The 811,301-nt window shown below is 36.3% G+C and overlaps 4 protein-coding genes across 6 annotated transcripts; 3 read left to right on the top strand and 1 right to left on the bottom strand.

The window, feature by feature from the left end:
- The first annotated feature begins 56,091 nt into the window (after positions 1-56,091).
- LOC150103207 (uncharacterized) lies at positions 56,092-86,821 on the top strand. Its single transcript, XM_090398128.1, has 2 exons — positions 56,092-56,593; positions 86,688-86,821. The coding sequence occupies exons 1-2, from the start codon at positions 56,317-56,319 to the stop codon at positions 86,819-86,821; spliced, it is 411 nt and encodes a 136-aa protein (XP_090254254.1). The 5' UTR covers positions 56,092-56,316.
- A 12,799-nt stretch (positions 86,822-99,620) lies between these two features.
- Positions 99,621-276,008, top strand: LOC150103206 (sodium-coupled neutral amino acid transporter 7-like). 2 transcript variants are annotated; one of them, XM_090398256.1, is made up of 9 exons: positions 99,621-99,714; positions 122,149-122,270; positions 166,070-166,268; positions 200,587-200,722; positions 217,487-217,579; positions 227,108-227,165; positions 235,980-236,242; positions 259,478-259,677; positions 275,611-276,008. In XM_090398256.1, exons 2-9 carry the CDS (start codon positions 122,250-122,252, stop codon positions 275,787-275,789), a joined length of 1,149 nt encoding a protein of 382 aa, XP_090254382.1. In that variant the 5' UTR covers positions 99,621-99,714; positions 122,149-122,249; the 3' UTR covers positions 275,790-276,008. The 2 variants fall into 2 exon arrangements, with proteins under 2 accessions (XP_090254382.1, XP_090254383.1); XM_090398257.1 differs by lacking the exon at positions 166,070-166,268 and having other exon boundaries at positions 99,627-99,714.
- A 2,919-nt stretch (positions 276,009-278,927) lies between these two features.
- Fam92 (CBY1 interacting BAR domain containing protein Fam92) lies at positions 278,928-449,251 on the bottom strand. The gene is made up of 7 exons (XM_090397465.1): positions 449,078-449,251; positions 410,844-411,084; positions 387,696-387,764; positions 371,844-371,945; positions 338,219-338,323; positions 301,769-301,882; positions 278,928-279,470 (listed from the first exon to the last, which is right to left on the bottom strand). Exons 1-7 carry the CDS (start codon positions 449,092-449,094, stop codon positions 279,150-279,152), a joined length of 969 nt encoding a protein of 322 aa, XP_090253591.1. The 5' UTR covers positions 449,095-449,251; the 3' UTR covers positions 278,928-279,149.
- Positions 449,252-449,458: 207 nt separating this feature from the next.
- Positions 449,459-779,227, top strand: LOC150103204 (protein BANP-like). 2 transcript variants are annotated; one of them, XM_090398157.1, is made up of 11 exons: positions 449,459-449,541; positions 512,413-512,486; positions 557,453-557,754; positions 629,783-629,958; positions 655,029-655,072; positions 674,444-674,518; positions 693,045-693,120; positions 709,616-709,779; positions 757,091-757,226; positions 765,062-765,302; positions 778,876-779,227. In XM_090398157.1, the coding sequence occupies exons 2-11, from the start codon at positions 512,420-512,422 to the stop codon at positions 779,038-779,040; spliced, it is 1,446 nt and encodes a 481-aa protein (XP_090254283.1). In that variant the 5' UTR covers positions 449,459-449,541; positions 512,413-512,419; the 3' UTR covers positions 779,041-779,227. The 2 variants fall into 2 exon arrangements, with proteins under 2 accessions (XP_090254283.1, XP_090254284.1); XM_090398158.1 differs by lacking the exon at positions 449,459-449,541 and having other exon boundaries at positions 512,411-512,532.
- The last annotated feature ends 32,074 nt before the right edge of the window (positions 779,228-811,301 follow it).

Below are 811,301 nucleotides of genomic sequence, written 5' to 3'. Positions count from 1 at the left end.
TGTCCACGCTCTTTGCACCCATAAGGACAACGCTGCATGTTGGTTCGGGTAATGTGCGATTTGAATATTGCGGTCCTACCATGGAAACTCACGTGAGCTTTGGTTCTGAATGTGTTTATGCAGATTCGTGTTTTAGTTGGGTGCAAAACTCTGCATTCAACGTATCGGCCGACGAATGGCAGTTTTTGCATATTATCCTACATAGCACCCAACTGCACGAACAGCTCAATATATTTCTGGAAAGATGACGAAAAAACGATTACCATTCTAAGCATTTTGAATATTAGAGGCAATAAACTATTGACAGGTCCAATATTAACTTTCAGGCGTCTGAAAGTTTAAAAAAAAAGTAATCTACCACCTTAAGTCGCTTAAATTAAATTAAGCGACTTAATTGGTAGATTACTTTATATCTTTATATATATATATATATATATACTGTATATATATATATACTGTATATATATAGGGCTAAATGGCCTAGCCTACTCCCGTATACGGGAATAAAAAGGCGTTAGCTGATTTTTATATATATATATATATATATATATTTCTCGGGTTCTAGTCGGTTAAATTTATTTTTATAAATGTATACATCCCGAGTAAATCCTAATTTCAACAATATATATATATATATATATATATATATATATATATATATATATATATATATATATATATATAAGGTAACGGACTGAACTTAAGTAATGGAGGAATATAATGCTCCTAAGTCAGTGCATTGCGTTCGATTGAAATTGTTGCGAGGAAGGAGCTGACGAAGTTTTAAAGAGGCATAGTAATATGATACCATGTTTTCAGTCCTATCTGTTCGGACGCATAACATATTGAATATTTGCTCAAAGATGTCGCAATAAAAAATAAAAAATACTGCTTTTAATTGATGTTCTTCTACATCTGGATTACTGCTACTACTTAACCAGTATGTAAATAATATCACATATAACATGTGGCTTCTCTTCGAGATGATTTAAATAGACTGGAGTGGCTATGTAGGGAGAAGGAGATAATTCGGCATATATATATATATATATATATAAGGTTTTGTACCTTAGAACTCAGAAATCTACTGAATTTCAGAATACGCTAAAGGAATTGAAGGAAGCAAGGGATTTGGGAGTAGTAAAGAGAACAAAAACATGTAGATATGATAAAACTGTTGCTGTACCCTATAAAACTGGTTAGGCAGAGCACATCTGGATTATTGTCAATGCATTTGCTCGTATTTTGAGATGAAGTCATGGTAATGGTTCATAGGTGAGTAAACATGTGACGTAAATAGAAGGAGAAAGAGTTAGATTATTGAAACGTAAATTGTTTAAAGGACTTTATCAGATAGACAATCGTCATATTATTTTAAAGAGCTGAATGAGAAAACAGTATAAAAATTAGTGTTTTATGTAATTTGATTAAAAAAAAACAAGAAAAAACAACTTTGCATCAAAATAGAGCTGTCGGAGCGAGAGTTAAATCCAAATTCCTACAGTAAGATGTCAAAATGTCCCCAAATAACAAAACTAATACTCTGAAATTTTTAGCATCGATTTAACATTTGCACAATAGCATAGTTATGTTAAGGCTGGGTATGATAAAATGAATATGAATCCAAACATTCACATCAGGGAGGATATCTGGACATTCCATTCGGGAATGAAATAGTACTCGTACTTTCAGTGACTTGGATGTCAAGTTAGATTTCAGAACTGAGTTTGTGAACGGACTCCTTTTTAATTGGCATGAAAGTTCTGTTCTAATACACTGCGGATCATTGGCACAATTTTACATGATAGCTGATAGCTTTAAACGATCACCTTTATCAGTTGGCCAAAATTTTGCCAATGGAAGATTGCTAGAGAAAAAAAAAGAGGAATGTGGTCTAACTTGCGTATCGTTCTTTTTTTTAAAACATTTATTGTTATATCTTATATATATCTATGAACACACACACGTGGGTGTAGGTGTTGTGGTATATTCCATATTGGAAAGGAATATAATAGGTATACCAAAGTGTGATCTATGAGAGATTACCTAAATTTTGTTAGATAAGTGGATACAAAACCAGGTTAAAGGCTGGGTCTCAGATGTCATCCAATTCCAATTTTCTGCAGAAGTATGTTGTGTAGAAGAGGTTTCCTCGATTATACAGATTAATGAGAAAAGTGGACTTGGTTTTTTTGAAGTGAGCATAAAATTCAGAGGCGAAGTTCATTAGCGTCTCGAATTTTTCATTCTTTTCAGAATTAAAGGCGTCTAGAAGGATATTATGGCAGGTCAGAAATTTCTCAAAATGTAGAAAGAAATAATAATTTTAAGTATAGATTAAAAAGCATTAAGAATTCGATGTGTGTTCACATTTAATTAGAAAATGTCTAATTTTTCGTATAATTATTTCTTTTTCTTATTGTTTTTTGACTGATGAATTTAACATGCTAAGAGAGAGAACGTTTACTAAATGGCATAGTTTTTTTTTGTTACAATTTCATTAATCATAGATAAGTGTGACGTTTAGAGAGATTTTTTTTAATTTTCGAATCACAAAGTCATTCATTGATTAATATAATCATGTTACACGATATTCTCTCATATGTTCTGAGAAATTTTAGTATGTCGACATTCTTTAATTTATTCTTCAATACCAGAATTATTTTCCCGTTGTACTAGTGCTAAATTTCAGAAAACGTACGAGGTGTATGATATATATTTACAGATAATAGTTTTTTTTTTAATCTATTAACAGAGAGAGGGGGGTAGTGGAATCAGTCAAAGCAACCAAGGCTATGAGGCCGGTATATTATGTCTGTTAACTGTCATTCCCCTACAAAAAAATCGACTATTCCACCTTCACTTGAAAAGCCGGGATGAAGTTTTCTCCGTTCTAGTTTTTCCAAACGAAAGGAAATGTAGTGTCTTCTGAAACTGCTAGCGATATATATATATATATATATATCTATATATAAAACACGTATACGCCGGTTTCCTGCTTACTGGAGGTCTCAAGTAGCCTGAAAAAGTTCCATGCTTGGTCTCTAAAAGGGGTTTAGGAACGACAAAAAAAAATAAATAAAATATAAAAATTAAAAAAAAAAAAAGCCTTATCCTGCTACGATACTAATGTACTATAGGTTTGCAACCTTTCGTAGGTTAAGGATCATAATAAATAAATAAATAAATAATGGAATATCAAAACTTGTCAAGCTATCTCACGTTTCGTTTTAATCGAACTATCTGAAATCCAAAATTCGGCAACATTTCAAAATACGACATTCATCCTGTCTAGCTCCAAAGTTTGTTCAGTTTTGGTTAAAATAGAATAAATTTTATTTTCCTTATTTGACAAAACCATTCAAAAGGATATACTAATTCTACTATCACGGATGGATTTTAATGAAATTTTGTAAGTCATCTGCATTTTGGTTTCAAATTATATTTAACAAATTTATGTATCTACAGTATATTCTATTTTATATCAGTCCCACACACAAGAGGTTGCAAACACCTAACACAACTGTGCCGTGTGTTAACAGGTAATTGTGAAAAAAGAAGAACTCTGTTTGATGTGTTCCTTGACCAGCAAGAGTTTGGAATCCTAGGAGAAAAAGGTATGAGGATGGTTGTTCAGAGACAGATGGAATGAAAGAAGAAGATAGAAACTACATGAGATTCACGAGATTATTCAAACTTATCCTGGTTCGATAAGTTTGAATCTGAACTGTATACGAATATTGCTAGTAGCTGCTCGCAGTTTTACATTTGTAGAGGACAGCGGAGAAGTGGTATTGTGGTTACCCACTTGGGGGAGCACCATCCGCAGTACCTGTAGAAAAGATATAAAGCAGAACCAGAACTTCTTTGTTAAAATGTTAAAATAAGAGACGTAAATTATTATTCTGGCTGCCCTCTTTTGGATAACATTAAACATTCCTAGAAAGATTTTTGATGCAGAACCCAAATGTGAGAACAGTATATAGGGTTCAATGAATATGGGATTTGCATAGTGTTCACGCTAGGAAAAACTAGGTGGGTAAATCAGTTCAAACAAATCTGATCTTAATTGGAGATTTCAATATTATCAACATTTAGGAGGGAGCGAAGTAAGAACTTTCTTACGAAAAATAACTCGAATGTAATTTGGTGACGTTGAAATTCACGAGATTATCCTCATCCCCACTGGTTAATAATAAGTAGATTGCTGTTTAAAACACTTAAGGAAGATATTGAAGCTTTAACCATCTTTTGTACCTTCAGAAACAGAACGGAGTGTACCATCATCCGTAAAATATGAATAGAATTTTGAGGTTAGCGAGGGAAAATCAATCAAGAAGAACAGCTTGTGTTAAATCATAGGGCCCTAGGCTAACCAATCGTAAAGTACAAAAGGCAGACCATATAATGGTAGCTTAGTAAAGAGGGTCCCATGCCAGATCTGATTAAATGCCGTGAAAATGTCAAGAACAATAGCCGAACCTTTCTCCAAACCTTTCCATGACTTGTGTCCACTGGTTACTAGACGATCTGGTATGTAACGAGACCGCCAGAATCCATATTGGGGATCTCCAGGTAATTAAGAATGTGGCTGTTAATAGCCTTCTCGACTGTTTTCGAAATGATTGAAATGAGGATAGACGATAGTTTGAAAACTGACTTTTAATCTCCTTTTTATGGATAAGCTGCATATATGCTTGCTTTCATACTACAAGAAGATGATAGCTTGAATAAGCAATATAAGATGAATGTTATATCATCATCATCGTGGTATGTACCATCAAGGGGGGGGGGGGGTACAGGATACTCTGATAATGTATGAAATAAAATATTTACATTATTACCAATTTCCTATCGGCAATTTTGCTCCAAATGAGTATTATTTTTCCGGACTCCTGTGTTGTTAGATTTTATCTTTCGGTCCTCTAAGGTGCGTCTAACTGCATTAATCCATACAAATCTTGGTTCTCTCTTTCCTGCCTTTCTGGCATTAAACACTGATTTTGCTCAAGTCTTCATTACTATTCTATTTAAGTAATACTACCCGAGATTAGCTCCTCACATATTTCTGAATGCTAACAATGTTAAATTCTTCAGAAATCTTCATTTTTTTCTTTTTAAATATGATTTCGCCATTGATCCCATTCGTTCATTTTCCTTTTTTTTTTTTTTTTTTTTCTCAGCGCTTTCATATCTCTAGTTTTTCAGGAAATATTTTACTGCTAACCAGGTCTAAAATCCATAAATGGAAACTTATTAAAAGACTGCCTTGTAGCCGTGTATAGAGTTCAGTGTTTTGGCTAATTTCTCCAATATCCATATACATTTCTTCAGCTGATCTCCCATGCGATGCCAGCTTTGCTTATTCTATTTCCATATTTAAATGCCATCTTCAATAAAAATTTTGACTGAAGAGCTAAAACACACTGGTGTCCAAAAGCTAACAACGAACTATATTTTTTTTTTTTGCCTGTATATGAAATAATTTCCATGACTACAGCCAAATGTGGACATAAATTTATTGCCAGCATGCTAATTAATTATAGTACACAAAAATGTGTTATAAATTTCGTGCAAATTAAATTGCAATGCGTTTTTGGCAAAAATTAGTATAGGGGTTAGTATCCCTCCGTGTCACGCGGAAAACCAGGGTTCGATTCCCTGCCGGGGAGAAATGTTTTGCCGGCCTGATTGGCCGAGTGGTTCGCGTATCCGCTCTCCAGCCAAAAGGCTGCGGGTTCGAATCCCGACGTTGGCATGGATGTTTGTGACTGTCTGTGGAAATACTAGTGTTGGTGATAGATGGTAGATGGCGGTATAGTTGCAGTTAGTTGTAATTGGTGAAGAGTTTTAGAGTAGATGTCCTCCCTCGATCAGTCTTTGGTCTCCCTGGAGGTGTTACATAATAATAATAGTAATAATAATAATTACAAATTTCCTAAGGCCCTTGTTAAGGAATTAATGTACAGTGCATTAAAATACAGTGTGGAAATACCGCATACAGAAAACATTTCAGTATGGAATATGTCCACCCCGAATTCCAAAGCACCTCTCAGAACGTCGTACTATGCTTAGCACTAAGTGATTCAAGCCCACTCCTTCAGAACAAGTCCTTATTTGTTTCCTGAAGGGGAATTTCGAGCAACAATACGTCTCCCAATTGCGTACTAAACGTGTTCTACGGGGTTGAGATATAAAGAGCATGCTAGCCTCTCGATTCGATTAATATCCTCGGTCTCCAGAAGTATCGCTACTGCTCGTGTACGATGTGGTCCATTGTCGTCCATAAAAATGAATTATTCGCCTACAGCAATACGGAACAATCGAACATAAAGTTGAAGAACTTCGCTTGAATATTGTTCATCATCATAGTCCCTTTTTCCAGCACTTGTAGCGGTACGTCCATTAAGCATAATGTCTCCTCACACCATGACCCCAGTACTGCCATATTTATCCTTTTCAAGAACATTCTCGCAATGGTGAGCAGTTCCGCTTTCACGCCAGATCAGGTATTGCCTAGAATCGGAAGAAAGACTAAAACGATTCTCATCTGTAAAGAGTGCATTAGCCCATTTTGTCTTGTCCAATTTTTATGGATACAAAACGTGATGTATGATGAGTTGTGGATAAAGAATGCAGACTACAGGCCTCGGGCGTATAGGCCTACTTGTGACAGACATCTTGACACAGTTTGTTGAGATATCTGCTTACCTGTGCTTGAATGGAGCCACTTTGCAAACTGAGCTGTCGTGGTGAGTCGATTACGTTTTGCTTTTATAACGAAAAGAATGACTTCATGCTCCTTGGTAGAGCGAAGCGACCTCTTAGCAAACGTCTGGAACACATTCCATTGTTTTAAACCAGGGGTCGCAAACTGGCGGCCCGCGAAGGCTTCGTATCCGGCCCGCGACCTTAATGATTTCTTTTCTTAAAATCAATGTTTCTAACATCCTGCGGGGATTAAAACAGAAAAAAAAAATTCAAACTTCTAAATGTTTTATGACAGCTTTAAACAAAAGTAAAACTTATTACTACAATTCCTTGCACCATCTATCATCAAATGTTGGCAACACTGAATGGAAGTTACTTTTCACGCCATTTTAAGCCACGTGATACAATGTCAATAAGTTACAGGTTACCATTGTAATATGATAGTGTTAATAAAAAGTTACCTCAATAAATATTTTTTTTTGCCCATAACAATGTCTGAATTTAAAGTTAAAAAAGAAAATAACTTATATTTGTGTATTGAAAAAAAGTCTTGAAAGGACTCAAAATTAGTAAGTGTTACTACAGATGGGGCTTCTGCTATGGTTGGTGTTAACGTCAGACTTGTTACAAAACTTCAAATGAAAAGGGAAATGTTGTGCAAGGACAAACTTAAATCATTTCATTGCATAATACACTAGGAGTCACTTTGTGCTTAAAAAACTAAAGATGGAACACGTCATGAGCGTAGTAATTAAAACAATAAACTGGATACCCTCTCACGCCTTGAATCATCGACAATTCAATGCTTTGTTGGATGAATTGGATTCAGAATACAGCAGTTTGCTCTATTATATTATAAAAAGATTTTTTGAACTTTTAAAAGAGATTGACATGTTTACTTCATCCAAAGGAAAATTGATTCCTCAGCTCACCGATGAAGATTGGTGCAAAGACTTGGCCTTTTTAGTTGACATAACAAGTCACTTAAACACTTTGAATACTGCTCTGCAAGGACGTGAACAGTCATATCAAGTAAGTCGTTTCTGGCAAAACTCTATCTTTGGCAAATCCAGTTGGCAAAGAATAATTTAGCCCACTTTCCCACACTTAAATCGATTTCTCGAATTAATAGTAATGCTGAAAAGTACATTCCTCAAATTGAAAATTGAATTAGAAAAAAAGATTTTCTGATTTCAACCAGTTTGAAAATAAATTATTATTATTCAGTTCACCTTTTTTAATTGATATTGTAAATGTTGACGAAGAATTACAAATGGAAGTAATTGAACTCCAGTGCAATACTGAACTAAAAAAAAAATAAATATAACGAAGTTGGCATACCAAATTTTTATAAATACCTCGGCAGTAAATATCCCAAATATAAAATTTATTGTGCAAAAATGTTGTCAATCTTTGGTCTTTGGAACACCTGTGTATGTGAGCAATTATTTTCAATTATGAAACTTAATAAGTCAAAGTTCCGCTCACGGATAAAAGATTCTCGATTAAATGCAATACTTCATATTGCAACACGAAACGAAAAAGCAGATATTGACATGTTAGCACAGAGGTAAAGATGTCAGGATCAAAATCAAACTAAAAATAGGAGTTGTAGATAAAAATTTTTATTTTTGTAAGTCAAAATTATGTATTTAAATTTTCTTAAAGTATGAATAAAATGTAATTGAACTTATATTTTCTAAACTTGTTATATTTTTAAAATTTAAAAATAAAAATGGTTATAAATTTAAAATTTAAATGGTGGTGTAACTGTTTACGTAAAGTCGTAAAGGCCCGGCAACAAAAGGGCCTTTGTTAGAGCCTTTCTTATTTTAGTTTATGTTTTGCTTCGCAGAATAATACTGAATACGGCCCGCGTCTGATACACATCTAACTGACTGGCCCTTTGCTGTGTTTGAGTTTGAGACCACTGGTTTCAACGATACCCAGATAGCAACGTATCCAGTAATCCTGCGGCCTTCTTCAAGCTTTCCAATAATTCTTCCACGCGTGAAATTATCTGGATGATATCTTTCAGACATTGCAGGACATCCAGGTTTGCAACTTTATTCCTTCACGCAAAGAGCTTCCTGCAAACACGATTGGCATAGCCTAGCTATTGCCTTTTATCCTGTTACGTGCTACCACGTGACTCCTTTGAGCGCTATTCGAAAATTTGAATGCATACCCCATTTTTACTCGAAATCGTCAGTTATACAAATTACCACAAGCTGATTCGTCTGAATTTTCGGTTGTAAGCTTTAGAAATAGTGTTCGTCCATAGGTTTTCGATACCAATGTATATATAACGCGGTTTATAGTAAGTTCTCCATTCAAAATGGTCTGCCTATTTTCGTAGTTTTTTTTTTTTTTTAACCTTTATCTGTTGATTTTCATGCTAAATTTGTTACAGCAAGTATTCAATTTAATTGATACATTATACGGTTTAACTGATTTATTTAAGAGTGTAACATCATCTACATAAAGTAATGCAATAAGTTTAATATTTCCACTTTCGATATGAGGTTTAATGCCACTTTCCTTCATAAAATGATGGAGATAGCGTGTTCTTGTCTTGCATCTGATTTTATTTACATCAAACCATCTTCCTGTACCTCTTTCAGTTCTAACAGTTGACTTATAACTCATATTTGTAAATATGAGTTATAAGTCAACTAATATTATAAGTCAACTATAAGTTAACTAATATATACTATATACTGTAGTATATAGACTATGTATTGCTCGATATAATATACGATTAACACTACATTAACACTACATACGATTAACTGTATGGTTTTTGAACTGATCTACAAAACTTAAATCTAGATTCTTGTTATATTCTCATAATTTCTCAACTATTTGACTTAAAGTGAAAATCTGATCCTGATAATATCTCTTTGATCTGAATCCAGTTTGTTCTTCTTCAAGTTTCTCATCCAACTTTTCTTAGCGCCCTCTGAAGTGTGTTCGTATAAATTTTACTTGGAACGCTCTCGTTAGGAAATTCCTCTAATTAGCACATTCAGGATTGCACTATATAATGAATTATGTAGTGCAGTCCACTATATAACTTTTTATACTTCCATAATTGAACATTTCTGAGTATTTCTGTCTCCAATCTACTCCAGCTACTTTCAACATACATTTCAGGTTTCTAATTGTTTTTTCTGCCTGAGCTATAGATATGTACTCCTGGCATTCTTTGAATCTTTTTTTGCAACCGTTCTGTCACCTTTTGTTTTATTTAACAGCCTTTCAAAAATACTTACTCCAACCGATTTAGAATATCTTTATCTTCAGTTTTCATGTCGCTTTTTTTCATCTGTGATTCTCTTTACAATATAATTTCCCCTATTTCAAAGATTTATAGTAGATCAAGAATATTTTGCCATTTTTCTGATATTTATATTCTATATTCTTACCAAAATATTCCCATCTTAAGTTTATATGTTATGTTGTACAGACCGAATTTTAGGGTGGGGGGAAGGTATACCATCCGCACCAAGAGACTATGTATGAACTGTTCTTGGTATAGTGGAAGGTGATTTTACTTGGTTGTCTATATAAGAGTTGTAGAAGAATACTGATATATAGATGTTCACCCTTATCTTTGAATCAAGTTAACGTCTTACCACCAGGATATGAAATCGCGGAAGCACAGAAGTGAGCATCAGACCAGAAGGTTCAACTGCCATTTGAACAGGCAGCAAGTTTTTTGCATTTGGTTCTTTCGGAGTCTTATTTGAAGTTATTGATGTTTTATTTATGTTTTATAAATATTGCGAGCTATTGTGCAATTCAATAGTGACTCTTGCTTCAGTGTTGATAATGAATGACTGAATGAGTTCGTATAACAGTACAAAAAGCACCATTTTATGATCGTGTATTATATATTTTTGAATGAATTAGTTTTAACTAAGTTTTCCACTAAAATTCTTCAATTTAAACCAAAATTGATGCGACTGGACAAATTTTACAGAGATTTTATGCCTCAAGTTCATTAAATCAGAGCAAAATTATTACTGTCATTTTGGATCGTTTTCCAAATTTTTATCAATAAAAACAGACTGAGCGAACATTCGAAATACCAAATTTCATTAAATTTTAATCAGAACGAATTTGTTGCTTTATATTATTTCGAAACTTGCTGCTCTTGAGGATTATTCAGTTAAACAAAAAACTGAAGTGACCGAATAAGTTTTTGTAAGAGTCCCAAATACTGAATTTCAATAAAAATCCCTCCAGACAAGACGAAAAATAACGTTGTGGAATGTTCAAATAATGAATGCATGTCGTTTTCAGGTATCATCATTTTCTTCTTCTTCTTCTTCTTCTTCTTCTTCTTCTTGGGGCTACTGATTGCACTCACTTTCTTTTATACTAAACATACTCGGTGTATCATAAATGCACTGTACTTAAAAATATCGAACATACTACAGTAAAATATCTCTGTAATCTAAAGAAAATTGCAAGATCGTACAGCGAAAACAGAAGACATTTGTTTTCACGTTGGATTTCAGATTATTTCGAAATCCGAGATCAGTCTAACTTCAAAACTTCAAATTCCAGACTGTTGTTATTATTCTTCTCGTAATTAGGTCGTCCCGTGCTATTAATCATTTTCGGTCTTTCCAAACATGATCATTGCTTCTTTTCTGTCTGAAGGCTAGGGACTTTTGACCGTATTAATCACACAAATGCACACACACTTGACTTTTGCCCTTTCAGCAAGGGACCGCACAACGAACGATTGCGATCTGTGCAATTGGAGTGAATAAAATGTCTTATTATGTATTGAGGATATTGTGTTACCTTCAACCAAGGAGAAAAAGGAACCCTATGTAGAAATACCGAAGTTTTTGAAGGTGTGAGAAATGTACCATTCTGATTAAAGAAATAGGTTAGATTGTTTTAATACAGAAGTAGTTATGTGTATGAAAAACTGTACTTGCGACAAAATTCTACATTATACATGCTTTGCATTCCCCTCCATAAAGATGTTAGTGGCACTATTCTCCTAGAATTAAATTCAACAATAAAACAAAGGTGACATTGACCCTACGTTTTGTTATTACCAGTGTCCAAGGTCTCAACAAGTACACTAAGTTTTTATTTTTTATTGTTATTTATTTATTTCTTTATTATTTTGAGAAAAGATTAATCGACCGGTTTTCACAGTGACATCGAAAGAAGGATAATCATCTCATAATCGTTTAGTGTAACAATCTTGCGTTGGTTAACATTCAAATGATCATGAAGTTTCCTTCTTCACATTGATTGTTTCTTCATAGCATTCTCCTGTTAACAGAAAAGAGAGAGAGAGAGAGAGAGAGAGAGAAAAGATGGTCCAGCATTTAAAAATAGCAATCATTAAGATGGTGTTTAGTTCTTAAGGAGCTGAAAGCAATAAGTGAGAGAAAGATTAGACAAGCTTGCAGACATTACCTGTAAAGGATTGACACTCTAAAAGAAGCCATATCCTCGCGTGGAAATACCGTTTATTAGACGTTTTTGCTTGAGTGATATTTGATTCAGGAGACAAAATGTCTAAATACTGTACTGTTTAGGAATAATGTGTGTGTGTGTGTGTGTGTGTGTGTGTGTGTGTGTGTGTGTGTGTGTGTGTGTGTGTGTGTGTGTGTGTGTGTGTGTGTGTGTGTGTGTGTGTGTGTGTGTGTGTGTGTGTGTGTGTGTGTGAGTGAGTGACACACTGCTTGGAAAGAAGTCAATGGTATGAGTAACAAACATCCATATACCCACCTTAAGATGTAGGACCTCCTTTCGCTGCGATGATTATAGCAATCTACGGAACATACTTTCCACAAGCATACGACAGCGATGGGAAGTTTGGACCATTCTTTCTGTAGGAATGTAATCAGGTCCTGGGCCGTTTTGTGGCCGATGTCCCTTGACCTCACCAAACCCTACAGTTCATCCCACAGATGTTCAATAGGGTTGAGATCAGGGCTCTGTGGAGGCCAGTCAAGAACTATCTACTTGGTGACGTTCATGTCCCCAAAACACGCAGTTACAGCAGCAGCCTTATGACACGGTGCATTGTTTTGCTGCAGACAAAGGTCATTTCAGTAAATTGCCACAAAGTAGGAAGCAATGCATTGTTCAGAATGTTCAGATATCTCTCGGAGCTTAATGTTCGTGGTACCACAAACAGAGGTCCGAGGCCAAACCAGAAAAAAAACAGAAACCATCACACTACCACTTCTGAATATCATAGTTGGATTACACACTCTGGTAAAAAAAAGTTCACTGTGCATCCGCCCCATCCATCCACCTGCTCGGTATAGGGTGTAGCGTGATTTGTCGCTCCATAACACAGCTTTCCAAGTTTCCACGTTCCACTGTATACGCTCTTGGCACCATTGAAGATGATGCTGCATCAACATGCCTTCAAGTAATGTGGGGCTTGCATATTGCGGTACAACCACGGAAACCCATATTGTGAGCCTCGGTTCTGAATGTTTTTGTACAGATTCGTGTTCCAGTCGATGCCCCGGAACCTTGCATTTAAGTGTCGGCCGACGAATGGCGTTTTTTACATATTGTTTTTCGTAGCACCCCGTGATCATGTTCGGTGAGTGTGGTACGTCGTCCACTGCGGGTAGTACTTGCAGTTGATTCCTTGTACTTCCATGTCAGTATGCTATCACTAAATGTTCACCTGGGATGGCCCAATTTGTCAACAGTTTGCCGAAGATAGGCGTGCAACATCACAACATATCACAACGCCTCTTTCAAACTCTGTCAGTTCCCCTTCTCGCGGCCATTTCACCCGGACACATTTATTCTGATTTGGGAGCATCATATTCTTCCAATTTATTTCAGCTACAAACATGTGACTCGTTACATGGCACGATGCACTTTGCCCATGGGGGTGTCCGTTGACTTCTTTCCAAGTAGTTTATATATGTAACATATATATATATATATATATATATATATATATATATATATATATATATATATATATATATATATATATATATATATATATATATATATATATATATATATATATATATATATATTGCAAGTCTAGCTGACATTATTGCAAGTCTAGCTGACCCTCAAAGTAGTGCAAGTCAAGGCAACTCGTGGTAAAGGTAGAATAAGCTCTGATCACTATTCTTAATATTTACCCTTAATGCACAGCCCATCTCCTTGAGGAGATGTATGATGCTATGTATTAAAGGCAAGGGGGTCACTACCCAGACCGGTTTCGACCTCTATTGAGGTCACATCAGTGGGAGCCAGGCTAGAAATACCAAGATTTTAACCATTTTTACCATTAACATTACTGACAGGATGGGTGAAGCACTAGTGCTTTCCATATTCCCCTTTATCTACAATGAGAGTTGATTGGGAATGGGAGGTTTGTGAGCAGTTAAACTCCCTCTCTGAGAGCAGTTGTGTTAGCTATGATCAGTTGAGAGAAGAATAGCCTTCGGTCTTTTGTGTTTGCAGTAATCAGTCTCATTGTAATTGACAGCTTGTACGATTAGTGGGTTTAAATGTGAACTTGACTTCACGAAGAATTTTTCTGCAAGATTAAGAAGAAAGGAGGAAATGTATGGAATGCCGGTTTCTCAGTGAATCTGTGAATTTCTGATGAACCACGGTGCATCCATGATCATCCTAAGGCATTTGTTTTGGATTCTCTGCAATTTCAAAATGTTTGATCTTGAAGTGTGACTCCATGCTGGTGAGGCGTAGGTAATGACTGGACGTATTACCATCCGGTAAAGGAGCAATTTATTATGTAGGTTCAATTTGCTCTTGCGATTGATCAATGGGTAGAGCTGTGCTATTACTTTAGAAGATTTGGAGACAATGAGATTGATGTGCTTGTTAAAAAGGAGTTTCTTATCCATTAATAACCCAAGATATTTGGTCTCTGATTGCCATGGAATCTTATGACCAGAGAGCTAGGATGTCTTCTTTAATTATTATTATTATTATTATTATTATTCCTGATACCTCCAAGGAGTCCAAAGACTCATCGCGGGAGGACATCTTCAACTGTCTCTACACCTTACCTCTACTACGAATCAACGCCATCTACCGCCCACCTCCAACACCACCACAACTAGTAATTTTTGTCTGTAAATTGCGTGTGTTCTGAAGGGCCGATTTGTATGTATGCGGGATGAAAAACCCGAGTTTCCGGGAGAAAAAACCCTGCTACCTCCGTATGAGATCGGCTAACTCACCATCGATTGAAATCGACCAGATAAAGATTCCTCCCGTCGCGACGAGAATCGAACTTAGGCCTATTCCAATCGAAGGGCGCAATGTACCGTTGTTCTTCCAATTGCGCTACGGAGGCGCTGACCTTTAATGCAGACCTTTCTTCTTGAAAACAACATGGCTGAGCTTTTGAGGGGATTCGCTTCAATCCTCCAGTTGGTGAATCAGTTTGCTAGCTCATTGATACTTCCTTGGAGTCTAGTGATTGCTAGGCGAGGGCTGAGCGATTTAGCTAGAATAGCTGTGTCGTCGGCATAAAGGGCCGTAGTAGTTGTTCTTGAATTGAGAGGAATATCTGCCATGTAAGTTGTGAAAAGTATTGGAGCCAGAAGAGAACCCTGAGGTGCTCCCGCCAGAATTTTGCGCCTTGATGACACAATTCCGTTGAGTTTTACTTGCACGTATCTTTCATTAATATATGAATATATGAGTTTCACTAGTTTAATTGAGATATTGTTTTCAATTAGTTTGAAGATAAGGACTTGATGCCAGACCTTATCAAAGCCCTTGGCAACATCTAAAAATACAGCAGCAGTGTGAAGGTGCCAGTTAAAACCATGAGTGATATGTTCTGTTAGTCGGTGAATTTGTTGCACCATGTTGTGATCTTTGCGAAACCCAAATTGCTCATTTGGGATTATTTTCTGTTTGTCCACTGCTGATTGTAGTCTTGATAAGATGACCTTTTCTATTACTTTGCCAAGACAGGAAAGAAGACTGATGGGCCTGTAGCTTTGGGGAAGTTGTGGGTTATTACCAGGCTTTTTCAGAGGTATGATGTCCGCGATTTTCCAATCTGCGTGAAAGTACTGGAATCTTAAAATGGAATTGGTAATATTAACTAGGTGAATTATGGCTTTCCGTGGGAGTAGCTTTATTATTCTATTGGTAATGCCGTCAAGGCCGGGGGCCTTTTTATTCTTCAGATGGGAAATAATATTTATTATTTCTGTTGGAGATGTGGGGGGGTGATGGTTTCTGAATCATCCCTAGATTGTCAATTAGGGTACCAAGATTTTAGTACCCTAATTGATCTTATAAGTATTTTACCAGAACAAGTTACCATAAGGTGTTTTAACCTTATTAATTAAAATTCTCAGGATGAGGTATAAATGTAGAAAATATTTTACCTTGGGTATAATAAATGTTAAAGATGCCAAACTATTTTAAACTTGGTTTTACTCCATTTCCCAAGTAAGCAAACAGACAAATAAGTCAAGTTTGCGCCTGCACGCATTGCAAGTCTAGCTGACCCTCAAAGTAGTGCAAGTCAATGCAACTAATGGTAAAGGTAGGTAAGCTCTGATCACTATTCTTAATATTTACCCTTAATGCACAGCCCATCTCCTTGAGGAAATGTGTGATGCTATGTATTAAAGGCAAGGGGCCACTACCCAGACCGGTTTCGACCTTTATTGAGGTCTCATCAGTGGGAGCCAGGCTATAAATACCAAGATTTTAGTAATACAGAGCTTATAAGTATTTTACCAGAACAAGTTACCATTGACGGTCAGCTAGACTTGCAATATGTGTAGATGCGAACTTGACTTATTTGTCTGTTTGCAAACTTGGGAAATGGAGTAAAACCAAGTTTAAAATAGCTTGACATCTTTAACATTTATTATACCCAAGGTAAAATACTTTCTACATTTATATCTCATCCTGAGATTTTTATTTAATAAGATTAAAACACCTTATGGTAACTTGTTCTGGTAAAATACTTATAAGCTCTGTATTACTAAAATCTTGGTATTTCTAGCCTGGCTCCCACTGATGAGACCTCAATAAAGGTCGAAACCGGTGGGGCTATTATGAGTTCGCTCTCTTAAGGTTTTTGCCTTAAGGGAGCAATTTGAGTCTCCGGGGAAAGTGTTTTCCGGCACAGCCCGGTGAGGGACTTTGTCGGTGCATGCTTTTCTTCCGAATATGAGCGGTTCTTCTCGGTGGTGGGTGGAAGACCATCACTGAGTGGAGCCAACGCTGAGATGGACGGTCTTTCGCCCACTATTGAGTGGTCTAGGAATCGTCCGAATTTTTAGAGACGGCTTTACTTATTCATAAGGTCGAAATCGGTCTGGGTAGTGGCCCCTTGCCTTTAATACACAGCATTATACATCTCCTCAAGGAGATGGGCTGTGCATTAAGGGTAAATATTAAGAATAGTGATCAGAGCTTATTCTACCTTTACCACGAGTTGCCTTGACTTGCACTACTTTGAGGGTCAGCTAGACTTGCAATACGTACAGGCGCAAACTTGACTTATTTGTCTGTTTGTTTACTTGGGAAATGGAGTAAAACCTAGTTTAAAATAGCTTTGCATCTTTAACATATATATATATATATATATATATATATATATATCGGTTGTTAAACATATTTTTAAAAAGAATTGAATGACAAAAACCGAGAAAAAAGGAAAAAGATTAAATAGTATCACACGACTAGTTTCCGCTTTTTACAGCCTTCTTCAGGTGTTTTTATAAAAGAAAAAACCTTAAACACTGAAGATAAAAAACTGTGAATAGCACAGGAAAATCACTAAACATATTTAATGTGAAAACGTTGTAGTTAACGTATTCAAAGTAGTTCCTTCGTTGGTTACGATGTTGGGTGAGTGCGTGCGTATGGCATCTCGTGAGCGCTAGTATTTGATCACAGCAGAATGAGTCTGGGAGGTTATAGCTTAAATTATTATTTAAATGTACAGGGTTGAGGATGATTTCTCTATATTCTGTACAGAAGCAGAAAACCTATTTTGTACAGAAAACCTACACACACCAATAGATATCTCCATAGTCAGTTCCATCATTTCCGTCCTCAGAAACTTGGAATTATTTCTACTTTGGCACATAGAGCTCGCTCTCTTCTTGACGACTCTGATGAACTTCGTAAAGAAATCAATTTTCTTACATCTACCTTCAGACTGAATGGTTATTCTCAAAAAATTACCAAAAAATTCCTTTTTAATCCTCCTAGTCGCCATACTCAAGAAATGAATAATGTTAAAGGCAATATATCTATTCCATACTTAAGCACAGTTTCTCAAAATTTTGCCAAGGTTCTCAAAAAATATAACATTAGAACTTTATTTACTCTGCTTCCTAAGATCCGCTCTCTAGTGAGCCATCCAAAGCCTAGCCGTCATAATCTAAAATATCCCGGTGTGTATGAGATATGGTGTGACTGCGACATCCCTTAGTTTGGTCAGACGGATAAGTCTATTGAATTGCGTGTGGAGGAGCACAGGAGGGACATCGCTTTCAAGAGAACGCGTGCCATTGCTTTATCCAGTCATGTCCTTTTATTGGCCGATTCTGATGATGAAAACCATGGTCATACAATCCTTTGGGATAGACTAACAACATTTTCCGTTGCCATGACGAATTGGAGAGAAAAATTGTAGAATCTAGAGAAATCATCCTCAACCCTGTACTTTTAAATACTAATTTAAGCTATAACCTCCAAGACTGTCATTCTGCTGTGATCGAATACTGACGCTCATGAGATGCCATACGCACGCACTCACCCAACAATGTGATCAGCGAAGGAACTATTTTGAATACGTTAACTATAACGTTTTCACGTTAAATATGTTTAGTGACTTTCCTGTGCTATTCACAGTTTTTTATCTTCAATGTTTAAGATTTTTTCTTTTATAAAAACACCTGAAGAAGGCTATAAAAAGCCGAAACTAGTTGTGTTTCTCGGTTTTTGTCATTCAATTCTTTTTAAATATATATATATATATATATTATTAAGATTGCCAAGTAATTTTATATATATATATTATGTATATACAGTATATATATTATATTAGAGTTGGCAAGTAATTTTATAAACTTGGTTATTTTTTTACTCCTAATCCCAAGTAAGCAAACAATTAAGTTTGCACCTGAAACGTAGTTCAAGTCTAAAGGTGGTGCAACACCAGGGAAACTCATTGTAAAGGTGGGTAAAGCTCTGATCACTATTCTTAGTATTTTTTATAATGTAAAGCACATCTCACTAAGAGATGTATACTGCAATACATTATGGGTGGGGTCACTACACAGACTGGTTTCAACCTTTTTTTTTTTTGAGGTCTCCTCAATCAGTAGTTAGACGCTAAATAGACCCTAAGTACCAAGGTTTTAGTAATACAGAGCCTTATCAACTTTACCTATGCAAGTTGCTAAAAGGTGTTTTTATTTTGAATAATCTCTGGAGGAGATATAGATGTAAATAAGTTTTTTTTACCTTGGGAATAATGTATATTAGGGTTGCCAAGTAATTTTATAAACTTGGTTATTATACATACATTATTCCCAAGGTAAAAAAACTTATTTACATCTACATTTATATATATATGTTACATATATATTTCCATTGTTTGGTCTCTAGAGAGCAATGTTTCCGGACTATGTAAAACAAAGTAAACAATGCAAGTAAACAACACACACACATACACACACACATATATATATATATGTGTGTGTGTGTGTGTGTGGAAATGACCTGAGTAGTTTACAGATTTTAAAGATTTAGTCTTGCTTAACATTTTCATAGAATGAGTTGTTCTATATCCAAGGTTTATACCTACTTAGAAATTATTATAAATGATTAACAAATTATTTATTATGGAATCTGCATTACGTTCCTATTCAGAAAACTGAGTACTAATGGTGATATGCCAGTGAATGTCAAAGGTAATCTTCTTCTTCTTCTGCAGCTTGTCCCACTTAAGTGAGATCGCTGATCATGATTAGTCTCCTCCACATCTTCCTGTCTTGGGCTATAACCACATCCAAGTTCTTCATCCTCAAGTCCTCTTCCACCAGCTCCCTCTATCTCTTCTTTGGCTGCCCACGCTTTCTCCTCCCTTGTACATCCATCTGCATGACCTTTCTTCCCACATATTCTTCTTCTCTCCTCATCACATGACCAAACCATCTCAACCCTGCCTCCTGTATCATCGCTCCTAAGTTCGTAACTTTCACTGTTCCCCTCACATAGTCATTTCTCAGACGATCCTTCCTGGTCACACCGCACAGCCACCTAAGCATTCTGATCTCCGCTACCTCCATCCTGATGTTATTTTTTTCCTCAGGGCCACAGTTTCCATAGCATACGTCATAGCTGGTCTCACTAGTGTTCTGTAGATTTTGCCTTTCAGATTGATCGTCATACTCTTATCGCATAGCACTCCAGCCATCTCTCTCTCTCTCTCTCTCCAGTTCTTCCATCCTGCATGTATCCTGCATCCCACTTCCTTCTCAGACTCACCATCCTCTTTCATTGTTGAACCTAAGTATCTAAAGTCACTGATCTTCCTGATGACATCTCCTTCCAGCTCTAGATCTGTCTCCTGGTTGCCATCAACATTGCAACACATATACTCTGTCTTACTTCTGTTCAGTCTCATACCTCTCTCTTCCAGTACTTTCCTCCAACTTTCCAGTTTAGCTGCCACTTCTTCTCTTGATTCTGCACACAGCACGATGTCATCTGCATACAACATAGTCCAAGGTGCGTCTTCTCTCACCTCCTCCGTCACCACTTCCATCACAATGTTAAACAGGAATGGACTTAATGCTGACCCTTGATGCAAACCAACTGTCACTGAAAAACTTTCTGTCTCTCCCAGGCAGGTTCGAACTCTTGTCTTCACATTTCTGTACATCTCCTGCACTAACCTGACATATTTCTCCGGTACCTTCTTCTCCCTCAGACACCTCCAGACTTCTTGCCTTGGCACTCTATCATATGCTTTCTCAAAATCAATAAACACCAGATGTAGCTCCCGTTGTGATAATTGTGATATGCCAGTAAATGTCAAAGGTAATACAAAAAAAAAAAAAAAAAAAAAACGTCGTTAAATCATTCAGCACTTAATACTTTTGAAGAAATCCGTTCGTCGTTTCATTAGCTGAACTTGCAGTTTGTAATCTGATATATGATACATCGTTTTTTTCTACAAAAGAAAGCAATATTTTTCCACATCACCGTCTTCTTATGCAAATATATGCGGGGATTTTGATGGCTTCTCTATCTTTTTTAGTATGTATGTCACAGGTTGATAACTTGAGCCTGTAAGAAGTTCAGATCAGTATTTCAAATTTAAAGCAGGTACTGTGTTTCGAACTGGGGTAATGTTTATTAATAATAAACTTGAACTAAAGTACTTAACTTCATATGCAACTCTTTTTAGTCAGTGAACAAGCCATAACTGATGAGCTTCATTAATCGCTCCACAAAGAGAGAAGCGAGCTTGACAAGTGTAAGGTACTGATTTTCAGCAGGCGGTTCCAACATGAAAGGACAGGCAACTGAACCTTTGTAATCTGTAGTTTAGCCATATATCATATGAATTAAGCAGTATCATTCACAGTACAGGTGGAATAAACAACCAAGCTTAAATAGCAACCAAAAATATTTGCCTGACCAAACAACAGATGAAGTTTTAATGCCAAGGTACGGTTTGCTTTTTCAAAAACAAACTGAGCGGTTATGTAACATTGAGTATAAGGAACATATAGTATAATATTTAGTACAAATAAGGTATTCATTACACCTCATTATTGGACTTTTTAATACAATTACCAAAAATAAATATGTTAATACATTTATTCATATTTGCAGAAGTAATAGTGATATTGTTATCATAGTATAAAGTTTGTTATAACCAGTGCAATTCTAATTTATCGATAAGCTCTATGTCTTTAGGATATATTGTATGCGAATTAATTATTATTATTGTTATTAACTTAAATGAATATGAATTTTGATGTTTTTGTCAGAGATATCACGGAATGCCAGTGATAGAGTTGTTTGCAACATATCAAATATGTGAAATAAAAATTAAAATGACAGAGACTGTCTTACAGTATAAATTTTGAATTTTGTTTACCTTACTAAAATCAGACGATAGCACACTTGGTAATGTATACTGCATAACGATGTACTCGATCTAGAATTTACTTACTAATTCCGCTCTTTAGTGCTTTTCTCCTATTGCCTATTGTATTATGTTAGTAAACTACCGACAAAAAAAAAAAAAAGGGAAAAAAAGAAAGAAAAAAAAGTAAATGTAAAGGAGTGCTGATGGCCGCAGTCCATGTTCGTATTTCATCGAGCATACTGCTTTCCCTGCCTCCGATTTTTTTTTTTTTTTTTTTTTTTTTTTTTTGTTCCTTCATATGATTCATAGTGAGAATATTGTCCAATGAAGATTCATTATAATTGCTACAACCAATAGTATAAGTTATATTTATTTGTGCATTTTTATCGCGCACTCTATCGCCTTTTTTTGGAATTGTTGCTTTTCTCTCGATGTTATTGTCCTAGTGTGAATGTAAACTTTTATTTTGCTGAATTGGAAACAATGATGATTCTGATCGACTCTATCTTTCTGGTAACGTTTTTTTCTTTAATTACTGTTACTCTTCTTAAACTCATAACTGTTATTCTAAATAATAGTGTAGATATGAGAAAACTGTATGATAAAAATAATAATGTCTACAATACTTAATAAGTTGTTTAATCCAGCACCCAAATGCTAAAATCGCATGAAATATGGTTTTAGTTTTCATTTTGTTAAAAATGAAAATGTAATAATAATAATAATAATAATAATAATAAACATTATTATTATTATTGTTATTATTATTATTATTATTATTAATATAGTGAAATGATGAAGTCTATGGTCTGACGACATTATTGATTACCATCGTTACGAGGACCTCTCAATTTTTCTCTGACTTTAAAATATATTTGTCTAGCCAAGATGAACAAATAAAATCTGTATTTCAATCTTCGGACTGTTGCTGAGCCTGCATGCTAATTACCGGTGTGGCAACATTTTTAAAAGCCACTGGATTACACACACACACACACACACACACACACACATTGAGCGTGCTTTAGGTCTCACATGCAGGGACGGATGGTTTTTACTTCCAGAGGTCTAACACTGGTATTAACAAATATGCAGTTAACTGACAAAATATTTTAATTAGTTGGTGGAATTAAGTGGTTGACATCCGTGGAGTGGCCTTCCGTAATAGTGTTTATAATAATAATAATAATACAAATTCATAGCTCTCCCAGCTGAGGAACAGAATATGAGAAGCCCACACGCTAAACATGTTTTTTTTTTTTTTGGGGGGGGGATCCAAAATCAAATAATTATGTTTTATTAAAATAATTAGTTAATTAAATCATTTACAAACTTGACATTTTATTATAATTATTGTAATAATTTAAATAAATATTTTAATTTTCAGATTTAATGATTATTATTGTTGGTGTTTTGCTTTTAATTAAATACTAGAAATACGACCTCGTTATAAGTAGATCGACTTTTAACATTCCGATGTGTATATACGATAAATATGTCAGTTTTTGTTTATAAAATATGAGATTTTTTTATAAACATGTTCATGTTTTATGATGGAAAAAAAACATATTTGTTTGTTTATAAAACAAATATTATATACTATTTTTTTTAATAATTAGTAGAAGTTGAAAGTAGATAATGATTTTAAATTGCAAAATTCATCAAATTCCGTGAAGCCAAGGTTATCATCATCATCATTTTGATTTTTTTTCGACACAAATTATCGAATTATGGCGGAAGGGGGAGATATTTCAAATTATTTTGCCAATAGAAACGGAATTATAAAGGGGAAAATCTTGCAAACTTATAATTGTTTACTTCTGATACATCTCTTTGAAACTGCTAATTTAAATTTAAGTAATGCTAATTTAAATTTCTTAGGGTTTTGCGAAAACTTTCATGACATATGTGAGACATTTTCTTTATTCAGAGAACTCTCTCTCTCGAATGGTGGTACTTTTGTAATATATAATATATGAGACGATAAGGCTATTCGCCTGAAAAAATTGGATTAACAGCTTCCCAAAACAGAAACTGACGGAGTTAAAGGACATAATATACTCCGCTCAATTCCGGAATTTGGGTTTAGTGCTAAATAATGAAAATTTTGTTAACATCTCGAGGACTGTGTAGTCCCCGAATAAATATTACAAAAAAAAACTTAATACGAAGTTTAAAATTTAACTTTCGGAGGATTATGCAACGAGATTGGAAATCTTTCTTCAATAGTATTTTTAGATTTAATTGAGCTAATTATTCATTGTAACCGTACTCCTGTCTAACCCTTAAAATAATCAACCTACTTTCTATCAAAATTGAAAATGAGTTCATAAGGTTACTAGGTTGCATAAGTGACGAGCGGAATGCTTTTTTAATGCAAACGAAATACTTTTCGTCAATGTTCACATCTCTCGAGTTATTAAAATATATAATAATCCAACAAATTAGGGCTATAAAGTTGATGGTCTACGTATGTTCTGGGTTGTTCAGATACTGGATTTATTCTTAAGAGGATTCAAAAGAGAAACGAGCTTTCACAAAAATTAATTAAAAAGCATCGAATTAACTTAAATACACTCACACCCACACACATTCTTACTAGACGATACGTTTAACCTTTTATGGATAGAATTATATTATCCATGTGTCCACACGCGCGCCTATTAAACATAGATTACAATAAGCTGCGCAACTTTATTTTATCCTTTGATTAATAGTTATTTCTTCGAAATCATCAGCCGAAAATTATAATGATTAGTGTTCCTTAGTATAAACTTGGAATAGTCTATATACGGTGTTTAGGATGTCCTCTTAGCTTCATAATTTGATGGAGTCTTCTCTTCCATTTTCAAATACTTTGCATAAGCAATAAATGTACAATGAGATTTCAGTCGTGCGTTTTTGTCTTATTCAAAAGGCCTATTTCACTATATTTTGGAATATAAAAATAACTCTTAGCTTTTAACTAATCATTTGGAATTATGCTTGTATCAATTAGTGTTATCTATTCAGCACGTTTTAAAACTTCCCTTCTAATAAGTTGCTTCCATATTTAATGAGCACAGGGAGTACTCTATTTACGTAATGTATGCAATCCAACCCTAGCGTAAACAGACCATTGATTCCTTTCACACCCATTCAAAACATGTCAGGTCCTGGAAATGCGTTCTGCCACGGTCCCTTAACACACGAAATTTTTGGTCTTTTGAATTATATTACGTACAACAATTCATCATCATCATCATCATACGTATCAAGGATTTAGGCCTAGCATGGCTTGTTCCCTTAGAAGTCATCGTTGAATCGTTTAAGAGGACGTCCTGGTTTTCTTTTTCCTAATGGCTTGTACTTTAAGGCTTGTTTTGGTAATCTTTCTGTTTTCATTCTTTGAACGTGTTCCATCCATTTATGTTTATATTTTTTAATTTTTTCTATTACTGGTTCTTGGTTTAATTCTCTCATAATATCTTCGTTTATTTTGTGATCAAATATACTTTGCAGTTTTTCTCATAAACTTCATTTTTGCTGTTGTTAATCTTTGTTTGTCTTTTTGTTTTATTGTCCAGATTTCGCTTCCATACATTAAGACCGGTAAGGTTAATGTATTGTATACTTTTAGCCTGGTTTGTTTTTGAACTAGGTTTGGTTTAAATATATAGTTAATTATGCCTGTTATTTTAAAATATTTTGCAATTTTTACGTTTATATCTTTTTCATTTTCATATGTGATCATACATCCTAGGTAGTTAAATGAATTCACCTGTTCTAAGATCTTGTTATCTATTACTGTTTTAGTTCTTGCTGGATCTTGTCCTTTAAAGGCCATAGTTTTTGATTTTTCCGTTGATATTATCATACCATAATCTTTGGATATCTCATTTAGATTTAAAATAGCTTTCTGTAAGTTATCTTCAGAATTTGTAATTATTATTTGGTCGTCTGCAAAGAGGAGAGTGTTTAAGTTAACTGGAAATCAGTTAACTTAAACACTCTGTATTTAATTCCTTGATGTAAATTTTTACTCCATTTTATTATTATTTCATTTAGGTAGATATTAAAAAGAGTTTGCTGAGAGGGGACATCCCTGTCGGACCCCTTGGTTTATCTCTCTGGTATATGATAGCTCATGATTTAATGTTATTTGTATTTGATTATTTTCATATATACTTGTGATAGCTTTTAGGATGTTATTTGGTATTTGTCTTTCTTTTAATATGTTAAATAATATGTTTCTTTTAACTTTGTCAAATGCTTTTTCAAAGTCAATAAATGCAATATGTGTTTCTAAATTATATTCTCTTCTTTTCTCTATTATTAATTTTAGGCAAAAGGCTGGGTCTATACATGATCGTCCTTTTCTAAATCCATTCTGTACCTCTAGAATAAAGTTTTTGGAATATTTCATTAGTTTGTTATTTAAGATTCTGCTATATATTTTGTAACAGGAATTTAGTATACAGATACCTCTATAGTTTTTAGGGTCATCTCTGTTACCTTTCTTAAAGATAGGAATCACAATTGCTTTTTTCCATTCTATTGGGGGATACCAGTTGAGTAAATTTTATTTAAACATAATAAGAGTCTTTCTTTGAATCTTGTTCCTGCGTATTTAAATAGTTCTGAACCTAGCTTATCTTCTCCAGGTGATTTTCCGTTTCTTGTTTCTTTCAAGCTGATTTCTAATTCTTCTTCAGTTATTTCCTTTTCATTTTCGTTGATTGTTTGCCAGTTGTCTTTTTTAAAATATTTGCCTGTCCACATACACAATTAAATAGCAATAATAAGCTTTTTAATTAATATCGTTAAGTATAGAGTGGATAAGTTTTCAAGTGGAAACATTTATGCAAACGAAACTCAAACGAATTTTTGAACATCTTGGCATTGGGGATCCTCTGCAGATGAAGGATCATTATTTAAAAGAAAGCGGACGGCAGGCCTTATCACTTCAAGTTTTTGTTCGAACGTTATCTGTCTGACAAGTTTTTCTGTACTGCTAGTAGCACTATCATTTGTAGTCTTAGAGGTGGTGTATTAACTCATTAAATTATTCCATATTAATAAAAAAAAAAAAAACATTTCTTACAATATTATCAAGTTAATTTAACGCTGATGACCAAAACTCTTACAAGCAATGTTACGATTGGTACAACACAACGATATTAATTTACGCTAATAATTTTAATATTAAAATTCACCAGCAATAGTAATTCTCAATTAAATATGCACAATTGTAGACTTCTATTAATTAAAATTCAAATAAAATGCCGTACTAATAAATTGAAATCATAGTAACCGAAACACTAAGTTCGGCGTCTGTTCATCAAGAGAGACCAAGAACAAACATAAGGCAGATTATGCTGCCCTCGCGTGAAGGACGTCATCACCTTGACTTGCTATTGCTCTAGTCTTTCACCAGATTTTTCTTGGATGATTCTGAGCACATAACTTGAAGCTGGGCACCCAGTTAATATGAAAATGTCTAAATATCGGGTAAATCAAACACGCATAAATAGAGGACTTACTTTATGTAATAAGTTTATTCCGAGACTTAACTTTTTTTTTTTTAAGTTTTCAGTACCAATAAACCTTCAGATTTTTTAATTTCGGCTTTTTACAGCCTTCATCAGGTATCTTTTTAGGAAGAGGAAACAATAATAAAAACTGAAGATTCTAAAAAACTGAGAAGCACAGATAAATTGCAGTAGATAATTGAAATAAAAAATGTTGTATTGACATTCAAGTTGTTCTATTTTACCTGCCATTGTTTGTTGTATGCGTGGTAGCAGACTCTCGAGAACGCCAGTACTGAATAACAGAAGTATGGCTATCAGGGATGTTATAGCTTAAATTGTTGTTTAAATGTTCAGGGTTAAGGACGATCTCCCTGGATTCCACTATCTTTCTTTTAAATTCATCATGGCAGCGTAAAATGTTTTCAGATCATTCCCAGGAAATTGAGTGACCTTGAAAATCATCATGAGGATTGTAAAAAAAGACAAGAGAATATGGCTGGATAAAGCACTGGCATGTAATCTTTTATAGGAGATGTCTCTTTTATGCTCCTCCATACGAAGTTCAATAGACTTATTAGTTTGACCATAATAAGGAACATTACAGTCACACCATAGTTTATATACGCCAGGATATTTCAGATTGTGATGCTTCGGCTTAGGATGGCTTATAAGAGATCGGATTTTTGGAAGTGTAGTGAATAACGTCCTGATGTTGTACTTCTTAAGGACTTGAGCCAATTTTTGGGAGACCGAACTGATGTATGGGATTGGGATGCTACCTTTAAAATTGGTAGTTTCTGTATTGCGGTGCCTAGGAGGATCTATAAGAAATTTCTTAATGGTTTTTTTATAATATCCATTTTGTTCAAAGACACGTGAGAGGTGATTAATTTCTTTTTGAAATCATCTGGATCGTTCAAAAGAGAGCGTGCTCTGTGTCCCAAGGTGGAAATAGTTCCGAGTTTTTGTGGTGGAAAATGATGAGAAAGATTGTGAAGATATCTATTAGTATAGTAAAAAAAAATGCGCTTAATTACATTTCTGGTATCGAGTGGGGCAGTAGCGCACCCAGAGGGGGGGGGAAGGCCCTCTGATTAATAAAATTAATTTTTTACTTTATGTTGTGTCGTGTCTTCTATTTCTATACTACTTATGAATTAGCGATCATTGCAGATGCTCAGTCATAGGTCGTATGCGATGCGTAGTGTGTATTCTCAAATCGTCTACTCAACTTGGGCTCCTCAAGATTAGACCCTGAGTGCGCTACTGGAGTGGGGCCACCTTTGGTCTGAATGCAGTGGCGTAACTAGAGCTTTTGCCGCCCGGGGCGGCCCCTGAGTTTGCTGCCCCCTCTCAATACACGCCAAAAATACTACAAAAAGTCAAAATGACATATAGGGAAATAAATTAAAACACTGTTTATTTTTGAAGTAAAACTTTAATTCCAACATTCTAAAATGTTATTTTTTTTTGCTTTTCCGTTAGCAAAATCGTCGATGACATTGTCGAAGTCTATTTCATCACTCAGCTGCTGTTCTATAGACAGTATGGCAAGATTTCTTACGCAAAGTGCCACCCGGGGCGGACCCCCCCCCCCCCCAACTACGCCGCTGCCTGAATGACAGCAACTATCTTCGGGGCATGCTTTTAACCAATTTCTGATACGTTGTAACAGGAATATTCTTCCATTCCTCGCGCAAAGCTACCCCATTGCTGATGCTGATGACCGTCACTGTGGTCTGGAGGGAATTCGGCGTTCTAATTCGTCCTAAAGATGTTCGATGGGATTGAGGTCTGGACTCTGAGTCGCCAGTCCAACACTTCAACGTTGTTTTGTGGTCAGTGAGTGTCGATGGCCTCCCACGCCGTTCTCCTGCTTTGGTAGCACTCAACTTTCCATCTACGAATGACATAAGCAACGGTCGATTTCGATACACTGAGAACGAGTAGCAGTGTTACGGACAGAAAGACTACTGATGTGGCATCCAACTACTACCCACGTTGGAAGTCTGTCATTTCAGCTGAACGTTATCTTGACATTGAGTTCAGTTCAAAACATGCAGCACATCCCACATTTTATTACTAGACTTATGCAGACACTCCCTGAAAAATTGTAAATACTAGTATCCGAAATTTGCATGGTACGTAAGGTGTCCAAATACTTTTTTAATAGTGTATATAATTTCCATTCATCTTCAATATTGTCTTTAGTATCTCTCATTATTTGTAAGTAAAGGTTTCTAATATTTTCTAAGGTTTCTTCTTGGTGTTAATTTCTTCTATCGTACTTGTCTATATTTTTATTTTGAGCGACTACTAACAGATGATCAAAATTGTCATATTTTCTGTGTGTCTGTCACTTGTGGTGCCATTAGTCTTTATTATTATTATTATTATTATTATTACAGCTACGTAATCGATAACCGACCTCAGTCCTCTAGTGTTCCAAGTAGAGTTATCATTTACATTCTAAAAAGTATTTATTAAAAGGTGCAAAATTTCTGATCCTTTCCATCTTTCTGATTCTATGCGAAAATGCCTACACTATTGCATTAAAATAATCTACAATGATTATGTAATTATTGTCACAAGCTACGCTATCATTCACTTACTTATTTACTGTCCTCTTCCGTCAGGGAGGGTTGAGTCTTCCGTGTTTCCACAACAACCTCCAGGAGTCTTGGTTTCTTGCGTGGCTGGTGAGCTGTCTATATGTTTTTAATCCAGAGTTGACCTATATCGATGTTTAGTTCTTGGTCAACCTTTTTTTCATTTTTCTTTGAATCTTGCATACAGATCATCAGAGTGAAATCTGGGTATTCTTTTTTTTGATGGCATTCTCTCGACATGTCCGTACCATTGAAGTTGTCTTCTTTTGATCTTTTCTATTAATGAGTCTGTATATTTTAGGTCTTGTCTTACAGTTCATTTGTTTTATTTTCTATCCATTTTGTTTTATATATTTTTCTGAGACATATCATCTCGAAAGCCTCCAGTTTTCGTATCTCTGTCTTCTTGAGTGCCCAAGTTTTTGAAGCATATAGCACAGTATGTATTATAATTGCATTATATAATTTTATTTATGAAGTTTGGAGATTTTTACCTAGCTTATTAAATGATGATCATGCCGTCGATATTCTATGTTTAATAGTATCATGGTATCTAAGTGTTCTGTTATTACTGTTCCTAAATAGTTGAATTGTTTTACCTGTTCAATTGTTGATCCATTCAAGGAGAAGTTTAGTTTTTCTTCGTTTTTTCCAATTATCAAGATTTTTGTTTCGTTTGTATTTCTGGTCATGCTGTATTCTTTAGCCGTATTGTTTAGTTTGGTTATTAGGTTCACCATTTTTTCTTTTGTGTCTGCTATCATTACAATGTCATCTGCGTATTTTAAGTTTTTCAAGGTTATAACCATTTAGGTTAACCCCTTTTTCTCCTTCGAAGGCTTGGTTAATCATATCCTCTAGGTAGATTTTAAAAAGGTATGGGGGAAATAGGACATCCTTGGGCTACTCCTTTATTGATGTTTATTTTATGTGTTGTTATACTATTGAATTTAATTATTGCTTCTGTGTGGCTATAATATTTTTCTAAGAAGTTTATGGTATCTTCATCGATTTGTTTCTGTTTTAATATTCTTAATAAGGTTACTCTGTTTATTGAGTCGAATGCCTGTTGAAAATCTATAAAACAGTAATAGATATTTTTACTAATTATATGAAGAGCCAAAGGCTTCAATTCGGCGACGTGAACTTATTTAAGTTAAGGGATATTACATCCCATATTGTTTCATAGCCGAATATAGAAACTATATAAAGTTCGGCGAGTCCAAGCGTAAGCAAATACCTGGATAGTGCAAAACATAGTCCATTTGGTAGTGCAACACTGGGGCAACTCACCAGTCCTTAACTTAAATAGATATACCTTAACTTAAATAGATATTTTTGTTACATTCCCAATATAATTCTGCTAGTCTTTGTATTATGAAGATCTGATCCAATGTGGAGCGATTCTTTCTGAAGCCTGCCTGTTCTTCATTAAGAATGATCTCATATGTGCTCTTTATTCTGTTCTGTAAGACTCTTGTAAATATTTTGTAAGCATAGCTGAGTAATGTGATTGGTCTGTAATTTTTATAGTTTTTCTTATCACCTTTCTTGTAAATTGGTATGATAATTCCTGTTCTCCAATCTTCTGGTATTTCTCGTGATTTAATGATTTTGTTGAAAATTGTGGTAAGGAATTTTAAAGTTGTTTGCTTTCCTTCTGTCCAGAGTGCTGATGGAATTTGATCTATCCCTGGTGCTTTGTCAGGTTTCATTTGCTTTAGAGCACTCTCCACTTCCGATGAAAGGATCGTTAAGGCGTCATGTCTTGAGTTAGTGTGGAGATTTTTTATTACGTAGTTATTGCTTTTATTCTTAAAAATTTCTTGGTAGAGTGTTCCATCCATATTGCTTTTATTGCATTTGGATTTCCTGTTTCCTCTCCCTGATGGTTGATCATTGTTAGAGGTAGTGGTGAAAAGTTTTTTTGTAATCTCTTTAATTGTGTTATGTAATGTTTTTGAGTTATGGTGCTTATATGCCTCATTGCATTTTTCTACTTTCTTGTTTAGTCAGTTTTCTTTAGCCTGTCTACAGAGTTTATCAATTTCGTTTTTGAGTTCTTTGTATTTCTTCTTGTTTTCTTCTGTGGTATGTCTGTTTATTTTTATTTTTTATTTTTATTTTTTTCTAAAATTTCAGATGTTATCCATTTATTATTATTATTATATATATATATATACTGTATATTTCCAAATCAAGTTTTGAGTACATATAGAAACAATGACTTTTCACTGCTAAAAAATATTAAATTCTATATTTGATTTATAATCCACATATGAAAATATATTTTATTTGTTGCTATTTTGACAGAACTTAAGCTGCAGACTCTCTCCCCGAAATATAAATTCTGAATATATCACTGGTTTCTCATATTTTTTTGTTCCAAACTGATAATTTGTGAATATAATTTTGTTGAATTGCATTCAACCGAAATCATTTGAATGTAATGCAACAAACCGAAAAAAAAAGTCTATTTATAGTAAAGATTGGGCTCGATTGAGTTAGGCTAGAAATGTTTCATTCAGATATCTACTAGGGTGCGTGGCTGTGTGTGTGTGTGGATGCGTGGGTAGTAGTGTATTTGGGGGACTCGGCAGGGTCAAACCAAGTACTCTATCAAGTCACTGACTACTCTTATTACAAGAATCGACATTAACGCCAAAAATCCAACGTTGTAATTCCGGCGGAATACTATCTTTAATCAACATAACTCAGCCTGTCAATTTGAAATGTTAATTGCAATAAATTAATATAATGCAACTCAAGATCAGGTCATAAAAGCTCACAGGTAGTTAGGTAGTTGTCAAAGTTTTTGATAATAATAATAATAATAATAATAATAATAATAATAATAATAATAATAATAATAATAATAATAATAATAATAATAATAAACGTTAGCATAACAAGGAGATAAAACGACAGAATCAACGTCTTTATAAGATTGTAAAACGCAGATAGAGTTGTGTAAAATCTCGATGTAGCTTAAAAATACCAAAGCGCTTTACATCGAATTTTTACATAGATCAAGTCCCATGAGAACTGTAAATAACCTTGTTTGTTTTTATGTATATTTTGCAAAATATTGATGTAGTTAATCCTGTGGGAAGTGAATGTATTTACTGTTTTAAAGGCAAAAACAAAGGCAATGCTTTCCCACCGGGGAATTTGTATATAGTTATGTGTAAGAGCGCAGGAAAGTTGTTTACTAGTTTTGTATATAAGAGTTGCCTACAAGCTCTGCACTAACACCTTTAAAGTTAGTATCCAAGAGTGCTGCTAGGTTTAGAGAAGTTTCCGAGGCCCGAAAGGAGAAGCAAAGTATCAAAGAGGTCCGCTAGTTTTAGAGACAAATTTCCGCGCCCGGCAAAAATATGATCAAAAGATTACACGGAGGAGAACAAAGAGCTTGTTAAACTAAAAAGGAGATGAAAGAGTAATGCCGAATTCTTCTGGGTTTACTACCCTTAGTACAAGGCACCAAGATCGCAAAATAAAAGGGGACTGAGCCGAGCATAAGGAACTTCCAGACGTGAGAGAGAGAGAGAGAGAGAGAGAAAGTCATCAGAAATCGGAACTAGAGGCAGTTGGAACCAGAGCGGAAGCGAGCTGAGACTATATGCGGAGTCCGAATCAGAGCAGTGGCGACAAAGAACCATGCAAGGTCCCAGTTACAAAGAGGAGAGCCGAGATCCAAGTGCCTAAAGAGCAAAGGTGAATCGCTGTTACCGAGAAGAGCTAGAGCCAGTCAGCGGCAGTTGCAGTCATCGGCAATTAGAAGCAGAAGTTCCCGAAGTAGGATCCAGAGGAGAATTGTCCGTATGCTGAAACCTTTTATATGTGCTATTCAAGTTCTGCAGATTGTAGTCCATAAGCCTGCGACGTGATACCGCTGAAGCAAGATACTCCTGAAGGAAGCCTATGACTCGAGAGGTAAAAAAAAGCCATAAAAACTTTAGTAAAAGACTCTTAACTGAATGTATGATACAGAGCCCCTGTAAGTCACATCCTTTTGTATATGTTCTCTTATAATCTAGGAGATATATTGTATATGAACTGTTAAGAGTTGGTTTATTAGTGATTAGAAGTGTCCATAAGAGAGTAAATTGGCATGTTAGAAGTTGATACAAAATCTGTAAAAATAACTTAACAGGGAGTTAGCTAACCTCTTTGCGAGTAAACTAGAAGGTTAATAAGTTGAATTTGTAAGCAGAGAGTAAATAAGTTTTTGAGTTAAAGAGATTATTTAGTGTTGAAGTGAAAGGGTTTTAATCTTATGCTAAAGATTTTATAGATGGGTAGAGAAAGCAATCTCCCTCTCTTGATTCATGTATATTTCAATTTAATGTAAATAAACGTGTTTAATTATTTGTTAAAAGAGTGTTGCCTGATCCTATTTTACAACCGCACTGTTCCTAAATAAAACAGACTTGTGAGCGGGAAACAATTAAAGCAATAAAAGCGCAGTTTAGTTACTTACGAACCACGACTGTTTATGTAAACTTTGTTGAGGGAAATTTCACTCGAGAGAGAGAGAGAGAGAGAGAGAGAGAGAGTCTTATGCCGAAATTTTGATATACTGATGGGGCAGTCTTACAAATAAATTTTTAATGTTCATTAGCATACGGTAATAAATACGGAAGGTGGACAAACATAAAACGCAGTAGGGTAAGTGAAAAAGGTTATGAGAGAAAAAGCGCATTAGAGTAAAGCTGTAAAGAATTAGGAATAGAATAAAGATAGAAGAGCAAAGATAAAGATATTACATATAGGCAGAAAATAAACCTATGTTTACAGTTGGCCAACTTCTGTTTGTTTGTACTCAGTGGCAGCTCGTACATAAGCACCGCGACACTGCAGTACCCCCAAGGAAAAAATGAAAAAATTAAATTTTGTTTGTGTTTATAAATAATAACAACGCTTACAACATTATATAAATGCAATACATGTTAAAGGTTACAGCTTATGTTTTGACATTTGTTGAATAGTTAATAATTGGAATTTTTCGATTAACGCTTTAGATTACGAAACAAATGCACTGCCATCTAACGTAGTGTCAGAATTATTACGTTAGGCCAATTGCAGCTAGCCTCGCCGATGTTCGTTCGCGCTTCTCATTGCACGCTACAAGTGATTCCGACACTGCTCGTTTGGACAGTGTATTGTATCCATACGCTCGTTATTTCTGTGAGATACGAAACTTTTATTATTGGTGCGGGTTCGTGATGAACTATTTTTTGTAAATATTATTTTATTTTGTTAAAATAACATAATTATTTATTTATTATAGATACAAGGCTGAATTATAATGAGTGTCACTGTTGAAAATATGAAAATAATTATTTTTTTTCAATTATCGTTGCACGAAACAAATAGACTACGATCTAACGCAGCGTGAGAATTATCGCGCCACAAGTGATTCCGACACTGCTCATTTGGGCAGTGTATCATATGCTTGCACGCGTTATTTCTGTGAGATACGAAACTTTTATTATTGGTATTTGTTCGTGGTGAGGGTGAAATATTTTCAATAAAGCAATTTTTTAATATGTAAATTTATTTATTAATAAATTGGTTACTGATTAGGAAAAAAAGGAATTTTAATTTTTTATTTATTTTTTATTTTATTTTGTATATGCAGCGCCCCACTTAAAATTTTCACCGGTAGCCACTATTTGTACCCCAATAATCCATTAGGTCAATTGGTGTTTTCTTAAATACGGTATATTAGGACCACATAAAATTCTGCAAAATTCCAGTTATTATTAATTTGTTGTAAAGCTTTTGGAGCACTTTTCAGTTTGCAGCATACATTCAGATATTAGTGAACAGGATATCGACTTTGTCTAAAAAACAGATCCATTGTATTGACTTGAGATGTTATTGTTCCGTTAAGAAATATGGTCTTATTCCTACCGCTACAGCCACTGCGGGGCGGAAGACACGAGGTCCATACAAACCTGTGCTATGTCTTGTAATTATGAAAACAAGTTCGAAGTCTAGATTCTCCAGTCTATATTTTGGACGAGTCCTCCCTCACTTTTATTTCTATGTTATGTAGGATAAGGAAAACTATTAAGAAGTACTTTATTCTTAATCTAAATAACTGTTCACTTTTTCCGGACGTGTCTTTAAAATCAGACAGAAGCCTCCTCAGTTTTGTGCTTGACGAATGCATGGTAGCAAAGTACTTGTACAGCATAATACATTTTAGTCTTTAGAAAACGTTTCCAGTACGTTATAAGCATGTTTTATGTCAAAACCATTTGGCATTCTCGGTATATGTTTACAACAGAACTGAAAATTTCAAATAAATAAATAAAAATAAAGAACGGGCTTATTGTCGTAATAAAGAAAAACTAATAAAAATATAACCAAGTTTCGCTACTCAAATATCTGTTAGCTTGTTGATGGTACACAAAAAATTAACATATCTAACGAAGATTGTTGTACAATGAGATACATTAAATGAATTGTTCAGTTACCAATTCTTTTAACACTTAGAATGAAACTAAACTGTTAATGACCTTCTTGCTGTTCAGATGGCATACAGTAGCTCATACGCTTGGCATCTTATACGCAATACACTAATACTAAAACCTATTAATACGTACTTGGCGCAGCTGAAAGAACAGTAAATCCCCTACTTGAAAGGTTCGAATGTCGTTAATAGCGCAAGGTTTTTATTTATTCATTTTAGTTTGAAACCGAATCTGTAGTTCTCATATGGAAGTGGAAGAGGATCTGTGTTTTTTGCCCTCCCAGAAAGTTTTTTTTCTTCTCCTGAAAAAAACAAAATGACAGGTGAATACGCACAGTCAACATTCGCTGCATAGTTCTACATTAATTCTGACACCCCAATTCAAGAAATACTTCGACATAGAGATAGAAATTAAATTACAACATAGTAAAGTGCTTGTATTAAGCTTTAAAAAATTATTACATCATTCAGGAAGGAAAAAGCATGTTCGAAGCTTTTTTTTTTTTTTTTGGAAAAAGTCTGAAGCATTGGAGGGAAACCAACTTCAAAAACAACTCGAGGTTGAATAAGTCAAGTGCTAGAGATGTTGGGAACGGGGAGGGTAGGGATAGCAGTTGAGACATATATCATATTACGACTAATACCGCTATGGTATGATGCAACCGACACGTTACACAAGGTTCTCCCTCCTATACTTCTTATAGGTTTGAATAGTCTGAGTTTATTCACACTCAGACTATTCCAATTTGATCTTTCTCTTTGTCGATATTGTGCAAAAATCTATTGTGTATATTTATATCTCAATGTGAACTGAGTTAGAATAATCTCGGACTGCTTACTAGAGACCAAACATGATCTCTAGACCTTTATTTTATTCTATTTTATTTTATTTTATTTGTTTCTTTATCAGATTTTCTCTAATTTTGAAAGGCCATCTGTTTTCTATGTCCTCGAGACCATTAAACAAAAATCAACGAAGACGGTTTTGAAGATCTTGAAAGCTAATTTCGTATCTGCAATAACATAACTACGATCCTCTTAAAAGCATCTCTCATATTTCAGAAAGTGAAATCAGAAATAATTTGGTTGCAGTTTAGAAACTGCTACTTGGCTGACATGAGATATTACTTATTTTATAGAGGAAATAAGCAAACTAGTTGACAACTAATTGGATGAAATCTGTAAAATAATACAAGTTGTAGCGGTTGCGGAGTTTCTGGTCCACCCTTTACAATCTCACCTCTATTTTGACCCGATTGTGCCAAAATAGAGGTGATTGTGCTTGAATTAGCATAAGAAAGGACTGTCTTAAATTTGTTACGGTAAGGTAAGATAAGGTTGAACGGTGTGCCTGTAGAGGTGAAGGAGGAAGAATGTAAAAAAAAAATGCTGGATTTTTTTTATTTTTTGCTTGTTTGTTGTTGTTGTTGTTTGCTACTTTCAAATGGTCTGGTTCTTTGGACTGACGCTTCAGATTTTGCAAGCTTTGTCCTGTTGAATCAACACTTGTGTCGATTAAAAGTGGAGAATCAAAAATATTCATCCTGGAACTAGAGTTACAGTAAGTCGAATTTGTGCTGACTTGATTCTTATAATAAGAGTAGTGATGACTCGCTACAGTAATTGGCTTAAGATTTTAAGAAACATAAAAATATATTTTTATATTTCTTAACAGAGTAACCTGTTTATTTCTGTGTATTAATGACATCAACATAGAAAATTTTGTAGAAAAAAATAAAATGACATTGAATAGAAAAATAAAACGGATAACTGAGCTTTAATTTTCTAAACAGTCGTTCCCTCTCTTGTTATATGGATTAGAAATATGGGCAGTTAAAAAGAAAAGCTCATATTAAAATACAGGCAGCCGAAATGAGCCATTTAAACGCAATTAAAGGATGTACAAAATTATGTCATATAAAAATATTGAGATTTCAAAAGTGAATTAGATATCAAGGAATCCATACATAAATGGAAAGAGCATTTATATACAATGGATGGATATCGAGTATTGAAAAAAACGTATAAATATAGACCAGAGAGAGAGAGAGACCAACTATAAGGTGGAAAGACTGAAGCCAGAAGAGTCAAATCTCTATGCTTGATAAAATGTAGAAGAAATAGGAACATTTATCTGGTGAATAGTAGATCAATACTACGTGAAAGCCAGTATACATATGCAACTGCCCACTACAAATTATGAAAGGCGCAACATTTCTTTATTTTTATGTGAATCCGAATAGTTGTAAATTTCATTTTATTTTTTATTTTTATTTTTCTACCTTGGTGCTGAAATCAGTACTACATATTATGGGTCCCATATGTAGGACTAGAACAGTTCTAAGTCCCAACAATATCCTGTACTATCCAACTTATCTAGAGAACCGAGAAGTCATTCTCTAGTGAGTTCACTCCGCCAATCTTTACTGCAAAGCATGCAAAGAACACAATGAAATCAGCTCAAGAGGGAGGACAAAGGTTAGTAAGTTGCTATAAATTCCGTGGGTAAATTTTGGTACAATGTGGTGTTCTTCTTGAAATAGATGCACCAAGTCTTGGTTTTCAGCACAGTAGTCAACTTTCTCATGACGGAGAATCGTGAATGGTCTCTCAACACCAACAACGTGTTATATGTCGATAATAACTAATTTATCTCCTCTCTTTGCACAATGTTAGTCCTCCTCTGATCTTACTCCGATAGCGAGGTGCTACGAGTGTTAGCCAACCTTTATTTGTGAACTTATAATCATAAGTTCACAAATAAAGTTCACAAATATTGAGGGTTATTTTCAATAACCCTCAATATTTCATTGTATTATTAGACACGTACTCCATGTGTGCGACAACACTGCTCAACACGAACTAGTTTCTATGCTGTGACAAGCTCGAGTCGGCAAAGCATTGATTCTCGCCTTGATTCAGATCAAGGCGAGAAAATTCTGAAATGAAGAATTGTGGAAAGTTTCTTAATCTGGATAAACGCAGCAAAGGAATCCCAAGACCGTCATGGTTTACCCTGGTATGAAAAAATGCTAATAGCGCGCGCGCGTCGCTATTAGCATTCCCTGCTACAAAGATAGACCAGAAAAATAATTACAGTGGCATTGTATTTTCCCCTTCACTGGTTGCTTATTCTATGATACTCTTCTCATGAATGCTTCACATGTTGGTGCAAATATTAAAATCTTCAATATGCACTGAGGAACATCACAAGTTGAGCAGAAGCTTTCTATCGCTTGCCCCAAATTGCGTCGTTTTCCTTCTAGAATTTGTGTATATGTATATGTATCTGCGCTCACTCAGGGAATGAGTGGTATCGAATTACATCTGATGTAATACGTAAACATTCCAAAGTTGCTAATAAAACGATTTTAGTGCAAACTAGTGGGGGGGGGGATTATATGAGAAAGAAATGATATTAAAGAAAGGAAAAAAAGTGAACATCTTTGCAAACTACGTAGTTTATTTATTGTTTCTCCTTTTTGATAATTAAAATTCTTGGAGTTAGTATGTTACCGTTTGATCAAAAGTCTGTTATCCACTTTGTACATTATGTATTAATAACAAGCATTCACTGTAGCATAAATTCATTCACGAACGATATCTCTTCTCTCTCTCTCTCTCTCTCTCTCTCTCTCGTAGAAAATATAATAGTCTTCTGGTTATAACAGTCTAATATGTAATCATTTGGAATAGAGTATTTTCTAGCAGTGCATACTGAGGCAGTTGGTGCTGAACGTAAGCACAAGTTCTAGGGCACACAATACTGGTCAAAATCTTAATAACGGTATTTTTAATTTATGAAACCGAGATGCGAGTATTAATACCGTTATTCCAAATTTTTTTTTTTCTCAATAAATTTTGATGATCATCAGGTGCAAGAATGTAAAGAAAAAACAAGTAATTACTTGATTTCATTTTAAATCAAGCTTTTATTACAATAATAAATATTCTCAAAAATTATTTAAAATGAAATTATTCTAAAAAATTATTTAAAATGAAATTATTCTAAAAATAAAAAATTTATATTGATATTACAAATTTGAGTTGTGTTTAAGCGTTCAAACTACCTGTCCGAATAAAGTGAGTGCTTAAGAATCAAAGCAGTCACTTAGTGTTATCGTTAAAACGGTCTAATGTTTGTTACATTTTTGATTAGCGTCAGAAAACGCTCTTTAAGGATTCTGTGTTGAATGGTGCTGTTGTACTGGAATAATTGTACACGAGGCGCAGGTTTACCCCCCCCCTCCCTTTATTCTGCCATCTTCAAAAAAATCCTATTTACTTTCTAACCATATTTTCTAGACTTTTGAAATTTTTTGGGAAATCAAAGACCGCTAAAAATTTTTCATTAATTGCCAACTGAAGTTTATCTTTTAATGATTGTATCTCATTAAAGTTAAGAAATTTCGTATTTTGGAATGAATTTGCAGATCACTGATGTTCTATTCCGTCTTGGTCTTCTAAGGTTGAATTTTGTTCATCACTTGCTGAAGAGAAGGCGTTTTATTAAACGAAATATAATTTTCACTGTAGGATCTTTACTGATAATTTCTTTCCTGAGTTTGAAAATAATTCTTTATCGTCTTGTGTCCCGCTTTGCAAAAAACCGTGCCGAAGATACAGTGATAAATTTGTACGCCCCAGTGAAATATGAAGTTTGAATGCTGTGCAGTTCTCTAGCTATTTCAGAATTTTGATTGCCAAGAGTTTCCATAATAAATTTCATGGCAACATCCAAAGTTAAAGATTTGCTTCTTTGTGGCATAGCGCATCTACCTCTAACTTTATAGGTATTGGTGTAGATATTTTTTATATCTACACCAGATAATAAATGGTTTATCCTCACAGAAGTTAATACTTGAATCTAAATCAGTTAAAGCTTTCTGCGCACAATATCTCAAATAAAAAAAAAATCTTTCGACTATGGACAGTAAACTGTTCCAATGAGTCTTAGAATCTAATTGCAAGACTCATTGGAATCTCTGCTACAATATTCTTTTGTAGATATCTATCATTTTTGGTTGATTAGTTTCTAAAAATTCCAACTACTTTTCTTATTTTTATTACAAGAGGAGATAAACGATTGTGATTCAGATCAAGAGGAACAGTACCTGTACAACTGTTCTCTATAATTACATCACCCTCATTATCATCATTATCGTCATTTCTCGTTCAGATTCTACAAACTTATTAAATTCAGATTTTTCTTCATTTATTATTAACTTATAAAGTACGTCTGTTACTGCTTAAGTAACAGGCGTATTTTTTGGTACTATGGTTTATCATATTTGGTCATAACTGATAAGCTATCAATTGCTACGCAATAAAAGTTAGAGACCTTATTCTACTATTTTTCTCTCTACATGCTCTAAGCAATTCTCTGCTGACTTACTGTCGTACACAAGCACTAGTCCAATATTTCACAAAATTCCCCCAGCCGAGTTAACATTTATAATTAAATATAGTCAGTTGCTTACTGATGTCCACTCATCAAAGTCAGACTAAATCTTTTACCTTCTGATTTATGTTGGCCTATTTCATTTACCGTTTTTCGAAGACTGTTGTAATCCAGTGCCATTTTTTTTTTAAATTGTTAATGGCGATTTGGGTAATCTCTGAAACCTCTCGAGATCAGTCCTTTTCTGATATCAACAAAAAATATTTTAGATGTTTGTAATAAACGATCTCTGAAAGTATTCATTACAATTAAATATTTACTTTTTCTTTTGTCTGCAACAAAGTGTATACTAAACCAGATCTGAGTTTTATGATGTTTTCAAGTTTTCATTACCTTTTGTATTATGTATAACAATCCCTCAGTTGCAAATTCAGTAATATTAGTGATTTATTTTTGTCGATTTTATAAACTTTATGTGAATAAATCATGAAGTTTTTTGATACTGTTTCTGTATCAATGTCGGTATTTGAATACCGGGAAAAATTATCAGGAATAACTAGCCCCAGTCTAGTTATTCCATTTCTAGAATTTTAGCTTTCGAAAGATTAATACAATCAGATTGCTTTAGTTTTTCCCCCGATTGTCTTAACTTGATATAAAGTTTTTTTTTTTTTTTGCACGGATGTTGTACACAATTCCAGTTAGGCATATAATGCTTTGTCACATTTTTAATTAGAGTAGTATAGTGCACCCGCTTATTATGTATAAAATAATCGATGGGCAACCTGGTGTACCGACCTAATCGGTAATTCCACTTTAATCCAACCGCCAGTGGATACCAATATTTCATAGCTTACTTGATAACAACGATCCTCTTTGGTTGGAAAGACCTAGGTTCAAATCACGTCTAGGACGCGAAGAACCAAGCCTTTACTGAAGGCGAAATTATAGGTCTCATACGGAGGCTGAAGGACTTTCCTCCCTGATATTTGGGTTTTACATCCTGCAAAGCAAGTAAATCGAGCAGAAGAACATAAATGCAGTTCATATACATAATACGCTCTCTCTCTCTCTCCCCCACCTCTTTAATTCAAAACAGCCCAACCAATATTACGAAATATTAGTATCCGAGAAAATTTTAATTTGTCTACGTTCACGATCTAGAGCACACTATTTTAAAGACATTCGTTTTGGTTTATTTCTTCTAGAATTATGGATGTAAAATCAAGGAAACGTTCATAAATACAAAAAGGTAGAGCGGATTGGGGTTCTCTTTAGCTTGATGCGAAGTAATCAAATTACGCTTGATTCGAAAAAAAAATCTCTTTCGGTTTTATTTGTAATTATTCACATTTAACTCAGTTTGATGTGAATTGCTTGCAGACCCATTTCATTATGCCTAGCGTCAAGTATTTATGCATCGAATCGACCCAATGATTGGGTCGGTTAACGGTTAAATTTTAGGCTCATTTTTTAAAAAATTAAAAATAACTTTATATGCATTTGATAATATATGCAGCCTATTTAAATACGTACTGTATATACAGGGTGGCCCATAAGTCACGGAGTTTAATACGTGAATAATTTATTATTTTTATTATTATTATTTTATTTTATTTTATTTTTTTTTTTTTCAGGTATTCTAAGGAACATTTGGGAAATTAATCGTGGAAAGTTCACAACTCAACAACGAACAAAAATGGTGCAATTTTTTTTTGAAATTCGGCATTCGATTTCAGCGTTCTCCAGATCTGACGATTCTCGGCTTCTTCCTATGGGGTTACCTGACGGATCAGGTGTATGTTAACAATCCCTAGACAATCCAACAGCTGAAGGAGAACATCGTGCAGAAATTAGGGCGCTGCAACCAGAAATATTCACATATGTAAAATAGTATGTGTGTATATATATATATATATATATATATATATATATATATATATATATATAACAGATGTGAACGTACTACTACGGAGGTATAGGGCTAAACACCTTATCCTCAAGTTACGGTTGCGTAGTCCAAGAATACGTGGAAAGGGCGTGGGCGCTTAAGTGCCTCTAGGACCACTAATAGGATAGGAACGTACTATAGGAACTGCAGCACATCTCCTCTTGACCATTATGCTTCCTCCACAAAACTTCACAGTTATGCATAAAACGTTCCCCAAGGTCCATCCGTCACACACACACACACAAAAAAATTCTCCCATTTGATCGGAAAAGGGTGTATTGTCCTCGCTATATACTACGAACTTCCAACTGTCTTGTCTGCCCTGTTGATTGCCATGGTTGATGATTGGTTTATGTACAATTCCCCTTCCAAAGAAACCAAGGATATGCAGCTGCCATTCCATAGAATTCAACTACTCTAACCCAAATCACTGCAAGCTCTTTGAATTCCCAGTTGATCGTTTCTACATGGAACTGCTTAGATTTTCGTATCACCTTTCTGGCATCCTCGCATTTCCGCCGGTTGCAATTGTTGCCCGTCACGAACGAATAGGGTCATGATTATAGAATCTTATAACGGCTCTTTCCAAGTTCTCAAGTTTTTTTTTCACGTGCCACTGATAGTAAACAGGGGTACAGTCGATTCTAGAAGTATATTTGTTTGCCTGTCTTATGTAAAATATAGACCAGGCGTTACAACATGAATATACATATAAATATATTTCATCCTAAAACAGGAGTACCAATACTTATTTTAACATAATGTATAACAAGGTTACATCACTTAAACGTATAGGGAAAGAAAAAAAAATATCCCTGAGCATCTGTACACTCGCGTAGTACTAATTTTGCTGTAGGTTCTGAAACTTCTCGCATGCATTGTGTTTTGTGTGAGTGGCACTGATATAAAAATATTTTATTAAACAGATATATTTTCTTTGTTTTTTTATTATTATTATCTTTATAGTTATCTTTATCGTCAATATTTGTTTGATGCAGCGTCTGCTTTATACTTAAAAGTAAATTGGTCAAAGTTCAGTGAACATGCTGTGATTTTCATTTTCAGACAGGACCTATGAAGTTTCTCTCATACATTAATCCTTAAACTCATTCTTTGGTCTCTGACCTACCTACCTATCCCTTTCAGACTTTATTGAAATGAAAATGAAAATTGAAAAGTCTGCTTCTGAATTCTTTGCTAACCGAATCCTTTAAGCAATTTCTATGGAGAAATTCTTGTCCTCCTCTTTCTCCCCCTTTCACTCTACGTACAGTCTCTATGAATCCGAATGATGGGAGCACCAGAATTTCATATCGCCCTGCAAAATAAGTAGCTAAATCTGAACACAACAATAGTCCAAATGTAGTTTAGAAGGCTTTAGTGAAATAATAACTTCATCATTATCATATTATCCCTCAATTTCGGTTCCTTATTCACTATTGTTCCCGTATCTTCAGAACTGCAGCACAACTCCACAAATGAAGTCTTCATAGTCTATTCAAATCTTTATAAGAGAGGGTCACGAGAACTTTGTATTATGCACAAGCAATCGAATATCTTTTTTCACACCATTCCCAATATCATTAATATATGCCAGTCAGTAATAGTTCAGGAACAGAACCTTACAACATACTAATCATTACCCCCCTTTGATTGCTATTTATGAAAACTTACTAATATCTATCAGATAGCTAATCTCTCCTATCAGACCCCCCCCCCTAATATGTTATCCATTCAGTTTATTTGCAGCGGCATTTAACAAAACCTTGCAAAGCTATTAAGTTTTTTTTTTTTTGTGGAAGGGGGGGGGACATCAGAATTGAGAAAGAAAAAAGGTATGTATACAGGTAGATTCGGTTAACATTACAGTAAACGTTTAGTGATATATGAATTTTGGTACGTCTCAAACTCCGTTTGGAAATTTTTATCAACTGAGGGTCATTTACAGAAACATGAAGTTCGACTTTGAACGGACATCTGCTATCGATACAGAATATTCTTAGACAGAAAACAAGCAACTCAAATTATTGTATATTTTGCTTAAAATCATAAATGAGGCAGTTTCCTACATTGCCAAAAAAACTGTGTACCAATAAATAAATTAAAAAATATCGAAGTCAGTATAGGTCATCGACCAACTACAGATAACAGACAAATAGCATGTAAGGACAAAACTGTCTACCACAAAAAAAATAGAAGTGTACATTAAACATTTTTAAAATGATTTCTTAACCTCCATGATAATTTATTCAGAATTTTTTTTTTTGGGGGGGGGAATCAAATATCGTTCGATGATCTAACAGAATATTCAAATATTCTGTTGGGTTCGAATAAATTCAAATGAATATATCAGTAGCTTAGTTCAATTAATAGGTATTTGGAGGGAATAAATAATTATAAATTCTGAATTAAATTAGCTAAACAGTGGGTGAACTGTGATATGCAATACCTCTGAGTAACGCAGACCTTTCTAGATTGTGGCAGTTTTCTGGAACAGATCCATGTCTCTTCTCACACGATAGTCCACTATTTCATACTACAGATACTATTGAGATATAATCTGATGAAACTGATGTGGAAAAATGTGATGGATTGCACAGAAATTGGGAATATACCATCCTTGGATGGAGTTCCGATCTCTACCTACTGAAGCACTTTGAGGTAAATGTCGAGTGTAGACTAGAGCCTCCAACAACAGTACATGAACTGGTGTCATGGTCAAGGAAGAAAGATCCAAATCAAGGCATATACTGTTGAGGTATTTAGGAAATACAGTGCTGTCCTAATACTTATTTCACGTAGTGCGTCTAAATGCATATAATATGTGATCGAGTTCTCAATCGTTTGCTACACTTCATAATCTTTTCTTAAAAGGATTATGAAACTACCTATCATTGTATTACGCATGAGTCACCGTTGTATGATCGCTCATTCCTGTCAGCCTCCAACAAATTGTCGTGCGTTTTGGCATTGTGGAAGACATGACAGATTTAATAGTGGGCATGATTTTCAGCGTGGTAGGTTTAGAAGAACAATGTTTTCTCATTACATTTCGCATGAAAAAAAAACGTGTGACGATGACTAATTTTTCTGAATATTTGTTCTGAATAATTGTGTTCATGGATTTCAAGGTCTCAGCGTGGTATAGAAGATTAAAGAAGATCCACGATGTGGCAATTAAAGCTCGTATAGGAAAAAATCTCAATGAATTGGGAATATAGTGCATCAGCAAATTTTTTAACTGATTTTTGGAGGATTGCTAGGTATCAGCAAAATTCATTTCGAGAATTCTTACAGAAAATCAGTTGCAACAATCTCGGGAATCTTTTCAGCGTGGGACAAGATCATCCACACTTTTCTTTTTTATTCCTAGAGTTGAAGATTATCATTAACACATAGCAAGAATTGGAGCCATCACCATCACGTTAAACATACCAAGTAATTTTATAAACTTGGTTTTAATCCTTTTTCCCAAGTAAGCAAACAGACAAGTAAGTGAAGTTTGCGCCTGAACATAGTTCAGGTCTGAGGCAACTCGTGGTAAAGGTGGAGTAAGCTCTGATCACTTTCCCTTAGTATCTCCCTTAATGCAAAGCAATAAAGGTCGAAACCTGTCTGGGTAGTGGCCCTTTCCTTCAATGCATAGCATCATACATCTCCGCAAGGGGATGTGCTTTGTATTAAGGTATTAAGGGAGATGCTAAAGGAAAGTGATCAGAGCTTACTCCACCTTTACCACGAGTTGCCTCAGACCTGAACTATGTTCAGGCGCAAACTTCACTTACTTGTCTGTTTGCTTACCTGGGAAAAAAGGATTAAAACCAAGTTTATAAAATTACTTGGTATCTTTAATGTTTAGCGTACCCAAGGTAAAAAACTTTCTACAGGAGTTAGTCTATTTTTAGCGTAGGCAAGTACATTTTTTTTTCTTTTTTATTCTGGAATTCTGGCTTAAAAATCAGAAACCTATAATTCAGAAAATCGACTCAGAACTAGTAAAATAATGCTAGTTAGGATTAGAAACGTGTGACGGCAGTCATACGTTTCTAATCACGATTTCTAATTCACGACTAATTCTTTCTTTTATCATATTCTCCATAATTTGGATTTAACATGTTAATAGTTGTTTTACTCAGGCGTGTAACAAGTCCACCTCGGCCTTTACTTTGAGCCTTTCCTTGTTGTTCTAATCGTTTGATTCTTTGTGTAGACTTGTTTTGTACTGCAGAAACGTGAGCTGCCACAATGGAGTCATATTTTGCCATCAACTGCACTCTAGCTAAAAAACTGCCATGATTCAAAACCTCATTATCCAGAGTGTAGGCCGATTCATTTCTGTGACCTTGAAAAGGAATGACTTGTTTGCCTAACATCTTTATGATGTCTATAATTCCTGAAAGAGAGGTTCAGCAAAAAACTGTTTCAGGTTTGCTCCTGATGGATATTGGAAGATTCCAGCAGTTGATCTTTCATTTTCTTGTGTAGGTTCATTTATAGGATGTGCTTCAGAAACCAAGTCATATATGCCTGAAGGTATATCTGATTCCATGTAACTAGTTGAAGTTATGCGTTCAGATGGTGCAACTACAGGTAGTAAAGATACCGGAACAATGAAGCCAAAAGAAGTACTGGGCCTGGGTTGGTGAGTAAAGGATGCTATTGTATTTGTCTCTACATTCAAAGTAGCTCTTTCCTGTTCTTGTAACTCACAGGTCATTGCATCATCACCAGGAGTATTGTTTCTTGCTTCTTGATCTTTTGTTGCTGAAGTGTACATTGATGTGGATGGTGGTTGTGGTATTATAAAATCTATAATAGACCTGCATCGGTTGGCTGATTCCTGCCTTTCTGCTTCTTGTCGCTCTTTGCGTTTCAGTGATCCAGATTTATGCTTTTTCTTTTCCATGCTGGTAGGGGTAATATTCCTGAAATTAAAACTTAATTAAAAATAATCCACGTTGGGAAAAATGAACATCTACAATTACAATTATGCCACAAGAGCACATCAATGGAAATATGCTTTATCGATGCATCTATTATTAACAACAATTTTAGCAATTACAGTCATTTTAACTGTAGAATAAATAAAAGGTATCATTATTTATTGAATAATGATATTATTCAATAAATAATGTAATTCAATATTTATTTATTCAATAAATAAATAAATAATGAAATAAATTCAAAAACATTATGCGTATATACAGTATTATTATTTGAGACTGCAGCTCAAATATATTTACTATCTAGTATTTTTATACTAATTTTATACAATGAAAGAAAATACATTATATTTAAATTAAAGGGCATAGGGCCACAGTATATAAAAAATATTAATTAAATACATATCTTTTATAAAACATAAAACACTGCAAGCACGTGGTGAAGAACTGACGAAGCATACTCGAATTGAGGCCGACGCAATGAAAAATATTTGCTGTCTCTGCAATGTATGCAATAACTCGCTACAAAGTTGACGCTGGCTGCACGTCACCATCCCAGGCTGGGATTCCCAGCTAAGCTTTATTGCGCAGTCGCAATATTAAAGATCCGAGCCTATATAACGTATGCACCGTCGTCACATAACCCGAATCAGAATTATTTTTTCAGAGTTATTTATTATATTCTTGAATACAAAGTATCCTCGAAAAATGATTTTATTAATTTTTTTTTTATTAAAATAGTAATACAACGTAAATTTTAGTTGCATGCAGTAATAATATTGGAACTTCTATTATATTTTCAAGCTACTAAAAGGTCATTAACATATTTAACATATTGTCTAATGTTTATGGGGGTCCACTTCATCAGGGCCCACTTGCCATCGGGCTATCTAACACCCTGGCCAGTCCGCCACTGTTTACTGTCACGTTCGGTGAGTGTGTTGGGTCGTCGACTGTGGGTAGCACTTGCAGTTGACTCTCTGCGCTTCCATCTCAGTATGATATCACTGATTGTTGACCTGAGATCCCAATTTGTGAATAATCTGCCGAACAGATTGGACTGAAACATGGCATCGTATCACAACGTCTTTTTCAAACTTTTTCACACACATATAAATATGGAAAGCTGAGTTATGGAGCGACGAATTCCACTACACCCTCTGCTGAGCATATAGCTGGTGTGTGTGTGGGGGGGGGGGATGCCCGGTAAATGTCTCTTACAAGAGTGCATAATCCCGAGTATGAAATTCGGAGGTGGCGGTGTGATGATATGGTCCTGTTTTTCTTGGTTTGGCCTCAGACCTCTGTTTGTGGTGCCACGAACATTCAACTCCGAGAGGTATCTAAACATTCTGGACAATGCAATGCTTCCTACTTTGTGGCGTTTATACATAACTGACCATTGTCTCTTTCAACAAGATAATTACAGTGTCATTAGGCTGTTGTAACTGCGTGGTGTTATGGACACGAACGTCACCACACTTGATTGACCCTCTACAGAGCCTTGATCTTAATCCTATTGGATATCTGTGAGATGAACTGGAGCATCGGTTAGGGTCAAGGGGCGTCTTCCCCACAACATTCCGGGAACTCATTAAATGTCTACAGGAAGAATGGTCCAAATTTCCCATTGATTTCTATTGTACGCGTGTGGAAAGTATGCCCTTAGGATTGCTGCAGTCATCGCAACGAAAAGAGGTCGTACAGATAAGGTGGGTGCCATGGCTGTTTCACACACACACATATATATATATATATATATGCAGTTGGCTTGCCACTTATTTACTGCATCCCCTGAGGACGAGTTTTTTTTTAGATCTGTGAGTTCACGGGGTTGGTTTGTCATTTTGAAGGACGAAAAACTCGAGGAAAGAAAAGCCTCCGTCTCCGTATAAGACCAGCTAACTCATCTTTAATTGAAAAGCCTGATAAAGGTTCTTAGCATCATAGACCGGATTCGAACCCACATTTTTTTTTCAGCCAAACGGCTCGGCCGAAACCAGCTGAGCTACTGAAACTCTCCATCTGTATTAGTCAGCTTCTTTTTTTTTTTTTTTTTTTTGATGAGGCAACTCCTCCATTAAAAAGATCCACCCTGTCTATAAAAACTTCAGTGGAGTTTAAAAAGGCCAGTTCTCATTGTCTCATCAAGATGGTCTAGTCAATAATACTGTAACTGCTTATGTCGTCGGTCTGAGTGAAAATTTATTTGTACATATCAGTAACTTTTTTCGTTCAGTTCTAGTTTTCGTTTGTGTGCATCGTCATCGACTGCTCTTCACTATGTAATTAATACAGATAAAGCGGCCTCCTTAGAGCTCTTTTTTAGCGGAGGAATTTAATAATAATAATAATAATAAGCAATTAAAAGAACGACATGACAAGCGCCCTAACGAAAATAATCTACATTCAGTTTTCGTCATGAGGTGAGGAATCTTCATATGGGTTTTTTTTTTTCAACGGAAGGTGAGATAGCCAATTTCATTCAGCTGGAGTAGGATATTTTCTGCCAATTTTTTTTTTTTTTTTTTCCCCTCCTGAAAAAAGCAGCCAGTCTAGCTGCAACTAACACACAAAAATTCATCTCTGGTTGGGCGGACTGGCAGTGTGATGTACATTGCACATAACGCTCCCAGTGTATATTACACTCCCATTTTTTCTATACATCAAATTCCTAAATCCATTATATATATATATATATATATATATTTGTATGCATTTCATATGATTTTGTATGCTGGAGGTGCTTGCGAGTTTTCGTATCATAATGCCAGATCCTCAGATGGAAGACTTACAGTTGCGACTGTAGTCATGTGTGTGTGTGGGGGGGGGGGGGGGAGCTAACCAGAGAAATTAGTTCAGAAAAATCAATCGTGCATGAGGATTAAGAACACGAGAGCGGAACACCTGAGTTATCTGATGTTTTCTCTTTCACCTTCATTCTTCCCACATCGGTTTTTTCTAAAAGCGCACTTCATATCATGGTTATGGTTAAAACAAAGGACTATATTTTTATAGCCGTTCCTATGGGCAATTTCTTTCTGATGATGGCGGCTCATTGTCACAAGAGTGGTGTTAAAATAATATACAAAGTTTCGAATAATATGCACTGCAGCAATCTGTGACTATACCCCCCCCCCCTTCCTTGCACAAGCGAGATTTAATATAGCATCATTTCTGCAGATTTCTAGGCATAAGTTAGAATTTACAATTAAACCAATGACTGCCAATGTGAACGTAAAATATACAGTATATAGCTAATTTATACTAAAGCACTTAAGTAGGAATATTGCAAAACAGATAAATTCCTACTTAATAATTTTTATCATTAAAAAATAGAAATAACCAGCCTGTGCACATTTTTCCCACTCGTATTTTCTTAACCAAACTTCTCCAATTTGAAAAACAGTTGACTTCACACTTACGTGACTGTGTATGATGTAAAGTGCTATCAGAGGGATATTTTGTATAACTTAAAATTCACAGGTATTTATGCTATTCCCATTTAAAAAGTAAATCTAAATAACCAAATATGCAAGAATTATTGGTCAAAATGTGCCCCTGTGAGGTCAACATACTCTGATGATTGCCTTATTTATATATATATACGAAGGACGTCGTGTACCTATAGCACACGACGGGCCTTCGTCTACATAAATGAAGAAATATCTTTCGAGAGTATATGCTGTTCTGAATTTAGGTGATATCGATGAGAAATAGTCACGTGAACTTCATTCTCTCTCTCTCTCTCTTTCATTTAAACAACAAGAACTTCCATTAATTACATCTGGAAAATTTCCAGTCAAACACATGATATCTCATTCAAAACAATCTTCAGTTTCGAATCCTCGTGAACTGTGTGTGTGGAGCTTGCATAAGAAGCATCGAGACCAAAGTCTTGATGGCACTTAACTCTATCTTTCCTTTGCATAATTATGATCAATTAGGGCTCTCTCATGTGACTACTGAGTTTACAGAATAACGTCCAAAAATTCTGTCAGTGGCGAACTTGATATACCTTTGGAGGTGAAAAAAAAATCACTGATAAATGTATTTTAAGATATGGGTATTTAACGAAAGACGAAGTACTAAAATAAGGCAATTACAAAATAGTTCATCCATTCTATAATCTCAATACTAAAATAACACTAGAATACCCGTGTTTTTTTTCTCTTTTCATATTTTAAATTTGAATATTACAAATCAACGTAATAATAATTTTATGTTTAATGCAGTGCCGATGTATAAATTTTCTGTAAATATTAATTATATATTAAATAAATGCTATTTGAAGGCGTTATAGTTTTTTAATTAATTTAGGTTTGCTGCATTCGCTTCCCCTTCCCCCCTTTCTTAAATATATTCCCATTTTCCTTCCAAAAAGCAGTGATAAAACAGTGTAGCCAGGGGCGCGCCATTAGTGTCTTGCGCTTGTGTGCAAAACTTTAGTTCTCGCCCCTATATAGTTCGCCCACCATTTCTAGATCCCTTCTTGGATTTGTGCCAAGAATAGTCGATTCATGCTGAAGGGGAGAAAGAAATGAAGGATGTACGAATTGGTCGCCAACATGCGAAACCACGTGCTTTCTTGTCTGTTGCTGCACTAGTACTAGCTTGATTTTTGTTCTCTTTTTGCATTATTTTTTTATTATTAATTTGTATGATGGATCCAGTACAGTCAACAAGTTCTATTGTTACACGTTTCAGTAGCTCTTGCAAAAGAATATTGAATAATGTGCTGACATTCTGCGAAAAAGAATCGTCAGAAGGCCGTCTTCTTGTTCCCCTTTTTCAAGCCATAAAAAGTGCAATTGCGGGCGTATCGGGGTCGACTGTTAAAAGAATTCGTAGGGAATCAAAAGTTGAAGGTAAGCCAAAATTTAAATCTCCTAAAAAAAAAAAAACCACAGAGTAAAGAAAACCATCGAAACCGTAACTTTGAATGATTTTGATGTAGACGTTATAAGAAGAACTATTCACGAATTTTACGTATTCGAGAAAAGAGTGCCAACTGTTCCGAAATTGATTCCTGTGCTTAAAGAAAAAATTAATTTTCCTTGGAAAAGAGAAACTAAGGAAAATACTTCATGAAATCGGATTTTGTTTTAAAAAGTCCCAGAATAAAAGGAAACTTATCATGGAGCGAAGTGACATTGTTTTATGTAGAACGCAGTATTTGCACGTATTAACACTCTACGTACATTTTTCCAATTGTTATACAAGCAAAATAGTTACACTTTAAAAACAGCAATGTTCGTAAAAGAAAAGCTAAATTTTCCGACCTGTAATAATAAACAAACTCAGTTTGTTTATTATTACATCCCAGAAGACAGACCCTATTATCGGAATGGATTCGCCTTTTTCTGACATGCGCAGTAGTTTCGAGGGACCTCAAATCGGTGGGCGAACTATACCCCTCCCCACAATAAAAAATCACTTTATAAAAACGTATCAGTGAGTTAAAATGAAATACGAAATATATTAATTATAAGTTTATTGAACAAAAAGCAGAAATTACAAAAAAAATGTATAAAAAACAATAAACATACAAGAAGGGTACAAAAACAACAAAAATAATTTGAAAAAAAAAGTAAATAAATAATAGTAACTTACAAGTATATAAAATAGGAACATATTAAACATTATTGGGTAAAGAAATAGTTAAATAAATATTTAAACAGAAAGAAAAATCACTTAGGGAATTGAACTTTTCTAGTTTTTATTAACGAAAATTCTCGAATAATATCATGTATATCAAGTTGATCCAAAATATCTGACTCTATTGATATAATGGCAAGATTTGGAAGTCTGTCTTGTAGCATTGTGGAGCACAAGTATTTTTTTAATAATTTTAAGTTTAGAAAAGGACCGTTCTGCAGATGCTACAGATACCATTAATGACAAAAGAATCCGAACAGCAATTGTAAAGTTTGGATAAACTGTGATTAAGTCGTTTGAATAAATATTCTGAATTATCTGATATATTTTCTGATATTTTTTGATATATTATCTGATATCGTTTTTAAAATTAGAAATAAATGGTTGACAGTGTAAAATTTCTTCGCATAAATCGTCTGTGTCAATGTCTGAATGATTCTCATGTGTTAATTTTTGTCGTAACTTTTAATAATAATAATTTTAATTCGTGAAGTACTTAATAAATACAAAAACTGAAATGAATTCATATGTTCTTTTAATAAAGGAAATCTTTCCTTCAAAGATTGTAATATTTGATCTATTATGCAGAGGAAAAAAAATACTTTAAATGAAATTTCAAGATCTACTATATTTTCATTTTCATGTTCGTAATCAAATTGTGTTGTCTTTTTACGCCTTAGTGGTCTACTACTACAAAATACAGATTCTGCGTCAAATTTTGCTGCAATTAATTTTAGCTTTCTACAATTTTTTTGAAAGTTTCATCAGACCTATAATCATTTAAAAATTGATTTAGATCATTCAAAGCATCTAAAGTAAGTTGCAGATTCATAGATGAAGGCTGCAGTATTTTGCTGACAAAATTCACCTTATTTAAAATATCATATCAAATCTTTGGTATGATATTTTAAATATCATACCAAATTGACACATTGCACATATGGCGGCGCACCCCTGAGTGTAGCAGGATGCCATTCCACTTCATGACCAAAAAAGGCGTCATTTTCCAAATGAAAAAAAAAAAAAAAAAAAAAAGTTGAGAAATTGAAGTTGCAATATATTGTGGAACATCTGAATGCTTTATTAGATCGTTTTTTTTTTCTTTCTTTTAAAAAAAAAATATATATATATATAGGCACTTCAGATTCCAAAATATAATGATTATTTAACATGTAATTAGGTTAGTTTCCACTATGCAAATTAATAGTTCATTCGGTGCAGGTATGAAAATTCAAACAATACACATGAAGTGATCATCTCAAATAGTTTGTTTAGGACTGATGAATTCCTGATGTGTCTGTTGAAATTTGCAAAGATAATTCCCCCCCCCCCCCTTCTTTTTAAACAGTTCGTTTATAGCCGATTAATTCCGGATGTGTCTATTTAAATTTACAATCATAGTTTTTCTTCTCATTAAAAATATTCTGTGTTACTTTTTTGTTATGCAATATCTGGGTTACTTTTAAGTTTATAAAAAATGGGGGGAAGGAAAAGAAACAGGTCAATAAGTAGTGATTCAAAGAGTTCACCTCACAAATAATGAGGACGCTCGCCAGCTAGGTCAGACTTCATCACGTGACCAAGGTCACTGGGTTAGTGCGAGGAGCGCACACTGTGTCCCCCAAAACAATGATCCGGTCCCGTCTGGTTTTCAGACATTTATTAGGGCTCGCCGTAAGTAAGAAGAAAGCATATCGCGTCTGTTGCAAAAGCAGTGACAAGGGCAATCCCGGGGGCCATAGACTAGGGGTGTAAAAGTGCGGACATCACTCGCCGAAGTATCAATTTGATGTATACACGAAGTGATTAAACATACTGGGTTGCAACTGTTAAACGTCACTCAGTGCTGCCGGCAGGAGCGTGTTTGTGTCCATGTGTATCTGTGTTTAAGTGTTTTCATGTGTTGGAGGACCAAAGACATGGCGAGTTCATTTGCTCACGATAGTGTTCAAAGTAGTTTGAATTTTCTTAGCCATATTCCCTGGCATTCACTTTCATCAGACTTATCCGGTAAATTAAAACAGGGATCTTTACGAGTTACGAGAGGCAATGAAGTGGAATATGCAGCAATTCTTGAAGAAGGAGAGAAAGGAGAACGATGGCCTTTGGTGAATGGGAACACTCATGAGCCGAGCGAGGAGAAATCTACCAGGAGAAATAATGTTCAGCCCACAGGCAAGTAAAAGTATTTAAATAGACATATCCTGCTAATTATAAATTAAGTTGATTTTGCATAGTTGCGTTTGAATATTATAAATTGTTTCCAACTTTTGTACTGTTTTTAAGTGCTTTTGAGAGAGAGAGAGAGAGATGCTGTAGTCATCGATGCGTCCCTAATGTTTACGAAGTGTAAATCTCAGAATTTTTGGAATATTCGTGTTTATTTGAATTTCCTGCTTTTAGAATATAATAACATTGCACTTTGCGAAGTTTTGTTGGCTTAATTAGCGTACCATAAATACTACTAGCATCACTGCATCTCGCCCACTCAGAGTATGTTTTGTAGTTAAAATTTATTATTTTTGAAATAATAAATTTTATATGCCATTATTACTTTATTATTATTATTATGTGATACCTCCAGGGAGTCCAAAGACTCATCGAGGGAGAGTGTGCTAACAGCATCGAACGATTGAATCCCTTCCAACTACTAACCGCGCCCAAACTTGCTTAACTTTTTGCGTGCGCCATTAGTATCAGAGGCTCTACCAATCGACCAACCTTTTTATATGTAAACAAATGTAAAAAGTATTTATCCTGAAAAGAAACACGCACGTACATTTTGCTGGAATTTGGAGTTTCTTTCGCTTTAAGGAATAAATGAGATGTTTTCAATAATTATGTCTGTTATTTTTCTTTCGTACTACTGAACTAAAATATCGCTGTTACTTTCTCTCTCTCTCTCTCTCTCTCTCTCTCCTTTTACATAGCACTAGTGAACTTGAAATATGTTTTTGGCTTATCAGAGTTGTGAAACTGTCGATTCCCGTGTGCCTTTTTTCAGGGCTACGCCGAAGTTTATACGTCACAAAAGTATACTGAATTAAGGAAGGTAAGAGGGATACACTTTGGTTTACTCTTCGTCTTCGGGAACAAATCAAAGCATTTATTGTACAGTCGACAGCCTCTCAAGAGGAGAGATTTGTTTTGCTTTTTACACATATTACCAGACTTTCGGTGAGAGTTCCTGTTTTTGTCTCTTCTTTAGTACTCTGAACCTTCAAGGTTCTTTTTCTACAGGAATTACGCTCGTCTAGTCAGTCTTGTCCTTCATTTATCTCCCCTTGAGAAGATTCCTAGCTCCTCCTAGTCATACTAATGTTATCTTTTTCGAGGACAGTGGCTTGCGTATTTTTTAATCATTCTGTCCTCGTCCATTCTGCTAAGGTCTAAGGCAAAAGTCCAAAATGGTGGACCGTAGTCCTCATTCTAGCCGACAGATCGTTTCTCGGATAATTTCATCCTAATTTGATAAATCTGCATGTGCGAATATATATCTATTATATATATTGAAACAGGTTTTCCCGCTGTCAAACATTTGGAGGAGAAAAAAAAAGTATGATTTGCTGTTTTTGGGCGAGAAGGAAATGGTTAAGAAGAAGAAGAAGGAACCTATGTGTTTCTTGTACACATAAAGGTTGCCTTTTGGGAAAACACTGTAATGAAACCTGCTCAGAGGACAGAGGAGGATGGAATGAAAGAGGGGAAAGAACAAGGCGATAGTTTTCTAAGTTTGAAGCTGGGCTGTGAATAGATTTGGACCAGCAATAAAACGTGTTTTTTTTATGGCTCAGAGGAAAGTGGAGGAATGATGGAATTCCGTTCAGCAGAACAGCGTCCATGAAAATACCTATAGTTGGTCTGAAAAAGTAGGGTGAGCCTGTGAGAGAGGGGTCATCAGTTTAGGTAGTAGATTCATTTCATCGCACAGTAGGATCATCTTACTGAAGATCTGAATTGGTTTAAAAATGTGCAATGTTTGGTCTGGAAGGCAGACGTTTTTCCGGTTTTATAATTATTACTCCCTCCACTGTATATTAATGTACAGTAGGTTTGCAGCCTTTTGCAGTCGGAATTATATAATAAACAAAATTAACTCGATTGTCGACTTCTTATTAGTATTAAGGAATTTAAGGAAGATTTTTGGTGCATTATTTCAAATCTGAGAACAGTATTTTAATTAGGTTTTTTTCCGCAGATTTGGGATTGGTATAAAATTTAGCAGCTGTGAAAGTGAGGTTTTAATCTCGGTTGATGGACTAAGAAAAGAACTTGGCTATAACGCCTTTGAAGAAAAGATCACAATTATTGAGTTTTTCAGAGAGATGACAGACATGGCCACAGATAGAACCAGATGGCAAAGATTTGTATATAGGGGACTCACTCCCTCATCTGACGGATGAGAAAGAAGAAGAATGGACTAATATTATTAAAATTTATTACAAATATAAAGTACAAATTTCATTTCATATTTTAAAATAAATTGCTACAGAAAAAGTTTAATTCTTATTAATTAATACTTAAAATTAGCAATAAGGATTGTATTCCTGTATTAATTATTAATCTTTCACTAATAATTAATATAGGAAATAAAAATGCGTACTAAAATATACTACACATTAGATGTTTTATTAATTTAGGCTATTAAGTGATATGCATAAGTTACTTCAGTTTCTAATACGAACCTTGTGGAAAATTAATTGGTAATTCTTGATCTAAGATTAAGTTTGAAACGTGATGGTTACAACATCATTTGTAAGGCATAGTACATTACTGGTTCTTCTCATATATCCAGTTGTTCCATCTCTTGGCTGGGAATGCAACAAGGAGACAATCTTTATCATTACTTCGTTCGCCGAACTCGGAAATTGCAACTCCTTTTCATCTGTTGTCATGGTGAGGAGATATTCAAATTGTGATGCATGTTTGAATGCATATCATTTATTGACCAACTATCCGTATTATTAGTGTAATTTCTTCTTGCGATTGTTAGAAATTCAGTTTCGCTCTGCTTAATATATGGACTAATTTGCTGTGATAGTATGAGCAGCTTCATCCTCTTTCGGTCTCTCCCTCCTCCAATCACCAACGATGCTCTTTGTTTGGAAAGATCGGAATTCTAAATCCGTGTAACACAGGAATAATCTTTAAGGATGTAAAAAAAAATTTACTCCACCTTTACTGCGAGTTGCCTCAGACCTGAACTATGTTTATGCGCAAACTTGACTTACTTGTCTGTTTGCTTACTTGGGGAAAAGGATTAAAACCTAGCTTATAAAATTGCTTGGTATCTTTATCATAATCTTTAAGGATTTTTCAACTGGAAGTGAGTTAGATCGTCTCATACAGAGGCTAGAAGTTTTTTACCTCCGAAAACGCAGGTTTTCGGAGGTAAAAACAGAAGAATACATGCAACTAACAGACATAATACATTGGTTTCGTAGCCTCACTTGTTTCGGTAGTAATCCAAACAACCCAACTCTTTACTGATATCAATTCCATAACACAAGTCATTGCTTATTCATCATTTTTCTTTCTAGTGTATTTCTCTCTTTCTACCTCTTGCCTATGACCTTTACCAGTGCTACATAAAATACTAGTGATGAGGAAATATGATCTTGTTTCAGTTAAGCTTATTTTTGAAAGATCTGAGAGTTTTCCATCCTTCTCTCTGTGGCATTCTTATAATAATTTGGTATTGTTATTATTACTGTATTTGTATTTTATTCTATTATTATTTTGAGAGCGTAATTTCCAATCCATCTAATATATTTCACAAAGTATTTTGGTGGAGGGTATCACGCTAATAATTTTTTAAATCGCATACTTGTCCTGTGATGGTAATTTGATCTATAGCTTCTGAAACCTTAATAATTCCATGATTTTTTTTATTTGTAAAAATATTGATTATTCCAATATTTTTTTACAACTCCAATCCACCAACACTCCTAAATAAAAATTATTTTCATAATTTTTATTCCACAATAAATAATTTAAATATTATTTATAGGTATTATTTTTACCAGTGTTTATTATATATAATATTTATTTTTATAGCCTATAAGAGAGGGACGTAAACAAATTTGCGGTTGCGTCCTTCATGTACAGTATATTAACTCGCTACGTGTTTACCTTTCTGTTGCACGTCTATTAAAAACTCAAAATAGCTTTCGTTTCGTAAGCGTAATTTCATTTCTCTCATGTTTTTTCATTATAATGGAATGACGTTTTTTTAGTATACAGTTTGCTGAATTTTATTTTCTTCGTAGTTTTCGTTTATATATATTAATACGCGATAGGAGTCATAATTTTATATGACGTGGTATTTATTATACATAAAAGTTGGAGTATTTATACAAGCAATTCTAGATATTAAAAATGCGATGGTATGAAGCCGTTGTACTTCAGTGGATTTTATGCGTTCATGGATCGTTTTGCAATTTGGAATGGCGTTCTGCATTTCGTGAAATATCAAGATAAGACTTTGTTTAGATGCAATTCAATTGCTATTGCTTTCTTTAACCTACGCTTGATATTGCTGGCAGTCCTTTGCTGCTGCGGGATATTCTAAAAAAAAAAATCTGCTGGGATTTTTATTAACACTCATACGCAGTTAAAACGATATGAGCGTACCTGATCTAGCGTATTCACCGATTTGCTCGATAAAGAGCCGGCTCTTGTACTTATTGATAAACTCCAAAAGAAGTTCAAGCTGACGACATGGCCTACTAGCATGATTGACCCCGACATCATTATCGAGTCACTCGATAAAAGGCTAGCACTCACTTTTATTAAAAAGCTTCTCAAAAAGTTTGAACGGGATTGGCCCGGCTACTTAAATTTATATTCCTCACCTGAAGTCGACGTTGAAGAAAATGAAGACTCTCCTCAAATGGAGGAAAAACTCAATCTAGTTGTCTCTACCTCTAATCCTTCTGATCAAGGAGAAATCCACGCTCGCAAGAAGAGAAAAACACTCGCTGCTGAGCCAACAAATGATGTTGGTATGGACGAGGATATTCCCATTTCAGATCCTTCTGCTTCCCCCAATGAAAAGGTGCCACCGATTATCCTAAGGGAAAGCAGAGACTACTGAGAAACATCAACAATAAAAACAGATCCCTCCCCCTATAATCTCAAACCAGGGCCTAGTTCACACAGATGCAGATAAGGCAGAAGCCATACTAAAAAAAAAAAAAAAAACTCACGTACAAAGATTATTTAATAGTATAATTTTCGCCTTTTGCCTTATAATTTAAACAATAACTGACAATTCCAAAAAGCACCACCTAAGTAGCTGGTGTAAGATAACTAAAAAGGTCAATACCTTTCCTAAAAAAAAAAAAATAATAAATTTTAAAAATAAAAATTTAAAAAAAAATAATAAATAAATAAAATAAAAAATGAATACAATAAAAAGTTAGGAAAGATTAGCTGATTTGTAAAGTATTAGTACTATTATTATATTTATTATTATTAATTTTTTTAAATTTATTTTTATTTTTTATTTTTAGGAAAGTTATTGACCTTTTTAGTTATCTTACACCAGCTACTTAGGTGGCGCTTTTTGGAATTGTCAGTTATTGTTTAATTTGAGCTTAACGTACTGAAGATGCCTGTGACACACAGGCGAAAATTATACTAAAATTATACTATTAAATAATCTTTGTACGTGAGTTTTTTCCGTTATTAATTTTGTATCGATATGTCTACTCACGGTATACCTCTTTTAAAACTTAGCCATACTAAAAATCGTGAGGATCAGTGCAAACCTTCTTATAACAACTTAAATTTCAATCATCTGTACAAAATCCACAGACAGGTCAGGCATGCGCTAAACCTCCCAGATACCAGTGCTGACCATATTGCACACACACATCACCTGTTGAAATATATGATATTATTAAAAAACTTAAGAACAAAAAAGCTCCTGGGCTAGACGGCATTACTAATCGGGTGATCAAACTTCTGCCCCGAAAAGCAGTAGTGCACCTGACCAGTATAATAAATGCAATTTTAAGATTTCACTATTTTCCTTCCACCTGGAAACTGGCTGATGTGATTCCTATACATAATCCAGGCAAATACCCACACTTACCGCAGAATTATCGTCCAATTAGTCTCATCTCCAATCTGGGTAAGGTTGCAGAGAAGGTCATCCTCTCACGACTCCAAACCTCAGTAAATGACCTAAACATCCTCCCTAAAGAACAGTTTGGTTTTCGACAACACCATAGTACTACCCAGCAAATCCACAGAATTGTCGAATACATCACCACCAGTTACAACTGGCGCCAGTGCACAGGAGCTGTTTTCCTAGACTTATCCAAAGCATTTGACAAAATCTGGCATTTTGGACTCCTGCACAAACTTATCTCAGCCGGTACCTCACAAAAAATGGTTCATCTAATCCATTCATATCTTCAGAATAGATCAATGCAAGTTAAAATCAACGGTTCTACATCGTCCCAGCGCCATATCTTTGCTGGAGTGCCGCAAGGATCTCTACTGGCTCCGTTGCTGTTTTCTGTATACTCAGACATCCCACACAATCCGATGACTTCCATTTTGGCCCTGTATGCGCACGATACGACAATGCTAACCAGATTCTCTCAGACCCCACTTCGTTACCAGAAAGCTTCAAGAAAACCTTCTAAAGCGGGAGGGTTGGTTCTCCAAGTGGAGATTGGAAGTCAATCCCCTGAAAAGCTCAGCAGTTCTTTTCTCAAAAAGGCCAATGTCTCCTGCAGGAGATGTGTTACTATTCAATACTAAAATTCCCTGGCAGACAGAAACAAATTACCTGGGTGTGATTGTCGACAAAAAGATATATTTCAACCAACACATCAAGTCTGCATGCCCAAAAGCATCTAAAGCCATAGCTCAGATCTATCCGCTAATTAAAAGAAATAGCAAGCTCAGCAACAGAATCAAATTGCAACTATACCAGATGATGATTCGTCCTATAATCACCTATGCCTCTCCGGCCTGGAGCCACACCTCTAATACTAACATTATCAGAATACAGCGAGTGCAGAACAAGTGCTTGAGAATGATTCTGAACGCCCCGTGGTATGTTAGAAACAACCAACTCCACAGAGACACAAATATTCCCTATATTCTCCCTTTTCTGCAATCCTTAGCATTCAAGTTTTTCCTAAAGACGTCCACACATCCCAATGATTTGGTTCAACAAGCTGTAGCATACGAACCAACGGACATATTCAAATATAGAAGATCAAAAGCTATATTAGCCTCCTATAATGATGCATAATCTCCATGCCCATTCAGGGCGAGCTTACCCTCACTGTAATAACCACAACAGATAGCGGGGAATATGAAAAGCATTTTGCTTCACCCTTAAAGACATAAATGTCAATTAAAAATGCTCCCAGGAACTTCAAATAATTCTTGTTTTAGATGAATAGTTGAAAATTCTTCTTAACCGCCTATAAAACAAGAAATAGTAATCAGTATTTTGTATCTCTGCGTGCGAACTTGTGAGCATGTGTTGTTTTCAAAAATAATAACTGGGATTATTTGAATACTTTAACTAAACCGGTTAAACAAATTGGTACCCCTTGTTTAACCGGTTGTCTTAAGTCTTAAGGAAGCTGAATCGCATTCTAAAATTCTTAAATTCTAAAAGTTGAGAAATATATTCATATAAATAAATATGGGCTTTTAAAATTTACAGTCGAATTTCGTTCAAAAACATGTGTCTGATTTCGAAAATGTGACTAGTTTCGTACAATCGTTTATAGAATTTGAACACTTTTTTGAATTCACATCATAACAAAATTACTGATAATCACGAGCACGCTGTAAATAACGACAAAATTCACCTGTAGAATAACCAAAACAATTACTTATTTAAAGACCTGAAGAAAAAAAAAAAAGATTCATAGCAATCCATGCCGATTTTGCTGTAACTCCTTCCTTCCACCAGCAAAAATCATTTTAGCATAAAAATAAAAATAAAACTGTAGGGGTTTCATAATGTCAAATTATTTTTATACGACCTACATCATGATACTAGGTTTATATCTGAAGATTTTTGGTAAGGTCTTTTACTTTGTAGGATTTTTTTTTTTTTTTTCACGAACACATGAAAAAAACAATCCATCTATTTTCTGTTTTTATCATTCAAGCTTTCCAAAATGTATTTGCCTAAACTAGACTGGTCTTCTGAAGTATATTATTATTATTTTTATTATTCCTGATACCTCCAAGGAGTCCGAAGACTCATTGCGGGAGGACACCTACAACTGTCTCTACACCTAACCTCTACTACGAATCATCTCCATCAACGCCATCTACCGCCCACCTCCAACACCACCACAACTAGTAATTTTTGTCTGTAAATTGCGTGTGTTCTGAAGGGCCGATTTGTATGTATGCGGGATGAAAAACCCGAAAAACTCCTGCTATATTTATCCTATTTTATTTAACTAACCTAAATTGTGACATTTTGTTGATATCAACACAGTTATTATCATTAAAGACGTTAGCAGATTTTACTATTATTACATTAACTCTCCTGTATTCAGAGAGAGAGAGAGAGAGAGAGAGAGAGAGAGAGAGAAAGAGGTTTACAATTAACGGTTACAGGCAAACCTCGCATAACATGGTTTTTCTACAATACAGTTTAATCTCGTATGAACTGTTAGAGAACTATGGAAAACTCCGCATAACATGGTATTTTTGTGTAGAAACGTCTATGTTGGATGTCATTTTTTTAAACAATTCCATTTTTTTTTTTTTTTTTGTAAATTCTCGTTGGTCATTATGTAAAATAAATAAACAAACAAAAATAAATGAATAAATAGAATAAAATAATATTAAAAAGTAAAAAGACCCGCTAACTCCTTTCATTCTCTCTAAAAATAAAATATAAATAAAATTGGGAAATCCCCGTGTACTATTGAACTGTGCTTGTTTCAGACCACTAACTTCGAAGCGCGCAGTTCCTGACTCTTAAGAATTTTTCAAGGTTACTGTTTTATTATGATTATTACATACAAGCACTTTCATGGAGTCCGTAGACTCATCGCGGCAGATCCATTTTAAAAGCATTAATCAACAATTATTAATACCTGTACAATATTTGTCATATCTGCCTTGAAATCGTTCAACGACAATCACACACACAACTAACTCTGGCAATATATTCCACTCTCCCAGCAAAAAATCTAGCTCACTCCCTTGCTAACACACGCTTACTCAATTTCCATGGATGATCTCTAGTTTTCCTCACATTATTCATGTATTGAAATATTTCATTCACATCAAGCCTATAAACCCCTTTAAGCAACTTATATGCAGGGGTGTAGTCCTAAAAGAAATAGTGCCAGGGAAACAAAAATCCAGAGCATGAAGTGCGGCATTATTATTATTATTATTATTATTATTATTATTGCAACGGCTATATGGCAGAGAGATTGTCTTGTTTTCTGAAACGAAAATGACAAGAGCGGCAAGCTGCTATTTTTTGACCGAAAGCTGGAAATGCATAATACGTCTCATTATTATAATTCTTATAATTTAAAAAAAAAAAAAATCAGCTAACGCCTTTTTATTCCCGTATATACGGGAGTAGGCGAGGCCATTTAGCCCTATCTAACTTTTGGAGACTGAGTGGGCAGTTCAATCTCCACTGGTACCCAATCAGAGACAGATGGCCCAAGGCTATCACTAATTAAGCGGTACGCAGTGAAGAGAGACGGCTCAAATGTGCCGCCATCTCGTGGTCTCTAACCCTAACACAATATATTTTTTAATGTCTGAAATAATGTGGGTTCTACGGTCGATTTTCTTGAGTTTACAGGACGAAAAACCCGAGTTTCCGGGAGGAAAAACCTGCTTGCCCGTGCCAGAGATCGACTAACTCGGGAACCGGTCGAAAAAAGGCTTAGAAAAATTTCCTCTAGTCGCCGACTAGACTCGAAACCAAGACTTCCTTCGTGCGGCCTAGCGCGATGGTGTGCAAACGCCACATCCACTGAGCTACACAGGCTATTCTTATAATTTATTATAATGAATTTAAAAATTTTGATAGTTTTAAAAAAGTACCAGGGCGTCGCCCAGGCCCGACTACACCCTTGCTTATATGTCTATTATATCCCGTCCCCCTTAATCCCGCCGGTCATCCAGCTTCTGTAGCCCACAAATCTTCAGTCTCTCCTCATATGGAGCGCCACACAGTTCTGTCACCATCTTAGTTACTCGCCTCTGACCCCCCCCCCCCCACCTCATCCACAGGCGACTACATCTGTGCGCAATAATCCAGATGAGGCCTTATCAAAGCCTTATGAAGAGGAATGACCTTCTTTTCATGTCAGGGTGTTCTTAGTTGATCTCTACAAAACAAGAGCACTAAACGTAGGTGAGGGTGGTATCTAAGTTGGTGTGCTGCCCTGTCCCAACCACCTCAGTTGATTTTTCTGAATTGTTTCTGTTATAGATCTTTGTTAGGGTTTTCTTCAAGAATGACAGAATTGTGATTCCGACATGTATATCCAATAATGGATATACATGATCAAAGGCGTGTTATCCCCCCCCTCCAAAAAAAATAAGCTATTCATGATATTAACTGTGTATTGAGTAGTGATTTTCTATATTTAGGAACCATAGGTAAATATAACTTGATTGGTGGGTTTGCACAGATGAATTTGGTGTTTTGTGGTGATAATTTTGGATTTCTAGATATTAGTTTGATTTTATAGAATTGAAGAACTTTGTGCTTTCTTATTATATATGTCGGTTATAGTATCGATGTAGGAACCAAGGTAAATTACTGAAAATCTTTTACTTCTTGAAGAGTATTCGTTTAGCGTAATTTACTTCTATTCTATTTTTAGTTTTACTGCTGTTGACTGTCAACTCAATCAGTGCTGATTTTTAGCATAGATTATCTAGACTGTTTTGCATGTTAGTTAATTAGCACATCATCCGCAAAGCAGATACTGCGTATGCGGATTGTTTTTTACCTATTGATTCTTCAAGAGTTATTCCCCAACTATATCCTTTGAGTCTGAAAACGTAGTCAAGGGTAATAATAAAAATATATGGTGCCAAAACGTCCCTGAAGAACTCCAGTGGAAATACTAAAGCTCTGTCATTTCTTCACTACCACTAACCATTTATTAACAGTTTTTTTTATAATTTTTTTATTAACAGTTTTTATTATTCACATCACGTATACATATTATACTATTCAACTTGTATAATTATGACAATATTTCACAATGCACAGTACAATGTTACAAATTAAAATTCAAGTATTACTATTCTGTTGGTACTAACACTTATTTTGGCTATTATTTTATTATGGTTAATAAAACGTTTTCTCATATATGCAAGTAGAATATAATATATTTCGAATGATTTCATAGTTATGATAAGTAACTGGTTTAGAGTAATGCAAGTTAGTTAATGCAAATATGTGTAACCAAGGGCCGTAGCCATACTGGTTGCTAGAAAAGTAATTGGCTCAAAACAGACACTGAGAGTCTGGGGACCGCATCTAAGAGGGCTCCCTTACCAGTTATAATTTAGCTCCATGATATTCTGGCATGGTTCTGCTGTTGCTTTAATTATTTTCGTAATATCTGAGAATTTGAATATCTTTTTAAGTGATTGAAGCGAAGGCTTTGGAGAGATCTATGAAGTTTAAAGGAAGATTTTTAGACCATCTCGACGAGGATCTCCAAGGATAACGATTCACTATAAGTCAATAGGATAATCTTCCCATTCATTTTCTGTTCCTTCCACTTTGGTCATTTAGGTCTCTAATGACTTCCCATTGCTAGGCTGAAGAGGGTCAATAAGAAGTCTCTCGTTAGTGAATTAGAGGATCAGCGTATCGTATTTATATACTTTTGTATATAAATACAAGAAAATTCACCCATTGTGCGTTTCGATGTAGAGTGGTATAAGCCTCTTTATAGTGCACAAAATACCAGACACACAATTCTTTATCAAATTCATGTTTTTCTAACAGTTGGAGTGTTAAAATATGATCATTTGTCCACGTTCTCTTGCAGATACCGCACTAATAGTCTACAATGAAATTAGCAGCATATGCATTAAATCTTTTCCAGATCTTTGCATTTGTATCTACTTATAATAATAAAACCCTGACATTTAGAGCTATAGCTAGAGTTGTTTTTAAATGTAGCTTAGCAACAAAATAGCTATTGCCAAACTTCTCTCACTGCACTTGACGGCAAGTCAAATATTCTACTACTGTCGACTTGTGTTTTATATTGCTTGCGGCCGTAAATTTGCATTTGGCTGGGGCGACAACTAGTCTATACTTGGCCTTGAGTAGGGGCGCCAGCATTACTTATGTATTCACCTTATTTTCAGAAGGTCCTTTTTCAGGGCCATTGTTACTCTTACATGTTTATAGAAGTAGTAGCGAAGTTCTATTTGGTCAGAATAGGCTTTAAGCAATCCCCAGTCATACATACCATACGAATATTTGATCATATTCGTATGGTATGTATGATTTTTTCAAGTGGCGCACTCAGAGGGGGCGCCAAGGGGTTCTGGCAACCCCCCAAAGAAAAAGGGAAAAAAACACTAGAAAAATTTCCAAAAATCTTTTCCTAATTAAAATTCTTTTTATTTTATTTTATTTATGTCGTGTCTAGTTTTCTATTTCTATACTACTTATGAATTAGCGATCATTGCAGATGCTCAGTCATAGGTTGTATGCGATGTGTGTAGTGTGTATTCTCAAATCATCGTCTACTCAAGTCGCCCCCCCCCCCCCCAAGATTAAATCTTGAGTGCGCTATCTCTATATGTGCTTTACAGAAAATATGACTACTCACTGTGTACAAGGGGCTGAATATTGTGAGACAAAGGATTTCTGATGTGTAAATTAGGATAAAGGCAGAAATGTAAAAATTTCCGTTTTACACTACTGCTCTGAGATTTATCTACTTCTATATATATAAAAAGATAAGCCGAAATTTGAAACGTTTTTATGTCACGTTTTTTTGTTTTACCGGCTTACCAGCCGGAACTCGGGAGGTTGGGCGCCGTAGGCGCCAGTATTTATATAAAGAAACAAGTATATTTGTTCTTCCCAATTTTGCTGCTGTTTACAAAACTTATCTTTTATCATAAAAGAAATCGACTAATTTCGTCTCATTTTCCCTTGCCTGTTATGCAGTAATTTGGCTTCTTTGGAACCTAATTCATGCTTTTATAGGGCAGTGTATTATGGCTATGAATTGCTTGTGTTCTTCTGGGAAGTTTGCCTGTTTTGAGGGACGAAAACTCGGAATTTCTAGGAGGAAAGAATTTTGCCATCCCCATATGAGATCGACTAACTCACCCTTTATATAAAAAGTTCTTCTGGTAAAGGTACTGTATTTCGCTTCTTAGACGAGATTCGAGCCTCCAGGTTTTTCCACTTAAAGGCCCTCAGCGAAACCGGAGGTACGCAGGCTCTGACTAATTTCCTAATTAAAAATTGAGATATCCCGGGTGTTTAATCCGAGGAAAAATAACCCATATTGCTTGTCTAAAAGGCGTAACTGTGGTTCTAAGATAGTCTGTCAGGAACGAGATCGCTGTGGTCCGAGAAAGTTTGCATGGACAGACAGAACTTCCTGTGTGCGGCAGTTGACCGAAGCATTTAATGAAGGCTGTTTTCGATCCATATCTCACCGAACTATGCGCAGGGAATTGAAGAGGCTCGGTATTGGCAGTCTTATGCCTATATCGATTCTGCGAAGTTTCTAAATCAGTGGCCGGTATCTGTAATAAACATGGAATAGTGGATGATTTTTATTAGTGCTCATGCAAGCCGTCCCTCTGCACTGATGCTAATTGAAAACAGATTATTAGAAGGCTAAGTCACTATGAGCATTCAGTTGTCATCATTTTGAAAATTTTCAGATAGTGCGAATTAGTGATAGTCGCATAATAGCAGAAAATATCAGTTCCTTGGAGAATTGCATACGAATATTCCTCCAAAATAAGTAAAATAAACTATAAATACTGTGTGTGTTACAGTATATAGAAACTCAAAACTGCCTTTCTTTCACGATGTATAGCCCCTTAACCCACTTTTAGAAGTAGGCTCAGTTCAACTCTAGTTATCTTAAATAATGAAGACAGGAATTTAAGAAAGCGTAAATTGTTTTCATGTCCTAATCCTCAGTGTCATGTGATATAACGGCAATTAAAAAGCAATTAGTAAGGAACAGTAAAAACTCAATTTCTCACAAACTGCTTAGATGACGTCCTAAAAGGGGACGCAGTTTTGGAAGAAATACATGATCCGTACTTCGTTACGAAAGTTATCTCAGAGTGGTTACTTTATTTTATTAATTTGTTATTATTATATTTTTTTCAAATCCCGAAACTGGAACATGCATACTTGACATCATAAATGATTTAACCTGACGTCATCAGACAAAATAAAATTTGCTCTGTTGTCTCGAATTTATGTTCCCTATTTCGCTCCACTCGTTATTGTAACTTTGACCAATTATCACTTCTAACAAATCCGGTCAGCTATCTGACCATAGAATACTGTTCTTACATAGGGAGCTCCCTAAAAATTCTTGACGCGCTACAAAACGGAGCACTTCTCTCTGCGTTTTCTTTCTGTATTTTCCGTGATCGCTGGACGTTTGTTAGAATTAAAATTATTACTATTAATCAAGACCTCCACGGAGTCATAAGACTCATCGTGTTGTCTCATTTTTTTTAATTATAATTAATAATTCAAACATTAATTTAAAACAGTCAGTGTTATAAGCCGTATAGAAATATATAAAAACAAGGTTGTACCGTGGGGGGGAGGAGGAAATTGCCAGTCCATAATCAAAATTTGACATATATATATATATATACATATACAGGACCGGGAAGCGGGCCTGCATTGCAGGCAGGCGTCACTACAAGGGGGGCGCCGTTTCGAAGTGTTAAATTTTTGTAAACGAATTAAGTAATAATAATTAGGTAAGTCAATATAATTGCTGAAAATTTCCATATTCTGCATAAAAATAGATCAGATTTTCTCCCACTAAGATTGTCATGAAAGCGCCTTAGGCAGCAAGCGCACTGCTTCGCTCGGCTCAGAGCAGCGTGTGCAACGACCCTATCCCGTGATGTATTTTCTACGGGACCTTAGCGTCTCATTCCGCTCAAGTAGCGTTTGGCCCGGTTCAACCGGTGCAGTACTCTGAAATCGTCATGTCGCCAATGTAAGTAATTCTAACGATTCTAACCAGGTGTAATGTGGGATTTTAAGATTGACAACTATAACGGTCCGTTTCACGGGTATGTTTTCTATTCTGAAATTAAAACAACAAAATTCAGTTACATTTGCTCTGGTTACTGTTGATAGATATCATTTACTACCGCGCTGATTTCGCTGCTGAAGGGCGCTGGAAGTCCTGCAAGCGGTGAACGTTCGTTTTCGAATCTTAAATTAATTAACAACTATTTAAGAACAAGTATGTTACAAACAAGGCTTGAAAGTCTAGCGTTAATAGCTATTGAAAATGATATATGTGAAAACTTAGACATTAAGAATATTATAGATAATTTTGTTAATATCAAAACTAGGAAATTTAAATTTTAATTAATAAAATGTTTTCAAGAACAAATGTGTAATTTAATTTCTTTCTTGTAAATTCTTTCCACATGATTATGACAAAAATAAAAAAAAATTGCCATTTGTTTGGGAGTGCCCATCTCAGCTTTGCAGGTGGTGTCATCCAGCCTATCTCCGACCCTGTGTGTGTGTGTGTGTGTGTGTGTGTGTGTGTGTGTGTGTGTGTGTGTGTGTGTGTGTGTGTGTTACTCATTATCTGTAAAACAAATGTTATTTGATTCCATAGCGCTCTACTGGCTGAAGCAAAAACTTTATAGGTTCGATTCTAGTTGTAGGCTAGAGGAACTTTTTCTGTGCCTTTCTTCAGCCTGTTCCCCAGTTAGTCTAAAACTAGGTTTTTAATAACACACACACACACACACACACACACACACACACACACACACACACACACACACACACACACACACACACAAATCAACCGCAGAATTCGCATTCCCTCTATTTTAGATAATGAAGGGTGATATTCCTTTGGGAATAATAGGCAAAAGAGGATTTATTTCTATATTGTTTTCCATAACCTGGAAAGCAGTTTAGTGGATGTCAGTCAAGCTTTTTGCTACAAATCTGAATGGAAGTTCTTTAGCTCAGCCGGTAACGACATTGCCTTTTTTTTTTTTTTTTGGTTGGAAGGATTTACATTCAAATTCTATCTAGGAAAGCTAGGAATATATAATTATTATTTTTATTTATTTATTTATTTATTTATTTTTACTATTGCAAATCTGAGGACAGTATTCTAGATAGGGAAAATATTGGAAGATATTAGTATAGTATTAAGAGATGTACGGGTGCAAAACAGTCTCTTGAACGGAAGATGACATCAAATTTTTTTGGAGACTAAAGAGATTATGGATGTGATATGTTTGTGCAAAGGCTAGAGGTGTAATTAGTCTGCCCAAGAAAAGAAGAAAAATCTGATCTTGATCTTAATAGAAGGGGAATGCAGTGAGATCCTGCTTACGAGATATACTTGTAAGAGAGGATTGTGTTTTTGTCAAGTTGAAGGTTAACTAGATCTTCGCCCACTGGAGGATAGTAAAGAGATTAGCATTAATATCATCATTGGATATAGAGAATCTTGAAGCATGAATCAGTTAAAATTTTATCCATTGAGAGTACTGTCACTGCAAAGTTACAAATAGGATTTGAGGTTTTAAGAGCATTAATATATGGGATGGGCATGGGCGAAAGCACAGATAGAGAAATCTGAACATAGGAAACCATCCACTATAATACGCAGTAAAGAACCAAAGAGACAGCTAGCGAGAGGAACAGAAAGCTCACTATCATAAGAAAATAAAGTGGCAAGAAGAAGGACGAATCTATGGGGATGGGAGGAAACTGAGGTAACTTACTCGGGCAGCACTAAATGGGACGCAAAAACAAAGATACGAGAAATGAAATTATATATCGAACGAGAATAAATCCAGAAATAAAAGTATATAAAGTAATAAGGATAACCGCTTTGCATTGTAAGAAGCGAACTACAACAACAAGAAGAAAATAATAAGTAAAATAAAACTGTTGGTCGCTTGAAGTCAGACTTAAGTTCAAGTCTAGTCACCAACTGAAGAAACTTTTCCAAGCCTTTCTTCGACCGATTCCCGAGTTAGTCGATCTCTGGCATGGGCTAGCGGGTTTTTCCTTCCGGATACTCAGGTCAAGAAAATCGACCATAGTACCCACATTATTTCAGACAGTAACATATCTTGAAAGTGCCTCCGTAGCGCAATCGGAAGAACGACGGTACATTGTGCCCTTCGATTGGAATAGGCCTAAGTTCGATTCTCACTGCGACGGGAGGAATCTTTATCTGGACGATTTCAATCAAAGGTGAGTTAGCTGATCTCATACGGAGGTAGCAGGGTTTTTTCCTCCCAGAAACTCGGGTTTTTCATCCCGCATACAAACAAATCGTCCCCTCAGAACACACGCAATTTACAGACAAAAAAATACTAGTTGTAGTGGTGGTAGAGGTGGGTGATAGATGGCGTTGATGGAGATGATTCGTAGTAGAGACTCAGTGTCATGGGTAAGACAGTTGTAGGTATCCTCCCGTGATGAGTCTTCAGACTCCTTGGAGGTATCAGGAATAATAATAATATCTTGTTAGGATTTGGTACCAAGAGATGGCGGCACTTCTTTGCCTGTCTCTTCATCGGTGGCTGCTATAGTTAGTGATAGACATGAGCCAGCTAATTTTCATCATCTTTCTCCAGCACCAAATTTCAAATGCCTCCAACTTTTTCACGTCTTGTTTTGTTAGGGTCCAGGGACAGAAAAGTAATGAAGAAGTTCTGAATATAGTTCATGAAGAGTGGTCATTAATGAAACACATCAATAAGAGAAGAAAAAGCCTAATTGGCCACCATTTGAGGCATGGGGGACTGATTACAGAAATAACGGAGGGGACTGTAGAAGGAAAGAGGTCACAAGGCAGACCAAGAATTTCATATATAAATAACATAATGATGCTAACTGGTGCTAAGAGTTATGAAGAGATAAAAAGGAAGTCACAAGACAGGATGTTGTGATGTGCTGCTATATTTACCAATTTTCAGATTGATGCACCAAAGAAGAAGAAGATGGGCCAGCTATCTCTGATTGACTACCGGTGGAGATTGAACTGCCCACTCAGTCTCCAAAAGCTAGATAGGGTATAAAGGCCTCGCCTACTCCCTATATGGGAATAAAAGGCATTAGCTGATTTTTTTTTTTTGATAAAACTCTTTTTTTAAATTATACATATTTGGTCATAAAATACTTAAAAAAAAAAAACCGAAGCTTCTCAACACATGCACGCATTGTCATGCATATGTTCAAACTTAACTGCCTAACAGTTAGCAACGTTTCTGTATTCTCTCATATTTTCTTGTGTGTACTGTTCGAGCCTTGACAAAGCTAGACAGTCGCTGGTGAAACTAGTAGGCAAGATTATACTAATATATGTATTAAAATAAAACTCATCAAAGTTATTTAAGGTCTAAAGATGAGTCAGAAACGCATGACCTCGATCATGCTCGAGCAGGCATTCAGGAACACTCGGATTACAGCTTGAGTATTCCTTCCAGGTATAGTCAGGTGGAATAAGTGACAGCGAGATTACTTGCTAGCTAGTCAGGCATCCTCATGATGCATTACCATCAGAATCGATCTCGTGCTATTGAGCGATCGGCCAGAACCACTTTATTATTGTATCCTAAGATGGCGAAGGCGCTCACTCCATCTAAGTGCTGCCTCCAAAAATAATTATGATGTTTCGGCATACCAACGAAAGGTATTGCCCAGGTTATGTGTATGTGTGTGAAGGAAGCGGAGGCAGAATGTAGAGATCCTACTCTAGAGACCACACGTGATAACTTCAGGCTTCTAGTATGATAGCGAGGCAATAGGGTTTTATTGGGTAATAAACCTCTTGGGAATATGGCATTATGGAGATTTCCTCCAGCTTAGGGTAGTAGTAGTAATAAACCGAGTAGTTATTCTTATAAGGTGGCAATACTCGCTAGAGCCTAGGTGAAGGTGATGTCTCATATAATATTTTATTTTTAATCAATTTGAACATGAAATTTTATTGTTTTTACTGCCATAGACTACTACTAGATTTTTTGTTGCCTTTCGAAAAATACTCACACCTATTGGTTATTGTCTTCCGCACAAACTATTTGTTGGCTGGATTAGTGATTATTTGGATGAAGCTATTTCTCAATGGTTTTTATTGAAATTCGATATTTGAAAATTTAGGGATTTTGCAGTTGCAAATTGTCTCACTCACAACTGCAATGTTCTAAAAAATGTTTTGAAATTATGTATAACAATTAATCTGCTATGGCTGGATAGCATTCAATGAAATTCGTTATTTAGAATTTAGTTTAAAATTTTCCCGCACGTGTTTTGGTGCTATGTTTCAGTGCCATTTTTGTGACTTTATGTCCGCAAAAGATAAACACTGCTGATCGATAATCATCAATTACAGGAACTTTTTTTAAAATATTTATTTATTTTTCAGTCTATTGCAGTTAGTCGATTTTTGGAGGAGGTAAGCAGAGTTTTTCCTCTCTTGAATGAACAGTAGTTTTTAACCGACTTCAACTCAAACACACACCGCACAAGTTCTTACAAAATAAATACTGTCCATGAGTAGGACATTACCTTTGATCTAATACAATACACTAGTTAACTGAACAACAAAGAGTAGCAATGATGAAAAGTAGTCCACGGATGCCTACCATTTCCAAAAAAAAAAAAAAAAAGGCTAGAACAGTACTGCTTGCTAGAATGAAAGCCGTTAGAATATTATTTTATAAAAATTATCTGTTTGCAGAAGATAAGCCAACAAATAAGGAAATAATCTAAAACAATTTTAAGAAAAATCATTATACAGGAATATCTCGGTTAGTGCGACACGTTAGGTTCCAGATTACTGTCGTATAGTGAATTTGTTATTATTATTATGGGCAACTCCAAGGAGTCCTTAGACTCGTCGAGGTGTTTGTATAATAATAATAATATTATTATTATTATAATTATACAAGCACCTCCTGGAGTCAAGACTCATCAAGGGAGGCTATAGTATGATGCATCCTAACAGAGATGATGTTTATCATACCTCATCTTAAATTGGTTCAATGTTTCTGCACTCACCATCTCATTTGGCAATAAATTCCCCTCTCCATGCAAAAAACTCATGCTGCACTCTCTTATGCACCACACCTTACACAACTTCCAAGAATGACCTCTTGTCTCTATCCCCTTCCCTCTTTCAACCTTTTGAGAAATATCCTTGGTACCTATTTGGTAAGCACCCTTTAACAATTTATATGTCTCAATCATATCGACCCTCTTCCACCTATTGACTAGCGTCTCTAATCCACATTCTCTGTCTCTCGGCCTGTCATCATAGTCAGTATTCCACAATCCCGATATTACTTTTGTTATTCGCCTCTGAACTTTTTCCAGAGCTCGCTTCTCACCTAGGAACGAAGGTGACCAAATCGATGTGCAGTAGTCCAGATGTGTTCAAATCAAAGCCGTGTACAGCGGAATGACTACATCCTTATCTCTACTTGTCATTCTTCTTAGTATACTGGCATTTCTTTGTGCTGTTTTTATTATTTTTGCAATATATCCCTTGAACTTCAATTCTTTATCGACCAATATTCCAGGATCACATGCTTCCTCCACCTCCTGTAATACAACATCTCCAATATGATATGCAGCTCTACTTTTTTGAGATCCAAAGTGCAAAACCTTGTATTTACTTATGTTAAATCGATATCCCCACTTGTCTGCCCCCATATCCACTTTATTCAATTCGCTCTGAAGCACCAGTACATCTTCATCATTCCTTTTCATCCTACATTCCATCATACATCTTCACTTTCCTAGCTTATCATCATCTGCAAATGAGCCGAATAACAACTTGCAGACCATGCACAATATCATTAACAAACAAATTGAACAGCAGTGACCCTAGAATAGAACCCTGTGGGACTCCAATGGTAACTCTCCTCCTGAGAGACATGGCACCTCTAGAAAAGTCTTTAGAAAGTCAGTCTGCTATCCAATTAACCAGGGCCGGTGGAAGTGGGCATTCAGAGCATGCAGGCGCTGCTACGAATTGGACACTGCCGCCGGAGCGGTGTCCAACACACACACACACACGGCTACCTACAGTCATAAATACTTATGGCAAGGAAGGCAATGGGAAACCAACTTGCTTCATAACCATCTCCCTAGTAATTAGCTGCAAGAATGTGCTAAGGAACTGACAGTGCCCTTGACATGGCTTTTTAATGAAAGTTTGGCTGCAGGAAAGGTGCCCATGATATGGAAGGAAAGTAAGATAGTGCCATTGCATAAGGGTGGTAACAGACTGGAAGTGTCTAATTATAGGCCAGTTTGTGTGTCATCAGTTGTTAGTAAGATCTTGGAGAAAGTAGTGAGGGACCATTTACAGCATTGGGCAGATGAGGATAATATTATCAGTGAGAGTCAACATGGATTTGTGAAGGGGTGCTCTTGTTTTAGCAATATGCTAGCCTTTTATGATAAAGTTACAAGAACATTAGATGAGGGAAAGGCATATACTGCCATTTTCCTAGACTTAGCAAAGGCATTTGACAGGGTGCCACATGATAAGCTGATATTCGAGTTGCAGCACATGGGTCTGGATGTCCGATTGGTCAACTGGATTCAGGATTGGCTGTCTGACAGGTATCAGAGAGTTGTGTATGGTGGAGCAATATCAAAGAGGCAGAAGGTTACAAGTGGGGTCCCGCAGGGATCAGTACTAGGACCTATATTGTTTAACCTTTATATCAATGATATTGCCAGTGGATTGAGGGGATATTCAGTTGTTTGCGGATGATGCGAAGCTGGGAAGGATTATTAGTAAAAGTGCAGATGTGGTAGCCCTGCAAGAGGATTTGAATAAGCTAGATAGATGGGCAAATGAATGTGGGGGTGTCGGTTTAATGCAGCAAAATGTAAGGTCTTGAGGTTTGGGACACATCGATGGGATGCTGCATACTCTATTGGAGGAGTTATACTGGAGGAAGTAGGGGGAGATAAGAGATCTGGGTTTGATGAATGATAGAAACCTGAAATTTAAGGGACATATTGCAAAGGTAGTGAAGGTAACACAGAGGATTGCTGCAATAATGAGAAGGACACTGACTTGCAGAGATAAAATGGTTATCATTCCGTTGTATAAGATTCTGATCAGACCACACTTAGACTATTGTTCTCAGATCTGGTCCCCAGGATTTGAAGGGGATAAATTAACTGTGGAAAGGTTTCAAAGGCAGATAACAAAGATGGTGTCAGGACTGTACAGTGTTAGTTATGAGGATCGGCTGAGGGAGTGTGGACTGCAGAGTTTGGTGGATAGAAGAAGGAGGGGGGGGGGGTGATATGATTGAGACTTTTAAACCGTTGAGAGGTGTTTACAGGGTTGACACTGGGGAGTTCTTTCGCTCGGTTGAACAGTGGGAAGGAGTCATGATAACGGGGGCCATCCCTGGAAGTTACGAAAGGAAACTGTGAGAAAAAGGGTGAGGAGTGGTTTCTTTGCATGGAGTGTGGTTGAACCAGAATGCATTGCCTGATGGAGTGGTGAGAGCGAGAACGGTCAATGCATTTAAGGAGTGATATGATGGACTTTGTGTTTCCGAGGAGGGACCTCCCTCGATGAGTTTTGATAGACTTGTGTTTCTTAGAAAGGACCTCCCACGATGAGTCTTTTGACTCCATGGAGGCCTGAATAATAATAATAATAATAATAAAACGCTCTCAAAGAGAGGAGGACACAGGATTAGGATTAGGAATGCCCCAACTGCAAATTACCCACAGGCTGTATGTTGATGCATTAAGAGGTCCTGCTACCTCTTAATGCATCTTACTTTGACCTTGCCCTCAGGTATTTAAGAGGAGTAATTAGCAAAACTCAATATAAAGTAACAAAAATTCCAACAACAGTACTACTGAATGACCCTTGTATTTAGACTGAAAAGAATGCAACCTACATAGCCTATCAGAATGCAGCACATGTGATTTTAAAAAAAATATATATATATAGTCAGAGTTATATGGTATTATTGTGTGTGTGTGGAAAGTTTTTTTACTTTGGGTATAATATACGTTAAAGATACCAAGCCATTTTAATTATAAACCTGGTTTTAATCCATTTCCCAAGTAAGCAAACAGACAAGTAAGTGAAGTTTGCGCCTGCAAGTAGTGCAAGTCTTTGGCAACTCGTGGTAAAGGTGGAATAAGCTCTGATCACTATTCTTAGTATTTACCCTTAATGCAAAGCACATCTCCTTTAGGAGATGTATGATGCTATGCATTAAAGGCAAGGGGCCACTACCCAGACCAGTTTCGACCTTTATTGGCTCCCACTGATGAGACCTCAATAAAGGTCGAAACCAGTCTGGATGGTGGTCCCTTGCCTTTAATGCATAGCATCATACATATCCTCAAGGAGATGTGCTTTACATTATGGGTAAATACTAAGAATAGTGATCAGAGCTTATTCCATCTTTACCACGAGCTGCCAAAGACTTGCATTACGTGTGGATCACCCAGACTTGCACTACTTGCTGGCACAAACTTGACTTACTTGTCTGTTTGCTTACTTGGGAAATGGATTAAAACCAGGTTTATAATTAAAATAGCTTGGTATCTTTTAATATATATATATATATATATATATATATATATATATATATATATATATATATATATATATATATATATATATATATATATATATATATATATATAGTATTAAGTTTCATATAATTATGAAGCTTGAAAATAATATTTTGTATTGAAAGTTGCTAAATAAAAAAAAAATTATCATATGACATCAAGAAGCAAGTATATATTAATGGTGTGAACTGTGTGAATGCACAGGGCCCCACAAATCTCAAAAAATTGAAAAAAGAAAATCAATTAATTTTTTTAAAATTATTATAGAAATTAATATTGTAATTATTATATAAAAATATTATTATATAGAAAAATATATATATATAATATTACAACCAACTATTGTTGTTATGGTATGCGAAATAAGATAGTAGCACTAGAGGGTAGTATTTGAAACTACTCTAAGATATATAACAATATCGTACATCATAGTGTTAAATAGGGAAAAGTGCATTTTAAAACAGGTGTTTTTAATAATTGTAAGGAGTTTTTTGATTTTAGTTTATGATTTTATGAACAAGTAAGTGTATCAATGTACTGTCATGGCAATTTTTTTACGTGACATTACTTGCAAAAGATCTTAAAAAATAAATTTTGTAAACTGTTTTTAGGTTATCCAACATCAGAATTTTTCTTCAATAGCAGTTTTCAATCTATATCAGATTTATTTATTTTCTAATATTATCTATTTTATTTATCAGGTAAGTAATTTTGTTTTAATTTATTAACTTATTTTATAATTAAATCTATCGTATTTAATTCTAGAGTATGACTAGTCATGAGAGAGAGATTATTATGGAAGAAAATACCCAAGTGGGCATGAAAAACGAAAGCGAAAACAAGTGGCCAAGGAACGTCAAAGAAATTCACTGTTTAAATTTATGAAGTTGAACTCATATATTTGTTCAGATATATCAGTTGATAACGGGAGTTCTGAAATAACTACAAACAGTTCTTCGGCTTCAACATTAATTAATAATGAGAGTTCAGAAATACTCAAAGGAAGCGGAGAACATGACGCGTTTGGTCAAACAATGAGTATTGAAGATGCTAAAACTGAGACACCAGAGGAAGGTGAACTATTTACTATTGATGATCCAGCAACATGGTCCAAAATTTTGAACAACGCAACTAACATAAATTGTACAACGTGGTCCACCGTCTCCTCTGACTGAAAATGATTTTCCAAAAGATGACAACGAGGTGTTTTTCCACAGCTCACTATGTTAGGACAATTGCAAATGGAGAGAAGCAAAACAGAAGATGACTTGTATATTCAAACTCTTCCAAATCTATTTTTGTTTTTGTTGCAAATTATTTTTTTCTGATGATAATTTTTTATCTAATAATGGCTTTTCTGACCTGGTGACATGTCAGCGAAAGATTAAAATTGCACAAATGAAATCCAGAGCACATGAAATGTATGTATTCATGGACACAAATGGAATGTAATTTAAAAAATCACAATACAATTGATCAGGCAAATCAAAATGTCATAAAATTTGAAGCAGAACGGTTAAGAAATGTTTTAAGACGAATAGTAGCAGCAATTCTTTATTCGAACATAATTTAGCTTTTAGATGTAATTTTGATACTTTGTACACAGCCCATAATGGTAATTTTTTTGGAATCATAGAATTAATTGCAGAATTTGATCCAATCCACTTTTAAAAGATCATTTAATGCGATGTTCGGGAAAAAAATTATAGGTAAGGAGCAAAATTCCTATCTATCACCCATTGTGCTAAATGAATTAATTGTTAATATGGTAACCAAAATTCAACGAAATATTGTAAATATGATACGACAGGCAAAGTACTATTCAATAATTCTCAATTGTACTTCTGATGTTAGTCAACAGGAGCAAATTTCAGTAATTTTTAGATTCTTACATATATTTGAAGCAGATATTGAAATTTGTGAACACCTTTTGACGTTTTTAATAACTAATGACTACTGGCAAAGGTACATATGAAAATATTAAAGCACTTTTGAATAAATTAAATCTTAAATTGTCAGATTGTAGAGGGCAAGGATATGATAACGGAGCGAATATGAAAGGAGTATATAAGGGAGTCCATGCTTACATTTTAAATGAAAATGAAAAGGCATTTTATACTCCTTGAACCTGTCATGATTTAAATTCGATTTTAGGGGATGTCGCAAAATCATCAATTATAGCAATAAAGTTTTTTAATATTATACAAAAAATATATACATTATTTGTTGCCTCAACTTCACTTTGGGACATATTAAAGAAATTTGTTAAACAATTAAATCCAAAACCATTATGTGATGCAAGATGGGAATGTAGAATAGATTCAGTTAGAGCTGTACGTTTTCAAATTCCAGACTTTTTAAATGCACTAAAAGAATTATTTAAAACTGCATCAGATAATACTAAAACCACTTCTACTATCAAAGTAGAAGTGGTTTCAATATATGAACAAATAGATTCATTTGAGTTTATACTAAGCTCTGTAATTTGGTATGAGCTTTTGTCAAAAGTTAATTTAGTAAGTAAAGTATTACAAAATGCAAAAATTCCCATAGACATAGCAACTAAGTATATTAATGAATTAATGCAGTACTTGGAAGAGCAGAGAATATCAGGATTTGATAGCTGTTTTGAGATTGCTAAAGAACTGTCAAATCTATTAGAAATAGAAATTAAATTCAAAGATAGTCGAGTACATCGAAGAAAAGTATTTTTTGATGATGAAACGCCTGATGAATCACACATAGGTGATAACAAAGATAATTTTAGGATAAATTCTTTTTCGTAATTTTAGATACTGCTCTACAATCTGTCAAAAAAGATTTGAATTGTAGGAAATTCACGAAAAATCATTTGGATTTCTTTATGATATGAAATTAATAAGAAAAATGACAGAAAATCAGTTAAAATTTTGCTGCAAACAGCTGTATCAAAAATTAAATACAGATATTGATGAATCTGAATTTTACAATGAATTAATTATTTTTAGAAATATTGTTCCAGAAGATGCACCCATTAATATTTTAAAATTCATAATTGCAAATAATTTGTTGGATATTTATCGAAATATTACTATGACATTTAAAATATTATTGACCAGTCCAGTTACAGTCACATCAGCAGAAAGGTCATTTTCCAAATTAAAATTAATAAAAACCTATTTGCGATCTTCTATGTCTCAAAAACGTTTGTCGTCCCTGGCAAAAATATCTATAGAGCATGAAATTGCAAAAAAATTGAATTTTGATAGCATTATAAATGATTTTATTGATAAGCGCATTAGGTTAAATAAAATTTAATATATTAAGATTTCTTATAAATCTTATAAGTTGTTATACATATAATTCATTCTTTATAGTAAAAATGATTATTTTTTTCGTATTTTTATATTATTATTTATATTATTAAATAAATCATTGTTCTGGTGTATTTATATGATAATGTGTACTTACATAAAATAATATATCATGTACGTACAAACACATTTATTATTATTATTAGTATTCAGGCCTCCATGGAGTCAAAAGACTCATCGTGGGAGGTCCCTCCTAAGAACATAAGTCTTTCAAGACTCATCGAGGGGAGTTCCCCCCCTCTAAGAAACACAAAGTCTATAATACCACTCCTTAAAATCAGTGACCGTTCGCACTCTCACCACTCCATCAGGCAATGGATTCCACAGTTCAACCACCCTCCATGCAAAGAAACCACTCCTCACTCTCTTGCTCAAAGTTTCCTTTCGTAACTTCCCAGGGATGGCCTCTTGTCATCATTCCTTACCGCTGTTCAACCAAGCGAAAGAACTCCCCAGTGTCAACCCTGTAACCACCTCTCAACAGTTTAAAAGTCTCAATCATATCACCCCCTCCTTCTATCCACCAAACTCTGCAGTCCACACTCCCTCAGCCGATCCTCATAACTAACATTGTACAGTCCGGACACCATCTTTGTTATCTGCCTTTGTACCCTTTCCACAGTTAATTTATCCCCTTCAAATCCTGGGGACCAAATCTGAGAACAATAGTCTAAGTGTGGTCTGATCAGAGACTTATACAACAGAATGATAACTCTTTTATCTCTGCAGGTCAGCATCCTTCTCATTATTGCAGCAATCCTCTGTGTTACCTTCACTACCTTTGCCTTTGTCCCTTGAATTTGAGGTTTGTATCATTCATCAAACCCAGATCTCTTGTCTCTCCTACTTCCTCCAGTTTAACTCCTCCCATAGAGTATGCAGCATCCCATCGATGTGTCCCAATCCTCAAGACATTACATTTTGCTGCATTAAATCGATACCCCCAGTCATTTGCCCATCTATCTAGCTTATTCAAATCCTCTTGCAGGGCTACCACATCTGCACTTTTACTAATAATCCTTCACAGCTTCGCATCATCCGCAAACAACTGAATATCCCCTTGCAATCCACTGGCAATATCATTGATATTAAGGTTAAACAATATAGGTCCTAGTACTGATCCCCGCGGGACCCCACTTGTAACCTTCTGCCTCTTTGATATTGCTCCACCATACACAACTCTCTGATACCTATCAGACAGCCAATCCTGAATCCAGTTGACCAATATGACATCCAGACCTATGTGCTGCAACTTAAATATCAGCTTATCATGTGGCACCCTGTCAAATGCCTTCGCTAAGTCTAAGAAAATTTCAGTATATGCCTTTCCCTCATCTAATGTTCTTGTAACTTTATTATAAAAGGCTAGCATATTGCTAAAACAAGAGCGCCCTTTCACGAATCCATGTTGACTCTCACAGATAACATTACCCTCATCTTCCCAATGCTGTATACGGTCCCTCACTACTTTCTCCAAGATCTTAACAACTACTGATGACAGACAAACTAACCTATAATTACACACTTCCAGTCTGTTACCACCCTTATGCAATGGCACTATCTTACCTTCCTTCCATTCCCTGGGTACCTTTCCCACAGCCAGACTTTCATTGAAAAGTCAGGTTAAAGGCACTGTCAGTTCGCTAGCACGTTCTCTCAAAACTCGTGGTGAAATACCATCCAGTCCCACAGCTTTACTGACATCCAGAATACTCAGTATCTGAAACACTCTCCTCCTGTACCTCTAAACCTCAAACCTGCCCTATCCCTCTAGCATTAAAACTGACTCCTCTAGGATGAAATACTCCAATAAAGTGTTCATTGAACAATTCCACTATGTCCTCTGCATCAGTCATTCTATTCCCATTTTTATCCTACAATATCATTCTTCCACATAGTTCCTCCTACTGGCCACATTTCTCCAGTAGGAGGAGAAATTCCTCATTTCTCCTCCTACTGGCTACATAGCTAAAAAATTCCCTAGGATTTTCTTTGGATCTTAGGGCCAATCTCCTCTCATATTCCAGTTTCGCTTTCCTTACCACACTAGTCACTCTTCTGGCCTGTGTCTTATATTCTTAATGCATCTTCTCTTCACCTGTCTCCTTATATCTCTTCCATAGCCTCTTTTTTGCATGCAATTTCTGTTTAATATTGTTTGTCATCCACTTTACTCCAAATTGTGTCCTCTTCTTCACTCGTGGTATACAACTTACCATTGCTGCTAACAAATATTCTTTCACAATTTCCCATGCACTAATGATATCCCGGCCTTCCAATTCCTCCCTCCATGAAACTTCCCGAAGTTGATGTCTAAGACTATTATACTCACCTGCTTTATAATTCCACATAAGTTCCCGTCTCTTTGATACACCTGCATGTCTATTCATTTTCCAAGTCAAAACCATATGGTCACTCTCTCTCTCTCCAACTGGTGGGAGAGATGACATCAGTTATTATCAACTCTTCTGATGCTATAACCAAATCCAAAACTCTTGAACCTCTTGTTCCCTCTTTTACATGTTGCCTAAGACATTTGTCTCTCGAGAATTCTAGAAATTCCATTCCCCTATTGCTACATGCATCTTCCTCTCTCTCCAATTTATACTATTGTAGTTAAAATCTCCCATAACAATCATTCTTCTTGCACTTGCCAAACTTAACTGTCTAAACATCTCCTGGTCCCCATCCTCTGTGCTCCTGGGTCTGTAGCAACACCTCCACCAAATATCCTGTCTTGCCCACCTCTACCTCACACCATATGCTCTCAAAATCATGTTTTAACTAATTTTTTCCCTTTACTTTAATTGATGCTAAAGAGCGTACTTGTTTATTTATGTGCATAAATATTTTTCATATTTGATTTAATTAATTAATTAATTAACAAGGTATTCTTCCATTTAAAATTTCCATAAAAGTTACTAACTTTCAGGGGCCCTACTTTTCCATTTCGCACAGGGCCCCACAAAATGTAGAAATGGGCCTGTCAAGAAGTTTACAGGTTTAAAAGAATAAATTATAAATAGTATGCATTCATTCACTTTTTTTTTCTCAGGTGTCAGATGGCCAGTGGCAGCATTTCTTCTTCTCAATACAGCACTTGGTACTGGTATACTCAACTATCCAAATGCATACAACAAAGCAGGAGGAGTATACATGGCAACCATACTACAGGCAGTAAGATTATGAAATTAAATTTAATCCATAAGTATTAATCATAATTATGTTGTTTTTGATTTATTATTGTTATTATTATTCATGTATCTCCATGGAATTAGAAGAGTCATTGTGGGCAATCCATTATTCATACACTAGCTATCATTCGCATAATACCTATCATACTTCTTAAACTCATTCACTGACGAGCACCCACTAGTATATCTGGCAACCCATTCGTCATTCTCCAAGGAAAAATCTATTCCTAACACCTGTCAGTCCTATAAAACCCCTTTAATAACTTAAATGCTTCTGTCATGTCTTCTCTTTTCTGTGGTATATGCTAATTTTTGAAGCCTGCAGATGGTCCTAGGGAGCGTTTTGCAGACTTGCCTCAATCTCTGTCAGTTGCCTCTGGATCCTCTCCACAACCTCTTCATCACCACAGAATCCAGGAGTCCAGATCTGCACATACTATTTCAGATGTGGCCTTATTATAGCCTTATAGAGGAGAATAATAACTTATTTATTCCTGCTTGTTAGTGTGTTCTTTAACAGCCATGTAATCTGATGTTCTATTTTTGCTACCTTCACAATATGCCCTTTTAAACTTCAACCCCCTATCCAAGCCCCTGGCTAAGTTCAATTCCATCGATATAGTACACAGCTTACACAACGTACACAGCTTGCTGAACTGGTTGGCTGAGTGGTTAGCACATCTGCTCTCCAGCCAAAAGGCTGCAGGTTCGAATCCTGCCGTGAGCATGGATGTTTGTGATTTCTGTGGAAGCACTAGTGGTGGTAAATGGTGTTGGTGTTAGATGATGAAGGTTGGTGGAGTAGTGAGACAAGAGTTGTAGAGTAGATGCCCTCCCTTGATGATTCTTTGGACTCCCTGTAGGTGTGATGTAATAATAATAATAATATAATAATATGATCTCTTCCCAAAGTGCATCACCTTACACTTAGTGACATTAAACTGGCAGCCATTTACCTTTGCCCTTACTGCTAGCCTGTTGAAGTATTCCTGCAGATCTCTGCATCATCTTCATTTACCATTGTTCTTCCCAGTTTAATATCACCAGCAAACAACTGAATATTTTCTGTCAAATCATTTCCTATTTCGTTGATATACAAATTAAACAACAGAGGACCAAGTACTGAGCCTTATGGTAAACCACTTGCCTTCTCCTGGACTCAACTCCTCCATAAACCACTCTTTGATATGTGTCCATCAGCCACCCTCTAATCTAAATCACCAGATTCATATCCTTCCCAGTTTGTTCCAATCTATTATTACTATTATTACGGGCAACTTCAGGGAGTCATTAGACTCATCGAGGGAGGCCCCAGTGATCTATGCAATAGAGTTCTACGCGGAATCTTGTGAAATGCTTTTGCAAAGTCTAGCAATATCATGGAGTAGCCATTTTCCTTATCCAACTCCAGTGTCACTTGATTATAGAAAGTAAGCAAGACCTACTCTTCATATAATAAATTTAGTTTAATCCTTTATCCAAGTGTGAGCAAACAAAGTTTGTGCCTGAAAATATCTTCAGGACTGAGGTAAAGTAGTACAACACCAGGCAACTCATAGCAAAGGTGGACCAAGCCAACATCACTCATATCTCAGTATCTCCCATAATGCAAAACACATCTCCTTGCAGATGTGTATAGTGGCCCTTCCCTTAATGCATAACATTATACATATCTGCAAGGAGATGTGTTTTGCATTATGGGAGATACTGAGATAGGAGTGATGTTAGCTTGGTCCACCTTTGCTATGAGTTGCCTGGTGTTGTACTACTTTACCTCAGTCCTGAAGATATTTTCAGGCGCAAACTTTGTTTGCTCACACTTGGATAAAGGATTAAACTAAATTTATTATAGTCTGACCAAGTGCAAAATAAACTTTCAACATCTTTCTCTAAATCCAGAGTAATTTAATAATAAGGTGGCACACCTTTTGGCAACTCCTATAGGTAAAGATGATCCATTGCTTCTGCCTTGGTATCCCCACCTCTGGGCCTGGCTCCCACTGAAGAGGGGTACATGAGAGGCTCTGCTTGGGGTAGATTTTTGCCTGTCTTTGAGTAAGGCCACCGCTGAGATTATGGCTCTGTCTGATAGTGGGGTGAGCCTACCACAGGGTAGAGCCAATGCTGAGAAGTTCTTCTTGGTGACGGGGGGTGGGCCTGTCACTGAGTGGAACAACACTGAGTTGGGCGATCTTTCGGGATCGTCTAATTTTTAGAGAGGTCTTTACTTAAATACACCTCAATAAAGGTGGAAACTGGTCTGTATAGTGGCCCTTCCCTTAATGCATAACATTATACATATCTGCAAGGAAATGTGTTTTGCATTATGGGAGATACTGAGATAGGAGTGATGTTAGCTTGCTCCACTTTTGCTACGAGTTGTCTGGTGTTGTACTACTTTACCTCAGTCCTGAAGATATTTTCAGGTGCAAACTTTGTTTACTCACACTTGGATAAAGGATTAAACTAAATTTATTATAGTCTGACCAAGTGCAAAATAAACTTTCTACTCTTCATAGAACCATGTTGTCCCTTATAGAGTATCATATTCCTCTCCATCCACTGCCATTCACCAATTTCTCCAGTACCTTACCACTCCTGAGATGCTGACTAGCCTATAATTTGCTACTTCTGTCTTGGAGATTCCTTTGTGCTATTTTGCCCGCTTTCCACTCCATTGACACTTTCACACTACTGAGGCTTAAATTAAACAGCTTGGTCAGAGGAGCTGTTAATTTCCTTGCACTTTCTCATTCATTTAGTAAGTGTAAAGTTATGCACTTTGGCGTGATTAGAGATCCAGCGGCATATTATTTTAGCAGATTTATGCTACAAGAAACTGAAGAGGCAAGGGATCTTGGTGTATTGGTGGATAAGAATTTAAAGATTCAAAGGTCACATAGCAAAAATTGCAAATACAACTCAGAGGATAATTTCTATGCTGAAGCGAACCTTGATATGTAAGGATAAGGAAGTAATTTTGCCTCTTTATAAGGCTTTGATAAGACCACTTGGATTACTGTGCACATATTTGGTTTCCTGGGTTTCAAGGGGATAAAGAAGCTGTGGAAAGGGTGCAAAGAAGAGTTTATTATTATTATTAATATTATTATTATTATTAAACAAGACTTCATGGAGTCAAAGACTCATCTAGGAGGTCCTTTTATCTCACACACATCTCATCATACCGGGTCTTAAACACATTCAAACTCCTTGCAGACACCACACTCTCAGGCAAGGCATTCCAATCATTCACAACTCTGCACGAAAAAAACCTGCCTCTCACTCCCATACTCACACCCTCTTTATACAGTTTCCAGGGATGACCTCTGGTTCTCCCCTGATCTCCCACTATTCTCTGTAGAAATTCTCCACCATTGATCCTATAACAACCCCTTACCAACTTGTAGGTCTCTATCATATCTCCCCTCTTCCTTCTCTCACTAGACTCTGCAAATTACATCTTTTCAATCTTTCCTCATACTCGACATTCCAGAGGTCAGAAACTACCTTAGTCAGTCGCCTTTGGACCCTTTCCAACATCTCTTCATCCTTCTGAAAACCAGGTGACCAAATCTGGGCACAATAGTCCATGTGTGGCCTAATCAAAGCCTTATACAATGGAACAAGAATCTCCCTACTTCTACACGTCAGTGTCCTCTGCATCATTCCCAGAAGCCTTTGTGTTGTCTTCACAATTTTGGCGATGTGTCCCCTAAATTTTCGATCCTTATCCACTAATACCCGCAGATCTCTTATTACCTCTACCTCCAAGAATATATTCTAACCAAGCATAAATTCTGCATCCCATCTTTGTTTTCCAAATTTTAAAACTTTACATTTTGCAACATTGAACTCACATCCCCATTTGCTTGCCCAATCACTCAATTTATTCAAGTCTTCCTGTAAGGCCACAACATCTTCACTACACTTCACGATTCGTCCCAAATTTGCATCATCTGCAAACAACTGAATATGTGGGGGGGGGGGGGGGTGGGGGGGGGGGGGGGTGGGGGGGGGGGGGGGTGGGGGGGGGGGGGGGTGGGGGGGGGGGGGGGTGGGGGGGGGGGGGGGTGGGGGGGGGGGGGGGTGGGGGGGGGGGGGGGTGGGGGGGGGGGGGGGTGGGGGGGGGGGGGGGTGGGGGGGGGGGGGGGTGGGGGGGGGGGGGGGTGGGGGGGGGGGGGGGTGGGGGGGGGGGGGGGTGGGGGGGGGGGGGGGTGGGGGGGGGGGGGGGTGGGGGGGGGGGGGGGTGGGGGGGGGGGGGGGTGGGGGGGGGGGGGGGTGGGGGGGGGGGGGGGTGGGGGGGGGGGGGGGTGGGGGGGGGGGGGGGTGGGGGGGGGGGGGGGTGGGGGGGGGGGGGGGTGGGGGGGGGGGGGGGTGGGGGGGGGGGGGGGTGGGGGGGGGGGGGGGTGGGGGGGGGGGGGGGTGGGGGGGGGGGGGGGTGGGGGGGGGGGGGGGTGGGGGGGGGGGGGGGTGGTATAGTGCACAAAATACCAGACACACAATTCTTTATCAAATTCATGTTTTTCTAACAGTTGGAGTGTTAAAATATGATCATTTGTCCACGTTCTCTTGCAGATACCGCACTCTACAATGAAATTAGCAGCATATGCATTAAATCTTTTCCAGATCTTTGCATTTGTATCTACTTATAATAATAAAACCCTGACATTTAGAGCTATAGCTAGAGTTGTTTTTAAATGTAGCTTAGCAACAAAATAGCTATTGCCAAACTCTTCTCACTGTACTTGACGGCAAGTCAAATATTCTACTACTGTCGACTTGTGTTTTATATTGCTTGCGGCCATAAATTTGCATTTGGCTGGGGCGACAACTAGTCTATACTTGGCCTTGAGTAGGGGCGCCAGCATTACTTATGTATTCACCTTATTTTCAGAAGGTCCTTTTTCAGGGCCATTGTTACTCTTACATGTTTATAGAAGTAGTAGCGAAGTTCTATTTGGTCAGAATAGGCTTTAAGCAATCCCCAGTCATACATACCATACGAATATTTGATCATATTCGTATGGTATGTATGATTTTTTCAAGTGGCGCACTCAGAGGGGGCGCCAAGGGGTTCTGGCAACCCCCCAAAGAAAAAGGGAAAAAAACACTAGAAAAATTTCCAAAAATCTTTTCCTAATTAAAATTCTTTTTATTTTATTTTATTTATGTCGTGTCCAGTTTTCTATTTCTATACTACTTATGAATTAGCGATCATTGCAGATGCTCAGTCATAGGTTGTATGCGATGTGTGTAGTGTGTATTCTCAAATCATCGTCTACTCAACTCGCCCCCCCCCCCCCCAAGATTAAATCTTGAGTGCGCTATCTCTATATGTGCTTTACAGAAAATATGACTACTCACTGTGTACAAGGGGCTGAATATTGTGAGACAAAGGATTTCTGATGTGTAAATTAGGATAAAGGCAGAAATGTAAAAATTTCCGTTTTACACTACTGCTCTGAGATTTATCTACTTCTATATATATAAAAAGATAAGCCGAAATTTGAAACGTTTTTATGTCACGTTTTTTTGTTTTACCGGCTTACCAGCCGGAACTCGGGAGGTTGGGCGCCGTAGGCGCCAGTATTTATATAAAGAAACAAGTATATTTGTTCTTCCCAATTTTTCTGCTGTTTACAAAACTCATCTTTTATCATAAAAGAAATCGACTAATTTCGTCCCATTTTCCCTTGCCTGTTATGCAGTAATTTGGCTTCTTTGGAACCTAATTCATGCTTTTATAGGGTGGTGTATTATGGCTATGAATTGCTTGTGTTCTTCTGGGAAGTTTGCCTGTTTTGCGGGACGAAAACTCGGAATTTCTAGGAGGAAAGAATTTTGCCATCCCCATATGAGATCGACTAACTCACCCTTTATATAAAAAGTTCTTCTGGTAAAGGTACTGTATTTCGCTTCTTAGACGAGATTCGAGCCTCCAGGTTTTTCCACTTAAAGGCCCTCAGCGAAACCGGAGGTACGCAGGCTCTGACTAATTTCGTAATTAAAAATTGTGATACTTAAATTAGAGCCTTACGGAAGGAAAACGGCTAGTTTTTTTACGCATTCTTAAAATTTCATTAAATATAAACCTATAGCTTTTTTTTTATTTAATAAAATTTATTTTTACCCAAACATATTTTTGTGTCCCACTTCTCTTTCGTATTGTTATTTTATTCTCATAATTAGAGTCTGTTTCTAGGATCGGAAGAGTTGTTTCCTTGTTACACCAAGTCTACTTCGATTGTGCTGAGTCAACGGAGAAATCAGATATGGTATTTCGGCGCCCAGTAAAGTTAAAAGAACTGGATTTCCATTAGCTCTTTCTAAATCTCACACTATTAACTCTCGGTCATTCTTTCTTTCTTTCATTTTTTATTTTCTCCCCCCCCCTCAGATCATGTGTTTTATTTATTCTTGCCTGTAGGGTGCCTCATTCGTGGCATCTTCTGGTTTTAGTTGAACTCAGCCGTAAGAACAACTTATAAAGATTACTTTTGCTATTGGAATATTTTCAAGAAATGTGTTTCTTGAAACCATAAGCTATTTTATGGTTTCCTTATGAATGAATGTACACACAAAGATCTTATTAATATTATATACAATATATACTTTCTACGTAATAAAAAAAGATCCGGACGCTTGCTCTTCCAACTCTCACTCTGATATGAAAAGAATGAATATGGAGTTGGTCCAACCTTTTTCTGCTATAACAGACTTTAATCTTCTGGGAAAGCTTTCCACTAGATTTTGGTACTTTGTTGAGGTAATTCCCTTCCATACTTCCAGAAGCACATTAGTGAGGTTGGTCACTTATGTCAGGCGATTCGGCCTAACTCGCAATCAGCGTTCCAATTCATCCTACAGGTGTGTTAAGGCTTAAGTGCTGAGAGAAACTTGTCTTAGAAGTTTAATAAAGTGAAACAGTACTGGGAAAGGATTGAAAATAGTATTTCGTCTCAGTTATAGAGACATCGTCAGGGAGCACAATATGAGACTTATAAGACATAGGCAGCACAAACTAAGTGAAACACGTGGGTGCTCCACCTTGTGGAGTCCCCACAAGGTGGAGCACCCTCTGTGAATACCTGTCAGCAACCTAGGATGTAAACTGGGATCTTGAAGTATTAGTGATTCCCATATTCTGGGAAGTTTTATGCAACATTTAGTAAATTTAGAAGAGAAAGACTGTTTTTAGAATCCGCTTCTGCTCGATCAGCCTAATTTGAATTAATGCGATTGCATAAAATTTCTCTTAGCATTCAATATTAGCCTTATCAGCGACTTATACGAGTGATATATTATGAGAAACCCAACGAATGGTGGTAAGCATTACTGCCGACTGCCGTAAGTGGACTAGTGTTAGATATCAATAAATCCCCTGCTCTCGGGGATCAAGCATAACACTTTTTTCCTAAGCCACATCAGGCCTTTAATAAATAGCGTGGCGTGGTCTCACATGATGAAATGATCTACCACATAAAAAACAGAAAATCACCACCGCCATTTGATAGAAAAACATTGCAAAGACTTTGAGGATATCCAGGGGAATGAGTTGGGGTCATTATCCACCAATATCTGAATATGCAGAAGCTCTCAGCAAAGTGAGTCCTCAAATGTTTGAATACTAACCAAAAAAGAAAATGTGTGCTGTCATCTCAAGAGATTTTGGGTCATTTGATGTTGATAGTGCATGGGAGGTGGTTAAGAAGTGTTTGCAGGAGGCAATGGTTGACTGTATACCAAGAGTACGAATAATAAATCAAGTAGGGGTTAAATGGATGAATAACACTATTAAGCTTGAGCTGCAAAAAAAGAAACAATTGTGGAGGGAATTTAAGGAGAAAGGTGATCAACAGGCACAGGAACAGTATAAAGCTCAGGCCAGGATGGTAACAAGGGTGGTAAGAAAAACAAAAGCGGATTACGAAAGAAAATTGGCCATGCAGGCTAAAGAGAATCCCAAACAGTTTTTTCAATATGTTGCAAGTAAAAGGAAAAATGTTCATGGTAGAATGATCTTAAAAAATGCTGAGGGTAGGGAGGTAACCGAATCAGTCGATATAGTGGAATTACTGAGCGAGCACTTTGCAAGAGTATATCATCCAGGTGGTGGCATTGCAGGAATGGAAGAACCAACAGCTTATACTGGAATTGTGATGAATGAAGTAGAGGTAACTAGTCTATTACAGAACTCAATGTCAATACATCTGTGGGATTGGATGGTATACCAGCTCGTGTCGCACGTGAAGCGGCTAAAGAATTGTCAGTGCCCTTGACCATTTTGTTTAATTTTAGCCTCGGGTCTGGGTCAGTCCGAAGGAGGTGGAAAGAGTGGAAAATAGTTCTGCTGCATAAAGGTGGTTCCAAGGCTGCTGCTGAAAATTACTGGCCAATCAGCATAACAGGAATCATTATCAAAGTCTTGGAGAAAATAGTCAAGAGGAAAATACAAGATTGGATAGAAGAAAATGGGATACTTTATCGGGGACAGCATGGTTTTGTGAAGGGTAGGTCATGCCTCAGTAACTTGCTCACGTATTATAACAGTGACGGCTGAACTGGATAAGGGTAATGGGTTTACAGTGATTCTACTGGACCTTGCTAAGGCCTTTGACAGGATACCACATGGAATTCTAATCAGTAAATTGCAGCATATGGGGGATGGATATAGGGTTGGTGAGATGGATAGGAGGGTGGTTGATGGAGAGATATCAGAGAGTGGTTTATTCAGGAGCAGAGTCCAGAAGACAGCCTGTGACTAGTGGTGTCCCACAAGGATCTGTTCTTGGACCACTGCTGTTTAATTTGTTCATTAATGATATAGGAAAGGATCTGAGAGGAACAGTTCATTTGTTTGCGGATGATGCTAAGTTGGGTAGGGCAATAGTGAATGCAGATGGCATTCTCCTTAGCCCAGACCTCCAATCTAATTGGAGGTCTGGGCTAAGGAGAATGGATGTCAATTTAATGTGGCAAAATGTAAGGTTATACATTTTGTGGTGAAAAGATTAGCAGCAGTTTACTACATTGGTGGAACTGTACTCCAGGAAATTGATGAGGCACGAGATTTAGGAGTGTTGGTGGATAAGGAGTTGAAGTTTAGGGGGCACATTGCAAAAGTGGCCAAATCAGCTCATCAAATCACTTGGTTGCTGAAGAATACGTTGACAAGCAGGTTATTGTTCCTCTGTATCGAGCCTTAATAAGACCCCATCTCAACTACTATACCCAGATTTGGTCACCTAGGTTTCTTCTTGATGGAGAGGAGGTGGAGAGGATCCAGAGGTGAGTGACCAAGATGATAGCAGGTCTGTGGAATGAACCTTATGAGAACAGGTTGAGGATTTGTGGGTTGCAAAAATTGGTTGATAGGCGGAGGAGAGGAGATATGATTGAGACATTCAAATTACTGAAGGCTTTCTATTCTATAAAATTAATTCAGAAGATATTTTTGAGAACATCCATGGAAACTGGGCAAAAGTGTGGTTAGTAAAGATGTTAGAGCTGGGTTCTTTACTTTTAGAGTGGTGAATGAGTGGAATGTGCTCCCAGAGTCTGTGGTGGATCCTGTGACAGTGAATGAGTTTAAGGCGAGGTATGATAGATACTGTATGAATGTCAAATAGTTGTGATGAATATGATTTGGGGCCTCCCTCGATGAGTCTAATGACTCCCTGGAGTTGCCCGTAATAATAATAATAATAATAATAATAATAGATACTCTATACTCCTTTTCCGGGGGAGGAAAAAATATATGTATGTGTGTGTGTATATATTCTTTCCTTATACATTAATAGTATTGGGAAAGGATTTGACTGGAGAAAAACAGCTTTTTGCTGATGATGATGCAAAGATAGGAAGAGTAATCAGGAATGCAGCTGAATATGCAGTACTTGCAGGATAAATTGAATAGGCTGGAATTGTGGGCATGGGAAAATGGCTGTCAGTTCAATGTTAATAAATGTTAAGTTATGCACTTTTGGTGTGATGAGATATCCAATGTCATATTATATTGGTGGGATTATGCTAGAAGAAACTTACCAGGCTAGGGTTCTTGGAGTTTTAGTAGATAGGAAATTTAAGTTCAAGGGCCATGTATCAATGACTGCAAATACATGTCTGAGAATAACTGCAATGTTGAAACGAACATTGATGTGTATAACGATAAGGAAGTCATTTTGCTTCTTTACAAGGGCTTGATAAGACCTCACCTTGACTGTTGTGCGCAGATCTGGTTTCCATGGCAATTCTGATACAGTGGAGAGTGTGCAAAGAAATGTTTAAAATAAAATCAGGACTGTGGAAAACAGATTATGAAGAAAGATTGAGAATTTGTGGACTGCAGACACTAGTAAACAGAAGAAAGAGGGGGTGATGTAATTGAGATTTACAAATTTCTGAAAGAGTAATACAGGATATGACTAGATGGAATTTTTCATTTTACATAGGATGGAAAAGGAGAGAGCATCCTTTGAAGTTGAGAATGAATTCTGTCAAGAAAGGAGTGAGAACTAGATTTTTCTCTCACAGAGTGGTACATAATTGGAATGGATTGCCAATGGAGGTGGTGAGTGCATGTATGTGAATGAATTCAAAAACGGGTATGACAGCAGTTGCGGGTAATATGTGGCCTGACTCCCTGGAGGCATCTCTTAATAAAAAATAATAATATATTCCTTTTTCTATGGGAAGTAATAAATGTATATACTCATGAGCCCAAAGATTATGACCGCCTGTCTATATACCCGATTGGAATGTTGGACCACTTCGGAAACAGCAACATGAATTCGGGAGGGCTCTCTTCACACACACATCCCGACCACTTAGAAATCTTTTATATAGATATACGTAAACGTCACTTACGCAGCGTACATACAAAATACTTTGGTCAGTAATCATCGACAGTATTGATTACAATGGGAAAAACAAAGGATCTTTGGGTGTTCGATAAAAGGCTTATTGTGGACCGTCTGGCTAGAGCCACGATTTTGAAAATAGCAGAGCTGACTGGTTTCTCAAAAAGTGAGATATCCCGGTTGTTTAATCCGAGGAAAAATAACCCATATTGCTTGTCTAAAAGGCGTAACTGTGGTTCTAAGATAGTCTGTCAGGAACGAGATCGCTATCGTCTGAGAAGGCTTGCATGGACAGACAGAACTTCCTGTGTGCGGCAGTTGACCGAAGCATTTAACGAAGGCTGTTTTCGATCCATATCTCACCGAACTATGCGCAGGGAATTAAACAGGCTCGGTATTGGTAGTCTCATGCCTATATCGATTCTGCGAAGTTCCTATTACAGATTTAACACGGAATTAACATGGAGCAGTGGATGATTTTTATTAGTGTTCATGTAAGCCGTCCCTCTGCACTGATGCTAATTGAAAACAGATTATTAGAAGGCTAAGTCACTATGAGCATTCAGTTGTCATCATTTTGAAAATTTTCAGATAGTGCGAATTAGTGATAGTCGCATAATAGCAGAAAATATCAGTTCCTTGGAGAATTGCATACGAATATTCCTCCAAAATAAGTAAAATAAACTATAAATACTGTGTGTGTGTGTGTGTGTGTGTGTGTGTGTGTGTGTGTGTGTGTGTGTGTGTGTGTGTGTGTGTGTGTGTGTGTGTGTGTGTGTGTGTGTGTGTGTGACAGTATATAGAAACCCAAAACTGCCTTTCTTTCACGATGTATAGCTCCTTAACCCACTTTTAGAAGTAGGCTCAGTTCCACTCTAGTTATCTTAAATAATGAAGACAGGAATTTAAGAAAGTGTAAATTGTTTTCATGTCCTAATCCTCAGTGTCATGTGATATAACGGCAATTAAAAAGCAATTAGTAGGAAACAGTAAAAACTCAATTTCTCACAAACTGCTTAGATGATGTCTTAAAAGGGGACGCAGTTTTGGAAGAAATACATGATCCGTACTTCGTTACGAAAGTTATCTCAGAGTGGTTACTTTATTTTATTAATTTGTTATTATTATATTTTTTTCGAATCCCGAAACTGGAACATGCATACTTGACATCATAAATGATTTAACCTGACGTCATCAGACAAAATAAAATTTGCTCTGTCGTCTCGAATTTATGCTCCCTATTTCCCTCCACTCGTTATTGTAACTTTGACCAATTATCACTTCTAACAAATCCAGTCAGCTATCTGACCATAGAATACTGATCTTACATAGGGAGCTCTTACACGTAAGAGCTCCCTAAAAATTCTTGACGCGCTACAAAACGGAGCACTTCTCTCTGCGTTTTCTTTCTGTATTTTCCGTGATCGCTGGACGTTTGTTAGAATTAAAATTATTATTAATCAAGACCTCCACGGAGTCATAAGACTCATCGTGAGGTCTCATTTTTTTTTGAATTATAATTAATAATTCAAACATTAATTTAAAACAGTCAGTGTTATAAGCCGTATAGAAATATATAAAAACAAGGTTGTACCGTGGGGGGGGGGGAATTGCCAGTCCATAATCAAAATTTGACTTATATATACAGGACCGGGAAGCGGGCCTGCATTGCAGGCAGGCGTCACTACAAGGGGGGCGCCGTTTCGAAGTGTTAGTATGAAGTTTCATTCTTTCTTTAAATTTTTGTAAACGAATTAAGTAATAATAATTAGGTAAGTCAATATAATTGCTGAAAATTTCCATATTCTGCATAAAAATAGATCAGATTTTCTCCCACTAAGATTGTCATGAAAGCGCCTTCTTAGGCAGCAAGCGCACTGCTTCGCTCGGCTCAGAGCAGCGTGTGCAACGACGACCCTATCCCGTAATGTATTTTCTACGGGACCTTAGCGTCTCATTCCGCTCACGTGCTAGCGTTTGGCCCGGTTCAACCGGTGCATTACTCTGAAATCGTCATGTCGCCAATGTAAGTAATTCTAACGATTCTAACCAGGTGTAATGTGATATAGGATTTTAAGATTGACAACTATAACGGTCCGTTTCACGGGTATGGTTTCTATTCTGAAATTAAAACAACAAAATTCAGTTACATTTGATCTGGTTACTGTTGATAAATAGTAGATATCATTTACTACCGTGCTGATTTCGCTGCTGGAGAGCGCTGGAAGTCCTGCAAGCGGTGAACGTTCGTTTTCGAATCTTAAATTAATTAACAACTATTTAAGAACAAGTATGTTACAAACAAGGCTTGAAAGTCTAGCGTTAATAGCTATTGAAAATGATATATGTGAAAACTTAGACATTAAGAATATTACACATAATTTTGTTAATATCAAAACTAGGAAATTTAAATTTTAATTAATAAAATGTTTTCAAGAACAAATGTGTAATTTAATTTCTTTCTTGTAAATTCTTTCCACATGATTATGTTCTATGACAAAAATAAAAAAAAATTGCCATTTGTTTGGGAGCGCCCATCTCAGCTTTGCAGGTGGTGACATCCAGCCTATCTCCGACCTTGTGTATGTATATATATATATATATATATTACTCATTATCCGTAAAACAAAACAACGAAAACTTTACATGTTGTAAAATACTACGGAATTTTCCATGAAATAACTATACTTAATTTTGTAAGCCATTTTCCAATTAGGGAAATTATGATCCTCCCACCCATGATAATGGGAAAAAAATTTCGCATGATGTGCATAAAATGAAATTGTAATTGTTACGAATGTGCCTAAGGTACTCGATCACATTCTCACACGTTACTGAGTGACTCAATTGTGGACTTTCCGCTTGTTTATACTAGCTAAATAGAGATACAGTATAATACATCTGTAAGAGCTAAGTTGGTTGATGGGAATAGTATATTGGGTTATTTAAATGATTTTGGTGATATTTTCGAGAACGTTTACAGATACAAAGATAAAACAAAGAAGTAAACTAAATAAATTCGCTAAGATTTGTCTATAAACGCTCGATTTAGCATATATAAGTGGCTTGCTATTGCTGAAGCCAAGATTGGCTCTCAGTTACCAGTGGCACAATGTTGGTCATAGTTTCATGAGACGTCTGTGATAACAGTTCAGAGGTACGTATTGGAAGGTACTACCTGAATCCCCTCAACTGGGAGTTGATACAAATTTTTGAGAGAATGACGCAACACTAAGGATGAGAGCACTGGTTGTGTTAGGGGAAAATGTTGATTACATTCGTAAATCTTTTGTTTAGAGGGAGACACAGGCTAGTCGAGAATTTGTATTTCACAAGCTACAGTGTGAAGTGGTCTCTACCTCAACACATGAAGTAGTAGACTGCTGTAGTAAATATCAACTGCTAAACAAGGTGAAACGGACTTCATTCTGCGAGGACATGATTGATCCATTTATACTCAATGAGACACTTTTAGATAGTAGGATTAAATTGAGTTGCTTTGAATTAAGGCAATGAAAACAGCGTAGTATATCTTACCGCGTTTGTTCTATAACAAAAGTAGTTAACAGATATAATATTACTGATTAGTTGGTTGATTGCTTCCAGGAGCAAAATCCTCCATCTCCATATAAGACCAGTTAACTCATCTTTGAAATTCCTATAGTGATATCTGAAAGACCAACTATACCAACCATGAATGTTACATTGCCTGAATGACATTTGAAAACTAATTATAATAGCTAACGTTGAGAGAGATACATGGGAAGAATTTGATTGTCATAGGGCCATTTGCAGAGTAATGAGTGGATCTCATATTGAGCATTTGTAGATAAAACGATGAATTTTGTTTCGTTTTATTTTTCTAATTCACTATAAAATAAATCTCTTTATTATCGAGATGTAGACTGTGGAAATGTTATTTGATTCCATAGCGCTCTACTGGCTGAAGCAAAAACTTTATAGGTTCAATTCTAGTTGTAGGCTAGAGGAACTTTTTCTGTGCCTTTCTTCAGCCTGTTCCCCAATTAGTCTACTTTTGACATGGGCAGATAGGTTTATCTTTAGGAAACTAGGTTTTTAATAACACACACACACACACACACACACACACACACACACACACACAAAATCAACCGCAGAATTCGCATTCCCTCTATTTTAGATAATGAAGGGTGATTACTCCTTTGGGAATAATAGGCAAAAGAGGATTTATTTCTATATTGTTTTCCATAATGAGGACCCTGGAAATCAGCTTAGTGGATGTCAGTCAAGCTTTTTGCTACAAATCTGGATGGAAGTTCTTTAGCTTAGCCGGTAACGACATTGCCTTTTTTTTTTTTTTTTTTTTTTTTTTTTGGTTGGAAGGACTTACATTCAAATCCTATCTAGGAAAGCTAGGAATATATAATTATTATTTTTATTTATTTATTTTTACTATTGCAAATCTGAGGACAGTATTCTAGATAGGGAAGATATTGGAAGATATTGGTATAGTATTAAGAGATGTACGGGTGCAAAACAGTCTCTTGAACGGAAGATGACATCAAATTTTTTTGGAGACTAAAGAGATTATGGATGTGATATGTTTGTGCAAAGGTTAGAGGTGTGATTAGTCTGCCCAAGAAAAGAAGAAAAATCTGATCTTGATCTTAATAGAAGGGGAATGCAGTGAGATCCTGCTTACGAGATATACTTGTAAGAGAGGATTGTGTTTTTGTCAAGTTGAAGGTTAACTAGATCTTCGCCCACTGGAGGATAGTAAAGAGATTAGCATTAATATTATCATTGGATATAGAGAATCTTGAAGCATGAATCAGTTAAAATTTTATCCATTGAGAGTACTGTCACTGCAAAGTTACAAATAGGATTTCAGGTTTTAAGAGCATTAATATATGGGATGGGCATGGGCGAAAGCACAGATAGAGAAATCTGAACATAGGAAACCATCCACTATAACACGCAATAAAGAACCAAAGAGACAGCTAGCGAGAGGAACAGAAAGCTCACTATCATAAGAAAGTAAAGTGGCAAGAAGAAGGACGAATCTATGGGGATGGGAGGAAACTGAGGTAACTTACTCGGGCAGCACTAAATGGGATGCAAAAACGAAGATACGAGAAATGAAATTATATATCGAACGAGAATAAATCCAGAAATAAAAGTATATAAAGTAATAAGGATAACCGCTTTGCATTGTAAGAAGCGAACTACAACAACAAGAAGAAAATAATAAATAAAATAAAACTCTTGGTCGCTTGAAGTCATACTTAAGTTCAAGTCTAGTCACCGACTGAAGAAACTTTTCCAAGCCTTTCTTCGACCGATTCCCGAGTTAATCGATCTCTGGCATGGGCAAGCGGGTTTTTCCTCCCGGATACTCAGGTCAAGAAAATCGACCATAGTACCCACATTATTTCAGACAGTAGTGAAAGAATCTTGAAAGTGCCTCCGTAGCGCAATCGGAAGAACGACGGTTCATTGCGCCCTTCGATTGGAATAGGCCTAAATTCGATTCTCGCTGCGACGGGAGGAATCTTTATCTGGACGATTTCAATCAAAGGTGAGTTAGCTGATCTCATACGGAGGTAGCAGGGTTTTTTCCTCCCAGAAACTCGGGTTTTTCATCCCGCATACAAACAAATCGTCCCTTCAGAACACACGCAATTTACAGACAAAAAAATACTAGTTGTAGTGGTGGTAGAGGTGGGTGATAGATGGCGTTGATGGAGATGATTCGTAGTAGAGGCTCAGTGTCATGGGTAAGACAGTTGTAGGTATCCTCCCGTGATGAGTCTTCGGACTCCTTGGAGGTATCAGGAATAATAATAATATCTTGTTAGGATTTGGTACCAAGAGATGGCGGCACTTCTTTGCCAGTCTCTTCATCGGTGGCTGCTATAGTTAGTGATAGATATGGGCCAGCTAATTTTCATCATCTTTCTCCAGCACCAAATTTCAAATGCCTCCAACTTTTTCATGTCTTGTTTTGTTAGAGTCCAGGGACAGAAGAGAAAAGTAATGAAGAAGTTCTGAATATAGTTCACGAAGAGCGGTCATTAATGAAACACATCAATAAGAGAAGAAAAAGCCTAATTGGACACCATTTGAGGCATGGGGGACTGATTACAGAAATAACAGAGGGGGCTGTAGAAGGAAAGAGGCCACAAGGCAGACCAAGAATTTCATATATAAATAACATAATGATGCTAACTGGTGCTAAGAGTTATGAAGAGATAAAAAGGAAGTCACAAGACAGGATGTTGTGATGTGCTGCTATATTTACCAATTTTCAGATTGATGCACCAAAGAAGAAGAAGATGGGACAGCTATCTCTGATTGACTACCGGTGGAGATTGAACTGCCCACTCAGTCTCCAAAAGCTAGATAGGGTATAAAGGCCTCGCCTACTCCCTATATGGGAATAAAAGGCATTAGCTGATTTTTTTTTTTGATAAAACTCTTTTTAAATTATACATATTTGGTCATAAAACACTTAAAAATAAAACTTAAGCTTCTCAACACATGCATGCATTGTCACGCATATGTTCAAACTTAACTGCCTAACAGTTAGCAACGTTTCTGTATTCTCTCATATTTTCTTGTGTGTACTGTTCGAGCCTTGACAAAGCTAGACAGTCGTTGGTGAAACTAGTAGGCAGGATTATACTAATATATGTATTAAAATAAAACTCATCAAAGTTATTTAAGGTCTAAAGATGAGTCAGAAACGCATGACCTCGATCATGCTCGAGCAGGCATCCAGGAACACTCGGATTACAGCTTGAGTATTCCTTCCAGGTATAGTCAGGTGGAATAAGTGACAGCGAGATTACTTGCCAGCTAGTCAGGCATCCTCATGATGCATTACCATCAGAATCAATCTCGTGCTATTGAGCGATCGGCCAGAACCACTTTATTTTTGTATCCTAAGATGGCGAAGGCGCTCACTCTATCTAAGTGCTGCCTCCAAAAATAATTATGACGTTTCGGCATACCAACGAAAGGTATTGCCCACGTTATGTGTGTGAAGGAAGTGGAGGCAGAATGTAGAGATCCTACTCTAGAGACCACACGTGATAACTTCAGGCTTCTAGTACGATAGCGAGGCAATAGGGTTTTATCGGGTAATAAACCTCTTGGAAATATGGCATTATGGAGATTTCCTCCAGCTCAGGGTAGTAGTAGTAATAAACCGAGTAGTTATTCTTATAAGGTGGCAATACTCGCTAGGTGAAGGTGATGTCTCATATAATATTTTATTTTTAATCGATTTGAACATGAAATTTTATTGTTTTTACTGCCATAGACTACTACTAGATTTTTTGTTGCCTTTCGAAAAATACTCACACCTATTGGTTATTGTCTTCCGCACAAACTATTCGTTGGCTGGATTAGCGATTTCTGGATGAAGCTATTTCTCAATGATTTTTATTGAAATTCGATATTTGAAAATTTAGGGATTTTGCAGTTGCAAATTGTCTCACTCGCAGCTGCAATGTTCTAATTTTGAAATTATGTATAACAATTAATCTGCTATGGCTGTATAGCATTCAATGAAATTCGTTATTTAGAATTTAGTTTAAAATTTTCCCGCACGTGTTTTGGTGCTATGTGTCAATGCCATTTTTGTAACTTTATGTCTGCAAAAGATAAACACTGCTGATCGATAATCATCAATTACAGGAACTTTTTTTAAAATCTTTATTTATTTATTTTTCAGTCTATTACAGTTAGTCGATTTTTGGAAGAGATAAGCAGAGTTTTTCCTCTCTTGAATGAACAGTAGTTTTTAACCGACTTCAACTCAAACACACTGCACAAGTTCTTACAAAATAAATACTGTCCACGAGTAGGACATTACCTTTGATCTAATATAATACACTAGTTAACTGAACAACAAAGAGTAGCAATGATGAAAAGTAGTCCACGGATGCCTACCATTTCCAAAAAAAAAAAAAAAAAAGGCTAGAACAGTATTGCTTGCTAGAATGAAAGCCGTTAGAATATTATTTTATAAAAATTATCTGTTTGCAGAAGATAAGCCAACAAATAAGGAAATAATCGAAAACAATTTTAAGAAAAATCATTATACAGGAATATCTCGGTTAGTGCGACACGTTAGGTTCCAGATTACTGTTGTATAGTGAATTTGTTATTATTATTATGGGCAACTCCAAGGAGTCCTTAGACTCGTCGAGGGTGTTTGTATAATAATAATAATATTATTATTATTATTATTATACAAACATCTCCTGGAGTCAAGACTCATCAAGGGAGGCTATAGTATGATGCATCCTAACAGAGATGATGTTTATCATACCTCATCTTAAATTGGTTCAATGTTTCTGCACTCACCAGCTCATTTGGCAGTAAATTCCCCTCTCCATGCAAAAAACTCATACTGCACTCTCTTATGCACCACAGCTTATACAACTTCCAAGAATGACCTCTTGTCTCTATCCCCTTCCCTCTTTCAACCCTTTGAGAAATATCCTTGGTATCTATTTGGTAAGCACCCTTTAGCAATTTATGTCTCAATCATATCGACCCTCTTCCACCTATTGACTAGCGTTTCTAATCCACATTCTCTGTCTCTCGGCCTGTCTTCATAGTCAGTATTCCACAATCCCGATATTGCTTTTGTTATTCGCCTCTGAACTTTTTCCAGAGCTCGCTTCTCACCTAGGAACGAAGGTGACCAAATCGATGTGCAGTAGTCCAGATGTGTTCAAATCAAAGCCGTGTACAGTGGAATGACTACATCCTTATCTCTACTTGTCGTTCTTCTTAGTATACTGGCATTTCTTTGTGCTGTTTTTATTATTTTTGCAATATATCCCTTGAACTTCAATTCTTTATCCACCAATATTCCAAGATCACATGCTTCCTCCACCTCCTGTAATACAACATCTCCAATATGATATGCAGCTCTACTTTTTTGAGATCCAAAGTGCAAAACCTTGTCTTTATGTTAAATTGGCATCCCCACTTGTCTGCCCCCATATCCACTTTATTCAATTCGCTCTGAAGCACCAGTACATCTTCATCATTCCTTTTCATCCTACATTCCATCATACATCTTCACTTTCCTAGCTTAGCATCATCTGCAAACAGCCGAATATCAACTTGCAGACCATGCACAATATCATTAACAAACAAATTGAACAGCAGTAACCCTAGAATAGAACCCTGTGGGACTCCAATGGTAACTCTCCTCCTGAGAGACATGGCACCTCTAGAAAAGTCTTTAGAAAGTCAGTCTGCTATCCAATTAACCAAGTCCGGTGGAAGTGGGCATTCAGAGCATGCAGGCGCTGCTACGAATTGGACACCGCCGCCGGAGCGCGCCCCCCAGATCGTTACAGAGGTGCGTAGATAGAAATTGCATGCGGGCGGCAAAGACCCTAGCACCGCCACTGCAATTAACAAACTGATTTTCCAATCCCATTTGCCTTAACTTATATACCAGTTTATTATGTGTTAGCCTGTCAAATGCCTTCCTAAAGCGAATTACTCCCCTCCTCCGGAATTTATAGATGCATGTAATGTTTTAATAGCGTTTTTAAGCAGCCATATGTATGCGTAAATAGTGTAAATAAAGCATTTTGTTGCATCATATGCAGACGAAAAATTTCGAATTTTTGCAAACGAAAAAACTATCCTAAATGGCTTGGCTTAAAGAAAAATGCCAACCAGTTTGGTCATCGATCTACATCATACATTCTCCCCCCCCCCATTTTGTTAATAAGATTATCACGTTAATGGATAACTGTAGTATTAACCAGTGTTGTACTTTTCACTTTGTGTATTTCTAAACAACTGCAACAGTAGTGCCAAATAAGTTTAGCCTGTGGCCTTTCTCATCTTTGTTTAGTATGCCATGTACACTAAATTTAGTCTTTTAAACCTTGGTATCTAATGTAATAGATTTACGCATCTTCTTGTTTACATTTTCACTAGACGCAACATCACCCTTACATTGAAATTTTATTTGCCATTATTAACAACAGTGAAATAAAACAATGGTTTTACATAATTTATAATTCGCAGCGAAACACCAAAACATATAGAGAAGCAGCAAGCAACAAGGTCATCAACAGCTCACAAAAACCATGCATCGGTTGATTCACAGGAGCATCATGAAGCTAAAACCATCGTATCGAATACTGCGCTGTATAACTGAGCATTGTTCATAATTGTAAAGCATTGTATGAGGTGATATCGTCATAAGGTGGGATGTTACTGTGCATGTGTGCATGCAAGGTGATCAAAATTAAAGTATCCCTGTTTAAGGCCTTATGGAGTGCCACCAAGTGATCAAATATGAAACTTTGCTAATACATTGTGCAGCATGCAGAAGCGATATCTGAGAGAAAAAAAAGTCCAAAATTTACCACAAAGGGAGTTGTAAACACCAAATGCATGGAATTTGGATATCATGCAACTCAGCAGGTGCCAGAAGGGTTTAAAAATATGAACATGGGATTTTTCCCTTCATTCTGGTTGTTAATACCATCCACAGTAATGGCACTGACCTTTCTCCAACTGCTTTCTTGTGAACGTGTACTATCAAACAATTGCAATGCTGTTGTTGCACTCTATAAATTTCGTTGCCTAAACAAATGTCGATGAAGTCCACTGTCTTCATGTGCTCTGCGATGAATGATTAGTGGTTTTGAAGAAACGGGATTGTTGGGAGTTACACCTAGCAGTGACTGCAAACCAATCGATTTACAACAAGTGTATAATATACTACTGCCTTTATGGAATAGTATTTGTTCTGGCAGTGCACATGCTGTATCAAGACACATGGCTGTGCTTTACACAACTTTCTGGAAAATTATACAGAAGATTCTGTATTTCTACCCATTCAAGGTAACCCTGACATAGTAGTTGCACCTGCAGGACTTTGAAAGCCGACTGGCATTTTCTTCAACATTTCTTGCTTGAGTGGAGTTGGATGCTGCATGGCTGTGAATGATTTTTATGGGAAGATGAGGCTCACTTTCAAATTTTGCAGCAGTTGGATTACTAGGTGCACTCCACAAGTCCTTAAACAGGAATTTTGATCACCCTGTATATCCCTGTGTGCACGTGTGCAACTCCACTCAAGCAAGGAATGTTGAAGAAAATGCCAGTCGGCTTTCAAAGTCCTGCAGGTGCAACTCCTATGTCAGGGTTACCTTGAATGGGTAGAAATACAGAATCTTCTGTATAATTTTCCAGAAAGTTGTGTAAATCACAGCCATGTGTCTTGATACAGCATGTGCACTGCCAGAACGAATACTATTCCATAAAGGCAGTAGTAAATCATACACTTGTTGTAAATCGATTGGTTTGCAGTCACTGCTAGGTGTAACTCCCAACAATCCCGTTTCTTCAAAACCACTAATCATTCATCGCAGAGCATATGAAGACAGTGGACCTCATCGACATTTGTTTAGGCAACGAAATTTATAGAGTGCAGCAACAGCATTGCAATTGTTTGATAGTACACTTTCACAAGAAAAGCAGTTGGAGAAAGGTCAGTGCCATTACTGTGGATGGTATTAACAACCAGAATGAAGGGAAAATCCCATGTTCATATTTTTAAACCCTTCTGGCACCAGCCGAGTTGCATGATATCCAAATTCCATGCATTTGGTGTTTACAACTCCCTTTGTGGTGAATTTTGGACTTTTTTCCCCCTCAGATATTGCTTCTGCATGCTGCACAATGTATTAACAAAGTTTCATATTTGATCATTTAGTGGCGCTCCATAAGGCCTTAAACAGGGATACTTTAATTTTGATTACCTTGTATGCACACATGCACAGTAACATCCCACCTTATGACGATATCACCTCATACAATGCTTTACAATTATGAACAATGCTCAGTTATACGGCGCAGTATTCGATACGATGGTTTTAGTGTCATGATGCTCCTGTGAATCAACCAATGCATGGTTTTTGTGAGCTGTTGATGACGTTGTTGCTCGCCGCTTCTCTATATGTTTTGGTGTTTCGCTGCGAATTATAAATTATGTAAAACCATTGTTTTATTTCACTGTTGTTAATAATGGCAAATAAAATTTCAATGTAAGGGTGATGTTGCGTCTAGTGAAAATGAAAACAAGAAGATGCGTAAATCTATTACATTAGATACCAAGGTTTAAAAGACTAAATTTAGTGAACATGGCATACCGAACAGAGATGAGAAAGGCCACAGGCTAAACTTATTTGGCACTACTGTTGCAGTTGTTTAGAAACACACAAAGTGAAAAGTACAACACTGGTTAATACTACAGTTATCCATTAACGTGATAATCTTATTAACGAAATGGGGGGGGGGGAGAATGTATGATGTAGATCGATGACCAAACTGGTTGGCATTTTTCTTTAAGCTAAACCATTTAGGATAATTTTTTCGTTTGCAAAAATTCGAAATTTTTCGTCTGCATATGATGCAACAAAATGCTTTATTTACGCACATATATGGCTGCTTAAAAACGCTATTAAAACATTACATGCATCTATAAATTCGGGAGGAGGGGAGTAATTCGCTTTAGGAAGGCATTTGACAGGCTAACACATAATAAACTGGTATATAAGTTAAGACAAATGGGATTGGAAAATCAGTTTGTTAATTGCAGTGGCGGTGCTAGGGTCTTTGCCGCCTGCATGCAATTTCTATCTAAGCACCCCTGTAACGATTTGGGCATGTGTGTGCGTACGCACGTGCGTGCATGCATACACAACCTAAAGACAAACTCTATTTTTGAAGACTACAACTGCAAATTCAGATGAATCAGCTTGTGACAAGTCGTATAACTGATTATTTTGAGTAGAAAGAGAACACATATTTAAATTTGTGATTTGCTTTTAAATGCATCATGTGGTAACACAAGAGGATAAAAGGCAAAAGCTGCACTAAGTGAATTGTGTTTGAAGGAAGCTCTTTTCTTGAAGAAATAAAGTTGCAAACTTAGATGTCTGGTATGTCTCAAAGACATTATCTAGATTATTTCATGCAGGATAGAATTATTAGAAAGCTTGAAGAAGACTGCATAATTACTAATATTGCCAGAGAGTTTGGAATCTCACATAATGTTGTATTCAGGCTCTAGGCAGCATTTCAAACAAATGGAATGTGTTAGAGATGTTTGCTAAGAGGTCACCCTTGCTCTACCATGAAGCATGAAGACATTTTTGGTTATAACAGCAAATGGAATCGATGCACCATGGCAGGTCAGCTTGCAAGTTAGTTCCATTCAAGCACAGATATGCAGTTATCTCGACAAATTGTGGCAAGATGTCTGCATGGCCTATATGCCTGAAGGTGTGTAGTCTGCATCTCTTTATCCACAGCTCATTGTAGTTCACCTTTTCAGTGATGTTGTATCCATAAAAACTGGACAAGACACCAATGGGTTGATGCATTCTTTACAGATCAGAGTTGTTTTAGTCTTTCCTTCGACTCTAGATGACACTTGATCTGGCATGAAAGGTGTGGGGAAGCATTATGCTTAATGAATGCACCAAGCTACAAGTGCTGGAAAAGGAACTATATCTGGTGAATGATATTACAACAAAGTTGTTCAACATCGTGTTCAATTGTTCCATGGTGCTGTAGGTGAAGAATTCATTTTTGTGGATAACAATGCCGCACCGGATCATACACAAGCAGTGGAGATAGTTCTTGTGACTGAGGATATTAATCGAATCGAGTGGCCATCATGCTCTCAACATCTCACTCCCATAGAACATGTTTGAGATACAACAAGTAGATGCATTGCTGCTTGAAATTCTCCTCCAGAAAACAAATAAGGCCTTATCCTTGCTCTGAAGGAGGAGAGTCAGTTTGCCTCAAGAACTCCTGAATCACTTGATGCTAAGCATGGTACAATGTTTTGTGAGAGCTGCATCACAGTTTGGGGTGTATGTAAGTGTATCCTGGTGTGAATTATTAAAATATTCATATGTTTACGCAGTTATGCCAGTTATGCGTTTCAAAATGATATATATGTTTTGATAACATTTAAGGACATCTCTGGTATTGAAAATCTGTATTTGTTGCTTAATTAATTAAAACCTGTATTAAGATCTTAATTAAGATCTGTTGCTTAATTAGATTTGTAGCTTAAGTGTCTTCATGGTGCAATTGGAAGAACAATATGACATTGCCCCTTATGATTGGAAAAGACCTGAGTCCTATTCTCGTTGTGATGAGAGGAATCTTGAAATGGGCCTTTTTGGGAACAGAAAGATATTTTCTCTTGGAAACTTGGGTTTTGTCATACTACATACAGGTATGTCATACTACACACGCAATTTACAGACAAAAAATACTATTGGTGGTAGTAGATATTATGCTAATGCACAATAATATCTACTACCACCAATATATCATTGTGTATTAGCAGTGCTGTAATGTAGCTGGAGAATTATTAAGTAATGAAGTCAGTGAGTCATATGTAGTTTATTATTATTATTATTATTATTATGTGACTTATCCTAGGAGGGGATTCTACACCACTTCACTCATCTCACTGTTTATTCTACTACTACTAATATTCCTCCAGTTGCACAACTCATTGTCTCCACTACTTAATTCTCCAACCACACACTGGTATCTACCACCCATCACATCACACCACCAATGATAATATTTTTCTTGTCTTTAAATTGTGTTCTCATCACCAATTTGCCTATTCAGGGAAAATACTTAAACTCGAATCTTGAAAAAATATTTTCAAGATTCACATCTGAATTACGTATTTTTTGACCTAGTTGGCCAATCAATTAGAATAGCCACTCTCCATCCAACATGCCATGGATTTGACTTCCTCCATGGGAATGAGTATTTTGCAAATGTCCTTAGGTAGTAGATGAATGTTATTACCCCAGGAAGCCTGAAGCTGCTTGCATTTTTTTTTTTTTTTCTAAAGAAGAATCTTGATTTTCTAACCCTTAACCTGCATCAGTATTTTTATGGTTGGGATTCAGATAAAAGATCAAAATTGCTCATTGAATGCCTTTTGAATCTGAATTTCATAAAGTAAGTAGTATAATGTTCATGAATAAACTGATTCTTAAAACAAGTATTATGTTTTTCTTTTATTTATTTACTATTATGTCTGAAATACTGCACTTTAATGTACTTGTCCTGGATTAATGAAATAGTGTTGATTTTTTTTCCTATAATAATTTAGTTTACTAAATTGCTGTCAAAAAAATTGCTCATAAAGTACATTTTTTTAGTCTTGAAGTAAGAAAAAAATTAACTGTCCTTTAATTTTTTCTCTTGTTGGTATAAAAAAAATCCACTTCTTCTTTCAGCACATCTCTCCCCTCTCTCTCTCTCTCTGCAAGATACCTACTATTCATCATCCCAATTAAAATCATCTTTGAAAACTTTACAATGTTTCAAACTTACCATGCTCCCAACTTTTATTCTTTCATTCTCATTCTGCTCGTTATCCTCATGCTACCCATCTCTCTCTCTCTCTCTCTCTCTCTCTCTCTCTCTCTCTCGGTTGGTATTCCGCCATTTCTGACATAATGCTACCAAGGTCCATTCTACTAATGTCTAAATCACAAATTTCTTCCCATTTTCTATATTTGCTGCATATATGCACTCCCTAATCTCTCATGCCACATATTTAACTGTTGGGGTGCATACATGCCACAAGCACCACATACTAACCACTCAAATGCTGTGCAAAATGTAGTCCTTAAATAGGAGAGGGGGGGGGGAGACTTGGTGATAAGCCATTGGCAAACTGAGCTGCAGCTGCTGCCATTGATCAAACTCTGCACAAAAAAAACTAAGAACTACTATAAAACTATGCTAAAATTTAAGGATTAATGCCCCAACTAACCTCTCTAGCTCAGTTGATATAGATGAAATCCTTTGGTCGGAAAGAAATGGGTTTGATTCCTGTCCATGACATGAGGAACCTTTATCTGGTCTCTTTCAACTAAACGTGAGTTAACTGGTCTCATACAGAGGTGGAGGGTTTTTTTTCCTGGTAACTCGGGTTTTTCATCCCTCAAAACAGGTAAACTGGTCCTGTGAACACACACACACGGCTACCTACAGTCATAAATACTTATGGCAAGGAAGGCAATGGGAAACCAACTTGCTTCATAACCATCTCCCTAGTAATTAGCTGCAAGAATGTGCTAAGGAACTGACAGTGCCCTTGACCTGGCTTTTTAATGAAAGTTTGGCTGCGGGAAAGGTGCCCATGATATGGAAGGAAGGTAAGATAGTGCCATTGCATAAGGGCGGTAGCAGACTGGAAGTGTCTAATTATAGGCCAGTTTGTGTGTCATCAGTAGTTAGTAAGATCTTGGAGAAAGTAGTGAGGGAGCATATACAGCATTGGGCAGATGAGGATAATATTATCAGTGAGAGTCAACATGGATTTGTGAAGGGGCGCTCTTGTTTTAGCAATATGCTAGCCTTTTATGATAAAGTTACAAGAACATTAGATGAGGGAAAGGCATGTACTGCCATTTTCCTAGACTTAGCAAAGGCATTTGACAGGGTGCCACATGATAAGCTGATATTTCAGTTGCAGCACATGGGTCTGGATGTCGGATTGGTCAACTGGATTCAGGATTGGCTGTCTGATAGGTATCAGAGAGTTGTGTATGGCGGAGCAATATCAAAGAGGCAGAAGGTTACAAGTGGGGTCACGCAGGGATCAGTACTAGGACCTATATTGTTTAACCTTTATATCAATGATATTGCCAGTGGATTGCAAAGGGATATTCAGTTGTTTGCGGATGATGCGAAGCTGGGAAGGATTATTAGTAAAAGTGCAGATGTGGTAGCCCTGCAAGAGGATTTGAATAAGCTAGATAGATGGGCAAATGAATGGGGGTATTGATTTAATGCAGCAAAATGTAAGGTCTTGAGGTTTGGGAAACATCGATGGGACGCTGCATACTCTATGGGTGGATTTAAACTGGAGGAAGTAGGAGAGACAAGAGATCTGGGTTTGATGAATGATAGAAACCTGAAATTTAAGGGACATATTGCAAAGGTAGTGAAGGTAACACAGAAGATTGCTGCAATAATGAGAAGGACACTGACTTGCAGAGATAAAATGGTTATCATTCCGTTGTATAAGACTCTGATCAGACCACACTTAGACTATTGTTCTCAGATCTGGTCCCCAGGATTTGAAGGGGATAAATTAACTGTGGAAAGGTTACAAAGGCAGATAACAAAGATGGTGTCGGGACTGTACAGTATTAGTTATGAGGATCGGCTGAGGGAGTGTGGACTGCAGAGTTTGGTGGATAGAAGAAGGATGGGGTGATATGATTGAGACTTTTAAACTGTTGAGAGGTGCTTACAGGGTTGACACTGGGGAGTTCTTTCGCTTGGTTGAACAGTGGGAAGGAGTCATGACAGCGGGGGCCATTCCTGGAAGTCACGAAAGGAAACTGTGAGAAAAAGGGTGAGGAGTGGTTTCTTTGCATGGAGTGTGGTTGAACCAGAATGCATTGCCTGATGGAGTGGTGAGAACGAGAATGGTCAATGCATTTAAGGAGCGATATGATGGACTTTGTGTTTCCGAGGAGGGACCTCCCTCGATGAGTCTTGATAGACTTGTGTTTCTTAGAAAGGACCTCCCACGATGAGTCTTTTGACTCAATGGAGACCTGAATAATAATAATAATAATAAAACGCTCTCAAAGAGAGGAGGACACAGGATTAGGATTAGGAATGTCCCAACTGCAAATTACCCACAGGCTGTATGTTGATGCATTAAGAGGTCCTGCTACCTCTTAATGCATCTTACTTTGACCTTGCCCTCAGGTATATAAGAGGAGTAATTAGCAAAACTCAATATAAAGTAACAAAAATTCCAACAGCAGTACTACTGAATGACCCTTGTATCCAGACTGAAAAGAATGCAACCTACATAGCCTATAAGAATGCGGCATATGTGGTTTTAAAAAAAAATATATATATAGTCAGAGTTATATTATAGTATTATTGTGTGTGTGTGTGTGTGTGAAAAGTTTTTTACTTTGTGTATAATATACGTTAAAGATACCAAGCTATTTTAATTATAAACCTGGTTTTAATCCATTTCCCAAGTAAGCAGACAGACAAGTAAGTGAAGTTTGCGCCTGCAAGTAGTGCAAGTCTTTGGCAACTCGTGGTAAAGGTGGAATAAGCTCTGATCACTATTCTTAGTATTTACCCTTAATGCAAAGCACATCTCCTTGAGGAGATGTATGATGCTATGCATTAAAGGCAAGGGGCCACTACCCAGACCAGTTTCGACCTTTATTGGCTCCCACTGATGAGACCTCAATAAAGGTCGAAACCGGTCTGGATGGTGGCTCCTTGCCTTTAATGCATAGCATCATACATCTCCTCAAGGAGATGTGCTTTACATTATGGGTAAATACTAAGAATAGTGATCAGAGCTTATTCCACCTTTACCACGAGTTGCCAAAGACTTGCACTACGTGCGGATCACCCAGACTTGCACTACTTGCAGGCACAAACTTGACTTACTTGTCTGTTTGCTTACTTGGGAAATGGATTAAAACCAGGTTTATAATTAAAATAGCTTGGTATCTTTAACATATATATATATATATATATATATATATATATATATATATATAGTATTAAGTTTCATATAATTATGAAGCTTGAAAATAATATCTTGTATTGGAAGTTGCTAAATAAAAAAAAAAATTATCATATGACATCAAGAAGCAAGGCTATATTAATGGGTGTGTGAACTGTGTGAAGGCGCAGGGCCCCCGCAAAGCTCAAAAAATTGAAAAAAGAAAATCAATTAATTTTTTAAAAATTATTATATAAATTAATATTGTAATTATTATATAAAAATATTATTATATAGAAAAATATATGTATATAATTTTACAACCAACTATTGTTGTTATAGTATGCTAAATAAGATAGTAGCACTAGAGGGTAGTATTTGAAACTACTCTAAGATATATAACAATATTGTACATCATAGTGTTAAATAGGGAAAAGTGCATTTTAAAACAGGTGTTTTTAATAATTTTAAGGAGTTTTTTATTTTAGTTTATGATTTTATGAACAAGTAAGTGTATCAACGTACTGTCATGGCAATTTTTTTACGTGACATTACTTGCAAAATATCTTAAAAAATAAATTTTGTAAACTGGTTTTAGGTTATCCAACATCAGAATTTTTCTTCAATAGCAGTTTTCAATCTATATCAGATTTATTTATTTTCTAATATTATCTATTTTATTTATCAGGTAAGTAATTTTGTTTTAATTTATTAACTTATTTTATAATTAAATCCATCGTATTTAATTCTAGAGTATGACTAGTCATGAGAGATATTATTATGGAAGAAAATACCCAAGTGGGCATGAAAAACGAAAGCGAAAACAAGAAAAAGAAGTGGCCAAGGAACGTCAAAGAAATTCACTGTTTAAATTTATGAAGTTGAACTCATATATTTGTTCAGATATATCAGTTGATAACGGGAGTTCTGAAATAACTACAAACAGTTCTTCGGCTTCAACATTAATTAATAATGAGAGTTCTGAAATACTCAAAGGAAGCGGAGGACATGACGCGTTTGGTCAAACAATGAGTATTGAAGATGATAAAACTGAGACACCAGAGGAAGGTGAACTATTTACTATTGATGATCCAGCAACATGGTCCAAAATTTTGAACAACGCAACTAACACAAATTGTACAACGTGGTCCACCGTCTCCTCCGACTGAAAATGATTTTCCAAAAGATGACAACGAGGTGTTTTTTCACAGCTCACTATGTTAGGACAATTGCAAATGAAGAGAAGCAAAACAGAAGATGACTTGTATATTCAAACTCTTCCAAATCTATTTTTGTTTTTGTTGCAAATTATTTTCTTCTGATGATAATTTTTTATCTAATAATGGCTTTTCTGACCTGGTGACATGTAAGTGAAAGATTAAAATCGCACAAATGAAATCCAGAGCACATGAAATGTATGTATTCATGGACACAAATGGAATGTAATTTAAAAAATCACAATACAATTGATCAGGCAAATCAAAATGTCATAAAATTTGAAGCAGAACGGTTAAGAAATGTTTTAAGACGAATAGTAGCAGCAATTCTTTATTCGAACATAATTTAGCTTTTAGAGGTAATTTTGATACTTTGTACACAGCCCAATGGTAATTTTTTTGGAATCATAGAATTAATTGCAGAATTTGATCCAATCCACTTTTAAAAGATCATTTAATGCGATGTTCGGGAAAAAAATTATAGGTAAGAAGCAAAATTCGTATCTATCACCCATTGTGCTAAATGAATTAATTGTTAATATGGGAACCAAAATTCAACAAAATATTGTAAATATGATACGACAGGCAAAGTACTATTCAATAATTCTCAATTGTACTTCTGATGTTAGTCAACAGGAGCAAATTTCAGTAATTTTTAGATTCTTACATATATTTGAAGCAGATATTGAAATTTGTGAGCACCTTTTGACATTTTTAATAACTAATGACTACTGGCAAAGGTACATATGAAAATATAAAAGCACTTTTGAATAAATTAAATCTTAAATTGCCAGATTGTAGAGGGCAAGGATATGATAATGGAGCGAATATGAAAGGAGTATATAAGGGAGTCCGTGCTTACATTTTAAATGAAAATGAAAAGGCATTTTATACTCTTTGCACCTGTCATGATTTAAATTTGATTTTAGGGGATGTTGCAAAATCATCAATTATAGCAATAAAGTTTTTTAATATTATACAAAAAATATATACATTATTTGTTGCCTCAACTTCACGTTGGGACATATTAAAGAAATTTGTTAAACAATTAACTCCAAAACCATTATGTGATACAAGATGGGAATGTAGAATAGATTCAGTTAGAGCTGTACGTTTTCAAATTCCAGACTTTTTAAATGCACTAAAAGAATTATTTAAAACTGCATCAGATAATACTAAAACCACTTCTACAATCAAAGTAGAAGTGGTTTCAATATATGAACAAATAGATTCATTTGAGTTTATACTAAGCTCTGTAATTTGGTATGAGCTTTTGTCAAAAGTTAATTTAGTAAGTAAAGTATTACAAAATGCAAAAATTTCCATAGACATAGCAACTAAGTATATTAATGAATTAGTGCAGTACTTGGAAGAGCAGAGAATATCAGGATTTGATAGCTGTTTTGAGATAGCTAAAGAACTGTCAAATCTATTAGAAATAAAAATTAAATTCAAAGATAGTCGAGTATGTCGAAGAAAAGTATTTTTTGATGATGAAACGCCTGATGAATCACACATAGGTGATAACAAAGATAATTTTAGGATAAATTCTTTTTCGTAATTTTAGATACTGCTCTACAATCTGTCAAAAAAAGATTTGAATTGTAGGAAATTCACGAAAAATCATTTGGATTTCTTTATGATATGAAATTAATAAGAAAAATGACAGAAAATCAATTAAAATTTTGCTGCAAACAGCTGTATCAAAAATTAAATACAGATATTGATGAATCTGAATTTTACAATGAATTAATTATTTTTAGAAATATTGTTCCAGAAGATGCACCCATTATTTTAAAATTCATAATTGCAAATAATTTGTTGGATATTTATCGAAATATTACTACGACATTTAAAATATTATTGACCAGTCCAGTTACAGTCACATCAGCAGAAAGGTCATTTTCCAAATTAAAATTAATAAAAACCTATTTGCGATCTTCTATGTCTCAAAAACGTTTGTCGTCCCTGGCAATAATATCTATAGAGCATGAAATTGTAAAAAAATTGAATTTTGATAGCGTTATAAATGATTTTATTGATAAGCGCATTAGGTTAAATAAAATTTTATATATTAAGATTTCTTATAAATCTTATAAGTTGTTATACATATAATTCATTCTTTATAGTAAAAATGATTTTTTTCATATTTTTATATTATTATTTATATTATTAAATAAATCATTGTTCTGGTGTATTTATATGATAATGTGTACTTACATAATAAAATAATATATCATGTACATACAAACACATTTATTATTATTATTAGTATTCGGGCCTCCATGGAGTCAAAAGACTCATCGTGGGAGGTCCCTCCTAAGAACATAAGTCTTTCAAGACTCATCGAGGGGAGGTCCCCCCCCCCTAAGAAACACAAAGTCTATAATACCACTCCTTAAAATCAGTGACCGTTCTCACTCTCACCACTCCATCAGGCAATGCACTCCACGGTTCAACCACCCTCCATGCAAAGAAACCACTCCTCACTCTCTTGCTCAAAGTTTCCTTTCGTAACTTCCCAGGGATGGCCTCTTGTCATCACTCCTTACCACTGTTCAACCAAGCGAAAGAACTCCCCAGTGTCAACCCTGTAACCACCTCTCAACAGTTTAAATGTCTCAATCATATCACCCCCTCGCATCATCCGTAAACAACTGAATATCCCCTTGTAATCCACTGGCAATATCATTGATATAAAGGTTAAACAATATAGGTCCTAGTACTGATCCCTGTGGGACCCCACTTGTAACCTTCTGCCTCCTTGAAACTGCTCCACCATACACAACTCTCTGATACTTATCAGACAGCCAATCCTGAATCCCATTGACCAACCTGACATCCAAACCCATTTGCTGCAACTTAAATATCAGTTTATCATGTGGCACCCTGTCAAATGCCTTCGCTAAGTCTAAGAAAATTTCAGTATATGCCTTTCCCTCATCTAATGCTCTTGTAACTTTATTATAAAAGGCTAGCATATTGCTAAAACAAGAGCGCCCTTTCACGAATCCATGTTGACTCTCACAGATAACATTACCCTCATCTTCCCAATGCTGTATACGGTCCCTCACTACTTTCTCTAAGATCTTAACAACTACTGATGACACACAAGCTAACCTATAATTAGACACTTCCAGTCTGTTACCACCCTTATGCAATGGCACTATCTTACCTTCCTTCCATTCCCTGGGCACCTTTCCCGCAGCCAGACTTTCATTGAAAAGTCAGGTTAAAGGCACTGTCAGTTCCCTAGCACATTCTCTCAAAACTCGTGGTGAAATACCATCCAGTCCCACAGCTTTACTGACATCCAGAGTGCTCAGTATCTGAAACACACTTTCCTCCTGTACCTCTAAACCTCAAACCTGCCCTATCCGTCTAGCATTAAAACTGACTCCTCTAGGATGAAATACTCCAATAAAGTGTTCATTGAACAATTCCACTATGTCCTCTGCATCAGTCATTCTATTCCCATTTTTATCCTACAATATCATTCTTCCACATAGTTCCTCCTACTGGCCACATTTCTCCAGTAGGAGGAGAAATTCCTCATTTCTCCTCCTACTGGCTACATAGCTAAAAAAATTCCCTAGGATTTTCTTTGGATCTTAGGGCCAATCTCCTCTCATATTCCAGTTTCGCTTTCCTTACCACACTAGTCACTCTTCTGGCCTGTGTCTTATATTCTTAATGCATCTTCTCTTCACCTTCTCCTTATATCTCTTCCATAGCCTCTTTTTTGCATGCAATTCCTGTTTAATATTGTTTGTCATCCACTTTACTCCAAATTGTGTCCTCTTCTTCACTCGTGGTATACAACTTACCTTACCATTGCTGCTAACAAATATTCTTTAACAATTTCCCATGCACTAATGATATTCCAGCCTTCCAATTCCTCCCTCCATGAAACTTCCCGAAGTTGACGTCTAAGACTATTATACTCACCTGCTTTATAATTCCACATAAGTTCCCGTCTCTTTGATACACCTGCATGTCTATTCATTTTCCATGTCAAAACCATATGGTCACTCTCTCTCCAACTGGTGGGAGAGATGACATCAGTTATTATCAACTCTTCTGATGCTGTAACCAAATCCAAAACTCTTGAACCTCTTGTTCCCTCTTTTACATGTTGCCTAAGACATTTGTCTCTCGAGAATTCTAGAAATTCCATTCCCCTATTGCTACATGCATCTTCCTCTCTCTCCAATTTATACTATTGTAGTTAAAATCTCCCATAACAATCATTCTTCTTGCACTTGCCAAACTTAACTGTATAAACATCTCCTGGTCCCCATCCTCTGTGCTCCTGGGTCTGTAGCAACACCTCCACCAAATATCCTGTCTTGCCCACCTCACACCATATGCTCTCAAAATCATGTTTTAACTAATTTTTTCCCTTTACTTTAATTGATGCTAAAGAGCATACTTGTTTATTTATGTGCATAAATATTTTTCATATTTGATTTAATTAATTAATTAACAAGATATTCTTCCATTTAAAATTTCCATAAAAGTTACTAACTTTCAGGGGCCCTACTTTTCCATTTCGCACAGGGCCCCGCAAAATGTAGAAATGGGCCTGTCAAGAAGTTTACAGGTTTAAAAGAATAAATTATAAATATCATGCATTCATTCACTTTTTTTTCCTCAGGTGTCAGATGGCCAGTGGCAGCATTTCTTCTTCTCAATACAGCACTTGGTACTGGTATACTCAACTATCCAAATGCATACAACAAAGCAGGAGGAGTATACATGGCAACCATACTACAGGCAGTAAGATTATGAAATTAAATTCAATCCATAAGTATTAATCATAATTATGTTGTTTTTGGTTTATTATTGTTATTATTATTCATGTATCTCCATGGAATTAGAAGACTCATTGTGGGCAATCCATTATTCATACACTAGCTGTCATTCGCATAATACCTATCATACTTCTTAAACTCATTCACTGACGAGCACTCACTAGTATATCTGGCAACCCATTTGTCATTCTCCAAGGAAAAAACTAGTCCTAACACCCTTGCTAACTACACTCTTACAACTTCCACTGGTGATCCCTTCTCCTTTCCCTTCTTGCCATGTACTGAAAGAAGTGTTCAGTGTCAATCCTATAAAACCCCTTTAATAACTTAAATGCTTCTGTCATGTCTTCTCTTTTCTGTGGTATATGCTAATTTTTGAAGCCTGCAGATGGTCATAGGGAGCGTTTTGCAGACTTGCCTCAATCTCTGTCACTTGCCTCTGGATCCTCTCCACAACTTCTTCATCACCACAGAATCCAGGAGTCCAGATCTGCACATACTATTTCAGATGTGGCCTTATTAGAGCCTTATAGAGGAGAATAATAACTTATTTATTCCTGCTTGTTAGTGTGTTCTTTAACAGCCATGTAATCTGATGTTCTATTTTTGCTACCTTCACAATATGCCCTTTTAAACTTCAACCCCCTATCCAAGCCCCTGGCTAAGTTCAATTCCATCGATATAGTACACAGCTTACACAACGTACACAGCTTGCCGACCTGGTTGGCCGAGTGGTTAGCGCATCTGCTCTCCAGCCAAAAGGCTGCAGGTTCAAATCCTGCCGTGGGCATGGATGTTTGTGATTTCTGTGGAAGCACTAGTGGTGGTAGATGGTGTTAGATGATGAAGGTTGGTGGAGTAGTGAGACAAGAGTTGTAGAGTAGATGCCCTCCCTTGATGAGTCTTTGGACTCCCTGTAGGTGTGATGTAATAATAATAATAATATTATAATAATATGATCTCTTCCCAAAGTACATCACCTTACACTTAGTGACATTAAACTGGCAGCCATTTACCTTTGTCCTTACTGCTAGCCTGTTGAAGTATTCCTGCAGATCTCTGCATCATCTTCATTTACCATTGTTCTTCCCAGTTTAATATCACCAGCAAACAACTGAATATTTTCTGTCAAATTATTTCCTATTTCGTTGATATACAAATTAAACAACAGAGGACCAAGTACTGAGCCTTATGGTAAACCACTTGCCTTCTCCTGGACTCAACTCCTCCATAAACCACTCTTTGATATGTGTCCATCAGCCACCCTCTAATCTAAATCACCAGATTCATATCCTTCCCAGTTTGTTCCAATCTATTATTACTATTATTACGGGCAACTTCAGGGAGTCATTAGACTCATCGAGGGAGGCCCCAGTGATCTATGCAATAGAGTTCTACGCGGAATCTTGTGAAATGCTTTTGCAAAGTCTAGCAATATCATGGAGTAGCCATTTTCCTTATCCAACTCCAATGTCACTTGATTATAGAAAGTAAGCAAGACCTATTCTTCATATAATAAATTTAGTTTAATCCTTTATCCAAGTGTGAGCAAACAAAGTTTGTGCCTGAAAATATCTTCAGGACTGAGGTAAAGTAGTACAACACCAGGCAACTCATAGCAAAGGTGGACCAAGCCAACATCACTCATATCTCAGTATCTCCCATAATGCAAAACACATCTCCTTGCAGATGTGTATAGTGGCCCTTCCCTTAATGCATAATATTATACATATCTGCAAGGAGATGTGTTTTGCATTATGGGAGATACTGAGATAGGAGCGATGTTAGCTTGGTTCACCTTTGCTACAAGTTGCCTGGTGTTGTACTACATTACCTCAGTCCTGAAGATATTTTCAGGTGCAAACTTTGTTTGCTCACACTTGGATAAAGGATTAAACTAAATTTATTATAGTCCAAGTGCAAAATAAACTTTCAACATCTTTCTCTAAATCCAGAGTAATTTAATAATAAGGTGGCACACCTTTTGGCAACTCCTATAGGTAAAGATGACCTCTCCATTGCTTCTGCCTTGGTATCCCCACCTCTGGGCCTGGCTCCCACTGACGAGGGGTATATGAGAGGCTCTGCTTGGGGTAGGTTTTTGTCTGTCTCTGAGTAAGGCCACCGCTGAGATTATGGCTCTGTCTGGTAGTGGGGTGAGCCTACCACAGGGTAGAGCCAATGCTGAGAAGTTCTTCTTGGTGACGGCGTGGGCCTGTCACTGAGTGGAACAACACTGAGTTGGGCGATCTTTCGGGATCGTCTAATTTTTAGAGAGGTCTTTACTTAAATACACCTCAATAAAGGTGGAAACTGGTCTGGGTAGTGGCCCTTCCCTTAATGCATAACATTATACATATCTGCAAGGAGATGTGTTTTGCATTATGGGAGATACTGAGATAGGAGTGATGTTAGCTTGCTCCACCTTTGCAACGAGTTGTCTGGTGTTGTACTACCTTACCTCAGTCCTGAAGATATTTTCAGGTGCAAACTTTGTTTGCTCACACTTGGATAAAGGATTAAACTAAATTTATTATAGTCTGACCAAGTGCAAAATAAACTTTCTACTCTTCATAGAACCATGTTGTCCCTTATAGAGTATCATATTCCTCTCCATCCACTGCCATTCACCAATTTCTCCAGTACCTTACCACTCCTGAGATGCTGACTAGCCTATAATTTGCTACTTCTGTCTTGGAGATTCCTTTGTGCTATTTTTCCTGCTTTCCACTCCATTGACACTTTCACACTACTGAGGCTTAAATTAAACAGCTTGGTCAGAGGAGCTGTTAATTCCCTTGCACTTTCTCATTCATTTAGTAAGTGTAAAGTTATGCACTTTGGCGTGATTAGAGATCCAGCGGCATATTATTTTAGCGGGTTTATGCTACAAGAAACTGAAGAGGCAAAGGATCTTGGTGTATTGGTGGATAAGAATTTAAAGTTCAAAGGTCACATAGCAAAAATTGCAAATACAACTCAGAGGATAATTTCTATGCTGAAGCGAACCTTGACATGTAAGGATAAGGAAGTAATTTTGCCTCTTTATAAGGCTTTGATAAGAGCACTTGGATTACTGTGCACATATTTGGTTTCCTGGGTTTCAAGGGGATAAAGAAGCTGTGGAAAGGGTGCAAAGAAGAGTTACAAAGATTATATCCAGATTATGAGGACAGATTGCGAGTATGTGGATTACAGACCCTGGTTAACAGGAGAAAGAGGGGTGATATGATAGAGGTCTATAAACTTTTGAATGGGTGCTATAGCATTTCAAATGATGAAATTTTTCTTTATATAGTAGGCGGGGAGAGAGAACACGGGGGCATCCATAGCAGTTAAGGTTGTTCTCACTCAAGAAAGGGGTAAGAGCTAAGTTTTTCTCTCAGAGAGCAGTGAGTGAGTGGAATAATTTGCCCTTTGGGGTAGTGAGTGCATCTAGTGTAAATGAATTTAAGGGAAGGTATGATAACTGGGTTGGGTAATTTACAGCCTCCTGTGACGAGTCCTTGACTCCCTGGAGGTCTCAGATAATAATAATAATAATAATTTCTTCAGCCTCTATTCTTCCATATGTCAATGTCACATCTGGCATTGCAACATCACCAGCTGGATGGTACATCCCTGCAGAAGGTCCCTCAGTAATTCAATTGTTTGATTTGCTTCTGTTATCTCCTCACCATCAACACTTTTAAAGTCATCCTTCCATAGTCATTCCTTCTTTAACTTGCCAGATAGGAAAAGAACTCCTTAAGATTTCTTTGGGCCTTCAGCTAGCTTTCTTTTGTAATTAGGCTTGGCCTTCCTTACCATATTGGTGATTCTTCTTGCCTGCACCTTATGCTGTTTATGGGCATGCTGATTATCTTTTTTTTTTTATTTTTTTTATAATTCTTCCACATCCTTTTCTTTGTGTTCAAGTCCTGCTTAATGAAGCTATTCATCCATCTAAATCTTACCCAATTTATCCTTCTGAATCCAGGTGTATATTATTATTATTATTATTAAACAAGACCTCATGGAGTCAAAGACTCATCTGGGAGGTCCTTTTATCACACACATCTCATCATACCGTGTCTTAAACACATTCAAACTCCTTGCAGACACCACACTCTCAGGCAAGGCATTCCAATCATTCACAACTCTGCACGAAAAAAACCTGCCTCTCACTCCCCTACTCACACCCTCTTTGCACAGTTCCCAGGGATGACCTCTGGTTCTCCCCTGATCTCCCACTATTCTCTGTAGAACTTCTCCACCATTGATCTTATAACTACCCCTTACCAACTTGTAGGTCTCTATCATATCTCCCCTCTCTCCACCAGACTCTGCAAATTACATCTTCTCAATCTTTCCTCATACTCAACATTCCAGAGGTCAGAAACTACCTTAGTCAGTCGCCTTTGGACCCTTTGAAACATCTCTTCATCCTTCTGAAAACCCAGTGACCATATCTGGGCACAATAGTCCATGTGTGGCCTAATCAAAGCCTTATACAACGGAACAAGAATCTCCCCACTTCTACACGTCAGTGTCCTCCGCATCATTCCCAGAAGCCTTTGTGTTGTCTTCGCAATTTTGGCGATGTGTCCCCTAAATTTTAGATCCTTATCCACTATCACCTGCAGATTTCTTATTACCTCTACCTCCAAGAATATATTCTCACCAAGCATAAATTCTGCATCCCATCTTTGTTTTCCAAATTTTAAAACTTTACATTTTGCACATTGAACTCACATCCCCATTTGCTTGCCCAATCACTCAATCTATTCAAGTCTTCCTGTAAGGCCACAACATCTTCACTACACTTCATGATTTGTCCCAACTTTGCATCATCTGCAAACAACTGAATATCTCCATCCAAATCTTCACCTATATCATTAATATACAAGTTAAACAGTAATGGAGCTAAAACAGACCCTGAGGCACTCCACTAATGACTTTCCTTTTCCTGGATATCGCACCCCCATACACAACTTGTTGATACCTATCAGATAGCCAGTCTTCAATCCAATGCACTAATCTAATATCCAACCCCATCTGCTCTAGTTTGACTGTCAACTTATCATGAGGTACTCTATCAAAAGGTTTTGCAAAATCCAAGTATATTACTGTGTATCCTTCCCCTCTGTCCAAGGAAGCAGTCACTTTATTGTAATAAGTAAGTAGATTACTAAAACATGACCTCCCTTTAGCAAATCCATGCTGTCCATCAAAGATTATACCATTGTTGTCAACTGAACTCTGGATCCTAGTTCTCACAAGCTTCTCCAACAACTTAACCACAACACCTGACACAGAGATAGGCATATAGTTTGATGCTTGAGTTTGATCACCTCCTTTATGAAGTGGCACAATCTTGCCCTCCTTCCACTGTTTAGGAACTTGACCAAGTGCAAGCCTTGTATTAAAAAAATATGTCAAGGCAGGTGTCAATTCTCTGGCACATTCCTTCAGAATACGTGGTGATATATTATCAAGTCCCACAGCCTTATTTATATCTAGTTTACTCAACTCCCCAAACACCTCTTGCTCACTTACAGTCAGTCTCTCCTCCCCATCATCAACTGCTCTCAATCTCTCCATGAAGTCACATTCACAAGATTGAAAGATCTCTATGAACTGCTAATTAAGTATCTCCATCACACATTCTGCAACAGCTGTCTTCATACCATTTCCTCCAATCAATGTCATCCTTCCCTAATCATTCTTTCTTTTGCTGGCTACATATCGAAAGAACTCCCTAGGATTCTTTTTGGCTTCATTAGCTAACTGCTGTTCATACCTCTCTTTAGCTACTCTCACCAACCAAGTCACCCTCCTTGCTTGGTCTTTGTAGACCTCATGAAATTGGTTACTTCCACTTCTCTTATGCTGCCTCCACAATGCCCTTTTTCTCTGTATTGCATGCTTAATCTCTTTATTCATCTATCTCACACCTACCTTATTTAACCTTCTCACCCGTGGAATACATTTAGACATTGCATCTACTAAATAGTTTTTGAAAATCCCCCAAGCTGCATTGATCTCTTTTCCAGTTAACTCCTCATTCCAAGCTACACCTGCAAGCTGTCTCCTGAGCTCTTCATAATCACCCCCTTCCCTTGTAGTTCCACATTTACCCTTTTTTCACAGGGGTCCTTGCGCTGCTGGCAACCACCCAGGTAATTACCTCATGGTCACTTTCACCAATTGGTGGATGATTTGACACCTCATTTATAATTACATCCTCTGATGAGATGACTAAATCCAAGACCCTTAATCCTCGTGTGCCCTCTGTTACATACTGTCTGAGGTAGTTATCCCTCAAAAACTCAAACTCATTTTCTTTACTTCCAGTTGCTATCTCATCATTCCAGTCTATACTGCTATAATTAAAATCACCCATAATGATCACCCTTTTCTTATTTGCTTGGCTATTTCACTATCACCATCCACATTACCAGGTCTATAACAACATCCCACCAAGTATTTGATTCTATTCACCTCTATCTCACACTATACTGCCTCAAAACCACTGGCCCTATTTCCCTCTTGCATCTCTACCTTGTATGGACATAACTCTTTCTCTATCATCAATAGCACTCCCCCTCCATTTTTACCCCTTCTATCCTCACCAAACACATCATAACCTTCCATCTCTATTCCTGTCAGGATGTCGTCCTCTGCCAACCATGTTTCACTTATTCTGACAATCTTTGGGTGAACAGATGCAATTAATGCAATCATTTCATCTGCCTTGTTTCTTATACTTCTAGCATTTGTATACAAACACAACAGCTCATTTCTGGATCTACAGCTAGTTCCACTGATACCACTCACTCGATGTGATCTCTCCATGCTCGACTGGGTCCATTTTCCTTTCTGCTTATTCATTTTAAAACCCTTTTCAATTCCAGTTGTTTTCTCTTGATCCCAGGTCATCCCATTCCTTTCCTGTCTACACATGCTCTCACCTCCTCTTGGAGCATCCACCTTTCTCATGCTGTGTACCCCTGTCCATCCTGAGCCTCCCTGTTTCCCTGCTCCTCTTTCACACCCATTCTCTCATTTTCTATACTCATACCACTCATTTCCCTATTCATATCCACTTCTTCAATCTCTCCTGTCTTACTCTCCTGCTCTTCCACATCACTCCCCTCTCGATCTGATTCATTCTCTCTATTCACTTCTCTACCTTCCAGCAGCAGTCTCTCCAAGCGACTCACACCATAACCACTCAAATGCAGTCCATTGCTCCCATACAGCTCACTTCGTCCCTCAAACTCATTCCACACATTAACAAACTGTACTCCCATCTCCTCACACATTTCAGCCAGAATATCATTCATAATCCTTTCTCTCCGCCTCATTTCACCACAATCATACCTTGGCAACACACTGACTACCCTTCCTCTCACACTATTCTCTTTTATCTTTCCAAGCAGCCTCCTGATATTCATTTTGATATGCTCTTTGTTCTCTCTCAAATCATTGGTACCAATTAATACTATTAACTCTTTTGCTCGCTCCCGTCTCATATCCAGTGCCTCAATCACTCTACTCATTTTACTGCTTGGAAAACATACCTTGTGCATTTTATCCTATAGCACACCTTTAATAATGGAGTCGCCATACAACGCCACTCCCTTATCTTTCGTTAACTCTTTTGTGCCATCATGATTTATTTTAATAGTTTTGACCTGAATTCTCTTAATTTCATTCTGCATCCATTTCATTTCTTGTCTCATCCAATCGAACTCACTTTCCGACTCTCGCGACACATTCTCTCTATCATTAAATCTTTCTGACTTTCTAACTCTCGACCCCCTCTTCTCATTCATCCTTCTTTGTTTCCGTACTTTCGGTCCAACATACGTCCAACTTTCACTATCATTCTTCTCACTTTCACTCTCATTTATCTTTCTTTGTTTCCGATTTTTTTCACTTGCGATTTCTGCATCACGCCATTTCTACTTTCATTCGTTCTCTCAATTTTTTTTCTTTGCGCCTCACTTTCATCCCTTTTAGCATCCGTTATGGTTTTCAAATCGCTCTTTTTCTTTTTTCCTGAATTTTTAATATTTTTTTGCTCTCTCTTTCTTACCATCCTTCTCTTTCAAACGTGCACTCGCGACACAATCGGTACTAACGCTTTCTGTCATCAATTTCATATTTGCATTCATCAGTTCCTCGTTCAGGCCACACTTCACACACACCCTTCTTCCATCCACACTAAACATCCACAAATCATTTATGTAATCGAAGGAATACAGATAACAGACCTCACACTTAACGAAACGACTGAAATCTAAATTAAAATCATGGAATGACAATGCCGCCGCCATTTTTTTTTTCTCTCTCTCTGCAGGTTACTAGGTCTAATAATAACGATTTCTTAATTTAGTTTAGGCAAGAAAAATCCCCCAAAATAATAATACCGGTAGCACACAACGTTTACAGCTGCTCTTACTCAAACAATTACACATATATACTTAATTATTCCTAGTAAAACTTGTCTGAATCAGGAGCTCTTCAAATCGCGTCCACATCTCTTGGCTCACTCATGTTATATTCAGATACTACTTTCTTCAAATTTTCTTCTTTAAATATTTCATGCAATGTGTGGGGAAAGTTGAATTATACAGATTCACTAAATTCTGATAGCCCTGTTGACTGGAAAGAATACTAATTAACCACGCTACCGGCAGGACGTATATATACGTCCACATTTCCATGGATACGAAGTGCATATTAAAATTGTAATACCATTGATATTACATTGAAATTTATGATAGATACGAAGCATTTGAGGGTACGTATTTGATCTTTAATGGCCGGTAAGGTGGTTAAGTCCATTGAAACTCCTTGAACTTTTTATTAATGCATTTCATCAATATAAGCTTCTAAATTTTAAGCTCAATGAGTTTATTCATATTCTCGGTTTTCAAAACAGTATGTACTGTTTTTGACCAAAAGCAAACTGTTAAATTTAATTTTTCCTCTTTTCAACTGTCTGTTGAATAATTATTTCACGTTCAAAGGTAGTACTTGTGCTTATGAAGTATGACCAAAGCATTTCAGAATTGACTGCCAGATAGATATACTACTTGTAGTTAATACAAACCCCCTCTGCTAGATGCAGGTCAAGTATTATCTGCTGAGTCATTTGACGTTTATTTCCAAATTTGTTTGCATTATTGAGAAGTAATATCATTTTAATAACGCAAACAAGTGTACTCAATGTCTTCTCAGTGTTATCTGGATCATGTCAGTATTTTGACACAAGATTTCAGTATGCCTCATCTCTACAAGAATTTTTGGTCAAAAATGGAATGGCTTGACTTTAACTGTCTTACCTCCAGATCTTGCACTGTGTGATTTTTTATTTTTAAAGAACTCAAACTCTAGTTGGCAATGAAGGGAATAAAGCAGAATAATATATGATGGCATCATCATGATAAAAAAAAAAAATAAAAATAAAAATGGTATACTTGCTTAAAGCAGGACTTCTGCAAATGCTTTCAACAATAATGCAAGCATTACTTCCTGTAAGTATGTTTTAATAAGGAAATACCGTGAGCAGACATATGAATTCAAAAATATAATAACGGAATAACTCATGTGAAATGTTATTTAATAGTATAATTTTCGCCTGTGTATCGCAGGCATCTTCAGTACATCATCATCACCAAATTCCTGACATTTACCCTCAAGGAGTGTACAGGATATGATAGTACTACATGAAAAATTTACATCATTACTAACTTCCTACCTACAATTTTCTGCCAAATCAATCTGTTACCTGATTGCTACAACATTGTCAGATCATATATTTATATATCTATCTTCTAAGGCACTTTTTTACCATATCAATCCACCTATATCTTGGTTTTCCTAGGAGTCTTTTTCCTGCCAACCTGGCAGAGAACATTTGTTTGGCTAATCTTTCCTCTCCCATTCTGTTTAAGTAACCATTCCACCTGAGATTAGCTCTGCTAATGCATTCCTGGATGCTGACAATGTCAAGTTCTTTCCTAATATCCTCATTTTTAATATGATATTGCCATTGATGCCATCTGTTCATGCCCCTAATCTTTCTCAGGACTCTCATATCTGCAGCCTCTAGTATTTGGTCAAGTGTTTTACTTCTGACCCAGCTCTCAGATCCATAAGTTAAAATTGGTTTGAACGCTGTCTTGTATACAACTAATTTAGTGTTTTGGCTAATTTCTCTCTTATTCCATATAAATTTATTCAGTTGACTTCCTACTATACCAGCTTTGTTGATTCTGTTATCTATTTCAATATTTAATTTACTATCTTCACTAAAAATCGTGCCTAAGTAGCTGAAATGTTTTACTTGTTCCACAGGTTCTCCATTCACAACACAGTTGACAATTTCAATGATTCTGCCTATTTTCATTGTTTTTGTCTTTTTATTGCTGACCTTCATACCATATCTTACCATTTCAATGTTCTTACCAAAGTCTTACCATGACTTTTGTTTAGCTAGTTTTACACACTGTTTAGCTTTCTTATGTTTGTCTCTGTATTCTCTAAGAGCACAAGCTGACTTATTTGCCAGGAACTTTTGATATGCTTTCTTCTTTTCCTTCACTGCCTCTTTAACTTCTTGTGTCCACCAAGGAGTTCTGATTTTTCTATCCTAGCAGACAACCTCACCACTTGCCTCTCTGGAAGAATCAATCAATGTTTTCTTCAGAGCTTGCCACTGAATCTCCAAAGTTTAATTCCTGTTCGCAAACTCTTTCATTTTTTCTTGAATAATGTTTGTATATTTTAGTCTACAGTTCACACCTGAGAGCTGCTCAATTTTTATTCGTTTTAAAACTTTCTTACATGTTCTTCATTTCAATATGAAATTCAGTTTTATCCTGCTCAAGACTAAATGGTGATCACTTCCAATTTCAAATCCTCTGTACACTCTAGTTTCCTGCACCAGAGAGAAAAAATTACTATCAACAATAATATAGTCAACGAGACTTTTCTTATTCCTTGCCTCTTCCCTCTCCATGTGAATTTTTGCACATTTTTATGTTGGAACATGGTGTTAGTAATAACCAGTCCATGTCCTGAGCAGAAATCCAACAAGTATTTGCCATTATTATTAGCTTTGTTCGTTTCTCTAAATTTTTCCAAAATATTTTTGTATGTCTGACAATGATTTCCTACTCTGCTATTTACATCCCCAACAAGGACCAACTTTTCCTTTTTCATTGTGTCAGTTGCTTTTTCTAAATCCTCAAAAAATTCCTCCACTTCTTCCTTAGGAGAACCTCCTGTGGGACCATAGTCACAAATAAGTCTCATTGTCCAGTTCCCCATTCTGATATTTGCCCAAATCACTCTACTTGAAATTGCCTGCCATTCAAGAAGATTAGCCTTGTATTTAGTGTTGAATACTATGGCTACTCCTTCGTTTCCTTGATTGTTATTGCCTGAATATAACATTTTGTGTTTATTGCTCAGAAAGAGCTCACCAGTTTTTGTCTTTTTTGTTTCAGTCACCCCTATTATGTCGATCTGGTACTTATCTAATTCCATAGCTAGCTCCATTTCTTTGCCATTCAGACTTCTTATGTTGATAGTACCGATCTTCAGTTTTGGTGGTATTGATGCAGGGTGTGTTTTAGGATTTGTTCCAGTAGCTGACTTTTCACTGTTCACCCTGGCGAAAACAACGGGGGCCTTGTTTAACCGGGCAATGCCCCAGCCGGTGTGAAATTCTATCATGTTGTACCATCAATTAATATTGAGTTTAAGGCAATAAGAATACAATTTGGGTGGCTAAATCCCAAATTGCCAGCCCATCCTCGTTCATTCAGTATCCAGGTAGATACCTTAACAGGGTTCACCACAAGAAGGTGAGATTGGACATTAGGTCAGAACCCTGGTCGGTTCTCCACATTCCTTTAAAGGCTATGTGGAGGTCTCCTCTCAGTTATACAGCTTTGACCACAATAACTGACTATTCTGAATTTAAAGCACTGAAATTACTTAATAATAATAATAATTTAATTATTACGAAAGCTGACAAAGGGAAGGCTGTAGTTATTCAAGATAGGAAGGAATATGAGAGAAAAAATGTCTCTATTACTCCGCGACTATTCAACTTATAGGCCCCTTACATTGGATCCTACTGGGAGTCATTTGAAGAGACTTAATTCTCTTATAGATAATGTATCTACATGGGATGATGATCAAAAGAAAAAACTTAAAACCTTGTTCGGTCGTCCACCTAGATTGTATGGTCTTCCAAAAGTTCATAAATCAGGTATTCTGTTGAGGCCAGTGGTAGGTTGTATAGGTTGTTCCACTTATAAAATATCTAAATTTTTATCAAATTTACTCACTTCTTCAACTAGAAGAACTGATACTTCTATAAAGAATACTTTGGATTTCAAAAATAAAATTTCAGATCTTCATTTGGACTTTTCAGATATTATGATCAGTTTTCATGTTGTTTCTTTATTTACAAATGTTCCTTTATCTGAAAGCATTGAATTACTGCAACAAGAATTTCTTTCAGACATTGTAAAAATATTTGATTTTGTAATACATTCTAGTTATTTTTACTTTAAAAACAAGTTGTATCAACAAATTGAAGGAACAGCAATGGGCAACCCTTTTTCTCCTGCTATTGCCAACTTGTTTATGGACCACTTTCAACAACATATTTTTGACAACATTTCTCCCAGACCTACTCATTGGTTGAGATATGTCGATGACATTTTTGCTATCTGGATTGGCTCTTCTGATGAACTTCAACAGTTTCTCTCTAAGTTAAATGAACTTTATCCAAGGATCCAATTCACCCTAGAAGTAGAATCAAATAAGCAGTTAGCCTTTTTAGATCTTTTAATTCTTCACCAACCAGATTGTAACTTACATTTCTCAGTTTTTTAGGGAAAAGTCTCATACATGCCATTATATCCATGCTGAATCTCATCACCACCTCAGTCAAAAGGCAGGAACTATTAAAACACTGGTTCCTTGGGCCCACTCCTTTTTGTTCTTTAGACAATCTGTTACAAAAATAACTGCAATATATTATTTCCTTCTTTTTATCTAATGGATATAAGAATTCCTTTATCAAAAGAGCTTTGAGTAATTTTAATATCTCTTCTCTTCAAATACAGAAGAAATAATGCATTCCTGTCCCTTATGTGTATGGCATTAGTGAACGTATAGCAAAAGTTTTAAAACCACTGAATATTTTTGTTGCCTTTCGACCTTTCAGAAAAATCTCCACCTTTCTAACTTCTCCAAAGGACAAGCTTCCACATCTTAGTTATCCGGGTGTCTACCAGATTCCTTGCTCTTGTGGATTATCTTATTTCGGACAAACAGGAAGATCTGCCTCTATTCAGCTAGAAGAACACCAGTCTTATATTCAATACCTTGAACCTGAACAGTCTGGACTTTGCAGAACATGCCATCATCACTAAACATAGAGTTCATTGGAACAAGATAAGAGTCCTTCACAAAAGTCGGTTCCTCATCAAACGGCTTTATAAACAAACATGTGAAACTCTACTTCACTCTCCTAACTTAAACAGATCCGATGGTTTACATCTATCCCCTTTATGGGAGATAGTACTTTATAAATCAGCTAATCTTTCTTAACTTTTTATTGTATCTATTTATCTATCTATATGATTGGAAATTTAGGAAAGTTAGAAAATTTATTGACCTTTTCAGTTATCTTACATTAGCTACTTAGGTGGCACCCCTTTGGAATTGTCAGTTATTGTTCAATTAGCTTTATAAATGTACTGAAGATGCCTGCAATACACAGGCAAAAATTATACTAATAAATATTTCAAGTGAGTTAGTAAGTAAGAGAAGTACTTCAAATGGGACATAATAGTGAATACTCTTATTTTAAAATAGAGTCCAGAAATTTTCTGATGACATTCCCTCTATACCCTGATATCATGTGTCTCAGCTTGATGAAATCTTCTGCTGTTTTCGACTGAAGAGCAGATATGTTGACCACTCAGTCAACCAGCCTCGCCAAATATATGCAGCTAAAATTATATCACTAAAAATAAAACTATGTAATTATATATTCACTTAATAGGATATAATCTGGTATATAATAAAGGTGGTGCTGCTAACATATGAAGGTGGATTAGTATTAGTATTACGAATAGTAAAAGATTAGTATTAGTAGTAAGGAAAGATATTATTGTGTTTATTATTATTATTATCCAAGACCCCCCATGGAGTTAAAGACTCATCTAGGAGGTCTTTTTATCATACACACAGCTCATCATACCATTCTTTAAAATAACACAAATTTTCTCCAAACAACACACTCTCAGGCAAGGCATTCCATTCATTCACAACTCTGCATGAAAAAAAACCTGCTTCTCCCTCCCCTACTCACACCCTCTTTATACAGTTTCCAGGGATGGCCTCTGGTTCTCCCCTGATCTCCCACTATTTTCTGTAGAATCTCTCCAGCATTGATCCTATCACAACCCCTTACTAACTTGTAGGTCTATGTCATATCTCCCCTCTTCCTTCTCTCCACCAGACTCTGCAAATTACATCTTCTCAATCTTTCCTCATACTCAACATTCCAGAGGTCAGAAACTACCTTAGTCAGCCTCCTCTGAATCCTTTCCAACATCTCTTTGTCCTTCCAAAAACCCGGTGACCAAATCTGGGCACAATAGTCCATGTGTGGCCTAATCAAAGCCTTATACAACAGAACAAGAATCTCCATACTTCTACACGTCAGTGTCCTCCGCATCATTCCCAGAAGCCTTTGTGTTGTCTTCACAATTTTGACGATGTGTCCCCTAAAATTTAGATCTTTATCCACTATCACCCCCAGATCTGTTATTTCTTCCACCTCAGACTATATATCTTCACTAAGCATAAATTCTGCATCCAATTTTGTTTTCCAAATTTTAAAACCTTACATTTTGCAACATTGAACTCACATCCCCAATCACCCAATTTATTTAAGTGTTCTTGTCAGGCCACAACATCTTCTCTACTCTTCATGGTTTGTCCCACCTTTGCATCAACTGAAATCAACTGAATATCTCCATCCAAATCTTCAATATAATTAATATTCAAGTTAAACAACAATGGCCCTAAAACAGAACCCAGAGGCAAACCACTAGTAACTCTCCTTTTCCTGGATATTGCTCCCCCATACACAACTTGTTGATACCTATCAGATGGCGTCTCCAATCCAATGCAGTAATCTATCAAAAGCCTTTTCAAGATCTAAGTATATTATTGTATCCTTCTCCTCTGTCCATGGAAGCAGTCACCTTATTGTAATAAGTAAGTAGATTACTAAAACATGACCTACCTTTAGCAAATCCATGCTGTCCATCAAAGATAATACCATCGTTGTCAACCCAATTCTGGATCCTAGTTCTCACAAGCTTCTCCAACAACTTAACTACACACAGATAGGCCTATAGTTTGATGCTTGAGTTCTATCATCCCCCCCCCCCTTTATGAAGCGGCACAATCTTGCCCTCGTTCCACTCCATAGGAACTTGACCCAAGGCAAGACTCATATTAAAAAAATATGTCAAGGCAGGTGTCAACTCCCTGGCACATTCCTTCAGAATACATGGTGATATATTATCAAGTTCCACAGCCTTATTTACATCTAGTTTGCCTAACTCCCCATACACCCCCCCCTTTATGAAGCGGCACAATCTTGCCCTCGTTCCACTCCATAGGAACTTGACCCAAGGCAAGACTCATATTAAAAAAATATGTCAAGGCAGGTGTCAACTCCCTGGCACATTCCTTCAGAATACATGGTGATATATTATCAAGTTCCACAGCCTTATTTACATCTAGTTTGCCTAACTCCCCATACACCTCTTGCTCACTTACAGTCAGTCTTTCTTCTCCATCATCAACTGCTCTCAATCTCTCCATGAAGTCACATTCACAAGATTGAAAGAACTTTATGAACTGCTCATCAAGTATCTCCATCACACCTTCTGCAACAGCTGTTTTTATACCATTTTCTCCAATCAAGTCATTCTTTCTTTTGTTGGCTACATATCGAAAGAACTTTTTAGGATTCTTTTTGGCTTCATTAGCTAACTGCTGTTCATACCTCTCTTTAGCTACCCTCACCAACCAAGTTACTCTCCTTTCCTGGTCTTTGTAATCCTCATGGAATTGGTTATTTTCACTTCTCTTATGCTGCCTCCATAATGCCCTTTTTCTGTGTATCACATGCTTTCACACCTACCTTATTTAACCTTCTCACCCTTGGAATACATTTAGATATTGCATCTACTAGATAGTTTTTGAAAATCCCCCAAGCTGCATTGATCTCTTTTCCAGCTAACTCCTCATTCGATGCTACACCTACAAGTTGTCTCCTGAGCTCTTCATAATCACCCCCCCCCCCCTTGTAGTTCCACATATACCCTTTTCTTATAGAGGTCCTCACACTGCTGGCAACCACCCAGGTCACCTCATGGTCACTCTCTCACCAATTGGTGGGTGATTTGACACCTCATTCATAATACATTTTCTGATGAGATGACCAAATCCAAGACCCTCAATCCTCGTGTGCCCTAGTTATGAGGTAGTTATCCCTCAAAATCTCAAGAAACTCATTTTCTTTACTTCCAGTTGCTATCGCATCATTCAAGTCTATATTGCCAATATTAATATCGCCCATAATGATCACTCATTTCTTATTTTCTTGGTTAATTTGATTATACATTTTATAGTTACTACCATCCACATTACCTGGTCTATAACAACATCCAACTAAGTAGTTGAGTCCATTCACCTCGATCTCACACCATACTGCCTCAAAATTTATTAACACAAATTTATTAAAACAAAAGGATTATGAATGATATTCTGGCTGAAATGTGTGAGGAGATGGGAGTACAGTTTGTTAATATGTGTGGAATGAGTTTGAGGGACAAAGTGAGCTGTATGGGAGCGATGGACTGCATTTGAGTGGTTATGGTGTGAGTCGCTTGGAGAGACTGCTGCTTTAAGATAGAGAAGTGAATAGAGAGAATGAATCAGATCGAGAAGGGAGTGATGTGGAAGAGCAGGAGAGTAAGACAGGAGAGATTGAAGAAGTGGATATGAATGGGGAAGTGAGTGGTATGAGTATAGAAAATGAGAGAATGGGTGTGCAAGAGGAGCAGGGAAACAGGGAGGCTCAGGATGGACAGGGGTACACAGCATGAGAAAGGTGCATGCTTCAAGAGGAGGTGAGAGCATGTGTAGGCAGGAAAGAAATGGGATGACCAGGGATCAAGAGGAAACAGATGGAATTGCAAAGGGTTCTAAAATGAAGAAGCAGAAAGAGAAATGGCCCCAGTCCAGCATGGAGAGATCACATCGAGTGAGTGGTATCAGTGGAACTAGCTGTAGATCCAGAAATGAGCTGTTGTGTTTGTATACCAATGCTAGAAGTATAAGAAACAAGGCGAATGAAATGGTTGCACTAATTGAGTCTGTTCAGCCAAAGATTGTCGGAATAAGTGAAACATGGTTAGCAGAGGACGACGTCCTGACAGGAATAGAGATGGAAAGGTATGATGTGTTTGGTGAGGATAGAAGGGGTAAAAATGGAGGGGGAGTATAAGAATAACTAATGCTAGAAGTATAAGAAACAAGGTGGATGAAATGGTTGCACTAATTGCGTTTGTTCACCCAAAGATTGTCGGAATAAGTGAGACATGGTTAGATGAGGACGACATCCTGACAGGAATAGAGATGGAAAGGTATGATCTGTTTCGTGAGGATAGAAGGGGTAAAAATGGAGGGGGGGAGTGCTATTGATGATAGAGAAAGAGTTATGTCCATACAAGGTAGAGATGCAAGAGGGAAATAGGGCCAGTGGTTTTGAGGCAGTATGGTGTGAGATAGAGGTGAATAGAATCGAATACTTGGTGGGATGTTGTTATAGACCTGGTAATGTGGATGGCAGTGATAGTGAAATGTATAGTCAAATAAGTCAAGCAAATAAGAAAAGGTGATCATTATGGGTGATTTTAATTATGGCAATATAGACTGGAATGAAGAGATAGCAACTGGAAGTAAAGAAAATGAGTTTCTTGAGTTTTTGAGGGATAACTACCTCAGACAGTATGTAACAGAGGGCACACGAGGATTGATGGTCTTGGATTTGGTCATCTCATCAGAGGATGTAATTATAAATGAGGTGTCAAATCATCCACCAATTGGTAAAAGTGACCATGAGATGATTACCTGGGTGGTTGCCAGCAGTGCAAGGACACCTGTGAAAAAAGGGTATATGTGGAACTACAAAGGGATGATTATGAAGAGCTAGAGCTCAGGAGACAGCTTGCAGGTGTAGCATGGAATGAGGAGTTAGCTGGAAAAGAGATCAATGCAGTTTGGGGGATTTTCAAAAACTATTTAGCAGATGCAATATCTAAATGTATTCCACAGGTGAGAAGGTTAAATAAGGTAGGTGTGAGATGGATGAATAAAGAGATTAAGCATGCGATACAGAGAAAAAGGGCATTGTGGAGGCAGCATAAGAGAAGTGGAAGTAACCAATTTCATGAGTTCTACAAAGACCAGGCAAGGAGAGTGACTTGGTTGGTGAGAGTAGCTAAAGAGAGGTATGAACAGCAGTTAGCTAATGAAGCCAAAAAGAATCCTAGGGAGTTCTTTCGATATGTAGCCAGCAAATGAAAGAATGATTATGGAAGGATGACATTGATTTGGAGGAAATGGTATGAAGACAGCTGTTGCAGAATGTGTGATGGAGATACTTAATGAGCAGTTCATAGAGATCTTTCAATCTTGTGAATGTGACTTCATGGAGAGATTGAGAGCAGTTGATGATAGGGAGGAGAGACTGACTGTAAGTGAGCAAGCGATGTTTGGGGAGTTGAGTTAACTAGATATAAATAAGGCTGTGGGACTTGATAATATATCACCGCGTATTCTGAAGGAATGTGCCAGAGAGTTGACACCTGCCTCGACATATTTTTTTAATACGAGTCTTGCACTTGGTCAAGTTCCTAAAGAGTGGAAGGAGGGCAAGATTGTGACACTTCATAAAGGAGGTGATCAAACTCAAGCATCAAACTATAGGCCTATCTCTGTGTCAGGTGTTGTGGGTAAGTTGTTGGAGAAGCTTGTGAGAACTAGGATCCAGAGTTCGGTTGACAACAATGGTATAATCTTTGATGAACAGCATGGATTTGCTAAAGGGAGGTCATGTTTTAGTAATTTACTTATTACTTATTACAATAAAGTGACTGCTTCCTTGGACAGAGGAGAAGGATACACAGTAATATACTTGAATTTCTCAAAAGCTTTTGATAGAGTACCTCGTGATAAGTTGACAGTCAAACTTGAGCAGATGGGGTTGGATATTAGATTAGTGCATTGGATTGGAGACTGGCTATCTGATAGGTATCAACAAGTTGTGTATGGGGGAGTGATATCCAGGAAAAGGAAAGTAACTAGTGGAGTGCCTCAGTAGTCTGTTTTGGGGCCGTTACTGTTTAACTTGTATATTAACGATATAGGTGAAGATTTGGATGGAGATATTCAGTTGTTTGCAGATGATGATGATGATGATGCAAAGTTGGAACGAACCATGAAGAGTAGTGACGATGTTGTGGCCTTACAAGAACACTTCAATAAATTGAGTGATTGGGAAAGCAAATGGGGATGTGAGTTCAATGTTGCAAAATGTAAGGTTTTAAAATTTGGAAAACATAGATGGGATGCAGAATTTATGCTTGGTGAGAATATATTGTTGAAAGTAGAGGAAATAAGAGATCTGGGAGTGATAGTGGATAAGGATCTAAAATTTAGGGGACACATCGCCAAAATTGTGAAGAAACACAAAGACTTCTGGGAATGATGCGGAGGACACTGACATGTAGAAGTAGGGAGATTCTTGTTCTGTTGTATAAGGCTTTTGATTAGGCCACACATGGACTATTGTGCCCAGATTTGGTCACCGGGTTTTCAGACGGGTGAAGAGGTGTTGAAAATGGTCCAAAGGCGACTGACTAAGGTAGTTTCTGACCTCTGGAATGTTGAGTATGGGGAAAGATTGAGAAGATGTAATTTGCAGAGTCTGGTGGAGAGAAGGAAGAGGGGAGATATGATAGAGACCTACAAGTTGATAAGGGGTTGTTATAAGATCAATGGTGGAGAAGTTCTACAGAGAATAGTGGGAGATCAGTGGAGAACCAGAGGTCATCCCTAGAAACTGTATAAAGAAGGTGTGAGTAGGGGAGTGTGAGGCAAGTTTTTTTCATGCAGAGTTGTGAATGATTGGAATGCCTTGCCTGAGAGTGTGGTGTCTGCAAGCAGTTTGAGCTTGTTTAAGACACGGTATGATGAGATGTGTGTGATATAAAAGGACCTTCCAGATGAGTCTTTGACTCCATGAGGTCTTGTTTAATAATAATAAAAACCACTGTCACTATTTCCGTCTTGCATCTCTACTTTGTATGGACATAACTCTTTCTATATCATCAATAGCACTCTCACTTCCCTTTTTATCTCTTCTATCCTCACGAAACACATCATATCCTTCTATCTCTATTCCTGTCAGGATGTCATCCTCATCTAACCATGTCTCACTTATTTCAAAAATGTTTGGGTGAATAGACTCAATTAGTACAACCATTTCATCTGCCTTGTTTCTTACACTCCTAACATTTGTATGCAAACATAACGGCTCATTCGTGGATCTAGAACTAGTTCGACTAATACCAGTTGTTCGATGTGATTTCTCCATGCTCAATTGGAGTCATTTCCCTTTCTGATTATTCATTTTAGAACCCTCTCCAGTTCCAGCTGTTTCCTCTTGATCCCAAGTCATCCTGTTTCTTTCCTGTCTACATGCTCTCACATCCTCTTGGAGCATCCAGCTTTCTCACGCTGTGTACCCTGTCCACCCTGAACCCTCCCCATTCCTCTTCAGCCTCTCCTGCTCTTCCACATCACTTCCCACTTGATCTGATTCATTCTCTGTATTCACTTCTCTACCTTCCAGCAGCAGTCTTTCCAAGCTACTCACACCACAACCACTCAAATGCAATTATTTTGTGTCAATACTGGGTTTTCAGTTTGCACTATTCAAATGGATGATTTTTTGGTAATATCATGCAGTATCTTGTTAGGATTTTACTGTCTCAGTATTGTCTCCACATGTATTGATTGTATTCAACATGGTGGCTGCCAATGCTGCCACATCATTTAAAGACTATGACATTTAGAGTCTAGGATGCCAGTGAGAGGAGAATGAATAAATCTGTTTGAAGCATCATATATGGAGATTTGATGATATGGAGTGTGCTGAGTACAGTGCAAGAGGAATACTTCTCTGGTGGAATGATAATGTTACAGTGATACTGAGGAGGGGTGAAAGTGCAGAGGAAATGACAGTAATGGTTGAGATGAATAACCTGAGAGGTAGTGTGAATCATGTAGTGCAAGATTTGTGGTTGGTGTTAGATATAGTGAATCAGAAATTTCTGAGGAAAGATAGTGAGTGTGTTGCCCTGGTATGATAATGCAGAGTGGAGCAAGAGTAGTGATGACAAATGAGATGATAGCTGGAATGTGCAGGAAAAAAAGATCTGGAATATGTGGATGCATGGAGTATGTTTGAGGATAGAAGAGAGAGAGATGTGTGCAAGAGATGGATTATATCTGAATGCAGAAGGGCACAGACATTTGGAGAGGCTGTTGTTTTTCTGGGCAAGTGAATTGTTATGACAGGGAAACTAGAATTGCACAGGTGTAATGTTGCAGGAATGGCTCCCATGTGGGGAGTGGCTTGAGAAACAAGGAGTGTACACTCTATTACAGAGCAAGGTGGAGTATGAGGTAAGTAATAATGGTTATAAGAATACTGGCAATACACTGTTTTTTCTGTATACAATGCTAGGAGCATTGAGAGTAAAGGGAATGAATTTGTCATATTGATTGACTCATTCTTTTCAAAGGTTGTTGATATCAGTGAAACTTAGTTAATGGTTATGAGGCAGTGTGGTGTAATGTGGAGGTTGAGAGGAAGACATATTTATTTGGATGTTGTTATAGGCCAGTGAATGTGGAGAATAGGGATGAAGAAATATATAAACAACTTGGATTAGTGAACAAAGAAGGCTAATTATTATGGGTGATTTTAATTATGGCAGTATAGATTGGAATGAAGAGGTAGCATTTGGGAATAAGGAAAATGAATTTTTTGAGTTCTTGAGAGATAACTATCTCAGGCAGCATGTAAAGGAGTGCATGTAAGGATCGAGAGTTCTAGATCTAATCATTTCATCAGAGGATGTGATTGTGAGAGGGGTTTCACACTTTCCTCCAGTTGGTGAAAGTGATCATGAAGTAATCACCTGTATTGTGGTAGTCATATGCAGACTTTTGTGAGGAAAGGATATATATGCAGAATTATCTGGTGATCAGGGCTGCCTAGAGAAATTTTTGGGCCTGTGACAAGTCTATGGTCTGGGCCCCACTTAAAAAAGTGCATCACTTTTGTTTAATAAAAAAAGTCATATAAAACATTAAACATTTATTTAAAAAAAAGTGTACAATAAATTCAAAATTTGATACATTACATATTATACAAAATACAAACATTAAATAAAAAAATAATTTTTTAATTTTTATTGTTTACTATTAAATTTTTATTATTTAAATTATTCTTTATCTTCAAGGTTTAAATTGTCCCTAGCGTCTGTTTCAGTGTTCACTTCAGAGTCAGCTGCTGCAGGTCCAGGTGAAGAAGATTCTTTATTACTTTTGTCAGCAGTTAAACTATTAGCGCATTGTTTACTTGAAATTTCAATATCTTGGTGCTCTTCTGTCTTCAAATATTTCAGTAGTAAATGCTTGTTTTTTAAACCTTCTTTTGTCTTCTCACAATCTTTTTCTCCTTTCGTTTTTGATTTCCAGGTTTATGATGATACATTTCTGTTGGTCAAATTTTTATTATTAAAAATGTAATTTTAATAATTAAAAAATCAAATTAATAAGAATACTTGCTTTTATTTTTTAGCGCAATGCCTACACTATACAGTTGCACACTTTACAAACAATCGCAAAATCTTCATCTATCAAAATACAAACAAGAACGAAGCGTTCTGGCAGGGAACATTACTGTGAATGCAATTACTAGCTAGCGCAGCCGACTGCAATAACCTTGCATGAACACCTATTGACGTCATCACCCGCTTTAACTACAGCGATCTGCACCGAGAGAATCAGTGTCTTCTGGACACTCACGGCGAGCTAAAGAGCATAGCCATCTGTCTAAAACAAAACACAGTATCATTCTCGATATGCCATTATCCTTTATCATTGTTGTATTATTATGATAATTAAAACCATGCATTATAAACACAGTTATGTGATACGGTCGGGCCCTTTTTGATGCCAGGCCCGTGACAAAAGTCTCAGATGTCACCCCCTCTCGGCAGCCCTGCTGGTGATTATGACAAGCTTATGAGGCAGCTGGGTACCATAACATGGAGCGAGAAGTTGAGCAGTAAGGAAATTAATGCATGGGAACTGACAAAGAAATACATAACAGCATCAATGTGTGAATTTGTTCTGAAGGCCAATAGGTTGAATAAGGTAGATGTAAAATGGATGAATGTGGACCTAAAGCATGAAATCTGGGGAAAAAAAAGTACTTTGGAGGAAGTACAAGATGAATAATAGTAATAATCAATCACATGAAGAGTATAAAGAACAAGTCAGGAGAGTGACTCAGTAAGGAAAACAAACGTAGAGTATGAGCAGAAATTTGCAAATCAGGCAAAGAAAAACTCTAGAGAGTTTTTTAGATATGCAGTATGCAGAAAGAAGACTGATCATAGTAAGATGAAGTTAATGGATGAAAGTGGTAGAATGGTAACTGCTGGAGAAGACATTGTTGAGGTATTCAGTGATCAATTTATAAGCGTGCTTCATCCTGATCAGGGTGGAATCATGAGGAACTTAAGTGTAGAGGACATAGGAGGGGAATGGCTTAATTGTGAGTGAGTAGGAGGTATTTGAAGAAATAAATAAGATTGATGTCAATAAGGCAATAGGATTTGATGATATATTTGATGACACCATGCATCTTAAGGGAATGTTTCAGGGAATTGGCAGTAGCATTGGCATGCCTGTTTAATAAGTCTTACAGCAGCACAAGTTCCAATGGAGTGGAAGGAAGGTAAAATTGTTCCACTGCATAAAGATGGCGATAAGGCTGTAGCTTCAAATTATAGGCCGGTCTGTATATCTGGAGTTGTGGCGAAGGTACTGGAGAGAGAGAGAGAGATTGTTGAGAAGTAGGATTCAGAAATGGGTTGATAACCACAGTATTTTCTGTGGTTATCAGCATGGGTTTGTTAAGAGAAGATCATGTTTCACTAACTTATGTACTGTAACAAGGTGACAAATATTGGATAGGGAAGATGCATATACAGTGGTGTACTTGGATTCTGCAAAGGTTTTTGATAGACTGCCACATGACAAGCTTTTATATAAATTCAAACAGATGGAATTGGATAAAAGACTTCTGGGTTAGATCAGTGACTGGCTTTCAGAAAGTTGTATATAGGGGTGCGGTATCCTGAAAGAGAAAGGTCACTAGTGGTGTGCAGCAGGAGCCAGTTTTGGGGCCATTGTTGTTCAATTTGTATGTTAGTGATATTTGGATGGGTTTAACTAGTGATATGCAGCTGTTTGCAGATGATGCAAAACTGGAGAGAGCAATGCAGGGTCAAGCAGATGTTATGGCCTTACAAGCGGACTTGAATAGACTGCATGAATGGGCAGATAAGTGGAACTATCAGTTCAATGTCGCAAAGTGTAAGGTTTTAAGATTTGTTTCCCCACCAAGTGTATACTTTGCAATGATGGGATGCAAAAGTATACACTTGGTGGGGAAACTTTAACTGAAGTAGAGAAGTTGAGAGATCTGGGAGTAATTATTATTATTATTATTATTCCTGACACTTCCACGGAGTCCAAAGACTCATCGTGGGAGGACACCTACAACTATCTCAACTTCTCAACTGATACAACGTCTCAACCACTACACTGAACCTGTACTACGAATCACCTCCATCAACGCCATTTACCACCCACCTCCACCACCACTACAACTAGTATTCTATGTCTGTAAATTGCGTGTGTTCTGAAGGGCCGATTTGTCTGTATGCAGGATGAAAAACCAGAGTTTCTGGGAGAAAAAACCCTGCTACCTCAGTATGAGATCAGCTAACTCACCTTCAATTGAAAATTGTCCAGATAAAGATTCCTCCCATTGCGACGAGAATCGAACTTAGGCCTATTCCAATCGAAGTGCGCAATGTACCATCATTCTTCCAATTGCGCTACAGCAGTGCTTAAATGGCACCTAATGGTGGACAAAGACCTGAAATTCAAGGGCCATATTGCATAAATTGTGAAGACGTCACTTTGAATAATAGCAATGGTACGGAGGACCCTGACATGCAAAAAAAACAAAGAGGTTAGGATGCCTTGTATAATGCCTTGATCAGGCCTCATATGGATTATTGTGCATAGATTTGGTCACCTGGTTTTCATGGTGACAATGATATATTGGAAAGGTTCCAGAGAAGATTCACAAAGGTAGTCAGTGGTCTTTGGAATGTGAAGTATGAGGACAGATTGAAAGAATGTAAGTTGCATAGCCTTATGAATAGGAGGAAGGGGAGGGGATATGATTGAGTCATATAAACTAATCAGGAGTTGTTATCATGTTGATGTAGACGAGATATTTCATAGATTGGGAGAAGGGGGTAGGACAAGAGGCCATCACTGGAAACTATATAAGGAGGGTGTGAGCAGAGGAGTGAGTAGTAGGTTCTTTGCATGGAGAGTGGTTGGTGAGTGGAATACATTGCCTGAGTATGTTGTTGGTGTGGACACAATGAATCAGTTTAAGGCACAGTTGGATGAGCATTGTGTCCAATAGTGTGTACCTCCCATGATGAGTCGTTAACTCCATGCAGAGCATATGTTAATAATAATAATAGAAATTAATCTTTCTTACGCTGCATTCTCCTGTCCATCCTGAGTCTCCCAGTTTCCCTGTTTGTCCTGAACACTTATTCTCTCATTTTCTACACTCATGCTACCCAGTTCTTCATTCATAAGCATCACTTACTTGCTCAGATTCATTCTCTGCACTCATTACTCTCTTTAACAGAAGCAATCTCTCCAAATGACTCACGCCAAAACCATTCAGATGCAGTCCATCACTCTTATACAGTTCAGTTCATCCTTCAAACTCATTCCAGACATTAACAAACTGCACTCCTTTCTCTTCACACATTTCAGCTAACATACCACTCATAATTCTTGCTCTGTGCCTCATCTCATCACTGTCATACCTGGGCAACACACTCACTATCTTTCCTATCATGCTATTATCTGTTATCCTTCTCAATAACCTCCTGATATCCAATCTTACATTCTCCTTGTTCCCAGTCAGTCATTTTTTCCTACTACCAACTCTTTTTGCTTGCTTACTCATATCCAATGCTTCCTGATATCCAATTCAAGATGTCACTGTATACCTTTTTCATTCATTTTACACCTCCCCCTGGGAAACATGCCTTGTGCATTCCTTAATTTTCCACACCTCTAATAATAATGAAATCACCATACAATATCACTCATGGGTCTTTTGTTACTTTTTCATAACAGCATCATTTGTTTTTGTCTTCTTCTTCCTTCTTCACTCTTTCATATATATCTACAAAATTCTCTTCATTTTACTCCACATCTGCTTCATCTCTTCTCATCTTCACCAATTCTGCTTTCAAATCTTGCATCATTTTTTGCTATCATTTACTCTCATTATCAGTCACACAAGCATGTTTGCTGTCAATCTTGCTCACCATCTTACTCTTAATTACACTGTGTTTTTCAACATCATTATCGAATGCTTTATTGTCAATTGAATTATTTTCCTCACTATCACTTCCACACACACTTTCTGAACATTTGCACAATCTTTCTCAACTGTTATTTCAGTTACAACTCCATTTTACCTACTCATATTTAAACAAGCCATGTGGTCCATCAGAATATCGTGCTTTCTATGTACCCACACTTGCTCCTTTCTCTTATTCAGTCTCTCCACATAAACATCCATGACGTCTTTCTACACACATATACACTACATTCATGGCACTGTACCATTTTTGAAAAATCCATGCCATTCATTTTATTTGTCTTTTATGGAAAGAAGGAAGGAAGGAGGAAGAGAAGGGAGAAATGAGAGGACATATCTGGAAGTTGTATAAAGGTGTGGTGAAATGGAGGAGTAGGGAGTAGATTTTTTACATGGAGAATGATAGTTGAGTGACATGCATATCCAGAATTTGCTGAATTTTTAAACATGTGAATAAATTTAAGGTTTGATATGGTAGATATGTTGCTAGTTGAATAAGACTTCCCAGTGTTGACTCTGAGATTTGTTATAATAATAATAATATACATATCGACATATAACTGAGGAAAGTAGATGATTTTTTATGTTATTAATTAATTCATCAGAGAAATTTTAAATTTATATTTGGAATAAAATGCATTGTGCCTCTTTACAAACTTATTTCTACATTAGTCACACAGATAATATATTAAATAATTATATCTGAATTGTATTTAAGGAAAAATGGTTTATTCTAAACAAATATTATTTCAAAACAGATTCATTTGAACTCAGGATGCTGTTTTAAGTAGTTTTTAAGAGTTTCAAAATTTTTATTATTATTATTATTATTTTTGGGCTACTCCAGGGAGTCCTTAGACTCATCGAGGGAGGCCCTAAACATCATGTCCACACAACTATACGACATTCTCACAGTATCTATCATACCTTGCCTTGAACTCGCTCACTGTCATAGCACCCACAACAGACTCTGGCAGCTTATTCCACTCATTTACCACTCTAAAAGTAAAGAACCCAGCTCTAACACCACTGCTAACCACACTCTTGCCCAGCTTCCATAGGTGTCCCCTAGTTCTCCCACCACCAGTCCTGATCTCAAAAATATCCTCTGAATTAATCTTATAGAATCCTTTTAGAAATTTGAATGTCTCAATCATATCTCCTTTCCTCCACCTATCAACCAGTTTCTGCAACCCACAAATCTTCAATCTGTTCTCATATGGTTCATTCCATAGACCTGCTATCATCTTAGTTACTCGCCTCTGGATCCTCTCCACCTCCTCCCCATCAAGAAGGAACGAAGATGACAAAATCTGGGCACAGTAGTCAAGATGAGGTCTTATCAAGGCTCGTTACAGAGGTACAATAACTTGCTTGTCTCTGTTCGTTAAGGCATTTTTCAACAACCAAGTGAGTTGATGAGCTGATTTAGCTACTTTCGCAATGTCCCCGCTAAACTTCATCTCCCTATCCACCAACACTCCCAATTCCCTGGCCTCATCAATCTCTTGGAGTACAGATCCACCCATATGGTATACTGCTGGTAATCTTTTCAACCCAAAATGCATAACCTTACATTTTGTCACATTAAATTGACATCCATTCTCCTTAGCCCAGAACTCCAATCTATCTAAGTCATCCTGCAAGACTTTGACATCTTCTGCATTCACTATCGCCCTCCCCAACTTTGCATCAGCAAACAAATGAACTGTTCCACTTAGATCCTTCCCTATATCGTTAATGAACAAATTAAGCAGTAGTAGTCCAAGAACAGAACCCTGCGGCACCCCACTAGTCACAGGCCGTCTTTTGGACTCCACTCCTGAATAAACCACTCTTTGATATCTCTCCATCAACCACCCACCTATCCATCTCACCAACCCTATATCCATTCCATATGTTGTAGTTTACGGATTAGAATTCCATGTGGTATCCTGTCAAACGCCTTTGCCAGGTCCAGCAGTATCACTGTAAACCCATTTCCCTTATCCAGTTCAGCCATCACCTTGTTATAAAACTTGAGCAAGTTACTCAGGTATGATCTACCCTTTACAAAGCCATGCTGTGCCTGTACAGTATCTCATTTTCATCAATCCATTCCTGTATTTTTCTCTTGACTACTTTCTCCAAGACCTTGACAACAACTCATGATATGCTGATCAGTCGGTAATTTGCAACCATAGTCTTGGATCCTCCTTTATGCAGTGAAAGTTACGAACTTAGGAGCGAAAATACAGGAGGCAAGGTTGAGATGGTTTGGTCATGTGATGAGGAGCGAGGACGAATATGTGGGAAGAAGGGTCATGCAGATGGATGTGCAAGGAAGGCGGAAGCATGGGCAGCCAAAGAAGAGATGGAGGGAGCTGGTAGAAGAGGACTTGAAGATGAAGAACTTGGATGTGGTGACAGCCCAAGACAGGAAGGTGTGGAGGAGACTCATAAGAAACAGTGACCCCACTTAAGTGGGAGAAGCTGCAGAAGAAGAAGAAGAAGTCTTGGATCCTCCTTTATGCAGTGAAACTATTTTCCCCTCTTTCCACGCCTTCGGGACTAAACCAGACCCGAGACCCAAATTAAACAACATGGTCAAGGGCACTGATAATTCCTTAGCCGCTTCACGCAAGACCCGTGCTGGTATACCATCCAATCCCACAGATGTATTCACATTAAGGTTCTGTAATAGACTATTCACCTCCACTTCATTCATCACATTTCCCATATAAACTAATGGCTCCTTCATTTTTTCAATGTCACCACCTGGATGATATACTTTTGCAAAGTGCGCGCTCAGTAACTCCTCTATATCGACTGGTTCAGTGACCTCCTTACCATCGTCATTACTTAAAATCATTTTGCCATGTACAGTTTTTTTCCTTGCTTGCAGCATATTGAAAGAACTGTTTGGGATTCTCTTTTGCTTGCATAGCTAGTTTCCTTTCATAATCGGCTATTGCTGTTTTTACCACACTCGTTACCCTTCTGGCCTGCACTTTATACCGTTCGTGTGCTTGCAGGTCACCCCTTTCTTTAAATTCCCTCCACAGTTGTTTCTTTTTTTGTAGCTCAAGCTTAATGGTGTTATTCATCCATTTAACCCCTACTTGTTTTACTATTCGGACCCTAGGTATACAATCAGCCATAACCTCCTGTAAATGCTCCTTGACCACTTCCCATGCTCTATCGACATCCAGCCCTTGCAGTTGTACATGCCATGGCACTGATCCAAGCAATCTCCTAAGCTTGTCATACTTGCCAGCATGGTAATTCCACATATACCCTGTCTTAATCAAAAATTCCACACCTTTAGCCACCTCCCAGGTCAAGACCTTATAATCACTCTCCAATAGGTGGCAACATGGTCATATTCAAATTGTGAGATGCTATTACCAGGTCAAGCACTCTCACACCCCCTAGTATTTTCAATTACATGTTGTCTCAGATTGTTATCCCTTAATAATTGAATAAAATCCATTTCCTTCCTCACATGTGTCCTCTCCTCCTTCCAATCAATGTTACCATAATTAAAATCCCCCATAATAATTACCCTCCTTCCACTCATTTCATCAATTTGCTTATGCATACTATCTCCACTATCTATTCCATCACCTGGTCTATAGAAGCACCCAACTGTATATTTTATTCTGCCGGTCTCAATCTCACACCAAATAGCCTCAAATGAGCTCCTTTCACTATCCTGCAATACAACTTCAATTCTCCTTGGCTGCAGTTCATCAGCTATCATCAATAACACCCCTCCCCCCATTTTATTCTCTCTGTCTCTCCTAAACACACTATAACCTACACATTCTATCCCACTAACTATATCATCTTTCGTCAGCCATGTTTCACTAATGCCAATAGCCTGTGGCCAGGAAGAGCCAATCAAGGCCAAAAATTCTTCCTTCTTGTTCCTAATACTCCTGGCATTAGTATACATGAAATGCAGTGATCCCTTTGTCCCACCCCTATCTTGATGCGTTATTCTAAATGTCCCATTCCCATTTTTTGTCTTTAGTGCTGGCTCAGGTGCATTATATACATTTTTACACTCAACTGTCTCACTAATGTCTGCATATCCACTCCCCCCCCCCCCATCCTTGGTAGTTCTAGTTTCCCTGGTTCTGCACATCCATTTTCACTTCATTCAGCAACACTTTTTCCAGTCTTCGCACACCAAGTCCATTCAAATGCAGGCCATCCATCTTGTATAAGTCCTTTTGCCCATCAAACTCATTCCACACGTCCACGAATTCCACACCACAGCATCTGCATAACCTGCGCATAATGTCATTTGCGATTATGGCCCTCCTTCTAAACTCCTCTCTGTCATACCACGGCAACAGACTCACCATTCTAACTCTGTCACTCTTTTCTTTCGCTACCTTTAACAATACTTTCAAGTCTTCTCTCATAAAAAATTTATCACCTTTTCAATTCATTCGTACCCACCACAATTATTAATTCTTTCACCCTCTGTTTTTGCACTCTAATACTCTCACTTACATCCTTAAATTTCTCACCTGGTAAGTATGATTTAGTTACCCTCCCATCTATCACTCCTCTTAATAATGAGTCACCAAACAACACTCTTTCCTTCATTTCAGAAACTTGCCCACTCTTACGCTGGTTATTTAGTTATTTACGTTAGCCGAATCACTCTGGAAAGAGTTTTGCAGGTGCTCTAATTGCTGCTGCGCATTTTGTATCACTGCACGCAACCTAGCGATCTCACTTCTTACAAATAATTCCTTATTTTTTTTATCATTCAAACCATTTTCTCTCTCTGTATAGTTGCTCTCACTCTTTCTTAGATCACTGCTCTCATTGCCATCTTGTACATCACAATTCCCTATCAAGCCACTATTTTCACTCACATTCTGGCTTTCTTCAACCATAGCTGTCTCACAACCTGACACACAATTCAACTCCTCACTTTGCTTACACTTTCTGCACATTCTCCCACCACTATCACTTTCAATCCAAACTCCATCCTCATTCGGGAATGCATACATTCTACACACATCACATTGGACCAATTCTCTCACATTATAGTTTTTGAACAATGCCGTCGTATTTTTGGACGCCATTATCTTACGTCGCATTGGCACCATATTCAAATCTATGAAACGTATCGTTAAATACTAAATTAAATAACAGAATTTACACCAAAATCACACAGACACCACAAGCTACCAAAATTAGACAATATTACGTTATGATTTTAACTTATATTCTAATTTTCATTCAAAATTATACTTAGCTTTCAGGAGCTCCCTGAAAACACGACCACCCGTCTGGCCCTCTAGTGGCTAACCTAATTTTAAATAAGAAAAATTTCACCTTAAATGAACATACATGCTATTTGAAGTAGAGTAAACAAAGAAGACTATATACCCCTTCTGTTATTATACATTATGAGCTTTTAGTACTGGCTTGTCCCATTACATTGTGAATAAAGAAATGTTTCATTACTTCAGATGCTTTATCAACAAAGTGAGTACAGCACAGAATACAACCTCCACAAGTGGAGGTTGTATTCTGTGTGTGGGAGACTGTTTCAACTATCTTGATCTTCAATTAATTGATGTTCTCAGCAAGGTTCTTTAGAATAAGTATGAACCAGTAGTGCTACTGATTTTTTTCTGCAACCAAAGTACAGAAATTTTATATCTTCCTTTGAATAGCTGAAATAACATAATCAGAATCTGCATTTTTTAAGGCCGTGGTTCTCTCTCAGAAGAAGCTCAGAGATTGTCTTATTATTCTGGATTGTCAAGTGTGTATATCTGGAATTTTGCCACTTGATTTACTTATATATACTATGTATAATAACTGCATGCTAACTACTCATTAGAAAGGCTCTGAGTAATTTTGATGCTATGCATATCATACCAATAGTTCGAATTTCATTGTACAAACTATTCCAGTGATGTTCCAATTTTGCCAGCTGTTTAGGAGTAAATAGTAAATAATGCACAGTATTTTTAGTGTACCACATTCCTTATAGTAGAAAAATCACTTTATTAAAAGAGGTTTCCATCTTACTGCAGTGGTAATATAAATGACATATTAGAAAAATCTGTATTGACTCATGTTTAAGTTTAGCAGAATTTAGTCAGTTTATTACTGATGTGAAGTCATCAATTTCTCAACTAACTTGAGCTCCACTGCATAATGTATTCTCACAGAAACCAGTTATCGAATTTCATTCTACAAACTATTTTAGTGATGTTTCCAATTTTGTCACCCATTTAGGAGTAAATAGTGCACAGTATGCTAGCATGCTGTTTTCAATAAGATAAAAATATTATTGCTGTGATGACATAAGTGACATATTAGAAAAGTTCTTACTACTCTGTATTGATTCATGTTTAAATTTATCAGAATTTAGTCGTATCACTGTGAATTCATCAAATTTTCCACTAACTTGAACTTCATTGTGTAACACAAGGCATAAAATCTGAGCAGTTTAGTAATTAATCAAATTAGTTTGCCCGTGGCATTTATTTACTATAGGCCTACAGCGTTTTGTCTTTTTATTTTATTTTCTTGATCACCATAGAGTCAGAAGACTAATCACGAGAAGTCATTAATCTGGTAATGTTAGTCAGTACAAAGTCTATCGTACCACTCCTTAAATTCATCCACCATTTGCACATTCACCACCCTCTCAATCAATGCATTCCTTTGCATTGAACTGAGAGAAAAAAGGAAGTGTAAAAACTACTTCCTTTTTTTCCTTGTTTTTGTTCCTTGTTCTACCATATGAAAAATCTCTCCAGCATTAATCTGGTAATTACTCTTCAACAGGTTCAATGTCTCAATCATACCCAAAATGTGTGTATGATTGGGTATGATATGAAACCCCCCCCCCCCCTTCCTTTGTCTTCTGTTCACTAAACTCTACAATCTGCATGTCCTCAATCTGTCCTCATAATCAACATTGTACATTCCTGATATCATTTTTTGTTATCCATCTCTGTACCTTTCCAAAATTACTTCATCCTCTTCAAATCCCAGTGACCAGATCTGAGCACAGAAATCCAGACGTGGTCTGTTCAAAGCTCTGTATAATGGGAACACCATTGTATAAAACTTTGATCTGTATATGGCAGGGATGTTCAACCCGTCGATCGTGATCGACTGGTCGATTGTGGAGTGATTTTTGGTCGATCTCTTGTGTATTCCTCCTTACTTACAAATTTAATTAAAACTGAAAACATATTTTATTTATCATTATTTTGTATTATTTTTAATTCGCTTTAAGTGTATTGCTATTGTTTATTTATTTTTCTATAAAATTGTCAAATCAGTAATTTTCTTATAAGTTTGGGTAAATGAATTAACTTGGATCAGTGGAAGTCAAACAGCAAGCTGAGTGAATACGATTATAAGCAAAGTGTAAAAACTCGATTGTAGCTTAAATATTAAATATTCCAAAGCACATTACATCGATTTTTTACTTAGGTTAAGTCCCATGTGAATATTGTAAAAAAATAAACTTTGTTTTACTCGGTATAGTTTGTATTAGATGTTTTTGTAAATAACTCTTTTGAAGCTAACTGTATATACTGCTTTAATAAGAATATGTTAGAGTGTTAAAAACAAAGGCAATGTTTTAGTCGACGAAGCTATACATGGCAGCATTAGAAAGATTGTTATTGAAACTTGTATGTATGAGAAAGGCTTGCAAGCTCTAACTGTAAACATCTCCGAAGTCAGTCAGAAAGAGTTCAAACAACTTTCTGATGGCCGGCAACTTACAATCAAAAGAAAGCGGAGGAGAACAAAAGGCGTGCCGAACTTGAAACTTAAGATAAAAGACTCATACCGATTCTTTGGGGGTTGCCAAACTTCATGCGAGGTCTCAGAGGTCTAATAGAAAAGGAGTGAAGTAAGCAGAAGAGGTCCCAGTTCCAGAATTGCTATCAGAGAGGAGGCCGTCTGGTCCAGAGTCGCTGTCAGAGAGACTGCCCAGATCCACATTGCTTGAGAGAGGAGTTTCCCGCTTCCAGAAAGGAGCTTCTCGGTTCGAGACGTTGCTAGAGAGAGAGAGAGACTACTTCTAGGCCGCAGACAAGGTTTCAAATTGCCAAAAGGAAGAGTTCCAATTGCCAGAGAAAAGTTTCCAGGCCAGAGTAATGTCAGACATTCACCAGCGTGTTGCGTTTTCATTACAATTTGATGAATCAAACAACTTCACTGATTATTGCTTAGTTAATGGTATTTATTCACATGGTATTTTAAGATTATTCAAGTAAAGAACTTTTGAAAATTATACCATTATTGAGAAGGACTAGGAGAGGAGACATTTTTTCAGCATTTGATGAATTTGTGAAACACTAGGAAGGCACTAGGGAAAGTGGGAATTGACCTGCTGTGGGACCTGTTCATAAAAGTTTGTCAACAGGAAAATATACCTGAGGAATGGAGGAAAAGTACTCTTGTCTCCATCTACAAGAGTAAAGGAGATGCCCAAGACTGTAAGAATTACAGAGGAATAAAGTTGATGTCCCACACAATAAAGATCCAAGAGAGGGTTCTTGATGGAAGACTGAGGAAGGAGGTGGAGATTGCAAAGAAACAATTTGGCTTCATGCCTGGTTGATCAACGACAGATGCTATCTTTGGGTTATGACAGATGATGGAAAAGTTTTGAGAGAAGCAACGGGAGCTACACCTGGTTTTTATTGATCTGGAGAAAGCGTATGATAGAGTGCCAATGCAAGAAGTCTGAAGGTGTTTGAGGGAGAAGAAGGTACCGGAGAAATATGTCAGGTTAGTGCAGGAGATGTACAGAAATGTGAAGACAAGAGTTCGAACCTGCCTGGGAGAGACAGAAAGTTTTTCAGTGACAGTTGGTTTGCATCTAGGGTCAGCATTAAGTCCGTTCCTGTTTAGCATTGTGATGGAAGTGGTGATAGAGGAGGTGAGAGAAGACGCACCTTGGACTATGTTGTATGCAGATGACATCGTGCTGTGTGCAGAATCAAGAGAAGAAGTGGCAGCTAAACTGGAAAGTTGGAGGAAAGTACTGGAAGAGAGAGGTATGAGACTGAGCAGAAGTAAGACAGAGTATATGTGTTGCAATGTGGATGGCAACCAGGAGACAGATCTAGAGCTGGAAGGAGATGTCATCAGAAGGTCGGTGACTTTAGATACTTAGGTTCAACAATGAAAGAGGATGGTGAGTCTGAGAACGAAGTGAGATGCAGGATACATGCAGGATGGAAGAACTGGAGAGAGAGAAATGGCTGGAGTGTTATGCGATAAGAGTATGCCGATCAATCTGAAAGCCAAAATCTACAGGACAGTAGTGAGACCAGCTATGACGTATGCTATGGATACTGTGCCCCTGAGGAAAAATAACATCAGCAGGATGGAGGTAGTGGAGATGAGAATGCTTAGGTAGATGTGCATTGTGACCAGAAAGGATCGTCTGAGAAATGACTATGTAAGGGGAACGTTGAAAGTTACGAACTTAGGAGCCAAGATACAGGAGGCGAGATTGAGATGGTTTGGTCATGTGATGAGAAGGGAGGAAGAGTATGTGGGAAGAAATGTCATGCAGATGGATGTGCAGGGGAGGAGGAAACGTGGATGGCCAAAAAAGAGATGGAGGGAGATGGTGGAGGAGGACCTGAGGATGAAGAACTTGAATGTGGCCACATCCCAAGACAGGAGGTTGTGGAGGAGGCTCACCACAAATAGCGACCCTACTTAAGTAGTAAAAGCTGCAGAAGAAGAAGAAGAAGATGAATTTGTGAAACAACACGAACTTCTGCTTTTTAAATTTGTGTCTATTACTACTGATTGTGCTCCTGCAATGATAGGTAATAAATCAGGCTTCATTTCATTATGTAGAAACGATGACAAATATCTGGATTTTTTACTTACCACTGTATTATTCACCAACAAGTACTGTGTAGTAAAAGATTAAACACAAAAGATGTTTTGGATGTTACATTTAAAATTGTAAATTCTGTTCGAGGAAAAGCCCTGCAATGGCAGTTATTTAAATTACAGGTAGATGATGATAGGGAACTTCTGTTGTACAGTAATGTTTGCTGGCTCAGCAGAAGTCAATTTTTAGAAAGATTTCTTGTATTAATTAATGACATAAAATTTTTTCATGATGAAAAAGGAGATATTTATCCACAATTGAGTGATAAAAGATGGTTGTTACACTTATCATTTTTAGTAGATTTCTGTACGAAATTAAGCAATTTAAATTTAGAGTTACAAGGTAGAGATAAAAATTTAATTGACATGTCAAGTTCAATAAAAACTTTCCAACAATACTTACTTTTATTAAAGAAAAATATAAATGACTGCGAATTTAGACATCTCCCATATTTATTAAAATTTTTTGAACAAAATCAAGAAATGCTTCGCATTTAAAAGAATTTATTCGTGAAATAGAACTAGTTGAGGAAGAAATAAATTCAAGATTTAAAGATTTTAATAAAACTGAAATGATTGTATCTTTTATCAATAATCCATTTCAAGAAAACTTGAACATCATAGAAATTTCAAATAAAATTAGTGGGCTGTTTGATATAAACCAAGCTGAAGTACAACTTGAGATAATAGACATTCAGAATAGTTTAGATTTAAAATCAATAAACAATGAAGTCATTTGGAAGTATGCACATGAAAAATTTCCAATATTAACTGATATTGCATGAAAAATTCTGTCTTGTTTCGGATCGACATACTTGTCAGAATCCGCTTTTTCAAATATGACCGTCATAAAAAATCAATTAAGAAACCAAATTACAAATGATCATTTGGATGATTGTCGGCAGTTGGCCATTTCTTCATATCAACTTGACTATGAAAATATTGTGAGATCCAAACAATGCCAAATTTCACATTAACTTTTTTTTTTTTAATCAGCCAGCATTTCCTGTAATCAATCTGTTTTTTCTAACTTTGGTTTTCCAAAATAGAGAGAAATATTTTTTACCAGTATTTTTTTTTTTTTGTTGTATTAAAATATTTGTTGTATTAATTAAAATAATTCAAAGTGATAAATAAATTTTTAAATACACAAATAAAGTTTTTAGTTGTGTAGTTGTGTATTTTTTTTTTTTTTTTAGTTGTTTATTTGTGCATAATCAGATATCAGGTTGGGGGAACGTGATTTATATAAGAGAGTAGATCGCCGAATAACTTATAAGAGAGTAGATCGCCGAATAACTTATTATAGAAAAGTAGCTCGCGTAGTAAAAAAAGGTTGAACACCACTGGTATATGGGAATGTTGATCAGTATATGGAAGTGATATAATTTAAAAAAAAATTACGTATGTTAATTGGATAGTAACTCTAGTTCCACACAGCATGACTGAAACTTTAAAAACCAATCCTCAATATCATGTAGCATTTGTACAGACCACAATAGCCACTTGAATTTGATTTGGAATATAGTTTACAAGCATATTAAAAAATCTGGAATAATCTGAAATCATTCCTGTAGTAGTAATTCTGGGTGAACTTTAACAAGAATTCAATTCTTCAATGAAGTAGCCTTCACTGATGAGATGAAGATTAGATGATTCAGAATAAGAAGAGGGACTCCAAAGAGGAGGTGATGGATTTCATCCCCATGTTCTTGAAACTGACAGCAGATGTGGTGAAATGGATATTATTGCCTTGAAAGCAGCCATTGCCTTAAAAGTAGATATGTAACTCTGTAGTTATACATATTCTGAAAGAATGTTTGGATACAATGGGTCTTTTTCTATAAATTCATAGGTATCAGCTAGCCTAATTCATGTTGTTTAAACTATGTTATTTCCCTCACATTATTATTGGCATAAAGAGGAATAAAGGATCCCATTCCTTACCAAAGTCTGTCTCTTGTGGTTATCTCATTATTAATTGGGCCACTATGGGCCAGTGATACACAATATCGAACTCGAGCATCAAACTATAGGCCTATCTGTGTGTCAGGTGGTTAAGTTGTTGGAGAAGCTTGTGAGAACTAGGATCCAGAGTTGGATTGATAACAATGGTATTATCTTTGATGGACAGCATGGATTTGCTAAAGGGAGGTCATGTTTTAGTAATCGACTTACTTATTACAATAAAGTGACTGCTGCCTTGGACAGAAGAAAAGGATACACAGTAATATACTCGGATTTCGCAAAGGCTTTTGATAGAGTACCTCATGATAGGTTAACAGTCAAACTAGAGCAGATGGGGTTGGATATTAGATTGGTGCATTGGATTGGAGACTGGCTATCTGATAGGTATCAACAAGTTGTGTATGGGGGAGCGATATCCAGGAAAAGGAAAGTCACTAGTAGAGTGCCTCAGGGGTCTGTTTTAGATCCATTACTGTTTAACTTGTGTATTAATGATATAGGTGAAGATTTGGATGGAGATATTCAGTTGTTTGCAGATGATGCAAAGTTGGGACGAATCATGAAGTGTAGTGAAGACGTTGTGGCCTTACAGGAAGACTTGAATAGATTGAGTGATTGGGCATGGAAATGGGGATGTGAGTTCAATGTTGCAAACTGTAAGGTTTTAAAATTTGGAAAACAAAGATGGGATGCAGAATTTATGCTTAGTGAGAAGATATTCTGGAGGTAGAGGAAATTAGAGATCTGCGGGTGATAGTGGATAAGGATCTGAAATTTAGGGGACACATCACCAAAATTGTGAAGACAACACAAAAGCTTCCAGGAATGATGTGGAGGACACTGACGTGTAGAAGTAGAGAGATTCTTGCTCTGTTGTATAAGGCTTTGATTAGGCCATACATGGACTATTGTGCTCGGATTTGGTCACTGGGTTTTCAGAAGGATGAAGAGATGTTGGAAAGGGCCAAAGGAGACTAAGGTAGTTTCTGACCTCTGGAATGTCGAGTATGAGGAAAGATTGAGAAGATGTAATTTGCAGAGTCTGGTGGACAGGAGGAAGAAGGAAGATATGATAGAAGCCTACAAGTTGGTAAGGGGTAGTTATAAGATCAATGGTGGAGAAGTTCTACAGAGAATAGTGGGAGATCAGGGGAGAACCAGAATATAAAGAGGGTGTGAGTAGGGGAGTGAGAGGCAGGTTTTTTATGTTCAGAGTTGTGAATGATTGGAATGCCTTGCCTGAGAATGTGGTGTCTGCAAAGAGTTTGAGTGTTTAAAACATGGTATGATGGGCTGTGTGTGTGTGTGTGTGATAAAAGGACCTCCCAGATGAGTCTTTGACTCCATGAAGTCTTGGGGTGGTAATAATAATAATAATAATAATAATAGTATGCCACCTGTCTTTGTCAAGTCAACCTCACCTTTTTGAGGTGTGGCCTGTTTCTTCTCAAAGAGTCAATGGCATTATTGAGCATTCCTGCTGTATAAGGATATTTTCCTAATCGGAGGAAATGCCAACTAGATCTACTAAGTGGTAGATGACCTTCATCATGTGGTGAACCATCATCACCACCACAACCACCTTGCTTATTAAGAGCTGAAAGTTGCTGTTTCCATGTTGTTTTCCAAAATATTCAATGTAAGTGATATCCCTCAAGGGCAATGCATAAGACATACTGTAGAAATCCAGAATCCCCCCCCTCTCTCATCTTCAAAGATACAGCAGTAAAGCAGTTTTGCAGGCTGGTTACTGCTAGATCATGTCTGGAGTGAGGCTGTGTAACGGTATGTGAGGGGGGGGAGGCACTGTTGAGGTCATGTTATGGTATGGAGACTAATGGTATGTTTCCCTGCTCTTTTTCTCTTCACCTGTTTAACCCCCATGACATTAATGGCCATGAGATCTATAGACATCCAGCTAAATCTAGATACGATTCTATAACACCTGTTCAATAACATGGATAAGAAGTGTAATTTTGTCTCACTATTTCATCCACCTTGGCCAGTAGGGAGTTTAATACTGGCATAAGAATAAACCTGTATAAATGTAGTTTCACTGCAGTAAATTCAATTGAATGACTTAGTAAGAGATTTGGGCCTATCAAAGGAATCATCGGAATTGTTAGCTTCAAGATTAAATGAAAAAAACTTACTGGAGCCAGATACGAAGATAACTTTTTATCGTAGCAGGGAAAGTAATCTTGTACAATATCTTAAACATGAGTATGGGTTTGTTTACTGTAAACAATGTGTCAGGTTTACTAACTGAAATGAGTGTTGTACAATATCATCCAAATGAGTGGTGTTTATTTATCGACAATTCAAGCAGAAGTCTCAAGTGTGTCTTACTACACAGTGGGAATGTATATGGCTCAATTCCTATTGGCTATTCAGTCCACTTAAAGGAAACATATGAGGACATTAAAAAGGTTCTGAAGTTATTAAAATATACAGACCATAACTGGATCATCTACGTGGATCTTAAAATGGTGAACTTTTTACTTGGCTTTCAAAGGGGATATACAAAGTTTCCGTATTTTCTATGCTTCTGGGATAGTCGAGCTAGAAACCAACACTGGAGTCAGAAACATTGGCCGCTTAGAATATTCTTAAATGTTGGAGAACAGAATGTTATAAATCAACCTTTAATCGACAGAGAAAAAATCATTTTTCCACCTCTACACATCAAACTAGGTCTTATGAAGCAGTATGTTAAAGCTTTAGATTTACAAGGTGACTGTTTCCAATACATATGTAAAAAATTTCCACGACTTAGTTATGAAAAAATTAAAGCCGGTGTATTTGATGGACCGCAAATTAGAACTTTAACGAGAGACCCAAATTTCATCAACTCTATGAACGAAATTGAGAAAGAGGCCTGGACTTCATTTACGATGGTTGCGAATAATTTTCTTGGAAACAAAAAAGCATGCAATTACAAAGATCTATTGGAAACAATGCTTGAAAATTTCCAGTGCCTAGGTTGCACATGAGCATAAAGCTTCATTTCCTATACAGTCATCTTGATAGATTTCCCGAGAATTTAGGTACTGTAAGCGATGAACAAGGCGAAAGATTTCATCAAGACTTAAAAACTATGGAAGATCGGTACCAAGGAAGATGGGATTCTCACATGATGGCTGACTGCTGTTGGAGCATTCAAAGGGATTGACAAAACAGAACACACAGCAGAAATTGCTACAAACAAAGATTTATTCCGTGAAACTCATGTGTAAGTAAAATTGTAATTTTTTTTAAAATATTCTTGTAATTTTTAATGAATATAGTTAAGTAGTTATGTATCTAATTATAGGCCTCTCTCACATTCAAAGCGCCAGTACGTGCCGTTGCAGGTTCTTACGCATTTATTCATTTACTGACAAGCGAGAGCAGTGAGCGCTCCGATTCTGATCTGCGCACCGCTTTGAATAATAGGCTATATCTTCGTGAATTTTTCGAATTTCTTGATTAAAAGTTAGGAACAGAATTTTAAAAGTACATACTTTCAGAAAATAATATTAAAAAATCTATTTTTTTGATCCTCTAAATAGTACTGCCTCCTTAAAACTATCAAAAACTTACAAATTAGCAAAAAGAAAATGCCATAGAGGAAAAACCTGACATGATAGAGAAAAATGGGTTTGATATTTGAAATCAGTGCACCCAAATTAGTAAAAAACAAGTCTCATATAAAGTTATAAAAATTATAAAATTGTGTTGGACAGTGTAATCAACTTCTTTCACACCTGGAGAACTCTCAACTAATCCACAACCACTAATATGGATTTGCCAATCAAGATCCACAGTAGATGTGGCTTACATCACCTACCTATGGACATGTGCCATGAAAATGTTTGGAGAAACCTGTGCTACTGCACTTGACATTTCAGGGCATTTAATAGAGTCTGGCATTGAGGGATTCTCAAGAAATTGTCATCTTATGATCTGCCTTCTTCCCTTTATAATTAGATTGCTAGTTTTCTCTCAGGTAGTTAACTACATGTAATGATGGAAGGTGTTTTCTCTTCAGATTGTGTTCATGCAGATATTTTCTTTAGAGCTCTATTATTTCAGCCACCTTCTTCCTCGTGAATAATTTGTTGTCACTGTCCTTAAACCCTATTCACACAGTTTTGCTGATGTGTTAGCACTCTCCACTCATCATACTCATACAACAAACCTTGTCATGCTCAAACATCTCTAGCTTCACAATCATTCACAATAGTGCCCTAAATACTGATCTCCATGCCATCCTTCATTGGGACAACAATATTCTAGTCACATTCCAGTGCTTCCAAAACATAGTTTTGTCTGTTTTCTTGCAATAAAGAACTTACTTCTTTTCAAAAAAAGTAGTAGTAGTAGTAGTAGTAGTAGTAGTAGTCCTTAGTTCTATTTACCTTTTGATAATGCTCAATTTAATCAAAATTAGATTATATCTCTCATCATGGACTGACTCTTATTCCTAGACTTTCCTGGCATAATCACATCACCTCTATAGCATCTTCAGCTTGCAAAATACCTGGCATCTTTTTTCACTCAAGAAGTTCTTTTCTGTTTAGTTGCTTGCTCTGAGTACAAATTAAAAAAAAAATAAAAGCACATAATGAACATAAAAATAACTTTAGAAATTACTGAAGGCATAATAAGAGTTTCCAAGAAGAAGTTAACTTGTTATGTGTGGTGTAAGTCATTAGTGTCGTACATGTGCAAAATGTGAAATATGAAACAAATATGTAAATTAAAAACATAGGGAATTAGACAGACCTTTTAACTACCAAGTTCCTGAAATGTTATAACTCTTGTTCCTACCTATGGAAGGCCATGCCTCAGCAAATAACTTTAAGTCAGACTTAAATATGTCAAAGATTATAAAGAAAAATTTTAAATACTTTTTCAGGCAGTCTGTGATGCTGACTATTATTTTGTAGTTGATGCTGACATTTTTAATTACCACGATGCTGGTGTTGGCTTACTGCTCTGATATCAATGGTGATTCTACATATCATGATGTTCTTTTCTCCACCTGTGGAAAGAGAGCTCAGCAACTTTCTGCTGTTACAATAACCATGACCTGCTATGGAGTTTCTGTTGCTGTTTTGGTGATCATTGGGGACCAGTATGATAGACGTAAGTTGCAACTTTTCCTGTGATATGTGTCAGATTATTTTTATTTTATTATTTTATTATTATTTCGTGACACCTCCAAGGGATCCGAAAACTCATCAAGGGAGGACACCGGACTCTACAGTTCTCCGTCTCCACCACTGTACCGAACCTCTACTACCATCATCATCTACATCAAAGCCATCTACTGCCCACCATCACCACTAGTATTTTTTATCTGTAAATCGTGTGTGTGTGTGTTCTAAAGGGCTGATATGTCTGTATGTGGGATGAAAAACCCGAGTTTCCAGGAGAAAAAACTTTGTTACCTCAGTATGAGATTGGCTAACTCGCCTTCAATTGGAAAAAATCCATATAAGGATTCCTCCTGTCATGACGAGAATAGAACCTAGGCCTTATCTTTGTACAAAGTAGTATGACTGAAAATTAATATTCAATAAATATGTGAGGACATTCCTAGAATGATCATGTATGTTGGTTTAAATGTTGGTTGGAACTCATCTTGCAATCTTCATAAAACAAATACACTATGCTAATGAATAAAATTAAACACTAGTTTAATAATTCCAATATCTCATCTCTGTTGCAGAGACCATCAGGAATACATTAAAGACTGTAATTCTTGTTGAATTACAGTTGTTCATCCATGGAGATTCCATCGCACGCCAGGCCAGCCAATACGGCAAACTGAAGTTGAAGATATCTAGACAACTAAATCATCTGACCTTCCTAAAACACTACCAGGATAATGAGGTAATTCCAAATTGCGTAAATTTTTAGCACCATTTCTCTTCCCAGAAGGCTCTCCGGATTTATAACTGCCCTAGCTTCGCCCTACTACGAGAACAAATTACCGCCACACATCACCTAGCCGACAAAAATAAAGCTTTACGGGTGCTAGAGGAGGAGTTTTCAAATATGCTGAACCACAACCTTTGAACGATTCTCTATGACGTCTTGTGTGCTTTGGCAACAAAAGAATTTGATAAGATACGTAGTCGGCACATCAAGAAATTTGATAACTTGAAAAAGAACTCTACCTCCGTACTACAGCAACCACTCAACACTGTAGTCAACCTCTCTTCCGTTGTTTTGAAGCCTGAAGCATTCACTGTTCTTGCACGTGGCCACAATTTTGCCTTATCTCCTAAAAGAATACCTGCCGAGGAAATAATGATCCAAATAGAATGTGGTATCCGCAACCTTCCAAACCGTATCGCCAGCAATGTCAGACTGGATATAGCCAGTGTTCTCACCAAAGCAAGATCACCAAAAACCAACATATCCAAAGATGAATATAAAGCTCTACTAGAAATGAAGAAAAACAAGAAAATAGTAATCACTAAAGTGGATAAGGGAAATGCCACTGTGGTTCTCAACCAAAAGGAATACACAGGAGCTTAATGCTTTATTATTAAATCAGGCTACCTACTTCCCTATTGAATATAATCCTACCAACTCTCAAATTAGAACACTCCATAGCTCCTTAAGAAAGTCACTTCTTGGACTGTGGAAGTGACCAACAAACTAAAACCTTATAACTCTAGACCCCCCCCCGATTATATGGACTCCTAAAAATACACAAAAAAAATGTGCCATTTCGTCCCATAGTGGATGGCATTGATTCCCCCAGATATAAATTAGCCAAACCTTTAGCCAAAGCACTCACACACACACACACTATACTGGCAACACACCATCACACATAAAAAAACTCAGCCCACTTCAAAGCCAGTATATAGAAATCCTCTCACTTCAACACACTGACATAATAGTCAGTTTTGACGTCTCCTCCCTATTCACAAATGTCCCACTCAAGGAAACCTTAGGGCTCATACAAGCCAAATTTCCTCCCAATATCTCAGCCCTATTTCAGTTCACAATGAACTCAGGCTATTTCGTTTGGCAATGAAAATTTTACAAACTGGCTAACTCCCCAAAGGTTTTTTAAAGCCGAGGTTTCAGATAATAATAATAATAATAATAATAATAATAATTATTATTAGTTTTTTTAATAGTAGTAGTACTATCATCACTATTATTCTTACTGTTATTACAAAACACCTCCATTAAGTCTCAGGATTTATCACAAGAGACACTCCACACTTATACCACAATTTTCTTGACTCCGTTTACCCATTAAAGGTATTTTTTGTTAGGTTTGATGTGCTGTCTGTTTCATTATAGTTGTGCCAGTTTGCCTGATTTGGAATAAGAAGAACTAAAGTTTCTGAAAGAATAAACCCCCTTCTACCTTCATATGAGATTTGCAGGGAGTCTAATCTTGATAGAAAGTATTTGTCTGTGATAGTTTGCGCTTGTGGAATTTGTACTCTAATGTATATTTCAGTATATTATATTATACCTCTTTATAGAGCCATGGTAAGACCTCATCTTGACTACTGTGCACAGATCTGGTCACCTGGGTTTCTTGGTGATGAGGAGGAGGGGAGGATCCAGAGGGAAATGACCAAGATGGCAGTAAGTCTAATGGAATGACCCTTATGAAGAACTGTTGAAGATTTGTGGGTTACAGAAATTGATAGGTAGAAAAGGGGGGTGATATGAATGAGACAATAAAAATTTCTGAAAGATTTTTTTTAAAAGATTATCATCATCATCATCATCAAATTCCTGCCATGTACCCTCAAGGGGTGTACAGGATATGATAGCACTACATGAAAAAAATTACATCATTATTAATTTCCTATCTACAATTTTCCTCCAAATCAGTCTGTTACTTGTCAACACTCCAATATTATCAGATCTTATATTTCTATCATCTAAAGCACTTTGTACCGTATCAATCCACCTATATCTTGGTCTTCCTCTCGGTCGTTTTCCTGCTAACCTGGAAGAGAACACTTGTTTTGCTAATCTTTCCTCGCCCATTCTGTTTAAGTGACCATACCACATGAGATTAGCTCTGCTAACGCATTCCTGGATGCTGACAATGTCAAGTTCTTTCCTAATATCCTCATTTTTAATATGATATTGCCATTGATGCCATCTGTTCATGCCTCTAATCTTTCTCAGGGCTCTCATATCTGCGGTCTCTAGGTCTTTGGTCAAGTGTTTTACTTCTGACCCAACTCTCAGATCCATAAGTTAAAACTGGTTTGAACACTGTCTTGTATACTAATAATTTAGTGTTCCGACTAATTTCTCTCTTATTCCATATGAATTTATTCAATTGACTTCCCACCATACCAGCTTTGCTGATTCTGTTGTCTATTTCTATATTTAATTTACCGTCTTCAGTAAAAATCGTGCCTAAATAGCTGAAATGTTTTACTTGTTCCACAGGTTCTCCATTCACAACACAGTTGACATTTTCAATGATTCTGCCTATTTTCATTGTCTTTCTCTTTTTATTGCTGACCTTCATACCATATCTATTACAACAGCTATTCAATTTAGTCAGAGAATCTTGCAGACTTGTAGCAGATTTATTTAGAAGTATAACATCATCTGCATAAAGCAAAGAGCTGACATTAACATCTCCAATTTTGATATCATGTTTAATACCACTTTCCTTCATGATGTGATCCATATAGATAATGAATAACAGAGGGGATAATGTACATCCTTGTCTCACACCAGATTTAACATTAAACCATCTTCCTGTACTTCCTTCAATTCTAACTGCTGACTTACAACTCAAATAAAGACTTAAGTATTGCTTGATATAATGTCCCATTGACACCATATAACTGCAGTGTATTGAATAGATTCTCTCTTGGCAATTTGTCATATGCCTTTTCCAAATCGACAAAACTTAAATACAGATCTTTGTTATATTCCCATGCTTTCTCGACTATTTGTCGTAAAGTGAAGATTTGATCCTGACAGCCTCTATTTGGCCTGAATCCAGCTGGTTCTTCACCAAGCTTTTTTTCCACAATTCTTCTCAACCGTTTCTCAAGTATACTTGCATAGATCTTGCCAGGAACACTCAGTAGGGAAATACCTCTGTAATTCTCACATGCAGTTTTATTTCCCTTTTTATATATGGGTACTATGAGAGCTCTACTCCAATCATCGGGAATTCGTCCCTCTGTCCAGGCTTTCTGAACTATGCAGTGCAGCTACTGTAAGACTCTTATACCACCATACTTCAGCATTTCTGGTCGAATATCATCTACTCCTGCTGCCTTTCCACATTTCAAGCCTTTAATGGCTTTTTCTACTTCAAGTATGGATATGTAATCCTGACTGCATGCCTGGTCAGTGTTTTTTACCACTGTGCTGTCATCACTGGTTGTTTCATTTAGCAGTTTTTCAAAATAATTACTCCATACTTCAAGGATATCTTTTTCTCCCGTTTTCATGTCACCTTTATCATCTCTAATTCCTTTTATAGCACTCTTTCCTCCATTCTTAAGCTTCTTCAACAACCTCCAGAATATTTTGCCACCTTCTTGATATTTATTTTCTATATTCTTGCCAAAGTCCTCCCATGACTTTTGTTTAGCTAGTTTTACACAGTGTTTAGCATTCTTGCATTTGTCTCTATATTCTCTAAGAGCACAAGCTGACTTATTTGACAGGAACTTTTGATATGCTTTCTTCTTTTCCTTCACTGCCTCTTTAACCTCCTGTGTCCACCAGGGAGTTCTGATTTTTTTATCCTTACAAACAACCTCACCACATGCCTCTCTGGCAGAATCAATCAATGTTTTCTTCAGAGTTTGCCACTGAAATTCCAAGGTTTGATTCCTGTTCTCAAACTCTTCCATTTTTCCTTCAATAATCTTTGTGTATTATTGCTCAACTTTTATTTGCTTTAAAACTTTCTTACATGTTATTCTTTTCAATATGAAATTCAATTTTATCCTGCTCAAGACTAAATAGTGATCACTTCCAATTTCAAATCCTCTGTATACTCTGGTGTCCTGCACCAGGGAGGAAAACATCACTATCAACAATAACATAGTCAATGAGACTTTTCTTATTCCTTGCCTCTTCTCTCCATGTGAATTTGTGCACATTTTTATGTTGGAACATGTTGTTAGTAATAACCAGTCCATGTCCTGAGCAGAAATCCAATAGATATTTGCCATTATTATTAGCTTTGCTCTTTTCTCCAAATTTTCCCAAAATATTTTTGTATGACTCACAATCATTTCCTACTCTGCTATTTAGATCCCCAACAAGGACCAACTTTTCATTTTTCATTGTGTCAGTTGCTTTTTCTAAAGCCTCAAAAAATTCCTCCACTTCTACCTTAGTAGAACCTTCTGTGGGACCATAGGCACAAATAAGTCTCATTGTCCAGTTCCCCATTCTCATATTTGCCCACATTACTTTACTTGAGACTGACTGCCATTGAAGAAGATTAGCCTCATATTTTGTGTTGAATACTATGGCTACTCCTTCTTTTCCTTGATTGTCATTGCCTGAATATAACATTTTGTATTTATTGCTCAGAAAGATCTCACCAGTTTTTGTCTTTTTTGTTTTAGTCACCCCTATTATGTCGATCTGGTACTTATCTAATTCCTCAGCTAGCTCCATTTCTTTGCCATTCAGGCTTGTTACGTTGATAGTACCGATCTTTAACTCTGGTGATGTTGAGTTGGGGTTTATTTTCAGATTTACAAGATTAATACAGAGGAAATTTGTCAGAACAGCTCTGGGAGAATCAAGGACTATTCTTGGAAACTGAGCAAGGGTGTCAGAACTAGATTTTTTGCTGGGAGAGAGTGGTGAATGAGTGGAATAGGTTTGCAGAGTCTGTTGCAGGTGCCATGACTGAATGAGTTCAAAGCAAAGTATGATGGATACTGTGCAAATGTTGGATAGTGCTTGGAATGATGTTTAGGGAATCTCTTGATGAGTCTAAAGACTCCACAGAGTTGCTAATGATAATATTTTCTCTGGAAGGAAAAGTGCAATGGTGTAAAAAATCGGTAGAATCACTGAAGCAAAGAAAAGTTTTATTTTATGGAATATTTTTGAAGAATTTTATGCATTTCACTGAAAATGTATTTAATTTATGATACTGAGACTGAATGCATATTAGTTATCAAGATTGTTATAATAGGTTTTGTAACAAATTTTGTGTAACAGTTAATGGAGGCAAAAATGGCTGTAAAAATTAGGACACAACCAGAAGCATGCTGCAAAAATTGAGTTGATGGATTAGTGTGGATTTTACTAAGATTGTTTGTTGTCAGGGATGTAATATGTATGCATAAGTGAATGTGACAGATGTGTTTGTTGAGAAATTAAACAAGAGAAGAAGGGAGGGTGTCTGTAGAAAATGTGATATATTAATGGATTGCAGTGATTTGAATGAAAATCAGAAACCAAAAGGGATGAATACCAGATGAAAGGCAAAAAGCAGTAATGGATGTATAACTGAGAATGATAGCCAGAAGTGTGGGTTTGAGAATATGATTGTGAATACAAAAATGATTTTAAAAAAAATGGTGAAGGAACAGTCAGCCTGATTAACGAAGCAAGAGCTGGCATGACTGCAAGAATGGAAGAAACTCTCACTGAGTTTATTCTTGCATTCCAGCAATCATTCCTGAGGAACAATTGCTGAAATGCAAGAAATAAAAAATGAAATGATTAAGATGAGGACTTAGATGAATGAAGCATATACAAAAATGAAATTAAATGTATGGTAGATATGAATGGAAGAGTGCAAGAGGATAAAATGCAAGATAGTGGAGAAAAAGAAGTAGCAAATGACTCAAGAATACCACTATATGCAGATTCTATCATAAAAGGTGTGGTGGATGACAGGATGCACAAGATCTGTTTTCCAGGAGAGAGAATGAACAGGGGTGCTTGGGGTGCTGGATATGAGAAGTAAGCATGCGAGGGAGTTTGTGGTTGTGGAACAAATGATTTGATTGGGCATTGGGAGAATGTAAGAATAGATTATTAGGAGATTATTGAGGAGTGTGAAAGACAACAGTGTGGTAGTAAAAGTAGTTTGTGTGTTGTCCAGGTATCACAATGATGAGTTGCAGTGAAGAGTATAGATACTGAATGGAATGTTATTAGAAATGTGTGAAGAGAAAGGAATGCATTTTGTGTATGTGTGTGTGGAATGAGTTTGAGGAACAAATGGAACTGTAAGAGTGAAGAACTGTATCTAAATGGTTTTGGAGAGAGTCATTTGGAAAGGTTGCTGTTGGAGAGGAATATAATGAGTGATGCAAATAAAGATATCAGTGGAATCAGAGATGATGTAAATGAACAGGAGAGTAGACCAGGTGAGACTGATGTGATTCTGAATAGAGATGAGAGTGTGAGAACAGGAATGCAATTTGGACAGGGAAATTGGATGGGCAAGAGAGGTTAGGAGACAGTGTAAGGAGAGTGGATTCTGAAAGCACTAATGAATTTGTGTGTGTGTGTGTGTGTGTGTGTGTGTGTGTGTGTGTGTGTGTGTGTGTGTGTGTGTGTGTGTGTGTGTGGATGGTGAGCATAGGAATGGAACGGATTGCAGTACATGGGGGGGTGGTTGAGTCTGGAGAGTTATGTGGGACAGAAGGTGAGCAGACAGGAGCAAGTATGAAGTGTGGAGAAGTTACAGATTTACAAATAGGAGAAGCATGAGTAAGACTAGTTATAAACCAAGAAATGAATTCTTATGCTTATTTATGAATGCCAGGAGTATCAGAAATAAGGGAAATGAAATTGTTGCATTGGTTAAGTTTATCTGCCTGAAAATAGGAATAAGTGAAACATGGTTAGACGAGAATGGTATCATGACAGGGATAGAAATGGAGGGTTATGATGTTTTTTTGTGAAAATAGGAAAATCAAGAAGGGAGAGGGAGTATTGCTGATGATAGCTGGGGCATGAGCTTCACACAAAGTTGAGTGCAAGGAGAAAAAATTGGGTGGTTTTGAAGCAGTATGGTGTGAAGTAGAGGTTGATAGAATGAGATATTTGGTTGGATTTGGTTGAGAGTGAAGACAAAGAAATTTACAGGCAACTTGCCCTTGCGGAAGCGAAGAGTAATTGTTATGGTGATTTCAATTATTGCATCTGGGAATAAGAATAAATTTCTCAAACTCTTAGGGGGACAACAATCTTAGGCAACATGTAACAGAAAGCACACAAGAGTTAAGTGTCTTAGATCTTGTTGTGTCATCAGATAATGTGTGTGTGTGTGAATGGAGTGTGTAACCCCCCCCCCACCAAAGTTGCTGAGGATTGTCAACTGATGCAGTGACCATGAACTAATCATCTGAGTTATAACCCTTCATCTGAGAACTACAAAGAAGGGAGGGGATATATATGAAAGTAAAAGGCTGCCGATTATGAAAAGTTTATGAGACAGCTAGGGTGCTTTAGCATGTTGTTTGGCCATTGATCTAAAGCTATTTAATAGCAGCAATGCCTGAGTTTATTACAAAGGTGAAAAGGCTATAACAAGGTAGGCATCATATGGATGAGGCATCAAATGAAGAGATTAAGCATGAAATCTGGAAGAAGAAGAATAATAATAAGAAGAAGACACTGTGGAGGCAACAGAAGATGAATGTCTGTAATAATCAGTTGCACAAAGAGTATAAAAGAGCAGGCCAGGAAGGTGACTTGGTTGGTAAAGACAACAAAAATGCAGTATGAGAAGAAATTATCCAATCAACTAAGAAAAATCCTGGTGAATTCTTTTGATATGTGGCAAATAGAAGAAAAAAAATGACTATGGTTGATGATACTGGCATATTGGTAACTGATGCAGCAGATATAGTTGAAATATTCAATGAGCAGTTTATCAGTGTATTTCATCCTCATGAAGGCAATCACGAAAAGAAAGCTGTAATATATAGAGGGCATAGTGGGGGAGGGACTGGTATTGAATGTTGAACTTATACTAATTAAGTAAACTTGATTTTATTAAAGCAGTAGGACTTGGCAGTATTATTATTATTATTATTATTACTCCAAGATCTCATGGAGTCAAAGACTAATCTGGCAGGTCCTTTTATCACACACACAGCTCATCATACCGTGCCTTGAACACGTTCAAAATTCTGGCAGACACCACACTCTCAGGCAAGACATTCCAATCATTTACAACTCTGCACGAAAAAAACCTGCCTCTCACTCCCCCTACTCACACCCTCTTTATACAGTTTCCAGGGATGAGCTCTGGTTTTCCCCCGATCTCCCACTATTTTCTGTAGAACTTCTCCAGCATTGATCCTATAACAACCCCCTTACCAACTTGTAGGTCTCTATCATATCTTTCCTTTCCTCCTGTCCACCAGACTCTGCAAATTACATCTCCTCAATCTTTCCTCATACTCGACATTCCAGAGGTCAGAAACTACCTTAGTCAATCACCTTTGGACACTTTCCAACATCTATTCATCCTTCTGAAAACCAGGTGACCAAATCTGGGCACAATAGTCCATGTGTGGCCTAATCAAAGCCTTATACAATGGAATAAGAATCTCCCTACTTCTACACGTCAGTGTCCTCCGCATCATTCCTGGAAGTCTTTGTGTTGTCTTCACAGTTTTGGTGATGTGTCCCTAAATTTTAGATCCTTATCCACTATCACCCCCAGATCTCTTATTTCCTCTACTTCCAACAATATATTCTCACCAAGCATAAATTCTGCATCCCATCTTTGTTTTCCAAATTTTAAAACCTTACATTTTGCAACATTGAACTCACATCCCCATTTGCTTGCCCATTCACTCAATTTATTGAAGTGTTCTTGTAAGGCCACAACATCGTCACTACTCTTCATAGTTCGTCCCAACTTTGCAATATCATCATCTGCAAACAACTGAATATCTCCATCCAAATCTTCACCTATATCGTTAATATACAAGTTAAACAGTAACGGCCCCAAAACAGACTACTGAGGCACTCCACTAGTTACTTTCCTTTTCCTGGATATCGCTCCCCCATACACAACTTGTTGATACCTATCAGATAGCCAGTCTCCAATCCAATGCACTAATCTATTAGAAATATATATATATATATGTTAGCACAAGAATAATGTTTAATTTGCCAAATATTTCAGTCTGAATATTACAGACCATCTTCAGTGGCTACATAGGAATAGTTTTAAAAAATAAAGGGGAATACGAACAATTGATCATTCACACACAGAACGAGCCGCGTGATGTCATATCGCTAAGTATTAGAAGAGTAAACATTTTTAAAGTCATAATTAAAGATATTAATTCAGAAATTCATATAATAATCTTGCCCTCCACTTCTTAGGAACTTGACCAAGTGCAAGCCTCGTATTAAAAAAATATGTCAAGGCAGGTGTCAACTCTCTGGCACATTCCTTCAGAATACGTGGTGATATATTATCAAGTCCCACAGCCTTATTTATATCTAGTTTACTCAACTCCCCATACACCACTTGCTCACTTACAGTCAATCTCTCCTCCCCATCATCTACTGCTCTTAATTTTTCCATGAAGTCACATTCACAAGATTGAAAGACCTTCATGAATTGCTCATTAAGTTATCTCCACCACACATTCTGCAACAGTCTTTATACCATTTACTCCTATCAATGTCATCCTTCCAGAATCATTCTTTCTTTTGCTGGCTACATATCAAAAGAACTCCTTACGATTCTTTTTGGCTTCATTAGCTAACTGATGTTCATACCTCTCGTTAGCTACCCACACCAACCAAGTCACCCCCCTTGCCTGGTCTTTGTAGACCTCATGGAATTGGTTATTTTCACTTCTCTTATGCGGCCTCCACAATGCCCTGTTTCTCTGTATCGCATGCTTAATCTCTTTATTAACCCATCTCACACCTACCTTATTTAACCTTCTCACCCTTGGAATACATTTAGACATTGCATCTACTAGATAGTTTTTGAAAATCCTCCAAGCTGCATTGATCTCTTTTCCAGCTAACTCCTTATTCCATGCTACACCTGCAAGCTGTCTCCTGAGTTTTTCATAATCACTCCCCCCCCCCCCTTGTAGTTCCACATATACCCTTTTCTCACAGAGGTCCTCACATTGCTGGCAACCACCCAGGTAATCACCTCATGGTCACTCTCACCAATTGGTGGATGATTTGACATCTCATTTATAATTGCATCCTCTGATGAGATGACCAAATCCAAGACCTTCAATCCTCGCATGCCCTCTGTTACATACTGTCTGAGGTAGTTATCCCTCAAAAACTCAAGAAACTCATTTCTATACTTCCAGTTGCTATCTCATCATTCCAGTCTATATTGCCATAATTAAAATCGCCCATAATGATCACCCTTTTCTTATTTGCTTGACTAATTTGATTATACATTTCATTATCACCACCATCCACATTACCTGGTCTATAACAACATCCCACCAAGTATTTGATTCCATTCATCTCTATCTTACACCATGCTGCCTGGCACTATTTCCCTCTTGCATCTGTACTTTGTATGGACATAACTCTTTCTCTATCATCAATAGCACTTCCCCTCCCTTTTTATCCCTTCTATCCTCATGAAACACATCATACCCTTCCATCTCTATTCCTGTCAGGATGTTGTCCTCTTCCAGCCATGTCTCACTTATTCCGACAATCTTTCGGTGAACAGACGCAATAAATGGAACCATTTCATCTGCTTTGTTTCTTATACTTCTAGTATTTGTGTACAAACACAACAGCTTATTTCTGTTGTGTTTGTATACAAATTTTCTGCTTATTCATTTTAAAACCCTTTTAAATTCCAACTGTTTCCTCTTGATCCCAGGTCATCCCATTTCTTTCCTGTCTACACATGCTCTCACCTCCTCTCAAAGCATCCACCTTTTTCACACTGTGTATCCCTGTCCACCTGAGCCTTTTTCTCACCATGTATATCACCACGTTTCTTGAAGAAATGCTCTAAGGATTAACAGCACCTTTGGCACACCTGTTTAACATAAGCCCTGAAACAGAACAAGTCCCAAAGGAATGGAAGGTGAGAAAACTTATAGTAGTAGTATTCTTTGATGGTCAGCATGGATTTGTTAGTGGGGAAAGGGTCATGTTTCAGCAGTCTGCTTTTGTATTACAACAAGGTGACAAATTCACTCGATACCAAAACCAAAAGAGGAGTATCACTAGTGGAGTTCCACAGAGATATATATGTTTTGGGACTATTATTGTTTAACTTGTACGATAATGACATTGGGACTGGCCTAACACTAGATGTGCAGCTGTTTGCCAATGATGCAAAGTTGGAAAGAACCATGAAATGTAAGCTGATATTGTAGCTTTGCAGGATGATCTGAATATACTATGTGAGTGTGCAAATGAGTGGAACTATCATTTTAAATGTTGCAAAAATTCAAGGTCTTGAAATTTGGCAGGTGGGGTTGGGATGCAGAATATACAAGTAATGAAGAAATTTTGAAGGAGGTGGAATAGATGAGAGAGATATGGGAGTGATGGTGACAAAGATTTGAAGTTTAGGGGTCACATTGCTAAAATTATAAAAATGTCACAACAAATTATGGTAACAATGAGGAAGACATTGACATACAGAAGCAAAGAGGTTATTGGTTCCTTGTAATAAGGCTTTGATCAGATCACATATGGATTACTGTGAGCAGATTTGGTCACCTGGTTTTCAAGGGGATGAGAATGTATTAGAAAGGGTTCAGAGAATGTTTACTAAGTTCTCTAGGTCTAAGAAATGTCTGATACGAAGAGAGATTGAGGGAATGCAACCTACAGAGCTTTGTGAATAGAAGAAGAGGAGATATGATTGAGGCATATAAGTTGTTACCAGATTAATATGGAGGAGATTTTTCATAGAGTAGAAGGAGGTGAAAGACTAGAAGTAGAGGCCATCCCTGGAAGCTGTAAAAATGAGGGTGTGTAAGCAAAGGAGTGAGAAGAAGGTTCTTTGTATGGAGAGTGATTGGTGAGTGGAATGCATTTTCTGAAAGTGTGGTGAGTGTAGAAACTGTGAATGGGTTTAAGGCATGGTTCAACGATCCTTTTGCATGAGAGAGTGTGGACTTCGCATGATGAGTCCTCTGACTCCACGGAGGTCAGATGTTGTTAATAATAATAATAATAATAATATGAAGACCCTTTAATTCATCTTTAATTGAAGAAGTCAAAAATTCTTTACATTACAATGAAAATCCAATCTAGGTCTCTCCATACTAAAGGAAGCATGATCCTGGAGAAATTCTGAGATTCATATTTATTCAAGTTTGGTTGGTGTTTACTAGTAAATTTGGATAATGGTTTTATTTTTTTTTGCTCCCACCCATGAAAGGTTATTTTGTAAACCTATAGTACATTTTTTACCATGGGTGAGAAAAGGATTTTTTTTTTGTTTCTATCAATTTTTATATATTTGTGTGTGTATACATACATACATATATGTATTACATTGTCTGGAAAACTGGCTCTAAAGACCAAACAGGGAACTTTTTCAAGCTACTTCAGGCCTAAAATAAGTGGGGCAGTGGTCTCATACCAGGCAATGATATTCATCTTCCACCTAAAGACGATCACAAACATCCATGTCCATGGTGGGATTCAAATCTGCAGCCTGTTGGTTGGAGAGCAGTTATGCTAACCAATTGGCCAACCAGGCCAGCCAAGCTTTACTGCTTAAATAATTTTCTGTGATGTAGTGTTTTTATTTATTTATTATTACTTTTTTTTTTTTTTTTCAGATCTGATTCTGTGTTGGTGATACACAGCATGGTCTCCTTTGTCTGATTGTTAATGGTGGTAGTTTGTGCTTTTTGTGTGTGTGTGTGTTCCATTGTGCACATGTTGCTGTTGTAGGGAACTCCATTGGCTTCTGAAACTGAGGGGGCATTGATTTGTGGGAGAGCAAATGAAGGTTTTTATTTTGGATATATGCCTTAGCTAAGGATTTTTCTACATTGAGACTGATATCTGTTCTAACACACATATATACTATTACTTGTAATACAAGGTACTTGTGAAAAAATACCAAGATTTCAATGAAATATAATTTGTCTAACTTTTAATCCTCACACAAGCTCCTGATCTTTATCTGTCCTCCCAAATATCAATCTTCTCCTTGTCTTCAAGACTTGAAGAGTTGATAGAATTTCCTGCACCTATAAGTCAGCCTTCCTGCTATGGACAAACTAGAATCTGTATAGAAGAAAACACAAAAAGCATGGGTGCTGTACTATACTATTATGATTATGGACATTTAGACCTGATAGATTATGCTATGGACACTACCCACAGAACCAGACAGGAAAAAATTAAAGAAACATCATACTGTATTGCAGGGAATTTAAACACGAACGACTTCTTAGAATTTACAGCTGCATTTAAAAACCACCTAATATGAATTTCAGAGCACCTCCCAAGATATGGGAAACAGGAATATCAACACCTCCAATACAACAACCATAGCTATTGGACAGCACCCATGCATGGATGCTACTGTAAACTCCAACTGATTCTATTCTGTGTTTTCTGCATGCACATTATAATCTTTCATTGTACTCCTCATGGTGTCTCTGTGAGAAGACAGATGAATTATTAGAATCATTAAATTAGTGATTAATTTTATTCTCTGATACTGTGTATTAACTGAAAACTGCATGATGCTTTCTGGAATAAATTTGAAATAGAGAGAAGAGCAAGATGAGTCTTCATACGCTATGGTGTAATATGTTTATATAATTAGAACTGAGGATGTATTGTAAACAAAAGTTTTATTTAAAAGTCCTGCATAGTAATCAGGGATATCACTGTAGATTACTTTTAGAATTATACTATGCTTGATAGATACCTCTGGTCTTAACTGTTTTGATCTTGGTCTTGCACAGTAGCAATTCTCCATGCTTGCTATGCACGCCCATTAATTGAGAAAGAAGTAATATTTATTTGTTAATAAATGCATGTATTTATAAGCATTCCATTTAGGCTTTTTTTTTTTTTTTTTGTAGACAGAAGACATCTTAAGCTTGCATGGCAATAATTGAGCTTTGCGTTGTGTATCGAAGGCCGATGCTTGCTCGTCTAGTCAAAGCTACCTTGGCTTGCTTGGTTGTAGGAGCCTCCAAGTTCTCGCTGCAGCACTGTGATTTTATGCGTGTGCATATCCATTTCCACTCCCTTCATCTTAAACATAAGGCCATATGCAGTCAAAGTAGCTCTAGCCAGCGAGCTTCAGCCAGCCTTTAGAAGCGTGCGTGTTGCTTGGGAAAATTAAGTTACAACCAACTTCTTATGATTATGTTATTGACCAGTTCATAAAGAAGAACTGTAGGGTAGAATTTGTATTCAAGTAGCTAAATTGAAAAAGATAGAATATCATTTGTAAAATAAATGTTGTATTTGTATGATTAAATGTACATAAATTTCTAAATATATAGTTTTGAATGGTCAGTAATTCATTATTCCGCTAATCAGACTTCAATCACACCTCTCACTCCCGGAATGATAACAAGAGCAAGCATGAATTTCAAGACCAGAATTTGCCCCTGGTCTTGCATTCCTTTCTTTTGATCTCATATTTCTATATTTGCCACCCACTTCTCCAGAAAATTTTCTTTTATACTTTTAAGTATTTTTACCAAAGAAAATTATTACTATGAGGTCATAGCTGTACAATGAGTTACATGACATCTGATTTCATATCTGACCTTTTCAAACTCCATTATTAAAAAGTTATCATTCCAGTGACCTGTTTTGGTAGTTTTACCACTTGCATAACACCAAACTCCTATTTAACATTGGAAATACCTGAAAATGGATAATTCTAATGTGTGTTATTTGCAGTTTTGCCACTTTTGGCAGTATGCCCTCTAAATTTCAGATCCTTATCCATCATCACCCCCAACAATATATCCCCACCAAGAGTAAATTCTACAACCTATCTTTGTTTTCCAAATTTTAAAACCTTATATTTCAGGACATTGAACTGGCATCCCTACTCCCATGTCCATTCACTCGGTCTATTCAAATCTTCTCGTAAGGCCACAACATCTGCTTTATCCTCATAGTTTGTCCCAACTTTGCATCATCCACAAATAGCTGTATATCCCTATTCAAATCTTCCCAATATCATTAACATACAAGTTAAACAGCAATGGTCCTAAAACAGACCCCTGAGACACACACTCCCAGTGATTTTCCTCTTCTGGGATATTGCTCCCCCATACACCACTTGTTGATACCTATCAGACAGCAATCTCTAAACAATTCTCTAGTCTAATATCCAACCCCATCCTCTCTATATGACTATCAACTTATCATACAGTAATCTATCAAAAGCCTTTGCAAAAACTACTTGTGTATCCCTCTTCTCTGTCCAAGGAAGCAGTCACCTTATTGTAATAAGTAAGTAGATTACTAATACATTACCTCCCTATGATGATGATCATTATTTACAACTTTACCAGTTATTTGAATATTGAACTTCTCTAACATAACATCTGATTATTCCAAACAGCGAGTCCTCCTGAACTGAAAATGTTGGATATCATGTAGTTCTGTAGTAATAATTGCTATGATTACTATGGCACAAATTTCTGTATTACATGGGCATATGAGATGAGTTTGAATTTATGAATCTGTTCAACAATTTGTAACGTATGTAATTCTGGTTTTGAAAACATCTCCACAGTTGACAATACCGCCTAGTTCAGGCAGGTAGTTTTTCGGCAAAAAAAACAAACAAACATGAATATGTATGTGTGCGACTCATTAGGACTCGATGAAAGTTTGAGTTTTACTGGCTGTCAAAAAAAAAAAAAAAAAAAAAAAAAAAAAAAAAAAAAAATTTGTTTGGAGGAAAATTGGTTTTTGGTCCCAAATTCTTCTATAATCCTGTTCTCTGTTTCTCTAATCATTCCATACCTATTATGGGTAGAAGGAGATCGAGAGAGAGAGAGGGATCAAGAAGCAGGACATTATGTGTTGAAAGAGTGAACTCTGTTTCATTTATCATATAAAAATGGGTCCATCAGCCACTTAGCTCACCTTGATGCTCCTCACAATTGAGATATTTAATGAATATTAAAAGTATTATATGAATACTAAAAGTAGAAGTCATGATTCAGTAGAATTAAGGAACTTTTTATTCTCAGACACTGCAAGCACTCTAAATATTTTGCATATAAACATAAAAAATATGTGATATAAATTAGAACACATAAAATACTTTTAGAAAATTTAACTATTGAGTAGATTTCTTGATATTGAGAGGTGTAATTATCTTTATTCAAAACTCTATATCTGTAAATAACATCAGTAACATAAAAATGAAAACAGTAATATATTATTATTATTATTATTATTATTAACATCTGACCTCCATGGAGTCAGAGACTTATTGTGGGAGGTACACACTATTGCACACAATACTCATCCAACCTTGCCTTAAAACGATTCAATGTGTCTACATTCACAACACACTCAGGCAATGCATTCCACTCACCAGCCACTCGCCATACAAAGAACCTACTACTTATTCTTCTGCTCACACCCTCTATTATACAGTTTCCAGCAATGACCTCTTGTTCTACTGCCCCCCCCCCCCCCATTCTATGAAATTTTTCCATGTCAACCTGATAACAAACCTTGATTAGCTTATATGTCTCAATTATATTCCCCCCCCCCTTTCCTCCTATTCATGAGGCTTTGCAATTTACATTCTCTCAATCTGTCCTCGTATTCCATGTTATAAAGGCCACTAACCACTTTTGCGATCTTCTCTGGACCCCCTTTCCAATATACCCTCATCACCATGAAAATCCCAGCAACCAGATCTGTACACAATAATCCATATGAGGCCTGATCAAGGCCTTATCCAATGGTATCATAACCTCTTTATTTCTGCATGTCAGGTTTAGGGCACTCCACATAACTGCTGTTATCCGATGTGATGTCTTCGCAACTTGTACAATGTGTCCCCTGAATTTCAAGTCCTTGTCCACCACCAATCCCAGATTTCTCATTTTTTCTACTTCCATTAAGGTTTCCCCACCAAGTGTATACTTTTCATCCGATCATTGCTTACCAAATCTCAAAACCTTACACCATGCAACACTGAACTGATAGTTCCACTTACCTGCCCATTCATGCAATCTATTCCAGTCCTCCTGCAAGTCCATAACATCTGCTTGACTCTGCATTGCTCTCCCCAATGTTGCATCATCTGCACATCACCAGTTAAACCCATCCCAATATCATTAATATACAAATTGAACAACAATGGTCCCAAAACTGATCCCTGCAGTACACCACTAGTGACCTTCCTCTTATGGGATACTGCACCCCCACATACAATTTTCTGATATCTATCAGACAACCAGTCACTGATCCAACTCAGAAGCCTTATCCAATCCCATCTGTTTCAATTTATTTAATAGTTTGTTGTGTGGGAGCCTATCAAAAGCTTTTGCAGAATCCAAGTATACCACTGTATATGTATCTCCCCTGTCCAAGGCATTTGTCTCTTTATTATAGTACATAAGTAAGTTAGTATAGCATGATCTTCTTTTAACATACCCATGCTGACAATCACAGAGAATACTGTTGTTATCAACACATTTCTGTATCCTAGTTTTCACCAATCTCTCTAGTATCTTCACCACAACTCCAGATATACAGATTAGTCTATAATTTGTAGCCGCAGACTTATCACCATCTTTATGCAGTGGAACAATTTTACCTTCTTTCCACAATCTTTTAACCTGTGATGTTGTGAGACCCCTCATTAAATAGGCATACCAATTGTACTGCTAGTTCTCTGGAAAATTCCCTTAAGACTCTTCTGATCTTTCACTTCATCTCTTACTTTTGATCGCTTGCATGCAGCACACACTGTACCTCCATCTAGCAGCACTTTCTCCAGTACACTCACCCCAAAGCCATTTAAATGCAACGCATCACACTTGTATAATTCCATTCTTCTCTCAAACACATGCCATACATCCACAAACTGTACTTCCCTCTTCTCACACAACTCCACTAGCATATCATTCATGATTCTAGCTCTCCATCTCAATTCATTGTCATACCACTGACAACCTTTCCCACGACTACACTGTTTTCTTTCACTTCCCAATAACCTCCTGATATTCACCCTTACATACTCCTTATGTTCTCTTGCTCATTTCCTCCTCATCTCCAACGCCTGAATTACCCTGTTCATTCTCCCTCCTGGATAGCAGACCTTATGGATTCTCTCTTTATCTAATCCTCTAACTATGGAATCTCCATACACTGCTATCCTGGAGTCACTCATCACTTCTTTTACTCTTTTTTTCTTATATTCTATTCTTTTGCACACTTTCATTAAACGTCTGATATCACTTCGCATATTCCTCATTTAATTTCTCATTTTCAACAATTGTTTCATCATATCTTACATTCTGAAAATTTCACTCTCTGTTACTCCCACAGCCTTGCAACCTCTCATGCTGCTGCACCATACTCTCATGTCCTCATTCATACTTTCTTTCACTCCCTTATTACTAACTTTCCGATCTACATTTTTGCTTTTACATTCTTGCTTTTGCTAACTTTCTCTTCTACATTCTTGCATTCTTTCACTCCCTCAGTTTCACTAGCTTTTGTTTCATTTCTCTTTCTTTCAAGTCACACTGTTATTATTATTATTATTATTATTATTATTATCATTATTCAGGCCACCATGGAGTCAAAAGACTCATCGTAGGAGGTCCTTCCTAGGAAACAAAGTCTATCAAGACTCATCGCGGGAGGTCCCACCTAGGAACTGAATAACTGCTGTAACAAAAAAAAAGACAAACTATGTCTTTATGCAGGAATATAAAGAATATCAAATGCATTGTCAATGGAGACCTACAGAACAAGTAAAATATTAGCCATTAAAGTACAATTTTTAATGAAGGTAAGAGAAGTGGACAGCTAGTGAACAAATTTAATGAAATAAGAGAAAAATTACTCAAATCACTAAACTGGTGTTTGATTAATTCCTTTCAATATGCAAAATCCTATTAGCATAAGCATCACTTTAGATGCTTATGGAATTGAAAGCTGCATTAGAAATAAACAGTTAAACTCATTGACCATTCTCGCTCTCACCACTCTATCAGGCAATGCATTCCATGGTTCAACCACCCTCCATGCAAAGAAAACACTCCTCACCCTTTTGCTCACAGTTTCCTTCCATAACTTCCAGGGATGGCCCCCCCCTTGTCATCGCTCCTCCCCATTGTTGAACCAAGCGAAAGAACTCCCCAGTGTCAACCCTGTAACCACCTATCAAAAGTTTAAAAGTCTCAATCATATCACCTCTCCTTCTATCTACCAAACTCAGCAATCCACATTCCCTCAGCTGATCCTCATAATTAACATTGTACAGTCCTGAAACCATCTTTGTTATCTGCCTTTGTAACCTTTCCACAGTTAATTTATCCCCTTCAAATCCTGAGGACCAAATCTGAGAACAATAGTCTAAGTGTGGTCTGATAAGGGTCTTATACAACAGAATGATAACTCTCTTATCTCTGCAGGTCAGCATCCTTCTCATTATTGGAGCAATCCTCTGTGTTACCTTCACCACCTTTGCCTTTGTCCCTTGAATTTCAGGTTTCTATCAATCAACAACCCCAGATCTCTTATCTCCCCCTACTTCCTCCAGTATGACTCCTCCAATAGAGTATGCAGCATCCCATCGATGTGTCCCAAACCTCAAGACCTTACATTTTGCTGCATTAAATCGATACCCCCAGATATTTGCCCATCTGTCTAGCTTATTCAAATCCTCTTGCAGGGCTACCACATCTGCACTATTACTAGTAACCCTTCCTAGCTTCACATCGTCCACAAACAACTGAATATCCCTCTCCAATCCACTGACAATGTCATTGATATAAAGGTTAAACAATATAGGTCCCAGTACTAAGTCCTGTGGGACCCCACTTGTAACCCTCTGTCTCCTTGAAACTGCCCCACCATACACAACTCTCTGATACTTATCAGACAGCCAATCCTGAATCCCATTGACCAACCTGACATCCAAACCCATTTGCTGCAACTTAAATATCAGTTTATCATGTGGCACCTTGTCAAATGCCTTTGCTAAGTCCAAGAAAATGGCAGTATATGCCTTTTCCTCATCTACTGCTCTTGTAACTTTATTATAAAAGACTAGCATATTACTAAAACAAGAGCGCCCCTTAACAAATCCATGTTGACTCTCACAGATAACATTACCCTCATCTTTCCAATGTTGTATACGGTCCCTCACTAATTTCTCTAAGATCTTAACAACTACTGATGATACACAAACTGGCCTGCAATTAGACACTTCGAGTCTGCTACTGCCCTTATGCAATGGCACTATCTTATCTTCCCTCCATTCTCTGGGCACCTTTACTGTAGCCAGACTTTTATTGAAAAGCCAGGTCAAAGGAACTGTCAGTTCTTTAGCACATTCACTCAAAACTCTTGGTGAAATATCATCCAGTCCACAGCTTTACTGATATCCAGAGTACTCAGTATTTGGAATACACTCTCCTCCTGCACCTCTAAACCACGAACCTCCCCTATCCCTCTACTATTAAAATTTACTCCTCCAGGATGAAATATTCCAAAAAAGTGTTAATTGAACAATTCCACTATGTCCTCTGGATCAGTCACACTATTCCCATTTTTATCCACAATGTCATTCTTCCACAATCATTTCTCCTCCAACTAGCCACATAGCTAAAAAATTCCCTAGGATTTTCTTTGGATCTTAGGGCCAATCTCTTCTCATATTCTAGTTCGCCTTCCTTACCATACTAGTCACTCTCCTGGCCTATATCTTATATTCTTCATGCATCTGCTCTTCACCTGTCTCCTTATATCTCTTCCATAGCTTCTTCTTCACATGTAGTTCCTGTTTAATATTGTTTGTCATCCACTTTATTCCAAATTGTGTCCTCTTCTTCACTTGTGAAATACAGTTTGCAGTTGCTGCTAACAAATATTCCTTCACAATTTCCCAAGCACTAATGATATCCCAGCCTTCCAATTCCTCCCTCTATGTAACTTCCCCAAGTTGATATCTAAGACTATTATAATCACCTGCCTTATAATTCCACAATGTTCCCATCTCTTTGATACTCCTGCATGTCTATTCATCTTCTAAGTCAAAACCACATGGTCACTCTCTACAACTGGTGGGAGAGATGTCATCTCACTTATTATCAACTCTGTTCAGAGTCAAACTTTATACGAGTACTTGAGTATATTCTAGATGAGATCAAAAGTGACAATGTTCTGATAATTGGGGGATATGAAGATTGAGTTGCTGAGGAATAGTGGCTCCTCTTAAGATTATCTGATTTACTTGCTATGCATGGACTCAAACAATACTTTGATATCCCCTTAAGATAATACAATGGTAGTATATCATGCCTAGTTCATCTATTTGGGAGAACTTTAAGTAGAAACAAAATTCAAGCAGAAGTTCTGCATCAGCCTCTTGGAGATCACTTTCCAATCAGTATTAAAGTACAATTACAAGTACAGCACAAGCACTTTACAACCAAAAACATGTCTTACCCAAGAATTGATTACAGAGTATTGAAACTTAACTTAAGCACTGTCCCTTGGAAAGAAATAGTGATGAAAATGATAACTAGTATTATAAATTTGTTGATATATTTGTTGAAAGGAATGGGATGACCAGGGATCAAGAGGAAACAGTTGGATTTGAAAAGGGTTTTAAAATGAAGAAGCAGAAAGGGAAATGGCCCAAGTCGAGCATGGAGAGATCACATCGAGTGAGTGGTATCAGTGGAACTAGCTGTAGATCCAGAAATGAGCTGTTGTGCTTGTATACAAATGCTAGCAGTATAAGAAACAAGGCAGATGAAATGGTTACACTAATTGCGTCTGTTCACCCAAAGATTGTCGGAATAAGTGCGACATGGTTGGAACATGACGACATCCTGATAGGAATAGAGATGAAAGGGTATGATGTGTTTCGTAAGGACAGAAGGGGTAAAAAGGGAGTGGGAGTGCTATTGATGATAGAGAAAGAGTTATGTCCATTTAAAGTAGAGATGCAAGAGGAAAATAGTGCCGGTGGTTTTGAAGCAGTATGGTGTGAGATAGAGGTGAATGGAATCAAATACTTGGTGGGATGTTGTTATAGACCAGGTAATGAGGATGGTGGTGATAATGAAATGTACAATCAAATTAGTCAAGTAAATAAGAAAAGGGTGATCATTATGGGTGATTTTAATTATGGCAATATAGACTGGAATGATGAGATAGCAACTGGAAGTAAAGAAAATTAGTTTCTTGAGTTTTTGAGGGATAACTACCTCAGACAGTATGTAACAGAGGGCACACGAGGATTGATGGTCTTGGATTTGGTCATCTCATCAGAGGATGTAATTATCAATGAGGTGTCAAATCATCCACCAATTAGTGAGAGTGACCATGAGGTGATTACCTGGGTGGTTGCCAGCAGTGCGAGGACCTCTGTGAGAAAAGGGTATATATGGAACTACAAGGGGGGGGGGGATTATGAAGAGCTCAGGAGACAGCTTGCGGGTGTAGTGTGGAATGAGGAGTTAGCTGGAAAAGAGATCAATGCAGCTTGGGGGATTTTCAAAAAAGGTTTAGTAGATGCAATGTCCAAATGTATTCCAAAGGTGAGAAGGTTGAATAAGGTAGGTGTGAGATGGATGAATAATGAGATTAAGCATGCGATACAGAGAAAAAGGGCATTGTGGAAGCAGCATAAGAGAAGTGGAAATAACCAATTTCATGAGGTCTACAAAGACCAAGCAAGGAGGGTGACTTGTTTGGTAGCTAAAGAGAGGTATGAACAGCAGTTGGCTAATGAAGCCAAAAAGAATCCTAAGGAGTTCTTTTGATATGTAGCCAGCAAAAGAAAGAATAATTATGGAAGGATGATATTGATTGGAGAAAATGGTATAAAGACAGCTGATGCAGAATGTGTGGTGGAGATAACTTAATGAGCAGTTCATAAAGATCTTTCAATCTTGTGAATGGGCCTTCATGGAGGGATTGAGAGCAGTTGATGATGGGGGGGAGAGACTGACTGTAGGTGAGCAAGAGGTGTATGGGGAGTTGAGTAAACTAGATGTTAATAAGGCTGTGGGACTTGATAATATATCACCATGTATTCTGAAAGAATGTGCCATGGAGTTGACACCTGCCATGACATATTTTTTTAATATGAGTCTTGCACTCGGTCAAGTTCCTAAGGAGTGGAAGGAGGGAAAGATTGTGCCACTTCATAAAGGAGGTGATCGAACTCAAGCATCAAATTATAGGCCTATCTGTGTGTCAGGTGCTGTGGTTAAGTTGTTGGAGAAGCTTGTGAGAACTAGCATTCAGAGTTGGGTTGATAACAATGGTATTATCTCTGATGGACAGCATGGATTTGCTAAAGGGAGGTCATGTTTTAGTAATCTACTTATTTATTACAATAAAGTGACTGCTTCCTTGGACAGAAGAAAAGGATACACAGTAATATACTTGGATTTCACAAAGGCTTTTGATAGAGTACCTCATGATAAGTTGACTGTCAAACTAGAGCAGATGGGGTTGGATATTAGATTGGTGCATTGGATTGGAGACTGGCTATCTGATAGGTATCAACAAGTTGTGTATGGGGGAGCGATATCCAGGTAAAGGAAAGTCACTAGTGGAGTGCCTCAGGGGTCTGTTTTAGATCCATTACTGTTTAACTTGTATATTAATGATATGTGTGAAGATTTGGATGGAGATATTCAGTTGTTTGCAGACACATCGCCAAAATTGTTAAGACAACACAAAGGCTTCTGGGAATGATGTGGAGGATACTGACATGTAGAAGTAGGGAGATTCTTGTTCTGTTGTATAAAGCTTTTGATTATTCCACACATGGACTGTTGTGCCCAGATTTGGTCACCCGGTTTTCGGAAGGACAAAGAGATGTTGGAAAGGGTTCAGAGGCAACTGACTAAGGTAGTTTTTAACCTCTGGAATGTCAAATATGAGGAAAGATTGAGAAGATGCAACTTGCAGAGTCTGGTGGAAGGAGGAAGAGGGGAAATATGATAGAGACCTGCAAGTTGGTAAGGGGTTGTTATAGGATCAATGCTGGAGAAGTTTTACAGAGAATAGTGGGAAATCAGGGGAGAACCAGAGGTCATCCCTGGAAACTGTAAAAAGAGGGTGTGAGTATGTGAGTGAGAGGCAGAGTTGTGAATGATTGGAATGCCTTGTCCGTGAATGTGGTGTCTGCAAAGAGTTTGAATGTGTTTAAAACATGGTATGATGAGCTGTGTGTGTGTGTGATAAAAGGACCTCCCAGATGAGTCTTTGACTCCATGAGGTCTTATGGTTGTAATAATAATAATATATATTAAATAGTAAAATACAAGACTCAAAGTTAAAAAAATAGACAGACTGAAAGAAACTAATCCTTGGATTACACAGGAAATCAGATAATACATAAAAATTAGAGATAAAGTGTATAAAAAGTGCAAAAAATTTCCACACAATCAATATTATGAACACAGTTTCAAGTACTATAGAAATATAATACACTATAAATTAAAAGGAAGTAAAAAAAATTAATACTGAATGATATATGCATGTAAACACAAGAAAGATATTTAATTTACCAAATATTTTGGTCTGGAAATAGCAGACCATCCTCAGTGGTATTACAAGAACAGTTTTAAAACATACAAGCTAGAATACTAACAATAGATCATTAAAAATAGAACACACCACGTGATGTTATATCACTAAGTATGAAACAGAATATTTTGAAGTAGAGACATGATGGAAAAAGAAAAAAAAAAATAAATAATGAGTAATCTTGATTAGACTTTCCCAGATTTTTGATATAGATGTACAGTCATTACGATTCAGGTTGGGACAATGGAGCAAGGCCTCCACGCTTTCCTTGAACAAACATTCAAACCTATAACGGGATCTATGCAAGAGGCGAGTCCTGGATCAAAAGATGCTGTGGTCAGTTTCAATCCCGTGTTGAGCCAATCCAGACTTTTCAGGTTTGTTGTGAAGAATGGAGGATTGTCTGTTAATTAAATATCTTTCTTGTGTTTACGTGCATATATCATTCGGTCTTATGTCACAAGTATCCTTAAAACAGCAAATGAATACTGCAGAAATGAATTTCTAAAATGCCAAGGAAACTCCAGAAAAAAATGGAAGTTTGTAAATATATTTATTGGCAAAGATATACATCAGCAAACCCTTCCCATATTTAAATATATCAATGAGAATAGGAAAACAGAAACAAAATTGTATAATTATAATAGAAGACAAAAGCTGAAGAATTCAATAATCACTTTGTCACAGTCAGTGAAAGCATTCTAAGAAATGTTAAACTCACCTTTCTGAATTGCACTCCCAAAAGAATTGATAACTCCATACGTATGAATAATAACTCCATAATAATTCCTTATATAGGCAAAGAATCTTAGGGAGTTTTTTAGATATATGGCAAGCAGGAGGAAGAATGATTATGGTAAGATGATCGTAATGGATGAAAAATGGTAGAATGGTAACTGCTGCAGAAGACATTGCTGAGGTATTTAGTGATCAGTTTATAAGGGTGTTTCATCCTCAGCAGGGTGAAATCATGAGGAACTCGTGTAGAGCACATAGGAGAGGATGGCCTAATTTTAATGAGCAGGAGAAATTTGAGGAAATAAATAACCTTGATGTCAATAAAGCGATAGGATTTGATAACATATCCCCATGCATCTTAAGGGAATGTTCCAGAATACTGGAAGTAGCATTGGCATACCTATGTACATTACAGAATCCCTAATATATACATTTTTAACTTATCACTGATGACAAGCACGTTTCTATCATATTTTAAGATGGCCGTGGTAATACCAATTTATAAAAAGGGAAACAAAAATGACTTGAAAAATTACAGGCCAATCTCCCTTCTACCGGTATTTTTTCAAAAATATTAGAGAAATTGGTATAAATTATACTCATGAAGAATCAATTTAGGTTGAGACAAAAATTTAGCAAAGAACATGCTTTGCTGAACTTTACAAACACAGTTTATATCCATTACCATAAACTAACATTAGCAGTATTTTTAGATCTACACAAAGCTTTGTGTAGATACAAAAAAGAGCGAAGAGATGTTGGAAAGGGTCCACAGGCGACTGACCTTCGCACCATTCCTGGAATTTGTTGTGTTGTCCTCACAATTTTGGCAATGTGTCCCCTAAATTTCAGATTCTTCTCCACTATCACCCCCAAGATCTCTTATTTCCTCCACCTCCAAAAATATATCCCATTTTTGTTTCCCAAATTTTAAAACCTTACATTTTGCAACATTGAATTGGCATCACCATTCCCTCAATCTATTCTAGTCTTCTTGTAAGGTCATAACATCTTCTCTACTCTTCATAGTTTTTTCCAACTTTGTAAACAACTGAATCTGCAAATAACTGAATATCCTTATCCAAATCTTCACCAATATCATTAACACACAAGTTAAACAGCAGTGGCCCTAAAACTGACCCATGAGGCACACACCACTAGTGACTTTCCTCTTTCGGGATGTTGCTCCTTGATACACAAGTTGCTGATGCCTATCAGATAGCAAGGCTCCGATCCAATTCACTAGTCTAATATTCAACGCTAGTTTGACTATCAACTAGTTTGACTAATATTCCCCCCCCCCTCTAGTTTGACTATCAACTTATAATGCGGTAATCTATCAAAAGCCTTTGCATGATCTAAGTATCCCTCTCCTCTATCCGAAGCCATCACTTTATTGTAATAAGTAAGTTGATTACTAAAACATGACCTCCCTTTAGCAAATCCATTATATTCTGCATGGATTCAGAGCACACTACAATATGGTATTTTAAGTTAGTGAGGAATCGATTGTACTATACTGAAACCACTAGTTTTGAATCCAGAATAAAGTAATTCAAATCTTAACCAGAAACAAATACAAGTATACTACAATGTGCAATAAATACACTATACTATCCCTTATATATTTATGTTTATAGGTTCTTGGTATTCATAAAAACACAATAATGAATAAGTAAAAATCAAACAAGATGTTTTCTTCAGTAGACATAAGGGCAAAAAATATACATTCATAAATCAAATAAAGAAGCAATGCATAAATGTTATACTTATTTAGCACCCAAAATACTACCTTTATCAATAAGAAGGGAAAACAATGTAAATAAATACAAAATGCTAACCAAAGAATATTTACACTGGTGTCCCAAACCTAAAAATGAAAGCTATCTAAAGATTACAACTGCAAATCAGCTTTCAGCAATTGCATAACTGATGATTTCAAGCAGAAAGTGGGTATGCATTCAGATTTTCAAATCACACACACAAAGGGATCACGTGGTAGCACTCCATAGGATAAAAGGCAAAAGGCTGCACTAAGCGAATTGTGTTTGAAGGAAGCTCTTTTTGTGAAGGAATAAAGTTGCAAACTTAGATGTCTTGTAATGTCTCAAACACATCATGTAAAAGATGATTTCACTTGGAAAGAATTATTGGAAAGCTGGGAAAAGGCTGCAGAATTACTGATATTGCTAGAGGGCTTGGAATCTCACACAGCATTGTATCTGGTTCTGGACAGCATTTCACACCAATGGAATGTGTTACTGATGTTCAGGCCTGTTCCGTACCAGGGTGCAAAGAGTGTGCAATGAACCTGGGTGGCACAAATTAGGGGTATAATTGAACACATTCATAAAATTTATTTTAATATACATTTCTGTTAATGTGCAGTATAAGAAAATGATTCGTAACGTGTTATTTTACTTTGGTATCTTTTATTTTTTAATGGAAGGGGACATAAAAAGTTTGCACCCAGGAGGTGCAAACCCACTGAACGGTCCTACTGACATTTGCTAAGAAGTTGCCTCCTTGCTCAACCATAGTGTATGAAGACATATTTTTGGTTGTAACAGCAAAATGTAATTGACACACTACAGCAGGCCAGCTTGCAGTTTAGCTCCATTCAAGCACAGGTATGAGGATATCTTGGCAAACTATGCCTAGGCATATAGGCCTGTCTGTGTCCCTTAATCTGGGAAACTACATAGGAGCACTGTGCCCTATTTATTGTTATTATTATTCAGGCCTCCATGGAGTCAAGAGACTCATCGTGTGAGGTCCTTCCTAGGGAACACAACGTCTATCATACCACTCCTTGAACTCATGACCGTTCTTGCTCTCAACCCACTCTATCAGGCAATGCATTCCATGGTTCAACCACCCTCCATACAAAGAAACCACTCCTCACCCTATTGCTCACAGCTTCCTTTTGTACCTTCCAAGGATGGCCCTTGTCATTGCTCCTTCCTATTGCTCCACCAAGTGAAAGACCTCCCCAGTGTCCACCCTGTAACTGCCTCTCAACAGTTTAAAAGTCTTGATCATATCACCTCTCCTTCTATCCACCAAACTCTGCAGTTTGGTGGATAGAAGGAGAGGTGATATGATCAAGAGGTGATCCACATTCCCTCAGCCGATCCTCATAATTAACATTGTACAGTCCTGAAACCATCTTTGTTATCCACCTCTGCACCCTCTTCACAGTTAATCAAATCCTGGGGACCGATTTTGAGAACAATAGTCTAAGTGTGGTCTGATCAGGATCTTATACAATGGAATGATAACTTTTCTATCTCTGCAGGTCAGCATCCATCTCAGTATTGCAGCAATCCTCTGGGTTACCTTCACCACCTTTGCAATATGCCCCCTGAATTTCAGTTTTCTATGGATCATCACTCCCAGATCTCTTGTCTCCCTTACTTCCTCCAGTACTGCTCCTCCGATTGAGTATGCAGCCGCAAATCGATGTATCCCAAACTTCAAGACTACATTTTGCTGCATTAAACCGACCCCCATTCATTTGCCCCTCTGTCTAGTTTATTCAAATTTTCTTGAAGGGCTGAAAATTCTGTACTATTACTAATAACCCTTTCCAACTTCACATCATAGGCAAACAACTGAATATTCCCTTGCATTCCATTGACAGTGTCATTGATATAAAGGTTAAACAACATAGGTACCATACTGAGCCCTGTGGAACTCCCTAAGTTGTAACCTTCTGCTTTCTTCTTATTGCACCACCATACACAACTCTGATACCTATCAGACAGCCAATCCTGAATCCAGTTGACTAAACTGACATCTAAACCCATGTGCTGTGACTTAAATATCAGCTCATCATGTGGCACCCTGTCAAATGCCTTTGCAAAATAAAAAAAAAAATGGCAGGATATGCCTTTCCCCTCATCAACTGCTCTTGTCACTTTATTATAAAAGACAATCACGTTACTTAAGCAAGAGCATCCCTTAACAAATCCATGTTGATTCTCACAGATAACATTACCCTCATCTGCCCAATGCTGTATATAGTCGCTCACTAATTTCACCAAGACCTTAACAACTACTGATGACACCCACACACCCACACACATACACACACACACACACACACTTCGAGTCTACTACTCGAAGTGTCTGTGTGTGTGTATTCCCTTATGCAATGCCACTATCTTGCCTTCATTCTTCCTTGGGTATCTTTCCCGTAGCCAGACTTTCCTTGAAAAGCCAGGTCAAAGGAGCTGTCAGTTCTTTAGCACATTCTCTCAAAACCCGTGGTGAAATACCATCCAGTCCAACAGCTTTACTGAGACCCAGAGTACTCAGTATTCGGAACACAATCTCCTCTTGAACCTCTAAACCTCGAACCTGCCCTATCCCTCTAGTATTAAAACTGACTCCTCCAGGATGGAAATACTCCAATAAAGTGTTCATTGAACAATTCCACTATGTCCTCTGCACCAGTCACTCTATTCCAATTTTTATCCCACAATATCATTCTTCCACAATCATTTCTCCTCTTACTGGCCACATAGCTGAAAAATTCCCTAGAATTTTCTTTGGATCTTAGTGCCAAGCTCTTCTTATATTCCAGTTTTGGTTTCCTCACCATACTAGTCACTCTCTTGGCCTATATCTTATATTCCTCATGCATTTTTACTCTCTGCCCCTCTCCTTATATCTCTTCCATAATCTCTTTTTTGCCTGCAGTTCTTGTTTGATATTGTTTGTCATCCACTTTACACCAAATTGTGTCTGCTTTTTTACTCATGGAATACACTTACTATTGCTGCTAACAAATATTCCTTCATGGAATATTGTTTCCCATTGCCAGGATATCATCCTAATGATATCCTGGCCTTCCAATTCCACCCTCCATGGATCATCACTCCATGGAACTACCCCAAGTTGATATCTAAGACTATTATAATCACCCACCTTATAATTCCACATATGTTTCCTTTTCTTTGATACTTCTGCATGTTTATTCATCTTCCATGTCAAAACCACATGGTCACTCTCTCCAGTTGGGGGGGAAGAGATGTCATCTCAGTTATTACCAGCTCTTCTGATGCTATGACCAAATCCAAAACTCCCGATCCTCTTGTTCTTCCCTCTATTACATTTTGCCTGTTGTCCCTCAAGAATTCTAGAAATTCCATTCCCTTATTACTACATGCATTTTCCTTTTCCCAGCTTTTACTGCTGTAGTTAAAATCTCCCATAACAATCATTCTTCTTGCATTTGCCAAGCTCAACTGCATGAACATCTCCTGCTCCCCACCCTCTGCTCCTTTGCTTATAGAAACACCCCACTAAATATCCTGCCTTTCCCACCTCTACCTCACACCATATGCTTTCAAAACCATTAGTATCACTGCCTTCCAAAGCCTCCACTCTTAGAGGACATAAGTCATCATGAGCAGTACTGCACCACCACTTTTTTCCCATCCTATCCTGCCCAAAAAATTCTGTACCCTGCTACTTCTATTCCTGTTATTATATCATCTTCCATCAACCACGTCTCAGTGATATCAATAATCTTTGGCCCGGCTGATGCTATCAGCGCCACCAATTCATCTCTTTTATTCCGTATACTCCTGGCATTAGTATAAAGCATAAAAATGTCACTGCTTCTATACTTATCATTATCCCATCTAGACCCCACTGGACTCACTGTTACCTGATGTCATCCCGCTTCCCCCAAGTGTATCTGCTCTCCAGCCTTTTGGCTGGAGAGCAGATACACTAACCACTCAGCCAACCAGGCCAATAACACATATATTTTAGGTAACACACATGATTATTCAAAATTTTGTTGTATAATGTGAACTTCAGAATAAGGAATTTAGAATTAATTAAAAAAAAAAAAAGAAATGAGTGCAATGCACAGGACAAGAAGCAGCATTCTGAAATGGCAAAATGATATCAATAGATGATAGGAACTTACTGGCATAGAAAAAGCCATATAGAGAGGTGTGAAGTAATTTGGGGACATCGTCATCCAATAAAAAATGATGGTACAACATGACAAAATTTCATGCTGGCTGGAGCGTCGCCTGGTTAAACAAGGCCCCCGTTGTTTTCGCCAGGAAACCAGGGCGAACAGCGAAAAGTCAGCTACTGGAACAAATCTGAAAACACACCCCAACTGAACATCACCAGAGTTAAAGATCGGTACTATCAACATAAGAAGCCTGAATGGCAAAGAAATGGAGCTAGCTGAGGAATTAGGTAAGTACCAGATCGACATAATAGGGGTGACTGAAACAAAAAAGACCAAAACTGGTAAGATCTTTCTGAGCAATAAATACAAAATGTTATATTCAGGCAATGACAATCAAGGAAAAGGAGTAGCCATAGTATTCAACACAAAATACAAGGCTAATCTTCTTGAATGGCAGTCAGCCTCAAGTAGAGTAATATGGGCAAATATGAGAATGGGAAACTGGACAATGAGACTTATTTGTGCCTATTGTCCCACAGAAGGTTCTACTAAGGTAGAAGTGGAGGAATTTTTTGACGATCTAGAAAAAGCAACTGACACAATGAAAAAGGAAAAGTTGGTCCTTGGTGGGGATCTAAATAGCAGAGTAGCAAATGATTGTGAGACATACAAAAATATTTTGGGAAAATTTGGAGAAAAGAGCAAAGCTAATAATAATGGCAAATATTTATTGGATTTCTGCTCAGGACATGGACTGGTTATTACTAATACCATGTTCCAACATAAAAATGTGTACAAATTCACATGGAGCGAAGAGGCAAGGAATAAGAAAAGTCTCGTTGACTATGTTATTGTTGATAGTGATGTTTTCTCCCTGGTGCAGGACACCAGAGTGTACAGAGGATTTGAATTTGGAAGTGATCATTCTTTAGTCTTGAGCAGGATAAAATTGAATTTCATATTGCATGTATTACATGTAAGAATTACTTGTAAGAAAGTTTTAAAGTGAATAAAAGTTGAGTAGCTCTCAGATGTGAACTGTAGACTAAAATACACAAAGATTATTGATGAAAAAATGAAAGAGTTTGAGAACAGGAATCAAACCTTGGAGATTCAGTGGCAAGCCTTGAAGAAGGCCCTGATTGATTCAGCTAGAGAGGCATGTGGTGAAGTTGTCTGCAAGGAGAGAAAAATTAGAACTCCATAGTGGACAGAGGAAGTTAAAGAGGCAGTGAAGGAAAAGAAGAAAGCCTATCAAAAGTTCCTGGCAAATAAGTCAGCTTGTGCTCTTAGAGAATACAGAGACAAATGGAAGAATGCTAAACACTGTGTCAAACTAGCTAAACAAAAGTAATGGGAGGACTTTGGCAAGAATATAGAAAATAAATATCAAGAAGGTGGCAAAATATTCTGGAGGTTGTTGAAGAAGCTTAGGAATGGAGGAAAGAGTGCTATAAAAGGAGTTAGAGATGATAAAGGTGACATGAAAACGGGAGAAAAAGATATCCTTGAAGTATGGAGTAATTACTTTGAAAAACTGCTAAATGAAACAAGCAGTGATGACAGCACAGTGGTAAAACACACTGACCAGGCATGCATCTAAATATATCCCAATAGCATTATATAAGCTAAACTGTAATGGCTCTACCATTGCGGAATATCATTAGTCAACTTTACTCATGTGGGATACTCTTTTCCCCATACTCAACTTGCTAATAGCCATATCAGAGAGCCAATCTTCTATCCACCTCACTGATCTCTTATTTAACTCTATCCATCTCAATTCAAATAATAACTTGCCATGTAGCAAAAAGCAATCAGACAACATGAAGATTAGATTTGGCATGTAACAATCTATCAGTCTTTTGCAAAATTTAAATGTATATTAGTATATAACCCTTGTCCAATACATTTGGCATTTGTAAGACAAGAATATTGCTAATAACATAGCCTCCTCTGTTGTACTATATGAATTAATGCATTGGATACTTTATTTTTATCCAGAATTTTAAAATATACGTGTTTTTTCCTTTTCAATAGTTTTATTTTCTGCTCTTGGGGATACATTCTGTCAAGACTGGTTCCTACAACGGAAATACACAATTTGTGCAACAGGAATATGTCTAATACTTCCAATGTGCTACTTCCAGAGGTTAGACTTTCTGAAGTATGCTGGGTAAGTAAAACTGAAAGCAAATTATGATTTATAATCAGAATGCTTCCTAATAATAATATTATTATTAATCTGGAACTCTATTGGACCATATGACTCATTGTGGAAAGTCTGCCTTAGACAACGCAGTTTATCATATAGCTCCTTAAATTCATTTATTGTTTGCACTTCCATCACTCTCTTGAGCAGTACATTTCATGATCTTACCACTCTCCATGCAAAAAAATATACTTCTTACCCTCGTAGTCACTACTTCCTTTCTCAACTTCTAGTGATGGTCTGTTGTTCTTGTTCTTGCTCTTTTCCCCTTGTTCTACCATATGAAAAATCTCTCTGTGTCAATCTGGTAAATAACTTCTCAACAGCTTAAATTTCTTAATAATATTACCCCTTTGTCTTCTGTCTACCAAACTATGTAGATTGCATGCTCCCAATCTATTCTCATAACCACTCTTCTGCAGTCCCAATATAATTTTTGTTACTCACTTCTGTTTTCTCTCTCTCTCTCTCTCTCTCTCTCTACAGTTACTTCATATCCTTTAAATCCCAGTGATATAAAGGAGAGGAGTTTTGTCATTGTCAGCTCGGCTTGGCCTAAAATTATAGGCGTCATTGAGATTTGGTTGACAGGACAGAAGCTGGGATATTGCTGATGATAGCTGAAGAACTTCAACCAACAAAAATAGAAGCTAAGAAGGCTTGGGGCGATGGTTCATTTGAGGCTATCTGGGTGCAAAATACAAACCAATAAGACAAAATATATTGTTGGTTGTAGCTATAATCTGGGGGGGGGGTCTGCAGGAAGATGTGGATGCCATACACTGGCAGATTAGCTCAATGAGTGGTGTAGGCCAAGCAGTTATGGAGAACTTTAACTACGAGGACGTGGCAAGATGGAAGCAGAATTTATACAGTTAAATTTACTAACTAAGTAACTTAATATAAGTTACTAAGAGATAATTACCTGAAACAACATGTTATGGAGAGGACCAGGGGTTTGAGAATGTTGGATCTGGTAATAGAATCACAAGAGCTATCCATAACCATGGTAGACACCCTATTTCAAGTCAGGGAAAGTGACCTTGCAGTCTTGTTCTGGGAGGTTACTAAACATGTGGAATTCCCTGTTGAGAGGGTTCATGTTGAACTGTAAAGCTGGTAATAATGACAGACTTAGGCGGCTTCTTGGAGCAGTGGCATGGCTTAAGAAGCTACAAAGAAAGAATGGTAGTTGTGCATAGGAAGTGGTCAGGTATAGTTTGAGAGAAATACTCATGCATGGTCAAGAGGATAGACCCAGTGGTGGTTAAGTGGTTGAGTAGAGATATAAAGCAGGTGCTGCAAAAAAGGAAAACATTGTGGGAGAAATACAAAGAAAAAAGATTATCAGCATACTTGGAGGCAGTGCAAAGTGCAAGCAAGAAGTTTGAGCAATATGGCAAGAAAGGCCAAATCAGACAAAATAGGTCTAAATAGGTCAAAATAAATCTAAAACAGTTTTTTCATTATGGATAAATTAAGAGGAAGAATCACTATGGAGTGATGACTTTAATCAATGCTGATGGCAGGAAGGTGACAAGCAGGAGAAATAGCTGAGTTGCTGAATGATTATCTTGCATTGGTGTATCATCCAAGTGGAAACTTTGCATTTGCTGATAGGACAGACTGATTTCAGAATTGAAGTAGATAAACAGAAGGTGCTCAGCATATTGAAATATATCAGTGTGAATATAGAAGTGGGACTGGATGGTATGTTGGCTTGTGTGTGTCATGTGAATATGCAAGATAATTGGCAGTGCCACTGACAATTAGATTAAACAGCTTTTGACAAAGTTGTTTAATCTAAGTCTCAGCTCTGGCAAGGTCCCAATGTTTTATTACATTTTTTTTTATGTTGGGTCCATACATGAGAGGTTGCTAGATCAACCTATAGTACATTAGTACCGTGTATGGGTTAGGAAAGAAGGTACATGTTTCACATTAGATTTGAATGACTGTAAATTGTATTCCCTAGGGAACACATCAAGGGGAAGACTGTTCCATAGTATAGCGGTTGCAGGGATGAAGGAGGAGAAGAAACTGGTTCTATGGGTTTCGAGGTGCACTGTGTAGGGATGTTGAGTAGCAGCTGCATGTGTTCCAATGAGCATAGTACTAAGTGGGGGAATTATTGATGCTATTTCGTATGACCATTTTCCATGGAAATATTTGTAGAAGACACATAGTGCAGAGACCAATCGTCTGTGTGAAATTTGGGGGGAGTGAGTTGGTAAGAGATGGGTCATTAATAAGTCTGATTGCTCTCCTCTGTATGGAGTCGAGCAATTTGAAGGAGCTTTTGGGGGCCCCACTCCATATGTGGGAACAGTATTCGATGGCTGGGTGGATTTGTGATTTGTATAAGGTTAATAGCTGTTCAATGATGAAATAATGTCTTGAGTGAAAGAGAAATCTTAGTTTTTTAGAAGCTGAGTTATTATGTGTGTATGCCAGGAGAGGCTTGATGATAGGGTAATTCCAAGAAGAGAAATCTCAGATTGTCTGGAAATTTGGGTATTGTCAAAAATAATACTGGGAGAAACTGGTTCTTTTTTATGAGAAATGAGACAGTACTGGGTTTTATTTGCATTGAAATTGACTAGGTTATCTGAACCCTATTAGAGGATGGCTTGGAGGTCTGAATTAAGGGAAGTGGTGGTTGCTGATCTAAGTCGAGGTGAGTTGTGTGGAGTAAAGTTTATCAAAAGAAAGGGTGAGTGCAATGTGATGTCATCTGCAAAACTGTGTATTGGGTTGGAGGTAAGCTGAAGTAGGTCATTGATATATAGTAGGAAGAGGATTGGCGAGAGGACAGAACCTTGAGGAATCCCAGCATTAGTTGAATGGTGAGAGGATAAGGAGCCATCCACCACCACCACCACCACACACAGTGAGTGTCCAGATAGAAAGCTGGCAATCCAATTACAGAGGTCTTGAGATAGACCAAACAATAGCAGTTTGCTTTGTTCTTTTTGTGGCAGACCTGGTCAAACGCCTTGGAAATATCAAGTCCAACCACTTGAGATTTATTATTATTATTATTCAGGCCTCCATGGAGTCAAGACTCATCGTGGGAGGTCCTTCCTAAGAAACACAAAGTCTATCAAGACTCATTGAGGGGAGGTCCCCCCCTAAGAAACACAAAGTCTATCATACCACTCCTTGAACTCATTGACCGTTCTCACTCTCACCATTCCATTAGGCAATGCATTCCATGGTTCAACCACCCTCCATGCAAAGAAACCACTCCTCACCCTCTTGCTCACAGTTTCCTTTCGTAACTTCCAGGGATATGGCCTCTTGTCATCACTCCTTACCGCTGTTCAACTAAGCGAAAGAACTCCCCAGTGTCAACCCTGTAACCACCTCTCAACAGTTTAAAAGTCTCAATCATATCACCTCTCCTTCTTCTATCCACCAAACTCTGCAGTCCACATTCCCTCAGCCGATCCTCATAACAATCCTTGTACAGTCCTGAAACCATCTTTGTTATCTGCCTTTGTACCCTTTCCATAGTTAATTTATCCCCTTCAAATCTTGGGGACCAAATCTGAGAACAATAGTTCAAGTGTGGTCTGAGCAGGGTCTTATACAACGGAATGATAACGCTTTTATCTCTGCAGGTCAGTGTCCTTCTCATTATTGTAGCAATCCTCTGTGTTACCTTTGCCATCTTTGCAATATGTGCCCTAAATTTCAGGTTTCTATCATTCATCAACCCCAAGATCTCTTGTCTCCCCTACTTCCTCCAGTATAATTCCTCCCATAGAGTATGCAGTGTCCCATCGATGTTTCCCAAACCTCAAGATCTTACATTTTGCTGCATTAAACTGACACCCCCATTCATTTGCCCATCTATCTAGCTTATTCAAATCCTCTTGCAGGGCTACCACATCTGCACTATTACTAATAATCCTTCCCAGCTTCGCATCATCTGCAAACAACTGAATATCCCCTTGCAATCCACTGACAATGTCATTGATATAAAGGTTAACAATATAGGTTCCCAGTACTGAGCCCTGTGGGACCCCACTTGTAACCCTCTGCTTCCTTGAAACTGCCCCATCATACACAACTCTCTGATAATACCTATCGGACAGCCAATCCTGAATCCAGTTGACCAATCTGACATGCAGACCCATGTGTTGCAACTTAAATATCAGCTTATCATGTGGCACTCTGTCAAATGCCTTCGCTAAGTCTAAGAAAATGGCAGTATATGCCTTTCCCTCATCTAATGTTCTTGTAACTTTATCATAAAAGGCTAGCATATTGTTAAAACATGAGCGCCCCTTCACAAATCCATGTTGACTCTCACAGATAACATTACCCTCAGGTAATGTTATCTGAGGGTAATGCTGTATACGGTCCTTCGCTACTTTCTCCAAGATCTTATTAACTACTGATGACACACAAACTGGTCTATAAGTAGACACTTCCAGTCTGCTACCACTCTTATGCAATGGCACTATCTTACCTTCCTTCCATGGGCACCTTTCCAGCAGCCAGACTTTCATTGAAAAGCCAGGTCAAAGGCACTGTTAGTTCGCTAGCACATTCTCTCAAAACTCGTGGTGAAATACCATCCAGTCCCACAGCTTTACTGACATCCAGAGTACTCAGTATTTGAAACACACTTTCCTCCTGTACCTCTAAACTTTGAACCTGCCCTATCCCTCTAGCATTAAAACTGACTCCTCCAGGATGAAATACTCCAATAAAGTGTTCATTGAACAATTCTGCTATGTCTGCTGCATCAGTCACTCTATTCCCATTTTTATCCCACAATATCATTCTTCCACAGTCATTTCTCCTCCTACTGGCCACATATTTAAAATATTCCCTAGGATTTTCTTTGGATCTTAGGGCTAATCTCCTCTCATATTCCAGTTTCATCTTCCTTACCATACTAGTCACTCTTCTGGCCTGTGTCTTATACTCTTCATGCATCTTCTCTTCTCCTGTCTCCTTATATCTCTTCCACAGCCTCTTTTTCTCATGCAATTCCTGTTTAATATTGTTTGTCATCCACTTTACTCCAAATTGTGTCCTCTTGTTCACTCATGGTATACAACTTACCATTGCTGCTAACAAATATTCTTTCATAATTTCCCACGCACTAATGATATCCCGCCTTCCAATTCCTTCCTCCATGAAACTTCCCCAAGTTGATGTTTTAGACTATTATAATCACCTGCCTTATAATTCCACATACGTTCCTGTCTTTTTGATACTCCTGCATGTCTATTCATTTTCCAGGTCAAAACCATATCGGCACTCTCTCCAACTGGTGGGGGAGATGTCATCTCAGTTATTATCAACTCTTCTGATGCTATAACCAAATCCAAAATTCTTGAACCTTTTGTTCCCTCTATTACATGTTGCCTAAGACATTTGTCCCTTAAGAATTCTAGAAATTCCATTCCCCGTATTGCTACATGCATCTCCCCCTCCCCAATCATTCTTCTTGCACTTGCCAAACCCAACTGTCTAAACATTTCCTGGTCCCCACCCTCTGTACTCCTGGGTCTGTAACAACACCCCCCACTATATATCATGTCTTACCCACCTCTACCTCACACCATATGCTTTCAAAATCATTAATGTCACTGCCTTCCAAAGTCTCCACTCTTAGAGGACATAGGTCATCACTAATCATAAGCAGTACTCCACCACCACACTTACCCTTCCTATCCTGCTGTACCCAGCGACTTCTATTCCTGTTATTATATTCTCTTCTATCAACCACGTCTCAGTGATCCCAATAATTTTTGGCCGGGCTTATGCTATCTGCACCACCAATTCCTCTCCCTTATTCCAGATACTCTTTGCATTAGTATATAGCATATATTGCCATTGTTTCTATACCCAGCATTATCCCCTCTAGACTCCACTGGGCTCAGTGTTACCCATTGTCATCCCGCTTCTCCCAAGTACCCATTCCCACAAGAGGCCACCCCTGCGACCATCCTCCCTCCCTGGGACACACACACACTGACTTTTTCAGAACAGCAATCTCTCCAGATGCTTACGTCCTTCCTCATTCAAATGTAAGTGGTCTCTTGCATACAATTCCTCTCTGCCCTCAAACGCACTTCAAGCATCCACATATTCCAGTCCTCTCTTGTCACACATTCTAGCTATTATGTCATTCAATATTACCTCTTCTGCTCAGTTCGTCATTATTATACCTAGGCAACACACACACTATCTTTCCTCATGTCTTCTTTCGTACCACCTCAAGCAAGAATCTCATATCTCTTGCTGCCCTATTTACACCACCACTCAAGTCATTTGTTCCTATCATCACAATCATCTCATCCACCCTTTCACCTCTCTTAATTGCCATAGCCACTCTTTCTATTGTTCCTCCTGACAAACACTCCTCACGCATCCTATCTTGAACACCACGGATCATTGAGTCGCAATACATTATACCTCTTACCATTCCCTCTCTCCTACTGTTTCCATTTTCTCCTCTTCTAGCACTCTCCCATACTGCTCTCTTATTCCATTCTCTCCTCTTCTATCACTGCCATACCTCTCTCTCTCATTCTGTCTTCCTACTGTTTCCATTCGCTCCTCTTCTAGCACTCCCATGCCTCTCTCTCTCATTCCGTCTCTCCTACTGTTTCCATTCTCTCCTCTTCTTTCATTCTCATAGGTCTCTCTCCTTCCCTCTCCTCTACTGCTATTCTCTCTTCTACCATTCCCATACCTCTCTCTCCTACTGTTTCCATTCTCTCCTACTGTTTCCATTCTCTCCTCCTCTAGCACTCCCATACCTCTCTCCTACTGTTTCCATTTTCTCCTCTTCTAGCACTCCCATACTGCTCTCTCATTCCATTCTCTCCTCTTCTAGCACTGCCATACCTCTCTCTCATTCCGTCTCTCCTACTGTTTCCATTCTCTCCTCCTCTAGCACTCCCCTGCCTCTCTCTCCTACTGTTTCCATTCTCTCCTCTTCTAGCACTGCCATACCTCTCTCCTACTGTTTCCATTTTCTCCTCTTCTAGCACTCTTCCATATTGCTCTCTTATTCCATTCTCTCCTCTTCTAGCACTGCCATACCTCTCTCTCATTCCGTCTCTCCTACTGTTTCCATTCTCTCCTACTGTTTCTATTCTCTCCTCTTCTAGCATTCGCATACCTCTCTCTCCTGTTTCCATTCTTTCCATTTCCATTTCCATATCCAATTTAATTCTCTCCTCTTTTATCAATCACAAATTTCTCTCCTCTCCTATTATTCGCAAAACTCTCTCTCTCTCTCTCTCTCACCTATTTGCCTCACTCCGATTTGCCTTGCATTTATCTCTTCCATTCTTCTAATCTCATCTTTCATGCTTATCATACTTCTCCCAAGATATTCCACCTCCCCTTTCATCTCCTTTATCTCCTTCTGCAGGTCAGTCACTCTAAATTGAAATTCACTCTCCCAAACAAAACCATCTAAATTTTCACAGTCACTCACGCCTTCTACACTATCAACTATTATTTTCTCATTCACATTTTTTTCTTCATTCTCTCCTATCACACTACTCATCTTCCTGTATTAGTTTCCCGTTCCTGGAGCAACAAGATCGATTATTGAGATATCTGCTGCATTTATTTCCTTCCACTGCCTGCACTTTAAACACACACGCACCCCATCCTCTCTCTCACAAGCCAGATATCCAATTCCTGAGATGCATACATGCCGCAAATACTGCATGCCACAAACTCCCTTATTATATTGCTTATAATAGAGTGCCTAAATGGCAGAGGACTTGGTGACACGCCATTTGCGACTGCAGCTGAATCCGCCATCATTTGTTACTACCGAGGGACTACTAGCATAATCATTAATTATTCAAATTAGTTTCAAAAATAAATGCCAAGTATTAGGGAGTATAAACAATTACAAGCAAAACAAAACTTTAAGTACACTAGATAAAATGAAATAAAACTAAATACAGTAATGAAAACTTCTCCATGGATTTGACCAGAGATGGGTGACATATGTGAGCAGATCTCTTGTTGATCAGCAGTGACAGAATCCATACTGGCAGTCATTTATTAGACAGGTAGCTTCAAGATAGTGTAGAAGTTGGGAATTGATGATTTTTTCCATTACTTTAGACAGGACTGAGGTGAGTGAGATGGGGGTAGTTGGACAGCAGTGACTTTTCGCCCGTTTTGGGACCCATGGAGTAAGACAGTATATATAAGTGACATAGGACAGGAGACAGTTCTGGTGTGCAAGCCTTCAGGACAATTGGAGGAATGCCATCAGGGCCAGGAGACTTTTTTATGTCTAATTTAGACAGTATTTTGCTGATCTATTTCTGGCAAAAAGGATATGTTGGGCATCTGGAATGGTTGGGGGACATTTGCTATTGTCGATTGTGCATGCATTGGAGGCAAAGCGTGAGGCCAGGAGATTAGCCTTTTCTGTAGGAGATGATGCAATGGAACCATCTGGATATGATAGAGGTGGGAAATAGTGTTTGGCAGAAGTTACAGCCGATTGCTTTGGCGAGAGACCAAAAGGCTCAGCTGCCATTTGGACAGGCTGCTAATTTCCTGCTTTTTTTGCTCTTTCGAACTCAGTTTTGGAAGCATTGATTATTTTTTTGCATTTATTTCAGGCTTGGGTATAAGCTCTAAGGGAGGATGGAGTTCTTGATCTGAGCCAGTGATGGTATGTTTGGTTTTTTATTTGTACTGCCTTGGCACATCTTTTGGAAAACTAAGGTTTGTTAGGGAATGGCAGGTCAGAGTATTGTGGAGAATGTCTGATTCCATGCCTGTGAGGATTACTATGGTCATGAGTTCAGTGCATGTGTTTGGGTTGGAAGGTCAGAAGCAATAGTCTAACCATTGGGATGAGGCATAGAAGTTGCAGAGGCTGTCCCACTTGGCACTGTTATAATGCCAAACTATTCTTGTATGAGAGTGGCTGTGTAAGTGTTGTTTCATGGGGAGAGAAGATGAGCACTAGGTTGTAGTCAGAATTGCCTAGTGGGACCTCTACATTCACTGTGTATTTTGAAAGGTCATTGGTCAGGAAGAGGTCTAGGATGTTTGGAGAGTGGTTTGGGTTATCAGGTATTCTGGTTGGCATCTGAATGAGTTGTGTAAGGTCATTAGTGATGCCGAATATTTCATCATCTCTGCCTGCAAGAGCTGTACAGCTGGAGGAGGAAAGCCAGTATCGTGGACATTAAAATCTCCTAAGAGGGTGATTTCACTGTTGGGAAAGTGGGACTGGAGAAAGCCAATTTTTAGGGAGAGAAAATTAAAGAGCTCAGAGTGGTTGGTTGCATTTGGGAGCGATAGAGACAGCATATGAATTTGACTGAGTTGTATAGGGATATTTTCATCCAGAGAAGATCAAAGTTGGGCAATTCTAGGTTGGACTCTCTGGCAAGGTATGTCGGAGTGGATGTATGCACAGATGCCACCCTTGGGTCTAAAGGAGTTAAAGCGTGTGTAGATGAGAAAGTTCAGATGAATAGTGCTGGAGGGAGATGAGACCTGAGTTTCTGACAGAAAGAGTAGGTGGGATTTGGTAAACTGCAAGTGGTAGTGAACACTATTAAGGTTGGAGTTTAGGCCACGGATGTTGGTAAAGTGGATTTTAAGGGTTTTTATGAGTCATAAAAGTAGTTCTAAGACAGAAGTAGCAAATTGCAGACCAGTTAATATCTCAGGAGTAGTTGGTTAAAGATAAAATCCAGCAGTGGGCAGAAAGGAATATGATACTCTATGGTGGGCAGCATGGCTTTGTAAAAGGTAGGTCCTGCCTTACTAATTTACTCACATTTTATAATATAATGGCAGCAATACGGAAAATAGTTATACCATGATACTTCTAGACTTTGCAAAGGCATTTCTCAGAGTACCACATGGAAAACTATTACAAAGGTTGAAGCAAAAGGGAATGAATATGAAGCTTGTGGCATGGATGAGATAGTGGTGGCTAACAGATAGACAGAACCAGAGATTGGTATATGGTGGAGTGGAATCTAGGAGAATGAGAGTGACTTGTGGTGTGCCTTTGGATGCTGTACTGCTAGGGCACTACTCTTTAATTTGTATATTAATGATAAGGAATGATTTAAGGGTGGGATATTCATTTGTTTGTTGATGATGCAAAACTGGGGAGGGATAATTGATAAAAAGGTGATGTAGATATCCTGCAATTTGATTTAAATAAATTGGAATTGCAGGCAAGGGATAATGGTTATCAATTTAATGTTGCAAAATCAAAGTTATGCACTTTGATTGAAAAAATTACATACTGTATATCACATTGATGGATTGACTGAATTGCAGTAAATTGATAAAGCTAGGCATTTGAAAGTGATTGCAGACAGAAAGTTCAGGGGCATATTGCAAAAGTTGGCAAAATATCTCAAAGGATTACTCAAATGTTAAAACATACTAACAAGCCAATATAGGAAGGTTATTATCTCTTTTTATAAGGCTATGCTTCAGCTGAATCAAAACAAATTCCTACTGTGTACAGATTTGGCCACCTGCATTTCTTGGAGATTGGGTGGTGGTGGTAGAGAGGATTTGGTGACCAAGCTGGTGACAGGTTTAACTAAACTTTGACTAAACTTTGCAATCCACACTTCTGTATAATGCTCTCCATGAGAATAGGTTGCAGAAGTGTGGATTGCAAAGTTTAGTTGACAGCTGTAAGAGAGAGGACATGATAGAAATTGATAAGATATTACAAGGGTTCTATGTGATTGATGCAAAAAAATAAATTTTTCAATGCATGATGGATAGAGAAAACTAGGGATCAACCCTGGAAATTGTGTAAGAGTGTGGTTAGTAAGGCTGTGCAGACTAGAAGAGAGAGTGGAATGAATTGCCAGAAGTAGCTATGAGGATTCTGATTGTGAATGAGTTTAAGGAGAGGTATAATAGGTATTATGTGTAGTGTGGGTCTCCCATGATGAATCTTATGACTCCATGGAGAATGTTCACTATCATCCTTCCTAAAAACACTGTTGACTTAATCAAGGCTGAAATTCCTCCTGATGCTTCAGTCTTGCTTCATTTTGCCATGAACTAAGGTCATTTCATTTGGCAAGGAAAATTCTACAAATAAATGGAGGATATAGCCATAGTCTTCATTTTCTCCACTCCTGACCATCTTCTTATAAAGATGTTGGAAAGGAAAGCTCTAAACCCCACCTTACACAAACCTGCTGTAGATATTCTATGTAGATGGTGTGTTCTCCATTTGGCCACACAGTCCAGACATATTGAATGTCGTTTTCATCTTAACAGTCAACATCCCAGGATCCAATTCACGTTTGAAAAAAAAAAAAAAACAGTCTGCCCTTACTAGATACTCTGATTACACATCAACTAGATAGATCTTTGATGGTCTTGGTCTACAGAAAACCACACACACAGGCAGATAAATACACAAAATATCATACCATCCTCTCAAAAGCATGTCATCATAAAAACTTTAGTTAACAGGATAAAATTAATTTGCTCTGATGATCATGCCCTCACCAGTGAACTTAACTAACCACATAAACAATATCTTCTTAGCCAATGGATATAGTCCCTATGCCAAAACACAGTACAGTAAACTATCATCTCAAACTATCATCTCTACTACTGTACATCTGAGAAGCTGGCAAAAATCCTGAAGAAGTGATGGCAATTTTTTTGTACCCAATTTTCATTGAAGAAGAATTGATTGAAGAACTAATGACCATATACTTTTCTTAAATTTTTTACTATGGCCAAACAGACAGGATAGCTAACATCTTAACGCAAAGACTACATCATACCACTACTATGGTTGCTCAGGACTTGATTTGGATAAGTTGGATACCTACAACAGAATATATTGGAAAAATGCCACCTTGCTTCTCTCTCTTCCCACTCCACTTTCAATTACTTAAAGCTGTTCCTTAACCTGCTGGTTCTAGCCCTAGTCAACCAACACATGCTCAAAATCAGTTGCATGCTTAGGATTAGATTATTATTATTATTATTATTATTATTATTATTCAGGCCTCCATGAAGTCAAAAGACTCATCATGGGAGGTCCTTCCTAAGAACATAAAGTCTGTCAAGACTCATCGAGGGGAGATCCCCCCCCTAAGAAACACAAAGTCTATCGTACCACTCCTTAAACTCATTGACCGTTCTCACTCTCACCACTCCATCAGGCAATGCATTCCACATTCCATGGTTCAACCACCCTCCATGCAAAGAAACCACTCCTCACCCTCTCGCTCACAGTTTCCTTTCGTAACTTCCAGGAATGGCCTCTTGTCATCACTCCTTACCGCTGTTCAACCAAGCGAAAGAACTCCCCAGTGTCAACCCGCTAACCACCTCTCAACAGTTTAAAAGTCTCAATCATATCACCTCTCCTTCTTCTATCCACCAAACTCTGCAGTAATGAAACCTTGTTTCAGTTATATTCTCCAATGGTGTTAAGTGGCTCAAATTTAAGAACATTGTTGGAGAGTGTGATTGAAACAAGGTTTCATGTTTCTTCCCAGTTATTCTTAAATCTGAACCACTTTTAATGATTCTTCCATCACATATATATCACATTTAATAATGTGATATATATGTAATGCCTCAGAAATTCAAGAAATTATATACTAGTCTCCAGTAATGAATCCTTTAGTTCCATGGAGGTGTCATGTTTGATTTTTGTTTAACTAAGCATGACTTATGCCTACTTTATATATGTCAAATTCTAAATTAGTTATAAAGTTGTTGATACAACTTTACCACCAACGTTCACCAACTGCACTTCATTGACATTATTAGGATAAACATATAAGAAACTAGAAATAACACATTGCAAATTGGGCACAAGATTTTATCTTTGTACATTCTGAAAACAAGTCATTGTTTTGTATAACCAAAGTTAAAAGTTGTGCCTTTTTGTAATGTATTATTTAGTGGTGATAGTGTGCAAGTTAAACATTGGTTGTCATGTGGGCTGCAGTAAGATAAGTAAATTTCATATTTCAATGTATGCTGATATTGTCTAAATTGTAGATTAAGTATTACTATGCAATATTTGAGTTGGTATGCTGTGTTTGGATAAATATCTTTAGGCAATAATTTTATAAATTGATTGTTTTTGTTAGCACACTGATACAACATGGCAGTGAAAAGCAAATCACTCTGTAGGTCTGCATGGAAGACAAATCTCAAAAATGGTATGGCACCATGAATGTAGTACGTATGTCTGGAAAAATGTTGCAGCAGGAGAGGCTGAATAAGAGAAAAGAACAAGTGTAGGTATGTAGGAAATGCAATATGCCGATGAACCATGAAGCTTGCTTAAATTTGAGTGAAACTTGTTTAAATAAGGAACATGGCATTGCAACTGACACAGCAGTTGAAGATTGTGCAAATGTTCAGAGAGCATGGAAGTGACAGTGAGGAAAAAAACTTTGAAAGTTCATAAAGCGGCCAATAATGATGTTGAAAAACAGAGCACCATTAACGGTAAAGTGGTGAGCGGGGTTGGTGGCAAACAAGCTTGTGTGACTGGTGATAAAATAGTGAGAGTGAATAATAGCAAAAAAAAAAATCACAAGATTAGAAAGCTGAGTTGGTGAAGATGAGGCAAGAGATGAGGCAGATTCAGAGTGAAATGAAGGAATTGGAGATATATATATATGGAAGGGTGAAGAAGTTGAAAAACAAATGAAGTTGGCATGAAAAAGGTAATGAAAGACCTGCAAGTGGCATCATTGTATGACAATTCAATTATTAGAGGTGTAGTAAATGAGAAGATGCACAAGGTTTGTTTTCTGGGAGGTAAAATGAATAGAGTGATTGAGGTGTTGGATATGAGCACTAAGTGAGCAAAGGATTTGGTAATGGTAGTAGGAACAAATGACTTGACTGGGAACAAGGAGAATGTACGAGATGTCAGGAGGTTGTTGAGAAGGATAAAAGATAATAGTGTGATAGGAAAGGTAGTCAGTGTGTTTCCCAGGTATGAGAGCGATGAGATAAAACAGAGGGCAAGAATTCTGAATGATATGTTAGCAGAAATGTGTGAAGAGAAAGGAATGCAGTTTGTTAATGTTTGGAATGAGTTTCGAAAGAAGAATTGAATTGTATAAGAGTGATGGACCATATTTGAATGATTTTGGTGTGAGTCATTTGGAGAAACTGCTGCTGGAAGAGAGATAGAGAGTAATGAATGCAGATAATGAATCTGAGCAAGTAAGAAGTGAAACGAAAGAGCGGGAGATAAGGAAGGAAAAATTGAAGTGGCACTTATGAATGAAGAAATGGGTAGCATGAGTGTAGAGAACGAGAGAACAAGTATGCAAGACAAACAGGGAAACGAGGGAGACTCAGTGTGTGTGTGGCTTGGGGAAGGGTATGGAGAAGTTACATCTAATAAGTGGTAGCTGTGAAACGTAATATAGAAATGAGCTGTTATGTTTATATATGAATGATAGAGGTATCAGAAACAAGGGAAATAAAATGGTTGCATTGATTGAGTTTGTTAACCCAAAAATTGTTGGAATAAGTGACAGGCTGGATAAGGATGACATCCTGACAGGAATAGAGATGGAAGGGTATGATGAATATTGTGAAGATAGAAAGGGTGAAAAGGGAGGTGGAGTAGTATTGATGAGAGAAAAAGAGTTATGTTCATATAAGGTAGAGATGCAATGGGGGAAATAGTGGTAGCAGTTTTGAGGCAGTCTAGAGTGTGAGATAGAGGTGAATAGAATGAAATATCGTATGAGAATTATATCCATTGGTTAAGAAAGTGTGACAGAGTGCATTCACTGATAAAAGCATTGCCATTGGAACAGATAGCTCTATAAATGAGTGTTTTTAGGATACCATAACTGTTGAGCTGGATAGCAAAAAAATACTAAATGCTCCCCAGAAATCCCCTCCATTGCCTATCACACAAGATTAAAGCAAAACTGTTACCATCTCATACATTCAAGGCACATCTGAAAAGATGTTTAGAGTGCTTAATAAATATTAGTTACGTACCTAATTTATACCATATGTCAAATTGGCAACTCTCATCTGTTTACCTAAGGACAAACTCTCTTCTTTATCAAATCCAGAGGTTATATGAAGTGCCCTGTTCTTGTGACCTGGCTTACTATGGACAGACAGGAAGAACTGTTGACATCCACCTCGGTCAACATAAAAAATACATTCTGCACTATTGTTATGGCAAGTCAGGTCTAGCAGATTATGCCTTGGGTATCCCTTCACACAGGATCAAATGGAAGAAATCAAAAGTGTTACACAGAAACTGGGTAGTGGCCCTTCCCTTAATGCATAGCATTATACGTGTCTGCAAGGAGATGTGTTTTGCATTATGGGAGATACTAAGACAAGGAGTGATGAGAGCTTGGTCCACCTTTACTATGAGTTGCTCCAGTCCTGAAGATACTTCAGGTGCAAACTTTGTTTGCTTACACTTGGATAAAGGATTAAACTAAATTTATTATGCTACACAGAAATCTTTATAAGTCAAAGAGATTGTTTTTGTAATCAATCAAATTTAAAACACACTCCAAATCTCAACAAGCAAGCATGGCTGTATAAATTTACCAAAAATCTGGGAGACAGTCATTTTAATATCTAATTAACACTTGTTTTTCTCTCTTTTTCCAACATAGATGGCACCAATTAGGACTTTAGTTTCTTGTGTTGTCCATTACATTTTTTTTTTTTTAAACTAGTACTACTGTTATACCAAATTGTTGTTGTTTAGTGTACTGTGATTAACTGTTCTTGTGCACTAAAAGATGCTGGATATAATACTATCAAAATATCAGCCTGTAAGGTTAATAAATATTAATTATTTTCTTATTATCTCTGTTATAATCAATGTAGTTAAAATAAACTAACATATACTGCCAATACATAAGTCTTTCCACTCATTTAAAAAAGTTCTCACTTTTCCCTTTAGACTGATCCACTAACTTCTTTCCATTTTGCCTTCTTCACCATGGCTGTCATTGTGTTTCTCCCTATACTGGATCTAAAATGTTTCTTTTCATTTTGTTGCTCCATTTACTATTATGTGATTTATTTTCCTAACCCTGAGGATGTTGTCAGATATAGTTTCCTTAAGACAGTCTTTGTGTACTGATTCCTCTACTATGCTGTCTTCATGCTAGGGCAAGGCTGCAAGGTACCTTCTCAGCTTATTATCTTATTACAATCACTTGCTTATTAGTTCTACATATACTCCTTTTTTATCACAGCTCTCACATGATTTTCACCTCCCAAGTTAAAACAACATGATTATGTTCACTATTTGAGCCATAATAGTCATCTCATTTACAGTGAGATTTATAATGACATTTCTATTTGTATCCATGAAGTTTATATCTCTATGCAGGTTGCAGTTTTCTGCAGATAATCCAGATCTGTGATCTGAGCACCTGAACCATATTTTGTCCTGTTAATGTCTATCTCACACTAAACAGATTCAAACAAATTACTTGTATGATTATTTATATTACCATAACCATCTGAGTCAAATTTAATTTAGCTGCAGTCATTATGAGTACTCCCACTAGGCTTTGATGTTATACTGGTATCAATAATTGGAGCTATGTGAAAATAATTTTCAGAAATCTAGCTATTGTACAAATGTATAATTTTATTAGTACTCTGATTTTTAATGTTTTTTTATTTATTATTATTATTATTATTATTATTTTTTTTTTTTTTTTTTAGGTATTTAGGCATTTTTGCAATGCTATATCCCATTCTTCTGACAGTGTATGAATACTATGCAAAAGAAATACATCCAGGGAGAATTAAAACAGTGTAAGTTGACATTTTGTTTATCTACTATATCTGGTTGAGTTGATTTAAAAATATTAAGTTTGTTTTCTTTTAAGATGTTAATGAAGTTGGTGAGGACTAGGATTCAGAAGCAGGTTGATAATAGCAGTATTCTTTGTGATGGTCAGCATGAGTTTGTTAGGGGAAGGTCATATTTCAGCAATCTGCTTATGTATTACAACAAGGGTGTACTTGGACTTTTATAAGGGCTTTGATAGACTGCCACATGACAAAGTAGTAGCTAAATAGATGGGATTAGATAACAGACTAGTAAGTTGGATAGCTGATTGGCTGTTGGACAGGTATCAGCAGGTTGTTAATGGAGCAATGGCATACCATAAAAGGAAGGTCACTAGTATAGTGTTTTGGGATCCTTGGGGATGGCGCTAGAGTCGCTGAGGCATGTGGTGGTGGATTTGAGCTGTGATAAAAAAAAGTTTTTAAACAGTGTATAGTGTGACCCTGTTGCGAATTGTGCTACATTTTTATTTTCTCAGTAACATAAGTGTTCTTTAGGAAGAATTTTTGGCTTTGATTGGCTCTTCCTGGCCACAGGTTATTGGCATTAGTGAAACATGGCTGATGGAAGATGATATAGTTAGTGGGATAGAGTTAGTGGGATAGAATGTATAGGTTATAGTGTGTTTAGGAGGGACAGAGAGAATAAAATGGGGAGGTGTTATTGATGATAGCTGATGAACTGCAGCCAATGTGAGAATTGAAGTTGTATTGCAGGATAGTGAAAAGAGCTCATTTGAGGCTATTTGGTGTGAGATTGAGACTGGCAGAACAAAATATACAGTTCGGTGCTGCTATAGACCAGGTGATGGAATAGATGGTGGAGACAGTATGCATAAACAAATAGAAGCAATGAGTGGAAGGAGAGTAATTATTATGGGGATTTCAACTATGGTAACATTGATTGGAAGGAGTAGAGGACACATGTGAGGAAGGAACTAGATTTTATTCAATTATTAAGGGATAACTATCTGAGACAGCATGTAATTGAAAATACTAGGGGTTTGAGAGTGCTTGACCTGTTAAGCGCATCTGGGAATTTGACTGTAATGAATATGACCATGTTGCCACCAATAGGTGGCAACATGGTTATATTCATGTCATATTCAGGTGTGGTGGCTAAAGGTGTGGAATTTTCGATTAAGACAGGGTATATGTGGAATTACCGTGCTGGCAAGTATGACAAGCTTAGGAGATTGCTTGGTTCAGTGCCATGGCATGTAAAAGTGCAAGGGCTGGATGTCGATAGAGCATGGGAAGTGGTCAAGGAGCATTTACAGGAGGTTATGGCTGATTGTATACCTAGGGTCCGAATAGTAAAACAAGTAGGGGTTAAATGGATGAATAACACTATTAAGCTTGAGCTGCAAAAAAAGAAACAAGTGTGGAGGGAATTTAAAGAGAAAGGTGACCTGCAGGCACACGAACGGTATAAAGCGCAAGATAGAAGGGTAATGAGTGTGGTAAAAAAAGCAAAAGCAGATTATGAAAGAAAACTAGCTATGCAAGCTAAAGAGAATCCCAAACAGTTCTTTCAATATGCTATAAGCAAAAAAAAACTGTACAAGGCAGAATGATTTTAAGGAATGACGATGGTAAGAAGGTCATTGAATCAGTCGATATAGTGGAATTACTGAGCGAGCACTTTGCAAGAGTATATCATCCACATTGAAAAAATGAAGGAACCATTAGTTCATACAGGAATTGTGATGAATGAAGTGGAGGTGAATAGTCTATTACAGAACCTTAATGTGAATACATCTGTGGGATTGGATGGTATACTGGCACGGGTCTTACGTGAAGCGGCTACAGAATTATCAGTGCCCTTGACTATGTTGTTTAATCTGAGTCACGGATCTGGTTTAGTCTTGAAGGTGTGGAAAGAGGGGAAAATAGTTTCACTGCATAAAGGATGATCCAAGACTACTGTTGCAAATTACCGACCAATCAGCATATCAGGAGTCGTTGCCAAGGTCTTGGAGAAAGTAGTCAAGGGAAAAATACAGGAATGGATTGATAAAAATGAGATACTGTACAGGGAGGGGGACAACATGGCTTGTGAAGGGTAGATCATGCCTCAGTAACTTGATCAAGTTTTATAACCCAGTGACGGCTGAAACTGGATAAGGGTAATGGGTGATACTGCTGGACCTGGCTAAGGCATTTGACAGGATACCACATGGAATTCTAATCCATCAACTACAACATATGGGAATGGATATAGGGTTGGTGAGATGGATAGGTGGGTGGTTGATGGAGAGATATCAGAGAGTAGTTTATTCAGGAGTAGAGTCCAAAAGACGGCCTGTGACTAGTGGTGTGCCGCAGTGTTCTGTTCTTGAACCACTGCTGTTTAATGTGTTCATAAACAATATAGGGAAGGATCTAAGAGGAACAGTTCATTTGTTCGCTGATGATGCAAAGTTGGGTAGGGCAATAGTGAATGCAGAAGATGTCAAAATCTTGCAGGACAACTTGGAGAGATTGCAGTTCTGGACTAAGGAAAATGGATGTCAATTTAATGTGACAAAACGTAAGGTTATGCATTTTGGGGTGAAAAGATTAGCAGCAGTATACCACATTGGTGGAACTATACTCCAGGAGATTGATGAGGCCAGGGACTTGGGAGTGTTGGTGGATAGGGAGATGAAGTTTAGGGTTCACATTGCAAAAGTGGCTAAATCAGCTCATCAACTCACTTGGTTGTTGAAAAATACTTTGATGAGCAGAGACAAGCAAGTTATTGTACCTCTGTACTGAGCCTTGATAAGACTTCTTCTCGACTACTGTGCCCAGATTTGGTCACCTAGGTTTCTTCTTGATGAGGAGGAGGTGGAGAGGATCCAGAGGCGAGTGACCAAGATGATAGCAGGTCTATCATCCACAGCTCTAGTTACAAATGGCGTGTCACCAAATTTTCCCCCATTCGAGGATTCTATTTTGTGCAACATAATAAAGGATTTTGTGGCATGTATGCGTCCCAGCTGATGGATATGTGGCAGGGGTGAGAGAAGGAGGAGTGCATATATGCATAAAATGTAGGCAATGATAAGAATTCAGTGGGTTAGATGTTATGATATCTGACCTAATTGCGTCAGGAGCATGGGAATCTCGAGAGACAAGTAGTGTGACCGGTGCGAATAAAGATTGAAATATGAATGAAAAAAATAAGAGTGGGGAATTTGGAAGACTTGAATGATTATGAAGTTTTCAAAGATGGTCTTGATTGGGAGGATGAATGGTAATTAAGAGTGACTAACTTTCAGAGAGAGATAAATGAGTTGAAAGAAGAGGTGGAATGTCTGGGAAATGAGATGAGAAGTATGAAAGATGAGAGTAGGTGAATGGAAGAGATGAATGCAAGGTATATCAGAGGAGGAGTGAGAGAGAGAGTTATGGGAATGATAGAAGAGGAGAGAACAGAAACCGTAGAAGAGAGGGAATGAGAGAGGGGGGGTATGGAAATGATAGAAGAGAAGAGAATAGAAACAGTAGAAGAGAGGGAATGAGAGAGGGGGAGGTATGGAAATGACAGAAGAGGAGAGAATAGAAACAGCAGAAGAGAGCGAATGAGAGAGAGAGGTATGGGAATGGTAGAAGAGGAGAGAATAGAAACAGTTGAAGAGAAGGAATGATAGAGGTATGGGAATGATAGAAGAGGAGAGAATAGAAACATTCAGAGAGAGGAAGCGAGAAGAATGCGAGGGAATGCTGGAACCAGTAGAGTGATGCCAGGATAGCAGGGAAGTAGGGGAATACTGAGAGAAAGGATTAGAGTTGAGAGAGTGAGGGATACAGGCGAGCAATCAAGGAACAGAGTGGTAAGAGGTGTGATGTATGGAAACTCTATGATCCATGGTGTGCAAGATAGGCCAGAGGAGTGTTTGCCTGGAGGAATGATAGAAAGTGTGGCTATGGCAATTAAGTGGATGAAATGACTGTGATTGCAGATATGAATGACTTGAGAGGCAGTGTAAATTGAGTGGCGAGAGAGAGATCTAAGATATATGCTTGAGGTTGTACAAAAGAAAATGCAGAGAGAAAAGATAGTGGGTGTGTGTTACCCAGGTATGATAATGAGGAGCTTAGCAGAAGAGCAGTAATAATGAATAGCATAATATAATAGTGTGCCCAGATTTGGTCACCTAGGTTTCTTCTTGATGGGGAGGAGGTTGAGAGGATCCAGAGGTGAGTGACCAAGATGATAGCAGGTCTATGGAATGAACCTAATGAGAACAGGTCGAAAATTTGTGGGTTGAAGAAATTGGTTGATAGGCAAAAAAGAGGAGATATGATTGAGACATTCAAATTGCTGAAGGGTTTCTATAGGATTATTTCAGAGGATATTTTTGAGATTAGGACTGGTGGTCGGAGGACTAGGGGACATCTATGGAAGCTGGGCAAGAGTGTGGTTAGTAAGGGAGTTAGAGCTGGGTTCTTTACTTTTAGAGTGGTAAATGAGTGGAATAAGCTGCTGAAGTTCAAGCTGAGTTCAAGGCAAGGTATGATAGATACTGTGAGAATGTCAAATAGTTGTGTGGACATGATGTTTAGGGCCTCCCTCGATGAGTCTAAGGACTCCTTGAAGTTGCCCGTGGTAATAATAATAATAATAATAATAATAATAATAATAATAATAGCCAGAATATGTCAGAAGAGAGGATTGGAACATGTGGATGCTTGGAGGGCATTTGAGGACAGAAAGGATATGTATATATGTATGTGAGAGACCGCTTGCATTTGAAGGAAGAAGGACATAGACATCTGGAGAGATTGCTGTTTTCTGAACGCATTGTGTGTCAATGCAGAGAAAAACTAGAATTTCCAGGGTGGATGGTAGTAGGGGTGTCCTTTTGTGGGAATGGGTGCTTGGGAGAAGTTTGACGACATCAGGTAACACTGAGTCCAGTGGGGGTCTTGAGGGGGGGGGATAATGATAAGTATAGAAGCAGTGACATTTTTATGCTTTATACTAATGCCAGGAGTATCTAGAATAAAGGAGATGAATTGGTGGCATTGATAGCATCAGCCTGGCCAAAGATTATTGGGATCACTGAGATGTGGTTGACAGAAGATGATATAGTAACAAGAATAGAAGTAGCAACTTCTATTCTAAGAGAGACTCAGTATACATAACATCTGATCATTATTATTGGAATTATCCACACTTTCGAGAATCCTATATTCATCAGTTTTTTTTTTTTTTTTAGTATCAGCGGTTCTTGTGTCTTATCAATCTCACATATGCTGGTATTTTGTTATAGATCAACGTCTTATAATACACAGAATATTTATTTTCATGCAGGAATAGATATTTTTTTACTGTCTGTTGTTTCCAAAGACTCGAATAAAAATGTCTCTATATCTTTAAAAAACTTCACAACCTCATCAGATGCTATACTGCATAGCAAGAGAAACATTTAGTTTTTTTCTCCTAACATCCACTTTCAAATTTTCAGTTCCAGAAAACATGTGTAACAGCTGTTTGTAATAAAGCCATCGGATATAGATTGCTCAACTCATGACAAGTGACAACATTCAATTGGATTGGTTGACACAGTAACCAGTCACAGCCGCTAGGTGTTGGGTGAGCTCAAAATTTTAGCTCACCCAGCCCCACCTTCTCAGCAGTTTAAAAATTTTAGAAAGCTAAGAATTTGACCCGCTGCGCCCTCTTTACATCTTTTCAAAGGGCGCAAAGGTGTTTGCATTTCGAAAGCACACCCGGGCTATTAATGCGAATGTGATGCAATGTTTACACGACGAAAGTGCCTTCTTCATGAAGCACTAATGCTTTATTACCCTCATGAAGAGGACAATGAAGCATTAGTACAGTATATTGTGTTAAATTTTAGGAATCGTGCGAAGTCTGCAGACAATTTGGGGAGTCTTTAATGGGAATAAATGCAAAAATATAATATGGGTGATACTGATATTTCGTGGATTAAAAAGGTTTGAATATTCGCCCCTGATTTATATATATATAATATAAAGAAAACCATATAAATTGTTGTATGTTATAAAAACCATATAAACTATATATGTGTGTGTGTGTATGCATATGTGTGTGTGTATATATATATTAGTGTACCTACTCTCTAACTAACAGATTTTTGTGGGTTTGAATCTTCAATGTGATCATAGATATCTCTTAATATCTTTAGGTGGGAGATGAAATTTATTATCCAGTGTGAGGTTACTGTCCTGCTTATTGGAGGCTTAAAGTAGATTGAAAAAGTTCCATGTTTGGTCTCAAGGGCAGGGTTTCTGGATTATGTAAAAAAATAAATAAAATGGAATATATATAAAATTAATAAAACATAGAAAAAAAATTTTCTCTGCAGACCCGCAGTAATTAGGTTTACAATCTTTCATGGGTGAGATCACATGAAACATATACAGTTGAACTTGGTTATAACGAGCACCAGCAGACCAACAAAAGTTTCTCATTATAACCATTACTCACATTATCAGTGATGAGTTAAATCTACTTCCTATTTTTTTTTAATTCTCAATAACTTGATAAAAAAATTCATAAAAAAAAAACAGAGGCATTGGAAAGAAAAATAATATAATTACATACCTAGTTATTATTTGTATACACTCATTATTAAACACAATTTATTTGTCCATAATCTTAAAACCATATAACACATATACCATATTTTCTGCCTTATAAAATGCACCATTGTATTGGATGCATAACATTTTTCATGTGAAATTTTTTGGAAAAAGAATTCATCGCAGTATAAGACGCATTAAATATGCATCAAATTTTTCATGTAAATATTATTTTTTTTATTTTAAATTTTGATGCATGTATTATTTATTTATTAGATAAAAAAACAATTATTCTTAAAAAATCACAAATTCATTAAAAAATTATCAAATCATTACAAAATCTAATATATTATAAACAAATATTTTTTATAATTTCATTACACTTCTTTTTAAATCTTTATTCATCTTAATCCTTACTCTCAAAATTTTCTGAACTTGATTCTTCATCAGAAACCAAGTCATGGCTGTCTTGAAATAATAAGTCATTCTCCCTAACATCAAGAGAATTACTAATACCACACTTTTGAAAAGATTTTATAATAATTTCAGGTTTCACTTCATTCCATGAACTTTTTACTCATTTGCATACCTGTGAAATCATGGCCTTCTTTCTCCTACCTGTAGATGTTTCCTCAGAATTTGGAGATTGCATCCAATTGACCCATTTTTCTCTCATAAATGCTTTAAATGGTTTGTTTATTAACATATCTAAAAGTTGAAGCATGGATATGAGTCCTCATAGGATTACAGCTATTTTTATGTTCATTTTGCGAAATTCATTCTCAACAGCTTCAGTTTTATGGCATATAAACTGACCCATACTAACAAAGCAGGTTTCTGATGTAAACTGCCAGGACATCCGGACGACACCTGCTTTATCCATAACTTCATTCCTTCCTTATCCATCCATCCTTTTGGATGAATATGAGTGTAAACTCCTTTGGGAGGTTTATTTATTTATTTTTGCATTTTTTTTTAATTAAAAAAGGTGGCAATTTTGTTCCATCTGCACAGCACATCAAAACAACAGTATAGTGGGTTTTTTCATGATCAGAAGTTTTAACAATAATATTTTTTTACCTTTGGAGTCAACATTCTTGTTTCAGGCAAAAGCCAAAGGTACTTCATTCATATTGGCTATCTGTGAGAGTTCAAAACTGTCTTGTTTTCTACATTTATGATGAATCTGTGAAACTCAATAATTTTATTAGATATATGAAGAGCCAAAGGCTTCAATTCGGTGACATATGACTTGTTTAAGTTAAGGGATATTACATGTGATTGATTCGGCTAAGAACCAATAATTTTATTTTCAAATTCGTCTGGCATTTTTTGTGATATTTTTGTTTTTGCACACATGCATAAATCATTTCTCTTCATAAATCTAAAGCACCATAATGGGGACCCTGTAAAATTAAAATCTATGATATTTCTTTCTGTTGCCAATAATTTTGCTCTTTGAATAATCAATTTTGGATATGCAGAAACCTGATTTTCTTTGACCCATTAATCCACGTTTTTAATTAATTTTCAATTTCTGGCCATTTGGCCAGAAATTGTGTTTCTGGCCAAATTGCAGAAATTGTGTTTTTTATAATTTGCTTCTATTAATTGTTTGCTCTTGTTTCTTCCAAGTTCGTACAATTTTTTCTATAGACGGAGGCCCAAAGTGCCACACTCTGCTGCCCTATTGCCATTCTTTTTTTTTTTGCATACTCAATCACCCTATGTTAAATGCAATTGTATAACTATGTCTCTGCTTCATAGAATCAATGGGTTATAAAAAAAAATTAAATATAATAATTATTGACTACTAGTTTAAATATATGACTGTTAATGACCATACAGCCATTCAAACTGATCATGCATTACTGATAAGTGATGATGCACAATAACTGCACATACATAAAAAAAACACATTGGTGTATAAGATGCATTGTAAGATGCAATGGTTTATAAGAAATATTTCGCTTATAGGATGCATCCTAATTTTCAGATAAATTTTAGGTACAAAAAAGCATGTCTTATAAGCCAAAAAATATGGTACTTAATACTAAACAGTCATTTCTCTGTAATAATTAGTAATGAACACAATTTCAGTTATTCAGCCAACTTTTGTTGCATACAAAATCATTGTGTCCTAATTGTTCTGCAAATTTTTCCACTTGTGCCTTCAAGATCGGATCATCTATTGAGAAATCCAGCACTTCTTTGCCTAATGAACCATTGAAGCAATGCTTCATCAATGTTTGTAAACTCACACATTCTAAATTTTTTTTTTTTTTTGTTTGTTTTGGTTACATCGTTTTTCATTGCTGACATGTAAACATCTTTATTCTTCTACAATGTCATTACTATTGAAGTGTGGTACATTTTTGCATCATGCTCTGACTCGCAAATAATTTCAACTTTTTTGCAAACCAAGAGACACTTTCTTTTAGTAGCAAACATGTTTCTGACAGAAGAATTTGTTTTAGTTTGTTTGATTTTACAGTTGCGAAAATGTTTGGGTAAAGTGAGGGAGGAGAAGAGGAGGCTAGATACTGGAGAGGTGGGTAGGATGGAGATGGTTCCCAAGGGCATGATTTAGATTATAAACCAGCCTATAATCCAATGCAGGTGGTTATAAAAGCTAAGTTACCCCTTTCATTTTTGTCTTTTCCAAGAATTGGGTATTCCAAGAACTATCTGAACAATTAAGAATGTTTGTCTGGTTACCAAAATTTATATGGTATATCTGTGTAATATGTTCATTATAAAAGTGCACAATGTATGGGAATATGCATTAATTAAAATCATTATGGCCTTTTGCTCATTACAGCCATGACTCATTATTTCCATGCTTGTCACAACAAAGTTTGACTGCATGTGTATAATATTTATTTATTTATGGCAAACATGTGTTAATTAAAATATTTTGCTTTTTTGTAGGCCAGATTCTGTCGTGGATGTCTTTGTAGTAATTCCTGTCATTTGTCTTGCATATCAGGTTTGTATTGTTTGTATTATTATTTGGCAAGTCTTTATAGGTCTTTATAAATCAGTTTAATTATAAAAATAATTCTGCAGATTAAGTGAGAAGTACCTTATATCTCTAAGTTATTAGGAATCCAGAATATCTGCATGAGAGCTCCTTTATTTTTACTGGATCAAATAATATGGTATATGTGACATCCTCCACACTGAGACAAATGACCATGCTAGATTATTCAAGGATTCATGATTACTTGAGTGCACGATAATTTTGATACCTTCTGCATCTAATTACATTAAAAGAAAATCATCTTTCCCTCCATATGCCACTTTTGTATATCCATTAGCTTGTTCATCTTGGGATATACAAATAGAGATGCCTCATATTTAAAATGGATGTAGAATGACCTCTCACCACCCTGCATACTGAATATTGATTAGAGTAGACACTATTTATTATAATATCTAGACTAATTAAAAATTTGGCTAATGAATAAAAAAACTAGGAATGAAAAACAACAAATTTCAATATATTATAGAATATTATAGAAAATATATTATATTATTAATCAATATAGTATAGAAGATTCATTGATTTATGAACCCATTCATTATGTTGGTACTGTTTGATATATAAGAAACCTTGTAGTTGAGCATTTGAATATTTATGCTTTTAAACAAAGCTTATAAAATATGTTCAGTTTGTGAATGGTATTAAAGAGTTCATTAGACAGTGTTTGCTCTTTGAAAGTGTAGATGGTTTTGATTTGAAGAAAAGTTGCAGAAAAAAGTCAGACGATTCCTGCTCATGGGATCCTCCTATTCATTAGATCATAAGACCATCAGCTACAATGGGTGAAGTCCTTCATGGCTAGAAATGGTAGGTGGAAAGCAACTTTAAAGTTAGTCTTTCTATATTGTGGCCTTGCAAGAAGACTTGAATAAATTGAGTGATTGGGCACGGAAATGGGGATGTGAGTTCAATGTTGCAAAATGTAAGGTTTTAAAATTGGGAAAACAAAGATGGGATGCAGAATTTATGCTTGGTGAGAATATATTGTTTGAGGTAGAGGAAATAAGAGATCTGGGGGTGATAGCGGATAAGGATCTAAAATTTAGGGGACACATTGCCAAAATGTGAAGACAACACAAAGGCTTCTGGAAATGATGCAGAGGACACTGACGTGTAGAAGTAGGGAGATTCTTGTTCCTTTTTGACCTCTGGAATGTTGAGTATGAGGAAAGATTGAGAAGATGTAATTTGCAGAGTCTGGTGGAGAGGAGGAAGAGGGGGAGATATGATAGAGACCTACAAGTTGATAAGGGGTTGTTATAAGATCAATGGTGGAGAAGTTCTACAGAGAATAGTGGGAGATCAGGGGAGAACCAGAGGTCATCCCTGGAAACTGTATAAAGAGGGTGTGAGTAGGGGAGTGAGAGGCAGGTTTTTTTCAAGCAGAGTTGTGAATGATTGGAATGCCTTGCCTGAGAGTGTGGTGTCTGCAAGGAGTTTGAGTGTGTTTAAGGCTTGGTATGATATGAGATTGTGTGTGTGTGTGTGTGATAAAAGGACTTCCCAGATGAGTCTTTGACTCCATGAGGTCTTGGGGTAATAATAATAATAATAATAATATGTAAGTTCTTTCAGAACATTTTTTTTAAAATGTAATTTAGAGTTATAACTAACTCTAAATTACATAAACCATCCAGGAATTTCTTGGAAAGGAATATGGAAGACAGATGATGTGTATGATACTGTATGTATTTGATATGAATTTCTACCCAAGAATGCATTCTATTAAGTAAACTACAGTTTGTTTAGAGCACATTTGCTATGTTACTACTTAAAACTTTATTTCTTATGGGAGATAGTTCTAATAACTGAACTACAAAGTTTCCTCCAGAAGAAACTTTCCATGGGACCCTTCAGAATGTTAGATATATCGCTTAATAACATTCTCAGGTGTTGGGGGGTTCCCTTTGTTGTTTCATTTAACCATCTAAACTCTTCTCTTCCATGAATTGTGATTGATTGATATGATTTTTTCAACCATTTTATATGTTGCACATATCCATGGAAGCTTGTTGTAGTTGTCTGGGGGAAGCACTTATTATTATTATTATTATTATACACATATCTCCATGAAGTCAGAAGACTCATCACAGGAGAGCCATTATTCACACATCTATCATACCTCTGTTTAAACTCATTTGCTGATGAAGTACTCACAACTACCTCTGCCAACCCTTTCTGCCCACTTGCCACCCTCCAAGCAAAAAATCTAGTCCTAACACCATTGCTAATCACACTCTTACACAACTTCCGCTGGTGACCCCTTGTTCTTTTCCTTCTTGCCAGGAACTGAAAAAAAAGTCTTCAGTGTCAATCCTATAAAACCCATTTAATAACTTATTTGCTTCTATCATGTCTCCTCTTTTTTCACCTATCAGCTAGTTTTGGAAGCCCAGCCCACAGATTGCCAATCTATTCTCATTGGAATCATTCCATACAGCTGAAGAAATCTTTGTCACTTGCCTATTGATCCTATCCACTACTTCATCTTCATGGAATCTGGGTGTCTAGATCTGCAAACGTACTAGTCCAGATGCGGTCTTATTAGAACCTTATATAGGAGAACAATAACTTCTCTATTCCTGCTTGTTAGTGTGTGTTCTTCACACAAAATCTGATATGCTGTTTTCGCTACCTTTGCAATATGCCCTTAACTCCCTATCCACAGTCAACCCCCTCTCCCCCTTCCCCAAGCCACTGGCCTCATCAGATTCCTGCAGATCAGTTCCATCAGTATAGTATGTAGCTTGGCTACATTAAACTGGCAGTCATTTACCTTTGTCCATAATACTAGTCTATTTAAGTCATCCTGCAGGATCATTTATGTGATGGTAAGTGATGGTAAATGAAGGATCATTTACCTTCATTTACCATCACTTTTCCCAAATTTGCATCATTGGTAAACAGTTGAATATTAGCTGCCAAATCATTTTCTATATTGTTGATGTACAAATTAAACAAGGACTAAGTACTGAGCCATGTGGTATGCTACTGGTTACCTGCCTTCTCCTGGACTCAGCTCCTCTATAAACCACTCTTTCACATCCCATCAGTCACCCACTAATTGAAATATCCAGATTCATATCCATCCCTATTTGCTCCAGTTTCTGCAACAGAGTTTTATATGTGGAATCCTATAAAATCTCTTTGCAAAATCTAGGAATATCACTGAGTAGCCATTTCTCCTACCCATCTTGATTAGTCACTTTATTATAAAAAGTAAGCAAATTACTAAAGCAAGACCTATCCTTCACAAAACCATCTTGTTCCTTATAGAGTATCATATTCCTATCTGTTCAGTACTGAATTCTGTCTTTCACAAATTCTACGATACCTTAACCACCACTCTTGAGATGTTGATTGGCTCATGATTTGCTACATCTGTCCTAGACACTCCTTTATGCAGTGGGATTATTTTGCCCTCTTTCCACTCCAATGGCACCTTCTCAGTACTGTGGCTTAAATTAAACAGCTTGGTCAGAGGAGCTGATAATTATCTTGCACAATCATGTAATACATGAGCTGATATACCATCTAATTCCATAGTTGTGTTCACATTGAGGTTCTGCAATATTTTAAGCATCTCCATTTCTCCAATCTGTATTCTCCCATCAGTCAATGATAGAATACAGTTTCTGAGTGGGAATTTTGAGTGAGAATACATCCCCTGCAAAATTCTCACTCAGTAATTCAATTATTGGGTTGGCTTCTGTTATCTGCCCACCATCTGCACTTTTTAAAAGTCATCCTTATATATTCATTCCTTGCCACATTGTGAAAGATGCTTTGGGATTTCTTTTGGCCTCATTAGCTAACTTTCTCTTATAATTAGCCTCGGCCTTCCTTACCATACAGGTCATTCTCCTGCCCTGTACCTTGTAATGTTCATAGGCATACAGATCACCTTTACAATCCCTCCACAAGTTTTCTTGGTCTGCAAGTCCTGCTTAATGAAGCTATTCATCCATCTAACTTCTATCTGATATTTATCCGTCTGACTCTAGGTATACATTCTGGAAGGCCACTCTTTTGCACTGCAGCAAATACAAATATGAGAAGCTATTCCTGGAATCTGCCTCAGCCCTGAGAAGCTTTCCAAATATCAACAATTTGGGTTCATGAAATTGCCCTAAATTTGGGAAGCACTCATTCTCAGATCTTCAGCCCAACACCCAATTTAGCCCAGTAGAGTTCACCATTTAGGTGACTTTTAGTCAGTTCGATGTATTTGAATTTTACGTTACCGTAGAAGTAGATTTAAGGTAAAAAATACATTAGTAAAACAATCAAAATTTAAGTGTCTCCATAGCGCAATTGGAAGAACGACAGTATGTTGTGCCATTTGATTGGAAAAGGCCTAAGTTCGATTCTCTTCATGATGAGAGGAATCTTTATATGGACTTTTCGATCGAAGGTGAGTTAGCCAATCTCATATGGAGGTAGCAAGGTTATTTTCTCCTGGAAACTCGGATTTTTCATCCCGCACACAGACAAATCGGTCCTTCAGAACGCACACAATTTACAGACAGAAAATACTAGCTGTGGTGGTGGGCAGTAGATGGTGCTGATGTAGATGATTGGTAGTAGAGGATCGGTGTAGTAGTGAAGACAGAGAGTTGTACAATAGATGTCCTCTCGCGATGAGTCTTCGGACTCCTTGGAGGTGTCACGAATAATAATAATAATAATTTAGGACTTTAGGCCTGACTTTGTTACTTTTCTTCAGCCTCATTTACCTAGTGTTAGTGTGCACAATCCTTGCTTTGTGATCCCTGATGATAGCAATGCCGAAATATAGGAAGTATTAATTAAAATTATTATAGTTAATTTCTCTGGTTATTTTCTTAATTTTTCACCATTTCATCCATACTCATACCACTTATAACACCAACATTGACAATCACATTATCATGAATTTCATCTTTCAACTCACCGCTCTCATGTTTCTTACACTCTTCACATTTCTGGCATTAGTTAATGAAACACTTACTATAAACACATTTGCCAGTTTCATTCTTTTTCCATAAACTTATCATTCTGTGAAGTGCATACATCTTGCAGGCACCACAACAAACAAAATCACACATATTAAAATTACCTGCCATCGTTTTGTAGATCGTGCTATGACTCACATAACAGTGTATAAAAAAACAATAGTAAAATCTTCAAAACTACAAAATTAAATATACTGTCCTTATAGTTAATCCCACAAACACTCATAAACATAACTATATAAAAAAAAGAATGAGTTAATTATCGCTAAATACTTTCAAAAATAACTTGTCTTTCATCACCACATCTTGCACCTTCCACCCTCTTGCAGAAGTTCAATTATCATCTGATTTCGATCAGGCCAATTATCATCAGAAGTAAGATTTCCTGATATTATTCCAGGATTCAGGAACTCATTAAGGAAAGCCACATAATCTCACCAACTGTCATGCCTTTTTCTTGAATTTATTCACATTACCTACACTCAAAACCTTCAAAGGTAATCTTTTTTAATCATGCACCACTCTGAGAAAAAAATATAGCTCCCCCCCCTCTTCACTGCATTCATTCTCAGTTTCCACAGATGTCCTTTCATCCTCTCCCCACCCTCTACAAAATGAAAAATTCCATCTACTTGTATCCTGTATTACTCTTTCAAAAGTTTGTAAGTCTCAATCATGTCACTCCTCTTTCTCCTGTTTGCTAGTGTCCAGAAATTCTCGGTAAGTCTTCATAATCTGTATTCCACAATGTCATCTTTAATATACTTGTTTGCACACACACACTCTCTCTCTCCCCACTGTATCTGCATCACCATGGAAACCCAGACTTGCACACAATAGTTCAAGTGAAGTCATATCAGGGCCTTGTAAAAGAGGCAAAATGACTTCCTTATCTTTACATGTTGAGGTTCATTTTAGCATCGCAATTGTTCTGATTGTATTGTGATCTTTACTTACATGGTCCTTCAACTTCAACTTCTTATCTAGAAAAACTCCAAGATCCAAAGCTTGATCAGTTTCTTCTAGCATAATTCCATGAGTATAATGTGATACTGGTTATCTCATTAAGTCAACGTGCATGACTTTACATTTACTTAGATTGAACTGATAGCTATTTCCACATGCTCACCACTGTTTTCCAGCCTATTCAAATCATTCTGATCATTCAAATCATTCATATATCACCTGCATTCCTGATTACCCTACTTATCTTTGCACCATCAGCAAACAGCTATATGTTTCCTGTCAAATTCCTTCCCAATGTCTTTAATGCAAAGATTCAATAATAATGGACCAAGGATTGATCCCTTAGGTACAACACCTTGAATCTTGCATGCTCACAATCTCCCATACACCACATTTATTTTGATATCTGTCAGAACATCTTCTTATCCATACTAATATTTTATAATCTAATCCCATTTTCTCCAATTTATTTAACTGTCTTCCAAGCTGTATCCTGCCAAAATCAGCAAAACCTAAAAGTGTCATGGTGTATTCATTCCCTTTGTCAAACTCAATGGTAACATTATTATTATAAAATGTGAGTATGCTGCTCAAACATGATCTTCCTTTAGTAAACTTATGCTGCTAATGACAAAGTATAGATTCTCTGTGAAACTTCACCACCATTCCAGAGATAGTGACAGGTTAATAGTTGGACACATCAGTCTTTGCAATGGGATTAAAATACACTCATTCCCCTCCTGTGGAATCTTTCTTGTTCTCAGGCTCAAATTATACAGGTCAAAGGAAGAGAAGTTTGGCTGAACAGTCTTTTAGTATCCATATTGATATTCCATCTGCTCCTATTGGTAAATTCTTATTCAATGTGTGAAATAGTTCTAGTGCTGTTTATTATTTCACATTATTTTTTTTTTTTTACTTACAGCATAACAGTAGAATTCTTTAGGGTTTTCTTTAGCTTACAGAGTCAGTTTCTTTTTATACTTAGCTTTTTGTACAGCAGCTGTAACTCTTCTTGCCTGCTCCTTATATAATTTTCATAACTGACATCATCCTTATAATCTTGCTTAATAAAATTGCACATTCATTTCACTCATGTCCTATTTATTCTTCAAATTCTGCATTCTGATACTGCATGATTTAAGTATCTTTTTAAAATGCTTCCAATGCAATATTAATTGTTAACTCCACTGTTCCAATGCCTTCTCTTCTAGCAAACAATACCATGGAACAGAACCTAGCATCTCCGCAGCAACCTAGATGCGCCTCCGTAGTGCAATTGGAAGAACGACGGTATGTTGCTCCCTTCGATTAGAAAAGGCCTAAGTTCGATTCTCGTCATGACGGGAGGAATTTTTATATGGACTTTTTCAATTGAAGATGAGTTAGCCGATTTCATACGGAGGTAGCAAGGTTTTTTCTCCCAGAAACTCGGGTTTTTCATCCTGCATGCAGACAAATCGGCCCTTCAGAACACATGCAATTTACAGACAAAAAATACTAGCTGTAGTGGTGGTGGTGGTGGGCAGTAGATGGCATTGATATAGGTGATTGGTGTGTGTCCTCCTGCGATGAGTCTTCGGACTTCTTGGAGATGTCATGAAAATAATAATAATAATCTCCTCAATTGGTCATAATTTCATGCTTTGTAGTTCAGCATGTAACTTTTTCTGAATGGAACATCTCTAAAGTTAGCCACTTCCCAAATCAGCACAGTATGATCACTGTCACCAGCCAGAGGCAGAACAGTTACTTTTTTAACTGAACCCCTCCCTCAGACACTGTATTCAGACCTAACATTCTAAATTAAATATTCTTGGTTTAATCCTTTATCTGGGTGTAAGCAAACAAAGTTTGCACGTGAAGTAATCTTCATAACTGAGCTACTTGTATACAGAGGCTAATGACTTCACATCACTTGCCTTAGTATCCCATAATGCAAAGTTTTCACCCCCCCCCCCCTTTTGGACATGTATAATACTATGCATTATGGGAATCCTTTATCCAAGTGTAAGCAAACAAAGTTTATGTGAAGTATCTTTATCATTTTGTCACTTGTATATAGAGGCTAATTACTTCACGTCACTTGCCTTAGTATCCCATAATGCAAAGTGTACACCCTTTTTGGACGTGTCTAATACTATGCATTATGGGAAGGGTCACTAACCTGACTTGTTCCAACCTTTATTGAGGTCTTATCAGTTGGAGCCAGACTTAGAGGAGATACCAAGGTTAACATAATGCAGAAGGAGGAGGTGTGCTTTGCATTATGGGATACTATGGCAGTTAATGTGACGTCATTAGCCACAATATATACAAGTAACCTAGTTGTGAAGATACTTCACATAGAAACTTTCTTTGCTTACTCTTGGTAAAAGAATTAAAGAAGAATGTAATTCCCTGGTATCTTTAATTTAATTTCTTTTTCTCTGTTTCCCATTTTCATACAACTACTTTATTTTCCATCCCTATCTGCCATAGTTTATATTAAAAGATTATCATATACCAAATATGCTGCATCAAATAATCTCAGACACATTAGTGAATTCAGAGAATAGAAGGCATTTTGAAAACCTTAATAGCAAAGAGTTTTTTCCTGCCTATTCCTATAATTTTTACAGTAAAGTACAGTGATACGAACAGTGTGTTGTTATACTTTTTTTTATGGTAATAGGATTAGAAATATCACACATCTGATGCAACTTTTGTAAGTTTACTTTCTCAATACATGATACAGTATTGTGTGAGTTATCTAGTTATAAAATAGCTATTTATTAATTATTTTTACATATTTCAGTGTCATGAGGTAGTAGTTCCTGTATATTCCTGTTTGAAGAACCGCACTCTGTTGAATTTCACAAAATCCACTTGCCTAGCCATGGGATGCCTTATGATAATGTACTGTACAATTGGTACTTTTGGTTACTTAACATTTGGAGAGAATGTTGTATCAGACATTATGATAATGTATGATGCTAGAGATCCAGTGGTTCTTGTAGGAGTGGCTGCACTTATAATTAAAATGATTGTCACATATCCTTCTTTGGCTCTTTGTGGAAGGTAAGTAATGACTTAAATGTTAATAATGAAGTTTTTAAAGTAGTAGTTTTCCAAATAAAATCAGTACATCACTTGCTTTTACTTGTACAATGGAAAAAAATTTTGAGAGTTATAGTAATAATTTCATTATCCAATCTAAATAATGAATTTAGTACAAATATTTTGTACCAGAAGTACATCATCAGTGTGGAACATACTATTCAAGGAGATAAAAGGCAAATACATCTGTTACACAATAACAGCAAGCCTATGCATGCATTAAATTAAGTAATGAAATAAAGAATTTAATATAACTCACTAATTGTAGAAAGTTTTTTTTCAATTGGTTACAAATTAAATTAAACTTGCCAAGAAATTATATTCTTGATTAACCACCACTAGTATTTTTTGTCTGTAAATTGCGTGTTTTCTCAAGTTCGATTCTTGTCTTGATGACAGGAATCTTTATATGGGATTTTTCAGTTGAAGGTGAGTTAGCCAATCTCATACAAAGGTAACAGGTTTTTTTTCCCAGAAACTTGGGTTTTTCATCCTGCATAGACAAATCAGCCTTGAGAAAACACGCAATTTACAGACAAAAAATACTAGTGGTGGTGGTGGGCAGTAGATGCCATTGGTATAGATCAGAGTTTCTCAACCTTTCTAAGCCCAAGAACCAGTAAAATGCCTAAAATAGTTCTAAGGACCACTGAGTTATGTAATTTTTTTTTAAAAATGTATGTGGGGATTACCAACATTTTGGAAAAACTGTGCCTTTTATAACATTTTAAGTTGGAAGTAAACGATTAAAAGTGTATCATCACTGAACAAAGTTTTAATTTTTATTAAACAAATAAATGATATCAGTTTCCGATTTGCTGTGGGCAAATGAATGGGTATTTCAGCACCATCCCGCTGAGACTCTCATTCATCTGCCCACAGTAACTTTTATATTTTATATGTTATCTCCATTCATCTGCCCACACTCATTAAGCTCACCACACAACAACTTTTATCTTCACGCACTCTCTGATTCGACCTGTGACATGTAACTGTTCCATTTGCTAAGTGCATTGTGAGACGAGGGAAAAATGTTGTTCTTATCTTACTCCATTCATCATAATACTGAATACGAACTTGATATCCATGGATTCCACCATGGATGATCCCTTGTCATATCCAAACCATCCCCTGCATATACCTAAAAATTTCACTCAGAACATCCCAAAGCCATTAATGCATCCCCCCCCACACACACACTCACACTTCCGGCTGATACAAATCACCTTATTTCCCTGACGAGTTTACCATGACCAGCAAAAAAATTTAAGACATTCTGTTATGTGAGGTCCTTCCTAATATCTATAAACAGTCCAACCCATGTGGTAGGGCACATTTTCCCGCCAGCGACCATATGCCATATATACCATACGCATGTGATTTGTACTAATCGTGTTATGATGGTTTTAATTATATCCATCCTGTTTTATCCAGAGGCACAACAGTCGTCATCGTAAATCTGGCAGATTCATTAATCATGTGGTGGTTTTATTTATATCCGTCCTGTGTGCTGCTTGTATTCATTACGTTGTGATGTGTGTTTCTGTATAATCCATGACCGCATGGATGTTGTTGTCTGCATGCGACAGATTCAGTGTGCCTGGCCACATATTCCCCCAAGTGACTCTACGAGATATGGAACTTCGCTAAATGGAATGCGGGCAGCTATCCTCCTCATCAGTAGAGCTGAGCCTCACCGTGATGTCACTTTGTGTAACTTTCGTTTCATCCCCGATTTTGTGCTATTTTGGAAATGGATTAATTTCAAAACCAGCAATGAGGATAATCAGAAAACTGTAGTCCAAATAAATAATACGATATTATTATGGTACTACTTACTTTTAATGAGATGGTTCAGCTTCTTGGCCTTTGCAGAGTTGCTGGATATCTGTTTCAATATTGGTCAACTTCAGTCGAAGATCAATCAGCATGCACACTAAGACGATTTCTGTATTTTGTTTTTATTTGAAGGAGCGATGAAAATCCTTTCTCCAAAAATAGGTTGTAGAAATCTGCATGACAATTTTCAGTGCTTCTTCAGATAATTCGGGAAATTCACTTCTCACTGAAGGCGAAATCCAGAATTGAGCCAAACCAAGATCACAGAATTGCATTTTATGCTCACTGTCACTTGAAAGCTCAATTAACTGTTCTTTTTTTGATAATGAAAAGTTGTTCTTGTGACTATAAGCCGGAAATAGATCTTGAACCCACAAAAATTTCTTATAAAAGTTATTCGGAATATGTGTTTCAGAGTTTTGAGGTGGTTACAAACCCTTTCCAGAAACTCAGAATCAACAAAAAGATCATTTTCCACTAAAAAAGGATTCCAATGTTGGAAAAGGTGCAAATTATCTGTCTTTTACATAACTAACACACAACACCAGTTTTTTTTTTTCTCTCTGAAATGCCTTTATTTTGTCATAGGCATCAAGAACATCAAGAACTTGATGTCATAGGCATCAAGTATTTCCCTGAAGAGAAAGATTTAGTTCATTTAATTTCGAAAAAAATGTCTCAAAGATAGGATAGTGTTGATAACCATGCTTCATAGAGAAAAGAGTGATGCAAAATTAGAATTATGTTCATTTACAAACAATAAAACTTCATGCCTTAATTGAAATGATCTTGTTATTACTTTTCCCCCTGGGAAGCCAGCGAATTTCAGAATGAAGCAAAAGTTGTGTATATTCACTGCCCATTTCATTGCAGAGTACTGAAAATAATCTGTTATTTAACATTTGAGCTTTAATAAAATTAACTAGCTTTACAGTGTTGTATGGCTCAGTTTTAAATTCTGATGGCATTCCTTTGGAGGTCAACCTTTCCCTATGTCATACATTGTTTCATAAACAATGTACCCAGTTCACATCCGGAGCCCACTTCCTTGACCATAGAAACAACCCCCAACTATGCCTGCCTGTAAATGTGCAAGCTCCATCCAGACAAAGCCCATGCATTTTTTCCACTGAATCCCTTTGTGTATTATGTAATTATTGAGAGTGTGAAATATTTCTTTTCCAGTTGTTTGGAATGACAAAGTTCTACAAAATAGAATATCATCATTAATGTTGTTATCATGCACATATCATACATAGCATATTAACTGCGCATCATCTGTAACATCAGTAGTCTCGTCTATTTGTAATGCATAATAAGGGCTCATCTTAACTCTTTCAATTAACTGAGATTCTACGTCACCTGCAATATCATTAATTCTGTGACCTACAGTGTCATTGAAAGAGGAGTCATATCAACATCTTTTAGTAACTTGTTGCGAAACATAATTTTTACTACATCTTTTATAGCTGGAAGTAGTAAATTTTCCTCAATAGAATGAGATTTTCCTGTTTTCTCTATGTGCAAACTTAAGAGATAGATGCTTCCAGTGCTTTGCTATTAATCGAACTCATGGCTGAAACTCATCTTTCCCATGATTTAATGTCACTAAGCGTTGCTGAAATTGGCTTTTTTTTTTTTTTTTCCAATTTACTTATTTTTCACATCACAATGTTTAGTTTCTAAATGTCGGAGTTTCACAGGTTTCATGCACTTGTTTGACAACACTTAATAACACAAAGCACATTGAGGTTTCTGTTCACTTTCATCTCCACACCAAGTAAACCCGCATTCCAAATATGAACTGTTATATTTCCTACTGTATTTTTTATTTGAACTGTTTGTTTCTTCTACTTTAATAGTATCAGATTTACTCACCATTACAACATGTGTGTCACAATTAGGGTTAGCATCACCTGTTTCATTTGCTCTTCTTTTCAAAATCCTAGTTCTAAGCCACTTTTCCATTGTTAAAAAACGTTTCCAAAAATATATATAAATATATAAATACTAGGGTTAACTCATGACACACTTTGTCCAAGTATCATATAGCACTTCCAAAGGTATACTGAACCTTGGTTGAAGGAGGAAAACCTTCAGTAATAAAAATCAATAAACAACAAGCAGTTGGTTGAAATGTTGAACATGATAACACGTGTTCACTTCAAATCTAACAAAACAGCAAGGGAAGGCGGAAACAATAAAACTATATCATTGTTCACTTCACCCCTCTTATTATTTGTCATTCTGCTGCTACAAATTATTGTAGTGCCAGAATGATGAGTAATAAAAGAAGGGTAAAGTGAACAACAATATAGTTTTATTGATTCTGCCAATGAACATTCTGACGCTATTTTTTTTTTTTTAAGTATCCATTTGATTTCAATAATTTTTACTTACTTATTCAATTTTAATTTGTTTGGATAACTACAAAATATATATTTATTTAATTAATTTAAGTCTGCCTGCCGATCACCTGTGGTCTGCAGACCACAGGTTGAGAAACACTGGTATAGATGATGATAGTGGTGGTTCGGTGTAGCTGATGGATTAAGTGGGTGAGATGGAGAGATGTAGAGTAGGTGCCCTCCCTCGATGGGTCTTTGGAATCCATGGAGGCGTCATGAAATAATAAATAGTAATAATAGATTTCAGCACATACAAACCACATGTATAACATGCATATAGCAGCACTCGATGTTTGAAATGCTGCTATGCTACTGCTCACTCCAAAAACATCTTCAGCTGACAATGCTGGGGTGTCATTTCTTGCAGGCTGTCATTTCTCTCTTTCAAGCTCCAACCAAAATTTGAAGTCCAACAGATTCAGATCGGGACATACAGATGGTGTTATGTGGTCAGACACATTTGCCTCCAACCACTGTTGTGTGGTCCTTGCCTTGTCTGCAGGGTGAGTCCTGCAGACAAGGCAGGACTCACCCTGCAGCCACTGTCTACTGTGAAACAAGATATTGTTCAGGGATTGTACCACAGGTTCCAGCACAGTGTCTTGATACACTTTGAAGGAAGTTTTAATCCCTTTCTCGCAGAAATGCAACTTAAATAACCCTGATATGCCCCCCCCCCCCCCCATCAAACCATTACTGCAACAGGGTGATGACCTCTGTGAATCCTGGGTGCTATGGATTCAGAGATGGTATATATTGGGTATACACACATCCAGGACATATACTTAATCATTGAAGCAGTTAAATGACTTCAGTGGTGAAAATCTTATCTGTGAAGAGGATATCTCTATGTATGTTTGGTATAGAGGGAAATAGTGCCAGTGGTTTTGAGGCAGTATGGTGTGAGATAGAGGTGAATGGAATCAAATACTTGGTGGGATGTTGTTATAGACCAGGTAATGTGGATGGTGGTGATAATGAAATGTACAATCAAATTAGCCAAGTAAATAAGAAAAAGGAGATCATTATGGTTGATTTTATTTATGGCAATATAGACTGGAATGATGAGATAGCAACTTGAAGTAAAGAAAATGAGTTTCTTGAGTTTTTGAGGGATAACTACCTCAGACAGTATGTAACAGAGGGCACACAAGGATTGAGGGTCTCAGATTTGGTCATCTCATCAGAGGATGTAATTATAAATGAGGTGTCAAATCATCCACCAATTGGTGAGAGTGACCATGAGGTGATTACCTGGGTGGTTACCAGCAGTGCGAGGACAGGACCTCTGTGAGAAAAGGGTATATGTGGAACTACAAGGGGGGGGGGGTGATTATGAAGAGCTCAGGAGACAGCTTGTGGGTGTAGCATGCAATGAGGAGTTAGCTGGAAAAGAGATCAATGCAGCTTGGGGGATTTTCAAAAACTATCTAGTAGATGCAATGTCTAAATGTATTCAAGGGTGAGAAGGTTAAATAAGGTGGGTGTGAGATGGATGAATAAAGAGATTAAGCATGCGATACAGAGAAAAAGGGCATTGTGGTGGCAGCATAAGAGAAATGGAAATAACCAATTCCATGAGGTCTACAAAGACCAAGCAAGGAGGGTGACTTTGTTGGTGAGGGTAGCTAAAGAGGGGTATGAACAGCAGTTGCTAATGAAGCCAAAAAGAATCCTAAGGAGTTCTTTCGATATGTAGCCAACAAAAAAAAGAATAATTATGGAAGGATGACATTGATTGGAGAAAATGGTATAAAGACAGCTAATGCAGAATGTGTGGTGGAGATAACTTAATGAGCATTCATAAAGATCTTTCAATCTTGTGAATGTGACTTCATGGAGGGATTGAGAGCAGTTGATGATGGGGGAGGAGAGACTGACTGTAGGTGAGTAAGGGGTGTATGTGGAATTGAGGAAACTAGATGTTAATAAGGCTGTGGGACTTGATAATATATCATCATGTATTCTGAAAGAATGTGCCAGGGAGTTGATACCTGCCTTGACATATTTTTTTAATATGAGTCTTGCACTCGGTCAAGTCCCTAAAGAGTGGAAGGAGGGCAAGATTGTGCCACTTCATAAAGGAGGTGATCGAACTCAAGCATCAAACTATAGGCCTATCTGTGTGTCAGGTGTTGTGGTTAAGTTGTTGGAGAAGCTTGTGAGAACTAGGATCCAGAGTTGGGTTGAATACAATGGTATTATCTTTGATGGACAGCATGGATTTGCTAAAGGGAGGTCATGTTTTAGTAATCGACTTACTTATTACAATAAAGTGACTGCTTCCTTGGACAGAGGAAAAGGATACACAGCAATATACTTGGATTTCACAAAGGCTTTTGATAGAGTACCTCATGATAAGTTGATAGTCAAACTAGAGCGGATGGGGTTGAATATTAGACTAGTACATTGGATTAGATACTGGCTATCTGATAGATATCAACAAGTTGTGTATGGGGGAGGAGCGATATCCAGGAAAAGGAAAGTCAGTAGTGGAATGCCTCAGGGGGTCTGTTTTAACTCCATTACTGTTTAACTTGTATATTAATGATATAGGTGAAGATTTGGATGGAGATATTCAGTTGTTTGCAGATGATGCAAAGTTGGGATGAACCATGAAGTGTAGTGAAGATGTTGTGGCCTTACAGGAAGACTTGAATAGATTGAGTGATTGGGCAAGCAAATGGGGATGTGGTTCAATTCAATGTTGCAAAATGTAAGGTTTTAAAATTTGGAAAACAAAGATGGGATGCAGAATTTATGTTTGGTGAGAATATATTCTTGGAGGTAGAGGTAATAAGAGATCTGCAGGTGATAGTGGATAAGGATCTAAAATTTAGGGGACACATCGCCAAAATTGTGAAGACAACACAAAGGCTTCTGGGAATGATGCGGAGGACACTGATGTGTAGAAGTAGGGAGATTCTTGTTCCGTTGTATAAGGCTTTGATTAGGCCACACATGGACTATTGTGCCCAGATTTGGTCACCGGGTTTTCGGAAGGACAAAGAGATGTTGGAAAGGGTTCAGATGCAACTGACTAAGGTAGCTTCTAACCTCTGGAATGTCAAATATGAGGAAAGATTGAGAAGATGAAACTTGCAGAGTCTGGTGGAAGGAGGAAGCGGGGAGATATGATAGAGACCTACAAGTTGGTAAGGAGTTGTTATAGGATCAGTGATGGAGAAGTTTTACAGAGAATAGTGGGAGATCAGGGAAGAACCAGAGGTCATCCCTGGAAACTGTATAAAGAGGGTGTGAGTAGGGGAGTGAGAGGCAGGTTTTTTTCGCGCAGAGTTGTGAATGATTGGAATGTCTTGTCCGTGAATGTGGTGTCTGCAAAGAGTTTGAATGTGTTTAAAATACGGTATGATGAGCTGTGTGTGTGATAAAAGGACCTCCCAGATAAGTCTTTGACTCAATGAGGTCGTGGGGTGGTAATAATAATAATAATAATAATAATAATAAATATCACCAGAAAAGTGCCTTTGATTTTATTACTCTCTGCTGCATAAGTTGTGGTGTTTAGGAAGTGTTAAGTAGAATGATGATAGTTTGTCACTTCCAGGTTATCATACATGGTTATTCCATGGTTATCAGTTAGCATACATGACATTTTTCTCTGCGAAACATTCTTCTCTCATGGGACATTTTGCGTTCTCACAGGAGTATGGTGGAGGCATGCCTTCACAGTTCTGACACACTGTTGCATCCTAACACAGTATGGTCAACCTGTTCTTTGGTGGTCAGATACGTCTGTATCGTTATAATGGTTAATAGTCCGATACACATACATCCTACTGATCCCAGTGTTTATAGCATGTTGAAAATAACAAGTGGCTGCATTTTAACCTTGTGAAGTGCTATTTCAGCTACACGGGTCTCATAATATCCCAACTGTATGTTAATCCATACAGCTAGACAACTCTCACTCTCTATTGTTAAACCATGAATGTTGGCTGCACATAGCCACTAATGGAACAGGGCTTGCACAATTGTGTGTGAAGAAGTTGTAATAGTGTTTATGGAAAAACTGTGTAGAGCTGTAACATTTCAAGGGCAATGCCTTAGTAAGTGGCCCGGCATTTGAAGTGGTTTCCGATTTTAGAGAAATGGCTTAGAAGCTTTGTTTGTACAATGTAAAGTGCCTTCAATTGTTCGAGCTTAACATAATGCATGTCTCAAGGACAGCACAACAAGAGGCGGCGAACATCTAAGGATGGCCCGCGTTTGGTAAATAAAATTGTTTTTGTGTGTTCTGTAGGAAACAGAAGTAATCAACAACTCTGAAGATCACATCCCCTTTTGCACGGTAATCCAGGGCGTGCAAGAGGAAGTATAAGAAAGGATCAAGAAAAATTCGGCGGGGGGGGGGGATATGCAAAGGCAGCAGATGCAGTGTGTAGGCAGAGGCAGTATTCAGGTATGCAGGGCAGTATGCGGTAGGGCAGAAAGAGCAGTCTCCTCTTGTAGCATCGTGGACATGAATCCGTTGGATGTCCAGAGAGAAGTCGGGAGATGTTGAAGGAGAAGTCGAACCATAATATGCATCAAGTCCTGGGAATCCTCCACGAAGCAACATTGCTAAAGAAAAGGAAATCCACACGAATGTTGAGGCCCAGGATGGAAAAGAAGTCAGTATCATAATATGCTCCAAGCCCTGGAAATCCTCCAAGATGTGATGCCTCTAAAGAAAAAGAAGCCTGCATGAGTGTTGAGGCCCAGGACGGAAAAGAAGTCAGTGGAACCAGATAAGAGATGAAAGAGCCAGTTCAGATATATGTGAAAAGAGAAGAACTGTGAGTAAAACCTTTATGTGTATGTTTAACATTGCGGAAGATTGACTGATATTCGGCAGGACATTTACAAAGTTAAATTGTGATTATTTGTTCCGGACCAAGAGACTGAAGAATAATTGGTATAATTTAGATATGAGAAACTTGTTGATTGAAGTATATATATATATATTGCATAAACAAATTAGTACTGGGATGAGATTATAGATTGGCGTATTATAGTATTGCTGCATGTTTTAACGTGTGTACAATTATTGAGATATCATAATTCTTAGCTTGAGATTTTTTTATTTAATAAGAGTCAATTCATTTATGACAGTGTGTAATTGCATCATGGTTTTAATAAATATGTTTATTATGTTAAAGAATGTGTATTCACTGATCCTTAATCCAGTGCACTGTTTCTAAATAAATGCGAACCTGTGAGCGAAGGAAAATAAGAGTAGCCACAACCATCAATAACGCTTAAGGTAGTTTTAGAGAGATTCTGCAGGAAAATCTTAATTATGTATAATACCCATAAAGGGGAATCTTGGTAGCGCAGTCATAACATTAAATAAATTTTCCCAGGTTCCTAAGGTATTAGAAATTAGATAACTTGTAGTAACTTAAGTAAAGGTGTTTTAAGACTTCCTGTCACTACTGAAACAAAAGTCATAGCCTTCGCCGGTGATGATTCAGGGATGTGACGACTTACAGTTAGAAGTAACGGTCAATGAAGAACTCTTTAAAATTGCAGAGTGGGCACGCGAGAAGAATACCTTCAATAGCACCAAGTCTAAAGTGCTCCACATCTCATGAAAAAAATCAAAACAACCTGTAACAGTCTTCCTAAACAGAGAAGTTCTCGAGATAGCCAGTGAGCTAAAATATCTGGGAGTAACAATACACGAAAAATTCACCTTCAATAAGCACATCTCATATGTTGCCAAAAAAAGCTTACAAATAGTAAACCTCCTAGCAAGAATTAGGTGGGGAATAGTCGGCAAGAATTAGGTGGGGATTAGGCCAACGAGTGCTGAAAACGATATATACCAGTGTTATACTACCACTGATATCCTATGCTACACCTGCCTGGAAACATACACTAAAATCAAACATAAACCGACAAAAACTAAACAGAGTTCAATGCCTTATAGCCATGCGCATAATTAAAGGATACAGGACAATATCTTTTGAGGCAGCTTGCGTTATTGCAGCTCTAACACCGATCTGCCTGAAAATACAAGAATTATCTCTCATATATGAAGTCACTTCCGGAAGATATATCGAAAGTTACAACATCGATCCAAATTGCTACGGACGTCCACTTCACTACAGTAAGTGGCCTCACCCAGCAAAGAAAACAAATATTAAGGAGAAGGAAAGCTCTGAAAGTGACGAATTCCAAATATACATTGACGGAAGCAAAACCAAAAGGAGCGTCGGTTGTTCATTCACTGCATACAACAGACAGTCCATTATACAAGAACACTGTTCTAGACTGCATCCTCTCTGTTCTAAGAACCAAGCAGAACAACTTGCCATAGTTCAGTCACTCACATATCTCCAGGAATTTGAACTCAAGACCTCTCAGCAACAGACAGCAACAATTTACAGCGATAGTAGAAGCACTATAGATGGCATAAAAAACCAGAACAACCACATTGCATTGATAGAACAGACAAGAAATCTGGTTCGAAATCTCACTCTAGAGGGATGGGAAATCAAATTCTGCTGGGTGAAAGCCCATACTGGAATAGCAGAAAACAAGAGCGTGGATCAGTTGGCTAAAGAAGCTAGAAACGAATGGCTAGAAACAAGTTACCAGAAATTATCAAAATCTGCAATCAAAACACTTGCAGAAGAGAAAAGCTTAGACATGCGGGAAGAAGAATGGAAAACATCAAAAACGGATCAACAACAAAAGGATTCTTTCCTAGCATCAGAAACAGACTCCGGCTGAAAAGACACGCCATTTCTCCAGGTTTAAACATGCTATTAAACGGTACACAGAACACTAAGACACTACTTACACAGATTCCATATCCTGGAATCATCATCGTGTATTTGCAGTCCACACCTTCAACAGTCTGTTGACCACATACTGTACGACTGTCAGCTATTGGACTCCATCCGGATGTGCCTAATGCAACACGTCATAATTCCGGAGACAAGACAGAGACTTATCGAAAAGTATTACATAGAATTAATTCTATGTAATACTTTTCGATAAGTATTACATAGAATCAACTAATAAAAATCAAGCTAATAAAATCAACTTCCAGTCCCTGTGATCTAACATAAATACTGTTATTATGTGAATTATAGTGTTGATATATAACAAGAGCTTAAGAAAGCTAAACAGTGTGTAAAATAGCTAAACAAAAGTAATGGAAGGACTTTGGCAAGAACATAGAAAATAAATATCAAGAAGGTGGCAAAATATTCTGGAGGTTGTTGAAGAAGCTTAGGAATGGAGGAAAGAGTGCTGTAAAAGGAGTTAGAGATGATAAAGGTGACATGAAAACGGAAGAAAAAGATATCCTTGAAATATGGAGTAATTACTTTGAAAATTTGCTAATTGAAACAAGCAGTGATGACAGCACAGTGATAAAAAACACTGACCAGGCATGCAGTCAGGAATACATATCCATACTTGAAGTAGAAAAAGCCATCAAAGGCTTGAAATGTGGAAAGGCAGCAGGAGTAGATGATATTTGACCAGAAATGCTGAGGTATGGTGGTATAAAAGTCTTACAGTGACTGCACTGCATAGTTCAGAATGCCTGGACAGAGGGACGAATTCCAGACGATTGGAGTAGAGCTCTCATAATACCCATATATAAAAAGGGAAATAAAACTGAATGTGAGAATTATATATCCCTTCTAAGTGTTCCTGGTAAGATCTATGCAAGTATACTTGAGAAACAGTCGAGAAGAATTGTGGAAGAAAAGCTGGGTTAAGAACAAGCTGGATTCAGGTCAAATAGAAGCTGTCAGGATCAGATCTTCACTTTACAACAAATAGTGGAGAAATCATGGGAATATAACAAAGATCTGTATTTAAGTTTTGTAGAGCTGGAAAAGGCATATGACAAGGTGCCAAGAGAGAAGCTATTCAATACACTACAATTATATGGTGTCAATGGGGCATTATATCAAGCAATACTTAGTCTTTATTTGAGTTGTAAGTCAGCAGTTAGAACTGAAGGAAGTACAGCAAGATGGTTTAATGTTAAATCTGGTGTGAGACATGGATGTATATTATCCCCTCTGTTATTCATTATCTATATGGATCACATTATGAAGGAAAGTGGTATTAAACATGATATCAGAATTGGAGATGTTAATGTCAGCTCTTTGCTTTATGCGGACGATGTTATACTTCTAAATAAATTCGCTACAATTCTGCAAGATTCTCTGACTAAATTGAATAACTGTTGTAATAGATATGGTATGAAGGTCAGCAATAAAAAGAGAAAGACAATGAAAATAGGCAGAATCATTGAAAATGTCAACTGTGTTGTGAATGGAGAACCTGTGGAACAAGTAAAACATTTCAGCTACTTAGGCACGATTTTTAGTGAAGATGGTAAATTAAATATGGAAATAGACAACAGAATCAACAAAACTGATATTATAGGAAGTCATTTGAATAAATTCATATGGAATAAGAGAGAAATTAGTCGGAACACTAAATTATTAGTATACAAGACAGTGTTCAAACCAGTTTTAACTTATGGATCTGAGAGTTGGGTCAGAAGTAAAACACTTGACCAAAGACCTAGAGACCGCAGATATGAGAGCCCTGAGAAAGATTAGAGGCATGAACAGATGGCATCAATGGCAATATCATATTAAAAATGAGGATATTAGGAAAGAACTTGACATTGTCAGCATCCAGGAATGCGTTAGCAGAGCTAATCTCAGGTGGTATGGTCACTTAAACAGAATGGGCAAGGAAAGATTAGCAAAACAAGTAATCTCTGTCAAGTTGGCAGGAAAACGACCCAGAGGAAGACCAAGATATAGGTGGAGTGATACGGTACAAAGAGCCTTAGACGATAGAAATATAAGATCTGGTAATGTTGGAGTCTTGACACGTAACAGACTGATTTGGAGGAAAATTGTAGATAGGAAGTTAGTAATGAAGTAAATTTTTCATGTTGTACTATCATATCCTGTAAACCCTTTGAGGGTACATGACAGGAATTTGATGATGATGATGTGTTAATATATGTATATATAAAAATCTAAATGTCATCATCATCAAATTCCTGCCATGTAACCTCAAGGTGTATACAGGATATGATAGTACTACATGAAAAATTTACATCATTACTAACTTCCTATCTATAATTTTCCTCCAGATCAGTCTGTTCTTGGTCTTCCTCTGGGTCGTTTTCCTGTCAACCTGGCAGAGAACACTTGTTTTGCCAATCTTTCCTCGCCCATTCTGTTTAAATGACTATACCACCAGAGATTAGCTCTGCTAACACATTCCTGGATGCTGACAATGTCAAGTTCTTTCCTAATATCCTTGTTTTTAATATGATATTGCCATTGATGCCATCTGTTCATGCTTGTAATCTTTCTCAGGATTCTCGTATCTGTGGTATCTAGTCTTTGGTCAAGTGTTTTACTTCTCACCCAGCTCTCAGATCCATAAGTTAAAACTGGTTTGAACACTGTCTTGTATACAGCTAATTTAGTGTTCTGACTAATTTCTATCTTATTCCATATGAATTTATTCATTTGACTTCCTACTATACCAGCTTTATTGATTCTGTTGTCTATTTCCATATTCAATTTACCATCTTCACTAAAAATCGTGCTTAAGTAAGTGAAATGTTTTACTTGTTCCACAGGTTCTCCGTTCACAATGCTGTTGACAGTTTCAACAATTCTACCTATTTTCATTGTCTGTCTTTTTATTGCTAACCTTCATACCATATCTATTACAACAGTTATTCAATTTAGTCAGGGAATTTTGTAAACTTGTAGTAGAATAATTTAGAAGTATAACATCATCCGCATAAAGCAAAGAACTGACATTAACATCTCCAATTCTGGTATCATGTTTAATGTCACTTTCCTTCATAATGTGATCCATATAGATAATGAATAACAGAGGGGATAATGTTCATCCTTGTCTCACACCAGATTTAACATTAAACCATCATCCTGTACTTTAATATGATATTGCCATTGATGCCATCTGTTCATGCCTATAATCTTTCTCAGGACTCTCATATCTGCGGTCTCTAGTCTTTGGTCAAGTGTTTTACTTCTGACCCAGCTCTCAGATCCATAAGTTAAAACTGGTTTGAACACTGTCTTGTATACAGCTAATTTAGTGTTCCAACTAATTTTTCTCTTATTCCATATGAATTTATTCAATTGACTTCCCACCATACCAGCTTTGCTGATTCTGTTGTCTATTCCTATATTTAATTTACCGTTTTCAGTAAAAATCGTGCCTAAATAGCTGAAATGTTTTACTTGTTCCACAGGTTCTCCATTCACAACACAGTTGACATTTTCAATGATTCTGCCTATTTTCATTGTCTTTCTCTTTTTATTGCTGACCTTCATACCATATCTATTACAACAGTTATTCAATTTAGTCAGAGAATCTTGCAGACTTGTAGTGGATTTATTTAGAAGTATATCATCATCCGCATAAAGCAAAGAGCTGACATTAACATCTCCAATTCTGATATCATGTTTAATACCACTTTCCTTCATAATGTGATCCATATAGATAATGAATAACAGAGGGGATAATATACATCCTTGTCTCACACCAGATTTAACATTAAACCATCTTGATGTACTTCCTTCAGTTCTAACTGCTGACTTACAACTCAAATACAGACTAAGTATTGCTTGATATAATGCCCCATTGAGACCATATAACTTAGCGTATTGAATAGCTTCTCTCTTGGCACCTTGTCATGTGCCTTTTACAGATCTACAAAACTCAAACAGAGATCTTTGTTATATTCCCATGATTTCTCCACTATTTGTAGTAAAGTGAAGATCTGATCCTGACAGCCTCTATTTGGCCGGAATCCAGCTTCTTCTTCACCAAGCTTTTCTTCCACAATTCTTCTCAACCATTTCTCAAGTATACTTACATATATCTTACCAGATACACTCAGTAGGGAAATACCTCTGTAATTCTCACATTCAGTTTTATTTCCCTTTTCATATATGGGTACCATGAGAGCTCTACTCCAATCATCGGTAATTCGTCCCTCTGTCCAGGCATTCTGAACTATATAGTGCAGCCACTGCAAGACTTTTATACCAGATATTTGACCAGCATTTCTGGTCGAATATCAACTACTCCTGCTGCCTTTCCCATTTTCAGCCTTTGATGGCTTTTTCTACCTCAAGTATGGATATATATATTCCTGACTGTATGCCTGTTGAGTGTTTTTTACCACTGTGCTATCACTGCTTGTTTCATTTAGCAATTTTTCGAAGTAATTACTCCATACTTCAAGGATATCTTTGTCTCCCATTTTCATGTCACCTTTATCATCTCTAACTCCTTTTACAGCACTCTTTTCTCCATTTCTAAGCTTCTTCAACAACCTCCAGAATATCCGTAGTTTCTGACCTCTGGAATGTCGAGTATGAGGAAAGATTGAAAAGATGTAATTTGCAGAGTCTAGTGGAGAGAAGGAAGAGGGGAGATATGATAGAGACCTACAAGTTGGTAAGGGGTTGTTATAGGATCAATGGTGGAGAAGTTCTACAGAGAATAGTGGGAGATCAGGGGAGAACCAGAGGTCATCCCTGGAAACTGTATAAAGAGGGTGTGAGTAGGGGAGTAAGATGCAGGTTTTTTTCGTGCAGAGTTGTGAATGATTGGAATGCCTTGCCTGAGAGTGTGGTGTCTGCAAGGAGTTTGAATGTGTTTAAGACCCGGTATGATGAGATGTGTGTGAGATAAAAGGACCTCCTAGATGAGTCTTTGACTCCATGAGGTCTTGTTTAATAATAATAATAATAATAATAATAATATCTTACCACCTTCTTGATATTTATTTTCTATGTTCTTGCCAAAGTCCTCCTATGACTTTTGTTTAACTAGTTTTACACAGTGTTTAGCTTTCCTACATGTGTCTCTGTATTCTCTAAGAACACAAGCTGACTTATTTGCCAGGAACTTTTGATATCCTTTCTTCTTTTCCTTCACTGCCTCTTTATCTTCCTGTGTCCACCATGGAGTTCTCATTTTTCTATCCTTGCAGACAACCTCACCACATGACTCTCTGGCTGAATCAATCAGTGTTTTCTTCAGGCCTGCTACTGAATCTCCAAAGTTTGGTTCCTGTTCTCAAACTCTTTCATTTTTCTTCAATAATCTTTGTGTATTTTAGTCTACAGTTCACATTTGAAATCTGCTCAACTTTTATTCGCTTTAAAACTTTCTTACATGTTATTCTTTTCAATATGAAATTCAATTTTATCCTGCTCAAGTCTAAATAGTGATCACTTTCAATTTCAAATCCTCTGTATACTCTGGTGTCCTGCACCAGGGAGATAACATCACTATCAACAATAACATAGCCAATGAGACTTTTCTTATTCCTTGTCTCCATGTGAATTTGTGCACATTTTTATGTTGGAACATGGTGTTAGTAATAACCAGTCTATGTCCTGAGCAGAAATCCAACAAATATTTGCCATTATTTTTAGTTGCTCTTTTCTCCAAATTTTCCCAATATATTTTTGTATGGCTGACAATCAATTCCTATTCTGCTATTTAGATCCCCAACAAGGACCAACTTTTCCTTTTTCATTGTGTCAGATGCTTTCTCTAAATCCTCAAAAAATCCTCCACTTCTATCTTAGCGGAACCTTCTGTGGGACCTGGACAATGAGACTTATTTGTAGGAACAAATAAGTCTCATTGTCCAGTTCCCCATTCTGATATCTGCCCACATCACTCTACTTGACACTGCCTGCCATTCAAGAAGATTAGCCTCGTATTTAGGTGAATACTATGGCTACTCCTTCTTTTCCTTGATTGTCATTGCCTGAATATAACATTTTGTATTTATTGCTCAGAAAGATCTTACCAGTTTTTGTCTTTTTTTGTTTCAGTCACCCCTATTATGTCAATGTGGTACTTATGTAATTCCTCAGCTAGCTTCCTTTCTTCCATTCAGGCTTCTTAAATCTAAATGTAAATATGAAAATTGATCCAAAAAAATAAATAGAAATGTTAATCAGTACTTGTAAGCTACATGTAATATAAGCATTGTAATGCAATGGAACTTGTGGGAATAAATTACCTACTAGTAGGGTCACTATTGGGAGGAAAGTGCGCGCACACACACGTGCACACACACACACACACACACCCAGAAGGATTATATCAAATATATAAGTAACGTGACATTATATGTTAAATTATGTAATGAAATAAAGAATTTAATATAACTTGCGAATAATATTTCATGATGAATATCTCATCACATCACTTCTTCAGAGTGAAACATACAATAAACCTACAGAAGCTCAAATGAAGAAAGAGCTACTTGTAGTTCTTTCTTGCTTCATCTACAGGCAAATGGCGAGGGGAGGTCATGGAGACAAAGATTTGGGAAGCAGTAATGAATGTATGTATGGGGATTTAGCATAATAATGGGATAGCCTGGGATGTATAGGTAATAGTTGAATTTCATATATATACATATGAGACAAAAGGTAAAGGTGAGCAGACAGGAGCTGGTGTGAAGAAGTCACTAATGAGGGGTAGGACTGGTTGTTGTTGTTGTTATTATTGCACCCTCCATGGGATCATCAGACCCATGTTGAGAGGTTCATTCAACTGACAATATATTTATCATAATGAATTTTAAATTCCTTAACACTCCTTTCATTAACAACACATTCTGGTAATGCATTCTAATCACTGACAATTCTCCATGTAAAAAATCTACTTGTCACACCTCTCTTCACCAGACTTACATAACTTCCCAGAATGATCTCTGGTTTTTTCCCCCTTTTGTCTTCTACTCTTTTTATAATCTCATCTTGTTTAATCCGATAAAATACTTTCACTAACTTAAATGCCTCTATCATATCATCTCTTTTCCTCCTATGCACCAAGCTCTGCAATCCACATTTTTTTAACCTCTCCCCATAGCCAGCATTCCAAACTCCTGATATTGTCTTAGTCACTTGCTGCTGGATCCTCTCCAATGTCTCCACATCATAGTGAAAACCAGATTTGAGCACAATAGTTCCAGTGTGGTCTGACCAGTGCTTTATACAGTGGCACAACCACTTCCTTATCCCTACATGTTAGATTACTTCTTATCATAGCAGAACCATGATGTGCAGCCTTTGCATCAGTAGCAATATTCCCTGTAATCTTCAGTCTACTGTTAACCATTACTCCCACATCTCTAATCTCATCCACTTCCTGCAGTATGGCACCATTTATATAGTACGTAGTCTTATATTTTTGCTCTCTAAAATGCAACACCTTGCACTTCTGATATTAAAACTACAATCCCACTCCTTTGTCTAAGTAAAAAGTCTCTTCAAAACTTCCTGAAGGGAATTAACATTAGCAGTGCTAGTTATAATGCTTCCCAACTTTGTATCATCAGCAAACAACTGAAGATCCCCACTCGTCCACATTATATATTGTTTACAAACAAGTTAAATAGCAGGGGTCAAAGAACAGAACCCTGGGGTGGCACTGGTTACCCTCCTTTTTTGAGAGACTACTCCATCATACACAACCTACTGGTATCATTAAGAGAGCCAATCTCCAATCCATCTAAACCAATATACTATCTATTTCCATCTTCTGCAGCTTGCACACCAACTTATCACTTTGCAATCTATCAAATGCTTTTGCAAAGTCCAAGAATATCACTATATATGATTTTACGTTATCTAACACATCCATTGCCCTATCCTAAAATACAGTGTTAAAACAGGACCTACTCTTTACAAATCCATGTTGACTATCATAAACAATGCTATGTCCATCAATCCAATCCTGTATTCTATTCCTAATCAGTCTCTCCAAACCTTGACTACAACTGCAGTTATACAGACTGGTCTATAATTGGAAACTTCTGTCCTAGAACCATGCTTGTGGAATGATACTATTTTGTCTTCTCTATACTCCTTAGGAACCCTACCCACTGCAAGACTATCATTAAATAACCAGGTCAAGGGCACATGGTTCACATTCCTTAAGAAATACCTGGTAACATGTCATCCATTACCACAGCCTTGTTAACATTTAACCCAGCCAATACCTGATACACCGATGATTCCTTCACTTCCAAGTCTCCTAATACTTGCCTCCCTTCTATATGTTACAAGGCATCATCAGTTAAAATTGTAAGAACGTTATAACGGATTATGGCAATGAGGAAGAATTTGACCACACATGGACTACTTTGATCAGACCACACATGGACTACTGTGTGCAGATTTGGTTACCTGGTTTTCAATGGGATAAGTATGTTAGAGAGAGAGAGTGTCCAAAGAAGATTTGCTAAGTCAGATTCGAGTATATAGAATGTGGGATATGAGGACAGAATGAGGGAATGCCACATGCAGAATCTTGTGAATAGTAGAAGGGAAGGGGATATGATTGAGACACATCAGTTGGTGAGGGGTTGTTATCAGATGTGGAAGAGATTTTTCATAGAATAGAAGAAGACAAGGATAAAATACACATAAGAGTGTGGACCTCCTGTAACGAGTCTTTCGATTCCATGGAGGTCTTATGTTATAATAATAATAATATCTGTCAATCAAGATTATTAAGAATTATTATTAAGAATTCTACACATTTTTAGAAAAAATCAAGGACAAATCCATTCACGCTTGTGATATTTTGATCAGCTTTAACATTGACTCTCTTTATTCACTAACATCCCCTTTGCTAACAATTTACCTGTATATGAAGATTTCTCTTCAGATGTTATGAAGATATTTGAATTTATAATACAGCTGGGATATTTTAGCTGAAAAATAAGATTTATAAACAGATTGAAGGTACAGCCATGGGAAGCACTCAGAAAAAATCAAAGATTTTTTCACTAATATACCCCTTGACTAACAAAAATGTGAAGATCAAAGAGGTAGTTTTGCTTATCAGTTGCATTTATTATATTTTTGCACCTGGAAAAGTCAAAGTAGTAACATGGTCTTGAATAGCATGTTTTATGAGAGAGTTACAATAACATATAACATCCTGCTTAGAGGACAGAAGAAGCCACTAGCATATGTGGTGAAACTGGTTGGTTTAACTATCATGACCTATTAAAGGTCATGACCAGTGTCAGTTCACACTGTCACATCTTCCTTTTTAATTCCATTTACTTATCTGAATATAATTTCTTAATATCTTTAATATCTGTGACCAGAAAGGATCGTCCGAGAAATGACTATGTGAGGAGAACAGTGAAAGTTACGAACTTAGGAGCGAAGATACAGGAGGCAAGGTTGAGATGGTTTGGTCATGTGATGAGGAGGGAGGATGAATATGTGAGAAGAAGGGTCATGCAGATGGATGTGCAAGGAAGGAGGAAGTGTGGGCGGCCAAAGAAGAGATGGAGGGAGCTGGTAGAAGAGGAGGATGAAGAACTTGGATGTGGTGACAGCCCAAGACAGGAGGGTGTGGAGGAGACTCATCATCAACAGTGACCCCACTTAAGTGGGAGAAGCTGCAGAAGAAGAAGAAGAAGATTAAGAAATTCTTAATATGGAATGTGGAAAGAAATATGGAAAGAAATTAACTTTCTTGTCCTTCCTATGTTCCTCTAAGCATCTATTGACTTTTTTGTAATTCCCGCATTGTCTAACTAATAAGTTGTTTTAATCTTGAGATTTCAAAAGTTATTTCATCTTGAGTATCATGTTTCTCTTCAGTTAGGCAACCCTTCCTATTCTCAAGTTCACTATTTATGTTAGCATTCCCTTTTCTGTTGTTGCTCTGTTCTTGTGCATTTTTGGCACCCATTTTACAGCACTACTGTAATATAGTAATATCTAAACAAATATATTATGAAATACATCAGGTATATTAAAATCATGAAAATCAGCAGTAATATATTATAAAACACAAATTTTTCTAAGAAAAAACATAAGATATTGTATGGTCACTCCATTCCTCAGTAATGTGCCACACTAGTTCTTGCTAGATGGTCCTGTTGTATTCTTTTCTGAAGACTTCAACTCTCTAAAGACACACCATCCATCTCATTGAGGACTACTTCCTCTTTTACCAGGAACTTGAATGTCTATTACTGTTTATAGAAGTTCTCCTTCCATCCTTTCAATGTGTCCAAAGTATTGCAGCTTCCTTAAAATTCCTTTCTATCATCAATCCATTTGTCTGTCTTTCAGTATAGTATATAAACTTGTGGAAAAACAGTTGCATCCAGAATCCTCAACTTTGATAGATACATCCTTCCAGATTTTAGACAAGTCTCTGACTGTTGTTTTAGCCATTTTGGATAGACTACTCAATGCACACATACCACTAATCACACTTTTCATTAAATTCATTCACAAATAATACACTCACCACTTCCACTGACAGTTGATTTCACTCACCATGTGCTTAGAGAAAAATGTAAACCATACATCCTAGTTAACCTTCTACTCTTAATTATTAAGGATGTTCCCTTATTCTTTTCCTCTTACTATACACTGAAAGATTTCATCTGCTTTGATCTGGATTGCAGAGATTGGTCGATAGGCGAAGAAGAGGGGGGATATGATAGAAACATTTAAATTACTGAAAGGTTTTTATAGGATTGATGCAGGGGGAAATGTTTCAGCTGTGTGATAGTGATGGAAGAACAAGAGGTCATCCCTGGAAATTAAAGAAGAGTGTGGTTAACAAAGGTGTCAGAACAAGGTTTTTTGCCTGGAGGGTGGTGAATGAGTGGAATTCATTGCCTGACTTAGTTGTGAGCTCTTCATCTGTAAATGAATTCAAGAAGAGATATGACAGATATTGTTTTGCTAGTTTGGGTCTCCCGCGATGAGTCTACTGACTCCATGGAGATACCCGTAATAATAATAATAAAATTGCTTTACCAATTTATATGTTGCTATTATGTCATAACTTCCTCTGCTCTTTTTTCTCTTTGCTTCTTTGTCCTGTTTCTGTTGTTTTCTCATTGTCAGAAAACAAGGTTTGAGAGATTATGATGATGATTCTGAGAATAATATTTTTCTAATTTATATATTAATGGTATGTCCATAGCACATTTGGATGAATAATGCACCCTTCAACTAGTAAAGACATAACTTTGATTCTTATTGTGATGAGAAGGAATATTTATGTGGGCTTCTTCAACTAAAAATGAGTTAGCTGATGTATGGAGGTAGCAGGATTTTTTCCTCCCTGAAACTTGGATTTTTCATCCCACTTACAGGCAAATTAGCCAAACACATGTAAAAATAGACAAAAATGCTGTTAATGGATGGGTACAGGTATCACAAGACACACTTGTGATGGCACCCGGTGATGAGACCAAAATAAAGGTCAAGAATGGTTTGGGTAGTGGACCTTCCCATAATGCATAGTATTATACACTTCCAAAAGGGTGTATGCCTTGCATTGTGGGATACTAAGGCAATCAATGCGATGTCATTAGTCTTTATATACAAGTAGTCCAGTTATGACAATACTTCACATGCAAACTTTGTTTGCTTATACTTGGATAAATGATTAAACCAATAATATATTGGTTATTCGTAGTAGAGAGGTTTGGTATAGTGGTTGAGACAGTGAGTCTTCGGACTCCTTGGAGGCATCAGGAATAATAATAATAATAATAATAATAATTTCTTGGCTTCTTTAATTTATAGTATAGCCATGTGAAAAAACTTTCAACAACAACAACAACAAAAAAAAAAAAGATATATCACAGATGTTAATAAGGTTAATGTGAGAATCCCTCGAAAAGTCTTTGGCTCTATGAACATTTCCATATATTATTTTTGTAATAATGCAAATTTTAATTTAAATCATGTAGTGTATATGCCTAGCATATCATGTGATATACCACTCATGTTCACAAAATTTATGCTGTTGATATACATATTCTGATTGTTTATATTTCAAATTCAGTAACAAATATTAAATGAAATTGCCTTCCTAGAGGAGCTGTAGATGGACTATATGCAGAACTCACAGGAATGACAGCCATTGACTTTGTAAATGGTCAAAAGCGTAGAAGAATTGTTATAGCTACCTCATGGTTTTTCAGTTCCTTAGTGATTGCTATCTTCACACCAAGCATTGGAGTGATAATAGAACTATTGGGCTGTGTAGCATCTATTAATATTTTTGTATTTCCAGGTAAGCATTATTGTAATTAAAGATGAAGTATTATTTTTTCTCCAAGAATTTGATCATTTATTTACATTTGGTTCTTACTGTAACAAACTGCATTATTAGGTACTCGGTTCATATAATAAACTATTGAAAAAAAGCCTTTAACATAGTATCATTGCTATTCTATAAAAAATTCACTACAGCAACTGTTCACTACATCAAATTATGGGTTCATTCTAGTAAGACTTAATTGTACATGTTTGTCATGCCTCCAGAAGACCAGTTATGTATCAATACATATGTTGTAAAATATACTGATTTGTTCCAATAATAAAGAAACAAACTGCATTTTTATAATATTAAAAAGATTTGTAATTTGAGGATATCAAGATATTTTATATAACAGAGACAGAATGCATTTAATCACACCTAGTAGTGGATTTTTGAGCAGTTTTGATAATTTTAAGATGTATAAATACCTATATGTAAATGTTTCCATATTCCAATAATAATCTTTGATGTTCACAACCAGACATATATATTCAGCTGTATCTGTTGGGCTGAAAAACATCTTGTACATATTGACTAAAACAGAGGAGAATAGGAATATAATGTCTGTTATATATATCCCTGTTTCAATTCCTCTTCCACTCATACCTGCTTTCTTGTAGTACAAATAGTCAAAGCCGATAGTGCATAATAATAATAACTGCAATCTACATTTGTTATTCATTCGACTATTGATTAACAAGCAGCAAAGTCCTGTTATATGTATACAATAAATGCTGTAGTCGATTTTCACTATAGCAAACTCATAAGGGACACAGGAATAGTTTTGCAGTTGAAAAATTCACTATAGTGAATTTCTTTTAGGGTAATACAGTATCTATGGGACTTCAGTTTGAATTTTCAGTAGTTTGTTATGGCGATGTTTGATATAGTGAGCAGTGGCTATATATATATATATATATTTTTTTTTTTTTTTCAAAATTATATATATATATATATATATCGTTTTATGAAGAATTAAATGACTAGAACCGAGATTTAAGTAAAAAGGTTTTAATATAAACACACTACTAGTTTTGGCCTGTAACAGCCTTCTTCAGGTGACATTATAAAAGAAAAAACACTAAACATTGAGGGTTAAAAGACTATGAACAACACAGACGGTCTTTATACATAATTAGCATGAAAACGTTGTAGTTGTATTTGAAGCTGTTCTTTTGTTTGTTGCATTGTTGGGAGAGTGCATGTTTGCTGCATCACGTGAACGCCAGTACATGATTACAGCTGAATGACTATCTGGGAGGTTGTAGCTTAAGTTGTTATTTAGATGAACAGGATTAAAGATGATTTCTCTAGATTCCACAATTTTTCTCTCTATTTCGTCACTGCAACGGAAGATGTTAGTAGATTTTTCCCAGCAGACTTTGTGACTTTGATTATCATCATTAGGATTAGCTGAGAAAAGGATATGACTTGATAATGCACTCGCTCGCTGTCTCTTGTAAGTAATGTCTCTCATGTGTTCTTCCATATGAATTTTGACAGATTTGTCTGTCTGCCCGAAATAAGGAATATCGCAGTCACATAATATTTTATATACACCAGGGTATTTGAGTTGATGATGACAAGGTTTTGGGTGGCTAATTAAGGAACGGATCTTTGGAAGTGGAGTGAACAAGGTTCTGATATTGTATTTTCTTAGAACTTTTGCTAATTTGTGTGAAACAGTACTTATGTAAGGAATAGATATATTGCCTTTGAATCTATTTGTTTCTTCTGAGTGATGTCTAGGAGGATTAAGAAGGAATTTGTCAATGATTTTCTTGGAATATCCATTAACTGCTTACAGAAATAAACCATCTGAAAACTTCTTTCGAAGTTAATGGATATTCCAAGAAAATCATTGACAAATTCCTTCTTAATCCTCCTAGACATCACTCAGAAGAAACAAATAGATTCAAAGGCAATATATCTATTCCTTACATAAGTACTGTTTCACACAAATTAGCAAAAGTTCTAAGAAAATACAACATCAGAACCTTGTTCACTCCACTTCCAAAGATCCGTTCCTTAATTAGCCACCCAAAACCTTGTCATCATCAACTCAAATACCCTGGTAATTTTATAAACTTGGTTATTTTAACTCCTAATCCCAAGTATGCAAACAATTAAGTTTGCGCCTGAAACAAAGTTCAAGTCTAAAGATGTTACAACACCAGGGCAACTCATTGTAAAGGTGGGTAAAGCTGTGATTACTATTCTTAGTATTTTCCCATAATGTAAATCACATCTCACTAGAAGATGTATACTGCAATGCATTATGGGTGGGGTCACTACCCAGACCGGTTTCAACCTTTTTATCTCCTCCAGAGATTTTTATTAAAAATAAAAACACCTTGTTGCAACTTCTATAGGTAAAGGTGATAAGGCTCCATATTACTAAAACCTTGGTATTTAGGGTCTAGCTATTCGCTGAAGAGACCTCAAAAAAGGTTGAAACCGGTCTGGGTAGTGACTCCACCCATAATGCATTTCAGTATACATCTAGTGAGATGTGCTTTACATTATATGAAAATACTGAGAATAGTGATCAGAGCTTTATCCTTCAAGTCTAAAGATGTTACAACACTTTTATGCCCTGGTGTTGTAACATCTTTAGACTTGAACTTTGTTTCAGGTGCAAACTTAATTGTTTGCATACTTGGGATTAGGAGTTAAAATAACCAAGTTTATAAAATTACTTGGTTATCCTAATATACAATATCCCCAAGTTAAAAAATTTATTACATCTATATCTCCTCCAGAGATTTTTATTAAAAATAAAAACACCTTGTTGCAACTTCTATAGGTAAAGGTGATAAGGCTCCGTATTACTAAAACCTTGGTATTTAGGGTCTATCTACTCACTGAAGAGACCTCAAAAAAGGTTGAAACCAGTCTGGGTAGTGACCCCACCCATAATGCATTGCAGTATACATCTTCTAGTGAGATGTACTTTACATTATGGGAAAATACTAAGAATAGTGATCAGAGCTTTACCCACCTTTACAATGAGTTGCCCTGGTGTTGTAACATCTTTAGACTTGAACTTTGTTTCAGGCGCAAACTTAATTGTTTGCATACTTGGGATTAGGAGTTAAACTAACCAAGTTTATAAAATTACTTGGTTATCCTAATATATATATATACAGGGTGTTCGGGATAAATTTGACAGTTTCGTAAGGAAAAAGAAAATCTTCTTTGTATCTATTAAATTTAATGAATTGACAAAAAACATTACAGGCAGAGTTAATTACAATACTATCAACAAGATTTACTCAAAATAACCACCATTAGCATCGGATCACAGCTTCAATCCTGCTTCGGAACCTCGAACAAGCTGATGCTACAATCTCCCTGGGAAGGGCCGCAAAAACTGTTTTAATTTTATCCATTAACTGGGCTTTTGTATTACTGGAAGTGCGATTGGTGTCTTTTTCAACTGCGCCCTATACAAAATAATCCATGGGGTTAAGGTCTGGGGAGTTTGGAGGCCAAACATTTGGACTGGTGAAGTCGTAGAAATTTTCAGACAACCATTTTTGACTTTTCCCAGAGGTGTGGCAAGGGGCCGAATCCTGCTGCCATACATACGGCCTACCATTGGCTACCCTTGTTATCCAGGGCTTGACTACAGTTAGCAACTCCATGAACAAAGCCCGAATTCCAATGCCAGGGTTCTTCAACACCTGTTCCTGCAGATTTGCGAGGAATTCTGCTGTACGAACGCAATCAGATCGCCTGCTAGGGATCTTTCTTCTTGCTACATCCTCGTAGTCACCATTGCAAGTCTCTAGTTCATGCCTGATTGTTTTTACTGTATTCAGGGAGCATTGGGCAGCAGTCGTAATATCCTTATTTTGATGGCCGGCACGAATCATCATGATACAAGTTATTCTCTTCCATGATTCAGGTGGGTTCCAGCTATCCATCCTTTCTGACATCTTGTATATGAATGAAGAAGGGTCCAAACTTTTAAATGAAGAGAAGTGTGTGTTAATACATGTAACTTATGGAAAAATATAATTAATTATAAATATGTCAAATTTATCCCGAACACCCTGTATACGAGGTGGTATCAAAAAGTTTTGAGACTAGCTCTGTTTACGAGAAATTACTTTATTTATCTACGTTTATACACTATCACCTTCAAAATAGTCCCCTTGCATATCAATACAGCGTTCCCAGCATTCTTGCCACTTCTGGAATGTGTCCTGGAAGTCTTCTTTTCGAAGCATGTCAAGCATCTTCTGCGATTTGCACTGGATCTCCGCAATGGTGTCAAAACGGTGACCTTTGAGCTGGATCTTCATCTTTGGGAAGAGGACGAAGTCTGCAGGAGCCAAATCTGGTGAGTAGGGTGGGTGCAGAAGTGGATCATGTTGTTTCTGGCAAGAAACTCACATGTGAGGCGAGCTCAGTGACAGGGTGCATTGTTGGCATGGAGCATCCAGTTTTTCGCGCACCGCAGATCTGGTCACTTTTGCCGAATGTCTTCCCTCAGACACCTTAAAACCTGGCAGTATAACTCGCTATTAACGGTCTGGCCCCTGAGGATGAATTCTCGATGCACAATGCCGCAAATGTCGAAAAAGACGATGAGCATGCACTTGGTCGAGCTGCGGACCTGCCTCACCTTTTTTGGTCGTGGAGATGATGGGCTCTTCCACTGTGAAGACCGTTGCTTCGTCTCAGGGTCCTACCCATACACCCAAGTTTCGTCACCGGTAATAATCCTCGAATTTCATGTTTTTTCAAACGTGAATTTCACGTTTGCTTTGTTCTAACTTGGTCCATGATGAAATCGCAGATGTGGTAACGCAGGTGGTCAGAATAGCATCAGTTGCACATCTCCAGACGTACACAGGACGATGTCTTTTGGCACACTGACTTATGAAGGTAGGTGCTCCCTGTGACTGTGCGTGCAGCCTTGTGCTGCCATCTGTTGGCGTGTTACAAACCTAGTCTCGAAACCTTTTTGATATCACCTTGTATATATATATATATATATATATTGCTGTACATATTTACTTGGTAGATAATGTTATGAAAAAATTGGTTTGAATGCCTATAATACCGAGAATAAAAAGAATAAAGTTTAATGCTGAGATACTACTAGTTTCATTGAACAAAATTCAACTTCATCAGGTATCAAAGACAAAAGAATTATGTAAAATAACAGAGACATCATAAAATTACATCAACAGAACTAATATAAAAGACCGAAGTACAGTTTAAAACAGGAATGCATGCTGGAATTCCAATTAAAGTTGACTACATGCAAGAGTTGTGATGAAAGCGCCAGTATTGGACAGAGGTGATATCAATGTGTGCATCAGAAAGATTGTAGCTAAGGCTGTTGTTTATATGGGATGAATAAAGGGATATTTCTTTAGATTCGACTATCTTCCTTTCAAGCTCATCATAACACCTATGAATATTAGAAGTTTGCAGCCAGTCTACGAGGTGTTGAAGGCCTTCACCCGAGTTGATAGAGAAGAGAACGTGGCTTGAGAGAGAGTGCTGGTCCTAGTCCTATTATAGGATATGTCTCTTCTGTGTTCCTCAATACGTAAAAGGACAGATTTAGCCGTCTGACCATAATATGGTTCATCACATTCACGCAAGATCTTGTAGACTCTTGGATACTGGAGAGGAAGATGTTTTATTTTAGGTTTTATTATTAGTATAACCAAGTGGAAAAACTTTCAACAACTATCTATCTCTTCTAATATTCATAACACCTATGAATATTAGAAGTTTGTGGCCATGAGGTGTTGAAGGCCATGAGGTCTATGAGGTGTTGAAGGCCTTCATCCAAGTTAATAGAGAAGAGAACGTGGCTTGAGAGAGAGCGCTGACCCTGGTCCTATTGTAGGATTATGTCTCTTCTGTGTTCCTTGATACGTAAAAGGACAGATTTAGCCGTCTGACCATAATATGGTTTGCCACATTCACACAAGTTCTTGTAGACTCTTGGATACTGGAGAGGAAGAAGTTTTATTTTAGGTTTTTATTATTAGTATAACCAAGTGGAAAAACTATCACAACTATCTATCTCTAATCCAGAGTATTATAATAATAAGGTGTGACACCTTTTGGCAACTCGTATATGAAAATATGACTTCTGCATTACTTCACCCTTGGTATCACCTCTGGGTCTACCACTGATGAGACCTCAATAAAGGTCGAAACTGGTCTGGGTAGTGACCTTTCCCATAATGCATAGCATTATACATGTCCACAAGGAGATGTGCTTTGCATTATGGGATACTAAAGCAAGTGATGTGAAGTCATACCACCTTTACCACGAGTTTCCCAGTCCTGAAAATACTTCAGGTGCAAACTTTGTTTGCTTACACTTGGATAAAGGATTAAACCAAGTATATAATTTCTTGGTATCTTTAATTTGGAACTATAAAAACCTTAGTCCACTGGGCAAAATTAATTTGCTCACATAACACTGCACTCAACATATAACTCACTTACACCTAAATAAAAAACATCTTTTTGGCCAATGGCTACACCTTCCACCAAATGAAAAGAATTTTACACCATGTTAAGGCCTCCATAGCACAATTGGAAGAACGCTGGTATGTTGCACTGTTCAATTGGAAAAGACCTAAGTTCGATTCTCATCATGACGAGAGAAATCTTAACATAGGTTTTTTCAATTGAAGGTGAGTTTAGCTGATCTCATATGGAGATAGCAGGGGGTTTTCCTCTCAGAAACTCAAGTTTTTCATCCCACATACAGATAAATTGGCCTTCAGAACGCATGTAATTTACAGACAAAAATACTAGTGGTGGTAGTGAGGGGGGGAAGTAGATGGCATTGGTGTATCTGATGATGGTAGTGGCAGTTCGGTGTCGTTGGTAGATTAAGTGTGGACATGGAGAGTTGTAGAGTAGGTGCCCTCCCTCGATGAGTCTTTGGACTCCTTGGAGGTGTCATGTACTAATAATAATAATAGCAATAATAATGTACCCACACCCTTATCCCACTTCCAGACATAGATTACAGCAAATCCATCACCATCTCCTAGATTCATGGCTTCTCAGAAAAGGTGGCCAAGATCTTAAAAAAGCACCTCTTGTGACCACTTATAAACTGCACAAAATCTAGCAAGCTTCCACTATTATGGCCACTCAGGATTAGCAGACCATGTTCTGGATACCTGACACAGGATCCGTTGGAAAAAAGCCATCTTATGCCACTGAAGCAAATTTAAATTTGAGAGGTTTTTCCTCGAATCTGCTGCAGCTCTTACCAACTATCCCAACCTAAACAAATACAGTTGTATCAAACTGCTTTTCATATGGGAAACCCTCGTCAGCAGACAATCAGCCCAAAAGCCAAGAACAACCAACCAAAGCCAATAGGTGGTGTAATTACAGGACTTTAGGTCACCCTGTATCTCTCCTGTTCTATCTTAGTTACTGAAGTGTGCCTGTATGCACATGTTTAATACTAGTATATTAATCCCCGAAGATGCTGATTTAACTTCAGTGAAATATAGGAAGTAATAATTAAATATTTTTAGTTAATTTCCTTAAACATGATGCTGGAGAATCAACATATAAGCCTTAACATCAGGATTACTAAATTATTTCATTATGAATTAGAATTCTTTGTGCACCATGTAAACTACATATGTAGTTCACTATTATTCACTTTAGAACAGTGGTTCCCAAACTGTGTGCCATGGCACCCTGGGGTGCTGCAAAATATTTTCCCTGAAATAACTGCACCAACTGTGCACTGCAACTGTTAGGTAGGTCTATGTTCTGACTTTGGGCACCATGGAAAAATCCTGATACACTAAGGGCGCCATGAATTTTGAATTAATACAAAAATATTAATTATGTTTACAGTAAAAGTTTATTGCAAAAAAATGGTTATCCTTGAAATACATGTACTGTATTAACGTGTGGAATGTGTAATATGTTCAGCATGGAAAGGAATTACTGGAGTAAACATTTTTTGCTGTGCATCAATAAATGTTGAACTTCACGCATTGTAAATGTTCGTAAGCATGGGGGTTCTATGTTCATAAAGTGAATTGGAGTTGCAGTTTATTTGTCCATGCAATGTTTATAAATATGAGTTGTTTGTATCTTGAGTTTGTAAGTAGTGATTTACCTGTACTTTTAATATGTTCTTGGGTCCTTGCTATTTAACTTATTTGTTAATAGTGCTTCATGTGGCTTGCCCAGGGATATTCAGGTGTTTGGTAATGTTGGGAAGAATTACAGGAAGTATTCCTGAGGTTAATTCCTCTCAGGAAGATTTGAATAGACTTTTTGCATGGACAAATGAATGAGGGTTATAGTTTTAACAGTGATAAGTGCAAGGTTGTGCACTCTGGATGAACTGTGCTTCAGGGAGATGAGATTTAAGATCTGGGAGGTGACGGGTTGGCAGTGGACTAAAGTTTAGAGGACATATTGCAAGTGTTGCAAAGACCCTCATCTCATTGCTGCTATGTTAAAGGAGTACATTGACAAGTAGGGATAAGGGGGGTGGGTAGTGCCACTGGTCATGCCACACATGGACTACTGCACTCAGATTTATTATCCAGTTTTCATTGTGATGTGGGAAAATTGGGAAGGATCCAGAAATGGACTCTGGAATATTGGTTATGGAGAGAGGTTAAAATAACGTAAATTGCAGAACAGGTGGAAAAGAGGTGATGTGATTTAAGTTAGTGAAGAGATTTTATTAGATTAGTACAGAAGGAATTATAATAAGAGTAAAAGGTGAGAGAGAGAAACTAAGAGAGACCTTCCCTGGAAGTTGTATAAAGGTGTGGTGAAGGATGTAAGGAGTAGATTTTTTACACGGAGAACGGAACATATTAACAGAATGTGTTGTGAATGCTGGAAGTGTTAAGGATTTTAAAGTTCAATGTGATAAATATGTTGTTGGTTGAGTTAACCTCCTGCAATGAGTTTGCTGACTCCACAGAAATTAATATGATAATAATACCTCCTCCTTATATGTATGTTAGGCCTAGTGGCCTGTTACATTTGTATTAGGCATGGCCTATTATGATTTGAAACCACGACTGCCTCGAGGATAAAGGTGGTTAGTCCTATGCCTCCGGGTGTGTCCTATGTCTGTAGATGCATGTGTTCACAGGGCCAGTTTCCGTTCTGGGGGACGAAAAACAGGTGAAAAAAAAAATATGCCTCTGTATGAGACTGGCTAACTCACCTTTAGTCTAAAGTGACCAGATAAAGGTTCCTCACGTTTTGGACAGGAATTGAATCCAGGTCTTTCTGACCAAAGGGCTTTGTTACCAACTTGGCTACGGAGGCTCATGATAATAATACATATATCAAAATCTGGAAACAGCTTAATTCTGAAACTTTGAAATATATAGTGCTGAATCGATCATACAAACACCTATGTTTGGAGGCTGAATTTTTTTCACTTGGAGAATTTTTTTTTTTTTTCTGGAATGCAAATGGTTACAACAAAGCACAGGTAGAAAAATTTGTCACTCTTTCATCTTCCACCCCAAACATTGTGAAGTTATCATCTTAAGATATAAAGGTGCAGTTTCTTTGCTCTGTGTAGGCAACACAATGCAACAACAATATTTCAGAGATGGGACATCAAATGACTTACAAACTCATACATCTCCTGAGATCATGGAGATTTTTGTTTGAGGGACACTTCATCTTTGTTATAAATGTCCTGTGGTATATGAGATAAGATGTGGTTACATTATCCCATACTTGAGTCAGGCTGGCTGCTCATATGAAATATGTAATAATGAGAATCATAGTGATATTGCTAGTGATAGACTAGAAACATCAGGAGTCTCAAGCCATATTTTGTACATTCGTGATGGTTCTGTCCCATGTTTGGAACAGAACCATCATGCCTTCCTACAACAAGAAATATGAACATCCTTAACCACAACAAAGACTGCCACTGATGAGTCCTCAATACTTTTTTTGTAACCCAGCAGAAAAATTTTGTACAAGTTATCTCTGATCCAAAATATTTAATAATACGGTTATAAACTATTTTACTATGTGTATATAGAAAACATATGACTTCTGCATTGATTTAACCATGACATCATCCCAGGTTTAGTTCTCACAGATGAGATTTCAATATGTTGTCTGGGAGCTACCTTGGAGGGTTCCTTCAGGTTTTCGGACAAAACATCAGGATTGCATATGCTGGTTGGTTTGTCTGGTGCTATGCAGAGCTGATGTCTGGTATGTGGCTGCACAGAGTTAATGTTTGGCACAGCATTTCAGAAAGAGTTAAGAGATTTGTATGAGTTATACGAGAGAGTGACTTTTTTTATGTCATTCATGAGTTTTTGGAACCCTTAGGATATTGAACAGATGTAAATCCTCAATAAAGGAGGTAGAAACCTGTCTGTGTGGAATGATCCTTCCCGTAATGTTTTTGCATTTTGGGATAGAGACAATTGATGTGAAGTCAACAGCCTCTATATACATGGTCTAGTTGTGAAGACACCTCACATGCAAACTTTGTTTCCTTATACTTAGATAAAGGATTAAAACAAGAATATATGAAGTGTAAGAATCACAAGCATCTATGCCATAGCACATAGATGCTTGTGATTGTCTTATTAATTCTGTGTGGAAAGGGCATCTGTGATCATATCACTTCTTCTAGCAGATACTATCTCAAAACTTTATGAGGTACATGAGTGACCATGCAGTGTCCAGTAAGAAACATCAAATGTGGAAAACAAAAGTGTGGCTCGAATACAATTCATGAATGCAAGTAGTACAGTATATATTGTTCATTATGCACTTGCATTTAAACATTGTATTTTTGCCTATTGTATTTACTTCTATGCATGTATACACAATTTGACCTGCATTGCAAGTAGCACACAATGCATGGCTGCATTCTCAACAATAGCTGGTCTATTTGCACTTCGATCTTATTTGAATATTTTTATAACATAAGGAGTGTTTGTATATAGTTTTTAGTTCCTGGGTATATAATAAGTATCCCTGAGAATAACAAATAGTAAGGTGTTGTCAAAATTGTAGGGATTATTTATTGAAGTACCTTGTGAATTTCATTTATGAACATCTCTTCCATTGAAAAATTGTGCTAATATTGATTTAATGTATTTTAAAATCTCTGAATATGACTGCTACCCATAACACATTTTATCTGATACCAACAATATATTGTGTGTATCAAGTTAAATGTAAGGTTAAAAGCTCTGAAGTTTTAAAAAAATAAATTGAAGTAAAAACCTATAGACACCAGCAAGATATGGACCATGATCTGAAGTCCGAGATCCTTTATTTGCTATCTACAGATTTTCAGTCTTGGATGGCAGATAGATATCAATGGAATTTAGGCATTCAGCTAATTAGTTCCAAAGTGAAGATGTTATTCCCTTAGCCTTCTAATTATGTATATTATAAAATGCATAAAATCTCTATCAGTATGCATTAAAAATTTTAGATATTTTATCAGTCTGCAGTTGAGACATTCCTACAGATTTCATGTCTAAGGAACTGCCATTAAAAGTCACTCTCAGAATTTGCACCTGATATGCTATGATGTCGTTCAGTGATGGCAAACCTTTTAGGCTCAGTGTGTCAAAAATTTGGAAAATGTCTAACTTGACTTTGCTGGCATGCACCCCCCCCCTCATCCAAACATATTTACATATTCATTTATTTAAAAAAAATACATATTATATTTTTTTAACCGTTATATTATAAGGCCATATCTGGACTATTGCACACAGATATGGTCACCCGGATTCCTTGGTGGTGAAGAAGTGGTGGAGAGGATCCAGAGGCAAGTGACAAAGATTGTGGCAGGTTTGTGGAATGCTTCCTATGAGAATAGATCGAAGGTCCATGGGCTCCAAAATCTAGCTGATAGACATAAGAGAGGAACGTGATAGAAACATATAAGTTATTAATAGGGTTTTATAGGATTGACACTGATGACTTTTTTTTCGTTACAGTGCAGTAGGTGAGTGAACGAGGAGTCACCCCTAGAAATTGTGTAAGAATGTGCTTGGCAGGTGGTGAATGGGTGGGATGCATTGCTAAAGGTGGTTGTGAATGAGTTTAAGGAGAGGTATTGTGTGGATAATGGCTAATGTGTCAATATAGGGTCTCCTGCAATGAGTCTTCTGACTCCATGGACACCCCTGATGTAATAATTTTTGGGGGTTTAGAAAACTTCAGCAAAGTCAGTGAACTAACTGCCAATGCTGACATGACAAAATGTAAACATTCTTGGAATATGGAATCTCAATGGCATTCCCTTTGGACTTACCTCTTACACTAGCTGGCATTTCTTTTTTCCACCTGTCTAATGCTACCAGTTAAAAGAACTTATACAGAAAGGAATTAAAACCATAGAAGACTGGAAAATTGGACCACTTTGTTTTCTTCTACTTAACATTATTGTTTTAAGTCTAGTTTTTAAGCATTATTGTGCTTTTTTAAACTTAGAAATGGTTTCCATGCTCAGCTCTAATCAATATTAATGATATTGCAGAAGCCGAAGTAAAACAATTACATACCTAAACCTGTGCAATTTTTTGTCCAGATAATACAGAGAAGTAAAAAGGGAACTTCTTCAACTATCAAGAACTTATACTGGAGATTTAGGGCTTCCAGTATTAAACTTCAACTACTTAAGCAATGCAGCCTCAAAAAAACCATAAAATACAAGGTGTTTCAAAAAAAAGTCCCGATTTGAAAATTGTATATCTCTGCAACCATGAACCACAAATGAATGCGACTTGTACCATGTGAACGGCCTTGGCCCAGAGTTTGATATGACGACTGTGAGATGCCACTACTAGAGCCCAAATAGCAGCTAAGCTTAGTTAATGAGAAGATGGCATTTAGTCAACAGAAGGCGTTTTGTAACTGTACCACATTTTCATTATTAAATATAATTATTTGAAATCGGGTCATTCTTTTTGAAACACCCTGTATTACAGATCAATTACAGACTTTCTCAACCACCACTCTGCTAAAAAAAGACAACATGGTTATGAAAACCAGTAATGTGACATACAAAAGCTTTACATTCTATTATGGAATTTCTATTGTTCAGTCCATCAATTTTATATTTAGAAAGAAGCATTCTACCAGATACCACATTTGTGGCCAAGTATTACACCGGTGTTATACATTATTCATCAGAGGAATATAAAATTCTGTCTATTCTTATTATGAAAGGTTTTTCACAATGTTCAATCCTCTTTGCAAGGATGAGAGAACAATCCTTGGAAGTGAAGATCAACTCAAGATAGTTAGCTCAGAAAAGGCTAACCACCTGGCCAAGAAGATCATCTAGTTTTGGTTTGAATTAGTCTTTTGGTTGTTGTTCAGCTATATGAGACTGATCAAAAAGACTGCCTTTGGCTACATAATGATATAAAAGGGCTGAGGTCTTTTCTATGTATCTTGTACTATTCAGTCTCTCTCTCTTTCTCCTAATACTATCAAGCTCTCTTGCATCCCTATAATACTATAGACCTACAATGAACACTCCATTCACATTTTCATCTCATTGAAAGTGTTCTAAAAACCAGACCTAAGTAATGACCTCTCCCATAATGCCTAGCAATATACATGTTCCCAAAGGAAATGTGCAGTGCATTATAGAATACTGAAGCAACTGATATGAAGTAAACAGCCTCTCTCTCTTTCTATATATATATATACACACACACATACACACTTTACATGCAAATATATATAAAGATACTTTGCTTATTTTTGGATCAAAAGATTAAATTTAATAAGAGCATAATTTACTTTATTAGATGCCAGAGAACTGAAAAAGGGTTGCATGGAGTGAGAAATTTTAGGTTCTCTATTTCAGTTACATATACTTAATGATTAGTCACTCTTGAGTCTCCTGATACTGGCAGAGCAATGGTGTGGCTTCTTTGAACATCGCTGCTGACAAAGCACAATATATGTGTAAACATTTACTCAGCAAGTGATGGGCCTTTCCAAGAGGACATGACATATCACAGGTAATCTGGAAATGGTTACAGAAACATAATAGTGACTTTACATTAATAGGTTATTATTACTGCACTGGAATTTCCATGAAGTGCAAAGACTCATCATGAGAGACTCACACTATCTACCACACTGCTCTTAAATGCATTGACTGTTCAACCACTGACAAGAGACTCTGGCAATCCATGACACTATTTCACCAATCTCCAAGCAAAAAATTTAGTCCTTACACCCTTGCTAACCACACTTAATTTGAAGGGATGAATGACCTCCCTCTCTTGTTCTCTCCATTCAATTTAAGAGACTAGATTCCTATTTTATATATATATATATATATATATATATTTATTTTTTTGGTCATTCTCACAATGACTTGCCTCATGGGTGCTTACACACACTCACCTGCATCCCTCTTAATATCACTAGTTTTCCTGACTTGTCACTTTCAGTGACAGTGTTTTCTTAAGCCACCTAACTCTAAATCCATTTAAGTGCATTCCATTAGTATTATATATATAAATAAAGATTTTGACATATATGGTGTGTTCTATATATATATATATATATATACACTGCTTGGAAAGAAGTCAACAGACACCATAGTGCGAGGAAAAAACAGCCATGGCACCCACCTAATAAGATGTAGGACCTCCTTTCGCTGCAATACTGTAGCAATCCTCTGGGGCTTATTTTCCACTAGTGTGCGATAGTGATCAATGAAAATTTTGGACCATTCTTTCTGTAGGCATGTAATGAGGTCCCTTGTCCTCACCCAATGTTCAAGTTCATACTATTTTCAATAGGATTGCGAACGTGGCTCTGTGGAGGCCAGTCAAGTGTAGTAACCATGTCCACAAACCATGCAGTTAGAGCAGCAGCCTTATGACATGGTGCATTGTCTTGCTGAAAGAGACAATGGTTAGTTCTGAGATTGTTCAATGCTTCCTATTTTGAATGGTTAGATTCAAAGTTGTCCAGAAAGTTCAGATACCTCTTGAAGTTCAGTATTCCTGGCACCAAAAACAGGTTTGAGGCCAAATCAGGAAAAACAGGAACCATCACACCACCACCTCCGAACATCATAGTTGGGATTACACTCTGATAAGAGATGTTTAACAGGCATCTGCATCACCCACACCCATATATCTGCTCAGTAGAGGATGTAGTGTGATTCAGCACTCCATAATACAGCTTTCCAAGCTTCCATATCCCACAGTACATGCTCTTTGCACCACTGAAAATGAAACTGCATGTTAGTTTGGGTGATGTGGAGCTGGCATGTTGCAGTCCTACCATGGCAATCCATGTTGTGAACCTTGCTTCTGAAAGTTTTTGTGAAGATTCATGTTCCAGTCAATGCCAGAACTCCACATTCAATGTGTCAGCTGATGAATGGAGGTTTTTACATTTTTACATATTATCCCTTGCAGTGCCCTACGGTCAGATTTGGTGAGTGTGGTGGGTTGTCCACTGCAGGTAGCACTTGTAGTTGACTCCTGCACGTCCATCTTGGAATGGTATCATTGTTTGTTGACCTGGAATGACCCAATTTGTCAATAATTTGCCTATCTGTTTGACAAATTGTTGACATGCATCCTTTCACAATGCCTCTTTCAAACTCCGTTAGTTTCCTTCTCACAGCTATTTCACCTAGAGACAGTTGCACTGATTTGGGAGCATCATATTCCTCCAATTTATACCGTCACACCAAAAATTTTCCTAACAACTGCAACATGTGACTTGTTACATGGCATGATGCACCTTGTTCATGGGATATCCATCGACTTCTTTCCAAGCAGTGTATATTTCCTGTACATGTACAAATGATCTTGTTGCTTATTAATATTGGAGGTGTCACATAATAATAATATTTGAACTTTTTTGCAGGTGTTTGCCTTGTTGCCTCTGTTATCAGAAAGGATGTAGCAACCTGGAAATCTCGACTGCTGTTATTATTAGGCTGCACCATTACAAGTTTTGGGGCTTTCTGTTTTGGCACAGTCTTTGTGCAAGCAGTCATGCATGATATTGCAGGAGGTTCCAATGATCAAATTGAGTTGTGCTAGTACATCTTAAATTTTCTTCTTAGAACATTGCTTTCTAAGTTGTTCTTCAATCAGTGGAAGCCTCATCTTCTAAGCTATGTGATTATTCACTCATCAGTTAATTGTTTAACTGGATTTTTTTTATTGCTGATTTTTATCTATACACTTGTGAGAAGCACTGTCATCCATCATGTAATAAGTAATCATCAAATGTGTAATAAATTAAGTATGGAAATCTTTTTTCTATTTAATTTTTTACTGGCATATTTTACACAACACTTCACAAATTTCCTTATCTGGTAATCTGATCAACTTGATGAGATCTAAGTAATTAAACGTACAAGTTTGGTAGAAGCTAAAATCAGCGTAATTGTAAAATAATACTGCAATGGATATATTTTATTCATAAAATTTGTTCATTTGGCAGCAGTTTTGCTTGATTACTTTAGAAATGGTTCTGAAAATGATAATCATTTTGTATTTAAGAATTTTACATACACTCTCAGAAAATTTATAGCAAGTTTCGATTTTGTGTGTGGGGGGAAGCTTGCTACAGCTATCTCTTATCCAAAATATTTTCATAATATGTTAATACACTATTCTTCCTGCCTCCATTCGTATGGGAGACAAAATATACATAAATCATTTGATTAAAGAAATAGACATCTGATATATATATATATATATATATATATATATATATACCAATGTTTCTCATTGTTCATGCAACAGATGAAAAGCCAATAGGGAAAATGTAATTCTTTTATACCCAAAAGGGTTTAGGACTGGCAGGATCTCCTAAAAGAGTTAACTGCATTCCAGTGCTATTCTTTGCTGACATATCATGTCAGCAATACTCAGAAAAAAATTCTTTTTCTCCTTCTGGCTCTACAGCCTTGGCCTCCTAGATTTGTTGCTTCCAACTTTATTTCTCCAGTTTGGACATTGTGATATGATGTTGCTATTTTGACTAATGGTTGCATAGGTTTTCCTTTTGATCTTTTACCAAGAATTTTCCAGTTTATTATCTTCTTAAGAATACTGTCATTTTCTGTAAAAAAAAAAATATGTCCTACCAACTTGCTACTTTTTGAACTTGATTATACTAGATATTGTGAGTGCTTTATAAAGGTGATATAACCCATAGTTGTATCTGATCCTCCAGAGACCATTGTCATTTACTGGTCCAAATATTTTTCTAAGAATTTTCCTTTCAAAAGCTGAAATCAAATCCACCACTCTTGCTGTAATTATCCATGTTTCACACCCATAGGTAACAAATGGACAAAATATTGATTTGAATTCATAATAATGCTTCATGGTATGAACAACACCAAGAGAGAAAAAACACATTTATCATCATCATCATCATCAAATTCCTGCCATGTACCCTCAAGGGGTGTACAGGATATGACAGTACTACATGAAAAAATTACATCATTACTAACTTCCTATCTACAATTTTCCTCCAAATCAGTCTGTTACTTGTCAAGACTCCAACATTATCAGATCTTATATTTCTATCGTCTAAGGCACTTTGTACCGTATCAATCCACCTATATCTTGGTCTTCCTCTGGGTCGTTTTCCTGCCAACCTGGCAGAGAACACTTGTTTCGCTAATCTTTCCTCTCCCATTCTATTTAAGTGACCATACCACCTGAGATTAGCTCTGCTAATGCATTCCTGGATGCTGACAATGTCAAGTTCTTTCCTAATATCCTCATTTTTAATATGATATTGCCATTGATGCCATCTGTTCATGCCTCTAATCTTTCTCAGAACTCTCATATCTGCAGTCTCTAGTCTTTGGTCAAGTGTTTTACTTCTGACCCAGCTCTCAGATCCATAAGTTAAAACTGGTTTGAACACTGTCTTGTATACAGCTAATTTAGTGTTCCGACTAATTTATTAAAAACACATTTAGCTGGTTTTCTGCACATCATTAGAGAAAAATTATAACTGTGACAGGCACACAGCACTGAACTAAGTAACTGCAGAAGACAATTCAATTATAATTGAAAACAGAACTATCCTTACACAGTACTCTCTATGGGTCGGATAACCCTAATGTTAATTTAGAAAAGTCAGGTACGGGCACTCTTTTGGTTCCCATTAACTTCAATACCTCTTCATTTTTTTTTTTTTATCCTCCTAAAGAATCTTCAGTGCTTGCCTATAGCAGCACATCTCAAAGGTCTGCAGTTTTCTAATTATGGATTTTGTATATGTCCACATCTCGCATTCACATAATTCAATGTGGACCATACATAGGATTTTATTATTCTTATTTTAATTTGTTTATTTATTCCAGAAGTCTTAGTAATTTATTATTTAAAAATGCTTCTTTTGCCTTAGCTATCTATTATTGATTTTATTTCCATAAATGTTGTTTGTTATTCTATAATCATTACTCCTAAATAATTATAACTATATAAAACGTACAATTATATAAGATAATAACTCAGATTAAATGCTTCAAAATGCTCTAATTCTGCTCCACCTCCCTTAACACAAGATAACCACTTGCTGGTTTGCTTACTGACTTATTAGCATTGAAATAAATATTTCAGTTGTATGTCAACAAAACTCTGAACTTATTTTTTTAACATACTGGCATGATATTGTTAGCTTCCCTTTTTGTGTGTGTGTTATGAGGAGTTGAAGTCCTCGTGAAAGTAACTACATCAGGTGGAAAATACAATTAATGAATAACACATAGGGTTTTTTTCTGGCTGCATGAAAAAAGATACATTAATGAAAGATAGTAAACATTGTTTCAAGTTCAATAAAAAATGTGCTAATTTACTTAACAAAAAACTTTCATTTTCTGATATAAAGAATGAAATATGAGCATCTTTTCCCCTATCAGGGTTTCTCACATTTAGTTTTTTCTTATGATAAAAAAACTATAATGCAGTCTACAGACTTTTACCCCCCCCCCCCCACACACAAAAAAAAATAAAACATCGGAATACCATTTCCTTCTCTGCATGGTGATTGGCTCACCATGCATGAAAGAAAAGGCAGAATTGTAACCCCATTCCTAAACACCACTGATTTACAGAGCCTTCATTCATACCTCAAGAACACAGGCCAAATCTATTCTTTCTTATAATTTATTTATTGAAAAATATAAATTATACATCAGTAATATAAAATCTCATTATTGTGTTATTTATCATAAATTATAAATTTTTATTTTATTGTGCAGCAAAGTATGTCCTAAATGATTTAACGAAATAAAATTATTAATATAAAAAGGAGTAAACAATTATGCCAAAGTGTTCTTTAAACTTACAAAGAGACATACACATGCACAGTGAGAGATATTTCATTTTGTATTTAGAATCTATATTCAGAAGTAATAAAATTTCAAATAATCATTTCCTCCTAAATATGCTGATAGGTGTAGCTTCATCTTCTGTGACTTCACTTTCTTCCATGTCATTCTGTTTTGCATCTTTTCCTTTGATAATGTCTGGTCCATCACTATTATCAGTCATTTCATAATCACTGCTAGACTTCTGAGAAAGAGTTCTTACTCTTGGTATGTGAATATAATTATTAATCTTTTTAGCAGGTGGGGTGTGCGAAGGAACAGAATGAGCAGCATCTCCAAGACTAGTAGATAACACCATTGCTGAGCGTACAGCATCTAGTCTACTTGACATTGATGGGGCACGAAGACAATTTCTAAATAGCTAAAAAGGGAACAAATTACATGAAGTGCCAAACAATAAAAATTATTAAATAATAATAACATAAAAAAAGGATAAACATTTAAAACCTTTCAGTTTTTATCACCCTGATAAGTTTTTGCAAAACCTACTAGATTCGTTGAACACAAACAAATATAAGCAAATGAGGCAAGTGCATGAAAATAAAGAATGAAAAACAATACATTTAGTAATGAAAGAGAAATTAGAATACAATATAAAAGGTAGCAGTGCAGCTATATATGAAGTTGAGGTAGCATAGAGGTATTAGGTTCTAGCTGCCCACTGCTGTAGAAGAATGTGGTAAATAGCTTTAAAAAGCTATTTACCACATTTGCAATTTTGTGCTCTAAAGATGCTGGTTGGAAATCCAGCAAAGATTCAATGAATTATTTTTCTCAGGTGTAGTTTATACTGTGAATCACTTATGTAATTCACTGTTCTAGCACAGGCTATACAATACTGAAGAACAGAATCAACTCTATTCTTGAAAAAATTATAAAAGAACAAAAAAGCTTTAGAAAAGAAAGATCCTGCATACATCCTGAGAAAAGAGAATTCAACTTAAACACACCCAGCATTCAAAAATTATAGAAAAGCTTTTCACATAACAGACAGATATAAACTCTTCGTTATAGTAAAAGCCTACTTTCAAAAAAAAAAATAAAATAAAATAAAAAAATATATATACACACACTTAATTATAAATTTAATAAAATCACTCTACAGCCTACACCCTCTACCCAAAAAGAAACCAAACTTTTGATAGAAAATAAAACACAGGCCAATTATAATTATTCAAATAATTTATTTCAATCAATATACTCTCCCTCAGCTTCGATACAACATTTGGCACAGTCGATTAATTCAATAAATTAATTGAATAGTCCGGATGAGGTCTTATCAAGGCTTATCATGGTTTCTTTTTGTAAAGAGACAAAATAATATCCTTATCTTTATATGTGAATGTTCATTTCAGCATTGCAATCATCTTTTGAGTTGTATTTGCAATCTTTGCTACCTGGCATCTGAACTTCAACTTCCTATCTCCTAACGTTCCAAGATCCTTAAGCCTAGTCAGTTTCTTCTAGCATAATCCCACTAATATAATTTAATTCGTTAAATGAGTTTTTTATATCGATTTTTGGGATACTGTTGAGGGTCGTGGTTACTGCTGCTTGAACGTTTTCAATGGTGTCATATCGCTTTCCTTTCATCGGCAAATGAAGTCGGGGGAAGAGAAAGAAGTCACACGGTGCTAAATTAGGTGAATACGGCGAGTGATCCCACACACAAACTGTCTCACAATGTTTGAACGATGAGATGGTACATTATTGTGCAAAAGTGACCAGAACTTCGAGTAGTAGTGCCCTTGGAATCGTAGAAACGAATCAGCATTGTCTTTACTTTTGACTTCTCCAAGCAACTTTTTTTTTCAGATGCCCTCTTCTGGTGGTCTCCACTCAGCACTGGCGCTTTGTTTCAGGCTCATACTCAAAACACCACGTTTCATCAACAGTAACGATCGTTTCAAGGAAGTTTGAGTATTTACGAGCGGTTTTGATGAGGTCCTTGCAGTGTTCAATTCGATACATTTTTTGGTCGTCAGTCAACTTGTGGGGAACAAATCGTGAATTCAATTTACAAAAGCCCAAGCTCTGTCAAAATGTTGTGCACAGTTGATTTTGGAAGTTTGAGTGACCAGTCAATCTCACGGATGATTTCGGGTTTTCTTTGATGAAATCACACTTTTTGGATGTTAACTTCGCTCAGTCCAGTTTTTGGACAGCCCAGCTTTTCGTCGTCCTCAAGCATCTCACGACCAATTTGAAATCGCTTAAATCACTCCTAAACTTGAGTACGGGATAAGTATTCATCACCGTATGCTTTTTGAAGCATTTGATGCATTTCGGTAAAACTTTTACCAAGTTTAACACAAAAATCAATCGCAGCTCTGTTTGAAACTCATTTTCTGACTGTTCGTCAAAACACACTGTCACTCTTGGCACTATAACTCTGCTTCTAATGAAACAAATGTCATAAACAGTTGACACAATACTAATGAGGGTTGCCACTTTTGACAACAAAAAGATACAACAGGTGGCACCATTAGTTTCTTCTATTTTCGAAAAGTTCGGTTTCTTTTTGGACAGAGGGTGTATATGAGAAAACAGTAATTAGTTTAAAAAGAGGCAAAAACAAAACAGAACCAAAACATTTGAAGTGATAGGAAGACTTCGATAAGGATGTCTAAGTCCTATTACTACTAAGTACTCCTATAAGCACACAAAGGATATTCCCTATTTCTAATATTATTTGGAATATATATATATTAAGGATATCCAGGAAGTCAGGGACTCATAGAGGGAGGCCACATACTACACACACACACACACACACACACACCAGCTATCATATTTGTTCTTGAATTCATTCACACTGCTTGCACACACAACATCCAATGACAATCCAATCACACACCGCTCTATGAGAGAAAAATCTAGATCTTACCCCCTTCTTAGCAGCATTCATTCTCAGCTTCCAAGGATGCCCTGCCCTCTTTGTCCTTTCCTCACCCTCCATAAAACAAAAAATTCCATCAACTGAAATCCTGTGTGATCCTTTCAGAAGTTTGTCTCAATCATATTACCCCTTTTTCTCCTTTTTGCTAGTGTCTGCAGTCTACAAATTCTCAATCTGTTTTCATAATCAGTATTCCACAATCCTAATATCATTTTTAACCCTCTCCTTCAAACTCTCTCCACTGTATCAGAATTACAATGGAGACCAGACTTGCACACAATAGTCCAGATGAGGTCTTATCAAGGCCTTGTAAAGAGGCAAAATAATATCCTTATCTTTATATGTGAACATTCATTTCATCATTGCAATCATCTTTTGAGTTGTATTTGCAATCTTTGCTACATGGCATCTGAACTTCAACTTCCTATCTGCTAATGCTCCAAGATCCTTAAGCCTAGTGTTTTTTCTAGCATAATCCCACCAATATAATATGACATTGGATATCTAATCACATCAAAGTGCATGACTACATTTACTAACATTCATTTTCCCATGCCCACAATCATTCAAATCATTCTGTATGTACTGCATATCAGCCGCACTCCTGATTAGCCTACCTAATCTTCACATTATCAGCAAATAGCTGTGTGTTGCCTGTCAAATCTTTCCTAATGTCATTAATGTAGAGATTGAATAATAATGAAGCAAAGACTGACCTTGTGGTTCACCACTGGTTACCTTTAATTTTGCAGGCTCACATCCCCCATATACCACTTTTTTATATTTGTCAGTCAGCCATCCTCTTATCCATGCTAATATTTCATAATCCAAACCCATATTCTCCAATTTATGCAACAGTCTTCCATGCTATATCCATTCTCCTTGTCGAGTTCAATAGTAACATTATTATAGAATGTGAGCAAGTTGCTAAAACATGACTTTCCCTTTGTAAATCCATGCTGTTGAGATTCTCTGTCAACCCATTTCTGAATGCGAGTCCTAACCAACTCTTCCAAAATCTTCACCACCACCACTCCTGAGATACTAATTGGTCAATAGTTGGATACAATAGTTTTTTACACCATCCTTGTGCAATGGAATTACTATACATTCTTTCCACTCCTGCAAAATCTTGCCTGTTCTGAGACTCAAATTATATAGCCAGGTTAAAGGAATAGTCAGTTCAGCTGAACACTCTTTGAGCACCCATTCTGATATCTCATCAGTCCCTATTGCTGAATTCTTATTTAGTTTGTGCAACAGCTCTAATACCTCCTCATCATACACCTGAGTTCTAAAATCCAAACAAAACAAAAGAACAAAAAAGGAACAAACTGTTCCTTCATCCAGTCAAGAGGTAGCTATGAGCTCAATGTTGCATACACCAAGTTGATAGCTTTTAGCAAAATGGGCACTCATCTGTCACCCTCACACCATCTGCATTCAGTAGAGTTATTCATTCTTTTACTTGCAGCATATTGATAGATTATTTGAGGGGGGGATATATATATATACATACAAATGGAATAAAGAATGGAGGATTCCAACAAAGAAGGAATCCAAATAGAAAATAATTTTATTTTAGACACTTTACTCATAACCAAGTGATATTTCAAATAACTGAAAACAATTTGCCAAATGCTGTGTATAAATTGAATTTAATAAGAAAACGATATGTCAATTTCTCAAGAAAAAAACCCAAAACTATTACAGTCAAAGGGGAAAAAAATGCCCAATGAACTAAAATAGTTAGAGACAATAATGTACTAACAAGTCATTTGGACTAGATCATGGTTGGTCTTCAACTGACATATCTCCATTTTAAATTGGGAAAACCACTTGTAGACCTGCATTTTACCTAAAGTATTGTCTTTAAATGCTTGCCAAAGCATAACAATAATTTCAACTGCAGTTTTACCCAAAAGAAAACAAAATTTCATGCTCACTCTCTGTTCCTAGTGGTCAGTCATCACAAAATTTCCAAACTTGCTTGTAAGAAAACTAACAAAAAAGCAGTGAGTACAACAAACCAATTCACACAGAATGATGTCATTTGCCAGACTGGTACAGAAAACTGCACACTCACAATGCCTAGTGGCATCCTCAGTAACTAGAAAATGTGCACATACCAAATTCAGATTTGGCAATTTTCTTATACATTCTCATAATACATGGATCGATATCTGATCTAATCCTACAGTTGTATTCACAATGGGATCCTACAATATCCTAAGTACCCCCAGTTCATGCATTTCTATTTCCACATCAGTTTCTGTCACATCTATCATTGCAGTCATCCTATCCTAATTATCCTTCCTTTTGTTCATCTACCATAATCATTTTTTCTTTTGCTCACCACATAACAAAGGAACTCTTTGGGATTTTTTTTGAACTGCTAAACTCCAATACTCTGATCATGTTTTCTTATCATGTTGGTTACTCTTCTTGCTTGTGCTTTGTACTATTCACGACCTTGTTGATTACCTTTTTCTTTATATTCCCTCCACAACATTCTTTTTCTGCAGCTTCAGCTTAATGGTGCTACTCATCCATTTAATTCTCACCCAGTGGCGGCTCGTGGCTTGAAATCGTGGGGGGGGGGGGGGGGGGTGCTGCAACTTTTGAAATATACATACACACTGTAAGTACAGTGTATATGTGTTTGGATAAAATATCAAAATTATGGTAAAAATTTAAAAAAAAATTAAACATGAAAAAATATTGTGTATTATCGATAAAATTATACAGTTTAGTATAATTCAAAATTACTTAAAAATAAAATCCATTCCTTTAATTGTAATTAAAGGAATGGATTTACAATTTTTGGCCATTACAATTAAATCCTTTAATTGTAATGTCCAAATATTTAAAGAGACAGAGTAAAGCACTATGAACACTCTACTACTGGTGCAAACTGCATATATACGGACAGTGCCACATTATGCTAATAGCTCGCATCTCACTATGATGTGCATATGCTTTCGCACGTAGCAATATGACACTGTGGTAAACACAGTGCTTCTAGCATCCTTCGCCCTCCTCAGTGCTACAAGATGAATTTTTATTATTTTTTTATACAAAATAAGAGAATTGTATAGGATTGTTGATGATAAAATTAAATATTACAAGCAAATATAAATAAATTAATAAATATATTTATATATCGAGAAAAATTGGGGGTGCTGCAGTTCCTATGCAAGAGCCACCCCTGCTCCCACCTGATATATCTTTCTGAACCTAGGTATGCAGTGTGATGCTCCTTCCTTCAAACATCCCCCTCTTAACCATTCAACTCAGATGTCCCTTCGGATTTTATGCAATGGCAAAGCTTCAAGATGCTTACTGTTTGTGATAATCACTTGCTTTGTATTCCACATATGTCCTCCTCTTAACTGAACACATTTCTATATTTGGCATCTTTCCATGTCAAATCTGGATGATTCTCTCTCTCTTCCCTCAAGAGGCAATTTGTCTACCTTGGTTATGGACAAATCCTCTAGTGCTATCACAAACTTCAGCTGTCACCATTCCCATCTGGTCTTTTACAAACTGTTTCAGGTGATTACTTCTTAATAGCTATATAAATTCCATTTCCTTCCCTCTAAGTGATTTTCCAATTTATATGCTGTCTACATATGCCTTTACACATTCCCTTAACCTATTTCTTCTGAACTCTGATTCTTTTTTGGCTGCAGTTCTTCTGATATCATCAACATCTGGTTATCTCTATCCTACCTGAAAATACAATACCCTTTCATTCTAATTACAACATGCTCTCTCAATCAAGTCTCACTCACTTATGCCTACAACTTTTGACAAAGTTGGACTAATTGACAACAAAAAATCCTTCTCCCTTATTTGTGATGCTTTTGGCATTAAAACACATAACTGTAATAATATCCTACTGGGACACAATAATCTCTGCATCTCGTATTGATGGCTCCATTCAAATGTGAAATCTGAGTAACTACATTCAGCATTTTTTTTTTTTTTTTTTTTTTTTAAATGTCTCACACCCACATACTTGCCTCAAGGATGCCTCTCTCAAACATCTTGAGTTTATCTGATTTTGTATTTTAAGTCTCTTAATGGAGAACACTTTCTCTAGATGTTCATTTCCAAATTCATTCAACTGCAATCCATCAATCATATAAAAGTCCTTTCATCATCAAATTCAGCATATACATCTACAAACTATTAACAGACTTGTTGGGATCACTGCCCTTCTCAATTCACATCTATCTTAGTAGAAGCAGACTTACAATCTTTATCCTCTCATTCATTTTTTTTTTTTTTTTATTTTCGGCTTCTTCCAGTAAGACGTTTTCATAACTTCTCTCATACCATAGCTGATACATTTCAAATCATTCATACCTGCCAAAACAATGGCCTCTCTCACTTTAGCTTGAAATTGAAATAAATTAGATTTTAAGCTCACACAGTGTCATAGCATTATTGCAATAAATTCAATGGATTAAAACACAATACATGTCTAGCTATTAATGAATAGCTAGATCTGTAAATTACATAAGAAAAAAAAATCTAAAGTATTTCATACAAACTTGTTGTGATGAAGCTTCATCACATCATCATCATCAGTGTGAACACACAACAAATGCAGTTCTATAAAGTAAGAATGGAAATGAAAACAAGAGTACAAACAAGAGTACAAGGGGCATTCTTTCTACCACATAAATACTATCAATATGATAATTTTAAAAATAAAGGAACAATTATATGAAAAAGAAAATATGAAAAATACATACATACATACACTATCTACCAATAATTGTCTGGACACTTTAGCAATTTACAATTGATACCAGAAAGTGAACCCTAATATCAGGTATGCCACCTTTGGTTTTGATCACTTCCTGCACCCTTTCAGGGAGGCTTTCCACCAAGTGCAGCAGACATCAGGTGGAATTTGTCTCCATTCCTCCAAAGCAGCACTGAGTTCAGCGACAGATCAAGGACGTGCTGCTCTGGACCTCAAACACCGCTCCAATTTATCCCACAGGTGCTTGATGGAGTTGAGGTTAGGACTCTGCACAGGCCAGGGAAGTTGTTTAACACCTATCTCTTCATACCATTCCATAACAGCTGCACCTCTGTGGCATAGGGCACTGTCGTCTTGATAATAACACAGGTCCATTCCATAAAATCTCTACAGTATAGGCAGCATTTGATTATCCACAATATCAAGGTACTAAACTGCCTTCATGGAACCATGGACAATGACCAGTGGCCCCACCCCAAATTAGCTAAATGTACCCCATGCCATTACTCCACCACCAAACTTTAATGTGGTTACAGCATGCTGTGGTAACAAGTTTTCGCCAGGCTGGTGAAACAGGTTAACTTTGGTTAATTGCTCTAGAGCAGTGTCTCTCAAACTTCAAATATCCGCGGACCTCTTCTTAAATTTTCATTATTACCAAGTACCCCTAATTAATTAATTAAAACGAATAAATTAATTAAAATTAATAAATTAATTTAAAATATTAAAAAATTAAATATCTATTTTATTTGAATTTATATGTTCATATAAACAAAAAATATGATTTATTTTTAATAGAACAAACTTTATAAAGATACTATAAAGTTTTACTTACGTGAAATAATTTATCATCAATGAGAGGAGTGAAATTGCTTATGGTGAGATAAAATTTTAGCAAAGTTGGCTCTATAGTTCTTAATTTCAATCTCAGATGCGGTTCGACATCTATAATGTGATTCCTCTTCTTCGTCTTAATATCTACAAGGGACGAAAATCCAACTTCGCACAGATACGAACTTGGAAATAGAAAAATGAACCTTAGAGCTTTATCTGTTAATTCAGGAAATTCATTCTGTATTTGTAGCCAAAATGATGATAACGTATTCTGGCTGTATTTATTTTTTTAGGAAACCATCAGAAGCTAGTTCTAAAAGTTGTTCTTCTTCTATTGACGATAGACCCTTTGGCATAAATTTGTTTTTATTGAAAGGGTATCTTATCCACTCAATATTAATGTCCAATTCAGGGAAATACTTTTCTAGATTCATTTGTAAGCTTTTTAAATGCTGCTTGATAGTAATTTTCACATCATCATCAATTTGTTCATTTGAACTTGCGAGCAATTCATGAAGCGATGGAAACGTGTCAAATTCTCCATTACCAACCTGCTTTTGCCATAACTTCATTTTTGCCAACGTGGCATTCACTTTATCTTGGACATGAAATATAGAAATTTCCTTGCCTTGTAAAGATAAATTAAGACTATTTAATACAGTAAATATATCTGCCAGGTATGCTAATTGACTGAGCCATTTTCAATTATGTAAATGCTTTTTCAATTCAAACTTTTCATCAAGAAAGACTTGTAGTTCATTCTGAAGTTCAAATAAACGAGCAAGGACTTTTCCACGAGAAAGCCAACGAACATCGGTATGGAAAAGAAGTTGTGTATAGTTGCTTCCTATTTCTTTGCAAAGTTGAGAGAAAAGTCTGGTGTTTAGAGGACAGCCTTTAATATAATTTATGATTTTTACTTCATCAAGAACTTTTCTTAAGTCTGTAGACATCATATGTGTAGCCAAAGCCTCCCTGTGTATGCAGCAGTGTGTCAACTTTGCATTTGGTGCAACAGCTTGAATCCTTGAAACAAGCCCTTTTTTAGATCCAATTTCTCTCCGTCCGTGCTTATTCCAACACAACGTTTCCAATCAAGCTTGTTTTGATGCATAAAGGTATTTCTACTGTTGAATATTTCTTCTCCTGTTGTATGTTCTGACAAGGGTTGGCAATATAAAAGGTCATCATGAATTTTTTGATTTTTTTCGTACCTAACGAACACTAAAAGATTTGCAAAATTTGTAATGTTGGTGGATTCATCTACCTGCAATGCATAATAACAACTCTTATGTATATCGGATAACGATGTTTGTTTTATATTTTCAGCCATTTCAGTGATTCTTCGATGAACGGTACTATTTGAAAGGCAAATCCGATCAAAAGATCTTTTTGCATTATCTCCGATCATAATTTCCGCTATTATTTTTGCTGCAGGCTTGACAAAGTTTCACCAATTGTTTCTGCTGCACCACTTTTTGCTATTAATAGCAACACACGATATGAAGCTTCTAAAGCCTTCATGGTTTCACCTCCTGACATGATCGAGATCACTTTTTGAGATTCTTTTAAATTTTTTAGTTTATTTTGAAAAAGTTCGACAGGTTTGTCCTTACATTCATTATGTTTTGATTCAAAATGGTGATTTAAATTACATGGTTTCATGCTTTCATTTTTTAAAGTTTCACCGCAAATTACACATAATGGAATAGGTTCCTCTTCATTTCCTGTCCATGAAAATCCACATTTCAAGTAATTTATATTGTACTTACGAAGTTTTCTCATCATCTTCCTAGTTGGTTCTTTAGAGATGTCAGACGACACACACTTATCAACTTCACTTGATCCAGATACAATATCAACATTTTCTTGTTGCTAACAGCTACTTGTATCTACTATGTTCCTCTCTTTTGTGCATTTTAAAAATTCAGTCTTTAACCAGTGATCCATACTTAAGAATTTGAAAGCTAAAAAAAATTACTGTATTTAATGAACAGTCCTTCAACAAATGGCTAGTGAAAGCAGAACTCGAAACAGACAGCAATGGTAGGCCAGTAGAGATAAAGCAGCTATGAAGACGTTCATATGATTGGTGCGGTATTAACAAAAGATCGCGCTACTAATTGACAAAGGCAAGCCAACAGTTCAGTTGAAATGCTAATCCTCTTCAACCGAATTCCTTATATAATATCTGAAACACATTCACTATATATTTCTTAGTTTTAACACATTCGATCAAACAAAACCATATGTTGCCGGTGCACTATATGGTTTTGATTGTCTACTATACAGCATTTTATGTGGGAGGGGTCATGCGATTCATTAGTTAGTGCTGTTTTTGCCCAGTTGTCTCTAATTGCACTGTTTGTTGAGAAACATATTACACAGCCTGCAGATGTCTCTGTACCTTATTCAGTGATACAATAGGAATGTTTTACGATCTCAAACTTAAATTTTATTCCATGTGTTAATGATGCATAGCCGAAAATTGCCACGGACCCCCTGAAGACCTTTCACAGACCCCCGGTTACTAGAGTACTGTTTTCCACTGGTTAATCGTCTAGTTGCTCTTTGCACCAGGCCAGGCAAACTGCCTTGTTCATTGTTGTGATGTTCAGCTTGTGTGTCGTTGCTCTTCTCTGGAAACCCAGTAAACGTATTTCTTTTCATACAGTATTAGTACTCACCATGGTGTTACTGATGCTCTGGAACTCATCATGGATGGTCTGTGCTGATTATAGCTGGTTTTTGGGTACCACCAGTTTTAACACCCTCCTGTTCCTGTCAGTCAGCAGACATCAGGTGGAATTTTTGGCAACTGCTCTGAGTGTTTTCCCACTAGTCATGCCAGAACATCTCCATTTGTTGATCACATCACCAACTGTTGATTTTGGATGCTCCAGTTGAGTGGCAATAGCATGTATGGACATGTCATCAATTTGACAGCCCACGATGATACCCCTTTTGAAGTCACTGCGTTCACGTCGCATTGCCATACCACCTGTATTCAACTGCTAAGATGAACAATGAAATACTGCTTCCTACTATCTGTACACTTTTATGGTTTTCATATTATTAACAAACCTGGAATGTTCCATAACTTCAAATAACAGGGGTGTCTGGACAATTATTGGTAGATAGTGTGTGTATGTATACATAGTATGGTGTGTGTGTGTATGTATACATATATCTACACACAATTATCTCTTGATTAACATGATTAATTAATCCCTTGATGTTACTGCATATATTAAAATTGCGTTAATCAAATATAGTCATCAATTGTAAAAATTACAATTCGTCCATGATTGATTTCTGTACTAATAATTCATTTTATATGGTACTCTTTTAGGAAAGATAAAAAATGAATGCAAAGTAAATGTTTAATAAATGCTTGTACCTACATTAGTTACTGCAATTTTTTTATCAAAAAAAAAAAGTTATCAAGAATCGTTTGAACAGTTTTATTTTTTTTTCTTATCAGCATAAATTCTACGATAAGCAAAATGACTCTAGACCTCAGCAAACAAGCATTCTTCAATTAACATAACCATTACTTGCTGCTGAAGCAATTCGAAACTGCGAAATATTCTATTCAGTTCTTTGATTGTTATCTCCTCTGGAACCTCATCTTCACATTCCATTTGTTTGTTGTCTTTATATGCATGTTGTTGTTCAATTTGAATATGATAATTCTTTAACATCTTCTGCATCAATGCCATAAAAACCAAGGTCTTCACCAATTGCAATTTCTTCAACCAAGTTGTTCACAGGATTTTGAAAAACACCTAAGTCATTAGCGTATTCTGGCAAAAGGTTTTTCCAATAATTCACCGAATTTTTTTACAGCTAGATTTGAACTGTTGTTCATAAAACCGAATACTTATTTGTTTGGTTGTTTTAGATTTATGGCTCTAAAGGCTATGAAGCCATGTTTTTTTTAGTGATTTGTTGGTTTTGAAAGATTTTTAAACTGCAGATAATCGGGATGAAAAATCTTCCTTGATTTGTAAATACATTTCCATCTTCTCAGAAGATTCGCTGAATTAACAGAGATTAGGATAGTCATATATATATATATGACTTTCCTAATGAATTATATATATATATAAATGAATAATGAAAATGAATTATATATATAAATGAATAATGAAAATGAATTATATATATAAATGAATAATGAAAATGAATTATATATATAAATGAATAATGAAAATGAATTATATATATATATATAATTCATTTATTTTAACAAAAAGTTGAGATTAATTTTACAGATATTAAAAAACCCATGACTAATATCTCAAAAATTTTGAAATCCCGTTTACATGGCTGGCATTACAATACATTAAATATGTGTCAGATTATACCTCCCTGTAAAAATCATCCTTTGACAATAGAGAAGCCTAGAAATAGTTTTGAGATTGGACACAGAGATTATTATTGTTCACAGATTATGGTTACACCTTGTTTGTCACAGATTATTGTTATTCACAAATCTGAAAAATTAGGATGAAGTTCATCCTAATTTTTCAGATTAAGAAATAGGAATGACATCATCATGCTCATGACTTTCTTTCTCTCGGCCAGGAAATACTCCTTGAGGCTTGCATGTTTTTGCATGGTAAATTTAAAGGCGCATTAATTAAAACTCTTGCTGCATATATAAAGAGATTGTCGCAATTCATTTCGCTGCATTAATCAAATCCCACATTAAGCAAGGGATGCCTGCATATATATACCGTATTTACTTGAATATAACTCGCATGTTTTTCCTCAAAATTAAAGTTAAAAAATCATGGTGTGAGATATATGCAGGGGTTTTTGGAAACAAAGTTTTCAGGAAAAAACTAAATTGACGTTTATAATTAAATCCTCAGTATTCGTTACAATTTTAATTGCTCAAATAGAGCCTTCACAGCTCAGTCGGTATAGACGAAGCTGTTTGGTTGAAAAGACCTGGGTTTGATTCTTGTCCAAGAAGTGAAAAACCTTTATCTGATCTATCTGATAGTTGATCTATTTCAACTAAAGGTGAGTTAGCTCGTTTCTATCTCTCTCTTTTTTTTTTTAATGTTGGGCCTATACACGAGAGGTTGGCTTATCAACCTATAGTATTTAGTACCGTATATGGGTAAACCTACCAATCATATGGAGGTAGAGGGTTTTTTCACCCAGAAACTAGGGTGTTTAGTCCCTGAGATTCGGAATCATAAGATCACCATGATTTAAAAAAATCAAAAAATGGGTATGACTTACCAATCTCCTATTCGCTATCGTTACTTCCGGTCTCGAGAGCAGTTTCCTCCTGTGTATTGTCAATCTACCCAAATAGTGTAATCTTCATTCCCATCCAGGGCATTAGAGATGCTGGTTTATAAAAAACTCTTGGCAATTATTTCTAGCAAAATCATATCTCAAGCTCTCAAAATCCAGTTGCACAACAGTTCTAATGGTGGTCTCTTAATCTTCCCTGCTGGAGTCAGGTCATAGCTGCTGGCTGCCATCCACTCCATGTAGAATTTTCGCATGTAGTCCTCGAATGATTTGTTGACTGATACATCCAAGGGCTGTAGACCACCAGGAATAATAGTCACATCAGTCTTCACATCCAAAAGTTTTTTAATCATTTCTACCATAACAACATTAACTATCTATTTCTTAAAGTTTTAAACTTGGTTCTTGTGCAAGGTATATGCAAAACGTTTTAATTTCTTTTTTCATAATGTAAAATCAGAGGTACATACACAGTATGGTATCTCTGCATCAACCACCCTCTTATCCATTTTACCAACTTTATGTCCATCTCCCATGTGCTGCAATGTATTGATTAGAATTTCATGCGGTATCATGTGAAAAGCATCTGTAGTCCTCGATATTTGGATAAAGTCTAGCAGTATCACTGTAAACCCATTACCTTTATCCACTTTATGTATGACCTGCCCTTCACAAAACCATGTTGTTCCCATACAGTATCCCATTCCTGTATTTTGCTCTTGACCATCATTTCCAATAACTTGATCATGATTCCTGAGATGATGATGACTGGTTGGTAATTTGCTACAACACTCCTGGAGACTCCCTTATGCAATGGAACTATTTTCCCCTCTTTCCACATCCATGGGAACCAATCCAGAGTAGAGCCTTAAACTAAACAATCTGGTCAAGGGCACTGCCAATTCCCTAGTACCTCGTAAAACTTGAGCTGGTATATGATCTAATCTCATAGCTGGATATACATCAAGGTTCTGTAATATCCTGTTGTTGGATCTTGAATGAAAAGATTTCCTTAAAGAAATATTTTGTTCAAGATTCAACAAGTTTGGCTAAACAATAACGAAAATGCTTGTACATAGGTAAAGATACTAATTGTTTAAAGAATCATATGCTAGCGCAATTATTGTAATACTACTTAAAGGTAAACGATGTCATTTGTTTATAAGAAATTATAATGGAAGAAGTATTCTTTATAAGATATATGTTAGGGCATAGTAACAAAAGTTCCAAGTCCACTAATGAAAACTTCGGGTGAATTGTGTAGCCTATGGCAAATTGTTTACGCGTGGAACGGCACGTGCTCAATGTTTTACAGGAAGACACGGCACGTTCACAGAGTTCTCCAGGAAGATGCAAATAGAATACATGACACATGCACAAAAGAGGGTGCCGAGGGTAGAAGATATAAAAGGGGTTTGCCCCCCCCCCTTGTGAGCTGCTTTGGATTTTCTTGTGGAAGAAAATCCGAGAGAGTTCGAAATCTTATCAATAGCGTGTAGCTATTCATTGCCATCGGTTCGCAATGTCGTATAGAAGGAATCGGTAGCCTCCCGAGTAAGCTTGAAGGAACTGGCGCCATATAAAACATCTCAAACAATAACCTCAACAGAATGTAAGAATCTTAATCTGTTACTATATACCTAACAATCCTTCTTCAATGTATGGAATGCTAAGCCCAATTCATGCATTCTCATTTCTTGTAAATCTTTAAATATGTTGATCCATATTTAACATTCTTCTGGGAGATCTATCCAGTTACATGACAAATTCTGCAAGCACAATATATCTTGTAAATGGCTTCTTTAATAGTAGATGAAAGGCTTTGGTGATTATAATGTAGTGGAACCTTTACTATCAAGCAAGGTGATTTTTATATAATATGATGTTTTAAGATCTGAGCTATTCTATCAGTCATGTTTTTTATGTAAGAAAGAATGAAAGTATTTCGAGTTGTGATTTTCAAGCTCACTGAACTGCTGCCTGGGTTTTTACTGTAATATGTGATTAACTGCTTTTGCATGATAACCATTTTGATTCAATATCCTTTAAATATTCAAGCTCATGGTTTTCTTTTTCTCATTACTTGATATGGCATATGTTCTGTCCCTATGTATCAATGATGTCATGTTTCAGTACTGAATAAAGTTACACTGCATGTTTTCTTCATATTGTAGTTTATATTGTATTTATACTGTATATGTTTTTTTTTGGCTTTAAATAGAGATTTCAAGTTCTGTTGTCTTCTATTCCAAGTTCAAAATGGATATTAGGATATCATCATCATAAACAACCATTATGACAGCACTACATTATTAAGTTTACATCATTTACATTATTACTAGCTTCCTCCAAGCAATTTTTCTTTAAATTAATCTATTATTTGTCAGGACTCCAATACTGTTCATATCTTACATTTTCGTTTTCTAGGGCACTATAAACTGCATCCAATCTACCAAAATCTTGGTGTTGTCCTGCTCTTTAGCTCTTGTCCCCTCTGGTCGTGACAAGAAATTTAAGGTCGAGACTATAGAGTTTCCCCTGCAAGGGAGGTCGTTATATGCTTTGACCATCCTGGAAGAGTGGAGACACCTCGGTACCATGTTCACCCCAAAGGGAAGGTCTTCTGTCCCTTCTATCCTAGAAGCTGGGATTGCTTCTTTGAGGAAAGCTCCTCTTTTTCATGATATCCTAATATCAAACATCCCCTTTTCTAAACTTTCTTCTATCTCTCTCATTCTGTTTAAGTGACCATACCACCTTAGATCACCTCTACTCACACACCTTTGAATGCTAAAAAAAGCTCCTTTCTAATTCATTTTATAATATGATTGTCATTGATGTCATCTGTTCACTCTCCTAATTTTTCTCAGAGCTCTCATATCTGTGGTTTCTCATCTCTGATCAAATGTTTTATTCCTTTCCTAAACTCTCTCATTCTAGGATATAATGGATAGGATGTAAGCTTAAAAGTTTCCCTTAGATCTTGGTTTGTAACAGACCAGCACATGCAGTATAGAAAGAAAGCAAATATAAGATAGAAATCAATCTGTACAGTTAATTTTTTTTTTCAAAGTTTATTTTTTGCATAATTAATGCAGTTGGAAGAACAACGGGACATGCTACCTTCCAATGGAAAGAACAGAATTGATTCTCATCTTGATGAGCGGAATCTTTATGCAGACTTTTCCAAATGAAGGTGAGTTAGCCATCTCTTACAGAGGTAGGAGGATTTTTCTCTCACAAAATAGGTAACTTGGCTAGCTAACACCAATTAAGGTGTTTGCTATTGTCTGCTAATTAACAATTAGCAGACAAAAATACTATATAGTTGCATCTCTACACAGAGGTGTAATGTAAATAATATATACCAATTACTTTTAAAGCACAGAAAATAACTACAGAAACCTAAAGATATTATCTTCTTCTTTCTGAAAACAATGAACTTTAAGGCAAAATGAAGTAACACTAATCTCTAATCAACACCAGTGTAATATCACGTTCTTTAAACAATATAAAACTTATGTAAATAACTATTTGGGAACATTGATCAAGTGTAAACGGATAAGTATTTTAATACCGACTAGTTTCACCAAACTTAAGTTGTTGGCATCGTCAGGGTACAAGCACTGAGGTTAAAACATATCACAAAATAGATCTCAACTGTAAATTCTAAAAATTATAGTTACAAAGTAAAATAGCATTGAACGTGAATAATACACATATCGCATGTACATGATTTACTAGTTGTTGCTAAGGGACGTTCTATAGTTAACATTAAAGTTCATTTCTAGCCGCACACACTACAGATAACCTTAACAGGAACCAAGGTTCAATACTTCCAGAGATATAGAAAATCCTAATTAGATCTCTGAACACACAAGAAATGAACTTTAATGCTAACTATAGAATGTTCCTTAGCACCAACTAGTAAATCATGTACACACGATACGTGTATTATTCACGTTCAATGCTATTTTAGTTTTGAGATGGTTTGGTCATGTGATGAGGAGGGAGGACGAATATGTGGGAAGAAGGGTCATGCAGATGGATGTGCAAGGAAGGCGGAAGCGTGGGCGGCCAAAGAAGAGATGGAGGGAGCTGGTAGAAGAGGACTTGAAGATGAAGAACTTGGATGTGGTGACAGCCCAAGACAGGAAGGTGTGGAGGAGACTCATAATAAACAGTGACCCCACTTAAGTGGGAGAAGCTGCAGAAGAAGAAGAAGAAGAATGCTATTTTAGTTTGTAACTATAATTTTTAGAATTTACAGTTAAGATCCATTTTGTGATATGTTTTAACCTCAGTGCTTGTACCCTGACGATGCCAACAGCTTAAGTTTGGTGAAACTAGTCGGTATTAAAATACTTATCCGTTTACAATATAAAACTTGATCATTGTCATTTAATTCCTGATATGTACCCTCAAGGGTATATAGAGTACTATGATGGTAATACATGAAAAAAGTTGAGTTACATCATTACCAACTTCCTATCAATAATATTCTTCCAAATCAGCCTGTTATCTATTGGACTCCAATATTGTCAGATCCTATACTTTGGTCTTCTAAGGCATTTCTAGCTGCATAAATCTATGTACATATTGATCATCCTCTGGGTCTTTTTTCTGACATCTTGGTACAAACACCTGCTTTGCAAATCTTCCCTCTCCCTTTCTGTTTAAGTGACTATACAACCTGAGATTAGCTCTGCTCACACATTCTCGAATGCTAACAATGTCAAGTTCCTTCCTAATGTTCTCATTTTTACTATATAATTCTGCCAATAATGTCATCTATTTACTCCCTTAATTTTTCTCAAAACTCTATGGTCTCTAGTCTTGAATCAATTGTTTTTCTTCGAACTTAGCTCTCAGATCTATAAGTTAACGTTAACACTGACTGTGTCATGTACACTGCTAGTTTATTGTTCTGACTAATTTCTTTTTTATTTCATGTAAATTTATTCATTTGACTTCCCACTATACCAGCTTTGCTAATTCCATTGTCTATTTCGATATTTAATTTGCCGAGTGGTTAGTGTATCTGCTCCCCAGCCAAAAGGCTGTGGGTTCAAATCCCACCATGGGCATGGATGTTTGTGATTGTCCGTGGAAATACTAGTGGCAGTGGTCGGCGATAGATAGTGTTGGTGTAGTTGCGGTGAGTTGGTGGACTGTGAAGTGGTGGAGACAGAGGTGTAGAATAGATGCCCGACCTCGATGAGTCTTTGGACTCCCTGGAGGTGACAAAAATAATAATTATTATCTTTGTAACTCTCCCTTGAATCCTTTCTGAAGCATCTTTACCCCTTCCAAACCCATGAGATTAATTATTTTTTTTTATGGCTATTTTGCCTATTTTTGTTTAGGAGTACCCCCCTTTTTTTTTGTAATGTCATTAGCTTTTCTCCCCATGAGCTCCGAAAATGATGCACTGTTGAAACAGCTCACACTCTGTTCTCCTACCCCTTATCCTATTCCATAATATCCTTCTCCTTTCCCTAAAATTTCTATGTTCACCCCCATCCCAAAGTATTCTCTGCCCACCTTTAAAAACCCAGGTTTTTCAAAAAAAAAAAAAAAAAAAAAAAAAAAAAAAAAAAAAAAAAAAAGTTCGCACACGTCTTGCCTCACCAATAATTCTCCCACATCTCTCAAACCCCACTTTTCCGACCCCCCCCCTTCAGTTCAGGTCAAAATTCATTCCTTCAACAATGGATATACATTGCCATATGCCGGGAGATGCCAATGAAAAAGAAGACAGCCAGAAACATCCCATAAAGGTGTGTTCGGTTTTTCTTTCTATATATATTCTTCATATATCTGCCCATATAAAACATCAGTAATGCCCTAAAATTTCAGTAAAAGCCAATGACATTATAAAAAAAGGGGTACTCCTAAACAAAAATAGGAAAAATAGGCATAAAAAATAATATTTACTTAGATGAGTAACATGGTAATTTTCCCAGAAATAATACTCATGAGATTAATCTGGAAACCCTGCTCTACAGACTAAACATGGAAATTTTTCAAATCACTTCTGGCTTCCAATAAGCAGGCTCACACCAGGTACTTTCATTGCTTGATTTCACACCAAGCAACAGAAGTCATCTCCTACTTAAAGACATTCACAAACATCCATGCCTATGGTAAAATTAAAACGCACACCTATTGGTTGAATGCAGCTATAATAATCATTCTGTTAAAGAGGCTAGCATATTTTGGTGGATTTTGGATCATACTGAATTCCTGTTACTAGAAGATAGCATATACAAGTTATACCTCCCCTTAGGAAAATCAAATACCTATCAACTCCTCTCTACCATTTCTCCATTTCATGTAATGCTGCTACATATACACATGTTGTAATTGGATGACCATAAGAGTTTGTGTTGTAAAACTCGATGTAGCTTGGAAGTACAAAGTGCTTTACATCGATTTTTACAGAGGTCAAGTCTCATGAGATTGTTACAAAAATAACCTTGTATGTCTCTATATATTTTATGCTAAATATTAATGTAAATAACCCTATGGGAATTGAATGTACTTACTACTTTAACAAAAATTTCTAGAATGTCAAAAACAAAGGCAATGCTTTGCCACTGGAGCTTTGTATAATAGTTCTACATAAGGGCATAAGAAAGTTGTTTATGATTTAAGTGTATAAGAAACTTGTTTGCGAGTTATGCGTATAAACACCTTCAAAGTCAGTGCCAAAGAGATCGGCAAGTTTGAGACACGTTTCCGCTGCCTGACAAGATAGGATTAAAGGAGTGCATGGAGGAGAAGAAAGAACGGGTCGGTCTTAACAGAAGATCAAGGAGTTGTGCCGAATTCTTCAGGGGTTACAACCCTTTGTGCAAGGTCCCGTAGAACGTAAAATAAAAAGGGACTGAGCCAAACATCATGGTCAGCAGAGAACCAGGGAATCGGCAGTTAGAGGCAGAAGTTCCAGAAGTAGGATCCTGAGGACAGGACATTACGGCGAGCCATGCCAGAGGAGAAGCGATCAGAATGACGAGAGAACAGCCGATGTAAATACCTGAGGCAGTGTCGGTCGGATATCTTGTGCCGCAGGAAGTCAACCAAAGCCAAACGCCACAGAGCGATCTTCAAGCCTGTATGCTGAAACCTCTTGCCTGAGCTTTTCGAGTACTGGAAAATTGCAGTCCAAAGCCCACCAATATCCCAACGAAATGCCCCCTGAAGCAAGACTCTCCAGATGGAAGCCTAAGGCCCAAGATGAAAGGAAAAGCATAGGGACTTTAGTACAAGACCTTTGGATGAGTGTGCAACACAGAGCCTCTGTAAGTTTGTTCCATCTTTTGTTGTACATTCCTTTTGTAATCTATGAGATACGTTATAGATGGACTGATAAGAATTAACTTAATAGTAATACGAAGTGTCTATAAGAGAGGCCTCTGATTTGTTATTAATTGGAATATAATTTGTGAGATAACTTGGCATAGCTAGCTAACCTCTTTGTGAGTAAATTAGAGTTCAAATAATTTGATTTGATAAGCAGAGAAGTAATTGAATAATTATATTGTATAGTTTAGTATTGAAAAGGGAAAGCTTGTTTCTTTATACTAAAAATCTAACGGATAGGTAGAGAGTAAACTCCCTATCGGTTAATTAATGTACTTTGTTATTAATGTAAATAAATGTGTTTTAATTATATGTCAATAGAGTGCCGCCTGATCTTTTATTTTACAATGCACTGTTCCTAAATAAACTCTGACTTGTGAGCGGGAAACAACTAAGGCATTAGAAGTGTAGTTTAAGCACTTCAGAATGACTGTTTATGTAAACTTTATTGAAGGAATTTATGCTAGAAAGAGAGAGAGATCTACTGGATGTTTTACTGAGTCTTATGCCAATATAGAAATACTGGTGGCGCAGTCTTAACAAATAAATTTTCCAGTGTTCATAGGCATACGACTAGCAAATACAAAAGGTGGATAAACATAATGCACAATAGAATAAGTAAGAAAGGTTACGAAAGCAAAAGCACACTGCTAATTAGAATAAACATATTACAATAGCATGTAACCAAACAGACTTACAATATAGGAAACAGCCTTCGTTACAATAACGCATTAAAGAGCATTTGTTACAGTGTCATTTTGGCAACATTATTTTAACCCAAATTATTTTGAAACCATTGCAGATGGCATATGTAAATGAACCAAGAAAATACAAGTAACAGTCAGCTGATGATCAGAAAATTTGAAGTGTAGTTTGGTGAAATAGTGACCAAGTTCTAGGTAGATTGACTCAGAAGTGACTTAGAATACCAAAATATAAGCTCTGACAAATAAACTAATTTGAAGGAAAACTGTTGATAGTAAAGTTAGTAATAATGTAAACTTAATCATGTATCACATAGTTATACATGTCAGTAATCAGTAATTTGATGTTGTTTACTTTATGAGTATAACTGGATATAAATAAGCAATGCTCAGATATGAACAGAATTCTTATGAATATATAATGAATGCAGATGCAAGCATCTGCATCCATTTTTTTTTACACAGGTATGTAAATTAATATCCTTTAATTAAAACCTCATTTATTTTAACTTTTTAGCCTAGTTGTTACAAAAAGTGCAGTTTCATTGCCAAAAATAACTTAGCTGTTTCTTTTCAATTTTAAACAATTTAGGAGCATCATGATGTTTTCAGTATTATTCATTTTTTTATGAATGATTTTATGAATTTATTTTATGATAATAAATATATAAACCAAAATTTTATACATTTTTGGCCGATATCTACTGACAATATGCACAGTTAATAGATAATTCTTGAAAAAACAAAATAACATAAAAGTTCATTTTCATATGAATTTTTAAATGATTAAACAATCAAACCTCTAAATCATCCTCTTCATTAATAGCATCAACAAAACTATATGCTTTTGTGTATAACTCTATGGCTTTAGCATGGAAGTGCATTTCAATATTGATGAATTCTAAAAATATTTTCTGTAACACCAAGAAAATTGAATCAATAAGGTATAAATATATTTTTAATGCTTTTTTTTCTTTCAATAACATTTACAAAAATTTATGGTGAGACTTCAGTGCTGCTTAAAGACCATTTTTAGGTTTAATGATATTAACAAACAAGAAATTAAACAGAAAAATTTTCTTTTTAACTGAAAATAACCATTTCTTTTCAATTGTTACTTGTTTAGCAAATTAATTAACCCATTTAAAATAATTAAAGCTATTAAAAATCTAAAGATAAAATATAAATGTTCAGAAAATATACCAAAAGGGAAAGAAAAAAAAAAGAAAGAAAACTGCTGTGTTTTAAAGGCCTTTTTTCTACCCTATTCAAGGTATTTTAAGTTTCCATGGTAATTCCAGCAGTCAAACTAAAATATGGATTAGTAAATGTATCCTTTTTTTTTCTCTTTTTAAATCACAATGGATAAATTTCTAAGGGTTTTAAAACAACTTCACAGAGAATATATTAACATATGAGAGATAATTTTAAATACTGTATATAGGCATACAAAAATGGTCAAGATGTTCTGTATCCTGCTAATAACAATGGGTATGCAAATGCTAGATGACATTCCAGGAAGAGATATATAAACGGATATATCAGTAAACATCAAGTTCAATTTGAAACAAAATGGCACATGGAGCAGAGCTTAACTTTGAACATGAATATAAAATGTTGAAAATTTATTTTTCACTTGGTTAGACTATAATAAATTTAGTTTAATCCTTTATCCAAGTGTGAGCAAACAAAGTTTGTGCCTGAAAGTATCTTCAAGACTGGGGTAAGGTGGTACAACACCAGGCAACTCGTTGCAAAGGTGGAGCAAGCTAACATCACTCCTATCTTAGTATCTCCCATAATGCAAAACACATCTCCTTGCGGATATGTATAATGTTATGCATTAAGGGAAGGGCCACTACCCAGACTAGGTTCAACCTTTATTGAGGTCTCTTCAGTGGGAGCCAGGCCCAAGTGGAGATACCAGGCAGAAGCATTAGCAAGGTCATCTCTACCTATGGGAGTTGCCTAACGGTGTGCCACCTTTGTATCAAATTGCTCTGGATTTAGAGAAAGATGTTGAAAGTTTATTTTTTACTTCGTTAGACTATAATAAATTTAGATTAATCCTTTATCCAAGTGTGAGCAAACAAAGTTTGCGCCTGAAAGTATCTTCAGGACTGGGGTAAGGTGGTACAACACTGGGCAACTCGTTGCAAAGGTGGAGCAAGCTAACATCACTCCTATCTCAGTATCTCCCATAATGCAAAACACATCTCCTTGCAGATATGTATAATGTTATGCATTAAGGGAAGGGCCACTACCCAGACTAGTTTCGACCTTTATTGAGGTCTCTTCAGTGGGAGCCAGGCCCAAGTGAAGATACCAGGCAGAAGCATTAGCAAGGTCATCTCTACCTATAGGAGTTGACCAACGGTGTGCAACCTTTTTATTAAATTACTCTGGATTTAGAGAAAGATGTTGAAAGTTTATTTTTCATTGGTTAGACTATAATAAAATTAGTTTAATCCTTTATTCAATGGTAAACAAACAAATGGGAGATACTAAAACAAGTGATGAAAGCCTTTGTCCACCTTTACTACGAGTTGCCTCAGTCCTGAAGATACTTTCAGGCGCAAACTTTGTTTGCTCACACTTGGATAAAGGATTAAACTAAATTTATTATGAATATAAAATAGACTTCTGAGATGTGGAACTTCCTTGGTCCAACAATGTAGAACATCTTCATGCTTTTCAAGAATTTAGGCCTAGAGTGGCCTGTTCCGGCCTTAGAAGTCATCGTTGAATCTCTTTATAGGATGTCCTGGTTTTCTTTTTCTTAATGGTTTGTAATTTAAGGCTTGTTTTGGTAATTTTTCTGTTTTCATTCTTTCAATATATTCCATCCATTTATGTTTGCATTTTTTAAATTTTTTCTATTACTGATTCCTCGTTTAATTCTCTCATAATTTCTTCATTTCTTTTGTGATCAAATAGAATATACTTTACAGTTTTTCTCATAAACTTCATTTCAGCTGTTATTAATCTTTGTCATTTTTGTTTTATTGTCCAGATTTCACTTCCATAAAGGACTGGTATGGCTAATGTATTGTATACTTTTAGTCTGGTTTGTTTTTGAACTAGGTTAGGTTTTTAAATATGAGTTAATTACACCTGTTATTTTTAAATATTTCACAATTTTTAGGTTTATATCTTTTTCATTTTCATATGTAATCATACATCCTAGGTAGTTAAATTAATTCACCTGTTCTAAAATCTTGTTATCTATTACTATTTTAGTTCTTGTGCTTTAAATGCCTTCGTTTTTGATTTTTCTGTTGATATTACCATTCCGTAATCTTTGGCTATTTCATTTAAATTTAAAATATCTTTCTGTACGTTATCTTCAGAATTTGTAATTATTATTCAATCATCAGCAAAAAAAGGAGTGTTTAAGTTCACAGTAGGAGAAAATTTAATACCTTGATGGAAATTTTTATTCCATTTTATTGTTATTTCATTTAGGTAAATATTAAAGAGAGTTGCTGAGAGGGGGCATCCCTGTTAGACCTCTTGGTTTCTCTCTCTTGTATATGATAGCTCATGATTTAATCTTATTTGTATTTGATTATTTTCATATATACTTATGATAGCTTTTAGAATATTATTTGGTATTTGCCTATCTTTTAATATGTTAATTAAAATACTTCTTTTAATTTTAACCAAATGTGTTTTCAAAGTCAATAAATGTGATATGTATTTCTAAATTGTATTCTCTTCTTTTCTCTATTATTAATTTTAGGTGAAAGGCCAGGTCTATACATGATCCTCCTTTTCTAAATCTATTTTGTACTTTTAAAATAAAGCTTTCAGAATATTTTATTAGTTTCTTATTTAATATTCTGCTATATATTTTGTAACAGGATAGAATATTTATACCTCTATAATTTTTAGGGTCATCAGCTATCTCTACTACCTTTTTTAAAAATAGAGATCACTATTGCTTTTTTTCCATTCTATTGGTGGGTTACTTGTTGAATAGATTTCATTTAAAAATAATAAGTCTTTCTTTGAACCTTCTTCCTGCATATTTATATAATTCCGAACCTAACTTTTTTCCAGCCAATTTTCCATTTCATGTTTCTTTCAGGCTGATTTCTAATTCTTCTTTCTTTCAGGCTGATTTGTAATTCTTCTTTAGTTACTTCATTTTCATTAAATGTTTGCCAGTTCCTAATCCTGTGGCCTCCTCTCTCCTGAGAGAATTGCAGCTAATTACTAGGGAGATATGATGCGAGGTGGTTTCCCGTTGGCTTTCTTGCCATAAGTATTTATGACTATAACCGTGTGTATTCACAGGACCAGTTTGCCTGTTTTGAGGGATGAAAAACCAAGTTACCAGGAGGGAAAAACCCTTCACCTCCATATGAGACCAGTTAATTCACCTTTAGTCGAAAGAGACCAGATAAAGGTTCCTCACGTCATGTCTTTCCGACCAAAGGGCTTTGTCTATACCGACTGAGCTACAGGCTCTGTTTGCCAGTTATCTTTTTTTTTTTTAAATATTTATCTGTCCACAATTCTGTATAGAAATTCTTCTAATTTCAATTCAGTGTTTTATTTTATGTTTTCTTTACTATTTGTACTTAAATGTTTCAAAAAAGTCATGTTCTAAATTAAAAACGAATTTGTTCCATGATTCTCTGTCTTTTTCTGGCTTCTCTTTAAGTTATGACTCTTATTCTTTTATATTCTATTTCATCTTCTAATATTTTACTGCTTAACCATTTATGATATACTTCTTTTTCATTTTGATTATTTCTTTGATTGTATCTTCCCATATCTTCAGTTTTTTCTTTTTATTGAACTTTTTGATCTTTCCTAAGCTTTCATTTGCTGCTGTATTTAGTATCGTTTTTATATTAAGCCATTCTATTTCTTCATGTAGAACATTTGTATAAAAAAAAACAACACTGAATGGAAATGACAAAGTGGAATCAGAGAGAGAGAGTGATGGGATCTGAGGATTGCAGCACGTGTGTCAACTGTATTGCAATCACCTTGGAAATCCAAGAACAGTGTAGGATGGTGTGTTTGAGTATATGTGTGTGTGTGTGTGTGTGTGTGTGTGTGTGTGTGCATGCAAGCACTGAATGTTACACACAATGAATTTCCACAGGTGACATGCAACCCACAAATCCATATAACAAGAGAATGCTTGGTATAGTTGCAGTAAAGTTAAATTGCAAAAACTAGACTCCAGATGATTGGAAACTGATATTTTGATGCAATAAATCTTTGCAGTACATTTTCATTGGAAAGGAAATAGTAAATTTGCTGGCAGCCTGGCAGAACAGCAACATTCCAAATGTAAAACATCACAATTATGTAATCCCCCCCCCTCCAATAGTAACCCTACCAGGAGGCAATTTATTTCCTACATATTTCATTGCATATATTATATGTAACTTCCAAGTACTGATTAACATTTATATTTATATTTTTGTATCAATATTCATATTTACATTTATATTTGTACATCTATATTCTTCACACAATATCAGCAATTTATGTTACATTACAATGACTGGATGTCGATCTTATTGACAAAATTAAATAATTCTGAGTAATACTTTTGGATAAAGTCTCTATTTTGACGCTGGCCATTTGTCTCCAGAAGTGATGCCGTGTTGTATTAGGGGCATCCGAGATGGAGTTCAGTAGTAAAGCAAGTGATCAACAGTCTGTTGAAGGTGCAGACAACAAATGCATGATGGCAATTCCAGGATATGGAATCTGTGTAGGTAGCGTCTTAATTTTCCATGTCCCCCTTAGTAGTGTAATTAAACCTGGAGAGATGGCATGTTTTTTCAGCCAGAGTCTGCTTCTGATACTTGGCAAGAATTCTTTTGTTGTTGATCCGTTTTTAGATGTTTTCCATTCTTGTTCCCACAAGTTTAGGCTTATTTCTCCTGAAAGTGTTTTTATAGCAGATTTTGAGTTGTTTATATCATAACTTGTTTCTAACCATTCAAATATAGCCATTTTTTTTATTCAGCTGATCTGCTCTCTCGTTTCCTGCTACCCCAGTATTTTCCTTCACTTAACAGAACTTGATTTCCCATCCCTCTAGAGTGAGATTCCAAACCAGATTTTTTGTCTGTTCTATTGAAGCTATATGGTTGTTCTGGTTTTTTTATGCCATCTATAGTGCTTCTATTTTCACTATAAATTGTTGCTTCTTTCGATGAGGTGTTGAGTTCTAATTCCAGGAGATATGTAAGTGAATGAACTATAGCAAGTTGTTCTGCTTGGTTGTTGGAACAGAGGGGATGCAGTGTAGAGCAGCATTCTTTTATAATGGACTGTCTGTAATATGCAATGAAAGAACAACTGACATTTCTTTTGGTTTTGCTTCCATCAGTGCATATATGGAAATTGTCACTTTCAGAGCTTTCCTTCTCCTTATCAGGCAGATCGGAGTTAGACCAGCAATAACATAAGCTTCCTCAATTATATAATGGTAGGTGGGTGAGGCCACCTACTGTAGTGAAGCGGATGTGCATAACAATTTGGAGTGATGTTGGAATTTCCATTATATCTTCCAGAAGTGACTTAATATATAAGAGAGAATTCTTGCATTTTCAGGCAAATCGGAGTTAGTCAAGCAATAACATAAGCTGCCTCAAAAGATGTTGTCCTGTATCCTTTAATATTTGTATGGCTATAAAGTGTTGAACTCTCTTTAACTTTTGTTGGTATTTCTTAAATTTTAGTGCACATTTCCAAGCAGATGCAGCATAAGATATCAATGGTAGTATAGCTCCAGTATATATTGCTTTTAGCACTCATTGGCCTAATCCCCACTTTGTCCTTACCGACTTAGCTAGAAAATTTACTATTTGTAAGCTGTTTTTCTGCAGAATATGAGATGTGCTTGTTGAAGGTAAATTTTTCATCTATTGTTACTCCTAGGTATTTCAGCTCACAGGCTACCTTGAGAACTTCTCCATTTAGGAAGACCATTACAGGTTGTTTTGATTTTAGGTGTGGTGAGGTGTGTGGTGGGAATTTTGGGGCCCCAAGCCACTATGGTAGCCATGAAGGCTTTGTAGGAACCCAGAAAAAAAAAATCTAGCTAACATGGGCAATGGTCAAATCCTGATAGAGGGAAGCAACTCTTATCAGTACTGGACTTGAGACTGAAGATAAACTATGTCAGAACGGTTCATTTCCAAAAACTTACAGGCATGATGAGAATAATGATAATGCTGTAATAATGGAAGATAAGAAGAGATTAAAGCTTCATCATCTTATCTTCCAGTATTACATATTATGGATATTAGGATGAAAAGCTTTAGTTATGCAGAACTTGGGCCAGCTATGACACTCTATGCTGTATATAACTAAAGGGAAGAAGATGCTGAAAATGGGAAACATAGGATGAACTCCAACAATATGGCTTATGAAGATGATGTTTCAAAGCAATCAGGCCAGTCATCTCTGGATCAAGTTTATCTGAAGACGGCAAATAAGTTCTTAAGAAAAGCTACATGGAATGTTAGAGCATTATACCTAATTGGCAAATTTGACAATTTAATGCAAGGGATACACGATATAATGGGAGTTCTTGAGACAAAATGGACGGGAAATGGAAAAAAAATTGAAAAGGATAACTATAGTTTATCTATTCTGGAAGAACATGCAAGAGGGTGATGAAAAAACAGAAATTCCAAAAGTATTCTTGGATCTTGACCTGTAAGTGACAAAATCATACTAATCAAACTTGCAGGAAAACCTTTTGACAATTGGTATACTCCAGGAATATGCTCCTACTGACAGCCATTGTGATGAATAGGTTGAGTTTTATGAGGAAATCTTGTTATAGGAGATCTAAATGCAAAGGTTGGATTCACAGGAGGAGGAGTGCTTTCCAGTAATTGGGAACTTTGGATTTGGTGATATGAATAACAGAGGTATAAGGTTAATTGAGTTTTGTATGCAAACTGATCTGATAGTAGCAAATGCCTTCTTTCAAAAACGACTATATAATGACTAGAAAAATATTTCAAAGTAGTATTGTGCATACAAAAACAAACCCAGGAGTACATATAGACTCAGGTCACATTCCAGTTTTTTTAAAGTTAAAAGTAAGATTGAAAAACATTTAAGAGTTGAAATAAAGAACCTCATCTGGAATATAATTACCTAAAGAATAACTCATTTAAAAATAAGTAAGTATCCCGGGGGAGACCATACTCTTACTGGGATGGCCCTCAGGTGGCGGATGAGGGAAGCCCCAATGGGCAGTTCCAAATAAGGAGCCATGGACTAAAGGCTGCAGCAGAGGAATGGCAGGCTGGCTGCAGATAGTTTGCCATAAATCCCTATGAACTCAGAGGATCCAAAGAGAGCAAATGTTATTGCATCCAGTGCAGCTGATGCGAATGCCTCCCGAGCACCCCAAAAACAATATAAGAACATGTAAAATCTCTCGAGGAAAAATTTAAACTTGCTAAATTTTTGCAATCTATTTTTCAGTTTTTTTTCTTAATATTTAGTAATATTTAAAATATAATGTACTAAACAGAATGTTACTGTAAAAGTACATATACAGTGACTGTATGAAAAGCTGTGAGTAGGGCTTATGCCAGATTAGCGATGACAAAACACCAACTAAAGGTTGCAAGGTCAACCATGTTGACTGAATGGGCAGAAATGACGCCATTGCTAAAGACTAATCCCAAAAACACTTCATATAGAGAATAAAGAGTGAGTGAGATTTTAATAAAAGGAGATTGTGGCTCTTGGCTTTTTACCTTCTCTTCGTGTGGGCTCCTTTCCCGTTTGAGGCACCTCTCCCATCGTGGATTTTCTACTCGTCGAGTGCTGTTGAATCTTTGTCTCCAGATCGCAGCAGGCCATTTCCCTCATAGATGGCTCTCAAGCCTTAGTCTCCAGATAGAGAGCAGTTATGCGCAAGCCTCACGGTAACTATGGCAGGTTCTATATTGAAATTTCCAATGGAGGAAATACCTACAAGCGACTGCCTGTGATGTCCAAGCAACAAGAAGTTTAACCAAAAAAAAGGACACTACTATCTTGAAGAAGTACGCTGTAATTTGTTTGGACTATTTAGTCATGGTAAAATTGTAAGTAGGCAATGTTTTTGTAATTAGTAAGAAAGTATATCTTGGAATAGTGAATGTGCTTACAAGAAATTGTTTGCAAATAGGTGCTAAGTCACTAGGTTTCGTGGGAAGAATATTTATTGACTTGTTTAATTAAGCAATTTTGTTAACTTATATATACAGTGAGCGAGTATGTGCATGGTTTATGTATAATGAGGTAACCCAGTAATTTTGTGCATTGTGAGTTTTGTCACATAAAATAACATTCCCTGCTTGTAAAAGGTTGAGTGAAATAATTTCACAATATCTCATGTGTAATGTACTTCTTGTCTAGTTTAAAATAAATGTTCCTGTTTTGCAACTACCTGGCCTGTTCTTTAGCCAATGCACTATCTCAAAAAAAAAAAAAGCAAACCTGCGGGCATAAAAAGGTACGAATAGTCACAACTTGCATATAGAGAAGTTGGATTTAGTTAGTGATTGTATTTCCCATTTTCCCCCACCCTAACTTTCAAACAATATTTACTCAAATTGGATGGAGCAGATGAAAAAAAAAAATTCTAATTTGACTTTTATGAGAGTGAGGAACTGCACACATTAAATAAACTTATAGCACAAAGTTTTTTTTAATAGCAAAGGGGGGACAGAAATTGGTCACGGTAGGATTAACCCTGAGAAGTTTATGTTAAAGCAGATGATAGTCTTAACTTAGTAACTTAGTGAGGTTAAGTAAAGCAAAGTTAAGTCAAGACAAAGTTAAGTTAAGATGAATAAATTACATTTTACAAAGGTGCAGCCAAGCAGCCGACATTTGACATTTATTTAAATTTAACAAACGCTTTATAAGACAGGAAAGCTGGGACTAATGGAAAAGGAATTGGAAAAAATCAAATGGGATATAATTGGTCTCGCGGAAACACGTTGGCCAGGAGAAGATTGCTCTACTCAGGAAGAGACGATTATGTCCATAGAGAAAGAGTTGGCTTGCTAGTAAAAATACCCTTATAAAATCCACCACAGCCATTGAGCCACATAGACCAAGAATGATCTTGATTAGAATGTAAGCTAAGGAAGAGAAGATATACATAAAAATAATCCAGATCTATGCACCAGACCACTCACATGATAATGAAGAAAAAGTCTTCTATCACAAACTACAAGACCTCATAAACAAAACTAACAATAAAGATATCTTAATAATCATTGGAGATTTCAACTCCAAAATAGGAAAATACTCACCAGATATGAAGGATGTCATGAGCAAATTCAGAATAGATGAGAGAAATAACAGAGGAGAAAAATTACTTGAATTCTGCAAACAAAATAATCTATTTCCAACACCCAATTCTACCACAGGCCTTCCCATAAATATACTTGGACATCGCCGGATGGAGTCGCCAAAAATTGTATTAACTACATTTTAATAAGAAATAAATGGAAAACTTCAGTCCAGAATATCAAAGCCCTAAAAAAAACCTGATTTCAACTCTGGCCATGATGCTCTCAGCAAAGATTAAATTAAAATTTAAAAATAGCATCCCAAAGGACAACTGCAACCTAATAGATATAAGCAAAATAAATGAGCAACATCTAAATAAATTATATGAGGATATACAACAGAAACAGAACTGCAAAACATTTGCTAATGGAGAAACTGCATGGAACCAGGGAAGAACAAATCAAAAACACGGCTATCAAGATTCTAGGCGCAGCCATTAAATCAAATAACAATTGGATCACCCCAGAAATCTTAAAACTCCTAGAAGAAAAAAGAGAGGCTAAAAATACATCAAAATCAAATCAGAATAATTCCGAAGAAAGCAGACAACACTATAAAAGACTAAAAAATAAAATCAATAGAATGTGAAAAGCCGCAATGGAATCACGGTTAGAATAAAAAGTAAAACAATGTGAGGAAGCAAACAAAAAGCATGACGTTTACAAAATAATAAAAGATCTAACCAAAGAATATAATAACAACACTTTAAAAATTAAAGATTCTAATAATATAGAAAAAACCAGTGTACTTCAAGATATACAAAAAATATGCCAAACACTATTCCAAAGAAACCAAAAGGCTCATCAAATAATGAAGAAAAAGAAAGAGCACTTGATATCCTAAAAGATGAGCTACTTAAAGCATAAACCACATGTAAACATCCAAAAAACTCTCGGAAATGATCAAATTCCTACTGAATTCTGGAAACACAGAGGCCAGGAAACCATAAAATATTTATTGAAACTTTTTAACTGAATTTTATTCTCAGGAGAAATGCCTAAGGACTGGAAAACTGTGATCATAATACCCATCTATAAAAAAGTTGATAAACAAAAATGTGAACACTATAGCCCTATCACCCTTTTTAAATCACAGTTACAAGGTATTCATTCGAATTATACAAAACCACATACATTAATTAATGGAAGAAATTGTCGAGGAGGAACAAGCTGGATTCAGACTTAATACTATAACAGAAATGTGCTGAGAACACAATCTACCAGTGTATTGCAGCTTCATTGACTTTAAACAGGCCTTTGACTCCATAGACAGACACAGATTGATCAACATCCTAAACTCTAAATCAATAGACTCCGAATTGTTGACCTTCATTTCAAACTTTTACAAAGAACCAAAAGCACTCATCAAATTTAATAATACAAAAACAAAAGAATTCAAGATAGAAAAAGGAGTCATGCAGGGCTGCCCACCGACTTTCACCGCAATTATTCAACATATACCTAGAGGAAAGATACCAAGAAGGTATCTTTAATTAAATCTTTAATTAAACCAAATTAAAGAAGGATTAAACCAAGAAATTATATTATTGGTTTAATCCTTTATCCAAGTGTAAGCAAACAAGTTTGCACCTGAACTATTTTCAGGACTGGGCAACTTGTATGAAGAAGCAAATGACTTCGCATCACTTGCCTTAGTATCCCATAATGCAAAGCACATCTCCTTGTGGACATGTATAATGCTATGAAGTAATGCCATTACTTCAACCTTAGTATCACCTCTGGGTCTAGTTCCCACTGATGAGACCTCAATAAAGGTCAAAACTGGTCTGGGCAGTGACCCTTCCCATAATGCATAGTATTGTACATGTCTTAATATCCCATAATGCAAAGCACTTGTAGACAAGTGATGTGAAGTCATTAGCTTCTTTATACAAATTGCCCCAGTCCTGAAATTAGTTCAGGCACAAACTTGTTTGCTTACACTTGGATAAAGGATTAAACCAAGAATATAATTTCTTGGTATCTTTAATTTATAGCAGTATCCGAGCTACAATTAGAAGAAAACAGTCCATCTTTTAAAGAGTGTCCATCTTTTAAATAGCGTAAAAACTTTGGAATGAGGATCAACAGCAGTAAAACCAAAATAATGAAAATAAGTAGAGAAGCTTTCCAGAGTACATGTAAAGAGGTTTGGTGATATGGCACTCCTGTCGCACACCTCAGTTTATGGTGATAGTTATAGGGTCGTCGAATAAAGTTATTTGTGTAGAGCTACCAGTGTTAATTTCTTTAATTAGATTGATGTCTTGTTCTAGTAGTGTTATACAGTTTTATGGTGTCCAAGACTTTTTTAAAGCCTATAAATAGAAAGCAAAGAGGGATCTGGTATTCTTTGCATCGTTCACTAAGTTGGGTGACTACTTGTATGTGATCTACTGTAGAATAACTTTTTTTTGAATCCTGCTTGTTCTTTACTATTATTTTCTTGAAGGGAGTTTTGATTTTGTTTGATAACTTGTGTCATTAAGTTATACATATATAATAGAAGACATATAGGACATTAATTCTTGATTTCTTCTATGTTGTCTTTTTTTAAAGAGAAGAACTGTTTCTGATGTCTTCCATTTTGATGGCGTTTTTCTTTCTTTTAAGTACCAGGTAAATCTTTCAGCCAGAGCTTTGTAAAGTTATATTCCTCCTTGTTGAATATCCTCAGTTTTCATCTGATTGATGCTGGGAGCTGTATTTGGTTTCATATTTTTGATTGCATATTCTATTTCGTCTGGGAGCACTTCTGGTACGTTGCACATTTATCAAGTTTTGGGTAAAAGATATTGTGATGCAAAAAGGTCATTGTAGAAGTCTTGTACTATCTTTTCCATTTTTGTTCTGTTTATGTGTCTTCTTCCATCTTGATCTAGTAGTGCTGTTGGGATTGGCCTTTTCATAATTAATTCATTAATATTAAACCTAATAATGAGTTTAGACTAGCACATAAGGCTGAATACCAGTGGATATCTTCAATATCAGAATGATACTAGAAAGAAACTGGAAATGCAGAATGATGTTATCTCTGTTTTATAGATTATAATAATGCATTTGATAGTGTTCATCATAATAAATTAATAGAAATATGAATAAAGAAAAGAACAGATAGGAATGACATAAGACTGATTATATCCTACATACACTGAAACCAAACTGCAAACACAAAAATCAACAATGAATTGTCAAAAACTTTCCAAAGACTAAATAGGTGTTAGACAAGGATGTGTACTTTTCTGTTCAACATCTACAATGAAGAAATTTTTGAGTATGGAAGAACTGGAGGGAGTTAAGTAGGAGAAAAAAATATAAATAATCTTTATTATACAGATGATACTGTATTGATTGCCGAGAAAGAGGAAGACTACAGAAGCTAATAGAACAAATACACAGATTATAAAAAATATGACTTTACAGTAAATTCCAAAAAAAAAAAAATCAAATTAGGACAATAAGTAGAGAAAAATATACTCCAAAGTTAAAAAACTGAGGTAGAAAACCAAATTATAGAACATGTTAAATGTTACACTTATTTAGGACACTTAAGAGGATGGAAAATGCTAAAATAGCGATTAGAAGAACAAAAATTGCCAAATCAACCTTTAACAGAATGAAGAATATACTAACATGAAGAGAAATATTATTAAATGCTTAATTTGGTCTACTTTTCTCAATGAAGCAGAAACATGGACAATAAACAAGGAGAGCAGAAGAATTAATGCTTTTGAGATGTGGATGTGCAGAGGAGCATTGAAGATCTCATGAATTCAGAAGAGAAATAAAGAAGTTTTGGAAATGATGGTTACTAAAGTGAAACTAATTAGAATACACAAAAAAGAAAAATGTCATATATGAGTCATATTGTGAAAGGTGAGAATCTTTAAAAAGATTTATTAGAGGAAAGAATTGAAGGCAAGTGAAAGAAAGGGAGACAGCAAACATATGTGGTTCAAAAAACAAAGGACTGGCTGGGCAAGAAATATGCAGAGCAAGAGACAATATCCTCAGGACAGAAATACATGGAGAGCCATGATAGCCACTGGATGGAGCTGACACATGACATGATAGGATATAAAAAATTTTAAATAAAGTTAATTATTAAAAGGAAGAATAATAAATATATATAGTTATTTTATATAAGAATGCAAATAATGTTTTTGTGCTTTGAAAATTTAAACTGATCACGAGCTTAAGATATTCATGTCTGCAGTTTGTGTTTAACAGTTGTAACTTTGGACATGAATTTGAAATACTATAAATAGTGTTACCAAAATAGTTGAAATTCTTCTAAATAAAACAAGATCTTATATTCCAGAAATAATAATCAGGGAAAGAAGGAGTGACTATATTATTCAACAATAAACATGAGGTAATCTTGAATTACAGGAAATTTCAAGTAGTGATGTGAGAAAATATCAAATGAAGAATTGGACAATAGACTTATTTGTGCCTATCATCCTACAGAAAGTACTAGTAAAGAAAAAGTGGAGGAATTTTTCAGATGATTACAAAAGAAGCTGAAAAATTTTGGTAAGTACTCGTTGGATTTGTCTTAAAGAGACAGACTAGTCATTACTAATATCATGTTCAAAAATAAAAATGTGCACAAATTTACATGGAGAGAAGACACAAGAAACAAGAATAGTCTTATTATTATCCAGGCCTCCATGGAGTCAAAAGATTCATCATGGGAGGTTGTTTTTAGGAAACACAAAGTCTATCATACCACTCCTTGAACCCATTGACGTTCCTGCTTTAACCACTCTCTCAAGTAATGCATTCCACGGTTCAACCACCCTCCATGCAAAGAAACCACTCCTCACAGCCTCCTTTCATAACTTCCAGGGATGGTCCCTTGTCATCACTCCTTCCTGCTGTTCTACCAAGTGAGAGAAATCCCCAATGTCTACCCTGTAACTGCCTCTCAACAGTTTAAAAGTCTCAATCATATTCCCTCAGTCGATCCTCTTAACTGACATTGTACAGTCCTGAAATCATCTTTGTTATCGGCCTCTGTACCATTTCCACAGTTAATTTATCCCCTTCAAATCCTGGGGACCAAACCTGAGAACAATAGTCTAAGTGTGGTCTGATCAGGGTCTTATACAACGGAATGATAACTCTTATCTCTGCAGGTCAGTGTCCTTCTCAGTATTGCAGCAATACCCTGGGTTACCTTCACTACCTTTGCAATATGCTCCCTGAATTTCAGTTTTCTATCAATCGTCACCCCCAGATCTCGTCTCCCCTACTTCCTCCAGTATATAGCTCCTCCAATCGAGTATTTTTATCCCACAATGTCATTCTTCCACAATCATTTCTCTTCGTACTGGCCACATAGATAAAAAATTCCCTAGGATTTTCTTTGGATCTTGGTGCCAATCTCCTCTCATATTCCAGTTCTGCCTTCCTCACCATACTGGTCACCCTCCTGGCCCGTGTCTTATACTCTTCGTGTATCTGCCATCCACCTCTCTCCTTATATCTCTTCCAAAATCTCTTTTTCAACTGCAGTTCCTGTTTGATATTGTTTGTCATCTACTTTACACCAAATTGTGTCTGCTTCTTTACTCGTGGAATACAGCTTACTATTGCTGCTAACATATACTTTCACAATTTCCAAAGCACTAATGATATCCTGGCCTTAAAATTCTCCCCTCCATGGAACTGCCCCTAGTTGATACCTAAGACTATTATAATCACCTGCCTTATAATTCCACATATGTTCCCTTTACTTTGATACCTGCATGTCTATTCATCTTCAAAGTCAAAACCACATGGTCACTCTCTCCAACTGGTGGGAGAGATGTCATCTCACTTATTATCAGTTTTTCTGATGCTATGACCAAATCCAAAACTCTTGAACCTCTTGTTCCCTGTATTACATGTTGCCTAAGACATTTGTCCTTCAAGAATTCTAGAAATTCCATCTCCTTATTACTACATGCATTTTCCTCTTCCCAGCTTATACTGTTGTAGTTAAAATCTCCCATAACAATCATTCTTCTTGCACTTGCCAAGCTCAACTGCCTAAACATCTCCTGTTCCCCCACCCTCTGTGCTCCTTGGCTTGTAGCAGCACCCCAATAAATATCCTGTCTTGGCCACTTCTACCTCATACCATATGCTTTCAAAACCATTAGTGTCACTGCCTTCCAAAGCCTCCACTCTTAGAGGACATAAGTCATTACTTATCATAAGCAGTACTCCACCACCACGTTTTCCTTTCCTATCATGCTGAAAAATGCTGTATCCCACCACTTCAATTCCCGTTATTATATCATCCTGTCAATCACATCTCAGAGATCCCAATAATCTTTTGCCAGGCTGACGCTATCAGCGACACCAATTCATCTCCTTTATTTCGGATACTCCTGGCATTAGTATAGAGCATAAAAATGTCACTGCTTCTATACATATCGTTGTCCCTTATTGACCCCCATTGGACTCAGTGTTACCTGATGTAGTACCCCAAGAGGCCACCCTGCTACCATCTACCCTGGGAATTCTAGTTTCTCTGCATTGACACACTGACTTGTTCAGAAAACAGCAATCTCTCCAGATGCCTTTGTCCTCCCTCATTCAAATGCAAGAGGTCTCTTGCATACAGTTCCCATCTTTCCTCAAATGTCCTCTAAGCATCCACATATTCCAATCCTCTCTTCTGACACATTCTGGCTATTATACTATCAGTATTACTGCTCTTCTGCTCAAATCCTACCATACCTGGGCAACACACTCTCAATCTTTCCTACGTTTTCTTTTGCACAACCTCAAGCAAGAATATCAGATCTCTTGCCGCCCAATTTACACCGCCTCTCAAGTCATTCATGCCCACCATCACAATCATTTCATCCATCCTTTCACCCCCTCTTAATTGCCATAGCCACATTTTCTATCATCCCTCCAGACAAACACACCTCTGGCATCCTATCTTGCACACCTGAAATCATTGAGCCTCCATACATCACACCTCTAACCATTCTGTTCCTTGATTGCTCACCTGCATCCCTCACTCGCACTCTCTCTCTAATGTAACTCTTTCTGTGTTCCTCTACTTACCTGCTGTCCTGGCATCACTCTATCTCTGGTTCCAGCACTCCTTTGCATTTCCTCTCTGTTTCCATTCTCCTCTCCTCTATCATTCCCATAACTCTCTCTCTCTCCTTCTCTTCTACTGTTTCTATTCTCTCCTCTTCTATCATTCCCAAAACTTTCTCTCACTCCTACTCTGATTCGCCTTGCATTCATCTCTTCCATTCTCCTAATCTCATCTTTCATACTTCTCATCTCATTCACAAGACATTCCACCTCCTCTTTCAGCTCATCTATTCCTTCTCTGTCAGTTAGTCATTCTTACTCGTCATTCATTCACCCAATCAAAACCATCTCTGAAAACTTCACAGTCATTCAAGCCTTCCACACTCACGACTCTTTTCTCTTATATTTCACTCGTCATTCTCTCCTATCATACTACTTGTCTCCCAACATTCATTTCCCGTCCCTGAAACAACTAGGTCGGTTATTGAAATATCTAATTCATTGATTTCCTCCCACTGCCTGCATTTTGGCATATACACACCCCCTCCACTTCTCTTACCTGTCACATATCCAACTCCCGGGAAGCATACATGCTGCAAAGTCCTTTATTACGTTACGTATAATAGAGTTCTTAAATGGCAGAGGACTTCGTGACATGTCATTTGTGATTGCAGCTGCATCTGCCATCATCATTATTGCCAAGTAACTACTAAACTAATTGCTAAACATATATATAAATGCTATATAAACACTGTATCATATATACAGGAAACCCTCGTATAACGTGGAAGTTAGGTTCCATAGAAATGCCACGTTATATAAACTGCGTTATGCGAGACTCAGATCATGCAGAAAAAGTAGGGTTATGTTCCGATATAATATATATATATATATATATTATTTTTTTAAAAATAGATATTTAATGACTTTAAACTGAGATAAAATATTAAATTTTAATGAGAATGATACAACAGTTTCAGCCTTCATCAGGTATCCACTAAAGGTAGAACACAATAATAAAAATTGAAGTTACAAAAAACTGAGAATTACAGGCAAAAATGCAATACATAATTGACATAAAAAACGTTGTATTTTTCAAGTTGTTCTATCCAATGCACCATTGTCTGTTGCGTGCATGCTTGCAAGTTCTCGAGAACGCCAGTATTGAACAACTGCAGTATGGCTATCAGGGATGTTGTAACTTAAATTGCTGTTCAAATGTTCAGGATTAAGGAGGATTTCCCTGGATTCCATGATTTTCCTTTCAAACTCATCACTGTGGCGAAAAATGTTTTCGGATTTATCCCAGCAAACTGAGTGACTTTGTAGATCATCATGAGGATTGTTTGAGAAAAGAACATGACTGGATAGCGCCGATGCATGTGATCTTTTATAGGAGATGTCTCTCTTATGTTCTTCTATACGTAGTTCAATAGATTTGTTAGTCTGCCCAAAGTAAGGAATATTACAATCACACCATAATTTGTATACACCTGGATATTTTAGGTTGTGATGAATAGGCTTCGGATGGCTTATAAGAGAATGGATTTTAGGTAGCGTAGTGAAAAACGTCCTGATGTTGTATTTTTTAAGGACTTTAGCCAATCTATTGGAGACTGAACTAATGTATAGGATGGAGATGCTACCTTTAAAATTAGTAGTTTTCGTAGCACACTGCCTAGGAGGGTCCAGAAGAAATTTCTTAATCGTTTTTTCAGAATATCCATTTTGTTTAAAGATCAGAGAAAGGTGATTAATTTCTTTTTGGAGCTCATCTGGTTCATTTAAAAGAGAGCGTGCTCTGTGTCCTAAGGTAGAGATAGTTCCGAGCTTTTGTGGTGGAAAGTGATCAGATTAACAGTGCAGATATCTATTAGTATGAGTGGGTTTTCTGTATATAGAGATTTAAAATCTATCAGAGTATTATGTAAGAATTACATCCAAGAATGGAAGGCAGTTATTTTGTTCTAGTTTGGCAGTGAATTTTATATCAGAATGCTGGTTGTTAAGATGATGCAGAAAATCCATGAGAGATGTGTGCCCGTGACTCCATATAATAAAAATGTTGTCAACATAACGCCTCCAAAGTTTCGGCTTAAGTGAGAAGGACAATATGGCTTTCGTTTCAAAATCTTCTAGAAAAATGTTTGCTAGAACCGGGGATAAAGGGTTGCCCATTGCTCGGCCTTGGTTCTGTTTGTAAATGGAGTCCCTATATCTGAAGTAGCCAGATTGAATACAATGCTTTAATACAGCAAATATCTTTTTTGACAATCTGTTCTTTAGTAATGTTAATACCTCCACGGTAGGGACGTTAGTAAATAATGAAATAATGTCAAAACTTGCTATGATATAATTTTCGCAGATGGAAATATTTTTGATACGAGAAACGAAATCTGTGGTGTTTTTGATGAATGATGAAGATTGATTGGAGAAACACTTGAGGTATTCCACAAGATTTTTAGAAAGCTTATAAGTAGGGCCATCAATACCTTCCACAATTGGGTTGAAGAGGGGTGTTTTATTTGTGGATCTTCGGAACTCCATAAATGCGTGGTATAAGAGGGTGTAGAGAACGTAAAGAAAGGTGAATATTGTGAGGAAGTTCACTTATAGTCTTTAACAGATTGTTTGTGCGGTTTTGTAGTTCTCTTGTTGGATCATCCTGAAGAATTGAATATGTAATGTTGTCTTCAAGCAATTGAAGCATTTTATTGCGGTAATCTTCAGAGTTGAGGACGACTTTGGCATTGCCTTTATCTGCAGGTAAAATAATGATGTTTTTGTTCTTTTTAAGATTCTTTAAGGCTTGTCTTTCGGCAGGTGAAAGATTATCTGTTGGAGATTTAGCATTATTTATAATAAAGATGGATTCAATATAGAGAAGTTTTGCCAAATGATTAGGAATAAGTGAACTGGCTTTTTCTATTTTAGTAAGTAGAGATTCTTTTGGAATAAACTTTGGTGAGGGAATGAAATTCAGACCTTTGCTTAGAATATCTTTTTTGCAACTGTTAAAACATGTGAAGAGTTGTTTACTACAACTTTGTCAGGATTAATACGGGCTTTAGTGTTTTGTACTCTCTTAAGAATCTCAAATTTCTTGATAAGATTAAGCTTATTATTATTTTTGAAACGAAAGCCATATCGTCCTTCTCACTTAAGCCAAAACTTTGGAGACATTATGTTGACGACATTTTCATTATATGGAGTCACAGGCACACATCTCTCATGGATTTTCTGCATCATCTTAACAACCAGCATTCTAATATAAAATTCACTGCCAAACTAGAAAGAAATAACTGCCTTCCGTTCCTGGATGTAATTCTTACACGATACTCTGATAGATTTAAAATCTCTATATACAAAAAACCCACTCATACTAATAGATATCTGCACTGTCAATCTCATCACTTTCCACCACAAAAGCTCGGAACTAACCTTAGGACACAGAGCACACTCTCTTTTAAATGAACCAGATGAGCTCCAAAAAGAAATTAATCACCTTTCTCTGATCTTTAAACAAAATGGATATTCTGAAAAAACGATTAAGAAATTTCTTCTGGATCCTCCTAGGCAGTGCACTACGGAAACTACCAATTTTAAAGGTAGCATCTCCATCCCATATATTAGTTCAGTCTCCAATAAATTGGCTAAAGTCCTTAAAAAATACAACATCAGGACGTTTTTCACTACACTACCTAAAATCCGTTCTCTTATAAGCCATCCGAAGCCTATTCATCACAGCCTAAAATATCCAGGTATATACAAATTATGGTGCGATTGTAATATTCCTTACTTTGAACAGACTAACAAATCTATTGAACTACGTATAGAAGAACATAAGAGAGACATCTCCTATAAAAGATCACATGCATCGGCACTATCCAGTCATGTTCTTTTCTAAAACAATCATCATGATGATCTACAAAGTCACTCAGTCTGCTGGGATAAATCCGAAAACATTTTTCGCTACAGTGATGAGTTTGAAAGGAAAATCGTGGAATCCAGGGAAATCCTCCTTAATCCTGAACATTTGAACAGCAATTTAAGTTACAACATCCCTGATAGCCATACTGCAGTTGTTCAATACTGGCATTCTCAAGAACTTACAAGCACTCATACAACAGACAATGTCATGTTGGATAGAACAACTTGAAAAATACAACATTTTTTTATGTCAATTATGTATTGCATTTTTGCCTGTAATTCTCAGTTTTTTGTAACTTCAATTTTTATTATTGTGTTCTACCTTTAGTGGATACCTGATGAAGGCTGAAACTAGTTGTATCATTCTCATTAAAACTTAATATTTTATCTCGGTTTAAAGTCATTAAATATCTATTTTTAAAATGTACCATAACAACCGAGTAGAAGCTCAGGAATACATATATATATATATATACATATACATGTAGATGTAGAAGGACCTTATTTAATAAGGTTAAAACACCTTATGGCAACTTGTTCTGGTAAAATACTTATAAGCTCTGTATTACTAAATCTTGGTATTTCTGCCTAGCTCCCACTGACGAGACTTCAATAAAGGTCGAAACCGGTCTGGGTAGTGGCCCCTTACATTTAATACAAAACATCATGCATCCCCTTCTTGGAGATGTGTTTTGGCATTAAGGGTAAATATTAAGATTAGTGATCAGAGCTTATGCCACCTTTACCACGAGTTGCCTTGGTCTTGCACTACCTGTAGGATCAGCTAGACTTGCATCACTTGCAGGCGCAAACTTGACTTATTTGTCTGTTTGCTTACTTGGGAAATGGAGTAAAACCAGGTTTAAAATTGCTTGGTATTTTTAACATATACATATCTATATATAAACAATAACGACATATCCAACAAAGATATATTTTTATATACTTCAGGTAATTCATGTAAGTTAAGAGTGAAAGAAAGAAAGAATTCATGTAAGTTAAGCAAACAAAAACCATGAAACAAATACATAGTATAAACTTATAAAAATTATGAATTGTACATAAACTTCATTGCACATAATGGATAAACGTTTTAGGCAAAATAAAATAAAGTGCATATTTTAATTATTATCACTGTCTTCAAAACTAAAAGAACATAGATTTTCTTTATTTACGAGTGGCCGGATGTCGTCATCACTTGAAATCTCTTGGACATCATTTTTATAATTCTCATTGCATACTTCGGCTGGTTTAGTTATCAAGAAGTCAGTAATGAGACTTTACTTACTACTATGCTGAAAATATTTATTAAGTTCATAATATAGAGCTAAACAAAATCCAATTGTCTCATGAATTTTCCAGAGCGCTCCACTGAGGGATCATTATCTGTAAAATAACTTCCTAACTTTCTTGCCAAGTCCAATCCTTCTGCTGATTTCTTTAACGGATTCATCACAATCAGAATTTTCCCCGCAATTTGGTTTGCCATCATCTATTAATTGTACAAGTTCCACCTCATTTAAATTCACTAATTTCGTTTTTGACCATCGCAAAAGCTTTCTAAGTGGCCATTACTATAAAAATAAACTTTTCACATAAAAAAAAGCATTACATATTGTATGTAACTCATCAAAAAAATAAAGTGCTCAGTTTGAGATTAACATACATGATTTTTAAAGACAATTTTCAACAATAAACACTTTATATGATAAACAATTGACGTACCTGCATGCTAAAGGGTATTTCCCCTAATATAAATTCGCTACTTATATCTACATGCACGATACGGGCAGATGCAAATTTAACAAAGATAAAATTTGATTTTAAGGGTCAAAGCTGTATAACTGAGAGGAGACCTCCACATAGCCTTTAAAGGAATGCGGAGAACTGACCAGGGCTTCTGACCTAATGTCCAATCCTCACCTTCTCATGGTGCACTCTGTTGGGTATCTACTTGGATACTGAACGGACAAGGATGGGCTGGCAATTTGGGATTTAGCCAACCAAATTGTATTCTTATTGGTTAAACCAAAACATAGAATGATGGTACAACATGACAAAATTTCATGCCGGCTGGGGCGTCGCCCGGTTAAACAAGGCCCCCGTTGTTTTTGCCAGGGAACCAGAGCGAACAGCGAAAAGTCAGCTACTGGAACAAATCTGAAAATAAACCCCAACTCAACATCACCAGAGTTAAAGATCGGTACTATCAATGTAAGAAGCCTGAATGGCAAAGAAATGGAGCTAGCTGAGGAATTAGATAAGTACCAGATCGACATAATAGGGGTGACTGAAACAAAAAAGACCAAAACTGGTGAGATCTGGTAAGTTGGTTCTTGTTGGGGATCTAAATAGCAGAGTAGGAAATGATTGTGAGACATACAAAAATATTTTGGGAAAATTTGGAGAAAAGAGCAAAGCTAATAATAATAATAATTGCAAATATCTGTTGGATTTCTGCTCAGGACATGGACTGGTTATTACTAACACCATGTTCCAACATAAAAATGTGCACAAATTCACATGGAGAGAAGAGGCTAGGAATAAGAAAAGTCTCATTGACTATGTTATTGTTGATAGTGATGTTTTCTCCCTGGTGCAGGACACCAGAGTGTACAGAGGATTTGAAATTGGAAGTGATCACTATTTAGTCTTGAGCAGGATAAAATTGAATTTCATATTGAAAAGAATAACATGTAAGAAAGTTTTAAAGCGAATAAAAGTTGAGCAGCTCTCAGATGTGAGCTGTAGACTAAAATACACAAAAGATTATTGAAGAAAAAATGAAAGAGTTTGAGAACAGGAATCAAACCTTGGAGATTCAGCGGCAAACTCTGAAGAAAACATTGATTGATTCTGCCAGAGAGGCATGCGGTGAGGTTGTCTGTAAGGATAAAAAAATCAGAACTCCCTGGTGGACACAGGAAGTTAAAGAGGCAGTGAAGGAAAAGAAGAAAGCATACCAAAAGTTCCTCTCAAATAAGTCAGCTTGTGCTCTTAGAGCATATAGAGACAAATGCAAGAATGCTAAACACTGTGTAAAATTAGCTAAACAAAAGTCATGGGAGGACTTTGGCAAGAATATAGAAAATAAATATCAAGAAGGTGACAAAATATTCTGGAGGTTGTTGAAGAAGCTTAAGAATGGAGGAAAGAGTGCTATAAAAGGAATTAGAGATGATAAAGGTGACATGAAAAAGGGAGAAAAAGATATCCTTGAAGTATGGAGTAATTACTTTGAAAAACTGCTAAATGAAACAAGCAGTGATGACAGCACAGTGGTAAAACACACTGACCAGGCATGCAGTCAGGAATACATATCCATACTTGAAGTAGAAAAAGCCATCTAAGGCTTGAAATGTGGAAAGACAGCAGGAGTAGATGATATTCGACCAGAAATGCTGAAGTATGGTGGTATAAGAGTCTTACAGTGGCTGCACTGCATAGTTCAGAAAGCCTGGACAGAGGGACGAATTCCCGATGATTGGAGTAGAGCTCTCATAGTACCCATATATAAAAAGGGAAATAAAACTGCATGTGAGAATTACAGAGGTATTTCCCTACGGAGTGTTCCTGGCAAGATCTATGCAAGTATACTTGAGAAACGGTTGAGAAGAATTGTGGAAGAAAAGCTTGGTGAAGAACAAGCTGGATTCAGGCCAAATAGAGGCTGTCAGGATCAGATCTTCACTTTACGACAAATAGTTGAGAAATCATGGAAATATAACAAAGATCTGTATTTAAGTTTTTGTCGATTTGGAAAAGGCATATGACAAGGTGCCAAGAGAGAAGCTATTCAATACGCTGCAGTTATATGGTGTCAATGGGACATTATATCAAGCAATACTTAGTCTTTATTTGAGTTGTAAGTCAGCAGTTAGAATTGAAGGAAGTACAGGAAGATGGTTTAATGTTAAATCTGGTGTGAGACAAGGATGTACATTATCCCCTCTGTTATTCATTATCTATATGGATCACATTATGAAGGAAAGTGGTATTAAACATGATGTCAAAATTGGAGATGTTAATGTCAGCTCTTTGCTTTATGCGGATGATGTTATACTTCTAAATAAATCTGCTACAAGTCTGCAAGATTCTCTGACTAAATTGAATAGCTGTTGTAATAGATATGGTATGAAGGTCAGCAATAAAAAGACAAAGACAATGAAAATAGGCAGAATCATTGAAAATGTCAACTGTGTTGTGAATGGAGAACCTGTGGAACAAGTAAAACATTTCAGCTATTTAGGCATGATTTTTAGTGAAGATGGTAAATTAAATATAGAAATAGACAACAGAATCAGCAAAGCTGGTATGGTAGGAAGTCAATTGAATAAATTCATATGGAATAAGAGAGAAATTAGTCGGAACACTAAATTAGCTGTATACAAGACAGTGTTCAAACCAGTTTTAACTTATGGATCTGAGAGCTGGGTCAGAAGTAAAACACTTGACCAAAGACTAGAGACCACAGATATGAGAGTCCTGAGAAAGATTATAGGCGTGAACAGATGGCATCAATGGCAGTATCATATTAAAAATGAGGATATTAAGAAAGAACTTGACATTGTCAGCATCCAGGAATTAATCTCAGGTGGTATGGTCACTTAAACAGAATGGGCAAGGAAAGATTAGCAAAACAAGTAATCTCTGCCAGGTTGGCAGCAAAATGACCCAGAGGAAGACCAAGATATAGGTGGATTGATACAGTACAAAGTGCTTTAGACGATAGAAATATAAGATCTGATAATGTTGGAGTGTTGACAAGTAACAGACTGATTTGGAGGGAAAATTGTAGATAGGAAATTAATAATGATGTAATTTCTTTTCATGTAGTACTATCATATCCTGTACACCCCTTGAGGGTACATGGCAGGAATTTGATGATGATGATGATGATGAAATTTGATTTTTAAGTCGCGTAGTGAAAAATATATAAAAAGATAAAGGGTTACTACAGTTTGTAGACTGTGTTTTAACGAAACTGTGTTGAACAAGAGTTACTACAATTTGTAAACCACGTTATATCAAAACCGCGTTATACGAGGGTTACCTGTATACGCTAAATATATATATGGATAAATATAAATGCTATATTCTACTATACTAGATAGTGAAAACTTATCTTCTCTTCCACTGCAAATACTGCTGACTGTGACCTCGCCTTCTTGGTAACCCAAAAATAACACACTATATAACAATGAAACTCCAAAAGCAGAACCGCTGAAGAACATTTGTGTTACCGAGAAAAAAAATCTTACTGGGTATGTTAGTGTCAATGGCAATATTTTCAACCGCTGGTTAAGGACACAACCATATAAAGGAGATTTCGAATAAAAAGTGATCACCAATGAGCAGGATAATGATTGTGAAGAGCTAGTTGCAGTTGGATTTCTCTTTAAGACAGACAAGTCATTACTGATACCATGTTCAAACATAAAGATGCACAAATTCACATGGAGAGAAGACACAAGAAATAGGAAACCGGCAGTTTGAAAATGACAATATTTTCAAACTGGTGGTTCAGGATACAACAGTATCAAGAAGATTTCAAATAAGTGATCACCATTTAGTTTTGAGCAGGATAACGATTGTGAAGAGATGGGTGCAGTTTCCCAGGTTTTGAATCTGAATGGCAGGTAATGACATTATGTAAGGGTAACTCAGAGCCCAAGGGGAAGTTGAAATGCATACATGAATGTCTGAAGTATCAGAAATGAAGGAGAGGAGTTTTTGGCATTGGCATCATCAAGACTCTGGTTGCCAGAGAATGATGTAGTAGTTAGAGGGATAGAATGTAATGGATATTGTATTTTCAGAGAAGAAGGAGGAGGGGTATTATTAATGATAGCCAAAGAACTTAAAGCAAAAAGTTAAGGAAGATTGTAGATTACTAAGAGATAATTACTTGAAACAGCACATGATGGAAGGGACCAGGGTTTTGAGAGTGTTGGATCTGGTAAGAGTATCAGAAGTTCTATCTATAACTGCATTAGTAACTCTACCTCCGATCAGGCAAAGTGACCATGCAGTGTTGCCCTGGAAGATAAAGACTGTGGAAATTTCAGTCAAGAAAGGGTATATGCAGAACTATAAAGCTGGCAATTATGACAAATTTAGGAAGCAACTTGCAGCAGTGCCATGGCATAAGAAACTACATGGAATGAATATCATTAGTGCATATCAGAGTGCACACCAAGGGTCAGGAGGATAAACCAAGTAGGGATTAAGTGAATGATTAGCAATATAAAGCAGGAGCTGCAAAAAAAAGAAAGTATTGTGGAAGAAATATATCATGCCCATGAGCAGTATAAAGCATGCAAGAAAGGTAACTAGTATGGTAAGAAAGGCTAAATCAGATTTCGAGAGAAATTAGATAAGCAGGCCAGAGTAAATCTAAAAGAGTTTCTTGCTATGTAGCAAGTAAGAGAAAGAATTATTATGGAAAGATAACTTTACTTGGTGCTGATGGCAGGAAAGTGACAGAAGCATAAGAAAAAGTTCAGTTATTAAGTGATCACTTTACAGTTACAGACACTGATGTGAGCATTGAGGTAGATGAATTAGAGGTACTCAATGTATGGAAAAATATCAATATGAGTACAGCAGTGGGCCTGGATGGTATGTCAGCTCGTGTACTATGAGAATGCACAAGTGAACTACCAGTGCCTCTGACGAAGTTGTTTAATCTAAGTGTTTAATTTGCCATAGAATGTATTTTGCTGAGCAGGTCTCCATGCCATACTTGATTAAGCACCCTAGAAATGTCAGGAACAGCCAAGTGAGCTTCTCCAAACATTTTCATGTCTTCTGTTCTTTGCAGTTTGGGTTACTAGCTTCTTCTCTGGCCACTGACTGCATGTCATGGTAGAGTGTTTCCTCTCCTCAGATTTTACCAACAATGTAGAAGCATCCCATAGCTCTGTACCTACTCTCTTCCTCCTGTACATAAATGATTTTCTCTCACTGATTTCAAATCCTATTCATAATGTTGCTGATGACAATATGCTTCATTCTCTCTCTTACTTGACAAAGTGTGCAGCATTCAATCATTAGAAACCTCAAGGTCTTCTATAGCTAATGTCCTAACTTCTGATCTCATTGAATTTTTTTATAACATCAGGATCTCCAAAAAATATCATATCTCTTCTAAACATGTTTGGAGCAGGGGCTGAGATGCAACCTCTGTCATGGTATGGGCTTGTATGACAGCAAAGGTTCCAGGTAGGCTGTGTATTGTGCACAAAAGTCAATTCCAAAGAGTATCAACTGGCATCGAAAGATTTAGGTGATGGTGATTTCCTTTTTCAGCAAGATTCAGCTTCTTGTCACACTTCCAAGATCACTACTAGATGGGTCAAAGAAAGGCAAATCAATGTAATTCCTTGGCCAGCAAGCTCACCAGATTTAAACCACATTGAGAATTTGTGGAGAATTATGAATAAATGTCTTCAAGAAGTTGCCCCAAGAGAGAAAAATGAACTTTTTCTAGTTATCAAAACATATGGGCATGTTTTGATAAAAAAAAGTTGTGAACCACTAGTGAATAATATGCCCAACTGTTTATGAATGGTCATAAAAGCTAAGGGGGAGGGAGTGTAAAAAAGTACTTATCATCATGTTGTTTCCCTTTGACTGTAATTTTTGTGCATTTATTTTTGCATTATTCTAATTTTGTGAATGTTTACATGGTTATATAATCTACAAAGTACATAGATTTAGATGATGCTAATTCATTTTTGGTAATAATTATTTTCTATACAATAATTTGATTTTGCAAAGATTTTGCAAAGATATTGGTGTCGAGGCTAGCTGGTGAATGGACGTGCTATCGGAGAGCTCCTGAGAGATTTGTGTTTTTTGTTGATTTATTGATGTGTTGGATTCAATTTAATGGACTTAAGTGTGTAATTTTGGTATATTATTGGAGCTTTATTAGCGTGGTTAGTGTACTAAAGTGTTTTATAACATAATCTATGTCGGGAAGTCGCCGCTAGATGAATTCGTAATGTGTAGTGTTCGTGCAAGCTCCAGATAAGATAAGTATCATTTTCAGTTATCGATACAAATTACTTAATATTGTGTAATTTTGTTTTGTTTGCCTTGCGTATTTTAGTGCGTCTATTTTTGGTGTGTTATAACGTATAATTTGACAAAACACGTTGCAAATAAGTATGGCACCTGTGCAAAGGAAAATGGCGGCCAGTAACAAAGGTTCGCCATCGTTATCAAAGAACGGTAGCATAAAAGAAATGAGTCAGTGTACTAGCTGTGAAATGTACACTTTGCGGAGTGCGGTCGGAGTGTGGTTAGATGATAATAAAGGATTGAATGTGTGTAGAAAATGTAGGGAGAATGAGGAATTGAAGTGTATTTCGGATCGTGAGTGTGATATTTTTGTCAACCTTCAGAATGAAGGAAATAGGGATATGACAAGAAACGGCAAGGTTGTACATGAAAATTGTGAGAGTGTGAATGTAGAAAGTGTGAATGATAGTATAAATGGTTTCTCAGAGAACAAAAAAGATGAGATAGATGCATTGAGTGAGATCGCGTTGTTCAATAGTGTTCAAAACAGCAGCTAGAATGCATGCACAAAAGTAGACTGAATGAACCAACCAATAATAAAAGGTATGATAGGAAAAATAGACGTATGAATGTGAACATGAACAAAATGAAGGATAGAGTGCTGTGTGGAGACTCGTTAGTACGAGGTGTGTTAGTAGAGGATTTGACAAAATCGTACCAACCTGGTGCGACCATAAAGGACGTAACTGAGTCTATTAGAGAGCAAAAGGAAAGGGTGAAAGAAATGATTGTTGTGGCAGGTACGAATGATTTGAAAGGAGATAAAATGGAAATGATAGAAGACCTGAATGAATTGTTTGAGGTAGCAAAAGAAAAGAGTGAGAGAGTTAGAATGATTAGTCTTTTGCCACGGTATGACAGTGCAATGTTTAAAAGGAGGGCTATAATTGCGAATGACTTTATGCGTGGGTTATGTATGACGAGTGGTGTGGAATTTGTGGATGTGTGGAGTGAGTTTGATGGGCGAAAGGATCTATATAAGATGGATGGCTTGCATTTGAATGGTTACGGTGTAAGAAGACTTGAGAAAGTGTTGCTGAATGTAGTGGATGTGCAAATTCAGGGAAACTAGATTTGTTAAGGGGGGGGGGGAGTAGAGATACAGTCCTTATGGAGGCAGTTGAATGTAAGAATGAATATAATATGCCAGAGCAAATAAGGACAACAAATCTGAGTGGGATAGTTCAACAAGTTGTGTATGGGGGTGCAATATCCAGGAAAAGAAAAGTCACTAGTGGAGTGCCTCAGGGGTCTGTTTTAGGGCCATTACTATTTAACTTATATATTAATGATATTGGTGAAGATTTGGATGGAGATATTCAGTTGTTTGCAGATGATGCAAAGTTGGGACGAACCATAAAGAGTAGTGAAGATGTTGTGGCTTTGCAAGAAGACTTGAATAAATTGAGTGATTGGGCAAGCAAATGGGGATGTGAGTTCAATGTTGCAAAATGTAAAGTTTTAAAATTTGGAAAACAAAGATGGGATGCAGAATTTATGCTTGGTGAGAATATATTGTTGGAAGTAGAGGAAATAAGAGATCTGGGGGTGATAGTGGATAAGGATCTAAAATTTAGGGGACACATCGCCAAAATTGTGAAGACAACACAAAGACTTCTGGGAATGATGCGGAGGACACTGACATGTAGAAGTAGGGAGATACTTGTTCCAATGTATAAGGCTTTGATTAGGCCACACTTGGACTATTGTGCCCAGATTTGGTCACCGGGTTTTCAGAAGGATGAAGAGATGTTGGAAAGGGTCCAAAGGCGACTGACTAAGGTAGTTTCTGACCTCTGGAATGTTGAGTATGAGGAAAGATTGAAAAGATGTAATTTGCAGAGTCTCGTGGAGAGAAGGAAGAGGGGAGATATGATAGAGACCTACAAGTTGGTAAGGGGTTGTTATAGGATCAATGGTGGAGAAGTTCTACAGAGAATAGTGGGAGATCAGGGGAGAACCAGAGGTCATCCCTGGAAACTGTATAAGGAGGGTGTGAGTAAGGGAGTGAGAGGCAGGTTTTTTTCGTGCAGAGTTGTGAGTGATTGGAATGCCTTGCCTGAGAGCATGGTGTCTGCAAGTAGTTTGAATGTGTTTAAGACACGGTATGATGAGACGTGTGTGTAAGATAAAAGGACCTCCTAGATGAGTCTTTGACTCCATGAGGTCTTGTTTAATAATAATAATAATAATAATAATAATAGTTAATATAAGGCATCAAGGTAGGGTTGGGGCTAATGGGGGTCTTAAATTCATGTACACTAATACTAGGAGTATTAGGAACAAGAAGGAAGAGTTTTTGGCCATGGCTGGCACTTCCAGACCACAGGTTATAGGTATTAGTGAAACATGGCTGACTGTAGATGATATAACTAGTGGGATTGAATGTGATGGGTATAGTGTGTTCAGGAATGACAGAGAGAATAAAATGGGGGGAGGAGTATTGTTGATGATAGCTGATGAGCTGCAGCCAAGGAGAATAGAAGTTGAATTGCAGGATAGAGAAAAGAGCACATTTGAGGCCATTTGGTGTGAGATTGTGGCTAGCAGAACTAAATATACAATTGGGTGCTGCTATAGACCAGGTGATGGAAAAGATGGTGGTGACAGTATGCACAAGCAAATAGAAGAAATGGGTGGAAGGAGGGTGATTATTAAGGGAGATTTCAACTATGGTCGCATTGATTGGAGTGAGGAGAGGACACACGGGAGGAAGGAACTGGATTTTATGTGGTTATTAAGGGATAACTATCTGCGACAGCATGTAATGGAAAATACTAGGGGTCAGAGAGTGCTTGACCTAGTAATTACATCTGAGGATTTGGCTGTAACAAATATGACCACATTGCCACCAATCGGTGAGAGTGATCATAGGGTCTTAACTTGGGAGGTGGCTAAAGGTGTAGAATTTTCAATTAAGACAGGGTACATGTGGAATTATTGGGCTGTAAAGTATGACAAGCTTAGGAGTTTGATTGGTTCAGTGCCATGGCATGTACAACTGCAAGGACTAGAAGTTGATAGTGCATGGGAGGTAGTTAAGAAGTGCTTGCATGAAGCAATGGCTGACTGTATACCTAGAGTCCGAATAATAAATCAAGTAGGGGTTAAATGGATGAATAACACCATTAAGCTTGAGTTGCAAAAAAAGAAACAACTATGGAGGGAATTTAAGGAGAAGGGTGACCGGCAGGCACATGAACGGTATAAAGCGCAGGCCAAAAGGGTGACGAGTGTGGTAAGAAAAGCAAAAAAGGATTACGAAAGAACAGTGGGCATGCAGGCTAAAGAGAATCCTAAACAGTTTTTTAGATATGTAGCAAGTAAAAGGAAAAATGTATATGGCAGATTGATTTTAAAGAATGCCGATGGTAGGGAGGTAACTGAATCAGTTGAGATAGTTGAGTTACTGAGTGAGCACTTTGCAAAAGTATATCATCCAGGTGGTGACATTGCAGAAACGAATAAACCAGTAGATTATACGGGAATTGTGGTTAATGAAGTGGAGGTGAGTAGTCTATTGCATAACCTCAATGTCAATACATCTGTGGGATTGGATGGTATACCAGCTCGTGTTGTACGAGAAGCAGCTAAAGAATTGTCAGTACCCTTGACCATTTTGTTTAATTTGAGTCTCGGGTCTGGGTTAGTCCTGAGCGGGTGGAAAGAGGGGAAAATAGTTCCACTGCATAAAGGTGGTTCCAAGACTGCTGTTGTAAATTACCGACCGATTAGCATATAAGGAATCATTGTCAAGGTCTTAGAGAAATTAGTCAAGAAAAGAATACAGGATTGGATAGATGAAAATGGGATATTGTATGGGGGACAACATGGTTTTGTGAAGGGTAGATCATGCCTCAGTAACTTGCTCACGTTTTATAACACAGTGACGGCTGAACCGGATAGGGGTAATGGGTTTACAGTGATACTACTGGACCTTGCCAAGGCCTTTGATAGGATACCACATGGAACCCTAATCAGTAAAATGGAGCAGATGGGTATAGATATAGGGTTGGTGAGATGGATAAGAGGGTGGCTGAAGGAGAGATATCAAAGAGTGGTTTATTCAGGAGTGGAGTCTAAAAGACGTCTTGTGACTAGTGGAGTGCCACAGGGCTCTGTTCTTGGACCACTGCTTTTCAATTTGTTCATCAATGATATTGGAAAGGATCTGAGAGGAAGTGTTCACTTGTTTGCTGATGATGCAAAGTTGGGTAGAGCAATTGTGAGTGCACAGGATGTCAAAATTTTACAGGATGATTTGGATAGTTTGGAGGACTGGGCTAGGAAAAATGGATGTCAATTTAATGTGGCAAAGTGTAAGGTTATGCACTTTGGGGTGAAAAGAATAGCAGCAGTATATCGCATTGGTGGAACCATACTCCAGGAGATTGATGAGGCCAGGGATTTGGGAGTGTTGGTGGATAGGGAGTTGAAGTTTAGGGGGCACATTGCAAAAGTAACTAAAACAGCTCACCAAATCACTTGGCTTCTGAAAAATACTTTAACATGTAGAGACGAACAAGTTGTTGTTTCTCTGTATCGAGCCTTGATAAGACCCCATCTGGACTTCTGCGCCCAGCTATGGGCACCAGGGTTTCTTCGTGATGGGGAGGAAGTGGAGAGGGTCCAGAGACGAGTGACCAAGATGATAGCAGGTCTGTGAAATGAACCTTATGAGAATAGGTTGAAGATTTGTGGGTTGCAGAAATTGGACGATAGGCGAAGGAGGGGTGATATGATTGAGACATTCAAATTACTGAAGGGTTTTTATAAGATTGATTCAGAAGATATTTTTGAAAATATGACTGGTGGTGGGAGGACTAGGGGCCATGCATGGAAGCTGGGCAAGAGTGTGGTTGACAAGGGTGTTAGAGCTAGGTTCTTTACTTGGAGAGTGGTAAATGAGTGGAATAAGCTTCCAGAGTCTGTTGTGGGTGCTACGACCGTGAATGAGTTCAAGGCAAGGTATGATAGATACTGTGTGAATGTTGAATAGTTGTTCTTGACATGATGTTAGGGCCTCCCTCGATGAGTCTGTCGACTCCTTGGAGTTTCCCGGAACAATAATAATAATAATAATAATATTAGAATTGCAAATCATTACACACATTTTCTTTGTTTATTCTAATTTTTGGATTTGGAGGTGTAGTTTTCCATGCAGTACTCCTTATCTAATTTTCTTTCGAAATCTGATTTAGCCTTCCTTATCATACTAGTTACCTTTCTTGCTCGTGTTTTATATCATGAGCATGCGGATCACTTTTCTTTGTTTATATCTTTCCACAAGGCTTTCTTTTTTTGCATCTCCTGCTTTATACTGCTACTCATCCATTTAATCCCTACTCAGTTTATCTTCTGAGTTATGCAAGCATACTTGAGAAAAGGCCAAGAACCATTATTAAAGGTAAACTTAGAGAAGAACAAGCTTGGTTCAGGCAAAATAGAAGTTGTCAGTATCAGATTTTCACTTTGAGGCAGACAATTGAGTAAACATGGGAATATAACAAGAATCCATATTTCAGTTTTGTACTGGAAAAGGCATATGACAAGGTGTCCAGAGAAGTGCTTTCCAAAACATTACAATTATATGAGGAAATGGCACGTTACAGAGCAATACACAATTTATTTGTAAGTTGTAAGTAGCAGGCAGAATTGAATATAAATAAAGATGGTTTGATGTAAAATCAGGTGTGAGACATAGGTGCATGTCTCACACCTGATTACAACTGTTATTCAGCATCTATATGGATCAACTGAAATAACTTTCATGGCTTATACTGTACATGTAACAAAAATTATATAGAATGTTATTCAAAAACTCCAATATATTTCATCCAATGTTATATGGAAATTGTCAGGGAGAGAGACTGTTAACTACATTCAAAACATGAATCAGAATAATGAGTTATAAATCATAAGTATATCAGTTCGCAGCTGAAGTATATGATATAACACTATTAGAGTTCAAAGGAACAATTGTAGAAAGTTGCATAAATAATAAAAAAAATGTAAATAATTATTAATTTAAGAAAACTTATGAACAGTTCATAGTGATCACTTTCCAAAACTTTGATATTGGCATGCAGTTTGATTGGTTCAAGTTTGGATGATTTCATAGTGTTTCTCATGTTTCAAGGAACAAATGATTGAATTTGAACTTGCTAGAATGATGAAGTTTTATCTGGTTTCAAAGAATTTCATGCCTAGTGTCAATAGTGTGAGAAGAAAGGCTAGACTTGTTGGATTCCAAAAATGTAATATAGTCTTGATGTTTATGCTCTTCAATTATAATCAAGGGAGAATGGCCAGTCTGTTCAAACAGCATACATGACATGAGCAGTTTACTTGGTAGACAACTGGTAAGGAAAGAGGCAGCAATGTATCTTTCGTAGATGGTAGAAAGAAAGACAGTTTCTGAGCTGGTTTTAAGGATGTGTATAGACTGAATTTATGAAGAATCTTTGCTATTTGAATGTAGTTAATGGTCTCTCTCCCTGATGATGTCCATGTAACAGTGGATGAAATTAGAGTTTTTAAAACTATTTATATGAATCAAATTGTGATCAAATGGATCAAACCTAATATCAAAATTGCATATGTTAATATGCAATTAGATACTTAGAATATTGCAGAATTTAAATGCAAGCACTGCTCTTGGTTTAGATGGAATATCAGCTCAGGTGTTATGCAAATGTGCAAGGGAATTGTCAATTCCTTTTACTTGGTTATTTAACTTGAGTTTGAACTCTGTATGGTCCTTAGGGAGTGGAAGGAAGGCAAAATAGTTCCTTTGCATAAAGGAGGCTCCAAGACTGCGGTTGTAAATTACAGACCAGTTACTATCTCGGGAGTGGTGATAAAAGTACTGGAAAAGTTGGTTAAGGTCAGAATTCAGGATTGGGTGGATCAGAATATGATACTCTATAAGGGCCAACATAGTTTTGTTAAAGGTCGGTCCTGCCTTAGCAATTTATTAATTTTTTTATAATAGAGTGACATCTGAGTTGGACAAGGGGAATGGCTACAGTGATACTTCTGGATTTTGCAAAGGCTTTTGACAGGATACCCCATGGAATACTGTTGCGCAAGTTAGAACAAATGAGAGATGGATACTAAACTGGTGTTATGGATAAGAGAATGGCTTATGGAGAGATAACAGAAAGTAGTATATGGAGGAGAAGAGTCCAGGATGAAGCAGATGACCAGTGGTGTGCCTCAGGGCTCTGTGCTTGGGCCGTTATTGTTTAATTTGTACATAAATGATATAGGAAATGACTTGAAGAGAGATGTTCAGTTGTTTGCTGACGATGCAAAGTTGGGAAGCACAATAAGAAATCAAGCCGATGTTGAGAGTTTGCAGGATGATTTAAATAAGCCGGCAAAATGGGAAAAAGGTAATGGATGTCAGTTCAGTGTGGAAAAGTGTAAAATTATGCAATTTGGGGTCAAAAGATTATCCGTTGTTATCTTTTGACCCCAAATTGCATAATTACTTGCATTGGTTAGGGGGACGCAAGTTAGACACTTGCCACAGGCGCTTCATACCCTCGTTACTGTACTGTGTGTGTGTGTGAGAGAGAGAGAGAGAGAGAGAAGAGGGGGGGGGAATCATCAAAATCTACATCAATATATCATGATATAAAATATCTCTTTAGTGATAATTTTAACTATGAATTCGAAATTCCATGCACATTAAATAAACAAAATTACAGAAAACTTAATTTTCACTAATAAAGAATGGTAGCATAGAGTTCGCTTATATACAGATTTTTGAAAACTGCACACTTTAAAACCAGAATTTATTTTACGATAAAATATATTTCTGTTATTTACTTTTAGATCATAAATTTTCCTTTTTTCAAATACATCAATTTGTTCTTCAAGGAGTTTTGTTGCTCGGGTTGCTTCAGCAGTAGCTCTGTGAAGTTCATTTTCTGCCTAAGGGCAAAAACATTTGCTATTTCTTTATCACATTTCTGGCAGCAATGCAAACTTTAATAAATGAAAAAATGAATGCAGATTTATTCTAATAAATGGAAAGAACTAAATCATAAATAAATTATATTCATAAACTAAACCAAAAATTCTATTCAAAATGCACAAAAACTGTGTATTATGAATAGAATTTGTATGACACTCTACACCTTCAGCCTAATTCTAAATACATATACAGAATAAAATATGGTATAATGCTATGTATGGGAGGCTTTAAAAAGGTGTTTTGTGAGGCAGTACCTGAATGTCTCTAGAGTTCAAAAAACAAATAAGGTGGGAGTGAAACATCCATTCGACCTTAATAAGCAAGAGATCAATAAAAAGGTGATGTGCAGAAAAGCTACCAGCACAGTATTATTATTACATGACACCTCCAAGGAGTCCAAAAAAGACTCTTCGAGGGGAGGGCACCTATTCTACAACTCTCTGTCTCCCACCACTCAATCTACCAACTACAACAAGCCACAACTACACCAACACCATCTACTGCCCACCACCACTAGTATTTTCACAGACAATCAACAAACATCTATGCCCATAGTGGGATTTGAACCTGCAGCTTTTTGGCTGGAGAACAGATACTCTAACCACTCAGCCAACCCGGATGGGTATAGAAAGCAAAATCAGAGTATGAAAAGAAGTTTGCTGTGCAAACTCAAGGCAACCCAAAAATAATTTTTATTGCTATGTTGCAAGTAAAAGAAAGAATGAATGTGGAAGAATAACTTTACTGAACACAGATGGTACCAGTGGTGAGCTATAAGGGTTTCGCCCGAGCCCTTTGTTAAATTTTTCTCAAATTTGCGAGCCCCTTGTTCTTCTTGTTTACTTTTTTATTTTTTCAAAAAAAATAAAAATAAAATAAAATAAAAAATTGAAATATATTAAACGACAAACTCATACAGTAACCTAACAAAGTGATTTTATTAAATAAAATATTATAGTTACTGTTACTACCATTTTACAAATAAGAATTCACTTTTGGTAATTGCATATAAATAAATAGGACTATAAAAAATACCCCTTGATTGGTACCGTTGATTATCACTTGAAGTAAAAAAATGAAGAGAAATATAACGTACTTCAATATTATTGTGTTTAGATAATATTTATTTATTATTTATATATTATTTGTCATAAAAATTTCTATCGCAAACAAAAGAAATTTATTTTGTTTATAAAAAATGCGGACTATTTCATATGTGTGATTATAAAAGATTTTATTCTTATCATATTTTGATATTAAAAAATGTTTTTCTTGTGTAAGATAAATTAACATAGATGATTGTGTGCAAATATTTCATGTTTAGATCATGAAATATTGGTTTAAAAATCATAGCCTTTACAGGTTGATTGTCCCCTCATACTTTTTTTGATTGGCATTTGTACACAAGCTGTATTAATAAAAGTTTTTGTGTGAAATACGGCTTTTTTTTTTTTTTTTTTTTTTTGCTCGATGCGAGCCCTTTGTTAAAATTTCCATAGATCACCACTCGATGGTATTATTGTGTCAGAAGTAGATGAGATTATTTAATTAATGAGGCTCATCTTGTTAAGATATATCAACCAGGTGTAGGTAACATGGTGTACAGTGTAACTAACACACTGGATGAATAGATAGACGTGGATGAGAATGAAGTTGAAGAGCTGTAGCATAACCTGGATAAGAATTAGGCAACTGAGACACACATATGCTAAAAGAATGTTCAGCCAAACTGGCTAGGCCCATGACATGTTTGTATAACTTGAATCTTAGCTCAGGAAAGATACCACAAGAATGGAAAGAATGTATGATAATTCCATTGTACAAGGGGATACTAAAACCAGGACCTATCCATATCTCTGGAGTGGTGGAGAAAATGTTAAAGTTGGGAAGAACTCACATCCAGAAACTGGTTGACAGACAAGCTATATTTGCAAGGAACAGCATGAGTTTACTAAAGGGAAGTTATGTTTAAGCAATTTGCTCATATTTTATAATAATGCTAGAAATTAGTTTGATAAATGGAATGGATAACCTACGATACTGTGCACTTTCCAACGGTATCACATGGTGTTCGTTTTTTGCATATCCCATAGAGAATATGGGATCAGAATATAATCTCTTGATTTGCATAAGTGGATAGCTGATATACAGGTATCAGAAAGTAATATATGGTGCATGTAACTGTCAATTTAAGGTGAGCAGTAGTGTAACCCAGGGATCAGACCTTGGACCATTGTTGTACAGTCTATACATTAATGATATTTGGAATGATCACACAGGATATAATCAACTGTTTCCTGATGATGCAAACATAGGCAGAGCAATCAGAAATGCTACTGACATACAGTGCTGAGTGAAGTTGTGATGTGAGTGATGGTGTGTGGTTGGAGAAACAGACGAGGCTAGGGATCTTTGAGTTATAAGGTATGGTGGGGGGGAAAAAAAAGTAAACAATACTGAACTTCGACACAGCATACATTGGTGTAGTATTCAGTACTTTTTTTTTTTTTTTTTTGCACCACACTGTATTAAACAAGGCCTTGATATATGATTGTATCTGGACTACGGCACATAGCTTTGGTCTCCTTGGTTCAGAAAGGATAAAGATGATATCAGGATTGTGGAATGCAGATTATAAGGAAAAACTGATAGTATGTGGACTGCAGATGCTGGTAAACAGGAGAAAGATGGGTGATATGAGAGAGGTCTATAAACTTCTGAAAGAGTGTTACCAGTTATTAACTGATTAAATTTTTCATTATGTGGGACAACGGGGGAGGGATATCTGTGCAAGTTAAGTTTGTGTCTGGTTAAAAAAGGGTGAGAGCTAGATTTTTCTCTCACAGAGCAGTGAGTGAGTGGAATAGTTTGCTTCTTGAAGGAGTGCATCAACTTCAACTGTGAACGAGTTTAAGAAAAAGTATGACACCTGGTGTGGGTGATCTACAGCCTCCTTTGGTAAGTCCTTGACTTCCTGGAAGTCTCAGATAATAATACTAATATAATAATAACAGAATTAAATGAAGAAAATGCTTTTTTAAATTAACTTTGTTTCTTCAATTTTATGGTAAACACTCTTTAGCTATAATATTTAGTTGGATAATTAAGCTAAATAAAAGTCAAGTCATGATAATGCTTTTTCATCATAGTAAGATTTTAAATAATATAACTTTTTTTTAATGACAAAATCAAGAGAAATGGATGATGACTATTTGTCTCACTGTCTTATTTATTTTCATTTTTTTAATGAAAAGAAGAAATTTCATTAAAGTGTGCTTACTGCAAATGGAAACAAAGCTGTGAACATAAAACGTAAAACATATATCACTGCCAAAGTCCCATTACTTCTAGAAATAAATATTAAATTTAAAAAAATTAAAGGAGAACTAGAAGGAAGATTAATGTTGTTTTGTAAAAAAACAGATGAAATAGTCATCATTATCTGCAGACCTAGATAGAGTCAAAATACTCATCGGGAGAATTTCTCACCATCAAAATGGAACACTCAAACTCATTTATTGGTTCCACCTTCTCAAGCAATGAATTTTATTTACCTACCACTCTCCAAACACAACATGCACTCTCACTTTGTTGCTCAGATCTTCCTCCTTATACAGCTTCAAAGGATGAACTCTTGTCAGCCACTATCTCCTTCCACTCTATGATAAGTCACTTCTATATCAATCTGGTACATGCTTCCTCACCATTTGTGATATATCTCAATCACGTCAGCAATCCTCCTCTCCTATCTACTACTACTACTACTACTGGCTAGGTAGATGGCATTTCTTCAATCTGTTAAACCAATACTCCAGAGGGCTAACACTACCTTACTCCTTATTTGGAACCTTTTATTTGCAAAAATCTCTTTCATCAGAAATCAAGTTTACTTGGTTTTTGATAAGTAATTGACATATAGAAATAAAGTTTACTTTATTTCTGTATGTCAATGTCTTCCTCATTATTGCCATGATCTGTTTTGAATTATGCTGTCTCCCAAGTCTCAAACTGTTGCTCATAAATTTCAATTATGTTATTTCCTAAATTTTGCTCCATTTCCTTCAGCACACCATATTAAATGAAGATAAAACATTGCAGAGTTGCCTTCCATATTTCAAAACCTTATATTTTGCAACAGTGATCCCATCTACTAACATATACCTCATAGCTCTCCCAATATCATTAATATAATTTAAAATAATTGTCCCAAAAGACACATATGGCAAACCACTAGTGACTTTCCAACTTCTGCCTCTCCATAAACAATTTACTGATACTTAGTAGACAGACAATCTCTTATCCAATGCCAAAGTGGAATTTGTCTCCATTCCTCCATCAAAGCAGCACCGAGTTCAGCGACAGATTGAGGATGTGCTGCTCTGGACCTAGTCACCACTCCAATTCTTCCCACATGTGTTCAATGGGGTTGAGGTCGGGACTCTGTACAAGGTCAAAGCAGTTGTTTAACACCCATCAGAGGCAGCCTTGTGAATGCTTGTTACCACAGTGTGTTGTACCCACAGAAAAGTTTGGTAGTGGAGGAATAATGGTGTGAGGTCCATTCAGCTAGTTTGGAGTGGAACCACTGGTCATTGTCTGCGGTTCCATGAAGATAGTTCAGTAACTTGACATTCTGGATAATCAGGTGCTGCCTATACTGTGGAGATTTTATAGGATGCACCCGTGTTACTATCAAGACGACAATGACATAGAGCAGCAGCCGTTATGGAATGGTATGAAGAGATGGGTGTTAAATGACTGCCTTGGCATGTGTAGAGTCTTGACCTCAACCGCACTGAACACCTGTAGGATGAATTGGAGCAGCCACTGAGGTCCACAGCGGCATGTCCTCAATCTGTCACTGAACTCAGTGCTGCTTTGATGGAGGAATGGAGACAAATTCCACCTGATGTCTGCCGCACATTGGTGAAAAGCTTCCCTCAAAGGGTGCAGGAGGTGATCAAAACCAAAGGTGGACATTCCCAATATTAGGGTTCACTTGCTGGTATCAATTGTAAATTGCTAAAGTGTCCAGACAATTATTGACAGATAGTATCTAAAGAACTCTGAGATTTTTCTTGAATGATCTGATTGTCTAAGCACTGCACATACCATACTTTTGCTTTTTGACCAACCACATCACCTTCATAGCTTGATGTTTATAGTGTGTATTTTGGTATGCTATAATTATGGCTAAAGCAAACTAAGACTATGCAGACAGAGTGCAGCAAGTCTGTTATTTGCATGTGTTGTAGACCTGGTTGCCTGTTTTGCAGAAAGTAAAATTTTCACAAGAGAAATTGCCAAATCTCTACAACACATCTTGGACTCAAACCCAGGTCTTTCCAATTGGACACCTGTAATTTATAATCTTCATTTTTTTAAATTTATTATTATTATTATTATTATTTTTTACATGACTCCAACCCACAAAAAGTTATAAACTAAACCTACTTTAAATTTAGTACCGTGAGTGAGTTAAAGTTTTTTTTTCTGTTCTTTTTAGTATACAGTCATACCACGACTTACGCGAATCCAGAGTTAAGCAGTTTTCTTATATGTACGTATTCCCGTCCCGCTTCACACCTCACCATTAGTCGTATCTTTCAGGCGCCGGCCGCATTCACCAGTCTCGCACATGCTGTGAGCAAGCACTGATGTGTTTCGCGCGGTCTCCATTCATATACACGATTTTTATAGTCTACAAACTTTGCGATTGTTTAATGTTATGTTCTTGATAAAAATTTTATCACATAAAAAATAATCATGTCGTCCAAAAAAAGCAAGTTCGTCTACAGCTAGCAAGAAAAGAAAAACATTGACTTTGGAAACAAAACTCAACATTATTAAGGATTTTGAAGGCGGAATGAAAATTTGTGAGCAAGCAAAGAAGTTCGATCTACAGGAATCCATAGCAAGAACAATCATAAAAGAAAGGTTTACAGATTTTGGAGGACACAGATTCTAACGAGGAACGAATTGTAGCCACAAGGCAAGGAACAAAAAAATCATTAGCTTGCTATGAAGAAATTTTGCGTGACAAGAAAAAGACATTATGCCGTCAGACGAGTCTATTAGATTTTATGAAACCATCGACATTGAAATAACTTTCTTTTTTTTATGTACAAAAAACTACAATTATGATTATATTTCTTAAAAAATATAAGTGTTTTTGTAAACCTTTGGTCCCAATTGTATATTTGCATATATAAATTACATGCAAAATTATACCCCGAGTTACGTGAATTTGACTTACGCGCTTTTTGTTGGTCCCACCTACCGAGTAACTTCGGGGTTTTACTGTATTTTATATTTTTATCTATTTTTTTCATATAATTCTGAAATCCTGGTATAAAAACTAAATGTGGAACTTTTTCGAGCCGCTTCAGGCATCCAATAATCAGGATAGTGGTGATGGTCTCACATTATGTAATGAAATTCATTTCCCACCTAAAATCATTCACAAAACATCCATGCCAATAGTAGGATGTGAACCGACATCCAGTTGGTCAACCAGGCCAGCAGATTAATTGAATATTGTTGCCACTTTATATACTGTTTCTATAATGCCTTCTTTTCTTCTTCATCTAGATCAGCATATCTTAGACTTTCAGTATCTGCCCTTTTAACATTTCAGTAATGGCATACCCTGCTTATTGGAAGCCTCAAGCAGCTTGATAAAGTACCATGTTAGCTCTCTAGAGCAGAGTTTCTAGACTATGTACAAATACATTTTCAAAAATACCAAAAAATATATAAAATTAATAAAAAAAATTCTTAGCCTACTTTCAGTATTTATTTCTTAACATTTGCATTATAATAAATTACAAACATGAAATACTTTTTAATTATTAAATATATTTTAGTTATACAAATGCAATATACATCATAGAAACAAAAATAATGAAATTTAAATCTTCAATAAAAAAATTTAATGAAACAAATAAAATTTAGCAGTCTGACCACATGGTTCAAATTATTTGAATTTAAACTTTTAATGCAAACCGTTGAAACACGATCATGCCATCAAGAGTGTTGCCTTAATGGAGGTCAGTTGATATACGGCAAGTTGCGTCTTATTTAAAACCTCATTTAGATTTTTTAGTCATTAAAAAAAAAAAATAATAAAATAAAATAATAAGCCCAGCCACTGGGGAGGGCAAGTTAGCCCATCTCAGTACTGGTCCCAAGCCCAGATAAATGGGAAGGGTTGGCGTCAGGAAGGGCATCCAGCCATAAAAAAACATGCCAAAACCAGGGATGAAATGTCGAATAACGAAGAAAGGACAATGCCCCCGTAAGCGACGCGCAGTTCTGTAGCCCAGGACTGTGAAAAGTGGGCTTGGGATACCGAACCAAGGATGGGTTCGGCTAAAGAAGCGAGTCCAACAGAAAGAGAGAGTGTGTAAAGTAAGAATCGGGTCACTGAATGTAGGTACAATGATTGAGAAGGTAGGGAGATAGTAGATATGATGAGAAGAAGGAAGCTGAAGATCTTGTGCGTGCAGGAGACAAGGTGGAAGGGCAATAAAGCAAAGGAGCTGGCAGAAGGATATAAATTGTGTTATGGCAGGGTGAATGAGAATGGAAGAAATGGAGTTGGAATCGTCATCGACAAGGAACTGAAGGTGGAGTCTGCGAAGTGTGCCGGAAAAACAATCTCCAATTGTTAATCTCCAATCTTAACAAAAAACAATGTTAAGATTGGAGCTTAACACTCAAAAACGTTTTTTGAGTGTTAAGCTCCAATCTCAAGCTTAACATTCAAAAAACGGTTTTTGAGTGTTAAGCTTGAGATTGGAGGAAGCATGGCCGTGATAGTGTGTGGATACACTCCACAAGTAGGTTGTGATGAGGAAGAGAAAGAGGCATTCTGGAGAGAACTAGACCAGGTAGTAATGGGAATCCCTGATGGTGAGAGAGTGATCGTCGGAGCAGACCTGAATGGGCATGTAGGAAGGCGATGAAGTGGTGAAGAAAGGGTGCATGGGGGTTGGAGTAATGGTGAAAGAAATGAAGAAGGTAAAAGAATCATAGAGTATGCTGTGGCCTTCGACCTGGCTATAGCTCACATGTGGTTTAAGAAGAGAGTTGGACACCTGATAACTTATAAGAGCAGGGATAGGATGAGTCAGATTGACTATATTATGTGCAGAAGGAAACATCTGAAGGAGGTGAAAAACCATAGTGATTAAAAGAGAAAGTGTAGCAGAACAGCACAGGTTGGTTGTGGTAGACTGTGATATAAAAGGGGAAAAAGAAGAATAGACGGAAGTGGCGGAAAGATTGGAAAATAAAGTGGTGGAAATTGGAAGAGGAAGGTCCAAGGAATGAGTTTAAAGAAAAGGTACTGGAAGGAATGAAGTTACCAGAGGATGTGGAAGAATGGTTGGGACATAAATAGTCGGAATATTAGAAAAATTGGAAAAGAGATGCTCAGTATAACATCAAGAAAGGGACCACCCGAGGATAAGGAGGCATGGTGGTGGTGGAATGAGGAGGTACAGTTGGAGATCAGGGAAAAGAAAGAGGCAAATAAAAAATGGGACATGACTGGAACCACAGCCGACAAGAAGGCATAGACTAAAAGTGCAAAGAGAGCAGTGGCAAGGGCGAAGGCAGTTGAAGAGGTTTATGAAGTACTGGAGAGAAACAGTGGTGAAGCTAAGTTGTTGAGAATAGCGAAAGCTAGAGATAAGGCCTCGAAAGACATAACATCAGTTAAGCAGATAAAGGACCACAGGAGTAGTACTACAAGAGGACAAAATCAGAGGAAGATGGGAAGAATATTTTCGTAATCTACTAAATGAAGAGAATCCAAGAGAGAGGTGTGAGGATGGAGACGCAAAAGAAGGATCAGTGCATGACATAAGCAGAGAGGAAGTGTATTGGACACTGAGAAAAATGAAGAATGGAAAGGCTGTGGGGGCGGACCAGACACCTGGAGAAGTGTGGAGAAGCTTGGGCAGCAAGGGCGTAGACATGTTATGGGATCTGATGAGGAAAATAGCCCAACAGGAAAAGATACCAGAAGAATGGAGGAAAAGTATTCTCGTCCCAATCTACAAAGGAAAAGGAGATGTTCAAGATTGTGGCAACTATAGAGGGATCAAGCTGATGTCACGCTCGTTGAAGATATGGGAAAAAGTAATTGAAGGAAGGATACAGAGGGAAACAAAAATTGGTGAGGAGCAGTTTGGATATGCCAGGAAGAGGGACAACGAATGCAATATTTGCGCCAAGGCGATTGATGGAGAAATATAGGGAGATGCAGGCGGAGCTACATATGGTGTTTATAGACCTGGAAAAGGCATATGACAGAGTGGCCAGACAGGAGGTATGGAGGTGTATGAGGAAGATTGGGGGTGTCAGAAAAGTACGTGAAGTTGGTGAAGGAAATGTATGAGGGAGCGAAAACTCAGGTCAGGTCTAGTGTTGGCATGACAGAGGGCTTCCCCATTGTCGTAAGGCTCCATCAGGGATCAGCTCTGAGCCCCTACCTCTTTGATCTGGTCATGGATGTACAAGTGGAGGACGTCAAGAAGGAGGCACCATGGAGCATGATGTTTGCCGATGATATTGTTCTCTGTGAATCATCCCGAGAGAAGCTTGAAAAGACCCTGGAAGAGTGGAGAAAGGTATTGGAGGAGAGAGGCATGAAAATTAACCAGGTAAAGACTGAATATTGAAAGTTTATTTTTCACTTGGTTAGAGTATAATAAATTTAGTTTAATCCTTTATCCAAGTGTGAGCAAACAAAGTTTGTGCCTGAAAGTGTTATCCCTTAATGCATAACATTAGACATATCTGCAAGGAGATGTGTTTTGCATTATAGGAGATACTGAGATAGACGTGTTGGTAGCTTGCTCCACCTTTACAACGAGTTGCCCTGGTGTTGTACCACCTTACCCCAGTCCTGAAGATACTTTCAGGAGCAAGCTTTGTTTGCTCACACTTGGATAAAGGATTAAACTAAATTTATTATACCCTAACCAAGTGAAAAATAAACTTACACCATCTTTCTCTAAATCCAGAGTAATTTATTAAAAAAGGGTGGCACACCAATTGTCAACTCCTATAGGTAGAGATGACCTGCTAATGCTTCTGCCTGGTATCTCCACTTGGGCCTGCCTCCCACTGAAGAGACCTCAATAATGGTCAAAACTAGTCTGGGTAGTGGCCCTTCCCTTAATGCATAACATTAGACGTATCTGCAAGGAGATATGTTTTGCATTATAGGAGATACTGAGATCGGAGTGTTGGTAGCTTGCTCCACCTTTGCAACGAGTTGCCCTGGTGTTGTACCACCTTACCCCAGTCCTGAAGATACTTTCAGGTGCAAACTTTGTTTGCTCACACTTGGATAAAGGATTAAACTAAATTTATTATTAAAGACTGAATATATATCAACGGGGAGTGACGAGGATATGATCATACGACTCCAGGACAAAAGGTTAACTTCAGGGAAGAAATTCAAGTACCTCAGGTCGGTCGTCAAGAGGAATGGTGATCTGGATGAGGAAATACAGCACAGAATAACGTGCAGCTGGATGAACTGGAGGAAGATGAGTGGGGTCCTGTGCGACAAGAGAGCGAGTTGTAAGATGAAAGGAAAGCTGTATAAGATGGTGGTGAGGCCGGTGTTGCTCCATGGCGTGGAGATGTGGCCTATAACAAAGGCGCAGGAGAGGAAGATGGAAGTGGCAGAGATTGAGATGGATGAGTGGTGTGACAAAGAAGGACAGGATAAGGAATGACTACATCAGAGGGATGATCAAGGTGGGACCGATCGGTAAGAAGGTAAAAGAAAGCAGGCTGAGGTGGTTCGGTCATGTAGAGAGAAGGAGTGAGGAGTATGTTGGTAAATGAGTGGAGCATATGGAGGTGGAGGGAAGGAGGAAAAGAGGCAGGCCCAAACTCAGATGGAGGGATAAGGTGGCAGAGGATCTTAGGGAGAAAGGATGGAGTCGGAAAGATGCCCTGGACTGGAGAATCTGGAAGAAGAAGATTAAAGATGGGAACGCCGACCCAGTTTAACATGGGATAAGGCATAGCGAAAGAAGAAGTAGTCATTAAAAAATTAATTACAGAATAAGACCTGCACTTATCTGTAACAGTGACAAAAATATAAACATAAAAAAGGTAACTGAAATTTAAAAAACTTGCCTCATACCCCATAAAGATCTTTTGTGGTATGCATACCACACTTTGGGAAACACTGATTTAGATGATTGCTCAATTTCATTCATTTTACACTTCTAATTAACTTATGAAATACATTCAGATACTGCTGTGATTAAATCTTCCTTTACTAGTGCCCAAATAGCATTAATCTCATTTTTACTTAATTCTTCATCTCACACTACTGCTCTTCTCCTGAGTTTTCTATACTCATCTGCTTGTAGTTCTCTACTTATATCCATTTCTCACAGAAGCTCCTATATCTGGCTATGATCAGGTGATTACCCATAGTAGCCTTCACCCCAAGATTTGACATCTTGTTCCATCATCTTCTGAAGCAACAATCAAATCCAAGACTTTCAATCCCTGTGCTTCTTCTGTTACATACTCTCAAGGTAGATGTCACCCAGAAACTCAAGAAATTTATTTTTCTTACTCTAAGCTGCTCTCCTCTCTTCATTTCTGTATTTCCATAATTAAAATCACCCTTCTTTTATTCACTAAACCAATATCCTCTATATGTTGTCCAGACTTTGAACAAATCTCACTAAATACCTCAAACTGGCTACCTTCACCTCATACACACTGCCTCAAAATTTGCCATTATCTCCCTTTCCATCTACAATGAAAACAATATGTTCCTTCATCTCTAATTCCATCAGTACATCATATTCATCCAGCCATGTTTCACTTTAGATGACAGAAGAATTTTGCTGCTCAGTGTGAAACCTCAATGCTGCATACTGGAGGCTGATGTGAGCTTGAAAAGTTATGTTTCAGCTCTAGAGCAGGATTTCTGGATGATCTAACCTTTAGCCTATCAACGTATGAGAGTTTCACATTTCATAGGTGGGATTCGCATTAACAGAAAAAAAAAAATAAATAAAATATGCGTGCGTGCGTGTGTGTGTGTGTACACGTCGCAAAAATGTTTAGGTAAATCATCTCAATCAGAGCAATAAATTCCTTCCCCTCTTATTTCTGATATTCCTGACATTCATAAACAGAGTAGTTCATTTTTGAGTCTGTAACTAGTCCAACATATGCAATGTCCCAGCTATAATTCCTCTTCAAAAGAGCTCAAGCATTTCTCAACTTATCCCACTAAAGCTCAGGTGGTCTTTCTCTTCTTTATAATGACTATGTTCACACACATAGATTCACTACCACTTCCACTATTCACACTTACTCCTTTCCATTTTTATATCCATATTGCAAACTCATTCTCATTACTCCCACTAGTTTCTCGCTGCTCTTCTCTCCCTGTTCATTCATGACCACCAGTTCTTCACTTTCACCTCTCTTTTTTTTTCTTCTTAATAACTCCATTTTTATTATACCTTATATAATTTCCAAGGATAGTTTCTCGTTCTTCTACTCTTTTCATAATGCTCCTCTGTATTTAATCTGAATAAAATCTGCTCACTAACATCTCTATCATATCACCTCTTCCTTCAACCTATTCCCATAACTACATTTCCGAGTCCTGATATTGCCTTGATCACTCATCGCTGAATCCCTCTTCAATGTTTCCAGATCATAATGAACACTAGGTGACCAAATTTGAACACAATAGTCCATTTATATTCTGACCAATGCTTTATACAGTGACATAATAAACTCTGTGCTCACTTGTCAAGGTACTCATCATATCAGCAATGCAGTTTGTAGTCTTTGTAACACCTGCAATATGCCCTCTCAACTTCAGTACTCTGCCGACCATCGCATCCAATCTCAAATTTCATTCACCCCTCCCACTGAAGCACAGTCCCACCAATACAGTACACAGTCTTATATCTGTGCACTCCTAAGTGTAACTTCAGAATATTTTAATATCAGTACGTTGATAATATAACTATAACCCATTTGTTTGTCCAAGAAAAAGTCTACTGAAATATTCCTGAAGGGAATTCATATCAGCAAGAATTTTCAACCAAAAAAAGGAAGGCAATCAGTATACACCACTATACACCACTCATTACTTTTTTTTTAAGTTTTAAAAGAGGTATACTATGAGTAGACATATCGATACAAAATTAATAACGGAAAAAACTCACGTACAAAGATTATTTAATAGTATAATTTTCGCCTGTGTGTCACAGGCATCTTCAGTACATATTAAGCTCAAATTAAACAATAACTGACAATTCTAAAAAGCGTCACCTAAGTAGCTGGTGTAAGATAACTAAAAAGGTCAATAAATTTCCTTAAAAAAAAAAAAAGTTAGGAAAGATTAGCTGATTTGTAAAGTACTATCTCCCATAAAGGGAATAGATGTAAGCTGTCGGATCTGTTTAAGTTAGGAGAATGAAGTAGAGTTTCACATGTTTCTTTATAAAGGCGTTCCACGAGGAACTGACTTTTGTGAAGACCTCTTGTCATTCTCCAATGAACTCTATGTCTAGTGAAGATGGCATGTTCTGCAAGTCCAGACTTTTCAGGTTTAAAGTATTCAATATAAGATTGGTGTTCTTCTAGCTGAATAGAGGCAGATCTTCCCATTTGTTCGAAATAAGATAATCCATAAGAGCACGGAATCTGGTAGACACCTGGATGATTAAAATGTGGAAGCTTGTCCTTAGGAGAAGTGAGAAAGGTGGAGATTTTTCTAAATGGTCGAAAGGCAACAAAAATATTCAGTGGTTTTAAAACTTTTGCTATACATTCACTGATGCCTTGTACATAAGGGATAGGAATGTGCATTATTTCTTCTGTTTGAAGAGGAAGACATATTAAAACTACTCAAAGTTCTTTTAATGAAGCAATTCTTATAACCATTAGATAGAAAGGAAGAAGTTATATATTGTAGTTCTTTCTGTAAAAGATCGCCTGAAGAACAAAAGGAGTGGGCCCAATGAACCAGTGTTATAATAGTTCCTACCTTTTGACTGGGATGGTGATCAGATTCCGCATGGATATCTGATCACCATCCCATGATCACCTGTATGAGTCTTCTTTCTATAAACTGAGAAATGTCGGTTACCATCTGGTTGGCGAAGAATTAGAAGATCTAAAAAGGCTAACTGCTTATTTGATTCTACCTCTAGGGTAAACTTGATCCTAGGATGAAGTGCATTTAACTTAGTGAGAAATTGTTGAAGTTTATCCGAAGAGCCATTCCATACAGCAAAAATGTCATCGACATATCTGAACCAACGAGTAGGTCTGGGAGAAATGTTGTCAGATACGTTGTTCAAAATATTTTATAAAGAAATTGGAGATAGCAGGAGAAAGAGGATTGCCCATTGCTGTTCCTTCAATTTGTTGATACAACTTATTTTTAAAGGAAAAATAACCAGAATGTATTACAAAATCAAATACGTTTACAATGTCTGAAGGAAATTCCTGTTGTAGTAATTCAATGCTTTCAGAAAGAGGCACATTTGTAAATAAAGAAACATCTAAACTGATCATGATATCAGAAACGTCCAAATGAAGATCTGACATTTTATTTTTGAAATCCAAAGTATTTTTTATATAAGTATCAGTTCTTCTAGTTGAAGAGGAGAGTAAATTTGATAAAAATTTTGAGATTTTGTAAGTAGGGAAACCTATATAATCTATGACTGGTCTTAACGGAATGACTGGTTTATGAACTTTTGGAAGACCATACAATCTAGGTGGATGACTGAAGAAGGTTTTAAGTTTTTTTCTTTTGATCTTCATTCCATGTAGATACATTATCTATAAGAGAATTAAGTCTCTTCAATTGACTCCAGGCAGGATTTGATATAAGAGGCCTATAAGTTGAACAGTCACGAAGTAAAAGAGACATTTTTCTCTCATATTCCTTCCTATCTTGAATCACTACAGCCTTCCTCTTATCAGCTTTCGTAATAATTAAATTATTGTTATTCTTCAGTGATTTCAATGCTTTAAACTCAGAGTAGGAAAGATTAGGACGAGGAGTCTTGGCATTAAAAAAGAATTTTTGCACATTCAAAACATAATCTGTTGGCTGTTTTTTGGGATAAGGATCGAATACCCCTGTCTATGTTATGAAAAAAATCCATAAGTGGCACCTTATTCGGCGTAATGGCGAAATCAGGTCTTTTTGATAAAACAAAACATTCACAGTCTGTTAGTGGATGTTTGGAAACATTTATAACTACTTTATCTATATCAATAGTATTCTTACTGGATCTAGGGTAGGCTGACCAGTGATTCAAATTTGCATTTTTAGCTTGTCACGAGAATCATTAAAGACCTTTAGGTAAGAACTCGAAGATATGCGCATTATAGTATTAAAAGTTTCAACCGTTAAAACAGATTCCAGAGCGTTTTTTATGTCCATGATTTCTCTATTTAAGAGGGCAAGAGAATTTTTAGCTTCGTGCAGCTGATTATTTAAAAGACTTACTAGCTTTAAATTTTCCAATGAGCTTTTGGGGACCTAAAAACTTATTTTATTTTACAACAGGTCGGAATAACCTGGGCCACCTTACATCGTTTAAGGATCTAGCAGATTGTTTGGAAATAGACTCTCCGTGAAGTCTAGCAATAAGTTTTAAAAGAGGTATACTGTGAGTAGATATATCGATACAAAATTAATAACGGAAAAAACTCATGTACAAAGATTATTTTAAAAAAATTATTATTATTTTTTTTTTTTTAGGAAATTTATTGACCTTTTTAGTTATCTTACACCAGCAACTCAGGTGGCACTTTTTGGAATTGTCAGTTATTGTTTAATTTGAGCTTAATATGTACTGAAGATGCCTGTGACACACAGGCGAAAATTATACTATTAAATAATCTTTTTACGCAAGTTTTTTCCGTTATTAATTTTGTATCATTACTTTTATTTTTTTGAGACAATGTCCTATCATATACAAGTTACTCATATCTTTAAGAGAGCTAATCTTCAATCTGTCTAATCCTATTATCCCTAAGTTTTGTACTCTAAACTAGTCCTAGATGAGTCTTCTATGGATGTAGTGGAGAGGACATCATGTTGGAGGTTTGATGGAGTATTGACAGCACTAGGAAAGGATTAAAAATAATTTTTAATGCTTTCAGTATTTTGTCTTAGTCACATCTTCAGGGAGTACAAATAACACCTGTAACACACACACACACACACACACAAATACAACACAATAGTAAATGAAACACATGGGTGACTAAAGTACTTTCTAGGTAGTGCGCCCTCTCTGGGCAGGCGGCGTAGGATGTAAACTGGGACCTCATACGATTATTAGCGGGGCTATCCTACAAGAAACTGATGAGGCTAGAGATCTTGCCATAATGGTGGATAGGAATTTGAAGTTCAAAGATCACATAGCAACTCGGAGGATAATTGTGATAGTTGAAGCAAACCATGACATGTAAGGATAAGGAAGTAATTTTGTCTCTTCATAAGGCATGATAAGAAGACTGCAACTGGATTATTGTGTGTAGATTTTATCCCCAGTTCCAAGGGAATAAAAAAAACTGTGGAAAGGGTGCAAAGAAGAGTTACAAAGATTAAATCAGATTATGAGATTTAGATTACGACAAATTTTGAGTATGTGGATTACAGATTGGTTAACAGGAGAAAGAGGGGGTAATATGATAGAGGTGTATAGTATATATTCATGCACACATACATATTATTATGCATGTTTTAAATTTAGTTCTAACTATCATATTGCAAGCTTAACTGTATATGATAAGTTTAGTTTAATCCTTTATCCAAGTGTGAGCAAACAAAGTTTGCACCTGAAAGTATCTTCAGGACTGGGGTAAGGTGGTACAACACCAGGGCAACTCATTGCAAAGGTGGAGAAAGCTCTCATCACTCCTATCTCAGTATCTCCCATAATGCAAAGCACATCTCCTTGTGGATATGTGTAATACTATGCATTAAGGCAAGGGCCACTACCCATACCGGTTTTGACCTTTATTGAGGTCTCTTCAGTGGGAGCCAGGCCCAGTAGTGGAGACACCAAGGCAGAAGCAGTGAGAGGTCATCCTAACCTATAGGAGTTGCCAAAGGGTGTACAGCCTTATTATTAAACTACTCCGAATTCAGAGAAAAATGTTAAGAGTTTATTTTTCACTTGGTTAGACCATAATAAGTTTAGTTTAATCCTTCATCTAAGTGTGAGCAAACAAAGTTTGCACCTGAAAGTATCTTCAGGACTGGGGTAAGGTGGTACAACACTGGAAAAATAAGCTCTCAACATCTTTCTCTGAATCCGGAGTAATTTAATAATAAGGCTGTACACCCTTTGGCAACTCCTATAGGTTGGGATGACCTCTCACTTCTCCTGCCTTGGTGTCTCCACTACTGGGCCTGGCTCCCACTAACGAGACCTCAATAAAGGTCGAAACTGGTATGGGTAGTGGCCCTTGCCTTAATGCATAGCATTACACATATCCACAAGGAGATGTGCTTTGCATTATGGGAGATACTGAGATAGGAGTGATGAAAACTTTCTCCACCTTTGCAACGAGTTGCCCGGTGTTGTACCACCTTACCCCAGTCCTGAGGATACTTTCAGGCGCAAACTTTGTTTGTTCACACTTGGATAAAGGATTAAACTAAACTTATTATAGTCTGACCAAGTGAAAAATAAACTCTTAACTGTATACGATTTTCATATTCTGTTTCCTATATGTTCATTTTGAACAATGCATTAACAAACTTCAAATTGATACAACAGAATAAACATCTAAATGTATACCACAATATTGCAAAGATTAAATGAAACATTTCATGGTATAACAAAGATTAAACTGGATAGCTAAATGGAAGATTTAAAAAAAAAAAAACACTACTGGCCTGTCCTCTGCTATTCTCACCAGAGGACAGGTCAGTAGTGTTACGGTTGACCCAAATTAGTATGACCTTAGCATACTAGATGGATTGCAACATAGCTTGTTTCTTTGTATCTATATGTATATACTCCAGATGATCTTGATATGAAGATCAAAATGTTGAGTGATTATTTTGGTTTATATTAAACTGAAGTTTTACTATAACACAGTGTTTCCATAATTTTTTAATAATGGATTATTCAGTACTTGCTGGTACTCTATAATAATAGAATACATTTAAGATGTGTTAGAGCAATATGAGTAATATTTAAAATAAATGAACTTTAAATAAATTTTAAAAAATCAAAGATATACAAAAGAAAAATAAAGTGTAAATAAAACTTCCTTATAGCAAGTCCTATAACTTTGACCTCTTTATAAAACTTTATAAACAGTAATCGTTATATTCCTGTACGATTTTAAGTCTACTGTTACTTAAATCAGAAACAAAAGCATACTAAACCTGTGCCTGAATATAGGAATTAAGGAAAAAAAAAAAAAAAAAAAAAAAAAAAAAAAAAAAAAAAAAAAAACAAGATAAAATAAAAATAATGCTAAAAAATATGCTTTAAATACAGCAATCCCTCGATTAATGCACCTAATGCGTTCTTTTAAACAGGCGCATTAATCGAATATCATAACCTATGGGAAAATGTATAATTCGTTCCTCAGATTTCTTTTTTGACCTTAATTTTTTTAATAAAAAATATTAATTTTTTTAATAAAAAAATTAAAGTATGTCTCAGGGCTTAGTTAAAGGAAAACCATGAAGCTGAAAGACAATAAAACATATTCAGAATATAAATTTATTATTCTGCTTCTTAACAAAGAATTGAGCTAACATAGTTTGGCGAGCATTCTGTTTCTTTTTTTCTTACAACTGACGGTATGGCCCTATTGCCTCTTCTGCTTAAAAACCTCGATTGTACGAAAACTATTTTCAAATTGTTTCCGTGAAACCTCTTTCGGCTTGTCAGTAATTAAATTTTCTTCATATTCTTCAGGATCTTCCTGCTGTGCATCTAAATTTAGTAGGTCATCACTTAATTTCTCATAATGAGATTTAATTAATTAGATTAATTTGAAAAGCCTCTGAAATCATTTGCACAATGTGGAAGAATGTGCTACCAAATGGCTCACATATTGCTAGCAGTAGTTTCATTCGACTTTACCAGGCTGAGATTTCTCTGATTTGGCTAGAAAAGTCTTGGAAGGCATTTGCTTCCAAAAAAAGGCCGGTTTCATAGGCGTTAAATATTGGTTGATCACAATAGTCCCATTAGTACACAATTTTCTTCAAAATCTCTGGATATCTCCTTATCTGCACTTGCAGCTTTGCCTGAACATTGTGTAGGCTATTTCTCTTTTTGAAACTCTCAAATCACCCAGTACTAACATGGAATTCTTCTTCTTTTCCATCATTGATAGCCCTTTCTTTCCAGGTTACAAAGAGACGATGCTTTTGATTTAATAAGGCCAGCGTTAGCGGTATCCATTTTTGTTTACAATCTTTGATCCATGTAAAAAGAAGTCTCTCTAATTCAATCATTATAATACTTTGATTTTCATTGCATGCATGATGAACTTCAAGCAGCCTTACCTTTCTCTTTGTATTCAGCAGTTGATTCACCCATTTTTGTGTTCTTGTCCTATCTTTGCTCTGGACTCGCCTTGTTCATTTTTCTTTATTATTTCAAGTTTTTCTTCCAATCAGATTATTTTACGAATCATTTTCACACTTCTGTTTTTTGCTCACTAATTCTTTTACTCATGATTAAAGGTTAGGAAAATAATTTAAAATAAAAAGTATGAAAAACAATTGCACGAGATATGATAAGCAAAATGCTATGTAAAGCAGATGACATAAATTTTGGAGGTAAATTTGGAATATAGTGTACATGGAAATAGTGTAGTATGCCATTAAAAAATAACTCTGCAAAATGTTTCAAATTGGTAACTAAATTATTTCATCCTGGTGAGTGATTTTTTAAAATAGTTAGCCATAAAAAATGTATAGATCGAAAATTTTTAAAATCTGTAACATTTATTTTTAAGATGTATATAGCACACTAATCAAATTTGGGTATCGAAAAAAAAATAATGCACTAATCGGGGGCACGTTAATCGAGGGATTGCTGTACTACAAATATTACAAATGTACTACAAATATTAAATACATCACGGCAACTCACTATCAAGAATAATAAGAAAATAACTAATATTTATCAACTTATTTGCTTATATTATATCCAGCATCTTCAGAGCACAAAAACTGTTTGTGACATTACACGAAACAACAACAATTTGGTATAACAATGAGACTAGTTAAAAAAAAAATTGTAATGGATAACACAAGGAACTAAGGTTCCAATTAGTAGCATCTGTGTAGAAAAGGAGAGAAAGTATTAATTAGAATAGTATTAATTATAATAATTAGAATAATCTAATTAACAAGTATTAATTAGATCTTAAAATGATTGTCTCCCAGATTTTTGGTAAATTTATGCAGCCATACTTGTTGAGGTTTGGAGTGTTTTTCAGCTTCTGGTGATTCAAAAAAAAAAACAAAAAAACTCTCTAACTTATGACTTCTGCACTTTTGTTTTCTTACGATTGATCCTATGTGAAGGCATAGCTGTATGCATAGCTATAATATATATCCATGGTCTGCTAGACCCAATTTTCCATAATGATAGTGCCGGATGTATTTTTTATGTTCACTAAGGCATATGTCAACAGTTCTTTCTGTCTGTCCACAGTAAGCCAAGTCACAAGAATAGCGCACTTCATAGACTCCTGGATGTGATAAAGAAGAGAGTTTGTCTTTAGGTGAATGGATGAGAGTTGCCAATTTGACATAAGGTTTAAATACAGTGCATAGTTGATATTTATTAAGCATTCTAGATATCTTTTCAGATGTATCTTGAATGTATGAGATGTTAACAGTTTTGCTGTAGTCTTGTGTGGTAGGCAATAGAGGGCGATTTCTGGAGACCATTCAGTATTTTTTCTATCCTATGGGGGATTATAGCCATTGGCTAAGAAGGTGTGATGTGAGTTCAGCAATAAGAGCATTGTTAATGGAAAAAATAGTTATAGCTTTGTATCTGTAGTGTATCTTAGGATACCATACTGTTGAGGTGGATGATGGTGTGACTGCTTTGTAACTGTCTGAAAACCCACACATACAGGGTATGTGTGGGTTTTCTATAAACCAAAAAAGATAAGGAACCATCTGGAAGCCTTGTGATTAGTGTATCCAGGAAGGGCAGACAGTCATTAGCTTCCTTTTCCATTGTGAAGTGTATTTTAGGGTGTTGGATATTTAAATGCGATAAAAATGTATTCAGACACTTTGGATATGGAAGGCAATGGAGGGGGATTTCTGGGGAGTATTTAGTAATTTTTTCTATTCTACGGAGGGTTATAGCAATGCATACAGCTTCTCTCAAACCACTGATGTGGCCAAATAGCAAACACATCATCAACATAGCATAGCCAAACCACTGGTTTAAGAGAAGCTGTATGCATAGCTATAATCCCCATAGAATAGAAAAAAAATTACTAAATGCTCACCAGAAATCCCCCTCCATTGCCTACCACACAAAACTCTTACCATCCAATACATTCAAGGGCACATCTGAAAAATTATCTACAGTGCTTAATAAATATTAACCATGCACTGTATTTAAACCTTATGTCAAATTGGCAACTCTAATCCATTCACCTAAGGACAAACTCTCTTCTGTATCACATCCAAAAGTTTATGAAGTGTCCTGTTCTTGTGACCAGGCTTACTATAGACCAGGAGTGGGGAACCTTTTTAATAACATGGGCGAAAATTGCTAATTTAAAAACGTCCGCAGGCGACTGGCAAATTTTAACTCTTATATATAGTGTATGTACATACGAGTACATCAGCAAAGGGGCGAATGGGTTCCCCACCCCTGCTATAGACAGACAGGAAGAACTGTTGATATTCGAATTGGTGAACATAAAAAATACATGAGGCACTATCATTATGGCAAGTCGGGTCTAGTAGACCGTGTCTTGGATATCCCTTCACACAGGATCAATTGGAAGAAAGCAAAAGTACTACACAAAGTCATAAGTCAGAGAGATTGTTTTTGGAATCAACAGAAGCTGTAAAACATACTCCAAACCTCAACAAGTATGTCTGCATAAATTTACCAAAAATCTGGGAGATAGTCATTTTAAGATCTAATTAATACTTGTTTTCTCTCCTTTTCTACACAGATGCTACTAATTGGAACCTTAGTTCCTTGTGTTGTCCATTACAATTTTTTTTAAAACTAGTCTCATTGTTATACCAAATTGTTGTTGTTTCGTGTAATGTGACAAACGGTTTGTGTGCACCGAAGATGCTGGATATAATATCAGAAAAATATCTGCAAATAAGTTAATAAATATTAGTTATTTTCTTATTATTCTGTGTTGTCATCAATATTGTGAAAATAAATTAACATGTACTGCAAACACAACCTTTTCCATGCATGATATCAAGAAAGAAAGATACTACTTTCCAGGAAAACTATATTGCAATGAAAATCTTTGCCAAAACAACCATACAATTATGAACTAACTAAATAAACATTTTGTTGACATTTTTATACCTTTTAATGTAAGTAAAAATTTTATTTGTATTTACGTGTATATTTTTTAATTAAATGCTTGCTGTTCTATATTAACTTATATACAGTGAGTTGTTCTTGCTAGACAGCAGCTGCTGAGCCATTGTTTCAGCATTTATCAACTTCAGCCCTTGCTAGATGTGAGAAGTAGCCAATACATTAATTTAAAGAGAAATGAAAAAGTGCTCCTGGTATGAGTAAAGACATCAAATTCATAGCTTATGCAATGTTAAATCAACACTCATTCTGGTAGGGAGAGGGAGGATGATTTATTATTATTATTATTATTTCCCAAGACCTCATGGAGTCAAAGACTCATCTGGGAGGTCCTTTTATGACACACACATCTCATCATACCATGTCTTAAACACGCTCAAACTTCTTGCAGTCACCACACTCTCAGGCAAGGCATTCCAATCATTGACAACTCTGCATGAAAAAAACCTGCCTCTCACTCCCCTACTCACACCCTCTTTATATAGTTTCCAGGGATGACCACTGGTTCTCCCCTGATCTCCCACTATTCTCTGTAGAACTTCTCCACCATTGATCTTATAACAATCCCTTACCAACTTGTAGGTCTCTATCATATCTCCCCTCTTCCTTCTCTCCACCAGACTCTGCAAATTGCATCTTCTCAATCTTTCCTCATACTCAACATTCCAGAGGTCAGAAACTACCTTAGTCAGTCGCCTTTGGACCCTTTCCAACATCTATTCATCCTTCTGAAAACCCGGTGACCAAATCTGGGCACAACAGGCACAATGATTTATTGGTAAATAGATAACAAATAACAGTAAAAATAGAAATAGGTTGTGTTATATAAGCCAGCAAAGGTTGGTCGATTGGTAGAGCCTCTGCTACTAATCGCTCGTAAAAACTTAAGCAATTTTGAGTGCAGTTAGTAGTTGGAATGGATTCAATCGTTCGATGCTGTTGCCACACTCTCCCTCGATGAGTCTTTGGACTCCCTGGAGGTGTCACATAATAATAATAATATATGAATCATTATGAAGGCAAATGATATTAAAGCTGATTAAAAAAAGGGGGAGGGAGAATGAAGCACACTCTTCAAGGTCTGTTATTTTTGTGCCATCTACACTGCTATTTTTTGTCTAATTTCTCTCTCTATACAGTATCTTTAACAAGCGAAGAGATTTATCAGTGCTCATTTTTGTTTCATAAAAGAAATAAATTGAATATTTTTTTCTGAAAATCTAACCAAAACACTGAAAGATGTCAACATCCTTTAGGATTTTTTTTTTCTGATGTTGATTGGCCCATCACTAAAGCTGTCTAAAACAAATTAATTAGAGTAGGAATGCATTAATAAGAGTGATTTCTCATTTTTGCAGATGCATGCAAATACAAATTAGGTGCAATTTAAATCTTACTACTTCCTATGTCAAGTTATTATCATTAAAAATAAGATACACGATATATATACTAACGATGTTCAATGAACAATTTATTGAAGCAAAATTTTAGAAACTAGCAAAACATAATATAAATACATCTCTGAAGATATACTGATACTCAAAGTCAATAAATTATACTTGCCAAACGCAATATTAATACATCTCTGAACATATACTGATACTCAAAGTCAATAAATTATACTTGCCAAGCATTCGTGTACAGACATAATAATCTACCTGTTTGTTCTTTTGTATTGTCTTGTCTGCAGTCTGCCTGATACAGTTGGACAACTTGCAGATCTCTATTATTCTCTAATGCTTTACACATATAGACATCTTTGCACACATGATGGGGTCCGAACTGGCCGAACACAAACCTGAAATCGTTCACTCCTCATCACCATTTCCATGATAAAGCTCATTCCTCTCATTAACACAGTTATGTAACATTATCGCTCTTACATTCACACATTCCTCCCTTTATAATTTAGTTTCCTTGATTCTCTGTGTTAGGTCTCATACCAGTTATTAGCTTTCCTGATACCAAATGCATTCAGGTGTAAGCCATCATACCTCTTATACAAATCCAATCTTCCCTCAAACTCACTCCACACAAGAAACTCACATCCATTCCTTCTACATAGCCTATGCATCGAATCATCTGCCATCATAGCCCTTCTTCTTAATTCATTTTTATCATAGCGAGGTAAAATACTAACAATTTTCACTTTCTCACTCTTCACTCTCGCCTCTTCCAACAACCCTTTCATATCCTCTCTCACACTGAAGTTATCGCCAGTTAAATCATTTGTATCTACTACAACTACGATTTCATTTAGTTTTCTTTTCTGTTTTTGAATTGCTTCCTTTATATTTTTAATTTTCGCTCCAGGAAAACTCGATGTCATAACTCGCTCATCTATAGCATGTTTTATTATAGTCACCATACCAAATAACTTCTTTCTTTTTTACTAACAATGTCACTTACCTGATTTCTGTTATTTCCCAACTTACTTGTTTCCTTGCTTTGTTGTTTCTTATTTTTCTGTTCATTTTTCTTTTTCTCCCTTTGTTCATCTAAATGCATCTCGACTTTTTGCAATTCCCAAGTTATCTCACTGATGATCTGCTTCAACTTCGCTATTTTGGAGGTTGATTTCAAGCTGTCACATTTCTGTGCATGTAAGAGAAAGAGTAGTGGTTTTGTAATTGTTCACATAAGTTATGTCATCAGAAGAGATACCATTACTTTCAATATTCTACATTCGATATAATAATGCTTCTGGAGACATTAACACGTTCATTGTCAATCACGTGATATAAGTTCTCACCTGATGGCCGAGCACGCGTTATCGCGTGGACGTCGCTAACTAAATAAAAAAATTAAAAAAATTTGGCCACCACACGAAATTCCAATTTTCAGCTTGGCAATGAACGATAACGTGTGATGCGAGTTCTCACCAAACGGCCGATCACGTGTTATCGCGTGGACATCGCTAACTAAATAAAAAAATATATAAAAAATTGGCCACCACATGAAATTCCAATTTTCAGCTTGGCAATGAAAGTGTTAAGCACATTTGATGCAATAACTATTTTAATTATATTGATATTTTGATGTTCACCATACTGATAATCATTGCATTCTGGATTATTTCTACCACCCACTACAAACTAACCAAAATAACACAGTTCACAGCAACAGAAAGGATAGAAATGAATTACACCTTACTGAGCACATGCATGAGCCAGCCTAGTTGGCTGAGTGGTTAGCATATCTATTCTCCAACCAGTGGATTGTGGGTTCAAATCCCACCATTGGCATAGACTGTATTTGGATGCAAGATAAATTTCATCACCTGGTGTGAGACTACTATCTTACTTAATAGAGGCATAAAGTGGGTTGAAAAAATTTTATAACAACAGTCTATGGGAGTAAGGTTTCAAGATTATGTAAAAAATAAATTTAAAAATAACTTAAAAAGTAAGTTTTTTTAAGCCACATTAGTCACTACAGTACTAATGTACTATAGGTTTACAGTCTATCAAGTTGGAGGTTTAACCACGTCGCTGTCAATATGGATAAAATACACCACTCCTCTACATTTCATAGCCATCATATATTTCAATTTAATATCAACGGTATTATAATTTTAATATGCACTTCGCATCCATGGTAACCTGGATGTGTGTGTGTTGTATACATATATATATATATATACACGTCTTGGCCGGTTGGGTGGTTAATGGAGTATTGACAGCTAGGAATTACTACTGAATACCTAGGAAAGAATTATAAACTAATTTTAATGCTTCCAATATTTCATCTGTCACCGAGACATCTTCAGTGAATACAAATAACACTTGTAACACACACACACACACAAAAGACAACACAATACTAAGTGAAACATGTGGGTGACTCTAAAGTCTTATCTAGGTGGCGTGCCCTCTATGGGCATTTGTAGGCAGTCTAGGATGTAAACTTGGACCTCTTAAGATTAGTTTTCCAAATTTTGGGAAGTTTTATGCATCCATCCTATCTGTTGACATTAGGTTGATTTCTGAGTGCTGCTGCTGCAGATTCCAAAAATAGTCTTTCCTTTTTAAATTTACTATGGCAGAGTATGGTAGTTTTCTTTCAGAAGACCCTGTGAGTTTTGTCAATATGTGGTCTGCAAGGCAAGATTGACCATAGTCATGATTGTAGATGTAAGATTTGTGTTCATTTAAACGGACAGTGGCTGATCTACCTGTCTGTCCAAAATAAGCCAACTTGCAGGCACAGGGTATTCCAGGCACTGAGAGAGGAGGGAACTGATCTTTGATAAAGCAGATAAGGGTAGCAAATTTCCAGTGGGGCTTAAAAGCTGTGAAGATGTACTTTTTTAACGACCTGACTATTTTTTCGAACATGCCATGGAAGTAGGGGATGGTAATAGCATTTCTGAAATCCTTCAGAAGAGATGGCTAAGGAACGGGGGAAGAACTGATTATTTTTTTAAATTCTGTAATCACTGTAGCCATTGGATAAGAAGGTGTTGTAGTTAAATTTCTCAACTCTGCTTTGTCTTTATTGTGGTTCTTTACTTAGAACTTGCCAGTGGCTGAATGCCTAGATCTTATATTCTCAAGCTCTATAGTCAAACAAATTTATTTGTTTTACGACAGCACCAGTTAGACTACGTTTTGAATGCGAGATTATAAGAATTTAAACTAAAGACAAAGCAGATATTGTTAGCATTCCCCACTTATGTTGATTGTTACCTTTAATTAGTCATGGCTTAATTATTAATCACTTAAACTTTATCTTCTGCAGGCTCAAAATTTTCAGGGTAGTGCATTGACAGAATCAGTCCAACGTGTTGTTCACAAACAATTTAATTAAATCAAAAAGGAATATTTACACAGTTTGATCCATATTAACATATATATATATATATATATATATATATATATATATATACCATTGCATTACAAGTCCATGTCAATTTCAATTCTTCCTGATTCAGACTTAGTTCTATGTTTCTTCCCTTAAAATTAATCTCACACACAGAATATTCTGCTAATCATGCATACACAAACTAAAATTAAAACATACCTTGAGTATGCTTAATTCAGTATCAATTTACATCATCTTATTGTACCCATAAACAGACACACTTGATGTACAATCTCGTTCGGAATTATCACATATATAAGTACTTACGATTCTCGTTCAGCACTGCCTTTTACATGAATATTTTGTTCACACGAAAGTGCTCCTTTTTTTTGTCTTTCTTTCCTTCTGCTGGCTTGTTCTTGATTTCCTGCCAAATTTCTTCTTTGTCCAAATCGTCAATTATTCTATGCCCTTTAGAACCCTTAACATGGCAGCAACGTGCAGCTCTTCCCTAGTGAGACATCCCAATGATCAACATAATACCTCTCATGGTGGCAACCCAGGTAGGAGATTGAGAACCCATGATGCCTCTCTCTCGATTATCGACATCAGACCCCCACATGGCAGCAGATCCAGGAAGTGAAGAATTAGAAAACTCAGACCTACAATGCTTCTCTTCTGATTACCGACAATGGACCTCACGTGGCAGTGGACCCAGGTAAGAGAAGATGAGGAAACCTAAGACAAAATCCCTCTAAATGTTTTGCCTTATAAGGGCCTGGACTTCCACTGTATGTATGCACAAGTTTCTCGAAATTTCCATATATGGTCACATATTGACATCCATCCATGATGATGTCATATTTTCCACATCTTTTGAAATTGCCACATATGAACATGAGTTAACAACGTTACATAATGATGTCATGTGCCACATTATTTTAACAAAGGCTCATGGTTAAATTATTACAGGCAAAACTGACATTTCTTTAAGTACAATCTTCCTAGAAAATTATGTAAAAACGAACATGATAAGTTACATAGTAACATATCGTGAGAGATTTTACATTGTGAATAAGGTTGAGTTCACTTGAATGCGGATCCACTGGAACAAAGAATATAATCTCTATTGATTAGAGTTTTAATGATACAATATTGTTGAGAGGGTTGGTGGTGGGAAAGTTTGTGGAGATATCTACCTGTGTGAGTGGGTGAAAGTGGATTATATACAGTGAAAGAAAGGTTACTATTTGGGAAGGCATGTTACTAATGTGCCTAGGAAGGGTAAATTGTTATTTTCCTTTTCTATTGTAAACTGGATTCTTGGAGGTAGACTATTAAGGTAACTGAGGAAGGACTTTAATATATCTGGGCCATGAGGCCAAATCAAGAACAGCTCCCTCCCCTCTCAGTGCCTGGAGTAGATAAAGTACCCTATGCCTGCAAGTTGGCTTATTGTAGATACAGACAGGCTGATCTACGTGTCTGTATCTACAGACAGGTAGATCAGCCACTGTCCATTTAGATTAACATAAATCTTACATCTGCAATCATGACTATAGTCAATCTGGTCTTGCAGACCATGTATTGGACACAACTCACATGGTCTTCTGGAAGAAAACTGCCATGCTCCATCAAAGTAAAAAGAAAGAAAGACTATTTTTGGAATCTGCAGCAGCAGCACTCTGTAATCAACCTAATCTCAACAAATACAGATGCATAAAACTTCTCAATATTTGGGAAACAGTAATCGTCCTAGGCAGCCTACAAACTCCCATAGAGGGCGCACCACCTAGGACGTTAAGAGTCACCCACGTGTTTCACTTAGTACTGTGTTGTCTTTGTGTGTGTTACGAATGTTATTTGTACTCTCTGAAGATGTCTCGGTGACAGACGAAATATTGGAAGCATTAAAATTAGTTCTCAATCCTTTCCTAGTGCTGTCCGTGTGTTGAGGCTTAAGTGCTGTGAAGAATTCATGTTGGATGTCCTCCCAGAACTTAAGCCTAAACACATGTTTGTAGCTTATCATGGGTGAGAGTAACATAAAAGAAATTTTTTTTTTTCACTCTGTATGAAAGGATTGGAAAAAACATGTTAGAAAAGGTTTTGAATGACTCCAACCTTACTATAGTATCATCTCTGGGTCTGGTTCCCACCGATGAGACCTTAATAAAGGTCGAAACCTGTATGGGTAGTGACCTTTCCCATAATGCATAGTATTATACATGTCTGCAAGGACATGTACTTTGATTATAGTGATGTGAAGTCATTAGCTTCTATATATGGGTTGTCCCAGTCCCAAGTATATAATTTCTTGGTATCTTTAATTTATAAATTGAAATACATACATTATATATATAAGGATCCTGAGTCCTTAATTATGAAGGTGTAATTCATAATTAAGAAGGTATAATAATCTTGTTATAAATATTACATATTCACAACCTCATAATAATGTGAGAATCTAGAGCCATAACGCATAAAAAAAAAAAAAAGAGATCCTGATACATTTATATACTAGAGTCTGCAGATGGCCTTGAACTAGTCATTAATTATGCAAAAGATTCTGTCCTACTTTCAGGATACTCGGAGTATGCAGCACTCAATGTGCATGCAACCTACCACATTAGTGACAAACCAACCAGATAGCTAAAATCAGACTCAGTGAATACAAAGATAACGAGCGTTTTAGATCATGTGTAGATACCTACCACAGAAATGGGTAGGGGAAATCAAAGCACTACAAAAGACCAAATATTGACATGAAATGCACTTCAGAGAAGCAGCAGAGCAACTCCTTCACATACTTAAGAACTACCACCAAAGATTTGGGAACAGCTCTTGTAATCACAACAAACACACAGTTAATGCACAAGTCTAATCTTCCCATCCTCGACCAGTTCCACAAGCTCAAAACTTCTTCTCTCACATAGCCTTCAGACACGTAGTTAAATGCCTACTACTGGGAGTGACAAAACAGCATTATTTATTCTAAATCCTATGACAAATAATACTGCTACTACTACAGCACAGCAAGCATTGAATTCCTTTACAACATTTATATATATATATATAAAATCAGTAGTTACATTGACTCGGTGATTGGATATGTTATGTTCATCTTTTTTTTTGATTGACTGGAACTGAGAAATAGAAAAGTTAATTTAATGAAGCACACAACATGTTTCATCAAAAATGACTTCTTCAGGTGTGGTACACCTGAAGAAGTCATTTGCTTTACACTTAAAGCAAATTAAAAAATATAAAAACACTGTGCTATTGTAATAACAGACTTGTGAACTGAAGTTAAGTTTGAATTGTCATTATAGTCCGTTCTGTAGTTCTATTGTTGTGTAAATGCGTACACCAGTACCTAATGGCAGAACTGTGCGAGTCAGGTAGACTATAACTGAGATTGCTGTTGATATGAGATGAGTCTAGGACAATTTCTCTGGACTCATCTATGCGCCATTCCACTTCATCGTGACAAACATAAATGTTCGATGTTGCATCCCAATCTACTCCGTGTTGGCAGCCTTCATCGTTTGTGTTCACTGAAAATAAGACGTGACTTGAGAGTGTGCTTGCTCTGACTCTATTATATGAAATGTCTCTCTGATGTTCCTCTAGGAGGACTGACTTCTCAGTCTGGCCATAGTATGGTCTCCCACAATCACATATTACCTTGTATACACCAGGGAACTGAAGATGGTTTATGAGCCTGTTTTGTGTGGCTTAGAACTGACCTTAGTTTTGGAAGAGTTGAAAAACACGTTTTAATATTAAATTTCTTCAAAATTCTTCCTAGTTTCCAGGAGAGCGAGCTGACGAAAGGTAAAGAAATATAATCCTTGGGATTGTTAGGGATTTCTGTATTGTTTTGAGGGTGCTGGTATAGTTGCCTCTTAATGTTTTTGGAAGAGTATCCATTATTTAAGAAAGTTCTTTCTAGGTATGTTAGTTCGTTTTTAAGTTCTTCTTCATCGGACAATACTGAGAGAGCACAGTGAGCCAATGTGGAAATGATACCTAACTTTTGTGCGGGATAGTGATGTGAGGATGCATGTAGGTATCTATCCATGTGTGTTGATTTCCTGAAGATTGAGATTTTTAAAGAATCAGACATCTTAGTAAGTTTCATGTCTAAAAATGAAAGGGAACCATTTTCTTCAATCTCAATGGTAAATTTTATGTCCTGGTGGAAGTTGTTTAAATGATTTAGGAAGATGTGAAGATTCTTTACACCATGCTCTAAGTTTTTATGTTTCTTTAGAGATGGCTTTTTCCTCGAAGAAAATGTTGACCAGCATTGGAGACAGAGGGCTACCCATAGCTAGTCCTTTGTTCTGTTTGTAAACTTTATCTTTGAACTTAAAATACCCCGAATTAATACAGTGTGAGAAGAGAGCAAAAATCTTTTTAGATATCTTGTTTTTTAAAATACTGAGAACATCTTGCATTGGAACATTTGTGAAAAGAGCCACAACATCAAAGCTCACCATAATATCGGAATTCGTCAGCTTTATATCTTTAATTTTAGAAGCGAAGTCCGTTGAATTTTTAATATAAGAGGAAGATTTTCCTACTAGACCTTTTAAGGAGGATGGTGGATATTTTGATAAGTTATATGTTGGTGAATCAATACTATCAACTACTGGCCTGAGTGGACAATTTGCTTTATGCACCTTTGGTAGGCCGTATAATCTTGGAATAAGTGGATGTAAGGACCGAAGAGAAAGACGCGTGTTTCTTGGAAGTTCTGTTGTCGTCTTAAGGAAATTGTTTGTTCGATTTTGTATTTCTCAGTATTGTCCGATGAAGAAGAACTTAAAAATGAACTAACATACCTAGAAAGAACTTTCTTAAATAATGGATACTCTTCCAAAAACATTAAGAGGCAACTATACCAGCGCCCTTGAAACAATACAGAGATCCCTAACAATCCCAAGGGTTATATTTCTTTACCTTTTGTCAGCTTGCTCTCCCGGAAACTAGGAAGAATTTTGAAGAAATTTAATATTAAAATGTGTTTTTCAACTCTTCCAAAACTAAGGTCAGTTCTAAGCCACCCAAAACAGGCTCATAACCATCTTCAGTTCCCTGGTGTATACAAGGTAATATGTGATTGTGGGAGACCATACTATAGCCAGACTGAGAAGTCAGTCCTCCTAGAGGAACATCAGAGAGACATTTCATATAATAGAGTCAGAGCAAGCACACTCTCAAGTCACGTCTTATTTTCAGTGAACACAAACGATGAAGGCTGCCAACACGGAGTAGATTGGGATGCAATATCGAACGTTTGTTTGTCACGATGAAGTGGAACGGCGCATAGTTGAGTCCAGAGAAATTGCCCTAGACTCATCTCATATCAACAGCAATCTCGGTTATAGTCTACCTGACTCGCATAGTTCTGCCATTAGGTACTGGTGTACGCATGATCGCATACGCTCGCATTTACACAACAGTAGAACTACAGAATGGACTATAACGACAATTCAAACTTAACTTCAGTTCACAAGTCTGTTATTACAATAGCACAGTCTTTTTATGATTTTTTTATGTTTTTTAATTTGCTTTAAGTGTTACCACACCTGAAGAAGTCATTTTTGATGAAAAAACATGTTGTGTGCTCCATTAAATTAACTTGTTATCTATTTCTCAGTTTCAGTCAGTCAAAAAAAAAAGATAAATATATATATATATATATATATATATATATATATATATATATTGAACTGCCCACTCAGTCTCCAAAAGTTAGATAGGGCTAAATGGCCTCGCCTACTCCCCGTATACGGGAATAAAAAGGCGTTAGCTGATTTGTTTTTTTTTTATATATATATATACACACACACACACACATACACCAAAAAGGAAGAACTATAGAAGCTTATCTCTAAGACATATCATGTATACTAGAACATAAGTTCCTTTTTATCCTTTATTTATTTTTCACAAGTGAGCACTACTCCAATCAATTAATAATTGAGAATTTTTCATAATGAAAAAAAAAAATTATATGTAAAAAAAAGGATACTATTTGTTGCCAGTTTGTTGGCTGCTTTCCTCGAATCTTTTCTAATTGCCTTTTTTTGTTTAATTCTCGTGTTCGTGCAGCCAAATTGGATTTTAGTTCTTCCTGGAAAGAAAATATGTAATGTGATTGCAAATGTATTCAAACTGATTGAAGTTTACCTAAATAATTAGATAATCACAAGGCACTCATTTGCTTACAATGAATAATAATATTAACAAAATAAATAAACACACTACAATTACCAATGAGTTATCTGAAATGCATTCTATGTTCTAACAATATTTTGGTTATAGTTCTACTCCTTTTCCAGCAATCCTTTAATTCCCCCCTCCTCTATGCCATCTAGATAATCAAAACTGTATCCAGTAGCCTTGATGTAAATCATAACTTCAGTGATGATCTAAAAGAGTGGCCTTCATAGCTCATTGGTTAATGATGTATTCTCATCCAACCTGCTATTCCATTCCTCTAATGATTGCAACTGTAGATATACAGACTGGTCTAAAATTGGAAGCGTCTGTTTTGGAATAATGCTTGTAGAATGGTACTATTTTGCCTTTTTTTCCCCATTCACTAAGAATTTTACCGACTACAAGACTTTCAATAAATAATGAGGTCAAGTACACAGCTGTTTTGCACATCCCTAGGTGGTAGATATTCCTATCGCCAGGTGTAATATTACCATGTGGCATATTAGAGATCTGAAGTGGCCAATGCCATGTTTGCTTCCCATAGCAGGGATTCTGGTTTTTGTTCACCCCATCTCTTCTTTATGCATTATTAAAACACTTAAGGAATTGAACAACGTAGTTAAGAATATAAATTAAATTATACTTTAATAAATATTTTCCGATATTTCGGCAACGTCACGTTGCCATCTTCTAAAGGAACTTACAAAAAAAGGCATGTGCACGTAGGCACTACAAACACAGTAACTGGGAATGAAGAGATGAAGCTATTGTTCTCCTAAAAGTCCTGATGGTGCCCTCTAGCTGGCTAAGTAGGTGTTCTTGGCCATTGGGCTGAAGGTCTGCTGATGTAAGCCTCCCAAATTTGGGGCAGTCGCATACAACCAAATTTGTTGAGGTTTGGAGAATTTCTTAGGGCTGAGGCTGATTCCATAAATAGTCATTCAAATTTGTATTTGCTACGGTGTATTACTGTAGCTTTCTTCCACCGTATTCTGTGGCGTGTATCCAGAGCATGGTCTGCAAGACCAGAATGGCTGTACTTGTGAAACCGGATGTAGTCCTTGTGTTCAGAAATTCTGATATTCGCTGTCTTGCCTGTCTGGCCAAAGTAAGACAGTTTACAACTGCAAGGGACCTAGTATACACCAGGTAGGTCTAGGGGAAGTGGTTGGTCTTTAGTGGAGTGGATAAGGGATGTCAATTTTCTGTAAGGTTTGTAACAGGAGGTCAGGTCATGCTTTTTTAAGATTTTGGTAATCTTTTCCGAGGTGCCTCGGATGTAGGGAATGGTGATGGATTTAGAGTAATCCTTGTTGTGGAGGGGGGATCTGTGGTTTGTAGGGTCTAATATTTTTTGGACTTTTTTTTGGGGGGGGGGGGGGTAGCCATTGGCTGAGAAAGTGTTGAGGATGTGATTTAGTTCAGTGTTTAGGGCCAAGTCGTTTGAACAGATTAGTTCAGCCCTGTTGTATAGTGTTTTCACTACTCCATATTGTTGTGTGTGTGTGGGGGGTTTGTTGGTGAATGTATCTGCCTGTATGGATGGGTTTTCTGTAAACCGAGAAAACCAAGGTTCCATTATGCTGGCGGGTGACTAGAGTGTCTAGGAAAGAGAGGCTGTTTTTCTCCTCTTTTTCCAGGGTGAATTTGATTCTGGGATGTTGGCTGTTTAAGTGTGTTAAGAAGGAGAGAAGTGTTTCAGAGCCATGTGGCCAAATAGCGAACACATCATCAACGTAGTGAAGCCATATGGTTGGTTTTTGTGGGGCAGAGGCTAAGGCTTTTACTTCAAAGGTCTCCATAAAGAAATTGGCCAAGGGTGGGGAGAGTGGTGAACCCATGGCTATCCCCCTCTATTTGTTTGTAGAATTTTCCCTGCCAAACGAAATAGCCTGAGTTCATTGTGAACTGAAATAAGGCTGAGATATCTGGAGAAAATTTAGCTTGGATTAGCTCTAAAGTTTCCTTGAGTGGGACATTTGTGAATAAACAGGAGACGTCAAAGCTGACCATTATGTCAGTACGTTGGAGTGTAAGGTTTTCTATGCTGGCTTTGAAATGGGCTGAGTTTTTTATGTGTGATGGTCTGTTGCCAGTATAGTGTGTGAGCTCTTTGGCCAAATGTTTAGCTAATTTGTATGTGGGGGAATCAATGCCATCCACTATGGGACGTAATGGCACATTTTCTTTATGTATTTTTGGGAGTCCGTAAATAGGGGGGGGGTATAGAGTTAAATGGCTTTAATCTGTTGGTAACTTCTACAGGCCAAGAAGTGACTCTCTTAAGGAGCCTGTAAAGTTTTCTAATTTGAGAGTTGGTAGGATTGTAATTGATAGGGAGGTAAGTAGCCCGATTTAATAGAAGAGCATTCAGCTTACCCTTACCTGTGTAGTCCTTTTGGTTAAGGACTACAGTTGCATTTCCCTTATCCGCTTTGGTGATAACTATTTCTTTATTATTCTTCATTTCCTGTAGAGCTTTATATTCCTTGTTGGATATGTTGGTTTTTGGTGGAATTGCTTTGGAAAGGACACAAGATACATCCAGTCTTACACTGTTGGCGACTTGATGTGGAAGGTGGCGGATTCCGCGTTCGATCTGGATCATAATATCCTCACTAGGTATTTTTTTGGGAGCAATGGCGAAGTTGTGGCCACGTGACAGCGCGTTGATTGCTTCAGGCTTCAGGGTGACTGAAGAAAGGTTGATTACGGTATTGGTAGCAAGTTTAGGAAGGACAGTAGAGTTCTTTTTTAATTTTTCGAATTTTTTCATCTGTCGGCCTTGTATTTTTTCAAATTCTTTGTCAGCAGCGGTACATGAGACGTCACGTAAAATCGACCAAGGTTCGTGGTTTAAAGTGCACGACAGCTCATCTTCGACGGCACAAATAGCTTCGTTAATGTCCGCTAAGAGAAAACGCGTGGTGGTGATTTGTTCGCGTAGCAACGCGAAGCTGGTGCAGTTATATATTTGGAGAGCTTTTTTTGAAACAAAACGACGCTTGAATTTTACACAGTTCGGGATTACTTTATTATTCCGGCAAAGTTTCAGGAAAGTTAGACGATTTAATTGTCTAGACAGCTTCAACTTCAATTTACCGTATTGGCGGGCCTTCCATGCGATTGTATCTCCGTGGATGATGTTGATTCTCGTAGACAGGCTTATACGTTGGTTATGCATTATTAAAACACTTAAGGAATTGAACAACGTAGTTAAGGATATAAATTAAATTATACTTTAATAAATATTTTCCGATATTTCGGCAACGTCACGTTGCCATCTTCTAAAGGAAGCATTGTGAGTGGCACCCTTGAAAGTCATAACAAACATATTTAGAGACCCATAACCTCCTCCATTTTGTGGCTATATCAGTTAAAACTGCTGTTTTAACTGGAACCACCAGTTAGTACATGGGGCCCAAACCTTTCAGTAACGAGACAGTTAGGCTTCCCAGTCAAATGATGCACAATCCCACTGCTAAATACTCTGCCAGGTTGTGCCTGGGAGGGAGTCTGAGTAGTGGTATGTACAAGACATTGTCAAGGCCTCAACATGGCACAAAGACTGGTTTTCTCTCTGTATGGATGTCATGTCCAAAAGTCTATCTTCTCTCACTCCATATTTCCACTATATCCTTCCATCTAATCATGATTAAACTAAATACTCATACAATGACAGTGACAAAAGTGAATCTCCCTCATAAACTAATCCCATCAAAAAATTCACATCAAGTCATAACCAAGCCAGAATCTTTTCACTATAAACTCACTTTCACATCTACTTTACTAACATCCATAACATTAACACAAATATACATGACGTTCATCACCACTTACAGTCTTCCAGACCAGTCATCATATTCCTGACAGAAACATAGATTCCAGCTACATTCAATACCCAAACCATGCTCCACATATGTTTTCACAACAATGATGCACCAGTGCCTTTGTGAAATCTGATATAGCCTGCAAGATAATGGCTATTTAGAATCACCTGCTTTTAAAATTCTCCGGCTAAAGGTTTCCTTGCCCTATTTAGTAACATTCATTTGTTGCATTTACCAGTCTCTAAACACATAACCATTCATACCTCTTCACATTCCTTTCCTTGAAACTCAACCATCTGCAATCCAGCTATCAGAATGCTGAGGTTATCTTTCTGGGTGATGACCTCAACGTCCACAATTCCAACTGCCTCCCCTATTCCAACACCACCAACCAAGCTGGACAAGAAGCAGAAGTCTTTGCTATAAGTAAGGACCCAACACAAATCATACATCTACCTACTCAAATTCCTGATAACCTACTTCACTTTTTCAAATACTCAGGATCCTTTTTGACCAATTTTCCTTTCAGACACACCACATAGGTCACCTCTCCTCTCAGCAACTCAGATCACAATCTTGAGACTTGTATAAGATTGTGATCTGAGTCAGAGAATGCCCTTTCTCCAGCCACTCCCTACCACACATCCTCTGGCACTACAAAGGAGCAAACTGGGAGGACCGCTGGAATTTCTTTTACTCCTTTCCTTTGTCTGACTATTGTTTCTGTGCATCTTCATCTCTTTCATTCTCGATTCAACCCATAATCCTGATCCACTTTCCAAGCCCCCGGTTCGGCTGAAAGTATGTCGAAGAAAAAAATTTCAGCTTACTACATGTCGATAACTTCAAAAACTTCAGCTTCATACTCTGCATATATCAAAGCATGCAACAAATCAGCCATCAGTAGATCCAAATCTAATTTCATAAAGGCCAACAGCAAAACACTTGCCTCCAATCCAAATGGAAGCCATGCCTTCTGGTCCCTCACTAAGGTTGTTGGAAGTAACTTCTGTTCTCCTGTACTTCCACCTCTCTCTCTCTCTCCCTCATCCTGATGGCACCACTGCTATTTCTCACTCAAAGATAAAGCTGACCACCTGGCATTACTGTTTTCCTCAATTCCTGCATTGACAACCAAGGAAATCACCTTCTACCACCTACCAGAATCCAAGTACAATGGCCTCCCATAGTTTTTCGATAAACAGAAATCTACTAAATTTCATATTAAGAATGAAAGAAAGGATTCATATTAGGCTCAATTGCCAAATTAACTTGGCTTCTTAGCAATTGCTAATGCTTAGAATAGGCTGGTTAGTCTTATCTGCATTGTTTGCTATATCTGTAAATTGCATGTGTTTTTCTCGCTGGTTTGCCTGTTTTGTAGGATGAAAAATCTGAGTTCCCAGGAGAAGCTAACTCACTTTCAAATTAAAAACTCCAATAATGGTTCTTCACATCCTAGATGGGATTTGAACAGAGGTCTTTCCAAATGAATGCTACAATCAAAACCAACTGAACTATGAAGGCTCTCACTCGGTCTGATGAATGTGAAACATTTTTTGTCCCACTGCATCTACCACTGCTAAGAACTTCTCACCTTTATCCCTGATGCAAGTGACATTAGCATATCTGCACAACAGCCAACCACCATGTTGATGAGTAACTTTTAAAGCATGACCAATTCAAATAAGAAGCTTATTTGTGATATTTGGTAGTGGAATATTCCTTCCACAACTAAATATCATCCACTACATTGCCAGAGTTTCACTTTTCTTTCTTGAAAAATTAGCCCAGCCATTCCTAGGGTCATCCCTAGCACACTATCTATGCCATTACAATCATATTTTTGACCTTTTAATTTAATGCACTCTTCATGCTTTCATACAACCACCCACATGCATCTAGTTTCCTTGACAATATATATTCACTCATTCAGTGAACAATTTCTTCTGAAAACCTAGCACCGAACTATTCAAGTATAATCAAAATTATCCAATACACACACTGCCACACCCTTTCATCTACACATTCTACTCAGAAAATCATTCACAATCCCAACTCTCCACCCTCACTCCTGGGTTACCATGGCAAAAACTCAATCTTAAGTTGTTTGAACTTGTTTTCCTTCACTCAACAACTCTTTCAATATCTTCTCTTCTCACATACTTTTCTTTTTTTTCAAAAATTATTCATTCCAATAAACACAATCATATCACTCACTTGTTCTATCTACTTACACATAGCTTCAGTTACATCACTAATCTTCTCAGCTGGAAAACATGTTTGTTCTTTGTTTTCTAGCAAATCTCTAATCAAGCGAATAACCACAAATTGCCACATACTTTTTCACCCCATTTATGTTTTCTTATACCTTCTTTTACTACTTCACATTTCTTACCTTCCTGCTATTTGCTTAAGTTATTTTCTAGTCTAATTTCTATGTGGCATTGTGGAATACTTATAGTCTCAAAATTTCCAACATCATACCACATTCTTTTTTTTGTTTGTTTGTTTGTTGTTGTTTTAAATTCTCATATCACCTTTCTCGCACTCTCTCATCTCTTTTACCCTGCTACCATCATCTTGCAATCCAACACCTTAGTTCATATTAGCCTAGTTAGCAGAGTGGTTAGTGTATCTGCTTGCTAACCAACAGTTAGAAAGCAGATATGGATCAAATCGTGCTATCTGCATGGATATACGTAATTGTCTTTAGGTGGTAGATGACATTCATTTACCACCTTGAAAAAGTTCCATGACTGGTCTCTAGAGCAAAGTTTCCATTAAAAAAAAAAAATACAAAAAAAAGCCAAAAAAAACTCCTTAGCCCACCCACAGCACTATAGGTTTACAACCTTTTTATTGGGTGGGAGTCGCATGAAAAACAAAAAAAGGGAAAATAACTTTCTTGTATGCATAGACCTGATCCAGCACCTCATTTGAAATTCTGTCTGCATTTAACATTCCATGTTCTTCAATCATGTTGTACCATCATTTTTTATTTTGGTTTAACCAATAAGAATACAATTTGGTCGGCTAAATCCCAAATTGCCAGCCCATCCTCATTCGTTCAGTATCCAAGTATATACCCAACAGGGTGCACCATGAGAAAGTGAGGATTGGACATTAGGTCAAAGCCCTGGTCGGTTCTTCACATTCCTTTAAAGGCTATGTGGAGGTCTCCTCTCAGTTATACAGCTTTGACCCTTATCCAGAAATGCATTAGCAGAGCTAATCTCAGGTGGTATGGTCACTTAAACAGAATGGGCGAAGAAAGATTAGCAAAACAAGTGTTCACTGCCAGGTTGGCAGCAAAACGACCCAGAGGAAGACCAAGATATAGGTGGATTGATACCATACAAAGTGCCTTAGACGATAGAAATATAAGATCTGATAATGTTAGAGTCTTGACAAGTAACAGACTGATTTGGAAGAAAATTGTAGATAGGAAGTTAGTAATGATGTAATTTTTTTCATGTAGTACTATCATATCCTGTACACCCCCTTGAAGGTACATGGCAGGAATTTGATGATGATGATGTTCTTCAATCTGCTTAATTAGTGCACATTTCTGACACATTCTAGAATGATCATTTTCCCCAGAAATTACTCCATTTGCCAAGGTATAAATTTCCACACAATACATGGAATGAAATTTTTCAGGTCAAATTCAAACAAAGGACTCGCTGCTTCCATTATTATAAACACACGTTATTAATATCTATAAATAAATTATAAAAACTAACCAAAGCTACATATAAATTAGTGATGGTATTATCAAGGATAATATAGTTCGCTCACCGATTAGAGATCCTTTGACACTTCTGCACATCTCAGAAAAAGGAGAATCCATTCCGATAATAGGGTAATCAGTCCGTATTGTGGGATGAGTTGTTTATTATTACCGGTCGGAAAATTAACTTCTCTTTTATGATTATTGTAGTTAACTATGTTGCTTGTATAACAGTTGGAAAATTTTACCTATAAAGCATGTGATTTCGCGTGTTGGCGACCAATTCGGACGTCCTTCATTTCTTTCTCCCCTTCAGCATGAATCGACTATTCTTGGAAAGACGCGAAGCAGGGACCTACAAACGGTGGGCGAACTATACCATTAATTTATATTTATTTTGTGATAATAAAAAGCTGCCACCATTTTCCTCATTTCCTTCTTCTTAATTTACTGTTCTTTAACATTGAAAAAAAAAAACATTGAACAAGAATTTGATCTTTCACTGAATCACAATGCAACCTTTTTTTTTCTCTTTTAAAACATAAGCATAGTCTTCTTTTTCTTCAGTGGTTCGACAGCTCTGTGTGGGCCCTGGCCCTTCTCAAGGAGATTTTTCCATTCTGTCCTTTTTTTTTTTTTAGCAATCGTCCTCCAATTTTTGGTTTTCAAAAGTGTGAAGTCTCTATCAACGCTGTCAATCCATTGTAGTTTGGGCCTTCTTCAAGGTCGAATTCACGTTGGTTTATGTGAGAATGCTTTTTTGGAATTTCTTTCATTACACATTCTCGCTATGTGACCTGCCCATTTCATTTGTTGAATTTTGATAAATTTCACAATACCTATTTCTTTATAGGCATGATATAACTCAAGGTTTGACCTTGTTCACCATATTCCATCAATTTGAATACTACCAAAAATAGTTTGTAGAATTTTCTTTCAAAAATTCTGAGGGCCTCTTCATCCCTCATAGACATTGCTCATGTTTTGGATGCATATGTAAGTATAGGCCTTATCAGAGTCTTATAAAGTAATAATTTAGTTCTTATTGTAATCAAGAATATTTTAGGTATTTTTTTAAGCCATAAAAGCTACGACTAGCAACAATGGTTCTTTTTTAATTTCTGCACCTATATCATTTTTAGTATTAACTTCCGATCCTAAGTAAGTAAAGCTATTCACTTTTTTAAATTGGTAAGGTCCAATTTCTGAAGAATTAGTGGGGTTTATTTTTTTTGCTGCATTCCATATATTTGGTTTTACTTTGATCGATCATCAGGTGCATTTTCTTTGCATCATTTCTAAAGCCAAAAATCCCTGTTTTAGGGCTATGGGTGTTCTTGCTATGATATCAATGTCATCAGCAAAAGCAAGGATTTGTACAGATTTGTTGAAAATGGTTCCTCTAGATTAGAGATAGTTGCTGGAAGTTTTTCCACTTGGTTATAGTATAAATTAAAGATACCAAGAGATTATACATTGGTTTAATCCTTTATTCAAGTGTAAGCAAACGAAGTTTGTGCCTGAAGTATTTTCAGGAATGGGGCAACTCATATATAGAGGCTTATGACTTAACATCACTTGTCTTAGTATCACATAATGCAAAGCACATATCCTTGCAGAAATGTATAATGCACTGCATTATAGAAAGGGTCACTACCCAGACCAATTTTTACCTTTATTGAGGTCCAACAACTATCTCTAATCCAGAGTATTTTAATAATAAGATGTGACACATTTTGGCTACTCGTATATGAAAATATGGCTTCTGCATTACTTCAACCTTAGTATCACCTCTGGGTCTGGCTCCCACTGATGTGACTCAATAAAGGTCAAAACCAGTCTGAGGTAGTGACCCTTCCCATAATACAGAGCATTATACATGTCCACAAGGATATGTGTGTGAAATCATTAGCCTTTATATACAAGTTGCCCAAGTCCTGAAAATACTTCAGGCACAAACTTTGCTTACACTTGAATAAAGGATTAAACCAAGTATATAATCTCGTGGTATCTTTAATTTATGATTCCTCTAGTACTGATGTTTGAATCTCTGATTATCTTCTCCAAAGAGATATTACAGAGAAGACAAACCAGAGTATCTCTTTGTCTTACTCCATTTTTAAATTATATATGTTCTGAAAAACTTCCTTGGATTCGAATTTTGTTTCTTTGAGAGTAGCTTTAATAATTTTTCCAAAAAAGTTAAAATCTCTCATGGCTCTTATAAATAGCTTTCTTTTTATAGTGTTATAGACAGTTCTAAATTCTATGAAAAGGTGATGTGTATCGATACCATATTCATTACATTTCTCAAGAATCTGACAAAGATTGAATATTTGTTCTAAAGTGGACCTTCCCTTTCTGAATCCACATTGATAATCCCAGATAATTCCTTCAACAAAAGGAGATAGCCTGTTAAATAATATACAGTAATACCTCGATCGTCGCGGTTTTGATTATCGCGATTCTCGATTTATCGCATTTTGTAATTTGATACCAAAATTCCAATTATTGCACTCCAAATTCGAATTATCGCGCCCGTGAGATGTAGCCCAGTACATATGCAACCAGTTCGAGTCGTCACTCCCCAGGTATCACTCTCTTGTAGCGCTTTGTTGTTATCTGACGGTGCCTGCTGCCACTCACCAGTAACTGTCCGCCTTTGCCTGAAGTACATGTGGATATTTATTTCTCTTCTTATTTACCCCTACAATGAATGCTAAAAGAAACAAGGATGATATCAAGTCTACAGCTATCAAGAAGAAACGTAGAGTGATCAGCTTAGAAGATAAGTAGCATATGATAAATAAGTATGAAGCAGGCATAACCAAAGCCAAAATTGCAAAAAGAGTACGGTCTAAATGAATCAACTGTTCACCATATTTTAGACCATGCTGCAAACTATAAGCAACTAGGACAAAGTGCATCGACCTCATCTGGGTCCCAAACCACAAGAAACAGAAGCCATCTTATGATTGAAATGGAAACACTATTGTCAGTGTGGATAGAAGATTGTAACCCAAAGAGAATTCCTCTTAGTCAAATGACTATAAAAACAAAAGCAGTGAATTTGTTTGAAACTTTAAAAAGAAAACAATTAGAAAGAGAAAATGATTTGGCATCAGTAGTGGAAGAAACTTTCTCTGCAAGTTCAGGGTGGTTTGATTGGTTCAAAAAGCGATCGAGCATTCATAGTGTTCGTGTACAAGGTGAAATTGCAAGTGCCAATGAAAAAGCAGCAGCTAGTTTTCCTGGTGAATTGCAACAGATCATTGAAGGAAATTATACTGATGTTCAGATATTTAATGCTGACGAAGCAGGCTTATTATGGAAAAAAAATGCCCGCTAAAACATTTTTAGCAAAAAAATGAAAAATCACAGCCTGGCTACAAGGTTTCAAAGGAGCATGCAACACTTTTACTATGTGACAATGCTTCTGGAGATTACAAGATGAAGCCTCTCTTTATTTATCATTCACAAAATCCACGCCCACTTAGAGTTTAAATAAAATTTTTCTCCCTGTTCATTGGAGATTCAACAGAAAAGTTTGGATGACAAAAACTATTTTTGAGGGTTGGTTTAAAAACTGTTTTTGTCCTGAAGCTGAAAGGTACTGCAAGTAATTAAATCTTGATTTTAAAATCTTGTTGATATTAACTGGTAATTAGTTTACGGAATTAACAACGCATATAAAGTATATTAATTAAAGGTAACTTTAATGAATAACTTCTATATTTCGGCAACGTCACGTTGCCATCTTCAGGAACATAAAGATATGGTATGTGCACGCAGGCACTAACAAAAGCAAATGAGGAAGAAAGCAAGAAACTAATATTGTTCCTAAAGTCCTAATGGTGCCCTCTGGCGGGCTAATTTGGTTGTCTTGGCAGTTGGGCTGAAGTTCTCATAATGTAAGTCTCCCAAATTTGGGGAAGTTTCATGCACCCAAATTTGTTGAGGTTAGGAACGTTTTTTAGAGCTGCTGATGATTCCTTGAATAATCTTTCGTATTTAAACTTGCTGCGGTGTATTATTTTTGTTTTCTTCCAACGAATTCTATAGTGGGTATCTAAGGCATGGTCTGCCAGCCCAGAGCAGCTGTACTGGTGAAACCGGATGTAGTCTTTGTGTTCTGAAATCCTGATGTTTGCTGACCTGCCTGTTTGGCCAAAGTAGGACAATTTGCAGCTGCAAGGGACCTGGTATACACCAGGTAGGTCTAGGGGAAGTGGTTGGTCTTTGGTAGAGTGGATAAGGGATGACAACTTTTTATATGGTCTGTAACAAGAAGTAAGGTCATATTTTTTGAGGATATTGGTTATTTTCTCAGAGGTGCCCTGGATGTAGGGGATGGTGATAGATTTGGTGTAATCTTTATTGTGTGGGGGGGGTTTACTGGTTTTAGTATTTTTTGGATTTTTTGGGGGGTTATAGCTATTGGCTAAGAAAGTGTTGAGGATATGGTTTAGTTCAGTAGTTAAGGCCTTGTCATCTGAGCAGATTAATTTTGCCCTGTTGTATAGTGTTTTTACAACCCAATATTGTTGTGAGGGGTGGTGGTGGGATTTCTGGTGAATGAATCCGCCAGTATGGGTGGGTTTTCTGTAAACAGAGAAAACCAAAGATCCATCAAGCTGGTGAGTGATTAAAGTGTCTAGGAAGGGGAGGGTGTTGTTTTCCTCTTTTTCTAAGGTGAACTGGACTCTGGGGTGTCGGTTGTTTAAGTGTGTTAGGAAGGAGTGGAGTGTGTCTGAGCCATGTGGCCAAATAGCGAACACATCATCCACGTAACGAAGCCAAATAGTGGGTTTTTGTGGGGCGGAGTTTAAGGCTTTCTCTTCAAAGGTCTCCATAAAGAAATTGGCCAAGGGTGGGGAAAGTGGTGAACCCATGGCTGTCCCCGCTATCTGTTTGTAGAACTTTCCTTGCCAAACGAAATAACCTGAGTTCATTGTGAACTGAAATAGAGGCTGAGATATCGGGAGGAAACTTGGCTTGGATGAGCTTTAGGGTTTCTTTGAGTGGGACATTTGAGTGGGACTTTAAAATCATTGTGCAAATGATTTTAAAGGATTTGAAAATGAAGTAACCTATGTTATCAATGACATAACTAAGCTTGGCTTCGATCTAGGACTAAAAGAAATTGAAAAAGGTGATGTTCAGGACCTGCTTCAGTCACATGATAAGGAGCTGGATGATGAAGACCTAATTAACCTTGAGAGAGAACGTGCTTACGATGCTCAAATCGATGATAATGATGAACAAATTGACATGCCACCGAAGGAATTTACCCTCAAAGAAATGGACGAAATGTTTAGAATTGCTGAAAATTTTAAAGGAAAAAAATCTTGAACGCGATCCTAATCTCGAGCGATCAATGAGAGTTCGTCAGGAAATTGAAAATTCCATCCGTTGCTACCAAGTTTTATACGAAGAAAAAAAGAAAGAAAATATTCCACCAGACAATTCTACACCAATTTTTATCCAAGAAAGAATAATTGTATGTACTGTATGTACTCCTTATATATAAATAAAGATTAAAGAATAATCTTGTTTTTCTAAATGAATCTTAATTTTTTACTTAACATGTTTAACACATTTCTTTTTTACTTCATATATAAAATTTAATTAATAGATCTGAAAAATCTTTGGCAATGATAACCCATTTTACATGCATTATTTATCCCGATTATCGTGGATTCGATTATTGCGGTATTTTTCGTGGCAACAATAACAGCGATAATCGAGGTATTCCTGTATTTGAAAATATTTTGTAAGCAGTACAGAGTAGACTTATCCCTCTATAATTGGAGCATTCGAGAATATCTCCTTTTTTTAATGTATGAGGCATATTATACTTTGTTTCCATTCTGAGGGAAGCATTTCATTAATACAGATTGAATGCAAAATATTATGAATTGCTTCTGGAACAGCTGGTCCTGCATTCTTCACGAGTTCAGAAGGTATCGAGCCTGGTCCAGCGGCTTTATTATTTTTTAGTTTCTTAAACCCCTCCTCGATTTCAATTAGTGATGGAGGTTCAATTACTTCTTGGTTGCTACTTAAGATGACATCGAGTTCTACACTGTCTGTATTCTCATGATTTATTCATGAAAGTGTTTATTCCATCTTTGCAATATATCAGTTTTATTACTTAGCAGGGTTCCATTTTTATTTTTAGATATAGTGATTCTAGGTTTAAAGTCTTTACGACCTATATTCATTTTATAAAGAAAGCTCTGCTTTCATTGGATGCCCTAAGATGTTCAACATCTCTAAACTGATCCTCCAAAAAACTTCCTCTTTTTCTTTTTATGTATCTTTTTCTCTTCCTTCCTTGCAATTTTATATTCTTCGACAGTGTTTCTTGTGTGCCTTTTTTGTAGCTTTTTTTTATAGACTTCATTCTTTATTAATGTGACTGCTGCACACTCAACATCAAACCAATCATTATATTTTACTTTTTGGGCTTTACCCAGAATGGCATTGTCTGAATCTAGAAGAATTTTTTTTAAAGTGCTCCGTTTTATATTAATATCTTCAATAATTTTGATATTCTTTTGCTTTAGTTCGTTTTCACATTCATTTAGAAACATTCATATGAATGCCAAGTTTATCACGTTAAATACCTGTAGGCATTCTCCATGAGTCTTACGTGCATTTGAGATTCTTGCTCTTAATTTACTTATCATTAAATAGTGGTCTGAATCAAAGTATCTATCAATAATAACATGATAGATTTGATTGGAGGTATTTCTATCAGATTTCCATGTTATTTTACGGATGTTCTTATGATGGATAAAGTACTTGCAATAATCATGTTATGCTCAGCTGCAAAGCAGATGAGTTTCTGGTCATTATCATTAGTTTCATCATGTAGTCCTTGTTTTCCAGTTATTGGTCTATACTTATTTTCTCTACCAATCTTGGCATTCATATCTCCCAGTATTATTTTGATGTCATTCACTGGACAAGAGTTAAGTCATAAATCATCAAGTTCTTCATAAAAGGTCTCTTTCTTATTCTCATCCTTTTTCTTGGTTGGTGCATGGGTGCTAATTACACATTAATTAAATAAAAAGGTTCCTCTTAACCTCAAACTGCAAAGTCTTGGTGATTTACCTTTAAAAGCAATAACTAATTGTTTTATCCAATTATTCAACATAAAGCCTGTTCCCAAAATATGCTTTGATTTGTGACCACTATAAAAGACTGTGCTATGCTTATGTTATTTTTTAATAACATAAGCATAGCATGCATACATAATTCATTTTTTTACATATTTCGGCTGCACAAAAAAAAAAAAGAAATATTTCCACATATACTACTTATGATTCAAATATACTAGAGAATAAGCATTTCTTTTTCCTTCTTTTACTGCTGTCTTTTTATTATTAGAGTAATTCGAAATATTATTATTAAAAGGCCCCTTTTTTATGTGAATCCAACCCACAAAAGATGGTAAAGTTAAGGTACATTATTATTAGTATCATGGGTGAGTAAGGGTTAAATAATATAAAAGGAAACTACTTATAAGGACAGCAGTTCTGTAGACCACTTCAGACATCAATAAGTGAGGGTAGTGATTTCACAATGGATGATGAAATTGTCTTTTAACTAAAGGCATTTGGAAACAACCATGCTCATGGTGGGATTCAAAGCCACGGCCAGATGGTTGGAAACTAGATATGATATCGACTTAACCAACCTACTTTTGTAATATATTTCCTGAATTTTGACCTCTTGACCACAATCACTATCAGATCCTTAATCATTATGACCTCAGTTAAAATTCCAACATTATTCTTCTTTGAACTTTACGAACCTTAGCCTTTTGTCATTACACATACTCTGCAGTAACTGCTGCTTATGTACATGAATCTTGCTAATTATATGTCTTTTGTTTCTTTTGCCATAAAATAGTTTACCATTTAAAATGGTTACTTTTAAGAACTGATCAATAACTAACATTATGAAATGGGTTTTATTTTCATATGGATGTTCATTTTAAATGATAACATAATAAGTTTTAAAAAATTAGTTCATAATAATTCATAAAAGTTACCAGAAAAATAAGCTTTTGTTATACAAAACTTACTTTAGCTTGTTTGCATATATTTTCATATGTTGCAATTTCTTGTATTACTTTAGCCTCTAACCTTTGTACCTATTTGCCAACAAAAACATAACAATAACTAATACAAATTGTGCAATACTTTCAAACTAACAGACTAGCAGTAGATTTTTTTTTTTTTTGTACTTATGTGTGTACATTTCTGACACCAAGCAATAAATACATGATGAAATAAATTCAATAGCCATTAATTGCATATAAAATAAAATAAAATATATTAAGATATGGGAGAAATCACTTAATAAAATTAAGAAAATGAAAAATAACAATGTGCAATGGAAGGGTGCAAATATGCTTATCTTAAAATAAAATAAATTGTACAAGAGCAATAAGGAAATCAGACAATCACAAAAAAAAAGGTGCAGTTTATAGCAACATTTTTGTATATTAACATATTTGCAAAGATTGAAATTAGAGCAGTGTTTAAATTACATACTATAGGTAAAACATTTTGTGCCCAAATTTTCCTAATGGTCTGACTAAAATCAAACCTGAGATTACCAGTAAAATATTACTCAGCAAAATCTGGCAACAGCAGATGGTCTAATTATCTTAAAATAAAATAAATTGTACAAGAGCAATAAGGAAATCAGACAATCACAAAAAAAAAGGTGCAGTTTATAGCAACATTTTTGTATATTAACATATTTGCAAAGATTGAAATTAGAGCAGTGTTTAAATTACATACTATAGGTAAAAAATTTTGTGCCCAAATTTTCCTAATGGTCTGACTAAAATCAAACCTGAGATTACCAGTAAAATATTACTCAGCAAAATCTGGCAACAGCAGATGGTCTAATTGTAATCCAAAACCTGAGCAGACAACTTTTAGCATATATCCACAATAATAAATGACATTTAATTCCATCCAGCTAGAGCGATACTACTGCTTTTGAATAAATTTGAAATGCTCTGCCATATTTTGCACATGCAAACTGGTCTAACTGAAAACAAAAATTGAGATGGACAGAAGCTTGAAATAACATGGATTTAAAGACAAAAGAAATCTAAAGCTTAAGCATTTTTTTGGAATACATAGAAATGACTGGAAATTGTATTTTTTTATTTTTATTTATTACTGATCCTACAGAACGACAGAAGAACCTATGAGCACATCAGTGTCATGTGTGGGGTACAAGTGAAAGTTGGGAAAGAAATTGTTCATTAACATTTTTCTTGTGGAGCTGCAGATTGCAGGATGGGAAAAATATCCCATCCTACATCCTCCAGAATATCCTTCCTTCATGAGGAAGGATATTCTGGAGGATAGAAATTGATGAAATAAATTCTTGGTGTGTTTACAGTTGTACTAAAAAGAGATGTTGGATGTGCTGCTGCTCTTGTTTTTAGAGGCCCACCAGAAAGTGGGAGAAAGATGGTAGCTAGTTCAGTGGAGCAGCAACCATGGAAGTACCTATAGAATAGACAGGACTGAGGCATTGTATCTGTGAGATAGGGGTGCTGAGTCTGTGATGGACAGATCATCTACAAGTCAAACTGCTCTTCTCTGGACACCAAAATTTTTAGGCCAGTTTTAGGTGTACCACACCAAACATGTGAGCTGTATTATAAGGATGGGCAGATTTGAAATTTGTACAGTCAGTAGCTGGGTGAGTGAAAAATAGAATCTTGAGCATAAGAGAATGCCTAAGTGGCAACAGATAAATATCAGCCCACTTAAGATGTAAAAAAAAAAAAAAAACTGTTGTCAAATATCTCAGCTCACCTACCCTGATCCTGTTTGGTGACTTGTGTATTACTCAGGATAAGGATAAGTATGAGCTGAGATATTTTGGAAGAGAAAAGGTAAGACTACATTTTGGTGAACCAGAAGGTGATAAAGTTTGTCATCACACCCACAGAAGGTTGGTATAGAGATAAGTATTTAAGGTAGTGGCTGAAGATGATCTCGAAGTTTGGAATATTTGAGCAATGCACAGTTTGTCAAACGAGTAGAATGAATAGAGCATACAATCACTGGCAAAGACATGGGTAATATTAGCAGTGAACATCCATTGCAAAAGTAATTGCATAGCTATGCAATTACTGAAAGTAGCAAGTAGACTGCAGGATAGTTATTTGCTTAGCAGGCCACAAAGACAGACATGATCAAAAACGCTGGAAATGTTAAGAGTGAAAATACATGCTGTGGAATCCATACGTTTCCACAGCATGTTCCAGAGTGAAAAGTGCAACTTCCTCTTTCTACTAAAGCCATTAATAATATGTGAATGGTCTATTAAGCTAGTTTGTTACAGAGTAATTGAATAATGTACCCCCCCACACACACACCCATGTAATGAATAAATTATACTAATTTACTAAATAAGATAACTACTGAAGATTGAGTTTTAATTGGTCAGAAATTTGATACAACTAGTAACCGAATAGTTTCGGCACGTTAACTGGTGGCTTCTTCTGGGTTAGATGAATATACATATAACAGCTTAAAACAAATGAGTTTACATTACAAATCAATACATAACAATACACATCACTGTTAAGCAGGTAGTCCTATAATTAGCTGTGAAATTAAACTCTGATGTGTGGAGTGATCTTATGAGTGATTTCCAGATATCACTGAGGATCATCCCTTGGTTTCTGTTCAGTTGTCTTGTCAGTGAATTACTACTGTGGCTTCTTTTATGTTGCAGGAGCTGTAGTCATCTTCTATGTATGGCATAGTACTTTTATCCCATAACATTGAATGAGATAAAAGTATTATATGCCCTCTGAACTTCAATTCTCTGTCCACAATTACCTCTAAGTCTCCTCGATTTCCTGCAATCCTGTACCATCAATGTGCTACACAGTGTATAACTATTTCTGCCTGAAGTGCATAACTTTACATTTTGCAACATTAAATTAACAATCCTTTGCCTACGATGCCAATTTATTTAAATCATCCTGCAGGATATCTATATCACCTTTATCGACTACTGCTCTCCCCAGTTTTTCATCATCAGCAAAGAAATGATTATCTCCCTTATATCATTAAGAGTAGTGGCTCTAGTAGTTACTTTAATATGTCTAATGCACATGCTCCATTAAAACTATTTATTTACTGAGTACGCCACTAGTCACCCTCATTCTCTTAGATTCCACTCCACTATATAGTACTCTCTTGAGTCAGTCTGTCAGCCACCCCATGTATTTATGCCATCAGTTTCATATCCATTCCCATTTGTTCCAACTTTTATAATAGTTTTCCATGAAGTATTCTGTCAGATGCCTTTGCAAAGTCCAGAAGTATTATGGTGTAGCCTTTTTCCATATCTAATCCTGCTGTTACTCTATTATAAAACATTGGTAAATCGCTATAGGACCCACCTTTTACAAAGCTATGCTGTCCACCATAGAATATTGTATTCCTATTGTTAAAAAGTGTTCTATTGTTATTTTTAAATCGATGTTTCTATACTTAATTTGTATCCTTGTTTTATTTCTTTATTCTCAATTTGTTGTTTTACCTTTATCTCTACTTTCTTACTTAAACCTTCTTCTATCAAAATCCTACCGGCTGCTCTATTGTTAAAAAGTTGTTATCTTGTCTAAATATCTCTCTTGTCTATTAAATAAATCCTACCAGCTTGGTTCATTTGTTATATATTTATCTTTTGTTATTTATTCTTTCTTCTCTTACTTAAATCTTATTCTTATATCTAGGATTGTTTCCTCTCCAGATACTGGCAAACTTATATTTTGCTGCGCCAGCCAGTATCCTATAGCAGAAAAGATCCTTACTCAGGGAGACAATACTAGATTCTTAGCTTTCTTACACAATATCTTATTTAACTGCCGTATGGATCTAGATTATTGCAGTCGTGACCTAAATCTATATTTTATATTCACTCTCTAAATCCTTCCTGCCAAAATAGGTTATTTTTATAAGTGGTAATTTGGAATCGTAAGCAGGCATGACTCAGGTTCAGGAAAATATGACATGTTTATTGGAATATCTAAAACACAATACAAACTCATTCAAACTAATTAAAACTTATAAGGCATGCTAAACACAGTAATTACACATTGGGATATAAATCAAATGATAATAAGTTAAGCTAAATTCCTTCTAGCAGTATTACTCGTAAGAACAAACTATCAACCATTCTAATGTTACTGACACTAAATTCTACCTTTCATATCACATCAAGTTAATCCTATCACATACAAGTTACAAAAGATCTCTCCTAAACAATTCTTCTTACTCACAAACGAGGTTAACTTTTTAAATAGTGACTGTCCACAGAGTTCCTTACTATAAAGTTCTTGATTTCACAATCGTAAACAATCTTCTTTCTTTTAATGAACATTCACACAAATTAGAGCAATAGCACCTTACAGACTTTTTTTTTTCGCTGAGAAAAAAAAAAAGTCGGTAAGGTGCCAAACGGACTCAAAATCTTTGCATTTCAGGAACAACTCGATGGGGCTTTTCAGCAACAGCCTGATTCTGCTAGGACTGGAATATTTTCCTTCAGCTTTGCATGGAATCCAGCTTCATTTCTTTATGAACGCTCACTGCCCGACATCACAGACTTCACTCCCCCCCCCCTTATGCGAAACTGCCCGCCAACTTCCGAACCACCCAACAGGAAAACGATACGACAAGAGATCAAGAAAAAGCCTTGTTCCAGGCTCAAACCCCCTTTTATACTCCTATAGAGCGCCCTCTTTTTCAGCCCCTTTTTGCACACGATCCTTACTAATTTCACCCTTCGGCTTATCCTTCATTTTTACGATGCTGATATACTCAGATTCATGGAATACATGGTTACGTGATTTTCCGAATAAGCTATACCCACCAGCGTTACGCTGTATGCGTGTAGCTTTAGGCCTTCCAGGATTTAATACTTAACAGCTTTATGATGACTCACAATAGATTTTACATAGTTTAAGTAAGGCTTAAATTTAATTCACATTATCCCACTTTTTTAAGACATACAAAATGAAATCTCAAATTAATCACAATAGCTTAAATATAAGGTGCTTAAATAAAGAATACAAATTTTTACATAAAGTGAGGAAGTTTCACTTTTAATTACAACTGATGTGCAGGTATTTCTCTATGTTTGCAATTTTTATATGTTAGACCCTAAAATGAATGATTTCTTTCCAAGATTCCTTCACTTAGGATCTAACACTATCAACCTGCTGCTGAATTTTACCTCTATTCAACTTTTCTAATACCTGAACCACCACTCTTGATATATTAATTGGTCTGTAATTTGTAACTTCTGTTTTTGAGCCACCTTTATGTAATGGAATCATCTTACCCTCATTCCACTCTGTTGGAACCTTGCCAAAGCTGATTTGCAGAGAACTGGCAGTGGCACTGCCAATTCTCTTGCACATCCATATAACACACTGGCTGACATGTCATCCAGTCCCCCTGCTGTATTCACATTGATATTTTTCAAATGCTGAGTGCCTTCTGTTCATCTACCTCAATTCTGATGTTTTATCAACAACTGCAAAAATCTTCACCTGGATGACACCTTTTGCAAAGTGATCAACTATGTTTATGTATAATTCTTTTTGTTTATTGGTCAGTCAGAATGCTTCAGATTCATACCCGTGATGGTGCAATGACTCTGCAATCAGCATGTAATGAATTCAAAAGAATGAAGCACAAGTATAAAAAAAAATTAAATTATTCACTATAAACACACACACACACACACTAGATACAATCGGTATGTTGTCATTCTCTTTATCCTTCTAAAGAAATCTGATAAATTACATTCTCTGTAAATTTAAAATTAGTATATTATTTTTAATAATCTATATATTGAAAATCTAATTGATACAAAGATCCCTTAAATGACCATTCTAAAAAATGCAAAATGTGAGCTCAAAGAAAATTCTCTCAATCTGACTCTTACAGTTAAATTTAGTTCTGTGGGATAACATCAAATATCATATAAAAAACTGAGTATAACATTCAACTAGAAGTTCCATAGTTTCATTTGACAATAAAGTTTCATGAAAAAACATCTTTCCATCATATGCTGAAGTAGACAAAGATGATCGCTCTGATAACAGAAGTTTATTTAACTGAGCCGGTCCAAAGGCACTTCCAAGAAAAAGAACTTTACCGCAAATTCCATCTCACTTCATGGAACATATACTACTTGCTTATCAATTAAGCATACAGCATTCTCACTGATATACAAAAGGTTAATACACTGTACTTCCCTTCAATATTAACTGCACAGTTCTTCCTTGGAGAGTAGATAAAGATGCATATAAGTTTTCTGAGATCATAAAATTTAACTCAACAGTTTCTTTCTCCTTTTTAGCTCTCCTTCTTTTCTTTTTTTCTCTCTTATCTTTGCTTGCTTACTCACTGGCTAGCATTCCTGTTATTGACAACAGCTGTTCCAAAACTTACAACTAATGTGCATGTCCATTACTGAGATTCAAAGCAAAATTCTAGTGACAACATAGATGCCATTAGTTGAGGAATTGCCTAGAAGGTAATTCCTTAAGAATTACAATATCAAGGTAATCAAGCAGTCCACTTCCAAAATATTTAAGGCTTCACCACTACTTGAGCACATGGCAGTTGCAGTAATACTAAGATGTATAATTGCTGATAAATGCAAACAAATACATATATATTTTTAGATTATTTTATCATATAATAACACTGTAAAAACACTAACGATATAAGTAAATAATGATTATGTAAGATTTTTACAGCATCCAATACTTAATTATCGTGTAAATCTGGGGAACATAGTTGCTTAGCTTAGGAACATTTCTGTTAAGTCTTGAAGAACAAGCTAATTATCATATACTCCTAAGAATCATATCAATTACTCAATATCACATCAATTACAATTACAATAAACAATTATCAAGATTCAAAGTAAAATTCTAGTGACAACATAGCTGCCATTAGTATAGAGATTTGCATGTTACAATAATAGTGCTTGCTATTATTGTAACAATATTGCATATGAACACTTGCAATTCTTGAGGAATTGCCTAGAAGGTAATTCCTTAACAATTGCAATATCAAGGTAATCAAAGTAGACCATTTAAAATATATTTAAGGCTTCACCACTGCTTAAGCACATGGCAGTTGCAGTAAGACTAAGGTATATAATTGCTGATAAATGCAAACAAATATATATATATATTTTACATTACGAGTGCTTAAGGGTCAAAGCTGTATAACTGAGAGGAGACCTCCATATAGCCTTTAAAGGAATGCGGAGAAGCAACCAGGCTTTCTGACCAAATATCCAATCCTCACCTTCTCGTGGCACACCCTGTTAGGTATCTACCTGGATAATGAATGAATAAGAATGGGCTGGCAATTTGGAATTAGATGATCAAATTGTATTTTTATTGGCTTAAACCACAATGTAAAATGATGGTATGTCATGACAGAATTCCATGCTGGCTAGGGCATCACCTGGTTAAACAAGGCCCCTGATTTTATCATGAGGGAACCAAGGAAAACAGCAAAAAGTCAGCTACTGGAACAAATCCTGAAACACATACCAACTCAGTATTACTAGACTTCAAGATCGGCATTATCAACATGCGAAGCCTGAATGGCAAAGAAATGGAAATAGCTGAAGAATAATTGGATAAGTACCATATCCATATCGAAATAATAGGGGTGACAAAACTGGTGAGATCTTTCTGAGCAATAAATACAAAATGTTAGATTCAGGCAATGACAATCAAGGAAAAGAAGTCGCCATAATATTCAACACTAAATACAAGGCTAATCTTCTTGAATGGCAGGCAATTTCAAGTAGAGTGATGTGAGCAAATATCAGAATGGGGAACTGGACAATGATACTTTTGCGTGCCTATGGTCCCACAGAAGTTTCTACTAAGAAGTGGAGGAATTTTCATTTTAGAAATTATGGACTTTACAACCGTGTTATAAATAACAATTTTAATTTCCCGACGTTTCGACCTTCATGTTAAATTCATCAACCTTTTTTTCACTAGAGTCATGCCAGTAGAATAACCAGTGGTCAAATCATTTGTTTCTTTAGCCTACTGTGTGAAATGTAACTCAGCTTGTCCTTGTATATTTGTATATACTCCAGATGATGAATTTAATATGAAGGTCGAAATGTTGGGAAATTAAAATAGTTATTTATAACACGGTTGTAAAGTTCATAATTTCTAAAATGAATGATGATCACTGTGCAACACTAAAAGAAAGGATGGAGGAATTTTTTTGAGGCTTTAGAGAAAGCAACTGACACAATAAAAAATGGAAAGTTGGTCCTTGTTGGGAATCTAAATAGCAGAGTAGGAAATGATTGTCAGACTTAAAATTTTTGGGGAAAATTTGGAGAAAAGAGCAAAGCTAATAATAATGGTAAATACCTGTTTGATTTCTGCTCAGAACATGGACTGGTTATTACTAACACAATGTTCCAACATAAAAAAGTGCAAAATTTCACATGGAAAGAAGAGTCATCAACAATAACATTGACTATATTATTGTTGATGATGGTCAGTGTGTCCTAGTGTCCTGCTCAAGGACACTAGAGTGGACAGAGGATTTGAAATTAGAAGAGATTACCATATAGTCTTCAGCAGGATAAAATTGAATTTCATATTGAAAATAAGAACATATTAGAAAATTTTAAAATGAATAAAAGTTCAACAAATCTGGAAGACTTTGGTAAGAACATAGAAAATAAATATCAAGAAGGTGGAAAGGTATTTTGGAGGTTGATGAAGAAGTTCAGAAATGGAGGAAAGAGTGCTGTAAAAGAAATTAGAGATGATAAATATGACATGAAAATTGGAGAAGAAGATATCTTTGAAGTATGGAGTAATTACTATGAAGTATGGAGTAATTGCTAAATGAAACAAGTAGTGATAGCAGTGGTAAAAAAAAACACTCAACAGACATGTAGTCAGGAATACATATCCATACTTGAAGTAGAAAAAGCCATCAAAGGCCTGAAATATGGAAAGGTAGCAGGAGTAGATGATATTCGACCAGAAATGATCAAGTATGGAGGTATAAAAAGTCTTACAGTGGCTGCGCTGCATAATTCAGAAGACCTGTACAAGGAACGAATTCCAGATGATTGGAGTGGAGCTCTCATAGTACCCATATATAAAAAGGGAAATAAAACTGAAGGTGAAAATTACAAAGGTATTACTCTATTGAGTGTTCCAGGCAAGATCTATGCAAGTATACTTGAGAAATGGTTGAGAAGCATTGTGAAAGAGAAGCTTGGTGAAGAACAAGCTAGATTCAGGCCAAATAGAGGCTGTCAGGATCAGATCTTCACTTTACGACAAATAGTCGAGAAAGCATGGGAATATAACAAAAAAACTGTATTTAAGTTTTGTAGATCTAGAAAAGGCATATGACAAGGTGCCAATAGAGAAGCTATTCAAAATGCTACAGTTGTATGGTGTCAGTGGGGCATTATATCAAGCAATACTTAGTCTTTATTTGAGTTGTAATCAGCAGTTAGAATTGAAGGAAGTACAGGAAGATGGTTTAATGTCAAATCTGGTGTCAGACAAGGATGTACATTATCCTTTCTGTTATTCATTACCTATGTGGATCAACATTATGAAGGAAAGTGGTATTAAACCTGATATCAAAATGGAGATGTTAATGTCAGCTCTTTGCTTTATGCAGATGAAGCTATACTTCTAAATAAATCCGCTACAAGTCCGCAAGATTCCCTGACTAAATTGAATAATTGTTGTAATAGATATGGTATGAAAATCAACAATAGCAAGACAAAGACAATGAAAATATCAACTGTATGGTGAATGGAGAACCTATAGAACAAAAAAAATATTTCAGCTTACTTCTGCTAGGCACGATTTTTAGTGAAGATGGTAAATTAAATATGGAAATAGACAACAGAATCAACAAAGCCGGTATGTTAGGAAGTCAGCTGAATAAATTTATATGGAATAAGAGAGAAATCAGTCAAAACACTAAATTAGCTGTATACAAGACAATGTTTAAACCAATTTTAACTTATGGATCTGAGAGCTGGGTTAGAATTAAAACACTTGACCAAAGACTAGACTGCAGATATGAGAATGCTGAGAAAGATCAGGGATGTGAACAGATGGCATCAATGGCAATATCATTAAAAACGAGAATATTAGGAAAGAACTCGACACTGTTAGCATTCAGGAATGTGTTAGCAGATCTAATCTCAGGTGGTATGGTCACTTAAAGAGAACGGGAGAAGAAAGATTAGAAAAACAAGTATTCTCTGCCAGGTTGGCAGAAAAAAGATCCAGAGGAACACCAAGATATAGGTGGATTGATACGGTAAAAAGTGCCTTAGAATATAGAAATATAAGATCTGATAATGTTGGAGTCTTGATAGATAACAGATAGATTTGGAAGAAAATTGTAGATAGGAAGTTAGTAATGATATAAATTTTGTATATAATACTATTGTTATCCTGCACACCTCTTGAGGATACATGGCATGAATTTGATGATGATGAAATACTGTCCTCACAGCCTTAGTTGCTTCAAATTTAAACTAAATCAAAATAAGCCATTAAAATGTCACTAATTTAATAGGATTTGATGACATATCAACATGTGTCTTAAAAGGAATGAAGTGAGTCAGCATTAGTATTGCAATGCACAAGTCCCAAAGAAATAGAAGGAAGGTAAAATTGTCTCACTTCAGAAAGGTAGTAATAAGGCTGATGCTACAAATTATAGGCCAATCTGTATGTCTGGGATTTTGGTTAAGGTACTTAAGAGGTGGGTGAGAACTAGAATACAGAAATATTCTCTGTGATTGTCAGTAATAGTTTATTAAAGAAAGGTCATGCTTTACCAATTTACTTATATACTATTACAAGGTGATGAATGCATCAGATAAGAAAGATGCATAAAAAGTGGTATACTTCGATTTTGTAAAAGACTTTTGATAGATTGCTAAAGAACAAGTTGGTAACTTAAGTATTGTACAGATCTAATTAGTGAATTGGATAGGTGGCTAGCTGTCAGATAGGTATCAGCAAGCTGTGTATGAGGTGTGGTATACTGAAAGAAGTCATTAGTGGTGTGCTGCAAGGGTCTGTTTCAGGGTCATTATTGTTTAACTTATATATTAATGATACTGAGAGGGGGGGGCTTAACTGGAGATATGTAACTATTACAGGTGATGCAAAATTGGGAAGAACGATGGGGAGTCGAGCAGATGCTGTGGCCTTACAGGAGAATTTGAACAGATTGCATGAGTGGACAAGTAATAGGAACTGCCAGTTTATTGTTACAAAGTGAAGGTTCTGAAATTTGGTAGGCAACAATGGGATATGAAGTAGACACTTGGGGGGGGGGATTATGAAGGAGGCTGAGGAGACAAGAGATCTAGAAGTGGTGGTGGTGGTGAACAAGACCTGAAGTTCAAGAGTCACACTGTTTAAGTTGTGAAGTCATCAGATTGAATTATGGTAATGATAGGAGGATGATAGGAGGGTTATTACTGAGTTAATGTGAAAGAAATTTTTCGCAGAATAGTAAAAGTGAACAGAACAAGGTGGTGGTGGACAAGATCTGAAGTTCAAGAGTCACACTGTTTAAGTTGTGAAGTCATCAGATTGAATTATGGTAATGATAGGAGGATCATAATGTGCAGAAATAAAAATGTTATGGTTCCACTGTATAAGGCCTTCATCAAGCCTCAAATGGATTACTGTACACAGATTTAGTCATCTAGTTTTCATTGTTATGGACCACATTAGAAAGGGAATAGAGAGAACTGAGGAAATACAATTTGCAAGAAGAAAGGGAATATGATTGAGATGTTTTAATTGATAAGGGTTATTATTGAGTTAATGTGAAAGAAATTTTTCACAGAATGGTAAAAGTGAACAGAACAAGATTCCTGGAAATGGTATAAGAAGCATGGTATAAGAAGTTTTTTGCATGTAGAATGGCTGGCGAGTGAAATGTGTTGTCTGACAGTGTGGTAAATGCTGACAGGGTGAATGAGTTTAAACACAGTTTGTTGACTTTTGAGTGTGATAGTGTTTATCTTTAGCTGAGTCTGTAGCATTAACAATTATTATTATTGTACATGCACCTCAATGGAGCCCAAAGACTTATCATGGGAGACCCAAACCATTCACACAATATCTATCATATTGCTCCTTGAACCCATTAACAGACAAAGCACCCACAAATGACTCTGGAAATTCGTTCCATTCATTTACTCCTCTCTGTGCAAAAAATATGATCCTCACACACACTTACTAACCATCCTCTTACTCAACTTCTAGGGATGACTTCTTGTTCTGCCCTCTCTAGCCAAATGCTGAAACATTTCCCTTGCATTAATCCTATAAATTCCTTTAAATAGCTTAAACATTTCTATCATATCCCTCTCTTTTTTGCCTGTCAACCAAGATTTGCAAACCTACAAACTCTCAATCTGTCCTCACAGAAGCATTCTGCAGGCCATTCACCATCTGGATGAGTGGCTTGAGAGATTTTCCTCTCCCCTTTAAGTCATCACCAAAAAATTCAGGTAATCAAACCTGATCACCTGAATTTTTTGCAATACTGCCACCTAAATAGTAATCCAACATTTTGGTTTGGTTCTGTTCCTCCCCACCATTAGTACTTTTTAAAGTCATTTTTCCCTTCTACTTGCACATAGTAAAATAAAGCTTTAGGATTTCTTTTGCATCATCAGCTAGCTTTCTCTCATAAGGTGATCAGCATGCCTTGTATTGCTCATAGGCATGCTGATCACCTTCTCTTTGTCTGCAACTCCTATTCATCTTTCTAACTCTGGGTATACATTCTGATACTGCTTTCTTCAAATGCCCCCTTGACCGCCTCCCACTACGCCATCTCTCCCCTCCAAATTTTTATTCCATGGCACTGGTCAAAGATGACTTCTCAGGTTGTCATAATCACTTGCTTTGAAATTCCACATATATCCCTTCTTAACAGAAAATTCTGCACATCTGCTAATCTCTCAGGTCAGGACTATATGATCACCTTTCTCTAAGTAGAGGTAGAATAGATAGAATGATTACTGTTAAGTTCTCTGATGTATCAGATCCACCACTCTCGAAACTCATTTCCCCTACTTTACATGCCATATAAATTCCCTTCCTTATCTGTGACCATTCTGTCTTGCAATTTATGTTCCCATATTTAGAGAAAGATGTTGAAAGTTTATTTTTCACTTGGTTAGAGTATAATAAAATTAGTTTAATCCTTTATCCAAGTGTGAGCAAACAAAGTTTGCACCTGAAAGTATCTTCAGGACTGGGGTAAGGTGGTACAACACCAGGGAAACTTGTTGCAAAGATGGAGCAAGCTACCAACACTCCGATCTCAGTATCTCCTATAATGCAAAACACATCTCCTTGCAGATATGTCTAATGTTATGCATTAAGGGAAGGGCCACTACCCAGACTAGTTTCGACCTTTATCGAGGTCTCTTCAGTGGGAGCCAGGCCCAAGTGGAGATACCAGGCAGAAGCATTAGCAGGTCATCTCCACCTATAGGAGTTGCCAAATGGTGTGCCACCCTTTTTTAATAAATTACTCTGGATTTAGAGAAAGATGTTGAAAGTTTATTTTTAAACTTTCAACATCTTTCTCTAAATAAAATAAACTTTCAACAGAGAAAGATGTTGAAAGTTTATTTTTAATAAATTACTCTGGATTTAGAGAAAGATGTTGAAAGTTTATTTTTAAACTTTCAACATCTTTCTCTAAATAAAATAAACTTTCAACAGAGAAAGATGTTGAAAGTTTATTTTTAAACTTTCAACATCTTTCTCTAAATCCAGAGTAATTTATTAAAAAAGGGTGGCACACCATTTGGCAACTCCTATAGGTGGAGATGACCTGCTAATGCTTCTGCCTGATATCTCCACTTGGGCCTGGCTCCCACTGAAGAGACCTCAATAAAGGTCGAAACTAGTCTGGGTAGTGGCCCTTCCCTAAATGCATAACATTAGACATATCCGCAAGGAGATGTGTTTTGCATTATAGGAGATACTGAGATCGGAGTCTTGGTGGCTTGCTCCACCTTTGCAACGAGTTGCCCTGGTGTTGTACCACCTTACCCCAGTCCTGAAGATACTTTCAGGTGCAAACTTTGTTTGCTCACACTTGGATAAAGGATTAAACTAATTTTATTATATTATATTTTATGTCCCCATAGTTGAAATCCTCACAATTATTACTTGACCTGCACTTATCATGCTAATTTGCCAATGCACGTCATCTACATTCTTCCATATACTGCCTGAATTATAACAACATCCAATTACATATTTGTAATTACTACACAAATCATGTGCAGCATCATCCACCCTCTAATGGTTCAAGAGGAAAGAATTATAGAAAGCTCTTCTGATCCCATGACTAGGTCCAATTGTTTCATGCCGTGAGTCCCCTCATCACAGTCTGCCTCACGTTGTCAGGAGGTGTATATATTCCATTTCCTTCTTGTGTGATCTTTCCAATCTATGTGTCCATAGTTGAAGTCCTACATAATAATTACTTGACCTGCACTCACTGTACTGATTTATTGATGCATGTCTTCCACATCATCCCTGGAATCCTCTGACTTACAGCAGCAATCAACAGCATATTATGTCCTATTGGCCTCAATCTCACACCAGACTGCTTTGGAAGAACTGCCATCTGCTCACCTGCCTCTTACTCTTTCTTGGCTGCAATTCATCAGCTTCCATACTATTTTCTCTATCCTCTCTGAAAATGCTAAATTCTTCACATTCTATCCTTGTAACTGCATAATCTGCTCACTAATGCCTACAACTTTTAATACGATTGCACTAAACAATGCTAAAAAATTCCTCCCTTTTGTTCCTGATATTTCTGGCATTAGTATGTAAAAACTGTAGCATCCTCTTAGGTCCCCAACCACCTTTACATTCTGAACTGACTATCCCCATTTGAAATTGTTTCTTGAGAGACTAGATTCTGTATGTTTTGGTCATTCTCACACTCACAAGTGTCATGGGTGCCCTGCATATAAACACACACACTTATCTGCCCACTCTAATGGCTTTAATTTTTCTGACTTTGCACTTGTGCACTCTTGATGAACAAATCTCTCTCTCTCTGTGTCGATACCTAACTCCAAATCTATTTAAGTGCAGTCCATCAGCATTATAAAAATGTTTCTGTCCATCAAATACAGACCACAGGTCCACAAACTCTATATCATTTCTTCTGTGCAACTTTCATATTGATTAATTTGCTATCAATGCTCTCATCCTCCTCCTTAGTTTGCCTCTATCATAACACTGAAGGAGACTTACAACCTTCAACCTCTCACTCCTCTCTTCCAATAGCATTGTTACATCCACCCTCATAGAACTCATCTCTGAATCATTGGTATCAGCCAAAACAATTCTTTAACCTTACCTTTCTGCATCCTGACACTATCACTAATATTGTAAATTTTTGCACCAGGAAAACAAGATTTTGTCATGCTTTAATTAAGCACTGCTCTGCTCATGGAATCTCTGTACAAAATTTTCTCCTTATCCCCATTTCTATCATTTATTCATGTGATCTTGTTTCTTATTTCGGATCTCGTATTTTTTTTTTTTCTTATCAGCTCGGTTAATGTCTTAACTTTTCTGCAAAAATTGAAGTTTCAATTTCTTCAAATTTATATTTCCAATGTCCTGTGAAAGATTAAATGTATGTACACTATTTCCTCTTACTGAAATGCTCTTCTTTCTCCTGGCCTTCCACTACCACATATTCAACATTATCTTTGATATTAACATTTTCCAGTCTACTCTACTAGCAGTTGTTTCATTCTGTCCAACCAACTGGCACTCACTCTCAAAACACTTACCACATACTCACCAGTTTCACTCTCTTTCGACACCGTCCTTCGTACATCTCGCACACACTGAACTCAACCAAATCACGAAAATTCGATTTAAGTTTTACTTTAAATAACAGACTATAACACAATTACATAACTTATTATTAACTAAATTTTGATAAGATGACATCTTTCAGAAGATGTAAAGACAAAGTTACTCTACTATGCACTCTCCCTTGTGGTCTCTATTAATAATAATAATCATCATCATACGTATCAAGGATATAGGACTAGTATGGCCTGTTCCGGCCTTAGAAGTCATCGTTGAATCGTTTAAGAGGAGGTCCTGGTTTTCTTTTTCCTAATGGCTTGTACTTTAAGGCTTGTTTTGGTAATCTTTCTGTTATCATTCTCTGAACGTGTTCCATCCATCTATGTTTATATTTTTTAATTTTTTCAATTACTGGTTCTTGGTTTAATTCTTTCATAATATCTTCGTTTCTTTTGTGATCAAATAGGGTATACTTTGCAGTTTTTCTCATAAATTTCATTTCTGCTGTTGTTAATCTTTGTTTGTCTTTTTGTTTTATTGTCCAGATTTCGCTTCCATACATTAAGACCGGTAGGGCTAATGTATTGTATACTTTTAGCCTGGTTTGTTTTTGAACTAGGTTTGGTTTAAATATAGAGTTAATTACTCCTGTTATTTTTAAATATTTTGCAATTTTTATGTTTATATCTTTTTCATTTTCATAAGTGATCATACATCCTAGGTAGTTAAATGAATTCACCTGTTCTAAGATCTTTTTATCTAATACTATTTTAGTTCTTGCTGGATCTTTTCCTTTAAAGGCCATAGTTTTTGATTTTTCCGTTGATATTATCATACCATAATTTTTGGATATCTCATTTAGATTTAAAATAGCTTTCTGTAAGCTATCTTCAGAATTTGTAATTATTATTTGGTCGTCTGCAAAGAGGAGAGTGTTTAAGTTAACTGTAGGTGAAAGTTTAATTCCTTGATGTAAATTTTTACTCCATTTTATTATTATTTCATTTAAGTAGATATTAAAAAGAGTTGCTGAGAGGGGACATCCCTGTCGAACCCCTTGGTTTATCTCTCTTGTATATGATAGCTCATGATTTAATCTTATTTGTATTTGATTATTTTCATATATACTTGTGACGGCTTTTAGGATATTATTTGGTATTTGTCTTTCTTTTAATATGTTAAATAATATGTTTCTTTTAACTTTGTCAAATGCTTTTTCAAAGTCAATAAATGCAATATGTGTTTCTAAATCATATTCTCTTCTTTTCTCTATTATTAATTTTAGGCAGAAGGCTGGGTCTATACATGATCGTCCTTTCCTAAATCCATTTTGTACCTCTAGAATAAAGTTTTCGGAATATTTCATTAGTTTGTTATTTAAGATTCTGCTGTATATTTTGTAACATGAGTTTAGTATACTGATACCTCTATAGTTTTTAGGGTCATCTCTATTACCTTTCTTAAAGATAGGAATCACAATTGCTTTTTTCCATTCTATTGGGGGGATACCAGTTGAGTAAATTTTATTTAAAAATAATAAGAGTCTTCCTTTGAATCTTGTTCCTGCGTATTTATATAGTTCTGAACCTAGCTTATCTTCTCCAGGTGATTTTCCGTTTCTTGTTTCTTTCAGGCTGATTTCTAATTCTTCTTCAGTTATTTCCTTTTCATTTTCGTTAATTGTTTGCCAGTTGTCTTTTTTAAAATATTTGTCTGTCCACAGTTCTGTGTAGTAATTTAGAAATTCTTCTAATTTCAATTCAGTGTTTAATTTTATGTTTTCTTTGGTATCTGCATTTAGGTGTTTCAAAATCTTATATACATTGGGTCTTATTTTATATAAATCATGTTCTAAATTAGAAACAAATTTATTCCATGATTCTCTATGTCTTTTTCTGACTTCTCTTTTAGCTATGGCTCTTATTCTTTTATATTCTATTTCATCTTCTAATCTTTTACTGCTTAACCATTTGTGATAGGCTTCTTTTTTCTTTTTGATTATTTCTTTGATTGTATCATCCCAGATCTTTGGTTTTTTTCTTTTATTGAATTTTTTGGTCTTTCCTAAGCTTTCATTTGCTGCTGCATTTAGTATCGTTTTTATATTAAGCCATTCTATTTCTATTTCTTCATTTTGTTTTATTTTATCTAGATACTGGTTAATTCTTTGTTCATATAGCCATTGTACATTTGTGTCATTCAATAGTCTAGTTTTATAAACAAATGTTTCAATTTTTCTTTCTGTTCTTGTTACTTGTAGCCATTTAGGTGGTAATCTTAATTTTATTTTAACAAGGAAGTGGTCACTGCTTCATATCCTCTCTGAACTCTAACATCTAGAGAAAATTTGGATGTCTTTTCATTTAATATGAAGTAATCTAATATTGATTTCCATCCTCTTACTGCCCAAGTATATTTATGTATGTCTTTATGTTTATAGAAGGAATTCATTATTTTTAGGTTATTATAAACTACAAAGTCAATCAATTTTTTACCATTTCTGTTTAGAGTGTGTTCTCCATGTATTCCTATATTATTATTAATTTTCGTGTTTCCAATTCTTGCATTTAAGTCTCCTGCTAAAATTATGTAATCATTTTTATTTATTTTATTATATATGTTTTGTAGCTGATTATGAAAATCAATATTATCCTGTTCTCTTCCTTCTTCTGGGGCATATGAACCAATTATTGTTAAATAGCCTCTATCTATTTTTATTCTAGCTTCTATTATTCTTTCATTCCATAATTTATAATGTTTTAACTGTTTTGAAAGGGAGTTATGAATCCAAATCATGACTCCTGCTTGTGCTCTTTGGTCTCTGTCGACTCCACTGTATATCACATTAAAATTTTCAGTTCTCATAGTTCCTTTTAATTTCTTTTTTGTTTCAGTGATTACTGCTATTTTAAAATTTCTTTCATTTAATAACTGGTCTAATTCTATTTCTTTATATGCTATTCCTCTTACATTCCAGTTTGCTATGTGTATTATATTTTGTCGTTTCCATTTTCGTTTTCCCTTTTCCATTCCAGGGTCGTTTCCCATAGATTCAATCCGATTATCTTTTTCTGTCAGCTTACAAGTATGGTTATGTTCTCCATGTCAGGGGACTAGCCTGACGATTGAATAGTTCAGTGGTAGGGCTGCTACCTTAAGGCTTCTGAACTCGCCTTCTTCCGAATTTAAACCCATAGGAGGAATAGGGTATATTGAAGGGGAAAGGGTAGATTATAGAAGAAATATAGTAAGGTTTATAGAGAGGACATAGTTGTAAGGCCAGAAATGAAAAGACCCCATGGCCCTTGAGTACTCTAATAGCGCAAGGGTGATAAAGTAAGAAGAGTTGGCTGATAAGGCCTTATAGGAAAGATTAAAGTAAGTGGGTCTTCCTCAAAGTAGAAGGAGGAGAGGATAGATCCAGCTAGGGGTCCATGGGAGTGCCGCTTTCCTTACAATCAAGATGATTGCACCTTATGGCCCTGTTAGTCCACGAGTCCTTATTCAGTATATTCGGACCACCCCACCATATATATATATATACACACACACGCACGCGCATGTACACACACACACACATGGTGGGCTCCCCTATCCGCCACCCAGGGGATGTGCTTTCTAGGGGTTACAGGGTCCCCTGAGAGCACGTCCCCTGTTATTATTATTAATAATAATAATATTCTAGTTAAAGCAAAAAAAATTCAAATTCTTTGGGAATAAAAATCAATTATAGTGAAAAAGAGAGAAAATCTTTCATCAAGCATTTTGGAACCAAAGACTAGTTTAACAAAAATAAACTGCCCAACACTGCATTCAAATCCATCATAAATTAAATAATTTATATCACCTTTTAAAACTGTTTATATGCAATATGGTATTATTATTATTAACATATGACCACCATGGAATCAGAAACTCATAGTAGGAGGCATGCACTGTGCCTTAAATTGATTCAATGTGTCCACATTCACAACATGCTCAGGCAATGCATTCCACTCAAGCAATCACTCTCCATGCAAAGAATCTATACTCCTCATACAGTTTCTGGCGATGGCCTTCTACTCTCCCGCTCCCATTCTATGAAAAATCTCTTCCATGTCAATCTGATAAAAACCCTCTGATTAGATTATATGTCTCGATCATATCCCCCCCCCCATATTCACAAGGGTTTGCAATTTGAATTCTCTCAATATGTCCTCATACTCCACATTCCCAAGACCACTGACCACCTTTGTGAATCTTCTCTGGACTGTTTCTAACATATCCTTGTCACCATGAAAACCCAATGACCAAATCTGTACACAATAATCCATATGAGGCATGATCAAGGCCTTATATACAATGACATCATAACCTCTTTATTTCTGCATGTCAGGGTCCTCTGCATCATTGCCTTATCCAATGTGATGTCTTCACGACTTGAAATGTGGCCTCTGAATTTCAGGTCCTTGTTCACTACCACTCCCAGATCTCTCATTTCCACTATCTCTTTTAAAGTTTTTCCACCAAGTGTATGCTTTGCATCCCATCGCTGCTTACCAAATTTCAAAACCTTATGCTTTACAACACTGAACTGATAGTTCCATTTACCTGCCCATTCTTGCAATCTATTCAAATTCTCTTATAAGGCCACAACGTCTGCTTGACTCTGTATTGCTCTCCCCAATTTTGCATCATCTGCAAACAGCTGCACATCACCAGTTAAACCCAACCCAATATTACTACACAAATTTAACAACAATGATTCCAAAACTGACCCGTGACACACCGCTAGTGACCTTCCGCTTTTGGGATACTGCACCCCCCCCTCTCCCATATACAGCTTTGTGATGCTTATCTGACAGCCAGTCACTGATCCAATTCAGAAGTCTGTCTCTATCTATCTATCTAATGGTATGTCTATGCTATTATTTTATATTGACCAGAGTTAATTTTTTGATTTCTAACATTTCTGCTGTTTTTGCAAAGACTTCATATTTGGGGAAAAATTATATTACAGAAAAAACTTTACCATGCAGTGGTACTTGTGCAAAAATCTGATGACTGTCTAAAGTTATAGTGCCTTTATGGTACCTGCAACCTACTTTTGGCTTACATACTCCGCACATATAATTTTGTTTTGTCCAATTTTGCTTAACAAAGGTCTGATTAAAATGAAAATTAAAATATTTTGAGAAATTTTAGAGATATTCGAAAATTCTAAATTTTATTAAATTCCTTCTAACCAGGAGATGTCCACTTATTTTTGACTTGCAAAGACATAATTGTGTCACAACAAATGGTCTAATTAAAAGCAAAATCAAAATGCTTCAACAGATTTTAACAGATCTTGAATATCAAATATCATTAAATTCCATCTAGCTATGATATGCCAGCTCATTTTTGACCATAGACATATGATTTTTACAAAACAAATGGTCCAATTGAAATCAAAATAATTCAATAATTTTTAATAGATCCAAAATAGCCAATTTCATTAAATTCCATTTACTCAGTACAGAATTCATTAATATTAGTTTAAATCATCTTGCAATAACCATGTAACAAATTAAACCAAAACAGAATCACATACACACATGCAAAGAAAATATTATCTCATGAATAATTAGAAAAAATTATTTCTAAAAAAATGTACCAAATCAAACTTACAACCGTGTAAAGAGCAAATAAAATTTTTTTTCATACTTTCAACACATGCTCCATATGTTGCTCTGCACAGATAAGCTGATATCTGGTTCATGTCACACATTCTGAAATAGCATAACAATAAATTTTATGCAATCTACTGTTATTCCATGTTGAAGGCAAATGTGAATAGTAAACCTCATATTTCACAAATTCCCATAAGAAAAAGTTGAGGACAATCAGATCTGGAGACCATGGAAAGCCACTGCAACACATTATTATCATCATCATCTGATCTCCATGGAGTCAGAGACTTAGTGGAAGGTACACACTATTACACATAATGCTCATTCAACCATGCCTTAAACTGATTCAATGTGTCTACATTCACAACACAGTCAGGCAATGCATTCCACTCACAAGCTCTCTCCATGCAAAGAACCTTTTCCTCACTCTGCTCACACCCTCCTTATACAGTTTCCAGCGATGGCCTCTTCTCCTATTACCCCCCTACCATTCTATAAAAAATCTCTTCTATGTCAACCTGATAACCCGACTAGCTTATATGTCTCAATCATATCTTCCCCTCCCCTTCCCCTACTCAAGGTTTTGCAACTTATGCTCTCTCAATCTGTCCTTGTACTCCACATGCCAAAGATAAGTGACCACCTTTATGAATCTTCTCTGGAACCTTTCCAACATATTCTTGTTACCATGAAAACCTGGCGACCAAATCTGTGCAGAATAATCCATGAGGTCTGATCAAGGCCTTACACAATGACATCATAACCTCTCTATTTTTGCATGTCGGGGTCCTCCACATCATTGCCATTATCCGATATGACATCTTCACATAAAATGCCCCCCCCACCCCTAGTTTGAGTAGCCATTTTATATTTGTGCAATATTCTAATAGGAAACTGAAAATTTTTTTCTCTTATGATGCAGAATGGAAGTAAAAAATCTTTGAGCTGCTCTTTACACTGGAGTCAGTTTGTGCTTTGTAGATAGGCATTACTTTTACACAAATAAATTTTTGGAATTGTTCGTATCGTTTGTAGTTGTTCCACATAATTCAACATGTTTTGCCTTTTGTGTTTCGGCAAATGGTTCACTTGAAAGAAAAACTGGAACTGTCTGACACATTTTTGTAAGGATTCCAAATATGAAATTTGAGTAAAATCCATCCAACTAGAATCTAGAATAACTCGCATACAAATAAAGACAAAACGAATCTTATATATCGTTACAAATTTAGTGAAATCCGTTTAAAAATGAAAGACAGCCAGCATCTTTAAATTTCTAAACAGAAAACAAAGTTAAGCTGAAATTCTGGACTTTGTCACTAGTCAGCTGAAATGGCATTTGTAATTCCATTGTTCTTTTCAAAACCTGTTAAAACACAAGCCAAAATTCATGTTACACATTTCTCCTTTAAGTTTATTAAGATAATAGGTAAGTTGACAAAGTTTATTACTTAAGTGCACATTTACATAAATGTAAATGCTACTAAAAGAACTGCCAAAGGTTACAAAACTAAATTTTTAATTAAATGATTTCAAGCAAATATTTAAATTAAAAGCTTAACTTTTTTTTCAATCCTCTTACCTGAGCATCTCTATAATCTTGTACACCAGAGAGATAATCAGCAAGTTGATTTAGAGCTAACCTGAGAGATTGATTCAAATTTTCCTTTATTGCAAAGTTGAGAACTGCTCGTGCTAACTCATCACCTTTATCTCTCAAACGAGCAATTTTTCTTGTGTAAGCACCAAGATGAATGCAGAGCTCAGCAAAATGCTTTTCTACATTTTCAATTCTATCCTGAATAAAATTTGCTTGAAGTTCACTGTAGAATGAATAAAAAAAATAAATTTGTGTGTGTGTGTGTGTGTATATGTATATATATATATATATATATATATATATATACAATTTTTTACCAATAAAATGTTTCATTTCAAATTAAAATAAGAACGTTTATCTTATTTTATAATTAGCATTCTTGAAGAAAAAGCATCATCTGAAGTTTCCACAAAATAACACTGGTTTTTTAATGCAGTTTTCATATCAATCTGTTTACAACTGAATGACCTATGGCAGTGTTTTTCAAAGTGTGGTACGCATATCCCCAGGGGTACGTGAAAGGTCTTCAGGGGATATGTGGTAATTTTCGGCTATGCATCATTAATTCATGGAATTATTATTAAGAAAAAAGTAATTATTTTAAACGTATATATATATATCTACTCTATAAAATGATAAGCTGAAATTGGAAACGGATGTGATGTCGGCTTGAAAAGGATGTAGACTGTAATGTTTTTGTGTAACGCTTTTGTCAAGTTATTTGAAACGTTTAAACTCAGGGGCTACCCTGAGTGTCGAGTCCTCAAAATTTGAGTCATCGGAATTCAAGGAGAACCGGCCTACCAGTCCGGAACACAGAGTTGGGTGCCGTAGGCATCAGGGGGCAGAGCCCCTAGTTTCTCAATAAATTATATATTATGTATGAATTCTCCTACTCAAATTGCGATAACTGCTTCATAGTTTGCAAAAATTCGCAGGCAATCACTCGTGAATGTTTGTTCAGCTTCGTATATGAAGGTACATTGTGAGCCTGCAACAATATGAAAAGTGTACGATAGCAACTGGTAAAAAAGTAATTATATGAATCAATTTGGTTCTATTAAAATTAAAGCATATTTTTTTGTTTACATGTACATCTAAATTCAAATAAGATAATGACATTTACAACAAAATATACTTCTTTTATTTATTTATTTATTATTATTTTGATAAGGGGATACATGGCAATAATGAAAATTTAGGAAGGGGTACATGGATATCTGAAGTTTGAGAAACACTGACCTATGGTGTTATCTGCTCAGAAAATTTTATGTGCATGCATTCCCATTCTAATTAACAAGTGTCACATTGATGATTACTCAAAAGCTTAAGTGTTTTAAAGTACAGAAATTTTAATCAATGATTCATGTACAATTAAAATTTAGGTATATCAGGCTAATCCACCTCAAAGTAAATCAGCCTTCACCTCACCTTAATGAATTAGTATTTATATAAATCTAATTAATAAATGCTCCAATAAGGTGGTTAATCTTATCTGTATAATCTGCTATGACTGTCAGTTGCATGTATTATTAAGCTGTTTTTGTGAAAGAAAAAAAAAAAAGTTTCAGGGAGGAAAACTTCAGCCATTTCCACACGAGACTGGTTAATTCACTTTCTGTTGAAAAGTTCTTATAAAGGATCTTCACATCCCAGACAGAATTCAAATCCAGGTCTTCTCAACCAAAGAGCATCATCATTACTCACTGAGCTATACAGGCTGTACAGAAGTAATAAGATTGTGATAAAGTAATAAGATAGCCAAGTGAAAAAACTTCCATCAACTTATCTCTAATCCAGAGAATTTTAATAATAAGGTGTGACACCTTTTCGCAACTGGTACATGGAAATATGACTTCTCCATTACTTCCAACTTAGTATTGCCACCTCTGGGTCTGGCTCCCACTGATGAGACCTCAATAAAGGTCGAAACCAGTCTGGGTAGTGACCCTTCCCTTAATGCATAGCATTATACATGTCTGCAAGGAGATGTGCTTTGCATTATGGATGAGAAGGTTATGAATGGATGGAAGTGATGAGAAGTTATACCACCTTTGCCACAAGTTGCCCCAGTCCTGAAAATACTTCAGGCACAAACTTTGTTTGCTTACACTTGGATGAAGGATTAAACCAGATATATAATTGGTAGCATAGACAAGTGAAAAAACTTCTATCACCTTTGGCAATCCATTCCACTCATTCACTACTCTCCAAGAAAAGAACCTAGCCCACACATGTACTAACCACACTCTTAGACAGCTGCCAAATGCGACCCCTTGTTTCCCCCCCCCCAACTCCCCTTGTATTGAAAAATTTCTTCTGTGTCAATCTTACAGTATCTCTTTAGTAACTTATAAGTTTCTATCATATCCCCCCCCCTCCTCCACTTGTCAGCTAAACTCTGCAACCCACACACCCTCAATCTATTCTCATGGGGGGGGGGGGCATTCCAAAGACCTGTCACCAGCTTTGTCACTTGTCCCTGAATCCTCTCCCCAACCTCTTGATCCACAAGAAATGCAGATGACAAATCTGTGCACAGTAGTCAATATATGACTAAATCGTAGCTTTATAAATAGGGATAATAACCTCCCTCTCTTTACTTGTCAGTGTGCTCTTCAGCATTCAAGTAATCCTCTGAGCTATTCTGCCAACTCTTGCAATATGTCCTCTGAATTTCTAATCTCTAGATCCCTAGCCTCAATCAATTTCATGTAATGCAAAGTATGTGATCTTCTCATCTCGACGTGTATTACCTTACATTTTATAACATTAAATTGACAACCACTGTCCTCTGTCAACACTGCCAATTTATTTAAATCATCTTGTAAGATATCTACCGTATTTTCCGGTGTATAAGACGCACTTTTTTACCTTAAAATTTCATCTTAAAAATGGGGTGCGTCTTATACAATGAAGGAAAAGATTGTTTCCTCTTTTCAAAGTCATACGCACTTCCTTTTATGTTCCAAGATCTTTGTAAGCAGTTAATGGTGCAATCAAATTAATGCGTGACCTTCACATGTCACCCCGTTCTTAGCGCGTCATTGGCTAAGAATGGGGAGTCCCTATTCAAGTTTCATAATATCTTATCCGAGTAATCAGTTAACAATGTTTATCAGTATTGAGTTGACGTGTTGAGATATTTTGTGTTGAGTTTCATATTTCCCCGTAGATTTTAGTGATGGAAAAAAACAGGCGACATTCATATTCTTCAAGTTACAAATTGCAGGTTGTAAAATATGTGGAAGAACACGGGAATAGGGAAGCTGAAAGACATTTTGGACCTCTGCCTACAGAAAAAATGATTAGAACGATTAGAAGGTTTTTTTCTAGAAAATTGTATTAAATTTCTTGGGTGCATCTTATACACCGGAAAATGCAGTATATCACCTTTATCAACTACTGCCCTCCCTAGTTTTGCATCATCAGCAAACAACTGAATGTTTGCTTTCTGAAGATACTGAGTATAAAGCTAGTGAAATATGAGCAAATAAGCAAACAAATATATTACTTGTTTTCTTATCACAGTCTTTTCTTTTGAATTAAAGCAGTTATAAAACCCTAATTAATGAGAAAAACAAGTTTGGGTAGGCCCAGAGTCCTACTGATTAAAGTAAGATTTTTGTATTAAAATAAAGAGCCAAAAGGCTTCAGTTCAGCGATACAAATTTATAAAAATCAAGTGAATATTAGATCAAGTATTATTTCAATAACTCTTACTTATTGATAAGTAAGAGTCCTCTTCAGAACATTCAAAAAACGTTCTTACTCGTGTAACAAGGAATCCTGGGTTTAAAGACATTTGGTTAACATATCACCCAAGATATTATTAATGAGGGATTTATATCAGAATAGACATGTAGTCTTGTAAATAATCTAACACATGGTTAGAGTTAAAAACAGCAGAAAGCCTAATCCTATTAACTCTTATCAAAACTAGGTGCAAGGTTTGCGTGGAATGGTTCTAGCAAGAGAAAGGGGGACATCCTCAATTTAAGTAAGCATTTGAAAACTGGCAGGATGGATATGCAGCTCTTGAGGATATTATTCTAAACCCTAAAGATTTTTAAGCCATTATTCAGAATGATTGATAAAGAAGCATGTAAGGCTGCCTTTCATCAAACTTTAGAGGAATAATGGCTTAAAAATCTGCTCTCATAAACCCAGTTCATACACCCCAGAGTCATCACATCAGACAACTGTGATACTGAAGAGGGTGCTAACTTGCAGATTCTTTGTACTCTATAGAGGACAAAGAATCTGCAAGTTAGGTTGTATAATAATAATAATAAATCAGAAGTTAATCTTCCTCTTTATAAGGCTTGAAGAAAACTCCAACCTACTCAGATATAATTTGCAGTTTGTGTGTATTTCAGTTAGATGATGACGGCACACAAGGATGAATAAAAGATGTTAATGAGTCCAATATTTTCTCTCTATCTCGCTCACAGAGACATATATCTTCAGGGATACAATATAAAAGTTATAACATGCACACATGCAATGCAAACTAAAGTGCCTGATTATAATTAAAAGCCTCATGTTCTATAAGAACATCTACTATGAGAACTAGTAGAGGCCATGGGTGATAAACAGAAGGTCTAAGAATTACAGTTTAGTATATATCAGGGAGTTTCATCCAACCATATTTATTTAAATTAGGTTAGTTTTTAAGAACAGCTGCAAATTGTTTAAAAAATTAGTATATTAATACTTGTTGCAATGAAGGAGGTTTTTTTTTTTTTTTGCCAGATTTGATTCTGTGACTGGAGTTCAAGGAATAATCTATTAGAACTGACTGCCCATAATTGTAGTAGCAGGTGAACACAAATACTTCTTCCAGTTGGATGTTAGCTGATAACTTATGCAAACAGGCCAATGTGCATGAGCAATAAACTTTATATACTGTTAGAACTCAGAGAAGGAGATCATCATTAGGAGAGCAGACATGACAAGGCAACCAATTAAAAACAGGTTTGTACTGTTTCAAACCTTAAAGATTTGGCTTAGTTCAGATGTACCCCTGATATAGAGAATAGTGACAGCATTACTGTAATTTGTATGCAGAAAGAGTAATGGATTGGAGGAAGTTAGGCATTTCATTAATTCTAGAATTATAACCATAAGGTGTGGTGTATATTGTTAAGTTCATCTGTGAGGGAGGTCTGGCTAGAACAGAGACTGATGGCTCTATTACCTAGAGCTTTTATAATATATTACTGTTAGGAGGGTGATGAAAAAGTTTCTAAATGAATTTGTCAATTTGTATCAGTTTTCTGTATACTGTAAAAGAAAGGTCACTACTAGAAAGATATGCTATTCAAGTGTTATAACTTGGATTCTGGAGGATGAGAAGACAGTAGAGAAGTTCACCAGCAAGTAAACAAGTTAACACTAGGGATCAGTGCCGCACCGTGGGTAGGAGGCGCCCTAGTGCAAAACGTTTTTCAGTGTCCCCATAAAATAAGTTTACACGAAAAATTTTTGCGAAAAATTTTATTTTGTTAAAAGTACAAAACAGTTTATACGCATATATGAAAATAAATTTTATTTAACAGTAGTAGAACGTTGTAATCACTGAAATTCATAAATAAGAAATTTTTAATAATAAACATTTTTCAAAAATGTTGTTTATTCCTTAATATATAAATACAACAGAATATATATATATATATATATATTTTGACAATTCATTTTAACTCGGTTGGAATATTATAAAATAATATTCGGTAATAGTCATTAAACTTATTTTATATATATACAGGGTGTTCGGGATAAATTTGACATATTTATAATTAATTATATTTTTCCGTAAGTTACATGTATTAACACACACTTCTCTTCATTTAAAAGTTTGGACCCTTCTTCATTCATATACAAGATGTCAGAAAGGATGGATAGCTGGAACCCACCTGAATCATGGAAGAGAATAACTTGTATCATGATGATTCGTGCCCGCCATCAAAATAAGGATATTACGACTGCTGCCCAATGCTCCCTGAATACAGTAAAAACAATCAGGCATGAACTAGAGACTTGCAATGGTGACTACGAGGATGTAGCAAGAAGAAAGATCCCTAGCAGACGATCTGATTGCGTTCGTACAGCAGAATTCCTCGCAAATCTGCAGGAACAGGTGTTGAAGAACCCTGGCATTGGAATTCGGGCTTTGTTCGTGGAGTTGCTAACTGTAGTCAAGCCCTGGATAACAAGGGTAGCCAATGGTAGGCCGTATGTATGGCAGCAGGATTCGGCCCCTTGCCACACCTCTGGGAAAAGTCAAAAATGGTTGTCTGAAAATTTCTACGACTTCACCAGTCCAAATGTTTGGCCTCCAAACTCCCCAGACCTTAACCCCATGGATTATTTTGTATGGGGCGCAGTTGAAAAAGACACCAATCGCACTTCCAGTAATACAAAAGCCCAGTTAATGGATAAAATTAAAACAGTTTTTGCGGCCCTTCCCAGGGAGACTGTAGCATCAGCTTGTTCGAGGTTCCGAAGCAGAATTGAAGCTGTGATCGATGCTAATGGTGGTTATTTTGAGTAAATCTTGTTGATAGTATTGTAATTAACTCTGCCTGTAATGTTTTTTTGTCAATTCATTAAATTTAATAGATACAAAGAAGATTTTCTTTTTCCTTACGAAACTGTCAAATTTATCCCGAACACCCTGTATATATATATATAAACAAAAAATTACTTTTATTTTAATATAAAATGAAATATTACATAACGAAGATAATTTTGGATTCAATTTTGGATTCATGCTTTTAACTATATAACAATTAGTATATATATAGATTTATTTTACATATTTATCTGTCTTGCTTTGGCCACCACAAAATTTTTAATAATATCTTTAATGTCTAATGAATCCATAATATTATTTTCAATTGATATAATTGATAAATCCGTTAGACACTCTCCATACATTGTTGACCACAAATAATTTTTTATTAGTTACAGTTTTGAAAAACTTCTTTCCCCTGATGCTACGGATATTGGTAATGTTAAATAAATACGCATCAAAATCGCAGTATTCGGAAACGTGTCAGTTAATTTATTTTCATATATATAATTTAAAACATCCTGAGGAGCCGACTCTTTTTTAATAAAACACTGCAAAGTTTTTAATTCCTCAAATAAAGTCATACCATCAATATCACGATTGTCGGAATCTTGATTGGCGCTCAGTTTTAAGTGCAAATCTTTACAATGTTTCATTAAATCTTCATCGCTCCAATCTTTTAATTTGCTAATGTCTCTTATAACTTTAAAGTTATAAGAGACTTCGTTATGTTGTTTTAAGAGTATGAATCTTTCCATGACTGAAATTATTGTCGTGTCTAAAATCGCGAAGAAAAAAATTATTTTAAAATTTTGTTTAGGATCATGCATTGTTTCATCTGATGCTTTGTAACCAAACATTTTTGTTTTTGTTCTTTTGCGAATGTCTGAAAAAATAGGATCAATATTAAGATTGCTTGCTACTTCTTTTGCAGTTCTAAAAATAATTTCAAAATATTGGTCTGTTCGGCGAGTATTTAATTCTTGTATAACATAATCAAGATTTTCTGTAATTTTTCCTATATCAAATGTCGGATTCTGCATTATTTTGCTTGCAACATTTACAAGACTTAAGATTTCATACCAAACATGAACAGAACAAATAAATTTAAACGAATAAATCTTTGAAATTAAGTTGTCTGCCTGAACTCTAGAATCGATATCTTTAGTTTCATCTTCTATAATATCAAAAAGAGCCTGGTAAATTTCCTTGATATTATTTTTAAGTAGCTTTATTGCTTCTACTCTACTTTCCCACCTAGTAGCAGAAAGTGGTTTCAAATTTAAAACACGAATATGTTTTTTTAATATAGCCCAACGTTTCACAGATATTGAAAAATAATTATATAATTCCTGTATTATATATTACCCCTCTCAGGGGACCCTGTAACCCCTAGAGAGCGCATCCCCTGGGTGGCGGATAGGGGAGCCCACCATGCGTGTGTGTGTACATGCGTGCGCATGCGTGTGTGTATGTGTATATACACACACACACACACACACACATGCGCATGTGTGTGTATATATATATATGGTGGGGTGGTCCGAATATACTGAATAAGGACTCGTGGACCAACAGGGCCATAAGGGGCAATCATCTTGATTGTAAGGGAAGCGGCACTCCCATGGACCCCTAGCTGGATCTATCCTCTCCTTCTTCTACTTTGAGGAAGACCCACTTACTTTAATCTTTCCTATAAGGCCTTATCAGCCAACTCTTCTTACTTTATGACCCTTGTGCTATTAGAGTACTCAAGGGCCATGGGGTCTTTTCATTTCTGGCCTTACAACTATGTCCTCTCTATAAACCTTACTATATTTCTTCTATAATCTACCCTTTCCCCTTCAATATACCCTATTCCTCCTATGGGTTTAAATTCGGAAGAAGGCGAGTTCAGAAGCCTTAAGGTAGCAGCCCTACCACTGAACTATTCCATCGTCAGGCTAGTCCCCTGACATGGAGAACATAACCATACTTGTAAGCTGACAGAAAAAGACAATCGGATTGAATCTATGGGAAACGACCCTGGAATGGAAAAGGGAAAACGAAAATGGAAACGACAAAATATAATACACATAGCAAACTGGAATGTAAGAGGAATAGCATATAAAGAAATAGAATTAGACCAGTTATTAAATGAAAGAAATTTTAAAATAGCAGTAATCACTGAAACAAAAAAGAAATTAAAAGGAACTATGAGAACTGAAAATTTTAATGTGATATACAGTGGAGTCGACAGAGACCAAAGAGCACAAGCAGGAGTCATGATTTGGATTCATAACTCCCTTTCAAAACAGTTAAAACATTATAAATTATGGAATGAAAGAATAATAGAAGCTAGAATAAAAATAGATACAGGCTATTTAACAATAATTGGTTTATATGCCCCAGAAGAAGGAAGAGAACAGGATAATATTGATTTTCATAATCAGCTACAAAACATATATAATAAAATAAATAAAAATGATTACATAATTTTAGCAGGAGACTTAAATGCAAGAATTGGAAACACGAAAATTAATAATAATATAGGAATACATGGAGAACACACTCTAAACAGAAATGGTAAAAAATTGATTGACTTTGCAGTTTATAATAACCTAAAAATAATGAATTCCTTCTATAAACATAAAGACATACATAAATATACTTGGGCAGCAAGAGGATGGAAATCAATATTAGATTACTTCATATTAAATGAAAAGACATCAAAATTTTCACTAGATGTTAGAGTTCACAGAGGATATGAAATAAGCACTGAACACTTCCTTGTTAAAATAAAATTAAGATTACCACCTAAATGGCTACAAGTAACAAGAACAGAAAGAAAAATTGAAACATTTGTTTATAAAACTAGACTATTGAATGACACAAATGTACAATGGCTATATGAACAAAGAATTAACCAGTATCAAGATAAAATAAAACAAAATGAAGAAATAGAAATAGAATTGCTTAATATAAAAACGATACTAAATGCAGCAGCAAATGAAAGCTTAGGAAAGACCAAAAAATTCAATAAAAGAAAAAAAACCGAAGATCTGAGATGATACAATCAAAGAAATAATCAAAAAGAAAAAAGAAGCCTATGACAAATGGTTAAGCAGTAAAAGATTAGAAGATGAAATAGAATATAAAAGAATAAGAGCCATAGCTAAAAGAGAAGTCAGAAAAAGACATAGAGAATCATGGAATAAATTTGTTTCTAATTTAGAACATGATTTATATAAAACAAGACCCAATGTATATAAGATTTTGAAACACCTAAATGCAGATACCAAAGAAAACATAAAATTAAACACTAAATTGAAATTAGAAGAATTTCTAAATTACTACACAGAACTGTGGACAGACAAATATTTTAAAAAAGACAACTGGCAAACAATTAACGAAAATGAAAAGGAAATAACTGAAGAAGAATTAGAAATCAGCCTGAAAGAAACAAGAAACGGAAAATCACCTGGAGAAGATAAGCTAGGTTCAGAACTATATAAATACGCAGGAACAAGATTCAAAGGAAGACTCTTATTATTTTTAAATAAAATTTACTCAACTGGTATCCCCCCAATAGAATGGAAAAAAGCAATTGTGATTCCTATCTTTAAGAAAGGTAATAGAGATGACCCTAAAAACTATAGAGGTATCAGTATACTAAACATGTTACAAAATATACAGCAGAATCTTAAATAACAAACTAATGAAATATTCCGAAAACTTTATTCTAGAGGTACAAAATGGATTTAGAAAAGGACGATCATGTATAGACCCAGCCTTCTGCCTAAAATTAATAATAGAGAAAAGAAGAGAATATAATTTAGAAACACATATTGCATTTATTGACTTTGAAAAAGCATTTGACAAAGTTAAAAGAAACATATTATTTAACATATTAAAAGAAAGACAAATACCAAATAATATCCTAAAAGCCGTCACAAGTATATATGAAAATAATCAAATACAAATAAGGTTAAATCATGAGCTATCATATACAAGAGAGATAAACCAAGGGGTCCGACAGGGATGATGTCCCCTCTCAGCAACTCTTTTTAATATCTACTTAAATGAAATAATAATAAAATGGAGTAAAAATTTACATCAAGGAATTAAACTTTCACCTACAGTTAACTTAAACACTCTCCTCTTTGCAGACGACCAAATAATAATTACAAATTCTGAAGATAACTTACAGAAAGCTATTTTAAATCTAAATGAGATATCCAAAGATTATGGTATGATAATATCAACGGAAAAATCAAAAACTATGGCCTTTAAAGGAAAAGATCCAGCAAGAACTAAAATAGTATTAGATAACAAGATCTTAGAACTGGTGAATTCATTTAACTACCTGGGATGTATGATCACTTATGAAAATGAAAAAGATATAAACATAAAAATTGCAAAATATTTAAAAATAACAGGAGTAATTAACTCTATATTTAAACCAAACCTAGTTCAAAAACAAACCAGGCTAAAAGTATACAATACATTAGCCCTACCAGTCTTAATGTATGGAAGCGAAATCTGGACAATAAAACAAAAAGACAAACAAAGATTAGCAACAGCAGAAATGAAGTTTATGAGAAAAACTGCAAAGTATACCCTATTTGATCACAAAAGAAACGAAGATATTATGAAAGAATTAAACCAAGAACCAGTAATTGAAAAAATTAAAAAATATAAACATAGATGGATGGAACACGTTCAAAGAATGAAAACAGAAAGATTACCAAAACAAGCCTTAAAGTACAAGCCATTAGGAAAAAGAAAACCAGGACGTCCTCTTAAACGATTCAACGATGACTTCTAAGGCCGGAACAGGCCATACTAGGTCTAAATCCTTGATACGTATGATGATGATGATGACTGTATTACCCCCAAAAAAATTTACAGTTTCACAGGATATCTTAGCTGCATCATTAACCACCAAATTTAATGAATGAGCAGCACATGGAATAAAAGAAGCCCTTGAATTTATTGCAAGGATTTTTTTCTGCAGTCCATTATGTTTGCCTCGCATATTTGAACCGTTATCATAAGCTTGGCCACGTATATCCAAAATGTTAATATTCAATAATTTTAAATAATTTTTTATAAATTGAAATAGTTCTTGCCCAGTGGTATCTTCTACAGATTGAAAACCCGAAAAATGTTCATGAATTTCTGCTATATTGTATCTTTATTTTGATTAACAAATCTAATAACAATAGATAATTGTTCTGAGTGGCTTATATCTGGAGTAGTGTCAAGAATTAATGAATAATATTCGCTTCTTTAATCATTTCTAAAATTTTTTGTTTTATAAACTCAGAAATTATACGGATGATTTCATTTTGTATTTTATCACCTAAATAATAAGCAATGTTCCTTTTTTGTGATGTTTGGATGCGATCCAAGTGTTCTGCCATTATCGAATCAAATTTAGTGACAGTTTCTACTAACTTTAAAAAATTGCCTTTATCATTTTCAAAAAGTTTTTGTGAAGAACCTCTAAAAGCTATACACTGTCTTGATAAATATTGTATTATGTAGATTAACCGTTCTATAACAGATTGCCAATATTTTTTCTCAGTTTCGTATAATCTTTGTTGTGTGCAATCAATAGTGCATTTCTTAATCAACGACATTTTAAGTTGGCTGTATTTTGAACAGTTTTTAACGTGCGCGGAACTTGTCTCGTGTATTTTTAGTATATGACTCAAATGTTGCCAATCGTTACAACCGTATTCATTAGTAAGTTGGAAATTTTGACTACTAAATATTTTGCAATAATAACAAAAAAACAAATTTCGCGATTCTGAATAAACTAAATAACTTCGTAAAAGTTTTTCTCCATTTGCTAAAGTTCAATAATAGTATGAATTGGAAAACTTGCGGCCAGATTCATCTTTGGGAAATTCTTTATTAACTACTTGACGCAGGCAATGCTCAACTAAACAATCACTAACTTTGGTAGTTATATGATTTGGCCAAGTACCTGGATCATTAACATTAAAATTTGAACTTTCGTGTTTCTCTGAATCGGAATCCAATATTTCTTCTGCTACAACTTCTGTAGACAGTCCAGTTTCACTTTCGCATGTAACATTTGTATCTTCATAGTTACCTTGTGTCCTCTCTTTTTCTGGTGTAGAGCTACATGGAGTACTTGCTTCATCAGAACTTTCTGTTCTTTGTTTTTTATGTGGTCCTGAAGTTAAAAATTTATTCAGCGATCCAGTCAGTTTATTTTCCAGTTGTACTCGCTGCAATTGTCTTTTCCTGTTTTGTGCACCAGATAACTTCTTTGGCCTTCATTTCCGACATCTAAGGGTTAATACACTTGGTTAGAGTTTAAAATAAGAAGAGCGTTAAAAGTTATCCACCAAAATAAATAATAATTTCTGAAATTTTCCCTTCAACTTATTTTTTAATCCCTTAACCGACTATTATTTTTAAGGTGAATGGCCCAAGACTGACTATTTTTTTTTAATTACAGAATTTGATTTTTCAGATGTTTTGAATAATAAATATGCTTACATTTTAGGTATTTTTTGAAAATTAACATGTAGAGATATTAGCCACTGATTGATTTCTCAGGATATTTATTTAATATTTTTTACATTCTGGTAATTGTTTAATAATTAAGAAATTTCTAGAATATTAAAATTATTTATTAAAGAAATCAGTAAAAGGACCCCAACCCCAATGTCTTCCAACCAGAACAACAAATATATAAATAAATCTCTTATTGAAAATTATTTATTTTCTAGACGTCTACCCAACATAACATAAAAATCTTTTGTTTTCAAAATAAGATAATTAACTAAAATTAAACAATTTAACTGATTTTCAAACTTAGCAAAAATATAATAGATGTACTTACTTTACGTGAATAATAATCCAAATTCACAAAAAATTTACTAAACAACCATAAATATATTTTATAAAACAAAAGGCAACTGCACAGTAACACTGTTAGTGTAACGTACAAAATGAAATGATGCAAAAATCCACCAAAAATTATCAAGAAAGGGCCAATTGCAGTATGTGTAAACAACGCTCATCTAAAGAGTTTTATAGCTCATAAATAACCTATGTTTATTAATTTAATTCAAGCCGTGTCAGCCTGATGCGCCGATAGTCTATCCCGCATATATATACGGGATTTTTAGATAACGTCCCTCAGCTAATTAATATTTTTATAATTTATAAACTATTATCTTTAAAATTTTATTTGTCTATCAAAAATCTAAAAATAAGTACACAATTAAATTCAAAGTCAAATTGTCCAAAGTCACTTAAACACAGAATGCACAATACACTCAATATGTTTCACATTCAAAATTGAAATGACTCCGAAAAAAATGTAAGTGCGTGTTTGGATAGACGCTATTTCATCTATTCAAATTCGAAGCAGAATTTAAGAAAACGAACATAGTAATGTACATCTATGTTTCAGACTAAATATTTTTGGATAGATCAGTGTTTCTACAACTTCAGATATCCGTGTACCCTTCTTTAATTTTCATTATTACCAAGTACCTTTTCAAAATACCCTTATCAAAATAATAATAATAATAATAATAATAATAAATAAAAAAATAAAAATATATTTCATTGTAACTGTGTTTTATTTGAATTTAGATGTACATTCAAACAAAAAAAACATGATTTATTTTTAATAGAACCAAATTTATAACGATACTAATCATTTTTACTTAATATAAATAGTTTATCATCAATCAATGAGAGAAGTGAAATTGCTTATTTCTATATCTGCTATATTGCTCTCTTTTGTGCGTTTTATAAATCCAGTCTTTAACCAATGATCCATACTTAACAATTTGAAAGCTAAAAAAATTACTGTATTTACTCGACTATAACTCGCACTTATTTCTCAAAATTAAAGCTAAAAATTCGTGCTGCGAGATATATGTGGGGATTTTCAGAAACTCAAGTTTTCAGAAAAAAAAAACAACTGAAAATGGGTATGACTGACCAAGAATCTTCTATTCTCCATCATTTCTTCTGTCCTCAAAAGCGGTTTCCTTGTGTGCAATCAGTTATCTACTCAAATAGAGTCATCTTCTTTCCCATTATATCAAGCAAAAATTACCAGTAATTTAAGACTTGAGATACGTAATGAACAATCCTTGACAAATTACTAATGAGAAGTGAAAGATGTGTGTGACTGTAGGCCAGTGTAATAGAGAAAAAGCCACTATTAAGAAGTGCATATGATTGGTGCGGTATTAACAACAGATCGAGCTATCCAAACAAAACAAGCTGACAATTGAATTGAAATGCAAATTCTCTTAAACTGATTTCCATAATATCTGAAATGCATTCACTATATATTTCTTAGTTTTAACACGTTCATGATGGGGTAGTGTCAAGCAAAACCATATGTTGCACCTGCTGTATATAGCAGTTTCTGTTGGAGGGAAGCTGTCATTCATTAGTTAGTGTTTATATTCCCAGTTGTCTGTAATTGCACTATTAGTTGAGAAATATATATTAGTCTGCAAATGATGTCTGTGAACCTTATCCAGTGACATGATAAAACTAATTGGTTTTAGTGTTTCTGCAGTATAATGGCTGTTGGGGATAGCATATTGTTTATTGCAGGGAGCGAATTATCGCTCAAATGTGAAATTCGGGGAGATAGAAACCTGCAGTTTGAGTAGTAGGAGAATTCAAGCATAATATAATTTAATAGATATATATTTATATATAGACTATAAAAGTTTATGAAATTCACATCGTATGATACTTTATGGGTTGTTTCCTTAAGTATCTAATAAGTGGGTTCAAAAATGTTGTTTTTGTATGTATGACTGTAATTTTTTTTATTAATAAAATATAATAAGTAGATATTTAACTGTCAATGGGAAATGGCACCTTTTTATTTGTTAACTAAACGCTGTATTTTTGTAAAATATCTTGTTGCCGTAATACAGCTGAGCGAGCGCCCTTATTAAGCAGCGCCATGAGGCAGGCTGCCTCTATGCTACATCCTGTCAACGGTACTGGGCAAAGCACAGCGTAAGAATGAATTCACAGTCTGTCTTAAACTAACAATTTCCACTAAAAATATAATAAACAATCGAGAATATTTATAAAATTTTCGCTGAGTCGATGCTTACTCTGTGAAATAAAATTAGTGGTAATATTGATAACGTTTCACTTCAAACGATATAATTTAAGAATAAGAAAATTTATAATTTTTAAAATTATTTCCCCGTGGTGAAATGGCACCCCTATCTTCAAGCTCCCTTGTGCAGCGCACAATCAGCACAACCACACGGCTCGGCCCTGCTAGGGATATGGAATGTTGATTAGGATAATAGATTGGCAGAATAAGTTTCAAAGATGGATAAATAAATGGAGGAGAGGGGAAATGGTAAAAACATATAATTCAGTAAAAGGATTTATAAAATATTTGATAGGAATTATTTTAATTCATGGCAAGTAGGAATTATCCATGGGGAAAAAGGAGTCTGGTTGGCAAGGATGTGTGATATAGGTTTTATTTATGGTGTCTGGTGAGCAAGAATGGATTGAGCTGTAGTGAGCAAATTTATTATTATATGGGGTATTGCCATGAAGTCAAAGGACTAATCGCAGAAGACCCACACCAGCAATTATCATGCATAATACCTATCAAACATCTCCTGAAACTTATTCACTGTTGGAATACTCACAACTACCTCTAGCAAATCCATTCTACTCATCCACCACTCTCCAAGCAAAGAACCTAGTCCAGACACCTTTACTACTCACTTAACACAACTTACAGTGGTGACCCCTTGTTCTTTCCCTATTCCTCATATATTGAAAAATTTGTTTTGTATCACCCTTATAGAATCCTTTTAGTAACTTATAAGTTTCTATCCTGTCCCCTCTCTTCCACCTACCAACTTAACTCTGCAAACAACACACCTTCAATCTGTTCCTTCAAAATGTTCCTAATAGGGAACATTTCACAGGCCTGCCACCAGCTTGGTCACTCATCTCTGAATCCTCTCCACCACCTCCTGATTCCTGATAAACCCAGGAGACCAAATCTTTGCATTGGTAGTCAAGATGAGGCCGAGTCATATCCTTATAAAGAGGGATAATAATCTTCCTGTCTTTCATTACTTGTCGATGCGTTCTTCAACATCTAATCCTTCCAGCTGTTCTCCCAATTTTTGCAATATGTCCTCCAAACTCCATTTCCTGTAATCTAGTACTCAAAGTGCATTATCTTACATTCTGCAACATTAAATTGACAACCATTATCTACAATTTTGGATAATGTCCACAATTCGATTTATTACAAATTATCCTTCAGGATATTTACATCACCTTTATCAGCTCTTTCCCTCCCTAGTTTTTTTTTTTTTTTGCATCATTAGTAAACAAGTGAATATCATCCCTTAAATCTTTCCATGTATCATTTAATATACAAATTAAAAAGTAATAGACCTTTTATAACCCTGGAGTATTTCACTAGTCATCTTCATTCTTCTAGATTCCACTCCACCATATACTATTCTCTGGTGTCTGTCAGGCACCTCTTCTTACCTATTCTCATTTGCTCCAACTTTTTGATAGTTTTCCATGTAGTATTCTGTCAAATGCCTTTGCCAAGTCTAGCAGTATCATGGTGTAGCCATTTCACTTACCTAAATCTGCTATCACTCTATCATAAAAGTAGTAGTAGTAGTAGTATCAAGCTTGATTTGCAAAAAAAAAAAAAAAAAAAAGATGTTATGGAGAATTTACAAGGAAAAAGGCGATCAGTACACCCATGAGCAGCACAAGGCTCAAGCTAGGAAGGTTATCAGCATAGTAAGAAAAGCTAAATCAGATTATGAGAAGTCCTTAGCCAAGGAAATCAAGGGTAATCCCAAAGAGTTCCTCCGCTATGTGGCAAGTAAAAGGAAGAATGACTTTGGAAGGATAACCTCAGTGGGTGCCAATGGTATCGAGGTGACCAATTCAGATGTAATAGTAGAGTTACTGAGTGATCACTTTTCAAAAGTCTATCACCCAAGTGAGAATATCTCTGTACCTGTAGCAATAACTAATGTGAGAATTGAAGTTAAGAAATCAGAAGTACTTAGTATATTGCAAAATTTAAATGCGAACACTGTAGGTTTAGATGGAATATCAGCCAGGGTGGTGTTGCGTGAATGTGCAAAGGAATTGTCAATGCATCTTACTTAGTTATTTAACTTAAGTTTGAACTCTGGTATGATCCCTAGGGAGTGGAAATAAGGCAAAGTAGTTCGTTTACATAAAGGTGGCTCTAAAACTGCGGTAATTAATTACAGGCCAATCACCATCTCGGGAGTGGTGGTAAAAGTATTGGAAAAGTTGGTCAAAAACAAAATTCAAGAATGGGTGGATCAGGATATGATACTCTATAGGGGCCAACATGGTTTTGTTAAAGGTCAATCCTGCCTTAGCAATTTATTAACTTTTTATAATAGAATGACATCTGAGTTGAACAAAGGAAATGGCTACACAGTGGTACTTCTGGATTTTGCTAAGGCTTTTGACAGAATACCCCATGGAATACTGTTGCACAAATTGGAGCAGATGGGGATGGATACTAAGCTGGTGATATGGATAGGAGAATGGCTCAGGGAGATACCAGAAGGTGGTGTATGGAGGAGCAGAGTCCAGGATGAGGCAGGTGACCAGTGGTGTGCCTCAGGGTTCTTGTGCTTGGGCCACTGTTGTTTAACTTGTACATAAATGATATAGGAAATGCTTAAAAGGAGATATTTAATTGTTTGCTGATGATGCAAAGTTAGGTAGTGCAATAAAAAATCAAGCTGATGTTGAAAGTTTGCAGGATGATTTAAATAAGCTAATAAAATGGGCAAAAGGAAATGGATGTCAGTTCAATGTGGAAAAGTGCAAAGTTATGCATTTTGAGATTAAAAGATTACCAGCTGTGTACTACATTGATGGAATGGTACTCCAAGAGACTGATGAGGTTAGGGACTTGGGGGTGTTGGTAGATAGGGAGATGAAGTTCAGGGGACAAATTGCTAAGGTGTCCAAGATTGCACATAGGATTACTTGGTTATTAAGGAACACACTAACAACCAGAGATAAAGAGGTTATTATTCCCCTTTATAAAGCGTTAATACTTCCACATTTGGATTACTGTGCTCAGATCTGGTCACCTGGATTCCTTGGAGATGAGGAGGTTGGGGAAAGGGTTCAGAGGAGAGTGACTAAGTTGGTGAGTGATGTAAAAAATACTCCTTACATTGATAGATTGAGAGCTTATGGATTGCAGAGGTTGGTTGATAGGCAGAAGAGAGGGGGATATGATAGAAACATTTAAATTACTAAAAGATTTTTATAAGGTTGATGCAGGTGAAATATTTCAGCTGTGTGATAGTGATGGAAGAACAAGAGGTCATCCCTGGAAATTAAGGAAAAGTGTGGTTAACAAGGGTGTGAGAATGAGGTTTTTCACCTGGAGGGTGGTGAATGAGTGGAATACATTGCCTGACTCAGTTGTGAGTTCTTCGTCTGTAAATGAATTCAAGAACAGATATGATAGATATTGTTTTGATAGTTTGGGTCTCCCATGATGAGTCTATTGACTCCATGGAGATGCCCGTAATAATAATAATAATAATAAATAATAATAAAACATTAATAAATTATAAAAGTAGGTCTACCTTTTACAAAACTATGCAGTCACCATCAAGTATTGTATTCCTATCCATCAACTAATGGATTTTATTTTTAACCAGTGTTCCTATGATATTAATTGGTCTGTAATTTTTTTTTTTTTTTACTTGTGTTTTGGAGCCATCTTTAGGTAATGGAACTTCCTTACCCACTTTCCATTATCTTGGAATTCGAACAGTGCCAGAGCTGATACTTTGATTGAATAACTTCATCAGAGGTTGTTATAATTCTCTTACACATTCATGTAACACACATTCTGACATACCATCTAGTCTCACTTTTATATTCATAAAGTATATTTCAACATGTTGGGCACATTCATTTCATCGAATTCAACTGACACAGTCACTATTATATCAGCAATTGCAAAATCTCAACCTGAATGATATACCTTTGGCAACTGATAACAATCACTCAGCAGCTCAACCATTTCTTTTGCTTCTGTCACCTTCTTACAATCAGCATCGATTAAAGTCATTCTTCTTTTTACTTGCTATATAAGGAAAAAACTTTTGGATTTACTTTCAACTACAGTTACACCCCAAGTTACGTAAGTAATGCGTTCCGTCAACCTTTACATAACTCGAATTTGTAAATTATATACATACAATAAAATGTTCAATGGCTACTCATACCGTTGTCTTACATTAATTTTTTTGACATTAATCAGATATTTTCCATTTTTAATATTTTTCATTTTTGGGATGATTAAAAAAAAATTCAATTATAAAAAAATTTATCAATTGTAAGTTGGCTGTTCTGCGGGAAGTTTTACCCCTTTCGATGTTGAAGGCTGAGGGTAGTCGGGTTCGTCTGAGTTGTCATCTTGACTTTGTTGTGAACGGCATCTCACAAACATGTCTAGAGTAGATTGTGTGGTCACACGCTTCTTGTCCTCATAGATGGCCTTGTAGCTAGCCATATCGGAATAGATACAGTGGCTAACATTTTCGAAGCTCTGAGCGTTCGGATCCATCGATTCTAATTTTGCTAACGCCATGTCTATCAAGTTAAAACCTCAGCTAGTCCCTTTGTAGTAAATTTCTTTATGTTTGGCAGTTCAATCGGCTTGGTATTTTCTTTGGAATGCCTCCAACTGAATAAGGTCATCATTAGTTAGCTCTTCATCGTGCTCAAAAGAAGCTCGTTAATGTCACCATCACACTTCACCCGTGATTTTAATGCTGTGCAGATCTGTATGTTTCTTGAATCATTCGAACCATCCAGCACTAGCTTTAAATGTACTCTCCACGTCCATGATGCCGGCTTGCTCTTTTAAATCCCTATATAAGGACATAGCCATCTCCTGGATAATCAGTAAACTTAACGGTATCTGCTTCTGTGTCAGATCATCGATTCAGAGACAATTTCTCCATCTCTGATATCGGGCTCAGCTAATTCTTGGTAATAATTGTGCCCTTCAACGCTACCTCACCTTTCGTGCTTTCAGTAATGCGAACTTTATTCTTCGCTATTGTATTCACTGTCAAAATAGGTTGGTTTTTTCCCAAGCTATTGTTGATAAAATTTTCCCACCTTCATGCAAACGAATTATTTTCAATTTTTCTTCTAAAGTAATTGCAGACATTTGTTTTTTAAACTTATTACCAGCACATTCAGTTTTGCGTTTGCATTCCATTTTAAGGGTGTAAAAACAATGAAACAGTGATAACATAGATGTATTACGTAACTGTGAAATTACGTAAGTCACGTGTTACCTAACTCAGGATGTAACTGTACATAGAAAATTTTCTCTCATAATCTTATTTGGCTTTTCTTACCATACCAATCACTCTTCTTGCAGCATTTTGTACTGTTCAATAGTATGCTGATCACTTTTTTCTTTCGATTCCCTCCAGAATTTGTTCTTTTTTTATGCAGTGCTTACTTTATATCTCAAATCATCCACTTCACCTCCCACTTGGTTTCTCCTTCTGACCATAGGTATGCAGTCCAATACTGACTTTCTCAAACAATCCCTGACCATCACTTCATATATGACTGGCACTCATTCCACATAGTTTCTTAAGCTATGGTACTACTCCAAGCTGCTATCTAAGTTTGTCATAATCATCAGTTTCTTAGTTCCACATAAATTTTGTTGACTGAGAATTCAACATGTTGAGCAACCTCTCAGAACAACACTGTATGGTCACTTTACCTGATAGGAGGTAGAGTTGGTATCGAAGTTATAGATCTTTTGATGCTATTACCAGAACCAACACTTGAAAATACCTGATCAGATGCTGTTTCAGGTAATTACCCCTTAGTAACTGCAGAATTCCATTTTCATTTTCCCACTTCAAAGTAGATTCAGTTGTTTGGAATAATGGCTGAAGTACTTAGACTACAAAGCCAGTGTGTCGTATGTGTTTTTTTTCCAGTCAGGTTGCAGAAAAACAAGTTTCTGACCGGAAAAGTTCTGCCATCTCCACATGAGATGAGAATTCAAGGAGAAATAATTATTTATGTTTATAAGAGACTCTTACAATAGAGTGTCACAATCAAATAATAATAATAATAAACTATTCCTTCGATTCTTACAAGATAACTATGCAAGGGTAGACTATCTGAGATATTGCATTAAATCAGCTATATGCAATACTATAATAATATTAATATATTAGTAATAAAAATAATTAAATTCTAGTCAAGCTGACAAGGACTTATTTCCACCGATCCAAATATAATAAAATATGCGTGCTTACAACATTTTGTGGGTGGGAGTGACTCAGAAAGTACATATAATCTTTGTAATCCACATTTATTTATTTAGTATATGGCATAATCAAAAAAGACACATGACATCAAAATATATAATATATATTTGTGCAGACAAGATAAATGAGACAGGTACTGTATACAAATAACTAGTAAAGATATAAAATTCAGATAAAAAAGTCACTAAAGTTTTAAATCTAGTTCAAATAGCCTTTCAAGAGCTGAAGGATCTGCCTCAAAAAAGTCCATCAGGTTATCAGGGTAAGCACTTATGCTGCAGTCCACAATGTGCCAGATGGTTTGATTTGTGGCTCCACAGTTCACAATGGGGTGAAGACGATCTTCCACATTTCTGTAAGCTGTCTACACAGATACCATTTCCAGGCATATCTTGTTTAAACTGTATGTTAATGATAGTAACAAAGGTTTGGATGGGGATATTCAGTTGCAGATGATGCAAAGTTGAGACGAGCTATGAAGATTAGAGAAGATATTGTGGCCTTGCAAGAAAATTGAATAAATTTAATGAATGAGGATAAGAGTTCAATGTTGCAAAATGTAAGGTTCTAAAATTTGGGAAACAAAGATGGAATATAGAATTTATAGTTGTGGGGACATATTGTTGGAGGTGGGGGAAATATGAGATCTTGGGGTGATAGTGGATAAGGATCTGAAATTTAGGGGACACATTGCCAAAACTATGAGGATAACACAAAGAATTCTGGGAATGATGCAGAGGACACCGACTTGTAAAAGTAAGGAGGTTCCATTGTATAAGGCTTTGATTAGGCCACGCATGAACTATTGTGCACAGATTTGGTCACCTGGTTTTCAAAAGGATGAAGAGATGTTGGAAAGGGTTCAGAGGCAACTGATTAAGGTAGTTTCTGATCTCTAGAATGTCGAATATGAAGAAAGGTTGAGAAGATGCAATTTACAGAGTCTAGTGGAAAGGACAAAGAGGGGGTGATGTGATAAAGACCTACAAGTTAGTAAAGGATTGTTACAGGATCAACGTTGGAGAGGTTTTACAGAAAACGGTCCGAGATCAGGAGAGAACCAGGTTTTTTGCATGCAGAGTTGTGAATGATTGGAATGCCTTGCCTGAGAGTAGAGAACAGAAACTACATTAGTCAATCATCTCTGGAATCTTTTCAACATCTCTTCATCCTTTTGAAAACAAAGTGACAAAATCTGGGCACAGCGATCCATACATGATCTGATCAAAGCCGTATAGAATGGAACAATAACATTCTTTTTTCGCGTAGTCATCATCATCAGATTCCTGAAATATAACCTAAAGAGAGAACAGAAACTACATTAGACAATCATCTCTGGAATCTTTTCAACATCTCTTCATCCTTTTGAAAACAAAGTGACAAAATCTGGGCACAGCGATCCATATATGGTCTGATCAAAGCCTTATAGAATGGAATGATAACATTATTTTTTCTCGTCATCATCATCAGATTCCTGAATTTCTGAAATATAACTTAAAGGGGGTGTACAGTAAGGATATGACAGTACTACATGAAAAAACTTAGATCATTACTAACTTCCAATCTACAATTTGCCTCCAAATCAATCTATTACCTGTCGAGACTCCAACACTATCACATCTTATATTTCTATCTTCTAAGGCACTTTTTACTGTATCAATCTATCTATACCTTGGTCTTCCTCTGGGACTTTTTCCAGTCACCCTGGCAGAGAACACTTGTTTTGCTAATCTTTCCTCTCCCATTCTGTTTAAGTGAACATACCAACTGAGATTAGCTCTGCTAACACATTCTTGGGTGTTAACAATGGCTAGTTCTTTCCTAATATCGTTATTTTTAATATGATATTGCCATTGATACCATCTGTGTATGCTCCTAATCTTTCTCAGGACTCTCATATGTGTGGTCTCTAGTCTTTGGTTAAACGTTATTTTTCTAACCCAGCTCTCAGATCCATAAGTTAAAATTGGTTTGAACACTGTCTTGTATACAACTAATTTAATGTTCTGACTAATTTCTCTCTCTTATTCGATATAAATTTATTCAGTTGACTTCATGCCTAAGTAGCTGAAATGTTTCATTTGTTCTATAGGTTCTACATTCACAATGCAGTTGATATTTTCAATGCTTCTGCTTATTTTCATAGTTTTGGTCTTTTTATTGCTGCATTTCATGCTAAATTTATTACAACTGTTATTCAAATTAGTTGGAGAATCTTGTAGACTTATACTAGATTAATTTAAAAGTATAACATCGTCCCCATAATACAAAGAGCTGACATTAACATCTCCAATTTTGATATCAAGTTTAATCGAACTTTCCTTCATAATGTGATCCATATAGATAACGAATCCTTGTCTGACACCAGATTTAACAGTAAACCATCTGCCTGCACATCGTTCAATTGTAACTGCTGACTTACAATTCAAATAAAGACTAAGTATCTTGATACAATGCCCCCACTGACAATATATAACTGTAGCATTTTGAATAGCTTCTCTCTTGGCACCTTGTCATATGCCTTTACCAGATCTACAAAACTTAAATACAGATCATTGTTATGTTCCATCAGGTTACCAGGGTAAGCTCTTGTGCTGCAGTCCTCCACAAAGTGCCAGATGGTTTGCTTTGTGGTTTCACAGTTCCATGACTTTTCAACAATTTGTCGTAAAATGAATATGTGATCCTGACAGCCTCTATTTAGCCTGAAACCAGCTTGTTCTTCACCTATCTTCCCTTCCACAATCCTTCTGAACTTTTTCAAGTATACTTGCATAAATCTTAGCAGGAACACTCAGTAGAGAAATCCCTTTGTAATTCTCACATTCAGTTTTATTTTCCTTTTTATATATGGGTACTATGAGAGCTCTACTCCAATCATCTGGAATTCATCCCTCTGTCCAAGAATTCTGATTATGCAGTGCAGCTACTGTAAGACTTTTATACCTCCATACTTGAGCATTTCTGGTCGAATAACATCTACTCCAGCTGCCTTTACACATTTCAGGATTTTGATGGCTTTTTTTCTACTTCAAGTAAGGATATGTATTCCTGATTGCATGCCTGTTGTTGAATGTTTTTTTACCACTGCGCTGTCACTGCTTGTTTCATTTAGCAATTTTTCGTAGTACTTACACTCCACACATCAAGGATATCTTTTTCTCCTGTTTTCATGTCACTTTTACATCTCTAATTCCTTTTACAGCACTCTTTCTTCCACTTCTGAGCTTCTTCAATCTCCAGAATATCTTGCCCCATTCTTGATATTTATTTTCTATGTTCTTACCAAAGTCTTCCAATGAGTTTTGTTTAGCTTTCTTACATTTGTCTCTGTATTCTCTAAGAGCACAAGCTGACTTATTTGCCAGGAACGTTTGATGTGCTTTCTTCTTTCCTTTCACTGCCTCTTTAATTTCCTGTGTCCACCATGGAGTTCTGATTTTTCTATCCTTGCAGACAACCTCATCACATGCCTCTCTGGCTGAATCCATATATATATATATATATATATTTTTTTTTTTTTCAGGCTTGCCACTGAATCTCCAAGGTTTGGTTCCTGTTCTCAAACTCTCATTTTTTCTTGAATAATGTTTGTGTATTTTAGAATACAGTTCACAACTGAGAGCTGTTCAACTTTTGTTCGCTTTAAAACTTTCTTACATGTTCTTCTTTTCAATATGAAATTGAATTTTATCCTGCTCAAGACTAAATGGTGATCACTTCCAATTTCAAATCTCTGTACACTCTAGTGTCCTGCACAAGGTAGAAAAAGTATTCAATGGGACTTTTCTTATTCCGTGCCTCTACTCTCTGTGTGAATTTATGCAAATATTTATGTTGGAACATTGTTTTAGTAATAACAAGTCCATGTCCTGAGCAGAAATCCAACAGGTATTTGCCATTATTATTACCTTTGCTCTTTTCTCCAAATTTTCCCAAAATATTTTTGTATATCTGACAATCATTTCCTAGTCTGCTATTTAGATTCCCAACAAGGACCTAGGACAACAACAATTCCCAACTTTTCATTTTTTCATGTGTCAGTTTCTTTCTCTAAACCCTCAAAAAAATTCCTCCACTTCTACCTTAATAGAACCTTCTTCTTCTGTGGAGCCATAGGTACAAAAGAGGTCTCATTGTCTAGTTTTTCTATTCTGATATTTCTCCCCATCACTCTAGATATTGCCTGCCATTCAAGAAGATTAGCCTCGTATTTAGTGTTGAATACTATAGCTACTTTTTCTTTTCCTTGATTGTTATTGTCTGAATATAACATTTTGTATTTATTGCTTAGAAAGATCTCACCAGTTTGTCTCTTTTTTACTTTTCAGTCACCCCTATTATGTCGATCTGGTACTTATCCAATTCTTTGCCATTCAGGCTTCTTATGTTGATAGCACCAATCTTGAACTCTGGTGATGTTGAGTTGGGATGTATTTTAGGATTTGTTCCAGTAGCTGACTTTTCGCTGTTTGCCCTGGTTCCCTGGAGAAAACAACAGAGGCCTTGTTTAATCGAGCGATGCCCCAGCCAGCATGAAATTCTGTCATGACGTACTATCATTTTACATTGTGGTTTAAGCCAATAAAAATACAATTTGGTCAGCTAAATCCCAAATTGCCAGCTCATTCTCATTCATTGAGTGTCAAGATATATGTCTAACAGGGTGTGCCAGAGAAGGTGAGGATTGTACATCATGTCAGAAGTCCTGGTTGCTTCTCCGCATTCCTTTAAAGGCTATGTGGAAGTCTCCTCTCAGTTATGCAGCTTTGACTCTTAAGCCCCGCATTCTTATTTCTTCATGTCATTGCCAGAATTTGTAGTGCTGTCCCCACAGTTTTTGCAAAATGCCAATGAAAATTTAGATCCTTATCCATAATCGCTCATCTCCTCTATCTATAATGGGATCCAGTAGCAGATTAGTGCTTTGAATTGGAGATTGTCTGATTGGCATCAGCAAGGTGTCTATGGAGGAGCAATATCCAAGAAGAGGAAAGTGACTGGTGATGTGTCCGGGTCTGTTTTGGGATGGTTGTTGATTATCTTGTATGTTAGTGATATAGGGAGACATATGATCCACAACTATATACTCCACATCGCATCTTTGCTTCTTAAATTTTAAACTTACATTCTACAACACTGAACCAGCAGTCCCCCACACTTATGAATTCATCCAGTGTTTTGCAGGTCCTCTTGCAAAGCCACATCCACTCTACTTCTCCCAAACTTTGCATCATCTGCAACAACTACATATAATCACCATTCAGATCTCTCCTAGTATCAGCAATAGTCTCAAAACAGAACCTTGAGGCACACCACTAGTCATGCCTCTTCTGGGATGTTGTCCTTAAAGAGACAACTTGCTGATACCTATTAGACAGTCAATCTCCAATTCAGTACACAAATCTACTTTCTGATCCCATTCCTTCCTATTTAATTACCAGCTTGATCATGTGGGAATCTATTAAAGGCATTTGCAATATCTAAATACACCACCGTGTATACAACACCTTTTATCCAATGCATTTGTCACCTTGTTATACTAAGTAGATTGTTAAAACACAATCTTCCTTTAGCAAACCCATGATGACAACCAAAGAGAATGCTGCTATTCTCAACCATTCTGAATCTTGGTCTTAACTAATCTTTCTAGCTACTGAAAGTTTTTTTTCACTAATAATTTATCCAAGTGTAAGCAAACAACATTTGTGTGTGAAGTATCTTCACGACTGGTCTAAAGAGTTCACATCAATTGCATTAGTATCCGTGATGCAAATCGCACACTCTTTTGGATGTTTATAATGCTATGCATTACTCAAGTCTCTATATCCAAGTTGCCCACTCAGTGAAGATATTTCAAACTCAAACGTCTGCTTACACTCAGATAAAGGATTAAACCAAGAATATAATTTCTTGGCATCTTTAATTTATAGTATAACCAAGTAAGAAAAGCTTTCAACATCTAATTCTAATTTAGAGTATTTTAATAATAAGGTGTGACATGTTTTGACTACTTGTATATGGAAAATATAGTGTGTGTAAAAAAGTCAATGGACACCATGATGTAAGAAACAAAAAGCCATGGTGCCTCCTTAATAAGATGTAGGGTCTCCTTTCACTGGGATGACTGCAGAAATCTTATGAGGTATACTTTCTGCAAGTGTATGATAGCAATCAATGGGAATTTTGGATCATACCACCTGTAAGAATGTAATGAGGTCCTGGACGGGTGTGGGGGTGGACATCTCTTGACCTCACCCAACACACCAGTTCATCCCACACATGTTCAATAGTGTTCAGATCAGGGCTCTGTTTAGACCAGTCAAGTGTGGTGATGTTCATATCCACAAACCAAGCAGTAGCAGCCTTATGACACAGAGCACGGTCCTGCTGAAAGAGACAAAGGTGATTTCAGTTGAAACACCACAAAGTAGGAAGCACTGCATTGTCAAAAATGTTCAGATAACTCTTGGAGTTCAACATTTGTGGAACCACAAACAGTGGTCCGAGTCCAAACCAGGACATGACCATACCATCAGACTACTACCACTCAGGTAAGAGATGCTCACTGGACATCTGCCACAGTCACATATGTCCATCTGTTTGGTGGAGGGTGTAGTGTGATCTGTCACTCTATAACACGTTTCCAAGCTTCGATATCCCATTGTATACACTTTTTGCACCACTGAAGATGATGATGATGATGCATGTTGGTTCAAGTAATATGGGGCTTGCATATTGCAGTCTTACCATGGAAACCAATGTTGTGAGATGTTCACTGGACATCTACCACAGTCACATATGTCCATCTGTTTGGTGGAGGGTGTAGTGTGATTTGTCACTCTATAACACGTTTCCAAGCTTCGATATCCCATTGTATACACTTTTTGCACCACTGAAGATGCATGTTGGTTCAAGTAATATGGGGCTTGCATATTGCAGTCTTACCATGGAAACCAATGTTGTGAGTACTGAATATTTTTGTGCAGGTTCATGTTCCAGTCAATGCCCATAACTTCACATTCAATGTGTTGGCCAATGAAGGGCAGTTTTTACATATTATCCATTATAGCACCCTAAGGTCACATTCAGTGAGTCAGTGAGTGTGGTGAGTTGTCCACTGCAGATAGCACTTGAAGTTAACTCCCCTGAGTTTCCATCTCAGTATGATATCAATGAATGCCGACTTGGAATAGCCCAATTTTTCAACAATTTGCTGAACAGATAGGTCTGCAATATATCATCCTATCACAATTCCTCTTTTAAACTCATTTCACTTCACACAGCCATTTCACCCAGACAGAGTTGCACTGACTTGGGAGCATCATATTCTCCCAATTTATACCAGATATAAATATGACTCATTACATGGCACAATACTCCTTGCTAAATGGGGGGGGGGGGTCTATCGACTTCTTTCCAAGCATTGTATACGACTTCTGCATTACTTCAAATCCAGGTATTTCTTCTGCTCCCACTGATGAGACCTCAGTAAAGATCAAAACTAGTCTGGGTGGCCTCTTTTGGATGTGTATAATGTATAGTATTATACACATCCAAAAGGGTATGTGTACTTTGCATTATGGAATATATGATATGAACTCTCTAGCCTCTATATATAAGTAGCAAGTTGTGAAGATACTTCATAAACGAACATTGTTTACTGACACTTGGATAAAGGATTAAACCAAGAATATAATTTCTTGGCATCTTTAATTTATAAACCTTTCAAGTGCTTTAACCACGACTTCAAGCACAAAGTCTCAGCTTTATACTTCAAAGCCTGTCTTATCATATCCCTTATAAAGCTGACATTTGTCCTTTTTCTACTCTTTTGGAACTTGGCCCAATGTAAAAACTCATGTCATAAAAAAGTACGTCATAGCTGCTGATAACTCCTGAGACCATTCCATCAAAATGTGTGGTAATATGTCATCAAGCTGTTGAGCCATATTAACATGAAGTTGACTCAATTCTTCATATACCTCTTGCTAACTTATCATCAATGCCTTCTCCTGTTCCTCCCGTCTCACTGCATTCAAGTTTTATTATTATGGACTACTCCATGAATTCCTTACTCACTGAAGGAGGCCCTAAACATCATGCCAAGCAGTATCCAACATTTGCACAGTATCTATCATGCTTTGCTTTGAATTCATTCACAGTCATGGCAACCTATTCCACTCATTCACCACTCTCCAAGCAAAAAAAAATCTATTTCTAACACTCTTGCTCAGATTCCAAAGATGGCTTCTAGACTCACCACAAGATCTGTTCTGAAAAATTTCATCTGTATTAATCTTGTAAAAACTCTTTAGTAATTTGTATGTCTCAATCATATCATCCCTATTCTGCCTGTCAACCAATTTCTGTAACACACAAATCTTCAACCTGTTCATTCCATAGACTTGCTACCATCTTCATCACTCACCTCTGGATCCTCTCAACCTCTTCCTCATGCCAATAAACCCAGGTGATCAGATCTGCAAGCAGCAATCAAGGTTGAGGTCTCTTCTCAAGGCTAAATAAAGAGGAATAATAACCTGCTTAGGGGTCAAAGCTGTATAACTGAGAGGAGACCTCCACATAGTCTTTAAAGGAATGCAGAGAACCGACCAGAGCTTATGACCAAATGTCCAATCCTCACTTCTTGTGGTACACAGTTACATATCTACCTGGATACTGAAGGAATGAGGAAGGGCTGGTAATTTGGGATTTAGCTGATCAAATTGTATTCTTATTGGTTTAAACCAAAATATAAACTGATGGTACAATATGACAGAATTTCGTGCTGGCCTGGGCGTCACCAGGTTAAACAAGGCCCCTGTGTTTTTGCCAGGAAAACAGGAGCAAACAGCAAAAAGCGAGCTACTGGAACAGTAGCTCGCTTTTTGCTGCTCGACATCACCAGAGTTCAAGATTGGTGCTATCAACATAAGAAGCCTGAATGGCAAAGAATTGGAGCTGACTGAAGAATTGGATAAGTACCAGATCGACACAACAGGGGTGACTGAAAAGTAAAAAAGACAAACTGGTGAAATCTTTCTAAGCAATAAATACAAATTGTTATATTCAGACAATAACAATCAGGGAAAAGAAAACGTAGCTATAGTATTCAACACTAAATACGAGGCTAATCTTCTGAATGGCAGGCAATATCTAGAGTGATGGTCTAGATATTGCCTAGACCATCTAGAGCAAATATCAGAATTTAAAAACTGGACAATGAGACTTCTTTTGTGCCTATGGTCCCACAGAAGGCTCTACTAAGGTAGAAGTGGAAGAAATTTTTGAGGCTTTAGAGAAAGCAGCTGACATAACGAAAAATAAAAAGTTGGTCCTTGTTGGGAATCTAAATAGCAGAGTAGGAAATCATTGTCAGACATACAAAAATATTTTGGGAAAAATTTGGAGAAAAGAGCAAAGCTAATAATAATGGCAAATACCTGTTGGATTTCTGCTTAGGACATGGACTGGTTATTACTATCACAATGTTCCAACATTGTGATAGTAATAATGTTCCAACAATGTTCCAGTCCATGTGTTAGAAATTGACTATGTTATTGTTGATAGTGATATTTTCTCACAGGTGCAGGACAGCAGAGTGTAGAGAGGATTTGAAATTGGAAGTGACCACCATTTAGTCTTGAGCAGGATAAAATTGAATTTCATATTGAAAACAAGAACATATAAGAAAATTTTAAAATGAATAAAAGTTGAGCAGCTGTCAGATGTGAACTGTACACTAAAATAAACAAAAATTATTCATGAAAAAATGAAAGAGTTTGAGAACAGGAACCAAACCTTGAAGAAAACACTGATTGGTTCAGCCAGAGAGGCATGCGGTTAGGTTATCTGCAAGGATAGAAAAATCAGAACTCCATGATGGACATAGGAAGTTAAAGAGACAGTGAAGGAAAAGAAGAAAGTATATCATATGCTCCTATTAAATAAGTCAGCTTGTGTTCTTAGAGAATACAGAGACAAATGTAAGAAAGCTAAACAATGCATAAAACTAGCTAAACAAAAGTCATGGGAAGACTTTGGTAAGAACATAGAAAATAAATATCACGAAGGTGGCAAGATATTCTGGATTTTGTTGAAGAAGCTCAGAAATGGAGGAAAGAGTGCTGTAAAAGGAATTAGAGATGATAAAGATAACATGAAAATCGGAGAAAAAGATATCCTTGAAGTATGGAGTAATTACATTGAAAAATTGCTAAATTAAACAAGTAGTGATAGCACTGGGAAAAAAAACACTCAACAGGCATGTAGTCAGGAATACATATCTATACTTGAAGTAGAGAAAGTTATCAAAGGCCTAAAATGTGGAAAGGAAGCAGGAGTAAATGATATTCAACCAGAAATGCTCAAGTATGTAGGTATAAAAGTCTTACAGTGGTTGCACCATAGTTGAGGCCTGTACAGAGGGATGAATTGCAAATGATTAAAGTAGAGCTCTCATAGTACCCATATATATAAAAAGGAAAATAAAACAAAATGTGAGAATTACAGAGGTATTACTCTACAGATTGTTCCTCGTAACATTTATGCAAGTATACTTGACAAACAGTTGAGAAGGATTATGGAAGAAAAGCTTGGTGGAGAACAAGCTAGATTCAGGCCAAAGAGAAGCTGTCAGGATCAGATTTTCACTTTACGACTAATAATTGAGAAATCATGGGAATATATCAAAGATTTGTATTTAAATTTTGTAGATCTGGAAAAGGCATATGACAAGGAGCCAAGAGAGAAGCTATTCAAAATGCTAGAATTATATCGTGTTAGCGGGGCATTATATCAAGCAATACTTGAGTCTTTATTGAGTTGTACATGGGTTCATTTGACCAAATGGAGTCAAAGACGCATTTAGGAGGTCCTTTTATCAAACACACAGCTCATCATACCGTGCTTTAAACACACTCAAATTCTCTACAGACACCACACTCTCAGGGAAGGTATTTCAATTATTCACAACTCTGCAATAAAAAAACCTGCTTCTCACTCCTCTACTCACACCCTCCTTCTACAGCTTCCAGGGATGACATCTGAATCTCCCACTATTTTCTGTAGAACCTCTTCAGCATTGATCCTAACAACCCTTTTAATAACTTGTAGGTCTCTTTCATATCTCACCTTCTCCTCCTGTCCATCAGATTCTGCAAGTTGCATCTTCTCAATCTCTCCTCATACTCGACATTCCAGAGGTAAGAAACTACCTAGTCAGTTGCCTCTAGATCCTCTCCAACATCTCTTCATCCTTCTGAAAACCAAGTGACCAAATCTGAGCACAATAGTCCATGTGTGGCCTAATCAAAGACTCATACAATGGAATAAGAATCTCCCTATTTCTACAAGTCAGTGTCCTCCGCATTATTCCCAGAAGCCTTTATGTTGACTTCATAATTTTGGCTATGTCCCCCCTAAATTTCAGATCCTTATCCACTATCATCCCCAGATCTCTTATTTCCTCCACCTCCAACAATATATCCTCACCAAGCATAAATTCTGCATCCTATTTTTGTTTTCCAAAATTTAAAACCTTATATTTTGCAACACTGAACTTACATCCCCATTCCTGTGCCCAATCACTCAATTTATTCAAGTCTTCTTGTAAGGCCACAACATCCTCTCTCTTTATGGTTCTTCCCAACTTTGCATCATCTGCAAACAACTGAATATCTCCATCCAAATCTTCCAATATCATTAATATATAAGTTAAACAGCAATGGCCCTAAAACAACCCCTGAGGCACACCACTAGTAACTTTCCTTGTCCTGGATATCACTTCCCCATACACAACTTGTTGATACCTATCAGAAAGCCAGTCTCCAATCCAATGCACCAATCTAATATCAATCCACTCTATCAAAAGCCTTTGCAAAATCTAAGTATATTACTGTGTATCCTTCTCCTCTGTCCATGGAAACAGTCACCTATTGTAATAACTAAAACTAAAAAGTAACTAAAACATGATCTCCCTTTAGCAAATCCATGCTACCCAAAGATAATACCATTGTTGTCAACCCAATTCTGGATTCTAGTTCTCACAAGGTTCTCCAACAACTTAACTACAACACCTGACACAGAGATAGGCCTATTGTTTGATGCTTGAGTTCTATCACCTCCTTTATGAAGTGGCACAATCTTGCCTTCCTTAGGAACTTGACCAAGTGCAAAACTTGTATTAAACAAATATGTCAAGGCCGGTGTCACCTCCCTAATACATTCCTTCAGAATACGTGGTGATATTTTATCAAGTCCCACAGCCTTATTTACATCTAGTTTGCTCAACTCGCCACACACCTCTTATTCACTTACAGTCAGTCTCTCTTCCCCAACATCATCAATCTCTCCATGAAGTCACATTCACAAGATTGAAAGACCTTTATGAACTGTTCATTAAGTATCTCCACCACACCTTCTGCAACAACTGTCTTCATACCATTTTCTCCAATCCATGTCATTCTTCCATAATCATTCTTTCTTTTGCTGGCTACATATCGAAAGAACTCCTTAGGATTTTTTTTGGCTTCATTAGCTAACTGCTGTTCATACCTCCCTTTAGCTACCATCACCACGTCACCTGTCTTGCCTGGTCTTTGTAGTCCTCATGGAATTGGTCATTTCCACTTCTCTTATGCTGCCTCCATAACGCCCTTCTTCTCTGTATCGTATGCTTATATTCATCCATTTCACACCTACCTTATTTAACCTTCTCACCTTGGTTATTTTCACTTCTCTGATGCTGCCTCCATAATACCTTTTTTCTCAGTATCGCACGCTTAATCTATTTATTCATCCATTTCACACCTACCTTATTTAACCTTCTCTCCCTTGGAATACATTTAGATATTGCATCTACTAGATAGTTTTTGGAAATTCCCCCAAGCTGCATTGATCTCTTTTCCAGACATCTCTTCATTCATGCTACACCTGCAAGCTGTCTCCCAAGCTCTTCATAATCATCCCCCCCCCCTTTGTAGTTCCACATATACCCTTTTCTTACAGAGGTCCTCACGCTGCTGGCAACCACCAGGTAATCACCTCATGGTCACTCTCACCAATTGATGATTTGACTTCATTTATAATTACATCCTTTGATGAGATGACCAAATCCAAGACCATCAATCTTCGTATGCCCTCTGTTACATACCATCTGAGGTAGTTAAAGGTAGAAATAGACAACAGAATTAACAAAGCTGGTAAGAAGTCAACTGAATTAATTTATATGGAATAAGAAAGAAATTAATCAAAACACTAAATTAGCTGTATATACAAGACACCATTCAAACAATTTTAACTTATGGATCTGAGAACTGGATCAGAAGTAAAACTCCTGAATCAAAACTAGAGACAGCAGATATGAGAGTCAAGATTAGGGGCATGAACAGATGCCATCAATGGCAAATATATTAAAAATGAGGATATCAGGAAAGAACTTGACATTGTCAGCATCCAGGAATGCATTAGCAGAGCTAATCTCAGGTGGTATGGTCACTTAAACAAAATGAGCAAGGAAAGATTAGCAAAGAAGTGTTCTCTGCCAGGTTGTCAGGAAAAAGACCCAGAGGAAGACCAAGATATAGGTGGATTGATACAGTAAAAATTGCCTTAGACGATAGAAATATAAGACCTGATAACATTGCAGTCTTGACAGGTAACAGACAATTTGGAGGAAAATTGTAGATAGGAAGTTAGTAATGATGTAAATTTTTCATGTAGTACTATCATATCTGGTACATCCCTTAGGGATACGTAACAGGAATTTGATGATGATAACCTGCTTGTCTCTACTCATCAAAATATTCTTCAGTAACCAAGTAATCCAATGAGCTACTTTAGTCACTTTTCTATGTAGCCTCTAAACTTCAACAGTCTCAAATCTCTGGCTTCATCAATTTCCTGAAGTACAGTTCCCTCAATGTGGTATACAGCTGGTAAACCTTTCACCACAAAATTACACTTTGCACCTTAAATTGATCATCCTTTTTCCTTTGCCCAAACTGCCACTTTATCAAAATCATTCTGCAAAATTTGAACATCATCTATATTAACCATTGCTCTATCCAAGTTTCATTCATCATTGGCAAACAGCTGAGCAGTTTTTTTCAGATCTGTTCCTATAGTATAAATGTACAAATTAAACAAGAGCAGTCCAAGAACAGAGCTCTGTTGCAGACCGCTAGTCACAGGCCATTTTCTGGACACTACACCTGAATAAACTACTCTCTGATATTTCTCGATCAACTAGTATCTTATCCACCTCACCAATCCTATATCCATCTCCATACACTGCAGTTTATTGATTAGAATTCCATGTGTTATCCTGTCTAAGGTGTTTGCAAAGTCCAGCAGTATCACTGTAAACAGTTACATTAATCTGAGCTGGATAAAGGCAAACCCATTACCTTTATCCAGCTCAGATTAATGATACTGTATTATAAAATGTGAGCAAGTTACTGAGACATGACCTCCCTTTCACAAAATTATGTTGTCCCCTGATACAGTATCCCATTACCGTCTATCAATGCCTGTATTTTGCTCTTGACTAATTTCTCAAGTACCATGACAGCAACTCCAGATATGCTCATTGTTTGGTAAATTTCTACATCAGTCTTGGAGTCTCCTTTATACAACAGAACTATTTTCCCCTCTTTCAAAGTATCAAACTGCCAATTCCCTAGCACCTTCACATAAAACTTGAGCTGATATACCATCTAATCCCATGGCTGTATTCACATCAAGGTCTTGTAATATGCTATGCACCTGGATGATATACTTTTGCAATGTTCACTTAGTAATTCTACTATTTTGATTAATTCAGTTACCTCTCTATCATAGGCATTCATTAAAATCATTCTACCATAAATATTTTTCCTTTTACTTGCAACATATCAAAAGACATCTTTGGGGTTGGATTATCTTTGGCCTGAACTGTTAATTTCCTTTTACACTCTGCAAAAAATTCTCTGCAGTGGAACAAGATTTGAACCTGTGTGGAGAGACCCTAACAGATTCCTAGTCTGATGTCTTAACCACTCAGCTATGACTGCTTTGGTGGTGAAAGCTTTCTAATTTTGTATGATGTCACATTCACAAAATGAAATACCTTTATGAAGTACTCATTAAATACCTGAACCATATCCTCTGCTGTGGTTACCATTCTGCCATTTTAACCAATCAATGTCATCCTAACATTTTAATTCTTTTTTTTATACTGGTCACACACACACACACATATGTGTGTGTGTGTGTGTGTGTGACCAGGGAAATCCTCCTTAATTCTGAACAGCAATTTGAGTTACAACATCCCTGATAGCCATGCTGCAGTTGTTCAATACTGGCATTCACGAGAACTTGCAAGCACACATGCAACAAACAATAGCGCGTTAGATAGAACAACTTGAAAAATATAACATTTTCTGTGTCAATTATGTATTGCATTTTGTGCCTGTAATTCTCAGTTTACTGTAACTTCAATTTTTATTATTGTGTTCTACCTTTAGTGGATACCTGATGAAGGCTGTAAAAGGCTGAAACTAGTTGTATCATTTTCATTAAAACTTAATATTTTATCTTGGTTTAAAGTCATTAAATATTTATTTAAAAATATATATATATATACATATATATGTATATAAAAAAAAACTCTGGTATTTTTTTAAAAGCCTCATTAGCTAACTGTTGCTCGCAGTGCACTTTTACTACTCTCATCAAGCAAGTTACCTTCCTCGCTTAGCTCCCTTTTTGCACTCCTCGTGCAAGTAGTTTTTTATTACTGCTTAATCTTAGTAATAGTATCCTCAAACAATAAGGAAGCCATGTGATAATGATAAATAAACAGTATGTAATTACTTGTTGCAAGTTCCAAAATCGATTCATTGAAATTGAAAGCATAAAAAGCAATGATTCTGTTTCAAGCAGATAAAGTGAAAGCCCTAATAATTTTTAATATCAGGTTATTAAATATCAGGTTCAAAAAGCTATGTAAGCTGCTCCAGATCCATTATAAAAGTCAACGTTGGGCTGCAACGATCAGTCGGTGGATTCCATGGTGGAATCTTGTTTTAATAATAAAAAGTAAACATGTGACCAAATAAAAATATCACATGGAGTACAGTACAATAATAGCACATTGCCATTTCGACTGTTATGTGATTAGAAAATATTATTAATAGAAATCAGTGTCAAATTTAAATTTTCTGACATTTGTAACACCCGCCGCATAACCATACCTTGCCCTTACATCCATGGTTCTTTATTCGGATGAATATAATTGTGTTGCCTTTTCTAGCATTTTTCAGACACTAGTCGTATATACAAAGAATAATATATATTATTGATTTTTCTCTTCTTTTTCGATCCAATACTGTATATTATGTATTTCAACAACACACTTTTTAATATACATTCGTACAAAAAGAATGCAAGCTTTTAATCTGCTCACTGCGCCGCCTATTAGAAAATAAGAAAGAATGTTAAAAAATTCCAAAGCACCATCTCAATTTATATACTATTCCAATATTTCAATGAACTTTCATATAATCATTCTGGTAGTATAAATGTTATAAACAACTGTTAAGCACGGTAATGTATAATATATTCTGTAAGGGACAAAAAGAGGAGGACGAATAATAAACGCAACAGCCACGTTTCTCGTAAGGACGAGAAGGGACGCCATTATCGCGATATCGGGAAGGTACGTGATTTCGTTCAATTTTCAATTTACAGGCGGTTAGTATGGTTGGCAATGCGAAATGAGCATGTTTTGTATCTTCTGGAATAAATGTTGTAATATTTAGTAAATCATAATAAATGAATGTTAGGATATGTAACATTTCTATACTGCTATGTATATCTTTGTGGAATTTCCGACTTTAGCCATTGTTGAGTAAATGCGAATTGAAGCATTACCGAAAAACTTCAGAATTACAAATTTTGTTTCGTTTCTTATTTTGTGACGTGTGAAAACTTTTTTATTGATTGTTTTTTTTTTGCAGAAATAAGTGTTTGCTTGTAGAATGTACTAAGCCATAATCTTAAGTTGAAGAATTTTAAGTACCGATTAGGGTTCCAGTGATAAGTCACGCATACTAAGTTAGCACCGTGCTGTCAGAATATTCACAAATGAAATAAAATCTCAGTGATTAAACCGCATTGATTTGTGCAATTAGATCACATAATAAATAGCAGCAGCACATTCGCTTGCAAAATGTTTTTTATTGTTTACAGATTTGACTAAAGATAGCTATGGCAGAATCATTGCACGCACACACAAGAATCACTAAGAATAGTATTCGTGTAGTGTTTCTACAAGGGAAAAGTGTGCTATTTAAAATGTCTGTCCTTTCTGTTATAAACGGTGTATCTATACAGTTTCGCTTAAAGTCATTGTTCAATAGCTAGGAACTGTCATTTGAAAACAGTTGAAATAATGACAGGACACTGCACCTTTAGTTTGGGAGAATGAATTGACTGATTTTCATTTGATTTGTTTGGAAATTTTCAGAACATTAATCAAAAATAAATTAGTACACATTTCTTTTTAACTTTTTTTTTTTTTGTGAATAATTGTATGAGATCCCCAGGAGTTCTCCAACTCATTCCAGACAATTCATCCTAGCTGCCATTATGCTACTCATAATTTAAGTGTCTTTTGTTTTATGTTATTATTATTATTATTATTATTTGACACCTCCAGGGAGGTCATCTACTCTACAACTCTCTCAATCCTCCTACAATGAACTGCAACTAACACCATCTACCTCCCACCACCATCACTAATATTTTCAAAAACAATTGCAAACATCCATGCCCATGGCGGATTCGAACCTGCAGCCTTTTGGCTGGAGAGCGGCTACACTAACCACTCTGCCAACCAGGCCAGCATTGTTATTTTTTTTCTCTCCTATATGAGAAAAATGATTGGAGCTGTCAGTTTAATGTTGCAAAGTGCAAGGTCTTGAAATTTACTGGCAAGGTTAGGATGTAGAGTATACAGTTAATGGAGAAACTGTGAAGGATATGAAAGATCAGGGAGTGACTGTGGACATACTAAAATTGCAAGAACATCCTAATAGATTATGGCAATAAGGAGGAGGACATGCAGAGAGGTTATGGTTCCGTTATATAAACTGATCAAGCCACATATGAACTATTGTATAGAATTGATCACCTGGTTTTCAGGGGGATGAGGATGTATTGGAAAAAGTTTACTAAGTTAGTGTCAGATATAAGGAGGAATTGAGGGAATTCCATTTCCAGAGCCTAGTAAATAGAAGAAGAGGGAAATATGATAGAGACAAGTTGGTGAGGGATTGTTAGCAGATTAATGTGGATAAGATATTCCAGAGAATAGAGAATGGCAAGGGTAGAACTAGAGTACATCCATGGGAGCTGTATAAGGAGGGTGTGAGAGGCAGCATCTTTGCATGTGGAGTGATTGGGGAATGCAAAAACTATGAAGGAGTTCAAGGCATGGTTCAATAATCTTTTGGCATGAAAGAGTCTATACTCTTTATAGGACTCCATGGAGGTCAGGTAATAATAAGATCTTGCTCTACAACTTTACATTCAAGAAGACTCATGTTTCTCATCCTGGCTTCATATCACTTAAAAAATAACAGCAGATAGATAAACTGCTATTACTTACAAATTTTTAAATTGCCATCGTAATTATTTACAAGTTTCCCTCATCCTGACTAGCACAGTTGAAAGAATGACAGAACACTGCACCTTTAGATTGGAAGAATGAATTGATTGATTTTCATTGTGATAAGAGGAACCTCTATATGGACTTTTTTGGTTAAAAGTGAGCTGATTTTTTCATATGGAGGTGGCAGGATTTGTCATTCTGTATACTGGCATTTTGGCCAAAGAAAACACATGATTTACAGACAAAAAGTATTATTGGTAGACAGTAGATGGAGGATTAAACTAGTGAAGACTGGGTTGTGTGCTCTCCTGTGATGAGTCATGTTAGGTGTCACATAACACTAATATTTTTATCTGTATCTAACATAACAATACCTACATATCAAGCCTTACCTCAAATCACTCAGATTATTAGCTGTTGTAACAAGGAAGCCACATCTAATTTCTAATGGTACAGACTCACTGTTATTTGTAGTTTGCCCCTTTCTTGCTGTAATATGCTATAATGAATCAAAAATTGAATACATAGAATCTTCGAAATTACTCTTTACTCTTTTGTGTATGAAAATTTTATGCTTTTTTTTTTATCAAATGAAAATTCAAATATTGCTCCATGAAAAATCATACTGTCCAGTGAAACATTAGCTTGCTTTAAACAATGAAAATTTTACAAACTTTTCAGAGTATAAGTTTATACTTGAAAAAGGAAAGACTGTACTCGCAATTTGTGGATTTCATATGAACATACCATTTAACTTTTTATTTGGTGCTAATACAAATTCACTGTTTGGTGTATAAACTTATTGATATTTAAACAATAGTTAGGAAGGATGTGAAGAACCTTTATATGGGTTTGCAACTGAAAGTGAGGTAGCCATTCTCACAGCTTGGTTTTACATCTACAATACAGGTAAACTGGCCATACAAAACAATAAATAGAACAAATAGAAACAGAATACATTGTCCTCATAGCCTTAGTTGTTTGGTCATAAACAGAAAAGAGAGGATTTTGTAGTTCTGTTTATGTTAACAGTTGTGCCAGCTGAAATAATACAATCATTGTTGGAAGTTTGAAGTTTTTCCACTTGGTTATACTATAAATTAAAGATGCCAAGAAATTATATTCTAGGTTTAATCCTTTATCTAAGCATAAGCAACAAAGTTTGTGCCTGAAATATTTTCAGGACAGGGCAACTTGTATATAGAAGCTAATGACTTTGCATCACTTGCCTTAGTATCCCATAATGCAAAGCACATATCCTTACAGACATGTATAATGCTTTGCATTATGGGATAATGTGGGAGCTGCCCTGTCCTGAAAGTACTTCAGGCACAAACTTTGTTTGCTTACACTTGGATAAAGGATTAAACCAAGAAGATAATTTCTTGCCATCTTTAATTTATACTATAACCAAGTGGAAAAACTTCCACCAACAACTATGTCTAATCTAGAATATTTTAATAATCAGGTGTGACAACTTTTTGCTACTCATATATGGAAATGTGACTTCTGCATTACTTCAACCTTTGTATCACCTCAGGGTCTGGTCCTAATGAGACCTCAATAAATGTTGAAAATGGTCTGAGTAGGGACCCTTCCCCTAATGCATAGCATTATGCATCTCTGTAAGGATATCTGCTTTGCATTCTGGGATACCAAGGCAAGTGATCTGAAGTCATTAGCTTCTATATACAAGTTTTCCTGTCCTGAAAATACTTTAGCCACAAACTTTGTTTGGCTTACATTTCAATAAAGGATTAAACCAAGAATATAATTTCTTGGCATCTTTAATTTATAATACAATTATGTTAGAGGTTTAATTGAGTTTTGGCTCCATTAAACCTCTAACATAACATGAGACTGAATGTAGCAAGTTTAAACCTAAATGTGCTGCAGCCAGCGATCGATAATTTATACACACACACACACACGTGGGTGGTCTGAAAAGTTTTCAGCCTCAACCATAGATGGCAAAATTATCGGCACGATTTTTTTTTTTTCGAAGTTGGTACATCTGTCATAAGCATCCATGTGAAATTGCAAGTCATTCTATTTGTATCCCTTGAAATGGATAAAATTGAATATCGTGCGATTATAAAATTCTTTGTAAAAGAAGGTTTACTACCAAAAGAAATTCATTCGAAGTTCATAAAAGTTTATGGGCAGTCTTCTCCTTTGTTTTCGACAATTAAGAAATGGGCTTCCGAGTGTTTAAATGTGGCCATACCAGCCTTGAAAATTATCCGCATGAAGGATATCCAAAAAGTGTAACAACACCAGAAATCATCGATCGAGTGCACGATATGCTATTGGTCAAAGTGCGTGAAATTGCTGAGACTGTAGTCATTTCAAAAGAACGTGTAGGATGTAATTTGCATGAAGAATTGCAAATAAAAAAGCTTTGTGCAAGATGGGTTGCCATCTTCTCACACCAGATCAAAAATGCACTCGCATGAAAATCTCTGAACCTTGGAGCATTTTAACAAGAATAAAACTGATTTTGTGCATTGATTTATTACTATGGATCAGACTTGGATTCACCATTACATACCATAATCCAAACAGCATTCAAAACAGTGGACAGAAGTCTGTTGTTCAGTGCCAAAGAAGAAAAAGTCGGTTCCATCATCAGGAAAGGTCATGGCATCGGTGTTTTGGGATGCTAAAGCATTTTGTTTATTAATTATCTTGAAAAGGGTAAAACAATAACTGGGGAAAATTATTCCATCTTTTAATCAGACTAGACGAAAAAATTCGTGAGAAAAGACCCGGTTTGCAGAAGAAAAAAATCATCTTTCATCAGATAATGCACCTGTCCACAAAGGTGTTTTGGCAATGGAAAAATTAAGGGATCTCACTATGAATGTTGGAACATCCACCCTATTCCTCAGAATTGGTTCCCTCTGACTTCTGTCTCTTCCCAAAACTAAACCTCTTCCTCGCTTCTTTTTCTTCGACAGGATAATGGACCTGGAGCATCGCTGGAATAAATGTATTGGTCTTAAGGGAGATTATGTTGAAAAATAAAAATAATTTTGAAATTATAAATTCGTTTTTTCATTGTTAGGCCGAGAACTTTTCAGACCACCCTCGTATAAATATACAGTCATCCCTCGACTTACATGTGTGTACCGTTCCATCAGGCAGGACGTAAGTCGATACATTAAATCAACAGAGTTATAGAGGTTAAAGACTTAACTGTAATAAGTATACTGTCATTTTAATTTTTGAACCTTATTATAAAACTGTACTGTGTGTTACTGCCACTAGAAAACAGGAGAATAATCACCCAAATCTTTTTCTACAATCAGATCTTCATTTCCTTCCCTGTGTGAATGATCAAGCTGTGGCTCTTCTGGTGTAACTTTTTTTTTTTAATGAAAATGTCAAATGTGCTTTGCTTATTCCTCTTCTTCTTTTCATCATAAATTTGTGCATAGCAAGCAAATGCATCAGGTACTTTCGTTTCTATTATTAAGTAACGTTCAACATTGGGGTCCATGTCTTCAGCTATTTTGAGGACATTTTATCCTTATTTTTCAAAATTGTCGTCACTGTAGAATGAGACCATCTTAAGTCATGTGTGATCAAAATGACGGGCTTACCAGCTTCATGTTGCTTTATAACTTGTAACTTCATTTTAAGATCAATTGCTCACCTCTTTTTCTGTGATTCTTCACTAGGCGTTTTGATTGGGCATGTAGGGGCCATATTGCACAAAAAATCGCGAAATAACTAACGGTAAATACACAACCCATTTCTCAAGCACAAAATCAACATAGGAACTGTTGAAGACACGTGCCGACTGCTGAGGGAGGTTGCCGCTGAAAGTGCTGTTGCCACTGTGCATGCTTTTCCTTAGGATCGCTTGCGTCTTTTTCGAAAGTATAGCAAAAATTTAATTTATTCCCTTATGGGATCACGGACGTATCTTCGAAAGGACATAACTCGAACGGACGTAAGTCGAGGGATGACTGTATATATATATATATGTGTATATATATATATATATTATTGTTATTATTGTGTGACACCTCCAGGGAGTCCAAGACTCATTGAGGGAGGGCACCTACTCTACAACTCTGTCTCCACCACTCAAATCCAACTGCAATGAACCACAATTATGCCATCTACCATCCTCCACCACCACCACCACTAGTATTTTCACAGACAATCACATCATCATATATATATGATGAACAGAGCATTAAAACTTTGCTCTGTTTAAAGTGGCAAATTGAAATGAGCCATTATATTCTGATTTTCATTTACGTTTGACTGTAAATCAGGATATATGGGATTTGAATCCAAAATCCTATGGTACAGATTGGTTATTCCTGATTCCAGTAGTGTCTTATAGTGTCTCATGTCTGTAGATGTGTGTGTGTGTGTGTTCATGGAGCTAGTTTGTCTGTTCTGAGGGATGAAAAACCTGACTTTCTGGGTAAAAAAATCCTCTATCTCTTTATGAAACTGGCTAACTCACCCTTAGTTGAAAGGTGATCAGATAAAGATACCTCCCATCGTGGACAGGCACTGAGCTATGGAGGCTCTGGGCCATATATATGATGAACCATTACATTAAAACTTTGTTTAGAGTGGTAAAATGAAATAGGCTATATAGATTAAAATTAAATATAGAACTTATATTTTAGTGATCAGCCCTTTATACCAAAATTCTTGAAGCATTTTAAGAGATGAAAGCTACAATGACTTGGTTGCTTATGAAAAGGCAAACATTATTATTTTTATTATATGGGCAACTCCATGGAGTCATTAGACTCATTGAGCTCAGGAGGGCCTAAACATCACACCAAGTACTATTCAGCATTGACGCAATATCTGTCATACTTTGCCTTAAGTTCATTCACAATCATGGCACCCACAACAGAATCTGGCAACCTATTCTGCTGATTCACCACTCTATGCAAAAAATCTAGTCCTCACACTAATTACACTCTTGCTCAATTTCAATTTATGGTCCTTAGTTCTCCCAACACCAGACCTCTTCTGAATAATTTCTTCTATATTAATCTCTAAAAAAAACCCTCGGTAATTTGTATGTCTCAATTATATCATCAGTTTTTGTAACCCACAAATCTTCAGCCTGTCCTCATAAGGTTCATTCCATAGACCTGATACCATCTTAGTCACTCCCCTCTGGATCCTCTTCACCTCCTCATGCCCAAGAAACCTAGATCTGTGCACAGAATTGGGTTTCTTTTGGGATGAGGAAGAGAGGTTCTGGGCACAATAGTTCAAGATAGGTTCTTACCAGGGCTCTATAAAGAGGTGTAATAACCTGTCTCTCTGCTCATCAGGGGATTCTTCAGTAATTAAGTAATCAGATTAGCTGCTTTAGCCACTTTTGCAATATGCCCTCTAAACTTTAACTCCCTATCTACTAACACCCTCAAAATCCCTGGCTTCATCAATTTCCTGGAGTACAGTTCCATCAATGTGGTACACAGCTGGTTGTCTTTTCATCCCATAATTCAGAGCCTTACATTTTGCTACATTAAACTAACATCCATTCTTCTTTGCCCATACTGCCCGTCTATCTAAATCATCTTGCAAAATCTTAACATCATCGTTATTAACTATTGCTCTACCTCCAATTTTGTACCATTGGCAAACAACTGAATAGTTCCTCGGATCCTTTCCTATATTGTTAATGTACAAATTAAATATGAGAGGATCTAAGAGAACTATTTAGTTGTTTGCTGGTGATCCAAGACCAGAGTCCTGTGGCATTCACTAGTCACAGGCTTTCTACTGAATAAACTATGGTGTAGTATCTCTCCAACAACCACCTTCCTATCCATTTCACCAACTTTATATCCATCCCCATGTGCTGCAGTTTATGATTAGAATTCCATGTAGTATATTGTCAGAAGTCTTTGCAAAGTTTAGCAGTATCATTAAACTCATCACCTTTATCCAAATTTAGCTGTCACTATATTATAAAAGGCAAGTAAGTTACTGATGCATGACTTGCTCTTCACAAAACTTTGTTTCTCCCATATAGTATTCCATCCCTGTCTACCATTCCTGGATTTTGCTCTTAACCAATTTTTCCAATAACTTGATCACAACTCCTGATACCTCAGTCTTGGAGTATCCTATATGCAGTGGAACTATTTTCTCCTCTTTCCATCTCCTTAGGACCAATCCAGAGCTGAGACTTAAATTAACAATATAAACAAAGGCACTACCTATTTCCTAGCATTTTGTAAAACTTGTAAATTATTAAATTATACCATCTATAATTTCATAGCAGTATTCTTATCAGTGTTCTGTAATATGCTATGCACCTTCAGTTCATTTATCTCAGTTTCCATATAAGCCTTTGCTCTCTTGTTGCTGCAATATCTTCACCTGGATGATATATATTCTTCCCAAAGGCTCACACTTAGTAATTCTGCTATTTCGATTGATTCAGTTACCTCCCTACCATCGGCATTCATTAAAATTATTCTTCCATAATCATTCTTCCTTTTACTTACAACATACTGAAAGAACTCTTTGGAATTGGATTATCTTTGGTCTGTACAGATAATTTCCTTTCATACTCTGCTTTGGCCTTTCTTACCATACTGGTTATCCTTCTGGCCTGTGCTTGCTTTGTACTGCTTATGTATCTGCTGGTCACCTTTCTCTTTGATTTTCCTCCAGAATTTATTTTCTTTCTTTTTTTTCCGTTTGTAGGTCCTTAATGATGGTATTCATTTATTGAACTCCCACTTGATTTATTCTCCTGACTCTAGGTATGTAGTCTGCTATTAATTCTCTCAAAGACTCCTTTACCACTTCCCATGCACTGTGAACATCCAGCCCTTGCAGTTTCACATGCCATGTCACTGATCCAAACAATCTCCTAAGTTTGCCATACTTATCAGCCTTGTAATTCCACATATACCCCCCTCCCTTCCTCTTAACTGAATATTGCACACATTTAGCACCTCCCAGGTCAAGAATATATGACCACTCTCACAGTTCGTGGCAGTATTTGGTTATATCAAATTCTTTGATGCAGTTACTACATCTAGTACCCCTCACACCTTTAGCACATTCCATCACATGCTGCCTCAGGTAATTATACCTAAGTAACTACATAAATTCCATTTTCTTCCTTCCATCCTCCTTCCCTGTGTTTCCATAGTTAAAGTCCTTCATTATAATTACCTGCCCTCCATTCATTGAGCTTATTTGCCGATGTGTACTATCCATCAACATCCCCTACATCCCTTGTGTATAGAAACAACAAACTGTATATTTTGTTCTGCTGGCCACTATCTCACACCAGATGTGCTCAAATGTGCTGCTTTCATTGCCTGCAGTTGTACTCCTACTCTCTTTGATTGCATTTAATCAGCTGTCATCAGTAATACTCTTCCCGCCCATTCTTTTATCTATATCCTTCCTGAAAATATACCCTTCACGTTCTATCCCACTAACTATATCATCTTCTGTCAGCCATGTCTCACTGGTGACAATAACCTTTGGCTAGGATGAACTGGTTAATGCCAGTAATAAATTTAGTTTAATCCTTTATCCAAGTGTAAACAAACAAAGTTTGTGCCTGAAGTATCTTCAGGACTGAGGCAACTCGTGGTAAAGGTGGACTAAGCGCTCATCACTACTTGTCTTAGTATCTCTCATAATGCAAAGCACATCTCCTTGCGGACATGTATAATGCTATGCATTAATGGAAGGACCACTACCCAGACCGATTTTGACCTTTATTGAGGTCTCGTCAGTGGGAGCCAGACCCAGAGCTGTTGATACTAAGGTGGAAGCAATGGAGAAGTCATATTTAACTATACGAGTTGCCAAATGCTCAATGCCAAAAACTCCTATTCCTTGTTCCAAACGTTCCCAGCATTAGTGCATAAAGTGCAATTGCCCTTAGGCCAACCACTGTACTTACACTTTATACTAACTATCCCATTCTTGTTTGCTACCAGTAGTACTAATTTAGGCATTTTTTTGCAAATTCTTACACTCATCTGCCTGACTGGTATCTGTGTACTTACTCAACAACCCCCCCCCCCCAAAAAAAAGCTGTAACTTTGCTTATTTTGCACATCCACTTTTCACTTCATTCAGCAACTCTTTTCCAGACTCTGAACACCAGATCCATTCAGATGCAAACCATCCTTCTTATATAAGTCCTTTTGTCTGTCAAACACACTCTACACATCCACAAACTCCACATCATTCCTCCTGTATGACCTACAGATCGACTCCTGCTATTATGGCCAACCTTTTCAGCTCAACTGTCATACCAAGTCAACAGACTCACTATCTTAACTCTCACCATTTTCTTTTGCTACTTTCAGTAACTTCTTCATATCCTCCCTCATCCTTTCAAATCAATTGTCAGCAAAAGCAATATAGCTTAAATCCTAAGTGTTCAGCTGCTGATAACGTTTTTAAATAATTCAAAAATGATTGAATACTGTGTCAAGTATTCAATCTTGTGAGGATGATTTCTCTTCCTAAAAAGATTGAATATATGAAACAAATTTCCTTTCTCATACTTTTATTAAACTGTAATCCATGCTTGTGCACTCATGTAGAGAGTCTTCAGAGCTATTAATTTATGGATATCTGAGCACTCTCCATTCTCCACCATCTCAGACCAAGGATTGTAACTAAAAACATCCTGTTTCATATTGGAAGATGTGGGAAAGTTTTTTTTGCTCTTGAGCTCAAGTATGGTGTTTAGTCACTTTGATTCTGTAATGAAAGTAGTAGAGCTACACCAGATGATAAACCCATCTACATCCAAGTGATGCCTAGTACCACAGATTAATCACAGAGTATTTCCCATGAGGGGCATGAAACACTTTCTCTGCTTACAGTAGTTCACTCCTTGATAGTTTCCCCTGATTGGATAGTTTCTTGGCTGGAGCCTACAACATGAAGATGTAAGCAGAGGATTTGGTTGCTACTGACTGACTGAACTTCTGAAATTTTGCAAATATATGTTGTGAACATCAGTTTTCTCAGTGTTTTAAACTTTTTAGGTTTAGTCCTGTACTGCTGCACATTTTATGTTCTTAAGAAAATGTGTACATCTCCATTTTAGGTTTAGAAGGGTGCTCTAGAAGTGTAAAATTTAGGCTAAAAAAGACATTAAAATGTATGTTTAATGGGAAAGAGGGTTAAAGACAAACCTTTATATGTATAGAGAGATATTTCTTATTTAGGAAACTTTTTTTCTTTTTTTTTTGAGAGGTTATCTATAAAGGCAAAGAAAAGTAGTTTTTATGGAGGTAGTAAGAGATATGGAATACATTTATCAGTATCCATTCTAAAACACAAAAAATAATATGGAAGTACTTGCCATTAATGGTGTATGATACAATTTTTATATCAGAGTTTGACAGAGAAATACTAAAAAGGATTATATAGTGTGATGATATACATGAATTAAATGCTAGATTTGCATTTTACCTTATTTCCTCTCAGTATAGGCAAAGGATTTGGTTGCTGCACACTGACTGTACTTCAGTGAGAAAAGGGCCTTCAGAGCAGAAGGCAAGAGAATGGGAGAGACCAGTTAAGAGAAGAAATTGGAGAAAGTTGAGAGAACGTGGAATCAAGGGATAGAGAAATGAAATGGAGAGAGAGAGAGAGATTGGCAGGGATGCTGGTGACAGAATAATGAATGATTCTGTTTGGAGTACCATGAATGAAGATTCAGTGATTTGGGGCATGCAGAATAGAGTGCCAGAGGAGTACATACCTACTGGAATGATAACGTGACAAATGGCAGTGAAGAGGGGTGCAAATGTAGAGGAGGAGGAGATAGTAATGGCTGGTATGAATGACATGAGAGATAGTGAGAATCATGTAGCATGAGATATAAGGTTGATGTTAGGAATAGTGCAGCAGAAATATATTTGAGGAAAGTTAGTGTGTTGCCCCTGGTATGATAATGTAGAGTGGATAATAAGATCATAGTAAGAATGTGTAGGAAGAGAGGTCTAGAATGTGTAGATGCATGGAGTACATTTGAAGGTAAAGAGAATTGTATGCAAGAGGTGGATTACATTTGAATGCAGAAGGATGCAGGCGTTTTGTGAGACTGTTGTTTTATGGGCAAATGAGTAAGTGTCAGAGTAGGGAAACTAGAATTACACAAGTGGAACATAGCAGGGGTGGCCTCGTGGGGGATAGTAGTTTGAGAAATTAGAGGGTGTTCACAGTATTGCAGAGCCAGTTGAAGAATGAGAGGAATAATGATGGCCATGGGAACACTGGTAATGCACTGGTTTTCTGTATGCAAATGTTAGGAACATTAGTAGTAAAAGGAATGAGTTTGTGGCATTGACTGACTTAGTCTCTCCAAAGATTGTTGGTATTAGTGTAACTTGGTTAACTGAGGAAGGTATAACATATTTCAGCAGCCTCGGGAAGCTAGATGTGATGGTGGTGGAGTGTTATTACTCATGATATTGTGCCTTCTCAGGGTTGGATAAACCAAATGGAAATAACACTAATGGCTTTGAGAGTATATGAAGTGAGATAAATGTTTATAAGACAAGATATTTAGTGGGATTTGCTATAGACCATGAAATATGGATGGTGATGAGCAGGAAATGTTAGACAAATTAGTTTGGCAAGTGTTCATTATTCAGGGGTGGGACTTCAACTCTAGCAATATAAATTGGACCGAAGAAGCAGCATTTAAAACATTTACTGCTAAGGGAAATAAATTTTGGGGTTTATTGAGGGACAACTGTCTTAGGCAACCGACTATTTAGACTTACATGCTGGTTTGAACTCATTAGGTTTAATAGGATAAGCACAGCACAAATAAATAATTGAACATGTTTAATCAATCCTATATTTTGTCTCAGTCACTGAGGCATTGTCAGAGAAACTATTAAAATTGTAAAAATGCACAGAAGAATAAGTTGAAAAGTTGTTCTAGTTTACAGGATTCCTTGCAGCCTATTATATTATGGTCAAACTGGGAGATCTGCAAACATCTGCCTAGAAGAACATAGAAGTACATCTGCTGCCATAAATATGGTCAGTTAGGTCTAGGTGACCATGGCTTGGATACCTTGCACAGAATTAAATGGAAAAAAAATGCTGTGCTTCACTATAACAAATACGAATTTGAAAGACTTCTTTAGAATCAGCAGCAGATTTAAAAAGCCTTCCTAATCTTAATAAATATGGTTGTATTAAACTTCCAAAAGATTTTGAAAACTTTAATTCTTAGACTTCCTGTCCAATAGTTAAGGCTAGCCAACAGCACCAATAAAGGCTACCCCTCATAGGACTTGATGTTTTCAGTCTAATCTTTCCGTCATGATGTCTCAGTAACTGAGACGAAATATAGTATTGATTAAATGTGTATTTAATCAATACTATATTTGTGCTGTATTTATTCCTTTAAATCTTATAATTAGTGTCTTAGGCAGCATGTGGTGGAGGAAACATAAGGATCAAGAGTTTTGGATTTGGTCATCGCATCAGATGATCTGATTGTGACTGTGAGATGTTATACTTGCTGATGAGAGCAACCATGTAGTTCTTGACATGGAGGATGAATAGGCATGTAGAGATACCAAGGTAGAAGGAATTTATGTGGAATTATAAGGCAGCAACTCTAATAGACTTAGAAACCAGCAGTACAATGGATGAAAGAATTTGAAGGAAGAGGGATCAGTAGGTGCATGTGAGATAATTAAGAAAAAATTGTTGACAGCAATGGGAGATTGTAAGTGAAGAAGGTAAAGCAATTTGTAATCAAATGGATGACAAGAGGAATTGCAGATGAAAAAGAGATTGTGGAGAACAGTTGCATGAGGCATAGAAAGCTCAGGCTAGGAAAGTAATTAGTAGTGTGAGGAGACAAAAATTAGGATATGAGAGAAGACTATGTAATCCAAGAAGAATCCCAAATAGGTTTTCCACTGTGCAATGACTAGGAGGAAAAATAATAGGGGATAGATCAACTTGCTGAATGGAGATGGGACTCGGGTAACCAGTGTAGATGACATGGTTGAGCTATTTAATGATCACTTTATTAGAACATTCCATAGTGGAAGAATTAATGAGTAGTGAAGTGTTAGAAGTGGATGTATTCCGAATACTGAGGACACTAAATATCAATAAGGCAAGGGAACTAGATGGAAAGATGGAATTTTAGTTGTTTTTAAGGAATGTGCTATGAACTGACTATGCCATTGACTTGGCTGTTTAATAAATGTCTTGCAATGGACCAGTACCTGGAGAGTGGAAAGAGGGTAAAATAGTGCAATTGCATAAAGGTGACAGTAGAATGGAAGTATCAAGCTATAGGCCTGTTTGTATTTCTTCTGTCATGCTAAGATTGTTTAGATTTTGGAGAAATTGGTAAGAACTTGTATACAGAATTGGGCATATGAGGGCAATATTATTTAGACAGGCCAGCATGGATTTGTTAAAGGGTGCTCTTGTTTTTGTAATCTGGTTACCTTTTATAATGAGTAACGAGCAGTGGATAAAGTTAAGGCATCCACTGTCATTTTTCTGGATTTTTCAAAGACATTTGACAGGGTACTAGACAAGTTGGTTTTTAAGTTGCAACATATGGGTTTGGATATCATATTAGTAGGTTGGATTGGTAACTGGCTTTCTGGTAGATATCAGAGAGTTGTATATGAGGAGCAGTATCCAGAAGTAAGACTGTTACAAGTGGAATTTTGCAGAGTACTGTACTTGGACCATTACTGTTCAATATTTGTCATATGTCGACGATATTCTCACAGGAGATATTCAGTTGTTTGCAGGTGATTTGAAGTTTAGGTTATTAGTAATTGTGCTGATGTTTTGGCTTTTCAAGAATATTTGAATAAGTTGGAAAGGTGAGCAAATGAATGGGGTTGTCACTTTAAAGCAACTAAATATATAGTTTTGAAAGTTAGTTGAGATCCACAGATGGGATGCTTCGTACTCACTTCGTTGGAGTTATGCTGGATGCAGCAAGGGAATTTTGGTTGAATGTGGATAGAAATTTGAAGTTCAGAGGACATATTGCAAATGTGAGGACATCTCAGAGAATTGCTACAATATTGAGGAGGACATTTACCATGAGAGATAAGTGTGATGGTGCCATTGTATAAAGCTTTGATCAAACTACATTTGGATTTCTGTGATTAGATCTCATCACCAGAATATGAAGGGAATGAAGTAACCTTGGAGAAGGTGCAGAGATGGATAACAAAAATTATACCAGGACTGTGCAATGTTGATTATGAGGCTAGAATGAGGGTGAGCAGACTGCAGGGTTTGGTGAATAGAGGCAAAGGGGGAATAGGATTGAGTCATTTAAAGAAGAGTTATTATCGTATTAGCACTGAGTAGATATTTAATGTGGTACAACGAGGGGAAGGATAATGAACCATCCCTTTCTAAGGAGTTACAAAAGGAATTAGTGAGTAAAAGAGTAAGAAGTAAGATTTTTGCGTGGAGAGTTGTAGAAGCATGGAAAGTGCAAACATTGGATGAGTTAAAGGAGTGATATGATAGATGTTGTATTGACTAGTGTTGAGCTCCCATTATGAGTCTTGTGACTCCATAGAAGTCAATAAGATAATAATAATGATTATATATGATGATCTAAACATCATTAGCATTATTATTATTATTATTATTATTATTATTACCACGGGCTACTCCAGGAGTCCTTAGACTCATCGAGGGAGGCCCTAAACATCATGTTCACGCAGCTGTTCAACATTCTCACAGTATCTATCATACCTTGCCTTGAACTCGCTCACTGTCATAGCACCCACAACAGACTCTGGCAGCTTATTCCACTCATTTACCACTCTAAAAGTAAAGAACCCAGCTCTAACACCAATGCTAACCACGCTCTTGCCCAGCTTCCATGGGTGTCCCCTAGTTCTCCCACCACCAGTCCTGATCTCAAAAATATCATCTGAATTAATCCTATAGAATCCTTTTAGCAATTTGAATGTCTCAATCATGTCTCCCCTTTTCCGCCTATCAACTAGTTTCTGCAACCCACAAATCTTCAACCTGTTCTCATATGGTTCATTCCATAGACCTGCTATCATCTTAGTCACTCGCATCTGGATCCTCTCCACCTCCTCTCCATCAAGAAGGAACCGAGGTGACCAAATCTGGGCACAGTAGTCGAGAAGAGGTCTTATCAGGGCTCGGTACAGAGGTACAATAACTTGTTTTTCTCTGCTCGTCAAGGTATTTTTCAACAACCAAGTGAGTTGATGAGCTGATTTAGCTACTTTTGCAATGTGCCCCCTAAACTTCATCTCCCTATCCACCAACACTCCAAAGTCCCTGGCCTCATCAATCTCTTGGAGTACAGTTCCACCAATGTGGTATACTGCTGCTAATCTTTTCACTCCGAAATGCATAACCTTACATTTTGTCACATTAAATTGACATCCATTCTCCTTAGTCCAGAACTCCAATCTATCTAAGTCATCTTGCAAGACTTTGACATCTTCTGCATTCACTATCGCCCTACCCAACTTTGCATCATCAGCGAACAAATGAACTGTCCCAATTAGACCCTTCCCTATATCGTTAATGAACAGATTAAACAGCAGTGGTCCAAGAACAGAACCCTGTGGCACACCACTAGTCACAGGCCGTTTTTTGGACTCTACTCCTGAATAAACTACTCTTTGATATCTCTCCATCAACCACCCAGCTATCCATCTCACCAACCCTATATCCATTCCCATATGTTGTAGTTTACGGATTAGAATTCCATGTGGTATCCTGTCAAACGCCTTTGCCAGGTCCAGCAGTATCACTGTAAACCCATTTCCCTTATCCAGTTCAGCCGTCACCTTGTTATAAAACTTGAGCAAGTTACTGAGGCATGATCTACCCTTCACAAAGCCATGCTGTCCTCTGTACAGTATCTCATTTTCATCAATCCATTCCTGTATTTTTCCCTTGACTACTTTCTCCAAGACCTTGACAACGACTCCTGATATGCTGATCGGTCGGTAATTTGCAACCATGGTCTTGGATCCTCCTTTATGCAGTGAAACTATTTTCCCCTCTTTCCACGCCTTCGGGACTAAGCCAGACCGGAGACTCAGATTAAACAACATGGTCAAGGGCACTGATAATTCATTAGCCGCTTCATGCAAGACCCGTGTCGGTATACCATCCAATCCCACAGATGTATTCACATTAAGGTTCTGTAATAGACTATTCACCTCCACTTCATTCATCACAATTCCCATATAAACTAATGGTTCCTTCATTTTTTCAACGTCACCACCTGGATGATATACTTTTGCAAAGTGCGCGCTCAGTAACTCCACTATATCGACTGGTTCAGTGAACTCTTTACCATCGTCATTCCTTAAAATCATTTTGCCATGTACAGTTTTTTTCTTGCTTGCAGCATATTGAAAGAACTGTTTGGGATTCTCTTTTGCTTGCATAGCTAGTTTCCTTTCATAATCGGCTTTTGCTGTTTTTATCGCACTCGTTACCCTTCTGGCCTGTACTTTATACCGTTCGTGTGCCTGCAGGTCACCCCTTTCTTTAAATTCCCTCCATAGTTGTTTCTTTTTTTGCAGCTCAAGCTTAATGGTGTTATTCATCCATTTAACCCCTCCTTGTTTCACTATTCGGACCTTAGGTATACAATCAGCCATAACCTCCTGTAAATGCTCTTTGATCACTTCCCATGCTCTATCGACGTCCAGCCCTTGCAGTTGTACATGCCATGGCACTGATCCAAGCAATCTCCTAAGCTTGTCATACTTGCCAGCACGGTAATTCCACATATACCCTGTCTTAATCACAAATTTCACACCTTTAGCCACCTCCCAGGTCAAGACCTTATGATCACTCTCACCAATAGGTGGCAACATGGTCATATTGATTACAGTCAAATTCTCAGATACTATTACCAGGTCAAGCACTCTCACACCCCTAGTATTTTCAATTACATGCTGTTTCAGATAGTTATCCCTTAATAATTGAATAAAATCCATTTCCTTCCTCACATGTGTCCACTCCTCCTTCCAATCAATGTTACCATAGTTGAAATCCCCCATAATAATTACCCTCCTTCCACTCATTTCATCAATTTGTTTATGCATACCATCTCCACCATCTATTCCATCACCTGGTCTATAGCAGCACCCAACTGTATATTTTATTCTGCCAGTATCAATCTCACACCAAATAGCCTCAAATGAGTTCCTTTCACTATCCTGCAATACTTCAATTCTCCTTGGCTGCAGTTCATCAGCTATCATCAATAACACCCCTCCCCCAATTTTATTCTCTCTGTCCCTCCTAAACATTCTATAACCTACACATTCTATCCCACTAACTATATCATCTTCCGTCAGCCATGTTTCACTAATGCCAATAACCTGTGGCCAGGAAGAGCCAATCAAGGCCAAAAATTCTTCCTTCTTGTTCCTAATACTCCTGGCATTAGTATACATGAATTGCAGTGTTCCCTTTGTCCCACCCCTATCTTGATGCGTTATTCTAAATATCCCATTCCTATTTTTTGTCCTTATTGCTGGCTCAGGTACATTATATACATTTTTACACTCAACTGTCTCACTGATGTCTGGATATCCACTTCCCCCCCATCCTTGGTAGTTCTAGTTTCCCTGGTTCTGCACATCCATTTTCACTTCATTCAGCAACACTTTTTCCAGTCTCCCCACACCAAGTCCATTCAAATGCAGGCCATCCATCTTGTATAAGTCCTTTCGCCCATCAAACTCATTCCACACGTCCACAAATTCCACACCACACCGTCTGCATAACCTGTGCATAATATCATTTGCGATTATGGCCCTCCTTCTAAACTCCTCTCTCATACCGTGGTAACAGACTCACCATTCTAACTCTGTCACTCTTTTCTTTCGCTACCTTTAACAATACTTTCAAGTCCTCTCTCATAAAAAATTTATCACCTTTCAATTCATTCGTACCAGCCACAATTGTTATTTCTTTCACCCTCTTTTGTTATTTCTTTCACCTTTTTAAGAAAACTTCCCAGATTGGTCCAATTAAGATTAAACACAGTAAAATGATCCTCAGGTATCTCAAGAAGAACACCTACATTCTCCTTTTAATTCCCAAGTTTTCAGCTTTAGTTTTTTCCACCAGTTTATCTGGGGTTTTCATCCCGCAAGCAGCAGGCAAACTGGCCCCGTGAACACACACTCTGATACTGTCACGAATATCGCCCTTAGGGGATGCAGCAGAGGAGTGGCGAACTGGCTACATTAATATGCCAGTAACCACTCATTAGGAGGGGAATCAACCCATCCTAGGACGGACGAGAAGGACAGGAGGATATATGTGTGTGTGTGTGTAACATTATTCTTGGTGACATTAAACTGATATCCATTTTCATTTGTTCATGATATCAGTATGTTCAAGTTCTGTAGGAATACTGTGTTATTTTTATCACACAGGCATTTCTATAGAATCAGCAAGAAAGGTCCATTAATTGTTTCACCAAGCAATAATAATCATAGCATTGTCCCCAGTAAAGAGCCCTGTAAAGCATTACTAGTCACTCACCTTCTTTTGCACTCTACTCCTCCATAAACTACTCTCTGATATCTCTTCATCAGTCACCCTCTTATCCATATCACCAGCTTTATATCCCGGAGTGGCCGTAGCTCTGTTGTTATCGACATTGCCTTTTGTTTGGAAAGACATAGGTTCGAATCCTAACTAAGATGCGAACATCCTTTATCAGGTATTTTGAACTGAAGGTAGGATAGCCTGTCCTCATATGATGGTGCAGGGATTTTCCTCCAAGAAACTTGGGGTTTCTCATTTCCAAAACAAACTGACCTGCCATGAAAATATGCAATTAACAGACAGAAGACACCGACATCATAATCTGGATTGCTTTAGCCATAAATCTAAATCAAACAAAGCTTCGTATCCATCCTTAAATGCTTCAATTTATATAATAGAGTTCCATGTAGCATCCTATCAAATGCTTTTGCAAAATCTAACTATATCATTATGTAGTCTTTCTCTTTATCCAACTCAGCTATCAGATTATTTTAAAAAGTGAGTAAATTACTGAAGCTTGCCCTACCTTTCACAAAACTATGCTGCCCCCATGCAGTATTATTATCAGTCCACCTGTTTCTGAATTTTATCCTTAACTAACGTCTTTAAAATTAGATTAAAATTGGACTAAATTACTTTGATATGGCCTCTCCTGCAAAAAAAAAAAAAAAATGTCATCCATAGAGTATCATATTTCTGTCCACTTATTCATCAATTTTTTCAATATTAAAAATTTATCATCATCATCATCAAATTCCTGCTATGTACCCTCAAGGGGTGTACAGGATATGATAGTACTACATGAAAAAAATTACATCATTATTAATTTCCTATCTTCAATTTCCCCCCAAATTAAGATTAATTGTCAAACTGTTAATTGTCAAGACTCCAACATTATCAGATCTTATATTTCTATCGTCTAAGGCACTTTGTACCGTATCAATCCACCTATATATTGGTCGTCCTCTGGATCGTTTTCCTGCCAACCTGGCAGAGAACACTTGTTTTGCTAATCTTTCCTAGCCCATTCTGTTTAAGTGACCATACCACCTGAGATTAGCTCTGCTAACGCATTCCTGGATGCTGACAATGTCAAGTTCTTTCCTAATATCCTCATTTTTAATATGATATTGCCATTGATGCCATCTGCTCACGCCTATAATCTTTCTCAGGACTCTCATATCTGTGGTCTCTAGTCTTTGGTCAAGTGTTTTACTTCTTGCCCAGCTCTCAGATCCATAAGTTAAAACTGGTTTGAACGCTGTCTTGTATACAGCTAATTTAGTGTTCCGACTAATTTCTCTCTTATTCCATATGAATTTATTCAATTGACTTCCCACCATACCAGCTTTGCTGATTCTGTTGTCTATTTCTATATTTAATTTACCATCTTCAGTAAACATCGTGCCTAAATAGCTGAAATGTTTTACTTGTTCCACAGGTTCTCCATTCAAAACACAGTTGACATTTTCAATGATTCTGCCTATTTTCATTGTCTTTGTCCTTTTATTGCTGACTTTCATACCATATCTATTACAACAGCTATTCAATTTAGTCAGAGAATCTTGCAGACTTGTAGCGGATTTATTTAGAAGTATAACATCATCCGCATAAAGCAAAAAGCTGACATTAACATCTCCAATTTTGATATTATGTTTAATACCACTTTCCTTCATAATGTGATCCATATAGATAATGAATAACAGAGGGGATAATGTACATCCTTGTCTCAAACCAGATTTAACATTAAACCATCTTCCTGTACTTCCTTCAATTCTAACTGCTGACTTACAACTCAAATAAAGACTAAGTATTGCTTGATATAATGCCCCATTGACACCATATAACTGCAGCGTATTGAATAGCTTCTCTCTTGGCACCTTGTCATATGCCTTTTCCAAATCGACAAAAATTAAATACAGATCTTTGTTATATTCCCATGCTTTCTCGACTATTTGTCGTAAAGTGAAGACCTGATCCTGACAGCCTCTATTTGGCCTGAATCTAGCTTGTTCTTCACCAAGCTTTTCTTCCACAATTCTTCTCGACCATTTCTCAAGTATACTTGCATAGATCTTGCCTGGAACACTCAGTAGGGAAATACCTCTGTAATTCTCACATGCAGTTTTATTTCCCTTTTTATATATGGGTACTATGAGAGCTCTACTCCAATCATTGGGAATTTGTCCCTCTGTCCAGGCCTTCTGAACTATGCAGTGCAGCCACTGTAAGACTCTTATCCCACCATACTTCAGCATCGAATATCATCTACTCCAGCTGCCTTTCTACATTTCAAGCCTTTGATGGCTTTTTCTACTTCAAGTATGGATATGTATTCCTGCCTGCATGCCTGGTCAGTGTTTTTTACCACTATGCTGTCATCACTGCTTGTTTCATTTAGAAGTTTTTCAAAGTAATTACTCCATACTTCAAGGATATCTTTTTTCTCCCGTTTTCATGTCACCTTTATCATCTCTAACTCCTTTTACAGCACTCTTTCCTCCATTCCTAAGCTTCTTCAACAACCTCCAGAATATTTTGCCACCTTCTTGATATTTATTTTCTGTATTCTTGCCAAAGTCCTCCCATGACTTTTGTTTAGCTAGTTTTACACAGTGTTCAGCATTCTTGCATTTGTCTCTATATTCTCTAAGAGCACAAGCTGACTTATTTGACAGGAACTTTTGATATGCTTTTTTCTTTTCCTTCACTGCCTCTTTAACTTCCTGTGTCCACCAGGGAGTTCTGATTTTTTTATCCTTACAGACAACCTCACCACATGACTCTCTGGCAGAATCAATCAATGTTTTCTTCAGAGTTTGCCACTGAATCTCCAAGGTTTAATTCCTGTTCTCAAACTCTTTCATTTTTTCTTCAATAATCTTTGTGTATTTTAGTCTACAGTTCACATCTGAGAGCTGCTCAACTTTTATTCGCTTTAAAACTTTATTACATGTTATTCTTTTCAATATGAAATTCAATTTTATCTTGCTCCAGACTAGGTAGTGATCACTTCCAATTTCAAATCCTCTGTACACTCTGGTGTCCTGCACCAGGGAGAAAACATCACTATCAACTATAACATAGTCAAGGAGACTTTTCTTATTCCTAGCCTCTTCTCTCCATGTGAATTTGTGCACATTTTTTTTATGTTGGAACATGGTGTTAGTAATAACAAGTCCATGTCCTGAGCAGAAATCCAACAGATATTTGCCATTATTATTAGCTTTGCTCTTTTATCCAAATTTTCCCAAAATATTTTTGTACGTCTCACAATCATTTTCTACTCTGCTATTTAGATCCCCAACAAGGACCCACTTTTCATTTTTCATTGTATCAGTTGCTTTTTCTAAAGCTTCAAAAAATTCCTCCACTTCTACCTTAGTAGAACCTTCTGTGGGACCATAGGCACAAATAAGTCTCATTGTCCAGTTCCCCATTCTCATATTTGCCCACATTACTCTACTTGAGACTGACTGCCATTCAAGAAGATTAGCCTCGTATTTTGTGTTGAATTCTATGGCTACTCCTTCTTTTCCTAGATTGTCATTGCCTGAATATAACATTTTGTATTTATTGCTCAGAAAGATCTCACCAGTTTTGGTCTTTTTTGTTTCAGTCACTCCTATTATGTCAATCTAGTACTTATCTAATTCCTCAGCTAGCTCCATTTCTTTGCCATTCAGGCTTCTTACGTTGATAGTACCGATCTTTAACTCTAGTGATGTTGAGTTGGGGTTTGTTTTCAGATTTGAAAATTTGTTTTCTGAAAACATTAAAAATTTAAATATGTTTAAATCAGAGGCTGTTTCAAAGAACAGAGTTAGATGGAATGAAAGAGGGGACATAGAAGTTGGCTCAGTGGTTTTGAGCTGGACTGTACATAGATGTTGGTTAGCAGCAATTCCTGTTCTTATGATGTGGAGGAAAGTGGGAGAATAATATTGTCAATTCAGTAGAGCACAGTCTGTGAAAGTATCTGTAGAAAAGGCATAGGTGATTGAAGAGGGATTGAAGTAGATCTGTGTGAGTTCTCTGGATAGTATTGAGTGGTTTCAGAGAGGATTTCAGTGCATTGCTCCAAATGGGATTAATATTTCATGTTTGGGTGGATTTTGGATTTGTATAGCTGTAGAGTGGTGTGAAGTAGTGTCTTTAGCAGAAAAGTACACCAAGTTTTTTAGCAGCTCCAGAGGCTATTTTTTACCTACCACAGATGCTAGAACCCCAGCTGGCACTGTGCCAAGAAGAGTCAGTTCATGCTGAAGGGGAGAAAGGAATAAGGCAATGTAGGAATTTGTCCAACATGTAAAATCCCGTGCTTTGGATGTAAAATTTTCCAAATGTTGTACAAGTAAAATAGTTACCACTTTAAAAACTAGAATTTTCATAAAAGAAAAGCTAATTTTCTGACATAATAATAAACACTCATCCCATGAAACATTAACCTATTATCAGAATGGATTCGCCTTCGTCTGCCATGCAGAAGTGTTGAGGGGTCTTGCATCTGTGGTCAGACAATACTAACTTGATACAAATCCCAAATCCACCGTCCTTAGAATGAGTGGATTTGGGATTTGTGCTATTCATGCTACTCACATCTTTGGGATGATGTACCTAAAACCTTCCTAGAAATTCATGATACTGTTCAGAAGAGAGCAGTTTGGCTCATAGATGATCTTTTCCTTACAAATACTCTTCATTCTCTTTCCCACAAATGCTATTTCAGCTCTTTTTATCTGCTCTACAAGTACTTCCATGGTCACTGCTCCACTTTCTGTTGGGTCTCTTAAAGCAAGAGCAGCAGTATGTCCAACATCCCTTTTCACTACAACTGCAAACACACTGAACTTGCTTCTCCTCTTTCCTCTTTTATTCCATCAATCTCTGTCCCCTGGAATAGCCTTCATCATAAAGTCTTTCCAAACCATAATCTGCAACCCTTCAAGAAAAATATCAATAAACTTTTTCTTTCCCAACCTTCACCCGTATCCCACACATGGCACTGATGTGCTTATAGGTTCTTCTACCCCTCATCCATATGATTAATATTAAAAAAAAAAAAAAAAAGTTTGGTAATCGCAGTAAGTGAATTTTCAGAGCTTGGATGATGTGTTTTGAACAAATCTTTACACTATCATTCCTGTTTTGACTTTTTGATTTTTTATATGACTCCTGCTCATGAAATGTTAAACCTACGATACATTAGTACTTTAGGTGGACTAAATTTTTTTATTATTTTTTACTTTTATTTATTTTTTAAATATTTGTATGTATTTATTTCTTGCATAATCTGGAAACCCTACTCTAGCAACTAAACATGGAATTTCAAAGCCTCTTCAGACTTCTAATGCATTGAGCATTTGTCTTGCACTAGCTGGTGAAATATTCTGCCACTTAAACATTTTCTTTAATGAATGTCTCACATGATTCTTTTAAATTTTCTTTCAGATCGTATTGTAACTGAATGTAAAAGTTTTCTGCCTTTGCAGTCAGTCATCTAGATGAAATAAATGTGGTTGTTGTGCCCTTCTTTTGTAATTTACGCTGTGTGTGTCCAATTCCACTTATGGTAATTGCATTTAATCTGGTATGCTCCTACATGCTAGGAATTTGGTTCAAGATTTGACTCATCATCTCAGTAGTTGGATGTAATGTGCATATGCAATAATGTGTACTAATGTTGAAATATTAGCAATAAATATGAGGAGTTCTTAGCACTGGTAGATGTAAAGAAATCAAAAATTATAGGTATGAGTGAGATTTAGCTAACAGAGGAGGATATTACTATAGGAATAGAAGGTGATAAGTTGTTCAGTTTATTCAGGGAGGACAGACAAGTTAAGAAGAGCAGGGGAGTACTAATAATGAATGCAGAAAAATTAAATCCAACCTGAATAGATAGTTTAACAGGACAAAATACACAACTAGTACTGTTACAGACCAGGATCATCTAAGAGGACTGGAACTGTATAGACAGGTAAATCTCAAAGAAAAGTATCATTAAGTATTCATTATGGAGATAAAGATTGGAGGGCAGAGAAATCATGCAAGGTGAAGGAAAGTGAATTGAATTATTCAGCAATAACTACCTTAAGCAGCAGGTGATGAAAGGGACTTGCAATACATGAATGTTTGATCCAGTAATAGCACCTGAGAATCTTTTTATAAACGAATTGATGCCTCCATTATGCCTCCAGTTTGTGAGAATGATCATTCGGTTTGATTTGGGAAAGGCATCTCCCATTGTGGGAGGGTTGGATCTACTTCTCCACTGGTGGCTCACTCCATATTGGGAGAGTGAATGTAAAGAGTGTGAATGAGTTTAAGGAACAATGTGATAGATAGTTGCTGGCAGAGTGAAACCATCCGCAGTAATTTGTTGACTCCATTGATATTAATAATAAGAATAATAACTGACAATGTCTTTCAGCAGCTCATTTCACTTAACACTCATCAGGTAAAAAAATTTGTTCCTTACTCTCCATTGTGCTACACACAATGACATCTTATTCTTTCCTTCTCTCCTTCCACTACATTTTTTTAAGTTGTGCAATACATGAGAATTTTTTTAACATACACTGCCTGCAAAGAAGTCAACAGACACCATAGTGTGAGGAACAAACAACCATTGTGCCTACCTTAATGTAGGAGTTCCTTTTGCTGCGATGATTGCATCAATCCTATGGGGCCTATTTTTCACAAGTGTATGATAGCAATCAATGGGAATTTTGGACCATTCTTCCTATAGGCATGTAATAAAATCCTGGACTGTTGTGGGATGGATGTCCCTTGTCCTCACCTGACACCCCAGTTCATCCCACAGATGTTCATTAGGATGAGGGCAGATAAAGATATAGATGAAAAAATAAAGCAATTTCAGAAAATCTGTGAAACAGTTAAAAATATACACTGAATACAGGTATCCCTTGATGTTACCGGGTATATCAAAATCGCGTTAATCAAATCTAATAATCAATGGTAAAAATTACAATTCGTCCGTGATCGATTACTGTATTAATAATTCATAGGAGGCTGTGTAGGAGGAATAATGTCATCATGCTCACACCACGAGGCTTGCATGTTTTTGCATGGTAAATGTAACCCTGTGGAGCTTCCGGCGGTAAAAATTGCAGCGTAGGTCACAGTATATCTGAGAGATACATTCATTGCCAGCAAAGGTTGGTCGAGCCTCTGCTACTAATGGTGGAGCCATTAGTAGCAGAGGCTCGTAAAACGTTAAGCAAGTTTGAGCGCAATTAGTAGCTGCAAGGGGACCAATCGTTTGATGCTGTTGGCACACTCTCCCTCGATGAGTCTTTGGACTCCCTGGAGGTGTCACATAATAATAATAATAATAATTACTAGTATGTGCTAAAATGCAATAAAACATAAAGAAAAATCACTGCAAATATAATACATGATGGTACAAATTAAGTTGATATTGAATCCAACATTATTTCATAGCCAAATATAGAAACTACAAGAGTTTCGTGCCGGATATATAGAAACTAAAAGTTTCGGCAGGTGCAAGCATAAGCAACCTTATGGGCAACTCGTAGTAAAGGTGGAGTTAGCTCCAGATCACTTTCCTTAGTATTTTCCATAATGTAAAGCACATCTTCTAGAGGACATGTATGATAAATAAGCCTTTGGCTCTCTATTTCAGTAATACATGATGGTTTATTTATTTTTAGTTGCAATATAGAAATTACTGAACAAAGAATAAAAAAAAAAAAAACTAAAAAAAAAAACTAAACCATACTATACTGACACCGGAGGTTGCGGTATCTCTCAGATACAATTTATTGTCAGATATTACAAACCTTTACATAACGTGTTAAACCAAACTGACAGCAAAAAACAGTGCGGAATATCACTCGAACATATGAATGCACAGCTACTCATGACCTCCAAGCTATACACTGAATTGTGTAAGAATATTTATATTAAACATTTTTGCATGTATCTGTCAGATCAGCTGCGAGTTCCGCAGGGTTAAAGGTGCATTAATCAACTCTCTTGCCGCGTATATCAAAGGATTTCCCGGAATTAATTTCGGCACGTTAAACAAGGGATACCTGTATATAGACTGTTAAAAAGAAAAATGAAAATGAAATGCCAGTTGCAAAAATGAGATTTAAGAAATGAAGACATGAGAATAGAGCTAGATATTAGGCAAATGCCTAATAATCCCTGAAGAGAAAAAGAAAAGAGGACAAATTACCAATGCCAATTATGATGATCACGACCAGGATTATTTCCAAAAAATGCAAGGTGCATTAAATAGAATGTCTGTGTGAAAGCAAGTGAAGTGAGCCAGCCAGAGATAGGTAATTAATCAACTAAATTACTCTTTTTTGTACTCTCAAGTATTTTTATAGAGCTATTAGACACACACAGTCCCAAATGTATCCAATGGTTGGATGGAGCTGTGATTTGTTTCAAGTTAGTAACTGTTAGGTGGTAAAGTGTTACCTTGGGCAAAAGATGAAATGTAATCTTTTTAATGCTGAGCAGATGATATTGGTAATATATTTATGCCAAGAAAGCCCACCATAGTTATCTCCCAAGAATAGAAATCTCATTCTGTCCAGAGATTTGGGTGTTATTCCCCCCCCCCCAAAAAAAGACTATTTTTTGAACTCCTTGCATACAAATATGACACAGGATTGAAGTTTAATGGCAATGAAATTAATAAGGTTATCAGAATTCCCAGTGAAAAATGAATTAGGGATTGAAATTTAAAATTGTAGAAGTTATATTCTGGTAGTTTTATTCATTTTTGTAATGCTAAGTTTATCAAATTGATAGAAGAAAGAGAGAATAGGAGAACTGAGCCTTGTAAACACCATCATTAGTTGCAGAGTGTGAGCATATGTCTATCACATAATGTGCAACAAGATTGAAAACTTCCAATCTAGTTGCAGAAGATAAACTTTACAATGGGAACTTAATAGGCCTTTGTGCCAGGTAATGTGATTTACCTGATGAAATGCCTTAACAATGTCAAGAACAACTACTTGAAATTTTCCAGACTTTTCCATTGCATTTACGCAAAGGTGATGACATCAGCAAGAACTTCCCCTGTTGATCAAGTCATGAAACCCATACTGTCAGTTGTTTATTAATTGAGAAGATTTTTCTAGAAAAAACATAGAAGTTGGATGTTAATGGTTTTCTCGTTACTTTAGAATATCAAAAAAGAAAGAATTGAAGTTAGAGAAATCAAGTGGTAATTTTACCTTTGAAATTAAAATATTAATATACTTTGAAATTGTTAGAATCTACCTGATTCTGATAGAATCTACCATATTAATACAGAAAGAATTATAGAGTAGATGTTAAGATGGAAAGAACGAGAGACCATCCCTGGAAGTTGTATGAAGATGTGGTAAAGAAGGGTGTGAGGAATAGATTTTTATCTTCAAAGTTCAATAAAACAACAAAATTACATGATAACCAAGGTTATCATGTAAATAACGACTTTGGAATAACAAAGGTACATTGGGCCTTTCGATTGGAATAGGCCTAAGTTTGATTCTCGTCGCGAAGGGATGGGATCTTTATCTGGACGATTTCAATCAAAGATGAGTTAGCCTATCTCATACGGAGGTAGCAGGGTTTTTCATCCCGCATACAGACAATCGGCCCTTAAGAACACGCAATTTACAGACAAAAAATACTAGTTGTGGTGGTGGTGGAGATGATCCATAGTAGAGGTTCAGTGTAGTGGTTGAGACAGTTGTAGGTGTCCTCCCACGATGAGTCTTCGGACTCCTTGGAGGTATCAGGAATAATAATAATAATAATAAACTTTAGTGAAAATACAGATATTTAATACTGAAAATAACAGTACAGCATTAGCATGTAGAAACAACAAGCAAATCAAAAAGCAGGAATACAATTGGTTTACAAATAAAAACAGTTCCTGCATGCTAGAAATTAATATTAATAAGTAATATTAATACTATTTTTGATGTTTATATTATTATTATTATTATTATTTTCGGGCTACTCCAGGGAGTCCTTAGACTCATCGAGGGAGGCCCTAAACATCATGTCCACACAACTACACGACATTCTCACAGTATCTATCATACCTTGCCTTGAACTCGCTCACTGTCATAGCACCCACAACAGACCCTGGCAGCTTATTCCACTCATTTACCACTCTAAAAGTAAAGAACCAAGCTCTAACACCACTGCTAACCACACTCTTGCCCAGCTTCCATAGGTGTCCCCTAGTTCTCCCACCACCAGTCCTGATCTCAAAAATATCCTCTGAATTAATCTTATAGAATCCTTTTAGCAATTTGAATGTCTCAATCATATCTGCCCTTTTCCGCCTATCAACCAGTTTCTGCAACCCACAAATCTTCAACCTGTTCTCATATGGTTCATTCCATAGACCTGCTATCATCTTAGTCACTCGCCTCTGGATCCTCTCAACCTCCTCCCCATCAAGAAGGAACCGAGGTGACCAAATCTGTGCACAGTAGTCAAGATGAAGTCTTATCAAGGCTCGGTACAGAGTCACAATAACTTGCTTGTCACTGCTCGTTATGGTATTTTTCAACAACCAAGTGAGTTGATGAGCTGATTTAGCTACTTTTGCAATGTGCCCCCTAAACTTCATCTCCCTATCCACCAACACTCCCAAGTCCCTGGCCTCATCAATCTCTTGGAGTACAGTTCCACCCATGTGGTATACTGCTGCTAATCTTTTCACCCCAAACTGCATAACCTTACATTTTGTCACATTAAATTGACATCCATTCTCCTTAGCCCAGAACTCCAATCTATCTAAGTGATCCTGCAAGACTTTGGCATCTTCTGCATTCACTATCGCCCTCCCCAACTTTGCATCATCAGTGAACAAATGAACTGTTCCACTTAGATCCTTCCCTATATCGTTAATGAACAGATTAAACAGCAGTGGTCCAAGAACAGAACCCTGCGGCACCTCACTAGTCACAGGCCGTCTTTTGGACTCCACTCTTGAATAAACCACTCTTTGATATCTCTCCATCAACCACCCACCTATCCATCTCACCAACCCTATATCCATTCCCATATGTTGTAGTTTACGGATTAGAATTCCATGTGGTATCCTGTCACACGCCTTTGCCAGGTCCAGCAGTATCACTGTAAACCCATTTCCCTTATCCAGTTCAGCCGTCACCTTGTTATAAAACTTGAGCAAGTTACTCAGGCATGATCTACCCTTTACAAAGCCAAGCAGTCCCCTGTACAGTATCTCATTTTCATCAATCCATTCCTGTATTTTTCTCTTGACTACTTTCTCCAAAACCTTGACAACAACTCCTGATATGCTGATCGGTCGGTAATTTGCAACCATAGTCTTGGATCCTCCTTTATGCAGTGAAACTATTTTCCCCTCTTTCCACGCCTTTGGGACTCACTAAACCAGACCCGAGACTCAGATTAAACAACATGGTCAAGGGCACTGATAATTCCTTAGCCGTTTCATGCAAGACCCGTGCCGGTATACCATCCAATCCCACAGACGTATTCACATTAAGGTTCTGTAATAGACTATTCACCTCCACTTCATTCATCACAATTCCCATATAAACTAATGGCTCCTTCATTTTTTCAATGTCACCACCTGGATGATATACTTTTGCAAAGTGCGCGCTCAGTAACTCCACTATATCGACTGGTTCAGTGACCTCCTTACCATCGTCATTCCTTAAAATCATTTTGCCATGTACAGTTTTTTTCTTGCTTGCAGCATATTGAAAGAACTGTTTGGGATTCTCTTTTGCTTGCATAGCTAGTTTTCTTTCATAATCGGCTTTTGCTGTTTTTACCACACTCGTTACCCTTCTGGCCTGTACTTTATACCGTTCGTGCACCTGCAGGTCACCCCTTTCTTTAAATTCCCTCCACTGTTGTTTCTTTTTTTGCAGCTCAAGCTTAATGGTGTTATTCATCCATTTAACCCCTACTTGTTTTACTATTCGGACCCTAGGTATACAATCAGCCATAACCTCCTGTAAATGCTCCTTGACCACTTCCCATGCTCTATCGATGTCCAGCCCTTGCAGTTGTACATGCCATGGCACTGATCCAAGCAATCTCCTAAGCTTGTCATACTTGCCAGCATGGTAATTCCACATATACCCTGTCTTAATCAAAAATTCCACACCTTTAGCCACCTCCCAGGTCAAGGGAGGTCAAGTGACCTTATGATCACTCTCACCAATAGGTGGCAACATGGTCATATTCATTACAGTCAAATTGTGAGATGCTATTACCAGGTCAAGCACTCTCACACCACTAGTATTTTCAATTACATGCTGTCTCAGATAGTTATCCCTTAATAATTGTATAAAATCCATTTCCTTCCTCACGTGTCCTCTCCTCCTTCCAGTCAGTGTTACCATAATTAAAATCCCTCATAATAATTACCCTCCTTCCTCTCATTTCATCAATTTGTTTATGCATACTGTCTCCACCATCTATTCCATCACCTGGTCTATAGCAGCACCCAACTGTATATTTTATTCTGCCAGTCTCAATCTCACACCAAATAGCCTCAAATGAGCTCCTTTCACTATCCTGCAATACAACTTCAATTCTCCTTGGCTGCAGTTCATCAGCTATCATCAGTAACACCCCTCCCCCCATTTTATTCTCTCTGTCCCTCCTAAACACACTATAACCTACACATTCTATCCCACTAACTATATCATCTTTCGTCAGCTATGTTTCACTAATACCAATAATCTGTGGCCAGGAAGAGCCAATCAAGGCCAAAAATTCTTCCTTCTTGTTCCTAATACTCCTGGCATTAGTATACATGAAATGCGGTGATCCCTTTGTCCCACCCCTATCTTGATGCGTTATTCTAAATGTCCCATTCCCATTTTTTGTCCTTAGTACTGGCTCAGGAACATTATATACATTTTTACACTCGACTGTCTCACTGATGTCTGCATATCCACTCTCCCCCCCATCCTTGGTAGGTTCTAGTTTCCCTGGTTCTGCATATCCATTTTCACTTCATTCAGCAACACTTTTTCCAGTCTTCGCACACCAAGTCCATTCAAATGCAGGCCATCCATCTTGTATAAGTCCTTTCGCCCATCAAACTCATTCCACACGTCCATGAATTCCACACCACACAGTCTGCATAACCTGCGCATAATGTCATTTGCGATTATGGCCCTCCTTCTAAACTCTTCTCTGTCATACCGCAGCAACAGACTCACCATTCTAACTCTGTCACTCTTTTCTTTCGCTACCTTTAACAATACTTTCAAGTCCTCTCTCATAAAAAATATCACCTTTCAATTCATTCGTATCTGATATAAAATGAGAATCTCCCAAACTTTTGGGGGAGAGAGACAATCATTTGATTCAGGTTAGGCCAATGTAAAAGGGTTTCACAGCTTTCTTTGATAAGGCATTCATATTTAAAACTGCTTCTGTAGCCTCATCCCACAGGATACTTTGATTAGTGTAAATACTATGCCATGCCAGACCATACTTTTAAGGTTTCATGTATTCTTCTTTTTTTTTCTTTCTTTCTTTTTTTTAATTATTTTTTATAATTTTTGAAAAAGACTGAAAATTAAACTTATGTGAAATAAATTTATTAGCTGTAAAATTTTCACTGCCATCCTCATTGTGTAGATAATAGAACATTATCAATGCTGTTGTTCTGTTATCAGTCTACTGAGGATGCCTATGATGTGTAGCTGAAAATTTTACAGCTAATAAATTTATTTCATATAAATTGAAGTTTCTGTCTTTAATTTTTCTAGGTATGTCAACTTATGTACTTATATTAAAGCAGCTAGAGAAATAGTGTCAAAGATGACTAACATATCTGACTCTTGTATTTGAATATCCTTGATTTTTTCAAGAAAATGTGTGGAATTCTTGATAAATGATCTTGATTGTCCAAATATGGGCAGTTAATAAACATGAAAGAAATTTAGCAATTCTCTATGTGGAGAGCCAATACAATTCACAGTAGTGCATCTTACTAAACAACTTTCTTTATGAATTTTTGGTAGATCATATATATCCTGTAAAAGGCAGTCCATCTTTGTCTCATAATTAGCCTTATCCATTGCCACTACATTATCTGCTTTTGAAATAGATATGGTTCATTTGTTTTAATGAAAGCAGCACACATAATTCAATGGTAGATAAATTATATGGAGATAATTTGCTTCTAAAGAGGGGGAGCAGCAGTTTCAAAGCATAGTTTATTAGCATCTCTGCTTCAAAGTCCCAATAGTTGTATTCAATATTATACAAATAAATCAAGATATGGAATGGATTTAGATACAACAGTAAAATCATGGCCTTTAGCTAACCCACTAGTCTCAGCATCAGGCAATGGGTCCAGAAATGTTAATAACCAATTTGTTAGTAGGAGTGTTGTCAGTAATAAATTTTTGCTTATGATATAATGATTCATATTTTTCATCGGTCTGTACAAATGTCTTTCATAAGAGTGGATTAATGATTGTTTAGAAACACTTAGAACAGTATCCAGTAATTTGTTGACCAGAGTAGCTGAAAAAAAGGCTTTCAAGATCTGAAATAGATTGAATATTAGATGCTAAATATATTTTAGCCTCTCAAAGTTAGTTCCATATCAAGGAAAAACTTGTGCAAGTAAAAAATATTACAATATGAAAGTTATTCTTACATTTGCTGAATTTAGAGAGACTACAGTCTCCTGGAGCTCATGCAATGGGAATGTTGTGGGGATGGCCTGAGGTGGGGATAGTGGCTTGAGAAATGAGAGGGTGTACACTATATTACTGAGTCAGGAGTATCAGAGGAGTAATAATGTTTATAAGAATATTGCAAGATACTGGCAATACACTTTTTTTTTTTTTTTTGCATACAAATGGTGTTACGCAAGTTACTCCGTCTCTCCAATGGTTGTGATGGTGATGAGCAGGAAAGGTTTAGGCAAATTAGTTTGGCAAGTGCAAAGCAAGTAGTGAAAATCCAAAAATCAAGAGTTTTGGATTCTGTCATAGCATCAGAAGCATTCGTCCAGCAAGTGGACTGAAGAAAGCTGTTGATGATGGATAGGTTGCTCATTGACTGAGACCTTCCTCAGTGAATCTGTTAATTCCATGGTAGTTTGTTATTATAATAATAATAACAGATAGCAAATTGGCCACGCTTTAAAGCAAGGATAAGGCATTGTTTGTTTTCTGGAGGGGAATTTCAAGCAGCAGTGCATCTCCCTATTTCATTGCAAATGTGTTCTATGGGGTTGAGATCTGGGGAGCATGTTGGTTGCTGAATTTGATTAATATCCTCAGTCTCCAGAAGTATCTCCACTGCTTGTGTATGATATGGTGTGACATTGTCATCCATAAAATTGAATTCTTTGCCTACAGCACCATGGAACAATTGAACATGATGTTGAAGAACTTTGTTGCAATATCGTTCACTAGCGATAGTACCTTTTTTCAGCACTTGTAGCTCAGGGCACCTATTAAGCATAATGCCTCCCCATGCCATGACCCCAGCACTGCCATATTTATCCCTTTCAAGAACATTCTCGCTATGGTAAGCGATAGGTACCATTTACATTCCAGATCAAGTGTCATCTAGAATCAGAGGAAAAACTGAAATGACTCTCATCTGTAAAGAGTACATTAGCCCATGATAAAAGTTTAATGGAGTGAAAGCACTAGGAAACGATTTAAAATAGTACTTAATGCTTCCAGTATTTCATACCAGTTACAGAGACATCATCAGGAATAGAAAATTAAATATTGGAAGTATTAAATACTTGTCACAGACGTCTTACCACAGTTTGTCGAGATATCCACTTACCTGTGCTTGAATGAGCTGACCTGCCGTGGTGCATCAATTATGCTTTGCTGTTATAACCATAAAAGTGTTTTATGCTCTATGGTAGAGTGAGGGCAACCCCTTAGTAAACATCTGGATTACATTTCATTGGTTTGAGATGATGCCCAGAACCTGGATACAATGCTGTGTGAGATTCCAAACTCTTTAGCAATATCAGTAATTCTGTGCCGCCCCTCAAACACAATTCATTTAACCTAGCCTTTTATCCTGTTGAGTGCTATATGACCCCTTTGCGTGCAATTCAAAAATTTTAATGTGTACCCGCTTTCTACTCAATCATCAGTTATACAAATTTCCAAAAGCTGATTCATCTAAATTTGGGGTTGTAATCTTGAAAATAGTTTTCATCCTTAAGTTTTGGACACCAGCGTAGATATTGAAATTGATATATGCTAGTGCCAGAAATATCAGGAATAAAAGTAAGGAGCTTTTGCTGTTGGTTAATTCAACTTGGCCAAAAATTATAGGCATTTGTGAAATTTTGTTATGGAAGTGAGGGGGGGGGGTATAGCAGGGACAGAAGATGAGAGATAATGTATTTTTAGGAAGGATAGAGGGTATAGATCAATGGGAAGTAGCATGGTGTTGATAGCAGCAGAAGAATTAGAACCAGTAAGAATAGAAGTTAAACATGTAGGCGGGAGCATAGTTGTGGGAGGCAATGCATTTGATGCTGTCCTGTCTTAGAAGCTAATGGGGATGAAATATATAGTCGGTTGCTGCTATAGTAGCCCTGTTAGAACAAAGAAAGATGGCATACATTGGCAACTGATCTTAATGAGTACACAGCAAGTAATTATTATGTGGAGGGACTTTAACTAGGTGGACATATATTGGAAGTAAGAAATGTACCTTAGGGACTGAGTGACAGATAAATACCTGAAACAGCACATGTAGGGAACCTGAGGTCTAAAGGTATGTCCATAACACATTGGACACTTTTCCTCCAAAATAAGGAGGGTGATCATGTGGTCTTCACCTGGAGGATGTGACTAAACTGGTGGAAATTTCAGTTACAAAGAAGTTTATAAGGAACCACAGAGATGGTGGTTATGAAAAACAGATTGAAGCCATGCCATGGCTTAAGAAACTTCAACACAAGAATGTTAGTAGTGTGTGTAAATGGTCAAAAGAGGAAAATGTTATCAGAATACCTTTCCAGGCTCAGGAGAATAAATCAGGCTGGAGCATAGTTTTGGACACATTAAATCAATAAAATGGATGAATAGCATCATTAAGTACAATCTGTAAAAAAATGAAAATTCATGGAGAGAATATGGGAATATAAACAGAAATGCAGTTAAGTTGTAAACACAAATGTACTCTCAATATAAACTTTAGCTAAGAAAAGTGACCAGCACCCTTCTTCCTTGAAAGTAAAGAAGGCAAAATCAAATTATGAGAAGAAATTATGCACAACCAAAAGAAATCCCAAAAAATTCTCTTGCTGTGTGGTGAGCAAAAGGAAGAATGCTTATGTATGGATGACTTTAATGAATGAAAAATCTAGAAAGGTGGGAAAAGTCAAAGAAATAGTGGTTGAGTTAATGCAGCAGCAGCTGCAAATTATAGATAGACAAAAATGAATGATATTTGGGATATTAAGAAATCTCATTGTGAATAATACAACCACTAAATTGGATGGGAAATCAACTTGTGTGCTGTTATTATTATTATTATTATTATTATTATCCAGGCCTCCATGGAGTCAAAAGACTCATCGTGGGAGGTCGTTTTTAGGAAACACAAAGTTTATCATATACCACTCCTTGAATCCATTGCCCATTCCCACTCCAACTACTCTCTCAAGCAATGCATTCCAAGGTTCAACCATCCTCCATGCAAAGAAACCACTCCTCATCCTCTTGCGCACAGCCTCCTTTCGTAACTTCCAGGGATGGTGCCTCTTCATCGCTCCTTCCCACCGTTCCACCAAGTGAAAGAACTCTCTAATGTCTACCCTGTAACTGCCTCTCAATAGTTTAAAAGTCTCGATCATATCACCTCTCCTTCTTCTATCCACCAAACTCTGCAGTCCACATTCCTTCAGTTGATCCTCATAACTCATATTGTACAGTCCTGAAACCATCTTTGTTATCCCTCTGTACCCTTTCCACAGTCAGTTTATCCCCTTCAAATCCTGGGGACCAAATCTGAGAACAATAGTCTAAGTGCGGTCTTGATCAGAGTCTTATACAACAGAATGATAACTCTTTTATTTCTGCAGGTCAGCGTCCTTCTCAGTATTGCAGCAATCCTCTGAGTTACCCTCACCACCTTTGCAATATGCTCCCTGAATTTAAGTTTTCTATCAATCATTACCCCCAGATCTCTTGTCTCCCCCCTACCTCTTCCAGTACAGCTCCTCCAATCGAGTATGCATTCTCCCATCGATGGATCTCAAACCTCAAGACTTTACATTTTGCTGCATTGAACCAACATCCCCATTCATTTACCCATATGTCTAGTTTATTCAAATCCTCTTGCAGGGCTGCCACATCTGAACTATTACTGATAACCCTTCCCAGCTTCACATCACCTGCAAACAACTGAGTGTTGCCTTGCAATCCATTGAAAATATCATTGATATAAAGGTTGAACAATACAGGTCCCAGTACTGAGCCCTGTGGAACCCCCACTTGTAACCTTCTGCTTCCTTGATATTGCCCCACCATACACAACTCACAACTCTGTGTTAAAAAGCAAAGTTACTTCAGAGAAGGTGCAAGATAGTTGACAGTCTCCCGTTTGGCCTGTTTAAGTCTCAATGCTGACAGGGTCCCATTGGAGTGAAAGGAGTAAGTAGTTCCATTACATAAAGGAAGCTCCAAGGCATAGGTTGAAAATTGTAGACCAATCAGTATTTCAGGGGGGTGGTTAAGATTTTGGAAAAGATAGTTAAGGCCAGATTCACTGATGTGTGGACAGAAATACGATACTATGATATTCTGTAAGTAACAGCACAGTTTCTTGAACTAGGGAAGTCTTGATTTATTACAGAAAACACCACCAGAAGAAAAAAAAAAAAAATTAATTTATTGAGTTACTAATATTTTGCTTGATTTCAAACAACATCTTCAAAACAAAACAACTGTGGAAAGACACTCAGTACTCAATTAGATTGTTGCAGAAATCGTTCAGATTGTTAGTGAAAAGACCTAATGTTCTATCAAAATGTGCTCTATGGGTTGAAAAGCAAAGTTACTTCAGAGAAGTCAAGCCAAGTGTGATCGTAAATTACTGTCTCCTGGCTCTTAGAGAAATTAATGCAGCTATACTCATTAGTCTCTCGCATCTATAGTGACTATGCTGCAGCACAATATTCATCTTCTTCATTCAGCGAAGTAACTCATTGAATTAAATGTTGGTGTTGTTTATACCTTTGAAGCACTATTATGAATAACTATCAACATCTAAACCTATTATCACCAGTAGTATGATGCAGCAGAGTCCAGGAAAAGTCAGGTAATCAGTTGCACTACAGGTACTTTGAGTTGAAAGAGTTAAAAATGTATTATATTTAAGAGATTGCATTGCAAAAAAATTGAGGAGATGAGGGATTTAGGGTGATGTTGGATAAAAAGTTGAAGGTCAAGATCAATATTAAAAAAAAATGGTTAAAGTAAGATGATGAATCACATAGAGATGTTGAAAAGCACACTTTTAAGTAGAGATAAGGATGTTATTAATCCTCCTTATAAGACTTTAATAGAACAATAACATCTGAACTGCTGTGTACAGATTTAGCTTTTGGGGTTTTGGTGATGAAGAAGTGGTGGAGAGGATCCAGAAGCAGATGATAAGATCTTTTCTATGGAATTCTCCCCATTGAGACAGATTTAAGGTTTTGTGAGTTACAAAATTTAGTTGATTGAATAAAGAGGGAGGATGATAAAAATATATAAGATACTAAGTCATACATGCAGAAGAAAATTTTCCAACTTCTCTCCCCCCCCCCCACTTTATTTTTTGCTGATGCTGTCTGAAAAAGTTCATGATTCTTTGCTGGTAAGCTTTTGCATGTGAGATTTTTCTTTTTTTTTTCTGGTATCTTTGGCTTGCAGGATTTTGCTGATAGTTTTTGTTTTGTTTTTTGATTGGAATTGTTTATAGAGTAACGGAGTTAAGGTTACATTTTATAGGTGCTAAAACTGTTTATGGATCACCCTTTTCAGTGGGGATGAAGTATTAAGTTGTTATGAAAGATTTCAAAACATAAGCTTCTAGACTGTCTTTTATAATAGACAGCTTATATCTACAACATATAAATATGATGAAGTAATATCCACAATATTCAGAAGGTAGATAATGCATATAACTCAGGCTGAAATCAGGAAATTTTATAATGAAAATGAAAAATTCAGTTCCTAATTTTTGTTTCATTTGGCTATGCATAGTTACTTAGAGTTTGAAAGTAATAGTGCTTAAGGTGATGTAATACTCTGATCAGAGTATTACACTATGTAGAGGTGTCCAGGAAAAAGTGAATACCGTATTTGTCCACATTTGACTCTTGCAGAACAATCATGGCACAATTGTACCCATCTGGATCTCTTTCTCTAATGTAATCATCTACCCACAAAGTCATTGAAAAATTCACTGCCTTAAGGAAAAATACCTTCGTACCCGCACTAAAATATCATTGGTAAGAATTAAGAAGTAGTAGAGTTCTCATAGCAGCAGAAGATATGAGAAGATACTTCTGCTGCTTAACATCTGTGGAAATATCTAAGTTGTCATACTAGATACTACCCAAAAGTTTGGGGAATTTGAATAGCACATGTAAACTGGTTTAATACACACTTCTGCCACTGTAAAGGGTGAACAGTACCCTTTGTGAATTAGTATGCCAACAGCTGGCTAGCTGAGAGGCTGCATTCTTGTTACCTGCATTTTTATAATGTTATGTTTTAGTGGTTCGGCAATTTGCTTCTCCAGCTGAAATGGTGAATTTTAAGGAGCAAAGAATCTGCATCAAATTTTGCTTCAACTGCAAAAAATCTGCTGCTGAAACCCACTGAATGCTTAAGGAAGCATTTGGTGGCCACTGCAGAAGAAATTGCAGCTGAAAAACATGCATCAATTTGCAACAATGTCAAGTCAATGTTGATTATTTTTTCTAACATCTAAGGCATTGTCCACAAAGAATTCTTTTGTTCTCCCTCGATCAGGCAAGTTTTACTCTGAAGTTTTGAGCAGCTAAGGGAGTGCAAACATCCAGACAAGTGGAAGAACAATGATTGGGTTCTCCACATGACAACTCATCCATCTGCAAATCACTAATTATTCGACTGTTCCTGACTTCGAGAAACATGACAGTCACTTCAGGGATGCATGGAATCATGGAAAAACTGGTGGGATCTCTGTATATATCTTCCTTTTCTTTTTTTTTTTTTAATGGTCAAATTCTCTGAACTTTTAGGTAGCACTCTATATATGATTTCTGTAAAAACATCAAAGACTGCTGTTGAGACAGTACAGCAGTAGCGCACTCAGGATTTAATCTTGGGGGGGGGGGGTGGATTGAGTAGACGATTTGAGAATACACACTAAGCGTTGCATACGTCCTATGACTGAGCATCTGCAATGATCATTAATTCATAAGTAGTATAGAAATAGAAGACACAACACAACATATGTATAAAAAAATGAATTTTAATTAGGAAAAGATTTTTGGAAAATTTTATAGTGTTTTTTTTTTCTTGTTACCTGCAGTGGTGCATCCCCCTCTGGGTGCACCACTGCAGTACAGGATACTGCGTATATAACTAAGACTACTGAAACAGAACCATTTGCAGACATTAAGGTCTACCTTCAGTCAAGATTCCCTCACAGGAGGAGACAAATTCATTTGTGGGTATCCAGGTGGCAAAGAGAAACTATTTTGTAAGAGGTTAAAAAAATTGAAATCTCCACCTCCATATGATATTATGTTCAATCTCATTCCATTTTTAGTTACAGATAGACTGTCTGTCCCTTCCATATATTTTCTGGCTATAAGGGGAATTACAGAGTCTTCCTACCTTACAAATTTCTAAGTTATGGAAAGAAATAATCTCTTTGATTGCACGTGCATGTAAGGATGCACTGATGAAAGGTCATTTTCATTCAACCTGTATCCAAGAGTAGAAACACAATCTTAATGGTCTCAAAAGAAATTGCATAAAGCTCCTTTATGTAGTAATTAGCTCATTCAGAACTTAATATAAGACAAAGGAACTTTCTTTACTGTTTACATGGTAAAAAAAAAAATTCTCCCGACCCTTCAGTTCTGCTATTAAAACTCCTTCTGACTGTGAAATATAGAAGGGGGGATTTTTGCAGCAAAGCTGAGCTAATAGTTAAGTTGCTAGAGTTTTCACAGAACCATTTTTATAGACACTGTTTAAAGGCATTCACAGACCAAGAAGTTGTAGGAGACCCCAGTAGCAGAGACATAAGAAGTCTTCTTCACATTTTAACAAGTCAGGCCAATTTCTCCTCAAGCAGACATGTTAGGATGTCTGCTTCAGGAGCTTAAGGGAAATAAAGATTTTTAGTTCAAATGGACTGGAGATTGAGGTGAGGTCTGTCAATCTTTTGGGAACTTTGTTCTTCCTATTTGGTTACAACTTTTAATGCTTTTCATAATTTCAAGATTTATACCAGCAACCCTGTTAGCAGTTATACAGTTTTCATTTGCCGGAAAGATAGTAAACTTGACATTTAAGCAACTGACTGTTCATTTCCATTACTAATATTGGTTAGATACTATTATAAGATAGAATGTGATTAACTAGCTATCTGGTTTATGATGGTCTTAAGAGATTTATGTGAATTAATCTTTTCCTGCTCCAGGACCTACCTTAAGAAGTTCAACACCATAAAGCAATGATTCCTGCATTCTGTTCTCAATGAATGTTTGTGGAATGAGTTTGATGGGCGAAAGGACTTATACAAGATGGATGGCCTGCATTTGAATGGACTTGGTGTGCGAAGACTGGAAAAAGTGTTGCTGAATGAAGTGAAAATGGATGTGCAGAACCAGGGAAACTAGAACTACCAAGGATGGGGGGGGGGAGTGGATATGCAGACATCAGTGAGACAGTCGAGTGTAAAAATGTATATAATGTTCCTGAGCCAGCACTAAGGACAAAAAATGGGAATGGGACATTTAGAATAACGCATCAAGATAGGGGTGGGACAAAGGGATCACCGCATTTCATGTATACTAATGCCAGGAGTATTAGGAACAAGAAGGAAGAATTTTTGGCCTTGATTGGCTCTTCCTGGCCACAGGTTATTGGTATTAGTGAAACATGGCTGACGAAAGATGATATAGTTAGTGGGATAGAATGTGTAGGTTATAGTGTGTTTAGGAGGGTCAGAGAGAATAAAATGGGGGGAGGGGTGTTATTGATGATAGCTGATGAACTGCAGCCAAGAAGAACTGGGGTTGTTGTGCAGGATAGTGAAAGGAACTCATTTGAGGCTATTTGGTGTGAGATTGAGACTGGCAGAATAAAATATACAGTTGGGTGCTGCTATAGACCAGGTGATGGAATAGATGGTGGAGATAGTATGCATAAACAAATTGATGAAATGAGTGGAAGGAGTGTAATTATTATGAGGGATTTTAATTATGGTAACACTGATTGGAAGGAGGAGAGGACACATGTGAGGAAGGAAATGGATTTTATTCAATTATTAAGGGATAACTATCTGAGACAGCATGTAATTGAAAATACTAGTGGTGTGAGAGTGCTTGACCTGGCAATAGCATCTCACAATTTGACTGTAATGAATATGACCATGTTGCCACCTATTGGTGAGAGTGATCATAAGGTCACTTGACCTCCCAGGTCAAGTGACCTCCCTTGACCTGGGAGGTGGCTAAAGGTGTGGAATTTTTGATTAAGACAGGGTATATGTGGAATTACCATGCTGGCAAGTATGACAAGCTTAGGAGATTGCTTGGATCAGTGCCATGGCATGTACAACTGCAAGGGCTGGACATCGATAGAGCATGGGAAGTGGTCAAGGAGCATTTACAGGAGGTTATGGCTGATTGTATACCTAGGGTCCGAATAGTAAAACAAGTAGGGGTTAAATGGATGAATAACACCATTAAGCTTGAGCTGCAAAAAAAGAAATAACTGTGGAGGGAATTTAAAGAAAGGGGTGACTTGCAGGCGCACGAACGGTATAAAGTGCAGGCCAGAAGGGTAACGAGTGTGGTAAAAACAGCAAAAGCCGATTATGAAAGGAAACTAGCTATGCAAGCAAAAGAGAATCCCAAACAGTTCTTTCAATATGCTGCAAGCAAGAAAAAAAACTGTACATGGCAAAATGATTTTAAGGAATGACGATGGTAAGGAAGTCACTGAACCAGTCGATATAGTGGAGTTACTGAGTGCGCACTTTGCAAAAGTGCGCGCTCAGTAATATCATCCAGGTGGTGACATTGAAAAAATGAAGGAGCCATTAGTTTATATGGGAATTGTGATGAATGAAGTGGAGGTGAATAGTCTATTACAGAACCTTAATGTCAATACGTCTGTGGGATTGGATGGTATACCGGCACGGGTCTTGCATGAAACGGCTAAGGAATTATCAGTGCCCTTGACCATGTTGTTTAATCTGAGTCTCGGGTCTGGTTTAGTGAGTCCCAAAGGCGTGGAAAGAGGGGAAAATAGTTTCACTGCATAAAGGAGGATCCAAGACTATGGTTGCAAATTACCGACCGATCAGCATATCAGGAGTTGTTGTCAAGGTTTTGGAGAAAGTAGTCAAGAGAAAAATACAGGAATGGATTGATGAAAATGAGATACTGTACAGGGGACTGCATGGCTTTGTAAAGGGTAGATCATGCCTGAGTAACTTGCTCAAGTTTTATAACAAGTTGACAGCTGAACTGGATAAGGGAAATGGGTTTACAGTGATACTGCTGGACCTGGCAAAGGCGTTTGACAGGATATCACATGGAATTCTAATCCTTAAACTACAACATATGGAATGGATATAGGGTTGGTGAGATGGATAGGTGGGTGGTTGATCGAGAGATATCAGAGTGGTTTATTCAAGAGTGGAGTCCAAAAGACGTCCTGTGACTAGTGAGGTGCCGCAGGGTTCTGTTCTTGGTCCACTGCTGTTTAATCTGTCCATTAACGACATAGGGAAGGATCTAAGTGGAACAGTTCATTTGTTCGCTGATGATGCAAAGTTGGGAAGGGCGATAGTGAATGCAGAAGATGCCAAAGTCTTGAAGGATGACTTAGATAGATTGGAGTTCTGGGCTAAGGAGAATGGATGTCAATTTAATGTGACAAAATGTAAGGTTATGCATTTTGGGGTGAAAAGATTAGCAGCAGTATACAACATGGGTGGAACTGTACTCCAAGAGATTGATGAGGCCAGGGACTTGGGAGTGTTGGTGGATAGGGAGATGAAGTTTAGGGGGCACATTGCAAAAGTAGCTAAATCAGCTCATCAACTCACTTGGTTGTTGAAAAATACCATAACGAGCAGTGACAAGCAAGTTATTGTGCCTCTGTACCGAGCCTTGATAAGACCTCATCTTGACTACTGTGCACAGATTTGGTCACCTCGGTTCCTTCTTGATGGGGAGATGGTGGAGAGGATCCAGAGGCAAGTGACTAAGATGATAGCAGGTCTATGGAATGAAACATATGAGAACAGTTTGAAGATTTGTGGGTTGCATAAACTGGTCGATAGGCAGAAAAGGGGAGATATGATTGAGACATTCAAATTGCTAAAAGGATTCTATAAGATTAATTCAGAAGATATTTTTGAGATCAGGACTGGTGGTGGGAGAACTAGGGGACACCTATGGAAGCTGGGCAAGAGTGTGGTTAGCAGTGGTGTTAGAGCTGGGTTCTTTACTTTTAGAGTGGTAAATGAGTGGAATAAGCTGCCAGAGTCTGTTGTGGGTGCTATGACAGTGAGCGAGTTCAAGGGAAGGTATGATAGATACTGTGAGAATGTCGTATAGTTGTGTGGACATGATGTTTAGGGCCTCCCTCGATGAGTCTAAGGACTCCCTGGAGTAGCCCGAAAATAATAATAATAATAATAATAATAAAATATTACAGGTTAAGCATGTAGTGAGTGTTCTCCATGATTTGGTGTCAGTGGGCTCATCCAGAGAAAATCCAAACTAAACTTTTTGAAGATTTCAGGACAGCTTATATTCTTTTTGGCCTAGGTCCACTGAAGGGATACACTAATAAACCTAGGAATGATTTTCCTTGCAAATCTATTTTTCCCATCACACAATTAGTGAGATCGTGTCTTAAAAGTCCAATACCTTTAGTGCCTGGTTACTTGTCTTTCTGTATCAGAGCCATTGTGATAAAACAGTCATTGCTCTATTTTACTCCACACTTATTAATGCTACAAAAAATAGTACTCCATAATGCAGTTGGAAAAATGACCCTTTAATTGGAAAAAAAACCTTAGTTTGTTTCTTGTGACGAGAGGAATCTTTGTAGAGATTTTCATTTGAAGTTGAGTTATCAGTTTCATATGAAGGTAGCAGGGTTTTTTCCCTAAAAAAACTTTACCATATCAGAGACATTTTGTAGACAGCTGTTCCATCAAGATTTAGCTTAAGGGGATGCCTTTCAGAGAAGTACATAAAAATCACATTATTGTCACAGCGGTGTAGTATACATGATGCATATTAAAGTACCAGTTATTGCATTGATATGGTGGAGTACTTCTTCTTTTTTAAAGTACTACATTTAGAAGATGTATAAAAAGCATTATAATAAATGCTTTTTTTATACATAACCCTTAATTCTCATATAATATATGAGAATTAAGGGTTATGTCTTTTTCAATTTGTTTTTTCGATATGTGGCAAGTCTAAAGAAGAATGTTATGGTAAGATGATGTTAATGGATGAAAGTGGGAGATTGGTAACTGCTGCAGAGGATACAGTCGATGTATTCCATGAGCAGTTCATCAAGGTGTTTCATCCTCAGTGTGAAATCAGAAGCTGAAGTGTAGATAATGAAATGAGAGACGACAATAGTGAGCAAGAGGTATATGAGGAGTTAAGTAAACTGGATGTCAATAAGGCAATGGACTTGATGACATATCCACCCCCTTTGGGACTTGTGCTGTTTCAAGACTCTTGTTAAACAGGTAGGCCAAGGCTTAAAGGAAGGCAAAACTGTTCCATTTCACAAAAGTAGTGATAAGACTAAGGCTACAAATTATAGGCGAATTTGTATATATATCTGGAGTTGTAGTTAAGGTATTGGAGAGGTTGTTGAGAACACAGATACAGAAGTGGATTGATAACAGCAGGTGTTCTCTGGGATTGTCAGCATGGGTTTGTTAAAGGAAGGGCATGTTTTACCAATTTACTTATGCACTATAGTACGGTGACAAATGTATTGGACAAGGCAGATGGATATACAGTGGTATACTTAGAGTATGCAAAAGATTTTGTTAGATAGCCACGTAACAAGTTGGTAACTATATCATATATTCATAAATTGAGGCAGATGGAATTGGATGCTAGATTGGTAAATTGTATAGATGACTGGCTGTCAGATAAGTATCAGCATGTTTATGGAGATGCGGTATCCTGAAAAAGGAAAGTCACTAGTGGTGTGCTGAGGGGTCTGTTTTGGGACCATTGTTATTTTTTGTATGTTAATGATATTGGGATAAGTTTAACTAGTAATATACACTGTTTGCAGATGATGTAAAACTTGGGAGAATGATGAGGAATCAAAATATTGTGGCCTTACAGGAGGACTTGAACAGATTGTATGAGTGGGCAACAGTATGGAACTGTCAATTCAATGTTGCAGAGTGTAAGGTTCTGAAATTTGATAGGCAACAATTGGATGCAAAGTATTCACTTGCCAGAGAAATTTTGTTGGAAGTTAAGGAGTTAAGAGACTTTGGAGTAGTAGTGGACAAGGATCTGAAGTTCAGAGGTCACATTGCACAAGTTGTGAAGACATCACATCAGATTATGGCAATGATATGGAGGACCTTAACTTGCAGAAATAAAGAGGTTCTGGTTCCATTGTATAAAGCCTTGATCAGGCCTTATGGATTATCGTGCACATATTTGGTTTCCTGGTTTTCATGTGGCGATGAGGATATATATCGGAAACAGTCCAGAGAAGACTGACTAAGGTCGTGACTGATCTTTGGGATATGGGATTATGAACTCAGATTGAGAGAGAGAGAGAGAGTGCAGTTTGCAAAGTCCCTTGTGAATAGGAGGAAGGGGGGGGGATATAATTGAGTTGTTTATGAAGATTGATTCCGATGTTTGGGACTTGTTTGATAATGTGCCTGTAAGAATTGTAATCAACTGTTTTCTACTGGTACAAGTCATCAGTGTTCCCACAGGTTGGCAGTTTCGGACATTCATCATTTTATCTTCCCTTAATGTAATCGTGCATTTACTTCTGGACTTGGAGTGCACCGTTCTTCTCAACATCCTGTTGAGGCAAATGCTGCTATCTGCAATGAGTGCATTAAAACACACTGGAGTTCAGAGGAGGAGCATATTCTTGCTGCCAATGAAGTTCGTTTGGTGGCAGCAAGTGTTAGGAACTTAAATGAGGCTTTGACTGATGTGCTGCCTCATCATACTTTTAATGCTATTAAAAGTCAGTAACTAGCAGGCTACAAACAGCTTGTTAATGAGCTTATAGAACTTTTTGGTTTAGAACTTAGGTTAGAATGGCGAGGTAGATAATATCTCTATACCTCCCACCCCACCTTCCTTTCCTACTCGACATCGAGTTGATCTTCAACAATCAGTTTTAGCAACAGAGGCTCTGATTTCTAAGTTAGCATCAGCTTTTAAACCATCAACCTTTAGCATAATATAATCATACAACCTTTAAAGACATTATTCATGCTCATTTTAATGGGCATGATATCAGCAAACTTCAGCATTATGTTGACAAACTCTTTGACCAGCAGTCAATTCTTTCATGTTAGAGGTCTTACCATAAATGTAGAGTCCTGCTCATTAGCACTTGTCCATTCGTGGCATGACAAGAAGCTAGAGGTCGAAAATATTGAGTTTTTCCTGCACGATAGGCCATTGCACTGCCTGACTGTCCTGGAGGAATGGAGATAGTTTGGTATCTTCTTAACACCAAAAGGACAGTCTTCCATTCCCTTCTCTTTAGAAAATGCTTTGTCATCTTTAAGAAAAGCTCCTCTCAAACCCCAGCAAAGGCTTTTTCTTCTTTTAAATTATTTGCTCCCTAGGTACTATCATAAGTTGATACTCGGGCATATCTGTGTCTCAGTACTATCCCCTATGAATAGGGCTATTCACTCTGCTGTTCGTCCATGGCTTAGGCTTCCTTTAGATCGTGGGGTCTTCAACGCATGGTCTGCAGAGCTCTTTGCCGTGGCCTGCCAGCCATTTTGAAAAAATAACTACTTAACATTAAAATGCAATTAAATAAAAAATAATTTCAATGAAGCCTGCTGGCCACCAAGATATACTGTGGTTTTTAGAATTGTATGCTTTCCAGATTCACAAGGAATGCTGTGCATTTGATACTTTACATAAAATCCTGTAAAAATAAATATTAAATAGACATGCTTCTTCAGCCATCTACCAGCACCAAGCAGTACTTAAGTACTAGTACTAATGTCACGGGTAGATGGCAGAAGCAGTAGTTCATTTGAGTGAGCTGTCGAGTGCCTTCCAGATACATCTCGAAGGTTCTTGATTCTTCATTATTTTCATATAAATACAAGAGGATCTCATCCATAGTCAGTGTCGTAAACAGTGTGATATTCGTGTATAAGTGCACGCAGGTTCGTCGTGTCAGCCATAGCCTATTGTGGTTTTATATTTCCAAAAATTTTTTCATTAGTGTGAGACATATTCAGTGGATAATAACCGATCATTTTTTTGGGTTCACCTTCCATCACTATGGCGTCTTCGAGTAAAAAGCGTTAATCAAGTAATTCTTGTCGGGTTTTTAATGAAAAGTGGACCAATTTGTACTTTTTTGTACCGATCGACAATAAGCCAGTGTGTTTAATTTGTCTTGAGTCAGTGTCGGTATCAAAAGAATACAATATAAAATGACACTATGAGACAAAGCATGCATCCAATTTATTATTATTATTATTATTATCCAGGCCTCCATGGAGTCAAAAGACTCATCGCGGGAGGTCGTTCTTAGGAAATACAAAGTTTATCACACCACACAACTCCTTGAAATCATTGACCATGCTTGCTCTAACCACTCTCTCAGGCAATGCATTCCACGGTTCAACCACCCTCCATGCAAAGAAACCATTCCTCATCCTCTTGCTCACAGCTTACTTTTGTAACTTTCAGGGATGACCCCTTGTCATTGATCCTCATGCTGAAGGTGATCAATTTTGATCACCTTCAAGGACGGCTTTGTGTGGACAAAGTGAACTGTCTCCAAATTGATTTAAAATGCCAGCAGGGTACGTTTAAAAGGCAGAGGGTTGAGAGCAAAGCATGCATCAAAGTAATTTATGTAATAGCTGAAAAAATTGCTAAAAATCAAAAGCCATCTTGGACGGCGAGTGTGTGAAAGAGTGTCTCATTGCTGCTGAGGATATTCTGTGCCCAAATAATAAGGAAGTGTTAAAAAACCGAGTTTGTCTGGGGTAACTGTAGCATGAATTGCCGAAGAACTTGCCAATGACATTGAAGGAACTTTAAATAAAACGGTCGTCCGAATTTACATCATATTCACTTGATTTAGATGAGAGCACAGATGTGAAGGATACATACAACTGGCTATCTTTGTCCGTGGCATTGATTAACAGTTCAATGTGACAGAACTGCTAGTGCTTGTACCTATGAAGGGAATGACGAAAGGCACTGATATTCTTGAAGCAGCCAAGAAAATGCTCAAGCATTTCAACCTCAGCTTAACCAACCTCGAGGATGTTGTAACTGATGATGCCCCTGCTATGCTTGGAAAGAACGAAGGGTTTGTCGCTCTGATATGGAAAGAATCAGAACTAGAAGGAAAAGATTTCATCCATTACCACTGTTTAATCCACCAGGAGAATTTGTGAGCGAAAACTATTGGATTTGAGAATGTCATGAAAGTTATTGTGACTGTTGTCAACATTTTTAAGGCAAGAGGATTAAATCATCATCAATTCCAAGAGTTTTGATACAAGAGTGCGAAGCGGATCATGGCAATGTGGTTTATTATAGTGATGTGCATTGGTTGAGCAGAGGGAAGGTTCTTAAAAGAGTCTTTGACTTAAGGATTGAAATACAGCAATTCATGCAAACCAATGGGAATATGATTGCGGAATTTAACGATCCGAAGTGGATGCCAGACTTTGCCTTTGTGACCGACATCTCATTGCATATGAATGACCTAAATACGTGGCTACAATCCAAAGATCAACTGGTGCGCACACTCTGTTTGATCACATCAAAACTTTTGTGGCCAAACTCAAACTTTGGGAGGCACAACTCGCAAAAAAAAGACTTAACTCGTTTTCAGCTTCTCGCTGAGTCCATCTTGATGAATATGCTACAAAATTAGCCGTGTTGCAAAGTGAGTTCGAAGAGAGATTTTCGTAACCAACAGTCTTCTTTAGATTTATTTTCAATGCCATTCAGTGTCAATGCTGCCGAAATGCCAGGCTCAGTACAAATGGAGCTGCTTGAACTCCAAAACAGCTCTTCTTTGAGAGAAAAATTATTCAACGTGCCCTTGCTTACATTTTACGAAGACTACATTTCTGAGGATGCATTCCCTAATCTTCACCGGCATGTTTTGAAAATGTGTGCTTTGTTAGGAAGCACATACTTATGTGAGCAGTTCTTCTCCAGAATGAAGCATGTGAAGTCCAAGACAAGAACTCAGATTATGGACCAACATCTCGAGAATACTCTGCGCATAGCGACTTCCAACATTGATGCCAACATCGACAAGCTGGTCAAGCAAAAACATTGCCAAGTTACCCATTGACATTGTAAAAAATGAATGTTTTCTTCATTAAATTATCTTTTTTCAAGTATTGATTGTATTTACTTATCATGAACCCGACTCCTACCTACGCTCTTAAAGCTGAGTTTGTTTATTTTTATAGGATTTTATGTAAAGTATCAAATGCACAGCATTCCTTGTGAATCTGGAAAGCATCTTAGAATTCTAAATACTGCAGTATAGCTTAGTGGCCTGCGGGCTTCATTGAAATTTTTAATGCGGCCTGCACTGTCTGAAAGGTTGAAGACCCCTGCATTAGTAGTGTACTCCTGTTGCCTATTTTCATGCCATGGTGAAGGACGGCAGACTTGGTGTCCCTTCCCTCCACTGGCTTATCCCATGCTTCCATTATAATAGTATTAAGAAATTCGAAATATCTACTTCTTCTCAAATTTGTAGAAATTTCATTTCATTGTCCTATTATCCAGAAGGACCATCAGCATACTATAGCGTATACCGTCAACTGATAGGTATTGCATCAGCAGAGCATAAGAAACAGGCTACACAGCTATATAGTTCTGTTGATGGTGCATCCATTTATGGATCTGGTTATTACTGACATCATGTTTCAACATGAAGATGTGCACAAATTCACATGGAGAGAAATAAGAAAGGTCTGATTGACTGTGTTATTATTGATACTGATATCTTCGTGCTGCTTTAGGACACGAATATACAGAGTTCCTCTCCAGCATCAATGGGTACGGGAAGGTACTAGACTCCTACCTGGTTATGAATTTATTGACTTAATCAGGGCTAGATTAAGTGGCATGGGAGAGATCGTGATGTATTTTGGCTTAAGCCTTTCTGGCCCATTGCGGTAAAGGCATTAGCCTTTGCTCTGGTAGACCATAGTATGTAGCACTGCATTTCAGTGCGAAGATATTTAAAATAAAATAAAATAAAATGGTAAAGAATTCTTCCCGGATTAATGTAAGAAGTAGAATAAGAGAACATACCTGGAAACTATATAAGGAGGGAGGGGTGTTAGCAGGGGCATAAGAAACAGGCTACACAGCTATATAGTTCTGTTGATGGTGCATCCATTTATGGATCTGGTTATTACTGACATCATGTTTCAACATGAAGATGTGCACAAATTCACATGGAGAGAAATAAGAAAGGTCTGATTGACTGTGTTATTATTGATACTGATATCTTCGTGCTGCTTTAGGACACGAATATACAGAGTTCCTCTCCAGCATCAATGGGTACGGGAAGGTACTAGACTCCTACCTGGTTATGAATTTATTGACTTAATCAGGGCTAGATTAAGTGGCATGGGAGAGATCGTGATGTATTTTGGCTTAAGCCTTTCTGGCCCATTGCGGTAAAGGCATTAGCCTTTGCTCTGGTAGACCATAGTATGTAGCACTGCATTTCAGTGCGAAGATATTTAAAATAAAATAAAATAAAATGGTAAAGAATTCTTCCCGGATTAATGTAAGAAGTAGAATAAGAGAACATACCTGGAAACTATATAAGGAGGGAGGGGTGTTAGCAGGGGCATAAGAAACAGGTTCTTTGCATGGAGAATGGTTGCTGAGTGGATTGCATTGCCTGACATCGTGGTTAATGCAGATACATTGAATGAGTTTAAAGTACAGATTGATGGGCTTTGTGTGTAACAGTGTTTGCCTCCCATGATGAGTCTTTAGACTCCATAGAGGTCTGGTGTTAATATATATATATATATATATATATATATATATATTTTTTTTTTTTTTTTCTGGATTTTTTTTTCCTGAATAGATGCTAAGTCATCCAGTTGGTCAGCACTGGGATCTCTGGATTAATTATATTGGTCACTTGAGGCTGTCACTCTTTTGTAGTTTCTCAGCATCCTTTTCATACTATAAAGTTTGAAATTTGATGATGAAAGACTTGTGCTCATAAAATACCTCAGTAAAATCTGAACTTGTTTAGAAATTAATTCTCAGTATGATGTAAGGTGTTATATGATCCTTAGTAGTGTATATTACTTTATAACTCATCAAGCAGTAGCAGCAGCACCAGTTGCTACTTACTGAACTACCTCTAGCTAAGTAAGTAGCAATTAGTACTGTTACTAGAAGAGTCCTTTGCTTAATTTTTGATAGCATTGACATCATTCTTTGCTTGCATTTTGGTGCTATGATTCTTATATTTTTTTTAATGCAAATCCCACGCCCAAACAAAAGGTAATAACTTGTTTAACTTGTATATTAATGATATTGGTGATGATTTGGATGGAGATATTCACTTGTTTGCAGATGATGCAAAGTTGGGACGAACCATGAAGAGTAGTGAAAATGTTGTGGTCTTACAAGAAGACTTGAATAAATTGAGTGATTGGTCACGGAAATGGGGATGTGGTTCAATGTTGCAAAATGTAAGGTTTTAAAATTTGGAAAACAAAGATGGGATGCAGAATTTATGCTTGGTGAGAATATATTCTTGGAGGAAGAGGTAATAAGAGATCTGGGGGTGATAGTGGATAAGGATCTGAAATTTAGGGAACACATAGCCAAAATTGTGAAGACAACACAAAGGCTTCTGGGAATGATGCAGAGGACACTGATGTGTTAAATTAGGGAGATTCTTATTCCGTTGTATAAGGCTTTGTTTAGGCCACACATGGACTAATGTGCCCAGATTTGGTCAACTGGTTTTCAGAAGGATGAAGAGATGTTGGAAAGGGTCCAAAGGCGACTGACTAAGGTAGTTTCTGACCTCTGGAATGTCAAGTATGAGGAAAGATTGAGAAGATGTAATTTGCAGAGTCTGGTGGACAGGAGGAGAAAGAGGGGGGAAATATGATAGAGACCTACAAGTTGGTAAGGGGTTGTAATTGGATCAACTGGAGAAGTTCTACAGAAAATAGTGGGAGATCAGGGAAGAACCAGAGGTCATCCCTGGAAACTGTATAAAGAAGGTGTGAGTAGGGAAGTGAGAGTCAGGTTTTTTTCGTGCAGAGTTGTGAATGATTGGAATGCCTTGCCTGAGAGTGTGGTGTCTGCAAGGAGTTTGAGTGTGTTTAAGACAGTGTGATGAGCAGTATGATGAGCTGTGTGTGTGTGTGTGTGTGATAAAAGGACCTCCCAGATGAGTCTTCGACTCCATGATGTCTTGGGGTAATAATAATAATAATAAACCTAGAATATTTTTAATACCTTGAGTAAACTATAAGCTGGATAATCTGGAAATCCTACTGTATTGATCAAACATAAAGCTTTTTCAAGTCACTTCATGCCTTCAATAAGGAGAGTGCTGTTTTCTCACTAAGAAGTGAAAAAATCATCTACCACTTAAAGCCTAAAGACATTTACAAACATACATTCACGTCCACAGCAATATCCAAATAGAGATATTCCTGTTGGAGAGCAGATAGTAACTATCTGCTCTCTTAGTAACCCACTTAGTAACTAAGCTGGAATATGATCATATTATTATAATACTTAGATAAGCACTATGTATAAGTGCATCTGTGAATAAATATACATCCACAGATGTAGGAGGATAAATTGCATGGTAATTAAATAGATAAGTATAATCATAAGCAAGAGGTGCATAAAAAGAAATTATTATGGAGGAAATATGAAGTGTGTGATAAAGAGGTCCAACATTAAGTGCAGATTAGGAAAGTGATTGCCACAGTAAGGAAAGAAAAGTCTGCTTTTCGCTTTATGCTTCAACTTGTTGCATTGCAATATTTCAATACTGGAAATGTCTGGGTTTTTTGTTTTGTTTTTTTCCTAGTTGATTGCTTTTTGTATTTGGTTTTCAGTAGCTTTCTTTATTCAACTGTTATTTTTTGAATTCATTCTGTTAATTATTTTTTTTTCTATTCTGATCTTCTCTTTTTTTTATCTTTTCATTTTTTGTTCTATCAAATTTTATTGTATTAACTACAGTGGTATCTTGCTAATACGAACTAATAAAAACCGTACCCGTTCGGATTAACGAATTTTTCCCCAAGAGACAACAATAACTAGCGTTTAAGACAAAAATAATCAGATTCTAATGGTACATCAATTTAATTCTGTAAATAAATGAAGTAACTGATAGAAAAAAAGTTACTGTACTGTAATGTAAAACAAAAAATAATACAGTACACAAGTTTATTTTAGTAAAACATTTAATTTGTATGTACCTGTATTGTTGAGGATTCTGATTTAATAAAACTGCATAGTTCAGTACATAACTTAATTTGCATAAAAAATATCACTTTTTTGTACACAACACAAAAAAATGTATTTCTTTGTAAAAAAAGTCGCTGATTTTCTTTTGCTTCTTGGAAGCTAAATTTTTTTCAAATGCTTCTTCTCAGAGATGCATTAGCAATAAAATTTTGTGGAATGGTGTATCATTCTGCTTAGAACATTCTATACACATATTAAAACTCAGCTGCCTCTTCATGTTTTACTTTTTTTTCTTGGAATTCTTCATCATCATCATCGTCTTCTAATTCATTCTGTAGCATCATATTTATAATTTCAGCATCTGATTCGATTTCGAATTCACTTTCGGTTCTACCTGTAATCCATTCCATAATAACTGTTTGTGAAATTTCAACATATGGATTTATATTTTTAATCAAATTATGCACGTTTTGAATTTCCTCTTTTTGTGTATATTTGTGATTCATGCTGACAATACAGTACGTACTGTACAGTATAAAAAAAGCAAACGTGAAACACAATACATCAAAATAGGCCTCCAGTATAACCATACAATCGACGGTATGAAAAAAATACTGTACTACTAATAATAAAATAAATAATAATAGTTAAAATAATAATTATTAAATAAAAATAATAGTACACAAAATAATAATAAGTAATAAATAAAACTTTTTTCTTCAAACCGCAGTTCGGATTACTGGAGGTTCGGACTAATGGGGTTCGGATTAGTGAGATACCACTGTATTTTGCTTAATGTTTATCATTTCAGACTATTGATGTATACACTCTCTTTTGAACTTTAGATCTTTAGTTTTCATATAAGTGAATTCAAACATTCTGATATTTTATTAGCCAGGGATTTTTTTTGTTACTTCATTTTAAGTTATATTTTCACCTTAATGGTTATTCCTAGGTGTTTATTCGTTACTTATTCCAATATTTTTCCATTGGTTCTTCTGCAATTGCAGAAGAACCAATATTGTATTGGCTCTTTTGCAGGTACATTGTTTTTGATTTCTCTTTTGATATTTCCTTGGTAAAACTTCTGCATATATGTTGGAAATTAAATAATAACCTTTGTAAGTCATTGTCATTCCCTGCAAATAATACTAAATCATCAATCATCTGCATCTCCAACCAAATTTAAATTTCATTTCTAATTTTTATTCCATTTAATTTCTGTTATTCTTTCATCCATAATTATCTTAAATAAGCATGGACTTAAAAAAATGTACTTCATTTAAAAGTATGGCAAGTAAGTGAGATGGGAGGAGGGGATGCATGTGTGGTGCATGAAAGAGAGATGAAAAGAGTGCATTTTTTTTCCAGAGAGAGAGAGAGAGAGAGAGAGAGAGAGAGTTACAAGTAGCATGATTGAGGGGGGGGGGGAGATGGGTGAACATGATGTGGCTAAGAACTTGACTATGGATATGGAGGACCTGAAGAATATTGTAAAGTTTGTCACTGAATCTTGAGTGAGAGTCAGATGCTTAGAGAGGAAAATAGAGGTACTGAGAGAAGAAGTGGAGGGTATGAAAAATGAGTTGATTCATGTGAAAGGAGAGATTAGAAGACTTGAAAGGCTAACTGCTCTAAGACAAACAAGAAATTGAAAGTTATGGGAATGAAAGAAAGAGAGAGAGAGAATGGGCAAATGAAAGAGGAAGAAATGAGAGAAAGTTTAGAATATACACGAGCAAGAGATAAAGAGATGTGAGGAAGGCAGATGATAAGTGAGAGAGAGAGAGTCCAAGGAGGGGAGAGAGAGAGAGAGAAAGAAAGTGAGGGATACAGGTGAGCAAGGAATAAATATATCTGTGGCAAGTGATATGTCGAAATTCAGTAATTCTTGGTGTGCAGAATAGAATGTTAGAGGAATGCTTGCCTGAAGGAATGATAGAGTGTGTCTTTGGCAATAAAGTGAGGTAAGAATATGGATGAGGTGATAGTGATGGTTAGTACAAATGATCTGAGAGGAAGTGTGAATTGGATGGTGGGAGACTTAAGATTAGTGTTAGGAGCCATGCAGCAGAAAAGTATGAGAGGAAAGAATGTGTTGCCCAAATATGATAATATAGAATTGAGGAGGAGAGCAGCAATACTAAATGACATGATACCGAGAATATGTCGAAAGAGAGCTGTGTGCAAGAGATGGTTGCATTTGAACATGGAATGGCATAGGCATCTGGAGAGATTGCTGTCCTCTGGGTAAGTAAGAGTCTTAGGGCAGGGGAAACTAGAGTTTCCAGGAGTGGATGGTTGCAGGAATGGCCTTTTGTTTAGATAATCACTTGGGAGATGGGAGAATGTATGATACATTGCAGGATCAAGTGGAGTCTAGAAGGAATAATAATAGGTATAGAAATTGTGCCAATGCATCAATGTTTATACAAATGCTGTAGTTTTTCAGGAATAAATGAAGTTAATTGGTGGTTGATAACCTCATCTTATCTAAAGATTATTGGAATCAGTAAAACATGATTGAAAAAAGATGATATCCTGACAGGAACAGAAGTAGAAAGGCATATTTCAGCATGATAGGAAAGGCAAATGGGGTGGTGAGTGTCACTTATGATAAGTGATGAGTTGAGTGGAGAATTTGGAAGGAAATGGCACTAATAGTTTTGAAAGTGTAAGATGAAAGTGGATAGAACAGGATATTTAGTGGGATGTTGCTATAGGTCAAGGAACACAGATGGTGATGAGCAGGAAATGTTTAGGCAAATCAGTTTGGCGAGTGCAAAGTGAATGATCATTATGGAAGATGGCAGTATAACCTGAGCAGGGGGGAACAACATGCAGTAGTAGGGAATTTAATTTCTGGAATTCATGAGGGACAAATGTCTTAGACAATATGTAGTAGGAGGAACACAAAGATTAAGAGTTTTGGATTTGATCCTTGCATCAGAGCATCTAATTATAACTGAGATGTCACTCTTGTTTCCCATTGGTTAGAGTGACCATGTAGTCTTCATTTGGAGGCTAAACATATGCAGAAATCTTGCCCTGTTGGTTAGAGTGACCGTGTAGTCTTCAGTTCAGAGGCTGAACAGACATGTAGAAGTATCAAAAAGAAAAGAATTTGTTGAATTATAAGGGCAGGGGACTATAATAATCTTGGGAATCAGCTAGGAACAGTTTCACAGATAGAAGAATTGCAAGGGAGAGATATCAGCAGTGCATGGGGACTAGTAGAGAAATGTTTATCAACTGTAATGGCAAATTGCATTTCTCAAGTGAAAATCAAACAGGAATTGCAGATGAAAAAGACAGAGAGAGTAGAGATTAGTTGCATGAGGAATATAAGACTCAAGCCATTAAAGTGACTAGTATAGTATGAAGACAAAAAATGAAAAGAGATTAGCACCACAGTTCAAGGAAAATCCTAAGGAATTCTTTCATTATGTGGCCGGTGGGAGAAGAAATCATTGTGGATGAATGTCATTGTTAAATGAAAAAAAAAAGGGGAGGGGGATGAAGTGACAAATGCAGATGCCATAGTGGACCTGTTTGATGAAGCATTTCATTCTGGAAAAGCAGGCTTTATTCCTGGGAGGATGGGAAAATTTAAGGGTCAGAAGTACATGATGAGAATGTCTTTCAAATTCCAAGTATCTGGAAGTCATTAAGACATTAGGACTGGGATTGCACTATGTGAAACTTGTTCTGTGAATTTTGGACTGGACTGTGATGGAATGTTAGGTAGCTGCATGTGCTCCAACAGAATTTGTAGAGAGAGCTGGAATTATTAATGCTAGATCATGAGAACATTTACCATGGAAATATTTATAGATGCAACACATTTCAGAAACTAGACTCTTGTGTGAAATGGGTGGTATGATTTGGTAAGAGATGGGTCATTAATTAATCTGATTGTCCTCTTCTATATTGAATCAAGTATTCTAAGGGACTCTCAGAGTCACTTCCTTAAATGTGAGAGCAATATTTGATAGTTTTTTTATTTATATCAAGCAAACAGCTATTCAGAGGTGAAGTAATGCTTTGAACAAAAAAGAAATCCTAGTTTTTTGAAAGCTGAGGAGACAATGGTTGTGATGTGTTTATGTCAGGAGAGGTTTGATGTCAGGGTAATTCCAAGGAGGAGAGAGATCTCATCTTGTTTAGAGATTTTAGTATTATCAAAGTTAATTATTATTATTATTACATGATACCTCCAAGAAGTCCAATGACTGATTGTGGGAGGGTACACTGCTCCACTACAACTCGGCCTCTCCCTTACTTAATCCTCTAACTACACAACACTACTACCATCAACACATGGCACCATCTAACACTCACCACACCACCACTAGTATATATTGTCTGTAAATTGTATGTGTTCTCATGGGTGATTTACCTATATGCAGGATGAAAAACCTGAATTTCCAGGAAAAATACTGGAAGAAAATTATTCCTTTTTGTGGGAAATAAGACAGAAATGTATTTTGTATTGCAATTGACAAGACTATCTGAACCCATTGGAGGACAGCTTGGAGATCAAACTTGAGGGCAGTGAATGTTGATGCTCTGTAAGTCGAGGTGGTTTGTGTGATGCCAGATGTGCTAAATGAAAGGAAGATTTGCAGCATGCTGTGTCTGAGTTGATAGTTGGCTGGATTAAGTCACTGATATACAAAAGGAAGAGGTTCAGTGAGAGAACAGACTCTTGTTAAACTCTGGTGTTAGTCATCGTGAGAGGATAAGGAACATCCACCATCCCACATAGTATGCATCCAGTCAGAAAGCTGGTGACCCAATTACAGAAGTTGTGGGATAGACCAAATGATGGGAGCTTGCTTAATAGACCTTTGGGCCAGATCTCGTCCAAGGCTTTGGAGATTGGAGATATTGACTGATATTCACATGAGATTTCCAGACATTGTCATCCAGAGATGTGTAACATGTGAGCAGATCTCCTGTTGATTGGCAGCAGTGGAATCCATACTGGCAATCATTTGGGTACCTTCAAGGTAGCATAGGAGTTGGATATGATAGGTTCTCTCCATTACTTTAGGGAAGATTGAGGTGTGTGTGTGAGAGAGAGAGAGAGAGAGAGAGAGAGATTGGGTGATGGTTTGATGGTAGTAATTTGTCACTCTGCTAGGGACTAGTTTCCATGCTGTGAGGTAGATGCCAGTGGAGTAAGAGAGCATATACAGGCGACATAAGACAGGAGTCAGTTTTGACACACAAACCCTTCAGAACAATTGAAAGAATGCCATCAGAACCAGGAGACTTTTTAGTGTGTAATTTGGCCAAATCAAATTCAAATTCAAATAAATATTTAATTTTTTTATTTTAAAATACATAATGTTAACGAATAAAATTTATTTCTCTTTGCCCTTAATTCTACAAAATTTATTGTGTCCCAGTTTTTTGTTTTCAAAAAATGGGATCCCTAAGCAAGTAGAATTGAGAAAGGGAAGGAAAAGTAAAGAATTTAGCCAAACAAGCCAGTAGAAATCCTCATGGATTCTTTAGTTCATGGATTAATCTGAGTATGATGTTGAAAAGAAAAAAAAGTGTCATTGAAAAAATTATCATGGAAAATGTTCAAATCTTTTCCTTTATGTGAATGACATATTTTTTATTTATTTTTATATGAATCCCACCCATTAAAGGTGGTTCCATTGTATATGACATTTGTCAGACATGATATGTCATTTGACTAATTTGGTTTGGTGAGAATAATAATAATAATCTGCTGGGTTCTCTTTTACTACTACATAGCTCATTTTCTTCAACTCTCCAGTATGTCCAAATCCTGCCTCCTCCTCGCAACAATACATTTGAAGAATTCATTTAAAAAGTGGCTAGATATGTATAAGGAATGTTTTTAGCCTCAGTGACATTAGTAAACATATTTTCAATTTCTACAAAAGTCAGTATTAACTGGATATCTCTAAATGTGATTCCCTTATGTGTGAGTGGCCTGAAAAGATCTCGACCTTGACCATAAATGGCAACACTATCAGCAAGATTTTTTTTTTTTTTTCTAAGTTGGTACATCTGTCATAAGCATTCATGTGAAATTGCAAGCCATTCTATCAAGTAGTTTGTTTTATACATCTGTCGGAAGCTAAACTGTTTGTCTGCATCCCTTGAAATGAATAAAATTGAGTATCATGTGGTTATAAAATTCATTGTAAAAGAAGGTTTAATGCCAAAAGGAATTCATTCGAAGTTCATAAAAGTTTATGGGGCACTCTTCTCCTTCGTTTTCGACAATTAAGAAATGGGTTGCTGAGTTTCAATGCATTCGTACCAGCCTTCAAGATAATCCACGTGAAGGACATCGAAAAAGTGTAACAACACCAGAAATCATTGAACAGTGCATGATATGGTATTGAATGACCAGCCAGTCAAAGTACATGAAATTGCTATAGGCATTTCAAAAGAAAGTGTAGGATATATTTTTCATTTGCAGGAAGAATTGTAAATGAAAAAGCTTTGTGCGAGATGGGTGCCACACAGATCAAAAACGCAGTCGCATGAAAATCTCTGAACAGTGCTTGGAGCGTTTTAACAAAAATAAAACTGATTTTGTGCATCAATTTATTATTGTGGTTGAGACTTGGATTCACTATTGCACACCAGAATCCAAACAGCAATCAAAACAGTGGACAGAAGTTGGTTGTTCAGTGCAAAAGAAGACAAGGTCATGGCATCAGTGTTTTGGGATGCTAAAGGCATTTTGTTTATTAATTATCTTAAAAGGGTAAAACAATAACTGGGGAATATTATTCTGATCTTTTAACGAGACTAGACGAAAAAATTCATGAGAAAAGACCCGGTTTGCAGAAGAAAAAATTCATCTTTCATCAGGATCATGCACCTGCCCACAAAGGTGTTTTGGCAATGGGAAAATGAGGGATCTGCACTATGAATTGTTGGAACATCCACCCTATTCCCCAAGATTTGGCTCCCTCTGACTTCTATCTCTTTCCAAAACTAAAACTCTTCTTCGCTGGTCAGCATTTTTATTCGAATCAAGGGGTGATTGCAGCTGTAGAGGGGTATTTTGCAGATCGATCTTACTGAGAACCACTACAGGGACCAGATAATGGTGCTGAAGCATCGATGGAATAAATGTATTGGTCTTAAGGGAGATTATGTTGAAAAATAAAAATAATTTTGAAATTATAAATTCGTTTTTCATTGTTAGGCCGAGAACTTTTCAGACCACTCACGTATATGATATTCTTTTGAAAGAAACTTGTAATGATAATAAAATGTATTATTATTATTGTTGTTATCAGTATTAATGAGCAGTTTGTTTATATTAGTTTCAGCATGTCAGATGCATCTTCAAATGAGCACTTGACTACTATTCATGTACCTGAAAATCATGTTATTGAAGGTGAGTTAAGATACATTATTGAAGAATCTGAAGACGTGAAGTAAAGGTATGCAACCTTGCTGCATGTTTTTATGGCCAAAGATAATTGATTCACTTATGCAGATCATATAAAAGTATATTTTTGTAATAATTATTACTTTATGTTTTTCATGGGGGTCTAATAATTTAATGTTTTAATTCAGTGTGAGAATCCAGTCTAGAATTTTCATTATTTTTCAAGATGAACTCCAAGAGGATTAATTCAACTGTTATAACACCTGTCTATCAGTAACAAATCATTAAAATGTTTCTTATCCTTTCTCATTGATTTGCTGCATAAAAAACAGTACTTTCCTTAAGTACCCTTTTGTATTCTCAGAGATTCTGATAAAAAGAAGAAATCCGTATTCAGAACAGCTTAACAGTTTTATGTCTTTGCAACAAGATTAAACCCACCACTAAACATAGTCCATATTTTCAGCCAGTCATATAACGTGTGTATTCCATGTCATTTTGATAATTTGTCTCTGTATCCTCGTTACCATCTCTTCATTGCCTGAAAGCCTAGGAGTCCATATCAGAGCAAAGTAACATGAATGCTCTAATATTTTATGGATAGAAATGAAGATTATTTACACTTTCAGATCAGCTTTTTCCTCGGCATAACTATAACTTTTGTTTTGCTTAATAATCTGCTTTGTATTGCCATTTATGCCTGCTATCCATTAATCTAATAGTATTGGATGCTGATCAGAGTTCATCACCCACATATTGTGACAAAAGCAGCAATTCTATTTTTTGTTTCACAAGTCCAGAGCACTCCTGTCCCCCCCCCCCCCAAAAAAAACATACCTCCATGGCATCAACCATTTCAAGAGGTGCATTATAAATGTCACAATACCTATTATTATATCACCTTTTAAATTCATTTGGAGAGTCTTGCATTTACAACACTTTCCCTGACAACACAACCTGATTGCCCACCACTTCCCAAGAAGCAAATACATCCTCGAACCTCTGTTCACCAACTGTCCCTATATGGAATTTCCAGAGGTATCCTCTCCTTATCCCTTTTTCCCTTTAAAAAATCCTTTCAATATATTATTATTATTATTATTAAGAGAGACCTCCAGAGAGTCAGGGACCCATTGAGGGAGGCCACGTACGACACGTCAGCCATCATACTTATTCTTGAATTCATTCACACTGCTTTCACTCGCAACATCCAATGGCAATCCATTCCAATCATGCACCACCCTATGAGAGAAAAATCTAGCCCTCACCCGGTTCTTAGCAGCATTCATTCTCAGCTTCCAAGGATGCCCTCTTGTCCTTTCCCCACCCTCCATAAATTGAAAAATTCCATTAATTGAAATCCTGTATGACCTTTGAGAAGTTGTGTGTCTCAATCATATGATGCCCTCTTTCTCCTGTTTGCTAGTGTCTGCAGTCTATAAATTCTCAATCTATCTTCATAATCACTATCCCACAATCCTGGTATCATTTTTAACACTCTCCTTCAAACTCTCTCCACTGTATCAGAATGACAATGTAAACCAGACCTGTGCACAATAGTCCAAGTGAGGTCTTATTAAGGCCTTGTAAAGAGGCAAAATGACATCCTTATCTTTACATGTGAATATTCGTTTCATCATTGCAATTATCTTTTGAGTTGTATCTGCAGTCTTTGCTACATTGGCCCCCTGAACTTCAACTTCCTATCTACTAACACTCTAAGATCCGTAGTCTCATCTATTTCTTCAAGCATAATCCCACTAATATAATACGACATTGGATATCTAATCATGCCGAAGTTAATGACTTTATACTGACATTGAGATGACATCCATTTTCCCATGTCCACAATTCTAACCTATTCAAATCATTCTGCAAGTACTGCATATCAGCAGTATTCCTGATTACCCTTCCTATCTTTGCATCGTCGTCAACTAGTTGTATGTTGCTCGTCTCTTTCCCAATATCATTAATGTACAGATTGAATAACAGTGGTCCAAGCACTGATCATTGTGGTATGCACTACCCTGGTTACCTTATGAGGGTTGTTTGAAAAGTTTGGTAAAAAAATAAGTTAAACACATTTTTTTTGGAAAAAATCACCTTTATTTCTCAACATAGTCTCCATTGAGGTCTACACATTTGGTCCAGCAAGTTTCCAATTTTTTCATCCCATCTAAAAAGTAGGATTTGTCAAATTGTGAAAAATAGTCATTGACAGCCTTGATGGCATCCTTCTTCAAAGAAAATTTTTTCCCACCGAGTCAAATTTTTAAGTTTGGGAACAAGAAGAAGAAGTCTCATGGGGCCAAGTCTGGAGAATACATTGGATGTGGAACCAATTTGAACCTCAATTCATGCAATTTTGCCATTGCGATGGCTGATGCATGGACGGTGCATTGTCTTGATGAAAGAGCACTTTTTTGTGTGCCAATATTGGCTGTTTTTCTTCAGTTCTTCTTTTAAACGGTCCAACAATGATGCATAATAGACTCCTGTTATTGTCTTACCCTTTTAAAAAAAACTATCATGATAATCCTTGGGAATCCCAAAAAACAGTGGCCATCACCTTCCCAGCTGACAAAATAGTCTTCGCTTTTTTTTTTCAATGCTCTTTCATCAGGCATTGTCCACTGTTTTGACTACTGCTTGGACTCAGGTGTGTAGTGGTGAATCCAACTTTCGTCTACAGTCACGAATCGACACAGAAAATCCTGTGAATTGCGATTAAACATCACCAAACACAGCATTGAAATTCTTTTCGCTTGCGTTTTTGATCGACAGTCAATAATCGTGGCACCCATCACGCACACTGCTTTTTCATTTGCAATTTTTCGTGCAGGATATTATACACCCGTTCAGTTGAAATGTCTACAATCTCAACACACTCACACACTTGCACTCGGCAGTCTTCCATAACGATACCATGTATGTATTTTGTCAATCATTTCCTTTGTAGTGACCTCAGTCGGACGTCCGGAACATGCTTTATCTTCAATGGACTTACGACCATGTTTAAACTCATTTATCCGAAAATAAATAGTCTTTAATGATGGTGCAGAGTCCCCATGAACAGCATCTAACTCAGCTTTGATCTTCGTGGCCATCCACTTCTTCAAATAAAAGTGTTTATCACGAAACTTGTTTTTCTCCAATTTTATGAAAAATGCAAACACGGTCATTTTAAATGTTTGCCAAACGAGAACCATGTCGCACATGGCTAAAATTTTGCCAGAGGTCATGAAAAAAATGACATGCCGACACTGGTATGAATGAATAAATTGTGTCGCATCTATTGGAAATTTACTAAACTTTTCAAAGAATCTTCTTAAATTTTGCAGACTCACATCCCCCCCCCCCCATATACCACTTTTTGATATCTGTCAGTCAGCCATTCTCTTATCCACACTAATATTCTATAATCAGAACCATATTATCCAATTTATGCAACACTCTACCATGCTGTATTCTGTCAAAAGCCTTACCAAAATCCAAAAGTCTCATGGTGTATCTATTCCCCTTGTCCGTTCAATGGTAACATTGTTATAGAATGCAAGCAAGTTTCTAAAACATGACCTTCCCTTGTAAACCCATGTTGCTCATTGCAAAGTAGAGATTCACTGTCAGTCCATTTCCGAATGTGATTTCTAACCAATTTTTCCAAAATCTTCACCACTGCCACTCCTGGGATACTAATTGGTCAATAGTTGGATACATCATTCTTTGCACCACCCTTGTGCAATGGAATTGAATTACCATACATTCTTTCCATTCTTGCAGAATCTTCCCAGTTCTGAGACTCATATTAAACAGCCTGATCAAAGGAATAGCCAGTTCAGCTGAACACTCTTTTAAGCACATTTGCAGATATCCCTTAAGTTCCTATTGCTGAATTCTTATTCAGTTTGTGCAACAGCTGTAATACCTTGTCCTTGTACACATTGATATGTAACTGATAAGTGGCTCCCACTGTGCATGTCAAAAGAAGGAGAATCCATTCAGATAATAGGGTAATCAATCCGTATTGTGGGCTGAGCGTTTATTATTACACGTCAGAAAATTAACTTCTCTTTTATGATCATTGTAGTTTTTAAAGTGGTAACTATTTTGCTTGTTTAACAGTTGGAAAATTTTATGTATAAATCACGTGATTTCACATGTTGGTGACCAATTCATACATTGCCTTATTACTTTCACCTCTTCAACATGAATTGACTGTTCTTGGCAGTCTGCCAATGACAGCTCTTGCTTATGTGGTCGGACTATAATATTTCCACATCACTGTGAAAACTAGGTATCTGTACAGTGTAGTCCATCTGTGAACTGATAAGTTTTATACAAAAATATGATCATCTTCTCATATGTCCTTGAAACTTCAGTGCCTATTCCATCACTAAGAAATCCTTCACTTTTTTTGCTTTTCTTATCACGCTAATACACAAGAGACCCACAAAGTATATTGCAAATTAGTGCCATATGTAGTTAGACATCAAGAGAAATGTAAGAACTTTTTGAAGAACTGGATATATTCTTTGAGAAATACTTCATGAGGAAAGCTGTTCCACAGAACTGAAGTAGACAGAAAAGATGAATAGGAGCAGTTAGTCTGGTGAGTCAGCACTTTAAACTGTAAAAGAATATTGGATATCTGTTCCTCATGTCATTGTAGATTTAACTGAAATGGGATGGGGCATGATGGATGCCAGTTATGCTGCACAAGTATCCATAGAAATATCTTTAGAAGAGACACAATGCAGAAACTTTATTAAGACAGTGGCTGAAGTTTCAGTGTGTGGGGGGGGGTCATCATTTAGCTGAACTACCATCTTCTGGACAGCCCAAGAATTTTAGAGAGGTTTTTGGGACACTGTCCCAAATGTGAGGAGTAGCATTCTAAGGTTGGGTACAGAGTTAGTAGTTGATTCAACTGCTAAATTCAACAACTACTACTATACATATTGAAAAGTAGTACCTTGAGCAGAGTGTGTGTGGGGAGGGGGGGGGAAGCCAAATTTTTTGTTTGCTGAGAATACCATAGCAGTAATGTGTTTGTGCCAGGAAAGAATGGATAAATATCAGTCTGAAAAAGAGGAATCAAAGGTAAGGAAGAAACCTAAAGTCTGTTTTTTTTTAAAGAAAAAAATACAAAATTGTGTTTTGTAAGCATTGAAGGTGACCAATTGTCATCATTCCAGAGTTTAGTGCATTGGTTGTAAAAGATCTTGAAGCTTGAGATGTTTGAGCACTGCAAGGTTTATTTTATGAGTGTATGTGTGGGGGAATGGAAAGTGATGCCATCAACAAAGGTGTGAATAGAGAGAAGGTCAGTGAAGAGAAGGTTGTTTTTATATGTAAGGAAGAGAACTGATGAAATAACAGAACTCTAAGGAGCACCTTCATTAGTCGGAAAATTTTAAAAGAGGAATCCTCCACTATTACACAGTGCATGACCCAAGGGGGAACTGACCATAAGATCATAAGCCTTTTATGCTATCAAGTACAACAGCAGTTTCATCAAAATTTTCATATATGCCCAAGAGATGGATGGTGTTGGCAAGGAAATCCATATTGGTGATCTCTGCTTAGTTGACAGTTCTCTAGGTGTTGAAGAAGTTGACTGTTGATAACAATTTCTATTACTTTAGATAGCCCAGGTAAAGGCAATAGGACAGCCGTTTCTTTCTCTCTCTCTCTCTCTCATCAGCTGTATATAGATTTGTTTCCATGCTTTGGAAAGATGCTAGCTGAGAATAATGTGAAGATGATAAAGGACAGGTGTTAATTAAGAAGCATATCTTTTGAGCACAATTGATGGAATAGCAAGGTGGGGGGGGTTGTTATTCTGGTGTCTTTTCATCAGAATGCCACTGGAGGCATGTGACACAGTGTTCCAAGTAAAGATGGAGGTGATTTACCTTGATCATCTATGCAGGAGTTAGATGAGATGATGGGATCAGATTCATCTTTATGTGATTTTGCAATAGAGTTCAGATTGACAGAAATTGCACCTAACAACTTTACAAAGGACCAGGAGGAACAATTGCCTTGGGTGCAGAGATGTATTTACTACATTTAACCTTTTCATAATCAAATTTTCCCTATTAATAATGGTTTTGCAAGTGTTGTGGGATTCATTATAGGTTTTGAATGAAGCTGGAGTTTTTATCTTAATCCACTTATGATATGGTTTTTTTTTTTTTTTAATTGTGTTTAAAAGTGTACTTGTTAACTAACATCTGTCCTTTATCATCTTCACATTATTCTCAACTAGCATCCTCACAAAGCATGGAAGAAGTCTCTTAGATTGTCCTGTGTGACACTTTGGAATATCATCGTTTGGATATTAGGTGGGAATTTGGAACAAAGTTGAGAATGAAGGTCCTTATTCTAAGATGGATAATTTCTGTAACACAACTGAATTAGGAGATGAAAACAGTAGTTTGACCATGTAAAGGAAGAATAAAAGTCTCAGTGGTCTTACTGTATTGTATTGTTGTTTTAATGCCAAAAGATATGTGAGTGTGAATAGTTGAGGGGAGGGTGTGTTTTCCACTATAGGTGAATTTTGGATGAGATTGTGATCTGAATTACCAAGAGTAGAGACCTCAGCAGTATATGCAGGAGTACTGGTTAAGAAAAGATCCAAAGTGTAGGTGAGTGGAGAGGATTGTTAATGATTTTGCTTTAGGTCATTACTTACAAATACCTCAGCTTCTACAGGGTGGCCATAAAATAACTTTCCCTCTTTGGAGGCATCTGTAGCTAAAACCAATAAACGGAATGAGATCAAATTTTGTATTGAGACTTTCGAAGGCATGGGGAGATGATTTCCGCGAAAAAAAGATTTAGTACCAAAAGTAACCGAAAGGGGAAATTTAGGTGCTGGCAGAGCTGAAAGCAGTCAATATTTGCAGTAAACACAAGTAAAAAGGATTATGCAAATTTTACTGTGCGTTCGTGACAACATCGCCATCAATTCCACTTAAAAAGGGATTGGGAATGTTCAGGCAGTTATACGAATTGTGTTCAATATGCATCCTACCTTGCCTAAGCATACTTTACTTGTTAAGTTGTTTTACCTTAAGCAATGCTGTAGCGGCCCTTCGGGAATTTAGAAGGCTTCATAACCTGCGTACAGGTTCTGTCAGCTGTAGCACTGAGAGCTATGATTAAGAAGCTTGAAGAAACTGGATCACTAGGAGTTAGACCTGGCAGAGGACAGAAAGCAGTGCAAGAAAGGTCAGCACATTGAAAATTCTATATGTGGTCCAGGGGACCCTGATTCTGATGAATAAAACATTATTCCCTGTGAGTTCAATCACTACATTAATTTCTGTGTCTCTCACAAGTTGTAGTTTTAGTTTAACACATTGACTGCCGTGTGAATCAAATACAATTCACACTACATTTTTTCAATGCGTTGTGTGAATCATATTTGCTTTGCATAAAGATTTTTCTTTCATACTGCGTAGTTCACCCCTGATTCATATCTAAATGAAATGCTTATGGGTAATGGAAATGTGGGGCCTGGTAAACAGGTTTATATAGTTAGCGCTGTAGAATTTCAAGTACATGTACAACAGGTAGCCTATTATAGGGTTTTATTTTTACCTGATTTAGGCCAATTTCTAATGTTGAATAAAACAATAACAATGGTGCTAAATATTTGTTTATAATATATGTCATTATAAATGTGTCAAATCATAAATTTTTCTTGTAAAAAATTTAAAAACTAATAAACAAAAATGACAAACAGTAGACAAATAGATATGAAAAAAATAATTAGGTGAAATTATTGCTAAACAATTACAAAGTACAGTTATGCACAATAGTAAAACATCGAACACAGTAAAATTTTTTGCACTGAACACATTTCCACCGTGTTTGTGTGGCCTTAGATGTTGCATATTTTCTATTATGTTCTTCAGTTAACTTTTTGTAGCAAGATGTACATCTTCTCCTATTACTGGTACCAACCTCTTCTAAAATATGTTTTTCCTTGTCTGAAGTCGAACTGACATTATTTTCCTTTGGTGTAATTCCTAATAACTCTTTTGCGATTTTTTCTCTAAATTCTGTGATGCTAATGTTTTTATCAGTAACTCGCTTATATACTATAAAAGCGTTCACCACAGCAGAACCTAAATTCGGTACCATTTCACACTTTTTCGAAGACAAGAAGCATAGGCTTTCACCTGATCGGATAGATCAATAAAACTTTTGCTTTTGTTATAGTCTATAATAGCTTCCGGCTTTTGCACTTCATTACCATTTCTTGCTGTAAGAGATTTCATTTTGTTTGTGTGTTTTGTTGATAACATAAGCACTTCACGTTTATCGCACCATTTTATTACCACCACCCCTGTGTCACTTTCTTTACCAATTATTTCACCCTTTTTCAATTTCTTCTGGGTAACATCCTGTGGAATTCCCTCACAATTTTTTCTCAAAGTGCCTACAAGGTGTGTTTGTCTATTCAAAAGTTTGTGCGCTAATTCAATACTGGCATAATAATTATCTACATATATTGTGCATCCATGGGCAAGTAGATTCTCACAAAGTTCCATAACAATTGAAGTTGGAAAACTATTAGTGGTATTGGTCTTTTCTGCACCGCAGTATATCTTGAAATCATATGTATATCCATCTTCAATACACAATTTGAGTAGTTTTATGCCAAATTTGTGTCGTTTATTCTTGATGTACTGTTGAAAAGCAAGATGACCTCGAAAAGGAACTAAAGTTTCATCAACGCAAACATTACCCGAAGGCGTCATTATTTTCTGGAAATTTTTTCTTATGTGATTTATGAGAGGTGTAATTTTAAAATGACTTTCAGAAGTATTTCCACACTCATTGTCTGTAAAGTGCCAGTTACTGAGAAGATTGAACCGATTCCTTGACATAACTTGTTTGATTTCTGTAGAATAGAGGACTTTATTCAACCAATAGCACTCTAATTTTGGCATCTGCACTAAACCGAACCACATTTGCAGACCCAAAAATATCTTCATTTCATTGGGATGTGTTTGTTTTTCCACTTTCTTATCCTTGCTTTTGGTAAAATTGTGTTATTGAGTTTTTGAAGAGCATATCTGTTAGTTTCTTGCAACATTAGGTCCAGCAGTCCTTCATCAACAAACATAAAAAAGAAGTCTACAGGCTGTTTATCGTGCATTTCTTCAATAACATTTTGTTTTATTCCAAAATATTATCCACAAACTGAAAATGTTTTAGATTATCACCTGTAATTTCATTCCATTGTAGGTCGGTTGAATTCACATTTCCAAGTATTTCATCTGAGGAAGAATCATTAGTCAAATGCAGATTTGTTATAACATCATCAGTTATTTGTTCTACAGAATGAGCAGCAGTAAACTGAGATGCACTAGGAGCGAAAATTTCGGTATTACCAGTCGTAGATACTTTTATTCTCTTTCTAGCAATGAGAAAATCAGAACCTGAAGACACAGAACTAAGATCACTTCCGTTGTAACTTTCCGACGAATATTCGTATGGTTCATCATCAGATAGAACTTCATTTATCAAGGCTTCTAAATGACTTTGCTCTTTTTCGTAGTCTCCATATCAGGGCAATTTATAACAATATTATTACTATTACGGGCAACTCCAAGGAGTCGATAGACTCATCGAGGGAGGTCCTAACATCATGTCAAGGACAACTATTCAACATTCACACAGTATTTATCATACCTCGTCTTGAACTCATTCACAGTCATGGCACCCACAACAGACTCTGGCAGCTTATTCCATTCATTCACCACTCTCCAAGTAAAAAACCTAGCTCTAACACCCTTGCTAACCACACTCTTGCCCAACTTCCATGTATGGCCCCTAGTCCTCCCACCACCAGTCCTATTCTCAAAAATATCTTCTGAATTAATCTTATAGGAACCCTTCAGTAATTTGAATGTCTCAATCATATCACCCCTTTTCTGCCTATCAACCAATTTCTGCAACCCACAAATCTTCAACCTATTCTCATAAGGTTCATTCCATAGACCTGCTATCATCTTGCTCACTCGTCTCTGGATCCTCTCCACCTCCTCCCCATCAAGAAGAAACCCTGGCACCCATATGTGGGCACAGTAGTCTAGATGGGGTCTTATCAAGACTCGATACAGAGGAATGTTTGTCTCTGCTTGTTAAAGTATTTTTTAGCAACCAAGTGATTGGATGAGCTGATTTTGCCACTTTTGCGATGTGCCTCCTAAACTTCAACTTCCTATCCACTAACACTCCCAAATCCCTGCCTTCGTCAATCTCCTGGACTACGGTTCCACCAACAATGTGATATACTGCTGCTAATCTTTTCACCCCAAAATGCATAACCTTACACTTTGCCACATTAAATTCACATCCATTCTCCTTAGCCCAGTCCTCCAAACTATCGAAATCATCCTGCAAAATTTTGACATCCTGTCTACTCACTATTGCTCTACACAACTTTGCATCATCAACAAACAAATGAACTCTTCCTCTCAGATCCTTTCCTTTATCGTTAATGAACAAACAAATTGAACAGTAGTAGTCCAAGAACAGAACCCTGTGCCACAGGGTTCTGTTCTTGTCACAGGCCGTCTTTTGGACTCTACTCCTGAATAAACCACTCTCTGATATCTCTCCATCAACCATCCTCCTATCCATCTCGCCAACCCTATATCCATCCCCATATGCTGCAATTTACTGATTAAAATTCCATGTGGTATCATGTCAAAGGCCATAGCAAGGTCCAGTAGAATCACTGTAAACCCATTACCCTTATCCAGTTCAGCCGTCACTGTGTTATAAAATGTGAGCAAGTTACTGGGGCATGATCTACCCTTCACAAAACCATGCTGTCCCTCATGCAGTATCCCATTTTCATCTATCCAATCCTGTATTCTTTTCTTGACTAATTTCTCTAAGACCTTGACAATTATTCCTGATATGCTGATCGGTCGGTAATTTACAACAGACTGCTATTGTAAATTACCGACAGCAGTCTGTTGTTGGAACCTCCTTTATGCAGTGGAACTATTTTCCCCTGTTTCCACTCCCTCGGGACTAACTCAGACCCGAGACTCAAACAAAATGGTCAAGGGCACTGATAATTCTTTAGCCGCTTCACGTACGACACGAGCTGGTATACCATCCAATCCCACAGATGTATTGATATTGAGGTTTTGTAATAGACTATTCACCTCTACTTCATTCACCACAATTCCCGTATAAGCTATTAGTTCATTCATTCCTGCAATGTCACCACTGGATGATATACTCTTGCAAAGTGCTCGCTCAGTAATTCCACTATATTAACTGATTTGGTTACCTACCTACCATTGGCATTCTTTAAAATCATTCTGCCATATAGATTTTTTCTTTTACTTGCAACATATCGAAAAAACTGTTTGGGATTCTCTTTAGCCTGCATGGCTAATGTTCTTTCATAATCTGCTTTTGCTTTTCTTACCACACTTGTTACCTTTCATGTGACTGCCGATCACCTTTCTCCTTAAATTCCCTCCACAGTTGTTTCTTTTTTTGCAGCTCAAGCTTAATGGTGTTATTCATCCATTTAACCCCTACTTGATTTATTATTCGGACTCTAGGTTCGAATAATAAATCAAGTAGGGGTTAGCCATTGCCTCCTGCAAACACTTCTTAACCGCCTCCCATGCACTATCAACATGCAGCCCTTGCAATTTTACATGCCATGGCACTGAACCAATCAAACTCCTAAGCTTGTCATACTTACCAGCCCGATAATTCCACATGTACCCTGTCTTAATTGTAAATTCCACACCTTTAGCCACCTCCCAAGTCAAGACCCTATGATCACTCTCACCAATTGGTGGCAATGTGGCCATATTCAGCCAAATTCTCAGATGCAGTTACTAAGTCAAGCACTCTCTGACCCCTAATATTTTCCATTACATGCTGTTGAAGATAGTTATCCCTTAATAACTGCATAAAATCCAATTACTTCCTCCCATGTGTCCTCTCCTCCTTCCAATCAATGTTACCATAGTTGAAATCTCCCATAATAATTACTCTCCTTCCACTCATTTCTTCTATTTGCTTATGCATACTATTTCCACCATCTATTCCATCACCTAGTCCAGTGATGGCGAACCTATGACACGCATGTCAGCACTGACACACTTGAGGGTTTCAGGTGACACACCTTGGACGTTGAAAAATATTGGTATTCTGATGAAAAAACTGCAATAAATCGTGTAAGATCGCTCTCAGTTAAGGCAAAGGTAGATTTGTTCATTGATAGAACTTTCTACTAGTAGTCAGCAACAGAAAGTCATTAAATGTAATGTAAGTTTTTGTAATTTCAGTTTATTAAATTAATTGCATTATATGAATTCATAGATTTTATATCAATGTCCTATTAAATAAATAGCCTAATATGATATGTATAAGTCACCATCTATGATTATGTAGTTACATTTATAATGCATGTATGCAAGTGGCACATCAACAATGTCAATATTTAAAAAAAAAAAAAGTTTGACACACCTGGGTAAAAAGGTTCCCCATCACTGACCTAGTCTATAGCAGCACCCAACTGTATATTTTGTTCTGCTAGTCTCAATCTCACACTAAATAGCCTCAAATGTGCTCTTTTCTCTATACTGCAGTTTCACTTCTATTCTCCTTGGCTGCAGCTCATCAGTTATCATCAATAACACTCTTCCCCCCATTTTATTCCCCCTGTCACTCCTGAACACACCATACCCCTCACGTTCAATCCCACTAGCTATATCATCTTCTGTCAGCCATGTTTCACTAATGCCAATAACCTGTGGCCTGGAAGTGCCAACCAAGGCCAAAAATTCTTCCTTCTTGTTCCTAATACTTCTGGCATTAATATACATGAATTGCAGAAGTCCATTTGTCCCATCCCTATTTTGATGGGATGGGACAAATTTCCCCTTATACTATCACTATAACAAATTTATTCCACCAGACAAAACACTGAATGCATATAACTGTTCATACACGTCAGAGATTTGCAAGTTTGACCTTGTGGGAAGTGCGAATCTATTTAGCTGCATAAAATAGATAAAAAATAAAATATGATTATTTTATGTTACTTTCAGCAAATTGTGAAACAAAAAGGTCAAAGAGGTCAACATGTTAATTATTATTATTATCATTGTGACGTGGCTATCATTTACACTGTCAAAATGTTATTAGTCCATTTTATCTGCCTTTAATGTAATTATCTGCTTGTTTTCGGCTCTGCCAGTGCCAAAATTTCCCCTATTGGCGACTTTTGGTACTAAATTTTTTTTTGTGGAAATCATCTTCCCATGCCTTCAAAAGTCTCAATATAAAATTTGGTCTTATTCTGTTTATTGGTTTTAGCTACAGATGCCTCAAAAGAGGGAAAGTTATTTTATGGCCACCCTGTATTTCATCTTGGTCTGTGGAATTGGAAGGGGAGAGGGCATTAAAGTTATCAAGACTTGAGATGACTGTTAGGGTAGTTTGGATTACAGGAAATCAAGCTTCAAGGAGAAGTCAAAGAGATCAGAATGATTTCAGTATTCGAGGAACAGTAAATACAGCATATGAATGATGCATAATGAGACAAGGAAATCTTAAGCCATAGAAGACCCAAAAAGATGAGATTAAGGATTGGGCATTATTTGAGAAAAAATATCAGACCACACTAAAGCACAAAGTTTCACTGATGTGCTGTAGGTTCTATGTATGGAATCTGTCTATATCTATCTATGTATATATGTGTGTGTGTGTGTGTGTGTGTGTATATATATATATATATGTATATATATATTAGATATGTGAAGAGCCAAAGGCTTCAATTCTATATATATATATTTATATATATATATAGAATTGAATATATATATATATATATATATATATATATATTTCTTCAATTCTATATATATTATATATATATATATATTGATGATGACCTTTGGTTGAAAAGATCTGAATTCCATCCAGGACATGAAGAACCTTTATCCAGGTTTTTCAATTGAAGATGAATTTACTGGTCTAATAAGGAGACTTCAAGGTGTTTATAGTTTTGGAAAATTGGGTTTTTCATCCCATGAAATAGGCAAACCAGGCAGAAGAACACATACAGTTTATACACATATCAGATAATGCAAATGGCAGTTAACTATAATTGGTTAGCTATAGTTCTGTAGTTCTGGATATCGTTTCTTTTTCCTTCTTTGTAATTAGATGTAATTATTAGGATTTTTAGTTGTTTGGTGATAATACTGGTGTTGAATATCATGTTCACATGTTTTAGAAGTACAGGATTTAATTGTTCAAAATTTGAATTTAAAGGTATTTTTTTCTATTTGTGGACTGATCCTTGTTTTTAGTTGAAAAAGCATCTTTCATTTCCAGCTTGGATACAAGTCAACAGCAAACCATGTAAAATACATGGTTTGCTGTTGCCTTTTGGTTGATAATTTTGTGTTGTGCATTGTTGGAAAAAAAATTTTTTTTTTCTAGTTGTATGCAGTGGCGGCTCGTGGCTTGAAATCGTGGGGGGGTGCTGTAACTTTCGAAATATACATACACACTGTAAGTACAGTATGCGTGTTTGAATAAAATATCAAAATAAAAATTTTTTAAAAAATTAAACATGAAAAAATATTGTTTATTATTGATAAAATTATACAGTTTGGTATAATTCAAAATTACTTAAAAATAAAATATATTCTTCTTGTTTGGTTTCATGAAAAAATATTGTTTATTATCGATAAAATTATACAGTTTAGTATAATTTAAAATTACTTAAAAATAAAATCCATTCCTTTAATTGTAATTAAAGGAATGGATTTACAATTTTTGGACATTACAATTAAATCCTTTAATTGTAATGTCCAAATATTTAAAGAGATGGAGTAAACATGATAAGCACTACAAACACTTTACTACTGGCGCAAACTGCATATAAACAACCGTGGGACTGCATGACGGACGGTGCCGCATTACGCTAATAGCGCGCATCTCACTATATGGTGTGCATATGTTTGGCATATAGCAATATAATACTGTGGTAAACACGGTGCTGCTAGTGTCTTTCGCCCTCCTAAGTGCCACAAGATGGATTTTTATTATTTTTTATACAAAATAAGAGAATTGTATAGGATTGTTGATGATGAAATTAAATATTACAAGCAAATATTAATAAATATATTTATATATCGAGGAAAATTGGGGGTGCTGCAGTTCTGCAGTGCCTATGCCCCTGGTTGTATGGTTTCTTTGTGAAGGTATAGTTGAATGATTCAGCAAGAAAGGAAGAATAAAAGTCACAGTGTATGACTTTATCACCAATGTTTTTGGTAATAAAGTCATATGGGGAAATTATCTTTTTTTCTAATTAGTAATCCTTTAGACTATGTTTGCTTCATATTGGCACTGTATTCCACGAATTTTTTTAAGTAATAGTATCTTTTTGTGTTTTGTGAATTATAGTTGTTAGCAGTTTCTTGTGTTTTTTGATGCCTTGTAGGTAAATGTTGTTGGTTGTCTTTTCTATTCTTTTGAGCAGATTGATATTTACTTTATCTGTAAGTGGTTATTATCTGTTTTTTTTTTTTTTTTTCTTTCTGTAAACAAAAACTGATACTGGAGCGTGGTTTATCTGGTTGAAGTGATAAGAAAGGAATAAAGTTGCAATAATGAAGTGGTCATCAACTCGGTGGTTATTACTGACAAATGTATGTATTGAAAGGAGCTCATTTATTGACGTGGTCTAACATAATTGTGTTGGTGTATCCCTGAATATTTCTTCTCTTGTTGAGTTTATGTTGTACTGGCTTTATCAAATATGTTTACTGTTCAAAAAGCTGCAATCATCAAAGATATTTATGTTATTGAAAGTTTTTCCACTTAGTTATAAATTAAATTAAAAATGCCAAGAAATTATATTCTTGTTTAATCCTTTATCCAAATGCAAGCAAACAAAGTTTGTGCATGAAGTATCTTCATGACTAGGCTACTTATATGCTAGCAACTTCACATTAATTGTCTTTTGTATCCCATAATGCGAAGTTCACATCCTTTCAGGTGTGTATCATGCAATTCATTATGGGAAAGGCCACTACCCAGACTATTTTCAACATTGTACAAGTAGAAGATTATGTCCAAAAACTGGGCAGTCCTTCACGTTTCTCTAATTATAAGTGACCTGAAGGATCATTTATATTCATTAACGCTCAGTCATTCAAAGATACTCAGCAGTGGTTACACTCAGTGACTGGCAAACCCTTTCACCAAGTAGAACTGCTCATCTCCCACAGAAAAATCATCTTCTGAGGGGTTGTGATAAAGGTCATGTCAGTAGAAGCCCATAAAATAGGTGTTTCCCAACATGGGGCATATGCCCCACAGGGGGAGGGGGGGGGGGGGCAATTTGAATATTTTGGGGGGAAATTAGAAAATGATGTTGCATTCGTTCATCACTTCATCACCGACATAGTCAAGAAATCACCATTGTCAGTGATAAATTATCGATGTTGCAACCCTGAATTTCCGAGAAAAAAAAAAAGCTGCCAACGTACTACAGTCAACATAAATACTTGGTGGCATGTGTTCAGGTTAGATCATAGCATCTGTCACTTCTGAAAAGTAAACAGTGCCAATTTAACTTTGTGCAGTTTTTGTTTAGAAACAATAAGGTAAGTTTGTTTAATTTTTTTATGTATATTATCAATGTTTTTTATGTAACATTTTTACATGTTGTTAGTTTTCTGGTTACCCCAAAGTTGCACTACTATCATAAATAAAATGAACACTTTGCCACAATTGTATTAAGTTCGTTTGATAGCTGAAAACATAAACATAATCTCTCATATTTCATTGTTTCTTTTTCTCTGCTTATGACAGTAGACTTTTAAAATTTTACTTTTTTATTATTTTAACTTTTTATTTATTATATGTGTTTATAGTAGTATAAATACATGTTATGTGCCCCGTTAATTTCCTTGTATAATACACACATGCATACAGTATACTTTATAAACTTTTTTTTTTCCTTTCAGTTGCTAGCCCCATGCATAAAATGAGTAATGCAAGCAAAAAAAAAGTTCATTGGTATTCAGATGAGCATTTGAAGTTCGGTTTCATACCTGCTCCTCAGAATGAATGATCACCGTTATGTCTATTGTGCAAACATTGTTTGGCCAACGAATCAATGAAAAAAAGGTAGTCTCAAAACACATTTGAAGGCAAAACATACCGCTTATGTGAAGTGTGATTTGAACCAATTTAAGTCTCTAAAGGAGAAGTTTGAGAATAGATCAACAATAGATTCATTGTTCTCTGTACGAACTGCTATCCAAAATCATACTTTTGAAGATAGTTATGAAATTTCTCTGCTCATAGCTAAATTAGGAAAAAATCATACTATAGGGAGGATTTAATTAAACCAGCGATATCAACTTTTCTCAAAACATTTCTGGAGAAAGATGTCAAAGGAATGCCACTGAGCAATAACACTGTTAGCAAAAGAACAGATGAGATGTCTAAAGATGTGGAAACACAACTTATTGAAAAGTTGAGATCAAGGAAATTCTCAATATAGATGGATGAATCAACTGTAAGAGACAGTGAGGCTGTATTGATGGCATAAGATATATTGACAATGGGGAATTTACTGAAGAGATGTTGTTCTGTGAAGCATTGAAACCACCACTACTGCCATTGATATATATACAATAAACTCAAAAATTATTTAGATAAAGCTTAAATATGAATGAAAAATATTACATCTTGTGCTACAGATGGTGCTCCTGTTATGATGGGCAAGAAACGTGGCTGTTTAAAATTAATGAAGGATGACAATCCTGAAATGTTGCTTGTGCATTTTGTTATTCACAGAGAAAATTTAGCTTCCAAGAAACTTTCACCTGTTCTAATTAAGATATTGAATTCAGTTATAAAATGTATCAACACTATCAAAGCTGATGCCAAATGTGAGCATCTCTTCAAACAATTTCGTGAGGATAAAACTGCTGACCCATCTAAGACTACTGCTTCACAACGAGGTGAGGTGGCTGTCACAGGGGAATTGCTTGAGAAGATTCATGGAACTATTTGATATTCTTAGTGAGTTTTTGAATGACAAACCTGAAATGAAACTCTTACAAACAGTTGATGGTCAAGCATTTGTCATTTATTCGAGAGATATCTTTGAAAAGCTGAATATGTTAAATAAGCAACTGCAAGGTTGCTTATTTAACATATAAAAAGTCAAATAAGACCCTTGCTGATGCAAGAGCTAAGATATTTGCTTTCATTGCATTTCTACAATTATGTGAAACGAATGTTTCAGCCAAAAAATTTGACCAATTTTATTGGTTAAATAAGTGTGAAGTAACTGATGCTGCTGTATATGTTGATCACCTGAGCAAAATGGCCTGTGATTTAAATGACAGGTATTCTGATTTAAAAGAAATTTATTTTTCATCTTGGATAACTCAGCCATTGCTAGTGGACCTAACTGTTGTGGCAATGCAGTATCAAGAACTCTCAGAAATGCAAAATGATGAGTCTATTAGAACTTTATTCAACATAAAAGGAACAATGACATGGCTTTGTGACGAGACAGAAATGAAATACCCACATTCAACTAGTTTTGCACGAAAATTACTGTTGCCCTTCCCGGTGTCATATTTAGTTGAATGTGGCTTTAGTGCCATAAATGACTTGAGTAAATTAGTACCTCAAATAAAAACTCTTTGCAGCAAACATCAAGCTCAAGGATCACATTAACTTGGATTTTATTTTCCCAAGTTGAGTTCAATTTATGTTTATAATATACAAAGTGTAATATAAGATTTATATTCATTGAAGAAAGTCAAATTAAAAGCAGTTTTACCTATGTTCCTTTTTTTATTTGAAGTACCTATATATATTATGCTTTTTCAGAACTTGGTTGACTATTATGCTAGAGGGACATCAAAATCTTTGAGGCATTGAGGTGGGACATGATCCAAAAAAGGTTGGGAACTACTGGTCTAATGGAATACATTGATCAAGAACTGTTTCATAAATCCCACATTCATGGAAATCCATGAGTGGGAGCCAGATCCAGAAGAGATATCAAAGTTGAAGTAATACAAAATTAATATATTTCCCATATACAACTAGTGAAAATGTGTAACACTTTATTATTAAAATACTGTGGATTAGAGGTAGTTGTTGAAAGTTTGTCCACTTGGGTATAAATTAAATTAAAGATGTCAAGAAATTATATTCTTCTCTAATCCTTTATCAAAGTGTGAGGAAAGTTTCTGTGTGAAGCATCTTGACAACTAGACTAATCCAGATTATTTTAATAATAAGGTGTTTCACCTTTCCACTACTTGTACATGGGAAATATGTGACTTCTGAATTACTTCAGTCTCAGTATCTCTTCTGGCTGGTTGTCCTTCCCATAATGCATAGTATTATATAAACCCAAAAGGATATTTGATTTGCATTAAGGGATACCAAGACAATTAACATGAAGTCACTAGCCTTTATATATGTGTAGCCTGTCATGAAGATATTTCATGTGCAAACTTTGTTTGCTTACACTCAGATAAACAATTAAACAAGAATATAATTTCATTGCATCTTTGATTTAATTTGAAATTTATGTTAATGTTTCCTATTAGGATAAACTGATATCTTGTGTGATTTTTTGATGCCACTTAGCTATGTTTTTAGTTATTATTGTGCGGACATCTCAATGGAGCCCAAAGACTCACCGTGAAAGGCCCAAATTATATACACAGTATCTTTTTTTGTCTTGGTTGTTTTGAGCTCCCCAACCACCTTGACTCTGTCCATAAGCACAGTATCTGTCGCACCTCTCCTTGAACCCATTAGCATATGCGAGGGTGGTCTGAAAAGTTCTCGGTCTCGACCATACATGGTGACACTATTGGCAAGTTGTTTTTTTTCTAGGTTAGTACATCTGTCATAAGTATCCATGTGAAATTGCAAGTCATTCTATCAAGTAGGTTGTTTTATGCAGCTGTCTGAAGCAAAAGTGTTGTCTGGATCCCTTGAAATGGATAAAATTGAGTATCATATGTGCAGTTATAAAATTCTTTGTGAAAGAAGGTTTAACGGCAAAAGAAATTCATTTGAAGTTCATAAAAGTTTATGGGCACTCTTCTCCTTTGTTTTTGATAATTAAGAAATGGGCTGCTGAGTTTAAATGTGGCCGTACCTGCCTTGAAGATTATCCACGTGAAGGACATCAGAAAAGTGTAACAACACCAGAAATCATTGATCAAGTGCATGATATGGAATTGGATGACCAGTGAGTTAAAGTGCGTGAAATTGCTGAGACTATAGGCATTTCAAAAGAATGTGTAGGATATATTTTGCATTAAGAATTGCATATGAAAAAACTTTGCACAAGATGGGTGCCTCGCTTGATAACAGCAGATCGAAAACGCACTCGCAAGAAAATCTCTGAACAGGGCTTGGAACATTTTAATAAGAATAAAACTGATTTTGTGCGTCGATTTATTACTATGGATGAGACTTGGATTTACCATTTCACACCATAATTCAAACAGCAGCCAGAAGCCGGTTGTTCGGCGCTAAAGAAGACAAAGTCTGTTCCATCAGCAGGAAAGGTCATGACATCGGTGGTTTGGGATGCTAAAGGTATATTGTTTATTAATTACCTTGAAAATGGTAAAACAATAACCTGGGAATATTATTCCAATCTTTTAATCAGACTAGACGAAAAAATTCGTGAGAAAGGATCCGGTTTGTAGAAGAAAAAAATCATCTTTCATCAGGACACTGCACCTGCCCACAAAGATGTTTTGGCAATGGGAAAATTAAGGGATCTGCACTATGAATTGTTGGAACAGCCACCCTGTTCCCCAAATTTGGTTCTCTCTGACTTCTATCTCTTCCGAAAACTGAAAGTCTTCCTTGCTAGTCAGCATTTTTCTTCAAATCAAGAGGTGATTGCAGCTGTAGAGGGGTATTAGATCTTACTGAGAACCACTACAGGGATCGGATAATGGTGTTGGAGCATCTCTGGAATAAATGTATTAGTCTTAAGGGAGATTATGTTGAAAAATAAAAATAATTTTGAAATTATAAATTTGTTTTTTCATTGTTAAGCCGAGAACTTTTCAGACCACCCTCGTAAAGCACTCACAACTGACTGACAACTCGTTTCATTCATTCACCACTCTCTCTCTCTTTCCATGCAAAAAATCAAGTCCTCACACTCTCTTATTCAACTTAAGGGATGCCTTTTTTTTCTGCCACTATAGCCAAGTGCTAAAACATTTACCTTGCATCAGTCCTATAAAACCCTTTAAGTAACTTGAATATTTCTATTATATCCACTCTTTTTTGCCTGTTAACCAACTTTTGCGACCCACAAACCTTAAGTCTGTTCTCATAGGGAGCATTATGCAGGCCATTCACCATATGACGGATTTAGTTCTGGATCCTCTCTGCTACTTAGTCATTCCCCCCCCCCCCCCAAAAAAAGCTGGGTGACGACACCTGAGCACAGTGATCCAAATGTAGATGTATCAATACCTGATCAAGAGGAATGATAACTTACCTATTTCTGCTTGCTAGTGTGTAGTGTGTTCTTCTATAACCACATAATCCTATGAACTACTTTGGCAACCTTATCAGTGTGTCCTCTGAACCTCAACTTTCTATCTACTATCCCACAAAAAAATTAAAAAAAAAGATGAAAGATCTCTAGTGTCATCAGTGTTTTGCAGTACAGTTCCATCAGTCTGCCACATAATTGTTCCAAAATGGATAACTTTACATTTCTCCATACTTAACTGATACCCATTATCTTTTGCCCATTTAAATAATTTAAATGGGCAAAATTTAAATCATTCTGCAAGCGATCCACATCATGTTGATTAATTATTACTCTATTCAATTTTGCATCATCAGCAAGCACTTGAATATTTCCATTCAAATTATTTCTTTTTTTTTGTTCATTTGTGTTCAAATTAAACAGTAGTGGTACAAAGCACAAAGCCTTTCTTCATGCCGATAATCATCTGCTTTCTTTGGCTTCTGCTCCTCCAAATACTACTTTTTGATATCTGTCTATCAGCTGCCCTTGTATCCATATCACCAATTTCATATCCATCTCAATTTGTTCTAATTTGCATAACAGAGTTTCATGTGGTATTCTGTCAGATGCCTTTGTAAAATCCAGCAGAATCATCTTGTAGCCATGCCCTTTATCCAACTCAGTTTTCACTCTATTATAAGATGTTAATAAATTACTAAAACATGACCGACCCTTCACAAAACTGTGTCCCTCATAGAGTATCATATTTGTATCCACCCATTCCTGAATTCTCTCTTTGACCACCTTTTCCAGCTTTTATCACCACTTCTGAGATACTGATTAGTTACAGTCTTAGAGCCTCCTTTATGCAAAATGAATTACTTTACTCTCCTTCCACTCTGTTTGAACTTTGTCAGAGCTGAGGTTTAAATTAAATAGCATTAGTCAAAGGCATGGCAGTTCCTTTGCACATTCTTGTAAAATGCGAGCTGATATCCCATCAAATCCCATGGCTTCATTTGTATTGAGATTCTACAACATTCTAAGTCCTCTCCAATTGATCATCCTCTGTTCTTGCATCCATCCCCATCACATCTGTAACAGCAATAACCTCACTCAGATGATATACCCTTCCAAAATAATCACTCAGTCACTCAACTGTTTTGTTCTGCTTTGTCGCCTTTATACCATCAACACTCATTAAAGTTATCCTTCCATAATCATTCTTCCTATTACTTGCTACATAATAAAATAACTCTTTAATTTCTTTTAGCCTGCTTGGCTGATTTCTTCTTATAATCTCTGATTTTGTCTTCCTTACCATCGTGAGCTTGCTGGTCACCTTTCTCCTTATAATACCCTCCACAATTTATTTATTTATTTATTATTATTATTATTATTTTAGCTCCTGCTTAAGTAGTATCACTAATGTCTAATGCCTACATGATTAATCCTCCTGACATTGGGTATACATTCTGATATTATTTCTTTCAAATAGCTCTTAACTATTTTCCATGCGCTGCTAACATTCAGCTCTCTTACAGATTTTTATCATTGCACTGCCTCAAGCTGCCTCCTAAGCTTGTCATAATCACCTGCCTTATAGTTCCAGATATACCCCTTCTTGACTGAAAATTCAGCATTTTGCAATCTTCCAAGTCAAGACCACATGAACACTCTCCCCAGATGGAAGCAGTGTGGCCACCTTAATTATATATATCTCTTCTGATACTTTTGCTAGATCCAACACTCTAATATCTCCAGTCCCTTCCATCACACACTGCTTCAAATAATTATCTTTCAGTAGATGTAAGGAAAGATCCCATTTCCATGCTACCATGGGATCTTTCCTCCTTCCACTCTATGTCTCCATAGTTCTAAATACCTCCAATAATTCCCCTATGGGCACATAGGGGAAATTGTACCCTATGTCCATAGTTGAAGTTCCCCAGTATTATAGCATTCTTGACAAATGCTATAATGCGGTATCCTTTTTTTTTTGCATTATCTTCATAGGATATGTGACTGGTAATGTTTAGTGTATGCAGTTGCTTCTGTGTCACTTAGAAAAACTTTGGTCAGGATTAGTACATCAGTGTTTGTCATATTGTTAATGTCCAGCGTCGACAATGTAAACCAATATTTCTTTATGCTTCTCATATTAGTATGTAAGAGGTGAGTTCTGAATTTATGTACATGTTTTCCGTCCACCTGTTTAAAGACTCAGAAATATTAGAGATAACATTTTCTGACAGAATATGTCCACCATGACTTATGGTAGCCGTGTTATTAGAATTCAGAGCGGTTTTAAACTTGCTTCTCTGAAGAATGGGATTGTTGGTTAAGGACAGTACTGAGAAAGTAGTTAGTTGGATTCACATGAAATTACTTAAATGTGAATATTGTAATAATCCTTTTTCATAAATATTTGTGATCACTGAGTGATCACAAATTATTATTGCTCTCTAGTCTATAAAAACTTTGTGTTTTTTTTTTTTTAATTTTATTTATTTAATTTTTTTTATTTTTTTACAGATTTTGTTCTCCTTGTTTGATACAATAGGTTTTAAAAGTATGGTGTCCACTGTTCTGTTAGGTAGTTTGGAATGTTAGGGTAGCTTTTAAATAAGAATTAAAGGATTGTCAACTTTCCTTTCTTACTACTGGGATACAATCTCTCAGGCTTTTGCTAATGAAACATACAATACCCTGTGACAATTCGTTTTGTTTCATTGCAGGCCTTGATTAAGAGAGGTTATGTCTGTCATTGCGATTGATACACCAATTGTTATACTGATCAGCAGTGCTTTTTTTCTGTTAAAAAAAGGTGGTGGTACTCACCATGAAGATGTTATTACAGTAACTTCCACACTTTTAACATATCCTCCAATATACCCTTGTCGTCTCAAGATCACTTCTTGCTTTTGGTATCAACTGCAGAATGACGACCTCGGAGCAGCCATGAGTCCACATATTTGCTAGGGTTGAACTGAGTGAGAGGAGGTCCTACTGTCCTGATGAACATCAGTGCAGAAGTTGTCCATACAAGCAGAGATGACCTAGATGAAGTTATTATAAGATTCATCTGAGAGAAACCCCTTTCACATTCACTGGAAGATATTGCAATTGTGCCCAAAAGTGTGCTTTAGAGGAAGTAGTATGTCTTGGGCTTTTTTTGAAGATATTCACTGAAACCACGAACTGCTTCTTTTTCATTTAAGCTAAATTTGCATGCTAACTTTTTAATTTCAGCTTCACCAAATGTCAGATGCTTCCCAGGATTTTCTGGCCAATACTTGGAATCTAAAATCTTAGCACATTCAGGCAAATCAGCATCATCTCCTTCAAGCCAATGGCTTCTTTCAGATGTTTATAGAAAGCAGATGAACTTATTGCAGGGCTGTGTCTTTCATTTTTGTGGAGCTCAATCCCTTTGAACTTCTTGTTCTTCTGACTTTGAAGAGAAATATTGTAGTATGGACCAGGATTCTCAATTCTTTCATCAAAAAGTTGAACTGTATTCTTTGTTTTTCTGTCTGCTTTGTACAAGTCAATATTTCTCTCTTGTAAATCTAGACTTGGTTCACTAAGTTCTTGGACAGCATCCCACATAAGGCTCAAATCAAGAACAAACTCGCATGGCGTTATTTTTCTTAAAAGGCCCTCATAAAGAAAGAGATCTATTTTGCTTCTTCTGCAGTCTTCTTTTGCCTCCAGAAAGTGATGGACGAGGGTTCAAAGTCTTGCCACACTGCAGAAACAGTGCGAAAGCTAGATGCAACCTAGCGAGTACTTAAAATTCTGCCAATTTTAAGAAGTTGAAGTTCTAGAGTCCCTGCACCTTCCTGTAGTTCCCTAGCATTCGTAGGTAAAGCATGATAAGTCACATAAAGTTTGTCCATGAAACTCTTAAAGCAATTCACTCCTGCCACATTGTTCACTGTGTCACTGACAGACAATTCAAGCCAATGGCTAGCACAATGCCAGAAAATAACACTAGGAAACTTCTCTTGCATTAGCCTCCTCACATCATTACGCACACCAAACAACACGGTTGCACCATCACAAGTTACAGACAATAAATACTCCTTTAAGTAATCTTCAGATAATCCTAAACACTCTAGATGACTAATTAAAGAGTTTAGAATTCCTCTAGAATTACATCTGATAATTCAATCAAATCTAGGAAAAGACTCACAGGGGCCGAAAGTTCAGGAAGAACTACACAAACAATAACAATCAATGTTATTGTGTTACTCACAGTTGTCGATTCATCAATAATTACTTATTGATGAATATTTTGTTCTAGGAGTTCACTATATTGTCTATTAATGTTTTTCTCATTTCATTTTACAATATGAAATGAGAAAAACATGTTAATGCAAGTATTTGCAGAATGAAGAATATATCCCATGCCTAGGCTATTAAGTTCCTGTAAATTTATTTCGTCTTCAAAGTTGTTAAATGGTGGATTTCTCCTCGCAACTTTGTAAGCGGTTCGAAACACTTTTCCTGTTACATCTTTATTATGAGACAAAGTATTTAGGAAAACTTTCTCTAATGTTTCGTTTTTGCTTTCGTGATCCTCTTCACCAAGTGTATTTTCGGTGCTAGTTTTCTGTTTTACAGGATCACAAGTAGAGTCAACAATTTCTGCTCCTTCAGCCTTCCTTTTTCTACTCATTGGCATAAAGTAACTACGTATTTTACTCATTTTGAACAATGATTGCACTGATTTAACTTAGATTAATTCAAAACTCACATGAACACCTGCCTGTTGCAGAGTGACTATAGAACTGATAAACTGATATTGGAAGCAATCGGAAGTGAACACAATTTCCTGTTTTCGGTTGCGTACTAACCTATGAAACAGGAAAGCAGGGTACCAACTTATGAGTAATCAAAACTGAAAATTCAATTCGTGAACACAGTACCATCTACTGGAATATTTATAATACATTTTTCTGTCAATAAATCGCACATTTTAAAAAACTTAAGAAAAAAAGTGCCGGTACTGTGTACTGTTGCGTACCGCCAGAAAAAAAGCATGGCCAATCAGTTGTATTAGCTTCACTCCTTTCTTTTGGTATATCTTCTGTTTGCAGTCCTTTTTTCTATTCTTTCTACAATACATGGTCCATTTGAGAATGTTTACTTCTTCTGGCATCTCTTTATTCTTGTGATTCAGGTGTTTCTGTGCTTCCATTACCACCAGTAAATTTAAATTTATATCATTCACTGTTTCAAGTATTTACAGTGTTCAAATATCTAGGCCATTCTGTATACTCGGTTGTATCTTTGCTTTCCAGGTTGTTTAAGAGTTCCTAGAATACTAGTAATGTAACCTATGTCTACAGCCTGAGCAATATGACGTGTTCCTTTCTACACATCGGCTCACTGCACCTGTACATTGCAGAATTTGTACTTAAGTGAAATTGATCTCCTCTGTGCCCTTTAAACTAGACTTCTCTTGAGTAGTCTGCAGTGTATTCATGTTGACATAGGAGCAGTTACTTCACTAGCCTGCCCTTCTTGTGTACACTACTAAAATAGTTATTTTTCTTTATGGCGGATTAGATTATTTTTGCATTATATCCATTGGAGATGAAGGTAGCTTTGATAATAGACAGCACATTATTTAAAAGAGAATCATTTGAACAAATTTTATGAGCTCTGTCATCTAAAGATTTAATTACATTGTATTTCTGACAGGGGTGATGATGTAAAGCAGCATTAATGTATTTGCCAGTATGAGTTGATTTTCTGTATATAGAGAACAACTGGAGACTGCCATTAGGTTAACTCAGAATGAGAACATCCAGAAAAGGAAGACCTTTGCTATTTTCCATATGTTAAAAGACTATCAGAGAAAATTGCAAGACTTCTTCACCATTTTGGCCCTACCAAACTGGTGAAAAGGTCCAGTTCATAAACTAAATACCTTCTCCATCTCTCAAAGACAAATATCCTCCTATCTCTTATCCTAAACTTCAGGATAAGAGATAGGAGGCTGCCTGTCTTATTATGAACTGACTGGTCATTCTGTTCAGAACATCATGAATATATTTCAGAACATTATGAATACATAATCTATATATATGAATATATATAGCTGCGAAGCACACATTCACAATCCTAACTTCAACCTAACCTGGATAACTTCCCAAAATTTTCTCAGTTTTGGGAAGTTATCCGAAATAATACTTCTCACTCATGTGTTTCATAAAAAATTGTAATTAATTAATTATTTAAATTAAAAATTTTATTTTTATTTTATTCTTGAAATCTAATAATGTAGATGGACAACTCCATCTACAGAATCAAAGATTTAGGGATATAACTGAGGCTTTGAAGTTGTAGAGGGATAAAGTGAGTGAGATTATTGTAGTTGTGGGAATGAATTATCTAGGTAATTAACGATTTTCTGTGAGACAAGATATGAAAGACTCTATGATAGTAATGAATGGAAAGATTGTGAGCGTACTGCCTAGATTCAGTAGTGACAAATTAAATAGAGGGGTGATTACAGAAAATGGAACGATGTCAAGATTGTGTAAAAACTTTTAAAGAAATGAAGCTGAATATTCAATTTATGAATGTCTGGGATAAGTTTAATAAAAGGAAGTAATTTTTTAAGAGTGATGGTTTGTCCTTAAGTGGATTGAGTACATAGCATCTATAGTATTTACTGATAAAGAATAGAGTAAATGGTCAAAAACAGGAAAATGGGATTTGCTAGGGAGGCAGGTGATAGCCAGCTGTTAATAATATTAAGTACTCTAAACTGACTGAAACTTGCTCGGGGTGCATTGCCTCCGTATTTAGGGTGTCTGACTTGGCTTTGGTCTTCTCAACAGCAGACTACTGTGCCCGAGTCTGGAATAGAAGTACTCACTCCAAGTTCTTCTTCTCTTCAAGGAATAGACATCTGCCTATTTTCTCTCTCTTTCTCTTTAGTCTATATCCATCTACCTCTTTTGGTAGCTGATATCTTGGATCTTAAACAGATGTTCTTTCCATTTCTCTCTATATTCCTTGATCTTTTCATTTATTTTATAAATATCTTGTTCTTTTCAGATGTCTTCATTTTTTATATGGTCCAATTTTGTGCATCCTTTAATTGCTCGTAAAAATATCACCTCTGCATCTTGTATTTTACTTTCATCTTTCTTTTTAACTGTCCATGTTTCTGAACCATATAATAGAGTGAGAGTGTCCATTACTGTATAAAATTTTAGTTGAGTTTCTCATCTTGTTTTTTTATTTAGTGTCCTTTTAATTGTTCCATAGATTTTCTGAAATTTCTTTAATTTTTTCATCTATATCGTTATCTTCTAGATATGTTAATATGCAGCCTAAATAATTACACCATGTCATCTGTTCTAATATTTTCTATAATGATTTCTGATCTAACATGATCTTGACCTTTAAATGCCATGACTTCTGTTTTCTTTTCTGAAATTTCTAAATTGTATTATTGGCTTATTTTGTTTAATTCGTAAACTGATTTTTGAAGGTAATCTTCACTGTCTTGTAATATAATCTGCATATAGCATTATACTGATAATAGTTTTTTGGGTTAACTGGATACCTTGTTCTATTGTTGGAAGTTTTTTTCCACTTGGTTTGACTATAATAAATTTAGTTTAATCCTTTATCCAAGTGTAAACAAACAAAGTTTGCACCTGAAGTAACTTCAGAACTGAGGCAACTCGTGATAAAGGTGGACCAAGCTCTCATCACTCTTTGTCTCAGTATCTCCCATAATGCAGAGCACATCTCCTTGCGGACATGTATAATGCTATGCATTAAGAGAAGGGCCACTACCCAGACCGGTTTTGACCTTTATTGAAGTCTGTCTCATCAGTGGGAGCCAGACCCAGAAGTGGTGATACTAAGGCAGAAGCAATGGAGAAGTCATATTTACCTAGACGAGTTGCCAAAAGGTGTACCACCTTATTATTAAATTACTCTGGATTTAGAGAAAGATGTTGGAAGTTTTTTTTCCACTTGGTTAGACCATAATAAATTTAGTTTAATCCTTTATCGAAGTGTAACCAAACAAAGTTTGTGCCTGAAGTATCTTCAGGACTGAGGCAACTCATGGTAAAGGTGGACCAAAGATGGGTCTGGCCCCCACTAACGAGCCCTCAATAAGGGTCGAAACCATCTGGGTAGTGGCCCTTCCCTTAATGCATAGTATTATAGATGTCTGCAGGGAGATGTGTTTGCATTATAGGAGATACTGAGACAAGGAGTGATGAGAGCTTGGTCCACCTTTACCACAAGTTGCCTCAGTCCTGAAGATACTTCAGGCGCAAACTTTGTTTGCTTACACTTAGATAAAGGATTAAACTAAATTTATTATAGTCTAACCAAGTGGAAAATAAACGTCCAACATTTTTCTCTAAATCCAGAGTAATTTAATAATAAGGTGGTACACCTTTTGGCAACTCGTATAGGTATATATGACTTCTCCATTGCTTCTGCCTTAGTATCACCACTTCTGGGTCCGGCTCCCACTGTCAAGACCTCAAAACCGGTTGGAAGCTTGGTGATGAATGGCAATACTGCAGCCCATGAAGTTTTAACTGAGGCTCAGCTGTTGCTGTCACCCAGGTTCTGGATTGGGGGGGTGGGGTAATGAATGGCAATGCTGTAGCCCATGAAGTTAACTGAGGAACGGCTGTTGCTGTTACCCCTCAGATGAGATATGAATGGCTCTGCTCAGTGGTGGGGGGAGTGAGCCTGCCACGGTGTAGAGCCAACCGGTTCTGAGAGTTCTTCTCAGTGCCAGGGTGAGCCTGTTATTGAGGGGAACAATGCTGAGTTTTTGGAGTTTGACCTGTACTTGAACATTCAATAAAGGTTGAAACCAGTCTGGGTAGTGGTCCCTTCCCTTAATGCATAGCATTATACATGTCTGCAAGGAGATGTGCTGCTTTGCATTATGGGAGATACTGAGACAAGGAGTGATGAGAGATTGATCCATCTTTACCACGAGTGGCCTCAGTCCTGAAGATACTTCAGGTGCAAACTTTGTTTGCTTACACTTGTTTAAAAGATTAAACTAAATTTATCATTGTTCTATTGTTGTTTTCCATATAATCTGATTAATATATATATATATATATGTGTGTGTGTGGCATAATGGATTTACTCAGCTAAAAGACTTGATTTTTAAAAATAATTAATGACTGGAAGCCAAGAGATAAAAAATAAAATGCTGAATAAAAATAGTATTTTTATTCAGCATGACTGTTTTCGTCTTTAAGAAGACTTCTTCAGATGCACAAAAAAATGAGAAACAACCAACAAGAACTGTAAAGGAGTAAAGTCTAAACCACAAAGCGTTAGCATGAAAAAAAGCTAAACATTAAAGCGTTATTGTCTGAATATTTAAAGCTATTCTCTGTATAACATAATTTTTGGGTATGTGCATGTGTTCAAGATCTCATGAATGCCAAAGTTGGATGGCAGCACAATGACAGTCTGAGAGATTATAACTAAGGTTGTTGTTAAGATGTATTGGATTAAGGAAGATTTCTTTAGATTCTACTATTCTTCTTTCCAATTCGTCATAGCAACAGAAGATATTATCAGATTTGTCCCATAAAACTGGATGGATGAGGTTTTCCTCATTAATGTTAGAATTCAGAACATGGTTATACAGAGCACTAGGTCTTGTTTTGCCTGGTGTAATGTCTCTTTGATGTTCTTCAATGCGCAATTCAATGGATTTCTCCCTCTTGCCAAAATAAGGCTTATCACAGTTACTTCAGATCTGGTAAATGCCAGGATATTTAAGTTGGGTCGGCTCAGTAAGGAATGGAGTTTTGGAAGAGGAGTGAATGAAGTCTGAATGTTGTATTTCTTAAGAAATTTGGCTAATTTTGGTGAAACAGGGCTGGTATATGGTAGAGAAATGTGGCCTCTCTCACTGTTTGTATCTGTACTATGGCAAGGAAGTGGATTGAAAAGTAATTTATTAATTGTTTTCTTGGAATAGCAATTCTGTTGAAAAGTTGTACGAAGAAACTGAAGTTCTTTTTTGATATCTTCTTCTTCACATTAAGTGAGCACGATTGCCTAGTGTAGAGATGATTCCAAATTTTTGAGGTGGATAATGGTGGGACTGCACATGGAGGTATCTGTTTGTATGAGTTGGTTTCCTGTAAATTGAGATTTTTAATTTTTCAGAGATGCGAGTGAGTCTAACATCTAAGAAAAGGAGAGAGCCATCAACTTCTAATTCAACAGTAAATTTTATATTTGGGTGGTGACTATTCAGGTGGTCAACGAAGTTCTGAAGAGATTCAGGACCATGGCTCCAGATTAAAGAGACGTCATATATATATATATATCTTCCATATTCTTGGTTTTAAAGGAAAACAGGAGGTAGCTTTCTCTTCGAAATATTCCAGATATATGTTTGCTAGTATTGGTGATACTGGGTTGCACATGACTAAACTAAACCAGATTTCTGTTTGTAAATAGTGTCATTAAACTTGAAATAGCCAAAATTAATGCAGTGAGTTAATAAAGACATAACCTTTTTTGATAATTTCTTTTAGTAGCATAAGGACTTCTTCTGTAGGAACATTAGTAAACAGGGAGACGATATCAAAATTGGCCATAATTTCTTCTTTTTTAATGTTTTTTTTATACTGGAGACAAAATCAACCAAATTTTTAATGAAAGAAGAGGACGAGTCAGAAAAACATTTAAATGATTTAGCTAAATATTTTGAAAGTTATAATTTTGCGAATCAATTCCTTCTACAATAGGTCTTAGTGTAGTGTTTTCTTTATGGATTTTTGGTAATCCATATAATCTAGGAATTAATGGACAAAGTGAGTGAAGGGCTAATCGAATATTCCTGAGAAATTCAGTAGTTGTTCTAAGAAGGTTATTAGTATGGTTGCGGAGTTCTTGAGTTGGATCTCTGTCAATAATCGAGTAAGTATCTGTTTGCAGTAATTGTAATATTTTGTTGTTATAATCTTCAGTGTTTAGGATAACAGTAGCATTACCTTTATCAGCTGGAAAGATGATTATATCTTGGTTCTGTTGTAGTTTTTTAATAGCTTGATGTTCTGTTGGAAAGATGTTGTCTGCAGAAAGTTTGTATTGTTGATAATAAAAATAGATTCCATACAGAGAAGGTTAGCTTCTTGAGTAGGAAGAAATGAGGTAACTTTTTCAATTTTAGTAAGTAACAGTTCCTTTGGGATGGATTTCGGAGACAACACGAAATTAAAACCCTTATTGGGACTATGCTTTTCAGGGATATTGTTTTTTTAAAACAATATCCCTGAAAATAATTTTTTTAGAGCTTCGAATTTTCTGATTAATTTCAGTTTGTTATTATTCTGAATCCTCGAAGTTTGAGATTTGCTTGTCTCTTTCATATTTTCTCAAGTATCATTGTCTAAGCATGTTTAATAGTTTCAGATAAAGAAACTTTTTTTATAAACAAATGAGCTAAAGTACATTTTGTATTGTAAATTCTTTCATTCAGAAGGTCCATTTTTGCTCTATGGTATATTCTCTTTGCATATTCAGTTTAATATTTTCTTTAAAGGAGATGAAACTTGGAAAGAGGACATAGAATTTGCAATGCTTTAGAAAAACTAACCTGTTGATGTTCAGGCCAATCCTTTTTAAAGTCTTTTGGAAGTCTCTGATGTTTCTGTAAGTTGCCTCGTCATAAAGGCTAGAGAGACATAATGGATTTACTTGGCTGAAAGACATATTTTTTAAAAATATTTAATGACTGGAAGCAGAGAGATAAAAAATAAAATACTGTTTTTATTCAGCACAACTAGTTTCGTCTTTAAGAATTAATATTTACCTCCTTAATGTTTAGCCTTTTTTCATGCTAACGCTTTGTGGTTTAGACTTTATTTCTTTACAGTTCTTGTTGGTTGTTTCTCTTTTTTTGTGCATCTGAAGAAGTCTTCTTAAAGACGAAACTAGTCATGATGAATAAAAACAGTATTTTATTTTTTATCTGTCGGCTTCCAGCCATTAAATATTTTAAAAAAATATATATATATATATATTGAATAGAGTTGGATATAAGGTACATCCCCATCTGATACCCAGATTTATTTCAATCTCTTTTGTTAATTTATTACCTAACTGTAACTAGACCGCTCGGTTAGCTTAGTGGCTTTGCGCTTCGCAACCATATGCCTGGGGAAGGAGTGTCCCGGGTTCGATTCCCGTTGTAGACGTGAGGAATTTGAGGATCTTCCTCAGGCATAGCCAAGTTAGCCGGTCTTGGGCGCGGTCAGTAGGGTTTTTTCCGCCAGTTTATCTGGCCTTTTTCCACCCCCAAACAGGCAAACCAGTCCCGTGAACATACGCCTCTACAGTCAAAAATATATCCCCCCCCAGCGGCAGACCAGGCGACGGGTCAGTTGGGAGTAGTACTAACAAGAAGTTGCATCTAAAGTAACACGCGGACCCTTCATAGGAAGCGGGAATAACGCGTAGAAGAAGAAGAAGATTACCTAACTGTAACTATATTTTTGTATCTTTTTATAAGCTTTGCATAGCTTGTATGAAATGTAATGGATTTCCTTGTTTCTTTTCATTCCATTCCATAGGCTTTCTCTGTGTATTTTATCAAAAGTTTTCTCAAAATCTATAAAGGCCATATGAGTCTCACCTATTTTTTCAATAATTTGTTTTAATACATTAATATTGTCTATACATGATCTTATGTCTGAAATCATTTTGTTCTTGTGAGGACTGGTATATGTGGATGCTTGGAGTGCGTTTGAGGAAAGAGAGGAATTGTATGCGAGAGACCGTTTACATTTGAATGAGGAAGGACGTAGGCATCTGGAGAGATTGCTGTTCTGAAAGAGTCAGTGTGTCCCAGGGAGGATGATAGCAGAGGTGGCTTCTTGTGGGAATGGATACTTGGAAGAAGGGAGACGATGTCAGGTAACACTGAGCCCAGTGGAGTCTAGAAGGGATAATGCTGGGTATAGAAACAATGGTATTTATATGCTTTATACTAATGCCAGGAGTATCTGGAATAAGGGAGAGGAATTGGTGGCACAGATAGCATCAGCCTGGCCAAAGATTATTGGGATCACTGAGACGTGGTTGACAGAAGGGGATATAATAACAGGAATAGAAGTTGCTGGGTATAGCATTTTTAGTCAGGATAGGAGGGGAAAGCTTGGTGGTGGGGTACTGCTTATGATAAGTGATGACCTATGTCCTCTAAGAGTGGAGGCTTTGGAAGGAAGTGAGACAAATGATTTTGAGAGCATATGATGTGAGGTATAGGTAAGCAAGACAGGATATTTAGTGGGGTGTTGCTACAGAACCAGGAGCACGGAGGATGGGGACCAGGAGATGTTTAGACAGCTAAGTTTGGCAAGTGCAAGAAGAATGATTGTTATGGGAGATTTTAACTACAGTAGTATAAATTGGAGAGAGGTAGATGCATGTAGCAATAGTGGAATGGAATTTCTAGAATTCTTGAGGGACAAATGTCTTAGGCAACATGAAACAGAGGGAACAAGAGGTTCAAGAGTTTTAGGTTTGGTTATAGCATCAGAAGAGTTGATAATAACTGAGATGACATCTCTCCCACCAGTTGAAGAGAGTGACCATATGGTTTTGACTTGGAAAATGAATAGACATGCAGGAGTATCAAAGAGATGGGAACTTATTTGGAATTATAATGCAGGTGATTATAATAGTCTTAGACGTCAACTTCGGGAAGTTTCATGGAGTGAGGAATTGGAAGGCTGGGATATTGTTAGTGCGTGGCAAATTGTGAAAGAATATTTGTTAGCAGCAATGGTAAGTTGTATACCACGAGTGAAGAAGAGGACACAATTTGGAGTAAAGTGGATGACAAACAATATTAAACAGGAATTGCATGTGAAAAAGGGGCTATGGAAGAGATATAAGGAGACAGGTGAAGAGAGGATGCGTGAAGAATATAAGACACAGGCCAGAAGAGTGACTAGTGTGGTAAGGAAAACGAAACTGGAATATGAGAGGAGATTGGCCCTAAGATCCAAAGAAAATCCTAGGGAATTTTTATAGACATGCAGGAGTATCAAAGAGATGGGAACTTATTTGGAATTATAATGCAGGTGATTATAATAGTCTTAGACGTCAACTTCGGGAAGTTTCATGGAGTGAGGAATTGGAAGGCTGGGATATTGTTAGTGCGTGGCAAATTGTGAAAGAATATTTGTTAGCAGCAATGGTAAGTTGTATACCACGAGTGAAGAAGAGGACACAATTTGGAGTAAAGTGGATGACAAACAATATTAAACAGGAATTGCATGTGAAAAAGGGGCTATGGAAGAGATATAAGGAGACAGGTGAAGAGAGGATGCGTGAAGAATATAAGACACAGGCCAGAAGAGTGACTAGTGTGGTAAGGAAAACGAAACTGGAATATGAGAGGAGATTGGCCCTAAGATCCAAAGAAAATCCTAGGGAATTTTTTAGCTATGTGGCCAGTAGGAGGAGAAATGACTGTGGAAGAATGATATTGTGGGATAAAAATGGGAATAGAGTGACTGATGCAGAGGACATAGTGGAATTGTTCAATGACCACTTTATTGGAGTATTTCATCCTGGAGGAGTCAGTTTTAATGCTAGAGGGATAGGGCCGGTTCAAGGTTTAGAGGTACAGGAGGAGAGTGTGTTTCAGATACTGAGAACTCTGGATGTCAATAAAGCTTTTGGACTGGATGGTATTTCACCACGAGTTTTGAGAGAATGTGCTAGGGAACTGACAGTGCCTTTAACCTGGCTTTTCAATTAAAGTCTGGCTTCGGCAAAGGTGCCCAAGGAATGGAAGGAAGGTAAGATAGTGCCATTGCATAAGGGTGGTAACAGACTGGAAGTGTCTAATTATAGACCAGTCTGTGTGTCATCAGTAGTTGTTAAGATTTTGGAGAAAGTAGTGAGGGACCGTATACAGCACTGGGCAGATGAAAGTAATGTTATCTGTGAGAGTCAACATGGATTTGTGAAAGGGCGCTCTTGTTTTAGCAATATGCTAGCCTTTTATAATAAAGTTACAAGAACATTGGAGTATCAGTCTTTCTCACACTTTGTTCCCCTGTCCATCTGGAGTATCCTTGTTTCCCTGTTTGTATTGCACACTCGTTCTCTCATTATCTCACGCTATCTATTTTTTTATTCATAAGCGCAACTTCAATCTCTCCATTCTTACTCCCCACTTTTTCATATTGCTTCTTACTTGCTCAGATTCCTCCTCTGCACTCATTACTCTCTCTTCCAGCAGTGGTTTCTCCAAATGACTCACCAAAACTATTCAGATACAGTTCATCACTGTTATAAAATTCAATTTCTTCTTTCAAACTCATTCCACACATTAACAAACTGCACTCCTTTCTCTTCACACATTTCTGCTAACATATCATTCATATTTCTTGCTCTCTGCCTCATCTCATCACTGTCATATCTTGGCAACAGCCTGACTACTTTTCCTATCACACCGTTATCTTTTACCCTTCTTAGTAATCCTGATATCCAATCTTATATTCTCCTTGTTTCCAGTGAAGTCATTTGTCGCTACTACCACCACCAATGCCTTTGCTTGCTTATTCCTTATATTCAGCACCTCAATTACTCTATTCATTTTATTTCCTAAAACTCAAATCTTTTTCATCTTCTCATTTATCACACCTCTAATAATCAAATCACCATATAACACGGGTCTTACACTACCTTTTTTATACTGACATCATTTGTTTTTGTCTTCTTCACTCTTCCATACATATCTCCAATTCTCTTCATTTCACTCCACTCCTCTTCCACATCTGCCTTATCTCTTGTCTCTTCTTCACCAACTCAGCTTTCAAATCTTGCATCCTTCTTTTGCTATCATTCACTCTCAGTATTTTATCATCTTTCACACAGGTTTGTTCGCCATCAACCCCCACTTACCACCTTACCCTTAATAGCACTCTGTTTTTCAACTTCATTATTATCCACTTTATCATTAATTTCACTTTGTTTTTCAACGTCATATACACCCGCTATATTATCACTCAAACTTTTTCCTGACTATCACTTCCACATATTCTCTGAATATTTGCACAATCTTCAACTGCCATGTCAGTTATAATGCCATGTTCCCTGTTCATATTTAGCTAATTAAACTCATCTTTAAGCTAGCTGTATGTCTATGAGAAATCACATTTCCTACATACACATACACACACACACACACACACACTTGTTATTTTCTCTTATTCAGCCTGTTTATATAAATATCCACATCTTCCCATGCATACATACTGCATTAATTGCACCATACCTTTGTGAGAAATCCATGCTGTTTACTTTATTTCTCTTCCGCACAGACCTATGCAATGATTTGCTTTTCACTGCCATGTTGTATCAGTGTGCTAACAAAAACAGTGAATTTATGATATTATCACATATGAAATTTATCCAAACACCATGTTTCACGCTCAAATATCTCACAGTAATACTTAATCTACAGTTTAGACAATATTTAAATTTAGATACATTTAAATCTAAAATTTACTTATCTTGCTGCAGCTTGCACAACAACCAATATTTAACTCACACCACCCAGCACTGGTAAAAAATAAATTTAAGGTTATAGTCATTCTTTATGAGTATTTCCCTGAAGTATACCATCCCCTTAATGTTTTCTCTTTGTGGTTCATATTGGAAACAATATCATTTTCAGTAATTATAGATAGAAACTATGATTATAGCATATTCTACTGTTTTACAGCACCAAAACTAAAAATAAAAAGACTAGAACTTTTATAGGGCATTCATACTCTTATAATAATTTCCATGATGCTACATCTGCAGAAGAAAGAATATTATAAGTTTGACTCTAGTTACGACTGCTAGGAATTTTTTGTCTAGGCTTTTTTTTTTTTTTCAACTGTTGTTTTCAGTGTTATTTGACTTTTGGCATAAGTGAGTAGGGTGTTCCTCCAAGAAGAAATTCAAGTTGTTAATTCTTTAGCTCAGCAACATCAAATGTATACATATACTTTTTTTAGGATTTGGAACCATCATCAGTTATCCAGTATGCTATGAAAGAATGGAGCTCAATTGATAATGGTGAGCATTAGATATTAGCCACCTAATGATTTCAACAAAAAAAAAAAAAAGACTTAAGAGTCACCTACTCCTTTTTTTGTAATGAAAAACTTTTTTTTTCCATAAAATTATGGAAATAAGTCCTTTATTATTATGACATATGAAAGTATTCATGTAGTATATGAGAATATAAATTTATTTTTTATTACCAAATACGAGTGTAGTTAAATAGAAATTGAAGAACAGGGTTGCTGTATATTTCAGACTTAGGTTTGCAGTGAGATTGAAATTCGATATAACTCTAGTTCTTTTCTGAGGATAACTTTCATTATTAACATTTCTAATGTATAGAATTATTCAAAAGTAATGTTACACAGTTTGATTTATAGTTCTCTTTCAAGTCCATTAAACACATCACATAAATTTATTATATTGACTTTATGCATCATAAGCAAAGAAGAAGATCTGTGTAGCTCAGTGGGAGTGACTTTTGCATCATCTGCTCTATGTATCCATGAAAATGAACTAAGTTCTTTGACCACTTCCAGTTAGTTTCTATCACTGGCAAGTGGTTTTTTATTTTGTCCTGGAAACTTGGGATTTCATCCCATAAACTCAAGAAAATTGACCATAGAACCCACTCTATTTCAGACAGTAACATATTGTTTACGATTAGTGAATACTTGTCAGTCATCTCTTCATCCCATGCTGCTTATAATTTGTGATGGTCTTGGGCAGTGGCGGCCAGTGAAATTTCACGTGAGGGTTCTGCCTATACAAATAAATTTATTAATAAAGCTACAGATTTATTTATTAATAAATTGGTTACTAATTAGGAAAAAAAGAATTTTTTTTTTTTTATTTTGTATAGGCAGCACTCTCACTTAAAATTTCACCTGCCGCCACTGGTCTTTGATTGGATACTGGTGAAGATCGAACTGCCCCCTCAGTCTCCAAAAGATAGTGTTAAAACAGCCTCGCCTACTCCCTATAATGGAATAAAAGGCATTTGCTGATTTTATTTATATATTATATTTTTTTAAGCAAAGAATATAATGTCAAATAGCTATGCTTTTTTATTATGATGATGACATTTATTTGAGTAGAATTAACAATTTGTGTAATTCTGTTTAAAGAATCAAAGTCTGTAGTTTGAATATAGCAAAAATTAAGTATGTTATATGATATGGCAATCCTCCCTGCTTCCCTTGGACATTCTATTGACAAATGTCATATGAAACTTTGATCAGACAGAATGTTAGTTTTGACATTCTGTCTGATCTGTCTAATCATATATATATATATATATATATTAGACTGTGTGTGCGTGTGTGTGTGTGTGTGTGTGTGTGTGTGTGTGTGTGTGTGTGTGTGTGTGTGTGTGTGTGTGTGTGTGTGTGTGTGTGTGTGTGTGTGTGTGTGTACTGTATATTAGGGTGACCAGATTTTCAAAACCAAAAAAGGGACATTTTGAATTTTTCAGCAATTAAAATAAGGGACAAAAACGGGACACTTCTGGTATGCTCTACATAAATATGGAATAAATATAATTATGATTACAGTACACAGGACTGAAGTGTGGATTATAATTATGGAGTATATCAGCATTATCATTATTATTATATTTATATGAAGACATTATTTCTTCCAAAAGTGTTGGTTCTTTTAAGATGCACTCATAAAAGTCAATACACGAAATATCAAAGTGTGTCGTGATCACAATTATTGCATTCACAGTCTTGGTGTTGAAGCATTTCTTTTCATCAGACCACAAAGAACTCATGAGAGAAAAAATTTTCTCTACAGCTGTGTTTGTTCCTAGGATTGCCATAACAAACAACGACTGGCAGTATGTTTTTGTAGTGGATGTTTTTTTTTCTTGGAGCACCTTAAACACTTTACACCACTTTTTGTCCACTTCAGCATTTGTGTTCTTCCGTTCTTCCATCTTGGAGTTTACAACATTATTTATATGGCTGACTTCATCAAATAATTCATCTTCATCAACAATATTGAATATTTTGCTGTCAACATCACTGATTGCTTTTAGGCTGCTTGCAACTGCAGCCCAAGTTAGTGGAGTTAGCAACTTAATTCAGTGAAATGCTTTCATTGACTTGAATTGATAAGTCTGTTTGTTTAAATATTCAAGGAAAGTATCATAAAATAAATTTGTAGTGTCTAAAAATTGTTTTGTATCAAAGATGTCCTCATCTTTGAACTCTGAAATAATTGATGACATTTGAAATGTTTGAAAGTTGTCAGCTTTCCTATTTGTAATTTTCTGTCTGAGCAATTCCGATTCTTTTACCACTTCAGTTGCCAAAATATTTTCCCTTTCTATTTTCATTATTGTTGCTGCTGAGAATATTTTCAGCTGGCTTTGCATAAAATGGAGACAATATATTGATTGTTGGTTACTGAAAAATGATTTTAACAATGTAGGGCATTTATCTTGTGATAAAAAGTAAGATCTGAGTCCATCATACATGTCAATAATCCTATTCACAGCTGGTAGTAATGATAACCATCTTGTTTGTACACTACCTAGAACACACTTGTATTCAATTTCTGTAAATGCACAGAAATTCTTCAGTTCCTCTGCTCTCACAGTGGAAATACTGAAATATTTTATTTAGAATTATTTCGATATCAATAGGCAAAATATCAGCACTTGCCTGTACACCATTACGAACAGCATGAGCAGCACAGCTAATAGCATTAATGTTCATTTTTAACCCTTTATTAAAATACATTGTTAGAACCACCTTGTTTGTATTCACCAAAGTTGGTGTTGCGGTTATCTGCAGAAAATGCAATAATTACGTATACTGAGTCTCAGTAAACAAAAGAAATTTCTTGGAAAACGGAGTGAAATATACACAAACCAGAGAAATACAAATAACATGGGCAACAAATTTTACAACATGATTTGCTCCATCAAATGATATTTATTTCTACCATTCTCTGTCTCCTCGTAAGTTTTTTATTTTTTAATTATGCCATCATAAATTCACTTATTCATGTCTAGACTTTATAGGATGTGCTATTCACTCTATCCAGCAACTTATAGGACACACATATCACAAATGTTAATGATTAATAATCCGTTTACCATTAACGAAAGTATTTCTACTCACACTTATTCTTTCTTTTCATTTCATTTCCTATTCTAAAATGTCTTATAAATGATGGTTCACATATATTCATCTTTGAGTATTTCAAATATACCAACCAACTATAGCATTCTCCTTCATTGTTGTTTTCTAATAAATCCTAAAACAAACAGATTGTTCCCCACTCTACGCAGAAGAAGTATTCAAAGTTATCCTCATATTAAATGCATTGGACCAATTACAATGAGTGCTGATACGCTATGTACTCTCAAAACTTTCATACATCGATAAAAATGCAATCATATGGTCATGTGCGGTGGGAATGGGGAACTCCTCCCCCCCCTGGGATTGACTAAAAAATTCCACAAATTATAATCGTAAATATTATTGAGATATGTAACCTTACATCCCCGATCATGGGACGCTTTTTCTGTCTTAAAATTTTATTATGGGTTGGCCTGTTTCGGCCCACGGCAGGGAAGCCATAGAACACGTGTTTCTGTTTTTGGTTCATCTTTTTCTGATTTGTGAAAAAAATGTTCATTACTGTTGTGAATAGAGACCAGGGTTCGTTTGCCCTCTGTGTCTAGTGAATCATTGGGTGAAGTGTGAAGTATACCAACCAACTATAGAATTCTCCTTCATTGTTGTTTTCTAATAAATCTTAAAACAAACAGATTGTTATTCTATTTGTTTTAAGATTTATTTTAAGATTTTTAAGATTAAGATATTCAGAAGTAGTCAAAGTTATCCTGCAATTAATTGCATTGGACCAATTGGACCAATGAGCACTGATGCACTATGCACTCTCAAAACTTTCATACAGCGATAAAAATGCAATCATACAGTCATGGCATCTGCAGAGGAAGGGAGGGAAACGGGGAACTCCTCCCCTTCTGTGTCTAGTGAGTCACTGAGTGAAGTGTGAATTGTAAATTTATAGTGAAACAAATTTAAACAGAAAAATACATTTTTAAAAGATAAATGTATGTAATTTAATATTATTTTACTTGTTAGTTTTATGATTTTTTGCTTTTAAACTGAAATAATTTAATTTAGGATTTTGGGATTAATTAATTAGTTGATTTTTAATAAAATATGCTGGTCAATTTTTTTATATATGAAATTGTGCTAAAACTGTATTAATTTTGAATACTTTTTTTTCCCAAGAATTAAAGATCATTAAAATCGATGTAAAATGAAAATAATGAATTGTATTTATAGTTTACATTGATAAATAATTACATCAAAAACTGCTAAAAGACATTTACTGATGTAATTATTTAATTAAATCAATAAATATAAAAATTTGTTGATGTAATTATTTGTTTCCAAGCTTCCCCCCCCCCCCCCCAGAAAATTTTCTACTGGTGCATGGCTGTGCATATGGTTAAATTGACGTGAAATCTGTAGCGCGTGTTGCATAACCCCCATGACAGCACACCCAACCGAAATGGGCACACGACGCAACTCATATATATATATATATACACACCACACACACACAGTTGACCCTTGAGCAATGCAGAGGTTAGGGGCACTGATCTCTGTGCAGTTGAAAATTCGATTATAACGTTTGACTCCCCAATAACATATCTACTAATAGCCTACTTTTGACCTCAAGCCTCACTGGTAACACAAACAGTCAATTAGCACATATTTTATATGTTACATGTATTTTGTATACTCTATTCTTACAATAAAGCAAGCTAGACAAAAGAAAATCATAAGGAAGAGAAAATCCTTCAGCTGCTCACGTCACCGATGGGAATCGAACCTAGGACACTCCTTCCCCAGGCATATCGATGCAAAGTGTACAACCACTAGGCTAACTGCATGGACTGTTAATTAATAGCAGTTAATTTTATTCAGTTATGATTTAATACTGTCTATTTACATTCGTTTGCATTTCACTCAACTGTGAATGGCACCATGTACGGTCTGTAAGTGTTTGTGTACATAAGTGTTGATAAATTTTAACCTTTTATAATAGATTTGTGTATATTTTATGGTAGTAAATGATGAAATAGACTAGTATCTACATATATTTTATGCATTCATGACCTAGTGCATGAATGCATAAAATATTTTTTATACATTCATGCACTTCTTATTTTTTTTGATATTTCTAAGCTACATGGATTCGTCTCCGAGTTTTTTCAAATTGTTGCAAATCTCAAAAAAATTTTCCAGTATATTTATTGAAAAAAAAATCTGCAATTAAGTGGATCCATGCAGTTCAAACCGATATTTTTCAAGGGTCAACTGTATATGAAGACTTTGTGTCTCTAGAAAGTATGAACATTTTTCCTCTGTGGTTCAGTGGATTCACCAGAAACATCATTAATTTTTTTTCCTGCAAGATAGGCAAACTCCTTTCTATGAACATATTCAGTTGATAGACTTAAGAAACATAAAGATTCCTGTGGTGACTATCCATCGGCCATTGTTAAAGTAAGTGCCACATATAATCAGTAACGCAATCAGTAACGGAAATTTTTTTTCCTGCAAGATAGGCAAACTCCTTTCTATGAACATATTCAGTTGATAGACTTAAGAAACATAAAGATTCCTGTGGTGACTATCCATCGACCATTGTTAAAGTAAGTGCCACATATAATCAGTAACGCATCTGCTCCCTCCCATTTCTTTATGGGTATCTTGAATCAGATCAAGACAAGCAAGTTTTTTACTTAGCCATCTCATTCTCCATTTCACCAACCAAGCTACTGCTGACAGATACTGAAGGATTTGATTATTGTAGCCATTTTTGTATTAAACCTAAATCAGGTACTTCTGGAATGTCAGCTATCATTGACAGTAGTGTTGTTAGGTTGTTGTAATTAGGCTAATTAATTAAAGTAGAATGTATCCTAGGTACTAAGAATTTAGTAATTGTACTAATGGAACTATTATTTTAAATACCTGTCATTGCTATGTACCTTATACCATAACAGATTAAGTATGTATAATTATAATAGTGAAGATTAATGAAAAATTAGATTAGAAATCCTCATCCTTAAGTATTAATTCTACCAGTATTTGAATATGAAAAACTGAAACTTTAATAATCCTGTATGCAAAAATCTCTTATATTTTATGAATAATTATACATAATACATATTTATTCAGAATAATTTGATTTTTTAAAAATTCTATTTATACAGGAAGTAATGCCCTTACAGCTGCTTCTGATGTTCTTGTCCCAACAGAAGTCTTAGTGGTGCGTCAGCCATGTGGAATGCTCAGTTCAAATAACATTTATGGTGATCAACCAGTCGAAGTACTAACAGTTGATGGAAATTATGTTGTGGCGCAGTTTACAAATAAGTGTAACGCAAGTAATAAAACTTTATTGAAGTTAACAACTTCCAGATCTGATGAATTAGATAATTCATCCTATGATGATAAACTAAGATCCAAACGAAGAAGAATTGATTCCTCTTCACTAGAAGGAGAAAGCTTAAAGGTATTGTAGTAATTAATGCCATAAAATTATTATGATTATTAATTTTTACTAAATAGCTTAAGGAAATTATAACGTATACTAGGATATTCATTAAAAGGAGAAAGAATAGCTTCCTGCTTCGTCCTCATTTACTGTTTGTTGTGCTTGCGTGCACGTGTCTTGTTTTTAAGTTCTTGTGAAAATGGCAACGTGACGCCGAAATATTGGAAGTGTATTAAAATTTATTTTAATGTATATCCTAGTATACATTGTAATTTCTTTAAGCTATTTAGTAAAAATGCATAACCAACGTCTAAGCCTTTCCATGAGAATTATGATTATTAATAAAGCTTCTGGGATGAGCCAGTAGACTTATCAACGAAATCCCAATAATAACATATCTATACATTAAACTCATTCATATACAGTGATACACTAAGCGTATCACTGTATAAGGAAATCACTATTCTTCCGAGATTCCAGAGTTACTCATCACGGTGGAAACCAGGTGAACAAATTTGCATACAGTTGTCTGGAGGCTGATCATTTATTCCTTATACCTTGGTACATTAAGTGTGTCACGGTATAAGGATTAAATGAACTGTAGTCTTATATACAGTGTAAATGCTGTAAATTGCAGTGTTTTCCTTATCACAGGAGCTGTATATTATGTGATTTTTACAACTCTTTGGTTTCCCCTCCTCCTCTGAAGTTCTGATCTCCATCAACCATCAAATCTCATCTGCTCTTGGATCAGTTCCATGAATTGTTCTTGTCTTCATCAGCCATCACTTCCATATCTCAGATCTCATCCTGGAGCACAGTTCCATGAATATAGTACACAGCATTAACTTCTTCACACCTAAATGCAAACATTGAAAACAACAGCAACACATTAAAACAACAACTTCCATTCATCTGTCCAAATTAAAAGCCTATCTAACTCTTTCTGAAAGACTTGATGGTATCACTGTCTAAATATCTCCTCAGCTTTCTTTATTACAAACAGCTGAATATCTTCTGTCAATCCCAGTGAAATAATATCACTAACAAATAAGTTAAACAGCTGTAACAGACCATTGAACTTAACACACACACACAAAGAAAAATGGGATAAGTTAAACAGTAGTGACTGAAGAACAGAAGCATCGTCCAAGCCTCAAGTTATTTTCATTTTCTGGAACTTTTTTCCCCCATGCAAAACTTGCTGGTATCTTTCAGATTTTATATCAGCTTGCTATATAGCAGTCTATCAAATGCTTTTCGAAGCAAAAAAAAAAAAAAAATCCCCATATCAAGTATCCCTTATCCAACATTTGTTGCTTTGTAAAATGCAAATAGTTTGGTTAAACAAGATCTCCTCTTTACAAACCCGTACTGACTATCATAAAGAATCCTATGCCTATCAACACAGTCTTGTATTGACCAGTCCTTTCAATACCTTACCCACAGCTGCGAATGTAACAAATGTAGTTTATAATTGTCTTAGCACGCCTTACTGTATCATTGTTTTGCCTTCTTTCTGCTGCTTTCATTCTTATGATCCTCTGTATTATAAGACTCCAAAGGGCACAGGCAACTCCATTGCATATTCCCTTAAAATAAGTGTAATATATCTTCCAACTCTACAGCCTTTTTAATATCTAGTCTACTCAATATCTCATGTTCATTCACTTCTAGTTCCTTTAGGTATTCACCTTTCTTATGCTCAGTGTCACTCTTACTTTAACTAGTATATAATACAGTGATAAGGTGCTCATTAAATTATTCATTTCATCTGCAGCAGTGGTCAAATTTGCTACTATCACTATCCACCAATGTCACTTTTCTATAATCATTGTTTCTCTTGCTGGCTGTATAGCGGAACTCTTTTGGATTTCCTTCTGGAATCTTCTCTCATATCATGCAATTTACTCACCATGCTTTTATCTATGTGTGTGTGTGTGTGTGTGTGTGTGTGTGTGTGACCCACATACAAGAGATTGCCAGACCTATAGTATATCAGTGCTGCATGTGGGAAAGAGGGTAAGATGAAAGGAGGAATCTGTTCACATTTTTTTTAAAGTGCCAAAAGTTGGATTCTTTAGAAAGCTGTTCCATAGAAAAAATAGATGGAATGAAAGAGGAGGCAAAGCTAGTTTGGCAAGTTTTGAACTGGATTGTAAATGAGTGTTGGTTAGCAGCAGCTCTTGTTTTTATGATTTTGGAGGAAAATGAGGAATGATTGTAGCTAATTCATTGAAGCATTGTCTGTGGAAGTATCTGTAGAAGGCATAAGACCAAAATCGGATATCTATGGGAGAGTGATTGAAGTGGATCGATTGCTCCCTTTGGATAGTATTGAAATGCCTCACCTTCTTCATATATAGGAATAAAAGAAGGATTATATAGGAATAAATTATATATATATATAGTCATACCCCGACTTACGTGAATCCGGAGTTATGCGGTTTCTTATATGTACATATTCCTGTCACGCCTCACCACTAGTCGTATCTTTCTGGCGCTGGCCGCATTTGCCAGTGTCGCACGTGCTGTGAACAAGCACTGACGTGTTTTGCACGGCCTCCATTCATACACGATTTTTGTAGTCTACAAACCTTGCAATTGTTTAGTGTTATGTTCTTGATAAAAATTTTATCATATAAAAAATAATAATAATGTCGCCCAGAAGAAGCAAGTCCGATTCTTCTACAGCTAGCAAGAAAAGAAAAACATTCAAAGCGTACTACACACAGCGTTCGTTTGCAAGTCTGAATGAAGCTATGAGACAAAATGAGCAACTGTCTGTTAAAGAGTTTTGGAAACGGTTTAATGTTTTAGATGCTGTAAGGATTATCGGAGGTTCTTGGGGTGTCTCCGATATCAGAGACACCCTTCAGTAGCGAAGAGTCTTCGATATCGGAGACTCTTTGCTACTGAAGAGACCAAAACCTCAGATCCAGTTTTACCAGAAAAGCACATGACAATTGCAAAATTAACAGAAGGTCTCAGCTTAATTAAGAAAGGTTTACAGATTTTGGAGGACATAGATTCTAACAAGGAACGAATTGTAGCCACAAGGCAAGGAATAAAAAAATCACTGGCTTGCTATGAAGAAATTTTGCATGACAAGAAAAAGACATTATGCCGTCGTCAAACGATTCTATTAGATTGTATGAAACCATCGACATCGAAATAACTTTCTTTTTTTTTATGTACGAAAAACTACAATTATGATTATATATCTTAAAAAATATAGGCGTTTTTGTAAACCTTTGGTCCCAATTGTATGTTTGCATATATAAATTACATTCAAAATTATACCCTGAGTTACGCGAATTCGAATCACACGCTTTTTGTTGGTCCCACCTACCGCGTAACTTCAGGGTATCACTGTATATATATATATATATATATATATATATATATATAAAATAAATAAATTTAAATTTAAACATTATAAATCAGTAAAAATAAAATCAATAAATACTTTTTATTCATAATAAGTGTAATAACATACAGATTATTAAAAATTTATTACTATGTTATATAGTGGAGTGGACCAATATACCAGAGGTGGTGTGGCCATTTTAAAATAAGTGGAAATATAGAATACAAAAGTACAATTTTGTAAATGATTGAATTATAACAGTTAAATTGAAAATACTTTAAAAAAAAAAAAGAATATGAATAAATATACTTGGAATGGAAAAGCAATGAGATCTATAATTGATTATATCATTACTAATCAGAAATTAGCACCATGTGTGAGAGATGTACATGTTTACAGAGGAAGTGAAATTTTTTCAGATCATTAGAAGTCTCTAAAATAGAAATACTAGCAAAATGGAGAAAGGAAGTGAATAAGAAAAAACAAAAAATAGAACAAGTATACAAAGTATATCTCTTACAAGAAGAAAGCATTAGAATGCTCTATCAATCACGATTAACAGATTACCTAAAAGAAGCTCAAATCAGTGTAGATATAGAAGAAGATTGGAAAACTTTAATAAAGCAACCTCTGAAGTACTTGGGGAAAAAAAATAAAACATTAAAAATCTGGACCATAGATATAGAAAATGCAATAAAAGAAAAACAAATGGCATACAAATCACTCCTTCAAAAACATATAAAGGAAACAGAAGAAATATACAAAAACAAAAGAAATATAGCTAAAACCATAGTACAGAAAGTTTACCATAATAATTGTACAGATTTATTAATAAAACAGAAGAAAACATACATGGAAGACAAGATATAGTCTACAAAACATTAAGAAAATTAAACAATGAAGAAAAAGATAATCACAAATCAACATAATATAAGAGAAACAATGGATAGAACATTAAAAGAATTTATGGTATGACCCAAATTTAATAACAGAAAATAATAATGAAGAAATAAACACTGATATAGAACTAATAAAATTGGAGGAACTAAAAGAAGTAATAAAGGTATCAAATAATAGAAAATCAACTGACTTAGATAGCATAAATACAGACCTTTGGAAATATAGCAGAGAATATTTACATCAAAGATTCTTAAAATTATTAAATAACTGTTGGCAGAAATGTGAGGTTCCATCAGATTGGTTAAACCTTAAAGTTATATCTCTATTTAAGAATCGAAACAGATAATTGTGGAAATTATAGATGAATAAGTTTATTAAATACAGGTTACAAAATTTACAGTAAAATCCTGAATAAAAGACTTAAATATTGCAATCTGCTCTCAGAAGAACAAAATGATTTCGGCCATAGAAGATCATTTATAGACAATATTTATGTATTAAAACAAATTATTGAAAAAAAAAAGACGAGTTAGACTCATATGGCCTTTATACATTATGAGAAAGCTTTTGATAAAATACACAGAGAAAATCTATGGAATATAATTAAAAAACAAGGAATTCCATTACATTTCGTACAAGCTATATAAAGTTTATAAAAAGATACAAAAATATAATTTCAGTTAGGTAATAAATTAACACAGGAGATTGAAAAAAAATCAGTGTGTCAGACAAGGATGTAGCTTATCTCCAAATCCGTTCTCTGTGTGTGTGTGTGTGTGTGTATATATATATATATATATATATATATATATATATATGTGTGTGTGTGTGGCGATCAGCTTTTACTCGGTTGTTATACATTTGAAAAAAATAGATTTAATGACTCCAAGACCGAGATAACATATAAAGATTTTAATGATAAATACTACTAGTTTCGGCATATAGCAGCCTTCTTCAGGTATTTATAAAGGAAAGGAATACTAATAAACATTGAATTATTTAAACAAACTGGAAATTACAGGTACAAATTGCCTCACATAATCGATACATAAAAACGTTGTATTTTTCAAGTTGTTCCAACTGCCGTGCCATTGTTTGTTGCAATTGTGCGTGCAAGTTCACGTGAACGCCAATATTGAATAACTGCAGCATGGCTATCTGGGATGTTATAACTTAAATTATTATTTAAGTGGACCGGGTTCAGTAGGATTTCCCTTGATTCTACGATTTTCCTTTCAAACTCATCTTCACAGCGAAAAATATTTTCTGATCTATTCCAGCATACAGAGTGGCTTTGTTGGTCATCATTAGGATTATTTGAAAAAAGAACATGACTGGATAACGAAGTTGCATGAGATCTTTTGTATGAGATGTCTCTCTTATGCTCTTCTATGCGTTGTTCAATAGATTTGGAGTCATTAAATCTATTTTTTTCAAATGTATAACAACCGAGTAAAAGCTGATCGCCACATCTATAGCCTAAACGACGAGGCGTCTCTAATGAAAATACAAAGCAATTTTAAAAGAACATTGAAGAAAATAGGATTGAAAATAAACAGGTTAGTTTTCCTCAAACGTTGTAAGTTCCATGCAGTTTTTCCCAATTTCATCTCTTTTAAAGAAAAGATAACAACGGAACGCGCTAAAAGAATCTATCGTAAAGCTAAGATGGATCTCCTCAGCGAAAGAATTAGACACAAAACGTGGTTTAGCTTTTTTGTTCAGCACTAAAAGATCTTTAACTCAAAAACTTGAAGAAATTATGGATAGTGTTAACTTACATGATTTTATCATTAACAGTGAAGCACAAGCACACGAATACAAAACAAGAATAAATATACTCATATCAAGAAATTTAATAATCTAATAAGGACACAAAACAGATCTGGTCATAGCGATGCCCGTATTAATCCTAAAAAGGTTGTAGTGAACAGATCTTCTCATATGTTAACGGATGCAGAAACGAATATTCTTAGCAAAGGTCTCAATTTTATTCCCTCACCAAAATTTATCCCTAAAGAATCTCTTCTTACAAAAATAGAAAAAGCAAGTTCACTCATTCCTAATCATTTGGCGAAACTTCTTCGTATTGAATCGATTTTTATTATAAATAATGCCAAACCTCCAACAGATAATATTTCAGTGGCTGAAAGAAAAGCCCTAAAAAATCTAAAACAGTTACCTGCAGATAAAGGCAACTCTACGGTCATCCTCAACTCTGAAGATTACCACAACAAAATGCTTCAATTACTTGAAGATAGTTCAATATATTCAATTCTTCAGGAAGATCCTACAAGAGAATTACAAAACCGTACAAACAACTTGTTAAAGACTGCGAGTGAACTTCCTCATAATATTCGCCTCTCATTACGCTCTCTACATCCTCTTATCCCACACATCTATGGAGTTCCAAAAATTCATAAAGAAAACATCCCTCTTCGCCCAATTGTGGAAGGAATTGATTCACCTACATATAAACTTTCAAAATATTTAGCAAAGTACCTCAAGTGTTTCTCCAATAAATCTTCATCTTTCATCAAAAACACCACAGATTTTGTTTCTTATATTAAAGATATTCCCATCGATGATAATGATATTCTAGCTAGTTTTGACATTATATCTTTATTTACTAACGTTCCTACGGACGAGGTACTTACATTACTACAGGACAAATTATCCAAAAAAATGTTCAGTTTATTAAAGCATTGCATTCATTCTGGTTACTTCAGATATAAGGACTCCATTTACCAACAAAAACAGGGCCTGGCAATGGGCAACCCTTTGTCCCCAGTGCTAGCTAACATCTTCCTTGAAGACTTTGAAAAGAAAGCCATATCTTCCTTCTCATTTAAACCAAAAGTTTGGAAAAGATATGTTGATGATATATTCATTATTTGGAATCACGGGCACACAGCTCTCACAGATTTTCTTCGTCATCTAAACATCCAACATCCTAATATAAAATTTACTGCTGATATAGAAAATAATAACTCTTTACCTTTTTTGGATGTTATGCTTACACGATGCTCTGAAAGATTAAAAATCTCTATGTACAGAAAACCTACGCATACCAATAGATATCTGCATAATCTTTCTCATCATTTTCCACCACAAAACCTTGGAATTATATCTACCTTAGGACACAGAGCACATTCTCTCTTAAATGAACAAGATGAACTACAAAAAGAAATGAATCACCTCACTCTTATTTTTAAACAAAATGGATACTCTGAAAAAACAATTAAGAAATTTCTTCTGAACCCTCCTAAGCAGTGCACAACAGAGACTGTTAATTTTAAAGGTAGCATCTCCATTCCATACATTAGCACAGTCTCTAAGAAAATAGCTAAAGTCCTTAAAAAATATAATATCAGGACCTTCTTCACCACACTTCCAAAAATCCGCTCTCTAATCAGCCATCCAAAACCTACTCATCACAACCTTAAGTACCCTGGAGTATATAAATTGTGGTGTGATTGCAATATCCCATACTTTGGTCAAACTAACAAATCTATTGAACAATGCATAGAAGAGCATAAGAGAGACATCTCATACAAAAGATCTCATGCAACTTCGTTATCCAGTCATGTTCTTTTTTCAAATAATCCTAATGATGACCAACAAAGCCACTCTGTATGCTGGAATAGATCAGAAAATATTTTTCGCTGTGAAGATGAGTTTGAAAGGAAAATCGTAGAATCAAGGGAAATCCTACTGAACCCGGTCCACTTAAATAATAATTTAAGTTATAACATCCCAGATAGCCATGCTGCAGTTATTCAATATTGGCGTTCACGTGAACTTGCACGCACAATTGCAACAAACAATGGCACGGCAGTTGGAACAACTTGAAAAATACAACGTTTTTATGTATCGATTATGTGAGGCAATTTGTACCTGTAATTTCCAGTTTGTTTAAATAATTCAATGTTTATTAGTATTCCTTTCCTTTATAAATACCTGAAGAAGGCTGCTATATGTCGAAACTAGTAGTATTTATCATTAAAATCTTTATATGTTATCTCGGTCTTGGAGTCATTAAATCTATTTTTTTTCAAATATATATATATATATATATATATATATATATATATTAGGGTTACCAAGTAATTTTATAAGCTTGGTTATTTAATTCCTAAACCCAAGTATGCAAACAATTAAGTTTGCACCTGAAACAGTTCAAGTCTAAAGATGGTACAACACCAGGGCAACTCATTGTAAAGGTGGGTAAAGCTGTGATCACTCTTCTTAGTATTTTCCCATAATGTAAAGCACATCTCACTAAAAGATGTATACTGCAATACATTACGGGTGGGATCACTACCCAGACCAGTTTCAACCTTTTTTGAGGTCTCCTCAGTGAGTAGCTAGACCCTAAATACCAAGGTTTTAGTAATACAGAGCCTTATCAACTTTACCTATAGAAGTTGCTGCAAGGTGTTTTTATTTTTAATAAGAATCTCTGGAGATTATTATTAAAAATAAAATTACTTGGTTATAAAATTACCAATAATTTTATAACCAAGCTTATAAAATTACTTGTAATCCTAATATACAGTATCCCCAAGTTAAAAAATTAATTACATCTATATCTCCTCCAGAGATTCTTATTAAAAATAAAAACACCTTGCAGCAACTTCTATAAAGTTGATAGGGCTCTGTATTACTAAAACCTTGGTATTATCCATTCATATCTTCAGAACAGATCAATGCAAGTTAAAATCAACGGTTCTACATCGTCCCAGCGCCATATCTTTGCTGGAGTGCCGCAGGGATCTCTACTGGCTCCATTGCTGTTTTCTACATACATGTCAGACATCCCACACAATCTGATGACTTCCATTTTGGCCCTGTATGCAGACGATACGGCAATACTAACCAGATCTCTCAGACCCCCACTTCGTTACCAGAAAGCTTCAAGAAAACCTTCTAAAGCTGGAGGGTTGGTTCTCCAAGTGGAGATTGGAAGTCAACCCCCCTGAAAAAGCTCAGCTGTTCTTTTCTCAAAAAGGACAATGTCTCCTGCAGGAGATGTGTTACTATTCAATACTAAAATTCCCTGGCAGACAGAAACAAATTACCTGGGTGTGATTCTCGACAAAAAGCTATCTTTCAACCAACACATCGAATCTGCGTGCGCAAAAGCATCTAAAGCCATTGCTCAGATCTATCCGCTGATTAATAGAAATAGCAAGCTCAGCAATAGAATCAAATTGCAACTATACCAGATGATGATTCGTCCTATAATCACCTATGCCTCTCCAGCCTGGAGCCACACCTCTAATACTAACATTATCAAAATACAGCGAGTGCAGAACAAGTGCTTGAGAATGATTTTGAATGCCCCGTGGTATGTTAGAAACAACCAACTCCACAGAGACACAAATATTCCCTATATTCTCTCTTTTCTGCAATCCTTAGCATCCAAGTTTTTCCTAAAGACGTCCACACATCCCAATGATTTGGTTCAACAAGCTGCAGCATACAAGCCAACGGACATATTCAAATATAGAAGACCAAAAGCTATATTAGCCTCCTATAATGATGCATAATCTCCATGCCCATTCAGGGCGAGCAAACTGCATATTTTACCCTCGCTGTAACCACAACATATAGCGTGGAATATGAAAAGCATTTTGCTTCACCCTTAAAGACATAAATGGCAATTGTCAAACCTTGGTATTTAGGGTGTAGCTACTCACTGAGGAGACCTCAAAAAGATTGAAACCGGTCTGGGTAGTGACCCCACCCATAATTTATTGCAGTATAGATCTTTTAGTGAGATGTGCTTTACATTATGGGAAAATACTAAGAATAGTGATCAGTGCTTTACCCACCTTTACAATCAGTTGCCCTGGTGTTGTACCATCTTTAGACTTGAACTATGTTTCAGGTGCAAACTTAATTGTTTGCATACTTGGGATTAGGAGTTAAATAACCAAGCTTATAAAATTACTTGGTAACCCTAATATACAGTATTCCCAAGTTAAAAAAAAATTACATTTATATTTCCTCCAGAGATTCTTATTAAAAATAAAAACACCTTGCAGCAACTTCTATAGGTAAAGTTGATAAGGCTCTCTATTACTAAAACCTTGGTATGGAAGATTTGAGTAGGCGTATGATGATGAATGGATGAGCGCGATAGTGATGTCCACCGCTCGGTCAGTTTTGGAATTGTGGTGATTTTATTATATTATATGTCTTAAATATCATGTAATTTTGGATTCAGTGCTTTTGCCAAAACAGTACAGAGTCCTGAAGCAGTGCCGGTAAGCGGTTTTTTTTTTTTTTTAGATAGATACTTCACATTGATAGTCATGGAAAAACAGCTAAATGAGACAATATTCGAAGAGGTATATAAAGAATTTATAAGACTAGGTGAACTACTTAACAATAATTTGGCCGGGAAAAGTGAAACTGTACAACACATTTCCCCCGGAAAGTGTCACAGACGTTATCGCAGAAGGTCAGTCAGATTCAGTGCATTCTACTCCTTGAGACTTTATAGAAGTGCGAGCACGCAAAAAGCAAAGAACAACAGAAGATCCACACAGTGACAATAATGAAATGGAATAGGATTCTCGGGGTTCGGACGCCGCTATTTCTCCCAAAGAAAAGGTGCCTCCGATCATCCTTAGAGAAAAGCAGAAGTGGGCAGCTTTAAGATCCACAATGTCCAATCTGCACATTGGCTTCATTAAGGCCAAAAACATGGATCAAGGCATAAAGATCCAGCCAGCAACAGTGACAGATTATAGGTTGACCAAAGACCTGGACGACAGAGGCATCCAGTATCATACCTTTGCGCTCAGTTCCGAAAAAAAACTTAAAAGTGGTCCTTCGTGGTGTCTGTGAAGACATTGACACATCAGAAATAGCTGCTGACCTGAATTATCAGGATCTGCCTCCAGTCAAGGTCAGCAGAATGTACAAAGCAGACAAGACTCCTATGCCATTAGTCCTAGTTGAGATTCATAAAATATACAAGGATATCTACAACTTAAAAACAGTTTGTGGTCTCATCATCACACCAGAACCACTCCGAAAAAGATCATCTTCTGGGCAGTGCCACAGGTGCCAGATATTTGGCCATGCCCAGAATCTTTGTAGAGCAGAATATAGATATGTTTGAAATGTGGGGACAGCCACCCAACCAATACCTGCACTAAGCCGAGGACCACCTCGGCCAAATGTGCCAACTGCGGTGGCCCTCATCCTGCGAATTACATAGGATGTACTCAGCACCCAAAGAACAGACGGATGGAGGCAGTCAATCAGCCCTCCTCCTACAGTATCAGAACAACAGAGGCCCAGGCATCAAAACCGGAGACTCAGCGACGACAGTTGGAGACACCCAAAAGCAAACAAGAAGTTATGCCAATGTGACCCGTACAAATAGATCAATACCAGAACAAAATCAACCAACAGCACCTAAAAATCTAACAGCTGTTATTATGGCCTCACTAGCAAACATGCTACAAAATTTCAGCCTATCAAACCCTACTGATACCTCCACTAAAAGATTTCTTCGTGAAATGCAGGTCATCCTCACAGCTCTCATAAATGAATAGTAACAAACTCATTCCAGCATCTCTTCAGATAGTTGCTTGGAATGCAAATGGCCTCAAAAACAAAATTCTGGAACTCCGAGATTTCACATATAGATATCAACCAGATGTTATTTTAATCAGTGAAACTCATTTAAGACCCTCAGACAATCCTACAATAAGGGGCTATCACCTATACAGAAATGACAGACTACTCTACAGAGGCGGCAGCACTGCCATCTTCATTAAAAACTACATTAAGCACCACTCTGTGAGCAATCCTTCAACCACTAACCTTGAGATCACAGGCGTGGAAGTAGTCACCAGCTCCACTGGCAAACTGAAAATCTTCTCAGCTTATAACCCTCCCCAAAAATCTCTACTTCACTCTGACCTAAATGCCATCTTATGCATCAGAGAGCCCACCATTATTGCCGGGGATCTGAATTCCAAGCATCCTGCGTGGAATTTTACAACCACAAACAAGAATGGTTGCATCCTTTCCAATTACTTAGGATCGAGCAACGCTGTTGTGGCAGGCCCCACCGAACCAACTCATCTCAGTACGTTCGGCATTGCTGACATCCTGGATATAGCTATCCTGCAGGATATTAAACTTCAATACAGCATCATATCTATGGATGAACTATCATCCGATCACAATCCAATTCTACTACAGCTGGGAAATCAAGAATACCTGTGTCCTCCTTCTCACTTTTCACACATGGGAAAGACTGTCAGCAGCATTCAAGAATTATATTGGACCTGTTCCTCACGTAAGCACAAAAGAAGAAGTAGAAACTGCAGTTACAAATCTCACATGACAAATTAATTCTGCTATAAAGGTAGCTACCTCCTACAAATCTGCCCGCAAGCCAGATCGTTTGCCTGAAGACATCATGAACTTGATCAGAGACAAAAACAGAGCTAGGAAAAGATTCCGTAACATGCATGCACCACAAGATAAAACAGCTCTAAACAGGATAAATGGGGCAGTTAGAGATGCACTTAAAACTCATAGAAACCATGTTTGGGATAAAAAGTTATCCTCTATCTCTCCTATTGATCACTCTATCTGGGGGTTACTGAGAAACATCGGAAATAAAAACAGTCCTCCCCCCATAATCTCAAACCAGGGCTTAGTTCACACAGATGTAGATAAGGCAGAAGCCATACTAAAGTCTCTTGAAGAGCAGTGCAAACCCTCTTATAACAACTTAGATTTCAATCACTTGTACAAAATCCACAGATAGGTCAGACATGCTTTAAATCTCCCATATACCAGTGCTGACCATATTGCACCCACATCACCTGTTGAATTATATGATATTATTAAAAAACTTAAGAACAATAAAGCTCCTGGACCAGATGGCATCTCAAACAGGCTGATCAAGCTGCTGCCTCGGAAAGCTGTAGTGCACCTAATCAGTATAATAAATGCAATCTTAAGATTTCACTATTTTCCTTCCACCTGGAAACTGGCTGATGTAATTCCTATTCATAAGCCAGGCAAGGACTCGCACCTACCACAAAATTATCATCCAATCAGTCTTATCTCTATCTGGGTAAGGTTGCAGAGAAGGTCATCCTCTCGTGACTCCAAACCTCAGTAAATGACCTAAACATCCTCCCTAAAGAACAATTTGGTTTTCAGCATCACCAAAATACTACTCAGCAAATCCACAGAATTGTCGAATACATCACCACCAGCTACAACTGGCACCAGTGTACGGGAGCTGTTTTCCTAGACCTATCCAAAGCATTTGACAAAATCTGGCATTTTGGTCTCCTGCACAAACTTATCTCAGCCAGTACATCACTAAAAATGGTTCATCTAATCCATTCATATCTTCAGAATAGATCAATGCAAGTGAAAATCAACGGTTCTACATCGTCCCAGCACCATATCTTTGCTGGAGTGCCGCAGGGATCTCTACTGGCTCCATTGCTGTTTTCTGTATGCATGTCAGACATCCCACACAATCCGATGACTTCCATTTTGGCCCTGTATGTGTACGATACGGCAATACTAACCAGATCTCTCAGATCCCATTTCATTAACAGAAAGCTTCAAGAAAACCTTCAAAAGCTGGAGGGCTGGTTCTCCAAGTGGAGACTGGAAGTCAACTCCCTGGAAAAGCTCAGCAGTTCTTTTCTCAAAAAGGCCAATGTCTCCTGCAGGAGATGTGTTACTATTCAATACTAAAATTCCCTGGCAGACAGAAACAAATTACCTGGGTGTAATTCTTGACAAAAAGCTATCTTTCAACCAACACATCAAGTCTGCTTGCGCAAAAGCATCTAAAGCCATTGCTCAGATCTATCCGCTAATTAATAGAAATAGCAAGCTCAGCAACAGAATCAAATTGCAACTATACCAGATGATGATTCGTCCTATAATCACCTATGCCTCTCCAGCCTGGAGCCACACCTCTAATACTAACATTATCAAAATACAGCGAGTGCAGAACAAGTGCTTGAGAATGATTCTGAATGCCCCGTGGTATGTTAGAAACAATCAACTCCACACAGACACAAATATTCCGTATATTTTCTCTTTTCTACAATCCTTAGCATCCAAGTTTTTCCTCAAGACGTCCACACATCCTAAAGATTTGGTTCAGCAAGCTGCAGCATACGATCCAATGGACATATTCAAATATAGAAGACCAAAAGCTATATTAGCCTCCTATAGCGATGCATAATCTCCATGCCCATTCAGGGCGAGCAAATTGCTCATAAATTTTACCCTCACTGTAACCACAACAGATAGCAGGGAATATGAAACGCATCTTGCTTCACCCCTAAAGACATAAATGTGAATTGTCAAAACCTTGGTATTTAGGGTCTAGCGACTCACTGAGGAGACCTCAAAAAAGGTTGAAACCAGTCTGAGTAGTGACCCCACCCATAATGTATTGCAGTATACATCTTTTAGTGAGATGTGCTTTACATTATGGGAAAATACTAAGAATAGTGATTAGGAGTTAAATAACCAAGCTTATAAAATTACTTGGTAACCCTAATATACAGTATCCCCAAGTTAAAAAATTAATTACACACGCACACACACACAATATATATATATATATATATATATATATATATATATATATATATATAAGAGACCATGTTAGATCAGAAATCATTATAGAAAATAAAATATTAGAACAAATGACACAGTTTAATTATTTAGGCTGCGTAATAACATATCTAAAAGATGAAAATTTAAAAAATAAAAGAAATTTCAGAATATCTGTGGAACAATTAAAAGGACACTAAATATAAAAACAAGATGAGAAACTCAACTAAAATTTTATACAGTAATGGACACTCTCACTCTATTATATGGTTTAGAAACACAGACGGTTAAAAAAAAAAAAAAAGAAAGTAAAATTCAAGCTGCAGAGATGATCTTTTTACAGGCAATTAAAGGATGCACAAAATTGGACCATATAAGAAATGAAGACATCAAAAAAGTGCTAGATATTTGTAATGTAAATGAAAAGATCAAGGAATATAGAGAGAAATGGAAAGAACGTCTATTCAGGATGGATTTTATAGCCGAACATATCCCCAAATAAATTTCCTAGGTCAGATAGGAAGATAACTAGCCTTCTTGAGTGTCAGCTCCTCTAAGTATTTTGGACTTGCTATCGTCTGTTGACTTCTATTTCTTCAGTTTGTTACCAAGCTTAATCGATCTATTTCTCTCTCATCAATTTTGTCTCAAGTAATCGAGAAGGCTGTCAACAGTAAATTTCTTCTTCAACACCTTGAGAACTGCCATCTAATTAGTGACAACCAGTATGGATTTTTCCAATCCAGATCTACAGGAAATCTTCTGCCCTATGTAACACACACACACACACACACACCTCTGGACCCAAAAGTTTAGAGAAAGGTCTGTCATTGCTCTTGACATCTTCAAAACGTTTGATAGGATCTAGCATCGAGAGCTTCTCAACAAGTCACCATCATTTGGACTAACTACTTTCATCCTTTTGTAATTGAATTGCCAGTTTTCTCTGAAATTGATCCCTTATGGATGGTATTCTCTCTCTCTTCAGACTTTCCTGACAATGCCAGTGTTCCTCAGGACTCTGTCATTTTGCCCACCCTATTCATAACTTTGCTGATGATAGCATACCAGTCATCTACTTATATGACAAGCCTTGCAGTGCTCACACATTTCAAGCTTCAAGATCATCTGTAATAAGTGCCCCAAACACTGATCTCTACAGTAGTCTTGATTGGGATGAAACTAGTCAACTTGAATGCTTCCAAAACACAGTTTTGCTTGTTATAAGAATACCTCAAATCATACTTACTTTTGATAATGCTTAGCTCAACAGTCAAGACCAAAACTCTCTTCCCAGACTGACTCTTACTTCAAGCCTTTCCTGACACAATCATATCACTTCTGTAGCATCCACAATTTCCAAAAAACTTGGCATCCTTTTCTAATTACAAGAGTACTTCTCTTCTGACCAGTTAGTTACTCTATATGAATCCCAAATCCAACTAATTTTGGAATAATGCTCTCCTGTTTGGGGTGGTGTACCTAAACATTCTTGATGCTGTTCAGAAAAAGACAATTCAGTTGATTAATGACACATCTCTTGCAGACTCTCTTCATCTACTTTTCCATAGAAGATCAGTTTCTGCATTGTTTCCCCTTCTACAGATATTTCCATGGTCATTGTTCTGCAGAAGAAGCATCCATTATTCCTCCCATTTCTGTCAGATCAACAGGAACTCAACCATCAGCTACTGAACATTCCTTTACAGTTGAACTATAGGAACATACACACTGAACCTGCTGCTCACAGTCGTCTTTTATTCCTTCCACCTGAATTTCATGGAACAACCTCCACCGTGAAGCATTTCCAAAGGACTGCAACCTCCAACAGTTCAAGAAGTATATCAACAGATTTCTCTACTCATGACCCCTGCCACTGATCACACAATATTTATTTGCTATAGGATCTACTTTTCGTGTAGGAGTAATATATAAAAAAAAAAATGTGGACTAAGGAATGCTTAATTCTACATTTTCTCATATAAAATCTGATTAGAATTTTCCTTTAAAATACTGTTGTGTGTTGTCATTTTACATACAAGAACAAAATGACTTCTGAGAGAATTGGTGATCTCCTTTAGAGTCCAAACAATTTGTGTATTGCATAGTTAAATTCATTTTGCTACAATCCTAAGAAGTATTCAATGATTTTTGGTAGGCTAGTATGTGTTTATTTTTTGGAATGCACAATGATTTCCTAATACTAAATGCATCATGTATATAGCAAAATGATTCCAGGTCTTCTTTCGAAGAATCCTTTATTAATGTTAACAAATAATGATAGTCATAATGTTGGAAAACGGGATGTGATTAAATGCTTTCCATATGTGTAGAAACATCTGCTAAAAATAAATAAAGAAAGAAAGAAATAAAAATAAACTCAAGCACCATAAGTTCAAACTTGAAATAATATTCATACATTAACATATCTTATTCACAATAACATGTATTTAAAGAGAAAAGAAATCAGTTTATTTTTTTTTTAAATATGTTGTCCTCTTATGATAAATGTATGCTTGATTTATAGAACTGCTTGACACATGGGAAAAAGTTGTGCGCTACCAGCATTATTAGTGTGGGGGATTTTCATTTGCCTAAACTTAATTACTAATTCATTGAAAGTTTATTTTTCACTTGGTGAGACTATAATAAATTTAGTTTAATCCTTTATCCAAGTGTGTGCAAACAAAGTTTGCCCCTGAAAGTATCTTCAGGAATGGGGTAAAGTGGTACAACACCGGGCAACTCCTTGCAAAGGTGGAGCAAGCTACCAACACTCCTATCTCAGTATCTCCCATAATGCAAAACACATCTCCTTGCAAATATGTATAAAGTTATGCATTGAGGAGGAGGAGAAGGAGAGGCCCTTGCTAATGCTTCTGCCTGGTATCTCCACTTGGGCCTGGCTCCCACTGAAGAGACCTCAATAAAGGTCGAAACTAGTGTGGGTAGTGGCCCTTCCCTTAATGCATAACCTTATACATATCCGCAAGGAGATGTGTTTTGCATTATGGGAGATACTGAGATAGGAGTGTTGGTAGCTTGCTCCACCTTTGCAAGGAGTTGCCCGGTGTTGTACCACTTTACCCCAGTCCTGAAGATACTTTCAGGTGCAAACTTTGTTTGCACACACTTGGATAAAGGATTAAACTAAATTTATTATTCTAATTCGTTATTATTAGACCTTAGAGAAGTAACCGGCAGACGAAACATGGCGGCGACTTTGTCATTCTATGAATTTAATTTAGACCTCAGTTGTTTCGTTAAGTGTGAGGTGTGCTATATGTATTCTTTCGATTACATAAATGATTTGTGGATGGATGCAGGAGAGTTTAAGATGGATGGAAGGACGGTGTGTGCAAAGTGTGACCTGAACGAGGAATTGATGAATGCAAATATGAAATTGATGACAGAAAGTGTTAGTAGCGAGAATGTCGTGGGGAAAATGCACGCACATTCGAAAAAGAAAGATGATGTGAAAGAGAGGCAAAAGAATGTTAAAAAATCAGTAAAAAAAGAAAACGAGTGATTTAAAAACCGTAACGGATGTTAAAAAAGACAAAAGTGAGGCGAGAGTGGCAGAAGGAAATGAAATTGAGAGAACGAATGAAACTTGAAATGACGTGATGCAGGAATCGAAAGTGGAAAAAACCGAAAGAATGAATGACAGCGAAAGTTGGACGCATGTTGGACCGAAAGTATGGAAGCACAGAAGAATGAATGAGATTGAAAGTGAGAAGAGGGGGTCGAGAGTTAGAAAATGTGAAAGATTGAATAATAGAGAGAATGTGATGTGAGATTCGGAAGTTGAATTGGATTGAATGAGGAAAGAGATGAAGTGGATGCTGAATGAAATTTAAAAAATTCGGGTAAAAACTATTAAAACAAATCATGATAGCACGAAAGATGAGATGGCGACTCCATTATTAAAGGTGTGCTGGATGATAGGATGCACAAGGTATGTTTTCCAGGCGGTAAAATGGGTAGAGTGATTGAGGCATTGGAGATGAGGAGAGAGCGAGCAAAGGAGTTGATGGTTTTAATCGGCACGAATGATTTGACAGAGGACAAAGAGCACGTCAGAATGGATATCAGGAGGCTGTTTAGAAGGACAAAAGAGAATAGTGTGACAGGAAGGGTAGTCAGCGTGTTGCCTAGGTATGACTGTGGTGAGATGAGGCGGAGAGCAAGGATTATGAATGATATGCTGGCTGAAATGTGTGAGGAGATGGGAATACTGTTTGTTAATGTATGGAATGAGTTTGAAGGACGAAATGAACTGTATGGGAGTGATGGACTGCATTTGAGTGGTTATGGTGTGATTCGCTTGGAGAGACTGCTGCTGGAAGGTAGAGAAGTAAGTAAATTGAGAGAGAATGAATCAGATCAAGCGGAAAGTGATGTGGAAGAGCAGTAGAGTAAGACAGGAGAGATTGAAGAGGTGGTTATGAATGAAGAAGTTTGTGGTATGAGCATAGAAAATGAGAGAATGGGTGTGCAAGAGGAGCAGGGAAATGGGGAGGCTCAGGTGGACAGGGGTACACAGCATGAGAAAGGTGGATGCTCCAAGAGGAGGTGAGAGCATGTGTAGACAGGAAAGGAATGGGATGACCTGGGATCAAGAGGAAACAATTGGAATTGAAAAGGGTTTTAAAATGAATAAGCAGAAATGGCCCCAGTCTGAGGTGAGTGGTATCAGTGGAACTAGCTGTAGATCCAGAAATGAGCTGTTGTGTTTGTATACAAATGCTAGAAGTATAAGAAACAAGGCAGATGAAATGATTGCATTAATTGCATCTGTTCACCCAAAGATTGTCAGAATAAGTGAAACATGGTTGGCAGAGGACGACATCCTGACAGGAATAGAGATGGAAGGTTATGATGTGTTTGGTGAGGATAGACGGGGTAAAAAGGGAGGGGGAGTGCTATTGATGATAGAGATAGCATTATGTCCATACAAAGTAGAGATGCAAGAGGGAAATAGTGCCAGTGGTTTTGTGGCAGTATGGTGTGAGATAGAGGTGAATGGAATCAAATATTTGGTTGGATGTTGTTATAGACCAGGTAATGTGGATGGTGGTGATAATGAAATGTATAATCAAATTAGCCGAGCAAATGAGAAAAGGGTGATCATTATGGGCGATTTTAATTATGGCAATATAGACTGGAATAATGAGATAGCAACTGGAAGTAAAGAAGTTGAAAGTTTATTTTTCACTAGGTTAGACTATAATAAATTTAGTTTAATCCTTTATCCCAGTGAGAGCAAACAAAGTTTGCACCTGAAAATATCTTCAGGACTGAATATAGTGTTGTACTATTTTCCCTGGGTAAGTAGTGCAACACCAGGGCAACTTGTACCAAAGGTGGAGCAAGCTACCAACACTCCTATCCCAGTATCTCCCATAATGCAAAACACATCTCCTTGTGGATATGTATACTGTTATGCATTAAGGGATTGGCCTACCCAGACTAGTTTCGACCTTTATTGTGGTCTCTTCAGTGGGAGCCAGGCCCAGAGTTGGAGATACCAGGCAGAAGCAGTAGCATAGTCATCTTTACCATAGAAGTTGCCAAAAGATTTACCACCTTTTTTATTAAATTACTCTGGATTTAGTGAAAGATGTCAAAAGTTTATTTTTCACTAGGTTAGACTATAATAAATTTAGTTTAATCCTTTATCCCAGTAAGAGCAAACAAAGTTTGCACCTGAAAATATCTTCAGGACTGAATATAGTGTTGTACTGTCTTACTTGGGTAAGATAGTACAACACCTGGGTAAGACAGTAGGACCTCAATAAAGGCCGAAACTAGTCTGGGTAGTGACCAATCCCTTAATGCATAACAGTATACATATCCACAAGGAGATGTGTTTTGCATTATGGGAGATACTGGGATAGGAGTGTTGGTAGCTTGCTCAACACATCTTTGCTACGAGTTGCCCTGTGGTGTTGCACTACTTACCCATGTAAGATAGTACAACACTATATTCAGTCCTGAAGATATTTTCAGGTGCAAACTTTATTTGCTCTCACTGGGATAAAGGATTAAACTAAATTTATTATGGAAGTAAAGAAAATGAGTTGCTTGAGTTTTTGAGGGATAACTACCTCAGACAGTATGTAACAGAGGGCACACAAAGATTAAGGGTCTTGGATTTGGTCATCTCATCAGAGGATGTAATTATAAATGAGGTGTCAAATCATCCACCAATTGGTGAGAGTGACCATGAGGTGATTACCTGGGTGGTTTCCAGCAGTGTGAGGACCTCTGTGAGAATAGGGTATACATGGAACTACAAGGGGGCGGGGTGATTACGAAGAGCTCGGGAGACAGCTTGCGGGTGTAGCATGGAATGAGGAGTTAGCTGGAAAAGAGATCAATGCAGCTTGGTGGATTTTCAAAAACTATCTAGTAGATGCAATGTCTAAATGTATTCCAAGGGTGAGAAGGTTAAATAAGGTAGGTGTGAGATGGATGAATAAAGAGATTAAGCATAATACAGAGAAAGAGGGCATTGTGGAGGCAGCATAAAAGAAGTGGAAAGAACCAATTCAATGAGGTCTACAAAGACCAAGCAAGGAAGGTGACTTGGTTGGTGTGGGTAGCTAAAGAGAGGTATGAACAGCAGTTAGCTAATGAAGCCAGAAAGAATCCTAAGGAGTTCTTTCGATATGTAGCCAGCAAAAGAATGATTATGGAACGATGACATAGATAGGAGAAAATGGTATAAGGACAGCTGTTGCAGAATGTGTGGTGGAGATACTTAATGAGCAGTTCATAAAGGTCTTTCAATCTTGTGAATGTGACTTCAATGAGAGATTGAGAGAAGTAGATGATGGGGAGGAGAGAATGACTGTAAGTGAGCAAGAGGTGAATGGGGAGTTTAGTAAACTAGATGTTAATAAGGCTGTGGGACTTGATAATATATCCCCACATATTCTGAAGGAATGTGCCAGGGAGTTGACACCTGCCTTGACATATTTTTTTAATACGATTCTTGCACTCGGTCAAGTTCCTAAGGAGTGGAAGGAGGAGGACAAGATTATGCCACTTCATAAAGGAGGTGATCGAACTCAAGCATCAAACTATAGGCCTATCTGTGTGTTGTCAGGTGTTGTGGTTAAGTTGTTGGAGAAACTTGTAAGAACTAGGATCCAGAGTTGGGTTGACAACAATGGTATTATTCTATCTTTGAAGATTACACGGTGATCAGCATACATATTTATAAATTTAGGGACACAAAAACACACTTGTTGAAAAGATTATTTTATTAATTATTAATAACATTTTATTTTAAATATGAACAGTGGTATTATCTTTGATGGGCAGCATGGATTTGCTAAAGGGAGGTCATGTTTTAGTAATCTACTTACTTATTACAATAAGGTGACTGCTTCCTTGGACAGAGGAGAAGGATACACAGTAATATACTTAGATTTTGCAAAGGCTTTTGATAGAGTACCTCATAATAAATTGATAGTCAAACTAGAGCAGATGGGGTTGGATATTAGATTAGTGCATTGGTTTGGAGACTGGCTATCTGATAGGTATCAACAAGTTGTATATGGGGGGGGGAGCGATATCCAGGAAAAGGAAAGTCAATAGTGGAGTGCCTCAGGGGTCTGTTTTAGGGCCATTACTGTTTAATGGCCCTAAAACTATCACTTATATATTAATGATATAGGTGAAGATTTGGATGGAAATATTCAGTTGTTTGCAGATGATGCAAAGTTGGGACGAACCATGAAGAATAGTGAAGATGTTGCAGCCTTACAAGAAGACTTGAATAAATGAGTGATTTATTCAGAAATGGGGATGTGAGTTCAATGTTGCAAAATGTAAGGTTTTAAAATTAGGAAAACAAAGATGGGATGTAGAATTTATACTTGGTGAAGATATATTGTTGGAGGTGGAAGAAATAAGAGATCTGAGGGTGATAGTGGATAAGGAACTGAAATTTAGGGGACACATGCCAAAATTGTGAAGACAAGACAATGGCTTCTGGGAATGATGCGGAGGACACTAACGTGTAGAAGTAGGGAGATTCTTGTTCTGTTGTATAAGGCTTTGATTAGGCCACACATGGACTATTGTGCCCAGATTTGGTCGCCTGGTTTTCAGAAGGATGAAGAGATGTTGAAAAGTTGCCAAAGGCGACTGACTAAGGTAGTTTCTGACCTCTGGAATGTCGAGTATGAGGAAAGATTGAGAAGATGTAATTTGCAGAGTCTGGTAGACAGGAGGAAGAGGGAAGATATGATAGAGACCTACAAGTTGGTAAGGGGTTGTTATAGGATCAATGCTGGAGAAATTCTACAGAAAATAGTGGGAGATCAGGGGAGAACCAGAGGTCATCCCTGGAAACTGTATAAAGAGGGTATGAGTAGGGGAGTGAGAGGCAGGTTTTTTTCATGCCAAGTTGTAAATTATTGTAATGCCTTGCCTGAGAGTGTGGTGTCTGCAAGGAGTTTGAATCTGTTCAAGCCACAGTATAATAAGCTGTGTGCATGATAAAAGGACCTCCCAGATGAGTCTTTGACTCCATGAGGTCTCGGGGTAATAATAATAATAATATGATGGTTAGTGATTTGGCTTTTCCCTAATTTTTTAACAATGGGTAGTAAATACTGTCTCAGTAGTCTAATATATCTGTCTGTAAAATATATTGTAAAATATATCTATAAAATATATTGTCCTCTTTTGATAAATGTATGCTTGATTTATAACACTACTTGACACATGAGAATTCTTTCACTAACAAAAAATTAATCTGATGGTTAGTGATTTGGTTTTTCCCTAATTTTTTAATAATATGTAGTAAATACTGTCTTGGTAGTCTAATACAAGTATATCTGTCTGCGCATGCATTTGTCAACATATGTCATATTGTCTGATTTGCAACTATTTTTTATTTAAAAAAAAATTTCTTGAAAGAAAACTCTGCTGACTAATATTCCTTATATCCTGCATAGCATTTAAACCAAAATTTTTTCAACTAAAGCCATTCTTTCTGTAGAGGATATGTACCCTCAGGTGATATGCAGCATGGCAAGTAATTGGCAGACCATACTCTGGATATGCCTTCACATAGGATCAGATGGAAGAAAACATCTTTATTTCATAGAAGTCATTATATGTGTAAGAGACTTTTTTTTTTTTTTTAGAATAAGCATCTATGAAGCACTCTCCTAACTTCAACAAGGATCTGGAAGGCTGTCATTTTAAGACATGATAGCCTAACTTCTCTAAATTAACTTTGTGGTTATCCAACCCATAGAGGGCACCATGTAAAGACATTAGTTCTGTTGTCAGTTACAATTTAAATTGTTTTCCTCAATTACGTAGTTTAGTGCTGTGTGCCTATCACAATTATAATTTTGCTCTGATGATGTTGGTTAGAAAAATCAGCAAAATATTAGTGAATTTAATAAATATATATATACATATATATATATATATTTTCTCTCTTGGCATTGTTTATACCTTAAAATAGTGGTTCCCAAACTTTTTCGGTTCCCGGCACCCTTAGTGTATCAGGATTTTTCCATGGTGCCCAAAGTCAGAACATAGGCCTACCTATCTGCCTAAACAGTTGCAGTGCACAATTGGTGCAGTTATTTCAGTGAAAATATTGGAATATTTTGCAGCGCACAGTTTGGGAACCACTACCTTAAAGCATTATTATGAATATGTTCTGTCAGGAATCAATTGTCATATCTTATCTTTCAGTTCTATGTTCATCCAACTGTGCCTTAAACTGATTCAGTGTGCCTACATTCACAACACACTCAGGGAATGCATTTCACTTCACTCACCAACCACTCTCCATGCAAAGAACCTACTCCTAACTCCCTGCTTGCACCCACCTTATACAATTTCCAGCAATGGCTTCTTGTTCTACACTCCCTCTCCCATTCTATGAAAAAATCTCCTCTATTATGCCAACCTAATAACAACCTCTGACTAGCATATATGTTTCATTTATATCCCCCTTCTCCTATTCACGAGGCTTTGCAATTTACATTCTCTCAATCTGCCCTTGTACTCCACATTCCAAAGACCACTGACCACCTTTGTGAATCTTCTCTGGACCCTTTCTAACATATCTCATCACCATGTACAACCGGTGACCAAATCTGTGTACAATAATCCATATGAGGCCTGATCAAGGCATTATACAATGGCATCATAACCTCTTTGTTTTTGCATGTTTGGATCCTCTGCATCATTGCCATTATCCAATGTGATGTCTTCACAACTTTTGCAATGTAGCCTCTGAATTTCAGAGAATCCATGGGACATTTATTATGCTTAATATAGTTCATAGTTCAGGACTGGAAAGTTAATCTAAGAATAATTTGTTCACAAATATAGTTGGAAATGCTTGTTATAAATTATAGAGCATGATAATCCTAGAAATGAGAAGGGCTGATAGTTTTCTTTGGGTGTCGATATAATATGTTGCATGACTCTGTGCATATCCTAATATTTAATTGCTGAAATTTTATGCTTAGAGTAAAGTTAAGAGAGAAGCCCCTTTTATTGTATGATATAGTATACTTGCAGTTTAGTTTTAAATAAACATGCCTGTTTTGTTTACAAAGAGTGCCGCCTGATCTTTATGCAAGCACTGTTTCCAAAAAATACTGGACCTGTGTGCGAAGGAATTAAATATTAGCCATGACTGTTTAATTAAGCTTTAGGGTAGTTTCAGAACATACTCTACGGGAAGTATAATTATATCTAATATCATAAGGAGAACACTGGTGGCGCAGTCGATAAATCTAAATAAATTTCCAGAGTCCTCCCGGTATTGGAAAAAATACTAATCCGTAGAGTAGAGTTAATAAAGGATATAGAAGGATAAAGTAAGAGAAACATAGAAGGTAGAGAAAGTTAAGATTATTATTATTATTATTATTATTATTATTATTATTATTATTATTATTACGGGTATCTCCATGGAGTCAGTAGACTCATCGCGGGAGACCCAAACTAGCAAAACAATATCTGTCATATCTCTTCTTGAATTCATTTACAGACGAAGAGCTCACAACTAAGTCAGGCAATGAATTCCACTCATTCACCACCCTCCAGGCAAAAAACCTTGTTCTGACACCTTTGTTAACCACACTCTTCTTTAATTTCCAGAGATGACCTCTTGTTCTTCCATCACTATCACACAGCTGAAACATTTCCCCTGCATCAATCCTATAAAAACCTTTTAGTAATTTGAATGTTTCTATCATATCCCCTCTTCTTCGCCTATCAACCAATCTCTGCAATCCACAAGCTCTCAATCTATCAATGTAGGGAGCATTTTTTATATCACTCACCAACTTGGTCACTCTTCTCTGAACCCTCTCCACAGCCTCCTCATCTCCAAGGAATCCAGGTGACCAGACCTGAGCACAGTAATCCAAATGTGGAAGTATCAATGCTTTATAAAGGGGAATAATAACCTCTTTATCTCTGGATGTCAGTGTGTTCCTCAACAATCAAGTAGTAATCCTATGTGCAATCTTGGACACCTTAGCAATGTGTCCTCTGAACTTCATCTCCCTATCTACCAATACCCCTAAGTCCCTAGCCTCATCAATCTCTTGGAGTACCTTTCCATCGATGTAGTACACAGCTGGTAATCTTTTAATCCCAAAATGCATGACTTTACACTTTTCCACATTGAACTGACATCCATTTTCTTTTGCCCATTTTACCAGCTTATTTAAATCCTCCTGCAAACTTTCAACATCAGCTTGATTTTTTATTGCACTACACAACTTTGCATCATCAGCAAACAACTGAATATCTCCCTTTAAGCCGTTTCCTATATCATTTATATACAAATTAAACAACATTGGCCCAAGCACAGAGCCCTGAGGCACACCACTGGTCACCTGCCTCATTCTGGACTCGGCTCCTCCATACACCACCTTATGGTATCTCTCCCTGAGCCATTCTCCTATCCATATCACCAATTTAATATCCATTCCCATCTGCTCCAATTTGCGTAACAGTGTTCTATGGGGTATCCTGTCAAAAGCCTTAGCAAAATCCAGAAGTACCACTGTGTAGCCAGTTCCTTTGTCCAACTCAGATGTTATTCTATTATGAATAGTTAATAGATTGCTAAGGCAGGATCTACCTTTAACAAAACCATGTTGGCCTCTATAGAGTATCATATCCTGATCCACCCATTCTTGAATTTTGTCTTTAACCAACTTTTCCAATACTTTTACCACTACTCCTGAGATGGTGATTGGTCTGTAATTCAATACTGCAGTTTTAGAGCCACCCTTATGCAAAGGAACCACTTTGCCTAACTTCCACTCCCTAGGGACCATACCAGAGTTCAAACTTAAGTTAAATATCCAGGTGAGAGGGGTTGACAATTCATTTGCACATTCACGCAACACCCGAGCTGATATTCCATCTAAGCCTACCGCAGTGTTTGCATTTAAGTTTTGCAATATATTTAATACCTCTGATTCTTTAGCTTCAATTCTCACATTAGGTATTGCTGTAGGTATAGAGATATCCTCACTTGGGTGATAGACTTTTGAAAAGTGATCACTCAGTAACTCGACTATTACATCTGATTTTGTCACCTCAATACCATCAGCACCCACTAAGGTTATCCTTCCGAAGTCATTCTTCCTCTTACTTGCCACATAGTGGAAGAACTCTTTGGGATTACCCTTGATCTCTTTGGCTAAGGTCTTCTCATAATCTGATTTAGCTTTTCTTACTATGCTGGTAACCTTCCTAGCTTGAGCCTTGTACTGCTCATGGGTGTCCTGATCGCCTTTCTCCTTGTAAATTCTCCATAACATTTTCTTTTTTTGCAGTTCAAGCTTGATACTACTGCTCATCCATCTAATGCCTGCCTTGTTTGACCTCCTAACCATGGGACACAATCTGATATTGCTTTCCTCAGATACCCGCTGATTTTATCCCAAGCACTGCTAACATCTTTCCCTTGCAATATGTTCTGCCATGGGATGGCTGCAAGCTCACTCCGAAGCTTGTTATAATTGCCTAACCTGTAGTTCCGTACATACCCCTTCTTAATAGAAAAATCCACAGATTTTGCAACCTCCCAAGTCAATACCACATGATCGCTTTCACCAACTGGAGGTAACGAGGACACCTTACTTATGCATATAACCTCTGAACCAATAACCAGGTCCAGCACTCTCACACCACGTGTCCCTTCAGTTACGTGCTGTTTCAAGTAATTATCTCGTAGAAGATGTATGAATTCCATTTCCTTTTTGCTACGTGATATTTCCTCCTTCCAATTGATATCACCGTAATTAAAATCCCCCATAATAATCACCAAGCCTTCACTCATTGCACTAAGTTGCTGATGCATGAATTCAATATCTCCCCCCGTACTCCCTGGCCTATAGCAGCATCCAACTGTATATTTGGTTGCGTTGGTCACTATTTCGCACCAGACTGCCTCACATGAACTCTCATTCACATGTCTATCATCATGATATACTACTTTCTTTGGCTGCAACACATCAGCTATCATCAACAGTACTCCTCCTCCTGTTCTATCTTCTCTATCCTCCCTGAAAATACTGTACCCATCACATTCAATTCCAGTGACCACATCTTCTGCTGACAGCCAAGTTTCACTAATGCCTACAACTTTTGGTGAGATTTCACTGACTAATGCCAAAAATTCTTCTCTCTTATTTCGAATGCTTCTAGCATTGGTATACAAAAATTGCAGATTCCCTCTAGATCTTGTACCGGCTTTAGAACTGATATATAAGTCACTAACTACCGTAGTCCTATGCTGATTTTTATCCCCTCTCTTCTGCAATTTATTCAGCCTATAAGGATCAATAAATACACAATCAGTGCTAAAGTTTCTCTCTCTTACACTCAACCTTTTCAATATTAGTTTCCCTGCCCAATAACTTCAACCTGTTCAGAAAACAATAACTTCTTCAATCGCTTATGTCCTTCCATGTTAAGATGCAGTCCATCTCTAGCATACAACTGCCTTTTTCCTTCAAACACACTCCAAACATCAACAAACTCCAGATCTCTTTTTCTGCACATTCTTGCAATCATATCATTCATTATCATTGCTCGTCTACTTAACTCGTAATTGTCAAAACGAGGCAGCACACACACTATTCTCCCATTGACACTTTTCCTCTTCACAATATCTAATAATGTTCTTAAATCTTTTCCTACCCGATTTATACTACCTCTCAGGTCATTCGTACCCACCATAACTATCATCTTGTCTGCTTCATGCCCTCTCTTTATTGCTAAAGCCACTCTTTCTATTGTCCCATCAGCCAAGCACTCCTCATGCATACCACTCTCCATACCCTTAATCATAGAATCACCATATATTTTACCACTCTTAACTTCATTCAAGTCCACACTCATGGACTCATTCTCTACACTATTCAGCATGACTCTCCCAGCTTCATTACTCAACTCTCTATTACTTACCCCCCCCCACTCTCACTACATCTCATTTCTTCTAGGCCACTTGTGGTTTTATTATGTTGACTCCCAATCACTCCCATACTATTTATTACTGAATCATTCACCAAAGACTCACCCATATGTAATCCTGTTCTAGTTACTTCAGCTAAAGTAATCTCTATAGTCCTAATTTCTCTGTTTAACACATTAAACTCAGCTTTAACTTCCAGTATCTCCTTACCGATCACTTCCACTTCCTCATGAAGAAGATGAAGGTCAGTTTTCATTTTCATAAACTCCCGCCGAAGTTCTTCCGCTACGGTCCCGATGTCAGCTTCCATTCCTAAACGCTCCAGCCTATCCCGACACTTCCAAGTTTCCCTTTCCACAATTTTTCTTAGACTTTTCTCAAGTATGCTTGCATAAATCTTACTAGAATACTCAGTAGGGAAATTCCTCTGTAAATCTTGTTTTCAGTTTTATTTTTTTTTTTATAGATGTATATTATATTATGGGAGCTCTACTCCAATCATCTAGAATTCAACACTCTCACCAGGTCCTGTGAATTATGCATAGTAGCCAATGTAAAACTTTTATACTTTATATTTGAGTATTTCTGTTGAGATCTCATCTTCTCCAGCTATATTTCCACATTTCAGGTTTTTGATGGCTTTTTTGTATCTCAACTTTTGATGTCTTACTGCATGTTTCTTGAGAGTGTGCTAATATGTCGCAAGCACCACATATTATAAAATCCTATAGAATGTTATGTACAATATAGTCCTTAAATGGTGAGGACTCAGCAAAAAGCCATCGGCAAACTGAATTGCAGCTGCTGCCATTATACAAACATTGCACAAAGAATGCTAACAAACTATACTAAAATATTACATTTAAGTGCAAATTCCCCAAGTGCAAATTAACTACAGACTATACATTCTATCCAGCTTAGATTCTCCATAAATTTAAAGTAAAAATTTTAATAAATTATAACAAAAACTTCTTTGCTACCATGTAACACATCTGACTATATCCTCACCCTCTGATGGATTCCAGCTCTTTCTCATTTGTTCTATATCCAGCTAGATACTTACCAGCAGAAATTGCATATATTTTAACAGAAATTGCAAACATTTTCATAAATTATATAGAAATATATTTTTATATTAATCTAAAACCACCAAAGATAGCTTTGAAACCGAATAGATTGCTTTTTTTTTCTTTTTTCAAATTGTAATATTGAGTGCCAAAAGACAAATTTTGCTGAAGATAAGCAAGAAACCTGTTTTTTATAGATAATCTCCAATCACAAGAGGATGGTGTTGGTTTGGAATTGTAGCAGAAGCAACAAAAGCTATGGGATCAGTGTGTTGCATTTGTTAATTGTGTGTGCACACGTGCATGTGTGTGTGCTTCTGGCTGGTTTGCAAGATTTTCATGGGGATAAAAATTTTTTTTTTCATGAAAGAAAGAGAGAAGAAAAAAAGGAAGAAAGGAAAAAAAAAACCTATTCATGTATGAAATTAACTCACCTTCAGTTGAAAAACTTTTATGAAAACACAAGAGGTTGGGGAGAAAAAAAAGCTGCTGATGTGTTTCTTGAGCAGCTGGAGCAACTTGTAATACTTCAAGAAAACAGTATGAAGAAGGCTGTTCCAAAGAACAGAGATAGAGCAAATGAAAAGAAGGATAAGAAATTTGTTTGGTAAATTTTAAGCTGAATTGTATATGGATTTTGGCCGTCAGCTGTTCATGTTTTTACATGCTGAGATAGTGGACAGCTTACTAGAACAGTACCTGTAAAATTACCTGTGGAAAAGTCATAAGGCAGAAACAGAATGTCTGTGAGAAAATGATTTGGAGTAACTCTTTAAATAAGTTATCTCATATAAAAATAAAATTGGATGGTTCCTTGTCATCATCTGGTTTTTGAAACCTTCTTTCTCTGGTCAGTCTGTCCACATTTCTACTCACCATTCCTCACAGAAATATAATATTAAATGCCTTTTCTAATGAGCTCATGTTACCTGTTTTGAACTGCTTCAAAAAAAGAAATTGCTGCAATTGAAGAAATGGTCATTTTCAACAGTTACAATCCCAAAACAATAGAGAAGATTATCAACCACTTTTCTCCATTCCCTATTAGAAGAGATTATGCATATAAAATTGCAATCCCGTACATTAAAAGCATTTCAAAACACATTTCTCATATCTCCACAACTGAATCTTTCAACTCTTCCCCCCCCCCCTTCCCCCCCTCTCTCTCTCAACTATCTATTTCTTTTTTTATATTAAATTAAAAATATAAGTGACTTTGTATCAAAAATTAGAGATTTGAGACTTCACAGAATTAATAGTAAGCTTTGCACTAGTAGCTTCACTTTTTATGAATGTTCCTTTATCTTTCATTTAAGTTTGCATTGGATGTTTTAAACCTCTTCAGGTTGTTCATGAATATTCTGCTCTGGAATAAAAAGTTTTTCAATAAAGTATCATGGGCTCTCCAATTTCTCCCATCCTTGCCAACTTCTATTGAGAACAACTGGAAGAAAAAATTTCAATGTTTAATCCAAAATCTTCCCTATGGCTTTGCTCTAAGGATAATATTTTTTGCTGTTTGGAATAATTCACATGAAGAACAAGATTTTTTCTTACAAAAAATCAAAATAGGAATAGGACTATATCTTTTCTAGATGTCCATATAAAAAGAAAATTGGATGGTTCCTTGTCAACATCTGGTTTTTGAAACCTTCTTTCTCTGGTCAGTCTGTCCACATTTCTACTCACCATTCCTCACAGAAATATAATAATATTAAATGCCTTTTGTCAAGAGCTCATGTTACCTGTTTTGAACTGCTTGAAAAAGAAATTGCTGCAATTGAAGAAATTACCATTTTCAACAATTACAATCCCAAAACAATAGAGAAGATTATCAACCACTTTTCTCCATTCCCTATTAGAAGAGATTATGTATATAGAATTGCAATCCCATACATTAAAGGCATTTCAGAACACATTACTCATATCTCCACAACTTTCAGCTGTATGAAACCATCATTATCATCAAATTCTTGACATGTACTCTCGAGGGGTGTACAGGATATGATAGTACTACATGAAAAATTTACATCATTACTAACTTCCTATCTACAATTTTCCTCCAAATCAGTCTATTACTTGTCAAGACTCCAATATTATCATTATCAGATCTTATATTTCTATCGTCTAAGGCACATTGTACTGTATCAATCCACCTATATCTTGGTCTTCCTCTGGGTCGTTTTCCTACCAACCTGAAGAGAACACTTGTTTTGCTAATCTTTCCTCGCCATTCTGTTTAAGTGACCATACCACCTGAGATTAGCTCTGCTAACGTATTCCTGGATGCTGACAAAGTCAAGTTCTTTCCTAATATCCTCATTTTTAATATGATATTGCCATTGATGCCATCTGTTCATGCCTCTAATCTTTCTCAGGACTCTCATATCTGCGGTCTCTAGTCTTTGGTCAAGTGTTTTACTTCTGACCCAGCTCTCAGATCCATAAGTTAAAAGTGGTTTGAACACTGTCTTGTATACAGCTAATTTAGTGTTCCGACTAATTTCTCTCTTATTCCATATGAATTTATTCAGTTGACTTCTAGCTTTGTTGATTCTGTTGTCTATTTCTATATTTAATTTACCATCTTCACTAAAAATCGTGCTTAAGTAGCTGAAATATTTTACTTGTTCCACAGGTTCTCCGTTCACAACACAGTTGACATTTTCAACAATTCTACCTATTTTCATTGTCTTTGTCTTTTTAATGCTGCCCTTCATACCATATCTATTACAACAGCTATTCAATTTAGTCAGGGAATCTTGCAAACTTGTAGCGGATTTATTTAGAAGTATAACATCATCCGCATAAAGCAAAGAGCTGACATTAACATCTCCAATTCTGATATCATGTTTAATACCACTTTCCTTCATAATGTGATCTATATAGATAATGAATAGCAGAGGGGATAATGTTCATCCTTGTCTCACACCAGATTTAACATTAAACCATCTTCCTGTACTTCCATCAATTCTAACTGCTGACTTACAACTCAAATACAGACTTACGTTTTGCTTGATATAATGCCCCATTGACACCATATAACTGTAGCGTATTGAATAGCTTCTATCTTGTCACCTTGTCATATGCCTTTTCCAGATCGATAAAACTTAAACACAGATCTTTGTTATATTCCCATGCTTTCTCGACTGTTTGTTGTAAGTTAAGATCTGATCCTGGCAGCCTCTATTTGGCCTGAATCCTGCTTGTTCTTCACCAAGCTTTTCTTCCACAATTCTTCTGAACCATTTCTCAAATATACTTGTATAGATCTTGCCAGGAACACTCAGTAGGGAAATACCTCTGTAATTCTCACATTCACTTTTATTTCCCTTTTTATATATGGGCACTATTAGAGCTCTACTCCAATCATCAGGAATTCATCCCTCTGTCCAGGCTTTCTGAACTATGCAATGCAGCCACTGTAAGACTTTTATACCACCATACTTCAGAATTTCTGGTCGAATATCATCTACTCCCACTGCCTTTCCACATTTCAAGCCTTTGATGGCTTTTTCTACTTCAAGTATGATATGTATTCTTGACTGTATGCCTGTTGAGTATTTTTACCGCTGTGTTATCACTGCTTGTTTCATTTAGCAATTTTTTGAAGTAATTACTCCATACTTCAAGGATATCTTTTTCTCCTGTTTTCATGTCACCTTTATCATCTCTAACTCCTTTTACAGCACTCTTTCCTCCATTTCTAAGCTTCTTCAACAACCTCCAGAATATCTTACCACCTTAAACGTGTGGCCAGACTTATGTGTTCGTTGAACGTGTTGTTTATTTTTTAACAATATATATTTGAACACAGAAACTAAGTAAATAATTAATTTATTAACTTATTGCTGATATTTTGCTGGTGTTATAACCAGCATCTTCAGAGCACAAAAACACAGTTTGTCACAATACGTGAGACTATAACAACATGGTGTAATCAATGGACTAGTTAAACAAAATTGTAGCAGTAACGCAAAGACTAGAGTCCTGATTTTTGGCATAAGACTAGATTCTTAAAAAAAAAAAAAAAAAAAAAACTAGTTTTTTCTTAAGATGACTGTCTCCCAGATCTTAGGCAAGTCAATACAGCCATATTATATAATATTATTATTTTTTTTTTTCAGATAGAGGGTGCCAAAAATCAGGACTCTAGTCTTTGTGTTGCTGCTACAATTTTGTTTAACTAGTCCGTTGATTACACTATATTGTTATAGTCTCGCGTATTGTGACAAACTGTGTTTTTGTGCTCTGAAGATGCTGGTTATAACACTAGCAAAATATCAGCAATAAGTTAATAAATTAATTATTTACTTAGTTTCTGTGTTCTAATATATACCATTAAAAAATAAACAACATGTTCGACGAACACATAAGTCTGGCCACACGTTGGATTCTTCACGGAGACTATATCATATGTAAGACACGACAATATGGTAAGTGGAAGTTAAAATTGGCACGGCAACTGAACAGGTTAGCCTTCTTAAAGAGGTGCTGAGACGCCAATTTAATACCAAACTGTTTTAAAATCAAAAACAAGTTCCACTCGGCCAAAGCCCAACGCATTTATAAACGAGCGAGTATAGCGCTATTACGTGAACAGAAAAAACGCCACTCGTCTGGAATTAGCAAAATCAAATTCAACCATCAACGCACTACGTGAATCACTTTATAATATTCTCAATACGGAACTTTGGGAGATCCTAGATAACATCACCGATGCAACGGCTAAAAAAGAATTCAACAGAGTCAAAAACCGGCACCAAAATAAGTTTGAAAATCTTCAACAACGCAACACTATACAATGACCGCAATTACAACAAGACCTCGTCGTCGTGAATTTATCATCGCTCACCTTAAGCAAAGAAGCCACTAGTGCTTTAAGTCGAGGGCACAATTTTGCTGTGACTCCCAAACAAGTTCCAAAAGCCAAAATAATGGCGTCTATCGAATGAGGAATATACAACCTGCCTCCAACAATAGCCAACAACATACGTTTAGATGTGGCCAACATCCTAATTAAGTTCAAGCCTCCCAAAAATAATATCCCACATAAGGAAATCATTGCTATAAAAGAGCTACGAAACAACAGCCAGATTATCATAACAAAAGCAGACAAAGGAAATGCTACCGTGGTGATGGACACAACAACATATGAAAACAAAATGCACACACTGTTATAAGATCAGTCAACATACAAAATTATAGATCGCAATCCCACCAACACACAAAAGAATAAGCCACGAAAATTTTTGAAAAAAAGTCACTTCCTGGCCCAAAGATACAGTTAACAAACTCAAGCCCTTCCATGTTAAAATACCTAGGATCTATGGAGCACCAAAAATTCATAAACAAGATCCACCCTTACGCCCAATTGTGGACAGTATAAATAGTCCCACATACAAACTGACTCGATATTTTGCAAAGCTACTAGCCACTCTCGCAAACAATTCTCCCTCCTCTGTCAAAAATTCAGCCCACCTAAAAAGCATCTTACAACACTTACCCTAAAAAGCTCAGACTTAATAGTAAGCTTTGATATCAGCTCACTATTCACAAATGTACCACTAATAGAAACCCTCAATCTACTGAAGCCACACTTCCCCCCCCCCCCCTGATATATTTGAACTATTCAAATTCACAATACATGCAGGATATTTCACATGGAAAGGGAAAATATATAAACAAATAGATGGGACAGCCATGGGCCCCCCTTCTCCTCCCTCTAGCCAACTTTTACATGGAACACCTGGAAAAACTAGCAATCAATACAGCCACTCTCAAACCACTCTCAAACACTTTGGCTACACTATGTTGACGATGTGCTTGCTATTTGGCCACATGGCCCAGAGATATTGAAAACATTCTTAGCGCATTTAAATAGCCAACATCCAAAAATCCACTTTACAATGGAACTGGAAGCTAATAACTGTCTACCCTTCCTGGATACACTTATCACAAGTCCTCCAGATGGTTCCTTATCATTTTCAGTTTTTAGAAAACCCACACATACGGGGAGATACTTACACAAACAATCACACCATCATCCTTCTCAACAATATGGCATTTTAAAAATGCTAACCCATAGAGCGAGAGCAATCTGTTCCAATAACAATGCTCTTGCTGCTGAACTGGCTCACTTACGCCACACCTTCTTGGCCAATGGCTATAATCTACATAAGATAAACAAAATACTAAACGCTCCTAAGAAACCCTTCCCACCATCCACCACAGAGAACTACAACAAAACAGTCACCATCCCATACATTAAAGGCACATCTGATAAGATTTCAAGAATTCTTAATAAACATAAACTACGCACTACATTCAGACCATGTAGCAAATTAGCAACCCTTATCCGCTCACCCAAGGACAGCATTCCCCCTTTATCACATCCAGGAGTCTACCAAGTACCCTGCTCATGTAATCAAGCCTACTACAGTCAAACAGGAAGAACTGTGAACATCTGCATCAGCCAACACAAAAGATACGTCCGGAATTATCACTATGGCAAGTCAGGCCTAGCAGACCATGCTCTCGATACCCCTGCACACAGGATCAACTGGAAAAACACAAAAGTACTACACAGAAGCTCTTACAAGTCGGAGAGATTGTTCTTAGAGGCAACAGAAGCCCTGAAACACACTCCAAATCTCAACAAATATGGCTGTATTAACTTGCCTAAGTAGCTACAGTTTTTTTTTTGTTTTTTTTCAGATAGAGGGCACCAAAAATCAAGACTCTAGTCTTTGTGTTGCTGCTACAATTTTGTTTAACTAGTCTGTTGATTACACCATGTTGTTATAGTCTCTCGTATTGTGACAAACTGTGTTTTTTTGCTCTGAAGATGCTGGTTATAACACCAGCGAAATATCAGCAATAAATTAATAAATTAATTATTTACTTAGTTTCTGTGTTCTAATATATACCGTTAAAAAATAAACATCTTACCACCTTCTTGATATTTATTTTCTATTTTCTTGCCAAAGTCCTCCCATGACTTTTGTTTAGCTAGTTTTACACAATGTTTCACTTTCTTACATTTGTCTCTGTATTCTCTAAGAGCTGCCTCGAGAACTGTGGGAAAGAGGAGGATAAAAGCATGGTTTAATAGACAGTGTGAAGAAGCTGTAGCGAAACGAAAGGAAGCACTATTGAACAACCTAGCGGATAGCAGAAAGAAAGCTGCATATGAGAGGGTGAGAATAGTGGTGAATACATGTCTATGCAGGGAAAAGCAGAAGTATCTTAATGAGAAAGTGGCTAGTATAGAGAGAGAAATAGGGTGACGAATAATGGACAGGAGATGTACCGTATGATTAAAGCCATGCGAGGTGCCCAGACACAAGCGGCAACCATAACAGATGAGAGTGGAAATCTGTTAACAAACTCAAAAGATGCTCTCGCTCGATGGCGTAGATATTTTGCGAACTTGCTGAATGTCAATACTGGAACGTCAATATCGGAGGATTATACTCCTTATCAAACTGCTGAACCATTTATTGACGAGCTGACATTTAGTGAGATTACTCGTGCTATCCGCATGCTGAAAAATAATAAGGCTCCAGGAATGGACTGCATACCGGCCGAGCTCCTGAAGAATGGTGGGGACGTCCTGCTGGAGCAGCTGCACCCCTCATCTTGATGATTTGGCGAGAAGAATGGCTGCCGGATGAGTGGAAGGAGTTGATGATCACCCCAGTATATAAGAAAGGAGATAAGACTCAATGTGGCAACTATAGGGGCATCTCACTGCTGTCGACTGGCTACAAGGTGCTGTCTAACATCATGCTAATGCACCTCACACCATATGCAGAAGAGTGCCTTGGTGACTACCAGATGGACTTCAGGAGGAACCGTTTTACAATAGACCAACTCTTCATGCTGCGCCAAGTTTTTGAAAAGTGCTGGGAATATAACTGGGAAGTTCATAATATTTTCATAGACTTTTCTAAAGCCTATGACTGAATGATATACCCAAAAATATGGCAGATGTTAGAAGAGCTGGAAATTCCTCGAAAACTCCGAAAAATGGCGCAGGCGTGCGTAGCTGGTTCAAGAGCAAGAGTGAAAGCAGAAGGGGACCTTTCAGACCCGTTTCAAGTACAGATCGGTGTGAAGCAAGGTGATGGGCTTTCTCCGATTCTCTTTAATCTAGTGTTGGAAAAAGTAATTAGAAACACACAACAAGTGGCAGGTGGAGTCGACATGGGGTGCAAGTTAGGATTCTTGGCTACGCTGACGACCTGAACGTTATGGCACATCAACTGGACGATGCAGTGGCATTGGTTACTGCTATTGAAGAAGCTGCAGAAGAAGTTGGCCTGAAAATAAATGCTGAGAAGACAAAATATCTTTTTATGAGTCGCCATGCTGCTCAAGATCCAGAGGGAGCTGCATAGTTTGAGAGGGTGAAGGTATTTAGGTACTTGGGTTCTTTCGTGACTGAAGACAACAAAGTTGAGACTGATGTCCAGAGTCAGTTGAATTTTCGCCTCGCGCTTGCTGTCTTGGACTACAAAGGTGGGACTATACAAGACTTTGATCAGGCCTGTTCTCCTCTATGGTGATGAAGCGTGGACTCTCATGGCGAGACAAGCCAATCACCTGAGATTATTCGAGAACAAGATGCTACGACGTATCTATGGAGGGGTCATGGTAGATGGAGTCTGGAGGAGGCAGTCCAATGCTGCTATACACGCTTTATACAACTCGGCAGACGTCTTGATGGAGCTGCGAGCCCGGTGTCTTCAGTGGCTGGGGCATCTGTACCGTATGGGCCACGAAAGGACTGTGAGACAAGCGTGGGAGGCCCGACTGAGAAAGAGATGGGCAGATCAGGAGCAGGAAGACCTGCAGGCTGTTGGGCTGGAGACCAGAACGTGGCGGACAGTCGCAGAGGACTGTGCCCAGTGGTGCTTGAGGCCAAAAGTCCCCCCCGGGCTGATAGCACCTGGCTAATGTAAAATGTAATGTAATTCTTTAAGAGCAAAAGCCAACTTATTTGCCAGGAACTTTTGATATGATTTCTTCTTTTCCTTCACTGCCTCTTTAACTTCCTGTGTCTACCATGGAGTCCTGATTTTTCTATCCTTGCAGACAACCTCACCACATGCCTCTCTGGCTGAATCAATCAGGGTTTTCTTCAAGGCTTGCCACTGAATCTCCAAGGTTTGGTTCCTGTTCTCAAACTCTTTCATTTTTTCTTCAATAATCTTTGTGTATGTTAGTCTACAGTTCACATCTGAGAGCTGCTCAACTTTTATTCGCGTTAAAACTTTCTTACATGTTATTCTTTTCAAGATGAAATTCAGTTTTATCCTGCTCAAGACTAAATAGTGATTGCTTCCAATTTCAAATCTTCTGTACACTCTGGTGTCCTGCACCAGGGTGGAAACATCACTATCAACAATAACATAGTCAATGAGACTTTTCTTATTCCTTGCCTCTTCTCTCCATGTGTGAATTTGTGCACATTTTTATGTTGGAACATGGTGTTAGTAATAACCAGTCCATGTCCTAAGCAGAAATCCAACAGGTATTTGCCATTATTATTAGCTTTGCTCTTTTCTCCAAATTTTCCGAAAAAATGTTTTGGGAAAATTTGGAAAAATTTGACAATCATTTCCTACTCTGCTATTTAGATCCCCAACAAGGACCAACTTTTCCTTTTTCATTGTGTCAGTTGCTTTTTCTAAAGCATCAAAAAATTCCTCCACTTCTACCTTAGTAGAACCTTCTGTAGGACCATAGGCACAAATAAGTCTCATTGTCCAGTTCCCCATTCTCATATTTGCCCACATCACTCTACTTGAGACTGCCTGCCATTCAAGACGATTAGCCTCGTATTTTGTGTTGAATACTATGGCTACTCCTTCTTTTCCTTGATTGTCATTGCCTGAATATAACATTTTGTATTTATTGCTCAGAAAGATCTCACCAGTTTTTGTTTCAGTCACCCCTATTATGTCAATCTGGTACTTATCTAATTCCTCAGCTAGCTCCATTTCTTTGCCATTCAGGCTTCTTATGTTGATAGTACCGATCTTTAACTCTGGTGATGTTGAGTTGGGGCGTGTTTTCAGATTTGTATGAAACCATCTTCGAAAGATAAAATTTCACCTCTACTGCTACACAGAGTCTGTTCAGTCCTATGTAACTGCAAGTTATTCTACTTTCGACAAACAGGCCAATCTGCTTCGGCACTGCTTGGGAAAGAAGTCAACGTACATCCATTGACTTCTTTCCAAGGGCAAAGTATATTGTGCCATGTAATGAGTCATGTGTTTGTAGCCATTATAAATTGCAGGAATATGATGTCAATGCAACTATGTCCTGGTGAAATAGCAGAAAGAAGGGTACTGATGGAATTGGAAAGAGGCGTTGTAATAGGATGCCGTGTTGCAGGCTTATCTTTTTTGGAAAATTGTTGAAAAATTGGGCCATCACAGGTCAACAATCAGTGATACCGTACTGAAATGGAAGCACATGGAGTCAACTGCAAGCGCTACCCACCAGTGGACAACTCACTACACTCAGCGATGAAGGATAATATGTATAAACTGCCATTTGTCAGCCATCCTGTTAAATGTAGGCATTGACTAGAACACAAATCTTCATAAAAAACATTAGAACTGAGGCTCATGACATGGGTTTCCATAGTAAGACTGCAGTATGCAAGCCCTACATTACCAGAACCAACATGCAGCATCATCAATGTACAAAGGACATGGAAGCATGGAAAGCTTTGTTTTAGAGCAATGAATCACACTGCACCCTCTACCAAGCAGATGGATGGATGTGGGTGTAGCGGATGCCCAGTGAACGTGTCTAATCAGAGTGAGTAACACCCAACTATGAAATTAAGGTGTGATGGTATGTTTCTGTTTTTCTTGGTTTGGCCTTGGACTTCTGTTTGTGGTGCCACGAACATGTCCAAGAGGTATCTGAACATTCTGGGCAATGCAATGATTTTACTTTGTGGTGTTTCTATGGAGCTGACCATTGTCTCTTTTGGCAAGACAGCGCACTGTGTCCTAAGGCTGCTGCTTTATGCCATCCTTGACTGTTTTTCCACAGAATCCTGAACTAGGACCTCATTACATGCCTAGAAAGAATGGTCAAAAATTCCCATCGATTGTTATTGTAAACTTGTGGAAAGTGTACAATAGACATGGAAGCATGTAGGATACATGCTTCCATGTCGAAGGTGTTTGTTCCTTACACCATAGGGTAAGGAACAAATCTTAGTGTTGTATTGTTGTTGTTCAACACAACCTATGTAATGTTGACTTCAAATCTCAGCTTTAATAATGGACTTCCCATTCCAGAAATCTGAGAATCACTTTTAAGAATATTGTGGTTTAATGTTATATAAATGTAAAAAAAAAATGTCATTCACACACACACACACACACACACACACACACATACACTTCATTTGATCCTAATAGTATCAATTTTTTTACTTGGATGTCATGCCATTTCATACCATGAGAGACAGGAGAAATTGCTTTCTTCATATGCCTTCATTGTCTAATTTTTAATTTTCATCTGTAACACACTCTTGATGGTTCATGATATGTGAATTGGAATATCTGTAGTTTAATCAGTGTTTATTAAATAATTTTTCAACTGTGTCTATATGTGACCTTAGTATTATAATGAATAATGCACACTTATCCCTTTATCAATATAAGGGTGGTCAAATTTGGAATTTATAAAGTGCTAGAAATTGTAGTATGTTGGAATATTCTCAAAGGTAAGGTGAATTACAGTGATATCTTTCACTGTAATTCACCTTACCTTAGTGAATTACAGTGACATCTTTCTTACGAGAAATAAGAAAGGACCGTGTTTTGGTAGCATTGAAGTTTACTAAGTTGTTCTCAGCCAACTTGAAAATGACAAAGATATCAGTGTTTAAGAGAAAAAAAATTCTTCATGGAAGCTTAGATAATGTGGGAAATTACAATTGTCAAATGTCTTGTTGAAAAATTATTGACCACCTTATTCAGTTGCGGAGTGTGGAGCGTACTTTCATTAGCAAACTGCAGAGAGTGTATGAGATTAGTAAGAGAAAGGTACTGCAGTGCTGATGTGAAAATCTATAAAGAGGAAACCATCCACCATGTTATGTAGCAAATGATCAGTTATCCTATTCACTAATATATCCCTAAAAGAAACCTCTGAGCTAATTCAGACTCCCTTTTTCCCTGACATTGACCACCTTATTCAGTTTTACCATGAACTCTGGCTATTTAGCATGGCAAGGAAAAAACCTACAAGCATATTGATAGCTAGAGCTATTTGTATTGGCCATACTAATCTCTCTACAGGAGGCAGTGACATCTGAGACACACTGTTTTAGCAAATAGCTATCCCCTTCACAGAATCAACAAACCACCTGCCCATACCCTCCCCCAAAAAATTCATTGCATCCAGGGCACATCAGAAAAAAAAATTCACATCATCATCATCATCATCAAATTCCTGCCATGTACCCTCAAGGGGTGTACAGGATATGATAGTACTACATGAAAAAAATCACATCATTACTAACTTCCTATCTACAATTTTCCTCCAAATCAGTCTGTTACTTGTCAAGACTCCAACATTATCAGATCTTATATTTCTATCGTCTAAAGCACTTTGTACGGTATCAATCCACCTATATCTTGGTCTTCCTCTGGGTCGTTTTGCTGCAAACCTGGCAGAGAACACTTGTTTTGCTAATCTTTCTTCGCCCATTCTGTTTAAGTGACCATACCACCTGAGATTAGCTCTGCTAACGCATTCCTGGATGCTGACAATGTCAAGTTCTTTCCTAATATCCTCGTTTTTAATATGATATTGCCATTGATGCCATCTGTTCACGCCATTAATCTTTCTCAGGACTCTCATATCTGCGGTCTCTAGTCTTTGGTCAAGTGTTTTACTTTTGACCCAGCTCTCAGATCCATAAGTTAAAACTGGTTTGAACACTGTCTTGTATACAGCTAATTTAGTGTTCTGACTAATTTCTCTCTTATTCCATATGAATTTATTCATTTGACTTCCCACCATACCAGCTTTGCTGATTCTGTTGTCTATTTCTATATTTAATTTACCATCTTCACTAAAAAATCGTGCCTAAGTAGCTGAAATGTTTTTACTTGTTCCACAGGTTCTCCATTCACAACACAGTTGACATTTTCAACGATTCTGCCTATTTTCTTTGTCTTTGTCTTTTTAATGCTGACCTTCATACCAAAAAAAATTCACATCTTTTAAAAAGTTTTGATATACAGACTTCTTCAAGACATAACAAAAATTAGCTACCCTTCTCTGCTTACCAAAAAAAGATCCTCTCCATCATTTAGATAATCTTGGTGTCTACAGCATCCCTTGCTCCTGCAAAGTATCTTACTTTGCACAACAGGAAGAACAGAGAATAACTGCCCAAAATTATGTCCATGCACTATGACCTTTCTGGAGTAGCTGATCATGCCATGGATATGGATCAGTGAATCCAATGGAATAGAACCTCCCTTTTATACAATACAGAGACTGCTTCTAGAATCCACAACTTTCTCCAAATCTTAACAAATTCACCTGCCTCACTTTGTCAAAAATCTGGAAGACAATCACTGTGAGACCCTCAGCAAGATTCTATCACGATCCCATATAGGGTGCCAATCATGTCTGTAGGATCCTTTCACTCAGTCTATGTTTGCCTTCCTGTTAATATACCTATGTGCATGTGCTTAGTGTATTTCTTTCTGCCAAAGGTGTCTTTGTAAACAAATCAAAATATTGGCATAATAATTTATTAGCTAAATAAATTTAGCTAGTAATTATTATCTCTAAATGTGTAGTTTCTCCACTAAACATCAACATGATATCCAGGCATCCATACCAGATTACACACACACACACACACAGCATATTGAACTGCTGATTAGGTACTTTTTTTTCCTTACTTAACAAGTAACAAACAGTTGTGTGTTAACACATTCATTCTGCCCCTCGTTTAAGATGAAATGTCCCCAGTCCATTCATTAGGCTTTCACTGCAAAGACTTGCAACAGATTGCCATATGACAAACTAGTAGTTAAATTAGAACAGTTGAGGTTGTAGTTGATTACTATGTTGAATTGGAGATTAGCTGTCTGATAGGTATTAGCAGGTTGTGTTTTGATACCCATTGTTGTTTAGTTTGTATGAAAATTACACTAGAAAGGGCGTAAATGGTTATATACAGTGGTTTGCAGATGATGCAAAGTTGGGGGGAGGGGTATAAGAAGTTGAACAGATGTTGTAGTAGTTTGCAAGAGGATCTAAATAGAAGACTTAAATGTCAGTTTAATGTTGCAAAATGTAAGGTTTTAAAATTTGGGAAGCAAAGATATGATGCAGAGTATAAGATTGTTGGGCATATTTTAGAGGAGGTGGAGGAGATGAAAGATTTGGAGGTTATGGCGGAGAGAAGCTTGAAATTTTGTGGACATTTTCCTAAAATTGTGAGGACAACACAGCTGATTATGGGAATTCTGCAGAGAACATTGATGGCTAGAAGTTGGGATGTTTTGATTCCATTGTAGAAGACTTTGATCAGGTCACATATGAGATGTTGAAGCGGGTTCAGAGATGATTGACTAAGTTGGTTTCTAGTCACTGGAATGTGGACAGATTGAGATAATGCAAAATGCAGAGCTTAGTGGATAGAAGGAAGAGGGGAGACATGATTGAGATGTATAAATTGGTAAAGGATAATTACCAGATTATCACTGATGAGATTTTTCATAGAATATCTGGAGACAGGAGAAGAACAAGAGGTCATCCCTAGAAGCTGTATAAGGCAGGTGTGAGCAAGGGAGTGAGGAGTAGATTTTTTGCATGGAGAGTGGTAGGTGATTGAAATGCATTGCCTGAGAGTGTGGTGAGTGCAGGGACAGTGGATGCATTTAAGTCGAGGTATGATGAGCCTTGCATGTGAGAGTGGGGACTTCCCACAATTATTATCAACAGGCCTTCATGGCCTGTTGATAATAATAATAATGACAATGACTTTGTCGCATTGCCTACACATCCACATGATTCAACCACCCAGGTCAGACTGATTTATGCAACATAGAAACATGCATCTTACAATGCTTAGAAATGGCAATGGCACTGAATGTGTTAAGTTGAATACCAAAGAAAAATTTGTTGAATTCCGATTGTCTTTTCCAGTTTCTCTGTTGTCAGAGGGTTACTTTTCTAGCTTTTAGTGCTAAATGTTAACACTGTAACACACAAACTAATATTTTATGGTAGGCATGGCAATGTTCATTCCTGTTTATGATAATCATCAGCTTAAAATATGAAATTTAGTCTTCAGAAAAGGTTGTTGAAAGGAATATGAGGAACTTATTGTGGACAATGACTGATTGGAAAGGTGGTTAGAGTGTTGTCCGAATGAGTTGCGATAAATGGCATGATGATTGAGTTTGTGTGAGATAAAAAAACTGTACACTTCATGAATGTGAAGTGAATTTGAAAAACAGTTGGAATCATTTAAAAAGAGATGGATTGAGTGTTGGACGTTTGGGACCACTTCAACAAGAGAAATAGCACAGGGTGGTATTAAGTGAGTGTGCATGAGCAGAGACAAATTCAGAAGCATAAGAAGCAGGTTGTTGAAGCACAGGTTGTTACAATGGTGAAAGAATGATTATAGTAAGACAGAGTAATTGAATACATGAAAGTGAGTAAATGAGAATAAGAAATGAGTGATCAGAAGGTCGAGTCCAAATGGTTTTGAGGCCTTTGGTAGGAGATTCAAATAAATAAAAACAGTGTAGTATGCATTTTACACCTGGGAATGTAATTGTGAAATGTTTAGACAAATTGATTAGGCCAGTGAGTTTCTGCAGATGATGCAGTAGTCTCACAGGATGTGATTGTAAATATGATATCAACACTGCTACTAAAGATTGATAAAACATAAGAATTGGTTAGGACACAATAACATTACAACTATAACTGTATGCCAAAATGAGCAATATACAACTGATGTTAGTATGAGTAATGTACAGCTGTATATCCAAAGTCAGAAACAAAATGGATGAACAGCAAAATTTGATACAGAGTACAGGAATAAAAGTTATCATGGTGGATATGAGATAGTAGATAATGATCAGATGCACGAGGAGCATAAAATACCTGTTAGAAAAGTGACAAGTACAGTAAAGGAAGGAGGGATTAAAAAAAATGGTATGAGAGTTAAGTCCAGTTCACCAAACTGAAATCCAAGGAAATTCCTCATCTGTATGCAATCAAGAGAAAGAATAATTATGGAAGGGTGACACTAGTGGATGATAAGAATAGTGGAAATGAAGCAGGTATGGTGGAATTAATTAATGAGCACTTTGTCAGCGAATATTATACCAATATGAATGAGGCATTGCAACACCAGGAAGAGAGGCAAATACTACAGAGACTAGAACTGACAAAATCCAATGTGTATGTGATGATGTTTGAGAGGTTAGATGATAAGAAAGAAATGAAGGACATATTGAGTAGGTTAGATGTTATGGAAATGGATGACACATCACACGTTTTTTGGAAATGTGCAGAGTTGATTATTGTCCTGCTTGTTTAATGAGAGTCTTGTATAGGGAGATTTTCAAGGAGGAGAAAGAAGGCAAAATAGTGCTTCTGCACTAAATTGGTGCTAAGATATGTATTTCCATCTGCAATTGTGGTTAAGATATTGGAAAGAATAGAATATAAGACTGGAATGGATTGCATTGTCAGATATAGAATTCTTTATGGTCAGCATGAGTTTCTGAAAAGTAGTCTTACTTTAGTAATCAGTATATTATGATAAAGTAATGAAATAAAGTAATAACAACCTGTGCTAGATGAGGGATGGGAACTCATATATAGGGATATTCTTGGATTTTGCAAAAGCATTTGATACATAACCACATGGTAGATTGGTGTATAAACTGAGAGAGAAAAAGAGATGGAAATGGATAATAAATTGGTCATATGTGTATGTAAGTGATTAGTCTGAACGATAATGGCAAGTTGTCAAAAGATAGAAAGAACCAGTGGCTTGCTACAGAGGTAGCAAGGATCCAGCTTATCTTCAAGATCTTTCTATAGCCCTTCCTCTCGAATGCTAATATCCTCCTTTCAGATTCTCTCAGGAGTACCCAGGCCTCACATCCATAGAGCATGCTGCTGAACATACAGGTTTCCGCCATACGCAGTTTAGTGTGTGTATCTTTATAGCTCAGCTCTTCCATGTTTTGTTCATGGCTTTTAAGATAGCTGTTGCTCTGGCTGTTCTAATTTTTACCTCTTTTTTTTTGGGTCCAAGTCATGCATCATGTGGCATGCAAGATATATGAAGTGTTCCACATTTTTCAGTTGAAATATTTCAGTGGTAACTTTGTTCAGTAACTCCTGCTGTCCAAATATCATTGTTTTAGTTTTTTCAAAATTGACATTTAGTCCATATCATTTTCCTTCTCTGTATAGTGTTTGGAGCCTTTCTGCATCTTCTTCAATCAGAACGATGTCATCTGCAAAGCAGAGGTAGTTTATTTTCATTCCGTTTATTGAAATGCTTCCACCTTCTTCTTTAATCTTATCTAGTGTGATGAAGATGTTGGTGATATTTGGTCCCCTTGTCTAGTGGCAAACAATCTCCAGTCACACCTGCTATCCTGACTGTTGCTTGTGCTTGGTTGTTTATATCTTTCAATAGGCAGATCAGTTTATTGTCCACACCATATGATTCCAAGACAGCCCATGTTATATTTTGGTCAATATTATCAAATGCTTTTTGGAAGTCCAAGAAACCGCAGTATATCATTTTGTTCTTTCTTTGAGCTTTCTCTGCTATTAGTCTTAGTGCGAGTATTTGTTGCACTGTACTTCAATCTTTTCGAAATCTGATTTGCTCATCAGGAAGGTGTATCTCCATATGACTCTTCAGGCATTCTGTAAGTATTTTCATCAGCACTTTGCCAAGATGACTCATTAGTGCAATTCTAAAGCACTGCCTTTCTTATGAAGAACAACTAAAACTGATTTTTTCCACTCTTCGGGGGCATACCCTGATCTCCATATTTCATTGCATAGCTTATGCATTTCTTTTACAACCAATTCTCCCCCATATTTTAGCATTTCACCTATTATGTTGTCATTTCCAGGACTCTTGTTTTGAGATGTTTTATAGCCTTATTCACCTCCTCTTCCAAGATGTCATTTTCAAACATCTCTGCTGGTGGAGACATTGTTTTTAGTTCTTTGATTACTTCTGTTGCAGTATTATTTAGTTGATTTTTATATAGTTCACTGCAATATCTTGTCCATCTGTGTATGATTTCAGTCTTGTCCATTAATACTTTACCATCTTCATCTTTGACTGCTAATGATCTTGTTTGCCACTTCCTATTGACATTTCTTATAAGTTTATAGACCTCTCTAGTTTTGTGTTCTCCATAGTACTGTTCAATGTCTTTACATTGATCCTCCAGCTTTAGCTTTATCAGATCTTGTTGCTTTCCGTACTTCATTGCATCTTTGATGGTATAATTGGTCTGCTGCCTCAGAATTATCTCTTTTAAGTTTCAGTTTTCTTTTCTCTTGTACCAATTTCAGGGTTTCCTGAGTTAATCCATTCCTTATTAATCTTCTCTCTTTCAGGTATTGCTTCCTCTACCGCTTTTATTAGTACTGTAGTCAGTTGTTCTGCTGTTGTATTTATATTTTGTTTTTCACTTGTGGTCTTAAGCTTAGTTTCCAGTATGTTTCGATATGCTGTTCTTTGCCTGTCTTTGTTTAGTCTTAAGATGTCTCTAGCCTTTTGGAACTTTCCTTTGTATTTCTATTTCAGTCTTATATTCGCAATCACCAAGCTGTGGTCCGAATCGATATTAGCTCCTTGGAATGATCTGCACTGTTGAACTGATGTTCTCCATTTCTGATCTATTAATATCAGGTCGATCATATTCCTATGCCTGCCATCAAAGGAGTGCCATGTCCATTTATGACAATCTTTTGTTAGAATTTGGTATTGCAAATCATCAAGTTGTTATCAGTGGCAAATTCCAGAACCATCTCTCTGCGTTCATTTCTTTTTCCATATCCAAATTTTCCCATAACCTTTTCCCATCCTGTGTTATTTCTGCCAATCATCCTATCATTGCCTGACAGGCCTTGTTACTTAGCAAGAAACCTATGCCTGCTTCATGCTTACTTTCATTTCCTGACCAGAAAACTCTTCCACCATTTGTTTCTCCTGTCAGTGTCCATCTCATTTCTGAAATACCCAAGATGTCACATTTGTATTTCTTCTTGAAGCGGCTGCCATTTTCCAGTTGCCCATAGTGTACGGGCATTCCATGTACCTATTGATATTCCATCCTTTACAGGCTTGAATTTGATTTTTTTTTTTTGTCTTTGTTTTCAGTATCTGATTTTTCGATTCAACCCTGATTGCTCGATTGGGAACACGGACCTTGTTTGACCGGGCGACGTCTGAGCCGGCATGCTTGTTCTTTGGCATCAGATTTCAGTCATATTTTCTTTTTACTGTCAGCACATTGACACTTATCTGCAAACTCTCAGTCCTCCTTGAAGAGCTTGGGAGAGATGTAAGAAGGAGCATATAGTTATGTTTAGGCTTAGGGCAGCCTAAGCTCGCCTTGATGCAGTACTGTTATTGGACTTCTGTGGCATTTTATAGAGTTACTGGAGTTTTCCACTAACCTACCATGTCCTGTTAGTATTGCCACTTCTTGTTCCAGGACTGCTTATTGGCTCTTCGCAGCTAGCCACCATCTCTGGTGGCCATTCCCCGATCTGCAACCTAGGGACCTGTCCGGTGGCATGTAGCTTTCCCTCTGGGGGAAAGACCCCAGACCGGAATGTATATGTAGAGTGAATTAATATGCAAATTAACATGTAGAGACTAATGCAAAACAGCCATCAGTGGATGGCTGTTGATTCAAAGTTTGGTAGAGTTATAAGGAATGAGTGTTGGGTCCCATCAGGAAGATTTAAATAAACTTGTATTATTATTATTATTATTATTATTATTATTCCAAGACCCCAATGGAGTCACAGACTCATCTAGGAGGTCCCTTTCGTCATATACACAGCTCATCATATCGCACCTTAAACTCATTCAAATTCTCTGCAGACACCATGCTCTCAAGCAGTGCATTCCGATCATTCACAACTCTCAATACTAAAAACCTGCTTCTCATTCCTTTCCTCACACCTGCCTTATATAACTTCCAGGGATGACCTCATGTTCTTCCCCAGTCTCCCACCATTTTATGAAAACCCTCTTCAACGTTAATCCTATAACAACCCCTTACTAACTGGTATATTTCAATCATATCATCCCCTATATCCAAGTGTGAGCAAACAAAGTTTGCGCCTGAAGTATCTTCAGGACTAGGGTAAGGTGATACCACACCAGGGCAACTCGTTGCAAAGGTGGAGAAAGCTACCAACACTCCTATCTCAGTATCTCCTATAATGCAAAACACATCTCCTTGCGGATATGTCTAATGTTATGCATTAAGGGAAGGGCCACAACCCAGACTAGTTTCGACCTTTATTGAGGTCTCTTCAGTAGGAGCCAGGCCCTAGTGGAAATACCAGGCAGAAGCATTCGCAGGTCATCACCTTACCCTAGTCCTGAAGATACTTCAGGCGCAAACTTTGTTTGCTCACACTTGGATAAAGGATTAAACTAATTTTATTATACTCTAACCAAGTGAAAAATAAACTTTCAACATATCATCCCCTCTTCCTCCTATCCACTAGACTGCAAATTACATTGTCTTAACTTTTCTTCATATTCAACATTCCAGAGATTAGAAACTGTTTCGGTTAATTGCCTCTGAACTATTACCAACATCTCTTCATCCTTTTGAAAACCAGGAAGCCAAATCTGTGCACAGTAGTAGTGCATGTGTGGCCTAATCAGAGCTTTATAAAATGGAACCAGAATCTCCTACAAGTTAGTGTCCTCTGCATCATTCCCAGAATTCACTGTGTTGTCCTCACAATTTTGGCAATATGTCCTCTAAATTTCAGATCCTTATCCACCATCATCCCAAGATCTATTTCCTCCACCTCCAACAATATACCCCCACCAAAAGTAAATTCTACATCCCATCTTTGTTTCCCAAATTTTAAAACCTTATATTTCTTAACATTGAACTGACATCCCCACTCCTGTTCCCATTCACTCAGTGTTTTCAAGTTATCTTGTAAGACCATTCGCCCCAAGTTTGCATCATCTGCAAACATCTGAATATCTCAATTCAAATCTTCCCCAATATCATCAACATACAGGTTAAACAGCAGTGGCCCTAAAACAGATCTCTGAGGCACAACTAGTGACTTTCCTTTTCTGGAATATTGCTTTCCCCCCATACACAACGTGTTCATACCTATTAGACAGCCAATCTCTAATCCAATGCACTATCCTACCCTATTCACTCTAATTTGACTAACAACTTCTTTCTTTTAACCCTTTTAATAGCCACTTCGAGCTATGTTTGTCCCCCATCTGTTTCTCTTCTGAGCTTGTTGGTTCCAGAGAATTCCAGTTGTTTTCTTTATATCATTCATCACCTTTCACGTCTTCTCACAGATTATTATTATTATTAAATTATTATTATTATTATTAAATTATTATTATTATTATTAAACAAGACCTCATGGAGTCAAAGACTCATCTAGGAGGTCCTTTTATCTCACACACACATCTCATCATACCGGGTCTTAAACACATTCAAACTCCCTGCAGACACTACACTCTCAGGCAAGGCATTCCAATCATTCACAACTCTGCACGAAAAAAACCTGCCTCTCACTCCCCTACTCACACCCTCTTTATACAGTTTCCAGGGATGACCTCTGGTTCTCCCCTGATCTCCCACTATTCTCTGTAGAACTTCTCCACCATTGATCCTATAACAACCCCTTACCAACTTGTAGGTCTCTATCATATCTCCCCTCTTCCTTCTCTCCACTAGACTCTGCAAATTACAACTTTTCAATCTTTCCTCATACTCGACATTCCAGAGGTCAGAAACTACCTTAGTCAGTCGCCTTTGGACCCTTTCCAACATCTCTTCATCCTTCTGAAAACCAGGTGACCAAATCTGGGCACAATAGTCCATGTGTGGCCTAATCAAAGCCTTATACAATGGAACAAGAATCTCCCTACTTCTACACGTCAGTGTCCTCCTCATCATTCCCAGAAGTCTTTGTGTTGTCTTCACAATTTTGGCGATGTGTCCCCTAAATTTTAGATCCTTATCCACTATCACTCCCAGATCGCTTATTTCCTCTACTTCCAACAATATATTCTTACCAAGCATAAATTCAGCATCCCATCTTTGTTTTCCAAATTTTAAAACCTTACATTTTGCAACATTGAACTCACATCCCCATTTGCTTGCCCAATCACTCAATTTATTCAAGTCTTCTTGCAAGACCACAACATCTTCACTACTCTTTATGGTTCGTCCCAACTTTGCATCATCTGCAAACAACTGAATATCTCCATCCAAACCAGATGTTTTACTTTCATATGGCTGCCACTCCAGTAAAACTTTTGTCCATCTGTTGTTCTTGAGTCTTACAATATGTCCCATCCATTTCCATTTCTTTCAAAGTATGATTTCTCGAATATCTAAAAATTTTGTTTTAGCTCCTATTTCTTCATTTTTGATTTTACCTTTGAGTCTTATGTTTAGTAGACATCTTTCCATTCTTCTTTCTGTTTTTTGCATTTTATCTATTATTTATTTCTTGATTGCCAGGTTTCTGTTCCATATGTCATAACAGGCAATATCCATTGGTTGAACAGTCTTCTTCTGTTCTCAGGTTTTATTTTGCTGTTTAAAAATCTCTTCAATTTTCCAAAAGCTTACCATCCTATTCCTATTTTCTTTTCACTTCTTCCAGTATTCCTTGTTTCTTCATTGTTAACAATTTTCTTAAGTATACATACCCATCTACTATTTCAATTTCTTATTGTTCTTTCATTGCATCCTTTTTAGTTTTTCATTATTTTGGTTTTCTCAGAATTAATATCTAATCTCATTTCTAGTGATTTAGTTGTTAGATCTCCTATCATTTCTTTTAAATCTTTCATATTGTTTGCAATAATAAGAATATCATCTGCAAATCTTAGGTTGTTTAATTTAATTCCATTAATATTGACTCCTTTATTGGACCATTCTAAATTTCTCATCATAATGTTCCAGTGTTAGTGTGAAAAATTTGGGAGAAATGGTGTCTCCTTGCCTTATTCTTTGATTTATGGGAAATTTTTGCCTATTTCATTGAGAATGATATTTGCTGTAGCATTTTCATAAATATATTTTATTATGTCAATAAATTGTTTTTCAATGCTATAATCTCTAAGAGCTTCTATTATTGATGATGTTTTATGCAGATAGAAGCATTTTTCAAAATCTATGAAAGCCAAATTCTATAAGTTATTTTTTTCAAAATCTATAAGTTGATAGTTGTTGACTATCAACTTATAATGCAGTAATCTATCAAAAGCCTTTGCAAAGTCTAAGTATACTACTCTGTATCCATTTCCCACATTCGATGCTGCTCTCGCCTTATTTTAATAAGTAAGTAGATTACTATAACATGACTTCTCTTTAGCAAATCCATGCTGTCCATCAAAGATAATACCACTGTTGTCAACCCATTTCTGATTCTCACCAGTCTTTCCAACACTTTAACCACAAGACCTGGCACACAGATTGTCTATAATTTGATGCTTGAATTCTGTAATCTCCTTTATGAAAAGGTACAATCTTGCCTTCCTTCCACTCCTTTGGAACTTCACCCAATGTAAGACTCATATTAAACAAATATGTCAAGACTGATGTCAACTCTCTGCACATTCCTTCAAAATATGCAGTGGTATATCATTAATCCCACAGCCTCATTAATATCAAGTTTGCTTAATTACCCATATACTTCTTCCTCACTCATATTCAGTCTCTCCTCATCCTCATACATTGCTTTCAAACTCTCCATGATGTCACATTCATAATAACATTTATGAACTGCTTATTAAATATCTCAACTATATCCTCTGTGACAGTTGTCCCTATACCATTTTCTCTAGTCAGTTACATCCCACCATAATCATTCTTATTTTTGCTGACTACATATCGAAAGAACTCCCTATGATTTTTTTTTTACTTCATTAGCTAACTGCTGCTCATATCTCACTTTTTTGCTAACTTACCAACTGAGTCACCCTCTTTGCCTATTCTTTGTATTCCTCATGGAATTAATTATTACCACTCCTCTTATGTTGCCTCAATGGTGCATTTTTTCTCTGTATTTCATGCATAATCTCTTCATTCATCCATTTCACACCTATCTTATTTAACCTTCTGATCTTTGGAATACATTTAGACATTGCTTCTACCTAGATAGTTGTTGCATATCATGCAAGCAGCACTGATCTCCTTTCCACCCAACTTCTCACTCCATGCTACAGCTCCAAGCTATTTCCTGAGCTTCTCATAATCACCAGCCTTGTAGTTCCACATATATCCTTTCTTCACAGAAGTCCTCACATCACTGGCAACTAACCAGGCAATTACTTCATGGTCACTCTCTCCAACTGGTGAAATAATAACATCCTCTGATGATATGATGTGCTCTCTGTTACATATTCCTGAGGTAATTATCCTTCAAAAACTTAAGAAACTCATTTTATTTACTTCCAGTTGCTATCTCATCATCCCAATCTATATTGCCATAATTAAAATCACCAATAACGATCACCCTTTTCCCATTTGCTTGGCTAATTTGCTTATACATTTCCTGGTCATTACCCACCACATTACCAAGTCTATAACAGTTCAACAAAGTATTTTATTCTGTTCACCTTTATCTCATACTATAGTGCCTCAAAACCATTACCACTATTTTCTGCTTGCATCTTTTGTATGGACATAACTCCTTTTTCCTCATCAAGAGCACTCCATCTCCCTTTTTACCCTTTCTATCTTCACAAAATGCATCATATCCTTCCATCTCTATTCTTGTCAGGATGTCATTCTCTTTCAATCATGTCTCTCTTATTCCAACAATTTTGGGGTAAACAAACTCAATCAATGCAGCCATTTCATTCCCCTTGTTTCTGAATACTTCTAGTATTTGTATACAAACATAACATCTCATTCCTAGATCTATAACAAGTTTCACTGACATTACTTAGTAGATGTGATATCTCCATACTTTTCTCATCATTTCTTTTTCTCCTTACTTGTCCCACCTTTTTTGAATTAAACTGTTTTCCCCTACATCCCAGGTCATTCCCTTCCCTTTTTGTCTACACACATATTCACATCCTCTTATAGCATCAACCTTTCTCACACTTTGTTATCCTGTCCATCCGGAGTCTCCCTGTTTGTCTTGCACACTTGTTCTCTCATTCTTTATTCTCATGATATCTATTTCTTTATTCGTAAGCACCACTTCAATCTCTCTTTCCTTACCCTCCCTTCCAACATCAGTCTCTACAAATGACTCACACCAAAAACCATTCAAATATAGTACATCACTGTTATACAGTTCAATTCTTCCATCAGACTCATTCCACACATTAACAAAGTGCTCTCTTTTTTCTTCACACATTTCTACTAACATATCATTCATAATTCTTGCTCTACTTCATCTCATCACTGTCATACCTGGGCAACACACTGTCTATCTTTCCTATCACACTACTATCTTTTATCCTGGTCTGTGGGCTTCAAAAATAACCTGATAGACTAAAAAGAGAAGACATGATAGAAGCATTTAAATTATTAAAGGGGTTTTATAAGATTGATGCCAAACACATTTTTCAGTACATTGGCAAGAAATGAGACAACAAGAAGTCACCAGTGGAAGTGTTGTGCAAGAGCGTGGTTAGCAAGGATGTTAAAACTAGATTTTTTGCTTGGAGGGTGATGAAAGGGTAAAATGGGTTTGCCAGAGGTGGTTGTAAGTTCTTCATGGGTGAATGAGTTTAAAGAGAGGTATGATGGCTAGTGTATGAATAATGGCTCTCCCATAATGAGTCTTCTGACTCAGTGGAGATACTTGTATTTTAATAGTAATAATAATAATATTTTAAACCCCAACCTATTGGCAATCCTTGTCAACATTTCCAAAGCAAAGCAAATAAGGACTTCAAAAAAAGTAAAAACTCGGTACCAAAAAAAAAAAAAAATTAGAAATCCTCAAACATCAAGTGCTACAAGATGGCCATAATTATAAAAATTATCATGTTATTGTAAATTTCTTAACAGTAATCCTAGAGCTTCTGTAGCTCAGTCAGTACAGACAAAACCCTTTGGTCAGAAAGACCTGGTTTGATTACATTTATGATGTGACAAATCGTTATCTGGTGTCTTTCAACTAAGGATGAGTTAGCTAATATCTCATTTGAAGGTAGAGAGATTTTTTTATCTTGAAACTCGGCTTTTTCATCTCTCTGAACAGGCAAACTGGCCCTGTGAACACACATGGATTTTACAGTAAAAAAAAAAATATATATATATATATAATGTATACACACACACACACACACACACACACACACACACACACACACACACACACACACACCTAATCCCTTATTAAGAGGGCACCCACCCCAAAGTGATGGGGGAGAAAGGGAAGAAATCCCATACAAATAAATAAATTGGTAACCCTAACAGAGGAAGCTGTCATCATCTTAAGTCAAAGTCATAAGTTTGCCATTACATCTAAGCAAGTTCCAAAAGTAAAAAACCAATAATCTCTCTGTTCACCTAAGGGGTATATTAAAAGACCATATTTTAAAAAGTTCCACCGTAATGATTAATTTCAATATTACTCCATTATTTGCCCATTCTCATTCATGTGCCATCTCCTCTCCATGAGGTTGACTACTATGATGTGACTCATGGTTAACTATAGGGGTAATGACATGTGGTTAAGACCCTAGTTCTTCCACATATTGCAAGTATTCATGGCTGTTAATCCATGCGTGTTCACAGGACCAGTTTGCCTGTTCTGAGAGGTAAGAAAAAGTCTACCTCCCTAATAGACCAGCTAAGTACTCACCTTTAGTCAAAAGAGACCAGATAAAGGTTTCTCATGTCATGGACCAAAGGGCTTTGTCTATACTGACTGACCTATGGTAGCTGATCACTATTTACCAGCATACCATTAAAGTTACATTTCCCCTCATATTTTAATTTTCCACATATACAGCATCATCATCAAATTCCTGATATATACCCTCAAGGAGTGTACAGGATATGATGAAAAACTTACATCATTACTAACTTCCTTTCTATAATTTTCCTCCAAATCAGTTTGTTACCTGTCAAGACTCCAATATTATCAGATCTTATATTTCTGTCTTCTAAGGCACTTTTTAATGTATCAATCGACCTATATCTTGGTCTTCCTCTGGGTCTTTTCCTGCCAACCTGGCAGAGAACACTTGTTTTGCTAATCTTTCCTCTTCCACTCTGTTTAGGTGACCATACCACCTGAGATTAGTTCTGCTGACACATTCCTGGATGCTGACAATGTCTAATATCCTCATTTTTAATATGATATTGTCACTGATGCCATCTGTTCATGCCCCTAATCTCTCTCAGGACTCTCTCATATCTGCAGTCTCTAATCTTTGGTCAAGTGTTTTACTTCTGCCCAGTTTTTAGATCCATAAGTTAAAATTGGTTTGAACATTGTCTTCTATATAGCTAATTTATTGTTTTGGCTAATTTCTCTCTTCTTCCATATAAATTTATTCGGTTGACTTCCTACCATACCAGCATTGTTGATTCTGTTGTCTATTTCCATATTTAAGAGAGGATAATGTATATCCTTGTCTGACACCAGATTTAATGTCAGACCATCTTCCTGTACTTCAGTTCTAACTGCTGACTTACAACTCAAATAAAGACTAAGTATTGCTTGATATAATGCCCTATTAATGCTATATAACTGTAGCATTTGGAATAGCTTCTCTCTTGGTACCTTGTCATGCCTTTTCCAGATCTACAAAATTTAAATATAGATCTTTGTTATATTCCCATTATTTCTGAACTATCTGTCGTAAAGTGAAAATCTGATCCTGACAGCTTCTATTTGGCCTGAATCCGGCTTGTATTTCACCAAGCTTTTCTTCCACAATCCTTCTCAACCGTTTCTCAAATATACTTGCATAACTCTTACCAGGAAGACTCAGTAGAAAAATACCTCTGTAATTCTCACATACAGTTTTATTTCACTTTTTATATATGGGCACTATAAGAGCTCTACTCCAATCATCTGAAATTCGTCCCTCTGTCCAGGCCTTCTGAACTATGCAGTGCAGCCACTGTAAGACTTTTATACCACCATACTTGAGCATTTCTGGTCGAATATCATCTGCTCCCGCTGCCTTTCCACATTTCAGGATTTTGATGGTTTTTTTGTACTTCAATTTTGGATATGTATTCTGACTGCATGCCTGGTCAGTGTTTTTTTATCACTGTGCTGTCACTGCTTGTTTCATTTAGCAATTTTTCTAAGTTATTACTCCATACTTCAAGGATATTGTTTTCTCCTGTTTTCATGTAACCTTTATCATCTCTGATTCCTTTTACAGATTTTATCTCTGATTCCATTTCTGAGCTTCTTTAACAACCTCCAGAATATCTTGCCACCTTCTTGATATTTATTTTCTATGTTCTTAGCAAAGTTCCCCCATGACTTTTGTTTAGCCAGTTTTACATAGTTTTTAGCTTAATGTAACAATTAATGTAACATGCACACAAAAACTTACAATACTAAGCCCAACCACGTGGATGACACTAGAGTCCTATCTAGGTGGAGCGCCCTCTAAGGGCGGTAGTAGGTGGCCTGGAATGTAAGGTGGGACCTCTGGTGATGAGTGTTTCCCAAATCTTCGGAAGCTTAATGCAACCGTATTTGATAAGATTTGGTTGGTTTCTGAGAGCTGCTGCTGCTTCTAAGAAAAGTCTCTCTTTCTTGAATTTGCTGTGGTGGAGCATGGTGGTTTTCTTCCATGATACTCTGTGGGTGGTGTCCAAAACATGGTCAGCCAAGCCTGAATGGCCATAGTTGTGTTTAACGATGTACGACTTGTGTTCCTCCAGGCGGATGGATGCTGATCTGCCTGTCTGTCCAAAGTACGCAAGCTTACAGGAACGGGGTACTTTGTAAACTCCAGGCAGAGAGAGAGGAGGGAGCTGATCTTTTGTAGAACGGATAAGGGTAGCAAGTTTGCAGCAGGGCTTATATGCTGTGTGTAGGTTATACTTTTTTAGTATCTTGGCTATTTTTTCCGAAGTGCCTCGGATGTAGGGTATGGTGTTGGCATTTTTAAAATCTTGTTGACGAGAGGGACGGGGAATGGGGGAGGAATTGATTATTTTTTTGATACTGTGTTCGCTGTAGCCATTGGAGAGGAAAGTTCTGTGTATGCGGTTAAGCTCAGTAGTGAGGGCGGTTCCACTGGAACAAAGATTATGGGCTCTCTTGGTAAGGGTTTTAATGATGCCATATTGTTGTGAGGGGTGGTGGTGGGAGAGTTTGTGAATGTATCTGCCTGTGTGTGTGAGTTTTCTGTATACAGTGAAGGCAAGTGTATCATTAGGCAGGTGCGTGACTAAGGTGTCTAGGAAGGGTAAACAATTGTTTTTTTCCTTTTCCATAGTAAACTGGATTCTTGGATGTAGGCTATTGAGATGACCGAGGAAGGAGTCTAACGTGTCTGGGCCATGAGGCCAAATAGAGAACACATCATCTACATATCTTAGTCAGATAGAAGGTTTGAGTGGGGCTGAGTCTATGGCTCGTTTTTCGAAATCTTCCATATAGAAATTGGCAAGGGGGGGTGACAGGGAGGAACCCATGGCAGTTCCCTCTATCTGCTTGTAGATTTTATTATTCCAAGAGAAATACCCAGAGTTGATGGCAAAGGAAAAGAGATCTAAGATGTCAGAGGGGAAAACGTTTTCTAAGAGAGATAAAGTGTCAGTTAAGGGAATATTGGTAAATGAAGAGGAGATATCAAAGCTTACTAATATGTCTGTATTATTTAAGGTTAAATTTTCTGTGAGGGCCTTAAAGTGGGTCGAGTTTTTTATATAGGAAGCTGAATTTCCAGTGAGGGAGTATAGAGAGTTGGCCAGCTGTTTAGACAGTCTGTAACAAGGTGCATTGGTGGCATCTACTATCAAAGCTTACTAATATGTCTGCATTATTCAAGGTTAAATTTTCTGTGAGGGCTTTAAAGTGGGTCGAGTTTTTTATATAGGAAGCTGAATTTCCGGTGAGAGGGGACAGAGAGTTGGCCAGCTGTTTAGACAGTCTGTAACAAGGTGCATTGGTGGCATCTACTATAGGTCTGAGTGGGGAATTGGGTTTGTGGATTTTTGGTAAACCGTATATTCGGGGGGGGGGGGACGGGAGCGGAAAGGTTTAAGTTTTTTCGTGACGTCAGGAGGGCCAGGAGGTTACTTTTTTAAGTAAGATTTTTAATTTCTTAACTTGTGTAGGTCTGAGTGGGGAATTGGGTTTGTGGAATTTTGGTAAACCGTATATTCGCGGGGGACGGGAGCGGAAAGGTTTAAGTTTTATCGTGACGTCACGGGTTACTTTTAAGGAGGTTACTTTTTTAAGTAAGATTTTTAATTTCTTAACTTGTGTTTTTGTGGGATCGTGTTCTAGCGGGATGTAGGTAGCGCGATCGCAGAGGATAATGTTCATATGAACATTATCCTCTGCGATCGCGCTACCTACATCCCGCTAGAACACGACCCCACAAAAACACAAGTTAAGAAATTAAAAATCTTACTTAAAAAAGTAACCTCCTGGCCCTCCTGACGTCACGAAAAAACTTAAACCTTTCCGCTCCCGTCCCCCCCGAATATACGGTTTACCAAAAATCCACAAACCCAATTCCCCACTCAGACCTATAGTAGATGCCACCAATGCACCTTGTTACAGACTGTCTAAACAGCTGGCCAACTCTCTGTCCCCTCTCACCGGAAATTCAGCTTCCTATATAAAAAACTCGACCCACTTTAAAGCCCTCACAGAAAATTTAACCTTGAATAATGCAGACATATTAGTAAGCTTTGATATCTCCTCTTCATTTACCAATATTCCCTTAACTGACACTTTATCTCTCTTAGAAAACGTTTTCCCCTCTGACATCTTAGATCTCTTTTCCTTTGCCATCAACTCTGGATATTTCTCTTGGAATAACAAAATCTACAAGCAGATGGAGGGAACCGCCATGGGTCCCCCCCCCTCTCACCCCCTCCCCTTGCCAGATTCTATATGGAAGATTTCGAAAAACGAGCCATAGACTCAGCCCCACTCAAACCTTCTATCTGGCTAAGATATGTAGATGATGTGTTCTCTATTTGGCCTCATGGCCCAGACACGTTAGACTCCTTCCTCGGTCATCTCAATAGCCTACATCCAAGAATCCAGTTTACTATGGAAAAGGAAAAGAACAATTGTTTACCCTTCCTAGACACCTTAGTCACGCGCCTGCCTAATGATACACTTGCCTTCACTGTATACAGATACCCACACACACAGGCAGATACATTCACAAACTCTCCCACCACCACCCCTCACAACAATATGGCATCATTAAAACTCTTACCAAGAGAGCCCACAATCTTTGTTCCAGTGGAACCGCCCTCACTACTGAGCTTAACCACATACACAGAACTTTCCTCTCCAATGGCTACAGTGAACACAGTATCAAAAAAATAATCAATTCCTCCTTCATTCCCCGTCCCTCTCGTCAACAAGATTTTAAAAATGCCATCACCCTACCCTACATCCAAGGCACTTCGGAAAAAATTGCCAATATACTAAAAAAGTATAACCTACACACAGCATATAAGCCCTACTGCAAACTTGCTACCCTTATCCGTTCTACGAAAGATCAGCTCCCTCCTCTCTCTCTGCCTGGAGTTTACAATGCACCCTGTTCCTGTAAGCTTGCGTATTTTGGACAGACAGACAGGCAGATCAGCATCCATCTGCCTGGAGGAACAGAAGTCGTACATCGTTAAACACAACTATGGCCATTCAGGCTTGGCTGACCATGTTTTGGACACCACCCATAGAGTATCATGGAAGAAAACCACCATGCTCCACCACAGCAAATTCAAGAAAGAGAGACTTTTCTTAGAAGCAGCAGCAGCTCTCAGAAACCAACCAAATCTTATCAAATACGGTTGCATTAAGCTTCCGAAGATTTGGGAAACACTCATCACCAGAGGTCCCACCTTACATTCCAGGAGGCCACCTACTACCGCCCTTAGAGGGCGCTCCACCTAGATAGGACTCTAGTATCACCCACGTGGTTGGGCTTAGTATTGTAAGTTTTTGTGTGCATGTTACATTAATTGTTTTTGTAATCCCCGTAGATGTCCTAGTGACTGGGACAAAATATAGGAAGTATTAAATTCTATTTTAATTCTTTTTGAGTGTTGTTAAAAATCCATTAAACCTCCAACATAATAAATAACTTTTATTCGCTTTGAAACTTTCTTATGTGTTCTTCTTTTCAATATGAAATTCAATTTTATCCTGCTCAAAACTAATGGTGATCACTTCCAATTTCAAATCCTCTGTACACTCTGGTGTCCTGCACCAGAGAGAAAACATCACTATCAACAATAACATAGTCAATGAGACTTCTTATTCCTTGCCTCTTCTCTCCATGTGAATTTGTGCACATTTTTATATTGTTACATTGTGTTAGTAATAACCAGTCCGTGTCCTGAGCAGGAATCCAACAGGTATTTGCTAATATTATTAGCTTTGCTCTTTTTTCCAAATTTTTTCGAAATATTTTTTATGTCTGACAATCATTTCCTACTTTGCTATTTAGATCCCCAACAAGGACCAACTTTTGCTTTTTCATTGTTTTGTTTCAATTGCTTTCTCTAAAGCTTCAAACAATTCCTCCACTTCTACCTTAGTAGAACCTTCTGTGGGAACCATAGACACAAATAAGTCTCATTGTCCAGTTCCCCATTCTGATATTTGCCCACATTACTCTACTTGAGACTGCCTGCCATTCAAGATTACTCTCGTATTTAGTGTTGAATACTATGGCCGCTCCTTTTCTTTGATTGTCATTGTTGGAATATAAGATTTTGTATTTATTTCTCAGAAAGATCTCACCAGTTTTTGCCTTTTTTTGTTTCAGTTACCTGTATTATGTCGATCTGGTACTTATCCAATTCCTCAAATAGCTCCATTTCTTTGCCATTCAGGCTTCTTATGTTGAATGTACTGATCTTGAACTCTGGTGATGTTGAGTTAGGGTGTGTTTTAAGATTTGTTCCAGTAGCCGACTTTTCGCTGTTTGCCCTGGTTCTCTGGCAAAAACAATGGGTGCCTTGTTTAACCGGTGACGTCCCAGCTGGCATGAAATTCTGTCATGTTGTACCATCATTAATAATTTTGGTTTAAGCTAATAAGAATACAATTTGGTCGGCTAAATCCCAAATTGCCAGCTCATCCTTGTCCGTTCAGTATCTAGGTAGATATCTAACAGGGTGCACTACGAAAAGGTGAGGATTGGACATTAGGTCAGAAGCCCTGGTCGGTTCTCCTCATTCCTTTAAAGGCTATGTGAAGATCTCTTCTCAGTTATATAGCATTGACACTTAAGCACCCTGATTATCAGGGTATTTGAATAAACTAGACAAATGGGCAAATGAATGGGGGGTAACAGGTGAATGCAGCAAAATGTAGTCTTGAAATTTGGGATACATCAATGGGAGGCTGCATACTCTGTTGGAGGAGCTGTACTGGAGGAATGAGAGGGAAACGAGATCGGGGGGGGGGGGGGTGTGATGATTGATAGATACCTGAAATTCAGGGAACATATTGCAAAGGTGGTGAAGGTAATCGAGAGGATTGCTGCAATACTGAGGACGCTGACCTGCAGAGATAAAAGAGTCATTATTCCATTGTGTAAAGCCCTGATCAGGCCACACTTCAACCCCAGGATTTGAAGGGGATATATTAACTGTGGAAAGGTACAGAAGCAGATAACAAAGACAGTTTCAGCATTGTACAATGTTAGTTATGAGGATTGGCTGAGGGAATGTGGACTGCAGAGTTTGGTAGATAGGAGAGATGATATGATTGAGACTTTTAAACTGTTGAGAGGTAGTTACAGGGTTGACAATGGGGAGTTCTTTCACTTGATGCAAGAAGGAGCGATGGCAAGGGGTTACCCTTGGAAATTACAAAAGGAACCTGTGAGCAAGAGGATGAGGAGTAGTTTCTTTGCATGGAGAGTAGTTGAACCATGGAATACATTGTCTGATAGAGTAGTGAGAGTGCTCAAATGGTCAATGAGTGGTATGATAGACTTTGTGTTTCCTAGGAAAGACCTCCCATGATGAGTCTTTTGACTCCATGGAGGCATGGATAATAATAATGATGATGATCAGGGTATTAAAAAATTCAGGAGGAGAGGTAAATTTCAAGATCATTTTGAAAGAAAGAAAATAGATGTCTGAAGAAGAAGAGCATGGAGTTTTCTTTAAAGTATTGGTTTATAAAAAAATCAAAACCTAGGACAGGATGTTGAAGAATCCCAGTGAGTAGGAAAAATGAAGTGTAAGTGGCAAAGCTACATATAAGGTTGAGATCAGAGAAAAGTCATTTAAGTGAAAATGCTGAAGATCAGAAGCCATCCATAATAGCATACATCAATGAACAGAAAAGAAAAAACAATTGCCTACCCAATTAGAGATTGAATGGCAGACTACAGGATTAAAGTTTGTTAAACTACTCCTCTAGGTCACTCAACTAAGCTGGATCCACAGGAAAAACAACTTCAGATAAAAATACGTTACATCATATGGTGCGTTTCTTTATACAAAATCTCTTTATATAATAAAATAGGTTTGATTTATAAATAAATGTGATACCATGTGATGAATATGATGGCAAGTTTTCATGGCAACAAGAGGTTATGCTTGCATTGTCAGGTGACACAGAAGTGTTGTTTACTTGGCACCCTACAAATAGGTGTTTCAGAAACTAAAAGGAATATGAATATTCATCAGCGCCTATTCCAGGGAATGATTGCATTACAAAAACAAATGCTATTTTGGACTTTAAAATATAACACAACAAATGCTCATTTCTTGTAGACATAAGTACACTTCAATAAAAATTTTATTGAAGCGTACTTATTATTCAAACAAATCTTAAGCTCATTGAGCCAATCGTTCTTCTAATAGCACCTCCATATTACAATTCAAAGAAAGGACAATGTTCCCTCTGGAAAAGATCTGAGTTGGATTATCACATGATGAGAGGAATCTTTGTGGTGAAGGTGGGTCAGCTACAATCAGATACACACAATTTACAAATAAAAAATACTATTAATTGACAATAGGTAGTAAGTAGATGGTGGATAGAGATACTGTGTATATATATGGAGGATTAAATAATGTAAATGTGAGATGAGCACACTGCAAAAGAAAGGATGCCATTGAGCAGATGTGTAATTATATATTATTATTATTCCTGACGCCTCCAAGGAATCCGAAGACTCATCGCGGGAGGACACCTACAACTGTCTCAACCACTACACCGAACCTCTACTACGAATCATCTCCATCAACGCCATCTACCACTCACCTCCACCACAATTAGTATTTTTTGTCTGTAAATTGCGTGTGTTCTGAAGGGCCAATTTGTCTGTATGCGGGATGAAAAACCCGAGTTTCCGGGAGAAAAAAACCCTGCTACCTCCATATTAGATCGGCTAACTCACCTTCGATTGAAAATCGTCCAGATAAAGATTCCTCCCATCGTGACGAGAATCGAACTTAGGCCTATTCCAATCGAAGGGCACGCTGTACCGCTGTTCTTCCAATTGTGCTACGGAAGCTGGATAGAGATATTGTATATGTATATATATATATAAAGGATTAAATAATGTAAATGTCAGATGAGCACACTGCAAAAGAAAGGATGCCATTGAGTAGATGTGTAATTAGAGTATATACAGTACAAATTGGTTATTTTGCATGGAAAGGGAAGATATATAAACAATATGATAAAATGGGACAGCTATGAGCTCCATCCCCCTTTCTCCCTCTTTAGTCAATTTCTACATAGAATATTTAGAAAACTGGGTATTTAGGCTTAGTGCTGGTTTACACTCAATATAATTTAATGGAATAACTACCGCACAAAGAGAATTTATTAAACAGCAGGTTTAATCATTTCAGTATTTCGTCTCTGTCACAGAGACATCTTCAGGAATACAATGTTAAAATTGTAATAAAGTACACAAAATTACACAAGAAACAATAAGCAGATGAAAAAATTAGATTATGTGAAGACTAAAATCTCATGATAGGTCTCCTATATGGGTGCTGCTGTCTTCATATAGTCTAATTTCATCTCTTCCACTTATTATTTCTTGCATGTTTTTGTGTTATTACACACCCAAATAGCCAACACCTTAAAATACATTTCACAATGGAACAGGAATCTAATGACTTTGCCTTTCCTGATGGTTCATTATCTTTTTCTGTTTTTAGAAAACTTACATGTACTGGGAGATATTTGCACAAACAATCACACCATCATCCTGCTCAACAATATGGTATCCTAAAAACACTAATTCACATAGCCAGAGGTATCTGTTGCAGTGGTAATGCTGTTACCACTGAACTTACTTGCTTGTGTCATACTTTTTAGCCAATGGCTATAATCTTCAAAAAATAAACAATATACTAAATGCTCCCGGAAATCCCTTTCATCACCTAATATGCAACACTACAGCAAAACTATTACCATATCATACATTCAGGGCACATCTGAAAATATATCTAAAATGCCCAATAAATATCAGTTCTGCAACACATTTAAACCATATATCAAATTGGCAACTCTCATCCATTCTCCTAAGTACAAACTCTTTCCTTTATCACATCCAGGAGTGTATGAAGTGCCCTGTACTTGTAACCTGGCTTACTATGGACAGACAGGAAGAGCTATTGATATTTGTCTTGGAGAATATAAATACCTTTGGCACTATCATTATAGAATGTCAGAGCTAGTAGATCATACCTTGGATACCCCTTCACACAGAATTAAATGGAAGAAAACAAAAGTGCGACAGAGAGGTCATTATAAGTCAGAGAGAAAGAGAGAGAGAGATTGTTTATGGAATCAGCATCATCTTTAAAACATTCCCCAAACCTCAACAAGTATGACTATATCGATTTAGAAAATTATGAGGAACAGTCATTTTAAGATCGAATTAATACTAGTTCTCTCTCTCTCTCTCTCTCTTTATGCAACAATAGATGGTGCCAATTAGGACTTGAGTTTCTAGTGTTGTCCATTACAATTTTTAAACTGGTCCCACTGTTAACTAAATTGTTGCTGTTCATGTACTGTGGCAAACTGTTTGCCACAGTACATGAACAGCACTGTGGCAAACTGTTTTGTGTTCTGAGATGATGGATATAATACCACAAAATATCAGCAGATGAGTTAAGTAAATATGAATTATTTTCTTATTTTTCTTGTGTTGTAAATTAATACCATTAAATAAATTAACATATTCTAGATTATGTTTAATAGCACTTAAGAAAAAAGTAATCTTAATGGAAATTGTAGAATACTGTTTGATGGTACAACACAACAAAGAATTTATTATTAACATCTGAAAGCCTCTGAAGATTCTCATGAATAAACATTTATGATAATTTTTTTCAAGGAAAAAAAAGCTATTAATAAATGTGGAATAATACCATGAAGTGTCTTTTATGATTAGCTTTTCAATAATTTTTTTATCCAAATTAGTTTATTATTTATACACTCTTTGATGTAGGTATCTACTGGGTACCGAACAAACAATAATGGGCTTGCAAATTGGGAGTTATAACTAATAATTAGGGAATTGACAGCATACACTAATAAGTGTACGCTGTCAATTCTCTAATTATTAGTTATCATGTATAACCAGCGTATAAGCCTCTCAACAAGAAAAATTGGGAGTTAGCTGATGAAGTTGTACTCTCTGTTAAACCACAAATGCATATGATGGTACAACATGATGAGATTTCATGCCAGTTGGGAGTGTCGCCCAGTTAAACAAGGTACTCTGCTGTTTTTTGTCAGGGAATTAGGATGAACAGTGAAAAGTTAGCTACTGGAACTGGAAAGGAAATCATACTTGCAGAAAAATTTGAAATGTATCACATGCAGATAATTGACGAATAAGACAAAAACAGACGAGATCTTACTAAATAATAAGTATAGGATGTTATTTTCAGGCAATAATGATCCAGGAAAGGAAGGAGAAGCGATAGCTTTCAGCACCAAACATGAAGATAAACTTCTTGATTGGAAGGCAGTTTCAGATATGTGGGCAAACTCCAAAATGGGGAAATGGTCCCACAGAAGGTTCTTCCAAGGAAGAAGTGGAGGAATTTTTTGAATCATTAGAACAGGCTGTTGACATAAAGAAAATGGAAAAGTGGTTCTTATTGGATATCTAAACAGCAGAGTAGGAAATGAATCCCACTAAGTGTATATAGAAACTTGGAGAAGAAAGCTGGATTCAGGCCAAATAGAGTTTTTCAATGATAAATTTAGTTTAATCCTTTATCCCAGTGAGAGCAAACAAAGTTTGCGCCTGAAAAAATCTTCAGGACTGAATATAATATTGTACTATCTTATCTGGGTAAGTAGTACAACACCAGGCAACTCGTAGCAAAGGTGGAGCATGCTACCAACACTCCTATCCCAGTACCTCCCATAATGCAAAACACATCTCCTTGTGGATATGTATACTGTTATGCATTAAGGGATTGGCCACTACCCCGACTAGTTTCGACCTTTATTGAGGTCTCTTCAGTGGGAGCCAGGCCCAGAGTTGGAGATACCAGGCAGAAGCAGTAGCAAGGTCATCTTTACCTATAGGAGTTGCCAAAAGGTTTGCCACCTTTTTATTTTTTTTGAAGATATTTTCAGGCACAAACTTTGTTTGCTCTCACTGGGATAAAGGATTAAACTAAATTTATCATAGTCTAACGTAGTGAAAAATAAACTTTCAACATCTTTCTCTAAATCCAGAGTAATTTAATAAAAGAAAAGGTGGCAAACCTTTTGGCAACTCCTTGACCTTGCTACTGCTTCTGCCTGGTATCTCCAACTCTGGGCCTGGCTCCCACTGAAGAGACCTCAATAAAGGTCAAAACTAGTCTGGGTAGTGGCCAATCCCTTAATGCATAACAATATACATATCCACAAGGAGATGTGTTTTGCATTATGGGAGATACTGGGATAGGAGTGTTGGTAGCATGCTCCACCTTTGCTACAAGTTGCCTGGTGTTGTACTACTTACCCAGGTAAGATAGTACAACACTATATTCAGTCCTGAAGATATTTTCAGGTGCAAACTTTGTTTGCTGTCATTGGGATAAAGGATTAAACCAAATTTATAATAGTCTAACCTAGTGAAAAATAAACTTTCAGAGTTTTTCAAGATCAGATTTTCACTAAGACAAGTAGTTAAGACATCATGGGAATATGACAAGGATCTGTACTTAAGTTTTGTAGATCTGGAAGAGGAATATGATAAGGTGTCCAGAGAAAAGCTTATCAAAACATTACAATTATATGGGATGAATGGAACATTATGCAAAGCAATACATGGTCTATATTTAAGTTGTCCGTCAGCAGTTAGAATTGAAGGAAATACAGGAAGATGGTTTGAAAATAGGGAGAAAACTATGAAAATAGAAAATAGAAAAACTTCAGCTGCATTTTGAATGGAGATCCTATAGAACAAGTAAAATATTTCAGCTATCTAGACACAGTTTTTAGCAAAGATGGCAAGTCAAATTTGGAAATAGACAACAGAATAAGCAAAGCTAGTATGGTGGGTAGCCAGCTGAATAAATTTATATGGAATAAGAGATTATAGGTATTATTTCTGGAAAAATTCCATGTTACTCCTCTAAGTAAATATTATTTTTATGGCTATTTAGTCTATTTTTTTTTGTTTAGGAGTACTCCTTTTTTTATAATGTCATTGGCTTTTTACTCAGTTTTTAGGGCATTACTGATGTTTTAAAGACAGATATATGAAGAATATATAGGAAGAATAATTTGGACATACCTTTGTAGGATGTTGCTGGTTGTCTTCTTATTCAGCGGCATCCAGCGTATGGCGATATACATTTATCTGCTGTTAAAGTATGACTGAAAGGAATGGGGGGGGGGATAGAGAGAGAGAGAGATGTGAGAGAATTTTTGGTGAGGTAGGAGGTGTGTGAATTTTAAATCTGGGTCTTTTAATGGTGGGCAGAGAATTCTTAGGGTGGGAGGTGAATGGAAGATAAAAATTTTTGGGGAAGGAGAGGATAAGATCAGGGGTGGGAGTAACAATTTGTGACCTGTTTCGACAGTTTGTCGTCTTCGGAGCTCTTGGGAGAAGTGGAATAAGAGGGAAATTAGCCAAAATACCATACTAGCAGTCTACAGAACAGTGTTTAAACCAGTTTTAAGTTATGGATCTGAGAGTTGGGTTAGAAATGAAGCACTTGATCAAAGACTATAGACCACAGTAATGAGGGTTCTGAGAAAAATTAGGGAAGTGAACCAATGGCATCAGTGGCAGAATCATGTTAAAAATGAAGATATTAAAAAGGAACTTGACATTGTTAGCATTCAAGAATGCTAACAATGCAGAGCTAATCTAAGGTGGTATGGGCACTCAAATGGAATGAGTGAAGGAAGGTTAGTAAAACAGGTGTTTGATGCCAAGACATCTCTTTCCTGACATCAGGAAGACAATGGTCTAGTTGGATTGATTCGGTTGGAGGTGCCTTAGAAGTGCAAAATGTTAGATATGACAACATTGGAGTGCTCACAAGTAATAGATTGATTTGGAGGAAAATTGTTGATAGAAGATTAATAATAATGTAAACTTAATCATGTGTTGTCATAGTAACCTAAACTAACACCCCTTGGGGGTACATATCAGGAAATTGATAATGATGATGATGATTGATGCAATCTATGCTTATTCTTCTGCCTTATAAAGCAAGATGTTTGTTCTTCTGATTCATAAGCTGCAGAGGTTTGTCTGTATTTTGAGTCTTCCTCTGTCTTTTCTCTTCCATTTTTTTTTTTTTTTTTGTTTTAAACATCATTTTGCTAATCTCTCTATCTCTCTTTTTATCTTTGATTATACTTAAAATTATGCTTGCTTATATGCTTCGGAATATTAATAAATCTTAATTCTTGGAACTCTTATATCATCTTCTTCACCAGCTCTTTTTATATCCAACCTGACTCTTATCAATATATTTAATTCAGTGTAGACACTACTGTATTATGCTATGTTGACTAATTTTTCTCTGATTTTATATAAATTTATTTAATTGCTTCCTACTCTTCTAGACTTGCCAATAATGTGCAAAGTATAAATATTTATTTTTTAAATGCTAGCAAGTACTAGAGATGTTACAAGAAGCAATCCTTCAGAGACTGGACACAATTGAAAAGAAAGTTAAAACAATTAATCTTCGCTGTCATTGTCTGGAAGAAAAGGTTGGAAATTTAGTATCCAGATTGAAAGTTGGTGGATTAACTAGTAGGTTGACTTACTCATCTGGAAAAAATAGGTAAGTAAGATATTATATTTTATATATGTAGTTTTCATATATTGCTATTATGTTAATTTATATAAAAAAAATTAATATGAATTTCATCCACAAAAGACTGTAAACCTGAAATATGCTAGTACTGTGAATAAGCCAGTCTCATAAGGAGGCAATAGAGGTTTTGCTCCCAGAAACTCGGGTTTTCACTCTATAAAACAGACAAACCAGCCAGAAGAACACTCATTTAACAAAGAACAACAATTGCTTCTTAACCCATAGTTTCTTTGGCCATAATTCCAGACAACAATAATAGTACTCTTGCTGGACTGAGGGATAAATAATCCGGAACACCTGTTCTGACGAAATATGACACTTTTCAAGATATCTTAGGACTCCAGTAATGAGTATACTCCAGCAGTCACTTTACACCAGGTGATGAAAATCATCTGCTACCTGACAAATTAGTTTCCCAGACTCAAAATAGAAAGTCCATCCACCATTGTGATTATGATTTAGATTGTGTAATAAGGCTTCAAAACTTTATTAGAATAGACATTCAATTTAAAGATGCTTCGAAGCAATTTGGTATTATCCCAAAGGATCCTGTGGCAAGTATCAGCTCAATGATGGGCTAATCCAGATTAGTGATTTTAGAAACTTGCTTTTCAGGTCAATGTTCTGTTGGTCCAGAGTACAATAAGTTAGCAGAATCTGGGACTTGATAAACATCTAGTAGTGACACAGGGACAAGCTTGGGAGAGGGCAGTAGCTGGCATATGATGTTGATGGGTGACGCAGGAAGCTTCGGCATATTGCGATATGTTGAGGCATCTCTCACAGGATAGCTTCTATGGATTTTATCTTGATTTGACTTATGTGGAGAGAAATAGTCAATTAAATGTTTAACTGTGCTCAACATGTTTTGGATTGAAACAGAGTTACACAGTTAAACATTTAATTGACTAAGGTTAATTATAGTACAGATATTTGAGTACATGTATTGTGAACCATCGTCAGTGGAGTATATTACAGTGGGAAATTAAAAAATCAAACAACAATGAAGGTGTATGGAGAATGGAATCCTTTCTTGTTTGCAGTGATGAAACAGCCAGATAAAAACAATACTATTGGGATCAAATGAGGTGTGTATATTTTTTAGAAAAAATAAATATTTTTTTAGAAAAAAAAACATTATATGTATAATATTAAGAAGTATAGTTTGTGATAATATTTCCCAGAGTTTTTCCATGGAGGGTCTATCATTAAAGTTGAGATTAGGGCAGTGTAGGACTTGAACACTTTCTTTAAAAGAATGCTTGTATTCATCGGAATGTCTGTATAATGATTTAGTATCATTGCAGAAGATCCTGTGGTTAATATTTGTAATCCCATATTCAGCTAGACTAGATTTGTTACATTTTTTGGAAGCAATGTTAGATTAAAGTTCAGAGATCCATTTCGAAATAGATCAGCCTTTTGTCCAAAATACAATAACTGTCCATTGCATGAGACTGAATATAATCCAAGTAGAGATTGAATTTTATCTTTTGGAGTTGGTAGCCTACCACCTCAATTTGTCATCACCATCTCACTCTTCATTTTTACTTTGTACACCAACTTCTTCACATCCCCCCCCCTCCTCATAGAATACTTCTCACCTCTCAGATGATTAGTAACCAAGACAATTAGTTCTCTTCCCTTACCTTTTTACATCTGGATGGTATGACTAATATCATTAATTTCCATCACATGCTGCCTCAAGTTATTATCTCTCAATAGATGGTGTATACATTCCATTTCCTTCCTGCCATGTGATCTTTCTTCCTTTCAATTTATATCTCGATAGTTGAAGTCCCCAATAATAATCACTTGACCTGCACTAATCAGCAATATCTTAGATATACTAGTTAATAATCCTTTCTGCCCTAGAAACTATCAGGCTGAAAGCTGAGATTATTCATCACTGTTGAGAAACAAAAGAAAAGAAAGGAAGAACACTTCTTGGAAGGTATGCTAAAAGAGCCTCAAGCAATAGCTCAGCATATATATATATCAGAAATTTCTTGTTTTATTTTCATTCCTTTGATTGATTCTAAATAAAAATGCTGATAGATATTTTGTCTGGTGTCACGTGCAACTTAATAGAAAGATATTTATTCAATTACTAGTTTGTATGCCTATTATCTACATTTTCAAATTAAATACAAAAAAGGGGACATTAACAGAGATATTTCTAAATTACAGGTGGCATCCGTGATTGTCCACAGTTGTGTTGGTAGATATATTTTTTGTTTTCCAGATGGACATTAGCAGATTTTACAGTCTTTCCATGGCAAGCCAGCTTATAAGTGCAGGTAGGGAGAAGAATATTGATCTTTGGAGAAGCAGTTATGGCATTTTGAGGTGACAGGAATTATTATCTCTCTCTAAGGGTGTGTGTGTGTGGTGATGATATGTGTAGCTTGTGTGTTCGGAGGAATTATAGCTTGGTGGGAGAGCCAAGTGTTTTGCTGATGCTGTTGGGATTGTGGCCATTATATGACGGGTGGGAAGATGAGTATATTTGTGTTCAGCTGTGATAGGTGCCTGATTGGAGCAGAGATTGGCATCTATTTTGGGTGGTATTTTTGGATTTCATGTTGGTTGTTTCTAGGGGGGGGGGTGATTGTTTGTGGGTTGATTTTCTCTTTGTATATGTGTGTGTGGGGGGGGTTGGCAATTAAGGGACCAGACTGAAGAAACTGAATAACTACAGCAGTAAAAATACAAATACTCTAAAACTACCAATGTTATTATGAGTCAGGACAGGAATATCATACTTTAGACAATTATTCACATACTATTAGATATAAGAAAAGCAAAGTTCTCTAGAATTTGTTACATGTTGGAGAGACTGTTTTTGGAATCAGCAGCAGTGAAATCCTCCCCAAAGCTCAACAAATGGGGCTGAAACATTAATTTTAAAACCGACTCCAATTGAAACTTGTGTAAACTTCTTTTTATCCAACAACATAGAATATCATATTAGGACTTGAGTTCTTTTTCTGCTTTTCCATCACAATTGTAAATTATTCTTACTAAAAACTGATTGTCGGTGCTTATTAGTGGTAGACTATTTGTGCTTTGAAGATGATAAGTATAAAAACAGTGAAATAATAGTAGCTAAATAATAATTACAGATACACTACCAGTTTTCTGGCACTGAGTTCTATTGCCATGCTAGATTAGCTGTTTTGCCGGACCAACAAAGATCACATTAATACTTTATCAGTACACCTCTCATCCACTAATTATACCTCACTCATGTCTATAAAGCACCATAGATGACTATGGTGCTTTATAGTCATCTATAAGTGATTTATGATTAATGGTTTATGGTTAAGCTTTATAATTAAGTGATTATATGAAATGCATTTATAAATCATATGGTTCAAGTGGATATGAACTTATGCTTGACATCATGACAACTGACACTTGCTTAGAAACCCTAGTTAGGGTTAAATGCAAGCAAATAAGCTAAGAATTACTCAAAATCAAGAGATCACCATCAAGTGCAGATGTAAATGTGAGCGCATGCACACACACAACACCATATGTGGTGGCCCAGTTAACTAGTTGAGTGGTTGGTGGTAATTTTAAGTGCCCTCTTATAATTTTGTTTTCAGGCTAAAGGAGGTGTTGAACCATCTATTGCCGGAAAATCAGTGGTGTGCCTGTATCTTGTTCTTATGGTGATGTGTGATAAGATGAAAGACAGAACTATAGATAAACAGAAAATGATAAAAATACTTAATAGTATTCTTATCATTTTCTTTATCATAATGAGGATATTTAGTACATACCAAAAAATTATGAAGATGCTTAACTTCCTTCCATCATAAGTTAAACTGGATTTTCTAGTGTAAAATTTTCTTAAGTACCCTTATTTGCCGGCATATAAGATGCACTTTTTTTCTTTGAAAATAGGTCTGAAAAACATTGGGTGCGTCTTATATGCCAATACTTGGTGTTTTATTACTTTCATTTCTGGAAATTTTCTCTGTTCCATGTTATGTGATTTCTTTCTTGCTTCCTTGCAGTGTGTGAGAGCATTCCAGTTACAGTACTGAATGCGCATGCGCTGTCATCAACAATCACAGCTGTGTTCCTGTTTGTTTAAACTTTCCAATTGTTGTCACGGTTGTTGTGAACAGCGATAAATTTCTGCCGTTAAGTTTCTCTAAATTTCTTGGCAAATTATGACTGAAAAACGTCAGCATTGCTACAATATTGCATACAAGCTACGTGTGATTGCGTATGCTTAAAGAACATGGAAACAGGAATGCTGTGAAAACTGAGACAGTGGTTAAATCATTTAAGAAGTGAAATTAGTAATGCACTGGATGGTACAGAGGACAATTTGTTGTATGAGGACTCAGATTCTGATTTAGAAGAGGTTTCAAGTGTCTCTTCATTTAGCTCTGGAGATGAATTTCGGGGTTTTGACGAAGAAGATTAAAAGGTGGGTACTCTTTCCTAGTTAGATTAGGTATCTGTTGAAAGTAGACCTACTTATTACTTTATAATTGAAATACTGCAAATTCATTATAATATTCAGTGATAAAGTCTTTTTCCTAAAAATGTGTACAAAAAAGGTGGTGCGTCTTATATGCTGGCAAATACGGTATATTTATTCGACTTTTGAAATAATGCTGGATTTAATATCCACTTGATTTTTATAAATTTTGCATTGCCAAAGTGAAGCCTTTTGGCTCTTTATTTTAATAAATAAAAAAGATGATTGTAAGATTACGTTCCCTGGGTCTGATTAATATATTCTCAGTGGGCTGTCTTGTGCATGTTGCGCATCAGGTGCAAACTCACTTGGCTGTATATAATTTCCCTTCTGAATCATATGGGCATATTTTTACAAACTGCTAGTCTATATGACATTCCAGTTTCAATTTTTCTGGTGGAATTTTTGTATTAAAAATTTTTGAACTGGATTTTTAAACTATTTGTGTGTTGTGTTAATGGCATAGAAAATCTCCAAATTACTTACCTTATTTCAGTAGCAGTGAATAAGTAATTGGCATGCCTCTGATGAAATTCTTCAATCTATCTCAGTTCTGATTGGGTTCCAGACAAGTGAAAAGAGGGTAAGATAGTTTCATTGTACAAAGGTGTCTCTAAGACAGAGGTAGCAAACTACAGACCAATTAATATATCAGGAGTGGTTTTAAAGTATTGGGAAAGTTGGTTAAAGGTAAAATTCAGCATGGGGTGGATTGTAACATAGGGATGCAGTACTCTATAGTGGGCAGTACAGCTTTCTAAAGGATAGGTTCATCTCTCATTTTATAATAAAGTGACCTCAGATTGGATAAAGGAAATGGCTACACCATGATACTGCTAGACTTTGCAAAAGGCATTTGACAGAATACCACCACATGGAAAACTATTACAAAAGTTGGAGCAAATGGGAATGGATATGAAGATAGTGGCATAGATGGAGGGAAGTGGCTGACAGACAGACACCAGAGAATAATATATAGTAGAGTGGAATCTAGGAGAATGAGGGTGACTAGCAGAGAACTTCAGGGTTTTGTACTAGGGCCACTACTCTTTAATTTGTATATCAATGCTATGTTCTCCACAGGACCTTTTGAATGGGAAAACCACCCGGCTGGTTTTACTGACCACCCAGCTAATTAATGTTGTGAATTGACATGGCTAAATAATGAGCAAGAATGGAAAAATAATTTAAGACTTTTTTAATTAATAGTGATGAGAAATCGAACCGGAGAGTCTCGATACTCGTGAGACCAGCTCAATTTCTTGAATTGCAAGCCAATCTTGAGAGCTTCGGATATTCACTTTGATGCACACCAATCAGTACACGGAAGAAGACAAAAATCAGGATCTCGAATATAACAGTATTGGTTGCAAAGAAGATCTTTTATGAAAGAGACACAATTTTGATGTTTGAAAGAAATAAATTGTGAAAATTGAGCGAATTTGAATCGAAGGCAAAAATCAAAGTTAAAAATCTACATTTATTTTTCTTGATAATGGTTTTTGTCCGAAGATTGTGAGTCAAGTATTTAATATTTTATTTTGTAAAAGAAAATAGGCCTGTGCATCAAATATATTTGTGATCTCGAGGAATTCTCGTAACTCTCAAGGACTATAACGTCAGTCTCGAATGATCTCGGGTATTACTGTCAGTGCACAATTCAGTGATTTGTTCTGAATAATTTAATAACAATGATATTTTGTATTTATTAAATTACCCCATAATGAGTAAAAAGTCAAGTCAGAAAACCACACTCTTAAGTTATTTTAAGAAAGGTGAAACCGATAAGCATAGTAGAGAAGACACCAAACCAACTACAGAATCGTTGATTTCTTCAGAGTCTCTTTCAAATGTAAAACGTGTGTCTAAACCCCACTTATCGGGTATTAACAGTGAGTGGTTTAAAAAATTCCATTGGTTAGTGGTGAAAGATAATGGAATGATATGTTCCACACGTATGAAATATGGAAAGAGATGACCCACAAACAAGGAAGTGACTTGGGTAACTATACCATGCACAAGACTTCTTTTTGAAGTCTCGTGCATGGCAACAAATGTAAATTAGCAACAACATTGAGCTCAAAGAGTCTTTTCCAAAATGTATACTAGAAGAAACTGGAATAGGGCAAATTGATAAATCAATTTCAATTTTGAATAACTTGCAGAGAGATGCTTTTCTGGGAGCTTTAAGATCTATGTATTATTTAGTGAAAAATGAGTTACCACATACTACATTATTTGAAAAATTGCCTGAGCATTGCAAGACTATGGACTGTTCCTACTTAGAACATCTTAACATTGGTAAAAATGTACATTATACCTCAGAATGAATAATGCAAGAGTTGATTGATATTTTAGTATCAGAAATTAGATCTGAAATACTGAAAAATATGCATTCTGCAGATTATTTCAGTGTTTTATGTGATGAAACTACAGACATCTCAGTTTTAAAACAGCTGATTGTGTACATTATGTTTGTCAACTTAGAAAAGAGGTCAGGGTTAGTTTTATATCATCTTGCAATATCATTAATGCGAAGTTGAGACTGTAACTAACAAAGTAATTGAAACCCTTGACTTAAAAACTTATAATCTGGTGGGCCTAAGATCTGATGGAGCAGCTGTCATGATTGGAAAGCAAAAAGGGATGTTGCAAATCTGCTCAAAGATAAAACAGATGGACTCATGGTCAACTGTCATTGTGTAAACCACCGACTGGCTCTTGCTTGCTTGTGCCCAAGCAGCTGCTAAAGTGCCTTATTTAGTCATGTTTAATAATATCTTAAGGCAATTGTTTTTCTTCTTCCAAAATTGCTCAGTCAGGATGGCTGGTTTAGCTCAAATCCAAAATATGCTGAACACTCCTCAGATTAAACTTAAAATGGCTAGTGACATTAGACGGCTGTCTCATGATTCTGCAACACAGTCTCTAAGAGAATGTATGGTGAGTGTTATAACTGCATTGGAAAGAGAGGCCACCGAACGAAATGATATCACAGCTGAAGGTTTAAGTAAATATATCAGAACATACAATTTCGTAGCTTCACTAATGATGCTTTCAGATGTGTTACTACCTTTATCTAACTTGTCTAGATCAGTGCTTCCCAAACTTCTGGATGTAAAGGCCCCCTTTGGAAAAATTAAAATATTTCACGGCCCCCTCGAAAAAAAATCGTAATATAGACATATTATTATAATATTTATTGTATTTACATTCAATACAAAACATACACAGCGAATATTGCAAAAATCAAATGCAAATATTACTTTTTTAGCATCTTACATACACATTTGACATGGCATATTATCTCATATTTTTATATAGATAGATATATTGTTATTGTACATTTGCAGTACAAGCACATGAAAAGAAAAACAATTAGTAATAAACAAAGTAAGAATTAAAAACATAAAAGAAGTTTAATAACAATTTAATATGATGGATGTGTTTCAATACTGCTACACAAAAAGTCAATATCAGGTGAAATATTTGAAACTGCAATTCTTAGATTTCTGCTTTGAAATGAAACTTATATGAATAAGTATATATTTACTAATATTCATTAAGCGCCGAAATACGCAGGAAGAAAAATTTGTGAACCCGCACCAATGTATGATTTTTTCCATTAGAATATAAAAAATAACAAAAAAGAAATAATAAATAATAAAAATTAAATACGTTTCTTTTAAGATAAAAAAAATCGACTTAGTCTTAAAACATTTTCAATTTGTTTTCATTATTTCACGGCCCCCCTCAACAAAACCTACGGCTCCCAAGAGGGCCGCGGCCCACAGTTTGGGAAGCACTGGTCTAGATCATGGCAAAGGCAAGATGTTGACTTAACTGAAATAGAGCCAGTCTTAGAGACCAGAAAACTCTCCATCATGGAATTGAAAGACACTCCTGGCAGTCATTTTCAAAATCTTCATCAGCATCTTTCAGGTGAATGGTCAGACCTTCACATTGATTATTCAGAGTCTAATGTTATTATGTTTAAGACTACAATATATGATAAATACATAGGCACAGTTAATAAACACCTAGACGCAAGATTTCCAGATTGCCAATCATTTCCTGCTTTTCAAGACTTTTCAATGCAGAAAGTCATGATCAACGTGAGGCTTCCGAGTTCTTTTTGATTATTATTCTAGAAATGGAAGTCCTGCAGTTTTAAACTATGAAAATACTAAATTAGAATGGGCAGTTGCATCAAAAAATGATTAATGGACAGTCATAGAAAAATCTAGATCCAAGACAAATACTGCTGAAATTAGCAAAACTGTTGGACTGGCTGTACCTGTGAGCACAGCTGAATGTGAAAGAGGTTTCTCTGCATTACAAAGGATAAAAACCTGTATGAGGAATTGCATCAGTCAGAACACTCTAAATAATCTGATGCTGATTTCACTGGAGGGACCAGATCCAACAGATTTTAATTACTAAAAAGCTGCTGACAGCTGGGCTTCTAAGAAGAAGAGAAGAATTAATGTATAGAATTTTAAGTTGTGAGCATTACAAGGTTTTCATTACTTAATGAGAATATAAGAAAAATCCTAGTCTTGTTTGTTATAATTACTATATAAAATGTTATCCTTATTTGAAGTAATTTCTAATAAAATTACTATTTTAATTTGTTATGAAAAAGGGTCTTCTTAACTCATTCAAAATTTTTGTTCCCCGGCTAATGCTTCATTCCACCCAGTTGGTAAAAATTTCTGAGAAGAACACTGCAATGATATAGGAAAAGATTTAAGATAGATATTCAGTTGTTTGCTGATAATGCAAAACTAGATAGATTAATAGTTGATAATAATGACGTCGTTATCCTGCAGGATGATTTAAGTAAATTGTCATTGTGCAAAGGATAATGATTGTCGATTTAATGTTGCAAAATGTAAATTTATGCATTTCAGGTTGAAACAGTTGCATACAGTGTATCATATTGATGGTACTGGATTGCAGGAAATTGATGACGCTAGGACTTGAGGATAATGGTGGACAAAGTGTTGAGGTTCAGAGGGCATATTGCAAAAGTTGGTAAAATAGCTCAAAGTTTTATTCGGATGTTGAAAAACATGCTAACAAGTAAAGATAGGGAAGTTATTATCCCTCTTTATAAGGCTATGATTTAGTTGATCTTGACTACTGTGTACAGAGTTGGCCATCTGAGTTCCTTGGGGGGACCAGGAAGATCACATTCACGATGTGATCCATTGAGAAGATTCAGAAACGAGTGACTAAGCTGGTGACAGGTTTGTGGAATGCTCCTATAAGGATAGGTTGAAAGTTTGTGGGTGACAAAGTTTAGTTGATAGTCAGAAAAGAGTGGACATAATAGAAACTTTTAATATATTAAAGAGGATTTATAAAATTGATGCAAAGGAAATTTTTCAGTATATGACAAATAGTCAGAGAACCTAGGGACCATCTGTGGAAGTTGTGTAAGATTGTGGTTAGTTGGGTATTCAGACCAGATTTTTTGCATGTAGAGTGGAATTTTTTGCATGAATGAGTGGAATGGATTCACAGAATTAGTTGTGAGTCTCCTGTGAATAGCTTTAAGGAGAGGTATGATAGGTTTTGTGTGTATAATAATTAGTTAGTTTGGATCTTCCAAAATGAGTCTCTGCACTCCATGAAGATACTGTATAATAATATTTCAGTTCTAGCATAAAGCTTCACAGTTCTTTGTTTTATATTTTTACCTGAGGTGATTTCTAAAAAAACAAGATAAATCATGCTGATCTTTTAGTATTAGTCAGGCTTTTTCTTTTTTTGGAAATAAAATTGTGCTTATCCATTATTTTAAAAGAGATTTTTAGAGTATTTTAATTTCCTTTTGCATTAAAAGTTTTACTTTGTTTTGTGCCTATGCAGTGCAGTAGTGCTTAGGGAGATTTATTCTGAACCATCTCCCCCCCCCCCCCTGTGCATGCACACACGCACACACACACGCATTCCCCTATTACCCCCAGATCTTCATAAATGTAGTTGTATGAAATTTGAGAATGATGTGTAATTCATTCTAACACAACTGGAATTTGGATATATATTTCTCTGTGACAAATTTATATTCAGGCCTATTTTTCCTTAGATGTACCATTATTATCATCATCAATTTCCTAATATGTATACTCAAGGGGGGGGGGGGGGGGTTCAGGCTACTATGACAGCACTACATGATTAAATTTACATTATCACTAATCTCCTATCCATAATTTTCCTCCAAATTAGTCTATTACTTATCAGCACTCCAATATTGTCATATCTAACATGCTTCTAAGGCACTTCTGACTGAATCGATCCACCTAGATCTTAGTCTTCCTCTGGGTCTCTTTCATGCATCAAACATTAGCAAAACAGGCATCAAATACCTGTTTTGCTAAGCTTTCCTTCCCCATTCTATTTAAGTGTGCTTGCTTGCATATTTAGATTAACTCTACTTACATTCTTGAATGCTAACAGTGTCAAGTTCCTTTCTAATATCTTCATTTTTAATATGATTCTGCTATTAATGCCAATGGTTTAACCCCCCCCCCCATTTTTCTCAGAACCCTCGTATCTGTGGTCTCTGGTCTTTTATCAAGTGCTTTATTTCTAACCCAACCCTCAGATCGATAACTTAAAACTGGTTTGAACACTCTTGTATACTGCTAATTTGGTGTTTTGGCTAATGTCTCTCTTTATTCCATATAAATTTATTCATCTATTCAGCTACTACCCACCATATCAGCTTTGCTTATTCTGTTGTCTATTTCCAGGTTTAACTTAACATCTTCACTAAAAACTGTGCCTAAATAGCTGAAAATTTTTTTCTTGTTCTATATTCTCCATTTAGAATAAAATTGATGTGTTCAATATTTCTGCATATTTTCATAATTTTGATTTTTTTTTTTTTTTTATTGCTGATTTTCATTCCAAATTTGTTACAGCTGTTATTCACTTTAGTTGGAGAATCTTGGAAACTTGCAATAGATGTGTTTAGGAGTATGTCATTTGTATAAAGTAAAGAACTAAGTCTGAAATCTTCAACTCTAATATCAGGCCTAATGCCACTTTCTTTCACATGTGATCCATATAGGATGAATAAGAGTGGAGATAACGTGCATCCTTTTCTTACTCCTGATTTTACATCAAACCATCTTCCTGTATTTCGTTCAATTCTAACTGCTTTACAACTTAAATATAGCCTATGTATCGCTCTGTATCATGTTCCATTTACTCTATATAATAATAGTGTTTTCATGAAAAGTTTTTCTCTGGGCACCTTGTCATATGCCTTTCCCAGATCTACGAAACTTAAGCACAGATCCTTGTCATATTCTCATGATTTCTCAATTATTTGTCATAAAGCATAAATCTGATCTTGACAACTTCTATTTGGTCTGAATACAGCTTGTTTTTCTCCAAGTTTCTCTTCTACAATCTTTCTCATACTTGAAGAGGAACTATTAGAGTTCTACTCCAATCATACGTGATTCGACCTTCAAAACAGGTCCTGAATTATGCATAACCACTGCAAGACTTTTATACCTCCATACTTAAGCATTTCTGGTGGGAATATCATCTACTCCAGCTGCCAAAAAGTTTTTGATGACTTTTCATACCTGAAGTATTCATATGTATTGCCTGCCTCTTAAAAACGTTCTAGTGGTTCTGTCAAAGTAATTACTCCAGACATTTAGGATATCCTTATCTGCAGTTTTCATGTCACTTATCATCTTTGATTCTTTTTACTCTTTTCTCCATTTCTAAGCTTTTCTGTACCTTTCAGAACATTTTGCCTCCTTTCTGATATTTATTTTCTATATTCTTACCAGTCTTATCACGAACTTCTTGTATCTGGCATAGCGTTCTTATTTTTCTCTCCTTACAGACATCTTCTACACATTGTTTGTATAGGGATGCTTAAGGACCAATGCTGTATAACTGAGAGACGACCTCCACATAGCCTTTAAAGGAATGCAGAGAAATGACATGGTCTTCTGATCTAATGTCTAATCCTCCACAAGAAGGTGCAGCCTGTTAGATATCTACCTGGATACTGAACAAATGAGGATGTGTTGGCAATTTGGCATTTAGCCGACCAAATTTTATTGTTATTGTCTTAAACCACAATATGAAATGATCGTACAACATGACAGAATTTCATACCAGCTGGATCGTCACCCAGTTAAACATGGCTCCTGTTGTTTTCACCATGGAACTAGGGTACAACAAAAAATCAGCTGGTGGAACAAATTCTGAATCACATCCCAACTCAATATCACCAGAGTTCAAGATTGGTACTATCAACATAAGAAGCCTGAATGGCAAAGAATTGGAGCTGACTGAGGTATTGGATAACTACTAGATCGACATAATAGGGATGACTGAAATAAAAAAAGACAAAAACTGGTGAGATCTTTCTAAGCAATAAATACAAAATTTAACAATCAAGCAAAAGAAAAAGTAGCTATAGTATTCAACACTAAATACGAGGATAATTTTCTTGAATGGCAGGCAATATTAGAATGGAGAACTGGACAATGAGACTTATTTGTGCCTATGGTTGCACAGAAGGTTCTACTAAGGTAGAAGTGGAGGAATTTGTTTTGGCTTTAGAGAAAGCAACTGACACAATGAAAAAGGAAAAGTTGGTCCCTTTTGGAAATCTAAATAGCAGGTTAGGAAATGATTGTCAAACATGCAGAAATATTTGGGGAAAATTTAAAGAAAAGAGCAAAGCTACTGATAATGGCAAATACCTGTTGGATTTCTGCTCAGGACATGGACTGCTTATTACTAACACAATGTTCCGACATAAAAATGTACACAAATTCACATGGAGAGAAGATGCAAGGAATAAGAAAAGTCTCATTGACTAGTTATTGTTGATAGTGATGTTTTCTCACTAGCACAAGATACTAACATGTACAGAGGATTTGAAATTGTAAGTGATCACCATTTAGTCTTGAGCAGGATAAAATTGAATTTCATATTGAAAAGAAGAACATTTAAGAAAGTTTTTAAGTGCATAACAGTTGAGGTGCTCTCTGATGTTAACTGTAGACTAAAATATACAAACACCATTCAAGAAAAAATGAAAGCGCTTGAGAACAGGAACACCAAACCTTGGAGATTCAGTGGCAAGCCCTGAAGAAAACATCGTTTGATTTGGCCAGATTATGGTAAGGTTGTCAGCAAGGATAGACAAATCAGAACTCCCTGATGGACACAGGAAGTTAAAGAGGCAGGGAAGGAAAAGAAGTGAGCATATCAAAAGTTCCTAGTGAATAAGTGCTCTTAGAGAATACAGAGACAAATATAAGAAATCTAAACATTGTGTAAAACTAACTAAACAAAAACAAAAATCAATGGAATATTTTGGTAAGAACATAGAAAATAAATAGCAGGCAGGTGGCAAAATATTCTGGAGGATGTTGAAAAAGCTCAGAAATGGAGGAAAGAGTGATGTAAAAGGAATTAGAGATAATAAAGATGACATTGAAAACTGGAGAAAAAGATATCCTATGTATGGAGTAATTACTTCAAAAAATTGCTAAATGAAACAAGATTGACAGTACAGTGGTAAAAAAACATCCTGAAATGTGGAAAGGCAGCAGCCATAGATGATGTTCAACCAGAAATGCTTAATTATCGAGGTATGAGTCTTGCAGTGGCTGCACTGCATAGTTCAGAATGCCTGGACAGAGAGACGAATTTCCAGATGATTGGAGTAGAGCTCTCGTAGTACCTATATATAAAAAGCAAAATCAAACTGAATGTGAGAATTAGGTATTTCCCTACTGAATGTTCCTGGTAGGATTTATGCAAGTACACTTGCATAAATCGAAAATCAAAATCGAAAATCAAAATTCGCTCCCGTTCCTGGACACTAGTCACACGTCTTCCTTCAGGCAGTCTATCCTTCACGATTTACAAAAAACCGACACACACTGGCCAATACATACATGCTAATTCATACCACCATCCATCCCAAAAATATGGAGTCATTAACACCCTTAAAAACAGAGCTACAACAATTTGCTCTAACCAACAAGCCCTGAAACAAGAACTAAAAATCATCAGCGACACATTCATAAATAATGGCTATAACAAAAATACTATTAATAAAATACTCCATAAAACAACAACAAAAACGAATCTAGATTACTGTAAAACCATAGCCATCCCATACATTAAAGGGTTATCAGAAAAAATCAACAGAATCCTACAACATTATAACCTCAATGCCACCTTTAAACCACCCACTAAACTTAAACCACATTCAACTCCTCTAAGGATCCTCTCCTCCCATTAGCACATCCTGGAGTCTATTGCATCTGCTGCACCTGTAACTTACCGTACATTGGTGAAACAGGACGGACAATCCCTATACGCAAGAAAGAACACATTAGACACATTAAATATAACCATTATGGTGAAGCAGGCCTCTCAGACCACGCGCTCAACACCTTACACCAAATCATCTGGAAAAGCACCCACTCTTTACACCACCCAAAAACCTGGTATGAAAGGAAATTTAAGGAAGCCTGCGAAATCCTGATAAACCACCCAAATATCAACAACAATGATGTCATGAAAATTCCAAGGATCTGGATGCACACATTCAGCCTACCTAATATATAAGATCCATCATAAGTCAGGAACCATTCCATACCAACTGGCTGAAATGTACAAGTTTAATCATGATGTTAATATATGTATATAGATAGATACTTGTTGTTGCGCCCAATGTATTTCTACAACCAACAGATAACACTAATAATAGGACTCGAGCGTTGATGTATAATTTTTTTTTTTTTTTCCACCAGAGGTCACGCCAACAATTGTTGCAGCGGTTGGTTAGTATCTTTAACAAACCAGTTTGATTGTAGTGTAGCTTGTTCTCTGTGTATAGTTGTATGCTCCAGAAGATGACCTTGACATAAAGGTCGAAACGTCGAATGTAGATTTTAGTTATATTAAACTAAAGTTTTTATTTAAACACGGTAGTTGTCTCCATAATTTTCAAAATTGCATTGAAAATATCAACTGCATTGTGAATGGAGAACATTTCAGCTACTTGCCATGATTTTTAGTGAAGTTGGTAAATTAAATATGGAAATAGACAACAGAATCAACAAAGCCAGTGTGTGGAATAAGAGAGAAATTAGCTAAACACTAAATTAACTGTATACAAGACAGCATTCAAACCAATTTTAACTTATATATCTGAGAGCTGGGTTAGAAATAAAATACTTGACCAAAGACTAGCGACCACATATATGAGAGTCCTGAGAAAGATTAGAGGCGTGAACAGATGGCTTCAATGGCAATATCATATTTAAAATGATGATATTATGAAAGAACTTGCCATTATTAGCATTCAGGACTGTGTTTTCAGAGCTAATTTTAGGTGGTCTGGTCACTTGAACAGAATGGGAGAGGAAAGATTGGCAAAATAAGTGTTCTCTGCCAGGTTGGCAGGAAAAAGACCCAGAGGAAGATCAAGATGTAGGTGGATTGATATAGTAAAAAGTGCCTTAGAAGACAGAAATATAAGATCTGAGGAAAATTGTAGACTGGAAGTTCGTAATGATGTAAGTTTTTCATGTAGTACTATCACACTTTCATGTAGACCCCTTGTGGTACATGTCAGGAATTTGATGATGATGCTTGTATAGTTGAGTCTACACTTTACCAGTAAAAGCTTTCAACTTAAATTCTTTTTGAAATTTTCCTATATACTATTCTTTTCAATGTAACATCCATTTTTATCCTGCTTAGTACTAAGTAATGGTCAGTTCCTACTTCAAATCCTGGAACCGCATGAAGATATCACTATCAGCATTGATGAAGTCAATGAGGCTTTCTTATTTCTTGTGTCTTCTCTTTATGTGAACTTGTTCACATCTTTATGTTGGAACACAATGTTTGCAATTAGTAGTCCATGTCCTGAGCAGAAATCCAGAAAATACTATTATTGTTATCCTTGCCGTTTTCTCCATTTTTCCCCAGAATGATTCTATTTGCCTGGAGATTCATTTCTTATCTACTGTTTAGATCTCCAACAAGGATCACTTTTTTCATTTTCTCGATATCATCTCTTTTTTCCAATGACTCGAAAAATTCTTTCATTTCTTTCTTTAAAGAATCTTTTGCACCAATAGGTACAAATCAGTTTCATTGTCCATTTCTCCATTTTGAAGTGTTCCCCCATCACTCTTGAAATTACCTTGCAATCAAGAAGTTTATTTTCATGTTTGTGTTGAATGCTATCGCTACTTCTTCCTTTCGTTGATCTTTATGTCTGAAAATTACATCCTATACTTATTATTTAGTAAGATCTCATCTGATTTTTGTCTCCCTTGTCTCAGTAATTCAATTATGTCCCCCATGTATTTTTCCATTTCTTCTGCAAGTTTCATTTCCTTTCCATTAATATCCTTATATTGAGTGTTCCTATCTTCCTTTCTTCTAACAATGGGTTTATTCTTCTTCTTTGTCTAGATGTTGAGTTGGAGATTGTTCCAGGGCCTGACTTTTCACTGTCCACCCTGGTTTCCAATGAAAACAGTGGGGGCCCTTGTTTAATCTGGTGATGCCCCCAGCCAGCATGAAATCTCATCATGTTATACCATCATGTGCATTTGTGATTTAAGCCAATAAAGAGTACAATTTGGTCAGCTAAGTTCCAAACTGCAAGCCCATCCTTGCTCATTTGGTACCCGGTAGATATCTACTAACGGGGGTGTACCACATGAAGCTAAGGATTAGGCATTAGGTCAGAAGTTCAGAAGTCCCCAATTAGTTCTCTTCATTCCTGAAAGGCAATGTGGAGGTCTCCCAGTTATTTGGCTTTGACCTTTAAGCGACCCCTTAGATGTACCAATCATATGAAAATGGCTCATATCTCAATAGGTTGAAATATAACTCCCTCTTAGAAATTTAAACATATCAACCAATTATAGATATTCTCTTAATTATCAGTTGATTGTATTATCCTAAAAGCAACAAATCCTATCCCTTCTCCATAGTTATGGCTTCTCTGCAACACACACATAAAATTGGAAGTATGAAAGATTTGTTACCTCCCAAACCATAGACAAGTGTACAACAATATAATTTGTGCAGTGCCTGGTCTGAGTGAAATCTTCATACAATCCTTCAATGGTGGAAAGGACAATTAGGTCACCCTCAATGCCACCAAAATACAGCCGGTGTTGCATTTTTCTTTTGCAAAAGGGATCTGAGCTCATCTACCCTAATCCTCAGTAATACACAAATCACCAGACAAGATCAGTTCTGTTTGCTTGGACTGACATTTACCTCAATGCTCTTCTGGTATAAATGCATCACACCAATTGCTTCCTCAACATCTAAATAAAATAAGCATTGTCTTCCCCTCAGGATGCTATTTCTCACTCAGCGACTGACTCTATGCAGATCCTATGTCCATACATGTTTAGGGTGGTGCATCTAAACCCTCCCTAAAATTACTTGATGCTTTGATGCTATCTGGAGGGAGCAATTCAGCTCATTGATTCTCTCTTCCTTACATACAATGTTTTTCAGCTCTATATCTGTTCTACAGTACTTACTTGATCACTACTCCACTGAACTGAATTGGCAATCAGCATTCCTCCATGCCAGACCTGTTAAAATAAGAGGACAGCTTCTCATCACCCCCTTTTCACGTGCCCTGAAAAAGGATGCTGAGATAAAAATAATAATAATAAATAAATAAATAAATGACGAAGAAGAAGAAAGAAAATATAGCTTGCTGGGTTGCGCCATGATATAACCCTAAAACAGAAATATTACCAGATATTCATATATACTTGATTCCAAAACCAACCCATTTATATAATGCATAATAGAGTATTTTTAAATGGAAGTGATATTTAAACTCTCTGGAAGTGATATCAAAATAACGAAAATTACCTTTTGAGATATTTTCTGTACTTTTCAAGCCACTTCAGGCTTCCAGTAAGCAGGGCAGTGAAATTCATCTCCCACCTAAAAACAATCACAAACATCAATGCCCATAGCGAGATTCAAACCAGTTGGTTGGTGAGCAAATATGCTAACCAATTAGCCAACCAGGCCGGCCATTTAGCAGTTCTCTGTTCTTTAAAAAATTCAGGGAAGTTCATAGCATTCTCCAAGGTCTGCTGAGAAAGTTTCTACTTCATCCCTCATGTTCCAGTTGAGTAAGAAAGCATGTGGTCTTTTGTATTACTTATTTCGGTCAAGTTGAAGTGGTGTAGTGTAGTTAATGTCACACCATAGATTAGTGGGTGTGTAGAATCTATGAAGACACATTTGTGTCACTGGAGACCAAACCAAGTAATTTTCTATCATTGTAATAGTTTTTCTTCCCTCATATATCCATTAGATTCATGTTTCTACAGCAAATTTTGAGCTCTTTAATACATGGTTCCAGTTTGAGGATCCCCAAACCCCCTGATTTTGTCATACTGTGATATGCAGTTCCTAGATAGGAGGCGACACATAAATGGGAATGGGATATGCAGTTACAATCCATTGCCCGCAGTAGTCTCAGCAGTGTCATGTAAATTGATGTTCAGTGGATGATCGAAAGGTTATTTATTCTCTCAGGTTGGTAGGTGAATAGACTGCAGTGAGTTGAATGGATTTTTTTATTCCATCTCTAATTGATTATAGTTATTTACCCTTCTGTGTCTCTTTGTACATTATAGAAAATGCTGGGAATTGGAATATGGTTTATTGTTGTTGCAAAGTTCTCTGAGGATGACATCTATACCTTTGATATCTTAGATGGATCAGTATTTAGTTTTATGTGGTTCTATGGTTCCTTGGCATCTGATGATTATGAGACTAAGTTGTTTTGTTTTGTTTTTTGTAGTGAATGACTTGTATATCTTCTACTTATTGATTTTTTCTGTTTTTTTTTTTTTTTGTCCGCTTGCTTTACTGAACCATTCATGAAATGCATTTCTTCTGCTAATCTTCTACTTACTTCATTATTTTATTTTTTTCTTGATATTTCTACTAACTTAGTCTGTATTGAATATAACAGGCTGCAGAAAAAGGAAGAAGTATGTTGAGAACTGTGGTTAGTGAAATCATTTGCAGTGAATGTTTTCTTTCTGGTGTTCCCCACTCTGGTCATCTGAAAGTCAATTTTCTTCTCTTGTTGTTTTTCTAGTTCAGGACACTCACTGTCTGCAGAATTTATATTTTCTTCCCAATGCTTTACTGCTTTAATGTTTTTTTGATATGGAAAGTGATTCAATTGAACCTCCAATCCTCTCTGTAGGTTCGATGCAGTGCAGGCATTAGTTAACTTTATGCGCGCTTACCTGCATTTGCTACATAGTCCAAAGCTTTGTAAAAAAATGTGGCCTATTCCTAAACAGCTGAAACATTTTGCTTTGGGTATTCTGCACCTAGATGGCTAAAGGTGCTGCAAGCACTCAACAAACACTTGACAAACTCATTTTGGGTTCGGTTTGGGTTTGGGATTGTGTTCGAGGTTATATGGTGAGTGGTCAGTGTAATTTAGCGCTCATGTAAAATTGTGATTTTTGGTGTTTTTTGTGTGTGTTTTTCCTTAGAAAATTGGTTTTATAGTATATTAGAACGATTTTCGTGTTTTTAGAATATTTTGTGTGTCTTTATAACATATTTTATTGGGGCTGTCACCGCTAGAGGGATTCGTAGTGTGTAGTGTTCGTGAAAGCTCCGGATAAGTATTATTTTCAGTTATCCTTGATAAATTTATTTAATATTGCGTAGTTTTGTTTGCCTTGCGTCTCTTAGTGCATGTGTTTCTGGTGTGTTATAATTTGATAAAATATGTTGCAAGTAAGTATGGCTCCAGTACGAAGGAAAATGGTGGCGAGTAATGATGGTTCACCATCTTTATCAAAGAACAGTAGTATAAAAGAGATGATTCAGTGTACTAGCTGAAAAATGTATGCTTTGCGGAGTGCGGTCGGAGTGTGGTTAGATGATAATAAAGGAGTGAATGTGTGTAGAAAATGTAGGGAGAATGAGAAATTGAAGAGTATTTCAGATCGTGAGTGTGATATTTTTGTCAAACTTCAGAATGAAGAAAATAGGGATATGACAAGAAACAGCGAGGTTGTACCAGAGAATTGTGAGAGTGTGAATGTAGAAAGTGTGAATGATAGTATTAATGGTTTTACTGAGAATAAAAAAGATCAGATAGACGCAATGAGTGAAATCGCATTGTTGAATGGTGCGATACAAAGGGCAAAACAGCAGCTAGAGCGTATGAGCAAAAGTCGACTGAATGAACCAGCCAATAATAAAAAGTATGACAGGAAAAATAGACGTATGAGTGTGAACATGAACAAAATGAAGGATAGAGTGCTGTATAGAGACTTGTTAGTACAAGGTGTGATAGTAGAGGATTTGACAAAATCGTACCAACCTGGTGCGACCATAAAGGATGTAACTGAGTCTGTTAGAGAGCAAAAGGAAAGGGTGAAAGAAATGATTGTTGTGGCAGGTATGAATGATTTGAAAGGAGACAAAATGAAAATGTTAGAAGACCTGAATGAATTGTTTGATGTAGCAAAAGAAAAGAGTGAGAGAGTTAGAATGATTAGTCTTTTGCCACAGTATGACAGTGAAATGTTTAAAAGGAAGGCCATAATTGCGAATGACTTTATGCGTGGATTATGTATGACGAGTGGTGTGGAATTTGTGGACGTGTGGAGTGAGTTCGATGGGCGAAAGGATCTATATAAGATGGATGGCTTGCATTTGAATGGTTACGGTGTAAGAAGACTTGAGAAAGTGTTGCTGAATGTGGTGGATGTGCAAATTCAGGGAAACTAGATTTATTAAGGAGGGGGGGGGAGAGTAGATATACAGTCCTTAGGGAGGCAGTTGAATGTAAGAATGAATATAATATGCCTGAGCAAATAAGGACAACAAATCAGAGTGGGATAGTTAATATAAGGCATCAAGGTAGGGTTGGGGCTAATGGGGGTCTTAAATTCATGTACACTAATGCTAGGAGTATTAGGAACAAGAAGGAAGAGTTTTTGGCCATGGTTGGCACTTCCAGACCACAGGTTATTGGTATTAGTGAAACATGGCTGACTGTAGATGATATAGCTAGTGGGATTGAATGTGATGGGTATAGTGTATTCAGGAATGACAGGGAGAATAAAATAGGGGGAAGAGTGTTATTGATGATAGCTGATGAGCTGCAGCCATGGAGAATAGAAGTGGAACTGCAGGATAGAGAAAAGAGCACATTTGAGGCCATTTGGTGTGAGATTGTGGCTAGCAGAACTAAATATACAATTGGGTGCTGCTATAGACCAGGTGATGGAAAAGATGGTGGTAACAGTATGCACAAGCAAATAGAAGAAATGAGTGGAAGTAGTGTGATTATTATGGGAGATTTCAACTATGGTCGCATTGATTGGAGTGAGGACAGGACACACGGGAGGAAGGAATTGGATTTTATGCGGTTATTAAGGGATAACTATCTGCGACAGCATGTAATGAAAATACTAGGGGTCAGAGAGTGCTTGACCTAGTAATTACATCTGAGGATTTGGCTGTAACAAATATGACCACATTGCCACCAATCGGTGAGAGTGATCATAGGGTGTTGACTTGGGACGTGGCTAAAGGTGTAGAATTTTCAATTAAGACAGGGTACATGTGGAATTATCGGGCTGGAAAGTATGACAAGCTTAGGAGTTTGATTGGTTCAGTGCCATGGCATGTACAACTGCAAGGACTAGAAGTCGATAGTGCATGGGAGGTAGTTAAGAAGTGTTTGCATGACGCAGTGGCTGACTGTATACCTAGAGTCCGAATAATAAATCAACTAGGGGTTAAATGGATGAATAACACCATTAAGCTTGAGCTGCAAAAAAAGAAACAACTATGGAGGGAATTTAAGGAGAAAGGTGACCGGAAGGCACATGAACGGTATAAAGCGCAGGCCAGAAGGGTAACGAGTGTGGTAAGAAAAGCAAAAAAGGATTACGAAAGAACATTGGCCATGCAGGCTAAAGAGAATCCTAAACAGTTTTTTAGATATGTAGCAAGTAAAAGGAAAAATGTACATGGCAGAATGATTTTAAAGAATGCCGATGGAAGGGAGGTAACTGAATCAGTTGATATAGTTGAGTTACTGAGTGAGCACTTTGCAAGAATATATCATCCAGGTGGTGACATTGTAGAAACGAATGTACCAGTAGATTATACGGGAATTGTGGTGAATGAAGTGGAGGTGAGTAGTCTATTGCATAACCTCAATGTCAATACATCTGTGGGATTGGATGGTATACCAGCTCGTGTTGTACGAGAAGCAGCTAAAGAATTGTCAGTACCCTTGACCATTTTGTTTAAGGCTCAGGTCTGGGTTAGTCCTGAGGGGGTGGAAAGAGAGGAAAATAGTTTCACTGCATAAAGGAGATTCCAAGACTGCTGTTGTAAATTACCGACCGATTAGTATATCAGGAATCATTGTCAAGGTCTTGGAGAAATTAATCAAGAGAAGAATACAGGGATTTGGGAGTGTTGGTGGATAGGGAATTGAAGTTTAGGGGCACATTGCAAAAGTGACTAAAACAGCTCACCAAATCACTTGGCTTCTGAAAAATACTTTAACATGCAGAGACAACCAAGTTGTTGTTCCTCTGTATCGAGCCTTGATAAGACCCCATCTGGACTACTGTGCCCAGTTATGGGCATCAGGGTTTCTTTGTGATGGGGAGGAAGTGGAGAGGATCCAGAGACGAGTGACCAAGATGATAGCAGGTCTGTGGGATGAACCTTATGAGAATAGGTTGAAGATTTGTGGGTTGCAGAAATTGGTCGATAGGCGAAGGAGGGGTGATATGATTGAGACATTCAAATTACTGAAGGGTTTCTATAAGATTGCTCCAGAAGATATTTTTGAAAATATGACTGGTGGTGGGAGGACTAGGGGCCATGCATGGAAGCTGGGCAAGAGCGTGGTTGACAAGGGTGTTAGAGCTAGGTTTTTTACTTGGAGAGTAGTGAATGAGTGGAATACGCTTCCAGAGTCTGTTGTGGGTGCTACGACCGTGAATGAGTTTAAGGCAAGGTATGATAGATACTGTGTCAATGTCGAATAGTGTTCTTGACATGATGTTAGGGCCTCCCTCGATGAGTCTGTCGACTCCTTGGAGTTGCTTGGAACAATAATAATAATAATATAATAATAATAATAAAACTCCCAACTGACTGACTGACTATATACACCAAATTGGAGACCTGCTGCTTCGTATCCATAGGAAAAAAAAAGCTTCCTGATTTCTTCTCATTTTTTTTTCTTCCAGTCCTTCTTGTCTTCATATATCTTTAACTATACCCATTTAAAGAAAACTTTGTAAATAATCTTATCAAAATTTTCTATATATTCTATTGGGAATTTTTCTGTTCTTACCATACATATCTGACTCCCAATCATTATAGGAATAACTAGTTGATCTTGCTGAACAGTAGTTCATTTCTTATAACAAGATTTTTCTCAATGATGTGATAATGGCACCATTGAATTGTGTAAAAGCATAAATTTCATGTTCTTCACTGATATTAATTCCAAGGGTTTTAACTCTTATAAAATGAAGGGAGTTCATTAATTTTGCTCTGCTTTTGGAAGAAAAAAAACTGTTGATCTAAAAAAATAAAAGGATTCTGCAATGAAAAGACTAGTACCTACTAGAAGAAAAAAAAATTCTGCTGAAGAATGCACCTGCAGGTATAGAAAAATTAACACTCACAGAATGGCCTTCCACTCCTTCCTTCCTCTGCATGGAAGTAGAGGAGTGCAAGAAGTCTGGATGTTATATATTTTTAGAACTATGACTAATTTTGGCGAAACAGAACTGATATATGGTAGAGATATGCATGGAAAGTGAACAGAAGTAAAATTCAACATGCAGTGATTGGGCAACCTCAATGAGATGTGTCATAGCTGAAACTGGAGTACATAAAACATCCAATTAATCTGACCCACAAGATACATTGAAGTGAAAAAACTTATTAAGTTGTCGGAAGATTTTCTGAGAGAATGAATAGAAAATCCAGGAGATTTAAACTATGGTGATTAAAAGAAGGTTAAATGAGGGATAGCTGTCATCACATAACTGGGAGTTTGGCTAGAAGACGTTGTTATTAAGTCAGTACAGAATTCTTATATTTTCAATATACAAGTAGTAAAATGGTGCATCACCATATTATTGAAATACTCTGTATCAGAGATAGTTATAGACAACTTTTCTGCTTGGTTACAAAATAAATCATACCAAATTATCTAAAAAAAGACAGATTACTTTAAAACACCAAGTAAAGCTGTTGCTTTAGGGCTGTTGATTTCACATCAATTATGTCAGTAATTGATGTGAAGCCGATAGCCCTAAAGCAACAGCATTACTTGGTGTTTTAAGGTAATCTGCTCTTTTAGATAATTTTTATATATTTTTATAAGTAATTATTTTTAAATAATTTATAGTTTTTTTTTTTTTTTTTTTTTTAATTACAGAAATGGAACAATTATAGTGGGTCTTCCTCCATCAACACAGACAGGCAAGTAGAAATATAACTTTATCAAACATACATGTGTGTGTGTGTGTGTGTGTGTGTGTGTGTGTGTGTGTTTTCTTTTGAAATAGATTAAATGACTATGAGCCAAGAGATAAAAAAATACAAACACTATTTTAATTAAGCAAACTGTGCAACTAGTTTCATCTTTTTAGAAGACTTCTTTGGGTGCATAACGAGGGAACCACCAACAAACATCGCAAGAGGGAAAAAAAAAAAAGAAAAAGAATCTATACGTTAAAATGTTAGCATATTAGCTTTTAAAACTGTTCTGTGTATCTCTTCGTTGTCGGGCGTGCACATGCGTTCAAGGTCTCATGAATGCCAAATTGGATAGCAGCTCAATGACAGTCTGAGAGATTATAGCTGAGGTTAGTGTTGAGATGTACTAGATTGAGAATGATTTCTTTAGATTCTACAATTCTTCTTTCCAGAAGACTTGTAGAATCTTCTGGTTCTGCCATATGTGATGTCTCTTTTATGTTCCTTTAGATGTAATTCGATAGATTTTTCCATCTCACCAAAATAAGGCATGTTGCATTTGCACCAAATATTGGTAAATTCCTGGATATTTCAGGTTGTTATGTTTTTGCTTGCATCTATTGAGCAAGGAACAGAGTTTAAGTAGAGGAGTGAAAGAAGTCCGGATATTATATTTTTTAAGAACTATGACTAATTTTGGCAAAACAGAACTGATATATGGTAGGGATATGTAGCCTTCTTCACTATTTCTCTCTTCAGTATGCCGAGGAGGTGAATTAAATAGTAACTTATTAATTGTTTGTTTTGAATAATCATTTTGCTGAAAGGTTGTAAGAAGAAATTGAAGTTCTTTGTTCTTCTTCTTCACAACAGGAGCAAGCACATTTGCCTAGCATAGAAATAATGCCAAGTTTTTGAGGTGGATAGTGATGGTACTGTGCATGAAGATATCTATTGGTGTGAGTTGGTTTTCTGTAAATAGAGATTTTTAATTTCTCAGATACACAAGTCTGGATAGTGGCCCTTCCCATTATGCATAGCATTATACATGTCCAAAAGGGGGTGTGTTTTGCATTATGGAATACATACTAAGGCAAGTGATATGAAGTCATAAGCCTCTATATACAAGTAGCTCAGAGATGAATATATTTCACCTACAAAACATTGTTTTGCTTCCTTGGAAAAAGGATTAAAACCAAGTATATAATTTCTTGGTATCTTTAACATATAATAAACCTAAGGTAAAAAGACTTTCTACTTATATACAGGATGCTCATAATTAAATAAATGTTCGAGCCCTGTAACAAAACATATATTGGACAAAATTCAACTAAACTTGGTGTAAGTACACTCTAGAACGTGGAGTTTTTATTTTCAGAATTTTTTTTTTCAGAAGATAAAAAATAGTACAAAATTCTGCCACCAGGGAACATTTGGCACTATAAATGCATATATTTGCATAATCTCATTATTTCTACTAACGAGTTGGTGGATATAAGGAATACCAAAATAGATTTGCATCATTCTTATAAGACTGAAGTGCTATGGTTCTCACCTTACCAGTACATGTATTGTTAGTCAAGCTTTACTCTCAACAATGCAGTAACTGTAATGTTATGCTTTGAGAATTCCAGCATTTGAAGGATAGGAGAAAAGGTCCAATGACAATAACAAATCTTAGAAAAATTATTTTAAGATTTGAAAACAGCAGATCTTTAGCAGTGAGGTTAGGACGAGGATGTAAATGAATTATGCCTCAACCAGTTGACAAAGTTGCAACTGCCATCGTGGAACATGGAATGAATAATGCACAAGAGTCCAACAGTGCTTCGGCAATATCAAGGCAACTGGACATGCCATTCTCAACAGTGTGCTGCATAAAATGGTTTTTCCCCTATAAGATCTCCCATCCTCAAGCTTTGCTTCATGATGATGCAGAAACTCAACTGCAGTTTGCCCTGACATTCTTAGCAGTAAATGACACATGGCCATGGAAGAGCTTGTGGACTGGTGAGGCACATTTTTATCTGAACGGTAGTGTTAACTCACACAATTGCTGCTGGGCTGCAAATAACCCACATGTGTTCCATCAGACCCATTTACGCTCACTGAAAAGTCACAGTGTAGTATGGTTTCACTGCATCATTTATTATTGGTCCATACTTTTTCAAAGAACTTTGCCCAACAGGACCAGTGATTTGTATCATCTTTGCTGTTTGGTATCAAGAGATGCTGTGAAACTTTATTGTTCTGCAACTGCAGCAATGAAGATACCTTGACTGTGCCATATTCATGCAGGATGGAGCACCACCTCTCATTGGATTGTCAGTACAGCAAATGTTACGAAAACACTTCACAGAACACAGAGTGATTAGTCGTGCATTTCCCACAGCATTGCCACCTTGTTCACCTGATCTCAACCTCTGTGACTTCTGGTTGTGGGACCATCTGAAATGCATGGTCTATGAAGGACATGTTCCAAATTTAGCAACCTTGAAAGACAGATAAAGCAGCATGCGAGGCAAATCATCGAGGGAGGGCACCCACTCTACTACTCAATCCACCAACCCTACACCAATGCTATATACTGCCCACCACCACTAGTATTTCCACAGACCGTCACAAACATCCATGCCTACGGCAGACTTCAAACCCACATCCTTTTGGCTGGAGAGCAGATATGCTAACCACTTGGCCAACCAGGCCAGCATGTATTGTCATATATGATACAAAACACTGTATATGTCATACGTATTACTAACACTAGACATCAAAAATGAAAAGATAATCTGAAAAATAAATTCGTATTTATTTACAGGTATAACAATTCATGCATTGATAACGAAGAAGCAGCAATATGATTGCTTAACGGTAGCCTAGCCTATACACTAATGAATAAATCGTTATAAAATTTTTATTTTATGCTAATTAATTAACTAATTAATAACAGTTAATTTTATGCAGTGATGATTTAACACTGCATCATTACATTTGTTTACATTGCTCTTGACTGCAAATGGCCATGTATGGCCTATGTGTTTGTGTGTTTAAGTTTTGATAAATTTTAACTTTTTATAATAGATTTGTGTATACTTTATGGTATTAAATGATAAAATATACTAGTATCTACATATATTTTATGAATTCAGACCATACTTAACTCTCTCTTAATTTTTTCGATATTTCTAAGCTACATGATTCGTCTGCGAGTTTTTCAAATTGTCGCAAATCTCCAAAAAACTTTCCAATATATTTATTCAAAAAAAAAAAAAAATACATATAAGTGGAACCACACAGTTCAAACCTGTGTTTTTCAAGGGTCAACTGTGTGTATGTATGTATGTATGTATGTATGTACGTAAATAAATAAATAAATAAATGTATATATTACTTTTCTGTCAGTATTTTCAATCTTAAGAAACTAACAGAGTGTTAATCCTTGTAATCTCCTGGTATTTCCATCATATCTGGTAATATGATGGAGATAACAGCTTTGGGATGCTACATATATGATAAACAGTTTTGAGATTAGGATTGATTAAAATTAGGGATGAGACAAAGGCTGTGATCATTATATTATATTATATTATATCTGAGAAAAACATGGGCTTGCCAGTTTGTCTTGTGACTGGAATTAAAAATCTCAGTTTCTGAGAAGCAAAAATTCTGCCATCCTCTTATGTGATTAGTAAATTTTTTGGATGAAAATTAGTAAATTTTCATCCAAAAAATCCTTGTAAAGATTCTTTCCAACTGAAGAACACATGATACTTTAATACAAATAAGTATGATGCCTGTGGATAGTACTGAAATAGAATTACAGATAACCAAATTGGGAATGGAAGTTAATTTAATAACTAAATTTTGTTAAATGCACAGAATCACATCATCATTATAGGAGAACAAAAATATAGTTTGGTTTCCCTTTCAATTTGATGGGAAGTTAGGGATGGGAAAGTCGCTTTGATTTTAAATTATGAAATCTCCAAGGATGATGATCTCACTGTTTGGATAGTTAATATGAAATTAACTTTCAGATATATGTAATCAAAGAGGTCTGCATGGTTATCCAAATTAGAAGGTAGCAAACAAAGTGAATCAAGGGGGGAAAAAATCATATAAAGGGATTTGAGGTTTAGTATCCTATGTCATGGAATGTAAGTCCTGACAAAAACATATAGTTAAGTTGAAATTAGAGAGTGCCATATGAGATTCAATTAGGAACAACTGATCTGGTTTGATGCCTATGACTGATGGCACTCTTTAATTCAACTCATTAATGTTTGTACTGAAGCCCCCAGATGTTAATGAAATAGATGTGGCAGTTTTTTTTTTTTTTTTTTTTTAATGTGCTCAATTTGTTGTTTGTTAGGCCTTTTGGAGTGTATTTTTGTTATTTTTACAATGATTTTGTCATTTTTTGTGAGAGTTTTTTTTTTAAATACATTGTCACTATTATTTATAATGTTATTTTTTATGGTTGGGTGTAATGGCTGAATTTAAGAGCATAGGCATACAGCATGGGTGAAGAACTTATAGACATAGCTCCCACATAGGGAGTGATCTTTTTTTCCAGTCTAAGCATTGCCTCAATAGTCTTTGCTGCACACTATTAGACTCCTTCTAGGCATGATCTAGCAGAGTAAGCAGCAGGATTATTCATTAACTGGTTGAGAAATGTCTTAATATGTTACCATCTGGTTTTTGCTAGATCATGCCCACAGGAGTCTAATAGTGTGCAGTAAAGACTGTTGAGGCAATGCTTGGACTGGAAACAGAGCATTCCCCTATGTGGGAGTTATGTATACAAGTTCTTCACCCATGCTGTATGCCTATGCTCTATAAGTATTTGTAAATATTTGGCCAAGAGGTCCTATTACAAGTATTCACCCCATTTTGCAAGACCAGATTTTTGAATTTGAACAACCCTGATGTATTCTTGATTTTTTTTCACAGACAGAATTTTTTTATTGACACAGTTTATTACTAAATATGAATGTGGTTGTTATTATTATTATTTTTTTTTTTTTTACCAGAATATGACACATGCAGAAACACTCTTAAATATGGAATTGGCTTTCTTTGTAGATAATACATCTAAATATATCAGTGATTCTGCAAATTGTTATGATGATAGCCTTTCAGAGATGTTCTCAAAAGAAAACATATTGTGGACTATGATAACACTGTGATTTTCAGAAATACTTATGTGGAGGTTATAATGATGATCTGCAAATACAAGAATTTGATATGGAGGTGTAAAATGAGACATACTCATGAAACTGATGGTTCACTGTCAGTTTCATGAGATGTAAACATCAAGAAAGGATATACCTTCAGAATTTCCTTTCCAAAGTAAAAATGATTCTGGTTGGAGCCAGCTGATATTTTCCAAACCATTTTCTACCTGCACCAAAACCTTAGCTCTGAATTTAACCTTTTCGGAGATGAAAGACTTGAAGTCTTTAAAAATTAACAGCAATTTTATCATCACTAGAACAGCTTTAGAAAAGGCCATTGTAATACTTGATAAAGAATAATACAGAAACCTTGGTAATTGACCTACCATTCATCCCTTCCTTCCAATCTTACATTAAGTCAGACTAAATAAGCATATAGATAGTGTCTGTTGTAGGATGATAAAAGTGAAGACCTTCTATAGACATCACCTTTCTCCTTCCCACCAGGCTATATGATCTTCTCAAGATCTACAAGCTAGGAGTTTCTTTAAGGCCTGTCATTCAATGTATTGGCTATCCAACTTTATACAATCTGAGCATCTTGCTCCCCATTTATAGGTAAGTAAGTCTGCTTCTCATGTTAAGAATACTGAGTATTTGACAAACAATGTGAACTTCATCTTGGTCTATCTGGTATAGTGATCGCTGTAGATATAGTTTCCCTGACCAACATAACTTTAGAGGAATAAGATTTTCTTACAGATATCATCTACCTTTTTTAATTTTGTCATGCACATGCACATTCATTCATTCATTTGACTGTTTTACTCATCAAGATAAATTTTACCAACCATTAGAAAGTACAGCTTTCTGATGCTTGCTAGTTATTTTATGGAGTGTTTTCAGTAGCATCTCCTCTGTGATATTCTTAGGCCAGTGGTTTGGTATATAGGTATGTTGATATCTTCTCTGTTTGGATGGATTCTCAATATCTGAACTCCATATGTTTGTCACAGATGCTAATGCTGCTCATCAATGATGCAGTTCCTTTGTTTGCATTTTTTTTTTTTTTTGAATCTTCTATGATCTGTGGACTACTAGTTTTCAGTCTTTCAGAAAAAACACAATCAGGTCGTTACATCTACTCACAGTCTTGCCATCATCCATATCTAACATTTAGCACTGTTAAAACCTTAGTTCATACTCACTGAGTGTGCTCCACTGAGGTCTTATTGCTCCAGGAAATACAATACATTTACTCTACCTTATTATGTAATGGTTTAAAGGAGTCTTTTATCAACCAAGCCATAAGTAATTACAGGACACTGTCTTCTTCCTCTCAGGAAGAAATTAATTGTATTTCCATCCCTTATGTCAAGGAATAACTAAATACATCTTTATGATACTTAAGACATCTTAATATTCAAGTAGTTTTTTTTTTTACCTGTCATTGACAAAAATCAAGCCTTTTTCCTTTCGTCTTTCTAGGAGTTAACCAGAACCAATGCATCTGTGGTCTGTCCTACTACTTTGGCCAACTTGGAAGATCCACTGTTGTTTGTCATGAAGAAAATAAAATTTGTATCAGGTATACTGTGAACCTGAACAAACTATGCTCTATCTCCTCCAAACACAGAGGCCCTTGGAAGAAAACTTAATTTCTATACCAAACCAGATTTATATGAAAGACTACAAGAACAGCTGGGAGGCATTATTACATTGCTGCAATTTTAAGGCCTGATGGACTACATTTATCTGTCTATTCCCATAGAAATGGAAATAGCACTCCTTCACTCTATTCAAAATTAATTTCTATTTTTTATCTTTAATTATTATTATTTTCTTGCTACATTGTCATATGCATTTTCGAGATCTACAAAACTAAAATACAAATCCCAAGACAAAAGCTGTTCAGAATACTGTAATTATATGGTGTAAACTGGATATTATATCAAGAAATATATAGTCTGTATTTAAGTTGTAAATGAACAGTTTGAATTGAAGGAAGTACACAAATATGGTTTGTTGTTAAATCAGGTGCAAGTCAGGAGTGCACATTATTTCCGCTGGATCACATTAAATTTGAAGATTGAGACAATTGAAGACCTATTAATACTAAATAATTATGGAAGTTGCTATGTAAAATTATTTATTTGTAGAACTTTGGGGTATGTTTCATAGCAACTTTGCAGGAAGATAACCACAAAAAGAGAGAAAAAAACGATTAAATTGAAAGCACATCATGATAATATATGCGCTATTGGCTGCAGGAGAATGACTCCATCTGCATTAATAGATATTAAGAAATAAAATAAATTAAGGTCAAATATAAATTATGTTAAATTTAAATAATTAATTAATTACAATTTATGAAACACGCAAATAGGAAGTTATTAGTAAGAATAACTTCAAAAATTGAGACAGTTTAAGGCAATTATTTTTGTTATGGTTAGGATTATGAATGTATGCTTCACAGCTTTCTTTATACAGTCTTTCCAGAAACAAATAGCTTTGTGTAGAACTTTGGCATTATTCCACTGAATTCTTTGTTTTGTAAATATGGCATGGCTTGCTAAACCAGATATGTTAGGCTCTTTAAGTGAAATATATTCTTGATGTTCTTCGAGCTGAATTTGTGTAGAAGAACCAGTCTGTCCATAATAGCATAAGCTTCAAGAACAGGGGATTCTGTAAACTCTAGGATGAAAAAGAGGAGGCTATTTGTCTTTTGGAGAGAATAAGGAAGGTATTTAGTTTGTAAACTGGATAGAAGGAGACTTGCAGGTTAGTCTGGTGAAGAAGTCTTGCTATTCTTTCTGAAAGTTCTTTAACATATGGAAGACAAATTCTGAAAACTTCATCTTGAGGAGAGTTAAGATGAATGCCCTAATTCTATTGATAATTTTTGTATTACAACCATTAGAAATAATGCTAGGTCTGATAACAGACAGTTCGTTGTTTAAAAAAGAATTGGTTGAACATATTTTATGAGCTCTGCTGACTACAGATTTGACTACACCATATTTCAGACAAGAGTGATGATGTGAGTTAGAATCAATTTATTTGCCAGTATAATTTGGTTTTGTATATACCAAGAACTGTAGACTGTCATTTAGTTAACCTAGAATTAGAACATCCAGAAAAAGAAGACTGTTGTTATTGTTTGTTGATTCTTGGATTAACTGAATTAATTTTCTCAAGAAATTCATGAAGATCAGGCAAAGAGAAGTTCCAAGAACAGAAAGATCAACATATATGTACTAAATTGATGTTTAGGTGAAAAAATGTTGAGAATATGTTGTTCAAAAGTTGCATAAAGTAATTAGCTAGAGTAGGAGAAATGGGAGACCCATAACTGTTCCTTCTATCTGCTTATGTATAATTTATTCTGGCAAATGAAGTAGCCTGAATTAATGACAAGGTCAAATAAATTTACAATATCAGGAGAAAAATCATCATGAAGTAATGCAATTGTATCAGTAAGAGGGATATTTATGAAGTGTAAGACTACATCAAACTCACTAGGAAGATCTGTGGGCTGCAAGAATAATCTTGGAATTTTGTTCTCGAAATCTATTGGATTTTTTATGTAAGAAGCAGTTTCCTGTAACCACAGAGTGAGAAACATTTTCTTTATGTAACTGGATAAAAACATAAAAGTTGTGGAGGAAAAGCATAATGAACTTTTTAGTCTTTTTTTTTTTTATTCTTCATCCCAGGAATGAACTTCATCTAAGAGACTGTTCAGTTATTCTCCTGCAGTCAGTAGCAAATATAATATCATGTGCTTTCAATTTAATTGTTATTCTCTCTCTTTTTTTGGGGGGGTTCATCCTTCAGTGCACTGAAAATAGCTATGAAACATAGCCAAAAATTCTACAAATAAACAATTTTACTTAAAAATGACTTTTACATAAGTGATATGAAAATAAACAATTTTACATAATTATTTGATATTTATATGTCTTCCACTTCTCACTTTTCAAATCTATTCCTTTACTTTATGGAGGGTGTATTTCCAAGTTAACATCTTTTTTAGAAAAATAACTATTGAAAAGAGCTAAAAGTATAAATAGAATAACTTTCTGAAATGCTGCAGGAGAGCACAATTAATTCTAATTGTTGCAAAATTAAAGAAGTTTTTTCATTCTTCTCCAGCATGTCACATTTGCAGGTATGCAAGTTTTGCATTATTAATTAATCAGATCCATGAAGCAAAGAAACAGCGGTGATGTTAATTGTGTTATCGATTCTCTTCAAAACAATGAACCATCTATCATCTGAACTACCTTTATTTTTAATAGTTCTAATACAAAACTATCGGTAAACTAATCAATAATTATGGCCTTCATCTTAACTCTCCTCAAGAAGAATTCATAACTTATTTTTAATGGTATTAACAACACTAAACAAATTATTTTATAAAAAATATGTTTATTAACTTGCTTCTATTTTGCTGAATTTCAAATCACCATCTTCAAAGCACAACACAGCATGTATACATGACAGTGAATAAGTGAAACTGCAAATTGTAAAGGACAAAAGATCTAAAGTCCTAATTTGGTGCCCCTCTAATGTTGTGGGGGAAAAAAAAAAAAAGTACTTCATCTATGTGGGCATTGCTCTTAAGATAACATATAAGATAACTTAAAATAAATTGTCTTTAATTGTCTCCCAATTTTTTGGAAAATTAATGCAACCATATTTGTTCAGGTTAGGAGAATTCTTCATAGCCATGGCTGACTTAAAAAAATAATCTTTCGGATCTGTGACGACTTCTAAATAGCACATTAGCTTCGCGGCCGTGAGGCCAAATGGCGAAAATATTGTCGCCGTATCTGAGCCAAATTTTGGGCTTTAGACATACTGTCTCTAGAGCACGTTGCTCAAAGTCTTCCATATAAAAGTTAGCTATTGGGGGGGAAAGTGGTGAGCCCATGGCTGTACCTTCTTTTTGAAGGTAAAAATTGTTTTGCCACACGAAATATCCGGAGTGGAGTACATGGGCAAAAAGGGCCATGATGTCGTGTGGAAATATGTTCTGTAGGAGCAAGATAGTGTCGTTGATCAGAACATTAGTGAAAAGGGAAGTTATGTTAAAGCTGACTAATAAATCTTGGTCGTTGAGTGTAATGTTTTTAATTTTATTAATGAAATGTTGTGTATTTTTTATGTAGGAAAGGGACTGACCTACCAATTCCTTGAGTGTGGCCGCTAATTTTTTGGCTAAGTGATACTTTGGGCTGTCATTTCCTTCAACAATCAGATGTAAGGTGTGCCTGGTTTGTGTTGTTTTTGTGCGCCCAGAATTTTTGGCAGGCCATAAATTCTGGGCGCACGGGCATAATGAGGTATTAATTTTTTTGTTGTTTCTTCGGGCCATGTGTGGACGGATTTGATTAATTCAGTTGTTTTCTTTTTGTTACATTTTGTGGAGTTGTAGTTTACCATTTGGTAGGTGTTGTGGTCCGATATTAAATGGTTCATTTTTTCAATGTATGTTGTATGGACTAAAAGGACAGCGGCATTGCCTTTATCTGCTTTTGTGATTATAATGTCTTAGTTATTTTTTAAGGATTTAAGGGTTAGATTTTCGGTTTTATTTAAGTTGGTGCTTAGTTTTTTGTTTGAATTTAGTATACACAATGTTTCCATTCATATTTTATCAGCCAAAATGGTGGGGAGGGATCTTAAACCTCTCTCAATATGATACACGATATCAAGTTTGTTCACTGACCTCGGAGAAATGGTGTAGTTCACCTTGGGTGAGATTGTTGTTTGATTGGTTGATAATCAAGCAGTGGTTCGATGGTGGTTGGTTGCTCCTAACTTTGTTTGTGGGTTGTTTTATTAGTAATTAATAAAATAATCTATTCAACACGTGTGTTTTTGTGTCCCTAAATTTACAAATATCAGTGCTGATCACCGTGTAACCTTAAAAGAAAGATTCATATAAAGAATTGACTGTGTCGGTTAATGGGATATTGGTGAAGAGAAATTATGTCAAAACTGACTAATATTTCAGAATCTGTAATTTTTATATCCTTGATTTTTTCAAGAAACTCTGTTGAGTTTTTTATATAGGATCTGGAATGACCAGTGAGAGCATTTAAGGAACGTGATAATACTTTTGCAATCTGATAAGTTGGAGAGTCAATGCAATTTATGATAGGTCATACAGGACAGTCTTCTTTATGGATTTTTGGGAGTCCATAAAGATGAGGAGTTCTTCCAAAGTAGATGCGTATTTTATCCACGTAGTTAGGATCCCAACTTATAACCTCATCAAGTAATTTATTTAGTTGTTTAATTTGTGAATTAGTAGGATTACGTGTGATCTCTTGGTAGGCCGTGGTGTCTTCTAATAGGCTGGATACTTTTGTCTCATAGTCAGTCTTATTCATAATTACAATAGTTTTTCAATTCACTATGAAAAAGAAAACTCTGGTACTTTACCATTTTTGGACATCTTCCTTACTAGAATGTCTTCTGGTACCTTATCTACAAGCGTCTTTCGAAAACCCACATTTACTGGCAGATACATTCACAAAACGTCTGCGCACCACATGTCTCAAAAATTTGGCATTCTTAAATCTCTAATTCATAGAGCACATAAAGTTTGCTCTTTCCCCATAATCTTACAACAAGAGCTTTCCATCATTAAAAAGTTAATGGAATCAAATGATTACAACTCCAATCAAATCCAACAGATACTTGACTCTTATGTTCCAACACCTACAGTTTCTTCAACAGTCTGCAGAGTTCCTATTCCTTACATTCCAGGAATCTCAGAACCTATAGGTAGAATTCTGAAAAAGTATCAATTGATTCCAACATATATTCCTATCAACAAAATTTCTTCTTTATTACCTTCTACAAAGGATAAACTGTCTTCTCTATCTTTGGCTGGCGTTTACCAAATACCTTGCGAATGTGATGTCTCTTATTTTGAACAAACTGGCCATTCTTTGGAAAAAAGAATAAAAGAACATCAATATTATATTGATTATAACAAACCTCTGAAGTCTAGTCTGCCACAGCACAGTATTGACTCTACTCATAGTGTCCAGTACGATAAAGCAGTTCTCCTCCATAGATACAGATTCAAATATGAACGCTTATTCAAAGAAAGTTGTGAAACTATCTTACACTGACCGAATTTAAATAGAAATGACTGTATGTCTCTCTCTCAAAGATCTGGGAGACTTTAATCTTATGTAAAAAACCATTTATCTTAATAGATTAAATTTGTTATTTCTATTATTTCCTAGCACGCAGTAACAATTGTATTTTAATAGGTGATCCACTGAACATTTTGCTTGTATTCCATTCCTAGTACTGTTACAGACACTGAAGATGTACTATTAATTTTAGTACGGAATATCTGCCCTTTTACTTATTAAAGACATCACTGTGATTTTTACGTGTTACTTTATTATTTATTTACATGCTATAAATACATAAGGAATAGGGTGGATGTGATTAAACAAATGAGAGGATTAAGTCTGACTTACATAAAATTCATGTTACATATGAAGTTTGTGGAAAGTAATTCATATAAGTCAGGGACTGTTTGTATATATATTATATATATAAATAAATTAATTAATTTGTATAAAAATGAAATAAAAATGGGATAAATCAGCATTCTGATTCAAATTAGGTTGATGTAATAAGCCTTGGAATGCTTCCTTTAAATATGCCATTTGAAGCCTTCATGTTTATAAATGGATTCTGTAGTTACCATGTCTTTCCAGTGGATCCTTATGTTCAGTGTTAGTGTAATACTAAATTTAGTTTAATCCTTTATCCAAGGGTGAGCAAACAAAGTTTGCGCCTGAAAGTATCTTCAGGACTAGGATAAGGTGGTACAACACCAGGACAACTCGTTGCAAAGGTGGAGCAAGCTACCAACACTCCTGTCAGTATCTCCTATAATGCAAAACACATTTCCTTGCAGATATGTCTAATGTTATGCATTAAGGGAAGGGCCACTACCCAGACTAGTTTCGACCTTTATTGAGGTCTCTTCAGTGGGAGCCAGGCCCAAGTTGAGATACTGGGCAGAAGCTTTTGGAGGTCATCTCTACCTATAGGAGTTGCCAAATGGTGTGCCACCCTTTTTTTAATAAATTACTCTGGATTTAGAGAAAGATGTTGAAAGTTTATTTTTCACTTGGTTAGAGTATAATAAATTTAGTTTAATCCTATATCCAAGTGTGAGCAAACAAAGTTTGCACCTGAAAGTATCTTCAGGACTGGGGTAAGGTGGTACAACACCAGGGCAACTCGTTGCAAAGGTGGAGCAAGATACTAACACTCCTGTCTCAGTATCTCCTATAATGTAATGCAAAACACATTTCCTTGCGGATATGTCTAATGTTATGCATTAAGGGAAGGGCCACTACCCAGACTAGTTTCGCCCTTTATTGAGGTCTCTTCAGTGGGAGCCAGGCCCAAGTTGAGATACCGGGCAGAAGCTTTTGGAGGTCATCTCTACCTATAGGAGTTTCCAAATGGTGTGCCACCCTTTTTTTAATAAATTACTCTGGATTTAGAGAAAGATGTTGAAAGTTTATTGGCTCCCACTGAAGAGACCTCAATAAAGGTCGAAACTAGTCTGGGTAGTGGCCCTTCCCTTAATGCATAACATTAGACATATCCGCAAGGAAATGTGTTTGCATTATAGGAGATACTGAGACAGGAGTGTTGGTAGCTTGCTCCACCTTTGCAACGAGTTGCCCTGGTGTTGTACCACCTTACCCTAGTCCTGAAGATACTTTCAGGCGCAAACTTTGTTTGCTCACACTTGGATAAAGGATTAAACTAAATTTATTATAGTGTAATACTAATCTAGATATACATGTGGGATTCACCATAATGGATGTAGTTTTGGTGCTCGCTAATTCTCTTTTAATGGAATGCAGTTTGTCCAAAATACCTTGTATTTTGGACAAACTGCATTTTCCTTACGTAGCATACAAGGTATGCTATGTAAAGAAAGGGATTGTATGTGTAGGGAAGTATTTATTTTTACTTACTTTAATCTCTCTTACTCTGAGTGGTTAAACTTAATTTCAAAATAAAAAGAAAACATTATAACTAAACTCCAGATCTTGCTTGTATACAGGTTTGCATCCCAGGATATCACATAAACATTTCATCTAAATTAACCCAATAACTGTATTTACCCATTAAGGGACTGAGTATTCAAACCCCTCATAACCAAAATAAAAATCTTTAAAAAGGAACACAGATATATACAACATCAAATCACTACTTAACTGTGCCATGTATTTATTCTTCAAACTACAACTCTGAATAACATAAAAAACATTTTTGCTACAGTTACAAAGCCAACAGTTTTTATCTTATAGGACAAAAACTTCTGAAATTTCAGTTTCTTACTTCCTGCAGAAGCTTTCTTTTATTCTTTCTTGAATTCACAATGGAGAAAGAGTAGCATATAGACTGCTCACTCTCTCTCTCTCTCTCTCTCTCTCTCTCTCTCTCTCTCTCTCTCTCTGTCTACGACAGCAACATAACAGTCAAATTCTTCTTGCATCCTAAATCATGAAAGAAAATATATCTTGTCTTCATCCAAGACACTTTTATAGCTCCACTTTCTATTTGAAAGTGTACGCTCCATTCAGTAAATTACTGACAACCATACCAACCATATTATCATTTAGAATTCATTCTAAACATTCTTCTTAAAACCCTATCAACAAGTTTAACACTTCAGAACAAATTTTCCTTCTATGGAAAGTGATGTTGAGTAATTGAAGAGGATTGTCAGGAATTCTGGTAGGAAGATGAATAATTGACTTTAGGTCATTGCTCACTGCATATACTTCCAGTTCTTTTCCAGCTTTGTCAGTGGAATTAAAAAAAAAAGTGAGATAGTTATAGCTGTTAACATCAAAGTCACCGAGGAAGATGATTTCACTTTAGGGAACTTGCATTTGCAGGAAACCAAGCTTCAAGGAACAAAGTCAGAATTGGGGGAAGTAGAGATAGCAGATGAATGGTACATAATAAGGTAAGGAGATATTAAGTCATAGAAGGCAAAAAGGAGTGATTTGAGATTAGGCACCCTTTGGCAAGAATATTAGATCACACAAAAGCATAATTACTACCTTTGTGGAGAAGGAATGTAGTTTGGACAGTTATGATTGTCCAAATAATTTTTCTGGCCATGATTTTTCTGACAAAGATTTGAGGTTCAATCAAACACAGTGGATCAGGTTTAGATGACTGCAAGTGATGGTGAAGATCATTTAGATTGGTGCACTCTATATGACCACGACATAACAGTCATATTTTTCTTCCATCCTAAATCATGAAAGAAAATATATCACACAAAAGCATAATTACTACCCTTGTGGGGATAGGAATGTAGTTTGAACAGGCCTTTTTGTGGTAAAGATTTGGAGTTCAGTCAAAAACAGATCAGGTTTCAGTGTCTGCAGGTGATGGTGAACATCATTTAGGTTGGTGCTTATACCACAAATGTGGGTGAAATGATTGTGGAAGAAAAATGTTTGTAATATTTTTTGTTTGTTCTTAAATATTTTTTAAGAGATATTTTTTTTTGGGGGGGGGTATGCTTTTTTTATTTTAACTGCAGTGATTCTATATTTATTTAGGTTTATTGTCATGTTAATATTTCAAAGGTATAGCAAAAAAGTACTGGGGAACATACTGTGAGAACTCTTAGACATTACCCATAAGCATCCAGTCTCCATACCACAATATCCAGCTATGAGTTGCCAACATAGATGGTAGTGAGATTATGCATTATCTGATCAGAAAGCATCTTAAACATGTTATGACCATCTGATTTGTTCCCATACATCTGGCCAACATACTGAACTTGGGAAGATGGGAGAGAGTCTGGATCTCCACTGTATATTTGGCATGCCCTTGGGAGGGTATCGCTCACATGGCATGTTGGAATATTGGGAACATGGCACCCTCCATTTCATGTCCCCAGTAAGCTTGGTGGTGGTGGTGGTGGCAGTGGTGCTTCACTGGATAGTGTATGTTATCTCCCACCAGGAGTAGTAGATTATCTTCTGTTTTTTTTTTTTTTTTAAATTTTTCTTGGAACTGGTTTTTCAGCCTAACATACCTGTCAGAGAATACATATTGATAGACATAGTAGACTATATAAGTGGATTAACAGCTGTATCACAGTTGTAATATATTTCTATGAAGCCATATTACTTGGATGAAAGGCCACTGAACCTAGCATATGTGAAAGATAATGAGATTTAAACATGTGTCAAGTAAGAATTGTAATGGGCTGAATTTTTGAAGTCCTAACTCTAAGATGGAGTTGTGAAGCAAGTAGATGTCCAAATCATGTCTTCATTCATTTTTGAACAACTGCTACAAGGCAATTAACTGACAATAAATTTGAAATTTCATGCTATTACTGACTAAATCATGTTAAAAAAATATTCTAAAAATATATGAATTTTATTTTTATTTTTTATTTTTTATAATGGTGGGTCCATACATGAGAGGTTGGCTGATCAGCCTGTATGAGCTGTGAAAGGAGAAACTTACATTTGATTTGAAGGCCTGTATGTTGTATTCCTTGAGAAGCACATGGGGAGAGGGGAGAAAAACTTCCAAAGTACAGCAGTAGCAGAGATGAAGGAAGAGGAAAAAGAAACTTGTTCTGTTAGTTTGGAGTTGAACTGTAAAGGGATATTGGGTGGCAGCTGCACATATTTAAATGGATTTAGTAGAGATTGCAAGAATTATTAATGTTAGTTCACATGAACATTTACCATCGAAATATTTATAGAAGATACATAATAAAGAAAATATCTGTATGACAGTGAGCTGATAAGAGATGGGTCATGGATCAATCTGGTTGTTCTCTTCTGTATTGAGTCAAGTATTTTGAGGGAGCTCTTAGGGACACCACCCCAAATATGAGAGCAATATTCAATAGTTGAGTGGGTTTGTAATTTATATAAGATTAACAACTCTTTGAGGTGAAGTGATGTCTTGAGTGAAAGAGAAATTATAGTTTTTTTGAAAGCTGAGGAGTCAGTGGTTGTGATGTATTTATGCCAAGAGAAGCTTGATATCAGTGTAATTTCAAGGAGTGAAATCTTATCTTTTTTTTTAGAGATTTTAAAAGATTTTTTAGAGATTATCAAAGGTAATTCTGGAAGCAAATGCTTCTTTTTAGGGAAAATAAAGCAGAGCTGTGTTTTGTATTGAAAGTGATGAAACTATCTGAATCCCATTGAAAGATGGCTTGGAGATCACAATTGATGGCAGAGGAGGTTGATTCTCTGTAAGTTGAGGTGGTTTGTATGGTGCACTGTTTGCTAAAAGATATGGAAAAATGCAATATGCTGTCATCAGTAAAACTGTGTATTGGGTTGGCGGTCAGTTGGAGTAAGTTGCTGATATACGGGAGAGGATCAGTGTGAGAACAGACCATCATCCACCACATAGTATGCATACAGTCAGAAAACTGGTGACCCAATTGTAAAAGGTGTGGGAGAAACCAAATGATACGAGCTTGCTTAATAGGCCTTTGTGCCTTAGTCAAAAGCTGTGGAGATATTGAGTTTAACTACATGAGATTCACCAGACTTTTCCATGGTATTTGTCCAGAGATGGGTGGCATTTGTGAGCAAATCTCCCACTGACCCGTAGTAGCAGAATCCATAGTGGCAGTTACTTATTAATGGGGTGGCTTCAAGGTAGACAGAATTTGGGTGAGAAAGATTGGGGTGGTAGTTTGAGAATAGTGATTTGTCACCCTTCTTAGAAATAGGTTGAGCATAGACCAGTTTCCAGGCTGTGGGGTAGATGTCAGTGGAGTAGAAGAGCATAAACAGGACAGGAATCACTTCTGGTGCAGGAACCTTCAGGACAATCAGAGGAATGTCATTAGAACCAGGAGACTTTTAAATGTCTAAATTGGACAATATTCTTCCGATTTCTTTGTTTTGGCAGAACAGAGGAGGCATTGAGTATTGGGCATATAAAATAGTTCAATAACATTTATCAGGATTGATTATGCATGCATTAGAGGAAAAGTATGAAACCATGTTTTTTTTTTTTTTTTTTTTTTTTTTTTCTGTGGGTAATGATGAATGCAGCCATCCATTTGTGACAGGGGCAGGAGAAGTATTGTTAAAAATTATGACCAATTTCTTTGGCAAGAGACCAAAAGGCTTGGCTACCATTTGGATGAGTTTCCTCCTTTTTTGCTCTTAAAAAAATCTGTTTTTTTTTGCAGCACATATCTGTTAAAAAAAAGCATCCTTATATGATTGAATTTTTTGTACTGCAGAGTTAGATTTAAAATATATTTAGAATCACCTAAATCAGTTTTTGGTTGCAGAAAAAATTTAATTTCTTATAACCAGTGATAACAGTAATATTAACATTTTTTATCTGTATTGTGCAGTTGGTATTGATGACATCATTTGGTTGGAAATATCTACACTTGAATATTCTCTAAAGGATGAATAATACATATGTTGATATTTCTTCAATTAACATGAAAAAATACAAGGGATAAGTAATATTATGTATTTATGACCATATATTTCAACCTGAATATTATGGGCCATCATCAGTAGTGACAGTAGTTAATTACAAAGTAGAATGCCAACAATGGATCAATTTGAAAAAATAAGAGCCACATAATGTTATACATAAAACAATGCACTGTTATAACTGACGAAATATCTCAATATTGATAATTCGACCACTGCATTGTTTTATGTATAACGTCCATATGATGGCCTGTAATATTCAGGCTGAAATATATGGCCTTGAATAAACAGTATTACTTATCCCTTATGTTCATCATGTTAATTGAAGAAATCTCTCATCTCACAAGTATCTCTTAAACAACAATGTATTTATATTTGATTTTCAACTCGTGATGAATGAGTCAGTCTCACTTGGATAAGACAGGGAAACCGTCTCAGAAACTGTCCGGAGGACACTATTAGCAGTCAGTAGCAAACTGTGAAGATAGGATTAGATGCAGTTTAATTCGGTCTCCAGAAGTAGGTATATACAAAGTTAGGTTACTTGACGGCAACGGGCCATTGAACTTAATACATAAAAAAAAGATAGAATGGGATAACTGTTAATTATTGCTATTAAACTTTGGAAGAATTCATAGATGCTTTTTTCTTTTTAGCAAATCCTTGCACTGATAGTCCACAAGGTGTTAATAGTGGCACAAGTATGCACCTCATCCCACTAAATTCAGAAGGTAAGTTACCTTAAACCATTCCTGTTATATAGAATACATTTATTATTATCATTAATTCATATTATTATTTTCTTGATCTCCATGAAGTCACAAGACTCATTGCGAAAGGTAAACACTAGTCAATCCAAAGTCTATTGTGCCACTCCTTAAACTCATCCACTGTCTGCACTTTCACCACTCTCTCAGGGAACACATTCATTGCTCCTGCCACTTTCCATGCAAAAAACTTACTTCTTACCCTTTTATTCACTGCTTTTGTAACTTGCAGGGATAATCCCTTGTCCTTGTTCCTTCCTTTAATTCTACTATATGAAAAATCACATCAGTGATAATCTAATAATAACCCTTTAACAGCTTAAATGTTTTTATCATATCCCTCACCCTACTTTATCTTCAGTCCACCAAACTCTGCAGTCTGCATGCTCTCAGTCTATCCTCATAAACAATATTGTATAATAATGAGATCATTGTTGTTTTTCATCTGTGCACCGGATTACTTCATTTCCTTAGAATTTCCATATAGAATAAGAATTCATAAGAATATTCAAAACAATATTCAAGCTATTTTTTGTTATTGGATCTGACAGTTGGATTACAAAAATATTACTGTAACAGATACTGAGAATCAGTGATTGAATGCTCTAAAAATAATAATTGGACTAATTATTATTTTAAACACTGATGATGATTATTGTTGTTGTTATACCTAACCTAACCAAACTTGAATCCACACGCCTTTAATCTGGTGTTTTTACTCTTCAAGGAGAGCATTCCACAGACCTGTCACCAGCTTGGTCGCTTGTCTCTGAATCCTCTCCACCACCTCCTGATCCTCAAGAAACCCAGGTGACCAAATCTGTGCAACAGTAGTCACGGTGCATTCAAATCATAGCCTTTTAAAGAGGGATCTTTATTCCACTAGTTACTCTCATTCTCCTAGATTCCACTTCTCTATATGTGGGTGGTCCAAAACGTTCTCTGCCTAACAATGAAAAAACGAATTTATAATTTCAAAATTATTTTTATTTTTCGACATAATCTCCCTTAAGACTAATACATTTATTCCAGCGATGCTCCAGCACCATTATCCCATCCCTGTAGTGGTTCTCCGTAAGATCTGCAAAATATCCCTCTACAGCTGCAGTCACTTCTTGATTTGAAGAAAAACGCTGACCAACGAGGAAGAAATAGAAGTCAGAGGGAGCCAAATCTGGGGGAATAGGGTGGATGTTCCAACAATTCATAGTGCAGATCCCTTAATTTTCCCATTGCCAAAACACCTTTGCAGACAGGTGCATTGTCCTGATGAAAGATCATTTTCTTCCTCTGCAAACCGAGTCTTTTCTCATGAATTTTTTCGTCAAGTCTGGTTAAAAGATCAGAATAACATTCCCTGGTTATTGTTTCACCCTTTTCAGGATAATTAATAAACAAAATGCCTTTAGCATCCCAAAACACAGATGCCATGACCTTGTCTTCTTTGACACTGAACAACTGGCTTCTGTCCACTATTTTGACTGCTGATTAGATTCTGGTGTGTACTGGTGAATCCAAGTCTCATCCATAGTAATAAATTGATGCACAAAATCAGTTTTAGTCTTGTTAAAACACTCCAAGCTCTGTTCAGAGATATTCATCTGAATGCATTTTTGATCAGTATGGCACCCATCTTGTGCAAAGCTTTTTCATTTGTGATTGTTCGTGCAAAATATATCCTACACATTCTTTGTAGGATATGCCTATAGTCTCAGCAATTTCACGCACTTCGATTCGCCAGTCAACCAATACCATATTGTGCACTGATCAGTGATTTCTGTTGTTGTTACACTTTTTGGATGTCCTTCATGTGGATCATCTTCAAGGCTGGTACGGCCATGCTTAAATTGTTGAAAACAAAGCAGAAGAGTGCCCATAAACTTTTATGAACTTCGAATGAATTTCTTTTGGTGTTAAACCTTCTTTTACAAAGAATTTTATAACCACTCAATTTTATCCATTTCAAGGGATACAGACAACACTTTGGTTTCCGACAGCTGTATAAAAAAAAAACTACTTCGTAGAATGACTTGTAATTTCACATGGATGCTTATGACAGATGTACCAACTTAGAAAATAAAAAAAAAAAGTCTTGCCGATAATATTGCCATTTTTGGTTGAGGCCGAAAACTTTTCAGACCACCCACGTATACTACTCTGGTGACTGTCAGCCACCCCATAATCCATGCTACTAGTTTCATATCCATTCCTATTTGCTCCAACTTTTGTAATATTTTTCCATGTGGTATTCTGTCAAATGCCTTTTGCAAAGTCTAGCATAATCATGGTGTAGCCATTTCTGTTATTGAATTCTGCTTTATTATAAAAATGTGAATAAATTACTAAGGTGGACTTACTCTTTACCACTCTAGAGTATCATATCCCCATCCATCCACTATTGGAGTTTACCTTTAACCAACTTTTCCAATACTTTAATAACCACTCCTAATATATTAATTGGTCTTTGGTTTGCTACTTTGGTCTTGAAGCCACTTTTGTGTAATGGAACTGTTTTACCCTCTTTCCACTCCCCTGGAACCTTGCCAGAGTTAAGATTTAGATTGAACCATTTCATTAGAGGTAATGCCAGTTCTTTTGCACATTCACATAGTACATGGGCCAACATGCCATCCAGTCCATTGCTATATTCACATTGATATTCTTCAATATTCTCGACACTTCCTGCTTCATATACCTCAATTTTGACATGTGTTGGGCCACATCAGCAACTGCAAATTCTCCATCTGGTTTCTTACCATACTAAGCACCCTTCTTGCTTACACTTTTGATATTCTCTCCAGTGTTTTTTTTTTTTTTTTTCACTTCAGCTCTTGCTTTATATCTCCACTCATCCACTTAATCCCCAACTTAGTTTTTCTTCCTGGCCTTGTGCAATCTGGTACTGCTTCTCAAACAATCCCTGACTGCTTCCCATGCACTATTGACATTCTTTCCTTGTAGTTCTCAAGCCATGACATTGTTCCAGAATGCCTGCTGAGTCTGTCATAATTACCAGCTTTATAGTTCAACATAAACCCTTTTTTGAGAGAATTCCACATGTTTAGCAACATTGCAGAACAAGACTGCATGGTCACTCTCCCCAGCTATCTATCTTGGTTATGGATATACCCTCTGATGCTGTTACCAGATCCAGCACTCTCAAACACCTGGACTCCTCTATAACATGTTGTTTCAGGTAATTATCCCTTAGTAATTGTATAAATTCCACTTTCATCTTGCCATGTCCCCTTTCCTCACACCAATCTATGTCCCCATAGTTGAAGGCTTCCATAATAATTACTCACCCTACACTCACTGTGCTAATCTGAAAATGCATAGCATCTTTCTGTGGACCCCCCTTGGTCTGTTGCAGCAACCAACAATATATTTTGTCTTATTGGCCTCGATCTCACACCAAACAGCCTCAAATGAACAATCTCCCCTGGATCTAAAATCCTCTTTAACTTTTAATTTTGTTGCTGAGCCAGGTCTCTGATAACTTTAATTTTGGCCAAGTCAGGCAGACCCAAAACTCCGCTCTCTACATTTTGTCTGTTTTTGAACTGGACCATTTATAGTTAAAAAAATTATGCTTAGTGATTCAATACATTACAAATGGCAATAAATTTTGTAATATATGTCAATATAACTGAAGACCAAACTGATGAATTCAACTGATAATTGGACACTAACATTATGTAATAATTATATCATTTTATAAATAGTCGACATCTGAAAGTACATTCATAATGTTATGAGTAAATGTAATAATGCCGTCCTGGTTGGAGAGTGCGTGTGTAGAGGCTTAAGTGCTGTGAGGACATCATGTTGGAGGCTTAATGGATTTTTTACAACACTCAAAAAGAATTAAAATAGAATTTAATACTTCCTATATTTCGTCCTAGTCACTAGGACATCTACGGGGATTACAAAAACAATTAATGTAACATATACACAAATAACAAACAATACTAAGCCCAACCACGTGGGTGATACTAAAGTCCTATCTAGGTAGAGCGCCCTCTAAGGGCAGTAGTAGGTGGCCTGGAATGTAAGGTGGGAATCACCAGAGTTCCCACCTTACATTCCAGGCCACCTACTACTGCCCTTAGAGGGCGCTCTACCTAGATAGGACTTTAGTATCACCCACGTGGTTGGGCTTAGTATTGTTTGTTATTTGTGTATATGTTACATTAATTGTTTTTGTAATCCCCGTAGATGTCCTAGTGACTAGGACGAAATATAGGAAGTATTAAATTCTATTTTAATTCTTTTTGAGTGTTGTAAAAAATCCATTAAGCCTCCAACATGATGGTTGGAGAGTGGATATGCCAAACAACCACTTTGGCAGGTTTGAATCCCACCACATGGATGTTTGTGATTGTCTTCCACCTTTACTCATTGATACAAATGAATAAACACTCTCCCAAGATGGACTGGGTCACCATGGGAGTAATAGACTCAACCCTCCAGCAATGGGAGAGGCCTTCACCCTAGTGGGTAGAAAACAGGCTGAATATCATCAAATGTAATAGTGTTTTGAACTATGCTAAAAAAATAATGTTTTAGTATAGCTTTTTTTTTCTTATAATTAGGATTTTTTTTTTCATTTTTTTTTTTTCAGGCTGGATATAGGTGTTCTTCAATGGTTTATTATCCTAATTTTGTTGGTTTAAGTTCTTGTTGCTTTTTTTTTTTTTTTCTGCTGGTGTAAACATTCTGAAGGTATCCATAAGAAAGTACATGTCAGCAGCAGCACACTGTTGCTGCTGACATGTACAGCCTATTTTACAGCATATCAGTGGATATGCTGTAAAATTTGTTTTACGTATGTATAATGAAGAAATGTAAAAGGTTTTTGGACTCGTAGGGTGGGAAAAAAGAAAGTATTAATGTGTTTGAGAAGTGTGATGATAAGTTACAGCATTTCTAAGGGGTGGGGGGGGCTAGTGTCACTGGGGGTAGTCAGAAAAGTGATGAAAGTGCTAGTAACGATAGTAAAGAGAATGGAGTGGAAGAGTTTAGGCATTGGATGATGAAAATGAAGAGTAAAATGAAAAGTTTAGAGGCTGAGATTGAACATCTGAAGAAGAGATTGGCTGATGTGATTGAGAAGGAGAAAGTTAGTAATATAAAATATGAGTCAAAGGATAATTGTATAGCATTATATAGGAATTTAATCATTAGAAGTGTGTGTTGTGAATAACAAGGTACATAAAACTTTTTTTCTGAGTGGAACATTGAAACAAATAACTGATTGGACTTACTGGCAGTTGCAGGAAAAAATGACTTGAATAGTGAAATAAATAACTGTGACTAGGGATTTCAGGAAGTTGTTGTTGTGGAAGGTAAAGGAAAACAATTGTTGGAAAAATGATTAAAATGTTACTGAGATATGATAATAGTAAGTTCAGAAGAAGAGTAGGGATAATGAATGGCATGATGGCTGAGTTGTGTAAGAGTGGAATTGTTATGTATGTATACTAATGCAAGGAGTATTAGAAATATGATAGCTGAGTTTGTTGCACCAATTCAGTATGCCCAAAGATAATTGGTGTAAGTGAAACTTTGTCATCTGAGGATGATAAGCTGTCAGGAATAGAAATGAACAGATACAGAATTTCCTGCAGAATTGGAAGGTGAAAACAGGAGGTTGGGAAGTACTGTTAATGATTTATTTTTATTTATTTCATGTGCAAACTGCAGAAAATGTAAGAGCATACATATAAATGATTAAACGCATACATTTAAAGAAATAGACATTAAAAGAATTGGGATTAAAAGCATACATTAAAAGACAAAAATGCCATTTGCATGAAATATTAAGTAAAAACATAAAATGTCAAATTTCACTCATCCAGTGACTAGTATATTTTAAAGCTGTTTCATTACACTGCATTAAACTTCTCGGGTACATATATTATTAATGTCTATTAAGCAGCATTGCAGAAAATGATCCATGGTTTGTGTTTCACCACATGAGCAGCTGTCATTGTCTGTGTACCCCCATCTGGCCATATTCTGCTTTGATCTTAATGATATAATCACATAACCACAAGAAAGATATTTATTTAACCAAATATTTCGGTCTGGAAATAGCAGACCATCTTCAGTGGTATTACAAGAACAGTTTAAAAAATACAAGCTAGAATACTAACAATAGATCGTTAAAATTAGAACACGCCGCGTGATGTTATTTTAATTGTTCTAATTTTAATGTGCTAATTTTAACGATCTATTGTTAGTATTCTAGCTTGTATTTTTTAAACTGTTCTTGTAATACCACTGAAGATTGTCTGCTATTTCCAGACTGAAATATTTGGTTAAATAAATATCTTTCTTGTGTTTACATGATTAGATCATTCAGTCTTATGTCACCAGTATCCTTGAAACAACAAATTCTTATCCTTCACGGGGAAAATGCTTTGATCTTCTCATTCCAGAACGAAGTCTATTCAATGTCTTCCATCTTTGCCAGTCAAGTTGTAATCCAGAAGGAAGAGATTCGTTTAAATTCAGAGCCTCTGGAAAGGGATTGTTCTTGCCACATTATTAACCTTGTAGCTTTAACCAATGGTTCCAGTGAGTGAATAAAACTTTTCCTTGATCTTAGCCTCTTATGTACTGCAACATGTCCATACAAAGGATGCCGTTCATCATTTAGTTGTTGTTTCTGCTCCTATCTACTCTGTGTAGTCCTTCTGATGTGAGAAGGTTCAATATCAGATAGTGACTGGTAACATTAACAAGTACCTGTCTGGTACTGTTAATGATAGCAAATGAAAACTCTTAATGGAAACAAAGGAATTGTGTCTACTGAGAGTGGAAGGAGAAAATGGTAGTACATTTGGAGATTTTGAATCTATTTGATGTGAAGTTGATATTAATAGACGTGAAGATTTTGATTCTGTCTGGTGTGAAGTTGAAATTAACAGAATAGTATATGTAATAGAATATTGCCATAGGCCAGGAAATGTAGAAAATTCTGATGTGAAGTGTTTAGGCAAATTGGTTGGGTGTGTAAAAACAAGGTTAGCCTAATGGAAGATTTTAATTATTGGAATGGAGGGAAGGAAGGGATAGTCTATGTGAACAAGGAGAGTGAATTTATTGAATTTCTGAGCGATAACTATCTTAAGAAACATGATGGAAGCAAATCAAGGTTTTAGAGTTTTGAATTTGGTAATATCCTCACAGGATGTGGTTGTTAATGAGGTATCAACACTACCACAGGTTGATGAAAGTGATCATGAGAAAGTGATTTGGGAAGTGGTGAAACAGGAAAAGGTTACTCTCAAAAAAGGAAGGTATGTGGAATTATAGGGTTGGTGATTATGAGAAGCACCACAGTCAACAAGCATCAATATGAAGGGTTGATGAGCTATGCAAAAAGCATGATGATTGATAAGGTAGTATCGGACACAAGGAATGCATAATTGCTTACTAGCGTTAACAACCCAAATGGCCACATCGATAAAATATATCAAAAATATATGCTTTGTATCCATATTATTTCTATAATATCCAAAGGTTATATTGACTTCAATAGACACTTCACACCCTGTAATTATGGATGTATACACACATCAAGGCCAGTATATTGGTTAAGTGAATAAATATGTAGGAGACATGAATGAAGTGAAATGAATGAACAATGAAATCAAGCAAGCAGAGTTGGAAAGACAAAAAAAAAAAGAAAAGAAGTTCTGGAGGAAGTACAAGACAGTCAGCAATAATCAGATATGTGAGGACTATAAATTGCATGCTAGAAAGGTGACAAGTATGGTAAAAAAAAAAAGAAAACGTGCAGTATGAGAATAGACAGTCAGTCAAGCAAAGGATAATTCAAGTTAATTCTTTTGCTATATTGCAAAAAAGAGGAATATTAATTATGGCTGGGTGATACTAGTGAATAGTATGATAATAATAAGTTTTTGCAGATGGTCATGACTCCTATTCTCTCCTGGTCATGAATGGCAAGTAAGAGTGGCTAACTTGCAGAGAGAGAGAGAGAGAGAGAGAGAGAGATGAGCTGAAAGAGATGGTGGAATGTCTCTGGAATGAGATGAGAAGTGTGAAAGATGAGATTAGGCGAATGGAAGAGATGAATGCAAGGCGAAACAGAGTAGGAGTGAGAGAGTTATGGGAATGACAGAAGAGGAGAGAATAGAAACAGTAGAAGAGAGGGAATGAGAGAGAGAGAGAGAGAGAGGGAAGTATGGGAATGATAGAAGCGGAGAGAATTGGAGCAGTAGAAGAGAGGGAATGAGAGAGAGGTATGGGAATGATAGAAAAGGAGAGAATAGAAACATTGGAAGAGAGGGAATGAGCTAGAGTTATGGGAACGATAAAAGAGGAGAGAATGGAAATAGAGAAAGAGAATGCGAAGGAGTGCTGGAACCAGGGATGGAGTGATGTCAGGACAGCAGGTAAATAGGGAAACATGGAGTGAAAGAGTTAGAGGAGAGAGAGAGTGAGGGATGCAGATGAGCAATCTCTCACTCTATCTCCTCTAACTCTTTCACTTTGTGTTCCTCTACTTCCCTGCTGTCCTCACATCACTCATCCTTCTAATTCTCTTTCTCTGAATCAAGGAACAGAGTAGTAAGGGCTGTGATGTATGAAGACGGAGACTCGATGATCCGTGGTGTGCAAGATAGGATGCCAGAGGAGTGTTTGCCTGGAGGAATGACAGAGAGTGTAGCTATGGCAATTAAACAGGGTGAAAGGGTGGATAAGATGATTGTGATGGTGGGCACGAATGACTTGAGAGGCAATGTAAATCGGGTGGAGAGAGATCTGAGATTCTTGCTTGTATGAAAGAAAACGCAGAGACGAAAGAGTGTGTGTGTGTGTGTGTGTGTGTGTGTGTGTGTGTGTGTGTGTGTGTGTGTGTGTGTGTTGCCCAGGTATGAGAGTGATGAGCTGAGCAGAAGAGCAGTAATAACGAATAGCATAACAGCCAGAATGTGTCAGAAGAGAGGATTCAAATATGTGGATGCTTGGAGGGCATTTGAGGACAGAAAGGAACTGTATACGAGAGACCTCTTGCATTTGAATGAGGAAGGACATAGGCATTTGGAGTGATTGCTGTTTTCTGAACGAGTTGGTGTGTCAGTGCAGGGAAACTAGAATTCCCAGGGTGGATTGTAGCGGGGGGGGGGCCTCTTTTGGGAATGGGGATGACATCATGTAACACCGAGTCTAGTGGGATCTGGAGGGGATAATGATAGGTATAGAAGCAGTGACATTTTTATGTTTTACACTAATGCCAGGAGTATCCGGAATAAAGGAGATGAATTGGTGGCGTCAGATTGGCCAAAGATTATTGGAATTTCTGAGACGTGGTTGACGGAAGATGATTATAAGAAGCAGGATACAGCATTTTTCAGCAGGATAGGAAGGGAAAAACGCAGTGGTGGAGTACTACTTATGATAAGTGATGACTTATGTCCTCTAAGAGTGGAGGCTTTGGAAGGCAGTGACACTAATGATATTGAAAGCATATCGTGTGAGGTAGAGGTGGGTAAGACAGGATATTTAGTGGGGTGTTGCTACAGACCAAGGAGCACAGAGGGGTGGGGACCAGGAGATGTTTAGACAGTTGAGCTTGGCAAGTGCAAGAAGAATGATTGTGGGAGATTTTAACTACAGAAGTAGAAGCTGGGAAGAGGAAAATGCATGTAGTAATAAGGGAATGGAATTTCTAGAATTCTTGAGGGACAAATGTCTTAAGCAATGTAATAGACATAACAAGAAGTTCAAGAGTTTTGGATTTGGTCATAGCATCAGAAGAGCTGATAAGAACTGAGATGAAATCTCTCCCCCTCCAAGTTGGAGAGAGAGAGTGACCATGTGGTTTTGATTTGGAAGACGAACAGATATGCAGGAGTATCAAAGAAAAGGGAACGTATCTAGAATTATAAGGCAGATGATTATAATAGTCTTAGATATCAACTTGGGACAGTTCCATTAAGAAGGAATTGGAAGGACGAGATATCATTAGAGATTGGGAAATTGTGAAGGAATATTTGTTAGCAGCAATAGTAATCTGTATTCCACGAGTGAAGAAGAGAACAGAATTTGGTGTAAAGTGGATGACAAACAATATCAAACAGGAACTGCAGGTGAAAAAGAGATATAAGGAGAGGGGTGGAGAGTAGATGCATGAAGAATATAAGACTCAGTCTAGGAGAGTGACTAGTATGGTGAGGAAGGCAATAATGTTGTCTGTAAGAATCAACGTGGATTTGTTAAGGGGTGCTCTTGCTTTAGTAATATGATTGCCTTTTATAATAAAGTGACAAGAGCAGTTGATGAGGGAAAGGCATATACTGCCATTTTGTTTTGGATTTTGCAAAGGCATTTGACAAGGTGTCATAAGCTGATATTCAAGTTGCAGCACACGGGTCTAGATGTCAGATTGGTCAACGGGATTCAGGATTGGCTGTCCGATAGGTATCAGAGAGTTGTGTATGGTGGGATAATATCAAGGAGGCAGACGGTTACAATTGGGATTCCACAGGGCTCAGTACTGGTATCTGTATTGTTTAACTTTTATATCAATGACATTGTCAGCAGATTGCAAGGGGATTTTCAGTTGTTTGCAGATGATGTGAAGCTGGGCACAGATGTGGCAGCCATGCAAGAGGATTTGAATAAACTGGACAGATGGGCAAATGAATGGAGGTGTCAGTTTAATGCAGCAAAATGTAGTCTTGAAGTTTGGGATACATCAATGGGAGGCTGCATACTCAATTGGAAGAGCTGTACTTGAGGAAGTGGGGAGACAAGAGATCTGGGGGGTGATGATTAACAGAAAACTGAAATTCATGAAGCATATTGCAAAGGTCGTGAAGGTAACCCAGAGGATTGCTGCAATACTGAGAGGGACGCTGACCTGCAGAGATAAAAGAGTTATCATTCCATTGCATAAGACTCTGATGAGACCACACTTAGACTATTGTTCTCAAATATGATCCCAGGATTTGAAGGGAATAAATGAACTGTGTAAGGGATACAGAGGTGGCTAACAAGATGGTTTCAGGACTGTACAATGCTAGTTATGAGTATCGGCTGAAGGAATGTGGACTGCAGAGTTTGGTGAATAGAAGAAGGAGAGGTGATATGATTGAGACTTTTAAACTGTTGAGAGTTACATTGGTGACATTGGGGAGTTCTTTCACTTGGTGGAACAGCAGGAAGGAGCGATGACAAGGGCCATCCCTGGAAGTTACGAAAGGAAGCTGTGAGCAAGTGAGTGAGGAGTGGTTTCTTTGTGTGGAGGGGGGGAGGTTTGAACCTTGGAATGCATTGTCTGATAGAGTGGTGAGAGCAAGAATGGTCAATGAGTTCAAGGAGTGATGTTGACAGATTTTGTGTTTCCTAGGAAGGTCCTCCCACAATGATTCTTTTGACTCCATGGAGGCCAGAATAATAATAATAAAGTGACCATAGCAAAGAATGTAATGAAGATATTTAATGATCACTTCATCAGTGTATATTATCATACTGGTGTAAATCATTTACATCACAGAGCACAGAACAGAGGCAAATGTTAGGAGAATTAGAGGTGAAAGAATCAGAGGTGTGATTGGGTTAGACGTTAACAAGGCCATGGGAATGAATGACATATCATCCCATATTTTTAAGGAATGTGAAAAAAAAGTTAGCTACGCCCTTGATCTGGTTATTTAATGCAAGTCTTGATGTGGAAAAGGCAAAATAATGTCACTTCACATGCATGGTAGATGATGGAAGATTCCAATTATAGATCAGTTTCTGTATCTGCAGTTGTGGTCAAGGTATTGGGAAAGGTTGGTCAGGATTGGTTAATGGACATAGGATTCTTTATTATTGTAAGCATGGGTTTGTAAAGGGTAGGTCTTGCTTTACAATTTACTTGCCTTTTATGATTTGGTGATGAATGTGTTGGATTATGGAGATTCATATACAGTGATATTTTTGGACTCCCCCCCTCCCTCATGTATGCATGTATCAATTTCTACATCTTGTCCACATCATGGTGCTCTTTATATTATCATGCAGTTCATACTGTTTTTTAAATAATCTATTATTAATGTTCTATCTTGTACACACTATCATGATATAAATCCTACTTAAAAACTAAATAATCATCACGTCCAATTTCAAATCCTCTATATACTTTTGTATCCTGAACCAGTATGAAGATATTACTATCAAAAATAACATAATTAAGTAAAGACCTGGGTTCGGAAACAACTGAAAGGGAAAAACCACCACCACCATTATTATTAGCCTTGTCCTCTTCTCCAAATTTTCAATATATCTTGTAAGATTCATTTCCTACTCTGCTGTTTAGATTTCCAAGGTCCACTTTTTCCATTTTCTTAATGTCAGATGTCTACTCTAATGACTCAAAACATTTATCCACTTCTTCCTTGGGAGAACCTTCTGTAGAATCATAGACACAAAGTAGTTTCATTGTCCATTTCCTTATTTTGAACTTTGTCCACATAACTCTATTTGAAATTGCCTTCCACTCAAGAAGTTAATTTCATTTTGAATGCTGCTGCTCCTTCCTTTCTTTGATCATTATTGCCTGAATATAACATCCTGTGCTTATTAAATAGTAGGATCTCACCTGTTTTAGTCTTCTTTATTTCAATAACACCAATTATGACCATGTGATCCTTTTCCAGTTCTTCTGCCATTTTGATTTCTTTTTCATTGATATTTTTCTGCTGATAGTTTCTATCTTCAATTCTTCTAATATCGAGTTGGAATTTGTTCCAGTAGTTAACTTTTCACTATTTTCCCTGGTTCCTTGACAAAAATAGTGGAGACCTTGTTTAACTGGGAGATGCCACAGCTGGCATCAAATCTCATCAACATTTATTTTTCGTTTAAGCCAATAGAGAATAAAGTTGGTGGGTTAAGTCCCAAACTGCCAGCCCATCCTCATTTGTTGAGGACGAACAGAGTGCACTAAGTGAAGGTGAGGATTAGACATTATTTCAGAAGCCCCAGTTGGTTCTCCATATTCATTTATAGTGATGTGGAAGTCCCCTTCCAGTCATCTCACTTTAGTCCTTAACAATCCCGTGAGTAAGGTATTATTATTATACAGGCACCTCCATGGAATCCGAAGACTCATCGTGGGAAACCCAATCTATCCACACAATCTGTCATACTTCTCCTTGAACCCATTCCATTCATTCACAACTCTCTAAGCAAAAAATCTAATCCTCACTCCCCTACTAACCACACCTTTATTCAATTTCCATGGATGACCCCTTGTTCTGGTCCCTCTAGCCAAGTGATGAAACATTTCCCCTCCATCAGTCCTATAAAACTCTTTAAGCAACTTTAATATTTCTATCAATATCATCTCTTTTTCTCCTATCAACCAACTTCTGCAATCCACGCACCCTCAATCTATCCTCATAGGGAACCACAGGCCACTCACCATCTTGGTTACTCACCTCTGAATCCTCTTCACCACTTCCTCATCACCAAGAAACCCAGAAGACCAGACTTCAACACAGTAATCCAGATGTGGGTGTATCAAGGCCTTATAAAGAGGAATTACAACTTCCTTACCTCTACTTGTTAATGTGTTCTTCACTAGCCAAGTAATCTTATATGCTACTTTAGCAATGTGTCCTCTAAACTTTAACTCTGTCTACCACCACTGCTAAATCTCTAGCTTCATCTATTTCCTGGAGTACATTGCCATCAATGTGATAAACAGCTTGTAATCTATTCATTCCAAAGTGCATAACTTTACATTTCTCAACATTAAATTGATATCCATTATCTTTTGCCCATACTGACAGTCTATTTTAGTCATCCTGAGAGCTCCCCACGTCGCCTCTCTACCTAATTTTGCATCATCAGCAAACAACTGAATATTTCTTTTCAGGTTATTTCCTATAATATGTATATACAAAATAAAATAAAATAAAAACGTTTCAATATTAGCATTTATTAAATGTGGATATGCACTAAATATATTGTAATGAATACTGTGACTTTTTAATTACATTTGGCAAAAACTGCAAGTTGTTTTTAACTGTGTGTAATATAGAGGCTGACAGAAACACTAGACAAGCCGGGGTTGTGTCACAGAGGGTGTCTTACACTACTGACTTTCTTTTTTTTTAAATGCAGTGCACATTTGCCAGTTAAGACATGAGGCACACGTGTGTACCCTAGCTTAAACTCTGTGTTTGTAAATCATCGAATTGTTGATTACTAAACACACAGTGAATGTGTAGTTAATTCACACTGAGAAAAGTAGATTTAAAATTTAACCTTACGGCTTTACAAATCAAAGAATAATTTATACACTTCTTTAATTTAAAAAAAATCAGCTAACGCCTTTTTATTCCCGTATAGGGAGTAGGCGAGGCTGTTTTAGCCCTATCTAACTTTTGGAGACTGAGAGGGCAGTTCAATCTCCACTGTTACCCAATCAGAGATAGCTGGCCCTAGGCTATCAGTAATTAAGCAGCACGCATTGAAGTGGTGGCTCAATAAGTGCCGCCATCTCGTGGTCCCTAACCTAACACAATTTATTTAATGTCTGAAATATTGTGGGTTCTACGGTCGATTTTCTCGAGTTTACGGGACGAAAAACACGAGTTTCTGGTAGGAAAAAACCCGCTTGCCCATGCCAGATATTGACTTACTTGGGAACCGATCGAAAAAAGGCTTAGAAAAAGTTCCTCTAGTCACCGACTAGATTCGAAACCAAGTCTTTGTGTGGGCTCTTTTTGAATGCAGGCTCTTTTTGAATGATTTATTTTTTATGTCTTACCAAATTTGTGGTTCAATAGATTTTTTATTTCAGAATGGAACTCCTGGAACTGAATTATAAATAACTACTCTGTCTAATTTTCTACTGATTTGAAAGTTTTCACAGACAGTATTCAATATCCATTACTTCATTTTACTGTTTGATAAAAGAAGTAAGCCCATAATATTGTTGTATCCGCCGAAGCAGATACTTGTAATTCCAGGCTATTTCTTTGCACTCTACAATCATTTCTTCAACTGTCTGTTGATGTTATTCAAGGTTTTAGAAATTCTGTTCTGTATTTTCACCATATAAAAACCGTTTATGTGTATGCAACAAAAAAAGAAAGTTCAACAGTTAGTTTTTTTTTTTTCTTTAAAAAATTCCAAATATAACGATTTTTATAGCGGCTGGAAATAACTGTTGTCTTAGAAATACTAGACAATAATCTTCTTGGCTGGAGATAAAGGCTATGAGCTTAATTACTCTCAATGCTACTGCAAAAGAACGACCATTTCTTTAGGAAGTGAAACTAAAGAGCCTCAAGCAGCTGCATAATACAGCAGCAATGTCTTCTTTTGTTTTCAGTTATATCCTAAACAGAAATACTGAGATTTCTTTTACAGTATTTTACAATATTTATATGTCAAAAATAATTTCTTAATTTATAATAATCACAATTTCACTTTTATTATTGAAAACTTAATTTGATGCAGTTAAAGAAATAAACATATATTTGAATAAAAAAAAAATAGGTGCATGTGTTGCATAAGCGTTAATTTGGGGGGGGGGAGCACCTGTTCATCCTGCTGATATTTGAAATAATTTATTTTCAAAACTGTTCACAAGACAATTGTTATAAACGTAAATCATTTCGGGAGCATAGTCATACATTTTAATATAAAAACTGTAGTAAAAGTATAGCTACTTTACCACCTGTCTAAACTACCGGTAAATGTCTTTTCCAAATATGCGCTTATTTCTTCTTTGTACATAAAGAAAATGCCAGATAATGATGATAATAAGCATAATAATAATAAGAAGAAAATGCATAGTATTTTCTTTTTCATTGAGGAGATGTCAGAATTAAGTGTGATTTGTAATGTACTTTTTTTGTTTTTTTTTTGCAAAGAAAGCGCACATGATTATTTTCTTGCTATTTTTGTCAACTGAACATTGGAAATAATGAGAATTACTAACTGTAGCAGATTTGTAACATTTATGCTTGATTTAGAAGAGTGAACTTGTGTTACATGGAGTTTCTTCCATTTAGGAAAGTCCAAGTCAACATTTTAGTTGTTTCCAAGATATATATACATGTGTATATATGTATATTTATAAAATTAATATTTAACTGACTAGTGTATATATATATATATATATATATATATATATATTCATTTTGGAAGATGTTTTACAGAAAATATTGTGGAAATTATTTTCACACTTGTGTTAAACAATTGTTTTAAAATATTCTGGAAAAAAAAATGCTATCAAGAAAAATTTATATAAAAAAATAAGGTTTGAACATTACTTTTTATTTTACCTTGCACTACTACTACGATGTATGACTTATCCATTAAGCTAAGTTAAACATATAGTATTAATACAATATGTAATTACGATATATTCATTTTGGAAGATGTGTTACAGAAAATATTGTGGAAATTATTTTTGTGCTAATTTTCACACTTGTGTTAAACAATTGTTTTAAAATATTCTGAAAAAAAAATGCTATCAAGCAAAATTTATTGCAAAAAATAAGGTTTGAACATTACTTTTTATTTTACCTTGCACTACTACTACAATGTATGGAAATATGCATGTCACGTTCTTATGTTTACAGATTTAGATATACTGCTGCTGTTTGAGAACAACTCTTTCTGCTTTCATGAACAAGACGTTAATTGTATTACATTCTTATTTCAAAGCTAATTTTAAAATATTGCAAAATTATATTCACTAGTATTTCAAATGAACTCACAGTTGGAAAAGGAAACAAATTATTATTATCATTATTTGTAGAGTGCTCATTGTAATAACATTTTACAAAGGTAAGGAAACAGCATATCGACAGCCCGTTTTTTTTTCTTCAAAATGTTTCAAATAATTATCTTGAATTAAGTTTTTCGAGAACAAATAAAATGTATTGTCGACTAAGTGATTAGACAAAATTAGAACAAATAATTAAAAATGACATTGGTTCTCCAAGGTAATATTTAAGTGAAGAAAGTATGCAAGGGTCTCTTATTTTGTCCTGACATTAAAAATTGTACGATAAAAGGAGAAAACAAAAATAAAAATAATTTCTATATTTTTAGTCTATCCAATATTGTATAACTAAAAGTTCAGTTACCCAGCATGGAATAAGGAACTGCATTTCTTGTTATAGACAACTGAGATGCAGCTATGATCAGGAGATAATCTGGTTCTCCTCAGTGTGAAGGATTATTGCACCTTCTAATGGACATGATGGCCAAATTGCATTTCTTATCTTCTTATCCATGTTCTTTCAACAGATAGCATGTGTCATATCCAGATTTTGCTGGGCATATATAGACATCCTGACCAGTTGGGAGGTTAATATATCTACTTTTCAAAATACACAGTTTTACATAATAATATGGGTTTTGATTTTTTTAACCTTTAAATTTTAAGTACATTAAAAAAAAGTAAGGGGCACTCAACTTAAAATTGCACCAGAACCCCTAGAGCCGGCAGTGCCAGCACTGAACCTTATAACACATCGCCTGTTTTCACCTCAATTCTGCCTCTTCATTTACCACTTTTTGATATCTGTCCTGCAGCCACCCTCTTATCCATTTAACCAGTGTTATATCCATCCCCAGTTGTTCTAATTTGCATAACTGATTTCATGTCGTATTCTGTCAATGCCTTTGCAAAATCAAGCCAAATCATCGTGTAACTGTTTCCTTTATCCAACGCAGCTGTGGTAATTTAAGTATCGCTGAGTTGGAGAAAGTTAGTAAATTACTAAGGCATGATCCAGCTGTCACAAAGCCATGTTGACCCTCATACAGTTATTTTAACCCTCATACAGCAATGTTAACAGCACATCCCCCCCCCCACTCTTTTCACATTTCTATCCTTTCGGAAAATTATATATCCTTCTAATTCTATTCCCAACGTCACATCCATTAACAACTACCATTTTCAACTTATAGAATTGGATCTTTGTCTTGATATATACAGAAGAGACACAGAATATGTAACTTCCTCTTCATCTGCTCATGCGATCATCTACAGCTTCTATCTTAAACACACAAGAGATAACCAACACTCATCCATCAACAAGTCATAACAACAACTTGTGGAAATTGAGAAACTACAAAATAAGCTCTTCCTTGAATTTGGCTAGAACCATTGCCAAATTCATTGAAGAGTGGAATGCATCTGGTATCCTTTTCTGAATTGCAGGCAGTACTTTGTGTAGCAGAAAGATAGCTAAAAGGAATCATGAACTTAATGTTCCCTCTTTTACAAGAAAGAGTGATTCTTTTAATCATTCTCCTGTCATGATTTGCATCAGTTCAAATGTATGTTTTAAAATCCATTTTCTTCATAATATATATTTTTAATAGGTAAATAGCCTTTTTTTTTTTTAATTTTTTCAAATGTATGTTTTATCAAGTTTAATAAATATACAGTACATATATACGTAAATATAGCTTATTTGTATATTTTTAGGTGACTTTCCAAATGGATCATGGCTTGGAGATATAAATGATACAGAATTAAGAGTCAGGTGTCACATTACCCAGCAGTAAGTTGTTTGCTACTTTTCAATTTCATTTAACTGAGGCACAACTTTAATGATACTGTATTTCTATATAAATTTAATCACTGCAGCTAGGAGTTATGGAGAATTCTCCTCTCTCGTTCCATCCTTGCCTCTTTTCAAAATAAAAAATTAAAAAATGTAATCTCTTTTACTATGAAGTAGGAAAAAAAGCATGAATTATAGGAAAATTCATGAATTTCTTGAAAAAATTAATTCAGTAAACCCAAGAATCAAATTTATTCTGGAAGTAGAAGATAACAATTGCTTTCCTTTCTTGATATTAGTTAGTTATTTTTGATTTTTATGGCATAAAGACATCAAAGGTCATACTGCACCAGGACTCAGGTTACAGTAGTACTTATGATAAATGGTTAGGGCAATCATAATCATTCATTCATGCCTCTGGCATGGTTTGAACCTGCAACCTTGGCTTGAGATCAGATACACTAATCAGTTGACCAACCAGGCCCGGCCAGCATTTTCTTGATGTTCTCTTTGCACATCAACCAAATGATAGTCTACAGTTCTCAGTATATAGAAAATCAATATATACTGAGAACAAAACCAATAGGAGGTCTGTTAATGCAGGATTTTTTTTTTTTTTTTTAATGGAGGAATCCATCTGCAAGAGGTTGGTCAACCTGTAGTACCCTAGTACCGTATATGACCAAGAAAAAACTTGTTCACATTGCTTAAAATTTTTGGCTAAGTTTCATAGCCATTGTCAATACAATTATAGGAAAACAAAAAAAAAACATAAATTCAATTGAGAGTGATATTATGTGCAATATTGGCTGCAAGAGAATACCTCCATGTGCATTAATAGCTATCCAAAATAAATTACAATAAAATAATTTAGCTAATAAATTATTTTTAAATATAAACAATAAACTAATTAAAAATTAAGGAACATGTGAATGGTGAGTATTAATCAGTATAACTTCTCAAAATCGAGAAAGTTTTATTCAAGTTTGGGTTGTGAATGTGTGCTTCACAGCTTTCTTTGACAGGTCTTTTCGGAAGAAAATAACTTTTCAGTAACATTTTGATTTTATTCCACTGAATCTTGTGTTTTGGAGATAATGTGTGGCTTACTAAATCAGATTTGTTTGGGTCTTTAAGTAAAATGTATTCCTGATGTTCTTCAAGACAGATTTATGCAGAATGACCAATCTGTCCATAATAACCTAAAAATTCATAATAACAATAAATTACTTCATAATGACTCTCCTCCTGATATTGTAAAATTATTTGACTTTGTCATTAATTCAGGATACTTTAACTGCCAGAACAAACTCAAACAGATAGAGGGAACAGCTATGGAGGATCTCCCCTTTCCCCAACTCTAACTAATTATTTAAATTAAAGGATATTACATCCCATATTGTTTCATAGCCGAATAAGAAACTCAAAGAGTTTCATGCCAAATATAGTAAATATATAAAGTACGGCGAGTCCAAGCATAAGCAAATACCTGGATAGTGTTACAACTGACCCTTTAGGGAGTGCAACACTGAGGCAACTCATGGTAAGGGTGCAGCAAGCTCCGATCACTATTCTTGATATTTCCCCATAATGTGAAACCCAGCTCCTAGGAGCTGTATTACTGTTCTACATTATGAGTGAGAGAAGGTCACTACCCAGACTGGTTTCAACCTTTATCGAGGTCTCATCAGTGAGTAGGTAGACCTAGAAATACCACGTTTGTAGCAAACAGAACTTACATATACCCTACTATGAGAATTGCCATGAAGGTGTGCTTATAAATTATTAATTATATGAAGAGCCAAATGCTTCAATTTGGCAACATATAAACTTATTTAAGTTAAGGGATATTACATCCCATATTGTTTCATAGCCGAATAAGAAACTCAAAGAGTTTCATGCCGAATATAGTAAATATATAAAGTTTGGTGAGTCCAAGCGTAAGCAAATACCGCAAATACCTGTATAGTGTTACAACTGACCCTTTAAGGAGTGCAACACTGAGGCACCTCATGGTAAGGGTGGAGCAAGCTCCAATCACTATTCTTGATATTTCCCCATAATGTGAAACCCAGCTCCTAGGAGCTGTATTACTGTTCTACATTATGAGTGAGAGATGGTCACTACCCAGACTGGTTTCAACCTTTATTGAGGTCTCATCAGTGAGTAGGTAGACCTAGAAATACCAAGTTTGTAGCAAACAGACCTTACATATACCCTACTATGAGAATTACCATGAAGGTGTCCTTATAAATTATTAATTATATGAAGAGCCAAAGGCTTCAATTCGGGTTTCTTGAGTTTCTTATTCAGCTATGAAACAATATGGGATGTAATATCCCTTAAGTTAAATAAGTTTATATGTCGCCGAATTGAAGCCTTTGGCTCTTCGTATAATTAATAATCTATAAGGACACCTTCATGGCATTTCTCATAGTAGGGTATATGTAAGGTCTGTTTGCTACAAACTTGGTATTTCTAGGTCTACCTACTCACTGATGAGACCTCAATAAAGGTTGAAACCAGTCTGGGTAGTGACCTTCTCTCACTCATAATGTAGAACAGTAATACAGCTCCTAGGAGCTGGGTTTCACATTATGGGGAAATATCAAGAATAGTGATTGGAACTTGCTCCACCCTTACCATGAGTTGCCTCAATGTTGCACTCCTTAAAGGGTCAGTTGTAACACTATACAGGTATTTGCGGTATTTGCTTACGCTTGGACTCACCGAACTTTATATATTTACTATATTCAGCATGAAACTCTTTGAGTTTCTTATTCGGCTATGAAACAATATGGGATGTAATATCCCTTAACTTAAATAACTTTATATGTCGCCGAATTGAAGCCTTTGGCTCTTCATATAATTAATAATCTAACTAATTACTTCATGGAATATTTTGAACAACATATTCTGGACAGTTTTTTCACCTAAACCATTGATTTGCACAGATATGTTGATGTTTTTGCTGTATGGAACTTCTCTTTGTCTGATCTTCATGAATTTCTTGAAAAAATTAATTTAAACCTAGGAATCAAATTTATCCTGGAAGTTAAAGATAATAATTGTCTTACTTTCTTGATGTTCTCATTGTACATTACAAATAGTATACAGTTCTCGGTATATTATTATTATTATTATTATTATTCAGGTCTCCATGGAGTCAAAGTTTTAAAAGAGGTATACCATGAGTAGACACATCCATACAAAATTAATAACAGAAAACTCACGTACAAATATTATTTAATAGTATAATTTTCGCCTACATTTTAAGCTCAAATTAAACAATAACTGACAATTCCAAAAAGCACGACCTCAATAGATAAACAAAAAGCTTATTTGATTCTACTTCTAGGGTAAACTGGATCCTAGGATGAAGTGTGTTTAACCTAGTGAATACTGTTGAAGTTCATCAGAAGAGCCATTCCATACAGCAAAAATGTCATCGACATATCTGAACCATTGAGTAGGTCTGGGAGAAATGTTGTCAAAGATACGTTGTTCAAAACGTTCCATAAAGAAATTGGAGATAGCAGGAGAAAGATGATTGCCCATTGCTGTTCCTTCAATTTGTTGATACAACTTATTTTTAAAGGAAAAACAACCAGAATGTATTACAAAATCAAATATATTTACAATGTCTGAAGGTAATTCCTGTTGCAGTAATTCAATGCTTTCAGAAAGAGGCATATTTGTAAATAAAGAAACAACATCTAAACTGATCATGATATCAGAAAAGTCCAAATGAAGATCTGACATTTTATTTTCTTCAGTTCTTCTAGTTGAAGAGGAGAGTAAATTTGATAAAAATTTTGAGATTTTGAACAACGTATCTTTGACAACATTTTTCCCAGACCTACTCACTGGTTCAAATATGTCGATGACATTTTTGCTGTATGGAATGGCTCTTTTGATGAACTTCAACAGTTTCTCACTAGGTTAAACGCACTTCATCCTAGGATCCAGTTTACTCTAGAAGTAGAATCAAATAAGCAGTTAGCCTTTTTAGATTTTAGATCTAATTCTTTGTCAACCAGATGGTAACCTACTTTTCTCAGTCTATAGAAAGAAGACTCATACAGGCCATTATATCCATGCTGAATCTCATCACCATCCCAGTCAAAAGGCAGGAACCATTAAAACACTGGTTCATCGGGCCCACTCCTTTTGTTCTTCAGATGATCTTTTACAGAAAGAACTGCAATATATAACTTCTTCCTTTCTATCTAATGGTTATAAGAATTGCTTCATTAAAAGAGCTTTGAGTAGTTTTAATGTCTTCCTCTTCAAATACAGAAGAAATAATGTGCATTCCTATCCCTTATGTACAAGGCATTAGTGAACGTATAGCAAAAGTTTTAAAACCACTGAATATTTTTGTTGCCTTTCGACCGTTAGAAAAATCTCCACCTTTCTCACTTCTCCTAAGGACAAGTTTCCACACCTTAATTATCCAGGTGTCTACCAGATTCCGTGCTCTTGTGGATTATCTTATTTCGGACAAACAGGAAGATCTGCCTCTATTCGGCTAGAAGAACACCAATCTTATATTGAATACTTTAAACCTGAAAAGTCTGGACTTGCAGAACATACTATCTTCACTAGACATAGAGTTCATTGGAGACAGACAAGAGTCCCTCACAAAAGTCGGTTCCTCATGGAATGCCTTTATAAAGAAACATGTGAAACTTTACTTCATTCTCCTAACTTAAACAGATCCTACGGCTTACGTCTATCCCCTTTATGGGAGATAGTACTTTATAAATCAGCTAATCTTTCCTAACTTTTTATTGTATACATTTTTTTTTAGGAAATTTATTGACCTTTTTAGTTATCTTACGCCAGCTACTTAGGTGGTGCTTTTTGGAATTGTCAATTATTGTTTAATTTGAGCTTAAAATGTACTGAAGATGCCTGTGACACACAGGCGAAAATTATACTATTAAATAATCTTTGTACGTGAGGTTTCCGTTATTAATTTTGTATCGATGGAGTCAAAGGACTCGTCTCGGGAGGTCCTTCCTAGGAAACAAAGTCTATGAAGATTTCATCAAGGGAGGTCTCTCCTAGGAAACACAAAGTCTATCATACCACTCCTTAAACTCCTTGACCGTTCTCGCTCTCACCACTCTATCAGGCAATGCATTCTATGGTTCAACCACCCTCCATGCAAAAGAATCCTCACCCTCTTGCTCACAGTTTCCTTTCGTAACTTCTAGGGATGGCTCCTTGTCATCACTCCTTCCCGCTGTTCAACCAAGCGAAAGAACTCCCCAGTGTCAATCCAGTAACCACCTCTCATCAGTTTAATATCAATCATATCACCTCTCCTTCTTCTATCCACCAAACTCTGCAGTCTGCAGTCCACATATAGGTAAAAACCAATTCATACTGGCAAATACATTGACTCTAACTCGCGTCATCACCCTTGTCAGAAATATGGTGTAATCAAATCTTTAGTCAACAGAGTTCATAAAATATGTTCTGCAGATTCTCTTCTAAACAAAGGAGTTTATATCAAAACTACCTTTATCTCTAATGATTATAATATAAAAACTATTGATAAAATAATCAATAAGTATGGCTTTCCCCAACAGCCTTCTCTTTCAAGGTTGTGTACCTGTCTCCATTCAGTATGTCATCTAACTTTGTTTTCCTTACTCTTCCTCTGGGTCTTTTTCCGTCTATTTTTCCTTCGATGGCATCTCTGATGATTCCATTCCCTCTCAGAATATGCCTGATACAGTTTCCCTTTCTTCTTTTTATCCTCCTTAACAGACTTCTTTCTTCTTCTACTCTTTTTAAGATTTCTTCATTAGTTATTTTATCTGTCCTTTTGATTTTTTCCATCCTTCTCCAAATCCACATCTCAAAGCTTTCCAAAATCTTACTTTCTTCTTTCTTCAATATCCAAGTTTCAGTTGCATAGAGGGGAAACACTCCATACATAACATTTCATTAGTCTTTTCTTTAGGTTTCTATCCATTTTACTTCTGAATAAATTCCATTTTCTACTAAAGGCATCTCTTCCCATCGCTATTCTTGCTTTTATGTTCACTTTTACACTTTTACATCTTCCATCATTGCTAATCACACTTCCTAGATATTTAAATGTCTACTTGATTCAATTTTTCCCCATTCATTCTGATATCCATATTTGCCTCTTTCCTTGCTATTTTCATTACCTTTGTTTTTCTTATGTTAATTTTCATTCCATAATTGATACAGGATTCCAGTAATCTGTTCAACAGATGTTGTAGTCCTGTTTCAGTATTTCATAATAATTCCTTGTCATCTGTGTATCTTATTGTAAATATCTGTCTACCTCCAATCTTTATTCCTTCTTCCGAATTCTCCAGTGCCTCTTTTAACATTGCTTCAGAATACATATTTAACAAAACTGGTGACAGAGAGCAGCCTTGTCTTACTCCTCGTCCAATGATACCTAGTTCTGTTATACCATATATGTCTCTCATCATGGCAGTTTGTCCCATGTATAGAAAAATAATTAGTCTTCTGTCTTTCCAATCTATACCAATCTTTTCCATTACTTCCACCATCTTATCCCATTTTACTCAAAAGCTTTTTAAAAACAGATATTAACTTCTTTATTCACTTCCAGACTTCTTTCACTTACTATCCTTAACAGTCCAATTGCATCTCTTTTTCCCCTGCTCTTCCTGAAACCAAACTGATCTTCTCCGAGAAATTCTTCCACCTTAGATGCAATTCTTCATGTTAAGATTCTCATAAGTATTTTTGGTGTATGGGAAATGAGGCTTATTGTTCTAAAATCCTTGCAGTTCATTGCATTACTTTTCTTTGGTATAGGTATAAATATTAAGATCATAAAATCTTTTAGTAATTCTCCTTTGTTATAAATTAAATTTGTTATTTCTTCAGTTCCTTTCTTCTGAAGTTGTTTCAGGAAATCTGCAGTTATTTCATCTATTATTTCTGCCTTTCCATATTTTACTTCTTTAATGGTCATTTCTACTTCTGTCTTCAAAATCTCTGGGCCTAGATCATCTTCATTTACCTTCTTTATATCTTCTAATGGTAACTCATTTGGTCTATTTTCCTTGTCATATAGATCTTCAATGCATTCCTTCCATCTCATTAGGATTTTATCTTCTTCAGTTATGATTTCTCCATTCTTATTTTCTATGCCTCTAATCTGAATTCCATTTCTCTTGTGATTCATGCTTCTTGCTTTTTTCATACAAAAGATCATACCTTCCCACTCTCTCATAATTTTCCATTTCTTCACATTGTTTTTTAAGCCAATCTTCTCTACTTCTTTCTGCTTCCCTTCTCAATTTGTCATTCAAGGTTCTATATTGTATTTTCCCTTCTGGGGTGTCTTTATTTTTCCATTTTCTTCTTTCTTCCATTAGAGAAATCATCTCATTAGTTTTCCAAATTTTTTTATTCTTTTAGCTCTTACATATCCAATTTCTTCTTCTGGAATCTTCTTTATTTTCTCTTTAACTTGTTCCCATTTCTTTGCTGGATCTTCATTTTTGACAAAACTTGTTTCTTCTAATTCTTTCTCCAATCTATTTCTAAATTCCTTGGTATTTTTTAATTTCTCTAAGTTCCATTTTTTCCTTTTTATAGCTTCTTTTATTTTCTTTAGTTTCACATTTATTTCTATGAATAGTAGGTTGTGGTCAGAGTAAATATCAGCTCCAGGATACATGCATGCATTTTTTACACTATTCTTGTGTCTTTGCTTTACTATAATGTAATCACTTTGATACCTTTCCATATCTCCTGGGTTTTTCTGTGTGTATAGTCTTCTCTTAGATTTTTTAAACCAAGTATTTGTAATTATTAGCTTATTTTCTTTACAGAATTCTACTAACCTTTCCCCTCTCTCATTTCTATTACCTAGTCCGTAACTTCCTACTACACTCTCATCCTCTTCTTCTCCCACAATTCCATTCCAGTCTCCCATTATAATCAGATAATCTTTTCTTTTTTCTTCCTTAATTAGTTCTTGTAATTGTTCATACATGTCCTCTATTTCTTCATCTGAATGGTCACTTGTAGGCATATATACCTGCATTATTGTTATGTCCACCAGTTCAGCCTTGAATTTTACCACCATAATCCTGTCATTCAGACATTTTATGCTAATGATACTCTTTGCCGTTCTTTTATTAAAAACAAGTGCAACTCCTTTTTCCCATCTGACTTCGTGGAGGTTTGATCAGGAGGAACATCAGCCCTTTAAGCATCCTTATTTCCCAATATTGTATCCATTCCAATGTGCACCTTCTTTTCTTCTCTGTGCCAAGAGATGCCACTTTGGTTTGCCGGGCTGGTAGCTGCCCCCTTATAAGTTCTATTCATTGCTACTTAAATTTTCTAGGGATATTAGTGGAGTGGTTTCCTGTTGCCTTCTCCACCACAGTGCTCCAGCAAGTATTAGTAGAGCTGCTGCCCAGCGAGAGTAGAAGTTGGGAAAAGGAGAGACACCCTCAGGCCTCTGGTACTCTAATACCCTTGGGGTTGAAGTAAGTAAGAGTCAGCCAAGTGAGCCATGTAGGAAAGAATACAGAAGGAACCTGACACAAGTTAGTGGAAGCAATGTCAGGCTCAGCTTGGGGCCCCATGGCCGCTAACCACATACTCCCAAGACAGGAGCCCCTGGGGTAATTTGTTTGTATATGAGTGACATAATCAGTCAGGGTGATGCCTAACTATTTTACTAGGGTCAAATTTGTATTGTTCGGTGAGCTTGCAGATGTCATCATTTAGTGTTGCATCTGTTTTGCAATGAAAGTTAGTACAGTGACGTATTTTTTATTCCCTGCCTCCATATTGTCTTGGACTATTGCTGCAATATCCTTCGGGATGTAGAATTGGATAAGAACTACTTTAAATAGTGGTAAAATTAGAGAGTACAAAAATCTAACCAACATAATCCAGAGAACCAACATGAAAGTGACCATGAATAATAATATATAAAGGAAAGTTAATTTATTACTTGAATGTTTTGGCCAGGCTGGGTGACTGAGCAGACAACATTTTTTCTCTTCTGCCAATAGGCTGCAATTTGAGAGTCTGTATGGATTAAGACCAATCAGTGTTTAGGGATCATTGTCATAAACACTGATCTCATCACTGTTTTCAAGTAGAGTGAAAAGAGCTTAGTAAATTTCAATGCTGTGAAAATGTGGGCTGTCTTATTTAAACTTGTTATTAGACCTGCAAGAAATATCCTACCTCAAAACTCCTTACTTTAGTTAATGTTCTGATATGCTTTCAAGATCAGTTCCCCTCCCTCCATCTTCGGCTGACTTTTACATCCAGCTTATGTTGCTCTCACATTTGACATTGTGTGCTCAAAACCTCCCTAAGAATTGTTTACTGTATGCCAAAGAGGACAGTCTGCTTTATTAATGGTCCCCCCCCCCCCTCTATCTCTCAGAGATTCCAGTCAGTCACTTTCTCTTAGGCTCTCTCTCTCTTTCTGCATTATGCTTTTTTATATATACTTTCACGAGCATTGCTCTGCTGAACTGGCAACTACCATTCCTCCACTTTCTTCTATTCATGCAAGAACTAGACAGCCACTGATCAATATTCATACACAGTCCAAACTGCAAACATATTGAAACATTATCTTACATTTCCCTTTATTCCATCTACCTCAGTTCTTTAGAACAGCCTTCCCCATATTGTTTTGCCCAGTGGGTACAACTTCCAGCATTTCAAGAAACATAATTGCTTGCTTGCACATGACACTTTTGTGTTATAGGTCTTGTGACCTCTGTGTGATAGACAGGCATATTACAGTCTGAGGCACAGATGGAAAGGTTTGAATGCTATGAAGAAGCAGCATATCTGATTACTTCAAAAGTTCAAGGCTACCAACATTACTGTCTCAACAATCAGCCTCATTATAGATAGCTCCTGTTGATGCAAAGCCACTAGTGGAAACTGAACTTTCACTAGTATTCCAAAGGAAACTGTGTAACATCATGTTAACAAAGTCAGCAAAAGCTGTTGAAATACTCTACGTGAACTGACATCAGATAAAGCTCAACATTGCACCATTGTCTATAGAAAATTCCTCCCCAGTCCTGTGAAAGAGTGTAAGTGCACTATTTCAGTCTTTAAGTCTAACATATAGTACTCTCTTCAAAGACACTTTCAGCCCACTCTCTTACCATTTTTGCCTTCCACCATCTAACCTCACTCAATACCTCACTAATGAATATCTCTCTCTCTCTCTCTCTCTCTCTCTCTCTCACACACACACACACACACACACACACACACACACACACACACACACACTGCATCTCATGGAGTCTCTCTTATCTCACAAAGCCTCTCTCTCGCATGAAAGCTTTAGCAAAGAATTCTCCTTATATATTATATTATTTTTATATTTTAATATATGAATGGTGTTTTAACAAAGTGAACTAAGTGGCATTTTAAAAAAAGTTGAACTTTATTTATGTAAAAGGATATTTTATAAGCTTTTTTTTGTGTAAAATAAACTAACGATGTGAACTATTTAGTAGGCATAATTTTAATGTTATTTCTTGAAATTAAAAAAAAAAAATACTAAGTTCACTTTTATCATTGTTTATATATATGGGAAAGGTGTTCAAAACATTAGATAACAGCAATGATCACATAAGAAAGCACACACACTTTGCAAGGGGGGGAGGTATGCAGATAGAGAGGGAAAGAACATGTCCTTTATATGACCATGAGATAGCATCATAGGAACACATTGTTAGTTGCAAGATTGCAGAATGACTGGAAACATGATATATGACAATACATAAATATTAGCAATATGAGGTGATTTCTGCATGTTAAGAGGAACATCATCATTTAGAAATTTATCACCACTTTGTGGAAGTGTATGTTGTATCATGGAAAGAGGTTTAAGTTGGATGTAATACCTCTGCTAATGGTAAAGAAGATCCTAGACAAGCAGCAACTTAGACACTCAAGCATGTCTACCATGCAGATGTCTTAATTAGGGAAGACATGCATTAAACTGAGTAGCATACCTAGAGAGTTTAGCATCTTATTGCTGTGTAATGACCATTTTAACCACAGAAAAAACTGAGCATGGGTCTCTTCAAATGAGACCCATGCATTTGATGCTTTACCTTGACAAAAGAGTGTATTTCCTGCAGCACTGTGTTACACAGCCAAAAACGGAATATATTTGCTATACCAAAAAAACAAAACAAAACACAAAGCATCCATAATATGAAAATACTCATCCAAAAAATAAAGTAATATCATCTGCATAGAAGGCCATTGCAACAGTATTTGGAGATCATAAAGGTGTGCTTCTTGTTGAGTTAATCAGCTGTGGCACAATGAATGCTGAAAGCTACTTTAATGTGCTGTAGTAATTAGAATGCCCTCTGTTGCACAACCCTTGTTTGCCACATGAAAGCATCATCACTGCATTGATGGAGTGATATTATCATTCTACATGCACACACACACACAGTGCCAACTGTGCATACAAATGATTATGGTGCTACAATTGAAATACTGTGCACCATGCTGCATAAATACTGTTCTTGCATCGAGTGATTTCTATCTCTTTGGGCTGAAGGAACACCTGGTTGGCAAGTAATCCTCAGCATATTCTGACATATAGCACACAGTTGTTTCCTAACTAAAGACACTTGATGCTGATTTCTTCTATGCTAGGATAGATGCCTCTGTGAATCAAATGCAAAAAAAATTTTAGTGACTATTTTAAAAGGTGATTATACAGTAATCCCCAATTAATGGGGGGGGCTCAGTTAGTACACTTCTTAAATTAACACGTTTTATAAATTGATACTAAGTCTCAATAAACACGGTCTGAAATTTATATAACAGGCATCTGTCAAGAGTTGCCATATATCTCTTAATTATTATTATTATTGCATGAGCACCACCATGGAGTCCTAAGACTCATCATGGGAGGCCCAAACTATCAACACAATATCTATCGTACCTCTCCTTGAAACCATTAAAGACAAGGCACTCACAACTGACTCAAGCAACATATTGGTTGTTCATCTATATGAGATTGGTGAAAAAGGAAAACTGATAGCCTTTGACTATATGATGATATAAAAGAAGCTGAGACTTTTTCTCTCTCTCTCTCATACTATCTGCCTATTCTTCCTCCTAATACTATCCTAATACTTTCTCCTAATACTATTTCTATTCATTCAAATCTCCAAGCGAAAAATCTATTCCACACATTCCTACTAACCACACTCTAACCCACCTTCCAGGCATGCCCATTGAAAGTTATCCTTGTAAGAATGTTTGCTTACACTTCAATAAAGGAGGAAACCAAGAATATAAATTTCTTGGCATCTTTAATTTATAGTATAACTAAGTGAAAAATCTTTCAACATCTATCTCTAATCCAGATTGTTTTAGCATTAAGGTGTAACACCTTTTGACGACTTATATGGGAAATATATGATGTCTGCATTACTTCAATCTTGGTGGATTGATTCTGGATCTGGCTCCCACTGATGAGATCTCGATATAGGGTCACTTTCCTTTTCTTCTAAAGCTATAATACTCAAAACCATAATCTTTCCTACTCAGGTGTGCAAAATAAATATTACAGATATCACAGAAGCTGAAGAAAAGCAATTAGATAGTAAGCCTATAAAATTTTTTTAGTTCAGTCCAGTACCAAGAAGTTAGAAAGGAATTTCTTCGACTATCAAAGAAGCATGGAGGATTTGGGCTTCCAATCTTAAAATTCTGCCATTTAAGTAATACAACTTTAAAAATCCATAAAATATTGCATACCAATCACACATGTGCAGACCTTCTCCAGTACTACCTGGATTTTCATCTTCCCCTGTTCGGAGTAAATGATGATTATAAAGGTCCAAAAGCTGAGATTGTTCCTCAATACTACAACACTCTGTGCTTAACTCTAAGACTGCTACAATCTCTGCCATTGACATTCTTTCCATTAAAAAAAGTAAAATTTGGTATAAAGAAACCTTTAATCTCTTTCTTTCTTTCTCTGCAAACTTCCACAGTTGGCTACTGACAACAGTACTTTGTTTCATAAATTATCGAAGTTCCAAGGATATCTTAACAGTAGGAATCTTGCTTGGAGGATTGCATATGGCTGCCTTCCAGTCAATACCATCAAATGGAGGTACTTTAACATTGGAGATCCAATCTGTTTTACTGTTACTGATTGGAAACAGCAAAACATGCATTCTACAGCTGTCCTCTTGCCCTGTGTATATGGAACAAATTATATAATGTGTTGAGCATTCCATTACTTACAACAGAACAGGTTATTTTTTTGCAATACCCCACTACCTATCAGCAATGGGAAGAGAATTTTGATTTTTATCATTAATGAATTAAAATACCATTTATGGAAGGATAGAAAGAAACATGGATTTGAAAACCAGCAATATGACATCCAAATGCTTTATAATATTGTATTGTGGAAATTTTATTGTTCAGTCAGATGATTTTTGTATTTAGAAAGAAGCATTCTAGGAGATATTAAATTTTTGACTAGGTGGTGTAGACCACCCACATTATGCAATATTCACCGTGGGAGGAGATAAAATTCTATCTATTTTTGCTATGAGAGGTTTTTTAAATAGTTCCATCATCTTAATTCAATGTGGTCTTAGAGTCATTTGCAGAGATGACTAGAGAGCAATCCCAGGCAGAGAAGGCCAACTCAAGGCAGTTAACTCAGATAAGGCTAACCACCTGGGTTTCAGTTGGTCTTTTGGTCTTTCATTCATCTATATGAAATTGGTGGAAAAGGAAATCTGATAGCCATTGGCTATATGATGATATAAAAGAAGCTGAGGCCTTTTCTCTCTCTCTCATACTATCTGCCTATCTGTCTTTTCTTTCTCCTAATACTGTCAGGCTCTCTTCTACTCCTATACTAACTACAGATGATGGCCTATAATGAGCACCCCTTGACTTTTTTTACCTCAATAAACATTGAAAATTCTTTCAGCAGTTGCAGCCAACTAAAAATTCATATGTATACTACAGTAATTAAATCTTAATAATATGTAGATATTTCATCTTAAGTATCTTAAGACATCATCGGTACAGTTATTATAAACAATACTAGAAATTACATTCAGAGGAACAGTTAGTGTACATGCTTACATTGGAATCCCTCTATGCATACAGTAGCATGTTTGAGGGGTGGGGGAATTGGCTGTAATTAAAATTAAATTAAAATATATCTGATAAATTTATTTTATACAATTGAGGATAATAATTTCCCAGACTTTTGGGATAGTGAAACAGTCATTACGGCTCAAATTGGGTCTGTGATGTATGGCTTCAGCACTTTCTTTATATAAATGCTCATGTTTATATAAGGATCTATGTAACAGCTTGGTGTTTTTCCATTGGATCCTATGGTTAGGGTTTTCAGCTACATTCTGGAATACTGAAATATTGACCCTGAGATCCAAAGAAAATCCTGAAGAATTCTTTTGTTATATGGCCAGTAGGAGGAGAAATGATTGTGGGAGAATGACGTTGTTGGATAAAAGTGGGAATAGAGTGACTGATGCAAAGTACATAATGAAGTTGTTCAAGGAACATTTTATTGGGGTATTTCATCACAGGTTCGAGGTTTAGAAGTGCAAGAAGCGAGTGTGTTTCAAATACTGAGTACTCATTACTCCATATGTCGGTAAAGAAATGGGACTGAATGGGATTTTGCCACAGGTTTTGAGAGAATGTGCTAAAGAACTGACAGCTCCATTGACCTGGCTTTTCAATGAAAGTCTTGCCACAGGAAAGGTGCCCAAGGAGTGGGAAGAGTGTAAAATGGTACTCTTGCATAAGTGTAGTAGCATCAAACTATAGACCAGTTTGTATTACATCAGTAGTTGTTAAGATGTTGGAGAAATTAGCAAGGAATCATTTACATCATTAGGCAGATGAAAGAATATTATCCATGAGAGTCAGCATGGATTTGTTAAGGGGTGCTCTTGTTTTAGTAATATGATTGTCTTTTATAATGAAGTGACAAGAGGTGGTTGATGAGGGAAAGGCATATGTGCCTTTTTTTTTGGATTTTACAAAGGTATTTGACATGGTACCACATAATAAGCTGATATTTAAGTTGCAGCACATGGGTTTAGATGTAGGGTTAGTGAACTGGATTCGGGATTGACTATCAGAGAGTTGTGTATAAGGGAGCAGCATCAAAGAAGCAGAAGGTTACAAGTGGGATCCCACAGGTCTCAGTATTGGGACCTGTATTGTTTAACCTTTATATCGATGACATTGTCAATGGATTGCAGGGAAATATTCAGTTATTTGCAGATGATGTGAAGCTGGGAAGAGTTAGTAATAGTGCAGGTGTGATAACCGTGCAGGAGGATTTGAATAAACTGGACAGATGGGCAAATGAGTTGGGGGATGTCAGTTTGATTCAGCTAAATGTAAAGTCTTGAAGTTTGAGATATGTTGATGGGAGGCTGCATACTCTGCTGGAGGAAGTGGGAGAGGCAAGGGATCTGGGGGTGATGATTGATAGAAACCATATGATTGATAGATAACATATTGCAAAGTCGGCGAACCTAATAGATTGCTGCAATACTGAGAAAGACATTGAACTGCAGAGATAAAAAAATTATCATTCCATTGCATAAGACTCTGATCAGACCACACCCAGACTATTGTACTCCAATTTGGTCCCCAGGATTTGAAGGGAATAAATTAACCATGGAAAGAATGCAGAGGCAGATAACAAAGATGATATCAGGCCTGTACACTACAATGTTAGTTATGAGGATAGGCTGAGGGAATATCGATTGTGAAGTTTGGTAGATAGTAGACGAGAGGTGATATGATTGAGACCTTGAAACTGTTGAGAGGTAGTTACATGGTTAACACTGGGGAGTTCTTTCATTTGGTGTAACAGAGTGACCAGGGACTATCCCTGGAAGTTCCAAAAAGAAGTTGTGAGCAAGAGGATAAGGAGTGGTTTCTTTGCATTGGGGGGAGGGGGGGAGTTGAACCATGGAATACATTGCCTGATAGAGTGGTGAGAGTATGAATGGTCAATAGGTTTAGGGAGTGGTATGATAGACTTTGTGTTTTTAGGGTGTTCCTCCGATGATTATTCTCGTGACTCCATGGAGGCCTGAATCTACATAATAATAATACAACCGCACTCAAAATTGCTTTGAACTAGGAACCTGGACATGTATACTTCAACAGCAATGATGCCTTTGGTTGTAAATCATAAAAAATAAATTTTTATAGTGTTTATTACTTTGCATATTATTTGTGATGTTTGGATTTTTTTTTTCTGTTACATAGAAATCCATCTTCATTAGAATAATTGTGTGAGTGGTTAAAGTGAAACTGCTGTATGTTGCCATTTGAATGAAGAAAAAAAAATCATGACAGTCATCATAATTTACTAAAACATCGTGATTTTTTCCCCCTGAATATACAGGGACTTGGATGTTATAAACGAGTCATGTACAACTCCTGAAAAAATGGCTCTAACGTTACTTGATTATCTTTTTGATCGTGAAACTCAGGCATGTTCTAATATTTCTGGTACAGGAAAACATGGGAAAAAGCAACTTGATCCCTTAAAAATATATGGAATACGTTGTAAGTATTATTGTGATTCTTTATTTTAATTTCATGCAGTTTTGTCTTTCCTAAACTGTAAATATGTTTGTTTATATGTTTATTATTATTATTATACTAGCTTATATTCTGTCAGAAAATGATAAATATAAAAAAAAAGAACTAAATAAAGGCTGTTTCATTTGAAAATTAACTAGCCAGATTTACTTTTATTTCTTCATTTTCTTAATCTTTGTTATATTAATCTTCTTAATGTTTTGGAATAACATTTTTACTCTCTTATCAAGTTTTCTAATAGACAATTGTACATCACCCATTATTAATTTCCCAATAATTAAGAGTTGTGAAGTTAAGTAGCCACCTAATTGCAGTAGGTACTGAGCTAGACTGCATAAATTTTTCATTAAAATGACTTGTATTTTTGTCATTTTCCATTATGAAACTGTGAACTAAAATTTTGTATCGGTTTATGCTATTTACCAAAGATGTAATTATATCTTCTTCAGTTATCTGAACCTCTACGGTTCTTTTCTGCATGTACCAACTTCTTTCATCCCTTTCTATCTTGAGCTTAGCATTCCAGTCCTGGATTCCCATCTCAGCTAAATCTTTTTGGATATTATTCTTATCATTATCTGACTTCCATGAGTCAGAGACTCGTTGTGGGAGGTACATACTATTGCACACAATGCTCATCCAGTCTGTCCACATTTACAACACACTCAGACAATGCATTCCACTCACCAACCACTCTCCATACAAAGAACCTGCTCCTCTGCTATTCTCCTAACGCATCTGCAGTCTACCTTTGGGTCACTTTCCATTAGGTTTCATCTTGAATTCTTGTTTATCTATTCTCTCCTCACCCATTCTTTCCACATGTCTAAACCATCTGTCTACATGCTCTTATCTCATCAACTAGAAGTGGGGTATATATGGAGTTCATATAGTTCTTAATTATGTCTTCTCCATTTACCTGTTTTATTATCTCCATAGACTTTTCTAAGGATTTTATTTTCAAAGATCTGTGATGCTTTTGCATCTTAGTCTGTTATGCTCCAGATTTCTGCTCCATATAAAACAATATAAGTAATGATTGTCTTGTATATTTTTGATTTAACTGTGCTTGACAGAATTTTGGATGATAATAAATGATGTAGTGAATGGCAAGATCTATTGGAGGCATGTATTCTAGCTTTTATTTCTGTACTAAGTTTATTATCTTGCTTTTATCAATATTCAATTTATAAATCAATATTCCAAGATATCTGAAGAAGGCAGCATTTTTAAATTTCAGCTTATCGATAGTAAACTGGTCATTTTTCCCTTGATTTCTTCATACATTGAAATGTTCTGGTCGATTTGTAATCCTAGTTTTGCAGCAGCATTTTTGAATTTTCTAAAAGTTGTTCTAATGTCTTCAGCATTTTCTCCAAGGCATATATCATCTGCATATCCTAATATTACTGTTCTGTTTATGTTATCTTTCACAATTTCTCAAATACATTTTTCTAATTATAAATTAAAAAGGATGGGTGAAAAGTTATCTCCTTGCTTCAATCCTGTCTTGATATCAAAAGGTTCAGATCTGATTTCATTAGCTAATACCATCTTCAGCTGTCAGTAGCACAAATTTTGATTAAACATATTATCTTATGAAGTATTCCTAGTTCATCTAATATTCCCCAAAGGCCTTCTCAATGAATGCCATCTTATGCTTTTCTAAAGTCTACAAATAAAATATGGACCTGCAAATTACATTCCCATTGTTTTCTAGTATTGTCTAAGTGTAAACATTTGGTCAACTGGCAATTTATTTCTTTGAAATCCTGCATGATATTTACCAATATTTTCTTCAGCATAGGGTGAGATTCTTTTTAGTATAATGTTAGATAAAATTTTATAGCCTGCTGGCAGTAGTAGTATTCCCATGTAATTTTCACATTCATTTTTGTTTCCCTTTTTTATATACTGAATGATTAGTGATTCTTTCCATTCTGCAGGCATCTCTTCTTTTTTTCTATATTAAATTTACTAGCTTATGTGTATGAGTTGTTAATTTATTACCCATATTTAATGAGTACCTGGTCTTTGTTTTCTTTGAGCTGCTATATACTTTCCTCTAGTTCATCTAGAGAAGGTTTAAATATTTCTGGATGACAAGTATGATATATTCTGTTTGAAAGACTCATCAGGTTCATCACAATTTAGGAGTTTGTTAAAGTACTCTCTCCGCCTGTTTGCTATTTCATTTTTAGTGGCTAGTATTTGTCCATTCCTATTGTTGATTAATGTTGTTTTCATATGTGAGCCTGTTTTTTGGTTTTTAATTTCACGGAAAAATTTTCTAGGATTATTTATTGTAAAGTTTTTTTGGATTTCTTCAGTCTGTTCTTGTAAAAATGTTCTTTTCTGTTTTATTCTCTTATTGGCTCCTTGCTGCTTTCTTTGTATCCCTGAGCAACATAAATATTAGTTGGATTATTAAGCCAATTGCTTCTATTTTTTTTCTTTACTGCCAGTTCACATTCTTCATTCAACCATTTTTATGCTGTATTTTACTTTGAATTCCAATTGAGTTTTCTACTGCTACTTTTATGTTTTCCTTGATACGATTCTAGATATTTTCATTCTCTTCTGACTGCATATTTTTCAAATTCTGTTTTAATTCATACTCATATTTTCTTTTCTCCTCTGTTTTATCTGGTTTGTTAATATTGTATCTTAGTTGATTTGCATGTGCTGAAAAATATTTACTGTTTATTTTAACTTTAAGAATAGCACCAATTAGATAATGGTCACTATCACACTCAGCTCCTCTGAAGCTCTGAATATTCTGAATGCAATTCCTATGTCTTTTACTTATGATACAGTCTATTTGGGTGAGTGCATGACCATCGGGAAATTTAAGTTTGTTTGTTTGTTTGTGTATATTCTTCCTCATAAACATAGTGCTGCTTATTATTAAATTTCTGGATATGGCCAAATTAATTAATCTTTCTCCATTAATATTTATCTCATCATGAAGGGTTGATTTGGCTTTAAATAATTTTTTTATATATTTCTTCTTTGCCAATTTTTGCATTGAAATCGCCAAATAAAATGATTATATATCCTGCTGGAGAATTTTTTCTAGGATTAATTATATTTTTTCATAGAATTGATCTTTTATTTCTCTTCTGCAGCTTAAGTAAGTGTGCATCCATTAATAAAGGTTATCTTGAACCATTTTGCTTGTACTCTTAGCTTGCTTATTCTTTCATTAAAAGCTTCAAATTCAATCAGTGATGACCACAATTTTTTCCTAATGATGAAACCAGTTCCAACTTCATGTTTATCAAAGTTGTTTCCACCATAAAGTACAAAAGCACTCTTTCTTCAAATTTCCTTCTCCTGTCCATCGTGTTTCTTTGTATTGTTACTATAGCCATTTTATATCTATTTAATTAATGTATAATTTTTCAAAATGCTCCAACTCTTTACAAGCTTCTCACATTCCATGAACCTATTTGTAAATCACTATTTCAAGACTTGGGTCAATATCCAGTTAAGTCCATCCAGTGAAGATTATTGATACATGTTTTCTGACTAGTTCATTTTTTATGAGATGGGATTGTCTACCTTATACTCAATCCCCAATCTGAAGAACCAGGGTGACTCTCTTTCTTACCCCTCATCTGTGACCTGTCTGCCTTGGGAGGCCTTGCTGGTAGCATTGCTACCTCCGGTATAGTTGACAAGATCATCGGAATGTACACCTCCAATCCACCATGACAAGGCAAAGACACCATGGGGGGGGGGGGGTAATATAGTATATATAATTATATGGTAAATTTAAATTTACTATATTTAAATTTAAATATGGGAAATAAAAAATTTAATGATCGATTTATGGCACAAAAGTTCTCAAGAGAATTATTTGCTTATCAGCAAACAGTAATAACACTCTCGTATCATACAAAAATAAACTATTTTGCAAACAACTCTCCACTTTCAAATAAAAGCTCAAAATACACATTAATTTCATTATCTTGAAATGTGAACTTCTCACACAAATAGTATGGAAAATGATATGAAAAACTAGGTTGGAAATTAATTCATATAGGAAGTTTTATCAGTTGCCATACTGCTTATTATAATAAGCAATGACAGAGAATGACATGAGAATGAATTTCTGTCATTGAGAATGAATAATTATAATGATGAGAATGACAATAATTATTGTCATTCTTATCATTATTCTACTAGCATCTCCAGGGAGTCTAAAGACTCGTTACTCGTTACTGGAGTCCACACTAACCATTCTTCACAAATTCATGTCATGTCATGTCTCACTTTAAACTCATTTGCTGAAGCATGGCCACTTTTGGTAACCCATTCCACTCTTTTCACCTCTCTCTCTCTCTCTCTCTCTCTCCAGATATAATATTAGTCCTCACATCCTTGCTAACTCTTATACTGTTTCCAAGGGTAAATGACACCTCCCCCCCCTCATTCTCTCCTTTCTTGTTATATATTGAAAAATTTCCTCTGCATCAATCCTTTAAAATCCCTTTAGCCACTTATATGTTTTTATCACATCCCTTTTCTGCTCTGTCTCTCAACCAAATTTTGTAATCCACAAACCTTCCTTCATTTCTCAAAAGATCACTCCACAGAACTGTCACCATCTCAGAAACCTGTTTTGATTTTCCCCTCATCCCCAAAAAATCCAAAAAAAAGACGAAATCTGATCACACTAGTTTCAATGAAGTTGTATCAAAGTTTTATTCTTTGTTCCTCATACTTATCTTTTCCTTTGAGCATGTCTGTTTTGCTCACTTCTGCAATATATCCTCTGAATTTCAACTTCCTGTCCATCATCATCACCTTCTAATCCCTAGCTTTATCAATGTAATTGTTTATTTAAATCACCCTGCAGTATCTTTATATATCTTTATTTACTGTTGTCCTCCTAGTTTAACATCATTTGCAAACAAGTGGATATTCCTTATCAAAGTATTCCTGATATCATTAATATACAAAATGGATCCTGGTCACTTTCTCCTTATTCCACTTTACTATAGACAAGAATCTTTATTCTATAGACAAGAATCTTTGATATCTGTCCATCATCCATCCTCTGATTAATGTCATTTGTCCCAGTACACCTAATAGCATTCAATGCAGCATCCTGTCAAAATAACTTTGCAGAATCCTAGGAATTACTTTTATCCAACATATATTTAATTATGACGGCAGGCAGCCCTCGGTTTATGCCTCACTTCTGTTCCTGAAAAAACAGGTATAAAACGAATCGGCGTAAAACGAACCCAATTTTAATGGGAGGTACAAAGTTAAGTTCTTGTGCATATCAAAAATATGCACAAGAAGTATGTGTAACATTATTATATTTAAAGCTTTGATAATACATACACATATATTTGTTAAAATAAATTTATTAATAACAAAAACAAAAAGAAAATTATATACAAAAAATATGAAACTTTGAAAAGATATTACATATTTCTATGTTGAAGTTCCTGGTTTTGGATCATCAACATTTTTTTTTTTTTAAGTATCCAGTGTTAACTGCCTAGATTTTCTTTTTCTTTAAGGAGTTCAGTGTAAGGTTGAATAAATGCGATTACACTCCTTTTTACATTTGCACTTCATTCCCAGTCGTGATCCATTTCGCAGAGTTCATCAATCAATGTCTCTATGCTTGCAAGGATACACTGTAAATCAGCCGTTTTTATATATACATATCCATAAGGATATGTGCTTTACATTATGGATACTGAGGCAAATGATGTGAAGTCATAAGCTTCTATATATCACCTCTGGGTCTGGCTCCCACTGATGAGACCTCAGTAAAGGTCAAAACCAGTCTGGGTAGTGACCCTTCCCATAATACATAGCATTATACATACCCATAAGGATATGTGCTTTAATTATGGGATACTAAGGCAGGTGATGTGAAGTCATAAGCTTCTATATACGAGTTATCCCCCAGTTCTGAATAGTTCAGGCGCAAACTTGTTTGCTTACACTTGGATAAAGGATTAAACCAAGTATATAATTTCTTGGTATCTTTAGCTTACTGCTGTTTAATTATTTCACTTTGTGCTGTAGTTTTTTTATTAAATTGTATTATGAACATAATTTTTCCATTTTTCATGAAGTTTACCCCTGCTATAACTTACATGTTTTGCATTTAGTACTACTGTAGATTGTTGCCAAGACTATTTTATTCTATCTACAATTTTCATAATTGTAGTAACAGTTGATGGGGGTAAGTTCATATTTCTACAGACATTAGCACATGTCTGTCCATCTTCCATTCTTTGAATCACCTCCATCTTCTTTTCAAGTGTGATTGATTTCTGCGCCTTCTTAAGACCAAGTTCTGCTAACTTTTCTGCACTTCTTTTATCAGACATGGTATGTAATTACGTACTTTATCAATTTAAATAAGTATGTATGTAAAATAATTAAATAGAACAATTAGGTAGATTCAACAGTAAAACTAGGTTTGATACATATACGTCGTAGTAGCTCGGTAAACACTCAAACATTAGAGTGCCTGCTAGCGTCGTTTCTCAGTCAGACCACACTACAACAAGAAAGCACGCGCAGCCATCCAGTGTTATTGTGAATCAGCATAAATTGAACCATCGTAAACCGAGCGCTGCCTTTATAATTATACTTATATCAAATTATCATTTGATATAAGTACACTTATGTTATAATTATCAAAATACCTTTGCAGAATCTTAGCAATTACTTTTGTCCGACTTATATTTAATTATAAGTATAATTATACTTATAATAATTACAATTATAAATATATAATTATATAATGATTATATATATATATATATATATATATATTATTATTATATAGAGAAGTAGTAGAGCCCTTCCTCGATGAGTCTTTAGACTCCCTAGAGGTGTCACGTAATAATAATAATATATATATATATATATATATATATATATATATATTATTATTATTATTACGTGACACCTCTAGGGAGTCTAAAGACTCATCGAGGAAGGGCTCTACAACTTCTCTACCAATTACAATGAACCTCAACTACACCAACGCCATCTACTGCACACCACCACTTGTATTTTCACAGACAATCACAAACTTCCATGCCCATGTCAGAATTCGAACCTGCAACCTTTTGGCTAGACAGCAGACAAACCAGCGGATATGATATTATAATATAATTATATATATTAAATATAATTATATATAATTACATAATTATACTTATATATTATCTTGATTACCTTGATGTACCTGTGTTTTCACTCAGGATTTTTCCATGAGTGCAGGTCACAAAGATTTCTCCAACGATCTCTATCTTGAGCTTCTCTCTTCCATGTTATACCCATAGATTTCACTAATGGATCTTCCCATCTTGTAGGTGGTCTTCCTGGTTTTCTCTTTATTCTTGGTTGCCAGTTGAGTATTCTATATGTCCATCTGTTACTCCTGAGTCTGGCTATGTGACCTGCCCATCTCATCTTGTTTTCATATACTACAGTTACCACATCTTTTATGTCCTGTCCACCCATCTTCTTCCTGGACATTTCTTGAAAAAAAGTGTTCATGATAAAGAGTTGTTCAGCTGCAGCAAATTCAGCTAATCTCTCCTCTTCTTTTTCTTTCTCCTAGGCCCTTTGGACCTATAAACTTTTCGTTTTCTTTTCCACATCCTATATATATATATATTTTTTTTTTATTTTTATTTTTTTTAGAATTCATTTTTACTCAGTTTGAATATTATGAAAAAGCTTTAATGACTGATACGGAGAGATAAAAAGATGACATGATATATTTGAAAAGATACTACTAGTACACTAGTTTCGCTGAATTGATCAACATCTTCAGGTATCACAATCAAAGAAGTATATAAAGAATTACAGAGACTTAAAATTGTAATAATAGAACAAGTACAAAAAGACATGTTTGAAAACAAAATGCGAGCTTGAGTTCCAAACAAACGTATACTACGTGCTGTCGTGAGTGCGCCAGTACTGAACAGAGGCAACGTGTGCATCAGAGAGATTTCATATCAACAACAGCCTGAGTTTCAATCTCTCTGATGCACACGTTGCCTCTGTTCAGTACTGGCCCACTCGTGACATATATATATGTCACGAGTGGGCCAGTATATATATGCGACATATATATATGTCACGAGTGGGCCAGTACTGAACAGAGGCAACGTGTGCATCAGAGAGATTGAAACTCAGGCTGTTGTTGATATGAAATCTCTCTGATGATGAACTTGAGAGAAAGATTGTCGAATCTAGGGAAATTTCTCTAGATTCCTCTCATATCAACAACAGCCTGAGTTTCAATCTCTCTGATGCACACGTTGCCTCTGTTCAGTACTGGCCCACTCGTGACATATATATATGTCACGAGTGGGCCAGTATATATATGCGACATATATATATGTCACGAGTGGGCCAGTACTGAACAGAGGCAACGTGTGCATCAGAGAGATTGAAACTCAGGCTGTTGTTGATATGAGAGGAATCTAGAGAAATTTCCCTAGATTCGACAATCTTTCTCTCAAGTTCATCATAGCACACATGGATGTTAGAAGTTTGAGTCCAGTTCACAGTGTGTTGGCGGCCTTCGTCTGAGTTAGCTGAAAAGAGAACGTGGCTAGAGAAAGCGCTAGCTCTAGTCCGTAGAGATATATCTACGGTGTTCTTCCAAACGTAGAAGGATGGATTTAGCAGTCTGGCCATAGTATGGCTTTCCACAATCACATAAAATCTTGTTTACTCCTATGCTTCCAAAACTTCCTTCAATACTTAGCAAACCTAAAGAGAAACATCTTCCAATTCAGTTTCCAGGAGTGGAACATGGTGTTAGTAATAACCAGTCCATGTCCTGAACAGAAATCCAACAGATATTTGCCATTATTATTAGCTTTGCTCTTTTCTCCAAATTTTTCCAAAATATTTTTGTATGGCTGACAATCACTTCCTACATAATTATACTTATATAATTATAATAGTGTACTTATAACTGTCCCTTATATATAATTACATAAAGTAAATAAATTACTAAGGCAAGACCTCTGTTAAGTCGGAGTGAACCAGAATATTAAAGAAAATTATGTTTCACTCGGACTTAACACATTTCCCCATCTATTGGAGCAAGCACTTGTATAGGCAATCTTAATTTAGTTTTATGTCTTTTATCTTATACTGTATTGTGAAATTTTATTATGTATAGCTACTTAGTCTCAAATACTATGTAAGTACCTGACAAATTGCTGGGAGAGAAATAATATTGAAAAATGCGAAATGGCCGACTTCAGAAACACTTAATACTGTGTACAGGCAAATCCTTTAGTAAGCACAGTGCTTCCCCCCCCCCCCCCACCGTTACACTCCGTAAGTTACGAGAGGATTCCGCGTGCAGCGCTAAGTGCCATGTGACGTGAAGACAGATGATGAAAGCAAAAGGAGTGGCGCGACATTTAAAAGGGGATGTAACGCTGGAGACAAGGCTTTTTAGACGTTTTCCTGCTGCTGTGTTCCTGTACTCTCGAAGGTCCGGTTGGTATGGAGCCTCCACGTGGTTTTCCTTTGTTCAAGGAGATATCGGAAGAATGACCAGGAAGCCTGCCAGTCGGAACTAGCCCAGCAGATTACATTTGTGGAAGACTACAGAAATATCCAACTATGAAGTACAGAGGGAATCCAAAGTGAACATCCTGAGAATGCGTGAAGTAGAGCAGTCGTAGAAGGCAGATATCCGACGAAATAAGGAAGCGGCCAAAGTAACATATCAGCAATTGGTAAGGCGCAAAATCTTATATCTTCTATTTAGTGGAAATGATTAGAAAGATTTTATTGTAATGTGCCTACGAGAGACTCTTAGGACAGTAAATTGAGAATGAAACAGAATATTGTACGAAAAGTTTATGTAGCAGATAGAATCTAGAAATTACTGCTAAAATTGTAAGAGATAGAGAAAGTTATTACTTGAATTTTCCTTGAGAGAGAGATTTACTAAAGTTCTTAATTGAGTTTTTTATATATATATATATATATATATATATTGGATAGGATTGTCAGAGAAAATTGAGAATGGAACTTAATTCGTATTGTGAATGGAATTTATTAACTAGAGTGGCACAAAGAGACTAAGTGTAATTAAATGTTATTAAATATGTTTCTTAGATTGAGAATTATAGAAATGATAAAGTAATTGTATATATGAGTGCTAATTTTCTACCTAGATTTGATTGTTTGACTGACTCAGTTTTATAACGTGTATTATATGTGATTTCTTGAAATTAAATGTCTTGTTTAAATATAAAAGTTGTGTTGCCTGAACTTAGAACCTGTTGCACTTGCTCATAAAATTTAGCGAACCTCATAAGGCGGGAGAATAGATAATATTGGGTCATGACTGCAAGTTGGAAAAAATATAGTTGACAAGAGTGAATGCTGACTGTATTCTAACTCTTTAGTCATACAAGTTTAGTATAATCTAGGATGCAGGGTTGCACAGTGAAAATAAATAAATTTCTCTGAATTTGAATAAGAAGTTAGAATCAGTGCTGAGACAAAGAAACAGGCATCCGCCATTTGCATTTTCTTTATCTCACAAACCAACAGCTTCATTCTTGTCATTGGATTCGGCCTGAGTTAAGTTAAGTGAGATAGAAGTTTAAAGTAAATGGTATTAAATAAGTAAAAGGAAAGAAAATATAGGAATTATTGAGAGAAAGGTAGAATAAAGTAATATATACTTATAAGAGATAAAAGAGGGCCCAAAACATAAGAGAGTTGACACAACACCTCCCCTTCACAAAGTCATACTTCCTCCCCCAAAACATTCTGACCCTAGCCAACTTTTCTGATACCTTGACTACAACTTAAAGGTAAGTTTTAAATGGTATTAGACATTTTGTAACTTCTAATACTACGAGGGTGGTCTGAAACGTTCTCAGTTTCGACTATAGATGGCAACACTATCAGCAAGTTTTTTTTTCCTAAGTCGGTACATCTGTCATAAGCATCCATGTGAAACTGAAAGTTATTTGATCAAGTGGTTTGTTTTATACAGCTGCCTGAAGCAAAAGTGATCTGTATCTCTTGAAATGGATAAAATTGAATATCGTGCAGTTATAAAATTCTTTGTAAAAGAAGGTTTAATGCCAATTCGAAGTTTATAAAAGTTTATGGGCACTCTTCTCCTTCATTTTCGACAATTAAGAAATGGGCTGTCAAGTTTAAATGTGGCTGTACTAGCCTTGAAGATGATCCACATGAAGGACAGCCAAAAAGGATGTCAGAGCAGATATGCTAACCATTCAGCCAACCAGGCCAGCTGAGGAAGGTGTATGTGGAGAGAGAGAGACAGAAAGGTATGCAACACAATCTTATTTATTTATGCTAAGGTACTACTAAGTACCTTAACATAAGACTAGCATCATCAGAGTTAACACTTTGATTACAGTTTCATGCCTGTTTGGTGCATCGCTTGGTTATTCAAGGTCCTGCACTGTTTTTGTTAGGGAACCAGGACAAACAACGAAAAGTTGGCTATTGGAACAAACTCCAACTTATCATCATCAGAGTTCAATGATGATTGGCATCATCATCATAAGAAACATCAGCAGAAAAGAAATAGAACTAGCAGAAGAATTGGATAAGTACCAGATTGATATAACAGGTATTACTGAAACAAAGAAGACAAAAAAAGTGAGATTCTTCTAAGCAGTGAATAAAAGATGTTATAGTTTTAGTCAATAATGATCATAGAAAAGAATTAGGAGCTATAGTAAACACTAAATATGAAGATGATCTTAAATTGCAGACAGTATCAAGTAGAGTGATGTGGACAAATATCAGAATGAGGAATTGGACAGTGAGACTTATTTGTGTCTATTGTCCCACAGAAGGTTCTGTCAAAGAAAAAAATCAAGGAATTTTTGAGTCATTAGAGAAAGCAGCTGACACAAAGAATAAGGAAAAGGTGGTCTTGTTGGAGATCTCAACAGCAGAGTAGGGCAATGATTTTCAGATTTATAGAAATGTTTTGGTAAAAATTTAGAGAATAGAGCAGAGTTAATAATAATGATAGATATTTGCTGGATTTCTGGTCAGCCATGGACTAGGAATTACTAAAACAATATTCCTATTGTAAAGATGTGCACAAATTCATGTTGAGAAAGAAGATACAATAAGAAAAGTGTCTTAGACTATGTTATTGCTGATAGCAGTATGCTTATGCTGGTTTAGATCATGAGTATACAGAGGATTTGAAATAGGATGTGATCACCATTTAAAAAGATGTTAAAGACTTACATATAGATTTAGACTTGAGTAGTTTAGTGGATAGATATGGTTTGTCTGATGGCCATGATTGTGTGTGTGTGAATCTCAATTGAAAGCAGACTGTGCGGAGAGAGAAATAGAACTGCTAAGAAAGGATATTGAAGGAATGAAAACTGAGTTGAGGAGTTGAATGAAGATCTTGAGAGAATAGAGAGGTTGGTGAGTGTGAGTGAAATGAGAATAGGTGTAAGAGAACAGCATCAGAGAGCAAGTGAGAGAAGAAGGCAATAGAATGGGAGAGACAGTGAAAGAGAGGAAACTGCAGAAAGACAAGATAGTGTGGAAGCAAGGGATAGAGAGGCTTTGAGAGAGAGAGAGAGAGATTGGAAGTCATAAGTGTCAGGGATTCCAGTGAGAGAAGGATGAATGACTCTATTTGGACTGTCATATATGGAGATTCGATAATTTGGGGTGTGTGCAGAATAGTGTGCCAGAGGACTGTTTGCCTGGTGGAATGATAGAGTGTAGCAAGAGAAGTAAAGAAAGATGAAAGTGTGGAGAAAATGGTAGTAATAGTTGGGAAGAATGACCTGAGACGGTTGGAATCATGTAGCATGAGATTTGAGGCTGATGTTAAACACAGTGCAGCAGAAATGTGACCAAGGAAAAATAGTGAGCATGTTGCCCCAGTATGACGTGGAGTGGAGGAAAATAGGAGCAGTGATGACAAATGAGATGATAATGATAAAGTTCAGGGAAAAGGGTCTGTAATATGTGAATGCATGGTGTACATTTGAGGATAGAAGGGAGCTGTATGCAAGAGATGAATTACATTTGAATGCAGAAGAGCACAGGCATTTGGAGTGACTATTGTTTTTGGGCAAGCGAATGTCAGGATAGGAAAACTACAATTGCACAGGTGGGATGTTGCAGGGATGGCCTCGTGGGGACAGTGGTTTGAACAGAACCAGGTGGAGTATGAGGTGAGTCATAATGGTTATAAGAATACTGGCAATACAATATAAATACTAGGGGCATTAGGAATAAAGGAAATGAGTTTGTGGCATTGATTGAATCAGTCTCTCCAAAGGTTGTTAATATCAGTGAAACTTGGTTAACTGAGGAGGATGTTCTGTTCTAACAGGGTTAGAAATTGAAGAGTATAGCATATTTCAGCAGGATAGGGAAGGTGAACGTGGTGGTGGAGTGTTACTCATGATAAGAAATGAATTGGCTCTCAGGGTGGAGAATCTCAGTGGAAATAACACTAATGGCTTTCAGAGTATGTGGTGCGAGATGGATGTTTATAGTACAAGATATTTAGTGGGATGTTGCTACAGACCAGAATTTACATCGTGATGGGCAGGAAATGTTTAGGCAGATTAGTTTGGCAAGTGCTTGCTGTTCAGAAAAAGATTAGGAATGGCTAAAACAACAATCAGAGACTTGTCTACAATCTGGAAGGATGGATCTGTCTCCATGGGAACAGAGTTAAAGCATTTTGGAAGCAGTTGTTTTTCCAACAGTGACTTGCAGATGTGAGACCTGGAACCTAAAGAAGTCAGATAAGAAAAGGATAGCTGCTTTTGAGATGTGGTGTTACAGAAGGCTGTTGGGGGGGGATATCATATACTGAAAGGCATACAAATGAATGGGTGTTAGAAAAGATCAGTAGACCTTTAAGGGTCCTTAAGGATATTGAGAGAAGAAAGTTAAAATATTTTGGGCACATTGAAAGGATGGAAAGAGGACTTCTCAGAACAGTAATAGAAGGTGAAGTTCCTGGAAGAAGAGGACAGGGCAGACCGTCAATGAGATGAATGGATGGTATGTGTGGAGTGACTGCATGGCAAGGCCTGGTGTGGCACATCACCGATCATTGGAGTGACCATACGGCATCTGTGGATGCCCAGCGAACATATGATGATGACTGCAAAGTGAGTGTTCACTATAAGGGACTTCAACTATAGTGATATAAACTGCTCGGAGGAGATAGCATGCAGTGATGAGGGAACTGAATTTTACATTTCTTCAGAGAAATCCCCTCTTGTTCCCCAACCACATGCTTCCTAAAACAGCTTGTATTCCTGACTTGGAGGATGAATAGGCATGGGAAGGTATCAGAACAGAAGGAAGTTATGTGGAATTATAAGGTGGGTGACTATCATAGACTTAAAAACCAGCTTGCAGGCAGCACAATGGATAAAAGAATTTAAAGGATGAAGGATCGTTAGTGCATGAGAGATATGTAAGAAACAATTGTTGACACAGTAACAAATTGTATACCTCGAGTGAGGAAGATAAAGCAATTTGGAATCAAATGGGTGACAAAAGGAATAAAAGGGAAATTGTAGAAGAAAAAGAGATTACGCAAGGTATATAAAGAGAGAGAGAAGTGGAGAATAGTTGCATGAGGAATATAAGGCTAAGGCGAGGAAAGTGATTAATATTGTAAGAAGAGAAAAATTAGAATATGATAGGAGACTGGCACTGCAATCCAAGAAGAATCCCGAGGAGTTTTCTCGTGATGTGGCAAGTAGGAAGATAAATGATAGTGGATGGATTATTTGCACAATTTCTTAAAGACTTGGAGAGTGAATTTGAAGGGCTACCTTATTAGACAGCGATTCGTTGGTTATCTTGTCATAAGGATCTAAAAAGCTTTTTTTTTTTATTTTTAGAGGAGATCAAATTGTTCCTAGAAATGAAAAATTATGATGTTACATTTCTTAATGATCAGACATGAGTATAAGATCTAGCATTCTTAGTTGATATTACAGGACATTTGAATTATTTAAATGTCACATTTCAGGGAAAAGATCAGAAATCACACACATGTATGATACACTGGCAAGTTTTAGATGTAAATTAGTTTTGTTTCAAAATCATTTAAAAGAGAATATTCTAAATTACTTGCCTATGTGTGAACAGTTGAACAATAAAAATCAAAGTTTTACCTTTTCTCAGTATTGTCCCAAACTATAAATATGAAAGAAGAATTTGATAGGTGATTTAAAGATTTTAAGGAGCAAGAAGAAGTTTTTTGGCTTTTTACAGATCCTTTTTCCTTTAATTTCAAAAAAGCTCCTATTTGTATTCAAATGGAACTTATTCATTTCCAAAATGATTCCATTCGAAAAGTGAAATACCAAGAAGTTGGTGTTCCAAAAATATACAGTTATTTAGGTCAAAAATATCCAGAAATAAAAAAAAAAGTTTGGAGCAAATATTCTATGTTATTTTGGAAGCATCTATTTATGTGAACAATTATTCTCATGTATGAAAGGTAACAAAATAGCCCACAGATCAAGATTAACCAATGTCAATCTTTCTGCCATAATGAAAGTTGTATACTCACAATCTTTGAGTGCAAATTTGGGCAAGCTGGTTAACAATAAACGTTGTCAAGTGTCAGGGAAAAAAATAAAATACTACAAATTAAATTACTTAAAATTACTATTAATCTGATCAGACCACACTTAGACTATTGTTCTCAGATTTGGTTCCTTCCCAGGATTTGAATGGGATAAATTAACTGTGGAAAGGATACAAAGGCAGATAACAAAGATGGTTTCAGGACTGTACCATGTTAGTTATGAAGATCGGCTGAGGGAATGTGAATTGCAAAGTTTGGTGAATAGAAGAAGGAGAGGTGAAATGATTGAGACTTTTAAACTGTTGAGAGGTGGTTACAGGGGTTGACACTGGGGAGTTCTTTCGCTTGGTTGAACAGCGGGAAGGAGTGATGACAAGAGGCCATCCCTGAAAGTTACGAAAGGAAACTGTTTGCAAGAGGGTGAGGAGTGGTTTCTTTGCATGGAGGGTGGTTGAACCATGGAATGCATTGCCTGATGGAGTGGTGAGAGCAAGAAATGAGTAAGGAGTGGTATGATAGGCTTTGTGTTTCTCGAGGGGGGGACCTCCCCCTCGATAAGTCTCGATAGACTTTGTGTTTCTTAGGAAGGACCTCCCACGATGAGTCTTTTGACTCCATGGAGGCCTGAATAATAATAATAATAATATATTATGCAACTATAAGAGTTTAACCCGAAAATATTATCAATTTCAAACTAACAGGAGGCTTCTGTAAATTTTTGTGATGGTTATTAATGAGCGTTTATACTTTTTTTTTTTAGACTATATAAATATTTGATTTATTCAAATGAAATTTAATTTCGGTTTAATTTGTTTAAATGCTATCTATTGTAAATATTAATATAATAAAAATATTCTTTATTATTATTTTTTTTTGAGTTGTCATAATCATTATACTATTATTTTATGTCTTGTAATGACTTAGAATAAATAAAATTTTTGTTATTCATTTTCCAATTTATTTATACTTATTCTTTCACTTCCCTTCGATTCTAATTAGTGTTTTTTTTTTTAGTTGAAAATTTTTTGCACCCACTCGAGATACAGCTTTATGGCAAATAGCCCGCAGTCCAATTGAGTTTGACACTCCTGGCATAAAGCTTTGATCAGACCACATCTGAATATTTGTGCTCAGATATAGTCACCAGGTTTTGAAGGGGGAATGAAGTAACCTTGGAGAGGGTACAGAGACAGATAACAAAAATGATGATGTCAAGACTGTACAATGTTGATTATGAAGGGCATGTGGACTACTTAGTTTGGTGGATAGAAGGCTAAGGAGGGATATAATTAAGATATTTAAACCACTGAAGAGTTATCATCATATTGACACTGAGAAGATTTTCCTATGGTAGAACGAGGAAAAGGAACAAGGATAATAGGCCATCACTGGAAGTTACAAAAAGGAGGTGGTGAGTAAAAGGGTAAAAAGTAAGTTTTTTGCATGGAGAGTGGTAGGGGCATGGAATTCATTAACTGAGAGAGTGGTGAATTTGCAAACCATGGATGATTTTAAGGAGTGGTATGATAGACTTTGTATTCACTAGTGTTGACCTCTCATAGTCAGTCTTGTGATTTCATGGCAGTTAAGGAAAAGAAAAAAGTGTATCAAGAGTTCCTAGCAAAGAAGGCAAACTGTGCTCTGAGAAAATACAGAGATAAATGTAAGAATGCAAAGCTAAACAAAAGTCATGAGAATACTTCAGTATGAACAAAGAAAATATCAGGGAGGTAGCAAAATATTGTAAAGGTTTTTGAAAAAGCTTAGAAAAGGAATCAGAAATGATAAAGGTGGCATATATGGGGGAGGGGGGATGAAAAGTTCTGATAAACACCTAGAACAAAAATGATATTAAAACAACTGATACAATCACAAGAAAGAAAGAATGAACAAATTATTACAATTTGATGACACATGGGGGAGGGGGTTAAAGGGGTTTTAAGATATGTTCTTTCTTGTTGTTATATCAGATGCTTTAATATCATTTTTGTTCTAGGTGTTTATCAGAACTTCTCAGCCTCCCCCCCACGCACCCCCCTCATAAACTGAATTAAAAATCTAGATGTCCTGAGTGATTACTTTTAAAAATTGTTAAATGAAACAAGCAGAGAACATTCAAAGAGGAATGCAATTGGAAGTATATATATCAATATGGCAATACTTTGCATGACATGGTTTTGAGCAGTGCAGGTTTTGCGTTAGCACAGTTTATAATTTTTAATAATTTAAAAAAATTTTATCACTAGTACAGTACTGTACTACATTCCTGATATGCCGATTCTAGATGTCCTGATATGCAAAGTCACTAAACAGCACTTTAGTGACTTTGTATACCACATTAACAGCTATATTGATGCACTCTTGATTATTATTTCAGCTTTGGTACAGCAAAGATTTGATTGCTCTACAAAATTGTTTCATTTTTTATTACCCATGAGTGCCCTTTTATGTGCAATTATAAGCACCTACAGAAAAGTTCTTATTAAATGAGCTTTTGACTTTTATCAGAAAAAATAAACAATGATTTTCTTATGGACACTGATCTTAACATTGAACGAAGCATTAAACTTCAGCAAGTATTGTAAAATGCCCTTCAATATTACAAAGATATGCTTGTGTAGAGGCTTAAGTGCTGTGAGGACATTATGTTGGAGGTTTAATGGATTTTTTACAACACTCAAAAAGAATTAAAATAGAATTTAATACTTCCTATATTTCGTCCTAGTCACTAGGACATCTACAGGGATTACAAAGACAATTAATGTAACATGCACACAAAAACTTACAATACTAAGCCCAACCACGTGGGTGACAATAAAGTCCTATCTAGGTGGAGCGCCTTCTAAGGGCAGTAGTAGGTGGCCTGGAATGTAAGGTGGGACCTCTGGTGATGACTGTTTCCCAAATCTTCGGAAGCTTAATGCAACCGTATCTGTTAAGATTTGGTTGGTTTCTGAGAGCTGCTGCTGCTTCTAAGAAAAGTCTCTCTTTCTTGAATTTGCTGTGGTGGAGCATGGTGGTTTTCTTCCATGATACTCTGTGGGTGTTGTCCAAAACATGGTCAGCCAAGCCTGAATGGCCATAGTTGTGTTTAACGATGTACGACTTGTGTTCCTCCAGGCGGATGGATGCTGATCTGCCTGTCTGTCCAAAGTACGCAAGCTTACAGGAACAGGGTACTTTGTAAACTCCAGGCAGAGAGAGAGGAGGGAGCTGATCTTTCGTAGAACGGATAAGGGTAGCCAGTTTGCGGTAGGGCTTATATGCTGTGTGTAGGTTATACTTTTTTAGTATCTTGGCTATTTTTTCCGAAGTGCCACGGATGTAGGGTATGGTGATGGCATTTTATAATTCTTGTTGACGAGAGGGACGGGGAATGGGGGAGGAATTGATTATTTTTTTGATGTTGTGTTCGCTGTAGCCATTGGAGAGGAAAGTTCTGTGTATGTGGTTAAGCTCAGTAGTGAGGGCGGTTCCACTGGAACAAAGATTGTGTGCTCTCTTGGTAAGGGTTTTAATGATGCCATATTGTTGTGAGGGGTGGTGGTGGGAGAGTTTGTGAATGTATCTGCCTGTGTATGTGGGTTTTCTGTATACAGTGAAGGCAAGTGTATCATTAGGCAGGCGCGTGACTAAAGTGTCTAGGAAGGGTAAACAATTGTTCTTTTCCTTTTCCATAGTAAACTGGATTCTTGGATGTAGGCTATTGAGATGACCGAGGAAGGAGTCTAACGTGTCTGGGCCATGAGGCCAAATAGAGAACACATCATCTACATATCTTAGCCAGATAGAAGGTTTGAGTGGGGCTGAGTCTATGGCTCGTTTTTCGAAATCTTCCATATAGAAATTGGCAAGGGGGGGTGAGAGGGGGGAGCCCATGGCGGTTCCCTCTATCTGCTTGTAGATTTTGTTATTCCAAGCGAAATACCCAGAGTTGATGGCGAAGGAAAAGAGATCTAAGATGTCAGAGGGAAAAACGTTTTCTAAGAGAGATAAAGTGTCAGTTAAGGGAATATTGGTAAACAAGGAGGAGATATCAAAGCTTACTAATATGTCTGTATTATTCAAGGTTAAATTTTCTGTGAGGGCTTTAAAGTGGGTCGAATTTTTTATATAGTAAGCTGAATTTCCGGTGAGGGGGGACAGAGAGTTGGCCAGCTGTTTAGACAGTCTGTAACAAGGTGCATTGGTGGCATCTACTATAGGCCTGAGTGGGGAATTAGGTTTGTGGATTTTTGGTAAACCGTATATTCGGGGGGGGGGTGAAAAGGTTTAAGTTTTTTCGTGACGTCGGGGGGCCAGGAGGTTACTTTTTTAAGTAAGATTTTTTAATTTCTTAACTACGTTAAGAAATTAAAAATAACAAGTAACAAGTTAAAACTTGTTAAAATCGAACAATTAAAAAAAATACATTATAGTATGTGTCATTTACATTATAACTAATGTAAATGACAAAATTCCTCAATCATTAAAGTTGTGGTAAAAAATAAAGTACATAAGACATGGTTTACAGGTGGTACAATAAAAGAAATATCAGATGCTTTGCATAGGAAGAAGGAACGATTGTCAGAATCAATGGTAGTAGTGGGCACAAACAACTTGAATAGTGAGACAGAATGTGGAAAGGGATTTGAAGAAGTAGTTGTAGGAAATGAAAGATAATAGTGTCATTGGGAAAGTGGTTAGTTTGTTGTCCAGATATGACAGTAGTGAACTGAGAAGAAGAGCAATGATACTGAATAACAAGATGGCCAAATTGTGCCAGGCAGAGAGAGTGTTGAGTTTGGGAATGTATAGAATGAATTCGAAGGGAAGTTATAATGGTTCAAAGTTATGGAATGCATTTGAATGAGTTTGGTGTTGGTCATTTGGAACAGTTGTTTACTAAGAGTACACAGGATCCGTATGAAATTAGTACCAGTAAGAGATAAAGAAAGGTTGAGGAGCAGGTTGTGAAAGTACAGGAAGGGGATGGATACAAAGGTGAGGAAGTGAGTAAAGCAAAGCAAAGTGATACAGTGCAAAATGGTGGGGATGATAAGAATATAAATGAAAATTATTATTATTACGTGACACCTCCAAGAAGTCCAAAGACTCATCAGGGGTTGATCAAGTTGTAGTTGTAGAGTAGGGAGGGCACCCCTACTCTACAACTCTCCGTCTCCACCACTTAGTCAACCAACTACAGTGAATTGCCACTAATATCATCATCACCAACGGCATCTACTGCCCACCACTACCACTACCACTATTAGTATTTTTTTGTAAATTGAATGTATCCTCAAGGCCAATTTCTCTAAGTGTGTGGGGGATAAAAAAAGCCCGAGTTGCTGGGAGGAAAAACCCATATAAAGATTCCTCTCATCATGACGAGAATTGAACATGGGCCTTTTCCAGTCAAAGGGCACAATATACTGTGCTATGGAGATGCGAAATCAGAGTCAGGATCAGGGAAATGAAGTTGGTCTGGATGAAGTGAGAAGTGCACTATAGCAGACAGAATAAAACCTGATTGTGTTGATGGGATGGCCTCAAAGAGTGGAGAATTGCTATGCTTATATACTAATGTACAGAGTATCAGAAATTAAAGGGCTGAGTTTGTGGCATTGATTGAATCAGTATGCCCAAAGATAATTGTCATAAGTTAAACTTGGTTGACTGAGGATGGTATACTGTCAGGACTTGAGATGGTGGGATATAGAATTTTCTGAAAGGATAGGAACATAGAGAGGAGGGGAAGTATTGTTAATGGTAGCAGAGAAATTGTGTCCTTCAAGAATCGAAGTGGAAAATAGTAGTACATGTGAAGATTTCGAAGCTTCTTGGTATGAAGCTGATATCAGTTGAACAATATATCTAATAGGATGTTGTTATAGGCCAGGGAACATGGAGAGAGTATTGATTGTGAAATGTTTAGACAAATTAGTTGGACTAGTAAAAGGAAGATGATCCTAATGGGATATTTTAATTATAGGAATGTGATAGAGTGATTTTGTTCAGTTTCTGCAAGATAACTATCTAAAGCAGCATGTGATGGACCAATGCAAAGATTATCAGTGTTGGATTTGATGATATCCTCACAGGATGTGGATGTGAATAAATTCTCATCGTTGCCACTTGTTGGTGAAAGTGATCATGAGGTGTTGGTTTGGAAGGTAGTCAAACAGGAAAAAGTTGTTATCAAGAAGGTCTATATGTAGAACTATATATAAGGTAGGAAAAATAATTATGACATGCTGGTGGATAATGATGGCAGCAAAAGAACCATAGCAAATGATATAGTGGAATTATTTAATGAACACTTCATCAGTGTATATCATAGTGGTGTGAATGATGGTGTGCAATATGTAGAAGGGAAGCAAGAATTATAGAATTAAAGGTGAGAGAATCAGAAGTGCATCAAGTGTTGCTTTGGTTAGATGTTAATAAGACTGTGGGAATGGACGATATATCACCATGTATTTTTTAGCAGGTGAAGACAGAAGAGGAGATGGGAGCCATCTGTCTTAATTTACTGCCCATTAGACATTCATGGTGAAGAATTTAACACAGCATGCCATGCCGGCTCAGACGTCGCCTGGTTCAACAAGATCCGCATTGCCATTTGGTAGTAGCTCCAGAGGTGGCAATGAGGAGTTAGTGACTAGTGTTAATACTATCACTGACAAAAATAATGAAAAAACTGGATCCAGATTCAGACTCCGCAACCATTTAATGACCAGAATCTAGAATATTAGAACTCTACTACAATCAGGTCAACTCAAACTACTACAACATGAACTAAAAAGATATGGGACTTTGTGAAATTTGATGGCCCAAAACAGGAGAGCTAACAACAGATGAAGGACATTTGCTTCTTTACTCTGGATGTGATTGCAGTGGAAAAGAAGGTGTCGGGTTTTTGATACACAAAATCATCACGCAATTCTGTCATGGAATTCAATCCTATCAATAGCAGAATTGCTTTAGTCCACCTAATAGGGAAACCACTCAATATCACCATCATACAGGTCTATGCCCCAACCACAGGCCACAAAGGACTCCGAAGTAGATGAGTTTTATGGTCAACTTAATGCAACAATCACCAGAGCGAATAGAAAAGACCTTTTGATTGTACAGGGCAATTGGAATGACAAAATTGGAACAGACATCGGTAAGGATATTCTCCCATTTGTTGGACCGTATGGTTATGGGGAGACAAGCGAAAGAGGTTTCGAATCGATCAATTTTGTCTCACAAAATGAACTCACCATTACTAACATTCTATTTCCCATAAACCTTCCAGAAGATGGACATGGACTTCCCCTGATGGTAAAACACACAACCAAATCGACTTTGTTTTGCAAAATTTAAAAACTCCATCAATCTCACAAGAACCAGATCATTTCCTGGAGCCAACATTGGTAGCGACCACAACATGGTCATCACAACTGTGAATATGAAAATGAGGGAAATATTACCTATAAAATTAATTCGTAAAAGATATAGTATAGAAAAATTAAAAGACCCCCAAATAAATGCATTATATAAATACAAATTAAAACAAATTTTTGACACAAGCTTCAAAAAATATAATAATATCAAATCTAAAACCAAATACTTCTCACAAAAGATAACTGAAACAGCTAAAGAAATTCTTGGATACAAAAGGAAAGTACAATTGACCATATTTTTACAATAAACATAGTAGGTGAAAAATACATAGAACATGACAAAATAATTTGCCACAACTTTTTAGACTTTCGAAAAGCTTTTGACTCATTATGGCACGAAGTATTATGAGAAATTTAGTTTAATCCTTTATCCAAGTGTGTGCAAACGAAGTTTGCGCCTGAAAGTATCTTCAGGACTGGGGTAAAGTGGTACAACACTGGGCAACTCCTTGCAAAGGTGGAGCAAGATACCAACACTCCTATCTCAGTATCTCCCATAATGCAAAACCCATCTCCTTGCGGATATGTATAATGTTATGCATTAAGGGAAGGGCCACTACCCAGACTAGTTTCGACCTTTATTGAGGTCTCTTCAGTGGGAGCCAGGCCCAAGTGGAGATACCAGGCAGAAGCATTAGCATGGTCATCTCCTCCTTATTTTGGGCAACTCCTATAGGAGGAGATGACCTTGCTAATGCTTCTGCCTGGTATCTCCACTTGGGCCTGGCTCCCACTGAAGAGACCTCAATAAAGGTCGAAACTAGTCTGGGTAGTGGCCCTTCCTTTAATGCATAACATTATACATATCTGCAAGGAGATGGGTTTTGCATTATGGGAGATACTGAGATAGGACTGTTGGTAGCTTGCTTCACCTTTGCAAGGAGTTGCCCAGTGTTGTACCACTTTACCCCAGTCCTGAAGATACTTTCAGGCGCAAACTTTGTTTGCACACACTTGGATAAAGGATTAAACTAAATTTATTATAGTCTGACCAAGTGAAAAATAAACTTTTAAAACTTTCAAAAGGAAAGTCAATAAACCATGGATAACCAAAAATATTTTGGACCTATGCGATGAAAGAAGAAATTTGAAATCTCATATTAATAGTGGTGACAATAGAGAACAGTATAAAAATATTACCAAGATTATTAAAAAAGAAGTCAAACATGCTAGAAACTTATGGATACTAGATGAATGCAAAAATATAGAAGAGGACCTAAATAAAAATAATCCTAAAAGTACTTTTCAAATTATCAATAAGTCAACCAAACCATTTACTGTAATTAATTGGAGTGTAGAAGATGGAGATGGAACTCTTATCAAGGATAACCAGAAAATAGTTGATAGATGGAAATGTTACGCAACCAAGCTTTTTCAAAAGAACCTCCCCCCCCAACTGATTGATGATATTTTGGATGGAATTTTGCCAGGAGGTTAGGAGGAAGGAGATTACCCGATATTAAAAGAAGTCATTGCAGCAATTAGCTCCTCAAAAATAGAAAAATCACCCACTGGGAATTGATGGTGTTACAATGGAACTGATATGCGAAGGAGGTGACATCATCATAGACACCTTGCTAAATTTATTTCAGGATGTATGGAACACAGAGACTCGGCCTTCTGATTGGCGGACTTCTGTCCTCCTTTCCTAAAACCTTTTAGGAAAATTTCCCTTTCCTAAAAAGGGAAACGGCAATAAATGTAGCAACTATAGAACAATAAGCCTTATTAGCCATCCAAGTAAAATCCTGTTAAAAATATTGTCCAGAATGGAAAAGAAAATAGAAAGCAGACTATCAGATGAACAAACAGGTTTCCGGATGTCCAGAAGTACAATTGGCCATATTTTTACAATACACATAGCAGGTGAAAAATACATACTATTACTATTATTATTATTCAGGCCTCCAAGGAGTCAAAAGACTCATCGAGGGAGGTCCTTCCTAAGACAAAGTCTGTCAAGACTCACTGAGGGGAGGTCCCCCCCTGAGAAACACAAAATCTGTCATACCACTCTTTAAACTCACTGACCGTTCTCGCTCCCACCACTCCATCAGGCAATGCATTCCACGGCTCAACTACCCTCCACACAAAGAAACCACTCCTTACCCTCTTGCTCACAGTTTCCTTTCGTAACTTCCAGGGGTGGCCTCTTGTCATCACTCCTTCCCGCTGATCAACCAAGCGAAAGAACTCCCCAGTGTCAACCCTGTAACCACCTCTCAACAGTTTAAAAGTCTCAATCATATCACCTCTCCTTCTTCTATCCACCAAACTCTGCAGTCCACATTCTCTCAGCCGATCCTCATAACTATCCTTGTACAGTCCTGAAACCATCTTTGTCATCTGTCTTTGTATCCTTTCCACAGTTAATTTATCCCCTTCAAATCCTGGGGACCAAATCTGAGAACAATAGTCCAAGTGTGGTCTGATCAGAGACTTATACAACGGAATGATAACCCTCTTATCTCTGCAGGTCAGTGTCCTTCTCATAATAGCAGCAATCCTCTGTGTTACCTTCACCACCTTTGCAATATGTCCCCTAAACTTCAGGTTTCTATCAATCATCAACCCCAGATCTCTTGTCTCCCCTACTTCCTCCAGTATAACTCCTCCCATAGAGTATGCAGCATCCCATCGATGTTTCCCAAACCTCAAGACCTTACATTTTGCTGCATTAAACTGACACACCCATTCATCTGCCCATCTATCTAGCTTATTTAAATCCTCTTGCAGGGCTACCACATCTGCACTATTACTAATAATCCTTCCCAGCTTCGCATCATCTGCAAACAACTGAATATCCCCCTGCAATCCACTGGCTATATCATTGATATAAAGGTTAAACAATATAGGTCCTAGTACTGAGCCCTGTGGGACCCCACTTGTAACCCTCTGCCTCCTGGAAACTGCTCCACCATACACAACTCTCTGATACCTATCAGACAGCCAATCCTGAATCCAGTTGACCAATCTGACATCCAGACCCATGTGCTGCAACTTAAATATCAGCTTATCATGTGGCACCCTGTCAAATGCCTTCGCCAAGTCTAAGAAAATTGCAGTATATGCCTTTCCCTCATCTAATGTTCTTGTAACTTTATTATAAAAGGCTAGCATATTGCTAAAACAAGAGCGTCCTTTCACAAATCCATGTTGATTCTCACAGATAACATTACCCTCATCTGCCCAATGCTGTACACGGTCCCTCACTACTTTCTCCAAGATCTTAACAACTACTGATGACACACAGACTGGCCTATAATTAGACACTTCCAGTCTGTTACCACCCTTATGCAATGGCACTATCTTACCTTCCTTCCATTCCCTGGGCACCTTTGCCAAAGCCAGACTTTCATTGAAAAGCCACATTAAAGGTACTGTCAATTCCCTAGCACATTCTCTCAAAACTCGTGGCGAAATACCATCCAGTCCCACAGCTTTACTGACATCCAGAGTACTCAGTATCTGAAACACACTCTCCTCCTGTACCTCTAAACCTCGTACCAGTCCTATCCCTCTAGCATTAAAACTGACTCCTCTAGGATGAAATACTCCAATAAAGTGTTCATTGAACAATTCCACTATGTCCTCTGCATCAGTCACTCTATTCCCATTTTTATCCCACAATATCATTCTTCCACAGTCATTTCTCCTCCTACTGGCCACATAGCTAAAAAATTCCCTAGGATTTTCTTTGGATCTTAGGGCCAATCTCCTCTCATATTCCAGTTTCGCTTTCCTTACCACACTAGTCACTCTTCTGGCCTGTGTCTTATATTCCTCATGCATCTCTTCACCTATCTCCTTATATCTCTTCCATAACCTCTTTTTCGCATGCAATTCCTGTTTAATATTGTTTGTCATCCACTTTACTCCAAATTGCGTCCTCTTCTTCACTCGTGGTATACAACTTACCATTGCTGATAACAAATATTCTTTCACAATTTCCCATGCACTGGTGATATCCCGGCCTTCCAATTCCTCCCTCCATGAAACTTCCCAAAGTTGACGTCAAGACTATTATAATCACCTGCCTTATAATTCCACATAAGTTCCCGTCTCTTTGATACTCCTGCATGTCTATTCATTTTCCAAGTCAACACCATATGGTCACTCTCTCCAACTGGTGGGAGAGATGTCAACTCAGTTATTATCAACTCTTCTGATGCTATAACCAAATCCAAAATTTTTGAACCTCTTGTTCCCTCTGTTACATGTTGCCTAAGACATTTGTCCCTCAAGAATTCCTGAAATTCCATTCCCCTATTGCTACATGCATCTTCCTCTCTCCAATTTATACTACTGAAGTTAAAATCTCCCATAACAATCATTCTTCTTGCACTTGCCAAACTTAGCTGTCTAAACATCTCCTGGTCCCCATCCTCTGTGCTCCTGGGTCTGTAGCAACACCCCACTAAATATCCTGTCTTGCCTACCTCTACCTCACACCATACGCTCTCAAAATCATTTGTCTCACTTCCTTCCAAATTCTCCACTCTTAGAGGACATAGGTCATCACTTATCATAAGCAGTACCCCACCACCACGCTTTCCCCTCCTATCCTGACGAAAAATGCTATACCCAGTGACTTCTATTCCTGTTGTTATATCCCCTTCTGTCAACCACGTCACATAGAACATGACAAAATAATTTGCCACAACTTTTTAGACTTTCGAAAACTTTTGACTCAGTATGGCACGAAGTATTATGAGAAATTTTAGAACATTATGTATAGACAATAAAATCATTAGGATTATTAAATTTCTTTATTCCTCGTCTGATATGAGAATTGAAATTAAAAATTACAGCAGTCAACCATTCCAGGCAGAATGGGGGGGTAAGACAGGGATGAATCTTGTCCCCCTCTTTTTTTCATTGTTTTCTGGAATATGTCATTGATGAAGCTCTTCGTGAATGTTTTGCAGACAATATCGATCTTCTGGCAGAAAGTGAAGAAGAATTACAAGAGATAACCAGCCACGTTTTCGGAACATTAAAAAAATATGGATTATACATAAACCTACAAAAAAACAAAAACAATGATAACCTCAAAATCAGACATTGAACTCTTAAAAATACAAATTGACAATAAACAAATTGAGAATGTAAACAAGTTCACTTATCTAGGAAGCACACTGAGTCAAGATGGTCGCTCAAAAACTGACATTAAATATCGAATTGCTAAGGCAACTGTGGCCTTATAGAAATTAAAATCATTGTGGAGAGATAATGAAATAGCAATCACAACCAGACTAAGACTAATTGACACTTTGGTGAATTCTATCCTCTTGTATGGTTGTAATAAAATAATAGTAAAACAGGCTCTAGATTGGAACCCACACAATAAAAGAAGATGAGGAAGGCCAAGAGAAACATGGAAAAGAACAATACTGAAAGAAATAACAAATATTAATAAAAATTGGAATCAAATAAAAGCAAAAGTAAAAAATAGAGTCTGGTGGAAAATGGTGGTGGAAGACCTATGCTCCCAGGTGGAGTGAAGAAGATTAAGTAAGTAAGTATGGTTGTGAGGCCTGGAGACTTACAGAAGACTTTTGAGAATTCTCTATACCATTCACGAAACCTATGAAAATATCCAAAAATTGATTGATTCAATAGATGGGAAAAAAGGGAAAATATTCAGACAGTCATCAGAAGAAGACAGATGAAATGGTTCGGACCTGTGGAGAGGGCAAGCACTAGAAGGAATCATTCTGGGATCAAGGGTTAGGGGTCGACCTCGATTAAAATGGACTGATAACATCAAAAAATGGACAAATTCCTCCCTTTCTCAACTGACATCAAGAACAAGTGACTGAGATGATTGAAAGAGGCTAACAAAGAACATCACCTACCAGCCATGAGTGACCCAACGGTCCATTTAGGACTATGGGAGAGAAGAAGAAGATTTTCAAAGAATGTGAAATTTCATTTCACATTCTTTGAAACTTTGTCATGCAGTGGGGAAGGTTCCTAAGGAGTGAAAAGAAGGCAAAATAATACCTCTCCACAAGCATGGTTTGTGAACAGAAGTTTCCAATTATAGACATCTGTATATCTGCAATTATGATCAAAGTGTTGTTAACATTGGTTAGAAATAGAATACAGAATTGAGTTGATGAACATAAGATTCTCTGTGATGGTCAGTATGGATTTGTGAAGGGCAGGTCTTGTTTTAGCAATCTGTTTATGATTTATAATGAGATGACAAATGTATTGGATAAGGGAGAATCATATACAGTGATATTCTTGGAATTTGCAAAAGCATTTGATAGATTACTACAGTATACGTTGGTGTACAAGCTACAGAGGAAAGGAATAGATAGTATATTGGTTAGATGGATCAGAGATTGACTCTCTGAATGATACCAGAAAGTTGTGTATGCTGGAGCTATGTCTCAGAAAAGGAAGGTGACCAGTGGTGAGCCTCAGGGTTCTGTTCTTGGACCCTTACTGTTTAACTTGTTTGTTAATGATATTATTTCATGTAGATTAACTGGGGGATCTTCAAATGTTTGCAGTGATGCAAAGTTAGGTAGAATTATCAGGAGTGGTGTTGATGTTAATTCTCTACAGGAAGATTTGAATAGACTTTTAGCTTGACAAATTAGTAGGGTTGCAGTTTTAATGTTAATAAATGCAAGGTGTTGCACTTTGGGATTATTATTATTATTGTTCCAGGAAACTCCAAGGAGTCGGCAGACTCATCGAGGGAGGCCCTAACATCATGTCAAGAACAACTATTCAGCATTCACACAGTATCTATCATACCTTGCCTTGAACTCATTCACGGTCGTAGCACCCACAACAGACTCTGGAAGCGTATTCCACTCGTTCACTACTCTCCAAGTAAAAAACCTAGCTCTAATACCCTTGTCAACCACGCTCTTGCCCAGCTTTCATGCATGGCCCCTAGTCCTCCCACCACCAGTCATATTTTCAAAAATATCTTCTGGATCAATCTTATAAAAACCCTTCAGTAATTTGAATGTCTCAATCATATCACCCCTCCTTCGCCTATCGTCCAGTTTCTGCAACCCACAAATCCTCAACCTATTCTCATAAGGTTCATTCCACAGACCTGTTATCATCTTGGTCACTCGTCTCTGGACCCTCTCCACTTCCTCCCCATCACGAAGAAACCCTGGTGTCCATAACTGGGCACAGAAGTCCAGATGGGGTCTTATCAAGGCTCAATACAGAGTAACGGAGATATAAGGCACGTACTGTATTGATGGAGCTGTACTTCAGAAATTGGATGGAATTTGGGATCATAGAGTGATGGTGGACAGTGGACCGAAGTTCCTAGAGAATATCGCATGTGCTGCACATTGAATAGCTGCTATGATAAAAAGTACATTGGCATGTAGGGATAAGAAGATGGTGGTGGCCTTCTATATAAGGCATTGGTCAGACCACATATGGACTATTGTGCTCAGATTCGGTCACCTAGTTTTCATTGTGATGTGGAAACACTAGAGAGGGTCCAAAGACGAATAAACAAAGTGATATCAGGACTCTGGAGTGTGGGTTATGAAGACCATTTGAGAGAATATGGATTACAAAGGTTGGTGGATAGGAGGAAAAGAGGAGATGTGATAGAGACCTTCAAGTTAGTTAAGGGATTCTATCGGATTAATACAAAAGAAATATAAGAAGAGTAGATGTTCAGATGGGAAAAACAAGAAGCCACCCCTGGAAGTTATATAAAGATGTGGTGAAGAAGAGTGTGAGGAGTAGATTTTTTACATGGAGAGTTGTGAGTTGTTAGTGAGTGGAATGCATTGTGAGTGCAGGTAGTGTAAATAACTTCAAAGCTCATTATTATACAGATTTTGCTGGTTGAGTGGGCTTCCCACAATGAGTCTGTTGACTCCATAGAGGTTTCCAAATAAAAACTTGCATTCAGTTATCAACAATAAAAATCTTTGCTATTGTTTTTGTTTTATTTTAATTTTTAAATATTTCTCTGTGTGCATTAATTGGTATTTCTGGTGAGATTGCAATAAACAAATGATGCATGCTTTTTTTTCCACCAATGTTGTGATTTTCTGTTTGGAATGCATTATAACTATAATGCATTATAATAGTGTTTTAAACAGTGCAGTGTTTTGCATAGCATGGTACTTTTTCAGCATCTGTTAACTGCAGATGCAAAGTATTACTGTACTTTTTTTTTTATGTGGCTCCCACTCATGAAAGATTTATTTGTAAACCTGTAGTACATTCATTTTGGGATTTGTATTTAAGTTTTGTAGATCTGGAAAACGCATGACAAAGTGCCAAGAGGAAAACTGCTCAAAATGCTCCAGTTATATAGCATAAATGGGATATTATGTCAAACAATACATAACATCCATTTGAGCTGTAAGTCAGCAGTTAGAACTGAAGGAGGTACAGGAAGATGGATATACGTTAAATCAGGAGTGCAAAAGGGTGCACATTATCTACATTGTTATTCATTATCTATATGGATTGCATTATGAAGTAAAGTGGTATTAAACCTGATATCAAAATTGATCTTGGTCTTTGTTTTATGCAGATGTTATACTTTTAAATAAATCCAGAAAAGTTTGCAGCATTCACTGACCAGATTGAATAACTGCTGTGATAAATTTGGTATGAAAATCAGCATTAAAAATACAAAGAAAATGAAAATAGGCAGGAATACTGAAAACATCAGCTGCATCCTGAATGGAGAACCTAGAACAGGTAAAACATTTCAGCTATTTACGCACACTTTTTAGTGAAGATGGCAACTTAAATTTGGAAATAGACAGCAGAATTAGTAAAGCTGGTATGTAGGAAGTTAGCTGAATAAACTTATATGGAATAAGAAAGAAATTAATGAAAACACTAAATTAGCCATATACAAGGCAATGTTTAAGTCAATTTTCATTTATGGAGCTGTGTTAGAAATAAAATACTTGATCGATCACTGGAGACTACAGATATGAGAGTTCTGAAAAAGATTAAGGGAGTGAACAGATGGTATCAATGACAGTATCACATTAAAAATGAGATATTAGGAAAGAATTTGCCATTGTTCATATTCAGGAAGGTGTGAGGAGATCTAATCTCAGATGGTGTGGTCAATTTAAACAAAATGAGAGAGGAAATTTTAGCAAAACAAGTGTTCTTTGCCAGGTTATCAAGAAAAGACCCAGAGAAAGACCAAGATGTAAGTGGATTGATAGAAATATAAAATCAGATAATGCATTAATTTAGAGGAAAATTGTTGATCAAAAGTTAGTAGTCACTTTTTCTTGTTGTACTTCATAATATCTTGTAAACCCCCTGAGGGTACTTATCAGGAATTTCATGATGATGATAGTACATTCATACCATGGGTGGGTAAGGATTTTTTTTTTTTTTTTTTTTTATTGATTTATATATATATATATATATATGATAGAATGATCATTGACTCGGTTAACATACATAGTTTTATGAAGAATTAAATTACTAGAACCGAGATTTAAGTAAAAAGGTTTTAATATAAACACACTACTAGTTTCAGCCTGTAACAGCCTTCTTCAGGTGACATTATAAAAGAAGAAAAAACACTAAACATTGAGGGTTAAAAGACTATGAACAACATAGACAATCTTTATACATAATTAGCATGAAAACGTTGTAGTTGTATTTGAAGCTGTTCTTTTGTTTGTTGCATTGTTGGGAGAGTGCGTGCTTGCTGCATCACGTGAATGCCAGTACATGATTACAACTGAATGACTATCTGGGAGGTTGTAACTTAAGTTGTTATTTAGATGAACAGGATTGTTTTTAGATGAAAAAGCTGCTTCTTTTCTCCCTCCACAAGATGCAAACCTTCCACATATTGAATCAATCTTTATTATCAATAAAGCAAAACCACCTGCAGACAACATTACTTCAACTGAATGCAAAGCTATTAAAAATTAAAAAAAAAAACAGAGATATAATCATCCTCTCTGCGGATAAGGAAATGCAACAGTCATCCTGAACTCTGAAGATTACCAGAATAAAATGATTGAATTACTACATAATGATACCTACTCAATACTTGAGAGAGATCCAACTCGTGAACTTCAAAATCGTACAAACAACTTATTAAAAACAAAAACTGAATTATCCCGAAACGTTCGTTTATCTCTACGCTCTCTCCATCCGTTAATTCCTCGCATATATGGTGTTCCTAAAATCCATAAAGAGAACACCCCATTACACCCAATTGTAGAAGGTATCGATTCTCCTACATACAATCTTTCAAAATATCTTGCCAAATACCTAAAACGTTTTTCAGGGAAGTCACCATCCTTTATCAATAACACTACAGAATTTGTTGCATACATCAAAGATATTACAGTTGATGAAATTGACATCATGGCTAGCTTGGACATAACTTGTTTGTTCACTAATGTCCCAACAGATGAAGTCCTAACATTACTCAAGGACAAGTTATCCAAAAAAATGTTAGCCTTGCTTACACATTGCATCAGGTCCGGTTACTTCAAATTTCAAGATAATATATACAAACAAAATCATGGACTGGCTATGGGTAATCCTTTATCTCCTGTTCTTGCAAATATTTACTTAGAAAATTTTGAAACCAAGGCTATCTCTTCCTTTATTTTAACACCTAAAGTTTGGAAACGTTATGTGGACGATGTCTTCATTGTTTGGAGCCATGGACATGAATCCCTTATGTTTTTCCTTGAACATCTCAATAGCCGACATCAAAGTATTAAGTTTACTGCTGAGCTTGAAACGGATAATTCCTTGCCTTTTCTTGATGTCAAACTGACTCGCTCTTTTGGTAAACTAAAAATATTGATATATAGAGAGCCCACACATACCAACAGATATCTGCACAGTCAGTCCCATCATTTCCCTCCTCATAAGCTTGGAATAATTTCCACCTTGGGATATAGAGCCTGTTCTCTTCTTGATGACCCAAATGAACTTCTTACAGAAATAAACCATCTCAAAACTTCTTTCGAAATGGATATTCCAAGAAAATCATTGACAAATTCCTTCTTAATCCTCTTAGACATCATTCAGAAGAAACAAATAGATTCAAAGGCAATATATCTATTCCTTACATAAGTACTGTTTCACATAAATTAGCAAAAGTTCTAAGAAAATACAATATCAGAACCTTGTTCACTCCACTTCCAAAGATCCGTTCCTTAATTGATGATAGCTGATGAACTGATGTGTTATTGATGATAGCTGATGAACTGCAGCCAAGGAGAATTGAAGTATTGCAGGATAGTGAAAGGAGCTCATTTGAGGCTATTTGGTGTGAGATTGACACTGGCAGAATAAAATATACAGTTGGGTGCTGCTATAGACCAGGTGATGGAATAGATGGTGGAGATGGTATGCATAAACAAATTGATGAAATGAGTGGAAGGAGGGTAATTATTATGAGGGATTTCAACTATGGTAACATTGATTGGAAGGAGGAGAGGACACATGTGAGGAAGGAAATGGATTTTATTAAATTATTAAGGGATAACTATCTGAAACAGCATGTAATTGAAAATACTAGGGGTGTGAGAGTGCTTGACCTGGTAATAGTATCTGAGAATTTGACTGTAATGAATATGACCATGTTGCCACCTATTGGTGAGAGTGATCATAAGGTCTTGACCTGGGAGGTGACTAAAGGTGTGAAATTTGTGATTAAGACAGGGTATATGTGGAATTACCGTGCTGGCAAGTATGACAAGCTTAGGAGATTGCTTGGATCAGTGCCATGGCATGTACAACTGCAAGGGCTGGACGTCGATAGAGCATGGGAAGTGATCAAAGAGCATTTACAGGAGGTTATGGCTGATTGTATACCTAAGGTCCCAATAGTGAAACAAGGAGGGGTTAAATGGATGAATAACACCATTAAGCTTGAGCTGCAAAAAAAGAAACAACTATGGAGGGAATTTAAAGAAAGGGGTGACCTGCAGGCACACGAACGGTATAAAGTACAGGCCAGAAGGGTAACGAGTGTGGTAAAAACAGCAAAAGCCGATTATGAAAGGAAACTAGCTATGCAAGCAAAAGAGAATCCCAAACAATTCTTTCAATATGCTGCAAGCAAGAAAAAAACTGTACATGGCAAAATGATTTTAAGGGATGACGATGGTAAAGAGTTTACTGAACCAGTCGATATAGTGGAGTTACTGAGCGCGCACTTTGCAAAAGTAAATCATCCAGGTGGTGACATTGAAAAAATGAAGGAACCATTAGTTTATATGGGAATTGTGATGAATGAAGTGGAGGTGAATAGTCTATCACAGAACCTTAATGTGAATACATCTGTGGGATTGGATGGTATACCGGCACGGGTCTTGCATGAAGCGGCTAATGAATTATCAGTGCCCTTGACCATGTTGTTTAATCTGAGTCTCGGGTCTGGTTTAGTGAGTCCCGAAGGCGTGGAAAGAGGGGAAAATAGTTTCACTGCATAAAGGAGGATCCAAGACTATGGTTGCAAATTACCGACCGATCAGCATATCAGGAGTCGTTGTCAAGGTCTTGGAGAAAGTAGTCAAGGGAAAAATACAGGAATGGATTGATGAAAATGAGATACTGTACAGAGGACAGCATGGCTTTGTGAAGGGTAGATCATGCCTCAGTAACTTGCTCAAGTTTTATAACAAGGTGACGGCTGAACTGGATAAGGGAAATGGGTTTACAGTGATATTGCTGGACCTGGCAAAGGCGTTTGACAGGATACCACATGGAATTCTCATCCGTAAACTACAACATATGGGAATGGATATAGGGTTGGTGAGATGGATAGCTGGGTGGTTGATGGAGAGATATCAAAGAGTAGTTTATTCAGGAGTAGAGTCCACAAAACGGCCTGTGACTAGTGGTGTGCCACAGGGTTCTGTTCTTGGACCACTGCTGTTTAATCTGTTCATTAACGATATAGGGAAGGGTCTAAGTGGGACAGTTCATTTGTTCGCTGATGATGCAAAGTTGGGTAGGGCGATAGTGAATGCAGAAGATGTCAAAGTCTTGCAAGATGACTTAGATCGATTGGAGTTCTGGACTAAGGAGAATGGATGTCAATTTAATGTGACAAAATGTAAGGTTATGCATTTCGGAGTGAAAAGATTAGCAGCAGTATACCACATTGGTGGAACTGTACTTCAAGAGATTGATGAGGCCAGGGACTTGGGAGTGTTGGTGGATAAGGAGATGAAGTTTAGGGGGCACATTGCGAAAGTAGCTAAATCAGCTCATCAACTCACTTGGTTATTGAAAAATACCTTGACGAGCAGAGAAAAACAAGTAATTGTACCTCTGTACCGAGCCCTGATAAGACCTCATCTCGACTACTGTGCCCAGATTTGGTCACCTCGGTTCCTTCTTGATGGGGAGGAGGTTGAGAGGATCCAGAGGCGAGTGACTAAGATGATAGCAGGTGTATGGAATGAACCATATGAGAACAGGTTGAAGATTTGTGGGTTGCAGAAACTAGTTGATAGGCGGAAAAGGGGAGATATGATTGAGACATTCAAATTGCTAAAAGGATTCTATAGGATTAATTCAGATGATATTTTTGAGATCAGGACTGGTGGTGGGAGAACTAGGGGACACCCATGGAAGCTGGGCAAGAGCGTTGTTAGCAAGGGTATTAGAGCTGGGTTCTTTACTTTTAGAGTGGTAAATGAGTGGAATAAGCTGCCAGAGTCTGTTGTGGGTGCTATGACAGTGAGAGAGTTCAAGGCAAGGTATGATAGATACTGTGAGAATGTTGAACAGCTGTGTGAACATGATGTTTAGGGCCTCCCTCGATGAGTCTAAGGACTCCTGGAGTAGCCCGTAGTAATAATAATAATAATAATAATAATTAGCCACCCAAAACCTTGTCATCATCAACTCAAATACCCTGGTGTATATAAAATATTATGTGATTGCGATATTCCTTATTTTGGGCAGACAGACAAATCTCTCGAAATGCGTATGGAAGAACATATGAGAGACATTGCTTACAAGAGACAGCGAGCGAGTGCATTATCAAGTCATATCCTTTTCTCGGCTAATCCTAATGATGATAACCAAAGTCACAAAGTCTGCTGGGAAAAATCTACTAACATCTTCCGTTGCAGTGACGAAGTAGAGAGAAAAATTGTGGAATCTAGAGAAATCATCTTCAATCCTGTTCATCTAAATAACAACTTAAGCTACAACCTCCCAGATAGTCATTCAGCTGTAATCATGTACTGGCGTTCACGTGATGCAGCAAGCACGCACTCTCCCAACAATGCAACAAACAAAAGAACAGTTTCAAATACAACTACAACGTTTTCATGCTAATTATGTATAAAGACTGTCTATGTTGTTCATAGTCTTTTAACCCTCAATGTTTAGTGTTTTTTCTTCTTTTATAATGTCACCTGAAGAAGGCTGTTACAGGCTGAAACTAGTAGTGTGTTTATATTAAAACCTTTTTACTTAAATCTCGGTTCTAGTCATTTAATTCTTCATAAATCTATATATATATATATTATTTAACAGCAGCATTCGCAGCTCTAGAGACCAAATGTGGAACTTTTTCAAGCCTTCCCTTAAGCAGAACAGTGGTTTCACATCAGGCAATGTAATCTATCTTCCTCCTAAGGACATTTACTTCACAAACATCCATGTCCACTATAGGATTCAAACCTGCACCCTGTTGGTTGGAAAGTGGGTATGCTAACCAGGCCTTTTCTTGATATAGAAAAAACCATCAAAAACCTGAAATGTGGGAAGAGGGAGATAAAAAAAAAAAAAAAAACAGCTGGAGTATATGATATTCAATCATACATGCTCAAATATGCAAATATGGAGATATAAAAATTTTACAGAGCCCACACTGCATAATTCAGGACTGATCAGATTGTCGAATTCCAGATGACTGAAGTAGAGCTCAGAGGGTACCCATCTATAAAAAAGGGAAATAAAACTGAATTTGAGAATTACAGAAGAATTTCCCTACTGAGTGTTCCTGGTAAGATGAATGCAAGTTTACTTGAGAAAAGATAAGAAAAATTATGGAGTTTGAAGAAAAACAAACTGTATTCAGACCAAATAGAAGTTGTCACGATCAGAAGAAGACAACTAATTGAGAAATCATGGGAATATAACAAGGATTTAAATTTTGTATGATAGATCTGGAAAAGTCATGTGGCAAGATACTCAGAGAAAAGCTTTTCAGAATTTCACAATTAGTCTATATTTGTGTTGTAAATCAGCAGTTAGAATTCAAGGAGATTTGCATCAATATGAATCGCATTATGATGGAAAATGATATTACATCTGATATCAAAATTGGAAATATTAATCAGCTGTTTACTTTAAGCAAATAATGTTATACCCCAAAGAGAACTCCTGTTTCAGATAACTTATTTTGAAATAATTAATTTTATATAAGTGTGTGTTTATGAGTAAGAGCTATTATAAAGGTTGTGCGCTTGTAGTGTTATTAGTGTGTGGGATATTTTGTTTATGAGTAAGAGCTGCTATAAAGGTTATGCACTTGTAGTGTTATTAGTGTATGGGATATTTTGTCTAAATTTTATTAATACAAATTCATTGATATTAAGCCTTAGAGTAGTAACTGGCAAAGGAAAGATGGCGGCGGCTTTGTCATTGCAGGATTTTAACTTAGACTTCAGTCATTTCGTGAAGTGCGAGGTGTGCTACATGTACTCATTTGATTACATTGATGAATATTGGATATTTAGGGCGGATGGAAAGAGTGTTTGTGCAAAGTGTGAGTGAGCTGAATGAAGATTTGATGAGTGCTAATATGTTGATAACAGAAAGTGTTAGTAGCGAGAATGCCACGAGGAAAATGAATGCTCGTCTGAAAGAGAAGGATAGTGTGAAAGAACGACAAAAAAATCATTGAAAAAGAAAACAAGTGATTTGAAAACTTAATGGATGGTTAAAAGGACGAAAGTGAAGCGAATGTGGTAAAAGGCAATGAAATCGAGAGAATGAATGAAACTAGAAATAATGTGACGCAAGGTTTTGAAAGCTGGAAAAATCTAATGAATGAATGAAACTGGAAATAGTGTGATGCAAGTTTCGAAAGCTGGAAAAATCGAAAGAATGAATGAGAGTGAAAGTGTGAAGCAGGGTTCGAGAGTTCGAAAATTAGAAAGATTCAATGACAGAGAGAATGTGATGCAAGATTCAAAAGTTGAGTTGGTTAGGATGAGGCAAGAGATGAAATGGATGTGGAATGAAGTTAAGAAAATTCGGGAAATGTATGTGAGTGTGAAAATGATTAAAACAAATCATGTTGGTATAAAAGAAGTAACGAAGGACTCGCGAGTGGTGTTGTATGGCGACTCAATTATTAAAGGTGTGCTGGATGAGAGGATGCAAGGTATATTTTCCAGGCGGTAAAGTGAGTAGAATGATTGAGGCATTGGAAATGAGAAGGAAGCGAGCAAAAGAGTTGATAGTTTTAATAGGTACAGATGACTTGACGGAGAACAAAGAGCATGTCAGAATGTATATCAGGAGGTTGTTTAGACAGATAAAAGAGAATAGTGCGATAGGAAAGATAGCAAGCATGTTGCCTAGGTATGACAATGGTGAGATGAGGTGGAGAGCAAGGATTATGAATGATATGTTAGCTGAAATGTGTGAGGAGAAAGGAGTACAGTTTGTTAATGTGTGGAATGAGTTAGAAGGATGAAGTGAACTATATAAGAGTGATGGACTGCATTTGAGTGGTTTTGGTGTGACTCACTTGGAGAGACTGCTGATGGAAGGTAGAGAAGCGAGTACAGAGAATGAATCTGATCAAGTGGGAAGTGATGTAGAAGAGTGGGAGAGTAAGACAGGAGAGATTGAAGAGGTCGTTATGAACGAGGAAGTGAGTGGCATGAGTAGAGAGAATGAGAGAATGGGTGTGCAGGGAAATGGGGAAGCTCAGGATGGACAGGGGGAACACAGCATGAGAAAGGTGGATGCTCCAAGAGGATGTGAATGCATTAGTGGAACTAGCTGTAGATCCAGGAATGAGCTGTTGTGTTTGTATACAAATGCTAGAAGTGTAAGAAACAAGGCATATGAAATGGTTGCACTAATTGAGGATGACATACTGACAGGATTAGAGATTTAAGGGTATGATGTGTTTCATGAGGATGGAAAGGCTAAAAAGGGAGAGGGAGTGCTATCGATAATAGAGAAAGAGTTATGTCCATACAAAGTAGAGATGCAAGAGGGAAATAGTGCCAGTGGTTTCGAGGCAGTATGGTGTGAGATAGAGATGAATAGAATTAAATTCTTGGTTGGATGTTGTTATAGACCTGGTAATGTGGATGGTAGTGACTATGAAATGTATAATCAAATTAGCCAAGCAAATAAGAAAAGGGTGATCATTATGGGTGATCTTAATTGTCGCAGTATAGGCTGGAATAATGAGATAGCAACTGGAAGTAAAGAAAATGAGTTTCTTGAGTTTTTGAGGGACAACTACCTCAGACAGTATGTAACAGAAGGCACATGAAGATTGAGGGTCTTGGATTTGATCATCTCATCAGAGGATGTAATTATAAATGAGGCGTGGTGTCTAATCACCCACCAGTTGGTGAGAGTGACCATGAGGTGATTACCTTGGTGGTTGGCAATAGTGTGAGGATCTCTGTGAGAAAGGGGTATATGTGGAACTACAAGGGGAGGGATGATTATGAAGAGTTCAGGAGACAGCTTGTGGGTGTAGCATGGAATGAGGTGTTAGCTGGAAAACAAAAGATCAATGCAGCTTGGGGGATTTTCAAAAACTATCTAGTAGATGCAATGTCTAAATGTATTCCAAGGGTGAGAAGGTTAAATAAGGTAGGTGTGAAATGGATGAATAAAGAGATTAAGCATGTGATACACAGAAAAAGGGCATTATGGAGGCAGCATAAGAGAAGTGGTGATTAACCAATTCCATGAGGATTACAAAGACCAGCAAGGCAGGTGACTTAGTTGGTAAGGATAGCAAACATGAGGTATGAACAGCAGTTAGCTAATGAAGCCAAAAAGAATCCTAAGGAGTTCTTTTGATATGTAGCAGCAAAAAAAAGATTAATTATGGAACGATGACATTGATTGGAGAAAAATGGTATAAAGACAGCTTTTGCAGAAGATATAGCGGAGATACTTGATGAGCAGCTCATAAAGGTCTTTCAATCTTGCGACGTCATGGAGAGATTGAGAGCAGTTGATCATGGGGAGGAGACACTGACTATAAGTGAGCAAGAGGTGTATGGGGAGTTGAGCAAATTAGATGGTAATAAGGTTGTGGGACTTGATAATATATCACCATGTATTCTGAAGATATGTGCCAGGGAGTTGATGCCTGCCTTGACATGTTTTTTTAATATGAGTCTTGCATTGGGTCAAGTTCCTAAGGAGGGCAAGATTATGCCGCTTCATGAGGGAGGTGATAGAACTCAAGCATCAAATTATAGGCCTATCTGTGTGTCAGGTGTTGGAGAAGCTTGTGAGAACTAGGATGCAGAATTGGGTTGACAGCAATGGTAGTATCTTTGATGGACAGCATGGATTTGCTAAAGGGAGGTCATGTTTTAGTAATCTACTTACTTATTACAATAAGGTGACTGCTTCCTTGGACAGAGGAGAGCGATACACAGTAACATACTTAGATTTTGCAAAGGCTTTTGATAGATTACCACATGATAAGTTGATAGTCAAACTAGAATGGATGAGGTTGGATATTAGTGCATTGGATTGGAGACAAGACTGGCTATCTGATAGGTATCAGCAAGTTTTGTATAGGGGAACAATATCCAGGAAAAGGATAGTCATTAGCGGTGTGTCTCAGGGGTCTGTTTTAGGGCCATTACTGTTTAACTTGTATATTAATGATACTGGTGAAGATTTGGATGGAAATATTCAGTTGTTTGCAGATGATGGAAAGTTATATTTTTCATGTAATGATAATTGAGAAAATATAATTTTCTCAATTATCATTACATGAAACAATGCACTGCGATCTAATGCAGTGTCGGAATTATCATGTTTGATCAGTTGCGGCTAGACTTGTCGCTGCACATAACAAGTGAATCTGACACTGCTCGTTGAGTAGTGTCGCTACAGATAAATTGTATGCTTTTGTGCAAAAATATTAAAAAAAAAATTTTATTTTATTAATATCTGGGATGATACAATCAAAGAAATAATCAAAAAGAAAAAAAGAAGCCTATCACAAATGGTTAAGCAGTAAAAAATTAGAAGATGAAATAGAATATAAAAGAATAAGAACCATAGCTAAAAGAGAAGTCAGAAAAAGACATAGAGAATCATGGAACAAATTTGTTTCTAATTTAGAACATGATTCATATAAAATAAGACCGAATGTATATAAGATTTTGAAACACTTGAATGCAGATACCAAAGAAAACATAAAATTAAACACTGAATTAAAATTTGAAGAATTTCTAAAGTACTACACAGAACTGTGGACAGACAAATGTTTTAAAAAAGACAACTGGCAAACAATTAACGAAAATGAAAAGGAAATAACTAAAGAAGAATTAGAAATCAGCCTGAAAGAAACAAGAAGCAGAAAATCACCTGAAGAAGATAAGCTAGGTTCAGAACTATATAAATACACAGGAACAAGATTCAAAGAAAGATTCTTATTATTTTTAAATAAAATTTACTCAACTGGTAGTCCCCCAATAGAATGGAAAAAAGCAATTGTGATCCCTATCTTTAAAAAAGGTAATAGAGATGAAAAAAAAACTATAGAGGTATCAGTATACTAAATTCCTGTTACAAAATATATAGCAGAATCTTAAATAGCAAACTAATGAAATATTCTGAAAACTTTATTTTAGAAGTACAGAATGGATTTAGAAAAGGACGATCATGTATAGACCCGGCCTTTTGCCTAAAATTAATAATAGAGAAAAGAAGAGAATATAATTTAGAAACACATATTGCATTTATTGACTTTGAAAAAGCATTTGACAAAGTTAAAAGAAACATATTATTTAACATATTAAAAGAAAGACAAATACCAAATAATATCCTAAAAGGTATCACAAGTATATATGAAAATAATCAAATACAAATAAGATTAAATCACGAGCTATCATATACGAGAGAGATAAACCAAGGGGTCTGACAGGGATGTCCCCTCTCAGCAACTCTTTTTAATATCTACTTAAATGAAATAATAATAAAATGGAATAAAAATTTACATGAATTAAAGTTTCACCTACAGTAACTTAAACACTCTCCTCTTTGCCAACGACCAAATAATAATTACGAATTCTGAAGATAACTTACAGAAAGCTATTTTAGATCTAAATGAGATATCCAAAGATTATGGTATGATAATATCAACAGAAAAATCAAAAACTATGGCCTTTAAAGGACAAGATCCAGCAAGAACTAAAATAGTAATAGATAACAAGATCTTAGAACAGGTGAATTCATTTAACTACCTAGGATGTATGATCACATATGAAAATGAAAAAGATATAAACCTAAAAATTGCAAAATATTTAAAAATAACAGGTGTAATTAACTCTATATTTAAACCAAACCTAGTTCAAAAACAAACCAGACTAATAGTATACAATACATTAGCCCTGCCAGTCTTAATGTATGGAAGCGAAATCTGGACAATAAAACAAAAAGACAAACAAAGATTAACAACAGCAGAAATGAAGTTTATGAGAAAAACTGCAAAGTATACCCTGTTTGATCACAAAAGAAATGAAGAAATTATGAACGAATTAAACCAAGAACCAGTAATATAAACATAAATGGATGGAACACGTTGAAAGAATGAAAACAGAAAGATTACCAAAACAAGCCTTAAAGTTCAAGCCATTAGGAAAAAGAAAACCAGAACGTCCTCTTAAACAATTCAACGATGACTTCTAAGGCTGGAATAGGCCATGCTAGGCCTAAATCCTTGATACGCATGATGATGATGATGATTTTATTAATATTTATTATTAATATTAAATTTAATATATAATATTGAAAATATTATTTTCAAATACTATTTTTAATAAAGCAGATTTTTTAATATGTAAATTTACTTATTAATAAATTGGTTAATGATTAGGAAAAAAATGGATTATTTTTCCTATTTTGTACATTCAGTATACCCACTTAAAATTTTCACTTGCCACCTCATTATTTCAACACTAAAATGCTATTGAAATGTTGACTGAAATTCAATAAAATCAGTTTTACAAGAGTAATTAAGTTTTTATGTACAGCATATAGTAATAAATTAAGAATGCTATATTGCATTCTAATCACCATAGAAACCAGAAAAAAAAAATTTATTTTATTTAAGTTAAGGGATATTATATCATGTAATGTCCCTTAACTTAAATAATTTCACGTCGCCGAATTGAAGCCTTTGGCTCTTCATATAATTAGAAATTTATTTTATACTTTTTCAAATAGAGAACTGGATATATACAATGTATATAATTTAACAGAGGACATTAGTATAACACATATTACAAGCAGCATTGCACGTGTCCTACAGATAAGTCTTTTATTTTCTTAAATATTAGTAAATGTATTACTTATTTTTGGTTATATCTTACTTACTTAGACTGTAAAGTTGAGTGTGTGTTTGTTTGTTTGTTTGTTTGTGAAACTTAATATGGGATAATTTAGAATGCATTTTTTTCATGGTACTGATGCACACAAGGAAAATGACAGCCAAGGCTTCCTTGTTAAGTGAGTTTAGCATGAAGGATTTTGTACAGTATAGTGTTTGTTCTACGTATTCATTGGCAAGATTGAATGGGTTATAATATGAACAAGAATGTTCTCATCCCCGGCAGGAACCTAGGGGAGCAGATAAAGGGTAAGATAGTTCCATTGCATAAAGGTGATTCCAAGATTTAAGTAGCAAACTGCAGACATATTAGAAATGGCTGCTAAAGTACTGGAAAAGTTGTTTAAGGGTAAAATCCAACAGTGGGTTGATAGGGATACAATACTATATACAGGGAAACAGCTTTTTAAACGATAAGGCCTGTCTTAGTAATTTATTCACATTTTATAATAAAGTGACAGCAGAACTGGATAAAGGAAATGGCTACACCTTGATACTGTTGGACTTTGCAAAGGTATTTGGCAGAATACCACATGGAAAACTATTACAAAAGTTGCACAAATGGAAATGTTTATGAGGCTAGTAGCATCCATGTGGGGAGGGCTGACAGACAGACTCCACAGAGTAGTATTTGGTGGAATGGATCCAGGAGAATGAAGTTGATAAGTGCATCTCAGGATTCTAGGTACTGCACTACTATGGCCACTACTCTTTAACTTGTGTATCAGTGATATAGGCAGTACCATCGACAGGGTGTAGCATAGAGGCTGCCTACCTCACGGCGTGGCTTAATAAGGGTGCTCGTTCAGCCATATTGCGGTAGGCGGCGTCGCTATGCTAACGATTCCTGTTAGCATAGCAAGTGCGGAAAGAAGTTTTTCCAAGCTTAAACTGATTAAAAATTATTTGCAAACAGCAATGACTGACCCAAGAAACATTGGTTGGTCTAGCAATATCGATAGAAGCGGACATAGCTTATAATTTAAATTTAGAAGCGCTTATAAACAGAGTTTTATTGTGTGATAATCCCGTAGAGCAAACATATAATTAATATTATTATATAATCATTTTGCATTAATGTTTCTCTTGTAATAAAAACAAAATAGCAATTGGAGATTCTCTTATATTTTTGTTCTTATAAACCATCAGGGGTGATATTTAATTGTTTTCTTCAGAGCGTGATCTAATCTGGTGATGGCCCTGGATATAGGAAAGATTTTTGGGGGGGGGGAGGTTCAGTCATTTGCTAATGAATCAAAAGTGGAGAGAGAGAGAGAGCAGTAGTTTATAAAGGTGATGTAGATATCCTGCAGGATGATTGAAATAAAATTGGTATATTGTGGCAAAGGATAATGATTGCCAATTTAATGTTCCTAAATGTAAGGTTATGCAATTTGGGTTGAAAAGCTTATATACTGTGCATCACATTGACAGTACTGGATTGCAGGAAATTAATGAGACTAGGGACTTGAGGATAATGGTGGACAGAGAATTGAACATATTGCAACAGTTGGTAAAATAGCTCAAAGGATTACTTAGATGTTGAAAAACATGCTAACAAGTAAAGACAAGGATGTTATTATCCTCTTTTATAATTATGATTCGGTTACATCTTGACTAATGTATACAGATTTGGTCACCTGGATTTCTTGGTGATCAGGAGGCAGAGATGAGGGAGCAAGCTGGTGACAGATCTGTGAAATGCTCCCTTTGAGGATAGATTGAAGGTGTGTGGCTGACAAAGTTTGATTGATAGGCAGAAGAAAGGGGACATGATAGAAACTTATAAGATATTAAAGAGGTTTTATAAATTGACACAAAGGAAATTTTTCAATATATGTGACAAATAGTCATAGATCTAGAAGTCAGAGATCATCATCCATGGAAGTTGTGTAAGAATGTAGTTATTAAGGGTGTGTAGACTAGATTTTTTGCATGGAGAATAGTGAATGAGTGAAATGGATTGCCAGAATTAGTTGTGAATGCTCTGACAGTGAATATGTTTATGGAGAGGTATGAAAGATTTGGTGTTTAAAAGTTTGTGCGAGTCTTTTATGATGAGGCTCCTGACAATATAGAAATACCATATAATAATTATAATAATAATTTTTTTCTACATTATTGATATAACATTTAGGTCCTCAGAAGTGGATTTTACTGGCAAGTTTTGTAATTTCTACTATTCTTGCATTCACTAAAGCAGTAATTATCAGATTTAATAAGTGAGGTTCATGTTACTTTTTAACATTTTTTCCATCATTCTGTAAATTCGATTATGGGAGAACTATAATCAATTTGAAGTGTTATGAGAAGGTGAACAACAGACAGAAAGTTTATTTACACTCCACCTCCTTTCTTTTCATTCAATCTTTACTTCTATTTAATAATATGCTCCAAAATTTCCAGTCTCTTCTCTGGTAGCCAGACCAGTGAGTATGAAGTCCACATGTAATTATTGCACAACATCTCTAGGCAACTTCTCAGTTACCATTGGTTGCCATCTTATTAAAACTTACAACAAACAACATAATGAGACTTAGGCTTTTTTCTGTAAGAACGGAAAACCTTTGAAAAACATTTCATAGATTTTTCTTTTGTTGTTACTCCCAGGTCATCTGATTTATAAATTTGGAATTACAGAAAAGGACTGGCATCGAATTAAACAGAATCTTGATTCAAAATGTAGAACAGCATTTAGAAGAAAGCAGAAGGGTATGCCACTGACTGTCAAAGCTTTTCGTGATAGGTAAGAATAGAAGACTATTAATGCATAATTGCTTTTAAAAATCAGAAAAAATAACCTATATATATATATACACACACACACACACACATTTTTTTTTAAAAATTCATATTTCATAAGTGTTATCAATTATAACTATTAACCATTCATTTGTTTACTATAACTGTTTACTGTCTGTGAGTAGTATATCAGGAGACATGGCAGAGAAAGAACAAAGCTTGTGGTGCATATGAAAATAAGAAGAATAAATGGGGTCAGTGGTTGATTGAAAAGTAGAGCACAGAATAAGTGAACAATTATAGTTTATGTAATAAATTACATTTATAGAGGTGCTGATCAGCTTAGCTCTGAATATCTGAATGGAATTTGATATCATTGTTTAAGACAATAATAAGGAAAAGTGTGAGGGTTAGAAGTGCAAATTTATTTGCACTTTAGATGTTAGATGCTAGAAGTTAGTTTTAGATGTTAGAAGTGCAGATGAGTGATTATAGTCAATGAAAGTATTAACATAATACTATATTTGGATTAGTGGCTGTCTGGAAAAGTTTATTAGGAAAAAGGAATTCTGTGATAGGGTGATCTTCATCTGAATATGACTGGTGGTAAACATTTAAGAAGATTGTTGATAAGTGCTAGATTAGTGGTATAGGAGAAAGGTTAAGTTAGGGGAAAGGATATAAAGTAAATAAAATGAGCTTACTCATACAGGAGAGAGAGAATAATTAAACAGGAAAACATAGGTGAATTAAGACAAGTTGACTAATTCATTTTACTCTCACATAGTTTTTCTTCCTCACTCTAGGTATGCATCATTATATTGCTTCTTGCAAACACCCCTTGACTATTTACCATTCCTCCCTTGTAGCTTCTTATGCCATGGTACTGTTTCAAACTTCCTCCTAATTGATTGTAATCACCGGCTTTGTAATTCCATATCCCTCCCTCCCTCCTCCATTTTAAGATTTCTAGTCTTGCAACCTCCCAGAATCTCTCACCCCTTCTGATACTGATAAATTTTACTTGAACTGACCAGTGCCAAAAACTCCTCACTTGTATTCCTCATGCTTTTGACATTCATATACATGAATGTCAAAGAAGGTCTCACAATTGCTCTTGCATCCTGTAATTTCCAATCCTGAAAAAGAAACATTGCTGGCCTGGTTTTGAGTGGTTAGCTTATCTACTCTCCAGCCAAAAGGCTGTGAATTTGAATTCTGCCATGGGCATGGATGTTTGTGACCCTTCTGATACTGATAAATTTTACTTGAACTGACCAGTGCCAAAAACTCCTCACTTGTATTCCTCATGCTTTTGACATTCATATACATGAATGTCAAAGAAGGTCTCACAATTGCTCTTGCATCCTGTAATTTCCAATCCTGAAAAAGAAACATTGCTGGCCTGGTTTTGAGTGGTTAGCTTATCTACTCTCCAGCCAAAAGGCTGTGGATTTGAATTCTGCCATGGGCATGGATGTTTGTGATTGTCTGTGAAAATACTAGTGGTGATGGTGGGCAGTAGATGGCATCGGTGTGTATGATACATTTCACTGTATTTGGTGGATCGATTGCCGAGACAGAGAGTTGTAGAGTAGGTGCCCTGCCTCAATGAGTCTTTGGACCCCTTGGAGGTGTCACATATTAATGATAATAACAATAAATTTTTGTACTCATATTCATTTATGATGTGGAAAGTTTTTCCACTTAGTTATATTATAAATTAAAGATGCCAAGAAATTATATTGTTGGTTTCATCCTTTATCCAAGTGTAAGCAAAGAAAGTTTGCACATGAAGTAACTTCATGACTGAGCAACTTGTATATAGAGGCTGATGACTTCATATCAATTGCTGTAGTATCACACAGTGCAATGCACATATCCTTACAGACTTGTATAATGCTATGCATTGTGGCATACTGGATACAGATACTGGAAGGTAACTCAATAATAGAAGTTATTTTTACACTAAGACATTTTTATGTGGAAAGTGGCAGGTGAGCGAAAGGCATTTCTGGAGTGTGTGCTGAATACTAGAAGTGTGAATGAATTTAATATTCAGCATAGATAATGTAATTGGTTGAATAAGACCTCCTGCTATGTCTGCTGACTCCATGATGGTTTGTTAATAACAGTAATAATAATCATAAGATGCATGGCTGATATATTATTTGAGCATCATATTTCTGTATAGTATTGGAGACAAATAACCTGAGTAATTTGAAAGAAAATTGTTGATAGGAAGCTAATAATATTGTAAATTTATCATGTAATACTATCATAATAGCCTGTATGCCCTCTTAGTATATGTATTTATCAAGAAATAATAATAATAATAATCCTACTCTCTTAATTTTAATTTACTGTAAATTGATCATACTTACTTATCATTGAACTTGATGCATAAATTGGATCTCATATTCAGTTTAATAGATACATTTTAGATTAGTTATGGTATGACTTTTTGTGCAGTGGTCTTCATGTCTTTTGAGTTGTTTCTCAGTTTAGCATATAATTATCTTAAAATGGAAGCCATTACATTTTTTTGTTGTTTGTGCTTCACCTAAATTTAAGCATAACATTTTTAAAAAATTTACTGTTTGTTTTAGATGTTCAGAACACACACACACACACACACACACACACACACACACACACACACACACACACACACACACACACACACACACACACACACACACACTTTACCTTTTGCAGGAGACATTTGACAGAAAAAACATGGAAATATATATGTAGTATTTCAAATACAAACACCTTGAGAAATGGGAGAAAGAAACAAGTTTTTTTGGATATTAATATTAGTGGTGCCAGGGTTTTTAGTACAGACTAAGAATGACTTTGGAACAGTTTGAGCATGCAAAAGGCTCAGAATAAGAGCAGAGTAACTAATGCAAATTGAAATAGATAAAGAAGGAAATGGAGATGATACAAAGAGGAGAATGCAAAATGTGATCGAAAAAGTTAGATTGCGTACTCGAAGTGAGAGAGTGAAAATAGAAGTAAAAAGAATGTAAGGAGAATAGAGAAAAGGAAAGATTGGAAAAGTAGGAAGCTAGCAGTGGTTGGCAAGATGGTGATGTTTCACATCCTGATTTAAGATTAGGTTATTTTGGATCTTGGCCAAAGCAGCTAAAGCAATGAGGCCAGTATATTATGTCTGTTAATTGTATGTTCTTTTGGTTAGTTTGCCTGTTTTGTGGGAATTAAAACCTTACCATCTTCATATGAGATCAAGGTAAGAATATCACAAAAGACTTTGCTAGGAGGGGATAGTCCTGTCACTTTGGTTATGGCAAAGGTTGTAAACAGAATGCTGAATGTTTGAGACAAAGATTTGAAGGTAGTTTGAATCAGGGGGCTTGATATTTGACTGTAAGATGCTGTAAATGGTGTGTATAAACAGTGAAAAGGATAGGATAGTGGGTGCCAAGCTATGATAGCATCAGTCTCGATGGATAATTGTAATATATTGAGAATGTGCAGAGAGGAAGAGAGAAAGAAAAAGATTTGGAGTATGTCAATGATTAGGGTGCATTTGAAGGAAGAAGTTACTTGTACATGCTAAAGAAAAGCTGCATTATAGTCAATGTAGATTTATGTATTTTGAAAGGTAATTTAATGAGAGGATGAACATGTTAAATCAGGGAAAGTAGGGGTGTTAGATAGATCATCACATATTGAAGCTGTAGAACAAGTAATAACTGTTTAACACCCTGGACATATACTGTTATATTTATATACAAATATGAAAGATTAAAAATAAAAGAGAGAAGTTTGTGACCTTAATTTATTTGGAATGAAAGTCAAATAATCATGCAGTTTTGATTTGGAAGGTGAGAGTTCATTTGAGAGCTTTGACTAGGAAAAGGCATATATGGAATTATAAAGCAGATGATTTCAATAAACAAAGGTGAAGACTTGAAGCATGCAATCTTTTCATCCCAAAATGCATAACTTTACATTTTGCCCATACTGTCAGGCTATTTAAATCATTCTGCAAATTCTCTGCATCACCTTGAATAACCCTTTGAGCAGTAAAGCATTATATATACTTCACCTTGCTTCTATCTTAAAAACAGTATCAGCACATGTAACATTCAAATTTTAACTGTAGTAAAACTGTAATACGTTGACTTTTGGGTTTTTGGAGAGTCACTGCAATCTCTTCCCAATCTTTTCTTTTACTGAATATTTTCTTTCAGGCCATTTCCTGTATCAACAATGTACAAAATAAGAGTAGTCCATGGACTACTCTGCAGCACACCGTTAATCACCTACCTTCAGAGTTAGTGTTCTCAGTCATCAAAGTCGATTGCAAATATTCACCTTAAAAAATGCCTTTTGCAAAATACCAAATTTGAAATAAATAAATATGTTCTAATAATCACCGACATGAACCCACCATACATGCAAGCGACTAAAAACCAAATTGCACCCTGAACACTCAAGTTGTGAGTGCAAGCAGCTTCAGTGGCAGAGCATGGAGACAAGTGTGCAACATACAGTCACTGCCCGAAGCTCCTAGTCCAGATGATATTCCTTTGGTTGTGCTCAAGACTGATGTTCCGGAATTGACATCCATCCTGCATCCTCTGTATAAACTTTCATATTCTATTGGCATCTATCCAACAACATGGAAGCAAGTCCACATCCAACCTGTACCCAAAAAAGGAGACAAAGTCATCCTTCTGTTGTCCCATTGCTCTCACCTTAGTACTTTCAAAAGTGATGGAGACGTTATCAACAACCAGCTTCTTCATTACCTGGAGACTCATCAGTTAATTAGTGATCACCAATATGGATTCCACCATTCTCATTCTGTAGCTGACCTCCTAGCTAAGCTCACCTACCTTTGGATGCAGGCCATGGAAAGATTTGAAGAAACTCATGTTATTACTCTTGATATTTCTGAGGCATTTAACCTTGTCTGGCACTGAGGCCTCCTGAACAAACTGAACATCTTATAGCCTTCAACACTCTGTAACTGGACTACCAGCTTCCTCACTGGTCGTTTGTTGTGTGTCATGGTGAATGTCCTCCTCTCATCAGATTTTCCCATCAATGCTGGAGTACCTCAAGGTTCTGTGCTCTCATCCTCACTATTCATCCTTTATATCAGTGACCTCTTTCACTGACTTCAAATCTTATTCACAGCTTTGCCGATGACAGTACTCTTCATTTCTCTTCATCATTCAATAAACCCTGCAGTACCTGATGTGAGTAATATTCGATTCGATCCATCCAACTTTAGATGCTGTTTTCTCACATTTGGCATAGAACACCCAAGATCTCTCTAAGAATTCTTGATGATATTCAGAAGAGGGCAAGCCACTTAATAGATAACCCCTTCCCTCACAGACTCCCTTCAGCCACTTTATCATAGGTGCTCCGTTTCAGCACTCTGCTTTTTCTATAGGTACTTTCATGAGCATTGCTCCTCTGAATTGGCTGTTACCATTCCTCCACTTTCTTCTAACCATAGAACTAGGAGCCATCCCTGGCCAACACCTGTACACTGTGCAGCTTTGAACACATCTAACTTCAAACTAATTTCTCCTTAGCTTCCTTCATTCCATCCACCTCTATTCTTTGGAACAATTTCCTTCATACTGTTTTTCCCACTGAGTGCAAACTCTCACTCTTTAAGAAACTTATCAACAGGCTACATATTCTCCTTAATTACTTTCTCACAGACTTTGATGTGTGGGGTCAATATGAAAAAACGTGGTGTAGAAGCAGCCATAGAAAGTACTGAATTGGTCATAGCTGCATCTCATTAACAACACACTATGATTACTGAAACAGCTATTTTATGATTCTGTCATGAAATTCATTTAAAAACCATCCTTAGCTTGCAAGCCATACAATAATATGTGGCAAGTTGGATCAGGCCTGCAGGCCATAGTTTGCTGACCCCTGCTGTAATATAAAAAGTGAATAAATTAATACTGCATTAACTATTTTTCACAAAGCCATGCTATCCCCCCTCTCCATAGGGTATCATATTCTTATCCACCCGTTCCTGAATTTTGTCTTTGACTAGCTTCTTGAGTATCCTTTACTACCACTCCCAAAATACTGATTGGTCTATAATTTCCTTCTTCTAGCTTGTGGCCACCTTTATGTATCAGAACTGCTTGATCCTCACTCTCTTGGGACTTTACTGAGACTTAAACAGCCTAGTCAGAGATTGTCCATCCTTTGCAGACTCATTTGTCATGATGCTGTACTTCAAGCTATTGCCTAAGCTTTTCATGATTACCTGCCCTCTAGTTCCACATATACTTCTTAACTGAAATTTCCAAATGTTTAGTAACCTTATAATTTAATATGCATGTTCATTCTCTGCAATTCGAGACATATTGGCTGGCTACCTTAGCTATGGACAGGTCTGATGCTGTCACCAGATCCCTTACTCTCAGATGTCAAATCCTCTCCTTTGCATGCTGTTTCAGTTAATAGTCAATGTATAAATTCCATTTCCATCTTGCCATGTGATCTTTCCTCTCTCCACTTCCTATCCCCATAGTTGAAGGCCCATACTAATTACTTGGCATGCACTCATCATGCTGATTTACAAGTGCATCTCATCTATATCTCTCCTTGCAACCTGACCTGTATTAGTGACCAACTGTATATTTTGTCCTGTTGGTCTCTGTCTAACACCAGATTGCTTCAAATGCACTGCCTTCCACAACTCTATCCTCTTGGAAATTTCTTACTCTTTTTGGCTGCAATTTATCTGCTGTCACCAGCAGTACCCTCCCCAATCCTTTTCTCTCTATATTTCTTGAAAATACTATACCTCACATGCTATTTTGATAACTACATCATGCACTGTAAATGAAGTCGTACTAATGCTTTGTGACCTTTTCCAACCATTGCAAAAACTTTTTCCTCTTATTCGTAATGCTTCTGGCACATCAGTATATATAAACTGCAGTATCCCTTAGGCTCGCAATTACCTTTACTTTGTATTGACTATCCCATTCTAGATTTCCCCCATCGTTTTTTATGGTCATTCATTCTCATATTCACTCACCTAATGGGTGCCTGCATACATGCTCATCTACATCCCCCTCCTCCGAATAGCTCTATTTTCCTTGACTTTGCACTTCCACCTCTCAGTGAACAATGCTTGCTCAAGACGCTTAATTCCCAAAACAGTTTAAATGCAATCTTGATATCAGTCTTGTAAGTCCTTTCATCTGTCAAATTCAGTCCTTAGATATATAAACTGCACACATTCCTTCTGCACAAACTATACATTGACTCATTTGCAATTGTGGACCTTCTCCTCAACTCACCTCTGTTGTACTTCAACAGAGGTGAGTTGAGACTATGAACCTTCTGCCGAAGGTTCATAGTCTTTACTCTCGAAGTTTTCATTTTTACTTCTTCCAATAATTCCATTAAGTCATTTGTGCCTTCCAAAGAATGAACTTTTTAACCCTTTTCATCTTGATAGCCTTGCCGATATCACTGATTTTTGCACAGGGAAATAAGATTTTGTCATACTCTCATTAAGTAGTCTTTATCATAGAATTTCCATAAAAAATTTTCTTCCATATTTTTGCTTTGTCATATACATTTCCTTTTTCCCACACATACTGAAAAAAAAACTAGTAGAAAATTACTTTTTCTACTCCTTGTGATTTCTTCTTCTTCTTGTCCTCTAGTGGAAACTCTTTGTTTAATCATCTACTGAAAAAAAGTTAAAAATGCAGTAATTATACAGTATATTTATTTTTTTATAATTTGAATAGGCATTTTATGAAGTTCAGTTAATGTTTCTGAGTTCTTTTTTCTTTTTATTAGATTAACACCAACTACATACTTTCAACTAGTAACAGAAGACCAAGATTCCCAGCCTTCATCTCCAGTTACTAGCCTCAGTGGCCATTCTAATAAAGAAATCCACATTCCAGTATCTGAGACAGGAGAGCTTAATATTGATCCCGATATAGGTTTAAGTCATTCAATCCCTGTAGCAATTCACAGCATTGGTGATGGATCTACACTGTCACTTCCATTACAGAATCTAACAGGAGAACCACAGGTAATTAATCTTGTCTGACAAATACTGACTAGGAAGAGAATCCCCTACAGTAACTTGGTGAATTTTGTAACAGTTGTGTATTAATAATAATATTCCTATGTGTAGAAATAAATGCTTAGGCTTCTGTTTCTACATGATTCATTCTTCTAAGCATTCCAAAAAGAATGGGCAAAAAAGAATAATAATAATAATAGAGATAAAATAAAATTAGAAATTAGAAAAATTCATAAACCAATATAGCAGCCTATGTGATATTTGATATCCAATCCATCTATTTGTTTCTACCCTGTCATCAGTCCAGTGATATGTGAGTAGGTTAGAATAATTGCATGATAAGATAGAAGAGGAAGACATTAAAGGGAGCACTAAATACAAAAAACTGGCTTCAGCTATTCTTCCAGAAATAGCCAAGATGGAATGCATACAGCATTTAAACTTGGAAGTCTAAATCATTGACAGGAGAACCACAGATAATTAATCTTGTATAACAAGTAAATATTGGCTAGGAAGAATAGTGAGTATAGACCCAGTGAGTCTGCAGCAACTAAATTCTCTATTTAGACTTTCATGTCAGCAATAATGTGTGATACACTTACCTAGCCAATTGACATTTAACCATAGGGAAGGCAAAAACTATTTGGGAATGAAGTAACTTAGGCAGAGAGATTAAGGTCTTATCACAAACATTACCACCAAAAAGAAATCTGTCCAATAGTCAACTCCATGCATTACATAAGTGATGTGTCTCTGAGCAGCACATTCATTTTGAAAAATCAAAGCCTGCACCACTTATAAACAGCTAGATTATGATCCCACCAAATCCCAAAAAGAAAAAAAAAAAGTTAAAAAGACTTCTAAAAATGTCACATCTTGGCTTCCTGAATTTGTTAAAAAAACTCAAATCTATTACCTCCCCCCCCCCCTGAATCTTTAATTCCACTTACTGGGCACACTTCTTTTTATATAAAAAATTCCACACATTTTAAATCCTTAATCCAAAAATTTAGTTTTAAACAACAATGATATCATGGTAAGCTTTGATGTTGCCTCCTTGTTCACAAATATTCCCCTTTTTGACACTCTAAATTTATTTTTAAAAATGCCCCCCCCCCCCCCGACATTGTTCATTACTTTATGAGTAATTTTGCTATTCATATTGCTTACTTCTATTGGAAGAACACATTACTTATATAAAGAGATAGAGGGTACTTCAGTGCCCCCCCCCCTTTAGCCATTTGCTATATGATGGAGCATTTTGAAAAACATGATATTGATACTGCCATTCTAAACCTTTTATTTGATTATTATTATTATTATTTATATGGGTACTCCATGGAGTCAAAAGACTCATCCCGGGAGACCCATGCTATCCATTAACACAATACCAATCATATGTTTCCTTAAACCTATTCACCGTTGGATCACTCACAAGCATCTCTGTCAATCCATTCCACTCATTTACCACTCTCCAAGTAAAGAACTTACTCTACTCACTCTTACTAACCACACTCTTAGATTCCAAGTGTGACCCCATATTTTCTCCCTACTCCCCATGTATTGAAAATTTTCTTCTGTGTCAATCTTATAGAATCCCTTTAATAACTTATGAGTTTCTACATATCCCTTCTCTTCTGCCTGTCAGATAAACTCTGCAACCCACAAACCCTCAATTTATCCTTATAGGAAACATTCCACAAACCTGTCACCAGCTTGGTGATTCCTCTCCACCACCTCCCGATCCCCAAGAAATGCAGGTGACCAAATCTGTGCACAAAAGTCAACATGTGACCAAATCATAGCCTTATAAAGAGGGATAATAACCTCCCTATCTTTACTTATCAGTGCATTCTTCAGCATTCAAGTTATCCTCTGAGCTAATTTGCCAACTCTTGCAATATGTCATTCGAATTTCAGTTCTCTCTTCACCCCCCCCCCCAGATCCCTAGCCTCATCAATTTCCTGTAAACTAGTACTATCGATATGATATGAAGTGTGTAATCATTTCATCTCGAAGTGCATTACCTTACATTTTACAACATTGAATTGACAACTTTTATCCTTTGCCCACACTGCCGATTTATTTATTTAAATCATCCTGTAAGATATATATATTATCTTTATCAACTATTGCCCTCCATAGTTTTGCATCATCAGCAAACAATGGAATATTCCCCTTCAAATTTTCTGCTATATCATTAATGTACAAATTAAAGAGTAGTGGTCCTAGTACAGAGCCCTGGGGCACTCCATTAGTCACTCTCATTCACCTTGATTCATCTCCATCATACACCACCCTCTGATGTCTATCAGCCCAACCCACCCCATCCATTCCCATTTGCTCCAACTTATGCAATAGTTTTTCCATGTGTTATTCTGGCAAATGCCTTTACAAAGTCCAGCAGTATTACGATGTATCCATTTCCTTTATCCAATTCTTCTGTCACTTTAGTATAAAATGTGAATAAATTACTTAGGCAGTACCTACCTTTTACAAAGCCATACTGTCACCTATAGAGTATTTCATATTCCTATCCACCCATTCCCGAATTTTACTTTCAGGAATGGGTGGATAGAAATATCCATAGGAACTTTTCCAATACTTTAACCACCACTCCAGAGATTCTGACTGGTCTGTAATTTGCTACTTCTGTCTTGGAGCCACCTTTATGTAATACAACTATCTTACCCTCTTTCTGCTCCCTTGGAACTTGGCCAGAGCTGAGACTTAGAATAAACAATTTTGTCAGAGGCACAGCCAGTTCACTTGGCTAACCGCACGGACTATACAACAGTGGATCTGAATGGTATGTCTGCACGGTTAGCCTAGTGGCTTTGTGCTTTGCAACCATATGCCTGGGGAAGGAGTGTCCTAGGTTCGATTCCCGTCAACAACGTGGGGAGCTCAAGGATCTTCCTCAGCCATAGACAAGTTAGCCGGTCTTGGGCGTGGACAGCAGGGTTTTTTCTGCCAGTTTATCTGGTGTTTTTCATCCCACAAGCAGGCAAACCGGTCCGAGGACACACACACACCGATTACAGTCAGGAATACTGACCCAGCCATAGGTCTGATTCGTCAGCCTATGCTGGTTCCGGAGCCCGGATAAAATTTGGGGGGACTAGATGGTACTATGAACTCCCGTATAAAGGAGGAACACTGTATCATCACATGGAATTTATTTATTTACTGCTGTATACACATTGATATTTTTCAATATATACCGAGTACCTCCAGTTCCGTGTATAGAGGCTTAAGTGCTGTGAGGACATCATGTTGGAAGCTTAATGGATTTTTTACAATACTCAGAAAGGATTAAAACAGAATTTTAAACTTCCTATATTTCGTCTCGGTCACTGAGTCATCTTCAGGGATTACAAAAAAACTAATGTAACATTAAACACAAATAACAAACAATACTAAGCCCAACCACGTGGGTGAGACCTATGGTGATAAGTGTTTCCCAAATCTTAGGAAGCTTAATGCAACCGTATTTATTAAGATTTGGTTGAAAGAAAAAAGAGAGACTATTCTTAGAATCAGCAGCAGCTCTCAGAAATCAACCATATCTTAATAAATACAGTTGCATTAAGCTTCCTAAGATTTGGGAAACACTTATCGCCAGAGGTCCCACCCTACATTCCAGACCACCTACAACCGCCCTTAGAGGGCACTCCACCTAGTTTTGACTTTAGTGTCACCCATGTGGTTGGGCTTAGTATTGTTTGTTATTTGTTTTTATGTTACATTAGTTTTTTTGTAATCCCTGAAGATGTCTCAGTGACTGAGACGAAATATAGGAAGTATTAAATTCTGTTTTAATCCTTTCTGAGTGTTGTAAAAAATCCATTAAGCCTCCAACATGATACCTCCAGGTCATCTACTTCAATGCTCACATTAGTCTCTGTCACCTCAGTAACTGCAAAGTCACCACCTGCATGATATATCCTTACAAAGTGATCACTTAGTAACTGAACTTTTTCTTATGCTTCTGGCACTTTCCTACCATTAGCACTGAGTAAAGTTATCTTTCCTTAATCATTTTTCTTTTACTTTTTTTATGTAACAAAATACTCTTTTGGATTTACTTTGGCCTGCTTAGCTAATTTTCTCTCAAAATCTGATTTAGCCTTCCTTACCATACTAGTTACACTACTTGCTTGTGCTTTATATTGCTCATGGGCATGCTGATCACCTTGTTTATATTCTTTCCACAATGCTTTCTTTTTTTTTTCAGATTCTGCTTTAAGTTGCTAGTCATCAACTTAATCCCCACTTGGTTTATCCTCCTGACCCGGTATGCGCTCTGATAACGCCTCACTCAAACAATACTTGACTGCTTTCCATGTACTAATGACATTCAATTATTTAGTTTCTTATGCTATGGCACTTCTCTAAGTTGCCTCCTAAGTGTGTCATAATTTCCAATTTTGTAGTTCTGCATAAACTCTTTCTTGACTGAAATTTCCACATGTTGAGCAATCTTCCAGGACAAAACTACATGGTCACTTTCTCCATTTTTGGGATAGAGATGCTACTACTGTAGTTATAGATAGATCTTCTGATGCTGTTACCAGATCCAACACTTTCAAATCCCTGGTCCTTTCTCTCGTGCTGTTTCAGGTATTTATCCCCTAGTAACTGTATAAATTCCATTTTCATTTTGCCATGTACCCTTTCCTCCTTCCAATCTATATCACCATAGTTGAAGTCTCCCATGATAATTGCTTCACCTACATTCATTGGGCTAATCTGTATGCATGTCATCCACATCTTCTTCTGGACCTCCAGGTCTGTATTAGCAACCAACAATATATTTTGTGCCATTGGCCTCTTTCTCATACCAGACAGTCTCAAATGAAGCATTTCCATCAGAACTACAGTTTTCCTTAACTTCTAGTTTTGTTGGTTGAAGTTCTTCAGCTATCATTAATAACACTCCTCCTCCTGCCTTATTTCCTTGATCTTCTCTGAAAATAAATACACTATCCATTACATTCTATCTTTGTAACTACATCATTCTCCGATAGCCATGTCTTGCTAATAATTTTTGACCAAGTTGAACTAACAATGCCAAAAACCCCTCACCTTTATTTCTGATACTTTGGGCATTCATGTATATGCATTTCAACATCCTCTTGGGCCCCAAGTTACCCTTACATAATGTCATTACCTGTCCATTCAAATTCAAATCCAGGGAAACTGCACCCATATAAAGCTGCTTGAAGGAGTTGAGCTGTTTGCTAAACAATCATTTCTTGTTTACAATTCAAAACGTTTACACGTCTTATGTTTTGTTCATGCAATAGAGTTATACAGGTATATATTAAATGTTGAAGTTTTGTATGCATAATATCAAATTAGTAAAATTAATTATTGATTATTTTCAAATATTTTTGTAACATTACCCCATTAATCATGATGTCAGATAATTCAGGACCTCTTAGACAGAAAAAGAAAAGAAAAGCTATTTCTTTAGAAACTAAGATCCAAATTTTAGATTGTTTAAAGGCTGGAGAAGTTTCAACATCCTTAAGGGAAATATTTTGGACTAAAAGAAGCTACCATGAGAACGAATAAGAAAAATGAAGAGGCCATTAGAAAATCTGTTCTTTATGGAACAAAATTAGGTTTCAAGTCATCATCATATAAGAGACATTATAAAAGTGAAGATAAAAAAGGCCCTAGTGATTTGGATAGAAGACTGCTCACAAAAAGGAATACCTTTAGACAGAAATGTCATTAAACAGAAAGCATTACAGTTGTACAAACAGATTCAGGAAAAGGAGCCAACAGCATCAAACAACAATTGTGATTTTTCTGCAAGCAAAGATTGGCTTACAAAATTTCTCAAAAGATACACGCTTCATAATGTAAAAATAAAAGGAGAAGCTGCATCTGCAGATCAGCTAGCAGATAGGGAATTTCTTTCAAAACAGTCTAAAATGATTGAAAATGGTGGCTACACTCCTGATCAAGTTTGGAACGCAGATGAGACTGGCCTTTTTTGGGAAAAAATGCCAAGTAGAACTTATATAGCGAAATCACAAAAAGTGTTGGTGGCTTTAAAGCAGCTAAGGATCATGTGACTCTATTATTTTGCAGCAGTGCTTCAGGAGATCGTATATATATTAAAACCATTACTCATTAATTTCTCAAAAGATACACGCTTCATAATGTAAAAATAAAAGGAGAAGCTACATCTGCAGATCAGCTAGCAGATAGGGAATTTCTTTCAAAACAGTCTAAAATGATTGAAAATGGTGGCTACACTCCTGATCAAGTTTGGAACGCAGATGAGATTGGCCTTTTTTGGGAAAAAATGCCAAGTAGAACTTATATAGTGAAATCACAAAAAGTGTTGGTGGCTTTAAAGCAGCTAAGGATCATGTGACTCTATTATTTTGCAGCAGTGCTTCAGGAGATCGTATATATTAAAACCATTACTCATTAATCGATCCCTAAGACCGTAGGCAATGAAAGGTGTAGATTTTAACATGTTACCAGTGCACTGGAGGGCAAACAAAAAAGGTTGGGTTACAAAAGAAATTTTTAATGAATGGCTCCATCAATGTTTTGTTCCAGAAGTTAAATGCTATTTGATGGAAAAAATATGGACTTTAAAGTTTTATTGATTATAGACAATGCACTTGGCCATCCTGTTTTAGAACACCCGAATGTGGAATTTTGTTTTCTGCCATTTAATACAACATCCTTTATAGAACCACTAGACTAAGGTGTGATCACTACCTTCAAAACTTACTATGTAAGAACATAAGGATAATTTACTGAGAGTTATTGATGTGTGGAAAAATTTTCTATTTTGGATTGCATCAAACCTTCGTCATCAACTTTAAATGCATGCCTGAAAGCTGCTTGGCCAGAATGTGCGAAAAAGAAAAACCCCTTACCTTTGCATACAACCTAATATCATCAGATTAGCACATGCAGTTGGGCAGCATAGGATTTGATGATTTTTCATCTGCAGATATTGAAGAATTGATGGTTGACAAGGCTGTTAGCGATGATGAAATAATAGAAGCTATCCTTGAGAATCTCAATGAAAAAGAAAAAAGTGATGATGATGATGATGATGAAGAGATTCCACTCACTGTAGGATTAATTAAAGAAGGGCTTCAAATGGCTAGTAAATTGCAAAGTCATTTTCTTACACGTGATCCAAATACTGAAAGAGCTGAACAGTTTAAACGTGAACTGAAGTCATATATGGTGCGATATGAAGAATTATACAAAGATCTAGTCAAAACAGGATCTCAATGATTAATTACAGAGTTCATAATAAAAAAAAATAAAATAAAAATAAAAAAATCATTTAGTGCTCATTTAGTTCCTTTTATTAAAAACATTTCATCATTGCAGTATGAACAGGACAACTAAAGTGTTTCAAGTGATGGAAGTGATTTAATTCTGGTCTCACACAAAAGAATGCAGCTACTGTCAGAAAGTGACAGTGAATAAAATTTAACTAATAACCATATGCGTGGGTGTATTTGGATCTTTTTTTTTTTTGAATTTCTGTTTTATTAGTGATACACTATTTTCTTTAAGAAAGATACATGTGTATATACTGTAAATAAGTATAATTCCATTAAAATTAAATAGAGTTTTATTCAATGATTTTCATATATTTTGTTTGAAAAGAACTTATTGTTCATATCAGGTTTTCACATATGGAACTATTCAATTTTTTCATATGCACTGTATTCTTTTTTACCTGGTTTTCGTTTACACAGTTTTTTCTGGAACCAATCTATCATGTAAATGGAGAATTGCATGTACAGTACTTCTAGGTTTCCTTGTTTTGCACTTCCAAACTCTCACTGAACAATTTCTCCAAGTACTTAATTCCAAAACCATTTAAGTGCAGTCCATCAGGTATATATAGGTCCTTACATCTATCAGATTCACTCCACACATCTATAACTACATACTATTCCTCCTGCACAATCTTCTCATTGGCAATCATGGCCTTTCTTCTCAATTTTGTCCTATCATACTAAGGCAGCAAACTTACAATCTTTAATTTCTTACTCTTCATTTTTGGTTCGTCTAACAACTCTTTCAAAACAATTAACTCATTCCCTTCTTTCTTTTGATTATATGTTCTCTGCTTTCGACACATGGCTCAGACAAATTAGATTCTTTTCTCCCTCACCTTAACAGTCAACACGCGAAATCCAGTTCACTATAGAAAAAATAAATAAATAAATAACAGCTTGCCTATTTATAGATACTTTAATCACACGTCTGCCCAATGGCACTCTTTCTTTTGCAGTTTACAGAAAACCCACCCACACACAGGTGTTTGTATATATATATATATATATATATATACAAATATATACTTGTTTTGGTAAAATATTTATAAGCTCTGTATTACTTAAACCTTGGTATTTCTAAGCCTGGCTCCCACAGATGAGACCTCAATAAAGGTCGAAACCAGTCTGGGTAGTAGCCCCTTTCCTTTAATGCATAGCATCATGCATCTCCTCAAGGAGATGTGCTTTGCATTAAGGGTAAATATTAAGAATAGCGATCAGAGCTTATTCCACCTTTACCACGAGTTGTCTAAGACTTGCACTATGTGCGGGTCAGCCAGACTTGCACTACTTGCAGGCGCAAACTTGGCTTTCTTGTCTGTTTGCTTACTTGGGAAATGGATTAAAACCAGGTTTATATTTAAAATAGCTTGGTATCTTTAACAAATATTATACCCAAGGTAAAAATCTTTCTACATATACAAATACACACACACACACACACACACACACACACATACATACATACATAAACTTTCCCATCATCCTCCTTCTCTATAATATGGTGCCATCAAAACCTTTGTCAACTGAGCCTCTAACCTCTGTTCCACCCAAAATTCTCTTACAGGTTGAACTCATCAGTATGTTTGTATACTTGGTATGATAGGACAGAAAGATTTGACCAAAATCAAATCTTTCTGTCCAGTAGTTACGATGCAAAAATAAAAATAAAAAAAATCTGTGATCTACAAATTATCTGCCTCCTCCATCTCCTCATACCCCTCTCAACATAAAGACTACAGTAATGCCATTACTGTTCTCTATATCCATGGCACTTTAAAAAATATATAATGCATTCTCTGCATTCAGTATAATCACATTTGAAACTAGCTTCTTCCCTTCTCCACCCTTCTAAAGATCAACTTCTTCCTATGTCTGTTCCAAATGTTTGCAAAGTTCCTTGTTCTTGCAACTTATCATATTATGGTCAGAATGGGAGATCTGCAAACTTCAGCCTAGATGAACACAAAAAATACATCCATCACCTACAACTATGGTCTTGCTGACCATGCTTTGGATACCTTGCATGGAATCAAATGTAACAAAACTATTATGCTCCATTGCTAAGCTGACCATACGTACCATTTTTAATGGAACAGTACTGTTTTTTTTTTCATATTTTCCTGCCATCCCGTCGTGTTAATAAAAATGCCAATTTTGTCCTGTTTTTAATAAAAAACTATAAATATACTTTAATATTGGTCAATCATAAATTATTATTCATAACCTATAATCATATATCAATATCATGGATACCAATAATTTGTATAACCATCAAGTCTCATTGTTCGATACTAAATATCAATATCTGCAGTGATTTATTCAAAGAAAATAAAAAATACATGTTGGCAACACTAGCACATCTCAGATGTGTCGTATGTTCTGCCATAGCGTTAGTTTTTGTTTTGCTTGCATGCTAACTAGGAGGCTGTGTTATTCAATGCCGGTGGTTTAAATTTCATATTTTTTAAAGTTCTAAATCTTATTTTTTAAAGCTTTAAGTCTATCCTTGCAATGTCAAAGAGGCGAAACTGCAGTTTTAATAATGTTCTCCAGAAAGAATTCAAATTTATTCAAATGGACAAGGTGTGTGTAGTGATGGAACAAAAGTGGTATGCCAACATTGTAATGTCCATTTTTCTGTTGCGCACATAGGCAGAAGCAACATCAACCATCTACATAGCCAGAAAAATAAGGATGCTGAAAAGACTCTGGCTTCAGTTAAAAACATCAGCTTGTTTATGGTAAGGCATGGTGATAGTGAAAGCGATAAAATTGCAGCAAGTGAAGCTGTTGTTGCTTATCATACTGTGATTCACTGACAAAGTGTTCGTGCAAATGACTGCTTGTTGACATCAAAAAAAAAAAAAAATCAACTAACGCATTTTTGCTCTCGTATAGGGAGCAGGCGAGGCCATTTAAGCCCTAACGTTTGGAGACTGAGCGGGCAGTTCAATCTCCACTGGTAGCCAATCAGAGATAGCTGGCCCAAGGCTATCACTAATTAATCGGCACGCAGCGTAGAACACGACTAATAAGTACAGCCCTCTCATGGTCCCTAACCCTAATGCAATATTTTTAATGTCTGAAAATAGTCAGCCAATTTTCTTGAATTTAAGGGATAAAAATCTCGAGTTTCAGAGAAAAAACCCGCTTCCCTGTACCAGAGATCGATTAGCTCAGGAACCGGTCAAAAAAAGGCTTAGAAATGTTCCTCCAGTTGGCGACTAGACTCGAATTTATAAGTCTTTTTTTGTGCGGTCAAGTGCCATAGAGTGCAAATTCTACTTCTACTGAGCTACACAGGCACCTTGCTTGTCGACATTGATAAATAACATTTATGAACCAAAATTTTCTTCAGCGCGTACCAAATCAGAAGCAAGAATTACCAGTGTTTTATCACCATACATACTGGGCGAAATAATAGAGGATTCGAATAAAACAAAAAGCATTACTGTCAGTTTAAATCACACTTTTTCCAATCATTGTGTGGTACTTTTTGCCAAATTGTGGTGTTCAAGACAAAATTATAGACCTCATTTCCTTACCTGGTGAAACATCCAGCATACAGTGTACTATGTTAAAGTAAGTGAGTGACAAATTTGCCTTACAAAACATAATTGTTGCTTTGTGTGCAGATAACACAAACACCAATTTTGATGGGTGCAAAAAACTTGGCAAAAATAATGTGTTTATCTAATAAAACTTTTTTTTATTGTCTTACTTTTTCATGAATACAGAATATTACATAACCCCTGTCCCATTTTTGTCTCAAGGAAATATGGTCAGCCTATCCATCGCAGTAAATACAAACTTGAAAGACTCTTTTTAGAATCAGTAGCAGATTTAAAATACCAATCTAATCTTAATAAATATGGTTGCATTAAACACCTGAAACAGAGACTTCCTCCTGTCTCTGTTCCAGCTGTTTACAAAGTTCCTTGTTATTGCAACTTATCATATTGTGGTCAGAATGGGAGATCTGCAAACATCTGACTAGATGAAACCAAAAAATACATCCACTACCACAACTATGGTCAGTCAGGTCCTGCTGACCATTCTTTGGATAATACTTTGCACAGAATCAGATGGAAGAAAACTATTATGCTCTAGTGAATACAAACTTGAAAGACTCTTTTTAGAATCGGTAACAGATTTAAAAAAACCAGCCTGATCTTAATAAATATGGTCGTGCTAATTTTCTCAAGATTTGGGAAATTTTAATTCTTAGGCCTCCTGCTCAACAACTAAGGCTAGCCAACAGCACCCATAGAGGATGTCCCTCATGAGACTTCAGTCTTTATATAATCTAATCCCATTTCTTCCTCCTTATTGTTTTTTGTGTGATTCAACCTACTGTTTAATTGTTGGAAGTTTTTCCACTTGATTATAACTATAAATTAAAGATACCCAGAAATTATATACTTGGTTTAATCCTTTATCCAAGTCTAAGTAAACAACTTTGCGCCTGAACTATTTTCAGGACTGGGGCAACTCATATATAGAAGCTTATGACTTCACATCACTTGCCTTAGTATCCCATAATGCAAAGCACGTATCCTTATGGGTATGTATAATATTAATTATATTATACATTTATAGTTAATACAATTATAGTAATGGATATGTATATTAATTTATAGTATAACCAAGTGGAAAAACTTCTAACAACTTACTATAATCCAAAATATTTGAATAATAAGGTGTGACACCTTTTGGCAACTCATATATGAAAAATATGACTTCTGCATTACTTCAACTTTGGTATGACCTCTGGATCTGGCTCCCACCGATGAGACCTTAATAAAGGTCAAAACCAGTTTGGATGGTAACCCTTCCCATAATGCATAGCATTATATACCCATAAGGATATGTGCTTTAATTATGGGATACTAAAGCAAGTGATGTGAAGCCATAAGCTTCTATATATCACCTCTGTGTCTGGCTCCCACCGATGAGACCTCAATAAAGGTCAAAACTAGTCTGGGTAGTGAACCTTCCAATAATGCATAGCATTATATACCCATAAGGATATGTGCTTTAATTATGGGATACTAAGGCAAGTGATGTGAAGTCATAAACTTCTATATACGAGTTACCCCAGTTCTGGAAATAGTTCAGGTGCAAACTTGTTTGCTTACACTTGGATAAAGGATTAAACCAAGTATATAATTTCTTGGTATCTTTAGCTTACTGCTGTTTAATTATTTCTCTTTGTGCTGTAGGTTTTCCATTAAATTGTATTATGAACTTTAATTGAACATTCACAAGATTGCAATAACCATATATCCAGATATTTACAAGAAAAAAATACAAACAAAAGCATACTAGCAATATCAAAAAAAAAATCCTTCCTTTGAAATATCTTTACATGACATACAATTAAAATACATTCTAAATATTGAGAAGCTCTTATTAATTTCCAAGAAAATGAAAACCAGTTGCAGTGTTCAGAATTGCTAGCTATAAAAACCAGTCAATATGCTATAAACACAAAAAGATGCATCTAATATTACCCTCTTGACAATTAAATAAAATAAACTACTCTCCCTTACAAGCCAACCAAACTCTAGTCCATAAGCTCAAGCTTATAACTAGCTTTTATATATTTTATATGATGATGATCCACTGAAACAGCCACACACCATTATAATGCTGGCTGGTTTTCTTTACTAATTTTTTATTTTTTAGCTCATATTTTTAAGTTTCATAAATCTTTAATTCTATTATCTTCCAAAATGTGTTTTATGTTTTTATGATTTTATGTCCTTCTTTTGATATATCAATGCTTATATATATGGTTTTCAATTTCTGCATTGTATCCCAGTCTCACATATAAATATCACCATCATCCTGAACTTCATAATATCCAGTTATATCTGTTATATTATTCTTTCAAATTTAAAGTTTAGATTAGTAAATAATTCATTAATGTAAAGCCTACTGTTTGGTAAAAAAAAAAAGGGGGGGGTAGCTCCATTCACATTAAGCTTAGCTTTTGTTTATTTTCTTACATCAAGGGAACTACATGGAGCCTATGTTTCAGAACATTTAAAGTTCAAATTTATTTATTTAATCATTTGTCATTTTAATATTTTGAAAGAATTTTAATACTTAATATTTATGTCATTGGAATCTAAATCTAAAACATACCTTATAATTTATATTGTTAAAAAAATAAATATGAAAAAAATATGATTATAAGTGAGTCTTTAGTATATTGATATATATTTCTTAGATAATTCATACAGAACACGGTGACATACAAGTAGTTCATGCAACCCGGGAACAGTTGGTACAGATCCAGGAAACCCATCATGTACAAATTCTCACTGGAAATGAGGTGCTAAAAGAATTGCAGTCTGGTGGTTCTTCAGAAGTCATTCCTCATGATCAATCTTGATAGTATCAGGAAATCGTGAACTAGTGTTTGGATGAGGATTGCTTTGGTTGTTTTTGTAATCCTTCAGATAGAACTGAATATCTACTTTTCAGATATTTCCTATTTATTGTACAGTGTTGATAACTGATATTTGTGTTCAGATATTTATTTTATTAAATGAGTAGTAGTTGACACCGAATGAATAAAAATGAAATTTATTTATATGTGCTTTTAAATGTGGTGTGAGAACTTATGTATTTAGCTATTGTTTCCAGGCAAATATATAGTACTGCACCTGTTCATAAAAGATTGACAATGTACATTTATTAACAAGAAACAAAATGAAATAACAATTTTATATGATACTGTGACAGCTCTGCAAAATAGTATCACATGATGTTTGTAAGATGTATGCTGTGTGTTGGAATGATGCATGTTCAGTACTCTTACTGATTAGAATAATATTAATCTCAACTGGAAGTAGCAGTGTTTTGCTTATCAGAATTTTTTTTTTACTTAAACAGATGCATACCACGGACCTATAATGATAGGAGTAATGTATTAATATTACGTGGTCTACCTGCATATTCTTTCCATAAGATTTTATCAAGATTTAGTTTCCTTCCAGTTTATTTATTTATTTATTCTTATGGAGTTTTCTCCCTTTTTCTCTCCCATCCTTTCTAGGGCGAGTTGAGCCCCCTCATGGAGAGAGGTAAGTATTTATGACTGTAGATCTGTGTGCATTCACGGGGCCAGTTTTCCTGGTTGCGGGATGAAAAACCCCAGATAAACTGGTGGGAAAAAACCCTGCTGTCCACGCCCCAAGACAGGCTAACTTGGCCAAATCAGTCTGTTACTAGTCAATGCTACAACATTGTCAGATCTTATATTTATATATCTATTTTCTAAGGCACTTTTTATCATATCAATCCACCTATATCTTGGTCTTCCACTGGGTCTTTTCCTGCCAACCTGGCAGAGAACACTTGTGTGGCTAATCTTTCCTCGCCCATTCTGTTTAAGTGACCATACCACCTGAGATTAGCTCTGCTAACGCATTCCTGGATGTTGACAATTTCAAGTTCTTTCCTAATATCCTCATTTTTAATATGATTTTGCCATTGATGCCATCTGTTCACACCCCTAATCTTTCTCAGGAATATCATATCTGCAGTCTCTAGTCTTTGGTCAAGTGTTTTACTTTTGACCCAGCTCTCAGATCCATAAGTTAAAATTGGTTTGAACACTGTCTTGTATACAGCTAATTTAGTGTTTTGACTAGTTTCTCTCTTATTCCATATAAATGTATTCAGTTGACTTCCTACCATACCAGCTTTGTTGATTCTGTTGTCTGTTTCCATATTTAATTTACCATTCAGGGAATGGAAAGTAGGTAAGATAGTGCTGCTGCAAAAGGTTGGTAGCAGACTGGAAGTGTCTAATTATAGGCCTGTTTGTGTGTCATCAATAGTTGTTAAGGTCTTGGAGAAATTAGTGAGGTTGATAGATGTTGGGTAGATGAGGGTAATGTTATCTGTGAGAATCAAGATGGATTTGTTAAGGGGTGCTCTTGCTTTAGTAATATTATTGTCTTTTATAATAAAGTGACAAGAGTAGTTGATGAGGGGAAAGGCATATACTGCCATTTTTTTGGATTTTGCAAAGGCATTTGACACAGTGCCACATGATAAGATGATATTTAAATTGCAGCACATGGGTTTAAATGTCGGGTTAGTCAAATGGATTCAGGATTGGCTGACTGATAGGTATCAGAGAGTTGTGTATGATGAGGCAATATCAAGGAAGCAGACGGTTACAAGTGGGGTTCTACAGAGCTCAGTACTGGGACCTGTATTGTTCAATCTTTATATCAATGATATTGTCAATGGACTGCAAGGTGACATTCAGTTGTTTGCGGATGATGTGAAGTTGGGAAGGGTTATCAGTAATGGTGCAGATGTGGAAGAGAATTTGAATAAGCTAGACAGATGGGCAAATAAATGGGGTTGTCAGTTCAATGCAGCAAAATGTAAGGTCTTGAGGTTTGGGATCTATCGATGGGAGGATGCATACTCGATTGGAGGAGGTATGGTAGACAAGATCTGGGGATGATGATTGATAGAAAACTGAAATTCAGGAAGCATATTGCAAAGGTGGTGAGGGTAACTCAGAGGATTACTGCAATACTGAGAAGGACGCTGACCTGCAGAGATAGAAGAGTTATCATTCCGTTGTATAAGGCCCTGATCAGACCACACTTAGACTATTGTTCTCAGATTTGGTCCCCAGGATTTGAAGGGGATAAATTGACTGTTTGAAGGGTACAGAGGCAAATAACAAAGATAGTTTCAGGACTGTACAATACAATATGAGTTATGATAATCGACTGAGGGAATGTGGACTGCAGAGTTTGGTGGATAGAAGAAGGAGAGGTGATATGATCATGACTTTTAAGCTGTTGAGAAGCAGTTACACGGTAGACATTGGAGAGTTCTTTCACTTGGTGGAAAGGCAGGAAGGAGCGATGACAAGGGGCCAACCCTGGAAGTTACGAAAGGAGGCTGTGCACAAGAGGGTGAGGAGTTCTTTCTTTATATGGACGATGGTTGAACCTTGGAATACATTGCCTGAGAGAGTGGTTGGAATGGGGACGGTTAATGGGTTCAAGAAGTGGTATGATAGACTTTGTATTTCCTAAAAACAACCTCTCACGATGAGTCTTTTGACTCCATGGAGACCTGGATAATAATAATAATAATAATCTTCACTAAAAATCATGCCTAAGAGCTGAAATGTTTTACTTGTTCTATAGGTTCTCCATTCACAATTCAGCTAATATTTTCAATGCTTCTGCCTATTTTCATTATCTTTGTCTTGTTATTGCTGACCTTCATACCATATCTATCAGAACAGTTATTCAATTTATCAGGGAATATTGCAGACTTGTAGCGGATTTATTTAGAAGTATAACATCATCTGCATAAAGCAAGAAGCTGACATTAACATATCCAATTTTGATATCATGTTTAATACCACTTTCCTTCATAATGTAATCCATGTAGATAATGAATAACAGAGGTGACAGTGTACATCCTTGTCTGACACCAGATTTAACATTAAATCATCTCCCTGTACTTCCTTCGATTCTAACTGCTGACTTACAACTCAAATAAAAACTAAGTATTGCTTGATATAATGCCCCGTTGACACCATATAACTGTAGCGTTTTGAATATCTTCTTTCTTGAGACCTTGTCATATGCCTTTTCCAGATCTACAAAAACTTAAATACAGATCTTTGTTATTTCCCATGATTTCTCAACTATCTGTAGTAAAGTGAAAATCTGATCCTGAAAGCCTCTATTTAACCTGAATCCAGCTTGTTCCTCACCAAGCTTCTCTTCCACAATCCTTCTCAACCGTTTCTCAAGTATACTGGCATAAATCTTACCAGGAATACTTAGTAGAGAAATATCTCTGTAATTCTCACAATCAGTTTTATTTCTCTTTTTATATATGGGTACTATGAGAGCTCTACTCCAATCATCTGGAATTCGTCCTTCTGTCCACGCCCTCTGAACTATGCAGTGTAGCTACTGTAAGACTTTTATACCTCCATACTTGAGCATTTCTGGTCGAATATCGTCTACTCCAGCTGCCTTTCCACATTTCAGACTTTTAATGGCTTTTTCTACTTCAAGCATGGATATGTATTCCTGATTGCATGCCTGGTCAGTGTTTTTTATCACTGTGCTGTCATCACTGCTAGTTTCATTTAGCAATTTTTCGAAGTAATTACTCCATACTTCAAGGATATCTTTTTCTCCAGTTTTCATATCACCTTTATCATCTCTAATTTATTTTACAGCACTCTTTCCTCCATTTCTGAGCTTCTTCAACAACCTCCAGAATATTTTGCCACCGTCTTGATATTTATTTTCTATGTTCTTAACAAAGTCTTCCCATGACTTTTGTTTAGCTAGTTTTTTACAGTGTTTAGATTTCTTACATTTGTCTCTGTATTCTCTAAGAGCACAAACTGACTTATTTGCCAAGAACTTTTGATATGCTTTCTTCTTTTCCTTCACTGCCTGTTTAACTTCCTGTGTCCACCATGGGGGGGGGTTCTGATTTTTATATTCTTGCAGACTACCTCACCACATGCCTCTCTGGCTGAATCAATCAATGTTTTCTTCAGAGCTTGCCACTGAATCTCCAAGGTTTGATTCCTGTTCTGAAACTCTCTCATTTTTTCTTGAATAGTGTTTGTGTATTTTAGTCTACAGTTCACATCTGAGAGCTGCTCAACTTTTATTCATTTTAAAACTTTCTTACATATTCTTCTTTTCAATATGAAATTCAATTTTATCCTGCTTAAGACTAAATGGTGATCACTTCCAATTTCAAATCCTATGTCACTCTAGTGTCCTGCACCAGAGAGAAAACATCACTATCAACAATAATATAGTCAATGAGACTTTCCTTATTCCTTGCCTCTTCTCTCCATGTGAATTTGTGCACATTTTTATGTTGGAACATGGTGTTAGTAATAACCAGTCCAAGGCCTGAGCAGAAATCCAACAAGTATTTCCCATTGTTATTAGGTTTGCTCTTTTCTCCAAATTTTCCCAAAATATTTTTGTATGTCTGACAATCATTTTTTACTCTGCTATTTAGAACCCCAACAAGGTTCAATTTTTCATTGTGTCAGTTGCTTTTTCTAAAGCCTCAAAAAATTCCTCCACTTCTACCTTAGTAGAACCTTCTGTGGGACCATAGACACAAATAAGTATCATTGTTCAGTTCCCCATTCTGATATTTGCCCACATCACTCTACTTGAAATTGCCTGCTATTCAAGAAGATTAGCCTCATATTTAGTGTTACTCCTTCTTTTCCTTGATTGTCATTGCCTGAATATAACATTTTGTATTTATTGCTCAGAAAGAGCTCACCAGTTCTGGTCTTTTTTGTTTCAGTCACCCCTATTATGTCGATCTGGTACTTATCTAATTCTTCAGCTAGCTCCATTTCTTTGCCATTCAGGCTTCTTATGTTGATAGTACCGATCTTCAATTCTGGTGATATTGAGTTGGGGTGTGTTTTAGGATTTGTTCCAGTTGCTGACTTTTCGCTGTTCACCATGGTTCCTTGTTGAAAACAACAGGGGGCCTTGTTTAACCGGGCAACGCCCCCAGCCGGCATGAAATTCTATCATGTTGTACCATCATTTAATATTGTGGTTTAAGCCAATAAGAATACAATTTGGTCAGCTAAATCTCAGATTGCCAGCCCATCCTCGTTCGTTCAGTATCCAGGTAGGTACCTAACAGGGTGCACCACGAGAAGGTGAGGATTGGACATTAGGTCAGAAGCCCTGGGCGGTTCTCCACATTCCTTTAAAGGCTATGTGGAGGTCTTCTCTCAGTTATACAGCTTTGAGCCTTATGCACCCCTTATTTCATCATATACAAGGAAGGGGAAACTAAAATACAGTATATAGTAAAAATTTGTTTTGTTTTTAATTTTTATAAATTTTATGCCAGTTTTATCTGGAAAGAAAATACCTTTTTATGATTTATTTTGAACTTTGCTTGTTTGAATTTTTTACCATTTCACAGGTATAAAAAGTTATTACTGGTTTTATTTAAATACAGTTTATAACAAAGATTACAATAACATGTACATGATAGGAATGTTGTTAAATAATGTAAAACTTTTCGTAAATATTATTTGACAGAAAGATTTTGCACAACCAGCAGTGTAATAGGTGAGGCTGCAAAACAACCATCCCTCAGGTGAGAGGCCATAATTCAGGATATTGGAAGTACATTTTATTAACAGCTTATATTACCTGCAGGTTTTTCTTTCTTTTTTCTCTAAAGAATAAGAAGTTGATTTGAGAGGGTGAACATAGATATTTTAATATTAAAAGAAAAAATAATAAATATCTGTTATTGTTTCATAGTCAAGATACAAGCTGACAGGATATATATTCAGGATATGTTAGGTGTGCACCACGCACACACACACACACACACACCTGAGAAATTCATGAAGAAATAATTTTTTAATATTTATTTGAAAAGAAAAAATCATGAACTATTACAAATATCAAGACATTCATTGGGACTGAAAATCAGATAAGGTGATGTTGCCATTGAAACCTGTGAACTAGTCATATATGAAGGGGGGGGGGAGTAATGTATCTCCCTATGCAGTGTCTACAATGAGGCATCTGTGTGCATTTTTATTTAATGGTTATAGATTATTCAGCTCATGCTCGCACACTGGTGCATGCACATTGACTGAAATTTGTGTGGTAATTAAAAGAATTCAGACCTTCAACAGCAGAAGTAGCTCAGTTCTTCTTCGTAAATTACCTTCAGCCGAGAAGTCTAGTGTAGTTAGTTATTCTTTGTGGTTTCCTTTTAGATAATTGTGTATTTTTTTATACTAACATTTATCCTTCTTAACATTGAGAAAGATATTTTATGTACATATCATTCAAACTGAGAATACAAAGTCAAGTAAAAAATCATTAAAAATGGTAAACCATGTCTGCCTCTTCTAAATTTATGTACCATTTACATCCCAGAAACAAAGGATTAAACTGATACATAAATAGAATGGCTTTTTTTTAATAAAGCTTTTTATACAAATTTAATGATTTTTTTATAACATTGCCTTACCACATCACGCCACTGCAAACTAATGGTTACCTTTAAAACTTAGAGTGACCAAGAACTTATGACTAACACAGTTACATCCCTAATCATGAGAATTAACTGGAGCCTTGTCTATTTAAATGATGATGGAACTCTACTCAACTGTTGGTTCTAATGAGAACCAACAGTTGAGTAGAGTTGTTATGTTAGTTGAAATTGAATTGTTAGTCAAAAGCACCTAATAAAGGTGAAAAGTTGTCTATTTAAAAGATAATAGCACTCTGCTCAGTAGAGAGAGACCAGACAGAAGCCCTATGAGTGCAAAAATTTTTCTTCTCAGAATCATGGAATTTCAAAGGGATATAATTTTTTAATCCCATCCGTAATGCTAATAGTCTCAGCTCTGCCCTATATACATTATTGTTTTGACTGGTTTGTACTATCAGGATAAGATAAGTAGATTTTGTGATAAATATTAACAAGAATTCTTTTCATCATTACCAGAGCACAACAATAGAGTGAGACATGTTAACAAGTATTTGCAAAAAAAGATACATTTTGGTATAATTTACTAGTTTTTGCTATAGATTTGCAGAGAGTCTAATCTCAATGGAAAGTATTGTATGTGATAGTTTGTGCTTAATATTTTAATATATTTTAGTATATTTTCTGTGCAAGGAAGAGTTCAACAGAAGTTGGTCGCCTTTAGCAAAGATAAGTTTTTTATGGAATATTTTTGAAGAATTTTATATATTTCACCAGAAATTATTTAATTAGTGTTACTGAGAAGGACTACTTATTAATTATTGAGGTTTTGTAGTGAATTTTGTGTATAATACTTAATGAAGGCAAAAATGACGGAAAGAACTAGTCAACCAGATGCACAGCACAAAAATCAAGTGTGTTGAGTGTGGATTTTAATAAGATTGTTTGTTGTCAGTAGTTTAATATGTATTATCTGTGGGTGAATGTGGCAGATGTGTTTGTTGAGAGATTAAATGAGAGAAGTGAAGGTTTGTAGAAAGTGTGATATATTAATGATTTGTAGTCATTTGAATGAAAGTCGAGAATCAGAAGTGAAGAATACCAGACAAAAGGGCAGTGATGGATTTAAGACTAAGAATGATAGTTAGAAGAATGAAAGTGAGAATGTTCATCCAAACTCATATTCTCACCATCTTAGTGAGAATATAAGTTTGGATAATGTGATTAGAATTTTAAAATGATTAAAAAAGGAAACTGAGCATAATTACAGAAGCAGAAGTATTCCTGACTGGAGATACAAGAGATACATGACTGGCATGACTGCTGGAATGTAAGAAAGTCTGACTGATGATGACATAGCAGGAACGATTGCTGGAATGCAAGATTTGAAGAATGAAATGAATGAGATGAGGTGTATACAGAATGAAATTAGACATATGGTGGATAGGAACAAAAGAGTACAAAAGAATAAAATGAAAGATAGTGAAGAAAAAGTAGTACTAGCAAATGACTGAAGAATAGCATTATATGGTATCACAAAAGGTGTGTGGTGGATGAGAGAGTGCACAAGGTGCCACACCTTATTAATAAAATAAGATTTGTATACTATGATACTATGGATTAGAAATAGATGTTGAAAGTTTTTCACTTGGATGAAACCATTGCTTGTATATGAAAATATGACTTCCACATTACTTCAACCTGTTATCATGTCTGGGTGTGGCTTCTACTGGTGACATTTTGGCAAGATGAGTACTTTGGTTTACTTTCTTTTGTTTTTCACACTGATTTTATTTTACTGGTGCTAGTGGTGGTGCCACCCCCACCAACACTGGCTGTTTTTAAGTAAATATTAAGATTGCTGGTAGTGCAGTTAATATTTGCATTACTTTTTGCAGTATCACAGCCACCATTTTATAGTGGCACAAATATAGCATTTGCTGATGGTGTAGAATTGTTTCTATATCACGGGATTATGTAATTCTGTCTTACGACTAAAAGGTTTTTCTCTTCCAATCGAACACAGATGTGTTAGTCTCCCCCCCGAGATAATGGTATCAATTCCTCCATGGTACCAATCCAAGATATGAAGAAGTGAGACGGATGACTAAGGTTTTAAAAGAGGTAGTTGAAGCTAGTAAAATTTATTCTTTCATGCCATACGGCAGAGGAAAATAGTTAATTGTAGTTAAAGATGTGGAAACGAGGGATAAACTATTACAAGGTTTTAATTCGAAGGTAGCACAGTAATTCCTCTAATGGTGGGAAGCCAGGTTAAATCAGTAAAAATTGAAAGATTTCCAATGGAATATATAGAGAACAGTAATAATGACATTCTTATACAGACATTCCCGAAATGGGTTAAAACAAGTAACATATGAAAGGGTTTATCAAGTGAAGATCCAGACTGATTTTTTGGTGAGGTCACTTTCACAATGGATATGAAGACATCCGTACCAAATTTTGTCAATATTAGTAGTACCCGAGTTATGGTAAACTATCCCAGAGTATAGAGGCAGTGCCTGTGTTGTAGTTCATATGATCACTTGGGTGGTAACCGCCCTAAATCTAAATGTTTCAACTGCATGGAGATCAGACATATGGCTAATCAGTGTCTCAAATGCTGTCAGAAATGCTAAAGTTCTGAACATCACATTAACACCTGCCCTTTCAGAACTTCCACTTAAAGAGTAGGAGCACCACTAGAGCCAGACATATATATTCGGGAGCATAAAGAAGAGTTCCCAGATCTTCCAATTCAGTCTAGTAAAGATGGTGCTTTTAAAGACGCTGTACTTGGTAAAATCACGTGCAAGACCAAATCAACCAGAAATTAGTTCCAAAATTCCAGATCTTCATGAACCACTTTCCTAGTCAAATATGGATGGAACAACATCAATTGAAATTACCAATAATGAACCTAGTATAACAACTTAAACAGATGCAAGATGAAATGCAAACACATGAAACTGTTTTACAAGGAGAAACAGGAGAAGAAACAGAAAAGCAAGTAAAACAACTGAAAGAACTTAATATACAGATAAGATCATCAAAAAGAAAAGTTTAATTAATAAAAAAAATTGAGGATAAACAAAAAAAAAATTAAAAGATGTGTTAAAAAAAGGAACTAAATCTAAAAGAATAAGAAATAATAAAAAAATGTAAAGATGGAAAAGGTTGCGGATCGTCAAATGAAGACTAATCAGGCTTAGGAAGAGTTTATGGACTATGAAGAACTATCTCGTTAATAAAGGAAAGCAAGAGATACAATTAAAGAAAAAATAATAAAGTTTACTGATTCAAAGTTTTCTCAGTATGATTATAATCTACATGAAAAGAAAATAACTAGCTCTCAAATCAATAATGATGGCCATGAAATTGAAATAATGGAAAGCAACTGTAAAAAACTGTAAAACGGTTTACAAGAAGCAGGCTACACAATTGCTCCTTCACAGATTGAAGACCTCATCAGGTTCATCCAAAATCTAGAAGTTAAAGACTTGCTAGTGACATTTCACTAATAATAGCATCTCCTTTTTGCATTGCCTCATAAATGTGTGAGGATTTCATATGCAAGTTAAAAAGATACTATATGGAAACTTATGTTATGCCATAATATCGGGTTTTTGTTTCTCCAAGAAACATACTTCTGCAGATATAAAGATATAAAAACTTTAACAGATAGATATCCACTTCTTTCTTATTGGAACTTTGGAAGATTTAACAGGGCTGGAGTAGGAGTTCTTATTCTAACCCCCCCCCAACCTCCTTGAGTCATTGTGTAATATCCAAAGGGATGCAGAAGGGAGAATCTTAACAATAGACTGGAAATAGTGGATGTGTAATAAGGTTTATAAATGTTTATGCTCCATTCAATGGAACAGTTAAATGAAAATTCTTCCAAGAAATGCATCCATATTTATACAGTGCCCACTACATCATAGCAGCTGGAGACTGGAATTATATCATAAATCCCACATTAGACAAAAAAGGAGGACACTCCAGGAGTGGAAAAGTGGAATATGAATAGTTAAAAACCTGTCTCAACAATGCTCAACTAGTAGACATATGGAGGATTCACAATCTCAATCTACAGGCTTACACATATATAAATCAAGATATTGGTGCTCTTGAATTGAATTTATATCTCATCTTCCCTTATAAATAGGATAATTCAGATAAAACATCTTTACGTTAATGTGTCAGATCATAATTCAGTTCTTTCTACTTGAATCCTGTTGCATGGAACAAGTAGAGATCAGTTCTGGACCATGGAGACTTCCACCAAATTTTACATTGATCTTTTCAACCAAATTCCAGACCCTGTTCAAATTGTAATGATGTTACCTGGAACTGGGATATGTGGTTAAAATTTAAACATGCAGTAAAATAGAATATGATTGAATGGGGAAAGGAACAGGCTTTCCTCAAAACAAAAAAGTTGAAAGACCTGTATTAAGAGAGAAGCTGGTTCGTAGCAAACTAACACAATGGTATAGAATGTAGCAACATCATTAGAAACGTTAAGATAGTGATAGAAATGGAAAGGCAGAAACAAGTAGAAGAAAGGTATTTTAAAATAAGAATACAGCAGCAAATTGCCCTTCAGCTGCATTCTTCAATAGGCAATTCACTAAATTCCGCCAAGAAAGAACTATCACTCAAATCAGCATTTGATGGTGAAGACATGTCCACCACTCAAGACATCCTAGACTCCTTTCAAGAACACTACAAAAATCTGTTTGAAGACAAGAGTATTGTGGAAAATTATAACTCTTGGAATATTACTGGCTTTCCTGTTCATATCCAAGATGGGCTTGACAGATCCATTACAGCATCTGAAGTTACCACAGCCTATAAAGAATGCAAGATAAGAAAATCTCCATGACCTGATGGTCTAGGATAGAACTTTACAGTGAGGCCTGTGATTTTATTCTTCCCAGTTTAATTCTTTTCTCTCATCAGGACACATACCGAATGAATTTTTAGCAATACATAACATCCTCATTCCAAAACCTAATAGGGATAACACCTTGATTACCAGTTGGAGACCTATTTCTCTATCTAATACCAACTATAAGATATTTTTCCACATTATCAATAACAGGAATGAGAATACATAATTAAAAGCACACAGGTGTATGGAGTTCCAGGCCAAGCAGTAGAATTTAATCTGTTTCTGCTACAGGATCTACTCTGCTTAGTTAATACAAAAAAGCAGCCAATGGCATCGCTACGAGTAGACCTTACTCAAGCATGTGATAATATCTGACATCCCTTTCTGTTCGACATCCTCCAGCAAATCGGTGTGGGTAAAAAGCTGCTATCTATTGTTAAAGGAGCCTATGCCAATTCAACTACCCACCTCCTAGTTAATGGATTCCTATCAGATCTAGTCAAAATTCAAAAAGGAGTCAAGCAAGGTCACCCTCTTAATCCATTGCTCTTTGCATTGATTCTTGAATCTTTCTCACAGGAAGTCGACAATACATGTACTGTGAAGAATAACAGTTCCTTCAACTATGAAAGAAAATAAGGTATTAGCATATGCCAGATATGTAAAAAAATTTTGGAAAGTGGGATCTTGGAGGCATTCCTTTTGGACTAACCCATAAGAGAGAAATCCCCTCAGTATACTTTGAATTTCCTTCTCCATCTACCCAATGGGAGACAGTTTGAGTGTGTGAATGTGTGTAATATGCCCAAGCGAGTAGGAAAGACCACGAAACAGAATGGGATAGTTAGTATAAAGCATCAAAATAGGAATGGGACAAATCGGCTTCTGCAATTCATGTATACTAATGCCAGAAGTATTAGGAACAAGAAGGAAGAATTTTTGGCTTTGGTTGGCACTTCCAGACCACAGGTTATTGGCATTAGTGAAACATGGCTGACAGAAGATGACACAGCTAGTGGGATTGAATGTGAGGGGTATGGTGTGTTCAGGAGTGACAGGGAGAATAAAATGGGGGGAGGAGTGTTATTGATGATAGCTGATGAGCTGCAGCCATGGAGAATAGAAGTGGAACTGCAGGATAGAGAAAACAGCACATTTGAGGTTATTTGGTGTGAGATTGAAACTAGCAGAACAAAATATACAGCTGGGTGCTGCTATAGACCAGGTGATGGAATAAATGGCGGAGATAGAATGCATAAACAAATAGAAGAAATGAGTGGAAGGAGGGTAATTATTATGGGAGATTTCAACTATAGTAACATTGATTGGAAGAAGGAGAGGACACATGGGAGGAAGGAATTAGATTTTATGCTGTTATTAAGGGATAACTATCTGTGACAGACAGCATGTAATGGAAAATACTAGGGGTCAGAGAGTGCTTGACCTAGTAATTGCATCTGAGAATTTGGCTGTAACGAATATGACCACGTTGCCACCAATTGGTGAGAGTGATCATAGGGTCTTGACTTGGGAGGTGGCTAAAGGTGTGGAATTTACAATTAAGACAGGGTACATGTGGAATTATCGGGCTGGTAAGTATGATAAGCTTAGGAGTTTGATTGGTTCAGTGCCATGGCATGTACAACTGCAAGGGCTAGAAGTTCATAGTGCATGGGAGGCGGTTAAGAAGTGTTTGCATGAAGCAATGGCTGACTGTATACCTAGAGTCCAAATAATAAATCAAGTAGGGGTTAAATGGATAAATAACACCATTAAGCTTGAGCTGCAAAAAAAGAAACAACTATGGAGGGAATTTAAGGAGAAAGGTGACCGGAAGGCACATGAACGGTATAAAGCGCAGGCCAGAAGGGTAACGAGCGTGGTAAGAAAAGCAAAAAAGGATTATGAAAGAACGTTGACCATGCAGGCTAAAGAGAATCCCAAACAGTTTTTTCGATATGTTGCAAGTAAAAGAAAAAATGTATATGGCAGAATGATTTTAAAGAATGCCAATGGTAGGGAGGTAGCCGAATCAGTTGATATAGTTGAATTACTGAGCGAGCACATTGCAAGAATATATCATCCAGGTGGTGACATTGCAGAAATGAATGAACCAATAGATTATATGGGAATTGTGGTGAATGAAGTGGAGGTGAGTAGTTTATTGCAAAACCTCAATGTTAATACATCTGTGGGATTGGATGGTATACCAGCTCGTGTCGTACGTGAAGCAGCTAAAGAATTGTCAGTACCCTTGACCATTTTGTTTAAGTCTCAGGTCTGGGTTAGTCCCGAGGGGATGGAAAGAGAGGAAAATAGTTTCACTGCATAAAGGAGATTCCAAGTCTGCTGTTGTAAATTACCGACCGATTAGTATATCAGGAATTATTGTCAAGTTCTTGGAGAAATTAATCAAGAGAAGAATACAGGATTGGATAGATGAAAATGGGATACTGTATGGGGGACAACATGGTTTTGTGAAGGGTAGATCATGCCTCAGTAACTTCCTCACGTTTTATAACACAGTTACGGCTGAACTGGATAAGGGTAATGGGTTTACAGTGATTCTACTGGACCTTGCCAAGGCCTTTGCAGGATACCACATGGAACTCTAATCAGTAAACTGGAGCAGATGGCGATGGATATAGGGTTGGTGAGATGGATAGAAGGGTGGCTGATGGAGAGATACCAGAGAGTAGTTTATTTAGGAGGTGAGTGCAAAAGACGGCTTGTGACTAGTGGTGTGCCGCAGGGTTCTGTTTCTTGAACCACTACTTTTCAATTTGTTCATTTAATGATATAGGAAAGGATCTGAGAGGAAGTGTTCACTTGTTTGCTGATGATGCAAAGTTGGGTAGAGCAATTGTGAGTGCACAGGATGTCAAAATTTTGCAAGATGATTTGGATAGTTTGGAGAACTGGGCTAAGGAAAATGGATGTCAATTTAATGGCAAAGTGTAAGGTTATGCATTTTGGGGTGAAAAGATTAGCAGCAGTATATCACATTGGTGGAACCGTACTCCAGGAGGTTGATGAGGCCAAGGATTTGGGAGTGTTGGTGGATAGGGAGTTGAAGTTTAGGGGGGGCACATCGCAAAAGTGGCTAAATCAGCTCATCGAATCACTTGGTTTCTGAAAAATACCTTAACAAGCAGAGACAAACAAGTTATTGTTCCTCTGTATTGAACCTTGATAAGACCCCATTTAGACTACTGTGCCCAGATATGGGCTCCAGGGTTTCTTCTTGATGGGGAGGAGGTGGAGAGGATCCAGATACGAGTGATGAAGATGATAGCAGGTCTGTGGAATGAACCTTATGAGAACAGGTTGAAGATTTCTGGGTTGCAGAAATTGGTTGTTAGGCGGAAAAGGGGTGATATGATTGAGACATTCGAATTACTGAAGGGTTTCTATAAGATTAATCCAGAAGATATTTTTGAGAATAGAACTGCTGGTGGGAGGACTAGGGGCCATACATGGAAGTTGGGCAAGAATGTGGTTAGCAGGGGTGTTAGAGCTAGGTTTTTAACTTGGAGAGTGGTGAATGAGTGGAATTAACTGCCAGAGTCTGTTGTGGGTGCTATGACCATGAATGAGTTCAAGGCGAGGTATGATAGATACTGTGTGAATGTCGAATAGTTGTTCTTGACATGATATTAGGGCCTCCCTCGATGAGTCTGTCGACTCCTTGGAGTCGACATAATAATAATAATAATAATAATAATAATAATAATACCAGTTCAAGAACTTATATACAAGAACATTGAAACTTGAGATGACTGGAAAAATGTACCACTTTTCTTTTCTTCTAAAGCCATAAGTGCTCAAAACCATAATCTTCCTTTCAGTTGTACATAAGAAATATGACAGATGTCAGGAGCTGAAGAAAAGCAATTATATAGTAAGCTTGTGCAATTTTTTATGGTCCAGCCAATACCAAGAAGTTAAAAAAAGAATTTGGTTTTTTTTTAACTTCTTGAACTATCAAAAAAGCATGGAAGATTTGGGCTTCCAGTCTTAAAATTCTGCTGTTTCAGCAATATAGCTTCAAAAATTCATAAAATGTTGCAGATTAATCACATATGTGCACCTTCTCCAGTACTACCTGGGTTTTCATCTTCCACCTATTTGGAGTAAATAATTATAAAGGTCCAAAAGCTAAGTTTGTTCCTGAATACTACAACATTCTGGCATTGACATTCTTTCCATTAAAAAAATGTAAAATTTGGTATGAAGAAATCTTTAATTTCTTTCACCACGAACTTCCACTGTTGGTTTTTTACTGACAAATGACACTTTTTTGTCAGAGGTTTTTTAAATGGTTCCATCATCTTAGTTCAGTGTGGTCTTGTGGTCAATTGCAGTGACCATTGGGAAGCAATTCCAGGCAGAGAAGGCCAACTCATGGCAGTTAACTCAGATAAGGCCAACTCATGGCAGTTAACTCAGATAAGGCTAACAGTCATCTGGGTATTAGTCATCTTTGCGCTTGTTTCAGTTGATCTTTTGGTTTTCATCTGCATGAGATTGGTGAAAGAGGAAAACTGATAGCATTTAGCTATATGAGGATATAAAAGAGCTGAGACCTTTTCTCTATTTCTCATACTATCTTTTCTTTCTCCTAATACTATCAGGCTCTCTTGCAGCCCTATACTAACCACTCTAGGCTTATGATGAGCACCCTTTACTTTTTCACCTCAATAAAGATCAAACCAGTCTGGGTAATGGGAATGCAATGCACATATCCTTATGGATATGTGCATTGCATTATGGGATACCTAGGCATTTGATATGAAGTCATTAATCTATATATACAAGTAGTCCATGCACAAAGTGATATCACATGCAGACTGTTTGCTTACACTTGGATAAAGGATGAAACCAAGAATATAATTTCTTGGCATCTTTAATTTAGTTTAAGGTATCAGTGGAAGTCAGAGATATTGTAAATGAGCAGGAGTGTGGACCATGTGGTTGTGAATGTGAGAAGAGGAATGCAAGTTAGACAGGTAAATGGGGTGGGGAGAGACAGATTTTGAAAGCAGTAACGAAAGCATGGGTATGTGAATTGTCAGCATAGGGATGAAATAGCCTGGAATATATGGGAGAGTTGAGTCTGCGGAACAGGAGGGAGCAGACAGGAGCAAGTGAGGAAGTCATAGGTGGTGGTGGGGGGAGAGAAGCATGAGTAAGACTGGTTATAGACCAAGAAATTAATTTTTTATGCTTATTTGTGAATGCCAGGAGTATCAGAAATAAAGATGATGAAATTCTTGAATTGATTGAGTTTATGTACTGAAAATAGTTAGAAAAAATGAAAGCTGGTTGGATGAGAATGATATCTTGGTGTGAATAGAAATTGAGGAATATGATGTTTTTTTGTGAAGATAGGAAAGGCAAGAAGCGAGGGGAGGGAGTTTTGCTGATTATAGCAGGGGAATTATGTCCACACAAGGACATGTAGCAGTGGTTTGAAGCAGTATGGTGTGTAGTGGAGGTTGATAGAAGCTCTTTGGTGGAGTGTTGCTACAAACCAGGGAAGGTTAAAGTTGGAACAAAGAAATGTATAGGCTGCTTGGCTTAGTGAGCAAATGAAGGGTGATCATTATGGGTAATTTCAATTACGATAGCATTGATTGCAATGAAGAGGTAGTGTCAGGAAATACCGAGAATGATATTTCTCGAGCTCTTAAGGGACAACAACCTTAGGCATTATGTAATGAAGAGAACATTAGGGTTAAGAGTCCTAGATATGATTATATATATCAGAGGATGTGATTGTAGAAAAGCATATGAGAACTTCTAGAAAGAAGGAATATGTGCAACTATAATGCTGGTGATTATAAATAACTTAGAAGACAACTGGAAGCTATAGCATGAAAAGAGGAGTTGAGTGGGAAGGAGATGCTGTGTGGGCATCATTTTCAAGCCTGTTTAACAGTAGCAATTACTGCATTCCAAAGGTGAGAAGGCTAAACAAGATAGGATTAAAATGAATGAGTAAAAAGATTAAGCATGAAATCTGGAAGAGGAAGACACTGTGGAGGCAACACAAAGTGATTGTTGGTAATGTTCAGTTCAGTGGCGGCCCATCAAGCTTTAAGTGGGGGTGCTGCCTATACAAAATAATTTTTAAAAAATTCTTTTTTTCTTAATTAGTAACCAATTTATTAAAAAATCGATCTGTAGATTTAATTTATTTTTTAAAGCTTCACGGACTGCCACTGGTTCAGTTGCATGAAGAGTACAAAGAGGACGCCACGAAGGTGATTCAGTTGGTAAAGATAAAGACAGCAAATTAGTCAATAAAGCTAAGAAAAATCTTAGTGAGTTATTTTGATATGTGGCAGCTAGAATAAAATATGATTATGGGAGGATGATGTCAGTTGATGATACTGGCAGATTATGTGGAGGATATAGTTGAAGTATTCAATGATCAGTTTAACAGTGTATTTCATCCTCATAAAGGTGACATCATGAGAGGCTGAAGTGTAGAGGATGTGGTGGAGGAGGGACTGATGGTGACTACGAGGATGTAGCAAGAAGAAAGATCCTAGCAGACGATCTGATTGCGTTCGTACAGCAGAATTCCTCGCAAATCTGCAGGAACAGGTGTTGAAGAACCCTGGCATTGGAATTCGGGCTTTGTTCATGGAGTTGCTAACTGTAGTCAAGCCCTGGATAACAAGGGTAGCCAATGGTAGGCCGTATGTATGGCAGCAGGATTCGGCCCCTTGCCACACCTCTGGGAAAAGTCAAAAATGGTTGTCTGAAAATTTCTACGACTTCACCAGTCCAAATGTTTGGCCTCCAAACTCCCCAGACCTTAACCCCATGGATTATTTTGTATGGGGCGCAGTTGAAAAAGACACCAATCGCACTTCCAGTAATACAAAAGCCCAGTTAATGGATAAAATTAAAACAGTTTTTGCGGCCCTTCCCAGGGAGACTGTAGCATCAGCTTGTTCGAGGTTCCGAAGCAGAATTGAAGCTGTGATCGATGCTAATGGTGGTTATTTTGAGTAAATCTTGTTGATAGTATTGTAATTAACTCTGCCTGTAATGTTTTTTTGTCAATTCATTAAATTTAATAGATACAAAGAAGATTTTCTTTTTCCTTACGAAACTGTCAAATTTATCCCGAACACCCTGTATATATATATATATATACACGATGGCTGTTCAATAAGTAATAAGACTAATTTTACCATCGCGAAATATTAATTTCCGTGGAATAAAGAAATGTTGCTGTCTGTATTAACAAAAGAGGTTGATAGATGGCGTATACGGGCTGATGTGCCAGAGTGTGACGTGACTAAACGCAAGCTTGTTTTGGCGCGCCTACGAAGCGTCCTTGGAACAGCATTATGCAATTAAATTTTGTGTGCGTTTGCAAAAATCGGCATCGGACACTGTTAACATGATATGCGAAGCTTTCCACGATGAAGCAATGTCGAAGGCAAGTGTTTTTCGCTGGCATAAAACTTTCAAGGAAGGAAGGCAAAATGTGGAAGATCTTGAACGTGAGGGAAGACCTTCAACGTCCATCACAGAGACAATGATCAACACAGCAGCGATTATCATCAAGGATTATCACAGAATTACAGTACGCTAGCTGCATGTTGTCCTGAATATTTCTGTGGGAAGTGTTCACTCAATCATGGCTGAACATTTGGGACTGAAACGTGTTTGCGCCCAATAGATTCCCAAACTCTTGACACAGCAGCAAATGCAGCACCGAGTGGATGTGTGCACAGAATGGAAAGAAAGACGGATGCGTCCATTCACTGCTTTGTTGTTTCATTGTAGGGTCATAGTGATACAACCAAGCTTCATCTGTTGTAATGATGCATTTTAAAAAGTTGTCGCCTTCTTGTTCCAGTCTTTCTTTCCATTCTGTGCACATATCCACTCGATGCTGCCCAATTGTAGAAGGTATCAATTCTCTGACGTACAACCTTTCAAAATATCTTGCCAAATACAAGAGACAGCAAGCCAGTGCATTATCTAGTCGTATCCTTTTCTCAGCTAATCCTAAAATCCTAATGATGAAAAACAAAGTCACAAAGTCTGCTGGGAAAAATCTACTAACATCTTCCGTTGCAATGATGAACTAGAGAGAAAAATCGTGGAATCTAGAGAAATCATCTTCAATTCTGTTCATCTAAACATCTAAATAATAACGAGCTACAACCTCCCAGATTGTCATACAGCTGTAATCATGTACTGGCGTTCAAGAGATGCTACTAGCACGCACTTTCCCAACAATACAACTAACGAAAGAACAGCTTTAAATACAACCGCAACGATTTAGTGTCAATTATGTATAGAGACTCTCTATGATGTTCATAGTTTATTTAAGCTTCAGTGTTTTAGTGTTTTTTCTTTTTTCTTTCTTTTATAATGTCACCTGATGAAGGCTGTTACAAGCCGAAACCAGTAGTGTTTTAATATTAAAACCTTTTTACCTTTTTTTGATTTATTATGTGCTTTTGCTGCAGTTATGGCTCTGATAATCAAGGTCTTTAGGTGTATGTTAACTAGGCCGAGACCTCCAGTTTCTATTTCGTAAAAAAGTGTTGTACGGAGCATTGGTTCATATTGTGAACCCTATATGTATGTTGCAAAGAGCCTGTGAATTTTATCTGCCGACTGTCCATGGTATGGAATGTTATGTATTTTGTACCACAGTCTAGAGGCTAAGTACATATTGCAAATCCTAGCTTTGCCTCTCAGGGAAAGGTGTCTATTTCGCATATTATTAATTTTTTAAAATATGGCTTCATACAACGCTTTCCATTGATCTACATATGTGTCTATACCTCCAATGTTTATTCCTAATACAGGCAAGTAGTTTTTTCTCAACATTCCAGCCAGTATTTTTGGTTCCTTCTTACAGTCACCAACCACCAAACAGCAGGACTTTGCCACGTTCACCCTAAGAGATGAAGCCTTTGCAAAGGAGTCCAATATTTTTATTGTTTCCTCCATGGATTTTTCATTTTCTAGAGTGAGTGTTATGTTCTCTGCATAAGCTTGCAATTTTGCTTCACTTTCTCCATGAATATTTGTTCCTTGAATTTGTTTATTTATGTTTATTGCTCTGATTAGTGGGTAGTTCGATTGCTAATACAAAGAGGGCCATAGAGAGATGGTCCCCTTGTCGTGTGGAACAATTGATTTGGACAGGTGCAGAGAGTTTTTTATTTATGATTATACGCCTTTGTGCATTTTCATAAAATATTTTTAACCAGTTCCTAAAGTTTGCTCCAAATCCTAATACTTTTGCTATTTCAAAGATGTATTCATGACTCACTGTGTCAAAAGCTCTTTCGTTGTCTAAACTTAGTAATATGCATGGTCTGTTGGTCAATTGATAGTATTCGTGTATACATCTAAGATGTGTTATGGTATCTGTTATATTTCTTCATTTAACTGCAGATGCTTGATTAGGCGATACAAGTTTCTGTAGACATCTCTGTATTCTGTTTGTGAGGATTTTTGAGATTATTTTATAGTCAGTGTTTAACAATGTTATACCTCCCCATTTTTTTATATCCCTCAGTTTTTCTGGATCGGAAACTTTTGGTATTAATGTGATGTATCCACCGTTGAAGTTTTCTGGTTTTGCCTGTGTTTCTAACATTTGTTTAATCATTCTCATAAATAAAATTTCAAACTTTTGAAAGTATCTTTTGTAGAATTCGCCAGTTAAACCATCTGCTCCGAGAGATTTTCCTTTCGGGAGATGTTTTATTCTATTTTTGCATTCCGATATTGTAACGGGGATATCAATCTCTTCAGCCTCCGTTTTAGTAATCTTGGGTAGAAATGACACGAATTTATTTCTTTCAGTGGTATAACTCTTTTCCTGTGAATAGAGCTGTAAAGTGTTTGTAGGAAACCCTCAGTAAGTCTGCATCTTCTTGCAATGTTTCCCCTTCATAATGCAGAGCCTTTATTCTTCTTTCGTTGCTGTCTCTTTCAAATAGCCAGGAAGTGGATGTTTTTCTTTCATCATTTTCTACAGCTTTTAAACGCGCTCGTAACCATGCACCTTCTATTTCCTTGTATTGCAATGCTATTATTTTATTTTTTTAATTGATTTATTTATGCTTTTACTTGTCTGTTTGTTATGTCTGAGTAGTATAAACTAGATAACTTTTTAAGATCTTCCTGTTCTCTTTCTTTTGCTGATTCTTTATTTTACTTCCTATTCGGATAGCTGCCATTTTGATGTTTAATTTAAATATTTCCCACGCACTAATTGCGTTTTCATATTTTTCAGCTTCTACTATTATATTTTCTACTTCCGTATTAAATTCACTTTCCTCTGATAGTTTCATTGAATTTCCCTAATGGAAAGTTCTGATTAATAAATGTTTTTAATTTTTCTTTTTGCGAATACTGAAGTTTAGCCTCTACTATATAGTGATCACTGAATACGACTGTAGTATGTTTAACATTCTTTACGGTTATTCCTCGATAGGTTGGAAGGTAAATTCTGTCTATTCTAGATGCATTGTCCAGAGCGAAGTGGATGAATTCTTTTTTCATCGGATATAAAAACCTGAAACCATCTTAAAGTCTACAATCTCTAAAGATGTTAGTGTATTCCTTTTGTGGTACTTCAGTTATTTTCTCTTGGTCTTTTAACTTATTTTCTATAAAATTCATGTCGCCTGCAACTATGGCAATGTTTTTTTTTGCAATAGATGATGTTTCATTTGTTTTCATTTTTTTTTTTCTGCAGGTTTTGTTGGTCCATATACATTAATAAATGTGCATACTTTGTTTTCTACTTCTGTATCTGTTTCTAAAACTTTATGCCTTATGGGTACCTCATAAGAAACTAACCGAATATCTGGGATGCGTTTTATCAGAGTTATCACTCCACCACTATTACTTGCAGGTTCGTGGGTTAAGATATAATGGGCAGTTATTCTTTTTTCAAAATTTTGAATGGGTTCTGTAGAGCAAATTTTTGTTTCTTGTAGCATTATAATATCTGAAAAGGATTTAAATATTTGGTTTACTAGTAAATTTTAAATTTTGAGTATCCTTATGATTTAGACCATTACAATTTAGGCTCATCACTTTCATGCTGTGTGTTGTTTATATTATTATTTGTACAGATTTCTTTTTTCTTATTTACTTTTTTTTTAATTTCCTGTTCTTGTGATATTTGGAGTGACTTTTATTTTCATCCTTCTCTGTTTTGGGTTACAAGGGCCACTCGTTTCCGCTGGGGATATATTATTTACTTCTCTTTGCAATTTAATGATACTAGTCGATTCCTGAACATCCTTGTTTCTTCATTTTTATCAATTTGACATATTTCCATTTCCTGTTCAGATTCTGTCTCCACAGTAGTTATGCATTTTGTGTTTTGTATTTTAACACTTTCGTCTTTTTTCCCAATTTTCTCAATCTCTTGTCCAGATTCTATTTCCATGTATTTTGTAGTTTGATTTTTAATGCTTTCTTCATTTTTCATTGTTGTTTCAGGTTCTTTTGTGGCATCATCTTCGGTGTACCTGGACAACTTTTATCATCTTCTGAGCTACACAGGCTCTTGTGTGATTCTATTGGAATAAAAATATAATTTTACCTCCTGATTTTAACTTCCATAAACAGTTAGTAAAATATATGAATCTATTAACGTGTTTTATTTCTAAATGGGTATAGATGAGGCCATTTTCGTCCTGCTAACTTTCGGAGAGTGAGAAAACTCAAACTCCACCTTTAGCCAAACACAGATAACAGGCCCAAACTATCAGTGTTTTTAAACACCTAGTGCAGACGACCTGTGTACCCAGGTGGGAATGGTGTTTTCACCCATAATGCTAGGATGACCGAAAACGTTCTGAGTTCAGATTTAGTCACTAACTATAGGAACTTTTTCTAACCCTTTCTTCGACTGGTATGGAAACTGTGAAACTCAGTGGAGATAAACTTAGCACTCCACTGCACTTGATGTCGTCGTCTGAGCAATTCAGGTATAGGGTTTTTATGTCCTATTCCTGGTCTGCAGATGAAGTTGATCTTTCCATCTTAGTCTTGGACGTCCGCGGTCTCTTCTTCCTATAGGTTTATATTTATATGCTAGTTTGGGAATCCTATTGTTATTCAACCTTTCTATTGGTGTAGCCAGTTTTGCTGATATTTTTCTATTTCTTGCACGATATTCTTTGTATCTAATCATTCTCTTATTTCTGTGGTTTTCTTTTTATCTAATCTACTGAGTCCCAGGAGATGTCTCAGAAACTTCATCTTCATCATGTAGAGATCATATTATGTAAGAGTAATTCACACTTCCAAGTGTGAATCAGTATTGTATTGCAAAATTATATTTCCTAAGTATTTGAATTCTGTAACTTGTTCTATTATTTTATTGTTAAGCATAATTTTGACATTTTGAATGATGTTTCCATACATTGCCATAGCTTTTGTTTTTGTTTCAGATATTTTCATTTTATATTTTTTTATTATTTCATTTTGATGGTTAGTCGCAATTTGGAGTTTATCTTCTGAGTTTGAAATTAGTACTTGATCATCTTCATAAAGTATTGTATTTAGCTGTTTATTATTTGTTAGTTTAATTCCATCTTGGACAGTTGTTTTCCATTCTTTTAGGATTCTGTTTATATAAATGTTGAATAGGATTGGGGATAAGCCGCAACCTTGTCTTACTCCTTTATTTATAGTTATAGGTTCTGATAATGTTCCACTGCAAATTTGATACAAATTTTTGTTTTCCTGTATAGAATTTTTATTGCTTGAATTAATTTAGGAGGTATTTTATCGTCTTGTAATATTTTGCAGAACAGATTTCTGTTCAAGTTATCATATGCCTTTTCATAGTCAATTAATAGAAGAAAAGTGGGAAGGTTAAATTCTTTTCTTTTTTCTATGATCTGTTGCATTGTGAAAGAGGCATCTTTCCATCCTCTCCTTCTTCTAAAACCACACTGTTCTTCTTCTAAATAATTTTCTGTATGTTTAATTAGCCTCTTCTTTAAGATGTTTGCTTATAGTTTAGATGCTGTAATTAAGAGAGTAATGCCTCTGTAATTTCCACATTTGTTCATGGGACCTTTTTTGTGAATATTTGTTACTATTCCAGTTTCCCATTCTTTTGGGATCTTTTGATATTTCCAGATATTATTGAAGAGTTTAAGTAGGTTTTCTTTTAAGATATTGTCTGCATATTTAAAGAGCTCAGTGCATATTCCATCTATTCCTTGAGTTTTTTAATTCTGTTTCTATTTCTTGAGTTTTTTAATTTTTCTAATTCTCCTATTACTAATTCTTCTGTACTTTCTTGTATATTGGTATCTTCAATTTTATGAGTTTTGTCATTGTTTTGTATTTCTTGCTTTTTGTTCCACAATATTTTATAGTGTTGTATTCAATCCTCCTTGGAAATTAGATTATTTTGTAACTTATATGTCTTAACCATGTCTCTCCTCTTTCTCTTATTTACAAGGCTTTACAATTTATATTCTCTCTATATTTCCATATACTCCATATTCTGAAGACCACTGCCCACCTTTGTAAATCTTCTATGCACTCTTTCTAACATATCCTCATCATCATCATGAAAACTTGGTGACCAAATCTGTACACAATAGTCCATATGAGGCCTGATCAAGGTCTTTGTACAATGGGATCATAACGTCTTTATTTCTACATGTCAGGTTTCTCTGATCCTGATGTGCAGAAAGAATTAAACTGCAACAAAAAGAAGTCAAACCAGTCAGAGTGATATTCATAGCTATTGTAGTGGATGAATGAGAGATAAGCAGGCAAGGAAATCTTAAGTCAAGGAAATTCAAAGAGAAGAGATTCCAGAAATCAAGCATATCCTGTAAAGGAATAGCCCATCGTACAAAATCATAGGAATGCTAAATATATGGCTTGAGGAATCATACTTAATTTAGTTGAAACTGTTAACATTACTGCGAATTTCTGTGGCAGTAGTTTGGGGTTGATAAGAACTATTAATAAAAGAGGCTGGGTTTTGATATCTGTAGCTAATGGAGGAGTTAAACCGGCAATATTTAATGATAAATATACATCTCGAACTTAACCAGACATTTCATGAGAATAAACCTTCAGCATAGGAGTTATCATGGCTTGACTACTTAAAGACAAGGCTTTGTCCCATATCGTATAGAAGCTTTTTAGTACATTGATGAGGTTTCACTGGTTTAGCTATATGAAGTATTCATTTTCATCAGAGACTAGACAAAAACCTAAAATAAAAAAAATCAGCTAACACCTTTTAATGCGTTATTGGGAATAAGCGAGGCCATTTTGTCCCAATCTATCTTCTAGAGACTGAGAAAGCAAATCAATCTCCACTGGTAGCCAATCAGAGTTAGCTGGGCCAAGACTATCACTAATTATAAGCGACAGCCGATGAAATGGATGACTGGCAAGTGTCGACATCTTTTGACCCTGAACTCTGCCACAATATGATATTGTCTGAAATAGTGTGGGATCTATCATCGATTTTCTTGATTTGACTGGATGAAAAACCTGAGTTTCTATAACAAAAAATGCCACTTCCATGCCCATGATCGACTAATTCTGGAACCAGCCGAAGAAAATTGAAGGCGTTCTTTGATTCGTCAATCACAAAGGATGCAAACGCCAGCTCCACTGAGCTGGATAATAGCATATATATAGGATGATACTGTGTTTTGTTTTAGACAGACGGCTACGCTCTTTAGCTTGCCATGAGTGTCTGGAAGACACTGATTCTCTAGGAGCGGATCGCTGTAGTTATAGCGGGTGATGACGTCAATAGGCGTTCGAGCAAGGTTGTTGCAGTCGGCTGCGCTAGCTCTAGCTAGTAATTGCATTCACAGTAATGTTCACTGCCAGAACGCTTCATTCTTGTTAGTATTTTGATAGACGAAGGTTTTGTGATTGTTTGTAAAGTGTAGGCCATGTACTAAAAAATAAAAGTAAGTATTCTTATTAATTTGATTTTTTAATTATTAAAATATAATTTAAATAAAATTTAAATGCAATAAAAATTTAAAAATTTTCTTTTTATTTAATTTTTGTATGGTATGTAATGTATTGAATTTTGAATTTATTGTATACTTTTTTAAAATAAATGTTTAATGTTTTATGACTTTTTTATTAAACAAAAGTAATGCACTTTTTTAAGTTGGAGGGGGGCCCAGACCACAAACTTCTCACGGGTACGAAAATTTCTCTCGGCGGCCCTGTGTGTTACTAATCTTTCCAAATGGAGGCCTTCTAGGCACTATATTTTCAAGAATAATATGCCTTTGACATTTGATTGTTGTGGTATTTATTATTATTATTATTATTATTATTATTATTATTATTAATATCCACAGTGTTAGCCTAGTGGCTATGTGCTTCACAACCTCGGTAAGAACTTTCCTGGGTTCGATTCCCGTCGCCGACGTGAGGAGCATACCGATCTTTCTCCGACATAGCCATGTTACCCAGACGTGGACAGCAGGTTTTTCTCCCCAGTTTATCTGGGGTTTTTCCTCCTCCAAGCAGGAAAACCTGTCCATGAACACACGAGATACAGCCATAGGATATACCAAAGGTACAGGGCTAGTCACCTTATTCTCGGGATGGATACGACTTAGATGAGCTCAAGTCAGCTCTATAACATGCCAGTAAGGCAGTATACATACTAGGGAGAAGATTATTATAAACAGAACTCCAGAATGATTTACGCTCATGATTTTGGCAAGTCTCTGATGAAAACTTACCATTCTAAACAGTTGTGAAACCAATGAAATGTTACCATTTCATTGGTTTAATGAACCATTTAAATATTAGTAAAAATTTACTAATATTTACACTCCTGTGAGAGGCCTATGTAGCTCAGTGGAAGTGGTGCTTGCATCATCTGTGCTTGGCCACTGGAAGTTAGACCTAGGTTCAAGTCTAGTCGCCGAATGGAGGAACTTTTTTTAAGCCTATCTTCGACCGGTTCCCGAGTCAGTCGATCTCTGGCATGAGCAAGCAGGTTTTTCCTCCAGGAAACACGGATTTTTCGTCCCGTAAACTCAAGAAAATCGACCATAGTACCCACATTATTTCAGACAATAACATATCCTGTTAGGGTTAGGCACCAAGAGATGGTAGCACTTGGTCACCAGTCTCTTCATCAGTAGCAGCCTATCATTAGTTATAGACATGGGCCAGCTATCTCTGATTGGCTACCAATGGAGAACTGCCCACTCAGTCTCCAAAAGCTATATAGGGTATAAAGGCCTTGCCCACTCTCTATTAGGGAATAAATGGCGTTAACTGATTTTTTTTACACTCCTGTACATTTCCTCTCTTTTAAGTAATGTAAGTAGCATAACGTAAGGACTGCTTCTATGTTGAAATTAATTCTCATTTTACTGTTGAGAAAATTCGAAATTTATTTCATTTTTTCCCTTCTGAGAGATAACTGTGTTATTTGTATTTTAACAAGAAGACAGTTTATTTATTTCGTTTTGAATATCCAATGACATGGATATTCAATGTCCATATTATATTATTGATATTACCAAATTGTAGTCGTCGAGGCTTTATATTATGATATTTACATTGGCGTTTATACAAGAAAATTGGTGAAGTGAATGCGAAGAGATTTCTTCTAAATTTTTTGATTTCATTATTTTTTTTCATGTTTTGGGAAAAATTTTTATTCGTCTCATCTTCCTTTTACCTTGCGGTGTCGAGGGTTTATTAATCACCGGGCATCAAACCGTTCACGGGATTAGGTGGTCATCCCTATGCCCTGGTGTATCCTCTGTCCTGTTGAATACTCAAGGCCGTTTTGCCTACTTTGTGAGATGAAAAACTCCAGAATAAACGTGGGGAAAAATCCTACTGTCAACACCCAAGACCGGATAACTTGGCTATGGCTGAGGAAGATCCTTCAAGAAAATAAAAGTCTTAAATCTCAAAGAGTCTGACAGAATGGTGAGTTTTGACATCCTGTCTCTTTTTACGTATGTACCTACAGAGGAAGTTCTGACTCTTCTTAAGGACAAGGTTTCTAAAAAAAATATTTACTCTTCTAACTCACTGCATCAATTCTGGGTATTTCTGCTATGAGGATAAAATATATAACCAAACTAGTGGGTTAGCTATGGGCAGCCCTCTATCCCCAGTCTTAGCTAACATTCTGTTAGAAGATTTTGAAGAGAGCTATTTCTATAGCTACTTTAAAACCTAAACTGTGGTTACACTACATTGATGACGTCTTCCTTATCTGGGAAAATGGTTTAGAGGAACTTCCAAACTTCCTAAACCATTTAAATAATCAACATCAGAACATTAAATTCACTTCAGAACTAGAGATCAACGGCGTTCTCCCCTTCTTAGATCTAAAGATCAGTAGATCGCCTGACTGTCTTAAATTTTCAATTTTTCGGAAAACCACCGACACTGATAGATATTTGCATGGGTCTTATCATCTCTTCCCTCCTCAAAATCTGGGCATCATCTCCTCCCTTGCCCATCAAGCAAAATGTCTCACTTCTACAGAAGAAGACCTTCAAACAGAGCTTAACTTCCTGAAAAACACCTTCCTAAATAATGGATATTCATCTCGTAACATCACTAAACATTTGAGACCACGCCAACAACCTCGACAAGAAGATGAATCCAACCCTATCACTCATATACAGTTACCATTTATCAGCTGTCATACCCCAAAACTATCTAGGATTATGAAGAAATTCGACATAAAGACAGACTATACTACTCTGCCAAAACTTCGTTCTTTTCTGAGTCGACCAAAACCAAAATACAACCAACTGCATTTTCCTGGTGTTTATAAAGTTATGTGCGACTGTGGTCGACCTTATTTTCTCCAGACAGATAAATCTGTTTCACTTCGTCTGGAGGAACACAGACGTTACATCTCCTACAGTAGAACACGAGCGAGCGCCCTTTCCAGTCATGTTCTCTTCTCTGCAAACTCTAACCTCGAAGAACGGCAACACCAAGTTGATTGGGACCGCACAACCAATTTATATATATGTAAGGATGAATTTGAAAGACGTATTATAGAATCAAAGGGAAATAGTTCTGGGCCCTTCACTTGAACAATAATCTAAGCTACAATTTTCCTGAATCACATAGCGCAGTAATCCAATACTGGAGCTTTAAAATTAACTGTCACACACATTCTACTCATGTCAACAGTAGCGCGCGGTCACCTATTCAAATATGACTGTTACTATTCTGTTTCTTTCTTGTTATAAAGCTAGAAAGTCCATGTTTTTTACCTTGTTATTTTTATAAGTCTTATGTTATTTCTTATTTACCTGAAGAAGTCGGAATACTGATGAAACTAGTCATGATTTATTAAAGGTTTTTGTTATACTTTCTCGGTTTCTAGTCAGTTAAATTTTAATCTTATATATATATATATATATATATATAAATTTACCAAGTAATTTTATAAAGTTACTTGGTAAATTTACCAAGCTTATAAAATTACTTGGTAACTTATAAAGTTACCAAGTAATTTTATAAGCTTGGGTGTTTAACTCCTAATCCCAAGAAGGTCTAGCTACTCACTGATGAGACCTCAAAAAAGGTTGAAACTGGTCTGAGTAGTGACCCCACCTATAATGTATTGCAGCATACATCTTTTAGTGAGATGTGCTTTTCATTATGGGAAAATACTAAGAATAGTGATTAGAGCTTTACTCACCTTTACAATGAGTTGCCCTGGTGTTGTACCATCTTTAGACTTGAACTATGTTTCAGGTGCAAACTTAATTGTTTGCATACTTGAAATTAGGAGTTAAATAACCAAGCTTATAAAATTACTTGGTAACTTTAATATACAATATCCCCAAGTTATATGTAATTAAGTTAAAAAATTAATTTTATATATATATATACAATATATATAATAAAATATATATACATATAAGTGTAGACTGTGGAAAGTGCTTCTATTTCCGTACAGCTAGATCACCAAAAGGAAAATCGTTATATGTTTTATTTTAGTTCAGACAATAATATGTATACTTCTAACATTTAGGACCACGACATCTGGGAAGTTGTGTGCTGTAATTTTCTTTGTGATGACTATGATATTATTGATTGTCTTGTGAACACTGGTAGTGATTGTCAAGATTGGGAACCGATTTCTGGACCGATCTTTCGATAGTGATATAAGGCTAAAAGGACTTTGCTTCCTTAAGAAATTATAATTTTTCTGGTTGCTTTAGCTTGAGGAGTAAATAAAAAAATTAAAATTAATTTTTTTATTTGTCATTTTGCTCATTGATTCCATAATGAGTCCAACTAGCAAGCGGGTTTTCTTCACAGTCTTGAATTTTTAATCGTCAATCAGAACCATAACCAGTGATAGGATGACTTATTTCAGACAGTTCAACAAAATTAGAAATCCACGTGTTGGTATCCACTCCATTATTCACAAGAGCGATTCTTGTTTTGTTTCGGTGTGCTTTATGGTCATCTCAATAATCCTAACGTGTCCATCATCTCCAAATCATGACCTTTTGATGTCAGAATGGTCAGATGGAAGCAGATTGATTCTTTGCCTACAATCATGAAATAGCATAATCTGTAGTCATTTACAAACAATATTTTTTCCTCCGGTTTGTAATAATAATTAGTATTGTCATGCAATATGGTTCGAAAGAACTTGGTTTGTACAGTGTTTAAAGTCCTCAGAGCTTTTATTAAATTACCGTTTTCATGCGAAAGTGGAAGAGTTTGTCTGCAGGAAAACATGCCATGTCACAAAACAGCAATTTCCCAGAAGGATGCCAATTGAATATTAGCAGGCACAAAACACTGCTCTCTTATTAATTAAGGTAATTAATAAAGCAATTAATTACCTTAATTGCTTTATCAGTAACTGCAGTCAAGCCAATACTTCATTTATGTAACAATGAAGTTAGGTTACTATTAGACGAATTTTCTAATAAAGTATGTTCGAAATAGTTCATCATTTTATCAGTTATTATTATATAAGTATACCAAATATCCACACTTGATAGTTGAAAGGGATGAGACAGAAATATATTATTATTATTATTATTATTATTATTATTATTATTATTATTATTATTATTATTATTATTATTATTTTCATCTGAGACCTCCAGGAAGTTAAGAGCTCATCGAGGGAGGCTATAAATCACCGAAATCAGCTATCTTACCTTCCCTAAAATTCATTCACACTAGATGCACTCACTACCCCTAAGGGTAAATTATTACACTCACTCACTCACTCACTGTTCTCTGGGAGAAAAATCTAACTCTTACTCCTTTCTTGACTGCAAATAAATTTAACTTCCATGGATATATATATATATATATACATGGAATAAGGGGTAAGGTGGTACACCACTGGGAAACTCGTTGCAAAGGTGGAGGAAGATAACATCACTCCTATCTCAGTATCTCCCATAATGCACAAGACATCTCCTTGCGGATATGTATAATGTTATGCATTAAGGGAAAAGCCACTACCCAGACCAGTTTTGACCTGTATTGAGGTCTCTTCAGTGGAAGCCAGCCCCAAGTGGAGATACCAGGCAAAAGCATTAGCAAGGCCATCTCCACCTATAGGAGTTGCCGAAGGTGGCACACCGTTCGTATTTATTATAGTCTAACCAAGTGAAAAATAAACTTTATATAAAATATATATATATATTTATGTTAATTTATGGCAAGCCTTT

The sequence above is a fragment of the Typopeltis vanoorti genome, chromosome 9, assembly GCF_054136105.1.
Source record: "Typopeltis vanoorti isolate ZY-2024b chromosome 9, IOZ_Tvanoo_1.0, whole genome shotgun sequence".
Lineage (NCBI taxonomy): Eukaryota > Metazoa > Arthropoda > Arachnida > Uropygi > Thelyphonidae > Typopeltis > Typopeltis vanoorti.
This window is presented reverse-complemented; position numbering and strand designations above follow the sequence as displayed.

What these genes read in the sequence shown, in the direction of transcription:
- LOC150103207 (XM_090398128.1), top strand. Translation starts at nt 56,317, where the DNA reads ATGTGTTGGAGGACCAAAGACATGGCGAGTTCATTTGCTCACGATAGT. An exon ending in AAATAATGTTCAGCCCACAG is followed by an intron (nt 56,594 to 86,687) that starts GCAAGTAAAAGT and finishes TTTTTTTCTCAG; the next exon opens with GTGTCAGATGGCCAGTGGCA.
- LOC150103206 (XM_090398256.1), top strand. Translation starts at nt 122,250, where the DNA reads ATGGCAACCATACTACAGGCA. An exon ending in TGGGGACCAGTATGATAGAC is followed by an intron (nt 166,269 to 200,586) that starts GTAAGTTGCAAC and finishes CCTTTTCAATAG; the next exon opens with TTTTATTTTCTGCTCTTGGG. An exon ending in GACTTTCTGAAGTATGCTGG is followed by an intron (nt 200,723 to 217,486) that starts GTAAGTAAAACT and finishes TTTTTTTTTTAG; the next exon opens with GTATTTAGGCATTTTTGCAA.
- Fam92 (XM_090397465.1), bottom strand. An exon ending in AAGATTATAGAGATGCTCAG is followed by an intron (nt 387,765 to 410,843) that starts GTAAGAGGATTG and finishes GTTGGCAAATAG; the next exon opens with GTACAAAGGTTAGAGGCTAA. An exon ending in ATGAAGAGGATGATTTAGAG is followed by an intron (nt 279,471 to 301,768) that starts GTTTGATTGTTT and finishes TTCCCTTTTTAG; the next exon opens with CTATTTAGAAATTGTCTTCG.
- LOC150103204 (XM_090398157.1), top strand. Translation starts at nt 512,420, where the DNA reads ATGTCAGATGCATCTTCAAATGAGCACTTGACTACTATTCATGTACCT. An exon ending in TAGAAGGAGAAAGCTTAAAG is followed by an intron (nt 557,755 to 629,782) that starts GTATTGTAGTAA and finishes TTTAAATGCTAG; the next exon opens with CAAGTACTAGAGATGTTACA. An exon ending in CATCCCACTAAATTCAGAAG is followed by an intron (nt 674,519 to 693,044) that starts GTAAGTTACCTT and finishes GTATATTTTTAG; the next exon opens with GTGACTTTCCAAATGGATCA.